We start from the raw sequence: 1,153,433 nt of genomic DNA on the forward strand, positions 1-1,153,433 counted from the left end.
TGAAGAGTGTGGTCTTTTTAAAACAGTTTTGTAGAAAACAGTGTGAGAAGGGTTAGGGATTACTGAAGAATTCATTAGGCTTGTTTTTCCTCTGCCCACTCTGACAAATCCAGAATTCTATTGTTCAAGTCTCAACGCAAAAGAAGCGTAAAAGAAAATGCAAGGTCAAGTTTCAAAGTCCTCCTCACCAAAAAGTTGAAAATGTATTACCTGCATACTTAATTTCCCTAAGGATTATACTCTCTCCTCATGCTCAAGGCTGTGCATGAATTCCTTTTTACTTTCGCTCAACAAGTAAAGGTAGGCAGTGTATTGTATTCTGGGACTTTTCAAGATGCCAGGGACTACAAACATTAAGCACATGGGGCACATTGCTAAAAATCTTAAATGTAAAAAAGCAAATCAGTGTCATCAAATGTTAAAATGCAGGGCTTTCCAGAAGGCATCAAGAAACATTTTGCCAAAAGAAGAAAAATAAAACTCCTATAAGAAGCTCAGATGTTGGCTCAGGCAACCAAATCAGGTAGAAGAATCAACTTATTCTAAGTTGATTCTTAGATAAGTTGACCAAGCGTCAACTTATTCTACAGAGAGAAATTATGAAAACAAAAGACACCAATCTGTGACCTCGTCATGAAAATCTGATAGGAAAATCATAGCAGAAAGAATTTAGGGTAAAATTTTAGAGATATTATAATCAAGGACAGGGTAAATTGCCCACTGTCACTATTTTTTTTTCCCCAACATTGTGCCAGAATTCCTAGCCAGAGCAATAGATTAAAAATGATAATAATAATAAACAAAATGTATAAGATTTCAAAGAGGAAGTCACCAACCTGTGTTTCTATGTTAACAATTGTCTACTAAGAAAGTGCAAACAAAAACATCCACCACGAACTGTGTTTTCTTTTTCCCCCAGACAAAATCTCACTCTGTCCCCCAGGATGGAGCGCAAGGGTGTGATCTCGGCTCAATGCAACCTCTGCTTCCTGAGTTCAAGCAATTCTCCTGCCTCAGCCTCCCAAGTAGCTGGGATTACAGGCGCCTGCCACCACGCCCGGCTAATTTTTGTATTTTGAGTAGAGATGGGGTTTCACAATGTTGGCCAGGCTGGTCTCAAACTCCTGACCTCAGGTGATCTGCATTCCTCAGCCTCCCAAAGTGCTGGGATTACAGGCGTGAGCCACCACGCCCGGCCTCAACTATTATAACTAATTAGAGAATTTAGCAAGGTTGCTGATTCATGCTGTTAAAGTGTGATTCATGGTTGTTGGCAATATTCCCTCTTCTAATTCTAATCTTTTCTCAATTTACTATTTTCCCTCCTCACCACATTATCTGCTATCTATTGCTCTATTTTCCAACATAGATTTCATTTTGGATATCTCCATTACTATAACTTTCTGTCAGAAAAACATTTGTAGGATTTATGAACCCATTTTTCTCTTATATGAAAGTGAAATTATAATGCCCCAACTTATAAAGATATGTGTGTTACTTACTTGACCTTCTCAACAGTTTCCACCTTGTCTTTTGTACCAGGTAGCAGCTCTTACTGATGTTCACACTAGTGATCACTGTTCTGCAAATTCTGCATTTTGCAAATGGGAAGAAAACACCTGAGTCAAAATTCAGCTTAAAAGAACTGAATTAGGCCTCTATGCCTCTATGCGGTGCTCTTCCACTCCCACCAGCAGTTCTAATCACATGGGCTTATCAGAACGTTCCAATTAGACAAATAATGATCCGGGCTTAAGAATGGTCAATACAAGAATGATCTCCAAACAAAACAAAACAAAACAACCTGAGTTTCCACCATCCAGAGATGCCCTGCCTTGTCTCAGGAGTCCCAAACTCCTTGGCCATGAAGTTAAGAATTGTTGGCCCTCTCTTTAGGGTTAGTGACCAATAACAGAGACAACATAATTAAATGCATGTATAATATACTCTCATATATATACTCTCTCTCTCTATACACGTGCGCACACACACACACACACACACTATATACATTGTATTAGTTTGCTGGGGCTGCTATAACAAAGTACCAGAGACTGTGTGGTTTGAAAAACAGTAATTTATTCTCTAACCATTCTGGAGGCTAGATGTCTGAGAACAAAGGCAGGTTTCTTCTGAGCCTGCCGTCCTTGGCTTGTAGATAGCTGTCTTTTCCTTGGTCTTTCCTCTGTGTATGGCTGTGTCCTAATCCAATGTTCTTATAAGGACACCATTTGTATTAGTCTGTTTTCATACTGCTATAAAGTACTACCTGAGACTGAGTAATTTATACAAAAAAAGGAAGGTTTAATTGACTCACAGTTCTGCATGACTGGGAAGACCTCAGGAAACTTACAATCATGGTGGAAGGGGAATCAAGGCACATCTTACATGGCAGCAGGAGACAGAGTGTGAAGTAGGAAGTATCACACTTTGAAACCATCAGATCTCATGAGAACTCCTTTACTATCATGAGAACAGCATGAGGAAATCGCCCCCATGACCCAATCACCTCCCATTAGGTCCCTCCCACAACACATGGGGATTACAATTTGAGATGAGATTTGGGTGGGGACATAGAGCCAAACTATATCATTTCGCCCTGACCCCTCCCAAATCTCATGTCCTTTTCACATTTTAAAACCAATCATACCTTCCCAACAGTCTCTCAAACTCATAACTCATTCCAGCATTAACTAAAAAGTCCAATTCTAAAGTCTCATCTAAGACAAGGCAAGTACCTTCCACCGATGAGCCTGTAAAACCAAAAACTAATTAGAGAAGTCACTATCACAAGAACATCATGGGAGAAACCACCCGCATGATCCAATCACCTCCCATCCAGGTCTTCCCTTAACATGTGGGGATTACAATTCGAGATGAGAATTGGGTGGGGACACAGAGTCAAACCATATGATCAGTCCTATTAGAGTAGTTTACCACCTTAATTACCTTGTTCCAACTTTAATTGTCACTTTCTTATCTTCAAATACAGTCACATTCTGAGGAATTGAGGGTTAGGACTCCAACATATGAAACTGAATGGGAGGGAATGAGACGAATTTCAGCCCATAACATACAACAAACAAGTAGCTCCCAAATGTTTTGCATAGTACATGAACTTGTCTACGTTGTCATTATGTTGACGGAATTCTACACAGCTTCACTTTCCAGTTTGTGGGATGTGTCCCAATATATTTTACTCACGATCTCACTCATCCCAAACCTATGGCCTATGTAAGTACAAATAATATATTATGAAGATTTGCACCCTCCATGACCATTCATGACTTTCTATCCATATGCACTAAATTGGATGTATATTCAAGTTTCAAAGTTTGACAATTCAGAGACATTTTCATTCAGATGAATCACAGTGGAATTTGTCACATTTTAATGTCTATATTTATTCATCCTGACAGGAAATACAAGCTCTCTGGGTCAGAAAACAGAGATCTTAGTGCTGGTCCCTTATTCCTTAATTTCTCCAGGGGCAAGGCAATGACTGCCTGATCTTCCCTGCACATGCAGAACAGGAAAGCCTCAGTGTTATGAAACTCAGAGCATATTTAGTGTGGCTGTCATATCTGTCCCTCTTATTTTTTCAGAGAGACAGAGAAATGGAGACAGACACAGAGATAAAATATGTTTCCGGAATATAAATAAATCATCTCTAAGGAGAGGAGGAGAAGGTCTCTAATCTGGAATATAAACCAGTGGTTCCAGGATAGTCAAGAAAGGAGTTTGTTATGCTGCAAAGGAAGCAAATGTCCCTGGAGCAACATAGAGTTTCTAACTTGCAAGGCATGTCTACCATTAAACCATTCTTTAACCCAGGTTGAGAGTCACTGTTGCTCGGAACATAACATGTTCTGACTGTGCGGAAATGTGTAAAGATTCATGGAGAATTTTTTTTTTCCCAAGCAGAAATGTCTTCTCATATTACCTCCAGCTGTGCACAACAATTGGCAACATTGTAGGGTGCTGAAATAGCATCATCTTACTCAATCTTGAGGGAGGGAGGTCTGGCTCCTCTGCTGTTTCCTTCACTTTTGCCCACGTTTATCCAGTTTAGTTTATACTGTTGCCTGGCAGGAGGAAGAGTTTTGAGCTCAATCTCCTGCTACACTACAAGGAGCAGGCCTAACAAAGTCACTCTGCTGGCTTGCATTCCTAGCACAGGTGAGAGGAGTCCATCAAACTTAGTTTGCTTTTACTAGAAATTCCTGGACTTCACAATTCTTGCTACTCCTCCCTCTACCACCAGTGTATTAGTCTGTTTGCATGCTGCTGATTAAGACATATCCAAGACTGGGTGTATCACAAAGAAAACGAGGCTTCACGGACTCACAGTTCCATGTGGCTGGGGAGGCCTCACCATCATGGTGGAAGGTGAAAGGCACATCTTACATAGTGGTGGGGAAGAGATAATGAGAGCCAAACCAAAGGGGAGACCCCGTATGAAACCATCAGATCTCATGAGACTTAGTTACTACCATGAGAACAGTGTGGGGAAACTACTCCCGTGATTCAATTATCTACCACTAGCTCCCTCCCACAACACGTGGCAATTATGGGAGCGACAATTCAAGACGAGATTTGGGTAGGGGCGCAGCCAAACCATATCAGGTAAGAATTTCACCTGTGTTGCTATCATCTTTGTCCTGGTCTGACAGGGGAGCAGCCCACTGCCATTCTTGCCTTCCTGTGACCTGTCACCTGTCCTCCACACAGCATCCAGAACTCTGCATTGAGGTTCTAAGTTGGGTAACTTAGGTCAAAACTTGCCCCTGGTCAAAACTCTCCGAAGTCTTTCCCCCGACTTATAATACAAAAAAGGCTTTTCTGTAACTCAAATGCTCTACATTATCCACCCCTCGACTGTCCCGTTAGTTTTCCTTTTTCCATTCTTTAAATTTGCTAAGAATCATCTGACTCCAGGCATTTGCAGTTGCTGTGCCCTCTGCCTCGAAGACACATCTCCAAGATATTCCTAAAGTGTTCTGTCTCACTTTGTTCCAATCACTATTCAAATGACATGTACTTAGAGAAGTGTCTCCTGAACACTTCATCAAAAACAGCACTCTTACATCTCTAGCCCCATTTCCTTCTTTATTTTTCCTCAGAGACCTTACCACTTACAACCTGGCACCACAATAAGGAAAGGTTGGTTTCTGTGCTTACTGTCTTTGTCCTCCTCCAGAATGTCAGTGCCACAAGGGCAGTGACACTTCCCCACCCGCATACCCTGGAGCATGGCCTGCCCTTGAGAAGGCATTTAATGAGCAAGTGAATGAAGGAATGAACAATCAATCAGCCGGCACCCGGCAAGGGGAGTAAAACTGTAGGGGGTCGACTAAAGGAGAATGAAATTCTCAAATACCACTACAAACAATGGATGGTAGCTGTTTTGGGCTGAGATGTGTCCCGCCAAATTCATAGGTTAAAATCCTAAGCACTGGTACCTCAGAATGTGATTGTGTTTGGAGATAAAACCTTTACATAGATAATTAAATTACAATAAAGCTGTGAATATGGGCCCTAATCCAATAAGACTGGTGTTCTAGAAAAAGAAAGCTTGGAGGCACAGAGACACCAGGGATGCATATGCCTAGAAGGAAGACCATGGAAGGACACATGGAGAAGACTCCTCTGCAAACCAAGGAGCGAGGCCTCAAGGTAATCCGACCTGCCAACATCTTGATCTTGGACTTCCAGCCTCCAGAACTGTGAGAAACACATTTCTGTTGTTTAAGCCACCCAGTCTGTGGTGTTTCGTTGTGGCAGCCCCAGAAAACTAACCCGGCAGCTACACTGGATAAACTAAGAATTAGACAAGAACCTAATCTAGAAATACAGAGGTGAACACAGTAAAAGCAGATGCAGGAATGAGTTTTCTTGCACAGTAAGCTAAATGACCTGAAATCTAAAATATAGGCAAAAAACCATCTCATAAATTAGAGAAACCAAAGTTCTGATAAAATTTTGTCAGGAAATACATATAATATTAATTTCAAGTAAGAGGCCTATGAATTACCTATTGTTAAATTTTTGTTGGGAGGTAGAATAGAGTTTAGCTTTTTTTTTTTTTTAACACAAGGTCTCACCCTGTCACCCAGGCTGGAGTGTGGTGGTGTGATCTTGGCTCACTGCAGTCTCAAATTCCTAGGCTCAGGCAATTCTCCCACCTCAGCCTCCCAGGTAGCTGGGACTACAGGCACATGCCACCATGGCCAGCTCATTTTTTTGTAATTTTTTGTAGATATGGGGTCTCACTAGGTTGCCCAGGCTGATCTTGAACTCCTAGGCTTAAGATTTTAGCTTTAAATAAAGGGAACTGAATTAAATAAACACCATTTGGTTGTGGTTGACTATTGATGATTTAGAGCAACAATTATTGTAAATTTATTTATTAAAGTTGAAATTTAACTTCATTTCCATGTCTTTAGTATACTGAGGAATAAACAATGTAGGCAAATAAAAGTGATTTATGCTTAATGAAAAACAATATGTCATATAAAAAGAGTAAAAACTATGAAACTTTGGTTTAATGAATAGATGTCAACCTGAACAGAGATCGCTTAATAATCTGTACAAAGTCATGAATTTTTAAGAATAAAATTAAAACTAACTTGTTCAAAAAGTAATTTAGGGGTATTTAATTATGTTAAGCCAAAATTTCCAGAGAAGAACACAGGGCTGTGAGATGGTAACAAATAATGAAAAGCGAAGTGACCAGAGGGCTTGAATTTTTGGTGCAGCTGAGGATGGTAGTGCTGAGTCACAATGAGGAAGATTCCAAATGAGGTTCCAGGTGGTGTCAGAGGTCTTATTGACACAGCAGACCGTAATTGGTGCTTCGGCTTCTCGTTCCATGACACTAAGATGAAGGCAGCTTTCCAGGCAGGTGGGGAATCTGCTGGTGTCTCTGAGATTTGCCTTCGAATAAAATTAGCAGCAGCTTGCAGTAGTTAGAAAGGCCAATCTTCCCTTATAGGCACTGAAGGAAATTTCCCTGAACAGATTGAACCGTGTGGGAAGCAATTGATTCCAGGAACACCCACGTTCCCAAGGCCTGGGCGCGGTCAGTGCAGCTCTGGTACATGGATCCCAGTTCAGAATCCACAGCCTCCTAACCTGGATTTATTATACCATTGTTTTACCCTGAGGGAAGGACTTTGCATTTCTCTCCATTGAATTTCATCTTGTTAATTTTAGACCACTGCGCTCATCTCCTAAAATATGTTTTGAGACTATGTTGTCTTTCAATTCTTCAACTTTCTTTTCCCAGACTGATATCATGTGCCCCTTTTAAATGTATAGGCTTAAAATACAAAGCCAGGAAAGGCTACTTAAAATTACTGAGTCCTCTTTTCCGGTTGATTTTTATCCATTAAACAACCTGCCTATCCATTGCACTGCAAAATCATCCTGCTTTCTTATTTTACATTCTTTTTTGTCTTCAAGTGTTTTGCAAAATATTGTATTTATATATCCTGCAAAAATAAAGCTAGAAAAGTCCCAGAGAAGTACCTCGATCTCTACTACAGCAGGGACTCTGTTACAAAAGCAGATAGGAATCTTGATGTTGCATATTGTTAAGAGAAAAACCTGGGACTGTAACACCCACAGCCCCCTCTACCTCTGCAACGAGGAAGGTGTTGAGAGACCAAATAATTACTTGGGAAAGTCCAACTTGACAATTACATAAAGCTTATTAGGACTTACATACAGGGCACTCCTGGATAACAGCAGGATAGCTCTAGAGATCCACGCTGCCTCTTGTCTCTAAACTACTTTTAAGCTGATTTTCTGGCTCTTTGCCCACTGTGTTTAAGTGATGAGACTGTTTTTCTTGGTAGGTTCTCATATAGTCCGGGGATGTTTAAGTTCTCAGAGACACTTGCTCCTCCGCTGGGCATCAGGGCCTTGGCTCAATGCCCAGCCTTTGGGTTCAAGCAGTGGGTATACATCCTTAAGTAACCTGATGGGGGACCCATCACACTACACATGTGTGTGTTTGCAGGGAAGGGAATCCTGAAAGCAGAGGCACTCCAATGGCCTGTATAGGTAAGTGCTTGCTTAGTGATAGCTAAATGCTCAAAGATTAGGGTCGTTTAATACAGGTCAAGAGATACTCCAATGACACCTGAGGCTATCACGGTGTCATAGTACACTAACATCTATATTATTGGTCTGAGTTATCAATAAAAGGTTTACTTCAGTTTTCCATGCTCTACTTCGTAATGAGAACTTCAACATCACTTTCCATAAAGTAGATTAAGTTCTTCAGAATTGCAACATGTATTGCAAACTATCCCCTAAAACTGTGGTGATGATATGCATTTCATTGGCATCTCTCCCTTCTAACCAACACTGAATATTACAAGTGAAGAAGACTTTGCAAATTTGATAAAGGAATATTGATATTTCAAAGCTATTTTAATTACATCTATCATTACTATGATTTATTTCTGTAATTATATTTTGTGTTTTTATCTTTATATGTTTTATGTTTATATTTATGTATTATAAATCTTCCAGAACCAAATGCATTATACATAATTTTAGAATTAAATCAAAGTACAGCTATTCATAAGTTAAAAAGAGTAAAATAAGAACATCCATTTACTCACCACTCAGCTTAGTGACTGAGACCTGACAAACGTTCCTGAATCTCCATTACAAACCAGCAGTCCCCACCTGAGATCATCGTGGTGACACACACTGACATTCCTAGGGTACCATTCAGTTTAAAGAAGTCACTTTTCAAATGATCAACATCCAAATACGTTTTTTTCTGTCAAGTTTATTTTCTCAACAACATATTTGTGATAAAAGAGCATAACTTCCTTCCCTAGTCCCCTTTCAAAATTTCCTCTTTTCCAACTTCACAGAGGAAAGGCATTTCACTCATACAGTCTTCAACTTGCTGTTGGGATTGTTAACTGCTGTTCACTCACAGTTCTGGCATGAGTCAAGTGACCATCCATGTATGTTAATTTCTGAACTCTATCTTACTCCTTTGTCTTTTTTTCTATCCTTGTGCAAATATCACACTGTCTTAATTACTATAGATTTTTATAATAAATTTTGCATGTGGTAGTGTATATCCTATAAATTTATTCTTCAAATCCAAAATTGACTTGGTTATCCTGGGAACGTTTCACTCCTGTACAAATATTAGAATCAAAGTATCAATGTTTGAAAACACCATGGATTTTTATGAGTGTTGCACTGAATGTATAGATACATTTATGAAGAATTTTATCTGAACGATTTTGAGTGTTCTAATTCATAACTATGAATATCTTTATATTTATGTAGAAATTCTCTCATTATTCTCAGCAAATTTTATACTTTTCATTGTTAAGATCTTGCCTATCCTTGTTAGATGCAACATAGGTATTTAATATGTTTTTGCGAATGGTGTTTGTTAAAAATTGTGTTTTGAATGCTTTCTCTCTCCAGAATAGCTCAAGAATAGCAGCCTTACATTGGCTGCTGTCAGATGTTTGCAACTTGTTTTTATTTATTTAGTACATATTTTATAGATATTGTAAAGACTGTTTTTGTTGCATCTTGCAATTTTTATTGTACACATGTTATTTATCATTTATGTTAAAATAATTCAACTTTCTCAAGTAGATTTATTTTGAAGTAGTGCAGATTAAATTATGCATAGGAAGATTTTCTTTTTATAGTTATTGATTTCTGGCTTAATGACACTGTTCTCTGAGAATATTCTCTGAATGAATACAATCATTTCACGCTTGTGACTTGCTTTACAATCCAGCACATGGCTGATTTTGTCAAATGTTACATGTGGATTGATACAATTTTATATGTGATGGATCAAATCAAATTTGTTACTAAATTAATTTGCCATATTTTTAAGTTCTAGGATTCCCAGTGAATTCATTCTTCTAACAGTTTTCAATTCTTCGGTGAATTTCTCCATCTTTTCCTTTTCATGTTTTTTTTTTTCTTTTTCATCTTTTTCTACAGTCCTATATTCTGTTGAACATATTGATCATTATCATTCTAGATATTTTGTCTGCTAATTCTAGTATGTAGATCACTCATGGGTCTTTTCCAATTCTACATTTGTTCATTGTTTTTTGGTCATTTGCTCCTAACTCTGAATAACAGATTTTACTGAAGGCTGGACAATGAATATTTAAAAATTGCAGAGGTTTGCCTAAAAGGTTTCACCCCTTCCTCTGCTAGGCAGACAGATCATCTGGTAACCACTATTCCAATGAGCAGCTTCACTGAATTGGAGAGGAATTACAGTATTGTTACGTTTTATTCCGCCTCTGTTTTCTCTAGCTCTCAGGGTGCAACACTCTAGGAGTTTTAACTGATAACTTGAAATATCTCCCAAGGTGGGCCTGGTCCTGGATGTGAATGCTTTTCTTCTCTGCACAGCAGGACTCTTAAAATTGTATCTGGTTTTCAGAGGCTTTTTGTTTAGCTCTTTAGTCCTGTGCAGCTTCATAAGTTATCAAAAGTTTTGAAGGGAATACCAGCCACGTTCTCTCATCCTTTCTTCTTACCGGGATGTTGATCCCTTGGGCTTCGGTTTAAAGCCCTATAAGCTAACAAAGACTCTGCTGATATCTTTGTCTCAAACAGTGGCCCCTACCCAGGAAAAGCCTCAGAACCCAGCCTCTTTCACTGTATCCAGAACCGGCGGAAGTTATCAGGGGAAGAAGCAGACATACCACATTAGCTCGGCGTCCACATTCCTGCCTGTCTGGAATCTTGGCTCCTCCAGTCCTTTTTGCTTCATCTGGTTTCTGATACATAAGATAAATATTTTTGTTTTTCATTCAAAAATTCTAATTATTCTTACCAGAGGCATGGAGGTCCCATAAGCTATTTCATCCTACTCAGAAATAGATATAATTGGAGTGTTTTTCTTTTCAAACAATTTGAGAAAACAACCTTCATTGAACCTTTATTTACCTCGGGAGATGTCATGTGATAACAGTCAAAATGTATCAAATAGAAAATTCATTATATAAAGAATAATCTAACCTTAGAAAAGTTTGCGAAATGGAATGGGAAAGTATAGGAATATAATTTTAAGTAAACAAGAGGATAGGCATTTGTATACTCTATTTTTTCTAGGTGGTAGAATTATGAGGTTTTTCATAATTTTCTGATTTTCAAAACTTTTTAAATGAGAACTTGTTACTTCTCTAATAAGCAAAAATAAATGTTTAACAAAATATTTACACAAACATACTCTTACATGAAATGCTCAATTATTTGAAAAATTTATTAAGTTCCTATTCCTAACAATATACATGATTCATCTTTGCAGAATTGTAAGGAAAATGATTTTTTCAAATAACCGAATATTTCATGTTAGAGTATATTTGTGTAAATATTTTGTGAAACATTTATTTTTGCTTATTGTAGAAGTATAATATACTTCATAAATAGAAAATCTAACCGCTCACATACATATTTTATGTACATAGACACAATCTCAGAGAATATGGAAAATAATGTTAAATAACACTATTATCAACATATAAACTAAAGCAACACATTGTATGGAGTAGAGAAAGCATATAAATATATAGACATGATGAAATATGACAAAAAGTGATGTATTTTCGAATTCCTAAAAATTTAGTGAAAGCATGAAACACAACCAGTTTACACAATGGAGATCCATGTAAACTCTCGTGATTAGTCTGCATGATATAATTACCTGCATGTGGGAGAAATTTAGTTAATGCTTATTTGAAACAAATGAATATTAAAAAGCTCACCGGCAAAATGGTATCTTCTAGGTGTCTTGACGACTGAATAAGATATGCGCAATCAGATAATAAGTGTGTTTTGATATAGCAAGCCGACGAAAACAGTAGAGGTGAAAGGGATATTGTAACGTCATGACTCATGTTCGCCATCATTTACTAATTGCTCACTATTTGCCAGGCATAGAGCCATTTGCTTATCATACACTGATTCATTCATTTAATTTTCACAACAAAGCAAGAGGCAAGATTTGGCTTATTTATGGGTAATAAAATGAGAGCATCAAGGATTTCATTTTAATGAGTAAATTGATTTCAGAACGTGTATTCTGTATAACCTTGAGAGTAACACTGGAGTGGGTAGAGAACATTAAGGAGAACAGAGATTGAAAATGGGGTATTTCATTTTGGGAGATAGTATAAAAATCATTGAGGTGGACTCATTGTGCAATGCTCTGAATGTGAATGTATTGGTCAATGACAATAAAAACCTCATATTATTCCTTCATTTATCTTCTAATACATATGATTTCAGACCATATTCATTTACTCCCTTTGTTGAAAACATGTTTTAATTTTTGGAGAAAATATATTGTGGGAGAAATACTTAAAATAATAACAGCTATAGTGAGCAGAGGGGAGACACTACAGATAATATGTATTTCAATTTGAGTTTGAATTTGGTGCACGTAACAGAATACAACCACCACGGCTTAATCCAATGATTGAGCTTTCCTCCCACAACAGGAAGGCAATACACTGAGGCACATAGACAATTAGGAAGAAATGAGGACATTTGTGTGCCTCATTTCAGCTTCTGGTGGTGATTACCTCTTTGCAGTGCTTCAATTTCTGCTACCCCCAATAACCCCAATTTATAATTAAACTCCAGGAGGATAAGAAATTTGTCATCTTCTCTATTGTTTGCTACTAATTCTCCAAATTTTGGCCAATACTGAACCACAGTGGATGGATGCTCAATAAACATTTGCTAAATGAATGAATAACACCGTCATAGGAGTTGCAGCAATAATAAAAGGCAATTTGAGTGCATACGTGAAGTTTGCAATCAAATAGTGAAATGACTCACACGTTGATCTTAACTAAAATGGTTCGTTTAAATTAGTTAACTACTTTACAGTCTTCAAAAACATAGAGACACTTTCAGGTAACAAATATCATATCTTTTATGATTGAGAGCAAACAGTGTGTATTAGCCTCCCAAATATACATACACATGTACTCGTGATGACACTATTGGCTGACTATTTCAGATAATTTGCTTTAAAATTTAAATTATGAATTTAAATAAGTATCATTACTCTCCCTATTTAAATGCTGAACAGCAACAATAATCACTTACCTGATTTCATTTCTCAATTTGAAAATTTCTCAATTGTTTATCAATGGATAATTCACTTAAAAAATTACAAAAATATTATCTTCTATTTGAATCTCAATAGCAACAAACAATGCCCTATTGAAACAGCTGTGACTTAAATGAGACTGTCATTCTCCTAAAATTGACATACTTTCAATTACAAAATAAAACACATACATTTATAAAAATTATTTTGAATTATTAGATTTTATTTCTAAAATTAAGTTACACTTCCATATAAAAGTATGTTTGCTTCAAATTTTGAAAAGTGATTTCAAAAATTGAGATATAGCACTTAGTATTTCCCTATATGTGATTTCTGTATCACATAACTCTATTAATGCACAGACAGAAGAAATACAATGAAGGTTTTTCACTGCGCGTTGAGTACTGTAATTTGAAAATAATAAACTAATAATGTTCTGGTCTCATAGTGAATTTGAGGATTTAGAATATTCCTTTATATAGGAACTATCAGAAGCAGGAGGCAAAAGATGGCAGCAGTGAGTCGTTCCAAGATCTAACATTATACATGTTCATTTTGCTTTATTTTTCAGTATTATCTAATTGTGAATTGAATTATATCTTAAGTTACAAATTATTCTAGAAGAATAAAAATCATAAATGTTTCAATGAAATGGGGCACTGAGCAAATTAAATCAAAGCAATCCAGGACACTGGACATTACCACTCTGCTTCCTAAATAACCACATCACACCAGACCCAGCCCCAACAGTGTCTGTAGGGACTGCCTGCAGGTCATTTCCCAGACACACAATTAGTTGATAGAATTTGTCATTGCTCATCTCAAAAATAACTAAAAAACGTCAGAAAATTACTTTCTTTACTTAGATCTCTACTAGGCATAAAAGATACATATATTACCTCTTGATAGTGTCTACACATCTACCTCCATTTTAATCTAAGGAGTAACTGATGTCCCCTCATCTCCCTTACCACCTCCCCACTGACTTCTTGAGTTAGAAGATGCAACGGGAAAACCAAACAATAGCAGACTGACAGAAGCTCGGGTGAGAACTAAGAACATCTCTTGAAATATAATGTGGTCTAATGGATATGATGCTGCTAATTTGTCTTGTACCAAGTACTCAGTGTAATTGAACTGCCTTTCTGAGAACTAAGATAAAAATTACAGTTTAACGTGTGCTGCAAAAAAAAAAAAAAAAAAAAAAAAAAAAAAAAAAAAAAAAAAAAAGGTCTTTCATGTCTTCCCTCACAGGACTCAGGATATTTCAATATCAAACTGGCTTTAACACACTTGGAGTCAGCTTGGAGAACTGTTTTTGCAGGTGAGACCAAGCCTGTGTGTGCATGTCCACACCGGGGTAGCAGGAATAAAAGCGAACATTTGTACTGTTGTCAATAGTCTATGCTTAATCTGCTCCTCCTAGCAATTATTTGTTACCTATTTAACCTCTGTATGACTTTTCTCCTTTACTCTTCCATTTATATTTCAACTTACTCCCAAGTATAATAAAGAATAGACTTGAATATTCAAATCATTTAAGTTTGTTGGATAATCTCTTCCAACACAAAATAGAAGCACAATGTCACTGAGAATCATAAGCACCAAATCCCTCTTATTACAATTTCCTGCATTCTGTCATGCTTATTTGCATTTCAGAAACAAGCTCTGCGGAGGGGTGGGGTGGAGGAGATCGCAACCTCAGACAGTCTGCGGTGTTCAGGGTCATGCCTGTGGCATAATTAGGAGGAACATTCGCCCTGGCCCCTGGGCAGGCTGTGCTCTGCTTGGCTTGGCTTGTGAATGCAGCACGAGTGAGCCCCCTCCTGACTCCTGAGTCAGAGGGACAGGGTCGAAGGCCCAGAGGTCTTCCTTGGCACATGATTTGGGTTTCGTTTTTCAACAAGACTTTGAATACGGTGATTCTACTTGCTGTATTTCACAGCAGGATACGCAAGAAGTCCCGATGGGGTCAAGGAGCAGTCAAGCCAGGAGGTGATATGGAAAACCGATCTGAACTTGAAGAAGGCAATGCGAGATGCATTGGAAAACTGTGGGGAAGGATTAGGGGAGTGGTTCACTTTTGCCCAGGAAAGAAGGAAGAAAAGGAGGAAGAGAAGGTGGCAGAGGTGCAGCAGAAGAGGCCAAGAGAGGAGGACAAGGTGGCACAAGAGGGGGAGGAGAGAGAACTTAATCTGTTCAAGTTTCAAACTGAGCAAGGGTCTTTCTTGCAGGAAGTTTGCAGGCATTCCAGATTCAAATCTGAAGTGATTTTGCCTAAGGAGAAACTTTCACTACCCTCCCAAAACATGCCATCTGAACAGGGAAGGTGATGGCAAGATTGGGCAGGTGCTGTGGAGAAGACCTCTCTGCTGGACGTCGTGCCTTTTTAGCTCTGCAATCACAGGATCTGCAAGAGCATCCACCTGCGCCCAGCAGCACTTTCCGCCGGCCTCCCTTCCCCAACCCACCTAGCCACTGTAGGACCCCTCGCACCCCTGGCCCTTTGTTACAGGCTGACATCTGCCCCAGCAGAGTCAACTGTCAGCGCCTTGCACGTGAATGAGGAAAGCGGTGTTAACCTGGGGTTCCATCCCTTCCCAGGTCCCTTCCAGCTTTCGCCTAGCTCCGGAGCATCCAACCATCTCAGGTCCAGGGCGTGCGTTCCCAAGGATGCTCGGCCCTCTCCCAACCCGCGGCCTCCTCCCCTCTCTCCCGCGGCTGCCGCTGCTGCCGCGAAAACCAGGAGAACTGGAATGCGCGCGGCGAAGCGCCGCTCTCGCGGCGGCACTGGGCATGCTCCGCACCCGGGGCCGGTTTCGGCGGCGGGGCGGACGCTCCCTCACTAGCCGGGCGCCCGGGCCGGCCGCCGAGGCTTAGGTGGAGGCTGAGGCTGCCGCGCGCCGCGGGAGGAGCCTCGCCCTCGGCGGCGGCGGCGGCACAGGTGGCGCGGGCCGCGCGCGGGGCGCAGCTCGGGAGCGCTCGGCGCCTGGCGCCGCGGCGGCCCCAGGCTCGCGCCCGCAGCTACAGCCGGCCGAGCGGAGCGGCGGGCGCGGCGGCTACTCTCGCAGCCCGGCCGGCTGGCGGCGGCGCCCGGAGTCCCGAGGAGCCCGCAGGGGCCCGCGGAGCCGGGCAGGGGGCGCTGCGCTCGCCGCGCTCGGAGGGGCCGCCGGGCCGGGCGCCGCGCACTCGCGTCGGGAGCCGCCTCTCGCCCGCGGCGCTCGCCCCTGCCACCCGCCAGCATCCCTTGTCCCGCGGCCGCGCTCAGACAACAAAAGCGGAAGATGCTGCAGTTGGGCAAGGTCAGGACCTTGCCCTGAAGCCGGGCGGCACCGCGTACGCCTCTCCCCGGACTGAGGAGCTGTCGCCGGCGGCGGGTGCATGTTTGCGAGGAAGCCGCCGGGCGCCGCGCCGTTGGGTGAGTTGCGGGGCTGGGCGGCCGGGGCCGGGCAGAGCCTCTTCCCGGCGCCGTCCTCCTCCTCCTGCCGCCGGTGGGGGTGGTCCTGGGCTCCCGGCCGGCGGGCGGGCGGCGGCGGCTGCTGCGGGGGTCCTGCCTGCCTCGGGAAGGACCGCTATCGCGCCAGGTCCCCCTCGGAAGCCGCTGTGCCTGGAAGGGGGTCTGGGGTTAGTGCCTTTCTTGGAGCTGTTACCAAGTGGCTGCCCTGCGTGCTCCCCCTCCCTGCCACCCATCTCCCCGGGAGGAAGCGTATTTAGGGCAACACCGACAATGCTGCTCCCTGCCACCCAGAGAACATACCCGGTGCATTCATGACGTCCCTAATATACGGGAGGAGACGGGGTGGGGGTGGGGAGGACTTCCCTCCAGTCTTTTGCCCTTATGTTCAATGTCATTACGATGTTTGGCTAGAACAAAATGGAAAGACTTAGTCATATGCGTCCATGGCCATGTCTTCAGGCTCCCGCGTCTTGCCAGACCCAGAGCCCCCTTGGTCTATATTTAGCGGCTTCCGAGCAAGCCTTTGCTGCCGGCTTCACAGGTTTCGGGGGCTTCTGCTTGCTGACAATAGACAGCCAGGCTCTGGAAAGCGCTGCCTGAAAGCCAGGTTTGGAAGGCTGTGCGTGTGTATGGGAGATAAGCGATACGAAATTGGGGTGATCCGTAATTAATGGCTGAAAGCGAAGCTGCTTTTTTCTTTTTTCCCGACCCTCATCTTATTCTGGTGTGTAATGTGTTTTCTTCGATTGCCACGCGGCAGGTTTGAGCCTCTACGTTCAGAATTAAGTCACTAGAAAGGTGATGCAGCCTTCCTGGTGTGTGTGGTAGGAAAACAGACTTGGGAATTTTTGGGGTGTGTGTTTGTGTGTGTATGTGTCACAAAGAACAGTTACTTCCAGAATGCCCAAAGTTGTATTTTGCTGTAACCGTGGGGGTATGAAGGGTGTGGGAGATGAGAGCCAGCGGGGCAGGTTGTGGTTCCAAGGTGTTTTTTTCTTTTCTTGTGTGCCTCATTTGAGCTTCTCTGGTTCGCCTTAGCTCTGGAAGGTGTTATTAAGATGTATTTTTACTGTGCTCAAGCAAATACGTTTATTTAGAAAACAGAGAATGTTATAAGCATAGTATTAGGCCTGACAGGTGTAAATTTTCACTTTTAAGAACTATGTGACCAATATTTAAGAGGCTTGGGATTTTCTGCAGTGACTTCCATGAAAATAGGGAGGTGATGAAACTCCCTGGGAGTTATCTCATTGTGCATACTTCATCAGGGGCTGAAGCTACCGAGGGGAGTCCAGCTCGTCTCAGCTGCTGGTCGTTCACCTACATAATGACAGGGCTTCGGGGCTGCACCACTTCTAAAATCCCATGGAGAAGTGTTTGCTGTGACTCATATCAAGTTATGGCGGTGAACCTGTGCATTATTTTGGGGATTTGTGCTACGAGAAGTGTGACATATAGGGGCGAGTATCCTCAAATATGAACTAGATGCTTTAAACTGCCCTCAGCTGTCTTTTATTAACATATCGTTGCCATACGCAGAATCTGTTCCTACTGTTGTTGGGGGAAAATGTTAAGTGGTATCGTTAGTGATCTGTGGGTTACAAGGGCTCAGGGCTTGAAGGAAGACGATTACATTCCAAGTTAAGTGTTGAAATTTGGGAGGCCTTTGATTATACTCATCACAAGTCAGTGTTGCAGAAGGACTGGCAAGGTCTATATGGCTCAAGTTAATTGAATACTGTGATTAGTTTTTAGCAATATTGCCTTAGTTTCACCTTATTCACATTCAGGGAACTTTCCGAGAGCACTTTGAACACACCGTTGTGCCCGTTGCATTGTTTTAATATAAAATTTCTTTCAAAAAAGAAGCAGTAGATGAAGTAGCATACATTTCTCATTTCCTTTTCTTTTTTCGTTTTGAGCCTAGTGTTTCAGTCTTAAACATGATTCTTAAAGGACTAGTTAGTATTGCTCTTTGCCTGTGTGTGCACCCAGAGCGGCCGATGGGCATGAGAAAAACTACATGTACTGTATATGTGGGTTTTATGTTATATTGTGGATTGCAAATGATATTACCTGATTGGCAATTGTAGTAAGTACATGAGGTTGTTGCTCTAATAAAATTGTCATAGTCTTAGGAGTTATTTAATTTGGTGTACGTTTGTGTAGTTGTATAACCCAATCATTGTAGGTGTCACTAATGTTTTCATTGTTTGTAATAAAAGTCATGCACTGTCAAATTACAGTATTTCTATCCACTTTACATCTTTCACAATAGAATACAAGCCAGTTTTTTCTCCTGGTGAAATTGTTCATCAGAGACAAAAATGAAATTCAAATATTAGTTTGCAAATGCAATTTATAGTTTTGTTAAATAATATCTAAGGATAATATTGCTTTCATAATGGCTTGTAAAATTAAAAATGAAGTTATGATATTCTCAAATATAATATTACTTTGGTATTTAGTTGAATATGCAGTGCATTTGCAGAGAATGTTACAGAACTTGCTCTTTTCCGTTTTGTCTTACCAAACTTCTTTTTTGTGTGGTATACATTTATGTGGACTTGTTGAAGGGGTTTTCAGAGTAATTTCATCAGGTTGTCTTTAAGAAAACATTAAAATTACATTTGAAATAATGTATTGTAATTTGTCCATAAGGTCAGTACACTATGTATGGACTAGTGTATACAGTTGTAACGAGTCAATTGAATTAAAATAGAAACTGACATTTTGAACTTCCAATGTTTTTTTCTTGATGATTAGCCACAGAAAATGGGAACACCCATTGTTTTTTCTCTGTGTGAACATTATTTTCACTTCCTTAGAGGGAAATCCTTGATGCTAGTCTTACTCTTCCTAACAGAGTTTTTATTTTTAAAATACTTAACATAGTTGGGAGTACATCAACTTGGATGCCATAATTCAGGCAATGAACAAAAACGAAGCATGGACTGCCAATCATTTTCAAGTCCAGTACTTCAGCCGAAGGTGTGGTTCTTTCCTGGGTGATTTACAAGTGAAATACACCGCCAAGCCAAATTCATTGTTGGCTTCCATGATGGTTTTCCTCATTCATCTTCTGAAGGTGTTCTCCTGTCCACAGTACTTTGATAGCTTTCTGGTGTGTGAAAAGTTAATTTGAGTGGGAACAGTTCATGATACTTGTTGCTAGCTTGAAGTTATCTGATTATATGCCAACGCAACAGCTTTTTATATCAATATAAAATATTAAACTTGTCATCAGTAAATAGTTTCTATCACATTGTCTGCCAATCCAGCCTACTGATTAACAAACTGGTTGGGTTTAATGAACTCAGTTATAGTCACAAACAGTACCTCCACACAGGGAACTCACAGAAATATTTTATCATACTGTGCTTTTTAGTCCATTAAATGTTAAGACTCATAACAAAAATCTGCAGTTATGACACCTCCAGTTGTTTATCTTTTGATCACATAGCAGTTAAGTGCAATTCCAAGCTCTGAATCATGGTTAATTGATTTGTAGGAAGTGGCTTAGCTATGTTAGGATATCGAAGTTGTACTCTGTATCTATTCGTTTTTGACAAATTGGAAATAGTCATTAAATAAGTGAAACAATGCTTCCTAGAAACTTCCATCTTAGATAAATTTTCACCTCTCTTGGCACATGACTTGCAAAATGAATTACATATATTGAAACTTATTTTATTAGTTTCCTGTATATTATATATTACATTATTTTGTAATAAAGTTACATACACACACACACACACACACACGTTGTATGTCAGAGTCCAACTATTTCTCTAGAAATATATTTGTGATCTAAAATGACAATTATTGGAAAAATAAGTTTGCATAGTGTAATACTGTTTTGCATTCTCCTTCTGGTGGGTACAGAGATGTGGAGAGAGCACTGGCTTTTGGTGGATTCCAGCCCTCTCTCTTCTTAGCTGTGTATCCCTCACCATTTATGTGATCCTCAGTTGTTAACTCAGTTTCTTCAGCTGTAAAATGGGTACAATAAGACAGAATATCTTAAAAGATTTCTTTGAGGATAAAGTGAGTAAGAGCATGGATAAGTGGCTTGTAAATGGTAACATTTATGTAAACACAAGAAATCAATATATACATTTTAAGACAAGTACTAATATTTTTTATATATATATAATTAAATAGGTTATCTAGGTTACCATCCTCTCTAACAAAGGGTATTAAATGGCTATAATTTCCCTACCCCTACCCCATTGTAATATTGCTTCATTATGCAGATTTGCATATATAATATGCTAAACTTTCTGTTCTGAAACATACCAGCCCTTTATATATTAAAGTATATAACAGTTAAGCTAAAGGAGGAGTAACTTATGTCTCCCAACACCATGATTAAAAAAGATTCTAATCTAGTAGAAATTATAAAACTTTGATATTCTCTATTAGTGTTATATTAGTCACCTGATTAAGATCAAATTTTCTACAAAGATTAATGTTGTACAAAGACTGTCATAGACAGTTTAATAAGCATCACTCTCTGTGAGGTCAGATATTACACATCTGCTCTGTTGAGAACCACAGATCATGAATCTCATCATAATGTCATATTATGACAGAGAAAAAAGAAACAAACAGTGAATGTATTACATAAAGGGAAGACCCCCTCCCCAATTAAACTTAAGTGCTTGAAGAGAAATTAAAAGTGTGTGAATTGGTACCTCTTTGAAAATAGATGGTCATTTTCGCTTTCGTTTCACTCTTATGAGCTGCAGTGAAGACAAAAAAGTGCCCAGCTCTTCCAGGTTTGAAGATGCCCAGGTCCTTGGGCTGATCAAACCCAGAGGGGCTTGATTTAGAACTGTGATCTTCAGCAACGTAATTTTTAGGATAATCACAATTCAGTGTATCTTGGAATTTGTTTCAGAATGTGACCTGTATAACGGGGGACAAATTTATCTTCACTCAAAAACATTTTGACAATAAATGTAGTTATTTGTATTCAATGTTATGTGTTGGGAACTGCCAATTATAAGTTACCAGAGCAAAATACATGTTACGATAAAAGACCTTACTGGTTGGTTGGTTTGTTTTTGGATAAAAGTAAGCAGGTGAGCCAATTATATTTGGTTAAATAAATATATGTAACATTTCTACAAGTTTTGAATGATACAGAAATGTTACTGAATAGGATGTTTACTTTATAACAGTAGATGATGGGGGAACAATTAATTTGATCTTTGATATTAGAAAATACACTTCTCTTGCCTAGGTAAAGACCAGAGTTTTCTCATTGGTAACATTTTTGGTTTGACACATGTGATTATCGCAACTGTCATTAGAAATTTTGTCCAGTAGATATGTATAAAGAAAACTGCATTTTGTGCATGTTTTATGCAGTTCGTTCTTTTGGTTTAGGAACCTCCTTATAATGTAAAAATACTTTATTGTATTATCTCTTTGCATTTAAATATGCAATAACATAAAGCACAGAAAGGTATATATTTATTTTAAGAGTTATAAAATATGCAGGAATGTGGGTTGTTGGTGTCCTTAAGGAATCAAATAAATATCTAGCTCTCCTCCTCCCCACTCCCCATCTGAGCAAGTTGGGATATTGGAAGGGAAAAAGATAAGTAAGTGACTGCCATGGACAAAAACATCAGTTTTGATTAGACATAGCTTGATGTGGCAGTTGAATGACATCCCAGGTCGTCGGCCTTCTTTCCCTCCTCCCTCCCCACAGGGACAGAGCTTTTTCTGAGCTGGCAGAACCAAGCCTTGCTCTCTGCAGGGAAGATGATCTCCAGAGGAAGAGAGAAGAAGCAAGGCAAGCTGCTCCTTTATTCTTCAGAGGCAGAGAAAGTGAAAAGCTGGAGAGAGGCCAGCAGTGTTACATTAATTAAGTTCCCTTCGCCTGAAAGGAAATAGCAGAATAGAGAAGAAGTGTTCCCCATTGGCATGGTTTATAAAGAATTCTAGTTGATAGAATTCTGGATATAGTAGCTTTCACAGTGCTTTGCTTGGTAGTTGAGCTCTTTAAATATTTCATGGTATTTTGACACCACATCAAGAATTATCAAGGTAGTGTCTAATGCCCTGGTTGATTTACAACAAGTATGGTCCATGAAATTCAGCAGATTTATGTATAGCCAACTTTAAAATAACTTACCCTTGACATTCTTCCCCTATTTCTCATGTTATTCTTTAACTGCCAATAATTGGATCACTTTGTAAGTGGTGAGTATTAGACACAAAAAAGACGATGTCAAAATCTGACTTCCCAAACCATATATAAGTGATCCAGGCTAGCTATTATTCACAGCTTTTTTTTTTTTTTTTACCTCAGTGTAAATGATTAGATTTTAGTGGCTGTTTGATGTTTTGCAACTAATAGGAGGAATCATGGACACAGTAAAGAAAGAAGAGAAAGATTGCATTTCTAAATAGATATGATTTGACTCTAAGCATAACTACTCAACCTAAAAATGCTCACTTTTAAAAATAAATTTTATTCTCTATCACATATTTTATTTGGACTTTCAAATATTAGAGTAATATAGCAGTCTTTACCTTCAACAGTATAGAATAATGTAATTTCCAGAAAGAGCAACCTTTTTGGTAGCTCCAAATGTAAAAGAGCCACAGTTCAATCTCTCATCTCGAACAAAATCTTCACTGGTGTGGAGCCTTGTTCTTGGGGTCATGGAGAAACTGAATAAGGAGGAAGAGGAATCCTCCAGAAAGACAGAGAGGTGTTATATAAAAAGTCTCAGAGACAATAAAAATTATCTCATTAACGCAGGACATGGAAGGTTGATGCAGAAAGGCTGGGGCTTGTAGCATCTGAATTGGATTATTCGTGTTGCTTAACTTGGGTTGAAAAACGGTAATGTTAAATTCATAGCAGGTGCATAGATATATTATGGCACCTCTAGCCAAAGAAATATGCAGTTATGAATTACATTTTCAGAGTAGCTAATTATATGAGAACTGTTCATAATACTAAAGCTAAGAAGATAAGGCGAATAACTATATTGAATGTGATACCCAGCACATATACCCACTCAAAAATGTGAGAACACAGTGTTTATGTCAGGGTTTCAAGAGTTGTATTCTTTATATATTACTTTTCCACTAAATATATTATAGTTTTATATATATATAGCATTATGCAGAAGAAAAGCATGCCTTTCCATTCTCGAAAAGAATAGTATATATTTATTTTGGGGTGAAGTTCATTAATTAGCTGAATGCATGACTTAAAGTTAACAAAAGTCATTCATCATGGAATGTAGATTAAACAGATTTTGTTCATCCATACTTATGTTTTCTCTCCTTTAAATTTGAGATTTGTTTGTTTTCAAAAGTAATGCATGCTCATCGAAAATTCAAAAATACAGAAATGATTAAAAGAAGTTAAAATTCATGCATGGTTGCAAGCCCCAAAAATGACTATATTTTTAGCAGAAATGTCAGGCGATACACATTTTTAAGTTTAGAAAAAATTTTTCATATTCTGTTTAGTTACCTATTAACATCTCATATAATTAGCATTTTTACTGTTTTTTTTCCCCCATAGCTTTATGTAACATTATTTACTTACATCAGTCTGTTTTGGAGATTGATGACATTTTCATTTTTGGTGGTTATATTTAATGCTATAATTAAGATCCTAATAACTAAATAGTCATCATCAGATTATTTACTCTAGATTACTTCCTAGAAATGGATGTTTTCAAGGTTGTTGATATATGTTGTTCATTTGTCTTCCAGAAAGATTATATAATTTATATTTCTGTCAGCAACGCAGGCGTGTGCCAATTTTCCCGTGATTTCAACAACATTGGGTGTTGTAATGAGAAAAAAAAAACTTCCAGTTACATAGGGGAATTATTGTGTTTTCCTCTAATTCATTAGCTTCTCTATTAATATTTCTGAGGTTAAATATTTTATAATTTTGTCCACATCTAATTTTTTGTGAATTATCTTTTTATATCTTATACACATTTCTCAATTTATGTTCCGTTTTAAAAATTTATTTATATTGCTTGTCTATAGTAATTATGTCACTCTTTGTCATGTCTTAACAGCTTATATATCATTTTATTTGTTCCTATTTTGGGAGCATAATTCTAAAGCTTGAAGTTAAACTTATTTACTTGTCCTACAGGAGTTCTTCTTTGAGGAAACATTTTACTGCTTGCTGATCTCATGTGTCTCAGTAGTAAATACAGCAGTGGAGCAAATGGTTGAGAAAATAGCTTCAAAGCTGTACCCCAACTGACTGAGTTCATATCCCAACTTTATCATTTTCTTAGTGAGTGGATATTTTACCACTAAGTGTCATTGTTAACACAGGGGAAACAATAATTCCTGTATCTTCAGGTTGTTGTGAGGGTGAACTAAGAGACCATGGACTTAAAATACATAGCAGAGTATGTGGTGTATTCACTATTATAACACACACTAGCTCTTTGCGCTGTGAAATAATACAGATGCCAGATGCTTTTCTGTAATTCTGGCCTTTGCTTTTCCCAGACGAGGCATAGTTACACACCTGCACAGACTCCAGGACCACTGTGTGAAAAGGCAAGATGCTTGTGGCAGTCTGGGGCTCATGGGTGCAAGTGCTTTGTGTGTGGTTCTGGCAGTTTACTGTGTATTCTTCAGGGATGCCTCACTTCTCAAGTTCAAGTTCCTTGGGAAGAGTCAGTACAGTGTTTTTAGGCAAACACAGGATTTTTTACCTTCTCCCCCTGCTCCCAGGCACACACGCCTTCTCTCTGGTCACATAGGACCATGCTTCTCCCCAGCCCCACTCCATACTGGTAATCTGTCTTTTAAAATAATTGATCCACAAATCATCGGATAGTAGTAGGCACGTAATAAAGAATCAGTTAATCATTTGGGGCAAAAATGGTTCCTGAACCAAGGTTTCTTTGCTTGCTCTGGGTTGGTTTTGGGTAGCAGACACTGCAGCACCCTGGAGGGACCACTGCCTTAGGATGCAAAGTTCTGGGATCTAAATCTTGCTCGGCACTTGCCTTCTCTTATGACTTCGCATCTTTGCCTATTTTGTCATGTGTTCATTGGGATAACAACTCACAGGGCTTTGGTGAATGTGCTGTGATAATTTAGGTGAAAATGCTTTGCGAAGCTTAATCATAACGAACATTTAAGTATAAAATATATTCTCTGGAACTTTTGATGCACTTCAAAAATACAGTAATGGTGGGGGTAAGAGTTCGAGTCAAAAGATTTTCTTGCCTGTAAAACTAAATCTCTGAATTTCATTACTAATATCGTTATAAAATGCCCACTTCCATAATGGCTGTAAAGATATTGCTACATTTCATGCTACTGGGTATTGCCTAAAGGAAGAATTCTCCTTTATCCTTCTGTAGAAGTAATTCTTGTTATTTCTTCATACTGCTTCAAATATTGTAAGTTATACAAAATTGGCCCAAAAAGTTTCTTGTGTTTTTTTCTTGTGGCACACATATTTGCTGCTTAAAGATGGGAGTTGAATGAAGCCCTATTGTCCCTCAAGAGTGAAGTCTGTAGAAATGTCTCCAGAATATTACTTTCTGTGTTGGTGGACTGCCGAGTCTGGCACCTGTGAGGCTTTATCAGAACAGTTTTAGAAGTGTGAACCATAGTTGGCTTCCATTTTTTGAGCATATTTCCTTAAATACTTTGAACAAAATTGCACAGAATTCTTATCGCTCTAACTCTAGCCTGCCAATAGGAAGAAATCATGTGTAAGTTACAGAAATCTAATTTATTCTCGATTCCCAAAACTTTCGAAGGAAGTAAAGAAGTCAAGTTAAACATTCCTCCATGAGTATGTTACTTAGTGAGTTACAGAGTTTTAGGTACTTGAGAGGGGATGCCAATCTTCGTTTTGCTGACTGCCTATAGCAATTTCAGATATGACCTCCTTTCCTTATAAATCAAAAGTCTTCTTTCAGCAGTTTAGCACAGGTTGTGTGATAAATTGTACCGTGACACCATAATTCCTGTTGCCGCAGTTGAGGGGACTCATGGAGTGTACTTAGCTTGTACTTGTGGACATAGGAAAGAAGCAGAGTGTCAGATGATAGAACCAAAATGATGGCTGGAGGAAATTAATGTTCAGGCATCATCCTTCTTCCTCTGCAAATATAGGCGATGGATGTGGAAGGCTGAGGATGTTCTCATGAGATAGGAGCTAGGAGTTTGGTAACACCTGGTAAGTGCAGGAATTTCAAGAAGTGGGAAGGTGCAAGGTAGCTTAAACGTTTTGGAAACAGAACTATTATAATGGGCAAGTCCACTGTTTATTGATTTATGCATTCATTCAACAAACTAGACAAATTTAATTTTAAAAGAAACACGAAGTTATAAATAGTAGCCAGCAGCAAGCTCTGGATGTATATACCTCCAACGCCACATAATCTGTCCCTCTCGGAATGGTATTTTTCTAGTTGAAGGGTAGCTATTTCTATCCTTTTCAAACATAGATTTCCAACTGAGATGGCTGTGCAGCCTTAATTCCATCACAGCTCTTGAAATCCTTCCCTTTCTCCATGTGCCGATTCTCTTAAAATGCATTAATTGCTACTAGGATTCAAGATCTTTCAGTAGTAAACGTAAATACTTTATGTTTACATAGAATTAATATGAGTTTATATGGCTTCCTTGTGGCCTGATAAATCGTGCATTTTACAATAGTGCAGTCAGACCTACAGAATGGCAGGCGGTGCAGAGCCGCAAGTGGGAGAGCTGGTGACAGGGCTGGATAAAGTGCTGTCTTAAGTTGAACAGAGTGTGGGAGGAAATATAAGCAAAGTTATTCCGTAGAATTTTATAGCATGTTAGTCTTTACAAGTGCTTTCTCATATTTTATCTCTTGAAAGGGAGGATAAGAATTTTGAAAGCAATGTAACAGATTTTTGGACCAGTAGTAGATTTCGTCGTGTTCACTGACTCTTGGAATATCCTTAGGTGATATTCATCTGATTTTAAATATACATGCTGTTCCTTACAGTTATTTATCATTTGAGCTAATTGAGATGTGGTGGGCTGGGATTTGGTGGCTATGTGAATTCTTTTTTAGAAAGAAGTTGCTATCTAACTCCAAAGATTTTTTTTTCTTTTCTTTTTTCTTTTTTTTTTTTGCAGTTTCTCTCAAGGTCTTTGATGCTTACACAGTTGTGTTTGTTGTCCATTGCCTTTCCTTTTTCTTTTTATTCTTTAAAGCAAATTGCTTTGTGGATTATGAGGGAAGATATTTCTTCTTTGCTGTAGCTTATTAATTTTCAATATGTATACCCAGTACTTATGTTAAATTGTTACTATTACAGAAGTGATTTCAGTTTTTCTGCTGAATAGTTTTCCTATTAGTAGAGCATTGTTACTTACAGGTTTACTGTCAGCATAGCTTTGAAGATAGAGCTTTCTGGTTATTTGGAGAAATGTAGGACTGTTCGTACATTGATTAGAAGGCACTGAGAAGACAAATAAGGTAGGCTAGTCATCTAATATCAGCATGTGGTGCTATACTCTTTGCATGAAACCAGTGGCATGTGGAAAAGTTTGCCATCATCAACAAGCTGCGTGTGCATACTAGGCTTAAAAATATAGACACAATGTAAGATGTCAGGTTTTCTGATGTGCAGATGTGTGATGTTATAGAGAATATTATGATGTCAGAAGAATTTGTGAAGCTGTTCATGAATCACCAGGAGAAGATGGTAGAACGTTTTGACAACAGATTCACAGACTGGGCTGTAGCACTGAGTGGATAATTGAGTACCACATGGAAGGGCATAAATATTTCCTAAGGGCACAAATATTTCCAAATTTATTAACATACTATATCCCCTTTCATCTCAGAAGTTCAGGAAAACTTGTCCAGTGTCAAGTGATAGTGCATCCTGTCTTTGGAGGGATTCCACCAAATTTTTCCAAGACCGTCACAGTTGGCTCAGGCTGCCCTAGTACCACAAATTGTGTGGCTTAAGCAACATTTATTTCTCACAGTTTTAGAGACAGGAATGTCTACGATCAAGATGCTGGCAGCTTCGATTCCAGGTGAGGGCTCTCCTCCTGACGTGCAGATGGCCGCCTTCCTGCTCTTTCCTCACATGGCATTTTGTAGAACTCTCATCTGTTTTCTTAGAAAGCTACTGATCCCTTCGTGAGGACCCCATCCCCATCACCTAATCTAACACTAATTACCTTCCAAAGGCCTCATTTCCAAATGCCATCACAACAGGGGCTAGGGCTGCATCATATTACTTTGGTGGTGGGTGGGGAGAAGACGCAAACATTCAATCCATAACAGAGACCACAGGATGAAACCAGCAAGGTACCCAGTGTCAAGGAAGGCCAACCTCTGGTGGCAGATTTTGGAACTTTGGTATTGAATTATTCCCTAAATGAATGATAATTCCTGATGGATAATATGAAGCTCTTTGAGCTGTTTTATAAATAAGTGATTATTCAGCTCACTTTAAATGTTTAGCTTTGATTTATAAAATTTGGAATGTGATACACAGAACAATATGGTATATAGAGTACCTAGACCCACATGTCTATATTTATTAACATATGGCATTCCAGAGTTCCTTTTTATGTGTATTTTTCAAAATTGCATGGATGCTTCTCATCTTGGTTGAACCTCCCACTTCTTGCCACCTTCAGTCTTAAGAGGCTGATCCAACTGTCTCATTGCTCACCAGGGTTTCTGCAGCAGGCTCCTGCCTGGCCACCCCACTGTGAGCTCATCATTCCTACAGCTGTCCTAGGGCTCCTTCTAATTCACTCACATCTTGCCTTTGTTTATAACCCTAGCGGTGACAACCAGCAACAGGTCCAGCTTCTTTCTGTTTTATCTTATCTCCCCTCTCTGTTCCCGGGTTTATTAGGCTGCAGCCACTTTGGCCGCCTGTCTCTGCCCATCATCCTGCTAAAGCAAATGTTTCTGTCCTAACAGTTATCCTTTTGATCTTTTTCATAACATATGAGTGATAGAAATCATCTCATTTGTTTGTTTTATTTATTTATTTGTTGGTTTATGGGTTTATTTCCTTGTTTCCTTCCATTAGACTGCAACCTCCTTGAAGGTTGGTCATTAAAATGACTTTAAAATTGATCATTTACTGATAGAGTACACATAGGAACTCACAAGCATTAATGTATACCTGGCTTCTAAGTAGCTGCCTTATGAAGGATAAAATTTTAATATATGGTCATCAAGTCATATAATAGATGTTGAAATCAGAAGACAAGACAGAAGACAGTCTATCTGAAGGGATGTGAGAGATCAATATGAAGATGAGTTTGTAAGAGCTGCCTGCCTTTCCGTGTGCAGATGTAATATAGTGCTTTTTGCCTCTCAGGTCAGCTGCCATGGATTTCCTGGCATCCTCAGATAGAGCAGGTTGTCTTTCAAAGGCAGGTCATCTCATGATAAATACAGCTATGATAGGTTTTTGTGGCAGGAGGATATGTTAAATATATGAGAATATACTTTTGGTTCATGATTTTAATATGAACCAATATAGAAACAAAAAAATAGAACGGTACCAAGTTTATGTTTTCAAGGACCAGTAATCAGCGTCTCAAAAAAAAAAAAAAGTAGTGGACTGTGAACTGCAGGAAAAAGTTGATTCTGATGGGAAATTTCAGGTTACTTTTTCAAGACATTATAATGAGAAAGTATAGATGAATAATGGCAAAATTGGAAGTACAAATATATAATTATCAAAATAGATTCATTTTCTCAGATTGAATTTATATTTTTCCTTATCTTTAAATTGAAGGTACTATCTATGACTTGGAATATTGTCAACGAAAAGGAAAGTATTTTAAAAGACTATAAAATATTCGGATGCTAATTTTGGCATAAGACCACCAAAGTGATAAAGGTTGAAAACATTGTGATGTCCTTTATAAGGAAGAAATTTTAATGTGTTTGGGATATGGAGTTTTAAAAATTGCAATGTAATAAAATGTTAGAAGTGAATTCTTGTGACTTCAAGAGTGATATTTTAGTAATTCCATGTTTACTTTTTTTCATCCCATATAAGAAATGTCTGTATCTGGGAATTTATATTAATACAAAATGAAGTATTTGCTTTTATAAACTTTAATATTTCTTGTTTGGACTCCACTGTCATGAAATCCCCTGCTTATTTAAATTAGCTGTGCCTTTAGTGAATTATGTCTTTGATATAAACCTGCACATAGAAATGCTTGAAGGTATCAAATGTGTCATTAAATTGGGAAGGTTCCTTTGGCCTAACAAGAGTATTTTAAGGTAGTTCCCCTTTGATGTTTACATTGTGGCTACCTACTCAAACACTAATTTAGATTGAGTTGTTTCTCTCTTGCAGCATTGAATTGGCTACATAGCTGTGCATCTTTAGTGTTTGAATCTGCTCTAAATTATGTCTTAAAATCACTAACTCAATTTTGTCCTGGAGAGACATTTGAAGGTTTGTAACTGAAAATGTGTCACCTGTGGTGTGTCTGGGTGCAGGTCATCTCAGGACTCGGTGGAAGGTGGCATTCTGGCCCCTTCTCCCTATCTTCAGCTGCATGATTGACATTCTGCCTGCTGTCTAGTAATTCCAGCTTTTGGCTTTGAGTCTTACAGAAAGAAGGAAAACGGCCTTCATCTGATTATTTACCAAGGGTGGTACATGCCTTGTGAAGTTTTCTATTTAAGAGTCATTCTAGGGGCTGGGTGTGGTGGCTCAGGTCTATAATCCCAGCACTTTGGGAGGCTGAGGTGGGCGGATCATGAGATCAGGAGTTCAAGACCAGCCTGGCCAACGTAGTGAAACCCTGTCTCTACTAAAGATAGAAAAATTAGCTGGGTGTGGTGGTACGTGGCTGTAATCCCAGTTACTTGGGAGGCTGAGGCAGGAGAATTTCTTGAACCGGGACTGAGGGGTGGTGGTTGCAGTGAACTGAGATTGCACCACCTCACTCCAGCCTGGGTGACAGAGCGAGACTCCATCTAAAAAAAAAAAAAAAAAAAGAGTCATTCTGGGAATTTGAAGAATACACAACCAGGCCTACATTGCTGTGTTGCAAGTAGTAGGTAGGATCATGTGAAGTTTCTGACAGGTGACTATGTTAGACCTATAAAAATGTTCTAATTATTTTCATTCTCCTCAATGGAGGAGCTGATTAACAATTGAAAAATAACATGTATTCCTTTCTTCCCCCTGAAATTCTTCATTTGGTGGCTTGACAAATAAGAGATTTGAATTCTCTTGTGTTTCCAAGTACTAAGGGAGATGTGCCAACTCTTAGGTCATGGGGGAAACCATTGATTGGATTAAGGTTGGCAAGGCTGGAAAGAATTAGCTTAAGTCCCTGAGCAATTTAAAGAACTGTGGGCTAGTATGTTTGGCCCCGGGGAATGGGGTGCACGCAGTCACTATCTGCCACAGGCAAATATTCTTATCTTCGTCAACCTTCTACCTTTCCTGGGTCTTTTAGCCTAGCCTAAAGGTTGTAACTTTGGCCTCTAAGCTATAGTAGGTTTAATTAAAGGACAGATGCAATGTTCCAATATTAACAATATTCTATTTTCTAAGTTTCAGCAACATTTTGTTTTTGTACTTTGAAATGTCATATGATTATTCTAAATGAGGTTAGAATTAATTTAAGAATGCCATTCATTTATAAAATTGAAGCCCTCAAGTCGTGTCCAAATGTTTACTTCAAATTGAATATGCTGGTAATACCAGGTTGAAAGCATTAAAATATAATTTAGCATCCAAGGAGATGAGTAAGCAATTCATGAAAACTGTCAATTTAAAAAATCTCTTTTATACACACCTTGATATAATGTGTTGAAAATAGTACTTTACTTTTGTGACTTCCTTCACAAAGCCCATAACCTCAGTCTAATCATGTGGAAAACATTCTACAGAATGCCTGACCTGTATGCCTCAAAACTGTCAAAGGCATCAAATACAAGGAAAGAAACTGAGAACCAAGAGGAGCCCAAGGAGACACAATGACTAAATGTGGTGTGGTGTTTTGGATGGGGCCTGGGACAGTAAAAGAACATTAGGGAAAATTACATAAATCTGAATTAAGTAAGAACTTTAGTTAATAATAATGTATCAATACTGGTTCATTAATTTTAACAAATGTGCCATACTAATCTAAGATGCTTATAATAGGAGAAATGAGGTCCTAAAAGGTAAAATTTATTTCTTTTTTACAACCTAATTTTTAACACTAGAATTTTTTTTTTTTATACTTGCTCAAACTTTTTAAATACCTCTGTAAAGGGAAAGATGGTTTTGTTTGATTTCAGTGGGGTTAGACTATGTCCCAATATTTTAGAATTATTATTCAAATTGATTTCTAAATAAGTAGTAAATCAGCCTAAAATATTTTTATCAGTTACGTCATGGATTTTTGGCAAAGGTGAGGGGAAGGAGAATAAGTACTCAAAATTATTTTGAAAAAGCAATAGAATGGAAAATATCTTATTTGATGGTGGCTTGGAATCAAAAGAAACAGATAACTTATATTTGTAAAATTGCTCAGGTATTTTGTTTAGAGTATGGCTTTTTATAGAAGCAAAGAACATTTTCATCATGTTTTGAAATTACTTTAACAAATGAGTGGGGAATGCTATCTTTCCATTTACGAGGCCAAAAAATGTAATTACTCTTTAAGAATCACCTTACTGATAATCTGAAGATAAACTTTTAATGCCTCCTCACCAGCCCTTTTACCCAACCCATGTAATCCTTAGAAAGTGTACATAGTTAGGGTTGCTAGATTTAGCAAATGTAAATACAAGATGCCTACTTTACTTTGAATTTCATATAAACCATACTTTTTTTTTTGGTGCAATTATGTTCCAAATATTGCATGGCACACACTTGTACTAAACAATTATTTGTTGCTTTTCAGAAAACCAAATTGAACTTGATTTGTTCATGGTTCAATCTTGGTAGATTACATGCATCTAGGAATTTTTCTATTTCTTTTATGTTTTCCAATTTTTTGGCATATAGTTATGCATAGTAGTCTTGAATGACCTTTTATATTTCTGTGGTATCAGTTGTAATGTCTCCTTTTTCATTTCTGGTTTTATTTGGTTATTAAATAACCAAATTACTATTTGATTCTTCTCTTTTTATCTTGTTTAGTCTAGCAAAATATTTGTCATTTTATTTATCTTTTGAAAAGAACTCAACTTTTTGTTTCATTGATATTTTATATTTTTGTCTCAGTTTCATTTATTTCTGCTCTGACGTTATTTTTTTCTTATACTAATTTTGCGTTGGTTTATTCCTGCTTTTCTGGTTCCTTGAGGTGCATTTTTAGGTTATTTATTTGAAATCTTTCTACATTTTTGATGTAGGCATTTATTGCTATAAACTTCCTCTTTGTACTGCTTTTTTTGTATTCCATAGGTTTTGGTATATTGTGTTGTGTTTCCATTTTTATTTACTTCAATAAATTTTAAAATTTTCTTCTTAATGTCTGTATTGACCCATTGGTTATTCAGAAGTGTGTTGCTTAATTTCCAAGTATTTGTAGTTTTCAAAGTTCCTCTTTTATTGATTTCTAGCTTTATTTCATTGTGGTCAGAAAATGTACTTGATATGATTTTAAAAATTTGTTGATACCTGTTCAGTGGCCTAACATATGGTCTGTTCTGAAGAATGTTCCACGTGCTGATGAGAAAAAATGTGTATTCTGAAACTGTTGGATGAAATGTTCAGTAAATGTCAGTTAGGTCTATTTGGTTCAGAGGTAGTTTAACTCCAATGTTTCTTTGTTGAATTTCTGTCTGTCCATTGTTGAAACTAGACTGTTGAATTCTACTGCAGCCTATTTCTTCTTTTAGATCTATTAATATTTGCTTTATGTAAGTGGGCACGTTCCTGTTGGGTGCATATATATTTACAATTATTATATCCTCTTGCTGAATTGACCCAAAGATCATTATGTAAGGATCTTGTTAGTCTCTTTTTTTTATAGTTTTTGACTTAAAGTGTATTCTCTTTGATATAAACGTAGCTACTTCTGCTCTTTTGTGGTTTCCATTTGCGTGGAAAACCTGAACAGACCAATAACAAGTAATGAGAGTAAATCAGTAATAGAAAGTCTCCCAAAAGAGAAAAGTTCAGGGCTGGATGACTTCATGGATGAATTCAAATGTTTAAAACACTAATACCAATTATTTTTAAACTAGTCCAAAAAAAATGAAGGGGAAGGAATTTTTCTAAGCTCATTCTATGAAGTCAGCATTACTTGGATGTGAAAAACAGACAAGGAAACAACAACAAAAAATAACACTATAGGCCATTATCTCTGATTAACATAGATATAAAAATCCTCAACAGAATACTAGCATACTGAATTCAGAAGCACATCCAAAAGTGCTTTTGTACACCATGATCAAGTGAGATTTATCCCAAAATGCAAAGATGGGTTAACATATGCAAATCAATGATTATGACGCATCACATCAACAAAATGGACAAAACACTATATGATTATCTCAATAGATGAAGAAAAACATTTTGATAGAACTCAACATCCTTCATGATAAAAACTTTCAACAAATTAGTAGTAGAAGGAACGTGCCTCAAAACAATAAAGGCCGTATGTGACAAACCCACAGCTAATATCATAGTGAATGGGCTAAAGCTGAAAGTCTTTATTTACTATCTGGAGTAAGATAAGGATACCCACTTTCTCTACTTTTTTTCAAGATAGTACTGACACTTCTACCCAGAGTGATTAGACAAGAGAAAAAAAAAAGTGCATCCAGATTGGAAAGGAGGAAGTCAGATTATCCACTGTTTGCAGATGACATGATCTTACATTTAGAAAAATTTAAAGACACCACCAAAAAGGTACCAAAACAGGCATATAGAGCAATGGAATAGAACAGAGGCCTCAGAAATAACGCCACAAATCTACAACCATCTGATCTTCGGCAAACCTGGCAAAAACAAGCAAAGGGGAAAGGATTCCTTTTTAATAAATGGTGTTGGGAAAACTGGCTAGCCATATGTAGAAAACTGAAACTGGACCTCTTCCTTATACCTTATACAAAAATTAAGACGGGTTAAAGACTTCAATATAAATCCTAAAACCATAAAAACCCTATCAGAAAACCTAGGCAGTCCCATACAGGACATAGGCATGGACAAAGACTTCATGACTAAAACACCAAAAACAGGGGCAACAAAAGCCAAAATTGACAAATGGGATCTAATTAAACTAAAGAGCTTCTGCACAGCAAAAGAAACTATCATCAGAGTGAATGGGCAACCTACAGAATGGGAGAAAATTTTTGCAATCTACTCATCTGACAAAGGGCTAATATCCAGAATCTACAAGGAACTTAAATGTACAAGAAAAAACAAACAGTCCAATCAAAATGTGTGCAAAGGAAATGAACAGACCCTTCTCAGAAGAAGACATTTATGCGGCCAACAAACATATGAGAAAAGCTTGACATCACTGTTCATTAGAGAAATGCAAATCAAAACCACAATGAGATACCAGTTAGCATGGCAATCATTAAAAAGTCAGGAAACAACAGATGCTGGAGAGGATGTGGAGAAATAGGAATGCTTTTACACCGTGGGTGGAAGTGTAAATTAGTTCAACCATTGTGGAAGACAGTGTGGCGATTCCTCAAGGATCTAGAACTAGAAATACCATTTGACCCAGCAATCCCATTACTGGGTATATACCCAAAGGATTGTAAATCATACTATATATAGTAAATTCTGTTATAAAGACACATGCACACGTATGTTTATTGCAGCACTATTCACAATAGCAAAGACTTGGCACCAACTCACATGCTCATCAGTGATAGACTGGATAAAGAAAATGTGGCACATATACACCATGGAATACTATACAGCCACAAAAAAGGATGAATTCATGTCCTTTGCAGGGGCATGGATGAAGCTGGAAACCATCATTCCCAGCAAACTAACACAGGAACAGAAAACCAAACACCACATGTTCTCATTCATAAGTGGGAGCTGAATAATGAGAACACATGGACACAGGTAGAAGAACATCACACACTGGGGCCTGTCGGGGGGTGGGGAGCTAGGGGAGGGATAGCATTAGGAGAAATACCTAATGTAGATGACAGATTGATAAGTGCAGTTGATGGCACGTTTATACCTATGTAACAAACCTGCACATTCTGCACATGTATCCCAGAACTTGAAGTATAATAAAATAAGTGATAAATGCAGTAAAGTTTCAAGATACAAAATCACCATAGAAAAACCATGGCATTTTTATCTGCCCGACAGTGAGCAATCAGGAAAAGAAATGAAGAAATTAGTAATCTCGTTTGCAATAGCTACCAAACCCTCAATCTTAGGAATACATTTGACAAAGGAGATGAAATAGTTCAACAGTTAAAACTATAAAACATTGATGAAAGAAACTGAAGAGGATACAAAAATAGAAAAATATCCCATGTTTGTGGATTGGAATAATTATTATGTTAAAATTAATATATCCATTCTACTAAAGAGATCTACAGATTCAATGCAATCATGCTGAAAATGCCAATGACATTCTTCACAGAAGTAGAAACAACAATTAAAACATTTTTATGGAACCAATAAAGACTCTAAGTAGCCAAAGCAATCCTGAGCAAGAAGAACAGAACTGGAGGCATCACACTACCTGACTCTAAAATATATTGTAAACCTATAGTAACCAGTACTGTAGTAAGCTGTAGTACTGTTATAAAATCAGACACACACCAATGAAACAGAACACCAAAATAAATCCATGTATTTCTGGTTAACTGATTTCTGACAAAGTTTCCAATAACACACAGTGGGGGAAAATACAATCTTTTAAATAAATGCTGCTGGGAAAATTAGATATATATATTTATTTGTGTATGTTGAGAGATATTCTTCAGAATAAACTAGACCCTTATCCTTTATCCTACAGAAGAATAAAACTAGAACTCTATCTCTCAACATGTACAAAAATCAGCTCAAACATTGATTAAACACTTAACTGTAATACCTGAAACTATGAAACTACTAAAAGAAAACATTGGTGAAATGCTGTATGGTTTTGTTCTGGGCAAAGATTTTTTGGATAGGATTTCAAAAGCACAGGAAACAAAAGCAAAAATACATAAATGGGATCATATTAATATTAAACTAAGAAACTTCTGTATAGTAAAGGAAACAATCAATAGAATGAAGAGACAGCATACAGAATGGAAGAAAATATTTGCAAAGTATCCATCTGGCAAGGAGTAAATATCCTGAATATATAAGAATCTCAACAGCAGTTATAATAATAATGATAATAATAATCCAAGTAAAAATGGGCCAATAATCAAAAAGACATAGAGATATCTTAACAGGTACATGAAAAAACGATCTACAGCTCTGATAATCAGGGACATTCAAGTTGAACCCACAATGAGGTATCATTTCAACCCAGTTAAAATGGATATAATCAAAAAGAAAAAAAATATAACAAATGCTGGCAAGAATGTGGAGACAATGTCGGTGGAAATGTAAATTAGTACAGCCATTATGAAAGTAGGACAGTTCTTCAAAAAACTACAGATAAAAATACCATATGGTCCAGCAATCTTTTGGGTATCTATACAAAGGAAAGGAAATCAGTATGTTAAAGAGGTATCTATGCTCTCACGTTTATTGCAACACTATTCACAATAAACAATATATGAAATCAGCCTAAATGTCTATTGATGGATGAATGAATAAATTAAAAAAAAAAAACGAAATCTTGTGTTTTGCAGCAACAAGGAAAAGCCTGGAGGACCTTATGTTAAATGAAATAAGCCAGGCATAGAAAGACAAACACCACATATTCTTACTCATATGTGGGAGCTAAAAAATTTCATCTCGTGGAAGTAGAGAGTAGAATAGTGGTTACCAGAGGATGAGAAGGATAGTGGAGAGGGAGGGATACAGAGAAGTTGGTTAATGAGTACAACATTACATTTAGATATGAAGGATAAGTTCTAGTGTTCTGTAACACAGTTACAATAATAGCTAGATGAGAGGATTTTGCATGTTCACAACACAAAGAAATAAATGTTTGAAGTGATGGACATGCCAATTACTCTAATTTGATCACTACACATTGTATACATGTATTGAAATATAACATGTATCCCATAAATATGTGTAATTCTTATGTGGCAATTAAAAATTAAATGAAAAATTTGAGTTAATTTATCCATGCAGAGTTTCTTGGGCACAAGGGGATCTACAATTGATTCCCTTTAATAATAATAATAATAGTAGTAGTAGTGGTAGTAGTAGTAGCAGTAGCAGTAGTAGTGGTAGCAGCAGTAGTGGTAGCAGTAGTAGCAGTAGTAGTAGTAGTGGTAGCAGTAGTAGCGGTAGTAGTAGTAGCAGTAGTAGTAGTAGTGGTAGCAGTAGTAGCGGTAGTAGTAGCAGTAGTAGTAGTAGTGGTAGCAGTAGTAGCGGTAGTAGTAGCAGTAGTAGTAGTGTTATCAGTAGTAGCGGTAGTAGTAGCAGTAGTAGTAGTAGTGGTAGCAGTAGTAGCGGTAGTAGTAGTAGTAGTAGCAGTAGTAGTGGTAGTAGTAGCAGTAGTAGCGGTAGTAGTAGTAGCAGTAGTAGTGGTAGTAGTAGTAGTGGTAGCAGTAGTAGTAGTGGTAGTAGTAGCAGTAGTAGTAGTGGTAGCAGTAGTAGCGGTAGTAATAGCGGTAGGAGTAGTAGTGGTAGTAGTAGTAGCAGTAGTAGTAGTGGTAGCAGTAGTAGCGGTAGTAGTAGTGGTAGCAGTAGTAGCGGTAGTAGTAGTAGCAGTAGTAGTAGTGGTAGCAGTAGTAGCGGTAGTAGTAGTAGCAGTAGTAGTGGTAGCAATAGTAGCGGTAGTAGTAGTAGTAGTGGTAGCAGTAGTAGCGGTAGTAGCAGTAGTAGTAGTAGTAGTGGTAGCAGTAGTAATGGTAGTAGTAGTAGTAGCAGCAGTAGTAGTGGTAGTAGTAGTAGTTGAGCCTTCATTCCATATCGTAGACCCCCACATCTGACTTGTGATAGAAGGCCTTCTTCTTGGCTTGTTAACTCTTTAAAATTACTGTCTTAAATGCACTTTGTTGTGTTAATAATTCTAGTCTTAACCTCTGCCCAAAGTGAACTCTTACAGAACTTTTGTTTTCCGTTTATTACGGAATATTTCATATATTACCTTTTATAGTAATCATTTCCTAACTTGGCAGACCTTGAAAAGAGAATATGTTATAAATTTCTTACAAATGAGCGTAATGTTTTAATGAAACATTATGCTGGGCCCCTCTTACAAATGAGCGTAATGTTTTAATGAAAATATTTTATAATTGAATAAGGGGGGTGTGTATCAGGATGAACTAAGCTAGGCTGCTTTAACAAATAATACCCGGTTTCAGCAGCCCACAAGAGTAAAAGTTGATACATTTTGGGCATGGATTGGCAAGAGTTGAATGGAGAGTTTGGCAGTCCTGGTGACTCCAGAACCCAGGCTAGTGGATCCTCCATCTCAGCACAATCTTCCACAGCCATGGAGGTAGGGAAATAACATGGAAGATTGAGTCGTGTGTCACTGACTCCTGTTTCATCAGGCAGAGTGGGCCATGTGACCATGCCCAGCTCTGAAGGGAGAGGGAAGTCCAGTCCTTCCATATGCCCAGATGATGAAGAACTGAAATACTGGAGAACAGCCCTAACCGCATCAGAGAAAAAGCCTTTTGTGTACTTTTGAGAATTGGATAGCATACATATACTTTAATTTTGAGAGCTACTCTTTGCGGACCTATAGTTTTTATTAGTAAAACAAGTCTTGTTTCGTAATTCTTGTACATGAAATAGAAACGAGACTTTTGTATAAGAGAAAACGAATGTCAAAAGCTTATGAACGGCACAGAATAGGATGTGAATTGTGATTGGAAACATCATTACAATAATGTGGTCAAATAAAATGGTAGCATGCTCCAGAGCCATCTTGCTGGTTTTTGATATTTCCATGGAAATTAACCTTTCTATAAATGCTGTTCCCAGATGTTAAGAAAAGGCGAATCAAACTTTTCTTGTGTTTCATATATACACATGCACAGGCATATGTGTATGTATGTATATGTTTGTGTGTATATATCCACACATTTAATTTTTTTAATAAACTTGAAGGTCTGATTTTTATATTTCATTTTGGTAGAAACAGTGAATCATACCCAGAAACACTTGACAATTTTAACTGTATCTCCCTGTCTCTCCCATATCCTGTCTGCCCCACAGCCCTGCTGCTCTGTCATCCCCCCACCTTCCTCTCCTTTCATAGACACGTCTGTCCCGAGTACTTGGGGCTCCGTGGTGCTGCAGTCATATTCTGCGGTGCCACTTGGCATCTGCCTCACCCTTCCTCTTCCGTGGGGTACTGTCTCCATGGTAACCACAGGCTGCACTGCAGGCAGCTCTGCCATGTGGGGCAGCTGGAGCTGGCAGAGGCAATCAAAGAGCGAGGAGGCCTTGAAGAACCCTGGAAAAGCTTCCAGTGCAATTGCAGAGACAGAAATGAAAAATGTTATTAATTTGAGACATCCAGGTTAGCGGCGAAACTCCCAGGAGGCCCCATCTCCCTTCCCCACCTTGCAAATGATGGTGCCCCAATATCCACATGCTTCCTTCTCTCTTTGGCTGCTTTTTCTCTGTTGGTGTCTCAGGAAATATGGTGTGGGCAGGTTTGAGGCTGGGCGAGAGTGAGTCTCCGCAGTGGGTGACTGCTAACATGCATGAAACAGCAAGGACTCTTAGCAAGTAATAACCTGAAAAGGTGTAGACACAGAAGTTCGCGGTCAGTGGATCTTAACACTGCAAACTTCAGCTCAGGATTCTGGAAATAACATCCAGTCACTTTCCCAGCTGTTCAAGCCTTAAAGCAGGTTTCTGGTGCAATTGTACTCAGTTTGAGTTCCGGGGTATAGAACACTGCCAAACATTTGCATCTGTTTTCTCTATGCATTGATCTATCCTAAAGATTTGAAGTAAACCGAAAGTACAAATGCAATTTGTTTCTTGGGCTCCTGTGAACCCTACCTTACTTGGGCCTGACCTTGTCTCTTGGGAGCTCATCCCAGAGAAAAGCCAGCAAACTTTTATATGAAATAACACATCTCGGTGAGGAGAGAGAGTAAAGAAGAGATAGAAGAAATTCTTTAGGGACCAGAGCCAGAAAATGTGTAATATTTATAATGGAGTTATTTATATATAAAATTGTATACCACATTTGTTAATATACACCGTTGTAGTTTTTCAAATATAAAATGAAAAACTAGAAAGGATATAATCACATTTTTTAGTGTTTCAGACTGCTTTTACAATTTCTGTTCCTTTGTGTGTCTGTGTGTACAAAATTGTTAAGCTATTCTGTACCACACTTTCAAAAGAAGAAAGCTTGAGTAGAAGATAATTGCCTTCTACATTTCTTTTCTTATACACAAGATATATTTATTTGTTTCTGCCATATACAAAGTCTCAGAATTTTGCATGCTGCTCTTTGGTACTTAAATATTTTTATATATTAGAGGAATTTATATATAGTTTAATGAAATTTGATGTTAATAATTTGAAATTGTATTTTTCCTCTCTTTGTTCTATAGCAGTTCTTCCCAAATGAAAGAAAAGTCTTTTTGTCCTTCAGATTTTGAGAGTTTTATATCTTTGTCTTAAAGAGAAATACCTCTTGATAGAATCTGATGATGATGATGATGATGATGATGATGGTGGTGGTGGTGGTGGTGGTGCTCTTGACAACTATCATTATTGAAAGTGGGAATTTTTTTTTCAAACATTGATTTTCTTGCTGTGAATTAGACAGTAATATGAAATGAAAGCTTCTCAATAATAGATATTTTACATATTAGGGTTAATCTTCAAGCATATTCAAATATTTGTAACACAGCTTAAAAATTATTTGCTTATCTTTCAAAATATGGTCCTTTTAAAAATTACATATGCTTATTTCTTATAGGCTTGATTTATAATGATGATTCTAGGAAGTTTACTTTTAGAAATTAACTTCGAGACATCTTATGAATTTTAGAAACTGTTTATAACTGGATGCCAATTAAAACAGCAAATAGCAAAACTCAAAGAATATAGCTAGTTTAGTACACAGAGGGAAATTTATTAGAAAAGAATAACTGATAATTAGTGAGCTAAGTACTCATCTCAAGAAATTAGGAAAATAATGGCAATGGAGTAAAATGAAAGAAAGATGAAAACGAGCTATTACAAATGTGCATATTTTACATTTAAAAATGATAAATTTCAGTATCACACATAATTAGTATCTCTTAGTGAACCAGGAATTAAAACATTCTTAGTCTAACTAATACTGAAATCTAATGTGTATAGTCCCATTTCAGACACAAAAATGAAAGAATATCTGCTAACATCACTTCTTTAACCTCAGTCATTACTATAAAACAAGAATAGACATAAGAAGTATAGGCAGGAACAAGAAGAAAAGCTTAAAACTATGTGCAGATAATATTTACTTACAAATCTCAAGGTTTTAACTGTCATAATTAAGGGAATTCAGCAAGTTTGCTGGATGAAGTATCATGATAAGTGTGGCTTATTTCTTTCATGTTTGATTTATAATAATAATTTAAAATTACTTTTAAAAGTTAACATTGAGATATCATAGCAAAATTTAGAAACTGTTTATAACTCAGTGCCAATTAAAGCGCCTAATGTATAAACTTAAACAATGCTAGCTTTGAACACCTTTTCAATCTGCATCATTATTAAATGCTCTTAAATATGTGGTGTGTTTTTTCAAAATAGTATTTTACCCAATCCAGGCTACTGGACTGTTTCTCCCAGCTTTATTTCCCATGCAAAGTAATCCTTCTCTTTTGTTTAAATATTTATGTGCTTTTTAATTATATGTGCATGTGTGTACATACACACACAGTCAATTTGTTGCAAATATGATTACATTGATTTTAACTCTATGATTAAATGTTAAACTTGCTAACTCTTAGATGGAATTTTTCTCCATGAATTGTGTTTTGACCCAAGTCACCTTTGACTCAAGTTGAAAGATTATATATACAATCTTTTTTTTTCTTTTTCCTTCTTTTCTCTTCTCCTCTCCTCTCCTCCCCTCACCTCCCCCCTCCCTTCCCCTTCACTCCGCCTTCTCCCTTCCCCTCCTGTTTCCTGCCCTCTCCTGCCTCCTGTCTCCTCCCTCCTCCCTGATCCCTCCTCCCTCCTCCCTCCTCCTCTTCTCCTCTTTTTCTACCTATCTATCTGGAATCATACCATGCCAGGTTCTGCCCATGTCTAAGGGACTGTGGATAGGGAATGATCATGTCTTCCACTTCTTTGTATGAATAGCACCAGGTTGAAGATCTTATAAATGGGAGTCATTCAGGAATGTTATTCAGTCAAGCTGTTACAAAATTAGAGAATTTATACACTTTCTTCCCAATTTCATCTGTTTTATTTCTTATCAAGGATGTTCCTTGTGAGATTGTGTGGAAGCAAAAGCGAACTTGCTGGTGAAACAACATTTGGTCTTGGTAACCTTGATTACTTTCTGGTCTTCATTTATGGATGGGAAACTCCATGAGCTATTGAATCTTCCTAGTGTTATCTCGAGTCTCTTCAAGGTCACTGTATTAGTTTGCTGGGGCTGCTGTAACAAAATACCATAGACTGGGTGACTTATAAACAGCAGTATTTATTCTCCACAGTTCTGAAAGCTGGGAAGTCCAAAATCAGGCTGCTAGCAGGGTTGAGTTCTTGATGGCTTGCAGACAGTTGCTTTCTCACTGTTCCCTCACATGACAGGGAGTTTTTGCTTCTCTTCCCCTTCTATACGGACAGTAAAATCCCATCATGAAGACCCAACCCTCGTGACCTCATCTAAACATAATTTTCTCTCAAAGACCCCTGGCTTTAAATGCTGTTACATTGGAAGTTAGGGCTTCAACATATGAATTTGGTTGTGGGAGAGAGGCACAAAGAGTCAGTCCATTATAGTCATTAATCCCAAATGCTTAAAATGCTTTGGGCAGCAGTTTTCTTTCCCAGGGGATGAATATTTCGAATTGAATTATGTATTCTCAGAGAAGCAACCATAAATAGCCGTGTTCTTACACAAATTCATAGTGAATTAGGGGTTAGGAAGCAAAAATTGAGGTTGTAGGAAAAGGGAGGTAGTTTTGAAGTTGAAGAACTACGTACAGTAGTCTAACAGCTAGTTTGTACTTAGAGTTTGAAACCCTGAACAACAAAGGTTTCTAGCAGAATGATTGAACAATTTAGAAACCTTTGCTTCTGAAAGGACAAAGGTTTTGTGATTCCATAGGAAAATTATTTTTAAGCTATCAACTTAAGTGAAAGGATATAGTCATGATTACTATATGAGGTCAGAATTCTTGTTTGTTTTCTACATGGGCAAACCAATTTGTGATTAGATTGTTTATATATTTTTTTTCACAATTGTTTGAAAGAATCAAGTCATCACTGGTATGTGTCCATTCTTTTGTATTTAACTTAAAAGATGTCTAGGTTATATTTTCCTTTGAAAATTAATGATGGGGTTTACCTGGGCATAGTACAGGCTATCCAGGTAAGGGATTGTGGTATCAATTTCCTGAGTTAAACATTACAGTAGTCCCCTCTTATCTTCAGATTTTGGGTTTCAGTTATCCACAGTCAACTGTGGTCTAAAACTATTAAACAGAAAATTATACAAATAAGCAATTCGTAAATTTTAACCTGCATGCCATTCTGAGTAGCATGCTGAAATCTGTCTGTCCCACTCCTTCCCACCTGGGATGTGAATTGCCCCTTTCTCCAGGGAATGCATGCTGTCTGTGCTCCCCGCAACCCAGTAGTCACTTAATAACTGGCTTGGTGATGGGGTCCCTTGTCGTGATATGGCAGTGCTTGTCTTCACATCACCCTTATTTTACTTAATAATAGCTCCAGTGCACAAGAGTAGCGAAGCTGGTATATTGTAATAATCGTCCTATTGTATTATTAGTTATTGTTAATCTCCTACTGTGCCTAACTATAAATTGTACTTTATCGTAGGTATGTATGTGTAGGAAAAAACATAGTGTATAGAGGATTTGGTACTTTCTGCAGTCTGGGGGATCTTCTGGGGGTTCTGGCACATACTCCCCTCGGACTGCTATCTTATGTTTACTAGTTCAGTGATATTTGATATTACTGTTGTGGTTTTTTTGCAGTGAAGAGCTTATTTAAAATTTCTCACAAAGAGGTCATAAGAGTGAGAGAATTTTATCATTAAAAGTTACTGTTTTAACTTAAAACTGGGATAGGACTTCAATGCATGATTAATCAATTCCAGTGTTTCAATTTATTTTTCTTGGCTCTCAAACTAAGGCTGTAAATATGCCTCACATTTCATTCACTGCTGAATATTAGGGCTTGGATGTCTGTGTTGTGAGGGCACTCGATTTCCCCATCCCCGCCATTCCCCTGCAGGTAGTAATATTACATTGCCTTTTTTAGGCTACCTCTCTATTGCTTTTACTTCCTTGTCACCAGTGGGGGCGTGTGTCACCAGCTGGTCCCGCTTTTGGATGGAATGGGTATGTTGAAGGTCAGTGCACCATGCAAGGCTGCAGTGAAGCTGCACATTTTCTCCTTGTCACCCCCACCTTGGGCAGGTGTCAAAGGGGTGGACTCCATTCCGCCCCTTGTCCAGTTGGGAAAGTTCCATGCGGAAAGTGAAGTAGCAGAGTAGCTGCTTTGGCATCCAGCCCAAGGGGATAATTCAGCTCCACTAGCAATAAAGTGGATGCTATCTTTTTAATTCCATCTGATATTTCTTAATTGCTTCAGAATGGAGAGGTGACTTATACACAACATGTTTTTATCGATTTTGACGTTATGATAAAGTGGTAAACTCACAGACGGTCAATAAAATCTCTTTGTGATCCAATTCACCTTGAAAGATAAATATTAAGGGGCTGGTGACAGGTAACCTCAGCCCTGCCAGAATGTGTCTCTGTATATCCACTAATTAGGCTTGAGAGCAGGTTTGCTGTACTTTAACTTCTGCATGCTGCCTTATTTATGTGCAAAATATAGTTATGTTTTGGGATAACTGTTTCATCTTTTAGTATCAATTCGGGTCATTTTGAGTCATATCATTATATTAACTTTTAAATACTTGTGCATAAATGTGCTCTGCCATAAACACTGTAAACATCCTGGAACTACCTTTTGCTTTTTTTGGTTATTATATATGGGTTTCAGACAGATAAGCATAACACTATTGAATTCCTGTGTTTCCAACAAATGTTAGTTTTGTACAAATTTAAGAATGAATCGCCCTTTGTCAGATGGATAGACTGCAAAAATTTTCTCCCATTCTGTAGGTCGCCTGTTCACTCTGATGATAGTTTCTTTCGCTGTGCAGAAGCTCTTTAGTTTAATTAGATCCCATTTGTCAATTTTGGCTTTTGTTGCCATTGCTTTTGGTGTTTTAGTCATGAAGTCTGTGTCCATGCCTATGTCCTGTATGGTATTACCTAGGTTTTCTGATAGGGTTTTTATGGTTTTAGGATTTATATTGAAGTCTGTAACTCATCTTAATTTTTGTATAAGGTGTAAGGAAGGGGTCCAGTTTCAGTTTTCTGAATATGGCTAGCCAGTTTTCTCAACAACTATCCAGAATCTGCAAGGTCCTTAAACAAATTTACAAGAAAAAAACAACCCCGTCAAAAAGTGGGCAAAGGATATGAACAGACACTTCTCAAAAGAAGACATTTTTGCAGCCAACAAACATATGAAAAAAAGCTCATGATCACTGGTCATTTGAGAAATGCAAATCAAAACCACAGTGACATACCATCTCACGCCGGTTAGAATGGCGATCATTAAAAACTCAGGAAGCAACAGATACTGGAGAGGATGTGGAGAAATAGGAACGCTTTTGCACTGTTGATGGGAGTGTCAATTAGTTCAACCATTGTGGAAAACTGTATGGTGATTCCTCAAGGATCTAGAAACAAAAATACCATTTTATGCATCCATCCCATTACTGGGTATCTACTCAAAGGATTGTAAATCATTCTACTATAAAGACACAGGCACACATGTGTTTATTGCAGCACTATTCACAATAGCAAAGACTTGGAACCAGCCCAAATGCCCATCAATGACAGACTGGATAAAGAAAATGTGGCATATATACACCATGGAACACTATGCAGCCATAAAAAAGGATGAATTCATGTCCTTTGCAGGGACATGGATGAAGCTGGAAACCATAAAACCAAAGCCCGCATGTTCTCACTCATACAGGGGAGTTGGACAATGAGAACATATGGACACAGGGAGGGGAACATCACACACCAGGGCCTGTCGAGGGGTGGGGGGCTAGGGGAGGGATAACACTAGTAGAAATACCTAATGTAGATGACAGGTTGATGGATGCAGCAAACCACCATGGCACGTGTATTCTGCACATGTGTCCCAGAACTTACAATAATAATAAAAAAGAATGAATAGATTTTTCTGCAGGAAATATCCAGAAATTATCAAGTAAAATAATTCTGCATTTTTACCCCTCCCCTGAAAGAATGTAATCATTTCTTCCTCCCAATATTAGAATAAGAAATTTGACAGTGAAAACTCTTACTAGTATATTTGTGTCTCGGGCTTATCCAGTCTCAAGTCTCACAATAAGTTGTGAAGAGTTGTTTCATTTGAAAATACTAAAATATGAACAACATTATGAAGATTATTTAGAGACAAAAATAAAATCGCTAGAGGGTGCCAGAAAGTCTTTCTTTGGTATAGTGATGAAATCTTGGTAAACTCTCAGTTAAATTCCTAAAGATTTTATCATCTTTTCTTCTTTAAAATACAAATTCTTATAAGTCTGATCGTTCTTAAAGAAATGATGCTAATCAGAAAGGCTGCCTCTAATATGTTAGCTCTTTACAGTCTGTATTTTATAAATACATGTGTAGCACTTTTTTATCATTCCAAGTCCTTTACGAATATTAACTCCCTGAGTCCCCCTAAGAATCCTATTGGACAGGGACTGTTTTTATCCTTGTTTTACAGATGAGGAAATTATGACATAGATAAGTTAGCAAACTTCTCTGTCTCTGTGTAGTATCATCTACTGACTAAGCCATGTAAACACGAGAGATGGCTTAGAGGAACGCTGTCTTAAGTCAGTTTACGCCAAATCCCATTCACAGAAGCTCTACCCTCATGACCTTACCTAAACCTAATTACCTGCCAAAGACCCCTGTCTCCAAATACCATTACGCTGGGAATTAGGATTTCCACATTTGAATTTTTTGGGAACACAACCCTTCATTCTGTTGCAGGAACGTTACTCCTGTGTCTCCACCAAAGGTTAGTTTTCCATAAATCGAGGTTACAGAGTTATGTCTTGATCAGTAGGTAGTAAGTTTGTCCTCTGCACCTGACTGTTTGAATTTGTGGAAGTTTCCCTCCAGGCATTAACTTCCATTTTCCGGCCAATTCTTGCACCAGCACATGCTGGGGCCACCTCTTCGTGAGTGAACTGAGTGAGCAGAAGGGTAGCAACAGCAAGGACCAAACCGTTCTCTGCTCTTCAGGAGATGTGGAGAAGACAGGTTTTCTTGCTTTGCCCAGTAAAAGCCGACTAGGCACTTGATACATTTTTTCACTTCCTTTTACAGGGAATTGAGCCAAGGGAGATTCTGTTGATCCTGGAGCTTACTTAAGTCAGGGAATTCTGCAAAACATGTTCTTTGTAAGCAAATTCATCTCCAAGTTTTCTGACCGTACAGCTCTATCATGAGTGTCCCTGTCATTCCATCTTAACTGATTGACCAGCTACATAGAAGGCTCAGCTTTCATGTAGCTGACAGTTCTCCATTTCAGCACTATTGGCGTTATGGACTGGATCACTGTTGTCACGGGCTGTCCTTTGCATTACAGGCTATTGAGCAGCATCGCAAGCCTCTGCTAGATGCCTGCAGAACCCCACCACCCAGCTGTAACAACCAATAATGTCTCTAGGGATTGCCAGATGCCTCCTGGGGCACAGAATTGCCTATGAATGAGAACCACTGATGTAGATTTGCAGAGGCTTTCCATGGACCCAGCCCCTACCGCAGTCCTATATTCTCCCTTCTGATTTATCCATTGGGCACTTTTGCTAAGCATTGTGGTCATGGATGCAATATGACCATTTTTCCACTCGAAGTCAGTCTACGTGTAAGTATTTGCCAGGTGGTTTCATGCTTCTTCAAGGCCTCTCTAGTATTCTCAAGGTGCAGACGTTTTGAGATTTTCATCCTACTACCAATTAGGGTTATGTCAGGGGAATTAGAATATTTCTTGCTTCCTTATTTTCTTAAATTTTGTTCCTAACACTTTAGTGCCCCCCTTCTGGCACAGGAAAAGGAAATACACATATTTGGACTAAATTGACTTGTCTCCTCACTTTCTAGTGTACCTCTTGGACAAAATACTTTTGAAAAATAGATATGTTTTTATTGCATTAAAACATACATAGGCTGGCCACGGTGGCTCACGCCTGTAATCCCAGCACTTTTTGGGAGGCCGAGGCGGGCGGATCACGACATCAGGAGATCGAGACCATCCTGGCTAACACGGTGAAACTCCGTCTCTACTAACAATACAAAAAATTAGACAGGCGTGGTGGCAGGCGCCTGTAGTCCCAGCTACTTGGGATGCTGAGGCAGGAGAATGGCCTGAACTCGGGAGGCGGAGCTTGCAGTGAGAGGAGATCCGGCCACTGCACTCCTGCCTGGGTGACAGAGCGAGCCTCCGTCTCAAAGAAAAAAACATACATAAAATTTGCCATCTTAGCCATTTTTAAGTATAGAAGTAAGTGGCATTATATACATTGATGATGCTGTACAACTGTCATCATTTCCAGAACTTTTGCATTATTTCAGATAGAAGCTCTGTACCAATTAAACAGTAATTCTCCACCTTTCCATTCTCGCAGCCCATAGCCAACATCAGTCTACTTCCTGTCTTTATGAATTTGGCTATTCTTAGTACTTCATATAGCTGGAATGACATAGTATTTGACCTTTTGTATCAGGCTTATTTCACTCAGCATGATGCTTTCGAGGTTAATCCATGTTGTGGCATGTGTCAGAAGTTGGCACCTTCTTATGTCAGAATAATATTCCATTGTATGAATAAATCACGTTTTGTTTGCCCATTCATCCATCAATTGACATTCAAGTTGCTTTCACCTTTTGGCTATTATGAATAATGCTGCTGTGAACATCAGTGTGCAAGTATCTGAGTCTTTGTTTTCAGTTCTTTTGGGTATATACCTAAGAGTGGGATTGGTGCATCATATGGCAATTCTGTGTTTACCTGTTGGAGGAGTGAACAGGCGGTACCATTTTACATGCCTGTTAGCAATGCATGAGGGTTACAGTTTGTCCACATTTTCACCAACATGTATTTTCCATTTTTTAAAGTATGGCCATTCTAATGGATATGAAGTGGTATTTCACTCTTAATTTTGATTTGCGTTTCCCTAATGACTGTTGATGTTAGGTGTTTTTCTTGTGCTTATTGGCCATTTGGGTGCCTTTGTCTTAGTCTGTGTTTGGTTGCTTATAACTGAAAATGTACAACTGGGTAATTTATAAAGACAGGGAATGTAGTTCTTCCATTTATTGAGGCTGAGAAGTCTAAGGTCCAGGGGCCGTATCTTGTGAAGGCTTTGTTGCTGTTTGGGACTCTGCAGGGTCACTAGGCTGTGGAGGGCCTCACATGGCAAGGGGGCTGAGTGCGCTAGCTCAGGTCTTTTCTCTTCTTACAAAGCCATCAGTCCCACTCCCATGGTTCTCATTCATCTGTTAATGAATACATTTATTGATGAACTTAGATCCCTCATGATCCAATTACCTCTTAAAGGCCCTGTCTCTCAGTACTGCCATGTTGAGGATTAAGTTTCAACATGCATTTTGGAGGGGACGAATATTGAAACCATAGCAATCTTCTTAGGAGTAATGTCTGTTCAAGTCATTTGCCCCTTTTACATTTTCGTCTTCTTGTTGAGTTGGATACTTTTAAAGAACAGGCAAACTCCATGATCCCCTTGATTCTGAATATTCAGTCATTTAACACCAAAGATCATTAGTTTGATTCATTTAGTTTCAGTGAGTTTCGTACCTCATTTGAAGGTAATATGATGTTCAAGCTGGTAACTTGGGTCTATCATTATTGTTTTCCACATCAGACTGCCCTGAGGTGGAATTCACACGCAAATCACCACCCCGGAGCACCCAAAGACTGTCCTGACAGAGCAGAGGCAGGAGTCCAGCTGCAGGTCTTAATTGGGGCTAATATGATCCTAAGCACCACAGCAGGGATGGTGGCTGCATTGGAGGCCAGGGACACCCCTGTGTCTGCTTCTCTGCTTGCTCTAGCAATGCCTGCAGGTGAAGTGACCTGTCAGAGGTCATGCATAATGGTAAGCATTAGAGCTAGTACTCCACCTGGGGACTCTGTCTCTCCCGCCCCTGCTTCTCCATCATTGGTTTACCTTGGTTGACAAAAGAGCCCTGAAGCAAAGTGTAAGGAACTAGCTCCATGATAATTGGGAAAAACAATCCGATGTGCCTTAGATCACAAAACAGGCATTCTACATGTTCAGCACTGCTTACATTGTTTCGGTTTTCATACATGCTTAAAATTTATAAATAGTACATTATTTTAATGAAGTCACAATGTAAGTTGGTGTTTTACTAGGTGTATTGATTGCAATGATCTGCCAAAGTTCTTGGCTTAGAATCACAGCTTTAGCACTGATTTGCTAGTTGATTTAGGGTCAGTGTCTTTGACTAGTTGAGGCCAGCACAGGCTTTATAGAGCATAGATACTAATGAATGAATGAATGAATGAATGAATGAATGAATGAATCAATGGTCTCACTATCTATAACTAATGGCAAAACTGGTGGGTCTTTTGAGTTACTTTCTGGTGTAATACACAATAATTCTAAACATAATGATCACTCATTCTCAAACAGTAGCCACAGAATTTTCTGCCGGTGTGACTGAGTATTCTGTTAATGAAACAGAACTGGCATCTCCACGTGGAAGAGAGAGAAAATCTTAAACAGCTTGTTAAAGTTCTGATTGACTGATTATAATAATCTGAGATCTTATTCCTTCCCTGTAATGTTTTCTGTGATTTTGTATTTTCTTCCCCCAAATAAAAACAAAAACAACAATTATTTCTTGCCTCAAATAATTATTGGACTTTTCTCTGAAATCAGTCCAAAGTCTGAGCAAAGGGCAATTTTCCTGGCTAGAATTAACATGCAATAAAATTAGTACCACAGCCTCTAGCAAGTTCATCCTTCTCTGGAATAACTCGACTTGTTGAAACCGTCCCTGGCTTCACAATATTTCGTACCAGCCAACCAGCTGGATAGTCAAGAAAGGTCATTATGCATTGGCAGTCCGGAAAGCATTAAAATGTGAGCTTGGATCAGAATCCTGTGGTATTGCATACAGACTTGTGATATTAAAACAAGGCTAAGAAGAGAAGATATAATGCCACATCATGCATTTGTCACAGTGATAGATGTGCTTGCAGATATCTAGAAAAATTGTTACAGCTTATCTACTGCTCGTGATAAGGTGTCAGGGAGGCAGTGACTTGGAGTGAGTTCATGATAACTAGAATCATGTATTGATTGGGACCACACAGAAGAGAATGCATTATTGATCATGCGAAGGATTCCAAGAGAAGCCTAATGGCATGTGATTTCTCTTTCTCCCTGTGCGTTATTTTGCATGAGCGGTAGTGTAGTTTGTTATTAGGACGACATGGGAAAGGCAATTACATTGTGGCAAAAGCTTTTCTGCTTGTAGGAAAAATGCAGTAGGAGATCTATAATAAATGTTTATTTAGCACGTAGGATGTGCCAGGCACAGTGTTGCACACTTCAGATACAAAAATCTCCTTCAATTCTCCCAGTCTCTGAATGTATTTGTTTTTAAATTTCCTGTATCAGAGCTGCCAGTGAGGACCTCCTATTTTTGTAGATGGTTAACCTTGGCCCATACTTCCATTTACAGGGCAACTGAGATTTGAACCTCCTGCTCAGGCTTCTTTTTAACCAAGTCCTGTGTCCTCACATGATGCATTGGTTATACCTGACTGCGTTCATTTTCTGATACTGCTGTGACAAATCACCATAAATTTAGTGGCCTAAAACATCACAAATGCATTTTCTTAAAAGTTTTTTTAGATACAAGGTCTTGCAATATCATCCTGACTGGAGTGCAGTGGCAAAATCATAGCTCACTACAGCCTTAAACTCCTGGGTTCAAGCAATCCTCCCACCTCAGCCTCCCAAGTAGCTAGGTTAATAGGCATGTGCCACTGCTCCTGACTAACTTTTAAATTTTTTGTAGAGACAAGGTCTTTCTATGTTGCCCAGGCTGGTCTCAAACTAATGACTGCAAGAGATCCTCCCACCTTGGCCTCCCATAGTGTTGGGATTACAGGTGTGAGCCACTACGCCTGTTCCTCTTAAAGTTCTTTATGTTTGAAGCTCTGTGTGGGTGTCACTTGGCTAAAATCAAGGTGTCAGCAGGGCTGTATTCCTTTCTGGAGGCTCTAGAGGAGGAGAAGTCTTTTTTTTTTTTTTTTTTTGTCTCTTCCAGCTTCTAAATGTTGCCCACATTCCTTGGCTTGTGGCTCCTTCCTCCATCCTCAAAGACCGTAACAACAGATTGAGTCCTTTCCACTTTACATCCATATGTTCTCCTCTTCTTGCTTTGTCCACTTCTCAGAACCCTTATGATTATTGTAAGCCTACCTAAATAATCCAGGATGATCTCCCAATTTTAAATTCAGCTGATTAGAGACCTTAATTCTATCTGCAACCTCAATTCTCTTTTGTGTTGAACATAACATATTCACTGGTTCTCGGAATTAGAACATGTATGTATTTGGGGGGTATTGTTCTGCTTCCCTCACTGATCCAGCTTAGAAGTGAAAATCTGTCTCCTTTGCTGGTCTCTATTAATAAATCTGAATTATATCAAGAGTTTATTTAGTTAATTGATGCCTGAAGAGGTTGACAGTTATTCCCCTTCAGTAACTCCTTTCTCTCTTTTCCCTTTCTTTTTGAAGTTATTGATAAATTCTCTCCCTTTCTCAAAATACATAGTTCTTCCCATATCAGGCCCTTTGAAATTTTTTCCTTTCAGTGACAATAGGCTGCCAAACAAAAAAGAGAACTTCCAAGCAACATAATCCTAATTCTAAAAGGAACTTTTGTGAATATGCTTGTAAATATGCTTTTCTCCATCTCATATTCTTGTATCAGCCCATTTTACACATTCAAAAACAAGAACAGGCTGGGCATGGTGGCTCATGCCTGTAATCCCAACACTTTGGGAGGCTGAGGTGGGCGGATCACCTGAGGTCGGGAGTTTGAGACCAGCCTGACCAACATGGAGAAACCCCATCTCTACTAAAAACACCAAATTAGCCAGGTGTGGTGGTGCATGCCTGTAATCCCAGCTACTTGGGAGGCTGAGGCAGGAGGATTGCCAGAACCCGGGAGGCAGAGGTTGCACTGAGCCGAGATCGTGCCATTATACTCCAGCCTGGGCAACAAGAGCGAAACTCTGTCTCAAAAAAAGAAGAAGAAGAAGAGGAAGAAGAAGAAGAATTGAGGCCAGACAGATTTGTGATTCACTGTACACTAGTAGCTTTCAAGTGGGGACAATTCTGCCACCTGAGGGACACGGAGCACTGACAGGAGGCATTTCGCATATCACAACTGGTGGAGGAAGTGTGGCAGGGCAGCTCTCAAGTTAGGCTGTAAAGTTCGGGGATGCCACTCACCTCTTACAATGCAAAGGAGAAAGGAGAGCCCCCCTACAACAGAGTTATCTGTCCTGTGATGTTAGCAGTCCTGTAGCTGAGAAAGCCTTCCTTATACTAGACAGCTAGATAGTGGATCCAGGAAAGGCAGTGGGAGAGCTAATCCTAGGGCTGCTGGAGAGTCAGCCCGGTGCTAGGACCAGTAAGCTGAGTGGCCTTTCTAGAGGAGAAAGGTGAGACTTTTAGATACAATTTTAACTCCTCTTGGTTATAAGATGATCATATTTGTTTTGCGAGAATCATGGTCAGAAGATTTGTAAATACTTAAAATGTCACGTTTTTGCATCTGCTTATTGTGGCATCCACATTTCTAAGTAGTACAATAATGATTTCTACTAAATACTGGCGATAGAACTTTCTAGGAAGAACAGCATCATTTGTCTGCCTTTAAAATTGAAGAATGATTTGTCTCTGGGACCTGACACCTTTTTTCAGGCCATGGAGGTTGGTCAAGGCCTTTGCTGGTGGCATCCCTCAGGTGAGCTCTTGGAAGCCTGCCTTTCATTGTGGGAAGTGGCTTGCTGTGATTGAGGAAGACGAAGCAAGTCAAGCAGTAATTAGAAAGTGGACACGCTGACCTGAGCCATGCAGAGAAACATGACTTTCATGACCCTGATCAGTTCCTGATTCAGCAGTGGTGAATCAGCAGAGCAGACCCAAACTGCTGAAAGATCTTGGAGTTCTGCTTTAGATGTCCCCTAAATAAAACCTGACATCAGGAGCTCTTAGTCCTAGGTATACTTCTGCTGATTTCACTTATCTATTGTATCTATTTTGTAGAGAATGTTGAATAGAATTGTAGAATTTGGGGGTGTAAAACCATCTCTTTCTGTCAGACAACCCTGCATCAGACTGTTAAATTGCCTATAATCTTGTGTTAAATATGTTGCTTCCAATATGCGATTATATTATTCCCAAATTTGGTTTAGACAGAAGTGGTACTTTGATAGAAGAGGCAAAGTATGGATAGTGATTATCATTTTATGCTGATTGTAGCACATGAATTTGCCAAGCAATTGTTAAGTTGGCCTTCCAGTGCTCAGATTTGATTATTTTTTATGAAAATCAGCATTAAAAAGGAGGTTCTTTCACTTCCTGGTTTGCCCGTGTAACACATATCCAAGCATCTATAATCACAATAATTGAATTTACTGCTGGAAGTTATTAATAATTTTATTGTCCTGGTAGCAGCTGTCCATGTAATGCTTACACCAATCAAAAATAATTGGTTCCTAAGCTAAGGAAGCTATTGTACATGAGGTCCTGGTGTGATATATCTGGCCCCATAATTTGATTTATTCCCATTGAGTAAAATCCTTTGAGACCTACAGCCCTTAAGTCCTGACAGAGAATAGTTTCGGGATATACCATTTACACTAAGAAACAACAATTGTTTGGCAATCAGCAGTTTTATTATTGAACATCTATTTGCATAACAGTGTGCTCTGTACCATGGAGAATACAGATGAATATCAATATGTAATTTCTTTTCATAAAGAAAAAGCTTTAAGCTTTCTTAGGAAAACACAATTTAAACACGTGGACGTTTTCATGTAAGATCAAAGGTTAAATGAAATACGAGAAAATATATGTGCTCAGGTTGCATTGCTAAACTAGGGGGAGCTAAGCAGTACAGAGACTCCAAATCTAATTCTGAGCTGTGTACAATGAATTTTGAAGTCTCACTATTCTTTATATTTCATGTTAGTCTGAAATTTTCTCTTGAAGGGGATACAGAAAACTGTTTATCTTATGTATTCAAATGATATTCATTCTATTTTATTCATATTCAATTTAATATAGTGCTTGTTTTTCTCATGTGCACTGACAATAAATATAAAGCAGTTTGAGAACTCTCAAGAGGCTGAAAACAGAAGAGCTGGCCAATGTCTCAAAGGAGATAAATTGTCGTATAGCCAAGAAACAATGTTCTAATAATTATGGCGGAATGAAGACTCCTTTTTGAAGGAAGGGCTGGGGAATGAGAAAGCAGGTGTAATGGTAGTAATGGTGATTGTTATTTTTTGAGTGACTCTTCAAAATACTAACTTCTTAGGATTATAGGGTAAGGCATGGAAATGTCTGTTTTAGAACTAATGGTAAGAAATGCATCAGGTTTTCCAGTTTCCTAATACCATACTCCTTGGATGTACTTTTGTGAAGAAGTCTTTGAATAGATGGAATAAATTTTTTCAAAACCATGGTGCCTTCAAAGTAAGAAGATGTCATGTTGTTAGTGCATACTTGAACAAATTCCAAGATTTGAGAGGGAACCTTCCCAAAGTTTGACCAACTGTCCGAAAATACTATAGTAAACATGAATTACTATAACAAATGCCTTCATTTTAATGGAAAATGTTTTATTTTCCATAAATTATTGATTTTAAATGGAATATTTTAAACATTTAAATGGAATACTTTTGCAAAGAAGTCTTTGAATAGACGGAGTAAATTTTTTCAAAACCATGGTGCCTTCAAAGTAAGAAGATGTCATGTTGTTAGTACATACTTGAACAAATTCCAAGATTTGAGAGGGAACCTTCCCAATATTTAACCAACTGTCCTGAAAATACTATAGTAAACATGAACTACTATAAAAAAAGCCTTCATTTTAATGGAAAATTTTTATTTTCCATAAATTATTGATTTTAAATGGAATATTTAAATTTTAATGGAAAATTTCTAGTAGTAAGTTGGTTAAAACAGGACAGTCTTTGAGAAAAGTTTCCTAAGAATTGGTCCATATTTACATAATGTAAATGTGGAAATTTGTTTAAATCAGTGGTTGAAAGAAGTCTTAATTTCTATTTCCCATTTAATTCCATTTACCCAATTTGAGTATAGAGTATCTAATGAGGCAACAAGTGCTATAGAAAACCACAGAGTAAGTTTAAAGGGATTGGGCACAAAATGGTAGGGGCGTTGTTGGAAGTTCTGTTAATTAATAGGATAGGTTACATTGATAAGACAACATTTGAGCTAATATTTCAACAAGATAGGGATGGTAGCCTTGTAGATACAGTAAATTGGATCCCTAAAGTGTGAGAATGCCGAATATACTCAAGAAATGCCAAGGAGTCCAATCATGGCTGGTACACAGGCACAAAGACAAATCATAGGAAATGTAGTCATCACTTCAGAGAGATGATGGGAGAGCACATCAAGTGGACTCTGTAGGCCACTGTGAGGGCCCTTTGGCTTTCACACTGCAGAGTTTTGAGAAGAGAAGGGACGTGATCCAGCTCATGTTTTGCAAGGATTCTTCTTACTACCCTGCTCAATTGTGAGGTGGGGATGGTAGCTCAGATAGCAGGCACTTGTAGAGGGCCTGAACAAAAGATGACATCAGTTTGGACAATGGCATTCAGAGGAGAGATGGCAAGAGAGGTGATCATCTTCTGGTTATGATCTGAAGGTCAAAGAATTTGCTGACAGATTGGATGGGGTATAAGAAATAGATGGATAAAAGATGACTCCCAGTTTTTGGCATAGCAACTGGAAGGATGGCGTTCTATTCATTGAAAGGGGAGAAAATGAAGTTTGAGTTGGGAGAGGTTCAGTAGATCATGTTTGTTATGTTTTTATTTTGCAGTTCTGTTAAGTGGTATTATGCTCTGTCATGTGGCAGAGGTTTATCAGATGTCTGAGTGGAAGGGTCCAATAGGCAGTCGATGATACACGTCTAGAGTTGAGCAGAGAAGGCTGAATGGGACTCTAAGACTTTCTGAAACATAAAACTCAAAAACTCAAAACTATCACATATATTGGTGATCATGCTGTACAGACATAAAAAATGAACTTACATATATCAGAACATTTATGTGGGAGGGGTTGTTTTCTGTTCAAGTCATTTTCTATAGTTTACATCTTAGAGGGCAATAACAGGAAGAGCATTCCAGTACCTTTTAGAACAAGATCACTTCAAAATACTTACAATAGAAAGATTTCTGAAAACATTATTTACCTTTTAGCAACAAAAGAAATTATGTTTTATTGAGAGAAAACCTTTACTGATATAGTAATGTGTAGATGGCAATTTAGGCAGACTTGGGACAATACCCTATATTTGCAATATTTATGGAATTGACATGTTTTATGCAAGACCCTGGAGTAATGGAGATGTGCCAACCTTCTTCAAAAACTATTGTATTTAAATGCTCCGACTGTGGTAGACTAGGTCACTGCTTGAATAAAAGTGAATTAAAAGTTTTAATTGGTACCTAAATTACCTAGTTTAGCTTCTTTACATATCTGTTGTAAGGTAAATTATAGCACTTTTATAAAAACAAACAGCCTCTGGCTTGTAATTTTTATAAGCAGTAAAGGCGTGTGTATATTTTAAATTTTTCCTGTTTTGTAGCTGAAACACTTCTTATGTGCATTATAGAATCTTAGCTATAATTGCCAGAAATCCAATTAAGATACTAAAATGGTAAAATTTACAGATGAGCTTAACAGTACTTAGCTCTAACAGAGAACTGGTTCTAAACCTCTGTGTTAAACATTAGGGATTACGTATCTTTTAAAATGCTACAAAATATTAATAAAACAACAGCATTTACAACTGAGCTTTACAGTTTACTAAAAAGGGAGTTGTCCAGCAAATGTGATTACAGAATTGTCCAGTGGTTGAAACATTAGTAAATCTGTAAAAAGCATTGTGTATGGAAAATGTGGGTGCTATTTTGCTTAAAAGATGTAATACCTCTCAATAGACAAATTCATCATGAGATTAAAATATTTTTATGGCCAGTAAATCCTGGTTACAAACCATCTCTATTTTGAAAATGCTTTATATTGGCCGGGCGCGGTGGCTCAAGCCTGTAATCCCAGCACTTTGGGAGGCCGAGACGGGCGGATCACGAGGTCAGGAGTTCGAGACCATCCTGGCTAACACGGTGAAACCCCGTCTCTACTAAAAAATACAAAAAACTAGCCGGGCGAGGTGGCGGGCGCCTGTAGTCCCGGCTACTCGGGAGGCTGAGGCAGGAGAATGGCGTAAAAACCCGGGAGGCAGAGCTTGCAGTGAGCTGAGATCCGGCCACTGCACTCCAGCCTGGGCGACACAGCGAGACTCTGTCTCAAAAAAAAAAAAAAAAAAAAAAAAAAAAAAAAGCTTTGTTTATTATACATATGCTGTCTATACATTCATGTCATCCAAGGACTCAAAAATATCACAATAGCATGTAATACTTAATAAAATCACCTGCTAGTTAATTTCAGTGTGAGTGAGCAAGTAAAATAGAGTAAGAACACTGCTTATGTAAATACGCTTTAGAACAATAATTGGTTGTAAGAAGTAGCAGTTCTTCTTTATTTTTGGTGCTTCTGCAATTTCTCTTTTCATGGAAAATTGAAGTGGATGCTAAAACACTGATAGAATCACTCTTCCCCTGGCATTTACTGGCAGAATAGAAACTCACAACTTACAAGGCAGATCTAGCTCAGATCTAGCTTTTGAATGGAGTTGTACTTCAAATTTATTGTCTGATAAAATTTTTGAGTTTTCACATGTTTAATTGTAGCATAAACCAATTGAACCTTAAATATTTTAGATAGTTAATCCGATTGATCACAGTTGTTATGATGAATGAATGTATGATTGACAGTTGTAAAAAGTACAGTAACAATTCAACTGTATTATTTTTTCTCCCTTATTTTGCCAGTTCTTTAAATAAATGGCAAATAAAGGGATGGGGAGGGATCTTTCAGTCTATATCTGGTAGTCCCTGTAGTGTGCTCATACTGTGGTAAGTATAGGTGTTAAGGAAAGAGTGCTGAATACAAAATAGGTATGGTACCTGCCCTTGTGGTGCTCAGAGTTTTCTGGGGACACTGATTTTACCCCATTAATGAAGAAATTTTGCTACTGAGAAAAAGGTTAAGTGGGAAGAAAGCAGGATCTGGAGGAGAGAGCATTGAGACAAAGGCTAATGTGTGCGGTGTGTGCGAGTTACAGTCATGTAGGTGGCTCTCATAGATGAACAGCAGTTACTAAGGGTAAGAATAGGAGACTGTTCTGTGGAAATCATGTTCAAAGTCTCTAGGGCCTTCCCTGTATTGAAAGCAAGTAGTGGGCAGCAGGAAGATGACTGATAGAGGTCCCCCAGAGCCGTGTAGACATATAGGGGGACCAGATGATGCGTGAACTTGTTTTCTTCCAAGAACTGGCTATTTATTTTTCCTATAATATAATCATCAGCATTGATGATTGATGGGAAGATATTTTAATTTCTATTTTCGTTGTCATTTACCGTATTTTGTTTTGTTCTTCTAGATCTGTGACCATGTGAAAGTCTGCATGTGGAATTTAACACCTGTGGTGATAGTGCAAATTATGAAACAAGGCACCATGTGTTAAGCATAACACATAATGGCACAGAAAGGAACTGCTTCAGTCATTCATAGGAAGGAGATGTCAGTGTTAAAGGAGAGTGAAGACTCCATACAGGAAAGGAGCATGAGCCGTGTCTTAGCAGACAGTCCCGAAGGAGATGTTCTTGCAGTGATTCAGTGTGGGCCTGAGTTCAGGCTTGATTCCAGCCATTAGCTTTGTGACTTGACCATCATAGAACCTACTTCACTGGGTTTTTCCAATTAACAAGATAACACATGTAAAGCATTTAACTTGGGGAAAGTGTATATAAGTTTGTGACATATTAGCTAGTTTTATTGTTGTTGTTTTAGTCTTACTTATTATTTTTATTATTTTCTTTTTTTTTTTTTGAGATGGAGTCTTGCTCTGTTGCCTAGACTGGAGTGCAGTGGCGCGATCTCGGCTCACTGCAAGCTCCGCCTCCCGGGTTCACACCATTCTCCTGCCTCAGCCTCCCAAGTAGCTGGGACTACAGGAGCCCGCCACCTCGCCCGGCTAGTTTTTTGTATTTTTAGTAGAGACAGGGTTTCACCGTTGTAGCCAGGATGGTCTCGATCTCCTGACCTCGTGATCCGCCTGCCTCAGCCTCCCAAAGTGCTGGGATTACAGGTGTGAGCCACTGCGCCTGGCCTATTCTTACTTATTCTTGTTGTTTTATTATTTGATTAAACGTGGATAGTAACAGAATAATTAATGCTTTGGGGCTAAGAATATGCATCCATGATACATATATCAGTTCAGTTCTCTGTAGGGTTCATGTGGAGCAATATAGTGGGTAAAACTACAAGGAATAGGACAGATTTGGTATTTTATTGATTGTATTATAATCATACATTTGCAGACAGCAATTTTGGGTTTAGTTACCTTACAAACACTTAAAGTTCTTTCTGTCATCCAACCTTTGACCCCCTTACCCCATTCCTGTCGACTGGCTATTTGCCTGTAAAATTGTGGGAGTTTCTTTGTGTGCATGTATATTGACACCATTTATAAGGCAATATTATATAAAACCAACTTAGCCAGCTATATTTGTTATTAACTCAATAGAACCCAATGTCGTGGAAGATGTTTAAGAAGGTGTCTAGGGATTGATCAGAAGAAACATCAAATTAAAACTAGAGGGAAACAAGAGTGAAAAATAAGCACAAGCAATCCCCATATAAAGTTATTTTTAAAAAATGGTCCATGGCTGGGTTGAAGCCACATCATCTGTAATTTCATTTGATCACAGTCATTTTGAGGTAGTAAGTCCAACCTCCAAACATATGCCGTAAGGAGTGCCAGCTTAGCTATAGGCCCCTAAGGAACCCACAATTTCTGTAGTTCCTATCTGAAAAGTTCTCTTTTCTATTTCACGGCCATCCTGATCATGGGCAGACCTTGTCAGCCTCTTGTGGATCCTGGCTGGAAGGTTTGTGTTGAAATCATAGTATATCATGTCGTGTATTCTTCCTTTTCTTCGATGCTCATGCACGTTCACAAAACACATTATAGAGCAGGGAGGCATAATTTCTCTCATAGAGAAGATATTTTTCTTTAATAGCATAGGTAGTCCCTGATCAAATATGCACATTTGTAGCTCAGCTCAAATTTGTTAAATATGACACTAACTAGGTTAACCCGTACTTAATATATGTCAGCTCTTCTGTTTATTGACCCCAAAGATCATAGATACCCTTATGAGTCAAGAGCTTTGAGCATTATTCTGGGTCCAAATGACAAGATTTGCAGGCCTCATTAGGACACAGGTATAAACTCATCAGCGAAGGGCCGTCAGATCATATTGTCCTCTTGCTCACAGCCTGTCTGGCTCTTGTGCAGGAGGGAGCTCATCTTTACCATGGCCTGCTAACACACCCTCATTGACTGCTGTGCTCCAGCCTCATTGCTGTTTTTGTTTCTTGTACAAACAAGGCTTGTTGCTGCCTCAGTGCCTTTGTTTCGCCATACATTCCTCCTGCAAACGTCTTTGCCAGAGCTTTGTACCTTGATATGGCTGGCACATCCTCCTCATCCCGGGTGCTTTTCAAAGGTTTGCTCCACAGGAAGCACCATTCCTCTGTCTCTTTTCTTGTATTGGATTCAGATTAACCATGTGAGAGTAGGGGAAATTGAACTGTGAAAACCAATGTTTTTATTATTTAGTATGGACTGTATAATTTAGGAATCTAATCCTGATGTCAGTGGTGTAAGAGTGGATTTTAAGCTCGGATATCTAATGTGAAGTATGTGAATTTTTTTAAATGCATGGTCTCAAATCAGCTTATTGGACATTGATATGTCTGCATGCACTAATTTCAACTATTTAAGTATGTTGTTTGGGAATTTGATAATTTTGAAAATAAACAATCTTACGTAATTATTAAAGGGATTTCCAAAACCACCCATATTGCTTTCACACTCTAGACTGCTGTGATTTCGGTTTTATTTCTTGTGCCAGGAACTCATCACATAAGGTTCAGATTTATTCTGGTCCAAGTACATTTTTAAAAAATATTATAGATAGCTCAGATTCAGCCATGTTACCAGTAAGTGAATCATATCACAAACCACATTCATGTTGAAGGGAGATGCATTTTCTGGTGTTCTTTTTAGTTTTAAACCTGGGGCGCTATTTGACTTATCTGGTAATTCATTCTGCCACTGTAGTTCCTGATGCCCTTTCATATTCTGTCCTCTGTTTTGCACTTTTTACTTCCATTTCTTCCCTGCCACCTCCCTTTTCTGGACAGTTACCTTTTCTTCCTGTGTCTAGCCTCTTTCTAACTTTGACACTTAGATTTATACTAAACTATCATCCTGAGCCGAATTTGTCAAATACAGAGAAACACAGCCTTTTGCAAAAGCCTTCAGCAACTTGGTGCTGAAAAAGTGATAAAGGCCACACTCCTTCAGATGACACTCACTCCCAATTTCCCATCAGCCTCCCCTTCCACAGCGTCCCTTCTTACCTTGTTCCCTCTGGCCATGCCGGATGAGCTGCTGTTCTGATCTTGCCTTGTGTAGTCAGTATTCCAGAACTTTGCTCCATGTCTTAGTTGGGAAAGCAGAAAATATATTTTGCTTTGTATTTCTGTTCATTCTTTCTTTATCTGAATACCTTATAATATTATAAACTCCCAGGGGGCAAGGTCCATGTTTTATTCTTTTTGTCTCTCCCAGTTTATGGCATGGTGGCTTATACATAATAAATGCTGAATAGATATTTGTGAGTTGAAAATTTTGTGCCCTACTAAATTAACCACAGTTTCTTAATGCACATAGTATTCATTCAGTGCTTTCTCAAAGCCTTTTCTTGCAACCACACTTTAAAACGAGTAACATAGATAAAGCAGTGAAGAGTCAAGTTCAATTATCTGGCAATATCCTTTATTCTCTCTTGGAGTTGATGGCTTAGGGCAGTGGTTTGCAGACTTTGACCTCCATCCCCATCATCTAGAAAGCTTGTTAAAATTCTAGGTCTGGGCTGGGCGCCGTGGCTCAAGCCTGTAATCCCAGCACTTTGGGAGGCCGAGACGGGCGGATCACGAGGTCAGGAGATCGAGACCATCCTGGCTAACACGGTGAAACCCCGTCTCTACTAAAAAATACAAAAAACTAGCCGGGTGAGGTGGCGGGCGCCTGTAGTCCCAGCTACTCGGGAGGCTGAGGCAGGAGAATGGCGTAAACCCGGGAGGCGGAGCTTGCAGTGAGCTGAGATCCGGCCACTGCACTCCAGCCTGGGCGACAGAGCAATACTCCGTCTCGAAAAAAAAAAAAAAAAAAATTTCTAGGTCTGGGGCCCAGAGTTTCTGATTTATTAGGTCTGTGGTGAGGCCTAAGAATGCACGTGTCTGAGAGGTTGCCAGGTGTTGTGAATGTCTCTGCATCAGAACCTCATTTAGGGCACCTCTATGCAGGGTGACCAGAAGTCTCTGACTCTTCTAAAGTGACTGAGTTCAAGAACACGTCATCTCTGAATAATCTCAAGATGAGTTAAAAGTGGCTTTTAGTTGTGTGTATTTCATATACCTTTTTATCTTGAGATTTTGTTTTTCATCAGTAAGGTGCTTACAGATCTCCTCTCCATTGGTCTTTATTTGATTGAAAGGGAAAATGCTTTCACCTTTGGATGTACACACTAAACTCTTCTTGAATTTCCCCACCCTAGTTTGCCCAAAGGAATTTCTGTTGAACGCACATCATAGCGCATCCTAGATGGGAGCTCCGTTAATCCTCATGCTAATCCTACAATTTGTCTCTGTTTTTCCAATGAGGGGAGGTTAGTTCACTGGTCCAAGGTTATACACACAGAAAAAGTAGGGGAACTAGGATTCAAACTTGGTGAGTCTGGCTCAGGAGCTCACACACTTCACCACCATCCTTTGGTATCTCCCTAGGTAACATAAGATGCTGCTGTCCTTGTTTCAACCTGTGGGTTGATGCCTTTTCCACAAATCCTTTTGGCATCTCCAGCTAATCCCTGGTTTAAGGCTGCCCTCCGGCATTACAGGTTTTTTATGCTTGATTGCAAAAACTCAAGTAACCATCACTCTTTAAGGAACTGTGTCTTAATCAGATTTATTTTGGTCTGTGAGTGCAGCTGCACATTAGAGTTACAGAATATTTTTATCACTTGCTTTATGAAAAATGACAGCGCACCACAAATGGCCCAGTTTAGAAGAGGATAGTGGGGCCTCTTATCAGATGATCTTGCTTTTCTGAATTTATAGTTTTACATGCATCATCATATTTGGTTTTAAAAACCAAAACAACAACAAAAACTGCTAAACATTATCCTGATTTTACAGGTAAAGAACTGAGTCTCAGGAAGGTCGAAGAACTACTTCACGGCCGAATCATTAGAACGAGATCCAGGTTCAAACCCAGGGTTTGAATTCCCAGTTCAGAGTTGATTTTACTGCATGTTCGATACTTGTATTAAGATGGAATATATACCTTCTATAAGCTGTAGGAGAGATTTTGCAAATATTGGATACAGTTCTCAAATTAGAGTTTTGAGTATTCACTTACTCAACAAGTTTTTACTGTGCTCTTTCTTTGAGCCAGGCATTCTTCTGGATGCTTGGAATATATCACAGAACAAATACAAACTTCCCTGTAGTTCGAACATACTATTTATTTATAAAGTAAATAAATATCGGAAGCTTCCACATTTACTGTGATAGGTAATTTTAAGTGTCTGCTTGACAAGGATTTGGTGCCCAGCTGTTCAGGAGGGTGACAATAAACAGCAAACAGAAATGAGTAAATTGTGTGTTAGCTGTTGATAAGTGCCATGGAAAACAAAAGTAGAGGGAAGGTTGGGGAGAAAGGATTCCAGGCAAAAGCAATGCAGTTGAACTTTTATGTTGGATAGTTATGTAGAACTGACACTTAAGAAGTAAAGGAGGTGAGGGAGTTAGCTGTGATGCTGGCTTTGAAAAGACAGGTCCAGGCCCAGAGAGCAGCGGGCACAACGGGCCACCCGTGGCAGTGTGCTGAGTGTGCTTTGGGAACAACAAGGAGGACAGTGTGGCTGGAAGGAGAATAGTGGGAGGATACTTAGGAGAATGAATGCTCAGCCAGGTTTTCCAGGACCTTCTTTATCATGGACGGTTTTGAGCCAAGAAGTGACGTGATCTGACGTAGACTTGGATCAGTCTGATGAATCTGTAGAGAACAGACTGCAGGAGAGCACTGGTGGACACGGTGAGACCAGTTCAGAGATGGTGTTGTCAATCTAAATGACACATGATGGCGGCTCAGACTAGGAGGAGAGAACAATGGAGGTGGCAAGAAGTGACTCAACTCTGTACCTATCTAGAAGGTAGAATCAACGGAGTTACCTGGTAGATTAGGTGTATAATGGGAGAGAAAAGGCTGAGTTAAGAATGACTGCCAAGCTTTTCGGCCTCAGAAACTCTGAGGGATGCAATTGGCACCAAATGAGTAGGAGAAGGAGGTGAGTGGGGCAGGTCTGAGAGGTGGATGAACTTGAGATGAATTTCAAGTTCACCAAGGCCTCAGGGGCACCCAGCTCTCAGTGGATCTAGGTGGCAGTGGCTCAGTAGGCAGGTGGATCTAGGAGTCAAGGTCCCGGTGGGGGGAGTGACCTGAGATTCATCAGTGTATGGGTGATATTTAAAGTCACCAGCCTGGGTGAGATCTCTGAGAAAGTGAATGTAAATACAGAGGAGGAGGTAAGACCACTGAGCCCTGGGGTGAACGTGATTGGGATGTCAGGGAGAGGGGGGAAACAACAGAAGAGTGAGAAGTGGCCAGTGAAGTAGGAAGAAAACGTGCAGAGAATGCTGTTCGTGAAGCCAAACTCAAAGACGCAGGAAGAGCTTGGCTGTGCCTCCACCTGTCAAATGCTGCAGGAAGGTGAAGAAAGAAGGTCTAAAAATTGTCCCCAGCTTTAGAAAGAGGATGGTCCTTGGGGAGCTTGAGTAAAGCAGTTTTGGCAGAGTGATGAGAGAGAGAGAGCGAGTTTTCCTAGCGCAGGAGACCTGGTGAGAAGATGGGGAGCCATCTGCAACTAGGTAGATTCTTCCCAGAAATGTGTGTGTTTTCCAATGTTGACAGGCTTTGATTAATCTTCTGAGGTTTGAATGTGATTCTTTTATTTGGAAGAGGTTTAAAAAGAAAGAGAGAAAAACATGAAAAGAGAGACACAGAGAAACAGGTAAGTAAAAGACAGTCAAAGGAGAGAGAAAGAGTAATTCTCAGACAGATCACTTGGACTTTCTAGCTGGTAAAGTGCACACATAAGGGCAAATCCATTATCAAATTGGTTTCCTATTGTTCATTTCCAGCTGCCTCTTTTCTTTTTGCTGAATAATTAATTGGGTCTTCTATGAACAAGTAATTCAAATACATATATTTGGTTGCTCTATTACATTTCTTACCTGCTTGTTTCTGTTTCTGAAGGGTCAGTCACTATAATTCCAGGATCTAGGAGACTGTGTCCCACTGCATGTAAACAGAAACTTTGAGGTTTTCCCTGTGAGTGTACAGTATCTTTTCATGAAATGTGTATTTTCGAACTGGATACTGTTTGGATCACCCTGACTGGTACCTATTTCTTTGGCCAGTGATACTGTCACAGTTGGGATTTCCTTCACGTCATATAGAAGTGTCCCCAAATGTTATGTTTACTCAAGTTTTCTCGCAATATCGTCCTCAGTTCTCTCCTGTTTCTTGCCATTTGTTCCTTACGGCCATTAGACCATCACTTAGGATCAAGGTAGGAATATAGTGATTTGGCATTGTGCTGACCATGTTTCATCTATAATTAATTAAGCAAGGATTGTGGATTTTTTTTTCTAATTTTAAGAATGCACTTAAAAAAATCTCAGAATAATCACCTTTGGTTAAAATGAATGGCTTTACTGTGAGCATTTTGAGGTCAGTCTCTGGGTGACATTCCTGTGGCATTCTTGGGGCTGAGTGTGATACCATGGCCTACAGTGGGAGCTGGAAAATATCTGATGAAAGCCGAAGAGTCTGAAAGGTAGGAACAAGGGGGAAGAAACAATAAATGCCGTTGGGTGTGACTGAAGAGGTGGCGTGGTTAAGAGACGTAAGTTAATAGTAAATGTGTAACAGGAAACGGGATAGAAGGTGAAGGTAAGCTTGTAGCTGACTTGAGGTGGGAGGAGAAAGTATTCCATGACTGAATGACTAGCAATTATACTCAAAATCTTTTATTTGCCTTTTCTAGAAAGCATCGACTGCATTTAGCTGCCCTCTGCCCTAACTGCTCATTAAAATATAAATAACTGGTTCTGGCTAGGATTTTGAATATCAAAGCTTAGAATTTTGGATTTACTTTTACCACCAGCACCTTATGAAACATACTGTGTTTACCAAAATCACAAATGGAATTGGCCATTGCCTATGTAGAGCCTTGGCAGCAGCACACAGGCCAAGCAAACTCTCCAAAATACAAACATGATTGCCTGTGACTCAGTACTACAGGCAGAATCCAGCACTTCTGTGAAGAAGCCCTGGGTAGGCGTGGTTTAATGACTTTAAAAGTAGGATTTCCAAACAGGCCCTGTGTTAATGAACAAAGCTGCGTGAAGCCCGCTGCTCCTGTGGACTGCACGTGGGTGAGACCAGTGCCCTTCAGGCCACAGAGTAAAGTCAGCAAATTCCTCTAGGAAATAACTAGGGCTGAGAAAACAGACTCTGTACCATTTCTTTCAATCATGCAGCGTGAAGACCTTTCTTCTCCTGAAAGGTAGTGTTTCAGCCAAGATCATTTTGGGGGCGTTTAAATGTTATTCTAATAAGAGAAATTCATTCTAGGGAAACAACACACACACACACACACACACACACACACACACACATTGGAGAGAGAGATAATACGAATATTATTTTAAGGATTGGCTCATATAGCTATGGGGCCTGGAAAGTCCAAAAGCTATGGGGCCAGCTGACAGGCAGGAAATTCAGGTAGTGATGCTGCTGCTGTAGGAAGTCTGAAATCTGCTGGACAGGCCAGTAGGTTGGGAACTCAAACAGGGCATTTATGTTGTAGTCTTGAGGAGAATTCTGATTTGGGGAACCTCTGTCTTTTCTCTTAAGTTCTTTAGCTGATTGGATGAGGCCCACAACATTAAGCCTGGTGATCTGCTTTACTTAAAGTTAGCTGATTGTAAATATTCATCAAATTCACAAACACCTTCACAGCAATATCTAAACATGTGCTTGACCAAGCAGCTGGGCTCCATGCCCTAGCCAAGTAGACACATGAAGTTCCCTATCACAGTAAATGTGGAAGCTTCCGATATTTATTTACTTTATAAATTAATACTACGTTCGAACTACAGGGAAGTTTATATTGGATAGTACAAAATGTACTTCAAATAGAAACTTTTGTTTTTCATTAATGAGATGCAAATATGTGTGAGTGCATGCTGTGATTTTGGATTGGCACTCTGGGTGTTATTATCTTTGTTTAACTCAGTAGCGAATGGATTTGAAAATAAATGAAGAAAAGAACTCCCATTATTTTTTTAAGAAATATTTTTTATTAATCATAATTGCCTTTTTTCTCATTCTCCAATACAATGTCTCCTGCCAATTTAATAATTTATTGAAAATGGGAAGTAGAAATAATACTAGTATTCATAAAAGAAATAAAGCTATATATTTAGTATAAATAATGCAGATAAGTCCATACTTTCTATATCAATGCGAAGTTGATTGTTTGTTAGTAGCTACTTTATTACTTATTACCTTGGAATTTCATATCTAGGGAATATATTTGTCTTTACAAAATACGTTCATCATTTTTAATTTGCCACAAAATTTTAGCCTACTTTTTTCACTTATATTTCTCATTTCCACGGAGTTTTGGGTGGAGTGGAGTGAAACATCTTTCCACGATGGTGTTCATGTGCCTTTGGACTTAGAGGATGCATGAGAGCTCTGTATTAGCACCTCAGCTCATCTTCCACCTATATCCCTTCTCCTCAGCCACTGGCTGTACTTCCTTTTTTATAGTAATTTTATTTATTATTATTCCATTTTTTTTATTATACTTTAAGTTTTGGGATACAGGTGCAGAACGTGCAGGTTTGTTACATAGGTATACACATGCTATGGTGGTTTGCTGCACCCATCAGTGGAGTGCTGGGTGTATTTTAAACCTCCTACCTTATAGGCAGATTGCTGGAAAAGGAGGTCTGAGCCTTGGATTAGATTTGGCTTTCAACCCTGCAAGGCTCATGGTTTTCCTACTCAGCCATTCTGGGTTCCTGGCCATGGGCAGAATGTGCCACTGTGGTTAGATATTTATTTTCTTTTCTCTCTGTTTCTCACTGTGCCAGTCTGGATGTAAGACTGCCTGTTCTTTGGAGAAATCTACAAAAGGCCATGAGAATCATCTGGCACACTTCGTCAAGTCCTCAAACCCTCCACCCTGTGGTCTGAGATACATAGACAGGAGTTTAACAGCCACTTTCTTAACAGATAGTGAATACCTACCTTTCCAGTCAAGGGCAGTGTGCTCACTACCTAAACCACACCCCCAGATGAACCAGTTCTTTAATCTGGACATATCACTGACAGCCAGTGGTAGTTTTCTGATTAGTTGGGACTCCCTTTACAAATCATGGAAAATGAACTTAACCTGGAGTAATAGGAAATGTGGAATTTACAGACTGTCCTTAGAAAAAATGCTAGAGATTTGCTCTGTCCCCACGTTCTACTGGTCATAGCTCATTTTTTCTCTTTCTGTCTGATATGGCCATGTCCCTACCCAAATCTCATCTTGAATTGTAGCTCCCATAATTCCCACATGTTGTGGGAGGGACCTGGTGGGAGATAATTGAGTCATGTGGGCAGTTTCCCCCATACCGTTCTCATGGTAGTAAGTCTCACGATATCTGATAGTTTTATAAGGGGAAACCCCTTCACTTGGTTCTTTCTCTCTCTTGCCTGCTGCGTTATAAGACGTGCCTTTTGCCATCTGCCATGATGGTGGGCCCTCCCCAGCCATGTGGAACTGTGAGTCCATTAAACCTCTGTTTCTTTATAAATTACCTAGTCTCGGGTATGTCTTTATGAAAATGGATCAATACACTGTCTATTAGTTCTGCTTTCTTCTTTACTACCTTCATCTTTAGCAGGCTCTTTACAAGTAGTGTCAATATGTCAGTGGGAGCTCCAAGTATACATGCTAGGAGTTGAGCAGCCATAGGGAAGAATATACTTTTTCCTGATGGTTCCAAAAGACTGTTAAGGATTCACTCAGCCTGATCTAGCCTGGATCTCATGGAAATCATCCTGGACAAGAGAACGAAATATTCTGACCTAGCAGGTTTGGGTCAGGATTTGACTCACATGATACATGATCCACGTATACCATATGCCTCCCCGAGCACCTAGAGTCATTACAGGTGGAGCTATGTGTATAGAAGCTCTTTACCAGAAGCTTTGCATGTGGAAGACATAGCCTGAACCAACAGTGTGGAGCACAGCATGATGTAGGCTTAGGACATTCATGAAGGCCTAAGATTTGTGCAAAGTGAAGGCCAACGTGTCCTCAGGAAGTAAACAGTGCCATTGTGTGAATCAGGTAGGGGGAAAATTGAGCCATTTTGTGACACACCAGATTTCAAAAGATATATACCATTACCAGTCAGCCCCAAATTCACATTAGGCCTGGTAACTTTCCCAAGCTACAACATCCAACACACTATATTAATGCTGTTATTTAGAATTTTATTTATTTTACTATTTTTTTACATTTATTTTATAATTTTGCATTTTATAAGTGTGTAGTTTCTGTAAACTTAAGGACTTCTAGCCTAGCTGTATTTGTACATGCCTAACTATAATAAAAATAATTTGAAACTGGATGTCTTTATTTTTTTTTTCTTGAAAGACATACTTTTTTAGACCAGGTTATAGTTTTTCTCCCATAAACACAAGGAAGTAATTTGGTAAATATTTTAATATTCATTGTTGAATAAAACAAATTAAAGTTGAAAGAATGGGGGCAAACTTTTGTCTTGCAAGGGAGAAAAGTCTATGAAAATTATGTGTGGAAGTATGGAAAATTGTTGTTACTGTAGGAATTTAGGATTCTCATTGGTATTTTAAAATAAGCATTAAATAACTTTTTAACATAATTCTAAACAATGTCCGGTTTTTAGCATAATTGCTATTGTAATTGAAAGATTTTTCTATTTGACACTTGACAATATAAGCCACAAGTAATTCATTAATGAAAGTATATGTAGATATGTTGTTGTAATTATGCTTCTTATTTAAAAATTTCAATATATTTCCACATTGTTTCACATAGTTAATTTCTTTTTAAATTTAGTTTTTAAAAATTTATAATTGACACATATAATTATACATATTCATGGGGTATACTGTGATGTCTCAATGCATGTATACATAGTATAATGAACAAAGCAGAGTAATTATCGTATTCAGCACCTTAAACATTTATCATTTCTTTATGGTGACAGCATTCAAAGTCTTCTAGTATTTTGAAATATATACTACATTGTTACTTGCTGTGGTCACCCTACTGTGCAGTAGAACACAACACTTATTCTTCTTGTCTAACTATAATTTTATAACTACTGACCAACCTCTCCTGATACCTGCCTCTTCCTCCTCCTTCCCAGCCTCTGGCAACTACTATTTTACTGTCTACTTCTATGAAGTCTACATTTTTAGATTCTACAAATGAGTGAGAGATCATGCCGTATTTGTTTTATCGTGCCTGGATTGGTTCACTTAACGTAATGTCCTCCAGACTCATCTGTGTTGCTGCAAATAACAGGATTTCTTTCAGTTTTATGGCTGAATAGTATTCCATTGTGCATATGTGTATATATCACATTTTCTTTATCCATTCATCTGTAGATGACTTTTAGATTCATTTCTGTATCTTGGCTATTGTGAATACTGTTGCAGTAAACATGGGTATGCGTGTGTGTGTGTGTATATATATATATAGGAAATAAAATCAGTATGTCAAACTGATTGCATGTATACACACACACACACACACACACACACACACACATATATATGTAATCTTTGACATACTGATTTTATTTCCTTTGGATATACACCCAGTAATGAGAGTGCTAGATCATACCATAGTTCTATTTTTAATTTTTTGAGGAACCTTCATACTGTTTTCTGTAATAGCTGAACTAATTTACATTCCTACCAACAATGTACTGAGTTCGCTTTCTCTGCATTCTTGCCAGCATTTGTTATTTTTTGTCTTTCTGATAATAGCCATTCTAACTGGGGTGAGGTGATACCTCATTGTGATTTTGATTTGCATTTATCTGGTGATTAGTGATGTTGATTTTTTTTGTATGTCTATTAACCATTTTCATATCTTGTTTTGCAAAATGTCTATTTGGGTCTTTTGACCATTTTAAAATCAGATTATTTGCTTCTTTTTGCTATTGAATTGTTTGAGTTCCTTATAAGTTCTGGATATCAGCCCCTTGTCAGATGCATATTTTGCAGATACTTTCTCCTGTTCTGTAGGGTGTCTCTTCATTTTATTGTTTACTTTGCTGTTCAGAAGCTTTTGAGTTTGAGGTAATCCCATTAGTCTATTTTTGCTTTTGTTGTCTCTGCTTTGGAGATCTTATTACAAAAAAAGATTGTCCAGTTGAAATTCATGAAGCATTGATCCACTATGATTTCTTCAACTAATTTCATAGTTTTAGGTCTTACATTTAAGTCTTTTATCTATTTAGAGTTGATTTTTGTATATGGTGACAGGGGTCTGGTTTCATTCTTCTATATGTGGATATACAGTTACTTCTAATTGTTGCTTAAAAACACAGCACCTTTGCCATCTGTACAGTATGAAGCCAAAAATTGATAGTTTGTTGAAATGTTGAAAATGTTATTGTACTTGCATTTTTATCAAACTGACAAGCTATATGCCATATTTCTAATTTTTCCATTAATATTTCTGTTTTAATTGGCTGACATTCACTTAATACAACAATGACAAAATTGTCCAAATAGAAATAGTTAGAAAATATTTTTTTATACCTTATTTCTGGTTTGGATTTTGAGTTTTTAATGTTTCATTAAGCAAGTTCTCCAATTTGCTCCTGTATTTGGAATATTTCTTCTCTGCATTAGCCATTCATTCATTTAAAAATCATTATGGTTTGTGGCCATAATGTGCTAAGGTGTGATTTATGTTCCAGGGATGTGTCAAAGTACAAATCAAAGTTTCTCTTTCTCACAGGGGTTACATTTTAGATGTCTTGATTTGATTTATTTTATGCATTTATGCTTTTCTAAATATAGACTAGTCACAATTTATCACGGACTCAAACATTAAATATAGTGCAACCCATCCCTTGAAAAATTCCTTTCTTAGCCTTGATATTTTATTGATTTTATTCAGATTTAAACTTTCCATGACTTGTGTGTAATATCAAGCCATAGATCGTCTTGACGATTGTATTAGCGTGCTAGGCCTTCTGTAACAAAGCATTGCACACTGAGTGGATTAATTCATAGAAACAGTTTTGGAGATGGAAGTCAAAGACCAAGGTGTCTCTTTAAGGGTTGTGAGGGAGAATCTGTTCTTCCAGGTTTCTGGTAGTTCCCTAGCAGTTCCCTTTTCTGTTTCTTGGCTTTTGTGTCTTCACTCCAAGCTCTGTTTTCATCTTCACGTGGTGCTCCTTTTCTTAAGGACACTAGTCATATTGGACTAGAAGCCTTTGCTACTCCAGTATGACCTCATCTTAAGTAACTACATCTGCTATGCCTTTGTTTCCAAATAAGGTCACATTCTGATGTACTGGGGGTTATGATGCTATGAATTTTGGGAGGCCATTATAATACAGTCCATATCCATCACCATGGAGTAGGTGAGATTTGCTTTTTCATTTAAAAATAGTTATTAAAGTATTGTGCTGGGGCAAGTGATATAGTAGTTAATAAAAAAAGAAAACAACATGTTTAGACCCTGATTTTATAAAGTTGACTGGCAGATCACATTCAAAATGGTGCTAAGACAAGCATTCAGGTCCTGGCTATTTCATGTCCTAAAAGTTGATGGTAGAAACCTGATTTCCACGTTGAAGCTGCTGTCTTAACATAGCTGTGGCTTCCTAACGTGTCCTCGGCTAGTAGCCACTGGAGAGTCAGGTTTCTTGCCATGATACACTAAGGGACTCCAGTTACAGTCACATGCTAGCTCCTGTTCATGAAAATGATGGCTCCCTGACCCCCTGTCCCTCCTCCCCCAGTCAATTAAGGGGCTAACTCCCTGATCTTTACCTTCCTGCCTTTATGTATAGCCAACCTCAGGACATCCAAATTCAACTCAGACACTTGCTCTGAAGCTTGGTTAAAAATATTAACGTGACTTACTATATATGAAGTTTGCTAGGAAGAAAGTAGTTTGCCAGCCAAATACAGTGATTGATTAGAAAAATGAGCTAGTTATTGAGATTTTAAAAAATCAATTCATCAAAATGCTGGCAACAGAATATACATGGTACCTATAAAAGAGTTCAAATTAAACAATAGGTGCTCCCTGAATTCATTATTTTGTGATTAGAAACAAAGTTCTGTGATATGCCAGAACTTCCATGTAAAAATTTTTTTTTTTTTTTTTTTTTTTTTTTTTTTTTTTTTTGAGAGGGAGTCTTGCTCTGTCACCCAGGCTGGAGTGCAGTGGCTGGATCTCAGCTCACTGCAAGCTCCGCCTCCCGGGTTCACGCCATTCTCCTGCCTCAGCCTCCTGAGTAGCTGGGACTACAGGCGCCCGCCACCTCACCCGGCTAGTTTTTTTTTGTATTTTTTTAGTAGAGACGGGGTTTCACCATGTTAGCCAGGATGGTCTCGATCTCCTGACCTCGTGATCTGCCCGTCTCGGCCTCCCAAAATGCTGGGATTACAGACTTGAGCCACCACGCCTGGCCCTGTGTAACTTTTTGTAAAACTAATGCCAGAGTTATTTTATGCTATAAACTATTTTCCAATTTTCAGAATGGGATGAAGTAAATATAACTGATGGTTGCTTTCATTTTAATGGGAATCTACAAATGTGAATCCTAATTTGGCTTTAGAGGTTGCATTATTAGTCTTCAAAATCTGGCAAGCAGTGTGTGTGTGTGTGTGTGTGTGTGTGTGTGTGTGTGTGTGTGTGTATGTATTTTTTAGTCTATCCATCCCTTCAAGATATTCGCAATGCACTCACGTTAGATCGCTTTATAAACTTTAAAAAGTCTTCAGGGAGCTATCACACAGACTTCTTAGAAACCTGTGTTACAAGTTTCTGTAAAGATTTTCATCCCTGAATAACACCTATTTTATTAAAATAAATATGCATGGGCTTTAGTTAGTTAAATGGGAAGTCATTTTTCCCCTTCTATTTACATAGAAATGTGGAATATGGGAAGTAAAAGCTGGAGGAATAAGTACAACAGCCAATGCCTTGGTAAATGATGAGTGAACTAAAGTCTCGTAAACAGATTGAGCTTGATGAGAACTGGGACTCAGACTGAATTCTTTTGAATCTAAATTGTTATCTTAAAGACAGCAGTGTTTGAAACACTTTGGGGTACTTATATTTTATAATTTGAAGGTCGATCAAACCATTGTTAAGATTTTCTGTGCTAGTACAGATAATATAGTATTTTATTTTTCCTTTAAAAACCTGGTTCTGTTAAAGAAAATCAAAGAAACCACCCCTGGGAAAAAAAATGAGTTTTTTCCTGATTTTATTGATCCAAATAGAGTCAAAGAGTCAATCTCCTAGGATCATAAATAAGTATTTAGCATTTCTAATACACAGTTAGAAAGTGAACTATGTAGAACTAGTGAAATAGCCACATTATTGTAGCTTTAACTTGTAATAAAGGTAAGATATTTTCTTGAGTATTGTCTCAAATATCATAGTGGTGAGACAGACATGTTTTGCTAAACTCTGTTGACAGTCTTAATACTTTGTTGAGATCAGGTTTATGGACACAGGGTGGTTTTACAAATTATTTATTTTTTCCTCCTCTGATACTGATGATACAGGCTGTCTGAGAATCCTGACAGTCTCAAGACAGCAAATATTTCTTCCAGGAGATGATCTGTAATGTATCCATGAGGAAGTTTAACAAAAGTAAGTGTCACCGTCAGAAAAATGTTCATTTGCAAACCTGAATGTGAATCCCTCTGATGATGTGCTTGCCTGCCTGGGTGTCCACCTGTTATTCTCCAAAGAGAAGATAAAATGATTTATGTAATTGTTCTCTGCAGGCAAAAGGAGAGTGTACTGGGAACTACTAATGAGACAGTGCTTTTTGACAGGTAGTTTGGTTTTCTTGTTTTATTTTTATTGCCATATTTTCACATCTTTTGGTAAGACAAGAAGTGCAACCTTTTCGTGAGAGTCCTATTCGAAGATGGATCTGTCAGAATGATGACATTCCCTACTGGGCATTGTTGGGAAAGAAAGATTTGTTACCTGCCTTTGCTGATCAAGCAGTATTATAGCAGGGTTCTAATTATTGTTTCTGGACTGAGCCAAGTTAATGTTTCTTCTATATAACAGCGCTTCACATATTTGAAAAGAACTACTGTACCTGTTCCTGATTGTCTCTAAAGCAACAATGCCAGGAGAAATAAAATGTTTGCCATATAAGCAAGTTAAAATTTCTAGTAGCCACATGAAAAAATGCAAATAGAAACAGGTGAAATTAATGTTAATAATATATTTGAGTTAAACGAATACACCAACATATTATTTTGACATTTTCAGTATAAAAATTATGAAAGAGACAGTTTACTTTTTTTCTTATTACTAAGCCTCAGCAGTCTGAAGTGTATTTTATGCTTATGGCACCTTTTATTTTGGACTAGCCTTATATTATTAGCTAAATAGCCACGTGTGGCTAGTGGCAACCTTACCGAATAACACATTCCAAACCAAATCGTCCCAGCCTCTGAATAGCCTTGATAGTTTTAGAGATTTGAGTTTGTCCATGCCCTGTTCCAGTTGATCTGCATCTCGTTAATATGTGCTGATCCTGTCTTGCAGTTGTGGTCTGTCTAGGATAGACTAGAACTTTACTTGGTCTGATGTGAGTAACAGACTGGGATACGGCTTCTGAAACTTGAATGAGTATACTAAATCACCTGGGAGTCTTTTTGAGATGCGGAGTCTGATTCTGTAAGTCTGGAGTGGACCTCAAGATGCTGCATTTCTGAAAGCTCTTGGTGACACTGATTTAGCTGCTCCAGGGACCACACTTTAGGTAGCAAGAGCCTAGGGTGACAGTTTTGGCAGAACTTCTTAGTATTGATTATTCCAACTTAAACTGATTGCCAACATATTTAAGGATATTTTGTCCAATGTATGTTGCTACCAAGATTTGGCTTTCCATATTATTCTTGCGCATTGGTTTTCTAAACCCTAATATAGAATTTTGCTTGTGTTACTGGTACATTTTACTACATTTAGCCCATCAAACAGAGCTTGTGATGTCAATGTGCATCCTTGTTCTTTAATCTATGTTTTCAAAATTGCTGCCTCCCCTTAAGTGATCCCTACATCCTGACACTATTTACATAATACCATCCTTCATGTCAGAGAAAAACAAAGTGGACTGGGTTCTCTGTGTTGAAATTGATTCACTGATTTTTTTGTTTTTTGTTTTTGTTTTAGATTGTGAGAATTTGAGCGGTAAATAATTCACCAAATGACATCTTTCTCCCTGTCTAGTCCACAAGATCAGCCAGTGTGGAGTCATGACACATTCCTTGCTGATGCTCAGAAATATTGTTTCTCTTATATTGCAATATTTACCAGAAAGCTTTATCAGATTAAAAAGAAGAGAGCAGATCTTCACCTCTAGGAGTGAAAGGTACTATTCATAAGGGAGTGTGATTGATTGATACTGTTGGTTCCATTGGAATTGGATGGATACTAGATGAGCTGTTAGTGCAAACTCTTCTTTGGGAGGCTTTCTTGTGAATGAAAGGGCTCAGGGTCATAGAACTTCAAGGCTTGGAGGTCCATTAAATGGCATTCTAGTCCAGTTCCTCATTTTACAGATCAGGAAACATGGGCATACAGAGGTTATGTGATTTGTCTAGAGAAGCTATAATGTCTTTTCACCCCTGCTGAAATGCCACCACCCCAGAGAGCCCATTCTTTCCACCTCCTGGCCTACTTCATTTTTCTTTCTCACCACCAGCTGTTATTGTGGTGTGTCTATTATATCTATTTTATTATTTGTATTTTGTCTCTCTCAACTTCAATCTAGAATAAAAGTTCCATAATTTTGTTTGAACAGTTTTGTCCTGTTGCCTGGCAAAGAGTGTGTGATTAGAAGTCATTTTTTACAGACTTAGTCAACTTATGGCCTAAACACAGTGATCCATATTCCAAGTTTAGATAATTATGTAACTGTAATGACTTATGGGGTAGGGGTGGGGATGAGGGCTCATTAACTTTTTGTTTGTGTTTTTGGTTCTTGTTCTGAGATTAAATGCTGACCTTTAGACATCTTATAAGGCTAGTAGCAATGCTGAAATGCAACAAGGGGCTGGCATGAGAAATAAAAGTGCCTCTAAAATGGATTAATGAGAAACGAGAGGGTAAAGAGTGCACGTTGGAAGGTTACATTACTTTTTTTGGTTCATCATTGTTTGTTGTAAGGAATTCAAATGATTCCTTGAACCATTTATATAAAATTGGGTGATTTATACAGTAGATGTCTCAGATATAAAATGGGATATTATTGGCCTTATAGGTTTCTGGTGAGAATACAATGAAATAATGTATTCCTGGCATTCAGCATGGAAGTTTGTTATAGTAGTATTATCAACATAAAAATATTTTAGATATTTTATATTACCCATTTCAAGTTTGTCAGTGGCTGCCTTGTTAGGGGAGATATGCTCATTAAAAAGTGGAGTTTCCAAATTACCTGAATGTATAGATACATGGACAATCAGATTTTGGGTATTTCTTATTTTAAAATTTAATACATTAATTAACAGTATTGCCCCCTGTTAAACCTACAGCTTCCCACTGTGCCTACATTACATTGAAAATAAGTACCAGAATGCTGATTCTGGAGACTTTATTTTACTCAGCTTGGATTCCGACACGTAAACACTCGTGATTCTTAAATAGCGTGAAGTGATACGAGTTATTTTGGTGGGTCCAGTTTGTAGCATTCAGATCAAAATGTGCAAGTTTTAAAAGTTGAGTCAAAATCACAAACAATGGGCATCTCCCCATTTAATATTTATTTCTCTGAAAAATATAAAAACATAGAGGACATTTATTGTCATGATTATTCAGACCGCTAGGCTTCACATCTCTCTGGGGCAGTTCATAGATAAGAAATAAAATCAACCACTAACCTGAGATAATTAATTTTGAGGGACACAAGTTACTTTATAATATACTTTAAAAATTATGTTCAATACATAATAGTAAACAATGTTTCACAAAGAAACATTATTTATGCTACTTTAAGCATCTTTGATGAGAGGTTTTGTGTTGATCCAGTTTGTGTTTTGGAAAGACAGGCATCGTGAATTTCGGTGGGTGGGTTTTTCTGTTTTTATAGGTTGTGTGTGGGTTTTTCTATGTGTATAGGTTGCTTAGAGTTCTGTTTGACTCAGCAGACTACTCAGATGTAGTTACAGTTTTTTTTTCCTAATGAATATATTGCAGTAACTTTTATAATTTTTTAAGAATGAAAAAAGATTTTGTGTTAATTAACTTTCAGATTATTTAAAATGCAAGACTCGAATTTTGGATTCAGAGAATGATTCTCTCTCTCTCTCTGTCTCTCTCTCTCTCTCTCTCTCTCTCTCTCTCTCTCTCTCTCTCTCTCTCGGGAGATACTCACCTTTGGAGCTAGGATCCTGCATATAAGAGATATGACTACTCGGAAGCTAGGGTCTTGTAGAGACCTCATAAACAGGCCACATGGAGACTGGGAGAGGCGCCCAAGGTGTCCCTCTGTTTCAACTCCCAGCCATTTGTGTCTTCCCACCCAGGCACCCAACATGTGGGCCGTCTCTAGCCCCAGCCACTCATGATTTTGCCATTAATACATCCATATGCAAATCCTCAAGTGAAATCCAGTTAGTTAAGTCCAGGTAACCCCTGGAGCCATGATAGGCAGCAATAAGTTAAAAAAAAAAGTCATTGTTTCATGCCACTAAATCTGGGGTAGTTTGTTACACAGATATAGACACATCTGGTTTTTGAAGTGTTCTCAGAATGAACCTAAGTTTGATGACCCACAACTTGAGAGACAGTTCAGAACTGAGATGTGGTCCATGCCCCATCCTTTAATGGTCCCTAACAGACCAAATTGGCTATTGGATGGAATATGTTTCAGTTCCCTGGGTAATTAACTATGTCATCAATCGTATGACCCCAGATCCCAGCAATACTTTTCAGATGTCCGTGTGTATCACTGTCCTTGCTTGGACAGCTCATAAATCATTAAAAGGCTGAGATTCATTTAAGGAGAGAGCTAGACTCCTCCGTGTTTTTACAAAATTGTGCAGATGACAAATTCCTCCTTGAAACTTTCATATTTAAGCATCCTAGCCTGAATTCAATTAATCATATAATATTACATCATTCTACCACTTTATTTCCACAATATTTATTGAACCATTGGGTTACTTCTTCTAATTTTGAGTTAGAGTGGAATTTTCTTATCTTGATGTCTTTGCTATTGTATTTCACCAAATCTAAGAAAACTTGATTGTAAGAAGCACAATTATGTTAGGTGCTAATGTGGAAGAAAAGATGCTGACAAATAATTTTAAGATGTCATAGATTTTAAGATATGACCCAGTATCAAAGACATTAAAATGTGAAAAAATATATCTCTTAAATTGATGCAGTGTAATGTTTAATAACGATAGTCTCATACTCTAGCAAAGAATATCTCAGAAATTCAGGATAGGCTTGAGGGAGGAATCATTAAGTTGGGTGAAGCTGATGCAGGGCCTGACCTTCATTCTAAAATGTAGAACTTAAGTAGTCAGCTATTTGAAACCGAATCTTTCTGTCACAGCTGAATCCTATTACCTCAAACCCCAGCAAATACCTTTCAAATGTCCATGTCTATCCCTGTCCTTACTTGGAGAGCTAATAAGTCATAAAAAGGCTGGGATTCATTTAAGGAGAGAGTCTGAACCTCTGTATTTTTCTCAGATTGCCCAAAGTTTGAGAACCACTACTCTGGAACATACTTAGATCACACCTGGCAGAGAAAGTTCAAAATAAATGTGCCTGGTATGTTTGAAATTTTTAAAGGACAGCTAATGTAATCTAAAAATGCAGAGCTGGGAGGAAAGGACCTCCACAAGGCATAAAGATTCATCTCAGGAATTCTGAAGTTTGGTGGAAACAAAAGGCCTCAATGTGGAGAATTAGGAAATTCCCTTAGAAAGAGAGAGAAACATCTCAGACTCCCTTGAGATGTTGGGAAGGGCATGTTTTCTAAGAAGGAAATGTTAGGATATAAAGTGCAAAAAAATGTTTGGTGTTCCTAGAACGGAAGCTTTGTGTAAAATTGATTGTCCTGGCAGAGCACAGGACTGGAGTCAGAGAATCCAATTCTGCGGGCCTAGTGATGCCCTATGCTGAAGGTAATGAGAGCTTGTCGTGGAGTCGTGGCTACTGTAATGGAGACAAGTAAAGGGCCTGGAAGTAAAATAAGAGCAAAAATATATACATTTGATTGTTTTCAGAATTGATTTTTCCTCCAAAAATGACCTGGAGGTTCAACAACCAACTACTTTGTAGATATTAGTGACCAAAACTTGTGTACATTATTGTCTCCCTCTGTAGTACACTCAGGAGTCTTGGAACTGGAAAAAAAAAAAAAAAAAAAAACAACCTTTGTTTTTTTCAAAAGAAAAAACAGATCCACAAGTCTTTGAGCTAGGAAAACGGAAGAAAACAAACAAACATAAAAACTTCACACTTTTTGTCCAGATGATCTGATTTGTTCCTAAAGATACTCATACTGTAAATTTAGCTTAGAAATGTTTGCAGATCCAGCTTCTTAAAACCCAGTAGCTAGGGCAGTGGTGTGATTGTCCAGCTGTGAGTGGAGATTCGAGATCGCCTTCTCTTACAATGACTAGTCTTTGCTGCCCTTGGCTCACAAGGCCTTACCAATTCTGTTCTTCAAATATTGACCACCGGCAATAATGTCCCATTGTACATTTACAATTTACAGAGCATTTTAATTCACATCATCACATTTATTTTTCAAACAATCATTAATGTTGAACAAGATAGACTTCATATACTTCCAGTGACTTTCTGAAGCCACACAGATTGTAAAATGTAAAGTGAAGGTCTGATCCTGTTTTGATTCAGTGCTTTATTCTTTCTCTCCATTTGCCAGATTTTTTCATGTCCTTTGAGGTAAATGTCTAATAAATGTTGGAATCATAATATTTTTCATCAGGAAGGGGACTTTAACAGACATGTGTTCTCTCCTATGTACTTCAGAGCTAGAGAAATGGTCACCCTGAGAATTGTGGTGGTTGAACCAAAGTCAGAAAACAAGCTAACAAGTAGCAGATCCACGTCTGATTCCCTGATTATTCTTTAAAACTACATCCCGTTCTGTTCTCATATTCTAATTAATTAAGCTCTATGGCAATTCCCTTTACTGCTGCTGACCACCTTTCCCAGAGCGGTGGTAGTAAGGGAATACTGTGTACAACTGTACGTACATATTTGACAATTTAGATGAGATGGAAAAAATCCTCAAGAAACACAAACTACCAACACTAACATTAAATGGGTAACCTGAATAATTCTACAGCTATTAAGAAAATTGAACTCATAATTTAAAACCTTCCAGAAAAGAAAAAATAGAAAGAAAGGCCTAGATGGTTTCCTGGTGAGGTGAATTCTACAAAATATTTACAGATGGAATAACAATCCTGCATAGTGTATGCTTTTGTGCAGAAAACAGAAGGAAGGAAATATTTCCCAACTCATTTCATGAGGCCACATTACCCTCATACCAACTCAGACAAAAACAATAGAAGAAAAGCTACAGGCCAATATATTCCTCATAAATATAGATGCAGAAATCCTCAAAAATGATAAAATCAAATCCAACAGTATATTAAAAAATTGTTTTCTTCCTTTCCTCATTCATCTACTTTATTTTTTATTCTTGGAGATAGTTGCACTCTGTTGCTCAGGCTGGAGTGCAGTGGTGTGATCATAGCTTACTGCAGCCTCGACCTCCCAGGCTCAGGTGATCCTCCCATCTCAGCCTCCTGAGTAGCTGGGACTACAGTTGCAAGCCCGCACACCTGGCTTCTTTTTGTATTTTTTGTAGAAATGGGGTTTTGCCATGTTGGCCAGGCTGCTTGAACTCCCAGACTGAAATGATCCTCCTGCTCTGGACTCCCAAAGTGCTACGATTACAGGCAGGAGCCACTGTACCCGGTTCCATCCACTTTTAAATGTTCTTCAGTCCTATGTTTTCTATGAGGGATCTCATGTTGAAAGCGGGCACATTCAAAGACCTGTGAATCAGGAGATTTGAAAGTGGGTGCTACTTTTGTTTGTAGTTCTAGTTTCTTCAGTGTAGGAGTCAGAATTTATTATTCTATGATGTAATAAAAGGTATATTCACAATAATATTCAACCCAAGATCCTGCAGAATATAGGTGTTTGTGTATTCAATTTAACTGAGTACTTTTAAAGCACAATAATTTATATATGTATTTGTTTTTTAATTCGACAAATAAAACTTATGCATATTATGGGGTGCACCATGATGTTTTGATATATGTATATATTGTGGAATGACTCATTCAAGCTAATTAACATATTCATCACCCTCACATACCATTTTTTGATGAAGAAGACTTTTTTGTATTTATATTCGCAATCAACATTGTTCATTTACTTGTTTTGGCATGTTACGTTATCTAGCGAAGAAAAATTAGAATGCGTAGAAAAGATCTGTAGATACCAGCTGGTTACAGGTGTCTTGGATAAATGGGTAGAGGAAGAGAGGGTAAGATGCCATGATGTTATTTTGCATTTATTTTTACATGCATATATTTACCATGGAGGTTTTATTAATATTTTTATGAGCATTTGATGGTGCAGTTATTGAGTGCAAGCTCTTCGCCATTGGGTATGTGCTTTGATTTTATTTCCCCAAACTCCTGTTTTCCTTGGCATTTTACTACAAGCTACTACTTCAGAAGGCAAACTATCCCATCCCCTCGCCTAGGTCTCACCTGCCTCTCCCACAATGGATTATTTTTTGGTGGACTGAGACCTTTTGATTTCTGTCATATGAACAGTTTTTTAATTCAATTTTGTTTCAGGATATATTCAGAATTTGATGTGTAGTATACATACTATAAGGCTCAATTGTTTTAGTTTAGCATTCAGTGAAGTTTGACAAATGGGTACTGTCATGTGACCGCAGCCAAAAGGGAGATAGAAAACAGTGGCAGTTGAGCTCGTTGGCTCACGCCTGTAATCCCAGGACTTTGGGAGACCAAGGAGGGTGGATCACCTAAAGTTAGGAGTTTAAGACGAGCCTGGCCAACCTGATGAAACCCCGTCTCTACTAAAAATACAAAAATTAGCCAGGTGTGGTGGCGAGTGCCTGTAATCCTAGCTACTCGGGAGGCTGAGGCAGGAGAATCACTTGACCCTGGGAGGCCGAGGTTGCAGTGAGCTGAGATTGTGCCATTGCACTCCAGCCTAGATGACGGAGTGAGACCGTCTCAAAACAAAAATGAAAACAAAAACAAAACAGTTTCACTATCCCTCTAAGCTCCCTCCTTCCCCACTGTAGTCACCCGTCTACCCTCCCTGCCCTGGCAACCCCCTCTGACTTCTGTCCCTGTAATTTTGCCTTTTTCCGAATGTCATATAAATAGAATGATGCTGTACGTAGTCTTTTGTGTCTGGCTTCTTTCACTCAGCATAATGCATTTGAGCTTAAACTATGTTGTATCATATATCACAGCACATTTAAAAAAACTGAGTAGCATTGACTGTGGCTTTATTACAATTTGTTTATCCACTCTCCAGTTAATGGACTTTGACGTTGTTTTCAGTCATTAGCTATTATGAATACATTTGCTACAAACATTTGCTTAAAATATCAAACATGTTTTCGTTTCTCAGGTAAATGCCTAGGAATGGAATAGATATTCTTAAATGCATGCTTAACTTTTTAAAAACACCAAACTCTTTTACAGAATTGCCATGCAGTTTTCCATTTCCATGATTCTAGGTATAAAGGTTCTAGTTTCTCCACAATTTTGTTAGCTCTGTGTAGCACTGTGTGGAATATATATAATTTTTTTTTCTTTCTCGTGCTTATTTATTTAGAGACAGGGTCTCACTCTGTTGCCCAGGCTAGAGTGCAGTGGCACAATCACAGCTCACAGCAGCCTTGACCTTCTGGGCTCAAGCAGTCCTCCTGCCTCAGCCTCCTGAGTAGTGGGAACTACAGGCATGCACCACCATGATCCACTAATTATCCTGTTTTTTGTAGAGATAAGGTTTCGCTACATTGCTCAGACTGGTCTTGAACTCCTGGGCTCAAGCGATTTGCCTGCCTTGGCTTCTCAAAGTGCTGGGATTACCGGCATGAAATACCACGCCCAGCCTGGAATATGGTTTTATTTTATCCATTTTATTAGGTGGGTAGTAGCATTTCATTGTGGTTTTGCTTTGGGAGAGAATCCCAAATAGCCATTGATGTTAAATATCTTTTTATGTTCTCTTTTCTAACTATCTCTCTTCATTGGTGAAGTATTTTTTAACACCTTTTGCCAATTTTTTTTAGTTGGGTTTTTCTGTTTCTTAGAGTAGTAAGGGATTTTGTTTGTTTATTTTCTGTTTTTTCCTAGCTCCTGCATACAAGTCTTTTGTTAGATAAGTACTTTGGAGATACCTTCTCTCAGACTGTGCCTTATCTTTTCATTTTCTTGACAATATGTTTCAAAGAACAGAGCTTTCATTTTTTTTTTTTGAGACGGAATCTTGCTCTGTCGCACAGGCTGGAGTGCAGTGGCATGATCTCAGCTCACTACAAGCTCTGCCTCCCGGGTTCACGCCATTCTCCTGCCTCAGCCTCCGGAGTAGCTGGGACTACAGGTGCCCGCCACAACGACCAGCTAATTGTTTTGTATTTTTTAGTAGAAACGGGGTTTCACCATGTTAGCCAGCATGGTCTCGATCTCCTGACCTCATGATCCGCCCGTCTCGGGCTCCCAAAGTGCTGGGATTACAGGCGTGAGCCACCGCGCCTGGCCAGAGCTTTTGTATCTTAGTGAAGTTTTGTTTTTATAGTTTTTCTTTGATGCTTCCCTTTTGCATCATACGTACGAAATCTTTGCCTAACCCTTACATTGTCTTCTAGAACTTGTACATATTAACGTTTACATTAGATCTATGATTAATTTGATGTTTTTGGAAGTGATATGAGGTTCTTTTTATGGTTATATACAAAAATATGTCCAGTTGTTTTACCATCAGTTGTTAGGAAGACTCTCCTATCTCCAGTGAATTACGTTAATACATTTGTCAAAAGTCAGTGGCCTGGGGGAGGTATTTCTGAACTCTTTTTTCCTCCTCAATCTATGTGTCTGTTTTTATGTTAAAAAGATACTGTCTTGATTACTCTTACTTCATATTGGGTCTTGAATGAGGCAGTATAAGTTCTCCAACTTTGTTCTTCTTTTTTGAGCTTTTTTTTTTTTCTGTTAATACTATTCTAGGTCCCTCAATTTGGCACAAAAATATAATATCAACTTGTTAATTTCTACATAAGTATATGCCAGAATTTTTATTAGGATTGTGTTTAATTTCAAGATCAACAGTTTGGAGAGAAGCAACAACTTACCCATGTTGAGTCTTCCCTTCCAGTAGACACACACAAACACACACACACACAAACACACATTCTGCTTTAATTTATTGCATTATTGTCTTGTAATTTTCACGGAATAAACTTCATATATATTTTATTACATTTAACCCTATATATTTAATGCTTTGATGGTATAAATGGTATTGTTTTATTTCAGTTTTCAATTGTCAGTTGCAAGCATGTATTTTAAAAATAGATTTTTCTACATTGAAGATTCCAGAGGTCTGTGGAAAGAGAGGGCCACACCGGGTCTATTTAACTCACTGCTTCCCTAGGAGCCACTGGAGGTGCATAAGGAGTCCTGGTGCTCCACAGCTCCTTGCAGGGTTCCCAGCTTCCTCCACTTTCAGCCCAGGTTCTGCTCCCTCTCGCCTCTCAATGCCTTCCTCTAGGAGAGGAAGTCTGCTTGGAGTCTGTGCTAGTCCGTTTTCATGCTGCTGATAAAGACATACTCGGGACTGGGTAATTTATACAAGAAAGAGGGTTTAATGGACTTACAGTTCCACATGGCTGGGGAGGCCTAATAATCATGACAGAAGGAAAGGAGGAACAAGTCCCATCTTACACGTATGGCAGCAGGCAAAAAGTGAGGTTGTACAGGGAAACTCCCCTTTCAAAAACCATCAGATCTTATTCGACTTACTAACTATCCTGAAAACAGCATGGGAAAGACTTGCCCCCATGATTCAGTTACCTCCCATGGGGTCCCTCCCACAACACATGGGAATTCAAGATGAGTTTTGGGTGAGGACACAGTCAAACCATATCATTCTGCCCCTGGCCCCTCCCAAATCTCATATCCTCACATTTCAAAACTAATCTTGCCTTCCTAACAGTCCCCCGAAGTCCCTACACATTTCAGCATCAAGTCAAAAGTCCACAGTTCAAAGTCTCATCTGAGGCAAGGCAAGTCCCTTCTGCCTGTGAGCCTGTAAGATGAAAAGCAAGTTACGTTATTTCCTAGGTACAATGTGGGTACAGGCATTGGGTAAATACAGCCATTCCAAATGGGAGAAATTGGCCAAAACAAAGGGGCTACAGGCCCTGTGCAAGTCTGAAATCCAGCAGGGCAGTCAGATGTTAAAGCTCCAAAATGATCTCCTTTGACTTCATTTCTCACATCCAGGTCATGCTGATACAAGAGGTGGGTTCCTATGGTCTTGGGCAGCTCTGCCCCTGTGGCTTTGCAGGGTAAAGCCTCCCTCCTGGCTGCTTTCACGGGCTTACGTAGAGAGTCTGCAGCTTTTCAAGGTGTGTGGTGCAAGCCATTGGTGGATGTACCATTCTGGGGTCTAGAGGATGGTGGTTCTCTTCTCACAGCTCCACGAGGCAGTGTCTCAGTAGGGACTCTGTGTGTGGCCTCCGACCACACATTTCCCTTATGCACTGCCCTAGTAGAGGTTCTGCATGAGATGCCTGCCCCTGTAGCAAACTACTGCCTGGACATCCAGGCATTTCCATACATCATCTGAAATCTAGTTGGAGGTTCCCAAATCCCAGTTCTTGGACTTCTGTGCACTGGCAGGCTCAACACCACATGGAACCTGACAACACTTGGGACTTGTACCCTCTGAAGCCATGGCCTGAGCTCTATGTTGGCCCCTTTCTGCTATGACTGGAGGTGCTGGGACTCAGGGCACCAAGTCCCTAGGCTGTACACAGCATGGGGACCCTGGGCCTGGCCCACAAAACCACTTTTTCCTCCTAGACCTCCTTGCCTGTGATGGGAGGGGCTGGTTGCTGTGAAGACCTCTGACATTCCCTGGAGACATTTTCCCCATTGGTGATTAGCATTTGGCTCTTCATTACTTATATAAATTTCTGCAAGCAGCTTGGATTTCTTCTCAGAAAATGAGATTTTTCTTTTCTTTCACATTGTCAGGCTGCATGTTTTTCAAACTTTTATGCTGTTTCCCTTTCAAAACTGAATGCCTTTAACAGTACCCAAGTTACCTCTTGAATGCTTTGCTGCTTATAAGTTTCTTCTGCCAGATACTTTAAATCATCTCTCTCTCAAGTTCGAAATTCCACAAATATCTAGAGCAGGGACAAAATGCCACCAATCTCTTCTAAAACATAAGTGTCACCATTGCTTCAGTTCCCGACAAGTTCTTCCTCTCCATCTGAGACCACATCAGCCTGGACTTTATTGTCCATATCACTATCAGCATTTTGGGCAAAGCCATTCAGTAAGTCTCTAGGAAGTTCCAATCATTCCCAATTTCCCTGCCTAATGAGCCCTTCAAACGGTTCCAGCCTCTGCCTGTTTCCCCATTCCAAAGTCACTTCCACATTTTCATAGCACCCCACTCCTTGTACCAATGTTCTGTGTTAGTCCACTTTCACACTGCTGATAAAGACACATGTGAGACTGGGTAATTTGTGCAAGAAAAAAGGTTTAATGGACTTACAGTTCCACATGGCTAGGGAGGCCTCACAATCATGGCAGAAGGCAAGGAGGATCAACTTATGTCTTACATGGGTGACAGCAATCAAAGAGACACCTTTGTGGGAAACTCCCCCTTTTCTATTTATTTATTTATTTTTAGTCAGAGTTTCACTCTTGTTGCCTGGGCTGGAGTCCAGTGGCGTGATCTTGGCTCACTGCAACCTCTGCCTCCCAGGTTCAAGCGATTCTCCTCCCTCAGCCTCCCAAGTATCTGGGATTACAGGCACCTCCCACCACATCTAGCTAATTTTTGTATTTTTAGTAGAGATGAGGTTTGACCATGTTGGCCAGGCTGGTCTTGAATTCCTGACCTCAGGTGATCCGCCCACCTCGGCCTCCCAATGCTGGGATTACAGGCATGAGCCACCATGCCTGGCTGGGAAACTCCCCTTTTTAAAACCATCACATCTCATGACACTTATTCGCTATCACAAGAACAGCACAGGAAAGTCTTACCTGCATGGTTTAATTACATCCCACTGGGTCCCTCCCACAACATACAGGAATTCAAGATGAGATTTGGGTGGTGACACAGCCAAACCATATCAGAGTCTGTCAGTTTTCTTGCTGGCTGGTCTCTGGGTAGGAGAAGCTCTTCCTGGCTGCATCTAGTCAGCCATCTTGGCCCTTCTGACTTACAATTTTGGACTGTACTGTTCTGGCAATGACTATATCTAGATTTGGTATCAGAGTAAAGAGTCTCATAAAATGATTTAAGAAGTATTCAGTTGCTTCTGTATTTTGCAAAATCTTATATACAATTGGTATAATTTCTTTTAAAATATTTGGCAGTATTCACCTTTGAAGCAAATTGTGTTTTCTTTGGGTGAAGGATTTTTACCTGTGAATCCAATCTTCTATGAGAGGGAGAAAGTTACACTTGTTGTGTAATTCCCCTTGACTGAGATTTAGATATTTGTGTCTCTCAAGGAGTTTGCGGTTTTATCTATGTTATCACAGATAATTGGCATAAAATTGTTAATAATAATTCCTTATTTTCCTTTTAATATCTTTAGTTCTTGTAGTGATGTTCTATTTTTCCCTGAGTTGAGTATTTTCTGTTTTCTCTATCTTTTTCTTGCTTGATGTGTCTAATGATGTATCAATTTTATTGTTTTCAGAGAACAGGCTTTTCTGTTTCATGGATTTGTTTCTATTATTTTCCTTTTCTCAACTTCATTGATTTCTGTCCTTGTTTTATTCATTATTGTTACTTCGCATTTTATTTCATTTTTTTCTTCTTTTGTAAGGGTAGAAGTGTAGATTCTTGACTTGCAATCTTTCTGGTTTTATTATAGAAGGATTTAATGAAGCAGATTTTGCTCATCGCAACAGTTTAACTGATTCCCACATATGCTATGTTGTGTTTTTATTCAGTTTAAAAATATTTTATAATCTCTCTGACTTTCTTCTTTGATAGCCCGTGAATTATGTACACCTGAGTTTTAGATTTTCATATATTTAGGGATATTTCAGATGTCTGTCTGTTGTTAATTCCAAACTTAATTTCATTTTGTTTAGAGGGAATATTTTAATTCTGGTAAATGCATTGATATTTGATTTATGTTACTGAATATGATCTATATCAATGTCCCAGTGTCCTTTAAATAATAATTATTCTGCTCTTTTTGTGTGGAATGTTTTATTAATGTCAATGACATCATGTTCATTGATACAGTTGTGTAGGATTCTTTTATTGTTGCCAATGGTCTGTCTACTGCTTTTATCAGCTATTGAGAGGGGAGTACTGACTTCTTCAACAATAATTATGGATTTTGTCTTTTTCTTCTTTGAATTATATACGTTTTTGTACTACATATTTTGAATAATGTTGTATGAATATGTATATTAGATTCTTATGTCTTGATGGATTGAATCCTCTATCATTGCTCCTTATAATTGTTTTTTAGTTTGAAGTCTGTCTTGTCTGATGTAACTACTCTGGATTTCTTTTGTATAGTACTTGATATTATAATTTTCTGTCATTTTACTTTTAGTTTTATCTTTTTGTAATATATTGAAATTTGGCTTTATGTTGACCACGTTAGATTGGATATCACTTTTTAAATATAATATGACAATCTCAGCCTTTTATTTGGTGATATTTAATTCATGTGCATTTCATGTGATTATTGTATTTTGGGTTTACATCAACCATTTTGGTCATTGTGTTATATTTTCCCCATCTGTTTCTTATTTACCCTCAAAGTTTCTCCATTATTTTGGATTAACTGAGTTTTCATTTAAAGTATTGCGTTATCTCCACTGTTGGCATATTAGTCATAGCTCTTTCTTTTATTTTTACCTAGCAGTTATGGGATTTACTGTGTATGGGTTTATATAAAATTTACTATGTCTACTGCAAATTATATTGCACTGTGGCTTATATATTGTAAGGAAGTTATAATAGTATAATTTTGTTTTTTTGTCTCAGAATCTGAACTATGATTTTTTTCCTATATATGTTGTAAAATCCACAATATTTATTATTTTTGCTTATGTCAATGTTATCTTTTTAAATGATTAAAAAATTTTAAAGCTTTTTTCTTTACCTTGACTTTTACTATTTTTACTAGTCTACATTTCTTTATGTGTATCTAGATTTACTCCTGTCATATTTTTTGCTCTGTAGAATTTCCCTTATTATGCCTTACATTGCATGTCAGTTGGCAGGAAAAATTACTCTGTTTCCTGAAAAAGTTTTAATTTATTTTTATTGTTGATTTATTTTATTGTTTATTTCCACTAGGTATAGAATTCCTAGTTGACATAATTTTCCTTTCAGCCCTTTAAAGCGTTGCATCATTGTTATTTGCCTTTCATAATTTCAGGGGAAAAGTCTGCCTAATCCTTGACTTTGATCCTCTGGAGGTAATGTTTCTTTCTCTTTTTGTTCTGTCTGCCATCTTTGATTTTCAGCAAAAGCAAATGAATAATACTAATATTAATAATGATAAAAGCAAATAAATATGATAGGAGTTTTGCATTATTATTCACTTTCTTTAATGTTCTCTGATAGTCTCTGATTTGTTGTCTCTTCTTGATTTATTTTGGAAATTCTCAGGAATTATTTCTTCACATAATTCTTCTGCCTTATTCTCTCCTATTCTTCTAGGAGTCTAGTTACCCATAGGTTCGACTTCTTGATACTGTCCCACAATTCTTGGATGCTCTGTTTAATTTTTAAAATTCTTTTTAAAGATAATCTGTATTGAGTTATCTTGAAATTCACTGTCCTTTTTTTGGCTCTTTTTTTTCTGATAAGCCTGCTTAAGGTGCTCTTCAGCTCTGATACTGTATTTTCATTTTCACATTTTGGTAAGTGTTTCATTCTTTACTTACAGTTATATTTCTTTGCTTATATCCCCATCACTTCATGCATGTTTCCACCTCTTCTATATTAATTTTAGTTCTTTTAAAATTCCTATGTGATAGTTTCAATACCTGCATCATTTCTGAATCTGATTATTTATTATTTTATTTCTTGGTAGTCTGTTTTCTTTTTCAGTTTGTGGAAGAACAGCAAAATCAAAGGTAAATACTGTATACCTCTGGATATGGGAATCTTTGTGAGTCTCTTAGTGTTGGAGGATAAGTCAATAATCCAGTAATTTAGCTGGGTTGGGTTTTGTGGTGGCTAGTATTATCCTTAGTTCACTACAGTCTCAAATGTGTACAGCGATGCACTCTGATTATCTTGCGGCTATTATTGTTCTCCTCTGTTTGGGGTGACAGAGGATTGTTCAGCTTCTGTCACCCTATTCTCAGCCTTACACAGTGTCTGACTATGTGTTCCACAGAGGGTGTCTTTCTCTGCATTCTTGTCCTTCCTCAGAGGTACAGTGTTGTGGCTTATGATTCAGTGTTAGACATGGTGGGTGCCAGCAGGATTCTCCAAGTCTAGATTTAGTCTTACAGAACCTATCCTCCTAGGTCTGGGATTTAGGACCTCTTCAGCGTCTCTGATTTTTCTTAGGAGGGACTTTCCTGTACCTCTCCTAATGGTAGCTGACTTCTGCTTTGTGTCACTGAGGAATTTAGAGCCCTAGAGATTTCCCTTCAATTAGGGGCAGATTGCTTTTGCTTCTACCCTTTACCCAAAAGCAGTGGATATTTTCCTGCTTCCTCATGGTGAGTTGGAGGATTTCCTCCCCATCTCCCTCCTGAAGGGACACTATTTGCTTCTACCACTGCCACTGCTGTCTCCTGCATCAGGCCTGAAGTGAAACATTTGCTGATGCTCCTTTAACACCTTTGTTTTCTATAGCAAAGGTGTGGAGAAGAGGGTTGTGTTTTACACTTGTTGATTGAATTTTTAACTGTAATACTATGGATGTTTATGAAATGGATTCTCATTGGCCAATGCGGTATTTATGTGTAACTCACTTGTTTTAAGCCTGGATGAATACTGAGGGACATGGCAACAAAAAGTCTAATAATTTTTTAAACGTTTAATTTTTTATCAGTATTTAAATTGAGTTTTGCCATGTTTTCTTTTTTTTTTTTGAGACACTGTGTTGCCAGGCTGGAGTACAGTGGCACAATCACGACTCACTGTAACCCCAGTTCAGGCGATTCCCCATCTTCCGAATAGCTGGAATTACAGACACCCGCTACCATGCCCAGCTAACTTTTGTATTTTTAGTAGAGATGGGGTTTCACCATGTTGGCCAGGCTGGTCTCAAACTCCTGACCTCAAGTAATCTGCCGGCTACAGCCTCCCAAAGTGATGGGATTATAGGTGTGAGCCACTGTGCCCAGCTGAGCTTCACATTTTGTGTTATACTTTCTATTATAAGCATTTCCCTGGATAAAATTCATATTTCCTCAAGACTTGATTTTTAAAGTACTACTGTACAATATGGTATTACCGTGGTACCTAATGGCCCAGAAACCTTTTACATAGCATGAATAATACCTTTCCCTTAAATTTACTAATGTGAGAACATTACCTTATAAAATATTATGTAAAAAAGTATAGCATATACCATCAATTTGGCTAATGAAAATAAGCTGCGTAACAGCTAAAAATCTGAATGTTTTATAATGATTGATATTTACATTTTTATCATTATACAGCAATGAAATTATCCTCAGTGATTAATTATTTGGATGGGCCACCAGTGTGTTTTGTAACAGTGGCTATAACACTTTCAGAACCAAGCTAAAAAATAAATACTGAGACATTTTCTTTGGAAACATTTGAGTACAAATTTGAGTCAATACAATTCATGATTGACTGTAGTAATCCTCCCAATGCACACCCAGCACAAATCCACAAACTCATTAATTGGAAAAAATTGCATGCATCATTAGTGGTTTTGTTTAATTTCATCTTTTCATTAGTCTTTTGGAAGACACGAATTGTCAGAACTTGAAATCTTTACCATGTGTAGGTATTGAATCCTCATTTATTGAGTGTTTTACTTCTGAATATAATTCTCATTATTGTTGAATATATATTTGAATTGTTGACATGAATATTAAAAGTATGCACTAAATATGGATTCAACGAATTTGGAGTTAAATGTAAATTATCAATGGCTACAAAAATTGAGTAATTTTAACACAGGCAATTGAATATTTTAATTATCTATTGTTGCATAACAAAAATGCTCTGAAACTTAGTGGTTTGTAGTGACATACATTTATTACCTTATGGTTTCTGTGTGTAATGAATCTGGACATGGCTTAGATGGATTCTGTGTTACCCGATCTCTCACAAGGCCTGAATCAAGATCTACAGTCTCATCTGAAAACGTGCGTAGGGAAGGATCCACTTCCATTCTCACCTAGTGGTTGTTAGCAGCATTGAGATTTTCATAAATTGTTGGACTCAGGTCTTTATATCCTAACTGAGTTTTGGTCAGAGGCCTCCTTCATTTCCTTGCCAGGCTGGTCTCTCCAATATGGCAGCTCACTTTATCAAAGTGTGAAAGTCAAACAGCACTAGAGAGGGACTACTATCAATATGGAAGTCACAATATTTTATAACTTATTTATGTTAATGATAATCCCATCAATGTTGTTGTGTGATTAGAGGGAATTTATTCAAGGAGAAGACCATGAATACTAGGATGGGGAAATTATTTGGGACTGTTTTTGAGACTGCCTACCACAATAAAGTACTCATTTGTTACACATACCATATATTGTTTGAATATATTGTTGGAGTCACTGACGTTCTTTATCTTAAAATTGCTTTGAAGAATTAGAAACTCATACACTGCTCATTGTTTTTACCATGTCACTAAAACTTCTTCTCAACCAAAGGTATTACTATTGTGCCATAATTTATGCCAACTCTCCAAAATAGAGCAGTAGAGATACAGACCAGTAGGCAGTTACTGCCTCATTAATGGAAGAGGTATAACAGAGAGGTCAGGATAGGAGTTTGTTTGCATTCCTGTTCTGTCATTAACTTTATATTTCTGAGTCTCAAGTTCTTCTTTTTCAAATGAAGATAACATTGACATTATATTTGATAGTTTTTACAATTTACCTAATATAATGAAAATAAACCACTTAATATAGTACTACTACATAGTATTTGCAACATAGGATGTATTATTATGATGCATATCATTACTTAAATAATGAGGAATCCTGTTGAATTGATGAAAAATTCTGAATGCATTCTTACTGAACTGAATGTGTAGTTTACTAAATTGGGGGACACATTTGCTGGACTGATGGTTTATTAGAAAATGGTTTCAGTCTATGGAGTACTAACTTAAACTGTTAAAATAATACACTAGTAAATGAAATTGAATTGATGTAGTTTTTCTCAACTAAATAGAAGTGTTCGTGTTTCTAATTGATAAAAAAAAGCAAATTTAAATATCTCTCATGCTGATTCTAGGCCATTGCCATTGACACTTCTCTCAGAAGTAATTTCTGAAAGTGATTTACAGTGGGGAACATCGCCTGCCAGATGCTAAGTCTTCCTGTAAAGAAGACTGGGTAGTTAGAACAGTGTAGAACTGACACGGGTCAACCAACAGGTCATTTGAAGAGATTATAAAATTCAGGATCAGATGAAATTTATTTTATTTTTTTTTTGGTTTTGCTCTTTTAATTTTCATGAAGGTTTTGAAATAAATTTCCCTACATTTTATTATGAAAACCTTAAAGCTACAGAAATGTTGAAAGAATTCTGCCACCTAGATTCTGCAGGTAACAATTTATGAATTCTTTTGTGTATCGATACACTTTGCCATTTCTTTACTCTTCCATCAATTCATTGTTGGTGCTTTCAGAGTAAGTTGCAAAGTGAAGTACACTGTACAGACTATACATTCAAATACTTCAGTTTACGTGACATCAGCTAATCTCAGTGTTTCCCTGTTTCTTTTGAAATAAAAATCTATATAAGATGATAGGAATAAGCTTATATTCAAAAAGTTCTGACAAATGAGTGTTAGACCTAAGTTTATATGTGGCTATATTATATGTTAAAAGTCAGAGTTTAAGGAAAAGACAATTGTATTTTGATAACTGACTAACATTTGGAGAAAGTGGTATTCTTTACCAAAAAATCAATGTGAATTAAAGATATGATGTTTCATAATATGTGGAAGACATCATCAGAGAATACCATGGACATTAGTAATTTGGCCAATGGCATCTAGTTTGTGAATTGTCAATCCCTCTGAAAGCTTAATTTATCATTAAAAATAATTTCTATTACCAGGATAATCCTAGTAGTAACAGACAATTACCAATTAGTTTGTGGGATGAAATGAACCTTTCATTACTTCAAGTGCAGACACAAGCACCTTGTAAAACCCACATCCTGCAGTACCTGAAGTTTCAAAGAGTTGTATTCAACTTGTTTAACAGACATAGAGCAACACTTACTGAGTTCCCCATTAACAGGCAACCTCCTATCAAAGCAGCACATTAATTTACAGTCCATATAGGAAAAGAAAATCTGATTTGGAGCAGTTGTGTAAATTATCATAAAGGAAATCTTTAACGTAGGATAAGCAGTCAAGAGAATTTCATTTTAATATGTAAAACTCTTCATGAGCACCTCTTAGTTTGTGAGCTGGGACTATCGTCATTTTACTAATTCACCATAAACTGCACTGTGAATACAGGGCATTCTATTAATTTTGGAATAGGAGTTAATGCAATATAGGTACTATTTACCAAGTATTAAAGTTTTGCATTTTAATTTTTACCTCCAGTCGTGTTCCCTAGCACCATTCTTCTAAGTTTGAGCCTTAAGGGTTATGGTCCCATGGAATGAAATATTAGACCTTGCCCAAGGTAAAGAGGCAGGCTTAGATCTCAAGTTGACATTCTTAACCTTTTAACATGACACATACATAAATGGCAGGGGATGTGCAGTTAGAACAGGATTTTCCATATTCCTTTGCCTCCCATAGACTGTGTCAGTAACCACAATTAACAGGTTAGGCTATGGAGTTTCATATCTGAGGCCATCTCAGACAGAAAGTACCAGGGAACTCACATTTTCTTTCCTTGACAGTGTTGGAAAGAGGGGAGACAAACACGGGGAAAGCAGGCAATCAGACATGTGACCCTGTGTCTACTCTTCCAACCACAAGTCCTGAAGGACGGGGATTGGCGTACAGGAGAAAGCCAAAGGCTGAGCGCTGCTGAGGGCTCTTCCTTTAGCAGTCAGGGAAGAGCTTGCTTAGCACGCCACCTTGCAAGAAGAGAATCGCTAACACACCTTCTGAGACTGTTGCAGGCCGTGTGGAGGCCTGTGTTTAGCTCCTGTGCCACCCTGAGAACTCCATAGCATGGAATGTCATAAACTTCCAGGATAGGGCCCAGGATTCTGCTGAGGCCATTCCTGGAGGGTTTGCCTTGTCCCTGGCAACGGGGCTATACAGTAAAAGAGGCGGCAAAAGTTACTTTGGCCAAGACTCTGCAAACCACCAAAGATTGACAGCACCTTTTGTCTCAAGGAGTCTGCAGGGAAGATGCCTTGACCCTGACTAATGGCAGACACAGGAGAGGCTGTGAATTTTCCCTAGCCGACAGCTGTTTGAATTCCTTGCTTCACCTGTTCCCACTCCTATGTATGTCTTTGGGAAGACCCAAAAGGACAGGAAAATAGTGACATCCTACTTGCTGCTGTCACAGCTACTGAGCCTGAACAGAGGTGGATCCACGTGTCTAGTCTTGCTGCCCCATAAGTGTCAGGAAAGAAACTGACTTAAGGTTTTGCAGGGGTTTCTTCATTAAGAAAATATATATATATATATATATTTTTTAATGGAGTCTTGCCTTGTCGTCCAGGCCGAAGTGCAGTGGAGTGATCTCAGCTTACTGAAACCTCTGCCTCCTGGGCTCAAGTGATTTGCCCGCCTCAGCCTCCCAAAGTGCTGGGATTATAGGCGTAAGCCACCGCACCTGGCCTAAATTCCATATGCCTCCTTCTGTCACATTTACATAGCCAGGTTTAATATTAATGAAGTATTTATTGAATTTCTACTGTACAGATACTGTTTCAAGTAAGATCTTCAAGGAGCAATGCACAGCCCCTGCCTGCAAGGAACCAGCAATCTAAGAGGAAAGAAAAACGGTAAAGCCTGCTTGCAAGCCTCTCAACAGGTTCTGAGAAGGAAAACAAGTAGGTCTTTGAGACACATGGTGCTACTTCCCTCCACTCACCACCTCCACAGCCACAACTCTTTGCTGAGGAGAGGAAACCCGCTCTAATCCAAAACCGAAGTTGACCGTGTGACTCACAGTGAGGGCTCCGTGTTAGCTGGCAGAGGAGCTTTTCCTTGTGGACGTGTGACATACGTTCTCTTAGGTAGGCTCTTTGGCGTACTCTTATTTAATTGGCTTAATCTAGTATTTCCTTGCCACTTGGATACAATAGGGCATATCGGTTAAGGATGCACATGCAGCCGGGCACGGTGGCTCATGCCTGTAATCCCAGCACTTTGGGAGGCCGAGGCGGGCGGATCACGAGGTCAGGAGATGGAGACCATCCTGGCTAACACGGTGAAACCCCGTCTCTACTAAAAATACAAAAAATAGCCAGGTGTGGTGGTGGGCGCCTGTAGTTCCAGCTACTCGGGAGGCTGAGGCAGGAGAATGGCGTGAAACTGGGAGGCAGATCTTTCAGTGAGCCGAGGTGGCGCCACTGCATTCCAGCCTGGGCAACAGAGCGAAACTCCCTCTCAAAAAAAAAAAAAAAAAAAAAAAAAAAAGAAAGAAAAAGAAAAAAGCACATATAGGGCTGTGAGCAGTGGCTATTGCCTGCAATCCTAGCACTTTGGGATGCCAAGGTCGGTGGATCACTCGAGGCCAGGAGTTTGGGACCAGCCTGACCAACATCGTGAAACCTTGTCTCTACTCAGTATACATAAAGTAGCTGGGCATGGTGTTGGGCACCTGTAGTTTCAGCTACTTGGGAGGCTGAGGCAGGAGAATTGCTTGAACCTGAGAGGCAGAGGTTTCAGTGAGCAGAGATCACATCGCTGCACTCCAGCTTGGGTGACGGCGAGAAAAAGAAAAGAAAAGAAAAAATGCGTATACAGGAGCCAGGCTTGCTCTCTCTCTCTCTCTCTCTCTCTCTCTCTCTCTCTCTCACTCACTCTCACTCACTCTCTCTCTCTCTTTCTCTCTCTCTCTGTCTGTCCCCCTTTCTTCCCTGCCTCTACCTTCCCTCCCCCATCTGCTCTCCACTTGGCTTCTCTGGTGCTGGAGCAAGGATATGGCCTTAGGGAAAAAACAGTTAATACTAACACCAGCCAACCACAGGCATCCCAGATGCTGACTGAGGCCCCTCCATGTGTTTTTCTGAGGTTCTCCTTAGACCCCGATGCGTGTTGTTTGCGTGGTCACACAGCCTTGGAACTCCCTCTCTCAAACTGTTCCCGCGCACAAAAGACCTCCCAACCACATCTTGTTTCTGTGGTTTCTTTGTCCCAGCAGGTAGCCCTTGGGGACAGGATCTCTCCGAAAAGGTTCCAGCTCAGTGCTCTTTTGTGTTGTTCAGGTAGCCAGTGGGAACTCTATACTCACTTACTTATCTCACCAAAGAAAGGAGCTTACTTAATCTGTTCTCATCCTCTCTCCTCACCCTGCGCATGGTGGCTGCTCCACACTGCATGTGTTTTTAGGTTTCTCCATATAGGAGGCCAGTGCCAGCCCCCGGGTGCATGAGTGGCTCCCAGGACCAGGGCCTCTTGCCAGGCTGCCACAGGTGTGCTCTAACTGTGTTCTGTGCTGGATACCGGGGTGGACTCATGGGCTTTACGACCCAGCTGGCAACAGAGGACAAGGAGATGCTGTCTCCTTCCTCACAGGCACCCCCATGTATCTCAGTGGGTATCTTAGAGACCTTATCAGTGACATGAGATGATGATGAGGAGCCTTTTCTCTGCTCCCACAAAGTTGGAACAGATCCACCGCTTGCTAGCAAGTCTTGGGGGTGTCTGAATCCCCCACCTGTTAGCAAGTCTTGGGGGAGGCTGATGATCTCTGCTCTCCGCTGTATTCCTGAGAATGTGAACCTGTTTGGGCTTTTGCTGAAATGCCTACACAACAAGAACCCTACTCTTCATCCTGTTATATTAACAAGCTGCTGGCACAAGTGCTGTTACTTGAATGGCATACTTGATTTGATGAAATCTATGACGAAATACCACTGGTTTTGTGCAACAGTGTGTAGTAGTTACTACTTAATAGAATTACATAGGAAAAAAAAAACCCTTGGGGTTATAATCCATTAATGTTGTTTAGGTAGCGTAGATAACAACTGATCATAATCATAAATCATAAGACACAGTTTGAGTCTCCTAAGGATTTTATAAGATAAAATTCATTAATAGCTGCCAATTGGTTAAAGCAACTTATTAAGTGACATTTTTCACGTAAGCTTTTGCTATTGTTATAATTCTAAAAGTAGGCATAATTATGGCAGTATTTTCTAAAAGTTCAATATGTTAAGTAAAATAGGTGAAAATTCTACATTAACGTTAATTTTAATTAACATTTAATGTTAATTCTAATTTCTCTATGGTTTTTGAATTAAACTCCTTTTCTATTTTCATTTTATTCATGGCAGTTTTCACATAATTTCTATATCTGTCTATATATTACTTCTTAGTGATATCTGTTGTCTCTTAATGAACTATTTTGTAGGGATTTGTTTGTTTAGATATAATTTGTAGATATAATTCCTTCAGCAAGTAAGATCCTGGCATCCACAAAATTCTCACTAATGAGAATCTTATGAAATAAGAAAAGATCTTAAAAATAAGTTCTTTACATTGCGTTTACGTCTAAAATAGGAACCTATTAAATCTGCTATGGTCAATTATAACTTAGCTCTTGTTGATCATGATAATGGAAATATCAACTCAGTTATTTTGTTTAGAAATCTTACATACAACAATCTATATTGTAGTCTCACAACTGGAAATGTATTGCTATTCTGCTATCCTTTCATTTGATGTTTTATTTTATTTTGTCAAGTAGGGAAAGCTTTCTTTATCTTTAGGCAACATTGCAGAGTCCTATTCAGAGTGAAACCTAGGGATTGCTAGCAAGATCGTTGATATTTGTCTGTTAAAACCTGCAGCTTGGAAATAATTGAAAGTAGCTTAGCGTTAACCAACAGTGGCTCTTTGCTGTCTGGCTTTCCCTTTTCAGCTGGCCAGGAGCCACTCGCTTTCCTTTTCCACGTGTGCTTTGCATCTCTCCAACCTGGCCAGCCCACGTGCTGTCACCGTTTCTTGCAAACTTTAAAGTAAATTTTAGACAGATGTGCCTTAGTGTTATAGAACTGTTTAAACCAGCAGTCTTTTACCGTGTTAATACATCCATCAGTGATATCCCACTCCTGTGGGCTTCAACTGCTGTCCTCTACCACATCTTTTAAATAGACTTTTGTCCACTGGGGACTGAAAGTTCTGTAATGTCAAGATGTCTTCACTTTTGTATGTGAGATTCCTGATTGCTCTCTTTAGATACACAAAGATATATTCCATTTCAAAATACAGATGCATTTTATATTCATGTAAAAAAATCTACATTGGCATGATTTAATATGTTTTAGGTACAACTTAATTGATCTCTGAATATTTGACTTTTCATTATTGTTAAAATGACATATGCTAGAAATAATAGATACATAAAGTAAATGTAATTAAATAGATGATGAAAATATATGTCAGGTACATAAATACGCGTTAAAGAAAAAAGCATCTAAATTAATAGCCTCATTCAATTAGTAATTTCATGGTAGTTGTAATAGATTATGTTTGTCAAGTCATTATGCAAATTCTTACAGAATTTACCTGGAGTTTTCAAAGTGTGCCCATCAGTGCTGTGTGGCAAAGCATGAAAATTATGGCTTCATTTTAACGTCTTGTTCATTCGTCAGTTACACGCATGCTGATTTAAATGTTTGTTCTAGGCCAAGTGGGGTGACTCATGCCTTTAATCCCAGTGCTTTGGGAGGTCGAGGCCGAAGGATCGCTTGAGGCCAGGAGTTTGCACCCAGCCTATGCAACATAGCGAGATCCTGTCTCTACAAAAAATTTCTAAATAAATAAATAGATAAATAAAATTTTAAAAAGTGTTTGTTTTAAGACAGATGTGGACTCTTTTAGAAAGTTGATGTTGACATAGAATGAGATACATGTATCACCAAAAATATCTGTTGCTAAGGATATTTGGATGTGCATTTCAGTTCCTACAAGACCAAATTAGGAGCAGAAATGGTTTGATACATTTCTGTAACAAGTGGTGGGGGAAGTTGTTATTCAGGCTTCCAAAAGGAAAAAAAAAAATGAACAGAGATCACTTCAGATTGTGAAAACATTCCAAGATTCGGGTGGCTGAGGCACAGCTGTACTATTTCATTTTGTTCCAGAAGGATGTGGTAAGGTCTGCCCTGCCTAATGACCAGGGTACGTTCTGAGAAACGCATCAGGAGGCACTTCGTTGTTATGTGAACATTGCTGACTATACTTACACGCAAGTAGATGGTACAGCCCGTGTGGCCCATTGCCTCTAGGCTACAAATCTGTACAGCGTACTACTGTACTGAATACCGTAGGCAATTGTAACACAATGGTGAGTATTGGTGTATCTAAACCTAGCAAACGTACAGTAAAAATATGGTATTCTAATCTTATGGGACTACTTTGATATAGGCAGTCCATCATTGACTGAAATGTCCTTATGCAGTGCATGACTATCACATAAGATTCTAAAACACACCCGATTATATGAATAGATATTGGTGTATAGATGAGTATGTGTGTGGCGGGTGGTAGTTCGGGTTACTTTTGGTTACACAAAGCAGGAAAGAACACAGAATTAATGGTGGGAATTTTTTGTTTGACATGGAAACGTGTCCTGGCATCGTGGGCTTCAGTCACGCTTTGATGGGGGCTCCAGTAACTTTTTTGTGTGGTTCCCTGCACTGTGTCCTCTCCTAAGAGTCAGCTTCATCGTAGGCTGTCTTCCCCTATCAGAAAACAAAGGCTACTATGTTTGGATCTCACATTTTCAAATATATTGTTTAGAGAAAGGAACCTTTTTTCTTTAATCATCAAACAAGAGTGCTCAACTTTACTGTTACTTTCCTGAAATCCAACAACCTGCTTGGATTTGTTTAGACCTGGGATACTTCCTCATCATTGCCCCAATGCGGTGGCCAACTAACCAACTCACTCATGACCATTGACAAATGGGAGAGAAAAGGAATTGATGCTGGGAGAACTCCACAGTGTCTGTTACTGGGGAGAGTTTGGAATAAGAAGATGAGATAAATAGGGGTCATGCCATGTCAGCCTTAGGATGGTTTCCAGGCTTGCAGTTATGAAAGAATAGAGAGCATTTGGACCTATTTTGAAGCTGACCTCTTATGCCAAAAATATGATTTTCACAGAATTAAAAATGTTCCAATTCATCATAAGAATAAAAATAGAACTGGAAAAGCAAGAAAAAGTATACCTCTCCCAGCAATTGCTATTCACTCTCTCTGCTTTGATATTCCCCACACAACAGGACATCTGTGTTTTACTAATTTATTTGTGTTTATGGTTTCTTTCTTTCCTTTCGAAGATAAGTTTCATAAGCACAGGGAGTTTTGACTATCTGGAACCTTGAAGGAAATAGTGTTTCTGTTTGGTAGGAAGTTAATAGATACTTGAGGACTACATTACCATATATGCTTTCATTATGTTACAGTGGCACCTGAAGTTTATGGGGATAGCCATCTTAATAATGATTTTTAAAAAATCTTTAGAAAAGATCATAAAGCACTCACATATTTTTCTCTGGATGCCATGTGATGCCGCTTCTAAAACATTGCCCAGTTCTTACTGTTCAAGAACAAACAGCTTACCTGTAGATCTAGTGTCTAGGAAGAGTCTGAGCTACCAAGCTGGACATTATAAAGCAGCCGTAGAATTCATTATCCTGTGATGTTGCTGATCTCCCATTATGGAAATGGTGACTTCATGTATAGTTGTTCCACTTGATCCTTAAATATCAAAATGAAAATAGATCAGAAGCTTAATTCACTCTCTAGTACTTAAGCAATGAGTAATAGAAAACTAAGGCATCAATTGGACCCTGTCTAAACAAGTTGGAATTGGATGGATCTAAATTTTAAATGCACAAAATGGAAATTTTTGACACCTTTACAGTATCATGCCTTATCCAAGAGAATTTATACTAGCCTATTGGATTTATTTATGTTAATACACCTTCTTATTTCTTGATAATCTTTAAAGAAATATCATGTGGGATGGGTAAGTTGTGTTAGATGTAGGCACACTCAATCAGGGAAATCAGAATGGCCATGAAGTTTCACTATCCCATTTTACAGAGCACTGGAGGTGGTGGTTTAAGTTCCCAAGGCAGCAGTATTTAACCACATCCTCTGTATTTTGTTCTGCCTGCCCAGTTCTCCATGAAGCTGTATGGTGGTGCTATAGAAAGAGCCTGGTCTTTGGAGTTGGATGGTCAGAGTTAGATTTTAGCTTAGCAGTGCAGTCAATTCCATCAGGCCTCAGTTTCCTCAGTATCTTTCACAGACCCTGAGTGACTGGTTCCTAGGAAACGCAATGAATATTTGTTGGCCGAAGATAAAATCCTATGTAGGAAGAGTAGTGGTTTTTGAATACAAACATTTCACTTTTTTTTTTTTTTTTTTTTTTTTTTTTTGAGACCGAGTCTCGCTCTGTCACCCAGGCTGGAGTGCAGTGGTGTGATCTCGGCTCACTGCAACCTCTGCCTCCTGGGTTCAAGTGATTCTCCTGCCTCAGCCTCCAGAGTAGCTGGGATTACAGGCTTGTGCCACCACACCTGGCTAATTTTTGTATTTTTAGTAGAGACGGGGTTTCACTATGTTGGCCAGGTTGGTCTTGAACTCCTGACCTCAGGTGATCCTCCCGCTTCAGCCTCCCAAAGTGCTGGGATTCCAGGCATGAGCCACTGTGCCCAGCTAAACATTTCACTTTGAAGATGACTTCTTATGCTTAATGTATAATAAGTATGTCTAACTCTTGGCACAAACCATAGTAAAATTCAGATGATATGTATAAAATATCACATTATGGAAATAGATACAGAACCATTTTCTCCTTTGCGTGTCATAAAATATGTCTTTTTTAAAAAAATTGGCCCTTAAGTGCCGACACCGGGTGTTGCCTAACTTACCCTAGGATTTTAAACTCAAATTTAAAGTAGTATGACAATACTTAATTAGCTAATTTAAGAGGCATATTGCTTCTCATTTTAATCAGTAGCATACCTGTATACATATACACCCATGTACACATGCCAGTAATTGGGTTGCTTTTCAAATTACAATCATGCCTTATAAGAAGCATTATAAACAGAGTTGTTTTTCAAGTTAATGATTTTTCTGACATGCCACAATTGATATAATTGCAAATAATTTTTATAGTAGGAGGAAAATGTGATCATTTTTAATTTAGAAATTAACATTTGTTAAAAGGTAGTAATCCACATTTAAACATTTAATGCATTGCACATTTAATTTTCACAACATTGCTTGAGGCAGTGTTCAATGTTTTCTTATAATTTATCAAATTGCTTTCAAGATTAAGCTTTAAAAGTAATTTTCTATAGTAAATCCTTGAAAAAATTATGAATATCATCCCAAATTCTACAACTATCCTTCATGAAGCCCTTTCTTCCCTTTCAAGGTCTGTGTCATAGTCATTTTAATTACTTTTAAAGCTAAGTCATAATCTTAGCAATTTAACTGAACGTGGTAGTTCAGATGGCAACTTTAGCAAATGCTAGGAAATTAACTTAAAAGCATTGTAGATACATATCTAGTATCTACAGTAGAAATTTTGCTTTCACATATCTACAGTAGATACTAGATATGGACTTTTTGTATAAAAATGTAGCATAGTATATGCTAATATTTAATATGTTAAAGAATATCACATTCAAGTTGGCGTGTATAGTCTTACATATAAGTTCTTATATTTAAGATGTCGTATTTGTCAGGGGACATAGTTTTCTCAATAATTGAAAAGTAAGGTATTGTCAGGTTCTGTATGTTTGCTTCAGGGACTGATAGTTTCTTTGATATGTTTAGCCTGGGATGTTCAAGGCCAGCATTTATAGACATGATTGTTTCTTAAGTTCTGCTCTTCCATTGAGATCTGCAAGTCCTCCCTCTTGATAGAATAATTATTTACAATAGGGCCCCAGTGACTTCCCACATGCCCTGTACCCTTTTAATCATTACTGGCTGCAACATGCATTCGACAAGAGACTAGTCAGTGTTTACAGTTGTTTTTTGTTCTCCTCTACCAAACTGTGACCCTTCGGTGAGCTGTGACCAATTTCTATGTCTTGGTATAGAACAGAGCTTTACCTGGTCCCTTGTTTATGCCTGGTGATAAATCAATATTTGGTGATGATGAAGAAGTCCATTTGCTATTTGGAGACCTGTGGTCCACCCTGACTCAGTTATTCCTGTCCTTGACAGTGATATATGAATTTCCACCATGATTTACTCTTTCTTGATCATTTGTTAGATTCATGGTTTATGGCTATCCTGTGGCAGTGAGTAAATTCAGAGTTAAGTAATAAAATTATGAGCATGTCTTGATTTTTAAAATAATCTTCTTGGTATATATTCTCAGTAAAGATGACTAAGTTAGAATCCCACCAATCTATTGCTACATGCATATGCTTTTAGAATTTGGAGCTTGAAAACTCTGTAAGAGTCTCCCAAAATTCATCTTTTATATCCTATTGTATTATGCATAGCTTTACATCACTTTCAAAGTGATGCAATAAATGGAATCCTAGAATAATGGATATCTCAACTAGAATCTGATATTCAGTTCTCCTAAGAAGCTTAAAATAAGGAAGTAATAGTTAAAACCTGATTATGAAAACATTCACATTTGTCATCCTTATCACAAGGAGAAATTTTGCTTTCACATTTTGTACATTTAGAATTTTGCATGATGCTCAACCTGCAACATTACCAAGGAATTATATCCCAATAATCTTCTTCCCAGTCTGCCCATATTGAAGTATCCCCACGCAGCCTCAGTGATGATAATTCTCACAGCTTTCCATTCCAACTGGACTTGTTCCATTAGTAGTTCAAGTTAATTTTCTTAGTATCTTGGATGTTCTGTCTGTAGTTGTCAATATTCTCATTTCCACTTTCAACATCTTTTCAGATAATAAATACAATAAAACTTATTTGTAATCACTGTGTTGTTTCTACTAAGAAAATGGTAGAGTCCTGAACAAACAGGCTCAGGGAAACATTACTGTGATTAGGAAAATGTAGAAAGTTTGGTGTGTGTTGCTGTCTCTAGTGAATGTGATTTATATTTTTATCAGAGTTTCTGCCTGTGGTAGAGAGAAGAAAGAAAGCAGATGCCAGAGAATCCGAGGCAATGGATGAGACCAACTACAAGGGGAAAATATTAAAATAGAAACCATGTAGTTGTAACAGAAATCAACTTCTGGCAGCTATGAAAAGCACTTCAGAGCAGTTGGCATAAAACTGCTTATAGACTGAGAGCTGCAGAAAAGCCCTGAGAAGATCTGATTCTAAATTAAAGAATTCCCAGAGAAAGTTAGGGTTAGTTTAAGTAATGATTGATCTTGTCCTCATGGCTCTGTGTTGTTGTTGCCTGTTTGTATCTCTGTTCTCCACTCTAGACTGTCAGCTCTGTGAACATAGCAGTTTCTGTCTGTGCTGTTGAGGGAGGGGCTCTCAGCTCCTCGACTGTCATCTGCCAGGTGGCAGGAGTTCATTAAGTATATGACAATAAGTGAATAAAGTATGTTTAGTTATGGTTCAATGACTGTAAGTCTTCACGTTATGGTTTAAACAGTTGAGGACGGGGAAGGAAGTGGCCATATGCTTTCAGAAGTTGTAGCAGAATCTCTTTGGGTAGAGAAGCCGGACTTATTTTGAGCTTTCAGTGCTTATGCCATCCCATTCAAATTCTAATACGTCTTGTGGTACCCTTCATCTGACGGGAAGTTCTATTGTAGGGAGCCACTATTACTGATAGACTGTATTTCCTGTACTTCTTTTGTACGGAGTACAAAATGAGGGTGAGAATCACTGTTACAAACGGTACATAATCTACTCAAACACAATCATTTATAATATAACTTAATTTATAGGCTTAGCAGTTCTAATAGATGGCTGTTTTAATATGTGTTCAGAAGCAAACCATGCCATGCATTTCCTTTTGGTGAAGTAGGCCTGTGGGAACATGCAGATGGGACCATTATGCCTCTGTCCATGCGTCTTAGTGCATGGCGATGGTGAACTAAGAGGAAATACACAGTGTTTTAGAGTGGGCTTTGAAAACCTAGGTCTGTAATGATCACACAATTCACAATTCTAAGGTTGTATTAGATATAAATCTACATTTTTTTCAGATTGCCAGTAAATTCTACCCCATAGATCATAGTTCTGAACTCTGTTATATACACCTGTTCCTTTGAACTCGATGACACTGGGAATGTGGAACACATTTGCTAATGTAATACTGTGGAACACTAAGGGCAAAAGACATACAGCCTTTTGAATATTACATAAATTAAAAACCTAATCAATGCAAGGACTTAGAGTTATGATATACATACCAAAATCTGGGAGGCAAAAGGTAGTAGGGATTAAGCAAGCTGAATCCTCATTTATTGTAGTCTAAAGTCAAAAGATAATGTTTAATTGGACCCAACAAGCATTCTTTATATAAGTCTGTTATTTAGAGTTATGGGAGTAACCACTGGGAAAACCACAAATAGAAAAGTATTCAAGTTGCCAGCAGTAACAGAGGAATTAAATGTGGAAGGAAATAAAGGGACAAGTTGTTTTTCAATATGAAATCCTCCTGAACTGTTTAGCAGTTAACTATGTGCATGTATTATTTTAGTAATATAAAATTTAAGCAGAGACAATATAACCATTGATCTCATGTAGCAAATTGACTCAGAATGTTAAATATTTATTTAATAACTCAGAATGTTTATATAATCACTTTTATATGTTTATATATATTTTATATTTATATAACTCAGAATGTTATTATAACTGAATACCCATTAGGAACTTGAGAATAACAGCAAAACATAAAAAGAAAATCACCTCTGATCCATCCACTCAAATGTAATTACTACTAGCAGAGAACTGTCTAGCCCCAACCCTGCCGTGGTTTTACTTAATAAAAGTGGAATTATGGGAGCAATTACTGATCATCTTTTTTTTAAGATCAGTTATTCATGATGATCAGAATCATTGTAATGATAGCTAATGTTTATATCCATTATTGTAGGCACCCTCCTCAGTGTTTTATATATAAATATATATTAACTTTTTAGATTTCCTCGATGTGCACATAAGTGCCATTACAACCCTGATGTTATAGATGAGGCAACCAAAACCCAGAGTGCTAAAGAACTTACCCATGTTTCCACATTGCCCATATTATGTTTTAGATCTGCACATTGCTTGTAGATGGCTGGCTTAGGAAACGAACCCTGGAAATGAATGCACAGCAGTGACAAAAGATCTTCAAACAAATTTTGATTGAATATATTCTACCTTATGAAATGTGGATTAGATACTATGACGTCTTTGATCACTTCAAAGTTCTTGTAGTGTTCTGTAGTTAGAGTGACATGTGGGCAGTGAACATTAGTTGCTATTGATTTTATTTGCTTTAAATTGTTAGATATATAATGCATTGTAAAATACATTTTAAAATAAATTTTTTGTGCAGTTTTAGATCTACAGAAAAGTTGAGAAGATAACACAGACTTCTCATATATCCCATTCCCAGTTGTCCCTCAGCTGAACATCTTGAACATCTTGCATTACTATGTCACATTTATTGTAATTACAAAATTGTATTGGTATATTATTATTAACTAAAGTCCACACTTCATTCCAGTTTTCCTAGGTTTTAGCTAATGTCTTTTTGTCTCTTCTCAATCATGTCTCCTTATGCTCCTCTTGATTCTGGAAGATTCTCAAACTTCCCTTGTTTTAATGACTTTGATAGTTTTGAGGAGTATTGGTCAGTCACATTATAGGATGCCCCTCTCCTGGAATCTGAAAGGGTTAGTGTACATACTATTGACATGACTGACCATTATTGACATTGACCTTGCTCACTTAGGTGAGACGGTGTTTGTCAGATTTTCTCCATTGTAATGTTACTCTCTCCTGCTTTCTGTACTCTACTAATTGGAAGGAAGTCACAATGTACAGCGTCCACTTGAGTGTGGAGTAATATACTCTACTTTTTGAGGCTGGTGGATCTATGTGAGTTACGTGGAATTCTGCATGTGAGATTTGTCTTTTCTCCCCATTTACTTATTTATTCAAACATTTATATTAGTATAGACAGATGGGTATTGATTTTATGTTATCATCCAATGCTACCATATTTATTTTGTTGTTCCAGTTATTCTAGCTTTCTTCAAAGGGGCTACTGTGTGGCTTTGACATATTCCTTCCATCCATCCATCCATCCATCCATCCATCCATCCATCCATCCATCCATCCATTCATTCATTGTTCGTTCATTTATTTGTACTTCCTTATTTTCTGGCACTCTGAGGTTCTCTGAACTCATCTTACATGTTCCCTGATCCAGTCCTAGGATCAGCCATTTCTTCTAGGAGCCCTGATTCCTTTTATTGAAGAATACTATTAAAAACCAAGGGTGGCAGATATGCTTGTTGCTAGTGGAGTGTCCATGTTTTTAGATTGTCAGTTGATATAGCAAATAAGTACGTGAGTGTATACTAACCTGAGTATATACATTACCTATGAATATTTCTATCTTCAACCGTCTCTATACAAAGCTATATATCAGTTCACAGTGATGGGTCCAACTCTAGTCTGTTACCTCCTGGATCATTCTGTTCTCCTCTTGCTTAAATGTATCTTCCCACTCTAAGTTTAAGAAACATGCCATCCTTTTACTTAATTGTTCAGTGACAGTAGAGAAGTATAGCAGGATCACAGTCGTTACCCCATACTTCCATGGGAAACAACATCATTGATTAAATCACAATGATTAAAATGATTATTTTCCCTTTACTTTCGCAACTGCCATTCATTTCCAAAGTTACTTAGATCACCTTTTATTTTCTCACCTTCTTCAGTGAGGTTGTTTTGTACAGTTAGATTGCTTTGCCACGTTTGGCATTTCATCCTCAGATCCCTTGCTTCTTAAATGTTTTTTTAAAATGTGCATACATTAAGCTTCATTCTTTGTGTTGTAAAGTTCCATGGGTTTTGACAAATGAGTAGTGTCATGCAGAATAGTTTCACTGCCCTAAAAATTGCCCTGTGTTTCACCTCTTCAACCCTTTTCTCCTCCTTCCAGACCCCTGGTAACCACTCATCTTTTTATTTTTATTTTTTGCCATCTCTATAGTGTTCCTATTCTCGAATACCATACAATTGGAATCATTCGGTATGTACCCTTTGCAAATAGTCTTCTTTGCTTTAGTAATGTGGGTTTCAGCCATGTCTTTTCATGCCTTGATAGCTCATTTATTTTTAGGGCTGAATAATCTTCCATTATATGGCTATACCAATGTATTTATCCATTCATCTTTTGAAGGCAATCTTGTTTGCTTCCAGTTTTGGCAGTAATGAATAAAACTACTATAAACATTCACATGCAGGCTTTTGTGTCGACATATTTTCAAATAAGTTGGGTAAATACCTAGGAGTATAAAGACTGGATAGCATAGTAAGGCTATATTTAGTTGTATACTAAAGCAGCTGCCAAACAGTCTTCCAGAATGGCTATACCATTTTGCATTCCCATCAGCAGTGAATGAGAGAGGGCCTGTTGTGCTGTATCCTCGACAGTAACTGTTATTGTCAGGTGTTTTAGATGTTAGCCATTCTAATAGTTGTATAGTGTATCTCATTGTTGTTTTAATGTGTAATATATTGTTAAACAGAAACCATGACTTGTATTTAAAAGTGCATCTACCTAGAAGTCCCTGAATCAGTCTTGCCCCCCCAAAATATGAAGACTTTATAGAAGTACAGGATTCATATGAGTCCCCAGAACAGAAGCCAGTGGCTAAAATTTGGTAAGACTTTTTGCTGACTTGGTTGGAGCAAAAATGAGCTTAAAAAAATGGAGATTGCCAGAATTTAGTAAGATATTTTACTGAGTAGATTGGAGGAGAAAAATGAGTGGGGAAAAAAGAAAAATTTCAAGTATAGCAATATTGCAGACCAGATATCTGGGAGGATGAGCACTGGTGATAGAACAGTGAATTATAAGACGAGTGATATAAAATTCAGTGGGTCGTAGGATCTCCCTTTGAAACAGTGAGAAAAGCAGTTTGTGGAATAGGAAGTGAACTCATCTCACAGTGGGAAAGCATTAGACAATTACAGCCTGAAAAACCTTAGAACGTGAGCTGTGTGAGTCACATGTGAGAGGCAGAGGATTCATTTCCTTAATATTTCGGTAGCCTTAATGTTCAATGACTCTCTTTCTCATCTTCAATTCAGTGGATCTGGACATCCTATAGCGTCTACCTCTGAAATACCATTTGGTGCCCTACTTTATGTCATCCAATCATAAGTAGCTCCTGGCAGTAGCCTGCTCTGCACAAGTTTATACAAATCAGATTACTTTTCCCCTTTGGAGCAAAAATGATCTTTCAAAAGCAAAAGGTTGAATTTCTCAGTGACCCCTCTTGTGCATATTGGAACTTCTTTTTATTTATTATTTATTTATTCGTTTAGTTTTGAGACGGGGTCTCGCTCTGTTGCCAGGCTGGAGTGCAGTGGTGCGATCTCGGCTCACTGCAACCTCCGACTTCCTGGTTCACGTGATTCTCCTGCCTCAGCCTCCTGAGTCACTGGGATTACAGGCACGCACCGACACGCCCAGCTAATTTTTCTATTTTTAGTAGAGACGGGGTTTCACCATGTCAGCCAGGAGGGTCTCCAGCTCCTGACCTTGTGATCCACCTGCCTCGGCCTCCTAAAGAGCTAGGATGACAGGTGTCAGTCACTGCGCCCGGCCTGGAACTTCTTAATATGGTTTAAAGGCCTTGTGTGAACTTACCTTTGGTTAACAAACCTTTGAGAATATTCCCCTCTCTTCTTTTCACAATCTAGGTATCTTGAAATATGTTAGAGTTACTGATATTTGGTGTTTATGACATCTGGGGTACTATAAGTTTTCAAGAAAAAAGATTGTATTTCCTAGGTTCATGCTCATAGAAGGGACTCAAAATTTATTAGTTGAATGAATACGTATTTGATAAAACAATGTTCATTACATTGCTATTTATAATAAAAAAATACTCAGAAAATAATGGGTAATTGTTCAATAAATTACTAAACAGCTATATAGTGGGCTACTATATAGCAATTAATATCATGGTTTTATTATATATGACCTGGTAAAGTGTGTACATTGTAATAAGGTAACATGTCATAATAAACTGAAATACTTATATGGTATGATTAGAAGATATATATATTTTTTGAGATGGAGTTTCTCTCCTGTTGCCCAGACTAGAGTGCAATGGTGCAATCTCGACTCACCACAACCTCTGCCTTCTGGGTTCAATCAATTCTCCTGCCTCAGCCTCCTGAGTAGCTAGGATTACAGGCTTGCACCACCACGCCCAGCTAATTTTGTACTTTTAGTAGGGACGGGTTTCTCCATGTTGGTCAGGCTGGTCTCGAACTCCTGACCTTAGGTGATCCTCCTGACTTGGCTTCCCAAAGGGCTGGGATTATAGGTATGAGCCGCTGCACCTGGACTTGTTTTCTTTTCAGACAGAGTCTTGCTCTGTCGCCTAAGCTGGAGTACAGTGGCACAATCTCGGCTCTCTGCAACTTCGGCCTCTCGAGTTCAAACAGTTCTCCTGCCTCAGCCTACTGAGTAGCTGGCATTATAGGCATGACCACCACACCCAGCTAATTTTTGTATTTTTAGTAGAGATGGGGTTTCACCATGTTGTCCAGGCTAGTCTCAAACTCCTGAGCTCAAGTGATCTGCCTGCCTTGGCCTCCCAAAGTGCTGGGATTACAGGCATGAGCTACCATGCGTAATAGAAGATTTTTAATAGATACACACTTGAGCCTGCAGAAAAGTTTGGGGAAAATGTATCATATTCTCAGAGTGCTAATTTCTTTTTTTTATATGTTTGGAAGGTATTTTCCAAATATTATAGGATCAAGAATGAAATTGCTTATTTTGTTAAACAAATCACTGTAAAATACAAATTTGCTATTTAGATCACTATATGCAACTCAGAATTACTGATTATTGTCCAGTTATTTGATGCTATAGAATTACTCTTTACTAAAGTAAAAAGATGCTGGTTTCATATTCATGCTCATAGAGTAAAATTTCCAGTTCCAAATAATACAATATAACTAAGGGCATTTAAGGATATACAAAAGAAAAAAAAAATGGTTGCTGCCTATGGAGTTTTCCCAATTACATACCTGGAGGGTGCCAGCTATCTCATTTCAAATGCTCTTAGTTACAGTGTCCCTCCAGAAGCATTGCAAAAATGGAAACTATAATTGTTGAATTATCATAGGTAAGAAGAAACCAGTGTTGCCATCTCTGTGCCTATTCAAATTAGTTCATTTGCAATCGAGGAAAAGCCCAGGTTTTGTTCTTAAACACAGAGCCAAAAACAGATGTGAGAGTTAAAAGAGATTCAGAAGCAACTGTATCATCAGGTGGATGCTTTGCCCTTAGTAAATGTAGCTATCACTGTTACTCACCCTAGGTGAGTAAGAGTTTGCTCATTATTACATTTGTTCTGTTTTGGCTCAGAAACTAAAACCACTGTGCAAACTTACAAAAAAGCTCCATGCTTAACTGGTACCTATCAGCTAACAAGACATTTTGCCAGTGTGCTATTTAACTCACAGAACAACAATGACAAAAGAATGCATTCACTTTGCAAGATAAAATTGTGAAAGATAATTATGGAAGAACAGTCCTGAAAGTGTTTAAACCTTATATTATTCCTGTAGGAAATTAGCTTCTTAAATACCTTCTTTCTTTTAGCCTTGATAGATGCAAAGAACACCCTCTTGCAAAACAGTCATGAAACTCTGTACCTTCTCATTAGAAAATTAGCATGTTACTGCTACTTAACAACAGTATTTTTCTGAAAGTAATGAAAGCAAGAGAAGGGAATTCTAAAATGTATTTTATGATTTATAAATATGACTTATAAAGTGTCTACTACTTAATCTTTGGATTTCAAATATAGTACTCAATTCTAAGTGAGAATGATCAGGTTTCCCAATAGCCGAGAATGTGACGAGACAGTGCTGTTATTCTACTAAAAGAAACTGTTCTGCCTAATTATCTCAATTGATTTTATGTTTATCAATCATTGGTTTATATACTGTGGAAGAGTCAAATGAAAAATTTTTTTAGAAGTTTCTCTAATGGACGGAAGGGTATGCCTTTTCCTTCCTCGTCACTTGGTACTCAGTAGAGTGTCTGGCACACAGTAGTATCACAACAAAGGTCTGACATATGGTGAATAAATTAAGGAACTTATGCTAGTCAGTTTCTGTTTATTAATTCTGCTAATTAGATCATCAGGCTCAATAACATCTTTAAATGTATTATATAATTTCATGACCACAATCCTGATTAGATCCTATCTATATTGAATTTTAAAAGGTATATTTCCAGGTATTTTATGTCATTAAGCCTTTCTTCAGTGTTGGAAACTCAAATATCTTTAAACCGTATCATATTGAATCATCTTTGCTTTCATTTCTTCTCAAAAGTTCCCTAGCTACTGACAGGTGACTATAGAGGGAAAGCCAAAACTGATACTCTATAATGGGAGTAATTCTTTGAAGGTTTAAATTCCATTCAACAAATATTTACTCAACATTTATTATGTTTCAGACTTTTTAATATATACTTAATTTCATTTCATTGTATCATTAACACATGAAATTGATAGTCATTGCTTAAATTTTAGAAAAAGTACAGTGAGGCTAAGAGAAATGAATTTAGTTCCTTAAAGTAATAATGGCTAAGTGGGCAGCTAGTCCAAAATTCTGGAATGTCAAACTCTACCACCCTAGTCTATTCCTTCTTAAAATAATTGGAGAGGGAGTCTGGAATAGTAGAAAATGCATGGAGTGTTTTGATATGAGTCTGAATCTAGCATGCCTTTTTGTGTGATGTGTGACTTTGACTAAACTACATAAACTTTCATGCCTCATTTTTATCTATAGACAGTAGCTTGCCTGACACAACTTAAGTGTCACATTAATAGTATCTATCACTGTCTATACAGTTAGAACGCTGTTTCATTATGTTTCAAAATATTGCTAGCATGGATAAATTATTAAACATCTCCCTCTTTATTCAAGTAGAGATATGGACAGAGCAAGGGGGGATATTTCATTATACGATAGTAGTAATAGCTAATGTCTTTTCCTATTAAATTCTACAAAAAAGTCTGTATATTGTCCCAGTGAACAAAAGTGCATTGAAAATGATGTAACAAATAAAAAGGGGGAGTAGAAGTTGATAAAAAGCCATAGGAGAAGATAAAATATTTGAAAACCATATACACCTCAATAGGAGGAAGAAGCAGGAGACATTGAACTCTAAGCCATGAAATTCTGTCTCAAAACGAAGACTTGGAAATCACCAAGGAACCCATATTCTGAGATAAAAAGGAAGAAAGCGGGTGGTAAATAAAAACAATACAGGATTAAAAACCTCACCAGTGACATAAAACTACCCTAGAATTTAAGATAGAATCACAGACTGGGAAACTACACCAGTGAAGTAGAAAATAGTCACGCAGCACCTGTAGAGTGTGTAGAAAGGTTTTAAAACGGTGAACAAATATGTGATGGATTATTTAAGACCTAAATATAAATGCTAGTATACTAAAGATTTTTACAAATGAATGAATTGAGGTTTATAGAGGTTAACCTACTCGAGGATCACTTAGCAAGGAAAAAATATTGACAAACCAGGATTCAGCCTCAGGTATTTCAGAGTCCAGAGATAGTGCTCTTGTACATGAATGAAACTGCCTGTTACCTCCCTTTATTTCTGCAGATTAAACTAATGATTATTTATATGAAAAAGAGCACAAACATTTTAAAGTCATGATTTATACTGTGTTTTATATGGCCCACAAAATGTATATAGTACGTTTTAACACAAAACCTTACTTTTTTTTTTCTTGAAATACTTGTTATATGGAGATAAATGCAACAATAAAAATTCTCTTTTTTTTTTTTTTTGAGACAGAGTCTCGCTCTGTCCCCAGGCTAGAGTGCAGTGGCTTGATCTCAGCTCACTGTAAACTCCGACTCCCTGATTCCAGTGATTCTCCTGCCTCAGTCTCCCGAGTAGCTGGGATTATAGGCACACGCCACCAGGCCCAGATAATATTTGTATTTTTAGTAAAGCCAGGGTTTCACCATGTTGGCCAGGATGGTCTCAATCTCCTGACCACGCAATCTGCCTTGACCTCCCAAAGTGCTGGGATTACAGGCCTGAGCCACCGTGCCTGGTGAAATCCTCTGTTTTTGTAGAAAATGACATTAAAGCATATGGACTCTCACTTCATACACACACATGCACACTGGCATAATCAGTGGTTACCAGAAGAGTAGAAAAAGTCTAATATACGTGAAAATAGTTCCCCACTAAAAGAAAACAGCATTTACAATATTTAAAATTTAAAGAAGTAAATTGGTATCTTGGTTTGAAGACACACAAACTTTTTTTTTTCTTTGAAACAGTCTCACTCTGTTGCCCAGGCTGGAATGCAGTGGCACGATCTCAGCTCACTGCAATCTCCGCCTCCTGGATTCCAGCGATTCTGCTGTTTCAGCCTCTTGAGTAACCAGGACTACAGGCGTGGACCACCACGACCGGCTATTTTTTTTTTGTATTTTTAGTAGAGACAGGGTTTCATCATGTTGGCCAGGCTGGTCTCGAACTCCTCACCTCAGGTGATCTGCCCACCTTGGCCTCCCAAAATGCTAGGATTACAGGTGTGAGCCAGCACACCCAGCCAAAACACAAACTATTGAGACACTTTTTCTGTTAACTTCTGCTGTGTGGTACTTTTAAACTAAAGTCATTTTAATAAGTTATGAACATAGAAAACATGCTTTGTTGCATGCATTGTTACAGAGGGGCAAAGGAAACTTATAGCACTGTCTTTTTATAAGTAAAGTCAAGTAACTATCCTACAAATTTGAACTATTTGTATACATAGATACAAGAAGATAATTGTAATGCAAATCCAGAAATGATGTTATCTTAAATTTCTAGGATACTAGCAAACATTTATTCAGAAGTTTGAAAATCGTTTATTATTTTCATAATTTTACTTCTATAAAATTTCCACATTCAGAAATATAGCTACATCATTTATATTTAAATTATTCAAGTACATAATGAGGATGATGGGAGCTTAGAGGTGAATATTTGAGAATAGCATTTAATTCTAAACATATTAGTTTGGACTTGTAAGCTTACACTTGGTTACTCTATAAAATATTTATGCGTTTTTGTCTTTGATCACAATTTGATCCTGTGGTAATGATACCACTGAACCCTGAAACTTGGAATACATCCAAAATGAGGGAAAATTAATTCCACTTATCCTTGCCCCATTTTGGAAGTCCTGGCTGGGGGCCAGGAATATTCTCCAGCCCGTGGTGAGACTCAGGCAAGTGCCGGGCTGTGAGGATGACAGGAATGCAGTGTCCCCACTGCCCTGTGTCCGTATTAGCGTTACACCGAAATGATCAATGATCATTCATTCAATTGTGGTGAATGGAGGAGACCTCGAAAGTCTTTTCCTAGTTGTTTCATTAGGAGATCTCATTTAGAAAAAATATTTGTAAAGCCAATCTCAGTGTCAGAGAAACCTTTGTCCTCAGTGAATTTTGCTGTTTTCAGGATCTGTAAGGGCTCTTTTCCTGGTATATTTGCCTTTTTACTGCTAGTAGATACATATAAACACAATGAGATAAATATAAACACAATCCAGTGTTTGTGGACGATAGTTCTGTAAAATTCCTCCCTCCTGTGCTACATCAAAGACAAAAAAATAATAGTTGCCTACTCCTCTTTGATAATTTGCTTTTTAAGTTTTATCACCAGAAGTAGTTCTTCTCTTGAGCTTTTCACAATTTCTATAACTATTAATTTTTAGCAGCAATATATTTTCCTACTGTTTTGTTATAAAAATATAGGAAATGGATTGTGTAAATTGATGTTTAGTTTTTATATGGATTTTTGTAACACTTAACCATTTGAAAAATCAAGACATCCTATAAACAGCCCTAAGTCATATGATTTTAAGTATATTATTTCATTTTCAAAAACAGGTTGGGCTCATTACCTTAAAAATGGGCAAATGCTTATGTTTGAAAATGTTATATGCCCTTGAAGGAAAGCTATAAGAAGTAAATTAGGCAGTACAAAGGATGAGATAAGGTTTTAGCAATGCTGTAGGTACAAAAGGACAAAATGCCCTTTATTTGGAAATCATTCTTGATAGGATTATGCTGAAATATTATTGCAAATGAAAGCCTATCAGATAAGGCTCTATGGGAGGAACATGGCCCATAATATGCTTTGTTCAGAACAGAATAGTGCAAAAGTAGTTTCTAGGGAAGTAATTGGGCTGGATATGGACTAGCATGTGTAGGCAGAAATGCTGCATCAGTGTAGTTGGTGGAAGAATGGCCCTGAAAGGTGACCGTGTCCTAATCCCTGGAACCTGTGAATATGTGACATTGCATGGTGAGAGGGGTTAGTGTGGCAAATGCGGTTAAGGTTGCTACTCAGCTAATGTGGGAGGTGCAGAGGAACTAGTTCATCCTCTCGGGCCACATAGAATTCCATGAGTTCCTAAATGCTGAGAACTTTCCCTGGGTGTAGCTGTATGGATGGGTGATGATGGAGAAGGGTCAGGGGAGGACTCAACCTGCCATTGCTGGCTTTGAAGATAGAGGTAGGAGGCCAGGAGTCAAGGAGTGCAGGTGGCCTCTAGAAGCTGGAAAAGGCAAGGAAATAGATTCTCTGTCAGATCATCCAGACCTGCTACTGGCTTGATATGGCCTGCTGAGGCCTGTGTGGACATTCTGACCTAAAAACTGTCATGTACTAACTTCGTGTTGTTTTACGTTACTAAGTCTGTGGTAACCTTTTCTCCACCAGAAATAGAAACCTCACTGAGTAAGGTAGAAGAGTCACATCTTCCATATTGAATGGCTGTTTCTCGTACATGAATAACATTTTGGATTTTAAGATACCATATTCTCCCTCCCAAGAAATCTTTGTCTTCTTCCTCAGCCATCATGGGCCATCAACCACTGTGTCTGGGCTGGTCCACATTCGAAACCTGTCTCAGAGCAGTTCAGTTCTTTCATTTCCCCTTCTATCCCTACCACTCTACATTTAGCCAAGATTATGGAATCTGGCTCCTCACTGATCTCGCTTAGCCAGTTACTCCCCTATCTTCTCCCATCATTAAATCTGGAGTCACAGAGTGGGATCCTAAAATGAACTTGATGATGTCAGTCCCCTAAAGTGAAAACTCTTCAGTGGTTTCTCATTACCCATAGGATAAACTGAATTTCCTGAAACCATGTTAAGTCTCGCTTCCAGATTTTTATTCCTTCCCCGCAGTTTGTATCCTCACCTGCTAGTTTGCCCACTCCTCTTTTTATGTCATGGCTCAGCTGAAGTGTCATTTCCTCCAGAGACCTTCCTTGGCCTTCTCAATGAAAACATTCTTGGCATTTATGATAGCTACTGCCTCACCCTGGTGGGCAGTAAGGCCTACTTGCCCTCCACTGGAGTCAGGGCACCTAGTACACTATCTAGCATAGGAGGAACCCTGACTCTTCGTTTCTAAATTAAATGAGTTAAGTAAATAAATGAATATTTATGGTCCCTGAAGAGCATTTTAATTTATTGTTTGTTATCCAATTGTATAAGGTTGTGAAAAGGAAGTAAAAAATACATGGGAAGATATGGTAAATACAAATATAGTAGTGTTTGGGAAGATAATAATAGTACATTTATTTTGTATGGAGCTAATACCTTGAGTTTTCTGTGTTGAGCCTATAAATCATAAATAGGAAAGTTTAAACCATACCAGATGGAAAAGAGCATCCAAGAAGACATTCCTTACCCAGAAAGACTTGGAGCCTTGCAAATGGGGAAAACCCATCTGCTTGGATCCTAAGCATTTATTTTATATCCTGTCAATCACTCATGCATGGGAGAAAAGATGGTATAAATTCTAATTTTGTAAATGACTGATGTTTATAATTCTTGCTCCCTACTGGCTTGCAAGTAATCATCTTTCAGTCCTGTTGAAAAATCAGCATTCCTTGTGGACAAAGATGTGTAAGTTACGCTTTCATATTGTAAATTAATTCTAAGTACTTAAAAATATTCAAAACAAAGATGAGTCTACAGATGACAAAGCAAATCAAATAGAAAAACACAAATTCACACAGCAAGACTCCAGTCCTCTGGTGTGCTCTCATTGATCTAAGGCTGCTCTGATCTCTTACAGCATGTAGCATGTGCGCGCACAATTTATCACCTAATTATATAGCACCTTTTATCAGTAGCTATTGTGTTTCAGGTTCATACACCAGTTTTTCTAAGTTTAGATCAGTGTTTAAATTTTCAACAGACTGATGGAAATAATATAATCACCATGGATGTATTAAAATACGAGGACAGAAGACAGTGCTTAGTAACTTTGAGGATGCCAGTTGGTGCCATTTACTCATCCCTCTTCCAGAAATAAAATTCCTTAGGAAAGAGAATTAATATTGGAAGCTTGACCGTGAATGAAGAATACTATGATAGTTTCAGGAGTTGGCCTAATGCTAGGGGCAGCCCCTCCCAGGGTGTGATATGGTACACTGATGTGCAGTGGGCGAGCAAGTGTCGCTGTAGTTGGTCACCAAGGGTGGAGAAAACAACAGAACACACTTTACACCATACAGTATTTCTTTTCAGTAAATTTAAAATAAGTATATGTCATAATATGGGAGTCAACCTAGACATAATACTGTGTCTATGAAAACTGTCACATGAGGAATAACATCTAGGAATAAATAACCCCAGTGTTAGAAGAAAAACATTTGTAAGTAATTTCATAGGTATCAAAAGCCAATATGATTGGTTGATGGACTGATCACTCTATGAGTTTTCTAGAGCTGCTGTTTCAAATTGCCACAATCTGAGTGACTTAGGACAACAGAAATTTACCTTCAGTTCTGGAGGTCAGAAGTCCGAAATCAATGTGTCAGCTGTGCCATGCTCTCTCAGCAGGTGCTAGGGAAGGGTCTATTCCAGGCCTTTCTCCAGCTTCTGGTAGTTCCTTGGCTGGTGGCAGCATCACTCCAGTGTTCCCATGGCGTTCTGCCTGTGCACATGTCTGTGTCCATATTTCCCTTGTTCATGAGGACATCTGTTGTGTTGGTTTAGGAGCTCACCCTACTCCAGTATGACCACATCTTCGCTAATTACATTTGCAACAATCCCATTTCCAAATAGGGTCACATTCTGAGGTATTGGGGGTTAGGACTTCAACATACGAATTTTTGGGGGACACAGTTTATCCTGTAGCCAATAATACCGTGTGTGACATTATGAAAGGCATCAAGTATGAATCCAGGTTTTTTGGACTGAATTACTAGAGGAACAGAATTGCCATTTCCTGAGAAAGGGAAATGGAGAGGAGCAAGGAGGCAGAGCAGATCAGAGTGGGGCCTCAGAAAGACCCACCTGTTGGGCCTACATGAAGAGTGGACATTTATACTGAGGGTCAGGAGCGCCATAAACCAATAGCACAGCAAACCATAAAATACTCATTAAATTCTTTATCTCTGGAAATCGACATCAATACCTTCATGTCCATTGTATGGAAAAAATTATGAAAATTGGTTGCATTAGAATTTTTAGCCATCTAAAGCATTTCTAATTTTACTTAAAATGCATCACTGGGAAATCATGATATATATTAGAGAGTTCTGTAAATGTGGACTTTTTTTTCCCCCTAAATAAATGTAGCTTCTGCCGTTTATCCCCGAGTTAGTTTATCATTTTAAGCCTTTGTTGGCAAGAGTTTATTGGCTGTGAATGGATTCTGGCAAGGAAGCTTTCCGTAGGGAAAGAGGAAATGGAAGCAGAATAGAAGCATTGTGCGCTGCTAGAATATTTTTCTTTTAAGAGGACATTGCTGTTTTATTGGTGGAAGTAACCATGGAATTTGATAATTAAAAGAAAGAATCAGTAAAATTCTAGGTGACAAGAAGTGTAATTTATAAAAAGCCATGTCAGGCATGAATAATATCTTGAACACTCAATTCATTGGCCTTGATGTGCTTCCTCTTAGACCCCTGCTGTACTCGTATTTAAATGTTTGAAAGCGTTCATGCTTGCACAAAAATATATGGGGAAGGAGCATCTCAGGACTTTTTCTCTTTCTTATATTTGCAGACCATGTTAATAAAATATTCATGCATTCATTGATGTAACCAGTACTTTTGGATTATTTAAAAATGGAGAGCAAAACATAAGCCTCACAACTAGTTTTGCTAGTTACAAATTTGTGCTAACAATCATTAATGATGGATTTTTTGTGGCATATACACATTTAGACAGTTTTTAAAATGTGTGTGTGTGTGTGTGTGTGTGTGTGTGTGTGTGTGTGTATTTTAAAGAAAATTGTGTCTCGGTATCTAAATCAGTCAGCATCGTCTGACAGTTTTTGAGGGTAGAACATTGCAATAATTATTATCAGTTCTTCCTAACTATGTAATTAGAGCATTGGGTTTGGCAGGCGTTCTCTCATTTAAACTGATTATCATTGGAGAATAAAAACTTTGAGACCGCATGGTCTAGAGAAGAGAAAAGAGAATTGATAGGGAGAAATTCTGGTTTCATTCCCAGAGTTAGAATAGCTTCATCATATGACTTGGAGAGCAAGTCAATTAATTCTATTTGGAGAATGTTAAATGCAGTCACCCACTTTCTTGGCATGGCGTCCTCATCTTTGATCCTGTTTGACCAGTGTGAAACCAGCATGACTGCATTTTGTTTGCCTAGAGTATCTGATCAGTTAGAATAACAATTGACTTTGCTTCTGTCAGCACTCGGAAAATAGGGAGAGATGGGGAGGGTGAAATTCTGAAGACTGAGATTGATACTACCTAGGAAAGATTATGGATCCCAAAGTTTAACAGTAATGAATTGATAGGATAAATGTTAATTCTGAGGCAAGAAAGAGCCTCTATGCTCAAGGTTCATTTTCGTGAACCACTTTCATAGCAAAATTACATTGGAGATTATGCTGATGTTTCTTTGTTCCATGAAATTGTGTTTCTATGGCAACGTTTGCCAAATACATTATCAAATATATTTAACAGTTACAATCACACCTATTACCTAGTGGATTGATGAGCATCAGATGCACTTTTAATAAATCTTCAACATAAGTAGCCATCATGGCATTTATGCCATTTATTCTCTGACCCTTTCAGCTATTTCCTTCCATTTGTTCTGGCTGGTGTGCACTTGAGAACATGTTCTTGCTTTCATACTAGCTCAGATAACATTTGACTTAATATCAGCATTTTCTTGTTACACGGTCTTCCTCTTGGTTTGCTTCTTTGACAACCTGAACCTCTAAGTTATTTCTTGGCTCTGATCCATGAGACACCCCCTGCCCATACCCCGCAGGCTGCTGTAACAAAGTGTGACCAACCCTGTGGTTTAGAAGAACTGAAATGTATTATCTTACCCTTCTGCAGGTTAGAAATCTGAAATCAGAGTGTTGGCACAGCCACGTTCCCTCTGATGCCTCTAGAGGAGGATTCATGCCTCTTCCAGCTCCTGGTAACCCCAGGTGTTCCTTGCTTGTAGATATGTTGCTCCACTCTCCGCCTCTGTCTTCCCATGGTGTTCTCCCAGGGTACCAGTGTCTTCACATCATCTTCTCTCTTTTTTTAAGGACTCCAGTCCTATTGGATTGGGCCCATCCCACCCCAGTGTAACCTTATTTGAACAAGTTACGTCTGCAAAAATCCCATGTCTAAATAAGATCATATTCACTGGTACTGGGGAATTAAGCCCTCAACATATCTATCTGGGAAATACAATTCATTCTGTGACAATTGCTATGTGGGCTCCTGACCCTACCACATGGTGTTCATTCCCTCCACTGTCAGATTGTCACAGGGTCCATATCTAACTTTTGATTTTGTAAATAAATGCCAATTTATTTTCAAAGGACTACCTGTAAGTATTTCTTTTATGAGTGATGTTTGTAGATTTCCCATGTAAACTCTGTGCATCAGTCAACATGCAGAGACCAAGGCTGACGTATTCAAAGAAGTAAATGTTCACATTCACATTCATCAAGAAAAATCAGCACATCATTACTTGTAGAAAATCTTGTGTGCCCTAGGTACTCTGTGAGCATTACCTTATTCAGCCATTACAGCAGCATATAAAGTAGGAATTATGTTCATTTTACAAAGGAAGAGATCATAAGTTTAAACTGACACAGTAAGGGGACATATCAGGTCTGACTCAAAAGCCCATGCTCAATCTACATCTCTATGACATTGTCAGTCAACTCAAAGGGCTCCAGGACTTCATATTGAAATGTTTTTCTAATGAACGGCAACAAGCATATGGCAGGTGCTAAGTGGCTGAAACTTAATCTGGAGTAGAGGATAATGGAAAGACTGACAAATGAATGACATGACGCAATTCAAATTGGTTAACCAAATAAAGTTTATTTTTGAGAAATTGAATTTTTGGGTAAGCAATACAGGATACCCCAGTACCTCAGCCAGAAATGGAAATCAGTAAATGAAATGATAGGGCCAGCTCAGTTTTAAACACTGGAGCAAATCAGTCCTCTAAGCCTAAAAACTAATCATAGCAAAGCGTGTTTTATTGCAGATATGCAAGGATGGCTCAATATTAGAAAACTCATGAATGAAAACTAGTACATTAATACTAGTCAGAAGAAAGGCTTTCTGATCATCTCAACAGATGTTCAAGATACGTTTGATAATGTGTAATACCCAATCTTGGTTAAAAAATAAATCTCATAGCAGAATAAAGTAAAAGGAAGTTCTTAAACTTGTAAAGGAGTTACCAATCGGAATATTATATTCAGTAGTAAAATATGAGAAGTATTTTAATTAAAATCTGGAATGTTATGCATTGTATCACTTGCAATATTCGACATTATATTTGAGATACTAGGCAATTCTAAATATGGCAGGGGTAAAAGGATATGGAAGCAAGAAATATGCCATTATTTGTAGATTTTATAGTCCATATACCCAGAAAACCCAAGGGAGTAACTGAGAAGCTATTATAACTAATAAAAATGAGTCCATTAAGATATTCAGATTAAATCTCAAAATATAAAAATTAATAGCTTTCCTCTATACCAGCCATAAATAACTAGAAAATATAATAGAAAATGTATTCTTACTTGCAGAAATAATAAAATGATAAGATGCATAAATAAAATCCTAACAAAAATATGCAAAACTTTTTAGGAGATAATTATAAATTTCATAGAAGCCCATAATGAAGATCAGGATGAAAGGAGACAGTAGAAGGTTTGTGAACGGGAAGGCAAGAGAGAGTTACTCCTAATAAACAAATTTAATACTCTCCCACTCCAAAATCCAAACAAGATTTTTCAGGAGTAGCAAAAAAAATTGATTCAGAAAGTCACATGAAAATGCAAGTGAGCAAAATAATCCAAGATAATTTGCAAAATAATAATAAGATAATTAGACAAAGTATGCATCGGCACTGTGCTGGTTTTTATTTATATGGATTGCGTCATTAAGCTCTTAAAACAATAATGTAACTAGAAATAGACTTGTACATATGTGAGAATTTCATATATAAGAGGGAGAAAGAGAGGAGACGTTTTTAACCAGTGCTTTTGTCTTAATGTGGTATCTTTGGCTGTCTATATGGAAAAATAAAGTAATATTAGACTTTCATCTTCCCACTAAACATAAATTCCAAGTTGATTAAAGGACCTACATGTTTAAAAAGTATAAAATATGAGGTAAAGTTATGATAACTTGCTCTTTGCTGGAGTACTGGAGTGAAGGCAGCCCTCTTACAGATTTGAGGACAGGACTGGGGGTCCTTAGCACACTGTCTTGTGCAACACGTTATTAGACTGATTTAATGTTGATGTGTGGGAATAACTTTAATAGCCAAATTGTGAAAGTCTTGAGTCCTGAATATTATGATACATCTTTTTTGAATTTTCAATTTTAAAAAATTTAACCAAAGTTAATTTAAGGCTACGGTTGGTCAAACTGAGCAGCATCAACTAGAATTAAAAATTAGATGTGATCATTAGGTAATGAGTTGTTTTGAAATCGTCTTAAAAAACACTTTCAAATATCATTTCAACAATGAAATATCATTGGATTTTAAGCATATATTCTTCCAAAGCAATAAACTTAAAGGGAGCAATGTTCTGTAAATGAATGTCTACTGTGTTTTGCTGGAAAGTCAGTGTTATTAATTTATAGGATCCTGTCAATTCATATTCATTTATTTGCACTTCCAAGTAAAAGTACATTAAAAACTGAACACAATCTCACAAGGGAATAGAAAAATTCCCCTAACAAAATGCAACTCTGTTGTATCTTTACCTACTAAAAGCTCAAGAAAAACTGTACGGAGTAATCCATGTTGTTCAGGCATGGATGTACACAAATGTGTGCACAGACATGGACGTACACATTCAGAGTTTCCTTTATTAAATTATGGGAATGTGTAAAGTTGAATGATTTGAATATAACCAGCCAAGTGTTTCAAGTGGAGTTCCAATAATACTTTTTGTTAATTAAAAAATCTTAAAATGCTCAAAATTCTTTAAGAAATAAAAAGTTAACTTTACAAATGCTTTACATATTAAATACATCAATTGCAGGTAGAGTAGTCATAACTGAAGGGACTACTTCATGGTGTGGCTGTGGTGGCTAAATATGTTGGCATGTAAATGTTTCTCTAGAAAAGTGGCCGAAATATAGTTTTTTAGTAAATCATGTGTTACAGTTATTAGTGTTGTTGCATTTATTTTTACCTATGATTTGTGTTCGCTTTCAAATCTTGCTGAGTTGTTAACATAATTGGAGACATTTAGTATATCTTGATTATCAACAGACTGTCCAATCTAGTTGTGCACACACATAACAATTGTGCTTAGCTCTAGTTGCTCCAAATACTATGTAAAGATACCATTGCTTAAATTAAGAAAATTTATTGGTACTAATAAAGACTTGCTTTCCCCCAATCCCTACATTTTAGGGACTTTAATAACGTGTCCACTATCACATAGTCCAGAAGTTTTTACATTAGGATCATGGGATCATTCCATCCATAGCATCACAAACATACTGCCCACTCCGGGTCTAGAGGAACCTAAGTTGCTGATAAGATGTGACCTTATTGTGTAAACAATTTTGCATGTTTGCGGAGGCCAAGCTTTAGGAAGGTAGAGTCCCTTCCTCTGACATTTTCATATGCTTACTTCTGTCCCTCAACTCTATTCGAGAAAATGTTGTGACTTTAGTTCAACAGTAAAATAAAAGTGGGGGTAAACCCTAAAATTTCTCTGGGAACTACAAGCTCAGTATGTTAGTTAGCACGGTGTAAGAACTTTGGATAGTTCAAGATGAATGTGTATTCATGGAAATGATTAAAAAAGAAGAAACTAAAGGAGAAGGATCTTCAGGAAAAGTTCATTTTCTCCTTCAGTTCAGTTTCTTTAGTCCTAAATAAGCTACAAACTTTCTTTAATTATCCTAGCATAGGTTTACATTGTCTTTGTCATTTTTGTTCTGTCTAGCATCTGAAAACATTTTATCTGCCCATCTTGCTTCAGACTTTCCTGATTTTAGGGAAGAATTGAATTATCAATAGCAATTAATTTTCAGAACATCTCTGTAGAAAATCAGTAGCATCTAGTTTTCTGGGTTAGATACCCAGGGAATTAAGGTGTAATGCTTTATTTATGACCACCTCAATCATTTATCAGACAGAGAGCATCTTGGGAAACTGCATCCCTTTAAGAAGTGTTAATAAATTAATAGAGTAACAGAAAGAAGTCTCCAGGAAATATGCAAATTGAAGAATTCCCTTCTGAGAGGGCAATCTTACACTTTACTTTTCTAAAATGGAATCATGACAGTTGTAGAAGTGAATTGTGATTACTGAGAAAGAAAAAGCAGCCCTTGTCCTCTGCCAGCTGGCCTGGTCCTCTGAGAGGCTCCTGTGGTTGCTGTGAGATGGCTGGGTACCCAGAGTTCAGCCCTGCTGATGCGCTGTTACGTGTACCCACTTGCAGAATGGGGGTCTGGTTGAATAGGGTGAGGTGAGCCATGTGCTCCGCACTGGTCTGGGTGCCCAGGACATGCTGCAGGTGCAGGTGGTGAGAGTGACAGCAGCAGCAGTGTGACCCCTCTCCATGACTGCCCTGGGCACTGGCTGTCCAGCCCAAGAGGCTGACTCATGAAGAGTCTCTTCCTGCAGCAGGGCAGTTCCCCTCCATGGCTGGCATCCAGACCCAAAAAGGTGCTCAGGTTCAAACACCCTCTCCTGATACTACTGATGTGTTTGTTACTCCCTCCCCTATGGAAGAGAAAAGTGGGGCAGGAAATTACCCAATTACCCTCTTTGATAAAGTTGGGGAAGATGCTAGTAGCCCACCCCTGACATTCTACCAACATACTTCTTTCTGCAAGGTAAAATTTGGCTAATTTTTAAGACTTTTTTTTTCACTATTTAATCTGCAAGTTTGGGACATTCTTATACATTCTGTTTTACACTTTCCTTTTTTCCCACATTAACAGTATATTAGTAGCATATTTCCATCTCATGCTTGCTTCCTACTATGTTAAATAGTTTATATTTATTTTGATAGAACATACATTATCCATCCAATTCATATTTTATTCACTTTAAATTAAAACTTAGTTTTTTAAAAAATAACTTTTTATATTTGATGTTCAAGTTGCTGAAAAGTGTTTCTAAATGGTTATTTTGTTCAAAAATACAAATTAACCCTTCTTTACTCCAGCCATCATTATTCATGGTATTTCCTTTTAAGATCTGTATCTGTCCTGTTTCCAAAGAGATGGCTTGCAGAATAACTTGTGGAGAGGATGTGGAGAAATAGGAATACTTTTACACTGTTGATGGGACTGTAAACTAGTTCAACCATTGTGGAAAACAGTGTAGCGATTCCTCAAGGATCTAGAACTAGAAATACCATTTGACCCAGCCATCTTGTTACTGGGGATATACCCAAAGGATTATAAGTCATGCTGCTATAAAGACACATGCACACGTATGTTTATTGCGGCACTATTCACAATAGCAAAGACTTGGAATCAACCCAAATGCCCTTCAGTGACAGACTGGATTAAGAAAATGTGGCACATATATACCATGGAATACTATGCAGCCATAAAAAAGGATGAGTTTGTGTCCTTTGTAGGGACATGAATGAAGCTGGAAACCATCATTCTCAGCAAACTATCGCAAGAACAGAAAACCAAACACTGCATATTCTCACTCATAGGTGGGAATTGAACAATGAGATCACTTGGACACAGGAAGGGGAACATCACACACCGGGTCCTATTGTGGGGAGGGGGGAGGGGGGATATAACTTGTGGCTATTTTTGACCAACCCACTATCATCCTCATCTTCTAGGTAACTGTGAATACTATAATGTTGGGATACATTAACTATGTTTCACTGAATTATAATTACCAATACACAGAATAACAGTTTATGTTTTGAGGTGAGGAAAAAGCCTGTGTGTAAGGTATTATGATAAAGAACTCTAATCAAGGGGAATTTTTTATTTTTCCATTGTATGCACTTATGAGCAAGATAGTTATATGTATAGTCAAGTTGCAAGAACAATAGAAGTAAACTGTGGTGCCAGTTATCCTCATATTAATTATCTATTGCTGCATAACAAATTAGCACAAAGTTAGTGGCTTAAAACAATGCCTGTTAACTCACAGTTTCCAAAGGTCAGAAGTCCAGGCTTGGCTTAGTTTGTCCTCTGCTTAAGGTGTCATTAGACTGAAATCAAGGCATTGACCAGTTGTGGTCTCATCTGCCTGCTCGACTGGGTAGTGACCCACTTACATCCGAGCTGTCTCAGACTGTTGGCACAATTCCTTTCCTGTTTGGGGTTTACTTCTAAGCCAACAATAGAAACATCTGCTGCTTTGAGGCTTTCATCTCTAGACACTTTTAAAAACTACTTCACCTGATTAAATCAGGCTCAACCAGGATAAATTTCCTTTTGATTAACTGAAAGTCAGTTTCTTAGCAACCTTAATTCTACCTGGAAAAATCCCTTTGTGTCTGTCATGTAACTTAGTTTGATCAATGGAATGATATCCCATTATATTTGCAGATCTTTTCCATATCTGTGGATGAGGGTATAATAAAAGGATATGGATTACATGGGGGTTGTTTTAGAGTTTTGCCTATCACATCCCCCTCCCCAAGAAAAACCTACTAAAATCAGTTACCACTGATATTCTTTGAGTCATGAATATGTGACAGATCCTGTATTGTTTTCACCTGTTAATCACTTAAGTTATTTTTCACAAGAATTTAAAATGTTACCTTTTTTCATTTCTCTTATATTTTCCCATTGTCCATTGAATTCCTTAGACATGAGTTTGATGTTCTGTCTGTGTGTTTCAACCACTGTTATTTTCTATTGCTTATGCCATTTTCGGCAGGACAACAATAGCTCTTTTATAGTATCCAGCTTGTATTTGTCCACTGATCAAAACGAAAAGTCAGCTTATTCCCTAGTGTGTTCTGTAAGTGGTTGTTGTTTTTGTTCTGCTTTGTTTTGCAACAACTTTTGGGGACATAGTATGTGGTCCATCTACTGAACGTGGCTGGGTCACCGGCTCTGTAGGATGGTTCACAAGTCTACTCCCTGACTCTTCTCACTTTTCTGCTAAGTGATCTCTCACCCAGGATGCCATTGAGAGACATCACCAGTGTTGTTCTGAAGAAGAGACAGATAGCATAAGTAGTCAGGGTCTTGCCTCCTCCCCCGATAGCTCTGGGAAGGAAAGTAGGAATTATGCCATCTGCTCTGTATCTAAAAACCATTACCCTAGAGAATTTCCTAGTTGATGTGCCTCCGTGGGGAAAGAGGAAGGTAGGCAAAAGAAGTTTCTCCTCCATTGCATACAGGTATTCAGCATACTGCAGACTTGCTCATGATCTCCGCTGGCCACTGTCAAATATGCACTATTTCATCTTGGCAGCTCTTCCCATTTGCTACCTGCAATTATGTCATCTGCTCTATACCTAAAAACCATTATGAAAAACCAAGCTGGTCTAGTGGACATTGGAGAATGTGGTTTACACCGGTGGCCCAAAGGGAATCCCGATGCAGAAGTACAGGCATGGCTAGACCAACCCACTGAGGCTGCCTTTGATTAACTGAATAAGTTATGAAGAGGGCCAATGGAGAGGCAGATTCCTGAGCAGTAGGGTGCAGGAGAATGGATTTTAGATATAGAGCAGATGACTGACGTCATTACAGGTAGCAAATGGGAAGAGCTGTCAAGATGAAATAACAGTGCATATTTGACAGTTATCAGTGGGGGTTATGAGCAAGTCTGCAGTATACTGAATATCTCTATGCAATGGAGGCATACCAACTAGGAAATTCTGCTGCATTCTCTTGGCTCCCTCACTCATCTCTCCTTAGGATACTGGACACATATGATCTCAACCTCTCTCTTCTCTTTGGGATCTGTCCCTCCATGAGCCCCTTCGTAATTTATTAAGTTGACCAAAGGCAGCCCCAGTAGGTTGTTCTGGTCATGCATGTGCTTCAGTGTCACGATTCCCTCTGGGCCACAGCTGTAAGCCACGTTCTCCAATGTCCACTAGACCAGCACCAAAAGTGAACTTGTTATGTCCTTTCATCTGAATCCTTTCTGAATCTCTTACTTGGTTCTAACTTGAGCAGTAAACATAAGTGTGATTATTTACTCAGTCCCTGAAAATATTCACATCAAAGATTTGGGGACTTGATTATAACCATATAAAAGAAAGATCAACATATAGACGAGAAATGAAATCTGAATCTCATAATGGAATCGGATAATGGGTTGTTTGAAAGATACTGAGCTTTTCACAGTGAACCCAGACGGTTCAAAAAGAAAAGAGGTTGAATTAAGGAACAAGCACGTAGATTTTTTTGGAATGCTGATTGAAATAGATTCGTGGTAGTGGAATGTAACCATTATTAAACTATTTTAGCACTAGTTAACAAAGGATGCGACTTCACAAGAGGAACATACATTTATGAAGGCTCATTTTATACCTCCATGTGGGTGCCAGCTACACATGGTTGGAATTTACATAATAGGTCCTTTTCTCAGACCTTTGTTGCCCTCATGAGTGTGCATTCACGTATCTGGATAATTTAGGTTTAGTTCTCCTTCTATCTTATTTTCTTAAAAGTTTCAAATGTAGTAAGTTTACAAAAGGTCAGCTTTTTTTTTTTGTATTTAGTGTTTAGTAGAGCAGTGGTTTTTAAACATTGTTGCATAATAAAATTATCTCCCTAAACCTAAACCACACCCCAACCCAGTTGCATCAGTGTCTCTTGGCGACTGTATTAGTTCATTTTCATACTGTTATGTAGAAATATCCGAGACTGGGTAATTTATAAAGAAAAAGAGGACTCATAGATCCACATGGCTGACGAGGCCTCACAATTATGATGGAAGGCAAAGGAGGAAAAAGGCACGTCTTAAACGGTGGCAGGCAAGAGAGTGTGTGCAGGGGAACTGCCCTTTATACAAACATCAGCTCTCATGAGACTATCACAAGAACAGCAGGGGAAAGGCCCCCACCCATGATTCAGTTACCTCCCACCAGGTCCCTCCCATGACGCAGTGGGATTATGGGAGCTACAATTCAAAATGAGATTTGGGTGGGCTCAGGTGTCAATATATTTTTTAGAAACCCTAGATGATGCCCAAGTATAGGCACATTTAAAAGTCATTGTAGCTATAATTTAAAAGTAGTGCATTTACAGGTAATTAGTATTTATAAATTAGATGCAAGGTCCAGAATACACAAGGAGAAGATCAAATGGGTAATTGTGATGCACTTGAGTATAATTCAGTGTGGAGAAGTTCAAAGAAAAAAAGATCAGTAATTAAATGTTTATTTTACCTGGTTCAGAGTTGAGGAGTCATTTGTAACCGTATAAATTGTGTATTGTGTAAATTATCCGTAACAACAACAACAACAACAACAACAACAAAACAGAGGTTTGCTCTTATATACGGTTCTTCATTTCAAAACCTGTCTTAACAGAGGTTGTGTTCAAAGAACATCATGCAGTTTTATCAAATATTCTTCAAATTATAAATTGTATTGCAAGAAGACAGTTGAAGGGCAATAAAAAGCAAAAGCCAGACTGCTGGGGGAATGAAATCCCCAACATTTGATTATAAGCTTCCTAAAGGGCAGAGGCTGGCTTCCTCAGAAACCTCATACTTCTTTGTGGCTTTGTTAAACTCAGCATTCAGAAAACGACTGTGTTAGGGAACTGATAGATTAGCACTCCATATGGAAAATTGCAGCATGGAATTGGAAAGGCATAAGCTTTATTTTTTATTTTATTTTTTAATTGAGCTGGGCTGGAGCTCAATCTTGGTTCCACCTAACACTCCTTAGATCCCTTCTCTGTCAATTGGATTAGTGTTCTCTCTCTCATTTGCTTGCTGGGGAGTGAGATAATATTTGCCAAATCCCCAGTTACTGCCAGCAACAGGTGTGTGTTAATGATAGTTCTTCTCTTCCATGCCTACCTTGAAAACAGTTTATCAGTGTGTTTCTTTAAAGCAGTGCCTTTAAAAGGGAAGTAAAGTAGTTGGTTTGGAACAAAGGCTAAGGAGATTGTAACATTTAAATTTGAAGGATATAGAGGGCACTTTATTGGATAAAGAAATTATTGTAGAAATCCGTGGTCCTAGGCAGGCTATTTTACTTATTCTGCACCCAACACTGACATCACTGGCCAGCTTACAGTGGCTCCTTGGGTCATCTGTTGTGTCACTGCTCAGGATTTCCTTCAGGGCTGGCCTTGGTGGAGTCACAGGAAAAGCATCACCTATTTTAAGCATCTTCAGCTTTGTGTGTCACCTCTATTACTCTAGAAAATCCTGGGCCAGCCTCGCCTACCCTTCTCATCTCCCTCCTTGTAGGATCTGGTGAGAAAAATGTCTGAGACTTGGGATGTGGCTCTAGGGATCGTCTAGTTGCTGCATGTGGGAATGGAGGTCCCTGGTTTCAATCCCATTCCAGTTCAGAGGCAACCTGGCCGTGGATTCTAGCTCAGAGGAGATAAAAGCTGCTCTTTCAACATGTCCCCCATAGCCTCTGCACTCTCCAGGTGAGAGGGCAGAGGAGGATGTGAGGTGGCTGTGGGCAAAGTTCACTGGGAGCAGCAGCCATCCCTCCAGTCTTTCTAAGGTCATGACAATCACTGGCAAAGTTGGGAGACAGCACATGGAGTGGAGGATGACATCTACTTCTCAGGCCTACTGAAATTGGCTGTGGAGAAGATGTGGTGAGGTGGCCGGCATTGCATTGAATTCCTGGTTTCTGAGAGGTAAGAAAGATAGGTCCAATCTGTGCCTGGGGACTCAGGATTGGGTGGCTGAGAGCAGAGGAGGTGAGGACTGCTGGCACTCTAGGGGATGATGTGGTGTGTAACTCGAAGATCACAGAGGTGTTCAGCTTCAGGACCTGGCCCTGCCTCCAAAGTACTACTGTCCATAGTAGATTCTCAGGTCTCAGCTCCTCCCCTCCCTTTCTCCAGGAACTGGATGAGTGGGGTCCCTCCCAGGAAGGGACCATCACACTCAACAGGGAAAGTTAAATGGAGGCCCTGCTTTTATCTTTCTCTTGCCTTTCCCCCAATCCTAGTGGGATAAAAGAGAGAAGAGAGAGGGCAGTTACAGGGAAAGGTCCTTGCTTTACCCTGTGTGCTAGAGAGGGGAAGATGGAATTAGGAATGATGATGGACTCTTACGATGGACAACCATTAAGTCCTATTTACTAAATGACACTGTTTCAGTGACTAAAATTGCTGAAAATTTAATACATTGAACTGGACTATTTTTAAGGAAACCAGCCACCGAGCATAAAAGGAAGTTTGACAGATCACAAGAGGTAGCAGTTATTGGACAAAAATAAAACCATTTGATACTTATACATCAACAAGTGGTGACTCCTCATATAACCAAGGTAGATATTTGAAGTGCAGGAAAAGCTGTAATACAGCTGATCTCCATCGAAGTGACTTGCCGGGTCTACCAACCCATGTTATAATTCCTGTTACAGGCTATGCTATAACCCATGTTACATTTGGAACTGATGCCAGCACCTTGCTGGGCACCCTTTCTCTGTAGGGCAGCCTGCAGTTCTTCCCCCACTAGGTTGATTGGAGTCAGCAGTGCTTGTTTCCACACCTGTTTGTCTGCTTGTGCCTGTTGTGTTATCATCAATAGATAACTCAGGTAAATAGCACTAAACCAATGGAATGTGAGGATAAAGTGTGAAAGACAGCTATTGTTTTAGTAAAAGCTATAATAAATACTTGAGAGCGAGAAGACAAAAATAGCTGTTGAATTAGGGTGTGTGAGAAAACATTAAAAATATATGGCAAAAAATGAGAAAAATTCAAAATTGGTTTGCACTCAGTATGTTTCAGGGTCTTCTGATTTTCCTTGCCTCTTTAAATTCACTGAAACATGAACATATGGAGGATACACCATGCATCATGCATGAGGACGATGTGGCCTTCTGACCGGAGACTTATACCCAAAAAAGACCTGTCATGTCATAAAAAGATGGGGCATTGGAAATATATTCTAATTTTAAAGAAATGTTTAAAGGATGTGTCAGTATTTGCCAGTGGTTTTGCTTAAACTGATTTTGGGGGATCTTTTAAAGGAAACCTTTAAATCTTAGAACAGTTTTAAATTTTCAGAATGATTGGAAAGATGGTACAGAGAATTCCTGTATGACTCACACCCACTTTCCTCCATTCTTAAAGTTTTGCATTCACATGGTACATTTGCCATGACTAATAAGCCAATATTGATACATTATTACTAAGTGTAGCCTATAGTTCAATCGTATTTCCTCAGTGTTTCTCCAGTATCATTTTCCTTTTCCAGATCGCTTTCAGGATATACCACATTACATTTAGTTATGTCTCCCTACGATCCTTCGTGGCTGTGACCGTTTCTCAGACTTTGCTGGCTTTTGATGACCTTGACAGTTTTGGGGAGTACTGACTGGTCTGGTATATTGTAGAGTATCTCTCAGCTAGGATGTTTCTGTTTTCCACATGATTCAGTTGGGATTATAGGTTTAGGGGAAGAGACCACAGAGTAAAGTACCATTCTTCTATTATGGGCTCATCCTGTTAGGCATGGTTCATCTCTGATGATGTCACCTGGTTGGAGTGGCTGATCTGAATCATCTGGAGAACTTGTCCATGATTCAAAACCTGAGATCTGGACATTTTGATTCGAAAATGAAAAGAGATCACAGGTAGTTTGGGACAAGTAGTGCACGAAGTGGCACACAGTACATACTTAAGACTGAGTGGTCCAAAAAATCTTTTATTCTGGGACTACATTAGGTCCACATACCAGGTGCAAAAACTTAAACGTTTGTGGATCAGATCAGTAGTTCTCAAAAACATTTAGATATCTCAAAATCACCTGGGAGAGCTAATAAAAAATGCAAGGACCTAAGGTTATGTAGAGAGCCAGACCTGAAGAGTTGTATTTTTTAACCAATTTTCCAGGGGAAATTTGACAGGACCAACGTTCAAGAACTAAAAATAAAGATGTTGGAGATGGAAGAATTTTGCTGTAGGGAGATGCTTGTTGTTTTTGCCCAGCAAGCATCCATTTCCCCTGCTTCAGGCGCAGTCACCAATATTTATTAGAGAAGCCCCCTGCCCCATTCTCCAAATTTTGTGCTGGCCTCTGTCTAAGGTTCAGGAGTGGGGCTTTTCCGCAAGCCTCACCACTCAACCACCTCCATTTTCCAGGTCTCAGAACTCGATCCAGGGTTGGAAAGAACAAAATCAGCCTCATCAACTGAAGTTAAGCAGATGAATGGAAAGTATGAATATAAACATTGAATCTAATCAACACAATAAATTAAATGTTGACATATGAAATACTAAGGTAGATATGACTCAAGAAGTGTTTTATAACCAATAGTCAATGAACTGTGATGGTTCTAGTCATGGGCAAAACGCCATCTTTGGAGGAATGATAGATGGCTATTGTTAATTGCGTACAAACGTCCTGTTGATTGAGGGTTAAGTGATTCATTTGTAGCTGAAAGGCAAATTTACATGCCAAGAGATATTTCATTATATTTTGCTCATTTGAGGGTCAATTATGGTAATATAGTTAAACAATTTACGGAGTTTGTTAAAACAAAGTAATTGAAAGTGAGAACTTGCTTATACAGTTATTTATTTGAAATAGAGTGTCATGAGTGTTATATATTTGTTGAGAATTAATTAATTCACACGAGTATTTTTTAACAAGTAGTCACCCCATAGATTATCCTTTTTGAAAATCTGAATTTTCTTATACTGTTTTTGTTAGGAGTATGGATGTCCAGTAGTATAACTTGCCTAATGATTTATTATGGGATGCTTCCTACTTCTCAAGAGATTATAAAATTTTTCACTTATTACTAAGGACTTATAAATACAGAATGTTTAACAATAAAATATTTCTATCTTCTGGTGACAGTATTATGCCTTTTTCAAAGTAATTTTGTTTTTTAAAAGTAATTTTTATTTGCTAGATGAGTAACTTGGGGATATATACCTGCGATAAAGCATCGATAATAGCTACAATCAGATATATTCTGGGTGGATATCCCTGAACAGTCACTCATCAGCTCTTTGTGAGGTTGAGGCTATTAATTAATATTTCTGAGTCTCAGTGTTCCCATGTATAAAATAAATGGGATTGATAGTATTATATTTCTCATTCTGTGGATAAAAATAATTATGCAATAAGCCTAGCAAATAGTATCTATTCAAGTAATGATAGCTGTTTACGGTCTTGTAGACTGCATCTATTACTTATCCCCTTCTCTGACCTTCCACAAACACTAGGGCTCACAGTATAGGCTTATGATTAGAATTGCAGTTAACAGAAAATATTGTTTTAAATGCATTGTTGTTGGGTATCTTATGGAGGTTGGTATTTTAACTCCTTTCCTTCAGCGTCCTTTGTCTCACTCACTGGCTGATGAGGGAGAGGTCTCCCCCTCTGCTTCCAGTGTTTTCTGTCTGAAGTCCTCTGTGACTAGAGAAAAGCTAGGATTCTGCCCCCCGCCATTGTTCCCTAGCTGTATTTGTTTCCTACCACTGTTGTAACCAATTACCACAAACTGAGTGGGGTACAACGCTAGAAATTTATTCTCTTTCAGTTCTGGAGGCTGGAAGTTCTAAACCCATGTCAGAAGGGCCACCCATGCTCGCTCTGAAGGCCCTAGGAAAGATTCCTTCCTGGCCACTTCCAGCTTCTCTTGATTGCCAGCAGTCCTTGGAGTTGGCTTGTGGCAGGATACTCCACCCTCTGCCTCCATCTTCATATGGCTGTCTTCTGTGTGTGTGTGTGTCTGTGTCCAGATTCCCCTCTTCTTATAAGGACCCTAGTCTTTGTATTAGCACCACTCTAATCCAATATGATCTCATTTTAACTAGATTATATCTGCAAAGACTCTATTTACAAGTAAGGTCACATTCACAGGTCCCAGAGGACCTAAATTTCGGGGGTATATTATTCATCCCAGTGCCCCAGGGCTGCAGACATATGCTGTATTCAGAGTCCCTTCCAGAGCCCAGAGCTTTGCTCCTTTGACTCCTCTGACTCCTCTGAAAGCGGCAGCACCCGTAAGAGCAACCACGGCCCTCCCTGAGCTCTGTAGGAAGGGGAAGAACCAAGCTCTCCTTGTGATATTACACACTTGGATTGATTAGGGAAAAGCTGTAAATACTCCAAGGGGAGATACTTGACAAGATAAAGTGATGTCAAGTAGCAGGGGAGTTGGGGACAGTGCAATGGAGGGACATGCTGGACAGTTATTGAATGCTTACGGAACCTTCCTGTGATTCTCTCGTCTTATCCTCAGGAGTGTCCTTAGTGTTATCTCGATTTTACAGATGAGGAAATGGATATTCGAGGAAATGGATTTCAGGGAAAGTTGTGTGACTTCTCCAAGGCCCTGTAGCTAATGTATGGCGGAAGAGAATTTTATGTCCAATTTTCTTCAATTCAAATGCCCAAGTCCTTTCTTGTTCTCCTAGAATTTAGGAAATGTCTTTCACTCTTTTATTTAACTGCCTATTGAAATTCTATCACCTTTATGTAAGGCCAGAATGGAAGAATAATTCCTAAAAGGCGATGTGGTAAAAACTGTACTTTTCTCAGCCATTCGAAAAAGGTGTTTAGTTCTCACACCTCTCTTCTCCCCCACCTGCCGCCCCCCTAGTCTGTTTGTCTGTCTTTGATGACTGTGAGACTGTGACTATAAAGTCAGACATGATGTGCATTTTGAGAGACAGAAGAACAACTAGGATGGGATTGGATGTAAGAAGTGAGAAGCTGGTGACTACACTTCCAGCTGAACGGTGTTGTACGTATTTAGAACATTGCCAGTATTTGACGTTAGTTGTTAAGGATGCCTCTTCCATAGGCAGACAAGCTCAGTTAGTTGGACTGCCCTAATGTGCAGTTAGCTGGATGCTCAGATTAATGCACAGAGCCATCCTTGAGTCCTTGAAGAAAATCGTACTAATTAAATGGCATCATGGGGTAACACAAAATTAAATTGTATTCTCCAATTGAAAAAATGCATTTCTTAAATCAAGACTGAGATACGTATTACTTCCATATTGCAAATGGCAATGTGACTATCTGATAATCAGCATGGCTAGCATACCAACCAGTGTTTTATACTAAAACCATCATTGTTTTATTCTCTATCAACAAATAGGCAAACTGATGTGTGATGAAATATATCTCTATGAACTTTTCTTTGTATTTTTAATAATTGTCACAACAGTGTCAAAGTTCAGTTATTTTATAAAACAACTACTTGAATTTCCTTCTGCTTAACGTTATTTGATACCTAGTTTCAATTCTTTCTACAGATTAATGTATTATCTCTTCCTGCTTGACAACATGTTTAGTAAATTTTATCTGTTCCAAGAAATTGTTCTGAACAGGAAGTGCAGATATTAAAAGATAGTTTCTATCAATCATTCTGTTAATAGTAAAAAAAGAATTTAATGACTTCTATTAATACATGATGATCTCCTTTTAAAATTGATTGGTTATAAATTTGCATGTTTGTTGCATGACTTTTTTTTTTTTTTTTTTTGGAGCTGGAGCCTCGCTCTGTCACCCAGGCTGGAGTGCAGTGGCACGATCTTGGCTCACTGCAACCTCCGCCTCCCAGGTTCAAGCGATTCTTCTGCCTCAGCCTCCCCAAGTATCTGGGATTACAGGCACCTGCCACCACACCTGGCTGATTTTTGTATTTTTAATAGAGATGGAGTTTCACCACGTTGGCCAGGCTTGTCTCTAACTCCTGACCTCAGGTGATCCACCCGCCTCAGCCTCCCACAGTGCTGGGATTACAGGCATGAGCCACCATGCCCAGCCCTGTTGCATGCTTTTTTACTAAGTCCTTATATATGGAAACTTGTAAAGAAAAAATAAGTTTCAGAGTTCTGTTCTTAAGTAGCGTCCAGGACTAAGGCTACATTGGCATAACTAACTCTGTATCACAGGAGTGTCCAACTCATTTGACTATTGTACTCATTAAATAATAATTGTTTTCAGCAATATTATTAGTAATTTGCACCATTACTAATTGTGTAAATTAGTCCTAATAGTAATACCTGTATGGCACAAAACAGAAAAGCTGAAAGACCTGGATTGTACTGCTTGGGAAAAAAATCATTTCATTTGTATGGATTCTTAGATATATTTGAATTTACATGTGGATGCATTGTTTCCTGTCACTTCCTAAAATAGGTGCACTGACAGATGATTGAGAGGAAGTTTCGGTGTTTATTGGGCTCTACTGGCATTTGAGGTTGATTTCCTGGCTGACAGTAACTGTTCCGCACAAAAGCTTCTTTTGTGATACCGTCATTCCAGCTTTGCACTAATACCAGACAGTGTGATACTGGATGATGATCTGGGTCATCTTATATTTTTGCTCTTTGAGAAAAAGCTTCATTTCTCTTAATTAATCCACAGCATTGTTTATTTCAGTCTCCACAACCATAACAAATTTGAGTTATGATGAATCATTCTGAAAACTTTTATTTGAAGAGGTAGAAGATGTATTCATGGAACATCTTGCCACCTTGAATCATATTCTGATGCAATATTTTCAAATTCTGCCCCAGATTTGCAGACTCCCCCACCGTGGCTTTAACAGAAGAACTCTGCTTGTGTCTGTAGGGCTTTGTGTGACATTCAATTGGATCAAAAACCTCAGTGGCCAAAAGATCATAGGACTCTGTCTGCTCCTCTGAAATTAAAAGGGATTTACCACCTTTTTAAAGGAAAGGATTGCTCTGTGTTTAATCTACAGTTTACTCTTTAAATCAAAGTTCTTCACCATTAAGAGCTCACACACCTCTTTGAGAATGTCATATAAGCTTTAGGACTTCTTAGTAAAATCCAAAAGTGCATACACATTCAACTTTTCAGAGACGGTTTAAAATATTCAGAGTCCTCTGTGAGCTCTTCTATGGACTCCATGTTAAGAACGCCTATCTGAATTTCATACTGTTGTTTTTATTGTTAATTTTCCCACAGAAAAACCTGAGACAAAAAGCCCTACCGCTTGACTTTAAACTCTTTTCCAAAATGAGTGCAATTGTCATCTAATGTGAAGTGTAACAGTAAGACTTTAGAAATAGATAAAACAAAGGGTATTTATATCATCGTAGGGAAACAAAAGCAGAAATAATAAAAAGGTTGAAGATTTCATTAAGATTAAAACTTCTAATTTAGTTAGAAAATCAATTTCTGCTATTTAAGGAAGAGTTTATAAGAAAATCTGCTGTCTCCTTAGGAGAAGACCAGGCAGAGACCATGGTCAAATTGATTGTAAAATAAATAGACATGGCCAACATGTGGGGGAAGATGTTCATTTTTGCCTCATAATTAAAACAATGAAGTAACTGTCCTTTGGATCAGCAAACTTGACTAGAAAATCCTAGTGCCTAACATGGCTTTTCAGTGTGCCTGCTGAGCTCGTAAATCCAACAACCTAAGCAGAGTGAAAATCTTCAGTGTTTCAAAAGCCCTCACATGGTATAGATCTTTAAGGCAAGGATTCTAACCTAAATAATTTATCTTAAGGAAGTGAAAAAGCAAGCAAAGGTTTCCAGTCTAATCTCTTTTAATAGTGGAAATTAGAGAAAACTTAAATATTCAAAACAGGAGATCAGGTAGCTAAATTATAAGGCGTCAAGTAATAGATAATAGAAAGTTATTAAAGTGACTGCATAAATGATTATGTAAATAGAAAGGAGTCAGGAGAAGGTATTAATTTAGGTCTACAGTCATAAAGACTACAAGTTATAAAGCAACATTGTAGAATTTTGTTTGTGTCTGTGAAAAAATATCTCTCATTAAAAAAAACTTGAACATTGGCTTTTCTCTAAATGGTAATGTTTTTAAGTATTTCAACTCTATTCTTTTTTATGTTCCTTATCTTTATTTTTCATTTTATATTGTAGATCTGCACTAATTAGATAATTTAAACATTGAAAAATGTTCAAATTCTAAAAGTTAGGCTAACAGAGGCAGGCGGATCACAAGGTCAGGAGTTCGAGGCCAGACTGAACAACATGGTGAAACCCTGCCTCTACTAAAAATACAAAAATTAGCCAGAAGTGGGAGGCTGCAGTGAGCTGAGATCACGCCAGTCAGGGAGACAGAGCGAGACTCTGTCTCAAAAAAAAAAAAAAAAAAAAAAAAAAGCTAACAATGTGGATTCATGGAAAAAAAATAGAGCTATTTCCAGGATGGTAAGAAATTTGGACCACTTTCCTTTTATAATGTAAAGCTTTCCATTTCATATGTATATCGTGATTTTATGAGTATGTTACTAGGAATATTTGATTCTGACAGAATCCAACGGATATATATATTTAAGAAAAGAAGTGATTTTGTTTTGTTTTATAAGATACAGTCGTGTTTCTCATAACCCAAGAAGAGGAACATAGCTGAGTACCAGAAAGCAAGTGAAACTAGTCCCCCCACTCCTTTTTGATCACCTACTGTGGTGTTCGGTCTCTGGCTCTCTTCTCACCCCCAGTCCCAGTCCCAGTCTCTTTGTCTCTGTCTCTGTATCTCTCTCTCACACACATACTCTCTTTCTGTGTCTGCTTTTCTGGTCTACTCACTGCTTTCAAACTTTACGTCATATTTGTAGTCATTGAAGAAGGATTGGTTGACTCCTTTGGGCCCCAAATCCACCAGTCCCAGGACAGGTTCTCTCTGTCCTAGCATGGTCAAATTCAGATGGCTAGACATTTGCCTCAGGGGAAGGGGTGAGGGAAGTATAGGAACATGTCAGCCTGCTCTGCTTTTTGTGGATCACTGTGTAGGCATGAGTAGGTTCCTGCATGATTGGAAATATTCAAATTAAAAATATATCCACCATATTGAACAGTCATTCTTTCTTCCTTTCTTTCTGTTTTAATACCACGTGTGACAAGCCTAATCAGAATCTTAAGTAGTATTTCAGGATCCTTATCTATTCTAATTCTGTTTACTTCATGTATTATTAGTTCAGTACTGAGTATTCACATTAAGGTTAGAATAGTCAGTTACTATCAAAACCCACAAATACTAGTCCTATGTTTTGAAAAATACAGACCAAGTTTCCTTGACTCTTCTGTCTGTCCCTATGTCTGTGATGCTGATGAGGTCACCTAAGCCCTAGGGAGTTTCTGTTTCTTTCTCTTCAGTGACTTCCCCTATCCTAAAAGCTTCTACTCCTCTTCACAACTTAGTCCATGGTGGTAATATTTCTCAGAGGCTGATTACGTCTTTTAAATTCATCAGCCATTTTGAATTCCATGCTTTCCCCCTGAATTCTACCAGAATATACTTCTGAAAATATACAGAAAGTTATTCAAACTGGAATTAGACTGCTAACATATTTTCAAGTTGAATGTTTAATTTTATAATTGGAAAATGATACATCTGCCTGGAGAAAATCAGTGGGGTTGGAAAACAAATTATGTGTCGACAGTGTTGGTGTGGAAAATTATACATATTTATGAATGGCCAAATCATCTTATTACTGAGATTTGAAAATATAATTATTAATCACTTATACTGTAATGATTTCAACTGAATGGCTTATTCTGGGGCATATATTTTATGTGTGTGTTAATTTGCATATATCTACTGTCCACTGTACGTTATCTCTAGTTACCATCTCATTTTATACTTAAACCTTCATTAATGGAATTCAGTTTCTAGTGAATTGTCTGTTTCAGTGATATAGACAAATGGATATTATGTAAAATTATTAGTAGAATATATTGCCATTTTTAAGCTCTGGAAGAATGGTATGTTTTACAGTTACCTTTATATGCATGTATAATATACACTTTAAGTACATCATGAGAATTGCTCAAAGACCATATTAACCACAAAGTTCCTTAAAGAATTTAGTTTTTGCAATTACAAATGTGAAACAATTGCCTTCTGTTGATATGCTCTTGTAGTTAATTACAAATTCAAGTGTGTTATTCATATCATTTCTGCTAATACTGTTGTGGACCTGGTGCCATCACCTTCAGAGAGACCTCTGGAGGCTCCAGCTTTGCACCCATGGAGTTGCCTCCGGAGATTCAACCTCACTGTGGTTTCTGTGTCTGGATTTTCAAAGCAAGGCATAGAGCAGATAGTCCCTCAGGTGACCCGGGACTGGATCCCTGAAGGAATTCCAGAAAGTATAAGTTCTGAGTCTGATGCCGAGAATTCTCCATTTTCAACAAGGTCCCCAGGAGATTCTGATGCATATTGAGGTTTGAGAACCACTGATGTGATTCTGAGGGGAATTGCCTCTTATTTTATAGTCTATGAAAGACAAAGAATATGAAAACAATCTTCTTTCCCCTTTATGAGAAATTGGCTTGATTACGTTGGCTAAGGGGAGCTCTTTCCTACAGAAAGAAAAGTCTGGGCCAAACAACTCCCAGGAATATTTTGTCACCGAATTCCCCAAATGTTTGAAGGATGGAGAAGGAACTGGGATCCTGAAGACACTGGGCATCAGGGCCCTTAGGGAGGCTTCGTTTCTCTTGGGATCTCTCAGCGATTCGCGTCTGGCAGTGGTTTGCCCTCACAAGTGACTGCAGGTAGTGTTTCTCAGTGAGCATGGGATGTGATATGATCACAAGATGCAGCGTGGGTCTGGCTTAGTTACTCATGGGTTATGTGAACTTAGTTACTCATGGGTTACGTGAACTTCAGCAGTGTCTCTTAGCATCTCAGATGTTTTGGCTGTTTAATAACATCCTGGCCGGGTGTGGTGGCACACGTCTGTAGTCCCAGCACTTTGGGAGGCCAAGGTGGGCGGATCACATGGGGTTAGGAGTTTAAGGCCAGCCTGGCCAACATGGTGAAAACCCGTCTCTACTGAAAATACAAAAACATTAACTGAGTACGGCGGCGGGTGCCTGTAATCCCAGCTACTGGGGAGGCTGAGGCAGGAGAATCACTTGAACCTGGGAGGTGGAGGTTGCAGTGAGCTGAGATGGCGCCACTACACCCCAGTCTGGGTGACACAGTGAGACTCTGTCACAAAACAAAACAAAACAAAAATCCTGAGTGGGAAAGAGACTCTCTGAGTGCTGGGTGCCCCTTACTGCTCATGATTTAGTATAATACAGCCCGAATATTGTGCAGTGATTGTCAGGAAGACAACAGACTAATGAAGAGACCACAGAAAACCTGCTCCATTTAGTTTCATAAAGGTGCGTGTAAGAGCTTTCTCATGCTGAAAGCTGTAATTAGAAAAGAAAGTAGTGTGATAAGGCAGGTCGACTCCCATTTTGTATTATTAGTGGAAATGAAGGAGTCTGTTGTTTCAACCTAGAACTTTTGTATTACAGTTAAGAATTTAGTGATACATTATTGGAATATTCTCTTAGCAGACAAATAAAACTATGAGATATGCACAATATTTATATCTGCCATACATTTTTATTTTTACATAATTTGACATATATCATCCAGATAACGTACAATGGTCTAGCCAGGGGGAACAGAGATGAAAGCTCTGTCAACAGACCTCCCAGTGCTGCTCATTTGATGTTTGCAAATACAGAGCTTACCGCAACGGCCTCTGCCTCTCCTTCAAAGTGGTCATCAGTGCTTGGCCAGTCAAAACCTAGCATCGACCCAAGCAGAATGGTGCCGTATGCCAGTCTGCCTTAATAGGCATCCTAGGAATCCATTTTCAATATGCTTAAGGAGGGGCTAATGAGCATTATATTGGAGGTTTTCCAAAAGACCCTAAGATAAAAATGGGCATTCATCTGACTTGCTTGTCAAAGGGAATATAGTTCTTGTTCGTGGTTCATTTCTAAATCATTTCTTGAGTGTGACACATACTCAGTGATCTTTTGTCTTAGAGACAGAGGTGCACAGGCATGAGTTCTGCATTTCTGGAAGTGGAATTAGAGAGATGCAGTGGGTGTATATGAACAGATGGAGACATAGACACATACCCACACACAACCTCACACCTGCCGCCAGATGGCATGCTGGGAATTAATGGGCATTGTGTAGCCAGTGGTTTTCCTGCCATCAAAATGTTATTGAAGCACTGATGGGATTAGAACTACCATATACAGCTGCATAGGTTGTACATTGCTGAATTCTAGGAGATGCTGTTCACCTACTTCTGTGCTCCTCACATGTGCTTAGCATCTTGTTACAATGCTGATTCATTAGGTCCAGGGAAAGGTGAGATTTATTATTGTTAATGAGCTCCCAGATGATAGCTAATGCTGCTGGTGTACTAACTACATGGAGTCACGAAGACCCAGATGACAATGTGGATGGAGTGTTGAGTGCTGGGATGAGGTAGGTCCCAGGCTGAGCTCTGGCTTGCAAGGAGATGCCATACCCCTGGCCACAGCTGCATGGTACAGAGATCGGGCAGTTTCCTGGTTCTCTTTTCCTGAGGTGTTTATTACTGTGAACATTTCTGACTTAGAAATATTGCCCTGAAATTCAAGGCAGGTTTGAAAGTTTATGTTACCCTATGTCAGGAGGGAGGAGAGGAGTTGAGAAAGAGAATTCACAGCGTATTATTATTATGTGAGACAGGACTGAAAGCCTTCCCTCTGTGACTTCACTGAGACTCCCAACACCACCCTGGTCTAAACTGAGGCTCAGGGAAGTGCCCCAAGCCACCTGTATTACTTCGTTTTCATGCTCCTGATAAAGACATAGCTGAGACTGGGCAATTTACAAAAGAAAGAGGTTTAATGGGCTTACGGTTCCATGTGGCTGGGGAAGCCTCATAATCATGGCAGAAGGCCAAGTCATGTCTTACTTGGATGACAACAGGCAAAAAGAGAGAGACAGCTTGTGCAGGAAAACTCCTTTTTTAAAACCATCAGATCTCGTGAGACTTATATTCGTTCACGAGAACAGCACGGGAAAGACCTGTGCTCATGATTCAATTACCTCCCACTGGGTCCCTCCCACAACACTTGGAAATTCAAGATGAGATTTGGGTGGGGACACAGCCATAGCATATCACCACCCATTTGAACATCAAGTGGCTCTGAGCCACCAACACTAACACCATTGTAACTTGCATTATTATCCCTATGGAATGTTTTACTTCTCCCTATGGGGTCCGCATTCCCTCAGCCAAATGGATGTTGACAATACAAGTATACGTAAATAAATTATTCCTGGAATGTGATTTAATTATTTAGTGCAAACTTAATGGAAAAATAAAAATCATGTCTAACACAAACCCTTATTACAGAAGAGAAATAGTTAAAAGGCCTGGTTATATATGCCATGAGATTTCCCAAAATTTAACATTACAGTGCTAGTTTCAAGGTACGTCTTTTAGAAAACCCAAGCTTTTGCTTTCTGTCTCTGTACTGACTCTAGTTATTAAGAAATAATACAGAATCCACAATGTATAACAGTTCTATTCTGATATAATGAACATATAGCATTTTACAATTTAAAATTATTTTAATTGAAATATTTATAACATTATTATTAACAAATTATTTGATTTGTTTTCTGACCATAAGCCGTGCTGAGTCATTTTGGAAAACCTATGTCTATCAAAAGGCCTCTGGAGGTGAATTCCTTGCATCTCCAATGTATCCCCTTCTCTACATCTCATTTGAGCCTGTCGCATACACAGATGACCCCAGTAGCTCTGCCGAGAGTTCGACACCATTTTCAGCTCATTTTCAAGCTGTATTTTTAATATTTCCGAAATACTAAAATCTGATCTTGAAGTTCATACCTCACATACAAAATATTTTACTTCATCATCAGTTTTATTTTATTTTATTTTTTTCTTCTTTTTTTTTTTTTTTTGAATGCAGAAGAGTGGACACAGACCCTGTCTGGCCTAGCTTTCCTTTTCTTTCCAGTCTCATCTTCTAAGGTTCTTGTCTTCTGGTCTTCGCTCCCCTTCTCTGATCCACCTGGCAGCCTGGAAGCTTGCTATGTGTATGACTGCCTCTGCCCAGGTCACAGCTCCCGGTGATTGGGACTGCCCCTTCTCCATCTTCCCACTGAGTGACTTCTGCTTGTCCCTGGGCATTTGGCCCAGCAGTGTGCTCCCCAGGCATGATCCTGACCTTGCCATCCCAGTCTAACCATTTTAACATTTGTTTCATCATAGAGACTGTCTCTTAATTCATCTGCCCCCAGCCTAGAACCGCAGAACTGCAAGATCCTCTAACTTAGCTTGTCTGCCTTAAATGGGTCTGATATTCCCTATGCTCAATGTATCAAATAGGGGCTCATAAACATTTTCTCTATGAGGAAGGAAGGAACGGAGAGTGGGGGAGCAGGATTAATGACTCACTCCTTGAGGATAGATTTTACCATATTCATGTTGCCCCATGGCCAGTAGAACTTGATAAATTTGCAGTCTGAGTTAGATAATATTCTTTGTTTTTTATCTGGACACTTTGTTTTTTCATACATACAAATTTGACTTTTATTCATGTGAATTGGGTCTGCAGTGTTGGCTACTCAGTTAGTAACACTTTGTAGTAGAAACTGCTTTTGTTGCTGATGATTTGATCCTCAGTGCTGAGCACAGTATCTGGCCCACAGAAAAGATATGTTTAATAGCACAGTCAACTAATGGCCTTGCTAGAACCAGGTTAAAGAGCTGACTGAACTATATCAGTTATGATCTTTGGTTACAAGTTGAAGAAACCACTGATTTGCTTCCAGGGGGAAAGGAAAAGTCACATGTTGGAACCATATAACATGGCATAAAGGAAAGTCCAAAAGCCAGGAGTTAGGAAGGGCAGGACCCAGGAGCACTCCAGAGATAGGAGCATCAGGGACTAGTAGAGAGTGACTTTGGGGTGGCCTCACCTGCAGAATCAAGTTCAACTGTTTTCTATCCTTATTTTGCTTTTCTTAAGATTTAAATCCCAAGAGAAGCCCACTCAGAGACATGCCCACAGTTGGCCAAGGAAAGACATTTTCCTATGGCTGCTGTAACAGATTGTCACAAATGTGGAGATTTAAAACAATATAAATGTATTACTTTCTACTTCTGGAGGCCAGGAGTCTGAAATGGGCCTCAGTTGGCCAACATCAAGGTGTTGGTAGGGCTGCACTCCTTCTGAAGGCTCTAGAGGAGAGCCCATTTCCCTGCCTTCTCTGACTTCTAGAGGCTGCCTACATTACTTGGCTCATGGACCCTTCCATCTTCAATGCCAGCAATTACATCATTCCTTCTTTCTTTGTCACATCTCCTTCCTGACTCTGACTTTCCTGCCTCTCTCTTCCATTTATAAGGACCCTGTGACTACACTGGGCTCAACCAGATAATCCAGCATAATATCCACATCTCACAGCCAGCTAGTTAGAAACCTAACTTTCATGTGCACTAATTTTCACTGCCATTTAACATAATATATGCACAAGTTCCATGGATTGGAATTTGCATATCCTTGGGGGCCAACTCTGACTGCAGAGTTGTGGACCCTTCAATGGGAGTCCATAAAATTTCATTCAGTGTCAGAATGGGTAAGTCTGTCAAGGAAAATCAAGATTCAATGAACAAAAACAGGGAAACCAGATCAACCAAAACAACTGATTTCCACTGTACACAATGAAGTTCACATCATCCATTTTTGACACTGAATAGTGCCTTGTAAAGATGTTTCTCCATTCAATGAGAATATCTGAAGTTAGGTCAGTGAATTTGCTAATATGAAATGTTTAAAATGGCATTCAGGGAAGCCATTTCCTCTGAATTCTTTATTACTTACTTTGGAAGCTCTTGTAGTGCTCATTGGATCAAATTTGGAGGACAATTAAAACTAAGTCAGTGTTTCTTCTACAAGAGTTTCTCTGGTCAATTGAAGCACAGGCAGGTGGAACATTAATAAGCCAAATAATCTGTGCAGAATGGGTCATGATCCTACATTGAAATGACCTACAGGAGTTTTTAGTCCATTGACTTACTGTCATAGGGTTACCTGGGCTTGGGTAGTTGGGCAGAAAGCACAATGGCTGAGTAAATAGTGTGTTTCTCCCATTTTCATTGCCTTATATAAGCCTTTACTGTATTCATTCTTTCTCACACTTCTATAAAGAACTACCTGAGACTGGGTAATTTATGAAGAAAAGAGGATTAATTGGCTCATGGTTCTGCAAGGTATACAGGAAGCATGGCTGGGGAGGCCTCAGGAAACGTATAATCTTGACGGAAGGTGAAGGAGAAGCACGTACCGTCTTCACATGGCCAGCAGGAGAGAGAGAGTAAAGGGGGAAGTGCTACACATTTTTAAACAACCAAGTCTCATGAGAACTCACTATCATGAGAACAGCAAGGGGGAAATCTGCCCCCAAGAGCCATTCACCTACCTCTCAGATCCTCCCCAACACGGGATTACAATTGAACATAAGATTTGGGTGGGGACCCAGAGCCAAACCATAACATTTACTAATAGCAAGTGGAAAGGAGTTCTGTATTTTAGATTAAGAACAGTTGTCCAGGCAAAATTCAGTTGGTGAATTATCATTCTTTTGTGAACTCAAATGTGTGGTTTCAGATCCAAATCCATATATGAACAGGAGAAAAGAACTAGACAGAAGGTAGTACTGGGGTTTGACCAGTCCATGTGGAAGATGTACTTGCTGTACAGAGCTGTTCCAGGCAACTCCAGGACTGATAAACTTATTATTTGTGAAGGCCTGGGTTAAACTCACAAGGTCATTGCAAAATATGTTATGAATAAAAGCAAACAAAGGAGACGTGTGCTTGATTGCTTTCATCCATCTTAAAGCGAGCTTTCATTTGGAAATTGTAAAGGAGCTTTATTTTGTCTTTGATTTACTTTTCGAAATAATTCTTTTTTGGATCATTTAGTTTCTTGGATAAGCAGGTGTTTCATATGCACGTATGAGGTTTGTCTCGTGCCAGGTACTTCCTTTTTGTTTATTGTACAAGATTGCAAGATTGGAAGCATGCTCTAGACATTGCAGTATAGATCTAATAACCAAAACTTATGGTTCTATTCTCTGCTCTATTAAAGACTCAGGGTATGACCTTGAAAATGTTACTTAATTTCTTTATGCCTCATTACTCTCCCATTTATAAGATGTCTGGGCAAAGAGTCCTTACTCTCCCTTGTGCTGCTCAAGGGCTACTCATGTGCATCTGTAGTTTTTGCTGTGTGCCAAGAGGAGATGTATAGAATGGATGCCGTTTTTGTAGGGGACTCTAGAATTTACAAAGTGAAATTGAAATTTCATCCAGTTATATCAGTAAGCATATTTTTATATTTAAAGGTACATTTAATCTTCTAGATAATAGAAACTAAATATAATAGAAGTCACCTATGCCTGCGGATAACACAGGTTTTTCTCTTACTGATTTGACTAATATCACTTAATCTTTATATGTGACCTGGTCCCTTCATTTTTCAATTTCCACATTTTTTTTAATTATGGTAGAATCTAGTTTTCCAGATTTGCCCATTGTATTCACTATTGTGATCAATTTAGATTTTAAATAGGAAGTTTTCTTGGTTACCAGTATAAGCTACACATTTTTTGTATGAAATAGCGTACAGTGTATCAGAAATAATTAGCGTTAGGTCCTACGCTACTTGAAAACCTGATGAAGTCTTTTACAGCCAAAGCAGTTTCCTGTATTCACACAAGGCTTATCTTCTGCCCTGCAGTTGTTTGTTCTAAATCAGTAGGTGGCAACTCTAATAACTCGAGTTTATTGACATATTATGATACAAATTTAAATATACAAAATTAAAATTCAATACTTTATTATTTACTTTTTCCTTGATGAAAAAGTGATTAGATTGTGACTAGATATTGTACCATCTTGAATATAAAATCTACAAATTACTTTCTGATTAACATTATTTTTCCTATTTAGTTCACTTTGTTCAGAATATCAATGGAACTTTAATCCTCTGTTCAAAGTTCACAAAGCTGTTTCACTTTTTAAAATAGCTAATTGAGAGACTTTTTTTTTTCCCCAATTGTGCAAATTATATGTGTGGTACACAGAAATTAGATAATGATTTTCCAATAAGATAATGTGTAGATTTGTTATTCTAAATTGAAATTCAGTCACTTGTACAATTTAAATTTAGCATCATTCTCAGAGTAATTACAGTTTCATGAAATTGGTCTATCCGAGTGCATTGCCTCATGCGGGTGCCGTGCGCAGACACAGTCACAAGGGAGCAGAGGCAGATTCCAGGCGAAACAAAAGAGCCCTTCAACACTCGGTATCATCTTTGGTGGAGTTATTGACATCATCAAGTACCAGTAGCCACTTGTTTCTTAATTAAGTTAATAGATGACTAATTGATCCAGTAAGTAAATGATTCCAGGCAAAACAAATACTCATACAATGAAAAGACCAACTAAACAATCACATAACGGCAGAATAGGTTAAACATTATCAATTCACTTACTGCTCATTCTTTCATTCATTCAACCAATAAATATTGAGACACTGGTTGGTAAAAACTCTTTCAATCGAGAGATTGAGTTAGGAAGAGTCATTTAAATTAGAGAATCATTAAAAAAAACACTACATAAATGCTTTGTTTTATTTTTAACTTAATTGTACCTGTGTTCACTAACAGTATAGGACCTAGGTCAGTTATTTAAATATGAGTCTGCTCGTAATAATACCCAATGAGCATTCTTGCTGCTCTGCTCCCTACTCTTTCCTTCCTCTAGGAGGAATCGAAGAAACTTGTGAAGTATTTTAAAGAAGAATCCTCCTAGCGGTTTGTAATTTTTCCTTTGCCTTTTACAATTACCTTATCTATAATACCATGGCATTTTTCAATGACTTATCTTAAAGGAATTTCAACAAGTATTCATAAAATAACAAAAACTATTCTTGATGCAGTTATGTCTCATTGTCTTATATATGTTTAATCACATAATATAATTATTTGACAAAATTGGAATGAATGGGTTTAGAAGCAACGCAGCTAGCTCCGAGGCAGAAGGGTCTCAGGCTCCTGTGGAGTAGACAGATGACCACAGGTGCAATGACGGGCTGGGTAACAAGGATTGTGGAATGGAGTTATTTACAAGAGCTTCTAGAATACTTGGTCATTGTGGTAGGCACTGGAACACCAAAGCAAGCCCTCTGAAGACTTTCCTACTTAGAAACCTTCCTTCTTCATAACCAAAATATATGCTTTAGATCCAATTGCTATATTAATTATTTTACCTATGGCTCCTCCGAAGTAGGAAGGAGGGATAAATTGGAATTTTTTTTTTTTTTTTTTTTTTTTGCATCCAGTACTCAATGCCGAGTACTGGACCTGGCAAAGTATGTGGTCCATGAATGATTTTTAAATTAATAATTTACCAAATTGGTATCAGTATTAAGAGGCATCCAGTAGATTAACAGCACAGTGTAGTGACTGAACCGTAGGCCATGTGGGTTTAAACAGTAGCCCTTTCCTTCGCCACCTTGGGGAGATTAACATCTCTATATCTCAGTTCCATCATCTAGAAAAGAGGATAATAATAGAAGTGCTGCATAGCATTGCTGTATTAATTGAGTCAGTACTGGAGAAGAGCTTAGAATAATGCCTGGTCCATAGTACATATACAATTAGTATTATTATTACCTATAAAAATTTCCCTTTAACTATAACTTAGAATTTTATTACCTCATATGTATAACAATGCATGTACAGATAATCTTTGGCATACCTGCTGAGATCAGTATGACGCTGATATGCTTTTTTATCTAAGACACAGGGAAATTAATTGATAAGAAACCTGATTGTAAATATAGAAAAAAAAAAACTTTTGTCGTTGAATATTTATGCTTTGTCTAACAAAAATCTAAATAACTACCACGTTTGCATAATTGAGATTTTAAAAAGAAACATGTTGATTTATCTTTATGTATCATCTTCCTTAAGATCCTTGGACATGTTTATACAAAGCAAATTCTGATTTTAAGCATTTGCTAGTGTGCTTTTAATAGCTCCTGCAGGTTATTAAGGTTTTCGTAATAGACAGTTAAACATAAAACCATTTTTGCTCTTTGTAAAAAATATCTTTAATTGATTAAGATTTCATCTCCCAATTATCTTTTGGAGATGAAAGCTTGTCAAAAAACAGCGACATGAAAAGATAGATGATCATCAGGTTCATGCTTGGACCTATCCCTCCAGAAAGACCATCATGCTAAAATATTTCTATGTAAAGAAGCAAGCGCTTCCTACCTAATTTACAGAAATTGTGTTTTTGGACATACAGCCAAAGTTTATTTTTCTACAGGTTATTCATGTTTTATTTTAAATTTGTTTACTATTTTTGAGCACTTATAATTGACTGATTTTCTAACAATTAAATATTAAAATATTTGACATTTTATTCAGGAATAATTTATGTATTAGAGAGTGGTAACTGCTGATGATATGAAACATTCTAAATGTACTGAAAAGGAAGAACAAAGAAAATAAAACGTGTGAAGCCTGCTGCCATAAGGAGAGTTTTCCTAAACATATTATAATTTAATTGGTCAGGGAAATTACTTTTAAAAGTAAGTAGAGAATACTAAAAATGAATTTTGAAATGTTAAATATTATTATTGTTAGACTGGGAATATGATAATTTAAACAAACCTGTTTACTCAATCTAAGATTTACAATATGCTATGATTACATAAAATAATTGTAAACACAGAGAAATTACAACTTTTCTGAAATTTGCCTTTGGAGTTTTGAATAAGCATGGTCTCTTGGAAGATAACTGACTTCACAACACATTAAAAAGATACTATATGATGGTTACCAGATGCTAAGGCCTGAGTGGATACAGAAAGGGGAAATGTTGGTCAAGAGGCACAAAGTTTCAGTTAGACAGGATGAATGAGCTTTCCTGATCAATTATATAGAACAGTGACTAAAATAACTGTGTTGCATATTTCAATATTGATAAAACAGGAGAAGTGAAATTTTTTTAATCAAAAAATATTTGCAGTGATAAATGTTAGCTGTCCTGATTTAATTATTCCACACTGTTAATATATATCAGAACATCATATTGTACTCCCTCACGACTGTGTACAACTATTATGTATCAATTAAAAATAAAATTTTTAAATAGATATTGGTATCATAGGGAATTAAAAAGATGGCATCTTCAGGATTTCAAAAGTAATTACTATCTTAGTGACACAGCTGAAGGATTTATCTAAAATTGTAAAAACAACTTCCTTGAAACTAATGTGTATTGTTTTGTAATAGGATGTATATACAAAAGAGCTATTACATCCAAACATTGACTATTCTGGGGTCTAATCAAAATAAGACGACGTGACAGGATGTCAGAAATTTAGTTTAAAATCTGCCCCCAACTACACTTCTGAGACTGTACGTGCTATTTATTTTTCTTGAGTCCCATCTTTCTCCATTTGTGAAATGAAGTTAAAAGTAATGACTTCATACATTGGATGTAAGGGTCAGAAGATTTTTATCTGTAATTGCAGTAAAGTGGGTAAAGTGCTATAAGAGAAATATAACAACACTAACTTGACAAGTCATAGAAAGATGACTCATGTTTTTCTGTTAACACAATCAGCTTTTTGTCTAACGGACTCTACAGTTTAAAATGTCATTTTACACAAAAGAAAACAATTGCACATTACATTTTAACTATTCGGATTATTAAAAATTTAAATGACCACTCATATTTCTGTTTGCCAAAGTGCATGTAATTTGGCATTCCTTTATGTTGTTGGTGAAGTCTCCATTGGAGAGGCGTTGGGAACAAGATGGCGGCATCTGTCACCGCTTAAGATGTTTGTATTCTTAGACACAGCAAATTCATTTCTAGGAATTTATTCTAACATAATACTCACACATACACACGTATACCCTTATAAAGTGATCCTGATTTCAACATATATATATGAGCAAAATAAAAAAAGAAATGAAAAAAAAGCATTTGTAGAGGAGAGAACTAAAAATGATACATCAATACAATGGAATAGCTGCATACAGATTTAAACAACATGGTAAATTCATAAGTAATGGTCTGAAATGGTCTCAAAGACATACTGATTGGAAAAAAAGTTACAGAACAATATATATAGCATCATCACGTTTTTGTTATGTGTGTGTGTGTGTATGTGTATATCAATTTGTGTGTATATGCATGTATGTATGTATATGTATGTACCTTTACATACATATGTAAATGGATAGGGGAAAACTAGCTGAATACTCATAAAATATGACTGCTCAGAAATTTGTCTATATGTTGTTTTATTGTTTTAAGTTATTTGAATATTTGAAAACCAGATATTGTGTAATTTTTCAGTGTGTTAAGCAACTTTTTGTAATGGTACTATGAATTTTTATATTGGAGTTACCTTTCCTTTAACTTATCAGTTTAAATGTATTCTTAAAATACTTAGAGATGATTATTGACTTTCCCATAACAACTAAAAGCAATGCAATGAAAACAACATTTGTAGAGTAGAGAACTAAAAATGTTACAGCAATACAATGAGATAGCTGTGTACAGATTTAAACAACATGATAAATTCATAAATAATGGTCTGAAATAGTCTCCAAGACATACTGATTGGAAAAAAAGTTACAGACAATATATATAGCATCATCACATTTCTGTTAAGAGTGTGTGTGTATGTCTGTGTATATTGATTTGTGTATATGTGGATGTATTTATGTATACGTGTGTACCTTTACATATATATGTAAATGGATAGGGGAAACCTAGCAGAATACCTGCAAAATAGGACTGCTGAGAAATTTGTCTATATGTTGTTTTATTTTTTTATTTTTTTATTTTTTTTGAGATGGAGTCTCGCTCAGTCGCCCAGGCTGGAGTGCAGTGGTGTGATCTTGGCTCACTACAAGCTCCGCCTCCCGGGTTCACGCCATTCTCCTGCCTCAGCCTCCCGAGTAGCTGGGACTACAGGCGCCCACCACCACGGCCGGCTAATTTTTTGCATTTTTAGTAGAGACAGGATTTCACTGTGTTAGCCAGGATGGTCTCGATCTCCTGACCTCGTGATCCGCCCGCCTCGGCCTCCCAAAGTGCTGGGCTTACAGGCGTGAGCCACCACGCCCGGCCATTTTATTGTTTTAAGTTGTTTGAATATTTAAAAGCCAGATACTGTGTAGTTTTTCAATGTGTTAAGCAACATTTTATAATGGTACTATTAATTTTATATTGGAGTTACATTTCCTTTATCAGTTTAAATGTATTTTTAAAATACTTAGAGGTGATTATTGACTTTTCACATAACAATTAAACAACTGTTTTATCCAGTGTTCAGTTTTTGAGTACTGTATTTTTTTTCACTCAGATCAGATAGAAGTTATAATATTTTTAAAAAATTGTCCATATTCCTGGCTCAGCCACTTGTTAATAATTTTGTAGTGCCTACAGCCTAGACTTTATAACTGTTAAAAATTATTTTGCTTTTCTTTTCTGAATTTTATGTTAAATCCGGGCACAAAGTTTTGCATAATGTTAGCATTAAAAAGTAGTCTTTTTGAAGGAACATTAGCTTACCCGGATGAGAAAGACCACAACAAGAACTCTGATAACTCAAAAAGCCAGAGTGTCTGCTGCCTCCACATGACCACACTAGGTCTTCAGCAGTGGTTCTTCACCAGGCTAAAATGATTGAAGTGACAGACATAAAATTCCAAACAGGAACAATGGTTAGGAAAAAAGATCATCAAGATTCAGGAGAAAGTTGAAACCCAATCCAGGAACTATAAGGAATGAAACAAAATGATACAGAAGCTGAAAGATGAAATAGCCATTTTAAGAAAGAACCAAACTGATCTGGTAGAGCTGAAAAACTCACTTCAAGAATTTCATAATATAATTACAAGTATTAACAGCAGAGTAAACCAAGCTGAGGAAAGAATCTCAGAGCTCAAAGACCAGTTCTCCAAAATAAAACGATCAGCCAAAAAAAAAAAAAAAAAGGAATACAGAGGAATGAACAAAAACTCCTAGAAATATGGGATTATGTAAAGAGACCAAATGTATAACTCATTGGTGTCCCTGAAAGAGTAGGTGAGTAAGCAAGCAACTTGGAAAACATATTTGAGGATATCGTCCATGAAAACTTTCCCAACCTTGCTAGAGAGGCCGACATTCAAATTCAGGAAATGCCGAAAATGCCTGCAAGGTATTACAAGATGACCATTGACAAGACACATAGTCATCAGATTCTCTAGGATCTAAGTGAAAGAAAAAAATGTTAAAAGCAGCTAGAGAGAAGGGGCAGGTCACCCACAAAGGGAACCCCATCAGGCTAACAGTGGACTCTTCAACAGAAACTCTACAAGCCAGAAGAGATTGGGGGCCTATACTAAGCATTATGAAAGAAAATAAATTGCAACTGAGAATTTCATATCCAGTCAAACTAAACTTCGTAGATGAGAAGAAGTGAGATCCTTTTCAGACAAGCAAATGCTAAGGGAATTTGTTACCACCAGACCTGTTTTACAAGAGGTCCTGAAAGGAGTGCTAATTATGGAAAGGAAAGAATGTTCAACTAGCCACCACAAAAAGACATACAACTACATAAATCAGTGACACTATACAGCAACCACACAGTCAAGTCTACATAATAACCAGCTAATAACAAGATAATATGATCAAATCTGTACATATCAGTAGTAACATTGAATGTAAATGGCCTAAATGCCCCACTTAAAAGGCACAAAGTGACAAATTGTATAAAGAAACAAGATGTACTCTCTTTAAGATACCCATCCCACATTCAATGAAACCCACAGGCTCACAGTAAAGGGATGGAAAAAAAAATCCACTAAGTAAACAGAAAAAAGCAAGGGCTGCTATTCTAATTTCAGACAAAACAGACTTTAAACCAACAACAAGTAAAAAACACAAAAAAGGCTTTACATAATGGTAAAGGGACCAACTAAACAAGAAAACATAGCTATCCTAAATATACATGCACCCAAGACAGGAGCACCCAGATTCATAAAACAAGTTCTTAGAGGCTTACAAAGAGATGCAGATAACCACACAATAATAGAGGAAGATGTCAACACCCCATTGACAATATTAGATAATCAGAGCCGAAAATAATGAAGTCATATGGGACCTGAACTCCGCACTTGACCGAATAGATCTGACAAACATCTACAGAACTCTCCACCTCCCTGCCCCCTCACCAGAAAAAGCCACAACAGAATAATAAGGAAATTCCTTGAAAGTAATGAGAACAAAGATAAAACATATCAGAATTTCTGGGACCTACCTAAAGCATTGTTAAGAGAAACGTTTATAACACTATATGCCCACATAAAAAAAAAGTTAGAAAGATCTCAAATTCACAACCTAACATCACACCTAGAGAAAGTAGAAAATCAAGAGGAAATCAACCCCAAAGGTAGCAGAAGATAAGAAATAACCAAAATCAAACCTGAAATGAATGGAACTGAGAAAACAATTGTTGTAAAAAGGATAAAATATTTTGGAGTTGGTTATTTGAAAGAATAAATAAGATTGCTATACCACTAGCTAGATTAATAAGAAAAGAGGGAGAATCCAAATAAACACAATTGGAAATAACAAAGAGGACATTACCACTGACCCCCAAGAAATACAATAATCCCTCGGAGACTACTACAAACACCTCTATGCACACCTCTGTGCACTAGAAAGTCTAGAAGAAATTGATAAATTCCTGGAAACATACAATCTCCCAAGGTGAGACAAGGAAGAAATTGCAATCCTGAACAGACTGATAATGAGCTCCAAAATTGAACCAGTAATAAAAAGACTATGAACTAGAAAAGGCCGAGGACCAGATAGATTCACATCTGAGTTCTACCAGATGTATAAAGAAGAGCTGGTACCAATCCTACTGAAACTATTCCAAAAAATTAAGGAGGACAGACTCCTCCCTAACTCATTCTATGAGGACAGCATCATCCTGATACCAAAACCTGGTAGAGACACAACAAAAAAAAAAACACTTTGGGCCAGTATCCTTGATGAACATTGATGTCAAAAGTCCTCAACAAATTTCAAACAAACCAAATCCAGCAGCACACGAACAAGGTATTCCACCATGATGAAGTAGACTTTATTCCTGGATGCAGGTTTGTTTCAACATTTGCAAATCAATAAATGTGATTCATCACATAAATAGAACTAAAAACATGAAACCTAATTATCTCAATAAATACAGAAAAGCCTTTGATAAAATTAAACATTCCTTCATGTTATGAACCTTCAACAAACTAAGCACTGAAGGAACATACCTCAAAACAATAAGAGCCATCTATGACATACCCACAGCCATATCATAGTGAATAGGTAAAAGCTGGAAGCATTCCCCTTGAGAACTGGAACAAGACAAGGATGACCACTCTCACCACTTCCATTCTTTTGCTGTGCAGAAACTCTTTAGTTTAATTAGGTGGTCCCATTCATCAATTTTTGTTTTTGTTGCAATTACTTTTGGTATCTCCATCATGAAATCTTTACCAGGGCCTACGACTGGAATACAATTTCCTAGGTTATCATCAGGGTTTTTATAGTTTTATGTTTTCCATTTGTCTTTAATATGTCTTGAGCTGATTTATGTAAGGAAGGGATCCGGTTCTGGAAGTCCTAGCCAGAGCAATCAGGAAGGAGAAATAAAAGGCATCCAAATAGGAAGAGAGGAAGTCAGGCTATCTCTGCTTGCAGACAATATGATTCTATACCTAGAAAACCCATAGTCTCTGCCCCAGAGCTCCTAGATCTTATAAACAACTTTAGCAAAGTTTCAGAATGTAAATTAGGAGATATACCTAATGTAAATGACGAGTTAATGGGTACGTGGCACATGTATACATATGTAACAAACCTGCACATTGTGCACATGTACCGTAGAACTTAAAGTATAATTAAAAAAAAATTAGTGCACAAAAATCAGTAGCATTTGTATACATTGACAACATCCAAGCTGAGGGTCAAATGAAGAAACCAATCCCATTCACAATAGCCACAAATAGTACAAAATACCTAGGAATGCAGCTAACCATGGAGGTGAAAGATCTCTGCAATGGGAATTACAAAATACTGCTGAAAGAAATCTGAGATGACTGATAAAATGGAAGAACCTTTCATGCTCATAGATAAGAAGAATAAATATTGTTAAAATGGCCATACTGCCCAAGACAACTTATAGATTGAATGCTATTCCAAACTACTAATGACATTCTGCACAGAAATAGAAATACCTGTTGTATAATGCATATGGAACCAAAAAAAGCCCCAATAGCCCAAGAAATCCTAAGTAAAAAGAACAAAGCTGGAGGCATCGCACTACCTGACTTTAAACTATACTATAAGCCTACACTAATGAAAACAGCATGTTAGTGGGAAAAAGAGAACAGACACATAGACCAGTGGAACAGAATAGAGAGCCCAGAAATAAAGCCAGACCATCCAATTAACAAAACTGACAATGAGCAATAAGAGACCTCCTATTCAATAAATGCTGCTGGGCTAACTGGCCAGCCATATGCAGAAGATTGAAACTGGATCCCTTCCTTACATAAATCAACTCAAGACAGACTAAAGACAAAGGGAAAACATAAAACTATAAAAACCCTGATGATAACCTAGGAAATTGTATTCCAGTCGTAGGCCCTGGTAAAGATTTCATGATGGAGACACCAAAAGTAATTGCAACAAAAACAAAAATTGATAAATGGGACCACCTAATTAAACTAAAGAGTTTCTGCACAGCAAAAGAAAATATCAGCAGAGTAAACAGACAGCATACAGAATGGGAGAAAGTATTTGTAACTTATGCATCTGACAAAGGTCTAATATAGAGAATCTGTAAGGAACTTAAAGTAGCAAGCAAAAAACAACCTCATTAAAATGTGGCCCAAAGACATGAACAGACACTTTTCGAAAGAAGACTGTGTGCAGCCAACAATTTATGAAAAAGTACTTAACATCATGAATCATTAGAACAATGCAAATCAAAACCACAGAGAGACACTGTCTCACACCAGTCTGAATGGCTGTTATTAAGAAGTCAAATAGTAACAGATACTGGTGAGGCTGTGGAGAAAAAGGAAGGTTATACACTGCTTATTGGGATGAAAATTACTTCAGCCATTGTAGTAAGCAGTGTGGCGATTTCCCAAAGAAGTTAAAACAGAAGTGCCATTCAACCCAGCAATCCTATTATTGGGTATATTCCCAAAGGAATGTAAATCATTACACTATATTCGTCACAACACTGTTCACATAGCAAAAACATGGAATCAACCTAAATGGCCATTAGCAGTAGACTGGATAAAGAAAGTGTGGCAGATATACACTGTAGAATATTATGCAGCCATTACAAAGCACAAGATCGTGTTTATTGAAGCAACATGAATGGAGCTGGAGGCCATTGTTCTAAGTGAACTAAAGCAGGAACAGAAAGCCAACCCTCATGTTCTCACTTATAAGTGGAAGGTAAATACTGAATACATGTGGACACAAAGAAGGGAACAACAGACACTGGGGTCTGTTTGAGGGCATAGGGTGGGAGAAGGGAGATGATCAAACAACTACTATTGGTTACTAAGCTTCTTTCCTGGGTAATGGAATAATCTGCATGCCAGACCCCCATGACACTCAAGTTACCTATATTACAAACCTGCCTATGTACCCCTGAACCGAAAATAAAAGTTGAAAACAAGTTGTCTTTTCTTCTGCTTTATACTTGAGAAATTTCAGAATGAATGGTGGAAAAGATGATTAATATTGATTAAATTGTGAGCACATCAACAAAATTCACGATAAATCTCTTTTAAATAATGGTTTCTGTAAGTAGAAATTTCAGGTTTACACTTTAGTGGAGTGTTTCTTTAATTTCCTGATATAAAAAAGTCTACTAAATTTTACCCTGGACAGGTGAGTGTCTATGAAATCTTAATTTTATCATACCAAGAAGTTAAGAAATACATTTGGTTTTAAAAAATGCATTGCTTAAACCATGCGTCACAATGTAGTATAAGTATTTGTAGTCATAGTTCATTTATCAATTATTATTGATTACATCTTGGTGTGTAAGATAATTTAAAATATGTTAACAAAGATAATTTAGGAATTAAAATCTATTTTGTATTAATGTTCTAATGTCTAGTAACAAGCTTTGTAATTTTTAAAATATAATAAAAATTACTGTTTTTGAATCTTGACTCAAACCTAGAATATAGAGCTATACCAATGTTACCTGTACCAGTTAGGAAACTGAGATCCAGAGAAATATTTTTCCAGTAGGACTGTAATTAAAGCTGAACCCTTTGGGGGCAAAACAAAATTTGTTTTTCAAGAGACATTTAGACTTATCACGTTCTTTTAACTCAGAAACTTTTGTAAGTATCCCCCATCATGCACTCTGGACAGTGTATCAGTCAGGATGGGCTGAGTATGTCAAAGCAACAAACAATACCAAAATCGCCCTGGCTTAATCCAAGCAGTCTATTTAATCACTCAAGTAACACATCCTCTGTGGGTAGATGAAACCTCCTCTTCCACATAGCTGCTCTTCAATCTCTTATGCCTCTGCCACCCTAATACAACACACAGGATTTTTCAAAGTAGGAAGAAACAGAGGGTGAAGAATCATACATGGGATCTTAAATGCTTGTACTCAACTATAATTGGTTGACCAAAACGAGTCATAACAGCAAGACTGATTTTAGGTGAATGCTGTCCTAGATGAAGAAGAAAAATGGAAAATCAGTCAGCAATGCTAGTATCTATCAAGGTAAAATTAACCCACTGCACCTTGAGTTGGGAGATTATGCAATTGGTTCACACCAAGACCAGAAAGGTACTAGTTGAAGAATAGGAAGAAAGTCAAGTGCCATAATACTGGCTTCAGTATGAGCATAATAACGAAGTAAAATAACTTGCCCAGAGGATCCTGCAAAAACCCTGCCAGAAAATTAGTCATTGGAAACTTAGCACTAATCATAGCTATATAATTATAGATGATGATATGCAGTCATTGAGAGAAATACCTGAAACCTAAATATACAAGGGTCTATTTTTCTAAAATAAGGTGCAGTAAATGAATAAGATTAGATCATCATGACATAAAAGCATTGTATATCCTCATTATTCATATTTAAGACTATTATTGTATGCATATTTTATGGAAACCATGGAGAAAATATCCATGTCCAAAAATATCAACCTAAACTTCAGCAATAATTATGAAATGATTAGTTTTTAAATGTGTATGTATACGATTTAGTAAAATCTTTGAACATCTTTAGAAATCTTTAAACAGACAAATGTAAAATGTATTGTGAAATCATGATTCCACTCGTGCTAAGTCATTCATACGTTATTTTCCTTGATTTCTTCCTAGCTATGAACCCTTCTTGGAGATGGCTCCTGAGGAGTCTGTGATAAGTCATAAACTCCTGAGGCACTATATAGAATAAAATTTGGGGATGGAGCAGAATCTCGGGCCTGGCATTTTTTCTGACTCATTCTATGTGCCGGTGTCAACAAAAGGCTATAATAAAATCACTGAAACTTCAGCATTAGTTAATGACCCTCAGAAACACCTGAAGATTGTCACTATGCTCAATATTAGTTATCTGTTGCTGTATAACATGTTGCCCTAGAATTTAGGAACTTAACTAATATTTACCTCATGGATTCTGTGAGTCAAGAATCTAGGAGCCACTTAGCTGGGTATTTCTGAGTCAGAATTTCCTCTAATGTTTCAGTCAAGATGTGAGCCCGGTCTATATCATCTGAAGGTAGGCCTGGGACTGGAAGATCTGCTGTCTAAATGTCTTACTCATATGGCCCATTGGTTGTAGGTATCAGTCCTTTGCCAGTTGTTGGTAGGTGGCTTTAGTTTTTCCTTACGTGGACCTCTTTCTCCATAGGGCTGCTTGAGCATCCTGTCTACCTGGAAGCTGACTTCCCCAAAGTGAATGATGAAAGAGCGATCAATAGGGAAGTCCAAGTGTCTTTCATAACTTGTCTCAGAATCATATACCATCACATCTACCATATTATTTGTGCAAAGGGTCACTAAGTCTAGCCCCCTCTCAAGGGGAGGTGAATTAAGCTCTACTTCCTGAAGAGAGGAATGTGAAAGAACCTGTGGACATAATTAAAAATTATCATATTTTCCCAAACTCAACCCAACAGAGATAGTAACAAATAATAAGCAGATAAGATATAAATGCAGGTGAGAGGGAAAATATTTTCATTTGGAGGTAATTTAAAAAGGGAACAGTATCTGAGAGTCTTATTTGGAGAAAAAGGGAATTTGGCAGTAAAGAAATGCTATAAATTTTGCTTAACAGGGTAATGATTTGTACAAATTGTAAATGAAAAGAAAACAGAAAACAAACTGGCAACAGTAAGGCTGGGAATTGATAATCACCTTTTCATAATATCTAATTATTTGTCCATTTAAAATTAGTTATTGATCACATACCAGGGTGTTTGAAGCCCTAAAGTATAATATTGAATGATTATATTCAAAAAATGAGAGTTTCATTGCCATGTAACCTTTACAATTACAGTAATACCTCTTAAATATATATAATTTAGATTTAACTCCTAAGCACAGCTTACTTTTAAAGTCATGTGTTGTAATAGGCAGATTATATCACTTAAAATTTCAAAATTTGTTATATGTGGGTAAAAAATGTCAATGTATCTTGGCAGCTATAAAATTATTATGGCTGTATTCAGTCTTTGTTTTCTATTTGTTCTTTTAAGGTCAGTAATTTATTTAAAAAACTGCTAAGTCAATGGTAGTGACTAAAGTTGCATAAGAGTAGTTGAAACTCGGTTTTATAGTTAATTTTAAAATACTGATTGATACTGTCTCTGTTGTAATAGGTTAAACATATGGGCTGAGTGCAGATATCTGTTTGCAGAGTAAGATTTTTGTCCTTGACTGTCCATTGATAGCAATTCTGGAAAAACTAGATGTGTCATTGAGATTCGGTATTTTGAGAAATTGTGAAGTGGCAGATACATATTTGCAATCAATATGAAGGGTAAATTGCCATAATTTGAGTGGACACTTTCAAGTACTGTGAAGTAAGAACATGTTGCGAACCACTGTGTAGCTGGCATTTGGGGACTTTCTGTTTAATAGATTGTGACAGTCAAAGTTGGCAATTCACAGTGGTAAAATTGTTGTGACTGGCTTAAGCATTTTTTTTTTTTACCAGATTTTATGATGTAAATCTATGATTAAATGGGGAATCTAAGCTGGAAAACTACATATTTGTTTAGGATATTACTAGGGAGAATATTTAGGAAGACAGGTTGTGTTTCACTAATAAGCTTAGATGCTTTTGTTCAGTGTCTTGCACAGATACAGTGTATGAGATGGATTTGAAGTCTATAGGAGCTGTGTGAGGGGAACTCCAGCACCTGAGACATTTGGCAGTGACAGTGTATCCTGGACAGTCACTGTGTGTGATGAATACCGTATTAGGGGCTGTGCTAAGCATGCTTCTTTGAAGTTGCAGCCAAAAGAATAGTCAACTCAACACTGAGCTTCATTTTTGTGAAATACATTAGAACTTCCTCTTTTATTCTGGAAGAGTCAAATTTTAAAGTACGGTGCCTATTTCAATTTCTGCTCAATCTTCTGTTAGTTTGATGGGTCTGTAATTTTAGAATCCCAGACTTTATTTTTCTGGCATAAGGATAAGTGTCCCTGTAGCTTGGTAAACCCATCAATCAGCTTTGAAATATATTTGTGTTGTCTAGGGGAACTAGGATGGTTGTTGATTCAAGAAATGTGTCACTATCTAATTTGTAGTAGAGATGAACCCTAGAACTTATTATGATTATTAATTTTATCTAGACATATTTCCATGATAAATGTAGACATAGGTGTGATTGGTAGAAATATATATGGTTTGACTACTTTAATATTATGTATCAACTGAAGTCATTAATTTGAATATTTCTATTTTTATAGATATATACTTAATATATTTAATTTAACATATTGAATATTTATGTTTCTAAACCTGGGAAGAGTTATAGGACATTTATGTGCCAGTGTTTTAAGTGTAAAATTCTTTGACATTTTAAAATAGGACTGACAATAAATTATAAATGTTCTTTCATTTTGACTTATTCAATAAGCATTTAATGATGCCAGCTGTTTAGTAGGCATTATTCTGGACACTGAGGTTATAAATATGAATAAGACCCAATTTCTGTGCTCAAAGAATTCATGAACTAATTAGGAGACGTAAAATGTAAAATATATGGTATTTCCATAGATCTAAGATATTGAGTATATAATTGATTTAGTAACTGTTTTAGTTGCAAATGACAGAAAATGTATCCTGAATGACTTAAAGGAAAAGGAGATCATCGTCACATGAAGAGGCATCCCAATTTCAAAAACATAAAAAGATTTTTGTAATCCCAGAAGAGATAAGATCATCACAGTTCTTAGTGATGATGTAATACTTGAGGAAAGTTCAAGCTGTAACTGTAACAGTATAGAGGATGTGAAGTGATTCATAGTGCCTGGAGTTGTCCAAAAGGCTTCATGGAGGAAGAAATGCATCCATGGGACTATGAAAGCGAAAAGAGAAAGGGAGTTTTGCAGCCAACAGAAGTCTTGGTGATGATAAAGAGAAGATGGTAAACTGAATTGTGGTAAACTGAATTGGCACACGCAGGAAGAGAACTCCGCGTGTTCACAACACAGTTTAATAAGTAGTATTGGGAGCAGCAAGAGGCTTGGTGTGTGTAGTGTAAGGTGTGAGAGGAGAGGCAACAGTCTTAAGAATGGAGACGTGTGGGCCAGGGCAAGAACAGCCTCATACGTCATGCAAAGCAGATTGAACTCTATCCTCTGTGTCAGTGGTTTCCGAACTGTTTCATGTCTATTGATTTAGTGGGTAACACTAGCATTTTAAATAAAATGGAATAAAATAGAAAATATAGTGTATTACATGTTATAAAGCTTCTTTTTTCATGAAATCTTGTTTCAGTTAAAATACATGCTTATGTGTCATTGGGCTGTGAGTTAAAACACATTTTCTGTCAAAGAAAGTTTGGAAACCTCTGTTTAGGTGCTGAGATCCCCTCAAATAAATTTAGGGAAAAAGCATTATGTCATCAGATGGTTGGTAAGGAAGATTGACTCTTTTAATGAATAATGCGTGGACTTGATTGAAGGAGGTCATATTGCAGGCATGAGAGGCAGGTTAGAAAGGTTTTTGTGTGTCCAGGCAGGAGACTAGGACTCATGCTGAATTTGGTGTGTTTCTCAGGATCTGATGGAGCCATTTGTAATAGGTTGTGGCTTATTACAAATGTATAGGTATGGATATCAACTGTGAGGTCTCAGCTAGAGGTAGACATCTGAGTCATTACTTGCACATCCAATCTTGGGTGTTCATGGCTTTGCCAAAGAGAGGTCTGGACAGTGTTCAGTGAGAGGAAATAGAAGGTGTGGACCCGTTGGAAACTCATGTATGTACGCCAGTGGCCTTCAGCCTCATGGTACTAGCCTCGCTGCAGGATTCCACATGCAGTTGTAGAGAATGGCTCACTTCATTTGTTGATATAATAATATAGCACCCCATGAAGGGCCCATCTAAAAAAGACTCCTGAGAATGCCTTGGTGGAACCAACATATGTGAAGGGTGACAACATTGCCAACAGTGTATGTGCCACACTTCCATTACTGGGATATGACACGGAATTCCAAAAAAATGCAAATCCATAAATACAATGTTTATTCAGTTTAAAAAACAATGATAATATAGTACGTTATATATTGGTAATTTCCTGAAATTAGCAGGTTCAAGGTCAAGATCATTAACAAATTCAAGGTCATCATCCAATTTCTTAAAATCCATAGCTGGGCATGGCAGCTCATGCCTGTAATCCCAGTACTTTGGCTGAGGTGGGCGGATCGCCTGAGCTCAGGAGTTCGAGACCCGCCTGGGCAACATGGTGAAACCCCATCTCTACTAAAAGCACAAAAATTAGCTGGATGCGGTGGCACATGCCTGTAGTCCCAGGCTGAGGTGGAAGGATCACCTGAGTCTGGGAGGTGGAAGTTGCAGTGGGCCGAGATTGTGCCACTGCACTCCAGCCTGGGCAACAAAGTGAGACCCTGTCTCAAAACAAACAAACAATAAAATAAAAATAAACACACACACACATACACACACACATACACACACACAATTCTCTTCAAGGATCTACCAACAGCATCGCTGCTCTCCCCACTTTCCTTCTCTGGCAGTGTTTCAAGGCTCACACCAGTGCTCCCTGCATCTCAGCCCAGTTGCTCCTCTTTCCTGCTCCTCACGTCTCCCTATATACATTTATTCTGATCCCTTCCTCTCTGCTCTAACCCTCTGCCATTACACTGTCAATCACTCCGTCTCCAACCCTTATTTAGCTCTTCCCTCAGTCCTCAGGTCTGAGGGGACCCTGATTGCTGTTGAGAGATCTGTCAGCTCTGCTCTGAGAGCCTGACCTGTTGCTTGGTTGACGCGCATCTTCCTTGCTTCACCTGTGGTGTCGGCTCTGGCTCTCAAGTCACAAGCTTGCCTGGGGCAGAGCTCAGAAGCAGCAGCAATTGATTCACCCTTAACCACTGGCTTGTTTTTAAAAGCACTACCTTTTCAATAATATTTTTAAGATAGATAAGTTGTTAGTGTAATGCCTGTTAAGATTAGATGAAGTTGGCTGAGATCATGCTTTAGAAACAGGACGGTGAGATATTCAAAACAGCCAAAGGAAGACCCGCTCCCATCCTCACTGACCACAGTTTGCTGGAGCCTGGCTGCTTAGGCGTCTCCCCTGTATGAGCACCACCATTCCATTTTGCTTTGTGGAAGTCACCACAGAAGCTTCCTTTTTACCTTCACACATAATATATGTCACTAAGAATAATAACTCAGGTGAACATAAGTCTGTAGTAATATTCAGGATGATCCCATTCTTCTCAATGATGAATAGCTCATGCAAGGATACAGAATGGGTTTCCTGACCCACCAAGCTATGTTAACTCTCCCACTGCTCCTGCCTCTCCGAACACAGAGGTAGAATGATCATCCCCTTGTGTTTGACACATGAGCTCAACACTGAGATCCCACCAGCTCTCCACCATCCAGCCATCACATCTTCCACTACAGCAGCAAATGACCTGTGTGGCCGACTCCATGAATAAGACCTGATGCCACACCCCCAACTTCTCAAGTGGAACTGAACATTCCTCTGCCTCCTGCCTTTGTCTGCTGTTGCCCTTGTGGTTGCATGTTCTGACTATGGCTCAAAGGCGCTGCTTCCCATCCTTGCATGGTCTTCTCTATATGTTTGTCAGATTCTATTTGCAAGCTGTTGGTTGCAGGTGTCAGGTTCTGGAAGCCTACTTGATCAATGGTTCTATCTTGGAAGCCTCTTACCCAAGATGTACATCATTCTCAGATAGTCGACTGAAGCAAAAGTCTTAAACTAGTCCTAGAATTCTGAATTCTATTTCTGCTTTTACTGAAAAGCAGCTATCTTGAGTTGAAATAAAGGAGTATCATTTCAAATGCCACATAGAGCAATTCTCCTAATGCAAAGCCCATTGTATTTACGTTACATGCTCTCGTAAGCAATTATTATTGATTTTACTCTAATCGTTCATATATTAGCTCAACAAATATTTATTAACCAGCTGAGCTAGCTGTGGGAAATTGAACGTAGACCAAGACAGATTGAGTTTCTGCCCTAATTATCTGTGATTTTGACAACTGTTATTATATTGTTTATATTATGATAAGCGATAACTTTAGCTTTCTCTTTATAAAGTGAGAAGTGGGGATGAATATATTTTTACATGTGCAGAGCACGTCTGAGTGAGAATGACATGATGCCTATTTCTCTTGGTAGCGACATACTAGTTACGAATAGAGAATTGCAGTTTCGATGAAGAGAGTGATTATACAAATGAGGTACTCAGTACTGTTCTTCCTGTTGCTAATTTGTACTAATCCACACATTCTGTGTACCCTAATATGCATAAAAATATGTTTGTGCTTATTCTTCTATTATATGTAGTAGGAGTCTTTAAAATGTCACCTATTTTGTGGAAGATTTTAAAAATAAAATATGTTAAAATATGTAAATTTTAAAAACATTCAATAGCTCATATTTATATATATATTTAAATAACAATACTTGGGATGTTCTAATGCCCTATTTCTTTATTCACTTGGGTATAAGGTAATGGCAAGTTATGAAAGTAATGCCTAATGATGGAAGTAAATCCAAAAGTAATTCAATTTTGCAAACATTTGTGTTTTAGAACATAGGATCAAGAACAGGGAAGGGGTTATTCTCTGGAAGAAATGGAAGACATTTCTTTGATGTACATGAGAGAAGGAAAGAAGGCTAAGTATGGCTGTAACAGGGTTTGCTTGTTTGTTTGGTGTGAGGGGGCGCAGGAGGTCACGGTAGTTAACGTCAGAGTCTCTGGAGTTGAAGTCTGTGGCTGAAGGTAAAAGAAGAAAGTGAGAGAAGAGTTATAAATGTTTCTAACTACTCAAAAGTAAAAGATAAAAAGGGATCTTCCTGAAGAGAAGGAACAGGAGGGGAAACAAGATTTGACAAGCAATGTTTAGAAGTCATCAGTCTTTTTTTTTTTTTTTTTTTCTCCATAGTTTTGGGGGAACAGGTGGTGTTTGGTTACATGCATAAGTTCTTTAGTAGTGATTTCTGAAATCTTGGTGCACCCATCACCCAAGCAGTATACACTGTACCCAATATGTGCTCTTTTATCCCTCACCCCCCTCCCACCCTTTTCCCCTAGTCCCCAAAGTCCGTTGTATTCTTCTTACGCCTTTGTGTCCTCATAGCATAGCTCCCACTTAGGAGTGAGAACATACAATGTTTGGTTTTCCATTCCTGAGTTACTTCGCTTAGAATAATTGGCTCCATTTCCATCCAGGTTGCTACAAATGACATTATTTCATTCCTTTTTATGGCTGAGTAGTATTCCTATATACTACTCAGTGTATATAGGATGCAGTGTTTGGTTTTCTGTCCTTGTAATAGTTTGTTTAGAATGATGGTTTCTATATACTACTCAGTGTATATAACATGCAGTGTTTGGTTTTCTCTCCTTGTAATAGTTTGCTTAGAATGATGGTTTCCAGCTTCATCCATGTCCCTGCAGAGGACATGAACTCATCCTTTTTTATGCCTGCATAGTATTCTATGGTATATATATGCCACATTTTCTTAATCCAGCCTATCATTGATGGACATATGGGTTGGTTCCAAGTCTTTGCTATTGTGAATAGTGCTGCAATAAACATACATGTGCATGTGTCTTTATAGTAGTATGATTTGTAATCCTTTGGGTATATACCCAGTAATGGGATTGCTTAGTCAAATGGTATTTCTAGTTCTAGATCCTTGAGGAATCGCCACACTGTCTTCCACAATGGTTGAACTGATTTACACTTCCACCAACGGTGTAAAAGCATTCCTATTTCTCCACATCCTCTCCAGCATCTGTTGTTACCAAAGATGGTATCTCATTGTGGTTTTGATTTGCATTTCTCTGATGACCAGTGATGATGAGCATTTTTTCATGTGTCTGTTGGCTGCATAAATGTCTTTTTTTGAAAAGTGTCTGTTCATATCCTTTGCCCACTTTTTTTTGATGGAGTTGTTTTTTTCTGGTAAATTCGTTCACATTCTTTGAAGATTCTGGATATTAGGCCTTTGTCAGATGGGTAGATTGCAAAAATTTTCTCACATTCTGTAGGTTGCCTTTTCACTCTGATGATAGTTTATTTTGCTGTGCATGAGCTCTTTATTTTAATTAGATCCTATTTGTCTATTTTGGCTTTTGTTGCCATTGCTTTTGGTGTTTTAGTCATGAAGTCTTTGCCCATGCCTGTGTCCTGAATGGTATTGCCTAGGTTTTCTTCTAGGGTTTTTATGGTTTTAGGTCTTACATTTAAGTCTTTAATCCATCTTGAATTAATTTTTGTATAAGGTGTAAGGAAGGGATCCAGTTTCAGCTTTCTACATATGGCTAGCCAATTTTCCCAGCACCATTTATTAAATAGGGGATCCTTTCCCCATTGCTTGTTTTTTTCAGGTTTGTCAAAGATCAGATGGTTATAGATGTGTAGCATTATTTCTGAGGCCTCTTTTCTGTTCCATTGGTCTGTATATCTCTTTTGGTACCAGTACCATGCTGTTTTGATTACTGTAGCCTTGTAGTATAGTTTGAAGTCAGGTAGTGTGATGCCTCTAGCTTTGTTCTTTTGGCTTAGGATTGTCTTGACCATGTGCGCTCTTTTTTGGTTCCATATGAACTTTAAAGTAGTTTTTTCCAATTCTGTCAAGAAGTCATTGGTAGCTTGATGGGGATGGCATTGAACCTATAAATTACCTTGGGCAATATGACCATTTTCATGATATTGATTCATCCTATCCATGAGCATGGTATGTTCTTCCATTTGTTTGTGTTCTCTTTTATTTGATTGAGCAGTAGTTTGTAGTTCTTCTTGAAGAGGTCCTTCACATCCTTTATAAGTTGGATTCCTAGGTATTTTATTCTCTTTGTAGCTATTGTGAATGGGAGTTCACTCATGATTTTGCTTTCTGTTTGTCTGCTATTGGTGTATAGGAATGCTTGTGATTTTTGCACATTGATTTTGTATCCTGAGACTTTGCTGAAGTTGCATTATCAGCTTAAGAGATTTTGGGCTGAGACATTGGGGTTTTTTAAATATACAATCATGTTATCTACGAATAGTTACAATTTGACTTCCTTATTTCCTAATTGAATACCCTTTATTTCTTTCTCTTGCCTGATTGCCCTGGCCAGAACTTCCAACACTATATAGAAGTGGTGAGAGAGGGCATCTTTGTCTTATACTGGTTTTCAAAGGGAATGCTTCCAGTTTTTGATCATTCCATATGATATTAGCTGTGAGTTCGTCATAATTAGCTCTCAATCTTTACATTCCCTGACTGACATCAGAGTGTGCTTTCTGGCCAGAGAGCTCAGCTGCCCAGATGTCAGCAGCACAAAAGAGTCATAGGTAGATTTCAGGTTGAAAGTTTGCAGGCAAGGTTGCCTTTCCCTGCCCCAAGTCTGTTCCACCCACATCTTGGCTGATGGCCGGTCACTCAGGCCAAGCCCCTGGACTCACCTGGACTCCTCTGTCTGTGGCTCACATCCACATAGAATCTTTCAGGTGTCCCACCAGTTCTCCCTTCCAATTATCCTGGTAATCTGACCACGTCTCAAGACCTCTCCTGCCTGGATTCAGCTGCGAATAGAAGATTACATCAGAGAGTTTACTACTGGGCATAGACTTGGGCCATCAGTAGAACTTTCTGCAGTGATGGACATTTTCCACTTTTCACTGTTAATAGTGTACCCACTGGCCATCTCTAGCTATTGAGCAGTTGAAATATGAATAGTTGACTTTTTAATGTTATTTTAATTAAAATGTAGATAGTCATGTGTGGGTGGGGCTGCTGTAGTGCAAATCTAACTGAGGAAATATCTAGCTTCCCACAGCATGCTTGGAGTTTGGAAATGCTGGAATTTGAAGCATGTGACTTCAGATCCTGAAGGCCCTAGGACCCCAAGAGTGACAGAATGAGAGGAGAATTGGAAGGAGAAGAGGTCATGGCTTACAGAGAGGGGAGGGCAGCTAAGAAGGAGCAAAACCCATAAATGGCCAAAGGAACTTACTGGCAAATTGGAGAGGAGGAGACCAACAAGTAACAGTGACACAAGAATGCTGGGTGTGTCACTTAATTGGATGGTTGTATGATGCAGACATCATCATTTATTTTGTTGAAGATGACCATGTCTTGATGTGTAAGTCATCAGTTGCGATGCAGAAGTGACAAAAGAAAGAACAAGTTCAAATATGAAGTAAGAATTTGCGTGTGTGTTTGTGTGTGTGTGATGGATGTCAATAAAATATGACATTGAATGTTGTCTCTGCATTGATGGCGAGAGAGTTTGGCCTTCCAAAATGCAGTTAAGATTCTAGCATGTTGCCAAGTGTAGTGTAAATTTATAGAGACTCCTATTTGGGAAAGAAAAGTTTAGACTATTCATTTGGATGTCGTAACATTTTATTACCTATAGTTATAAGAGTTCAAACTGAGAAGAAGGCTCGGCGTGCAGGGCCTACCTGCTTTTGCTGTTATTGTTATGCAGGCCAATTTTTCTGAATTTCTTATTGCATCATTTATGAAAGTGGTAGTATTATGGATGTGTTTAAGATACTGTTTTATTCTGTAGGCTTATTTCATACAATGGGCTATATCCCTTTGTAAGCTTTGCTTTATCCCGGTATGCTGATTTGAAGCAAAGTTGGGACATATGCCTTCTCCTGAGACCTATGATTCATTTTAGATGAAGATGATACCAAGAGATGTTTTACCTTGCTTCTGTCAGTTCCCAAGACTCCGCACCCAGCCTACAGGGGAATTAAGGGAAAGAAAGTTGAGAAAATTGAACTCTTCTTGTATTGGTCAGCTTATGCCGCCGTAACACAATACTGCAGACTGAATGGTTTAAATAACAGAAATTTATTTTCTCATATTTCTGGAGAACAGAAGTCCAAGGTCAAGGTGCTAGGAGGCCACCTCTCTTCCTGGCTGGTTGACAGTACTTTCTCATTGTGCCTACTTATGGCTTTCTGTCTATGTGTATGCAAAGGGGAAGAAAGACCTCTGATGCTACTTGCTCTTCTTATAAGCACATCAAGTCATGTTATATTAGGTCTCCACCACTCTGTGATCTTAATTTAACCTTAATCACTTTCCTAAAGGCTCCATCTTCAATACAGTCACATAGGGATTAAGGCTTCAGCATATGAATTTGGGGAACACAGTTCTGTCCGTAACACTGCTCATGCATGTGTGGGCATAGAGCAGTGTGACTTGCACCCTGAAACTGCTAGGATTGTTGTTTTATTATTTTCTGGACATAGGACTTGCTGGTACCAAGTTCTGCTAGAAGAACCCACCCAAAATTTAGGGCTGTTCTTCCCTCACTGCTGTCTCTTTTTCTCATGTGGAAGATGGATCTGTCCAAAATGCAGCTTGGGTATTTGCAGATTATAATTCTACTGTGTGTAGGAAGACTTCTTACATGGTAACCACTTCAAGGGTAGCAAGAAGTGCTGTACAGGATGAATAAATCTATGCAAAATGTACACTGTACTCATAGTCAAATAAAACAACGTCAAAGGGGTGCATTTTCCTATATCAGGTTAGCAAAAGCCCGAAAGGATAATGGAGATCATGTGGTTAACGCTGTGGTGAGGTCACATTCTCGTGACCTTTCCAGTGGGCGGGTAGACTGGACCAGCCTGGCAGCAGGACTTTGGCTAACAAAAGGCCGAAAAATACACAGATTCCTTATTTTACCAGTTCTACTGCTGGGAACCCATGTATTGAATATGTTACAGATGTAAAAATGAGGTAAAAATCACATATAAAAGACAGGTAGATAACTTTCAACATATACAGATTATTGAATACTAAGTATTCTTTATAATTAAACTATAGAGCAATGTTTGTTGATATAAGAAATTGTTCATGAGATGTTGCTGAGCCAAAAGAAATTCAAAAACCTTGCATTAGTACCTTATTATGTAAAAAATCATTGTACAGAATAGATTATATTAGAAATAATAAATCACCAAAATCCCAGTCAAAGTAATTTTACTTATCTGGAATGACAGAATTCCTGGTGGTGGTTCTTCCTTTGTTCTTGGTTTTTGCTTTTTATTTCTCTATCCTTTCCAGATTTCCTGGATTTAGCACAGAGTAAATACTAATTTTTAGTAGATTAGCTGTGATTAAGACTGAAGTAGTTGGCTACATTACTGCGAAGTAGAGGCTTAACACTTTTTATACTTACCCTAAGGCCATCCAGGGATTCACTGGGGCAGGTCTTTTGCCATCTCCTCTCTTTCTTCTGTGTGCCCTGAGCTGACAAGATTGTGATTGGAAGGTGATTGTCTTTTCTTTCCAGACACAGTGAGGACCAATAGTTAAATTAAATTTGGATTTAAAAAATTATGAATCATGGAAATTATTCCAAGTCATTTGCATTCAGGAATGGAGGTTGCCTTAGGTAGCGGTAGCTCTGTATGGTGGAATAAGCCTTGAAGATTCCACTTCTTTCTGTTATTGCTGTAAGGAGAAAGGAGGTAGACAAACAGGCCTAATTATTCCCCATACTGTGTGGGTCACACTTGTCAAGTGCCTGAGGAGAAACCTTGATTCAGTGCCTATTAAATCCCATATTTTTTTAATGACAGGTCACTGTTACGCTTTTAAAGAGTTACATTTTAATAAAAATTAGTTAGTAGAGTAGCATTTAGGAGGCAGTACAGGTTACGGGAAATAGGCTGACACATCAAAGGACATTGAAATAGAAATTAAAAGGCAGAAAGCCTGAGTTCCGGGCCCACTTATGTAACTTAATAACTTTGGGCCCTTAAACAATTTCTTTGGCAAAACTTTGTTGATAATAATACTGGCTCAGAGCCTGAATTAACATGGGCCCAATAAAATGTAAAGGAAACAAAAATTACAATGGTAATTTAAAATATGTAAGACTTCTCCTTTCTCAGCATGAGGTGCTTCTTGTGTATTAGTCCATTCTCATGCTGCTAATAAAGACATACCCAAGACTGAGTCATTTATAGAGAAAAAGAGTTTTCATGGACTCACAGTTCTGCATGGCTGGGGGGGCCTCACAATCATGGCGGAAGGTGAAGGAGGAGCAAAGACATGCCTTGCATGGTGGCAGGCAAGAGAGCATGTGCAGGGGAACTGCCCTTCCTGAAACCATCAGATCTCGTGAGACTTACTATCATGAGAACAGCATGGGCAAAACTTGCCTCCGTGATTTAATTACCTCCCACCTGGTCCCTCTCACTACATGTTTAGATTATGGGAGCTACCATTCAAGATGAGATTTGTGGGGGGACATTGCCAAACCATATCACCTTGCATAGAGTCCCCTGTGAACCCATGGACATGGAGAGAGGTGGCAATAGAAGGTCACGGCAGCTGTCTCGGGGACCAGAGGTGACTGCACACAAGAGCTGCGTTGTCCTTCGTTCTTATTTTCGGCTGTCTTCCACCGTCTCTGAAACCTTCCCTAGGTGGAAATTCATAGGTTCCACTCTTTATCTGGGCACAACATTTGCTGAACTGCTTGTTTACATTCTACATAATTAAGAGATTTGATCAAATAAGAAAACCATATGAGAAAGCATGTTGAATACATAAATACACTTCATTATGTTCTTCCTAACACACCACCAGAATTATGCAAATCTCTTTCTTTCATCCTGTTGGTATTCATCACCTTCAATACTTTAAACTTTTTAGCTATAGTTGCATTTTGCCAAATCATATTTAATCTGATTCTCACTCTTTGCTCAGATTTTGTCTTGTTGATATTATTTCCCCAAACCTTCTCACATATTCTGTTCATAACAGATTTACTTTTCCAGTGCTATTCCAGTCCCCATTGGTGATATTATTATTCCTTTTCACATATTCTGTTTGTAACAGATTTACTTTTCCAGTGCTATTCCAATCCCCATTGGTGATATTATTATAAGTACTTCATAAAATTAAAACAAATCAAAAATTAGATGAAATGTTCAATAAGAAATTTGGATGACTGCTTTCCTTAACATATATTTTAAGTAAAATTCTGTAATGGGGCCTTTTTAGGTTTGCATATCTCTAAATTATTAACTAGACACAGGTAAAAACATAGGGCAGAGGTTACTGTGAAAATCACAGGATGCTTAGATATGCTATAATAGAAAATACCTTTTAATATTTACACAACCCTGGTTCCTGGAGGGATGTGTAATATAATAGCTTTAGGCAAGAAAATAATTTCTATTTACTCTCAGCCTTTTATTGAGATGAGGGTTTTGTAATGCCTTGGTAAATATCACCTTCAGTTAACTATTGCTTTCTCTGTTGATCATTGCTAGATGATACATGTAACAAATACTTCAGTCCCTTTTTTAGTTCATTTGAACTACAGATCTCATGAGACTTATTCACTATCATGAGAACATGATAGTGGTGGGCAAACCTGCCGCCATGGTTTAATTACTTCCCACCTGGTCTCTCTCACTACGTGTGGGGATTATGGGAGCTACAGTTCAAGATGAAATTTGTAGGGGGACATAGTCAAACCGTATCACGTTGCATAGAGTCCCCTGTGAACCCATGGACATGTAGAGAGGTGGCCATACAAGGTCATGGCGGCTCTCTCGGGGACCAGAGTAACCAGATACCATAAATTGGGTCCTTATCAGCAAATTTCCTTATAAGAAATTTACTTGAAGTTCTGGAGCTGGGAAACACAAGATTAAGGCCTGGCAGATTTGGTGTCTGGGGAGGGCCTGCTTTCAGGTTTATAGATGATGTGTTATTGCTGTGCCCTCACATCGTGGGAGGGTTGGTAAGTCTCTCTCAGGCCTCTTTTATATGGACTCATCCTATTTATGAGGGCTTCACCCTCTTGACCTCTTCCCCTCTCAAAGGCCCCTCCTCCTGGTACCATCACGTTGGGTATTAGTATTTCAACATATGAATTTGGGAGACATCAACACTCAGACCACAGCAATCTCATTTGTTTGTGCAGGAATGATAGGAACAACTCTGAGAATGTTGTTTTTAACCTGTACCTATGCATCCATTTACGCATTGGGTCTAATGTTATTTGAGTGTCTGCTTTCTTTCATAAATAAACTCAGACAAAATCAACTGTGGCAAATGGCCTTGCCAGTTTTCGTCTGCTGTCTATCACAGACTAGGAACTTGGTAAATATTTGTGGAGTAGATTAGTTATTGACTGTATTTCACAATATTAAGCTTCTTATGTTAATTCAGGTATCTCTTTAATTATTGGTAAATTATTAATCATGGCTTCTGTATGGTTTTCTTACAAAGGGGAATGTCTGATAGATTTTCTTTTGAGTTGGAAATATACTGTTTTGGGGAAAACCTTCTCAAACTGTTTTTCTTCTGCTCTCACACAGCGACAACAAACACAGAAGACTTCTGTGACCAAATGTATGGATTTTTTCCCATACACGCCAAGCAGCAGACATAGCTGGCTGTCCTTTAATTCAGTTCTGACACTATCTACTCTATCACTCCGACACGATGTACCACACTATCTACTGTCAGAGAGTGTCAGAGCCCACAGGTTGAGGGTTCAGTCCCCAAGACTGTCTCATCCCCCCAGACACCAACTGCAAGTCCAAGCCTCAGAACTTCTGACCAACAGGCTTCAGCTGGGGGTCCCACAGTCCCTGGGTTGGATTCCATTAATTTTCTAGAGCAGCTCAGAGAACTCAGGGAAACACATATGTTTACACGTTTATTTCAGAGGATATCACAAGGGATACAGATGATGATTTGCGTAGGGCGAGTTATGGGGAAAGAGGTGCAGAGCTTCCAAGTCCTCCCGATGTGCCACCTTCCAGTAACCTCCACATGGTCAGCTCTCCAGAGGCTCTAGAGCGCAGTCCTCCAGTTTTATGGAGGCTTCTTGACATCAGCCTTTTTTCCCCCAGGGCATCGGGGCAGGACCTTCTGTGGAATGAGGGTCTTATGACCCGTAAGCAGAAAGGAGGCAGTGAGGATTAGAGTCCTACCTTAGAGCAGGTCAAAGGAGGGCAGGGAAGGTCAGAGAGATTCCTTTTGAGGCCTGCTCCTGAGACCTGACACACCCAACACCATCACAAGACTACAACAGGGACTATAGGAGATATGAGCCAGGAACCAAGGAGGAAACATATAATAACACCACATATACCAATAGGCAGGTAATAAATTTACTTAAAATAGTCATAAATTTGTAGTTGGACTAGCTTCTTAGACTCAATACTCCTTTATGGCTTTACTCTTACAATCTCTCCTCTCTCCTTCTCATCATTTCTTTCCCCATTTACCTCAAGACAAAACACTAGGTGGGAGTGTGTTCTGGAATTTGGTTGGGGGTAATAAAAGGTTAAAGCATTCCATTTACTTGTACCGTTAATTTACTGTATTACCCCCCTTCTATAATTATGTCTTGGTCTTTCTCAGCAGCTCAGAGTTTTACTTTTTTTCTGTGTGTATCTTTAGAGTGGTCTGATAGTTGTACCTGTTTAGTGTCAACATCTGATTGTATTGATCGTGTCCTCTTGCCTTGCAGGAGCTATGCCTGTCCCAGACCAGCCTTCATCAGCCTCAGAGAAAACGAGTTCCCTGAGCCCCGGCTTAAACACCTCCAACGGGGATGGCTCTGAAACAGAAACCACCTCTGCCATCCTCGCCTCAGTCAAAGAACAGGTAGAAACATTCCATTTCTGTGACATGCGTTTGGGGACATTTTAAACACTTTTTCTAGATGAAAGTTGAAGATTAAATTCTGTTGAAAGAAACTCATACTTATCTAGCAGAGTGTTGGTATTTATTATATAAATAATATTATAATATGGTTGTAATTCCTTTGGACTGCATGTTTTGGGCAGTCTTCCTTGAAAAGATATTTTATAGGGGAAGAAAAACAACTTTGCAATCAAAATTTCCTATGAGTGAAGCTTTGGCATATTCATTGATGGACCTGACATTTAATGCTTTTAAACGTACAAAGTGAAATAATTAGTCTTAGAAAACATAAAATCTAATAAAAAATTAAAATATATCCAGGAAGTTAAAAATATGTATGACAGTAAATGAATATCACATCAAAGTCAAGGCAAATTGGTTTGTCCAGTGTTTTCTGAGATGGATCTGGAAGGATACAGTCTAAAACTTTCCCTCTCAAACTAATGAAAGTCTGAATGATTCTTCCTCCAATATTACTTTGCCAAAAAATGCGTAAGTAAATAAAACCTGAACCTTAGATTTAAAACGTCACTTTATAAAAGTCATGTTTCTTGTAAATAAAAAAGTAGTGAATAAAGAGAGCTGGATGATCAAGATTCTTTTATTTACTGCTTCTTCTAAACATGTGCTAGAAAATATATCAGTTTTTACAATTTTAAGTTAAAAAGCCTGCTGTGTTTGGGTTATGTGATTTGGTGATGCTGAATTAGCAACTTACCCGACTCCAGGAACATCTCAGCAGAGCAAGAGCCTAAAATGGGAGCAATTAAGAATAGTAACTCTACTCAAAAAGAAGAAGGGCTCTAGAGGAAACTGATTCTGTTTCATGAGTGGAAACTGATTTAGGTAAGAATGGGAAACCACCTAAACAGCCCACTGACAGAAAGGATCAATGATGCTATCAGTCAAAAGTGTGCCATCTGGTCAGGAAATGTTCAGCTAAGTAGGTACTCAAGGGAGAGTTGAATAGATTGAGTGGATAGTCTAGTTTGTGAAAATAGTCAGGAAGCAGGAAATTGGGTTGAGCTTTAGGCTGTGCTCCTTGATTACTTTGCTTTCCAAAGCTTGCTCTTGAGAGTTTTCTGATTATGTTTAAGGGGAAATGAAAAAAGGGACCACCAAGGGAGTTAACACCACTCCCCATCCTCAAACCACTACCTTGTTATGGTTGGGTTATGTCATGCTTTCTTATTCATGTGTGATCTGGAAGTCTTGCTAGGCTACTGACTTCTGAGTAGTAAGAAAATTTAAAGCAGGAAGAATAAATGTAACAACAACAACAACAAAACAAACAAAACGACAAGACCTGTTTGCTGAAAATTATTTTATCACAAGGATGTAAAGTAATTCAGGATGAATAAAAAGGCATGGCATGGTCCTCTGTTGAAAAGCTTAGTATCATCACAATATTACTGTCTCCCAAATTAGGATATAAAATGTAGGTGGTTGTAATCAGAATCCTGTGGCTGGTTGTTTGTTTCTTTGGCAAACTGGATCAAACTATTTTAAAGACCAGTGGAAGTATGAATATATGAGAGTGCAAGGAAAGTTCTGAGAAATTTTGTCTTACAACCATACCAATCACAATACTGCCCAGTGGGCTCAGAAAAGAATGGTCTCTGTGTAAAACATAATTGAGGGTTCAAAACAGATTCATGTATACATATCTGCCTATTCACTTAAAATTAGTGTTTCAGTTCATTACAAAGAAGTGGCTTACATGGTTCTGTCATAACTGATTCGACATCTGGAAGAAAATTAAAACTGTTAACCTACAGCGTAAAGATAAATAAATCTCACAGGGAAAAATGATAACTGTAAAAATAAAACCATTAACATATTAGAAGAAACTTTGAGGAAAGAGCCTTGTAAACTAAAGGTAGGCAAGGTTTTAGGTAAGAGAGGAGGCCCAGAAGCCATACATAAATGGTTGATGAGTTTCACAGTGTGAATACTAATTAGTAATAGCAAGACACAACTCAAAATAGAAAGGAAAAATAGTCCAAGAGAAAATATGTGCCATAATTATAATGAAGTGTTGATAAAATTAATATATGAAGAGTTCCTAATGTTGGTGAGAAAAAGATAAATAAAAAAATACAAAACTAGGCAAAGGATATAAACAGAAGAAAGACGCAAGCAAGTAATGAATGTTTATAAAGTCTACTCTAATATACCCATTGGGGACACACAATTTTAAGTGAAAATACGACTTATTTTTGATCTACCAGGTAGACAGCTGTTGAAAAGTAGCTTGTATTGTATGCAAGGTAAGAGTTAAGGTTTGGAGAAATCCACATTCTTTTTCATTCCAAATGGGAATATAAATTGCTGTAATTTTTTGGTAAAATGATTTGTTTCTACGCATTGACATTTAAAATGTTCAATAACCACTGGTTTACTCATTTAGATATATATTCTGTAGAAATTAGTGACTAAATAGATAAGACTTTATGTGTATTGAAATTTATTATAAAATTATTTGAAATAGCCAAAAATGTGGATGGCTTGGTGAAGAGTTGAAAATGTTTTATTTTTTCTATAAATGGTATGCAGTCATTAGTAAAAATGAGTTGGGGCTATATGTTTAACCTTTGGGGAAAAAAATCTGTGAGAATTTTAGACAGGAAATTATACGGTAGGGTATTATCCTGTTTTTAAAAACTCAGAACATTAGATATGTTTTTGGTTTGTACATATTTATGAGCATCTAGAAAAGTATAGAAGGAAACAAATCAGTCTATTAACATTGTCTAGCATGTGTTTTACAGTTAGATGGAGGTGGAAACAGACTGAAGACTTTGGGAGTTTGGGTGGGGATACAGTCAAACTATATCACTGTGAAAAGCTTTTTTCTGAGTAATTAAAAAATGTATTGTTCATTTTTGGGCAGCAAAGATGACTTTTTTTTTTTTGGTGGCACGTAAGTAATTTGGGGAGGGATGCAAATGTGTTCTGGAAACTTGAGATAGAGAAGCCCCAGGTGCCCAAGTCATAGGCTGGGAATTCGGTCCCAAGTGCAGCATCTGCCTAGGTAAAAGCATAAATCAACAAGCAGCAGATTCCATGAGCTGTTTGGGGATGGCCTGATGGAAACAACCAATCTTATCCTTCATTGGGGGATTTGTATCCTAAATCATTCTTAAAGATTCCTTCTTTTTTCCCTCAAGTCTAGAATATTATCTGTGTAGTGAAAGCTAAGGTAAATTGTTTCTTAAAACTTTTATCTGAATTAGCCCTCAAGTAGTTAGCAATGGAGTTAAAAATATAAGACAACCATATGTAAAGAGTTTTAAAATAGAAAAAATTATAGATGAAAATTTCAGGAAACTCTTCTGTCAATATATTATCAAGCTCCAGATGATTTTTACAGATTAAAAAGAAACTTGAAATTGAGAGTGTTTGTAACTCCAGATACTCTATCGTTACACTAATTTTCATTGTTCTTTTAGTTCCACAATCATTATAAACTGTATTCTTGATTTTAGAGGAATTTTTGAGTACCATTATTTAGGATATTGGTAGCATTATTTAGGATATTCAAAGGTAGCAAAACAGACATTCTCTTCCTTTTAGTTGTTTTTCTTATGGCACAAAATATAGGAAAGTAAGAGTAAGACATTTCTGAGGGTTTGTTTTGTTTTTGAGATGGAGTCTTGCTCTGTCGCACAGTCTAGGGTGCAGTGGCGCAATCTTGGCTCACTGCAACCTCCGCCACCTCCACCTCCCAGGTTCAAGTGATTCTCCTGCCTCAGCCTCCTGAGTAGCTGAGATTACAGGTGTGCGCCACCATGCCTGGCTAATTTTTTTTTTTATTTTTAGTATAGATGGGGTTTCACCATGTTGGTCAGGCTGGTTCTCGAACTCCTGACCTCATGATCTGCCTGCCTCGGCCTCCCAAAGTGCTGGGATTACAGGTGTGAGCCACTGCACCCAGCTGACATTTCTGGGCTTTTACCATGGGGCAAACCATGACACTAAATACTTTATAAATGTGTGTCATATGAAGCTACAAGGAAGAATTTTAAAAATATTCATTTAAAATCTAAAAAAACTAGATTTTTTACATCATCTCTTATGAGGATAGCATGCCTTCCTTTTTATTCAACTTGTACATTTAGAATTTTAGAAGTAACTTACCTCTGTATAACAAGAATCCTATTTGGAAGAAGTTCATTATAAAATACTCCCTTAATTAGTTTTCTTCCAGTGCCACATATCATTACTAAATCTTTCAGCATTATTAGCGTTACTATCATTTGCAACAATAATTTCTGATAACACGATGTGTTATTAGGGAAATGACCTATAATTATTAATCAATTTTCAGATGGTATTTTGGGAAAGCATTTTATGAAATTAATGACAAAATTATCATCCAAGAAAAAGTGGAAGTTAAAACACCTTAGGAAAGGTCAAGAAGATAGAGGATTATCTGCAAAGACCAGTGAAGTTTATATTCGTTTAGTCAGAGAAGGGAAGAATTATCCACAGCATAGTGCTACCCGTTGAACTTTCGCCACAAATCAAAATTTAAATGAGAATTACGTGATTGCTGAATTTTTATTTCTTCTTTCAAACCAGGGTGGATTAGAAATGAAAAAAACAAAACATGAATTTCCTTTAATTTTTATTGCAGAAACACAGCTGTATTAGGAACAGTGATCATCTGTTTCAAGCTGTGAACTGAGAGATAAAGGCACAAGCTAGGAGTCTGTAGAACTGGGTCATGACACATGATATTCCTTATAACAAGGAAGGGGGAACAAGGATCTGAAAGCCTTGTGAATTTCATGCGTACAGGATGGGAGGATTGTAGATAGATTGACCAGATGGGGTGTTTCGACTTCCAGGAGGGTAAAGAAAGAAAATGAGTGTGTATGTAAAGTTATGAAGTTCATGGATGAAGGAAAGGGATGCTCAGGTAGCATGAGATTGATGCAACCACCTGCATTTGAAGTGTATTTGTTTCTTTGTTAACCCTGTGCATCAGAAAAATGATCATTCAAACTATAAATCAAGGAGAAAAGAGTCATAAATTACTTATTCAAGTCTTGGGAATGTATGCTGGGAGTTCCAGTTATGGATGAATAATTCTAGAACTCTGGATAGATCATCTCTGTCTCTCCACCCCTGCTTCCTGATGCTCTCTTGTGAGTATTTCGTTAGTTACTATAAGTTATTTTGACTTTTCCCCCTAAAACTTAATATTTTCTTTAGTTTCAGCTTGTAACTCCTCTCAGGACACTTATATTAAATCTATCTGTCCTTTTGATAACTCCAGACTCCATTAGAATTAACTCATTTGATTGTTTTATGCTCTGTTCTCTTTAATAGTATTAGTTGTTGGGTTTACAGAGCACTGGAGGCTATCATGGGAGAAAAATAGACTATGGTGTTATATGCTAGATTAGAAAATAAGCTTTTAGTATGCGGGGTTTTGTAACATGACAATACAGTGCTTCTAATGCGTCTGTCATATTTATTACTACAATTCATTGTTAAATATTCATATGTAAAATCATAATATGTAAATGTGGTGTTGGTAATTTTTATGAATTGTCCACTATAAAGGTAATTCATGCATATTGTGTAAAAGTTTAAAACATTAGATAGGAAAAATAAATGAATTGGGTTTTTTTTTTTTTTTTTTTAATGTACCACAAACAGAGGTAGCTGCAAATATTTAGGGAGATTTCCTTCCAGGATTTTTATATGCATATAAGATGATCTGTACAAAATTTTCATTTTGCTTTATAAATATTTTATTCTTCTTTGTACATTTAACGTTCTATGAGGAGTATTTTTTCATGTCATTTAATATTATTTCAAACAAGTTTCTAATTAGTATGTGATATAGATTCATTGTGAATTATTTAATATCATAATTTTATTTCACATTTCTACCTTTGTTGATCTCAGATTGATTCTGTTTTCTCAGTATGAAAAAAAGTGACATGTCACACTTCCTTGTACATTAATCACTGGGTCTGCTTTGACAGACATTGCCTGGAGCAAAGGCTTGAAAAAAAGAGTTTCAAGACTCTTAAAAATTCGCTTGGAAAATATGTCATCATTAATTACTGACAAGGGCCACTGGCAGGTCAACAAAGCAGGGGCTCCTGGGGTAAAATAGTCAGTGCCCTGTGCAGAGTTTGCACAAAGCAAGAAATTAACCAATAGAACATTCTAGAGGGAGCTCATGGGAAAAATGTTGATTTTTTTCAGAGAAATGGAACCAGATAGGGTAGGAACAGTTAAGAAAAACACAGGAATTATTATAGAGCAAGGAAACAATGTTCTATAGTATCTCAAAAACGTTTTTTAAAAGGAACAGATAATAAATTCCCTTAGTTTACATATTTTTGTAAAACATGTATTTCTATGAAATATACATGTGAAACATTTCCTCAGATATAGAATTAAATCATATGTTTTTCCTTTAATAATTATTTTGCTTAGTATGTTTTATGATCAAGAAACTGAGACTTTAAAAAGTATTCAGTGTACCCACCAAAAGTCATACAGGAAATTGCTGCAGAATTGAAATGAGAAATTAGTTTGTTTCACTTCAAATTCAGTGCCTCCCCCTCCACTACACTAAATGACCTCATCATTTCGATAACATAAGAGGCCTACAATATGTTGTCTACTATTTTTCCCAAGAAAAAGATTTTTCTATGACCAAGGTTTTGCTAAGGTCAAATTAAATAGTATTCTCTGCCAGTCTAACTCTTATATAACTAGGAGAAGAGAATGGGGGAATTTCTACATTAATTTGATCTGCAATATATTTAATTTGATACACAATTTTTAAAAGGAATCACTAATAAGAACCCAATTACAAATAATTTAAGGAACTACTATGCCTTATTTTTAATTAATTGTGTCTGTAGAGAAAATGTAACAGGAAGGGAATACTGTAGGTTAGACACATTCTTACTTTAGCTGAAAATTTCTATTGCTGGGCATTAGTGGCCTGGACTGGAGTTATCTCTAGCATGCATCAGTGACACAGGTAAACATGCCCGAGGCAGCCCATCGATCATGTTCAAGTTGCTGTCACTGGGCTGCAATCATAAAAGGCACGTGCAAGTTCATGCCCTGGGCTCTAAATGAGCCAGCTCTGTGGCCTCCTGGCATGAAAAAGTGAAGATTAGCATCCTCCTTTTTCACTGAGGACAAGTTCTGACTTTCACATTCTACTCATAGCCTCAGGAAGCAGCTGGGCCACTTGCCTAATTACTGTGAGAAAGAACAACTCAATATCAATAAGGCAAAAAAAAAAAAATCACTTTTGACAGGTAATCTTCAGCATCTAGAGAGACAGTGCTAAATAGCTTCATTCCCCAAGTCAATAGATTTAGTCATTTGGGGATGCATTTTTGCAAGTTACACATCCTGGAATGATAAAGAAGTCATGCTCAGATTAAAAATTAAAATTACATAAAATTCTATATAACTATTCCATAGTTTTTATAGGAAATCACAAACAATTCCACATATAATTTTGACACCGCCATATCTTCTATTCTGAAAAGTAGAACTCTGGGATAGCAGCCAAAGATGTTTGAGTCTTTTATTTGATTCAGAGCTTTTGAAATACAATCGTAGCCCTGTTGGCCAGCACCCATACCCACCACCTCCGCGAGAGGAGAAATCTTCTACCCAAATAGATAAGCTTGGAGTCCAGCCCACCTATTAACAAAGCAGCCACTTTTATTAAATTATTTTATTAAATAATACCACACATTTGAGGTACCGTTCAGAGACCTGAAATTGCCTACTAGAGACCTCCTGTCAAAAGCCAGAGGCAATTTATTCTTAAAATGAATCATCTAGAGTGTAAATCTCTCACTTTTGAGAGCTCTGCTTATATTGAGAACAACACCTCATCCCTCCACTGGAATGCCCCCCAAGAACACGGCTTGAATAATGCTGTGGTGATATGGTGACTCTGTCTTTATGGAGACTCAAGATAAAAAAATATCATACTAGGAGCTTTACTGGTTTGTTTACTGACATTGAAAACTTTTCAATAGGTAATTATAGTCAACTGATTTAATATAAATGAAACATTTCAGTAACAGACATATTACTCTTACTAGTAGTAATAGTTAATAACTGTATTTTTTTTTTTTTTTTTGAAATGGAGTGTCGCTCTGTCGCCCGGGCTGGAGTGCAGTGGCGCGATCTCGGCTCACTGCAAGCTCCACCTCCCAGGTTCACGCCATTCTCCTGCCTCAGCCTCCCGGGCAGTTGGGACTACAGGTGCCCGCCACCATGCTCGGCTAATTTTTTTTATCTTTAGTAGAGACAGGGTTTCACCGTGCTAGCCAGGATGGTCTTGATCTCCTAACCCCGTGATCTGCCCACCTCGGCCTCCGAAAGTGCTGAGATTACAGGCGTGAGCCACTGTGCATGGCCCAATAACTGTAATATTTTTCTAACTTTCACCGAAGTGTGTTGGTTGGGGATGTGGCCTTGTCTCCCCTCCTTACTGTTGTGTCAGCAGCTCTTGGAGCAGTGCCAGCCACGGAGGAGGTGTTTAGTGTATTTGTATTGAGAGTATGACTTAGGAATGAACTTACTGTTTCCATTTTATTTTAGCACAAAAGTAAATGCTTTGCTTAATTGTGGTAAAAATCCTTAGTTATTTTTGTGGTATAGGGGTCTCATTTCCAGTGTTACATTGGTCATATACTTTTTATCTTATTTTAATGGTTGTATTGGATCTAGATCTTCCATTTGGGCTGCCTGCTTATCGCTTCAGAATGCGCCCATTGACTTTGATGAATCCTAGGCCCCCAAATTGCAATTTTTTCTATAAACAACCTCAGTCGAAATTCATTTAATCAGGTGGAATGAGACATTTTCAGTTTAATATGAGGCTTATTTACTCAACCATATCCTCCATTAGTGAAATGTGTCTTTGTCTTTTTCTTGAAACTAGACTGTGTGCCTTGTTTTAGTTAAAAGGAAAGAAAAACACCTACCATGTTAGTACATGACTCAGCAACGTTACACATTAAAAAATACAAATACACTTAATTATTTTTGTTTGTATACAGTTATGCCAAGTTTATCGTATTTGTTGACAATCTCCTTCAGTGATTTTTAACTACTGTTTGAAAGCATACTCTTCCCCAGAATCTCAGAAAAATCCAATTATTTGTTTTAGTGCTTTTTCTACATGCTTTTTGTGTTTGGGAGAGTTTTCACTTATTTGTGCTTGATGAAACTCTTGATGTTGTCATGTTAAAATGTTCATTACAGATTTTGAAGTAATTTTTTGTGTTTACTATTTATTTTTATGTTTAATGGTGGTGTGTCATATGTGTTTGACATGGTTTGGCTGTGTCCCCACTGAAATCTCATCTCGAATTGTAGTTCCCATAATCCCTGCGTGTCATGGGAGGGACCTGGTGGGAGGTAATTGAGTCATGGGGGCAATTACCCTCCTGCTGTTCTTGTGATAGTGAGTTCTTACAAGATTTGGTGGTTTTATACGGGGCTTTCTGCCCCTACCTTTGGTCATTCTTCTCCTTCCTGCCATCATGTGAAGAAGGACATGTTTGCTTCCCCTTCTACCATGATTGTAAATTTTTTTGAGGCCTCCCAGGCCCTGTGGAACTGGGAGTCAATTAAACCTCTTTCCTTTATAAATTACCCAGTCTCAAGTATTTCTTCATAGCAGCATGAGAATGGACTTATATAGTGTTGTATATGAGTAGTTCTTTTATTGTTGGCATTTTTTTTTATTTTAGCATGTTTCCTTTTGAGCACATTTGTGTAGATGGTTCCAAAAAAGACAAAAAGCATACTTACCTGCAACTGTATAACAATTAATTTTAGTCTTCAGTTTACGGGAAATAGAATCTTCATAGAAGAAAATGCTAGAAGGATTTGTGTTGAAAAATTGTAAGTGCTGTTATAGAAAATTCTTTATTCTTGTCCCTGGCTCATGTGAGGGTTTACTTTTCAGCATCTTCTTAGGAGAAAACTCTTTGTGAAAATGGTGTCTTAAAGCAGTCTATTATTGAAAGCTACTTCACTAAAATGTAAAATATGAATATATGTTTACATCAGCACAGGAAGTGAGTAAATAGGTGGTTTTCTTAGAAATGTTAGAAATGTGGACCCTAAATAAAGATTGCAGGAAGATGAATTAAACAGGGGAATTGTGACAGTAAACTTAGCCTAAATCTCACTATGGCAAGTTGTCTTATTTCAGAGTAATAGATCGCAATTTCCTATGTCTCCCATCCTTCTTGTGATGAGAATCTGATCCTCTCCCATTGATAGATGAGCTCTGTATTTCCTCTTCTTCATTCCAGTTAGGCTTAGGACTATGGTGGAAAGGGAATGCATGTCACTAGGGCTACAGGGAAGTAGACCTCCTGTCTGGTTCTTCTGAGATGCTCATTCTTAAAAACCAGTCACCATGAGGTGAACATGCTCAAGACCCTTGTAAAGGGGCCATATGGACAGGCATGCAGTCTCCAGGCATGCAGCACCATCTGAACTCCTGGCTGATGCCAGCACCGACTTGGCAGCCTTTCCCGTGAGCCATCAGCAGTGGAGTCCTGAGCCCCAGCTAATGCTGTGTGAAGCATAGGCTGTCTGTCTTCATTGATATTTGGAGATAGATGACCAAAGTAGATAATGGTTGTAGTTTTAAGTCAGTAAATCTTGAGGTGGTTTGTTACACAGTGGTAGATAACCAATTCACTCATTTTTTTCCATGTTTATGAAAAATCAGTCATGTTAGATAATTTTCTCTACTTCTAAGTCTTATGATTCTATGTAGCCTGGAGTGAATTAAAAAAAAAAAGCAACGTATTGAGATTTACTCACATACCATACTGTTCCCTTCTTTATGTGGTTTCATTATATTCACAGTCACTCCAGGAAACCACTATTATACTTTCTGCTTCTGTAGATTTTCTTATTCTGATTGTTTCATGTAAATGGAATTAGAAATATATGGTCTTTTGTAGAGGGCTTCTATTGATTATCATAATATTTCAGATTTCATTCATGTTGTAGCATGCATCAGGATTTCATTACTTTTTACTGCCAAATAATCCATTGTATGGATATACCTCATTTCATTTATGCAGTCATTCATTGATGGCCATTTGGGTTGTGTTTACTTGTCTATTTGGAATAGTGTTGCTAGGAATATTTGTGTACAAGTTTGTGTGGACGTATGTTTTTATTTCCCTTGGGTACATACCTAGGAGTGGGAATGCTGGGCCACGTGACAACACTAGGTTAACATTCTAAACTGCCAGGCTGTTTCTGTATTTTATGAGGATTACAGTTTCTTTACATCCTTGCCAACACTTGATATTTTCTGACTTTTTTGACTATATGCAGAATAGTGAGCTGAGATAACACTGAAATGAACTGCTAGACCAGAGCCTAAGGACATCAAAAAAAAATTCAATGGCAGAACAACAATACATTTTAAAATATGTAAATATTACATTAAAAATATTAGCCATATATTTAGTCAGTAGACAAAATAAGTTCCCAAACATGAGTCGCGGCAGCATACCCACGCCTGTGAAGAATATAGAAGCCAAGTTCCATGTGTTGCAGGTGGGAAAACCAATGATGTTTGACTTGCAAACTGTGGGTGGTGGGGTGAGACAGGAAGGGGGGCTGTAGGAACTGTCTTCACACATGGTTATGCGAAAGAAGAATCAAACTTTTGTTCAATAACTGTTGTACAACTGAGAAGAGCATTAGGAGAAAGGGTCAAAATTTAGGAGAAGCAGGTGTCAGTTTTGTGTCAGATATGAATCTTAGTTACAAATTTGAGGAATTTTAAGCTGAAAGGAATAACTCAAAGATTTAGGTAGCCCCCCATATCTTTGGAAGGAACAAATAGGTTTGGGGTTTACACTGCAAGTGACAGTGGCAAGTTTTACTGTAGATCTGCCTTGGGGATGTGTTGAAAAGGTAAACTTTTTTTTTTTAATGGAAAAAATGTTGTCAACGATGCCAACAAATGACAAATTTAGGGAAGTACTCTCAAGTGCTGCCAGTTCCTGCTGTCTCTTCGGGAAATTCGCTGACAAGCAGTAATCAATGACAGACCTTTTGACCAGTGGGTGGCAGCACACAGATGTGCCATAGCTTGTCAGTAAATGTGCTAAGATGCAATTCTTTTTAGCCCCAGGTGTGGCTGGGTAAGCTCTTTGCACTGGCTTCATCCATTGCATTGCACAGCGTGCGCAAAGTGTATTTTCTAACTACCATATGAAACTAGGATATGAAAAAAGTTGGAAAGGATCTCTGAGATATATGTGTATATATATACACACACACACACACAAACACGCATATATATATATATGTATGTATGTATGTATATCAGAGCTATCCACAAATTCAAAGAGAGAAGCAGTGAAGTCCTAGCTGTTAGAATTAAGCAAGGAGAATCTGAATGAGTATCTGCGAGGGACTTAAAATAGAGAGAAGATTTAAGTAAATGAACTAAGGATTTCTCCAAATCGTAGATATTGTTAAACTCTGACATATAACTTATTAGTAGAATCTACTTATTAGTATTTCATCGCTAAGGATAAATATTGCAAATTATTTTTTAATATGGACAACATTTAAATATAGTTTCATTGTTGTTGTTGTTGTTCCTGCTAAGAATCTTTCCTCTGTGGTCCGAGATATTCATACTTTGTAAATATGTAGTATCTAACAACAGAAAATTTATTATGTGGCATTAGAAACCATTGTCTCCAGTACAAGTCTGGGTCAAGACTTGAGGTAGGACATCTGATTACCTTTGTTAATTAGGGGGAAAGTCAGTCAGTACTACTGGGCTGTAATCCATTTTAAGGATCAGTTCAATTTTCATGGCTTCTGCCATGACACAGAGTGAGATACATGACACATGCTTCTGAAGGAGAAGTATGCCATCTTGTTTTAAGGATTTATTCGTAAGTGGCCGTGGAGTGTGGGCTAATATTCTGCATGATGGAAAAAGTGATACATTTGGCATCAGTAGACTTACTTCAGATTCCTCCAGCATTTTCTTACTGAATGGCCTCAGTTAAGTTATGTAACATTTCTGAAATTGATTTTAATTCTCTGATAAAATGAAGACAATTAGATCTCAGTGTTGTGATGGAATGTATGTATATAAAAACACATATTTTACAAACATATATTAGTTTATTAAGATACCCATGGAAATCTATGCTCCTTAGTCGATATCAGCTTAACGAATCACTCTTTGCCATCTCTCGTAGACAATTAGACAGTGAAGAATATGCAGTCTCAAGCTTAGGATTAAATCAGGAAATCCAATGGTGAATCTGCAGTTTCTTTCGTCACTAAGGTAATTGGGAGAGAGGAGAGGATATTTGGCAGAGAAAAAAATAATAAATTAGCTTTCAGAATTTTACTTATTGACAGATTATTACATGAGATGGTCTATAAATACGCTGGAGAGAGAGTGCAGGAGGCGTTTCAAAGCTCCTTGATTACACTTCAGCATGTTACATTTCAGTGTTCTGGGAGGAGGTGTAGATTTTTTCTTACTTTTCTTAATTATATTTTTTTTGTAAAGAAAAATAAACATATGTGTTAGAACTCTTGATAATCGGGTCATTTTTGTTGCTATGACTTAAAATCCTCTGGATCACAAGAGTGTTTGCAAGTCCCAGCACCTGCCAGTGTCTGATATCAAGAGGCTTTGGGGAAATCAAAGAGAACCAAGTTGGGTTGCTCATCTTGGTCAGCACATCGAGTAGTTATTATATGTGAATGAAGAAGGAGATATTTTGTACAGAAGCAGGAGCTCAGAGCCAGAGATGACCAGTAGAACATGAGGTTCTGGGGTTTCCAGAAATCTTGGACCAATCGAAATTCTCACAAAACGTGGGGTAGGAGACTCTAGGTAGTCCTTATTAAATCTCAAGAATGTTAGCCACTATTTGAATTAGGTTGTGCAGAGTGCCCCTGTGTCCCTTTGAGACATCTTCCTTCTTTTGGATTCAATGGAAAGGGCCTGTCATAGTGCCTGGAATATGGAAGCTGCTCTTTGCATAGTAGCTACAAATACGAATGTTGAAATTATTTTATTAATTGATAATGAGTAACAATAGTAATACATTTCAAACTTAACCACTGAGATTGAATTGAATGTGTGAAATTCACTTCAGGAGTCCTGATATTTTATTGCCATTGGGCTATTTTATGGAAGTAAATCCGTCTATTTTATTTAAATTGTTGGAATATATCTAAGAAGGTGTTGATAGCATTAATAGTGAGTGATATGGTTTGGCTGTGTCCCCACCCAAATCTCACCTTGAATTGTAATAATCCCCACATGTCAAGAATGGGGCCACGTGGAGATAACTGAATCATGGGAGCAGTTTCCCCCATACTGTTCCCGTGGTAGTAAATAAGTCTTACGAGATCGGGTGGCTTTATAAATGGGAATTCCCCAGCACAAGCTCTCTTTTGCCTACCCCCATGTAAGACGTGACTTTCCTTCTCCTTTGCCTTCTGCTGTGATTGTGAGGCCGCCTTAGCCATGCAGAATTGTGAGTCCATTAAACCTCTTTCCTTTATAAAGTACCCAGTCTTAAGTACATCTTTTTTTTTTTTCAGTCTCTTGCTCTGTCACCCAGGCTGGAGTGCAATGGCGCGATCTCAGCTCACTGCAACCTCTGTTCCCAGGGTTCTAGCAATTCTTCTACCTCAGCCTCCCAAGTAGCTGGGATTACAGTTGCCTGCCATCATGCCTGGCAAAAATAAAACAAAAACAAACAAAAAAACAAAAATTTGTATTTGCAGTAGGAATGGGTTCTAATGGCACTGTGCCCTGCCAGGTACGTCTTTATTAGCAGCCTGAGAATGAACTAATACAGTGAGTAAGGTGAAACTCATTTTCTATCTTTTCAAAAAATCACTATTTCATGACAAAATTTCTAGTATCAAGACTAGTACTTTTGGCCGGGCAAGGTGGTTCACGCTTGTAATCCCAGCACTTTGGGAGGCCCTGTCTCTACTAAAAATACAAAAATTAGCTGGGCATTGTGGCACACACCTGCAGTCTCAGCTACTCAGGAGGCTGAGGCAGGAGAATCGCTTGAACCCGGGAGGCAGAGGTTGCAGTGAGCCAAGATTGTGCCACTGCACTCCAGCCTGGCGACAGAGTGAGACTCCATCTCAAAAAACAAAAAACAAAACAAACAAAAAACCCACAAAAATTAGCTGTGCGTGGTGGTGGGCACCTGTAATCCCAGCTACTTGGGAGGCTGAGGCGGGAGAATTGCTTGAACATTGGTGGAAGAGGTTGTGGTAAGCTGAGATCGCACTACTGCACTCCAGCCTTGGTGACAGAGCAAGACTCCATCTCAAAAATAAATAAATAAATAAAAAGACTAGTACTTTCCAATTTCTTAACTGATGGGACTCAATTTTAGGTTAAATGAATGAATGAATGATTAAATAAATAAGAACTGTTAGAAATTGTATACATAGAGAAAATAAGTAAATGAAATTTAATATATTTAGATAGATTCAAGGGTTGCAAGGCTGTGATGTGAATATTTCGATAGCAATAATACCTCGCATTTAATTTTAAAAGAATTTAACCCAATTAAATAATCTTTCCTATTCATAGTAATGCTATCTGGGCACATGCTGGAATTTGACCTTTTTGATAACATACACATAAATAAATGAATGAAAAGTTACAGTTATCCTTTGTTAACTTCCGTCATTTATTTTATTATTTAAACTAATTAGTTAAGTGTATAACTAAATTGCTGTTCTTTTTGTTGTTGGGTTTACCTTTTTCAAGAAACATTACGACTTGATAATGATGTAGTATCACATCAGGCCTGGTATAAAGGAATCTGGAAGTTACTATGGGAAACCACTTATGAGTGGCTGTCAAGTTTGCCCTAATTGCTCACTTTGTCGATAGTCCAGATACCCCATTCTCATACTGGTCGTAGAGGGTTGGTGGCCCCACAGTGGTTACTTGGACAGATGCGGACACATCAGTGCATTTTTCTGAGTCCTTTCATCCCAGCATTATTGTGTATTGAACGAAGTCTGCTTGTCTATGATAGAAAGTTTGGATAATTGGAGGCCTTATTTTCTGCTCTGTAAAGAAAGCTAGAATGCTTGCTTGTTCAACTTTTTAGATTCAGTGAGAGATCCCAGTATTCTTCCAATAAATTGTTTTTTGTTGTTGTTTGATTTTGTTTATTGTCATTTTCATTTTTTTTTTTTGTTTGTTTGCTTAAACTAGCTCAAATTGACCTTCTGTCACGACCAAATGAATTCTAACTAAATAATGTATTTGGGACTGGGATGGGTAATCTCTTTATAGGCAGGCCCATAACATTTCCATTTCTATCTTAAGACATTTGTAAGATGCCTTTAAGAAGCTATGCATGAATTGAAGCATTCTAGAATATTGGCTTCTGGCAAGGCCTCCCAGAACTGAATTCCCAGAAAAGAGTAGGAAAGGTAAATCTACTTGTCACATGTATCTGTTATTTGGACAACGTTCTGGAGATGTTTTAAGGATCTTTTCCTTTCTTAAAAAGGCTTGACTAACAGGAGAGTTTTGGAGTTAACAGTTAAGTTAGTTACTGGAGAATACATTGAAAAATTCATCAGAATGTGCCCGTCTGGATTCACTAAGAAGGAATGGTTACAAACTGCCTTGTTTTATGTTTGTGTGTTTTCCTTTATTTTTTTCCCAACAGATTACCATACAGATAAAGCAGTGACAACTTGAAGATGTAATGCTTCGTGATTTCAATAAAGCATTTGGCAGTCTCTTGTGATATTCTTGTGTAAAAATGAGTCAATGAGGAGTTCATGCTTGATAGTATCATTCACATCTGCTCTGGCTATGGAACTAAACTTGCCCAGAGAGTATTGGATATTAAATTGGGGCATTTATTGTCCCCAATCACTCTGTCTGGTAACTTAGGGCCATGAAGAAAAATTCACTCTAAGACAGACACCCTCTCTCTCAAAAGCTTAAGGTATTTTATTTGTACGTAACTATTATTGCTTCTCTTACTGATAATCATAAACATAATAGCTAATAATAATGTGTCACAATACACATACATTTTCATTCTTTACCTTCCTGAATTTTTTTTTTTTTTTTTTTTTTTTTTTTGAGACGGAATCTCCGTCTGTCACCCAGGCTGGAGTGCAGTGCTGCGATCTGGGCTCACTGCAAGCTCCGCCTCCCGGGTTCATGCCATTCTCCTGCATCAGCCTCCTGAGTAGCTGGGACTACAGGCGCCTGCCACCGCACCTGGCTAATTTTTTGGTATTTTTAGTAGAGATGGGGTTTCACTGTGTTAGCCAGGATGGTCTTGATCTCCTGACGTCATGATCCGCCCACCTTGGCCTCCCAAAGTGCTGGGATTACATGCGTGAACCACCGTGCCAGGCCCCCTGAATTCTTATAATTTACATATGAGGAAGATTGTATCATCCCCAAGTTAAAATGAAGATGAGGCTAAGAGAGATTTCACAACCTGCTCTGGGTCACATACTATTAAATGTGAGAATGGCATTCAAACCTAAATTTTCCTACATTTCAAGTGGGCTTGCTTCTAGCTACTCTGTAAATGCATATAAATGAAGTAAAAGATCAAGGCAAACAATGTTATGCTCTGTAACTTTACCTGAGTAAGGTATTAAGAGAGGAAGAGAGAAATTCATGCAGTAATCTTCAGAAAAATATGGAGCTGGTCATAAAAGAAAGTATGTCATTATCCCTAGGAAAATAAAAACATTTAAAGATTTGTGGAGACATTTGTTTTGCTGTCTGGAAGGCCGACTCCAGCCAGGTTTTGATGGGGTTTCCCTTTTTTTCATTTTCTACCAATGTTAGCTCCACAGGAGGACTCCTTCCATCAAATTCATTCGCTATGTTTCAGAAGCAATCACAAGACATATCTTTCACTTTCTCTTTAAAAATAAATTAAGTCATCACTCACAGCAAATATATACTCCCTGTGTAACAAAGTTAAATATAGAATGTAATTTACAGTTAAGCTAATATTGAACTTGCTGTCGAGGCTACAGTCTTGTTAGGGACCTGCCATACTTGAATGGAGTCCTTAGAGTCCCTCCCCCATGCTGTCCCCAGTGTCTATGCCATACTTCCAGGTGAACAGTAGGTCCAGAAGCCTTGATCACTAAACATGGCAAGTTTAGATTGTGTTAATGAATGTTTTAAACTATTTATTTTAGTTTTCAAATCCATCACATTTTTCATTGCAATTTGCACCCTAAGAAAGTTGCAGAATTAAGGCTCTGTGTTACATTTTATTTCTCTGTATTGAAATAGAGCTGATATTTAAATATTCTAATGATATCCAGGTTGTTACAGAAGTCTTATCCTCATGATGAAAATACTGAGAGAAAAACTATCGTGTGTGTGTGTGTGTGTGTGTGTATATATATTCTATTTTTTGTTTGTTTTGTTTTGTTTTGTTTTTGAGACGGAGTCTTGCTCTGTCACCCAGACTGGGGTGCAGTGACATGGCACGATCTTGGCTTACTGCAACCTCTGCCTCCTGGGTTCAAGCAATTCTCCTCCCTCAGCCTCCTGAGTAGCTGGGATTATAGGCGCGTGCCACTGTGCCTGGCTAATTTTTATATATTTATTAGAGACGGGGTTTCACCATGTTGATCAGGCTGGTCACAGACTCCTGACCTTGTGATCTGCCTGCCTCGGCCACCCAAAGTGCTGAGATTACAGGCGTGAGCCACTGTGCCCGGCCTACATATTGTATTTCTGATATAGGTAGGTGCTAATAGTCTCCACAAAGAACAGTTTTTAAATTCAGCCCTTATAACAATAGTAATACTAACAACAAAAACAAATGCTATTTGTGAAGTCACCCATTCACATTGATTTCTCTCATCCCAAAGTAAGAAATAAATTGCTGACGGTATTTACTGTTTCTGTCTGGTCATAGTCAATATAGGGAAGAGGAGTACCCTATGTTCTCATTTCTTCTTCCTTCTCCCCAATTTGCAGCACTGTGTACATACCATTTTTGCAGGAATGGGGCTGTAACATTATTTTATTTATCTTTAGCCTGACCCTTAGGATACTATGAATGACTGTATTATCAAAAAATACCTCTGCTTTCCTGTGCTGCTCTTCAATAGCATTTCCCCATTTTCATTATGGTGTATACTTAATCAAAAAATAATCTTATAGAAACTTATCTTCTCCAACTGGTATATTGAGTTCTAATTTAAACTTACTTTAAGCTATTAAGTATGCTAACTGTGGGAAGTTACTAAACTCTGATTTCTAGGGTGAATGACTTTTGTTTTATTTTACCCTTTTTTTTAATATGTAAAAACAATCCTTGCACCCACCCATTTATAAAAAATATTACTTCAATTATACCTATTTAATCAGCATCGTTGGAAAAATGAGTTTCGAATAAAAGAATTTAGAGTTTGAACTTTACAAGTACTTTAATATTTCTATTTAAATTGTCTTTATAAAATTATTTTTATTTTAACATTGCTGTATGCCCTTTATTGAATAAAGAGCAGAACACTACCAACATTTCAGCATTTTCTTGATGTCTCAGTGTTGTTAGTAGGAATACTGCATTTCATCCATAATTACAGAAGCAAGGACTGTGAAACTTCAGAGAGACAGGCCTGTATCCTAAGACAGTTGCTGAGAGTTACTTTGTTGGAAATATTTCTGAAAACTCTTTAAAAATCAGTCACCACTTTGCCATTAAAAAAAAATGTAATGAAAGCATTTATCAGTGTTAGCTCAGAGACCCTGCAACTTTCAGAAATAGTCACTGTGGAATCAAAGGTCAAAGCCTTTTTCTCCCTGTTGATTTAATAGAAGTAGTAGTTTGTATGTGTCTAGTTCTTTACAGTTTACCGACTGGTTCTGCAAACATTGTTTGATTTGACCTTGCCCTACATGATGGAACTGGCTGGGGACATTTAGCTCTCACTTCACAGGCAAAGAAATTCAGAAAGCAAAGATCTTAAGTCTTTTATCCAACATTACACAAATTATAAACTCCCAATCCAAGACTGGAAGTCAGTGTTTGAACTCCTAATAATAATAATGTTAACTAATTATCACTGAGGACTTACTGTGATCCAGGCACCGTGCCTCACACACATTATCTTATTAATTTGCCCACCTACCAAAATCATATACAATTCCCAGCCCATCTGAAAGATGAGGAAACTGAGGCTTAATGGGATAAGGTAGCATACTTAAGGCCATGTGGCTAGTATGTGACAAAGTATGAATGACCAAGGTGTGAAGGTTATCCACAGATGAAACTATACTTCATTTTAACAATAACCAACAGTGTTGTAAATATATTTTATTACATTATTTAACCTCCCTGTGCTTCAGTTTTATCTGTTAAAGTCAAGTTAATAATAGTATTTATCTTACAGAATTGTAAGAATTTCAAAGTTAATATATATAAAGAACTTAAAACAGTGCATAACATGTAGTAATAACAAAATAAGCATTAGCTATTACTTTTTTGTGACATTAGCATTAGAATATCTGCTTGATTTTTTAATATAAAAGACAATAGTGAAACCTGAATGTACATTTCTATATGTAAGTGGCACGTAATGAGCATGCCTTACATGTTAAAGTTAGGACTATGCTGATTAAATATATATTTTTAAAAATGCTATCAAATTAGGCCAGTTGGCCAGGCTCAGTGGCTCATGCCTGTAATCCTAGCACTTTGGGAGGTCAAGGCAGGTGTGTCGTCTGAGGTCAGGAGTTCCAAGACTAGCCCGGCCAACATGATGAAACCCCATCTCTGCTAAAAATACAAAAATTAGCCTGGTGTGGTGGCACATGCCTGTAATACCAGCTACTCCGGAGATTGAGTTTGAGAATCACTGGAACCCAGGAAGCAGAGGTTGCAGTGAGCCAAGATCATGTCAGTCTGGGTGACAGAGTGAGACTTCCTCTCCAAAAAGAAAAAAAAAAATTGGCCAATCATTGATAAGAAGAATGGGAATCTCAGTGATTTCCCTTTGATAATTAAAGTCAACAAGAAACACATTGGAAGGAAATTAAATGTATTATCTGTACAAATGATGTGGAGTGACAAGGGTTTAAAACTTGTTTTTCGTATGTTTAAACTGAATAGGCAAAGGATCAGATTGCATGGTATTTTGTTTTGCTATGACAAAGGATAAAAGAGAAATATAGCAAAAACTCTGATGCACATAGCAAACTCAACCCTAACCTCCCTTCCACTGAAAATGCCACTGTAGTGGTGCACTGCCTGGACGTTCAGCTGTAACTGCTGGCAAAGGCAACAGGCTGGGGCATTTAGGGAAAAGATAGAGATGTAGAGTTAAAGTTCGTGTTTGTTTTTCATCAGTTCCTGTTTCCTAGATCTACCTTCAAGGATTTCTGCTAATAAGCCAATGAAGGAGAAAGTGTAGACATTCTTCAAGCTGTTTTTGCTATATCTAAGATCAGTTTTCTTTCTTTCTTCTTCTTCTTCTTCTTCTTTTTTTTTTTTTTTTTTTTTTTTTTTTTTTTTTTTTGATACAGAGTCTTGCTTTTTGGCCCAGGCTGGAGTGCAGTGGTGTGCTCTCAGCTCACTGCAACCTCTGCCTCCTGGGTTCAAGCGATTCACCTGCCTCAGCCTCCTGAGTATCTGGGACTACAGGTGCGCGCCAGCATGCCCAGCTAATTTTTGTATTTTTAGTAGAGACAGATTTCACCGTGTTGGCCAGAATGATCTCGATCTCTTGACCTCTTGATCCGCCCGCCTCAGCCTCCCAAAGTGCTGGGATTACAAGCATGAGCCAGGGCACCTGGCCAGACTGGAGGATTTCTTAAACCATCACCTGATTTAGGAGACGGAGACAAAGGGAAGCAGTCAAAATCCAAATAAGTTGTTCTTGGCTCCTTAAAAGCCAAGGAAGGAACAATCATCTTTCCTTTGCCTGCCCTTCTCTTGGGATGCATAGTCATTTCTAACAGGTATTAGAGTTATCTGTGGTGTCCTCTCCCTCACTACATTGAAATGTCTCTGTGGGTTTAAGTTAATCTCTTATGATACAAATGTTTTTATATACCATGTGTCACAGAATACATATCATTCGTGGATCTTAAATGGAACACTAAAGGCATTTTTCTAAATAACTATTACATTATTAATGTACAAATATGCTTTTTTGTAATATCTTTACTTGATTTTATTAAATGAACATGATTTCTGTTTTTAAAATGTACTTAAAGGACAATTTCACTGTATGATAATTTAGCTGAGAAAACATTAGTTCAATATTAAAGGAACGTTCTGTACAAAATCTCTCCATAGTAAAAGGAGCCCAACCTTGTACTTACTGACAGCGTCATTTACATTGGTTTTAAGGCTTCTGAATACTTTGTCTACATTTTTTAAATGATGGAAGCAGTTCTCTCTGCACTGTTCTTACTGCTTTCTGTACAATTGTTAACTTTTTACATTGTTTTTACAGGTCATGCTGTATTCTTAGCAAGCAGAAAACAAATAACTCAAAAGTGTTTGGGATTATTGTGTACAATTTTATAATGCGGTTTAGTTCATCATCTTATTTTATCTGACATTTTGACAAGTGTCTTAACAGATGCAAGAAGAGATACTTTTACGTGATTAAATTATTTGAGGAAACACGCCCATGTCACAGTGTAGTTGAGAGTTTTTCTAGAGTCAGTGGTCATTGAAGAAGGATCATTCACACTGCTGTGTAGCTGGGCCCTGGAGTTAACTCTAGCTGGTGATGCTCCTAAAGAATAGCAGCTATGAAGGACTTTCATCTTGTAAATCTTGGCCAGACACTGCCCACTGGCCGAGTGAAACTGCCTTCTCCTTTTCTGGCTTCTGCTGTAAAAAATGGGAAGGCTGATTTTCTCTTCCCAGCCTCTTCTGTAGCCGGGTGTGTCGCAAGGCGTAGCTCTGACACATAAAAGCAGAAACCTACTGTTTTTTGAAACAGTTCTTGCTTTCTTGGGAAGAGTCGATGCACTGCCATTCTTCAGTCTTATAGGACACCTAGTTTTCACTTTCTTATCGTGGTAGATTCCCTGGTAAGAAAGTTCATAATCAAAAAACTAATTACTGATGCATGTGACGATTTGTGCGAATCTCAAAGGCACTCTGTTACGTGAAAGGAGACAGACACAAGAGGCTATGTATGATTCTACTCATATGATATTCACAAAGGCATAACTGGAGACAGATCCCATCGGTGGATACCTGCGGGTGAGGGGAGGGGACTGACAACAAAGGGAAGGAGGGTACTCTTTAGGGTGATGAAACATTCTGTATCTTGATTTTGTGGTGCTTACCCTGCCTTAAATGTGGCCTGATGCCTGGGACTGCAACGGAGCTCGTGGCCCTGAGTTGACAAACAACACTCCCAGGCTGGGGAAGCATCCGGAATGATGGGGCCTGTGTCTTCGTCATACTTGAGCCGCACTGCGGAAGGCCTGCCCTTAGACAATCCCAGACTTGCCAAGCAAGAAAAATAAACTTGTATATTTAAGACATTGTTATTCAGGTTGTGCAAATGGATACATCCTAGCAGATTAGTATCCTGTAAATAAAAGACTTGTTACTAGTGTTATTATAATTCTTAGAACTACGCAGATCTCTCCAATATCTAGAGATAACCATGATTAAACCCTTAAAGAAAGGTTTCGTTTTTTCTTACTTAAAGCTTTTCACTTTACGAGATTTCTTGGCCCCCTTTGGTAATGTTTAATTGCTTTTTTCCTTAGTAAACTGATGCAGCTTATATATTATAGTAAAAATTAAAATTCATTACTCTCCAATTAGTATTCTTACATTTTACCACTGATAAATCTATTTACCTATTAAGTTTTAACAAATCATCTTTATAGCCAGGTGTGGTGGCATGCACCTGTAGTCCCAGCTACTTGGAAAGCTGAAGTGGGAGGATTGCTTGAGCCTGGGATGGGGAGGGTGTAGTGAGTTAAGAACGCACCACTGAACTCCAACCTGAGTGACAGAGTGAGACCCTATCTCAAAAAAAAAAAAAAAATCATCTTTAAAACATATTTTTAATCATCAATATATTTCTTCTGAATATATGTGAGTAACATATTTTTAATCATCAATATATTTCTTCTGAATATGAGTAACTCATTTTTAATCATCAGTTTATTTCTTCTGAATATATGTGAGTTACCACTTAGCATAATAGCTAATGTCCTACAGTCAGCAAAATGCAGAAATTTGGGAGTGGAAAGTTTTAGAAATACTTAACTTTGTCTCTGAAGATGTAGAAATGGAGGCTCCAAGAGATTAATTAGAGTCATGCAGTGAGAGCTGTCTATAGTGATGATGTTTGAAGACCTTGAGGCTTTTTTGAAGCTTTTCTTCTTTTGTTTTTAAACAGACTTTGTAATCGCAAATTGTTGTGTGTCTAAAATATTGGCTTACAAAAGTGATTTTCATAACAGAGAGAGTAGGAAGACGATACTATATTTTTAATTTATATTTTGGTTTACTGTAAAAAATAGTTGAAAATTTATCATTTAGTATGTACTGTGGCATTTGCGTGTCCTGTGTTCCTGGTTTTGGGGATTTTGGACTATCACTCATTGCCTATTGTAGTTTTTTCCCGTGGTATCTTCCTGGACTATAGAGACTGGAAAGGAAAAATATATTTCCCAGACTCCTTTTCATTTAGGGTCCTGAATTTGTTTGAGGTCTTACCACTTGGATTACTTGCATGAGAAAAAGAAGGCGGAAATGAGATGCAGGTCATCATTCTGCCTCCGCATGGAGACAACGGGTATGTTCTGTAGAAGAATCATTAGGTCTGTGTGCATGAGAGGAGGATGGGACTGGCAGGCCGGCTCTGTTTCTGCAGTCACACCTTGTCAAAAGTCATGGTTATGGGACACCTAGTTCTCACTTCCTTATTTTAGTAGCTTCCCTGTTAAGAAAGTTCATCAACAAAAGAAAACTAATTTCTGATACATGTAACAATTTGTGCAAATCTCAAAAGCGCTGTGTTTCTGCAGTCACACGGTCGTCAGAAGTCATAGTTATGGGACACCTAGTTCTCACTTTCTTATTTTAGTAGCTTTCCTGGTAGGAAAGTTCATCATCAAAACACCTAATTACTGATACATACAACAATTTGTGCAAATCTCAGAAACGCTATGTTAAGTGAAAGGAGACTAACACAAGAGACTGTGTGTGATTCTACTGATGTGATATTCACAAAAAGACGTAACTGTAGACAATCCTATCAGTGGATGCCTGTGGACCAGGGCAGGTGGCTGACAAGTAAGGGAAATAGAGTGCTCTTTAGTGTGATGAAGCACTCTGTATCTTTAGTTGGTGGTGCTTACCTGCCTGTAGATGTTTGCCAAAATGTGTTAAACTTTATACCTAAGAAGGGTAAATTTTACTGAATGTAAGTTTTCCTACAATAAACTTGACTTTCAAAAAATATTTGGAAAGCACAGATGTTGAGAAGGCCTCATCCCTATACCCTGCTCTGCCCATATTTTACCACCATGATTCAGCAATCACACCAATGGAAATGGTTTCAGAGTTTTGCTTTTGTTTTGTCTTTAGCCTAAAAAAGCACACATTTATGAGTTCAGTTTCTGCGATCCAGGCACAGATTAGCTGGACTCCTTGCTCAGGACCTCACACAACTGCAATTAGGGATTGGCTGGGTTGGGTATTTGTTGAAGGCTCTACTGGAAAAGAATTTGCTTCCAAGTTCACTCAGGCTGTTGGCAGAATTCATTCAGACCCCCAGGTCTGAGGGCCTGGGCTACTGTCTGGCTCAAGGCTGGAAGCTACTCTTAGTTCCTAGAGGCTACCTGTGGTCCTTAAAGATTACTCATAATTCCTTGGCATGTGGAATTTCCCAGTACAGCTGCTGCTTCCTCTAGCCAGCCAGGGGAGCCTCTAGAGTGAGTCTGTTTTCAAGACAAAGTCCCACATAATGGCATGTGTATATAGTGGAGTGTAATCATAGGTATGACATCCCATCACTATGCCATATTCTTTTGATTAGGAGCAAGTCATTGGTCCTATGCACACTCAAGATGTGGGGGACTGCATAAAGGTGTGGACACTCTAAAGCTGTTCACCAGAGTCAAGGGGAAGATAAAAGGGATAGAAGACAAAGGATCAAGGTTCAAGTCTGACAGCATTACTTCCCTGAAGGGATGTTCACTGTCTTCAGAGGCTAAGCTCAACTCAGCTCTTTTTTCAAAATGATACTTCAAGAGAATTAAAATGTTCCTATATGAATAAAACAAAGAGTAGAAGCGTCACATGAACCCCTCTGTCACTACTCAGATATATACTATTTACATTTTCAGATGTCTCATCCCAGGTATCATTTCATTTATATGCCCACATACACATATTTTCATAAAAGTAGGATCTGGCTGTATATGCTGTTTTGCAGTTTGTTGAATTATTTCTGTCCTCTGCCTTTTGCTTTTTCCACTTGTATTACTTTAGCCTTTTCTCTTTCTAATAATTATTCTCAAGTGTGGTCCATGATTTGCTCAGGAATGGAGTTGGGTGGGGGAAGAATTCTGGCTGCCATACTGCTCAGATACATTCTGTTTCTCCATACACAATGTGTAGCTTCCTTTGGGTTGGAGACACATCTTTGAGCAGAGGAGCTGATCATCCTGGCAGAAGGTCAATGTGGTATTTGTCCTGTTCAGGCATTTGGTTGGCTATTTGGAGATGACTTATGCCTGCACCACTGACAGATGTCAGCTCTTCAAAAGCTTGTGGCTATTTTTTCTTTCCCTTCTGGATTTATCTTCAGACAGTTTCCCTAATTTAATTGTCAGAAAATGAATCATTTTGAGCTGAGATTCTCAAGAGTCTCTCATTTAATACTAGCAAAATCTGCCTTCTGCTTGAGCTCTGGAGAGAAACACATTGGCTTTGTGTGTCCTTAGTTTAGTTTCACTAGGTTTGCATTTGTATTGTAGATATTTTCCATTTTTATTACATGTGATTATGTTGTTTTCCTCCATTGCGGTGGGGTTCAGGGAAGGGAGCCAAGTAAATATGCTTAAGGTAGGTAGCTTTTTCCTTTTTCCTAACTCTGAGCCACGACTGAACTGTGACAGCTGTATCATAATTGGGCTGGACATAGGGCCTCCAAAGGAACAAGCTGAAGACAAATTCAGTTAGAGGTGGGCTTAAGTACATTTCTCTTATTTTGGGTTAAAGGTTAGGATACATCCATTAGAGGAGCCCTCCGGGACCAACACAGTCCGTTCCGAAGCTAAGTGGCCTCCACTAATGTTTGCTAGAACATCCTCTGGAAACTAGAACTTGAACTGTATCCCTGATGCTCAGGACTTGGATCCAGGATCCCTCTCTGTGACTGAGGTGCTTTCAACACTCTACCAGGTGGCAGCTGAGAGGCACTCACTCATGTTTTCATCAGGCTTCTGTTAAAGTGAACCATCTGCTACTCTCTGTCATCTGTTTCTTGACGGAAGTGAAAAATGGTATGTGTTATTTCAGCTCTCATTAGGTAGGCATCTGTATTCTGAGGAGTCTTCTTAATTAGTCTTCCTGTAGTGAATGTCAGCCAGGGCCATGCACTGGATTGTTCTGAAGTCTGAGCTGTCTTCACACCTTTGCAGGTAGTACTCTGAGGTCAGACCCGAACAAGATTGATGGGATGAGCACTATTGAGGCTTCTTAGATAATTAATTTCAAATGAGTTTGACTACATCTAGGCTTCTTCTAGTCATTGCTATTAAAACAGCATGTTCAAATTTTTGATCAAAAATCATTTCCTTTCTTTTTCCCTATCCTCTGAATGAAAGATGAAAAAAATTGTAGCGTGCTTTGAGATGAGGATTCCAGTACATGTATTGTTAAGACACTCTATGCTCATTTAAGATTCCTTGAGAATCCCTCAGAAAAAGATACTTCTTTTAATTTTCCTCCTCCAGGATAATATTCCTTTGCACCTTCTTAACTGTTTTAGTTACTAATTGATTCTGATCAGAGATATGGGGGTCTGATCAAATTATATTTTGTATCTTTATTCCAAAATCTAATTCTTTGGCAGATAAGTATCCAGATAAGTAATTCAAATTCACCCTTTTAAAAAATCCATTCTATGAGACCCACCAGACTGAAAGTCATCTGTGTATTTACTAAATATAGTAATCCTGTGAAATTGTCTGCTCCCTGAGGGCAGAGACAATATTTTATTCCACTCTAAATCCTGCAATCATGAAAGAAGTACCTTGAACATAGCATTTGCTGAATAAATGTTAGAAAGTTAAGATCTTTTACATATTATACTTGCTGTTGGCAGAAGGTGTAACTCTACAGCAGCACTGGAGATTTGTCTGTGTGGCTCTCCTCTCTGTGTTCCATTCTGACTGCAAAACCCAGGTAAAGGCAAGGCAAGACCCTGTTGCTTCTAGTAAACAACATGATTCAGGTACCATGCATGTATCCTGACTGTAAGAACACTGTTTTCCTGCTGGAAGAATCCACCAAATAGATCAAACCACTGTGGTGGTTGCTATCTCCTGATAGCATGTATAAACATATATCTCTAAACTAGATATATGTTTCATTTGGACAATAGACATCTTTAAAACTTAATTGCCAACTATATATTTTTAATTTCTTTTGAAAATTTGAAAAATTGAAACTCCATTCTTCTTGGAACAAATTGACTTCAGTTGAGTTGCTCTTAGCCTATTTGGATGAAGGCTGGAGACACTAGCCAACTCTTATCCTAGCCAGCCCACTGCATTCATGTGTGTTACCTGCCTGATCCTGTAGGAATTTGCCTTGTGATCCCTGAATACTTCATCCTAGAATGTTTCTGTCTTGGTGTTCTCCCATTGCCGTGTTTTGGGAATAACACTAAAGCATCTGAGTGTTGCGGATGTTGGTTAAGAGTTGACATGATCAGGTACTAAGCCTGTCCTCCAAATTAAGTAGGGAGTTTGGCTCTCTGATGCAGTTTGGGGTCCAGGAAGTCAGGGTTGGTTTGCACCTACAGAGATTAGAGCAAGGAGAAATGGAAGAAAGCATCCCAGTCAAAGCAGAGCTCAGTCTCTACATAGGGACCTAAACCATGCTAACAACCTCTGTGTTTTTGAAGAGTACCCAGGGGAAGCCCTCCAGATATGAAGGGATTAGCAGATAGCCAGAAAAGATTCTCCTCTTAGATTTCTACCCTAGGATCCAATGTAGCAGTCCTTGTCCTGGAGAGTGGCTTGGAGTCAGTGACTTGTAATTGTCTTTGCAATTCTGGGTAGAAGGAGAAAGAGAAGAGGGACAGTAGTAATTGTAGATAGAAGCACTAATTGTTGTGGGAAAAAGAGAAGCAGAGCTGATCAAGGGGAATAACTAATATGAACATGTGGCATCTTTTTGGCAGGAAATGCAATAAAACAAGAACTGTCTGAGCACCTCCTTCATGTATTCCATGTGACTATAGGGCAATAGATTGGGAAAACGAATATGTACATGTGGACTTGAAACTACATTAAACAGTGTTCATCACAACAGAAAAATAAACTGACAGCTAAAATCAGATACTGGGACCTTGAAAAGTGTATCAGCTGTGTCTTGCCACAAGTATGCTATGTAACAAACAACCACAAACCCTCATGGTACCCAAAAAACATTTTTTTGCTCACAGGACTGGGTGGTCAGTTCCATTCTGCTGATTTTGGCTGTGTGTGTCTAGGTTTCAACCAGATGTGATCTGGAGCAACTGGACCCCCTGGTTCTGTGCGCTTGTTTCTTCCTGCAGTAGACCTGGCATTTTCTCAGAGCGATGGTTGAGGCATGAGGAAGAGGACAAACCCAACTGTACGAGTGCTTTCCAGGCCTTTGCTTGTGTCCTGCTTCCCATGATGAGTTATGTGGCTGAGTTTATAGACACAGTGGGAAGGCACTGCAGAATTCATTCTCTTTAAACTTTCATTGACTCAAGCTGCTGAGATTTTTAGGTTGTTTTTACTGCAGCATAACTCAACCTATCTGGAGTGATAAAAATCCTTAACTATTTTCTCAGCATCATTTTTGTGTTCTAGCTAATGCAAAAATTATACAAATAAGAAATTCATATATTTTATAAGACTTTTAACAGAAATGCTATATTTATACCACAGGGAGCTTATATTAAGGAGTATTCCATAATTCTTTCTTATTCTTTCTTATACTTATGTATGTATAAATATGTTCTTTTGAGGTTTTAATACATAGACTAGGTTATAGTAAATGAAGTGGGTAAACTTGTGTCCTCATACATATTCATCATATATAATGTAGAAAACTCATTAATAATTCTGTATTTCATAATTCTAGCAGTTTAACTCAGAATAAATACAAATATTGAATGTTAGAAATTCTTTGAGAGGTCTGAATAATCACTTGGTCAAATTTGATATTATTATTAGGCTGTCAATTAAGTTCACTTTGGATTTATTTATACTTCATGCACATTTGTCCTGGGTATCCAGCAGACTGGTTGAAATGCAGCCATTATCTCTGACATCCGATGGAATTCTCTGCATGGAAGGTCCCTAGCTGATGGGGTAGTGCTAGGATTTTCCTAGGGGGAGTTTCTCATGGGGGCTTAGGTCTTATTGAAGTAGAAATAGATACTCAGAAAGCCTGCTGTGTCCTCAAGTAAAGAGGAGAAATCTCCACCTGTGGCCCATGATTTTGTTAAAAGCCTCCTTTCAGAATATTGACAATTTCTTTAGACATCATGAAAGACAATTATATACAGAATGGGTCTCAGGTAGTCACAGAATATTTAACCAAAGTGAGCATCTGTTTAATAAAATAACTGCCATGTGATTATATCTGATGCTACTCATGAAATAAAGATAATCATTTTATAGTTAACCCGAATCAGCGCAGATTCTGTCTTCACCAACTTCCTAAGTATTCTTTCAACGTGACAGATTTATATTATAGCCCAAATCCTCAAATTTCAAGTAGATCGCATGCTTTTCAAAGGCTTTTCTCTCTATTTAGTTCAGTTGTTCAATCAGATTCTTATTTCAAGGTCTTATCTCTTCTTTTCCTCAGCTACCTGGCGCTGTTACTTTTTTCAGAAATGTCTCGAGATCTGAGAGCGTTCCATCTAAAATAATCTTCTATTCAACTAGTGCTCTATTGACCGTAGGCTTCAGTGAGTGAATAGGTACAGACAAAAGGATGGCAGCCCAAGAGGATGACAGAGAATGCAACCACACAGCACCGATGAAAAGAGCTCACAAATGTGCATCACCCCAAAGCACATTCTCACCATGGCTTATTCCCCAAGCATGCTGAATACAACCAAGTACGGCTTTGATTCTTTAAGTCATTGATCCCACAGCAAACTGTAAGCTCCTCAAGGTTGGGACACTCACCTTCAATAATTAAATCTTTGTTGTTGTTGTTTGTTTGTTTGTTTGCTGTTTGTTTTGAGATGGAGTCTCACTCTGTCACCCAGGCTGGAGTGCAGTTGCATGATTTTGGCTCACTGCAACCTCTGCCTCCTTGGTTCAAGCGATTCTCCTGCCTCGGCCTCCTCTGTTGCTGGGACTACAGTGCGACCCCATGCCCAGCTAATCTGGAGAGTTGGGCCACAGTATTTTTGGAGGCTTCTGTTTATGTTCTTGTCCTTTAAATATTCCTTTCATCTCGACCCTTTTCTCTGCAATTCACAATATTGCCGAGAAATATTATTCCTCCCTTGTTTTCACTTAAATGTTGAAAATTTGCAAAGGTCTGGCCTACTTCTCTCTTCAGTTATTTAGACTTTTTATTCAATTTCTCATCCCCCATGAGCAAATTGAACTCTGCACACCTCTAAATAATCTTATTTCCCTCTTCCCCACAATCCCTCTTTCTGTCATCCTCATTGAATCCTCAGGTCATCCTCCCAGGTCCCAAGAAATAGGCCATTGCTACCTCCACTGCCTTCATGCTTCTGTGATTCCACTCTCTCCGCTTTGTCTCCCCATGGACTCTTGGCCTCTGTCCTGAGTTGACCCAACCTATCTAATGACCAGGCAATGATTCTGAAATGTAAACCTGACCATTTGTCCCAGTGCTTACGATTCTGACTGAGTGTGGCAAACCTGTTCTATAGCTACTTATTTGATAGAATTGACATACGTAGTGACACTTTTTTAAAGTAACTCTTTTTAAAAGTATAAGTAGATTAAATCTAACTCTGTGTGTGTGTACAAATGATATGTATATATATATGATATATAGAGTTAACTAATACATAAATTATAACATATTTTAATATTTAATAATAGCACAAAATAGTATGGCATTAAGTAAAAGATGGAAAATATGCCTATTGATATTAATTATCCTTCAATTATTATAATATATATTTACAATTTAGAATAAATGATCAAATTTGTTTATAAATTATTTAAAGCTTTAGTTTTCCAAAAGTCAATCACCTGTTTAATGAATTGAACTGGGCAGTTCTTACTTTAAACTTTGTTGTGATACTAGCCCCATTGCTTTCATAACATTTCAAATGAAATTAAGTGTATCTTAGTTGGATAAGAGAGAAAAAATTCATCATATGAAAATTTAGCCCCTGATTTATTTACTTCATGGAGAGAAAGGTGTAAGCTAGAGACAAAAAAGGAAGTGTGTAATTTACATTAGAATAATGTGTTCTTTGGGTGGGATGTGGTGACTCACACCTGTAATCCCAGCACTTTGGGAGGCTGAGGCAGGGGCATCACGAGGTCAGGATATTGAGACCATCCTAGCCAACATGGTGAAACCCCATCTCTACTAAAAATACAAAAATTAGCTGGGCCTGGTGGTGGGTGCCTGTAATCCCAGCTACTCGGAAGGCTGAGGCAGGAGAATCGCTTGAACCCAGGAGGCGGAGGTTTCAGGGAGCCGAGATTGCGCCACTGCATTCCAGCCTGGGCGACAGAGGGAGACTCCATCTCAAAATAATAATAATAATAATAATAATAATTAATATGTTGCTTTAATACAAGAAATACAATTATGTATCTTCAGCATCAGATAGATTTCATGGAGGGTTTGGTTGGGGAATATTGTTTGGGAGCTTTTGAACTGTTTCTTCAATGGGCTACATCAGTTTCTTTCACTGCAGTATTTACTGTGGTCTAAGCCACCTTTGTTCTTGATCTTCAGTGGCCCCCAGCTAGAATCATTTTTACTTTCTTGTCTCCCTAACCCCATTATGCAATCTCTGCACAGCAACCAGACTGATTTTTAAAATTAAATCTGACTGTAACTCTCCTATTTTCTGCTGACTTAGAATAAAAGCAGGTCCTACCTGTGGCTTCGCAGGTTCTAGGCATGTCAACCTCCTTTCTCTTATAGGAACAGAGAAATCTCCTCCCAGATATAGGGTGTTAGATGTGCTGTGTTTGGCTTTTTTCATAATAGATGCCTTCCCATCCTTCAGGCTGCAGTTTAAATTATCCCTGCTAAGAAAATCCTTCCCTGACTGCCTACCTAGGTAACTGCCACTTTGTACCCAAATTCATTCACCAAACCTTGAAGAACAGAGACTAAGAGCATAGACTATGGCCTCAAACTGCTGGGGTTAAAACCCAAGCCACCACTTTCAAGTTGTCTTATGTCAAGAGATTCCTTAATCTTTCTATCCCCCAGTTTCCTCGTCTGAAAAGTGGGCATCATAATATCACCTTGTAAGGCTGGGGACTTGAATAGATTGATGTATGCCATGCCCGTGGGACAGTCCTGGCTCGTAAAAATTCCTGTTTTAGGGATTGATATAGTACTCTGTTACTGACTTATAAAATACAAAGGAATATTAAATACATGTTAATGCTTATTTTTTATTTCCACTTATGCAGTAACAATGAATATCAGGACACAGGGGCCGTATCTGCCTTTATTCCACTACTGTGTCTGTATCTATGCCTGACACATAAAAGACACTCAGTAAGTGTTTTATCGAAGAACTGTGAATTGAGATCAAACTTTCATACACTGTTAAGGCCCAACATTTTTTGGGGCAGTGGAATGGCAGCTTCCAATGGTTAGAATTAGGTGCAGCTTGCACACTTTCCAACAACCTCTATATAACAGTTGAAAGTGAGAGCAATTCTGACACCAAAATCTACCATGCCTGCAGGCATTTATATATTTATTCTGGCACTATTTTTAATCACTTACATACATAATGATATTTGTCCAGTTCCTTAAAACAGTCTTCAAAAACAGTTCACATTACCTATAATGGCTGAATAATTTAAACATTTAACATTTTATTACAAACATTTTGATACTTTTTCTGAATATCTATAATTTAAAACAGCATGGATAGTGTGATGTTGCCCAGGTGTTTAAGGCAAGGGTCAGCAGCTCTTTCTATAAGGGGCAAAAATGTATCTTTAAGCGAGCACAAAAGATTTCATCCAGCTATCTGTCAAATCAGGTCACGCCCATTTAGGCACGGCTGATTTTCAGCTGTTATGCAGCATGTCAGTTGCTAAGTACTGGTTGTTCATACCTGTTGATGTGTAACTACTGTCTGGGTTTCAGAGTGTCTCTGACCTCCCTTAGGATCTGTAGGTGCTCAATCTGAAAACCACCAAAGACGGGCTCTAAATATCATGATATTTAGACGGGCTCTAAATATCAAAGGCTGGCTCTAAATATCATGAATTTGAACAATGAGCGCTCATGGCTTACATCTACATTATGCTAACAAGCCATTAATTTCACCCATGGAAACTCATTCTAATGCAAATTGTTAAAAATATCTGCTGTTGATCAGATATAAAATTAGTCTAAACAGTCTAAGGTAGCCCTCCTCTGGAGAAAGGGACTTCTAACTGGGAAGGGAGTTGGCCAGTCCTGGAGCAAGAGATTCTCATTAGGGCAATTGACTGAGTCTGCAGTGGGGCTTGAACTAGAGCCCAAGGCTGATTCCAGCCTGCTGCCTGTTTCTCTATGGCCTATGAGCTAAGAATGATTTTTCACGTATTTTAAATAGTTGGAAAAAATTCAAAAGAAGATTTCGTGACATGTGAAAATTAGATGAAATTCTAACAGTGCCTATGAATAAAGTTTTATTGGAACACAGCACACTCATGCCTTTATACATTGTGTGTCACTGCTTTGGCACTACCATGGCAGTGCTGAATAATTGGAGAAGAGATGAGGTTACTCACAAATCCAAATATATGTACTATCTGGCCCGTTACAGAAAGAGTTTGCTGACAGTTAAATAATTGCATGGCAATATCACTCTATCCTTGCTATTTTAAATTAAATGATAGATATTCATAAAAAGTATATAAATATTTATAATAAAAGTGGCAAATGTTTAAATAATTAATCCATTACAGACAGTGTGAACTTTAGACAGTGAAGACTGTCTAAAGAACTGGACAATATTCATTAATATAGTTAAGTGATTAAAAATAGTGTAAGACTTTATATATAATATCACAATTTTAATATGTAATTTATGTGTATGTGATATTACATCTGTTTATAGTGTGATAAAAATGGGATAGATTAAGGGATTATGGGTTTTGTTTTTATTTATTGCCTAACAATTCTAAATAAGCCTGCCTAAGTATTAAAATGATAAGACAACATAAGACCATCAAACTCATGCAAAGCTAAGTAGAAGGAACTCTGCGTAGTGTTCTTCATCAGTGAAATCAATGTGAATGTGGCATTGTTATGGAATAAAAATATTCCATATTTTTCTCAAGAAATAGAAAAGCATTATTTTAATACATAAATAGGAAAACGTCTCTGAATACCTTGTTGTTTACCTATTCCATTATAACCAAGGAAAAGGGAAGTGGTAGGGCATTCTGTTTATACTTCTTAGTGATTCTGTAGAGAATAATTCAACTCTTGAGCTTCGGTGGAATGAGAAGTAATAAACCAATACACAAGCCACATAGCTCTCAAAACAAAAGAGATTTTCCCCTCATTGCTTGCCATTGAACAGTAGATCAGAGAGATTCTGATAGGATATTAATTTCCTCTCAGGCCAGTTGCTAGATACTTGTCTTGAACAATAAGCAATGTGACAAGATATGACAAAAATCAGCATTTTTAATAACATACTATACAAACCAATTTCCTCCTTTGTGTGATCCCTTTTCTTCCAGCCTGTGTCTTCCTGGTCTGACCTTTTTCTTGTTACAACCTACTCTAGACCCTGATGGAAGCTAGTGGTTTTCTATCTACTTTCTATTTACTTAACCTCATCTAGCATATTTCCATTTCTTCTGACTATTCTGTAACCCTAACAACATTCATTGAAAGGTTTGTATGTAACATTTTTAGAAAATGACCTGCTATGTGCAGTATTCTTTTGCGTGACTACTGTACCATATACATTTAAGATGACAACACATTGGGGTTCCAAGTCCTGTTGTGTATTTAGTCTCCATTGGAATGAAAATCCTCAAAGCATATGTTCATTTTTTTCTTTTCAGCACATACTGATTGGGTGTGTACTGCTTGAAAAAAATATTTATGATGGTGTTGAGCAGAGATAGAAGGAGAGAGGAGAGAGATGCAGAAATAGAAGGTGTAATCCTTACATGAGTCCATGGATTCCCTGTTGGATATACAATCCATCCTCAGTATTTAAGCATTTCATGTTTGTGAGATTGTGTATTTGTTAAAATGCATTTATAACCCCCCAATTAACAAACAAGGTATTCACAGCCCTGTGCAATGCATGGACACACATGTTCCTAACTGAGGCCTCATAAGATAATACTCTGCTTTCTCCTTTCAGCTCTTCTTCTGCAAACAAATGTGCTTTTCATAGTCAGTTGGTGCCACATTTTAGTTTGGTTTTGGTTTTTTCATTTTCATGGTGATTTCATTGTTTAAAATAGCCCTCAATGGTAATGCTGATTTGTTATCTCATGTTTATAAGTGCAAGAAAGCTGCAGTGTGCCCTATGGAGAAAATAAATGTGTTCAATAAGCTTTGTTTCCGCATGAGTTACAGAGCTATTGGCCATGAATTAAATGTTAATGAATCAACAATATATAAAAATTAAGATATCTTCAAATAGAAACACCCATAAAACAAGGTTATACATTAATCAGTTGATGAAAACATTGTGACCAAAGGCTTGCAGGAACGTAACTGTTTATTTCTCCTAGGAACGAAAGTTCAGTATTCATTAATTCAGTGTTATTGACTTTATTGAACAAAACTATCACACATAACAAGAATCAGTTGTACTATGTTTAGGCTGCTACTTAAGTTTAGGGGAAATTATTAAAATAATTATTGATGATAATACTAGTTCTCTCATTCTCCAAATACTTTTTTTTTTTTTTTTTTTTTTTGAGACGGAGTCTCGCTCTGTGGCCCAGGCTGGAGTGCAGTGGCTGGATCTCAGCTCACTGCAACCTCTGCCTCCTGGGTTTACGCCATTCTCCTGCCTCAGCCTCCCGAGTAGCTGGGACTACAGGCGCCCGCCACCTCGACCGGCTAGTTATTTGTATTTTTTAGTAGAGACGGGGTTTCACCGTGTTAGCCAGGATGGTCTCGATCTCCTGACCTTGTGATCCACCCGTTTCGGCCTCCCAAAGTGCTGGGATTAGAGGCTTGAGCCACCGCGCCCGGCCCCCTCTCCAAATACTTATGGAACCTTTCTGTAGGATATCCATGCACCAGTGATCAAAAGACAGAAACAGCCCTGTCCTCACTGAGCCTCCACTGCGTTGAAGATTTGTTGATTCCTAAGTGCCTGTTCCAGGCATTTTATGTGTACCATGTAATCCTTTCAACAGTGCTATGAAGCAGGTATTTCTAGCTCCTTCTTAAAGAAAAAAAAAAAAAAAAGCTGCGATTCAAATAATTTAAATAACTTCCCTAAAATGAAATGCAGTGTCTTCCAAAACTGGATTTCAAACCCAAGTTGACTTGACTCTAAATCCTGCGTGTCTGTCCATTTGGTTTGCTGTAACAAAATAACATAAACGAGGTGGCTTATCGATCACAGAAATTTATTTATCAGAGTTCTGGGGACTGGGAAACCTTGGATCGAGGTACTGGCATATTCAGGGTTTGGAGAAGCTCCGCTTTCTGATTCGTAGATGGTGTCTTTTTCCTGTGTCCTCATCTGGTGAAAAGAGTGAACATGCTCCCTTTCACCACACAAGGAATTTTTAAATTACTCCGAAGTTTAACATTGGAGTAACTTTTAAAACGTTCTTGGTTTTTGGACTCTGAATTTACATGTACAATATATGAAAATGGACGACCCAGATATGTTTTAGGACTAACCTTTGAAGAAATACGGAAATTCTTATAGAGTTTTGGGAAGATAAGAAGAGGTTTTTGTCACACACCTCAGTGAGACTTTCTAAGTCTTTTAAAAATGTTGACCCAGCTGGGTGCCGTGGCCCACGCCTGTAATCCCAGCACTTTAAGAGGCCGAGGCTGGAAGATCACTTGAGGTGTAGAGTATGAGACCAGTCTAGCCAACATGGAAAAACCCCGTCTCTACTAAAAATATAAAAATTAGCCAGGCATGGCGGCAGACACCTGAAATTGCAGCTACTCAGGAATCTGAGGCAGAAGAATCACTTGAACCCGGGAGATGGAGGTTGCAGTGAACTGAGACCGTGCCACTGCACTCCAGCCTGGGCAACAGAGCGATACATACAATAAAATAAAATAAAAAAATAAAATAAAATAAGTTTTCTGAATTCCACCTAATGGCATTTATTATCTCAGCACACACCCAACTGCCTCTTGAGCCATTACACATCCTCAGACTCTCCTCAGACCTGATATCCTCTTGCCAAGGTTTGTTTTGCTGCCTAACCAATGAAACAAATTCTAAGCAATGTAATTTCAACGAAGCCAAACACAGACAGCAGCCTGTCTCACTGTGCATCTGACTACTTGTGTTTTCACAAGCTGTAGTTTACCAATGTTTTTCCAGTGTTATTTTTATGTTTTTATAATGAGTTGGGAATCGTATTCTTTTGTTTTTAAAAATTTTTTTTGTTTGAAATTTCTGAAAGAAGGTAAGATAAAAGGGACATAATAAAAACCCCTAATAGTTACATGCCCAGAATTAACCAGGATTAAAATTCGCAAAATACATTGCAGCCATGCTTTCAAAGTATTAAATGTTCAGCTGCTGCAAAATAGTGTTTTCATGATTGCATGGTCTTTCAGAAAAAAAAAATAGATGTATGGTATTTCTTAGATATTAGGAAAACTTTTTAAAAAACCAGTTTCAATCATATAGTTTTTGTTGATTAGCTATGTAAACTTTACATTGTATAGAACCAGTTAAACAAAAATCTTAACATAGAATATGAGCACTGAGCCCATGAAAAAAAATATAGTTACATAATTGGGAACCAAAACATTTCTAAGTTTTTCTTTATTTTGATACAAGGTCTCACTTTGACTTAGACTGAAGTGCAGTGGTGCAATCACAGCTTACTGCAGCCTGTAACTCCTGGGTCTCTAGTGATCCTCCCACCTCAAACTGCCATATAGCTACATGTGCACAACACCACATCCGACTAATATTTTTGTAGAGGGTGGACCACTGTGTTTCCAGGGCTGGTCTTAAACTCCTGAGCTGAAGTAATCCTCCCACCTCAGCCTTCCAAGGTAACAGAGATTACAGGTGTGAGCCACCCCAACTTGCCTCTTACTTTTCTTTATTATATATTTAAAGTTTCTTTTAAAATATATATAATTTGTATCTGAACTGTGTATCTTTTAGATGAAACTAATTTTTCAAAAAGTTGATGCTTTGGTTGAGTACTTCTATATTGGGGGAAATGGTAATTTTCAAAACATACCGGAGACCACTTTGCATGCTCTGTTAGCAAGGTATGTCATTTCTTTTTAAGATATTTGCATTATTCACATTTTTTGTTCTTATCTTGGGGAGCCTCACTGTTAGATGGACTACAAAAACAAACACAAAACAGTGCACCTCTCATTATGGTCACAATCATTACATTTTGTTAATTAAAATTTCACTTTTCATTTTCAACATGTTTTCAGGTTAATATGCTGTGATCCTTCTACTTGGAGTTATTAATTTCATATTAAACCCAAAGGGCATGCAGCAGTATTTTACATAATATTTATAAGCAATCAAATTTTTTGTTTTGTAAAGGAGTATATTGCTGAAAACGTAGATTCCTTAAGTGAGAGCCTCTAATATCTTAGGTGGATAAAAGGGGCTACAGAACCTGATATACTTTTCATTTTGCTTCACTTCTCTGTGTTACTGTAAAAATGAAGCAGCACTTGAGGACTATACAATTTGCAATAGCATTCTTTCTTGTTTGTAATATTGTTTGACAGATTTCTTTTGTTTTAATTTTTAGTTGTACAGTTAAGTTGTAGTGTTCCTGTTTAAATATTTGTTAACAGTTACATGATTTTGAATTCCTGCACCAGTTGGTTGATACATTGGATTCTATTCTCTTCCATCCCATTCCTGGCACTGATTTTATTTCCCCATCACGGTGCACTTTTCTTTGACTTTGTCACTTTCATGTAAGTCGTTTTACAATTGAGGCAATTTGAAAGTCTCCAAACTTGGAATGATTATCTTTTAAAATATAAACTCAGGTTATTATTTTTGAAAGAATGAGATAGATTTCCCCTGATGCTTGACTGTTGCTCTGTATTCTTCACAATTTTTGTGTAGGAAGGAAGAAGAATGGCAATTCATTCATGTTGCTCGTTTACTGTCCTAGACTCAAGGCCATGGGTGGTGATGCTGCTGTAACAAAATAGCTTCTGCTGTGTTACGATGTGCACTACTGGAAAGAGACGATGGGATCAGCAGTCTCATATTAAATTGAAGGAAATCAATTTCATTACTTCAGTTTTCAAGACAATTCAATGTAATTGATCCCTTTTTTTATGAAGATACACTCTCACCACTTTTGCTTCTCAAGTATCAAAATATCACCATAATAAAATACAGAAGCAGTGTGGTGAATAAAAGACGTATTAGACGATTTCTGCAGTACAGTGATTATTAGCTTCATGAAACTATGATACAGTGTATGTGAAACAAAAAGTAAGTCACAATATTCTGTACAATGGTGTTCACAGATTGATTTATTTACTGAAAAGTGACATTAAGATGTGGGTATGGAGTATGATTCTGTTTTTAGGTGTTGATAATTGTTTAGATTGCAGAAAAATTAATAGATATTTTAGAATCATTATAAAGTAAAATATTATTTAATCTGAGGGCAACACAACTAATTCACAAATAAATGTGGAGAGAAGAGAGATTTTAATTACGTTTGCCATCATAGAACAGTTCATCCTTTTTAATACTCTACCATATTATTCATTCTGTAACAAATCTTTAAAATAGACATCGCCATTCCCATTTTTGCAGATTAAGCAACCAGATCCCAGAAGTCAAAAAACAAAAAATAACACCGCCTAAGACTCCATCAGTAGCAGATACAGAGTTTTACCTGGGTGCAGGTGCTGTGCTGGTTAGTTTTTGATTGGTGCTACAGCTGTCATGCGCTCCATATCACAGACAGTGCTGCTACTATGGAATTAGAATCTGACAAAAATGCAATGGAATAAAACAGCCGTGCAGAGAAGAGACACTACCAGTAGTAACTTTGGTGTCAATGCTGTTCGTTCCCAGTCATCTTGGTGTCTGTTGGCAGCACCTCTGATTTTGTGGCCCTTGCTGTGTCATTCATCAAAAGGGCAACTCCGTCTGTGATCAGTGAATGCAGAATGGAATGCTTCCTGCTTTGGTTGTTTCCTCTCACTGCCAAGTGCTGCTGCATCATCTCAGTCTGTTGTCTCCTTCTTTCTGCCTTGCTTCAGCTCACTGTGCTGCAGCCGTTTTAATAGGGATGCTCTCTGTGTCATAAGCAGCCATGCATTCTTTACAAGCGTCAGGGCCCTTCTCCTGAGTGGTGGGTTTCTGAATTATAGGACTGAGACTTTCCACTCGTCGCTTGATATTTTGAGCTTCAATTTCCTTATTTGGAAAATGGAGTTACTTAAATCTAAAAAGCACAGGGTTATTTTTGAAACAGATTTAGATAACCCATGCGAGAATTTTTCAAAATTGTAAAATGAAAGAATCTCAGCAAAATAGTCCAGCATCACTGCATCGTATTGCTGAAAGTGCTGAGAATTTAAACATGATGTCAGTGGAAGGCATATGCTTATTTCACATCACTATTTTTAGGATCATACAGAGTATATTTAGTGCACTGTAGAACGGACACTTTTTGGGGGTCTTCTCAAAGTCGCTCTTAATGAAGCCATTCCTGCATGCTGAGTAACCCACAGAGTGCTGGGGACACCGAGATGAATACCTAAGCCTTGTCTTCCAGGAGTTCAGATGGGGGACTGCTGTGCCATAATAGAGGTTTCAGATGTCCTGTCGGGGCAGACACATGAAGCTCTTGAGCCAACTTGGGAGATTGGGCTGAAACTTCCCAGAAGCATTAATAAGTAGTAATAGCCAGTGGCAGTCATATACTTTTCCACTGCGCTCAGAGTAAAAGCCTATACCCTTCAAATGGCCCCCAGAACACTCTGATCTGCATCACCACCACCGTTCTCTTTGATTTCATTATCACTTGCCCAGGCAAAATTTGGCTCCAGACACTGATCTCGTTTCTATTCTCCAAACTCTCCAGGCATATTCCCCATCTCAGGGTCCTTGCCTTGTGGTTTTGTCTGCCTGGGATGTTTCTCAGATTTCTGTATGGTTCACCTTCTCACCTCTTACAAATCTTTGGTCCAATGCCACTTTCCCATTAATGTTTTCTCTGCCCAACCTAATGAAAATGACACTCCTGGCCAGCTTTAGTTTCTTCATGGGAGTTTTTACTTCCAACACACTATGTATTATACTTGTTAGTGTCTGTCTCCAGTGGAACATGTGCTCCATGGGGGCTAAGATTTGTCCCCTCTTGTGAAGTGCAGTACATTTTTAGCTCTGGAAAGAAGGCCCACAGATATTACCTGTGTGTGAGCCAAGCACTGTATGGAAAACTTTGCAGGAATGATCTCATACACCTGATGATCCTTACACCTAAGCCATAGGTTAGGTCCAGCTACCTCCTCCGTATCACAGCAGAAGCTGCAGTTTCAACAGGGGTAGTAGCTTGCCCAGGCCTCAGCGACTAAGTGGGAGCAGCAGGTTTTGAATCTGGGTGGACTGCTGCTGGAACCGACATGCTTCATCCGTACCGTAGAATCTAGGTAGGAAAGAGAACATGGTGTATCTGGGGCCCTGGAAATAGCTTCATGTGATCGTTGTGATGACTGTGGGAGGCAGTGCAAGAAATTGAAGCCAGTGAGGTGGGCAGGAGGCCAGTGAACACGGCACCTTGTTGCCTTTGCAATGCAGCTGGGTACATGTGACAGTCATTGAAGAATGTCACAGGTCAGGGATGAGATTCTATGACATGATCAGATCTGTGATTTAGCCAGATCACTCTGGCAATTGCATGAAGAATAAATGGGAGAGAATCAGTGTGTTTGGGAAGCCAGTTTGGAGGTTGCTGGAGTAGTCCAGGCAAAAGTTTGATAAAGAACTTAACCAGGTGAATTGTAGTGAAAATGAAGAGAGAGGGTGAGTTTAAAAGACTTTGGGAAGGCAAAATGGACTGAATCATAGCACAAGTCGATATAAAGGGCACGTGAGACCGAGTTCTTGAAGACACATCCCTGGGAGGGATGAAAAGTACCATTTTCTTACCTTCTTAACTACATTTTCCATTTTTGTCTATATTTTAAAAACATGTTATAGATTATTTATATAGATATATAGTATATGTAGTATGTATATATGTTTATAGTAGAATAGTATATGACAGACGCATAGAGTATATAAATATATATTTATACTATATATGTATATTATATATGTGCATTGTATATACATGTACTTCTGTATAAGAATAATATGTTTAACATGATGTTAAATATTATATATGCATTACTTCCATTAATAAAATATATTGTCAAATATTTTAACATGCTTACATTTAGAAATTTATTACATTTCTTCTCCTTCCACTACTCATCAGCAAGACCTATACTTTGATGTGGAACCTGAGGTAGTGACTACCGAGAACCCCGTTTTGGAGCTCACACATGCTTCTGGGAGAAGTCTTTGAATGTGGCAAATATAAAAAACAAATATAATTTATTCACTATAAATAGTATTATCATTGTTATTATATAATTTAATAGTACATCCCTCCCCTAAAAAGTTCACTCCTACAAAAGTTTGATTGCCTTCCTAGTGCTGCTGGACAAGATGACTGAAAATTAAGGTCAATTGCGGCTAACAGCAAATGAAGTGGACTGGTATTGGCAGGGCTCTCGTAATGCCTCACAGAGTTACCCATGGCCTCTTGTTACATACTTGATCCTTTGTACCGTAGAACTTTCCAAAGTGTAGTGCTTCACATGAGTTTTTCCCTAAATATATGTTTTTTCTTTTTTTTTCTGAGACATGGTCTCACTTTGTCACCCAGTCTGGTATGCAATGGCACGATCTTGGTTCACTGCACCCTCCACTTCCTGAGCTCAAGCAGTCCTCCAGCCTCTGCCTCCTGAATATCTGGGACTACAGGTACATGCCATCACACCCGGCTAATTTTTATATTTTTTTGTAGAGAAGAGGTTTCTCCATGCTGCCCAGGCTGGTTTTGAATTCCTGAACTCAAAGCTATTCGCCTGCCTTGGCCTCCCAAAGTGCTGGATTACTGGCGTAAGCCACTGTGCCAGGCCTTCCTTAAATCTTCACGCTTATTTATGTAATAGATTTGAATGCTAAGGGGACTTCTTCTTAGGGAATGTGAAGATTAAGTATAAACAACTTCTGGTCTTCATTTCCTCACCTCTAGACTGGGAAAATAATTCTCACATAGGTTGACTATGAGGGAATTACCTGAGGCACTTGTTGCAAGTATTCATCAAATTGCAATTCATAGTAGTAGGATTGGATTAGCATCTGAATGATTTGTTGATGGAATTTAACTTAAAAAATATTTTCAGTGGATATATGCAAAGTGTGCTGTGTTTAGAGTTTGCATATTAAGAGATTAAAAGGTAGAGTTTAATAATACAATCCTTATGTTTGGAAAAGTAAGCCATAGTTAGAAGAATTTGTTTTACTTGAATTAATTATTATATCTCAATCCCTAAATCTATGTTGTAGTAACTAGTAGGCCATTATGATCCTAGTTCACATACAATCAAATATTACCTGGCACTCAAATAACCAGAAAGCTCAAGTGATTATGTATTTGTTGTAAAAAATTCATGACAGGTGAGATTGTGAACTGCCTGTAGGTTAATATGATGACTGACCCTTTGCTTTCATTTTTAAAGAAATTGGACCAGTTTTGACTGAATATGTGTTCACCATTGTTTTTGTTTGTTTGTTTTTGTTTTTTATGAGATGGAGTCTCGCTGTGTCACTTAGGCTGGAGTGCAGTGGCCGGATCTCAGCTCACTGCAAGCTCCGCCTTCCAGGTTCACGCCATTGTCCTGCCTCAGCCTCCTGAGTAGCTGGGACTACAGGTGCCCGCGGCCACACCCGGCTAATTTTTTGTATTTTTAGTAGAGACGGAGTTTCACCGTGTTAGCCAGGATGGTCTTGATCTCCTGACCTCGTGATCCACCCACCTCGGCTTCCCAAAGTGCTGGGATTACAGGCATGAGCCACCGCGCCCGACGTGTTCACCTTTTTCTCCAGGACTCCCTTAGCTCTTATGCCCAGCACCTTCACACATACACTTCATCTGCTACCTCTCATTTGAACTTGTGACGCTAGGTATGGACAAAGAAAAATGTCTTAGGGTCAGCATAGTATTGCTATTTCCATATACTGTTTTCTGTTTTCTTTTTAGGATAATCTACTTTCTAAAATAACAATGCACTTACATTAAACTCTGAGGAATTGATGATACTACACTGTTTTAGATGACAAGATGGCCCTTTTATTAGGTTGCACTATGAATAAGATGAAGGTTCTAAGCTGTGAAGCATCAGCCTAATGATTTCACGACAGTGATTATTATATTTGCAGGTAGAGGGAAGAAGGATTGGACCATTCTCTTTGTTCCTACTTGTTTGACTATAGTGGGAAGTATTCTAAGGAAGGAAGTTTAAGGAGTTTCAGAAATAGAGAAAAGCTTCCTATTTTAAAGCAGTTGAAGAAGGAGCTGATTTGCATAAATTCCTCAAGGAGTACAGCTGAGATGACTTTCCAAAGTGGTTGACCAAGCACACAGTAACTATAGGAACAATCAACAGATCACCTAACAGAGCACTATAGTAAAAAAGCACTACAGCATCAAACTTCAAACTCTCATTCACACTCATGTTAGGAATTAAGGTGGGAGGCACAGTACCTGTACTAACTGTGCTGTGACCAACTTTCTGACTGGATGTATGACTTAATATACCTTGATCTTATTGGAAGAAATAGAGTTTGGAGAATGAAATATGCACTTAAAGAAAAGTATGTTGGCCGGGCGTGGTGGCTCAAGCTGTAATCCCAGCACTTTGGGAGACCGAGACGGGCGGATCACGAGGTCAGGAGATCGAGACCATCCTGGCTAACACGGTGAAACCCCGTCTCTACTAAACATACAAAAAAACTAGCCGGGCGAGGTGGCGGGCGCCTGTAGTCCCAGCTACTAGGGAGGCTGAGGCAGGAGAATGGCGTAAACCCAGGAGGCGGAGCTTGCAGTGAGCTGAGATCCGGCTACTGCGCTTCAGCCTGGGCAAGAGAGCGAGACTCCTTCTCAAAAAAAAAAAAAAAAAAAAAAAAGTATATTGAATGTTCTATCCTAATTTAAAATAATCAGTTTTTTCAATGAAACAGTGTCCTTTAAAATATGTCTCATTAAATATTTGCACTATTTCTCTTCTATTAAAAATAATGTGTAAAAACCTAATAGTAGCTGTCTTTCTCGATTAAAAGTGGACCAGCATCATAATGGTATATTATTAGGTCTACACCCTTTTTATTCTCTTCCCTGAAATCATGCAATCCTAGCACTTTTACTGTCATGCTATATTAGGCCTATTGGGAGCTGAGAGTTTATGTCCTCAAAACCCTTCATGTTACGGTGAGAAAATGAAACATGGGCAGCGCGTCAGGACTCAGGGCCCTGACCTAAAGTCTGCCAGTCATCATAATGGAAAGACATGGTAATGCTGCCTGCAGCTGTATATGTTGTTTCTCCGTAGGGTGTCAACAGAGATTTCTTGTTTATATGATTCCAAGTGACTTTTTGAAGGAGAGCGATGAGAAACTCACTTTCCAGAGAATACTTGCCTTCACTTAAAAGTTTAAGAAGATACACATTAGTTTTCTCTTTGAGTACTTTATGAAGAGCAGTTCAGTAGAAAATAAATGAAGAATACTAATTATTGGCAAAGTACCATGTTTAAGTGCAAAGACACTCTTCAACGGTTACAGGATCGCTAACTTAGGTTGTGCTATGGATTATTTAAAATGATTAATTTGTATTTCAGAAAAAGAAATCATTGTCTTTATACTGGTTCATGAGTATTCTATTAATGGTTTTATTATGGACTATGAATTGAGGTGTAAATATGTGACTTAAGAGAAGTTAAATGTTTCGAGTAATGAAACCTGTTTATTTTCTACTGCTGTTTGATAAATAGTCTGTGCATTGCTCAGAATACTTAAAATTCTTTCAGTGAAATTTTTATCACCTCATTGGAGTTTACATTCTGACATGGAAGCTTAATATTCTATGTAATACACTGCTTTTAAAAGAATATTTAAATGTCTTGAGTCTCCATTACGTGTCTGTGGATTTCTAAGCGAAGGGTAAAATACGTTAGAAACTAGTTAGATAGATAAACCCCAGAAGTGCACGATAAATTAGCAGTGCAAACTGAACCATCAGAAAATACAGAAGAGATTACAAATCGATGCTTCATTGACTGGCAAATAAGTGATGTAGAAAATGTGATTTAAATTGTGTTGTGGGGCTATGTATTCTGTTCCAATAAATTTGGTAATTATCTTTATTTAATTATGTTTTCTACACATTGAGTTTGCAGATTCTAATTCCTCCACCTTTTCGTTCTCATTCATAGTTGCATATTTCTGTAATATTTTCAGTGGTAGAGTTTTTGAGTTTCGTTGTTTCTGTTTTTCATCCTATCGGAACAGCAGACCACATGCCAATCTGTGAAGCCTCTTGCTTTGGTTATGCGTTGCATTTCCACCCAAGAGCAAGGACCCTTGTTTTACCTGCCCATCACACAGTTCTGGGTAAATTTTTGATGTTCAGTAATTTTCTGTATTGCCATTAAGAACAATAACTGTGTCTCCTCTACTGTTCACTGTCCATGTGTCATGAAATGTATTATGATTTATGTAGCTCCAAATCTGTTGCATCTTTATAAATACAGCAAAAGACCATTAAGAAAGAAATTAAAGGAGGAACTTTTTTTTCTCTAAATTGACCCAAAGTATCATTTGATATAATTTTTATAGATATAATTCTTTTATAGATATAATTTTTATAATTCCAGTATACATTTGATGTAATTCTTTTATTTAGAACACATTCGCTGACCAAAGTAGACATTTTCACATTTGTATGCATCTATCCAGATGTTGTGATAATGTGCAAATGATTCTGAATGAGTTGTGTTTGGAACGCCTGTGGAACACTGGATGTTAAGCTGCAAGGGCAGTTTTCAACACCTCGGCTTTCTCTGTCATCTTGCTTCCATCTGTTGGTTTCTAAAAAATATTGTCCCCAGCCCAATAGAAATGCCCAGGGCTTCAGGCACAGAGAATAACTTTCATATAAAGATCTGAGAGTCTAGTAAGAGCATATAAAACCGTGATACGTGAAATCAGCGTGCAGCTGATGCATGTCTTCTTTGTAGAAACCAGAGATAATTCAGATGCTCTATGACTGCACTGTGTCTCAATGGCAGGACGTTACAGATAGGCCAGTTGCTGCTCCCAGTTACCTGGGGAAAACCAAGCAGGCACTTCCCTGCACAGAAGGCCAGCATGCTGCTCCAGTCATCTCATGTGTAGACAGCTTGTCTGTTTCTTACTATATTGTGATAATTACTTCAAATGGTGACTGCAGGAATGCTACTGAGAAGGATTAACCCTTTCCTGATAGGTCAGTAGATTTTCAAAGCAGGTAATTAGCAAACTTGCAGGTAGCTGGCAAGCACAGCCTTTCTGACAGGTGTAAACCAATTTGTTCTAGGAAGTACACATAAAATTATTAAATGTATCTATGTGGCATGATCAGTGGGGAATTACATTGTGATAAATAGCTGTAATTAAGATTATTGTGAGTTATAAAAATTGTTGGCTTACACAAATAAATGAATCTTTAAGCTTTCTTTTGCATTCATTATCTCTTCATTAACTTCGCTGTTGGGACTGGAAAGAGAATTTTTTTTCCCCTCAAGAGCAGGATTTCTAAGAGACTTCAGCATGTGCACAATAGAAGCCATGTGGAATAAATAGCAAGATCAGGGCTGCTGAAGAAAACAAACCATGAAAGAGAAAGGGAACCTGAAAAGTCAGGGCACATGTCAACGCAGACACAAGCTTTGGACGTCATGTTCTTTTGAATGCTTTTGTTATGTTCAGGAGACTTTAATCTGCATCCTTTAGATTCATCCGAGTACTTCTGGAGTGTCAGCTATGGACACGGTTCAGTTCTCATTTATATCTGGGTTTTCTTCCAAACTGTTGAACACTGCATCCTTCTTGAAATACATTTTTCTTGGGTATAAAATGTTTTTCTCCTTTGTTTTTCCTCGTACTATTCTGACTGTTCTTCTGTTTTCTTAGCCAGTTTATTCTTCCTCACCCAACTGGGGGTAGAATTCCTCCAGGCTGAGCTGGAGATCTTCTTTGCATCTCATTCTATCCTTCCTGAATGAGATCACTCATGGCCATGGTGGACTTCTCTAAATTGCCATCAGCAGCCCAGCCCTCCATCTCATCCTCTAGATCTCCACCCTCCTGTTTCCCAGACATCTAAAGCTCAACATGTCTGGAACCGAGTGTGTGGCTTTCTCTCCACCGGCATTCATGTGAGTGAGTGATAGAGCTCTGTTTACCTAATGGCCACAACCACAAAAGTGGTTCTTGGGGACTTTCCCTTTTCTTGCTCCCATGGCTGGTGATAAGCAAGCCTGTTGGCTTGTTGTCCGTGACATGTGTTGCCTCTGTTCATCCTGACCTCCTCTGCAGTCCACCTACTGCTCTGTGTCGTTATTTCTGTCCTGACTTCCTGGGTTGTTTCTTTTGTCAGCCCACACACATCTACTCACTCTCCTCCTCCTATCCATTTTCCTGATAGGAACAATATTTTGGTTGTTTTAAGTGCATGTGATGTGCATTTTAATATGATAATTTCTTGGCTAAAAACCTTTCTAGGTCCTCGTGCTGTGTTAAGACAGGGTTTCTTAACCTCAGCATTCTTCCCATTCAGGCCAGCATGATTCCATTTGTTGTAGGGGGATGTCCTGTGCGTGGTGGGATGTTTACGGCTGCCCTGGTCTCTTTCCACTAAATGTGTCAGTAACACCCCCTCCCCACTCCTACTACCACAGTTGTGGCAATGTGACAACCAAAGTGTCTCCATTCAATGCCAAATGTGGGGGTGTGGCGGTGTGGGTGGGGGGCAAAATTGTTATGTGTGGAAACCACTGCTCTGGGGATGAAGAGCCAATTCCTTACCATTAGGGTAAGTCTGTGTTCCTGCATTATCTAAGAGCTGCTTTAGGGGTTGGTGATAGCCACCTGCTGTTCTCACTTTTTCTTGCTCTGGCCTTCTCCCCGTTTCTCAGCATCCTGTGGTCTTTACACCTCAGAGTTTTTCCTTAGTATGTCCCATTTGTCTGGAACATTCTCCCTCACTCCTGCCACCCACATCCCCTAGTTAATTCTTGACTTTCCTTCATGTTACACTTCCAAAATCCCTTTCTCGAGAAACCTAATCTAGTCTCCCAGAATAAGTTATGTACTTGAATTATATACTCTTTTGTAATTCCTGTGATTGTGCTTTAGAACGTTCATCACAATAACCACAATAATGAATGAATGTGTTACTAGCTGTTTGGTTTGTGTCTCCCTCACTGGAATGCTGCCTCCATGAGGTCAGGGAGCTGGTTGTTGTCATTCCTCAGTTTCATGAGTGCCTACAAGAGGATACGTTACTAATATCATTAGCAGCCACTAGTGGGATTGTACTCTTTGGTTGAATTCAACAAATCATTATGCTGTTGGTTGGCATGTTTAATTAGTTAGAGGTTTGAACATATTTGGTTGCCGAAAGTAAAGAAACACCTAAGTGTTGGGAAAGACAGGGACCACCAAATTAGCCCACTTGATTGCAGCCAGTGAAGCAATGACCAGAGACTAACCCTAAAGCTTTGAGTTGTGGTGAAAGTTATTAACACCTAAGGGAGTGAGAGGCAGCCTGGCTGACAATTCCTAGACTTTATTACATACTGTGTTTCAGAGAAACACTACTAATAAGGTAGTCCAGATTCATGGGCCTAAAGATGGTATAAAACCGAAACTTCAATGAATTACAGTATTTTAATTCTGATAGGGATACAAGCATCAGTTTTAATCTCCGTGTTTCTGGAATTATAGGGTATAGCACAAGGCCTGGCCCATACTAGGTACTCAGTAAATACCATCTGAATGGATTGAGTACATAATGTGTGTGTAGTAGAGTTACAGGTTTTTGCAGTCCCTTTCCTTTAGGTAACTAGTCATTCTGTGTGATTCTATTGAGATTGTTCATTTCAGTTCTTCAGGATAGGGGTGTGCCTCATGACTGGCCCATCTAGGATCTTATCTCCCTGATCACACTGATTGGTTCCTGAATGGGCATCATTTCAGGAAGGGCTAGTCAGAGTCCCCCATGAAAACGAAAGGAATGCTGAAAAACAAAAGTCTTTTCCCTCCTCTGAGATAATGTAATTCCGGAACTATTGGTGTCCATCCCAGCACCATGTAGAATAAATATATCCATCAATAAGACCAAGCAGAGGCAAGTAAAGAAATGGAAGTGAGAGATGTGGAGTGGGTGGCAAAAGATCATACATACACCTGTCCTTTGTTCCTGGAGCCAATGAGCCAAAAAGTCCAGTGCTCTGGATTTTTCACGTATACAGGCCAGAACGTTTTACTTTTTTCCTTAAGCTCATGTGTAACTTGCCATACTCTTATTATAGTATTTAAAATAAGGTTTGTTACTCTTCACTAAAGGAAGATTAACCTTAATTTTGTTCGTAATCTGCATGGTTTGCAGTATTTTAGCTAGATTAATTTGTGTGAGATAGACATAGCACCTCATGTTAAGCTCAGTTCCCTGCTCGTATCAATTATCAATAGTGCTAGAGGGCTTTGTCTTAATAACATTTAGTTTCCTATTGAAGGCTGATGATTGTCAGAGCATTAATTAATCCTCCTTATTTCAATGGACACCTATCAAAGACTCCACCGTCAGCATTGTGGCCACTTGCACTATCTAGGTGATGGATTGCTGGTTTGGGAGTTTTATTTTAACTCTTGACTCAGCAGGTCTAGAGCTCTAGCCAATTTTATTAATGTAAAATACCAAGCAGGGGTTCTGACATAACTACTTCAGAAAACCTAGTCTCCTCCTGATAGATATCGGATTTGTTAAGCTGCAACCATTTGAATAATAAATAAGTACACATTTCTATCAGAGTAGGACGTAACTTCAGTTGGCAGGAAGTGGATTGATCTGATACATTAGTTTTCTAAAATACCTATCTAGATTATTTTCCTGATAGTGAAGGGAATCCTGACATTTTTTTTTCTTGTATTATCAACACCAAGTAATGTTTAACTGCTTATTATCAGAGTTCTGTCTCCCACGTGTACCTATCCACCGTCTGTGGTAGAGTGAATATTTTTCCTGCTCTCAGGAAGTCTCTGACCCTCTTTTTAGTTCACTACCTGTTTATGGGATATTAACTAGAATAATATTTTTGATGGAGTAGAAAACAAGGCCAAAAATGCATTTCCAGTATGAGTGGGACCCCTGCAGCGTGTTCTGCTTGATACTTCCTGAAACAGATTCACGTCACCTTTGCCACAAATCTGCACCGCTTGTTAGAAGCATTGGTAATGATATTGGGCAAGCACTGATGAAATCTAGGTGTTTTATGTGGAAACCACATACAACTGTGATCAAAATAGAATGGACTTGTAGTGTTTCCTGTCACAGTTTTTGAATGACTTAAAACTCGAATACATGGGCTTTCATTGTGTACTGTTTTTACCTTAAGAGTTTCATAATCGTGTGTTATTCACATTTCATAAACACATTATTATCCATCAGAGTTTTAAGTATTTTTGCTTAAAGCCTGTTCCTCTACTTCACATTAGTCTTTGTATTAATTCATTTCCAAGGAAGCATAATCACTATAGTAGTCTATCTGGTATCACCTTACTGGAAAACCAGTCAGATCTTTTGAAAGGAAACTTCAGACAAGTCGAATTTAGCATAGTTTATCTGAGCAAAAATAGTTTATAAATTGGGCAGCTCTCAGAACCAGGAGAGATTCAGGGAGCTCTACTCAGGGGCAGATAGTATTTTTAGATCAGAAAAGCACAGGAGGTGTAGAAACAGCCTGATTGGTTATAGCTCAGTGTTTGCCCTGTTTGGACAAGATGTGATGAGGCATTTGCCTTATATGGACAAGGTCTTATCAGATGGCAACTTGTGATTGGCTGAAGCTTGGCTACTGTGATTGGCTGAGACACAGCTATTGATTGCAAGAATAGACTGTTAAGTTGGTTTGCTCTTGGTTGACACACTAGGTTAGGTTGCAGTTAACTACATACAGCAGCAGAATTGGGCCAAATTTAAGTTAGTTTAACAGAATCAAAAAGTAAGCATACAATCAATTAAGCAAGCCAGTTCAGAAAGGAAGGATTGGTTTACAATGGAAGAAACTAACTGAGGATGAAGTTTTGGATTATCTTTTAAACAGAATGAGATAATTTTGAGAAATGTTTGGTAAACTTAAATATAATTTAATGGTAATATATTAATTTACACAAAAGGGAAACAGGTTTGATATTAATGAAAGTTGTAGGTTTCATAAGAAATGTTCTAAGCTTGAGATTTGGAAGTCAAGAAGAGTGGCAGAGAACTGCAGTAGAACATAAAATACAACTTATCTGCACCAAAGAGGAATGACTCAAGAGCCTTCTGACCTTGAGTTGAAAACTCCATGAAGGAATGATAACATGTATCACAAACCAATATGGGATTACAGGATTTTTTTTCAGGTATTGAAAAAATAGCTCTGAAGAATGTACATCTTTCTTTTAACTTTTTACAAAACTTTCGTCAGCATTTAAGAACTATTTGGACAGTTTGGTATGCTAAGTGCTGTTCTTAAACTTCAGAGATTTATGTCACTCATAAATGCTTCTCTCTTTTGCAAGCTCTTCCTCATTATACTAACTCACTGATTTTCACCCCACTGGCCTCCTCCTTAACCTCCGCCCCCATAAATTGGGTGCTAAAAGCCCAAGATTGACAATACTAAAGATATATGATATGTGTAAATCACTGCCATGACGCTAAGAATTTCTCAACTCTTTTTTTAGTATTTGGGACAGAGTTGAGGGTGGCAAAGAAAGGGTGACAATATGAAGCTGTGATGTGGATTTAAGTACCTAATCTAATAATGACCGTCTCTCAGAAGGATAGCTGTTCTATAAAACTGTCTTTATACCTAAAAGGCAGTAAAGTTAAGCCAATAATATATAAGCAATTGAAAATGTTATATATGTGTGTATATACACACATATATATAATCACACCCATATATATACACACACATATAACATATATAGATGTAATAGTTTATATATATATATATATATGGTGTAACAGGTTTTTTTTTACATTTATATTTAGTGAATTTATGAGTGTTTCATTCACAAAAAAATGTTTTGATTGTTTCTACATTAAAATCTCTTCTGGGTCCCCTGTGATTTTAAGGACTGGTGAATGCAACATACAAGGGCAAAAGGCAAAAATATAAAAAGAGTTAAAAGTTGGAGGGGGGTCAAGTTACACAGAGGTGGTGAGAGAAGATGGGGTTCTGTGAGGAACAAGAACTGCCCTGCTCTGGTTTCTCTGAGGGCTCCGGTTGCCTTCTGTCCCTCCCGCTGCACTTGCTGACAAACGGCATTCATCTCTACTTGGATTCAGAATGTTGCACTTGCCAGGAGAACACAGGTTCTATGGAAATCAGTCTCCATGGGCAGTGCCAGTGGCTGTTTGAAAATTGGGTATCACGATTAAAACAGGGACTGGGCTGGTGCTATGGAAAATGAGTTTCTGTTCTGCTATACATTAGTTTACCTGATTGGTTCATTTCCCATTTAAAGTATGAGTATTGCATATCAAATGCCTTTTTTCTACTCTTTTGAGTAAATGTTTATATTTTCTTCAGTTCCATGCCTTTCAGAATACTTTCATTGACAATCTTAGTTTGAATAAATATTTTAGGCACCTCAAAAATTCTGCCTTCCTTTAGAGACTGCTGGGGGGATTGCATCCTGCAGTAACCCCATTGGAAAGGATATAGCAATATCTGACAATATCTGACAAAACTACATATGCTTGAGGCAGGAGAATCACAAGGTCAGGAATTTGAGACCAGCCTGGCCAGCATGGTGAAACCCCGTCTCTACTTAAAAAATGCAGAAATGAGCTGGGCATGGTGACATGTTCCTGTAATCCCAGCTACTTGGAAGGTTGAGGCAGGAGAATTGCTTGAACCCGGGGGCAGAGGTTGCAGTAAGCTGAAGTCACGCCACTGAACTCCAGCCTGGGTGACACAGAAGAGTCTGTCTCAAAACAAACCAACCAACCAAACAAACAAAAAAACTACATATGCATTTACCTTTTGACTCAGCAACCCCACTTCTAATGAAACACTTCTAACGCTACAGAAATTCATGTACATGAGTTTAACTACACATGTTGTTATACATTTCTTCAAACCCATAGAACGCACAATACCAAGAGTGAACCCTAAGGCAGACTATGAACTTTGGGTGATTATGTTATGTCAATGTAGATTAATCAGTTATAACAATTGTACTACTTTAGTGGGGGATGTTGATAATGGGGAAGGCTATATATGTGTGGGAGTAGGAAGGGGAAATCTTAGTACCTTCCTTTTAGCTTTGCTGTGAACCTAAAACTACTCTAAAATTAGTAAGTTAAGTGGTAAAATATATGCATATGTGAAAAAATCTGTTTTCATTAAATAGCTTAGAAAGTCCATAATGGAACATAGCATATGTTTTATCTCATATATACTGTCTTTTAACCTTGCTATAATTTTGAAAGCCAGTGGATTATTTTCTTAGGAGGAAAAGCTGTAGATACAGTTTCACTTTAAAGTCTACTGGTGTACCTTGTATTTGGAATTCAAAAGATATTCAAAGAATCAACACTTAGAGTAACCACACTGTAGAGTTGCTTGGGAATCAAAAACCCACTGTGTTTATTTATTGTAATTTAAGAAGGATTTTTTTCTGGTAATAACTTAACCTGGTTCCCAAACCTCTGTGAATAAATTCGGCTTCACGTTTTAAAATGTGGTTGAATATACCCAGGTCTTGTAAATCTAGTCATAATTATGGTATAGAGGACATGCACAAATCAAAACCCTCACCCCTTAGCCAACACTTGGACACTTCACTCTTTCTGTGGCTCTGATTTAAGACTCATATGCTGATCAATCATAGAGCCTTAAACAAACATTTAGATATACTTTTTTTTTTATCAGTTCTGTATTTATATTTATATGTTATCTGAAGTTATAAATGTCTTGCCTAAATTCCCTCTTCGCTTTTCATGTAAAAATTAGCTGCCTTTCTAATATTGAATAAATAATTCAGCATGGTAATTCCAATTCAAATCTATGGTGCTTTGGGCTTGAGGCCATTACAAAACTTACAAAACAATAAAACACAGTCTTCAGAATAAGATTTTAAAGCATGAGAAAAAGATTAGACTGAATTTCCAAATGTAAAGCAACAATATCACAAATTAATTTTAACTCATAAAACCCAAAACTTATGCATAACCATTTATTGCAATTTCAAATAAGTCTTTGCTCAACCATTAAAGCAGATTTTCTAAAAATAATAAAAAGAAAAAGACCACAAAAGCCACAAAAATGCCACAAAATGCATTTATAACATAGTGGGATTTATATCTGGGTATTTATCTGTATAATGATAGCTATATCTGTAAATTAATTGAGAGAGAACTGTTTAGAGAGAGAACTATACGAAGTGAAAATCTACAGCAATTACTTTCTGTCTTCTCTACTACTCCTGCTTGGGTGGGAAAACGTGATTTATCTTATATAAAAAGACTGTGTAAGTTCCAGAGTTCCAGAATTTCTGAAAAATTCGAGAGTGATGGGCCCTACATTTTCTGATTGTAAAACCCATGAATATTACAGTGACAAACAGGAAAATTAGAAGAAATTTGGCCTTACTCGTACAGGTGTGTGGACTCTATATTAGTTTCATAGCCCAGCTCCGGTCTGCAGTGCCCAGCGAGATCGGTGCAGAAGACGGGTGATTTCTGCATTTCCAACGGAGGTACCCGGTTCACCTCACCGGGACTGGTTGGACAGTGGCTGCAGCCCACGGAGGGCGAGCCGAAGCAGGGTGGGGTATTGCTTCACCCAGGAAGTGCAAGGGGTCAGGGGATTTCCCTTTTCTAACCAAGGGAAGCTGTAAGAGACTGTACTGGGAGGAATGGAACTCTCCGGCCCCGATACTGCTCTTTTCCCATGGTCTTCACAACCAGCAGACCAGGAGACTCCCTCCAGTGCCTGGCTCGGCAGGTCCCACCCCCGTGGAGCCCAGCAAGCTAAGATCCACTGGCTTGAAATTCTCGCTGCTAGCACAGCAGTCTGAGCTCTACCTGGGATGCTCAAGCTTGGTGGGGGGAGGGGCATCTGCCATTGCTGAAGCTTGACTAGGTGGTTTAACCCTCACAGTATTAACAAAGCTGCCAGAAATTTTGAACTGGGCTGAGCCCTCTGCAGCTCAGTAAGGCAAACCACCTCTCTAGATCTCTCCTCACTGGGTAAGGCATCTCTGAAAGAAAGGGAGCAGCCCCAGTCAGGGACTCACAGATAAAACCCCTATCTCCCTGGGACAGAGCACCTGGGGGAAGGGGTGGCTTCAGGCACAGCTTTAGCAGACTTAAACGTCCCTGCCTGACAGCTCTGAAGAGAGCAACAGTTCTCCCAGCACAGCATTCGAGTTCTGATAAGAGACAGACAGCCTCCTCGAGTGGGTCCCTGACCCCTGTGTGTCCTGAATGGGAGACACCTCCCAGTGGGGGCCAGCAGATACCTCATGCAGGAGAGCTCTGGCTGGCATCTGCCAGGTGTCCCTCTGGGACGAAGCTTCCAGAGGAATAGGCAGGACTGTTTGCTGTTGTGCAGGCTCTGCTGGTGATACCCAGGCAAACAGGGTCTGGAGTGGGCCTCCAGCAAACTCCAGCAGACCTGCAGCAGAGGGGCCTTGCTGTTAGAAGGAAAACTAACAAACAGAGGAATCGTACCAACATCAACTAAAAGGACGTCCGCTCAGAGACCCCCTCCACAGGTCACTGACTTCAGAGACCGAAGGTAGATAAATCCACGAAGATGGGGATAAATCAGCACAAAAATGCTGAAAATTCCAAAAATCAGAATGCCTCTTTTCCTCCAAATGATCATAACTCCTCACCAGTAAGGGAACAAAACTGGGTGGAGAATGAGTTTGATGAATTGACAGAAGTGGGCTTCAGAAGGTGGGTAATAACAAACTCCTCCAAGCTAAAGGAGCATGTTCTAACCCAATGCAAGGAAGCTAAGAACCTTGAAAAAAGGTTAGACGAATTGCTAACTAGAATATCCAGTTTAGAGAAGAACGTAAATGACCTAATGGAGCTGAAAAACACAGCACGAGAACTTCGTGAAACATACACAAGTATCAGTAGCTGAATCAATCAAGTAGAAGAAAGGATATCAGAGATTGAAGATCAATTCAGTGAAATAAAGTGAGAAGACAAGATTAGAGAAAAAAGAGTGAAAGGAAACGAACAAAGCCTCCAAGAAATATGGGACTATGTGAAAAGACCAAATCTGTGTTTGATTGGTGTACTTGAAAGTGACAGCGATAGTAGAACCAAGTCAGAAAACACTGTTCAGGTTATTATCCAGGAGAACTTACCCAACCTAGCAAGGCAGGCCAACATTCAAATTCAGGAAATACAGAGAACACCACAAAGATATTCCTCAAAAAAAGCAACCCCAAGACACATAATCGTCAGATTCACTAAGGTTGAAATGAAGGAAAAAATGTTAAGGGCAGCCAGAGAGAAAGGTCAGGGTACCCATAAAGGGAAGCCCATCAGACTAACAGTGGATCTCTCAGCAGAAACTCTACAAGCCAAAAAGAGTGGGGCCAATATTCAACATTCTTACAGAAAAGAATTTTCAAATCAGAATTTCATATGCAGCCAAACTAAGCTTCATAAACTAAGGAGAAATAAAATCCTTTACAGACAAGCAAATGCTGAGAGATTTGGTCACCACCAGACCTGCCTTAGGAGAGCTCCTGAAGGAAGCACTAAATGTGGAAAAGAACAACCAGTACCAACCACTACAAAAACGTACCAAATTGTAAAGACCATTGACGCTATGAAGAAACTGCGTCAACTAATGAGCAAAATAACCAGCTAACATCATAATGACAGGATCAAATTCATGTATAACAATATTAACCTTAAATGTAAACAAGACAAACGCCCCCAATTAAAAGACACAGACTGGCGAATCGGATAAAGAGTCAAGACCGATCTGTGTGCTGTATTCAGGAGACCCATCTCACGTGGAGAGACACACATAGCCTCAAAATAACGGGATAGAGGAAGATTTACAAAGCAAATGGAAAGCAAAGGAAAGCAGAGGTTGTAATCCTAGTCTTGTCTCTGATAAAATAGACTTCAAACCACAAAGATCAAAAGAGTAAAGGAGGGCATTACATAAAGGTAAAGCGATCCATGCAACAAGAAGAGCTAACTATCCTAAATATGTATGTACCCAATACAGGAGCACCCAGATTCATAAAGCAATTTCTTAGAGACCTAAAACGAGACTTAGACTCCTATACAATAATAATGAAAGACTTAAACACCCGACTGTCAATATTAGACAGATCAATGAGACAGAAAATTAACAAGGATATTCAGGACTTGAACTCAGCTCTGCACCAAGTGGACCTAATAAACATTTACAGAACTCTCCACCCTAAATCAACAGAGTATACATTATTCTCAGCACCACATCACACTTATTCTAAAATTGACACATAATTGGAAGTAAAACACACCTCAGCAAATGCAAAAGAATGGAAATCATAACAAACTGTCACTCAGACCACAGTGCAATCAAATTAGAACTCAGGATTAAGAAACTCACTCAAAACCACACAACTGCATGGAAACTGAACAACCTGCTCCTGAATAACTACTGGGTAAATAACAAAATGAAGGCAGAAATAAAGATGTTCTTTGAAACCAATGAGAACAAAGACACAATGTACTAGAATCTCTGGGACACATTTAAAGCAGTTTGTAGACGAAAACTTAAAGCACTAAATGCCCACAAGAGAAAGCAGGAAAGATCTGAAATCAACACCTTAACATCACAATTACCAGAACTGTAGAAACAAGAGCAAACAAATTCAAAAGCCAGCAGAAGACAAGAAATAAATAAGATCAGAGAAGAACTGAAGGAGATAGAGACGTGAAATACCTTTCCAAAAAAAAAAATCCAGCAGCTGTTTTTTTAAAAACATCAGCAAAATAGACTGCCAGCCAGACTAATGAGAAAAGAGAGAAGAATCAAATAGATGCAATAAAAAACGATAAAGGGGATATCACCACTGATCCCACAGAACTACAGACTACCATCAGAGAATAGTATAAACACCTGTATGCAAATAAACTAGAAAATCTAGAAGAAATGGATAAATTCGTAGAACCATATACCCTCCAAAGACTAAACCGGGAAGAAAACAAATCTCTGAACAGACCAATAACAAGTTCTGAAATTGAGGCGGCAATTAATAGCTTACCAACTACAAAAAGTCGAGGACCAGACATACTCATAGCTGAATTCTACCAGAGGTACAAAGAGCAGAAAGTATCATTCCTTCTGAAACTATTCCAAACAATAGAAAAAGAGGGAATCTTCCCCAACTCATTTTATGAGGCCAGCAGCATCCTGATACCAAAACCTGGGAGAGACACACCAAAAAAAGAAAATTTTAGGCCAATATCCCTGATGAACATCACTCCGAAAATTCTCAATAAAATACTGGCAAACTGAATCCAGTAGCACATAAAAAAGCGTATCCACCACGATCAAGTTGGCTTCATACCTGGATGCAAGGCTGCTTCAATATATGCAAATCAATAAACAGAACCAGTGACAAAAACCACATGATTATCTCAACAGATCAGAAAAGGCTTTTGACACAACTCCACAGCCCTTCATACTAAAACTCTCAATAAGCTAGGTATTGATGGAACGTATCTCAAAATAATAAGAGCTATTTATGGTAATCTGACAGCAAATATCATACTGAATGGTCAAAACCTGGAAGCATTCCCTTAGAAAACTGGCACAAGATAAGGATGTTGTCTCTTACCATTTCTGTCCAACATAGTATTGGAAGTTCTGGCCAGGGCAGTCAGGCAACAGAAATAAATAAAGGGTATTCAGTTATGAAATGAGGAAGTCAAATTGTCTCTCTTTGCAGATGACTTGATTGTATATTTAGAAAACCCCATCGTCTCAGCTGGAAATCTCCTTAAGCTGATATGCAACTTCAGCAAAGTCTCGGGATACAAAATCAATGTGCAAAAATCACAGTCATTCCTATACACCATTAACGGACAGAGAGCCAAATCATGAGTGAACTCCCATTCACAATTGCTACAAAGAGAATGAAATACCTAGGAATACAACTTACAAGGGATATGAAGGACCTCTTCAAGGAGGACTACAAACCACTGCTCAAGGAAATAAGAGAGGACACAAACAAGTGGAAAAACATTCTATTTTCATGGATAGGAAGAATCAATAACGTGAAAATGGCCATACTGCCCAAAGTAATTTATAGATTCAATGCTATCCCCATCAAGCTACCATTGGCTTTCTTCACCGAATTGGAAAAAACTTCTTTAAATTTCATGTGGAACCAAAGAAGAGCCCACATAGCCAAGACAATCCTAAGCAAAACGAACAAATCTGGGGCATCACACTACCTGACTTCAAACTATATTACAAGGCTGCAGTAACCAAAACAGCATGGTACTGGTACAAAAACAGATATATAGACAAATGGAACAGAACAGAGACATCAGAAATAACACCAGACATCTACAACCATCTGCTCTTTGACAAACCTGACAAAATCAAGCAATGGGGTAAGAATTCTCTATTTAATAAATGGTGTTGGGAAAACTGGCTAGCCAAATGCAGAAAGCTGGAACTGGATCCCTTCCTTACACCTTATACAAAAATTAACTCGAGATGGATTAAAGACTTAAAGGTAAGACCTAAAACCATAAAAACCTAGAAGAAAACCTAGGCAATACCATTCTGGACATAGGCATGAGCAAAGACTTAATGACTAAAATACCAAAAGCAGGGGCAACAAAAGCCAAAATAGAAAAATGGGATCTAATTAAAGAACTTCCATGCAGCACAATAAACTATCCTCAGAGTGAACAGACAGCCTACAGAATGGGAGAAAATTTCTGCAATCCATCCATCTGGCAAAGGGCTAATATTCAGAATCTACAAATAACTTAAAGAAATTTACAAGAAGTAAAGAAACAACCCCATCAAAAAGTGGGCAAAGGATGGGAACAGACACTTCTCAAAAGAAGACATCTATGCAGCCAACAGACAAATGAAAAAATGCTCATCATCACTGGCCATCAGAAAAATGCAAATCAAAACCACAATGAGATACCATCTCACACCAGTTAGAATGGTGATCATTAAAAAGTCAGGAAACAACAGATGCTGGAGAGGACGTGGAGAAATAGGAACACTTTTACACTGTTGGTGAGAGTGTAAATTAGTTCAACCATTGCGTAAGACAGTGTGGCAATTCCTCAAGGATCTAGAACTAGAAATACCATTTGACCCAGCAATCCCATTAGTGGGTATATACTCAAAGGATTGTAAATCATTCTACTATGAAGACACATGCACATGTATGTTTATTGTGGCACTATTCACAATAGCAAAAACTTGGAACCAATCCAAATGCCCATCAATGATAGACTGGTCAAATAAAATGTGGCACATATTCAACATGGAATACTATGGAACCATAAAAAGGATGAGTTCATGTCCTTTGCAGGGACTTGGATGAAGTTGGAAACCATCATTCTCAGTAAACTTAACACAAGAACAGAAAACCAAACACTGCATCTTCTCACTCATAAGTGGGCATTGAATGATGAAAACACATGGACATGGGGCGGGGGGGAACATCACACACCGGGGCCTGTCGGGGGTGGGGGCTGGAGGAAATATAGCATTAGGAGAAATACCTAATGTAGATGACGGGTTGATGGTGCAGTAAACCACCATGGCACATGTATACGTATTTAACAAACCTGTACATTCTGCACATGCACCCCAGAACTTAAAGTATAGCTTAAGAAAAAGAAAAAAAATCAGATTCTCTCAATTTGACATGTAGAAGAATTCATTCACTTTACGTTACAAAAGAGTAGTTAAACAATCTCAAATGGTTTCCTTCTCTTGTACATTACAGAAACAGGCCAACCACAAGCTCCGTCTCTAAGACTCCGTGGCAGAAAGAGAACAATTCCAATGATGAGGCAGACTTAGTTCCATGTTATGACCGCATTATAGCACAGTTTTATTTTTACCCAAACATATTCCTTCAACTTAATCTGTGAAAACCTTGTTTTAAATTTTGTAATGTCTGACTATTGAAACAATCCCATCCATGCAAACTCTCTAAAACTTCTCTGAAGAGTGCAATAATCTTTCAAGGGAAAATAATTCTTTTGTTTATCTTTGTTTCATTCTTAATGTATTTATTTCATTCTGGGCTTCTAAAGTTTGGTTTCCCCTCTGGGTTGACACAAGTCTGCTGACTTGGGATGTTTCTTCCTCCTGGAAGACACAGCCCTAGACCAAGGTGCATAGCTTGGATAATTCAATGAGGTCCGATTACAGCCTCTAATTACCTCTTTCTCCAGGTGCTTTTTGGCAGTGCACAAACTTTGCAGTTATGTCACAGGCTGTGACTTTGTTTCAGGTTACAATTTATATACATGCCTTCATTCCCCTAAATGTTAGGTTTGGGGCTTAAAAGTCATCCTTCTTGGCTATCATTCTATAGTACACATTCAACTTGGTTAAAAAATGTAATAATCATATAGTCACTGCATACAAGTCTAGTACAAGCTTAGATCTTTGGAAATTATATTTCTTTGCTCATAATATATATGATTTCTGATCGATGATTATGTAAGAAAAATATGATGCCTTTTGTTTTCTCCTACATATTTCTGCTGTCATATCTTAAGCATAACACTATATGTACGAAACAGGAGGATAATCCTTGTCGTCCACTTGGAAGGACAAAGCAAATGTGTTTAAACAATGTGAGACAGGAAAGGGTTAGGGTCTTCACTTCCTCTCTCTCCTGTCATTCAACTGGTCCCTGAATACACATCTCACTTTGTTCTGAGTTTCACATCAATATTATGATGGAAGAAGAGCAAGTTGATATTTTCTATTGAATATACAAGCCATTATGTAAATCTGTCATTCTGAAAAACTCCCTGAGAAGTAGCCATGCTTGAAGATGATATTCCGTATAGCATTGAACTAGAAAACCAAATTACTACTGAAACAAGAGAAAACCCTTGTGTCACTTAGTCTATTTTCTCCTCAAGTGAAAGCCCTAAAGACGGTAACATTGTGGTTGTCGAAATGTGGCAAGAATTGTACATAGGTTTATACATAGGTTCAGGCATTCTGTTTTCAGGAACTAGCCTGCTATATGGTAGAGCTAGATGTTTTTCAGAACCACTTATTAAACCAGTACCACATCTCTGTATTGTGGTTATCACTATCTGCATTCTTTCAGTGAAGCAGCTGGATGGAATAACTTGCTCACTGTCTCATAGCTGGTAAGCAGTGGAGCTGAGAGTCACAGGCAAGGTTCCCAGGTAGCCCACGGATTCACCACGTATATAAGAGCTACACAGTTTCTCTATTAAGCTCCAAACGGAGATGCGCTATGCACCAATAGCACATATTAACCCAGTTATCTGTAAACTCAAGCATGAGTTTATTTATTCATAGGAAATCTGGTTGGGAAATTGAATTTCAATTCACCCTACTGCTCACCATCAAAAGAAGGCTGGCAACTCGAGTAATGGAAACCCTGTGACACCAAATATTAACATTTCATGATTTTCATTCCGGGGAGGCATTCCTTTTGCTAGGATTCTTTCTTCAAAGCAGTGATTTCACAATGCAATTAATTTGCTTTCATTTTACAATTACATACTTAATCCAACAATAAAGAGTGACTTCATACTTCATTCCCTGAACAAGACCTGATGGAGCACTTCATTCTGTGGAGAATGGAAGACTAAGTTATCAATTCTAGCTTTCCCTGATAAGTATCCATGGAGGAAATTGTGAGTGAAATGAACTGGAGCTAATAATTTGGATGAAAAGGATCTCAACCCGAAGGCCATCTGAGACTTAGGAAATAAGCAAATGTTTTTTTCTATGATAAATTATTTTGGTACTTTCATGAGTTTATATTACAAAATTTAAAGTAAGTTATATATTTTAATTTTCTTTCTTTCTTTTTTTTTTTTTTTTTTTTTTTTGAGATGTAGTCTCACTCTGTCACCAGGCTGGAGTGCAGTGGCATGATCTCAGCTCACTGCAACCTCCCACTCCCTGGTTCAAGTGATTCTTCTGCCGAGTAGCTGGGATTACAGGTGCCAGCCACCACACCCAACTAATTTTTGTATTTTTAGTAGAGACGGGGTTTCACCATGTTGGCCAGGATGGTCTTGATCTCCTGACCTCATGATCCGCTGACCTTGGCCTCCCAAAGTGCTGGGATTACAGGAGTGAGCCCCCGCACCCAGCTTGTATTTTAAATTTTAAGTCATCTTAATACAGTCAGTCCTGAAAACTCTTAATGTTTGTCAAGGTATGACACAGAAATGAACTTTTAAAAAATGTTCTATTGATAACAATATAGTATATACATAATTATTTGATAGATATGATATTTTGCATAAAGGTATCAAGGTTAACAACCAATTTATATTATTATGTAATAACATTTTCATTAGCAGCTTTATCTGAGACATTCAGGTCTGAATGAATTTCTAGATGAAACCTTTTACATTAAGTTCTCTGTAGCTTTGAGGTATGTTGGCAACTAATGGAATTTGAAGAAGGAATAGCATCTAGTCTTGAGATGGTTTCTATCTTCTTGGCTTGCTAAGAAATGCTAATTTGGAGTGTTGCCAATCAAATCCCTTTTAGTATCATTAAAATTAATTTCACAAACTAATATAATTTAGAAGCATAGTAAGTTACTTAATGCTATTAGCTATGAATACAATGATAAAGAGTATCTTTAAATATTATTATTATACATATCAAACACCTTATTGTACTTATTTTCTTATTCTTCCTAGGTCAAATTATGACTCTATTCTGGATTATTTTAATTATTATGATTTTTGATTTATACAGTCTTTGTACTGGAAAAGCATTTTAAGGTTTTTACAAGTTTAAAATTTGGCTTTATGAGTCTCTTGTTTCTAAATACTGCTTTGGAATAGAGTATTTGGGGATGGTAATTAAGAAAATAATTTATCGTGTTAATTGAAACCACATGCATTTTATACACACACATGTAGTTTAATTCATGCTGTTAGGAAGACATCATATTTTAGTGGTTTTCCCCATTGTTGTTTTCCAGGAATAGGTATCTTTTTCTTCCGGGAATATTTCTGTTCTGCTCACTAAGCACCTTAATAGTTATATAACTCTATTTTCCACTGTACTTATTGACAGGCTCTATATGTTAAAATGTTGATTGCAGATAGGAATGGAAAACTCAGTTTCATGATTGAATATCTTCTCTTTAATGGAAAAATTTGATTGTCTTTTTAATATAGATCAGTCTAAAGGCAAGTGGAGAACATTAGGGTGATCTAATTTTCATCAGTCTTACATTTCAAATCATTTATGCGGACACATTTTTTATGATGTCATGGCCACTTTACAGAAAGTGCAAATGTATGGCAGGACATCTGTAGTGACTTTGTGGGTGCTGTGTTGGAGTCTTGCATTTCCTTAGACCCCGACTAGAGGCATTTCTTAAAACAAAAATCTTAAAAATAGCTAGGAATCATTTGGTGCCTACCTCACTTCTCATTCTCACAACTCACGGCTTAATACCATCCGGGTCTTGACATAATGCTCCGGTGTGCTCCTTCTCAAGTGAGTATAGACTGGAAATACTTTGTCCGCTTTATCTGTTTACTGGCAGCTTTATGTAGACCAGCAATCTCCAACCTTTTCGACACCATTGGCCCAGTTTTGTGGAAGACGGTTTTTCCATGGATGGGCTTTTGGGATGGGGAGGCAGGGGGATGTTTTAGAGATGAAACTGTCCCCTCTCATAAAGAGTGCACAACCTGGATCTCTTGCATGTGCAGTTCACAGTAGAGTTTGTGCATCCATCTGTGATGGTTAATACTGAGTGTCAACTCGGTTGGACTGAAGGATGTAAGCCATTGATCCTGGGTGTGTCTGTGAGGGTGTTGCCAAAGGAGATTAACATTTGAGTCAGTGGGCTGGGAAAGGCAGACCCACCCTTAATCTGGGCAGGCACCACTTTATCAGCTGCCAACAGGGCTAGAATATAAAGCAGGCAGAAAATGGTGAAAAGCTTAGACTGGCTTAGCCTCCCAGCGTACATCTTTCTCCATTGCTGGATACTTCCTGCCCTCAGACATTGGACTCCAAGTTTTTCAGCTTTGGGACTCAGACTGGCTTCCTTGCTCCTCAGCTTGCAGATGGCCTGTTGTGGGATCTTGTGATCATGATTGTGTGAGTTAATACTACTTAATAAACTCCTCTTTATATATATATATATACACACACATACACACATATACACAAACATAAATATGTGTACATATATGTATATATGAACTATGTAGCCATGTTTCAGAAATATATATATGTGTGTGTGTATATTTATGTGTGTGTGTATTTATACATATATATGTGTGTATATGTATCTGTATGTATGTGTGTATATATACACACACACACACACATATATATATATGTATCCTACTAGTTCTGTCCCTCTAGAGAACCCTAATACAGAATCTAATGCCGCTGCTGATCTGACAGGAGGCAGAGTTTGAATGGTAATGTTTATTTGCCTACCACTCACCTCCTCTGTGCCACTCAGTTCTTGACAGGCTACCAACCAGTACCAGTCCATGACATATATAAAAACAAGAAAAACTTAAAAAGAAAAATTAATTCAGCTTATTGGAAAAAAATTTAAAAAACAAATAGTCATTAGGGAACAGAAATAGATGTCTATGATGATTGCTTATTTCTTTTTCTAGCTAAACCCAAATAAAGCAGTTGTTACAAAAGTTACTGGGAAGTTGACGATTTTTTTTAAAGATCTGTATTAATGATAATAAGGAGTCAGATGTAAGCATGAACCTGTAGGTTTGGGAAGAGTGCCAGACAAAGGCACAAAAGCTATTTTGTGACATAGATCCTATGATGTTACTTGGAAGATATCTTAGATCACTTATTCTAGAGATGAGAAACAAGTTCAGAAAGGTAAGTAGATGTTGGGAAAGTTTGTAATAAAAAAGTAGCAGAACTGAAATAGTCATACTTTCATAATAAGTAACTTATGGGACCTAGGAACTTAGATTCCTGATTTCTTAAATGAGGCATCATGTCTTGTGGAATCCATCACCTACATATCTCTTGAAATGACACTTTTTTCAAGTCTGTAACTTTCCTTAATCTGATCTTTTAAGAAGTTTATATTTCTCAACATTTATTATCATGAAACCTAATTAGATTATCTCAAAATTAATTTAATAAAGTTTTAAAAATATGTAAACAAGAGAGCTTTATAAAAGCACATATCTAAAGTGGGTGATAAGCTGTATCTATGTTAGGCCATTCAGAAAGCAACTCACTGTGGCTACAAAAATGGAAAGAGGCCTATTTTCATTAAAAGCAAGTATTATCATTGTTTTTTGATAAATATTACTCAAATAATTCTCTGATCTAGCAACTGAGTAGCCGTGTTTCAGAAATCAAACCACATTCTCAACTCCCACTTAGATCCTTTTTTAAAAGTTTCCATTTGTTATTTTTCTCAAGATTTTTAAATTAAATGTTACTTTTAATTATATTGATCCTACATAGATTTGTGTACTTTAACTTTATTTTACTTTATCACCTGGATAATTTTATGCCTTTAGAACTAAGACGTTTTTAAGGTTATTGTATCAACTTACAACGCATGCCCGCACACATGCAAACTAGACTAATTTAAATATGTGAAATTTGTAAGGGTACCATGTATCAATAACTGAAACACATTCAATGTCACCATCTTCTCTTTCTCAACTTGTTTTTCCTCCAAAATTCTATTTTATACTAATGACCCATTTGTTTCCTTGTGTGACTCACTCGTTGCCTACATGTATATGAAATCTTCAGAGTTTTGGGGGGAGCTGAACCTACTCCAGAGGCTCAAGACCCATATTTTTAGGCATCTACTAGTCATTTCCATCTGGGCATCTCCTCTTTCAACGTTTGGCATCTTACCAGCCTCATAGTCAAAATGATATCATTCATATGATTGTTCCCAGAGTTAGACACTGTTCCCAAATCTCTTCTGCCCAATGATTGTTCTTTCTCCTTAAATCAGGCAGGCTCAACACTTTTGACAGACTTTTCTCGTACCATACTCATCCAATAGTAGACCTTCATGAAGTAGCTTATTCCTGTTCTTTCATTAAATTTCTCCTTCCCCCATCCTTCTTCATGACCTTGTGACCTTAGGTAGCAGCTTCTTGACTGGTCTGCCTATGGAGATCTCATTCTATTACTATTGCCTGATAAATTCAGCAGCCAGGTTAAACTTCTTCAAGCACAAACTGCTGAGCTTATCCCAGCAGCTCAAATTTCTTTAAAGTGTCTCCATTGCTAATCTAATGAAGACTCTTTATTGACAGCTAAAGAAGTTCAAAATCTGATTTCATCCTGTCTTCTCACTACTTCAGGATAAGTATCCAATATTCTAGCCTGTTAAGTGTTTACAATTCTCCTGAAAGTGGTATATACTATTACGACTACAGTAAGAACCCTTCTTGACATTTATTTGCCTGGAATTCTGCTTCTGGTCATAAAGACGTTACTGGTAGCTGATGTACACTCATGACATAAACAATTATAAAACTGGACAAATATATGAAGCAACTGTTTTCAGGCTTTGGGCCACTGAAGAGAGTCCTTGAAGAGACAAGGAGTAAAAAGAGCATTAAAATGCCAGGACCTAATGCAGGAAACAGTGGCCCTGATCATAATTGCATTTGGCCTTAATGTGTCATGCTGAATGGTATGGAGCAGCCACTGCACCTGTGTAGGGAGAGTCTATTGAGCAGGCATCAGGAGTCCTTGTTCCATGTTCCCTTGTTCTAGTTCTGGATGGAGAGCCATGTACCAGCTCTATGTCCTTGCATCAATGTGCATGCTAACACTTGAAAGCTATAATGCACCAGACAAGAGAATGATGCCTTCAAGTCTACAGTCCACACATGAACTTATGCTTCTATAGGAGTTAAGGATTCATTCTAATTGCATATACTATATTAAGAATACAGTCTTACTGGTATACGCCCTTGGTATCTGAGGAGGATTGGTTCCAGGACCCCCAGATACCAAAATTCACAGATACCCAAATATCTTATATAAAATGATGTGATATTTGCATATAACCTATGCACAGTCTCCTATATATGTCAAATCATCTCTATATTACTTATAATACCTAATACCATGTAAATGCTATGAAAATAGTTGTTATAGTGTACTGTTTTTTACTTGTATTATTTGTATTGTTTTATTTTTAAAAATTTTTTCTAAATAATTTTGATCTGCCATTGGTTGAATCTGTGGATGAGGAACCATGGATACAAAGGGTGAAACGTATTTGCAAGTAAATAATCTACCATTAAAGCACAATCGACTGAAATGAATTTTTAAAAGTTTTTATTAAACTACCAAATGATTGCTAAATGTGATCTGGTTATAAGCTCTGTTTTATGATAATATTTAATTCATAATTGATCTCTAAATTCTTTTCAGTAATCCTTTGTAAACTAAATAAAAACGTGATTTGTGTTATTAGATAAAACTGTGATTTAAAATTTCAAGGTCTGTACATCTTTTTGAAACTCATTTTAGCAGCCAGTAATGCTGATTGTCAGGAAATGTATTCATATAGCGCAGTGTAAATTTTTAATTCACTAATTTGTCACTTCCTCCCCTCAGCAATCAGCTGTCGTTTATGGAAAGCTTACAAGCTGAGTGCATGAAGCCAGGGGGCTTAAGTTACTTCAAGACATTGACTGTAATGTTTTTATGGCCTTGACAAAGATGAGGGATGTCAGTTTTTTTCAGTTTAGTGAGTTTCCACGGAATACAACAATACAGATAGAACAGGAAGTCAGGAAATAAGAGCTTTCCCATAATGGATTCTGTTTATTCCTTGGTTGTCAGTAATTTGACTTGACTGCATCTGATCTGCTGGAGAACAACAGATAGATTCAGAATGCATCACTGCCACTGAGCTACTCACAATATCTCTGACATGTATTAGGGAAATTAATACAGATTTATTTCTTCATCTTGCTCTTGCTTCTCACCTGCTAGCAATTATATTTTTCCTCACCTGTGAAAGGTTACTTGGACTAGGTTTATGTAATGAAGACAAGGGATCATGAGTCAATAGGAATATACACAGATACATACAAGATATTTTCAAGAATTTTTTTAAATTCTCACTTGATTAAAAGATGTAATAATGTAAGTTTCACAGTCTTTATAAAACTTGAAGAGGAAGCTTACTATAATTTGAATATAGGTATTCAGGAACTACTTGTGTAATAGATTAAAGTATGATATAATTAATTTTTAAAAAATAAAAATTTGATTTAGTAATGAAAATAAAGTGTTCTTCTGGATGATGATTTGGAGAAAATGATTTTCAACTACTTTAAATAAAATTATAACCACCTATATAACAAAAGTCATAAAGTTAAGAAGAAGCAACTTAGGTTTTTGTATCATTAAAAATATGAAGCATTAAGTTTATGTTTTTTTCTTTTTCTCCTTTTTATAATTTCAACTTTTAAATTCATGGGGTACATGTGCAACCTTGTTACATGCATATATTGTATGATACTGAGATTTGGGGTTAAGTTTAAAGGTATTTGAGTTTTATGCACAATAGATTTATCAAAATGATTTTCAAAAAGTATTTTGATTGATGTGCCAATTGAAGTTATTTAAAATGTACTTGTTGAATAACATATTAATCTGAAAAATTGCCATTTGTATTGTCAGTCTTTAGTGTGATTGTCACAAACTGTTTGACTAATGGTCAGAATTACTAGCACTGCTTAAATGGGAGTATTCAGAGCTACTTTAAAACTAAAATGAAATTATTTTTTGTGTTTAAATGTTTAAATAAAACCCGAGACACTTTGAATTTAATATATACAGTTATTTTATGTACTGCTAAGAGAAAAAGGAAGAAAAGAATGAAGGGAGGAGGAAATGAAGGAAGGAAGGAGAGACAAAGAGGAGAAAGAAAGAAAAAGGAAGGAAACAGAGAGAGAGAGAGAGAGAGAGAGAGAGAGAAAACCCAATAAAAATATGTTAGCATGCAAAGTAGGACACAATGCTTTTTTGTTACTTCACATGTTTATTTTATACCTATTGGAAAAGCTGGTTTAGACTTATCTAGATATAAATTTTTATCATGTATGATTATATTGCACATTCTTTAAAAAGATGAAAATAAGAGTTCAATAAGGTGACTAAGAATTCCGAAAAAATATTCCACTTTCTCTTCTGATTCACTTTTGATGCTGAGCCATCAGTGTCTTAGTTTTCCCCACACTGCCACCCTCTGTGACATGAAAAGTGGTGAGGCTGCAGGACATTTTTAAGAAGTGTTTCACGATTGCCTTCTGTGCTTGACTTACAAGCTGTTGAGACACATTCTTCGAGTTTTATTTTCTTGGTCTCATCAGAATATGTCACTGGAATGTTTTCAGACAACAGTCCCAATGGATATTCCTAACTCAAAGCCCTTAAAGTGTTTGTTGATTGATACGCAGAGGGCCAAGTTCTCACCTGTGCTGGGTTTGAGAATTCTGCCATGGCCACCATAAGGCCAAAAGGGATTGTTAAGAAGACACTGCCTGTCCTCTTTATTCTGATTTCAGAAACATTAAAATGGAAGAAATGTGCGTTTCAGAATTGTTGAGATGGACTGTTTTATCATTGACTTCCTTTCGTCATAGTTCCTTTCCTCCATCAAGGAAGGAACTATGCAAATTCCTTCCTTTATGGAGCTTGCATAGTTACAAAGTTGTTAGTTGTGCATCTTTTGTGGCTCTGCTTTAACACTCACCTGCGATAAGAGAGAGGGTGAAGGCTTTCTTGTCAATGAGTTTCCACTGTTTGTGGATCAGTAGGAGCAAGAGTTATCTTTTGAGATTGGTGGGTGGTGGGGTCATTGGTGGTAACAGTTCAATGTGTGTTTGGAATAACCTGTGCAGTTACTGAGAGAGATAATCTGGAAAACAAAGAACCTAATACACTGAAGGCAAAAATGAGGTTACATAGTGACTCTGGTTCACATTAGTATTTCTTTTTTTCTGGGAGTGTTCAGCAGGGGTATAGAAGCAGGAATGGTATAGGGTTGGGCTGAGCAAAGGTAGAGGTTTTATAAAGTCAGCTTAGACGGCTCTAATTTCTGGGGTGTTTAACAAGAGCATTGCAAAGGGTAACATTGCACACAGAATTAAAGAGGAGAGACATGAAACCACTTATTGATTGTATTTCTAGGTAACGTATATATGAATTAAAACTGAAAAAGCATGCATAAAGATTTTAAAAATCCAGATGCATCTTGTTTGAAACGTAGGCCTTCTTTGACTGTAATTTATAGTCTCATGACAATTTATGGTTCTCTTTTTATGTAACCATGTCTGAATTCTGAAATCCTGAAACCAATTTAGAATGGAAGTATTCAGAGCTACTTTAAAACTGAAATGAATTTTTTTTTTTTTTTTTTTTACCGAATCAAAGAATAATCTGCTGCAGGTGCAACCTTTACGACACCGTTATGGAAATAAGTCAAAGATCGTTGACTCAGTACGTCCTGTATTAGAAACCAAATGAGTGTGTGTCATCATTGAAAGGGAAAAAAAATAGCAACCTGGGAAACCTGGAGCCACATTAGCGGCTGCTTCAATTACTGAAACCACAGTGTGTGTGATGTTTACTTCCTGGGTAACCATACATGAAATGTATGAAAGCTACTTAGGGCTGCTTCTAGTACATTTGGATTGATCTTCTTTGATTCCTAAGCTCTGAATGAAAATAATCAATCAATATAAGCAAAGCTTTTTGCCATTTATATTGTGATGTATTTCAGCTAAAAACACATGACCTTGAGCTGAACAATGCATGAACTTCTTCCTTAAAAATTATTTATTAATATAATTTATTATGAAATGATCTTAAGTAAACCTGGAAGGATTGATCATGACAAGAATAAGAGTAATGAGTTTCTTCTCAATCCTGTTCTTTTACTTTACAAATGCCAATTGTGAGATGTCCATGTTATAGAGAGCAGAGTCCTACTGGTTGATGTAATGCTGTCTTAAGGAAATATATGGCTGTGTTTTGCAGAATGGGGGTGGTGGTTGCACCTTGAATAATGAAAGATTCAGGAAATAATAGTAACTGACTGAATATAAGAACCTTAATCCCCAATGTTTTCTTAACAGGTTAAATATCTGCCTGAAAAAGAAATTAGTTAAGTCTCTCTTACATGTGAAAAACTAGAGGCATTCCCATTAAGGTGCAGTATGGACAACTGTATTTAGTGATATATCTGTTTAAAATTGTTCAGTAAGTGCTAATCAAAACATTCTGTAAAACAATATGAAATGATAAATTCTGAATGTTGAAAAACTGAATGATTTATGTAACCCAGTATAACTGATAAATGATTAGAATTAATAATCTTCCAACAGGGCAGCAAGATAATATACATAAACCAATGCTCCCCACAGTTGACAAAATTTTTTATCTGTCTTATCTGAAACATATTTTCATGATTAAGAAGTGTCAAACAATTAGGTAGAGAAAAAAATAAATGTACCTAATCATAATAAAGGCCATATATGACAAGGCTGCAGCTGACATTATCCTCGACAGTGAAAAGCTAAAAGCTTTTCCTCTAAGATCAGACACAAGACAAGGATGCCCATTGCCACTTCTATGCAGCATAGGGCTAGAAGTCCTAGCCAGAGCAATTAGGCAAGAGAAGGAAATAAAAGACATCCATATTGGAAAGGAAGAAGTAAAATTATCTCCATTTGAAGATGACATGGTCCTGTATGTAAAAAAAAAAAACCCGAAAGATGCTGCCAAAACATGGTTAGAACTAAGGCATTCAGTGAAGTTGTAGGTCGCAAAAGCAGCATACAAAAATCACTCATGTTTCTATACACTAATATTGAATTAGCGGAGTTTCTTTAATGAAAATCTTTTAAAAATCTCATTTACAATGACATCAAAAGGAATAAAAGTGCTAATGAATAAATTTAAAGAGGAGAAAGATCTATATACCCTGAGAAGTAGAAAACATTGATGAAAGACATTGAAGATGACACAAATTGACAGATAACCCATGCTCATGGGTTGGAAGAATTAGTATTGTTAAAATGTCCGTACTACCCAAAGTCATCTACAGATTCAATGAATGTAATCTGCACCAAAATCCCAATGGCATTCTTTACAGAAATAGAAAAATAGTTCTAAAATTTGATGGTACCATGAAGAACAAAGCAATCTGGAGCAGAAGAACAAAGCTAGAGGCATCATACTACCTGATTTTTAAGGGTACTGAAAAGCTATGATAATAATTTAAATAATATGGTACTGGCATAAAAACAGACATAAAGACTAATGGAACAGAATAGAGATCCCGGAAATAAACTAACCTACATATGGACAACTAGTCTTTGACAAAGGCATCAAGACCAAACAAAGGGAAAAGGGCAGTCTTCAATAAATGGTGTTGAGAAAAATGATGTCTGCATGCAAAATAATGAAATTGAACCCTTATCTTAAACCATACATAAAAATCAACTTAAAATGGAGTAAGAATTAAATGTAAGCCCTGAAAATGTAATAATTCTAGAAGAACACACAGTGAAAAAGCTCCTTAACATTAATCTTGGCAATGATTTTGTGAATGTGACTCCAAAAGAACAGGCAACCAAAGGGGAAGAAGAAACCCAAGCAAGCAAGCCTACATCAAACTAAAATGTTTTGGCACAGCAGAGGAAACAATGAACAAAATGAAAAGGCAACCTATGGAATGAGAGAAAATATTTGCAAACCATGTATCTGCTAGAAGGCTAATATCCAAAATATATAACAAAACTCATATAATTCAATATTTACGAAAGACACACATAACCCAATTTAAAAATGACCAAAGGAACTGAACAGACATTTTTCCAAGGAAGACATACAAATGACCAACAGGTATATAAAAAGGGCTAAATAACACTAATCATCAGGGAACTGCAAATGAAAACCTTGGTGAGATATCACCTCACCAAGTGATAGGATGGCTTTTATTAAAAAGCCAAATGATCAGGAAAGCCCTTGGGCCGTGGTAGAGGCCTAGTCTCAAGCCCTCGCTCTCCCTTCCCACCTGCCAGTTGAGTACTCTGCTGTCTCTGGACTTCCCATTGGCCCTCAGGGATGTGCTGGGTTCTCTGGAAGCAGATGCGGTTGGAGGTGGAGATACGAGATGTTTATTAAGCATCAATATCTGAAGAAAAGGGGCAACGATTGATGCTGTTAATAGAAGCTAGTTCTTACGAGGGCGGAGCAAGATGGCCGAATAGGAACAGCTCCAGTCTCCAACTCCCAGCGCGAGCCACACAGAAGACCGGTGATTTCTGCATTTTCAACTGAGGTACTGGGTTCATCTCACTGGGGAGTGCCGGACGATCGGTGCTGGTCAGCTGCTGCAGCCCGACCAGCGAGAGCTGAAGCAGGGCGAGGCATCGCCTCACCTGGGAAGCACAAGGGGGAAGGGAATCCCTTTTCCTAGCCAGGGGAACTGAGACACACAACACCTGGAAAAGCGGGTAACTCCCACCCCAATACAGCGCTTTAAGCAAACAGGCACACCAGGAGATCATATCCCACACCTGGCTGGGAGGGTCCCACGCCCACGGAGCCTCCCTCATTGCTAGCACAGCAGTCTGTGATCTACCAGCAAGGCAGCAGCGAGGCTGGGGGAGGGGCGCCCGCCATTGCTGAGGCTTAAGTAGGTAAACAAAGCCGCTGGGAAGCTCGAACTGGGTGGAGCTCACAGCAGCTCAAGGAAACCTGCCTGTCTCTGTAGACTCCACCTCTGGGGACAGGGCACAGTAAACAATAACAAACACAGCAGAAGCCTCTGCAGACGCAAACAACTCTGTCTGACAGCTTTGAAGAGAGCAGTGGATCTCCCAACACGGAGGTTGAGATCTGAGAAGGGACAGACTCCCTGCTCAAGTGGGTCCCTGACCCCTGAGTAGCCTAACTGGGAGACATCCCCCACTAGGGGCAGTCTGACACCCCACACCTCACAGGGTGGAGTACACCCCTGAGAGGAAGCTTCCAAAGCAAGAATCAGACAGTTACACTCGCTGTTCAGAAATATTCTGTCTTCTGCAGCCTCTGCTGCTGATACCCAGGCAAACAGGGTCTGGAGTGGACCTCAAGCAATCTCCAGCAGACCTACAGCTGAGGGTCCTGTTAGAAGGAAAACTATCAAACAGGAAGGACACCTATACCAAAACCCCATCAGTACATCACCATCATCAAAGACCAGAGGCAGATAAAACCACAAAGATGGGGAAAAAGCAGGGCAGAAAAGCTGGAAATTCCAAAAATAAGAGTGCATCTCCCCCGGCAAGGAGCGCAGCTCATCGCCAGCAACGGATCAAAGCTGGACGGAGAATGACTTTGACGAGATGAGAGAAGAAGGCTTCAATCCATCAAATTTCTCAGAGCTAAAGGAGGAATTACGTTCCCAGCGCAAAGAAACTAAAAATCTTGAAAAAAAAGTAGAAGAACTGATGGCTAGAGTAATAAATGCAGAGAAGGTCCTAAACGAAATGAAAGAGATGAAAACCATGACACGAGAAATACGTGACAAATGCACAAGCTTCAGTAACCGACTCGATCAACTGGAAGAAAGAGTATCAGCGATTGAGGATCGAATGAATGAAATGAAGCGAGAAGAGAAACCAAAAGAAAAAAGAAGAAAAAGAAATGAACAAAGCCTGCAAGAAGTATGGGATTATGTAAAAAGACCAAATCTACGTCTGATTGGGGTGCCTGAAAGTGAGGGGGAAAATGGAACCAAGTTGGAAAACACTCTTCAGGATATCATCCAGGAGAACTTCCCCAACCTAGTAGGGCAGGCCAACATTCAAATCCAGGAAATACAGAGAACACCACAAAGATACTCCTCGAGAAGAGCAACTCCAAGACACATAATTGCCAGATTCACCAAAGTTGAAATGAAGGAAAAAATCTTAAGGGCAGTCAGAGAGAAAGGTCAGGTTACCCACAAAGGGAAGCCCATCAGACTAACAGCAGATCTCTCAGCAGAAACTCTCCAAGCCAGAAGAGAGTGGGGGCCAATATTCAACATTCTTAAAGAAAAGAATTTTCAACCCAGAATTTCATATCCAGCCAAACTAAGTTTCATAAGTGAAGGAGAAATACAATCCTTTACAGATAAGCAAATGCTTAGAGATTTTGTCACCACTAGGCCTGCCTTACAAGAGACCCTGAAGGAAGCACTAAACATGGAAAGGAACAACTGGTACCAGCCATTGCAAAAACATGCCAAAATGTAAAGGCCATCGAGGCTAGGAAGAAACTGCATCAACTAACGAGCAAAATAACCAGTTAATATAATGGCAGGATCAAGTTCACACATAACAATCTTAACCTTAAATGTAAATGGACTAAATGGTCCAATTAAAAGACACAGACTGGCAAACTGGATGAAGAGTCAAGACCCATCAGTCTGCTGTATTCAGGAGACCCATCTCACACGCAGAGACATACATAGGCTCAAAATAAAGGGATGGAGGAAGATTTACCAAGCAAATGGAGAACAAAAAAAAGCGGGGGTTGCAATACTAGTCTCTGATAAAACAGACTTTAAACCATCAAAGATCAAAAGAGACAAAGAAGGCCATTACATAATGGTAAAGGGATCAATTCAACAGGAAGAGCTAACTATCCTAAATATATATGCACCCAATACAGGAGCACCCAGATTCATCAAGCAAGTCCTTAGAGACTTACACAGAGACTTAGACTCCCATACAATAATAATGGGAGACTTCAACACTCCACTGTCAACATTAGACAGATCAACGAGACAGAAAGTTAACAAGGATATCCAGGAATTGAACTCATCTCTGCAGCAAGCAGACCTAATAGACATCTACAGAACTCTCCACCCCAAATCAACAGAATATACATTCTTCTCAGCACCACATCGTACTTACTCCAAAATTGACCACGTAATTGGAAGTAAAGCACTCCTCAGCAAATGTACAAGAACAGAAATTATAACAAACTGTCTCTCAGACCACAGTGCAATCAAACTAGAACTCAGGACTAAGAAACTCAATCAAAACCGCTCAACGACATGGAAACTGAACAACCTGCTCCTGAATGACTACTGGGTACATAACGAAATGAAGGCAGAAATAAAGATGTTCTTTGAAACCAATGAGAACAAAGATACAACATACCAGAATCTCTGGGACACATTTAAAGCAGTGTGTAGAGGGAAATTTATAGCACTAAACGCCCACAAGAGAAAGCAGGAGAGATCTAAAATTGACACTCTAACATCGCAATTAAAAGAACTAGAGAAGCAAGAGCAAACACATTCGAAAGCTAGCAGAAGGCAAGAAATAACCAAGATCAGAGCAGAACTGAAGGAGATAGAGACACAAAAAACCCTCCAAAAAATCAATGAATCCAGGAGTTGGTTTTTTGAAAAGATCAACAAAATTGACCGACCACTAGCAAGACTAATAAAGAAGAAAAGAGAGAAGAATCAAATCGACGCAATTAAAAATGATAAAGGGGATATCACCACCGACCCCACAGAAATACAAACTACCATCAGAGAATACTATAAACACCTCTACGCAAATAAACTGGAAAATCTAGAAGAAATGGATAATTTCCTGGACACTTACACTCTTCCAAGACTAAACCAGGAAGAAGTTGAATCCCTGAATAGACCAATAGCAGGCTCTGAAATTGAGGCAATAATTAATAGCCTACCAACCAAAAAAAGTCCAGGACCAGATGGATTCACAGCTGAATTCTACCAGAGGTACAAGGAGGAGTTGGTACCATTCCTTCTGAAACTATTCCAATCAATAGAAAAAGAGGGAATCCTCCCTAACTCATTTTATGAGGCCAACATCATCCTGATACCAAAGCCTGGCAGAGACACAACAAAAAAAGAGAATTTTAGACCAATATCCCTGATGAACATCGATGCAAAAATCCTCAATAAAATACTGGCAAACCGGATTCAGCAACACATCAAAAAGCTTATCCACCATGATCAAGTGGGCTTCATCCCTGGGATGCAAGGCTGGTTCAACATTCGCAAATCAATAAACATAATCCAGCATATAAACAGAACCAAAGACAAGAACCACATGATTATCTCAATAGATTCAGAAAAGGCTTTTGACAAAATTCAACAGCCCTTCATGCTAAAAACGCTCAATAAATTCGGTATTGATGGAACGTACCTCAAAATAATAAGAGCTATTTATGACAAACCCACAGCCAATATCATACTGAATGGGCAAAAACTGGAAACATTCCCTTTGAAAACTGGCACAAGACAGGGATGCCCTCTCTCACCACTCCTATTCAACATAGTGTTGGAAGTTCTGGCTAGGGCAATTAGGCAAGAGAAAGAAATCAAGGGTATTCATTTAGGAAAAGAAGAAGTCAAATTGTCCCTGTTTGCAGATGACATGATTGTATATTTAGAAAACCCCATTGTCTCAGCCCAAAATCTCCTTAAGCTGATAAGCAACTTCAGCAAAGTCTCAGGATACAAAATTAATGTGCAAAAATCACAAGCATTCTTATACACCAGTAACAGACAAACAGAGAGCCAAATCAGGAATGAACTTCCATTCACAATTGCTTCAAAGAGAATAAAATACCTAGGAATCCAACTTACAAGGGATGTAAAGGACCTCTTCAAGGAGAACTACAAACCACTGCTCAGTGAAATAAAAGAGGGTACAAACAAATGGAAGAACATACCATGCTCATGGATAAGAATAATCAACATCATGAAAATGGCCATACTGCCCAAGGTAATTTATAGATTCAATGCCATCCCCATCAAGCTACCAATGAGTTTCTTCACAGAATTGGAAAAAACTGCTTTAAAGTTCATATGGAACCAAAAAAGAGCCCGCATCTCCAAGACAATCCTAAGTCAAAAGAACAAAGCTGGAGGCATCACGCTACCTGACTTCAAACTATACTACAAGGCTACAGTAACCAAAACAGCATGGTACTGGTACCAAAACAGAGATATAGACCAATGGAACAGAACAGAGTCCTCAGAAATAATACCACACATCTACAGCCATCTGATCTTTGACAAACCTGAGAGAAACAAGAAATGGGGAAAGGATTCCCTATTTAATAAATGGTGCTGGGAAAATTGGCTAGCCATAAGTAGAAAGCTGAAACTGGATCCTTTCCTTACTCCTTATACGAAAATTAATTCAAGATGGATTAGAGACTTAAATGTTAGACCTAATACCATAAAAATCCTAGAGGAAAACCTAGGTAGTACCATTCAGGACATAGGCATGGGCAAAGACTTCATGTCTAAAACACCAAAAGCAACAGCAGCAAAAGCCAAAATTGACAAATGGGATCTAATTAAACTAAAGAGCTTCTGCACAGCAAAAGAAACTACCATCAGAGTGAACAGGCAACCTACAGAATGGGAGAAAATTTTTGCAATCTACACATCTGACAAAGGGCTAATATCCAGAACCTACAAATAACTCAAACAAATTTACAAGAAAAAAACAAACAACCCCATCAAAAAGTGGGCAAAGGATATGAACAGACATTTCTCAAAAGAAGACATTCATACAGCCAACAGACACATGAAAAAATGCTCATCATCCCTGGCCATCAGAGAAATGCAAATCAAAACCACAATGAGATACCATCTCACACCAGTTAGAATGGCGATCATTAAAAAGTCAGGAAACAACAGGTGCTGGAGAGGATGTGGCGAAATAGGAACGCTTTTACACTGTTGGTGGGATTGTAAACTAGTTCAACTATTATGGAAAACAGTATGGCGATTCCTCAAGGATCTAGAACTAGATGTACCATATGACCCAGCCATCCCATTACTGGGTATATACCCAAAGGATTATAAATTATGCTGCTATAAAGACACATGCACACGTATGTTTATTGCAGCACTATTCACAATAGCAAAGACTTGGAATCAACCCAGATGTCCATCAGTGACAGATTGGATTAAGAAAATGTGGCACATATACACCATGGAATACTATGCAGCCATCAAAAAGGATGAGTTTGTGTCCTTTGTAGGGACATGGATGCAGCTGGAAACCATCATTCTTAGCAAACTATCACAAGAACAGAAAACCAAACACCGCATGTTCTCACTCATAGGTGGGAACTGAACAATGAGATCACTTGGACTCAGGAAGGGGAACATCACACACAGGGGCCTATCATGGGGAGGGGGAAGGGGGGAGGGATTGCATTGGGAGTTATACCTGATGTAAATGACGAGTTGATGGGTGCAGCACACCAACATGGCACAAGTATACATATGTAACAAACCTGCACGTTATGCACATGTACCCTACAACTTAAAGTATAATAATAATAAATAAATTTAAAAAAAAAAAAAGCCAAATGATAATGACTGTTAGTGAGGTAAAGAGCAAAGAGCACCCTCATCGTGAGACTGAAAATTGGTGGAGCCATTAGGGTATGGCATTTTCTCAAAAAATGAAGAACAGAACTACCAGACAGCAATCGCACTATAATGGGTATATGTGGGACTATTAAAAAGGAATTAAAGTCAGTATACCGAAGAGATATCTGCATTCCCATATTCCTTGTGGCATTGTTAGTAATAGTCAAGATATGGATACAACCTAAATGTCTGTCAGTGGATGAATGGTTGACGAAATTGTAGGTTACACACACACACACACACGCGTGCGCGCGCACACACATGAATTTTGTTCAGCCTTAAAAAAGAAGGAAATCCTGCCATCTGCAAAAGCATAGATGGAGGACATTATGCCAAGTAAAATAAGCCAGACACAGAAAGAAAAATGCTACATGAGCTCTCTTATATGTGCAATTGAAAGAAATTGGATCCTTAGAAAAAGAGTAGAAAGATGGTTGCTAGAAAGATGGTTGCTAGGGGTTTGGGTGTGGGGAAAATGGGAAGACATAGGCCAAAGGGTACAAACCTTCATTTATAAGATTAATAAATTCTTGAGATTAAATGTACAGCATGGTAACCATAGTTAATGTATATTTGAAATTTGCTGAAAGAGTAGGTCATAAGTCTTCCCATCACACACACAACATCTTATATGAAGCAATGGATATGTTAATTAGCTTAATTGTGGTGGTTACTTCACAATGTCTATGTATATCAAAACAATAAAATATCCAGTAACACAAATTTCTGCTCTACGTCTTGAAAATAAAATTTAAAAAGGAAAATAAGGAAACAGTGCTTTCCCATAGACTAACAATAACAATACAGTGAGAAAAGATGCCATTCGCCAATGTCAATACAATATAAATCGCTAGAAATTTATAAATTATTTGAGAGTCAGTCTGAAAGCTCACTGACTGGATTAGTCCATTCTTGCATTGCTCTGAAGAACCACCTGAGACTGGGTTATTTATATAACAAAAAGAGGTTTAATTGATTCACACTTCTGCAGGCTGTACAAGAAGCATGGCTGAGGAGGCCTCATGAAACTTATGACAGAAGGCAAAAGGGAAGCAGGTGTATCTTACATGGCTGTAGGAGGAGGAAAAAAGCAAACGGGGAGGTGCTACATGCTTTTAAACAACCAGATCTCGTGAGAACTCACTATCACAAAAATAGCAAGGGAGAAATCCATCTCCAAGATCCATTTACCCCCAACCAAGCCCCACCTCCAACATTGGGGATTACAATTTGGCATAAGATTTGTGCAGGGACACAAATCCAAGCCATATCACTCTACCCCTGGCCCCTCCCAAATCTCATGTCCTTCTCACATTGCAAAATACAATCATCCCTTCTCAACAGTCCCCCAAGTCTGAACTCATTTCAGTATTAACTTAAAAGTTCACAATCCAAAGTCTCATTTGAGACTAGTCAAGTTCCTTCTACCTATGAGCCTCTGAAAAAAAAAATAAAGAGTTATTTACTTCCAAGATACAATGGGGGTACAGGCATTGGGTAAAGACTCCTATTCCAAAAGGGAGAAATCAGCCAAAACAAAGAGGCTACAGGCCTCATGCAAGTCTGAAACCCAGCAGGGCAGTCATTAAATCTTAAAGCTTCAAAATAATCTGCCTTGATTCCGTTTCTCACATCCAGGCCACAAGGGCTGGGCTCCTAATACCTTGGGCATCTCCACCCCTGTGGCTTTGCAGGGTACAGCTTCTGTGGCTGCCTTCATGGGCTGGTATTCATTGCCTATGACTTTTCAAGGTACACAGTGCAAGCTGTCAGTAGATCTACCATTCTGGGTTCTGAAAGATGGTAGCCCTTATCTCACAGCTCCACTAAGCAGTGCCCCAGCCCCACATTTCCCTTCCACCCTCCCATAGTAGAGGTTCTCCATGAGGACTCTGCCCCTGCAGCAGACTTTTGCCTGCATATCCAGGTATTTCCAAACTTCTTCTGAAATCTAGACAGAGGCTCCAAAGCCTCAATTCTTGCCCTCTCTGCACCTGCAGGCTTCATACCATGTGGAAACTGCCATGGCTTCTGGTTTGCAACCTCTGGAGCAGCAACCTGAGATGTATCTGGGACCCTTTTAGCCATGGCTAGAGCTGGAGTGTCTGGGACCTCAGGGAGCAGTATCCTGAGGTTGCACAGAGTAGTGGGGCCCTGGGCCTGCCTTAAAACCCTTATTCCTGCCTATGCCTCCAGGCCTGTAATGGGAGGGGCTACTGCAAAGGTCTCTGAAATGCCTTCAAGGTATTTTCCCCGTTGTTTTGGCTATTAACAATGGGCTTCTCTTTACTTGCGCAAATTTCTGCAGCTGGCTTGAATTTCTCCCCAGAAAATGGGTTTTTCTTTTCTACCACATGGTTAGGCTGCAAGTTTTCTGAACTTTTTACTCTGCTCTCCTTTCAAATATAAGTTCCAGTTTCAGATCATCTATTTGCTCGTGAATATGACCGTATGCTGATAGAAGCAGCCAGGCCACAGCTTGGACACTTTGCTGCTTAGAAATTTCTTGCACCAGATACCTTATATCATCACTCTCAAGTTCAAAGTTCTGCAGCTCTCTAGGGCAGAAACACGGTGCCACGAGTCTGTTTGCTAAAGCATGGCAAGAGTGACTTTCACTTCAGTTCCCAATAAGTTCCTCATCTTCATCTGAGACCACCTCAGCCTGGAATTCATTGTCCATATCACTATCAGCATTTTGGTCACAACAATATAACAAATCTCTAGGAAGTTCCACGGTTTCCCACAACTTCCTGTCTCCTTCTGACCCCTTCAAACTAGTCCAACCTCTGCCTGTTACCCAGTTCCAAAGTCACTTCCACATTTTCAGGTATCTTTATAGCAATGCCCCACTTCTCAGTACCAATTTTTGGTATTCGTCCATTCTTGCATTGCTGTAAAGAACTACTGAGATTGGGTAATTTATAAAGAAAAGAGGTTTAAAAGACTCACAGTTCTGCAGGCTGTACAGGAAGCATGGCTGCAGAGACCTCGGGAAACTCACTATCATGGCTGAAGGTGAAGGTGAAGCAGGCATGTCTTCCATGGCTGGAGCAGTAGGAAGAGAGTGAAGGAGGAGGGGTTGCACATTTTTAAACAACCAGATCTCATGGGATTTTACCCACTATCAGGAAAACAGCAAAGGGGAAATCACCCCCATGATCCAATCACCTTCCACCAGGCCTCTCCTCCAACATTGGGGATTACAATTCAACAAGAGTTTTGGGTGGGAACACAAATTCAAATCATATCACTGACTAAAGTCATGGGTTCTGGAACCAAGAGTGTATAACAAAAATACTAGTTTTGTCACTCACTGGCTAGGTTGTATTAAGTCATTCATTCATTTAATTTAAAGGGACCTCTCTGTGCCTTGGTTTTCTATCTGTGAAATGAAAATAATAATTATAAAAATAATAATAATGCTAAAGTCATATGGTCATCGTGAGACTTAGAAGAGTTAATTGTTGTAAAACATTCTAACAGTGCCTACAATATAGTAAAAACTGTGAACATTAGTTATATTAATAATAGAAAACTTTAATGAAGAGCATAAATAATTGGATTAAACAGTAACCACAATATTGAACAAGAAGACAGTATTCAACAGTGTCAGTTCCTCCCAAATTAGTCTGTGTTTAACCCAAATCCTATCCCAACCTCATCATAGTTTGTTTCTTTATGGCCAGGTGCAGTGGCTCACGCCTGTAATTTCTGCACTTTGGGAGGCTGAGGTGGGTGGATCACTTGACGTCAGGAGTTTGAGACCAGCCTGGCCAAAATGGTGAAACCCCATCTCTACTAGAAATGCAAAATTAGCTGGGTGTGGTGGTGCACACCTGTAATCCCAGCTACTCTGGAGGCTGAGGCAGGAGAATCACTTGAACCCGGGAGGCAGAGGTTGCAGTGAGCCAAGATAACACCACTGCACTCCAGCCTGGGTGACAGAGCAAGACTCCATCTCAAAAAAAAAATGTGTTTCTTTAATGAAAGTGATATGTTATAGTCATATAGGGTACAAAGTTCAGACTTAGACAACCTGAGTTACTTAATGTTTGCAACCTTTATTCCCCTAATTCATAAAGCAAATGTAACAATAAAGCCTGTCTCATATGAGTAAATTTGATTACCTATGTAAATAAAGTTTTTAATACAATCCTTGTCCCATAGAAATAAATACAAAAGTGGTAGTTGACTTTTTAAATTAGTATTTGGAGGACAAAGAATTTTACTATAGGCATAATTACATAAGAGTAGAAAAGTATTTTTTCTAAAAGGGAGGGCAATTAATAATAGTCTCTTAGACACAAAAATGTGTTATCCATCTTCAGCAATAAATGTGGCACAAGTTCAATAAAGTAAATGGAGCTGAAGATAAAATATGAAATCAGATTACAGTAACAGTACACAGTAGTACGTAAAAATCTTCTCTATATCAGTACCACTTTAAGCATTTTACTTATAAATTAATCACAATGAGATTAAGTGATCTGCTCAAAGTCTGTTGAGTATCAGGTGGAATTGGATCCAAGCAGCTGACTCTAGGGTCTGTACTCTTTGCCAGGGTGCTGGAAGATTCTATGAGTTATAGAGTTGAAATTTTAGATCATGAGAGAATAGTTGAAGAATTAAATGGTGCTAAGATAACTTATTAATTGGAAAAAATAAATGTAGCAAAACAGGCATCAGGTCGATTAAAGATTGCAGCATGTTAAAAAACATAAATTAGGGGAAAATAATTGTGAGGAGGACTTTCCAAGTGCAGCAAGTTGTAAGACTGAACCCAAGTAGGTCTGTAGATTCGTCTTCCCTGAAAAATGGATAGGTCAGTAGCTTACCTGGCATCTATTAGCAAGAGTTGATAAGGTTGCAGAAAGGGGCTTTTGAGGAAATTGTCTGCATCACCATCCCTAGAAAGTAACAGCTGAGGCATGGTGATTAACAGGGCAGGACCAAATAGCCTTGGTTTCATGGCCTATATTCTCAGGCAGAATTAAATTCCATTGAGTTTAGTTTATCTTGGTAACAGGAACACCTGCTGGTTGCGCTGTATAAAGCTGGGAATATAATAGTCAAAAAAAAAAAAAAAAAGTCAGTGTTCTCTCTGCCCTCATGGATGGAGCCAGTTTACAAAGATGAATGAAAGAGACAGAAAATTATATAAGAAAGTATATGTGCTAAGTGGTATGACAAACGTTCAGGATGCAATAGAATAGAAATATACTAAATCCAGATTTAACATATATAGAAGGCAGTATCTAAGCTAAAACCCAAAAGTTAAGTAAGATTTAGCCAAGCAAGCCTGCTTCTTTGTCTATGTCTGTCCATGAACATGACTATACTGTATCCAGATGGTGAAGACAGAAACCTGGATTTCTAAAGAAATAGGCAAATACACAATTAGATGCATACACTTGGACTCTGGAGCAAGATCATGGCTAGATGTGGAGGTATCCTTAGGAAAGCAGTTAGTGATGGGATGCCCTTGAATTGTCAAGGGACAGAGTGTAGAGTTAGCACAGGTCCTGATGCAGCCTTGAGAAGGTTGCCAATGGTTATCGGACAGGTGGAGAAACGCAGAAAGAAGAGAAGAGTGAGTGGTGCAGGAGTCGTTTGGGAGAACATTAGGGGTGTGAGTTGTCATAAACTAGCAGAAAATTATTTCAATTATGGAAGAGAGGTGAAGTACAATTTCACTGACAAGCAGATAGCAGGGGTTTGGGGGGCGCACTACCAGCAAAGTGGCTTGCATGGAAGCCACCCTTTAGTGGGTGGAGCGACTGGTAGAGATGAGAGGGACAGGTCGGTAGGGAATAAGAAATGCTGTGCGGAACACTGAAGGAGGACCAGCTGATGCTGGATTCCTCACAGCGTGGATTCTCCTGAGCAGCGTCCTGTCCAGTTGTGCTCTTTTTGCAGCCGAAGTTAATTTTGTTGGAACTTAGACATGGAGAAGGAAGACAGCTTTATTGATCCAGTTTTGGACTTTTTGCCAGACTAGCAATGACCAGAAAATTGACAAAGGAATTGGGGTGGTGCAGTATTTGAGGAAAGCTGGCTGAGTTTTTAAATACACCATGGAGCCCAGCTGAAGGCGGAAGGGAGCAAAGAACAGTAGAGTTTGCTCAATGAGCAGAAAGGGTGATGGAGACAGGGATAGTAGTGACTGAGTACTCTACAGGTGCGAGTATAATTTTACTAGTTAGGATGTACTGAAAGTGTTGGAAGAGGAGGAGGCTGAATCGGAATAGAAGACAGAAAAATAAAGGTCGGTTTTAGAAGGATGCGAATGAGAATGTGTGGCTGCTTTGATGTCCTGGAAGCACCGTGTGTGCATGGGGACTCAAGATGCCCCAAGTGTCAGCAGCTTCCTGAGCACTGACGGACCGGGGTGCACCTTTCCACCTGACTGCAGAAGGAGGTCAGGCAACTTGAGGAAAGTCACCATTTGCAGACATTCTTCAAGAGGCTGGGTCGTTTGTCCTGCTCCTCTGCCATGATCAGGAAGAACAGCATCTTAGAGAGGAGGGGAAGAAAACCTTCTACCTTAGCAGATAGGAACAAAAAGACAAATCGAACCAAAAATATTTTAAAATATCAAGTACACAAAATTGGATCCTAAGAAATAGGAAGCCAGGACTTTTCCAGGCATCATTGGTAAAATATTTCTTGAAGATAATTTGGAAGTATGTATCCAACATTTTAAGTTAGCCTGTGAGTTGTTCCATTGATGGAAATGTATTCCAAGGAAACGTTCAGACAAGAGGACACTGGCACATGCTTGAGAATGTGTGTTTTGGTGTCTATTACTGTGAAAGGCTCTGGTGCTGGAAACAGACCCTGTTGAATATGAATCCCAGCTTTGCAGTCTGCCATCTTGATGACCTTGGGCGACTGCTTAATCTCTCTAAGCCTCATTTTTGCCTCATCATAAAATGATTACCACTAGTAATGGCTCTTCAGAAAGTTGTGAGGGAAGCTAGGATGATACACATAAGACTCTGAGCACAGCAGCTGAAACATAACATGGGAAATATTCAGCATATTTTATCCACAGTAATAAAGAAGGAAAAACAAAACAAAACAAAAGGCTAGAGGGAGGGGCGATGGGCTCATAGACTTAGAGAACAGAGAGAAGAACAGAAAAAGGAAAAAAGGACAGAAAAGAAAAGGAAAAGGAAAGAAAAAAGATTCACAGAGGACTGCTGAAATAAATACGTAAAATGGAATCATATGTTTTATGCAGATTGAATATTTATGTGTATTAGCAAGAACCGCGGTGGAAGATAGGTTTTTAAATTTAAAAAAAACCCCATAAAACTATAAAACTAGATAAATAATACACTGTTTATGTTTAAAAGTTGAACATTATTTTCGTAAACTAAATATTAATATAGATGAAATTTCCTACTGTACTTTTTCGCAGGTAATGTGATTGTTATTTTATTCTTTATGCTGTTTGTTTTTCTAAGCATTTTATGATAAGGACGTATACTTAGATAAGCAGTAAGGACAAGATATTTTTATTTCCCTGGTCTAAAAATGAAACAGTTACAAGTGCACAGAAATACAGTGAAACTATCTGGAAGTGCTATTAATCCTTTCTTAATTATTGCACTAACAGTGATTCTCAGTTTGTTGAAAGACTATAATGACTATCGACATATTCAAATATCTGGATAAAAATACATTTTTATAAAAGGAAAATTTAAAAATATAGATAAAGAATCGTTCACATATGATTGAATTTAATATAAATAACTATAGGAAGAAGTGATTTATTTTAACCATGCACCTTTTTAGGCAAATACAAAGTGTTTTTAATGTCACCTTTTTAAGACAGTGTTGTGACGATGAGCAAAATTTCTGGGATAGCATTCTGTGTTATATGGACCTGTTTCACATTCTGTTGAGTCATAATATAATAAATATGGGGAGGGAACCATTATAGCTTGTAGTTTGAAATTATATATCAAAAAATTAGACTGGGCATGGTGGCTAATGCCTGTAATCCCAATATTTTGGGAAGATTGAGGTGGGAGGATTGATTGAGGCCAGGAGTTCAAGAACAACTTGGGGAACGTAGTGAAACCCCGTCTCTAGAAAAAAATTTAAAAATTAGCTGGGCATGATAGTACATGCCTATAGCCCCAGCCATCTGGGATACTGTGGCAGGAGGATCCCTTGAACCCAGGAGTTTGAGCCTGCAGTGAGCTATGATGGTTATGCAGCTGCAGTCTAGCCTGGGCGACAGAGTGAGACCATGTCTCTTAAAAAAAAAAAAAACTGTGAAAGTATATATATATGTATTTGATGATTTTAGAATACATCTACTTTTTTTGCCATCAAGCTGAATTAGTTCTTCATACCTCTAATTATCTAACTGATAAAAGATCAGTTAAAATAGTTTTATTTTGATAGTTATCCACAGTTTGACTTATAGGTGACAAGCATCAGTTGTTCAATTTTATGACCATATGGTAGGGAGTCATGACTGATTTCCTTTGCTGTTATGTTTTTGTAAAACCAGCAGAATTAAATACTATATATTGCTTGGTATCATGTACAGGACTTAACTCTTATAGAAATTGGACATAACAATTACTATTGTTATGTTTCTTGCCTAAAACATCTTCGAGATGTTTAAAGCAAGAAGATAAGCTAATTTAATGTGAAACATCCTACATAAAGTGCCACGTTGGTACCTGTGTCCTATATCTGACCTGACACATTCCTGTCAGCCTTTCAAATACTATTATCTAGGTTTTTTTCACTTTTTCTTATTGATTCATTTATTGATTCAACTATTAATGAAACTTTCCCACTGTGGAGAAGAACAGCCAAAAGTAATAAAGTCGGCCTCTAGACTAAGTGATTTTATTGTACTTCATGCACTAAATATTTAAGAAATAAAATCAATGAGTTCCTTCCAATCTTTGGTCTGCTTTATGTATTCAACAGCTGGAGTAGGTCCTTTTTTTTTTAACGTTTCTTCCTCTATTCAAAAAGTTATTTTCATTAATAAATATGACGTCAAATGAATAATAATGACCAGGAACAAAAAGTGAAAAAATGAAATTCTTTAATTTTACTTCATATATGTATTCAGAGCAATAGAAACAAACAAATATTACAGTACATAAAAGGAAATAAGTAATTATGTAACATTTTTTAATTACATTAGTGCATTTTTTGGGAAAAAAGAGAAAAAACATTGTAGTTATTTTTTGGTCTCACAATAATAAGTAATCTCAGTAAAGTTTAATAACAAATTACAATTATATGAGAATAACAATTTCACAGTAACAAGTTTCTATCATAACGGTGTGCTTAAACATAAATAAAATATTAAATGTATGAACTAAAATGTGCACGCATAGACACATAAAATATTACACCTTACAGTTTGTGATCTATTTTACTGTTTTAAATTTGAAATAGAATTCAACTGCCAAGTGCTTACATAGATTATAACCGAAGATCTGTTTCTTTGCTGTTATTACTGTAGTTTTGTTAATTTGAATCTAAATTCAGAACTCTCTGGTGATACAGGGATCGGAGACACAGACAGCACTCGCACAATTCTGGACCACTACCAACTTCTTCCTGACCCAAATCCATGCAGCTTGAGTCTCCATATTTTAGGGGTTGACCGTATAGCAGGAAGTTCCATATATTACACGCAATTAGAACTTCACAGTAACCATGACAATTATTTAGCCCTTAGACCGAAAAAGAATTGAGGGGTTGAGGAGTATTTGATCTGTGACATTGCTTAGAATTGCTGGCACACAATGATAAGAAAAGCAGACTGAATGCCAGTTGGTTTCTTATTATAATTAAATTCCTCACAAGCTCACCCTTATTGTCTGTGCCTAGGATCTGTGGCCCCAACGTCACATTTGTGGGCAACCTGCTTCCTCCTTTGAGGCCTGGTGGTGACAGCTAGCCTCCTGTCACCACTTGGCCCTCACCTCCCAGCCCCACCCTCGACTCACTCTGACCAACTCCACTGCTGCTTCCTGTGCCTTGAATATAGCAGTTTGCATCTACCCCAGGGCCTTTGCCCATCTCTTCCTCTGCCTGGAAAGTTTATCCATCAGAGCTCATGCTGCTGGCTTCATCATCTCCTCCAATTCTTTGCTCAGTGCCACCTTCTCAAAGCACCTACTTTGACTCAGCTGCTTCAAATTGCAACCCCCTTGTTCTATGATTCCTTTGTAAAATATGTGATTGCCATCTTCCAACAAAATACATAATTTGATGATTATTATAATATTCTTTATGTTCTGCCTCCTGCTGCTAGAATCGAAACTACACAAGGATGGGGATCTTGATGTGTTTTCATTATGGATATGTTTCAAACACCTGGACTGTACCTGCGACATAAATAGGTGGTCAATATGTATTGATAGAATGGATCTACCTCAATATGTAGTAGGTGTAAATTGGGGCACGAAATTTTTCTCCAAACTTTGTGGGGTTTTTTTTCACTTTTAAGAAACGATGTTGCTATTTTTACCTGCCAAGCTCATACAATGTAATATTCACTGAGAAAAACAATTACCCTAAACCTTAATGAAAGAAAGCTACAATTGTTACGCACCGTAAAGAAAAGGGAATGGAATCAATGAACAGTTTTATCATTTTTAAACATGCAAATTATTTTGTATTACCTAAATGAATCCTTTTAATAACCTTGCAAGTGTGGCCAAAAAAAAAAAAAAAAAAAGAGATATCCTTTTACTCCTCTTCTGAGAAGGAAATAGATGCTCAAAGAGATTAAGTATCTTTTCCAATGGGAAGTGGTTACTCCTAGTAAAACAGATTAGAGTGTGGTTTATCCTGTTCCTGGGCCAGTGATGTTTCTACTGTGTTCATGGAACTCTCACATTGCACACTTCAGAGCAGAATGTCTGAGAGAGTTATAATGTGCATATTTGATGCTTCCAGAGAAGCAAAGTTCAATCACTGTTAAATGAACAAAGTTATTTAACAACTTCACATGTAATCATAAAAAGTGAGGCGGGCTCACCTTTTTGAAATCCTATGCTGAAAAAAGAAAGAAAGAAAGAAAAAAGAAATTCTGTGCTCAGAATGACCTTGAATACGTGCATGGCTATCTTTGCCAAAACCTTCCTGACACCTTGAGCCCACCATGTGTCTCACAGTAAACACTGATATATTGGGTTTTATTTTAGTGGAATGAACGATATACTCAGTAAAAGTTAAATACTTTAGAGTACTCTCCTAATGCCATCTGGGTTACACCACTCCCATTGGTCAGCAGAGTTGATAGGGCTCAGTATGTCTTCAGAAGCTCTGTCCAAAAGAATGATTCTGGTGGACCAAAATGACTCTTTCTCATCCGAGAATGTCTGAATAGCTAAGCAGTCCTAAAAATAGCAAAGGTGATTGCTAACAGAGTGATGCCGAGACCCTGTGTTCTCTGTTTTTGCGTGTCATGTGGCTCATGCCACATTCCACTCAAGTGCTTGATGAGGAAGATTCAGGCTTTCCCTTGATGCTGCTAGGCAGTCAGGGCACAGGGGGTGTGCAGATTTGAACCTAGGTATGTGTGACACCAGTCCGGTTGTCTTATTAATTAATCATACTTACAAATATATGCTTTTTGCTATTGTTGTTTGTTTTTTCTAGATAGTATAACATTACACCTATTTATAGATGTCCAACATATCAACATTACATGCCAAGGATTTGCACCCAGTGTGTGGCAGCCTTAGGGAATTCTTGATTGCTAAGGAAATGTTCACAGCTTTGCAAAGCTGTCCATACCAAGGCGATTCTATTCATTCAGTGAACCTTACATAACCAGTAATGCAATTAGTGATGAAAAGAGACAGTCTGCGACTCCATGTAATTTATGTGCATAATAAAGTCACCATTGACATTGAATTACTTATGTGTGTTTCCTTCTATTTTGCAATTGTTCCCAAGAGTTGCTTGTTAACAGATTTTTTCTATTACATAATAAAATGTTTTATCACTAAAGTAGATAATGTGATAAAAGCATGTGTCTTTTTAATATGATTTCTGAATGTAGAGAATTCATCTCCAGTCCTAAGCTTTGTTCTTTCAACATGCAGCAATACCTAAGATATTTTTTTCACCTGGATTTTTATATGTCAGAAGTCTTCCTCTGCAAGTTTCTACTTAGGCATGGTTAACACTTGATAAAGGTTTTCTCTTGTTGAGGTTCTATGGGATTCCAGCCAGACTTTCATTGTTAAGACAGGCCTTGGGTTTTGTCTTTCGTTGAAGCAACATGCATCATAAGTAATAACTGATTCAAGGCTCTGTTGAGAGAGATCTCAACCTTAATCAGTTTCTGTTTAGTTTCCATGCTGAGAAAAGCAAATTTGTTCTGTGAAAACTTAGACTTATTAAAAGCTCTGAAAAAAAAAAAAAAAGATTCTAGAGTTACATAATTTTGAGAAATGGTACCTATGATATCCCTTTCTTGGAGATTCTTAGATGCATTAGCCTCTTAGAGGTTCTAGTATGTTCATTTTCCCTAACCAGAATTTTCCATACTGGTTAGGGAAATTTTCCGTATTGCATGGAATTTTTTCATATGCAATACAGTGGAACTAATGTTAATATCATATTAGAGACAGGATGCTGTAATAGTCTGTTATTTCAGTTAAGGGTATTCTTGTGTGCTATAAGACAGATGCTCTTTTAGAATATGTAGGAATTGCCTAAGTGTTGTATAAGCAGTGCTTCTCAAATTGGACTATCCGTATGAGTCACCTGGGGATCTTGCTAACTGTAGATTGATTCAGTAGGTCTGTGGTGGGTTCCAAGTTTCCAGCAAGCTCCTGGGAAAGGCCAAAGCTGCTGGTATGAAGACAGCATTTTAAGTAGCCAGAACTGAAATCAAGGTCCTCAGCCTTTGCATTATTGACTCTGTGGACTGGCACATTCCTTGTTGTACTTGGTTTCCTGCGTGTGGTAGGATGGTAGACAGCCTTTCTGCCCTCTGCCCATTAGGTGACTAGATGATCGTAGCACCTTCTCATCCCCATTGTAACAACCCCAAATGTCTCCAGACATTGCCAAATGTCCCCTGGGGGGCAAAATCACCCCCTTTTGGAGACTACTAATGTAGATAGTTTGCATCGCAATGTCCTATTTCTTTGATTTTCTCAAGTATTCCTTCTCAGTTCTGATGGAAAAGATTGGCCCAAACCAGAATTCTTTAAATTGTCACAAATCATGGAAATCTTTTTGCTTATAAAGAAATAAGAAACCTGCCTTGTTCCAAAATGGAGGTTATGGCCAGGGCGCGGTAGCTCACGCCTGTAATCCTAGCACTTTTGGGGGGCTGAGGCGGGCAGATCACTTGAAGTCAGAAGTTTGAGACCAGCCCAGCCAACATTGTGAAACCATGTCTCTACTATAAATACAAAAAAATAGCCAGGTGTGGCAGCAGGCACCTGTAGTGCCAGCTACTCGGGAGGCTGAGGCGGGAGAATCACTTGAACTGGGAGGCAGAGGTTGCATTGAGTCAAGATGGCACCACTGCACTTCAGCCTGGGTGATAGAACAAGAGTGGTGGGCGGGAGCCCATGGTTCTCTACAGTTATAAGGAGAGCTAGTGAGCACTCAGCAACTTTTGTGTAGGAAACATCTTTTTAATTTCAGGGGAATTTCTAGAACCGGAGAAAGAAATATGTTGCAGAGAATTTAAGGGCCCTTGCAGAGATAAGGAGAATTAAGACATGTCATCTATTACTGCAGTACCAGTTATTTCTTAGACTAATGCTAGTGCTTCTTGCTAATTTTTTTATAAAGCAATAAAAGTAGAATTATACCATAAATAAAAAATTGGCAAACATAAAATAAGATACCAAAAATAAGTGTTGCTGGCTTTCTGAGGAGCTGAATTCTCTAACCAGAGAACCATGGGCGGAATGTTTGGGAATGGATAACACAGGCACGTGGCAGGTGCATTACAGATCAGTGGAGAAGAGAGGTCACATAGGCATGGGCACAAGCCATCAATTACCCAGCGGGGCAGCTAGTAACAGGAAAACACTGCCTCCCTCAGCTGGCGCAACTAATTTAAAGTACTAAGAATGTATTAACAAAACTTTAATAAATTTGAAACTAATTCACTTGATGAAAAAAAGAGAGCCTGTTATCTTTTCCCATTAAAATCAAAGACTTGAGAGACCGGTTCTTTACATTAGGTTTTACTGATGACTGATAAGGTATTAGTTTTCTTAAGGAGATTTATCCTATGTTCAATTAATATCACTTCTCTAGAACTCAAATGTCTTCATCTATAAAGTGAGTCTTAGATGAGATGATGTCTAAAACCTCCTCCCCTTTCACTAGATATTTAATAGGTTTTGAGTGGAGGTAGTAGAAATCACATGGGATTTGAAAAATAAATAATAAATAATTTTAAAAGCATAAGTAGTTATTTGTTGAGAAGATTGATGTTCCTCAGGTTTTTAAGGTCTACGTTTTTTATGTTACTAAAATATAAATGTCATTATTATAATGTTCAGAATGAGTTAGGAATGGATGCTACAGAATGTGTGTGCCAGTCTAATTTTCACTAGCATTATTCTGAGGCTAAAGAGGTGGAATTCTGTACTAAGATTGTAATAAATATATAAGCAATTAAAAAGTAACTTTGTCATGTAACATTTTGCAGTAGATGTAATTGGAGGGAAATTAAGTGCAAGGTATTATTTTCCATATTCACAAGATTAAATTATTTTTAACTTACATTCTGTGGTTGCAGGTGCCAACTTCTCAACTGGCATTGAGACATGTGTACTTATTTTTTCAAGGGAGCTGTTAGCAAGACGGTCTTTTAATATATCTCTATAATTCTGAGTTGTGTATTTTGTTCAAATGGTTCATTGGCAAGAACTCAACTTATTTGGGAGCATACACAGTCCCTCTATTAGCATTTAAGCTCTCAGTGGACACTTAGAAATAGAGAAAATAAGTAAACTTTTTCCAAGGTTGTGATTGTTTTTCGAAGGTGTTTTTTTTTAAAAAAGAAATTATATATATATATTATATATATATTTATAATTATATATATATTTATATATATAAAAACAAACTTTTATAATTACTAAATGAAAAGACTGTTTTGCTTTTTTCTTGTAAAGAAATTATAATTGCCTTTCTGAAATTGCCATCTACTTGAGGTAGTAACTCCTTTTCATGCTGGTAACCTTTTTTTTCCTGTGGTTTCCTGGATCATGATATTATTTATTCCTATTACAATCCACCTGCACCTTGGAACCCAGAGAAATAAATTTTAAATGCATAAAAGCCCATATGAGGGATTGCCTCCAACTTCCAAATGGAAGGTCATTGCTCAATATTTATGTGTTCTCCACTGCCCCTTCTTCATGCTCCATTCAACTCCAATGTGCAAGTCTTAAACTTGCTCTCTGTGTGTACTGATAAATAGATGTGCTCCAAATGGTTGCACTTCAGCTGGCTGCCAAGATGACACACTTTCTAATGTTTCAGAAGTGTCTTCAAGACATGTACATTGGACTTCATTTCCTTTGATTAACAACAATGCCTGAAAAAAAACTTTTTCAGGCAGAGTTAACTTGCCAATTGTGCAGAGGTTGGAAAATCATCAACAGAGGATGGAAATGCTCACTTCAGTTGCCTGCACTGTTACAACTTCCTTGTGGTTAGTGTATATTAGCCATTTGGATGACTTCCCCCCTCCCCCTTATTTTATATTTTATTTCTAGTAAAAGTTTTATTTCCATAATTACTAAGGACATGAAATCTGTTATATTCAGGATCTGGATAGATATAACAAAGCACTATATTTCTTCATGCATTTACTTCCTATTTTAATAGATATTTTATTCTGGAATGAGAGGAAAGAGAAGACAAGATTATTTCCAGGTACAGTTACCTGAACAATGATTCTGGAGCAGGCAGAGGTTTGAGACTGGCAATAGTTACAGCTATATCCTATAGGCAACATAGAAACAGCTTAAGTGGGTGTGTGCTTGTTTGGTGCTCATTAGAAGTACGATATACAAAATAAATAGCTCATGTCTCCTAGGATTGTTTATGGTGCTTATTTAAGGGGGTGAGTTTTCCTCATTTTTATTTTCTTCTCTCTAGAATTCCATTCAAGTTACTGTAGAATCATGAATGTGTGTGTGTGTGGGGGGGGGGCAGGGTGGGGAGGATTAAACCATTGATGCTTGGAGGGCCTTAGGAGATAAGACATTTGAACACATTTCTATAAGACTGGAAATTAGTGTAAGAGCTTTCAGTTGTGATATAAGGTACAAGAAAAAGATACTCCAAAATGCATGCTGGCATTAAAGAGTAGGAGTGGAAGCTGGTATTAAGGAGTAGGGGTGGGAGCTAATCTGCTAATAGAACACATAAAGGTTTCAGGTTCCCCAGGCAGTGTGTCTGCAAGGCAAGACTGAAAGGGGGCCTGAAAACAAGGGGTTAAAGAAAAGCCCATCTATGTTATAAGGAAAAAAAATATATTCTTTCCTATGTAGAATGTTCAGGACTGATTTACTATAGTACAGAAATAAAAGGGCAGAGAAAAAAAAATGTTAGAATGTTGGCAATAAGACATGCATGTTTAATTAGAATATACAGATGTGGTTGAGAAGTTGTGGTAAATCTGAAAAAAGGATTTGGAGAAATATGGAGAGCTCTAGAGGACAGTAATAGGAATGGAAATGCCTTATCCCTAACATCCCTTCAGAAGTTATCAATGTTCATCCACTCCCATCTTATCTGCTCTTAAAACTCCTGTGAAATTACGTCCTTGCTCCTGAGGAGCTCCATTTCTTGTCTTTCATCTTCTGCTTCCCTTTAAGTTTCCATTCTTTTTTGCTTCCTCATGCTTAGTAGTAGGACTCCAGTTTCTCACTGTTCTCTCTGATTATTACCCCCCTCTTATGGGTGATGCCTTCTTCTTTCTAAAGATAACATTTAACCACACAAACTCCCACACTCATTTTTGTTCCATATTCTTCCAAATCTTGCTTTATATTCCATCTTGTTTCTCAATTTTTTAAAAACTCTCTTTGCATTACTCCATGTTCTTTACCTAAAAACATGCCCAAGTCATTTCTTCCATCCTCAGTTTACAGAAGAAAAAAAAAATCTTTGCTTATATTTTATGAAGCTATCCTTCCCTTGCCTTAACACCAAATGTCCTAAAAGAGTGCTGTATAATCCCTGCCTCTAATTTCTCATTTTATATTGATCTTTCAACCCATTGCCTATATCTTCTGCCCACTAGATGACATTAAAATTGCTCTAAAGGTTCATAATCTTCAGGCTGCCAAAAAATAATGGATTATTTTCATTTCTGAAGCTACTTGACATATTCTCACCATCTGATACCACAAGCTGCACCTTTAGGAAATGGTTTTTCACTCCAGATTTTCTAGCATCATGTTTTCTGTGCTCCCTCTTTTCTAAGATTCTTCTGCTCTCCATCATTACCTCATTTTCTTCCACCTTTCCCTTAAATATTACAGTGTGCTGGAGTTCTACTCTGAATCTTCGTGTTGCTTTTTACATACTTTCTGGGCTATTTCATCTTATCTTTTGTGTAACTGCCACCTACTTAAAACAGTAAAATATTCAACTTTCCTGATCTGACTTTCAAAACTCAGTGTGGGATTGCATAGAAAGAGCACCCTGTTGAGAACTCTGGTTTTTAAATGAGAGTCTCCTGGTTTGTCACCTCCTCATCCTCAAGAGCAAGAACTAGAGGCAGAACTGGAGAAATCGTGCATGGGATTGAGATTGAGAAGAAAGTCCAGAGCCCATCCATGCCCTTCATATCCCCATGGAGCAGAAAGTATTTTTCTGACTTCTGCTCTCTAAAATTCTCAACTGTGAATCCTCAAGAGAAGCAATTCTGAAGTTGAGGTGCTTTCCAGGAAGGGGAGACGGCCACCCTGCTCCATGGCTGTGTGTGTGCCTGTCGTCTTGCTCACGTTCCCCTGGGGCTGAAAAAGAATATTGGGAAAATATGGCATTATGTACAACCAAATAAAGAAAAGGGTAACGTTCTCTCTTTCTGATGAGACTTTAAATAATTTTTAATGATTCTTACCAATTATGATTGTTTCATTGGAAAAGGAACCTTGGATCTCCTCATACTGCCATTTTTCTAGGTGCTTCCTTACCAGAATCCAGTTTCAGAGCCTTTGCATTACCCTAAAAAGTTCCCTATGCTCTTTTCCAGTCAATCACTCTCCCAACCTCAACTCTATGCAACCATTGATGTGCTTTCTGACTCTGTAAGTTTGTGTTTCCTAGATATTTTATAAATATGGAATCATACAATAGGTAATCATTTGCCTCTGGCTTCTTGCCCTTAAAATGTTAGTGAGAGACACCCATGTGTTCACATGTATCGGTAGCTCCTTCCATTCCATCGCTGAATGGTATCCCGTTGTATAGATATTCTATATTTCATTTACCCAGTGAACATTAATTTTTCTAGTTTCAGGCTATTATGAATAATGCTTCTGTGAAAGTTAGCATCCATGTCTTTGTGGGGACATAAATTTTCACTTTTCATGGGTTAATTCATAAGAGCATATTTTCTGGGTATGGTGAGTTTCTGTTTAACTTCTAAGATATTACCAGACTGTCTTTCGAAGTGGCTCTCTCATTTTACATTCCTACCGGTTATGTATGTGTGTTAATTTTTCTATATCCTGAGCAACATTTGTTATTATCTGTCTTTATTGCAGCAATTCTAGTGAGTGTGTAATGTGGTCTTATTTTTAAATAGTAATAATGAGATAGTATTTTTAATAGCCTGTAAAAAATGTGTACATTTTGGAATAGATTTTCTCTAAAATATCTGAAGAAACTCAGTTTCGTCTCAAGGAAAAACTGGCATAACTCTAAGATACAAGTATTATTTTTAAGTGATGTCATACATAATATTATTAAAATAGTTATTTGCAATAAAAATGACAGTATTCTCTTAGAAATACTAATTTTGTTTGATGAGATATATCCAATCCATTTAGCTCATATTTTATTAAATTGCTCACCTCAATCTCGAAACATTTTTAGGTATTAATTTTACACAGAATTTCTTCGGTGTTATTTTTGCTGTTTAATTTTTTAAGTGACCTACTTGGCAGTGAAGGATGTTTCTGTATTCTCAGTTGGTGCACAGATGTTTGAGACAAAGCATGAAGGTGAATGTACAAGTAAAACCTACCTTCTAGGAAATTTGTCCAAAAACATGGAAATGGCCTTTTTCCACTGAAATTTCTATGTGGGTGATTTTTATAGGCTCATAAAAATTTTAGAGCTTACATAGACCTTCAGCATCATTTTGTCCATCCATTTTATTTTAAAAATGAGAAACCTGTGTCTTGGCATCAGATTTTAATGGTAAAAAATTTTAAGCCTTATAAATGTTCCCTTATATTAAAAATAGGAATTTATTTTTCAGAGCAAATATAGTGAATAGAGTCTTCATCCATAATAATACTTGGATGTCTTTGGACAAAATAATGTGTTCTAAAATCTAGTTGAATATTATCAAGAACTTAATGTTTTAATTGGATGTTGTAAAATATAGAACAGAATGTTTTAAACTTAAGTATCTTATCTTTCATATATACAATTAAAATAGTAGGACCTCTCCTTACCAAATAATAAGAAAATTTTTATACTAGTAAAGTGTGTGTATAGTCTTTAGGATAAGGCATAGATCCTTGCTACAGAGGAGTCCAGAAAGTATCCCCATGAATATATGTTTACTTGATGTGTGATAAAGGTAGCATAACCTTGTACAGAAACCTGGCTTGTCATGGAAAGATCCTATAAAACTTTCAATGTTTTAAAGACCTAAATGTGAAAAGTAATCCTATGAAATGTCTAGAATAACATATTGGAGAATATCTTAATGACAGCAAGATTGGAAAAGCTTTATTGAATGGACTTTCTTTTCCCCAGGAAGGAAAATCCTAAGGGAAAAAAGTGACATTATATTACTATATCAAAATTAATATTTCTGTTTAGTGAAGGACAATCTGAAGAGTTAAGAGATGTATGAAACAGGTGACTGGGAGAAGATGTGATTATTTATGTATTTTTTTTGGTTTTTTTTTTTTTTTTTTGAGACGGAGTTTCACTCTTGGCATGACCTTGGCTCACTGCAACCTCTGCCTCTCGAGTTCAAGTGATTCTCCTGTCTCAGCCTCCTGAGTAGCTGGGATTACAGACACCTACCACCACACCCGGCTAATTTTTTTTTTTGTATTTTTAGTAGAGATGCCATTTCACCATGTTGGCTAGGCTGGTCTTGAACTCCTGACCTCAGGTGATCCACCTGCCTCGGCCTCCCAAAGTGCTGGGATTACAGGTGTGATTGTTGACAGTAGGATTATTTGACAGCAGGATATCCTAAGAACTAGGATATATAAGAAAACAGTGTCAATAAAGGAAAAGCTTATCCTAATGGAAAACCAAGCAAAGCACATAAATGGTTAAGTTACCAAACCAAAGTAGAATTCTTCTTAGTAATTTCTGCATGCAGTTTAAGAAAAAGAAGACCTCTTTACACCAATTGATTTGCCAAAGGTCAAAAGATACCAGATGCTTTCAAGAATTGGGGAACCAGAAACACACCTGCACCCCCGGTTGTGGCGTTTGCTGGTCAGTCCCTCCGGAAGCCAGTGGACTGAATTGAAGAGATTCAGTCTGCGTGTTGCCCAGTGTCCTGCAGTCCACTCTGGTGTGCATTACTAGAGACATCCTCCTAAGGATCACAAGGAGATGTGTGTAGCAGACATTTATCACAGCACTGTGTGCATTGAAAGAGCTACGAGATCCCTCAAGGAATAAAGTGTAGCACATGGGGAATTATACATTGGCCCAAGGTAATGAGTTATGTCTCTCTGCAGATGCAGGGACTCAGAAGCACAGTGTTGAGCGAGAAAAATAGGAAATAGAATGAGAAATAAAAGTCACAGTATGTCTTTTTCAAAGATGCACGTATAAGTAGAAAACTATATGGAACATTAAAGAAACATATTAAATATGCTAGAGTTCATTACTATTTGGGGAAAAAAGTTTACGTTTTTCCCTCTATAAAATGAGGCATTTTAACTTTCAATTACTTTTAATTAGCATTTTTTCAACAATTAAAGCATGACATATCATAGCTTGTTTGATTTGGAGACCAATGGTATGTTAAAATAATGAGTGAGGCCAAATAATGAGTGAGGCCATGAGGTGGTTCATGCCTGTAATCCCAGCACTTTGGGAGGCTGAGGTGGGAGGATTGCTTGAGCCCAGGAGTTGAAGGCTGTAGTGAGCTATGATGGCACTACGGCACTCCAGCCTAGGCAACAGAGCAAGACCATGTCTCTGAAAAACCTAAAATAAAATAAAATAGGAAATGAACTTGTATTCAGATACGAACAACATGTACCTACAAATGAGACATAAAATGTATAAACCTGTAAATGCTGAAAACTCACCAGTGGTGTTACTCCATCTTCGGCTGTTTATGTCGTGATCTCTCCTCTAATTGCTGGTAGTTTTTATTTGATATGTTCAAACTCTTCTGTTTCAGGGGTGAAAATACATTCTTCCTAAACAAATGCTGTTATCACTTTTAGTGACCTGGAGAATTTTAATGAGATGCCAGGGGTCGGGAGTGGGGTTTGTGAACCACCTGTAGGAAACAGCTATCATAGCAGACACCAGATAAATCTGTTCTACCTCCTGTGTATCTTCTGCCCTTATTTAAGAGGCTTATTGTCTCTTGCATGAGTTTTTTTTTTTTGTTGTTGTTGTTGTTTAACTCTTCCGGGTTAGGCAGTGGCAACAAGGCTAATCGTCAGTAACTGTAAGAAATGCTTGATATACATTACTCACAAATATTGACATGGAAATTAGTTATCGAAGCATAGCTCCAACATTTTCATTTGTTCTGCTGCCTGGGTCGTTGATCACTAAAGGTACGGATCCCTAGAGCAGGAAAGGAACTTGCAGTCACCTGGTCAAATCTGCTGGCCGCATACCACTCCTAATTATGTGTCATTTACCTTCCACAAAAATGGTTTCCAGTAGAGAGGAATTGATTGTCTCACAAATTCGTCTATTTAGTTTTAGACATTTCTAATTGCTAAAAAGTCTTTCCTGCCAGCTTTTGTCCCATCACCCAGAGGCATGCAAAAAGTGAAAGTGCCATTTGCATCTGCAGTTCTCTGTGCATTCCAAGCTGGCCCTTGTGTTTTTCCAAGTCTTCTCAAAAGCTTAACCACTCTTTTTTTTTTTTTTTTTTTTTTTTTGACACTTTCCCATCCTGGGGATACTGTAATTGAGACAAATATAATTGTACAAGAAGTACAAAAAGTGATGAAGAACAATCAGCCCTCTTAGTCTGGTCGTAATACATCTACTAATGAAGCATAGAGCCTTATACTTTTTTAGAGGCCAAGTAACTCCCAGACCGCTTTGAGAATCAGTAGAGCATGGTGCTTATAGCTGAGGCTGGAAGCAGTGATCGACTGGAAAAGAGCATAGGGAATTTTAACCCCGGAGAGCTGAGGATCACACTCATGTTGTGTCACATACTCTTTGATCTGACCTTGGGCAGGTTCCTTCTGCCCTCTGAGTTTCAATTGCCTCATCTTTTACATGCAACTTCTAATATTGCTACATGGTACTGTTTTGAGAATTGAGTTAGCTGATACTTGTCAAGCACTTCCCACTTAAGCTAATGCAGAACAAGAACTTAATGAACATTATCCATTATTTTGTGGTCTTATATGCATATTATGGTTTTTAAGCCTCAGTGTCTTGATCCTGGACCATTGCATATTTTAATATAAAATTAAGACTTTTTGATGTATCCTGTTTAAAATCTGTCTTTTTGGATTTACCCATTGTTCCAGCATGGTGAAAACGTGTGGAATTATTTCTGTCATCTGTATAATACGTATCCCTATCCACATCACGAATTTGATTAAAAAGTTAGTTGTATTCTATAAAGCAGGGGTCCCCAACCCCTGGGCCATGGATTGGTACTACTCCATGGCCTGTTAGGAACCTGACTGCACAGCAAGAGGTGAGTTGTGGGTGAGTGAGCCAAGCTGAGCTTCACCTCCTGTCAGATGAGCTGCTGCAAGAGATTCTTATAAGAGCGTGAACCCTATTGTGAACTTCGTATGTGAGGGATCTAGGTCGCTCGCTCCTTATGAGAATCTAATGCCTGATGATCTGTCAAGGTCTCCCATCACCCCAAGATGGGATCATCTAGTTGCCGGAAAATAGGCTCAGGTTTCTCACTGATTCTACATAATGATGAGCATGTAATACTAGAAATAAAGTGCACAATAAATGTAATACACTTGAAACATCCCGAAACCATGACCCACCCCCCCACCCAGTCTGGGGAAAAATTGTCTTCCATGAAACTGGTCCCTGGTGCTGAAAAGGCTGGGGACCACTGCTATAAGGGTACTCCCCATCCTTTGAAATAGCAAATACTATTTCCGCATTGTCATTAACTATCTATTTATATCTACTGTTACCCATAGTAATTTTTTTTCATTTTGTCTGCAGGATTTCAACCATAGCTTTCATCAAATATCTATTGATGCCTGCATGCAGTCTGAACATTTTGTTATACTATAGAATCATGGTCCAATAGAGGAGGCTGTGTTAAAACGAATTGTTAAAAACATCGTGGTACACAGCTGATAAAGGGCACAATGGAGAGCATTTGTTCTGTGGAGCCACTGAAGAGCTGCTGGTGACTCCACCCGGATTGTGTAGGGTCTGCTTTGCAGAACTGGGGACATCTAGATAGGTCTTGAAGAATTATCAGAAGTGATGAGAGTTAGAAGGGCATTTCAGCACACTACCGCTAGCCCTCTCAGATGTTTGGCCAAAGTCCAGAAACTTTTTTTTTTTTTTTACAGAATTCCCTAGTTCTTCCAGTGTTAATAAATCTATCCAAAAGACAAAAGAGCTGTTTTATGGGACTTGCTCCTCATGACCCAATTTTGGAGCATAGTGATCACCAGCAATTTTTCAAATGCTTTCCAAACACCTCTGCAAATTAGCTCAAATTTTATTCATCATCTATCCTCTACCTGACAGCTGAAAATAGATGAAATAAGGTTCCTCCTTAGCAGAAAGAGTGAGAGAGCCTCCAGCACACCAAAAAAAAAAGAAGAAATAAGAACAATTTGGCACAATTTTTAAAACTTAGAATTAAAACGCTAATGGGTTCTTCCATTTGTGTGTGTCTGTGTGTGCTTGTACACTTGTAAAACTCTTCTTGTACTTTTCTGATTTGCGTGTGAAGTTTAATGCTTTGTGTAGAGCAAATATTTCATTTTAGAAAAAGCATGAGTAGGTATATTTTTGTGGATGTGACATGCGGTGTCATAGCTTCCTATATCTGAGCGAGTTAATCTTGCTGTCTTTGCTCCTCTAAGGAGAAAGAACATAATTACACAGTGGCAGCCACCAGAGACAAAGTCAGAGTGTCTAGCAAAACTGAAAACACATTCCAGGCCTCAACCACTTAACAATCTAAGTGACTTAAACACTCTGACTCTTCAATTTGTGATGGTTGATGGGATATAATTTTACAATTAGCAATGTGTACATTCCTAATATGATAGTGTTTCATATAATCTCAATGAATTATGCAAATCTTTCCTACCTGCAAGTTTATGTTTTAGGTTTTACCTCATTACTAAATATCACACATAGTATAGTGTTCATTTTTAAGACAATGCAATTTCAAACTTTAAAGGAGGTAATCAGTAAGCACAACAAGCAATCAGCCTTACATATGCAATGAAATGGAGTGAAAGGCAAAACTGCTGAGCATTAAGGGGAAGGTAGACAAGTTGGCATCAATGTGCAACGAAAGACATGGGGTGGAAGAAAATTGGCCCTTTGCTGAGCTTACAGTGGAAAGCTCTGGGACCAAATGAGTTCTGGCATTTGAGTTGGGTTGCCTTTACATTATGGCCTCATGTTTTATTTCACATTAGGTATCTGCGACACCTACTATTTTATACTCAGGCTTTGAAAGAGGCTGACAATACCATTCTATACTTGTCAGCAGAAACATTGTATGTTTGGAGTGAAATGAGTATATTCATAATTTCAGTGAAAAATTTATGTATAATCTGTAGTTAAACTGTAGCAAACACCGATGGCGTTAAATTTTTGTTGGCTTTATTAAGGTATATTTACAAATTGTAATACTGACCAATTTTAAGATATTTACTTATCACCCTTATATCTTATTTATTGAAGAGTTCATTCAAATAATTGACCTAGCTTTTTAATTGAGTTATCTTTTTAGTGTTGAGTCATGAAAGTTCTTCATGTATATTGGAGACAAGTCCTGTATCAGACAGGTATTATGAAACTATTTTCATCCAGTTTGTGGTTCCCTTTTAATTTTTCTATTATTTGAAGAGCATAACTTTGTAATTTTGATGAATTCTAATACTGTATATCCATTTTTATTTTGTGTTTTCATGTTATTTTAAAGAAATTCTTAACCAATGATTGCAAAGATTTTGTTCCTTTATTTCCTTATAGAAGGTTTATACTTTTGCATCCTACACTTCAGTCTATGACCTATTTTAAGTTATTTTTTGTAAATGATGTGAAATAAGAGTAGGCGAGAGAGAGAGAGACAGAGAGAGAGAGAGAGAGAGAGAGAGATTTTTCTGTTTGCATTAGCCAATTGTTCCAGCATCAGTTGTTGAAAACATTATTCTTTCCCTGTGGGATTGGTTGACCTCTTGTTTAAAATCAGTTTCTGCATGTATGTCATATTCAGACTTTTAGACAAAATATTTCCCCCCAATGATTCTAACAAGAGAGTTAGTGGAATGAATTTTTGAGGACCAAGTCGTTTTCCTGTGAAGATTAAGAGCAAGAAACAAAAGGTACACTGATTCATAGCAATTTCATGTAACGTCATTGTTTAAATATTTTTATCTGCTATTGTGCTCTGACATTTTCAGCCATGTGGTCATATCTTTGTATGTTGTTTACGGTGTGTACAGTGCATACAGTGTTGAAGTGTGTTTAGTTTTTTGAAAATATTTTGGGGTTTTTTGGTTGCTGCTGTCAATGGATTTTTTGTTTGTTTTGGTTTTACAGATAGCTGCCTCTAAAATTTAAACCACAAGTTACGTTAGGTTACATGCAACTTCAAGCATAGTAACTGGCATACAGTAGATGCTAAATAAATATATATAGAATCAATATATAGGTAGGTACAGTTTTAGCAGTTGTAGTTGTTTGGTAAAAATTTGGAGTTCCTTAATGTTGGGGGAGGGAAAGGAATTATTGCTGTGGGAGTTCCAAGTGTTAATTTTCCTTAACTGGAGCAGAATCATTTTATTTTATTTTTCTAACCTCTTATAAAACAAAATCACAAAAACCACTTTTAAAAGAAGATACTCTTGATAAAAGTTAATTTTTATGAATGTCACTGCTGTATTTAGGTCTCCTTTTAATTTTGTGCTTGAAATTACATCTGTTTAACAAAATTACATCTAAAATTAAATCTGTTTAATAAAATACAACCTACAGAATACATTTTGACTGATCATCGTCCATGAATACAATAACACCATTGTCAAGTATTAAAGGAATTCTGTGCTCTCCTTTGTAAATGAAAACAGCAAGGTTATTCAACATTTTTATTCATAAATAGAGATACTCATGTTTCACATGTTCTTCTTTCTTTTCAACAAGCCAGCTGATGTAAAGTATTTCTTTAGAATAAAAGAGATGACCTGAGAGTTCTCCTATGGTTACTGTTCAATCTTGGTCAAGACATGTAAATTTAACAAGCTTTGGTATCTTTATCTCTAAAATTTAGAGAACAATAGATTTGTCCCAAGGATCCAATGAGATTTTGCCTTAAAACCTTTGCATTCTGTCTAACATAGAAATACTCAATGCATGGGAGTTTACATGCCCTTAACTTTTCACTTATTTACGAGTTTATTAGTCTGTTCTTACACTGCTAATAAAGACATACCAGAGACTAGGTAATTTATAAAGAAAAACAAGCTTATATGGTTAGGTGTCAAGTTTGGGTCCTGAATATCTTTGCTAGATTTCTGCTTCGATGATTGATCTAATAATTTCAGTGGGGTGTTGAAATCTCTCATTATTACTGTGTGGTTATCTAAGTTTCTTTGTAGGCCTCTAAGAACTTGCTTTTATGAATCTGGCTGCTCCTTTGTTGGGCGCATATATATATTTAGGATAGTTAGGTCTTCTTCTTGAATTGAACCCTTTACCATTGTGTAATATTTTTCTTTGTATTTTTAGGATCTGTGTTGGTTTAAAGTCTGTTTTGTCTGAAATTAAAATATTAACCCCTGCTTTTTTCTGTTTTCCATTTGCTTGGAAGATTTTTCTGCATCCCTTTACTTTTAGCCTGTGGGTGTCATTGCATGTGAGATGGGTGTATTAGTCCATTTTCACGCTGCTGATAAAGGCAAACCTGAGACTGGGTACTTTATAAAGAAAAAGAGGTTTAATGAACTCTCAGTTTCATGTGGCTGGGGAGTCTCACAATCACGCCACAAGGAGAAAGGCACATCTTACACGGCAGCAGACAAGAGAGAATGAGAGCCAGGCGAAAGGGGAAACCTTTTATAAAATCATCAGATCTTGTGAGACTTAGTCACTGCCATGAGAACAGTATGGGGGAAACCACTCCCATGATTCAATTATCTCCCACCAGGACCCTCTCACAACGAGTAGGAATTATGGGAGCTACAATTCAAGATGAGATTTGGGTGGGGACACAGTCAAACCATATCAACAAACCTATAAGAAAATAAAAATAAAGCAAAGTCATGAACACTTCTACCGATTTAACATTTTTTTTCCTCTAAAATAAAGAGCCTGTCTGGAGGCTGAAAGTCTCATGTACTACATGGAGGAAGGAATATTTCTGCTGGAAAAATATCAAAGACCAACAGCATTATTAAGTTTCTCATTCTCATTCAGTGGGAACAGTTTGCCAGTAAATAGTCCTCTTATGGTACCAAAAATAAACCAGTCATGTTGTTAATGTTGCTTTGAAGGATATAGTCATAGTAGATTAAAAATGGCAACAATAAAATAAGGATTTAGGAAGTGGAAATCTTACATGCTTAAGGGGTAAAACAGTTGTTTTAATCATTCTGAAATTAATATGAATGATATTAGTGTTAATTGCTTTGCTTTTAGGGCTTCTTTCTCCCTTGATGTAATTGTCTAAACTCCATTTTGAAGTAGACAGGATATAGATGAATACTTAAGAATATATTTTTGAGGGTCCAGGTTTGTATGCAGGTAGGAAAGGCTTCTGAGCCATGCTTTTGTTGGGACAGATTTGCCTCTGTAAGATCATGTTTTTCTGATAAGCACCTGACAGAGCTATAGTCAATCTGATCATTTTAGCCATTTTAACTGCATGGCCAGTTCAATCAATTGCACCTTTTTGGATGGTTTGGAATGAGACCGAATCATCAAAAACTCTATGGTTTATGAACCCATATGAATAAAACTGAGATGTCCATTTCTGATAAGAACTCTTACAGAAAATAGTCAGAACACTTACATTATTACTGTGTTTATTGCCAAACCTATTATATGTAGTTGCATGCAATTGATGTTTAATATTAAGGTGGCTAGTTTCTTACCCTCAATCAAGGGTACAGTCATCTTGTTTTATGCTGGCAAGAACGTAAGTTCATTTACTTTTTGGTCTTCATTTAAATTAAATCTTAGCTTAGGAAATAGAATCTATTCAATATAAACGTCTATAGAAAATCCTAATTTTAAGGTATTTTTAGAGCTTGAGGAACAACTTGTATGAATTTTTACCAGAAATTTATGTTGGGTAATTTTTTGTAAATCCAAAAGAAGGCATGGGGTGTTGCTCTTCTGTCTTATTTCTTAGTGAGCATTATGATAAACCTGATATCGGGTCCCCGTACTCATATTTAGATCTTTTGGATTTTTAAGCATCCATTTGACAAATTTGAATTTAGTTTTAATTTTAAGCGATGCTGAATATTTCATCTAAAAATACTGTATTTTGTTTGTGTATTATATCTGCAAGATGCAAAGAGTTCAGGACAAGGGAAGGAAAGTGCTTCAAGGCAGCTTATAGAATCAGCCAACTATGACAGCGCCGCCTACATATGCTTAATGAAGCAATCCTTAGTATTAGGAGAGCGCTTAGGTGTTTAAAATTTTCAGATGGGAAACATGTAACAAAGATAATTTACTCCCCCCAAGATAATGCTAGAGGTTGGGAGTAAAGCTGCTTCCTACCCAGCGTCACCTTTTTAACCACATTCTCTTTTGTTGCATGAAGGATGCTAAGTGCATTTTGATATATCATCTGTACACGTCTAAATAAAATAAGCTGTACCATAATGTATTTGTGATGTATTTGTATTTGATTTCTTTCATGTTTTTACATGATTTAAATGTATTTCTGTAAGCTACAAATGCATGCCATTTACATGATTTTTTCTCAACCAAAAATATAAATTCCAAAGTTAAAGAAATCTGTGATCTAACAAAAACCTCCAATATAATATAAATGAAAAATCTGGAGTCAACTCTGCATTAATTTTCAATGGTGAAATCAGCAAAGATGCTACTGGAAATATAAAATTTTTTGTATGTTTGATAATTCAAAGCTACTTACAAATAAAATATAATGATTAATGTAATCAACATGAAATTTACACTGAACAGATTTTTTTGCATTGCCAAAATATTACCAGTAATTATCCACCAATGTATCCATATTACAGAATTACTTTTTAAGAAGCATAAATGTGGTATTCTAAAATCTGATATTTATTTTACATAATTTTTTGAATGTTGGTTTTATATACTTAAATATGGCAGAATTATTTTATTTTATTTTATTTTTTTTTTTTTTGAGATGGAGTCTCGCTGTGTCACCCAGGCTGGAGTGCAGTGGCGCGAGCTCGGTTCACTGCAAGCTCCGCCTCCCGGGTTTACGCCATTCTCCTGCCTCAGCCTCCGAGTAGCTGGGACTACAGGCGCCCGCCACCACGCCCGGCTAGTTTTTTGTATTTTTAGTAGAGACGGGGTTTCACCATGTTAGCCAGGATGGTCTCGATCTCCTGACTTCGTGATCCACCCGCCTTGGCCTCTCAAAGTACTGGGATTACAGGCTTGAGCCACCGCGCCCGGCCTGGCAGAATTATTTTAGATGGATGCTTGCAAGTGTGTGTGTACACACATGCAGATACTCGTCCACTCACACATACACAGTGCTTTCAGGAGACTCCTGAGAATGGCTGAGTAAACAGCAGTGAGCCAGACCTACAGCTATTCTTGATATCTGGCATGAGACAGACAGGGTCAAGTAGACCGCATTTTGGCTAATAGGTCAGTGTTCCATCAGGGCCACGTTGAGGTTCATATGCCCTGAGCACTAAATAGACTATTCAGGTATTCGACATCCAGAAATTCTGGGAGTAGGCTTCGGAGTCACTAGACTAAGTGTCACCTGGCACTTTCGCCTGGAACGAGGAAGAACAACTCCAGCCTCCAGATATAAAGAGCCCAGAATGTCACAGGTTATAATCATGGGGACTTCAAAACAGATAATAGACCCAGTGATCTATTGTTTTGAAAGGTAGGTTTTATTATTACTCAGGCATTGTGAGGCCAACAGACCCGGAGACAACTGCCATTAAAAGATAGTTCTTTACTCACAGTTCCCAAAAGGAGGGGCACCCAAGATATTCCAGGCTATGCGGAGAAGCACTGGGCGAGTCAGGAGGCAGAGAGAGCAAAGGGGAGATGTGGGCAAGCACCTTTATTGTGCTTTCTGTATGAAGAAAGGATAAGGCCGGGCAAACAGGTTTAGGATTGGATGGTTTGAATAATTTCAGCAAGCTGTGGGGTGTAGACGGTGTCCTGGATGTGTCTTTTCTGCCCCTGGGATGACTAGGCAGGGGAATATTAGTCTTGAATGTGACAGCCCTGTAGAGGAGGTGGTGATGTGAGTGGTCACTGGATTGGTTACCTTGCATGTGAAAGGTAGGCTGTTGGGCTGGTCATATACTCTCTCTAGGGGTACACAAGCGCTGGCAGGAGCTGTCCCTTCCAGGTCAGCCAGGTCACAAGATGTCAAAACATCAGCATTACAGAAGATAGAAAAGGATGATTAGGATACCTATTAGCCATTATTCATTTCTTGTGAAGAATACCAAAAATAATGATGAAGCTACTGTTTTCAAAGTTTTTGTTTAAGATTTATATTTTAAAATCAAGAAATGTAAAATATCATTGATTAAAATGTGTTTTGTTGATATTGAAATGCATTTCATACATTATTTTAAACATTTATTGAAAACACTTGAAAATATCTAATCACTAAAGTATGATGGTAACTTCACAAGTCAGATAATAAGGTGAATCACATGATTTTTCTTCTGTGAGTGATTCAAATACCCACCAATCTGGATGCCCATTCATATCATACCAACAGATGGCACCAGTAGTTAATGGAGAAGGGTTATGACTGTAGCTGGGATAAGCACAGGGAGAGAGATTTCTAGCTACTTGTGCAGCATTAAGAAACTGAAATATGTTAGATCATGTCATTTTTATAAACTCACCCAAGCCAAAATGCATATGCCTTCTGTTTGGAATGTTTATCTAAACTTCTTTCTATGCCATCATGCAAACAAGTTCAAAAATTTAAAATATATTTATTACAACCCATGCAGAGAGTGCATATGGCTTCTGATCAATAGACTCCTGTACATAGGATTTAAAAAGACTAATTAATGAGTAACCCACTAGGACTACATATCAACTGTACTCTCAGACTGCATGCAGTGCCAGATAAAGAAAAGAAAAGACACTGAGAATAAACTTTGGTTTTGGAGGGTTTTTTTTTTTGTTTGTTTTGTTTTTGTTTTGTTTTGTTTTGAGACAGAGTCTCACTCTGTCACCTAGGCTGAAGTGCAGTGGCATGTTCTCAGCTCACTGCAACCTCTGCCTCCTGGGTTCAAGTGATTCTCATGCTTCAGCCTTCAGAGTAGCTGGGATTACAGGCATGCACCACCACACCTGGCTAATTTTTGTATTTTTAGTAGAGATGGGGTTTCACCATGTTGGCCAGGCTGGTCCCGAACTCCCAACCTCAGGTGATCCTCCCGTCTTGGCCTCCCAAAGTGCTGGGATTACAGGCATGAGCCACTGTGCCTGGCCTGAGAATACTTTTGTTTTTATTTTTAGGACTCTTATGTTTTTAGTGCATATAAATAAAAGCCATATACCACAAAACTTCAGAAAGAACATAGTAGCTTTTAAAAATGATTGTCTATTAATTTTGCAAAATATCTTTCTTGAATTCATACAAGTTCCAAAGTTGCGTAATTTTTTTAAAAATGGAGGGAAACAGAATATGGTTTCTAGTTACCTAATTGTGTTTACTCAAATGTATTTTATATTTAGCTGAGAATGAATATCTCATGGATACAATAATCTACTGATAAAATGTGATAAAATGAGTATACAAATGATGCTCAATATGTGTAAAATTAAGCTCACCTAATTCCTGAAAGATTGATTGGATAATAATCGTTAAGTGTTTGCTTTGACTAGAATAGACTAAAGTGACATGACTGTGAAAAAAATCAATTTGTGGTAAATTTTACCATGCAGCAGTAGTTATTTCTTGGTAAAATTTCGGATAGTCACAGGTATGGAAAAATGAGAGGCTTAAATATTATGTTTACCAAATTACATTTATTATCACTTGACTCCAAAATCTATAGGATATATGTGCATGCACCTGTGTGGACATGTGTGTGGGTTTATGAGTGTGTAGTGAAATGTTGTGAAGATGTTTCCTAGGAACAATTAGCAGCATGTTCTCACTAGGTGTTAAGGATACAAGTGTCCAAAAGCTTTTTCGTTTTTGGATCCAAACCTGACCTGAACGAGCATGCAACTATTTATAGTTTTATTAATCTCACGAACAATTGCACATATTTTCGCAGAAATTTTAACGTGTTGATCCTGAGTGCTTCCCTTTGATTCCACAGTATAGGTATAGTAATATATTTGTATTCAGACATTATGAATTCAGAAACACATCTAGCTCCAAGTATTTTGCAGAAGGGATTGTGGGTCTATAATTGATAGAGAGTTTCCTTTAAGATTTTTCATATGATATGAAATGGACATCATGACACAAGTAGCTGGTGTGGTCAGATATGAATGGGGGAAAAAAAAAAGCCTGATAGGGTTAGGTAGAGGAGGCAGAGAATGATGAAGGTGTAGAGCATGTTGTTAAAGTGCTAAATATGTATAAAATAAAGGAGCTGAAACTTTTAGCAGACCTTGAAGCATAGATATTAGCCATCAGCCTATTGCAGTCTATTACTGTATTTACCTGAATTCGCTTAACATCAGTTTCTCCATCCATAAAATGTGGGCAATCAGACACACCTACTTTATCTGACCTAGTAAAGAGGCAAAAGCCTGTGGTATAATAAATTGGTGGTTCTATATTCCCTTCCCTTTCTGGGAAATTGAAAATGTGTATTCACATATAAATGGCTCTGATAATTCCATAATAAAGACCCTTGTTTAACTTTGACCCAGTGTGTGCCCTTATTTATTTCTCTCTAACACTTGTGGAAATATTGTTCCCTTGAAGACATTTTGCAAAGTGGCTCATATTCCTCTGTATACCAATATTACACAGAACTAAGGTCAAGAGCCATTTAATATTCATTTTTGTATGAATGTGCTTCTGACCTAACAATGAGCTTAGAATAATAGCTGCTCAGTAAATGTTTGTTAAGTGACCACGTGAAGAAAAACTTCTCATGTATGTACCTGTTACAGTATACATAGTTAATATATGATGAATGAATGATGGATGAGCTAAAATATGGCAACATAGAAGGCAAAACATAAATCAGATCTAGAAACTATGACATCAAGTGATAGATGTGGTGAGAATGAAATGGGATATCAGGGATCCAGCTAGTGAGGAATGTCCAAGGAATTTCCTTCCAGGGGTGAGAAATTATGAAGATGATATCAGTAGAGGTCAATGACTCGAAGCCAACATCAGTGTTATAACCCAAGATAGAGAATTCAGAAATAGGAGCATTTGCATAAGGGAGAAAAACACTACTATGTGTATGGTTTGTAGTAACTACTTGGCTATCTTTGGAGGTAATGGACAATTAGAAATGTATTCCTGGAATTTTCTAGAAATCTTGGCACATACATGGCCACAGGTCTGATACAAGTAGATATGATGGATGATGCTTTAGGAACAGAACAAATAATGGAAGAAAATGTATGCAGAGGAATAAATCCTTGCAGGCAATACCTAGGAGAATGGCTGCATTTTGAGGGAAACAAAACCGAACAAAGAGATTGGCAAAAAGAAACAGCAAACAGGGCTGGGCACAGTGGCTCATGCCTGTAATCCCAACACTTTGGGAAACAGAGGCAGGCGGATCACTTGAGGTCAGGTGTTTGGGACAAGTCTGGCTGACATGGCGAAACCCTGTCTCTACTAAAAATACAAAAATTAGTCGGGCATGGTGGCATATGCCTGTAATCCCAGCTACGTGGGAGGTTGAGGCAGAAGAATTGCTTGAACCCAGGAGGTGGAGGGTGCAGTGAGCCAAGATCACGCCACTCACTCCAGCCTGGATGACAGAATGAGACTACATCTAAAAAAAAAAAAAAAAAAAAAAAAAAAAAGGAAAGAAAGAAAAGAAAGAGAAAGAAAGAAAGAGGTAGAAATTAGAATACTGTTAAAACCAAGGCCAAGGTATGTGAACCACATTAAGAAGGACGTGTAGTTAACCATCAGATACTGCAGATGTGAAAGTAAGTAGGAAACTATTGGCCATGTGTGACAAGGCATTTCTATAAAGTGGGAATGGTAGAAACTCTTTTGCAGTGGACTAAAATATAAATGCATGAGAAAAATACAAGGAAATATTTTTAGGTGCTTGACAAAAAGTCGTAGTAGATCGTGCCTTGACAAAAAAGAGTTGAAGAAAACTGTAAAAAGTGATCATTTTTATAGTGAGAAAGTGGCCCAGAGGAGAGAAGGAGATTAAATAGGAAAGAAAAGGCGTCTCAGCAAGTAAGCAGGCAAATGTAGTCAGCAAAGGAGCAAGAGAGCTTAAAACCAATGTCACAGTTTCAAACTTGGGTGACAGGAAAAATGTAATGTCATAAACCAAGAGAGATAAGTCATAAATAGAAGCATTTGTCTAAGGAAGAAAAATCATTGTTATATGTATGATTTTTAGTAACCACTTGGCCATCATGGAGGTAGAGGACAATCTCATGGTGCTAAAAAAAGCTTGAGACTTCTGATGGTCCACCACACAGGAATATTTGTGTAAGAGAGAATACCATTGTTATACATGTGGTTTTTCAGTAGCCACTTGGCCTTCCTTGATAACCTTGGACCTTCTGATGGTCCACTACATAGCCCCAGGCCGTAGAATCAAATGCCTGTGGTCTCATCACATACATAGCTCTGTGTCACAGGATGTATTTATTTAGAATGCACTTATATGACACACTAGAAAGAGAACTAACAACCAGAATATAGAGTTTCTACATATTGTCCTGCCCTCCAACTCATGTGATTCTTTTATTCTTTGTTAACTTCTCTGGTTCTCCGTTTTCCTCATTTGAAAAATCAAGGGTTTTGAGTGGATGATTTCAAAGACCTACTACTTCAATTTGGACTTTTTTATTTGTATTTCTAAGATTATCTGTCTCCGTCATTTCTGATTTCAATACTTAAAAATGTATAGTCATGCTAAAATGCTTATTTGATGAAAGACCTTGCATTATTTTTAAGAACATAGTTTTTTTAAGTATAAATTCAATTAATAGGGGAAATACTTTATATTAAGTGTCTATGTGTTTCTTTAAGGGACTGCTTACAAATAATTAGAAATAATGTCCTTCAAAGTTATAACCGCTGTTGTTCATGGTTTCGGTTATTAGGCAATTGCAAAAGTAATTGTGACTTTTGCCATTAGAGGTAATGCCAATTACTTTTGCAATTAAATAGGAAAGAAGAGATGTCTCAGGAAGTAAGTAGTTACTTTTGCAATTACCTTTGCACCAACCTAATGTGTCAGAATTTTTAGTATGTTAAATACAACAAATATAGTTCTACTGTAAGATACAGAAATGATCTCTTCTACGTGTGCTTAATGAATATGAAGCGTAAGTAATTTGAATATCTACTCAAATTCTACTAGATTCTAGTAAATGATGTTTAAATGGTGAGAGAAAACACATATTTTGCATCGTTGCCCATTTTAATTGCTATATGTATATTCACTTAGTTCTCACAAGGACCCTATCAGGTAGGTACTATTGTCCCCACTCCAGATGTGGAAATGGGGATGAAAGAGTTTCAGAACTGTCCAAGGCCACACTGATACTGGTGCTACAGCAGGTCTGGCTCCCCATCTGGACTCTCCAGTGTATGCTATGCCGCCCCACTCAGTGATGAAACACAGGTTGATAGGCCGGTATGCTGTGCCCCGCTGTAGTTTATCCCTGCCCTAGAATATTCCATCATGTGACTATACCCACAATCCATCCATTCTCTCCTCAGTGAGCATTTGGACTGCTCTGAGTTTCTGCTGTTACAAACATTTCTGCCACGAACGGCCTTGCACATGTCTCTGCCTTTACATTTTTCCGGAGTTTCTCTTTGTTCCATACCCAAGAGCTAAAATTCATCTTAATACGCTAATGCCAAATTGTTTTCCAGAATGGTTGTCTAATTGTATTCCCATCAGCAGTGGAGGTGATTCTGTAGATTCACGTTTTTTACATCACTTGAAGTTTTTAATCTTGGTAGAATGAAGCAGAAATAATTCATCAGGTGGGAAAAAGAGAGGCAGAAATCTTGTTTCTTCAGACTTATCAGAAGTCAGACCTCAGGCACATTTTTTAACCTTTCTGAACATCATTATGTAACTTTGTAAATTAAAGATATTTTATTTAACCTGCTAAGCATAGTCTCTACATAAAAGGTGATCAGTGTAAGTTAACTGAAAATGTAAAGGACATGCAGATACAACAGAAGCATAATTGTACTCTTAATAAGAAGCAAGTTACCTTCAAAATAATTATACTGTTTTAAAAAAAGAAGTATAGGAAAAATGTCCATTGTCAAGAAAGAATTATCCAAATTTTTTATTGAAAATATTCAACTTCTTCCATTGGCAGACATTTTACTCTTCACTACACAAATACATGTATATTTTAAATACAATTCTGTCATGCCACTATAGATGAAAAAATAAAGAAGACTTAAAGGACTTAAAGCAATTGATGCATTGAATGACGTGGACATGGGGTTTTGTCCAGGAGTCAGATGTAGAGACAGGGGAGCAAAAGTTGTCAGTCCCTGGTAGGGTGGTACTAAGCTGCAGACGTGCACTAACCATCATGGAAACACAGATTAAGGCCTAATTCTAATCCTAGCTTTACCCAGCTTGAGGACAGTAAGAGAGCTGGTAAGAAAGAGATGACCCAAGTGCTGAGACTTTAGCAAGTAACAGGGTCTGATTCCATGAGCTAGTTACACTGGTTATCTCCAGGAAATGCGTACACACCAGCGTTTAATTCAGCCCTGAAGCAATATGTTGCCGGAAGCAGAAAACACAGGTTAATACATAAAAATTCAATTCAGAGGCGTCCATTAATGTCTTTGAATGCCTGATTGGACAGCAGCTTTGGCTAGTTCCGTAGCTTCTAGTGATGGTTTTTCATGAATTCTGAATACCACAAAATGATGGTTCTTGTGACATTTTTATCTTATCGTTTTGAAGGAAGCATCGGGGTTTGCTTACATCTCTCGTAAATGTCATCGGTGGTTTTAATAAGAAGCACTTTAAAAAGATTATTTTAATTTCAGCTTCAATAAGTGTCATACACATACACATACATGTATATCTACAAAATTATGGAGAAGAAGCAAGGTAAGTCACAATTTCATTACTTACACAAGCTACTTGCAACAGGATAATTGTCATATGAATACCATCTTGACATTAAAATGAAAACCCCAAAGCAAAATGGATTTTGATTAAGAAATCTTGACATTGGCAAAAACTTCTTAGAAAATGTCACAAAGAAGCTGTTTTGTATTGGCCATGTATCTCATTGGCAGCATTATTCAGCCAAAGCACAAGCGTATGCACTCAAGAAATAAATACCACTATCAAGGAGACAAATTTTGGATTCTATTAAAATATGGAAATTAAGCTATTGTTAATTACTCCTGGAGAATGATGAAAGTCTATGTTTTTCTATTTTATTTTATTTGTTTATTTATATTGAGACAGGGTCTCCCTTTTTTACCTAGGCTGGAGTGCAGTAGAACTATCATAGCTCTTTGCAGCCTCAACCTCTAGGGATCAAGTGATCCTCCCGGCTTAACCTCCCAAGTTGCTGGGACTACAGACCTGCACCACCACACTTGACTAATTTTTTATTTTTTGTAGAGGTGGGGATCTCACTGTGTTGCCCTAGCTGGTCTCAAACTCCTGAGCTCAAGCAGTCCTCCCACCTTGGCCCTTAAAAATGCTGGAATTATAGGCATGAGCCACTGTGTCCAACCTATTTTTTATTTTAGAAATAGTAAGCACCATAGTATTAGTAAGCAATACGCCTTTTTAATGCTGTTGCTATCAGCTATGTTGTCAGTGAATAGTTTTCCCTTTATAATCAAATTTACTTAATGTGTATGCCATGAAGAAAGAAGAAGGTACATAGCTAAGATCCCAGGTATCTTAGCATAAATCTGCTTATTTGGGCCATTAGTAATTTAAATATAATTCAGGGATATTGAATTACTTAATAGTAGTCTTTCAAAATAATTAACTCTTTCTTCTGCAACACTTTGGTTTCTTTAAAGACAAAACTCTCAAGTCAGAAGGCGTGAGTAATGATTTACTGATAGGAGTTATAATTAAGCAAAACTTTTCACTTCAAATGTTCCTTTTGTAAAGTCACATCTCTTAATTCCCCAAGTCAGCGCCATTTAAGTGATAGAAAGGAGGGTCCACTTTCTGATGTTTGGGATTTCCTATCAGCCTGATCATATACACACTGTTAGTTTTAAGGTACCATATTCTCGAACTTTTGTGACTTTCCATGATAACGTAGGCTTGGTGAACCCCTGATATTAGGATTTCTGTAAATGGAAATGAATATGATATGTTTTGCTTTTAATGTGAAATATTTCTTGATCACTTATTTGTGTTGGGAACACAACTAGAAATGAAACAGAATCATTGCCTTCAAAGAGCTCAGAGTCTGGTGGGAGCTGGTTGTCAGAGAGACAAAAGGTGATAGTATGTTGTAGTGAGAGATGCAGTAGAGAAGGAAATATCTAGATAGTGTGCCCATCTAACCTGTTCTGAGTTCAAGGAAAACTTTTTTTTTGAGATGGAGTCTTGCTCTGTTGCCCAGGCTGGGGTGCAATGGCGAGATCTCGGCTCACTGCAGCCTCTGCCTCCTGGGTTCTAGCGATTCTCCTGCCTCAGCCTCCCAAGGAGCTGAGATTATAGGCACATGCCACCATGCCCAGCTAATTTTTGTATTTTTAGTAGAGATGGTGTTTCACCATGTTGTCCAGGCTGGTCTCGAACTCCTGACCTTGTGTAATCCACCTGCCTCGGCTTCCCAAAGTGCTAGGATTACAGGCGTGAGCCACTGCACCTGGCCCAAGAAAAATCTTGATCATCGCATCCTGGTAAAGGGGAAATACGTAGACTCCATGATTAAGTGACAACAAACCATGATAGTCTTAAATCTTGCTTAAAGCAAACTTTGAAGGCTGCAGACTTGACAGGTTTTGCAGTTAGAATATTTCTACTGTATTAGTCTGTCCTCATATTGCTAATAAAGACATACCCACGACTGGGTAATTTATAAAGGAAAGAGGTTTAATTGACTCACACTTCAGCTTGGCTAGGGAGGCCTCAGGGAACTTACAATCATGGCAGTAGGAAGAAAACACATCATTCTTCACATGGTGTTAGCAAGGAGAAGTGCCCAGCTAAAGGGGGAAAAGCCCCTTATAAAACCATCAGATCTCATGAGAACTCACTACCATGAGAACAGCATGAGAGGTAACTGCCCCCATGATTAAATTACCTCCCACCAGGTCCCACCCATGACAGGTGGAGAATATGGGAACTACAATTCAAGATGAGATTTGGGTGGGGACAAAGCCAAACTATATCATCTACTGACTTAGACTTTAGATTTTATCCTAAATCTGGACTCCAGATTACAGTCCATTTCTAAGCTTTCTGACCTCAGTAAAATATAATATCTTCTCATTTAAGCAAACAAGAGCTTCCTTTGATCACTTGTGATAAATATTGTTTTTTACCTGAGCAAATATGCAGCTACAATTCATCCATCAAGACAACAGTGTAGGCAAACCTCTAATGTCATTTATAGCAGAAATGTGAATTGATCACACTGCTTAGACATAAATAGAACTCTGTGGATATTTTTGCGTCATTATATTTTTGCTATGATCCATTCAGGCCATAACATTCATTGAAATAACATTCTATTACTTGAAATTTGTGGACTTCCAACTAGAACCCAAACATAGGCAGGTGGAGGAGAGTGGCTTATTGGATGGTGGGTTCCCTGGGCTGAGAGTGAAAATCGAGGCAGCCTTCTGGCATTAAAACATAGTGATTTATAAATCTATGCCAGTCACATCACTTCTCTAGGCCTCAATTTCTCACCACTGAAACGGGGATATTATTGCTGCCTTTTGTGAGTTGCATGCCTTATAGGGTTGTGAAAATCAGCTATTCTCACAAATAAATTATTTGACATCTTTTCAGCTAAAGAGTTTGAAATGTTTGCTATTTCAAGCTACAGTGTATGAGGCAAGATGAAGCTTTTCAATGTTATTTCCTTGATGACATTGATCTCGGCCAAGAGAAGGCACTGGGTATTTGCTTAGGATCCATTTATGAAGGTCACTGCTATACTTGAGCTGGCCAGGTCTTCCTGGGCTCCATTCTCAGGGAATGGCCAGGCGACTTTGATCTGTGCATGTAGAGAGAACTCAGTGTATGGGGAACTAAAGTGGAACTTGGTGTCCGGAACAAGTCATAAAACTCTTTGTCATCGGCACTTATATTGTTATCATAAATCAACATAATAAATACTAGGACTCAAACCAAATTGCTGTCAAATAAATCAGGACTAAATTTCTCCTCATGTTTAAAGGAGGTCATTGTGTAAGTTAAAAGATTCTCAGTGTGATTTTGTTAGGGACAAACTATAATGGTAAAAGGTTAGCAGAGCCTGACTAAGTGGAAGAAGTTTACTGTCACTTGGTCTTGAGGTCAAGATCCCACAGCTGTGAATGCAGAAGGCTCCCAGGTTCAAGCCTCCCCTGGAGCAGGTGGCTTCAAACCCACCTGGGTCCCAGCCAGGCTTTGCCAAGACACATCCTCCTAGGACCGGAGTGCACTCAAACACACAGACAAGGCATTCCTTTGTGTTGTTTCACTGGTCAGTGTTGGGCCTTATCAGTCTATACTAAGCTAAAAAATAAGTATTGGAATTGTGTTTATTATCTAATACTATTACTTAATACAATAGTATTATAAAATAGACTATTGTTCTCCCAAGAGTTCAAGAAATGTCATTCTGCCATGAGGGTGTCATTGAGTGATGAATAATTCTTTATCAGGTAAGACTGACCATTGCAGTGACAGAGGGTCCATTGAGAGTCACTGATTTGGAAAGAAATTCATACGTTTAAAGAGGGCACATTTTCTGTGTTCATTAGAAACCAAAAGCTGAAACTTTCGATCAACTACTCATAATTCATAAAAAAGAAACAAATAAAACACTCTCAGATTTAGTGGACCGTAGATAGGAAGGCATAGGTCTTAAACCACATGACTTACTGGGGGACACATGTAATAAATACGTAGGCAGAAACAGCAACAAAAGATGAAAAAATAAACAAGTAATATGTAGAGTTTCAGATAGGGATGAGTGGATGAATAAAACAAAATACACAGAGAAAGAGACTATGAGTGAACCAGAGAGACTTGGGCAATGCTGGCTGAGGGGAAGGTGTCTCTGATGAGTGACACCTGTGCTCAGATTCACAGGACTAGTAGAGGAAGCCATGTGACGAAAACGTGGTCCAGGCGGCAGGAATCGCTTCTTGGATCTGAGGAAGAAAAAATGCCATGTGGTTGGGGCTTAGTAAAAAGTGGGAAGGATGAAAGTAAATTAAATCAGAGAGGTAGGCAGAGTCCTATCAAATCCAGAAGCCTCAGGTATCCTTGGAATGATAATGGTGCTGATGATGACGATGATGATTTCATGGGAAAGAATTTGAACATTTTAGGCAAAAGAGTAAAATGATGTGATTAAACAGTTGGAAAACTCTGCTTGCTCTGTGGAAAATAAGACTCTGGAGGTGGTGGGTGGGTGGCAGGGGGTACAAGACGGGAAGCAGAGAAACCAAGTAAGATGCTGTTGCAGAAATTTAGAATAGAGATGATGGGCTAGTTGGCAGCAGTAGAGATGATGTGAAGTGGAGGAGCTCAGCATATACTTTGTAGGCAGAACCAACAGAAACTCGCTGATGTATTATTGTGGGGTAGGGGGAAAGAGGCTGTTCTAGAATCTCTTCTATATATTTGTTCCCTACAACTGGGTTGCTGGTGGTACCGTTTACAAAGATAAGGGCGCCTGGGAGAGAGGAAAGGTGGAGTGGTGGAATGGGAATAATGGTAGAAATACCAGATTTTATTCTGGGTATGTGAACTTAGAGAAGTCTAGTAAGTAAATACCCAGTGGAGATGGGAAGTAGGCAGTCGCCTAGATTAATCTGGTGCTCAGTGGGGAGGGCAGAGTTGGAGATGAAAGCCTTGGAAATCATCAGCATATAGATGATGTTTAAAGCCTTAGGCCTGGCTGAGAAAACACTGCATTAATTTTCTACTTTCAACTATGTGTTTTCTGGGTTTCTATGAATCATAGTGTTTCAGAATTTAACAGGACTCTTCATAGCTTCCACTGCTGTGGGTAGATTCACATCGCATTTGGTATATGTGTTCATCAGGGTTCTCTAGAGGGACAGAATTGGCACTCAATATTAATCATCACAGCATAATACCTTAAGACGGTAGCATCTATTTCTAGATTTGTTGTGAATTGTTGATAAAATTCAGAGATGTTATATTTTATAAGAGAATTTTCCCCTGGGTTTTATGGTTGATAATGAACTTGAGAATTTCTTCTAATGCATAGTGTCAATGTGAACACATTCCTTGCATGGGGCCTAATTAGGTATCAATTTCTGCTTATAGCAGAGGGTGTGCTCCTTTTAAAGTTGGATGGGGTTTGATACCTGCCGTGTTCACAGACTTTCAGCCCAAGTTTTGAGTTTCTTTCATTTGGGAAGTTGACAGTTTGACATTATTAACAGATCTAAGTTAAGTAATACAGTATTTGAATAAACACAAGGAATATCATGCAGAAGTGGATTCATAACTCGGACTGCTGAGCACCTTCCCTTCCATCATTTTGAATAGAGGATTAATATTCAAATAACAATCATTTCTGTCAATTGAATTGCCATAGATTTTAAGATCCTCTAATGAAAGAAACTAACTTCTGAGTAATTTGTGCTTGAGAAATACGTTTGCTGTTTCTTAAAATTCAGCAATCAAAACTATATTATTACTGTTATATAATTATTTTCTTGCCATATTTTAATCATTTTTTATTTTAAAGATGGAGATAATATTATACGTGTCAGATAAGCAGACCATACCACTCCAAATATTTCTGTACGCCTTGTCTTAGGTATCGACTTCACAGTATTATGTGAGTGAATTAGTTTGTTAGGGCTGCTATTAAAGGCTACCAGAAACCAAGTGGCTTAAACAACAGAAGATTATTGTTTCACAGTTCTCAAGGCCAGAAGTCCAAGACCAAGGTGTCATCAGATTGGTTTCTTCATCAGAATCTGTCCCCAGCTACTCCCCTAGCTCCTGCTGGTTTGCTGGAAGTCTTTGGTGTTCCCTGGCTTACAGAAGCAGGTTCCTGACCTCTGACTTCATCTTCATGTATCATTCTTCCTGTGTGCCTGTCTAAATTTCTCCTTTTTACAAGGATGCTGGTCATATTGGATTAGGGCTTACCCTATTGATCTTATTGTAACTTGATTACATCGATAAAGACCTTATCTTCAAATATAGTCACATTCACGTGTTCTGGGGATTGGGATGCTCACATACTTTCTGGAGGGAATACAGTTCCACCCATAACAGGGTGTAATCTCCTGTCCTTCTTTTTTTTTTCTTTTTTTTTTTTGAGACGGAGTCTCGCTCTGTCGCCCAGGCTGGAGTGCAGTGGCCGGATCTCAGCTCACTGCAAGCTCCGCCTCCCGGGTTCGGGCCATTCTCCTGTCTCAGCCTCCTGAGTAGCTGGGACTACAGGCGCCCGCCACCTCGCCCGGCTAGTTTTTTGTATTTTTTAGTAGAGACGGGGTTTCACCGTGTTAGCCAGGATGGTCTCGATCTCCTGACCTCGTGATCCGCCCGTCTCGGCCTCCCAAAGTGCTGGGATTACAGGCTTGAGCCACCGCGCCCGGCCTCTCCTGTCCTTCTTAATGTTCCTTGTTTTTCTTAGACATTGTTAATGAACAAATCCTGAAGACATTCTCTGTTTATCTATCCATATAGGTATCCTGGGAACACATATGTAGGCCCATATTTAGAAACATCATTGATATGTTTATGACACACTTATAAAGCTGACTCATGTCTCCAGCCCTCACCTCTTCCTTCAGTTCCAAGCTTGTGTTTGTTCCTGCCTTCCTGTCACCTCCAGCTGGATGAATAAGACATCTCAAGCTTCACATGTTCAAAACAAAGTGTTTTCCATTTTTCTCCCCAAATGTTCTTCCATCATGTTTTCCCATCTCAGTAAATGATTCCTCCATTCCCTCAAACTCTGTCCAAAGACCCGAGCCTTCCCAATGCGTCTCTTTCCCTTACTGCCTTCTGATACTTTCCACTGCTGTGTTAGTTTTGTATTGCTTCTGCCAAAGTGAATTGGTACAAACTTAGTGGTTTAAGACAACACCAGTTTATGTATCTCACTGCCTCGGAACTCTGATGTAGGTTTCACTGGGCTGACATCAGACTGTCTTCAGGGCTGCATTTCTTTCTGGAGGTTCTGGGGAAGTATCTGCATCTAGGTTCTTGGCCAAATTCAGTTCCATGCCATCCTTGTGTTAGAGCCTCCATTTCCTTACTGTCTGGTGGCCAAGGATCATTCTTGACTTCCGGAGTCCACTTGTATTCCTTGGCTCATGGCTTCATTCCTCCATCTTTGGCTTTGCATCTCTCTTACCCTCTATTCTGTCTCATCTCTTGCCTCTTCTGAACATACAGCTCTGGGTATAGCTGGAGAATTATCTGCTTTTACCAGCTCATCTGATTAGATTGGGTTAACCTGGATAATTCAGGATAGCCTCCCTATTTTAGGTCAACTGAGTTGTAACCTTAAGTCTATCTTTAGTCCCTTTACAGTAGAACCTTGGTGAATGTTTGATTGAGTAATTATAGGACCAGGGACTTGGGCGGGGGACATCTTTAGAATTCTTCCTCTCACAACTGCCATGCCCTCTTAGCTCTATTTTAGCAGGCTTTTCTTCTCTCCCTCCACCACTACCACCAAATTTCCAGTGACCACCGTTCCTGCATAGTTACAAAAGACTCCTCACTGGTCCCTTATATGATCTTTATGAACCATGGCATTTCAGATCCAAACAAGACTATTTCTTTATGACTCCTGTTATTCTAGATAGGGTCACATTAAATGTAACATAATACATTAAGTTGATCTTTTTAAAAACAGCACCTGCAAGATCAGGCCACTTAGATACCTCTAATGGCTTTCTTTAGTGCTTAGAATAAAATCCAAATCTTAATATGGTCTATAAGGGGCTTTTTATTCCTGCAAAAGCTCTATCTTTTTACCAGACTGTTTTACTTTCTTTATAGGACTTATCACCTTGAGAAACCATCCTCTTCATTTAGTGTGGATGTTAAATTTGTCTGTGATGCTTCAGTAGAATGTAAGACCCTTGTCTGTTTGCTACAGCTCAAATCTTCAGCACATTAACATAAACATGTGGTCATTCTGTATAATTTAAGTTGCTTTCATATGTGTATGTTCATGTAGTAAGCATGTCTTGTTGTGTGGGCACCAGTGTGCCTCTACTTAGAGTCCCCCTTGGCACTGTTAGGAGAATGAATGTGTATGTGACTAAGCCCTTGACCCCAAAGAACTTGTAGTCTCATCTGACTGTATTCCTATAATATTCTCTTGAGCTATACTGTATAAGAGTTTTTCTCATTTCATAAATTAAAGAACTTCATTTAAGATGAATTCAGCAACCTCCCCAAGGAATCCTGGTGCTATAACTAAAACTCAGAGCTATTGTTACTTGCTCCAAATACCTTTCTGCATCATACCAAACTTGTAATTATTTTCAACATTCTTAAAGCACAGGTAAATAAATTGCACAAATGTAACTGGACAAATGCTCAAGTAGGTCTTCCATCTCTAAAACCAAAAGCCAACACAAATGCCCATAAATCTCTTCTCTCTCATTTCTTCTCTGATGTACTTGGTATTATAAATGCTTCTGAAAATACAAAAGCAAATGTTTTAACAGAATATTTTTTGAGATCTTAGGACATGGGTGGTTAATTGGGTCCAGGTAGTATCAGAGCCTTAGAATCATCTGGGGAAGGCGAGAATCAGACTTTCTAGGAGAGAGAGGAAGAACCAAGATGGGAAAAGCCAGAGGACATAAGGTAGATGGAGAAAGAATATGGACTGTATACAGAAGGGCAAGGGGACTTGCAAAGCTTGGGGTTCACATGTTGCAGGAGGAAGCTCGAGTCTTTGGAGGCAGAGCTGTGCGCAGACCCATGCTCCACAAGACATCAGCCGCGGGGCTTGACGTGAGCCACTCCCATTCTTGAATCTCCCTCATTTTTCAAATGGATCAATAGTGCTTTCCTTTCCATGGTGAATGTTGTTGATGGTATATGTAAAGAATTTTGTACTATGTCTAGATCATGGACACTGTCCAACTCATGGCAACTAGTAGAGAGTTTGTAAATTTTTCATGCCAAATGGATGGCTGTGAAGACATGGGTCACAGGTTGCCTCAGCTCATTGCTGCATAAATGAAACACTGTTTTTATTCCAGAGTCTCACTCCCCATAAACCATATTCCAGAAACTGAGACTTCAACAGTAAAAGGAGAAGAAGCCTGTGAATATAAATACTCACAAAACATCAAATAGTAAACTTCTGTGTTCTTATTTTCACCCTCTGTGACAGTGAAGTAGCCAATCATATTGAAATTTCAGAATATGCCTTAATAGTGTACACTTATTAATTAAAAAGGAAAATACCAATTCAATCTGTCAGGCAATGATTAAGTGTTTGCTATATGCAAGTAACTAGGAATATATATGCTGATTTGTTTAAAAGAGATAAAATTGAGCTACTGGAAGAAGCAGAAGCAGATATCAAATATGGAGTGTTTCCAAAATAAAACTGGACGGTAAGCTGTGTGAGGGAGGGATCACATCTGTTGCTGCCCTTCCGAAGAGGGCCTGGAACAAAATGGATATTTAATAACTATTTGTAGAATGAAGGATGAATGATAATAAAAATGAGATTCTTCTAGTAATTTGTTGGACTGTATAATAGACTTCTCTGAACTATGTATTATCATCTCAAGCTCTGTCATATAGCCTTGCCTTTTATTTTTAGGGAAAATAATCATCCTGGGTTTTGCATTTTACATTAAAATAATATGATAATAAGGCTGAATGTAGCAAACTCTATAATTAGCCATTTACTCTGCATTCCTTTGAGGCCTCTAGTTGATTTCACTGTCGAAGCAGGAATGTGGCAGGGTAATCTTGGATACTTACAGACAGGCAAGAGGTTTTGAGAGTGATGGTGTAGCATGTGAGGTCCTGACAACGACACCAGCAATGGGTAGCCAAGTTGAACTGTGACGTTAAAATTATAATGTGGATGAACTAATTGTGTTTGTTTCATGGGATGGTTCATTGTGGGATCGATTTTGGAAACCAGAACTGTTGATGTTCGTATTGCAAAAGTAGGTGGCCAACTTTTTAATATACTAAATATAGATGGAATCTGTTCAATAGATTTATGAAGCAATGACATTTATGCTTCTATCACGATGATGAGTACGGGTTGCATTTTGAAAGCAGAGGCATAAAGGGCCAACAATTTGTTGTGATTGTTATTGTTACGATGCCCATTGTGGAGTACCCTCTCCTAAATGCCTCTTTCTAATAGGGTAGAGAATAATCTGAGAAGCATCTTTGCTTTTAAATTACCAACCTATTCATTTCTGTTATAAAAATATTTAAATAAATCATTATTATTTATTATGTTGTAATGTGCTAGATTTTTTCCCTCATCAATTTTAGGCACAGGAGAAATTTAGAACAAAGATTGCTTCATTCTATCAACATACATCAATATTACTTCAATATTAGCTTGAAAAATGGAAAGCAGTATTCCAGACTGTTGATTTAATATATATATATGATTTTTAAAATAATATATAATATAATATATATTTTTTTCATATTATATATAATATATTTTTATATGTATATATATTTAAAAAGAAAGCAAAGCTGTCTCTTGGTTTCTGTCTTTTTCAAACATGACTATTGTAAGGTTATTCCATTAGTGTCCCCAGTGGTTCAGTGTGTCGCTCTGCCATCTGGAGAGACTACTGGAGGAGACTCTCTGGTCTCTGTGGCCAAAGGGCAGTGCCCTTGTTTCTTGCTTCAACTGCCAAGAGGGTGTTTGAATAGTATTATCTAATGTCATCGTGTTGATTATGCATACTGACACATGTCCGTGGGGAACTTGCCTGAAACGAAATATTCATTTGTGTTGCTTTGGATTCTCAGATCTTCCCAGATGATAAAAATCACTGAGTTCTTGGTACCAACAGTGTAAAACTCTAATAGATTTCTATCTATAATTTCCTAATTATGATTATATTGATATTGAAGTGATGCTACTGCATTGTTATGAGCCACTTGTAATGTTAAAAATTAAATTATGATGGAGTATTTTATAATAATCAAATATATTTTTAAAGAAATTATATTGTTAACCTTCTTGAGGGGAGAAATTGTATCCCATAGTGCTTTACATCCCTTTATTATTAAGGGAACTTAATTAACAGCCTGTTGGAGGAATGCCTGCCTGAGCCTTGGGAACACAGAGTAGTAGGGAGGAGGGCACTTTTCCCCACTTGGCAAAATCTTCTAGAGTGTTTGGCGGGGGCAGATTTGAGGTGAACAGGTTCTGGTGAATGTTTTGAGACATAGTACTACTATCTAGGTGCTTTCTTTAATGAGCAGTACCTAAGCACTGAAGCATATTTTAATGTGTGCCTGAGTATTTTCAGTAATTAGCTTGGCAGTTTAACTTCCCACATAAGAATTTTGATCTAAATTAGCTTTCTGTTATTAAATTCATAATATCTCTTTGGTTTTAGATTTTAATAACTACTTAAAAGATTATTAAGAAGATCAAAGGTGATAATTTATGTAAATCCATTTTATAAACTATAAGGCAGCAGATACATTTTTATATTATTATGATATATTCTCATTTAGAAAAATATGTTATTAAAATCTTAATGAGTTGTGAGAAGTGAACAATTAAATATTAACAATTACATCTAATAAAATAATTTGAATAAATTTAAAATGATTAAGCGTTTTCAAATAGACCACATTAAAATTTAGAGATCTAAATTTTATTTTTAATAACTGGAATTAAATCTTTTCCAGTTATTTATGGCTTAATATGATGTGTCTTCCTTTCATTTTTTTCACAAAAAAATAAAATTATTATAGAACAATACATCATTTTCCATAGAATTGCAAGAAAGAGTCTATGCAAAATGGAGAAGGATGGAACCTGATCATTCCAATTAGGTCATAAAGAGAAAACAGGTGAAAATAATGCTATGGGAAAAAGAAACAATGTGATACTAGCTTTCCTGTCATTCTCAAATATTTTGTTGCTCAACATTATGTTTATGTGAAATATGGGTATGCATGTTCTCGTTTATACATCTGTGGATACAAACACATTATTCACATAGTTCTTAGTTATACATTCAGAGGTGTGGCATCCTAAGATATTTTGACATCTGTATATATAGTATTACTAAAATAGAGTATCATGTATAAAAAAAAAGTCCTTGCTGTTTTATGCAAGTCAAATTAGAGTATTTGTCAGATTTAGAATTCTTTGTATTCATTTAATTTAGCTCTTCACCTGTGACCTTCCCTTGTCACCAGGAGGCAAGCACTCATGGACGACTTCACAATGTCTGCTGGTACCTTCTTCCCACCGCACTTTTACCACCAATGCTCTCGTTACCTCCCGATTTCTGTGCTATTTATTACTACTACGCTAATTTACTAACATCATTGTCAGGAAATGTTCTGCCCAATAATTTTGAAATACAATTTCCTGGACTAGTCTTTTTTTTTTTTTTTTTTTTTTTTGAGACAGAGTCTTGCTCTTTTGCCCAGGCTGGAGTGCATTGGTGTGATCTCGGCTCACTGGAACCTCCGCCTCCCAGGTTCAAACAATTCTCTTGCCTCAGCCTGCCAACTAGCTGGAATTACAGGTGTGCACCACTGCGACTGGCTAATTTTTCCATTTTTAGTAGAGATGGGGTTTCGCTATGTTGGGCAAGCTGGTCTTGAACTCCTGACTTCAAGTGATCCACCTGCCTCAGGCTCCCAAAGTGCTGGGATTACAGGCGTGAGCCACCATGCCTGGCCTAGTCTTCATATAAAAGATTTGCATACATATTAGCACAATTATTTGCCTACAACACACAATATACTTAATCTGTGGAAAATATTTGATAGGTATAATACATAGTTTTTTGTTGTTGGTTTTTTTGTTTGTTTGTTTTAGTTTTCGTGTACCTCACATATTGCTTAGAATTTAGGTGTCAGCAAATGTTTTTCCCATACTTGACACAATAATGTGTCCACAAATTTGCTGTGTTAGCATAGGTATATTCATCCGTAAGTAGGTAAATACTTCAGTGATTGCCTTGGACATTGACAGTGTCAGCTGAGGAAAACTCTAGATGCTAGATGGAGGAATGGAAATTTAAGTCACATATTTTAATCATAGATAATTTAAATTCAGATCCTTTTTTTTTTTTTTTTTTTTTTTTTGAGACAGAGTCTTACTCTGTTGCCCAGGCTGGAGTGCAGTGGTGTGATCTGGGCTCACTGCAAGGTCTGCTGCCCAGGTTCACGCCCTTCTCCTTGCTCAGCCTCCCTAGTAGCTGGGACTACAGGCACCCGCCTCCACACCTGGCTAATTTTTTTGTGTTTTTTTTTTTTTTTTTTTTTTTTTTTAGTAGAAACGGGGTTTCACCGTGTTAGCCAGGATGGTGCTGATCTCCTGACCTCGTGATCTTCCTGCCTCAGCCTCCCAAAGTGCTGGGATTACAGGTGTGAGCCACAGCACCCGGTCCAGATCCATATTTATAGTTTTGCTTTATAATTGGATAAAAATCATTTGTGGTCTCAATATTTGGGACTTGATAAAAGTAGGTACCTTGATGCATTTTGGAGCCACTTCTTAACTTTGGAATTCTGAGTGTAACCCAAGTATTAACTCTATGGCCATAGAATGCCATCAGAAGAGCAGAAGAAACTTCCACTTTCATGGTTCCTGGGCATGCAATAAGACTCAAGAAATTAGATAGCCAAATCAGTGTTCCATGTCTCATCACCAGAATAGCAAGCGTCCTGGCCTGACAACCCCAAGGGAAAGTCTAAACTTCGTTTTTGTAATCACTTTTTCATTTTTCTGACTTTTCACTGAATTGTACTCACAGATATAAATCTAACCTTTGATCTACATGGACCTCATGAATAACTACAAGTTCTACTTGTTTGGGATTGTAAGAACTAGCAAAAGCAAAACAAACAAAAAAACCCAAATCCTCTGCCAGTCATGGATGTCACATTTGAGAAGAAATGCTATATATGGCAAGAACTATTATGGGCAACTTCAAAGTTTCATACACAAAAGGAGTTACTTTTTCAAAACTCCAAATGTGGTCATTAAATAAATGTGTAAATATATTTATAACTACAGAAAAGTTCTAGAAGACACAAGCTTCCAAAAACATCTGTTAGAAATAAAATACCTGTTCAAGATGAAGTTTACTAGGGCAGTTAACTTTTCTCCTGTAGCACTTATTATAATTTTTTTTTTTAGTTTTCCAGGAAATACTGCTATGTTATCATGAACTCCTTGAGTAGATTGCCCCATGTATTTTTGATGTTGCTGTAGATGTTATGATTTGGATCTGCGTCCCCACTCATATCTCGTGTGGAATTGTGATCCCCAAGTGTTGAAGGTAGGGCTTAGTGGGAGGTGACTGTATCATGGGGGTGGTTTCAGATGGCTTAGTACCATCTTCCTGGTGCTGTCTTGTGATAGAGTTCTCGTGACATCTGATGAGATCTGATGGTTTAAAGGTGTGTGGCAGTTCCCTGCTTGCTCGCTCTCTTTCTCCTGCTGCCATGTAAGACGTGCCTTGCTTCCCCTTCACCTTCTGACATAATTGTAAGTTTCCTGAGGCTCTCCAGCCATGTGGATCTGTGAGTCAGTTAAACATCTTCTTTTTAATGGATTACCCAGTCTCAGGTAGTTCTTGATAGCAGCATGAGAACGCACTAATACAAGATGCTTACTTTTCATGTTTTTTGACCCAACTGTTAATGCATATTCACTATAATAAATATTGAGGTTTTACATTTACACTTGTTTGTGAAATCTTTTGGTTAAGTCTTATATTTTTCATCAGTTTTCATGGAGAAGATATATTTTCCCAGCTCTTCATCTTCAATTCGTATATTAAGACTATAAGAAATAGACACTTTCTCCTTTCCCTCAACTTGTAAGCCCTCCCATAGGAGGCTTAATGAAAAGAAAGGTGATATGTGTTTCCTCTTATTTAAGGAGGCACAACACTATACCATTTAAATATAATCAGATAAAGGATTTTAAAATGTGTATACAGTATCAACCTTGATTACCTTTAGAATAGTTGACAAAACCATGGTGGTAAAGAATTGCTTAGTGGGATTACTGGGTAGGAGACCCCCCTGGAGTCCTGTCACCCCTAGGAACTTACCTGATTCTTAGGGAGCTGGAATTTCTCCTCATCAGCACGTATCTCCCTTGGTTGTGGTATAGATGGAGAATCTGATTTATCATTATCATATGAACCCAATGAGAACATGATGTGGTGGTTGTTAGCCATGGCTCCTAGAAGACAAACTTAAAACTTGGTAAATGATTATAGATAGGTCTCTCTAGTGGTTAAGAACACAAACATGATTTTGGACAAATTATTTAACTTCTCTGAATCTGTTTCCTCATTTATGAAATGAGATCATAATAGCTTGCCTCATTGGATGCACACAGAAACAATGATAACATTTTACTTTAAGGCTAAACTGTTTTTTGGATACAACAGCAGCAAAAATACAGCTGTTTTTATCATGTGAGAATATGGAAAAGGGTAATTTCAGTGATATGGGAAATGAGTTCTCCTCATTATCCCACGGTGAGTTGCCTTCTCAGTAAAATATCAGCTCTACTTATCTTCATTGTTATTATTATCTTTTTAAAGAATATTCGCAGCCAGGCTTCGTGGCTCATGCCCATAGTCTCAGCACTTTGGGAGGCCAAGGCAAACGAATCACTTAAGCCTAGGTGTTTGAGATCAGCTTGGGCAATATGGCAAAATCCTTTTCTACAAAAAATACAAAAATTATCTGGGCATGGTGGAACACACCTGTAGTCCATCTACTTGGGAGGCTGCAGTGGGAGCATCACCCGAGTCTGAGAGGTTAAGGTTGCAGTCAGCAGTGATCACACCACTGCACACAAGCCTGGGTGACTGACACCCTGTTTCAGTAACAAGAATATTCCCTAATTCGGAATGCTTATTTGTGAATTAAGAAAAGCACATTATCGGCTAAGGCCAAATTGTAAGCTTAGAGCAAGAAATAGAGAACATAACACAAATCTGTAGAGCTAAATGAGCCTTAAATTTTTCATCCAGTCCATCATATATGTCAGCAGCTTTGAAATACCAAGGAATCCTCTCATTCCAGATGGACTGGGTAATAAAGGGAGCAAACTCAGTATTTAAGAGCTTTACAAAGCTGTAAGCAAAGCCTGTGGACATCTAAACATTGATTTGAAATAATGCAATCTCAGTTCTAGAACCAACTTAGGCTGTAACAGACACGGAAGGGCTCCATTTTTAAGATACCGATATATAGGCACTGTTCAGAAATAGAGGTGTATTCAACAAGTCTTATAGAAAAGTCTTCAAAATTCTAGAAGAACAACGTGCTATACCTACAAATGATGAGTCCCGGAGCCTGTTGTGATTCACATCGGTTTAATAAACAGTGCTGCCATATCTGTGAGCAGCATCCTTTTATCGTCAGAGATTCCGCTGGACTTTTTTGGGTTCTCGCTGCCTGTCCTGCTCCACACACACCAAACCTCACCATAGTACAAAGAACAAATGAGAGCTTGTTCTCAGGCAGTCAAGAAAAAATGGAACAAATATACTAGAATTCATGAAAGATTGATTGCTAACTGTTTAAACACTGCTATCAGTTAAAAAAATGCTGATAAGCAAACAAAAAGCACAAAGAGAACACTGGAGTCCTAGAAACAGGGGAATGCCAGTCATGTTCAGCCTGTTTGTCCACCTGTAACCCTCACCTCCAAGGAAGCACCTTTAACCGCTATCCCCTACACATCTGAACTTCCCAAGGCTGTAGGAAGTTAACTCTTTAAAGGACAAAATATCCCAGCCTAAATGTAAGGGATTTTTGTAATACCCAAGGCAAATATATCCTACAGGGAATGGTTATACAAAAACATGTATATAGTTATGCTTTGATGTATCGAAATGTGATATGTCTTCAAGAAATTACTCATTTGTTTTATTTCTCTTTGCACAGAAATATTTTTAAAGTAGTCTCTTTGGCTAGTGCCTTAGCCAAGCACATTGTGAGAAGAACTTAAAATGCTCGGTCATGTGCCTTTTCTTATTGGTATTCCTTAGGTGCCTCGGCCAAGGGCAATGACATAATACCTAAGCCCAGTCAAAGAAACAGGGCCCACTCTGTCTTGACAGAGTATTATTCATGATCACCACTTTACATAAATGTTAAAGGATATCAAGTAAAGACATGAGCTAAATATGCAAAAAATTGAAACAAATGCCACTCTTAATGCTGGGTGATTAGGATGCAGTATTCTTAGTAGTCAAACAAGTCGAGTTATTTCTTAGAAGACAGTGCCTTAAATTTATGCCTGAGATCTAGAAAAGGATGAAATATGATAGATGCTTTCCGTCTGATAATAAACAAAAAATACTCCCAGTTCTGCCATAAAGAGACTCTCAATTTGTAATTTAAAATTTTGCATTCTGCAAAGGCGCACATGCCTATGTGCATGCGTGAATGTATCTTGGAGAAAGAGATTACTTTAAAAGTGAGATCCTGCATTTATTATTGATATTATTTGGAAATAATATATATTTATAGTAGAACTGATGCATCGTGGCATTTTAGGAGGCAGTGGTGCTGATTCCATATAGCAGATGTGTTTCTTTACCTCTAATTAATTAATACATTTTTAAAAGTGTGTTCTAAGTTAATTTCCTGGCAATCATTGTCGTTGTGTATTTGATAACTTGATGGAGATTGCCGTCTTTAAGCTTTTTAATCCCAAAAATATAAAATCATGTGAATTTCATGATTGATAATTTACAACATCAGGTATGCCAGTGGGTTTAAAGTTGAACTATTACCGAGATGGTCAACTATACATTCCATTTGAGAAACCCTGTTTTGAATACAGTGAAATTAATTTCATGCCAGGGTAGAGAGCTGCTTCTGAAATCATTTTGTCTTCCTCATCTGTCATTGCGTGAGCTTTAGTTTGAGGCACCAATTGAAGGAAGGCATGTGAGGTCTCAAATAAGAGGTTTATACCCTGCTAAAGCAAATAATAACCAGAATATATATTATTAATAGATTTAATAGACCCTACACTGCTAGTACAGACTTTGAATTTACACTGGATTCAGGGATATTAGCTAGTGTGTGTGATGACACGTACATCTAGTCTCTTAGTACCAAAAGTCCTGTTTTTGAGTCTGTCTGACACTTGATTTCAAGAGTTTAAGGCAGCAGCAGGCAGCACTGGGGTTTCAGTTGTATCTGAGTACTTGTCACTACAAGGGCCCTAGGCAAAAGTCCAGCATTGTTTGTTTGACTTCCTTCCTCATCCCTTTTCCCCATTTTTTTTAACCACCTCCTGCAATCCATTTCAGCAGCAATAACTGTTGGATTACAAATAAAAGATGAGCTGGCCCTAAAAATATTACTCCTTGCAAGGATTTAATTGCAAAAGAATCTTTGTGTTGGAGCTTCCCCATGTCCCTTGGAAGGCAGACTCAGTAATTTGGCTGTCAATTGTGTGTAATTTTATACCTTAGCGTCTGGAAGGATAATAAGTAGAATTACAGAGTTTTACACTGAAATGCTGATTATCAGAAAATAAGAAGCCACAATTTCAGGAGTCATGTCTTTTAAAGTCTCTCCTAAATATCAAGTTTTGTTAGCATAAACATTTTAACTGTTAATATTAACTTATTTGTAAATAACTACCAAGTCACCCATTTCATGTTAAAGCTTTTCTGTGTTAATGCTACTTATTCTTCCACCCCTCTGTCCATATAAGTAGATAAAATTTGCCAGGACATGAACATCATGAACATCTTGTAGGTTTTGTTTCTGTGTGTTTGTTTGTTTGTTTTTTGTGATTATTTGTCCAAAGGGCCACAACATAGTCAATTATTTTAACGTTAATGATACCACAGCAAATAGTGATTCCTTTACACTTTAGTTCTACTTTTATTTTGTAAAATGTAAAAATCCTTCATTTTCTTTAAGAAGAAAATTGGCAACAATATTGCTAGAAACCTTTGAAATTGATTTTTTTAAATCAAGAACAGTTAGTAGGTAAATAATATTCCTGTTTTTATATGTGCATGCCTGTTATAGCTTTCAAAAATCTAGGATATAAAATAATTTAGAACCCTTTTAAAAGTAGAATATACATACAGAAAAATGTTGGTTTTTGCTCTAATGGTAAAAACTGCAATTACTTTTGCACCAACCTAATATATTCCAGCAAATGCGGCTTGCTCACTGTTATGTGTGTGAGACTCAGTCCTAATAGTGTGTGCGGTTTTACATGGTTTACTTTGCTGAATAGTATTTCACTGTGTACATATATTATACTATATTCATTCTAGTGACTGGGCATTTCTGTAGTGTTCAGTTGGGACTGATATGAGCATTATAGGAGATGTCTTCTGGTATACTTAGGTGCACATTTTTTAGTTTGTGGCATTATCGAGTAGAATTCCTGACAAATAGAGTATGTTTATCTAGAATTTTAGAAGAAATTCACAACCATCACATTTATTTTAACATTTTATATTCCCACTTACAGTTCTATGAAAGTTCCAGTAACACCCAGTACTTGCCATTTTGGGCATTATCTAGCTCTCTAAATTTTTATCATTCTAATGAGTACTTAGTGGCATCCTATGGTGGTTAAAATTTTGTACGCTGGTGAGTAGTGAAGTTGATTGTCGTATTAGTCCATTTTCATACTGTTATGAAGAAATACTGGAAACTGGGTAATTTAAAAGGAAAAAAAGCTGTAATGGACTCACAGTTCCACATGAGTGGGGAGGCCTGACAATCATGATGGAAACTGAAGGAAGAACAAAGACATGTCCTACATGGCAGAAGGCCAGAGAGCATATGCGGGGGAACTGCCGTTTATAAAACCAGTAGATCAAGTGAGACTTATTCACTATCATGAGAACAGCATGAGAAAACCCAACCCCATGATTCAGTTACATCCCACTAGGTCCTGCCCATGACACATGGGAATTACGGGAGCTACAATTCAAGATGAGATTTGGGTGGGGCAGAGCCAAACTATATCAATTGTCTTTTCATTTATTTATTGGCCATATGGGTCATGTGGTTGTTTTCTTTTGTACAGTGCTTGTTAAGTATTTTACCCTTTTTCTATTGGGTTGTCCATTAATGTCATATTACATTGCATTTCAGACTTATGCATATACAGGGAGAGAATGAAAACATCTTATCCCATTAGTATACTTTCACTTTCCTGATGGTGTCTTTGATAAACAGACTTTCTCAATTTTAATATGGCCCAATTTATAACTTTTTAATATTCTGTCATGGTTAGCTCATCTTGCGTCCTGCTTAAGAAAGCCTTGGCTACTCCAAGGTCATGCATGCGCTGCATGTAAGCATTTTCATTTAATCTTTCACATCTAGCCCTTCACTCCAGATGGAATTGATTTTTTTTTTATTTTTTGCAACTGGGGTCAAGTTGCATTTTTTTTCAACAGCTGAAGGCACTATCTTTCCCTCTGCACTGCAGTGTCATATTTCTTGTAAATCAGGTGTATGTGTGGCTTGGCATCTGGTTTCTCTTCTGCTCCACTGTTCTGTTTGTCTCTCCTTACATGGATACCATGCAATCTTTATGACTACAGTTTTCTAGTCCGCCATGTTATCTGGTAGGCTGTCTTCCAGATTTGTTCTCTTCCTTTAAGACTGCTTGGTCTTCTTAGCTCTATGCATTTCTATATAAATTTTAGAATCCACTGTCCATTAACTCAGGCCCCTTACTCCCCAGAAAAGCATGCTGAGGTTTTGATTATAATTTTTTGGTAGATATTTGGTTGTTGTTTTGATCAAATTGAGGGCTTTCCCCCACTATTTCTGGTCTACAAAGATTTTTGTTGTTGTTGTTGTTTTGTTTTTTTTACTTAATACTGTTGAACTTTGTCAAGAGTAAATATTTTTGCATCTTTGGGATTTCCCTTAAACCACTATTACGATTATCTCACAATGTTGATTTCATTCTACTTCTTTCCTGGAAACACTAAAATGAACCAAAAATACAAGAGGATTGAGAATAAAATTCCATTTACAATAATACTAGGAAATAAATCAGCCACAAACTTATATGAAAAAGATATGTGAGTTTAGACATCTCTTCCCAGATACCATACAGTATGCATATTTCATTTTAGAAAAAAGAAGAAGAAGGAAGGAAGGAAGGCAGAAGGAAGGCAGGCAGAAAGGAAGGAAGGCAGGAAGGCAGGCAGGAAGACAGGAAGGCAGGCAGGCAGGAAGGCAGGCAGGAAGGCAGGCAGGAAGGCAGGCAGGCAGGAAGGCAGGCAGGCAGGCAGGAAGGCAGGCAGGAAGGAAGGCAGGCAGGAAGGCAGGCAGGAAGGCAGGAAGGCAGGGAGGAAGGCAGGAAGGAAGGCAGGCAGGCAGGAAGACAGGAAGGCAGGAAGGAAGGCAGGAAGGCAGGAAGACAGGCAGGAAGGCAGGAAGACAGGCAGGAAGGCAGGAAGGCAGGAAGGAAGCATTCCTTCCTTATAGGTTCCTGAGTCATAATCCTCAACTGAAACATTGAGTTCTGAAGATATGAGGGGACACAGGAGAGACAGGGAACTCTATGAAGGACAAGCTCCAACAGGAGAAAATAATGTCAGCGTTTGGGGGGTGGGTAGCATAAGAACTACATTTTCAGCTACCAGCTGCTTTCACTTTTTTTCATACTTAGAATTGCTCCCCTCCCCAATCTGTTACCAAGCAAAAGTCAGGCCAAGATAAGGTTGCTATAATTAAAAAATAAGTAATAAACTGGAATATTTAAAGTAAGATAGTGGGTTGACATTGTCCAAAAAAAGTAAGAAAGAAATCAAAAAGAGAATAAAGGAACACAAAAATAATATACAAAAGGCAGAGAAAGTATAACTGCAGAAACATAAAATTACCCTCAGGAGATGTCAGAGAAAGTTATCCATTTTTTATATCTTAAAGAAGTTTAAAATTATGAACAAAAATGAAAAAAAAGAAATCATTATACGATAGAGGAGGCCTGAAAGGAGTAACAAATGAGCTGGCAAAGATTATTCAAAAATAAAGAAAAAAAGAAAAAGAAAACTATTGCTGAAATGAAACCATGTTAGAAGCATCAAGCAGACAGTACAGAAATAAACAGAACTGGTGTGAGGAAATAAAGCAGAAGAGAGAAAAAAAAAGGCAATAGATGTGGAAGAGAGATAACCAGGAGCTAATATATGGGTTGTTATTTTTACAATAGTTCTCACCTGGGAAAGTAATTTTCTTACAAGAGCGATATATCAATCTGGCTTTTTAATTCTATTCTGCAGTTTTCAGTGTCAGAGGTAACTGAATGATTTCTTCCAAATTGTGAGTGAGGAAAAGTGTGATCCCAAAGTTGTATAACCTTCTAAGTAGGGCACAATTCCAGTGATGCCTTCACAGAGAATGATGGTGAGTTGTGCTAATGGAGGTACCACGAACATTCCATTCTAGGAGAAAAATGCCTCTGAGGGTTACATGGGGACATTGTAACCCTTTGTAACCCCATTGTAAATGGGGACATTTGTGTGCCTTGCAGGTAATGGAAAATCCTCTTAAACATGCATTAACAGGAAAGACAGGCACCTGTGAACTTTCTTGCAAAATTGCCTTAAAGCCAACATAGTGTCAATACCTAAGTAAAGGTGAATAAAGACTCTAGGTCTAGACAAGCAATCGTATAAAATGTGTTAAGTGCGTCCCCGTAAGAGACCACCTGAGCAGGCTTAATGTGAGCAACACAGCTATTTATTCACTTGGGTGCAAGTGGGCTGAGTCCGAGAAAGGTGTCAGCAAAGGGTGGTGGGATTATCTTTAGTTTATAGGTTTGGGATAGGTGGCAGACTTAGGAGCAATTGTTTTGAGGGCAGGGAATGGATGTTACAAAGTGCTTTCTCAAGGGCAGGGAGGATATATCCTACAAAGCACATTCACAAGGGCAGGGAGGGTGTATCCTACAAAGTACTTTTACAAGGGCGGGGGAATATCACGAAGTACATTATCACAAGGGCAGGGGAATGTCATGATGGCTTGACCATGGTGCAGCCAGCTCAGAGGACCTTACAAAAAGGAGAATGGATTTGATGCTGGAAGTATATGGAATAAGGACTACCTGGTACTTTAACAAAGTATGTACTCTGAATTTTTAATAATCTTGTATGTTTTTTAAAAAAAATTTACAGGGCTGGGCGCGGTGGCTCACGCCTGTAATCCCAGCACTTTGGGAGGCCTAGGTGGGCGGATCACGAGCTCAGAAGATGGAGACCATCCTGGCTAACAGAGCGAAACCCCGTCTCTACTAAAAATACAAAAAAAACTAGCTGGGCGTGGTGGCAGGCGCCTGTAGTCCCAGCTACTCGGGAGGCTGAAGCAGGAGAATGGCATAAACCCGGGAGGCGGAGCTTGCAATGAGAGATCGCACCACTGCACTCCAGCCTGGGCGACAGAGCAAGACTCCGTCTCAAAAAAAAAAAAAAAAAAAAAAAAAAAAAAAAAATTACAAAATCTTATTTTTAAGAAGTCACCTTGTTTAATTCTTATCTGAACTAATACTAAATACAGCCCTTGTCAAATGTAGACTAGTGTTTCCTTTCAATGCCATCAAATATTATCCTAACCATTTACATTTGTATATTGTTTTAGAATTGAAGAAAGTACTTCTGCAGATATCATCTAGTTAGTACTCACAGCAACCTAATTCCACTGGGGCATTTCCTCTGTGTTAAATAACTTGTCCCAGGTCATCTAATTATAAAATGTGGACCTGGGATGCATTTGGTACACAGGTCAATAAAAAGTGCTTAAAATACTTTGCGGAATTTATGTTTTTGGAAGCTGTGGCTATAATAGAAAGAATCAGGTAAAAGACTCAAAGGAGTTGTTTGAGGTACTATAATAGCTGGGAGTGGGTGGGGATGGATATCATTATATAAAATTTAGCTTCAAAGTCCATATCTAGCAAGTTCTCTTTCCTGTGAGCCTTTTGGGTTGGTTAGATTTTGCCATTTTGTACTCTCTTTGAATTGTAATCTGTTTCAAAAAACCAAATAATTTGAATAAACTTATTTTTTGAACAGCTGTTCATCTTTGAAACCAAAAGTGGACTGGCTTTGAATATGAACTCTAAACAATCTTGAATCTGCCTCTTGCTTTTGAATTAATCAAGGAAATAAAGTCTGCTTTGAGTCTGATAATAATTTCATGATCTTTTGTTGTTCTTGTTGTTGTCTTGTCTGTGTGTGTGTATGTGTTTTAATGTGAACATGCAGATAGCTAAGAATCCAGATACATTCAAGGCAAAGGAAGATTAGAAAACTAGAATTTGCCAGGCAGGCTAGTGGGAGGGTCCTTTTGTGATGAAATGTTGCATAAATAATGCCAATGGGGGTCTAAATTCACTGTTGCCATGGAGACCTTTGTGCCTGGCTGAACTCTATTCTTTTCTCTTTTAAGACAGCAACCACTGGGCTTGTGGTATCTCTGATATGTCTTGCTTTGCTTTCTCTTAAACTGTTTGCCAGTGAAAGCAGAAATTACCATAGGCTAATTCAGCCTCCTGACTTTTTTGAGGCTGTTCTTCCCTCCCTTCTCGGTTTTTGAGCTGCTCTGTGGTTCCTTTTAGCCATGGTGCAGGGAGGCAGGAGGAGGTGGTTAGGATGCCAGGAACCGCCCGCTCCACAGCCCGGGGAAGGAGGGAAGAGTAACCCTTCGTCTTTGGGACTAGTCGTCTTGTTTGCCTAGACTACAGTTTTCAAGTATTTAAGGACCATTTATTTCAAAACGTACAGCAAAGGTAAAAGACAAAAAGTGAAAACTAACTGTATTTGGTTTTTCAGTGCTTTCTTATGAATGTTGTTTTTGTGATCATTTTAACTAAAGTTTTAAAAATGCAGGTTAAAGTTATGTGTAGAAAATATGGTAAGAATTTATTTGTGACCTCACAGTTATCAATTTATTCAGCATCTGAACATTGAAATTGTAAAGCCAAATAACCAAATTAAACAGAAAGTGGGTGTAAGAATTCCTGGGCCATTTCCCTATTAACTAACCATTATAACCATTTAATTATTGCTTTTAGTGAGACTTCACGTGTCATAGATATATACTTTAGATTTTATGAAAGTTATGATTATCCATGTAAATAATCACTTACAATTCTGTGAGAGTTAAGTAAGAGTTAATTTGGAAATTGTAGGTCTTTTTTTTCCCTTTGATGCACAATTAAAGGAATAACCCCATCCAGAAAGAAATTATTCATGGAGAGTAAAGGAAAAAAAATCACCCAACTAGCGTCACCATGTAAAGTAGCCAAAAATTCAATATACTGGGCAACTAACTTGGTGCATAGCTTTCTCTTTTTGGCAGAAATTATTTGCTTCTCAGTGATAAGTTTATACTAGAACTAGAATACAATAATTACATGTTTTGATCACTCTAAATGGTGCAGGTGTAAATAAGATGCACACACCCCTTAATTACAGAAAACCTTTACCAAGTGTTTCCAGATTGCTTTTATTCAAATAACTCATTGAGAAAATTGTTGCCCAAAATTTACAATGACTTCATAGATTTCACCTGTGCCACCACTGTAGCTAAAAAATATATATTTGAGATACCCAACAGATTAAAGAAACAAATTGATGTTTTGAAACCAGTGATTGAATAAAATGACAATCTATGGAATTATATTTTAGATTGCTATATATTTAAGATAGCTGTACCTTGTAGAATTGTGAGTGCAGTAAAATGGAATGCCTCAGATTCTTTAGTATTTATAAAACCTTTATTAAAAAGTCTTTAAGTATTTATCTTTAAACTTAAAGTTTTTTCAAATGGATAATAATAGTGAGAGAAAATGATTTTCACCTTAATTTTGACAAACATCAGAAAAAACTTATGTTTGATTAATACTATTTGAAATTTCAATGACTAAGTTATAAACTAATTAGAAGAATGACCATGTTAACTTAAAAATGATTTAATTTTATCAGAAATATATTGTCATGTTTTAATATATTAATTGCCTAGCCATGGATATTTTTATTTTAAAGAAATTAATGAAGGAAGGCATATATTACTCTGAGAGAATCTCTTATTAAATATTTCATTTCAACTAATTATTAAATAAATGTAAAAGTTTATGTTTATCGTCTTAAAGCTAAGAAGTCTTTTTATTTTTAAGGCGTGAAAGTCAGTCTCAATGGTATGGATTTAGAAAGTGATTTAAGAAAACTTTGACCTTTGGAAGTGTTTTCCATATTGACTGTAATTTAATAATATTGCTGAACTATAAAAGTAAATGACTATGAAGTCTCACCTTAGGAATACAGTGTTTGGGTGCTCATACTTTCTGTAAATCAATCTAATAGATTTACATGACATTAAGTCTTCAACTTCAAACAGTATTTGCATGTGATCCAAATAAAGAGTTTAAAAACACAATTAAGTTAACTCATTGGATGCTATGATTCTGATTGCCCATTCCCTTATATTTCAGAACGTAAGTATTTTAAATTTGAACACTTAAAATTTTTTTTATGTGGATATATCTGAAAATGTACTAAGTAGACTCTTTAGGTGGCATTTTAAACAAAAGCAGAGAGTCAAACGTGTGATAAAAAAAATTGTGAGAATTTTCTAATGCCATGTTACAAAATCTTTTCTGGAGTGTTTTACTCATGAATTGTATCCGCATAATTAACAAAAAATAAGTTTCAATTGTTTAAAAATATATATTTGCCCATTTTACTCATAAATTTTATCCACACCATAAAGAAAAAAAGAATTTTCATTGTTAAATATATGTGTATTTGTCCAGACAATTCTAGATCTGGTTCACCTCTTATATGATGATAATGGCCACATTGGAGAATCCTAGCTAATAAGTCTGACCAAAAGTTCCAGTTGGAATGGTGTGGGAACAAAGATGTATGTTTGTGTTTCCACAAGTACCTTATTAACATGTGAATTCTGATTTAGAGTTGTGTTTTGTGGCTATTGTAGAAGTCTTATATTTTGCATTCAAAACATCTTGCATTCAACAAAATTTTTTTGAGTCCTTCCTCTGTTCTCAATATTGAATTACCACATATAAAAATGGAAGAGACGTTCCCTAGGGATCAAGAACTAAAAAGTCTGGGGGGATGCAGATGTGAGAACTAGTACCTGGGATGTAGTAAAGGAACCGCTGTACTGGTGCCATGGCCAAGGAGAGCATGAACAGTGCGATAGCTTATATGATGCATATAAATGTATTAGGTCCTCCCCATGTGTCTGAGATGAATAAATATTAAGTGACACACAAAATAACCTTTAATAAATGAATATAAAGATTATTTTTGAATAGCAGGCAAAGGAATCCTATGAAAATGTAAATCCTATCATGTTACTACTCTATGCAGAGTGGAAGTCCCTACGGTAGCCAACAAGGGCCGCTGTGCTCTGCCACCTGCCACCCAGCCCTCCCACGCCTCCCAAGATTGTTCCCTCCTCTCACTTTTTGCTCCTGCACAGGGGACTCCTCACCTCTCCTAGAACATGCCCCCAGAACTTAGATTTTGCATTTTCTGTTGACTTTGCTTGAAACACCATCCTAGCCCCTCCTTTCTCCCCACCTCCCAGCCCAGACATACATACACCTCACCTCCTCATTCTTTCCCATCTTTTCTGTAATGTCACCTTGTCAATGATGTCGTTCTCAATTATTCTACTTAAATTGTCTCCCCATCATCTTATTTTCCTGAATTACTTTTTTTTTAATTGCCTTTACCACAGGTAGCTCTGTGTAATCTGTTTATTTGGTTGACTGTCTGTTTTCTCCATTAGAATGTAAACTTCATGAGGGCAGGGGTTTTTGTCTGACTTTTTTCATTGATGCATTTCTAGCACTTAGACTGTGCCTGGTATTGAACAAACAAATGAGAATCTGATATAGATATATTATATTTACGTGTGTATGTATATAGATAGTGTGTGTGTATACACATACATTTTTTTCTAGCATCAAATATATGGTGTTCTTTTTCCCCTGATTAAAAAAGCAAAATGGATGCAGTAGTGAGTATTGAAAGTTATCACTTGCAACCACTTATTCTGTCTTAAGTAGGAGAGAAGTGGTCAGTCACAGGCAGCAGATTCACAATTGCTTATCTTCCAACACCCTTCTTATTCTGCATCGGAGCAGAATAAGACCTGAGAATTTCCCTTCTGTGGCATGGTATATTATATCAGACAGACTCTAAGTGAAACAACCTTAAATCTTGTCTCCTGTTACCACCCTCCAGCTGTGGAAATGTCCCAAATGCCTTCGACTTCTGTGGGCTCTGCCTGCTCCTTCCTTCCAGTGGGAAAAGCATGGCCATTATTGTAATACCTCAGCTCTCCCGAAGGTTTTGTGATTTGTCTGCATTTCCTCCAAAGTATGTTTTCAACAAAGAACACATAAAGAAGTATATATAATTTCTAAAATACTAAATCATGTATTTCGTTATGTTTCTATCCTCTATTAGCATGAGAAAAATGATTCAGTGGCCTGGATTTTTTTTATGGAATCATAGTCAGCAGCTCTGATCAAGTTTTATTCGGAAAACAAAATGTATCTTTAGGGTCCTAAGAATTACCAATCAGTACTAATCACGTGCATGGTGATATTATTTGGCCATATCTAATACTAGCTTACTGGAAAACAGAGCAAAAGTGGGCGTGTTTTTGTCATTTTTGAATCAAATTACCTGCTTCTATCCCATGAAGTTCATCCTACCTTTGACATGTTTAATTAAACTCAGCACATGTGATTTAAAAAATCAACTCTGTAAGCTCTAGGAATGTAATAAATACTGCATTGTGGCTAATTACATTGTGACCTTCTCCAGTGTGTAAATATTTTTCAACGTTATGGGAGTTCCTTCTTCTAGGAATAAAAAATACTGAGTTAGTCTGTGACTTTAAACAGTACTAGCTTCCCCCCCGCCCCCACCCCCCAAAAAATATGTATATATATAGAGAGAGAGACAGAAAGAGAGAGAGAGAAAGAGAGAAAACAAAAACTGATTTTAAGTGTTGGTCAACTGTCTAGTTGTTTTAGTACAAGGCAAAACGATTATTAGAGTCTGTCTGCACCCATTCCGCCTCCACTACTGTTTTGCATGTATAGAGTAACATTTGCATACGTGTTCCTACAAGGAGAGCAACTCTGAAGATGGTTATTTATTGCATAGCTTTCGCATTAGTCACACGTTCCTTCTTCATGAATTTTATCTGCTTCAGTTCATTTCAAGCCCCCATGCTCTTCTGAACCAATTTCTGGTAATTTTCATCAGCATTAATAGTCTCTTCAAGAGATACTATATTCAGTGTTGAAATGTTAAATGTAATTAAATTTACTTGCTGAGGTGGGGGATTAACTACACCCACATTATCGTGGAGTACTTCTTCCAAAAATTGGAAACCGTAAAAACAGAGGTGGAGATGAAAAAGAATTAAAAAGGGAGACTTTCAGTTAATTGTGAAGCTGTGTCTGTAGAATCAGACGTAACCCTGAGGTGCTGCCCTGGCCCTGACTTTAGTTTGTAGATGCTGGTACGTTTGGGCATGTATTTGGCAAATAGAGTGCATACATATTGACCAGATGTCTTGCATATTCCATTTAGGAACTTATTTTATCTCTGGGTATGTAGAATTAAATAGGAAATTTACATTTCTTCATTTAAAAATTTATCAACCTGACCTCTCCATTAATTTTGTTATTATTCTGAAACAAAAATCAATAAAATTATTTTGCACATCCAGTGTGCTCTTGATTATTTACCTATAATATCTCATTAAATCTTCACAGTGTCCCTACGTGTTAGATATTATCCCAGTATGACTGATGTGAAAATTTACACTAATTATTCCATTACATGGTATTTCTGAGATCACAAAATTAAATGAGCACAGGATTTTGCACCCACATGTACTTAACTGAAGCAGACCCTCCCTCCTTCAGCCTTCTTCTGTCCATGGGTATTGCTCAATTTAAGCATCTCACTTAGATTTTAGAAAACCCTCCTAGATTTCTGCCTGTTCATAGACCCCTCTCACTGCATACGCCCCTTTCTGTTTTGTTTTGTGATTTACCTCCATTCAGGTGGTCCAGGCACTTTTCCCTTACAAAAACCTTTTTGACCCACTGAGCAGCATGGAGCTCAGAATGATGGTGGATACCATGGGAACTACTGGTGTCCGAATTCCCAGGGCAACTGTTATAAATGCAGCTTCCTTACTCAGTTGCATTATGGTTGCATAGAGGCTACACCCATCCTAAGGCGGGCAAGTGAGTCTATCCCTGTCAATTTTATATAAGAGCTTACTGTTTACATTCATTTTTAGAAGGAAGCCAGAAAAACTTCATCAGCCTTGCATAAAAATAGCATTCATGTCTTGAGAAACTTTGAAAAAACGTTTTCTCTCTTTTTTTTTTTTTTTTTTTTTTTTTTTTTTGAGACGGAGTCTCGCTCTGTCGCCCAGGCTGGAGTGCAGTGGCCGGATCTCAGCTCACTGCAAGCTCCGCCTCCCGGGTTCCCGCCATTCTCCTGTCTCAGCCTCCTGAGTAGCTGGGACTACAGGCGCCCGCCACCTCGCCCGGCTAGTTTTTTGTATTTTTTAGTAGAGAGGGGGTTTCACCGTGTTAGCCAGGATGGTCTCGATCTCCTGACCTAGTGATCCGCCCGTCTCGGCCTCCCAAAGTGCTGGGATTACAGGCTTGAGCCACCACGCCCGGCCGAAAAAACGTTTTCACTAGATACAAAATTCTTAGTGTATTTAACCAGGTATGAAATAAAGTGTATTTAACCAGGTTGTAGTGTAGAGGAAGCAATATGAGATTGGTGGTCAGAGGCTGTTTTCTGTGCTGGCACCAATGCATTCCAATTGTATAATTCTAAGAAAAGATGCATGTGTTTTGATTATAACTTTCTCAGAGTAACAGTAGCAACCTTCTTATCACTGTGGTCCAGGCTCCATGTAATGCTGTCTATGAAGTGTGTGATGTCTTCCTCTTCCATCTGTAGAATATTTTACTGGAGCAAGATTAGGACTGAATATTTCTATATGTAAACCTTTATTTTTTGAAGATGTGTTGATATTATTTATCTTAGAAAAGGTAGATAGTCACAATTTTTGAAGGCTGAATGCTGAAGGAATTTAAAGTTACAAGATGAATATTCTGCACAAGGTATGCACTGCCGTTACTTCAGTGTGCTTAATGCTCTCAACAGAACATGTATCAGCATTTGTGAGGTGCCGAAAGGTGTAGTTCAGTGACTCTCATTCTCCGTTTCCTTCTTTTTCTTTTCTTTCATTGTTTAGTTTTTGGTTTGTTTATTTCCTAACTGGGGCCATATATTTTGAGAAAGAACAATAGAATAGAATCAGGTCCCACTCTGATGTGAACTTCATTTCATTTCATTTTCTTTTCCCTGGTATGTCCCAAAAGGGCTTTAAAGCTGCTCATTTTAGTCACTTAATCTCTCTCCACTTCAATTTCCATAACTGCAAAATTAAAAGCTTCAATTCTGTGATCCCTTCCAAATGAGTAGGAATTTATTGTCTCTCATACAGGGGCTTCCCAGTGCCAGGTCAGGGTAGACTCTAGCTGTAATGCAGACCAGATTAGCAGAAATGGACTCTCACTTGAGCCCCTGGCCTATTCTGTGGGAGTGTCTCATCCACTGGTTTCCATCCTTTGTTAATCTCACTCCTTGCTCAGTAAAAGTCTTCTGAGTAAGAACATCTATTATATACTCATTTATTTATACATGATACAAATACTACTGTACTGACATTTATGTTAGAAAAATATCATAAAAACTAAAACTGAGAACAGTACATTTAAACATAAGTTCAAACCTTCCCTTCCCATACCCCTCTTCAGAGGCAACTGGTGCCCTACTAGCTAAGCTGCATCACTGAGCATATTGTAAGGAAGTTAACAATCAAATTTGAAACCTGAGATATGAGAAATAGGTAATTTATGAAGCTTAGGCGTTTATCCTTGTAAGACCCTCTGTCTTGATTATTACTGGAGTTGGGGGTCAACCAAAGATGACAGTTGTATAATTTTGAATGATTGCTGTTGGTTTGCAAAAGAGTCCGTCACCACCAGCGATTCTGCAGAGAGGGAGCCAATAAGATAATGTTGACATCACAGTGCACTCCATCCAGGGGCTGGAAAACAATCCAAGGTGTTTGCTGATCTGTGTATGCTAATGACATACGGTAGACATATGTCTATATATCCTTTTGGATATGCTGTTTAATGGATCACTATCAACCTGAAAAAGAGTCTGTGGCAAATCATTGAGCTCTGTACTTTGTATTCAACGCTATAATCAAAGATGGACTAATGTCTTTATAGCAAGCTATAGAATTTTCAGGTTACACAGGGCTAAGAAAATATGCATATGTTTGATACAGAATTCTGTTTCAAGAAGAACATAAAATGCTGAAAAATATGAGATAAAAAAATAAAAATTTGGGATACACGCCCCACCTTGTCTGCAGGTTCAGTGTTATTGAAGAGTCTGTAGTGTAGGTAAGTCTGGTTTGACAGGGGTTCAGAAGAAAAATAATTACATGTAGTTGAATTCAGGTTTCCTATAAAACAGCTGTTTCATAATGGGAAGAAAGCTACTGTAACCTTAAATTATATTATTGGAAGTTTGATTTCAAAGTTACAAGAAAAGAGATACTTTTAGACCATATGTGAAATCATGTATAAACTGTTGGGTGTTTTGAGTTGTGAAAGAGGGAATCGAAAACAAGAGGGTAATGCAAAGGTGTGGGCAGAGGAGGAGGAGGGGGCTTCTGAAAACAAAGACATAACCTCTAAACTACCCCTGTTTGAATTACAAAAGAGAAGATGTGGTTTTTCAAAGTCTACTATGTCAGTGAAAAAGTCAGTCTCATGCTTTGGTAAATTAGAGGACAGAACTAGAACAGAAGGTAGAATCATTTTATTTTTATAAGAAACCATACTATGAATTTAATTACCAGAGCTATCCTTCCATGGAATGGTATGCTTTGGGGTTTGAACTGCTTTTCTTGTCAACTTTCACTGAGAAACTGCTGGAAAGGCTGGCTCTTGAAAGAGAAGGATGATGAATAAAATGACTTTCTAGATCCCATTCACATATAAAATTCTATGAGACTTTAAGACGTTGTACCTAGATTGATTAAAGAACTAGATCAGGTTTTGATATGTAAAATTCTAGAAAAGACATAATGATATATGCATTACCCATTTTTCTGCATGCTAAGGTTTCTGCAGGTAAGATGCAAAATTTGAAAACACTGCCGAAGTGAATAATGTACCCTTGTTGTTTAAGACAGAAAAATAATAAGAAAGTTAGATTATTCCCATAAATATGTATTCATTCTTTACATAAAACTCCATGGAAAATACCTTAAATTATATACTGAATATCTGTTTCCTCACTTAGCAACTGGTTAACCATGGGTAGTCTATCTCTCTGTTTCCCCATCTGTAAAACAGAAATAACTATTGTAATAATGGTGATATTATTTCCTGAGTCCCTAAAGAGTAGTCAATCCACTATGGGAAAAGAAGGAGGACATTGCTTTTTGGGGAAAAAAAAATGGCCTAAGTTTATGAAAACATCTTCTCCATGCTGAGTAGAGTAGGATAGGATTTAACTCATTGGGTTTAACTAAATACAAGGGTCTACAGTATTTATTAGATATGCATGCTTTGTTGACTGTCTAATTTCTGAGTAGACTATTGCTTTTCCCACTTGAATAGCAAGGGAAAATTGTTTGGGGAAAAAATTGGCCCAATATGTAGGGAACAACTGCCAGGATGATGCATAGCTTGCTGCTGGACACCACAGCCAGGGAGGCCAGTGGTGATCAGCCCGGCCCTATCAGGTAAAACTGCAGTTGATGGAAATTATAAGTCCCTAGTTTCAGGGGACACAAAGATAATTTGGTTGTTCCTAAAAAGGCATAAACAAAATGTTGGCTAAGCACAGACAGATGTTAAGGTTATACTTTGTACATGAATTCATGTGCTTGAATTTGGTTTAATGGAGTTGAGCTTATGGTATAAGATCTTGCAGCTCATAATAACTAAGTTGTTATGGGCTGCTAATTTGCTAGAAGCTGCTGTATCATGAGCCAGCCCAACTGCCTTGATGGGTCTCCTGGTAGTTAATATGGATTAAATGTGAATCTTTTATTTTTTCCCCTGTGGTCTCACATAATGATATTAGCTTGTCTACGGTGTGACAAATTCAGTGTACCAAGAGCATCTGGTACACTCTTCTTTATGACTGAAAATAAGCCTGCAAACTTGATAATGCATATCCATTAAGACGCTTCCGCACATTGGAGCAATGTAGATGGGTGATGGCTGTGGAAGGAATCTGTTGGTCACAGTTCATTTTGCTCCAACTTATATAAACGATTTCAACGGCAGTACATTTATCACTGCTACATTCTTACAAGTTCTTGTTTGATTAGCAGGATGCAAATATGGATCTATCCTTTGCTAGGCTGTACTTAATTCTTTCCCAGCAGAGGAATTTTAAAAGGAAAAAAAAAAAAAAAAGGAAAGGAACTAAAACCTTCACAGCTTGAAGACAGGTTTAAATTCAGTCTTTTGAAGTTGATCTGAGAACGGATCACACTGAAATGTTCAAATCATTAAACTACTTTAGTAAAGAGAGTATTTAATTGAATGCACAGTATTGTAAGAAATGAACAGTAAAATCAATCCTGTTGTCCCAAATGGATTTAAACAAGTTAATATGAGAATGTTCATGTTTTGAATATATTACTTCCTAAGCAGCAGGAAAATATATTTCTCAAATGAAACAAAAGTGTTGACATGCGTGCATATATTGCATACCTTATCAAGAATAGGAACGACCAGTGGGCCAGCTATCTCTTTATTGCCTCTGCTATCCCACTAACTGAGTGATCCTGAATTATTCACTTAACCTCTCTGACTGCCAGTTCACTTTACCTGTGTGATTGCCAGTTCACTACTCTTTTTATTATTTATTTATTTTTTGTGATGGAGTCTCCCTCTGTCACCCAGGCTGGAGTACAGTGGCACGATCTTAGCTCACTGCAACTTCCGCCTCCTGGGTTCAAGTGATTCTCCTGCCTCAGCCTCCCGAGTAGCTGGTACTACAGGGGCCTGCCACCATACCTGGCTAATTTTGGTATTTTTAGTAGAGACGGGGTTTCACCATGCTGGCCAGGCTGGTCTCGAACTCCTGACCTTGTGATCTGCCCTCCTCAGCCTCCCAAACTGCTAGGATTACAGGCGTGAGCCACTGTGCCTGGCCCAGTTCACTACTCTTTACACAAATGGATTATACTTTATATCCTAAATCAGTTATTGGGTCATTGTGAAGAAAAAATAGAGTAACAATATGACTGTTATTATGCAAATAATAAAACTATTATGCTATTACATTAGGGTACAATTTTAATAACTCCCTCTTACCTGATGTCAGCCTTATGGTAACCTCCGTCCCCTCAATCAACAGTGGATGTGTCAGCAACAATTAAAATCCACTCTAGAGGCAATGAGGACCAGGAGCTATGAAAAATAACACTTGAAATGGGTGGGGAAAAAATTGTCAGCAACATAAATGAAGCAGAAAAAACTGAAACTGTTTTTTTTTTTTGACTCTAAGAGCGCATATCTACTGGTGTCCGCAACCCAAGTGGACTTTATTGTGTTTGCCTAATTATGAAAAAGCTCTACAGTTGACAGGGACCAGCAAACTAACATCCTTGCAGCGCAATATAGTGCAAGATCCATGTTTACATTATTGACCCTCAAATGTCAAAAACGTAGTTAAATTTTATTAACTACTTTCTTCTCAGTGAAACACATGAGTTCCATAAAATTTTGAAGGGTTTCTTATTTGGAATATGGAAATAGATGAGACGGGGCATCAAATTCAGTAAATGAGGAAAATCAGGATCATTGCTGAATATCAACCTTTTACTTATGTCAAACTTCCAACGTAATTTGCCTGATAGTAAATTTGCCCCTAATCTCCCATCAGATGGAATCTAATTGCTCTCTGAAGAACATCCACACACATTCAGTATTTGTCAATGTCTGTGCTGAAATTCCTGCTGCTGAGTCTGGAGTGACATCTCTTTCACATGGTCAAATAATAACCTCCCATTGTCCGTCTCAAATACTAGTTCCTGCATGTGACGTTGCCCTCCTTCTCCTCACACCCTTCCATCATTTCTAAGAGAAAGTCATCTTTGAAATTCATTTGTATCTCATTACAATTTAGCTTTACTTTTCATTCTATTTAATGATGCGTCGATTTCAACTATTTTACTAGACTTAGAACTGTCCACAGGATCCACACCTGAATTAATTTTATGCTCATATCTTCCCTGACTGCGTCATTCAGCACCTTGCAGAATGCTTTCCACATAAGCATCTGTTGCTGTACTGCTATTTTACTTATTTATTCCATACATGTTGGTTTGATACCTAATATGTGATAGGATACTAGAGATTTCGATGAAGAAGACAGTGTCATTCTTGCTTTGAAATAAAACATAATGATAAGTCAAAAATAATTGGAACTTGCGATTAGCTGCCAGGTAAAGTGTGAAAGGCTCAATACAAACCTGTGGTCATTGTTAGTGAAAAGGTGGCACTCTCTTGGCATTTCATGTATGCACCAGAAAACTCTGATATTGTGGGTATTGAAGAGAAATTCAGCAGTAGTACCACCATATTGTTGGGGGCAAATGTTGATTTCCAGTGGTCAAATTAGATAACTCACTGGGAATTCTTCAGCCACCAAAGAGACTGGAAACTTTTCGTAGTCTTGAAATACTGACAGACATTCAACTCTCAAACAGCTACTGAACTCTGAAATTCATTAGAACATTTTATGTTAGGAAGAAGGTAAATGATGAGAAAACAGATTATTCTGCTAGAAAAGAGGTAAATGATGAGAAAATGGATTGTTCTGCCATGCAATGATGTAGTATAAAAATATCTGAAAGTGTCAATTTTATGACTGAGTTTTTTTTTTTTAATGTAGATTTCACAATTTGGACAGAGGACTTTGCAGCGAGGTTGATAGAAATCAAGTATCTACTGATGCTTTTCTGAAAAGTCAGAACAGTGTTCTTCCTCACTCTGCAAAGTTTTACATACATTTCTTGGTGGCCAATAAAGGGAGCGTATCTTTGAAGATGCTGTCATCTTCTAATATAACTGTACTGTAATAAGTAACCTTTTAAAATTAATTACATATTCATATATAATTTTTAAATCTTATTTAATTGCATATATTATATCTAACTACATTTTATATAACAATATGTTAAGAAAAATTAATTTTTATCCTTTGGTAATAAGGATCCACTAAAAGATTCTAAATAAATGAGTAACATAATCACATTTGTTATTTTTAATGAAAATTTTGGGCTGTATTGTGGAAAACAGATGGAAAGCAAGTATGAGCAGGGCAAGAGGCTAATTAGGATACTGAGTTTAGGAATCCGGGCAAGAGATACTGTGGTCAAACCTGAAGTGGTATTAGTGCATCACTTAATGGGCAGATTAGAGATGATTTGTTATATATGTCTGGAAAGGACAGAGTCTAGAAAGATTTGCAAATCTGTGGATCAGGCAACTTGGGCAAATGATGCTGTCATTCTGTGAGATAGGAAAATGAAGAAGTGGGAGTAGGTTTGTAGGATTTGGTTGATTTGGGTTTTGGATGTGAACCTCTTGGTTTTGGGAATGAATGTCAGTGGATAAACACCAAGAACTAGTCACTGAGTCTTTGGGAATGGATGAGCTTGTTCAGAGAAAGTATAAGAATCACAAGGAGAATAGTCACTTAAGAGAGGAAGAGATAGCCACAGAGGAAAATGAGAGGGTCAGCCGAAGAGGGGAAAGAAAGCAAGAGATGGTGTGTCAGAAACCATCAGAAGAGTTTGTGCGGGAAAGAACAAGAGGTCAACAAAGTAAAATGCTGTTACCAGGTCAAGTCAAGTACACGATGTTTGGTGAAAAGAGCATGTATAATTATTCCATTGATAGGGATATTTAGCTATTTAAGTTTCAACAAAGAGCATTGAGTAAGAAAGGATAAACATCATCCTTTGTCACTCAAATATTTCTGTTCTGAAAAAAATTATTCCTAAAACAGGTTAGTTATACAAAGGATGTACAATGATGACACAGAGAGTAGAGGGGAGGGAGAGATAGAGCGAGTGAGCAATTCATGGAAAAGGATCATTGAACAGAAATTCTGCATTGGAATTACTATAAAAGTGATTTAATGTCATATTTTAAATTTTCCCAGATTGATGTTGTGAGTTTGCTCTTCACTATTGCACATTTTCTCATATGGATGCAAACATTATTTGTTGAGGTCATCTAAGGCATCCATCTACTCATCCATCTATTCCTCATGTATTGAGAGCACTCTATGGTAGATGAGAAGAAGGTGATAATGCAAAAGCATGGTCCCTGCCATCAAGGCATGTATGGTCCAGGAGAGGAGACAGGAATGTAACTAACAGAATTCAAGAAAGCGTTTTTGGTGCTATGAGTCTGGTGGACAATTCTTTTCAGGTGCTGAGATTGAGGGTGAGGTCAGAAATGTACGTATATATAGAACAGATGACAATTAAATGAAGTAATGTGATTCACCACTGTAAAATTGAAAGGCAAAGACATTTTGCTAGACTTGAGGAATAAGGAAAGGATAGAGAAGAGGAAATGGATATTTAGAGCAATGAGTGAATAAATCCAGATTGAACACTTGCAGAGTCCATTTGAGGAAATGCAAGTCATTGATTTTGGCTGAGCCTAGGGTTCTGGTACTTCTTCTTTCACTCTTTAAATATGGAAAGGCTGCTTTCTCTACTATGGTATCAGTATAGGCGAAGATGTTGGTGCACACTCCTTCTCTGTCTTCATTGCCCTTGTTTGGTATATCTGAGTTTGGCAGTGTCCCTCTTAAAAGTTAAGGGCCATTATTCGAAGGAATTATTTCAGTTGTAGTGTGAACTTGAACAGTACAATAAGTATAATTCTTTCTATGGTTGGACATAATAATTCTAATATTTTATTTCCAGGCAGGTGAGGAAAACTAAAATAAAAGAGAGTGTAAAATGATGAGCTATAGTTCTTCCTCATTAGAGAAATTTATGCTATTATTTTGGCTGTATTGTTCCTGATTATATAGCCTTCATTAAAACAGTGGAAATAAAGATTCCTAGAGTTTGGAAGCAATGGATTTCTGAACTGTTAGTGTGGGTTAGACTTCTTGTTACAGTTCTAGCTAATCTTTGGGAAGCTATTTAACATCTTTGAGTCTGAGATGTCTCCGACAATCAAATGCCTACCTTATTGAGTCAAAGTTGGAATAAATAAGTTAATACATGTAAAGCACTTAGCAGAATAAGGTACATGATAAGTAAATATTTAAAGTATTAATTGCCATTATGTGCTATTATCATAAGTAAAATAGTCATTCCCAAGCAGATATGGGCATGATAATCACTAGTAGGACATTTTCAGAATGCACATGCTGGGCTCTGTTGCCTACACATTTATGTCTTCAGTTCTGGGGAAATGAACCAGGCATTTTTAAACAGTTCTAGAGATTACTGTGATAGACTTTAGAGTCACCCATATAATATTGCTACTAAATTTTTAAACATAATGGAATTGTTCGTCATCTTAAAATACCAAGAAATGTAGCCTTTATTAATTTCATGGAGTCTTGTCATCTAGAATTAAATAAACTGTATTAACATACTGTATTTGGCTAACAAGGCATTTGGCAAGAGAAAATGGCAGAGCAAAAGCAGATGGAACACTGCAGAGTGAAGGAGTCGGAGAGAAAGGGGTGTTTCGTTATATTTTTATTTTATTGAATGTGTTCTGGAAAGGTGCTTATGATTCCATTTCCAAGTCCTGATTCCTGTCATCTGCTGCCTTGCTGGGTAACCCAGGACGACACTGTCATTGTTTAAAACATTAGTCTGTCAGTTTTGTAAACTTTCATAGACAGCACTTTGCCATAGTTTCTGACTCATCAATGAGGTCTACACGGCTGTACAGTTGACATTGATTTGTTCCATTCCATCTTGACATCGTGGCTTGTTCTGTCCAGATTTGTTGAACACTCTGCTGTAGGCTTCCCATTATTACCCTGTCATTTGTGCCACTTTCCTTTCAGACTTGGCTTGGCAACATGTCTCAGTGGGGTAAAATTAACATTGCCAAGAGGCGTGGCTGTGGAGTCAACTCATTCATGTGAAATGGGAATTAAAAGTGATATAAGAAAAAAGATCACCCAGACATACTCAATGGTATTAATTGTTGGTCAGTGCAGAGAGGAGAGACACCAGGCGGCAAGAACTCACCTACAGAGTGGCAAAGTAGGACAGAGAAACCACAGTTCTGTACCCCGATCCTCTCCCAGGTAGAACATCTAAGGAAAAAGTTTAGACAATGATAATGACCATAATCTGCTTTCTAATTAAATACTTCAGAACACTTGAATAGTCTCTATTGTTCTATTTTGCTCTATTATTGCAAACACTGTCACTAAGTCAGACTCCATAAAACCATTTAATCTTAGCTGCAGAAGAAATACGGAATTGCTGTTTCATTCTCTTATTTTGCATGCAGCTAACTCGACGGTGGTGGCATTTGTGCATCTGAGAACCACGTCTCATCTACAGACAGGATAGGCCAGACATGGGGATAGTGAATGAAGTATGGGGGCTATAGCGGGCCACTGGGGGAAATAGATAATTTGCTGAGACTCTGGCAGGAGCCAGTGGATATATTAGCTAGTGGTCAGTCGTAGGAAAGGAGGAGGGAAGAAGTCGAAGTGGAGCAGAGGGATCTATCAGGAGGATGTCATCAGACAGGCCGAGCCTACCATCCAGTGGAGCCACCAGCAGGAAGAGGTGTGGAGAGGCACAGCATCCTCCCCAAGAAGGCTGAGTAGTCAACAAAACGCTTCTGTACAGGCCCAGGCCTAGACAAGGACTTCTCTCTGTATTATTGACCCAGGGATTTGCTCAAAATAGAACTAGGTATGAACCCAAATTTCAGAAATAGAGGACACAGCAGGAAAGTTGACTGAAACTTGAAGTATGGGACTTCAGACGTTCTTTAAATCTTTCTAAACAGGAACATGACCAGCATCTTGGTGTGGGATATGGTTATGCTTGGAAGGAGAGCAGAGGGACCAACCTATGCCACTAGAATATTCCAGCTCAGGGGTTCAGCAGATGGCACAAAGACCTGGGGCATTTTAGATTCACTCCTACGCTGACCTGTCCTTCTTTGCCCTTAGCTTGCGGAGTTATTTTAGAAGATGATCTGAATGCCAAATGAAGAAGATGCATTGAACCCTTTTGTTAACCCCTGCTTCCTTGCCAAAATGGCAGTAAGACTTTTAGAAAGGGTTATAACCCCCTAAACCTAGAGAGTGGGTAAATAAAGAACCATATTTCATCAAGTTTGAGAGGCCATCAATTTTTAGAGTTACTTAAAGCACTGTGAAGAAAGCAACAGTACTTCCAATAAAGAGTCACACACTATCAAATGCAAGTCATCCCAATTCATGAGCTGGTAAACCCAGAGATACTAAAGTGTGAAAAATGTGTGACTTAGAATGGATGAAATAAGGTAGATGGACAAAGTGGGAAATTTCTTACCCCCAAGGGAATGCAGTTCTAAGCAGGAGGACAAGTTAAATCGTAGACCAATTTACACAGGAAAATCTCTCAAAGGTGTGGGGTGTGGATGCATGGGGCACGAAGTATAGTGGTAAGCCCCAGAGATTGGCTGAACACTCATTTAGATATCAGCTAGACCTCCAAATCCCCTACCCTACCATGCCAAAAACTGGAAGCTTATTCTCTGGAAGGGGTGAAATTAATTGTCTTAGGGACCACAAGAAAAAGTATTAAAAGTGAGGTATTGAATACAGTTTTACTTGCTAAATTTTGAGACCCACCCTTGTCCTCAACCTTGTTCAGCTTTTAGAGCAGGCAAATGTTTACACTCAAAGCTGGAGCTAGGAAGAGCCTTTTCAGGGGATGCTGCATGATGTTCTGCACACAGGGGTTCTCCTGGAAGGCACAGCTAACAAGCTTTGCTCATGCAGGTGCTCATACAAGTGTCAGCTCTTTCACCCCAACAGCCACATAGGAGCAGACTGCCAGGGAAGTTGAGATACCTTCAAAAATACATATGTAAAACAAACAGAAAAGCCACAAACTAGGAACTATGCAGAGAGAAGAAAACAAACGTGACCACATTAATATTGTGGAGAAAGAAGAGAGATGATTTTACATCCATAGAATAAATAAATACCAGATGCAAATTAAAAGAAATATTCAGAGAATAAAAACTAGCTCTGAGAAACTAAAAGCACAATAATAGCAATGAATTATTCATTAAAGATTTACATGATCAAATTGATAAAACTTTTCAGAAAGTAAAATAGAAGATAAAGAAACAGAATAATACAAGAGAAGAAGACTAATGGAAGAAACCTTGAGGACTAGATTTTAGCATCTGAATAATGAGAGTTGAAGAAAAAAACAAGAGTAACAAGAAAAGTGTTAAAAAGGAGAAGAAAAAGCGATAACAATTTTGAAAAGAATTGCTTAGAATAAACAATAGGTTTTGGGTTGAAAGATCCCTAAATAAATAGATCACTAAATGTGCAGCAAAAATGTCTAAAAATAGAGATATATCAAGACATGTCACCATATACAACATGTTTTCTGGGAGAAAGTAAAAGCAGATTTCATTAAAAAAAAAAAAAAAACTCTGAAAATTTTCACACTTCTCAACAGCAACATTGGAGAGTAGGAGATAATGAAGCAAAAAATCACTGTCTCAAAACCCTGAAGGAAATCCATTTCCAACCTGGAATTCTCTATTTCTTTACCAAGTCCTATTATTCACTAAGTGTGAGAGTAGAATAAAAACATGTAAAGATTTGCAAAGTGTCAAAACATAATGCCTCCCATTCATTCTATCTCTGTGTATCTTGAAAGACATTTTCTACCAGGAAAGGAAATAAAGTAGGAAAATGAAGAAGACAACTCCTAGAGGAGACAGGAATCCACAGAAGAGAGGGACGAAGGAAATCTCCTGCCTGAAGAGGGAGAGAGATCCCAGAAGACAGCTGTGCAAAGAAGGCAGCCAGGCCTGATTGGAGCAGCTCCAAAAACTCCAGGAGAGATTTCTTCAGTAGTTGATACAGACATGTTATTTCATATGTTTGTGTGGGGAGAAGTTTTATACAAATTGGAGGAGTTTGGGATTTGATAAGTCCATAGACAACTGAGCAAAGGAACAAAAAACTCCAAGTTCTTAAATTAGGGAAAATAAAATGTTGTATGTGAATGGAAATGAAACTGTGGAAAAAATAGCATGTGCATCTTGTCTTAGTCTGTTTAGGTTGCTATAACCAAATACCATAAATTGCACTGCTTATAAACAGCTGAAACATTTCTCACAGTTCTGGAGACTGGGAAACATAAGATCATGGTGCAGGCAGATATGGTGTCTGGTGAGGGCCCACTTCCTGGTTCATCACCTCCCAAAGGCCGTAACTCCTAATACCCTCATCTTGAGGGTTAGCATTTCAACATGTGAATCTTGGGCAGCGGATGGAGACACAGGCATTTAGACCACAGAAATGAAGAAGCCTCAATATTATTAAGACTTAACAATTGTACATTTTTATACTTCCTTAAATCTGGATCATACCATCCCAACTAATGCTATACCACAAAGTTAAGTAACATTTATTTAAGGAAGTAGTGAAACTATGATGATGAGTTTTCTGATTTCAGTTTTCATACTAAGTTAGCTACGTCCCCCCAAGAGACTTTACATGCTTTTATCTACTTAAAAACATTTCATAAACTCCATATAATTAAACCAAATAAATCATTAATTTAGGCTGCTTAGGACAAGTTATAAAATGTTTGATAATTTTTCTTATAGTCCTAATGTATTATATGACTCAATAATGTGCTATTCTAGGATGAAACCATTTAAATCTGGTTCTTTGTACATTTTAATGAACTTTTGCATCATATCTCCAATACTTTTATGAATATTTATGATCTCTTACATAAGTTAATTTCCACATAGTGGGGAGATTTAGGCTTTCTAACACTGCTCTGCTTTTTCTTACAACTTCTTTTACCATTGAATGTCCTGTCTAAACCACCAGGTACTCTAAATTCCCATGAAATCTTAATGTCTCTGGGCAGTCTCTGTATTACCATTTTTAGAACCTGGTTTACGTCACGACTTCTCCACCGGAATTACCCAGGAGAAGGCCATACCAGTTGTCCTTTATCTTGGCTTCTGTTGTTTCTTCTATTCTGCGAATCTAGATAATCTTTAGAGATATTTCTTCTTCTTTCTTGACAGTCTCACCTTCACTGAATTAATTTAATACTACATATTTACTTATAACCAGAATTACAAGTTTCACTAAATATGTTCACATACTTCTAATTTTCCAATGAACTTCTTGTGTACTCATCTGCCCTTATTAGCAACATCCCTCTCTTGAGTGCTGTTCCATCTCAAATTTTCCAAGAAACTCAGCAGCTTATTCATTCCTGAGACGTCTGTCCTCCCTCAAACCCCAAACTGTGTTAGAGATGGATAATGTCATCTTTCCAGTCACCCCACAGTTTAAGTATCCTCCAGTGCAATAGAATCTCATCCATTCTTTGGAAGATGCTGTGTCTTCTCTAGATGCCTTTGGTCCACAAGAATGTCTATACCAAGGAGAAAAATCAATCCTCAGTTGAAAAATCAATCAGTCATTTGAAGGTAGAGAACTTCCATTCTAGCTCCTCTTGTTCCCATTCACAAGCTCAGTTATCAGCTCCAAAGAGAATACCATTCCAGTTCAGGGTGGTTACATCTTAACAGATCCTAGCCTCAGTGGTGTGGCAAGGCCCAAACAGTTTTCCCTGTAAGCCATAGACCCTTGACTTGGGGTAAGGTGAAAAATGATTGCCTTGAGAGGGTTTCCTCACAGCAGTGCAGAAAGGACAAAGCCTAGCAGGGCCTGAGTAGTTAAGACAGCGCTGAGAGTCCAGGAAGCTCATGGGTTCAAATATCAGAAAGGCAAGCTCCCCTTCTCATATTCAGCAAACAACTTAGCAGCCCATGTGTGTAAGGAAACTAGCAGAGACCAGGGAAAGAACCATCTGAAAGGATGTGAGGAAGTTGTGCCTGGTACTCACACAGAGGTGGGAATGTTTGCCAGCACCAACCAGTCAAGCTGGGAGACCCCATAGTCCTTGGGGCATTGAGTTGGGTCTCAGAAGTGTCTTGCCATGGTAGGGCAGGATGATTAGCCCTAGACTATGTCCTGTCTAGACTTCATGCTCCCCCTAACAAATTTGAAAAGCAAGGCTCAGAAGTATCAAATTGCTTTCACATAACGTAATGTGCTTCATAAAAGAGCTGAAGACAATTATAGGAATACAAACCTATCCAGAACCCAAGAAGGTAAAATGAAAATGTCTGTGTTGAAAGATGCTTACATGTCCAGAGGAGCAGAAGATATGACCCAGATTGAGGAGAAAAAAGTCAATCAGCTGAAACTAGCACAGACGTTAGAATTAACAAAAAGAGGAATTAATATCGGTATAATCCACATGTGCAAAAAGTTAAATAAAGTCATGAATGATACAAAAAAGACCCAAATGAAATTTCTAGAGATGTTTGATTCATCAGTGTCTGATATAAAAATACACTGGATGGGATAAATGCTTGGTTAAGCATTGCAGAAGTAAAGCTTAGTTAACTTGAAGGCACCAATAGAAACTACCCAAATTAAACACAAAAGAAAAAAAATTTAATTGCAAGAGAATCCATGAACTGTGGGACAATTCCAAGTGGCCTAAAATGCACTTAATTGGAGTCATTGAAGAAAAGGAAATAATGGAGAAGAGAAAAACAATTCATAAAGAAATAATGGCCTAAAATGTTCAGATATGATGGAATGTATAAAACCAGAGATCCAAGCTCAATAACCCAGGCATAAGACACATGAAGAAAGCTACACAAAGCAGCATAATCATCAAATTGCCCAGTGCTTCTGGTAAAGAGAAAATCTTAAAAGCAGAGAAAAATTGAAAAGAAAAACGATACACTGAGCAGAGATCGCGACACTGCACTGCAGCCTGAGTGACAGAGCGAGACTCCATCTCAATACAAATAAATAAATAAACAAACAAACACTATATACATATAGAGAAATAAATTTAAGGGTAACTGTATTTTGTTGTTGTTGTTAGAAACAGTGCAAAGAGGAGGACGATACAGCAAAACTGTCTTCCAAAATGAGAACCAGATACATACCTTTTTAAGGTCTGTGAAGCTGGAAGACTTCTTTACCCAAAGAACTGCACCATAAGAACACCTCTAAGGTTGTTTTTTCAGAGGGAGGGAAAATAAAGCCAGATGCAAATACAGATCTACGTGAACAGATGAAGAGTCTTGGAAAATCTGACTGCGTGCTGGGAAGGAAGCTTGCAAACGAGAAAGTCATCTCCCATTGTCACCCCTCCTGTGAGACAGACAAGAGGTAAAACCATGGAGAAGTCACAGTCTGAAGCAGGGATGACCAAGAGCAACGTCCGTCCTAGCAGAAGCCCCTGGTTTATGAATTCTGACTCCAACTACTGCGCTGTTTCACCATGTTCAACTTCTGTAACACGGGAAAGTGGGCAGCAAATTAAAGTACTTTAGATGCTACAAAGAATGAATTTCCATCGACATGTGAGGAGTTCTGTTTGGTCTTCAAGTATTATGTTTTTAAAGGTGTTGTCAACTTAAAAGTATGAGTGGGTTTGCTGTTACACAGAGAGATTTAAGATGCAATATGTTAAGAAGTCTAGAAGTGAAAAATCTTCTAGAAGTTGGATATTATGAAAAGGAATTTCCTGAAGGAAAAAAAAAGCAGTAGAACTTTAAGAGAGAAGAAGAAGTTAGATGCATAAAATACATTCAGCTGAGGTCTTACTAATTTCTTACCTGTAATATTTGATGCCCTTCAGAATATGTAAGATTAAAAGTTTGAGGTTAAATAACAGAATGCTCCCTTAGTTTCAGCGCCTTAAAGGGGAATGTTAAGCTCTCATTTACAAAGTGTCTTTTACTTCGATTCTCAAAATAATGTCAATATTAAAGAAAATCTGCACCTATGGAAAAGAGCGAGGATGTTTTTAATGCATATAGGGGACACACCAGATTCTACCTTTTAAAGACCTTATGCAAGAGTGTCCTGGGATAGCAAGTAAATAAAATCTTATTTTCTGGAAAGATATATTCCTGCAACCTTCTGAGTTTAAATTCTCCAAAACTGACTCCTAAGCTATTTTTCAGCATGAGAAAGCATTCTTTTCTTGTTTCTTATCCCCAAAACATAACTGTTTAGATAATGTATTTTTTAAAAGGTATTAAATGTGACATTGTAAAAACTTCTCTTGCCGTTTCTTATTAAAATACATGATTTGCTCTGGTTATTCTTATTTTTAAAAAAAACTTAAGTGTATGGAAAAAGAAAACATAAGTACTAAAATATGGTACCAAAGCCCTGTTGTTGGAACAGCTGAGATTTTTGAAGTTCTGATTGAATCATTCATTAAAGTTTTCGACAGTGGATTTGAGGCAGTTTTGTAGAAGCATTTTTCATTGGTTCAATTGTCTGTTTTTAAGGCGATATATCAAATATCTCAAAGGTTATGTACTTTGTAATGAGGCTGTATGGAGTTGGTGTCATTGTCATTCTGCTAGAATGCAAAGTTATGAAGAGTGTGGGTTATAAAGCATTATTTACCTCAGTCTACAATATATAAGTAATATGAAGAAAACAGTATACACTATAGAGTTGTCCAAGTAGGGAATAAACACAATACTCCAAAAGATAATTAAAAACTGAACTTTTTTCTAATTAAATGCTCTACTTGTGGTGTGAGGAGTATCACTATCTGTCGGGTGCTGACCGTCTGCCAAAGATAGCACAGGATAATTTTTCATGACAGTGTCTCCTTTAATCCTCATTTCCATCTTATTAAATAAGTATTTAAGTCTGTTTTACAAATGATGAAACTGATACTTACATGAATTAACTTACTCAAAGTTGCATGGCCAGTGGGCCCCAAGCCCGTCTAACCTTCGAATCCTAGTTTTATTGCACATTTCTCAAATTTGACATCTTGGAAAATCATATTTTTCCCCCTCAGCTGTCCTATCATTTTGGTCTGAATTTCACCTGTCATGTAGACGATTGAATTGATCTTGTGCATGGGTTTCTTTCAGGAATTACAGTTTGAAAGGCTGACCCGAGAGCTGGAGGCTGAACGGCAGATCGTAGCCAGCCAGCTGGAGCGATGCAAGCTCGGATCCGAGACCGGCAGCATGAGCAGCATCAGGTACCAGCGCGGCTCTGTTCATTGTCTGTGCTTTGAGTTGCCACTGCAAGTAAATTGTGCTGTTTCTCTGCTTTCCAACCCGGTGGTGGAATTGGAACATTCAGTCAAATGTTGGAAAGAAATTGTAACTGACCTGATTTAAGATGTTCCAAAGGTGTCCAAAATGTCCTGATTTGTACTTGAAACTCTTTTAACAAAATTAATGCCTGCCCTGAATGCAAATTATACGTAATTTTACACAAAGGAAGGCTTTGCATTCAGCCAGCTTGCTGGAAATCAGGAGATGCCAAGTCACAGTCTCCCAGTGTGGGTCTTTTTTTTTTTTTTTCTAAATGATCCAGAGTTCCAGGTTCCTGAAATAAAAGTGAGAACATTCTGGTGGAACCAGTCTTGTTTTTGCTAATACATAATGCTAAGTTACAAAACTGTGCCTTGAAGATCAACCACGTGTGCAGTTCCCCATGTGTAAAAATATTTACTCATTCATAAACATAAATGATTATTGAGTTAGTGATTAGTTTGAGATAATGAAATATATGTTTTTAAAACCTATAACTTTTTAGCCACTTGACCACAAAATAAATTATCCTCCTTAGAACCAGGCTTTCATATATGAAAATGTAAGTGTATGTGTGCATGTGTGTGTGAAAGAGACATAAGGCTTAACTTCCATTTCTCAAAAACACTCTCGTTCGATGGTGTGTGTTTGGCACTCTACTGCATTTTTAGGGAGGAAATCAAAGCTGCTATGGCAAATAAACTCCAACACTGCAGTGAACTTAGCACAATGGTAGTTTGTTTCTCTCTAAGGTAGCGGACTGAGGCTGCTACTTCTCCATATAGTGACTAATGCCCTCTTTCTAACTTGATGACCTTGCCATCCCCTATGGCTCTATCCTGAATTGCATTGTCAATTCCATCACCGCACTCAGAGTCCTTAGTGAATATCAGTCACATGACCTCTCATCGATGGAAGCGGGTCAGGGTCCTGGGGTCAGCAGCCACTCTGCAGAAGCAGGAACATGAGTTTGTTGGACTCTTAGCCACCTGCTGCCACAAAAGAATAAAAATATCTTTGTATTCATTGCTCCAAAATACTTTTATCTTTGTAAGAGTATAACTTTGTAATTGGAGCATTTTGTATTGGAGTCACATACTATTAAACTTTTAACATTGCTTAGTTTTTTTTTTTTTTCTTTAAGTAGAAAACACTGCACTCTCTGTTGTTAAGCAGGGTTAACCACATGGATGGAATATTATTTTCCGTTATAAAACCTTGTCTAGGATATGTGGAAGCATCTGCCTCTGCATCCAAATGTATATGTTGCTGCAAATAAGTACATCGTGGTGTTTTAAACTCATCGCAGACTTGCCTTAAACATCCAGACCAACCAAAGCAGGATGGATAATGAAAACGAAAAGTAAACTGTGTTCACTTGAAGTTGGTTTTATAAGTTGGACTAATTGAAGATGGTGAATTTAGGGAGAGAGAAAAATAATAATTTTAAGTGTATTTTTGCTGTACGACATCTAATTTTATACATATGAAGAGCTTGCTGTTAAAGCTGAACATCTCCTGAAAAGCTAAGCCTGCCAGATTTTATAGGTCCATACGCACCATTGAACTGATACCGAGTTTGCTTTGAAGCCTCTTGTTTCACTATTGGTCTGTTTTCCTTTTCAATTCATGTTCCTAATCTTTCTGCGTGACATTTTTCCATGTTGTACACCTTGTACGTGGTTTCACCCAACCCCAGCCCCTGATAGTAACAGGTCTAGGGAACTATGTAGTAACCTGTGCATCAATTTCCAATTCCTGATTGGATCGTAAATGGACCTGACCAGACTGTGAGTATCAGGGCTCTTTCTCTGGAGGATGTGAAATAAGCAACCCAAAATCTGTGACATAAAATAATGAGTGCTTGGTGATGGTGGCCATAGTGGCTTGTGTGCTAGTGGAGGACTCTGTGGTAACAGTGAGCCTCCCAACGGAGAAGCCAATGGCCCTGAAAGTCAATGAAAGCAATATAGTTTTCATTAGGCCGGCTGCCTAATGTATGTTTCATGTATATTGCGTTCACGAAATTACCTGATACCTTCTTAAAAACTGTCCTCTTTCCTCATTTGATTTGATTCATCTCAAGTTGGTTTCATTTATTACATCCAAAGTGTCTTGAATAAAATATGTCAGTTAATTCCAAGGTAGACAGAAAAATGATACCATGACAACTTTTGATTCTGCACACTGTGTCTTGTATGTCTAGCTCACAGCTTATGATATATCATCAACAAATCTGTCTTAAATCTGTGCTAAATAATAGTGTTGAGTGAAGGTGACACTGCCTAATTATTTCCCTTTGCCATATACAATATCAGCCTTCATCAAGCTTAATTATTTTGTATTTTGAAAATCTCTAATGTATGAATCTGCATTTGTATAATACAAGCAATTTACTGGTACTTCTCTGGAGAACAGCTGATGCATAGCAAAACTTCCACTGTTTGTTTGTTTGTCATAACCTACTTGTTTACTTGGCTTCAGAAATGCAGCTTTAGGAATTCAGGTTTTCTTAAAGGTGATAGACTACCCTAGTTAGCACATCAAAAGGGATATTTAAACAAAAATAGAGTATCAACAATTTTTTTTTTTAAAGAGGGCTATTTTAAAAGTCTGCTAATTTTGGTGTTGATTCATACCTCTTAATGACACTAGGGAGTGAGTAAAAGAGGTTCTTAGGGGAAATGCAACAAAATCAAGTCACAATTACCAGACGTATTTTTATATAACAGGTAGAAATGACTAATAAATATACTTGGGTTTTACTCTGACTTTAATGATGGTAGGAATTGTGCCATCTGATTCCCAAGATCTCTCTCTCTCTCTTTTTTTTTTTTTTTGAGATGGAGTCTCGCTCTGTTGCTCAGGCTGGAGTGCAACTGTGGCACGATCTTGGCTCACCGCAACCTCCCCTTCCTGGGTTCAAGGGATTCTCCTGCCTCAGCCTCCCGAGTAGCTGGGATTACAGACGCGCACCACCACACTCAGCTAATTTTTTAAAATATTTTTGGTAGAGACGGGGTTTCACCATGTTGGCCAGGCTGGTCTCGAACTCCTGACCTCAAGCGATCACCTGCCTTGACCCCCCAAAAGTGCTGCACCCAGCCAAATATCCCTTTCCAGGTAGTCACATCAACATTTCAACTTTTTTAAAAAAAGTATTAGTATGCATTTTTAATACAAGTCAACCTCCTAACAGTCCATCCAATAGTACAGGAGGGTGCTAGGAGTTTGGGGGACAGACAATCTGGAGATCTTTATTGTTGCAGCAGATCAGTCTCTGCATCCACCTCTCTAGGTTATAACTCCCTGCAAATGGGAGCGTTGTGTTCTCTTAATCTCTTCACAGACTTTCCTAAACATCCACATGCATATCATAGTTTCCAGAATTCAGACCATTTAGTGATTGTCTAAGGGTTCTGAGTCATCTGGAAAGCAGTTATTGGTGCTTTTTATTACAGCTAAAAGTTTACCTTGTACCTTATCTCATTTCTGTCTTGGCTTTTTCACCCCAAACCTATTTTCAGATCATAAAGCTGTTAGATTCTTCATCTTTCCTACAAGCAGAGATTTTGGTTTCATATTTTCTCCGTGATTCCCAAGAACTATGCAGAGCTGAGGCAGGAACGTTATACACATGTTGCTTTTTTATGTAGGGTCATGATCAAGTCCTGCTTTATTTAAGATGATAATCAAATCCCTCTTGGTAGTAGCCACCCCAAACCTCTGGCCAGTACAAAGATCTGGCTCATGCCCAGCCCAAGGCCCATTCCTGAGGTTCTAGGCCTGTCAATGAGGTGTTATCTGGCAGCTTAATGAGCCATCCAGTCCTCATCCAGGTTGAGGCCCCTGCCTGGAGACCTGCCTGAGTCCCTGCCCTTGTCATACTCTCTGTTAACCCTGTAACAGCATTCAGACTCATCCCTCTGTCTGTATTCAGCCCAAGTCCATCCTCTACATGGTGTGAGATAGATCTGCAGGATACATAAACCAGAACCATATCTGTGAAGGATCCTTCCTTCCTTCCTTCTGCAGTTCTTTGAATGCATGATGACTTCTCATCTCAGAGCCTATGATGCTTTCTTCCTAGAATGTCTTCCCTCTTTAGCATGGTTACCTCTGCCTATGGATCCAGTGACCCAGCTCAGGGCTCATGTCCTTCTGAACGTCTTCTTGCTCAGCGCAGGCTGGACTGTTTCTCTTCTTCGGCAGTGGTTGTAACTTCACAAAGTGTTGGAGAAGGGTTGGGGCTAACACTCCACTGACTTTTCCGTAAGTGCTCTGCCCAAGGATATTTTAACCTTCAGTCAGAGAATGGGTGGAGATTTCTCCAAGTGTTGATGAAAATTTAAGGGCACCTAAATAGATGCCTATTCATATTCCTTGATTTCCATAGGCATCAGTAACATAATGGTAGAGAAATGGAATTCGCATCACAGTTGGACCCCTCTTATGAGCATCTCCTAAAGGGGACTTGACTCTGGAAGGATTTACGATTGACAATCAGGGTAATTTATGACAATAGCAACAATCATGAAGACTGTGACCAACAGTTAGACCTATCTATGGACTGCTTCTAAATGAGACATAATTCTTAGAACACTTACACTGATGAGAATGATGATGATTTATGACAATAATAACAATTATAAAGAGTGAGGACAACAGTTCCTGAGTTTTTCCTGCAGGCTAGCACTCTTTGAAGAATTGTACATGTTGCCTCATTTCATGCTCATGTTAACCCTTTCAGTTAAGTGTCATCATCGTCTCCACTTTGTCAATGAGGAAGCCACGGCAGAGCAAGACGGGAAGAATGGGTCCCTTTGAGGACGTGGAGGAGTCTGGCAATGTGGGCCACATTGAACAAAGCAGATGGAGGCTGCAAGGGACAGGGGAATCAGACCCAGCGTCAGGGTGACCATCCCTGCAGATGGCCTCTGCAGCTGGGTCACTGGTAGTCTCAGGGCTTTGCTGAGGTGACTTCTCTAGCAGAGCTGACACTGGGCATCCCATTCAGGGAGGGAGCTAGCTCTACTTGTCAGTTGTCCAGCAGTGAGGATGTGGACTGTAGCCCAAGGACAGCAGAGCACAGCTCCCACTGAAGGAGAGAGATGGTGACAACAGCAAGCTGCAGAGAAGCAAGTGGCAGTTCTGATTACATGCACTGTGCCCTTGCGCACCCTCAGCCACTCCTGGAAGGCACTGATGGAGAGAAGGATCTCAGGAGGCTGGGCAGGCAGACAGGATATCATAGCATGGATTCTTGGGGTGCTCTGACCTTTGCGATTCCTCCAGGTAAGACCTGGCTGTAGTAGAACAACAACCATGTTGTTATTCAGGGGATCACAGTTGAAAGCATCGTGCTAAATTCATTTTATGTGGTATAAGTGGAGAGCATAGAATATTGGACTGAAATGGACTTGAGCAGTGGAGACATTTATTGTCTCAGCCTTCGTTAACATGAAGCCTGAAGGTAGACAGGGTTCTTTTCTTTAGGTGTCTCAATAGTGCCATGACCCTAAGTCAATCTCTGTGAGTCCCCAAGCATTCACCTGATGGTTATAAGGTGCCACGATCTCACTTGTGAGCATGCAGAGCTGGAAAGGAGGGAAGGGACTTGCCTCCTATCTCTGTGTCTCCCACAATCCCCCCCCACACATGTATAAATATATACACATATACATATAGAGCCATATAGTATATTAATTATATAATTAGTGATATATAATATGAAAATATATGAAAAATGTTTCCCAGAGGGCCTCACATGGCCAGCCATACCTTGGGGGATCTTGTAAATTCCAGACTCGTCTGCAATGGTTTTGCACAATGATGCCCAAACCAAATCACACATTTGGTAGCCAGAAAATGGGGTGGTAGTGGTGCTAGTGTAGAACCTAACAGCTCCCAATTATGTGTTACCTTTTTAGTCTACACAACCACTTGCAAGGTAAGTATTCTCACATCACATAGATGAGGAAACAGGCTTAGATGTTTAAATAACTTCACCAATGCTGCAAGTGCATAGCTGGGATCGAGACCTCAGTCACAGGTTCCAAACTCCATGTTCTTCCACTCTAAGCTATAGGTTGACCCTGATCCTGACCACCTGGGCCCCGCCCAGCACCTGTGTATACCTCACAGGTATATTATATATATATATATAATATACCTGTGAATAATATATTCTCACAGGCCAGTGGCTTATGCCTGTGATCTCAGCACTTTGGGAGACCAACACAGGTGGATTGCTTCAGCCCAGGAGGTCGAAACTAGCCTGAGCAACATGGTAAAACTCCATCTCTACAAAAAGAAAAATACAAAATATTAGCCTTGAGTGGTGATGCTCTCCTGTAGTTTCAGCTATACTGGAGGCTAAGTTGGGAAGATCGCTTGAGTCGGAGAGGTCAAGGCTGCAGTGAGCTAAGATTGTGCCACCGCTGCACTCCAGCCTGGGTGACAGAGTGAGACCTTGTCACACACATACACACACACACACACACACACACACTTGTTTCTCACAGACAAACTATTGCCATTATCTGCATCTGCATTTAGGTAAATGTCTCTTTCCCTTGACTATGAGCCCTTTCCGGACGTGACCTTGACATGTTCATTCCTGTATCCCCTGTACCAAGATGGTACCTGCCATGGAACTTTTCCTCAGTAAATGCTTATTAATTGACAAAATGATAACTGAATATTTCCAAAATGTAGTCTTGAGATTTGTACCATTTTCAATTAAACATTGTTTCTGAAAGTAACCAACTTCACTATGGATTTCCAGATTTATGGATTTCAGTCACCTCCCCCTTTGTTAATTATTGAAATAATTCCTCTGTCTTTTTTTGGAAATCACCTCTTAATATTTTTGCCAATGAACAGCAACCTGTGCCCTTCCTAAAGAAAATGAACTGTTCTTTGGAATTTTCAGCTAGGCTAGTACCATCCTGGATTATCAAGAGATTCCAAATGTGTATGTCTGTTCAGTTACTCCCTCATTCCCAGCATGGTTTCAAGGATTATTAGCTGGAAAAAAATTCATTGCTGCTTGAGGTAGGCAGAATTCTAAGGTGTCCAGCAAGGTTCCCATCATCACTTGGTTTTCGCAGACTGCATAATCCCAGGAATGTAAATATGAAGGGGCCTCACTCTCCTAATTGGGTTATTTTAATAGCACGGTTGACTTTAAGAAAGTAGATTATCTGGGTGGGTCTGACTTAATCACACAAACTCTTTAAATCTGGGTCTGGAGGTCAGCGACAAAGAAATTCCATTCGAAGCTAGAGAGTTTTGACACGAGATAAATTTTCTGGTGCTGACTTTGAAGATGGAGGGGCTTTGTGGGCTAGCAGTGCAGATGGCATCTACATGCTGAGGAGGATCCTGAACTCACAGCCTACAACAAAACCAGAACCTCAGTCCGATGGCCCAAAGAATTGAATTCAGACAATAACTTGCATGAACTTGAAAGGGGATGATTCCCCAGAACGTGCAGAAGAGAAAGTAGCCCTGTAGAAATTTTGACGATAGCCTTGTAAAACTGAACAGAGTACCCTGCCAAGTCTGACTTGACAAAACTTACAAAACTGTTAGCTAAAACAATGAATGTTGCTGTTGGTGATTGGTTATGCAATGACAGAAAAGTAATACAGTGCTTTGTAATCGATCATGTTAGATATATATTACAAAAAGCTGAATTGTAAAAGTTTTTGAGAGAAAATAAATTTTATTCTGTGACAATATTCCCTTCAAAAGCTTAATATATATACCCTATTTTATTTTTCAAGCATATATGCATGCATTTATACTCAAAAGCTAATCTGTAGCTTTGATTCTGAGAAGTGGAAGAATTTGAATCTGGAGTGGAGTGATGGTTTACTATAGAATAAGGACAACTAAAGAAAGAAATCATCTTTAGCCTCACCATTCTTACATAGATTCACAAGATGTTGATTGTTGTTAGCTACACCTAAAAAGATAAAACATAATAAATATTAACAGTTGCTTGCTCCACATAAGGAATTGCTTTCCTTCCTTCCCACCTTTGAACTAGTGAACTTTTTGCAAAGACGTTTCCACCAAAGTCTGCCATACTTTGGAGATTAGGGTGCAAAAGGAATACATGTTATAAATACTATCAAAGGCCATTCTCCTTATTAGCTAAATTTCAAGAGCCCAAATGCCAACAGTTCTATAACTAGAGTCTAAAAATATTTTCCACATATGCAAAAATGTCAAACTTATTTTAGGGAAGATGCTGATTTCCAGTTAATATATTAATAGTTAACAGTATTTAGTGAACAAACAGAAGCCAGTGGTCATATACATTTTGTAAGAATGAAATTTATTTCTTCAAAAGTGTGATTAGTGTGAATTTTCATGAGAAAATAAATAATACAGGAATGTAATTGTTTCACAAAGTAAGACATTTTGTAGTTTCATCTTCTGCAGGATGCAATATTGAAATAATTCAATTTATTTTTTTAATAAATAATTTGCCAAAATATTTATTTTTGAAACCAGACATATATTGAAGAATCTGCTTTTTACTGTTTACCAACCATAGCCATAGGAATTTATATCCTTACCACAGTGAGTACACATTTGCCAGCTGGAAAAAATACAGTTAGATTGCTTTTGTATCATTTTTTTGGAAATTTTTTATTAAATATAATTCCTGTTTTAAAGTTAGGGAGTAACTGTTAGTTTCCATGCTAGGAAAAAAACATTTCTTATGAGGCTGAATTATTACTGCTCCAATAAAGTTACACTGATTTAGTTAAACAAGACAATTAGCTTATTGAATTGTCATTCAGAATTAACATTGCAGTAGTCATTTCCAAAGTCTTTGAGAATGTCTGCTTCACTGCAAAACCAGAAGAACAAATTAGAGGGACCGTAGACATATTTTGGAGACTTCTCAGCATTGCCAATTTTGTTTTTTTCCAAAAGTTTTTCTGTCTTTGTTTTCTTCCAATTTAAATTCCAAAGCAGAACCTTCCCTCACAAATATTCCTAATTCAAAAGTCTGCTTATGAATCATTGTTCTTCTTGTCATAACCCCTTTATTCTTTCACATTGTTTTTTTATTTTATTTTAATTCTAACCTCATGTAGTTTGCCTTTTAATGCTGAAATTATTCCTCTAAGATTCCCTCTTATAGTTTTTCCTTTTTCCTCACAAAGTAGGAGGGATATTCTAAAATACTTTCTGGATCCTCAAGATTCATCTCCATGCTTCCCAAGCACCACATTTCTGGTCAGATTTTCATTCTCTTTCTCCTCCCAAATAGCAGGAGCATTTACAGCCATTGTTCCTTTAACAGGGAAGCTCTTATTCCTCTAAACTTCTCTTTTTTTGTAGTCATCAGCCCTCTGAGCCTTTCTCATCTAGCCAAGAGTCCAAGGTCAGTCTACTGAGCCATGTCCATATAGTACCCCAGCTTTCTTTGATTTCCTAATCCTGAAGCAAAATGTACGAACTGGATTAAAGCTACTGCCTCCTATACTAGACATTGCTGAGCCTTGTCAACTGCTAGAACTTGGTACCTGTTTCTCCTCCATTTCCTTGGCTAGTCTATAAGTAATTTCTCCAGGACGGGGACGACAAGCATATGCCAAAACAGTGGCCAGCACATAGCAACTGTTCAACCAGTGCAGAGTGAATAAATGAATGAACAAACCAATGAAAATACAGTAATTTTATTACTGTTCTTATCTCATTGGCATTGTTTTGGCAAAATCACCAGTCTTATTAATCTTAAGTATTTCTATCTTTATATGTTCCAGAGTACATATTATCTATTGTGTTATTCATTTTTCTATATATCATATACATTTTATATGTATTATATATTTAGATGTATTTTATACATATAATTTATTTATACAATACATTAAATAGTATATATTATTCTGACCTTGCTAGATCACAATATTACATTTTGATATTCATTGTAGTTAATTTTCATGAAAATATCTACTTGTTAATGTGGTATCTTGGATTCCAGGGCCAGATAGCTTGATGTCCTCCAAATGTGGAACTATAGTTGACTTAGTCTCATACTTTCACTCTGATCTTAAGAAAAGAATGATAGTAGTTCTAACAATAGTAATGACAGTAATAATTTTAATAATAACAATTTCAGTGTTTATTGAGCAGTTTCCCTAGGCCAGGCACAAAATTAAATGGGTTGGATAGATTATGCCATGTCATCCTCATGAACCCTTTAGGTCTTATTTTTTTTGTTGCTATTTGTTTGTTTGTTTGTTTGTTTGTTTGTTTGTTTTTTGAGATGGAGTCTCCCTCTGTCACCCAGGCTGGAGTGCAGTGGCCAGATCTCAGCTCACTGCAAGCTCTGCCTCCTGGATTTACGCCATTCTCCTGCCTCAGCCTCCCGAGTAGCTGGGACTACAGGCACCCGCCACCTCGCCTGGCTAATTTTTTGTATTTTTTAAGTAGAGACGGGGTTTCACCGTGTTAGCCAGGATGGTCTCGATCTTCTGACCTCGTGATCCGCCCGCCTCGGCCTCCCAAAGTGCTGGGATTACAAGCTTGAGCCACCGCACCCGGCCAGGTCTTATTGTTTTTATTTTGTAGATAAGAACATTGAGATATAGAGAAAAAGAATCACTTTCTACAAATTCAATGGTGTCTAGACATTGATTTCTGAATCTAGGCATCTGTACTCCCCAAGCACATGCATTAAAATGTCACACCACAAGACTGCCATTCAGTCTAACACAGTATCTTGAATTGTGTTGTAAATAACCATCTAAATGTGTCTCGTCTGTTTTCACCCTAGGGATGCAAACATTCTTGAACTGATATTCTGCTTCTTTTCCTTTCCATATACTGTAGTGATTATAGTTGTTTTGAGATTCCTCATCAAAATATGTTTCTCAGATTTATTTTTATGCAAATTAAGAGGTTAAAAGTGTATGTTATCATTAGTATAAATACCTTCATATTAACTCTTGCAAATTGCCAGTTGACAAATTATACTAATATTCTTGTCTATAAAATACCAATCATCATATTAAGCATAAGATTGTTCTAAATTTATTTGAGAATAATAAAATAGTCAGCTGTTTTAAGAATTTGATGTGGGGCCTTAGAAAGGTTGAATACTTTATGGTTATAATTATTTGATGTATTTCTTATATCAATTACTGTATCTTAATGCTTTTATATCCATTTTGAAGTGTGCTTTCTTCCTAAATGTCATCTTATTTCAAAAAGTTAGTATTAATTTTACATCTAAAAACAATCAGTATAACAAATTTTATTTAGAAGAATTGCAGTATAAACAGATGTTTTACAAAAACTAACTCTAATGAATTTTGAAATTTAATATTCTGAACAGTAGAGAACTGGAAATCTTTATGAATTTATTTAGAGTTGAAAATTCCTTATATTTTCTCTTATTCTTAGAGCTTTTTCAAACTCGTAGATCCAAAACGTGGAGTTTCTAATTCCATAAATGATAGCTAAATCTCATTGCTGTGTTTTTTTTTTGTTGTTTTTTTTTTGTTTTTTGTTTTTTGTTTTTTTTTTGAGACGGAGTCTCGCTCTGTCGCCCAGGCTGGAGTGCAGTGGCCGGATCTCGGCTCACTGTAAGCTCCGCCTCCCGGGTTCCCGCCATCCTCCTGCCTCAGCCTCGCGAGTAGCTGGGACTACAGGCGTCCGTCACCTCGCCCAGCTAATTTTTTGTATTTTTTAGTAGAGACGGGGTTTCACTGTGTTAGCCAGGATGGTCTCGATCTCCTGACCTCGTGATCTGCCCGTCTCGGCCTCCCAAAGTGCTGGAATTACAGGCTTGAGCCATCGCGCCCGGCTGATTGTTGTGGTTTTATGATAGTTCCTAGCTTTGCCTTGAAATATAGTCATAATTTCTCTTATATTTATTTCTTTCATCTATAAAAATGGGGATAATGCTCTTCTATAAATTTGCGATGGCTAAGTGAGAAATGTAAGTAAACCATCTCACATACCAACTGTTACAAGTGAATCACATATATTTTCCCTTTTTGATGAATACACAGAAAATCTTTCATTGAAGTCCCTTTTCTAATTTTTCTACAGAAGATTATAAAATTGTTCCTCTCACTGTGGGCTAAACAGATGTATCACAGTAGTACCATGTTTGTCTCCTTCATAATATAGACTAGACAACCACACAGAAATTGACAAGATGAGATGGAAGAAAACTTAAATCAATTTCCCTTTCACGCAGGCCACCTTAATAAGTCTCCATACCCACTGCTGGAACTGAAGATGAGATTCTCAATATTGTGTGATAGTAAAAAGAAGAACGATAGTGCAATAATAATATATGTATAATAGGAAATGCATAATAAATAAATATATAGAAGCCAGTGACTCTTTGAATAGATATTCTTCAAACAGCAAACAGCAAGAGATGAACAGATTGCCCCAATCATGCACACTTGTTCCTGTCTCTGCTGTAAGTGTATAAATATGATGAGGAGTAGAAAGGCATTTGTGTCTCCATCATATCCGCTCTATCTTCCTTCAGATGCTGAGAGTCTGAAAGCTTTTGCCAAGATACATGTTCATATTTGTTTGTTTGTTTATGGTCATTATAGAACATTGGAAACCAGTGATATTTCTACCAAAAAAATAACAATGAGCATTTGATGTACTCAAGAGGAAAGTCAGCTGAAATGTCAGCCATCAATCTTGGGATGACTACAGCTTGTTGACCACCATGAACATGATTCCAAGTGTTCAAGTTATTAGGATGGAAAAGAAAGGAGGGTATAGCAGAAAGATTGTTGTAGTGAGTACTAGAAGATTGTGGTCTTGGCAGCAACACTTTTAAGGTGTGACTTTAAGGCAGTCATTTGGGTTTCTGTGTCTTAGTTTCACTCACCTGTAAATTAGGACGCAAGAAGAGTCTTGGTTTTTCCCAGTGACCCACTCTGGTGCTGTTCATCTGAATATTTTAGGATGGGGACATTAATTAAACTTGAGTAAAACAGTAATGAGATTTAGTGCTTTCAAGGAAAGCAGATGAATTATCTATATATTTATTTAGCTTTTTTAAAATATAGAAATCTCCTGTTAGGTGAAGGCATGAACTTTATATGAGGGCGAACACAATTTAAAAGAAGTTTATAAGTATATCGTAAGTTGCCTCATATGGTCTGGATGTTTTCCAGTTTGACTAAAATGAGCTAAAGATAAGGAACTTGAATAGTGTTTCACGCTGAGGGATACCTTGGAGTGGGCCTTTTAAGAAATAATGTTTGGTTCCATTAAAAGAAAATATGCTTATGTAGTATTCCCAAGGGCTTAATGTGTTGGAGTGATCCTTGTTCTTCAGGGATGACTATGATGTGGCTCTTGCCCTCTGGGGTCTTACTATCAAATAAAGACAGAAGCAACAGGGCAAGGTGGCTCAGGTTCAGGTTCAGCACATTGGGAGGCCAAGGTCAGGGGATCACATGAGGCCAGGATCACTTGAGGTCAGGGGGATCACTTGAGGCTAGGGGATCACTCGAGGCCAGGAGTTCAAGACCAGCCTGGGCAACACGGCAAAACCTCATCTCTATCCAAAATGTGAAAAACGCCCAGCACAGTGGCTCACACCTATAATCCCAGCAGTTTGGTAGGCTGAGGTGGGCAGATATTTGAGGCCGGTAGTTCGAGACCAGCCTGACCAACATGATGAAACCCTGTGTCTACTAAAAATACAAAAAAAATTATCTGGGTGTGGAGGCGGGCGCCTGTGATCCCAGCTACTGGGGAGGCTGAGGCAGGAGAATTGCTTGAATCTGGGAGGCGGAGGTTGCAGTGAGCCAAGATTGTGCCATTGCACTTCCAGCCTGTGTAACAAGAGCAAAACTCCATCTCAAAAACAAACAAACAAAACCAAAAAATACCTGGGTGTGGTGGCACGCACCTGTGGTTCCCAGCTACTCCGGAGGCTGAGGTGGGAGGAAGAGGTTGCAGTGAGTTATAATTGCACCACTGCACTCCAGCCTGGGTAACAGAGTGAGACCCCATCTCAGAAAAAAAAAAAAAAAAAAAAGCATAAATATGCTAAAACATGATAAAATATATTGCTGCTGTGAAAAAAAGCAGTAAGTGGTACTGGGGTTGGTTCACAGAGGGATATTTCTTTGTCAGGGATGCAAAACATTGGCAGGGAAAGAAATGGGGTAAAGGTGCTGCTCAGAGGGAAAGACAGTCAAAAGACACAAAAGACAAGCCGCTATTTGGGATCAGTGTGGTTGAAATGGAGTTGATGGGGTATGCCAGTGTTGGGTAAGGATGGAGACCGAGTATACCCATTCTTTGAGCGGCCATGTGCTGCATATACACCTAGAGACTTTGCATGTTGCTGAGTAGTCAATAGAGCGTCCAAGGGAGGGATGGAAGTCCAGGGAGGCTGGTCCACAGTGCAAGTTAGAGAGGGTGGCCTTACCCAGGAGGTAGGTCAGAAAAATTTCACCCAAGGTAACAAGTGCTTCCAGAGGCTGCAGAGCTAGGGCTGAGAAGATCTGGAGACTCACTTGTGTCAAAGGACACAGAGCAGGTTTGGGAAGCTATTACTTACTTCAGAAAAACCTTTAACAAAACATTTGGTAGGCTAATCCAGTATTGTGGGCTTAACTTTTACCACAACCATTCCCCATTTTCAACAAGAACCCTTTGATTTTTAAATGATTTTCATCCTATGTGAATGTATTCTAATTCTCTTTTATCCAGGAGAAACTGTCATGGAATTTTATATTTCAGAGTTTGCTGTGTTAGCAGCAGGCAGCGAAGAAGTCGCCTAATTAGTTGACAGTAACGCTGTATTCATAAGCCCCAGTCTTCTCACACATCTGTTTGTTTAGTACCTTAAGAGCTGAGGAAGTTTAAAAATTGTCACACATTGTTGCTTTGTCTTATGCACTTATTAGAAAATGGGATTCTCAGCAAGATTTTATTGAAAAGATCTGTCCAAGGCATTGACTGCCAACTTTCCTCGGAATTTAGCAATTAACCTTCTCTCCCTAATGTGGGAATGATGGCATCCACCTGCTGAGAACTCCTTGTCATTTTGACATATCTCATTTAAGGTAAAGAGTTTAATTCTGTCTTTTGGACTCACGTATTGTTTGTCATGTCATAAATGTCCAACAAATTCTGAAGCTCCAATTTAAGGAGGTAGCTAGGGTGGTGGTAAAGACAACGGAGTTTGGAACCATAGACTTTGAGATTTGAATCTCAGCTCTGCGTATTACTAATGATGTGTAATTGGAAAGTATTCTGGTAAACCCCATTTACCTATTTGTAAATTTGGGAGAATAACACTTAACTCAGAAATCTGTTGTAAGCATTAATGTGGATGTGTTTTCAAACAATTAGCTAGTATTAGGCACTGAGAAAGTATTCCATACATGTGGGCTCTTCCTCTTCTTAAATAATTAATTGATTTAGATAAACATCTTTATGACATGTTACACACATGAGTAGATAGGAAATGCCCTGATCTTTACAGATACATTATTCACTTAATGACTTTCCTTCTTTCTCTTGTTTAGTGGATGATAATGATGTCTTTAGTTAGCTAAAGACAGGTATGGTAGCTATTACCAAAGAGCACCAGAGTACAACAGTGTTCTTAAATTAATATGTAGTAATATGTGTATGATAACATAGCTGTGATACATGAAAGTATCATACTCCTTAGGACACAGTCTCATCACCTTGAAAATGGTATTGCTCTCAGGTGGATAGTTGCTCAAGGCCCCTGCATTTTGGTCTATGTTCTACTACCAATAAGCTTCATTTAATTCCCTGGTAACCTGGTACTAGAAAATAATTTTACCTAGGAGAGTAATGTGGGAATAGAGAAAATCCTCAGTGTTACCCAACCATTGGAATTGTTTGAATGTGTTTAAAGCCTGTGGATATTTGGGGGATTATGGAAATGTATGACATTCTGCAGGATTTACATCTAAAATCTGGAGTATGCCTGTGGCAGGTGAGTGGATGCTGGGGTCAGCCAATCAAGGACAAATCTATAGGAGCATGAGTTTGTGCTATCCTCTGCTCTGATGGCAAGGAGGGTCAAATCTCATTCCTCCATCCATTCCTTTGTTTATTCAACACATAAATTGTGGACGTACTATGTGTTACACAATGTTGCAGACGCTGTATATAGATCTGGATAAGAAAAACTGCCTGCCCTCAAGCAACCTATAGTCTTTATGCTACCTTAAATGCATACCTTAGCAGGGATGGTAGCAAGACCTTGCCCAGGTTAAAAATGCCTTTCTAGGAATCTATAACAAAACGTGTATCAAGCTAACCCTCCTGCGCATGACAGGGCAATTAATACTAAGATAAAACAGCAAGTGCAAGATCAAAATTCAAGAGAAGAAATTAAATTTAAAATAACTCTCTTCTAGTTAAACTACCTTTTGGGGCAGGGATGCAGAAGTGCATTTTAAGCTTCAACTGGACCATTTCAAACAGTTATTATGTTTGGCTAGTGAACTAGCATTCCAGAGGGAGAAAATTAATCAGAATTTAGTTTTATATGCAAATCTTAGAATCAGAACACAGAAATAATAAACTAATAAAGAAATAAAGCTCCATAGAATAGTTAAAACATTTAAAGAAATATTGACAACTACAACATAAGGGAATTATAAGAAACAAAATGTAAAGAAACTAGTGGTTTTTCTGTTAAAGGATTGGATTTGCTGTTTTACACAGAAGATTTAACTTCCTTCATTATTACTGAGGAAAATTGTTATATTTTATGTCAGAAAAGTACAAAACCAAATATATCTCTGAGGTGTTAATTGGACACAATGATAAGATACTTCCAAATAAAAGTATTATGTTGTACTGAAGTACATCATAGACTATTTTTAAAATATTGTCTTTGATTAATAAGGCTCTAATTATAAAGCAAAGAGAATTTGAGATTTTGCTATACAAATATAATTTTCAGAAACATCTTATATTTTAAGATAGTAGCATGCATAATGTAATGAAATCTATGATATGTACAATTGCAAATATGTAGTATTTGCAAATTCATGGTTTTTAAAAATGCTATAACTCTGTTGAAGAAGTACAATTTGACCAGTAATTGTTGGAGAGTCTTCTAGGCCCCTTCCTCATTGTCTCTCTCCCACTATGTCAGAGATAAACAACTTTCTCAATTTTGTGTTTATTTGTACCCTTGAAGTTCTTTATATTTTCTCACACATATGCATCCTAATAAGTAAAGTATTACGTGGTTTGCCTGACTTTGAATTTTACATAAATATGTTATGTGTTCTTTGCACCTTGCTTTTTACCGCACTCTACGTAGATTTGCCCGTGGTGTGATGGGTGCTGGTAGTTCATGCAGTTCTTTTTTTTTTTTTTGGCTTTCGCTGATGACTCCTACTCCATCATTTGAATATGCCACAGGGCATTTACACTTTCTCCTGAGAACATTTGCAGAGTTTACAGGGTTTTCTTCTGTAAACATATAGCTAGAGACGTTGTCATATGAGTCTCCTTGTGTGGGCGCGCAAGTGGTTTGTTGGGCGGGCACAGAAGAGAAATGTCTGGGTTGTGGGATTGGAACATCCTCAACTTCTCTCCATAATGCAAAAGAACTTTCAAAAGTACTTGTGCAAATTTACATTCCCACTGGCAATATGTAATCCATTGCTCCACATATTCAGCAAAACTTAACATTTTCCTAATTATTTTGGTGCTGTTGTTGCAAATCTGGTGAGTTTGAAGTTTGCGCTTCCCTGATTTAGACATTATTAGCACTTTTTATACATTTATCACTTACTCTTGTCTGTTCTTCGATTAAATACCTAATCATGTCTTCAGCGTATTTTTCTGTTGGTGGTGTGTCTTTTCTTTTAGTTATTTTAATTCTGAATATATTTGAATACTAATCTGTTAGTTGTATGTATTACAATCATGTTCCCCCAGTTTGTGTCTCCTTTTTTTGCACTATAGTGTTCTTTGATAAACAGGATGCTTAGTTTTAATGTGAGGTTGATCAGTATTGTTTAAGAAATATTTAAACAATTTTAAGAATTAAAACAACATTTAAATAATTTCCAATGATTTATTCTATGAATTGTAAAGCTATATCCTTTTACATAATTTTTTTTTTTTTTTTTTTTTTGAGACAGAATCTCACACTGTCCCCCAAGCCAGAGTGCGGTGGCGTGATCTTAGCTCACTACAACCTCTGCCTCCAGGGTTGAAGTGATTCTCCAACCTCAGCCTCCCGCGTAGCTGAGATTACAGGTGCCTGCCACCATGCGCAGCTAATTTTTGTATTTTTAGTAGAGATGGGGTTTTACCATATTGGCCAGGCTGGTCTCGAACTCCTGACCTCAGATGATCCACCCACTTTGGCCTCCCAAAGTGCTGGGATTACAGGCGTGAGCCACTGCACCTGACCTACATTAAAATCTTTAATCTATTTTTCATTGAATTTTAGCATATTAGGTTGCGTAGATTCAATTTTTTTTTCATGTGAAGTAGCTCTCCTAATACCTGCTGTTGAGCAGACTGTTCTTTGTCTCATAAGCTGCAGTGCCATATCTGCCTTTTTCACATATGTGTAGTCTACTTCTGAGAAATTCGGGAAGAATTAACAGCTTTATGATGTTGAGTGTTCTCATTCATGAACTTGATGTCCATTTATTTCATTCTTTTCAAATGTTATTCAATTAAATTTAAACATTTTTCCAGAAAGGTTTTGTGCTGCTCGCTGTTTCATTCATTGCTAGGCTACATAAAGTTTTTGTTGCTCTTGGAAATAATCTTTTTTCATAAGAGACATCTTCTAAGAATTTCTGTTTTATATAGAAGTGCAGTAGAATTTTTTATGTTGATCTGATATCAAGCAAAGTTACTAAACTTTCTAATTACCTCTAGAAATTTGTAGACTTCTTTAGGGTTTTTATATAAGCAATCTGTGAAAATTACTGTATTATATCTTCTTCTAAAATCTTACAATTTTTGTTTTGTTTTGTCTTTTTGTACTGATAAGAAATGGGGGAGAGCAGACAACCTTTTTTATTTAATGGAATTACATTAATCTTTATCATTAAAAGAACTGCTGCAGGGCTTTTTTGGAAAAAAAGCTTTATTGAGATATAAATCAAATACCATGCAATTCATCATTTAAATATAAAATGTAATGATTTTTAATATATTCTTAGATTCTTACAAACATCACCACAGTCCATTTTAGAACATTTTCATCACCCCAAAATAAACCCCAAACTTCTTCTAGCCCTAGACTTTCTGTGTCTATGTGCCTATTCTGGACATTTCATATACATGGAATCATACAATATGCAATCTTTCATTATTGGCTCTTTTCATTTAGCATCATGTTTTCAAGGTTCATCGATGTTGTACTAAATATAAGGACTTTATTTTTAGTTGCCAAACAATATACCATTGTATGGATAAATCATACTTAATGACATAAGTATGTATAGATATATATGGATAAGTATGTATGGATAAATTATACTTTAATGACATAAATCCATTAGTCAGTTGGTGGACATTTGTATTGTTTCCACTTTTTGGATATTATGAATAATTCTGCTATGAACATTCATGTACAAGTTTATATGTAGACACGCATGTTTGCATTTCTCTTAGGTTTATAGCTAGACAAGCAGAATTGCGTGGTCACTTTATGTTTAATGTAGCTTTTCTTTTTTTTTTTTTAAGACACAGTCTTGCTCTGTCACCCAGGCTGGATGGAGTGCAATGGCGCGATCTCAGCTCACTGCATCCTCCGCCTCCTGGGTTCAAGCAATTCTCCTGCCTTCAGCCTCCCGAGTACCTGGGATTACTGGCACCCACCACCACGCCCAGCTAATTTTTTGTATTTTTAGTAGAGACAGGGTGTGGCCAGGCTGCTGGAACTCCTGAACTCAGGTGATCCACCCACCTCAGCCTCCCAAAGTGCCGGAATTACAGGTGTGAGCCACCGTGCCTGGCCAAATGTAGCTTTTCTATAGGCTCATTTTATCTAGCTCAGGTCATTCTCTTGATTGATTTATTGACTGATTGAGATAGAGTTTCACTCTCACCCAGGCTGGAGTGCAGTGGTGCAACCTCAGGTCACTGCAACCTCCGCCTCCCAGGTTCAAGCGATTCTCTTTCCACAGCCCTCCTAGTAGCTGGGATTACAGGCACCTGCCACCATGCCTGGCTAATTATTGTATTTTTAGTGGAGACGGGGATTTCACCATGTTGGCCAGGCTGGTCTTGAACTCCTGACCTCAAGTGATCCACTTGCCTCAGCCTCCCAAAATTCTGGGATTACAGGCATGGGCGGCCATGCCCAGCCCTCAGGTCATTCCTTTTAATTGCTAATTTGCTAAGTGTTTCATCATAAAGAATGATTGAGTTTTAGTTATTGCACATATCAATAGCTCGTTCCTTTTTTGCTGAGTAGTATTCCATTGTGAGGATGTAACACAATTTGCATATTCATTTACCAGTTGCTGCACACTTGAATTGTTTATAGTTGTTGCTATTTACAAATAAAGCTGCTGTGAACAAGTGTTTGTGTGATTTAATTGTTACTTTTTCTTGAGTAAATCCCTAGTTGTGGCATCATTGAGTCATATGCTTGCATATACTTAACCTTTTAAATTACTTCCCAAAGTGGTTGTACCATTTTCTAATCCTGTCAGCAGCATATCAGTGTTCTATTAAGCTGTTTCTAATATGCCACTTTAAGTTCCATTTTTCATTTCTAGAAGTTCCATCTTTTCTTATTCACATCTGCCTTGGAATATTGGAAGAGCTCTTCATTTTAATTTTAAAGTCCCCTTTATATTGTCAAGTACATTATATAGGCTTTTCCCATATTTTTTTTCTGCATCGGATAATCCTACAATGTTCAATCTCCTTCCTTTTGATTCTTCTATTTATTGTTTTTAATGACAGCCTGCTCACTGAAACATTTTTTCTCATGTGTGTTAGATTTCTGACTGTGGATTCATGTTCCTTGTAACTTATTTAGAGGAATTACAGGTCAGATTTTTAAGGTATGGTCTTCCAAGAAAGTTGTATTTTTTATTCTGCCAAGTATGAGGGCATCCTGCTGACTTAGGACCACTTTGAACTAAATTATTAGTCTGTGTTGGGTAGAGCATCATACGTAATGTAAACAGGGCATTAAACCCACATGAGTAAGGACTCTTCTGTTTTGAAATATCTGTGAATCTCCTTTATGTTTTGACTAAGCTATTAATTGAATGGAATTCCATTGATCTTTATTGTTAAAAAAACTGCTGCAGGTGTTTTTTAAAAAATAACAGCTTTACTGATATATAATTTATATGCCATGCAATTCATCCATTTAAGTGTAAAATTTAATGGCTTTAGTAGCTCCAATACATACTTATGGCTTTCAACAGAAGTTGACATAATTCATTGTATTATCAGTGAATGGGTAAAATGCAGTAAAACTAAACAAGACAACAAGAAACCATCAGACTATTTGGTTGTCACAAACATAAACTATACAAGCTATATCAGGCTGCTTTTTATCTGTGGATACCTGTGTATAGTCAGAAAGAATGTCTTCTGCCCTGAAGCCTTGCAGGGTCTCCCTTACATGAAGGAATGCCTGGATCTGCGGAGAACACTTACCTTAAGTGGAGAGGACACTGCCATAACCTTTCTGATTAGTTCCTGTTATGTTTCAACCCAAAGAAGTATAACAGAGCCTGGATTGTTTGCAGACTTCATCGACATAGAACATGATGAGAAGACCCTGCCCATATGGGTTGTCCCTGAATAGTTTTTAAAGTTAGACTTGAAAAGCATGAGATGATTTTGACTGCAGTTGATTGAACAATCACATAGATGAAAGTTGATTCCACTTACTTGCAGTACTCTCGTTTGTTGTTCCTGGAGCAGAGGTAGAAGAGGTGCACGCAAGTTTATCTCATGGCGGACAATCCAGAGCACTTATATATGTGACTTGAGATTTTGATGTGAAGATTTGATATTAATAAATGAGTATAACATTCAGAAATGAGATGCAGGGACATCCTGTGCACTCCCCATCTTGACCTCCGCGAAAGTGTAGCCTCCCTTTCCTGTTGCTCTGGGTTTTGGGGGACCCACTTAAAGCAGAGTTAGGGTGATGCTTTATCAAGGCTTTGTGATGAACAAGAAGTGGCATAGGGCTTTGATTGACAGACAAGGGTAAAAATGGAAATCACTATTTTAACGTTTATCAAAAAATTGCCTGAATTAAGAGTGTATAATGACCTTTTCATTTCTTTTAAAAGCACAATTATAATAATTTGACTGGATTATATGCCTTCCTAAGTATATTATTAAATACATACATCATTTCACCACCTTCTCATTATTTAAATAAGAATGTATGGGAACATATTTTTAAATGGTAAAGCAGTATGTAAATGGAGGTAATTATAGTTGGTATAATAATAAAACATTTTGCATTACTGGCTGCTATATATCACCAACTTACGTTGGTTGCTCTAGTCATCAAATCATTTATTTTAAAACTAATCAAAATTAATACTCAGAATTCTCATTTCGAGAATTTACCCAGAAAATGAGCAGGAAAACCTGGAATGATTAGTTGAAAGGACATTTGAAATAATGAATAGGTAGAGTCATTCTTTATTTTATAGTTTTCTATATTCTAACCTTCCCTCAAAAGAAGGCGTTTTATCCAAACAGGCGGTGGGTCCCTGCAGCATGAAGCAGGGATCAGGGTTAGAATCTGACACAGTTCATTCGTGTTTGCTGGCCTGAGCTTTGCAGGCATATCCTCTTGTGTTGCCTCTGAGGTAAATCCCCGCAGGTCATGTTCTTGGCTGACAGAGCCATTTATTAATAATTACATTCTGCTTTTTCAACAGCAAAGGGGTAATGATGTCCCTAAGGGGACAAAACCAGTTTGGTTTTTGTTTGTTTGTTTGTTTGTTATTGGGGAGGGCACAAAAGTTTAGATATTATAGTGGTCTGTGAACCTCCAAAGGCCACAGTATGAAAACAGATTGTCTGTGGTGGTAAAGTTGCTTGGGGTGAGGGAAGCAATCTTTGGGAGGTCAGTAATGAATAATAGGTTGACAAATCCGACTTGTGAGGATTAGGAGCCTTGTGCCATATAGAACACAGACCACGGGGCTCTGATATGCATTTGGATTAGCATGCTCTGAGAAGGGCTTATCGTGGGCAAATAACACACTCAATTCAGTGGAGATGTCTTATCTAAATGTTCCCTTAGCAAAGACAAGAACACTGGTTCTTGTTCTTTATCTGTAGCCCTGTATAGAAAAATGCAGGTTTGAGTGTGTTTGTCATTCTCTAAGACTGGAAGCTTAGTTAGGCTTTTCCTCTGATCCCTACAGGCTTTTCACTAAGTTTCAGCTTAATTTAGAAAATGTGTTCTCTCCTCTTATGTCCTTTTATGGTGGTGGCCACAGGTGAGGAGGTAGAAGAAACAGGACTGGTGATACTTTCCTAACTGAGATTATGATGACCTTGGAAAAGAACTTTTCCTCTGAATGACTTTTCTTTATGGCTATTTACCTTTGTCCCAGAAACTGGTACCAAACTGTTAAAAGTAATTTTAAGTGTGTTCCAAGAGTGTTCTGCACCAGTGGTTCCTGACAATGCTATAATATTAGAATCACCTAGCAAGCTTTCTAAAACACTTATCCCTGGGACCAACCTCAGGGAGCCTGATTTGATTGGTCTGTGGGGGGAGCCTAGGAGTCTACAGCTCTAGGAGTGCTCCAGGTGAGTTTAATATGCAACCAGGGGCAGTGCCTAGCTCCATATTCTAAAGCTGCTGCACTCCTCAGTTGATGGCATCCACTGCCTGTGAGCCCTGGGCTTTGGATCAGAACAATGGTGTGGTATTTTGCGGTCTGATTCATGGTATTTCTGTCAAAGGGCTAAGTCCTGAGTCTAAATGAGACAAGTTTACAGCAATTGTCACCTTTAAGTAATAACAATAGCAGCCAGTATTCACTCAACCCCTGCCTGTTCAAAGCACTTGATGAGTTAACTTACCTAACTGTCATACTAGAGGTAAGTATAAACCCTTGTTATTTCCATTATTGGGTGGGTATAAACCAGTAGGAAAGAACTATGTTAAGACTGCATCATGATTGGGAGGCTGAGGCGGGCAGATCACCTGAGGTCAGGAGTTCGAAACCAGCTTGGCCAACATGGTGAAACCTCATCTCTACTAAAAATACAAAAATTAGCCAGGCATAGTGATATGTGCCTGTAGTCCCAGCTACTCAGGAGGCAGAGCCTGGCTTGAACCTGGGAGGCAGAGGTGGCAGTGAGCCAAGATCCTGCCACTGCACTCCAGCCTGGGTGACAGAGAAAGACTTATTCTCAAAAAACAAAAAACAAACAACAATAAAAGATTGCAGCATGAACAGTATGACCTTAAGTCTGTGTCATAACCATTTTTTCTACTCCCTCTTAGCAATTCCCAGTGGGATTCCCAGTGACTCTTGGAAAAAATGATTAAGTATTTATAAGGAGTAAGGGAATCTGCAAGATATAAAGGGGAAGGGGAACAGGTGCATACCTCAGGAGGGCATGTACTCCACAACCTAACAGCAGGTACATATCAAGAAGGGCAATACTGGCAACTGAAAATTTCCCTGAAGAGGGACTCTGGAGAAGAGAAAGTTTCCTGTTAACTGAAGTGAGCAGCAGGAGGGCGCACTTGGAATGTAGTTTATTTTAAACTGTGTCAGGTTGTACAGGATGCCGATTTGTAGAAATAGCGGGTGAAATATATGGAATTGTTCATTTCTAACCATTTGACGCACCACAATGGTAATTTATTTATTTGTTTATACTTTAATTTTTAATTTTTTTTCTTTTTGAGACTGAGTCATGTTCTGTTGCCCAGGCTGGAGTATAGTGGCGTGACGTCAGCTCACTGCAAACTCCTCCTCCTGGGTTCAAGCAATTCTCCTGCCTCAGACTCCCAAGTAGCTGGGATTACAGATGCCCGCCACCATGCCCAGCTAGTTTTTGTGTTTTTAGTAGAGACGGGGTTTTATCATGTTGGCCAGGCTGGTCTTGAACTCCTGTCCTCAGGTGATCCACCTGCCTCGGCTTCCCAAAGTGCTGGGATTACCTGCATGAGGCATCACACCCGGCCCACAATGGTAATTTTAAATGTTTCAGGTGGAGGAACAAGCATGTGGCAGTGCCATGGGAGCCCCAGTGGCATTGACGGCTTCACATTGGCTGCAGAAAGGCTGCAAATTCCATTGACCATTGGCAAGACCCATAATTTGCTGCTTGCATAAATGTCACAAGACAATCCTTGCGACTGTGTGACTTGCTCATCTAGTGCATGGACCTGTACTAATGGTTTCATAAACAGCAACAGTACAGAGTGACTGAAATATCAGCAAGCCACTTGTAAACAGCAAGTTATTATAGGTGATAAGCAGCTAGGTGGACACCACACTTAATTAGGGCTGAGAGCTCTGTAGCTCCAGTGGGTTGTGGGAAAGATTTATGGGACTGAACTCACAAAGCAGACGTGGTCGGGGCCCTGGGCCTTGGAGATGGGCAAGTTCTTTCCGAAGACGCCAATCACCCGGAAATCAGATGTGGATGCATTCTATCACCAGTCCAATTAACTTCCAAATCAAAGAACACTCTTGACTTGACATTTATACGATGTTTCAAAAATCTCCTATCTCACATTTTGGCCTTGGGGAGCACGTGAAGAGTGGAGCCCCTGACATTTTCGTCTTTGAGTTCCCTACAGCCTGAACATAGGACACCAGTGATTATTGTACACTGGTGAGTTGAATTGCCCTGAAATGAACACCAGGCATCTGGGGAGCAACAATTAATGGCCATAATATTAATGAATCTTAATAGCAGTAACTTAGAGATTTTTAAAATTTCAGTATATGTGCTAGACATCATTTTTGTAAGAATTATATATGGATTTTTTGGATTCCATTTAACTCTTATTATAGATATCCAGGTGAAAAATCCTATTAGTGTACTGGAAAACTATTGAGAATTGTTTACGAGAACTTTGTCATTAAAAATAACATCCTGTGAATAGTTGGAGAGCTCTACAAAACAGAAAGAAACTACCTGAGTGTTACAGCTAGTCTGATTAGGAAAGAGCTCTTCACAAAAAAATAACAAGACACCAAGAAATCGATTACTCACATTTCTCTTCATTAATCATCTATATCTCAAGGAGAATGTCTTTGAGTAATGATGGACTCTATAGAATATTATAAATAAAGTTTCTCAATTGCCATGTTACTGGGTTTCTGGGCATCTAGAGAGTGTTATGAAAATAGCAGAAGCAGCCACAATTACTCTTTGGGATTAAGGCTGGGAAAATAATTATTACAGTAAATCTTCTTTTGCCCTCTTTATACAGCTTTCTTTGCTTTGATATGCTAAGAATACCTAGTGGTCACTGGTTAAATGAGGAAAGTGTTAGTTACAGAAGAGTTGAATGAGTTCAAGTTACAGCTGTGCTTCCTTTTAATGGGCATTACTTGTTGACAGAAAATTATTACACAACAAGCAGAGGTTGGTATGCTTTGCTGAGTGTCCTGCAAAGATCCATACCTTATTTGTTACTCTTCCTTCTCCCCACTCTTATATTAGATGAAAATTCTGACTGACTTCTAAACTATTCTAATAAAATTGGAACCTAACTATTCCTGTAGACTTCAAGGCTGTGCTCAATCAGGCAGTCCTACAGAAGCAGTTGGTTTATGGACAAAACACTAGTTTGCTATTTAAGAATAAAGTAGTAATAGTAAGGGAATGGATGGTCAGCTCCAAAGTTGTAATCACGCAGGAAGAGTTTCTTTAGGTTGAGTCCATGGTGAATCTACCAAAGGGCATGCAGGCTCTCATGCTGCTTCAGAATATCCTAGGAACACTGTATGTGAATAAAGAGAATTGTGAGTGTGATTAGTGAGCTCAAAAGCAGCACTTATGAGTCCATACTCCATAATATTATTTTCCAGGAGAAAATAACGAAAAAACATTTATAAAGTAGTTTGTGAATAGGTATTTTATTCAGTTTGCTTTTCTTATATTTTTATATGTGAGGCTAAGATATGTTTGTCTTAATCATTTCTACTAAAGCTGGTACTATACTTTAAATATATATGCTGCTTTCTTCATACTCTTGGGAAGAGTCACTGCTTCTGAATTCTACCATACAAAAGTGCCAACTCCCCAACCTAAGTGTGAATGTCTTTCTTATTTTATCATTGAATTCCTTTTCCATGTAAAAGCAGGGTAGAAAGGAAATATAATTTTTAAGGTAACTATTTACACTATGCCTGTGGGATATTAATGCCCAACACAAAAGAATCCTACAATACCTGGGAAGAGATGGATTTTCAAAACTATGAGTTGAACAATGTATATAAATTCTATTCAACCCCATATATTTTTTTCAAATAAATTTTCTAACACTAATTTCTCTTCGCAGTTGTATAAGGAGTTACATAACAAAAAGGATAAGTTCAGCATTATTTTTCAGATATATGATTTATCAATCAGACAAAGGATTTTGTTTCAGAATGCCCAAATATTATAAAGATTATGAACTAACATTGAAGATGTGTGGGTCATCTTCAATGAGGCCCAGCCTCATTGAAGCTTTTTGAGCCAGCCTTTCCCAAATTTGTCAAATTAATTAAACAAAACTGAAAATCCATTGGGAATTCATATCTCTAAAAAGAGTCCATGCTATCTTCTGCTTGTATCCCAGTGGTTTGTAAAATTGGGAGTGCAGCAGAATGATTGGAGGGGTTAGTAAAGACTAATTGCTGTCTTCTTCCCCCCACCTACTGCCTCCAATTTCTGATCCACTTGGTCTTGGATGGGGCACAAGAACTTGTCTTCTAGGTCCCCAGGCAGATACCAATATTGCAGATCTGGAAATCACACTTTGAGAATAATTGCTCTAACATATTAAATGCATTTTATTTATTTATTAAAACTTTTTTGAATTACTTTTTATTTCAATAGGTTTCTAGGGAGCAGGTGATGTTTGGTTACATAAATAAGTCCTTTAGTGGTGATTTCTGAGATTTTGGTGCACCCATCACCCAAACAGTGTATACTGTACCCAGTGTGTAGTCTTTTATCCCTCACCCCCCTCCCACCCTTTTCCCCTAATCCCCAGAGTCCAATGTATTATTCTTACGCCTTTGTGTCCTTAAAGCTTAGCTCCAACTTACGAGTCAGAATATACAATGTTTGGTTTTCCATTCCTGAGTTACTTCACTTAGAATAATAATCTCCAATACCATCCAGGTTGCTACAAATACCATTGTTTTGTTCCTTTTTATGGCTAAGTAATATTTCATGGTAAATATGTACCACATTTTCTTTATCCACTTGTTGATTGATAGGCATTTGGGCTTGTTCCATATTTTTGCAATTGCAATCTGTGCTGCTATAAATGTGTGTGCAAGTATCTTTTTCATACAACGACTTATTTTCCTCTGGGTAGATACCTTAGGAACTTGGCCAGGTGCAGTGACTCACACCTGTAATCCCAGCAATTTGGGAGGCCTAGGTGGGAGGATTGCTTGAGGCCAGGGGTTCCAGACCAGCCTGGGTAACATAGGGAGACCCTATTACTACCCAAAAATTAAAAAAAAAAAAATCAGCTGAATGTGGTGGCTGAGCCTGTAGTCCTAGATACGTGGGAGACTGAAGTGGGTGGATTGTTCCAGCCCACTAGTTCAAAGTTGTAGTGGGCTATGATAGTGACACTGCGCTTCAGCCTGGGTGACAGAGTGAGAACTTGTCTCTATAAAATGAAAAATAGAAAATAAAAATAAAATAAAAGAGCTAACATTTATTAAGCACTTACTAAGTGCTCTTTCAAACACTTTCCATAGAGAACTGCACTTAATTCTATAACAAGCCTGTGAGGTTGGCTTTGGTTTTAGCCATGGTTTACAGATGAGGAAAGTTCTGGTTTTTAGACCCTTTTTTATAGTTGGAAAAATGGAAAGTCAAAGCATTCAAGACACTTTTCTAAGTCACCTGATTAGTTCTAAGTGACAGATCTGGGATTTAAACTTAGTAACGTAGATTCGGACCTCATGCTTGTAACACCAGGGGAAAAGAAAAAGATCTTTGTGACTTAACCCTTTTATATAGTTACTGATTGTATAATTTTCCCACTATGCATTTTTTGTATTTTACCAATTCCACTTTTCTGAGCTGTGTCAAGCTTAAAATACCATAGTTTTAATAATATTCTGTGTGATTGCAGACGGAGTCATGCATTTAGTTTTCCTTCAATCTATAAATACTCCAGGAATACACAAGGAAAAAGTTGCCACTTATAAGATTACACTTGTAAAAAACATGTTCTTGTTATAATGGAGAGTAAAGAAAAGAAGGCCAGACATTTCATAGTTAGCATGATGCTACCTATAGGAAAAAATTATATATGGAAACAAACAAACTTGAAAAGTAAATATCCCATACTGCTAACATCCACGAGAGAGTGATATATAATATTTTGGGGTATCTTGAAGCACATTTTACACCATATTGCAGGCTGTTTCTTTGACAAGAACTGGAGGCAGTGTATTTGAGTAGAGTGAGAAAGTGAATCATTTTATTAGAATTACTTTTGCATTTTAAATCAGTAGAGATAAGTGAATGTTCCGTAAGAAGTCTTTTTTTTTTTTTTTTTTTTTTTTTTTTTTTTGAGACGGAGTCTCGCTCTGTCGCCCAGGCTGGAGTGCAGTGGCGCAATCCTGGCTCACTGCAAGCTCTGCCTCCCGGGTTCATGCCATTCTCCTGCCTCAGCCTCCCGAGTAGCTGGGACTACAGGCGCCCGCCACCGCGCCTGGCTAATTTTTTGTATTTTTTAGTAGAGACGGGGTTTCACCGTGTTAGCCAGGATGGTCTCGATTTCCTGACCTCGTGATCCGCCCATCTCAGCCTCCCAAAGTGCTGGGATTACAGACTTGAGCCACCGCATACGGCTTTTTTGTTGTTGTTGTTGTTGTTGTTTTTGTTTTTGTTTAACATCTTGAGTGTTGCTCTGTTGCCCAGACTGTAGTGCAGTGGCGTGATCTCGGCTCACTGCAACCTCTGCCTCCCAGGTTCAAGCCATTCTCCTGCCTCAACCTCCCAAGTAGTTGGGATTACAGGCACCTGCCACCATGCCTGGCTAATTTTATGTATTTTTAGTAGAGACCGTGTTTCACTATGTTGGCCAGGCTGTTCTTGAACTCCTGACCTCAGGTGATCCACCTGCCTCAGCCTCCCAAAGTGCTGGGATTACAGGTGTGAGCCACAGCTCCCGGCCAAGGAATCTTTTTTAAAAATGTTTAATCCTCGTCCAAGTTCACTTCAGAACGAAAGTTAGAGCAGAGAGAATGGATTGTCAGCAAAGTCTTTGAGGAAAAGCTAACTTACATATTTCTTAGAATATTTAGCCCACAGACAGCTCTCAGGCTTCATTTTATTTGGATGACAACCTTCTAAAGAGGAAGGCATCACTCCTGTTTTCAATCATGAAACCAGGAATTCAGATTTTAAATAGAGGTCACCAGGTCTCATCACATAGAATCACCCTCAGGATTTCTTCTTTTTTTCCCCCCCCGAGACGGAGTTTCACTCTTCTTGTTCAAGCTGGAGTGCAATGGAACTATCTTGGCTTACTGCAACCTCCGCCTCCGGGGTTCAAGCAATTCTCCTGCCTTAGCCTCCCGAGTAGCTAGCACTACAGGCACGCGCCACCATGCCCAGCTATTGTTTTGTATTTTTAGTAGAAACGGGGTTTCACCATGTTAGCTAGGCTGGTCTCGAACTCCTGACCTCAGGTGATCTGTCTGCCTTGGCCTCCCAAAGTGCTGGGATTACAGGGGTCCGCTACCATCGCCTGGCCCACCCTCAGGATTTCTGTCCCCTGCTCTTATGGGCTACACTGTTCCCTAGATGTTCCTCCAAGAATATGAGATTTTAGTGCCTACAACAAGCTGATGTGACTGTGGGAGTCAGCAGTTATTTACAACACACTTGGGGTTTTCAATTTTTCTTCAGGGTGTTTCTACACATCAAATTAAGGAAGGTGAAATGGCTTACAAAATATAAACGGTATAAAAGCGGTAGGAGGCTGTTTTTATATTCCTGCCATTTAAGAATAAAAGGATGGATGGTAATTTTTTTATTGGTGAGGGGAAGTAAAGTACAAACTCTTTACATGAGGTGGTCCTCCAAAGTTCACTGCTATACAGAAGCCTGCATGTTGCGAATGCATCCATTCTTACAGGCAGTGTGAATGCAGAATGCTCTACAGAATAATGTGTGAGCTTCCCCACCCTCTACAGTCCAGATCACTAAGCCCTAGCACCTCAAAGTGAGGTCCCAGGCCTAGGAACATTGACGTCAGAATCTTGTTAGACGTGCGGAATCTCAGGTCCATCCCAGAACTCCTGGGTCACAATCTTCATGTTGGCAAGACCGTGAAGCCACATAAATACATATCAGGTTTTGAGAAAAGCTACTCTGAGTGGTCCATTGATTGTAAAAACTGGTGCCTCCATGAAGCCAGAGATGAAGTTTCCTTAAGTGAGAATGCTGATGTCCAGAGCAGAGTCTTTTGCCAAGGACAAGAAGCTTCATGGGCCACCATGGAAAGGAAGAGTTGTGCTGGGTGTTGGGCTTAGCTAGCGCTGTGCTATCCCACGTCTGCTGGCTCACGCTGGACCTCTTTGCCATGGCCAAGGCTACAGGGTCCTTGCTGCCTGAGGTCCAGTGACTTTGGCTTATTCTTCACAATGAAGCCAGCCTGGAGAACATTTTCTGCTGGGGCATCTGTGAGCTCTGAGTCCCACCCTAGGTGGAAGGAGCCATGAGGTGATGTCCCCGTAGCACTTCAAGGACCATTCCTGAGTATAATTTACATTAAAGGGCTGTTGAAGCCTATTAACTGATGACTCGGAAAGATAAATACAGGCTGTCACGTTGTTTCCTAGAAAATATGCTTATATATTTGCATTGGAAGCCTTGGTTTGACAGAAGAATTAACAGAAATTCAATATTGTTGAGAAGATGGTGACCTTTTATGCATATGAATGTGAGCTCCTCTTGACTCCTCTTAGCCCAGAGTGAGAGTCTCTGTGAACTTGTGTTTCCACTTTTCCCCCTTCTCTGGGCTGCCACTTCATGGGAACACTAGTGGCTGGTTTTCAAGTTTCCACTAATTGCTTTATTATCTCATAAAGAGGCATTAATTGCTAACATAATTTCACATTCTCCTCTGAATTGCATACTTCTTTTATGCAAAGTGACTACTTCAAACTCTTTCTCACCTCCCTCTTTCTTTTTCTCCTGTCACTGGAGAAATAACAAGCAACCCTTCTCTGGAGGCCATAGGAAGTCACTTGCTGTAACATCTGATCCGGATCCTCGATCATGTAAAAATTTATTCAGTGAAATATTGATTAAAGTCTATTTCCCGAGTAGCAAATGTCCTTTTTCTTTAAGCACCTTCTTGATTTTGTTTTGCGATTTTGAACCTATAGAAATAATTTGAAATGACAGAACAAACTATTTTTGTACACCGTTTTCTTACTTTCTGTTAATTCCACCACTCTTAGTTGGTGAGTTGCCTGATTTATTCATAAATTTTCAGCCCCTGGCAAGGTGGATGAACTACAGTAGGTGCCCAATAGCTCAATAAAAAGTTCCTTTATAGTTCAAAGGTCTTTAATATCCTTTTGGTTATTGAGAGAGTATTTTAAAATTTTGGAATTGAAGTTGGCTTGAAGAATGTTCTCTCAAAAATGTTGGAAATTAAATATCTTATGTTTCCAATAAACGTTATTCAAGTTCCCTGGGAAACTGACTGATATATGGAGAATAGTTTAGTGGGGATGTTCTTGAGGCCAACACTGGAGGAGGGGTGGGAGAGGGTTTGGAGAAAAAGGAAGGAGAAGAGGGAGAGGGGCGAGGCATGGGGAGGGAAAGAGCCTGCAAACCTGGCAGAGGGAGAAGTTGGGCTGTGGTGTAGTCACAGCCAAGGCCACAGTGGTCCTGTAGGGAGGCTCTGGAGCTGGGAGAGCCCTTCAGGATTGTTTGGAGGTGGTGCAAGGGGGCTGCACCTTTCTATGTCCACAGCCAGCCAGTTACGGATGTCAGCCATTCCTGGAGGGGAGCATAACGTCTGGCTCTTCCTGAAGCGGTTGACAGCTGAGTGTTGTCCAGAGGCAGCTGCACACCCAGCAGCTGGGGGAACAGTTTGGGAGGCACGTGGCAGTGCGCACTGTGGTTAATGTATCTTGAAATAATGTGACCAGACTTTATTTGGTAGATAAGCCAAATAAAATCTAAAAAGTGCTTTTATGTGATATTAATTGTAATGTTTGGTGAAGACAGCAGAATGTAAATTTCTATGTGCAGCATATCACCCGTGAAGTATTCATAGAAAGGAAGGCTGAAAAAGCATATATCAAAATGGTGAGTCTTACCTTTGAGTGTTTTTATTTCATCCTTTACTCTTTCCTGAGCTGTCTCATTTTAGTAATTAATGTTTATTACCTTACGATAACAATCCTCCATGGCAGTGGCTCTCCCTGTCTTTTTTTTTTTTTTTTTTTTTTTGACAGAATCTTGCTCTGTCCTCTACGCTGCAGTGCAGTGGCATGATCTCAGCTCACTGCAATCTCTGCCTTCCAGGTTCAAGTGATTCTCCTGCCTTAGCCTCCTGGGTAGCTGGGACTACAGGTGCCTGCCACCACACATGGCTAATTTTTGTATTTTTAGTAGAGTTGGGGTTTTACCATGTCGGCCAGGCTGGCCTCGAAGTCCTGATCTCAGGTTATCCACCCTCCTCCACCTCCCAAATTGCTGGAATTACAGGTCTGAGCCACTGTGCCCAGCTGTCTTTTTTAGCTCACTGTGTGGGGGCCATGTTTCCTTCCCATCCCCTACTCCCTCTTCCCTCACTTGTGTAGGGTCCTTTAGTTATTTGCTGCTGGCTTTTATTCCTCTATTTGACATATTTTCATGGTCGTATTCCCATGTTCCTTGGCCAGGCATCCTTTTCTGGAGACACTTGCACCCGCCACCCTTACCTGAGCACACCTTTTGTAAATTCAGAATGATCAGTTCCAACAAGGTTATCAACATTTTCCATTACTTCCTCTCTTGCCAGTGGAGTAAACCTCTAATGACAGTTATGTCTGCAGGATGTTATTTTCATTTCTTGCAGGAGAGAAAGCTGTGTGTTATATTGTCATCAGAGCAACTGACTTTAAAGATACTACAGTGCAAACAGGGTGCTGCTTTATGTGTGCGTTTGTAAGTTCGCATTATTTTTTACTGTAGGCTTGGATAATCAGCAGTTAAAAAACCCCAGCCAAGAGTTCATAATCTAAGTATGATCCCTGGGCCCTTCAAAAATTTGTACCAAAATCCACACCATTACATTTGCTAAGTGCAAAAAGGAAGCTAGAAACACGTAGTTGTTGATGAAACGAGTGGTGTCAAGGTACATATGTGATCAGAAATATTATTAAGGCTCTGTCTTTCTTATGTGACTGGAATTTCAGATTCCAGAAAATACCACATGCTTGTATTTTGAGTGCAGTGCTGAGGCCTGGAGGTCTGAAGCCCTATGGGTGCCACAACACCCCAATGCCAGAGGACTTGGTGTCCTGAACTGACTTGAAGACTGGCAGTGCCTGTCCCCAAAACACTGCCACATCCACCTTGGAGTGAGCCTCTTCTCCCTCCTGAAAAGTGACTAAGGAGATGTCCCAGGGCTGGAAAACAGGGAGGGGGACTTCCCCAAATCACACACACAGGCCATGTGACCTTTTGTATTTGCTGGGTAATGAATAATTGATTGGGAGACCAAACTGGATCTATAAGTCTATTCTTTGAAGCCACGTGATGGTTATAGGGGCCGGATTATTCAACTCCTACCCATTTCTAACCATCTGACATTGTTGCTATTTACTAAAGGGAGCTTTCAGTTGGTATACTATATACATATATACTCAATATAATATATTGAGATATTAGGAGTCATCCTGGAATCCTCATCATATCCTTGCTTCCCCAGTAGTGTTGTGCCAACTGTTTTGATAATGAAAACTTCGAGGTGAGCACTTACGGAGTTAAAATCAAAGAAACTATTGCAGTCAAGGAGAATCTAGGATGCCAAGTCCGTAGAAATATTTTTGGTATCAGAAACTAAGCTTACTGCAGGGTACGGTATTGCTTGAAGCTCAGAAAAAGTCCAGCTTTAAAAAGCAATCTTATAGCATCTTATAGCATATAGTATGTAATTTTCAAGATAAATTACTTTTTCTAAATAATATAGGAATTATGGGGTTATTGGTACAAAAGGATTTTGATAATTCTGTTTTAGATACCCAAGTGCATATTGTTCTGGGTAATTTTAAAGACAATAAACCAAGGCAAGATCTCTCAAATCCATGATTTTAGATTGTTTGAAAATACCATTAATCTCTTTACAGCCCTTTTTTATGAAAATATTTCTAAATCTAGTTGAAATTTTGCCTGGAGTAAAGCTTAAACTATCTACATAATCTTGGGTTAGCTCTGGAGACCCCATTCATATTCATAGTTATGCTAAAGATCTAGTAAATCCACTGCATGCTTTGTATTTAGGAAACTACAAAACCAGTTTCCAAACTAAGCTTTATTTGATTATCTTCCCATGAGGATATTGCTTTTTATTGAATCATTTTTTTCCCTGTGAGTTTTTCTTCAGTACCAAAGCAGAGTTAAAAATAGATCAAAGATGGCTCAAATTATATAGAACCATGGTGTGTATTTCTTATTTATGAACTATGGAAGAATTTTGTTTCCTTTTCTGAATATCTGCAAATAAAATGTACTTCATTGGAAGAGGCTCTGGCTTTTTAAAGCATTTGAATTTTTTAACAGAAATTAAATAATCCATTTAGTATCATTCCTGAACAAAATATGTCTGTTTTTTTTCTTTTCTTTTCTTCTTTTCCTTTTTTGCCAGGTTTTTGCACAGCTAATAGAGCGTTATGCTAAGTAGGATGGAGACAGTGCTGCCTTTCGGTCAAGACTTCATTTCAGTTTCCTTTTGGTCAGTGGCAAGCAACCCTTATTTCCTAGATCTTCACAGCCATTGATGGAAAAATATCGTCTTGTGTCCCTGTTTTCCGCATTGCTGTTTCCTGCCAGCACCAGTCTGTCCTGGTTAGCACACTGCGATCCTGGGGTTCTCTTTCCAAATATTTTCATCACTCCATTGCTGTCAACGCCGGCCCCTGTCAGCAGATCAGATACTCAAATGTGTCTCTTGAAGCCGACAACATGAATTGCCAAGCCCAGACAGCTCTGCTCCATCCCAGCAGCCTCTGGGGCCACCTGGCCACTGATGAAAAGGGGAATCTAAAGAGTCCGCTGAGGTCAGGGCAGGTGCCTGCCCCACTGGAAGGCCTTCTTCTGTTCAGAGCTAGGTCGCTGCTCGTTTCCTTTGTGGCCCCTGGTTCAGACTCCAGGGTCTAAGGTGTGCATCTCAGAATGGCCAGCGTGGCCAACTCCCCAAGGCCATACTCTCTGATGCAGGCTTACACTGGGTTGGGCAGGGCTTGGCACCAGTGTGAAGCTGGACATTGGAGGTAGCAGCGTCCCCTGAGGACCTGACACCAGCCCCAGACTCTGCACCTTCCTTTTGGTATTTTCCAAGGGATGTTGTTTCCCACTGTGTTCAAGGCTGTCCCAGTCCCTCTGATACATTTCTTTTTTTTTTTTTTTTTTTTTTTTTTTTTTTTTTTTTTTTTTTTTTTTTTGAGACGGAGTCTTGCTCTGTCACCCAGGCTGGAGTGCAGTGGCCAGATCTCAGCTCACTGCAAGCTCCGCCTCCCGGGTTTACGCCGTTCTCCTGCCTCAGCCTCCCGAGTAGCTGGGACTACAGGCGCCCGCCACCTCGCCCGGCTAGTTTTTTTGTATTTTTTAGTAGAGATGGGGTTTCACCGTGTTAGCCGGGATCGTCTCTCGATCTCCTGGCCTCGTGATCCGCCCGTCTCGGCCTCCCAAAGTGCTGGGATTACAGGCTTGAGCCACCGCGCCCGGCCTGATACATTTCAATTACTTTGACTTTTGAAAACTCCATGACATGGAGGACGAACTCCTGAATATATCTAATAAGAAATTTCATTTTTTTTTTTTACGTGAACTACTGGGAATAAGAACTCTTCATTTCATGAGTTGCTGTGTTTTGCTTGTTGACACAAAGTGAGTATACAAATGAAAAGCCAGAAAGCCATTATTTAAGAGCACAGCTTCAAGACTGTGAAAATTATCTCAATTCCAAAGGCCTCTGTGCCTGTGACCTGTGCGGCCTGGCTCCAAGTTACAGTGACGCCTCCTTGATGGATGATCTTGTCATTTGACACCAAGTACAATTGCAGTAGTAACAATATGTTCATTCTTTCTGAACCCTGTATGAGATTCCCAGGCTTAGGGACCTATTGTGAAAATGACATTGATTGATAAGTCCCCCGTGAGCTTTTAAATGTGGCTCTCTTTATATGAGTGCTTATACTGCATGGGTTTTTTTTAAATTGACTCTATTAATATTGTTATGTTATTATGATATTATTCTAGTTTATTTACTTTTCCAAAGAAATCTGTTTTAATCTGTTTAGAAAAACACCCTTAATGCAGGCCAGTACCCAAGTCATAAACCACTGCCATTATGTTGACGACACCCTAGGGTAACCCGTTAGGAAGACATTTATTACACAATGTTTATTGCACGCCTGTATGTCCGTTGTTCTCTGTTAAGTGCCCAGGGAAACATAAAGCATATGATCACCTTTTCTCATTAAGAGTAGACAGTAAAATTTAGAAGACAGGTTTATATGAAATATTAAATATAATGACACAGCAGCTTAGAGGAGTGTCATCCTATGACCGAGCTCTTGTTGAGAAACTATCACTAGAGGAACAACTGATGAAAAGTCTCAGAGATGCCTGGAACTGCCATTGACTCCACCTTTGCTTCTAAGGGGAGCTTTGGAGCTTGGAGATAAAGGGAAGTGGCCAAGATGGAGCAAAGGTGGGGAGGCCTTGAGCCTGAGTCCTACCTCGAGGTGGATGGGTGGGAAGGGTACAGGGGGTGGAATTCCAGGACAGGCTCCCAGAAGGCCTTGTGCGGGATGCAGTAGAGACTTGGAAGAGGTACCGTGGGGCACAGTGTGTCTCTGCATGTGTGGGGAAGGATGAGGCCTCTGGCGCCAGCCTGCCTGAGTTCTAAGCCACACTCTGCCATTTGTAGGCCTGACCATTTGGAGAACTGTATTCCACTTCTTTGCATCTTAGTTTTTTTCTTTTTTTTTATTGTGGTAAAAAATACCTAAAATGTACCATTTTAATAATTTTTAAGTATAAAATTCAGTGTTATTAAATATATTTACAATGGTGTGCAACCATCACTCTATCCATTTCCAGAACTTTTTCATATTCCAAAACTGAAACTATAAACTCTAACTCCCCAACTGCCCTCCCCAAACCCAACCTACTTTTTCTTTAGTCTCTATGAATTTGGCTACTCTAGGTACGTTATGTAAGTAGATTCACACAGTATTTGTCCTTCTGTGTCTGGCTTACTTCACTTAGCATGTCGTGAGGATTCATCTATGTTGTAGCATGTATCAGAATTTTATTCCTTTTTCAGTTTAAATAATATTCTACAGTATGGACAGACCACATTTTCTTCTTCCATTCCTCTGTTGATGGACACTTGGGACCTTCCGCTTTGGGTCGCAGTGAAAACTGGTGTACAAGTGTCAGTGTGAGTCCCTGTTTCAGTTCTCCTGGGTGTGTACCTAGGAGTGGAATGGCTGGATCAAATGGTAATTTTGTTTTTAATTTTGCACCTTAGTTTTCTTATGTATAAAGTGAGGATGTTGACAGTTCTCAAAACATAGAGATATTGTGAAGATTAAGTGTTAATACATAACAAAATGCTTAGACATGTTTAGAAGAGGGCTGGCGTGTGGCAAACTCTAGCAAGTGGTGGCTGGCGTGATTTTACCAAAGGCACCAGCTGCCCCTGTCCTCAGCCAGCTCGGCCAGCACCTGGAGGTGAGGCCTGAGGATCAGCACTGCCTAAAACAAGGCAGCATGCACAGCAGGTGCTCACTTAACATCATCGATAGGTTCCTGGAAACTGCGACTTGAAGCAAAACAATGTATAACAAAACCAATTTCACCATAGACGAATTGGTATAAATAAGAGTTAAGTTTGTATGGCAGCTTCTGGTCACAAAATCATCACCGAACTTGTGAATAAAGACCAAAACACTTCTAATATTAAACACGAAATGAACGTGTGTTATCCATACATTTAAGAAAGTTTAATAAAAACAAATAAGATAGACCGGGCATGATGGCTCATGTCTATAATCCCAGCACTTTGGGAAGCCGAGGCAAGTCCATCACTTGAGACCAGGAGTTAAAGACCAACCTGGCCGACATGGTGAAACCCTGTGTCTACCCAAAATACAAAAATTAGTCATGTGTGGTGGCACGCACCTGCAATTCCAGCTACATGGGAGGCTGAGGCAGGAGAATCCTTGAACCTGGGAGGCGAAGGTTGTAGTGAGCCAAGATCGTGCCACTATACTCCAGCCTGGGTGACAGAGCGAGACTCTGCCTCAAAATGAACAAACAAACAAAAAACAAGTAAGATATTGATTTACCTACTTATTTCTGTTCAAGGACTTGGGTGGCCCAGAGCCTATCCCAGCAGCTTGGGGTACCAGGTGGCCACCAAGCCCTGAACAGGGCGCCATCCCATTGCTGGGCCACTCGCACACACCCACCCACACACACACACACTATGACTGTGTAGGTGTGCTGGTTAACCTCATGTGCACATTTTTGGGATTCTGCAGACCTGCGGAGAATGGGAAGACACACAGACAGCGGTCGTGGACAGGGATGGACGCTATATGAGAACTGCTGAACTTACTTGTGGTGTTGAACAATCCACGCTTTTTACCTGTGTGTGGTTCACAGTACTGCTGTTCTTGTCCTAGCTTTTGATATTTCTTTGGTCTCATAGGTAGGTGATGGAATGTCACGGATCCTTATTTACAAAAGACTGAGAGCTGGATCAAAATGTTTAAATTTTAACCTCTTCCTAAATTCTTTGAGAACATGAAATATGATTATGTGTTTTTAATTTGAAAATGTTACTCATAGTACAGAAAGACAATGTATCAGTTTGTGCAGCCGGGAAGTTTAGCTCTGAAATATCGCATGTTTTGACAAGAGCCTCCTGGGGAAGGGACTACACAAAGAGGCGGTTTCCTGTTAAGAATTCAGCACATTGTGCTCTAAGTGCTGTGAGCTGGGCTAAGGATGAAAAATCTCCTTTGATATGTAACTCAAGCGTGGATGTTTGGCTGTAGCTAAAAAGCCCTAGAGCTCTCCATAGTGTGTGTGTCATGAGGAAGTTAGGAATGCAGACATGTTGCTCGCTGCCACTGGGGAAAGGTTATCTTACAATAAACACAAAAACGACTTTCGGCTTCTTCAGACAGCCTGCTTTTCTAAATTAGTAAAAGTTAGTTAAATATTCCATTTAAATTCCTTGTCAAATCTATCAAAGAATTTTGAGAATTGTGCGTAAGCTATGGATCGATGAACATGGCATATTTTTATCTGCTATGTCAAGTAAAAGGATAACATTGTAGTCTTTTTTTTTTTAAGGTTTGCTTTCTTTGCATGATGAGAAACAAAATAAGTTTTGCAAAACAAAGCGATTATGCGTACACAGTTTGATGTATGTTACAAACTCTAGTGTATATTATCACCAGTAAACATTGCAACTGCATTAATTTTGTTATGGCAATCATTTTGTTAAAGTATGTAGGTACTTTGTTAAAACAAGGAAAGGTGGGCTCTTTTAGACAGGAACTTATGGAAGGGAACAGACAGAAGCTCGTCTCCTTCCTTAGGCCTCTAGCATCCATTTTCAAATTGCCTAAAATTCTTTTGAGCAGGGCTTTGTTGGGGAAAGAAACTGTGTTAGTGCAGGGTTCCCTGTGTCACTGGGAGCATCCTCACTGGGACTCCATTAACCCAGGGAGGACTGGAGGGTCTCTTCATTGGTCCTTCTAGACACAAAAGAACAATAAAAATCCACTGTTTGCTGATGCTTGAAATTCCATTAGCCAAAGAACAAAAGCATTTCATTCTGCAACTTACAACAAAAGTACTTTCGAATTTCATGCGTTAGTGTGTGATTGTGTTTGAGTCAGGGTATCATAAGTCAGGGAAACAATTCAGATGACTGTTTTGTTAGGAGGTAAAAGGGCACACGCTGTCCTAGTGTCTGCGAAGGCTGAAGAGTCCTGTGGAGGGGACGTGGGAAGGTGGAGGTCACAGGTGGGGTACGTGCGAGGTGCGGTGAAGGGATCAGAGATTCCAGCCCCAGGCTTTTGGGCCTCACAGCCCACCTCCTGCCCACCCTCTTACCTTTATCTGAGACAGTTCCAAAAGGAGCTGGCCCTAGAAGGACCTTTTTCCTTAACAAGCGTTTCTGCCCATGATGATTTATGAGGATCACTTTTTAAACATGGTTGGGTTTGTATAACCAGGGGATTAATTAGCTGAGGAATCACTGTGACAGCAACACAGATAAAGCACCAGGACCGAAGGCCATAGATGGAGAGAGTGAGACGCGCAGACCACCTGCACCCCCTTCCCAGCAACATGGACTCATTCTTGCCAGCCCTGGCCAGGGCAGCCTGGTCAAGGGCACCAGTGAGTAGGCCTGGCTGAGAAGGGGTTGGGGTTTTAATAAGGGAAGAGGAGGCAATCCAACCAGAGAAAAGAGAACCATAAGAGCAGGTACAGGAAGTCCCCAGTGCATTAGATCTTTTCATACCCCAGTGAATGGACTTGTCTTTCTTGTTATGTTCTACTTGGAGATGACCTGAGATTGTCACTGTAGTAAATTCATCAAAAGTTCTTCTCTCAAGAAACGTGGACTCCAGCATCTAGGACTCTGCACTGAACCGCCAAACCTGTGCACAGCTGAGAAATGCCCCTTTGTAGGTTTGTGATTATTCCAGTGTAGAATCATAAAATACAAAGATGTCATTGGAGGTTTCTGTTCTGAGTACAGGCATTTAGGATCATTCATTGTTGAGGGACTTGATGGTTATGCAAGTGTGCCTCAATATACCTTAATACCTTATGTTACATTTGATACATATGATACCATAAACTTATGTTACATTTGTGTTTTTGTGTTAAAAATATGAAGTTTTTAAAAGCATAGAAACAACTCCATATCAGAAACCGTAGAATCTTAAAAAAAAAAAAAAAATCTCATGTTACTTCAAAATAAGATTATTGTGCTTCCACATATTACCACAGATAATGTAGAATGATTTGCTTTAGGGCTGGAACAAGCCTTGGAAAAAGCCTGATTGTTTCCTCCATAATTATATTATGGATTAAACTTCCAGCATAGCTAGTATATGTAGATTAAGTGTGAAATTAGTATCAGTTATGGAACCTTTTGAAGAAAAACCTACATATTCAATAGCATATGGCATAGGGAAGCCAGCCCATCGCATCCAACCATGCCAAATAGCTCCACCGTAACTTGATATCAGAAATGTTGGAGAATGTATGCTGAAAATGTCCCAGTTTTCACACAGCAACTTGACTTTAACAGTAATTCAAATGCATGTGTGCTTCTCTACAAAAATACATGTGTATGTGTAGCTTGTTGAGGCAGTCTTTATCATAGTAAATTTTTCTGTGGCCAAAAATTTCTGTCTTCCTCTTCATAATCCAAGAAAAAAACCTGTGTCTATATGGAATAACTGGGCTTAATTGGTCCCGAGTAATGCAGTCTGATACCTACTATGGCCCTGTCTGCCATCTTGTCATGAGTCGACTGTGATTAGAATGAATGGGAAATACTCGCTGATGATATCTCTGGACTATGTGCAATTTCAATTTGCACAGAGAAAGTCTCATTCGCATGGAGAAAGAGTTGGCTGGGTATAGCAAATCATCAGTGTGAGCACTGATTTGATATTGTTTCCCTGTAGATAGAGCCTGGGTATAATGTTAAAATCTAACATGGATAATAGAGTTGATTGTAGTCTGCGGCATTGCTTTGGGAGAATGATACTAACAGAACACCAGATTTTGATGATGGGGTTATTATTAGAAACTTAGGGTTTTACAGCTGGAAGGGAACTGACAGGTTTCAGTTGAAAACTAAAGCCGTAATGTAAGGTGACTTGTGAAAATTGCAGAGGCAAGGCTATGACTGTATTCCTGGGTCTTCCAGCCCAAGCCCTTTCTACTAAACCACACAGTACAGAAATTGAGAAATAAATTATACTTCGATCACATTTGTCATGGAAAATTTACAATCTTTCTTCTAACACATAGAGATTCAGAAAGTATGTTAAGTGACCACATTAAATAAGTTGCTCTCTATTTAACAGTTACCTGTCTATTTAATGTTTATGATTTTCAATTCTCACACTGCGTGTCCACAGAATTAATAGGCAATAATCATGCACTGTGTCTGCTTGATTTAGGAGAGATCTCTCCCTTCACTATGCTTTAAGTTTGCTCTGTGAGGCTGATCTCATACAGCTGGATAGACTCTATAGATTGCAGCAATGATCTTCAAATATGTAATCAGTTATCAGCAAAAGGCAAGAAAGGAGAGGTTATAAAATGTTCTCGTTGGGAGTGCATCCGTTGTGACTTGTCATTGTAATGGAATGCAAAGCTCTCTGTGTTATTTCCTAATGGATGTTTAACATCGGCTAGGCACCATTCACTCAAGGAGCATCCATTGTGTTTGCTGCTCCTGATACTTTGTCTAGCCTCAGATGGAATGCAACATGGTCTTTGCCTCAGTGAAGCTACAAAAGAAGATAATATGTGACCAGCACTTAATATACATTTACTAAATGCCTAATTTGTGCCTGATACTGTTTTAGAACCAGAATACTAATATGTATGGTAAACTATTTTGAAGAATGCTAAGAAAATTCCTAGTTAAATGTTGACTGTGTACATATGTTTAATGGTGGTGATGAGAATGATGATGACAAACATGCCTTGAGCATTCGCTAACCAAGCAGCTAAATATTTCACCTGGTTTATTTCAATCAGTTTTCAGAACAGCTCTCTAATGTAAGAGCTATCACTGACCTTTTTTGAGAAGGATGATGAGAAAAGAGGCTAAAATAAATTAAATAATTTGCCCAAGAATAATAAAGAAGGCCTAGTAAGAGAGAAGAGTCCTCAGATATGTGCCTTGGTGTTACAGTAGGATGTTTTTGACTTTGTGATTGCCGGGGGAGAAGGTAGAATTGAAGGTGCTATTAAAAGGTAAGTAATATTAAGAAATATATGGCCAAATTTTGAAACAAAAATTTTGTGTCATTTTTCTGAGACGCCAAATTTCCCTTTGATATGAATGTTGATTGTATTTCTAAAATGGTAATAAGTGCATCTTCAACTTGAAAATTCAAATTACCCCTCTACTTTCCTATGACTTAAAATACAAAATAGAGAAAATTGGAAAACAATGAAAATTGTATCAAGTAAACTATAAAACAAATAGCACCAAGTAATTTATTTTCATTTGTTTCCTTAGGTTTATATAATCCCATTGTTGCATCGCAAAATGTAAATCTTTATCATCATTAGCATTTTCCTTAAACAGAGATCCTGACTATATTAAGTCTATTTATCACAAACTGCTAGGTGCTAAGCTCTGGCATATGGTTGTTGAAATAACACAGCTTCCCCACAAGAGCTGCTAAGAAATTGGGGCTGCCCATCTGGCTGGGGAAAGCAGGAGGCATGACAGGTGATGGGCTGGTACTGGGTGAAGGCAGCCAAATGCCTGGATGAGGGCCACAATTCAAGGCCAATCTAGACAGCATCCTAGAGGACTCACAAGAAATGAGATGAGGGCTGGGCGTGTCTCGTGGGCAACAAGTTGCAGTGATTGAGATCAAGGTCTGATGCTAAACAGTGGGCTTCTCAGAAACACTCGTAAAAGGGATCCTCTACTGAGAACACAATCACTTTAGGCCTGGTACATACCTCACTCTGCCCCCATGAGTTTTGGCATTCCTGCTCAGTGAGAGAGTGCCTGAATCCAGCATGACCTAGTTCCTCTATGGAACATTTGCACTCATAGCAAGTATCACAGCTGACCAGGCCTTTCTCTTTAATCTAGGTTGATTTTAGGATTTCATGGTGGCAGGGCCATGATAATAACTTGGAGTCAACCATTCTGATGCAGTTGGCCTAGGATGTGGAATACTGAGGGGTGCAGCATGCAGACAAAGCAGACCTAAGCCTTACTGGAAAAGAGAGCCCTAAGATAGAGATATTTTCTTTTTCTTTTTTTTTTCTGTCTTTTTTTTTTTTTTTTTCCAAGACAGAGTTTCAGTCTTGTTTCCCAGGCTAGAGTGCAATGGCACAATCTCGGCTCACTGCAACCTCTGCCTCCTGGATTCAAGTGATTCTCCTGCCTCAGCCTCTTGAGTAGCTGGGATTACAGGTGCCCACCACCATGCCCAGCTATTTTTTTTTTTGTACTTTTAGTAGAGATTGGGTTTCACTATGTTGGCCAGGCTGGTCTTGAACTCCTGACCTTAGGTGATCCACCTGTGTTGGCCTCCCAAAGTGCTGGGATTACAGGCGTGAGCCACCGCACCTGGCCAGATAGAGATATTTTCAACAGTCACTCCTTATTGGGTCAAATCACAGTTTTCTCGGAAAGGAGGGATAAAAATTTATCTTCCTTCCTTCCTTCCTTCCTTCTTTCCATTTATCCATCCAACAGACTCTTATTAAATACTTCCTATCTGTTGTGACTCATGAAGTTTATACACTAGTGTGAGGAGATGAAAAATAAATAAACCAATGAATAAGGAAATAAAATCCAGATATTATTAAACAGTATCTTGTTTTGTTTTGGAAACTAGAGATGCAGAAGACAAGATGCCAATCGTCTAGACCTAAAGCACTCTAATATTTGGCAGTTGACCAAAAAAAAAAAAAAAACAAAAAAAAACACCAAACCCCACAAAAGAGAATGAAAAGTAAACCGTAGAGCCTTTAAGTCACAGTGGCTGGGAATAGAGAACTTCAAAGATAAGGCTGTCGGCTGGGTTCAGTGCTGCTTTGAAGATGTGTAAGATGAATCAAGACTAATACGTATTGGAAGTGCTAACATGGAAGCCATTATTGACTTTAGCAAAGTCAATTTCAATGAAATGAAGGGGTCAAAAGTCCAATTAAAGTAGGTAAATGGTCCTCAAAGAAGTGAAAGCTTTTTTGAAAAGTTTTGCTTTGAAAAGAAGCTGTAAATTGTTGCTATTAAGAATGTTCAAGTGTGTAGTCTACAAAATTAGGCTGAGTTTGAATTCTTTGTTTGCTAGCCATGTTGAGATGAACTAGTCACTTAACCTTACTGCACCTCCATTAACTTCATCCATGCAATGATGATTTTAGCAATACAGTTAAGGGAGAACACATGGAGCTATTTTTTTTTTTTTCATTTTTTCCTCCATATACTTAAACTTGTGTGTGTGTGTTTTGAGATAGGGAGAGGGACTAGGGAAAAAAAGGAGAGCCAGGGGACGTACTTGTGTTGAAATTCTATTACCTTTGCATTACTTAAGTATAGTCATGTGTCACTCAATGACAGAGATCGGTCCTGAGTTCTGAGAAATGTGTCCTTAGGCAATTCTGTCATTGTGTGAACATCATAGAGTGTACCTACACAAACCTAGTGGTCTAGCCAACTACACACTGGGTTATATGGTATAGTCTACTGCACCTCGGTTATAAACCTATACAGCAGGTTACTGTACTGAATACTTTAGGCAGTCGTAACACAGTCGTAAGTTTTTGTTTATCTAAACATAGTAGAGGTATAGTAAAAATACAGTATAAAAGATTTTTTAAAAAGGTACACCTGTATAAGACACTTACCATGAATGGAGCTTGCAGGACTGGAAGTCGCCTTGGGTGAGTCAGTGAGTGGTGAGTGAATGTGAAGGCCTAGGACATTACTGTGCACTACTATAGACTCAAGAAACACTGTATACTTAGGCTACACTCAATTAATTGAAAAAACTTTCTTCAATAATTAATGTTACTGTAATTAAGCCTAGTGTAACTTTTTACTTTAGAAATGTTTAATTTTCACTTTTTGACTCTTTTCTAATAGCACTTAGTTTAAAACACACACTGTACAGCAGTACAAAAATCTTTCTTTCTATCCTTATTCTATAAGCTTTTTTCTTTTAATTTTTTTAAACCTTTAAAATGTTTTCATTAAAAACTAAGGCACAAACACACCCATTATTAGCGTAGGCCTACATAGGGTCAGGATCGACAAGGCGATATCACTAGGCGACAGGACATTTTCAGCTTCATTACAATCCTATGGGACCACCATCTTATATGCAGCCCATTGTTAACCAAAATGTTGTTATGTGACATCACGTGACTGTAACTAAAACTTTGTACCCTTTAGCAATATCACCCCATTGCCCAGTTCCACCAGTGCCCGGTAACCACCTTTCTACTCTCTGCTTCTATAAATTTGACTCTTTTAGATTCCACATATAAGCATCATCCTGCAGTATTTGTCTGTGTCTGAAGATCTAATAGATAGCATGACGACTATAGTTAATAATACTGCATCGTGTACTTCAACTTTGCTAAAAGGAGAGATCTTTTCTCCTCATGTATTTCATTTTTATTTGTTTATTTTATTATTTTATTTTTATTTTACTTTAAGTTCTGGGATACATATGCAGAATGTGCAGGTTTGTTACATAGGTATACATGTGCCATGGTGGTTTGCCGCACCTATCAACCCGCCATCTAGGTTTTATGCTCCACATACATTATATATTTGTCCTGATGATCTCCCTCCCCTTACCCCCCACACCTCCGACAGTCCCGGTGTGTGATGTTCTTAAGAAATAAGAAAATGTTAACTATGTGAGGTGATGGATATGTTAGTTTACAGTGGTCATTTCACAATGTATACATACATCGAAGCATCACATGGTATACCTTAAATATGTACAATTTTAAGTTTTCAATTATACTTTAACAAAGCTGTTAAAAATTACTTAAGTAGCAGAAGCACTGAATTAGTGTTACCCTATTGTAGAGAGAAGAATTTAGACAGTTTGAGAATTACCTTAACGTTTTTGTATGCAAGTAATGTGATTTTGTTGGGGACAGATATTAAAACTTGGCTTTTTAATATTTTCTCTTACATTAATTAATAAGTGTAAGTTGTAGCAGAGTAGTTAAAATAGATGTAAAATTATGGAAGGCCAAATTAAGCCAGTGATTTAAGAGATAAGAGGATACTTGCATGATTCGAGTGTTTTTTGTGCTTGGTATTCAGCAGTGTGTATTTCGCATATCACATATGGAACATAAGCACAATGGTTACGTGTTGCTTATTCAGCAACTAGAACTTCCTGAAATCTGGAATATTGGAATGTATATTGATATTGGAAAGTAATTCTATAATATGTTTGCCTAAGAAATACGTATTTTGTATGCAGAATTCAATTTATATGGTAGTAACCACATAAACAACTATAAATTTTGAAATTGAGAAGTATGAGTTCTCAAAATTTAATCTTTTTTAAGATTGTTAAGCTTTTCCAGGTCCTTGCATTTCCAAATGAATTTTTGGATAAGCGTGTTAACTTCTGCAAACAAACAAACCAACAAAAGTACACCTGAGATCTTGATAGAGATCATATTAAATCTGTAGATTAATTGGGCAAGTATTGCCATCTTAACAATATTAAGTTTTCCTGTCCATGAACATATACCATTTTTATATTTATTTAGAGCTGTAAAATTTCCTTCTTTTTCTTTATTTTCATGACATGCATTGTGCATTTATTTTGCTTTGATTAATTTTTTGATGCTATTGTAAGTGAAATTGTATACTTAATTTCATTTTTGGATTGTCTATTTCTAGTATATACAAATGCAAACAATTTTTAAAATAGTGATCTTGTACCTTGCAATTTTACTTAAGTTGATTATCAGTTCAACAAATTGTTTTCTGAATTCTCAGCAATTTCTATATGTAAGATCATATCATCTGCAAATAGAGATTGTCTTACTTTTCATTTCCTATATGGATGCCTTTTATTTTTATTTATTTATTCATTTTGCCTAATTGCCTTGTCCAGGACTTCCTTCACCCTGTTGAGTAGAAGTGTTGAGAGTGGACATCCTTGTCTTATTCTCAATCTTAGTTGCTATGATTTGTTTCAAGGTGTTATTTCTTATAATTAGGTAATAATAATAAAAAAAAACTTGTGGTGACTCTGACAATTTAGTTACTCTTGCCCTATTTCATATTTGATAATAATGCAATTATTGCACTTAAGCTAAGTACATTTTTTTGAGGCAGTGTTTTGCTCTGTTGCCCAGGCTGGAGTGCAGTGTGCATTAATGGCACACTGCAGCCTCAATCTCCCAAGCTCAACGCAGCCTCCCCAATAGCTAGGACTGCAGGTGCATACTACCATGCCTGGCTAATTTTTTAAATTTTCTTTTTAGTAGAGATGGGTTCTTGCCATGTTGCCCAGGCTGGTTTTGAACTCCTGAGCTTAAACAATCTTCCTCCCTCAGCTTCCCAAAGAGGTAAATATTTTTTGACTGAATTGAACTATTAACACATTTTTCATTAACTACATTAAAGACTTTATGAAAGATTTTATAACTGTTTTTGAGCCTTTTAACAGAAAATTGTACCTTTGAATATTTAAATTTTCTATGAACTTCTGCTGAAATTCAAACATGAGTGCTATTTTAAAGCCTAATGTGGTGCTATGTTGAGGTTCATAGAAAGAATACTTTGTAGTGTTGCAAAAATCATGTAATCACATACTTTGTGATTTGCTTCCATTTCAAAGATTACTAAATACAAAGAAACTCAAGAAGGACATGCTATGGGATGGTATAGAATGTTATAACTCGACCCAGTTTGTCCCTTGATTATAACATCGTGAACCTTCTTAACCAATTTAAAAAGTTTATGCACATTTACATACTACCTAGTCAAGTGGAGGCACTGCTGGGAAAAATACATCCTAAACAGAATTTCCACCTAAGATTCTATCCCTCTCTTTCTAATTTGTCACATTGCATTACTGTGGTCTTGTCAGCAGAAAGAGGATAGTAGCTTCATTTTGTCTGCAGAGTTTCACATCATTAACCTTCCAGTGTCACTTTTATTATAGAGGGAAATGAATGGACTAATATTTGAGGAGAATCACTGCAGTATTCACCGTGCTGAGAAAATACACACTCAGAGTCAGATGACCATGATGCTTCTGTAGAGAAAAGCGTCTCCCATTCATTAGGAAATTCATTTTTTTTTTCTTTTTGGTGTGCATTGATGGGATGCGTGTTTTGGTTCGTTTGTTTGCCCTGCCTTTAAGAATATTTGATTGATTCCATTTCATGTTCCCACTATGTGACACAAACATTAGAACACATTCTTTTCATTATTGTGATGCAAAAAAGTACTTGCATGTTTTTATAGAAATGTGGTGTGCACCTGTAATCCCAGCTACTTAAGAGACTGAGGCAAGACAATTGCTTGAACCTGGGAGTTGGAAGGTGCAGTAAGCCGAGATCGCACCACTGCACTCCAGCTTGGGCGACAGAGCGGGACTAAGTCTCAAAAAAGAAATATCACTGCGTGTGATTTTTGGGGGGAATGGGGTGCATGCACATGCATATTTGCGTCTTATGGAAAAGTTCCAAGTCTAACCAAATGGGTACTTTAAAGGTGTGTTTTTGTACTTCCTTTGCAGATGCCTAAAATGCCAACTCCTGTGTGTCAACTGTCACTGCACATTCATGCAGCGTTGCTTTTTGAGGTCACACTATGACATTTAAAGATGAAGAAATTTTTATATTTTGGACAGCTTAAAGAACACAGTAAAATAAGCTTGACGGCTGATCACCCGTGAAATGTGTTGTGCAATTATACATAGAGAAAATGATTTTTAAATATTTGTATTACATTTATGCTCTTAAACATATTAGTAACTCGAAATCCATCAAGTGAATACAGCCAGCTGTCAGGAAAAGAACACAACTAGCTTCTTTCCAGAATATGACATATATTTATAAAACATTATTTTTTAAAACCTGGATTACCTTGGATATTTAGCCAGGTATTAGGCTTTATTTTAAATCTTTATTTATATAGTGCATATAAATGTCATATATATGGAGATATATATGCATATATTGAAACTATTGCACTTAAATGTTCATACATTTTTTTTATTTTTATTTTCTTTTTTGAGATAGGGTCTTGCTCTGTTGCCCAGGCTGCAATGCAGTGGCATGGTCCTAGCTCATTGAAGCCTCAACTGCCTGGGCTCAAGCAGTCCTCCCTGCTCAGCCTCCTGAGTAGCTGGGAGGACCACAGCCACATGCCACCATATTTGGCTAATTCTTTTTTTTAACTTTTGTAGAGACGAAGTCTCACTTTGTTGCCCAGGCTGGCCCATTTCTTAAGTTACATTTTTTTTTTAATTATAAATATATGGAAATGGAATTGCAGAGTCAAAGGCATGTTTGTCTTCAGTGCATTTGATACTTATACATACTTTCTATTGTTATACAAATATGTGTCAATATTTTCTCTCTCTCTCATTAGATTATTGAGGTGTGGCTGTGTGTCTCTAGACCACAAATACTATATAGTATAGACTCATTAAATGTCTGTCAAATGAGTGGTTCACTTGTAGTTAGGCACCTTTGCAAATTAAGACATATTTAAAGAGATTTTTTTTTAACAACCGTACAACTGAATTGCTAGAAAATCAAATTCAAAAACATATTTAAGTCATCAGTACATATTTAGGGATCTTCAATTACATATTTTTGCCCATCTTCTATTTTTCTATAATAGAAATAATTTTTATTAGTGAAAAATCACAATTTGTAAAGTGAAATGGAGAAATGAAGAAAAAATAGGTAAAAGTAGGTGAGAATAGGAACCTGAGAATAGAAGTAAATGCTAATCCTTTCTTGATCACATTGATCAAACCTTTTTCAGCCTGTCTAATGAAACGGATGTGGGAGGATTTTGAGGGTATTTGGAAACAACAATAATGGTCCTGCTGTCAAGGACAACATTGTTTATTATTAGTTGAGACTGGTTTGCAAAACAAGCATGGTATTAGGCCAGGAATTCAGATCCCTGATTTCTTAGAGAGAAAACAAGGAGAGGTACTTGTGGCCCATGCACAGTCTTGCAGCTCATGGAAGGGATGCGTTGAATTCTGCACACAGCTGGAATGCAGCTGAATGAGCCTGGGCTACTCCTGACCCTGGTCTGCATGTGCCCCGTGTACCCACTCCTGGGTGCCTGGCAATGGGGCTCTGATGCAGACTAACATGTTTTTGAAGAAAAATAGCAATGAAAGTGAAGTCAGCTGTGATTTGAAGTGAGTGCCTATCACCTTCATGGAGATATGGAAAGGAGTATGGGCGAGTTTCATGGTGCAGAGAAAGAATCAAGTCAACAAAGGAAGGACTTGGGATTTGTATGAAAAACTAACTTGAACATGTATACTTGAGTGGATGTGTAGTTTGGGAGCATCTGTCTTTTCTCCTGCAGACTTTGCTCAAAGCCAGTGTAATGAATGTACCATGCAGTCACACACGCATGTTGTCTCAGCTGTTCCCCTATCGAAGATGTTGCCAGAAGAAATCCTGGACTGAAAGGAGGTCTTCCCTCATTCCCCTGGAGCCCTATGTAAATCAGCTAGAAATCACTTACCATGCTAATAGTGTTGACCACAGGTGATGGACCTACCTAGGAGAATGATGGAAGGCAGAGAAGAGTTATACGCCACATTGGGGAAATTGAAGCTTGAAGGATGAATAGAGTGTGTCAGATATAGAAAGGAGGTGGTGACTTTCAGTCCTTGTAATATTGGCACAAATACATGATAACCAGGGCAGGCTACCCTTTACAGGTGAAAATCAAGATGTATGGGAATTTTTGCTGGAAAATTCATTGCAGCGAAGGCTCAAAAACACTTTGTGGGAAATTGATAAGCCACAGAATTTTTGCCTTTAACAAATTTTGTTAATGGACATCCTAACTGCCTAGATTTAGAAGAATTCTAGCAGCAATGTGTAGGGACAGATTATAGAGAAGCAGGACTAACAGAACAATTTATAGGATTTGAAGACTAAACCAGTCATACAATTTGCAGGGTCTAGTTCAAAATGAATATTGGGGAGCCCTTTGTTCAAAAATATTAGGAATTTTAAGATGGGGACAGCAGAACATTAAAGCAAACACCGTGTTTTTCTTCTAAGTGTGGGGCCCATTGAGACTGCGCAGGTCATATGCCCAAGAAGCTATATTGGTTGGGGAATGAGGGAGAGGTGAGATCAATCAAGGATCCTTCTGTGTTTATATTTGAATGAATTTGAATGAATAAAGGAGTCTTTGTCCCTTTGCATGAGAATGGAATTCAGAAAGAAAATCTGGTTCATGAAAGTGCAAAATAGATTTGTTCTGATGATTTTTCGCTGAAAAAAATTTCTTTGGTAATATCCAAGGGCAGTCAGAAATACGAATCTGGAGCACAAAAGAGAGGCAAGATCTTGAAATACCAAGGTGAGTGTTTGCAGCGTATAGGTGGTATATGACACCTGAGCGAAAACTGTGTGAGGATATAGATTGAGAGTAAAGGCAGCCACGGACAGAAACCTGTGGAACAGCAGAATTCAGAATGGGGCAGGATTTCTTCAGATGTCTTTTCTTCTCAATATTCCTGCCTCAAGTTCAGAGCTTGACATATAAAGGGGAAATTAACAGATAGGATAAAATAAAAGATAAAATAATTTTTTTGGGATAAGACGCATGTTTTCAATGCATAGCTAGAAATTAGATGATCCATTCACCATATGTCCCAAAATGGGCATATCACTCTCAAATGAGGGGGAAATGGAATGGGAATGGTTGATGTGAGGGGTCCTGGGTTTTGTCCTGAGCCAGGACAAACCTTGGCCCATTCACTAACCTTGGCCATATCCTTCTCCCCTCCCAGCCCTGGCTTCCTCTTTGTTACCACCAAGGCGGATGGATCCCTGCCATCGCTCATCCTCCCCAGAGCCAGGACTCTGGATCAATTACTCTAATTTCTGGACACATCCCGGGTTAAAATTTTGATTGTGATCTTTGCCTACTACAGATAGAAACCAAATAGAATGATATGTCTGTGACTCATTAAATGTTAGATATTTTTTCTTAAGAAAATGAAATGACCTTTAACATTTTCTGAGAAAACATGACAGAAATGCTGAGAGTAATGATTCCTTGAAAGAATTACCCCAATCAGCTCTCAGCAAGACAATGTGAAATGCCACAGGGCTTTTACTGTGCAAGGCCTCATTAGCATACAGTTCAAAATCTTGGACATAGTACCGCATTATGGAAGTTCCCTATTTTGTCATGTAGAGTCCCCTTGTATGTACCTCTTTCAGGATACGGTGATGACAGCTAGAGAAATAATTTCTATTCAAACTCTTTTTTTTTTTTTTTTTTTTTTTGAGACAAAGAGTCTCTCTCTGTTGCCCAAGCTAGGGTGCAGTAGCTCAATCTCAGCTCACTGCAACCTCCACCTCTTGGGTTCAAGCAATACTCGTGTCTCAGCCTCCCAGGTAGCTGGGACTACACGCGTGTGCCACAATACCCAGCTAATTTTTTGTATTTTTGTAGAGACGGGGTTTCACCATGTTGGCCAGGCTGGTCTTGAACTCCTGGCCTCAAGTGATCCACCCGCCTTGGCCTCCCAAAGTGCTGGAATTATTGGCATGAGCCATTGTGCCCGACTCAAATTCATTTAAAATTTGAGTGTGTTTGCTATTTTGTTACTTTGAATTATGTTTCTTACGTAATTTTAATGCCACCTACAAATATGTGTAATTGTAGAGAGTCCTAATAATAGTTAATAAAAGAAAGGTATAAATTAAGATTATTCCGTTGCACAAATAAAACCACAAGGTAGACGTTGCCAGAAGTGATACCTAGACAAACTCACTGTACTTCTCAAAATTTGAGAAGTGTAGGAATAAGGAATCTTGTTAAATGCAGATTTGGGCTGAGTAGCTTGGGAAGGGGCCTGAGATTCTGTAATTTAACAAGATTTTAGGTGATGCCTTTATTTCTGTAATCAAAGATCCTGTTTTTTAGTTGTCAAGGATTTAGGTCTTAGAGTAAAATTTAGGGCTCAGTAAAAAAAAATGCTTATGGTACAGTGGCTCATTCTGTAATCCCAACAGTTTGGGAGGCCAAGGCAGGAGGATTTTTGCTTGAGGCCAGGAGTTCAAGACCACCCTGGGCAAATTAGGGAGATATCATCTCTACAAAAAAAATGAAATAAAAAATTTGCCAAGTGTGCTGGCATGTGTCTGTAGTCCCAGCTACTCAGAGGCTGAGGAGGGAGGATCGCTTGAGCCCAGGAGGTTGAGATTTCAGGGAGCCATGACTGCACCATTGTCCTCCAGCCTGAGCAACAGAGCAAGACCCTGTCTCTAAAAAAAAATAATTATTTGGTTTTTTGCTTTTATCTGCCTTGTGAAGCTTTGATTCTGTTCCTAAAAGTTACAATAAGCATTTCTGCCTTTGTGGGGAGGGGAAACTCTCTCTAGAAAAGGTGAGAAATCCGAATGCATTCCTCCACGGCACCTGTTTGGCACAGCTGTGTCTGTGTTAACATTTAACCACATTTCTGCCTAAAGAGAAGAGACTAGATCCAGTTTCAAGATATTTCCTAGTTCAGAGATTTTATGAGTTATACATGTATAAAAAAAGAATACTCATTTCTTATTTACCTTTTATTTATTTGTTTAAATTTCTCACTTTTTTTACTTTGTGGTCTCTTCCCTAATGCTCAATTTCTGTATCCTATAAATGTAAATATTCTCCTGCTTTCAAGCTTCTCTTATGTAATCCACTCTTTAACCCTCCTACTTTCCTTTTTATCATTATTCACTTTGTTTTCCTTTGTTGCCCTAAAAGTCTACTATTATACAGGAAAAATGGGAAATATAAAGCTGTTTTGAACTAGATAAACGTTATAAAACATCCTATGGGATGGCTTTTAAATAGTTTTTTTATAGTTCCACAATGTGTATAATTTCCAGCATCTTCTATCTGTTTTATAAGCACCTTTTATAAGTCTAAATGCCTGTATTTACAGAGAATTGTTCCCTTTAGCCAATAAAACCCAAATCTGTTCACTGATGAAATGCCTTAGGGGAACTGCAAGAATGCTAGACCTTAGCATTTCTGGAAACATGTTCCTTTTTATTAAAACTTGGTTATATGCTCTTCATAGTACTCTTCTGTATTTTAAAGCAGTTGATTGGGTTTTGTCCTTACAAAATTCAAACGTATCAAAAAGTTACCTATTTCAAAGTTAAATCATGTTAACATCTTATTAAAGCCCCTGCAACTTAATTGTAAGTCTACTTATTCTCTTCCATGCAAACATTAATATTACCTGCTCTGTAATTTGATGACTTGAAAACTGTGTTGTTTCCTGGGAATTTTTTTTTTTTTTTTTTTTGAAAATGGAGTCTCACTCTATTGCCCAGGCTGGAGTGCAGTGGTGCAATCTCAGCTCACTGCAACCTCTGCTTCCCGGGTTCAAGTGACTCTCCTGCTTCAGCCTCCCGGGTAGCTGAGATTACAGGCATTTGCCACCACACCTGGCTAATTTTGTATTTTTAGTAGAGACGGGGTTTCACCGTATTGGCCAGTCTGGTCTGGTACTCCTGATCTCAGGTGATTCACCCGCCTTGGCCTACCATAGTGCTGGGATTACAGGTGTGAGCCACTGCGCCCAGCCCTGGGAATATTTTCTATGTTACATTTATTTTTTTCTAACTCCAAGTATTATCTTCACATGAATATTAGGAGTTTTTCAGAGTGTAACACAAAAGAGATTATCTCGCTTGATAATGTGTTGATATATGGGTTTGGGGGTACATTAAAGGAAATGAATTTTCTCATTTGCATTATCATGTGAGAAGCAGAAGGAAGACACTTCGCCTCTCTACCTCTACATCTATTGTTTTAACCTGAAATCTCGGGAACATGGCAATTGTTGGCTCAGCAGAACATCATCAGAACAGCAAGGGAAAAAGTCAGATCCCACATCAGCCTGAAACATTGTCTTCAAATGCAGTGTGTTGAAGAGAGAACCTTTACTACAAAAGAGATTTGTGGTTTTGTCCATAAGAAAAGGAAATATTTACAAGCAAAATTATTTTGGCCAGAGAAGAGATCAGCTGTTTACAGTAGCCGAATTATTTCTATGGAATAATTCCTTAGAAATAGAACATTGTTTCATTAAAGTAATTCTAATCCTAACAACCACAGCGTAAAATCCCAGACCTTAGGACAAAGATGCAATATATAGTGAATCATGTAACTGCTGTCTTTCTCTGTAGCTAATGCCAACCAAAAAAAAAAAAAAATTCCACTTCTTTGTATGTCCAAAGCCTCACAACATGAGCCTTTTTTGTCCTATTTGCTGGAGTTCAGCCCATTCAAAGAGTTTTCCAACTGAGCATTTTGGACCATTGTGGCTGGGGCCTCCACGCCAGGACTGTGGAACATGCCACTCCATTTTTGTCCTTAGACTCCTTGGGTCCCCAGCCATCTGTGGCTGCTCCTGCTGTGATCTGTACACAACCGTATTTCTGCTGCTGTTCATAGCCAGTTGTCCTCCAACTGCAGGCTGTGGGACAGGACCCTGCACCGTCTGGTTTCCCACAGCACAGATCACTAAAAGCTGGGTGTTATAAAAACCAGGAGGAAACCTGTAGAGGAAATGGCTTACACCTGCTCTCAGAGCTGGCTGCTTGCTGCTCGTGATCCCATTCCAGACTTCTCAGCAGCCTGATGGTGAGGGCCCCTTGTGTTTCATCACCACGCCTAGAAGCCCACATGATACTAACCTTACGCAATGGAGGAAGGAGGAAATCCCTTCCCCACTCAAAAGCCCAGTTCCTTTCTGCCTCTGGGTGATGGAGGAGGGGCATTTACTTCTCTCAGAAGGCATTCCCTGCCTTATCTCTACAAGGTATGCTCTTGATTGTATGGCTTAAACAAGACCATCATCATGCATGGTGGTATTTTCCATTTGGCCTGTTCTCTTAGCTTACTCCACATGGGACTAAAAGCCTGGACTTGATTCTTCATGCAGTAAAGAGCCATTGGATGTTTCTCTGCCATTTAAAGCCATTATTATGTAGGAACACCCTTAACCATACTAAGGATGTATTTGCAGGTAAAAGAGAAGTATTATGAGCAAGCACTTTACAGGTAATCCTTGTGTACTGTCCCAGGTACGAGCCTATTGTAGTGGTCGCTATGAAAGGTGATGAGGTCTAAAGTAGGTCGGAGACTATGAAAAGAAAGGATCAGGTATAAGATTTAATATGTAGATATGGGAGAGTATGTGGAGAGGTAAAGCTTGACAACTGATTCGATGTAAGAGTTGAGGGGGAAGTAGAAAATGATTCAGAAATTGATTACCAGTCTCATGGCTAAAGCTGGGTTGATTTTATTAGTGAAGGAAGGGAAGATGCTGTTTGATTTTAAGGTGATGGATTAAGTTTTGGACACATTTGAGGTGTTAGAGTGATATGAGTGAACTGGTATCTAGCAAGTGGTTAAGAAAAACAGCCTTTTATGGAAGCCTTGCTGGCCATCAGGCACTTTGCCAAGCCCTGAGCATGCCTCAGATTGTTTACAGTAAATGTTTATCTTTTAAAAAAATGAATTGTGTATGTTTAAGGTATACAACATGATGTTATGGGACACATATGCATACTAAAATGGTTATGATAGTGGAACCAATACACATGCCTCATCTCACATAGTTACCTTTATTTTTTGTAGCAAGAGCAGCTAAAATATACTCATTTAGCAAAAATTCCAAATATAGTATAATTTTATACATCATAGTCCTCATGCTGTCCTCTTCAGACTTGTTCTTCCTACATTTTGGCTATTTTGTATCCTCTGACCTGTGTTGAAGGATCGCTATGAATATTAATAATAATAAAGCTTTTGGCATAAAAAGTAAACAAAACAATATACTGCTTATTTTTTTAATCTCTATTTTATTATCCCTGTATCGTAGGTAAGAAAAAGTATCTTAGGTTGAGTAACTTTCCCAAAGCCTTCCAATTTGCTAGTGCTGGAGACAGAGTGTGAACCGAGGTGGTCTGACGCTGTAGCCTGCCCTATTGGCCACTCCCCTATGATAGCCCCCTAATATGTAGGTCTGGAGCTTGGGGAGGAGTCAAGGCTAACAATATAGGTTGGGAAGTTCACGATTTATCCTACAAACCTTTCCCGAGCCTCCGTCAGTGGCCAAGTGCAGTGCCCCAAGCCATGATACCATGCACACAGACACCATGAGTACCACCCTAGAAATGTGAGTTGAAACAGTGGTCTTTAATCAAGGTGTTATGAGCAAGAGGAAGAGAAGAGGCTTCAGGGAAGGATATTGTGGTTTAGCAATGAATGGATGCCATCGAAGAGAGGAAAATCCAATGCAGCTAGCACAGGAACCATGGGAAAATGATGGGGGCCTGTGTCATTACTCCAGAAAATAAGTCGGTCAAAGAGGATCGTGATGAGCTGCTGAGTTGTATAATTTGGGGGATAATTTATTAGCTTCGTGGAAACTGGCCTCTAGTGACATTTTGAGGGATTTTGAAGTGCAAGCATGGAGCTATAAGTAGACTAAGATATTTAGAAGTTGGGGTGCGAATGAAAAAACAGATATGGGCAGATGGGAGAAACCAAATGGAGGAGGGGGCTGTTTTTTTGTTTTCTGCCTTAGGAGTTTTGGTTTTCCTTTTTGTTTTCTGGCTCTACAACCTGACAGTAGGAGACAACATGATAAAACAGAAGCGCTTGTTCTTATAGAGTGAGGAATGGTGGGTAGCCTGTCAATTAGCTGGAAAACTTGTTTCAGACAAAATTATAAATGTGTTACATGCAAACATATAAGCGATTTACTTCAACATACACCCTGTAAGTGTGTTGATTTATTTACCAGCATTTTGCTGAGGAGCCCGTGCCTTTTCTAAGCATGTGGCTCTGCGGACTGCATTTTCTCACCTTCTCTCCTAGGCAAACTGCACCCATGATATGGCCTCAGCCATTTCTAGTTTTGGCTTCTTTAAAGAGCAGGGTTTCTTGGAGTTAACTTGTGAAGCAATTTGCATCAGAGACTTTCCTGAAAAATTTTTTAATGATTTTACTCATCATTTGTTATATTTTTTCTTAAATGTTAACAGTTTTTGATAGTGCCTTTCCAAAGCATTAGAACTAGTTTTTATGAAAGCACCAAGTCTTTTAACAGAAATATTTCACCAGTTCACGCTATGACTCATGCCAGCAGCAGCCTCCAGGCAGGAGACTAGCTGATGTGGACGTGCAACAGAGGGCCCCAGGGGAGAGAATGGCTCTTCAGACTCCAGGACAAAAAGGAGGCCATGTGGGGGCTCTGTGGATGGGAGGCTTACCAGATTCTCAGGAAAAGCAGCCGATTCAAGAGACCTGCCAAATCAAGGAATCTTCAGCAAGGAAGTCTACAGGGCCACTTTCAACACGCTAAAGCTGCACTCGGGAGTGGGACTTGGGGAAGGAATAACAGAGAGGTGTTGCCCTAGTCTCAGGCTCAGGCAGTGGCTGTCAGATGGTCCCTGTGGGGCCTCTCAAGGAAACCCATGATATGTATCCAAAAAACGGAAACATCAGCTCCCCACAGCCATCCACACTGGAGAGCACCAAGGCCGGGCCGTGACGCTGTTCCTCCAGGAAGACTTTTCCATGCCCAATCGCTGGCCTGGCCCCAGCCAACTTGGCCCTGAAGGAGTGAGAAGCCCTTGTGGATGCCAGCTCAGGGTGTGAAGGGAAAGAATTGTCAGGTAGGGAAATCAACTGGAAACCATCCATGCCTCTTAATTACCAGAGGAGGATTCTCAACTGAAGCAGGTCCTAGCTGGTGCAGGGACATGATGAAATTTTATATACAAATACAATTTTTTTAAAGACTGAGCTCTTAACTCTTAAAAAACCCAACATTTTAGTTACTGAAATTATCTTGCTTTTATGATTAACAATTATTTCTAAAATTATGCTGAGTGAGCAGCAGCAGCAGCAGCAGCAGCATTAGACCTGACCGTGCCTTTATCCAGGGAGTAGATTTGGTTCCCCAGAGAGGGTGGGGTTAGGAGAGGAGGATCAGGTTCCCTGTCTGCACTCTTCACGGTTATCTTATTCACATGTAAAAGCTACAAATAATGGCCAAATTCAGTCTAGCTTCCAGAGAATGTCGATGATAAATATAACAATTCTTTAGTGCTCTCTATCTTTTGTACTTTGATAATTATCTTTCAGAGTGAGGTAGCAGTAAAGCCATTTAAATGGAAATACTGATTTAATATATTTCATGCAGAGTTTTTTTTCTTTGTGAATGATTTCTATGTTGTCCTTCATTCTGAATGGCTCATTCTTCCAAGATCAGAGATAGGAAAGGAGGCATAGGACAATATACTTAGGTTTAGATGTTTTCTGCTACCTCTTCTTCTTTGTAACATCCTTATTTTGTTCCGTAAGTAATCATCACAAGGTATGTAGAAGGCATCATAATGTATAGAAGTATGAACAAACCAGTTTACAGAAAGAAAAGATTATAATGCCCAATCCAATGGCAAAATTCATAGCGCCCTTTAAATCACTCTGGAGTTTGAGTGAATGTGTGATGGTGTGTTTGCACCATCATGACTAAAGTTGTCCTTAGGCAATGGTAATAAACCTACACAAACCCACTACTTTTAGATACCAACAATATCATAAGATACCTCCTTATGAAGATGCATTGATTGATTAATTGATTAAAGCTTATTACCACATAATTGACAGCTCACGGAATTCTTTCAAAATAAAAGCTGAAAGCAGAAGTTTAAATAATAAGAAAACCTTAGTCAACGGAGACATTTGAGGGTCACATACACTGTTGATCTTTCAATTGAAAACAAGATTCCCAAGCGAAATATAATAGCCTAGAAGATGTAAGAGTTCAGAGTCATAGTTTGTTTTCGTCCAAGCAGTATATGAAAAGAAACTAAGACTTTCAGCCCTCACTAAGCGTAACAACATACCCTTACTTTGTTCAGACACTTAATAGTGAAGGAGCTTTGATAAGCTGTGTATCCCCTGCATGGCAAATGTGTTTGCAGGCTGTCTTCATGTGGCTGCGAAGGGGATAGATGCAATCTGAAGATGTGGAAAGGGCAGATGCAAGCTGGCCCCTATGAAATCAAGACTCCATCACTGCAATGTTTAGCCTTATTTCTGTTGCTACATACAGTTTCATTCATTGATAGTTTCTAATGTGAATATAATAATCCACACATCAATTTAATTTGTATGTGCTGGTCGTGGATATTGTGAAAGCTTTCATTAGAACTCCTATTTGATGGTATATACAAATCATATCCTTGTATATGTACTTACATTTCCACTACTCTGCTTATTGTATTCTCATAGTGTGACGTACACTTGGCCTCAATTTTTACATGTATTTCTAGGTCCCTTCTTTCACAGTGTTTTCTTTAATAAATTCTTTTGGTGTTGACAGCTTCCTCCTTCATCTTTCCATGAAGACACAGGGGAAGGGTTTCAGGAGTTGGTGAGGGTGGAAAATCTTAGACAAAGGGATGTGCAAAACCCTATGAGGATGATAGTCTGGGGTACCCAGCGTTCCTGTGCTCTTTGTGGTGATTGATATGAATAGGGATAAAAAGCACAGAGAAGTTATGCTCAAGGAGCTCAAGACAGATGGTGGTGGTGAGGGCTGCTGTGGAAGATGTTTTCCAAGAGTCTCACCGTATACACATATATTAATAATTTAAGTATCTTTTTTATTTATAATTAATTCACAGACGTGAATGGTCTCAACCATGTGCTGATATTAAATTCCTTGACCAGTCTTTTATCTCCCAACTCGAAGCAACCATCAGCAGGTACAAATCGTAAAGATTATGTAGGATTCTGTTTTCCACACTACACTCCTTGAATTGAATTTCCATGAAGAAAGGTAACATCTTGTATATCTGCTATACAGCCGGTACCTAGAAAAGCGCACAGCACGTAGTGGTTGTATAATAAATGCCTTAGTCAGCTTGGACTTCTATAGCAAATGTTCACAAAATGGGTGGCTTCAACAACAAACATTTATTTCTCACAGTTCTGGAGGTTTGAAGTGTGACGTCAGTGCTGGCAGGAATGAGTTCTTGGTAAACTCTCTTCCTGGTTTATAGACAGCTGCCTTCTTGTGTCCTCACATGCAAAAAGAATGCACTCCTGCCCCTTCTTATAAGGACACTAATCCCATTCATGAGGGCTCCACCCTCATGACCTAATTATCTCCGAATGTTCCCACCTCCAATAACTGTCACATTGGGATTAGGGTTTCAAGAGATGAATTTGGGGAGGGACAACATAAACATGCAGTCCATTGCAATAAGTATTTGTTGAAGTGGATTGAACACTGACTTTCCATTTATGTTATAAGGACCTCCCAGTGTTGAGATGCAGGGTTTCAGTGGCTTCTGCTTTTGTTGAGCTTGGGTGGTCACTGGTCAGGTGAGAGACCCAGTAGTTACTTCCCATTTGTAGTATGGGAACTCTTGCCGGGAGTACACAGTTCTGGAATGTCATTCTCATTCTTAGGGGAGTATGGGGTCATATCTGGAGAGAGATAATCCTGAAGGCTCGTGTCTTGTTCTTGGAGCATGTGAAACTCTGGGGCTTCCCCCTTGGCTCCTAGGAATGGGCGGAAGAGAGATTCAAAGAAGTAAGTCTGTTGAAGACAACAACCCTGCCTTTTTGTTTATTTCTCTAGCATTTGCTGAGTTTATAACCATATTGTTTTTACAAGCTATCTAATGAGAGAATGAACAATTAGATAAACCCTGTCCTCTTTAAGTGACTCCACTAGAGTAGTCTCTGTTTTCAAGGAGGGTTAAAATCTGCTTGAGATGCACAAAAAGTTAAACATCACGAAAATTCAATAAAAGAGATACTATAAAGCAGTTTTTGATTAATTGCAAATTAAGAGATATTTATAGTTGACATGCTAATGTTCTGGCTAATGCAGTCTTTACATCAGGGTTCATTAGGTTTCGTCTATATAGTAATAATAATCCTTAGTTTTTTTCTGAGCAGCAGATTTTGATTCTGAAAGAATACAAACAAATCAATTCTATTTATGTTATTTACATAAAGTCATAATCTACTCTGAGATACATTTAGCATGCATACTTCACAGTGTGGTGTTCAGTATATGTATTTTAGAATATGTAGCTCTTGGAGTAATAAACTGGTCAATGTATGGAATGACAGTGGTGACGATTACCTGGAATATTCATTTTTCGGCAACAATAATATGTAAGCCGGCTAAGATACTGATTTTGCCTTCCTAAGTTATATTCTGGGTCTGCTGCCTTTTGATTAGGTATTTTTGGGGCTGTCGTTAGTTTGTTTTGATTATCAGTCTTTGGATATCAGATAAGCACAAAATTGGCTAGAAGTCAACGTCATCCGTGATGGTGAATAGGAAGAGGTATTCTTATTCCATTTCAATGCAGAGAACATCTTGATTTATATTATGATGGGTTGTGAAGAACTTTCTTTACCTCAATTCAGAAAGGGATTATTTATTTTAATAACTGATGTATAGTTATTTTGAGTGAGAAATGAGCTTTATTTTAAGCTTCAGCTAACATTTAAGAGCTTGCCATGTGTTAGGGATTGTGCCAGACACTCCCATGCATATTGTCTCAGTGCAAGATTTGGAATATGTTTTATTACGGCCTACCTGCTTTTCAGAATAGGATAATATGCAGGCAAAGAGGGTGTCTATATCAGGAAAGGCCTGTTTCTTATCAGAGAATTAGTGAAACAGCATCTTACAGCAGAGATGAGGGAAATTCAGATTGAAACATAAAAACATGCCCTTCATTGATGATACTTTTCCTAAGGGGATTCTCACAGGCCCTCACTCCCTTTTTATATTAAATAGAATTGAGCAAAAAATAAAGATCACTTATCTCTACCTGCCAAATTTTAGGGCAGTCATGGGATGAAGAAACAAACTAAATGAAAGTACAAGGAAGTAATTGGCCAAACCCAGAATGTGGGAGATTCTTCAAGAAAAAAAAAATAATTCTTTTTAGAACAAATCAATAAAAAGAGAATTTAGGAAGGTACTATTAAGTAAAAGAGCCTTAAGATGAATTTAAAAATTAAGTATACAGATTTTTTTTTTTTGGATTCTGACTTAAACAAACCAACTATTAAAAAAATCTTTGAGACAAGAGAAATTTTTATGTGAATTTGAAATCAGGTGATAGAAGGGTTTATGTTAATTGGCCTGAGAATTGCTATTAATTGGGATAATGGCATATTCTTATCATTTGGGAATACACACTGCAGTATGCATGAATGAAATGGCAGGATGCCTTGGATTTGTTTTAAAATACTTCAGCCAAAAATGGAGGATAGTTGAAACAAGGTGGCAAAAATGTTAACAAATATTGGTGCCTGATAATTGATATACCAAAGTTCGGTAATTCTCTTTATATTCATGAAATGCTTCAGATAAACCAGAAGCAAGTTGGCAAACAGTAATCATGCCATTGTCTGGCTTCTTATCAGGCTTTTGGCTGCCACTAAGTCTATAGGGCAATGCTGAATTAGATGGACAGGACAGGAAAAGTGATTCTCGTCTAGAATGTGGACAAGATCAGAGCTATTTTTCAGAGGATCATGAACTGGTAACATATTCATAGATGGGTTTCAGGAGGGCTTTGCTCCCTGTAAATATATACCAAATTTTAACTTGAAATTTTTTCTGTTCAGGTAGTTCATAGGCTTTACTAGATTTTCAAAGGTATTTATGACCCTTAGAACTTGAGATATAGTAGAACACAGGAGTTCTGAAGCCTCTTTAGCTGGAAAATTCTATAAACCTATATATCTAAGAACAAGAAATTTAATTGTCCTATTTTTAAAACACCCTGCACAGTAGAAAGGATTCCAGATCTCATGAAGTCTGCATTTTAATGTGTTCAGATTCTTAGGAGATGAGAATGTTCAAAAGCCATCAAATCCATTTTTTAAAAGAAGACATTCATACAGCCAACAGACACATGAAAAAATGCTCATCATCACTGGCCATCAGAGAAATGCAAATCAAAACCACAATGAGATACCGTCTCACACCAGTTAGAATGGCGATCATTAAAAAGTCAGGAAACAACAGGTGCTGGAGAGGATGTGGAGAAATAGGAACACTTTTACACTGTTGGTGGGATTGTAAACTAGTTCAACCATTATGGAAAACAGTATGGCAATTCCTCAAGGATCTAGAACTAGATGTACCATACGACCCAGCCATCCCATTACTGGGTATATACCCAAAGGATTATAAATTATGCTGCTATAAAGACACATGCACACGTATATTTATTGCAGCACTATTCACAACAGCAAAGACTTGGAATCAACCCAAATGTCCATCAGTGACAGATTGGATTAAGAAAATGTGGCACATATACACCATGGAATACTATGCAGCCATCAAAAAGGATGAGTTTGTGTCCTTTGTAGGGACATGGATGCAGCTGGAAACCATCATTCTTAGCAAACTATCACAAGAACAGAAAACCAAACACCGCATGTTCTCACTCATAGGTGGGAACTGAACAATGAGATCACTTGGACTCAGGAAGGGGAACATCACACACAGGGGCCTATCATGGGGAGGGGGGAGGGGGGAGGGATTGCATTGGGAGTTATACCTGATGTAAATGACAAGTTGATGGGTGCAGCACACCAACATGGCACAAGTATACATATGTAACAAACCTGCACGTTATGCACATGTACCCTACAACTTAAAGTATAATAATAATAAATTTAAAAAAAAAATCACATCTAGATCTTAGACTGCTTGAGCCACTTACACAATGACCAAATATATCAATGCAATTTTCTTTCTCTTAGATGCCCTTCATTGTCACCTTAGAGTCTATGTAGGAAAACCTCACTGTTAAAAGGTATGCTTTAAAAGATTTGTTTCAAGCAAAGGAAAAAAAAACACTTAAGAAGTGGGAAGCATTTTTGCAACACAAAAATGCTCTAGCTATAAGCAAAGGGCCAAAGCAGCAGCTTTAACTGCCAGCATTTTATTGGTTGTATGGAAGGAAAGGTGCTAGAAAAGATGGAAGCATCCATAAGCTGAAACCTGAGCTCATGGATATGGTAGCTGGTTAATGAAGGTCTTTTTTGCCATCATGTTTTGCTTGTACCCTTCGTTGTTGTAAGTGAAATAATTTTACAGACCATTGAAAATATTCTGAATAATTGGTTTATGAGGAAGTCTAGAGCAGTGTCATTGGTAGTAGCAGCCTAGTTTTCATTCAATTAAAAGGTCATGGCCTAACAAGCCATTTTCTAGTGGTGTTAAAGTTCATGATCAAGGTTCCTGTGCTGCATTGACTCCTAATCATCATTTTCCTGTTGTTTTGTCGAACCTGGTGATGAGCTGGGCAGAGTCGATATGTGTGTGTGCTTGTTTGCAAATGCATATGTGTATGTGTGTTTGACAGGTAAGGGGAGAGTGATTACCAGTTTTAATGTTAAAATTTTTCATTAGTCTGTTGTTGTGGCAATAAAATTGGGCAAGAAACCACCCCAAAACTCAGGAGCCTATAATGCCAGACACTTATTTGCACACTCAGAATCATGCACATTGTTCCTGAGCTCCAATTTGCCAGTTCTTGGCTGTAGAGTCCTGATTTCAGGCACTTCATTCACTGGGTTTGACTCCACTTTGCAGACAGGGTTCAGGCCCCTTTGATGTGCGGTTGTTCTGGGCCCAGGATAAAGGAGTATGTGCTGCCTGGCTAGAAAATCTGATGCCTCGCATCACATCCTCTCGCATCCCATTGGCTGAATCACGTTACCTGGCAAAGTCCACAATTGGGGGGGCACGAAGCCTGTTCCATGGCAGTGGGCCAGGGAGGAGTACAGATTTGCTACATGATAGTACAGTTCATCACAAAACCATTTCCCTACATCATATAATTATCTTCTTAATTTTTCTTGCCCAGTTTATGAGTAATTTCTGACTTATACACACTAAATTCGTGGATGATTCACACACACAAGTCAATGTCTAGAAAATAAGCCTTCTTATTTCACCTTTGCCTGTGTCTACTAATTCTCCTCTCGCCACTCCCTTGTAGTATCTCCCAGCAGATATTTCAGTTCTTTAAAAGGCATCATGCTCTTTTGTGCCTCAGGGCCTTTGCATATATTGTCCCCTCCACTCTGCACATCATTCTTTGCCTCATGGATGGCAACATATCATTCCTGTCTTAGCTAAAGTGCCACTCTCAAAATGGTCTTCATGGCCACCTAATCTAACAAAGCCTCCTCTGTGCTCACAGCCCCCTACTCCTTCCTGCAGCACCCATCTTAATTTCTATTTGCCTCATTCTTTATGTGGGTAGATTACATCCACCTTTCACATTAGACTTCAAATGTCATTGACTCAGAAGTGACATCCTTGTTTCCATTTATATTGGAAATACCTGGTCTGGTATGAAAAAAAAACAAAAACAAAAACAGTAGTCACTTGAGTGAATTAATACGATTAGAACCCTGGAGGAAGAACTTCCTCTGTTCACATGGACTGAGTTACTCACTTTAGAGACACACAGACCACATGAGTCTGAGCGCCAACTCTAGTGGTTGGTCAGGCCTTCATTCTTCCTTCTTCAAGGGACCTAGCTTGTCTGAGCTTCTGTTTACTAACCCTGTGCTCCCTAATTATGATCACATTTTCGAGGAGATAATGGATGCACAATACCTAGCCCAGTAATATGCTGATATCAGGCAGGCAAAACTGAGGACCTCAGGTGGTACTGGCTCTCTTTCTTCTCCCAGATGTGAGGCCCTGTCCCACTCTCACACCACATCACCAGCCCTGCTTTATGCCTAGTGTAATCCAAGTAGTGTTCTTAGATGTTGAAGAACCTTATGAGCAGAACTTGGAACTAACATATACCACTGTTTCTATGGGAAAATGAATTTGGAATTCAGAACAACTGGCTGAGTGCAGGGCTTTCAGAATATAGTGCATCAATAGATGCAAATAGATGCAAAATTTGCCAAGTTTGTGGCAAATTCCCTTTACTCACAGTAATGAGGGATTCTTTGCCTCCCTGATTATGTAGAACCTTCCCAAGTTCATCACGTACAAGTATAATAGTTCATACACATTCCTACCTTAGGGTGGAGGGGACTCCACAACCCCAAGTACATTTTCTGATGGAATGCAGTATAACCAGCGCTGCTGCCCTGGACACCCCTATTTTCTGTATCGCGTGCATAAAGAGCAGCTCTAATTGGACTAGTCCCATGAAGAAATCTTACAATAAGACATTGATGACCTAAATGATCTTTAGGATGGAAGCCAAATGTGTTCTCAGTGTGACAGTCGGAATGGTAGCAGAGCTGCACAGCACGTGCTGAGAGGCAGTGAGGTTCCAGCCCTGGCCTGGCGCACCTGAAACTACCCATTCCTGAGTGTTCCAAGGTCAAGACACAGGCTTTCAATGGGTTCTACTGTTTGTTCATGCCTTACAACAACAATAGATGAATGTACTTTAGAAATAGCCTTGGCAGAGTATTCATGGTACTGTTTTATCCAGGTAAGCAGAGACAAAAGGGAAGGTAGTGGGGGGATTGTGTTCACCTGTACTTAGTGTAGCCCGATTCAGAATAAGCATGTTAAAGGATATCAAGCGAGGAAATACAGAAAAGACCTGAGGCAGCATGGGGTGAGGAAAGGAAAGGAATTATAACATCATAGCAATGACTTGAGGTACTGCCAGATGTACAGGTCCTCTTATGAGAAAAGCATCTTTCAGGCCATTGGGTTGAGAGGTTGTGAAGAAGTCACTGGGGGGAGCGGGAACAGAGAGGAGCTGAGAAATTGATCCTATGTGTCCCCACCCTCCTCAGATGTCAGCAAGGGCTGCTGGAGTCAGAACTTGGGTGAGTTTCTGTTGCAAAAGTCACTTAAGAGCTGAGCTTCAAGCCCTGTTCTGCTAGAGGCAGGAAAGAGGAAGGGGTGGGAATGCAGAAGTTCAAGAGGAAGAGGAGTCATGGATGGAAGCCCTGCTCTTCCTCCTGAAATGTGAAGATACTCAGAATAAGCCAAGAGTCCAAAGTCCCCATTTGCAGATCTCAAGGGGAAGTGATGGTCTCAGCTTGTATCTGGACTCAAGGGCAGTTCAAGGTTGATGCCAGTACAAAAACTGGATGAATCTCAGTTGCCTTGAATCCTATGGAATTGGCCTGTGGCTCACATAGTTACCTTCGATTCTTTTAGGCTACAGGTGCATTTTGGAAACTGCAAGCTTTTGGTTTTTAAGTTGTTAATTTGAATAAATAATTATTTTAAAGGCGATAGAAGAAATATTGTAAGTATCAGCGATGCTACTAAATATTCCTTAAGATGGGGTTTTAAAGTGAAATGTTTGGCATTTAGTAAATGATTACCAATCTTTCTATTGGTTTCACACATTTTGATAATTAATAAAGATGACCATTGGCTCAAAAAAGACTTCCAATTTCAAGTCAGGGTCAGTTAAATACAGTTGTTAAGAATCATGGAACACACTCTTAGTGTAATTATTTATCAGATGGCAACTAAATTAGCCACACTGTGGCAAAATGATTTCCTAAGGGGCTTCTGCTCTTTCAACATTAAGGCAAATTGATTCCTTAGGAAGGAAAGCAATTTTAAAGAACTTAGAAGTCAAGCAGTGAGGAGAAACTTGACCCCTGCTATATTTAGAGAATGGCATTGGTAAAAAGATATTCACAGATATGAGAAATAATAAATGATGAAATGAAAGATTGAGTCTGAATGGAAGGCTGAGACAAGAAAGTATAAGTGATCTTTCGTGGTCTTTTGTTCAGTACAATAAAAATTACTTTTTTATTGACTCTATTGGTATCAGAGGCATAGCGTTAATATGGCCGACCTCAATAAAACAAGGAACATTTCTCCATTTCTGAAATGGATCTTTCTACTGCCATATTAACATCTGGAAAACCACTTCATATCAATGATTCTTTTCTGAAACCTATCAGAAGTATTGGGAGCCATCCAAATAAGAAATACTGACATAATGGAATTGCTTAGTATTCTGATATTTTCACAGTCCCTTCATCAAGCAGTTCTCATTTTTATTGCAAATTTTCAGAAATGAGTGAATGCTTCAGGGAAGTTCAACCAAAAGATGGCAGCACCTCTTTGAAAATTATTCATACTTACTTTGTTTCATTTTTTTTTTTCTTTCAAATACCACTCACACATGTTTGGTACTTGAGCCATATTATAATAGGTATTTATAGAGGAGAAATTGCTCTTTGTAAACAGATGAATGCAGTAAGTGATTGGTAAAACTGAACTTCAAAAAATGTCTGTTACCAGTGAAAATTGTCCTTCTCTTTGGTCATGTGAGACCAAATGGTCCATCATGTTTGATTATATAACAATAAATTTACTCTGTAATCAGAATGAGAAAATGTTCATGAAGTCACCTAATCTATTAGCAGTGATTGTAATAATTAGTCACTGGAAGGTTTAGAAACCTGCCAGTCAGGATATTGTGACAACCACTATATTCTTAAGGACCACAAATAGATCTTTTGTTCCTGAGGGATGGATATTGAATTAACAATCCTTTAAATCTAAATAATTTTCCTTGTGCCCCAATTCTACCACTTTTTAATAAAAAGATTTTTAAATCACTGTAATATTTGACATCTCTTTAATGTTATATATCTAAAAATTTACATTTAAATATTAATTCATAATTCTAAATTATCGCAACTACAAATCTGCAATAATACTAAATTAACCTTTTTCATATCCTTAACCTTTTTCCTATGCTGAAAATATTTACAGAGAAAATTAGTAAAGCCACATTCAAAATTTTTCTTAAAAGAACAGCATGTTCTTCTGGAATAAGACATTAAGTAAAACCTCATTGATTCTGATAAAATGAAGTCTGAAGGTTAGAATTCTGCTAAATGGAATTTAACTGTTGTGAAGTGCTGACAGTTAACTGAAATTAATCTAAGTAGGGCAACAGCTTTTGTCAAAGTCTTGCATTGATATGTAAACCACAGCCCAGTATACATGACTTCTAGACAATTATATATCTCCATTAAAGCAGCAATATTGTGCTTGCCTGTGTTTTGCACAGATGTATAGATAAGAAGATGCCATTCTTTATAAGATTACATTTAAACATTAAGGCGATTCAATGACAAAAGTGTACAACCCTAAGGAGCCTTCAGGATCAATGATTTTCATGTCTGCTTTGATGGGGAATTCCTAGTGAAATATTTCTCGGAAGTGCAGCCTATAGTTTAACCCAGAGAGATGGAGTTTTAGTTGCTTGAAGTTGTGGAGCCTGAAATCTCAGTTCCTTCCCCTCTACCTCAGTTATCCCTGATACTTCAAACTCAGGGATTCTGCAGATGAGACTGGAAGGTACTGATGTAATTATAACCCCATCCCTTTGCTTTCCACATAGCAGACCAGGATGTGGTCATTTAAGCAAGGCCATGCAGGTCACTCATTCAAACCCAGTAATTGTTAGAATAATTGCGTGAATAAAGATTAATTATTATTATTTTGAGACAGAGTCTCACTCTGTCATCCAGGCTGGAGTGTGGTGGCACGATCTGGGCTCACTGCAGCTCTGTCATCCAGGCTGGAGTGGAGTGGCACGATCTGGCCTCTACTTCCCAGGTTCAAGCGATTCTCATGCCTCAGCCTCCTGAGAAGCTGGGATTATAGGCACCCGCAACCCTACCCAACTAATTTTTGTATTTTTAGTAGAGACAGGGTTTCACCATGCTGGCCATACTGGTCTCACACTCCTAGCCTCAAGTGACCTGCCCCCGCTTGGCCTCCCAAAGTGCTGGGATTACAGGTGTGAGCCACTACGCCCAGCCTATTCTTAACATATATAAAAAATAATTTCATGAATAAATATAGGTATGTATATATCTATCAATGAATATATATTTTTATTAATGATATATATCTTTATTAATGGAAGATGTATATATCAGTGAATAAAGATATATATCTATTAATATGTATATACGTTTTAATTTTACTACTTTGTATTAGTTTATTTCTTTTTCATAGAATAATGGCTGGTAGGAGAAAGTCCAGATTATATAGCTGTAGAAAGAGATAATCTGAAAATCATTCACAGAAAGCATATATATAGACATATGTACAGATATCTACATATGCACTTTCTGATATTTACACACACTTACAAATATGTGTAAGACACACCCACACCACTGAATAAAACCTTCCTTTTATCAAGACCTCAGGAAATGAAGAATGCTGCCCATCTTGTAAAGGCGAGAGCACCAGTCTAAAAGCTCCTTTGCCACAGGGTAGTAACCATGGATTGATGCTTTCACCTTTTCTGAGAACACACCAGTAAAATGCCTGTTTACCTGCCCCACATGGTAGTTGCAGAGTTCATGTGAAGCCACATGGGCATGTGTGGTTTATTAGCATCATAAAGCAATATATGGGGTGCGTGCACGATAGTATTGTATGTTACGAGCTTTGAATGCTATACCCGGTTTCCATCTCACACTTAAAGATTACCCAGCAGCTTATTTTATGATTCCTCACATTGCAAAGGTTATGATGATTTTTGACAGCTGTCCTTGTTCTTCTTGAAAATATTTTTGCTAAGCAAGTTTTCATGCATGAAATAGCAGTGTTTTGGTGACAGCAGAATGTCTAGAGAGAACCAAATGTTCAATGGTAATTAGAGAGAATGCGTCACAAGTAGTTGCTGAGTCACTGGGTTCTGTCTCAGATATGTTATTTAAAACATTGACTGGGTATCGGCTTAGAAATCAGACTTGTCACTTTAGCATCTCTTCATTTTGGCATCAATGACTGCTTCAAGGGTCCCACTCGCCAACAAGGAACCAGAGCACTTGCACAGAGGAGATGTAACTGTGATGACGGGCATGAGCCTTCAGTCATTCTAGAACATCCTTTGTAGAAGTAGAACTTGACATTCTGCTCTGCATATGAGATGCTCTGCATTTCTGTCCTCCCAGGAGGTAGGGTGGGGTTAAGATTTTAAGCTCTGGAGCCAGACTGCCTGGGTTGGAATCCCAGCTGTGCCCCCTTCCTAGCACTGGGACCCAGAATAAATGATTTAACTTCTCAACACATTAGTTTACTCTTCCATAAAATGGGGATGATATCAAGAATGGTACCTACCTGTTGGTGTGAATGAGAGGAATGAATGAGATAATACATGGAAAAAAGAAAGCACTTAGTGTGTGGTACCATGGAAGCACTACTGAACTGTTTGCACTTCTTAAAATAAATGGGCCTTCCCAGTAAACATCCAAAACCCCATCATTAATGGAGACCTCCGCAAGAGAGCCTGGAGGTGGATATGTGTCCCTGGGAAAGCAACTGGAACCAGGACAGGAGGAGACTAGGTGATAATAATAATCTGTGTCATAACTGTAGTATCATGGAATTTTGAAAGCTTCAGACTTTCTGAAAATTCACTCTGCCTTTTCAAAAATCTGGAAGTTGATGGTCACATTCATCTTGCTTTTTGATTTCTTAATTATGGTTACAGTTCCTCTCCTAAACAGTCTTGTGATTTTTTTTGTTTATTATTTTTAATTTTATATTTTTAGACAAGGTCTTGCTGTGTCACCCAGGCTAGACTGTGGTAGTGCAATCATGTCTCACTGTAGCCTCAACCTCCTGAGCTCAAGTGATCCTCCCACCTCAGCCTCCCAAAGCGTTGGGATTACAGGTGTGAGCCACCATGCCAAGCCTTCTGCTTTTATTCTGATGAGTAATTATTTGGCATATTTCATCTCACTCGAGAGTTTAAGTATACTATAGATTACTGAAGGCTTTTGATGAACTGTGGTCAATCCTGATATATTCATTAATATTTAAGAATGTCGCCAGGTGTGGTGGCTCACTCCTATAATCCCAGCACTTCGGGAGGCTGAGGTGGGCGGATCATGAGGTCAAGGAGATGGAGACTATCCTGCCCAACATGGTGAAACCCGATCTCTACTAAAAATACAAAAATTAGCTGGGCACGGTTGCACATGCCTGTAATCCCAGCTACTCGGGAGGCTAAGGCAGGAGAATCGCTCGAACCAGGGAGTTGGAGGTTGCAGTGAGCCGAGATTGCGCTACTGCACTCCAGCCTGGTGACAGAGCAAGACTCTGTCTCAAAAAAACAATTTAAGAATGTCAGATTATCTAAGCAGATTACCTAAGCAATGAAAAACCAAAATTAAAACATAGAGTGTTTCTGCATGTGTGTGTGCATGTGTCTGAACAGGTGCATGTTATTTTGTTTATTTATTTTTTAAGGCCAACGTTTGTAGTCAGGCACAAGAATTTGAATATAAAATTCATAATGAAATGGCTTGAGATACTTGAGTAGTCCTCATTACATCTGCCTGGCATTTCGTGGATCTTTTAGATCTTTTATTTAGTGCCTAGTCCATATTTGCCAAAGAGTAAATGTGTGATAAATATACATTTACATTCAAAAGCTATGAAATAAATTTGGAAACTACATTTTAATTTTATTTTAACATTATGTTTTATAAATAGCACATAAAGGATAAAGCTCAGCATACATCTCAAAATATATTATCATTTTTAGTAGGTAAAACACAATTGTGAACCATTTTCTGATTCTTCGACTGTTGGAGTCTGGCTTCAAAAATATGTGCATGGTTATTTTCATATGAAAATTAAAAAAAAAAACTCATTGACTGGAGTTCTTTAAAATGCGGTTGCAAGCTCTGTGTAGCAAAAAGTCAAATGTTAAAACAATAGAGACAGAAAGTTAGACCCTCAGGAGAAGCTGAGATTTTGTTTTATCTTGAGGTTTGCCTGCACCACCTATCAGCATGAATTCACATCAGGGCTTTTACCCTATGCCATTGTGGGGTAGGGGAGATACTGGGCTGGCTGCAGAGCTCTTTCTAGAATATGAATCTGATTACTGGAGCAAGTGGAGGCAAGAGGCATTGGAATAAATACAATAAACCTAGAATGAAATTCACAGAGACAATCTCATATGCATTCACTAAGTTGTTGTTTCACACACAGCTGTGCCTGCAGATGATAAATGCTTTCCTAATAACAAATCTAGTTTAAAAAGTATAAGTAAAATGAATAACAATCACATGTGAATTAGGATACCTCATTAAGCAAGCATGGCGAATAAATTTATGTGAATGTAAATGTCATGTGGGCAGCTGTGTGCCAATCACTGTGTTATTACTCATTAACTTCTCTGCATATTTGGTTACATCATCCAGGAAAATGCATCTCCCAACCCATTCTGCTTTCAATTCACACCAAGGAAGTAAAACTGTGTGTTGGGAAGCTCCTCTAGTCATGTTTTTTTTTCCTATTCAATAATTTTCAGACCACATTTATTGATTTTTTGAAAGGAAAACGAGTTGACAGCATAAGACATTCTAGCAAACTGTGGAATCCAGCCATATTTTTATGTCTTACAAATTTTATCTAGGAATATGGTCAGAAAGAAGTAGGTCTGTGCTTTAAAATGGAAGGACTTGAATAGACACTGAATCTCAGAGGGTATAAGGATGTCAACTAAGCACATGGATGTTGAATATCATTAACCATTGGGGAAATGCAAATGAAAACCCCAAAGAGATCACTATATACTTATCACAATGGCTAATGTTAAAAACAGCAACAATACTAGGTTCTGGAGAGAATGTGGAGCAAATAGAATTCTTTTACGTGGCTCGAGGGAATGCAAAATACTATGGACTGTGGTAAACAGTTTGGCAATTTCATATAAACATATACTTACCCTGTGACCCAGAATCCAACTTCTAGGTATTAACCCTAGAGAAATGAAAACTTATATCTACACCAAAACTGCACACAAGTATTTATACTAGCTTTATTTGTGATAGCCAAAAACTGGAAATAACCTGATTTACCTCAACTAGTGAATGCTTAAACTCTACACATCCATGTTCTGGAATACTACTCGGCATTGTAAAAGAACAAACTGTCGATGTACACAACAGCTTCAAGGAATTGCACAGACATGCTGGGTGAGAAAAGATGTTTGGAAAAGATTATGTAGTATATGACAATTTATTAGTATGGCATTGTCCGCGGACAGTCGTAATGATGGAAAGTGGGCCAATAGATCAGTAGATTGCTAAGGATTTGGGTGCTGGCAGGGTGTATCTGAAGGATTGCATGAGAGAAGTTTTTAGGTAACTGAACTCTTCTCTATTTTGATTATGCTACTAGTTACATGAATATATGTATGTGTTAAAATTCACAAAACTATATACCAAAATTACCAAATCGGTTGGTAATTTTTAAACATTCTTTGCAATCATGTTTTTACTTAAACTGCTTAAGAAGCTAAACTTTTACATGAAAAAGATGAAGCCAATAGCAATTTCAAAAACATAAAATATGTAATGGAACCGCATTTTTGATTAACATGGTCTTTATGATGTGAAAGATATTTAATAATAACTGTATTTAGATAGTGTTTTCTCAAGTGGGGCAAGAGAAGTAGTGAGATATGACATGGTTGCTAGTGGCCCCTGGCTCAACAATTACATATTTTAGTGGGTATTTAAAAGCCATTCGTAATACATCTGATCCATAAATTCATGGATATTATTACTTTAAAGTAGGCTAACTCTAAACATTATTAAAAAATCTAAAGACAGTTTTTGAAAGTATATAAATAATGGGAAATCTATTGAAGTTTAAGAAATCCTAAGTCAGTATTTTCTTAGATAATCAGATTTTTTAGATCATAGGCAGTAGGCTGGGATATGAGGTTTTGTAGCTGTGCAGATTGCCACCACAAACAAAACAGTGGCTGTGTTAGGACAAGCTGAGAATGAATGTGGGTGGCAACTGGCGGCATCTGCTGCGTCTTCCCTGTTCATCTCGGCATACCTGCTATCTACAGGTTAGATCTCTGCTCCCTGATATACAGCCTCTTGCAACGGTGTACTGGAAAATGTTTAACAACTAGCTCTCTGGGACAAAAAAAAGCCACTGATCCGTAGTCTTTGTATCTGTGGTCGAAATACTCCCACCACGGTCAATTTCAGGTTACCAACATGATGTCACATGGAGTTGGAAAGAGAGGCAGAGTAACACATTAGTCTATAGTATTTCCACCATAGACACGAAAGGTAAAAATCACCTCAAAAATATAAATCATAGTAAAACGTAAAATATTTATCTTATTTGTAATATGAATGATTTAATTGTAAGCATATATAATTTAATTTTTAATAGTGTCTGCATTTAAAGACTCACAACATCCCTGGAAATGTGACTGTGCCCTCTGACGAGCACACTGCACTCTGACTGCCAACATGCCACCTTCATGGATCTCTGTGCATTTCCTGCATTGTGGTTATCAGGTTATCACTGGGCTATTCACGTGATTTGGAACTTAATATTTTTTGCCCCTACAAGACGTAAACTCTACTAGGGTAGTGTTTAAAAAAAAATGACGGTATGGTCAGATTTTTAAATTATCGTAAAAATGGTGGTATAAAGGAAAACATGACACCAATAATTTGCATTGTTTAAATAACCACTTTGTGTGTCTGTGTGTATGTATTAGTAAGAAGACTCGAAGGTGCAGAACATGCAAGGGAAACCTCGTTGTGCGTTTTGTTTAGTAGAAACTAATAGTGTAGTAAGAAGGAATTTAAATAAAAGTTTTGCCTTAGTTGATCTATTTATAATTAGTTCTGACATGATCATTTATATCTTCTAGTCACTATTTGGTCATGGAGGTTTCAGCAAAGAAAAGAAAATCTTACTAACACAGAAGTGAATAAAAAATACGTAACTCATTTTGTATTTTCAGTGAACCAAGTAAAACATCATTTTATATGAACATAAGCACAGACATTAAAATAAACATTTTACATATGTCCAAAGCTTTGGGTTATTACTATATATGTAAGCTGCTTTCAGATATACTATGTGTGATATAAACTGTATTTCAAACTATTCAGCAGCAACAAGTAGGATAAAACATAACTACTCAGTAGATGGTTATTTATATTATCAATTTTAAATTATTTCGTATATAGCTTTGGTAAAATTTTCCCAAATTAGAGATGAAGAAAGATAGCTTCACATTGTAATAATACTATAAAGACTATTTAGGTTCATTCTTGCTGAAGATAAACTAGTGATGATTTCTGAATTGCTTTTTTCTCAGTCTCTCCTTTTCCCCTTCTTCCTCCCTCTGTTTCTCCCCCATCTTCTCTGCTCTTCCTTCATTCCTCCTGGATTCCCTCCTTCCCCTGTCTCTCCCTCTAATGTCCTCCTTTTGTTTCTTCCTTCTTTCTTCTTACCTTCTTTCTTCCTTCCTGGATAAGGAATTTTGGGGGGGAAAAAAGACTATATGCACTTTCCATTTCAATAGTTACTGGCAAATTGATTTTCTGAAAGTTTCTGCCAACTTGAACCAGTATTGTAGGCGAGAAGACCCCATCCCGGCCCCATGCAGATGAGCACTGGATTTTATCACCTAGTGCCATCTCATCCTCCTGGCAATGTGCATTCCCCTGATCATTCTGAAATGGAGGCTGCTTCCTTCCATCCCTTAGCAGTTTGTATTAATTCTCCTTTAGTGAGTTGCCTGCTTATATATTTTGCCCATTTTTACAAATTGGGTGTTTTTTTCTTCTTTATTTACAGGGCTTCTTATTATACTATTTTTTATCAACTCTTAATTATATACTTTGCAAAATTGTTCAGGCTGCTTTTGTATTTTAAGTTGTTTATGATATCTTTGGATTACTGAAATTTTAATTTGATTTAGTCTTCTTTATAACTTTCACCTTTCGCATCTTGTTTAGAAAGACCTTCTCAATGAAAGATTATAAAATGAAAGCAATGGCCTTATACGTTTTACCTACTTTCATAGCTATTCGTCTTCTTGTTTGGAGTTTGTTTCTCCCGAATATGTTGATCTTGCTGGAAAAGTTTACAGTATCATATGAGACACAGACCTATATTTTCCAAAATGAGTACATAATTTTCCTAACATCATTTATTAAATATTATTGTTTACCAAATAATGGTTTTTACTGAGCTGTCATATGCCTATGAGTTTATCTGGACATCTTGTGTTCCATTGATATATTTGTTTATATCTGTACTACTAACAAGCTATTTATTTTAGAGTATATTTTCATAGCTGATTTTCTTTTTCAAAACTGGCTTTCTTCAGGTACTCTTTGAGATTAATTTAGGCTTGAATTTTCAAGTCGAAAAAGAATTAAAATAGACATTTTGGGGGGATTTCATTGAATGTGTGCACATGCATACACACACACACACACAGAGTTAAGAAGTGGCATTTAAAAAATACTGTGTCTTCCCATCTAGAAACATGATTTTTTCCGTCAGTTGCACAAAATGTTTTCCTTTTGTTTTCACTCTTCCAATAACAATTCTACATTTTGTTTTTATATTTCTTTCACCTTTTCTGTTAAATCTATGCTAGGCATATTGTAATATTTGATGCTAGCATGAATTTCCCCCAATGCTGTTGTACATTTTTTGCCAGTTTACAGAAAAACTATTGATTTTCAGTGTATATTATGTAACCTGCCATGAAACCGCATTTTTTTTTCTGAAAATTTGCTCTTAAATTTTTTTTTTCAGTTGATTATTTGGACTTTCCTAAGTATATGGTATAATCAGGTATAAATAAATAGTGAGGGTTTTACATTTTTCTTACTTTCACCTCTTTTAGAAAGTTTTGGCAGGTCCACCAGGTCAAGATTGCCAACTTTATGAGCATTCCTCCAGCACACACTGAGCTCTTTTTGTGTACTCTTCTGTCTTGTTTGCTGTTTTACATAGAATCTTTGCTTTTCTTTTCATAAATGGGGTAATTGTATGGCTTAATGAGTTCATACTTGCTCCATATGATGCATATGGAAACTTTCTGCCATTCTTTATATTCTAGAATAGTTAAAATCACAGAATGTAGTACTTAGCATTTTAATTGATAACTGTGAAGAAATAGTTGTCTTGAGTATATATTGGGGGTATATTTGGGATGCTGGGACTGCTTCCCACGGGATATAGATGCCGCCTTTCTTAGTGCATGAATGTAAACACTTTTCTTAGTAAATGTAAATATTTTCCTTAGTACAGAAATGTGCTGTCTCTAAAGGGATATTTGGATGCAGCACATTTATGTGACAGAATGACCCTTTCTTATTTGTGAGGTCTCTGTGTTTAGATCCTGTGCGACTTCAAATACAACCCACATTTACTAGCTCTTACCTAGGCATTGTCCTAGTGCTGCGGAAGCCAGAGGGCAGATTTGGAGCCATATTCAACTACACCTAACATGATGGACAGACTCTGCATTTGTATGACGTGGTGATGGGAGGTGGCGTTACAGAAGCAGAACACTTGGCTAGATCATTGAATATTGAGTGAGAGTCCATGGGCTGAAGTGGACAGACAGGTACTGGAGCAGAGCTCAGTCACAGTTAAGGACGTGTGAAAGAACATTCATTCGTGCAATGTGGAGTGGTCCTTATTTGGGCTACTAGAACCTTGAGGGTGTGCAGCCAGGCAGCCTGGCTGGGGGAAGCCAGCTTGTGATGCCAACAAATTTGTGCCTCTGTGTTGACTGGGACTGATTCTAATATCTGTGGCTATGCCTACTTTCAGTTGTCATTCTCAGTTTTTCGTACCTGAGTCACTTGTCTATCCCAATCCAGTTTTCTCCATCCCTTGGGTCTGGTGGCAGTAAAAGGATTATTCTGGTACATTTCTTTCTTCTGAGTCTGTTTCCTGCATCACTCTCTGATCTTCCAGTATACTCCTGGGAGTTCAGTTTCCTTTCAACTTTCTTGAGCACACTGCATTTTCTGTACCAGAAATCATTCATTCGTTTGTCACTTTCTGAGAACAGACTCGGTGCCAAAAACACGCATCACTGAACCATGAAGTTCACGATCCTTACTCTCCAGAAGCTTATAAGACTGCAGGCTTCGCAAGTGGGTAAAGTAGGATAGGAGTAAAGCAAAACAGATCGATGGCCAGTGTAGACAACTGGAGGTCATATGCTCCATTAAAAGTACAACAGAAATCTCTTCTTTTAAAACCCTGGGCAACAATGTGAAACAGTTGTGTCAGTTGGGTCCCCTCTAACTTTAAAGGCCGTCTGTTCTTTGCCAAAAGCCAGATGTGTAGCCCACAATTCTCCTTTGAACTCCGCAGCCCTATCCAGCACCCAACTCACATGGATGCTCTGAAGTCTCACAGACAGGTCACACTCCTCATAGCCAAAAGTGAACTTTCAACCTGACCCACTGCCAATCCACTCTTTCTGGGTGGCCTTCTCCAGGTCAGGAAATGGTAATTCCAAGCTTCCAGGTGCTCAGGTGTGAAAATCAGGTATTATCTTTGACCGTCACCTGTTATCACATGTGTGTTCGATTCATCCACCCCATTGGCTTTGACATCAAAAATTACCCAGAATTCAGCCAATTCCTTCTGCTTCCTCTGCTGCCACCACTGCTGTCCTCCATCCACTTCTGCCTTTGACAAGAGCAAAATCACCTCAGTAGCAGCCAGAAGGAGGGTGTCAATGAAAACCAAAGCCATTTTATTGCTCTGACCAGTGCCTCTCTGTGGTTTTCCATCTCAGAGAAAAGCCCAGTTCCTCTCAGTGCCCCAAAGGCTCCATACATGCGGTCTTCTTTCTCCTCCCCTTTGCCTGCTGACCCTCTCACACCTACTCCTTGCCCCCTGCTCCCTCCTCCCACTGCCTGCTTTGCACCCTGGTTCTGCACCAGCACCTTGGTCTCCTTGCTGATACTGAACCTTCCAGCCTAGTTCCAGCATCACAGACTTCTCATTTGCTAGAACACTCTCCTGGTTCTCGACTCACTCCCCCACCTCCTTCAAGTCTTTGTTCAAATGTCTGCGTCTCAGGGAGACAATGTTTTACCACCAACCAATTTAAAACCACATACCCCTCCTCCCAGCCATCTCTACTGCCCTTCCCACTTGTTTTCCTCTCTAGCACGCTGCTCTCTGATGTGCTGTGTGTCCTTCTCAGGCGTCTGCTTACTGGCCGCTTCCTCACTGGAATGTTAGCACCTTGAGGATGGTGATTTTTGATGTTTTTATTCACTGCTTCATTCCCAACACCTAGAATAGTGTCTGCACATAAACGGCACTCAGTCATTCTTTGTTCAATGAATGAATATACTAATGCATTCAGGAAGACCTCCATTCACTGAATCCTGAATATTTCTGGGGAAGAGTACAGAATATTTGCCATTCATTTTGTATGTGTAGGTGGTAGAGGGCACTTCACCAGGAGACCTCACTATCCAGATTCCTATCCATAGAGACATCATTTACCGGGGATGTAAACCTTCCAGACTGGGGAGCTGCCAGAAAGATGCCATGAATGGCAGTGTGCTTAGGAAGGACCCTGGGAAACTGCAAAACACCAATTCCTGCGTATTGAGGTCAGTGCCATCGAGTCCAGGGCATAATGAAGTTCAGATATGAGTCCGGCTTCAATGATGGGAGAGAATTCGACTTTAGAATACCTTTTGAACTGGTACAAAGGTGTGGACCTAAAACTCAGAGAGGCAGTAGCAGAAAATCAGGCACCTTCCTCCAAACCCAAGGCTGTGTGCTGTTCTTTGCAAAAGATTGTGCAAAGGAATTAAGAAAGAAACAGCAAAATTAAAAACTTCGCAAATGGGGCCTTCTGGGGCCTGCACAGGCTGCCTGTGTTGACAATTCGTATGTCTGATTTTGGACTGTTTAGGCCACTGACTTTCTAACTCCTTCCGTTTTTCACCTACAGAGAGGAATCAATTTTCTTTCCCAACCCAGTTCACACAAATATGACTATTACAAATAAATAATACTCAACCTTCTTTTGCATGTGAGGCACCCAGATAATTCCTTTTAGGTTCTCTGTCTCTCTCTCTCTCTCTCTCTCTCTTTTTCTCTCTCTGTCTCTCTCTCTCTCTCTGTCTCTCTCTCTTTCTCTCTCTGTCTTTCTCTCTCTGTCTCTCTCTCTGTCTCTCTCTCTCTCTGTCTCTGTCTCTCTCTCTCTCTTTCTCTCTCTGTCTCTCTCTGTCTCTCTCTGTCTCTCTCTCTCTCGACAGGATCTCACTGTGTTTCCCAGGCAGGAGTGCAGTGGCAGGACCTTGGCTCACTGCAGCCTTGACCTTCTGGACTCAGGTGATCCTCCCAACTCAGCCTTCCAAGAAGCTGTGACTACAGGCATGTGCCACCACACTCAGCTAATTTTTTGTAGAGACAGGTTTCACCATGTTGCCCAGGCTGAGTTCTCTTTTATTTTGTCATTACTATTTTTAAAATGCTGGCTGGTAGAGCCAGGATTAGAATGAGAATGGTGCGGAACTTGTTGAAGGCTCAAGACTTAAGTGGGAACCAAAATTGTAGTCCATCAAGTCACATTTTTAGGGAATATTTATAAAAATGAAAATTCAGGAAAACAATCCATGAGGAGCAAGATATCAAATTTTTAAATGAAGACAGGCATCCATGTGTTTGTTTTATGATCCCACATTATTGTGCACCTTTTTGTTATTGTGTCATTTACAATTGGCCGTGAGTCCCCTGCCAATGGGTTTATGAGTGTTGATGATGACATTTGGAGAGCTTGGGCTGCGTGGGGCTTTATATAATCATGCTTTTTCATTGTAGAGCTTTTTTCTTTTTTGACTTTTTCCAGTTGATTCAAAATATCAGCATGTGCTTCGATGAGTGTACATAGAAGCCCATTTCCCCTTTTGTCTCAAGCTCTAGCAGGGCTGGGCAGGGCACTCTTGGGTGAGGACCCTCTACACTCATTTTCCGTAGTAACAGCTGGAAAGAAACAACACAAGATGGTTCCTGGCCTTTCTACATCCTGTAGGTTTTGTCAGCATGTGCGGCTCACCTGACATCAACACTTTTTCCTGCCTGCCTTCTAGACATTGCACCCACCTGCCTGGGTCTCTGTGCAACTCTTTTTCTACAGAAAGAAGACCTCTTTTATAACCTCTAATTATATGCACTTACACACACACACACACACACACACACACACACACACACACACACACATATATATTTTCAAATCATAGAATAAGGATGTTTGGTGGGGGGAGTTAGGTAACAGAAAAATGTCAAAGTAATTTCAGAACAGAGAGCTATTACTGAATCAGCCTTAGATAAGAATACACTGGGAGTTTGAAGGGAGTAATCTGTGTTCTTCTTTAAGCACCTAACTTACATCATGGGAGAAGCATGTGGGAGAAAAAAGTCCCATAGTGAGCTACTTAAAATGATCACACAGGAGATACACTCTTAGTGCAGTCTGTGTTTTACTGCTGGAAACCTTCAGTCATGCAGAGGTGATTACCCAAGGCTGCTCCAAGTGGCGTTGGTGAATTAAAAGTTCAAACATGAAAGCTGACAAAAAACAAGCACTGGGGAAGGGACTCCCTGTTCAATATTTGGTGCTGGAATAACTGGCAAGCCATATGCAGAAGATTGAATCTGGACCCCTTCCTTACACCACATGCAAAAATCAACTCGAGATGGATTAAATACTTAAATGTAAACCCCAAGCAATAAAAACCCTGGAACACAACCTAGGCAATACCATCCTGGACATAGGAACTGGCAAAGGTTTCACGATGAAGACTCCAAAAGCAATCAACAAAAACAAAAACTGGCAAATGGGGTCTAATTAAACTTAAGAGCTTCTGCACAGCAAAAGAAGCTATCAGCAGAATAAACAGATAACCTACAGAATGGGAGAAAATATTTACAAATTACATACCTGACAAAGATCTAATATTCGACATCTATAAAGAACTTAACCAGTTTATAAGAACTTAAACCAATTTATAAGAAAAAACATTAAAAAGTGGGCAAAGGACATGAACACTTTTCAAAAGAATACATACATACAGCCAACTACCATATGAAAAAAAAAAAAAAAAAGCTCAGTATCACTGATCAGTAGAGAAATGCAAATCAAAACCACAATGAGATACCATCTCACACCAGTCAGGATGGCTATGATTAAAAAATCAAAAAATAGGCCGGGTGCGGTGGCTCACGCCTGTAATCCCAGCACTTTGGGAGGCCGAGGTGGGTGGATCACGAGGTCAGGAGATGGAGACCATCCTGACTAACACGGTGAAACCTCGTCTCTACAAAAAATACAAAAAACTAACCGGGCGAGGTGGTGGGCACCTGTAGTCCCTGCTACTCGGGAGGCAGAGGCAGGAGAATAGTGTGAACCCGGGAGACGGAGCTTGCAGTGAGCCGAGATGGCGCCACCGCACTCCAGCCTGGGCGACACAGTGAGACTCCGTCTAAAAAAAAAAAAAGAAAAAAAAAAAAACCCATCAAAAAGTAACAGATGCTGGTCAGGTTTTAGAGAAATGGGAATGTTTATACACTGTTGGTGGGAATGTAAACTAGTTCAGCCATTGTGGAAAGCAGTGTAGCAATTCATCAAAGAGCTAAAAATAGAACTACCATTCAATGCAGCAGTCTCGTTACTAGGTATATACCCGAAGGAATATAAATTGATCTGTCATAAAGATACATGCATGTGTATGTTCATTGCAGCACCATTCATAATAACAAAGACATGTTATTAACCTAAATGCCCACCAAAGGTACATTGGATAAAGAAAATGTGGTACATATATACCATGGAATAGCACACAGCCATAAAAAAGAACGAGATCATATCCTTTGCCAGAACATGGATGGAGCTGGAGATCATCATCCTTAACAAACTAATGCAGGAACAGAAAACCAATTACCACATGTTCTAATTTGTAAGTGGGAGCTAAATGATGAGAACACATAGGCTCGAAGAGGGGAAGAAAGGGACACTGGGACACTCTTGAGGGTGAAGGGTAGGAGGAGGTAGAGGATCAGGAAAAATAAGTAATAGGTACAGGTCTTAGTACTTGGGTAACAAAATAATCTGAACAGCAAACCCCCATGACACGAGTGTACCTATATAAGAAACCTGCACATGTACCCCAAACCTAATTTTTAAGTTCAATTATGTTTTCCTCTCTGGTATTTAATATAATAGAACCCTTTCTAGTAGTTTCTAAATGTTGCTATTGTTAAATTTGTTCTGATAACAGTGAAATTTTAAGTGAAGTAAACATGGTATGTACAGTGGCCATCTAATGTCTTTTAACCTTAAATCTAATCGATGCATTTCTTTATATTCAGATTTAAGTTTACCAGATTGAGTGAAGCAGTTCCAAGTTCAAAATTAATTGCATTGATGACTAACATTGCTTTCGGGAGCTAAAATACTCAAAGACCAGTGCAAATTTCACAAGGCTGAAATAAAATGCATAATTATTATAGGTCACTGATAAGTTCAGGCTGCCAAGGGGACAGTGGCATCTACCTTCGGGAAATAGTTAAGCAGCAATATGCATGATTGAAGAAGATCTTAAAAGAAAAGCTGTTTTCTCTGGTTCAAATAAATGAACAGATGTGGCTGGTACGATGTGTTTTGACAAAGTGCTTTAAAGACACGGTGCTTAAAAGGCTGAAAAGCCACCACTCCAGCAATTCCCATCTTCTAAGAGCCACACTGCCAGATTTCACAGATCTCATGCAGGAAATGGAAGTAGTTTATGAAAGTGCAAGGGACATGAGCAATTTCAGAGCCATGGATAAACTACAGGATTTTACATTCAATCAGCTGTGTTATAAAAACTGCTTTGGAAAAATTGATATCAAATTCATAGGTCCTCCAAGCACAGCAAAAGCAGTGGGCCCATGATCAAATGGCTACAAATTAATAAAATAAAGTGGGAGGGCCGGGCGCGGTGGCTCAAGCCTGTAATCCCAGCATTTTGGGAGGCCGAGACGGGTGGATCACGAGGTCAGGAGATCGAGACCATCCTGGCTAACACGGTGAAACCCCGTCTCTACTAAAAAAAAAAACAAAAAAATTAGCCGGGCGAGGTGGCGGGCGCCTGTAGTCCCAGCTACTTGGGAGGCTGAGACAGGAGAATGGCGTGAACCCGGGAGGCGGAGCTTGCAGTGAGCCGAGATCGCGCCACTGCACTCCAGCCTGGGCGACAGAGCGAGACTCCGTCTAAAAAAAAAAAAAAAAAATAGTGGGAGAAATTTTTTAAAAAGTTGCAGTCTCCCATAAAATAGAGGAAACAGTATGCACACACACATACATATATCCATCCATGCATATATATGAGAGAAGAAGTCTAGAGTGAGAGTCTAGTGTTAGTAGATGACGAAAAATGATTCCGGTAGACTGGTTAACAACAAAGAATTTTTACCAAAGTCATGTTGTTGTTGTTTTTGGCTGAGTGAATTTAAGGTTAAACTCTACCACCCAAAGCTGGATGACTTCCAACAACTTCTCAGTGTTTGACATCAGCCATATTTATTTGCTTGCTTGATCTTAAATCCCTAAAAATCAGATGGACAGTACAGGAGATCATTTCCATTGGTCCACTATTCATACCAACATTCTCTTCTTTACCACCCAGCTTTTCTGAGGAGATATGGATGCCATCACCATGAAAAGGAACCCCTCATATATTCCTGTAACCATAGCAAAGGGACACATTTGGAAAGAGTAGTTTTGTCATAGGGTCAAGATGGGCAAGGTGGTGGGTCGAGTGTGTTGTCAAACGCCACAGAGCTTTTGGAGGCCAAGTCAGGAGGATTGCTTCAGCCCAGGAGTTTGAGACCAGTCTGGGCAACATAGTGAAACGCTGTGTCTACAATAAACAATTTAAAAATTAGCCAGGTGTTGTGGTGTGAACTTGCAGTTCCAGCTACTCAGGCAGGTGAGGTGGGAGGATCACTTGAGCCAAGGAGTTTAAGATTACAGTGAGCCATGATCAAGCCACCGCATTTCAACCTCGGCGACAGATAAAGATCCTAGATCTTAAACAAAACAAAACAAAAACAACACCACCAAAAAAAGATAGGCGATGTCTATTCATAAACGTTTTTCCTTGGATTGAGTCTCCCTGACAGGTATATGTCTGTTCTGTCCAACATTACCATTATATGGTTGTTAAAAAAAACAAAAACCAAAAAAACTTGCTTTTCTAAGAATAGGCCCTGTAGAATTGAGAGTTAATAATACATAGTTCATGGGAGTTAATTGCCATGATAATTGTGGGATAAATCATGACCTGCTAATAAAACAGTGAGCTGTAAAACGCCTGCCTGTAAAGCTATGGAACTGAATCCACAAAATAGACATTCAGCACAGTCTCATTCTTCTTGACATTCAGCCTATTCCAGTAAACTCAGAAAAACATGACTGAGAGCCTATTATTTTCTTTGTCAAGTGTTCTTAACTGTGAATCCCCAGTTTTTTATGTTAAAATGGGATCTTTGTATAAAAAGGGAGATGTTTTACTTCCGGCAAATAATTCCAAGAAAACAGAGACCTACTCCCTTTCTGTGCAATATTACAAATAAATTGGAGGGAAACAGGAAACAAAAAATCACTCTAATCCCACAACCATGATTTCAATAGTACGCAGCTGTCAAGTATTATTTTTTATAAGGAGTGTTAAAATACTTTTCATTTGTGTAGCACTTTACATTTTTAAGTGTTTTGGGCTATATATTAATTTCATTCTAATAATCATGTACATTTAGTATATGATTCTTGCTCTATCCAGAAATAATTTTTTCTGGACATATTTCCATACTGAATAGCAAATAAATATTGTTATTACTGCAAGAGAAACTTGTAGGAAGCTGATTGTATGGGAAAGATTGTTAGGTGTGTGAATGTATGGAGTTTTTAATATGTAAAGGTGATATGGAATGAGCCAGGTTTGTGTTCACTTTTGACTCTACAAAATTTCAGTCGCTGAAATTTTTCCTAAGCCATCTGGACCTCTATTTCCTCATCTACAAATGTGAATAATAATACCTATCTTGCATTGTTACTGAGAGGTTTGAGTGAAATTATGCATATAACTCATCTAGCAAGTTGCCTGGCACCTAGTACATTGTCCAAGTAATAACCCTCATTGGTAATTATAGGTGAACACAGAATCATACAGTGGGAATTTAAAGACACTCTGAGGTTCTGAAAAATCATTAATAATGTGAGTCTACTCATAGAGTTACAAGTTCTTAAGTGGGTTTTCCGAGTTAATTAGTCCTGGCCGGCTGCAGTGGTTCATGCCTGTAATCCCAGTACCTTGGGAGGATACCTTGAGTCAAGGAGTTCCAGACCAGCCTGGGCAACATGGTGAAATCCCATCTCTACAAAAAATAATTATATATATATATATATATAAAAAAATTAGCCAGGCATGGTGGTGCACACCTGTAGTCCCAGCTACTCAGGAGGCTAAGGTGGGAAGATCACCTCAGCCTGGGGAGATCAAGGCTGCAGTGAGCGATGATGGGACCACACACTCCAGCCTGGGTTACCAAGTGAGATCCAGTCTCAAAAACAAAAACAAAAACAAAAAAACTAGTAAATTGGTCCTCAGAAATCATCGGGTTAGAGTCCATCCGGGTTTACCAACGTGAAGTCATCTATTTCTTTTCTTTATGTGAATATAGGACATAAAATATCTAAAGTCATCCTATATTTAAATATAAAAGTAGCGTATAAAGGTTTCATTGTGCCAGTCTCTGCATTCTCACATCAGCTGACTCTCTTTGAGAACTGCACCCTGATATGAAACTAACTTGACTTCTGTGTCTCAAGTTTACCATTTACTTCACTAACACTGGACAATCAGCACATCCAAGTTTGGACATTCCTTTTGTCTTGATTAGAGTTCATCCTTTATATGTGTGACTTCCCTAAGTTCCTTGAGAGCAAGAGTCTAATGAAGTGTTTTGCACACCCAAACTAGGTATATAATAAATGCTATTGAACCCAAACTGATTTGAAATGGCATACTAGAAATGTTTAACTCTTATGCCATTAATTGTTCACTTTTAGGGAGTTAGGTGAATAAAAGGGATAAAAAATTAGTTACTGGTCCTTGAGTATCCAAAATCCTGAATTAAATTCCTAGCAATCTGGCTACTTGAGCAAGCTTTGACAAGTCATTTAGCCCCTCGATCTTGCTGATCAAAAACAACCATCATCAATTCTAATTGCTCTCACTTTCTGCCAATATTCAGTGTAGCTCATGGGCTATAAATGTGAAATAAAGCTTGTGAGTCAAATTGACTTGCCTGCAGTATGAAGAGAATGACGGTAATACCTGAGACATGCTTGACTTATAACCTCTAGCTAAAAGGGCTTTCTGGAGAAGTCTGATTGGTAGTTCAGAAAATTATCTCTGCAGAGGCAGCACAGTTCTGCTGATTACACCTCAGCTTTGTGGGGTAGGTGTGAAAATGGGTGACCATGAGGTGTCACAGAAGTATGGCTCTAGCACAGTGAACCAATGAAGGGCAGGTGTACACAGAGCGGGTGCTTAGAACTTCAAGGGCACCATGGGAGGTAATTGGTAATAATGACGACAACCACTGCAAAATAGCAAGAGCCAACTTGCTGTGCTAATGGGACTCAATCTAAGGGGCTCAGTTTGAATGCATATAATGACATCAGGCTTGAGAAATTTCAGTTATCATGGTTTTCAAAAGTATTTCATAAGCGAAAAATATATTTTTTCCCATCCAGTATTCACAATGATGCTTCAAGGAAAACCATGACTGTTGCTGTCCCTAAGGAGACACCCGCGTTGGTGGCTTCTGTCTTGGTGCCCTCTTTCTGATTTACCCTTAAAGAAAATCCCAGTTCCTTCTGCCTTTTGAAAGCTGCCCAAGTCAAAGTACCTTCTCTTATGTGCTTGTTTGCTTCTCTCTTCTCCAATTAGCTATTATTATATCTTTTCCCTGGGCTCTCATAGTATCATTTTTAAACCTTGATTCTTATAAAAAAAATTGTTTTTGTATTACAATATTTAAGTGCTTTTCTGTTGCCCCTAGCTAGATTAGAAGATCTTTGCTAAGCCTTGCTCATTTTGGGAGAGTTGGGAGAAGGGGTCACAATGCCTTGTCCAGTGCATGGTGGTGGGCCGAACAATTAGTTAAGTTGTTAAATAAGTAAATTATTATCTACTTGAACAATTAATTGAAGTTATAATTGTATAAACCATATTGGATTCTTTTTGCTAATCTCACATGGGTGGAATGCAAAAATCTGTGGTTAAAAGAGTTGGAGGTTTTTCTCCAGACAAATGTCACTGTAAACCAAATAGTGATCATATACAGGTATTCCTTTTGTGGGCCCTCTCTTCCAAACAGCATAGATGCCATGCTTCAGGCTCTTGATTATTGCTTATTAAGAAAGAAAGAGTTCTTTAAATCCCAGCCAAACTTGGTCACAAGATCATGCAGAAGTTTAAAAATATTTGAGAGGAAGGGGAGTGTTCAAATTCATCACACTTATTTAACTAAGATCCACAGCTTCTTTGCACGCTGCAGTTTAGGCCTGGCATCCCCATTGTAATAGCAGGGGTCCTACAGAAGCTCTTCTCGGATGCTCTGGTATCAGATTCTATCCTAGGATTTCCAGTGGTGCCTTGCTAACTGTCTCCTCAGTTCCTGGCTCACCCGTTGGTCTGTTTGCAGTGCTTTGCCTGTGGACACACCTGCTGTGTCCTTCTCTCAGTGTGCTCTAGAACGGGTTTTTAACTTTTCCTTGATATGAGCATTTTTTCTGGGAATGGTGATGGAGCCATTTCCTGTAGTTGTTGAGTGTATGTTGAGTGTTTCAGTGACGTCTCAGCACCAGTGAGAGAAAACTTGCTTAGGTCTTTTTTATTGCTCTGGAAACCATTGAGAGTGCTGCTGCATCTAAAATTCAGTATTCCCTTCTCACTCAGTATCCCCTTCTCAGCCAACTGGATGCCCTTATATGCCATGTCTTGCTTATGTCTTTATTATTTGGCCTAGGGAAAACCTAATACTTATAATAATAAACAATATAAACGTTCAATGTCAGGAGTGGGCTAGAAGATGCTGCTAGCCACACTTGCATCTTACTGATTTTGCATTTTCTCTCTCCCCACTCCCAGTTGGCCTTCTTCAGTTGGGTGCCATTAAATCTTTGAGAATGTAATTGTCATCCATTCTCCTTAAGTCTTATAGTCAAAGCTTCTGGCTGTAAAATGAATTCCATTAGTTTAGCTCTTGAGGACTACCAGTTCGATTTGTATTTTCTACAGAATATTTGGACCTGCACTAATTTTCTTTTTCTTTCTTTCTTTGAGATGGAGTTTTGCTCTGTCACCCAAGCTGGAGTGCAGTGGTGTGATCTCGGCTCACTGCAACTTCCTCCTCCAGGTTCAAGCTATTCTCCTGCCTCAGACTCCTGAACTAGGACTACAGGCATGCACCACCATGCCCAGCTAATTTTTTGAAGACAGATGACACTACTCAAATTTAATTAGTAAAGGTCTCTCCTCTTAGATGAGACTAGGAAGCATTTTGGTTTTATCCATTTCACTCTCTGTGCTGAACTTGATGTCACATAATTGCTGATCAGTCTAACACCTTCATATTATATGTCTTTTTCAAATTAGAAAATATACTGTAATATAAAAATCAATATCAGTTCTAACAATGCATAGGAACCTTTTAGAAAGTTTAATGATATAAGTTCTAAGAACTCAACAGTGTAAAGATCTCAAGACTGTAACATTCTTAGAAGTTATTTCAACGAAAATTTCCTAAGATTGAAATGCAGAAACTTACAGAATTGAGTAAAAAGACAAAAATGTAAATACTAAATATTGAAAAGATGAAAGTTCTACCCAAATCCACTTATAGATTGAATAAAATTCAAATTTAAAGGCAATTAATTAGGGATGAGACAAGAATCTGGGAAGAAAATTAATCTGAAGTTTGTCTGGAAAAATCAGTGGGTGAAATGAAAATATTTTAGGGTAAGGTTAATGAGAAGTAAAATTCTTTCAGTTATAAAAGTAAAGTGATAAAATAATTAGACCTATATGGTACCGATGCCAGGAGTGTTATACAAAGCTATGGCAAGGCTTGAGATAATTTTATTGAAAGATATTCGTGGTTATCTCATTGACTATAAAAGAAGAATTTACAATAGTTGAGATTCTTTTATGTGTAAAGTTGTCCAACAGTTGTAAGGATTAAATGAGAAACCCTCACAAAAAATTTTAAAAATAGGATGAACAAGTACTTATGTAAAATAAAAGACTCATACGATGACACCACTTGCTTCTTAAATACTTAATTTTAAAGGCAATAAATTGAACTGTTTTTCAGGATACCTTTGAAAATGACAGTATTCACTTCTGAAAACAAAGGCTGAATTCTTCTATATATGATAACAGGGAGAACAAGAAGTTTTGCCAGCTTGTATTACAGACAAAATGAAACCGGACATAGATTTCTTCACTTTAACAATAGTAATATTTCAAAAGTACCAAATTCAAGTTCTTTTTGGCTTCACTTTGGGAATGAATGCCATATTAAACCTAATTCCTATTCTTCTGGAGAGTGAGATTTATTCTTTTTGGCGTTGGTAACTCCTATTTGGAAATGAAGTCTTGACAAGGACAGCAAGCTTCTGTATCAATTTTTCTCAGGATGATTTTGTCATGATATTTAACAGACCACTTTTTGGCCTTTATAGAATGTACTTCCCGAGCTCTTAAAAGTCATAGTCAATATATGACTGTCAGATAGAGAGGACACACTAATTAGTATCATATGCTCTCGATTTGTTTAGCATTTACCGTCGGTAAATACCTTTATCAAAACCATTATTCTGTTACTAGAATTTGTTATTTACAAACGTTGATAACATCTCCTACTGTGATTTTTTTTTAAAGTAGGAAACAGTATATTCTGAGCATAATCAGTCCTTGATTCTCCTTGTTAAAGAAACAAAATTGAAGAAAGTTTTTTAATTCAGAAGAAAAACATTCAAATGTGTTTACTTTCATTTTTCAGACTAGAAAATCTGTATGTATAACAAGAAAATTAAAAACTGCGTTAAAAGATAGAAAATGTATTCAGATTATAGACTTTGGGCTGGGCGCAGTGGCTCAGGCCTGTATCCCAGCACTTTGGGAGGCCGAGGCGGGTGGATCACGAGGTCAGGAGATCAAGACCATCCTGGCTAACACTGAGAAACCCTGTCTCTACTAAAAATGCAAAAACTAGCCGAGCATGTTGATGGGCGCCTGTAGTCCCAGCTACTCGGGAGGCTGAGGCAGGAGAATGGCCTGAACCTGGGAGGCAAAGGTTGCAGTGAGCCGAGATCGCGCCACTGCACTCCAGCCTGGGTGACAGAGTGAGACTCCATCTAAATAATAATAATAAAAAAATTATAAACTTTGTATCAAATAATAGTTAACATAAAAGGACTTAGATATTTAGACATCTTGGTTGAAACCCAGCTTTGCCCATATTGTGATGAAAATGTGATTTCACTTCTGTGGTGGTCCTCTCCAAATCCTGTCCTCCCAGTTTAATCATGAGATCATGAGAAGAATCTCAGATGAATCCTAATAGTGGGACATTCTACAAAACATTTGACCCGTACTCATCAAAACCATCAGGGTCATTGAAAATAAGGAAAGCTTGAGGAACTGTCACAGCCAAGGAGAGCCTAAGGAGGCAGGATGACCAAATGCAATGTGGAATCCTCGAGGGGGTCATGGGACAGAAAAAGAACATTAGATTACAAATGAAGGAAATCTAAATAAACCAAGGACTTTAGTCAATGATCGTATTCTTGATTGAATAATTGTGACAAATGAACCATATTAATATAAGATGTTTATAAGAGGGCATCAACTGGGTATGGGACAATCAAAACTCTCTGTACTATCTTCTCCATTTTTATTTTTTCTTTTGAGACGGAGTTTCATTCTTGTTGCCCAGGCTGGAGTGCAGTGGCGCGATCTCAGCTCACCACATCTCTGCCTCCCAAGTTCAAGCAATCTTCCTGCCTCAGCCTCTCTAGTAGCTGGGATTACAGACAGGCACCACCATCCCTGGCTAAGTTTGTATTTTGGTAGAGATGGAGCTTCTTTATGTTGGTCAGCCTGGTCTCAACCTCCTGACTTCAGGAGTGATCCACCTGCCTCTGCCTCCCAAAGTGCTGGGATTACGGGCATGAGCTACCGCGCCTGGCCTATCTTCTCAATTTTTCTTTAAATCTAAAACTATCCTAATAATATAGTATGTTTAATAAAGAAGAAGAGAGCAACAGTGGAGTTGGATAGCACAGAATTATTATATGCTGTACTAAGCAATTTAAAACATATTTCAATTATATTTGGAGCCTCTAAAGTATTGAGTTGTAAGATATGCACTCCAGTAGCCCTGTGAAGGCTCAGACCAGGCCAGAGGAGGCATGGTCAAGGGCTTGAATGAAGGCAACAGCAGTGAGACTGAATGGAGGTAGGAGGCAAGGTGCAAAGCAGTGGAGTTAATAGCACTTAATCCCTGATTAAGTTGGACCAGGTGGTGAAAGGAGGGAAAAGTCTACGATGATGGCTTTCAAGATGAAAATGGAGCATTGGTAAAGGTTTATAGAAGGAAGGAAAAAGACTTGAGTATTTGAAATTATCTAAGAAAAATAAATTCTGTTGAGAAAGTGTTGAGTGAGCATCTAAAAGAGTGGAGAATTTTCTGAGAAGCTGGCCTTGACTGTGTGGCTGTGGGTGTTCTGGTCTTGAGCAGATAATACTTAGAGCCTTTCTTTGTCAACCCCTGTGATGTGATCATCATCTTTTTGTAACAAGCAGTGTCAGGTGGTGGACTGACTTCTCTGAAAGTGCATCCAGGTTTCAGGGCCCTGGTGCTCCAATAAATGCAGCAGTGTACACCTTTCTAGGCTGAAAGTGACTTTAAGAGGATTGTGGATTTAGTGTACTCTTCCATATCGATTTATGCAACTCCCAACAATGTGGGTGACTGAACTGATATTGGCTGACCTTCTTCCTGCACACCAGAAACTCTTCAGAAATCAGGAATAACATACAACCTGCACACAAAAATATTAATACATATTTCCAGGGGGAAAAAAGGAAATCTCCAGGCACCAGACATGGAGAAATCGAATGCAACTTTGTTTTACATCCTTAGGCTGGATGTAGAGGAAGTTGGCATGGCATCCCTGCACAAAGCCTGGAGGCAAAGGGCAGCCCCAGCTGTGGAAAGAGCTAGAAACTCCCTGATCACTTGTTTGAGATCAGCAGAGCAACTTGCCATCTCAGGGGTCTTGGGTGAGGAAAATGTTCTCCCATGAGAAACCCAAACTCCAGACCTTCTTGAGAGTAGAGTCCAGATTTATGTATGACCTGCAGAAACCCAAGCTGAAAAAGTTAAACTGGAGACTTATGTAGAAACCCTTAGGGCCACTGCACAGGCAAATGTGACTCTTCTCTCCAGGCCCTTCCGCAAAGTTGATCATGCAAGAATCCCACAGGAAGGAAGAGAAAACCCCACTGAAAATGAGCTCAGACTTAAAAATTCCAGGTGACAAGATGAGTGAGTCACCATGAAGAATCAGCAGTTTCAACAAACAGAGTGATTAGCAACCCAGGAATTGAAGTTACTAGAGGAAACTGAATGAAAGGAGAAAATAAGGGACTCTAAAATTTGAAAAAGGAAAAAATAGAATTTCTAGAAATGAACAAGTATAGTCATTAACGTTAAAGCCTCGCAGGAGGGTTTGAGTATCTCCAGTATTGTCCGAGCACCCTTTGGATGTTTCAGGACTTGACAGACGTATTGGATACTGTATCTACAGAGAAATCTGAAAACCTGCTGCTCTGTGGAAGGGCTGTGGCTTCGGGGGGCTGACAGCATGGCACTCTTGAAATGGTTCCCTGAATTTTTATCCTGAGTACGTTTGCTTTGATTGAAAAGTATCCTATAGCTGACATTTTTAAAACCAAAAATGTCCTAAATGAGTTTACTATTCATCTTAATGATTTTCTGTTTTATGATTACAAAAAGTTTTTAAAGTCACTTTTGTCCTCTTGCTTTCATCTCCATTGGCCGTAAGGACTGACTGGATGCTTAAGGACTGCGATACCAAGGGTTACTACCTCTTAAGTTTCTATGATTCCCTGTTCCATGGGCTAAGGACTACTTTAATCTTAGGATTGGCTCCCTGGAAATTCCGCAGTAATACAGTTTTTTCTGTTATTTGTACTTGAGTCTCATTTGTCCTGCTACCTTTGCAGTTTTTGATGTAGATTACAGTAATGCTTCCAGATTAGGACTTCACACAGATGCACATTTAACTCCCCAGTTGAAATTAGCAAAAGAAGAAGAAATTTACAAACACTTTAGTCAAAAGAAGAAGAACAGCACGATATCTCTAAAAGCTAATGCATATATTTTATCCTATTATTTTTTGAACTAAATTTAAAGGCAGAAAGTTACTTGTATTTATCTTTATGCCACCTAAAGTACTATATATGTGTTAGTTAAATACATTTACTGGAAGTTTTAAATAGTTCTGCATGTATAAGAAAAATAGGAATGTTAGTTGCACAACATAGCTAATTGGTTATAATTCATTTTTGGACTTCCACCCTTATCACTGGGAATAAATACCCAAAACTGCTGCTTAAATGACATTAAAATTTGTGTAAGTGAAATGATACCCCCAGAAGCCCAAGTCAACTTTTTCTTTTAAAATGTAGTAAAAACATATTTATTTGTTAAGTCTACTACTTATTTTGACTCACACACACACAACCCTAGAGAAAACTAACAATTATATTTCAAAGGCCAGAACATGTCACAAATTCTTGACCCTCATTGAATATTCTGGGTAGAATCAGGCCTGATGTAAACAGCAGGCACTTGGATTATAACTATTCATCTCCAGGACCCTCAAAAATGGCAGGGCCCTTCTCAGCCTCCGACATAAGCAAAGCCTTGCCCCAGTGTGGGAGAAGGACAGAGAGCATCTCAGAGCCAGCCCATTCCAGATACAGCCAGGATGAGCAGAAACCCTTAGGAAGTGGAAGGGGAGGGATGAAGCGAGTGCATAGCGGAGCTTGCCCATCACATCTGGGATTAAACGGGCCAGCCTGGGAGAGCTGAGCTTCTCAGGGCCCTTGATCCAGTGCACAGCCTGTGCTGGCTCTGCAGACGCTTTCTGCACATCCAGGGCCATGCTATGGATCTCCTACAGAGGATGGTATAGGCGCCAGCCTGGTGCACTGACTTAGGAAGGAGCTTTTTGTATGGCTTCAGTGAGTGCCCTGGTGAGCAATACCACCTTTGGGCCTGGGTATTTCGATGTCCTGATCTGTCCTGGCTCAGAGCTTTTGCTGTGTCCAGACTACACTTCACAATACTTGTTACCCTAGGAAGACTGGCATAGCACAGATTTCTCTCATGGTGAATGGTACCTGTGTGATGTTGTTGCCGCAGTACATGCATATGTGGAAAACTGACCATCACATAGAACATCGTTTTCCCAGAAAATATGTTTGTCAAAAGCAATTGATTTGGTCTTGGAGGGGAAGATAAAGGCACGAGATGGCAACAGTGACTTTCCCACTGATGGTCCTGCAGAACCCCCACTAATGTGGGCCTTGGAGATGTCATCTTGTCAATATCTCAGGAGTCAGAGGAGAGGGATGCCCTCCTGTTGATAATTTTTTGACTGTCATTTTTAGAGACATGATTTCTTAAAGTACTTAAAATGGAATGGAAGAGGATTCCTGACAATATTTAACTTTTTAAAAAAGGAGAAGAGATTAAATTTTCCTGTTATTAGTTTTTCATTAACAATTCAGTTTTTAGATGTTCCTCTGTTATATATCATAGTCTAATGTGGATTTGATTATAGAATTTGGAGGACACTAGTATATTTTTCATTTTTTTTCAAAGAAAATGGATCAGAAGGAACTTACTAGTAAATTGACAGATAAGTCCCAGGATACTGATAAAAGGCTTAGAACTCAGTGGTGATTAGTAGTTGTTACAAATGAGCTACCTTTCAAGTGAATGACTGTACAATGGAACAGTCTCTTGTGTTTTAAAATGGTTTTATGTCCTTTGGGAGGCCGAGGCAGGAGGATGACTTGAGGCTAGGAGTTCAAGACTAACTTGGGCAACATAGCAAGCCCCTGTCTCTACAAAGAATTTAAAAATTAGCCAGGCGTGGTGGTATGTGCCTAAAGTCCCAGCTACTTGGGAGGCTGAGGTGGGAGGTTTGCTTGAGTACAAGGTTGCAGTGAGCTATAATCGTACTACTGTACTCCAGTCTGGGTGGCAGACTGAAAACCCCATCTCTTCAAGAAATAGTTTTATTTTTTTAAGTTAGAAAATAAAAATTTCATGACGTTCATTTTTAGTTGTACCACTGGTCTGTTTCCATGAAGTCTGCCATTAGGAAAGGTTCTCCAGAACTGGCCATCTGCGCCTTGGAGATGGAAGTTGACTGTTGTCTTCAGCTGCATTCTGCCGTGAGGAAGCCACGTAAATTACTGCAACACCCTCAATTTTACAATGAAATTCCTAGAAACAATAGCAAACTCCAGCTGGAATTGGTCATCTTTCTGCCAGTATATTTGGAGATTGTAAACTGGACCAGCTTGCTGAGATTATTTAGTCACCATGATGGTTTTAATATTTTCAGGGTCTCAGCGCTTTTGCAAGGGGAAGCAGATGTTGAGTTATAGCTATGAGTTTTTCAGTAGCTGCTGCTGAAATAATTACCCATCAGGAACACCACAGTCGATAGTGATCTTCATTCAAGTCGGTCTGGCAAAAATAAAGGTGACAGGAAAGTTGAGTTACTTTTGTTTGTCTGCCTAATTCTAGCATTTCAAAACTAGGACATCGGTCATGTGAGAATGCCCAGGTATACAGTTGCTGCATTTATTATGTTTCAAATTTTTACCAGTTGCCCAAACATTGCATCTCTATCCACAGTAATTCGGAGCAACCCATTAACTGTGCTCAACTTGTGAAAATAACAATAGGGACAGGAAGAGAATGCAGAAAAAAAAAAAAAAAAGTTCAGTTTTGGATATTCTGTGCTATTTCAAGGAAAACTCTGGATAGGTATGCCTAGTAAAAGACTGGGGTTTTTCAGAAAGTATTTTAATACTGCAGAATAGGAAAAGTTATGCAGATTATTAACAATGTGAACAATTACTGCAAAAATGTAAAATATCTTAGTTATTCTTAAAATGATTGCTTAAGGAAAATGTGCCTTCCAAAAGATAGAAATCAGTTATGAAGATTAGAAAGTCTAAAGAGAAAATCGGGGTCTAGGGGAAGGGGAAGAAGAGAGAAATGTCCTTTAAGCTAGGAGAAACAAAGCCTGCAAGCAGAGATCATTTAGGGATCTCAGCCTGTACTCACAATAACTGAGGAAGGCATTTCCTCTTCCATGTGGTTATGAATTTAAAATAAATATGATCGCAATGATTGAACAACCCACATCAAATCCATCATGGCACATTGCTAGAATTTTAGTTAATAAAGTACGGGAGCCAAGCTTAGCTCCTTTTATCTCTTAAACCCCATATTCTACCTGATAGCCAATCTTGTCACCCACATTTTCATAATCTAGCTAGGATCAACCACTTCTCACCACCTTCTCTCCTGCCTGGTCCCACCACGCTTTCACCTGGATATCTCTACCTCATGGCTGGCCTTCTGGCTTCAGTTCTCCAGCAGAGTGTTCTCTGCACAAGCATCAGCATAATGATTAAAAACACAAGTCTGATCACTTCACTCTCTACTTCCCAAGGCCTTTGAGGATACTCAGAGTAGATATGGAAGCTCTTACAATGACCATACCCTAGTTGTCTGGAGCCCTGTTGCCCCCACTAAGTCTAAGTCCTGCTGCCCGGCGCCCCGGGGCTGCAGCCTCTCTAACCTTGGGTGCTTTCTTCCTGGAGAACATTGCAAGCTCCCTTTTTTCTGCCCGGGACTCTCTCCCAGTGATCACCATGCTTTAGTACCTCTCAGTGAAACCCCCTATGCAGAGCTGAACCCTTGACACTTTCTGTCCCTATTTTCTTTTCCATCACCTTCTAACATGCTACAGAATTATGTGCTTATTTATTTTGTTTATCTGTCTCACCCAACTGCAAATGGAAGAATTTTTGTCTGTTTGGCTCACAGCTGAATTCCCCAATGCCTAAGGAGGACTAGGCACTTGTAGGAACTTAATAAATATCACATGAATGAATGAAAAAAATCTCCTACATACTTAGAATTTAACTTTTATTCATATCCCTTAGATGAAGTCTTGGAAGTAAATTTTGGTTCTGGTTCAACATCAGTTAACAGAAGTTAACACAAAATAATCAATGAAAATTTCTTTGAAACTAACACTTACTTTGGCTGTCTCTATAACCTGCCTCACTAATCATTTGAGAATGGAAAAGAAACCAGAAACTTGTCTTTCTCATCTTCAAATGAAATCTTTTTTTTTTTTTTTTTTTTTTTTTTTTTTTTTTTAAATAAGGTGCACTTTCCTCAGCTGTCAAAGCTTAGCTGGACCTGTAGTTCATAGACTCCTGCCTCCATTGCCCAGTGCTTTTCCAAGTCATTAAAATTGTATAAGACATTGAGTCAGTAGGTTTGCTTTTTGCATCATGATAAAAAGAATCCTGAAAGTGTTTTTTATTTTGTTTTGTTTTGTTTTGTTTTTAATGAAGCACACCCATGTGTGCTCTCTCATGTATCTGTATATCCATGCAAAAGGGTTTGTGCTTTGAATTTATCGTATCCTACTCTTGGCAAGGAGTAAGCCAGAACATGGGGGCATGGAATATTAGGGCAGGCAGCATTTTCCTCTCTAATGTACTAGGATCCAGTAACCACAAACAAGGGTCCTGCTTAATGACCACATAACTGAGAAGCACATCACCATCATATATGTGCTTATAAACCTGAGACAGCAAATGGCTGACATCTTTGGTGTAAATTTCTCAATACAAACACAAACTAAAAATAAAGTTATTGTACAAAAATCCAAAGTACTCAAAGAATAATTATCTCCCTGTATGAATGTTTGTGTATTTATATAACTGTGCAATTTAAGAGATAGATGGATGGATGGATTAATAGATTACTCTTACTTCTGAAGACATTTATAAGTACATTTTCTAGTTTTCTACATAATGAATGTGAGAAATAGTGTTAAGAATGTATCATATACCAAAAGTAGGCTTATTATTTGAATATATTTTCTAAGTTGGCCAGAAGCAATATAATATAATTACAGTACATTTGAAATGCTAAAATGGGAGCATTTAAATTGTCAAGTCTATTATGTTGGACTTGTGTGATTAATCTTTGAGAGGCATGGCAAACAGATTTTTAATGAGTTTTAAATGCAAGACTAAGATTGATGGATGGTCCACATTCAATATGAAGACTGAGGAGTCTGCAGATGCAGGACAGGAGGGCAAGTGTGCCAAGTCCGCATGCGCCAAGTCCACATGAGGCAGAGACAGCTTCTGATGGGTCATTTTGTTGTCTTGTTTCTTGTTTCTTTTCCTGGTGGTTGTTTACTTGCTGCAGACAGGTGCTAAGAAACACGTAGATTAGAATGATAGCGGCTCATTTCTTAGTTGGCATTTATAATTATTAAAAACAACAACAGCAGCACATACCATAAAAATAAGTTACTTTCGTGGACCTCAACTAATGGAATTGATTTCCCATTTATATTTTTTAAATTACTTTTTATTTTTTATGCTTTTTAGCTTTAGATTTCTTATTGATGCTTTCTCTTCATCATAACCTGTTTCTGTATTCTGCTGTTACTCTGGAGAAAAAACAATAACAGAATCTTTCTTCTATAGCTGTACCCATAATATCTAAGACTAAAGCCTGACACCACTAATGTCACTGTCGGACTCCTCTCTGCTGCCATAACAGCAAAGGCAGGGAGGCTGAAGAGACCAAGGCCAGGGCTCAAGTTGAGGGGAGATGTCAGGGATGTATCAGTGCTTTACAGTAGGTCAAATCCACAGTGAAGGCCAGAAAGCCAGGCCAGGCCTATAGGAGAGAGGGCGGCTCTTCCAAGTCCTGTGCCCACAAGGTCATCGAAATCAACGAAGAAAGAACCTAGACCGTAAAATGGGAACTGTGACCTTTCCGATCCTCAGTCTTTGCTCTTGGCCAGGAATGATGCCCTCTGCTTGGTGTGCTGGGCAAAACCCACAGAAGTGTGTTTAGATATCCCTGGATGATAGTGGGGGGAGGGGGAGGGCATTCATTTCTGAGCACTGAGACCAAATCTCAGGAACCCTCTGTGGAGGCCCTGAAACCACCGTGATCTGGTCACCACCTGGGGTGTCAGTCACCTCCTACCCTTGTTTTCCTCCTCAGTGGTATTTTGTCAGTTCAGAACAGACCCTAAGACTCAATATAACCTGGGTTATCAAGTACCAACTAAAATCTAATAGTGAAACTGCAGTATGAACAAAACTTTATTCTTGTGTCGATTTTTTAAGCTTTACCCAGAATTTACCTAGATGCTGCGCAGTATCTCTGAGAATCAGTGTCTCAATCCTTATTTCTTTCTAATCTTAAATTATTTATTGGATAGTAGTTTCCCTGAATGTGAGTGCAAACATTTGAAATTTTCTTAAATGTCACTCTTTTGTTTCTTTATTTACCAGAAATGTTGGCTGAACGATGCCTAAAATCCATTCCAGCTTTGAATTGTCCATAAGTTTATGATTTTTGCTCATTCGAGCTACAACATGCTCAAGATGCATTAGGTCAACCACACTGAAGGGACAGAAGTGACACATCCACACCAACCTTCACCTGGGGTCTCTGGCCTTAGACCACTGCGAGCAAAGGTCTACCACAGAGTTCATGAAACTCTACTAGATCTCTGCATCCTCCCTGGCCTAATTTTCATTTCCTGGGTTTGCAGTTACATTTACTCTCGGGTTTTTGTGAAAGGGCTGGGTTTGGACCAAGTTGCACTGTGATCTCTTGGCTTTCTGCATACATTTCCAGTTCCACATGCACCTGAGATGGGACAGTGCTTCACTTATCTATGTGTGCCTGTCCCTTCAGCGCACATTTGTTCAGGACATTTGTTCCACAAACTTTTAGAGGCTCAAGATTCACCAGTAAAAACAACAACAAAGTCCCTGCCTTCATGAGGGTTACACCTAGTGAGGGGAGACAAAAAATAAAGAACCAGAAAGAACAATGAAGCAGGACTAGGGGGGAAAGTGAAGGGAGGGTTCATTTATTTATTTATTTATTTTTCCAGACAGAGTCTCGCTTTGTCGTCAGAATGCAGTGGTGCGATCTTGGCTCGCCGCAACCTCCACCTCCCGAGTTAAAGCAATTCTCTTGCCTCAGCCTCCCGAGTAGATGGGACTACAGATGCATGCCACCACGTCCAGCTAATTTTTATATTTTTAGTAGAGACCGGTTTCACCATGTTGGCCAGTATGGTCTTGATTTCTTGACCTTGTGATCAACTCACCTCAGCCTCCCAAAGGACTGAGATTACAGGCGTGAGCCACGGTGCCTGGCCAGCGTGCAATTTTATATGCAGTAGTCAGCTAAGGTAAAGTGATATTTGAGCAGAGCACTCTAGGGAGAAGAAAGGGAGTGAGCTGTATCTGAGGCAAAGTAGTAGGGTGGCTGGCGCAAGGGCGCTGGGTTAGTAGAAGGAGATCACCCAGACTAGAATAGCCTGAGCGAGGGCCAGATCCAAAAAGAAGCAGAGAAATGCACAGGGGCCCCCAATGGGGGTAGAGCATCACTCAGTTAGTGGGGACAGCATAGTAGAGAACAGTAGAAGGTGCATGTTTTTGGTCCTCATATGTAAACACACTTCTCAGAATTAAAATATGAGTGATGTCTAGTGTCTCAGCATTTAGGTTATTCAGATATACATCAAATTTAGAAATTGGCTGGATAATTACAATCAATGCCAGATATTACATGTTAATTCCAAGCTTTATTCCTTGCATTTCTTCCATTGGCTTTCTCTCATAGGGCATCTGTTTTCTCTTTGTTCTTGGATAATTTTTTCCTGAGATAGTTTGAATTCTGTCAGTAGTCCCGTGATCTGGGTGAGATGTAAGATTTTTGTGGGTTGTGGGCACACACTGCCATGGTCTCGCCTATGTTGGAGGCTCCCTATGAGTGTATTTGTAGACTGGATTGTTGAGGACAGCATGTGTTGAAGACAAGACCATTAAATCTGTTACCAAAGGGGTTTAAGATCTCTTTCTATTCCAGTCAGGTGATCTTGTCAACACGATAGGCAAATATTATTGTGTGAGAAAGGTTCAGCTTCATCAAAATACTAAGCATGAATTTTGCAACGTAAGAATAGTCATTTAATCAGATTACTTGAGGCATTAACCATCAGACACTATCAGTACGTTGACCACAAGTTCGTGAGACGTGAGAAGAATGTAGGTTCTGAATTCATTTGTAGGTACTTAGAACTTGACATTGATCTAAATGTACTTATAAAATTGTAAAATATTAAACAAATACAATCTTGACTAAATGCACTCTGCCAAAGTGTACCCACAACTCCTTCCGTGTAGAAATATACCAAGGTTTCATTGTCATTAGTTTTAAAGTTTTAAATAAAGTATATTTTAAAATGTCCTTCTGCAGGCTTTTGGAATTCATGATATATAGGGAAGACATAGTTTCTTTGTCTGGTAGACACATAAAGGAACTACCTGGAAACATTTCGTATTCTTAGAACGGACGTACTTAGCAGCATGAAAAGTCAGGCAACTTTAAGTCTGTCCCCTTATGTGGTGCTTTTGTTCTTGTCTTTAGAAGGGGGCCGAAAAAGCAATTATCTTTATCTTTCAATGTATTGTATTTAATAAGACAAAACAATACCTTTCCATTGAATTCTTCGAGTAGAGTCTCCTATGCTGGGGTTTTAATATGAAGACTGTACTTATTTTTCTACATAAACTGGCAAATTTCAGACTGCCACATTGTTTGCAGAAGTAAGATCTAAATGAAAATCTAGAACTCTTGTCTTCATATTCTAAAGATAGAATGATTTTCATCATCAACAGCATTGTTGTACTAAATCCTTTAAACTCTTTAACTCTGTAAACTGTAATATAACAACAATAACAACAAAAACTTGTAATAGCCACTTAATTGGTGTCAAGCACCCTGCTAAGCAATTTCTGTGTATTGCCTCATTTAATTTTCACCTTATTTATTGATTCCTTATAAGAAGTCATTGAGGGCCAGGTATGGTGGCTCGTGCCTGTAATTGCAACACTTTGGGAGGCTGAGGTGGGAAAATTGCCTGAGCCCAGAAGTTTAAGACCAGGGTGGGGAACATGGCAAAACACCATCTCTATCAAAAAAAAAAGAAGAAAAGAAACAAGTGTGGTGGTGTGTGCCTATAGTCCTAGCTAATCCAGAGGCTGAGGCAGGAGGATCTATTGCTCTATTGCTTGAGTCCAGGGACTGCAGGCTGCAGTGAGCCATGATTGCACCACTGCACTCCAGCCTGGGCAACAGTGATACCTTGTCTCAAAAAATAAAACAAGGCCGGGCGCTGTGGCTCACGCCTGTAATTCCAACACTTTGGGAGGCCGAGACGGGCGGATCACGAGGTCAGGAGATCAAGACCATCCTGGCTGACACGGTGAAACCCCGTCTCTAATAAAAAAAAAAAAAATACAAAAAATTAACCAGGCGCAGTGGCAGGCACCTGTAGTTCCAGCTACTCAGGAGGCTGAGGCAGGAGAATAGCATGAACCTGGGAGGCGGAGCTTGCAGTGAGCCAAGATCCGGCCACCGCACTCCAGCCTGGGCAACAGAGCGAGACTCCGTCTCAAAAAAATAAAATAAAACAAAAACAAATCTTTGAGTTAGACCAGCACCATAACCTCTGCTAAAGTTGTGCCTTATGAATCTCCAAGAGGGAAGTAGAACTGAAGAACTAACAGGGTGCAACTATTAACATCTTGTAGAACTTCTGTTCTCCTGGTCTCATTCAGAAAAAATAATGAACTAGAGACGCAGGATTTGCTCTCTTCCTGATTTCCACCTCTGCCTTCCCAACTGTGTCTGCTCAGACACTAAAGTTTCCATTAGGAGATTGCACATCCTCAAGGGTCCACCTGAAAGTTGCCCGGCCATGAGGCTCATGTGGAAATGGACTTTGGACAACTCATTCCTGCTTCTATTTTCCAGGATTGCCATGTTCATAATTTTCTCATGGCACACTTACTCTGAATCCATCAGTTGGTGTGGACTTCACTCCCATCCTGTGTATATAAACTACCCAATCCATACCTCAGCGGGTTATGGAACAACTGTCATGGAAGTTGCCCAGCATGTTCCCCTGGGCCTGTCTTCCTCTTACATATCCACAGTCATATATTTTAGCTTTTAAGTGAGCAAATCTCAGGGCATTTCCTGAGTAGACCCATTGGTGAGGACTAGAGAGAATGGAGAGGTGAGGAGTTGAATGACTTAGTAAGATGCTATTTTGTACGCGGTCGCTAAATGCTAGAGACTGTTTTGGCTCTTTACATATGAACTCATTTAATCTTAATAACATCTTTAGATCCATACTGTTATCATGTCATGAAAACATGCTCAGCTAGTAATTAGCAGAGCTGGAATTGAGCTGAAGGGTCAGACTTCAGAGCCCATGCGAGTAAGACTGCAGTCTCTTGCGTCTCATCAGCCATCACGGTTGCTGAGTTTCTAAGGGAGTTAGGAATAGAAGGGGAGAGCCCATGGACTGCAGTCGACAGCTATCATGGAATGAGTTGGAAGCAGGCAAAGAACTGATGGGCCATGTTGTTGGGTCTTGAAGTCACCCATGATGATAGCAGAAATCTGCTCTGCCGGATCCCACACAACAGTGTCCTGTGCATGGATAGAGAGATGGTCAAAAATGCCTGCCTTTTGAGAATAATCCAGCACAATCCTGAGGAGCTACTGATAATTTATCTCGATTTCTGCCAATGAAGACTCAAGGAGTATACAGATTTTTTCAGACTATGAAGTAGAAAAAATGCCAACTACAGAGTGAAGAGTCCTGGCCCTGCCACTCTCTAGCTCTGTGACATTGAACAGATGAGGTCACCTCTTATTATCTTAGAAATAGTATAATACTACAGAGGATGTCATGGGTTAATGTGATGACTTAAGTCAATTGTCATAGAAATGTAATGTTTCATTAATATTGTTTCTCCATCATGCTGCTGATATATATAGCAATTCTACTTCCAGAAAATTCCAAGTTTTGAGATTACCTGGGCTCATGTGATCCTTCTGCCTCAGCCTCTGAGTAGCTGGGACTAGGGGCATGCACCACCATGCCTGGCAATTTAAAAAAAAATTATGTAGAGACAGGGTCTCACTATGTTGCCCAGGCTGGTCTTAAACTCCTGGACTCAAGCAGTCTTCCCACTTCAGCCTGTCAAAGTGCAAGGATTACAGACATGAGCCACCTCACCTCACTCTCAAAGATTTGTTATAAAAAAGAAATAAATAAGGTGAAAATTAAATGAGACAATATACAGAAAGTGCTTAGCAGAGTGCTTGACACCAATTAAGTGGCCATTACAAGTTTTTAATTTTATTATTGTTGTTATTTTACAGTTTACAAAGTGAACAAGTTTAGACAGGTTAGTACAATTATGCTGCTGGTGATAAAAATCACGGTCTTCAGAATACGAAGACCAGAATTCTAGATTTTCATTTAGATCTTACCTCTATAAACAATGTGGCAGTCTTAAATTTGCCACTTTATGTAGAAAAATAAGTAGTGCCTTCATATTGAAACTCCATTATAATAAATTCTACTTGGCAGCATTCAGTGGAAAAACACAATATATTGAAAGCTTTATCTTTTAATATTTTTTAATCTTTTTAACAATTTTTCTCCTTTTTAAAGCCAAGAACAAAAGCACCAAATAAGGTGATAGTTCCCATACCTTCTCCCTGGATATACTTTTGGAAAATATAATTTATGATAGAATTTTTGAATAACAGAACATGTTTGAGGCAACCTTCCCAGGTAATGGGGTTGAAATGTAGATGTGTGCAACTGAGGACATGAGAAGAATCTCCTCAACTCATGTGATGTAGTTTTCTGCTGGGTCACAGCACCTGTGTCTGGACACAGATGTGAAACTAGAAATCTACACCTAACTCATGTTGCTGTAAATGAAATATCAGATAAAACTAGAGGGTGATTTTTAAATGATTCTCTATTCCATCTCCATTATGCCCTCTTGCACAGCAAAAAAAGGCATCAAAAAGGCAAAAACACAAAAGTTTATATGTGGGTCAAACCAATATTGTCTCCTTGATGCAGGGAGGAAAACCAAACACAATCCTTCTTCCCTTGAGGCACATCAAGAAGTAGCAGAACCCATGACAGTCTATTGCCCAGATGATTCAATTAGATGATAAATGAGTGACGGTAATATGCAGAGACTGGTCCAAGTGAGGAGATACTGAAATGTAATGTGCAGTGTTGGGCATGCTTTGCAGTGCACATAGTAATTTGTAGAAATGGATAAAAGTTCTGCTGCCTTTAATTGTGTTAATTTAGGAGTACTCCTTCTCATGGTATATGAAAGACTTCATTTTTCCTAAATAAATAAATAAATAAATAAATAAATGCCCATCCCCATTGGGGAAGATTCATGCTCACAGAATCTAACAGCATAAGTAATCTTGTGTTATTTCTCAAAGGCGCCTGAGCAAGCATTCTTGGTTTGCATGGAAAACAAAATGCTCTTATTATATATGATTGCTTTAATTCCGAGCAAAAAAAAAAAAACCTTCTTTTATAAGTATTAGTTACCATTATCTAAAGCAAAATGTCATCTTTCTTCATCCACTTATTTTCTCTCCTGTTAGGAAGGTATGATCACTTCTTGAATGACAAAATGATTGATTTTAAACCAACACCTCAACAACTAAAAGGCAGAAGGCAGGAAGCAGGAGGAATTGACTCCCAGAGAACTTTCTAAGCTGTCTCTGAAAAGAGACATAAAAGGTCATCTCTTGCCATTTAATCTGAAATTTCTGGTGTATGCTTGGAAATCAAAGTCAATATGAGTCCCATAATGAGAGGGTAGGGACGCGCCAGCTCTGTTTCAGGCATTGTGCTTCACATAGATACACATGGATTGAACAAATTATTTCCACCCACAATGGAAAGATTATGATCATAGTGTGTGCACCATGCGATTATGTGAATCTGAAAATCATTAAGTTGGGACCCAGATAATAGTATTTTCACTATACTTGGCAAAATAAATATGTTGTTTGCGCTATGCATCCCCTTGGCAACACAAATGGAAAATGGTACTGATTTTCTCTTACGACTCTCCATCTGAATAAAGTAGCTTTCTGTACCTACTTCAGTTCCATTTTTCAGTCCTATGTTTGGCCTTTTTTACTATCAGTCTTTGAATGGTTTAAAGGATCTAGTGCTATGCATTCTTCCTAAGCCAACCCAAAGAAACAACCAAAAACCCAGAAGTTTCCATCTGTCCCGTCCAGCCTTAGACCTTAAATGAGTACTTCCAACTTCAATGTTACATTGCAAAAAAAAAAGAGTTAAATTATTTGCCAGCATTCCATTTTCTCTCTTTTTTTTAATGTTTTCTTTTTAATTTTTTCCTTTTTTTTTTTTTTTTTGAGACGGACTCTTGCTCTGTCGCCCAGGCTGGAGTGCAGTGGGGCGATCTCGGCTCACTACAAGCTCCGCCTCCCGGGTTCCCGCCATTCTCCTGCCTCAGCCTCCCGAGTAGCTGGGACTACAGGCGCCTCCACCATGCCCGGCTAATATTTTGTATTTTTAGTAGAGACAGGGTTTCACCATGTTAGCCAGGATGGTCTCGATCGGCTGACCTCGTGATCTGCCCACCTCGGCCTCCCAAAGTGCTGGGATTACAGGTGTGAGCCACTGCGCCCGGCCCAGCATTCCATTTTCCAATACTCAGACATATTTTTTCCGATTTTTAAGAAAGAATCCAAATGATGTCTCTTCTGGAAAGAAAGAAAAAAAAAGTCAGGTGCGGTGGCTTACACCTGTAATCCTAGCACTAGCACTTTGGGAGGCTGAGGTGGGCGGACTGCCTGAGCTCAGAAATTCGAGACCAGCCTGGGCAATATAGTGAAGCCCTCGTCTCTAGTAAAATACAAAAAATTAGCCGGGCATGGTGGTGTGCACCTGTAGTCCCAGCTACTTGGAAGGCTGAGGCACAGGAGAGGATTGCTTGGAACCAGGAGGCAGAGATTGCAGTGAGCTGAGATCGTGCTACTGCACTGCAGCCTGGGCAACAGAGCAAGACTCTGTCTCAAAAAAAAAAAAAAAACAACTTTCTGTTATGAATATCCTATTACATTATGTCTTGTGAGTGCATAGCACAGACCAATCAAAAAATCCCTCTAAACAAATATTTGATTTCTATCAATAAAATTATTTTTGAAAATATACAAATATTATGTTAATGAATTTAATTTTTTATTATTTACTCTTTTTTTTTTTTGGACGTGGAGTCTCACTGTGTCACCAGGCTGAAGTGCAGTGGCGCAATTTTGGCTCACTGCAACCTCTGCCTCCCGGGTTCAAGCAATTCTTCTGCCTCAGCCTCCCAAGTAGCTGGGACTACAGGCACACACCACCACGCCCAGCTAATTTTTATATTTCTAGTAGAGATGGGGTTTCATCATGTTGGCCAGGATGGTCTCCATCTCTTGACCTCATGATTCACCCGCCTCGGCCTCCCAAAGTGCTGGGATTACAGGTGTGAACCACCGCACCTGCCCTATTATGTTTTCATAAGTAGAATCCTAATATCATCTAAGAAGTATTATAGAAAATATAGGAAAACTCATGTGGAAAGGAACAAAGTAAATAATTTGCTGCTAAGAACAGTTAATTCGGCCGGGCGCGGTGGCTCAAGCCTGTAATCTCAGCACTTTGGGAGGCCGAGACGGGCGGATCACGAGGTCAGGAGTTCGAGACCATCCTGGCTAACACGGTGAAACCCCGTCTCTACTAAAAAATACAAAAAACTAGCCGGGCGAGGTGGCGGGCGCCTGTAGTCCTGGCTACTCGGGAGGCTGAGGCAGGAGAATGGCGTAAAAACCCGGGAGGCAGAGCTTGCAGTGAGCTGAGATCCGGCCACTGCACTCCAGCCTGGGCGACACAGCGAGACTCCGTCTCAAAAAAAAAAAAAAAAAAGAACAGTTAATTCTGCCTGTTGGTCTTTTTAAATATGTGAAATCCTATAAAGTGTTAATATTGATAGAATAAATTTGTATTTCTGTAACACTCCGTAAGAGAATGAGTTTCAGATCTTCATAAGACAATCCACTTTCTGTTAAAAAGTTATGGTATTGTGTATTAAATGACTTTCAAGAAGAGTAGTATAAATCCTGGAGAAACTAATAGAATAATTTTCAAAAGGAAGAGTACAAGTATATATGCATGAAAAAAAAGAGATTCATGTCACATCTTTATCTGATGCAAAGCAAAATGCCTAAAGTACAAATGCAATTCTGAATTTGTTTTTAATAAGGGTTTTCTTTTTGGAGAATATATCATGGCTGATAATACTAGGTTATGTATTCTTTGAATATACTCAAACCGAAACGGAGCCTTTCAGATGGAAATCTCTTCTTATTTGTCATTAATGATTCTGAGCTTCCTGATAGTCTGATACTCTGAGTCTCTGATATTTCGGCTGAAACCTCCTATGATTTACAATAAGCAATGAAAAATTTTCCAGTGATTGGATTATTGTGGGAAAATGGAAAAGAAATTTTGACTAGGTCTCAATAACTCTGGAAATGACATAATTTCACTTTCTTAAAATACCCTGACTCCAACAAGAGCTGATGTGTTTTGCCAAACATTGGGACAGCTTCTAGTGCTGCAGCCATATATGTTATTGTTGATAACATGGATTTTAGTCTTAGAAATCAGCCTCTGATATTAGCTATCGCCACCATCTCACATTCAATGGGATGGTGCTAATGATTTATTAATAGAGTAGTTGTGTCTGTTAAGAATTAGAAGCTGTGTTTTAGGAGAGAGGCATCTTGCGGAGGGCACAGGTTTTGAAGTCCCTCAGATTTGGTTTTAAACTTCAGCTGCCTTTGCCACCTTCTAGCTCTGTGGTCTTCGGTGAGTCACGTTAGTTCCTCGAAGTGTGACATGGAGATCATGCCACTTGCTTGTCAGGGTAGCCAAGAAAGTCTGAGAGGCAAATATACTGTACGTCAAACACAACAGGAACTCATCACCGTAGCCATCATTGAGTAACATTGATGAGTGTGATGTAAGATTTTTTTCTTAGGGTGAAGTTTTTCTTCACCCTAAAATTGATCAGTGTCATATACATATATTAGGATAGATCTCAAACATATGTACTTCAAACAAATTTGTGCACATATTATGTGTGTTTCAGATTCCAAAATTCTTCAATTTTAAATTAACTACATCCAAAGAAGTTTAGATTCTATGCTGAAGTATTTTTTTCTTTCTGACATCAACCTATATTTTATAAATTACTGGGTGAAGATTCGAATGCCTGTTTGTGAACAGGCTACCTAGAATGAATAGTTAGAATGAAAAGAATCTTGAACAATCTCAGTGTCACTCAGCATCTATCTGTATTTTGATGTCTCTACTAAAAATAGAAAAAATTAGCCGGGCGCAGGGGCGGGCGCCTGTAGTCCCAGCTACTCGGGAGGCTGAGGCAGGAGAATGGCGTGAACCCGGGAGGCGGAGCTTGCAGTGAGCCGAGATCGCGCCACTGCACTCCAGCCTGGGCGACAGAGCAAGAGTCCGTCTCAAAAAAAAAAATAAAAAATAAAAATAAATAAAAAATAAAAATAAATAAATAAATAAATAAAAATTTATAAATCAAACATTGTGAGGTAATGGTATTCATCCCTGAAATCCAGAGAGCTCTGTGTGTTTTAAAAGAACTGAGCTGCAGAAAGTGGATTTCCTGGGAGGAAGGAGCACCTTTACACATGTTTAGCTCTTCTCTGGACATCAGGGTTTCCAGTCACATTTTTTAAAATTGTTTTTTCGACATTTCTAAGAGAAATTATAAAATTTTATTCTTACTTTGGGGTGTATTTTCCATAGCGACTCAATTTCTCTTTGTGGAGCATGAAACTCATTTCTGTTTACCAATGGAGTCTCTTCATTAACTCAGGGGCTTGTGATAAAACTATATCAACCATAGTAGTTGAAAACCCAGGATTAAAAAGGCAAATATTGAATTGCATTTGCCCTTTTTATTGATGTTCAATAGCCTGACTTTTCAACCTATCCACCTATCTAGATATTTAGCCCACAGAGCTGTAGTAATTATTATCTGTGCAGACATGTGACATTATTAAAGTAAGCTAATCCATTTTCAAAAAGTTTCTTCCTGAAGCATGTTTAGCCTTAAAATTTACAATTATGCCTTGGTTGATTCTTGTAATCACCATGCAATGTATGTACCATCGCTGGGGAAAACAGCAAAGGAAAGTGGTCTTTGGAATTCCATGGTTGCCAGTTGCGTTTATTTGGGTATAAACAAGTAAAGGATAATGCTAAGTAGAAGCATATGCCACTACATTTATTGTTTGTTAATGAAAGAATGTGTTATTCACATGTGTTGTTCAGTATGAATGTCTTAGTCAATTTCCTCTCTCAAATTAAAAATAGGCATGTTATAGGATTTAGCAAACACATCTTGAATGTGTGAATTATGTAAATAAAAATAATATTGAAACTGCCTTTCATAATAAAGAATGTGTCATTAGAATTTAATATTTTAGTCTAACGTTATTGTAATCCAGGTTGAGTATCATTTATCCGATATGCTTGGTACCAGAAGTGTTTCAGATTTCAGATTTATTTGGATTTTGGAATATTGACACTATACTTACCAGTAGAGCATTGGAAATCCAGAAATACAAAATGCTCCAAGGAGCATTTCCTTTGAACATCATTTCAAATTTTGGAGCATTTCAGATTTTGGATTTTGGGATGAAGATGCTCAATCTGTATTATTTACTATTGCTAGGATAGTTGCACATTTGTGTCTTTGAGCACACATAGTTGGAGGTGAATAATTATATTGTGGTTGGTTTGGTTTTAGAGCTCTTGGTTCTAGGTGGGGCTCTGGTGCAACAATAGGGTGATGTTGGGGTAATGTAATGCCTAGAAACTTTTAACTCTTATATTAAATATAACTTTTTAAATATGTGATTATATGGGAAAAAATATTGACAAAAATGTTAAGGGACAAATACTACATACACCAACAATACACACATGAAAAACAGTGTCTCTGGTTAATTTTTATGTTCGTATTTCATATTTATACCTTTGGTTGTGACATATGGTTAATTTTTATATAAAATATAAATTTAGAATTTTTAAAATTTCTACGCTTGCATGTTATGATTTGATAGTCAGACCAAAAGAGATTGCCTAAACTAAATTCACTCTCTATAATTGATAAATGATTGAACATATTTTTTGTCCAAAACTGTGAAGGAACCTGCCCATAAAATGGCTGCTTTGGAACACACTTTTAAGATTGAAATCAGTCTCTTTCCAGAAACTCCTGTTTTGCCTTAAAGCTAGATGAGGCCTTGCAAAGAAGCCTGCTGTGCACTGAGTAGTAGTGGCACAAAGCTGAGGATTTGCCGGCCTCAATTCCCCTGTCCTAAGACATTGGGTGAATGAATGTGATAATTGACAATACAACACCCTTCATCAATGTGAGTCATTTTTAAGAGACTTAAGTTTACTCATTGGCACCCTCACTGAAGGCACGACTGTTCTATTGCATGGTGCGACATACAGCTCAACACTCGAGTCCTAGGAATGTTTATGGTGACATACGGAATAACAGCTTCTATAGATTTTATGATAGAACCTACCAATAGCACCTTTGACAGATCCCGGTTTCACATGGGGAGGAGCCCAAGGAGATCTCAGCAGTGGGATTTACTACATGGTAGAGAAATGTCAGAAGCAACCCATTTTACATGAATGATACGTAGGTTGAGAGCCATTGAAGCCAAGATCTGAGAAAGGTGAGGAATATGGACAGTTCAGTGTAGACAAGCCAGCCCTTGCTAAGTCCGAAAAGGGCTTTTCTTACCCTCAATTTATTCTAATTCTAAAAAAAGTAGGGCTTTTTCAGAACTTCTTGGAATGAAACGGTAACAGATCACAGTGTCTAGCAACTGTACAGATGATGAATTCCTTGGACTGACATTTTATTTAGAAGATCCAGGGAAAGCTTTCTTATGTACGGTGCAACATTTACTGAATGTCTGTGTGCCAGACACGGCAGTAGATGCTGAGAGTACAGCAGTCAACAAGAGAGAAACTATCTTCACTCTGAACGAGATTACATTCTAGTTAAGGAGGCAGATTATAGGTAACTGAGCAATAAATTATAAAATTTCATATAGAAATAAGGGACATCTAAAAAAGAAATCAGAATTCTTTCATCTTCAAGTAACAGAGAAACGAATACAAGTAATTAATTTGTCTTCTTTTGAGGGGACAACGTGGACGGGGGGCTTTTTGAGTGTGCTCCCTGCTGTCATTATTCCATAATGTGCAACCCCTACCTCCATCCCTGTGATCCTCAGATGGCTGCCAGCATTTATAGGGCCACCTGCTAAGCGTTCGTGTTAGGTAGGAGACACTAGCATCTTGATGAAAGGCTGATCCAAATCTTGTTGGACAGCAGAGCAGCCAATGACAATGTGATTTTTGGCTAGGATAATGCAGCCACATGTGCTTATTGTCAAAGCCTAATGATGTTGAATTCTGCCATGAATTCACTGTTCATTTGAAACAGTTGATCAATTAATTTGCTTTCAAATACAGGGACAATGAAATGCTAGTGAGACAAAAGCATAGGTTTCTCTTATAGACATTTATATCTGTAAAGAACCTTGAAATAAAGGAATGGTATTTTTAGACAACAATGGAAACATTTATGTATATGACCTCATAATTAGCAAGAAAAATAAATTGTGTTTTGATTGGAATTCACAGCAATTGAAAATTTTAGATAGCTAGACAATTGTGTTTCTTTTTTGTTTGTTCATTCTTAGAGTTTACTCACAACTGAGCCCAAATTCTAGGATTAATAAAAAAAAAATTATGAGGCCAGGTGTAGTGGCTGATGCCTATAATCCCAGCACTTTGGGAGATTGAGGTGGGAGGATCACTTGAGCTCAGGAGTTCAAGACCAGCCTGGACAACATAGTGAAACCCCATCTCTACAAAACAAACAAACAAACAAACAAAAACCATAAAAAGCCAGGCTTGGTGGTGCATGCCTGTAATTCCAGCTACTTGGGAGGCTGAGGTGGGAGGAGCACTTGAGCCCAGGAGTCAGAGGTTGCAGTGAGCTGAGATCGCACCATTGCACTCCACCCTGGGCAACAGAGTGAGATCCTGTTCAAAAAATATATACGTTTCAGGCAAGAGAATAATGTAAACACAAGAATTTTCAATACTTTAATATTTGTAATTAAAACTTGAGAAACCAAACTGAGATCTTTTGCTTATATTGGTATAGTAGCCCTTGGGCCGTAACAAAATTATTTTATTTAAAAACAACAACAAAATACACACAAACACACGCAGAGACAATAAAACGTTAATAAAACAATGAAACCTAACCTCCCTGAAAGACTTGAAATATCACGATAATACTCTGTCGTTTTTTTCTTGGCTTGTGGGTAAGGATGGATATAGCACATTTATTGGCTACTGAATTTTTTTTTTCTTTTTTGGCTACTGAATTTTTTAAAGTAATTTTTAACTAATTTTTTAAATAATTTAAACTAATTATATAACAAATTTAGCACAAAAATTTGTAATCTAAGTATTCCAAACTAATATTGTACATCTCATATCATTATTAAAGTTACACATTCTCATTAGTTTTGTGTAAATTGTTTGGTATAACCAATATCAGCAGTAACAATTGAACAGCACAGCTAGTCCTCAGATGTGCACATCTGAGGAGAAACCACGATTTTGTGAATCTGCACACCGACTGATCCTTCACCTTCATTTCCTCCACTCAGAAGATTCTCCCTCTCCCTTTGCAAAACACTTGCCCAAGCTTTGATTTAGGGGCCAGTTTCAACTCCCAGTTTCTATAACTTCATTCTCAGGAAAACTGAATATGATATATTAGCGTAGATCAAACCATCTCTAAGCAGCTTACATTGTTAATGTACACAACTAGTACATCAGGCAGTCAAGATTCATGTTCATGGGATGTGATCACAAAGCAGTTTTCTTCAGTTCATACTATTCTTTGAAATGTATTCAGTGGGAGAAACACCTTCCTTGGCCCCTGCTATTCAGGTCATAACAACCACCTGAGTTGTTGAAATAGCAATACGCTTCTGTCTGGGTGGACAGTAGCCATGTGCCCTGTGTACACAGCCCCCATCCACCCTCAGGGACGGGCCATCCGGATTCTCCCTTATGCTCTGAGCCTCCCAACTCTCTAAGTTTCAGCAACTAAAAGGCACAGCAGGTGGCCTCCAGGGACATCTTTGACATGGCTGATGTCTGTTGCTGTTGACTGGTGCGCATGCCACACAGGTTATTCACTATTTTGAATATTTGGGTAATAAATACTTTTTTTTTTTTTTTTTTTTGAGACGGAGTCTCGCTCTGTTGCCCAGGCTGGAGTGCAGTGGCCAGATCTCAGCTCACTGCAAGCTCCGCCTCCCGGGTTCATGCCATTCTCCTGCCTCAGCCTCCCGAGTAGCTGGGACTACAGGCGCCGCCACCTCGCCCGGCTAGTTTTTTGTATTTTTTAGTAGAGACGGGGTTTCACCGTGTTAGCCAGGATGGTCTTGATCTCCTGACCTCGTGATCCGCCCGTCTTGGCCTCCCAAAGTGCTGGGATTACAGACTTGAGCCACCGCGCCCGGCCAATAAATACTTTTTAAAGTTACTTTAATTTTTAAAGCATTGTCTTAATTTGATACTTATCATTCATATTCCCTTATCATAGTCAAAGCTGCTGATTTCATTCAAAGTTACAGCTATTTACACTCCCTCCAGATAAGGTGTTTTTTTATATATATATACACATATATATGTATATATATATGACGTCTCCCTCTGTTGCTCAGGCTGGAGTGCAGTGACAGGATCTCAGCTCACTGCAACCTCCGCCTCCTGGGTTCAAGCAATTCTCCTGCCCCAGCCTCCCGAGGAGCTGGGATTACAGGCACTCACTGCCCTATCTGGCTGATTTTTGTGTTTTCTAGAGATGGGGTTTCACCAGGTTGGCCAGGCTGGTCTCAAACTCCTGGCCGCAACGGATCCGTCCGCCTTAGCCTCCTGACAGATAAGGTGTCTTATAGAAGGTACTTTTTGTTGTCGTTACCTGGGAAGGGGCTTAAAGAACCCTCCAGAGATGTGTATGTGTGTGTGTGTATGTTAGAGCCATTGAGGACTGAGGTAGGGGGATAGGGAAGAAAAGACACCAGAGAGTTGCGAGGAGCAGTAAAGTTCCAGAACAGCTGGCACTATTGTAAGCTGGGCGCCCAGCAGGAACACTCCTCTGCTCCTAGTGCTGAGACCGCCATCCTTAAGAAACTTTTATCCACAACTCGCTTGCTCAAGTGGCGTGCTGTCTCCTAGCCTGCCACCTGCTCCTTCTGTAACTCAGCTTCTCTCCGCAGGGGCCGGCCCAGGTGCGTCTTACCCCTGTTGATCTCCAGAGATTCACATTCCTTTTCCCACAGCTGTGGCATACAGACTGAACCCAGCACAGACGCTTCTCCTTCAGGCCTTCAGGCAGCATGCAGGCAACCTATCTTGTGCAACCTTTAGTTTTTACAGTTCCAAGTCAGAATCTGAGACCCCTGTGTCACCTCAAGTCGTCTCCACACTCGTGAAGACATGTGAAGGCATCTCCCAGAGGAACTGTGAGCATAGCAAATTGTAGGCTGGCTCTTAGCACGTCCTGTGATATACAACAGCCCTACCCACATGCCATGGCTCAGAGGATGTCACCTGACCACTCTTCACGCTGCTGGAGTAGCAGATCCCGACCCTCCCATGAATCTGGGAGAAGAACTGGAGTCATTGCTCGCATCACTAATGACTACTGTAAGTCAAGCTACTGGTTTCATTAAAATGTTGCATGTAGGACTGGGCATGGTGACTCAAGCCTGTAATCCCAGCACTTTGGGACGCCAAGGCAGGTGGATCACTTGAGGTCAGGAGTTCGAGACCAGCCTGGCCAACATGGTGAAACCCCATCTCTACTAAAAAATACACAAATTATCCATGTTTGGTGGTGCACATCTGTGGTCCCAACTACTCAGGAGGCTGAAGCATGAGAATCTCTTGAACCCAGGAGGCAGAGGCTACAGTGAGCCAAGATCATGGCACTGCACTCCACCCTGGGTGACAGAGTGAGACTCCATCTCAAAACAAAAAACAAACAAAAAATTTGTATTAGGTTTGCACCTTATTTTGGTATCTGATCCACGCTACCTGTCTGTGTCCAAATATCTATTTAAATACTCTGTTACATTTACGTTTAATTGTTGAGAATGACTGCATTTCAAACCAACATTTTACTTTAGAAAATTGGTTTCCTGCCGGGCACAGTGGCTCACGCCTGTAATCCCAGCACTTTGGGAGGCCGAGGCGGGTGGATCACGAGGTCAGGAGATCGAGACCATCCTGGTTAACACAGTGAAACCCGTCTTTACTAAAAATAGAAAAAATTAGCCGGGCGTGGTGGCGGGCGCCTGTAGTCCCAGCTACTTGGGAGGCTGAGGCGGGAGAATGGCGTTAACCTGGGAGGCGGAGCTTGCAGTGAGCTGAGATAGTGCCACTGCACTCCAGGCTGGGCGACAGAGAGAAACTCTGTCTCAAAAAAAAAAAAGAAAATTGGTTTCCGTATTATTAATGGAACTTACTGCTTAATGAAACTCTGCATGCACTGTAGAATACTCACTACTGACTTCCAGCAGTTTGACCTCACCAGCCCCGCCATACGATTATTTTGTCAAAATTTCCTCCCTCTGGCTGAAAGCCTCCATAGGTGGGCTTTTATTGGTGTAAATTTTTTCTGCTGGTTCACTGGGATGCAGTCTTATTTTTGGATATTTGCAAGGTGGAAATCCCAGGCATGGGTGAGGAGAAGCACACAGAGCTGGTGGCAAAGCCAGGTTTCCAGTCCCTGTCGAGGCACCTGGCAGGAGCCACTTTGCTTTGGAGACTCCTGATACTCTCACAGTTGCAGGAGAAGGGGACACTCAACCCACCGTTTAGTTCCAGTTATGGGTCAGATTGTGTCCCCTAGAACAACATGTTAAAAGTCCTAATCTCAGGAAACCGTATGTGACCTTAAATGGAAATAGAGACTTTGCAGATGTAATCAAGTTAGGATGAGGTATCCCTAATCCAATGTGACTAACGTCCTTATAAGAAGATGGAGGTGTGGACACCTGGACACACAGAGGAGAACACCAGGTAATGACAGGAGGTAGAAATTGAAGAGATGCATCTGTAAGCCAAAGAATGCCAAAGATTACTGGCAACCAGCAGAAGCCAGCAGGGAAAAGGAAGGATCCTCCTATGGAGCCCTCAGAAAGAACATGGTCCTGCCAGCATCCTCACTTCAGACTTCAAGCCTCCAGAATGCTGAGAAAAATATATTTCTGCAGTTATGAAGCACCCAATTTATGTTACTTTGGTACTGCAGTCCTAGGAAACTGAGGCAGTTTCTTCTTGGCTTTCAGGACAAGCAAGGTCCTCATACTCACCTCTGCCCTCAGCTGATCCCCACATGGCTATGCTGCCCCAATCACATACCCCAGTCCAGTCTCACTCCGTTACCCAGGCTGGAGTGCAGTGGCACGATCTCAGCTCACTGCAACTTCTGCCTCCTGGGTTCAAGAAATCCTTGGGCCTCAGCCTCCCGAGTAGCTGGGATTTCAGGTGTGCACCACCACGCCAAGCTAATTTTTGTATTTTTAGTAGAGACAGAGTTTTGCCATGTTGGTCAGACTGACCTTCACCTTATACTTCCTTGTTTTTGCATTCCTCTTAACAGCCACCAATGCCTAAGAACCAGTGGATTTATACTTGTTGAGCATTTGAATGATCAGATTTTTAGAGAATTTCTTTCTCTATGTGAGGTTACACATTTGCTTTTTTGTGGCTCTTTGAAGGCTGCAATTGTGGAACTAATTCGTGTTTTTGTTAGCACTTTTTGGAGTATGAATATCTGAAGAAGAGAAAATGCTTTGTGTATTCTCTACATCAGTTCCAAAAATGATCTGATGACACAAGTTCTCCAGCAGTCCAGTAATATTTATTTAGTACCTGTATCACTTCCACAGTGCATTCAGTCAGTTGAGTTATCTATTACTTACTTCTAAGTGTCTTAATGCTCCTGAATTTTGGCATTAAGTCGATGCCAAGGTAGCCTACTTAGCTTCTTCCCAGTGACTGTTTCTGAACTAAATTAAAGAAAGCCAACATTCTGCACTGCTGATGGAGAGTAATTAATGACTTTATTCATCCATATGTACAAATAAAATTGTGCCATTGGTAAGCAGCCAAATAACAGTTGGTGTCAGTAAGAAATAAAAGGATTAAGTGGAAGGAAACTACTATTATCCAATGCCTAGTTTTTGTTATGCCACCCAATAAGTTTGATATTATAATGCCATCTTGCAGAAGAAACCTGAAACTCACAGAGTGTTTTAAAATCTTAAGTTCACCCTGTTGAGAGAGAGCAGAGATTGAATTTGGACCTGATTTCATGTGATTTCCAAATGAAAAAATATTTCTTCTATATCAGGGTATTTTGTTGTTGTTTCATTATTTAGAGTGCTGGTAAATGTCACATTTAGTTTATTTCTTCTTAGGGTAACAGTACATTACCTTAAGGGAATATAAACATTAAGAGAGTAAGAACATCAAAATAGAGAAGAAAGTAAAGATAACATTTTGAAAGAATTTTTAACTAGAGTAAGAACATCAAAATACAGAAAGTAAAGATAACATTTTGAAAGAATTTTTAACTAGAGTAAGAACATCAAAATAGAGAAGAAAGTAAAGATAACATTTTGGAAGAATTTTTAACTAGAGAACTTAACCTGTATCTATCTTCACATGCTTGTATAAAGACATATACACGTATATAATATATATGTATGCGCGCACACACACCACACACACACAACCTGTGTCTATCTGCGCGTGCTTGTATAAAGACCTATACACATGTATGTATACACACACACACCCCCTATATCTGCACATGCTTGTGTAAAGACATATACACATATGTATGCACACACACACCACACCCACATACACACACACCACACAAACACGCACAACACACAACCTGTATCTATCTGCACATGCTTGTATAAAGACCTACGCACATATATATGTATGTGCGCACACACACACCACACACACCACACATAAAGACATATGCACATGTATGTATGCACACACACACCACACACACACACCACACACACCACACACCACACATAAAGACATATGCACATATATATGTATGCACACACATACAACACACACACACACAGACACCACACACCAGACACACCACACACACACACATACCACATACAACCTGTATCTATCTGCACATGCTTGTATAAAGATATATGCACATATATATGTATGCGTGCACACACACACACACACACCAAACACACCACACACAACCTGTATCTAGCTGCACTTGCTTGTATAAAGACATATGCACATATATATGTATGTGCACACACACACCACACACCACACAAAGACATATGCACATATATATGCACACACACACCACACACCACACACACACATACAACCTGTATCTACACATGCTTGTATAAAGACATATGCACATATATATGTATGCATACACACCACACAAAGACATATGCACATATATATGTATGCACACACCACACACACACACACACCATACCACACACACACACCACACACACACCACACATACACACAACCTGTATCTACACATGCTTGTATAAAGATATATGCACATATATATGTATGCACACACACCACGCACACACACACATGCACACACACACCCACACACACCTACACACACCACACACATGCACACACACACCACACACACGCCCCCCACGCACACACCACACACACATGCACACACACCACACACACACACCCCACACACACCCGACACACACCACACACACCACACACCACACAAACATATTTAAAGTCAAAATCAAAGTCTGGATTTGTTGTAATAAACAAAAGTAACCTGTGTTGTATACCAGTTTCATAGAACTGATGCCTTTTCATTGGGTCGTATCAGTGGGTTTTGTTGAGGTGTACTCATTGTGGTAAAATGCAATATAAACCAATATACTCTTTAAATATATTCTTCATGGTGTATGTAATATATATTATATATATTTATTATATATATAACTATTATGTATTTTATATATAACTATTATATATATTTATTTTATATATAACTATTATATATATTTTATATGTAACTATTATATATTTTATATATAATTATTATATGTATTTATTATATATTATTAATTTCAGTGTTTTTCACTAATATATAAAATAAGTATATATAATATTTATAATAATTATAATATAATCGTATATATATATAATGATTGCAATCTCATAAAATGGAATTTTATATCGATAGTGGTTGGCTGTCCCACTGTGCCCTCAAGACCATGCTGATTAACGTCTCTTTCCTTATACTTCAGTAATAACTTGGATTCAAAGCAGAACCCAATGAATGTGTCTGATTTGTACCCCATATTTACCCTTGGAGCACTGAGAAAGCCTTCAACAAAGCTAATCCTATTTCCCAAAACTACTTTTTCAGTACCCAGAATAAAGTAAAAGTTACTTCAAATTAACTCTCCGTAAATGAATGCTTTTTAGTGATTGTATAAAATGTTTCAAATCAGCATTAGCACAGTGAATTTTATATGCTTATTTGTTCTATGTCAGTGTTAGTTGTATTTTCATAATACTGAACCATTAAGCCAAATTCTGCAACAAACTAATTAGATACCTTTGGTGTATTCACAAGGCATTCTAATTTAATCTATTAAAAATATATCGATATCTGTATCTATGTACTATTTTATTGAAAACTGAGTTAAAGAAAAAAGCCCCAATACACAAACTGTTTTAATAACATCCACACATTGTTTCCACATTCTGTGAAACAAAAGTATTGGTGCCTAAATAGAATGTATCTGTTTGGTAAATATACACTATCTTTTTCATGGTTATTTCTTGGAAAGTGTAGGGGAATGTTGAATGGATATCTATTCATTAAAATAAAGAGAAATTGAGCTATTATTAAACAAAATATATAATTGATAGGGTTTTTCCACTCATATAATCTAGATTCAGATTTGAGATATTTAGATCACAAAGATCATATAAGAAGTAAAGATCTGAACAATTAATGGCATTGTGTCAAATGTTTACCTATAAGAATTATTATGAAGAAGGAAACAATAGCACACTGAAAAAATTGAGTTATTCTTTCTTGCTAAATTATGTTTAATTTGATCAGAATAAGACAAATTACGTCAATTATATTCATATACCTTTTTTAATATTTAGTAAGGCTGCTTTAAATGGGGATAAAAAGTAAATTTATTGTGTGCTTTGTAAAGAGCAGTGTGTTCTCCAACATTCTAATATGTTTGGACTTAATCTGTGTAGAATTTATTAATCTTTTATAGTCATATATCTTATACAATTAGGAAGTGGATTTATTGAGAATTTCAAGTTTGTATTTGATTCATTACAAATCTTAATATTAAATTCGGTCATTAAAAAACTTTAAATGAGTTATACTTGAACTTTGGACAAATACTTATAAACTATTTTTTTGAAAAGGAATTTGTAAAATTAGTGAAAAACACTAAAATTATTTCATTGTTTGTTCCAGCAAAGCCACCTGTAGAAATTTGTTCAAAGAAAATGAAACTTTTACAAAGATAATTTATTACAGTAATGTATATACATATATAATCTAATATATACTGATATACATCATTTACTAAATTAAATACATTGGAAATAAACTAAATAATAAAAGATATGGTAACTTTAAAAATGGTATAATATAATGTATCCCTAATGGCCTGATACGTAGCCATCATAAATTTTTTCTTCAAGCAGTAAAGACAGGAAGAAATACTAACAAAACAGTGGCTAGTAAGAAAAGTAGTATGCTTTCATTTTTATAAAATAATAAGATGCAAAATAAGTATATGTTAACAGATAATAATGGAATAAAATGCGATGAAATGCCCACAGGGATTATCTCTGACTCACAGAATTATAAGTGATTTGAATTTTTTAAATTTTATGGAATTTCTAAATTTTTTCTATAAATATGTATTTTGTTCTTTTTTTAAAAAGTGTTAAGAAGTAATAAAAAGAACTGGATTTAAAGGCACATCAAAGAATGTCATTTCTGACAAGTTTGGAAAAAATGAGAAAGCCACACAGTCGTGTTTGCTACTATAATTTTTATGTCAGATAGTTAGAGATGGGAAAAAAAGCGTAAGTTAATTAGGGCACAGGTTTATGCTAATGGAAGCTCATATTGGTGAAAATATCTTGTTAATAGTCACATAACTGATGATTAAGGAGAAGACAGTGTGATGGATGCACTTCCCTCCAGACAGGGTAATGAGCTGAGAAACTGCCCAGGAGCTTCCAAGTTCAGTGAGAAAGGGTGTTAATCCCACATTGGAGATTTGAACACTTTCCTTCTTTTAAAAATTATGAACATAAGCTCAATAAAATGACCTGATGAGCAGTTTTTATATCATCTCTGTTCGGTGCAAGTGAAATTATACATTGCAAAATTATAGAGAGTGGTAAGAAAAATTCTAAAATATCATGAGTATATTTGGTACTAATGCTGTGACACATATTTCAGTAACAAAAAGTAATTACCAAATATGATCCTGATATAATTTTTAAATGTTGCCTCACATCAAAACTATCATTCTTTAAAAAAATCAATGTAATGGTAATACATTAGGTTTTCAGCTCTTTAGATAGCAAAAGTAGATTCCTCTAAATCCAAAACTCTGTATTTCTGGCAACTATGAATGTCCTCTATATACTTTACATCTTTTCGTGAAAGATACTAAGATATCAACAAATAAGTATTCTCCCTTTGTGTGATTATATTCACGTTGTGTGTAAACTCAACATATAAAAGCGAAAGTATAGTTTGATAATTTTATAGATACTAGAGCTTCAGCAGTAACTCTGTCCATGCCATCTGGAAGTTAAACTTTAATTTGGGGAAGGAGCATATTTTTTCATACATTAAATTTTTCTAACATGTAACTACCTTATCATAAATATGTACAAATATATACGTTGGCTCTCTAGCATTATTCTCGCAATTATATTTTATAATGCTGGTATTGTGAGAATTTTCAAATAGTAGTAGGAAATCAAAATACACTTTAGTCTCAATTTCTGAATAAAAGTCTACTATTTCCCAGTATTTCTCATTTGGGGATTCTTTATAGTCAATCTGTTCTTACCCGATAATCATACCTAAGAATTTGGAGATACATTTTATTTGCCTGGAGCTTTTCAGAAGAATTCCAATATTCTCAAGGTAAATTTCCTGTCTTATTAAAATAGTTTCCTAAAACTCACACGCCAGGGTCATAGCATATCACAATATAAGCCCTCCACAGCCAGTTGACTAGGAAAGTAGATGTTGAACCTGAGGAGAATGAAAGCATCATAATTTATTTTTGAGTTTAAGATAAGATGAAACATGGATCACAGAGAATTTTGATGCCATGAGCGAGTTCACACATCAGCTAGACACTGTTTAGTGTACATTAAAGTTAATGAGATAATAGGTGGAGATGAAAAGAAATATGTTAGGTTGGGCAAATTTTATCATCTAAATATTTTTATTGAAATATTAAGAATGAGATCTTCTGGGTTAAAAATGTGTTAATTACAGGGAGGGGACCCATGTCTGATTTTCTGAGAACTGTCCTGGCTTCTGCAAGTTGTACCTGCATAACTATTGGCAGAAATTCTCTTCCTTTGTCTGTCTCTCTTAAGAAATGTCCCAGTGTGGATCAGTTATGGTGGTGGCTCATGCCTATAATCCCAGTAATTTGGGAGACCGGGGAGGGAGGATCAGTTGAGACCAGGTATTCAAGACCAGCCTGGGCAACATAGCAAGACCCTGTCTCTAAAATATATATATATACACATATATATATTTTATAAAAATATGTATTATATTTATATATATTATATATATAATATGTATCATATATTATATATAAGATAGAGCCAGCAGGAAGGCAGCTAGCTCAGTAACATCCCAGTTCCTGAACAGGCCAAAACCATAGTTTTGTATCCCTAGCTACTGGGGAATCTGAGGTAGGAGGATTGTTTGAGCCCAGGAGTTACAAGCTGCAGTGATCTGTGATTGTGCCACTGCACTCCAGCCCAAGTAACAGAGTGAGACCCTTGTTTCAAAAAGAAAAAGTCCTGGTTTGGACTATAACTCCAACTGTTAATAAGAAACGATTCACATTTATTTATCACATCTTCTTCCATTAATAGAAAACTAAAGGAATGAAAGGGGAAGAGTGACTTCCCCTTTATGACTAACGAGGGTATCCCAGAATTTCTGGCCAAATCGTGGACAGAAGATTCACCCTCTGCAACCATTACTATCTACAGGGATCTCCTCTCCCTAACCAAGGCATCCCCTCTGCTGTCTAGGCCTGCCCCTAAGGAATTCATCTGATGACAATTCAAGCATGCTGAACAGTGACAGGGCTTGACTTTCACGTTAAAAGATGTGAAAACGTGGTGTTAGTTGGAGAGGTCTGAGAAGCCCATGCATCCATGCATTGGACTATGGTTTTGGCCTGTTCAGGAACTGAGAGGTTACTGAGCTACCTGCCCTCTCTGCCAGGTAAATGTGGTATGTGGGAAAATGCGTGTCTGCTGCTTGTTTTAGGTACACACCAGTGGTACTAGCGTAATTTACGTCTCAAAACTAACATTTGGATAGTTAACTCCAAGGTACTTTAAGACATTGAACACATGTAACTTTTAAAGCAGCCACGTTTTAGTAGCTGTGTTGACTTGCCCTGGGGAAAGGGATAAATAATGAAGGACAGAATGCCATGTAGTTTAGATTTTCCATAAAAGAAGTAAGTCCCTTAGGAAGGACTGTCCTGCTATTGCTAATAAAGTTAAAATTGAAGCATGTCTTTCGGAAGGGATTAAATCATGTTTTTCCAGATACTGATTAAAGTATCGAATCTCAACTGGCCTAAGTAATTAGGACATTGTTGATATTGCAGAGAACATGTTAATCTTGTATGTGGACAAGATTAACATCCAAATAGCCTCCTTTCATAAACTGTAGATCATGAAGATTAAGAATCCTGTTCATTCCTAGTCATTTGCTGCTTCTTACGTTCTTTAAATCTAATTCCAAAGATGGCAGTCAACTTAATCACCTTTAAAAACTCAGACCCTTTATCAAGTGTGACTCTGAAATGAGGCACAGATTTTTAATATGGAACCATATGCTTTTCTCAACACCACATGTAGTTCATATATTAGAATTTGGAAGCTCCCTAACAACTGCTTCCCAGACAGCCCATCCTGTTCACCGCGTTGATTCTATAATCACAATTGTGCCTGCTTGTATCGCTGACATTGAATCCTCAGCATTTAAAAGAATGCCTGGTACATTGTGGACATGAATGCATGTGTATCTGTTGATTGAATGAATGAACGAAAGAAATGGAAGCATATAATTGAATCTGCATTTGTGGTTGTAGTTTTGTAATTGGTATGCCTTTACCATATTGAAAGTCCTTTGAAGATGACGATCCTCTTCTCCTAGTTATGTATATCCAGTCCAAAATGCACAGCTGGCCATTTTGTGTACATTCGAGATCCTCTTAATATTTCTTCCCAACCAAGACTCTCATCAGCATCAGTTGAGGTTAGATCATCAGGTTCTTCTCCCATGTTGTCACACACACCCTGAGAATGCTGAGTTGAGATAACATATAACAGCTTATACTGACCCTGCAGGGAACCCCCAAGGTGCTGATTTTGAGATCTTGTACTTCAGAAGAGGCCTAGTCACCCCTGAACTTGCAGTGCTTGTGTGAGGGTGCTTGTGGGAAATTCTTCTCACTACCTTCTATAAGCAGGGCAGCCTAGTACCTGGAAACCTCCAAAGACACTCAAGTCTTTCCAGAATAAATGCCAAATATTGGCATTTGGGTTCCCCAGTTTATCATCTGGGACCATCTCCTATTACAGTCCTCTCCTCTTCCTTCTTGAAGGCACCTCCTTTGCTCCAGGCATTTGAGGATATTGTCTCTGTCCCAGACTCACTCTTTGGGTTCACACTCATGTGTGCCTTCAACCCCAAACGCTCTTTCCCTTATTATGCCCAATTCAAGCTCAAACCACATCCCTATTCCTTATTTACTCCCCTCAGTCTTCACAGTTTAGTTCTCACATCATGTCTCCGTTGGCATGTCTGCCATTTCCTCCCTTACACAAAATCATTCCCGACACTCTTTCTGATAGTGTCAAATCTTAGACTTGGTGCCCACTTACTGGATTCTCATGCATCTGGAAGACAGGAACGCCGTTCGTTTTCTTTTCTCCTCCAATTCCGGGCACAGTGGTGAGCACAGATTAGGCGCATAAAGATGATGACAGATTATCCAAACTCTTACTTGTTCCCTTGTCAGAAAATGCTCTCTTGGGAAAGTTATGAATATCTTAAATCCAACTTTATTTCTTTTACAAGAATTTGAGAATTACTGTCATGAAATATGCAGGGTTTCTGAAGCTCAGTAAGTCACACACATAAGGAGGTAACCTAATTGGCTCAGTCTTAAAAAGATGGAAATACATAACAATAATTAAGTAAACTTTACCGTTGAGTGACAAATGCATACACCGAAAAAGCATATTATTGGGTTTTTAGAATGCTTTTATATTTCCAGTTGGTACTCTGGAATATTTCAAGGAAACTAGGGAATTTATTTCAATATTGGGAAAATATGTCTTTAGCATACTTAGATTTAGTGGAATAGGCTGGCCTGTATTTTTAGATACACATCCTTTCCATTTGTAAGTTAACATTTTAAGGCGTGACTAATTAATAAAATACCAAAATGTCAATAAACTGAGGTGCTGTAGTTATTTCATTTTCATTGAATTTATCTTTCAATTCAAAAGGGAAATATTAGGAAACTAAAAGAGCTTGAAAGTAATCAGTGCCATTTGTGTCATTTTAAAACTGTCAGCAAATATCATGGGTGAAATTTTTGAAATCCTTTGTTCTAAATAAAATAGCGTATGCTTTAGCTTCTAATTTGAGATACAAGGATGGATGTTTACAAATGTTTCATTCTTTTTGAATCAGTCAAAACCAAGGAAAGAGTAACGAACATCTTTGGGAAGACATTGACCATGGCAGTTTGCTAAATTCTGGATAAAGAAAAAAGCAGATACATGTAAAAATACTTTAGAATACTGTGCATGATGAGGAAGAAGGCCCTGTCAGTCAGGATAATCTATAAAATCTTGTATTTTCTGTCTTCCAATATCAAATTGAATTTGTAAGTTGTGACCTTATACATCAGATTCTGGATTTGGAAGGTTCTTCCTCATTGAGAAATTGCTCTAATAAATAGCCTGGTTGGAGATCTTTCTGCCTCTCCTTGAGTGCTTCCAGGGATAGTGAGCTTTTTCTCTCTCTTCAGGTATAAAATTCAACTCAGACAGCTCTGACTGTGAAAAGGTCTTTATAATGGGTGAATCTTTCTCCCACTCGTCTGTTGCCCACTGGTGCTCTTCCAACCAACAGTGTATGTTCCTGAAGGATAGGGATTGTGCCTTGGTAGTGATTGGTTCTCCCACTGTGCCAGCACCCGAGAGCAGGTGCTCAGGAAGGAAATGGAGTCTACTTTTGCCTATAGGACTCAGAGGCACCTAACTCTGCCCTGCCGTCATCGTTCTCCTATTCCAGTTATCTCAACACTCCTAGTTATATTCACAACTTATTTTATCTTCGCCATTATATGTGAGCACTAAAGTCCCCATGAGTAAGCACTCAAACAACCAAGAAATGTGAACGTTTGACACCCAGTGAATTTGAAAGCAAGAGCTGGGCTCCAAAGCAAACCCCAACCCAAAAACCATCCTGTAAAAAAGCCTTCAGATAATAGAACTGTGTTCCTAAAGTCTCTTGAATTGGAAGACTTGAGGTTTGACATCCCAGTTGAATTATACGATCTGAAACCAGTATTTGCTTTTTAAATACTATAAAATCTGTGATGTGAGGTTGAAGAGAAATTTAATATGAATGTTCTTCAGTCAAATAGAATAGGAGTTGGTCTGTTTTTTTATAAAAATGTATGGGAACACAGCAGCATCCAATTGCCTACGTTGTTTCTGTGGCTGCTTTTGCCCTGTGACACCAGAGTTCGGTAACTACAGCAGAGACCTAGGGCTTGTGAAGCCTGAAATAGCTGTGCCTTTACAGAAAACGTTTGCCAGACAGCGGGGTGCGGTGGCTTACGCTTGTAATCCCTGTATTTTGGGAGGCCGAGGCGGGTGTATCACGAGGTCAGGAGATCGAGACCATCCTGGCTAACACGGTGAAACCCCGTCTCTACTGAAAATACAAAAAAAAAAAAAAAAAAAACAGGCGTGGTGGCAGGTGCCTGTAGTCCCAGCTACTTGGGAGGCTGAGGCAGGAGAATGGCATGAACCCAGGAGGCAGAGCTTGCAGTGAACCGAGATCGTGCCACTGCACTCCATCCTGGGCAACAGAGTGAGACTCTGTCTCAGAAATAAATAAATAATAAATAAATAAATAAATAAATAAATAAGGAAAAGTTTGCTAATCTGTAAATAGAATATCAGTCAACGTAGCCATTTATCTCATAACACTGGATATCTCTATTTCTGTAATAAAGTAAAATGTCTTATTCGGATTATCATTGGAGAAAAATAACCTCATGCATTTTGTTAATGTTTGTGTGTATGTTACACTTGTGCGTACTATATTTTCTTTGCAGTTATCCAGTTTGATTTGATTACATAATCTATTTACTTGGAGAATTTGGCTTTTTCTTTCTGGCATACTACACAACATGTTTGAGCCTGGGATATGGGATTCATTCTTTTCCTCTACTGTTAATATAGGAGGCATTTCTTTTCTAACATTTAATTATATAAAAAACATACAGAAAAGTTGAAAGAATCTAACAAAGGGAAGCCTTCTACTACCTACATTCTACCATTAACAGTTTAATATACTTGATTTATCACATATCCCTTTTTCTACCCATCTCTCTTTCCAGATGCTTATCCATTTTACTTGTTGACACATTTCATAGAAAGTCACAGACATCAGTACACTTCCCCCTACATAGTTTATTGTGCATATTAATAACTCGATTTTAATCTTTACCTTGAGCCCCCATTTTTTCTTTTGAAGTACAATTTACACACAAGGAAATGCACCAGTCCTAGGGGTACCACTCAACAAATTTTGACAAATACATGCAGATGTGTAACCTACACCTCGTCAAGATATAGAATATTATGCTGTCTTCCCAGGAAGTTGGTTCATGTCCCTTCCAGTAAATCCCCACCTTATTCTCTCTAAGGCAGCTACTGCTCTGTTTTGTTTTGTTTTGTTTCCTACCATGGATTAGTTTTTCTCGTTGAAGAATTCCATATTGAGTGGAATCAATGACTTGTTTTATTTTGTGTAAGTCTTCTTTCACTGAGCAGGAAGCATTGGGATTCCTCCATGCTGCTGCATGTATTGGCATTTCCATCCTGTACATAGCTGAGGAGCTTTCTATTGTATAAATATACTACAAATTGTTGATTCATTCTCTTATTGATTAGTTACTGGACTTATTCCAATTTGGGACAATTATGAATAAAACTACTAAGTACATTCTTTTACAAGTCTTTTGGTAAATATATGCTTTATGTTTCTTGGGAAGATATCTTGGTTTGGAACCACTGGCACTTTGGGTAGGTATATGTTTAGTTCTTAAATAAACTTCTTGACTTTTCCCCAAAGTAGCTGGACAATTTTAGACAACCACCTATTTGAATTTGGCAGCTTTACAATGGATATAGTTTGGTTATTTGTTCCTACCCCGATCTCATGTTGAATTGTAATTCCCAATGCAGGAGGTGGGGTCTGGTGAGAGGTATTTGTGTCATGGGGGCAGATCCCTCATGGCTTGGTGCTGTCTTTGTGATAGTGACTGAGCTTTCACTCTTTGTTCACAGAAGGTCTGGTTGTTTAAAAGTGTGTGGTACCTACCCACACCCCTTTCTCACTCTCTGGCTCCCGTTCTCACCATTGATGCGCCTGCTTCCCCTTTTCCTTCTGCCATGACTGGAAGCTTCCTGAGACCTCCCCAGAAGCAGACACAACCACGCTTCCTACATCCTGCAGAACCATGAACCAATTACATCTCTATCTTTTTAATAAATTACCCACCCTCAGGTATTTCCTTTTAACAGTGCAAGAATAGCCTGATACAACAGCCTTGCTGACATTTGATGGTGTCAATTGTTTTAAAAACAGTCATTCAAGTAGATGTGCATCAGCATCTCATTTTGGCTTTAATGTGCATCTCCTTAATGACCAGTGATATAGAGCACTTGTTTATGTTATAGTAAATCATTTTAACGTAGATCGGTGGTCTTAAAATGACTTCTCTGAAAAACTTGATGTGGAGTAAATATACTCCCACTTTGTGTCTGTTTTACAGATTTTTTCCCTATAAAATTCCATTAAATCACAGATTTCAACCCCTTTAGAGAAACCTAAGATATTAAGATATTTGTTGTTGCAAAAAATGCACATACACACACGGTTATAGTAATGAATCCAAAACAAAGTGCCCCAGCAATACTTCATTTCCTTGTAATTTTTATTCTTTTGCTCATCATTTTATTTGGCTTATCCTCTCGAAGATATTCTCTCTGAAAGAGTCTCAAATATCACTGTTCGGTTGAAATCGTCACCCTCATCCCCTCCCTGCTTCACCACCACAGCAGAACTAAAAGAAGTATTTCACAGGCTGTATTCTATTCTGCAGAGTCACGCCCACCTAGCTGTAGTGGTTTTAGAAATGTTAAACTGAATTAAGTAAGTTATTGATTTTGATTCTCCTTTCATCTTTATCTCATGTTAGAAATCGGCCATGTCGACGCTCCCATGGGATTTCCCTCCATTCTGCCATCTAATTTTATCCCGTCATTTCTTTCAAAATCTGGCTCAAACCGCATTTCTGCCCAGATGTCTTCCCTGCTAAATTTCACACAGTTTGGATCTTTTTTTTTTCCCACCCATGTCCTCATATGGCCAATTTATGCTAACTTGCAACACTTTCTATGTTGTCAGGTATTAATTTATAATTTATATATCATTTCCATTTCAAACTATAATTTTTCTCAAAGTAACAGTCCTTAAGCCCTTAACGTAAAAAAAAAAAAAAAAAAAAAAAAAAAAGCCTCAACCTCAGAAACTGACAGAATGGAGTGCATGTAGTCTGTTGAGCATTTTATTTAACAATTAAATAAAATAGAATATTTACCCAGAATGCAATGAAGCAGATAGGTAAATGTTTAACCCTGCGTGTCTACAAGTATCTTTTCTTCAAAATAAAATGCAGACATATAATATACCATGCAGATTTACAAGTCACTTTGCTACTGTTGATGGCCAAGGAGTGTTTCTGTGCTGTGCATATTATTTTGGTTATCTGCCATTCTTTAACAAACTAGCCCAAACAGCAGCTTTAACAACACCATGTTACTTGCCCGGAGCCTCTGGGTCTAGAATGCAAGCAGGGCACGTCTGGGTGGTTCTTTTACTCCACGTGGCAATAACTGAGGCAATTTATTCTGGTGGTAGGGCTCAGAGGAGGGTTTCAGAGGGCTTCACTCACAGGTCTGTCACCTCCGTGCTTCTCTGTGTGGCCCCTCTTTCCACCTTGCTAACGCGGGCTTCCCCACAGCATGGTTGTCAACAGAGTAGCCAAAGTCTTTATATGGAGGCTAGCTTCCAAGAAGAAGCATTCGGTCATGTGAAGGGAATCTACAGCTGTTGATCTCTTAAGCCTTGCCTTAAGATGTTAGAAAGTTTCAGAGCATCACTTCAGTTGTATTTTATGTCTCAATAGATCACTGGCAAGTCCAGAGACAAGACGAGGGAAAACAATTGGCATCCCTTCTTAATGGATGAAATGGCAAGGATATGTGGCTAACTTTAATCCATCATATGCATTGCTGACCTAAGTGTGTCTAGGTTAACTGACTAGACCTGTTTAACCAAGCAGGTTGCTTTCCTGACCTCTGTGGACTTATTGGGTTTTTAGCTGAGTTCATCTCCAAGAGTTTTATGTCACCTTTAACCTTAAGTTGTAGAATACCGGCTCAGGGCGTACAAGCAATAGAATGCCTTCCACCAAAAGAGGGTCAGGAAAAAGAAGAAAGTCCATAAAAATCCTCTACTAAATTATATAACCTCAGTAAAGAATAGCTGTCCAATATGATTTATTTTCTATGATGATAGTTCTACTGACTAATTCTCCATAGATAGTATAGATTCATTGTTTCTTTCAAATAGTTATGATATCCTTTAAAGATTCAGACACATTAAACTGCTCGATCCCATTGAAATACACAACCCATATTTTAGCATGATGGGTTCTCAATTGAATCTTTGAAAATATAAAAAGAGATATTAAGTATGACCCCTTTGCATAGTTCAGATTATCCAGATAAACTGGATAGTGGTTTTAGAAATGTTAAACTGAATTAAGTAAGTTATTGATTTTGATTCTCCTTTCATCTTTATCTCATGTTAGAAATCGGCCATGTCGACACTCCCATGGGATTTCCCTCCATTCTGCCATCTAATTTTATCCCATCATTTCTTTCAAAATCTGGCTCAAACCACATAAGATTGCATTTTCCATATATTAACCCTAAGGTTCAATACTGGCATTTCTGCTCTCTCTTCCCTGACACAAAATACTGTCCCAACTTCCAAAGTAGGACAAAAGGAATAATGGTGGTGGTGGTGATGGTGGTGTGTGAATGTGTATACACATGTATGAGTATGTTAATTAAACAGTAGATGATGACTAAATAAAGAAACACATGTTTTCATCCGTTTACTACATTGACATTCTGAGTCCAGTTTGTCTATTCACTATGGGGGAAAATGGAGTCATTTCCCAGGATAGTGCATTAATTAAAATTCTAAATTTCAAGAGGATTTGATGTTTTGGGAATTTTCCTGTATTTTGAAGATCAAAGGAGATAAAGGAAAGGAAGTATGGTTTTTATTCTCTGTAAGCTTTTTTTTTTTTGTAATCAAGTCATCCGCACCTACATCATTATTTTTGAACTACCCTGACTTTGGAAGAATTATTATTATTTTGTTTGTTTGTTTTATGTCCCATTCCAACATTTTACTCCTTTCTGTCTGTGTTTGTTTTGTTTTGTTTTGTTTTGTTTTGTTTTGAGACGGAGTCTCTCTCTGTCGCCCACGCTGGAGTGCGGTGGTGTGATCTCTGCTCACTGCAAGCTCCGCCTTCCCGGGTTCACGCCATTCTCCTGCCTCAGCCTCCCGAGTAGCTCGGACTACAGGTGCCCGCCACTACGCCTGGCTAATTTTTTGTATTTTTTAATAGAGACGGGGTTTCACCATGTTAGCCAGGCCAATCTTGATCTCCTGACCTCTTGATCTCCTGACCTCGTGATCCACCCTCCTTGGCCTCCCAAAGTGCTGGGATTATAGGCATGAGCCACCACACCTAGCCCTGTCTGTGTTTTTTATACTAACTCTTAATGGTAAAAAGAAAAAAAAAAAATCCCGTTTTTGAGATGGAATCTAACCCTGTCGCCCAGGCTGGAGTGCAGTGGCGCAATCTCGGCTCACTGCAACCTCCACTCCGGATTTCTGTATTTTTAGTAGAGACTGGTTTTCGCCATATTGGCCAGGCTGGTCTCAAACTCCTGACCTCATGATCTGCCCACCTTGGCCTCCCAAAGTGTTGGGATTACAGGTGTGAGCCACCATGCCTGGCCCTTTTATTTTCTAGTAGTGAAAATGAAGACTAACTCCAGCAATTACAGCTAAAACAAAACAAAAATTACATTTGTTTTTCTAGTTGTTTCTTCCTGAATAGGAAAAGAAAATGAAAGAAAACTCAGTTGCAGTTAGGGTATCGTTTTCCCGTAGGTTGATAATGGCCTGTGCTTTGAGGGGTGCGAGAACCCACTTCCTAGAGACTCTTTCATCACTTCGTTTTTCCAATGCTTTTGGAAAATCTATACAAAATGCCAAAGTCTAATCTTCTGTGGTGCATTTTCTGAGAGAAGGGCTCATTAGAGCAATTTATCGATGGCTTGTATGACTTAGAAATGGGTCCAAGAGGAGCTAAACCAACACCACCAACTCATTTCATTTAGACCATTAAGCACATTAGGTGATGAGGGTTTTGTCAGTTCCTCTCTAGCCAGATTAAATCAACAAATTAAAAATGAAGAATGTCCTGGCAGCCTGCGAATTTCCCGAGCTGCTTCATCAGGGCTCACTCCGGGTCCTGCTCTGCCCGGGTGCCTTAAACAAACACGTGGGCACCAGAGGCAGAACAGGGACATGCTCATGACAGCTGCTGCTGCTGAGTTCTGATTTATCTTTTTATAATTGTCCCCAATTAGAAGCCACTAGGAACACATCATGGAACATTTATAAGTGAAAATAATGTTTCATTTAATGGAAAGCTTGAGTGAATGAAATATGGCATTGGGCTTAATTAGGGAAAAGGAAATTAGTTTGCTCAAGTTTATAGGATGGATGGAGTTTAACAGCTAAAAAGCCTAAAGATGACTCTGAAGTGCCGTCACATGCAGTGGCACTTGAAAAGGGTGGATTTTCCTTGTATATGTAAACACCACCCCCATCCCCTTCCCTACAGAGGAATAAGTTAGTCCCTGTAGCTTTCTCTTAAATCAAGGTATATCCTACGTTTAGAGGGGGGCGGGGGGGGGGGGAAGGCCATATGTAAATTTAGGGATATAAAAATAGAAGTTATTATAAAAATATAAGTTAAAGTTTCATTGTTTTCATAAAAGGATTTGCCATGATGTGTTCTTAAAGCATTTAATATTAATATACAGGATGAGGACAAAGGAGCATGACTGTAGCTCAGGAACTGATTCGTGAATGTTCTCCTTCCGAATGAGGTTATACAAATCAAAATATTCACTCGGTAGATTGCTCACTTCTTCCAGTGATGCTTTATGATGAAAGTTGAATAAAAGTGTTGTAGTCCCCTTTTTGTCACGGTACAATTCTAAAGGCAAGATTCAATGAAATAAATGCAGAGCACACTTAGAATATTAAGAAGTCCTGCACTTTAGTAACTGTGGTGACCTCCATTTGTGAACACCTGTTTTGTGAGTACCAGGAACAGAGCTTCCCAATGCAACAAAAAAGGAAGAATGTTGTTTAGTGTCTGTTCTCAAGGAGCTCCCAGTCCAGAAAGACAAATGCTGAAAGACAAAGAATCCTAGCCTGTTTTGATAAGGGATAAAGCTACTGTGGAGTCTCAGAGGATACAGAGCTTCACTCAGTTGGCCTCATCTAAGGCAGGTGGCTGAGACGGGGTCCTCAAGTTAGGTCACGGAGGTCTTCACAGTTGGAACATGCTTTCCAAGGAGCTGAGACTTGATCTCATAGGTGATGGACAACCACTGAAGGCTTTTGAACTGGGGATTGCTAATGGTCAGATTTTGTCTCTAGGATTGATATGGTTTGGCTGTGTCCCCACCAAATCTCAACTTGAATTGTGTCTTCCAGAATTCCCACGTGTTGTAGGAGGGACCCAGGAGAGGTAATTGAATCATGGGGGTGGTGTTTTTCATGCTGTTCTCGTGGTGGTGAGTGAGTCTCGTGAGAACTGATGGGTTTATCAGGGGTTCCTGCTTTTGCTTCTTTCCCATTTTCTCCTGCTGTCACCATGTTAAGAAGTACCTTTCACCTCCCCTCATGATTCTGAGACCTCCCCAGCCATGTGGAACTGTGAGTCTAGTTAAAGCTCTTTTTCCTCCCAGTCTTGAGTATGTCTTTATGAGCAGCATGAAAACAGGCTAATACAAGGATGTGGATTTCACTGACAGTGGAGATAATTGATGGGAGCAGAAAGACTGCAGGCATGAAGAATGAGAGAGAGACAGTGGGGTGGAATGAAGTCTGGGAGAGGCAGGGGAGGATGTCTTGATGTCCTATTTGTGCCTGGGACCTTCATGTACCTTATTATTGAATCACCACAGTGGCCATTTGAGGTCAGTCATGTTCACATATTTCACAATGCCCAATGCAAAATGCAAATTTGGAATCTGTTGTTCAAAAAGCAGATAGGGGCTGAGCATAGTGGCTCATACCTGTAATCTCAGCAGTTTGAGAGGCTGAGGCAGGTGGATCACTTGAGGTCAGGAGTCCAAGACCAGTCTAGCCAACATGGTCAAACCTCATCTCTAATAAAAATACAAAAAAAAAAAAAATAGCTGGGCATGGCAGTGCATGCCTGTAGTCCCAGCTACTCTGGAGGCTGATGCAGGAAAATCACTTGCACTCGGGAGGCAAAGGTTGCAGTGAGCCGAAATGGCACCACTGCACTTCAGCCTGGGCAAGAGTGAGACTGTCTCAAAAAAAAAAAAACCGTATGGGAAAATGCTTTCTTCCACTGTCTTGCTCTCAACTTGTCATAGTGTTGTTTTTTACATACTATTTAGTATAATTATAAGTATTGTTTTTTACATACTATTTAGTATAATTATAAGTAAAGAAAACTTAAAATTTTAAGTTGTTAGCACAGATTTTACCATTTATCTGTGTATTGTGCTATTCCAGATTTAAACGCAAATATAAGAGCATTTAACTTGTTTGCAGAATCACTGAACTTTTACAGTTCATATTTCGTAGCTCATGCATTTCTGTGTGCTTGTTCTTACTGCAACAGGAGAAACACTGTGCAAAACCACCTCAACTGTGTTTCTTTCATTTCTTAATATGCACATATTCCACCAACATTCTCTTACTGGTGAGTTAGAAATGAATGAAAGCAGATGGAACTATGAATGGCCCTGACTTTTCCTTTCCAAGTTATCATTTTCAACTTAACTGATTGGCTGACCTGAGTAAGAAAGGAGATCACAGGGCTCCTCAATTGTTCATGTATTTCAGAAGGTCATTGCCTTCTTCATTCAAAGTAAGTTCTGGCTTGAAGGGAAAGCGTGGTCTTTTGGAGCTGACAGCACTCCTGCTTACTCTGCCATAAACGTAACACATTTACCTTGTACTGGCTTGAGTCTCACTCAACTCCCACAACACATCATGAGTCCATCAGGGCATTGCAAATGCTCTATGTGAACGAGGCAGCAAGGAACAGAGGAATGTGGATTGTGCATATCTCCTTCATTCTGCACATGCTCCATTGACCTGTCAGATTTCACTTGCAAAACATAAGCTCAAAGATAGAGTTGTCCAGAGTTTTAAGAGGGCAATAGCAGAGCATTAAGCCAAGCCTTGGGCCTTCTGAGTGTAGCACTGTGTGCAACTGCACAGATCTCAGGCCCATGAAGCCAGCCCTCATAATGTTATCTGAGTACATATGTGTAGACTCAGGTTATGGATAAGATATGACTTCCTTCACATTTCTCTTGAGCAGTAAGGAAGCTGTGATGGTGGCAATAAAAAAGTATTCAATGACACTTGATGAAGAATAGGAAGGATGACTTGTGTTTTTCAAGGGGGGCTACAACAGTGGGGTTTGATAGTGGAGGAGAGAGATTAGGCTCAACTTCAAATACAACATGGCAAAGTGGGAATTTATCACCGAGGAGGAGGGTGGGGATCAATGGACAGAAAATTACTGAGAGGAAACATCAGGGGCAAGAAGGATTCTGGCTAACCTGACCTAACAGGATTTTTGCTAAAGGCAAGCTGAGGGGATCCAACATCACCTGGAGGCTGATGGAGGTGTAGGAACCTGATCAGACATGGAGGATGGGTGAAACTGACTTAGCAGGGTTGTTGCTAGAACTGCACTCCCTAGGGAAGATCATGGAAGTCAGAGAGCTCAGAATCGCCCAACGAACATTTGGTCAAGGAGAGAATCTTTGTCAATGAGAAGTTATTCATACCACCCAGGCACAGAGCTCTTTATACCACCAGGCAAGAGATGATAAAAATCCCCAACCAAGGCAGTTAAGGGGAGTAGATTTCAAGGGACATTTCCAATGGAAAATGGATAGATGGATGTAAAGAATCTCAAGAATGATTAAAGATATGCTTTAAATATGTTAAGAACATTAGTAGGAATTTCAATTCATGGCTTTTAAAATGATTTTATACATTCGACTGGCAGTGTGGTTGTTTCGTCAGACCTCTCATTCAAATCCTCATTCTTTCTTGAAAGGAGAATTTCAGGACACATACAGCCGCTGTATACCTGGAGAAGGTGGGGAGGCTGCTCCATCTTTCCCGTTTCAAGTATCAGTGCTAAATGCTGGAAAGAAAGTAATTTTTTAATGTGTAATTTTTTTTTCACAACAATAAATATGGAAGGCAAAAGACACATAATCAAGGAGACCCCTTTCCAGGCATTAGGATAGGGGAGTGGAAGCAGACTGACGCTGCAGTAGTTACCCTGCAAATCATAGTAAATATGCTTCCAGAGAGCCAATGAAGTATATTGTGTGAGGTCTCCTGAACTCACGTAGTATGCATTAAGACATGTACTCTGCTCCCGTATTGAAAGCCAAAATATCATTTTTAATTTTCCCTGAGAACATATGGCAATGGAAGCGAATACAGGATCCTGATGAGCAGGGAATCTTACATATAATGGATGAGTTTTCCTTCAGTAGCAGCACAATTTCTTGTCTCTGATTGGCAGTGGGCAGTATGATTGGTGTATTATGCTCCAGGGATAACTCCTTCATTCACAGAACAAAGCAGAGATGAGTCCAGGGCAGGGTCACCTGAGCTCTGGCAGAAGAATGAAGAACAAAGGGATAATCCAAAGTCAACAATGGTTTCTTTTTTCTCTTTTCTTACTTTATTCCATCTTTCTTCCTTCTTTTCTTTCTTGTTGCTTCACTAGTCCCAATGTTTTTTAAAAAAAATTCTAGTTTAATTATTACGTGGAAATAATTGTGTAGCAAATTCCACATAAAAGAACCAGTCTGGGAAAAGAAAGCACAGTGGTATAAAACCACATTCCTCTAATTTTTTTTTTTTTTGCTTTTTTATTTTGAAATAACTATAGATTTTTATGACATGCCCCCCCGCCCCACAGACACACACACATACACGTCTCTTCTAACTTCACCTAGCCCCTCCAATAGTCACATCTTGGATAAGTAGTACAGTATGACAACCAGAATCAACATTGCTACAACCAACAGATTTCCCCAGTTTTATATGCACTGATGTGTGTGTATGTGTGTATGTGCGTGTATGCGTGTTTAGTTCCATGCAGTTTTATCATGTCAGTGGCTGTATGTAACCATGCCACAATCAAGATTTAAAACTATTCCATGACTACAAGGCTTCCCTATGCTACCCCTTTGTACCCACACACCCCCTTCTCCGTCCCTATGCCCTGGCAACCACTAGTCTGCTCTCCAGATCCACAATTTTGTATTTCAAGAATGTTATTCCTCTTTTTCACTCAGCACAATTCCCTTGAGAGTTGTTGCATGTTATACATACATTTCCTTGGTGTGGATATATCGGTGTGTGTGACCGTTCACTTGTAGAACATTTGTTATTTGTAGTTTTTGAGAATTACGAATAGAACTCTAATGCACATTTGTGCATCCACTAAACCTTTTAACAAAATGTTCAGATGGTTTCAGATGCCTCAGGTGGTCAAAAGGCCACTATTGCTCGTAAGGAAGTATAGATCTGTAACACCACAAAAAATTGTTGTACGTGACTATTACATGGTTTCGGCTCTATAAAGGCACTAAGATTGAAACTTATATTTACCAATCTTCTGTTGATCCTCAAAAAAAAAACAAAAAAAAATTTTTTTTCTTTCTTGTGAAATCAGCAATGGTTATTCACATGTATTTTCATTACATGTCTAAGAGGTGTTAGCTTTGCTTATATTAATAAAATCATAGCAAATGCAGTCAAATCCAATATTCAGGGTTTGATATACCTATAGTAGATGACATATGTAGGAAGCAACAACAGAGGAAAGAAAAGCTATGAGCACACCAGTGCATTTTAGAGGAACAGAATGAGTTCACACATGTATGCCACAACACACATTCACACACTCCTGCACATAATATCACACACAGGATCACAGGAAGCCAGGAAAATGTAAGCTTGACCCCGTCTGTTTGCTCAGGAAGGTCTCCACAATTAAGGAGCTGCCTTAACTGAGATGATCTGACAACAGGGATTATTCTGGGAACAAAAATACATTGAATGCAAAAGACTGAAACTTGAAATGTCTGGGAACCTTGATACACATGCCACTTCCATCAGCAAACAAACTAAGTACTCTTCTCCTGCAGAAATCTCAGTTGTGGATCATCCACCTGAAAGATGCAGTGAGCTCCCTCTTCACTCTGAGGATCAGGGAGTGAAGTGTTCGAGTTAATCAGCATCTGACTGTGAGGTATAATGTCCCCAAAACAGAAGCATCATTGCAGCATATAGAATGCCGCAGTATACACCAAGCACACAAACGACACCAACTGTTCAGTTTGATGGTTTGAAAGCACTTCAAAACACTGTATTAGGAGACCTAACAGTCAACTGGTGAACAGTACCCCTGGCCAACCAGAATTTCAACTTACTACATTCCAATTTGTGGAATGCCCACTGGCAAAGATACTGTGATACATTATTTTCTAACATAGTTGGTGTTTGGAAATGTTATTTTACTGTAAATTTCTCATGTACTGTTAGGAGCATTTGAAAAATAATACCTAGCCCCATACATGAGAAGCTTCCCAGAATACTATAGAAGGAGCTACAGTGTGAGAATTTTCTACTCTATAATGCACCCTTTGTTGCTGCTTCTGATACTGAATTTTACGCATAATCTGTCTGTTGTAATATAAGTACAATCAACTTTGAAGCTATGAAAGAATTTGAAGAAGAAAAATATGAATGCATTTCTTTCCCACAGTGACAGCTTGGCTTGTGTGTAGACAGAACATTTAGGGTGACTGAGCCTCTGGCTAATTCTTTGTGGCTATTAGAAACTAGAATATTTATTTTGAAGAAATTAAAACAAAACAGAATTTATGTGAATTCTCCCTGGTTTGGCTCTAGCTGGCTGGCCCGCAGATGGGACAGTGCTGTGATACTCTGTGATAAACACAGGAGTCGTGTGTGTCCAGGCCATGGCGTGGGAGCTATTACCAAACGTTGCAGTGTCAGTTGCTTGGACAATTGTCAGTCACCGGTGCCAACAAAATTAGCTTAAGAATATGAATTTCCCCTGCCTCAAACTAAAAAGAAATTAATAGTGGCAATTTAGTTCTGATTTATTTTCTCCTGTGGTCTTGAAAACAGCAAACAGTCTTGATGGCTCTTACTATGGCCAGAACAGTAGCAGTTGCCAGGAAAGGCATCCTGAGCAGCACTGATTTAAAAACTTACGGCTTTAAAGCAAGTCATCTTTCTTTATACATCATAGACTGCTTTGTTTCTTCTCCATTTCAGTGTGGGGGAAAAAAAGGTAGACAATATAAATTCTGCAGAGCCTGTAACTTACATTTTTAATCATATTTATTGGTCCCCAGGTATAGACAAGTTGAATGCCATATGGTTGGCTTACATTCGTCTTTCAATTCTGTGAATTTGCTCACAGGCCTCTGTTCTTCTCTATGTGATAATGGTAGCTTAACTTTTGGAGGGTGGGTAAAGCGGGGGGCCGTCCTGCATCCTGTGTTCCTGGAAATGTTCTATGGATTTTTTTATATTTTATACCCTTAACTTTTGTAAGATCACTATGGGGAAAATTCTAGTGATATCCCTATTTTACAAATGAGGAAACAGAGACTTAGAGAGTGTAAGGCAGAAGCGTGTTGATCATATCCCGTTAGGCAGCAAACCCCCAGTTCTGTGTGTTTACCTACCCATGCACCTACCAGTCCGCAAAGTCATAGACAGCTGGCACTACACCTCTCTTTCTTATCCTCAGAGCCACAGTGAGCACTCACCAAGAGTTTGTGGTGACTGTGTTACCCTTTTCTCTGGGACTCGTGTCTGGCTGCTTAGATGCAGACACCACCATGCCTGGGTATTTTTTTAATGTCCACTCTTCCCGTTTCCCCATATTGGCCCCATTTTGGCCCTCCCCCAGTGGACCACAGTGTACTCCAAGTGATGAAATAGATTAGAGTAAGCCATAGTCAATAAGCCATAAAAGCCATTTTAACAACATGTTAACCAACGTAGCCAGTCCCCCTCAAAGTGGGGTGTTTTCCTGTTTGGTGCCTCGAAGCCAATATGCAAAACCAAAAGTAAGCATCAAGCAGAGCAAGCTTTATTCAGTGGCCATGAAATCAAGAAGTGGGTGTGTGACTGGGGTGACAGCTGGAAAGTCACAGACGTAGGGCATCTTGAATGAAGGGGCTGGGCGTGAAAAGCAAGGGGAAGAACATTCATGTCTTTTCTGGGAAGGGACAGAACCTGGAGGAGTTTCTCAGAACAGGAGGTGCCACTTTCCTTTTGTCCTTTTATGGTTTCTTCCAGTTGTTGTCATGGTGATTGCCAACAGTCATTGTGCTAGTGGGAGCATCATTTAGCATGGAAATCAGATTATAATGGAGTTAGAGGTTCTTCAGAGGTCAGATGAGCTGCTGTATTGGTTCCCACCAGTCTTAGCCAGTTTGGTCAGAAGGGGGAGCTTCTGACCTCGGAGGTCTAGTTTCCTAAAGATAAGCAGATTTAAAGTGGGGTCAGAATTCACATAGGCATGACACTGGGTAACAGTCTCATAAAAGAGGAAGCAGTTCCATACTTCATCAAGATATACCAGGTTTTGAGATTCTGTAGCTATCCATTGTAGCCTGTAAAAATGTTCATAATAGCCGTCAAGTTGTGTTTTTGATGGCAATAGTTAAAGCAAAAAGAAGATGTACAATCTAAGAAAGAAAAAAGACATTCTAATTGCATGACAGAGATATTAGGACATTCACTTGGGATTATATCACAAACAAGTGTAGAGACCACAGGCAGCCGACCAAAGGGAAATCAGTTCCACAAAACGTTCTGTGGAGAGTGGTGTTACTCAGCAACCCAAACCAGTGATTCTGGACAGAGTGTGCTAATGGATAAGGGCAACAGCAGCCTAGAGCCGAGCTCAGTGGGGGACCACTCCTCCCCATTTTTAACTAAATACGTTACATTTTCACAGTACTTGCGGCTTTTGACTACGGGCATTTTATTTTGCAATCCATGGCTATTCTTGTGAGGTGCTGCATGCAAAACTATATATTAAAAATGTTCTGCTGTCCAAATACAAGGTCAAGTCATATGGACATCATCAATATAAAGATCTTTTTTCCTATAGATTAGAATGAAATGTCAGGGTTTTTTTGTTTTGTTTTTGTTTTTGTTTTTGTTTTTGAGACAAAGTCTCACACTGTCACCCAGGCTGGAGTGCAGTGGCGCGATCTCAGCTCACTGCAACCTCCACCTCCCCGGTTCAAGTGATTCTCCTGCCTCAGCCTCCCAAGTAGCTGGGATTACAGGCACCCGACACCACGCCCAGCTAATTTTTTGTATTTTTAGCAGAGATGGGGTTTCACTATGTTGGCCAGGCTGATCTCAAACTCCTGACCTTGTGATTCGCCCACCTCAGCCTCCCAAAGTGCTGGGATTATAGGCATGAGCCACCACTCCCGGCCAAAGATCAGTTTTGAAGCAATTTATTTCCCAGTAGTTTCTATGGCTTATGTTTTAGGTACATTGCTTAACTCAAAAGCAGACTAACAAAAAAACTCATAGTTCTGTACCTTTATTTCATTTTGAAAGATATTGTAAGCAATAATACACCACATGATACAATGTAGAGATTGATGCTTTAGGCATCAAAAAGTTGAAAACGACAATAAAAGTATATTGGAGCAGGTTCATAACAGATGGAATATCTCTAGTAATGGTTTGTTTTGTGTCTTTTCCTGGCATTAAGAAAATGCTTTGAACTTTCATATATATATTTTTATTAGAAATGGCCTGCAGATAGTTACTAAGGCTATGATGTTGGAATGATGAGGTGGAAATCACTTCTCAAGGAACTCAAAGGTTATCTTTGGGTTTACAACAGGGTGCTTCCTGTTTCATGCCCTCTGAACTTGAAAGTTATTGGTTGCTTACTTGAAATGTTCAAACTAAATCAAACTTGAAACATTGTAAAAATGACACTGTCATTTGTCTCACATATGAAATGGAAAAAGAAGTTAATATATCTCTAAACAGTTGATGCCATTATTATTTGTAATTATGTATTTCAGAGTTGTTTGGCATCATTTGAGTTTAAACTGGGAGTGATTCTAACAGTGATAAGAATATTATAAAGGTTGCAATCACGGGGGTTTATCTAAGCATTTAACTAAGCGTATTTCTAAGTGCAGGAATCATGGGGAATTTTTTCTCTTCCAAGAATCAAAGATATTTTAAAATAATGTTAACATTTTGTCATAATAATTTCAGGTCATTTTGTCATTTTTTCATAAATAAAATGTTGGAGATAAAAACAGAGAGGAAAGTTATCTTTCCTTAGACTCAATTTTCTTCACCCTCCTGACCCCTGTAAAGCCACCACCACCATCTTGAATTTGATACCTTTTCAGTTCATAGATTTTTATTTTCTCTTTCTCTATCTCTCTCTCTATATATCTATATCTATATATATCATAGATATATATCATAGATAGATATAGATATATAGAGAGAGACACATGTGTATATATTAATGTGTATATTTATAAACATTATTGTTTATTCAGTGTTTCTAAAATTCACATAATTGGGATCCTGCATTACATATCTTATTGACAACTTCCATTTTTTTCTCTGTATTTTCTTTTTAAGAACTACATATGCATCTGGCTAATTTAGTTTATCTGCCAAATAGTATTTATTCCATAAGTATGTCATATGAGGGGATTTCAAAAAGTTTGTGGAAAAATGGAACTCTATTTCTCCCAATATCCAAGTACTAACCAGGCCCGACCCTGCTCCTTACAAATTGATGTGGATGGTCTGCCATTGCAAGCTTCATCTTCGTCATCATCTTGTCCCTTCTTCAAACAAGTTATCCATTTGTAAAATGATGATTTCTTTGGTGGCTTTATTCCCATAAAGTTTTTGTAAGGCATCAGTGATTTTGCCATTCTTCAAACCAAGCTACCTGTAAATTTGATATTTATTCTTCAATTTTAGCAGAATTCATGTTGCTGTAATAAGAGCTCTTTTCTTTCTTTCTTTCTTTTTTTATTTTTTGAGACAGAGTTTTACTCTTGTTGCCCATGCTGGAGTGCAATGGCCTGATCTTGGCTCACCGAAACCTCTACCTCCTAAGTTCAAGCGATTCTCCTGCCTCAGTCTCCCAAGTAGCTGGGATTACAGGCATGTGCCATCACACCCAGCTACTTTTGTATTTTTCGTAGAGACGGGGTTTCTCCATGATGGTAAGGCTGGTCTCGAACTCCCAACCTCAGGTGATTGACCTGCCTCAGCCTCGCAAAGTGCTGGGATTATAGGCGTGAGCCACCACGCCTGGCCCACAAGAGCTCTTTTCAGACTGATATCTTACCCTCGTTAGTGTGTCAAATTAGATCATGTTCAGACATGTTATAACCAGGTAATATCAGTTTATTTGGGTGCCACAAATTTTTGAAATCTACACATAAATTTTTCATAATATGCATTTTCCATAAACTTTTTGAAGACCCCTCATGTATGATATGTAATCATATTATTATATTTGTCTATTTTTCTATTGCTGGAACACATAGGCTGGGTTTCCATTGTCCTGCTATTACAACAATGTAGGCATGAACAATCTTGTACAAGTCTCCTGGGCAAAGGTGCAGATGTTTTCCAGGAGTCTCTACATAGAAGCAATATTCCTGGGTGATTAGGTATTACATTAGGTATTATATGTACCAGGTACTATCCCACAAGTCACCTGTGTGTTTCACTAATTTAGTCTCCCTCCTACAATGTATGAGTTATTTCTGCATTTCTTCCCCAACACTTAATGTTGTCAGACTTTCAAATTTTTGGACACTTTATGGTGTGTGAGGAGGTATATTTGTTTAATATTTATCCCTCAAATACTTTTAATGTGGTCACTGGCCATACTTTTTTTTTTCTTTTTTTGGCTATACATCAGCTATTATACATGTCTGATGACCTCTCTTCTATTTGATTTTTAAATCTCTATCTTATTGATTCATTGGAGTTCATTATATATTCTGGAAAGTAAGCCTTTGTAAGTTATATGCCTTGCAAATATTTTCTCCCAGGATATGGCTTGTTTTACAACTTGGTTTCTGGTAGGAGTTTTTTAGCCACATAAGATTTTATTTTTGATGTAGCCAAATGTATGACTGGAATAGTGGGTCACACATTTCTATAGACTCTGGAACCAGAAAACCAAGGTCATAACCATGCCTCCACTACTAACTGACTGAGGAACCTCCATCTTTTTACCTTGGTTTTATTGTCTCTAAAATGGGAAAATATTACCTCTCTCAAAAGTTTTAATATGAGGATTAACTATCAATCGGTTAGACTGTTGTCTGCTGCCAAATGAGACCTATATAAATATTAGCTATTAGGATTTTTGCTTTTAATGTATTGTTTCAAAATTTCTTTCCTAGCATCACTGATGTCTTTATGTATTTAAAGGCTAAGTGTTATTTATGGTGTTGTCTTTGTCTTAAATACATGTTTTTCTCACAGTCAGTAGGTTCTGGATCTTATATTTAGGTGTATTCAAACACATATGGGCTGATCAAAATTATGTCTATAGTTGTTTTTACATTTATTTCTTCAGAGGTGATTTCTATTTCATAAAATAGCATTTCAACAGTAAAAGCAAACTTTATTTCCTGAAATTGAACATGCATTTAAGTTATAACACCTTCAAAAATGACTTTTCTATTATATTAAATTGAATTATGTAATTGAGAGAAAATTTACCACAGGTGATTCCTAGACACCTGATATGAGAATGTCTGAGAGCCAGGCATAATCTATCTTTATTGAATAAATAAGTAGTTTGTTTGCTTTTTAGAAAGCATCTACCTTAGAGCAATTTTTAAAACAAGGAATCAAATACATAAATAGGCAATTGCATACAATCTCCTAGCTAAGAGATTAAAGTGTGCACTTAAAGGAAATAAAATCCAAACCAGCTTTCTCTTGAGACTTCCATTCTCTATGATCAGTCATACTTTTAATGCATTTTAACTGTGCCAAAGAAATCAGGGAAACCATTGAAGTGATTAATGCCTTTTGTCTGCCCAAAAGGAAGTTGCCTGTGTTTTAGACAGTTTTATATTCACTTCCAATTATATTTTTTAAATTATAATAAAAAGAATTTCTTCTTTTTTCTGTTGCATCATAAAATTGAAACACATTTGAAAGAGATGAACAGAAAAATAAATATCTAATAGCATGCTGTGTAGTCTTAAACATAAAATCAACACCTGTACATAAAATCGGCACCACCTTATTTGTACTAGGGTTAACCCTGGACATTTTCTTCCAACTCTGCACTGCAGAAATTGAAGATCAAAAGCAAGAAATGCCTTAGGAATTCACCTGTTTGTATTGGTCAGTGTGACATTTATTCTTTGGGATCAAACAGCCCTCTAATTACAGAGTTTTAACACAACAATGGTTTATTTCTCACTGGTGCTCTGTGTTCTCTGTGGGTTGGCAGAGGCCTCCATTCCACATACTCAGGCATGCATCTCAACACAGGGCTTAAGAGAGAGAGAAAGCGTGAAGACCTCATGCTTATTCGTCTGTGCTTGGGCATAAAGTGGCACTTGTCACTCCCTCTCATAGGCTTTTGTGACCCCATCCATGTTCAAGGGAGCTGAGCAGAGTGTGTTCCTCAAAATACCTACAATGAGAGGAGTGCTGAACTTTACTGAGCACTGGGAATTACTTCCATTGACACCCTCACTCATATCACCTAAAATGGTGGCAACTTAAGCATGTTTCCTTGCACAAATTTTTTAAAATTATTTTTAAATTTTTTAGAGGCAGGGGTCTTACTCTGTTGCCTAGGTTGGGGTGATGAGGGACAGTGGTACAACCTCAGCTCACCGCAGCCTCAAACTCCTGGACTCAAATAATCTTCCCATGTTGACCTCCCAATTAGCTAGAAATAGAGGCATGTGCCAACATGCCTTGCTAATTTTTAAAAAGATTTTGTAGAGATGAGGTCTTGCTATGTTGCCCAGGCTAGTTTGGAACTCCTGACCTCAAACCATCCCCCTGCTTCACCCTCCTAAATCACTGGGACTATAAACATGAGCCAGGGTTAGAGGCAAGAGGCACCATGCCTAGTCCCTCCATGACTTTTGATTTTGAAAGAGTGGCTGTTACTAAAACGTCAAAAAATAATAGATGCTGGAGAGGTTGAGGAGAAAAGTGAACACTTACACACTGTTGGTGGGAATATAAATTAGTGTAACCGTTGTAGAAAGCAGTATGATGATTCCTCAAAGAGCTAAAAGCAGAACTACCATTGAACCCAACAATCCCATTACAGAGGAATATTAATTTTTCTACCATAAAGACACACATGCACACAAATGTTCATTGCAGCACTATTTACAATAGCAAAGACATGGAATCAACCTAAATGTCCATCAATGATAGGTTGATTAAAAAAGACATGATACATATACACCATGGAATACTATGCAGCCATAAAAAAGAATGAGATCATGTCCTTTGCAGGAATATGGATGGAGCTGGAGGCCATTATCCTTAGCAAACTAATGCAGAGACAGAAAACCAAAGACTGCATGTTCTCACTTACAAGTGGGAGCTAAATGATGAGAAATGATGAACACAAAGAAGGAAACAACTGACACTGGGGTCTATTTGAGGGTGGAGGGTGGGAGGAGGTGGAGAAGCAGAAGAGATAACTATTGGGTTCTGGGCTTAATTCCTGGGTGATGAAATAATCTGGTTTTTTTTGTTTTTTTTTTGTTTGTTTGTTTGTTTTTTGTTTTTTTTTTTTTTTTTTTTGAGACGGAGTCTCACGCTGTTTACAACAAACTCCCATGACATGAGTTTACCTATGTAACAAACCTTCACATGTATCACGGAAATAAAGGTTTTTAAAAAAGAATTTGAGTTTAGGAGTTCACACATCAGTTTAAATCCCTGCTGAGATCCTTAGGAGCTGTTTGGCCAAGTTTTTCAACATTACTACCTCTGTTATTCTCCATCTATAAAGAAGAGATTTGTGATTGTTGTGAATTAACTGGACCTTGGTATACAGGAACCACTTAGTAAATAGCTGTACTGGTGAAGGAAAGTACTAGTATAGAGATAGCAGCAAATCCTGGAGGACATAACACGAGAACTTTTTTGTTGGATCTGTTTCCTGGCACTGTCATAACAAATTACCACAACAAGGTGACTTAAAACAATAGAAATTTATTCTCTCCTGGTTTTGGAGACCAAAAGTTCAAAATCAAGGTGTCAGAGGGCTGGGTTTCCTGCAAAGACTCCAGGGGAGTTTCCTTCCCTACCTCTTTCAAGTTCTGATGACTTCAGGCATTCCTTGACTTGTGCCTGCATCACTCCAGTCTCTGCCCCCGTTTTCACATGGCCTGCCCTTCTCCGTTTTTGTCTCTCTTCTATCTCTTAAAAGCACATCTGTGATTGGATTTAGGGCCCGCCTAGATGATCCAGGATGACCTCATCAGAAGATTATTAACTTAATTACACCTGCAAAAACACTTTTCCCAAATATGTTACCATTCACAGGTCTTAGGGTTTTGATGAGGACATATATTTTGAGAGAGGGGGGCCCTCTGTTCAACCCACTATCAATATGGAAGTGTTTTCTATCTGTGTGTTATGCCACCTTGAGAATTTGTCCAGCTTTAAAATATAGAAGAATGAAGTTGTGGGGAGCCCTGAATTAATAATGGATGATTAATGAAAATAATATCTAGTATTTTTCAAAGTTAGAAGTACGCAAGGATCGTCACAGAAGCTTGTTACGCAATGCAGGCTCCCAGCCTAATCCGTAGACTTTTTCATCTTGTAGGTCTATGGTAGGGCCACAAAATACATATACTTAATAAGTGCGACAGGTGATTCTGACACAAGTAAGCATTCGGAATTACTCAGAACCCATATGCCTGAGTTCTAGTCTAGCTTCTGCAAATGACCAATGGGACTGATCTTTAAACACTAGTATTTTGGTATTCACATTCTTGAAAAGTAACGATCCATAGACTTAGAGGATTAAAATAACCAGGATAACTACTGTTCTGAGTTTTGAATTGGTGATTCTTGAATAATAAGATGGGACTACTTTATGTTAAATTCCACTTACTAAGTGAACCTGTCCCATAATTTTTTAAATGTTTTTATAATTTTTAAAATGATTTTGGGATTATGTTTCTATTTTAAGGGCTAAACTTTGTAGTCAGATGTTAGTATTATATAATGCCACATCTTTTTGATGCAAGAAAGAGTTGCATTGGACTGAATTTGAAATATTATCATTTCAGGTATCAATATTGTCTACAGCTCTCATCATTATGAAACCATTGTCCAGTTTCCTAGTATGGATTGACTCAGGGGCAAGATACCCTGTAACAGTCACATGTCTCTTAATGGACTACTCTTGTTTGCATTTATGCCAGCCATGGCTTTTCTGAACACTGATTTATATCCAGAATTGCCTTTTTCTCCGTAAATGTATTCAGAACCCACCTCTAAGGTACAGACAAAAGGTCTACAATCCACATGCTCTTGTGAAACTAATGAGCTATTCATAGAAGCTGCTTGAACAGAGTAAAATATCATGAAATAAGTGTACAAAATCATTCTCAAAACGATGCCTTTCAGGAATTAACATGTAGATTTCTCACCAATTATTTACATATAAAAGGGGGGCATGTAGGAAGTGTTTGCATACACAATGGAAGAGTTGCTCGTATTTAGAAACTATTTATTTTGTATTTAATCCTTCAAAATAAATCTCTGTTACCTATATAGAGCCACTCTATACAGTATCTTTGGCATATGTATATGGAAAAACCTTTCCGTCTGGGTCATTTTATAAGATGTATTATGAGACTTTTGGAAATGTGTATTTAGTTGGTGGTAAAGTGTTATAATTTTTAAATTAAACTCTTAATAATCAACTAAATGGAAATTTTAATGTGATATGGCTAAATGGAGGCAAAGATTTACTTCTTCTCTCTAATAAGAAAAGAGATAGTTATTTCCATGTTAGGCTACCTTACAAAGTCTACATGATCCTATTCTAAAATAGCTAAAATTGAGTAAAACTGCATCTATATAGACTATTGTAAAGAATGAGTCTAACAGGTTGGGCTTTGTAAAAAATGAGCTCTTCTGATAATTACTGAACAATGTCCATTTAAAACATGCTAATACTTGTGAATCAAAAGGAATATACAGCAAATGGATTAAAATTAAAACTGTATAAAAGTGGAATCCCTTTTCACAGTAAGAAATGAAAGGAAATGCCACAGAGCCACTGTTACTTAACCCTAATGTGCCTTTGTGTCTTAGATTTTAGGGTTTTCTTCTTTTCTAATCAATGCATTATATCTCTGTATTCTTTTTTTACAGTTCAGCAGAAGAGCAGTTTCATTGGCAGTCACAAGGTAACGTCTATCTTATTGATGAACACTTACACTTCTACACATATCTCTACTGATGACTTTTCTTATGAACTTTAGAATAAGACTTAGAAAAGTAATAGGAAAACATCCCGATAGTAAAAATTAGATGAAGTTGTTACGACAGCTCACAATTTATTAGAAGTTACCTCTTTCAATTCTGTAGTAACTATGGCTCTTCAAGGGTACATGAAATTGCTGACCTTGGCTTTAATGCTGGTTGACCAAAAATTACGATGGAATAGCTAATGAAAACTTCATAGAGGTAATATATTTGATTAGGATATTTTCCATGATTAAATGATAACCTAAATCTTAAAGAATAATATACCAAGTGTTTGTTCATCACTTTAAAATATTTTATTTCAGATGGTCAAAAAGATATCGAAGATGAGCTTACAACAGGTCTCGAGCTGGTGGACTCCTGTATTAGGTCACTACAGGAATCAGGAATACTTGACCCACAGGATTATTCTACAGGTGAAAGTAAGTCACCTGGCAGTTATGCTTGAAGACAGTTGAAATATAGGAGTATTATGTCATTATTTCTAATATCATTACTGTTATGAGCCATATCAAATGAGGATTGCAGGATATTTTTATGCTTGTTTTATCCATTTCACTCCGTCTCGTCTATTCCCTTCCTACATTATCCCACCTCAGTTCACATTAGAGTATAAACTCTTTTAAGTCAGTAGTTGGCATCTAGTTTTCGCACTAATTACTGACATACTGGTGATTCTCACTGTTGTCTGATATCCTTTTCAGTATCTACAGTACTGCATTTTATGAACTCATCGTATATTTTGTAGTCAACACAATGTCTGCCTTAAAATTAACTGTCAATGTTGGCTGGGCGCGGTGCCTGGGATTATGCCTGTAATCCCAGCACTTTGGGAAACCGAAAGGTGGCAGATCATGAGGTCAAGAGTTTGAGACCAGCGTGGCCAATATGGTGACATCCTGTCTCTATTAAAACTAAAACTACAAAAAAACTAGCCAGGTGTGGTGGAGCATGCCTGTAGTCCCTGCTACTCAAGAGGCTGAGGTAGGAGAATCACTTGAACCCAGGAGGCAGAGGTTGCACTGAGCCGAGATTGCGCCACTGCACTCCATCCTGGGCAACAGAAGGAGACTCCATGGCAAAAAAAAAAAAATTACCTATCAATGTTTTACTCATACACATCACTGTTGGTAGAAATCATAAAAAGCAGCAATTATATGACAAAATAGGAAAAAAAAATTGTGTACTCTTCGTATTATCTGTTTAGTACTATGCTAAGGTACTATGCAATAAATTCTTACATTTCTGTATTTAACCATCTTGCATTGCTATATTAATTCCATAGAATATTTAAAGATCACTTTCTCTCCACTTAATGACATATTTTTCAACCAGAATGGTTGCGTCTTAGGAGTTGAAATGAACCTTCTTTAAATAAATCATAAAATTCTTTTTACTTATCTTAATAAAATTCCACAAAAGGCTAAAAATTTCATCATTAAAATAGGTGTTATCCTGGTAATACATCAAAAACCAGTGAAGCATTGTATTCCTTAATTTAAAAAATAAAATTTCCTCCAATACCCACTAAGCTTTGTCATGCAAAAGGAAGACATAAGGATAAGATGACAAACTGATCTTGAAAACCATTTAATTTACAGATTAGCTCATTTTCTCTATAATCTTTGTAATACCATTACTCTTAGGATAACATTGTTGTGCATACACAGATTTATTTATACCCGTATGCATCCTCTTAATACAATTTGTAAGAAAAAGATTGGTTGGTATTATCCTTCTTCTCTGTATTTTGTATTGAAAAATGTGTAGTGACCTCTTTTCACTCAGTGTTGTAGGGACAGCTCTAGTTAGAACACATTTAATGAATATTTGAAACACATGCACTCATCTTAGTAGCGAGTAAGGAGAGCAGCAACAGAATGGTTTGCCTTGTTGGGGAAGGGGGAGATGATAGTGGAAATCTCATTTTTTACATAAAAATATATTTGATTATGAGTTTAGGAGGAGTAACATTTAATAGATGGAAAGTACAGAAAATAAAGTAATGAATGAGTTAAATAAAAAGTAAACAAATTAAAATAGAAGGGATAATTTAGGTATATCAATCTAATGCTGCATGTAAGCATTCTAAATTCTCCTCTGAAAAGAATTAAAGTTCAAATTTGCAGTAAACAAAGATAAAGTAGTTATGAGTTATTCATAACATTTAATGAAATAAGTGTTGAAATTAAAGGAATAGTCAAAGTATTGCCGGCAAATATAACCAGTGCAAAGAGTGGGATTGGAAGAGTCACGTGAGATAAATTGGAATTTAGTACAGAATCACTTAGCAGGGCCAAAGATGGGAGTTATGTACTGAGCTGTCTTAACTTATAAAGATGTGTTAAACTCGTACTCAAATCTAAAGAACATGTGTGCACCAAACAGCACAGTGTGTGAATATTAAAACAAATATTACTAAAAATAAAAGAAATTAATTAAAAATACTATTGTGAACATTTGAATGCACGTCTCATGAATCAGACAGAATGCTAGAAGGCAAAGCCACAAAATGTTGAAATAACAAATTAAGAAAATCATGGATTAAATAAATTTTAGAGGTTTTATTTATTGCATGATAGTATATGTTTGTTACATATGTCCAAGGAAAATGTATAAAAATTGACCAGCTACTGGAAGATAAAGGCAATTATAAAAGTTAAGAAGTATGCAGGGCCGTATTCTTGGATAAAAATCTACCAACATTAAAAGTAAATAATAAAACTGTAAGCAGAATGAAATAGTATTAAAACTAAGAAAAATGCTTCTGGATATTTACTGTATCAAATGGAAATAATAAAGAAAATTGCATAGTATTTACCAAGCAAATAAACCAGGAACATTTTTTAGTGAAAACAGAAGTGTGAGGAAAAAAACACATTCAGAGGACATCTTAACTTCATTATTAAAAATAGAAAACAAAATAATGTTGTACTTATTTGGGGAAAACCTTAACAGAGCTAAATAAATAGCAAGAAACTAGTAAGATGGACATGATAAAAGTAATGCAGAGATTAAGTAATATAAAGTAAAATAGTCAAAGATCAATGTCAGAAGAGATAGAGCAGATAGATGATTTTTTTTCTGTAAGTCAAATAATAGCACTGAGCTCTCTTAGTTGAGAAACTTACACACAAGGAAAATGGAAAGAAAATGTTTTAGCTTTCACTTTAGTTGGCCTGCAATATGTATTCAAAAATTACCTACAAATGGTTTATAATAGGGAAATTAAATGCTCCAATATGGTCTTTCCAAATATATTTGGTAACCACCAAATATTTATTTTTCAGAAAGATTAGTCAGTTTATATTGTCATGTACTGAATTATCTTATTGAAGACTCTTAGGGTTTTAGTTGATAATTTCTTTTGAAAGCTCCTGTATCCTGCTTTGAAGAAAGGAAAAGAAACAAAACAAAAAAGCAGGTGAAAAAAGTATCATTCAAAAGTTGTATGCCAAAGGATTCTGAACCGTAGTCACATAAAGAATATTATTATTCTTAAGAACCATTTGCCCTTAACATCTTCTGAGTCACCTTGAAACTGAAGTAACTGAGTAAAATTTAGGAAAATCATTTTAACATATTAGGTAGATAACTATCATTTTGGGGATGAGTATTGCTAATTTTAAGTGTTCAGAGGATCATAGAATAAAAATCTACATTGCTCTATGTTTATCTGTATTAGTGAGGTTCCAGATGAGATATAGATTCTATTCAAAAGAGTTTAACTGAACAGAATTTAATTCAGGGACTATTTATGAAGAGGTGGGCAAGATTAAGGGAACAAAGAGTGCGTGTTGTGGTATTCAGTCAGTAGAAGACAGACGCCCTTACCACCCTTAGACCCTAAGGGAAATCGAGGAACTAGCCCCGGCAGAGTCTGGCAGCAAGGAGGGAATCAATGACATAATCTCTTTTTCCTCCTGCCTCCGATCTCCTTCTCCTGCCTCCCATTGGCCAAACCCAACCAGAAGCCAAGCTGCAAGACATCCTTGTCTATGCGGAGGACTAGCAGAGAATGAGTGTACGGCACTTGGCAGCACAGCATCCTCCTCGATAGTGGAACGACCGTATACCGTATTTATCTCTCCCATATAGAAACATAGCAAATAGATATGCAGTGGCACATTGACAGATTTCATCTAATTAGGAAAAGCCCATCAGATTCTGGCAGTCAGTGATTATTCAATCAATGGATTCATTAGCTATGAACCAGCTAATGCTAAATTGGACCTGGCACCCTGCCCTTGAGAACCAGTCTCTTAATCCTCACTCAAAAGGGACTAAAACAAGGCTAAATACTGTCTAAACTCAGTCTGGAAAAGTTCTAAAATGGAAAGCAGTCTCACCCCATAAGCGCATAGTTCTTAATTTGTTTTATTTAAAGCTTTTTGCTATTTGTCTTTCAAAGGTCTGATTAAAATAAAATCTGAATCATAGTATGCATCTTCTTGACCTCAAGGCAAGCAGTAACTGCTCTGCTATGCTGATTTTATTGGGTCATACAGTTACCAATGTTTTCCAACACTTTGTGTATTTTCAACAGTGCTATCTGAAACACTTGGTAAACTGTGTGCACAACCTTTGCCACCCTGCCTCTTTTTTGTGACTACTGGCTGTATAATTTCAATTTTAACAAATAAGTGTCTCTGAGTCACTAGGAGAATTGCTTCAGAGATTGCTGTTGCTTCAGTGGAACAAAACAAAACAACAAAAAATAATTTACCAACAGAAGCTTGGGGCCATTAGCTTTCTACATAATGAATAATGTGACTTGAATTGCCTAGGACCAAGTACTTAATTTAATCTATGCATCCTGTTAGATACAAACTCGGAAATAAGGGTGATTATATCTTAGCTAGTAATTCACAAAAATGTTGTCAGTCAAAATAAGAAATAGAAAGGACAGCCTGGAAAAAAATAACTTACATGTTTAACCACAGATTGTTAATTTGTTTAAGTATTGTGTTTTGCAACAGTAATTATTTTTTCTGTAGCATATTAGTGAATTGAAGTCCTGTCATATTTTAGAAAATTCCATTATTCAGTAGGAAGAAAATCTTCAGAGCTAATATATTCTGAGTGTTATGGTTAAAAGGTACATGTTATTCTAAGTTTTCAAATCTGAATATATTTTTAAAACTCAGGAATCAATCATATATGTTACCATTCTAAGCAGGTGGAATTAAAATACAGTAATCATATATAGTTTAACAGAGGTGAATATATTATTCAATGTTGACTTACAGTCTTATCATTTTATTTTAATTACTGTGAATATACTTAATTCACAAGAGAAGTTTGAGAGAGCAGGTTATTTAAAGGCTACAAAACCTAATTCCCTATGTTCTCATGTAATAATAATAATCAAGGTGAGAGGCATCCTTGTGAAGTGAATGTTTTCATAATTCCTGTAAGCATGACACCAAAAGATGCAGACGACGTCTTAGGAGAGTAAATTTTTCATGAAAATTATAATAACCAAAATGATAAAGCCATTCATCAAATTGGCTGAAGAAATGAAAGTCATGGTCAGTGAAAAGGGGCTGTTTTCTGTGTTTTGCTTTCTATTATAGTGGAAACCAGGTCCTCCGATAGACCCAACAGGATAGAAAACCTCCCTCACCCCAGAGGTGCCCAAGGACTGTCACCCGGCCTTGGAGACCCCACAGCCTGAAAATGTGTCTATTTGAGTCAGTTGAGCTATCCTAATTGTTCATTCCCGATGAAATCACTTTATCATATACTCTTTGGTCCAGGCTTGTTTGTTTGCTTATTTCTTTATTTTTGAGACGGAGTTTTGCTTTTGTTGCCCAGGCTGGAGTGCAATGGTGCAATCTCAGCTCACTGTAACCTCTGCCTCCTAGGTTCAAGCGATTCTCCTGCCTCAGCCTCCCAAGTAGCTGGGATTACAGGCGTGCCCCACTACACCTGGCTAATTTTTGTATTTTTAGTAGAGATGGAGTTTCACCATGTTAGTCAGGCTGGTGTTGAGCTCCTGAACTCCGGTGATCTGCACGCCTCGGCCTCCCAAAGTGCTGGGAGGTACAAGTTTTTAAAATACAAACAAGACTGTTCTTTCCAGAGGTTTGTCATGGTGTCCAGGTCTAAAGTTGGCTGGTGCTACCATTCCTTTTGAAATTCACTTACACTCACTTTCCCCCCTACCTTGGGTGTATGAAAGTAATGGGAGGTTAGCAGTGGCAAAAATGGAAGGTGAGGGCAAAAGCTGAGGGAAAACACATAGGTGGCCCACAGGAAATAATAAAATCCTTCAGGAAGCTGTAACTATCCTCCCTTCCAGAAAGTATTTCTATCTGTTTCTCAGCTGGTGTTTAATTTCTTTTTCTTGAGACGGAGTCTTGCTCTGTCACCCAGGCTCACTGCGAGCTCGGCTTCCCGGGTTCACGCCATTCTCCTGCCTCAGCCTCCTGAGTAGCTGGGACTACAGGCGCCCGCCACCATGCCTGGCTAATTTCTTTTTGTATTTTTAGTAGAGACGGGGTTTCACCGTGTTAGCCAGAATGGTCTTGATCTCCTGACCTCGTGATCCGCCCGCCTCGGCCTCCCAAACTGCTGGGATTACAGGCTTGAGCCATCGCGCCCGGCCTTTTTTTTTTTTTTGGACGGGGAGTCCTGCTCTGTTACCAGGCTGGAGTGCAGTAGTGCAATCTCATCTCACTGCAACCTCTGTCTCCTGGGTTCAAGTGATTCTCCTGCCTCAGCCTCCTGAGTGGCTGGAATTACAGGCATGAGCCACCGTGCCCGGCCTAATTTCTTTTTGTTAGATTTCCTTCTACCATGTAGATGTTTCAGAAGCATGTTATACCTTCTCTAACAAGGTCACCAGCTGAGAGGAAAACCTAAGAATTTAAGGAATAGGCAAAGGCGTCAAGTAAGAAGAGCTCTTTAACCATATACTTAATAAGAGAAAACAATGCAGATTTCTCATTAAAGACCCCATTCACACTTGAGTTATCAGGATCTTCTGGGATCAAGCACAATGTGTGTAGAACCTGGTGGGAATTTCCTGGTCTTGAAATTGTCAAGGCGCATTGTAGATTCCCAAAACACAAATTTGAAGATTAGATGAAAGCTACGGGAAGTGAGGACAGTTTCAGAGCTGCCATCGCTATGAGAAAAAGCAAAGAGGCTGCCGGCCCCAGTGAGAAAGCCTTAGAATAAGCCTTAGAATAAGCAGTGGAAGGAGAGAACTCGCCTGATAACACATTATGAAAATGTATTGAGGGATTCCCCCAAAAGTTGAAACATTTGAGTACTGGCCAGGCACAGTGGTTCATGCCTGCAATCCCAGCACTTTGGGAGGCCAAGGTGGGCAGATCACTTGAGGTCAGTAGTTTGAGACCAGCCTGGCCAACATGGCGAAACCCTGTCTCTACAGAAAATTAGCCGGGCATGGTGGGGCATGCATGTAATCCCAGCTACTTGGGAGGCTGAGGCAGGAGAATCGCTTGAACCTGGGAAGTGGAGGTTGCAGTGAGCTGAGATTGCCTCACTGCACTCCAGCTCGGGCAATAGAGCCAGACTCTGTCTAAAAAAAAAAAAAGAAGAAGAAAGAGAAAAATGAATACTGATACTGATCAAACACTAAGGCACTTGAATAGTAACTGATGCACCCAACTCTTAATGTACTGGGTTTTTATTATATCACTGTAGGCACAGGTGGATGTTCCAGTCATTTATTTTGTTAAATGTATATATTAACCACTTATTAATGGCAGGAACAAAGGGCCTCTGTCCTTGTGGCATTTACATTCTAGTCAGAAAAGGCCAAAATCAACCTTTTCAATACTGAAGGGCCAGATCGATAATGGCTTTGCGGAAGGACAAAGCCAGGTCAACAGTGGAGTAGAGCACCTTTTCTCAAAGTATACTTGGGAATTCCAGGGTCTTCGTGGACCCTGTTGGGGACTTTTAAAGTCAAAACGTTTTCATAATAATACTAAGAGATACTTGCTTTCCCATGTTTTTTCTCACACGAATGTTGTTGAAGATTTCCAGAGACTACGTGGCATGTAACAATGTCATGTCCCTGACAGGTCTGGGAATGTGTGCTGCGTATTCTTCTGTTGGAAACATTTTGAGTGACTAGCATCATATATAACCCAGATAAAATAAAGTTCTTTGGAGTCCTCTGTAATTTTGAGGGTTAAGAGACCAAGGGTTTTGAGAACCACTAGAATAAAGAATGATAGAAGGCCAGGAAATCCTCTATTGTGAGAAGACATTGAATCAGAGACCTGAAAGAAATCCACCAGCAAGGCATGCAGATCACGGGGAGAAATGTGTGATGTGTGGGAAATCAAAGACTGATTCTTTAAACTCCTGTGTTCCCATTCACAAACCGCAGTGTTTTCTGAGTTTCACTTTTTCATTTTATTTTCTTCAAAACCGATTTCTATTAATGTTTTATTTCTTTTCACAAGTATTGATAGTGAGAAATACGAATATATCAGATCCTCTTTAGATGATTTATGAAGAAATATATAATGTTTTTCTTCTCTATGTGCTACATTAATTTTTAATGGCAAATAATCTAAAGACAAAACTTGGTAAGGTATAGTAGGGAATTGGAGTGAGTGACGAAAAGTACACTTCTGTGATTACAATATCATGTGCAATCCCACTCATGATAAAATTCTTTGGGTATACATTCCAAACTAAAGTTTTATATTTGAGAGTTATTTTTATGATAAATGTCATGTCTTCCATTTTACACCATTGTAAAGAAATCGAGTGACCTTGCAGCCATAAAAAAGAATGAGTTCATGTCCTTTGCATGGATGAAGCTGGAAACCATCATTCTCAGCAAACTAACACAGGAACAGAAAACCAAACACTGCATGTTCTCACTCATAAGTGGGAGTTGAACATCGAGAGCACATGGACACAGGGAGGGGAACATCACACACTGGGGCCCGTTGGAGGCTTTGAGGGAATGGGAGGGAGAACATCAGGACAAATACCTAAAGCATGCAGGGCTTAAAATCTAGATGACAGGTTGATGGGTGCAGCAAACCACCATGGCACATGTATACCTGTGTAACAAACCTGCACATTCTGCACATGTATCCCAGTAAAATAAAATTTTAAAAAAAGGAAAAGAAGGTGAGTGACTTACTGTCACCAACCCGATACGTATCCATCCACAGTAGTCAAACTTGGAAAAGCATACTAATTAAGCCAAGGACATTGGTTAAGTCTAAATCAGTTTAAAAACTGAATGGGTACTTCTAGATTCCTAGGATCATTAACGTTTTCATTTTCACATAAAGCATTATACATTGAAAGCAACTGACCAGACGAAATAGATGTTCTGGAGACAGAGGCTTAGGAATGAAATTTAAAAACATACCTGCCCATAGAACAACTGCATCAACTCTGAAGCTTTCTTGCATAACGAGCCCCTTGGGCTTTTTCTCTCAGTTGATTTTTGGAATGGTAGATGCGCTGAACCACTATTTTTAGGGGACCTCCTCAGAGAAACTCCTCCAAATGAGCTTTATAAGTTACTAATGAAGATCAGGAAAAAACAACCACTTTATCACCAGTAGCTACCTCTTACTCTAAGTACGTTTGTAAATGGGCAGGTTCTTCCGGAACCCATAAAGGCGAAACTGCTGCTACAAATGAAATCATTAGTAGTGAAATTTAAACAGAATATTTTTACTCTGCAGAGTTAAGTCTGATCAAAGTGCTTTGAACCTATTTAAATCAGTTCAGTAATTTTAGAAATAATCAACAATTTTTCTCATTGATTTTGTAATCTCCAATAACCCTTTTGTGTATAAATTCTACCGTCTGTTTCCTTTATTCTTACTTAATATTTTCTATTAAAATATCAGGAGGTGACTTTTAAGCAGAAGTTTAAGTTGGAGAATGAGTTTTGAGGTTGATGGAAAAAAGAATTTCAGACTGAGGAAACAGAGAACTGTCTCTAAGTGCTAAAAGATTATAGCTTCTCATCTATTTGCTCTGATATTAGTTTTGTTGTTGTTGCTGTTTTATTGCATACAGGCCATTTTAATGAACTGTGCCATGTATGTCTTGTTTGTAAGATGAAAGCTTGCGGGTTGTTGAAAGAAAACATAAATGATGTGTGGGACAGTCCTGCAATAAGATTTTCAAGACCAAAAAAATCCCATGGAAGGTTTTATTATTATCAGATCATGTGGCTATGCAATTAGATAATCAGATAAGAATAACTGATATTTGTATAGCAGTTAAAATTTTTCCAAGCACTTGCACATCCATTATCTGCTTAGGTGTTCAAATTTGGAAAGATTAAAATTTGTCGTGACAGAATCCTGAAGTGTGTTTAAGAACACACATTCTGAACCCAATCTGCTATTTTGTTTTAACCCCAGGCCCACCAGTAACTGTGAGGGCTCAGTTAATGGATCCCTCAGTTCCCTCGACATCAGTAGGAATGGTTGTACCTTCCTCGTTTAGATGTCATTAAAATTCAATGGGTTAGTAGATAGAAACTGCTCAGGACAGTCCTTGGAGCTTCCTAAATACTCTAAAAAGGTTAACTGGTCATTACTGTCACTGTCATCATCATCTTTGTCATCATCATCTGTGGTCAAATAAATATTAAGATGGCTAGGGCCCAGGTCTGTGGACGTCCAGTCCTGGAATTTTTTCAACACACGTTCAGATACTCCATTAGTGTGGTTGTGACTTATAGAATAACTCGGGAATGCCACATTGTAGACCTCTGGCCTCTTCTGTATTATTACAAAGTATATTCTTTAATTGAAGGTCTGCTGTATTCTGAAGCAGATGTTCAGCTAAAGCAGGTCAATATTAGCAATTCCACATAAAGTCTCTTTAACACTATGCAAACAGAACAAGTGCACATAATCATGGAAACTCTAAAATACTCAGTTAATCTGATCAGAAGAAGCTGGCCATATTGTGTCTGTGTTATATATGTCTGTGTTGATGTGACCTGTAAGTGGGTCTGAGTTTTTAATGCAGAAAAGTAACATTTCAACCTCTATATCTTCTGAGATTGATTTTGTCCCACAAGTAGTGGACAGCGAGTTTCCTGTAGCCAGCACCTGGAATCTGTAAGCAGCAATTCACTGGAGAAGCAACAAAATCTGAGGCATGAAGCTTTCTCCTGGAAACAAGTGGATTTCTGTTTACACAGGACTTTTTCAACCTTAAACTGCTGATACGTATATATGACTTAAAGAAACAGTGCTTTGATGTTAAACAACAGCAACTTTTGGACTTGGAGACAGAAGATAAAGATCCAAGCCTCTTCATGTTACCATATGGGTGATGCTGGCTAACAATTTAACCTCTCTCTGCCTCTGCTTGTACTTCTAGGACAAAAATGAAGATCATGCAGTTTTTTTTTCCCACAGGTTGCTGTGTAGTCTCTAACCAATTCATACATGTGAAAACATATTGAGACATTGGTGTTCCACTAAAGATCCTTGCTTCATATATCTTCTTAGAGTTAATGGGATCAACTTTGTAGTTCCCTTGGAATTTCTTCTCTCTATCCAGTTAAGACTAGTGGATTTTGTTCAGAACAAAGACAGAAAACTGTCTTAAGCATTATCAGTTTATCAGGAAATGGTTTCACCTTCTCTTTCTGGCTCACGGGGTGATTCATTTTGGGAAAACCCTTGGGCTCAGTTCTGAGGACTGTTCCATCACGGAGAAGGGTCAGAATGGTCAAAGAAGCCACTGTGACCCCTCAGGTCAGTGTCTTGAAGGCAAACGGGAGCATGGCTTCCACTCTTTGTGGCCAAGAAGGACATGATGATCCACTGCCGCCCACCGTTCAGATGTCTTCTGGAAATCATTGCATTAAAGATGCAATTTTTGAAGCAGATGTTCTGCTAAAGCATGCAATTTAATGTATTGCATTAAAGATGCAATTTCCCTGGGTGAAATGTTAGGGCCCAGCTTCTTTCTCTTCCTCTACCATTTCTTTCCATATTACCTGTGTCCTTCAGGTCATAGATTCCATAGGTTCAGGACCACAGCCTCATTTTACCTCTAGCCCAAGCAAGGCTTGATATAAAGTCAAAAGTTCCAGAGAAAAAAAAGTCATAATTTAAAGCCCAAAACTATAAATGCTTTTTAAATCCTCAGCAAATTTGTATTTTCTACCTCATTGCACAGTAATATTAATAAAGCTAATCGAAAGTTAGTTACATTTAAATTGTACTTTCATTATAAAGTAATTAAGAATTGTCCTAAAATTTTCACCAGTTTCGTATATTCATATGTCTGTGCTCTCCAAAATTGGAATGAATAAATGAGACTGACTTAAAACCTAGTGAGCAGTGGAAAAACATCATTCTAAAATGCGTACACAGTTTTGGCTATTGTCTTGACTGTTCTGTCCTTGCCAGGTGATATGTCAGTGTTGTAATATTCTGATACATTGCTCATTGTTGCAATTACTTTTGTCAGAGTACATCTAGGTTTCAGTGCTTGAGATGTATGAATACAGTAATGAGATAGAAAATCCTGGTTAGTTTTCATTGAGTACTGATCAAATACACAACTGATTCTATAAAAGGTGAATAGATTTCATTATTCTATCATATGTATTCTGGGAGCAAGTAAACCATATTTTTAATTGAAATTCTTTTGAAAAGGGACTTTACATTGTCATTAGAAGATCCTGTATAGACAGCATTTGTAGGTTTCTGGAGATAATTGTATGAGTCTATTCAGAATATACAAAGTTATCTAACTTGCTAACTACATATTCAAAAAAGTTCGTAAGAGCAATTCCCGCATTCTCTTTGAAGGACAAATAATAAGGAATGCAACTATCTGTTTTAAGATAATGCTAAACTACTTCCATGAAATTAAATATTTTGTTTATGTGTTTATTTTATTTACTTCGTTCTTTTAATATTTCCAAAGGTCTGTGCGCTGTCGTATCTGCTGTAACCTTCTTTTAACTTTAGGATGCATTACTATCTCAAGGGGGAGGAGAGTATAGCCAGTGCAAACCATTATGCCCAGGTAGACTGTACAAAAAAGAAACAGCCAAGAAAGGCTCAGCGGGCAGCCCCCCATTGTCAGATAGAATGGTGACCACCCAGCTGAAAGAGCCTTTGCTTTTCCACCATAGCTCACTCCCACCATTAAGATGTGACCTTCGGAGGGACCAAGGGTAAAGCCCTTAGCCACACTTGTCACTGCCTTCCCAGTGCCCACCTCCTTCTCCTCTGCTTTACGGTTAGTCTCCACTTGCCCAGCCTCCAGAGGCTCTCCCATATCTCAGCCTGCCTGTCACTTGGACCTCAGACATTATTCTTTGACTCCGCTGGGCCTGGCAGCTTCCATAGCAGTGATGGGGACCATATGTTACTGGCACCCAGAATCAAACTCTAAATGCATCTCCCCTCAGAGACTTCCTTATATTCAGTGATTTAATACCATTAGGATGGAATAAATGATTTTTTTTCCAGGCTATTGGAAATGTTACCATCTGGTACATACTGTTTTCTCAGGACTGGTTTTCTTAAAGTAAAAGTAAAAGGATTGCAATTGTACTTTTGTTATACTCTTCATGATGAAGTTGTGGGTGGATGAAAACACTTATTTTCTTGCTTACCTTTTTTCCAGAAACTGCATAGATTCCAAAATAACTGTACTAGTTAATTAGCATTATTCAATATAAAATATTGATGAAATTTTATCTTCATGTTGTTTCAAATGCTGATGAAAAAATATCTTGATGTTGTTTCAAAGTTCTGTCAGAAAATCAGAGGGATTGGGAAGGCTTTAAGTGCCAAAGATTTTATGAACCAATGTTATTTAAAAGAGGATGCATTATTTTTATGAAAGGTGATCCACATCATGTCTCACTCAAAATATAAAGTCATGTTCCATTCTTAAAAAGAAAAAAATAAGGAACTTGTAATCTGCTCATACTTATCAGAAGTGATACTATTGTCTAAAACAGCCAAAGAGAGGGATCAAGAATGATTTAATGGTTATGCTATAGTCTAGATGTGTATTATTACATTCGAATATGTGACTTTGTACTATGGTGCAAAGAAACAGGAGAAAACTTGTTTTGCCAAGTTTTTGCCACTAATACACTCTTCTTACCCCAGCCACTCTCAAACCCACACAATAGAAAACAGCAAGCACATTTACTCTCCTCCATAGTTATTTGATCCCCAAAGAGAGTGTTAAATTTGTTCAAAGAAAATTTGCTGAAAAGAAAATGGGAAAATGCAAGGATCTCATCCAAATAGAATATAAGAAAACAAAACACAATTTCATATGCATTGTTTAATTAAATAAGACCAGAAACTGATTCTTCATCCCTTGTCATATCAGCTATATTTGTGGCATGAATTTGGACACTGTATGTTCTCTTTGTTCTCCTACTGTGCACTGCTGTGATGGTAAAGGTAACCAATCATCAGGGATTATGTGAGGCGACGGTGAATTCCACATTGTACAAAGAGCTATTAATATTTTAAACACTGTCTACCCTTCAGGCACTGAGGTATTATATCACTATTTATACAATAGAATTTGTCAGTGATTGGAAGGTTTCGAGTGTTTTAGCATCTCAATCATTAAGTAGGAGATATAATTATATCAGCGAAATTAACAGGTACCGAAAAGTAGAGTTTTACATTATTTCAAGTGTTTCTGATATTGTCTGATCCCAAAATAACTACTTGATTAACTGATTTGTCTCATAAGAAATGTCTCTATGTAGGTCAGGATGAGATCATTTGAAAAATCTACTCCTTTGAGAACTTTTAAACCACCACCAAAAAAAAAAAAAAAAAAAAAAAATCTCATTTGAGAGCTGGAGTCAAATTATATGGTCATTTTAGTTCTCAGAATTTTAAGCGTGGATGGCTGGAATCATGTGCATGTGATAATTCTAGGCTACTCTCAATAAATAATACATGTCATTTCTGCTTCACTGAGACTGTCACTGACTGTTCTAAATGACTTTCAATGCAGGGCCCAGCCTGCTCTCCCAGAGTGCACTTCAGCTCAATTCCAAACCTGAAGGGTCTTTCCAGTATCCGGCCAGCTACCATAGCAACCAGACCCTGGCCCTGGGGGAAAGCACCCCTTCACAGCTCCCGGCCCGAGGCACACAAGCCCGAGCTGCGGGCCAGAGCTTCAGCCAGGTAGGTACCCGGTGCTGTTTGGTGTCAGTGGACTCCAAGGGGACAGGTGGGGAATGGGCATGCAGTGGATGTGGAGGCCCAGCCTGCCTTTTTGTCTGTGTGTTCCTCAACTTGAGGGAAATGCCCTTTGGTGCTGTGAATGAAGGAAAGAAATAATAAAGTACAATTATAGAGTAATGCTAAGTTACAAACATTTTCTTTAGAAATATCTATGTGTTGTTCAGCTGTACCTGTCTTATATGTGTTTCCCTGTGTGACTATGTCAGTGTCCATCTAGTTAGTCCCTCTATGTCTATATGTGATATCAATTGATACACATTCTGAGTTTGTGAGTGTACTCGGAAAAAAATAGAGTATTGTGTCTCCTAAAAAAAAGCATGGGATTCCTCTTTGGGTTTTTGATATAAATATAAAGAAATATACTATAAATGTGTAATCAGGTAAACAGAACTGTTTGGAAAATAATTGTGATGAGTTTAGGCATAGCTACATTTTGTGAAGTCGGATTTTTAAATGTGCTCTCAATTGTTTCTTTAAGGCATGTGCTTGATCTTACAGTTTCACTGCACAAATACATTAGCTGCAGTTAAAACCAACTCTTGGTAAAAAGAAGCCGCTACCTATCTGGAAATAATTTTTTTTCAAGAAAGATGTAAATGGTGTTATATAGAAGAGAGGAGAGAGAGCATGCTAATATTTTAGTTTTTATAATTTTGAGATACCCACCAGAGTATAATTTTGATCATCCCACCAGAGTTGATTTATTGGAAGGCTATCTTGTTTTAAGCTTATTTTCAACAACATAAGCTCTTTTAACTTCTGTGCTTTTGCTTCTGAAGAATTGAAAGCCCCACACCGTTTTCAGCTGACAAAGTTAGTTTCAGCCCTTTTGCATTTATTGGGCACTGTCTCTTCTAGGAACCCTTCCTCTGAAATGCTCATTATGCACCACTGGCTCTGTGACCCCTGAACCCATCTCTTTTACCAATTTATTGATGTTATCCATCTGTGCATTTCACTAACTAAACTGAAAGCTACTTGAGGACAGGACTTTTTTCATCTTTGTATCAAAAGCTCCTGGCAGGCCACATGGCTTCAAGAAATGAATGCAGAGGTGAGAGGCAAAGAGGGTTAACAGCCTGGTGCAGGCATTACTACGTGCTCATTTATGTGACATTCACATTATTGAAGCAGGAGCTGAAAGTTTATTTGGATTTCCACTACTAACGTTAAATTATTGTGCCAGAAACAATTTTTAAAATATGATTACCTTCTTCAAGAAACATCCTTCTTCATCAGTGGCTTTGTAAGTTTTACCTTCTCACACTGCTGAATGATAGGAATGTGGGTGAGAGGAACTGATAAAACATTCCACTGAGATAAAGGGCCTGTCCCTCCACCCACATTCAAAGTTGCTTTAAAGTTTAATCAGAAAAGGTTACTAAGTCATAAAGACATCAAAGCTCTGTATCTGAAGTCATCAGAGTTATGGTTTGAAGACATCGATAAATGTAAATGTTCAAAGATAAAACTTAAGTTTGAGGCAAATGTTACTGGTAGACTCACTTCCGTGGCAGTGGGTAGAATGCACAAGTCTGAATAATCAAACCAGGAGTTGAAATGTTCTAATTCACTCCACTAACAGAAAGGAAACCATTGTGGAATATCTCATTTATTTAGCTCAGTGGTAGATATTGCTACTATAATTTACTTTAGCTGTGTGCTGAAGTATGAAAGACATGCCTATTGAATATTCTGTAGCGCCTGTGACTTCAATGTAATGTCAGAGAAACGTTCAACAAATAAGCCAGCATTTTCACTCTGCTTTTAGTGTTATAGCCCTGAGAGAAGGGAGGCCACATTCCATTCCAATAATGACACTATTGTTCAGATCCCTGTATTTGAGTGGTGCGATAGTTTTCTTTTCAAAATTCTGATCAGTGTTAAATCTTACTCCTTCAAGCCTAGGTTAATTTTTACAATATCTTGTAACAATAAATTGCTACAAGGCTTAATATAATTCAAACTATGGCTAACAGATGTCAGGCCAAGTGAGTATGGTCAACAATCAGTCAAAACAAAAATATTCTATTTTTTTGTCTAAAAAACTATGTAATTCTAAAGCAAAGCAATGATCTTTTTATCTGGTTCATAAATTTAAATGTAATTTCAAAGGAGTATTATACATGCTCAAAGATTCTAATTCAGTATTTAAAAATCTCTATTCAGCATAATAAATGCTTATTCAGTGATCATCACCAGGATCTACAACAGGCCCTGATGATATGTGTGTAACCTGCATTGCCCCAGCTCATCAACCCAAAAGTCAAGCTGTAAGCCACCCATATTGCCATAAAATATTTGTTCTCTGACATCACTCCAGCTAAAATTCTTTAACATCATTCTTCTGAGACTTTGGATGATTCATGGAGCTGGTCCACAGGAGAGAGAGTGGACTACCCTTCCCATTGGGACTTCAAGGCCATTCTAGAAAGTGACCTGAGCTAACTTATAGATATCCTTTCCCCACTGCCAGCACTCTGCTCAGCTATGCTGCAAGCTCCTGCCCGAGCCTCTAAACAAGTTGTGTAGGTCACCCCTCCACAGACCCCTTCTTCTTCGAGGTCAACCTTCACCTTTGTGTTTCCAGGTTATTCTTTGATGCGTTCAAGACGTTTATCATGTGCCAATTGATGCCATAAGTCTATGTGCATGGGATGGAGAAGTAAAGAAAGTAGACACGATCCCAGTCCTCAAGGAACTTCTATTCTAGCAGCAGGGATGGAGACTCAGAAAATCAGCCCAGCAAATAAGTAAATTGCACAGTACATTAGAAAGTGGTGGTTTCTATGGGAAGGAAATGGATACAGACTAGGGTCAGCAAGATCCAAAGTGCATGGGGGAGTGCAGCATGATAGGGACCTCGAGGAGACGTTTGGGCAAAGACATGGAGAAGAGGAAGGAAGCTATGTGGCCCCCTCTGCACAGCAAATGCAGTGGCCCCGGGATGGGGCAGCCTGGCATGCTGACAGGGCAGCAAGTATGCCAGGGTGGCTACAGTGGGCTGCAGGAGTTGTGAGGTGATGGGAAACCCCACAGTCATTGGTAGGATTCCATTTGTTACCAGGAGTGAAGTCAGGAACCAGTAGAGAATTTCAAGCAGAGGAACAGCATGATCTACCTTATGTGTTAAAAACATTACTCTGTCATATAATAAGTGATATCCTATAGTTAGTTGCATTTAAGTCTGTTTCTTCCTATTAGACTGCCCTGCTGCAAGAGTGAGAATGTTGCAAGACTTGCCTTCATATCCCTCACAGTTGACCCAAGGTTCACCAGATATCCATCAGGTTCTGCCAGCACCAGCCTGTTGTTTTGTAATTATTCTGTGCAGGTTTGTGGGTGGGTAGAAGATAAAGAGTTGGCTATCCTCCAGGTTCTTCCTTCTTCCACTCCCATAAAATTTCCATTGGATTATATCAAATGCTAAATACAAAACTTCTGGCAAAAAGGAGCCAAAAACCAACTCTAAACATGTTAGTTTTGCCCCATGTCCACACATAAAACAGTTTCGCCAAGCATTTTGTCCCTCAAACAAAAAAACTATACAAGAAATATAAAAATATATATCTGTAGACAGAGCACTGACAAAGGAGTACACAAGCCTAAAAATTTCAAAATCTTTGCATATTCTCCAATAGAATTGAACAATGTACACAACCACAATCTTAGGGAAATGACCTGCTTGCTGTAAGAAATTAAGAATTCAATGATAGATCTCTAAAGTAAAACTGAACAGTGGTAGGTGTTCTAGAAAAGCAATACCCTTTTTGAGAAACAAAATTTCCATTTCTTTTTGATCTGGCTTATCTATTTAATGTTGTGCTGACTTTTATGTCTTAAAAGTCCTCATTAATGCTATATCATAATCATAAATACAACATCTGCTCACTTCTTTCAGAAGGAAATGGGTTCATTGTGTTTGGAACATTGCTTATTGGTACACACTCATGCAGGTGGATGTGAAGGCCGAGGGGATGGGGAAGTTGAAGGAGGAGCAAGTTTCCTTTAAGCACTTCTGTCTTGAGTGTTGAATAAAGAGGGTGGTAAAGACAGCTAGTACAATTTCATTCCCATCTGCTTAATTATGAAATAAGTTGTTGTTAGGTAAAACCTGCAGAGAAAAGTTACCAATAAATTTGGAAAACACAAAAATTGCTGAGATATTTTTAACGTAAATGTATACATTATGCAACATTTAGAAGAGAATTCATATTGTTTCACATATTTTCCTTGACATATTTGCAGGAAAGTGACAGAATATTTGTTTTTAAGATAGTTTTAGGATGACTCTCTGTTGTGCATCCCTATTCCTTGCTTTGCTTTCAAATCTTTTCTCTCCATTTTCTCTTTGAGGATAAGTATATTTAGTTTGGTTTCAATAATGGAAACATTTCTTATGGCAGGGAGGGTGTATATGTGTTTTGCTGTAACATTTTCTCTTCTGAGCAAATATTTGGGCTATTGCAGTTATATTAAATGAGCCTCTTGCTGAAATACAGTTCTGTGTAGTATGTTTTTGCCAGTGCTCATGTAGGTTTTAAGAAAGAGTTTCCATCAAGAAATCTCTCCTTACGTATTCTTTAAGATAAATTTATAAGATACTTAAGTCATTGTTTATTTCTTTTCTATTTTCTCTCCACTGGTAGACCACAGAAATGGCCATATGAAATACTTTTCAGAACATTTACTGATAATGATCCTAATCAACTTTCATTAAAGGGAGGTCAAAGGGAAGGAAAAATCAGTACTCAAGGATGCAAAAACCTACGTCACCATGTTTGCACTTGTGACTTAGAGACCTGGGGAAAACGAATCCATGGCCACCGCCTTCTAACTGCACTGGCCAAGACAAAATAATTTGCAAACTTTCTCTCTCTCGCTTTCTCTCTTGTTCGTTCCCTCCCCATCCTCCATAATTTTGGGACCCTTGGGCAGAAAGAAAGCAGTGAGGGTGGTTTCTATTATTGTTTCCAGGGAGATAGTTGCTTTTATGGTCTTTTGGATTGGGATGTTCCCATCTGAGGAAAGGAATTTCTTCCAAGAACCTTGGGTTTTTAGTTACTTAAGTTCAGTTTGTCGTGGACACCACCTTTCAGTGTCAGTGGGATATCACCACCAGGTAAACCCAGCCCTTCTTTCCTCACCAACAGTAATGATGCCAGTGGTGATGACTTCGGGGAAGGTGTATAAACTGTGCATAGACGCTGTCTCTTCTCTTATGTTACACACTAGCTTTTACCAAAACCAGCACCCCTCAAGAGAATCATCACACAAGGCCCTGGATGATTTTATTTAGTTATTGCCAAAATCAAACTTTTCTCACAGTACCAGAGTTTTCTTCCTTTGGAATTAAAGAATGCCATTCCTTTGGAAAATGATTTGAAAAGAAAACTTGTCAACATTGTTTGAGCAATGGTGCACGTGCTCAGGCAAATTCATTACATCCCAGGGAGTAAGTTCAAGGCACACAACTTATGTGGGGAGGTAGATTTGTTTTAACTGCGCTGTATTATAGGAACATTTCATATAGTCCTAAATATGATTGTTTGCATTTTGGAGTTGGTGATTTCTTCATGTTTCCAAGTTGTGAGAGTAAATCGCCTTGTCTGTCTTTGTGCGCAAGCCCAAAGCTCTAGACAAACTTACACTAGGAAAGTGCAACAATTTCTGAAAACTGTTAATCAGCAGCACAGAGCTGGTGTGATTAAGTTACCTTACCAGAGTGCTTTCAGTAGAAACAGACTTCTTTGAAGATGTCATCTTTAAGCCATGCCCTGTTTTTTATTATGCAGGATTGATCCTGCCTTTCTTAACTCACTGAAGGATTACACTTTGTCATTGCTTTTACTTTCTCATGGCCCTGTCACAACTTAAACCACTCTGCATTGAGACATCTTCCTCACACACAAGCTCCAGTGTCTTCCTCCCACATCCCAGTCCATGGCCACATTTGTGTTTTGACTCCTCTGTGGCCCTGGCCCTGTGGCCTGTGCCTTCCTCTGAATGTGCTCCCCAGCTGCACCTGTCATAACCCTGTGCTTGCCTGGGCACACTGCTCCCTGCGGTGACCTTAGGTGCCACCAGCCAATATTATCTGGAAAAGGAAGACATCATTAGCAACTAGGTTTGCCAGTCTGATTGTAATCCCAGGAAAACAGAAAGGGATGAATACAGTGAATGGGGGAGCAGACTGCTGATCCCGTAAAGCTGGACTCAGGGAAGCCACAAAACAAGGGCTCCAGTTCTCCATTCCTGACACTGTCGGCTCGGCTGCCCAGCATCCTGGGCAAATATGCCTCCTGTCCCAGAACTGGGGGCCTTGCTGACAATTTAAGAAAACTTGGCAGGTCTAAATGCATCTTCACAGGACTGCTTATAAATCATGGGCCTGCTTTATAAAATGTGCTTTTGCTTAGTGACAGGGCTTACTCATGATTGGAAGTCAAGATTCCTTAGAGATTACAGGCTGTCAAGTCTCTTGTTAACTGGATATAAGCATTGGGGGGATTTGTTTTGTTTTGTTTGCACTGCCAGATCCCCAGAGAATGAGAACTGAATAAATTTTCAAGTTCTGAGAATTGTCCCCTTATGACTCCTCTGCCATTCCGACTCCCTCCGTAGAAGATTCAGCGTGAAAGAATCTGGAAGCAAATGTCCTCGGCACTAAGACCAGTGCCACTTTCTGGTTGAAAAGTGCCATATTCTCAGGGGCTCCTACTCCCCCAAAGAGCAGTGTCTTCATTGTGAGCCAGACAGTATGCTGTACAACAAAAATACGTCATCGATAGATCTCCAAAATAACATCAAAGTAAAAATACTCCATATAAGGGAATTGTTGAGAGCTCTTTAAAAATAAACTCCTCATTTGAACATGGTATAGACAGGTCGAGCATCCCTTGTTTGAAATGCAGGGGATCAGAAGTGTTTTGGATTTCAGATATTTGGGGGGTGATTTTAGAATACTTGAATATCCGTAATGAGATATCTTGGGGATGGGACCCCCCAAGTCTAAAGACGAAATTCATTTGTATTTCATACGTAACTCATAGCCTGAAGGTTAATTTATATGACATTTTAAATAATATTGTACATGAAACAAAGTTTATATACATTAAACCATCAGGAAGCAAAGGTGTCAGGTGTAGAATTTTCTACTGTGACATTCATGTCAGTGCTCAAAATGTTTGGGATTTTTGGATTTCAGATTTTGGATTTTCAGAGTAGGGATGCCCAGACTGTAGTAGGCTCTTGTTAATGGTTTATTGAGTCAGTGAGTAAATGAATACATCAAACTTGAGTACTGTTAATTAATGGCTGTTGGAATAATGTACATATTCCCTAACTTCCCATTTCAATATTTTTTCTACTGTACTTTGTAAATACATCCTCCCCTTAAACAGTTCTATAAAATAGGTATAAATGCATCTACAATTACACAAGAGGCCTCAATATACCACTAAGTACACACACACACACCATGTAATGTAAAAATTGTGACCCTGAATATATCCTAAATCTGACCCATCTTAAACATATGTATACAGATAAAATAGTTTGTAATAGCTTTGATGAGTTAATGTTCCATATTTTTCTTGAAAAATTTCCCATAAGGGAAACAAGAACTGAACTACACTTAATGTACACCACACTCTGCCTATCAGAAACTGTTTAATCAGAACATCTCCTTGATGGGGTTGTTTGTCTGTGAACATCCTGCTTCCTTGTCCATTTCTCATAAATGGGTTCCTCATTTTGAAGGAGTGGGAAAGATAAATAAAGTTGCCCACTAGTCTGAGACTGATCCAAAGAGCTGAGAATGAAGACAGAGTCAAGAATTGTCTCTGCCAACAGCCTAGATTGTGTGACCAAGGATGGGGTCCAATCTGTTGCAAGTATATCTAAATTTGTTATATCATTATTTTTATTTTCAGAGTCACACATCAATAAAAAATTATTTCAACTGTCTTTGCATGTACACACATTTCCAAATATCCCCAAAGAAGCAGTGTGTTTTTAGTTTAAAAAAGGAAAATGAAACTTTGTTTGAATTCTAACTTTTAAATCAGATTTGCAGCTTTATAGTGCTAACATACTTTTATGGTAGAATTGAACTTTCGTGACACTAGTGAGTGACAAAGAATATAATTCTATATGTGTTGAAATGTGTTTCGATTATTTCTAATGCAATGATGGGTAGTAATAAACTATCCTATGATTGTACAACAGGCTTGAATGACAGCCTCAGGTATCCTTAACTGACAAAGAGTTACTAAATCAAATTCGGTAATGAAAGAAAACATAAGCACAAGGGTGAAAAGAGGCTCCCCTAAATTTTGTTTTTATTTAAATGATGCTACGAAACAAATTCCTCTGTTTAGCCAAAGACTAGTTCTTAGGCATTTATTACTCTAAAAGCCATTGGAATGGAGTATAGCACCTCTGGATTATTTATTGTAAATTGCAGAGGGGCTTAGACAACTGTGCTGTCCAAGAAGGTGGCCGCTAGTCATTTGTGTATGTTTAACTTAATTAAAGTTAAGTGTGTACTAAAGTTCCTCAGCTGATTAGCCACATTTCAAGCTGTCAATCGGCCGGTGTGTTCAGCGGTGCCATATTGAGCAGTACAGATTGGGAACATTCTCTACATTGTAGAAAGCACTGCTGCTAACTCAACCAGTGTAGCTGATGCTCCTGAGAAGGCGCTCTAATTGACGATGGCTTCTTACACAAATGGATTCGGGAGGCTTTTTTGGAATTGCATTTTAGTACATAGTGGACAATACCACTTACTATGTTAAACAGTATATAAAATTTTATTGTTTATAGTTTTCCTTTATTCATGCCAAAATTGTTAGCACAATTTTACCAAGATCCTATAATATCTAAAAGACTTTCCAATTGGTTGCTATAGCTTTTCAAAATGTCTGCAGCTCATGTGGCGGTTCTCAAGGCTTCTACAGATTTGGGGTCCGTTTCAGAAAACATAGGAGACAGTCGTATTCAGCACTTAGTACTCCTGAGACTAGATGTTTTGACAGATTACAAGAAAAATAAAATATTTGTAAAAATTATTAAGGTTTTCACAGGATACGTGTTGCTCTAATATTTAGATATTAGAATGAATCCTGACTTAATATTCTCATTTACATTGGTATGCTTTAGTATTTCTTTAAAATTATGCTATTTGGTAATGGTATCATTGGTGTACTCTAAGGTTGTTTTATTAACGTTACATATCCGAGATATAACAACAAGTTTTTGTTTTGTTGTAAACAGGGAGCAGGGAGTGCTCCTGAAACCTTAGAGAAAGGGTTCTTTCTTCTCATTGTGTTCCTGTGGGAAGGGATTTCAGAAATTTTTGTCGGACGCTTTTCCATCACTTGCCAGCTGTGTTCTGCATGGCTGAGTGTTGCTCAGGCCCCAGTTGATAGGGAACCCCGGTAGAGCTTCAGAAGAAAAATGTCTGCAGCTTAGTGGTAGTTCTCAAAGCAGCAGCATCTGTCTGCTCTGGGAGACTGTTAGAAATGCAGACTCTGGGGCCCACTCCTCACCCTCCAAATCCAAGTGTCTTCGGGAGCGGCATTGGCAAACTTTGACCAGCACCATCATCACCCGGAGTACTGGTTAGAACCCAGATCCTTTGGCCCCTGCCCCGGAGTTTGTTCAGTTTATGATGGGGCTTCCTCTAGAATTTTGTTTGTTAATGCTGAAAAGACCATCCACAATGATGCTGCAGCTGCGGGAACAGGGACCTCCCTTTGAAAACCACTGCTCTAGGGGGGACCTGGGACTCATACTTGGTTGCACAGTGAAATCACCTGCTGAGCTTCCCAAAAAACCTGACCTATGGGTCTCACCTTCAGGGATACTGAATTAAACGGCAATGATAAGTCATGAGTATTGAGGTTTTTTTTAAAGCTCCCCTGGAGATTATAATATACAGCTAGATTTGAGAAACCCAATCTATTTAATACATGTTTCATGCTCAGAGCTGCCACTGGGAGAGAAGCAAAATTGCATCACAGCCACCCCCTGGATGACTCTGGATGAAGCTGGACTGTTTCTCTGGGGTTCAGAGTAAGCACACCCACATCTGTAGTGTTTGTCCCCCATCCTCCACATGTAAGATCTTCACAGCCTTGAGACTAACTTGAGGAACCATTCCACAAATATTCCTGGAGTCTCTGCTAGGAATCAGGCCCTGTTCTAGTTGCTGGGGACACATCATTGAATAAACTCATGAAACTTACATTTTACTTTCACTCTTAAAGTTAAAATAATTGCTTTATGGATTGCATGTGTGTATGAGAATATTTAAAATATATGCACGGTGCAAAAATACATATGCATACACATACACACACTCTGCATAGAGAATGTCTCTCACCAAAGTGTTTATCTACCTCCTATGCCAGGCTACTCCTAATAGAGAATTTTGATGTTGCTCAATTAACTCCCTCAGATCTGCATATGAACTTGACATCCCAGATGAAATTTCGAATGCCTGTGTATGTGCACCAAAAGTGCCCAGTCTGTTATTTGCCAATTGCCATTCCAAAATGGGTAGAGAGGCATAATTGAAACTTTTAATGGCTAGCATCTGTTCAATCTTCTCTTCCTCCCTTCTCTCCATCTCTCTGGAGTCTTCCTCCCCACCCACCTCCCACCCCTCATTTCAAAACCCTCCTTCCTAGCTTCTCTCCAACCCTGTGTGCAATCCTATTCCCTTTTCACACCAGCAGGCTCTCAAAATCCCCTCTGCTCCCCCCGGGAAAGCCTGGAAGATCTGAGACCTCCTGCCCAGAAGTGGTTGACAATGTAGTGTTTTCATTCGAATGCAAATTTGTCTCTGGACAAGATTCAAGGAAAGTGCTTTCCCCTCCAACTGTCTCTCCAGCTCCTCCCCAGCCCTTGTTGTCTTTTGTGTTCTTGTAAATAAATGAGAGGCGAATGGCTTTCAATTTGAAGACACAGCTGCAGGGGGCTCTTAAAGGGAGCTAGAGAGAGAAAGATGCTGAAAGATTGGGCGCCCAGTGTTAAAATCTAGAAAAGGGAGGCTTTTTTAGTGTTCTCATTTCCAATTGCTCTAATTCCTCTAGAAATTTTTTAATGCTGAAAAGACGAAGCAGATTCATTCTGACTTAATATTTTTCCCTCCGTTTAACTTTTCGTTGTCCAAAAAGAAGAATCCACGCGACAATCGCAACAGAATAAACCGTAAGAAGTATGTTTATTCTTGATGCTCTCCAGATAAGTTTGTAACTCGGCCAATCTCGGAGGTAGAAAGTGTATCCAATGAAATGACCTGGGGCAAGGGTGGGGAGTGGGGGGACGGAAAAAGATTTACTGCCCGAATATCTCATTAAAACTAACAGATCGTGATTGCGACCAGGGAGATCATGATTGCCCTGTCGGGGGGCCTTTAAAAATCTTTATGTGACAAATGCGATGCTTCTGCTATTCCCGAAATAACATCGACATGTAAGCAAACACAGGTCTCATTTGTCAAACGTGGCTTCCCTCCAGTAGTCAGCTGGCCTGTGCCAGTGTCAGGACAAGAAATCCGCCCCAGGAGAGTCTAGGGCGCAGGTTCGCGTCCAGTCCTGAGCACAGCTGGGCTCGCAGAGCCGCCGGGCACCCGCGGCATCCCCGGTGTGCCCCTACTCTCGGGGCCGGGCTGGGCCGGGTGGGCCGTGTGGGCCGTGTGCTTCTCCCTCGCTAAGTGCGCGTGTTCTCTCCTCTCCCGGGCACAGGGCACGACCAGCCGCGCCGGCCACCTGGCGGGGCCCGAGCCCGCGCCGCCGCCGCCGCCGCCGCCGCGGGAGCCGTTTGCGCCCAGCCTGGGCAGCGCCTTCCACCTGCCCGACGCGCCGCCTACCGCCGCCGCCGCCGCCGCGCTCTACTACTCCAGCTCCACGCTGCCCGCGCCGCCGCGCGGGGGCTCCCCACTGGCCGCGCCCCAGGGCGGCTCGCCCACCAAGCTGCAGCGCGGCGGCTCGGCCCCCGAGGGCGCCACCTACGCCGCGCCGCGCGGCTCCTCGCCCAAGCAGTCGCCCAGCCGCCTGGCCAAGTCCTACAGCACCAGCTCGCCCATCAACATCGTCGTGTCCTCGGCCGGCCTGTCCCCGATCCGCGTGACCTCGCCCCCCACCGTGCAGTCCACCATCTCCTCCTCGCCCATCCACCAGCTGAGCTCCACCATCGGCACGTACGCCACCCTGTCGCCCACCAAGCGCCTGGTCCACGCGTCCGAGCAGTACAGCAAGCACTCGCAGGAGCTGTATGCCACGGCCACCCTCCAGAGGCCGGGCAGCCTGGCAGGTAAAGGCTCGCTGCCACCTGGCGCGGCTCACCTGGGCGCGTGGCGGGGGCGCGGAGGCAGCAGCCGGCTAGAGCAGAAGCGAAGCCGGGAGCGCTGTCGGCCAGGTTGCAGTAGTGACAGGAGATAGAGAACGCCAGGGCTTCCCTGGAACAAGTCGGTATCTTGCCTACAGTTTGTCAGTGACTTCTCTTGGGGAGTAATGTGGTGTCTCAATCTCTAACACCTGTCTCACTCTCTTCTCTCCTCTCCTCTCTCTGCCCTCGCCCCAATCTAAAGACTAAATCATAAAAGTAATACACATTTAGGAAAGCATTCCATAGACCTGTTGATGGTATCCAGAAAAAAGTAAAACAAGTAACATTTGCAATATTGACAGGGTCACCTTTAGTTTTCTACATGTCTACATTTCATTGTGGAAAAAGTAAGGGATTTTCCCAAATTAGACGTTCAGCTTACATAGTTTTCAATGGTAGTGGGGAAATAACGAATAATGAATTGCCTTGAATTATTACCCGTTTGTTTTGGCTTGAATTTATTTACATCTTTGCTAAATTAGTTATTGGGAAAAGTAACGGACTCTCCCATACCTGCCATTGGATATACTTGGGTCCTAACACTTGGGACAAAGTCAGCAATGATGCAGTCCCTTGAATTTGTACCTGCTTTATTACAGGGAGGGAGGGGCTGGGTTGGGGGAGACAAACCTGCTTTCCTCTGCCAATTTAGAGGAGGTGACATTTCTGTGGTTGTTATGCCCGTCAGCGACCAGGCTGAGCTGGTGCCTCTCTGCTGTTAGCACCATATGCTCAGCTTAAACAAGACACCATGATTGAAAGACTAATGTTTTGTCTTCTGAAACACCTGACAACTAACCCGGATTTATTGTGAATTTTTTTCCCTTATAGAAGTATTTGGTAATTGTGTCACTCTAGTAACAGATGCTGTGCTCATATGCTTCCTTTCTTGACACAAATAGATGACTGTGAAGATAAATAGGATTAAAAAAAAAGGAACTTGTTGCATGCACAAGGCAGGTGGCCAAGGGCTTCTTTAATTCAGCACAGTTAATTGCCAGTGTGGACTGGCCTGGCCTAACAGGATTCAGGCTGGAGTGCCGCTGCCCACAAAATTGTGCTAGCTACATTTACTGAAATGAAAATATTCTCTCACTCACTGCCTCTCTCTCTTAAATAGAATTTTTGAGGTAGACAATTATTAGTGCCAACCAAGTGTGAGTACCAAAATCTTAATGCTGTAGGGACTCAGGAGTAGCGATCTGCTTAGAAAAGGGGGCGGGGGAACATGTACTGAAACTTCATGTATATGATTCTGTAAAATAATTTACCAGATCATGTCAAGAAATGGGAGATGGGTAGAGTTCTTATGGGACTCCATGACACCCTTCTCAGCCATGCCCACCACCATGGAGAAGAGCAGACTGAGGCGCCAGGAGTCCAGGTGGCCTACTACAGGCCATTTCATTTCTTATACTTATCTCATGAAAGAAATCAGGAGTCTTAGCTTCCAGTTCTTCCTCACACAGGTGATATGTGTAGACTTTTGCATGTTCTACTCTATCATTTCAGTAGCAATCGAGAGGGTGACCACATGGCTGAAGATACCTGTGGAGAGGTTAGGGGAGGGTGAATGGAGCTGAATAGAGCCAACAGCTCCTATCATTGTGTCTAAGAAGGGGCTGTAAAAGTACATTGTAAAAATAACTTGTGTTGCACTTGGGTTACACTGTGGCCCAGGTAAGGTATAAGGGACAAACCCTATGCTTCTGAGAGATTAGGAATATTGGAACTCCGAGACCCCCATGCCTTATTTGGTTTGCTTGATACCATTTGAGGTGTTGTGAAGTTGGGAGCTACTTGGTTTGCTAGTTGAAAGAGCACAGTTAGGTCACGATGGCAAAACAGCTTTTGGAATTTCGGGGTTGTGATTTTAGAGATTTGTCACTGATGACTAGGAAGGGTAGATAAAGGATAAGTAGTGACTTTCACTAATTCATCATTCTGTACACACACACACACACACACATACACAGAGTCTCACTCTATTCGTTGCCCAGGCTGGAGTGCAGTGGTGCGATCTTGGTTCACTGCAACATCCACCTCCTGGGTTCAAGCAATTCTCCTGCCTCAGCCTCCCAATAGTGGGATTACAGGCGCCTGCCCCTATACCTAGCTAATTTTTGTATGTTTTGTAGAGACTGGGTTTCACCATGTTGGCCAGGCCAGTCTCAACCTCCTGACCTCAAGTGATCTGCTCGCTTTGGCCTCCCAAAGTGCTGGGATTATAGGCCTGAGCCACCGCACGTGGCCACCTTCGATAATTACCTTTAAGCACCTTTTATGTACTGCCACTGATTTAGATCCCAGGGATGAAGTATCAGCCCAAATCCCTGGCCTTGTTTCAAATGAGGAAGACAGAAAATTATCAAAATACTTTTGATAGATGGCCAGGGAGGGTTCTAATTAGGAAGTGACTTTTTAATATATAATTTCCAACTTTTATTTTAGATTCAGGGGGTACCTCTCTGGGTTTGTTAGCTGGGTATATTGCATGATGCTGAGGTTTGGGGTACAGTTGATCCTGTCACCCAGGTACTGAGCATAGTACCCAGTAGTTTGTTTTTGGGTTTCCAGTGATGCCATTAGTTAGTACACAGTACTTATACAGAAGGTAAGTTTGAATCTGTCCTCACATAGGTGAGTGAGCTGGCCCTATGACTATCTGGGAGAAGGTTTTCTAAGCAGAAGGAACAGCAAATTCAAGGGCTTATAAATGGGGGTGTGTCTGATATGTTTGCTGAGTAGCAAGGAGACCAGGGGGGTTAATCAGAGAGAACAAGAGCAAACACGTGACTTGAGGTCAGTGAGGTGGGAGTGGAAGGCCAAGTCTGAGAGGCCTTGTACTTTACGTATGTTACATAAATAATGTACTTTACATATGTTACATAAATAATTACATACATTACATAAATAATGTAACATATGTAAAGTACCAGCACATTTTCTGGCTCAATAGAAGTTAACTCGTATTAACCTAAGTAATACCTACCATACTACCTTGGGTGTGCAAGGAAGAAGTCATCCATCTTTGCTTCAGACATAGAGCAGGTTTATTGAATCCCAAAACATGTCAGTGTCTGTGTTGGACATATGCAGATAAGTGAGGCATAACCCCTGGTTTCAAGAGACCTACTTTCAGACTGGACACAGGACTGGTCAGTTTTAAACCCAGTGCAGAGTGAAATAGAAGCTAGTTACTATGGGAGCATGCTAGCGGAGCATCTTGCAGTGGGGTTCAGTGTGCACCCGGCATGCTTCCTCGATGAGGTGGTCCCAGAGCAAAGCTGTAAAGGAGCCACTAGAAAAAACAGTAGCCAGAACAAAGTCAGAGTTGAGAGGGTGTGTGTGGGGTGCAGGAAGGCAGGGGAAGATAACCGGCGGCTGAGTGTTTCTTGAGCAAAGACAGAGTGGTAGGAGTGGTGAAACATGAAGGTGCAGAGGGAGGTAAGGCTGCTGCATCCCACCGTAACGGGCTTAGCATTTTATCCGTCCAGCAGACAACTGACATGGTCATCTTTGCTTGTTAGAAACTTTGTTCTGGGAAGTATGTGGAGGCCGAAATTACAAAGGAAAAATGGGCAGGAAATCACTTTGGAAGCCACTGAAATAGTCCTCCACTGCTTCTTAAAGCTCGTTCTCGTTTGTTTTGAAATGGGACAATACAAAAATTATCACTTATAAATGGTTGAGAAAAAAGGCTAGTCAGCGACATAACCTACTTTTTCTGTTTTTTCCTGACCCAAAGTTTGGTTAATTTAAATTTTTTTATAAATTAAGAATTGAATGTATTATTTTAAGAAATCTCATGTAGTCTCCAGCAACTTAATGAGGCAGACATGATTTTTACCCCCATTCTACAGATTTGAAAACTAAAATGTTTGCCCAAACAGCACCCTTGCCCAAAGTTACTTGTCTCGAAATGACAGGGATGTGATTTGAACCTACGTTGCTTTGACCCCAGAATCTCTGTAGTCTTAAATGTACGTGATGCATAGTTAGAGGTAGTATATTTTTGTGTCAGTGGAGAAGAACACGAAGGATGTAGAAATGCAATATAAGTTTTCAGCTTATTTAAGTGACTCATTTTAAAGAAAGTAATAATAATATCTTCAAAAAATTGTCAACATCCTATTGAATGTGCGACTGTAACTTCATCGGTACCAATTTTTGTTCATTTTAACAAAGAAAATAACATAATCCTTTCACTTTGGGGATTTATAGCTAAATTAATCCTATTTTGAAAAGAAATACGAGTTGTAAATATGCATTAAAGTCAAGTCAAACATCAGAAACTTATTTTGAGGTAAAATTGAAATGAATGAAATGGAGACTCTTAACCAATGATTTTCATCAAAATTGACCTAATATGGAGAGGAATTTGGTCAAGGCATGTCTAACTTGTCCCCCATTCAAATGGACCTAAAACTCAGTATTTAGAGTGGATCATGCACTGTAAATACTGAATCTTTACTGTTTAGAGATTTCAGACCCATTCCCTGACTGGTTAAGGCTTCCAGGTACACTTTATATAAGGAAGAAAAAAGAAAAAAAAAGAGTCTAATCCTAGATGAAAGCTTTGCAGTCTCTGCAGTGAGGTTCTCAAAGGAAATGTGAAGTCTACTAGGGTAATGAGTGAGTTTGTTTAGGCCAGGGCTCCTGGGATGGGGTCAAAATGCAACTTGGTATGTGGCTCCTGCTGCTCCTTTCAATTCATTTTGGAAAGCTCATCTTCCTGTGCCGTGGACAAGCATTGCACAGTTCTCATGAACATTCTGCTCACTCTAGTGCTAGATATTTAGATTTTCCCACCATCACTTAAAGTTAAAAAAAAATTCCAATGTAGATTTACTAATTAGAATATGATCAACCTGTGATGTCAATCAACTTTAACCTTATAAAGGTGGTTAAGGCTGATTTGCTGTCAACTGGAGCTTCCAGGGATTCTTTCGAACTAGACCTAACTGGGCACTCTCCTAACGACAGTGACTCATTGCCTTCCCTTCTGGCCATGCCTCGGGACTCCAGCCCCTTCCTCATAAGCATTAGGAACCCAGTGCCTGCGCCGGCTGTCTTTAGAATCAATGTAATATGGGTCTCCCTTCTGCATGGTGCATTCTTGCATCCTACACCCCCACACACTTGGGGAGTGCAGGCTGATTTCCACACACCAACCATCTCCTGCTTCCACCAACAAAGCAGTTATTCAGCCAGCCACTTACCCTCTGGAATTCTAGGACCCCCTGTTATAGTAGGGAATCCACACCTCAGTGGCTTCGTGCAAGCTCATCTCTCTGGAATTCCTCACCTCCCAGGAAGGCAGACATGAAACCTCTTCAGCAAACCTTCCATCCTCTGTACATGCTAAGCCCAGTCTAATAGCGTTCATCGGCCTACAGGTCTGGAACTCACAGAAATGGTAATCAAACATTTCTTTTGTACATTCATTTGATATAACACCTCTATTCAGCTTACCTTCATATCCAGTTTCTATCCAACTGATGTCTAGGTCAAACTGAAGTGGAAACAGTGCAATTTTAACACTCCCATATGGCAAGTTAGTGCCTAAGCCCAGAACTAAGAGTTGGGATGGCTAGGTGGCCCAAAAGGTCTTCCTGGTGTCTTTCATTTTTGTTTCCTTCACAGAAGTTAATACCTACCCTTCTTTTCCTACCTCATAACAGCCTTGTAAATCAAATGGCGGTAAACAGACCCTTTTTTTGTTCTTTGGTAGGAAAGTGGCATCTTTGTATAGAATTCTGTGAAAGCTTTTCTAATATTATTGATATTTATATGATTTTGACTATGCTTTAACTGAGAAAATGTGCCCTAAAAAAATGAAAACTATCTAAGATAATTGTTCAAGATGGCATCCTCTGCCCACTCATTGTTTCCCCTATTTCCCAGACACCTCAAAAAATAAAAGTACAGGAATACAATAGGGAATGAAGTCACAAAAGAGACAAAACACAGAGGCTAGGCGCAGTGGCTCACACCTGTAATCCCAGCACTTTAGGCTGGGGGGGAGGGGCAGATCATGAGGTCAGGAGTTCGAGACCAGCCTGACCAACATGGTGAAACCCTATCTCTACTAAAATACAAAAAATTAGCCAGGTGTGGTGGCACGTACCTGTAATCCCAGCTACTCAGGAGGCTGAGGCAGGAGCATTGCTTGAACCCAGGAGGCAGAGATTGCAGTGAGTCGAGATCATGTCATTGCACTCCAACCTGGGCAACAGAGCAAGCCTCCTTCTCAAAAAAGAGAGAAGGAGAGAGACGAAACCACAGAGACCAGGGTTTGAGTGTCGCCAACAAGCAAGCCAAGTGAAGAATTTCTAGAAAGTAGAGTGACAAGCAATTAAAATATAGGAGTGTTGTCTTTTGAGGATGAGCTGTCTGGATTTTGGAGGTGGGTCAGCTGTCTTCTGTGAATCCCTGAACAGGCCCAAGGATCAGAGCCGAGCTTGAGGGGGTGGGGCTGGGGAGAGATGGGCTGAAGATAGAGGGATTACTTGAAAGTCAGTGTTCAAGACAATTCTAAGTTGGCACCCCCTGACAAACATCTCTCCTACCAAAATGGTGACCCTGTAGCCAGTGCTTACTCTAAGAGGTGTTCTCTTGAAGAAACTTCAAGACTTCTGTTATAGATGCTGGTTTACATTAGATAGTACAGGCGTATGGAGTGGTAAGGAAGTCGGGACTGCTCCTCCAACCCCCACCACTCATTCTGAAGGAAGACTGCCAGTCTGAATGCCCTGCCTTCCCCTCCAGAAATTCTAACTCAAGAATGCACAGTGGCAAATATTGCCCTTGATACTGTGGAAAGAAGCTGTCACTGGGTTTTTCTTTCTCAAATATGATAAATTATCAAAGATTACTGAGGAATTGGAAAGAATTAGTGGCATGAAAAAGAGAGACCAAAATAGAAAATTGATGTAGAAAAGGGAAGTCAGTATTTATTTCTCTTTAGAATAAGAAATACACACACACAGTCACACACACACAGATATATGAACACACACACAAATGCGCGCACACACACACACACACACACAAAGGCATTCATTATTCAGGTCTTAAGCTCAGCTAGTTAGAAGCAGATAATGCCACAGTTTTTTCTATGGCTGAGTCAGGGTCTTAGTCTGTTTGGGTTGCTATAAAAAATATCATAAATTGTGTAACTTACAAACAACAGAGATTTATTTCTCGTAGTTCTGGAGGCTGGAAAGTCCAAAACCAAGGTGGTGGCAGATTCATTGTCCCATGAGGGCCCACTTTTCGGCTCATAGGTGGCCCCTTCTTGCTGTGTCCTCACCTGGCTCTCTCTGGGGTGTAAGGGCACTAATCCCACTCATGACAGGTCCACCCTCATGACCTCATCACCTCCCACAGGCCCCACCTCCTAACACCATCACATTGGGTGTTAGCTTTCAACATAAGAACTGGGGGCCGAGGAGAGCACAAACATTTAGACCCTAGTAGTCAGTTCGCTTGTTGTTATTCACATGACCAAAAACAGTCCCCTTCCCCCAACTTGGAAGCTTTTCTCAGATATGTAATATTTACTGTATGTAGTCAAAACAAATTGACTTTCTGGACTAGAAAGCATCACTAACATCACTAGGGTACCATACCAGTTGGTTGTTTAACAGTATATTCTCTAGATAATGACAACATTTGAAAAAGGAGATGGGAGAATTTTAACTATAGATTGGTTTCATCAGTTTTGTATTGAATTAGAAAATTAATGTTTTAATGAATACAACTGCTATTCAAATGATCATTATATGTACATAACCCAATACATAATTGAACTTTAAAATCTAAGTGCACACACACATATTAAAGCTTTTGAGAGGAAAAGAATCAAAGGAAAATTTTAGTTCTCCTTAGAACTGTTTATTACACAACAGACTTCCTCTCTTCTCCAACTCGTTTTATATATGCTGAATATTATGTTGAATAAAATAATAAAAATTAATAAAATATTGATATAGAGAGGTTATAAAATGTAAGTACAGAGAATTACTGATCTGTGAGGCTGTTTGTCATTTCCTCCCTTTAAATTATGCTGAGAGTTAGGGTGTCTTTTTCTTCTGGAGTTATGACAGAGGTCACTCTGTGAGTGTTGGTGAAAGATACAAAGCAGTAGAAAAATGATATGGGGAGAGTACATTTTAAATTTGCATTTTAGAAGCTAAATGTCTGATTGTTTAAAGGGAATTTGTGCAGCCTACCTATGACTTATCTTACACAATCTGAGGAAAAAGGCCTCTGTTTAGGGTGTTGAGATGTAAAACATCTTAGTTTACATGTTTTTCAAAATATTTGAACCCATTTACAAAGATTACTGCATGTTTAATCCTATTCTTGCCTGTTAAGCTTATTCTTGTTCATACTTGAAAAGTTCATCTGTACCCCGTTGATGGGCAGAAGCCACATAATCAGAAATGAACAGTTAGCTTAGTTCCCACAGCAGTTAGCACTGTGGAAAGCAGAATGGAGACTTCTGGGCTCCCTGAAGCTTCAGCCCACAGGTCTGGCCTGCTTTGCATCTTGATGTAACAACAACAACAACAAAAGTAGATTGGGAGCACCTTGTTCTGGATTTTTTCCATGGAAATATTCATCATGATCCATAATAATGAGGTCTGGAAGCCAGACTCCAGGTGCACTGTTGGAAAATTGCACTGATGGGGTATTGAGACACAGCTGTTGAGAAATAAAATGCCACTCACTGGTAAGGAAGAATATCTGTGTGAATATGGCCATTAAAACTCTGGTAAGTGACTTGTTAATAAAGTACCAAGTCATAGATTGCCCTGCATCTGTAGTTCATCAGGACAATCAGAAGTTTGTGGTGATGAAGACTCTGGGTCCACTCCTCCCATTAACTACCAGAAGCTACTCCCAGGGACGAGAAGTAGTTTGAAACAAATCTTAAATACAAGGCTTCTCTCAGGTAAAAATTAACCTTCACAGATTAAATTTCTTTACATGCTTATGTCAAAAGACTTCTAAGCCTGAAGTCAAATCATGTTGCTCTTCTGTACAAAGATACTGCAAATTCCAAATTTTGATCACTCCATAATTTCCTATTCTACCTGGTCTCAGCTGAGAAGGGTTTAGGGTGCCTGGGTAGAGTCTTTCTAGGGGTCTTTTCCTTATCTTCAGTCAGGACTGTCTCTCACTCGAAGGGTATGGCTACAGTAGTTCTTTATAGCAAGAGTTCACAAGACACACATGGTTGTCACAGCACTGACCCCACCCTCCTCAGACATCACGCTTGATCCAGCCCAGAGACCTGCAGAAGGAAAGGGAAAAGGCAGAGGCAGGAAATGTCCTGCCATCTATGCCTGGCCATAGCCTGTGACCTCCCAGGGACTTCCCAGCAGGAGGCATGCTAGGATCGTGCCCCTAGGTGTAGCGTGCTAGGGGCAAAAAGCAGCCTCTACTTTTAAAGATACCTGCAAACTTCTGACACTAAAACCTCATCTAAGAAGAAGTTCCTTCCTTCCCTCACTTTCAGGAATTGATATTTCTGGGGATATTCTGAAGCTCCAGCCTTAAAGGGTCTGTTGAGGACCAAACCTTGACACATGCTCCTCAAGATGGAGCCATCTAGCCCCACATCTACTAGTTTGACCCCTAGCCATCCAGAGCTTGGATGCTTCTTGGAGACACCTGGAGAATGTTTGAGCTGTTCCATTCCCTGGGCCCCTCCCCTGAGGTCCTGGTCTGGAGTGCACCCACAGCATTGCTCCTCTTTAAAAAGTCTCCCAGACAAATGCCATGCATGTTCTTTCAGGGTTGAGAGGCCCTGCGCTATCCTTACATATGTGTGTATTGTGGCAATGCAGGGAACCTAGATACTTGCCTCTCCAGAATCACCCAAGAAACACCATAATCATAGCAAAAATGTTCCAGCCCACCCATGTCTAAAAAATCTACCCTGACCCAGACATGGTGGTCAGTCCCCTGTAGTCCCAGCTACGGGAGAGACTGAAGTGTGAGGATCACTTGAGCTCAGGAGTTTGAGACCAACTTGGACAACGTAGTGAGAAGCCTGTTTTCCTAACAGTTTGGGAATAAATGCTTGTGGTTAAAAAGAAAGTACAGGAACAAGGGGCAACAATGTACTGTCTTAAAAAAAGTCCACTCTGAAAATGGAAAGATGTTCTTTCCCCACTAGAAGTGACTCTTGCCCCAGCTATCCTGCTCATTAAGGCCTTTGAAGTCCCCCTGGTGTGGGGCCTGGCCAACTGTAGCTAAGATCAGTTGCTCTGCAGCAGCTGATAGAATGGTCACAGTTGTCATGGCCAGCACAGCTTGTGCTTGCAGAGCCCAGGCTCATGAGCACCTGCATTGCTAGTGTCTAGCTATACTCTTGACCTGTGCCTTTCTTGAGGCCACTTGTGTTTGCCTAACAAAGCAGGGGTGCTGGGCACAGTGGATCACACTCATAATCCTAGCACTGAGGCAGGTGAGACCATGGCATTGATGGTCTGTCTCCGGGACTCCTAGTGACCAGGTATGTATTCATAGCTAGACAAATATGTCCTAGCTTCTCAAAGGGTGGTCCGTGGACCAGCAGCGCCAGCATTGCCTGAGAACTTGCTGGAAATGAAGAACCTCAGGCCCTTCCTCAAACCCATTGAGCCAGAACCTGCATTCCAATTAGGGCATTGATATGCATGTGGCATTTTGAAAAACACCAAAATACATGGCTAGTAAATTTGGTGCTACTTCGTATTTCCCGTGAGATAGGAAACCCAAAACAGATATTGGTTACACGTGTCAAACCATCCCTATGTACTTCGTATGTTTCACTATTACCAATACCAGCTTAGCCATAGGTTCCTACTGGTTCTTCATTAAGTTGGAGCCGTGCATGAGGGGTGGGGTATTACACTCCATCCATGTCACTAGAGAGGAAGAACAACTGTCCACTGAAAGTAAAAACGCAAAGCTTGATACAGGACGTCACATTACTCATTATACTCCATTACCACTATCATTATGTTCCAGATGCCTGCCTGTCGCAAAAAGAACTGAACAAAAGAAGCCTGTTTCCCTAACCGTTTGGGAATAAATGCTTGTGGTTAAAAAGAAAGTTCAGGAACAAAGGGCATATACTTTTATAGGGATGAGATCACATGGACATGCTTACCATGATGTCCTGGGCAGTGATTTTGGCTGTTAAATTATTTTTGCTGGAAAGGATTTGAGTCCCAACAGTTGATAGTGTTCATTTTGTAAAAGGTGTGATGAGGTTTAATCATGACAATAAATTGTATTGGAAAACCTCATCAGGAAAGTCACAGGAACAAATTCTGTGTTTTGTACGCTGCCAGAGACTGCATAGTATTCAAGCTATTAGTGATAGCAGCAAAGCTGTACTAAGTTAGTACAATATAAGAAAATCTAGCATTTATGAAATATGATGGAGAATTTTTTTCTTTCCGAAAACAGATTTATAATAGGATCATTTTATATTATCGGATGGCCTGTTACACTGAAATTATTTGTTTCAGTGCAATTTTATCTTCGAAATCATGTGAATTAATAATGCTCCTTCCAAACCTAAGTCTGAAATACGGCTCTTAACCTATATGAGAAATGTATCCTTATATCTTTACATTGATAACAACATGATATAAGATGTCAAATGAATTACAACAAATTAGTGATCATTTGCAAATGAAATTCAGTTGATAGGCTTGATTCAGAATACATAGGGAAATATTTTGGGGTCCTTGAAATAGCAGGTTTAATTTTTGAATTAACATAGGAGTAGGAAGGAGATTTTGGAGTTTTGGGTCAGAAGCAAAAATCAAGAATAAAATAAGTCAGTCTCAGTAAATAGAGTTCAGAAGGAAGAATGTGAATGTGCCCAGTTCCTCATGGATACTCCTGAAGTAGCCTTTGAGGCACACCTTTCTTGATGTGCCTTCTCTGAGATAAGTTTTATCATGATGAGGTATTCCTCAGATCTAAGATGTAATATTTGCACACCTCTCAACAATTTACCTAGTACACATTTCTGAGATAATGTTAACCAAAGTTAAGTTAATTTTTGTATATCTCAAAGTGTTTATATGCTGATACCACTTTTTCCCCCTGAAGTTTTATGATAACAGGTATCAAGCCAAACATTTTAAGAGGTTCAAAGTCCAGAAAAGAGCTATTTCAAAGCCATCAACTATCAGAGAGTACAGGCTGACTACACTACCTGCAAAGCCATGTTGCCTAGCGATGCTGACCTGTCATCATGGGCCATACCCCTAAAATCAGGGTGTCCACAAAGGAACAACAGCAGTGTAGATTTCCAAGGGAAAAACTGGCGTCTAGTCCAGGCCCCACCCTTCTCTATAGAAGTTCCCTTTTGCCCTTCAAAGTTGTAGTTTCATTAATAATTAGCAACGCATTAACTGATTACACAATTTTTAAAACCTCAATTTTGTTTTGGACTTCTCTTCATATCATCAGAAATTTACTTTTTTTTTTCCGTACAACAGCACTTTATCTCATAATGAAAGAACTGTTCACAAGCACATTAAGCCTGCTCGCTCTGGCCATGTGAATACTATGTCGTTTAGATTCTTCTTTTTCTCCCTCCATCTCTTTGCAAATGAGCATTTGAAACTGAGTGCTAAATTTGAAGAGACCAGTTAAATAGCAGTATGTCCTTATAAACTATATTGATACTGCAAAATGAAAACATGCAAAAATATATTTCTTTGTAAAGGCAGGTGAATTTGCATTAAATTAGAGAGTCACAAATGATAGAGTATATAAATAAAATAATATGAATTCCAATAAAAAAAACAGCATGGACCTGTTTTATTAATGTCATAAAGTAATTGGCATCACCTGTATTAAGTGGAATTGTTTGAATAAAGCAACAAATGATAAATGGAAGGTGTAACACATTAGATGCTTATTTTTTGAAAATAAATATGCCCATCTCCTCTTTTTCTCCTTTATTTGGGACAGGATGGCTGATGGTGTGATCCCTGCATTAGAACCAGGAGGCTTGGGGGTGCCCATTAAAATGTACATTGATGCATCCCCACGTGGCTGACCTAATCGGAATCTCTTGGGGGTTGTATTCAGAAGTCAGCATCTTCAGCAAGTTTTCTAGACGATTCTTTGAGGAATAAACTAAGATTTGAGAATTAATCCTATTCTAAGGAATGAAAATTGAAATGCCAAAAAAAAAAAAAAACCCAAGTAATTGGAGCTGAATTTTCAGCTATGCAGTTCTCCCAAGGTTGTGTGATCTCCCATTGAATGCTGCAAATCCTTCTGATAAAAATGTGTTTGCCATGAAATTTCAAAATTTTGAAATTTTGAAATTTTGAGTTAAAAAAATCATTTTTGTTCATACAAGCAATTGTAGTATGTACTCATAAAAATTTCATATACTTACTGGTGTTTCTTTTAAAGTCAATATTGTTTCAGTACATAAAATCACTTCTCTGTATATTCTGAAATCCTGGAGGGACGCTTCGTGTCTGCTGCTGGTTCCCTCTGCCTGAGAACCATACAGCTCTTTCTCTAGTGAGGCTCATTCTCTTACTGTCTGCAGCTCTCTGCTAAAATGTCAGATGCTCAGAAAGAACTTTCATGATCCCCCATCCAAGCACCACAACCTCCTGACACTTTGTCTCTCTTCTCACTGCCCTGCCTCATTTTTCTTCAACACCTTTACCTCCATCCTCCTGCATGTAATAACTTATTTTCAAAGCCAGGGACCTTGTCTGTCTTGAGCACTAGGACATCCTCAACTCCTGGAGGTTCCCAGGCACTCGGGGAATGTGTTGAATGAATATATACATCCATAGGGATTAACTAGTACTTATAAATGATAGATGTAAAATCTAGTACATGGAAATTTAGTTGCAAATCATTGCAAAAATAATAAATACATTGTTTTGTTGGCCAAATGAAAACAGAGCCTTGTTGACCCAAGGAAAACATGGTGTGGAACAGGAACAGGCAAGACACAAGGCTGTGAGCCATATGTAGCCCTTTTCAGCTGTGCAATTTCTGGGCAATTTCTGTGCCCATTAAATTAATTATTTTCTGTGTCAAGAACCCCTGGAGATCTGTCACTGGCTTCCTACTGAATTAGCAGGTGTTTGTTATTTTCAATTTGGAGATTTAATTATGCCCTCTTCCTTTCTAAAAAGGATGGCACCTTTTTGTGGTCATTTCGGTGTTTTCTTTCCTTAGGAACTTCATTCATTCCTGCATTATTTTAAAAATAATCCATTAGAAAGCACACATATTTTTAAGAAAAGATAAAACTATAACATTCACATTTTGCAATAATGCTTCACGAAATTATCTGAAAAATGACTGTTACTTAGATTATTTCAAATTGAAATCTTCAAGTTGTTTTTGAAATTTGGATAGTTTATGGTAAGAGGTATTCAACTATTTTGTCAAATCAAAAGATATATTTGCATGCGATGACATAATTTATTGATTCAAAGATTCAGTGGCTTGAGGACACCTATTTTGATGTTGCTTTATCAATTGCACAGCACTTTCACACTTAATCTCTCTCATCTGATCCTCCAACAATACCACTTATATTATTATCGCTGTTTTTACACTTGAGGAAACGGGATCAAAGAGTTTGGTGAGTTTCCTGGGTTTATCCAGCTAGTTAGAGACAGATCTGGGACAGAATTCACATATTCTTATTTCGAGTTCTTTGGGCAAAAGTGACACAGGAAACAGCAGTAAAATTACTACTTTAAATACGATTTCTGTTTCCCTCAAGCTGTTGAACACCGACACCCCAAGGACACCTTTCACGTGTAGAATTTGAGGCTGAGCCATGTTGTCACGATTCCTCATGGTAGTTGTACATGGAAATGAGAACCAAGGAATAAATGTGTCAACATAGAAGCAGGCGATGTCTGAGGTCTTGTGCCCCTTCATTCTCCAGTGGTCCCTTCTGCCCACCTCGCTGAGTCCCTGGAGTCCATACCTCCCTCCCTGCCATCGGACTGAACCCTTTCCTCTCTGCCCCGACACCAACCCCACAGCCAAGTGGTCAGTCATCATGTAGGTTCTGAGCTGTGTAAGCATCCATTCAGGTCACCTATTGCTGCGGGGAAGAGGAGATGGCTGTGAGGTGCCATGGCAGGACATGTGGTAGTTCTTAGACAGCAAATGCCTCAGGCTTAGTCCTAGATCAGCTTGAAAGCCCTTCCCAGTTTTGGGGGGGCTCTCTGAACCTGTAGGAGCAGCAGCCAGCACAGAATATATGTAGGGAAATTCCAATACCCGTTAGCCCTCCTGCATCATGAAATCTTCCTTAGCCTGTAAGCCGAGTACCCATGTTTCAGCTGTAAGTCTTCAGGCTCACTTTCAGAAATGCATGTATATGAAAAACTGCCAATGCCTGAGCTCTCTAGGCCCCAATTTTGTCCTGTGAAGAGAAGAAATAGGAAGAGCAAAACCCTATTATAAAATTGAGACCTCAATGCTGGATGATGTAGGAATTGTTGCAGTAATTGATCAAATGCTTTATAGACACAGGTATTATGATTGCATGACATGATGTCTGTCATGGCAGGGGAAACCATCAGGGCAGTTGGTCTGGTCTGTGGCTCTACTTCCCCTTTTCTCTTTGGCTCATCCATGTTTTGGTTGCACTTTGCCATCTTGCAAGGTCTTGGTCAAGGCCAGGTTCCCAGGATTGTTCTCCACCAGCATAATGGGCAAGAACATCTGGCCTTGACATCTGTAACATTTTAGACAAAGTTGAATTTTCTCCAGCATTTTTTCTTGTGATAATAACAGAGTTCCAGTCCCTGGCAAAGACGTAAATTCCCATGAATGACGTTTTGAGTCCAGTGTGATGCTTGCGATTCACTTTCAAGTAGACCATAATGATGAAAGAAAATTGCTACTAAACAAAAGGACATTTTAGTTGAATAAGCAAATATATACACCATCTAATGACATTTTGTAGCAGATTCCCAGAAAACATTGTGTGAGAATTTTTTCCTTGAAATGGCCCCAAATAAAGTAGGCCTTGTTCGTATGCATCTAACATGTTCTTTCTTGAACACGGGTGGTAGAACACATGAATTCCAGCAGTGACATCTTTAACCTTTGTTTCCTTGGCTCTTTTTTTTCCCCTAGTTCTCTGTGTCTCTCTTGCCAATAACTGTGCCCACCCTTGAGCAATCGAAACTTGATCACAGTGGATAAAAAGAAGTGTAAATCATGTTCTTTTTAAAATGCCTTATCTGATTCAGAACTATGCATAATGCTTACATATGTAACTGTATTTTGCACAAGCATTTACACAGGGAAACACTATGGGCTTATAGTTTTACTCAGAGCACTCTAATACGTAAAAAAGTATAGTGTCCTATTCAGATAGTTAATTTGATTATTATATTTGTAATAATATCAGCACATCAAAAGATGGATATCCACATAGATAGACTTTAAGATTCTTCCTCCTTGCCTAGCACCCTTGGTCATCAATTTGATTAATGGCACTCATGAAAATTTCTGAATGCCAAATAAATGCATGTAATAAGAAGATTTTTACATATACCCTAAGACCATGTTACCAGTTAAAAGTTCAGCAGATCCTCTCATTGGTCATCATTGGATGTTTTTTGATGCTTAGAATAAAGGAGTAATGATAAAGTAACAACTCTAAATGTACCAATGATGGATAACTTTTATTTATCTCTGCATTTGGATGTGATGACTGTTTTTGTTTTTTTTTAATTTTTACATTTTTAAATCCTTAGCAATATTTTCAAAACCTTCAGGAATAAGAATTGCCAAGAGGAACGCAAAGTATATTGTACTTAAATATATTCCTGGAAAATATAAGCTTGAGATAATATTCAGAGTGATGTTGGCATTTGATAAATCAGATGCAGTGAACCTAATTATGCAAAACAGTTATTTTGAATCTATCATTCATCGGAGCGCTATCTAAATCGGAATTTAATTACCAGCAAAGAGAAAAGTAAGGAACTTGCCTGCCCTGTCCCTTTCTCCTCCTCAGAATACTCAGTGGTTTTTGTTAACACTGAATTCATAGGGTTCTCACCACTTCTCCAATTATTCAGAAACGCTGTTTTCTGTGTACTTAAAGTAGCCCATGTTAAATATACCAGTAAAACATTTTTCTATTGGCAATTTAAAAAACTACAATGGCTTTTTTTCTCAAATATTCTAGACAAGAATATTACAATTTTGAGTTTATATGTTCCTGCCGAAACAGAACTAACGTCGAGCATTTGAAGACTTTGGCTTCGAAGTGCTCCCTGAGGAAGGCAAAATGGAAGGAGAGCTGTGGAGATATGGCCAAGATCGAGGAATCCCAGCACCCTGACATGTTAATCCAGAATGGAGAGGCTGAACTAGGGCTGCTGAAAGACAGTTGCCGGTTAAATCCCAGTGCTCCATGTGGGGATTAGTTGTAGGATGTAGCTGAAGGCTCATTCCCAAAATCAGCCGTTGTCTCCTTTGGTTTCTGTCTGTGTTCTGTATTCAGCATGGAAGACGCCACTTCCCCTTGATGCCCCAAGGCCATCTTATTGCCCCAATGCAAATGATTCCCCTGATGTTTCTGCTCCAGTGGTTCTGACTGTACCTCAGATAAAATATTGGCGCTCAGTCAGCGTCCTCTTTCCTGTCTGTCAAGCCAGCCTCTTCGCCCACCCTAAAGTCTTATTTCCTGATGTACAGAGGCTTCCTTTCTTCCAAGACCTTCTCATGGTTCTCTGGTCCATAGCATTGCCTCACATCAGCACCTCTTCCCATACCATGCAATGAAGTGACACAAATAAGGATTTATAAATACTACAAAGTGATGTGTAGCCGCAATTTATACATTAAACCAGTTAGTGGCAATCATTCCTAACTTTTTCAGAGAGAGGCAGGCTAAATGTAAATGCTTCAACTGAAGAGGGTCAGAGTAAAGGAAAATATAACTTGTAACCTTTTTCTTTAATATCTGCTTCTCTCGGGGATTTAAGCTGTTGTAAGTTCAAACATTTTGGTTTATCCTTTTCCCAGGGAAATACTGCTGATGGGAATAAATTCTAGTTCATTTTTTAGGAACAACATCAAGATGGCTTTGCCATTGTAGCTCATCGTTTAAAATGATTTCTATTGTACGATTTAAGCTGCAAGGACTATGGGCTAATAAGAGATTTTTAGGATTGACTATCTACCTGATTCCTTTAGTGAAGAACCTAGCTACATTCATTAGGTTTTGAGAAAAATAACATTTCACCGGTCTTGTTCCATGTGGGTTTATCTCAGAAACATCATTTTTAGAGTGAGATCATGTTTGGTCGTGAAGCCAGGCAGCTGGGTGATGCCGATAAGCTGATTAGATTGACGTATTGCTGCCATTTCATGTTATTCATTTGATTTCCTGAGAATTTCAACAATTTTGTCCAAAAAATTTGAATATGTCTTTGATTAATCAAGTTCTGTGTGGAGGTTGCCTGAGCCTTGATGCCTCTCTGTTAATTTATTTCAGCTGGGTCTCGAGCCTCATATAGCAGCCAGCATGGGCACCTGGGCCCGGAGCTGCGGGCCCTGCAGTCCCCGGAACACCACATAGATCCCATCTACGAAGACCGCGTCTATCAGAAGCCCCCTATGAGGAGTCTCAGCCAGAGCCAGGGGGACCCTCTGCCGCCAGCACACACCGGCACCTACCGCACGAGCACAGGTGTGTAATCAGGACCCCACTGGGTGGCCCGTCCACAGGGGGTGGGCTCTGCATGGGAGCTTCAGTAACACTCCCAAATGAAAGGTGTGTGTCTGTGTGTCCACTGGCCCCACAAGCACTGTGACCTGCTTCTGTCAATGTCTGTAATGATAATGGTGGAAACAGAGTATGACTTTAATTGAGGCTACCTTGTTATAATCTGAACGAAAGGAGGCAAATGGCGATTGTAAGCTCATTTTGTCAAAGAGAAAAATTGAAAGAAGCAATACTAATGTTTATCAGATCATTATTCACTTATATAATGAATATAAGTACCCCGAGGACATAGTCATTTGTAGGACGTGAAAGACATATGCTTGATGATGGTAAGAGTTTTTTTTCATGATATTGTCTACCTATTTGACAAGCTTGGAACAAAAACATATTTGCTAAACATGTAGCATATTTTGAAAGGCAGACAATTTATTTCATACATACTAATAGATTGAATCACAGAATTATTGTGTGAAGGTTGGATGTTGGCAATTGCAAATGGTTCAATCAATTATATAGCTCTCCTAGATTAAATATATATTTTCAATTGAATACAGCCACAGGTCACATGACAAAACGCAAGTGTTTTCCAGTATCTGGAGCCATTGGCAACATAATCTGTCAAATGTCATAATTAGATTGCTAGAGAACACTTATCTTAACTCTAAAATCGATGTAATTAAAAACAGGTTGAGAATTGCATTTATTATCAAGCTGCACATTGCTAAGTAAACTGGAATGACTGTGTTGCTGGTCTGCAGACAGTACAGCTCTCTCCTTCTTTCCTAATGATATGTCTGAGCGCCAGCAGAGACTGAGGCTGGCAGAGCTGGCTCTCTGCTTCGGAACCTGGCACACAGATCTCTACATCCTCAGACTATTGGAATTTCTAGTGACCGCTAAGTAGAGCATGGCAATTTTCTTAAACTGCATTATGATGCTAAATTACATGCTTTGAAATCAAGGCGAGCCAAGCTGCTTTTATAGTTGATTATTGATATTTACATTACAGTATTTCACTGAATCATAGGGAGAAAGGCACAAAATACTCTTTATTTATTTTTGACATCATAAATGCCACCCCATATTAATAATACATCCCTTGGTTTTCATGGAAAAGAATGCCCGTTTATTCTTCTGTCAGATTTTTTTTCACCTTCAGCCTGTTAGATCCACTCCTGCCTGGAGGTGGGTTACTTTAGCATTTAGTTTTGCATGTTATTAAGTAAGGTAATTTTATTTTTATGCACATCTTATAAAAGAAGAAGATAACCACAGTGACATTCAATATCTAATTTGAATAAAAACTGACAACAAAAGAGATTATGTTGATTCTCTGTTCCATATTCATATGCTCTTAGAATTATCCCTTATTAATAAACTTCCAGGAACTTAATGAAAAATTAGCTACATAAGAAAAAGAAAAAAAGAAACCTTCATTCGTCTATATCACATTAAACACAGGGAAGATATCCACACTTAAAAAAAAAAATTCTAGTGTGATAGTGTTTTCTCTGAGTCAGCGTCAACGAACAATGACCCATGGACCAGTTGTAGGTCACCATCTGTTTTAGTAGTGCCCATGAGCTAAGAATGATGATTGCATTTTTAAATGGTTGGGGAGGGAAATCAAAAGATGATTAATGTTCTGTAATATGTTAAAATTATATGAAGTTCAAACTTCAGTATCCATCAATAAAGTTATTGGGATGCAGCCATACCCATTCATTTATTTATCATCCACGGTGGCTTGGGCCCTGCAGGGGCAGAGTGAAGTGCCCGTGACAGAGACCATATGGTTGGCAAAACCAAGAATATTTACTATCTGGCCCTTGACAGGAAAAATTTGCTGTCCCCTGCTCCAAGCCATCAATGGAGAGCTATCCAGAATGAAGAAGTGTTTTTTCCTACCGCCTATGAGGAAGGCAGTAGTACCATCTAACTACTTCAAAGGTGAAACCCATTTGCTGGGGGCTTTTCCTGGTAATAGCTGTGGCAGAGATGTGCTACGATTGTGACATTCAGATGTCCAAGACCCCAACCCAGCCTGCACCTTTGAGCTTAAGGCAATTTTGAGAAAACATGCTGATTGACATAATACAATGGAAATTTCCAGAAGTGCCTGGATGACCTCTTAGGACCACAAGTGGAGGAGGAGAAGCTACCTCTCTCCAGCTCCTAAGCATAAAGCCACAAACTCTCTCTTCCCTGCATCCAACAAGGTTACCCCTGTGTCTATACCTGATTCATATAATTTCATGTCTTCACATTTTCACAGCCACAGAAACTGTATCACAACCTGAATGTATGAGACAATGCCTTTAATATGTGTATATGTCTCTTTATTTAGATATTAAAGACATCATGTATATTAAATTCTGTCTAGTATAACACCCATAAAAATGGAGATTACAAAGAAGTAAAGATTAAATATAGTTATCCAGTAGCCGTAAACAAACATTATAAGTTTGCTTCCAAGAATCTTTGTGGGGGTCATCTGTGTTGTACATACCCCTACCCTGGAGACCACTGGTACAGACCTCTAAGAGACTTGCAGGCCTAAAGCAGATACCCTAATTCCTTCAAAGAAGAGGACGGGTTCTTATGAGGCCTACCAGACTTAAAATGTTCATGGCCTCTGGCTCTTAGCTCAGATGGGTGGCTGAGGGGACTGGAGCAACTGGTCTTATCTTTCTGCCCTTAAGAATAGACCACCAGCTGGAGGTCTTTCAGCACAATTCATAAAGCATTTCCAGATGATACTGCAAGAGAAGTGGGGCAGGAAGATCGAAGGCCAGTTGCTTCCCTTCCAGGGGTCAACACTTGGGAATGAAGAAAAGTAGACATGCCTCAACAATTAGGGAATTATTAGATGGTGTCATAGAAACAAGCATGCGAGGCTGGACAAACAATGGCAAGATGAAGAAGAAAGGGCTGGAGGAGAGATGGAAAAAGATGGTGGTAGGTGGAGCCTAAAAGGAGAAGCTAACTGAGAAATCCCCTTTGGTGGGGACACATGTAGCTTGTAACTGCTTCCAAGGAGTGTGTCAAATGCTTTGGGTATTTTACCAACCGCCAGAACAGTCCTTGGAAGGAGATGCTGTTACGATACTCAATGCTTGCTTTTTGGATCAGAAAACCAAGGCAGAGATGTTGAGTGATATGCCAAGGTCACACAGGTTGTGTGGAACCAGCCTTTAAACCTTCATAGAGGCTGGGCATGGTGGCTCACACCTATCATTTGAACACTTTGGGAGGCCTAGATGAGAGAATTGCTTGAGCCTAGGAGTTCAAGATCAGACTGGGCAACATAGTCAGACCCCATCTGTATTAAAAGTAAACAAATAGGCCAGGTGCAGTAGCTCCCACTTGTCATCCCAGCACTTTAGGAGGCCAAGGCGGGTGGATCACTTGAGGTCAGGAGTTTGAGACCAGCTTGGCCAACATGGTGAAACCCCGTCTCTACTAAAAATACAAAAATTAGCCAGGCATGATGGCAGGCACCGGTAATCCCAGCTACTCGGGATGCTGAGGCAGGAGAATCGCTTGAAGCCGGGAGGTGGAGGTTGCAGTGAGCCAAGATCACGCCACTGCACTCCAGCCTGGGCAACAAGAGCAAAACTCCATCTAAATAAATAAATAAATAAACAAACATTCATACTTAGGCAGTCTTACCCTAGATCCGGGGCTTCGTTGACTGCATTTGTAAAAACCATCATTTAAAAACAAAATAGACAGACATTTATTTTCATCTGTGGAGCTTAATGGTCTTCTATATCCTGTTAAATAATATCTGTTGAAGATACTCTGTGTGCTAGATATACTGGCAGATTCAAAGAGGTTTAAAATCTACTCCTTGTCCTTAAGCATGTTCAATTTTGTTTCAGATAAAGACATAAATATCTGAAAAATTAACCAATATTGGAAGGTAATATACAGGCTACGTGCATATTTCAAAAAAACCCGAAGACATTGAAATGAGAGATTGAGTTGCCCCTCACTCTTCTGCTCGTGTCCCCGCTAAAGTGGCCTTCCTCTCTTTTATGGGTAGCAAGTCGGGTCATAGAAAGGTATGGATGTGAATGGAATCACACCAAGGGAAAGTATGAGTGTGATCACTCATTCAGTGCTACAGCTGTCCTCTCTACCAGCTCGGGTTCATGGGCGTGACTCTGGCTCTGGTGGCCAATCTACTTTTTCTGCCCTGCTCTGCCCCATGCTGACCTCACCCCTGGGCTTTCCTTACTCAAAACACCACTAAGGTTATCCTGAGTAAGAGACCATTCTAGGGCTGAGAGAGAGGCAGGGAGATGACTGCACAGAGAAGACCAGAAAAAAACTTCAGACATTGAAGATAAGACGTGTTAGATCCCTTAACTTTCCCACCAAAGGGGATTTCTTAATTAGCTTTTCCCCTAAGATTTCACCTACCGCCATCTTTTCCCATCTCTCCTCTAGACCTTCCTTCTTCATCTCTCCTTTCTTCTTAGCTGTCACAAGTAATCCATCCACGCCTGTTACTTTATTATGAAGACTAATTTAAATATTGGGTACCAGCTCAGATGAGGATTACTGTCTACCTTTTCATAGTCAAACAGGTCCTCCCGGCTTTCCTAACCCAAAGAGCTACCTGCCCATAATGTTAGAGACCTCCTAAGCATGAATATAGGAACATCTATGTAATGTTCAAGGAGCAGGGTGCCCAAGTCCTACTCCACACCTCTCCTGTACTCCGGGCTTGTGGATGGTGACAGAAGCAAATTTCACTATTGACACAGGAAATAAATAGGATTTCATGAAGCTGAACAGGCATGCCATCACCCAAGGCTGTGTTAGAGAACATGGTCTAAAGGGGGTCCCCATCCTCCCGCCCCAGACCTAACTCTGCCAGCCATTGCAAGATAAGAGCCAAAGAACTTTGTCCCTCACCTAGGTCCAGCAGAAGGATGTGGGCTCTGGGAACAGCACTGCCTGCATCCCTGGTCCCAGGCTTGGAATAGGGAGGCAGATATAAAGTGCTTTGAACAGGGAGGCAGATAGAAAGTACAGCAGGGCCCACATGCCCGAGGACTCCAAGAGGGAGACAGAGCCAGCGTGGTGGCTCCAGAGATCTGGCAGCCTAGGAAAAGGTGAAAGGGTCACTTTGTGCCACAGAGTGGTCCCTGGTTCACAGAGCTCCCGGAGAGTACCCATCACCAGACATGACAGCCACATCTTTCTTGCAGGACCATTCACAGGGGGAGGGGGTAATATAATAGAGAGGAAGGCCACCAGTGTCCTTTCCCTAGTTGAAGAAGCAGAATTGTGTGAACTGCAGCAGAAATGACAGACTTACTTTTACACGACCATCCCCCCAATATTTGGGCATTTATGTCCTGCATGATGAAAATGTAAAGAGGCACAAGTTTAACTAAGGCATCTATTTAGATAAAATATACATTTCATCTGAGATGAGGCTTGTTAAAACCAGAGCTTATAAAATAAGGAGTACAGTGAAACAAGGAATGTGTGGGCCTCATGAATTTGCTTGTGGTAAAGTCTATTAAGCAGAAATAAATAACATGAATTTTTATTTCAAACTCAAACATATGAATGACTGTCAAATTAGGAGTTATTTGATCAACACAAACACTTGACTCTGACAACCCCTTAAACGCATTTTTATAAACCAGTGAAAATGGCCAGCATCTGCTGTGATGATAGTCAGATGGATTTTCTTTTGGATAAATGCTATTTGAAGTGAGTGTTGAAAACAAGCTTTCTGTGATGTATGTGTCAGCTTGTAATAAAGAAAGAATTATCATAGATATGTTGCAAGGAGCAAACCTGCTAAATATCTTCATGAACATGACAAGTACTGCAACATAAAAGGAAAAAAGAATGTGGTGAAAATAGTTACACAAGTGGAGAAAATAGTCTTTAAAAAAAACTGAATCCTCTGCAAGAAGAGCCCAGTGTCTAATGAAGTGATAGAGGGATTACGTAGGACCTGCATGTTCATAATATCGTATTACTGTTATTCATTGTGATATAAATAATAGTCTTAGTGTCAAAAATATTTTAATTAAAATTATTTGAGTTCACAAATATGTGAATTATCAGTAGTTTATTACTTATTAACTGCTGTTACTTAAAATTTTTAAATCAAGTGCTCCCTATTGGAGCAAGTCGAATAAGATACTCCATAACCTATTAGTTAAAATTTTCACCTTTTTTAGGTTAAAAAGTTAAGGTCCTGGTCAGAAATTTTAAATCAACCCAACAATAAATGTCATCTTAGAACGAAAGAGAAATTTCAGATGCTTACCTGTGTGGATTCACTTAAAAAGGTGTAAATAAGAAGTCTAATTGTTTAGTTGAAGGAAGACAGAGCGTTTGTTGGGAGAACAGTTTATTGGTAAAATTCAAAAATATCGTAACTGTCGTCCCTTTGTACAGATAGATCATGAAACCATGTTTATTAATGTCACGTCAACTAGGGATACACATACTGAAAATTGCAAAGCTGGCCTTGACCTGGATGATGCACCCCAGTTACTGGAAGATGTGTCACCTCATACGTGGAATTATGTCATTAAGCATAGCAATGTTGAAAAGAATAGAAGCCAAGTATTAGATTTCAACTGCACATTGAATGGGGCTTCATATAATATAATACCAAAAGCTGGAACTTAAGAATAATTAAGACATTACCAGAAGACACAGCACTATGGAACCATAATTACATATTAGCAGATTCTGCCCTCAACACCAGACATGCTCTATCAGTTAAAATTATAATAGAAAAAGCTCTCAAATTTTAAAAATTACTCATTTAATTTTTTAATTGACACATCGTAATGACACATGTACATGTTCATGGGATACAATTGGATATTTTGATACATATGTATGCTGTATACTGAGGATCCAGTCAGGGCAGTGTGTGTATCCATCACCTCACGTGTTTGTCGTGTCTTTGTGGTGAGAACATTCAAAAGCCTCCCCTCTAGCTATTTTGTAATACGCAATATTTTACTGTTAACTGTAGTCACCCTACTATGCAATAGAAGCACCAGAATGCACTTTTCCTGTCTCATCGTAACTTTGTACCCATTGGCCATTCTCTCCTCTGTTCATCCTCCTCCCCTCCCCAGTCTCTGGTAACCACTATTCTATTCTCTGCTTCTATGATATCAGCTTCTTTTTTAGATTCCATGTTTGAGTGAGATGATGTGGTATTTCTCTTTCTGTGCCTGGATTAGTTTACTTAGCATGATGTCCTCCAGGCCCGTCCATCTTATCACAAATGACAGGATTTCATTTTTCTTAAATGGCTGAATAGCATTCTGTTTGGTAGATGTGTTACATTTTATTTATCCATTCACCCACTGTTGGACACTTAGTTTGATTCCATATCTTGGTTATTGTAAATAGTGCTACAATAAACATGTGAGTGTGCAGGTATCTCTTTAACATGCTGATCTAATTTTCTTTGGGTATATACCTAGGAGTGAGATTGCTGGATCACATGGTAACTCTATTTTTAATTTTTTGAGGAACCAACATACTGTTTTCCATAGTGGCTGAACTAGTTTATAATGCCATGAGCAGTATATAAGTGTACCCTTTTCTCCACATCCTTGCCAACACTTTTCTTTTTCTTTTTGACAGTAGCCATTCTAACTGGAGTGAGGTAGTTTTTGTGGTTTTGATTCACATTCCCCTGATAACTAGTTATGTTTAGCCTTTTTTTATATACCTGTTGGTCATTTGTATGTCTTGTATTGAGAAATGTTAAGTAAGGTCTTTTGCACATTTTAAAATCAGGTTATTTAGGGTTTTTGTTTTGTTTTGTTTTGCTATTGAGTTGTTGCAGTTTCTGATACATTCTGGATGTTCACCACCTGTCAGATGTATCATTTTTAAATATCGTTTCCCATTCTATAGATTGTCTCCTCAGTCTATTAATATTAATAGCTTGCTTATTAATATTAATATTACTTGTGCATTTGAGGTCTTATTTTAAAAATTCTTGCCTAGCCCAATGTTGTGAAGCATTTTACCTATGTTTTCTTCTAGTTGTTTCAAAGTTTCTGGTTTTACATTTAAGTCTTTAACCCATTTTGAGACGATTTTTGTATATGCTGAGAATTAGGGGTCTAGTCTCATTCCTCTGCATGTGGATATCAATTTTCTCAACACTGTCTATTGAAAAGATCATCTTTTCTCCAATGTAAGTTCTTGGTACCTTTGTTGAAAATAAGTTGGCTGTAGGTGCATGAATTTATTTCTGAACTCTCTAGTCTGTTCCATTAGTCTAGTGTCTGTTTTTCTGCTAGTGCTGTGCTGTTTTGGTTACTCTAGCTTTGTCATATATTTTGAAGTGACATAGTGTGATGCCTTCAGTTTTGTTCTGTTTACTCAAGATTGCTTTGGCTATTAAGAGCCTTTTTTTGTTGTTTTGTTTTCATACAAATCTTAGTATAGGTTTTCTATTTCTATGAAGAATATCTTTGGTATTTTGGTAGGGATTGTAGTAAATCTGTAGATCACTTTGGGTAGTATGGCCATTTTAACAATATTAATTATAACCCATGAGCATGAGATATATTTTCATTTATTTGTGTCCTCTTCTATTTCTTTAATTGAAGAGTGATAGTTTTCAGTGTAAAGACCTTTTATCTCCTTAGTTAAGTTTATTTCTACCTATCTAATTTTTTGTAGCTATTAATATTATACATAAAATTATTTTCTTGATTTTTCAGCTAGTACATTTCTGTACAGATAGTGTATAGAAGTGCTACAGATTTTCGCGTGTTGATTTGGTGTCCTGCCATATTATTGAATTCATTTATTAATTCTAACAGGCTTCGTTTTATGTGTGGAGTCTTTAGGGCTGCCCATTTATGTGATCATGCCATCTGCAAACAGAGACAATTTGACTTTCTCCTTTAGAGTTTGAATGCTTTTGTTTTTGTTTCTTGCCTAATCACTCTGACTAGGACGTCCAGTACTGTGTTGAATAGAAGTGGTGAAAGTGGGCATCCTTGTCTTGTTCCCGACCTTAGAGTAAAAGCTATTAGCTTTCCTTTTGTTCAGTATGATATTAGCTGTGGAGTTGTGGGTTTGTCGTGTACGGCTTTTATTGTGTTGTGGTACATACTTCCTATACCTAATTTGTTGGGAGTTTTTTTGTTTTATCATGCAGTGATGTTGAATTTTACCAAATTCTTTGCAGAATCTATTGAAATGATTATATGGTTTTCATCCTTGATTCTATTAATGTGATATATCACATTTATTTATTTCCATGTGTTAAATCATTCTTCCATCCATGGGATGAATCCTATTTGATCATAGTGAATGATCTTTTTAATGCGCTGTTGCATTTCTAGTATCTTGTTGAGAATTTTGATATCTATTGTTCATCGGGGATGTGGGCCTATAGCTTTCTTTTGTTGTTGTGTTCTTGTCCAGTTTTGCTGGCCTAGTAAAGTGAATTTGGAAGTGTTCCTTCTTTAATTTTGTGGACTAGTTTGAGGAGAATTGGTATTAGTTCTTTAGACATTTGGTAGAAATCAGCAGCAAAATCCTGGGCTTTTTTTTTTCTTTGATAGGAGACTTTTTGTTACTCATTCGATTTTATCACTAATTATTGGTCTATTGAGATTTTCTCTGTCTTCCTAATTTAATCCAGGTAGGTTGTATGTGTCTAGGCATTTATCTGTTTCTTCTGTTATCAAATCTGTTGGCGTGTAATTGTTCCCAATCATCTCTTACTCTTTTGTCTCTTTTTTGCCTCTGATTTTATTTAATTAAGTCTTCTCTCTTTTGTTCTTAGTCTTGCTGAAGATTTATTGATTTGTGTATTTTTTTGAAAAAACAAACTTTTCATTTTGTTGATCTTTGGAATTGGTGTTTAGTCTCTGTGTTGTTTATTTCTGTTCTTACCTTTATTGTTTTCTTCTTTCTTCCAATTTTGAGTTTAGGTTGTTTTTGTTTTTCCAGTTCCTTGACGTACACCATTAAGTTGTTTATTAGAAATCATTCTTCTTTTTGGATATGGGTGTTTATTGCTATAAACTCCTTCTTATAACTGCTTTTGTTGTGTTCCATAGGTTTTGGTAGGATGTGTTTCCATCCTCATTTATCACAAGGAAATTTTTAATTTGCCCTTTAATTTCATTAAATTGTTGATTGATTGGTTCAGGAGCATGTTAATTTCCATATACTTGTAAAGTTTCCAAAGTTTTTCTTGTTGATTTCTAATTCAATAGTGTTTTTGTCAGAAAAGATACTTGATGTTGACTCTGTCTTCTTAAATTTGTTAAAACTTGTTTGTGGCCACATATGATCTATCCTGGCGAATATTCCATGTGCACTTGAGAAGAATGTGTATTCTGAAGCTGTTGGATGGAATGTTCTATAAATGTCTGTTAGGTACCTTTGGTCTGGAGTGTAGTTTAAGTCTGATGTTTCCTTACTGATTTCTCTCTGGATAATTTGTCCATACTTGAAAGTGGGGTTGAAGTTCCCTACTGTTCATATATTATAGTCTCTCTCTTCCTTTAGGTCTAATAATAATTTTCTTTATTCTAAAATGTATTTTTATGACTGTTCTTGGAAATTTTCTCAGAAATGTTGCAAGTGTATAGACAAATGAATAGATCAAGATCAGCATGGAATACACTTGACATGGAAATGCTTATTTTTACAAAATAAAAAGGGTCACAGCACCTGTGGTTTTAAATCCACCAGATTCCAAGCTATATCCCTAATTTAAGGCCCTTAGCCAGCTGAGGTATTTTGTTGGAACACTTAAGCTTCCTTGGAGTTTCTTTTTGAGCCTCTTATTCAGCGGTGGACATTTGGATGCATAAAGAATATAATATACCTTTTATGCCATAACCACATATTGCCAAGTACTTGATGTAAAATCATTTAGTGCTTAAGATGGCAGAGCAAGTTTTTTCCACAGCTAATTCTGTTCTCAGCAAACTAGTTCATGTTTGAGAGCAAACCCAGCTCTATCGCCACATTGTTGAACCTCCTGTAAAACCACATGAATAATGCATCTCATCTCGTCTGGCTCTCTGGAGATTGGCAGCTAGGAAACCTGCTCAGGTTGCCCCATGCAGCCTCTCCTTCTGGCCTGCCTCTCTCTGTCCTGTGATGAGTTTGCTCCGTCCCCTCATCTCACTCAAGGTAAAGAAATAAGTCCACTGTGGATACATTAGCATTCTCCACCCAACCGCCCTATTTCCATTTTTATGGAAAATTCTATTCATTGACCTTCCCCTAAGCCCTTTCTGTCTTCAATTAAAGGAGATTCTTCTACATTTCTTTCCGAAGAAGAATCCAAAGAAAATGATAATACAATTTTTTTTCTTTCTTTTTTTTTTTTTTTTTTTTTTTGAAATGGAGTCTTGCTCTTTTCGCCCAGGCTGGAATGCAATGGCATGATCTCGGATCACTGCAACCTCCATCTCCTGGGTTCAAATGGTTCTCCTGCCTCAGCCTCCCAAATAGCTTCGATTACAGGTGTTTGCCACCACACCCAGCTAATTTTTGTATTTTTAGTAGAGACGGGGTTTCTCCATGTTGGCCAGGCTGGTCTCGAACTCCTGACCTCGTGATCCACCCACCTTGGCCTCCCAAAGTGCTGGGATTACAAGCATGAGCCACCGTGCCTGGCCCAAGGAATATTATGATGGGGCCAATTATCCAGGTCATAGGGATTTAACCAGTTACACTCTATGTCACATTAAATTTTAGTCTTTTTTTTCCTTTTTTTTTGGTATTTCTGCCAAACATACTGCACTTCAAAATGTGTAGGTTTTATTAACCAAGCATGCCCTCACCTCTAGTGCCCAACAGTGGAGGAGAGAGGGTAAAACACGCAGACCCTGGAGTCCACTGCTACATTTCAGTCCCAACCCTGCCCACTGTCCTGTCACTGCTCTTCGGTGACCTAATGAGGGTGATGTTAGTGATAGTAGTACCTGCCATGTAGGCTATTGTGAGCATTAAATGAGGTCATGTGTAGAAGCCCCTAATATGTTAGTTGGCACAATAGGAAGCTCTAAATACATGTAGCATTTATTATTATCCTTTCCCATTGATGGCTGAAAATGTGCTTGGAATCATTAAAAAAAAAAATGTGTATCATCATTCATTGTGACTCCAGTTGCGCACACTATAAATTAGAGGAAAATTGAAACACGCAGTGCTAAATGTACATTTAAATAGATGCAAATACATACATATAGGGGATTAAACATGGGATTATTTTTATTTCCTTTTTATTAATTCATTTATTTATATTTTTAATTTTTATACCAAGTTCTACAAATCTACTGGAGTCCATTATGCTGTATATCACAATAACATTCTTAGAAATAGTAGTAGCTATTGCCAGTGATTGAACAGGATCCTCTCTGTTAATCATTTGTTTTTTTTTTTTTCCTGCTAATTTATATCATGAAGACCTAATGAGGAGCTTGCATTTTTTGAAAATTGTACTTACATAGAAATCTCTCTGCTCACTTCAAGGCTATTGGTTAAGATAAGTATAGTCACCACCATCACAAAAATGTTATTCAGAGTTTCAACATGGTCATAGTACCTCGTATCTCATCTTGACTTTTTTTTTTTTTTAAGTTTCAGGATACATGTTCAGGACATGCAGGTTTGTTATGTAGATAAACATGTGCCATAGTGGTTTGCTGCACCCATCAACCCAACACCTAGGTATTAAACCCCACATGCATTAGCCATCTGTCCAGATGAAGAGCTTGCATTTTTAAATTCTTTCAAGGATATAACAAGAAGGAAACTATGAAAGCTGTTTAAGGATATGGTTTTACATCATATTCTCTTTCAAATATATCTACAATATATTCATACACTTGTTCCCACATTCAGTTTGATAACCAATGTGATAGGCATGTTTGGCCTGTTCTGGTGTTTTTAATGTCTTCTTTTCCAATAAAAGCAGGGAAAACAAGATTAACACCAATGACGATTATTCCGTTACTAGTAAGAATCATGCATTAAATGCCTCTCCCCACAGAGATAGTAATATATGAAATTATTTTAAATTTTAGATGTTTAAATTTATCCTTGAGTATTCTTCCATTGAATTTAGATGGATCAAATTGTGCTGAGTACAGAAAATTGCAAAATATTTATACTTCAGTTCTTAATGATGACACTCTTGGATATATGCCAGATTGGGTGCTAAAGTTTCCCTATCCCTAAAGAAACGGAGTTGAATTTCTTTTAAGAGTAGGTAGGTCATTTTCTTGGACCCATTATCACCTCATCTATTCTTATTTTCTGAACCTTCAGAGGGACATTCTTTAATTACTTTATTATATGCTTATTTTGTATTTACATAACATGTAAATGTGCTTTATGTTTTCATATTTATCTGTATATGCAGATATACTTAAAGGCAAAGATAAATAATCCAAAAAGTAGTGCTTTTTTTCTTCCTCCTTATTGAACATTACCTTATATTCCCTCCACCAAGTTTCTATAACTGTGTGCCCAGATTCTTGTGTTTTATTCTGTTCTTCTTTTTTCCTTTGTCTGCAAATAATGCTTGCAATTATCTATCATAAAGCAGAATATTTCACTTTATTAAAAAGATGCCTCTTCCCCTTTTCCAAACGAACATAGCACATAAACATAAAACGTCTCTTTATTTTTCCTTTATAAACTAGGCCTTTATTTGTGCAGCTCTGCAGAAAACAAACAGATAATTTCTTGAAAGCATAGGTATCTATTGAAGTATCAAGTCAGCTGCTGAAGTGGCTACTTGTGAAATCTCCCAAAGAGACCAGTGATATAGTTCATTGAATTCTAAGAGCTTATTGAGGGGAGAAAAGGCTGTTTGCAGAGCAGGTGAGACGAGAGAGGAGTGTGTTTACAGAGCTGATGGAGCACCTTCCCTCTCCAGTGTTTGCCCTGAGTAGGTTCAATTGGATAGAGTAATCCTACAAGGAGAATGGTTTGGTCAACTGAGCTTTAAAACGCAAGTAAGGAAAAGTGTTCAATAGCCCAGAAATTAAGGGAAAAAGTGTATTAAAGGAAAGTGTTTTAATAGTGTGACCGATATTAATTTATCTCCATAGTAATGGAGAGCCAAGGATTGCATAAGCCACATCAATGTGTACATAGTTGGGGCCAGACAGGAGACTTGAATCCTGAATCTTTATGACATTTTACCCAGTGCCATACGCACCTTTCTGTTTTCTAATATTGATTGATTTCAGAGTTCTTAATGGTAATAATAATAGCTCATTTATTTAATATTCTCTACATATTAGATCTTTAATGATTTTCATTCATTTAAAGTAATTGTTTTTATCTATATACTTTTACAAAGTAAGGTATTACATTGTTACATTACTAATGGTTGGTTTGAGATCCATTAGATTCTCATACATTTTCTTCTATATGATTATATAACCTGTCCTTTAATACAGTGTGTTTTCTCTCCAATTGTACTGGTATTTTACATTATTTTCATTGCATTGATTAGCCTCCAACTTATTTTACTATAACAGCACCAATCTGGATTGAGGTTTTATATTTTGAAATTCTCATCCACTGTTTTTTTTATTATGACCTAAAAGAAGTTTAAAGCATGGATTTGGGAATGACACTTCTAAAAGACCATTTGACAAGGCTGAAACTACACATGATTGTGATTTTTTTAAATACATAATTTTTTTGAAAGTTGTTTCTCATCTTAGATTTCGTATCCCAGCCTCTTTTCATAATAGTGATATCACTGGTTAAACTAAGATGTAAAACACTTTAAAATAAAATTAAGATATTAATATATATTGTTATTTTTTGATTTTCCAAGGAATGAACAAAGTTAGGTTTATTTGGCATAATTTTTGTACTTTTTTGCATATCTCAATAAATTCAATTTGAGAAATGGTGTAAGTTAACATACCAACTTGTAATATGTTTTTCAACATAATGTTCAGGTTATTAATTCTTTAATGAACCCACTCCTCTCTGTATCTTTAGTAGAGAAATAGTGTAAATTTTTTTTTCTTTTGAGACGGAGTCTCACTCTGCCACCCAGGCTGGAGTGCAATGGCACGATCTCAGCTCACTGCAACCTCCGCCTCCTGGGTTCAAGCAATTCTCCTGCCTCAATCTCCCTAGTAGCTGGGATTACAGGTGCGTGCCACCACACCCGACTAATTTGTTGTATCTTTAGTAGAGATGGGGTTTCACCATGTTGACCAGGCTGGTCTCGAACTCCTTGACCTCATGATCCGCCCACCTCAGTCTCCCAAAGTGAAACAGTGTAAATTTAATGAGAAATAGTGTAAATTAGTTAACATACCAATTTGTAGTATGTTTTTCAACATAATGTTCAGGTTGTTAATTCCTTAATGAACCCGTCTTTTATCTGTACCTTTAGTAGAGAAATAGTGTAAATCTAATGAGAAATAGTATAAATTAGTTAGCATACCAATTTGTAATATTTCTTTTTTTTTTTTTTTTTTTTTTTGAGACGGAGTCTCGCTGTGTCTCCCAGGCTGGAGTGCAGTGGCGCGATCTCGGCTCACTGCAAGCTCCGCCCCCTGGGTTCACGCCATTCTCCCGACTCAGCCTCCCAAGTAGCTGGGACTACAGGCGCCCGCTACCACGCCCGGCTAATTTTTTTGTATTTTTTTTTTAGTAGAGACGGGGTTTCACCGTGTTAGCCAGGATAGTCTCGATCTCCTGACCTCGTGATCCACCAGCCTCGGCCTCCCAAAGTGCTGGGATTACAGGCTTGAGCCACCGCGCCCGGCCCAATTTGTAATATTTCTTAATATAATATTCAGGTTGTTAATTCCTTAATGAACCCATCTCTTCTCTGTTCCTATAGTAGACATTTCCCTTCATTTTAGGCCTCGCCATTTTTCTAAGTTTTCTGACCGTATTAGGTAATTCGATAATCTACAGCTTTGAGGTTTTAAACCTGCCCTGGTAGCCATGGTGTCTATGAGCATAAACTCTAGAAACCAACTCCAAGGACTTCAATTCCTTTTTTGTTATTATCAGCTGACTTCTGGCAAGTTCTTAATGTCTCTGAGCCTCAGTTTCCTGTCTGTAAGGTGAAAATGATGTGTATACTCTCTTGTAAGGATTGTTGGAGAAAACATGAATTTATACAAATCAAGCACTTACAGCAGAGCCCAGCACTCAAAAGGAGCTATATAGTCTGACACCCAGTGAAAGGGCCTTTCTCCCAGTGCCAAGTGTACAATTCCCTTTTCTACTGTCAGTTGATTTCAACATCGTTCATGGTGGTAACATTAATAATTCATTTGTTTAATATTTTCTCCATATTAGTTATTTAACACTTTTCCTGGGTTGAAATCAAACAATGATCCCATGAAGCCATTTTTTCTCTTCAATAACATTGAAGCTGGAGCTTGGAGAGCTCAGTGAACCTGTCCAGTGCCAAGAACTGACCAAAAGGCCAGAATAGGAACCAGTTCTCCACCTTTAGCAGCCAAGCTCTGAAAGAGCTCCAGGACATTTCCCTGAAAGGGGCTAAAGTGAAATATAAATAGGAACCCAATAACATTCATAAACCTTTTTCTACCTTTTCTTCCTCCATACATACCAAAATGTTGCCTTCCTGTTTCTGCTTAATTAATGGAATTTCCCACCCTATTTTCACATTTTGAACCAGTCCCTCTTATATTATTCATAATTTATTGTCTGCTGCTTGGCAGAGTTTGTCCTAAACTCTTTCTTGTTATATTTTCTTTTAACTCATGGTCCTTTGAGAATTTTTTGTGTGGGTAGTCAAATTGTTCTCCTTACCTACTCTGTTGTTTTTTTAACAAAAAGATTTCTTTAGATTTCAATATTATTTCCTGATCTCTGACACTTTAATCATTGTATTGAACACATTAATAGCAAATGATTTTGCATAGAAAAGTATTTCTTTTCTGAAGACCATTTTCAGCAAGATTAAATGTTGATACTTAGTTTCTGAATGGAAAAAAAATGCACATCTATGAAAAATGCCAGATGTACTTAGTTTTATTTTTTTGTCCTTGATTTTGTGGCTAGCTTATCACAACTCGGAGAAAATGAAATTTTGTTTACCTCTGTACATTTGTTCATCCAAGGGCAAGTTTATGACTTGTCTATTTTAAACCCCTTTTACCATAATATAAGGCACATTATGCATAAATTTTAAAATGTGGATTTTAATTGCACATGCTGATAATACTTTGGAGAAATGATAAATCCTCAAGGACTTGCATAAAGACATAAAGCAGATTTTCTGATTGTGCAATTAATGTTTATTAGCCTAATCTGATTATTTTGAGACTTAACACATCAGGACAACCTTCATTATTTCAAAATATTGTCCCTCTGGGAATATATGCACTTTTTGTTTATAAAGTTTCTCTTAAATATCTTTGCCATTTTTGTCATGTCGCAGAACCTACTTTCCTACATTTTTGTAATTCTAAGATGAAGTCTTCAAAGTTCATTGGGAAAGAAGAGCCCTGAACTCTTAAGTCAATCCTTGGTATTCAAGTATATTCCTCACATTCACTTTGCAGCTTTTCATCATTTCAACACAATTTCCTTACCTCTTTAAATAATTATTTTCGTAGCGTGACATAATTTCCTTTGTCTCTGTTTTGGGATATGTCCCCTAATGTAAAAGAGGATAAAATAAGCTCTATCATTGTTCACTAAGAAATGGTTAGGAAGTCAGAGAAGTGTAATTGATAATTAGAACCTAATTCCTTAGAGCAATTCCTTAGAGCACCCATGTCATAAATGGTCCTATCTAGTCACTGGCTGTATTTTGAATATGAAGTCTGTTCTACAGCACCAGAAAGCAAGTGGGTTGTCTACTGTGGATCATGACTAGCAGTCATTAAAGCAGTTCATAACTGGTCATATTCTACTGAAATGAAAGATGCTATTTTCATTGTATATATCAACCAAACCTTAGATGTCAAATATATTTTGAGAACTGGATAAAAATAATGACATGAAAGGATCTAAAAAGAATCCAAGAGGGAAACAAAAAATTGAAATTCAGTTTGAAAATAGTCAAACTGATTTTAGTAACCAGCGTAAAATCTTCTCAAAACAATTTAGACGCATTGAGAAGATGCAAATACTTTCAGAAAAGCTAAGTCAGCTCCTTTATTTTGTCTGTCTTGCAGTTGGGTTGGTTTTTGCCTTATTCTCCCTTCACCAAATGTGTTTGTTCCTGTGACAGCTTCACTTGAAAAAGAAGCGCATAAAAATCTTTCGGAAGTTACTTTACAGAAACTAGAGCAGTCCTGTATTGAATGTTCTTGTGCTAATTATGGAGATGTGAACCCCACCTCTCCCCATCTCCACCCCCATTCATATACTCCCTCTCATTTATTCTTATTTTCTTTGATTCAAGAAAATTAACTACATTGCTAAATTTGTTTTACATCCTTAATAAAGTTAATATAACATTACCTGAACACATTCTGAATTTTCTCAACTTGAACAATAAAGAATTAACTTCCCATGCCTCCTTAGAAAGTATTCTCTATATTTCTCCTGAGTTTTACTTTTGCACGAAGTTTATATTGCAGCTGAACACACCTTCTCTCGGATGTGGGTAAGCAATATACACACAACAGATGCGTTCCCCCATACCTGAAAGGTTTGTCTCTTAGGCATGCTGATTATCATTTGACTGGATAACATTGAATGTATTGGTTCAAATATGATGGATTAATTTTTTTTTATTCTTTCGAATCCCCTATTTTTTATGTGTGTAACTTCCCCTGCCCCTGCCTAGACCTGGTTAACCGTTTCTGTGAGCAGGTCCTCAATTTTTTACTTTGTCCCTACTTTCCTGTCGTAGCCCCATCTTCCCCTGGTGTCGACTCCGTCCCCTTGCAGCGCACAGGCAGCCAGCACGGCCCGCAGAATGCCGCCGCGGCCACCTTCCAGAGGGCCAGCTATGCCGCCGGCCCGGCCTCCAATTACGCGGACCCCTACCGACAGCTGCAGTACTGTCCCTCTGTTGAGTCTCCATACAGCAAATCCGGCCCTGCTCTCCCGCCCGAAGGCACCTTGGCCAGGTCCCCGTCCATTGATAGCATTCAGAAAGATCCCAGGTGGGTAAAAACCTTTTTCTTTCCCTATGATGTCTAAAGAGGTTTTGTAACCGGGTTACTGTAATTTATTTCCCGTCATGTTGCATTTATGTCATTGACTATTAAAGGGTTGGCTTTTCTTGGGTTTTCTTTTGTTTGACTTGGAATGTGTGTGTTTGCAATGGATCCCTAGTATCTTTGGTGTTTCACCACCAAAAACAAAGATGGTCTTTTGATCAGAGTATCTATATGTGCTTGACATTTAGCTACTTGATGAGATGTAAACAGCAGTCTTTAATGCAGGGGAAACTGGGGACTGGAGGCTATGTCATTTGACTTCAGATAGCATGGCCCACATATTTTATTGTCTCAGTGGAAGTATGTTTTGTCATCATGTGTATTTCTGTTTATCAGATTGCAAAGGGGTACACCTTCCCAGTTGTAGTAAAATTGAAAATTTAGAAATTTTACATGACTGAAAATAAACATTAGGATGAAGTTGTTTAAAGACTGATAAAAACTGGAGCATAATATATTAGAGAAATTGTTGTTATGGAGGTATTGTTTTTGTGGTTGTTGTTGCTGGGTTTTTTTTTTTCTTTCTTTCTTTTTTCCATCAGTGGCAAGGGGTTTAGCAATGCTCTGCTTATAAAGTTGGATTTGAGTCCCAGGAGACTTAAATTATGTTTTATTCATAGCCATTGGATTTATGCTGATAGAGTTCCATAAATATATATCTGCATCTGTGAATACTATTGATATGTCAGATTGCTGGTATTTCTTTATGGCAGGGCAGGTGGCTTGACTCTGGTGTCGTACTTAAAATTCATCTCAACAAATTTTCACTGGTGGAGCACACAAGTTCCTGTGTGCTGTACTGAGGGGTTGGCATAGATTCTTTTGCAAAAAGAAATCACTTCTGCAAATATAAAAGGCAGAATGGGATTGTTATATGGTTATTGTTGAGATAGCTACTTTAGCACAATTCAAACCTGCTTGGAAGATCCATGTTCAATCTTGTATTTGGTATAACACCATTGTAAAAGTGAACTGTAATACATGCTTACTGTTATCTACTAGAAATCAGAAGCATTCTTTCGTTTACTATGTTCAGTGGGGTGGTTATCTAGATTTTCAGTCTCAACAGCACTCTTTCTAGTCTTGGTCCTGAAACCTACCCCAGATCTTAAGTATTCTTGGCATGTATGGCAAGCATATTCATCAGAAAATACCTCAACATATTCCCTATTTTAAAATAGTCTTTCTTGATATGCTACTGAAAATGTATAGGAATAGCATAATAGTGAGCCCTTAAGAAATGCTAAAAGACAAAATTATATAATTGAATTGACATTGTTTATATTTAACATTGTAGGTTTAAATTGACAATGAACATTTTATCTCCAATGGAAATACTTTACATTTTTATATTAGGGAATTCAGCTTAATAAGAAACCAAATTATATTTCTCTAGCTGCAGCGTAGCTTCTGTATTTTATTAAATGCATTAAATGCATTTTATTTTATTAAATGCATTTTATTTTATTAAATGCATTTTATTTTATTAAATGCATTTTATCTTATTAAATGCATTTTATCTTATTAAATGGCATATCCTTTCCATTTTATGTTACTGTCATTTTTACAGCCTTTTTTCTTCTCTCAATATATTGACACAGCTCTTACCTTTTCAAGTTATGAATTATGTCACTTATATTTATTGAGTGCCTGCTATAAACCAAAAAAGAAAAACACCAATAAGAAGGGTTAGAATGAATGAGAGAATATTGACCACTAAGCTTTTGTATGCGTCAAATTTGTATGCAAATTAGTGCTATATGAATTATAAATTCATCCTGAGCTCAGACCTACAGACCAAAAAAGAAAAAGAAAAAAAGAAAAGAAAAAACAAATCTAGAACCGGAACCAAACTATTGTGGTTTATTATCAAAGGAACTCATTATCTGGCATCATGCAAAATGTATGGAGCATAAACTCTACTAATGGGTTTCTTGTCAGGTTTTCCTAAAATGAAGGAATGTCTCAACATGTTTTTATTTAATGAAGAGACATGCCAAATTTAAACTTCAAGTCCAAAATATAGTACTTCTTTCAAGACAAGATTTTTGCATTTTCCCTTAAATATTATCATCTGATTCCTCGTAGATGAATATTACCAGAACTAATATGTTTAACTTCTAGGGCTCACATTTATTTATCTTGGCGTTATGGCTTATTGTTTAAACTTTTTCAATCTTTTCAAGCTTTTGAAATATATTTACATACAGTTAGGAGAATTTGTTAACATTTTATTTACCACTAAACACCAGACTATGTAAGCCTCTTTATCATTATAAACATATGTTTATAGCACATTACAATCTTCAAAGTAGGCTTACTTACATCTTTGATGTAATCCTCCTTTGTGAACAGAAACTGATATCCCTTATTTAATACCTTACATAAATGCAGACTGAGAATGTTAAATGACTTCTTGAAAATACATTGGTGCCAGGTGAGTTTGCGGACCTCCATCTACGTTGTTAGCACAGATTGAATCCACACTGCAGAACATGTTGGCAAGAATATTTTTATTTCTTTGCAAAAAAATGAAAAGGTAAAAGAAAGAGTTTATTTATGATTTTTTCAGAGGATGAATGGTGGTACCAGTATCTGTGTAGGAGTTGGGAAGAATGAAGGAAATTGTCTCAGTAACTCTGGCATGCCAGATCCATTGCTTATTGGATGTGTGGTCTCTGTTGTATTTTTCATTTCTGGCATCTACCTTAGTTTTCTTATTGTAGACCAGTATCTCTTCTCTGTTTAAGAGTTTTAGTATTATTCAGTGAGAAGTGTTTAAGCAAATACTGCATTTTGAAATAATAATTTGAAGTCATGGCGGTTCCACTTCATCATTAGAGTTGAAACCAGAGAAGCCGTGTTGGCTTTCTGTTATTCTAAGTCATAGGATACAAAAGGATTGGTTCTGAGGGGTTGGGATTTTCTTGTTGATGGTTGGCTCAGTCATTTGGATTGTGGCAAAGCTTTGGTCTTTTCTCTTTTGACTAGTCATCCTATACTCCAACAAAAAACTCGCAGAAATGTCTTATCCAATTTTCTTTGTAAAGCCAGCAGTCACTGAGAAAATCACTTATTAGACATAAAAAATTCACTTTATAGCCCCATTTGCTAAGAAGATTTTATTTTGTGATTGTATGTTATTTTCCATAAAATGTGAATCTCTTAAGGATTGTTATCATACCTAATGTATTTGTAGATACTGCACCAAATACTGAGTTCTATATACTGTTGTTTTTAAACATGAAAGTCAAATATAACTGTTAAATTATATGAAAGAAGTGTCAGTCATGTTGGTAGTGATAAGTCACAAAAGCATTCTTATTTTAAAAATTTGATTGATGAAACAAATGGATAAAAAAGATGCCAAGACTGATACACCCAGATATACTAAGGGTATTATAAATGTCTTGTCTATCAAATAACAAAAGTCATGGTTAAGACATCTTACTGACATAATGTGTAACTTGTAGCTGTAGCAACAACTTTTAATCATGTTTGATTAATCCCTTTTTGGGAGGTTGTAATCCTTGGTGTACACTATCTCAAAAGCAATTTTTCAAACATGCTAAAAGAATCTCACTTTTTGTGAATGTGATTTGCAATAGAACACTATCTTCTATTTAGTTATTCATCATAACAGGAATGCATACAATGGCACATTTTTAATGCTGATATTGGGTCCAAATTAGCAGCTGCACTTTCAGTCGGCTCTATCAAACTCACTTCAAACCACAAAATTTGACTAATAGTATGACAATATGCACTTTTAAGGAATTATTTATACATGTCCACTATATTTTATGTGCTATTTCGAAATAGTAACAAAATTTATCTTATTGTTGGACATTATGTTATTAAATCTCATTAATGAATATTAGTTATAAATATTTTATTACTAAGTAAAACTTGGTAAAGAATGTTTTCTGAATGCTGCTTTTTCTTTTTTTATCTGTTCACGACACATGTGCACATGTGGACACACACGTGTGTGCACACATGTATAGTGAATTGAATGCTCAGGAAACACAATGTAGTATAAAAATGCTTTTATTTTTTGAGACAACTTTTTGCTCTGTCACCCAGGCTAGAGTGCGGTGGTACGATCATAGCTCATTGCAGGCTCAAATGATCCTCCCACCTCAGCCTCCCAAGTAGGTGAGACTACAGGCTGGCCACAAGCCTTTATTGTTTTTATTATTTTTTTCAGAGAAGGGGTCTTGCTATGCTGCCCAGGCTGGTCTTGAACTCCTGGGCTCAAGTGATTCTCCTGCCTTAGCCTCCCATAGGGTTGGAATTACAAGCATGAGCTACAGTGCCTGGCATAAAAAATGCTTTTAAAAAGATGAAGACTTGAAGAATATTTTTTAAATATTAAAATTTAAACAGTATTATGTAACTTGTTACCATGTAACTCAAATAACATGACGGAAATGTTGGCGGTAAATCACATATCATATTTTCAGAGTCCAGTTCTCTCAGGTGATGAATCTCTGGGTAGTTTGCTTTTAACTTCAAATGCTCAATAATTATTTATTTAACTGAGGAAATGTCCAAAGGGAGAAATACCGGATTCACAATTTAAAGACTTCTGGAGTTTGAAGAGCACTGGAGATTGTTTATCAGTTAAGCTAATAGGAATCCCAACACCTCGCCATTCATCCCCTGCTTGGATGCCTTGAGCGAAAGGCCCCTGACTGTCTCTTGAACCATTTTATTTTTCTTTGAATAATCCAAGCCTTATGCACTAGTTTATACTGATACAGAAATCTGCATCTTTTGTAAGTTCCTTCATTGATCTTGTTTCTGACCTTTGATATCATTTGAGAATATACCTATCCCTTTTTCAAAGAGTGGCCTTGGGAGACAGTTCCTGCACCTCGCTTTCATGCCCAAGGCTCCTGCCCCTGTGCTAGCTGCCATTGTTCCATGAGCTGTCACTTTAGGGCCTAACAGTGATTGATGTCCCTCCAAATTATGCTTCTCATCTCACCAGCAAGTATAGAAAGAGAACAAGTGTTACCTTGGGCAAACCTGGGCTCACTTTAGGGTTTCTTGACAGTAAGATGACAACGTTTATAGTAGTGTTGATGATAACAATGATGATGAAAGTTAATTATTAAGTTCCATGCTGAGTGTTGAACATTTTATATTCATTATTTAATTTAATCATCCCCAAATCTCTCCCTATCACATGACTTTTTATAATGCCTCTTTTACATATAGGGAAACTGAGGCTCAGAGAGCTGGAAACAGAACCCAAATCTGACTTTCAATCTCATGTTTCTAATTGCAATGGACATTCGTACCGATTTGAGCTGTAGAATCAAACAAAATGCCAAGTCTTTTCACAGGTAACTTCTGCAAAACCGTGAATCAGTGATCTTATCTGGAATTTTAAATTTTGTTTTTAACATAAATGAAGAACTTTACATTCACTTCTTGTAGGGTGATTCCATTATTTGATACGACAGAAATCTTTTTTGGGTCCCAATTTTGTTATCCAGTATAATTATTGTAAACACTGCTCCACATCCCTTGAAATGGGAAAATCAGACATATGTGTCCGCAGTGAGGTTGCGTCCAGGTACAACCAGAGCTGGACCCAGGATGGAGCCTGCAGCCCTCACTCCTCAGGACCTCTCCCCCTGAATCCATCTGAAGGCATTACTATCTTCTAGGTGACTTTTCCATGGAAGATTCTAGGGTGGACTCTGCAGATCTGATAAGAGCCTGAAAACAGCCTCATTTTTTAATGAGCTTTCAAAGTTGTGTGAGAGGGAAAGGGACATCTACAAATGACCGTCATGCTATGGGGAAATAACACAGATGTGACAAAAGCAGCACCGTGGGAGGAGGTGAGGGCTGGTACACGGTGAGGAACAGATGGTATCTCCACAGGAAAAACTGAGATAAAGCTTTCCAGGTAAACAGGGACAGCTAAAAGGAAAAGAGGTCTGGAAATGGAGGGGGAAGCCAGTTGGAACACTCAGGCCTGACTCAGTTGGGATGTGGGGCTACAGAGGGCAGCTGTCTCTGAATGCCCTGTCCACCCACCCAAATCAGGACAAAATGGTAACTTGATAGCTTGCACGTCCAATATGTGGATTTGTTTAAGTTATAAATTATAACCATAATGTATTCCTTTCTTAGGGCATTTGGGCTACCATCGGAAAAACACCATTGACTGAGTAGCTCAATGTGAAAAGAATTCATTTCTTACAGTTTCAGAGTCTGAGAAGTCCAAGATCAAGGTGCCAGCCGACTCTATGTCTAGTGAGGGCTCTTTCTGCAGAGATGGTGCCTTCCCTCTGTGTCCTCACAAGATGGGGTCTCTTTTAAAAGGACACTAATCCCATCAACGAGAGCTCTACCCCCATAACCTAATCACCTCCCAACATCTCCACCTCCTAATGGCATCACATTTGTGATTAGGTTTCAGCCTGTGAATCTGGGGGGGTCACAAACATTCAGACCATAGTGACTGTCATAATAGATTGCCACAAAGTGGGTGGCACAAGCCAGCAGAAAGGTATCATCTCACAGTTCTGGAGGCTGGAAGTCTGAAATCAAGGTATCAGCAGGACCTTCAAAGTCTCTAAGGGAAAATCCAGCCTTGCCTGTCGCAGTTTCTGGTGGCCCCAGACATTCTTTGGCTTGTGGCTGCATCACTCCAGTCTCTGCCTCTCTCTTCACTTGGCCTTTATTTTTGTCTTTCTGTCTCCTTGTCTCCTCCTGTCTTCTTATGACACCAGTCATTGGATTTAGGATCCACCCTAATCCAATATGATCTCATTTTAACTACATCTTCAGAGACCCTGTTTCCTAATAAGACACATTCCGAAGTACTGAGGTAGATGCTGATTTGGGGAGGAACACTATTCAACTGACTACACATGTTTTAGGGTATGAGTATACCATGTACACTATAGTACAGATGTTCCTAAACAGCATACATTCAATATAAACCATATTTCACAGTTTTTATTTTATTTTACATTTTAATTGTAAAAACCATTCTTTAGAAAGAACAATGTAGTTAAACATGCTTTGTCTGTGTACATTATCGCTGCTTTTTTTACTGATTAATGTGGCTGGCATACCCGACAACAAGTATAGGAAAATGGATAAAGGTGATTGCTTTCTTGGCCTTTTTTTTTTTTTTTTTTTTTTTTTTTTTGAGACAGAGTTTCACTCTTGTTGCCCAAGCTGGAGTGCAACTGCGCGATCTTGGCTCACCGCAACCTCCACTTCCCAGGTTCAAGCAATTCTCCTGCCTCACCCTCCCGAGTAGCTGGGGTTACAGGTGCATGCCACCATACCCAGCTAATTGTTTTGTATTTGTAGTACAGATGGGGTTTCACCATGTTGATCAGGCTGATCTCAAACTCCTGACCTCAGGTGATCCACCTGCCTCAGCCTTCCAAAGTGCTGGGATTACAGGCATGAGCTTTTGAATGTGCTTGCACTTGCAGTGCTCTCTTGGCCACTTTGAGAGCATAAAAGGAGATAATATAATCCCGAATCCCTCATGCACCATCACACCTGGCAGCAACAGGGAGCTCTCTGGAAATACGTCACGAGCAAGGGCATCACTGGCAACCTTCCCTGTGTGGCTTCCACCAGTCCACACCCTCCACTGCAGCTGGGGCTGTCCCAGAGAGTAAATGCCACAGTGCTTCGTTGCTTTATTTTCTTTAGCTAAATGCATTTGAAATTCAAGAGTTCTCTCCTCCCACCCATAGTCTTTCATAGTCTCCATTATGAATCCAGGAACTAAGATGTCGTTGGTTACTTAACTTGTGTCTCTGATGACTTACAAGTATTACTAGATCTATCATATGTGCTTATTCCATCTTTCCAGAACTTTCTTTTTTAAGCTTTCTCCCTAAATGGTAGATGACGTTGCTCAGCCCTGAGGTGCATGCCATCCCTCACACACGGGAATAGAGGAGGTGGCCTGTCTTGTGAAGGGCATCAAATACAAGGGGAAAGGGATTCTTAGCAAATCGTCAATTCTGGGCATGATCTTGTTGGCACTACCCCCTGCCCGGTGGCCATGGATGTACAATGAAAATAAGGAAAGCACCTTCCTCATTAAGTTGTTGTGAAGATGGAATATATTCAAACCTTAAGGTCCCTGGAATACCGCCTTGGTTGAGCGGTCCGTATTTACCTGCGGCTTCAGTCACCCCCACCACTGCTGCAGCCACCACTCCTGCCCTCGGAGCAGCTTAGGACAGAGGTGTGGGCTAAGAGTGGCCTTGGGAGCCAGAAACGTGGAAGAAATGAGTGAAGGTGTAGAGGTCACAAGCTGTCTTGTTGGAAAGACTGAAAGAAGCCCCGGAGCAGCCCCCGGGGCCTTCCTGGTGGGAAGTGGGGAGTGTGAGTAGGAGGGGTCCACTGAGGCCTGAGCAGGGCAGGGGGACCAAAGGGAAGAAGGAACTGTGTACTCAACCCTCATAGCCAAGAGGGAGGATAGGAAGAAGGGAGAGAAGACTCCAATGCAAAAGGACCTTTTTGTCTTATAAAAACCTCCTTTTCGAGAGTTCTTTTATCAGTTTAAAAGAAAGTAATGTTCACACACAATATTTGTCTGTGGTAATATTGATTTTTTTCTGTACTTAGAATAAACAATTGCATTCCAAAATAACAACTCATTTCTAATGCTACCTAAATATACCCACCTAATTTATACTAAGGCAGGTTCTGGCATAGGGGCCTCCATGATATCATGTGGTCAAGAGTAATGAGAGACAGGCAGTCATGGCTGACGAATATTCATACTCAAAGTACTAGTTACTTAATTCCTCGTTAGCAGATACGCCATCCACTGCAATGGTGGAAATCTGTTTTGTGCTGCTCTGGTATACAGACTTTCCTCTAGAGAACGAGCCCCTTCTCTTCCCAATCCATGTGCTATCAGTAAAACAGACTGTACCCCCCAAGTTCAGAAGGTGAGTGTGGAACTCATACTTGGCCCAGGAGCTGACAACCCATGGGGCCCCCACTCACTAGCCAGGGCCTCGAGGAGTGTGGAGAGGTCTGTGAGACCCACGTTCCAGTTCTCTAAAGTGGGCTCCAGGCATTCTGGGCCTCCCTACATCACTTGGGGCAAAAAGCCAAATCCAAGGTAGCTAGAGCCAACATACAGCAGCCAAAGCGACTTTCGCATGTTCGCTTCCTTCTCAGTGTAGTTTACCCTCCCTGACACCCCTGCCACACACCTTGTTCACTCCCTACCCATCCTCTTTGGATGTGGCTGTGGTTGTGTTTCTTACATTTGGTCTCCATTAAAAAGCCAGGAACTAAGATGTCCTGGTTCACTTGTATCTCTAATGAATTACAAGTGGAATCATCATATATGCTTATTCCATCTTTCTAGAACTTTCTTTTTTAACCTTTCTACCTAAAGTCAACTATATCCCCTGTTCCAGGAACAGATATCTTTCCCCCAATTTAAAGCAACTGAGAAGTGCCATGCAATAATTAAACTATCAAGCAATTTTTACAAAATAAGCTTATTGGAGAAGCTAAATCTGATGATAATGTCCATAATCAAGGGCATCTTGGATCAGTAGAAGTCAGAACTTAATGAATTTTAAGATCCTTAATAATGCTTAGTACAGTGATCACACATAAAAATAAAAGCAGGTAGTGTTTTAAAGGAATAACATACTGAATTCTCAAATAATTATCTGCAATGTTGTTATTATGCTTTAAGTCTATAACTTTACCAGTAATTCGTATTACTTCCTCTTTCGTGGTTAATCTCTGTCATTTTACTGATGATCTTTTATATGACGTATATGTGATATGCATGTGTCACCTATGGGGATTTAGATATTCTCGTACTGGAAGGAGAATGGGGTCTTGCAGGTGGAATTGTTCCTTGTACCATTTGGTGATGAAGCAAATATCAAAGACTGCAAATGAGAAGAAAGGTCCTTAGTAGGTAGGGGAAGTAAATCTCTCTCTTCATCTGCATTTGAAAAAAATGATCAGAATGTTTAAGAGCACAAAAGGAGTGTGAATATTAAAAATGTCACCTCTTGGAAGTCAGCTAAGAACCAAAAACAAGGGAGCCTCTTTCCCTGGAATCTCATGGAGAATTAGAGCGGCTTGTAATTCCAGACAGGAAGTTCTGAAATCTAAATCTAAACACTCCAGTTGGATCCACAGATTCTATTTAAAATCCGTGTGCTTCCCACTCATTTCCTGCTTGATATCTTTTAGAGTTCTGGGAAGTAGTCTCGAAGGAATGCAAGGAAGGTTCTGTGCTTCAAAAGGTATCCAAGGAAGATTTTGTGGGTCTAGTCTTGAACGAGATTGTGAAAATGGAGAACAGCACCCCTGCTACCCAAAGCTGGTTCCCACGAGGGGGCACCCTCACCAGAAAGAGGGAAACCAAGAAAATTCAGGCAACAGAATTGGCTCATTGGGTCAATCATTCCTCAGGGACTGTCTTCCTCTAGGGATAATCTTGACATCCTTAGACTTTTATTTTACTAAATAAAGTTGTATGTGTATATGTTTGTGTGTGTGTGTGTGTGCCACATAGATTATGAGTGTATTTGTGTGATAGGAGAATATGTATGTACACAAAAATTATATGTAGATATACTATTTGTATGCATACATATACACACATAATTTGTCTATGTGGCATACAGATGACAAATAATGTGTGTATATGTATCCATGTAATATGTGTACACATGTGTATAAATACGTGTATTTATATATATACATGTAATCCATCTGTTTATTGGCTCTGCATGCATTTATCCAGAGATAAAATATACAAACCTTGCGTAAGCACATGGTTGTTAATGCTACAAAGGATACACAGTAACAAAGTGTTGATTTTCTGTCTTCTCTATTTATCAGTGTTGATAAGGTGTTGAAAACTAAAAGTATAAATTCACAGACTTAGACACAAGACATGTTTTCCTTATAGAAGTATGGATAAGTCATAGTAGCTATAAAATTTTTGAAAAGCCCATTCTGGTTGTGTATTTATGTATTTAATAAGCATCCACACAGCTCTGTTCAACCTTTTGAACTCATGTTCTGTTCAAAGGACACTATTCCTTTCAGAGAGCTTGGCCAGTTCTGTTACCAGTGGAGAACGTCCAGGTTATTGGCATGTTGAACAAAGAATTGGACAAAACTCACAAAAAAAGCAAGGAAAGAATGAAGCAACAAAAGCAGAGATTTTTGAAAATGAAAGTATTCTCCACAGGGTGACAGCAGGGCTGAGCACAGGGGCTCAAGAGCCCAGTTCCGGAATTTTCTGGGGTTGAACAGAGGTTCAACCTCTAGAGGTTTCCCATCGGCCACTTGGTGTACACCCAATACAAATGAAATAGTGGCCCAAAATCTGACTGTAATCTTTGTAACTTTACGTCCTATGCAAATGTCTGATTGGTTGTAGAGAGCAACCAATCAGAAGCTAAAGTGAAGTTACAAAGTTACATCTCTATGCAAACAAAGACTTGGCCCACAATCAGTCTGATTGGTTGTGGAAAGCAACCAATCAGAGGTATTTTCAGTTTTCCATCTGCCAGGCAGAAAAGGGAGTGGGAGTTTGCAAAGGGAGTAGGCTCTGGTCCTTTTGTTACTTAGGTGTGGAAAGTTGGGATTTTTCTTTTGATTTAGTTCTAGGAAGTCAATGTGAATCAGCCTTAGGTTGCCTGCTGCCACACCCTATTCTCCTGCCTCAGTTCCTAAAAGAGCTTCCTTCCCTTATTCCTCAGTATGTACTACTATGGGAAACGTGTTTTATTTTTAGCATATCTCAATTAATCCATCCTCAAAGTCCTTATTTATTCCACCACAAGTGAAATTCTGAAATCCCCTTTGGTCATTTCGTGTGCAAACCAGTTTTGATATTTAGCTTGCTGTCATAAGTCATTTTCCTTCACCATCTGACTTTGAACATTTGAGGACAAAAGTGGAGCATTCAAAATATTTATTGTCTTACAAAGCAGGTTGTAGTTGACTGTCAGTGTTTAACTAATAGAAATTAATTTCCATTGCTTCTTAAGATGTTTTGCAGCTAATAGTGCTCATTAATTTGGAGGTACTGACCTTGATAAGGAGAAGATTAGCATTGTATAGTAAAAAAATATATTTTAAACAGAAATCCCATTGCTCATGGTGCATTTCAAGTTTGACAATCTTAGTAACTTAAATTCTTGGATCTACTGAAGAACATGTCCAGCGACTATAACTGGGTTGCTCAACCAAGTGTGCTTTAGAAGGCACTTAATTCTACTAAGAAGACAAGAAGGAGGAGGAAAGGAGGAAAGGTAAGAAAGAGAAGAAGATACTAGTGGGAAATTCAGCAAGCTATACTCTGACACACACAGTGCTTTATGTACTAAAGTGCATTGAAGAGTAAGAAGACAGAAGTACCCTCACTTTTTCATTATTTTACCTTCTCAGTATTCTAGGGACACTTCAATATATGCGTTGTTCTTTGAATGTGTTAATTGTGTAAAATTTCCTACTGGAGGGGCCCCAGTTTGGGGGCCTCTTTAGAGATGAAGCTCCACGTGAATGGAGTTCGGATTGTGTTTGTTAACTGAGACATTTGCAGGAAGCCCCCAGAGTGAGGGCTTCCATCTACCCTGTCCATGTGCTCTTGAAGGATGCTACAGTGAGACCCTAGGGGTGGCTCCCCCACCTTTGAAATATAGCCCAGTGGTTCCCAACATTTTTGGAATTCAGACACGAGTTAGTTACATATCAAATGATAGGTGAGATGCTGGCAGAGGGCATCCAGTCTTCACTTGACAAAGGATCTCCCCCAGTACTTCTTAATATACTGGAAAGACAGATAGGAAATCACCCTGGAATGCTGTCTTTTCAACTGAATAAAAGAGGTCTTATGAAAAAAATGAAAGTGGTATGCAGGCAGATGGTTGGAACCACTGACTTAGAAACGCACAATGATGGAGCCTTTATTTTTCTGAGGGAGTGATATAAAATTACCTTAAGATACTCAGGTGCCATAGAATAACTGTATATATTTATGGGTTACAGTGTGATGTTTCTATACCTACATATTACATCATTATTAAATTAGGATACTTAGCTTATCCATCACCTCAAACGTGTATGAGTTCTTTGCAGTGGAAACATTCAAAATCTGTGTCCTGGTGAGCACAAAAAAGAAATCCTGGCCATTTTTCTTCTTTACCTTACCTATATATACCATTTTGAATGTGTTTGCTAAATGAATGAGTGACTAGGATTATAATAATCTCCTCAATATTTTCAAGTTTTTCAAAGTAGCAATAATATTTAAAATCTTAATAATTTCTGAAAAATCTCCCAATACCTAGCATCCAGCACAGAATTAAAGTAATAAAGTGTGTGGTAGGGTGGCCGCAATGACCCCGGTCTCCTGGGGTTCACACCTTTCTGTCTTCCCGCCCACAATGAAGCAGAGCTGGCCTGTGTGGCCACTAGGATGCTATAGGAGTGGCAGTGTGTGGCTTCTGAAGGTGAGGGAGCCAGGCCGACATACTAAGGACACCCAAGCAGCCCATGGTGAGGGGTCAGCCTGCCCGCCATGTGAGCGAACCCTTTCAAGCAAATTCCCCAGGGTCAGTAGAGCCTTTGGATCTTCCAGGTCAGCTCCCAGACATGGTGAAGCAGACAAGGTCATCCCTCCTGTTCCCTATCTGGTGTTCCTATGAACCTGTGAGGTGTCATAAATGAAGATTGCTGTTTCCAGCCTTGTGGGATGATGATTTGTTATATCTGATCTGACTGATCATCTCACAGAACTATCCATCTTTCCTTCTGATATCATCTGGGGAATTCCCTCTACCTTTGCTTATTGAAATAAAAAGAAGCAGCCTGGAAAATATGGCAAAACCCTGTCTCTACAAAATAATACAAAACTTAGCTGGGCACGGTGGCACATAACTGTGGTCCTATCTACTCTGGAGACTAAGGCAGGAGGATCACATGAGCCCAGGAGGCCGAGGCAGCAATGAGCTGTGGTTGCACTACTGCACTCCAGCCTGGGCAACAGAGTGAGACCCTGCCTCAAAAAAAGAAAAGAAAAGAAAAGAAAAGAAAAAGTCAAAAGGTTGAAACAATCTAAATGTCCATTGCAAAATGTAGTATACGGTGTACATATGATGGAGTATTATTCAGCTGTAAGAAGGGAGGAAATTCTGATACATGCTACAACAGGGACGAATCATGAAGACATCATGCTAAGTGAAATAAAGTAGATACAAAAGGATGAATACTGTATGTATGAGTCCATTTTCATACTGCTGATAAAGGCGTACTCAGGACTGGGTGATTTATAAAGAAAAACAAGTTTAATGGACTCAGTTCCACGTGAGTGGGGAGACCTCACCATCATGACAGAAGGTGAAAGGCATGTGTTACATGGTGGCAGGCAAGACAGAATGAGTGAAAGGGGTTTCCCCTTATAAAACCATCAGATCTCATGAGCCTTGTTCACTACCACAAGAACAGTGTAGGGAATTCAATTATCTCCCACCAGGTCCCTCCCATGACACGTGAGAATTATAGGAACTACAATTCAAGATGATATTTGGGTGGGGACACAGCTTAATTTTATCACTGTATGCTCCAATTACATGAAGTACCTAGAATAGTCAAATCTAAGAGACCAAAAGTAGAATAGTGGTTTTCCTGGGAATGTGGGAAGGAAAAATTAGAAGTGTGTAATGGGCATAGAATTTCAATTTGGATGATGAAGTAGTTTTGGAGATGGTTAGTGTTGATGGTTGTACAACAGTGTGAATGTACTTAATGCCACTGAACTGTACACTTAAAAATAGTTAAAATTGTAAATTTTATGTTATGCACATTTTACCATCATAAATAGAAGGAAGGAAACAAGTACAGACTGGCCAGGAACTGTCTCTTATAGACAGAAACCAAGGCGACATGGAGGAGCAGGAGATGAAGACCCAGGCCTCATGGATCTTGATCCTTTCAAAACAGTGCCTCCCCCTACTGTGTAGGAAGCTCAAAAGCCCACCTTTTTTTTTACTTTCTTTTTTGAGACCGAGTTTTGCTCTTGTTGCCCAGGGTGGAGTGCAATGATGCAATCTCTGCTTACCGAAACCTCCGCCTCCCAGGTTCAAGCGATTCTCCTCCCTCAGCCTCCCAAGTAGCTGGAATTACAGGCACCTGCCACCATGCCCAGCTAATTTTGTATTTTTAGTCGAGACAGGGTTTCTCCATGTTGGTCAGGCTGGTCTCAAACTCCCGACATCAGGTGATTCGCCCGCCTCGGCCTCCCAAAGTGCTGGGATTACAGGCATGAGCCACCACGCCTGGCCTACATTATTCTTAAATCAGGGTACTTAGCTTACCTATTGCCTCAAGCATTTATGATTTATTTGTAGTCAAAACATTCGAAATCTTCTAGTTATTTTGAAATATACCATATACTATGGTTAACTGTAATCACCCCAGTGTGCAGTAGAACACCAGAACCTATTCCTCTTATCTGTAATTTTGTACTCATTGACCAATCTCTGCCCGTCCCTCCTCCCCACTAAAGTAGCTTTTAAATTAAATGACATAATATTATTCTATAAAATAAAAATAGTCATGTATACTATTTGGGAAATCTCACCTTGGGGTTTTAGATATTTTCTTCATTCATTCACTCAACAAATATGTTCTACGTACAAATAGTCAGGACTTTGGAAACTTTTCCATAGGGAAGATGAGGTAGGAATGTTAACTAGGAAATTAAAAATAATCATGTTTAAAATTATATCAACTTCAAAATAGGTCACATTTAAATGAAAGCGACTTGCCATAGTTTTATTAAAAATTACCCTTAGTAACTGATTATGTGAGCTACCACATAATTCTATTAATATTTTAATAACCTCAGGAGTTCCTACAGTGCCTTTTGCATTTAGAACCAAAGTTCTATTTCCTGACTTCTACGGGGGTTAATTTCCCCTCACGCTGAGGATGAAAGCAGTAACTCATACCTCAAAAATGCTAAATCAGAAGGCTTTCAACCAACACAAAGAAAGCAGATGAAAAATAAGCATCCCTTGTCTTCCAGGAACCCACAGTACTCTTGTTCCTATCTCTTCTTGACAAAGAAGTCTACTGTATTTCAAGTCAGGCTCTGTTATATTAGAAAAGAACTCATTAAGATAAGTGGCAATTAACATCTATACTGCAGTAAAAGTGCTTTCGACATTAAAGAAGAAAATACAAAGCATGGGATTTTTTAGATAAACGGAAGCGTTTCTGCAGGGTGCCTTGCTATGTATTTGCTATTCCTTTGTTTTGAAGATGACTGAAGTATTAACAGACTTAAATTTATTATAAATCAGCTTGAAAGTAACAGACAATATTGCTAATACTGTAAAATTGGCCTCTAGGAACTCAAACACTGTGTGTGTTTGCTAAACAGTGTCCATGCACTTATGCTTACACATAGACACACACACAGGCTGGACTTGCTCTGTATAAGTTCAACTCTTTCCTTTTTTTTTTTTTTTTTTTTTTTTGATACAGCATTTTCTCTCTTGCCCAGGCTGGAGTGCAGTGGTGCTACCGTGGCCCACTGCAACCTCTGCCTCCTCAGTTCCAGCGAGCAAGCCCAGCTAATTCTTTGTATTTTTAGTAGAGATGGGCGGGAATGGTGGGGGTTCATCATGTTGGTCAGATTGGACTCGAACTCCTGACCTCAAGTGATCCACCCGCCTCGCCCTCCCACAGTGCTGGGATTACAGGCATGAGCCACCACGCCCAGCCTGAACTCTTTATAACCATAAATTTTCATGTTTACAAAGGAAACGAGTTTCTGTCTGATTATCCTTCCCTATTGCTTTAATAAAAATCAAGGCAACACAGGCAACGTACAACAGGACCCTTACATACATCCGCGCGTGATGTGTATATCATTCAGACCCATACTGTCTGCTGAAGCCCTGTATTAACATGCTGCATTAGCTCATTCACTGCAGTAATCACTTACAGACTGCAAGGAATGAAATAGACTCTGGTTATCTCAGTCAATAGGAGCTTGTTGTAAGTTTCCAGAGGGGTATGAAAGAGACAGGAAGCTGTTTCAGCAACCTTAGCCAGACGTGTCTCATTGAAAAACAGATCACGGTGCTGGATACCAAAGCTACTTTGGGATCATGGCAGGAGCCTTGAGGATGGTGCTGAGAATCGGGCATTTGCTGAGCCCCTTTGCAGAACCTGGCAGTGTGGATCTCTGCCTCTGCACTCATGACCCTGCCACCCTGCCACGTCCCTCTGACCACCTTCTTCCCTCCTGGTCTCCAAGCTCTGGCTTCCTGGGCTGCTATCGCACAGGACTTCTGCCTCTGCCCTCTCTCTGCATCTCTCCAGTGTGGGTAACTCTGTAGCACCCTGAATTCAGACTTCCTTAAGAGAGGTGTTATAGGCTGAATTCTGTCCCCAAATGTATATGTTGAAATCCCAACCGCCCAGTACCTCAGAATGTGACTGCATTTGGAGATAAGCCTTTAAGGAGATGATTAACTTTGGCCAGGCATGGCAGCCCACACCTGTAATCCCAGCACTTTGGGAGGCTTGAGGGAGGCAGATCACCTGAGGTCAGGAGTTTGAGATCAGCCTGGCCAACATGGTGAAACGCCATCTCTACTAAAAATATAAATATTAGTTGGGTGTGGTGGTGCATGCCTGTAGTCCCAGCTACTCAGAGGCTGAGGCAGGTGAATCGCTTGAACCCAGGAGGCAGAGGTTGCAGTGAGCCAAGATCGCGCCACTGTACTCCAGCCTGGGTGACAGAGCAAGACTCTGTCTCAAAAAATTTTAAAGAAGGATGATTAACTCAAAATGAAACCATTAGGGTGAGCCCCAATCCAATAGGATTGGTGTCCTTATAATAAGAGGAAGAGGTGTCAGAGGTGTGGTTATACAGAAAGACTTCATGAGGCCAGTGGGAATTTGGTCATCTACAAGCCAAGGAAAGAGGCCTCAGGTAGCATGTAAGCTGCCAGCACTTTGATCTTGGGCTTCTAGACTCCAGAACTGGGAGAAAATAAACTCCTGTTTAAGCACCCAATCTAGAATATTTTGCATGGCAGGCCCAGTAAACTAATACAAGAGGCTCAGTCTGGAGCCATGAGTGGGTGTCCAGTATGGAACACGCTGGACACAGCTCACCCACTCTTGGCAGTTTTCCATGGGTCAGTGGGAATTTCCATAACATTCAGCTGAAGTAGGATTTTGCAATAATCTGGATGTGTATCTTCAAAGGGGGGCTATTGGGAGTATGGTAGCCACTGAGAGAAAGCTCCGAAGGAGGCAGATTAAGTGGCCCTTCATTTTGCTCATATAGATGTATCTTTTCTGAAGATGAATTTTGGGTTGGACGCAATGCCTCACACCTGTAATCCTAGCACTTCGGGAGGCCGAGAAGGGCAGATTGCTTGAGCCCAGGAATTTTGAGACCAGCCTGGGCAACATCACAAACACCATCTCTACCAAAAATACAAAAAAAAAAAAAAAAATAGGTGTCGTGGCAAGCACCTGTAGTCCCAGATACTCTAGAGGCCGAGGTAGGAGGATCACCTGAACCTGGGGAGGCCAAGGCTGCTGTGAGCCATGATGACGCCACTGTATTCCAGCTTGGGTAACAGAATGAGATACTGTCTCTAAAAAAAAATGACAGAATTTTGTGTAGTGTTTAAAATTTAACATGCAGTTCAACACATATACATTTATCTGCTCTAAATTTGAAAAGGTTTGTGTAGGTTATAGAAAATGAGATTTGGAAAAAAGTCGTTTTTGTAATTTTCCATTTAGACCATTAAACATATGTATAAATCAACCTAATGTAGTAAATCACTAGTGCTTTGATAAATTGAACATACTCACTTATGAGAATGAAATGGTTTCTACAAAGTAAGTATCACTGTCATTTCCATTTTATTCCTTTGGTTTTAAAATCACAGAAATGAAATATTTAGCCTACTACATCTTGAATTTTTCCATAACATATATTATTGTACTTAAAAAATTACAAACACTAGACTGACCAAAACTTAAACTTGTTAACACCTTCTCGGGATCCTTGCTGTCTGCAATAAGGTCCTGAGAGCTGGGTGCTGGTTAGAAATGCGGAATCCCAGGCCCTGCCTCACATTTGCTGCATCAGAATCTCCTTTTTAACAAGATCCCCAGATGATTTCTGCACGCATTAACGTCTGAATCACTAATTTTTATCATCAGAAACGTCTCTTAACAACCACGTCTCGTTTATTGCAGAAATTAAAAACCAAGCTATGACGTTACGATGCTACTCCTGTTTGACCTTGTAAATCTACTTTTAATTATAACCTCAGTGGCATCATAAGGCCCCAGGATCACTTGACCTTGGCAGTCTTAGAGTTTTCGTTTATTTGATCAGAAGTCTGGATTTGAGAATCCAGGTGTTTAATATAGTTGATAACGTGATCAACAAATTTTACACTTACTTTTTAGAAGGGTGCAATATAGTTTGTGAAGACAGTTTACCTTCTAGATTTTTCTCACAGCAACTATTCCCTCTAAAAAGTCCAAATTTTCAGCTTGCCTTTCAACAGTTTCAGACAATGCTTGCACCTTTTCCAGCCTGGGCCAAATCCCCCTAAGGTCTCTTTTTTTCTCCCACTGAGCCTTTGTCAGTTTGCTGGGGGATCTAGACTGATCGTCCCAGAATCACTTACAGTAGCTCAAAGCTTTATTCTTTTGCTTGCTTGACTCACCTTTCTTTGTCCTTTCCCACGGGCTCTTGACCTGCATCTGATTCAACGCAGTAGCCACATCCAGGCTGTCTTCTCTGGTTAACTTCAGCCTGTACCATACCCTCTAGCTTGAGATGCCTCAATGTGGACCATGGACACAGGCACTTCATGCTGTGTGATTGTCATCAAGGAATCGGATGGTGCCTTGTGTGTGCTCCTTACCAATTAGGTGGACAGTCATCAGAAGTCACCAATGCACAGACAGATGTAAGACCATTCTCTACAGCCAGCATGCGTCCCAGGAGATGCCTCTGCATCACCTTGAAACTTCGAGTTCATTGTTTGAAATGCAGAATCACAGCCGCGCCCCCACGCACCTATTGATCTGAATCTGCATTAACAAGACCCCCCAGTTGTGATTCATTTCACATCAACGTTAAAGAGGATCCAATCTGGAGGTCGCTATTGCCCGGCTCTTCTCCTTCTGCCTTATTGAAAAAGGCCTTCCCATTTGTTACACATTGTCATGGAGTTTGGCACCCTAACCTGGGGTTGAGCTGTCAGGGAGCAAAGGGATGAGGGTGTGGAGGCACACAGCTCATTACAGGCCTTGTGAGGGAGAAGAGAGAAAGGTACACCTAGAAGGCCACAGTACTGCAAACTCTGTTCAGGATGCTTTCACAGGGTTAGTGATAGGAATTGGACCCTTTAAATTGTAGATCAGTGGCTTTCAGGCTGAGATGGTGTATCCCATTGGTGAGGGGTTCTGCCAATCGGTTTCAAGACATCCAATGTCTACCAGCTCTTCCCTGAGTCTCTTTTCCATGTCCTTCTCACAGTAATCCCACCCTCTTCTCAAATAAAGGCCAGCCTCTGACTCCCCAGGAACCTCACTGCATATTACTATGGACAAACCTCAACTCTTGCATCTGTAAAAACCAAAGATAGAAATAGATTTGTTGACCAAAGAAGTCACACATCTGTATACTTGGTAAGGAAGGCTTTATTTCTGAAAGAAGGTACCACAACCTGCAGGCCAGAAGCAGAGCATCCTGTTGAAACCAAAAAGCAAGCACTTCAAGGGAGGGGTAAAGGGAACAAGAATTGTTGCTGGACGGGTGACTTGTTTTACATATTCAGCAGGTTTTAGCTGGAGCTAGTAAAATTCACGAAGAGGTGGTGCATACATGCATATTAGGCTAACATATATGCAGCATGCATCCCATGTTCACCTTGTCGTGGAGACTCAACATTTAAATGTACTACAGTTAGGCTCTGGACATCAGAAGATGAAGCAGAGGACATAAAGCCATTTGTGCATGGTCCTCATAGACTGGCGAGAAGCACTCCATGGCCAGTGGTCTCCTGTGTTGAAGGAATGCTGGCCAGTTGCTTTGTCAAAAGCACAAAAGGGAAGGGCAGCATCAGGTGGTTGGTTGATAGAGTGGTGGAGTGAGTCTTTGCAAAGTGCTGGTTTCTGTTTAGCCCTTGGGAAAGAAAGCCTAATGGTGTTTAGCTAGGGAAGGGCTATAATGAGTCCAGGAATTCCATTTTCAAGGCTTCTCTAGGGTCCCCTTGGCCAAGAGGAGATTAGTTCAGTCAGTTGGGGGGCTTAGAATTTTATCTTAGGTTTACAGATTGATATGGACCTGTCCTATTCTAGCAATAAATAGCATTCATTCATGGATACATAAATTAATTTTTTAAAACCCTGTCTCTACTCATTAAGTGATGCATTTTTCAATAGAATAATGTTAAAGATTCATAATTGCATATCACAATTTGTATGCTTTAATAATTGTATATAATAATTGTATATGTCTTGATCAGTTGTGTACTAATGATGTCCACATGATGATAACTCAATCCAAAAGAAAAATTAACAGTTACAGCTTTATGGTCAGAGGGAGAAAGGGATATATATGTATATATATATATATGTGTTGGTTTAATGAAATATCAAGGCACTGTCTTTTGATCTATATAGGATTTATTTTAAAGGGAAAAACCATGGAAATTCCTTTAACAACTGAACGCTTCATACTCTGAATTTTATTGGGTCAGCTCTAAGCCTTTCGTTAAGCCTGCAAAGGAAAATAAAACTTCTGAAACATTCCATTAGGCTTGACCTTTGAACCAGTTTCTCAGAAACAAGAAAGGAAATGAAGAGTTTCAGCTCTCCTTAAACACCAGTTCAGGCAAAGAGGGTTCATTCTTGTGCTACAGACTTTGATTTCCATTTAAGGCTTTCACTCTTTAGAAAAAAAAAAAAAAAGGATACTGCATTAGGTTGAAAGCTGGAAAAATTAAACTTGGCCTTCAGTTTTCTGAGAAATCAGCACTCAGTTCTTAGCAAATTTCAGAAGCAAACTTAGCCACCAAACAAATGGTTTCTTTCAATTAACACACAGCAAATAAGGATGTCTGGAGTCGCTTTTAAACAATAGGTCAACTATACACTTTCCCATCCTGTTACCCTCTCCACGTTCAATGGCACACTGTGGTGGAGGTGGCAGGCTGCCCTTGGCTCAGAAGACAGGCATTTCATCTTTTCAAGAAAGCCAGAATTCTGCCCTGCCAATAACCTGATGTGCCCCCGACCTTATTAGGATAGACACCATTTAGTTTCATCGTTATTATTACACAAAGAGAAGCCAAGGGAAATAGTATCAAATACTTCCCAGATTGTTAATACAAGAGAAGGCATGCTTTCTCTAGATGGTCATTGGAATGGATAGAGAAAGTTTCTTTGGTAACTTTCAACAACAACAACAACAAAAAATGAGCATATGATGACTTACTAAAATGTACCCTTTAAGGTTTTCTCTGCTGTTTCAAGTGGTAACACTTGGAGAATGACATGCAAAGGTGTGACTTAGAAAATGTTCTGTGTACAGGGAGTGAACATTTCAGCAGAGTTTCAATCTCATGGGGAAGATTACCTGTAAAATGGTGTGGGCATTATTCTTTCTAGTTGTTTTGGGTCGTTTTGCTGTTTGGCATATAAACATGAGAAAAGGGTAACTGGGGCCTACCCAGGGTCCCTGCTGCCCTCACCACGAGGTTCAACCTCTGCAGGTTTGGAGTCAAGCCAGACCATAGTCAGAAAATATCTAAGACAGAGTAGCTTAGTGGAAGCAGGGAGTGGGAGAGGGAAAGAAAAAACGTGGAGCTGATATAATTTGAGAAATCTTGAAGTGCAAAGATGTGCCAGAGGAATGGCATTACAAATTGCAAATCCCAATTTTTCTGGAGACTGGAAATAAATATGTTTGAAATGTATATCTTTTAGGGAAAAAAATACCAGAAAGTATTAACTAAAATATCAGAACATTGAAAAGAAAATAAAGACCATAAAAACATATTTTACTGCAGTTGACTAATGACAAGCTAATGCCATTTAGGTTTTTAATGAAGTTATTAGTATTTAAACCTTAGACAATATTCATAGACATCCCACGTATTTATTTCAAAAGGCCCTTGAAAAAGTTTATTCTGTTTTTGTAAATATTGTTGATAAACTGATTGATTACCTAGTTAGATAACTCAAGAGTCTATGTTACATGCTTTTTACCCCTGTCTCTGACAAGAAGTTATTCCTTGTCACTGTCTCAGTCCATTTCCTAATGGTGCCGGCAGCTTTATAGTTTTTTGCTTACTTTACATTTATTCATCTTTCATTTGACAGCATTCATAATTTTAATGATAGAATAGTATGTATAAAGCATGATTTTTTTTCTTGACGTGCACCATGGTTTACTAGACATGGATAGGTCAGAGAGCATTGAAGAATCTCATACTCAAAGTTGACAAAGAGTAGCTTTCTGAAACATTCGTTTCTATTACAGAACAAAACTAGACTGGTGATTTTAAAAGCTTTGGATCAGAGAGTTATCTTTGCTGTCTAACGTCTTTTAAAACTATCCTGAAGGCAAGGGAAGAATCAACATGAAGCGTGACATATTTGAATGAAATTAAGGTATCATCTCTGAACCTCCTTAGTTGCTCTCAGTAAATTGTCGCGATGTGATGTTTTCTTTCCTGGGGAGGGGCAGGTGCTTCCAGAATCCTTTCGGAATGGTGATGCTTGGAGGGAAGGATAAGACCCCAGTGAGTTGCTCAGTTGCCCACTCCTCACTATGTCCCAACTTAGTTCATCATCATAGATCCTGTGACTCATTGACTTTCAGGATGCTTTGAATTTAATAGCCAGAGAATGTTGAAAAAAAGTCAGAAATACCCTGGATGCAGTGTCTCATGCCTGTATTCTCAGCTACTCAGGAGGCTAAGGCAGGAAGATCATATGAGGCCAGGAGTTCAAGACCAGCCTGGGCAATATAGTGAGACCCCCCCCCATCTCTAAATTTTTTTGTTTTTTAGTTTGCTGGACAGTGGTAGTACACACTGTAGTCCTGGCTGTTCAGGAAGCTGAGATAGGAGGATCACTTAACCCCAGGAGTTCAAGGCTGCAGTGAGCTGTGACTGTGCCACAGTACTCAACCTTGAGCAAGACAGCAAGATCCTGACTCAGACAAACAAATGTGTGGTAAAGCTGTGCCTCACATATTCATGAAATAAGCTGTCACAGACATAATTTGTCAGATAACCACATCTGCCCACAGAACTAAAGATCATGTTACTTTTTGCCTCTGATCTCTCAATTTACATCTGTTTCTTTCAACAAATTGCCCTGTAGCCTTCCCTTTAGAGCAGGTATCTCCATACAAAGAGCAAGTGTACATACAATCTCTTTAAATGTATTTATTTTTAAAAAGCACATGCATGTGCTTTGTTACCTGCTGAAGGAGAACACCCATAGTTTTGTAAAAACATGTGTTGACTTTGAATATATATTTTGTGCTATACTGTGCACGTTTTAAAGTATCTCACTTGGAATAAGGCACTTTTTATCCTATAGCTGTCAAAATAAAAAAAAACTTACATAATAAATGTATCCAAGAAGCCACTCAAAATACATATTATAGAACAATTTCATAATATAGAACAATTTCATAAAATATTGAAAAATGAATCAACCCAGTGTAGCTTTGCTGCTTTTATATATAGAGTGAAATGACACTTCAGTGGAACTCTTGTGTGGGATCGTGCATTTATATCACCACTCTTTTTGGAGGCAATTCATAAATGCTTATTGCATAATATTATTATGCAACTATGCCTTCATTATGTCAACAGAGATTCTCTGTGGCAAGCACTGTGGTAACATGAAAATTACCAAGATGAGTAAGATATGTCTGCATCTTCAAGAAACTTTGGGATGTCTGCGGGAAAATGACGGACCTGCAGTTTCCGTACTGCAACACATGAAGTGAAAATGCTGGGCACTGATATCATGGGAGGCTGAGCAGGAGCAGTTAGCATGGGCAGGAAGGGAGACGCTTTCTACAGCAAGCCGCATGAGGTGACTGAAGAAGAGGCTACTTAAGTCAGGTTCATGATGAGTTTCTTGCAAAAGGAAGAGTATGATATGTATGGAGAAGCAAAAGTTACCAGCGTGGGAGTTGCAGAAGTGTGGAGGGAGGAACAGAACAGGACACCACCAGAGGCGTCGTGTGGCAGGCCCAGTTCCCAACAGGGCTCACTAGGGCCTTCCACTGTTCCAGGGGCTTGGAGCCAGGAGATAACATAACTAGATGTATTTATTGTGCTTGGAATCACGGCCATAAGGAGTGGAGAGATGGGGTTGAGCTTTAGGAAGTTCACCTCTGCTTTAGAATCAGACATGGGACGACAGTGCTATAAGCCAAGCTTCATGCTGAAAATCTCTAGGGAAGAATCACCAAGAACCATGTTAATTACCTTTGTGTGTTTGTGTGTGTGTGGTGTGTGTGCATGCATGTGTGTGTGTGGTGCGTATGTGCATTGGGGGAGTTATTTATTTCTCCAGTCTCTGAAACAGGGACTGTCCCTCACAAGTTTCCCATCTTTCTCTTGCAACTGTATTACTTTCCATCTTTTACGAACCTCTCACAATCTCTACTTCACATTTTTAGTGCATCATTCTCAAGATGCCTTGGGTTGATGAGGATGACTTTTGCAGCTATTACAGGACTTTCTTAAATAGCAATATGTGCAGGCATGATGAAGAAGGTTGTAATGTTGGCAGTAAGTCAGAGCTATTTGTCCCTGGCTTGGTGGCTACTGTTTAAACCTCCCAGCCTTGTTCAGTTATCACCATCACCCAAGTAAAGCATGGAGGTAATCCCAGAGCAGGGGGCAGCATCCATGGTAAAGAACACAGTATAATGTTGATTTGACATAATAATCTTATTATCCACACAATATCTGCAAGTGACAAGAATGGAAAATCAAATTCCTTTTTAATGCAGCAACACACATATGTAGAAACTCACTGTTGTATAAAACGTTGTCCATTTTTATGTCAATTTTCCCGATCACTTAAACTGTTTTAATTTTCTTTTGCTCGGTGGTAGATCCATTACCATTTCAGTTTTATGTTATGTACATTAGAAAGATGATAAAACTGATCTTTAGAATATGTTAGTTAGCTCTGCATTTATTTGAGGAAAAAAGAGGTCATATGCATACATTTTCAACTTAGAAAATACTACTTCTTGCATAACATTTTGAAAACATCTTCATGTTTATCAAACTCAAAAAAATAGATCATGTAAAGCTATGTTAAATTCTGTTTCTTTAATCTTAGGAATTGGTGTCACTTTCATAATTTTCTAAGATTAACCAGGGCCTATTTTAGAATTTTGCTTTAAGATACTTGATATGATTGGCTTTGTGTCCCCACCCAAATCTCATCTTATAGCTCCCATACCTCCCACGTGTTGTGGGAGGGATCCGGTGGGAGATGATTAAATCACGCAGGTGGGTCTTTCCCATGCCATTCTCATGATAGTGAATGGGATCTGATGGTTTTTAAAATGGGAGTCTGTATGCAAAGCTCCCTCTTTGCCTCTTGCCATCGACATGAGATGTGACTTGCTTTTCCTTGCCTTCCACCGTGGTTGTGAGGCGCCCCCCAGCCACGTGGAACTGCAAGTCCAATTAACCTCTTTCTGTTGTAAATTTCCCAGTCTCCGGTATGTCTTTATCAGCAGCATGAAAACGGACTAATACAATATCATTTCCTTTTCAGTTCTTCAGCTGATTGGGTGTTTGGTATGCTGTACTATTTTCTCACCCACATAGGATTTTTAAAACCATGACATAGTGGCTGGTTTGTCTGAGGATACCAGTGTTTAGATAAACAAGAAACCTAGTGGAGAAAAAAAAAACTGAAGCAACTTTACTTATGTGAGTGAAAGTGAAATATGTTAATGTTTATGGAGAACAACTTTTTTCCTGCCAAAACCTGCCAACCAAATTTACAGAAACAAAAGAAAAAAGAGAGTTATACAAAATATTGTATTTGTGCATCGATTTAATTTCCTTTTGATATTTACCTGTGTTGTAAGTGAACTATGCCAGTTGAACGCAATTGAGCAGTGCCTGTGACTAAGGAACTGGAATGTAAACTCCGTGTAGAATGGTCAGAACCACTGGGCATCGTTTCCATTTCACATGTGATTAGTGTTCTCAGAGTTCAGCTCACTTCCTGTGCATATGTGGCATCCATTTGTGAGCCTGCCAAGGCAGGCCTGACAACTTCATGGAAACAGGAAACACGTTATGCATTTCCCACTAAAATATGACAGGCTAAAGTATTCTGATCATCAGCTAAAGAAAATTCAAATAAAACAAATACATGAAAAAATACAGATAACTACAGACTTCTTCAGGCTGTGCACAGTGGCTCATGCGTGTAATCCCAGCACTTTGGGATGCCGAGGCTGGTGGATCACCTGAGGTCAGGAGTTCGAGACCAGCATGGCCAACATGGTGAAACCGTGTCTCTACTAAAAATACAAAAATTAGTTGGAAGTGGTGGCAGGAGCCTGTAATCCCAGCTGCTTGGGAGACTAAGGCAGGAGGATCACTTGAACAGGAGACGCGGAAGTTGTGGTGAGCTGAGATTGCGCCATTGCACTCCAGCCTAGGTGACAGAGTGAGAGTATGTCTCAAAAATAAATAAAAATTTAAAAAATGAATGAATAAATAAATTAAAACACTATAGAATTCTGTGGTTTGTCACACACTAAAACTTGGCAAATGACTTCACAGGATGATTTTAAATAGAATGTCCATTAAATAGACATTTTAATTTATAAATATTTATTTTGCATATTCTTAAAACTCTCTAATTACACAAAATTATTGTGTAGGTCTTTAACACTCTTTATTCAACAAATACTTATTGAGTATCAACCATGGGCTTGGCTCTGTTCCAGGTATTGGAAAACAGGCACAGTTTCTGTTCTGTTGAAGCCTACCTAGTAGTCAGAAGAAAGAGACATGCAACAAATAAACACAATCTTAAGTAGATAGAAGGTTCTGCAGAAAATGAGGCAAGGTAAGGAGACTGAGAATGAAAGATGTGCCACTTTACATGAGGTGGTCAGGAAAAGCTATGAAAGTGAGTTTGTGACTCAGTTTGCTTAAGAGTAAAATGAGGATAATAACAGCCCTTTGTTAACAATTACAAGATTGCTGTGTGGAATAATTTGAGTTAAACGTACAAAATGCTTGAAACACTGCCTGATGTTATATAGGTACGTTCTCTCATTATTAATACATCTTTTTATTATTGATATTATTATAGACATTTCTATATATTTTTTCTGGGTAGAGAGAGAAAAATGGGGCAGCACCTAGAGTTGCATGTGTTGTGACTGTTTGCTTTGTTTTATTTAAAATAAGAAGTTTACAGCATGTTTTTATGTGGTTGGGAATGCCACCAAAGAAGGATAAAACTTGGTGCAGCAGGAGAAGAGGCCATCGTTGTAAGGAAGGATCTTACCTATGGCAGAAGGAATGGATTTAGTGGTGTCAAAGGGAAAGGGGACGATTTGTCTACATTTTCACAAAAGCAAAGACACAGTAGATGAGAACAAATCCTGTTGGGTTGAAGGATCTGGTGAGGAGAGGGTGACTTTTTGTTTTCTGACTGAGAAAAGAAATCAAGTTCTTGCTTGAGCCTGAGGAGGGGCCTAGGGAGCTAAGGATTGAGGGTTAAGATTGGGGTGCCCTTCCTGTACGTGGGAGGGGGCATGGACTGGAGAGGGAGGTGGAACTGCCTGCCATGCAGGGCTGAGTGTCCACTGGAAGGGAGTGGTTATAAATTCAGAGGACAACCTTCAGCATGGCTTGATGTTTGTCTTTGGTCACGTTCAGGAGCCGGGACAAAGGAGGCAGTGAGTCAGGCCTCCTCTGAGGTTGCCAGGTGAACACCGTGGAGGGACAGGAAGAAGGGGTGATAGCAGCTGGACTTTGGGTCTAGCCTGGTGAGGAGAACCAGAGAATGAGCGAGTGATGGACAGAGGGAAGGTGGTAGGTCCGTGTACCGGAGTTTCTTTTGGGTTCATAAAGAAAGAATTCAGATTCCTTGAGTCTACCAAAGGCAGTAGAATGCAGCTCAATCCTGTACTTCACCAGAGGGACCGAGGGTTCCCTGAGCACCTCTGAGCATGCCACGCGTGCTCACTGGCAGTAGGGCAAGGATATGGTTCAACTCCTAACTCTGGAACTCTGCTCAGTGTGGCAGGGGCTCCAGTACAAAGAAGCATAAAAATCCTGATAATATTTTAGTACCATGATCCATGTGGTGCTACATTTGAAGTCCTGCACCCTTTCAAACATCTGATGGAAGCTCTGGGCATCTTCACATTTCCATCTTTGCATAAATCCATACTTGTAGAATTCTGCAATTAATTTTAGGGTTAATTGGGCATGAGAGAATCCTGTCTGTGGACCTAGGAACCTCAGATTAAGGATCAAGGCTTTAAAAGTCTGCATTACATATGTCAATTATAAAAATTAACAATTTGAATTAAAGAAATAATCATATTTATAACTGGAAAATACTTTCCCTGAAAGATACTCTCTTCGCTCAAAGGAACCAATCAAAATATAAAAATAATAAAAAGTACTTATAATTAACATACAAAATATACTTTCAGTGGACAAAGTACCATAGAGGGACACATAAAAGTTTATAAGATATTCAGCATTCCAAACAGTGGATAATTGGGAGTTTCTTATAGAGAGAAAGCAAAATGGGAAGAACTGATACTTAGAAATCATGCAAGAATGCACTGACCTCAGTGTGTTTTCTGGGCATTAAAGTATTATTTATTCAGCTAACTATGCTACCATAGCCACCAAAATGGTGTTATCAATGAAGAGAGGGCATAGTATATGGTGTATGGCAGTTAACATGATGGTATCTAGGGTAAGACTGAGTTCAAATCCTAGTTTTCCACTAACTAGCTGTGTGACCCTGGGCTCGGTAATAAATCTCATTGAGCCTCAGTTTCTTAACCTGTAAGATGCAGATACAATAATAGTGGATAAGAGTACCTACCTCATGGAGCCCCCAAAAGATTAAAAGAGATGATGCACCTAAAGTGCTTAGATTAGCTGGGCATGGTGGTGGGTGCAGGTAGTACCAGCTACTCGGGAGGCTGAAGCATGAGAATTGTTTGAACCCGGGAGGCAGAGGTTGCAGTGAGCCAAGGTCACACCACTACACTCCACCCTCAGGAACAGAGCGAGACTCTGTCTCAAAAAAAAAAACAAATAAATAATAAAGTGCTTAGAATATACCTGGCAGCTAGTAATTGTTCAATAAATGGTGAGTGTCAGTCCTGATTTACCCTAATTATATGCTCCAGCAATAATTTAGATTTTTTGTGTTGTGTGTGTGTGTGTGTGTGTGTGTGTTTTCTTAGCTGTAGCCTTTTAATTGGGTCTGGAATCAAATTAACATTTAGAAACCTTGTTAATAAAATGTATTGTGAAAGAAATCATAATTAACAGGATAAATGCTCTTTTCCTCTTGGTCTCAACAAGCATTTTAATCCAGGTTGGTAATGGCCAAAAGTTGTCCGTTTTAGTTGCTACCTAGGGTATTATATGAAATTACTTTCTATCTACTGGTGATAAGACAATCAGAGTATTCCAAAACAATGTTATTTATATTTTCATAAAAGTCAAACTCTTTATCAAGCTTACTGTGTAGGACCAACCAAAGAAGATAAAGAACTGTAGCCATCCACTTCCATAGCTAAGATAAAGCCTGCAGACCCTTCACTATGGCACTGAAATGAAACATTGAAAACTGGAGTTTTTCAAAACAGAACTCTAACATGTTCTGCAAAGTTAATTAGCTCTCAGAATTATTAACAGGAAAAGTTGAAAACTTGTATGTTTTAATTATCCAGCTTCAAAAACCAAATTCATCCCTCAGTTTTGTATTTAATATAAACATCTATCCACATGTATTTGTATGTTAATAATTTACCCTAAATAAAATGTCATTGTTTACAATTTCCCAGTTATTGTACTAGGTTGTGTGAACAAATAAAACTCTAAAATAAAAAGTGCTGTGAAGCCAGTTTCTACTGGCGAAAGTTAGAGAAATGGGATAGAACAATGGAATCAACAGTACAGAATTGTTTATACATTGTTTCAATATTGTTCAGATGTGGAGTATAAAAGAATTTGAGATCTTCACTCTCTCTAAGACTGTATCACCTTTAATAAAATGATAGCAAAAGCTGTACTCTGCATTACATCAGTTGCCATATTAAATTACCTCTTTAACTGCTCTACTCTTTCTAGTACAAGGTAGTATGGAGAGGATCATAGCTTTGAAAACTCTAAACTGATGGATTTCATTCCTGGTGAACCCTCTGCTACTAGGGTTTCCTGTTTTTATTTAAAGTTCTTATTGCTAGCATAGCCTAATAAAAAAACTGGAAAATTATAATTAATGATTATTTTTGTTAACAAATTAAAAGACTTGATACCCAGTGATAATTGAATTTTAAATAAACAATGAAAAGTTTTTAGTATAGAATGTTTCTTGCAATATTTGCAACATATTCTAAATATATATATATATATATATGCATTGTTTAGCTAAAATTCAACAGTAACTGGGCACTCTCTATTTTCCCTGGCCACCCTACCAGCCACCCCTGGCTACCCCATACCTCCCCCAATCATGTCCCCATTACAGCTAAGACATTCATTTCTTCAGGGGTAGTGGGAGCCAGCAGTCAGAACTCATTGCTCAGCTTTGAGGTTCAAACAGACATTTTTAATGGTTAGCCAAATTTTGGTAGGAATGCAAGATTCTTTGATTTTAAAAAGTCAGTCTGGGCCAGGCACAGTGGCTCATGCCAGTAATCCCAGCACTCTTGGAGGCTGAGGCAGGAGGATCCCTTGAGCCTAGGAGTTCAAGACCGGCCTGGGCAATAAAGGGAGACCCCACCTCTACAAATAGTAGTAGTAATAATAATAATAATAAACTAGCTAGGCATCGTGGTGTGCATGCTTGTGGTCCCAGCTCCTTAGGAGACTGAGGCAGGAGGATAGGATTGCCTGATCCCTGGAGGTAGAGGCTGCAGTGAGCTGTGATCACACCACCACACTCCAGCCTGGGTGACAGAGTGAGACCCTGTCTCTAGGGGAAGAAGACTTTTGGGGTGCCCAAAACACAACTTTGAGTCTGACTTGGGAGCAGACAAGACTCCAGATATAACACAGAGCACATTTCTGGACTTTAGAAAAGAAGAGAAATGATCAAGCAGGAATCAGAAAGTCGGGAAATTCACAGGGGACTAGTCCACAGTTCAGCTGCTGTGTGAGACCCCAGGAAGGTATCTGCAGACCCTGCCTCCTAAGATTGAGCCAGGTTGGATAGCCAGAAAGGGGCTGGTGGCTTGATATGGTTTGACTCTGTGTCCCCACCCAAATGTCATGTCGAATTGTAATTCCCTATGTTGGAGGAGGGGCTTGGTGGGAGTTGATTGGATCATGGGGGTGGATTTCCCTCTTGCTATTCTAGTAATAGTGAGTTCTCATGAGATCTGGTTATTTAAACGTATGTGGCACTTCCCCCTTTGCTTGCTCTTCCTCCTGCTCCTGCCACGTAAGACATTCCTGCTTCCCCATTCACCTTCCGCCATGAGTGTAAGTTTCCTGAGGCCTCCCAGCCATGCTTCCTGTACAGCCTGTGTAACCATGAGCCAATTAAACCTCTTTTCTTTGTAAATTACCCAGTTTCAGCTATTTCTTTATAGCAGTGTGAGAACAGACTAATACATGACTGCTCTCTGCTCAGGATTCCAAGAAGACCTGTCCTCGCAGGTCACCAGCACCAACATGGTTGAGGAGAAAGGCAGCAGGTAAAACAGGACTCAGGAATGCCTCCACTTCCCTTCCACTGCACCTCACAGGCAGGAATTCCAGTTGTTCCCACAGGTCCCTGAAGAAGGGCCCAGAGTGTCGGGGGCTTGGAAGAAGATCTCGGGACTGGAAGTCAGAGAAAGTGCAAAGCTTGTCACTGAGCCCTGGAAAAACCTTGTCCCTGAGCACCCCAAGCAGCTGTACTGAGGCTGGGGATCCTGCACAGGCCTGTAAGACCCTAGCCCTGTTTCCTGCTGCTGCCCCAAATCCTGCTCAGGGAGGAGAAGGATGAGGGACAGGAGGAAATCTGAACAGCTCTTCTTGTGATGGAGCTCAAAAGCAGACCTATCTGTACAAGTTGACTCTAACTGGAATGTCACTGGGTTCTGACGGGGATGAAGGAGAGTGTCTGTCCAAGCACACAGAAGCTGTGGAACAGGAGTTTAGAGAGAAAAACAAAGTCACCTTTCTGCGCCAAAGATGAGTAATGTTCAGATTCTGACCTGCTCCAATGGATGTGCTCAGAGCCAAAGGAGCTGCAACCCATAGGCATTCTCCAGGCCCCTAATTCTCCACGGAGGAAGTACAGTTTAAATTGATTTTAATGGTGTTTTGAAACAGAGATAAAAGTGTTCTGGAAGGTTAAAATGCCACAAGCAAAATCTCATTTAGAAAATATACAGATATGTGACAAGGAGAAGTTGTCCAGGGATGTATGACTGGCTTCAAGTGTGTGTGAAAGACTGTGTAAGCGTGTTTCTCTGAGAGCACGGGGTGGGTGTGAATGTTTAAGACTGTGGGAGGTGAGGGTGAGGGTATATGGGGAGTGTGTGTGAGTGTGTGTGTGGGATGGCAGTAGTTGGGGAGTGATATGGTTTGGCTGTGTCCCCACCAAATCTCAATTTGAATTGTATCTCCCAGAATTCCCACATAATGTGAGAGGGACCCAGGGGGAAGTAATTGAATCATGGGGGCCAGTCTTTCCCGTGCTGTTCTCGTGATAGTGAATAAGTCTCACGAGATCTGATGGGCTTATCAGGGGTTTCCGCTTTTGCTTCTTCCTTATTTTCTCTTGCCACTGCAATGTAAGAAGTGCCTTTCGCCTCCCGCCATGATTCTGAGGCCTCCCCAGCCATGTGGAACTGTAAGTCTAATTAAACCCCTTTTTCTTCCCAGTCTTGGGTATGTCTTATCAGCAACGTGAAAACAGACTAACACAGGGAGTATGTGTGTGTGGGGTGGGGGCAGAGGATGTATGGGGAGTGTGCATGAGTGTGGGGTGAGGCTCTATGGGGAGTGTGTGTGAGTGTGCGTGGGGGGTGACCATGGGGAGTGTGTGGGGAATGAGGGTATATGGGGAGTGTGTGTGGGGGTGGATGAGGGTGTGTGGGGAGTGTGCGTGTGGGGGGAGAGAGGATGTATGGGGAGTTTGTGTGAGTGTGCCTGTAGGGTGTGTGTGAATGTGGGGGGGTGAGGGTGTATGGCGAGTGTGTGGGGGGGTTGTATATATGGGGAGTGTGTGTATGTGTGTGGATTTAGGGTGCATGGGGAGTGTAAGGGCCTGTGGAGTGAGGGTGTGTGTGAGAGTGTATGTGCATGTGAGGTGAGGGTGACTGGAGAGTGTGAGAGTGTGTGTACGTGTGGATTTAGGGTGCATGGGGAGTGTAAGTACATGTGGGGTGAGGATGCATGGGGAGTGTGTGAGTGTATGTGCATGTGAGGTGAGGGTGCATGGAGAGAGTGTGAGTGTATGTATGTGTGGGTGGAGGGTGCATGGGGAGTGTGAGTGGATGTGGGGTGAGGGAGCATGGGGAGTGAGTGTGTGAGAGTGTGTGTGTGGGTTGACGGTGCATGGGGAGTGTGAGGGCCTGTGGGCTGAGGGTGTGTGTGACAGTGTATGTGCATGTGAGGTGAGGGTACATGGAGAGAGAGAGAGAGTATATGTGTGTGGGGGGTGAGGGTTCATGGGGAGTGTGTGTGTGAGAGTATGTGCCTGTGGGGTGAGGGTGCATGGGGAGTGAGTGCATGCGGGATGAGGGTACATGGGGAGTGTGTGTGTGAGCGTATGTGTGTGTGAGGTGAGGGTGCATGGGTAGTGTGAGTGCATGCGGGGTGAGGGTGCATGGGGAGTGTGTGTGTGACTGTGTGTGAGGTGAGGGTGCATGGGGAGTGTGAGTGCACGCGGGGTGAGGGTGCATGGGGAGTGTGTGTGTGAGTGTATGTGTGTGTGAGGTGAGGGTACATGGGGAGTGTGAGTGCATGCGGGGTGAGGGTACATGGGGAGTGTGAGTGCATGCGGGGTGAGGGTACATGGGGAGTGTGTGTGCACGCGGGGTGAGGGTGCATGGGGAGTGTGTGTGTGAGTGTATGTGTGTGTGAGGTGAGGGTACATGGGGAGTGTGAGTGCATGCGGGGTGAGGGTACATGGGGAGTGTGAGTGCATGCGGGGTGAGGGTGCATGGGGAGTGTGTGTGCACGCGGGGTGAGGGTGCATGGGGAGTGTGAGTGCACGCGGGGTGAGGGTGCATGGGGAGTGTGTCTGTGAGTGTATGTGTGTGTGAGGTGAGGGTACATGGGGAGTGTGAGTGCATGCGGGGTGAGGGTACATGGGGAGTGTGAGTGCATGCGGGGTGAGGGTGCATGGGGAGTGTGAGTGCATGCGGGGTGAGGGTGTATGGGGAGTGTGTGTGTGCGTATGTGTATGTGAGATGACAGTGCATGGGGAGTGTGAGTGCATGCGGGAGTGTGAGTGCATGGGGAGTGTGAGTGCATGTGGGGTGAGGGTGCATGGGGAGTGTGTGTGAGTGTATGTGTATGAGGTGAGGGTGCATGGGGAGTGTGAGTGCATGCGGGATGAGGGTGCAAGGGGAGGGTGTGTGAGTGTATGTGTGTGTGAGGTGAGAGTGCTTGGGGAGTGTGTGTGTGAGTGTATGTGTGTGAGGTGAGGGTGCATGGGGAGTGTGAGTGCATGCAGGGTGAGGGTGCATGGGGGGTGTGTGTGTGAGTATGTGTGTGTGAGGTGAGGGTGCATGGGGAGTGTGTGAGGTGAGGGTGCATGGGGAGTGTGCGAGGGTGAATGTCTCACAGGAGGAGGCACATGAGAGAGGCGTCTACTGAGAGGCCGCTGGGGAAAGGCAGAGAAAGATGAGGTCGGCAAATCCGGGTCCTCCGTGTGTCTCCACTTTGAGAAACATCATGGCCTTTGTTTTTGAAGGTAAAGGACAACTCCCCAGGTGTTATGAATGAGGATTGACAGAATCAGAGCTGAGTTGCAAGAGGATTACAGTGATTTTAACGTGTAGGATGCAGTGAAGGGATAGATCTGTGAGCTGTCACAAAAGATGACTTTGGGATTTTAAACCTTAGAGAACAGAGTTATAAATAGAAGTGATGAAGGCAGAAGGAGAAACTAAGTTTGAGAGGAAGATAAGGGCTCACTTTAATTGTGTCAAATAGGATATGGCAGTTCTCTCAGTCAACAAGGATTTTTTTTGAACACCTACTAGGTGCCAGGCCTGTGTGCAACACTGAGCATGTAATGAACAACACACTAAAAGCTGTCGGACCCCATGAGCAGGAACTCTGTGAGAGGTTGGTTTGATTGATTTCTCCCTAGCCACTGCCTAGCCCAGGACCTAGCCCATTGGAAGGGCCCAAATATTTGTTAAATAATAAAGACACATATAGATAGTATGTTAGTCCATTCTCGCATTGCTAAAAAAAAATTAAAAACTACCTGAGACAGAGTAACTTATAAAGCAAAGAAATTTAATTGGCTCACAGTTCTGCAGGCTGTACAGGAAGCAGGGCTGGGAGGCCCCAGGAAACTTACAATAATGACAGACGGCAGAGGAAAACTAGGCACATCTTACGTAGCAGGAACAGAAGGAAAAGGGCAAAGGGGAAGGTGCCACACATGAGAACTCATTGATTACCACTAGAGAAGCAGGGGGGAAATTTGCCCCCATGATCCAGTCACCTCCCAGCCAGCCCCTCCTCCAACACTGTGAATTACAATTTGACACAAGATTTTGAGCAAGGACACAAATCCAAACCATATCCTTCTGCCCCTGATCCCTCCCAAACCTCATGTCCTTCTCACATTGCAAAATACAATCATCCCTTCTCGACAGTCCCCCAAGTCTTAACTAACTTCAGTATTTACTCAAAAGTCCACAATCCAGAGTCTCATCTGAGACAATGCAAGTCCTTTCCACCGATGAGCCTGTAAAATCAAAACCAAGTTAGTTACTTCCAAGATCCAATGCAGATACAGGTGTTGGGTAAATAAAAGGGAGAAATCAGCCTAAACTAAAGGAATATGGGCTCCATTCAAGTTTGCAACCCAGCAGGGGAGTCATTAAATCTTAAAGCTCCAAAAGTGTCTCCTTTGACTCCATGTCTCACATCCAGGCCACACTGATACAAGGGGTGGACTCCCAAGGCCTTGGGGAACTCTGCCCCTGTGGCTCTGCAGGGTACAGCCCCCTCAGCTCCTTTCATGGGCTGGCGTTGAGTGCCTGTGGCTTTTCCAGGTGCACAGTTCAACCTATCAGTGGATCTACCATTCTGCAGTGGGGAGGACAGTGGCCTTCTTTTCACAGCTCCACTAGGCAGTGCCCCATTGAGAACTCTGTGTGTGAGCTAATGATATGGTTTCAATTTGCGTCCCTGCCCAAATCTCATGTCAAATTCTAATCCCCAGTGTTGGAGGACAAGCCTGGTGAGAGGTGATTGGATTGTGGGTGTGGATTCCCCCTTGCTGTTCTCATGACAGTGAGTGAGTTTTCACAAGACCTGATTGTTTAGAAGTGTATGCCACCTTCCCCTTTGCCCTCTTCCTTGTGCTCCTACCGTGTAAGACGTGCCTGCTTCCCCTTCACCTTCTGCCATGATCGTAAGTTTTCTGAGGCCTCCCCAGCTATGCTTCCTGTATACTCTATGGAACCGTGAGTTGAGTAAACCTCTTTTTTATAAATTACCCATTCTCAGGTAGTTCTTTATGGCAGTGTGAGAAAGGACTAATACAGATAGACTATGGTACATCTGAATGGAAAGGTCCAAGCCATTAAAAATGTTGTCTGGATTTGCATCAGTATTCATTGCTTCTGATTACTTTTGCCCTGAATGAAGCTAAGTTTATGTTTAAAAGTAAAAGTTAAGCCAAAACACTTTTAAACAATGCATAGACTTCAGGTTTTGTGTAGTTCATCACTAATTTTGAGTTTGTGATTAGTGGAGCCTTAGGGGAAGTGAAACCACTACTTTCCGTAAATCAGGATTGGTAAGCTACAGACCACTGGACAAATCTGGCCCACAACCGTTTTTTTTTTGTTTGTTTGTTTTGTTTCTTTTGTAAATAAAGTTTTATTGCCATGCTATTTTTTTATTCTATGGCTGCTTTTGCAGCACTGTAACAGCAAAGCTGGCTAGTTGTGAGAGACTGTTTCTAAAGCCTGAAATATTTACTATCTGGTGATTTACAGAAAAAGTTTGCTGGACCTTGTTTCTAAATCACTATGTGATACATTAAGAGCTGTTTGCAAATTGAATAGATAGCTTGCTTTAAAAAAAAAAAAAAGTAATTATAATCTAAGCAGAGGCTGACCGTGCTTAGGCGTACAATTTAAAACACTGTCTTAGCCTATTTGGGCTGCTATAACACAATGCCACAAACTGGGTGCCTTACAAACAAGATAAATGTATTTTTTACAGTTCTAGAGGCTGGGAAGTCTGAGAGCAAGGCAGCAGCAAGTTCATTGTGTGGTGAGGGCCAGTGTACTGGCTCAGGGACAGCAGTCTTTGCTGCGTCCTCACATGGTGGAAAGAGAATGGCTAACTCTCTCGGATCTGTTTTAGAAGGGCACTGTCTACCTTCATGAAAGGTCTACTCTCATGACCTAAGCACCTCCCAAAGTCCTCATCTTCTCACACCATCCCCTTAGGAATTAGGATTTCAACAATGAATTTGAGCAGGGACGCCAACATTCAGTCCATAACAATCAGTAATTATGCAGTAACTAAAGCAGGACTTTTAACTGGCAGCACTATGAGTTTAATATAATGCGTATTTGCCCTTAAAAGTAATAAATTTCATTTATCTTGAAAATCTTCTATAGTTGATACTTTTTTCATCATTAGACTAATATTTTCTTATGAAACCAAGTTTTTCTTATAGAAAATTGTTTCATGAGCCCCAGTTAAAATGAGCATAAGATGATCCCTTTACATAAGGAGATAATATGGTACAAATTATTACTAGTGAGAGGTTATTTTAAAATATAGGCATTGTTCAGCAAGCGAAACTTTCTTCAGCCCCTTGGCCCCCTGTCATGTATTTACAAGTCTCCAAAGCAGGCCTTGCCTTGCTGTCTCCTGCTGAGAATAGAAGGCTTCCTCCCACCGGGTTGCTTCTCCTGGTGCCGCTGTGCATTGCGCCCTGTGCCGATGCCCTTGTGTACACACACACACACACACACACACCCCTCTACCTTTGTGGTTTGGGTATTATCTCACAAACATAGCCTGATCTACCCTCGCTTCATCACTGATTCAGGAGCAGAGAAAGAAGGGATGAAAACATTTCTGGGTATGGGATATGGAAAGAATTACTATAGCAGTAAAACTAACTTGTTCTTAGAGACTGATAAATGACTGAAGGTAATTTAAAAAAAAAAAAGGCTTTGGAATCACACTTTGAGCAAAGTAGCCTCATTTAACTAAGCCCATGGCCACCTCAGGGGGCCATTCTGAAAGAGGTCCCTTCAACCTGCACCCCTAAGACGCTGGTAACAACCCCAGGTTGCGGAGAGGAGCCCTGCACTGAGACCATGAGCACGCTCCCGCAGGGACACACAAAAGGGAAACCCCCTGTGAGCAGAGGTGTCACTCCTCTGTTTTGAGGCAGAATGAGGGAGTTGTCACTAAGGACAGCACACTGAATTGTATGAATTTGAGATCACACTTCATTCTCTCTGCCTTTTCATTTGGGCACAGTGCAAGCCAAACCTTTGAGGCATTTTGGCATCTTGACTCAACAACATGGTGAAAGATCAAAGCATCAGATATTCCTATGCATATGTGTGGATAAAAGCACATCCATAAAGGTTGAAGATAGTTAGGCCTTGCATAACAGTCCCCAAGGTCAACCTGTGAGTTTTGAAAAAATAGCAGATCAAGAAAGCAAAAGTCTTTTTGTTTCCAAGGCAACAGAATGACAAATAACTTGACTCTTAGTTGAATGGATGATAAGATGATTTCAGTATCTTTTCAACTGAAAATGGCTATAGAAAAGCAGACATCCTTGGATCCACCCCACGATAGCTCCTGGAGCCTGTTTTCCTAAGTTGTCCCAAAAGATGTTCTAACAACGTTGATGGAAGCAGCTTGCAACTTTTAATTTGTTGCAAAGAAAGAAGGGAGAGGTGAGGCAAATATACCATTAATTCACATGACAAATATTTATTAAGAACAACTGTATTTTCAAATATCCCCCCAAAATATATCATGAATCTATTTATTTCTCTTCAGCCTGCACCTCCACACGCGCATCCTAAGCCAGCATCATCTCTTGCCTCTTCTATTGTCAGAGCCTCCTAACTGGCTTCTCTGCGCTTTCAGTCTTGGTCTCTTCTAATCAATTCTTCTCACAGCAAAGAGAATACAAATCCTTCATTTGTGGAAATCAGAGTGCTGCTCCCCTGCTCACATTCTCCATTGTCTTCCTGTTACATTTAAGAACAAGTATAAAGTCTTCAAAAAGTCTCTCTTGAGACCTTGGATGGGTCTAGCACTGCCCCCCCACCCCCCGCCCCATGTCCCATCACTCTTTCTCTTGCATATTTGAGCCATTTGTGCAGGCCTCCATGCAATACCTTCAATGGTCCAAACTTGTTTCCACTGCAAGGGCCTTCCTAGGGAGCCATCCCTCTGCCTAGGACATTCCCCCCATGTTTCTCGCTTGGCCAACCCTGCTCATCTCTCAGATGTGCTCGAGAAGAGCACATTCTTAATCCTCAGCACCACCTGCCCATCTAAGTCAGGTTATTTATTAAAAGCCGTCCTGGCATCCTTAACCTTTCCTTCCCGACACTTTACATAGTTTGTTTCTGTGCATTAAGATGCAGGTGCTCCTTGTTAGTTTTTTATTTCCTGTAGCAGCCCTGTCACCTAAGTCTGCACCTGGCTCACAGCAGACAGTGACGGACATTTTTAGAAAGAGGACGTGTGAGAGGGAGGGTGCTGTGTGAACAAGATGCATAAACACACAATTCAATAGGATGTGACAAATGACACGAGAGCCACCTACATCAGTGAGGGCACAAGAAATTGCTGCCTGGGGAGATGGCTGCAGGGAAGGTGTCGGGGGAACACTAAGAGGCTAATACAGTATTGGCCTGAAAGCTGCAGTGGCATGACCAAAGGCACTGGAGTGGGGAGGTGGGGAGAGAGAAGGGCAGAGCGCAGTGGTTAGAAGCCAGGATTGGGAGCCTGACGCTGAGGCCCATTCTGACTCTGCTCCCGACAGTGGGGCGATCTTGGGGAATCCATGCAAATGCTTCCTGTGCCAGGTTCCTCATCTGTCAAACGGAGATGGTAATAGTACCTGCCCTGTCGGGTGGTGCTTAAGATGAAAGGAGTTTGTGTTTGAAAGGCGCTCAGAACCATGTTTTGTGTGTAGTAAGAGCTACATTAGCACGTGGTATGACACATCCTCTGAAAGGAGCAAGGCAGTGAGAGCGGTGACTGGGGGACGCAAGCGCGACCACAGACACTTCTTAGACTGCTGTCTGGTGGCTGAGTGGATGCAGTGCATCCATTCATTCATTCATTCATTCAGCAAACAAATAAACCCACCATGCTGCAAGGAACTCGGGATAATGTGCTTCTTAAACTCAGTTCTTTTCCACATTGAGCTCAGACTAGTGGGAAACACATGGAGGTACCCAGCAGATGGAGAGAACAGATGGATGCACAAAACATGTTGGAAAAGGGGGAAAGAAGCTAACTGATCTCTGAGCACAGTGGCCAGGAAGAAACGGACTCTCTGCTGGGAGCACAGTTGAGTCAGGACAAGGTGGTTGGAAGAAAAGGGTGGTACAACCGAGTGGGCTGCCATGAGGCTAGACTGAGAGCGGAAACCCCTGGCCCCGCTCCTGCAAGGAACAAAATCCCTCCCACCACTGTTCCTTGTCCCTGATCTCAGTTTAAATAAATAGCACTCTTTTAAAAAAACTGATTTTATATTTGTAGTTTATATTTTTTAGACGGACCAAAAATTATTATACAAGTTTCAGGTCTGCAAAAACCTGGATACGTGTAGGGATGAAATGCATTGCTGAGCACCATTGAGGGAAGAAGTAGTGTTATGCATGGGGGAGAGAGAGAGAGAGAGAGACAGAGAGAGAGAGGTGCGTGCCTGTGTGTAATGCATTTATGTATACAAAAGGCCAAATAAAAAATGAAACAGTTTGTGCAACACTTCACAAAGGATTTTAATACAGTATTAATCCTCAACAACCAATAAGTCAGATACCATTTGTATTAGTCTGTTTTCATGCTGCTGATAAAGACATACTCAAGACTGGGTAATTTATAAAGAAAAAGAGATTTAATGGACTTACAATTCCACGTGGCTGGGGAGGCCTCACAATCATGGTGGAAGGTGAAAGCCACATCTTACGTGATGGCAGGCAAGAGAGAATGAGAACCAAGCAAAAGGGGTTTCTCCTTATAAAACCATCAGATCTCCTGAGACTTATTCACTATCATGAGAACAGTATGGGGGAAACCGCCCCCATGATTCAGTTATCTCCCACCAGGTCTACATGGTGGGAGCTACAATTCAAGATGAGATTTGGGTGGGGACACAGCCAAACCATATCAACGTTATCTTCATTTTAGAATGAAGACTGAGATTCAGGATACCCTCAGTAACTAACCAAGGCTACTGAACAAAGTGGAAACAGCTGGGCTGGTTTCCCATTACCACATACTTCCTCCTCATGGAATCAAAAAGCACCCGGAGAAATCTATGTCTTGGAGCTCTTCCTGAATGAAGGAGTAGTAGATCATGTCATTGTGGTCAGCAGATAAATACCGATGGCTGACATTTATTGAAGGCGAAGTCTGTGCCAGGCATCCCCTTTAGCAATTTGCATCCATTACATCACTTAAGTCCTCAGCAACCCAGTGAAAGGAGTGATAGTATCATCTATGTTTTATAGAAGGAGGAAACTGAGGCCAAAGCCAATGGGTGACTTACCCAGGGCCGTAGAGCAAGTGGGAGGAGGTCTGAATTCAGCAAGGCCATCTGCGTGCAGAAACCATAGCATAACTACCACGTTAGGCTGCCCCTTATGGGTTCCGTGAGCAACCTGTACCGACAGAAACAAATAATTAGGAATTCACTTTTTCCTAAGGTCAAGAGCATTGTCTTATTCTCATCATAGACTGAATTTGTATCCCAAACACCAAGCTAGAATTCAGTTTAACTGTATTTTTGAGAAGCTGCTAAATGCCAGGTACTAGACTAAGCTTTGAGTGGAAGAGAAAAGAAGTTTCTGGGGGCAGCCTGTGGCTTGATTATGTTCACAGTCTTAGGGAGAAAAGACACACATGGAACATTACATTACATATAGGAGGTACCATGTGCTGGGGAGTGATTAAGACAGAAGGTTAACCCAGGGCTCAAAGTCTACCTATGCCTGTGGGTCTGAACACGGGGATAACTCTTTGGGGCAGTAGGCAGAAAGGAGGAAGGACATGAGGTTTCTTAAAGGAGAAAGGGCATCTGAAATGGTCCTCCTTCTCCTAACTTCCCTCTGCATTGTGAAACCTACCAGGTGATCCCTCGTAACCAAAGCCAAAGCCAATGGGTGACTTACCGCACGTTTACATCCTCCATTTGCCCAGGAGATCATTTTCCCTCCAGCTGCTGTCACTAGTCAGAGGCAGCCTCTCAGAGCTGGGAAGCCGTGGTCACATCTGAAATCATCCTGTGACTCCTCAGCATGGTTTCTTCTGTATTACCTGACAGTGGAGAACAGGTGAAGCATCATTGGAGACCTGGGGAAGGCATCTTTCTCTCTTCACTGCCTTTCTCTAAACCATATCTAAACTGAGGTGCTCAATTCTTAATCCCACATGCGGCATTTACGGGGTTTGTTGCATTCCTTTGGCATCGCCCCTTTTCTGTCTTCCATGGCCCCTTGTAAGGAAGTAGCAGAAGGAGCAGACTGGGGGATATAAGAGAATAACTTCCTTTGTTGAAAGATGACACACATCCCCCCAAGACTTCAGCTAAGAGGATTCCCCAACAAGAAGTGTCTCCAGGTGTGCAAGGCTCTGGAGGAACATCCCCTCTGATTCCCTGGATCTCTCCCTGTCCCCGTGGTCTTCCTGATTGGGAGTGGCTATCATTCTCAGCTGCCCAGAGAGCACTACTTACTCTGAAAAACACAAGCCAGCTTCCCTTCCTTCCTCTCAGGACTGATGGGCTGAGCTAACCTTAGGGGAAGAATTTATTCAAAAGCACAGAGGGCAGATATCAATTAATTACAAAGAAAAAGCCAGAAGCCCAAGTTGAGGAAAGCAAATTTGGCACAGGTTTCTGATGTGACAGTTACCTTTCAACTCCAGCTCCTGGTGTGCCAAGGATCTAACTCCCAGTTGCCCACATTCCTTCTCGGGACACCGACCCCTCCCCTGATTTACCCACTCCCTCTTCCTCGAGGACACACCACTCCGAGAAAGTCACGGAGCAGTGAAGGGCTGCGTTCCGTCTTCCAGGAACAGTGTCCTTTCCATCGTAAAGATGAAAGTTTAGGGCAATTAAGTCTCCAAAAATTTGAATCTATTTTTCCCCCGGGGTAGGAGGGGGCAAAAAACAGCAGAATTTCCACGCTTGTGATGGAAATGCAGTATGTGACTTTAGTATAAAAATGTATGTCTTAAGATTAAAACACAAAATATGTTTTCACCCACTCCCTGCTTGCTTGCAAACTGTCCTTATATTGCAGTGCTGAGCGAAGAATAAGAATTTTAAAATGTAATTTCTTCTCTCTCAACAGTGAAACTTCAGGGCAAGAAAACAATGTTTGATATTTTGGGGGTCATTGGAGAGAAACAAAAAGAAAGATTGTAAAGCGTGAGGAAGTTCTCCAAAAACGCACTATGTATGGTTGTTCGTATTAAGTCTAAAACATGATACAGTTCCTTGGTGGCACACCCTGCCACATAGTATTGGAACCACACACACACATTGGAATCTACTTTGTTTTTCCCTAGTTCATTTCAGCGACTCCAGCTGAGGGCATTCCAGATGTTTCCTGTCTGCTGGATCCTAGAGTAAGAAAGCAGATGGGGGCTGGGCACAGTGGCTTACAACTGTAATCCCAGCACTTTGGGAGGCAGATGTGGGCAAATCACGAGGTCAGGAGTTCAAGACCAGCCTGACCAACATAGTGAAACCCTGTCTCTACTAAAAATACAAAAAATTAGCTGAGCATGGTGGCGGGTGCCTGTAATCTCAACTACTTGGGAGGCTGATGTAGGAGAATCGCTTGAACCCCAGAGGCAGAGATAGGGCCACTGAGCTCCAGCCCAGCCCAGGCAACAACCCAGACTCCATCTCAAAAAAAAAAAAAAGAAAAAACAAGAAAGCAAAACGGGAGATGACACACTGAGATACCAGTTCCTGTTTCATTCTGTTTTATTTTCTTCCCCATCAGTATCAGATTGTGCCCTCTAATCCCAGGAGAAGGCTGTGCTGCAGGCCGGTGTTGTCTGAAGCCATCTTCCCTTTCTACTTCCTGTTTCCAAAAGGCGGCACCCTCGAAGGGATGAGAGTGGGAACTGGGGGTCCTCAAAAGGGTAGAGGCTTAGCCTGCCATGGGGAGGGGCTAGGGTAGCCAGATAAAATACAAGATGTCCAGCCACATTTGAACTTCAGATAAACAACGAATAAATTTTTAGTATAAGTATATATGTTCCAAATATTGCCTGGAACATACTTTCACTTAAAAAAAAAAAAAGTTGTTTGTCTAAAATGCAAATTTAACTGCGTGTCCTGTATTACTTGCTAAATCTGGGAACTGTGTGTGGGGAGGGTGGGAAGGACTTCGGATCTGTAGTCATTGGGGCCCCAGGCCTGGTGTTCACACTGGGAGGTGGAGGTGGCAGCACATCCGGGGGGACAAGGAGCCTTGACAAGGAAGCTGGACCAGACTTGAGGGATTGCAAGGGCCTGAATGATGGGCATTTCTGGTGTGACCAGGCCCATCGAGGACCAGAGGGCCAACAGAATAGCTTCCTCTGCTTAGACCTTCCAGGCTGTGAAGTTCCCTTGGGTGTCCTCTGCCTACCCTGCTTTTCGGTGGAGGAGGGGTTGGTTCTCATCCTCATTCCCTTCTTCAGGACACTCTCCTAGCTGTTTTCTGCTGGAGACCAAACCCGGTCTCTTCTCCCAAGAGCAAGAAATCCTATCCGTTTCCCATGGAAGGGATCTGAGAGTTAACCAGAGGATTGATGGTGTCATGGATGTGGGCAATTGAGATGTCTCTCCTGAAATGGAGTCCATGACCTCCCAGAGGCTCTTATGATCTTCAAACTTAGATGTATATAAATGAATACAACAGCCCGGAAAGCTGCCCATTTCTTTTGAGAGGATCATGTGTAATGTATTCACATGTATGTTTCATGCCCATCGATTAGCACACATAAGTGGCCACGTTTCTACATGGTTCATCAGAGCACTGAGGCACACTGGCGCTACCTGCCTTTGCCAGATCTCCCTTACCAGCCCCTGGTTATTTAAGGATCCGAAAAGTCTGAAGGTCTGAGACTTCACATCTGCAAATGTCAAGGCCTTCTTCATGGCTGGCCAAGGCTCCCAGCATCCTGTTAAGGTTTTGCACTTGTTGTTCTCAGCACCCTTAGCCTGGGAACACACTCAGCAAAAATCAGATACATCTTAGCAGGAAAGTTTCACAGAGGGGAGGAATAACATGGCCATTCTACGTGTTTCTACCCTAGACAACCCACAGATCCTGCTAGTAGATGACCATAGCTTCTCCTGAGGTTTCTCTCAAGGTGATGAGTGATAGAATAGAAACACCCTCAGAGGGCCTGTGAGAGGTGGGAATGGGAGAGGCTGCCGCTCTTTGGGGGTACCTCATGCAAACACCCCTACTTGGCACATGTGAAATTGGGAGTCAAGAGCTCCACTCCTCTCTCGACTCTGCTACTTTGAGCTTTGTGACTTTGGGTGAGACTCTTCTAAGAGTTTGTTTCTTCTGGTAAAAGGCACTGGCAGTAACAAGGTCTCAGCTTGTTGAGAGAGTATATACCAAAGAGTTTGGCATATGGTTTGCCTATGACAAATACATAAATGGTAGCTAAACCTCCACAAGTGGGACATTGAAGTGGTAAATTTAGACCAAACGTGAAGAAAAGTCAGTCCAAACCCAAAGAACAGCTAGGAAAACAAAACAGATCCTCACTAAAGTTAACAAGAGAGGCGAGTGGGAAGGCAGCCTAAAGAGGTGACTGATATGCGTCACTATCATTTTATTATCTAATAAAGTAGTTCTCCAAATAGCTTCTGTGCAACTCATATCCAGAGTGAACATTTATACGTTTGTACCACACAGGTTTCTATACAGTGGAATAAAAAGGTGACCCAAGTAAATATATTTACGAGCTATATAATAATAATAATAATTCACCACCAATCACTAGGTAGTATTCTAAAGTGTTTACCAAATATAAATCATTTTAATTCTTACAAAAACCCTCTGAGGTACTATCACTAGTCCCATTTTGTATCTAAGGAAACTGAGGCAAACTGACATATGTAACCTGCTCAGCATCCTAAGACTGTGAATGGTGGAGTCTGGGATTGTAGCTATAGCCCGTGCTACAAGCCACATTTGTATACTGACTGTGCATTTCTATACAGGCAGTGCATGAACAACTTAAATTCTTAGGAAACATGTTTGTAGATGCAATCGTCAGAAAACAAGATCATTGAAGTAATAGAACTAGCTCAATGAGAGACATAACTAAATGAGAGACAATCCAATTATTTAGGCATTTTAAAAGCAAAATAGAAAGGATTTAGGAGAAAAGGAATTTTACTGTTCAGATTAACACGTATTCATTCCTAAGCTTTAGCATTGTTTATAAAACAAAAGATGGCTGGGAGCAGCGGCTCACATCTGTAATTCCGGAACTTTGGGAGGCCAAGGTGGGAGGATCACTTGAGACCAGGAGTTCAAGACCAGCCTGAGCAACATAGCAAGGCTCCGTCTCTACAAAAAATACATAAATTGGCCCAGCATGGTGGTGCATACCTGTAGTCCCAGTTACTCAGGGGGCTGAGGTGGAAGGATCACTTGAGCCCAAGAGTTTGAGGTTGCAGTGAGCTATGATTGTGCCTCCAGCTTAGGTGACAGAGCAAGACCCTGTCTCAAAAGAAAAATGAAACAACTAAACAAAAGACAGCCATTTATTTCCTGAGGATTTTGCTGTCACTTACAAATTGTCACCATTTTCGTAGGGCATGAAGTTTTAATGTCTAGGTACAGTTACAGTGGCATGGTTTTTTATATACAATTTACTGACTTTGAAATGTGATGTCATTAAGAGAAAGCAGAGAAACAGGACATAGGACATTTCAGAGCTGTGCTCACCCCTGTTTTACTCTATCAGCCCAATGTTGAAGGGGCTAATTTTTACTTCAACATTAGGGTGATGGTATTTTCATTGTCTTATTGTCACTTTTTTGAGGTGAAAATAACTAAAGATATGGAAATTTGTTAGACAATGGTGGGTGGAATAGATTTCTGCATCCTGGGATAAAATCCAAACTCAGGAATATGTTGGTTCATAGCTTAGTCATCCCCACTCCTCCTATCCAAACTCTGTAAGATAGAGGTTCTTGACCTTTTTTGCCTCCTGACCTCCCCTTACACTCTTAAAAATTATGGAAGACCTCAAAGAGCTTTTTACTATGTGTTACATCTCTTAATATTTACTGTACTTAATAGTAAAATTTAAAAATATTTAAAGGCTTAATTTAATATCTCCTTTAAGTATTCATTTAGAATCATGATCATAAACCATTTATGAATTGATGTAAATATTTTATTTAAAATGACTATGTTTTTCCAATATGAGAAGAATAACATTATTTTATAATTTTGCAAATGTCTTTAATGACCAACTCTGTGGAAGACAGTCACATTCTCATATCTTTCTCTGTATTCTGTCTGTTGTAATATGTTTTGTTTGAAGTATATGAAGAAGATCTGGCTATACACAGTTGCAAAGTTGGAAAAGGGAGAAACATTTTCAAAACTTTTTAGACAGTTGTGGTTATTATTTGATACTACACCAAAACTCTACAAGTTTTAGTTCCTTAAAGGTTAGTTGAAATATGGAATTTAAAAATATAGCAATAAACTTTGTTGTACTGTGGAACTTCAAATCCTTGAACGGACCTTGAATGTTGTAAATTTATCTCTTATGACCGTCTGTGATGTTGGCACATACTGGACTGACTTTCTTGCAGATCTTCTAAATGTTGACACAGTTCATTATACAATGTATTTTGAAGTCATATTTCTTAATATTATTAATGATCACATCAGAAAGTCTTTACTGAGAAACTTTCAAGCTTAAAGTGTTGGATGTTAAGTTTTCCAACTTTCTATATTTTCATGTAAGCTCGAACTTTATCCGTGGTAACAAATATGGTCAGTTGTTTTCCATGAAGCAAGGAGCTTGCTTTTTCCCTTTTCAAGAAAAAGACTTGCAAATACCCAAGAATGAATAACCATGTCCCATGAAAAAGTGGCTAGTTCATTTCACAGCTCAGCACATTAGTGTTTTTCTAGGAGAGAACCATCAGAAACAGATGGGCTTTATGCGTATTCCATTTTATCACCCAAATACTGAAAAGGCATGCATTTGAGGATAAAGATTTCATAAAATTAATCCTTTTTACTGCTACATCAAGGATATTCTTAATTGGAACTGGCTGGTTTTTTTTTTTTTTTTTTGAGATTGTGTAACAGTGAAGAGTAAAATGACTACATGTACAAGTTGATGTCACTGGCTGGATTCATGCTTAAGCATCAGTTTTACCCTCCTGCAGCTTCAGTGCAAATGTCAAGAAAGTTGAAAGAGCAAATAATGGCTTAGTGTAATTATGCAAAATGGCCTCACCTTGTGGGTTCCCAGAAGGCAGTCCTGGCGTTCCTGGGCCAAACTTTGAGACTCTGAGAACTGCTGCTCTAGACCAGCCCTCATCTGTGCCAGTTCTATTATTGCTTCCAATACACAGACATAATTTAGTAAAACAACTCACAACTCACAACTCTGCCTTAGGAAATATATATATACATATGTATTTAAGCATTAACCACAGGTTAATGCTTAAACAAAAGGTGGTTGTATTCTGTGTTTATTAGTTTACATAAGTCCACTGTTTGAAATAGCAAAGGAATGTCAGGGCCGTTGAATGCTTTTTTCATTCAGTTGCTCTACACATATTAAGAATAAATATAAACTTTGAATGAAATGTTTTTAGAATGTCGGTTTTGTTATTTGTGCACTATGTGATGCTACAATTTTAATTTCTTTTAACAAGGGTAATACCATGTTTGCATTATAAAAGAAATAGTAAAAATGTGCAGTGGAGCATGTTAGCTTTGTTTATGAGTTATTTTATTTTAAATGTCACATCTGATAAATCAGATAAAAATAAGTTCCCCTTGGAGATCTTTTTATGAACACAATCTCACCTAAAATAAAATGAATTATGTTCAAGTTTCTATTTCCAAGGAGCACCTCAAGGAATATCTTAGGTGGAAATTCTATAGTATAATGCACGGGAATTGTATGAGGCTCACCTGTATAACATTGTCCCAGCTTGGAAATGTATCAAGAGAAGCCTGGAGTTTATTGCGTATGAACTTGGGATTTCGAATCACAGATGTTTTGGTTTGCTGTGCTATTGATAAGTAGCTGAGCTTATCTGAGTGACCTTGATCTAGGTACTTAACTTCTAAGCCTTTGTTTGCACAGCTGTATAATGGCACAATAATTATATGAATCTCTAACTCTAGATGACTTCAGGGTCATTGTGAGCATTAAATAAGTTTGCAATGGATTTTAGTACATTGGCTGGTGCTTAGTGTATGAGTTTCTAAGGGCTGCCAAAGGATTTAAACAATAGAAATTGATTGTCTCACAGCTCTGGATGCTGGAAGTCTGAGATCAAGGTGTTGGCAGGGCCAGATTCCCTCTGAAGTCTCCAGGAAAGGGTTTATTCCAGGCCTCTCCTGGTTTCTGGCAGTTCCTGGGCTGTGGCAACATCACTCAGCCTTCACACAGTATTCTCCCTGAGTATGTCTGTATTAGTCCGTTTTCACACTGCTATAAAGAACTGCCCCAAACTGGGTGATTTATAAAGAACAGAGCTTTAATTGACTCACAGTTCTGCATGGCTGGGGAGGCTTCAGGAAACTTACAATCATGGCAGAAGGGGAAGCAGATACATCTTACATGGTGGCAGGCAAGAGAGAGTGTGTGAAGGAGGAACTGTCAAACACTTATAAAACCATCAAATCTTGTGAGAATTCACTCACTATCATAAGAACAGCATGGGAGAAACCATCCCCATGATCCAATCACCTCCCACCACATCCTGCCCTCCACACGTGGGGATTATGGGGATTACAATTGGAGATGAGATTTTGGTGGGGACTCACAGCCAAACCATATCAATGTCTGGGCCCAAATTCCCTCCTTTTAGAAGGACTCCAGCCGGTAATATTGTATTGGGGGCCCACCCTACTCCAGTATGACCTTATCTTAACTAAATACATCTACTATGGCCCTGTGTCCAAAAAGGGCCACATTCTGAGATATTGGGCACTAGAACTCCAATTTATGAATTTTAGCAGGGCAAAGATACAACACAACTCATAATTTAGCAGATCCTCAATAAATGTAAGATTTGTTATTGTTGTTTTATTGTTGTTATTGCATGGCAATGCAGATAACTCTTCAATCGTAAGCAGGAGAACTTGGAACTAAGGATTATTCTGAGGTCTCTATTTTTCACAGGCAGATTGGTACATAGTGCTGCCATGAGCTGAGCTAGAAACTCAAAAGGAGGAGCAGGGTCTATGGGGTGGATAGGTCAGGATGTGGATTTTTTTTTTAATTTAGGGAAACTTTGTATAGCTGGTTGATATAGCAAGCAAAAATTTATGGTAAATGCAAACCTGAAGAGAAATGTGGCTAAGATACAGTTTTGTAAGACATCAGGAAGTAAGTGTTTTGTCTGTATGTTTTATTCATTCCACAGACATTTATTGCCTGCCTATTTTGTACCAGATTTCAGGTATGTTTTTTGTTCCATGTTATCAGGCACTGGGGAGATTTGGGGAGCTAAGTCATAAAGCTAGAGATATGTTTGGAGAAAAGTGAATAGGCTAGTTTGGCAAGAGTGGCAAGAGAATCTGGAGAGATAGGTCAGTACCAGAGAGAAAGGACCAGAGTTTCCTTTCTTTAAATTTAGTTCCCTACCCCCAAAAAGCAACAGGAAACAACTGAGAGCTTTGAGCAGGAGAGTGTCATGTGCAAGTGTGTGTATGAGGGAGGCTCATCTGAGACTAATTGTATAAGGAATTGGAAGTGGCAGACATTGGCACAGTGAACTGGGAAAATGGTTCACTTCATGTTAATGAAGGAACGGGATCAAACTTGGGACCAATGAATAGGAGAAAAACTGCAGAGAAAAATCCAATGGCATTTGGAGACTCAATCTAAACAATGAGAGGGAAATTCAGATTTACTTCAAGTTTTCTAGCCTAGAATGATGGGAAAATGTATTTAATAATGAACAAAAATAAGAAAAGAGACATTCGAAGGAAAATGGATTTGTGGGAAGAAGTGGCTCCCAGGTTAGGCCATTGCCTTTAGTTGACAGCACCAAGGGTGGATGAATCCCCCGGGTAGACATGGACCCCATTCAGGAGCACGGGAGAGGCAGGACAGCACCAGGCAGTAGCCAGGAGACACACCATTCCTTGAAGACGGTTAATCCACGTCACTTCTCTTCACTTCTCTTCATGTATCTGGCTTCCCTCTCTCTCCAGTAGCATGATTTCATCTGTGAAGACTCCAATATAGGTAGCATGTTAACTCGCTAGGACTCTGCTAAAATCAACAGTTTAATTAAACTTCACAAAGCCAGCTGCCAGCACATGTCCCTTCTTAGGGGCTCAGTGTGTCCTGCTTGACTATATGACATTAAATAAACAACTAAGGTTACTTTATGTTAAAACCATCAGGGTTTTTTAGAAAGACTCATATTTTGCTTCATCTCTTTTAATGTGATAGAGGGATCTGAGCACAAGACTTAGGCCGAAGCACCAAATTGACTTCAGAGATCGTTTAAAAGGACCAATCATGGGTAAAACAGATGTTCTCTATGAAACGTACCTTTTCATATAATTCTTTTGTAGCTTTATAAAAGCTCTCTATGAAGGTAAATTATAGTTGCATTCAGGGTCATTTGTTCAGCAGATTCCATGAAATGATGGGTGTTTATTCATATGAGGTCACTCATTTATGGATGAAATGTAATTCTCAATATAAAAGTGGTATTTAAAGGAGGAAACGTCATGGTAGAGGTAGAAATGGTCAAAGGCAAGCAATTGCTATTATTGTTGGAACTGAAAGTGGGTACAAAATGCACTATCATTGTGTGAGCTACAAATAGAAACCCACAATCATATGTGTGCTAGGTTTAGCTCTTATTATGCAATGAACATCCCATCAGGTACCCAATAGGTAGTTATAAACATAATTAAAAACCTATTTTGTTCTCACATGGTTTATAATCTAGTTCAAGAGAGAATGCAAAGGCTTTTAAATTACTTAGAGACTTACGTAGTAAGAGAGTGGGTCTTTGCTAATGGTGAGGGAGGGAAGTGGAAATGGCTACACATCATTATTGTAAAACCACGTAAAAATGCTGCTCTTCTCCACTCTTTAGGAGCATGCAGTAAACATTCCTTAGTTTATGTGTCCAGAATCCTACCTCCTTGTCTTCCGGAAAATGTGTTGGTCCATGCTGGATCCATGTAGTTGCAAAGGGAGCCATTTTCTGTTGCTGTGTGATCCTGGTGATTTTTCCAGAGGTCACCAACCATAGTGCCCCACCTTCTGTCACCTTCTGTGACAGTAACTGCTCCAGAGTTCAGCACCTTGCCCCAGCTGAGCTCATGGGAGCTCTTCCCTGGAACTTTTGGGCTTGGAACCAAAAAGGATGATCTGCATTTATCTCTGGTGGTGAATAATGAGGAACTGGAGCCACAGGTGGCCTTAGAAGAGATGAGAGGGACATTAAAAGAGAAGCTTAGATGGGAACCATGGAAAGAGGATCTCTGAGACTCATTCTGAGCCTCTGTTTTAGAGGTTACAGAAGCCTGATGATTAAGGTCCCCTGGGCCTAGAGAGCAGTTGCTGTTGTTGTCTGTTTGATGGTTTAATCTTTCGGGTTGTTGTCACTTGTATCCAAAGGCGTCTGACTGACACCATAGGGATGTCTGAGCAGTTGGCTCTGCAGGAGAGTGCATCTGTACTCATGATGCAGAGGACTATTTTGAAGGCGAGGAGTTGCTCTTTTGTGAGCATACTAAGAATAACTTTCCCAGTGCTCAGCTGTTGTTCTTTTGGCCAAATCCAATTTGATAAGAGAAGATGCCATACGCACTCTAGTTAGAAAGCATAGAATGTTTTCCCTTGTGCTACTCAGTAGCTGTTCCTCCACTGGGATATGGAATCTGAGCCTGAGATCAGACTGGGAGTGCTTAAGAGCATCTGAGTGAAAATTTACAAGACAGAATTATTTTGTTCCCATAGTCACCTGCACTGGGTCACGTACTGTGTCAGATGCTCTGGACACTGGGAAGAGAAAACAGGCACTTCTTGAGGCACTCAGAGGCATGCATGCAAAGGACAGCATGAGGATCTGATGAGATCTGCGCTAAGGGGTGCAGAGAGCGGCCTGGAAGCACAGGTGGTGGGGCTGGCAGGCTGCAGAAGGCTTGCAGGGAGATGGCCACAGCAGAACTGAGATTGATCATGTCGGTGGTAAAGGCCACATGGGGATTCTGTATGCTGAGGGACTGAAATGTCCACACGTGCTCTGCTGGGGTTTCCACGTTTGACAGCAATTGAAGTTACAACATCCTTGGCACCCCTAAAGGTGCCTCCTCTTATATCTTGCAGCACACAATCTTTTTTGGTTTTCTTTTTCTTTTTTTTTTTTTTTTTCCTCATCATACAATCTCTTATAATCAACCTGAAGTAAGAAACTAACTGAATTCCTTGTAACATAAATCTCATCCACTGTTCTCTTATTTCTTTAAAAAAGTCGATTCGGAACAGTCAGTCTCTTCCTTCTTTCTAGAATGCTGCATTTCCATTTTGAGAATATGTTGGTTTACCTCTGAGGTACCTTAAGAATTGTGCTCTCTCCATTAATTTGTCCAAAGCTATGGAAGACAGAGCTAAATATGTCAAAAGATCTGTGGACAAACAAGCCCTCAGTATAGGTTTATGATACAGTTAATACGTGTCTGACACCTGAAAGCCTATATAATAATTACACCCATGCAAGCGCTCACACAACACACAAAGAAAGACTGATCTGCATCACAAGGAATTCAATTAGAATTTTGTTAGCATAATTGACATGGTGTTAAAATTAATTAGCAGTTGTTTTTCCCAAGTCATATTTAAAAAAAAATACTTGAAGGCACACTGGAAAACATTTTAGAAGCAGTTTCTGCACAAAAAGAAGAACATGAATGTAGATGATTGTCAGTACATCAGTGTCATTTAGTGTTTGTGTTACTTTTGGAATCCTAATCTCATAGGACTTTAAATATATAGCAGGTGGCTCCCATGCCACCTCACCTTAAAATATTGGCATATTTTATGCAAAAACAAATAACCTCCAGCAATGCATCTGCCTACAGTAGTTTAATAACTTAGAATGCATTGAGTTATGTAAGTGTCATACTTGAATGATGTCTGACATGGTCCAGAAATCAGTACAGCATATTTTCCCCAAAATCATAAGAGAAAAACACATTGTAAATTATAATACACATAAGAAAATAAATTATTTGCTGTTACAAAATAAAAATAAAAAAACTACAGCTGAGGAAAATGGGTAATTTGCATTTATTATATCAACTGATGTGGAGTTTTTATTTTGGTGTAACATGTTTGTGTAGTTTTTTGGAACTGGTCCAGTGATTCAAATTATAATTGAGGAAAATCAACTCATCTTCTTACGCTAGAGAAGGAGGCATATTCACTCTCTAGAAAAATGAAATTTACTCTAAATGCAGCTCTCAGAATTGTCTAACCCTGTCCCCTGCACTTCTTGCATGTTAATAAAACTTTTCAAATCATCCCTTTATAGTACTGTAAAGGTCATATATGGACTATTATTCCTGCATATTGAGAATTAAGCAGGACACTACCTTGAATACTTCTAAGGATGCCATTTACATATGTGTTTGCCCATGTACTGCTTTGTGTGTTTTAAATATTGGCACCTTTGACATCTGTATTACCCAGTGTTCTCCAAAGAAATACAACCAACAACAAGATGTCTACATAAAAAGAGAGAGATTTATTTTAAGGAACTGGCCTCTGCATTAGTGGAGGCTTGGCAAGTCCAAAATCTGCAGGGTAGGTCAGCAGGGCTGGAGACTCGAGGGAGAGTTCAAGTCTGCAGCCAGAATCCCCTTTACTTCTAAGGTGGGCAGTGTTTTTCTCTTAAGGGCTTCAACTGATTGGATGAGGCCTGTGCACATTTTGGGTTATCTGCCTTCCTTAAAGTTGACTGATTTAAACGTTAATCTCATCTAAGAGAATGCCTTCACAAAAACATCTGTCATAATGTTTGACCAAATACTGTATCTGTATACTGTGGACTAGTCAAATCGACACGTAAGGTTATTTGTCACAGCATCACAGTACTACATACACAGAGATACAGACATACCAGAAAGACGCTTTTTTGTCTCAACAGTGTTATTGAGATTTATCCACGTGGGTGTGTATATGTAGATTTCATTCCTCTTTTCCTACTTGGTAGTGTTCCGTTGCATGGATAGACCACAATGCATTCATCTGTTCTCTGGTTGATGGATACTTACTTGGTTTCCATGCTCTTATTGGTAGACAGCAAGCAAGGACCGTTCTTGTGCATGTGTCCTGAGCAAATGTGGAAGAGTGTTTTTGGAGCATGAACGTTGCTAAACCAGAGGAACGTCTATCTTCAAATTTAAGAATTACTCTCCATTTGTTGTCTAAAATGCTTGGGCCCATTTTATACTCCCACTGTCAGTTTATGACAGTTTCTATTTCACCGTGTATGTGCCAACTCCTGTTAGCCTTTTAAATCTTTGCCAATTTGATGGGTTGGTTGTTCCACTCTGCATTACCCCAGTTATACCTGAAGTTTAGCACGTGTTCAACACTGTTAGTGGTCTGTGAATTGTAAAATGGGGACCGTTTTACTGTTGGCTTTGAGTGAGAGTGCTGGAACTAAGGCACTTGGGTGCAGGTCCCATATCAACTATTCATGTGATCTTGGGAAAATTTTATCTTTAATATCTGTAGTCTTTTTATTCTTAATAAAGAGCCTAATGCAAGCACCTACCTTGTTGAACTTTTCTGAGTTTTTAATAACATAAGACATGTGAAGTGTTTCAGTGGGATTGGTTCATAAGTGAAAACCATTATTAACTATATAGGAGGCATTTATAAATTATTGATAGTATCTAGAGTCTTATAAATTCTTCCAACTTGTGGCATGTCTCTTTTTTTACTTGTAAATTTTAAAATATTTAAATTTTGTTCTTTATATGTCTAAAAGTCTTCCTTATATGAAGTTCATAGTATCATTCTCCTTTATTTTCTTATTTAAATATTTAAGTTTAACCTTTCACATTTGTTCTCAAGTGTGTCTTCAACTTCTTGTGTGTAGTGTGAGGTAGAGATCTGTTTTTGTTTTTTTTTTCACACAGATATCAATTGCCGGAAAAGCACTTATTTTTCTAGTGTCTTTGTCCTCTAATTTGTAATATTACTCCTACATTTCTGCTGTGGCATCATTATTTATCTGCATCCATCTGTTTTCTCTTATTAACACTTATATTACACTGTGTATTGTGAATATATTTAAAAAGCACTTTGGATTTAACATGCATGTGTGCACCTCCCCCCAGTTCCTGGAAATAAACCCCCTTGCTTTTAACTCTCAACCACCTACTTAGTTCCTGTGGGTAGCAGGAAAGGCCTCCTGGGCTTATAGGAGGTAAGGAGGATTCTGGTTGAGAGGGTACCAGAGGGAAGAATTGGAGCAAAAGGAAGGAGTGGTATCTCAGGCTCCCTGTACCCAAACCTGCCATTCTTTTGTTTCATTCTACTGCAGTCACAAGAGGTTGTTGCAGAGAGGCCAGCTGTCTATTTTCTGGAGAGAAGTGGGAAAAATCCCCCTCATTCTCCAAATTTTTGGATCTCCAAATTTAAGGGGTGGTAAATATTTATCAGCACCTCTCACTAGTATTCATACACTCTTGTGTTTATCCTCTAGTCTTTTCCAGAACTCTTCTCCCTTGTCTTTGATCTTCTCTTTTTCAGGAAAACTTTTAGACTGGGGCTTGTGAAAGAGAACCAGAGCTGGACAGTAATTAAAGCAGCAAAATCAGATTTTATTCAGAAACTATTGTAATAGAGGAAGAGAGATTTCACTATAGAACTGGGCTTCATTCTGAATACAACAAGGAAAAGTGGGGACTTAAAGCTAAGGAGGAGGCCGGGCACGGTGGCTCAAGCCTGTAATCCCAGCACTTTGGGAGGCCGAGACGGGCGGATCACGAGGTCAGGAAATCGAGACCATCCTGGCTAACACGGTGAAACCCCGTCTCTACTAAGAAATACAAAAAACTAGCCGGGCGAGGTGGCAGGCGCCTGTAGTCCCAGCTACTTGGGAGGCTGAGGCCGGAGAATGGCGTGAACCCGGGAGGCGGAGCTTGCAGTGAGCTGAGATCTGGCCACTGCACTCCAGCCTGGGCTACAGAGTGAGACTCCGTCTCAAAAAAAAAAAAAAAAAAAAAAAGCTAAGGAGGAACGCGGTGGTGGGTGGGGTCAGTGGATGAAAAAGAGGGAGCCTCCAGGGGAGATGGTTCTTTGCTAATCTAACAAGATTCTTGCTAGGGGACCAGATATAACCTGGAGTATTGTGAAGGATGAGGAATTTGATCAGACATTAAGGGGAATCAGATATCAAGGGTGGGAATTCTCTCTAAACTAAATTATCAGGATTCTTGCCAAAACTGGTCTTAGCAAGGACAGAGCCAAGATTGAGGTCTCATTGAGAAGAAGGTTCATAGGAACCTAACTAAAGCTTTGTCAAGGAGAGGGGCTCTGTCAGGCCACCAGACCCCTGTGACACAAAAGAAGCAGATTTCTGGTTTCTGCTATCACTCAGCCTCCATTCTCAGTCCAGACAGTGAGAGAGGCAAAGTTCCAGCCTAGAACACATACATGCTTAGAAGGCAAAGTTAATGATGAGATCGATTTGACCCAGCAATCCTATTACTGGGTACATACGCAAAGGAATATAAATCGTTCTGTTATAAAGACACATGCACATGTATGTTCATTGCAGCGCTATTCGCAATAGCAAAGACATGGAATCAACCCAAATGTCCATCGATGATAGACTGGATAAAGAAAATGTGGTACATATACACCATAGAATACTATGCAGCCATAAAAAGAGAAAAGATCATGTCCTTTGCAGGGACTTGAATGAAGCTGGAAGTCATTAGCCTCAGTAAACTAACACAGGAACAGAAAACCAAACACCTCATGTTCTCTCCTCTAAGTGGGAACTGAACAACGAGAACACATGGGCACAGAGAGGGGAATAACACACACTGGGTCCTGTCCACGGGGCAGGGCAGGGAGAGCATTAGGATAAAGAGCTGATGCATGTTGGGCCTAATACCTAGGTGATGGGTTGATAGGTGAAGCAAACCACCATGGCACACATTTACCTATGTAACAAACCTGCACATGTACCCTGGAACTTAAAAAAATAAAATAAAAAAATAGTGAGATCAGCCCTGCATAACCTTCACCTCCCCATAACAGGAGCCCGGTACTGAGAGCTCTGCACTACTCTGGAGTGCTGTCAGATGGTGCCTCACGCTCTCCGTGTGGCTGAAGAATTCACATGACCAGAACACCTGATGTGACTCAGAACCACATTCTCCTAACGGAGAAGAGCATGGAGCCCACACCAGGCAGCAGCGGGAATCTGCTGGACTTTCCTCAGTAAAGGGACCTTCTCAGTATTAGAGAAACAGTTTTATGGTGGTGGTTGCTAACAGCCCACATGTTAAAGACTGTATTAGAGGCACACTGGACAAGGATAAAACACAATACCCATCAGAGGACGTGAACAGAACCACAAGGTCTGCATTGCATGGCTGCCGCTGTTTAACTTAAGGAATTACTTTTTCTAAGGTTTACAAGAATTTCGTCAGTACTAAAATTTTTAATGTGTGATTTACTTATTTTCTAAAAATGTATGAATAATCTAACATGTATTTGTTTATAAAAATTAGCTTCTTCATTTTGAATTCCAAATATACAGATTCCCGTCTTGTTTTTATTTTGTTTTGTTTTGTTTTGTTTTTTATGAGAACTCTGTCACCCAGGCTGGAGTGCAATGGCGTGGTCTTGGCTCACTGCAACCTCCACCTCCTGGGTTCAAGCGATTCTCCCGCCTCAGCCTCCCAAGTAGCTGGGACTACAGGCGCGTGCTGCCACACCTGGCTAATTTTTGTATTTTTAGTAGAGACGGGGTTTCACTGTGTTGGCCAGGCTGGTCTCAAACTCCTGACTTCATGATCTGTCCACCTTGGCCTCCCAAAGTGTTGAGATTATAGGCATTAGCCACTGCACCTGGCTGATTCTTGTCTCTTTTTTTTCCTCCCATGTTAACAGTAGCAAGGAAGTTGATGTATCTCTTTAGTATCATGACACTCCTTATATCATAGAAAAATACCTAAAAAAGTCTTTATTTGTACACTGGGCATGGGCAAGTGATTTCAATTCCCATACAGTACGGGAAAAAAAGTCTTTATTTTGTCTTACTAAAACCACAGGATTTGCCTGAGAGTTAACTCATGGATTAAGCAGCCTGGTTAAAAACTACTCAGAATTTCTTCAGTAAACATGGTAAAGCATAGGGGCTGGGGTAAAAGCAAGCAAATAACAGTGGTAAGGGTGTCAAAGCATTTTAGGAGAATTTTGTAAGACTGGCTATTGAGGATTAAATCAGGCTGAGCTTGTTGGATCAGCTGAAGGGTCTTCATTTGTCAATCTTTCATCTTAAAAAGATCTGAGGAAGAGGGAGTGTTAGAACGAGGCAAGTTTTAACACGAGTTTCCTGAGTTTTGAGTAAACATTATCTGGCAAAGATATATCAGTGTGCGATGGTACAATAGCCAGGGCATTACTTGTTTGTTAAGATTGTTGCAGTTAAACCTGTATAAACAATTGAAGATAAAAAGGAATAATTTAAAAGCATTGCACTTATTCATGGCTTATTGTTCTATAAATATTCAATGCAAGATTTAAGTTTACATATGAAAGCCCACTTTTTATCACAATTAATTGATTCAAAAATGATATGTAAATCATACCCTCCTAGATAATCTAAGTAATGTTAATTGCCTGGCATCTACAGAAAGACAAAACAGTCATTCCCTAACAGTGTATGCATCAGAGGAGGATCTCTAGCAGGAGCTGCTGGCCTTTTGTAAATCGAGGCTGTAGCGTTCATCTTTATGGGGCGTTGGAGCTTATCAGAGCCACTTTGTAGTGATTTTCAAAACAACACGTGATTCTCTTCCTGACATCATGCTTGAAATCAGATGCTGATGCTGCATGCTAGGAGAGAGAGGGTATCAAGTCTGTAACCTCTTAACTCTCCCTGTTGAGTACATCTTCTCTGGGTACTTAAAAACTAGTAATTATTTAGCACCTACTTCATGCCAGTCACTCTCCTGGGTGCTCAGGTAGGAAGCTTAGAAATGTCAGATGAGAAGCATGAATTGCTTTTTTTTCAACACCCAACAACATTGACTGATCGTGCTGATATTCTAAGGTTTTCAGCCCATCACCCTGCCCCTGATGCCCCATTGACAACCAACCAACACTGACTTGCCAGCCATGGTAGCAAACCACCATGAGATTGGATTTTCCAATGCCACTTCAGTCTCTTCATGTTATACTGCCTGGAGCAGAGATAAGCTGTCCCTGCTGAGCCCTGCCCAAATTAGATTTGTGAGCAAAATAAGTGACTATTGTTTTAAGCTACTAAGTTTTAGGATAGTTTGTTCAGCAGTATGTTTTGGGCTGACCTGTGTTAAGCCAAAATTCATATGTTAAAGCCTCAACCTCCAGTACCTCAGAATATGACTATAATTAGAGATGGGGCATTTAAAGAGGTGATTAAGTTAAAATGAAGCTGTGAAAATTGGCCGTCACCCAGTCTGCCTGTTGTCCTTATAACAAGAGGAAATTTAGACGTGAAAGAGATGTCAAGGATGCATGTACACAGGAGAACAACCATGTGAATTCATGGGGAGGAGGCAGTCAGCTGCAAGCCAAGGGGAGAGGCCTCAAAGAAACCAAACCAGTTGACACTGTGATCTCAAGTTTCCAGAAATGTGAGGAAACAAATCTATGTTGTTTATGCCACCTAGTCTGTGATATTTTGTTATGGTAGCCCTAGCAAACTAATATACATGATGGGAAAACAGATTCAGTCTACAAATGTTGACTTTATTTTGCATACTCTTTCAAGTTTTTGCCATTGGCCATTGCTTCATGGAATTCTATGGCTATTTGCTGTTGCTTCATGAAATCCTATTTCCTATATTTGTTTGCTTTCGGTAGCACTAACACCTTTCATGAGGTAGCAGCTTTAGTCACCGAAAGGAACATTTTAGAAAAACTGATGGAGTTCATGAACATTTCCAGAAACGTAGCTTCCCCAAGGCTGTTTTAGTCAATAATGTAAACATACTTGGCCTTTCCTTTCCCTCAGTGACCTTATCCTCTCTGGGATTTACTGGGCTTCTGCAATTATTTCCTAAAGGTGAAGAAACCATTTACCCAAGGAGCAAACATCTGCCATTAAAAGGCCAAAAACATAAATTGTTTGATATAATATTTTTTGCAATACACTAGCTACATGGTCGTTAATTTGTCTGGAGGATTTCACATGTAGTGAACATGTTACACACTGAGTCAAAGAAGCTGAAGTCTGATCTTTTTTTCTTTTGCTTTTTTCTTCCCCACCTTGATCTGAAATGAGACTTTCTCCCATCCCACGGCCATCATTTCTTATACCGCCCACACTCCTTACCCTCAGTTTGCTCCTTGATCTAGGGAGTTGAAGGACACACAGCTGAGGAGGGGTCTGTGGGAAGAAGAGACAGGGCTGGATAATAGAGTCTTCAGGGCTGGAGTAGCATGCAAGCTTCAGAGAAAAACTAGTGGAAGGAAGAGGCCCCCAAGACAAAAGCGAAAGTGCTCAGGGATTGCCAAGTGTGTGTGTAAGAGAGAAACATGACTGTAAATGCTTCCATCTGTTTCTGTGGACTGAATTGTGTTTCCCTTCCAAAAAATGTATATGTTGAAGCCCTAACTCCCCTCCATATGATTGTATTGGAGGAGACTTCGAAGAGGTGATTAAGATTAAACGAAGCCACAAAGGTGGAGCTCTGATATCACAGAACTAATGTTCTTACGAAAGAGGAGGAAGTAGGGCTTGATCTCTCTCCATCATGTGAGGGCACAGCAGGAAGGTTGCCACCTGCAACCCGGGAAGAGAGCCCTCATCAGAAATCAAAACCTGCTGGAACCTTGACTGTGGACTTACCAGCCTCCAGAACTATGAGAAAATATATTTCTGTTGTTAAAGCCATCCAGTCTGTGGTATTTTGTGTGGCAACAGAGAAGTCTAAAACATTATTATTATTATTATTATTATTCCTTTATTATTCCACCACATTGATATTTGATCTTCTTTTAGTAGGTTGGTGTTAACACTTGCTGTCCTGTGTCCCTTTTCATTTGAGTTAAGACGTTGCTGGATTTTAAATGTTCTGAGCTTTACAATAAATGCTGCTTATAGAAGTGGGTTGGGGGAAGCAGAAACAAATTACACAATTTAAGACATCAGACTTTTAAAATTGAGTGTGGTTGGGGTATGGACTTTGACTCTATTGCAAGAAAGATGAGGAAACATGATATAGTTTGTATATCTGCCCCCACCCAAATTTCAGGTTGAATTGTAATCCCTAGTATTAGAGATGGGGCCTGATGGGAGGTGACTGAATTATGGGAGTAAATTTCTCATGAATGGTTTAGCACCATCCTCTTGGTGCTGACCTCGCAATAGTGAGTGAGTTCTTGCAAGATCTGGACATTTAAAACTATGTGGCATCCCACCCCCATACCACGCTCGCTCTCTCTTGCTCCTGCTTTCACCATGTGATGTGTCTGCTCCCCCTTCACCTTCCGCCATGATTGGAAGCTTCCTGAGGTCTCCCCAGAAGCAGATGCCACTATGCTTCCTGTACAGCCTGCAGAACCGTGAGCCAGTTAAACCGCTTTTCTTATAAATTACCCAGTCTCAGGTATTTGTTTATAACAATGGATGAATCATCTAATGCAAGGCACCAGAGGGATTCAGCCTCTTTAAGAGGGGTGACATGAATATCCTTAGCTTTGAAGTGGATTGGCTATTCCTGCTCTCTTGAAAGTATACACCAGGGGGTAAGATCAGAAGCAGGAAGACCAATTGGGACGCTATTGAAGTAATCTGGAACAGAGATGATGGGGTTTGCACCAGAGGGGTGCAGGGATGAGAATGAGAAGTGGTCAGATTACAAGCATATTTTCAAGGTAAAGATGACAGAAAGTGTTGACGGGTTGATTACAGACTTTAGGCAGGGATGGGTTGCCATTAATTGTGCTGCAGAAAATGGTGACAGAGAGAGTTTTGGAGGGGGTGTCATAATTTTAGTCATATTTTGTTTCAAATGTCTCAAGTATTGAGTGGACATCACAGTATGGAAGACAGGGACGGTTCTGGATTGGTGGTATAAAATCAACAGGTATTTGTCTATAGAACCAAGCAATCGCGTATTCTCATCTGCCCAAGGCAGTTCCATGGAAGCCTTTTTCCTCAGTGTAAATATTTACATCACCCCATCTCAGTCCCAGAAGCATCGGGTTTTGACAGCAAATTATACTGTCACCCTAGTTTATACCCTACTTTAATTAAAGTCATGAGACTGGATGGGAACACCGTGGGAGTGAGTGAAGGTAAAGAAGAGAAGAGGACCAGGATGAGCCCTAGGGACTGCCATCACTTAGAAGTCAACCAATGAGGGACAATTGTGGAAAGAGACAAAGAAGGAGCCTGTGAAGTAGGAAGAAACCAGGAGAAGTGAGTCCCCAGAGGAGAGTGCTTCAAGGAGGAGTGACTGATTTTGAGATGCCCCAGACACAGTGCTCACATATCTTCTCTGCCCATCTTCATCCATTTCCCTCCTTCATCCAGACTCAAGGCTTTGATTATCATCTGTATTGCAATGATGCACACACATGTATATCCTGAGCTTACTAACTGGCCACCGTCTTCAAGCCACATACCCTGCTCCTGTCTCCTCTCATGTCAGAAGCCAGGGAGGCATTTTCTCAAATGTCACCTCCTCACTGAGGTCTTTCCTGGTCACTAGCTTTTCCCACTCCCCCTTTTCCTATGTCATTTTTGTACTTGTCCCCTCTAGTACCTGGAACTGCCCAACAAGCTTTGATGCCTTCCTTCCTGTTTTCCTCTTCTGTGGAATCAAGCTCTGCGGAGGAAGAAATTGTTCTTCATGCTTTCCAGTGCCTGGCACATAAGACATGCTCCACGAATATTTGTTGAATAAATAAATGAAAGACAAGGAAATAGGACCTCTAAAGGAAGCCCAGTGAGGAAGCAGAGGCAGGAGAGAGATAAAGATAGTTCAAGGGCAAGGCCAGACATGCAGGAGAGGGAAAGCTTATCCATTGTGCATAGAAGTTGAGTAGAAAGGCAACTGTAGAGAAGCATTGGATTGGCGTGTCCCTTGTGACCTTCGATGGAGATAGCTGGTGGGGAGGCACAAGGAGAACTGAGCTTATAAGAAATTAAGAAGAACATCCTAGTTGGAGGGATACTGGGATTTTTAGAGAATGTGTTGGAGCAGGACAGAGGTGTTGGAGCCAAGATAAAGTCCCTAAGAAGTAACTACTGTGGGGTACAGAAAAGTGGAGACAAGAGGTTTTGCAGCAAAGTTGTAGATGCGCTGGCTGTCTGAGAGAGAGAGGAGCTATGGGGAGGTTGGACATCTGGAAAGGGAAGTGCACTTGGGTACTGTTGTCTCCCAAGTCAGACAGCATAAAAGCCTACAGCAGGCTGGATGCGGTGGCTCACACCTGTAATCCCAGCACTTTGGGAGGCCGAGGTGGGCGGATGGCTTGAGGTCGGGAATTCGAGACCAGCCTGACCAACACGGTGAAACCCCAACTCGACTAAAAATACAAAAATTAGCCAAGTGTGGTTGTGCACATGTGTAATTCCAGCTACTCCGGAGGCTGAAGTGGGAGGATAACTTGAACCTGGGAGGTTGAGGCTACAGTGAGCCAAGATTGTGCCACTGCATTCCAGCCTGGGTAAAAGAGAGACTCCATCTAAAAAATAAATAAATAAATAAATAAATAAATAAATTTTTTTTTTTCAGCCCAGAGGTCTTTTATTTATTTATTTTTTTAACACCTATTATGCCATGAATTCATAGGGAATAGGTTCCAGCAGCTCAGGCTCCTTCCCATTGGTTCTCACAAAGTGTGCTTCTCTGGGTGGAACAGGCTGGCGCTTCAGTTGAACCCAGGTACCTTTCTCTTTGGCTTCTTTCTTTTTCTGATCATTTTCCTTCACGCGTTTCAGGAAGCTATCTCTGCTCTTAGAATGCTTAATGTGCTCAATACGTACATTAATTCTCTTGGCAAGAATCTTGCCCTTAACTTGTTTGTTTACAACAATGCCAACAGCATGCTGGGTAACGTTGTAGACTCTCCCAGTTTTGCCATGGTAACACTTGTGGGGCATTCCTTTTTGAACGGTACCCATTCCCTTGATGTCTACGATATCACCTTTCTTATAGATTCGCATATACGTGGCCAAAGGAACAACTCCATGTTTTCTAAAAGGCCTAGAGAACATATATCGGGTGCCTCTCCTCTTTCCCTTTGTGTTCGTCATTTTGGCAAATTACTGGAAGATGGCGGTTCCGGCCGAAAGGATAAATATTTTTAAAAATGCCTAAAGCACCAGAGCAGCCCATACATAACATTCAAAAGCAGCTCTTGAAGACTGGCCCTTGAAGTTTCTTTCTGGGACTTAAGCTGTTCTGAAGTTATTTTATTTTTTTAATTAACAAGTGAGTTCAAAATGTTTTTTCTAAAGCAATTATTTCCTCTTCATTGATGATGTGAATTATAAAATTTGAAAAATCTGTAATTTGTGTTGTTCTCAATAAAAGTGAGAGTTTCAAAAGCTTACATTTTCTTAAATAATGTTAAAGAACCAAAACTTCTATTGAGTTGTATCCTCTGATTATGCTCTGAGGATTACTTTAAAAATATTTTCTCTCACTGCTCTAGGAAAGAAAAAAAAAAAGGCAAGGGGGAATCATTTTCAAGTTTTCTACATAGTAAGGGAGAATTTTCATTAGATGGCATTTCTTTTTCTCTTCAAAAATATAGTGGATTAGTTTCCTTGGGCTGCTGTGACCAATTACTACTAAATATGTGGTTTAAAGCAACAGAAATGTATTCTTTCACAGTTCTGGAGGCCAGAGGTCTAAAATCAAGAAATTAGCAGTCCCACGCCCTTGGAAAGCTCTAGGGATAATCCTTTCAGGGTTCTTTCAGTTTCCAGTGGCCCCTGGCTTTCCTTGGTTTGTGACCTCATCACTCCAATCTCTGCCTCCATCTTCACATGGCCTTCCTCTCTGTGTGTTCATGTCTCAAATCTCCTTCTCCTTTCTCTTACAAGGACACCAGTCATTGGATTTTGTGCCCACCCTGAATCCAGGCTGATTTCCTCTTGAGATCCTTAAACTCAATTACATTTGCAAACACACTGCTTTCAAATAAGGTCACATTAACAGATACTGAGGATTAGCACTTGGATGTATCTTTTTGGGGGCCACTTTGCAACCCACTATGCACATTTTTGTAATTTGAGATGTATGATTTATTTGTTTTAAATCAATACATCATTATTTGTGTTCTGGAAAAGTCACATCACTTAATTATCTAAAGAAATAAAGTTGTTTTGAGTTTCTAAGAAACAACTAAGACCATGTTTTAATTGTATTTTTTAGATCATGTGCAAGTAATGAATGAGTTGGGAATTAAAATCAGATATTCAGCAATCTACAAATCGTATGTTTCTCTGGCTGGCATTAAATTGTCTAGAAAACACAATTAGTAAAATGTCTTTTGAAGAAACACATTCTACTCAATAAATTCCCCCATGGATTGGCACAAAATAGAATCCTGATTAATTTGAAGTCATGTCAAACTTTAATTCTAGCTGTTTCAAAGTCCCGTTTCCCTTGAATATAGAGCTGTAGGAATTTATAAATAAGCAGGGAACCAAGAAAGGTTTAAGGGAGAGAATGTGTGTAGTGTAAGAGAAAGAAATGATGTTTATTAAGCATCTCCTTGATTAAAAGTGCTCTTGCGGCCGGGCATGGTGGCTCAGGCCATCCCAGCACTTTGGGAGGCCGATATGGGCAGATCGCAGATCACAAGGTCAGGAGATCGAGACCATCCTGGCTAACACAGTGAAACCCCGTCTCTACTAAAAATACAAAAAATTAGCCGGGCGTGGCAGCAGGTGCCTGTGGCCCCAGCTACTCGGGAGACTGAGGCAGGAGAATGGCGTGAACCCGGGAGACGGAGCTTGCAGTGAGCTGAGATCGCACCACTGCACTCCATCCTGAGGACAGAGCAAGAGTCTGTCTCAAAAAAAAAAAGAGTGCTCTTGCAATGAGTGCTCGTTCATTAACAGAGCAGCCCAGAGTGGTGGATAGGATCTTACCCCTCTTATTGTAGGAAGAGACTGAGAAGCAGATGTGTGTATCAGTGGGCCTGCTGGGAATCCCCGAATCAGAATTGGAACCCAGAGTGTCCTATGTTGCATCCTTCTCTCTCAGTGCTCACCTCACTGGCTGCTGTCAGGACACTTGGAGCAAAAGCTGGGAGAGCTGGCTTCCAGTCGTGACATCACCACTAACCAGCTGTTGATTCTGAGCAGGGATTAGCAGGCACCAGATGCTCTGGGTTTGAATCTTGCCTCTGCTGCTTGTTAGCTGTGTGACCTTGGGCCACTTACTTGTGCCTTTGTGACTCAGTTTCCCCATCTGTAAAGTGGGGGCATTAATAGCCCCTACCCCATAGCATTGTGTGAGAATTAAATAAAGTGATTTATACATAAATCGCTTGTAATGGTGCCTGGCACTTTGTAAGGCCTGTTGAGGACACTTGTTCCCACCCACGTATTAGCCTGCGTAAGTTTATCTTTGGAGAGAATTTAAATCAGCTCTTCCAGCTTCCTACCAACTCTACACCCATAATTAGGTTAGTAACGTTGGTGAAACACCCGAGGAAGACCAAGTACTAGTTAAGCCCCAGATTTCCTGTTTTTCTTGCAACACAAAGATTTTTAGAATGTTCATTAATGACAAAGAAATATTTAATATATTTTTAGAACTCTCTTGTAGATCGCTAGTTCTAGACCTGCCTCACTCTTTTTCCTTGGAAAACAGTTCTTTGTTCCAACAACAACAACAACTACAAACCTTTGTTTAGAAGAAAAACATTGTTCTCATTAGAGGTTAACAAGCAAAAATAAACTATAATATTATATGCAGGGAGAAGATAATTAATTGTCACACTTGATTGTTTTATAATCTAATTCCAATAGATTAAATCTTGCTCCAGGGAAATTTTTAAGTGTTTTGTGTTTTGGTGTTGTCTTTAAAAAAAAAAAAAAATCAACTTTCTGTGAAAATTATTTTGTTTTGTTTGTTTTCTTATTACTGTCCCAAATGTGTTTTCAATGTGATATTGAACATGTTTTTTTCTGTCTCGGGCTTGTCTCACATTTTTGCTGAGACAGGTTGTTTACCATTCTTTGTTCACATGAAATGAGGATTTAATGCGATGGTCCTTTCATATGAAAAAGTTATTAGTTATTGCTTAAATAGATATGTGGCCAAAAATATTTAATCATCTCTCAAAGCAGTCATAGAAACCTCCATGCATTCTTCAGCCCAAAGGCTTTAAGAAATGAGGCTTTGATGAATACATGTCATGAAAATTAAGTAAGATTTTCATAAAGTTGTAAAATATTACTTCTAGGATGAGTACAACTAGCTGTCAGGGATTATGCCAATAGAAAGTACCTTGGCTCAGCCCCTAGTTAGAATGAGAAGAAGTGATGAATGTTGGCATGGACTGTTGTTTAAGGTTTTCAGTTCAGCGTGTTCTCAAGGTAAATATTTAGGAGAGCAGGAGGAAAGGAAAGCGTGAAGCAGGAGCAGTCCAGGTAAAACATGGGAAAATGAAAAGCGAAAACATAAATAACCACCCCCCCGCCCCCCCGCCATGAGGAAATCTATGTATTCACTCAAATTGTGTTTTTCCAGTGCTAAACTTTAAAATCTTCATATCCAGAAGAGCGAAACGTCTTTTTAGGAAAACTTACTGTGTTTCAGGATGGTGCACAACTTTCTTCTTCTAGTGGAAAATACACGCAGAGGGAGCTAACCCACGCTGCTTCATGTCAACCTAGAAACAAATGTGAATTTCCCAAGTGCAATAAACCTGAGGTTGCCCAATAATGCCATTTATCTGGGCCGATAAGTGTCAGTTATTCAAAACGCAGTTGCTGTTGCAAGGAGATGGGAACAGCTCATCTCACCGCAATGCTAATTAAGTAGAACGTCTCCCGCTGTAGAGCTGTGCACGGTCCCGTGATATGGAAGGAATTAAGTGAACAGAAGTTTCAGTGACCGAAAAGCCCAATTTTCCTTCAAGCTTATGGCACTTAATAAAATAAATGCTAAGTTATTTTTAATGAAGGCATCTGAGTTTCCTTGGCTGAAGAGAGGGACTCCTCTTCAGTGAGACGCTTCTCCCTATAACCAAGGGGACAGTTTTGCACCTGGCTCACCGACGGCAGTGTGACTCATACACTTAGTTACACACTTGGTGTGCGTATTACCCATGTGTCCACTTGAGCCTCAGGGTGTGTTGAGGTTGTAGCCAGATCACTTTCTGATTTGACAGGTATATATAATAATAATTATGACAATTATTTTTCATTCAGCTCAAATACTTGGGTCAGCAAATGTTCTGTGAAGAGCCAGATGTCAAATATTCTAGGTTTCATGGGCCGAGAGGCAAAACTGAAAATATTGTACGTAGATACTTATACAACAGGAGAGAAAACAAATTTCCACAAAATTATTAGTAATGAAATTCAGAAACAATTCATAATATCAATAATAATCATGTTTTGTAACACAGGTCTGCCAGTAAGAATGGGATTATTTTTTGTGAGAATGACTAGCTGGTCTTCAAAGTTAGTGTTCCCTATCATCAGATAGATTATAAATGTGCAACTGTAGAAGCCATTTTTAGCTTACAGGCTGTACAATAAAAGAAGGTGGTCCAAGTTTGTCCCAAGGGCCAGATTTTGACACCTACTCTAATATGTCTTTAATTTTATATACTCATGGATAAAATTCTAATGTCTTTCTCTGAATTATAAAAGTAGATACTTTGCCCTAATATATTTTAGTAATGTCGCCCTTTGCCCTTTGAGTCTAAGTGGTGCAAATGAAAATTTGATGATGATATTTTTATGGTATAGTTGTACTGCAGCTCAAGAGTCCATGACCTGATTGAATTAGTATAATTTTGTTTTCCATGTGGGGACCACCTACGATGGAGTTGTAGTATTTAGGAGACTGAATAGGATGGAATAGATTATAATAACCGTAGTAAGGAAAGATTGGGTTTTGTTTGACATTTTAGGAAAGAGTCAGACTTGTGAGTATGGCATGGGTGGATCTAAGCATTTTATTGTGGGCCTTGATTTAAAATACATGTAAAACACTGATTTAGAAACATTTATCTTTCCTAAAATAATGTATTTAAAAAAATATTTCCTAGACTTTGACAGGAACAACGTTGTCAAATGCCTCTAGCTATTTTTTTTTTTTTTTTTTTTTTTTTGAGACGGAGTCTCGCTCTGTCGCCCAGGCTGGAGTGCGGTGGCGCGATCTCGGCTCACTGCAAGCTCCGCCTCCCGGGTTCACGCCATTCTCCTGCCTCAGCCTCCCGAGTAGCTGGGACTACAGGCGCCCACAACCGCGCCCGGCTAATTTTTTGTATTTTTAGTAGAGACGGGGTTTCACCGTGGTCTCGATCTCCTGACCTTGTGATCCGCCCGCCTCGGCCTCCCAAAGTGCTGGGATTACAGGCGTGAGCCACCGCGCCCGGCCGCCTCTAGCTATTTAAGACTAACGAATATGTCATAATTGATGGATATAAAATCATCTGAGTGGTGTGATTCACAGTGGATGGTGAGCGATCAGATGAAGAAAGGACAGAATTCTATCACAAAATTAATCTCACATTGCTATAATTGTTTTCTGAATTAATCCACAAATTTTGGTGTAAAAATTATCTAAACTCGTTTGTCTGTCAGGAATTGGTATTTTAAAAAATAATGGACTGTATTTTTTTTAGAAAAGTGGAAATTATACTTGTAAAAGGAAATAATTCTGTAATATTTTATAAAATATTTTTATATTTTCATTTGTATTATTCCCAAAACAGTTTATTTATATTTCATTTATATTTTCATTTGTACAATTCCCAAAACAGTTTGGGAATTGTAGCTTAAGATGTACAATTTGTATCCTACCCAGTAAAAGTTGTTTTCTCCTTATATTAAGTGAGATGAAGAATATCTTAGAATGAAGCCTTCCCCGACACATCCCCAGACACCCCCATTTCAACCTCCCGCTCATTTCTCATTCAGTCAGTCCTTGGTAAGGACCCACTTGGTAATTGGAGCCAGATTTGCAGATGATATGATATGTTTAAAGGTACAATATAATTCTTTGCAGTGTATCATCTGAGCCCATCATTCCCTCTTTATCTGAATATACAATATGTCATAATGGCAGTGGAACGCATCCTGACAATTGAGATGAGTGTCCAGGTGGCAGGGGGCAATATTCTCAACATTGCTGTCATTCTCATCATGTGCACATATCTTTGAAAAGCAGACCATATCTTTGGAGGAAGGGAAGGAAGGAAATACCCAATAAACCAGGAAATTAAATAAAATTAAAATCATGAAAGAAAGCTCTTTTTTTCCTTGGTTTACTTTTAGCTTTTAAAGCTAAGTATTACCCAAATTGCCAAACTGTTAATATTGTATATGCAATACTTTATGTGATATGAGTATGCATGATTATCTAGTTATTACATTAATTTACACATGTACATATGTTTGTATAGTCACTTTTTAACTACAGGTTGTGATCCATTAGTGGGTGGTAAAATACTTTTATTGGTCTTGAACAGTGTTTGTAGAATAATAATGTAATGAAATAGAACAGAACAGACTAGAAAAGAGGAGAGCCTATTCAAATGCATCTACCTTTGCAAGGATAACTTGTTTTTCACTTAATTATGCATACACATATGTGTGTGTTTGGGTATATGTGAACTGGCTTGCCATGTAATTATTTTATATTGTGGCTCATTAAACATTTTTAAAAGTAGTGCTAAAGTCATAGTGACAGTAATGATTAACATGTTTCTTTTATTCTTCTAGGTAGTTTGTATTTTATTGCCAAATGCTAAAGGGTGCTAATTAGTATGTTTCTTCATATAATCTAACTTCAATAAATACTTTCATGTTTGGTTCTACGTGGCATTCACGTGAACTAACTATTATTTGGTTAGCTTTTTCTATCTGCTGGTTATTGAAGGTTTCTTATCTGCTATTTTAAGCTTTCTTGCAATAATAAGCCTAAGGATTGAGTTGTAGTAATCCAATAATACCAACCAAAGGAAGTATTAAGAGACATAGCCTAGAAGTATAATGTTGAACACTGATTTAGGGAGAAAAGAGCTTGATCCTTTCTAATGCTGCTTCTCATGGTACCACGTGTTGAAGCAGGGATCCTGTATTTTTTGTGAGCATTGCATAATCTATTGTCTCCCTGTTGAGTAAAAATTAATTCAGACAGAAATCGGACACTGAAAAGCATGAAAATTCCCACAGGCTAAATATTACAGTGAATGGATCTTTTTTTCTTTTTGTACCACATTGTTTTCCTTTGAATGTATACTAATAGGCTTATAGAAACACAATCATGTTCCTGATAAGTGGCATAGTTGTTATGTGTGGTATTTCACCAATTGTTATTAGACAATGTATATTAATTACATATAAATGCATTGCTTAACGTGTGTGTCTCTGGTTATATAAGCTATACAACTATATATATAACTATATATGTAACTATATAACATATATATAACTTATATAACTATGTAACATAACTATATAGTTATATATAGTTATATATCTATATATATAGATATATATATAGGTTACATGTTAGAACTTCAGAAATAATGTAAAGGGAAAAATCCTACCATGCTCATACATTTTGTGAGTGAAATAAAAATAACAACATCCCCACTTTGGGGAAGTTCTTCTAGAAGGAACTAATTCTAGTAAATTTCAAAATTCATGGGAAATGGACTCAACATTGAGGATTTACATACAAATTTAATTGAAGTTTGCCACAAAGTTTTGTTTCCCATTTGAAGTTAAGAATTGGTGAAATATAATGTTTGTGAATGTTGTTTTATACATGTATACATTTTTGAAAAATTATTGTCATGTGATTAATATTTCCAAGGTTGACATAATCATGCAATTCAAGGCCCCATGTTTTTTCATTTTCAATCACTAGCATAATTTTTCTAGAGCAATATCTAACTTTCTGACCAGGTCTGCCTTTTGGTTTATGTTATATTTAAGTAAATACAGATGATGTCCTGCATATTCTGAGCGGGGAGAGCTTACTCCTGTGAAAATCATTCTGCAGGAGTCCAAAGTGCAAGTCTGGAGAGGAACTCTGGCAGCAGTTTCAAAGAGAGGCACCTTTTTTGTGAATATTGGCATTTATGCCAACCATCTATTATGAACTTCCTATTCATGTGGTCTTTGTGAAGCCAGAAGCACTGATTTCTTTATATTAAACATGGAAATCTATGTCGGTTCATTCAATCCCATTACAGTACAATGAGTTAAATATGTGCTGTGGTCCAGTTGAATATTAGGTATGAATATAATGTAAATGTAGGCTGAAATCTAGGTCTTTCTGAAGTGAAGAGACAGTGTACTGTTTTTAAAGACTATATCTATTTTGATAAGATCAGTAAATCAGAGGAAACTATTTTCTAGCATTTCTATTGTAATAAACCAGAGTAGATTTCCAAGAGAAGTTTTGCAGATCAAGGGCCCCAAAGTGTTATAAAGCTGTTTTCTTACATTTTTGAAGGCTAAGGAGCAAATAAAGATGAGTGATTCAGTTATCACTTGCTTGGGGTAAGCGCTGCTCAAAGCTCACTGCCTCGCTTTCCCCCATTCATTCCTCTTCAATTCTATAAGCTGGCTGCTGTTATTTTTCAATTTTACAACTGAGCAAACTAAATCCCAGGGAGCTAATGTAGCTTGCCCACAGTCTCACAGTCAGTAAGCAGAGAAGTTGGACTCAACCCAAGGCAGGTAGCCTCCAGAGGCCATGCTCTTAGCTCTGTTGTTGTGTTTCTAAATGAAAAGTTCTGATAAAGAAAAGGAACAGAGTGAGCATTTATGCACGTTTGAAATGAGGACAGTTCAGTTTTGTTAACTACCATTCCCTATCTCTTCAGACATCTATGAGAATACTATTGGAAAACCTTTGCAACAGTGGCAGAGTTTAAGAGAGTCAGTGTGCACATTGCTCCCTGCAATGGACATCTTGTTTTAAAAGAAAAGAAATATACCGGTCATTTTGAAGACATAAGTACAAATTTAAGTAACTGTCTGCAGGCACATAAGCTCTAAATGGTTAGTGTTGCAGTGAAAAATTGCAGATTATGATGGCATACATGAGTCTTCATTACATCATTTTTTAATCCATTCAGTATAGTATGATAGTGCTTTGTACATATTTGCTATGTTATTTTTATGTTATTTTTAATTTGTTGTGTATCAGAGTCTTACTCTGTCACCCAGACTGGAGTGCAGTGGTGTGATCTTGGCTCACTGTAACCTCCATCTCTCAGGTTCAAACAGTTCTCTTGCCTCAACCCCTGAAACCGAGTAGCTGAGACTACAGGTGCACGCCACCATGCGCAGCTAATTTTTTGTACTTTATAGTAGAGATGGGGTTTCATCATGTTTTCCAGGCTGATCTTGAACTCCTGACCTCAAGTTGTCCGCCCACCTCAGCCTCCCACAATGCGGCAATTGCAGGCATGAGCCACCGCGCCCAGGCTGTTGCGTTATTTTTAAATTGAACCTTTGGTGACTGAGAAAGTAAATAGACACCTTACTGAAATTACTCTTTAAATTCACTCAAAATAGGTGTTTAAAAATGTTTACATTTTAAAATATCCATGCAGACAAGGAAATGTATGACACATGTACCATGCCTCATGGCACCTACCTGGACTTTCCAGAAATGATGCTGGTGTCTAGCATCTCTAAAAACCCCTACTTCTTTCAAGGACTCTTCAACCATTGGTAGACTCGCACCTTCTACCTTTGCCACTTTTGGATTTGAAACAGTTTTTTTGGGAATTCACAACAATCATTGGTTTGTTGCATCTGCCTCCTTTCTAGTTTTCTTATTAAAGTTTTTCTGGATGACAGCGATGATTTCCTACTCTTTTTCGAAGTTCATCTTCTTGTGCATCATACTGTGACTTCCCGTTCAACATCAGGAAATTCAGAGGAGGCAAAATGCCTCTCATTCTTCTCTCTAAGGGATCTGGCAAGAACACGAATGCCATTGGCAAAATCTTTTTTGCAAACTTTATTTGAATAGCCAGATGTTTTTGCAAAATATAATGAGCTACTAGAACTGAAGATTTTCCTTTATATCAGACAATTCTGGTTATTATCAGGACAGATTTCTGACACTTGAAAAGTGTGTGCAGTCCTTTTAAATCACACGGTAGGCATTTGCCATTTCAGGGCTGGACAAATAGATTGGCTCCCTCATTGTTAACAGGCTCCCACACAAGGGAGCTGCAGAGAAGACAACCAGTTGCTTAGGGTCTTTCAAGTTAATAAAAACATCTTAAAGGGCTCATTTATCTGTGTCCCAGTTAATGACTGGTGACATCTAGTGGTAGCTGGATTTCAGGCACTCAAATGGCTTTCCCCTGGAGAGCTAGATCCAAAATAAACTGTAGAAATGTTTTTCAAGCCTCTCAGATGAGACATTTGCAGACTGATGAGGTCAAACCCCATCATCACGTGGCACCATTGCCAAATCCCCCATCACCAACTGTCAGCCATCACGGAGGATTCCCCGTTAGCTCCACGTGGGGAGAGTCCATACAGGTCCCCTCCTGCAGAAACTTGCCCTTCCCGACAGTCCTATCTCAAGGAAAGGCAGCTTCAGGTCGGGCACCGTGGCTCACGCCTGTAATTCCAACACTTTGGGAGGCTGAGGTGGGTGGATTACCTGAAGTTAGAAGTTCAAGACCAGCTTGGCCAACATGGTGAAAACCCGTCTCTATTAAAAATACAAAAATTAGCCAGGCATGGTGGTAGGTGCCTGTAGTCCCAGCTACTCGGGAGGCTGAGGATAATTGCTTGAACCCTGGATATGGAGGTTGCAGTGAGCAGAGATCATGCCATTCCATTCCAGCCTGGGCAACAGAGTTGGACTCTGTCTCGAAAAAGAAAAGAAAAGAAAGTCAGCTTTAGGTCGTCTCTGCATTTGTGTCGGTTAGAGAGTAGGAAGCATTTGTATCTCCCTGGAAGAGTTTCCACATGGGAAGCCAACCCATAATGGCAGCTTCTTTATTAAAATATGTGCAGTGGAAATTATGCTAATTAAGCTGGAGTGTAATTATAGACTAGAAAGATTCTCTCTTGCAGTCTGAATGGAATTGTTGTAGATAAATGTGCATTAACTTAATAGTGTACAGCTAATTATGAAAGGTAAAGGGGAGGAAGAGATGTAATCAGTTCCACAATGTTTTAGAGATGCCGCTCTCCCAGGCGAACCCTCCCATTAAAGCCCAGGTAACCCTGTAATGAGAATTCTTCTAGCATTTGTGCCTGATTTTCAATACTGCAATTAAAATAACCACTGGTAACTAATTAACCCATTTAACTCTATTTGTCTGTGGCATTTATTACAGCAGAGAGGTAAATGCGGTGACACTGCAGCTTTATGTCTTGTTACAAGTATATTTGTGAAGTTAATTCTTTATTCTTTATTTATGCTTTTGTGTGTATTTATGATAATTATGGAAATGAGGCAGGAATCCATTGGCCCAATGTGATTTTGCCATGTTCAACTAAAGCTGTATTCTGGGAAATAAATTATTTTTACTTAGAATTCAAACAAAACCCAAGTGGTAGCAATACCTTTTGAGTCTGAGTTATTAATTCGAAGGATCTGAGAGGCATCAACATCATGCTGTAGTTAGGTGATGAAAAAGTTATTTTATTCTATTAACTAAAGATCTCTAAATTCTGTTAGTAATGTGGATTTTGTGTTTATGGATCAAAACTACCTGAACCAGTAAATGAAAAGGTACTTTAAAAAACAGAGAGAGATGACCGGGCATGGTGGCTTACACCTGTAATCCCAGCACTTGGGGAGGCCGAGCCGGGTGGATCACAAGGTGAGGAGTTCAAGACCAGCCTGGCTAACATGGTGAAACCCCATCTCTACTAAAAATTAAAAAATTACCTGAGCATGGTGGTGCAATCCTGTAATCCCAGCTACCCGGGAGGCTGAGGCAGGAGAATTGCTTGAACTGGGACCCAGGAGGCGGAGGTTGCAGCGAGCTGACATGGCACCACTGCGTTCCAGCCTAGGCTACAGAGCGAGACTCCCATCTCAAAAAAAAAAAGAAAAGAGAGAGAAAGAGAATACATACAGTGATGCTGAGTGATTTGCAACTAATTTTGGACAACTTAATGTTATATGTCTTCTGAGCAGAACAGTTTAACATTCAGTCAAACACTACTAGAGAGTTTGGAGTACTTTTGTATTAGGGGAATAAAAGATTCAGCAAAACACTACTGAGTAATATAGGAGTATGGTTTGGAGGTCAGTAAAAGGCCCCTCTGCAGTGTAGAGAGGGGCTTTGCAGAGGGTGAGACCATCCTGCAAAAGAAGGGCTTGTGTTGTGAGACATCACAATCCTCATGGTTTCTTCTGTGTGCCCCAGAAACTTGAAAGACATCCCTTTAATTGGGGTTTCACCTAGGAAAACCAACAGAAGCTTTGAGATGTACATCAAGCTTTCACCAATTCCCTAAGATTTTTGTTTTCTCTGTTCTCTCATGTACATTGTGTTTTCCAGTCCCATACACAGATTGTTGGAGACACTAATGTTCAATAACTCTGAATTTTAATTGCCTGAATCTTCTAACATATGTAACTTCTTTAGAACATTTATGGCAGTTTTTTTGATTTAATAAAATTTAGCCTGTGTTTGTTTTGCTTCGAACTTGATATCTTTCTTTTGCCACAATAATATAGTTCTAAAATATATAATTTATGGCAGTTTTTTTGATATAATAAAATTTAGCCTGTCTTTGTTTTGCTTCGAACTTGTTGATATATTTCTTTTGCCAAGATAATATAGGTATTGGAAAAGCTTGCTATTTATTTATTTATTTTTTAATGAGACGGTGTCTTACTCTGTCACTCTGGCTGGAGTGCAGTGGCACAATCTCGGCTCACTGCAACCTCCACCTCCCAGGCTCAAGTGATCCTCCCACTTCAGCCTCCTGAGTAATTGGGACCACAGACACACTCCACCACTAAATTTTTGTATTTTTAGTACAGACAGGGTTTCCTCATGTTGCCCAGGCTGGTCTTGAACTCCTGAGCTCAGGCCAGCCGCCCGCCTCGCCCTCCCAAAGTTCTGGTATTAAAGGCATGAGCCACCATGCCCAGCCAATTAATATACTTTTAACAAAAGTGCAGAATTGTTCTTGCCTCTAAGATAGTGTAGCCGACTGATTACAATGGCGGCTTCTGGAGATGTGGTGTCAGTTGAAACTCCAGGACTACCCTGTATTCACTGTGAGATTTTCTACAAGATTTTTAACTTTCGGCCTCATTTCCCTCACCTGTGAACCCAGTAAAACCATTATCTTCCTCAAACAGAGGAAGTTTCAGCAGTCATCAGCAAACTGTATCCCATGGACCAAATGTGGCCCACTGTCTATTTCTGAAAAATAAAGTTTTATTGACACATAGCCACGCCCACTGCCACAGCCTACCCTAATCCAGTATGACCTCATAACTTACTTACATCTGCAAAGACCCTATTTCCAAATAAGGTCACGTTCACAGGTTCTGGATTCACCAGTTCAGTATAGTGTTTTGAAGGACACAAGTCAACCCATAATATTGAATGACTATCCTTTGGAAAATTGACAATTCTCCTTATATTTTAAACTAGATATTAGATCAGACCAAATAATTGAAATAAGTATTTCAGTTAATTGGTCATTCTGATGGCCAGAACTAAGAAAAAAGACTTATCAAAATGCTGTTAGCAAAACATGTTTTAAAAGAACATCTATGTTAGTTGATTCGAAGGTGCACGTGAGATTACAGATGACGTGCCACCAGAGGGAAGGCTATGTCAAACGCATGGAAAGAAAGACCTTGTCCAGGGCAAAGGAGACCCTAATCGACTGCATCTGAGCTATTCACACCACACCTGGGGTGCTGTGTCTAGTTATTGGCAGTTCTAGAAAGAGACACATGCACAAACTGGAGTGTGTTTACAGTACAGGACAAAAGACTCAAAATCTTCAGCTGAGGTACACTTGGTATTTGATGAAATTAACTGTAAAGAGTATAGGGCGGGTGTGAGTGCAGAGATACACACAGTAACTGTAAAGGCGTGAATTCAAGGCTCATATTGGAAAATACAAAGACATATTTTATAAATGGTTCATGGTGCCACCACTGATAACACTATTCACATTTATTCTCTCCCAGGCTTTTAAAATTCTCTTAATTTTCTTATTCATTCTTTTCCTCTGTCTTCACTCTTTCTCCACCTTAGACATACACACACACACATTTGTAATCATAGTTCCAATATAGATTTATATCTTTTTTTATTGACTATCATTTCATGAGCATTTTTGCATGTTATTAAGTATATTTTCAACACATTATTTTTTACTGGCTTTAAATATGCTACTCTACGGTTATAGTATTCTTTAATCATTTCCTTGGTTGCTCTATTTAAAATGCATTTAAATTAAATACTGAAATGGATTTCATATTTGAAATACGAAATGGGCCATTATACAAAAGAGATTTTTAGTTATCTTGAAAGGTTTCAGAAGTCAGCAATAAAGCCAAGTGGGTTGAGATATCGACGTTGGGTCCATGGAAAAAGAAAATGTAGAATCAAGTCATCTTTGAATGGAAGTGGGCCAGCTAGAGGAGGTGTCCTCTTGTCATACACACAGATGATGTCCCTACAATCCAAGGTCACATTTCAGGTGAAAGTTGCACTTATGTGGGCATCAAGGTTTCTTTCACCTCTGAAATGTTATGCTTTTGTGAGAGCCATCGGAACTTCGTTCTAGAGCATGTCAGGCTGTTGGTAAATAAACTAAACGATTCTCTGACAGGAAAAGTCTTTTTTGAAGTTTCTAAATGCCTGTGTTGTTGAAAGGAGTTAGGGAAATCAGAAGTTCAGCCTGTGAATGGAAAATGTGTGGCAAAGAACACAATTTCAACAAATTTAGTTTTAAAGATCGAATTGGCTTTTATTAATGATTCGTGAACTGGGCAACATCCAGTCTAGAAAATAGTACGGAGCTGCACCGGGCATCTTAGAACAATTGTCTTCAGTAAGGCAGCTTTAGTAGGAACAAGGAGATAGCAGAGTGCAAAAAGCACATGGTTACCCTCAGTTTGGTGTGGGTTTAAGCAGAGGAGACTTCCCTATTATGTTGCTCAGGTTGACTGGGCCCTCTTGGTGGGTCGGTTGCTGTGAAATCTCCTGGTTTTGGTTTTGAAAGGTTTGTTTGGAAATGTGGCCCTCATTTCTCTTCTGGCTTCTGGGAAGGTCAGATCTTCCACGTAAACAACTTACGTTTCGATTGGTAACGTGGAACTTCAGCATGAGTGACTCCACCTGGAGCCTGCTATATTTTTTAACAGGTGCCTATGAAACTCTTGATCTCTATGATAGATAAATTATGAAATACATAACTAAGGCATGGATATGTTTTGACTCACCTTGATTTTATGATTAACTTAGACTTTCTACATGAGATTTTTAACTTTAAATATTTATCTAACACTACCGGGCCGAGTAGTCGTTGAGTTGTTTCACGGTGTATCACCCCATTATTTCAACTTCAAGTTGACTTTCAGGAAGGGAAAATTGTGGGCCCATTCACTCACAAATAAAAGCTGCAAAATCCATTATTTCCCATGATCTCCCTTTCTTTCCCATTTACCGATACTAGTTGGTTATACTATAGTATTCTAACTTCGGTTAGAAAGACCAAGGTTTGCAGTGGTGGAAGACCCCCTGTATCCACCTTGGGGTGGGTGAGACACAAGGATGTTTTGCCCTCAGGGCATCCCACCATCCAGAGCTGGAGAAACGCATGACCCTTGGTTTGTTCATTCTGAGGCTGCTTTAGTGTCTGAGATGGAAGCCAAATAAAAATGCTAAGTGAGTCTGTCCTTTGCAGAGTTAACTGCCTTTTCCGCTGGTGGATTTTATAATTGGGTATTTGTCAGTCTCAATTGCAAAGCACCCGGGAGGACATTGGGTAGCTTGCCAGATCCTAAGCACAGTGTCAGCGTGCAACAAATAACAGATAAAGTATTCTCTCAGCGAGTTCTGGAGGAAGGAACTCTCAGAATATAAAGAGGCTCAAGCCCATGCCCCTTGTCTTGGGGCAAGACCAAGAGATCTGGCCTAGACCGATGAGAGGCTGGGACAGACGGCCAGCCCGATATCACTGTCACTAATGCTATCTGTGTCATTTGCCTCTATATGAAGAGCCATAATTTTAATTTTTAAATTTTTGTTAGAGTGGAGGAAACCCCCACCAAGTCCTTTCTGGGCCAAGGTGAAGTATAAATCCACACAAGCATTCGTGTGACTGTGGCTGGGTGTCATCTTGAAAATGTCAGAGCCCTGCCTGGCATCAACCTGCATGCACAGAGCCAGACCCATCCCTCCAAGATGTGTGAGCCAATGACAGCTAGAACCTTGAGAGTCCTGCTCTCAGGCCCGTCGTAATTACGGATATGTCAGAATTAATTTAATAACCTTTGTATGGATTCAGTCTTTACCCACCAACTCATCTATTATACTTCCCTATAATAGTAAATTTTATGTTACCCCCTTAATGATTGCCAATAAGATGGTTGTCCTTGTCACCTTGACTTTTTTTCAAATTATTGATTGCTAAGGTTTGAATGTATCCCTCAAAGTTCGTGTGTTGGAAACTTAATCCTCAGTGCAATCTTGTTGAGAGGTAGGACCTTCGAGAGGTGACTGGCTTATAGATTAATGTCATTATTTCTGGAGCAGGCATATTATTGTGAGAGTAGGTTCTCACTTGTGTGTGCTCTCTTGCCTTTTCCCCTTCGACTGTGGGATGATGTAGCAAGAAATCCCTCGCAGATGCATTTTCTGTTATAGCCACACAAAACAGATTAGGACATTGATTGTCCTCTTTTTACATATATTATATGAAATTTTAAAATATTTTGATATTGTAAAAAATAATTTTACTGTTTTTTTTTTCATTGGGTTTTCATGTGAGACCTTGTGCTTTTAAGCCTTTTTTCTTAGTGTGTAAATAAAGGTCTTTAGAAGAAGCAACAAATTTATTTATTTATTTATTTATTTTTTAATTTTTTTTTTTTTTTGAGACGGAGTCTCGCTCTGCCGCCCAGGCTGGAGTGCAGTGGCCAGATCTCGGCTCACTGCAAGCTCCACATCCCGGGTTCACGCCATTCTCCTGCCTCAGCCTCCCGAGTATCTGGGACTACAGGCGCCCGCCACCTCGCCCGGCTAGTTTTTTGTATTTTTTAGTAGAGACGGGGTTTCACCGTGTCAGCCAGGATGGTCTCGATCTCCTGACCTCATGATCCGCCCGTCTCGGCCTCCCAAAGTGCTGGGATTACAGGCTTGAGCCACCGCGCCCGGCCGAAGCAACAAATTTAAAATGTCATTAATGTATAAAATATGTCGTTATTTTATATATTACAGTGGCAATTTGTAATTTAATAGCATCTTATAGACAGGGTCTTCCAAAGAGGTCTAAACACCAGGAAACAACATTTTGTCCATTTATCCTCTCTGCATGAGTCTTTGTCTATTTAAAATATACTTGCTTGCCTGCTCTGTTTCTTCTCATTCCTATGGTCTGTTCTACTCCTCCTTCCTATCTGCATCACTTCACAACAGTAAGTATTAGATATGAACACATCATTCAAGGGAAGGCCATCTCAGCATGTAACGAAACAGACTGATACATTATTTCACTCACCATATGCAAAGCTGCATAGGAAAGTCATAAACGAGTTGGAAAAATTAGGTAGTATTTGCAGTATCTCCATTTGAGGACAATTTTTAAGTGGCTTAAAATGTGTTTATCCCTTTAAAAAAATATTAGTGAAAAAACATAGCAGATGAACAGCTCTGAGGGTCCACAGTCTTGATACAGTGAGCTAAATCCATTCCAGGCTGACTTTGAGGGTTGCTAACAACAAACTGATGGCCTCAACAAAGTGGTTCTTTTCAGATATTTTATTCCTGTCTGATGAGAAATAATTCAGCAAAATCCAGGTGCTGTTTGGACAAATTGCATTATCTTCTTGAATTATTTGAAGAAGCTCCTTTTCAAATACAAACATGACTTGACAACAACATAGCAAAAGCTCTTCCTGCATGTCATTGTCATTTGCTGCATAACCAGCCACCCCAACCCGTAGTGTCTAAAAGAACAGTGAATCTTCACCTCTCATGATTCTCTGTGTAGACTGGGCTTAGCTGGGCAGTTCTCACTTGAGCAGTCTCATGAGCATGCAGTGAGATGTCAGTGGGCTGCATCTTGTAATGGTCCCATAGGGCTGGATGTCCAGGATGGCGCAATCTCGTACAGGCAGGTTAAGCTGCTGTCAGCTGGGAGCCCAGCAGGGGCAACTGACCCAACGTCTTCTCTACATGGCACTGTCTTTTTTTTGGCGTGGTGGCTGAGATCTAAAAGGGTATATCCCAAGAATAAACATCCCAAGAGACCCACATATACACATAGAGGGGGAGAGAGAGATTGATTTTAAGGAATTGGCTCATGCAGTTGTGGGAGTTAGCAAGTCTGAAATCTGCAGGGCAGACCATCAGGCTGGAAACTCAGGCAGGAGTTACTGCTGAAGTCTTGAGTTTTTGTTTTTCAACTGATAGTACAAGGCTCACCCATATTATTAAGGGTAACCTCCTAGACTTGAAGTCAACTGATTGTAGATGGTAATCCTAGCTACAAAATACCTTCAGGGAAACTCGTGGATTTGTGTTTGATTAAATCACTGGCAACTGTAGCCTAGCCAAAAAGAGCATGACCTACAAAAGGGATACACTGATTCATATATTGGGGATAGATGAAGAATAGGAAGGAGACGTAAGAATCTCCTAATTAGGTGATCTTTTCTGTGCAGAGGGAAATGAGAAGAAAGAAAAAAGATAGGGAGAATGTACAGAATTTTTCTGTTAAAATGCACCTCAGACAAGACTTCATGAAATCTAAACATAGGAGTTCTGTTAATAATTACCTAAAATCCTTAGGTTTTGATCATTTTTTAAATTCTGCAATCTCAGAAAAACTCACTTTCTTCCATTTCAGAGGTGAAGAAACCTCTCACGAGAGTTTTTCATAACCTGCCAAATTGAAAAGAAAAAAACACACACACATAATCCTTTTCTGTGCAAAATGAAAAGAGTAGACAAAGCGAAAGTTACCAAGATTAGATCATTTTAATCTAGTAAGGATGAAGTGGTCACCGGATTCGCTTGCCTTGGAGGGGTATGGAAGTCTTTTTCAGCTTTTGTAAAGTGTTTCTGTGTGACCCTGAATAATTCACTGAACGGATTGGTGCCTGAGCTAAGCTTGTGAACAGTAATAGCAATGTTGATGAGTGAGTGTCTTAAAAGATTTTTGGATGACCAGATGGAAGCCATGATGCTGCCAGGGAGAGAAAAGAAAGGAGAGCAGGGGCCCAGCCAGCCCCTCCAAATGCTTTGGGCCTGGCCGGCCCTCCAGTCCCTCTTTGGGCCATATGTCTGCTGCCTCCCTGGCCTGTGGACATTGTGAAGATGCAGCATATTTCGGTTCCCTAACGGGCAGGACTTTGCACTACTCTGATAGCTGGGATTGATTAGAATAAATCTATTCAGCCTAAGGTACGAGTCTCAATTCCTGCCAACACAGCGCTCATGGATGCTGTGCTGAAAGGATCTGACTTTCAGAGAGATCTAAGTTTGACTGAGACACCAGATCAGTTGAAGAGCATTATTCTCCCCCAGGAGTACAATGAACTGAAGGCGCTGCACCAGCTCTATTCCCCAGTGGAAGAGGGCTTGGATGGGGTAGTAGGAGAATGATGGTGATGTTGAAATGCATGAGAAGAGTTACTTAGCACGGAGACTGTCAGGTGCCTTTCCATCTGAATAAGTGCAGTACTGCAGAGCTATGAGGAGCCAGCAGAAAATAGTCATTTGTTTGCCTGGCAAGGTTCATGGGGCACTGAGAGGGAGGACATGCTGTAGAAAGCCCAACAATCATCAGGCTCTTATTAAGGTGGGTGACACGGTTTGGCTTTGTGTCCCTACCCAAATCTCATCTTGAATTGTAACCCCATATTCCCCATGGGTCGTGGGAGAAAACTGATGGGAGGTAATTGAATCATGGAGGTGGTTTCCCACATGCTATTCTCATTGAAAATGAGTGAGTTCTTAGGAGATCTGATGGTTTTATAAGCATCTGGCATTTCTTCCGCTTTCCTGCGAAGGGGTGCCTTCCACCACGACTGTAAGTTTCCTCAGGCCTCCCCAGCCATGCAAAACTGGTTCTTAAATCTCTTTTCTTTGTAAATTACCCAGTCTCGGTTATTTCTTCATAGCAGCGTGAGAATGGACTAATACAATAAATTAGTACATGGTGATGAGCTCTGAGAATATTCCCATGACTCCTGCAGCCTTATCACATGTGCCAATGACTAATCATTCATGTAGGTGCTTGAACCAAGGAAACAAGAGGTAATTATTACACACCCTGTCCCATTCTTTCTTTCCTTCACAACACAATTCCGGACCAAAAGTCCCTGAGATTCAGTGGAGAAAACCTCTTGCTGTACCATTTGGCAATATTATTAGCAAGAAATAAGTCAACAGAGGTCTATGTAATATGACCAGAGGTCATACAGAGATTAATTTCCTCTGACCTTTCTCTTGCTGTTTTCAGAAATATTACCTTACACCAGTAATTCTCAACCAGAGATAATTTTGCTCCCCAGGGGACATTTGGCTATGTCTGGACTTTTTTTAGTTGTCACAACTTGGGGGGAAAGGGTGCTATTGGCATTTAATTGGTAGAGACCAGGCATGTTGCATAAATATCTTATAAGGCAGGGCAGCCTGCCTTCCCAACCAAGAATTATCTGGCCCCAAATCTCAGTGGTGCTGAAGTTGAGAAACCCTGGCATACACTGATGTTACCCACTCTTTTATCCCACCTTGACCTCATCGTCCATAGCCCCTGGGGGCCAGTGATCTTATATTATTCACTATGCCTCATTGGTATCCAGTAAATGTTTGCTGAATTAATGAATGGGGTTAAGGAGGAGGTATAGTAAGCCCAGAGAGCAAGCAACTGATAAGTTAGTACGTATGTAATATAGCATATATACTCTTTCTGTCATCATTCTTATTTTTATCTTTGAGATGACTGTATCTTGGAATAGTTTCATTTGTTCATTGAGTATCTACTATCTGCAAAGAAGTATGCCAGCTACTGGGAAGATAATGATGAGTTAAACTTAGCATGAACCCTGCTCTCTGGAGTTTACTGTTGAGTGGAGGAAATTATCATTACAAACTTACACAAATAAGTGTCAAGTTTCAACGTGACGAGTGCTACATGTTCTCCTTGGTTGCCACAGAGAGGCTGGGGAAATTTTCATGGGGTCAAAAACCAGAGAGCACTTTTTTCAGAGTAGTGTGACCCACAAATGTGTTTTATGTATCTATGTCAACAAATACGACCTGGGAATATTATCAACGTTTCTGCCATTAGGAAAGGAGCTTTACAGGTACTAATGCTGGAGCAGAACCAGCATTGCCAGGTAGGAGATGGGGCCAAGTTAGCTGAGGAGGAATTGACACAGCTTGGCATGAGTAGGGAACTACAGACGGTTCGGCCTGGAGCACAGGGCATGCAGCAAAGGGCATACAGGCACAAGTACAGCCAGGGAGGAGGCAGCAACCAGAATGCAGGGCTGTTCTGGAGCAAAGTCCCATGACAGAGCGCAATGGAGGGTTGCTAGAAGGTCTGTAAAATGCTGGGGTTTGCCTGTCAAAGCCTCACAGGGATGGAGGTATGCAGGATAAACTGGACAGGCTACAGCCTGGAGCTACAGAGCCCATTAGGAAACCATCACAGTTTTCAAAGCAAGACGTAATGAGGCCCTGGGCCGTGGCTCCAGTAATGGGAATATTATGGAAAGTGAGTTTCCAGCTCTTGTGAGTGATTGATGCTGGGAGGAGCTTAGAAACCAATCTTTTATTCTCACTATTTTTTTTTCCCCAATAGTTACTGAAGAAACAGACTCTGTTAAATATTTGTGTTCCTCCATGATAACCGTGCCTGTGCCTTCCTTCATCTGCATCCTACTAGATAGAATGCATAACCTTTGCGGTCGCAGCCAAGTATGGATTTTGTGTTTCAAAGAAAATGAGAGCATGAGACAAGATTGAATTTTTCTTTATGTCACAATATTATGGTGATTTTAGTTCTAAAAAAGTATTTTTTGAAAGATGTTTGAAACCTCCCTAGCTGTTAAATGAACAGGGAAAATGCTAGGGTTTCTTTTTTTTTTTTTTTTTTTTTTTTGAGACGGAGTCTTGCTCTGTCGTCCAGGCTGGAGTGCAGTGGCCGGATCTCAGCTCACTGCAAGCTCCGCCTCCCGGGTTTACGCCATTCTCCTACCTCAGCCTCCCGAGTAGCTGGGACTACAGGCGCCCGCCAACTCACCCGGCTAGTTTTTTTGCTTTTTTTTTTTTTTTTTTTTAGTAGAGATGGAGTTTCACTGTGTTAGCCAGGATGGTCTCGATCTCCTGACCTCGTGATCCACCCATCTCGGCCTCCCAAAGTACTGGGATTACAGGCTTGAGCCACCGCGCCCGGCCAAATGCTAGGGTTTCAAGGTGCTTCTGCGTCACACACTTGCCTGTCGAAAGTTCTCATTGGCCTCTGTGCAAAACCAGCGCAGATAAAGTCCGCTGTCCAGGAATGAAGTGTAGAGACAGCTGGAGGCCCAACTGTTGCAGAAATGGGCCAACGTGACAAGTCCTCACTGCAACTGAGATACATAGACATTTTTCATGAAGTGAGTTTTTTCTCCCCTGGAATTGTTAATTCAGACCTTTTTTCCTTCTTCTATTTACCACAAAGAAGTATTAAATCATATAATGGGCAGTAAATTAAAGTCTCATGTATTGTAAAGTCTTAAAACATAAACAAATCAAGGGATATTTAGGAAAAAACTCATAGATGATGCAAACATAAGAGGAGATGGAGGGAAATTGTTCTGAAATGCATCCCTAAACCTTTAGCTCTGGCATGACTCCAAAGACAAATTTTAAATGACAACAGCAACCCAAAACCTTGGTCCTATTCAGAGAAAGATATTGGGCTGAATTGACAGTGTTTTGACCTAATGTAGTGCCTCTTACAGTTTATGTTCTGGGCTATCAAAATGTGCATAATATCAGTATATGCCAGGGTTTCTCAACCTCAGCACTACTGAGATTTGGGGCCAGATAATTCTTAATTGGGAAGGGAGGCCGCCCTGCATTATAATTTGCAAGTCTAAAAGTAAGGGTGATACCTGCTTCTCCTAGCTCAGAAAAGTATTTTATACATTTCATACTTCTTGAAGTGTAAAAAACATTTCTAGACCATCTTCCACTTCATAATTTTGACATGCACTGTTGTACAGTGAATCTGAATGTTCTCAGAACCTAGGAAATGGGCATTTCTTCTGACCTAATAGAAGAAAGCCTTCTTGGAGATCTTGCCTCTGACCACAGCCTGCGCCTCTGATACCTATTCAAACGGAGTCAAAAACATTCCCTGAAGAGCACCAGAAATTTTGAGAGTTCCCAGTTCTATTGTGCAAGGTAGGAACCACGTTCTTTCCTCTGCCTATGATTAAATTATTCTTTTGTGCCCAGACACATTCAGGTATCATATCCAGCTTCCTTTACTATTCCTGAGAACCACAGCCAGGATAGGGTGGGCTTTGCTTCATGCATTGAGCAGAGGGTGTGTATTCAGGAAAACTTGAAGTGATGGGAGCTTCTTTTACCACCTTTGCACAAGTAATTTAAGATGTCTGAAAATCAGGCTCTGGGAAGAAAAGTGGATTGACTACTAATGTTTATTGAGCAACTAGTAAAGCCCATCACTCTGCTAAACTGAGTGTGTTAAAATTGCAGTAATTTATGTAAATTTTACAAATCCAGTCAGTGTTTCAAGTAACTAAATTTGATGACTAGAAAGTCATCATTTTCTAAGTAGCCACTTGATGTGAAACTTTTTTTTAGTCATAATGGATTGCAATAAAAAATACTAAATAGTTTTGGGACAAGGCAATAGATTACACCAAGTAAGTAAACATAAAAAATTAAATATACTGAGTGTACAGAAAGATAGGTGTTTTGTATCAGACCTTGTTTAAAGAAAATATCTGTTTCAAATCAAACCAGTAGATTTTGATTGGTTTAGCAAATCTCTTTTGGGAGATTTAAGCCAGGGGAACACTAAGGTGAGTAGAATAATACAAATTAGGAAAAAGTATTTTATCCAGAAGGTTTTATTTATTGTACCAACAAATAGCGTAACTCTTTATGGACATAGATATCTAGATGGTCTGTTGTATTTGTACATCATCGTTATGTTAGTCTGTTTTCACGCTGCTGACAAAGACATACCCAAGACTGGGTAACTTATAAAGAAAAAGAGGTTTAATGGACTCACAGTTCCATGTGGCTGGGGAGGCCTCACAATCATGGTGGAAGGTGAAAGCCACATCCTACATGGCGGCAGGCAAGAGAGAATAAGAGCCAAGAAAAAGGGGAAAACTGCTATAAAATCATCAGATCTTGTGAGACTTATTCACTAGCATGAGAATAGTATGGGGGAAGCAGCCCCATGATTCAATTATCTCCCACCAGATCCATCCCACAAACTTGGGAATTACGGGAGCTACAATTCAAGACAAGATTTGAGTGAGGACACAGCCAAACCATATCAATAGTCCTTAATTGAATAAATCACAGGTAACCCACAAAAGCCAGAGAAAGGCAGGACATGACAAATCTGGGAGGAATTTGAGCAAATGGGGCCCAATGAGAAACCAAATAAAATTTAGAGACAGATCATGAAAGAAAAGAAAAGGAGAGGTGTAAGAACTGGTTGAGAGCATTGATGATTTTTTTCTTCAGGTATGACCTTTTATTCTGTGTTCCATCTGACCCTGGGCCCTGGAATAACCTCAGACTGAGGTTGCCTGAGATTATAAATGGAGAAAGCATAGCAGAGATATTTATTTGCAAACAGTTCATTGCTTTATAAAAGTCAGCAACGTGAAATATATTTGTGTGAGATACTGCTATTTTTAAATTATACGACTCTTGATTTAGAGGGGAGAAGGCAATTATAATTGAAAGATCCATAAGAAACATGGTGTTAGTCCTACAGTAGATGAATTTTGCTTTATCCTAATGAAATTACTGAGGGGTACACATTCATTTTGGTGCCCAACTTGCAGCGGCTTATAAAAATAGTAACAAAAAGTGTTTGATGAGACAGTGAGCCACCTGGGTAAGACTGTAGGCTTTAAAGAGAGCCTATGGTTAATTCTGCCTCTATCACCTGATCATCTCTGAGACTCCTAGCAAGTGACTGAAGCTCTCTATACTGCAGCTGTTACATCTATAAAATGGAATATTTATGGCACCATCCTAATGAGAATGTGGTGAACATTAAGTGAGGAAGGCATAAGAACAGTTCTTAGCAACACAGAACATACTCCTTAAATGTAAGCTTGCATTATGTTGACTTCTACTTGTAAGAAATGAACTTATGCCAGTGCTTATTGTAGCATAATGTTATGTACAGGAGATAATCTCTCTAATTATTAAATCTATAGTTGTCAATAGACATAGGACTAAGGTATAATCTCCCCGCCCCCACACCCAGTTTCTGACCACTGCAGTGCAGTGAAATCTAGAAAGAGCTGCTTGTTACACTGACCTGACAGCAGTTTTCACATCACTGAGTTTGTTTGCTTTCTCTGGCTCTCAAGTCTCTCATGTGATTTCTCATTCTGCAGTCTAAGTCCATATCAGCCCAATAAAGGATCTGGAGAAAGGGCAACAAATGGGTGTGAAGGAGGTCCCTTAAGTTCACGTACAAGATTGAAGACATTAAGAGCAATTTAATGCAGTGAAGAACAAGCCGAATATAATAAAACATTTCCAGTAATGCAACTGCCACTAAAATGGTGTTTTAGTCATGAACATTGCATGATCTCATTCTACTGATTCTTGCTAACGTAAAAAAGATAAAGCAATTCTAAATGCTGGTATTTTTCCCCAAATTTATAATATTTTTAAATATATAAAGAATTGTTAAGGAAAGCTGTGATTTAGGACTTTCAAAGTCATAAAATGATACATTTCATAACATTTACATAAGCAAATTTTTAGAAATGAGTGAAAGTCTATTTTCCCAAATGACAAGTGTTTGTTTATTGGACTTAGTTACTGTGTCACTTAATTGAAATTCTGAAATTCTGAGTATAAACTTTACAAGATGAACTTCCTATTCATATGCACATAATTTGCCTTTCCCCCAATAATTGTTCATTTTGGTAAAGTTCTTCATTAATGGTTAGGTCATGGCTATCATAAGGACCATTTATTTGCTCTGTTACCAAACTATGTGCCAACATGTCCCAGGGCAACACAGGAAACTTGAGGGATTCTGAGGGATATTTTAAATTTTCAAGATAAATACAATATCTTGAAACCAGGTTGAAACATGAGCTCCTGTTAGTTTAGTTCCTTTCAAAATCCAGTTGTGCCACATTCCTTTCGATGATATCATCACCTTGCATACCTGGATTTTCAGAGGTTTCTGTGATATGAAGCAAATGCAAGTGACAAGCAGCATAGGAGAGGGTGTGAAGATGGCACTGTCTGCTTCCAAGTTTTGAGAAGTTGTGCAGTGCCCTAAAGCACGGACATGTTAGGATGTGTAGGTGTTTCAAGTTGCTCAGACCTAAAGACTTACTAAATGGAACTGTCAGGCATTTATTTTGGCCCAGGGGGCACCCTGTGAAACATGAAGAAGTTTGTGAACCAATAAAGTTTGGGAAACTCAAGTTCTATAAAGTCAAGCAGCTGAAACAGTCCAGCCAATAATTGTGTTCAATCACTTCTCATAAAGAAAAAAAAAATAAATCTGTACAACACTTAAATAATAAACCAACATTCTTAAAGACCCAAGTTCTTTTTTTTCCTAGTGGCTTCAGTTTGCTGCTGTGGAAATAGAACTTTAAAAATGTTTAATAAAGAAACCATCATTCATAATTAGTGAAAAAGATCATAGATGCATTTATTATTTGCACGAACAAAGCTATGTGTCTCTACCACTTAGTCTTTATGGTGTAGTCAGACATCTTCCATCTGCCTTGTGTACCCCTCTACTTCATTTTAAATTATAAAGATCTATGAGCTGGGTGCAGTAAAGTCATGCCTGTAATCCCAGCCCTTTGGGAGGCTGAGGCAGAAGGATCACTTGAGCCTAGGAGTTGGAGACCAGCCTAGGCAACCTAGTGAAACCCTGTCTGTACAAAAAATTTAAAAACTAGCTGAGTGTGTTGGTGCGTGCCTGTAGTACTAGGTACTTTGGAGACTGAGACAGGAGGATCACTTGAGCTCAGGAATTGAAGGCTACAGTGAGCTACGATCACACCACCACACCACAACCTGGGCAACAGAACAAAACCCTGTCTCAAAAAAAAAAAAAAAAAAAAATTATAGAGATCTATGGCAGCAATGAAAGGTAACACCCTTTAAATTCACTGCAAACTTTCAATTAATTTTCAAATTAATTACACACATTCTAGTTAGAGTTGAGCATACACAGAGGTAAGAAAAAGGCTAGTCTAAGACTTGGTCAGTGGGTAGAAATGAAAGGTAATTGGGTACCATTATATTGAAATCAATATTATTTTTTATTATTATTGCACTTGAAAACAAAACTAGCTTATGTATTCAGTTGTATAGATATAGAATCATCCAAGACAATGACCTATAGTTGGGCCTTTCCACAGCCTTTTCACCCATGGTCCAGTGTTGGTTATTTTATTCAAATGGAAGGGTGAAAATATTCTCCACATTTTATATTTAAAGAAATGCAGACTCTGGAAATGGAGGTAAGTTAAAAGGTTTATAGCAAAGTACTCTGAAATATGATCAAAGAAAATGCCTATGGAATTGCTTTGCTTTTAATGTCTAGTAATGAGAAATAATTATGAATGGACACTTGGACACTGCAGCATTTTTTATCCTCATATTAAGAATATATCTAAATATTCATATGTTCTTTAGGATTTCTTTAAGGACAAAGTGAAGCAATACACATAGATCCATGTGTTTGACATGGATACTAATAACTGTAGATCTAATTAAATGGCTTTAGATTTTTGTGTTTTGTTGTTGTTGTTGTTGTTGTATTATTCTAGCAGCTAAACAACCACATTCAAAAGCTTTCCTCCCATTCCTAATGTATTTCAGGTTAAAACAATGTAATGTAATCCATGAAGTCATTCCTCAAAAATTATACTGAAGTATCAAAGATGAGTACGAATGGTAAATATGAATATGACATACCATGGCCCCCAAACCACAAAAATGACCACACAACTCACAGTAGCCCGGCTAATACGAATGACTGCTCATTCTTCGCCAGTCACAGGTTGAGCATTACTCTGTTTTTTTCTCTTTCTAGATAAGATTCTCCAAGCCCCCCAACCAGGAAATTTCCCCTACATCCTGGTAGCATCCACTCCAGAACAAAGCCTTGCTCCTTTGAATCTTCCCCAAAACACCCAACACAAGTCAAATTTTGTCAGTCTATTCAACACCCTCTTACTGAAATGTCCCATGGTTCCCCATGGTGTGAGTCCTTTCTTATTATGAGCAATAAGCCCAACTTAGTTCAAACACAGGTGTGATCCTGATGCCCTCAGTTGGGTGGCAGTGACATTGCTAGCAGCTTGTTTCTAAAGTACACTCTTCCCTGAATGCCATGCCACATGGCCTATCAGGAAATGAACCCATAAAACAAGAACAAGGAGTACCCTCTTCCTTCTTAGATAACAGGCTTTTTCTGGTAGATGACTCTGCTCCCACTGTGTTGCCCCTACAGTCTGAGGGCAGGAACCAGTGTTTGGTACTAGAGGCTGAGAGCTTTGGAGAGCACAGCGACCACATGTTAGACCAAATTAGACCACATTTTGTTAGATTCTACTAAGATTTTCTGTAGAGGAAGTATCTCTGCTCAATATTATCTGAGATAAATTAAGTTGGCATTCTTCGAAGAACTAAGATAAGGTGATGTTGATGAAAACCAAAAATGGATATTGTTAAATCATGTTCTAGCCAAGGCTAGACTCTAGTAAACCGTCAGCCCCAAAGTATGTATTCATGATTCACATTGTAAAGACACTGTGACAGGTGCTTCGGGACAGGTTCTCACTTCCAGAAACACAGAGCTTAGTGTGGAATCTCAAGAGATAGTGTTCTTGTTATTAGAATGCATCTACCTGTATCATTGTGCCTTCTATCAGAAGTTAAGTTTTCATAAAGAGATTCATTAAGTGCACCATTTGTATTTTTTTCAGTGACAATTGTCAAGTGGTATGGTTACCTAATTTATAAGAAAGTGTGCTCTAGTCTATGGTTTATACACAATATATTTTAAGTCTATATATCAAGTTTCCTGTAATATGTATATTATATGTGTATATATGCATTATATGTGTGCATACGTACAAACATACCCACATACTATGTGTATTATACATATATAATATCTACACACTATATTTTATACACATATATCTGCACATATACATACACATGTGCCCACATGCACACATATATATGTATGTATAATAAAACATTTTGAGGGTGACCAAGGCCTTTGTGGTTTTCCCAAATTCTTAATCTAATCCTGAGGCAAAATTCTGATCTTACCCTGCTATCAACAAAGTAAAAACCACTGCTCAAATATTCTTAAATCATGCACTCCTAATCCGAGTATTTTGGGCATCAAATCCCTTCCCTCTTATTTCCGCTCCAGGTTCACAGGTCCAGGTGATTTTCTAAGAAACATCATGGGCTGTTAATTTTAAAATAGATACATAGTGGTGAACATAAACATTTTCTATAAAGTCATCATGCTTTACAAGGTAAAGTTTATGGAAACTAATTTGTACTTGTTTCCCTTGGGCCGTTACCACCAGACAGAACCTGTTAGAATTTCCAGGGCAACTAAATTCTTACATGTTTGAGGTTATTTTTTAATTTTGTAGCATATTTTTACTGAAAAAGTCTAGTTGCATGAATAAATGAATAAATGTTGTTTTAAAGTTAATTGGGTATTGCATGGGTATTATGACATAATTGATGATATCCTTTGTAATCTAATGGTCTTGGAGAATATGTCTTCTAAAGGACCTAAATATTCTATACAGAAGCAGAAATGTGTTAATATTTAAGCTACATGTAATTAAATATGATAAATAATAGCATAAATTGGGGCTAATCATTTTACATCATTCCTTACCCCTAACTTCTAATACATTGAATTCAGAGAAGAAGCCCATTGCCTGACCAAGGTTAATGTAAGGCACTTAGTACCCATAATAGTTCAGACATATCCAATTTTCTGATCATTTTACTGTTTTTCTGTCTTCACTTTACCAGCCAGTAGAAAACTTGCTAGTTGAAACTGTTCCTCCTAATTGTAAAACAAGAGCTCCCAGTCCCCACAAGGTGGCCTTGCCTAACCTGCGCAGTGAGCCCAGGCCCCCAGTGATGTGGGTGGGAGGGGTGGAGTAGGCTTCGCATAGGGGCTCATGGAGGGCCTCTTTCTTTTCTTACACTCAAATGCACCCCTCCAGGAATTCCTGCAGGCTCTACCTTCAAAGGGCATGCAGACTGCCCATGCTTCTCGGCACCCTCTGTCCCTGCTGGCACTGAGCCACCATCTGCCCCCCACTGCTCTCTGCTCCTGCCCTACCCCTCAGAATCTGTTCTTAACCTAGCATCCAGCGGGGGCCTTTTCCAGAACTCAGCGTCATCCATGTATAATGGATACCCAAGAAATGCACGATTTGAGGCCTGCAGTTTATGAGAGTCAACAGATGCACACATCCAGGCAGCCACCATCAAAGGGATCCTTTAAGGATATGAGTCAGATCCCAGCGTTCCAGTGGCTTGCCTATGTCTTGGAGCAGAAGCCAGAGAGGCCTGCAGTGGCAGACACATCGGGGTCCCCTGTTGGTCTCCCAGCAGGGCCTGGGGCTCACTTCTCTTCACCCCCTGACCTTCTTACCTCTTGTCTGACATGCCAGGCACACTCCTGCCTCAGAGGCTTGTTACTCCCGTTTTCCTGTTCGGGAATGTTCCCTCCACTCAGCTCCGGTGTCACCTTCTCGGAGCAGTCTCCCCTGGCCTCTATATTTATAATAACCACCCCTCACTCCCCACCCACCTACAGACACAAAGACTGTCCTGTCCCTATCTCTACTTGGCTTTATTTTCCCATCCCACTTGTATGAGTTTCCTGGTGGTGGCCATAACAAAGCACCACCAACTGGGTGGCCCAAAACAACAGAAATGGATTCTGCCAACGTTCAGGAGGCCTGAAGACCAAAATCACAGTGTGAGCAGTGTGGCGTCTCTCCAGAGGTGCTGAGGGAGAGTCCTGCCTCTCTTCTTGCTTCTGGTGGTGCCCGGAATCCTTGGTGTCCGTGGGCTTGTGGCTGCATCACTCCAGCCCCTGCCTTCATCTTCACATTGCCTCTCTCTGTGTCTGTCTTCCTTTGTCTCTTATGAGGACACTCTTTTGACTCAGGGGCCACCCCAATCCAGTCTGATCTCATTTCCATCCTTACCTCAATTACATCTGCAAAGACCCTATTTCCAAATAAGGTCACGTTCTAAGGTTCCAGGAGGACACGAATTCTGGGAGACACTCTTCAACCCACTACACATGCATCACTATCTGACAAATAATACATTCTGCGCTTTTAATAATTTTAATGACCAGTGACCAATTGAAAGTCAACTCCCCAAGAATAGGACCCTTTGCTCTGTTCAATGCTGTATTCCATTAGACAAACACAGTGGCCATTAAACATTGGTTGGAGAAGTGAGAGGGTTCCTGACTGAATCCTTAGACAAAGCAGGCAGGTAGCCAGCCTGCAGGAACATGGCAAGAGGTGAAAGCTACTGGGCCCTACTGAAATAAGCTGAAGCTCAGGGAAATTGCATTTCCAACTCTTAGATGAACGAGAGGTGGGCAGAAAGTCAGAGTAAATCAATGGAAGAGTTGGCCTCATAATCAGAGTCACATTGAAGACTCTCCAAATTGGAATCAGAGGTGGTGCTTCTTGGCCTCTCTCACCTTCTTGCCCTAGTGGGGTGGTCTCTTTCCAGGCTTAAAAGGCCCATGTCCTGGAGTCAGATGGGCTTCTGTATTAGATTCCTGCTGCTGCTAATACAGATGAACACAAAACTGGTGGCTTAGAACAACACACATTTATTCTCGTACAGTTCTGGAGGCCAGAAGTCCAACATCAAGTTCATTGTGTTGCAGTCAAGGTGTCTGTACTGCCAGGCTCCCTTTAGAGGTTCTAGGGAAAACTGTCCTGGCGTTTTCCAGCTTGTAGAGCTGCATTCCTTGCACCCCTTGGCTTGTGGCCCCCTCCTCCATGTTAAACACAGCAGCATGGCCTCTTGCATCACTGTTACAGTCTCCCTCTGCCTCCCTCTTCTTTGGACACTTATGATGGCATTCAGGGCCCACTGGATAACCAAGAATCATCTGCCATCTCATTTGGCCATAGAAGTCAGCATTAACAGGTTCCAGGAACTAGGACCTTGACAACGTTGGGGGCTACTCTTCAGTCTTTCCTAGTGTCCTAACCAGAGTCTTTATCACAAATATAGGGGCAGGTAGAAAAGGTCTCACATCCCCACCCCCTAATTTCCCAGTGGGGATTCTGCCCTTTCACTGAACGAACAGGAATAGCCCCTTCTCACCTTTGTTCATTTCTCTCCTGTTGTCAGGGCTACTGGTAAGGAAAGAATCAAATTTGATGCAAATTAGGCTTGAATGCTGACCCTGTGTTTATAACATTTGAATTATCTCTCTTTTGTGTACTTGATTTTTCATTTCTGTGTTATCATCTTATCTCATATGCAGTTTGTTTGAGTTGCCTCAATCTTTTGTGGAAACGTGGGTATAATTAATAATAAAACTTTCATATGAAAAGGGAATATCTGATTGGAGAAGGAGCTGCTGGCTGGATGGTCCCAGAGCACCTTCTAGTTCCCCACGAGCTGAGCGCATCTCCAGGGAGATCTGTGGCTGCTCCATCATGAGGCCAGGACCAGAAATCCTGGTTGAATGAATTAATGTTTATGATACAGTTTGAGGAATTAATTTTTCTTAGCATATGCTTGGAGAAGGCCATTTCTTCCTTAAAAAAAGGTATAACCATTGAGCTTGCTTTCCAGAGAGTCATAATTCTAGTGCTGTTGTTTATATAAAAGCCAAGTTGGCGTTTTGAAAAAATGTGATTAATTGTATAGGGCAGGCCGGGTGCCATAGTTCATGCCTGTAATCGCAGCACTTTGGGAGGCCAAGGTGGGTGGATCACTTGAGGTCGGGAGTTCAAGACCAGTCTGGCCAATATGGTGAAACCTTGTCTCTACTAAAAATACAAAAATTAGCCAGGTGTGGTGGTGAGTGCCTGTAATCCCAGCTACTAGGGAGGCTGAGGCAGGAGAATCACTTGAACTTAGGAGACAGAGTTTGCAGTGAGCCGAGATCACGCCACTGCACTCCAGCATGGGCAACAGGGTGAGACTGTCTCAAAAAAAAAAAAAATTGTATAGGGCAGCTTTTTGTTTTTGGTTACAAACTATCCAAGAATGAGCATTAAGATATTAATGCTTTTGTATGTTAATTATAGAATAAGTTCTCTTTGGTCAACAAGACTGTAAATATCTCCATTTTATTCTTTAAAAAACCTATCTAACTTTCTTATGACCATCACCCCTGCACCCTTCCCAACTGCATCAACAAGACCAAATGAAAAACAAAATCGCCTACTTCCTTATGACTTCAAATATGAAAGTCAAAATCGGTACAGTCTTCAAAACATTTTGAGTTTAGAGTTTCTAAAGGATTAAAATTATCATCCATTTTAATAATGTCCACACAGCCCTGCCCTCAATGGAAATAGTTTAGATTGCAATCAAAGTGAGCCATGTCCACCACCATAAAGCTTTGCTGAAAATAGTTTGAAATTGTGAGGATTCTAGTTGTCCTGGGACTCTTTCCAATGGAGAAACTAACTTGATAAGACATTGTGACAATGCATCAACTTTTTGGTTTCCGTACCAGCAGAACAGTCATGAACTGGTGAACATAGTCATGAACTGTTGGCTGCTTAGCTGTGCTGAGCGTTGTGATTTTAACAACTCAGATAGTCCATGTAAGAGTGAGGATTTAGTCACAATATTGTGGGCCTGTGTGACAAGTTTTAATGGAGAAAAGGTTACATTTGCATATCCCCAGTTCCATTAACATTTCTAAAGTGAAGCCCAGTCACAAATGAGAGTTACGAGTTTGGCTACTGTGGGAAATTGTAGAGGGTTCTCATTTCTCCTCTTCTTAGTTACATACAATACCTGACATTTCTGGAGAGCCCAAGCTGGGTGCCAGCAACTGCTCTAAGGGGTTCACATATATTATTTCTGATCATCCCAGTAATACTCCCAGGTAGGAATTTTTATCTCAGTGGGACAGATGGACTCTATATTCATCTACACAGTGAGCACCTCCCTGCCAGCCAGCAAGACTCAGACCCAAGCCCAAGGCTGCAGAGACAGTTAACGGTGGAGCAGGATTCCAACCAGGTCTGGTTGCATCCAAAGACCATTTCCCACTGTAGCACACTGCCTCCCAAGGGGAGTTAGGAAGAAAGGAAATTGTTTTGAAAGGGCAAATTTTACTACTAGCCAAAGCAGTGTCCCCCTTTACATTTAGAGTTCTTCAAATAAGTATAATATCTAAATGAATACACATCAGTGAAAGATTGTAAGGTTTATAAAACCTTAAGTGGTATTACATAGATTTTAAAGAGAAATGCATCCCTTTTGGCAGTCTTAAAGTAAAAATTACTAGAAAATATCTAGCTCTTAGTAGTTTTTCAAGCACTTTCGTATATATTATTTTATTTTGGCATTTTAAGAGAAATGCAGTAAAATAGGTGGTATTATTCTTTATATATTGATCCATGGAAACTAAGGCCAGCAAGGTCTAAGGGACTGTCCTGTATTTATGGGATAAAAGGGACAGAGCCAGATGCTCAAATTCTGAACTTCTTGACAGGTATTCTGATGCCAAATCCTGTGCTCATTCTAAAACAACAGTCAAGAGGGAAAGATTTACAACATCCTTGCCCAACAAAACTGATCAAATACAGTACATGTTGAGACCAGAGCTTCTCAACTCGGGCTCTTGTGGCATTTGGGGACCAATAATTCTTTGTTGTGGGGGCTGTCCCGTGCACTGCCCTAGCTTGGCTGCTTCCCTGGCCTCTACCCACTGGATGCCAGCAGCGCCTTCCACAGGTGACAACCGAAACTGTCTTCAGGCTTTGCCAAATGTCCTCGGAGGGACACTGTTTTAGACGTTATTCTTTAGACGTTGTCTTTAAAAAAATCACTGTTTTAGACATTATTTCAAGAGAATTATTATAGCAGGCAACATAGTTTTATGGCTACATTTATGAATTTGAGAGGAGACAACTAGCGTTTTATTCCAGCTTCATCACTTAAGTTCAGTAACACCTTAAGTTGCCTCTTCTGTAAGATGAAAATAAACCACACAATGTTCATTAAGGTTTAGAACATTAAAGTGTGGGAGCAGAGAACCTTGGCAACTGACTTTTAGTTTGTGCTCACATTATTACTGGAGATTATTATTCTTCCTGTTCTGTAATTCTAAACAAATCTTACTTGATTTCTTTTTCACAATACTATCCACAGACCAAGTCCAGATTTTTTTGTATTGGAATGAATGATCTTTCATGATCTCATCTCAAACTTGCTTTCCAGCCCCTGCTCCAACTCCCCCTGTTCCTAGACAGCCCTCCTCTCTGGAGGCCCCCATCCCCTTCACAGCTATGCCCCCGACATGCTGAATCGCTCACCTTCCCCAAATAACCCCTCCTGTGACTTCACACTTTGGTGTGTTCCCTCCTCTGATATTTGTTCTTTCCAGAACTTTTTTGTCTTACAAGATCCTCTTTGTCCTTAAGGATTAAGACCTTATGTGAAGAAACCATACTATACAGTGAATTCTGGCCAAAATGATTCGGACAGACTTATTTTCTCCGGGCCTGCTGCTATTTCTCTGGGGTATATCTCCAGGATCAGCAAAAAGAAAACCAAACAGAATCTCATCTAAGCGAAACGAAACTGTTATGGAAAAAGAGCCTTGGAGATAAATCATTCCCCCAGACTTTCTGCTGGAGGGTGCTCTTTTAGCATCTATTTTGTGAAATTGAGGAGAACATTTGAAAAGATTAGTCTTTTCTTAGTGGGTAGCTGCTGCAGTGACTGAGTCCTGAGGGACTGCCAATTAGAATAAACCAGAAGTCAACTGCCTGGAGACACAATCAACTCCAACCCAATTTCTGGGAAGCTGGTTTAAGGCCAGAGGATTTGAACACTAACTTTACATTCACCTTCCAGTCTTGTCTGGCTTTGTGATCTGGGCTTTTTCTCCTTTACCCCCTTTCACTGTGCCCCAGAGTTGCCCCCCATAAATGTTGCACCTTCACGTCACCCTCACAGATTGTTGTCTAAGCGCAGTGGGAAGCCACTGGTGAGTCTAAGCCATAGAGTTGTGAGATGCGATAGAGGCATAGAGAAGGCTGCTTAGGTTAGCAGCATGGAGAAGGACTCCTCTGTGTGTGTCGGTGTGTGTGAGCATGTTTGTGTGTGTGTGCATGTTGGGTGTGTGTATTGGGTGTATGTGTGTTGGTTGTTGGGTGTGTGTTTGATGTGTGTGTGCATGTGTTAGGAGTGTATGTTGGGTGTGTGTTGGGTGTGTGTTGAGTGTGTGTACGTGATGTGGGTGTGTGTATGTGTGTTTGTGTGTGTGTGTGTGTTGTGTGTGCTCAGGGTGTGTTGGGTATGTGTGTGTTGGGGTGTGTGTGTGCTGAGTGTACGTGTTGGATGTGTGTTGTGGGTGTGTGTGCTCAGTGTGTGTGTGTGTGTTGGGGGTGTGTGTGCTGAGTGTATGTGTGTTGGGTGTGTGTTGAGGGTGTCTGCTGAGTGTATGTGTGTGTTGGGTGTGTGTTGAGGGTGTCTGCTGAGTGTATGTGTGTGTTGGGTGTGTGTGTGTTGGGTGTCTAATCTAGAAATGACTCTTGCTCTTCTGAGAGTCACCAGTGGAACTGTGGAAACGCTGTCTCTGTCCAAGCCCTTTCTTCATTCCTTGGCACCTTCATTCTTTTAAAACGCATTTATGTGGAGTCCATCTGATGTCAGGGAGAACTGTAGGAACCAGCTGATAAAGATGACCAACAGAGTTGCAACCCTGGCCTCAGAGCCTACCAGAGTGAAGCAAGAGATGGTCACCTCATGGCCCACAGCATGACTGTGTCATCCTCCACTGGGCATTGCGTGGATAGGAGTTGGGACGGGATTCCCTGAGGAAGTCGTAAAGAGCCTGAGGCCCCACATTTGAGTGAGAGGCCACTAGGCCAGGCAGGCCAGGTGACAGGAGAACAGGAGCAGAGGCAGGCCAGGGCCAAGCAGGAGCCAGCGAGGCAGGAGTGGGCAAGCCCAGCAAGGCCTCCAAGGTCATGGTAGTGTCTTAGACTCTCAAGGACAGTGGGAGCCATTGTGGGGTGTGGAGCAGGAAAGTGGCACAATCACGTGTGCGTGTCTGCATGTTTAAATGCCTCAGGTGGGAAGAGTGGTGATTGGGAGGTGGGAGGACATTTGCAGATCAGCAGGGTGAAAGTAAGTAACGAGGTCTGGGAGAACAGAAGTGGGGAGGGAAGGGATGCTTGGGATTCCAGAGGTTTTGGGGTTGGGGACAGGGCAGAGCTGGCAACAGGCTTTCTTTTGTCCTAGTGTGAGGTACGTGGATCCCTTCTGCACTCATGAGTCTTTGGAATGTTCATCCACCTGTCTGAGTTTGGGGAGGGTGTGTGCAAGTACGTGTGCACAGGTGTATGCATGTGTGTAAAGAGCCCCTAAGTCTGCTCCCTAGAGTTCTTGTTCAAAAGGTGCACTTGGCATATGCCATGTAAGCCGTCGCCTAATAGAGCAATTACTGACTGGTTAATAAAATAGATCGAAATGAATTATTTATTAATCACTTTCCGAAAGCATAGTTTTACCTGAATTCATCTTAGCCATCCAGTGTCTCTACACTTCTAATTTTAATTAACAGGTATTTAGTAGATTTTGATTTAATTTGCATAAAGAATATAATTCTAGAGGGCTACTCTTATAAGAAGGACTGTGCTATCTGAGCGTTGCAGACGTGGTTTAGAATTATAAAACAAAAGAAATTAAATTTTTAAAAAAACAGGCTTTACATTTTTAATTCTATGTTTTCTACTGTGATCACATAGCCAAGAAGGATTCAATAGTTTGTTCATTATCAGCCATCACTTGAGTAGGTTTCTTGACACATATATTATTATACTGTATGTCTTTCTGAGTATGTGTGTCTGTGTGTGTGTATATATATAATCTATCTGACTGTATGTAAATTTATAAAATGCTAAATGCGCATTAAATAGACTGCTTTATCCTTCCAATAAAAACTAAGCCACTTCAAGAGGTATTCTATTTCATATTGTATTCACTTGCTGTAAAGGAAGCACCAACATGTTTCAAGGTTTGCCTGACAACCTCTACCAGTTGTGATAAAGGAAAGATAAAGAGACGAGGTTAAAATCTTTGAGAACACTTTTAACCTTTGTCTGTTCCTTCTCTATCCCATTTTTCACGTCTTCTTTTCCCAGATGACAGCATCGACCTGGCATTGATAGGATGTATGCTTTTGAGCTGTTTCGTGAGGAATAGAGGTGGTTGCAAAACTGGCTCATTTCTCTTCTAGCCTGTCCTTTGGATAAATAGTGCCCTTTGGTGGCTTGTGGGGTCAAGTTTTTACCTGTGGTCTTGGAGGTTGCTATTTTATTTCTCTGTTAAAAATTGGTTCCCTGCTGCAGGGATAGAATTCATACAGTTGGTCCTGTTAGCAGCATGGTCTAACTGGTTGAGCAGAGAGATTTAATAAAAGAATATTTCTTTGTATGACAGTACAATCAAGATAATGTTTTAGAATGGACTTAAATATTTTAGAGCATATTGCTTAAGATGACAACCAGCTTTTTGGAGTAGCTCAGATGTAAAAAGGAGGAGACAGGAAAATGTGCAATGCATAAAATGTATTAACATTCTGCAAATAAGCCTAGCTTTTTAAATAAATAATTTCCTTTTATAAAGTCATTATGTTATTATATTTTTATCCCCAGAGAATTGTATAGGGCCCCTGTCTATTTTTAAAGAAGAGATTGTGAAAATAACAACTGTAATAAAAATAATAATGATAGAAACATTGGCTGCTGTCACAACGTTTTGGATTGGACTCATCCAATTCTGTTTTCTCTTGTCTGATAATTTAGCTTAATTCTGTGCCTGAATCAGACTATTGAAACAATATGCTAAATAGATATGACCTCTATACCTGATCCATTTAAGATGGACATGGTGACACACGCCTGTAACCCTAGCTATTTGGGAGGCTGAGGTGGGAGGATGGCTTGAGCCCAGGAGTTTGAGGCTGTAGGGAACTATAATTACGCCACTACACTCTAGCCTGGGTGACACAGTAAGACCCCATCTCTTAAAAAAGTTAAAAATAAATAAATGAATAATCCACTTAAGCTCAAATGAAAATGTGTATATTAAAATCATATGCTATTTTAGATTATTTTTCATAATCATTAACATGTAACTTCAGTTGATAGATTGATCTGTATATATAATCTATATAATCAATATATGTAGTATGCATATGTTTGCGCTTGAAAACTATTTACTAGGCCAGGCACGATGGATCACGCCTGTAATCCCAGCACTTTGGGAGGCCGAGGCGGGCAGATCACGAGGTCAGGAGATCGAGACTATCCTGGCTAACACTGTGAAACCCCGTCTCTACTAAAAATATGAAAAGTTAGCCGGGCATGGTGGCGGGCGCCTGTAGTCTCAGCTACTCAGGAGGCTGAGGCAGGAGAATGATGTGAACCCGGGAGGCGGAGCTTGCAGTGAGCCGAGATCACACCACTGCACTCCAGCCTGGCAACAGAGTGAGACTCCATCTCAAAAAAAATTTAAAAATATAAAAGAATAAGAAAACTATTTACTCTAGGAAATCTCTTCCAAATCCTCTTAAATGAGTCTGCATGTAAGAAAACCAGAACAGTCATCTGTGAAATATCTTCTTATAAACTCAGGTACATTTCATACATGAGCTAACCGTATGTTAACAGTGTGGTAGTATTTCTCTCTCATATTCTCCCCCATTCTTTCCTTTTGTTCAGAGAGTTTGGATGGAGAGACCCGGAACTGCCGGAAGTGATTCAGATGCTGCAGCACCAGTTTCCCTCAGTCCAGTCTAACGCGGCAGCCTACTTGCAACACCTCTGTTTTGGAGACAACAAAATTAAAGCCGAGGTAAGTGCTCCTTGAATTCTGAAATGATTGGTGTCAGATTCATAAGCCCTCAGATCTTCTTAATGTTGGCAGGGAAAGGAATTAGGAGAACTGAAGTTACGCTTTTAAAATTTAGATCTATATTTACGACTAAAACATAGCATGTTTCATGTAATTGATTAGCAGGCCTTTCATGCATTCTTCACTTTTAGTATTTGAATACCGAGGAACGGAGGACCAATAGTGTATGTTAGTTATCAATAGAGGCTGGATTCTCAAATGCCATACTTGGAATTTGATTTGTCTTTCTCTTCCTGATTCCGACTGGGAGTTTTCTCTGCCCCTGAATCCTAAAGACATACTAAGTATCAATTGTTATCTCCTCAAATTACAATAACATTATTATAGTCAGTATAAGCTATAACCTGGCTTTCCTGAAGAACTCATTGATAGGATAAGGACTCTAGGCACTAACTTGGTTTTGTGTTATAACCACGTGTTTGGCGCTATTTACAAAGGAGTAGTGGATTAAATGTGGATATGCATTCCATTAAGGAGACTATTGTCCATGTCCATCATGTAAACAGCTGTTAACATGCTCTGTGTTTTTGGAATACATAAAGTGCATATATTGTGCTGTGTGGTATTTTTGGAGAATCACAGTGGTCGCTGCAGCCAAATCTAACTTTTTGAGACGAGGGACAAGCATTTGCATATAAGGAACTGAGTAGTCAATTTTTTAAAAAAAGATTTTGTAAACTATAACGAGTCATCTTTATGGCATGTAAGCAATTCTGGGGATGAATCTAAATTAGTTTAAGAGTGGAAAGAGAGACTTGAAGATATAATTGCAATTTATTATAGATTTTGCTTGCTTGCATTGGGATATACATAGCCTCATGGCTTTTTGTATTTTTCCATCTCTCTTCCCCTGGGACTGCAGGGAACATGGTCCATGCTCATGCTTATCAGGAAAGTGCTGTTTCTTTGTGGAATGAATATAGAGCAGTGGTTCTCAACCAGGTGTCATTTTGTCCCAAGGTACATTTGACATCTGGAGACATCTTTGGTTGTCCTAGCTGGAGGAGGCTGTGGGTATCACTCGTAGAAATCAGGGATGCTGCAAAACATCCCAGAAAGTGCAGGGCAGCCCTCCAAAGAGAATCACCCAGCCCAAAATGTCAGCAGTGCCAAAGTTTAGATACAGAGAAATATTGTCCATCTGAGAAAAATTTTAAATGTGAAAAAATTTTAAATGTGAAAAAACAAAATGAGGTCAGTTAAATTGACCTAAAAAAAGCATTAAAGTTATGTGTGACTATTGTCCCAAACAGATGTTAACTTAGTCATTCTCTATTTTTAATAGAAAAAAAAAATGGCCATGCAAAATTAAGGACAGATTTCTGACTAGGGGATCACATACCATCATCATATATTGTCCTTTTTTGAAGACCATAAGTTTTCTCTTTTTTGAAGACTATAACTTGGAGAGTTTCTCCAAAGGTCATGAAAGTATTTCATTTCATTGTTAGCATGAATTGATTCAAGAGTGTTGTGGTGCCCTGTCAAAGTGGGATGGACTCCCACCCAAAATTTGGTTGTTCTAATGCCAAGGTTGCTGGCATGACTCACACACCAAGAGGGCCTGAAAAGGTATCACTTACACAGTGAGGATGTCTGGGACAAGCACAGTGTATCCTAGGCAGGTCCAAAATTGGCTTGAGAAAGCTTTTGGAAAGGAAATTGGCATGGAGTTTTTATGGTTGTAGGAAGTGGGTTCTCACATGCAGACTGGGCCTTGTACGGGTTGAAACTCCTGCGGGTACCAGAAAAGGAAGCTCTTGAGTTTTCTCAGCTTGCTCAGATGTGGGGCAGAGGAGGGAAGGGTGAGGCTTCAAAGCTGTCAGAAGTCAAACATCAAGAGATAGAGTCAGACTCTATTACAGGGAGTCACCCGGCCAGGCAGTGCAGGCTTCATGGCCCAGGGAAGTCTGAAGTCATGGTCTAACTGGCTCCGTAAACATGATCCATGGGCCAGCCTTGGGGCCTCTCGGTGGCGATGCCACCTGACAGGAACTGTAGTGACAGCAGCTGTAGACTTGTTTCTGGCTACATCAGAATGACCCCTAGCGCACTATAGTGAACACAGGCCTTCCAATGAAGGGGTGACCAGCACAAGTCATGGCGAATGGATGAGCTTCCCGGGCTGGCTTTCCTGCTTACCAGCTCAGTCACCTCGAACTACCTGATTATACTGGGGCCTCTTTTCTAATCTTTAAAATGAAGATGCTGATACCTTTTCTGTAGAGTCTTTGTAAGAATCAAATGACTTAACATATGCAAACTGCTTAGTGGTGAAATGTGCATTCATCCTCCTTCGTTTTGGCCAAGAACAGTAAAGACACTAAAGTTACTGTTTTATTTCATGTATATTTCTATGTGTCAGTGTGTACATGTGTCTCTGTGTGTACATGCGTCTGTGTCTGTGTGTATGCCTGTGTCTCTGTGTGTGTATGTGTGTGTCTTAGTGTGTGTGTCTGTGTGTGTATGTCTGTGTGTGCGTGTGTGTACATATGTGTGCTTCTGCTTATTTTTTTTTATTTTGCTATGGGTGCCCTCAAGGTTGCTTGTATCACTTCTCATTGTTTGGGGTGGCCCCCAGCAGCTGGCACTCCTAGCAGCAGTTCATGTTATCGATGGCAGCCCTCCATACTACCTTCTAAAGGCTGCAAACACTGCCAGGACCCATGATAATGTTCCCAGGAGACCTGGGAGGCTGGAATGAGAAGGAAGGGAAGTGTGATGTATGACTGAGTGTACACCCTGATCCAGAGTTGACAAAATGAGATTGAAGTTAGCAAGTGTTAGCCAAAGGAACATGGGAAGTACAAAAGACTTAAATAAAACACAAAGTGAGCTTCCAGAGTTTCCCTTTCTTTCTCCCATTCAGTCACATAGGGAGGCATGCATATTTGCATGCACACACAAACACACACACACACAAACACACACACGTAAACTCTAATAAGGATTCTACACAGATCTATTTTATTCTCTCATTCTAACTGCAAGTCCAAACTATTAGTAATTGGTTCTCCCTTTGTGACAGATGGCTGCCTGTCATGTTTTCATATACAGACATTGATTTTTGTAATTACCTGTTGTCCAAATACTAATCTTGCAGGCACTAGCCTTTCCAAATTTACTCAGTCCTCTAGTCTTTCTATTGCATTTTATTGAACTGATTTAGCCCTTCAGTCTACATTTCATTATTGGTATTGACTTTGCTCACACAATGCGTAGGCCATTGAAAAAAAAGGCAGAACTACATCTTCTATATGCAGGGGGTCATAAATCGTTCCCTTCTTGTTCCTTATTCCTGTGATTTGTACAGTGTTAATATAATAAAGCCAAGAACATCAGTTTTTTTCCAAAATGATAACTAGATCTTATATGTGCAATGATGAGAATTTGCTTCCGTAAGTCAGCAGATAAAAATCCTCATCCCTAGCTTTTCCTACTGCTCTAGTGAACTTGGATTTAACACCATCTCCTCAGTTCCCCTCTGTATTAGTCCATTCTCATGCTGCTATGAAGAAATACCCAAGACTGGGTAATTTATAAAGAACAGAGGTTTAATGGACTCATGGTTCTGCATGGCTGGGGAGGCCTCAGGAAACTTATAATCATGGCAGAAGGCACCTCTTCACAGAGCAGCAGGAGAGAGAATGAGTACAAGCAGGGGAAATGTCAGACACTTATAAAACCATCAGATCTCGTGAGAACTCACTGTCATGAGAGCAGCAGTGGGGGGAACTGCCCTCATGATCTAGTTACCTCTACCTGGTCCCACCCTTGACATCTGGGGATTATTACAATTCAAAATGAGATTTGGGTGAGGACACAGAGCCAAACCATATCATTCTGCCCTAGCCCCTCCCAAGTCTCATGTCCTCACATTTTAAAACACAATCATGCTTTCCCAACAATCCACAAAGTCTTAACTCATTTCAGCATTAACCCAAGAGTCGAAGTCCAAAGTCTCATCTGAGACAAGGCAAGTCTCTTCTCCCTATGAGCCTGTAAAATCAAACACAAGTTAGTTCCTTCCAAGGTGCAATGGGGATACAGTCAGTGGGTAAATATACCTATTCCAAGTGGGAGAAATTGGCCAAAACAAGGGGGCTACAGGCCCCATGCAAGCTTAAAATCTAACAGGGCAATCATTAAATCTTAAAGTTCCAAAATGATCTCCTTTGACTTCATGTCTCACTTGCGGGTCATGCTGATGCAAAAGATGGGCTCCCATGGCCTTGGGCAGCTCTGTCCTATGGCTTTGCAGGAAACAGCCCCACTCCCAGCTGCTTTCACAGTATGATGTTGAGTGTCTGCAGCTTTTCCAGGCACATGGTACAAGCTGTCAGTGGCTCTACCATTCTGGGTTCTAGAGGATGGTGAACCTCTACTCACAGCTCCAATAGGCAGTGCCCCAGTGGGGACTGTGTGTGGGGGCTCCAGCCCCTTGTTTCTCTTCCTCACTACACTAGCAGAGGTTCTCCATGAGGCCTCCACCCCTGCAACAAACCTCTGCCTGGACATTTAGGGCATTTCCACCCATCCTATGAAATCTAGGCAGAGATTCTCAAACCTTAACTCTTGACTTTTGTGCACCCACAGGCTCAGCACAACATGGAAGCCACCAAGGCTTGGGGCTTGCACCCTCTGAAGCAATGGCCTGAGCTGTACCTTGGCCCCTTTTAGCCATGACTGGAGCCAACGCATCTGAGACACAGGGCACCATGTCCTGAGGCTGCACAGAGCAGGGAGGCCCTGGGCCAAGCCCACAAAACCATTTTTCCCTCCTAGGCCTCCATGCCTGTGAAGAGAGGGAAAGTGAAGGTCCCTGACATGCCCTGGAGATATTTTCCCCATTGTCTTGGTGATTAGCATTCATTCGGCTTCTTGTTACTTATGCAAATTTCTGCAGCAAGCTTGAATTTCTCCCCAGAAAATGAGTTTTCCTTTTGTATCACATTATCAGGCCTCAAATTTTTCAAACTTTTATGCTCTGCTTTCTCTTGAATGGTTTGTGACTTAGATATTTCTTCTGCCACATACCCTAAATCATCTCTCTCAGTTTCAAAGTTCCGCAGATCTCTGGGGCAGGAGCAAAATGCTGCCAGTCTCTTTGCTAAAGCATAGCAAGAGTCACCTTTGCTCCAGTTCCCAAGAAGTTCCTCATATCTATCTGAGACCACCTCAGCCTGGACTTCATTGTCCATATCACTATCAGCGTTTTGGTCAAAGCCATTTAACAAGTCTCTAGGAAGTTCCAAACTTTCGCACATCTACGTGTCTTCTTCTGAGCCCTCCAAACTGTTCCAACCTCTGCCCATTACCTAGTTTCAAAGACGCTTCCATATTTTCAAGTCTCTTTACAATGACAGCCCACTCCTGGTACCAATTTACTCAAGACTGGGTAATTTATAAAAGAAAGAAGTTTAATTGACTCACAGCATTGGGAAGGCCTCAGGAAACTTGCAATCATGGCAGAAGGCACCTTTTCACAGGGTGGCAGGGGAGAGAATGTGTTCAAGCAGGGGAAGTGTCAGATGCTCAGATCTCATGAGACTCACTCATTATCACAAGAACAGCATGGAGGAAACCACCCATGTGATCTGATTACCTTCACATGGTCCTGCCTTTGACACATGGGGATTTTTACAATTCAAAGTGAGATTTAGGTGGGGACACAGAACCAAACTATATCACCCTCCCAGCAGTGAGGTGGAACTAAGGAGGGAGGGCTGGGTGGGGTCTAGCTCAGCAATCTCCAGTGACTAAGGCAGAGTTTGAATTCCACTGAGTTCTCTGATCCAGGGTAGGATATTTAGCTTTAAATACTTTGTAGATCAGCAAGTGTTTAAAAACTGAGATAGGAGTGTAGTCACATAGGCAGTAGTCAGAGCCAGATTGAGATAAGATCAGAAGAAAAGCAGTCGAGGAAAAATTAAAGAGGATGGGAGAAGGAGAAGGAATAAAGTGAGGGTTCAGGTGATTGCTGCAAACACAGTTTGTGTGGTCCATATTCATGGGCTAATGAATATCTGAGATGGAAGTGGATCCTCGCACTTTCAAGGGCACAGGCATGATTAGTGTGGATGGATGGCAGTACTCCTTGAACGATGTCTGTCATCTACACTGTCTCCTAGATTGTTGGGAAAGTCAGCATAAATTAAGCCTCTAGACAGAGGAATTATTAAACATGGATACTCCCTCAGGTGTATAGACTATAAGCATCTTTTAGGAGGTGTCTAAATGCTGCTAACTTTTGAGCATTTTTTATAAATCTTTTCTTCATTCTTTTTGGAAACTCCCCTCAGCTAAGAATGAAGAAAAGACTCATTCTTTTCTTCATTATCCCATTGATTTGGGGACACTAAGTACATTTCGTGGGTTGTGAGGATTGCAGTTTATTTATGTTCCTCCTGCCTGCACTTTTCCCGATTTCTTCCAATGCACACACCAGAGTTGGCATGCAGGTAGCACCCCCTTTCATATATAGACAGTTATACAAAACAAAGAGTGTATATATGTACATATATGTACACACTATATGGCTTCATTCAAGGTAATATGTATCTTAGTGATTTAAAAGTGTGTGCACATTTTCAAGTGGCAAATAGGGATTATTTTTAAATGTTTAAATATTTCTGTTTATATATTTATTTTTAGAGACAAGGCCTCTTTCTGTCACCCAGGCTGGAGTGCAGTGGTGTACAATCATAGCACACTGTAGCCTTGAACTCCGGGGCACACGCGGTCCTCAGCCTTAACCTCTCAAGTATCTGGGATTATAGGTGTGCACCACCATGCCCAGCTACATATTTAATTTTGTTATAAGTTAATAAATCAATTAACTTTTAAAAATGTAAGTTAAGCTAACAAAAATTACAAATGTTCAAATAATTGGAAAATGTATTTTCTTTTAAACATAGACCATCCTATTGACATGCCTCATTTTTAAACAACATGCCTTATTTCAAAAATTCAAACTTTATTATGTGACTTTATGTGTAAGAAGGATTGACTTGTACTCCTTTCTTTTTGTTAGAAATGTCTGGTGAGCAGCACTGATAAAGATGTAATTTCAGGTTTTGACCTGATTACTTCTTGCTATATCAAAAAGTAGCTTCAACTGTCATATATATATATATGAAGTGTTTCCAGATCTTATATAGTAAACTTACAGAGGCACAAGATAAGAACTCTTGTTCTAGGAAATCAATATTGATTTTATTTTTCTAACTCCCAACAATCTTTCCAATTACCGTATCATCCTAACTGCTATAAAGCATTTTTGTTTTTAAAGAAATGAAATTTTCAGTCCTAGTGCAACACAAAAGAGTATATTGATAGCTAGCTTTGTGTTAGTGGGAGGGTCCAAATATCAATAGCATATAGATCCTATCTTTAAGGAATCTGGCTGGGTGTGGTGGCTCATGCCTGTAATCTGAGCACTTTGGGAGGCCGAGGTGGGAGGATTGCTTAAGCTCAGGAGTTCAAGACCAGCATCAGCGACATAGCCAGAGCTTGTCTCTACAAAAAAATGCAAAAATTAGCTGGGCACAGTGGTGCACCCCTGTAGTCTCTGCTACTTGGGAGGCTGAGGCAGGAGGATCTCTTGAGCCTGGGAGGATGAGGCTGCAGTGAGTGGAGATCAGGCCACTACACTCCAGCCTGGGTGACAGAGTGAGACTCTGTCTCAAAAAAAAAAGAAAGAAAAAGAAAAAAAGAATCCACAACCTGCAGGAGAGAAAATAAGTAAACAGGGCATTCTAATACTGTGTGTTACACATGATGGAGAGGTGAAGCCACAGCAGTAAACTGGGCATTCGCATTCGCATTTTTTTTTCTTTTTAGAGACGCAGAGTCTCCTCTATTGCCCAGGCTGGAGTGCAGTGGCACAACATTGGCTCACTGCAACCTCTGCCCCCTGGTACAAGTGATTCTCCTGCCTCAGCCTCCCAAGCAGCTAAGTTTATAAGCATTCACCACCACACCAGGCTAATTTTTGTATTTTTCATAGAGATGGGACCATGTTGGCCAGGCTGGTCATGAACCCCTGACCTCAGGAGATCCACCAGCCTTGGCCTCCCAAAGTGCTGGGATTACAGGTGTGAACCATCACACCCAGTCAACAGGGCATTCTAATACCATGTGTTAAGGCGTGATGAAGAGATGACGCCACAGCTGGCGAGAGTCCTTACAGAATGCTTACATCCCAGCCTTGTGGAGTCAGGGAAAGCCGCCTGCTTCCTACACTGATGGCTACACTAAGTCTTAAATTAGAAGTTGCCAGAAAAATATAACCTATGGCATACCCACTTAGAACTGATGGAAGACAGCCATCGTATTTGCAGTTGTCTGTTTGTGTGTATTTGTCTGTGTGTCTGGACTAGATAGTTTCAATATATTTATATCATTTATACTAATATTTTGTCGAAATTCAGATTGCCTTTAAGTATAGAACATAGAAATTGATTTCTGTGTATAAAATATGCATACGTTTCCCCTCCCCGATAACTTTTTATTCCAACAAATTTAGACTATTACATCTGTTAAAAAAAATTGAGGCCAGGCGCGGTGGCTCAAGCCTGTAATCCCAGCACTTTGGGAGGCCGAGATGGGCGGATCACAAGGTCAGGAGATCGAGACCATCCTGGCTAACCCGGTGAAACCCCGTCTCTACTAAAAAATACAAAAAACTAGCCGGGCGAGGTGGCGGGTGCCTGTAGTTCCAGCTACTCAGGAGGCTGAGGCAGGAGAATGGCGTGAACCTGGGAGGCGGAGCTTGCAGTGAGCTGAGATCAGGCCACTGCACTCCAGCCTGGGCGACAGAGCGAGACTCCGTCTCAAAAAAAAAAAAAAATTGAGACTTGTTCCTGTCTACTAGACTTAAAGTGCTTCATAATTTCTATTTTATTCTTAGTTCTTTCTACCTCATATAGTTCAAGCGAATGTGCTATTCATCTTTTCAGTCGACTACCTTTGAATCATTTCTTCTCTTTCTTTCATCGTAAATTGTTTCACATTTTTGAAAAAGAGCCCGTATTTCTTTGATTAAATATCGGTAAAGAGGATACCACTGAGCTTATAGCAAGGGCTCTGGAGCCAGGCTGCCTGCATTTGAACCCTGGCTGCCATGCCACTTTCTAGCTCCATGACCTTGAGCAAGTTGCTTTACCTCTCTGAGACTCCATCTCCCAGACTATGAAACCGCGTTGAGACTCCATATCATGGCAGAGAGAACACACGTAGACTGCCAGCACAGAGCAGGTGGCAAAGGAGTGTGAGTTATTCTTAGTATGGGCTGCAAAATAAATAAGGAAATCTCTTTCCAACAGTTAAATGTAAAACCAATTCCATAGTTTTATAGACAGAATACTTGTACTGTTCATCATCCACATTTTGAGATCTGCTGTTGTCAGCAAGGGAAGCTGAATGCACACACACGTTGTGTGTGACTCTGTGCTAAGCCGCTGTTTACACAACTAGATTCAACTACTGCCCTTTAGGAAGTTAGAATCAAAGAGCCGTCTGCACATACCAACATAAAGCAACATATAGACCCAAATACTTGATATATTGATACGTGAAAGTGAAACTAATTCATATTCAACAGATAATCATGGAGCGACTTTAAAGTTCCAGGCTCTGTTTTTGACCTCAATAATCCGGCAGTGAACAAAATAGACCCCCATAAGTAGGGGGAAGCAACAATAAACACATATAGGCTGATATCACAAATCTCGAATTGTAGCTCCCATAATTCCCACATGTCGTGGGAGGGACCCAGTGGGAGGTAATTAAATCGTGAGGACGGGTCTGTCTTCTGCTGTTCTTGTGATAGTAAGTCTCACGAGACTTGATGGTTTTGTAAAGGGGAGTTTCCCAGCACAAATTCTCTCTTTGTCAGATGCCATGTAAGATGTCCCTTTGCTCTTTCTTCATCTTCCGCCATGATCGTGAGGCCTCCTCAGCCATGTGGAACTATGAGTCAATTAAACCTCTTTCCTTTATAAATTATCCAGTCTCGAGTGTGTCTTTATCAGACGTGTGAAAAAGGACTAATACACAGGCATGCATTGATGATGGGTGAGATGGTGATGCGGGCCATGGAGGAAATACAACACAGTAAAGCGGGTGGACAGTGATAAGGAGTGGGTGGAGAGAGGCAGCTGCCATTCTGTAGCAAATGGTCAGGAAAGCCCTCTCTGAGAAGATCTCTGAGAAGCAGCCTCGGAGCAGAGCTTGAAGGCAGTCAGAGAGAGAACCTCAGAGCTAGGTCTCTAAGGCATGTGCTCCAGGAGTGTGCTTCCAAGGGCTGTGGGAACCAAGTACCACACACTGAGAGATGTGGAACAATGGAAATATGTTCTCCCACGATGCTGGAGGCTAGAAGTCCAAGACTGAGAAGGGGCAGGGCCATGGTCACTCTGAGACTCAGGGTGGAATCCTTCCTTGCCTCTGCCTGGCTTCTGCTGGTGGCCACCAGTACTCAGCATTCTTTGGCTTTATGGATGCATCACTCTAATCTCTGCCTCTGTCTTCATGTGGCCATCTCCTCTAGGCGTGTTTCTTTCTGTATCTATTCTCCTCTTCTTATAAGGGCTTACATTGTACTGGATTAGGACCTATCCTAATGACATGATCTTAACTTGATTACATCTGTGTATACCCTATTTCCAAACAAGGCCATGTTTGTAGGTCCCAGATGCTAGGGTTTCAATATATCTTTTGTGGGGGACGATATTCAGCCGATAACAAGGAGTAACAAAGAGTATGGCTGGAACCTAGAAAGTGAGGTGGCGAGGGGTAGGAGGTGAGAGTAGACAAGTAATATCCCAGGGTTGGATCACGTAAACCACGTAGGCCAGTGCCCTGTTATTAATATCACAGGAGAGAGAGCTGGGTGTGCTTTTTGGCAGGGTGGTTTGGAAAGTAATGCATCTTAAGAAACGGTGCTTCACCAGATTGTGGAATCTATGAAATGGTCAAAGGAGGGGTAGCTGGTGGTATAAAAGGAGAGGAAGAGAAGCTCTAAAGAAGAAGGGAAATGGGTAAATTCACTGGGTAGTGTCAGCCAAGAAGAGGTGAGAGACCAAACTGCAATGCAAGAAGACAAGGCGTTTATTGGGGTCTTAATCTTAGAAATTGTAATTCAGGAGACAATTTGGCTTCTGAAGAGACAGAGGGGAGTAGGGGATTTTAAGAGAAAACTAAAAGGAAGCTCAGAGTGATTACACAAATTGTTTTGGAGAATTATTATTGGTAGAGGTGGCTGACTTAGAACATGCGTCCATAGTTTACTGGTGGTCACTGTTCAAGAGTTGCAGTGCTGGAGAAATTCAACTGTTTTCCAGAATGTGATAGTCACTGCAGTTTGACCCACTTCAAAGGTTCCAGACAAGTTCCTGGTTTTTCCTGGTTTTTTTAGTTGTTTTTTGTTTGTTTGTTTGTTTTGCCAGTTAGCAAGAAACACAGGCTGTCCTTCTCGCAATGACTGTCTGACTCCAGTTTAGAGCTCTGAACCACAGAGACAGCATATCATATATCACACTTCACAGCGGGATTTCCCAGGAAGATGTAAAAGAAGCCAAAAAGGGCTGCCCAATAACCTACAGTAGCCACTTATAATCATCCAAAAATGACACAAAGAAAGTGTCATAAAAACAAAGTGGCTTATTGGATCTGAAGGAGATGTGAGTGATTTATGATAGGACATGTAATCTGTAATTAGGAAGTAAACCAGAAAGACTCAGAAATAAGAGAACGTTAGTAAGTGGGAGAAAGTGGAGGGGTATTTGACTAAGAACCTTCCAGAACAACACTGTGGAATAGTCCAGGAGCCACGAGGCAAGATGAAGCTCTCCTGTGAGGTTGGCCACCAGGATGCTAGCGGCTATGCACACAGCCTGCAAGAAGCAGCTGGGTGACATGTGAGAAGTTAGGTCAGCACAAAGGAAAAGAAGGAAGGCAGTGACTTTAACAAACAGACGTATAATTCCTATTTCAAAAAGATATGGACTCTTGTCATGTTTAAATACAGCCAGGGAAGGAGGAAGAAGAGAGCGAGGAATGTGCTGAGGGTCAGTGTACCAGGCCTCGGTGGAGGGGTTAGCTCTGTGGAGAAGTTAAAGCTTCTCAAGATCTACAACCTTTATGAACACAAGAGAGATGTGATATGTGATCCACAGTGAGCACTACTGCAGCCAGAGGCCAATATATTTTTTCCATTTTCATGAAGGCTTGGTCCTTCACACATGAAGGATGATGGACGAGGCACACTCAGGAATTATTGAGCCAGTGCTTTGAGCGGAAAGGACCATGAGTCATCCTCAGTGGAGGAGATAATAAGAAGGCAATATTGCTAACAGCCTGGGACAGAATTACAACTAAAGAGGACAAATACCACTGCATGGAGGTATAGATCAACTTGGAGGGTGAGGCAGAATCATAGACTCAGAATACAGGGGGAAAAGCCTAGTAAGAAGGCCCCCCGAGACACCAAATCATGGTGATTCGGTCGTGTTTTTACTTAGCAACAGATGGGACAGATGAGACGCAGGTGATCCCAGGCCAGGTGATCCCAGGCCAGGTGGCCCACTGCTGCTCCCTGCCATATGCATCTCTTTTTTGCACATTGTATACCTCTCTACCCTCCTGTCTCCACTGCCTGCTCCTTTTAACTCTCCTTTCTCCTCCTTTTCCTCCTAAACCTAAGCTGGTTCTAGCATCCTGTAGCCATCAAGAGACTTGTCCTGGCCTTGGAGATTTTCCCTGCAGGCTAAAGAGACTTTAGGGCTCCTCCAACAAAGGCCTTCTCCTCCCAAATGTCAGGGAAGCATCAGATGTCAGCGTGACCATTCTGTGTGAGGTGCCAAATGAGCACCTCTCCTGACTCTAGAGGTCACTAAGCAGAGACCTCAGCAGATATGGCTCCCCCAGGACCAAGTTGAAGGGCCCAGTTCTTGATAGAAGAGCTAATCTCTCTAGGGGTAGTAGAGACCTCACTGGTTTGGTGATCTTTTCCATTTAGAAGTTTAACGGGAGAGCTAGGAGAGGAAAGGAAACTACACTTGGGGAAGATGGAGCCTAAGGATGGGAATAGCCCTTAAAGATTGCAGGAGGCAGCAAGAAAGGAAAACTGGCATCTTCTTCCCCAACTGGCTGTCAACTCAGCTTCTGAGCTGGTGACTTGCCTTGGGCTGCTGGAGTACAGTGGGGAGATCACACAGGGATTCAGCCAGACTTTGAGCAAGGACTGTGTTCCTCTATGCTTAAAGGTTTCTTCAAGGAAGATGGATAAGGGCAGGGTCGCAGGGGAGAGAAGAGACTAGCGATGGAGGGATTTAGATGTGTTCCTGCAGGAGTATGGCAGAAGGGGCGAAGCAAGGTGTAGGCATCAAAGATGCAGAGCCAAAAGTGCAAAGATTTGGGGCGGCAGAGAACTCCAGCCACCTAACTGGCCCCTGCTGGAGCCCAGGAGTCACCTTGGCAGAGATGGCCCACAGACATAGGCAGTGGCCTGGTAGCCTCATGGCCTGCCTTTATGTAAGGAAACACCTCTTCCTTCTCCCTCCACCTCCAGTGAGAAAGGAGAAAGAACAAGGTGGAAGGAGATGGGTGGGGAGGGCATACCAGGGGGCTGGAGCTCACATCCAGCGTGCTTCAGGAGGTGGGATGCTGGAGATGGGGAGGGGAAAGGATGGAAGTGGTAAAATGGACAGGCTTATTCCTTTTAATGTTTTTGAGACAGGGTCTCACTATCTCCCAGGCTGGAGTGCAGTGGTGTGATCAGAGTTCACTGCAGCCTTGACCTCCTGAACTCAAGAAATCCTCCTGCTTTGGCCACCCAAGTAGCTGGGACTCCAGACAATGGCCACCATGCCATGCTAATTTTTTTTTTTTTTTATTTTTTGTAGAGACAGGGTCTCCCTATGTTGCCCAGGATGATCTTGAACTCCTAGACTCAAGTGATCCTCCAGCCTTTGCCTCCCAAAGTGCTGAGAGTACAGCTGTGAACCACCACGCCCCACAGGCTTTTTCTTTATAACCAGAAGGAGACCATTTTAATAGCCCAAAGTGAATGAAGTTAAGGAATCAGACCAATATCGTGATGAAATGTAGCTACCCTGCAGCAAGGCGAGACTCCTGATTAAATCCACCAGGTACACTAAGTTCTCTTTGCAAAACAGACATGAGTCAGAGAGCAGTCTCTGAAAGTGGGTCATGACTTGCGAACAATGATGCAGCAGGTATTTTTCAGACCTCTTTGAAGTTTCCTTTCTGGGTTTGCTAAATTTCACTTTGGGTTATTTTAACTCCATTTCTTCTTTGGGCCACGCTTGCCTTCTATTTTAATGGGTCTTCTTTTTATCTTCCACCCGCCTCTCCACCCGGTTTGTAGTCTTTGCAATAATGAGCAGAAGAAACAGATGACCTGCGTGAATGTCAGTCCATTCACATTTGCATCACAGGTGAAGGAATCAGCACTGTCTGAGGGATTTCTCACTGTGCTTTGCTGTTTTGAAGCATTTCTGATATGTCATCATTTAGAGAAGAAGACCTGTGCCTGAAGAACTAGTTGCTTTTTCAGGGACATAGTTCAACTTTATATCCACCATAAACTTCTTCATCTGGCATTCTGGTCATTTCTTTTGCTTTAGTCTGTAGGGGAAGTGGCAGCAAAACTCTGGCCTTTCTCCTCCTGGTGACACTCAGCTTCTTATTGCTACCAACTCAGCACCCTCAGGCCTTGTTTCCAAGTGAAAATCTCTAAATCATTGAACCAAGGAAGAGGCATCTTGTTTATCTGTCATTTTCTTGATTTTTCCCCTCCAGACGTTCTCCAGGTTTTTCTGGCTCACAGAACTGGAGAGAACATTTTGTCAAAATACCGAGAGAGTCAATACAAGAAGGCTTCGTATCATGTGATGTCCATGCATAGATTATAAGGAACCATCATCTCCTAAGATTTCATTGCAGTTACGAGCTTTCCTATATTTTTGCAATCTCTGTTTCATTAATCCACCCTATGTAAATGATCTTAGACTTACTCCTTTTGAGCCTCTGACCACTCTTCCAACCTTATCTTCCAAGGTTATTGTTCAGTTCATTCTAAATCTAAAGATTTAGACCTCCTCAACGTGGTGGAACTACAAATGCATAATAAGCTTGCTCTCTGGGCACCTACATGTGCCATCTTGGAAATAGTTAACACAATGGAGGGGAAGAGCCTCCCTGCCTTGAACAGGTGCCCCAGTTGACTGACTTTAAATGTATGCAAATTTCTGGCTTGACCACATTTCAGTCATTTCATATCAGATGCTGATTGGAAGATCTGTGTCTTCTTATTAGATGCACTTCAGCATTACAAATGTTTTTTAAATGTTTCAAGGAAAGCTATAGGTGCTCATTATATGACTATTCTAGTTTGTTAGCCCTAGTGCACTTTCTAACCACACTCCAAATGTAAGGGGAAAAAAACCTGCTTTGCTAAGAGCTCTTCAAAATTCACATTGCTCTTCTGTACTTACAATCCTTCTTAATTAATTTGCCTCTTGCATGACAAGTAGAACACTGAGTTGGCATTAACTCTTTTGTTATTTGTATTTAATTGTACTTATGGGATGATTTCTGTGTTTCCTGTGGATCTATACAGGCTCTCTTCAACTTCCAAAGATTGTTTAAAAGAATCTTGCAATTGAAATGTATGTTCCCTGGAAACACTGTGATATATTAGGAGATTAGGCCCACACAAGCTTTGTTAAGCCAAAACGTCTCTGAACTCTAGCAGTGGGTGAATAATACTGGCATATCCAATCTCTAAGTATTTATGGAGACGGTCAAAGAGCATTCCAGTAGGATGCTCGGGACTCATCCCAGCACAACATACCCTTGCATAGGAGGGTATGTTCGCTGCACAGTTTCCTTTCAAGCTTTGGAATGGAAGTGGGGACTATCCTTGCTACTGACCCCAGGTTATCAAATCTGTTGTCTGGAGCAGGGGTCCTGGAAAAATGGAGACAAATGAAAAGGAGCACAGACACAGTGACATTGCCATTGTTAGGAGGGCTGGGTGAGCTTTGGGACTACAAGTATGAACTGAATGACGGAGATGTCAGGAGTAGAAGCTCCTGTCTGCATTTCCTTTAAATCCCAAGGGAACTTCTCAGACTTCACCAACTGCCTGGCACTCCCTTCATTTAATTCTACTTAACCTAACTACTGTTCTTTCTGTTGCCACCACCTATGGGGCTTTTAAGCCAGTTTCCCTCTTTCGCGTCCACTGGAGAATAAGACACAACCTCCCGGCTGTTCCTTATTCTTTTCTATGTAATGCAAACACACTCTCAATTTTGATGGGTTTTTTAATGGGTTTTTACCGTCTTCACAGGTGATGGAGAAGCATACCAGGAATTAAATGTTTCCTTCCTGTGTGTCCCTCTTCTGTTTTTCTTTCCTGTTGTGAAGACACTAATAATAATATCGTGTACAAATGATAAAAGGGTGACATGGACAGTTGAGCTGAACACTTCCCTTCGATTGTCTTACAGAGCTCCTCTTTCAAGATGGAGCTGTTTGACGATTACTGGTGAGTGGAGCTGGGGAGGTGGAGTGAGAACTAGGCCCCCTATTCACAGGCTGGAATAACTCTACCCTATCCTGAGAGATACTAAAATTAGACCACAGAAGAAAGAACTCTGTCAACAGAGATCTAAAATTTCAGAGCTGAATAGTTTCCAAAGTTCTTTTCCTGGGCCAAAGTCAAGGTGTCCTGAGGGGAGATTCTGATCCTTTGACTTTTTTGGCTTCTGAAGGCTGGCTGCATTCCTTGACTTCTGGCCCCTTCCTTCAACTTCACATTTCATCATTCTGACCTCTGGCTCTAACATCACATCCCCTCTCCCTGCTTTCTTCTTATAAACACTCTTGTGATGACATTGGGACCATCCAGATAATCCAGAACAATTGTCCCATCTCAAGTTTCTTAATCACAGCAACAAAGTCCCTTTTGCTATGTAAGGTCATATATTCACAGGGATTAAGACCTGGACATCTTCAGGGAGGAGAATTACTCAGCCTATCATAGAAGTCCTTGTCCACCAATAAGTAAAACCTAAATACCTTGGAAGAAAAAAGAAAAATTGATGTTCTTCTCTCTGCTATAAGATTCTAGGAAATTTAGAGTACTTATGCTTAATAGGAAATTTAGAGTACTTATGCTTAAGTTAGCTGATTTGAAAAATTCCCTGATGGAGGTTCAGGAAGGGATGAAACATGGTGTTCGTGAAGAAAGATTTTGATTCCATTCTTGTGATGGTGGGAGGATTAGTAGTGGAAGCGGGTGAGGAGGACCAGCTAGGTGACCCCACTGCATGGGGAGGGCTGGTCTACTCTTTCACCACTTCTACCAAGAGATCTGGGACCACATGTTGGAGCTAGTTTTATGGCCATTGGTTGGTAAGCCACATTTTACACTGAGCTTAATCAGTGTAATTATACCTGGCCATCCTACTAAAGAAGTGGAGGCTGCTCAGAGAGATTAGGGAAAGGTGGCTGTTCAAAAGGAAAGGTCTCATTTCATATCCAACTGGCCCAGCCACACCTTATGTGCAGGCTAGGGTGAGCTTCCACGTGAGGGGACAGGTGTGGTGAAAATGGTGGGTATACCTGTTGCAATTGTGCACATTGACTGAGTACCTCTCTGCCAGAAAGACCCAGCAATCCCCAAACAAAAACAAGATGGATTTCCTGGGAAGGGACTGGCGACATCTGTATTAACTAAGAATGTCACAGAGGCTGGTCTCCTGGCTCGCAACACCTCTCTATACAGATGGCTTATTTGACCAAAGCAGTCAGCTTTTCTTGGTTGACTTTATAGATTATTAAGGTCTAAATAAAGTGGTGCTTTCTGTAGCTTTGACAGTATTCAATATAGTTCAAGCTAAAAAGGAAGCTTGGTAGGCACCAGGGGTTTACAATACTGTCATCCATCTGAAAAAATCCTTTTTTTTTTTTCAATCCTAGTTTCTGAGAAAAAGCCAATCTCAATTTGCATTTATTTGAGAGACCACACGCAATCTACTTCAACAGTTTCCACACAAAGATATGCTTATTCCCTTACCCATGTCCCAAAACTTTTATGTAGAGATCCAAACTTACTAATGATAAAAGATACTTTGATATGCAATTTTACTGGTATAATGATTATCAGGCTTACAAATAAGAAGGCTGTCAGAATTGGCACCAGCATGACTCCTATGGCAAGATGAGGCTGGCTTGTCAATTCTGGAGAATTACGAGGATGACCCAACAGGGAAAATTTGAAGAATCAGGGATATTTGTCAAGTGATGAAAAAATGTTTCACTGATGCTACCCTGAAATGAGTAACACATGGTACAACTCCTTGGATACTGGAGAAATCCTATCTTATATTTGGGGATATTGTTAAGTCCCATTAGAAAAAAGAAAGGGAAAAAAGAAAAAAGACCCGTGAAGAGGAAAAGGAAGGAAGGAGGAAGAAGGAGGAAGAAGGGAGGAGGAAGGGAAGAAAGAAAGAAGGAAGGAAGGGAGGGAGGGACGGAGAGAGGACGGATGGGAGAAAGGACGGGAAGGAGGGAGGGAGGGAGGGAGGGATTTATTTTTCAAGGGAATCCCAAATAACAAGAAGCTCTCAAGGTCTTTAGTGGATAAGAATACGAGCCACAACCTTGGGGTGCCTAAAATCCACAAGCTGCTTTACTCAAATAGCAACAAATACCCAAAGAGATTGGAGTTCATGGCAAAAGCTAGTAGGGGCAGCAGAAAGACAACCTTAAGCTTTTGAGCATGCTGACCACCAGAGTCCACCATTAAATATTTACCTTTTGAAAAGTGATTAGTGGCTTGCTCTTGGGCACTGGTAGAGAATGCTTGCATCCCTAGAGGACATTTTTGGCCTGAAATTCCTGTTAGACCCTGGAAAATTTCAAATACAGACATAAAAAGGGTCTGCCCCCAAAACTGTCTAATTAAATGTAAGGAATTCCTTAAGAATGACCTGTATTATGCCAGAGATGTCCACTAAATGCATGAGCAGGAAGCCTCAGAATTCAGGCTTCTCTGCATCCTTTCTGATACTTCATTCTTTTCCACAGTGAAATCATAGGCACTGCTTATGACTCTATCAGAGCAATACCAATGATAAATATTAATAACAGGAGTTGCAGACACAAGATGATGGAGAACACTTTTGAAAAGCTACCTCCTTCCTCCCTAGTTTGTGGGAAAGTTAATGTTAACAGGACAAAAACCAAAACCAAAATACCAGAGCACATCTTCCCAGTTGACCAGGTTGTATTCTCTTGAATGACTCATCTGAAAAGATACTAGTTACAATGAACCATTTCTTACTTGTATAGACAGGATTAGCCATCCATTGTGCAATCTGCCACCTTGGGAAGACTTTTCTGTCTTCTCTCATTGAAGTTATCTGAAAAGAGAGTCATTTAACAGTGGCTTGTGGACAATGGCCAATGAGTTGGCCATTGAGTCAAGAAAATGGACAAAGAGTACTTCACACTTGGTACTTCTTGATACATAGAAGTGTAATATGTGCACAGCACACACTGAGATTGCCTTGGTCCTATCAGACTTATATTTGGCCAGGCAATATAGATCCACCTCCTTCAGCAGGCACCTCCTCTAGCAGCCACAGAATGAGCCCTGGTGGTTATAGGAGGAGGATGATCTATTGGTTACGACCTTGGAGGGAGCAGCTTGGACTCTGGGAATGAGTGGGCACAGCAACCTTCTGCTGTTTGCAGGTGTGCTGATCAAAGCAACCACTTCTTTTCCAGCAAAGCTTGAAGCGTTCTTTATGAGCACATAACTTGGCAGCAGATTTTCCACCTATGTTTGAGCACTGTATTGCTGCTGTAACAAATTACCACACCCTTAGTGACTTCATACGACATACACTTACTATCTGGTAGCTCTGGGGCTCAGAAGTGCAAAATTGGTCTCACTGGGCTAACATGCAGGTGTTGGCAGGTTTGTATTCCTTTCTGGAGGCTCTAGGGTGAAATCTGTTTTCTCTCATTTTCCAGCTTCTAGAGGCTTCCTGCATTCCTTGGTCGATGGCTCCTTCACTCTTCAAAGCCAGCAATTGCTGGTTGAGTCTCTCTCACACTGTTGTCCTTCTGTTCGGATTCTCCTGCCCCTCTCTTCAGCTTTTGAAGGAACTTTGTGATTCCATGGAGCTCACCCCTATAGTTAATGTTAGACTCTTTAAGATCAGCTAATTAGCAGCCTTCATTCCATCTTCATCCTTAATTCCTCTTTTCCATGTAACATGACATATTCACAGGTTTCAGGCATTGAGACATTGACATCTTATAGGGTGGCAGTCGGGGGCATCGTTCTGCCTACCACCATGTATTAGAGTGAGGAAAATGCTCTCTCAGCTCTTAGAGGAACCCTGCGCAGCTGCACATCTGCCTGTAGGATGCCACATTACATCCTGCTCTGTGGAGCTATCTTCCTTCAGATAAGGTTCAGGATTTTTTGCCACTTAACAGAGCATTATTCCTTTGACTAGTTGGTTGGCTAGTCACATCGATCCATTCCATCTTTATGACCACATGGTCTTGAAAGCAAATGTATCGATTATATGTTGAATGAGTCCCAACTCTCGTTATGAAAATCCCCTTTTGAAAATTTCAATGTAAATCACAGTTTCCTTAATTTGTCATTCAAAATCACCATTTCTCTCACCCCTGTAAACGTATCTGTATTAATAAATACCTAACAGTTTTTCATATTATCTCTCAGAGTTCCCGAAGGTAACATTTTCCCCCTTTTGGTAGTCTTCCAGGCTCTAGATTTAATTTCTCTGTGATGAACATCCAAAGAAATGAATCAATGGATGATAATTTGTTTTGCAATTTAGATTTTTTTCCCATTTTAGTGTCTTAAATCCTGGAGAGTGACAGCAGAATGTGAAGATTTTGAATTATGAATAATCTTCCTTATTGTTCTGACTTTATCTGTCTCTTTACCATTTAACCCAAGTTCATCTAATGGAAATTGGATATTCAACCATGGACCTGAGTGCTACACTATTTCACATGCTTTTACATATTTTTGCATTAAAGAAAACAAGGCATCTGCATATCTATAATTAGCTGATATATTCAGCACTGGCTCCTACAAACAAGATGCAGGTGTACATAGTGCAGAGGCATTTTATACATAGTGCTGTCATGTACTTGTGGGAAAATTACTCTCACTCATGAAATAAAAAGATAAAGCTATTTTAAAAAAACGTTTTAGATGTTTGCTGGACCAGTGTCATGGTATTCATGGTTGTATAATATTCTGAGTTTCTGAGATATCTTCTTAGGCACTGGAAGTCCTTGTTCCCAAGTGTGAATCTGCTTGATGTATATTTCTCCTGACGGGCAGACGTTCCAATCAGACATATTGCAGAAGTTCAAAGTCAATAGTCAAAACTGCATTCAGTCAAAAGATAACATGGATATATGGAATGCCTGCTGGGTGCCAGGCACTCCTCTCAGCCCTGCAGACACGGCGTTGAGCAAGTCGGGCAAGATCTCTGCTGTTGCAGCACTGGCATCTCTCTGTGTGAGGATGGAAGCAGAAAATGAACCAATAAGTACGTGAAATCTATCAGGTGGTAAATGGAGCTAAGACAGAACCTAGAGAAGGGGAAGATTGAGGATGAAGGGGAAGGGGTGGTCATACCATCATTTTTGATGGCTAATCATGTTTAGGGGACACCTGCATGATGGAAGAGAAGCCACTCTGCAGACTCTGGGAGAACAACCTGCTCAGAAATTTCCAGAAGCCCAGGGCAATGGAAGCTGAAGTGAGTAAGAAACAATGATGAGAGATGGAAACAGAGAGAAGACACAGGCAGGTCAGGCAGGACTGAAGGCCAAGATTAACGATCTTCTGAATGTGGTGGGAACCATTAAAGGATTTTGAGCAGCGATCAACATGATCTGATTTGGTTACATATGTTTTTTGAAAAGACGACTTTGACTACTGTGTGTGCAGAATTTAGAAATAAAAGACAAAAATTCCTTCCCTAAGGCCCTGATCCATTATTAGTCCTCAGCATCTACCAGCCTATTGAAAACTGATAGTATAATCATTGCCTGCCTTCCAGTCTGGAGAAAAATTGTGTGCCATAAAACAAATAACTCATCTGAAAATTTTTAAAGAATTAAAAATATGAACCAAGGTATTTATATAGCCTGTATTCTTTTAAATGCAAAATTAGAAAATCAGTAAATAAAACAGAAAAGAAAGAAACCTGATTTTTGTAAACCTGAGATTTCATGCATTAAAGATTTTTAAAGAGTTTACTCCTAAGAACTAACCTCTGAAAATCAATTAAAATCAGAGCATTTTACTATTTATTATTGAGGTTATAGCCATTGAATCTGGTACACTCCAGAGCTGAAAATCTTTGAACAGAAATTATTAAAGAAAAAACAGCCTTCTCAATGTCTGTAGCTACTTGAATTATTGGAAAGGAGAGTACCTACAGGCAGGTCCTCTGAATCCACAAGTGGTGGGTTACAAGAAAAAAAAAATTAATGCTACAAGCTTTAAATTGGAATAAAATAGTATAAAGAACTGAATGAATCCCATTTTGGTGAGGGAAGGAGGAGAAGACCTTTCTGAACGATTTTCTCTTTTAAATATATACATTTACTTATAGGCATATGTTATACATTGTTATATATGTATGACACTATACTACATATATGTGTGTGTGTAAAACTATTGGCATGCGTGTAATATAGCAGTACTAGCCCCCAAACTGCTAGGAGAGTTGTGATGCCTTCAGAATTTCTGCAGCGACCTTCCATGGAATGCCTAGGAGAAGGTCTCCTTCTCCATTAGGATGACATATCAGTGTGGGATGCACTGCTTTGCACTTGATGGGATTTTTTGGTACATAATTTTATAAATTTCAAAGGTCACAGATACACCAAATGTGTATTTTCTTATACCAAGATCCAAGTGTCATATCAATGTTCTGCTTGGACTGAAGGATAAAATGAAGAGTGAATAATATTTAATCAGCTGAGCAGCACCATTCAGTAAATCATATTTCAGTTTGCCTTGTTGCAGACAGATTTGCCTGGTAACACTTTTCTTTGTGTTCAATAGAAATGTGAGAAAATAAGGTTGACATGGTTCAGTTTGTGGAGTCTCAAAAGAGCGAGTCATAGTGTTAAATCCAGCAGACTCCTGGTGGAGCTCCGGGGAGCTCTGAGTGCTGGAACTTACGCTTTTCCCTTTTGCTCAGCCTCTGGGATCCCAGCAGCCTCCACCCTCTGATTGTGGAGGCAGAGCTAAACGCAGAAACACAAGATGGCTCCACCAGTTACCTTGCTGGAGCTCAGAACACAGAGTTACTGGAGTAAAAACATTTAAGTTGATTGAAACAAAAACAGTTGAGAGATGTAGAACCCCCCACGTGTGTTATACTACAGATTTCTAGGTGTCAGGAAAATGGTCAAACCATTGAATAGCTAAGATACACTTTTACATGATGGATAATTCCTTCTTTTGAACCAGCTCTCAAATTTGTTCTCATGTCTTCGTGGCCACAACTCCCTTGTCATTCCTGCCTAGAAACCATGTGTGGGTTCTATCACCTCATTTATGTGGTTATTTCCTCCTTTGTGTGGTTTTCAATGCCAGCTCCTGTCTGGTCTCTTCCCAGCATCCCCCACACTCCCTGTCTCTTACCTCTGGGAAGGGCTCTGTGCAGGCCGGGGCCCTTACTGAGACCGGCTCCCGCTCTCCAACCTTCCACTGCTGGTCTCTCTGTGGAGCCAGGCCTCAGCCATGTGGCCAGGAATCAGGGCCTGCTGACCAGAGCAGCTCTCTAGAAATGTGCCGCGTGCTTACATTCTGTGCTTTGGCTTTAAAATTCCCATACATCTTGTATTCTACTTCGTAAAGTCTCCAAGTCTTTATTAGTATGAAAAATAGTGCCCCCCAGTCTTTGGGTGAATTTAAGGGCCAAAAAGAGGTATCATTGTCTGGCATACTGATACCCGTCCTTTCCCTGAACCCTACCATATGTGCCCTCGACTTTAAAAAGCGTGGACCTACTACACTCCAAGCATTTGAGAGTTTAATCATCTACTACATTGTACAGGTCACCAGTTTTTCAACTCCCAAGAAATCAGTTCAGCTGATATTTCTTCCAGAAACAACTACCCTACCCCATTTCCTAAGGAGGCTGGTTTTGTGACTTTCCTGTGGGCTTTATACACTGTATTTGTTCCTGTGCGTATCCCCTTCACTAAACCATGACTACCCCAGGGAATGTGGACCGATCTTAATAAATATCAACTGAACTGAACAAAACTGGAATTATTTTCTCAACCACAGTTTAGTGTGGTTAAGCATTGGCTTTTACTACTACAAAAATATATCTTCAAAACATATGGGAGACTTTGTCACCTAAAAATAGAAAGAAAAAAAAATACATGCATAACAACAAATACTTTCCATCATGTAATACATATAATAAAGCAAATTATATTCTGTGCAATTTTTACTGGCTTAATGAAAGTCTTGAGGTGATCTAAATTTTTTAAAGTCAGGATATTTTTAATTTAAAATTAAAATAAATACATAAGAAAATTTTCTCGACATTTCTATCATAACTTCTTTTGGTGGAATATATTACTTTTACTTTACTTCTCATTTGTTATAACCATAGGCTAAGACACAAAACAATTTCTCTATTATTTCTGCATGTATACTTAGCATAATTTTATATTTTAGAAAGATGTTATTTTCCATTTTGCATGAACAAAAGAATAGCAATTTTTAAAATGTGTGCTTTTGTCATGCCACTAACATAGAAATTTAAATTAGGGGCTGTGTCTTTCCAAACTGCTTTGCCATCTGTCAGTCAACCAAAAACTACTGCTGTGATGATTATCAACACACTCGTTTATTAAAAGCCCAGGGCCCCAAATCGTAGTCACGTGTGATTCCTTTCTTTTGGTCAGACTTGATATTTACCACCCTACCTATAAAACAACCTAGAATTTGGCCATTTTTTAGTGCTTGTACTCCCATCAATCAGTCAAAAGCTGCTGTGGTTCTCTCACCTGGACAACGGGAGTGGCCCTAGCTGGTGGTCAGTCTGTCCTCACGTGGCACATGGTGTTTAAAACAATGAGTTAGGGCAATTCATATTCCAGTCTTCCTCAGAGTAAGCCCAGGGCCCTGCAGCCTCATCTCGCCTCCCCCGGCCCCACTGCCTCTCTTTCACTCAGCACTAGCACACAGGTCTTCCAGGTCCCCCTCTCTTTGGGGCCTCTGTCACTCCATGTCACCGAGTCTTTGCTCAAGTGTTCCCTGACCCACTCCCTGGCAACACCATCACACACTCGTCATCCTTTCTTCCTTCTCTGACTTCTTTTTGGTTCTTATCACCCAGAAGAACCCAGGTGCTGATGGACCTAAAACTTGTCCAGTTTAGCGGATCTTCTTTAAGCAGAAGAATACAAAATAATGACTAGAAAATTGCGAGGTCCTCTTTTAGTAAAGCCGCCTCCAGTTTTCATTATTGCAAGGGTCATATTTGCTCCCTTGTTGGTTTCTTTACTTAATTCCTGACTCCACAGGTTCCTTGACTCCTTCCATCAGGGACCATGGCCCATCACACCTCCTCTAAGCCCCAGCACCTTGAGCAGACAAGGCCCACAGGAAACATTTGCCAAACAAGCAACTGTCCAGGCCTTATACAATGAAAGCTTTGCGGGTAGTATTTGTAGGCCTCTTATATTCACATTCTTAGATGTTTTAATGATTTTCAAATAGTTAAGTTACATATCTACCTTTTGGGGTGTGTGTTTTCAAAATTTCTATAGGGTCATCCAAAATTCTCTTTGAGATGTTGAACAATGTGTGACTTTAGCTTTGCCACATACAAATAAATATGTTAGATCTTGTCCTCTCCAAATGAAGAGATAATTAGATTAGTAATTGTTCACCTAAAAGGTAGATATTTATGCTCAAAGGAGATGACTGATTATTTCTTTTCAAAAGTAAGACTGGAATTTGAAGAGTATTTGTTATCAGTCTTAGATATTTATTTCTTATTTATTTTATTTTTATTTATTTTTAGACAGAGTCTTCCTCTGTCATCCAGGCTGGAGTGTAGTGGCAAGATCTAGGTTCACTGCAGCCTCCACCTGCCAGGTTTAAATGGTCCCCGAGCCTCAGGCTCCTGAGTAGCTGGGATTACAGGCGTGTACCACCATACCTGGCTAATTGTTGGTATTTTTAGTAGAGACAGGGTTTCTCCAGGTTGACAAGGCTGGTCTCAAACTCCTGACCTCAAGTGATCTGCACATTTTGGCCTCCCAAAGTACTGGTGTGAGCCACCACACCCAGACAGTCTTATATCTTTATTTAAATTATCTCTATAAAACTACCAACTGTCACACTCTATCCTTATTGTATTGACTGGGTGGAGGAGGAGAAAGAAAAGGAAGTGAATACCCGAACCATCTGAAGATGTATCCTAACTTTAGTATGGATATTATGCTTCCCTATGCGGATATATTAAAATTATATTTAAACTTTTAAAATCAGTATCACTACTGAAGCTGAACAGTATCATATATCTGCATACAATTATTACTTTTGAAGTTAAATTGCTTCCATTCTTGTTTGTGTTCAGGACTCCGCATTCATTCTTGAAATCTCATAGATATTCCTTTAACTTATTTTTGCCCTTATTTGGTTTATTTACTTCTTAAATTCTTGGAATGTACATGATCTATAGTCAACTTCCCTAAGACCTTTAGGTATGATTCAGGCCTTTAACATTGGCTTGCAATTCTTTGTATCACACGTTAGCCCCTAAATACACTGGGCTTTATTTCCTGGTTATCCACTCTGTTCCGCTAAGCCATCTTGACTACTACATCAGTACCGCAACATTTTAACTATTGAGGCTTTATGTAGCATTTATAAATGAGATAAAATAATTTCTCCCTTGTAGTGCTCCTTATTGAAATAGTCTTACTTTTTATTGCTTGCTTAAGATTCCAGATGAAAGTTGGAATCATTTTGTCATGTTCCAGAAAATCCCTTGAATTTTGATTGAAATTGTGTTAAAAGTATAAATAAATTTTGGAGAATTTATAGCCTTTTCAATATCCACTCTTTTCATTCATGAACAGAGCATTTCCATATACTTCTTAATGTTTGTGTTTATATTGTTCAGTAAAGTACTTTAATTTTATTCATGTTGATTATTTACCTCTTTGGTAAAGAATGTATTCAAAGACTCAACCTCACTAGTAATTAGGAAAACACAAATTAAAACTAAAAAGAGATATCACTTTACATCCAATAGATTGGTTAAATTCAAGGAAGACTTTAGCAATGCTAAGTATCTAAACTTCTTGTCTATCATATTCATAGCCAATATTTTGTTGAGTTCTTTCCTTGCAACTTAAGTTTGCTTATAATATGTGTGTGTCAGTCCTTTTCATTGTGGCTCCTGGCTTTTGTATCAACCTTAGATCTTCCCAGTAATATATAAATATCCATTTGTACATCCCCCTAGTGCTTTTTTGTTGTATGTTTCACATTTACATTTCTAATCCATCTGGAATTTACTTTTTGTCATTGTGAAGAAATCAAATGCTATGTCATCCCTTATGTGGTGAGCCTGTTTTTACTAATTCTAGGTATCGAATCCATACTGCTTTCTGATGAAATCCTAAAGTCTTGTAAACATGTGTATCTTTTCTGGAGTTTTTTCTTCTCTCCCATTGTTATCTATTGATTCTGGGGTCATTTCATATTGTTCTGTATATTGGTGCTTTAGAATATGTTCGTCTTTCCATAATTCTTTATTTTTCCTGTGATTTGTTTTCCTATGTTCATTCTTCCAGATGATCTTTAGTGTCACTGTGTCCAAAAACAACTTTAAAATTTACTGGGCTTTGGATTTGAACTGCTTTAATATTTAAATTAATCTAGAGACCAATGGAAATCTTTATAATACTGAAGGAATGTGATAGTCCATTTACATTTATTCACATCTGCTTTTATGTATTTCAGTCAATACATGTCATTTTCTTCATACAGAAACTTCCCAATTCATAATATATTTATTTCCTAAGTATTTTCTATATCAAGTTGCTTTTCTGAATGGAATAATTTTCTTAATATTCTGACCAATTATTTTTAGTATGTAAGAAAATTATGAATTTTTATATATATCCATGAGGAAGCTTTCCTTTTTAAAATTTTAAGCTAGTATTTTACTGAATTTTCTAATTAATTCCAAAAGGTTTTTTCAACAATCTTTATAATCGTGAGTCTTTTTTCCAAATAACTCACCTCCTTATTTCAGTTTTTCAGTTTTACTTTATTGACCATCACATCCACAACAAAGTTAAATAATAAGGCTGGTAACCAGTGTCTTCACTTTATTATGGATTAAAAATGACGATCATTCTAATGTTAAGTGGCTTAAATGCCATAGTAGTGGCAGGTTTTCTCAGAGTCAAGTTCAAGCTCAAATAGTCTGCTCAGTTAGCTGTGAAGCAAGGACTTACAAAGCTAAAGCCAGTAACAAAGGCTAGTGGTGGATTTGGAGTCCAGGCAAGGAAATCTAATCCAGGCCCCAAAGGAGAGACCTCTGCTTAATCAGTTGGGGAGGATGAGAGCTGTCCAGCAACACAGAAAAGAAGCCAAAAGATCAGAATTCAGAGAAGTGAGAGAGAAAGAATGTGTCAGCCCTCACCATCCATCTTTAAATATTTTAAACAATGTCCATCTTTATAAACAGTGAATATTTGTTTTAGGATATGGTACTAACTGTATGTAATTGATGTAATAAACTCAAATAATATGAGGCCTTGAATGTATTCTTTTTTTTTTTTTTTTTCAATTCTTGAAGTTCCGGGATACATGGTACAGAATGTACAGGTCTGTTACATAGGTATACACGTGCCATGTTGGTTTTCTGCACCCATCAACCCGTCATCTACATTAGGTATTTCTCCTAATGCTATCCCTCCCCTAACCCCCAACCCCCCAACAGGTCCTGGTGTGTGATGCTCCCCTCCCTGTGTCCATGTGTTCTCATTCTTCAACTCCCACTTATGAGTGAGAACATGCAGTGTTTGGTTTTCTCTTCCTGTGTTAGGTTGCTGAGAATGATGGTTTCCAGCTTCATCCATGTCCCTGCAAAGGGCATGAACTCATCCTTTTATATGGCTGCATAGTATTCCATGGCATATATGCAGTATATATTCTTATGAAACATCCAATAGATTAAATCTCCTACTGTGAAGTAGAGCATACATCTGCTTGAATAGACTGTGTGTACAGATCTACAGAGATAAGATAGTAGTCAGAGAGAGAGAGAATAAGTGTAAGTGTAGCCTTTAAACCTGGGAGCATAGTCTTGGGAGGAGAAATCCACCCTGCACTCGCACACAATATTTGCCTCTGACTGATGATATTACAAAGTTATTCAAGGAAAGCAGTTATTCAAGTTATTCCAGGCCCTAGAATTTCTTAGGTGCTTTCTAGTCCAGGTTCATCAACACTTTGTAATTTGGAGAAAATCATGGGATATTAGCATCATGAAATATCTAAATGTGGAAATAAAAAGTCACATTGGAGTTTAGTTAGAGTGCAGTAAGAGTTACTGGAGGCTTTCTTCATAATTGTCAATGCTTTGTGATTTTTTGCATTCAGTATCTGCAAGGACAGCTCAAAATTTACACCAAGTGATAGAAGCCATTAGACTTATCGAGATCACATTTCCTGAGTGGCATCTTTAGAAAAGAAACTCGAGGAATCACTTGAAATTTTTTGTGTTTAAAAAAAAACGCAGAGGTCTTTCCTGGGTGCACTTAAAGAGTAAAGTTGAAACTCACTTACAGTGTTCAGCAATTCTGAGGACTCCCAAGTGTGTTTTTGGAGGGTGTCTGCTCTCAGAAAAACAGTTGCCAGAGAAAAAAACAGCTTTGAGGTGCATTTGACCTCCAAGCCTGCTTCATCCCCAGAAGACTTCACTGCTCATCTCACAGTTAGCAAGAGATCTATTCAATATATACGGTTTACATCCTAAATCCAATTTATAAAGTTAAACCCTAAATTGTATTCCTTTCACTATCACGTATCAACATTTTATTAAATTAATTTATATTTTGGCCAGGTAAGAAAGCAATTAAGAATATCATTTAAAAAGTTGATATAGTAGATAGTTCTGTGATATATAATGTTTTCTGAGCACTTTGTTAATCAATTCACTTTTGAAATCTCATTTAATCCTGAAAACAACCTATGAGGTAGGTTCACACTTTGTTCATTGCTTCACAGGCATTTAAGTAACTTACCTGGGGGACATCGGTTTTAAGACTTGATTTGAACCTAGGTCTGAGGTAGCACCTCCAATCACTGCAACATGCTTTCTCTCAAAAACACAATTGAGAAAGAAACATGACTCATCTTGGTTCGCCTATCGAATGGAGAACACAGGCCGTTTCATACAACTGGAGGGAGAGAGAGATTCTCAAAAATAATTTCTACTAAAAAATTATGACCTTTATGAAATATACTTCTGTATTACTCAGAGACAGCTACATGGATATACCTCAGTTCAGATTTTATGGAAACATTGATTGTTTAACTGGATTTGTAATAAAAGTAAGGGTTGAAATTCAGTGAGGTAAAACGTGCATTTTACAAACTGGTCACTTTGCACTTTCTACATACATCTGGTTAATCATCTGGTTTGGGATCCACAAACTTTGTGTCTTCCATTAGTTTATAAGCCGAGAAAATTATTGAAATTCTTAATATTAAAAAGGAATGTGTAATAATTATATCACTTAAGAAAGCTTTTTCAGAACCGGCACCATGGAAAGTAACAGTTAATTGAAAATTTAGTAAAAAAAATCACTGCATTCCCTTATCTTCTTTTTAATCAGCTCTTTCTATAAACCCGTTCTCAGATATTGGGATTTGAGTTTTCATAAGTATCCAAAGAAAATAAGTACTATAGTACATAGTATCCATAGTTTGTGTGTGTGTATATATATACTCTATATATGTGTGTGTGTATATATGTTTATGATATACTATACATATATATAGTATGTAGTGATAGTCTTGCATACTATTATTAAATTTTACTTTGAGTCTCAGGCACAGCCTGGTTTCTTTCAACATGAACCCGGAAGCCCAAAAATATATCCATTTTATTAAAATGAAAGATTCCTGAGAGGAATAGCAGCACACACCCAGGTCCTTACCTGTTTTGAGGTCCTTGTCTCACCAAATAATAGGTTGACAAAAGCTACTCCAGCCTTTTCTGTCTTCTGTCCCCAGCTCCAAATCCCTCCCTTTTGCAAATGCAGAGCAGGCGAGCAATCTCTTCTGTTGCCCTGAATACCTGGTAGGCCGTGCCCTCAGGGTCTCACTATCCTCTAAGCAACTTGTCATAGTATTTTTTCTTTTAAATAAAGACAGATACCTCCCGAGAGGAATTCTGTTGCAAGCTGTTGAAAGTATTTTTTATCCACTATACATCATCATTATCATTACATTTTTATGAAGACTGTCATAAATATCTGAACACCGCTGTAATTGAATATGCTATACATTATTCATTGATGTTGATATCAGTTGAATGATAATAGCTAATTCATTGACAAATATATGCTATTGTCACTATATGCAGATTATGTTAAGAGTAACAAATCCTTTGGTGATGAGGCCCTATTTTTGCAATAGGTACTGTTGCATTACTTGCATTTCTCTTGTGTATAGTTTAATTACCTATCCATTTGTTTTCTGATTTAAAAGCCTTAGACATATTCTACCTTGTAAGGAAAAGGCAAAGAAGAAACTCACTGCATCCTTCTCTTGCATGATTCTTAGATTCTCTCAGTTCCTTAGATGCTCTGAGTTCAAACTGTAAACATACTTGGAGGCAGTGGATTTTAGGGCAAAGGTATGAAAGCCATTTTTATTCTTCCCTGGTGTAAACTGGGAATGCATTCTAGTGTTCATTCCCCAGAGATTATCTGCATCAGGCTTAACAATGCCCTCACTGTAAACAACCTAAAAACAAAACAAAACCAAACAAAAGACAGGCAGTAGGGCATAGTTTTGTCTTATTTGATTGGTTAATTCATCTTTTGTTTCCCCTGGGGATGGGGTTTACCAGCCTCCACCTCCCTTACTCCTTATAGATTACTCTTGCCATCTAGATTCCTGAAGTGCACACCTAAGCAGAAAAATAAATGTGAGGCATTGACACAGGAACAACTGACTAAAGTCAATCATCTGTCAAAGAACCACTTAATAAATGAGTTTAAGACCGTCTATTCAGGTCATGTATGAAAGTCCCTTCTGGTCACTGTCCAATTTTATCAGGTCCAGGAAAGTAGCAGACATGAGAATTGTTCAGTCCAGATTCAAATGAAGCTATCATTTCCCCGTATGTATTTCAACATTCATTGTTTCAATTTTAATCATTTGTATAAATATAAATAAATCTGAATCACACAGGTAATCTTAGAAGAGAAGGAGACACAATGAGGCACCACTATACACCTATCAGAATGACCAGAATGAATGCAAAAGGTGACAGCACCAAATGGCTAGGGAGGATGTGGAGCAACAGGAACTCCCATTCACTGCTGGTGGGAATGTGAAACAGCCATTTTGAAAGAATGTATAGCAGTTTCTTACAAACTAAACATACTTTTATCATGTGATCGAACAATGGCACATCTTGGTATTACTAAATAAATTTAAAACTTACATCTACTCAAAAACCTGCACGCAAATGTTTATAGCAATGTTAGACAACATTACCAAAACTTGGAAGCAACCAAGATGTCCTTCAGTAGATGAATGAATAAATAAACTGTGGTACATCCAGAAAATGGAATATTATTCAACATTCAACACTAAAAAGAAATGAGATATCTAGCAAAGACATGGAGAAACCTTAAATGTATATTACTAATAGAAGACCATCTGAAAAGGCTACATCCTCTGTGATTCCAACTATTTGAAATTCTAGAAAAGGCAAAGTCATGGAAACAGTAAAAAGATCAGTGGTTGCCAAGGGTCAGTGGAGAAAGAGGGATAAATAGGCAAAGCACAGAGAATTTTTTAGGGCAGTGAGACTATTCTGTATGAAACTATAGTGGAGGATACATGTCATTGTACATTTATTAAGAATAGAGGGTATAGCCCAGAAATGAACCCTATTGTTTTTGGACTATTGAACTCTGTAGAATTTGGGTGATAACAATGTGTCAATGTAGATTCATCCACTTTAGCAAATGTACCTTTAGGGTGCAGATCTTTGATAGCAGGGGAGGCTGTGCCTGTGTGGGGAAAGGGAGTACATGAGAATTTTGCCCTTTCTGCTCAATTTTGCTGTGAACCTAAACCTGCTGTAAAAAGGAGAGAGAGAGATAGAGAGAGATAGAGAGCGAGAGAGAGAGAAACAAATACCTGACAACCAGCTGCACCATTCATCTGATAAATACTTATTCACTTACTACCGTGTGACAGGCATGCTTTGAATGCATCTTATTTTATTGTTGAATTATATATAAATATAAGATATACATTAACTAGCATTTTATTGACTTTATTTTAATGCTATGAAACCTAAAATCTTTCAAGATTTGACTTTTAAAGAATTCTGCATGAGGCCTGGCATGGTGGCTCATGTCTGTAATCCCAGCACTTTGGGAGACCAAGATGGATAAATCGCTTGAGCCCAGGAGTTGAAGACCAGCCTGGGCAACATGGTGAAACCTCATCTCTACTAAGCGAATCGCTTGAACGCTGGAGGCGGAGGTTTCAGTGAGCTGAGATCGCGCCACTGCACTCCAGCCTGGGTGACAGCGCAACTCTGTCTGAAAGAAAAACAAAACAAAACAAAACAAAAACAATTCTGCAGGAAGACGATTAAAGAAATAATGTGAGGAGAGGGTAAACTGACCTGCAATGATCATATGTTAACAAAAACCTGGGCTCAGCTTGCTGGATGTGGAGTGATCGACTAGGGGGATAAATTGGAACTAGACAGCTTGTCATTTTTGGGGAGAATAAATAAAGGTGCCATTTCAAATAAGACAAGTTCCTTCTGATAGGTTTTCAGAAAGTTGTACATTTTAAGGGTTTAAAATAGGTTTGTTTGGAAGCTTGGAAAGATTTCATGTTAGGTACCAGAAGAAACTGGTAGATGGATTGGGTGCAAGAAATTGGAGGAAGGGGCCGGGTGCAGTGGCTCACGCCTGTAATCCCAGCACTTTGGGAGGCCAAGGCGGGCAGATCACCTGAAGTCAGGAGTTCAAGATCAGCCTGACCAATATGATGAAACCCCGTCTCTACTAAAAATACAAAAATTAGCCAGACATGGTGGCATGCGCCTATAATCCCAGCTACTCGGGAGGCTGAGAAAAGAGAATTGCTTGAACCCGGGAGGCAGAGGTTTCAGTGAGCTGAGATCATGCCATTGCACTCCAGCCTGGGCAACAAGAGGGAAACGCCATCTCAAAAAAAAAAAAAAAAAAAGAGAAGAAAGAAAGAGAGAAAGAGAGGGAGGGAGGGAGGGAGGGAGGGAGGGAGGGAGGGAGGGAGGAAGGAAGGAAGGAAGGAAGGAAGGAAGGAAGGAAGGAAGGAAGGAAGGAAGGAAGGAAGGAAGGAAGGAAGGAAGGAAGGAAGGAAGGAGAAGGAAGGGTCCTGGAGAAAAGCAAAATAGAGGGAAAGTGAAGAGGACAGCATCAGAGCCATGCACAGCCACCAGAAGCAAGAGGACTGGAGTCCATGTCAGGGCCTCCCTCCTGGTCCTGATGGGAGAGGGGAGGCTGCAGCAGGAGGAGGGAGAACCAAGGACCTGGCCATCCCGTTTCACGCATGTGGCCATTTACATTTTATCTCTGAGTAATGTTTGGCTTCAGAAAACAAAAGTAGGATTCTCACATTCTTAGATAAAATTCAATCCCAAGAAAACAAGTTTTAATATAGAGTATCTGGTGACCCCAAATAAGAGCAAAAGAAAAAGGTTAATTGACTTATTTATGTTTATCTAAATAGATTAAAATCGAACTGAAAATCTCACTATAAATATGGGCATATGGCATTAATTAGGGCCATACTGAAAACATTGTGTTTTCATTTTAGCATTAAGAATTCATGCTGCATTCAGTTTGAATTCATTTTCCCTTTAATGTTTTAATATTTTAATCACTTAATTCATTAAGTCATATGAATTGGAAATATAATAAATTAGGCATATTAATTATAACATCCAGTATTGCTAAAATATATAAATATGAATAAAATGCATAGATTGATTGATGATGCCATCTGTTTTTCATATATAACTAATAGATTCACTGTAAGAATGGATTTATGATCTCTTTTCAATTGTTTCATTATTGTTTAAATTAAACTCAGAGAACTTTGAACTAAATCACAGGTGGGCAAATATACACACAAAGAGAAAGTGACACTCATAGTTTAACCTTTTTTGTACAAGTGGAATATCCCTTCTCAAGCACTGTAATAAAGTGGGTGTGCTTATAATCTGGGTGCATGAACAAGACACACCTATATAGGAATACAGACATCATCTCTCTTGGGCAGGAGTCAAGCAGCTGTGGGTAGAACTGTAAGTTGGGCAGAGTTGTTTCCCACTTCTTTCTCTCTTTCCTTAGTTGACCCAAAAGATCCTTGAGTCTCTCTTACCCAGGTGCTGTCACCACCCTCAGGCTGGGCAACCATAACCCCCTCAACTACGCTGTCCCTCTACATCCCTCCCTCTTCCTTCCCTATCATGTTCCTATGGAGGTGCCGTATGTGAAACGCTGCATTCATGGTTTCCAAGTTAGGGATTTAGAGTCCAAGAGTGCTATGAGGATTTCCCCTTTTTCTGCTTTCATTTGCTGATGAATGAAAATAATTCCTGTAGGCATATTCGGAATCATCAGAGGCCACCCTGTGTGAATGAAGCATGCTCTATTTTGTTTGTAAGCTGGGTTGGAAGAGCTGCGGGGCTGACGCCTCTGGATACATCCCTGGCTGCTCACAAAAGAGGTGTTTGTTTTTTGTCTTTAAAGAGGGATATTTCTTCATTTTGAAAACACTATTTTAGCAAAGCTGAGAAACACCAACACAGCAAGTAATATATTAACCCTCTCCATTCATTTGACAAATATTTCATGAATAGTTATGATGTGTCTGGCATTGCACTGGTTTTAGGGATAGGGATATATAACACTTTTCCTCCCGGAGCACGCATCCTTATAGGAGAAGACAGAGGATAATGATAAACATAACAAATAAGTTAGAACATGACAAGTCCTATGGAGAATTCAATAGCACTTGAAGATAAACAAGAATGCTGGCTTGGGGTGAGGGTGTGGTTCCAAGTGCAGTTTTAAAGTGTGTTAGAGTCACCTGACAGAGAGCAGCACTTGGGCACTATTGAAAGAGCCTGGGGATGGCACGGGAAGGGTGGCTCACGCCTGTAATCCCAGCACTTTGAGAGGCTGAGGTGGGCGGATCACGAAGTCAGGAGATTGAGATCATCCTGGCTAACACGGTAAAACCATCTAAAAATACAAAAAAAAAAAAAAAAAAAAAAAATAGCCGGGTGTGGCGGCGGGCACCTGTAGTCCCAGCTACTCGGGAGGCTGAGGCAGGAGAATGGTGTGAACCCGGGAGGCGGAGCCTGCAGTGAGCCGAGATCGCACCACTGCACTCCAGCCTGTCTCAATAGAAAAAAGAAAGGGAAAAGAAAGAGGCCAGGGATGTAGCCAGGTGTCCCGGCACGTCTGTGACATGAATGAGTTTTTCTGTAATCAAAAAATTAAGTAGAGAAGATGCAATCCTTCGATCCCTGAAGAACGCTGAAGCATACAGTATAGGAGAAGAGTATTCCTGAATGAATCATGCTCTTTTTCCATATACATGCAAAAGTTTTCAGATGCAGCTTTGCTAATGAAAACCCTGTGAAATAGCCTGTGTGTTAAGTAGCCACTTTATTTTGTTTCTAATTTAAATTTGAAATTGTTCCCCAAATCAAAGGGCAACCAGGAGAACATGCATCTCGAAATACACAGCAAAAATATTTTGCATTTACTTATAAAAGATTAAAATTTTCTTTTCATAAAAAGAAGAGTAAAATGTACAGTGGTTTTGTTGTCGTTGAATCAAATACCTAAATTAAGTGTAACATCCCTTGACCTCACATGTTCTGTCTCTCATGTAAGAAACGTTCTTATTTCCACGGGTCATCTGAGATAAAATGCCTCGTGTCAGTTCGTCCAGTCTCTCATTTTGCTTCTGGTTCCTTTGAAATGTTTAGAGCATATCCCTATTAAGCATAATTTTAACATTTTGTACATCATTCCTGCAGCCCTTTAAGACAGTGGTTAAATTTAATAAGTCTAGGGAATGAGGATCACTCTAATGCCTTTTATTTCTTCATGTGCTTCATCCATAAGGATGTGGCATGTTTTTATAGAGAAATGTCTAAGGCACTCATTATGAAGTTAAAATCACCTTTCCCAAATTCTGTGGTTTGAAAGAAATACATTTGGATTTTTATTGGTAAGGTATTAAAGCAAATACAGGCAATCAAATATAAAACAAACACTTTTTTTTTTCCGTTTCCTTTTGCATGCCTTAATTCAGTTTGGTGCAATTAATTGTTAGCAGATACTTTATATGAAAAACATGTTTTGGGGTAGGTAGGGAAACCTTACACTGTAAGGCAAAAGTGGTGTCCTTTGCTCTTTCAGATAAGGAGACAAGGAGGCATCCAGCTCCTGGTGGACCTGTTGGATCATCGGATGACCGAAGTCCACCGTAGTGCCTGTGGAGCTCTGAGAAACCTGGTATATGGGAAGGCTAACGATGATAACAAAATTGCCCTGAAAAACTGTGGTGGCATCCCAGCACTGGTGAGGTTACTCCGCAAGACGACTGACCTGGAGATCCGGGAGCTGGTCACAGGTTAGAATCATTATCAAATTATTATACTTTATCTCAAGGTAAACTTTCCATTATCCAACACAGAGGCAAACGGGCTAATCAAATAAATATTGTGGTGTTCTAATAACGTAGGCAGTCTCAATATGTGTTTTCAGATGAGTAAACAACTGAAGAAAATGGTATCAGATGTGACACGCATGGATTGATCATATTCAATAATCCAGTAAATGTAACCCTCACTAAAATTCTGTCATCATAATCAGCTTTTGTCAGTGGATTTAGAAGTAGTTGAGCGTCGTACAATACCCAGGGCTCTTTGTTAGAATAGCATTAATAATAATTGATCAAAGGACAGGGCATGTCAGTTTTTGCTAATAAGGTATATATTCTGGTTTCTAGTGTGGTTAGCAACAGACAGCTTATCCTACTTAGCAGTTAATTTTTTGAATGAAATATTCATGTCTATTAAAAGTCACAATTATTACATATTAAGGAATTTTTAAAAAGTGAACATGAAAGCTTTTCCATGATTGTAGGACTTTCGGGTTTTGTAAAATGGAGATAATTATAGTAGCCACACTATGGTCCTGAGGGTTTAAGAAATGAGACCGTGTAAAACATTTGGCACGTATGTGGAATACATGTGAACACAGTCAGTGTTAGCCATGAGCTGTCATCCCTCCCTTTTAAATATGCAGTGTTACTTGGAGTATTAATGGCCCAGGTGGCCTCAATACAGCATTTCAAATTACTCTGCCGCTTACTCATCTTAATCATGCTCACTATCGTTCGAGGTGATATTTGGTTTTCAGTTCATCAAAAAGTACCCCATCAGCAAGTATTTAGCAAATGGATTGCGTAGTTGACTGTCTAAAAAGATCTTTTAATTATCTGTGATTCAATCGACCTTCTGTCTTAACTCTAAATTTTCCTTGTAGCTATGCTGATGAAGTAGATGAAAATGTATTTTTTAAGAAAATACACTATTCAAGCTAGAGAGTCACAAATATTTGTCCAGTTCTGGGTCAAGACTCCCAACTTTTGTATATTTTCTTAAATATACACTCTTTGAGATTATTGGCCCATTTCTTTCTCACTCTTAGTTACATTAGAACTAGATGCAAATTGTTTTTTTTTTCTTTTGTTTTGTCTTTCCGTAAGTAGAAAATCGTCTTTGTGGAAAAAATAATAATTGTTAAGAATTACCGTACTACTAAAGCAATATTTCACACTAAACTAATGTGGGAAGACATGAGTCAGGGAAAGTAAAAGTATTTTTATCTACGCAGTGTGATGTCTATGATAGTTTAGAGGTGAGTTATGTAACTGAAAGTATTTCCTACCATTATGGTTATGAACAACCATCCTTATATTTGTGGGTTTTGCTTAAGTTGGAACTGCCTGCAAAAGAAAGAGCTCAGTGCATGTGATGGGGACAGGAGGCAGTAAGACTCCACCAACAGATACATGAAGCCATGAGAAATGAAGACCAGCAGAGCCCTTCTGTGTACACTGTATGGATTCATTTATGATTTGAGAATAATTGGATTTGACTAAAATTTAATTTTGCTCCAACACAAAATTCATTGTCTAGAAGAACCCCTCTGTGGTGGCTTCCCTGATTGCCAAAGAAACTCAGCCACGTGTCAAAGGTTGTGATGAATGATGGCTTAAAACAGAATGGAAATGCCATACCCCTGACACATGACATCTTCTGCAGAATATACCTTATCCTGTGCTGACATTTGAAGCAGCTGTAAAGAACTGACCACTGTCTACTCCACTGCCTTCAACATTGCTTCTGACAGCTTCTGGGTGTCAGCCATTCACAAGTGCCAGGGCAACATCAGAAATTCCTATGTGAGCCCCATTTGGAAAACCAAAGGCGTAACCTCTTGTTTATTTTCCTGGTGAAACATGGGCTGTAGGAATGATGCTTGCTTGATGTACGGAGAGGATACACTCTTACTCCACTTCTTTTAAGAAGGAGGAGGTTTGCACCCACTGTCATGTTTGGACCCACTGTGTTTTCATCAGCATGTGCTGGGAGTTTGAGGCTTTCTCTGTGTCTCCTCCTAGAAGAAATGCCGTGATAGCCACATCCATTGAGAAGGACAGTGGTTGTTACTTCAATAGATGTTTTCTGCCTTTCCAGAAGCATGTTCATATTGTGCTTGGCTGAACTTCAGGCATCAGTTTCACCTTTTTTCAAAGAAAAACATATCAGAACATGTTGACAAGCTGAAGTTCATGGTTTCTGAAGTTGCCATCATGGATTCTCGAGAAAATCCACAAGCCCCTTGGCCAAGCTTCCACTCTAGTAAAGGAAATTGGAAGAGAGTAGGAGAACATTCTAGTGTGGAAGCAATTGCTCCTGTAAGCCAGTCTAGTGATTGGCTCTAGACAAAGCCTTCTGAGTTTCCTTACTGACAGAAACCTGAGGGGGCCTGGAAACCTGCAGGAGTCAGCTAACTTCTGCACAGACGTTGCCTCAATGATGTAAATCAAGCCAAAGCCAGCTTCACCGCCTAAAGCAAAACAAAATAAGGCAAAAGGAATTCACCTCAGACAAAGCTTGGATTCTGTTGACCAAGCCTGGGATGCCCTCAGTTGACCACACAGTGCCGCCACAGAGATGCCTACACCAGTGCCCACTGCCCACTGCAGGGTGAGGCTCTGATCTGAATGGTCAGGTGTGTGCAGCACTGGCTGCTAAATATTTAAAGCAATGGGCCTGACAAACAAGACCACATTTTAGGAACTTGCTAGATGAGCAGCAAGGGAGTGGATGACTCTGAGAGGTGGAGTAGTGTGTACAAGAAGAAGGGCTGGCTTCACATCTGTTGTCACAAGGAGCCGCTGCAAATCTGTTTAGGAATTAGGTCAGATATCCATGTATGGATTAAACAAAACGATGATCTAAGTATAACAACTATACCCCTTACTTCCTTTGCAATTCTCCCATGCATCTAATACAGAACTCAGCGAAGAATAACGACTCAGTATGTTACAGGAGCCCCGCCATACAGGGGAGTTTTTCTGATCACTTTCCTGCCTATTATCTCATGGATGAGAACAAATGTTGAACGAAAAATTACATGGGAAGGCAGGGCGAGGTCTCCCTTTGAATTTCTTACTTATTCGTAGACTAGGATGTATTATAAACAAATATTCAAAAGAACAATTTTAGTGATTTTTAAAAAACTAAAGCATAGTTTATAAACCAGATTTTAGATTAGACCCATCTATATATCCTGAAGAACCTATGATGTCAAGAGTGCCAAATTATAAATAAGAAAGAAATGATCTTGCAAAGCTTTACATTATGTGTTGAATATTGCTCGGCAAACTATTCAAACCATGATAAAGTGTTGAAACTGAGATGTTTACATACATTTACATCCAACACATAAACATGCATGCTGAAAAAAACAGCTGCCTGTTTTCACTGCAGTATCTCTTCACAGTAGAATATATTTTGCTGCCTGCTATGTCTTGCAATAAATAATTTTCTTCCTATGCAATAATTACTACGAGATGATGATGAGAATTTTTGTTAAATCCAATCGAAGCTATTGTATGCTAGCTGTTGCTTGAAAAGCTCCTAAGCAAATAAACTTTGATTAGAAATGCTTCACATCCTTTGGGCCTGACTCATGTAATTTTTCTCTCTCTAAATGTGGAAATAATGGACCAAAATTTTGAGTATGCCCAACTAAAGATTTCAGAATGCTTTACAAATCATAATAAAATGGTTTTTATTAAACTGTAGAACTTAGTAAATAAGTGTTATTTTGGTGAAAGCACATGTCTTGAGAACTGTGCTTCTCCAGGAGAAGAGTATGTTTGTCCATCTGATGCTTCACATATCCAGATGGTCTTTCCTTTTAGTTAAGGAGTCAGGCTGAGGACTCAACCTTGTCCTTCATTTTGGGTATCATTAATTCCCTCCTTTCTCCATAAAAGTCCCTTCCAGAATCCTCTGTCTTCGGGACAGATTTGGATTTTGCTCTCTAGACCTGCACGGCAATCCTGGATTAGAACTTCTGTTTCCAAGATCCTGTGCCCTCTTCTCTCTTGTTTTTCTCTCTTACAAGTTCCTGAAAAGGGATGCTTAGGAGATTAAATTCTGAAAAAATAAGTCTTTAACCCTCACACATGAGTGATGGTTACTAGATACACAATTCTAGATGGAAAATTATTTTTCTCAGGAATATTTTCTGTAATTTAATTTTAGACTTAATACTATTAAATTCTCTCGTGATATATGCGGTGTTGCCTTTTTAAAAAAAAAAATCATTGAACATTTTCAGTTTAAAGAGTCATGACCTTGTTCAGTGCCAGAAAATTTTCTTCTTTTTTAAAATAATTACTTTGTCTTCATTTCCTCTGTCCTCTTTTTCTGAAATTAGTCAGATTTTGAGCCTCTTGGATTATTTCTCTTGTATTTTCTTATATAATTTGGAGCCCTTTGCCTTTTAATCATATGTTCTGAAAGAATTCTCTAGTATCCAACATTTATTTTCCCCCAATTTTTCTGTGACTTCCATGCTCCCACTACCAGGGGCCCAAGAGGGTATCATCTTTTGAAAAGAAAAAATCTGGAGCTCTTTCCTTTCGCTGCTGCGGCCGCAGCCATGAGTATGCTCAGGCTTCAGAAGAGGCTTGCCTCTAGTGTCCTCCGCTGTGGCAAGAAGAAGGTCTGGTGAGACCCCAATGAGACCAATGAAATCGCCAATGCCAACTCCCGTCAGCAGATCCGAAAGCTGATCAAAGATGGGCTGATCATCCGCAAGCCTGTGACGGTCCATTCCCAGGCGCGATGCCGGAAAAATACCTTGGCCCGCCGGAAGGGCAGGCACATGGGCATAGGTAAGCGGAAGGGTACAGCCAATGCCCGAATGCCAGAGAAGGTCATGTGGCTGAGGAGAATGAGGATTCTGCGCCGGCTGCTCAGAAGATACCGTGAGTGTAAGAAGATTGATCGCCACATGTATCACAGCCTGTACCTGAAGGTGAAGGGGAATGTGTTCAAAAACAAGCGTATTCTCATGGAACACAGCCACAAGCTGAAGGCAGACAAGGCCCGCAAGAAGCTCCTGGCTGACCAGGCTGAGGCCCGCAGGTCTAAGACCAAGGAAGCACGCAAGCGCCGTGAAGAGCGCCTCCAGGCCAAGAAGGAGGAGATCATCAAGACTTTGTCCAAGGAGGAAGAGACCAAGAAATAAAAGCTCCCCTCTTCGTCTGTACATACTGGCCTCCGTGACTACATAGATCAGCTATTAAAACAAGCCTTTATCTGCAAAAAAAAAAAAAAAAAAAAAAAGGAAAAGAAAAGAAAAAATCTAATAATTATCTTTTGTGTTTTTTAATAGCTCCTATTTTTGTTTTATGAATGTAAAATATTTTTGAATTTCTCTAAGGATATTATTTAGAACTTAAGTTTGTTTTTATCTCTTTAGCATGAATTATGAATTATCTCAATTTTTTTTCATTGTCAGCTTTTCTTTTTTTATGGTGGGCTTTTTCATGGATGTTGCAGGCTTACTTCAAATCTGTGGTGGTCCTCAATCTTCTGCTTATTTTTAAAATAGTGGAATAGAGTTTCTCTGAGCTCTGTGCATGTCGGTGAAGCTTATTCACAGTGAAGCTTCACTTCAGGGTGAGTGGGTGGGAGGGAACTGTTGTAGTGGGGAGTCTTGTTGGTGTTTTAAAGAGGAGGGTTTTTCTCTAAGGCCCAGATATCCGCAGTAGCTTTTTGGTTCTCCCCAGTGCAGTCCATCTATTTGGAGATTCTTCTGAGTTGTTTATTTTGTTTATGTGGCCTGGAGGAAGGGGATAGTACTTTCCTGTCTGCTGGCTATTCTTTCAAGCTAGGTGGAAGTGGAGAATGAAAGGTGACTGCTTCCTTTCAATCACCCCTTTCTAGCTTGTCTTCCCATTTCTGCACCCCAGGTTCCTGCCATCTCTTGAGTACAAATCTTTCCTAGAGTTCCACCAGGACAGTCAGCCACCTCCCTGAGATAGGATCCCCTAGGTGTGTATCTTGGGCTGTGCTGGCTTCTCCCTCAGCTCCATCTGTCAGCTCACCCCTGGCTGTTTTGTATCTTACAGAAATGTGATGAAATTTCTTGTCTGAATTACTCCTTCCATTCTCTTCTCTATTCCATTATGTCCATGATAAATAACATCTTCTGTCCTGTATGAGTTCTGAACTCATACAGTTCTGAACTCATACAGTGAACTCTGAACAGTTTTGAAGGTTGAACAATGTTAAATATGTTTACAGATATTATCTCTGTTGCTGATAAAAGCCAGGCTGGAGGCCTTCTTTAAGGTCTGTCAGCCAAGTGACCTTGCTAATGTCACAGAAGTTCGGGTATAACATTAATGAAGCACCTGCAGGGAAGAAGACACCGGAACAGAGGGAATGCATTTCTCCCACTAACATCCCCAGCCTATTTTTCTTTCATCCTCTTTGTTATGATCACCTAGAGGCGTAGCCCCTCTCCCTAGAGCAGGAGCTAAGCAGTTTATCAAGAAAGCTCTTCTTCTGTCTTGTTGGCACTTTTTGGGGATTACCTGGAATTCCTGGTGGGCAATTTGTATATTACACCAAGAGGCACCAAAAGGGGTCAGAGGAGCAAATTATTTAAATCAAATTGAGGGTTACTATGTTCCCAAGATTTAAAATTAAGTCTAGTTTTATTTCTTATTCCAAATATTGTTCAGGTATGTTGTCCAACATAGCACATTAGAGGTTCTGTGAGAAGATTAAACAACATCCCAAAGATAAAAATGAATACAGACTTTTCAATAATGAAATGCCAGCAATGTAGAGATGCTTCAAATTTTAATATGAACCCCTCCAAATATCAAATTCCCGTGGAGAAATTAAAAATCAAAGTTAAAATCCACTTTCATGTTGAAGTCCGAAGACATTAAGGCAAAGGAATTAAAGTCAAAAAATCAATACCTCTTGCCGTTGTGTGTTAAAGTTCAAAATCCACAATTCTTAAGTTAGCTAATGTGTAAAAATCATCTTCTCCCAATTTTTTATTTTGCACAGTCTCAGTCAAGGGGATTCTTGTGCCTCTATGGGGCCTGGGTCCTCCAGCAACCTGAATTCGGGGCTGCCTCACACTGGAATTGGCCACATACTTTCCGGGCCTCAGGCGATACATGATTGCATTGTCAGCTCTCCCTCCTCTCACTGTTCAAAGGTGTGAGCAATGGCCCCTGCCCATCAAATGTAGCAAGCAAGCCATTGTGAGCCTTTAAGGGAAATTATCCCAGGCAGGCATGTTCCCAGAAGCCAGCCCTCACCGGGCGTGCCGCAGGGCATCAGTGGAGTCTGTATTGGTCATCTGTGGCTGCTGTGACAGTTCACCACACATTTAGCAGCTTAACACAAGGCAGATTGATTTCCTTATGGTTCTAGGGGTTACAGGCCTGACGCAGACTCTCCTGGCTTCAATCTAACTGTCACCGGGGCTGTGTTGCTTTCAGGAGACTCTAGGGGACAGTCCATTTCTTTGCCTTTTCCAGCTTCCAATGCTACCCACGTTCTTTGGCTCATGACCCCCTTTCCACTGCCTTCAGAGCCAGCAACGTTGCATCTCTGATGAGTCTTCCATGGTCACATTTTCCTCTGATCACTGCCAGAAATGATTCTCTGCTTTTAAAGCCCCATGTGATTAGATTGTGCCCACCTGGCTGATCCAGGATTCTCTCCATGTTAGTTTCCCCATTTTAGATGCTTTGTCTTCATCCCATCTGCAAGTCCCTTTTGCCATGTAAAGGAGCCCATTCATAGGTCCCGAGGCATCAAATGTGGACATCTTTGGAGAGTGATTATTCTGCTGACCACAGTGTCTGAGGGAGTGAGCGCATGGAGACCCCTTGGATTTAGTCAGGGGATGCCAGCCTGGTGTTGTGTGGCTTTGAGAGTCCATCACCTGTGGACTTAACCTGAATCAGGAGAAAGAAGTCCAGGCAAAGGTTCATTCTGGCATGATGCACTTCCCGCTTGAAGGGAGATTCCACCATTCCCATTGTCTCTTCTTTGGGAAACTGGAATCATGGATATTGTTGCCACCTTGCAACATTTAGATACTGGCAGCAGAGGCAGCACCTGTCTCCAGGTGCATCATGGTTTGACCAGGGAGGCAGAAGCACTGTAGATGACATGGAAAGGGGGACTTGTTATGAGGATTAGACCTGACACCACGGTGAGAGCTGGTGAAAACGCCTGTGGAAGGCTTTGCCGCTGTGTCCAATGATGGGCCTGCAGTTGACACAGGCCAGCAGGCAGCAGTCAGAAAGAACAGCAGGATGTGAAGCAGGGGAAGCCAGAGCCAGCTGCCACTCATGGGGACAAATGGCACCCCTCTTTTGCCTCTCGCTGCCTGCAAATCTGCCACATGAGTGATACACAAAGCTGCCGTTCTTTGCCACAGAGCCCTACATGATTCTTCCTGGCCGGGACCTAGGGAAGTGGAAAGAGGGGATGTGATGGGAGCTGTCAGAGCTGTGGCCTAAAAGGTGGAGTAGCAGCAGGGGGGATGTGCACACACTGTAGCAGCCCTGATGCCCTCTGCCCGCAGCCCTCAGAGTTCAGCTCTGTGCTTCACTTGCACCAGCCAGGCATCCTGCAGATGTCTCCATGGACTGCCTCAACCTGCAACCAAGCAGGGAAGGAAATCCTGGGAAGCACAGTTGCAGTTCAGCTGGGGTGACACAGTACAAACCCACCACTCCAGGTCTTATATGAGGTGGTTTCTTTCCCTTCCTGCATACTGCAAACCTTTGATTTTGGATTTCCTCTTTGGGAGTCAGGTGTCTTGGTCCAGTGTCCCATGAGTGTGTTCTGTCCCGTAACAAGCCTTCCACTGTCCTATGGTTTGTTAGCAGCTTTTCCTCAATCCTATGGTGCAACAGTGATTTTTCTGCTTTTTATGATGGAATTGATTTGTTCCCTTGGCCCTACGAAGATTGCAAAATCACCCTCAACAGACTCCTGTTGAAGCTGCTCTTGCCATTGTGGGAACCTGCTGCACCTTCCAGCCCAGACCTCTGCTGTGTGCACTGCAGGCCACTGTCTCTGCTTGCTCCTGCTCTGGGCCCTGAGAAAAGCATTTTTCTAGCACTTCTTTTTTACTGCTGGGGTGGGATGTCCTTCTGTGATTCATTTTCCTCTGCTTTCCTTCTGCACATCTCAGGAAGGCTCAGTTCTCTTGAACCTGCTTCCTAAGTTGGACACTTTGCTTTTTAGCATGTGGAAGTGTAGCAGTGTTTGCTGAAATTGCATCCTGCCTGCCTTTTACTTTTCCTTTGTTCTCGAACCCGAAAGCATTGCACTAGAGGCAATACGCTTTTCTACCATTCTCTTCTAGATTCTCAAACAGGAGTTGGCAAGCTTTTTCAGTAAAAGGACAGACAGAAAATATTTTAGCTTGTAGGCCCTAGGTCTCTGTTACAACTATTCAGCTCTACCTGTGCTGGATGAAAGCACCATAGGCAATACATCAACAAATGTGTATGGCTGTGTATTAAACTGTATTTATGCAAGCAGGTAGCTCAGGCCATAGTTTATAGAACCTTCTATTGCATACTGTCTTCTGCAACCAAGTTCTAATGGAATAAAGAAGGAGGCCACATTATCACCTCATTACTGCTAGGGGTTGGGTTGGAGGCCAGACTCCAGGCTTTTTAGCCAGACTGGTTTGCTCACACAGAATGCCAGAATTAGGTAGACTTATCTATCATGGCACAGGCAGCCGTTGGGCCAGGGTAGCTTCCCTTCTCCTCTACCAGCCACTAGGGCACATCTCATGGAGACCAGGGGAAGCAGAGTTCCTCATGGCCTTTCATGCCAAAGTGGAAGAAGCTCAGAGCTGGGCCAAGCCCTGCACACTCACTAGTGCCTTGGACAAGTTCCTGTCTCTCTCAGGGGAAGAGCAAGTGAGGAGCTGGGAGAGTCCAGTGTTACAGTAATTGTGCTCCATTCGCGGTAAGAAAACATCAGGCCTGGGGAAGAATCCTTCCCGATACATTGCTATTAATTCTGATGGATCAATGATGGGGAGAGGAGATAAGTATTTGGTCTACCTTTTGATGGCAAGTCGTCTCCTAACCAGCTTTGTGTCTTGTGCATTCTCTGCTGAGACATTGCCTGTTCTTGTCTCCTGTCATTTTGACCATTTTAGGATTATCTCTTCACAGAGGCTAGCCCAAATCATATGCACCGGCAGAGTGCAAAAATGTACAACCCTCAGCACTGTTCTGATTCCTAATTGCTTCCCCAAACAGACTGACTGTAATCCAATTAGGAAATCCACATCTTTAACTTTCTACATGCTCCACCCTTAGTCCTAGAGACAGAAGCCATTCTGTAGACTGTGGGTCTCGTTCCCTCATTCATTCAACAGATTGCTGTTGAGTGCCTACTATAGTTGACCTTTGAACAACCCAAGAGTTAGGGAGGCTGACAACCCCTAGAGCTGAAAATTTGCATACAATTTGGCTCCCCAAAACTTAATTACTAATAGCTTACTGTTGACGGAACACCTTACCAGCAACATAAAAAGTCAATTAACATATATTTTATGTACATATATACTCTATTCTTACAACAATGTAAGCTAAAGAAAAGAAAACGTTATTAAGAAAATTATAAGGAAGAGAAAATATGTATGCACTTTATTAAGAGTGGATCCTCATAAGGTCTTCATTCTCATCATCTTTGCATTGAGTAGGCTGAGGAGGAGGAAGCAGAGAGGTTGGTCTTGCTGTCTAGGGGTGGCAGAAGTGGAAGAAAATCTGTGTATAAGTGTACCTGCACAGTTCAAACCATGTTGTCCAGAGTCAAATGTATATGGAAGTGAAGTTTAGGTGCTTGGGATACAAGCACCTTCTAGCCATAGACCAGCCTTCCTTATGTTATGGCTTTCTTCCTAATGGTCAAGATCATGGCACCTGTTTTTCAAGGAGCCAGATGGAGGAAGGAAGAAAAAAAGGAGCACCATTGAGAGGAGTCTTGGTATTTCCATTGATTCGTATGTAAAGGAGTGAACTATGTCAAGACAATACGTGAAATTTCATAATCTATTAACAGAACCGTTATGGGCTGTTAGAAGCTTAGAACTCGTAGACCTGCCCTCCTAAAGCTTGTTTTGTAGTGGACAAGTCAGACAATAAACTGAGACAAATAAATCTGTGACAAGTGCTGTGGAGAAAAACCAAGCAGGCTAAGGAGATTAGAAAGGGTTGGAAATTTACTACTTAGAATAAGTCTGAAGAAAGGAAAATCCCCAGATAATGATCTGTTAAACTAGAGAAGTTTTGTTTCCCATACGTGAAATCTGCAGGTAAGTGTTCCAGGGTGATAACACAACTCTATCCCATAGAGTCTTCAGAAACCCTTCTAGCCATATGGCTTCTTCCAGCCATAGCTCTCCCTTCCTTATGGGATGGCTCTCTTACCAGTGACCAGGATGGCGGCACCAATGTCTCAGTGAAAAAGATATTTCCATATACAGTATTTGTTTTCATTTTTAAATTTTATTTATTTTAAAGTTCTGGGGTACATGTACAGGATGTGCAGTTTGTTAAACAGGTAAACGTGTGCCATGGTGGCTTGCTGCACCAATCAACCCATCATTTAGGTATTAAGCCCAGCATGCATTAGCTATTTTTCCTGATGCTCTCCCTCCCCCAACTCCCTGACTGGCCCCGGTGTGGGTTGTTCCCCTCCCTGTGTCTATGTGCTCGCATTGTTCAGCTCCTACTTTTAAGTTAAGTGAGAACATGCAGTGTTTGGTTTTCTGTTCTTGTGTTAGTTTGCTGAGGATTAATGGCTTCCAGCTCCATCCATGTTTCTGCAAAGACATGATCTCACTCCTTTTTATGTCTGTATAGTATTCTATGGTATATATATATACCACATTTTCTTTATCCAGTCTATCACTGATGGGCATTTGAGTTGATTTCATATCTTTGCTATTGTGAATAGTACTGCAATGAACATACTTGTGGATGTATCTTTATAATACAGTGATTTTTATTCCTTTGGGTATGTACTTAGTAATGGGATTGCAGGGTCAAATGGTGTTTCTGGTTCCAGGTCTTCGAGGAATCACCACACTGTCTCCCACAATGGTTGAACTAATTTACATTCCCACCAACAGTGTAAAAGCATTCCTGTTTCTCTGCAGCCTCGCTAGCATCTGTTGTTTTTTGACTTTTTAATAATCACCATTCTAACTGGTATGAGAAGGTATCTCATTGTGGTTTTGATGTGCATTTCTCTAGTGATCAATGATGTTGAGCTTTTTTTCATACATTTGTTGACTGCATGAATGTCTTCTTTTGAGAAGTGTCTGTTCATGTCCTTTGCCCACTTTTTAATGGGGTTGGTTTTTTTCTTGTAAATGTGTTTACGTTTTTTTGTAAACTCTGGATACTAGACCTTTGTAGATGGATAGATTGCATAAATTTTCTCCCATTCTATAGGTTGCCTGTTCACTCTGATGATAGCTTCTTTTGCTATGCATAAGCTCTTTAGTTTAATTAGATCACATTTGTCAATTTTTGCTTTTGTGGCAATTACTTTTGATGTTTTCATCATGAAATCTTTGACCATGCCTGTGTCCTGAATGGTATTGCCTAGGTTTTCTTCTAGGGTTTTTATAGTTTTGGGTTTTACATTTAAGTCTTTAATCCATCCTGAGTTAATTTTTGTATAAGGTATAAGGAAGGGGTCCAGTTTTAATTTTTTGCATATATCTAGCCTGTTCTCCCAGCCCCATTTGTTAAATAGGGAATCCTTTCCCCATTGCTTGTTTTTGTCAGGTATGTCAAAGATCAGATGGATGTGGACGTGCAGTCTTATTTCTGAGTTACTTATTCTGTCCCATTTGTCTATGTTTGTCATAAATCGTCTTTTTAAGGGAGCTGTAGTTACTTGTGCTATGTTAAGGTTAGACTGCTAACATTTATATCTGGGTAAGTCAAGCTTGTATCCCTTCTTTATTACCTGTGTCACAGAGTAGGACATTGCAGATACCTCTAGAGCCAATATGTCACATTATTTCCTGTGTTTTACATTCTTATTGTTGTCCAATGTGCCTAACCTGAGAATCCAGGTATTCTCTGCATTTATTTTTTGTGGACCAAGAAGAGAGAAACGAACATTTCTGAACACCCCCACTTACCAGTCATAGTGCTAGTACCTTCCTGTCTATCATTGCCTTGAATATTCCTGAGGTCCTGTGAGGTTGGATGCAAGGGGCATGCTGAAAGTCATAGCTCGTCTATGGTACTTTTGCAGTCCTTGATTTCCAAAGCCAGTCTCCTTTACACCAGTGATTTTCCAGTTTATCCAATCATAAGAGTTTCTTTGGGGCCACTTGATAAAACAATACATATTTCTGGATCCTAAATTTCCATGATAATAGCCTGGGAATCCACACATTTAGCAGTACCCTCTTGTGGTTCTTAGGATCATGCCTGTTTGAGAAACACCACTTTCTACTTTCACAAGACCAACAATTACAGCGGACAGCAGAGGGGTGGAGGATTAGGAGACACGGATGTGTTTTGAGAGATGCCAAAATAATTTGATGCTAATAGTAACTACATTATCCAATGAAAATATATGGCCCGTTTATCACTTTTCTCAAATTAGAATGAATGCATTTCAAATTAGAATTAGGTTAGCTGATATTACAGTGTGCTTCCTTAAGTGGGAGAGAAAATAAGTGGAATCGCTTCCACCGGATATAGAAGAAATTGCCTGTACTGCCCCCTGACTTACAGCCAGCAGTAAGCAACTGTTACTGATGGCAGTGTTAACTGGGGTGGAGCTTGCAAATATTATAGTCCTTTACTTCCCTACAAAACCTTTGAAGAGATTACAGTACTGTAATGTATTAATTACAGTAATATTGTAATTAATATTACTGTATTTTGAAGTGTCATCAGAACCTTCTGTACACTGATCAGTGAGTGTTTCGTGAGCATGCTCCATTTTACGTACTGCATCGGTGAAATGTTGGATGTTGTTGAACCCCGTCTGAAGTTGCCTTCAGTTTTCACCTCCATGATCATTAGGGCTGGTGACGTGAGATGTATCTGTGCTTATCTCTAATTACATTTCAGAGCATGCCAAAATTGTATAAGGGCTTAAAGGAAAGTTTTTCTGGGTCTTTGCGTCTTGTTTTGTGTTTGCCGAGATTGAAATGTACAGCTCATTTCCACTTGTTAGGTCTGACAATGCATAACTGATTTGTGGCTTTACTTTGCAACTCACGAGTTACAAGTTAATTAGAAACACTTTTCCCTAATTATATTTGAGAGTTTGCTCTATTTGCTCTACAATTATCACAAAAATTACATTAACTAGTGTTAACGAACACAACATAGCAATCCCCACTGGATCCTGGAGGAGAGCACCAAATCACAGAATGTCTACATCCCTTGCCCAACACCTGGTTTCCTTTCCAACAGATGTTTTGGTTTGCCATTCCTGAAGACACCTTTGAAATAAACTTCCTTTCAGGTTGTCCCTTAGAGGATGAAACTCAGCCTAGTGGAGGAGAAGCTTCAGTTTTGCACGTGCAAAACTCTTTTCACTTAGCGACTCTCTCTTCCTTAATGACGGATGTTGCCTTTGCCATCACGGCAGCTGTGTACATCAACTGTGTGCCCTCCCCAGGGAATGCCCAGAAAAAGAATCTCTGTGAAGTGGTTTCCTAAAATAGGAGCCTTTATCATGAGACCTGTAATCCCGGGGAAGTCAGGAAATGGGACTGCTTAGAAGGTGACCGTCTTGTCTTCCTTCTTTCTTCACCTGTTCACAATAGATATCTGAGCAACACTACAAGGTTGCTTAGTCAAGGTAGACAAGAGCCTCTGAAAATGATGTCGATGCAAGCTCTGTTCTCTAGGAGCAGTCCATCGAGTTAGGGAGAGGGAGATGGAGAACTGTTCTACAAAATAAGCATGGAGAGAGGGCCGGAGGAGCTTAAGGGAGGAAAGAGAAACTTCAGTTGAAGAGATCAAGGAAGACTTTATAAAGAAAGCAACATTTGAAATGGGTTTTAAAGATGCATATGGGTTTGGCTTGCGGCAATGGGAGCAGGAGAATAAAACATGGGCCACGAAGGTTGCGAGGCAAACTCTCCCATGCATGCTCCTTTAGTAAGAAGGGATTGAGAATTGAGTCATTCGTGTGCATGCAGGGGCGGGCATGTTTGTTCTTGCACGCCTGCTCAGACTCAGGCACAAGCACTCCTGCACAAAGCAGCTTCCTTCTGCATATCCGCTTGCGACTCTTCTTGCATTGAGTCCTAGTGCTGTCGGCTTCAAACAGTCTGGTCTTCTTCTTCCATTCATATTTGCCTTTTAATCTACGATTCTTCTAGAAGTTAAGGGCCTTTAGGTGGAAGGAATAATGAGGAACGTACTTGATAAGTTTCTACATAACTTGATTCACTTCACACAAAAATTGCTAGGGGCACACCCAGAGTCAGCTGTGTCCTCATTGATGAGAAAAAAAAATTCCACAGACTATTAATTCACAATAGTGAACAAGGATTATTCTACTGTGCAAATGACAGTCAGCCAACTTAAAAGTTAGGACATATTTTCAAGCAATTTAAAAACCATGGAACCTTGAGCATAAAAGTATTCAGTACTTCAAGTACAGCAGTCTATAGCAAGCACAGTTAGCACTTAAAATTATGATACATATTAGTTAAAAGAGCCACTTGCCCTACATATTATTTGGCTTTCATGCATGTTGTATTTTCTTTTTTAGAGAAAATGGATTTTAATTCATAAGTGCAATTCTGTTTTCAAGTGGCACACCTGCTCTGTTCACAAATATATTTTCTGAGGCTTATCTGTGCAGTTAATTAAAAGCAAACATGAACATGCACTCTTATCTGGTTTCCAGATATACTTAACAGTGAACCACATTTGCATTCGCAGGTATCAGTAGAAAAAAGGCTCCTTCCATTTCTCACATTTTATGTCAAGTGATTCTTTTTAGATTAGAAAGAATCGTCCTCCATCCTTTACTCTTTAAAATTCTTCCCCTCCATCGTTAGTGAGAGGCAATAATATGCATGGAAATCTAAGGCTGCGAAATACTGATTTCACAGCATTAAGAAACACTTTTATTAACAAAAAGAAATGTTGGATGTTAACTTTAGCAGTTTTTGTTTTGTTTCTGTCTTTGCCTTTTAAGTGAGTTTGCAGTTTTGAAGCAGATGTTTAATTTTATATTGGTTCTACGGATGCTCATGGTAATGAAAGAAAAGAGTTTGAGAGAAAGAGAAAGAGGGAGGGACAGAGAGAGACAGCATGAGCGAGCAAGAAAGAGAGAGTACACAAAACTGGATCTAGGCCAGGTGTGGTGGCTCATGCCTGTAATCCCAGCACTTTGGGAGGCCAAGGCAGTTGGATTATTTGAGATCAGGAGTTCGAGACCAGCCTGACCAACATGGTGAAACCCTGTCTGTACTAAAAATACAAAAAATTAGCCAGGCACAGTGGCAGGCACCTGTAATCCCAGCTACTCGGGAGACTGAGGCAGGAAAATCACTTGAACCCAGGAGGCGGAGGTTGCATTAAGCTGAGATCGCACCACTGCACTCTAGCCTGGGCAACAAGAGCGAAACTTGGTCTCAAAAAAAGAAAACAAACAAAACTAAATTGATTTGCTCTTCTTTGGCGGTGGGGCCTTAGCTGCTGGGTATCTTTCCCAGCTAGCTGGAGAGTGGTGATGCCATCCTCTCTACTTTTAACCTTGGGGTATTTTCTGATATGTGTAATCACTTACGCACACCCAATCACATGCATCCTTTATTAAGGACATGTATGGGTGGAGGGGCATGTTAATATGCCTTACTTTCCATGCCTTTTTCGGGAGACTTCCTAAGGCTTTGTTAAATTAACAGGAGATAGAAATTTGTATTTAACGCACAGTTGTGGTTATGAGGTGAACATGGATCATTTAGAATTTTCAAGCAGTCTATCAATTTAATAATTTTCTGCAAAACTGCCCTTGCTATTAACTTAGTTATCAAAGTGTGTAAACACAGATGTGAAATTTTATTGTCATGTATAAACTTCACATTGAGCATGGCTAGGTATTTATAATTTAAATCTAATGAAAATGGGATTGAAAAGAAGGAAATGATCACGTGATCTCAGAAGGGCAACTCTCTCAAAAGCAAACACTTAAGTCTGATTAGATAAGCCACACGCTTAGTGAATGGAAAGGAATATCTCTAAAATTTGCTGATCAACCTCCAAATACCAGGATCTTACTAAAATTCCCTTTACCTCCAGGCGGCTCCCTCACCATCTCTAGGTAGCTTTGCTAAAGCTGCCATTAGGGCTGCAGTGTAATGAAACACAATCTGAGTTGCTATGGAAACAGCTATATATATGCAAATTACCTTTTAAAAAATCATTAGGCCACAGAAAGTCTCAGTCATCTGAAATTTGCAAGGACAACAGCCCACAGCGACCCTTGGCATTGCTTCTCCCCATTAGCTGTCCCCAGTTTCTTTTGCTGTATCTCTTTTATACAAAGATAGCATTACCCAATCCTTCGGGGACATGGCCAGTAGTAAGAGTTGCAGGTGGGAAGTTGAGGGCAGTCACCTGCAATTAAGAGTTTTGAAGCCATTGTGGGCGGTGGAAAAGCTACCTAGACATGGATGGGGGAGGAGAGAGGTTGAAGTTGAGGTAAATTTACTTAAAACCAACTGTCTCACATCCATCCCTCTCCTCCCAAAACTAAGTCACTAACTTTACTTGCACACACAGATATGTACACACAGGTGTGCACACTCTTAGATGTGCACACCAAGGTGGGTGCATGCAAACATGCCTGTGCAATGTAGGCATACCCACACAGACCGGCACATGCAGGCATGAACATACATGCCCGGGTGTGTGCATGCACACACTACACACATACACACCACACACAGCCACACCCCCCCACACACATACCACACAGACCACACATACACACTACACACATACACACCCACACACATACCCCACACACACACCACACACAGACCATACACACACACACCACACACACACATACCCCACCCACACACCACTCACACACACCCACACACCCCCCACACACCCCACACATACAAACACACCACACACACACCCACACACCACACACACGCACCCCCCAACACACACCACACATATACCCCTACACACACACCACACATACATCACAGACACCACACACACCCACACACCACACATACACCACACACACTACACACACACACCACACACCCCCACATACACACCACACACACACCACACACCCCCACATACACACCACACACACTCCACACATACCACACAGACACACACACACACGGGGGCTCCTGGATTTTCGGCCCTCACACAGCTCCCCCTGCCATCCTGCTCTACCAGACACAGTTCCACACTGGAAGCACTACTCTCTCCGACTTCTTTGTGTATCTGTTCTATCCACTGGGCTTAGCAGAAGCTTCCACAGTGCTTTTAGAGCTTGCAGTTCTCCAGGCTGGTCACTGTGGCTCCCCGGGGCATGGCCTGTGCTGCTCTGCTGGTTGTCACCGTCTCACCTGCTGCTCCCCGGGCAAAGTGGCCCCACAGGTGTCTGCCCTGAGCCCCCAGGAGACTGTAGCTATGAGGTAGTAGGTAAACCAGAGAGAAAGAATGGCTCACTGCCCTTTGCATTACAATTTGTACTAGAATCCCTGAAGAACACTTCTTATGCCCCAGGCATTATAGAAAGGGCTTTTACCACCTTAGCCTCTTTCCCGGGAATTGAGATGTGCCTCTCTGTTGCTAGGCTAAGCACGAGTCAAATAATGGCTCCCACTCCAGTCCTTGGGTCCACCCTCACCGCCACATCACCCTGCTCATGGTACCCGCTGGTTGGTTTGCATTCACATCAGTTCCCTCCTAGGAGCTTTTCCTGCCCCACATGTCAGCCTCTGCCCAGCCTGCCTGACCTGCCCAAACACATCCCAGACCTCAAGTGCACACCCTTGGTTCTTCCCCAGAACCTCCAGGACCACATACTAGTAGACTCTGTCAGCTCCACATCCTCAGGCAACCCAGAGTGCTCAGCCCTGTCTGAACTCTGCAAAGGACAGAGACATCAACTCAGATGGGAGCCGGCATTCCTCCTACATGAGAATTCTTTATAGGAGTTGCCAGTTGGCATCATTAGGAGTGATGTATTTCAGTTTGGTTCTCTAAAGAGCCAGGTCACATTTTCACTGTTTTCTACAAGGTAGCAGGAGCTAGAGAGTGTTGCTCAGCTAAGTCCTAGGGCAAATATGGAAAAGGGATCAGTGTTACAGGCCCTGTCCCCAGCAGGATTGGTGAGGTCCTTCTTCACCCTACATCCTGCCTTGGAGGTCAGGGACATGAACAGAGGAGCCCATCTACTTGCAGGGACTGTGATGCTGAGATTCTGCAATATGTGAGGCACATAAGCCTTGCTTGTGCTTTCAGTGTGTGAAACTTAAAAGTGAGTTCTCACCCAATTGCTGTTACCTTTCTTTCTTTAAACGCTTTAATTATTAACCTAGGATTCTGCTTGCAAAATAACATATTACATTTAAGGCCACATGACCCTTGTATTAGTCTGTTTTCACACTGCTATAAAGAACTTCCTGAGACTGGGTAATTTATAAAGGTAAGAGGTTTAGTTAACTCACAGTTCCACATGGCTGGGTAGTCCTCAGGAAACTTACACTCATAGCAGAAGGCCAAGAGGAAACATGGTGGAGGAGAGAGAGAGAGCGATAGGGGGAAGTGCCCCACTTTAAAACCATCACATCTCAAGAGAATTCACTCACTATCACAAGAACAGCATAGGGAAACCGCCCCCCATGATCCAGTCACCTCTTACCAGGTCCCTCCCTCAACACATGGGGATTACAATTTGAGATGAGATTTGGGTGGGGACACAGAGCAAACCATATCCACCCTACTTTTATTGCTAGTTACAGAATTAGTGCCCTAGCCTCAGCAATCCCTCAGTGAAGGTCATTACTGTGAGTTATTTCTTCAATGAGCAGAGCCCTTAGTTTATTATTTGCAGCAAATAAAAAGTGTGTCATTGTTATCCCCATGTTAGGATGAGAAGCAAATATTAAAAGGTTAATGTAATAAGTACCAAACCAGAAGTTCTTTCATGTTTACACAGCATCATTTTGGAATACAAATGTCTGCTTTCTCCAAACCAGTTACATATTTTTAAAATATTATATAATATCCAGGGTTATCTACTCTGAGAGTAATTTAAGCCTTTAATAACAGGGTTGAGGTATCAGTAGGTTCTCAGCCCTCAAATTTACTAACTTTTAGAAGTGGAGGTCAGAATATGATTTTTTTAAACCACATCTCTTATAGCAAATATATCTCCTGTCTCCTTTGTGAAGATAACTAAAAATGGAGACATTATAGAATGTCAGGGTTAGGTATAGATAAATATATATATATAATACATACATATATATATATATATAATATATATATTTAGTCCAGGCATGGTGGCTCATGCCTGTAATCCTAGAACTTTGGAAGGCCAAGGCGGGTGGATCATCTGAGGTCAGGAGTTCAAGATAAATATGTATATTTAAAGGCATGGTTCATATTTTATATGATAACCTTGTTTTAGGAATATAGTACAGTGCTCTGCTTTATCTTTTGTTTTTTGTTTATTTATTTATTTAGTATTTATTTTTGAGATGGAGTCTCCCTCTGTTGCCCGGGCTGGAGTGCAGTGGCGCCATCTCGGTTCACTGCAACCTCTGCCTCCCAGGTTCAAGCGATTCTCCTGCCTCACCCTGCCCAGCAGCTGAGACTACAGGGCACCTCCCACCATGCCCAACTAATTGCTCTGCTCTATCTTTAAGAATAAATGCCAATGTGATTTGCCTTGAAATGTGTCCATCCAAGAGAATGTAGGCAACTGAGATTGAGAAAATTTAGTCAAGCTATGAAAAATTATCTGTTCATGCTGAACATACCATCTTCATAATTAAGAAACAGTTGTAAAATATATGCACTGTCATCTCAGTGGGGTAATTTTAAATAAGAGTTTTCTAGCTATAAGCTGTTGTAGTTCCACAGTATCATAAAGATCAGTAGGACATATGTCTTTCTAAGAGTTAAATTTCAGTATAAGGCGAAGAATGTATTGTATTTGTCTTCCTTGTACACTAAATTGATAATCATCATTACATTCTTTGCCAACTGAAAATGATTCAATGTTGTGAGTGCCCTGAGACTAATTAATTGTAACAAAAATATTTATATGCCATAAATTTCCAATTATATATATATACTTTTTGAAGAGTAAAATTCTGCTAGGCTCTACTGATGTCTTACATCTCAAATTTCCCAGACTTCCGTAACCACTATTTGCCTCATTTTGCTAACATCATCTTCCATTACGAGGCATTGTTAATCATACTCCTCCCACCAGGGCTCATATGACAGATTTTCCATTCAAATTGTATCATCTCTATCTCTGTATCACCAACATAACCTATAAGCTCCTTAAGAGTAGGGGAAGTTTCCTAGTCATGGTTGTTTCCATGATGTTCAAGCCAACATATCATAGGAGTTCAATAAATCCCTCTTGGATTAATTTGGTGGAAACTATATTCCAGTTTTCCCCACATTGAGCTGCATTCCTGGGCTTCAAGAGTATTCCTCAACTAATAACCATTGTTGTGTTCTCCTTTTAACCTACTGAGAAAAAGACTTAGGTCAGTAGCAGACTTATTGGTATTCACTGTTGCTCATCCATCTTTGATTTCATAGTAAGACTTGCTTAATGTGTGAGTCGTCATGGGTGACAGTATGTTAACACATCTGTAAAGAATACCTGAACGCTATTGCAGGAAAAGAAATGGGCATTGAGAGATCCCATTTCTATCCTGAACAATATGAAACCAGCTTGAATCCTAAGCCAACTTTGTGTCTTCTTCAACTCTTTCTTTTCTCTTTGTTTGCCTTCACCAGCACCACTGCCAGAATATCAGTAGCTACCAGGAGCCAACAAGTATCATCTTACATACATTTCTCTGGTATAAACAACTTGCTATAGTATTTAAGTTAATTGATGCATGTTTTCTTGCAATAGAATTGAGGATACTTTTTACCTGATGATATGATTTTATCACAAATCATAATTCACCTAAGGAAATAAATGGCATTGCTATCTAATTATTGCCATACAGAAAAACTTAATATCAAAATGGCAAAGGTTATTTTTGCAATGTATTATTCAGAATTTAGATGGATGATATAAATTTCCATGTAATTTGATCCATGTAGTTTAGTGAGAGTATTTTGTAGATCTAATTATCTGTGAACAAGACCAAAAAAATAATGTTCCTCAAAATTTCACTTCCCCTAAATATTTTTTTAGTCTCCAGGAAGTGATAGGTAAAAGCTTCTCTTAATAACTTGCAATACATATATTTTATACGTATATTTCAATTAATTTTTCTATATTAAAAAAATCTAGAATCACAAATAAGGAGTGCCTTAGATTCTTGTGTAGGCCAATACTTTTTTAGCTGTTTTTTGTCCTTTTTTTTCTGTTTCAGAGCAATAGGTGTCCTGACGATAGACAGTGTTAGGTATCACCATGTTGTAGATACATAGTAAGAAACTTAAAACCAAATGCCTTGAATTTTATCATTGAATATCAGTTTTCCTATCTAGACACCTAGAAACAAAAGCACCAGGGTTTCCCTTGAGGGTAAAACACAGAATGTCTAAACCTCACTCTCTTCTTATGTAGTCCCTGCTGAGAACCTGAGTGCACTGGAAGTTGTTGAGGTGAAATAAGGGATGTAATACTCATGCATCTTTGCGGGAGTTTATAAACTCCCATCTGTTTATAACATTCAATCACAAGATTATGTACCTGGACCTCATTAGCTCAGCTCCCAGAGGAGAGGTTATATTTTAATGTTATTACTCTTACTCTTATTAAGAGTTTAGGTAAGAAACTTATATGAAAAACAAATCAGCAGATCCTACAAACTTGGCCTTTTAGATGCTGTCTGTTATGTCATTGGTTGCTAAATCTGTGGAGGATGGGACAAACAGATGGTTGTTGAGTAGGGCAGTGCCATGAATCCCTCCTGTAGGGTAGGAACATTAATCTGAGAGCAATGACATGATAGATTGGAATAAATAGCCAGTTGAGATAAACAGAGGGGGTGAGAACAGTCAGGTTATGATTGGATTTTTAGTTAGAAATTATGAATCAGTCATGACAGTAGAGCCCAATTGGGATCTCGCTGGATCTTGGGTTCCCATTATTGCAAGTTAGGATAAGGAAACCAGTCTTCACAGAGTAAGGTGGTTTGGAGGAAGAGGTAGAAATTACTAGATAGATCAATAGGATCTCACTCCATGAAGGAATTCATCTTGTTTTCAGCTATATCAGTGCTTACACTCTCAACCTACAAACACAGTAAAATGGATATATTTAGTAAAGTGAGTGGCTAGAGCTTTGTATCCTTACACTAGCAACAGAGACAAGAGTTTGCCGTGGAAACAGTGTGTGAATACTAATGTCCGTTGTCAACAACAAACATGTCCAGTGGCTACATGTTTTCAAAGCCTTCTTACACATTGGGTTTATAATTGTTAAAGCTTGCTCTCACCAAGACAGAAGACAGGGGAATCATGTTGTGGGAAACAGCAAAGACAAGTGCCCCCTGGATTTTTAAATATGGGATTCATTGTAGGAAACAAATAAATTAAAAGATACTATGAAAAGAAAAATATAGGTGTCAACAGACTAAGGGTCACAAAAAAGACAAGAAAAAGGAAAAATAATTATTGTGGGCATCAATACTAGTTCTGATAACTTCTCAATTCTTTAGCATCTCTACAGCTCTGCAACTTTTAGTAGCTTACTTATGTGTTCATTCCCATGCATGACCCAACTGGGAAATAAAATAACAAAAGATATGAACTGGCATTTCAAAAAACAACATGCAAGCAGCTAATACGCTCATAAGAAGAAGCTTAATTAAAAGGAATGCCCATGGGAAGGAGATGCCATGTCTGCTAGTAGATCTCCAAAGATGAGAATGATTGCTGGCACCCAGGGGTTGGTGAGGGGCAGCAACACACACTATTGGGTGACAGTGTCAAGAGGGTAATCTTTCTGGAGAGCATTTTGGCAATATACCCCAGTATTTAAAATGTGTATACTCCACCCAGTGATCCACGTTTTAGGAATTTATACTGAGAGACTATTAAGAAGCATCTTTAAAGCAGATGAGTTAATATATGGAAAGCATTTCAAACACTCTAGTACATAGTAAGAGCCAATGTCAGAAAAAAGGAAGAAAAGAAAAGAAAGAAACAACTTAAATGTCCATCAATACACAATTAGATAAAAATGGACCATCAAATAGAGCATTAACAGGCATTAAAAATTAAGATGTGGCTAGATGTTGATATCAAAATATATCCATAACATGTGTTGAATGCAAAAGGCAAGTTAACGAACAGCGTGTGTACTGGGATTCTATTTCTGTGAAGTGTCATGTGAATATGATAAGAATAGAGTGATAAACAAGAGCATGTCTCCCAAATCTCATTATCTCTGGGTGGATTTTATTCTTACTTTATTCTTTATCCCATTTTAATAGGCTGAAGATTTTTATGTTACCATGTGTATTTTATAATCATAGAAAATAATAACTATTATTTTCATTTAAAAAACTTGAAAATATATACCAAAAACATGCACCTTTTCTGAACCTAAGATCTGATAAAGATTAATTGTAATGTAAAATGGAATTTATTTTATACCATATATATCCATACAGAGAAATTACTGTGTACAAACATAGAAGCAATCTAAAATTTGGTTTGAAATAGACAAGAATAGAAATTCCAAAGTTTTGGCATAACGACTCAGGAAAGTCACCTTCAATTCTCAGGAAACAATATAGTTTTATAGTAACCTTAGAGTTAGTAAATAGATAAATGCATTACATGTGTTCAGCATATTCAACAATATCTTGAAAAGCCAGTTTATCAGTTTTGTAATGTTACCTGAAGGAGTAGTGCTGAATGTCACATAGCATTTAAATAAGCAAGATTGTCACATTTTCTAAATTGTTTTCTGAAAATCCTATTACACTTTACATTCCAATCATAATAGAGGCTGCGCCGTTCTGTGTGCTTTGCCACGCTCTGCTGATGTTGCTCCTGCCTTGACTCAGGAAATTCCTAAAATAAGTGATTTTATCCCCTCCTGTCATGTGTTCTGTGTATAATCACTGAATACAAGCCATAATGATCTACTGGCTAATGCGTTTTTATTTGTTCTCAATCAACCCTCTGATAGTCCTGAAACAGATGCTTTTAAATGAGAACTGTGGCTCAGTATTTTTTACAAATATGCACAATAAAAGAGAAACATTTTCAAATTACTTGTGATATTTAAAACAAAAAAATAAGTCAGCAACTAACAGAAGAAGGTGTCCACTGACATTCAAGAGTAGCAGACCATCCCAAGATTAACAGTTTGTGCAACTACATTTTTTTACACTGCTTTTTCTTCTTTATGCCAAATTACCTTCACCACCAGACTCTTCAATGCAGGCATGCTTAGGACCAGCCCTGGGCTGATGGTTCTTAATTGGAACCCTTTATTTCTTAACTTCTGTGACTTCATCCAGTCTTGTGCCTTTAATTACCATTTAAATGCTGAGGGCTCTACATTTCTACCTTTGTGCAGCGCTCAACTCATGCATCCAGCTGCCTCTTGATAGTGATATCTAATTGGCATCTCAAACATAACACATCCCAAACTGGAGCCCGTGACTTCCCACCAGACCTGTCCTTCTTCCAGTGTTCCTCACCTCTGTGCTCAAGGCCAGGACATCTCCATCTCCCTGCATCCCCACATCCAGCCAAGCTGCCAGCCAGACAGTGTTACGTCTGAATTATGTCTCAGACTCGACCACGTCCATCTCTGCTGGCCATTTCTCCCTTGGGGTTCTGAAGTGGCCTCCTAGCTTGCCTGCCCACTTCTTTTCACCACACTTCAGCCTGTTCTCTGCTGCACACCTCCAGAACGGTGTCTAAAAACCAGCCGTCCTTTTGGGGTGACGGAAATGTTTGGGAAGTAGGTGGAGACAATGGCTGCACCTCACTGTGAATGCACTAAACAACTCTGAATTATGCATGGTAAAGCTATTAACTGTATGTTATGGGAATTTCATCTTAAGTTTTAATAAAAGATTTTTCAAAGCCTAACCTTGTAGCTCCAATTGGGAATTTATCTCGTACTTTGTTATTTAATGCTATTGATCCACCAAGAAGGAATGAAACATTATAAAACAGATACAAAAACCCAATTATGACAGTTACCTGCTTAATGATATCCCTCCTACTGCACTTGTTGGATAAAATTGAAACTTCCGATAGTGGCCTCTGAGGCCCTTTTTGGAAAGTGCCTCCTGCACATCAGCTCTCATCAAGATTCCTGCAGGACATGAAAAGAACACTCAGCCGGGATTCTCTACAGAGTCCAATGCAGGGACTCTTCCAAGGAGTGGGCAGGGCTAGTATACGGGTCTAGAGGGTGGTCAGCAGCTGGTGACTCAGCAGTGGGCAGCAGTAGAAGCAAACACAGTCTCCAGAACTCAGGAAAAGTGGGAGTCATGAAGAGGGGCTGCTCTAGCCACAAGGCTTCCCAGCCCTAGGGGAACAACAGAGGAGTGGACATAACATTCCCCAGCTCGCTCTCTCCTCCTGCCCTCCGACTGCCTACTTATTCTTCCATTAGCTGAACCCTGTGGTTGGCTGCAAGCCAGAAGGCACGGGTACCCGGGAGGTTCGGCATGTGGGCAAAGTTGACATTTTTTATGACAGTGTGAGTTCTGACTGTACACAGTGCCAGGCATTACAGTGTTGTAGATATGGAGCTGGTAGGAAGCTGCAAATCAAATGCCTTGAATTCAATTGTTGAACATCAGTTTCGCCATCCAGACACTGAAAAACAAAAGCACAGTGATTTCCCTTAGTTCCAAAATACACAATACCTATGTCCCACCCTCTTCCTGGAGTCTTCACTTCAACTGCATAGTCCTTGCTGGAAACCTAGCTGTGGTCACAGGGAGTGAATTCAGTGTCCGTCATACCTCCTCCAACACTCTCTCTCCACACAGACCTTCGTTTTATTTCCAAAGAGGACGTTCTCTCTGCCTAACTGGTATTATGAGCTTTGTGATATCCCGGTCTTGGTAGTGCCAAGAAGCTCCACCCTGCATCTTCTCTCAATGTCAACCTTTGTTATTTCCTCCCCAGTGGTGCTCTCCATCCTTAATCACATACCACAGGTGTTTGCTTTCTTGTTTTAGCCTCTGTCACCCACTGAAGCTCCTTGAGGCTTAAGACCACTTCTTTCATTTTCCTATCATTGTCTTCCCAGCTCTGCAGAAGAACTGAACCAAAATTGCTGAATTTTGCGAGATTGAATTTTTTAGTGATTTGCTTGCTCTGAGCCTTGAAACAGTTCTGGACCCAAAGAACATTCTGTCAGCTGAATGGATGGATAATGAGACAAATGAACAAATAAACGAATGAAGTTGTTCAGTCACGATGAGGCTAAAGTATGAAGATCTCACATAGGAAACTCAGTAGTCACTTTCCTATAGTCATAACTTACAGTTTTTTCCTGTTTCTCAGGAGGAAGTAAGTGAAGGAAGCTGACGTTGGTGAAGTCAGTTAAAGTTACCAGGACTAAGATAAAATAACGCCCAGCCTCAGTGGTCGCTCACTCTGACTACTTTTTTAAAAAATTCTTATGTGGCAGGACCCACCCCAGATCACCTTCCAGATTTTCCAGAGATGAAGCCAGTGCATAGGTATCTTTCTTAATGCCCCCCAGGTGGATCACATGAGAAATATTATGGTGTAAAAGTAATTGCCATTTTTGTCATTGTTTTTAATTACTTTTGCAGCAACCTAATACTATTCTAGTGTAAGACCACAATTGTCCAAATGTAAGTATCATTTTGTTGTTGAATTTTTTACTCAATATTTTAGGTGGCATCTACTATACAGTTAGGCCCATAGTCTTTAGGATTGTTATCCATCACCCTTTCTTATCTGCAAGGCTTTGCTCACTTTTTCTTGATACCTGAATGTTTTCTCTCATTCTGGCTAATTCTGCTCGTCCTTCATGGGCCAGCTGAAGACCTCCCTCTCCCATAGAACCTTCTGTGATGCCCTCTCATGGTGACTTTTCACTGCCAGAATTTTCATGACACACCACCTCTGACAGTTGATGGACTTTTAGGATCTACAACTCTATAAAGTGTGTTTTGTTTTTCCCTGGGCAAGTGTAATTTGGTCTCCCCAAGTGGACTCTTATTAATTTACTGTATATTCTTTAGAGTACCTAGCAATGCCTTGTCTCAACAGGCATTCACAAAATATCTGCTGAAAACCTAAAAGGAAGAAGAGAATATGTTTGGAGGAAAATATGCAGTAGTAAATGTTCACATTCAGAATTATAGAAATGAAACTCAGAAATATAAATTTGAGCATGATCAGCAGAAATTATAGATGGCTGTTAATATTATTATTCAGTGATAGCACATTTTCCATGAAAAATAACCTCTTATTAGAATATCTGGAAGAAACAATGTAATTGGAAGTGTGAGAGCCTGTGTTTATACCCCAGCTGTCTCTCTCATTCATTACCTGTCCATGGGAGATTTCTGTAACTGCTTTAATCTTTGGTTTCCTTCACAGATCAGTGCCCCTCTTCTAAGGTTGTGGTCAGGATTTAATTAAATAGTGCATATGACATGGTAATGGCTCAGGAAATGAGGACTTATGATCATCACTGGCATTATTATGACAGAGCAACAGTATCTGATACAGTTTGGTGGTGTCCCCACCCAAATCTCTTCTTGAAGCGGAGCTCCCAGAATCCCCACATTTCATGGGAGGGACCCGATGGGAGGTAATTGAATCATGGGAGCAGGTTTTTCCCATACTGTTCTCATGATAGTAAATAAGTCTCCCAAGATCTGATGGTTTTGTAAAGGGCAGTTCCCCTGCATGTGGTTCTCTTGCCCACCACCATGTAAGATGACCCTTTGCTCCTCCTTCGTCTTCTGCCATGATTGTGAGGCCTCCTCAGCCATGTGGAACTGTAAGTCCATTAAACCTCTGTTTTTTTATACATTACCCGGTCTCAGGTATTTCTTCATAGCAGTATGAAAGTAGACTAATACAGTACCAGACAATTTTGATTTAGCTAAAAAAAATGATCTAGTCATGAAATTAGTGTGCTGAATAGACGAACAATTGGGTTTTTTAATTACCCCAAATCTCAATCTGATGTTTCTTCCTTGCTTCCCACAGAAGGTTGTAGCTGTGTGTGTGTGTGTGCGCGCTTGTGTGTGTGTGTGTCTGTTTTAGTAGAGGTCAGCAGAATTAAATGCTTGCAAGAAAAATTAGTTGTAAAAGTAGTTTCAATGCTGAAAGTTCTTTTTAATTAACTACAGTTAATCCTTACACAATGTATATATACTTCAAATATCATGTTGTATAAAGATACATACATACAATTTTATCCGTCAATTGAAAACATATAAAACTGAATGTTCTTCTTTCTCTGAACTCAAATGCCTTCTTTAAATTTCTCAAGCTACATTACCTGGGGCAAAAAGGGAACTGGCAAAAGATGAAAAGCAGAACATTCTCCTGTGTTCATGTATTCTGCTTCAAAGGATAGCACGCCACATCACTTTCCTCCCATTTCAAATAGCAAATTTATGTGTCTGACATTTGTCTGATTGTTCATATGCATCACAGTCAGACTCTTATCTGACCTTCATTTTCCCCAAAAGTTGAATGACTTTGACAGGTAACTCAACTTCTCTGTGTCTCAGTTTCCTCATCTGTAAAATGGACTTGGTTGAAGGTTTGCATAAGTTAATACATGCAAGGTGATTAACAAAAACCCTAGTGCATGACAAGAACTCAAAGATGTTAGATATTTTTGGCTACGATTTGTGTTGTGTTTTTTTCCAATTATGGTCTTGTTTTGAGCATGTAGTTCAGCGATGCTCTGTGGAAAAGCTGTCGCTCTTTTTACTCTGCCACCATATCTTCATCAGGGTTGCTTTGCTTCTCTTTGAAAGCCATGGAACCCAAGGGTGCCCTTTAAAGTGGCCCCAGTGCAGAACAGTGTCTCCAATCCAGGGATTCTTGGGTAAGCAAGCTCCCACAAATTCAATTAGAGCCTTTTTGTTGACATCAACAGGACCTATGAGGTAGATGTGCTACCTATAGTATAAAAAAGGAAACCCCAAGGCAATAGCCATCTCTGTCTTTGTAAGAGGTTATATATGCCTGCTCACTCGAGACCCAGAGAGTTTGGAATGACAGCTAGGGGCCTTGCCAAGATGTGCGCTGGCTGTGTAACTTCTGGGTTATGGTACTTAATGGAACTGTAAACAACTCAGTACCCTTTGTTCAATGACTTTATGGATAATGGTGATGACTTTATGGATAATGGATCCCCTGAATATTCAAGAATTTGCCAGACTCCGTTTTTACCAAAGATGACGACATTAGCCATCCACCCATTTTCAGTAATTTATATGGTTTGTCAGCTGTCAGATCCCCAAAGACTACTGTAAAATCCTAACTCAGCAAAGTTGGGTTTGTTAGACTTACTGCAGTAAGTATCCTCCCTCATGGCAGTGGGTCTAAAATCCTCCCTTGAAAGAGTCTTAGTGTCAAAGGGAAAATGAAGGCAGGGTATTTATAAGGCCGTAGGTCCTTGACTGGGAGATTTTAAGGTGGGTATTGCAAGGTGGGGAACTACTGGGGTTAGGCAGAGTTTTGACTAGTAGCACAGTGAAGGGAGGGTCTTGAAATGGGTCATGATGAGCAAACTGTTAACGCTTGATTAGCTAGTTCTCTAGTTCACAGCCTAAAAATTCGCAGGCATGTATTTCCTAGAGCAAGCACTTAAATTATTTTTGATCAGTCTCAGCATGGTCTAACACAAGGATAGGAAAATATATCTGTCCCAGTATCATTTAACCCAGGGCCAAAAATTACGGTGATTTCACCTCCTGCCTTTACTTTCTTTTAATCAGATAGTGGGGGTATTCTGTCTTTAAATCTCTGTCTCTCTTTCACTTTCTCTCTCTCCTCTTCCTCATTATGCTACTTATTGAAAAGTCAAACTTAAGTTACTTTATTTAATGTATGTAATTTAGGGCACCAAACTATCAAGAAACAAAACAAAGTGTAAGAAATCATTTTATCAACACATAGAAGAATATGACAGCTGTCAGATAAAAGAGTATGATCTTTAACTGTCATAACTTTTAGGAAAAGAGTTCCAGGACCACTTTCCAGAGATTGTAGAACTCAGCCTTGGTGCTTTGGTAACCTCTTTTCAAAGTTCTGGCACACCCAAGGTCATTGAGGAAGGCTATAGTTCTAAGCAAACCTAATTTTGTATTCCTAACTGTTGGTCTCTTAGGGATTGAGAAATATGAAATTCTATGGTTCATTTATAAAATGCTGTGATCAAAGATGAACCCATGACTTTCGCAGATGGCTACTACCAGACATTGACATACAAATTATTTTCAATTATCGTTACTTTAAAAAATTACTGTGTGGAGAGCTTTCTCCTTCTTGTAGTATCTGCATGGCCAGTTGCAGACAGGCATCCAGTTTGGGACAGGCATCATTTTCTAACATTAATAGAGCCTGATCTGTTGTGCCTTTTTGGTAAACGTTTAATAGAAGAATTCTAAAGAAACTAGGATATGCATACTCTATTTTGGAATGAAAAGAGAAATCATAGATACATCTGAGTTTTGATTATTTTCATTTTTAAAAAATCAGTCAATTATAATCTTTTGTCTGTAACATTACCTAATTTTAGGTAGAATTAATTCAGGCTCTGAAAACAAAAGTGAAGGTTATTTTTTAAACTAATCAAAAATTTAGGTGAGGTTCAGGAATAGTGGCTCCTGCCTGTAATCCTAGCACTTTGGGAGGCTGAGGCTGGAGGGTCACTTGAGTCCAGGAATTCTAGACCAGGCTGGGTAACATAGTGAGACCTTGTCTCTACAAAACAAAAAAAAAAAAAAAAAAAGAAGTCAGGTATGGTGGCATGTGCATGAAGTCCCAGCTACTCAAGTGCAGAGGTTGGGGGATCACTTGAGCTCAGGAGGTTGAGGCTGCAGTGAGCCATGATCATGCCACTCCTCTCTAGCCTGGGCAACAGAAAAAAATTTTTTTTTTCTGTCTGAAAAAAAAAATGAATATGGCTTCTGGCTTCTTGCCATCTTAATGTTTATCATCTTGATCTAAACTTTTAATGTATGCTTCTGGTACTGAAATTTGAACATCAGAAAGTTGCTGGCATCAGTTTTGGCTTAGAATGAGGTAGTACCTTAGTATTGATGGCTGTATCTTATAATAAAATTGTTTAAAAATCTGCGGATTTAAAACATTGCATGGAGACCCAGGTAAATTTAGTCAGTTTAAGCTAGAATCTGCCTTGTATGCAACAGCCAAGATCTGAATTACTTTCAAATATCAAAGACAACTCATTCTTCATCCACTCTGGGGCTAAATAAATTTTGTATGTATTTTGAAAATGAGCAAGAATAATTCTACTTAATGCTCAGTATTTGTGCTTAAGTGATTATCTTTTAAAAATTCTGTATTTGGACCTGAAGCATTATGTGGCAATTGTAGAATGAGAGTTTACAGCTATGGACCATGGCACTCCAATTTTCCCTCTTCGTCTCCCACACCTATCGGCCTCAGAGGCCCTTTCTTCCCATTGCCGGCTCTGTGAGACTCAGCCTAGAATGATGATTCAGCCTGTTGAAATTCTAAAAGGATCAACCTTTGTGTAATCCCCACTGCAAAGGCCACAGCAGGTTCCTCTTCTGGAATATTAAGGAGGAAAATGTAGAGGTCATTTGTTCTGGTCAACGAACCCCTGGGACTCCTACAAGAAGCCTTGGCCTAAGGAGCTGTTATTAGAGCAACATTTGGTAAACTCTATCTAACATTGACTCAAAATAAATGCTTTAATTTTTTAAAAGCGTTCACTGAGTGTGGTATGTGAATCTTTTCCATCTAGAAGGACTCTCAAAATGATCTCAATTAGCAGCCACTCCTGAGGTTTATTGCTTCTCGGGGCCATATTGAGAGTTTACACACATCCAAATACTCATTTATATGGCAGATGCACACACACAATAGTATAACAGGACTTCAGGGTGTTCTGGGCCTCTATATTTCAATCATTCAACCTCCACACACTAGGGACTCAAAGTGTGAATGGGTGGGGGTGCAGGAGGTAGTGGTGAGGGCCCCTAATCATAATCAGATTTTGCCCCTCCCCGTGCACTCCCACCCTCAACCACACCCAGCTAATTTTTTCTTTTTTTTTTTTTTTTTGGATTTTTAGTAGAGAGTGGGTTTCACCGTGTTAGCCAGGATGGTCTCGGTCTCCAGGCCCGTCTCAGACTCCCAGAGTGCTGAGATTACAGGCATGAGCCATCGGGCCCATTCAACTCTGGCTTTTTTTAAAAAATGAACTTGTGTCCCCATTCTTCTCTTTTTTCCTCCCCACTCCCCAGGTACACAAACTGTCACTCCCAAAAGAAATAACAAATTTGTTTAAAATAAATTCTCATAAATACACTAAGTAGATGCTTAATTCACTAATTTTAAATACATTTTGATAAACATTTATTTAAAATGAATGAAGCCCAGCTCTCCTTTGGGCTTGGTTTGAGCCTCGTTCACATGAGGGGATTCGTGCTAGGTCTGAAGAGCTAAAAGCAAGCCAGTGGGCTGTCGTAAAGTCCTGCACGGCCACCAGGCAGTGTTTGATTTAAAACCATCATTTAAAACTTGCTTTTATTAAAACATGCTTTTTGTTCATCTGGATTTTTTTTAACCAAGATAGTCTTCATCTCTTTCAGTAAAAAGAAACTACAATTACCCTCTATTAAAGCATTATAAAGGAGCAAATGAAAGTAATTAAGGTTTTATTAAGGAATTTTTATTAAACCAATCATTGCTCATGAATATGGATAATAGCAAGGAAAAGAGCCATTCTGTGCCTGAAATAAAAATAAACTATATTTTAAATATCTTTAGTGTATGTAAATGTCTTCTCAATTAAACTTTCAAAATTATGTTTGGAACAGCAATAATTTTACACTGATGAAGGAAAGCTATTGGATGGAAATAATGAAAGATGCTAATAAAACAAATTTATCACAGATTATAATCTGGAAGGAATTAGCATATTTTCATCAGGTAAATTTAAATCTTCTAGTGACCATCAACCAAAATATTAAACCATTTTTCATATTATCCTCAGATATAAACAAACAGGGTAATTTGTTATGGATGCTGAAAAACTGGTGTGAATTCAATCAGTTTTATAGTTTTTCCTCAAATTGAAAGTTTAGTATTACCTGGGTTAATTTAGAATTATCAGGGAGTTAATATAAGAAAATTACCCAAGTGAAACACCAGAGATAAGCCTTTTAATACAAAACAGATTAATATGTTTCAGTGCTATAAATTTTTCTCTACTAGCTAAAAGTAGAATTTCTGTAGATTCAAAGTAAATAATCCCACTGAAATAACATTTTTCTATTCTCGTTTGGATGTATTATTTGCGAAATTACATCTTGCATCTGCTGTTTTATTTTTTCTAGGCATGATGTCATTTTGCTAACACTATAATACTTACAGAACATTCGATGCTTAGAGCACATGGCATCCTATAAGGTCCTACCATCCAGCTGTTATTTTTTATTTTTCTTTAGTGCCTGTTTGGTGAACACTCGTGTGTGTCAGGGCGTATTCTGTGTGCCAGGGATTCTGTAGCTCTGTGTGTTCTGCATACGATGGGCATTCAGCAAGTGTCTGCTTTCATTTTATGCCTGGGACCCTGTTGGAGGATGGAACTGTGAGCAAATGACAGAATGAGTTAGTGTTGAGGTTGCTGCTGAAATTAAATAGGAGATCTGACAGCAAGCATCTAGGAAGGTAGATTAGACTGATCCAGAAAAGCCTCTCTGAGTTTAGCACATTTAAGGTGACGTGAATGGAAGAGGGATTAGCCATGGAAAGATCTAGGAAAGAATGTTCCAGAATGAGGCAGCAGCAAGTCCAGGCATCTGGGACACAAAGGAGCTTATGTGTTCAAGAAGAAACAGGCTATTTTGGCTGGAGCATAGTGACTAGAGCTATGTGGTACCTGGGCCACCAGCACAGGGAATTTTTGTTTTCTTCACTGATGTCTCCATTCCTTGTCCAACAGAACCATGTGCATGTAGTAGGTCCTCAATATTATGGAATGGATAAATGAATGAATAAATGTGATTCAAGATGAATTTAGAGATTTAGAGAAAGGCCTGATCATGAGCCTACCATAAGAAGTTTAAATTTTTTTGAGCATAACAGGTTATTTTTGAAGGGATATGTAGTAGACTGAATAATGCCGCTGCCCTCCAAGAAAAGCCCACGCCCTAATTCCCAGAGCCTATAAATGTTACTTTTCATGGTGAAAGGGACTTTGCAGGTACAATTAACGTAGGAAGGCTTCATATGGGGAGATTGTCCTGGATTATCCAGGTGGGCTTAATGTGATCAGAGTGCCCTTATGAGAGGGAGGTGGAAGGGTCAGAATCCAGGAAGGAGATGTGATGATGGAAGTCAAAGTCAGAGGGATGTAAGATCTCAAGCCAAGGGATGCAATGCAGGCAGCCCCCAGGAGCTTGACAAGATGAGGAAACATATCCTCCCCAGGATCCTCTGGAAGGAGCCAGCCCTGCCAGCCCATTTCAGACTCCAGACCTCCAGAACCTAGAAATTTGTGTTTTTCAAGCCCCTGTGTAGAGATTTGTTAAGGCAGCAATTGGAAATAAGAGCAGGATTATTCCAAATTAAAGAAAGTGTTGGGTCACTTATTCAATTGCAAACATGAAGAATGATACACTTTTAAAAATTAAATTCTTGTCACTTAAAATGCATTTTAAATTTAGTTACAAAGTGTAGCTGGATCATCCTTGCTATATCTTGTATACTCTCACATTGGAATTTGGAAGGAATAAGGGAACACGTGGATTTAGGTAAGAGAGGAGTAAGAATTAAAGTGTAGTGGAAAGGCAAGAGGGAAAAATGAGTCCATCCATTGTAGAAAGGCAAAGGGATAGGAAAGTGAAGCCGAGAGAAGAAAGCAACAGAGAGAGTAGGAGCTTCATAGGAAAGGGACGCTATATTCTCTATTGCTGCGTAACAAATTCCTCCACAATTTAGCAGCTTAAAACAACCAACATTTCCGTCACCCACTGTGTAAGTGCGAGGAGTGCAAGCAGGAGCCGCGGATTTTGTGGTCCTGGCTCGGAGTCTCTCATGAGGCTGCAGTCATTCGAAGGCTTGATTGGGGCTGGAAAATCCACTTCCAAAATTTTGGCTGAAAGCCCTAGTTCTTTATATAAGGCTGCCTGAGGGTCATGATGGCATGACAGTTGGCTTCCCCTCAAATAACACTGTGAGAGAGGGCTTGGAGGGAGCCACAAGGCCTTTTTAATTACCTAGTCTTAAGTCACAGTCACTTCCACCATGTTTCATTGATCACAAATGAGTCACTAAATCGAATCCCCACGCATGGAGAGAAGGATTAGGCTCCACCATTTGAAGGAAATGTCCAAGAATTTGTGGACATATTTTAAACCTGTATGGAAAAGGGGAGGGAGGAGTGAAGTAAAAGTTGGAGCAAAAAATTTATTTTCCCTTTGTTCACTGGATGCCTAGATACATCCAGTTCTCTCCACTAATCTCTCTCCCATCAGTCAAGACGTGTGTGTGCGTGTGTGTGTGTGCGTGTGTGTGTGTGTGTGTAGCAGGAAAGATGTGGAATTCCGAGTTGTTTCCCGCTTTTCCTTCTGCCGGACGATGTAAGTCTTCATCTCAGTTGTCTCCAGAAACTGCTGCTTCTATACTTAAACCTGTCTCATGTCCAGATCATCTAACCAAAACTCAAAATTTTGACGACCCTCTGCAGCTGGTTTGCTGAATTCCCCCTCGAGAAAATCTGCCACGTTACATCCACTTTACCAAGACTTCATCCAGAGGTGATGAAGCGGTTCGATAGAGATTCATTGCAGTTGTAATGAGTTCAGGAAGCATTGTGCATTGCAGTTATAAATTAAGATAGAAGGTTCAGAGATATGGATCAAGTACTGTGATCAGTTCACTGGAATGTGACTCGCAGATGGAGACAGCCTGGAAAGGTGGAATGAATGTGAACTTCTGTTTGTGCATGATTCTGAATTAGGTTATACTAATTAATGAATTAATGGGAAAGGTGAAGGAGATAGAACAGCCTATAAAAAGATGACCCAAACTGCATTTGCCTTTCTATTTCTTCACTTCTTCTCAGATACTGGATTTGGCCTTTAGGTTTTCATGGATTTCCTTCCTCACTTTCCCTGTCTTTTCTGTTTGTAAGAAAACAGTAAAAATAGCTGTATTCTCATAGAAAGCCTTTGGATTCTCATATTCATTGCATGTAAAAATGCAAATATTTCTCTTTGCTATTTTGTTGTTTGTTTGTTTTCCTGAGACAGTCTTGTTCTGTCACCCAGGCTGGAGTGCAGTGGCATGATCTTGGCTTACTACAACCCTCATCTCCCGGGTTCAAGCAATTCTCCTGCCCCAGACTCCCGAATAGCTGGGATTACAGGCACACGCCACCACGCCCAGCTACTTTTTGTATTTTTAGTAGAGATGGAGTTTCGCCATGTTGGCCAGGCTGGTCTCGAACTCTGACCTCGTGATCCACCCGCCTGGCCTCCCAAAGTGCTGGGATTACAGGCGTGAGCCACCATGCCCGGCCTGCCATTTAGTTTTTAAAGGATGTATACTGTACAGCAGAATATTTCACCCATATTTTAAAACATTTACAAGCCTCAATTTTTAGATACTGGTATTTTAAGTCTGGATTTGGGAATGAAAAAAAATGCACATTTTGTTCCTGTATTTTTGCATTGTATATTTAGAAGAGCAGACACAAATGCCTTAGCGTGATATTCCTGAAAGTTATCCTCAAATACTGGAGTAGATACTAATTTCTTTTTAATATACTATTTAATACTGCAAAATCAATTATTTTACTCTAAAAATAACATTTTTGTGAGGCTGGAAATGATTGAAGGAAGTTATTTTGATTATTTAGATTACCAAAATTTGGTAAAATGTTTCTCAATGGATGAATAAGCAGCTTTGTATTTTATTTAAAACAAGATAAATGTATATGTTAATATTCCTAGTATTTCAAATCAGTCCAAATCAGAATATATTCTGAGCACCTTCTGTGTACCATTGAGCATTTTTTGTGTACTCGATTTAGGATACTAATGGCGATACAAGCACAAACAAAAGTGTATATAAAATGGTCAAATTCACTAAAGCACGGGTGGACAAAATTTTTCTGTAAGGGGACAGTTTGTAAATTGTTTATGGTTTGTGGGCTGTGCAGTCTCTGTTACTAATACCCAGCAATTCCTTCATAGGACAAAAGCAGATGTAAAAAATTTAGAAATGAACAGACATGGCTGTGCTTCAATAAAAATTTATTCATAAAAAAGACAAGCTAGATTTGCCTTCAAATTAACCCCCTGTACTGAAGGATTATTTTATGCATGCCAGGCACTAAAAACATTTTGTTTTCTTTGCATTCACTTAAATAAAATTTCCGGTAAATGTTATTTCTAAAGACAGTTGAGTTTGCCTCTGTAGTCACATTTTTATTGAACTTTATAGTCACTTTATTTTTATAGTCACTTATTTAGTTATTAACAGTCAGATTTGTATTATTAATGTCCTTGGATAGTTCAACATGTGCAATGCAAGGAACCAATAAAACAAATTTTAGAAATAAATATGTTCTGTTTGTTCTATTCTTAACACAGTAGATGGAACAAAATCCCATTTCATTAAAATATATTGAAAGCTCGTTAAAAATATAAGCTAGAAGTTCTATTTCTAAAGACAACTATGTATTTTATTTCCAATATCTGCAGTGATGGTACCTGTTTAGGTTGAGGGTGTATACAGGCTTTCTTTCAAAGAAAAATAGAATGTTATTCTCTGTTTCTTTTTTTCTTTATGTATACTGTTCTAACAAAAAAAGAATAATTATTTAAAAGCATTTTCAAATGATGTTATAATATATATGCAATGTTTATGACCTTTTCTAGAATATCTCCTTTTAAAAAATATTTAAAAGCCTAAAGCATTCTATTTGTCCTTAACGTTTTGCATTGCTCTGCCTGCATGAATTACTGTGATGCTCTGTCCATTGTGGACATGCCCTCTTCTTCTCACCTCTCCCTTTGTCATTACTGAAGGAGGAACATTCTGTAGGTCCTCCATGAGCATTGCTTGCGGAGAAAAGCTGACAAAACTGTCACAGGGGGCAACAGTTTAAATTGCTTGTTGAGCCAGTTGTCATCTGATGTGATGCTGGATTCTGATAAGGTCCTACCCATGGTAGCTGGTTGTTTATGAAAGCACTTAGCTTTCATGGCAACCACATGTGCACACTGAGATCTTCCGTAAAACAAAGATGCTCTACTAGTCCATTTCAAATAACTTTCACATCTCTTTGGTCTTGGTCAGAATTTAGCAACTTGGGTCCATTGTATTAAAATGGAACAAAAGCGTTGTTGGTAGCCTCAGTTCAATCAGACCTCTCAATATGCACCATGAGGAAATAAACATACTCGTGTCACAATTCCTCTGCTCACTCATCAGATTTTTCACAGAATGCTGTTAATGGGTTCACACAAATGTTCTAAAATCAAGGGTACGCTCTAGGATGTGTGTCCACAGTATCTTCATCCTTCCTGCCAGTGCCATTAACTCAAATAAGGAAGATAGTTTTGAGATGAGAGAAACTCGTGGCCACCCAAAAGCTCTTTTTGTGTGTCTCTTGCAGGAGTCCTTTGGAACCTCTCCTCATGCGATGCACTCAAAATGCCAATCATCCAGGATGCCCTGGCAGTACTGACCAACGCAGTGATTATCCCTCACTCTGGCTGGGAAAATTCGCCTCTTCAGGATGATCGGAAAATACAGCTGCATTCATCACAGGTGCTGCGTAATGCCACCGGGTGCCTAAGGTCAGTCCTATGTCACGAGTGCCTCCTCCCACCATCTTCCCCTGGCCAGACACTGTCTCTTTCCATAGCTTTAATGGCTCTTTTACTGAGGATCAGACCATTCTGAAAAGATGAATGTTTATGTGGCAACGGAGTATAAGAAGTTGATTTTAAAAGTTTCTAACCAGGTAATAAAGACATATAGGTATCTTTCTCTACCTAATCAATGTTAGATTTATTTCACATGATTTCTTCGATCTAAAGTGAAAAGCAAACATTTTTATTCCAACCCCAAATAAGTCATTTTTTTGGGCTGAAAACAGTCGTTCTCGGTAATTTCACATTATGTCATGCATATAGCACAACCAGGCAGGCTGACTGGTTGGGCAGAGTTCATAACAGGTACATAGGGATCTGGTTAACTGTCGCAAGTAGCTATTTTTAAAAATATTCTTCTTTTAAAAATTCTCTGTTTGACTGTAAGAATCTATAATTCTTAGGAATAGCTCTTTAATAAGGCCTGTTATATTAAATGGTTTTTTAAATAATAAAAGTAGCAAATGTATTGTAATTCTCTCCTGATACATTTTTCACAGAAATCATCCCCCAGGAATCTATTGAGATTTCTTAAAATCAACTTTATGTCTTGTTTAATTTTTGCTCTTAGGAAGGAAAGTAGTTATCAAGATATAATTCTCCTAAACTCTAGAAACTCTGCTCCCTAAAGTGTATTTTGAACCAAAGTTGCAAATCTCTGCTGGATGAAGTTGCTGGGATAGGGGCACAAGGGGTGATTAAAAACACCTCGCCAAATAATCTGTATTTTGAAAGTCAAAAATACAGGGTTGCTTTAGTTGGAATGGTTCAAAGCTGCCATTTCTACAGTTGATCAGTTTCTAGGTATAACCACCAGTCTCTACTGAGAAGGAACAAAATCACCTCAGTGGTATTAATAATCATCATCTCATGAATATTCATCACAATGCTCTCAGCCTCCAGTCTTAAGAGGCGATGTGTGTTTGTGTGAATGTGTGTGCACAGAGCAAGATAAGAGCCTGCCTCCATGAATATCTACAAGCCCTCATGGGCAGGAGTGGGAATCCTCTGACAATTCTGCTTTTCATCCGAGTCACGAAATCATGAACATTTGACATGATTTCTCTGGATAGGTGCTACCATATGCCAAATATACAGTACTCTGAAACCTTCTACTGGGGCATCCATTTCATAACCCCTTAAATTCTGTTATCCTTTAGAAAATGTCTGTCCCACCAGAAGAGATATAACTCCCCCAAAGCTAAAATTGTAGGCACTTCTGAACTCCCATGCCTGATTTTTTTCAATGTCACTTATTCGCTACTATTTAAAAGTGTTTTTCCCTTGCTAGCATTCCCTACTTTCAGAGTGTCAGGGCCCATAGTGAAGACTGCAGAAAGAACTGTCTCAGAAGCGATTGTAGAAGTGTAATCAAGAAGGACCTGGCTAGCTCTGTCTGTTAAAATGCTCTCTGATTAATATAGTAGCATAAGTATGTCTTCATGGTGTTTGAAAGGAGGTAGGCTACCACCTTTATGAAAGTACATTTGACATCCTTTGATGAAAAAGTAGATGAAGAAGCTAGACCAGTGTAGGCTCACGAGTCCCCTTTACACATCATCTGGCTGAGTTTAGGGTCTGGGTTGTGGTGCCAGAGTACAGTTTGGTGAGACCAGAATGACTCCCCATCCCTGTCTATTCCCACCTACAGTAGCTTGACACTTGCTGCTGCTTCTGCTGCTGGCTGGGAGTGACCACATAATACATAATAGGAAGCAAAAAATGATGCCATCCATATCATGATAGAAGGCTTTAGATTTACATTCTTCATTCTTCCAACAAAGCCAAGTTGTTGTTCACATTAAAGAAATGACTTCCTGTGCTGCTTCTGCCTTGCAGCTGTTTTATCCCAGGAGTGTTTGCTGATCACCTGCCGTGTGCTGGGGAGGGCTAAGGAGGCCGAGAGAGGGCAGCCTCTGCCCTGCAGAAACTCAGCCCCAGCACAACTGCCTAGTGGCAATTTAGTGTTGTGATCATGGCAGTACAGGAGGAAAAACCGGTGAGAAAGTGACTGACAGCCAGGTGTGGTCGAAAAAGGCTTGAAGGGTCAGGTGAGATTGGGCTGAGCATAGAAATGATGCACTGAGATACCGTCACGGAGGGCAGTAGTGGCTACCCAGTGCTGAAAAGAGTCCTGTAGGGGAGTTTGAGATGCACCATCAATAAAGACTAGATTTTGAAGTAAAATTAAAGTAACTGTTATTATTCATAAAATCCCTGTCTCCCAGCAGCCTGAAAGTTCCACTTCAGATACATTGTTGATTCTCATATGCATCGTAAGCCCAGTGAGCTCATCTGTAGTAAGTCGTGAAGCCAGGACTTGAGCCACATCCTGACTATGGTTTCAGACCATCCCCACCGTGCCACACAGAGAGGAAATACAAAGTTAGGGGATAGGAGACTGCTAACAGATCTGGGCTTAAAACAATACACAACCACCACCAACTGCTGACAGGGCAACACTTGCCTCTCTGTTGGTTCCTTAAGTTTGCTTCCAGAGATAAACAGAGTGGCATCCAAGTGGCCAACATCATTTGGTTTTTAAATGCCGGTGGTCTTCTCCCTCTCCCTTCTTTCTTTCTTCAAATTCTTCCCTGCTAGGGCCTACGGAGTGCTTGGGTACCTTCGATAGTGTTAGCCACTCAGCCCAATGCAAGTCTCTTCTCTTGACCTCCACTTTTAATGTTCACATAGACAACTAGAGCTATGGGCGCCTTCTTGTGTTTTAAGATAAGACTATATTTTAAGGCATATTCTAGATAATAATGTTGACATTGGTTTTCCAGTACTCAGACTCCTTTCTTCTTTTGCCAGTGACTTTAAGATGAGTTGATATTTTTGGTTTGCTTCTGTAGCTATTGTTTCAGGAAAATATAAAGAAAATAAAACGTCCAAGAAAATAAAACTCTTCCTAGAATACTATTTCCTAAATTAGTGTAGCTTAGAAATCCAGCAGAAGAAGCATGCGGTAGGTAAAACTAAATTCATCAGGTCATTATTGAAAATCATTACTCTTGATTTTTTTTCCTAGCAGGATTCAGACTTTATGTGATTTCAGGGTGGGGAGCCAAGGTTAAGAATTTAAGGAATTACTATTTTTAAAGAGGTCATCTTTTCATTTTTTGGGAAAAAAAATTATGAATGCAAATTATATTGCTTGTAAATGTCCAAAAGCTTATTAGAGATAAATTTAAGTCAGTAAAATATGCCTATGTCTTAGCCAGAACCTGACAAGCTGACACTATTCTGTCTTTAGACAATTTCATGCAGGCTTAATAGGCTCTGTCCAGTTTCTCAGACCTTCCTCTAGGCAGTAGATATTGTGGCTGTTCCCACTTCATGCCCCAATGCCAACCCATTCCCTACCACCTCCAGGTCCCAGAATAGTGAAGGAGGCACATACACAAGGAACATTCTAAAGAGAGGAGACACTTGCTTTGCCTTCTCTAGAAAGGAATGGAAAATCTTCATGGGAAGCTATATCATGTTGACATAGCAAAAATTTAAGCACATGTGAAATATAAAATGAAAAGTTAATTCCCTTAGTCCTTTTTCATTTGAAATTCATTTGGAGACAAGAAATTGAATTTTTAAAAAGCAGATCTATCTATGTGTTCCTGGAGTATCTTTCTGTCACTGAGGAAAAAGGATAGAAATGGGAAAAAAAAGGTCTTACATTTTGTTGGAGGCTTGAATTGATAAGGATGATGGCAGCTAGATTGTGAGAGGCCCGGCGGCTTGGGGAGGTGGGGTTGCGGGGGTTTGAGCTGTATGTGATCAGAAGGGAAGGGCTTCATCTCTACGCTCTGCCTCCACTGCCTCTTCCCCACCACCCCCAATCCCAGGCACACTAACACTGCCTTCTTCATTTCTTCCCGTTCGCTAGTTGTTCCTTTTCCTCCAATTCTGCCAGATTCAAGCATCCATTTTTAACAGAAAAATTTTAAAATATGGCCCCAAACAAATGTGACAAAATATTGGAGAGGCTTAGGAGGTAAGAATAAGTGAGGTTATTTTGTTAGTCATCTCTGTTTCGCTTTATGATTAAGGAGTCCTCCAGGGAAATGAATTTCATATAGACTCAGGTTCAGACCTTGAAATCAGTTCAGTTTTGCACTCATTGTTCTTTCCTTGCACATCGTGTGATGAAATCCATCTCTTAACCCATGGCCGCTATAATCATCACCTTCAACCAAAATGTGTTGAGAGACCATGGCCTGAACGCTAACCAGGGAACATGGAGCTGGCTCCACTCTGGACAGTGGCTGAAGTCACTGTGGTGTGTTGAGTAAATCTTCCCCCAAAATTCTTATCTACCCAGAACCTCAGAATGTGAACTTATTTGGAAATAGGATCTTTGCAGATATAATTAGTTAATGAAGATCAGGTCATAGTAGATAAGGGTGGGCCCTAAATCCAGAGAATGGCATGTTATAAAAAAGAGGACATATGCACAGAGAGACACACAGGGAAGAAGGCCTTGTGAAGACAAAGGCAGAGATTGGAGTGTTGCAGCCACAAGTCAGAGATAACCAAGAATTGCTGCAACACCAGGAACTAGGAAGAGGCAGGGAAGGAATTTTCCCAAGAGCCTTCAGACAGAGCACAGCCCTGCTGGCACCTTGATTTTAGACTGCTGGCCTCTAGAACTTGAGATAATAAATTTCTGTTGTTTTAAGCCACCTAGTTTGTGGTACTCTGTTCTGACAGCCTAGGAATCTATTATGGTTGCTCCAATAAGAAAATAAGAGAGGGGCTGCTCAGCTAGGAAGCTAAGGAGCCACCTGAGGATGCAGCACTGAGAAGAGGAGGAGGTAGACAACCCAGAGATGCTGCCTATCCCCAGACAGTGCCCACACACTCAACAAACAACCCAGATCGGAGATGTTTTTATGTTTTTCTCTGTGCACAAGGCCATTCCCCTCTGTAGCTTAGCTACAAAACCAAACACTACCTGTAGCAGGATTGAGTTCTACAAGCCGAGATGTGGCTGTCTCAGCCAAAAAAGGTTCAAATCCAGCCTCTTGACTGGATAGGCATGAAATGAGGGTCTCCCCACACACGGATCTGATTTCTGTGTGTTCTGCTCTCATTTATGAGCCAACCTTTCCTTTTCCTCCCGACATCAAACTAGCTGCTGAACATTGCTTGGATTTTTCTGATACTATGGACAGCCAGAAGTCATTTGAGGTTCTTAAGCAGGGGATGTGACACCATATCAGTATCATTTAAGGATGTTGACTCTAGCAGCTGCGTACAGACCTGATGCTTTCTGGATTTTTCTGTGAAACATGACTACATTTCCCATTTAAAATATCACCAATCAATATCCTAAAGATCCCGTCGTGGCCGTTGTCATTTCAGGGTGAACTGTGGGTAAAAGCTTGCAGAGCATTCTTTTTTACCTTTTAATCTAGCAGCTAGCTCAATAAAACAACTGTGATCCGCACTCCTGTATAGTCACATTATATTTAGTCATGGATACTTAGGACTTTATCTCCAGCTGAAGTATGTGCATGAGGCTGGCTGGTTAACTTCCACAGCTCATTTCCTGGTGCCGCTGAGTCGTTTATTTATTTTTATTATTCTATTCCCACTTCAGTATCTTGTCCTAAAGGACAACAATATACAACCCTAATTTTTTCCATCTATCTTTGTGTACATAAGAATGTTATTAAGCCCATCAAAGTATCTGCACTGTGCCTTTACTTGCGATTATAATTAAACTCAGACCCTCAATTAGTCATTTTAACCCATATAATGGATGAGCGCTTGGTCCCACGGTGCCTCTAATTCTAGAGTGACCTTGAAAAAAGCCCCTTCACAAAGTAATGTTAATGATAATCACGCTCTGGCTGCCAAGCTCCAAGGACGTTTATTTTCTGTGGTCTACTCTTGTATTAGCCACAGGTAAGAAGAGGAATTATTATTGTTTTTATGTTAAGTTCAGTTGGCTGCCAATATTATTCATCTATTAAAGAGAATTTTTTGAGAAAGTATTTTTAAAGTGTTGTATCATAAGCCCCAAACTAGCTCATGCCAGTCTTGGCCAAGGATGAGGGGCATGTGTCAGCTGAATTCAGCACCCTTTTTTTTTTTCTTTTGAGACGGAGTCTTGCTCTGTTGCCCAGGCTAGAGTGCAGTGGCGTGATCTCGGCTCACTGCAACCTCCACCTCCTGGGTTTAAGCGATTCTCCTGCCTCAGCCTCCCCAGTGACTGGGACTACATACATACCACCACACCCAGCTAATTTTTGTGTTTTTAGTAGAGATGGAGTTTCACCATGTTGGCCAGGCTGGTCTTGAACTCCTGACTTCAAGTGATCCTACTGCCTCAACCTCCCAAAGTGCTGGGATTAACAGGCATGAGCCAATGCACCCAGCCTGAATTCAGCACTCTTAATCCAGGTTCTTGAAAATGAGAAGGACTGTGTGTGGACATGGGAACAGATGAGACACGCCACTCACCCCACTCCACCCCATTTTCCCCACACCTGGTCCTAGAGCAGAGGAAGCTCCTGGCTGGGCAGCTCACTTCTGATCAGTGTGTCTAGTAAAGATGTGAAGTGGTTTTATTGAGTCAGGGCTCAGCAGTGACAGTCCTCTTCAATGGGAGGGGACAGAGTTCAGTGGAGTGGAGAGGAGTAAGGTGATCTTAGGAGCTCCTCAGAAAAGACAGTCGGCTGTCCATCTCAGCAGCTCCACCAGGGACAAGGGCTCAGGTCTACTGTGGTGCAACCCAACACGGCCAGATCACTTCCTCCCACCCAGTCAGAAGGAGGTGTGCTTTATACAGTCATACATGGCTTAACAACAGGAACGTGTTCTGAGAAATGCATCTTGAGTCCATTTCATTCTTACGGAAATGCCGTAGACACCATAGGGTGCACTTACATAAACCTAGACGTTATAGCTTATGACACACCCTAGGCTGTATGATATGTCTGTTGTTCCTAGGCTACAGGCCTGTATAGCAGGACACTGTCCTGAATACTGTAGACATTTGTAACACAAATAGTAAGTATGTGTCTATCTAAACATATCCATACATAGGAAAGGTAATACTTTGCACTTAGTTGCAAATAGAAGAATCCGTGGAGTCTACAGTTGACATTCCTGCATAATATCATTAAGATAAGACAGTCTGATGCATCTAGGTCCACGTTATATGCCCCAGGCTGGACAAGCTGGGATATGTTTTCCATAATTAATGCCTCAGAAGACAATATTCCTTTTTTCAGTATCTCCGTGGCTGATCCACCTCTCTCTTACTAACACGTTCATTCTTTACATATAAAAGCTTTTTACTTGAAGCTGGCTTAAAGTTTCTATCTTGTAGCCCCTGAGCTTTGTATCTCTTCGGGGTTTTGCATGTGCCCTGTCTTTTCCATTAGGAAACGTTTGAAAAAGCTTCATTTTTCATTGCTTTCAGATGGCCTTTCTTCCCCAAAAGGAGTATCGTTGTCCAGAGTTCTTCCTGGCATTTTTGTTCCATGAAATAGTATTGGGGTAATTTCTTCCCAAACACTATTTTGTTTTCTAAGCTAGAAAAAGTGAGAGTATAATGATTTCTCCTTAAATACAAATGATTAATATAAAATCCCACATCATGCTATTCCCTTTTAAAGTTTTCATCACTTATTTCTGCGATGTTTGATCTACTTAATTATGAAAATTGGCACACTGCAACTAAAAGTTGTTTTAAATTATGTATCCTATAAATCGGTTGCAAATATGGGCTTCTTTTAAAAGGCAAAGCAAATATTTAATTTTATCTTTTCAGTGTGAATGACTAGTCATTCTTCCTATGAAGACATGAATATTTGAATTCTTCCATTAATATGAACAAATTACTCACTTTAAAAGAAATTCAATGAGAAAGTCTAGTGAATTTTCAATTGGTTTAAAATGGTGTTTAATAGATATTTCTATAAAACAGTAGTACAGGGTATTAGCTCCCTGATAAATAAAAAGCTAGTTCATTCTTTAAATCCTTCATAACTTCTTGATATTAAAAATATAATTTTTCTTCCTGCTGCCTCCCAAATTATATTACATTGCATAAGAAGTAACTTCCCTGGAGGAGAAGCAAACAAATCTATTAACCATAAATTGAAGAAGAAAGAGCACACCAAACACTATCATTTACTGCTTACATACCCAGCCTCTCCAGCACTTTAACACATCTATTTTCATGCTGTTTATTCTTTCCCTTTTCAAAGTGGCATTATTTGAAAATAAATAAAACTGACATATACCAAAGTTGGGCTAAGCAACCAGTGAGTTAGTGCAGCTCACAGAACAAGCAGAGTCCACATGGGGCCATGCCCCTGTTGACGAACCTTAAGTGAAGATCTCCAGCTGGTAGATGTTATCCTTTTGGAGGAAGGAAAACACCAGCAATGAGAAGCATGAAAGGCACTTAGAAGGCAGCAGTTTAGGCCAGACACGGTGGCTCATGCCTGTCATGCCAGCACTTTGGGAGGCTGAGGTGGGTGGATCACAAGGTCAGGAGTTCAAGACCAGCTTGGCCAACATGGTGAAACCCCGTCTCTACTAAAAATACAAACATTAGCTAGGTGTGGTGGTGGGAACCTGTAATCCCAGCTACTCAGGAGTCTGAGGCAGAGAATCTCTTGAACCCAGAAGCAGAGGTTGCAGTGAGCCGAGATCATGCTCCTGCACTCCAACCTAGGCGACAAGAGCAAAACTCCCCCTCAAAAAAAAAAAAGAAAAGAAAAAATGAAGACAGCAGTTCAGAGGCCTGACCGCCTGCCGCCACCTGATGTCAGCGTGCAGAGCTGGATACTCTTTGTGCTGCACCGCGCATCTCCACATTCTGCTGGCCCCACATCCTCTTTTTCTTGAGTCTGGTTGGTCCTTAATTAACCAAGAATGTTTGAAATAAAATTCAGTTTCCCTCTAGTTGACCAAGACTATTTCAAGTGAGTGAGTAGAAAAGTCTCCATGTGCCGTTCTGTGCTCTCGGGCCCCTTTGCCTAGGATAACAACTTTGTCCTGTCACTGTGCTGGCCAGTGGAGAAGTCCACCGGATTTACTCAGGGATGCTTGACGATCGCTGTGGGATGGAGGTTCAGCAGGAGGTCCGGTTCCCTGGGTTCTTTTCCATTGCCCTGTGCAGCTGTGCTGTGGAAGTGAGAGGTGGGGTCTCCGAACACTGACTCACTGTCAGTGTGGGGGTCTCATAGGAAGCAGAGGTGCCTTTGGGGTGAGCAGAGAGAATTAGCACTTGCCTTCCTGCACAGCCTCGTGGGGCCCCCGTCTGCCTCTCTGGGATGGGATCTTCATCATGTCACGGAAAGCCAATTGCTTATTCTGGAAACAGAATTGAGAAGCAATTGAAAGTAAAAGTCAATACTCCTTAAGTCTTGTTAGTTCTTGTTCTAAACTGACAGAAGCTTCTAGAAGTACCCACTACAAAATTTTCTAAAGCAGGCAAAAGCTAAAGGGAAGACAGCCCTGTCCAGGTTTCGTGCTTGGTCGACATGTTCTTGCCTCCAACAGGATTAACCGAAGAAGCGATATTTAGTAATAATATGTGTGAACGGACTGACAGCCTTCCACACTGGCTTTTCAGGACCCTGGACTCTTACTCTGTGTCATATACTCATTTTCAGTATTTCAGTCTGCTACCTAAAAGGACAGACTGCCAGGACTTCAGATTAGCCCTGTGTCCTTCCTTGTCGTTCCATAGAGGTACAAATACATCATCGCTCCCCATTAACAAGCAGTAAACTGGCAAGGAAGATGTTGTACCGGTGATGCACTGACTGGAGCTAATGAATCCCAACAGCTAATTACACTTCTCTTACGGTAACTTATTACCAGAAAGTAGCTGCGTTAGCACAAAGATTGTATGTGAGAATGGCCGTGCCCAGGAAGAGGCCAGCTGATTAATCATCCCCCATAATTCTCCCTAATAGTCCTGTCTGGACTTCCATGTCCAGACCATTGTTCTTCCCAGGGTTACATGTTGCCTGCCCTTATTTTGGAACAACAATGTAATTGCTAATTGCGGACTAATTTATATAAACACATGAGGGTTCTGCCAAAGGAAAGCATCACCCTGATGGGTACTTACTGCTCACGGAGCTATTTTGCACAAGTTAGAGTCAGGTGGTTGGAGGAAATGAAGCTTACTGCAAAAAAATAATGGTTTCAGGTAAGCAAAAGCATCGTGTCCTTTTGAGGCCTGCCAGGAGGCGTGGCGTGTGGCCTGTCGCATTGCTCAGAATCTGATGGGGCTTGAAGGGCAGCGTTTCTCCTTAATGTGCATGGAAGCAGCGCTGAGTTTCTTCCTAGAACACAAAGGAACTTTTCTGATTTCTCCTCTGCAGGCAGCACTGCCATCCTGGCTACCACACATGATTAAATGTCATTTGTCCTTGACCCCGTCACTCCTAAGCAGCTGAAATAGATTAAGAGTCAGATGAAGCAGAGCGTCCTCTGCCAGCTCCTGCAGTAACAGGCTCACAAAAGAAATGATGCCAGGGCTTATTAGGATTTCCCAGGGATCATTCCTGTTTGAGGGGAAATCATTGAGGCAGAATAGCCTCCTGTTTCCTCTCAAGCACCAAGCTGGGATCCCCAGAGCTAACACAGAGGCCTGGGAAGGTGGAGCTGCCTGTCCCAGCAGCTTCCCACTCCCACAGGGATGGAAGGGGACAGCAGCCCAGACAGGCAGCACCAAAGCACCACGAGGTGGGGACACTGCTGGAGAAAGGGCTCCCCTCACTTCTTATACCTCATTGGGCCTGGAAGCTCCCTCCTCTGTCATTAAAACTTACTGAGCTATGAAGACTTTAACTCAGGTGAAGTCAAAGGTCAAGGAGTGCCATAGACCACCAAACCCAGATGCACCTGCCTCAAGCAGATCCAACCAGCAGCAGAATGAGCCCCTCCAACCAGCAACACCTTCTATTTGTGACCAGATTATGACCCTCCAACCTCCCAGGCATTTCCTCCCCTATCCTTTCTATCCCTTTCATTCCAACTAATTTAGAAGAAATTTACATAACATCAAATTAACCATTTAAAACTGAACAACTCAGCAGCATTTAGTACTTTCAAAGTGTGGTGAAAATCACATCTACCTAGTTCCAAAATATTTTCGTCACCCGGAAAGAAAACCCCATATTCATTAAGCAGTTACTCCCATTCTGCCTTGCCCAGGCCCTGGCAATTACCAACCTGTGCTCTTTCTCTATGAATTATCTTTCCTGCATATTCCATATATATATAGGATCATACAATAGATGGCTTTTATGACTGGCTTCCTTCACTTAGCATGACGTGTTCAAGGTTCATCCATGTTGTAGCATGTTTTAGAACTTTATTCCTTTATGTGACTGAATAATATGCCGCTGCATGGATATAGCACATTTGGTGTATCCACTCATCCATTGATGGACACGTGAGCTGTGTTCACTCTTCGGCTATTGTATTTGTTTACATACCCATTTCAATTATTTGGGGTATATACCTAGGAGCAGAATTGATGGATTGCATGGTAACTCTGTATCACTTTTTGAAAACTACCAACTGCTTTTCACAGCTCTTCCTTTTTTTTTCTGTATGTTCACCTCCATTACATTTTCTGGGCCATATTCTTCTCTTTTTCTCACATTACCTTCCTTGTATGTTGTCTCCTCATTCTGCAAAAGTTTTTTCTTCAACTGCTGGATTATTATGGCCATCTGGTCTTGTATCACTCTTCCTGAGTCCTTAAGAGAAAGGTTCTACACAGATTTCACCATTTTATTTTAAGCGTCTGAGAACTGGTGTCAGCCCGTCTCAGCTGTGTGGACATAGTGCTCTGCAAGTCTCCTGCCTCGTGTGGGGCCCCTCTGCTCCTCATATGCCATGTTTGCAATACTAGCCTCTTTTCCGTTGTTCTGTACATTGAGGTCTTTTCTATCTCAGGACCTTTACATGTGACTACCAGCATCTGGAGGACTTTCCACCTTTGTATCCCAGCTTAAATGTCTCTTGTTGTAAGAGGCCCTCCTTGACACGTCCATTCCATATACATTCGGTCTTCTCTATGGCCTTGTCAAAGCGTTCTGGGCTTTTGATTCAGAACTTCTCACAATTTGGAGGGATGTTCTTGCCTGTGTGCTTGGGTATTTAATGCCCATCACTTCACAAACGACGTTCTCATGTACATGATGATCATGTCTTTGATCAGTATCAGTTTTGTCTTTCCCCAAAACAACGTCCTGAATAAATAGCTCCTACCTGAATGAATGAGTGAATGACCGAATTGATGAATGGCCCTTCTTTTTCTGCTGTGCCAGCTGCCTTATAACTGTCCTGCACTAATCTAAGCAAGAAACCTTTTCACTGTCCTGGTTGTTCATAAAATCTTCCCAGTTGGAGAGAGAACTGACTTCATTTTTGTCATCCCCAGTTTCCAGATTAGATTAATTTCTTGGGTAGAGACACATAACTACTTGTTTTCCAGCGTGTGCGTTGCTGATAATTCTGCTAAATGAAACCACCGCATCAATTAGTTTTGTCAAACAGCAGAATATCTTTTCCTTGGGGCAGCCTCCCTGATCTGCTTAGTACATTCTGTGCTCATGAGGTGCTCATGTTGCCCTTGGTTTTTATGATTCTGAATTCTTCAACCACCTCATCTGAAGGAAGCCATTAGAGTGTGCTTATCAGCACCATTAAGAAATCAATAAATAATAATGTCACTCTCGTGCTTTATGTACAAAATAACTCTTTAATACCTCTAATCATCACGTAATTCTCAGGATGACATCATAAATGATATGTTATGGGGGGTTTTTTTTCCAATTTTAAATAAGAAAAAACTGAAGCTTGGAGAGGTTTAGCAGTTTACCCTGGAGCCCTTGGTAGAAAGCCACAAACCAAGATGCTAAGCTGGGCTTTCCGAATCTGGACGGAATGCTTTTCCCAAGACGCTGCTGCCTTAGAGTCAGCCTGTCAGCCCGGAACTCTGCAGCCAGTCTGCCCCTCCCCTAGATAACTGGAGCAGCCGTAGCCATCTCAGCCTCTCCTTCGTGGCCCAGTGTTAGATCAACAGCTTAGATGAAATGGATCACAGCTCTTATTCCACACAAACATATCATGAATTTCTAGTATGTGCCCAGGACTTTGCCAGGCATTATAGGAACAAAGATGAGGAAGACGTGACAGTTGTGGTTTAACAGAAGAGGAGGAAGCCTGAACTGTGGTGCATCATGGGGATACTTAGTGTCATTAAAACAGTCCATGCTAAACTGCCGGACAGCTCCTTGGGAGGGAACCATGGACTCCACCTGAAGAACTCTAGGAACCCACCCCAGAGTATGTCCTGGGGAAGAAGGAGAGTTTGCGGGTGAAGGCGCAGAGAGATGCTCCAGACCAGAAGATCCACCTGTAGGAGGAAGATGATGCATGTCTGGGGACAGACAGGTAGCTCAGTGTGGCCCGCCAGGGCGTGGTTTGTGGGGAGGGATGGAGAGGGGAAAGGCCTACTGGGAGCTGATTGTTAAGACTGTCTGTGAAGGAGGGTCATTTGGAGGAGGTGTCTTGATTTTCATAGACCATGTGGAAGCATGGAAGTGTGATTGGAAGAGACACGGGGCTCCTCTTGCTATACAAATGTAGCCATTCCCATAGGGTGGAGAGAAGATTAGAGAGGCGGGGCAGGGACAAGGAGGAGAAGAGAGTGGAGCTGGCAGAAGGACGAGCGGACGCATGATAGCACTGGCCCCACTTGCAGATCCTGGACTGTGTCCTAGGTGTTGCACTGGGAACCTCAGTTAGTTGCCACTGTCTTTGAGATGAGTGTTATGTGGACAGGCGTAAAATCCAAGCTCAGAGGAGCAGGCGTCCACATCTGCATCTGAATGGAAACCACAGGTTGTATAATCTTGGGTCACTGAGGTAGCTGCTCTGTGCCTCAGTTTCTCCATCTAAAGAGGGATGGGCCAGTCACGTAGGGCTGGGAGGGGATGAGGCAAGGGAGGCTGAGCAATGCAGGGTCAGACCCCACCTTCAGTTTACATTTTTGGTAATATTTTCATCCTGAATTTTTTTGCTTTGACTTAGATGAAAAAATATTGCATTAAAATATTCTTCAGCACAACAATGTGAATGTACTTAGCCCTACTGAACTTTTAAAAATGGTTAAGATAGGCTGGGCACAGTGGCTCAAGCCTGTAATCCCAGCACTTTGGGAGGCCGAGATGGGTGGATCACGAGGTCAGGAGATCGATACCATCCTGGCTAATGTGGTGAAACCCCGTCTCTACTAAAAAATACAAAAAAGACTAGCTGGGTGAGGTGGCGGGTGCCTGTAGTCCCAGCTACTCGGGACGCTGAGGCAGGAGAATGGTGTAAACCCGGGAGGCGGAGCTTGCAGTGAGCTGAGATCCGGCCACTGCATTCCAGCCTGGGCGACAGAGCGAGACTCTGTCTCCAAAAAAAAAAATGGTTAAGATAATTTTATACAATACATATTTTATTATAAAAATATATACATTGTTTATCATAATTAGTAAGGTTTTTTTTTTTAGCACTCCCTTAAATATTGCACCGAGGTGGGAGCCTCATATTCCTCATCCAAATCCTGGCCCTGCAGTCATGCACATAAATTGCTTGGCATAGGGTCTGACCAATCGGAAACTGATGGCTGCTGGCTCTAGTCCGCTGTCTCTGCTGAGGCAGCCATCGGGCAATTGTAATGAAAGTCTTGGGAGCTGTTGGGAATGATAAAGGGAGAGTCAGGGGCTGAGCACTGGGTCCCGTTTTGCATCTTGGGCAGAGCATCATGCACACATCTATTTCCTTAGGAAAAGTGGTCCACCAACAGGAGCTAGGAACCCCATCCAATAAAACAACATTTGTCTCCTAGATCATCTCAGCTTGGGTGGAGGCCCTTCCTCCAGAAGAGGGGTGAGACGGCGGTCCCTTGAGAGAAATACAGCTTCTTTCCACCAACTCGAAGGATACCTGTTGTCCCCTAAGACCTCATTCTCTGCCTCCATTTCTGTGGACAAAAAAGAAGAGCCCCAAGGCCTTGACATCTCCTCTGTCGGTGGCCACAGTAACCCTTACCCTGACTCACTCAGCCCTTTGTGCCCCAGGATACAAGGAGAGCACGTGATGGGTCCTCAGAGGAAGCGGCAGGCGACTCCAAGTAGGGAGACCAGGCTCTGGTCGGGCATCCTGCACGTGGACTGGAGGCGGTGGGAGCTCAGGCCACTTCCCAAACCTTCCCGAGCTCCCCAGGCCTCTGATGCCTCCTTAAAATCTGTATATTAGGACCCAGGGGCCTAATAAACACACCCTTTTCCTCTCCCAAGTTTAGGACTAATTGAAAAATAAGACAACGAAAACAGACACATGGGAAGTAAACGGTCTGTTTACTGGTGAGAACACTGGATGGAGATCATGACTTTCGAACTGCCACCAAATGGCAGGCTAAGGATCTGCTCATAGAAAGCCCTAGCTGGTGTAGACCTGGGGACCGCCCCTATGGAAAACCTGGGATTTGAAAAGCTGACAAACCCATCCAACATCACTGCCTCCCACGGTCCCTGGTGCTATGTTATAGCACCAACAAGTGCAAAATCTCAGCCACTGCCAGAGCTTCATCACCCACCAGTCAAACGATTCACTCTCCTTATTGGGGGCTGTTTTGGGTAAAATTATGCCTCCCTCCAAAATCCACATTTTGCAGTCCTAATCCCAGCTACTGAAAAATGTGGCCTTATTTGGAAGTAGGGTCATTGCTGATAAAGTTAGTTTAGATGAAGTCATTAGGATGGGTTCCAGTCCGGTGTGACTGGTCATTACAAAAATGGGAAATGTGGGCACAAACACACATACTCACAGGGAGAATATCACGTGAAGATGAAGGCAGAGATCAGGGTCCTGCTCCTGCAAGCCAAAAGAGCATCAAAGACTGCCAGCAAACCAGCAGAAGCTAAGAGAGAGGCACAGAGCAGAGTTTTTCTTCACAACCCTCAGAAAGAACCAGCCCTGCAGACACCTTGATCTTGAACTGTGAAACGATACATTTCTGTTGCTTAAGCCTCCCAGCTTGTGGTAATGTTTTACAGCAGCTCTAGCAAACTAGTACAGGGGAGCAAGTGTATAGGAAGGGTAGGGGAAGTCCTGGAGAGTTTCATGGGAAAATAAAGCGAGGAAAAGAGGTTCAGCTTTCCCAGAGCTAATGGGATATTAGCTGAATAATAGGATAGCCCTCTGTGCATGGCATTAGGTTCTTTACATGTATTGTTCTTATTTTCTCTTTGTTAAATGGGTTCCTCTGCCCTTTGCTCGGGCACATATGCCTGAGTGAGCAGAAGTCAAGGGGGAAAGAGGAAACAGGTCTGGCTCCCACGTGCATCACACACTGCCTCATCTAATCCTTCTAAACATCAGCCCACTTTATAGATGTAGAAACTGAGGGTATGATGTTAAGTGTGTTGCCCAAGACCAGGAGGCTACTAAAAGAGTTTAAATTTGACACCAAACCTTTTCCAGTACCACAGCCTGTCTTATGGAGAATAAAATACTTCCATTTCTTACAAGTGAACTATAAAAAGGAGGACCTGCCAAGGTAGGGGTATGGAAGTGTTCCTGGTGTGTTCCTCTCACTGTTCACACCCTTCTCCCTGGCTCTCCAAGAATCCCTCTTGCATTCAACTTCACACTCTCTTGCTTGAAATTCCTTTAACATGTTTGAGATAAGAATGTTATCTGGTCTGTTTCTAATTTCTCTGTGGAATAGGGATAAAGAAGAAGCAGACAGTAGGAAGCTGCTCTCTTGCTGGCTTTCAATTTTATTTCCTTTCTGTGGCTAGAGTACATTAGTGTTGGCATCGTTTAGTCATTCTGTCTCCTTTTCATTCGAGCAAGTTATCATCTATTTGACAGGTGTCTCAGTCCATTTTATGCTGCTATAACAGAATACCACAGTCTAGGTAATTTATAAAGAACAGAGATTTAGTTCTTACATATCTGGAGGCTGGGAAGTACAAGGTCAAGGGACTGGCATATGGTGAGGGCTTTCTTGCTCCATCATGGTTGAGGGCAGAAGGTGGAAGCTCAAGAGCGAGCCAGAGGGTGAGTGGGGGCCAGGCTCAGTTTTATAACAAACCCACTCTTGCAATAAGGAACCTACTCCCATGATAACAATGTTAATCCATTGAGAGCCCTCAGGATCTAGTCACCTCCTCAAGTTCCCACTTATCAACACTGTTACATTGGGATTAAGTTTCCAACACATGAATTTGGAGAACACCTTCAAACTATAGCAACAGGCAAAGAAATCAATCACAGGCAGCCATTCATATTCATTCACAGACCAAAATTGGCCGTAGATGAAGATGCAGAACCTTTGAGGGCTGTCTGCTGCCAACCTGGACTCCTGAGTGCAGACACAGCTGGCCTAGGGCATCTGTCTGGTTTCTCCTATCCCTGAAGAGTTTTTTCTCCCTTTGCCAGCTTGCACAGCTGCCTGTACTTCTCACATCTGGCCTTCTTGCATATCCAAACTTAACCCATTCAAAGGCAATATTTATCAGATCTATAACTATTCTTAGAATAACTAAGCATCCCTGAAGGATTTTACTGAAGATGACTTCCAAAGACTGGAGCCTCTAACTTCTAGCTTTGGCTCCTTTATTCGCCAGGAGCATCAAGAGGGTACTCTGAGCACAAAAGAAACAGGTAAAGCCAATCACTTTCGTCATGGAATTGTCACTAATTACTCTGACCTTTTCTGTTATTATGTTCACCAACACGTTACACAATAAAAAAAAAATGACAGTCTTGTATGCATGTGTTTTAGAAAGTAATCAAACAGCTGGGCGTGATGTCTCATACCTCTAATCCCAGCACTTTGGGAGGTCAAGACAAAAGGATTGCTTGAGCCCAAGAGCTCAAGACCAGCCCAGGCAACATAGGGAGACCCTGTATCTACAAAAAAATAAAAAATTAGCTGGGTTCAGTGGCATGCACCTGTAGTTCCAGCTACTCGGAAGTCTGAGATCAGAGGATCACTTGAGGCTGGGAAGTGGAGGCTGCATTGAGCCCTGATTATACCACCACATTCCAGCCTAGGCAACAGAGTGAGACCCTGTCACAAAAAAATAAAAATAAAAATAATTTTTAAAGCAATCAGGCAATACAAAAGGAATAAAAATAGTATTAGTAATTCTCTCTTACCTCACTTTCCAACCCAGAGCCAAACCAGTTAATTATTCTCCATATATATTTACATAATTTTTTTTTGTAAATCCAGTGTATAACAAATAAGTGTACATTTTCTCTCCAATACTATTCACAGATGCCTTCTCCTATACATTGGATGAGCTTTTGGAAAAGACTGTGTTTTCCCAGATCCTTCTTTCCATTGCACATCCTGAATGGCCCCAGTAACTGTTTTGTAGCTGGGGGTGAATGGGCTCTCCTTCTGCCCCCTCTTCCCATGTGCTTGACATCACAGTAGGAACTGGTAGCACTGGTAAATATAGATACAGATGTCTTCCCTCAATAGGTAGTTGTAGAGAATCATTACTAGATTGTTACAAGTAAGCTTGAACTTTATTAGCATACATAATGTTTGAAAACAACTTCAGCACTTGGCTTGCAAAAACAATCATTTGAATGTAATCAGATAACATTGCATTCCAATTAATCAATAGAAGACCGATAAATTGACCAGATAATGTTCTTACCCGTTTTTCCTTTGGAGATAAAAGTATTAAAAGAAGAGCCTAGGAGTACTTCGAGGACAGTCTTGTGAATACACTTCCTGAACCTGTTCCTTTGCCCTGGACAGGTTGAAGGAGGCAAGAGATTATCGTGTTTTCTTTGGGTACCAATGTGTGCCCAACTGTGATGAAAAAGCAGTCTGACCTCTGGTGGTAGGCCAGACCCCCAATGATGTCCATGTGCTAATCCCCAAAAACCTGTGAACACCTTAAATTACATGGCAAGGGAAAATTAAGGTTGCAGATGGAATTAAGGTTGCTAACACCTGACCTTAAAATAGGGAAATGATGCTGGATTATTTGCGTGGATCCTTATAATCTCAAGGATTCTTACATGTGAAAGAGGGAGGCAGAAGAGTATCGGAGTGATGCCACATAAGAAAGTCTCCATTGGCTCTGAAGACAGAGGAAGCAGCCATGAGCCAAGGTGCCCGTAGAAGCTGGGAAAGGCAGGGAAACATTCTCCCCTGGAACCGCCAGAAGGAACACAGCCAACACCTTGATTTCAGCCTGTGGGCCCATTGCTGACTTCTGTTCTCCAGATGTATAAGAATAAATTGGCATTTTATGCCCCTAAGTTTGTGTTAATTTGTTACAGCAGCAGGAGGAGCCTAGCAGATGCCCTCAGGCAGCTGTTGCATTGCTATGAAGCACCAGGAAGCCACACCGCCAGGCAGGTCGGCAGCACTCAGCACTCAGGGAGCAGACCTGCACGGGCAGCTGGCCAGCAGGACACGAGGTCTGGCAGCAAATAGATAGAAAATGGGATTAGTTTTCCTTTCTCCCTTTCAACCCAGGCTCTTCTATCATCCAAGATTCCATAAACATCACACCCATGATGATGCAGTAGTTACCCCAGGGAGGTGAGCGAAGATTCAAGTAAGACAGGGATTCACCAGCTGGTCCAGTTCTAGGTGTGAGAAAACAAGCGTGAGATGAAATGCAGCCACTGCAGCGTGCTTCACACAGCACAGCTCTAACACGCGGTATGCTGGGATGCTGACAGCCTCCTTGGGTAACAAGATGCTTTTCCCCTCTTTTGGTAATTATGGTTTCCGGATCAAAAATGGTTTCTGGCCGGGTGTGGTCACTCATGCCTGTCACCCCAGCATTTTCGGAGGCTGAAGTGAGCCAATCACTTGAGGCCAGGAGTTCGAGACCAGCCTGGGCAACATGGCAAAACACTCTATTGAAAATACTAAAATTAGCCTGGCATGGTGGTGCACAGCTGTAATCCCAGCTTCTCAAGAGGCTGAAGCACGAGAATCACTTGAACCCCGGAGGTAGAGGTTGCAGTGAGCCAAGATCGTGCCATTTTACTCCAGCCTCAAAAATAATAAAAATAAAATTAAAATTAAAAAAAAGTTTCCTTTTACTTTGTGACTCCTCTGAAGACAGGGAAAGACAACTCAATGCCAGCTTCTTGGGGAGATGATTCCAATGCTTTAGTTCTGCATGGACATGCAGGAAGGAACCTCCTCATGACTAATCAATGCAGCAGTACCACTTCATTCACTCCCCACCAGAGACATGTACAGAGCAGAGCTCTCATGACCCAAATTATAAGCCAAGACACCAACCTTGGTCCTGTTGTGTAGCTCCTAGAAAAGCTAACTTTTCTAGGAAAAATAATTAATCAGTAGCTACAAATAGAACAGAATCTGGACCACCCATTAAATTTGTGTGATGTCACAAGGTTTAGAATATTGAGCCGAACTCACACCAATCATAGACCCTACAAGGTATCAAGCTTTTCGAAAAATATCAAGGACGCAGGTAACCACAGGGCACAGGTTGGGCAGGGAGGGGATGGCACCACCAGTGCCACTACCAGGTCCTTCCTGCTGTGTCAGGACACGCACTGACCCAGTTTAACATGTGTCCTCACAGAATGGTGTGCATTTGCAACACTTACAAATAGGGAGTCTGGGAATGGCAGAATAGTGGCCCCCAAAGATGTCTACATCCTAATCCCAGCAACCTGAGACTGTTACCTGGCAAAAGACACTTTGCAGATGTGAATAGGGTTGAGAACCATGAGATGGGGAGATTGTTGTGATTTTCCTGGTGGGCTCAATCTGATCACATGAGCCCTTAAAAGCAGAGAATGTTCTTTGGCTGGAGTCGGGGAGATGCAGCAGAATGAAAGATCATGGCTGGATCTGAAGATGGAGAAAGGAGGCCACACGCCAAGAAATACGCACAGTTGCTAGAAGCTGGGAAAGAACCTCAGCTGATAACCAGTCAGGAAACAGGGGCTTCAGTCCTATAACCATAATGAACTCAATTCTACAAGTAAGCTGAATAAGCAAGGAAACAGATTTTCCCCTAGCACCTCCAAAAAGTAATGCAGCCCTGCTGATACCTTGATGTTAGTTCTGGAGACCCATACTGGACTTTCAGCCTGTAATAAGAGATAACTGTGAGGTAAAAAATGTATGTTATTTTAATCTGCTGAATTTGAGGTAACTTATGGCAGTAACAAAAAGCTAATACAGGGTCATTTTGGTCATTAAATACCTCCAATTTCATATCCAGATAGATACCTAACTTAGATATTTCCCATGAGGAATCCTAGACATCAGGAATAATCTGAAGAAAACATTCCATATAAATAAGGATTTGCCTGCTAGTAAATATTATTGTTTTGTTTGCTAGGAGGTCTGTGTTTTGCATGTTTGCAAGAAGACCTGGCAGTCATCAGTCACCTGCTTTCCATAACAAAAGCATTCTTCCTCCCCACATACAACTTAGACCTGCTGCTACTTGTCTTCTTCCCAAGTTATTTTGCAGGAGCTTATCTACAACTACATGGAAATAGTAAACCAAGGCTTAGAGTATTACCCTGTTAAGTTTATGAGGATTAACCTTGTTCTTGAATATAACAAGCAAGGAAAAACAAGGAAATTCCTGGACACTTTGGGGTGTATGTACTATTTATAGTATTTTCCAAATCATAATTAACTAGACGACTAGATACAGCTTCTTGACTAAAGTGGCCTGAAAAAAATCAAATTTCTGGATTCTGAATGGGAAAATTAATAAAGTTCCTGCCTTTAGATAAACATGCTCCCATTAAAATTGAGATAACATATTAATAAATAAGAAATGAACTAATGAATGGATTAATTCCTCATATGGCTTTTCTGTCATTCAGCTCCTCCAGACCAATCTGGAATAAGTGTATTATTTATGGAATTTGATTAGAGATACACTAGTAAGTCTTTTCAATTCAACACTATTTATTGCATGCCTACTTGATGCCAGGCACTGTATTAGCTGCTGGTGACATATGAGTGACAAGAAAGGTACAGGTCCTATTTTCATGAGCTTTGCAGGAAGGAGGCAGTAAGCAAGTAAATCAGTGGGATGGGAATTCTGAAAGGGAGCCTTGAATGAGCATAGAACCAATGAATTTAGCCTGGTCAGGGGATCGGGGAAAACCCTCCTAAGGAAAAGATTTGAATGATAAGTAGGAGTTAGAAGAGGAGTGAGTATTCAGGCATGTGCCTTTGAGTTTGACTCAGTGAAATGACCCTGGAGTGGAGGACTTGTGCTTCGATATATATTTTTGAAGAATCACTGCAGCCACTACATCAGACTTCCCTAGAAGGTAGAGAAGATGAGGACAGAAGCAGAGAGAACATATAAGAGACAGGTGATGGCCATGGAGAATGCTTCTGGAAATGCTTTGAAGTTGGAGCTGACTTGATATGCTGCCTGATTGAATGTAGGTGTGGGAAAGAGGAGAGTCACAGATGAGTGACACACATATCTATCCAGCAAGCGTAGCACTGTTGGTGCATAACAACATAACCATTAAGAAAACCCTCAAAATAGGCCGCAGTTAGCACCATTGTTCTTTTTCCCCATTTCATTTTTATCTCCTTTTTTCCTTCTTGCCGTTTTCATTTTATCTTCTTTTGCATCTCTTGATCACTGTGGCAACAAATATACTTTATAAAGTCCTTTTTCACTCTTATTATTTCTATTTTATTCATCACTAATTTAATTCATGACCTCTAAGATGAAGAAAATTCAGAACTAAAAAACAAACAAGCAAGCAAAAAAGGCTGGCAATCTCTGTCTGTTCAGTCTTCAGTAACACAACACCTTAGACCAGGTAATTCACAAACAACAGAAATGTATTGCTCACAGTTCTAGAGGCTGGGAAGTCCAAGATCAAGGTATCAGCAGCTTCAAGGTCTGCTGAGGGCTGCTCTCTGCTTCAAAGATGATAACTTCCTGCATCCTCAGATGGTGGAAGACGCTAACAAACTCCCTCAGGCGTCTTTTATAAGGCCACTCATCCTATTCATGAGTGTCTCACCTCTTAATACCATCACCTTGGGGGTTAGGTTTCAACATATAAATTTTGGGAGGGACACAAATATTCAGATGATAGCCGTAGCCAACACTAATTTAGAAGTGGATATCTCCACCTACCACCATGATATGGACCAGATGGAGAGCAGGGGCAAAGTTGTGGCTAGCTTGTTTGCAACTTCATGTAACCCATAGCCCCCTGCATCTTGCTGCATGGTGAGGGGCCAGTGCACGTAGGAGAGTGTCGGTCATGGGCACACTATCTTTGAGGTGTGTCTGTGTGGAAAATAAAGGTGGGAAATGACTACTCAGAGACTTCAGTGATCCTAATTTTCTTTGGAGCTGGAATCACCTAACACTATGTATTTGATTTTCAACATAGTCTGTAAAAATATTCCATGATGAGTACTTGTGATTCAAATTAAAATAATACCATGTATGTCTTAGAGAATTTTAGCAAATTATTGGGTTAAATGAAGTCATTCAATCACTGAATCTACCGATGTACATTTGTATGATATAGAAGGATCCTCTCTCTGCATCTATTTTGTCAAAAGTTGAATCCACTCTGTTTTTTCTGTAACTTTTTTCTTTACTGATTGACAGATCTCTAAAACCTTTTCATTTCAGCATATATAAAATGATGGATAATAAGAGTAAATTTATTAAGATGAACTTTAGAAAAACCTTGAGTTTCTAGATTCTGTTTTCCAGATTATTTCTATGGAGTATTGTTGCCTTGACATTTTCTCCCATGAAGTCATTTTATATAGTTTGTGCCAGAGTTCTAAGAACCATTATTATTTATGAAAAGCAGTAAAACCTGAATGACAAATGTGCCCTGGGCTGATAGTGGAGGGCACAAGCCTTCTCTTTTGTTTTCTAGTTATTCTCAGGGTGGCCACCAAGCTGGTTGAGTGCACAATTTTTAAATCAGACCTTAACACTTGCTCGAAAGCAAAAGACTGACACATGTACTGTAAAAGATTAAAAGTCCTTTGATTGCAGCACTTAGTGCAGTGAAGATAGACAATGGAACTAAACTCTTCATGGCCAACTTGTGACCTGTTTTTAATGATGTTCTGTGGCTCCTCAAAGTGTCATTGCTATTTGACCTTTTTGTGCAGCTTTATAATTCTTGGATTTTTGAAACATTACTCCTTTCACAACTAAAGCAGTAAAAGGAAATTGCGCACCCAGTGGTGCCATTATCCTACACTCATATTGCGTGCAAGCCATCTGGTAGTAGTAAAGCAAGAAAAGTCACTCTTAGGTGCTACCTAGAGTTGGTGAGAAACTCATTTAGCTTACTGTTCTTCCTGCAACAAGAGGCATCTGAAAATCCTAATGACTACATCTCGTCTTGTCATTCAAAGCATGTGAAATGCCGCCGTCTGAAGACACAATGTTTATCTAAAACTTTTGAAATAAGTTAGCAGAAATGTTAAAATGAACATTTGTGAAAATTATTACGGTGAGTTTCTTTTTGTTTTATCTTATGTGAAAATAGTAGTTTTCCATTGCCACCCTAACAAATTACCATAAACGTAATGGCTGAGAACATTACTAATTGATTACTGCAGAGTCCTGTACCCTAGAATTGCAGGGGTCTTGGCTGGTTTCTCTGTTTGGAGCCTCTCAAGTCTGAAATCAAGGTGTCGGCCATTGGGCTGTTTTTGCAAAACTTTCAGAAGAGCCTATATCCAGGATCATTCAGGTTGCTTGCTATATTCAGACCCATGCAGTAGACTAAGGGCTGCATTTACTTGTGGGGTGTCAACCAGGAGTTGTTCTCAGTTCTAGAGGCCATGATATTCCCTGGCTCATTGCTCCCTTCCTTCATCCTCAAAGCCACTAGAGTAGGCCCCCTACCTTTATCTTTCCCCCTTTCTCCTGCTCCCTCCTCAGCCACATCTCTCAGTCTGACCCTTCTGCCTTCCTCTTCTGCTTTGAAGGGTTCCTGTGATTACATTGAGCCCAGCAGGATAATCCAGGATCATTTCCCTGTCCTAAGGTCAGCTGATTAGCAACCTTGATTCCACCTGCAAAGCCCTTTCCCCAGTTAGTATTTGGTTGAGCGACCAAAGGGTAAGAATCTTGGAGGGATGTCTTTAGAATTCTCCCTACCACCGTGAAGGGGAAAAGTGCAGTCATGATAATAATGGAAGCAGACAGACTATATCGGTGCTATGGCAGCCTTGCTTTTAAAATGCAGAATGTTCGAGCTGCTCTGTTACTGCGTTTTCCAAAATTATTCCTAACTAGTGATTAAGACCTATGCATAAACTTGCAAGAGCTCATTGATACTTCTCTTTACAGAAATAACTCCTGCTTTCTTTTAGTAAGCCTTCCAGAAATTTCTTTCAGAAATTTAAGAATAGACCAGGCATGATGGCTCACGCCTGTAATCCCAACACTTTGGGAGGCCAAGGCAGGTGGATCACCTGAGGTTGGGAGTTCGAGACCAGCCTGACCAACATAGAGAAACCTTGTCTCTACTAAGAATACAAAATTAGCCAGGCATGGTGGTGCACACCTGTAATCCCAGCTACTCGGGAGGCTGAGGCGGGAGAATTGCTTGAACTTGAGAGGCAGAAGTTGTGGTGAGCCAAGATCGTGCCATTGCACTCCAGCCTGGGCAACAAGAGCAAAACTCCATCTCAAAAAAAAAAAAAGAAAGAAAAAAGAAATTTCAGAATATATTTTAGTAATTAAGATTAAATTACTAATTACTAGAAGAAGACAGTAAGGTGCGTAGTAATTTGAACAGCAAGACTATGCTAATATTTCCCTTTCAGGAAATAAAAACAGCTAAATAATCTTAAATTTTACTGTTTTCTGTATATTTTTTCTTATATGGATATATATGTGTTCTTACAATCTTTCTTCTCCCCATCTTCCATCACCTCCGTATGAGATATTTTCATTCTGAAACAAGGAAAGTGGTCCTTAGAATTCTTGGCAGTCTTAAGTAACCATTAGCCAAAAACTTGGTTTGTTTTTAATACAGTATTCACCTAACTAGAGCTATACAGTAATATCTGGTCAAGTTAACTGGAGTCCAGATTTTCTAACATTTGTCATGTTCTTTGCCTCAAGCAAAAAACCACTAAATGAGTTGTCAAAACTTCTCAATTTATGAGATAGCAATTAGCAGCGATGGGCACATTTCTAAGAGGTTATAGGAAAGGTGGTTTTTATTTTCAATCACTTCCTTCCAATTTAAACATGGGGATTAAGCTATTTTGATCCAAGGAATGTTTCTATTAGCATTTTTGCCACAAATTCAGGAGTTGGTTTCCAGGGAAAATATGTAAGAAGACTGTCTTAGTCAGTTTGGCCTGCCATAATGAAATGCAAGAGACAAGATAGCTTACAAACAGCAGAAATGTATTTCTCACAGTTTTGGGGGGCTGGAAGTCTGAGATCAGGGGGCCCTCACAGTTAGTTGGGTTCCAGTGAGGACTCTCTCCTGGGTTGCAGACAGCCGACTTCTGTGTCTTCACACGGCAGAAAGAGGGCAAAGAGCTCTCAGAGTCCCCTTTTATAAGGGCATTGATTTCATTCATGAAGGCTCTCATCCTTATGATCTAATCATCTCCCAAAGTCCTCACTAACACTGTGACGTGGGGGTTAGAATTTCAACATGTGAACTTGTTGGAGGACACAAACATTCAGTCCATAACAAAGACTATAAAAAGCAGAGAGGGCTAGATACCCGCAGGCGGCAGGCCTGGACCCCACAGAATAACAGGGGCTTCTGCCCTTCCTTCCCTACTTAGTGACTCCGTCTTCCAATTATTTAGCCCCACAGTGAGCAGTCAGCTTACAGAAATAATGGGGTGGCTTCCCAGAATAAAACAATATTTTAAAGGGGTGGAGAATTGCACAAAACAAAGGGTTAAGACCCAAGAGTATGTGAGAGTATATGCAGTTCTTTGCCTCTGTCAGTGTTTTGATGATGGTTATTGGTATTCAATAAGCTATCAGTCAGTGATCAAAGCAATCACAAAAACAAGAAATAGACCTCAAGGAAAACTTACCATCTAGATAAGTGAGCTTATAAAAATCACATGGATTCTCAGCTTTAATAAGTCTTTGAAGTATGATTTGTTAAAATATCCTGCAAGTAAATAAACCGAAAGATTGCATGCCTGCATATGTGGAATTAGGGAATGAATTGAAATGAAAGTTGGAAAGGTTGTTTTAATAGTAGCTGTTAATCATCCAGGACATAATGCCAAATCTTGAAAATCTTTTTTTGTTTTGTTTTGTTTTAACGTTTCAATCATTTATTTGAGTATCATTTGAAAATAGGTGTACTCAACACAGTTAAAGGATCATATTGTCAGAATAGACATTAACAATAGTTCAGTCTTATCTCTCCTATTTATACATGAATCTCATGTATGAATCTAACAGATCACTCTTTGTGTGTGTGTGTGTGTGTGTTTGGCTTCTTTTTTTTAAAATTTATTTATTATTATTATACTTTAAGTTGTAGGGTACATGTGCATAACGTGCAGGTTTGTTACATATGTATACTTGTGCCATGTTGGTGTGCTGCACCCATCAACTCGTCATTTACATCAGTCTTGAAAATCTTAAAGCCCACAATCTGACATTTAAAAAGGCAGGTAGCCAATAATCTATAATCCCTTATTAGTCAAGTTCTGTTCCCCTACATCCTGGAAGATAGGGGACTCAGAATGCAAGGAATTGGATCACATTGGTATTGCCGATTATTTATTTAGTCACATGGTGTTCATTTTCCTGGAAGCCACCCGCTTGGTGAAGTGAATATTGCATTTCTCTTCCGCAGTGTTTCCTAGCATATTCATTTATTATATATATTTTAAGACTTAGGTTTTGTGACTTGTCATATAAGTCACACCTGGTTGACCATAAGTAATTTGGTTTAACAAAGAAAGAAGAAAACAACTAGTTAGTATTCATTTGTTAATCTAATTTGTGTTTTGACCCATGACATTTTCTTTTCGCTGTGTTTGCAACTGGCCATGGCTGGCAAATCATTTAGCAAGCATGAAAATGCTTGCTGCAATGGTGTGTGGTGGGTGGACTTAACAGAGGCCCCCTTGATGGGAAGTCAAGGTGCCAGAATGAAGGTTAGATATGGGAGGCTTTCAATATATAGTGCACCCTGAATTTCTGAGCCTACCACGAATGTGCCAGAATAAAACATTATGGGAGTTGGTAGAATACAAGGAGGGTGGGCGTTGACCCAGGGGATGGACCATATGGCATTACTCCAAGCTTGAGACGTAGTCCGGTCATGAAAAAAATCAAGGCCTGGTAAGTACAGCTCACTCCCCAAGTACTGTGAGTTAGGAAAGAACTGTGAGCGGAACGTGAGTGTTTGTGGAGCACAAAGGGCCACCCGCACAATTAGGCTCACAGTTAATGGTTTTAGCCACACAGCATCCACGCTTTTCTTCCCTCAGATTTCCTTGTAATTTAGCCCAATGGGAAACTTTCAGCAGACATTTCATAGAGCAGTTAACTCTTTGGCGACCATCAGTTTTAATTGGAATCATGTAGCTAAAACCCTAGGTAGTACTTGACAGCAAGAGGGTGTCTTTTAATTCAGGTATTTCTGGTTCCGCTCTGGGCTTCTCTGGAACAATGTTCCCTGATGCATGGCCAACTCCAGAAGGCACAGATCCAGGCAGTCTCACAACGGTGCTGTGTTTAATCGTCACCAGAAGAGGAGCCCTCCATCCCTTTCTGATGGCTTACGTTTATAGGTGGATGGGGGTGTGTGTGGTATGAACCTAGCAAGCACCACTTTGGGTACAGAACAACAGCAGTGTTCGCGGCCAGTCCCAGTAGGTAGTTGGTCTTTAGCCACCGAAGCATTCTGTCCCTGCAGCTCAGCAAAGCAATTACCAAGCCATCATTGTTCTGATTTATAAAGAAATTGCCTTCCTTGGGAGAAGACAGTAAGGTGCACAGTAATTCGAACAGCAAGACCGTGCTAATCTTTAAAAAAAAATTAGGGAAACTTATTTTTTTAGAAATTATTCTGATGTGGCTGTGATGAGGGAACAGCTTTCCAAGCACATATGGAGAGAGAGAATTCAAGAGCTTTTCAAGTAAATTCAGCCTTACATTATTTGCAGCCAATAAAAGTTTACAGAGATGTGGCTAATCCTAATGCTGGTAATCCTAACTGCCTGGTACTTATGGTTGGTGCTTCAGATAATGTTCTGGGAATTCATTAAAAATAACAAGACCACACTTCAGACTTCACTTCCACGGGGCTAGGAAGCTGCCTCAGTTCTCTGTCTTATAATCCAGTGTACTCATGTCCTAGACTGATACAGAATGCCAATTGTAGCACTATCTGTTCTCTGCAAGCTCTGAAGACTCCAGTTTTCAGGGGCCTCTTCTGGCAGAAGTGGAAGATATCAACCAGGCAAAAGAGCAGTCTGGACCAAGCTGATGGCTGCAAATTTGGTGGCACTCTTGTAGCTGATGAGATCAGAGATAGGGAAGAATATATTGAAGCATGTCGTTCAGCCTCAAAAAGTGCATCATCACAACATCACATCAGTGTTGCCCATGCAGAGGGCCTCAGCGTGCCCTGGGTCCCATCCAACAGTGGCCTGACCTTACAGCGTTGAGGGCAGGTATTTTCTATGCCACCACCTCACGCCCCTCCACATGTGTATATGTATATGGCATTTTGTTCTTGATCTAAGCTATCCAGTTGTTTGATTATCTAGAAATCTCTTCTTGAAACTTGCATGTGCCCACTGCAGGCTGAGCAGTTTTCCTGGGGGGGAGTGGGACATGAGGCATCAGAGACAGTGCTGAGAAGAATCTGTTTACCCTGGAGCAAAATGAGCTGCAGGCTCCCTGTGAGTTTCCTCTTGCTGCTGCAACAAATTGCCAGAAATTCCATGACTTAAAACAACACAAATATATTATCCTGCAATTTCCCAGAACTTCAGACACTGGTCTCACTGGTTTAAAATCAAGGTGCTGGTACAATCGTCCTCCTTACTAGCAGCTCTGGGGAAGAATCCAAGCTATTGCAGGTTGTTAGCAGAATCCAGTTCCTTATGGCCATGGGACTGAGGTCTCCACTTGCTTGGTGGTGGCCAGTTGAGAGCTGCCCTCAGCTACTGCCCTCCTAGTGGTCTCTCTCTCCCCTTTGCCTGTGGCTACCCCATATGTCGAAGCCAGCAGCTGGGAGCTGAACCTTTCCTCTTGGGATCTCTGTCATCCCTTCTGCTGCACCTCTCTGACCCCAGCCAGGGAAAGCAGAGAATAAAATAGGGAGATTTCCCGGGGACAAAATAGGGAAAGTCTCCCTATTTTAAACTTTGTAACCTTAATTCCATCTGCAACGTCTTCCCCCCCCATATAAAGTAACCTGTTCACAGATTCCAAGGATTAAGTTATAGACATCTTGGAGGGGCTGTTCTCCGGCCTACCATAGTCCACCCTCTGGCCTCCAAAGAGTCACATTCATCCCACATACTTTCATTCCATCCCAGAGTCCCCAAAGGTTTCATCCCATTACAGCATCAACTCAAAGTCTTAAATCTCTTCAGCTCAAAAGTCCAAAATCTGAATCATCCAAATCAGAACTGGATGAGTAATCTGTTAAGTACAGCTCCTGGGGAAGAACTTCTCTCCGTCTGTGAACCTGTGAAAATAAAGAAGCAACATTTCTGCTCCCAACATGCAGTGGTGGGACGACATAGGATAACAATTATAGACATTCTAAAAGGGGGAATTGAAAATAAAATAGAGTCATTGCTCCAGAGCAGCTTGGAAACCCAGCCCAGCAAACGCCATTGGGTTTCCAGGCCAGAGCTTATCCAATGTCAGCCTCAGCTTTGCCCTCTGGGTCAGATGTCAGAAAAAGATAACACTGGAAATGCCTCTTGTAAGCTGGTGGGGGAAGAAGCCCTGCTTCAGTCCACTTTTGAGTATCATGCAAACGTTGTACATTTCCACCTGCAGAGAACTACAAGAACAGAACTGCATTTCCACCTGCCGCGGAATTACAAGAGGCAAGAGTGGAACCTCTGGTGAGGGATGGCCCAGGATTTGTAGCAATCAACCTGGGCTGTCCTGTGGCCAGATCTCAGGGAGGACTTAGCACAGGGAATGTGGTTGAGTAAAAGGGCATTAACAAGATTTGCCCTTCGTCCACCATGAGCCAGCCACCGTCTTAGTAGACATGTTGCACTGGCTGAGGATGCCAGGCTTAGTAAAAATGGAAAATTATGTGCCCAAATTAACATTTGCCACAGAATGCCATGGCTCCCTGCCGGGTCCTGTCCTTGGTTGGAGCCTGCAGACCCCACCCCTGCATGGATGTGCATGGATGGTATTTGCACAGGCTGTTCACCTGGAACTTACCCAAGCCTATGCCTGAACTTTATGCCTTGCCCTTCGCATTTAAAAGTATGCATTTTTAATACTTTCCATTTACGTTGCATGAGCTGCTTTTTTGCTGGAAACGTGTTGATTATGTTCCGTGTCCTTATTTTTTAAGTTACAACCCATGACTTGCTGCTATAAGCGTGAAGGAAAATAAATTTACAGAATTACAACTTAAGGAAATATTTTACTAAAATAGATGAAGAGTAAAATTTTCATCCATTTCAGCCTATGTTTGTTTTCTGTTGTATATCCAGATGTCACTTCCAAAGATTGGTTGCCAAATTCTTCACACTGCTAGTTACATGCTGATGATATCATGATTACTCACGTCAAATATGTCTGTTTACCTTGCTAGACTGTGACCTTCTAAAGGTCAAAAGTCAGATACTCTCATCAGTTTATCCCAGGACTTATCATTGCGTATGGAAGAAAGCAGGCATCCAGTCAAGGTTGACTGCTTTGTAGATTTGAAATTATTTATCTCTGCTATTTTATCTTCCTAGAATGATTCCTCTAAAGCCCATATCTCCTCCAAAATTGAACCAAACATTACATAATAGAGTAAAAAATTAGAAATAATCTGGATATTCATTAACAGAGTATTAATTTGAAAAATTATGAATTGTGATCTATTTTTTGTTGTTGTTTTTGAGACAGAGTTTCACTCTTGTTGCCCAGGCTGGAGTGCAATGACGCGATCTCAGCTCGCCACAACCTCCACCTCCTGGGTTCAAGCGATTCTCCTGCCTCAGCCTCCTGAGTAGCTGGGATTACAGGCATGCACCACAATGCCCAGATAATTTTGTATTTTTAGTAGAGACAGGGTTTCTCCATGTTGGTCAGGCCGGTCTCGAACTCCCAACCTCAGGTGATCCACTCGCCTCAGCCTCCCAAAGTGCTGGGATTACAGGCATGAGCCACCGTGTCCGGCCGATCTATTTATACCATGAGATACCAAAAGTCATTCAATGATTGTAGCTACCATCATGAACAGAGACAGTGATAAACTTTGGAGACATAAAAGCCAGTTGCCTGAGGAATTGTTACGGTAAAAAACAGAATGTTATCTACACGGTTTATTAATACAAGTGGAAAATTATCTTGAATGATAAATACCAAATGGTCACAGTGATTACCTTAAGGGAAAGCAAAGAGTGTGGACATCACTTTCAGTTCTACATTTCCCCCACTCTGTTAATATTTTTACATTAGTTTTAGATTTTTAAGAAATAAATGACTAAAATTGCCAACGCTGCTGTGAAACCTTCTGTTCTTTCCTCTCGCACGTTTGTGGAAGACACATTTCCTGTGGGGTGCTGGTAACCCGCCTGGTATGTTTCTCCCCTCTGGGCTGGAAGGTCTCTGGTGGAGCAGCTAGCTGCTCAGCCAACATTTACTGAGAAGAAACCAGCCCGACCCTGAGCAGCTGCCCTGTGTCACTGCAGATCCCCTGTGATGTCCACACCATTCCCAGCAGCACCTCCCGGATGAGGAGGCCAAAACGAACAAAGCGCCTTCACAGCTAAGTAGCGCAGCCATGTGTACTGCACCAGGTGCAGGAGAAGCCACCTTTGTGAACATTTTGAATAGTGAGAAAGCCAGCCACTCCCTTTTTGCAAAGGAGCTACAAATCAAAGGGATGAGCCCTCGCAGATTTTGTGGGAAGAATGAAGGGGATGGACAGACTTGGAGGGTCTCATGCTGCCCCCAGCCCTGCACCCTCTGCACCTAGAGAGAGAGGCTCTGGCTGGATTACTGTCACTGCATTAAAGGCCAGGTGGAGTCAGCAGACCCAGTGACTGGGCAATGACACCCCTTCGTTCCCCGCCCCTGGGCACTCAACGAAGAGGACAATCTTCCCGCACGGAGGAAAAGGATGGGCTTTTTGGACAATAATTTTGGAAACCACAGACAAAGTCTCCCAAGGCCTTGTGGGAGGACACGAGGCAGAGCTGCTGTTTCCCTGAGGAGGCAAATACATTGGATTTCTGAAACCCAGACTGTAGATTTAGGAGAGCAGCCTGCTGCTCCAAGCAGGGGCTGCTCAGACCACTTATTTTGGTGAGATGTTTTTAGACAGTTTAGGATCCCAGCCTCAGAATATGCTGCCAGTTCTGTACCTCTAGCACAGAAAACAAACAAATAAAAAACATGCATAATGTTCATATAAAAATTTATAAAACTTGGAACAAAATATCAGGAGTTCACAGACACCCTCCCGGATCCTATGTCTGAGCTTCAGATGAGAATCTAGGTCAGGGGTTGATCATGCCAGAGACCCGTTTCTATATGGCTTCAAGTAAGAATAGGTTTTACAGTTTTTAAAAGGTTGTTGAAAGAAAGAGGAAGAGAAGGAGAAAAGAAAAAGTGGCAGAAACCCTGTGTGGCCCTCAAAGCCTAAAATATTTATTCTCTGATCCTTTACAGAGAGTTTTTAACTCCTGATTTAGGTGTTCACGGATAGAAGATCTCTTTAAAATTTAATGTTTTTAAAGCAAAAGCGAGTGCACTTTGTGGAATCAAGAAAAGCATGATTGGCATAATTTCTCATTCTCACACTTACTCAGATCAGGTAAGTTATGATAAATTCAAGCCATCGAGGATGTCAGGATGTTCTCCATAGAAGGGAGCTAAGTATAGGCATCAAACTCCAAAGAGCCAATTTTTTGCATCTTTACGTGTAATTAATACTTGAGAATCGATCTGGCTGCTAATAATATGGCTCTTTGAAGGGGTGGCTATTAGGTCTGTTCAATCTCTGCCTAACTAAGCAAGAGAGAGCAGGCAGGAGAGGCTGGACGTTCTGGAGATCTTGTTAGTGGGGGTGGCTGTGCTGTTGAATTATAAGATTGTCATGAGTTAAAAAAATTCCATCCATTTTTGAGTAGGTCATTACATGGTCAAAAAATTAAGACGCTCCATATTTATATTCTACTTGTGAGATTCCCCCTCACAAGTTTAGTGTTATTTCCCATCATTTGCTGGTTGACTGTTAGAAGCTGAAGGCCATTGGTCCAAAGACCATCACTGGTAGGTGTAAGGGCCATGGTCCCATCCTGTTAGGAAGAGCCTGGGGCGTGTTGTTCAGAGTCTATACATCACATAGCACACAGCAGACAACCACGTGGCTTCATGGCCATTCAAGAAGTACTTTACCTTTCTACGTTGAATTTCCTACCATGGGCTAAGGTCATGGTTCTCACCTGTGGAGTGTGTTCTCATCACCTGGAGACCAGTGGAACACACTGAGAACTGGGCTAATGGAAGTGTAGGGGAAGGGCCTGCGCCTTTGTATTTTAATCCAGTTCCAAAGCTGATTCTGATGCAGCAGAAGAGCATAGGTTTGAGAAGCCACAGGCTGAGCACAGGTTAGGTGCTAGGGAAGCACATGTGCAGATTAGATCCTCATGGAGCCCAGCTATCCAGAGCAGGCCTCTCAGCCTCGAAACAATTGGTGTGCTTTGTGGCGGGGGCAGTCCTGAGCATTGTGGGATGGTTAGCAGCAGCCCTGGCCACCTCTACCCATGAGATGCCTGTAATGCCCCCAACACTCACCCAGCGGTGACAACCAAAAATATTCCCTGGTGGCACAGTCACCCTAGTTAGGAACCACTGGTCTAGAAAGAGTACTGAAAAGAACCATATACTCTTTCATCCAGTCAATATCCAGTGAGTTCCTACTGTGTGCTGCATGGTGGGGAGCACAAACAACCAAATAAAATGATGCTCCCCTACCTCCTAACACCTTGTGGGACCAAACTCAAACATTGCGTGTTACAGGTGCTCTAAGAGAAGCTTGTGCCTGGAGCTATGAAGGAAGGAGTAGCAGGGCTGAGGCAAGGCTTAGAAGGTAGAAAAGGCTGTGCTTGGATTGAGCCCTGGCAACTGCAAATGTCAGAGTCAATGGCTTCAAGGTGGAAGGAAGAACATTCCAAGGGGAGGGATCAATGGGCCTGGGAACCCCAGACAGCCTCTCCGTATCCTTGGCCAAGTGTCCAGAGGCTCTCAGCTCTGCTCCCAGATATCCCCGGGGTCGGGTCTGGTCTCTGGTCCATGCCATCATCTCTGGTGTCTTCTGCCTCCCCGGCCTGCCTTGCTGGGTTGCACTGAGGCTGTACTAAGTACGTGGCTTCATATTTCGACTTTGCCTTGGGACTCTCTGTATCACTTAAACTCAGCTCTATTCTCTAGCATGCTCCAGACAGCCTACCCCACTCCTCAAACTGGTGTATGGTCTCAGGAACCCAGGCCAGATCCTGCAGAGACCCAGCATCTGGGCTCTGCTGGTTATGAATTGGAAGATGGGATGAAGGAACTCAGGGAGTGCTTGCCCAGGGATGTGAAGGGTTGGGCCACCTGATGGATGTTGATTATAGCAGGGCTGGACCCAGGGCTCAAAGACATGTGAATTGGCTTGGTATGAGACAACTCCAGTGGAGTCCAGATCCTGAAGGCCAAGGAGAAGGTGAGGGAGAGAGGAGAGGAGGAAACGGACATAGGAAGACAACCTAGCCTTGAGCCAGGCCGTGAAAGCTCTTCCTCCAAGCCTGAGGTTGTAGACGGGTGAGAAACTGGGAAATATCTGACTGTCTCCAGGCCACAAAATTGTGCTGTTCTCTTCAGCACTCAATCAATATTATGAACAATCATAAGAAAGTTTATATCTTGTGCTAATTTTACTCTCAATGCTGTATGCTATCTTCAATTGCATTTTCTTTTTTTGCAAATTGAAACTGCCTCGAATAACTCAGGATGGGGCTTGTAACACAGGTACAGTTTAAGAAGCCAGTATTCAAATGGCGGAACAAACATATGATATTTATTCTGTAAGCACGAAGCACAGTCAGTCACAGAGTAAACATGCCCCTGCTTTCCTGAATTCCAATCCGATGGAAGGGCTGAATTCTGAATAATAACCAACTATGTGTCACACACTCAGCTAAATGCTAGGTATAAACATAAGAATGACATGCTTTCTACTCTCCAGAAACTCCCAGTGCATTAATTAGGTCACAGCCTAAATAATACCAATACAAAATCAATGATATCAGTAAAGGAGGTTCAAAGAGCTAAGAGTGTGTGAAGGGAGAGGCTAATTACAAATACATTAATTACCCAATATCTCATTCCTTGGTTTTCTCTGTGGTTTGATCTTCAGTATCCTGGCCATCTGAAACAGAGACACATCTTTCATGCAAAATGCCACAGTCATACAGGTGAACATATAGTCTGAGTTCCACATTGGGTCCTAGGAGAGCACTGAGTGATGGAGATGCAAAGAAATGAGATGTCAAGCAGCACAGAAGACAGGGGAAAGGAAGCAGTTTAGTTGCATTTAAATTTAAAAAAGATTGGTCTTTTAATTGGAAGACATAAAAATGAATTGTTTCACTTTTTATCTATTAAGCAAAAAGATTATAGAATCCACTTTTAGCAGGAACTTCCCAATGACATAGCAACTGACAATTCAGTCACGATTGTAAAGATTACTAATAAGGACGAGATATTATGCACATTTTTGTGCTTCTAACAAATAATCTACAGGTATTTGTTTTAATGCTATGTTTATGCACAGAATTTTTCCATACCCATTTCTAACCAGACATAGAAATCACCTTCCTCATGATGGGCAGAAGATGGTTTAAGTATAATGGGAGGGAGGAACTTTCTAGCTTGGACATTGATTAATTGTCAAACACTAAGGACCATGATTACTATTAACCATGTAGTGAGCATCACAGAAGGTTATCAGGGTGTTTATTTTTAAACAGTGAAACATCTTGTTAAGTTTCACTATAAAGGTGTAGAGACAAAAATTTGAGCTGTGTTCAAGTCGTGATGCTTACAGCTTTATCATGTATGGTTAACACAATTATGTTTCAGTCATAAGCTGACATGACTTTACCTTAACACGTTGATCAAAAGTCTTAACCAACAACAATAAAAAACTGAAATTTGTGGTTGAAAGAGTAGAACTTGTGTTTGTGGGGAAGAGGGAGGAACAGGAAACCCTCCTTACCACCAATGTGAAAATCAAAGATTCTCTTAAGATATGTTTCACACACTGAGGTATAGTTGATTAAAAGTGGAAACCCAAGCCCAAAGACCTGTAGGAAACCATTACCCATTGAAAAGAGACAGTTCATATAAAAATGTATACTGAGCCTCATCATGCCTGCAGACAGTATGATAACCCTCTCTTGAAGTCTATATCTTAGGTGCTGTGTGGGTATGAGTGTATCTCAGTTACTCCCCTTCTCTGCTGAGACCTTAAGTTATTAATCTGTCTCATTTTTCAATATCTTACACATTGTAATATAGTAGCCAATTAATAACTTTTTAAATTTTGGAGGAGACTGGACTAGAATGGAATAGAAAGTAGAATAAAGGAAAATGCTAAGATTAGTATTGACAGCTTCAGATGTTAAGTTGTTCATTTTGATTATTTCCTGTTGGTTGGTCCCATACATTTAATGATTACCAGTGAAATTAGGACTGATCATTAAAAAGTTTATTGGTGAATCAGGAAGCAACCTGCCTCCAAAGAAAGGATACTCGAAGGAAAGACCGAGCACATTAGTCAAAGAAGAGCTACAGAGGGTTTTTTCAGATCAGGGTGTATACACGCTACCCTAAGTTGTTTGCCAGCCTGAATTTCATTAATTCTATTTGGAAATAATAACTCGCTACACTAAAGAGCCAAACATAATCACACATTGCCACACAACATTCTTCTGGCCAAAGAGGTCTGATTCAGAATCTTTGACAAACTTATTATTTTAACAGCTTCACAGCTCAACCTGGTGAAAATCATTTCAAGAAGGAATGAGCTAAAATGCTCCTTTAAAAGGGCCATTCTTTTAGTTTAAAATAATATCCAAATGCCTCTCACCACCTTTTCCCTAGCAGAAAGTTGGTTCCTCTCTGGCATGCACCACGGATTGTGTCAGAAACAAAAGTTGGCCATCACAGGATGGAATTTATAAAATTTTACATAAAAATGCTGGCAATATTTGCCTAGTTATATTATCTAAGAAGCTGAGAAATTTTGTTTATATTTGAAGATCAGCAAATGCCAAAAATACTAATTTGAATTGTATAACCTTTCCCGGTGTTACACAGAAGTGCCGCTGATAGAGCCTGTCTTAATACGTCTGTGGAACTTTTTAGGTATCAAAAAAAAAAACCATATTCTGCATTCATATTTGACATCAGGCCTGAAGCCCTTTCTTTCCCATCTTCACAGGTTTTGTTCCAGCTCCTCCTCAGCCGAATGCTAGGTAGAGACATAGGACTGACATGCCTTCTATCCTCCAGAAAGTCCCAGTGCAGTAATGAGGTCACAGCCAAATAATTCCAATACAAAATCAATGGTGATCAGTAAAGGAGGTTCAAAGTGCCAAGAGAGTGTGAAGGGGGAGGCTAATTGCAAATAGATTGATTCCTCAAAATCTCCGTCCTTGGTCTTCTCTGGGTTTGAGCTCCAGTATCCTGGCCATCTGAAGCAGAGACACACTTACTGCATGGCCTTGGACAACCTCTGAGGCTTGGTTTTATCATCTGTAAAATAGAATTTACTACAACAGCAAAAGATGTTGTGAATATGAAATGAGACTACCTGAGTCAATTATAGTGGGCTGGAGATTCATTTCATTCAACTTCTTCGACTTCTCCAGACTCCGTCCAGGCTTCCGGATCCTTGGGATCTGCCTCATGGCTGCCCCAGCAGTCAGTAAAGAACACGACCCTCCTCCCAGCCAGACCCTCTGTAGAGAACTGGGGTCTGAGTTCTCAACATCAGCATCAGTATATGCAGCTTATCTGACTCTAACCCGGACATTCTGAGTCAGAGACTCCAGCATGGAGCCAGCAGTCTGTACTGCACGCACCCTGCGGAGGATTCTGATGCTCCCAAAGTTTGAGAATCATCCTTCTTTTTCTACCACTGTCCCCAAGGTCCTTAAATTCTTTCAATCCCTTCGTACCACCCACTAACTCACCTCCTCCAGCCTCCCTTTTACAGGTTGTGTTGCCTGTAGTAAGTCATTGCAGAAATTCTCTACTGGAACCATACGCTAACCGTGGGTAGGAGAAGAACAACATACTCTCAGGTGGTAGAATAACTAAAAGCACCCCAAGATTTTCCTTCGGATTATCTCTGTCTCTTGTAGGAGTAGAAGATCTCTCTGCTTCGTAGCCGCACATTTCATTACAGTAGGCCCCGTCTGTTGCCATTAGCTCAGCATGTGCTAGCACAGAAAAGAGCTTGGAGCCGCTCCTTCCCATAAGAGGTATCATGCACATCCCAGTGACTAAACTGTCACAGAAACCTCTAACTATGTCCTTAGAATAAATTCCTAGAAGTCTACTTCTGGCTGGGCCAAGGTAGGTATCTTTGCGGCAGACAAATTTAGATGTCTAAAATATTTCAGAAGTTACAAGCTCTGTCTTTGAAAGTGTTTCAGACCTCTCAAAGAAGAATCCTTGGAATCCAAAAGCTTCTGATTGTACATGAAGTAAACCTAGAAGACTTTCTGAAAGTCCCCCACCCTCCGTGGTCATGAGACTCACAGATCCCATATTAGGAATTCTTCATTGTCTATTCCAGGAGTGGCATTACAGACATCTGTGACTTACCCAACTCTGGGATGTGTTTTGTGGAAGCCATCCCTATTCATTAAAGATATATTCTTGATAAGCATTCGGAAAAAGTGGGGAAAAAAGCATTTCCTTTCAAACTATGAGAGCAGATGGGCATGGAAAGACATTCTTTTGGTGACAGCCGTAAAGACTGCTGACGTGTCCTTTTGCTTTGCAGGAATGTTAGTTCGGCCGGAGAGGAGGCCCGCAGAAGGATGAGAGAGTGTGATGGGCTTACAGATGCCTTGCTGTATGTGATCCAGTCTGCGCTGGGGAGCAGTGAAATCGATAGCAAGGTTGGTTGTGTTTGCATAGATTAAGCATGTTCGAGAATAAAGACTCCCACGGGACTCAACAATAGCTAACAACCCCGGAGAGCCGATGCAGTAATTCAGACTTTCCTTCTGAACTCTCTCCTGGTTTCCTTATAAGAATCCAACACTTTTTAGACTGGGCTTCTAATTCTAGCATGGAACTAGATACCTGACTTCTGATTAGCCATGAGTAAATATGCAGATTGTTCTAAGTTACTCAAACCACAGGTATTCCAGATGAGTGTGTAAACTTGAATACCACAAGCTTCTAGTTTTTATTTAATGTAATCCACTTTCAAAAGAAAAGACAAGATGTTAAAACTGCCTGCTTTTTTTTTTTTTATTTTTTGCAACAGTCTCGCTCTGTCACCCAAGCTCTGTCACCCAAGAGCGCAGTGGTGCAATCAAGGCTCACTGCAACCTCCACCTCCTGGGATCAAGTGATTCTCCTGCCTCAGCCTCCTGAGTAGCTAAGATTACAGGCATGCGCCACCATGCCTGGCTATTTTTTTTATTTTTAGTAGAGATGGGGTTTTACCACATTGGCCAGGCTGGTCTCAAACGCCTGACCTCAAGTGATCCACCCACCTCAGCCTCCCTAAGTGCTGGGATTACAGGCGTGAGCCACCGCGCCCAACCTTGGGATTTGAATAATCCCATATTCTTGTAAACTTACTTTTTAACAACTGTTGATTATATTAAGTACCATTTTAAAAGGCCTGCAAGGTCTAAATAAATGTCACAGTGCTAAATAAATGTGGCTTCCCAACAAAGTAAGTCACTGAAGTCTATTCAGTGTTATAGTTCACAAGCCAGAATAGAATTGGATGGGCTTCTCCAGTGTTTGAGCTATTTTATTTAGTCTTCAATAAGTTTGATTCATTCATATAAGTTTGTAATTTCATAATATGCTGTTATAAACACAAACTTTACCAATAGTCATAAAGTAATGCAGGTAATAAATGTGATTTCTTAATAAGGATTTCTCAAGAGCCACCCTTATTGACATTTTGGGGTGAATTATTCTTTGTCATGGGACTATCTTGTGCACTGCAGGGTGCGTAGCAGCCTCCCGGGCTTCTGCCCACTGGATACCAGTAGCAGCCCCCATCCCCACCCCAGTAACAAACAACAATGTCTCCAGACATTGCCACATGCCCTGCAGGGAGCAAAATTGGCCCTGGTTATGAACCGTGGCCTTAATCCTATGGTTCTCATTCTGATTCTTTATTAGAATTGCCTTTGAAGTGTTCATGTAAATACATCTGCCCAGACCCTATTGCAGTCCTCTGAACCCAACTGTCTAACTCTGGTCACAAATTTTTGTACCTTTAAAAGTTCATCAGGTAATTTGATGTACATCTTAGAATAAGAACCTGCCATGGTAGATAGAGCTTTAATATGACTCTCTAATTGGGAATCTGGTATAATGTAATTTAGTTACAAAGTTAGATAAAGAGCAGATAAACCTGTTTCTATCCATGTAGTCATTAATTGGTTGTGTCTATAAGTTAGCAAAGCACTTCCCAACCCTGACTACACATTAGAGTTACCAAGAAATTTAGAAAATCACTGATGCCTGAGCCGTACTCCCCGAAGATCTGAATGCAAGGTGCCTCTGGGACGTCAGCCATTTGAGTACTAGTTCACCCCCATCATGAGCACCGCTTCTCATCTTTTAACTTCTGCTCAGCTGGGTTCACATCCATTCCCTGACTGTGTGTTTTTAGTTTCAGAGATGAACATAATGTAACAAAGAGTAAGCATTCCCCTTTCACAGAGCCCTTACATGACCAATTTAGACCATTTAGTATCATCGACAGGAAAATTAAATTCCTAAACAAATGTCCAGTCAAGATGTCTTGAATGTTTAGAAATGCTTGTTAGCATAACAGACACGTGCATTTTCAAGGGGCTCCTGAAAGTAAATCACTGAAGCGGCAATGCTCAGCATCGTCATATTCAGAGTGGTGAAAGAGTGAGTCACTGGGAGACTATACCTTTTACTGTGATGGCTACGAAAAGAGCTTTGATACTAGCTGGACCGTGCAGCTGAAAATAAGAGTCAATAGCCTCATGCTTCGGTTAAGTGCGGTCACCAGCACCAAAGGTTAAGGCATCCTTCAGAAGCCGTGGTTCAAGAACCAACATGGCACAAACATCTTCTTTCTGTCAGATGACCAGATTCGTAAAACACTGGGAGACCTTGTACGTCATCTTTTCTAATGTCCACATTTTCCCCCAAAGAGGAAGTTGAAATAATTGGGAGTATTCAGGGCCGGAGTCAGAAAACCCAGATATACCTGGTGGAGTAAGAAGAGCCCTGAGCTGGCATCAAGACAGTGCCAGTGGACTGTGCCATCTCCACCTCCCACTGGCTGGAGCACCATATCCAAGTGACCTCAACTCTGTGACAAGGAGCATACTCATAGCTGAATGCCAAGGCTGTCCAAAGGGTCAGATGTGATCAGCTACTCAGTAGGCGATTCTTTGGCTGGATTGTGCTGTTGAGTTTTAACGTATTATTATGGTACCATCATTTTCCACTCAGCCCTCTGCTTGGCCGCTTTTGAGCTTTCACAATAACAACTTGAGGGTGAGGGGGCCGAATGAGTACATCTTTTTAAGGCCCGAGAAGTTAAAACATAAAAGAGCCTGGATTCCCTACAAGCTTGTGGCTCTGGTCCTATAACTGGTCCAGTGTGTTGACAGGATGACATATGGTAGAGCACTCTACAACTTCCAAATTAACCCTTTCCAAGAGAAAATAAGGAACCAAAATGACCCTGGTAACCAAAAACAACTGCTGAAAGCGCTGCTGACAGCAATGGATGTCCCAAGCAAAGCTACTGGCTGCCACCCTCCTGCTAGGCTCCCAAGTCTTTTGTCTTCTCTTTCTTCTCATCTCCTTAGAGAAAAGCTCTTGAATTAAGTAACTCCCAAACCAACCCAGACTGCAAAACCCCAGGAGGCTTAAATGAAAGATAAATGTGGTCCCTGTGACCTTCCTTCCCCCATTCCTCCCTCCCCACCCACCCCCATCCCTACTTTCTCTCCTCCTAGCTTCTTCCCAAATCATCTCCCCAGCTGCAGCTCGATTATAAAGCATTTTTCACAACTGCAGATTTATTCCCCAGTAGTCATTTGTTAAACAGAGGAACAGCGATGCCTCCGGGGAAGACGAACAGTGGGATGAGAAAGAAGTTTATTCTCCCAAGTCTTTGATGTAAGAAAAATCAGTTTGAGCTGTTTTAAAAATCATTCTGACTTATGCCATAACATTTTCCTTTCAATGAGAGTCGTTTCTCTCTTTCATGCATTGCCCTGAGTTTACCTGCTTTCATGCCAGTCCACGTTTTGATGCTGAGAGGATGCTTGGAATAGAAAATCAGGTTGACTCAGAGCGTGTGGGATTAGCAGCCCATGACACCTTGAAAAGCTGACAAGAAAGGTCTGGAATGACAGAGGCTCCAGAGATGTTTTCTGAAAACTGGTTTTCCTCATAGATTTTCACGCCCTCGGTAATAAGTACAGGACACCCGCTACCTTTCACCAGATTCCAGCCAGTGGAGGGAAGCTGTGCAGGACTGCGATCCCAGCAGCCCCGGCCCATTCCAGTCCCACCCCAGGACTGCAGAGAAGCAGCTCAGTCTGGTGGGAGGTACTCACAGCTTTAGCTGTCCTCGCCTTCACCTGTACAATGGAATTGTATTATGTGCCTTCGCGGCTGGCTGTTACGTAGCAGGTGCCTGAAAAAATGATAGCCAACTTGGTAAGATTCTTCAAATAAAACTTGGCTCAGTTTATTTTTTTTTCCCGTGATAATTTTGCCACTTTTAAAAATTGGATATTTTTCCCCTCTTTCCATGGTTCCTGGAGTCAAAAGGTCAGCTTTGTCTTAACCAGCAAATGTTTTCTGCAAAAGGTCAGAGAATAAATATTCTTGGTGTTGTGGGCCATACTGTCTCAGTCACAGCCATGTAATTCTGCATTGTACCATGAAAGCAGCTACAGATCATTCATAAACAAATGGGCCTGGGTGTCCTCCAGGAAAACAACCTGTCATGCACAACCAGCTGTGGGCTGCATCGGACCCCTGGGCGGCAGTTTGCTCACCCCTCTTCTCAGCAATCACAAGTTATTACAGCTGGTATTTTAGCAAATACTTTTGAGCAGACACTATTCAAAAAGCTGTATCTATGAACTTATTAACCCTCACTGTTGCCCTGTACATGATACTGTTTTTGTTGTTGTTGTTGTTGTTTTTCTCAAGAAGGAGTCTCACTCTGTCACCCAGGCCGGAGTGCAGTGGCACAATCTCGGCTCACTGCAAGCTCCGCCTCCTGGGTTCACACCATTCTTTTGCCTCAGCCTCCCGAGTAGCTGGGACTACCGGCACCCGCCACCACACCTGGCTAATTTTTGTATTTTTAGCAGAGACAGGGTTTCACCTTGTGAGCCAGGATGGTCTCAATCTCCTGACCTCGTGATCCGCCCACCTCAGCCTCCCAAAGTGCTGGGATTACAGGCGTGAGCCACTGCGCCCGGCCTGTACATGATACTGTTAATATGACACTCTATTTACAAATAAGAAAATAGAAGCACAGAAAGATTAAGCACTTTGCCCAAGGCCCCACAGCTTGTGAAATGGTGGGCCCAGGATCATAAGCCAAGCCGGCAGCCCTAGATCACATGCTCTGGACCTCTGCACTGTGCTGTCTCCTGCCATTGTTAATGATACAAACCTTTGAAGAGCATTTGCTGTGCCCCTGCTTTCTTCCCAGTACTTGCGTGCTGTGTTACTTTCCTGCTGCTGTTGTAACCAATGACCACAAACTTGGTGGCTGAACCCAATGCAGGTTTATGATCTTATAGCTCTAGAGACCAGGGGTCTGAAATGGGTCTCACTGGGAAGAACTTAAAATGTGGTAAGGTCTGCGTTCCTTCTTGAGGTTCTTGGGGAGAATTTATTTCCTTCCCTATTCCAGTATCTAGACCCTGCCCACATACCTTGGCTTGTGGCGCCTTCCACCATCTTCAGATCCGGCCATGGCCAGCCACATCGTTCTCACATCACATCACTGTGACTCTCCTGCTTTCCTCTTTAATGTACAGGCCCCTTGTGATGACACAGGCCCACCCAAACAATCCAGATAACCTCCCCATGTGACAAGCAGCTGATTAGCTTAACAACTCCCACCTCCTCCCAACCGCGTGACCTAACATATTCGCAGGTTCCAGAGATTAAGATGTAGACCTTGTGGGAGGGCCATTATTCTGCCTACCACACACATACTTTAGCTCACCTAATGCACAAGCAACCTAAGATGTGGGTCCCGTTTTGACCATTTTTCAGAGGAGTACACCGTGTCCCAGAGATGTCCAGTGCATTGTCCAAAGTCCCACATCTAAATCGGACACCTAGGGCTCTACAGGTGTGCAGCTCCACAACAGGTGGCCTTAACCACTGTTTAACCTTTTGGCTAAGAAAACATGAGTGTCAGGCATCTCAAAAAAATGTAGACTAAAAATATTTATGCCCCCAGATGATCACAGCCCCTCACTTTCCTGGGATAACCCTGGTTTGCACCTGTGGCCTTGACACTCAGAAAATGCTCTGGTGGGCAGTGAATGTGTCCCCCACCAGAGCTGACCGAAATTCTAAGTCTTTGACTCCTCATTATCTGATCCCCAATCCCCAGCCGGGGAGTCAGAGGTGGGGCACTGTGTGTTAGTGGATGATATTTGGGATCTCTCATGGTTGTATATTCTTCCCTTCTCACAGGTGAATTTCACTCAACAATAACAGATGTTTATAGAAGTAACTATTGCTGATAAGTCATTTCTTTGTGGGGGAGAAAAGGTCCTAAGACCTTTCCAAGTTTCTCTGATTGTTTTCCACTGTGGCTGTCAGGGGAGCTTTTAGCAGCTGTCAGCTAAACACTTCCAAAGAGAAATGTGTCCGTGGAGAAAGACGCCTTTCCAGGTGGAAGGATGGAGTGCTGAGTGCTAGTTTTATTCATGCCTTCCTCTGTTTCCCCCTTTTCTTTTTGGGTTCTGCAGACCGTTGAAAACTGTGTGTGCATTTTAAGGAACCTCTCGTACCGGCTGGCGGCAGAAACGTCTCAGGGACAGCACATGGGCACGGACGAGCTGGACGGGCTACTCTGTGGCGAGGCCAATGGCAAGGACGCTGAGAGCTCTGGTTGCTGGGGCAAGAAGAAGAAGAAAAAGAAATCCCAAGATCAGGTGATGCGGGCTGCTTGCAGCTGCATGCAATTATCCCCTTTCCTAATTGCAACTTTAATATTTCCTCAATATATAGAGTATGAGCCCTGCATTTTCATCAGGAGGTAAAATCACTAATGCATCTGCACAGCTTTCCTGTGGGAATTTCATAGCTGAGACGGTGGGACATGAAATGACTTCCCCCACATCTCGCAGTTCAGCCAAGATAGGAAATTACCTAAAAAACGAAAAAAGACACCCAAGGCCCTAAAAAACGAAAAAAGACACCCGAGGCCCTAGCAGGCTCTGACATTCCACCTCTGAGCAGGCGCTGTGTTAATTCACACATTTACTTAGGGCATTGTCGGAGCTGGGTTTGGCGCCATCCAGGTGACGGGGATGGGTGGAATAGGAGATGTGGTAAAAGAAGGGAAACAGAGAGAGAGACAGGGAGACCAAAGATCTAACGTGTATGTAATCGCTGGTCTTGAAGCGTTTGGATTTTCAGTCATGTCCCATTGGAAATGGGGGTAACAGAGAATTCACAGCCCTTCCACAGGATGGCATTAGAAGCTTGGCCATGGGGGACGATTCAGATGAATTCAGAACAGTATTCAGCCGGAGCTGGAGGCCTCTTGAGAACAGAATGGCCCTCACCTGCTGCAACTGGTAGTAGGTTCCCCTGCAGCAAAACGAAGACCGCTAGGCAGCAACTCACAACCCTCATGCATCAGAACAGCCTCTGCCCCTGTCCCGGGCTGCTCCTGAGAGAACAAACCCCTCACCACAGGCCCCACCAGGACAGGGAGCGATGGGAGGACAAAGCATCCCCACCTTTGCTAACACTGGAACAGAGGTTAACTTCAGGGCCTGGAAACTGATTTATCTCATCAAGGAGATTACAGAGAGTTCTAGATTTGCAGATGTAAAGATGGTGGATATCATTTGTCCCCTGGAATCTCTACTACATATCAAGTCAGGTTTTTAAAGAGTATTTAGAGATTAGAGAAAATATACAATACAAGTAAAGTGGAAAAAAGCAATATAGAAACAGGTATGTACATAAATATAGGTATAGATGATACAGATATAGTCTGGCCAGTTTTGTATGATATGTCTCTTATGCAAATACAAAATGCTATCTGCATGTACAAAATGTGTGTGTTTCTTGAAAAAGCAGAGTAAGATCCAGGAGAAGATAATGATCGATTCTTTTTGTACTTCTGTATTTATAAATTTTCTACAATGGAAATTACATTTGTAATCTTTGCAAATGGCCTTTAAAAACTAATGTTCGTAAAGGCACGAAGTTCATGTATGCTTATAAAAGTGTATGGTTTTTTTCAGAGAAATTTATACCTCAATGAAAGGCGTAAGAGATTTTGGAAAATGAAAGGTTATCTAGTCTACAACACAGACATTCCAGGACAGAGTAGCCAAATATTATAACAAGAATAAAAGTGATACAAATAATCATTGGTTTAATGATGGCCTCTAGAGCTTTTTCTAGCCCAGAAATTTATGTTGACCCTTGACTTTGGCATTGGTATTCTTGACCTTTAAAAGACACTATAGTATTCTGCATGTCAAATTTACCTGTAAGAAAAATCTCAGAAAGTTTTTTTTAAAAATCCCCATAGGGATAATTCAATAAAATATATGATACAAAAATATGTTGCGTGCATGCCCTTAGTTCAAGACATGGTTCCTCTTGAACCATATGAGAAGTATCAGACTTCTAGGCCATTCTAGTCTAGAAGTACCAGACTGTGAGCCCCCGTGTGCAGAAGCATTTGACACTCTGTGCTTCATATTCTGGTCTAAGAGGTCCTTGCCAACTCATCCACTTCTGAATCTGCTCTGTGCCTGTTGCTGAATTCTAAGGAATTGCTAGTTCCTCTAGTCCATTTTGGGCAAAACCTCCCATGAAACAGTCTGCATGTCATCTGCCAAGAAGGTACATCTCCCCCAGCAGGACCCTCCCTGCCCTCAGCAGGGCTTTGTGCCAGCAGCCTGTCACTGCAGGGTTGGTAGGGGGAATCCAAAGATTAGGGTCCAGGGAAATAGGAGGAAACAAAATGGATTCATTTACATTTTGCACCTTTTGTAGCAATAAGCATTTTTTAGTTTTTCACCTTGGTCTATGGCCAGCGATCCTGTGATGGTGTCCTGAGGTGGGTACTGTTTTGATGTGATTTGGAGGTGACGGGACATTGTCCTCCACCAGCTGCTGGCCAGGTCAGACCTTCTTCAAGATGCTCATGGTGTGAGATTGACCGTGTGCAGAGGGCCACTGAGAAAAACAAAAACTAAATAAGCAGGATCTGCTGGAATTCAAAACCTCCCTTTTTAGCTTATAAATTAATTTAAAGTTATTTAATTCAAATGGGTAAAAAAATATGTATCTATCCACATGGGTGAGGAGACAAACCTATCCATTCCAACAGGATTCTGATCCACTCTTTTTATCTGGTAGGTCTTCTTTCATGATAATCTTTGTTTCACAACTGAGTATGCTGTAGTCAATTTAAGAGGAAATATGTTTGCTCTTTTTCACGTCTTTCTTAAGTTGTAGATGCCAAATGCATAGATGACTGGAAGATTCACCTGTGATATACAGGGTGCTATTTTATGCATAAAAGCAATAGGAATGGGATTCTGTGTAAAACTTCAGTGCTCCCTTGTTTTTCCCATGATGAAAGGTATGTCTTGGAAGAGCTTTCAAGGCCTCTTGTCCTCACATTTTCCTGGCCTGTCTGAGGATCCCACAGACCAGCCTCTAGGCTTCTGTCCATGCTGTTCCCCTGCCTGGCCCTCCCATTCCTCCCTTTCACCACTCACTACTTGGAGAATAATCATTCAAGAGCAGATGAAACATCCCCTCCGTCTTTCCAAATCTTCTTTCAAGTAAACAATTGCTCCCTAATCTACTTCTCCATAATTTTATTTAAACTTCTCTGCTAGTTATTATCGTATTATGGGTTAAGTATAGCAACTGATCCCCAAAGAGAGCGAATTTTCTGGGGCAAAGGACTGTGTGGGTCTTATTTCAGTCTGTGACTTCTAGCCCAATGCCTGGCCCCAGTTACACTGTGGCCTATGGTGGCCCCTAGCTCTTGCTGTGGGTTTCATTGTGGGTGGATGCTCATAACTGTGACTTTTCCCAGACTCATCGGTTTCTTTCCTGGTGAGACTTTGCCCCTAAGGGCCGCTGTGAGCCAAACGTCTTCCGCAGTCCTCCCTCCCTGTGTTTTGAGCTGTTCCCCAGTCTCTCATGACAGTGCTGCATTTATCTTATTGTTAGTCAGTATTCTGAATCTGCAATCGCCACCAAAACGAATGCACCATCTAAATTACTATTATCATCTAAGAACTTAAGTTAATATGCAACAAAGGTGTATGCATGTGTGTCACAGTATCCCAGGAGAAGCAGGACTTTTGATCCTGCCAGACTAAACAAATTATTTGCACTGAAGGTATTATGAGATATCACGAAATGCTATCACCTACAAGGTTTTCTTGGATTTTCAGGATATCGGTATTGGCCACCACTTCTTCAACAGCCTCACACGTTGCCTGCTGTGTCATTTGGATGCTCTTGACCCAAAAGTGAGACTCTATCGCTAAACAAACAGCATGCATGTCCCAAAGCACAAACATGAATTTTATTAGTAGTTAAAATGACCACAATGGAGATTTGAACTTTAAATAACAGTTTCTTCTCATTTCAGACAAAATAGATATTAATGATAAATATCTAGGTATACACGTACACACTTAACATGTAAATAATATGTGAGTAAAATAGCACTAAGCTCCAAGAAGAAAATAATACCCACACCTTCAGCACGCCTCCTCCTAGAGAGATTCACAATTACAACCTACATCTCGGCATATATCCTTTCAGATGTTTTTCTGTTAGAGGCCATATCAGACAGCAAAATTCATAAGGTCTTATAGTCAGTAAGTGTATTTTCACTGATACAGAACTCCAGTCTCTTGAGTCTTCAGAAGTCAGGCTCCTAGTATTTTATGGGGCTCTCATCTTCAGGGTGCTGCCTTCCTCCTCATGGTCAAGAGTCTGGCTCTTCACATCCATAGTTCAGGAGTGGAAATGGGGGGAAGAAGACAGGAGTACCCTTTCCTTTAGGGCCCCACCCAGAAGCTGCACACATCACTGTTACATCCCTGTGGCCGCGACTGACTCCGTAGTGGCACCAGAGCTGCGAGGGAGGCTGGGAATTGTAGTCTTTTGTGACAACCATGACCCTAGGTGAACCTTGGGCATACTCTTAATAAAGAAAAAAGGCATGTAGTGGCCTATTCAGGGTGTGCAGGGAGTCAGGGGCTCTCTATCCTTGTGGGGAGGGGTCTCTTACCAGTGAAATCGTGTAGCATTGTCTGCACATGGTAATGAACAAAAACCCAAGTTGTATTCATTTCATTGCCTGTACATTCCCTGCAAAGACTGCAGTCTCTTACTACCTGCCCCCGGGTGACAGCCCGCACTGCCCACCTTGGCACACCACTGATGGGCAGGAAGATGTAGGCACAAGTCTGCTCTGTGTCCCTTTGCTGACCGCTTTATGACAGCTTATCATTTGACACAGACTGACATTTTTCCTTGCCAGTAAGCAGTTCTTCACACTGGAATGCGGAAGAGCTACTGTGCATTCCATGGTAGAGGAATACCACGATGTGGCGAACCAATCCCCTATTCCTAGAAAATCAGGTTGCTTCCAAGTTTGTACTAATGTAAACTGTAATCAACATCTGTGTAGTTAAATCTCACCTACCCCCTTAATCACTTCTTAAGAATGAATTCTTAGAAGTGAAATAGCTAGACCAAAATGCATGCTTTTAAGACTTTCAATACACAAACCATAATTTATCTTAATCACTCTAAATGTCAGTGACAGTTTCTGTTCCTGGACTTGATTTTTTATTATCACTTCACGGATCTGCTCCTCACGACATTTCGATGCTCCTAGGCTTCCATTTCCTAATATCACGGGTGGTTTTTCTTTCTTTCCAGACAGTTTTCATTTTCTCATTAGTAACCATACTCTTTCTTTTGCCGCTTCATACCATTTCCTTTCTAACCATCTGCTTCTTTCAGCTGCTGCCCGTTCCTCTTGGCTGATTCGAGTACAGTCTCCCTCGGCCTTCATCTCACCATATGCTGGGAACTTGTTGACTCAAGGCATGATATTTCATGTCCTGGAAGCAACATATCTCATGAGCCTGCAAAGATCACGGCTGTGCATTTCTGTGCAGCAACTCTCCTCTGCCATTATCCATGGATGAACCCGATTCTTCTACTTCTTTCTCACTTCTAGTAGAAAATATAGCCCATCACCTAAAAGTGCTGCTATTTTAGTTTCAGTGAGTTTATAGACTTAAAACTCTGTTTCAGGTGTCTTGTTTAGTTTTCTTTTATTATTATTATACTTCAAGTTCTAGGGTACATGTGCACAATGTGCAGGTTTGTTACATATGTATACATGTGCCATGTTGGTGTGCTGCACCCATTAACTCATCATTTACATTAGGTATATCTCCTAATGCTATCCCTCTCCCCTCCCCCCACCCCACGACAGGCCCCAGTGTGTGATGTTCCCCTTCCTGTGTCCAAGTGATCTCATTGTTCAATTCCCACCTATGAGTGAAAACATACGGTGTTTGGTTTTCTGTTCTTGCGATAGTTTGCTGAGAATGATGGTTTCCAGCTTCATCCACGTCCCTACAAAGGACATAAACTCATCCTTTTTTATGGCTGCATAGTATTCCATGGTGTATATGTGCCACCTTTTCTTAATCCAGTCTGTCATTGATGGACATTTGGGTTGGTTCTAAGTCTTTGCTGTTGTGAGTAGTGCCGCAATAAACATACGTGTGCATGTGTCTATCAATACTGTTTTACAACTTGACCGGGGGCTCTCGGCCTCGGCACTGGTCACATGTGGGGCAGCATGCCTCTGTGTTCCAGGGAGCTGGCCTGTGCATTGCAGGGTATTTTCCAGCCTCCCTGGACTCGACCCACTGGATGACAGTAGCACCTTCTGCCGCAGCCACGACAACCAAAAATGTCCCCAGATATTGCCGCTTGTCCCCCTGGGTGTTAAGATTGCCCTGCTTGAGACCATTGGACTGGATTGTCCTTTGCAGGACATATTTCTGAACATATAAATAAATAACCAAGACCACAGGATTATCTGAAGGAGGTTGGCACGTCAGGGACAAAGCCCCTTTAGAAGGTAGTAACAGGGACAGCCATGTCCCAGGTTTCCCGAGATGTGGATGGCAAATTAGGAGCAGAGAGAATTCTAGATGAGCATCAGTGATGCCCCAGTTGGTTCTATCACAGTGACTTGGGGAAGGGACGGGCAGGCCCAGTCATATGGAGCAACCTTGACAGCTGTCCTCTGTGGGGCACAGCACAGTGGCCGGCCTCGTGATGCCAGTCTGTGGAGTAGGCAGCATCACCAGCTTCGCTCCTGAGGGGTGTGTGCCCACCTGGCCCCGTGGCCCCCCACAGGAGGAGGTGCATCAGCAAGGCTATTCCTGAATCTCTTTTGCCCTAACGCTTTGTTCAGACAGCACCTCATCCTGCCTCTTTAATGTGGGTTTCGAATCTCTCAAATGCAAAGCCCCTCCTGTCTTTTGCGAGGAGAGCCTGGAAACAATGCAGTGCCACATAAGTACAGCTAATTAGCCATCAGCTCTATCCCCTCTTTGCAGAACCTCAGCCTCAGCCGCAGCTGAAGTCTTCTGAACAGCTCCTGGGGGATTCAGACACCCGCACTACCGTTTTCTTTGAAATTCCTAAGAATCGACACAAAGAATCATTTCTTTCTGGCTTTTTACAGTTAACTGGAGTTTTTGAATACCCATCACCTCTATCCTTCCGCCTTTAACCCCCCAAAAGCTGGAAGTGGCCATGAAACACTATAAAGGCAAATTATGTAATAACTCTGCTGTTCAAAGCAAGCCAAGCAGGAGTGGCAGACGGTGGACGGACTTGGGTTTTGAATGTTGCTTTTTAAAGTACCTAGTGCTGGCTGCAGCTTAATTAAACCAAACCCTGCTTGAGAGAACATTCTCTGACAGTTTACCTACTTAGAGCCATCTTCTCTTCCTACATTTTGCAATGTGTGACTTCCCCTGAGAGGAAAGAGTGGGATCTTAAAATCAGAATGTTTCTCTGATGCTGCAGTTCTGCTCCTTTTATCTTGCAGCATCTCTGGTCTGTTGTTTATTTCACCGAAATCTCTTAAAAAATGAAAGTGAGCCTGCACATATGTAATGACTGTGATGCTCCCTAATTGGTAGAGAAATCTAGGTAATAGAGATGCATTCCGCTGGTGAAGACAGCCTTTTCTGTTTATGTTCTGAAGATACGACTCAGCAGTAAACGGTCTTTTCTGCGCACAAACTTGATTGGCTGAGACTGAATGACGCCTGTGACAGGTGGGAAGAGGAGCTGTGTATTTTAGCACTCCTCCTGAAATGAAAATCCTTCTCCATACTCTCTGACTGCGCCTTGTTGGTGTCTCCTCAGTACCCAGCCCAGTGCATTGGAGATCAGAGACTAGGGCAGCTGTAGGATGGCTCACAAAGCCTTGTAAATTGTCTTATAATTCTTCTCATTCATTAGGGGGCTTTTATGAATGTGATAATTAGAGTACTCCTGTGACTCTCCCTAATTTAAAGAACCTCATGTTTACAAAGTCTCTTTGTTTTTAATATAGTATGTAACATCTTTGCTTTCAGGGTTTTTTGTTGTTGTTGTTTGTTTTTTGTTTTTGAGACAGAGTCTCGCTCTGTCACCCAGGCTGGAGTGCTATGGCGCCATCTCAGCTCACTGCAAACTCCACTTCCCGGGGTTCAAGTGATTCTCCTGCCTCAGTCTCCTGAGTAGCTGTACTTACAGGTGTGCACCATGACACCCAGCTAATTTTTGTATTTTTGTAGAGACAGGGTTTCACCATGTTGGCCAGGCTGGTCTCAAACTCCTGACCTCAAGCGACCCGCCTGCCTCGGCCTCCTAAAATGGTGGGATTATGGGCATGAGCCACTGTGCCCAGCCTACTTTCAGGTTTTTATCCCTAAGTTACGTCTTTCTCTTCATCTAAGGAGCAAATGGCTTCCAGTCTTTCAGTCTAAAACCCAACTGAGATAGAAATCTTTTAAATAGGCCCAGGGTGGTGGCTCACGCCTGTAATCCCAGCACTCTGGGAGACCAAAGTGGGTGGATCACCTGAGGTCAGGAGTTCAAGACCGGCCTGGCCAACATGGCGAAACCCCGTCTCTACTAAAATTACAAAAATTAGCTGGGCGTGATGGAGCACACCTGTAATCCCAGCTACTCAGGAGGCTGAAGCAGGAGAATTGCTCCAACCCAGGAGCCAGAGGTTGCAGTGAGCCAAGATCGCACCACTGCACTCCAGCCTGGGCAACAGAGTGAGACTCTGTCTCAAAAATATATATATATATTTTTAAATATAATTTAAGCCCTGCATAGAAGCAAAAGTATTTAAAGCAAATCCAAAGAAAGGCTCTTTCCTTTTCCTTCTTTTTTTTTTTTTTTTTTTTTTTTTTTTTTTGAGACGGAGTCTCGCTCTGTCGCCCAGGCTGGAGTGCAGTGGCGCGATCTCGGCTCACTGCAAGCTCCGCCTCCCGGGTTCACGCCATTCTCCTGCCTCAGCCTCCCGAGTAGCTGGGACTACAGGCGCCCACAACCGCGCCCGGCTAATTTTTTTGTATTTTTAGTAGAGACGGGGTTTCACCGTGGTCTCGATCTCCTGACCTTGTGATCCGCCCGCCTCGGCCTCCCAAAGTGCTGGGATTACAGGCGTGAGCCACCGCGCCCGGCCCCTTTTCCTTCTTTTTAACATGCACATTGAGCACATCCCCATGCAAATGTTATTTTCTTCCTAAGCAGACCTTTTCTACAGGGGCCATTATGTATACTCTGTGCTGATGGTGACCATATCAAAAAGCATAATGTCTAAATTTCAGCAGTCCCTTGACCTTCTATCTTGGGAAGCTTGATATCCTCTTTTTTTTTTTTTTTTTCCAAAAATTTTTGAGCATTACCTTCTTAATGAGAGCATACATATTTTCAATTCTATACAGTTTTAGAAATGGAATGACAGAAACTGTTGGCTGTTTTTTTATGGATATTAGTCATGCAGTCGTATATTTGAAGCCAGTAAAGAAAAGTGCTGATACGTTATTGAGTGAGGCACTATTTGGGGTGGCAAAAAGTGAATCTCTTGGTTTGTTCTATGATCTATATACACTCACTGCTATTATGCCAGCCTGTCTCCAACAGAGCTCTAATTCTCAATTACTCAGTTTTCAAACACTCTGGTTATAGCCACCTTAATCCTTAGCTCTATGTATTCTAAATATGTGTGTAAAATTAGAAATTTCTGTAAGCAAGACAATTCATAAGAGGAGGTTTAATATTATGCTAGTAATATATTCTTTGGTCTATTTTCCTATTCAACAACATGTGAATGACTTGCACAAAGTGTAACTTGAACGTTTAAGTAATATCTGTAAGACTCAAGGGATGCTAGAACTTTTGCAAAATTTGTTTGTTAAAATATAACAGATGAAAATTAACTTGTTACACAGAATTGTGGAACATTTATGTAACTCTTAAACATAAGCAGTAAAATTCTGAGGAGGAAGGGACATTTTCATTGAAAATTTCCCCCAAGCTGGAACAAGATGAAACCCAGCAAAAAAACTTGTTTAAAACCACAAATGCCTCTCTCCTCATGCTATTTCTTTCACTTTCTCTATTCTGCTTAACTTTTAAACTGCATCCTGAGGAATGAAGACACACACACACACACACACACACACACACTTATATGTGGTCATCATGCAAAAAAATCCTTTTCTGGCGTTGCCACCACTGCTGTCCTGGAAATACTTTGTCTTCGTGTGCTCTTTCTTTATTATGTGGAAAGTTCTCTCTCCTGACTTGATGACATTTTGCTTCTTTATGTATTCTTTGCATATTTCAAGCTCTTAAAGAGTTTTTGGTGGTAGGTTCTCAAGATATTGTCCAAAACAAACACAGTTTGCACCAGATTTGTAAGTTTAGTCTTGTGTTCTTCAGGGCTAAATCACTGTGTGGTCACTGCTTCAATTATGTTACAGATTAAAGCCATTTGCTTGCCTTCAGATAATGTCCCATTTTTGTAGATATTTTAGGATAGAAGCACCTTATATTTAAATTTGTAAATAAAGTATTTCTACTTTGGTGAAAGAGTTGTATATCCCATGATTTTTCATGAATCTTCACATTCGAGCCTCAAAAGTTTGCATGTGCAGAACTGTCTCACCTGCATCAGTCTGATCATAACTTTACCATTGCCCTGCTGCCTTGTTGATGTTGATGAGCTAGACAAAATAGTGTCAAGCATGTTAACCGAAGTCTTACAGAAAACTTCCAGTCATTTTACAGCTGATAGAAATCTATTTTAATGGGCTTTTCCCCCTATTAACTTATGATACTTTTCTCCCTGTTAACTTAATAAAAGTTTGAATAAAGTACCCAGATAAAGGTCTGGCAGATACATTTACTGGCTTTGAGATAGTCCTTTTTCTTCAATATCAACGTGCTAAAATAGCCAAGAATCCCCTTTGAACTCCATCTCCAGTTGCCATCAAAGATTATCTGTGTTCACATCAGTTGTCCTTTTATTTCCTTCAGAGTCTCTCTGTAGCTATTAAGAAAGGATTGTAATAAAAGGTATTAAGAGATACATAGATGACATGTCAGAGCCTGCAGAAAATTTTCTACTGACTTAACCATTTATCCCACTTTATTGCACAGAAGTTAGAAAAGGAGGACAAGATGAAACCCAGCAAAACGTAACATGGCTACTTTTTCCTCTTTTTGTAATGAGCATGCAAATATTACTTCTCTGTACCTCTCACTGTTAGGTTAGCTCTTGCATGAGAGGAAAATCTATCCATGTTGAGTCGGAAGTTTCACATTTTTATTTTTCTGAACTTTATCAAATTTTTATATGAAAATATTGCTTTAAATTTTTAAGGAGATAGCAAGATATAAAATGAAATAAAAGAAATAATTTGCCATTTCTTGTTACTCTAGCAGATAGATTCACTACCCCAAGCTGGTCTCCTTTGAGAGGCCAGTATTGCTACTGCTTTGTCATTGAAACTGGCAAACCTACAGAATGACTGCTGTCTTTTTCTAGTGCCCACTTTCTATTCAGTGCAGCAAGCCAGGATCAAATAATGAACTAGGAGCAATGTGGCAAGGCTAGTTCACTTCCTTCTTTTTTTAATTTAAAGGAGATGTATTGGTTTTATTGATAGGCTGTTCACAGGTGCAAAGTCATCTTTGAATAGTTAGGAAGTGGCTTTGGTTAAAAGGACAGGAAGCTTCCCACGCTGAGTGTCCTTGTTACAAAGTTAAAATTGAGTGACATGTTCATTGAAAATGACCTTTAATGGGATGTCGTTCATCTCTGAGCTTGACCCTTGATTTAAACTAAGCTGTATCATTATTGAGGAAAAGAAGACGTGCAGTTTAGCTTATTTCAGGAAATAAATAATGAAGTTTTTGAAACTATTTGTATCAACAGCCATCTCTATCCACTTTTCTATTTTTATGTTGCAAGGATACAAAGTAAGCATGTATTTTCTTGCAGTAAAACTTTCAGAATTAAGGAACTTACATTCAGAAATATGGTTTTGTTTTTCATATTTATACACACACATATATATACATGCATGTATATATATGTACATAAAATATCTGCAAGTATGTTTAGCATGTGTCATTTACAGTGTATTTTAAGTAATCATTCATAAACACTAATGAGCTAAATATCTTCATTTTCTCACACTAAAATTATAAAGAAATTGTTTTATTTTACTGTGATTTTTCTCAGAACTGAATATGTGTATTTTTTTCTAAAAGCATAGCATCTTTCATTTCTAACTTGATTATACTCTTTATTTTCACAAAAGACAAAGCCTTTGTGTAATCAAAGATCAGAATCATTATTTTAATTTTTAGTATGTTTTAAATTGTAAGAGTAATAGAACAGGAAGTTTGAAATGTAGAGAAAAAGACATTGTATTAATAAATTTTTATGATAATTACAGGTGTTTTATGATGCATTTTACTTGGAATAATGTGCAAATCCAATACTACTTTGCATCCTGCTTTGATCATTTAACTTTTATTGTTATAATTTTTCCAAGTTGCTACATAGTCTTCATAAGTATCATTCTTAATGGTTGACTGGTATTCCTTTGTGCATGTAAGCCATAATTTCTAAATTATGGGTAATTAATTTTGAATTACACATTATCCTGTTATTCATTAGATTCAAATCAAAGCAAACTAAACTATCATGATTGCTCTAAGATCTAGATTTACCTATAGCTCATGTCAATGTGTCTAATAAACCATAGCAGTTTTCTCTCTTTTATCGATTTTGTCATTTGTTAGATGCAACAATAGAACCCAATTTGTATGTATGTAACAAATTATATAGGAGTTTATCACATTAACAATTATGCACAAGAAGTGAGGGCATTTAATTGTCGGTAACTGTTACGGAACACCTGTAGTATGCTTACTATAAAATATGCTACTTTGATCTTTATCCTTCTTCCAACCTGCTCAATCAAAATTAAAATTAATTCCTCTCTTCCCCTTCCTTCCTACAGCAACATGTTAGAATCATTCTTGGAGAGCTTATCCACTTCTTCTGCCAGTTACATTCTCTTGTGTGCATACGCCAACCCGCCCTCCACCCTCGATCCCAAGCTCTTGCTGGGCAGGAATGGCTTCCACTTTTAGTGATCCCTGGACTGCTGATGCAGTAGCCTCCGTGCAGTCTATGTTCGGCAAATGTGATAATGCTCTGCTTTTGTTTTCACCTGTCATGTTTGAGGAAGGCCATGTTGGGAAGCATAAAGATGTTAAAGATGTTTGCTCTCTTGTTTTTCTTCCGCCAGTGGGATGGAGTAGGACCTCTTCCAGACTGTGCTGAACCACCAAAAGGGATCCAGATGCTGTGGCACCCATCAATAGTCAAACCCTACCTCACACTGCTCTCTGAGTGCTCAAATCCAGACACGCTGGAAGGGGCGGCAGGCGCCCTGCAGAACTTGGCTGCAGGGAGCTGGAAGGTATGGCCAGTTCATTACAATAAAAAGAAATCTGGAGTTATGAGCAGCTCCTCAGATATCAATACAAGTCCGGTTTTGAGAAATGCAATTCTAATAAAGATTTCTAGGATGTTAGAGAAAAAAAACATTTATATTGAACTGTTTTACTTGGAAATGTATTCCTTTTAAAAATTCATCTGAAAGGCTCAGGGGTCCTTAAAGATCGCTACAAACAGAGAGGACTAGATGTGATGATAGTCGCTGAAGATGCTGTGAAATGTTTTTCATTCTATTCAGCTGAGCTACTTTGTTTTCAGTGGAGATTGTGACAGGTTAACATTTTTTCAAAGCACTGTCATTAACGGGTAAGGGAGTTAATACTCAAACAACTGTCAAACCCCATGTGAACACTTAGAATGTACCAGGTCCCAGTCCCAAAAGAAAAGAAAAGAACCCCTTACGTTTTTAAAGCATGGGCTTACAGAGAAGAATAGTATTGTTGGCTGACTTTGGCAAAAGTGTTAAATAGATTATTGGAGAGGAGATTAGAATGGCCTTTTTCTCTGAGTCCTGATAAACTGACACTGTTCCTGATTGATTTTCATAACACTCATTTTGGGCAAAAAGAGATTCAGCATAGCAAGCAATTCCTGAGTCTGGTCACCAGTGCGCTAACTTGCTTTGTTGCATAAAAAAGTGTGACCTCTTAGAAGAATGAGGGCGGGTGGGGAGAATACCAAGAGAGAAAGTTTGCACTTCTGTCATGTATGATCCATTCATTTCCTACCAAATCCTGGGGTGTGGCATATTCATCAATCACTCCTTTCCTTGACATTTATTTTCTTACAAACCATGTGAACATATACACACGGATACAGATAACGTTCAGAAGCTCAAAGCTGTAGATGTCACACACACACCACACCCTGGTCTCAACATTATGTAACTACACCCTTCCCTTTGCTTATTCCTTTGGATGTCTGCCTTCTTGTCATTCTCTCTCTGTCATCCTTTGTTTCCATTGCTGCAGTCCAAGCTACAGAACTTCCTTCTTTCTCAAGTGCCATCCCAGTTCATGGGCCCCAGGCCCTGACAATTCTTCCTACAGAGCTGGCCGCTGCCCTATGGCCAGACCCACTTCTTCTCTGAAGAGTCTTAGGAATGGACATAATTAGCCCTTTTCTACACCCTGCCCATAGGCAGCCCTAGAGCTGTACACATCTCTTGCTTGCAACCAGAGATTGGTAGAGAAAAGCTTCAAAAGCAGAGCTGCACCAGGTAGACATCCGGAGCGTAGTCTTAAAGGAGGAGAAAAGAGATACTAATGGAAATCACTTCCTGGAACGAGGCCTTACATCTTAGGTCTCTCCAAATTTAGCGTGATCTAGGAAGCTTTGATTCACATCATAATTCAAACCGAGGCTCTACCTTTTCTGAGCATGGTGAGCCTGGGCAAACTACAGCACATCACTGTGTCTCAGATGTGTCATCTGCAGAGAAAATCAGGGCTGCCTCACTCTACATCATGTACATCAATCAGAACACGGGATGCAAGGATGGCAGCGAGATGTCATAGGCCAAAACACTGTATGTGCCCATGAGCACTCACATGCTCATGAGCTAAAAGCCCCTACCCAGCTCCCCTGCCGTGCAGCACTAACTAGACGGGTACAGGGAAATGGGCTCTGGGCTTCAGGCATCAGCCTGGCTAAGACACAAAGATCTAGACGGTGGCAAATCAGGTGTGTCATCTTAAGATGTTGTTTCTCTCTGTCTCTGTCTCTCTCTCTCTCTCTCTCTCTCCCCCTCTCTCCCTCTCCCTCTCCCCCCCCCACCCCATCTCTCTCTTCTTTCTCTCTTCCTTTACTTTTTTTTAAATCAATTATCACTTTCCTTGAGAAATACTTATGTCATTATCATGTAATCATAACAACTTAAAAGTGGAGAAATATCTTTGGGCTCCAGAAGATTTTGAGTTTAAGACTTCAACCTTTAAACTCTATATTCCATATGTTCAAAAAGTAGAAATAAGAAAAATATACAAAAGAACAAACTCAAGCTTCTAGAATTAAAATATAATGCCTCATATATACCATGGAATACTATGCAGCCATTAAAAAGGATGAGTTCATTACCTCTGCAGGGACGTGGATGGAGCTGGAAACCATCATTCTCAGCAAACACACACAGGAACAGAAAACCAAATACCACATGTTCTCACTCATAAGTGGGAATTGAACAATGAGAACACATGGACACAGGGAGGGGAACATCACACACTGGGGCCTGGCAGGGATCGGGGGCTAGGAGAGGGATAGCATTAGGAGAAATACCTAATGTAGATAACGGTTGATGGGTGCAGCAAACCACCATGGCACATGTATACCTATGTAACAAACCTGCACGTTCTGCACATGTATCCCAGAACTTAAAGTATAATAAATATAATATAATATAATATAATATAATATAATATAATATAATATACCTGAACAAAAACTATGTGGAAGGGGATTAACAGCAGATTATAAGATTACAGAATAAAAGATTAGTGAACTTGAAGACAGCAGTAGGAATGATCTAAAATGAAACACAAAGAAAAAAGAAGAAAAGAGGTATAGTGCATCAGTGAGCTTCAAGTGACCTCATATGTGTGTAAATGGAGTCCTCAAATGAGAAGAGAAAGAGAACAGAAAAAATATTTTAAAAAATAATGGTTGAAAATTTTCCAAATCTAATGAAAACTATGAACTCACAGATCTAAGCAGCTCAAGGAGCCCCCAGCACAGAAAACATGAAGAAACAATACCAAGGTGTCTTTTAATCATATTGCTCAAAATTAGTAACAAAGAAAAAAGATCCTAAAAGCAGACAGATAAAAAGACATGTTAAAGTACAAAGAACTGCACCACATCTAAACACCAAATTTAAGGATCAGTGACACTAATCTTTCTTTCATACAGTGATTCCTTCTGAGCTGCTAAGACTGTCCTCTGGAAGAGAATTTGGTCTGTACGCCCCTTATGGGCAGACCAAGCCCCATTTATCTCTTTCTAGCCCACTGCCTACCCCTGTGCTTGGCTGAGAGAAATAATTCAAATGTGAACATTTATCTCAACTGCTATCTGTCTACATGTCTTCCTTGAGGATCGCAGTGTTTTCTATTTATTAATGTCTACTAGTCAATAAGAATTTAGTAGCACATACTATGTTCCAGGCCATCCTCAGATGGTCACTTTTTTTGATATTTTGATTCTTCGGTTCAGCTGGCAATATACTGTCAATACAATGTAAAACTGATAGAAAGAAGTTATGAGAGAACCATTTTCTTTTCAGTGTTCAGACTGAACAATGCTTTGCAGGTTGCAGAGTTCAGTAGCAAAGGGCCAGTTCTGCAGTTCCTACCGTGCTGAGATTTCTGTCTAAGTTTCCAAGTTCTGTGTCTCGGGGGCACCCAAATCAGCTGCAAGAACTGCTTAGATATGTGTGGGCCTTTAGGTGTGTAGAGTAAGAAAATGACGAGTTTAAAAAGAGTTTACTACTTTTATATTTTAAGATTCTCTTCTACTTTACATAATGGGAATTATGAAAGAAGCATGATAATTCTTAACATTTTCTGGCAGTAGCATCTTACTGTTTCTAGCACAATTAATCTGCATTAGTTCAGCACAGTTATCCCACATATCCAGAGGACATTTCTTTGGTAAATTTCTCTACTGCTAAGAGAGTAGAAACTACTAGGAAAAAGGCAGAAGGGTCTAGAATAGTCAAAGTCAGCATAACAGAAGCTGTTCTGTCTTAGACAAAGCTTAACAATGACGACCATAGATTTCCCAGTCCATATTGGACTTCAGTCAACATGTTGAAAAATGCAAGAACTGGCCAGTTGCGGTGGCTCACACCTGTAATCCCAGCAGTTTGGGAGGCCGAGATGGATGGATCATGAGGTCAAGAGATCAAGATCATCCTGGCCCTGTCTCTTTTAAAAACACAAAAATTAGCTGGGCATGGTGGCACGTGCCTGTAGTCCCAGCCACTCAGGAGGCTGAGGCAGGAGAATCGCTTGAACCTGGGAGGTGGAGATTGCAGTGAGCTGAGATCACGCCACTGCACTCCAGCCACAGAGTGAGACTCTATCTCAGAAAAAAAAAAAAAAAAAAAAAGGAAGAACTCTTGTAAGCAGACACATAGACCATCATAAGGAGGGAGAGTAGATACTGTGGTGGCAAAGAGAGAAGACAGAGGAGTTAGAAAAACTGAGTTAAAGAATGCAAGAAAGAAAAACTGTCAGAGACCATTTAATGTCATGGCTGTTCCATCTATTCTGAGAGTCATAAAGTTGGCCCTCTCTCATCGAGAAACTGTTATTACTAATAATTTCAGAAGACAGAAAGCATTTGCGAAAGATTTCCATCCCAATGGTTAAAGTAGAATTTTGCCTCTTAGGATGTCAGTCTTGCTTATGAGAAGCACTGCTTCCCTAATAATTCTAGATAATGGGATAGTTCTCAGACATGACAAGGGGCTGCTAAGGAATATTTGGGAGTAGTTATAAATATATATATATATATATATACACACACACACACACACGCATAAGAAATTTCATATCAAAATACAGATACGCACATGGGGATCAGTCACTCATCATCTTTTGTATAATTTACTAATTTTCCATATTTCATGGGACAAGCAAGTGGACAATTCTCAAGGAAGATTTGAGAAGATTGTCATTAAGCCAAGCAATGATAAATTATTATAATTTCAAGAAGACAAAGGATGACTTGTCCAGAAACCAAGCAGATAAATGCTTACTTTTAAAAAGATGATTTCAGAAAAAAATCTTGAATTATTAAAAGATTGAGTTAGGATACACAACAGCATATAGTGTTACCGTCTGAACTCTAGAATTCAAAGAATGCATTTTTATAGCAACTGTTAAAATTTAGTGGTATTTCTTTAGTGTTCTTAACTTTTTATGACCCAACAAAAACAGAAATGTAGAGGTAAAATACTTTAATTTTGCATGGAGATGGCTTTTTATAGACCTCATCATCTAAAACAATAATTTCTCTTTATAGGAAGATCATGCACACTCTTTTTCTGTGACAAATTGACTAGCAAACTAGATATTCATAATGGCCCTAAACACTTTTTAAACTTTAAAACACTCATTACTTGGTTTATGAGCATCAGAAAAACATCATGTTATTATGGCAGAAGCAAAGTGATACATGTTTTTCATTGCCGACATGGGCTTCAGTTACCTTTTTCTCATTTATAGTATAATGATTTTGTTTGTTGCAGAATATTAAAACAATTGGATATAGTGCTTTGAAGATTTCCAAAATGTGAACGAATGTTCTTTTGACTCCCATTTATGGATTATTTCTATTGTACTTGAGCTTTATGAAAACCCAGGATTTGAACTGTAGAAATATATATCTGTGCTTGCTATGAAGTCAAACATTTTAAAATCTTTGTACACTCAGTTTTCCTCCTAAAGTGTGACTCTTTTCAAAGCATCTGTTATTTGCCATTTATTTTAAAAATAAGACAGAACAAGAGATACTTGGATGTTAATCTATTAATATTTAATGAGCTAACGTAATAGCAACATGGACTTAGTGAAGAAGGAAACAGAATCTCTGGCCATGTGGCCCAAATGAATAAAAAATTTAGGAGAACTGGGAAATTGGAGACTTGTCCTTAGAGAGAGAGATAACAGCCTTGAGAAAGACCCTGAATTTAACTTAGTAGGTAGTGTATCACGTAAAAGTGAACCAGGGCAGATTAGTGGAGTCCATCAAATGCAAGTTAAGAATCATGGTTTATCGTGTAAGACAAAGTGACTTGTCTTTGTTCTAGTTAATGGTGTGATGCCAAGCTTTAGATTTAAATGTAAAGAAACAGAGTTTTGAAAGACTGATGAAAATGGAATGCAAAGCGTCGTGCCTAATCAATTAGAAACTAGGCCAGTATAAACACAGAGGCGATCAGAGCACCCTGTCCAATCAGCAGTGTCCTGGAGACGGAACACTCAGACACAGGCAGTGACCGGTCTGTTGCAGGACGAGGACAGACCCACTCTATGGAGCAGGAGACGGGAGGAGCACGGCCACAACCAAGTCACTGGTCCTAATCACAGGACTCAGTGATTTCTTCCCTACAAGACCCGGGAAGCAGTACTGATAGCAAAGATCACATCTACGTTGCAAATGTCATGTGCATCCAAATTGATAAATGGAGGAAACGCATTTTTAATAGTTTTGCATTAATTTTAGTACTATCATTGGATGATCTGATTTCTAAAGTTCTAAATTACAGAACTTTAAAGTTGTAGAAACAGCCAAACCAGAGGGATTTCTACTTCCAGCCAAGATGCCAAGATGGAATGACAAGGTTCAAATTTACCTTTCTTCAAGGAAAAACAACAAAGAAAGACATATGTGAAACATTGAGGTTTTTTAGTAAGACACTAGACATTAGTCAGCAAAGGACAATGATCTCTGAAAGACAGGAAACAAAAGAAGGTGAGTCCTCTGATTGTCTCAGCTCACCGCCTGGAGAGTTTCCAAGCCATGGCACGAAGATTGAGGGACCAGGGGGATCTCGATAGACTCACTGTGTTAGGGAGATGGATCTGGGAATCTGGAGATATCAAAGTGATCAGAGTTCGTAGGACAAAGTATCAAAGAGGAGAGACTCACACACAGAACCCTAGAGATGTGCAGAGGACTCCCCTTAAACATCAACAGAGAACTCTCAGCACATGTGTGTGAGGCAAATACCCAAGGCTGGGAAAGAAACACCTGAAGTTGTTAGGGAGAATGAAATTGGACACTCACATGGGGTGCATATAGTGCGTGTTCCCAAGAGCCAGAGAGGAAAATCTCATAATCCGTGAGCTACTGGGGAGAATACTCAGTAGGATCTTGCCTCAATACAGAGGAATCATTAGCCCTGGACTAACTGTGCTCTAGTCTTTCCTATCAAATCTTAACTTAGACCCAAAAGGATCAACAGTTTCCAAGTAAATTAACTGCATCCTAGGACAAAGCTTTAAGATATCCGTAGGAATACAAAAATATTCAGCACCCAACAAATTAAAATTGAGAATGTCTGGCATACATCTGAAAACTATCCTGCAAGTAAATAGAAAATGCAATCCATAAAAAGGAGAAAAATCAATCAATCAAAACTAACTCAGAACTGACAGATGTTAAAATTATCAAATAGGCAGTTATTATTAACTGTATTCCATGTGTTCAAAACATTTAAAAAGTTACACATGGAAAATGTATAAAAGACTCAAATAAACCCTCTGGAGTCTGAAATGCAGTGTCTGAAAGGAAAAATGCATAGGATGTGATTAACAGCACATTAAACATTACAGAAGAAAAGATCAGTGAACACAAAGACAATAGAAGCTATCCAGAATGAAACACAGAAAGAAAAAAGAAAGATACAGATCATCTGTGGGTGTCGACTGGCCTGATATAGATGTAGTTTGAGTACCCCAACGAGAGGACAGAGAAAGGAGGAAGACAACAGAAAAAAAGTTTTGAAAAAATAATGATTGAAAATTTCCCAAATTTAATGAAACTCATACATTCACAGATCAAAGCAGCTTAACCTCAAGCACAAGGAACATGAAGAAACAAAACCAAGGTGCATCAGAATCAAATTGCTCAAAGTCAGCAATAAAAAGATCTTCAAAGCATCCAGAGGAAGAAAAGAAGTGTTCCATACAAGATAAGGAAGATGGCAGATTTCTCATCAGCAACAATGCCAGCGAGAAGACGGGGAGGCATTATCTATTAAAAAAAAAAAAAAAAAAAAAAACAGCTGAACCTATTGGGCTCAATCATATCTTAAATTATATTAAGCTGATTATTAGTTTGGTGTCTAGCAGACACAGACTATCCCTAAAGCAGTGGTCCCTAACATTTTGGCATCGGTAACCAGTTTCATGGAAGACAACTTTTCCATGGGTCTGATGGGGTGAGGAATAGTTTTGGAATGAAACTGTTCCACCTCAGATCGTCAGTCATTAGAGTCTCATAAGGAGCATGCAACCTAGATCTTTCATATACACAGTTCACAATAGGGTTTGTGCTCCTATGAGAATCGAATGCTGCTGCAGATCTGACAGGAGGCGGAGCTCAGGCGGTAATGCTCGCTCACCCACCACTCACCTCCTACTGTGCGGCCCAGTTCCTCACAGGAGTTAGGAACTCCAGGGGTTGGGGACTCCTGCCCTAATGGGAAGTCCTAGTCCACCAATTGCACTGAGAGCACTTGTAAAACTACCTGTACATGAAACCCTTTTTCAGCCCCGTTGAAGACATGGGCTAACCTGTCACCTGAGCAGTCACTTCACAGAGGAATTCTAACATAAAAACTTAGATGAATTGACATAGCATGATCAGCGCCGTGGTGGCTCAAGACATGCCACCTCGATATTCTGTTCTTCAGTCCTGGAGACAAACAAGTATTCATAAGCCCTGCGTCACAGGTTCTAGCACCACACCAGGGGCCCCAGAATGAAGGGATTTTTCTGACTTTAGAACACACTCCCAAAGGGGCATATAACCATTTTATGTATTTATTTATTTATTTATTTATTTATTTATTTATTTATTTAGAGACAGAGGTTTGTTCTGTCATCCAGGCTTATGTGCAGTGGTGGGATCTTGGCTCACTGCAACCTCCGCTTCCCTCGTTCAAGGGATTCTCCTGCCTCAGCCTCCCAAGGAGCTGGTATTACAGGAGCCTGCAACCACGCCCAGCTGATTTTTGTATTTTTAGTAAAGATGGGGTTTTACCATATTGGCCAGGCTGGTCTCCAACTCCTGGCCTCAAGTGATCCACCCACCTTGGCCTCCACAAGTGCTAGGATTACAGGCGTGAGCCACTGTGCCCAGCTGTGTGACCATTTTAAACCCTAGCAGTAGTTTTGTGGAAGTGGTTCAAATTTTTTGGCCTCCTTAGTAATTTCAGTGGCTCTGATCCTTTTTGCATAGTTCCCCTCCATGCAGAATGCTGTTGTAAAATCATCAGACTTGATGCTGTAAATCAACCTGACATTTTTTTTCATCAGTTAAACATTTTAAAATCTCCAACGGTGGACCAAAAAAGACAAGACAATTGAGATAAATGGATGAAGATGACTTGGTCTCTTCCCTTACAATATGATAAACATGTAAACAAAGCATCTACAAAATCAATTACAGATGCAGCTATAGGAGTACATGCTAGCACAGGGCCATCCATGAGGTTATTTTTTCAACGACGTGGCGGAGGTGAGGAAGCACGCTTCCAGCATTGCTTGTTAAAGCCTTAGGGCTGGGATTCCATGATTGAGAGTTTATTTTAGTACACTAGCATAGTATTATTTAGGAGAGCGCTAACTGCAGTAACAAAGAGACCCCCAAATATGCAAATGCCCAAGCAAGGTAAGTTCTTTTCTCCTGATGTCACAGTTAAGAGCAGGTTAAGGCAGACGTTCCCCTCCACGAATTAATTCACCCATGCTGATAGCTGTTCTGCCATCTTCAATTTGTGACTTAGAAGACTGCTGTTGTCATCACTATCCACCAGCAGGAAGCAAAAAAAAAAAACAGCAAAAACACAAGTTCATAACAACATATGTTCTCTTATGAAAGTCAAGATCGCAGCTCTATGTCCCTTCTCATAGGCTGGGCTCAGCTCCTAGCCTCTAGTACACAAATGTCTTCATAAACTCATCCCCTACCAACAATCAATAATAATATGCAGTAAGGTCATCTAAATCCAGATCCAAGAAAAATAAAATTCTGTCTCCTAAATAATTTGCTAATATATTTGATTTATACTATACTATTAGAAAACAAAACACACTGTCTTAGTAAAAAAAATAATTGCACTGTAGTTAACTTACTACCTAAGACTTCAGCAAAAACTTTGCCTTATAGTTGCAAGACTGAAAGGGCTTATCAACAGGGCCCCTCCAAACTGTGCCCTAAAGATAAATTTCAGATTTCTCCCTCCTCATAACCAAAAGAAAGAAATTGCTTAATATTCCAAAAATGGCATGTTTTCTGGTTCCAAAAGAAAAACATGAAGTCCAGATCACTTCACCCATGAGACATTATGTTTAAAGAGGAAAAAAAAAAGCTATGTAGAGGAAAAGCTTTCTGTCTTAGTGCCTATTGACTTAGAACAAGAAACAACTGAATTAATTTTATTTTCCTAAATTGGATAAACAATCACCAAATCTTCCATGTCTGTGAATGCAGTGGCTCAGAGCCTGTACCTCTCAACCACCACTCTTGTTTAGAGGGTAGCAGTGTGAGCAGTTTCATTTTGGACCTCCACTGTGGTCAGTTCCCCCTTCTCAATGGTGTATTCATGCATCACTGTTACTAAGGAACACACAGGGGCCTCTGAATAAGATCTGAGGCAGCCTGAGTCTCATACCATGCACTGTCTATCATTTAACAGGGTTGTGTTTAGTTCCCCAGAAGGCATTTCTAGATGCCAGTTGCACACAAGGATGACATCTCTAATGTTTGATTACATTCACAGTGCAAACAAACAAAAAAACCTTTTCATGTTCAGAAAGTTGCCTTTTTAAAATAAATTCTTTAATTGAAAATTACTGGTCCTTGACATAGCTTGAGAGTTGGGGAATGAGTGTGCTTCTTCCAGTCTCTTCAGTGAATGCTTCCTCTGGGTCACTTTTATTTGAGCTTGACCTTCTTTGTTTGTTCTTACTACAAAAGCACATCTAAATGCTTCCTCCCCCCCCCCCAGAAAATTATCTTGCCTGTACTTTAATATTTTGAGCATTGCATTAACACATGGGCTAAAATGCAGTCTTTGCCCTAACTTGACTTACATTTTTAAAATTCAGACAAAGAAACAACAGCAAAAAACAGTAAACATGCAATAGTTGCCATTGCCTTAACCAAAATTTGTATTTATTAAATTGATTTATTTCTTTACTAACAGATTGGAATTCTTCACTAGTCATCTTGACTAGAGATACCAGTTTTCAAAATAGATTTTGGAATTTTGAAAACAAAGATATGTAAATCTGTAATGTAACTCTGGATGTGAAGAGCCAACACCTGACTTCTGTGTCCATTGCAGAGTAACCCCATCGTTCGAAGGACCTTGTGCTAATACCACCCCATTATTTCATGAATCCTAGAGCAGGAACCAAGCACAGTTCTTTTCCAGCTGGGAGAATCTGATAATTCAAATAATAATCCATTCTAGAGAGAATAATCTGGGGCATACAGCAAAAGCCATGTCATTTCCTAATATGTTGTACATTGTTTTTATAGTAAACTACTGGTAAAAATAAGACTAATTAAATAAGCTTTTCAGTGCAGGAGGTGTTTCCTACCCTCTTGTCATGGGAATGAGACACCCTGGTATCATAAATAAATTCAGAAACAAATTTAGGAATTACATGCCATTTGTACCAAATTCATTGTCTGTATTTTTCATTGGAAGAGTTTGGTTTTAAAATTTGACTTTACCTTGTTAAAAGAAAAAGTGAGGAAATGGCTAATTTGATAAAGTTAATGGACAAATGATCATGTAACTGACAGTCATTTAATTGCAGACTATACTTCTAACACCAGAGTACTTTTAGAATATAGAGAATTAATCAACAAATTCAGAATTTTAGCACTATAATGGGGTCAGCCTCAGACGAGAATATTTAGTACTTAAAGGAAAACACTGTCATTGTAATTTAGCAAATTATTAGGATTTCAATGAGGAAAAGTTAAATTATAGTATTAATCTCCCTTCAGGAACAAATCAGCCTTCACAGAATCACCTCAGTTTCAGCAAGGAGGAACTCTTTGGAAAAATTGTGGCCATCAGTTGTATTTATAGCTGGGCTGGGATTTGTAAAAGTCAAGTCCCTGGAAATCCACATTAGAATGAGGCAGCCTGGCCTTAAAGGGTTAAAAGTTATTGACTTCTCTTTGTTACCAAATTCTCAATACATACAACTAGGAATTTCATGGGACACAAACTTGTGTGCAAGTATCTTTGTTAATTCACTTCAGGTTCATCTCTGAGCCCTCATTTGCCTGATGCCAAAAAATAGACAGGAAAGAAATGTGAATCTCAACATTTCTAGGCAAACCCAGTCAAATTCAGCTGTTTCCCAGTCCTGTCAGGCTTCAAGCGTGGCCACATTTATGTTCCTCACCTTCATCCTCTCCTGCCCCTGCAGTTGATGCTAAACTTGGGGGTCTTACCAGTATAGTCCTACACAGAGGATGAGGGTGCGGTGTCCATTTTCTCAGTGTGGAATCGACTCTGTTCTATGCGGCTTCTTCTCCAGGATGTGGTGATTGGTGATTGGACCATCTCCGGTCCAGGGTCCTCTCTTGGCCCACACCTGCCTCCATCCGTTTTGAGCTCCACTGAGATGCAACCACCTCCTCTCCTTAATCCAGAGAGGCACTGTCTGCTCCCACCATGTGCTCCACTGATGTGTCTCCTCCCTCCTGGCCAAGTAACCCCTCTGCAGCCCTGAGTTCTTCATTTCTCCTCCTTAGCTAACCTACACACCCCACCCATTCAAGACCACCCTCAGCAGCTACCCCTTGCTACCCTGGGGCTGCAAGAATCCTCCCAGCCCTTCCCAGCCCAGCAAGCCATGTCACTGTTCCTACCCTGTGGCCCCCATCCTGGGACGGTACAGGACACTTCGCTGAGTCTTGCTCAGCCACTGCTGTCCTCCAAGAAGGGCAGCTGAGCTGTGGACTTTCCATTCTCCCATCTTAAGGGGGATGTCATACTCAGTTCCCTTATCCATGGAGGGGGCCTGTCCAGGAGGACTCCAGGAATCAGGTTGCAGCCCCCACAGTGTTGCCACATCTCTTGCTTCCTCTCCAAACTACATCCTTTATTTCCCCAGCATGGAGGCTCTGTATTGACTAGGGAGAGGGCAAATTATTTTCTCCCTGTTCTAATTCTCTTTCAAATATATTCCATCTTTTACCTGGATCTGTGCCCTCTAGCCTTAGACAATACATGCTTGCTGCTTCTTCTCTGTCCCATGCTGACAACACTTCTTTGGGTCAAATAGTGGCCTGAGCCTCTCCCCAGGAAGAGGAGTGCAAAAGCTTTGTCCCATCACCTGCAAGGAGAAGGGATCCTTTCCTGACGCAAGCAAGAAATTCCAATTAGACATGACTCCTTTTATTGGACCTACTAAATCTGGGCAAATTGGTCTCATTTGCTGTGACAATATTGGAAATCTGTATACACACAAACATACACATAACTAACCTTTAAAAATGAAAGCTATTTTCTATGCCTCAATAATAAAAATATCAAATCTATTGTCTGGTTATCCTTTCTCTCTTAGGGAGAACACACCACTGTTCACCAATTTCTAGTATCAAAAATGTGTTTCTATATCTCATACACATTTTTGGTCCTAAGTAGCCTCTTTTTGTTGTTATTGCTCTCAAATCAATTCCCAGCAAAGCTGAAGGATTCCCATTGTTCTCCAAATACCAAATCACCTTTTCATCCAACACTGGGGGGTATGGCTAGTAGCTGGGCTTCTAAGAAAGACAAAGTTATGTCCATGTATTCTTGGCTCATTTCAGATATGGCCAGGTTCTCCTCTGTCTGTGTCTGGAAGGATGGAGGGAAAGGCTAGGTCGTGTCTGGGAGACTAAGCATGAAGGATTACAGGAGAGGGGATGAGATGATGATAGAGGGGGTATAATGTCAGCAGCATAAAAAAAGACAGATATGGAGTAACAGGACCCAGAGTCGAGTGCAGGTGACTCTGCAGGTTATTGAATATCTTTGTGCCTAAATTTCCCCATGTATAAAATAAAAATGCTGACCTCCCTGGAGTTTCAAGAATCAGAAGAGATCTCAAATATACAAGCCAGTTGCATGGGGCCTGCAAAGAAGTGGTGCTGGGGAAGAGATGAACTCACCTTCCTCAGTTCATCTCTTCCCTACCAGGCTGAGGGCACATGCATCAGCCTGCCTAAGTTGCCAGGAATACCGTTGCCATCTCCCAGAAGGTCCAGAATATCTCCCCAATGTTGTCGTTGATGTTCCTTTTGCAATATGTCAATGTTGACCCCACACCCTGATTTGCATTCTCTTCCTTTTTCTAGCTTCTCTCCTTAGTTTTAGGGAAGATCCCAGGATTAAGTGGGCTGCATAAACTCAGATTTCCAGGCTTTTCCAAGCTGGGGGACTGGAGACTCAGCAGGGCACAAGAAGTCCACGTATTCTTGGCTCATTTCAGGGGGAGGCAGATGTGTCCAGAGGAAGTCGTGTTTCAGCATGCTGGTTGAATGCATCGATGGAAATTGGCATTGTACCAGGAGAAAGGGCTTCCTCCCTGGGAAGGGATGTCAGTTCCAGATTCCCACATCCCAAGAAGCAGTTTGCAAACCTCAATGTTTTGTCATGTCTGACACTTCCTGACCTTCCACTTCTTTGCTCTCTAAGAGTGGAGCTGTCAAATAGATCACCACAGCCAAGAGATGCTTTAGTGAGTTTTACCTGCTCCCCTAACCTCTCAAGGCTTCCTAGAGCTTGAGGCACAAAGTAGGGGTGCGAGAAAAGCATACAGTGTGAGTTGATGGTGATAAGAAACTATGTGAATGTGACTTCTAATGTAGGACAGGATGAAGTTGTTTTTTTGATCTCATATTTCATGCAGGGCTGGGCTGAGGATGTGGCAGGCATGGCATATGCCCTACGTTCACTGCCAGAGGGGGCTCCCTGCCTGCCACAGGTGAGAGCCAGCTCTGGGGTGCCTGCCCCCATGGGGGAAGGGGGGCGGAGGGGGCCTGGTGGGGGGACTGGGTGGGAAAGGACTGGTCCCCAGGAGGACCCTACCACAGAATCCACAACCTCATTGCGTGAATGTAATTTTCTCAAATCAAAATGAAATTGCAACAGGTAAAACCCTTACATTTGTCAATTTTTATATTGTACTCTCTTCTCCAGGACACTGTAGAAGAGTATACATCATTCACACAAATGTCTGAAAATCTGGGCCTGCATTCTGTTAAGTGAATCGGAATGCTTTATCATCTAGATATTGCAAGGACATTTTAATATGAAGCATTACCTGTGTTCCATTAAGGCTGACGACCACCAACCCAAAACAAATTTCATGTCCTACTTTATAAAGAAGACATTGAATTATGGCCCTTAACATTATACAGTTTGACCTTAATGTTTTTTAAAAAACATTTTACCATGTGCACTCTTGCTTTTCAATGTCAAACTTGCATTTATCCAGCCCGGCCTGTTTCTGACTAGTGGGCTCTTTATTGTTCAGCAAACGACTTATTGACAGCACGTTCAGCAACTCACCTGTGTGCTCCATCTCCAAATTCAAAGCTGTCTTTAGAAATCACTCCCACACAACCCATTCTCATTTTCTACTTTTTCAGGGTTCTTGTTTTATTTCTCTGAATGTCACTGGCCACATCCGCTTGTCCCAAACCTCTGTATCTTGAAGCATCAAGTATACACATCACGCAAATGGCTTTCAACTTCAAGTACTGAAAACAGTGTCACAAAAGAAACCTAGTGTGGTTCACTGACTAACCCTGAAATCTTTGTCCCCAAGTTGAAGGCAAAAAATACAGTTAAAAAGTTTAAATGCATGTCTAACAGATTCAACCCATTCTACAATAGGTCTTGGTAATTCAACCTTTTTGGCTCCTGTAAGCATCCGTCTGAAAACGCAAATGTACTATTTGCCTGTAGGGTTTTCTCCCTGTCTCTAACGCCCTTCGCCTTCCCTGTTTTTGCAGTGGTCAGTATATATCCGAGCCGCTGTCCGAAAAGAGAAAGGCCTGCCCATCCTCGTGGAGCTGCTCCGAATAGACAATGACCGCGTGGTGTGCGCGGTGGCTACGGCGCTGCGGAACATGGCCTTGGACGTCAGAAATAAGGAGCTCATCGGTATGTTCTCCCTGATTCACAGTGTCGCAGGTGTTAAGTGAAAATATTTTCTCTCGGGGTAGGTGTGGTTGAACCCATATGCACAGCCTATGCTTATACAGAAGCCGTGCATTTATTAGCAGCCTCATTTTTTCTGCTGTCCTTCTAGTTTAAATCCGCTGCACTGATTCATCTTCTAGAATTTAGAGGAAAATACGATGCTTGTTGACATTTCTAATCCTTGCAAATTAAAAAGGACCTCAGTGCTCAGCCCTCGATACCGTTTTCTCAATCCTCTGAACCTCTACCAGGCTGTTTGTTTGTTTCCCATGCAGCGAACCGAGGAATTCTGATAGGATTACTTTTCTTCCCCTCTCTATTTTAAATTTATTTTGGATGAGACCATACTAGCCCTTTAATCCTATTCGTTTAAGAAATTAATCTCTCTTTAATTTGGTATTCAAGAAATACAGAGGATCTTTTAGTAACAAGGCACAAAAGAGGTAATACATTCACCTGTCTATTCAACAAAACTCATGGCCTGCTTTGTTCCAGGCCTATTCTAGGCCCAGACATTAAATCAATAAGCAAAACAGACAGGAAGCCCTGCCTGCCCTTGTGGAGTTTACATTCAAGAGAAGGAGATGTTCAAGAAGCAAACTAAACAAATGAATCACACAATGGAGCTGAGTAAAGGGTAATGAGTGAGATTGCAAATTTATTTTTAATTGATGTGATATTCACATAACATATTGACCACTTTAAAGTCTACCATTTTAGTGGCATTTAGTATATTCGTAATGTTGTACAATCACCACCTATATCAAGTTTCAAAACATTTTCATCACCCCAAAGGCAAACCCTTTACCCATTAGCAATCACTCTCCATCCCCCTTCTCTAGCCCCTGGCAACCATCAGTCTTCTCTCTGTCTATGGATTTTCCTATTCTGGGTATTTGGTATAAATGGAATCATAGAACATATGACCTTTGTGTCTGACTTTTTTCACTTAGCATAAGGATTGTGTTTCTTTAATGGTAAACTAGTTAAGTTATAATCATAGACATTCATGGGCCACACAGTGATACTATGATATACTGGCTGAGGGTCCCTAATCCAGAAGTCTAAAATCTGAAATGTTGCAGAACCCATAATTTTTTGAGTGCCAACAATTTGCTCAAATGAGCATTTCCAATTTTGAATTTTTAGATCAGGGATGTTCAACCAGTATTCTTAACTGATGTGTATTCTGCAAATTTTCCCAAATCCGAAAACATCAGAAATCCGAAAACACTTCTGGTTCTAAGCATTTTGGATAAGGGATCCTCAACCTGAATGCATACAATGCGAACTAATTAAATCAAGCTGGTTAACATATTCATCTCCTGAAATAATTATCTTTTCTTTGGTGAGAACATTTGAAAATTTACTTTTAACAATTTTGAAATATAAAATACATTAACTCTAGTCACCTCGTTGCCTAATAAGTCTCGTATTTAAACATATTCTTCTTAAGTGAAACTTTGTACCCTTCCACCAACATCTCCCCATTCCTCTTACCTTCAGTCTCTCAAAACCACCATTCTACCCTCTGCTTCTACAAAGCATTTGTGTGTGTGTGTGTGTGTGTGCGTGTGTGTGTGTGTGTGACGGGGTCTCACTGTGTTGCCCAGGCTGGAGTGCAGTGGCATAATCTTGACTTACTGTAACCTCCGCCTCCCAAGTTCAAACAATTCTCCTGCCTCAGCCTCTTTGAGTAGCTGGGATTATACGCACGTGCCACCATGCCCAACTAATTTGTCTATTTTTTGGTAGAGGCAGGGTCTCACCATGTTGGCCAGGATGGTCTCGAACTCCTGACCTCAGGTAATCCACCCACCTCGGCCTCCCAAAGTGCTAGAGTTACAGGCATGAGCCATCGGCACCCAGCCTGTGCTTCTATTAATTCCTTTGTTTTAGATTCTACATTTAAGTGAGATCATGTGGTATGTGTACATATGTAAGTGGCTCATTTCACTTAGCATAATGTCCTCCAGGTTCATCCATGTTGTTGTAAGGGACAGGATTCCCTTCCTTTCTATGGCTGAGTAGTATTCCCTTGTGTATATATGATATTTTGTTTATTCATTTATCCATTGATGGACACTTAGGTTGCTTCTATACATAAACTATTGTGAATAATACTGCAAAGAACATGAGAGCTATAAATGGTTCTGTGACATACTGATACCAGATCCTCTGGATATATACCCAGAAGTGGGATTACTGGATCACACGGTAATTCTATATTTAGCTTTTTGTAGAACCTATATACAGTTTTCCTAATCAGTGCAGTAATGGCTATACTAATTTACATTCCCACTAATAACGTACAAGGATTTCTCTTTCTCTTCATCCTCACCAACACTCGCTATCTTTTATCTTTTTTATAATAACCGTTCTGATAGGTGTGAGGTGATCGCTTATTGTGGTTTGAATTTGCATTGCTTAGTGATATTGAACCTTTCTTCATATATCTGCTAGCCATTTGTATTTCTTCTTTTGAGTAATGTCTATTCATATCCTTTGCCCATGTTTTAATCAGGTTATTTGTGTTTCTTGCTGTTAAATTTTTTGAATTCTTTATATATGTTCGATATCAACCCATAATTATATTTTTGGTTACTAATAATATTTTCTCCCCATCTGTAGGTTGTCTCTTCATTCCGTTTTTTTTTTCTGTGCAGAAGCTTTTTAGTTTGATGTAATCCCATTCGTCTATCTTTTATTTTGTTGCATGAGCTTTTGGAGTCAAATCCAAAAACATTATTGCCCAGACCAGTGTCATATAGTTTTCCCCTATGTTTTCTCCTAGAATTTTTATAGTTTAAGTCTTGAATCCATTTTTAGTTGATTTTTGTATGTAAAAGTCTAGTTTCATTCTTCCATATGTGGATATCCAGTTTAGGGTTGTGATTTTCAATGGGAGGTGAAGATAGGGGTGGTTGGGAAAGTAACACTAGAGACTCAAAGGAGGTGAGACAGGAAGCCATGCAGGTATTTGGGGGGAAAAGAGTCCAAGTTAAAGGGGCAGTCTTTGCACACAGCCCCTAGAGAGGGAACTGGGAGCAGGCCAGTGGGCTCCAGGCCTTCAAGAGGCCTTGTGTACCTGGCAGGGTGAGTGGTAGGAACCAAGGTCAGAGAGGCCTTCTGATGCCTTCCTCTGTAGGTGGGAAGGTGCTAAGGCCAAGGCTGATTGATCTTCTGGAGAAAGATGAATCTACTGAAACCTCTCAGAGGATGACACAGTCCCCGCAGGCCATTGTTCTGGCTGGTAGGCATCTGGTATTAAGGATATGATTTATGTAGGGTCACTAGTCCAATGACAGCATGAAATCTGGCAGCCTGAATACAGGGAACAGGTGTCAGTAGGCAGCATCCAGAGTCTCAGCAGAAGAGAGCTGCACCAACCCCCGTGGCAAGGGTGCAGGTGAACTTGGGAACTGGGAGAAATTAGGTGACAATGGACAGAGAGCTCAAGATTCTGTTCCTGGAACAACTGGAAGACCAAGTGTGGCTCCAAGTTGCAGACAAAATGTTTCTATAGTTACACAGTTGTTTTTCCCCTATGCAAATTACAGAGAGTGGTATATTAAGCCTTTTATGACCTGGGAAGCAGCCCCTTTTATCCTGCCATTTCACAATAGCCATCATATCCTCCAAGAAAAACCATAGTATTTGCAGGTCTTCAGCCATTTATTTATTCACTGCAAGGCCAGACTGCAAATCGGTGTCTAAGAGATTCACCATACTTGTAGTACATTATACAGCAGGAAATAAGCTTGCAACTTGCTATTTACACTTAGTTTGCGTTGAATGTAAGTGTTATCTGTGAATTTTGTAGATTTGGTATATCTAAAGTAGGTCGTTAGCTCCAAAGGTCAAGGTGCTCTTCCCATATACTTTTTTTTTTTTTTCATTGCACAGTTGTTTCAGACAGGACAGCGCTGGGATTCCCAATAAAATCCTATCCCTTCTCAAAAAAATGGAGAAAAAAATCAATAGCTAATCAGTCTACTGCCTGGATACTAACTACTAGGTATTGTGTGTTTGTGTGTGTTTTCTTCTTTTGGTGGATTACAATATAACAAAATAGTGAAATAGTGAACTGTTGATTGGTTTGCCAGCTCCTAGGCATCTCTTCTTTCTCAAACGCCAGTTATCTAGTCTTCTCTCAGAGACAGGAACATTTAGACCACTATACTGCCTGTGTTCAACTAAACCTTTACTATCAAATGTCACCAGACAGGAAACAAAGCCAGTCATTTAAAAGTAGAAGGGAAAATATCTAAGTCACAGGTTTATGAAATCAATACTTTTTTTCCTCAGTGAGAAGAGCAGAATTTAACAAGAACAACATTGAATTGTATTTAAGACAGAGGAAATGTGACTTTTGCTGACTATTTTACCTTAAATACTGTACCCAAGTGGTTTTTGTAGGAAGATGGTATACAGAACTTCATACACAGAAGAAAGCTGCAGTGACTTTGAATGAAGAACAATGAAAGGTTAATCTTGGACCTCCTCTCCTCTCCTGTCTGTCACCTCTCACAGAAGGCTAGGGTGACATCATATGGTTTCATGACATTGAAGATCATCTGTATTCTGGTTACTCCAAACAGGTATCTCCAGCATGAATCTCAGATCCTGTGTCCAATGTCTGTCTGCTCATCCTCTCCACTGGATGTCTTATGAGTGTCTTAAATATAGCATGTCCACAACCAAGGTCTCTCCCAGACCTGACCCTTCCACAGTCTTCCCCCAGAAAATGACCAGTTATTCTTGCAGGGGCCCAGGACAGACACCTTGACACCCTCTTTGACTCATGCAATCCACCTCATACCTAATCTGTCAACAAATCTGGTTGTCCTTCTGAGTTTTCCCAGACTCCGACACTTCTCTTCATCTTCATTGCTTTCTCTCTGGTCCAAAACTCCCATCATCTCTCACGTGGCTTATTCCTGTGCCCCCCCTTACCTAGTCTCCCTATGCTTCCTTCACCTTAGATGGTCTCCTATTGCAGTGGCAACCAGAGTCATCCTGTTGAAACCTTAGTCAGAGCATGTTACTCCTCCACACCAAACCCTCCTCATCTCAGTGTAAAATCAAGTCTTTGCAGGGCAGGTGTGGAAGCTCCCTATGACCTCTCCAACCCCACCTAGTCCTCTTAAAATCAGTAAATTTTCTGCAGTCACTGGTTGACTGTGATTCCTGTATTACATGCTCTGAGATCCTGCCTCAGGGAATTTAAACTTGCTGCTTCCTTTGCCTGGAGTCTCTTTCTTTCTCTTGGCGTTCATGCAGCTCAGTCCTCACTTCACTCATGTCTTTCCCAGAGAAGCTTTTCTGGCCACCATATTTAAAATCTTACCCTCAGCTCCTTTCCCTGCTTAATTTTCTCCACAGCCCCAATTACCTTCTAATATCTAATGTTTTTTTTTTTTATCTTGTTTTTTTTTTTTTTCCATCTTTCCCCACTGTAAGGTAAGCCTGTTAAGAGCAGAGAGTTCTCTTATTTCTTTGCTGGCATATCTCATGTGCCTAGAACAATGTCCAATCCATAGTAGGGACTTAATAAATATTTGCTGGAAAAAAAATGACTGAAGCAAATATTTCCTGCCTGGTCATCATCTTAAAATGACCTCCAAGTCAGCAAAACATTAAGGAAATTAAATAAAACATTAACTTTAAAAAAAGGGGTTTTCTATTTAAAAAGCCAAGAATTAAACAGGCAGTTTGTTTTCTCCATAAATTTACTAGATGCATGCAGACATTCAGGATTTCAGAAAGAATCCAGTTTTTTTCCATCATTGGTTCTGGATTTTCAGTTTAAAATAGAATTCTTCTTAGATCATTCTTTTAGTTAGAGGTTGGGGGAGACAGGCTACCACAGTCGCAACTAAGGAATTGTTCATCTTTCTTAGACTTCATTATCAGGGAAACTCTAAATAGGCTATTGAACAATAATCACGCTATCCCATGAGGTCTAATGAGAATCATACAGTAGCACTAGCAGAATGTAACACGCTTTTCCTCTCCCTTGGCTTTCTATTTGGGCTATTTCCACAGTTATGTGTCTGTCTCTGGGAACCAGCGATAAGTATGCTATAGATAGATCTTTGTGTTCTTCCTACTGGCATGGAATAGTAGCCGAGGTTAATGCACATCCATACATTTCTTTGCAACCTTCAAAAAATGTTAATTATCCTTCTGAGTATGGAAGGTTTAAAAAAGGAATGGTAATAATTAGCTTCAGTGAAAAGAGCAAACAATATTGTATTGCTTCAACAAAAAGTTTAGCAAAATGCCACCCATTTCAGCACGTGGACAGTTCCTGATGTAGGTGGCAGACATTTATTTTAGGCAAATCCCATCCTCTCTGCCAACAAACAAACTCAAAGAAACCAAACACTGAAAGCATACATGAGCCTGCATTTACTACCTGCCGTCACCATTCAAAGCCCACCTTGCAGTGGCCTTTCCTGATAAAGGCTGCTCCCTGCACCCAGAGATGAAGCAGGCAGCAACTATTTGATAAGAAACCTTCTCGCTTATTTTGGATTTCCATTGTGTGAAATTTATCCTCACATTGTGTCTTATGTTTTTTTGTGTATGCATGTCTTCCCCAAAGGAAACAATAAGCAGGCATCAGGTGATGTATTTATTTTATGTCTGAGAGTGTCTAGCACTTTGCTATGCTCATAACAAGCGCTCAGTATGTAGTTGATGAATGAATTAACTGGTGGATAAATAACACAGTGTATTTATTCAAAGAGCAGATCTGGAGGAGGTCTGGGGAATCCAAATAGAGGAAGGGGTAGGGGGATGTCTGTGTCTGTCTCTTTCTACGGTGTCCAGGGAACAGAGGAAAGAAATACAGCTTAGATGCTCTCTCAAATCCAGACTCTAATCAAACTCATTCTGCTGCCACTGTGGAAGAGGCTTGAGATTGGGAAGGAAATAGTAATGCTTTCTGTGTGCGATTCAATCACTGCCAAAGCTTTGTGTTGGCGGGGCCACTGCATCCCTGCGGGTACTGGCAGAGCTCGCACAGCCCTTCCCCTGGCTGCCCTGGTGGTGGCGGCTTGCCACAGTTTCCAGCAGGCGAGCCAGGGCTGGGATGCTGCGAGCATCCTCCCAGCACCCTCCTGAGGCTGAAGAGAAGGGCCTATCCTCTGTGTCATGAGCCTGGCCCTTTCCCAGTTTGCCATCATCCTTTGGCCTCATCCTTCTGTGCTTTGCAGGACTGTTTCCCTACATTCTGCTCCCATTGGGATAGCTGCTTCACCACATTGGGGAGGATGTGTAAGAATCTTCCTTTGACTCACGCCCCCATATGTTCCTATTCTGTAATCCACTTTTCACATTGGGCTTTCTTTTCACTTTACCAACTAGCTGAGCTTCTGTCCAGGCAATGCCCTCTCTCCCCATTCCAACCTCAAAAGGAGCACAAGACAGGATCTGACTTTCTCTGGAGTCAGGATAGGACCATTTCCTAGGGGGAATCTGCTGCTTCCCAAACACAGGCGAGATGGAAAGGAAGGGAGCTACACAGCGCCCCCCTGTGTAGTGAGCAGTACACAACTCATGATTTCCCACAGGAATGAAATGAGGAACAAAATAAGGGTAGTTTCTTGCCTGGGAATTTATTATTTTTTAAGTAGTAAAAATCATTGCTATTCCTTTCCCCACATAGGTCTTTAGCTCATCCTTTTCGTTCATTCTGGGGGTTAAGGAGGTCAGGAGTAGGCAGGGGGAATTAGGGCCATCCTTTCAAGCTTCCTTTACTTGCCAAAATGTTTTAAATATTCAAATGAAAGATTTGATCTGCACATTGTAAAGACTGTTTCCGGATAAAGATTCCTGGTGATATTTAAAGGACAATATAAAAATGGTCTGTCTTTGAGTGAAAATAAAGATAGAATAAAGAAAATGGTGATACCCATAGAATTACAATACTCCTTCCTCCATGCCAGGTCTTCACTTAGTGAGAAATGTTTTTTCCTTTGGAGAACTGGAGTGAGGGGTGGGGAGAACAGGGAAAATCTTCCTTATGTCAATACTGTCCTGAATGTTACATATAAAGCTTTATAAAGATTTTCTTTTATTTACTCATCTCGCAACGGAACCTGGGAATTCTAAACTTGGAAACACTGCTCTTCATCGAAGCTTTGAGATACCTTGTTAACCAAACCCTCGATGACCAGAGCATGAGCTGGGGAATGAACAGATCCCGACAGCCATGTCTCCACTTCCATGACAAATGCTTACAAATGATACTCAGGACATCATTCCTCAAAGTCGGTCTAAATTCCGCAATCTAGGATTGAAATGCACCCGAGTCAGTATTCTCTCCGTGCTCAGAGTATCGCATTGCACCCCCATTGTCTGCTGGCAAAACTGAAAAACAGAGAGCTCTAAGAAACATTTAGACTCCTATCACTTAAAATAGTTACCCGTGTGTTTTATTATTTTGCATCTCATGCTAATGGCTGGCACGTGACAAAATGCTCTGGGATATGGGCGCTCCATTCAGGGGAACAGACTCTTGAGGGTCACTGATCACCATAGGCACCTTCTTTACTTGCGTTCTTGAGCCTGGACGAATCCCACCTCCATCCAGGGAAAGATACAAGGCTGTGGAAACGCCAGTGCAACCCAGGAAGGCAACATGCTGTTTTTAGTACTGGAAATATGTAAGTTCACTTTATTAAGTAGATATGAGGAAATTTTAGAGACACATCTTCTCTGCTTTTTGAAACATGTTTCTTCAGACCCAGACAGATGCCGTTTTAATTAGAACACTTGCAATTTCAATTAGTATTTTAAAAAGAAACCTGATTTCTTAGGCAAGGTGATTTGTTGGAGCTCTCTCTGCTGGACTGTTTTAATAACTTGATTTCACAAGCCACATTTTAGGCAGAAGGCAAGCTCTGTACCTTGGCTCGAACGTTGTATCTTCAGATTGGGTGCCTGTTGCAGCTCCCATCTCCTAAACCCCAGAACCTAATTTCATGAAGGCTGCCTCCCTTTTCGGTGAAGCCATGGGTTCTTTGTTAATTAACTTGGGACACCTGTTGGGGAATTTTGGCAGCTGGGTCTGGAAGATAAGAATTCCTTAAAAGAGAACTTGTAAATAAATTGAAGAGCCAATAATTATTTTATTAAATAAGAATTAATGTTGTCCCTTGGATATACTCCATGTGGGAAAAAAAGGCAAAATTGAAACATTTCCAGTTTATTCAAATTCAGGACTTCTGCCCAAAGGCTTAGAGATCTCAAAGAAAGAGAGCAAGAGGGGGAGAGCTGACCGAACTTTATCTGGACTGTTTAGGTATTCATGTTATGCCTGGCCAAACAGTTTCCGAAGAAAAGCTTTAGAGAACAGGATGCATGAGAAATGAAATGGCTCTCCTCAAATACCACAACCAAATCTTGAGAATATAAAAATAGAAAAGAGACTTTCACAGGATAATGTTTTTACATTGAATTCCCTTCTATGTGTGGACTGCTATCTTCTCTCCTTGTTGAAAACAAAGTCTCAATCAGGTGGAAAGAAATTATTATTTTTACTCTTGAATACTAAAAAGTAATGGATTAGAAAAGAGTTTAAAAGTTTAAAGATGAATCCTCTTTAACCCATCCTGGCTGATGTTTGATTATATTTATTATACTGGATCTCAAAAAATTACGGAGCAGACAAGGACGGCTGTAATTGGGTTTCAGCTAAAAGGAAGGCTCCAGGCTGGTGCCATCAATCAGATGGGCCAGTGGTGCTGCCCTGGGGGGCACATAAGGCAGAAGAGAAGGAGGCAGACAGCAGGGAGGGGACACCAGTCTAGCAGGAAGGGCACCGCAAGCCCCCCGGGCATACACGAGGGAACCAGGAAGGAGACAGAAGCCTGGAGATGCAGCCCCGCCAATGTCTGGGCAGCCTGAGGCCGGATGAGGGATGCTGGTCTGTGACCTGGCACAAGCAGTAGGCACAGATTCTGCTCCCAAACCGATTGCCTGAAGAAGAAAAAAGCTCATGTTGTTCATCCTGCCAGACTCCAGTCAAAGGGACATTGAGTGAGAGAATCAAGCAATTCCCAACAGCTCCTCATGAAAATGTCCTGAAAGTTCATTCAAGAAAATTAGCTGAAATTCAGACATTGTTTCTCTCATAACCAGAAAGTTCATAACAATGTAGTGTCCATTTGGGAAACTTGGTTTTTTTAACTTAAAACAAAATTTTCCTATTCAATTTCTTGTATTGTAATGTATTTAAGCAATGTCAGGTAAAATGAATGGATTTGAAGCATAGGTGGTTTATTTCCTAAGCATATAATAGCCTTCACTTCCAAAGTGTATCTTTCTTTTCATTTGATAGAGGCAACTGAACTGGAGGCAGTATAGCCTGGGCTGATGCATGTATGTGTTAATGTGCAATGTGTTACTTTTAATTAAAACTCACTAATATTGCAACATTAACATTAGAGGTTATTCAAAGCTCAAGACAGATCAAAAGATACACATCCCTGTGGTCCTCACCTTGAGACTTGAACAGTCTCAATTTATTGGTCTAATTTATTGGTCAGAAAGGAAAGTTATAGTGATGGAATAGAAGCTGGTGGTATTACATTTTAATTGACTATTAACTCCACAGACTAATACCCCCAGTGTCTATGTGAGTGACCTTATTCCTCTTCAAATGTCAGAAACTCAGCAAGTTTAATTTTCAAGTCACCATCTCCTTTCTTCCTCAGATCCGAACACAACCCCACTTTGTACTTCGCCTTCTTGTCCCAGTGATAGAAATGAACAGAAACTTTTATTGTCTTCTTTTCTTCCTTTTCTTTATCCCAAGTGAGTAAACCAAGTATTGTCTCTTATTGATACTTTGCCAAGGAGTTTCTTGAGTTCTCTTTACTGCCCCACTGTATTTTACTTTTCAGTTTCAGCCCATAGCATGGCAAGCCTAGGACACACGCATAGCACCCTATGGGGGTTCCTGCCCTCCGTCCCTTCTTACCCAGTCTGCACTCCCCCCTCCCACATCACTGCTGCCACACTTATCTTTGCAAGGTACTCCAATTACAGACTAGTCAGTGTTTCCTGATGTGAATGACACAAAATGAACTCTGCTGCCTCCATTTTTTTTCTTTTTTTAGAAAAAATTTTTTGAGACAGGGTCTCACTCTGTCACTTAAGCTCTGTCAGTCAGGAGTACAGTAATGCAATCTCAGCTCACTGTAACGTCAGCCTCCGGGATTCAAACGATTCTCATACCTCAGCCACTTGGGTATCTGGGCCACCATGCCCGGCTAATTTTCATATTCATAGTAGAGACAAGGTGTTGCCGTGCTGGCCAGACTGGTCTTGAACTCCCAACCTTAAGCCATCTGCCTGCCTCAACCTCCCAAAGTGCTGGGATTACAGGTGTGAGCCACTGTGCCCAGCCCAGATTTTTTTCTTAATAAAAATTTTTATTGGGGCCCCCAAGAGCCTTTGTGCTTCTTAGTGCATTAGGTATGTCTCTCTTCCAAACTTGCTGGAACCTTCCAGCAGCATTTGGCATATTCACGTATTTTGGTTCCTAGGATAAAACTTTCCTAGTGTTCGTCCTACTCTTTTCCTTCTCCATTTTTCTCCCCTCTTTGCCTGTGTCTTCTCCACTTTATGTCACTGCTGTGTCCTGCTGTGTCCTGTGTCATTTTGTCCTCTCCCCTTCCCCTCTCCCCTCCCTTCCCTTCCTCCTCCTTCCCCTCCCCTGCGCACTCCTCCTTTTCCTTCTCCATACACACACTATATCTAAGACCTCTCCTCCATTTTATTTCAGGTCCTCTTCATTTCTTCCTGCAATCCAGGATAAACTTGTATAAATCTGATATAATTTCCCTTCTGCCTGAAGAAACCCATTCAGCACTTTTTATAGTGCAGGTCTGCTGAAGATAAATTCTCTCAGCTTTGTGTCATTTTGAAAATGTCTTTAGTTGCCTCCATCCACAAAGGATATCTCTGCTTAGTAGAATTCTGAGAATATTTTTTTTTCAGCACTTCAAAGATATTATTCTATTGTCTTACGGTTTCCATTGCTTTTGATGAGAAGTCAGTTGTTACTGTTGTTTCCTGAGTATGTGTTTTTATACTACCTGCTTTTAAGATACTTGGTCATTATTGATTCTCATATTTCCTCTACCCCTATCTCACTTCCCTGTCTTTCTGGGAATTCAATTACATGTATATTACACTACATGATACTATCCTGCAGCTAGGTCTTATAGCCTCAGCTTAAGATTTTTTATTCTTCTTTTTCACTCTGTGCTTTAGTTTTGATAATTTGTAGTAATCTATCTTTAAACTCACTGGTCCTTCCATGTGCTATTTTCAATCCTTTATAATGGCCATTATATAAATCCTTCCTGTCTGATACTGTATTTTCCAATTCTAGAATTTTGATTCGGTTATTTCTTATAGTTTCCATTTCTCTGCTGAATTTAACTAATTTTTTTCATGCATGTTGTCCATTATCTCACTAGATAATTTAACAAATATATCACAGATAAAGTCCTTATCTACATATTCTAACATCTATATTATTGCGGATTTGCCTATGATAAATTTAGTTTCTCTTAATTTTTGGTCATATTGTCTTACTTCTTTGCAAGTCTTGTGATTTGTTATTGTATGCCAGATGTTTTATGTTGAAAGATTTGAATAGACTGAAGTCGGTAATTCCTTCCTCCTAAAAAGCACCTCATTTCATCCATGGGTTTGCTAAGGTAGAGGGCTGAGTCAATCTAATGCATGCTTTAACTGTGTCTGGGCTTTAATTAAACTCAGCCCAGTTATAGCTTCAGTTAAATTCAGTTTACCACTGAGTTCAAATGTTTCAAGAGCATGATCAGTATTTAATCTGCAATTAGGCTCAGAAGGTGAGCACCTATAGATTCCAAAGATTTCTCTATACTCTGTATACTATTGCCCAGTTTTCAGTTTTCTGAGCCATATAAGATCTCTTTCTCTGTCTCTCTCTCTCTCTCTCTCTCTCTCTCTCTCTCTGTTTCTCTCTCTCTCTCTCCTTTTTTTCCCTCTCTGCTGTGAAGCTCAGCTGCCAGCTTTTTGGATCATTGCACTACCTGTATTTTTCAGGCTTTGTATAATTTTACATCCACTGTCTCTATCTATCCTCAATATGCACCATTTCTGAGTTCACAGCCTCCTTTCCAATTGGACACTCTCTCCTCTGTCCCTACTGATAACATTTTCATTCTAACTCACTTAGATGGCTCACGGCAGCCATTTCCCCACCCTGATGGCTCTTTCACCTCCTTTCCTATCTACTCCTAACCCATCTTCCAAGACAAATTCAGGCCCTACCCTTTTTACAAGCTTCTGTGAGTACTCTGGATTTATTTATTTTTGCCCTATTTACACTTTTTTGTGTTAATCTGTATACCCCCCAAGTTTGGCGCTTAAGGGATTTAAGGAATGCTGTGTACAACACTCATGTAAGTTCACGGTGACTCACATGAGTAGTGTCATCTTCTCATCTAACCTGGTCACTCTTTAGGAATAAGAACAATACCTTTCTCGATTTTTACTTTTACTTTTTGTGCTTCTTTTGAAAGCCCCACTATGCCTAGCATTGTGTTAATGTTGTGATGAAGATACTCGTTGCAGAGTTACTGTTCTGCTAGAATATGAGCTCTGTGGGAACACAGACAGCGTCTTCCTTCTTTGCTACTATAACCCCCAGAACGGATCTGTTCTGTCATCTAGCAGAGTCTTATTAAGTTATGTTGGAATGCATAATAGGTCGCAGTCATAATATTGTGGTTTTATAAACCAAATTTTTTATTGTCATACATAGATTTCCTAAGTAATTTAAATCAGTTTGCCATTATAACCTATACCAGAGCATCTTTTATAACTGAGACCTACTTACCCTCACTGTTCTTCCCTAACTTGAACACACCACTACCACAAACTTATAAAAACAGAACTACATGCTTTATTTTTACTATGCAAACTGAAGCAGACAAAAAGTCCTTTTTAAAGACCACCATTCTTAAAGTTGGATGCACACTGGAATCACCTGAGCCTGACCCAGAGCCGCCTAGATATGAATACTTGTTTTGAGGCTCCCTGAGGGATGCTGAAGTATAGCTGAGGTTGAGAACCACTGATTTGATTCTGTGAAACCCACCATAAATAAAAATTGCCTGCTAATCTTTTGAAAAACTGTCTTCTTCCAGTTTTGAAATATTTTATAATTATTAAAGTTTAAACCTAAGAGTATTTTTCCTCTGAGATATTCCATTCTCTCATTAGAGAAGACAAAAAATTTGTTCCAGAAATTGCTGACCCAAACTTCCTCTTGATATTATTTGTGTAATAGACAGTTGCTGCTAATGGAATAGCCAACTTCAGCCAACATTGCCACTAATGTCATTGATCCCTAGAGTGAAAACGCAGCTTAAATTGTTGCAAATACTGTATATAGAGAGAGTAGGAATATCAAGTGGGTATTATTTTAATATAATCTTTCACGACACACACTTCAGTTCAGCAAAAGACTCTACCTTTCCACTTAATAAAGCCCCTTATGTTTGAAGACCAATTTAATCAAGAGGATGGGTTTAAAGAGCTCCTTGAAAACAGTAAAATGCAAATATAACATTGACAATTGTATAGGGGTCTGGGAAGCCTCCAGGGACGCTCTCAATTCTTCAGTGGGGGCAGGGTTTCCTGCCCTACTCAAGGTGTGTAAATTCCACACCATTCAGGATGCCTACATGTGACCAAGCTGGCTAGACCACAGGGTTGGAGGTGCTGCTTCCCCCTCACCCCCCGACGTCCCCCCCACTGCCTTTTCCCAGCTCCAGTCTTGGCTAACCTCTGGGACCTGAAAACCTGATCCTTCAGGCAGCATCCAGATATTCCCTCTTGTACTTTGGCCCATAGTTTCTTTGAAGCTGTGTCTCTGTTTAGTTGTGGGTTGAGTAAGAAAAGAATTTCTTCAGCATTTCAGTGAGCAAGCAAAGGAGAAGAAAAATAAACAGAAAATATGTAAATTAATACTTAGAGCTATAACCCTGCCTTGACCATTCTCCAAGAATGCTAGAGTATTACCACTGCATTTTGGTGAACTACTTTTCTCGACTTAAAGCTACATCTCACTTCTTCAACGCTATTCTCTGCTTGTACTCTCCTCTACCTTATACCAATACCTGGATGATTTTTAAAATGTGTTCTCTTTGATATATAGAGGGGATGTGAGGCAGTGCTTGCTTTGAATTGCTTTTGAATCATGGCAACAGGATTTTTCATAAGCTCTTCCCTCTTGTCCCTTCCCCAGGCCCTGACTGACAGCATGTGTTGTGTGCACAGTGACTCGGGGGTTGGTATATGGCTGCATCGGGTACTGGGAGGAGCTAATCAGTCCCCTTGAAGATCAAACCTTTGGTCTTGCTTTTTGGTCAGATTGCTAATCTGCTGAACTAAGGAAACATAGGCAGTGGGAGACTCAAGGAGAAATTCTGTGGTCTGCTCTGAATATTCCTTAATTGAGCTGAGACCACATCCCGGCATTAGCATCGCCTTCTTCTGTGACAGCTTGCTTAACCCATCAGAACACTATTGCAATTGTATTTCACTCTCACTCAGTCTCACTGTTGGTTGGTCTTGGAGGTGTCTACGAAAAGAGTCAAACTCGGTAGAATATTTGAAGAGATTTATTCTGAGCCAAATATGAGTGACTATGGCCCATGACACAGCCCTCAGGAGGTCTTCAGAATATGTGCCCAAAGTTGTCAGGGTGCACTTGGTTTTATACAGTTCAGAGAGGCATGAGACATCAATCACATACATTGGTTTGGTCCAGAAAGGTGGAACAGCTCAAAGTGCAGAGGTGGTGAGGCGGGGCAAGGGTGGGGAGCAAGGGGGAGGAGGAGGGAGTGAGGGGGGCTGTAGGTAAATTTGAACATTTTCTGGTTGACAATTGATTGAGTTTGTATAAAGACCTGGGATCAAGAGAAAGGAAATGTTCAGGTTAAGATAAAAGATTATGAAAGGCCGGGCGCAGTGGCACACACCTATAATCCCAGCACTTTGGGAGGCCAAAGTGGGTGGATAATGAGGTCAAGAGATTGAGATCAGCCTGGCCAACATGGTGGAACCCCGTCTCTACTGAAAATACAAAAATTATCTGGGCATGGTGGCGTGCACCTGTAGTCCCAGCTACTTGGGAGGCAGAGGCAGGACAATCTCTTGAACCCAGGAGGCGGAGGTTCCAGTGAGCCGAGATGGCGCCACTGCACTGCAGCCTGGTGACAGAGTGAGACCTCATCTAAAAATAAATAAATAAAAGAAGGTAAAAGATTGTGGAGACCAAGATTCCTTTGAAGTCTTATAATGGCTGCCCTTAGAGACAATAGATGACAAATGTTTCCTATTCAGACCTTTAAAAGGTGCTAGACTCTCAGTTAATCTCTTCAGGATTGGGAGGGCCTGCAATAAAAAGTCTAGTTATGTTAGCAGAGATTCTTTACAGATGCAAATTTTCCCTCACAAAGGACAGCTCTGCAGGACCATTTCAAAATATGGCAAAGAAACATGTTTTGGGGTAAAATATTTTGACTTTCTTCTTTGTCACATAATGTTACGCCAGAGTCAAATTGGAAAGTAAATCACGATATATAGAGCTAAATAAACCCATCTGATGAGAATGTATGGTTTGTAGGGCGTGACTCCCCAAACCCCTTAGATAGGAATTTGGGCAAGATAAAAAAAAAATCAGAGCTTAGTCCTCAGAGGGAAGAGGTAACAGATAAAAAGAGATAGAGTGGGTGATGAATATTGGCAAGGATGTTTGTTGAAGAAAGGGAAGTGTTTTTTTCTAAAGCATCTTCATAGGGGAAAGTAGAGGAATTATGCAGTGAGCTTCTTTCTGTTAGGCAAAGGACTAGCATTCACTAAAAAAATTTGAATGACAAAGTATCAGGGCTCCTCAGGATAAATATTTAAATTATACACCTGTGTGTGACTGTGCTACTGGATCAAGAGGTAAAGTTCCATGAGCAACAAACAATACTGAGCATTCCATAACTAAGTACAATTTGCAAAGAACTATCTTAAATAGGTGAGTGACCTCATACTTGTAATCATGACTGCATCCACAGTTATTAGGCACCCGTGGGAAAGGCCCAGGTGACTGAATCAGGTTATATCATCCTCCCAGCTTGGCTTAAGGTGGGAATTCTAGTAAACCTGAATTTTAGCTTCTCAGTTGTCTCCAAAGGCCATCTCCATCCCTCGTGAGCTCAAGGCAGAGATGGAATGGAAGATGTAGAAATGTTTGAAATAAAAATGAAATGCAGGAAAACTGCAGCCTAGACAATAACTAGCAGTAACAAGAACAACCACAACCACCCCTCCAACTAGTTAATCTGTAACCCACGGGCTGCTAGGTGACTTGAAGGAAGCTGAGCAACCAGCTTGAACTGAGTGCAGAAAAAACAAGCCACCACTGCCTAAAATCCCAGTTAGTCTTAATTAGACGAGGAATAGGTCTAGATAGCAACAGCGTGATTGACAGGTATGCAGACTTTCCTATACATTTGTTTACTTTATGACTTTCCTTTAAGCATTCTGATGAACTTTTAGGAAAAATAACTGTATCTCCTTTTTGCTCTGGCAAGAGAGAAAGGGATGAGATTAGATGGTAGAGCTGACAGAACTGGTAGACCCAGGCATGGGGTAGGGGTTTAAACAGCTGTAGGCCAACTCTAGTTTTGTTTTCTGCAGAATAGATGAGCAATCCTAAGTGACCCTTGCTGCATGTGAAGAGTGGGGACAGTTACCGGAGAAGGAGGGGAGGGAGCACGTGGAATATTGTCTATCTCGAAGGCACATCTTCTGCAGACTCCTCTCTTCTCATCCTTCCACTCTGAGCCCTGTTCTTCCTCCCGGATAGAATCAGCCTCTGATTGGTTATGAAGTCTCCAGATTCAGGACTTTTCACAGTCTATACGATTGTTATCTAGTCTCTGCTCAGTTATCCGGTCACTAGATGCTAGTCTCTGCCTAGTTTTCTTTCTAAATTCCAAGGCATGTGGGATTCCTTATTTTAAACACAGAAAAGAAGGAGCTTAAATATGTGCATAAAAATAGCCCCACAATTGGCTGAAACAAGCTGGTATCTTTACTTGGAGAAAAGAAATGGAAAGAAATGCAAGGGAACACACCTTGCCTTCATCTTGACCTTCCTATAAATGCCTAAGAGGACTCCATTTCTTCCAACCCTCCCCACCCCCAAGTTCCCTGAAGTTCTGAAGTCATCCTACCTGTTGCTGGCATCTCCTGGGTCTGGATGACCCACCCTGGTAATCTCCTTGAGAGAAGATGCCCTGTTCTTATGGAGGATCCCTATGCTTCCCCAGCGTGGCCTGACCACACACAGGCTGGAGGATGCCTATGTCAGTTTATTGGTAGAATCAATGATTGCAAATCATTAACAGAATGTTTAAGAGTAGGGGTGTGCGATTTATTTTTCCTTGTTAACCCCAATCCCCTCACGTTTTTAGATTTAAATTGTTGCCAAAAGTATAGTTTAGTTTCCCAGGTGGCATTTTAAAAATAAAACTGACACATCCATCTTTTAAATATGTCTTTAAAAATCTGGATACCACAGTGGTTTAGTACCCAACATCATGTTCTTCAGCAATATGTGAGCAGATTATTTATCAACATTAGAAACTCTACATCATTCCTTTTCCTCCTTAAACATACAAGCTTTGTACATCCCCCAAAAGTTTTACCCTGATTAATGTATTTTACGCTTTAAAGTCTCTTATTGCTTATTCTCTTATTCTCTTTGCTAACAAAATTTATACAAATTAAGATATATTTTAAATATTTCTTACAGTATTGGGCTTTAAATTAAAACTTTCTTTTAGATTATTACTGTAGTTATTAGCAGAATAAAATTGATCAAAATAATATGTCATTTATCTTGATTGAAATTATTCAATATAAAATGTAAAATTGTATTGGAAATGTAGTCACCAGATGGATGAGCCTTTTTTCCCAATCCATTCATGTATTTAAAAATAATATTACTTACTGCTTGATTGAACAAGATTCAGTCTCATTTTATTCTCTTTTTTTGTTTGTTTTTTATAGATTTAAATACTGAGAAACATTGCTCATATATGTAAGGTAAAGAGAATAGACAGTCTTTCCTTATAGTAATGCTACTTGATTCTTTGAACTTCTTATGCATTGGTGTTTAAAAATCTCATTGGGATCCATCATCAAGTTATTTTTAATGATCTATTAACTGTCAACTTCATTCAGTCTTCCTTCAATCTTGTGGAAGGTAAAGAACTAGAAACTGCCTCATTGAAGAAAACGATGAACTGTCCGTCATCATGGTTGTTCCTCCTCAACCCAGACACTGGCATTAAGCAATACCCTTGGCTTCATCTCAGAGAATGTTTGCCAATCTGCAGCAGGGAGAAAATTGACCTGGTGTCGTTAAACAAGAGAAGGGAACCTGTGAAAGAACATGCAAGCACGTTTTTCAGGCAGATCAGTTTTGTTCAGAGTGCATAAGGAAGTCGAGAATCTGAAAATGGATTCCCTTAAAACCCCAAACCCTGCATCCCCTTGGCAAGCCTTTTTGCGGCCACCAGGGCACACAGGGATCCTTTTGGAGTCTGCCCCAGGGGAGCCTGCCCCCAGTGAAACTATAGCTATGACCTTGGCGTTGTTCCCACATAGTCAAGGGTTAACATTAGAAGAATGTGCTTCTCTGATGAATTAGCTCTGGCTTTCCCAAGTCATTTCCACAAATGCCATTTTTGAGCTGCAGTTCCCCAGAGGGAGCTTACACAAAGAGAAAAGCAGCCAACTGTGTGGTGTGAGCCACCAGGCAAGATTTAGGGGTTGCGTTTTAAGCTAATTAAGACTACAGTAAGAATTTTATGCTAGATCATAATTTCTTATTTTCATATAGAGTATCATTATTGGGACAATGAGTACAGTATTTAAAAATTCCCAGGGACTAATTAAATATAAAGAAGTCCAGCTTTCAAACTAGAAATGCCACAATTCATTTTTCATACCATAAAAGTCTAATGTGATTGTTTAATACAGTTGCCAAGATATGGTAATACATAGTTGGATATTTCAAGGGTTTAGTGTAATTTTATCCTTGTATACCAACTTCCAAGATGTGGAATTGATTTATCTCCTCATTCATTCATTTGACCAATATTTATTGAGTGCCTACTATGTACCAGTCACAGTACATCAAAGTTTCTGCTTTGCAGAGCTTACAGCCTAGTGGTGAAAACAGTCTCAAAAATAAGCAAACAGACCCTGCACAGTGGCTCACTCCTGTAATCCCAGCTCTTTGGGAGGCGGAGGCAGGCAGATCACCTGAGGTCAGGAGTTCGAGAGCAGCCTGCCCAACATGGTGAAACCCCATCTCTACTAAAAATACAAAAATTAGACAGGTGTAGTAGCAGGTGCCCATAGTCCCAGCTACTCCAGAGGCTGAGGCAGGACTATTGCTTGAACCCAGGAGGAGGAGGTTGCAGTGAGCCGAGATTGTACCACTGTACTCCAGTCTAGGTGACAAGAGCAAAAGTTTGTCTAAAAAAAAAAAAGAATATCTACTTTCCACTTCAGACATGAATGAAATAGGGTAAGGGTTTAGAGAGTGACAAGAGGAAGGGAATGTTGAATGGAATGGTCAGGAAAGAAGTCTATGAAGAGGTAAATCCTAAGAGACAAACAGGAGCCAGACCTTACACCATCTGGGCAAGGGAGCAGCAAGAGCAAAACCCCTGGTGCAGGAGAGAAGTTGGCAGGTGGCAAAAATAGGAACAAGGTCAATGTTGTCGTAGCTGGTAAAGGAGGCAGGGAAAGGTCAGAGATACTGATGGTGAGTGTGGGATGCCTTTCAGCCTAGATAAGGAATTTGGATTTTTCTCTGAGAGTTTTGGCTCGTGAAAGCATGATCAGATGAATATCACTAAAAGTCCTCTCTGGCTGCTGGTTGAACACTAGACAGTAGGCAAGATGGAAGAGCAGTGAGGGCTTGGATTCAGGAGTCTGGGAAAGAGATCATGCCGTCCAGGACCAGAGCTGTAGCACAGGGATGGAAAAAGTATTTTGAAGGTGGAACCAGCAGGGTTTACTGATGGATGAAATACAAAATGCCGTAAGTGGGAAAAAAGACAGAGGAGGGGAGGGGATGGTAGATCACAACTTTGATTTTGGACTGAAAGTTTGAAATACCCGTGAGACATGAAAGGGGAGATGCCAAGTAGAAAGCCAACGATTTCATTTTGAGCTCAGGACTGAGATATTAATCTGTGTGTCATCAGGGTAAAAAAGAAAAAAAAAAAAAAAGGTAAAGTCATGGTCCAGTTATGTTAATTCTCTAAGTATGGAAACATCTACAGGAAGTCTCATCTTAAAATAAAATGCCTATCCACAGGTAGACAAGCATTTCCTGATTTATTAACCAAAGACAGATTTCTTACGTAATTGTCTTCATTTTTACTTTGGAATAAAGAAGACAAGAGGTAATGTTGTTTCTTTGTGTGGATGATACTGAAAATTATAAGACCACACATGTTCAGATTATTTTAGGTTGACTGTAGGCCATCATATGAAGCCATTTTAAGTTCCTCTTACTTGTTTAAGAACAAAACTTAAACAGATTTATTCATGCCACTGCTGTTGAGGCATCTTGGCTATTTATCCAACCCAAGAAAAAATATGGGACGTGAGGAGAGGGCCAATCAGTTGAGACTGATGAGAAGTCTGAATTTCCATCCACTAGTCTAGACTCTCATGTTGGGTATTATTTGTCTTACTTTCATCTCTTTAGGCTCATTATTCTGGATGGTCACATTTTACTGCTGAAATTTTTATTTGTCAAGTAATTTGTGGGTGTGTGTTTGTAGTCATCCTTTACTATATGGCTTCTGGGACTTGATGAATCCCTGTGCACAGGACCACATACCTAGACATTCTGTCTTGATCAGTTTTCCATGTGGAGGAAATTGTTTTAGGGGCCCATATGTGCAGTGCCAAGTTATTTATCCATGGAATATATTATAATGAAAATGAATGGAAATGCTTCTTTGCTAGTACCTTTGTAAATGCAGTGGGGGTAGCTCCCACCCCTTGAGCCATCCCTGCAAATGCTGTCGTTGTGAACTTATCTTCCATTTTTCAGCTGTGTGCATGGCTTGGCAGGAGACTCTGTCGAACATTTAGAAGTGAGAATAGCCTGCAGGGAGGCAAATGCTCCCGGAAGATATAAATCTAATCGATAGAGGACCATTAGACACCTTGTAGTCAAGCTCTCCTTATTTTGCAGGAAAAAAATATTTTACTTCTTCCTTTTTCTTCAAAATCCTAGATAAGGCTCAACAAAATTACCATTTTATATATAAATATGGTGTGAATGTATATATTCATGCGTATGGGTATATCTATATATATACACACACGTACTTCAAAAAGAGTTTCTGTGATACTTTTTCTTATAAATTGAATACTTTTTTTCATTCATGAGAATCTTAGTTGGCGGTAGGTGAATGATTTTTTTAATCTTATTTGTAGCTCTGTATGCCACAGGAATTTTTATAAACAATGTGATTTTTGTTCCAAACTATTTTCAGAAATTTCTGTGACTGACATGAAGTGGGAAATCATGGTGATTCTGCCTTCAAATTTCCAACAGATTCATGATGCTTGTGTGCTTGTAGCTAAAACCCAGCTCTGTAGTACTATAAGACTCTATAAGATACTCTATAAGACTGTATTAGTTCATTTTCACGCTGCTGATAAAGACATACCTGAGACTGGGTAATTTAGAAAAGAAAGAGGTTTATTGGACTTACAGTACCACATGGCAGGGGAGGACTCACAATCATGGTGGAAAGCAAGGAGGAGCAAGTCATATCTTATGTGGATGGCAGCAGGCAAAGAGAGAGAGTTTGTGCAGGGGAACTCCTCCTTTTAAAACCATCAGATCTCGTGAGACTTATTCACTGTTGTGAGAACAGCACAAGAAAGACCTGCCCTCATGATTCAATTACCTCCCAGCAGGTTCCTCCCACAACACGTGGGAATTGTGGGAGTTACAATTCAACATGAGATTTGGGTGTGGACACAGCCAAACCATATCATTCTGTGACTAGCCCCTCCTAAATCTTATATCCTCACATTTCAAAACAATCATATCCTCACATTTCAAAACTAGTCATGCCTTCCCAACAGTCCCCAAAAGTCTTAACTCATTTCAGCATTAACTCAAAAGTCCACAGTCCAAAGTCTCATCTGAAACAAGACAAGTCCCTTCTGCCTATGAGCCTGTAAAATCAAAAGCAAGCAAGTTACTTCCTAGATACAATAGGGTAGAGGTATTGGGTAAATACAGCCATTCCAAATGGTAGAAATTGGCCAAAACAAAGGGGCTACAGGGCCCATGCAAGTCTGAAATCCAGCGTGGAAGTCAAATCTTAAAGCTCCAAAATGACCTGCTTTGATTCCATGTCTCACATCCAGGTCATGCTGATGTGAGAGGTAGGTTTCCATAGTGTCGGGCAGCTTCACCCCTGTGGCTTTGCAGGGGATAGTCTCCCTCCCAGCTGCCTTCATGGGCTAGAATTGAGTGTCTGTGACTTTTCCAGCTTCACGATGCAAGCTGTCAGTGGAGCTACCATTCTGGGGTCTGGAGAGTGGTAGCCCTCTTCTCACAGCTCCACTAGGTGGTGCCCCAGTAGGGATTCTGTGTGGGGCTCCCATCCCACATTTCCCTTCACACTGCCCGAGCAGAGGTTCTCCATGAGGACCCTGTCCTTACAGCAAACTTCTGCCTGGGCATCCAGGCATTTCCATGCATCTTCTGAAATCTAGGCAGAGGTTCCCAAACCTCAATTCTTGACTTCTGTGCACCCGCAGTCTCAACTGAGACTTGGCACATGAGAGCTGCCAAGACTTGGGGCTTGCACCCTCTGAAGCCGTGGCCTGTGCTCTCCACTGGCCCCTTTCAGCCATGGCTGGGGCAGCTGGGATGCAGGACACCAAGTCCCTAGGCTGTACAAAGCATGAGGACCCTGGACCCAGTCCAGGAAATCACTCTTTCCTCCTAGGCCTCCAGGCCTGTGGTGGGAGGGGCTGCTATGAAGACCTCTGACATGCCCTGGAGACATTTTCCCCATTGTCTTGGGGATTAACATTTGGCTCCTCATTACGTATGCAAATTTCTGCAACTGGCTTGAATTTCTCCCCAGAAAATAGAATTTTATTTTCTATTACATTGTCAGACTACAAGTTTTCCAAACGTTATGCTCTGTTTCTCTTATAAAACCAAAAGCCTTGAACAGCACCCAAGTCACCTTTTGAATACTTTGCTGCTTAGAAATTTCTTCCACCAGATACCTTAAATCATCTCTCTTAAGTTCAAAGTTCCACAAATCTCTAGGGCAGGGGCAAAATTCTGCCAGTCTCTTTTCTAAAATATAACAAGAGTTACCTTTACTCTAGTTCCCAACAAGTTCCTCATTTCCATCTGAGACCACCTCAGCCTGGACTTTATTGTCCATATCACTGTCATTACTGTGGGCAAAAACATTCAACAAGTCTCTAGGAAGTTCCAAACTTTCCCACATTTTTCTGTCTTATTCTGAGCCTCCAAATTGTTCCAACCTCTACTTGTTACCCAGTTCCAAAGTCATTCCACATTTTCAGGTATCTTTTCAGTAGCACTCTACCCTGCTGGTCCATTTTCTCACTGCTGATAAAGACATACCCAAGACTGGGCAATTTACAAAAGAAAGAGGTTTATTGGATTTACAGCTCCACATGGCTGGGGAGGCCTGACAGTCATGATGGAAGACAAGGAGGAGCAAGTCACATCTTACGTGGATGGAAGCAGGCAAAAAGAGAGTTTGTGCAGGGAATTCTTCCTCTTTTTAAAATGATCAGATCTCATGAGACTTATTCACTGTCGTGAGAACAGCACAAGAAAAACCTGCCCCCATGATTCAATTACTTCCCACTGGGTCCCTCCAACAACATGTAGGAATCGTGGGAGTTACAATTCAAGATGAGATTTGAGAGGGGACACAGCCAAACCATATCAACAACCCACCCCATTAGATGAATATACTCCTCATTAAAGTTCCTGTTTTCTCTTGTTTCCTACTTACTTTATCGATGAAACCATTTTCTGGTTTTGACAACCCAGAATGTTGACCTTGAGATAGTTGTCCTATACTTGGAGACCTGAGCTGGAGGAGAGATTTTGGTGAAAGCATGTGATTTTTCTATAGTGCAGATCAAGGGACAATGATAGTGATGATACATGGATCTCACACCAGTGTGGCACAAGACTGGATTCCACACACAAATGACTGAATGAAAGGTACTCAATGTGAAATCATCAGACATGAAGAGTGACACTGGCCCTGACCAGACCTGAAGCCTCCTGAATCTGAGTCTCTGGCATGTGGCCTGAGCTTCTCTCTATCTCCAGAAGCCCTCCAGAGGATTCTGATACACAGCGCAGGCTGAGCATCACGTATCTGCATTGCACTGTCAGCCCTAGCTCGTTCAGCCATTTCCTCTTATGAGTGGCACTGCCCTTTCCACTCATATGAAGCTGCTTCTCACTGAGCTCTAAATTACTACTTACAAAAGTTCTTAGGACCTTTAAAACTCAAGTCAAGTGCTATTAAGATTGTGCAATGAACCCATGAATTTAAAATACTTAAGCAAGCTGGGCACAATAACACATGCCTAAAATCCCAACTGCTCGGGAGGCTAAGGCAGGAGGATCGCTTGAGCCCAGGAGTCGTAGGCCAGCCTGGGAAAGACAGTGAGACCCCTGTTTCTAAAAATTTTAACAATAAAATAATAATTTTAAAAATACACTAGCAAATTGGAGCGGCAAATATGTCATTATTTTGAAAAGAGCTATATGCATCACATCAGGTTTTAATATATACTAAACACTAAAACGTTTTCCCAGATTCATTTCCATTTGTTTTCTACATCTCATTTTTCAATATTTCCTGATTAGCAGAAATCCAAGATAATCAGTCAATGAACATTAACTAAGTGATTCTGTGTTCAAGGCATCACTGCATATTGTGACTCAAGGCCAGACATTTATTTAGATTCTCCGTTTGAGAAAGATTCACTAATAGTATTGAAATGTGAAAGATTTGTTCTCAGAAATAAGTCATTGTTTAAACATCTAATTTTTATTCAAGCATGTACTTAGCAAAAGCCTGATGGTAGGAGACACACCGCCCCATCTCCATGATCCAGGTCACTGCATGTTGCAATTACTCATGTTGGAATTCAGTACTCCTGAGTGAGTGTATCTGAGAACCTGCACTACCATGTGTGCCGTGACCATGAGATTTTGTTCTGCAGCCAGGATATCAGCTCAAGCCCAACTTTATTGCAGGTTGACCTCCTGTGTCCTCAGCACACACAGACATCCTACCATGAGCCAACCCTGCCTGTGGCTTGTGGCAGTACCCGCCATCCACAAGGACCTAGGGTGTAGGCCAGTAGCAGCTCATTCTCTCTGTCTCTTGCTCCTCCCTACCTGAGCCAAAGACCACCTAGCCCCGTACCCCCAATCACAGCCAACCTCCACAGCACTGGCTGCCTCAGACAGCACATGCCCCAGCATACCCAGCTCCAGACTTCAGGCCATCCCTCTACTAACTTAGGTCCTAATTGGGGAGGTAGAGGTGAGAGACTGCAAATAAATTGACAATAGACACATTAACAGGAGACAAGACACGGTTTATTTACCTGTGTGTGGGAGTACTCAGTAATGAGAAACTCACTGAACAGGTATGGGTAATGGTTTATATTCCAGCTTAATAGGGGAAGGGTGGATAGATAGGGCTTCTGTTGAAACAAATGGGCTTCGAGGGGAAATAAATGGGGATATGGCACTTCTGATAAAGTTTGGTTTATGCCATTTCTCACCCCAGGGCTAAGGGTCAGTCTCTCCTCCTTGGCTGGAGCCTCCTCAGAGGGGATTTATGGCAGCTGCATTCTCAGAAAGCTCAGCCTTTAGCCAACGAAGGAAGCTCAGAAAAGGCTTCTTTTAAGTTTAAAGTAACCTTTATGCCATTCTGATGGGTTCTTTAAGACTTCCACACAACCTGTTTAGGTAGCCTAGCTCATTCAGTACCTACGCCCTTAACCCTACCTTCTCCAACCATTTTACTTTATTCATTCCTCAATCAAGCCTGTGATGTCAAGAAAAGAACTCAATCCTGCCACACTTCAAGCCAGCATTCCCATGCTAGGTGGAAAATGGGACCATTGGTATTGCTCAGCTTCAGCCAGGGACAGAGCTGCCCGGGAGCCCATACACTGCTGTCAGAAAACACGTTAAGGCTCTCAAACACTGAACAGTAGAGAATATTAAAATAAAGTAATCAGCCAGAAATCCATAGGCAATAGGAGAGGATGGAAATGTAAAGATTCTTTGTATAAACACAAGCGTGGAACTATCTAGGACCACTTAGTGTGGGGCAGAAGCTCTTTGTGAGAATATTAATACAATATAGAAAAACCAGTGATGCTCCCGGAAGTCCCGGAGTCATTTGGAAAATGTTAAATCACGCTGACTCTACAGCAAGCCTTCAACTTTCGCAGAGAAAATGCTCGAAAGCTTCAATTACAGCAGCACCCAGCAAAGAGCAAGTGCTGTCTTGAAGGCGGAGCTGGGAGATGATGAGCGATAGGAGGCAAGTGTGGGGACTGGCGGGAAGGCGGGAGCAGTGGAGGGGATCCCAGTGGACCCAAACTACAAGTTGGGACTTGCAGGGAGCCTCTGATGAAGGTAGTAGGAAATGTGCTTCTTACTCTTCCCTTGCCCTCTCTAATACTCCTCTTAGTTCTTTTCCTCTTGCATACCCGTTTATTTCTGGCTAAGTGTTGGGCATTGTCATACATTTTCTGGCATGACTCCCTTGGGCAAGTTACTTTCCGTCTCTGTGCCTTTGTGTCTTCATGTTTAAAATGGAAAGAACTGCAGTGTTGACCTCCTAGGGCTGTTGTTAGAAATCACTGAAGACACAGAGTACTTAGAATAATATTTGGAATTTAGCAGGCCCTGAGTGGATTCACTGCTGTCATTGCCCTTGTGCTTCATAGCAGTAGCTGTGGTGCTCGTCTTAGCCACAGCTCTTTTGTGGGCTTCTTTTGGTTCCATGGAGGCTCCCAAGCAAAGGTTATTCAGCGCCTCTGTTCTGTGAAAAAGAGATTAAGCATTTTCAGTATATTTAAAGTTATCTCCAGCCTATTGTGATGATGCCTTTTCTCCAACCCCCCCCTTTTTCTTTTCATTTTATTGTAGGCACAAATCTTTTTTATACAGATGCCTAATTTTTCCCAAAAAGCAACTTACTCCTTTCAACAAGGTTTTCTATTTGGGCATCACATCTGCATTCTTCCAAGAAGCCCACTGGTAAATAGTGGAACAATGAAGCAAAGTGTGGCCACTAAAGAGCAATCTGCAACCACACAGGAGCTGGAATCCCAAGTACCTGTCATTACATTCTCCTACACATGTGCAGAGTTTGATAAAAAAAGAGAGAGCCAGTTTTGTTATTCCTTTAAGAGGAAAAAACTGCCACGAACTCTTAAGCTTTAATTACCAAAATAAGCTTGCTTTAAACAAATTCAAACACATGAACACAAAGTAGAAGATCAAATGCATTTTGTGGCCCCATGCACGTATATCCTCCATGGGCTTGTATCTTCAAGGTAACGGTGTTGTGTCTTTAATATCCATTAGCGCTGCACCGTCTAAATGGTCTCTAGGTGTCTCAATGAACCATGAAAAATCTCAGGGAAAATGTATTAATATATTTTTCAGCAAATCCTTTGAGATGAGGATTCTCAGGAAGGATTTTAGTGCATTATGCAATGTAGTTGAATTCCCTCTTCAGTATTGAATATGCTTTGCTTTATTCCAAAGAGCTCAACCTCTTCCTATAGACATTGAAATTCATCTGTTTAATTCATAGCACCACGTGAACTTTTTATTTTTGTCTTAAACTTCTCTGATAAGCTTGCCTCTGCATACAAAAACATCAAAGCCTGCGGGGAAAAATTATTAGAGAAGAAAAGAGAAAAGCACCTTTAGTTTAAGCTTCAAATGAGACCAAATTGATTAGTCATCTGAGATTAACTCAGCCTAGCAGTGAGCTTACAGCAAATCACATCCGTCATCCTTTTCTTATTGTAATTTCTCTTTGAAACTTTAAGTAAATTGCCTACATTGTCGTATCTTTAAGAGACTCTGATTAAATCTAAAGCTGAACTAGCCACTGCTCTATATAAGTCTTATTTGTTCTAATACAAAGAAATAAATCAACTCATGGGGGAAAAGAAAGCATTATGAACAAAGACCAAAAATAAGCCTTACTAATGAAAATATACAAACCCGAAGTGTTATTTGGTAATTTTTCTAGTGTTACTAAGTGTTACCAACTAGCAGCTGCCTCAGATGCCCTTATCTGCTTGAGTTTCTTGTGAAAAAAGTGGTCCTCCGTGATGCCCAGGGCCGCCGCCCTAAAGATGATCAACACAACCTGTTGCTGAAACAAAGCTGAACTGATTTCTTACCCTGGTAAGGGGGACAGCACTCAAGGGAGCTTTGGCAGTGCCTTGGAGGAGGGAGATGAGATTTTGTGGAGAATTTGAAGCCTGGTTTAAGGTGAATCTTCCAATGCTAAGACTTGCCACCATTCAGGATTGGTAGAAACAGGAATTCAATACGTCATAGGACACAAACTGTCTTTTGATACTTTCCATGAAAGAGTCAGTAGGCTTTTCTACAAGTTTCTGGATTTTACAATCAAGTTATTTGCATTGGCAAGAATCTCTTGGAATAGTGACATTAATGAGGATGGGGGTAGTTAAGTGGTGGTAATAAAACCATTTCTATCTGCATATAAATTTGTTGTCCAGCTGTGTGTGTGTCAGGGGAGTACTGGGCAGACGTTGAGTTAGAAGAGTGGGTACATGGTTTTAGTTCCCCATGAACTGAAAATGTATGCGCATCTCAAAAATTGCTCTGTTTCATCATGGAAAAAAAAGCCAGATGATATTGAGAAGAAATAGAAACACAGGTAGTACAAAACCATCAATGATCTAAAGTGTATTTCCATTTAACAGCCCTTTGGCTCCTGAGTCCACACCTATACACCCTCTTCAATTCCTCCACCCCAGCTTGGTACGGAAAGTATGATGGACTCTCTGCTCTTAAGGACCAAGCCCTGGCCTACTTGAAACCACGTTTACATAGTCACAAAGGGCTGGGATTACCATGCATGCTTTAAGTGCTGTGGGAACTCACAGAAGATAAACATGACAGGCAGACAGTGCTTATTAAATGCACAACTTTACATAGTGAAGAAGCAATAAACAAAAATTTAGTTTTTTTAAATCAAATTTTATTTTGAAGTTTATTCTCAGTTGCTTTGAGACACAAGATCTGATCATGCCCCTCTTATTTGCCTTTTGATTAAGTCCAAGACCAACAAAATGTCAGACTATCAATATATATTTGTTTAATGAACAGTTGGTTGATATCCATGCTTTAAGTTTATAGAGAACAGGTATTACAAGATATCTATAGCTTTAAAAAAAGAAACCTAATTCTAAAAATTAGAGGAAATGACTCAACTCTCATGAAAAACCTTTTGCAATTCTGATTTCTCAGTTATTAGAAGAATTTTCATACCTTACAGACTTCTTTATTAGTCTCAAATGTCTGTATTTTTCTGTTCCTCACTTCTTTCCTAAGAGATGTAGATACAATCAAGAGAAGTTCCAAATGCTTGAGATTGAACCAGTGGCTTACAATGCAGCTAAAGCTCTTGTCAATGAAGGCCAAAGTTCTTGTCAGTTTATCTCAAATTCCTACAAGGCTACTAAAATTAACCAGGGAGCTGTGTCTCCATTTTTATATGCTTATTGCCCCGGCCAAATTCTGGTATAGCTCATTGCTTGTCCCCCACCCAAAATTCTCTTCTATTTTAGTCAACTGTTATATCTCTCTGCATGATCTAAGCTTCATAGGTACCCACTAGAGCTCTGGCCATTGGGCAAATGTACTGCATCCTAGTGATGGCAGTATTTTTTAATAAAGAGCCTCTTTGAGACCCTTGAGAAGGAAATCCACTAGCCAGTCTGAGCAGTTTACTTAAGAATGAATGTGCTTTTGTTCTGGTAGGGCAGGCTTTGTGGAAATAAACAACCAACCAAAGGAGAAAAGCAAAGGCTATCTATTCTGAGCTTGCTATAGCAAGGGAGTTGGCCATCATCACTTGTGTTTTGGCAGAGACTCAAAGGCAGAAGAGTGGTAAATATTATAGTGGAGAAGAGGGAAGCTTCAGGTATGCCCTAATTGGAAGCCGATAGCACAAAGATGTCATGAGCCAGCCAGAAGTGGAACACCCCAGGTGACTGGTTGGGGTGTGTGCCTGGCCTTCGCGGCTTGTCCTCATTCGGAAGCAGAGACAAAAACTAGGGAAGCTTTCACTTATCAATCATGTCCTGGCCATTTGGGGCCAAATGTTACAGAAGTTCTGAATGGAGATAGCAATCTGTCTTTCTGTGAGACTAACCTACAGCAGGCTTGCTTCCTGAGTTGCTTATTATAGATAAGGAGTTGGTTTCCTGGGCAGGATGCTCAGGTTGTGGGTCAAAGTTCTGTTTTTATGCATTTTCTGGCCATTGTCCATTTGCATATTCAGTCTCTCCGTGGGGACATATGTGAGAGTTACAATGTAACAGAGCTCTGCTTCCAAAATATACTGTATTTTAAATTAGTTTTTAGTTAATTGTCATGAAACTAAATGTAGCCAGGTAATTTTGAGTAAATTATCTATTATTGGTTTTTCTCCTTCTGGTACTACATCTGTAAGCCATTTGTAGCAGTAGATACAAATTGTAAAGGAAATCATTGTGGAAATGTAAGAACCAGGGAGTTAACCAACGGGAAACATTGAAAGTAACTTGGTATCTCCTTGGACCTGTTTTCACTGGGACCTGAGATGGTGGACGCTTCTGGGTGTGGTTGCAGGGAAGGTGTTGTCGACTCTGGGTCTCAAGGCCTAGGGACCAATAGACCTGGGTGGAAAAAGAACATGGCTTGAAAGTGGAAAGAAATATACCAGAAATTGGTAGAAAGGGAAGAAGAAAGAGCATCCAGCTAAAATTCCATAGGCTAAAATACACATATACAATTGTGTCCTCTAAACCATGTTAAAAACAAGTTTTCAGGAATAGATGATTGAAGAAGCACTTTGTTCAACTTGCTAGACTCCTTCATGGAAATTCGTTGGGCAGTACTATGAGCCTGGCACTGGAAATGTCTCCATTCTTCTTTGTTAACAGGTGTCTGTATGTAGCAACATGGGCAGAACAGTGTATCTCTCCACTAAGACAGTGAATTGCTTGTGGCTTACAAAGTTAGTGTTTAAATGAAACTACTAACTCCCAGGAGGTATAAATGGTGAGATATTTCTCCTTAAGGAAAAACACTTTTTATGTTGCTTTTGCACAAGTGGTGTGAAACCCAGTTATTTATTGGACACATTCCATGCACAAAGGGGTGGGTTTGGGTGCCTGGAGAATGGACAGCATTTCCAGGAGGAAAGTTCAGAAGGAATTTCAAGAAGCTTTGTAATGAGGGGTAGACACAGTCAGCTACAACGCAGGGGAGATGGTCAGTACACGTCTGGATGGGATAAACTCACAGGCGTGCCAGGGCATCCGTGGGGAGGGTGATATTTCTTTGGCACTGAAGAGTTATCATAACACATTTGACAAGCCTCACATTTTCATTCGTTAGGTTTCTTTCATTAGGTTGAAAGTTAGTGCACTGTCTGTGCCAATGCATGTTTAGACATTTATTTTTCTCTGTGCAAATGTTCCTACTATTGCACTCTGCAGACAAGTGAGAGGAAATTTGACAAGCAATTTGTATTATGTCAGTTATACCAGATCACACCCTTGTCCTCCCCTCTAATCACACAAAAGCCTCCAAAAGCCCATGAGGCATGAAGTTCCAGGAGCTTAGGAGGTTATTGAGGCAACGTGAGAAGTATGGAATCGATACCAGGAGGCTTTAGCAAAAAGGATCCTCCCTTTAGCTCCTTGAAAAGCCCATCCTGTGACTTTCAGAAGGTGACTTACCTTCCCCCATTTCCAGCAGTGACCTCATCTTACCTCGGAATCTCTAGAGCAATAGCTTTCAACAGGGCACAGTTTTGTCCCCCAGGAGATATCTAGCAATATCAGAAAACATTTTTAGTTGTCACAACTGGTGTGGATGGGAGGGTGCTACTCGCACCTGGTGGGTGGAGGCCAGAGCTGCTGCAGTCCATCCTGCAGGCTATGGGACAGCCTCACAGCACAGCATGGTCCAGCCCAAAATATCAACAATGCCAAGCTGGAGGAACCCAGCTCCAGATCTTGTACAGACGTCTCTCAAGGAACCCTGGGACCCTGGCAAATTCTGTCTTTCTCCAAAAGAACTATTCCTATCTTTTTCAGTAGGTATAGATTATGTCTACATATATGTGAAAATCACAACTGGGAAATCTAATGAAGTCTAGTATGCAATCCAGCCAAATGACACTAGCTGGATATAGCACTGCTGTGACCCTCTACACATCTGTGCTTGAGTTGCCATACATGACTCTACCTGTCAGCTCACCACAGGGGCAGTGTGGGGCAGGGATGTTCCATGGCTCAACTGTGTAAGTTATACATCCATGGGGTGGATGGTTGTACCATTAGAGAATATTCTAGAAACACTTCTGTGGCTAACTCTTTCTGAAATGTTTCCCTCTCTCTGCACAGACCCTGCTGTTTCCCAGGCAACTAAATGCAGTATCTAAAAATACATGCATGCAAGATTTTTATGGGGAAATAAAACAATATTACATTAAATTTAAGACTGACTAATATTTGAGATCATGTAAATCTCTGAAGGTGGATACCCTCACTCAGGGTATAGCTTACACTTCAGTCTTAGAAACTACCTTGGGATACCTGACTGGGTTTGCCGTGGTTTGGTTGGGATGGGGCCCTGTTTTGTTTGTTCATGGCTGAGTAGATGCAGAGATTAAATGCCACATCATTCAGGGCAGTGTTTGTGGAATATGAACCTTGATCCAGGCCAGCTCCAAGTTCTGGGAACTCAGGTGATAAAGAGCCTGTATTCCTTGCCTCAAGGAGAGTACTGAGGTGAATGGACCCTTGTGCTATGCTAGAGGAATGCCAGGATGGTGAAGCGGGCAGCAGAAGCAGCTTTGGAAGGAGCGATTTGGGAAAGCCTCCCTAAATGGTGAAACCCCTGAGCTGAGCCCGCAGAAGTTGAAGTTAACCAAACAAAGGAGCAAACAATGCAGGAAGCAAGAACAACAGGACTTAAACCTGAGAGTCACATCTCCTGGAGTATATTTACACAATTACAAGCAGGGCCACCTGCTAGGAACACAGCAGCTCCCCACACCTGCAGGGGTCCTGTTGGCCAGTCCCAAAAGCTGGTGTTTTACCCGGTAAGCAAGAGGGAGCTAGCGATATGACATGGACAACAGAAAAAAATGGCACACACAGTCTCGTGCCCCCAGGCTACTTCTGCTGGGATTAAAATATGTGATTTGTACTTATTAGGGTGATGCTGGACCCATACCAGGGCAGCAAGCAATGGAATACATTGATCTTTCTATGTTTTTATTGACCTGCCGATGAACAGAAGTCACGGCACATATGTATGCCTGTATCTGTGCATCGTGTGTATGCAGACAGGGAGCCATACTCTTTATACCCTTCAATATACACATATCATGTCCCTCTCTCCCTCCCTCACCTAGCCAGCCCACCCCTTGGTGGATAATTGTGTCTCTTTATTTTAAACTCAGACCCCAAAACAATGCCTTTTATGTGGAAAAGAAAATGCAAAAGGCATTTTTGCCATTGCTGTTGGTGTTGAACTGTGTGTGATGTGATTGAGTCTGTGTGCTCCAGTAGAACCAGTTGCCCAGTCCTGCTTCCTGTGACATCATCCTCCTGGACAGGCAGAGGTGTGTACTGGCAGCTTCTCCTGCTTTCTGAAGCAGCCGGAGTGCCACGTGCAAGTAATCGTTCACTTCCAAGACAAACAGCCTGCGTACACACTCATCTCCCGGAGAGAAGCATGGTTTTCACAGAGGTACTCACGGTCCTGAAACCCAGCTCATTAACCCTCCTGAAATTCATGAGGAGGCTCTGCTGAGAAGAGTCACTGATGACAGAATTTTAAACTTTATTTTCCGTCCCCAGTAATGTTGGTGATTATCCCCATGAAAACGCGTGGGCTTTCTGTGGCTGTCAAGGACTTTCTAGAGAAATTGGCCTTGAGCTTGCCGTTTTGTCAGTGCTGGCTCTGTGCTTCATTAACTCCAGGGAGCTCGAAGCCTGTTTCTTTTTTGTTTGTGTGTTTGTTTTTAACAGATTTGGACAAAACAGAATCCAATGATAGTGACAGACAGTGATGATGGCAGCCAATGTGATGAACTGAAGCATCGTTTTTATTTATTTTATTTGCTTTTGCTTGTTTGGTCTTAAATACCAAGTTGAGATAACATTCAATGAGATTTCAGACAGCACTAAAAGTGAAATGACGAATTCCGTGGGATTCCATATAACAGATGAGACATGATTATTTGTCAAATAAAACAGAATAGAACTGTTCTTTGTGGTGTCTTCTTCAAAGCAGCAGCTCTGAAACATACCTAAACCCAAATGCCAAGCAGTGTGTTGGTTTGCTAGAGTTCCTGTAACAAAGTGCCCCTAACTGCATGGGTTAAATGTGCTGGAGGCAGGAAGTTTGAGATCAAGGTGTCACAGTGTCTATTGCCTTGGAAGGCTGTAAGGGACAATCTGTCCCAGGCCCCTGCCCTCGCTTCTGGTGATTTGCTGTCAATAGATGGCGTTCCTTGGCTTGTGGAAGCATCGCCTCAGTGTCTGCTTCATCTTCACATAGTGGTTTCCTTGTGTGCCTCTGTCTCTGGATCCAAATTTCCCCTTTATGTAAGGACCTCTGTCGTATTGGATGACCTCATCTCAACTGTATCTGCAATGACTCTGTTGCTACATAAGGCCACATTCTGAGGGACTGGGAGTTAGGATGTCAACATATGACTTTTGGTGAGGGGATAGAATTCAACCCAGAACCAGCGGCATTCCTGTTTCCACCCCATCCCACACCAAGTTGCCCTATCAGCTGCTGACCCAGCAGCCACTCTGCCCTGCAGCACAGATAGGGGGTCAGCCACTTAATATTTGTGGTTAAAACCAACAAGGAGGAAGGTCCTGAGTCTCCAACTAATCAGTGGAAGAAAGGAAGAGAGGACAGAGAAGGGAAGGGAACATTCTTTAAGAAAAAGGGGGAATGGAGAGGAGATGAGGAAAGTGTAGTGGGTAAGATGATGGGCCCCCAAAAATCCATCCAAGTCCCCAGAATCTGTGAGTGTGACCTTATTTGGAAAAAGAGTATTTGCAGATACAGTTAAGTTAAGGGTCTTGAGATGAGATCATCCTCGATTACCCAAGTGGGCTGTAAATCCAAAGCTAAGTGTCCTTGTAAGAGACACAAGAGGAGATGACACAGACACAGAGGAGAAGGCATGTGAGGGCAGAGGCAGAGATGGGAGCAATGCATCCTGATTTGGTTGGGATGTTTGTCTCCTCCAAATCTCATGTTGGAATGCAATCCCCACTGTGGGAGATGGGGCCCGGTGGGAGGTATGTGGGACACACGGGCAGATCCCTCAGGAACGGCTTGGTGCCTTAATGAGTGCGTAATGAGTGAGTATCACTCTATTTGATACTGCAAGACCTGATTGTTATTGTAAACAGAGCCTGGCACCTTACCCCCCTCCCTCTTGAGTCCTTCTCTCCCCATACGATCTGTTCACTCACCACTGGCTCCCCTTCGCCTTCTGCCATGAGTGGAAGCTTTCTGAAGCCCTCACCAAAAGCAGATGCTGGCACCATGCTTTTTGTACAGCCTGCAGAACCATGATCCAAATAAACTTATTTTCTTTGTGAATTACCCAGTCTCAGGTATTCTTTTATAGCAATGCAAATAGACTAAGTCACAGCCCCAATCCAGTAAATACCAGGAGCCACCAGAATAAATGCCAGACCTCCCCTAGAGCCTTAGGAGGGAGCATGGCCCTGTCTGCTGATACCTTGATTTCAGACTTGTGACTTCCAGAACTGTGAGAGATACATTTCTGATTTTTTAAGCCATGCTGTTTGTAGTAATCCATTGAAGCAGTCACAGGAAACTAATGCAAAGCAAAAGAAAGAAGTGCTGTTTTGAGGGGCCCTTAGGGTCCCCAGTGGTGGCCCAAGGGGGCACTACCCTGAAACCCCTAAAGTCCTACATTTTTCTCCAGCTCTGCTGTGCCCTGACTCACGTGAGGAATAGCAGAACCACCAGCTGATCCTGTGCTGTCTCAAGCGACAGTTTCCTTTGAGCACCAGCATCTATCCCTTCCCTGTCCACCACTCGCCTCCTGGATCTGTATTCAGACCCATGCTCACCTGAACTTGACCTTAGCAATGTGACACTGAAAGGAAAACAGTTGCTGCATAAGCTCTGTTTAACCAATGGAATTATGTTAAACCAAACAAACATCACTGAATCTTCAGACTTTCAAAGAAGTCAACAACCCATACTTTTTTTTGCAAGTGTGAGTTGAGTGAGTAATGAGTGAGTATCACTCTATTCAATATTGCAAGATCTGATTGTTATTATAAACAGAGCCTGGCACCTTCCCCCACTCCCTCTTGCATCCTTCTCTCCCCATACGATCTATGCACACACTGCCTGCATTTGAAAATAGGGTAGGAGGGACTGCTCATATTGGATTATGAAAAGTACATAGAAAATATCATTCTGTAGTATGAAGACCACTCTTTGCTGGATGGTTGTGTGGATTTGTGTGGTTTGGGTTGGTTTGATGGGGCTGACCATAGTCACTGTGTAATAATAATTAAGCTACTTGTCGACCAACGTGTAGGCTCCTGCAATCCTAGCAGATGATCACTCACCTCACTGTCGTCTGTCAGATCATGCCAAATGGGCTTGACAGAGTGGCAGGGCAGTGTGCAGGGCATGCTTGGTACCTGCATTTCGGAAGGTGACACTGCTAAGAAGTCATTCTTACCAAGGGAAAGGACCTCCTGTCACGGTACCTCATTGCAGAATGAGAGCAGACAGCCAGGAACATCAGAGTCCTGCCAGGCAGAGGCTGCTACCCCGCTGCACAACCTGCTGGAAGATGTAGGGCCTGTGCCTGTGGGCCAGTTACTCTCAGCCAAGTGTGAATGACAGCCTCTATCCCCTGCCTGGGCTCCCTAGTGAGGGAGACAAATAGATACTTAAAGTTTTCCAAAAATTGCAATTTCAGAAGAGAAAAACACTGAACACTTTCCTGAGGTTTGAGCCAATTGATGTACAGAAGCCCTGTGTCTAGTGTTTTCCTGCTTTTTTAATCTTCCATGCAATCTCTTGTACTCATCAAATCTTTCTCCCTTTGCTACAAGTGAAATCCCTTCCCAATAAAGAAATTGCCACAGCACTGCAGCTTCTTTTCTTTTCCTGAAATTTTACAGCATTAATATTGCTTGTAAAAAGTGGGTCATCAGCTTGGCTCAGATATAGCAATAAGTCATTTTAATTGAGTGAAATTAGTGAAAATAATCTTTGGTCCATTTTTGGTCTCCTAAGCTCATTTTTTGCTTCTGTTTTTATATCTACTTGGTCTCTTTTTATTCATTTCATCATACCTTGTGTTTTTTCTACCTATCTACTTGTGAATAGTTCATACAATTACAACATATAGTTACTGATTTTTTTTTAGTTTAGCACAAATACAACCACCAAAGTTTTACACTCATCAAATATAAATCCTGTATGTTTTATGCATTCAACATAAGCTTACAATATAAATGCTGGAATCCTGGGTAGATTAATAGTAATGCTAACAGTTTCATTAAAAATGTCTACTGTGGTTAATTAACAAAGATACAGTCAATATTATATAGCCTGAGACATTCTTACAGTTCATAGGAATAGTGTTTTCGCCAGCTAGGAAATTTGGAGAAATATCTAAAGCACAAACCAATTTTACTAAAATACATTTTAAGTTTCTTTGGGTTCTCGTGTTATTTTTCTTGAAATAGAAATTCTGTGTACTATAAAAATACAAAAGAGGCCCAATTCCTTTATCAAAAAAAAAACAAAAAACAAAAAATAAAAAATAAGCTCTGACCTAGATATCAAAAGTTTTGTAAGCTAACACTATTAAAGATCAAACTCGAAGTGAGGACAAGTGATTGGAAGCATTTTTTAAGAAACGATACTATCTCTTTTGTTGGTTAGAACCATCTAAACTATCTTGTGTCTAGGAAAGAAGATTACCTCCTAAGCATAAGAAGGACGAGTCTTTTATTTATAAGATCTGGAAAAGTTCAGGCTTCTGGCATGTAATTAGGGCCCCATTATATGTGTTAGAAAAAGAGATAAAGTGATGGTCCAGCCACCCGAAGCCACAGTAGACTTGCTGCCTTCTTAGCTCTATTTCAGCTCTGGAGGAAATCTTAGATGTACAGGTTTTTTATAAGCCAAATCAGACCCTGGTGAACCAGTGACCTAAAGCCACCTAAGACTTCCTGGTATCCAAAGTTCAATTCCATAATTTATTGCCATGTGGAAACCAGCACTTGGCTTGGCTGGTAGGTCCCAGGACAAAAATCGACGTGAGCAACACAATTATATAAGTTTCATACAGTGAACTTCCTCCATTTGAGAGCCATCTTGGAATTCATCCATAAACTTCTCATTGGTTAATAAGGAAGATGAAATTTTAAGCAAATAATTATATATCCTTCTTTAATGCCATGTATCTCTCTAGTTTATGAAGTCCTCTGTGAACAAGGTATGCATGTATAACATAAGAACAAGACAGGTGCATTTAGGAATAAAGTATATTGAGGTGAACTGCTCCCATCAGCCAACACTAAAAACAGACTAACACATGTCTTCTCTGACCATCCCTTTTTCATAGTAAGAGTTTTTCTTTCAGTTCTGGTTTTCATCAACATTAATTTAAGTTGTGAAATTACAGCTTCTGTGGTGTAAAGATCTGTGTGCACTTGATGACATGAAAACTTAATAGAAGGAACAAGAACAGTAACAGCGGGGCCCCAGACTGAGCCCTCAGACCCCCACTTCTCTGGAAAGGGAATGGATACCATGCCCAAGACGGCCTTCTCTATTCTGATAAATTTCTCTATTCTGCTAAGTTTGGCAAAACCTGTGCTTAAACAAAGTTGAACACTTGGCTTCATTGTGTCTGTTGGTCTGCTCAGAGCCTTTACTTTGCTAATTCAAAGTAAATTTACTAATGCATCATAAATCTCTGAGATGAGTATGAAGTACAGTATTTCCTGCATTTATGTTGCAGTGAAACCCTGTTTATAACATAACATCTTATAAAACTAGTATTCCCCAGACCTGCATAGATGTAAATAGCAGCTGCAACAGGATAAATGTGAATGCAATTTTCAATTATCAAAGCACTGTTGCACCTTCTTACCTTGTGTGATCAAAAGCCTCATGCAATTTGTTTATTAATTTATCAGTAGACATAGGTTTGTTAGCTGTCATCCTATCCTCAGTTCGTATGATAGAAGGATAAATTATATACATCAGCAAACTGGATGCAACTTCAATGAATGTTTTTGGAATGACTGGCTGAATAAATGCATGATAGGGAAGGTGTCACACAGCTGGTAAAGGCAGTCTATCCGTGTGAAAAGAGCTCAGAGGAAGGAGTCAGGAGGGTTAGGCTGGAGAGAAGAGCTTCTGCCTAAGACACTTATGGTCACCAAAGCTCAGGAGACAGCTCTGTGACCTTTCCCATACCATTTAACTTCTATTTGTCTTCTGGATAAATTGGAAATTACACCTGCCATTTTTATATCCCTAGGGTAATGTAAGACACAAATGGAAATAATGAATATGAATGTTCTTGAAAAAGTTAGAACACTACATAATGTCATCTATGATTAATAGCATATGAAGAAAACCAACAGATGATTCCTTCTGTCCATATCCTTAATTGGGTCTGATTTTTATTTTGGCAGAGGTGTAAATCAATTTAGAAAAGCAAGAATGAGGGAATGTGATTTTATAATTCATCATTAAGCCACTGCAGTAATCAATGAATGACTGCTATTCCAGTGTCGCTCAGGTTGGAGGACTAATTTCAGATTCTATTCCTGAAAACAAACTTTTCTTTAGAGAAACACTGATCTCATCTGTCTCAGGCAGACAATTGTCTTCTGAAATTTTCATCTTAGGGGAGTTCTTCGGTTTTGCTAGATAGCAATCTTGACCTAAAAATAAAACACCCTTCATAGGTTTCTCCCCTGAAGCTAGAATCAGTAAGTTTAAATTTTCATCATTCCTTTGTGCTAAAATTAGTCAATGAATTAAGATAATTATTTTTATGGCTATTATGCTTAATAGTTAATCAAATTATTTAAATCCTGTTAAAATGTATCATATTAGTTGGTTGCCTCATTTTCAATATTTCTCAAAAATCAATTTATTTCTAGTTCAAAAAGGAACTTCAGCAAATCTCTTGTTAATTAACTGCCATTTTTATTTTTAGAATCATTCTTATACTAGTTAAATATGCATATCTCAGCCACCTTCTTGCCCATATTTCTACTCATTTTCTTAGTTCTTCACACTTCAACAGTGTGAGAATTTCTCAGAATCTAATTCAGTGAATTCCCCTGGATGAGACAAGGTGCTGAAACATACAATTCCTTTTGTCTTCCAAACAGATGGAATAGGTTATTTATTTGAGTGTAATAACTCTCGAAAGAACTGCATACCGTATGCCATAAACCTGTCAGATTCTGCCTCATTCAATGTTATTTCTTTTCAGAGGATTGAGTTACTCTTTGAATCATTTTCTCAGACCAACTGCTTCCCAACTCGGGCATGTGAAATAGGATCTTATATGTGTTACAGGTCTGTTCTTGTTTTTGTTTTTGTTTTTGCTTTTTTGAGACTGAGTCTCACCCTGTCGCCCAGGCTAGGGTGCAATGGCATGATCTCAGCTCACTGCAACCTCCACCTCCCGGGTTCAAACAATTCTCCTGCCTCAGCCTCCCAAGTAGCTGGGATTACAGGCACCCACCACCATGCCTAGCTAATTTTTTGGGTTTTTTTTGTTTGTTTGCTTTTTTGAGACAGAGCTCACTTTGTTGCCCAGGCTGGAGTGCAGTGGTATGATCTCAGCTCATTGCAACCTCTGCCTCCCAGGTTCAACTAATTCTTCTGCCTCGGCCTCCCAAGTAGCTGGGACTACAGGCACGTGCCACAATGCCTGGCTACTTTTTGCATTTTTAGTAGAGATGGGGTTTCGTCATGTTGGCCAAGCTGGTCTCGAACTCCTGACCTCATGTAATTCACCAGCCTCGGTCTCCCAAAGTGCTGGGAGTACAGGTGTGAGCCAGCGTGCCTGGCCTGTATTTGTTTTTTAAAATAATGATTATTAGAAAAAAAGTAAGGAACTTTAGTGTACCTTCTAGAATTTGTCTTATCATCTGCCCATAGCAACTATTTGATCCCCTGGCTCCAGCTGGTCCCTTCTTACTATTCCTTCTCTCTCTCTTTTTCTATTTGAATAAATCTCTAATCAATTAAAACAACAGGCAGATTACAAAAGAAGATTCATTTTTTAAAAAAATCAAGGCATCTCGTGAAATATTTATTTGAATCTAGCAAGAGCAAAGGGGCAGATGTGGAGATGAACAGGTCCCTTTCTGGGAAAAGGGGACTGGTATGATCAATCCAGAGGGTTGGTGTTGCCACAACCATTTTCCACTGTGTGAAAGGAAGACAAAAAGAAAAAGCATCAAGATGAGAAAGGGGTTTTCTTATGGATTATGGCAGGAGAGTCAGAATTAAGACCAGCCCTCTACATTTAAAACTAAGTACAAAATGACCCTGGTTTGTAACGTTACATTTAGTCAGGTCATGCTGGGCAAACAGCAGTTTTCTCACAAGTTAATCACATTGTCACATATTGGTATTGCCAGTGTCAGAGATTATGTTAATTAGGGAGTCTGCAACTGTTAGGAAATGGGTCAAAGATTCATTATTTGGGACTACCGTAGAAAGGCGGCTGTGTGTTTAGTTTGTTTGCTTGTTTGCTGTGGGTTCATTTCCCTGAGCTTGGCTTCATTCTATTTCCCTGAATGGGGACTGTGACAAGCACGTGATGTGCACACTGCCATGACCAGGGCAGAGCTGGGTACTGGTTTGCCTTTACAGTTCTTCCTAATGCTGACGTTCTGCCCCTAAAATAGATTTAGCCACAGGTGTTTTGTTCGCAGTTTTCTTATTTGTGATCATTCATTTGATATGTTGTCTTATCAAGCCAGTTGTATAGACATAGGTATAGCGAGCAGTGTTGATTCATTCACAAAGACCCCTTGGCATGGTTATGAAAATGAGAGCTATATGATGTTAAATCTTGAGGGTTAACTTTTGTTTTGTGGTCACTTTTATATCTGTGGCAGAAATATTTTGGATTGCTGAAATCAGTAATCCAGAACTTTCAGATTCAAAGTTCTCCTCTTCCAGGTTTCACTCCCATTACCTATGTCTCAAAGATTATTCCATCTCTCTGAGCTCCAAGTTTTCAGTGCTCTTGCCCATACTACCTGTAGGGTTGGGATTCCCTAAGCCAACGTTCCCCCACCTTTTTGGCAGCAGGGACCAGTTTCATGGAAGACCATTTTTCCATGGACTGAGGTCGGTGGGGAAGATGGTTTCAGGATGAAAGTGTCCACCTCAGATCATTGGGCATTAATTAGATTCTCATAAGGAGTGTGCAACCTAGATCCCTCGCATGCATTGTTCACAATAAGGCTTACACTCCTGTGAGAATCTAATGACACCACTGATCTGACAGGAGGCGAAGCTCAGGCTATAATGCTTGCTCACCTGCCACTCACCTCCTGCTGTGTGGCCTGGTTCCTAACAGACCATGGACCAGTATTGTTTCATGGCCCAGGACTTGGGGACCCCTGCTGTAAGCTACACAACATGAACCAAGCCAGTGTCCTGGGAGGATGGTATAGGCATTAACTCCACATATGAAATGCAGTCATTTTAAATGAGCTTGTCGTGTCCAATTAGATTATATTTCCCTTTAAATGTAACATCTCTGGCATGGTCATTATTACAGATTTGATTTACTCAATTACATTCTGGTAGGAAGGAGGACAGATTCTAGGTAAATGTGAGAGCCCATGGCTAAAGAAAACACCCAGATTAGTAATAATAATAGTTAAATACTAATGTAACTATTGCTTTCAGTTGTTGTATAGTTTCAGACCAATCAATATATGTCATATTTGCAGGACTATTATAATTAGTAGCTTTTCCTGATAATTTATTGTCGTCTTCTGTTTTAAAATTTTTAAAGGATTTTTAAAATGAATTTTGAAGGATTAATTAGAAGATACCATTTAAGGAATGTTTTATTCTAGTCTTTATAAGCTTAACCTGTTGGATCAAGCACTGGAGACAGAGGAAATAGAAAGAAGGCTTCTATAACATGCCTGATTCAAATCAGGACAGTAATCACAGTGAAATTTGTGTCATTTTTTTGAGGTAATTAATCCTTGTTTTGTTGATCTTGGATTAGTAGGCACTCCAGTTTCTCAAAGTTTTCTGCCTCCAATGCAAACAAGTTCTGGAACTCCTGACTCAGTCCCTTGGTAGTCTTCATTTGTGGTGGTGATATCAGCTGATACAGGGGTGCGTGTAACTAAGGTCCAATTTTAGAGTCCTTTAATCGAGCTTTTGTGATGTTTCTTCCAGCAGACATCATTACTGACCCATGGCTTTGGCAGGGGTATTTAGGATAGTGTGACAAAAAATCAGAAACCACCTGTTGGTGCTAAGGCTGAATAGGTCTGGTTGTTAACTCATTATAACCACTAATATCCAAATTGAGGCCAGTTTGTTTCATAAAGAGCTAGTCAGTAACTGCCATGAGAGTGGTGAGGGCGCAGAACAATCTCCACGGCCTTTTCATTTATTCCATCCAATGTGTATTTGGATTACCACCGACTGAAAAGTCTATTTTAAATGTGGAAATGGGATCTTCTTTTAAAAAACTGTTGACCATTATTGTGCCGTTCTTTAACACGAAAGAGAGTGTGCCTCTCTCCACAATGAAAAGGTCATCACTGCTGAATCATAATGATGATGCTCATATTTTACTCATCATAATTAAGTGGTGGTTGAGCTTTTCATGTTTTCATTTGGCAGGTCTTTTTGTATTGGATTCTTGATGAACAGGACAGCTCTCACCATAGTATTAAATCAAATAAAAATCTACAAAATGCTGAACATAGCTAATTATTTCTAGGATCCCTTTTCTCATAAGGTGAAGAAGAAAAATCTTTAGTGTCACCAGAAGCTTTGTGAGAAACCCCAGAGATGGTTTAGATGTAGAAGATACTTCTAAAAGTTGTATTAGTTTGAGGCCAGGTGCGGTGGCTCACACCTGTAATCTTTACCAGCACTTTGGGAGGCCGAGGTGCATGGATCACCTGAGATGAGGAGTTCAAGACCAGCCTGGCCAACATGGTGAAATCCCATTTCTACCAAAAAATATAAAAAATTAGCCAGGTGTGGTGGTGGGCACCTGTAATCCCAGCTACTTGGGAGGATGAGGAAGGAGAATTGCTTGAACCCAGGAGGCAGAGGTTGCAGCGAGCTGAGATCATGCCATTGCACTCCAGCCTGGGTAACAAGAGTGAAACTCTGTCCAAAAAAAAAAAAAAAAGTTGTATTAGTTTGACTGTGGGGGTGCAGATTTGTGGAGGGCAATTTCAAAAAGAGTTATCTGGGGATGCAAGATGTGAGTGTAAATCTGGAGTGGCTAAAGACAAGACTAACTTCAGCTTGGCTCAGCATGATAATATTTATAATAAAGTGGTTAAAGAAGTTATTAGGAACGCTAGCATTTTCATGAGCAAGGATCTTTTACTAAATATTAATTTGAAAGATTGAACTCTAGTATTTCCACAAGTGAGGAAATTTTGCTAAAAATGACTCAAGAGATTAACAAAAGCACAAAAAAATTAACAGGATATCAAGTAGGAGGATTTTAGTGATAAAGGAAGCTTTTGTTCTTTGGGCACAGACTATTCTTCACAATTTCTTACTGAAAACAGAGTATATACTCAGATACACAAAGAGAGAAAACCCAACTGTAAGTTTATCATTTTCGTACCCTACTCATGTAACATTTGCAGTAGAGAGTTCACAAGCCTTTACTCTATCTTGTAAGTAAACTCATCAAAATTACACAAACTTTATAAAGACAGTAACACCTTTCATTGTTTTTTTTTTCAAGTTCATTATTTCCAGGCACTATAAACCAACGCAAATAAGATTCACTTCTTCTCAAACTTTCCCTAACTTACTGCACATCCTCAAATATGGCTTAATTTTACATATTAACACACAGCCAGACTTTTTAACCTGAGATACACTTTCTTCCTTGATAAACAAAACTGCATTCCATTATCTTAGAGACACATTCATATTATTTTACAACTATTGTACCTAGTATAGTGTAGTAGGCAGAATAATGTCTTCTCAAAGATGTCCAGAGCCTATTCCCCGAAACCTGTGACTGTGTCACCTCACATGGCCAAGGGGAATTAAGGTTGACAATCAGCTAACCTTGAGATAGGAAGAAGACCCTAGATTATCCCAGTGGACCCAATGTAATCACAAAGGTCCTTAAAGTGGAAAAGGGAGCAGTTGGGGACAAATGAGAGGGTCAGAGCGATGTGACACAAGAAAGGCCCGTTGTTGCTAGTTTTAAAGTTAGAAACAGAGGGTTACATGCCAAGGAAGTCAGGTGGCCTCTAGGAACTGGAAAAGGCAAGAAAATGATTCTCTCCTAGAGCTCCCAGAATGCAGTCCTGCCCACACCTTCATTGTAGCCTAGTAAGACCACTGTTGTACTTCTAACCTGCAGAACTGTGAAATAATAAATGTATCTAGTTTTAAAGCACTGAACCTGTGGTGATTTAGTATAGCAGCATTAGAAAACTAACACATACAGCATCAACTTTTCATATTAGTTATAACTTTGAAACCGTGTAACTGAGTTGTTTCCTCACAGACATAGAGAAGGCTGGGAGACAGTTACCTGTGTGTACTTGAGATCAGCTGAGATTCCAGAAAGCGCCTGTGGTTCCTCACAATGTACTTCCTCCAACAGTTTGATAATATTGTTTTGTATTTCATGAATTAGCAACACGAACAAGTCCAGGACATTTGTACATCTGCAGATATTTGAAGCACATATATGTGTGTGCCTATGTGTTTAGTGGACAGTGTTTTTTCAAAAAGAGGACATTAAAAGTTTTCCTCAGGGGAATTTAATGGAGTAACTCAGTAACAGATTGTTGTAGAATTCTCTAAGGTGAAGAAGAGCAACTCCTTCATGAAACAGGAGTTATTGAAATTCAATCTAGCTGAACACTTATTAACCTTTTTAAATTTTCAAATAATAATGTTAGCCTATCTGTTTAATAAACCTAGAACTGGAAATCTTAAAAATTCATATTATTAAAAATTGAGGAAATAACCTAATCTTTTATAAAACAGATCATGCTAACCAAAGATTTATGAAATGATAAGACCAGGGGAAAGATACCTCTGTTTTTCCCCTAATATTATCAAACCAGTCTAATTTTGCAGAGATTTGCTTAACTAAAAATACTGCATCAACTCTTTTTACCTTAGATACTAAATATTGAAACCTCTTCAAATATCCTCAAAGGTCCTGAAGTGTCTTAGTGCTATTTTTTCCCTTGTCTTTGCTAACCTGGTATCAACTGTTATTTCTTTGCTTTAAATTTTTTAACCTAGCTACCAAGGCTGTTAATGTAATTCATTGTGAAATTTCTTTGTGTCTTTCCTTGAAATAAGCTTTTGTGAAAGATATATATATGTGTGTGTGTGTGTGTGTGTATGTGTGTGTGTGTGTATAAATATATATTTTGTTTTGTTTTGTTTTGTTTTGTTTGAGACAGAGTCTTACTCTGTCACCCAGGCTGGAGTGCAATGGCATGATCTCGGCTCACTGCAACCTCTGCCTCCCAGGTTCAAGCGATTCTTCTGCCTCAAACTCCCAAGTAACTTGGATTACAGGCTCCCACCACTGCACCCAGCTAATTTTTTGTATTTTTAGTACAGACAAGGTTTCACCACATTGGCCAAGCTGGTCTCGAACTCCTGACCTCATGATTCACCCTCGGCTTCCCAAAGTGCTCAGATGACAGGCATGAGCCACCACACCTGGCCAAATTCTTATTTTTTTCTTAAAGGACCAGCAGCTTAAAGCATTCTGAGAGTGTTTTTTCATTGGCAATTTTTTAGTTTTCTTGTTATAATTACATATATAAGGACTTACTTGTTTACATAAGCCCATCAAATTAGGAGTCCCATTTATCAGTCTCGTCCAGAGAATAGAAAAGTTATACCAATTTCTAGACAGAGAAAATGTTTATACACATACAACAGAAGAATCCCCAGCAAACTCTTGGGTAAGCTGGAGGATTCAGGAACTTATAACTGGATTTCTTATCTCATATGTGCTATTTTTTTGTAATCCTTGTCAAGTCCATTGTGGGTTGAACCAGGGGATACATGTTAAGATTTATTAACACCTTTTTGTCAGCACATGCTTATTGGTATATTTCTATATTTCTGTGTGACTTTTCTAACTTTTAACTTGAAAAAAATTATAGATTCATAGGAAATGATAAAGATAGTAAGGGAGGGTCCTATGTATCCCTCAGCCAGTTTCCAGCAATGGCTATATCTTATGTAATTGTAACACAGTAAATCAGGAAATTAACATTATAATATGTGTGTACAGTGTCATCACGTGTGGATTTGTATAACCATGAAGGTTATCAAGATACAGAATTATTCTCTCAGCCCAGTGATATTTGTTGTACCATCTTGTCATAGTCACACTCTTCCTAACTATCCTAAACTCCTAGCAACCATTAATTTGTTCTCCATCTCTATAATTTTGTTATTTCAAGAATGTTATATAAGTGGTGTCTTACAATATATAACCTTTTGAGATTGGCTTTTTTCACTTAGCATAATATCATTCAAATATTTTCAGATGATAGCATGTAGTGTTCCTTTTGATTGCTAAGTAGTATTCCATGTGTTTTGTTTTAGGGGAAAAAAAAAAGATAAGCACTCAGAACCTTCCAGATGTTTCCAGAGGTTAGAGATCTCCAGACAGTCCAGAAGAGACCTTTCCCATGTTAACAAGCATTCAGACATTTTCAGTAGCTAAGCAATACCATTTTGAATGCTTCACCAATTTGGTCTATAAGCCACATTAACCAGTTTTAAAATATATTATTTTTGCATATTTTTTCCCCTTTGATGATAGACTGTGTTTAAATTGGATATATTTATAGTGTGCAGATGACAGATTTCTGTAAATTAAGCTCCAAATATTTCCCAAAAGAGAAATGAGAGACAAAACATTCCAGCATTCTAAACATCAAACAACCTTTTATATACAGAAGGAAAAAAACTCTTTCATACTAGCTTACAGACATCCAATCACACGGAAATCAGCTCATCACTTTTATATCATCAATTATTGCTGAAAAGTAAATTCAGAGAGGGGAGAGGATTCTAGGCTGATGGAGAAGTAGGAAGCACCAGGAGTCTGTCTCCCCACCTAGACACAATCACATTGGCAGAATCTGTCTATTAGTCAGGGTTCTCCAGAGGGAGAGGACTAATAGGATATATGTATATATGAAAGGGAGTTTATTAAGGAGAACTGGCTCACATGACCACAAGGGGAAGTCCCATGATAGGCCATCTGCAAGCTGATGAAGAAAGAAGCCATCAGTGGCTCAGTCTGATGCCAAAAGCCTCAGAAGTAGGGAAGACAACAGTGCAGGCTTCAGTCTGTGGCCGAAGGCCCAAAAGCTCCTGTCAAACCAATGGTGTAAGTCCAAGAGTCTAGATGTCAAAGAACCTGGAGTCTGATGTTCAAGGGCTAGAAGCATCCAGCATAGGGGAAAGGTGAAAGCCAGAAGGCTCAGCAAGCCATCTTATCACACCTTTTTCCACCTGCTTTTGTTCTAGCCATTATAGCAGCCGATTGGATGGTGCCCACCCACTGTCTCTCCCAATCCACTGACTCAAATGTTAATCTCCCCTGACAACACCCTCACAGACATACCCAGAAACAGTGCTTTACAAGCCACCTAGGCATCCTTCAGTCCAATCAAGCTGGCACCTAATATTAACCATCACACTGAATGTAACTATTTTGAAACTCTGGAGTGTATTGAAGGCTTAAAAATTTCAGAAGATTTGGACAGTAAAGTACAGTTTATTTGGTCAATCAGCTTAGCTCAGCAGTAGCTACCCATCCCCCACCCCTCAGCCCTGTGGCAGGTAGCTGTGCACATGTTCCTAGAGCAGCTTACTTGCAGCTGGCAGAAGCCAGAGTTGGCACAAAATACTCTGTCATCTAAATATTGGGGATCTGTTCTTTCTGCTGATTGCTGCTTCTCACTACAGCACACAGAGGCAATACACACACAGAGGCAAGCAGCCATTGTTGCACACACACATACCATGATTGCAAGCCCCTCCATCTTTGGCTGAAGTTATTTTCAGAGGATTTAAAGAGCTGACACACTCACCCTCCTCATCCACTTTGTTTTTTTCTTTTTCCTTTTTGGGAGCCAGTCATTAAAGACTAGCATATTCAAAAGCAACTGCATATACAAGAGAAATAAGAGAGCCATTGTGCTTGATCAGGGAAACTCTCATGCTCAGAAAACATCTGTGAAGATCTTAAGGCTAATTCTTAGCACAGAGACAGCCTAAAACAGTCAAAAACAAAACAAAAAACAAAAAAATAACAAACCCTGAAAAAGAGGAAGAATCTGATTTCCAGATAACCCATTATTACATTCAAATTTTAAGTTTCAACAACAACAAAAAACCAGAAGGCGCACAATGAAACAGGGAAGTATGATCAGTTTAAAGGGAAAAAAAACAACAACAACAACAGCCAGAAACCATAGCTGAAAAATGGCACAAAGGCAGAGCTACTAGACAAAGACTTTAAAACAACTGTTTTAGAGATGTTCAAAGAATTAAAGGAAAATATGGAGAAAGTCAAGTCAAGAACATGATGTGTGAACAAAATGGAAACAAAGTCATAGAAAACCTAAAAAGAAACAAAAAAAAATTTAGAGCTGAAAAGTACAATAATTGAAATGAAAAATTCACTAAAGAATTGCAAAGGTAGATTTGAGCAGGCAGAAGAAAGAATCAGCAAACTTGAAGTTAGGAAAATTGAAATTATTGACTTTGGAGAACAGAAAGAAGAAAGATCAAAGAAAAGGAACAGAGCTTAAGGGTTCTGTGGACATCATCAAGAGGATCAAATACACACTACAAAAGACTCAGGAGAAAAAAAGTGAGAAAGGGATAGAGAGATTATTAGAGGAAATAATGGCTGAAAACTTACCAAATTTAATGAAAGGCATAAATATAAACATTCAAGAACTCAATGAGATTCAAATAGGATAAGCTCAAATATACCCAGACTGAAACACATTAGAATCAAATTGTTGAAAGACAAAGATAAAGAATCTTGAAAACAGGGAGAAGTGACTCATCACACACAAGAAATCCAAAATGAGATTATCAGCTGATTTTTAAATCAAAATTTTGAAGGCCAGAGGTTGATATAGTCATGGTGCTGAAAGCAAAAAAAAACTGTCAGCCAAGCATCCTATGTCCAGCAGAAGTGAGGGAAAACTTAAGACATTCCTAGATAAACACAAACCAAGAGAATTCATTACCACTAGACCTGCTCTGTAAGAAATCCTAAAGGGAGTCCTGCATGTTGAAATGCAAGAACACTAAACAGTAATTCAAAGGTATAAGAAGAAATAAAGATCTTAGTAAAGATAAATACATGGGCAATTATAAAGCTCATATTGTTTTAACAATGGTTTATAATGCTACTTTTGTTTTCTATGTAATTCAATACATTTAAGAAAAAACAATTACTAGTTTACAAGCTAACATTATTGTGACTTTGTTTCATAACTCTACATTTTTTTCTACATAATTTAAGAGACTAATTCATTGTAAAAAAAACAATTATGTTTTGGACACACAATGTTCAAAGATGTAATTGTGTGACATCAATAAATGAAAAGTGTAGGATGGAACTGTAAATGAACAAAGTGTTTGTATGTTATTGAAGTTAAGCTGGTATAAATTCAAATTATAATGGTATAATGTTAAATGTAATCCCTGTAGTAACCACAGAGAAAATCATTAAACTGTATACACAAAAGAAGGAAATTAAAACATTTAACTACAAAAAACAGCACAAAGGAGATAGTAATGCAGGCAATTAGGGACAAAAACAGCTATAAGGCATATAGAAAACAGCAAAATGCTAGAAACAAGACCCTCTTTATGAGTAATTACTTTAAATATACATGGATAAATTCTCTAATCAAAGACAGAGATTGACAGAGTGCATTAAAAAATAGTCTCCAATTATATGTTGCATACAAAAAACTTACTTTAGATTCAAAGACAGAAATAGATTGAAAGTAAAAGGATATTTGTACATCCATGTTCACACCATTATTCTCAATAGTGAAAATGAAGTATAAGCTAATTCTTCATCAACAGAAGAATAGCAAAATATGGTATATATACACAATGGAATATTCAGTCTTGAAAAGAAAGTTCTGGCTGGGTGCAGTGGCTCATGCCTGTAATGCCAATGCTTTGGCAGGCCAAGGTGGGCAGATCACTTGAGGCCAGGAGTTCAAGACCAGCCTGGCTAACATAGTAAAACCCTGTATCTACTAAACATACAAAAAACTAGCTGGGTGTGGTGGCACTTTACTGTAATCTCAGCTACTCAAGAGGCTGAGGCACGAGAATTGCTTGAACCCAGGAAGCAGAGGTTGCAGTCAGCTGAAATTGCACCACTGCACTACACCCTGGATGACAGAGTGAGACCCTGTCTGGAAAAAAAAAAGAGGGGATTGTACATTCTGACATATGCTACAACATAGATGAACCTTAAGAATATTATGCTAAGTGAAATAATCCAGTCACAAAAAGACAAATCCTTTATGATGCCATTTATATGAGGTACCTGGTTGTCAAATTCATAGAGACGGAAAGTAGAATGGGGGTTTCCAGGGGCTGAAGGAAGGGGTTGGGACGTTGTTTAAATGCTTTTAAAGTTTCAGTTTTGCAAGATGAAAAGAGTTCTAGAGATGTATGATTGTAGAATGATATGAGTTGACATAATATCAACAAACTATATAGTTAGAATGGATGAAATGGTAAATTTTATAAGTCTTTTACTGCAATAAAGAATTTTTTTAGAAAAAAATAAACTCGGAGCACCTCAGCAAAAACCCACAAGTCAGTTTTAGCTACTCCAGAAACAAGAGGACCATAGAACTACTAAGACCTCGAAGACAAAGGAGTTGTGAGGATTCTCATCCAGGGTTGCTCTCTAGTCCAGCTGACCTTCTTGAAAAATATATTTTCTCTCGTCAGTTTGAGACATTTAAGTTTGTAATGGTGCACAACAAAGACCATCTACACATAGGACTCCATCAGTGATCAGAAGAGATCTATAATAAGTGTCGGAAGGGACTCAAGTGACTTCCCCATTGCCTGCTGCCTTAGAGAATGCAGGTCTTTAGACCATAAGACCACCTCTCAACATTCCTGCCACCAAAGCGAAAAGCAAATGGTAGTATGCACATCAGTAACAAACACAGGCTTACTTCAGAAATGGAAATAGAAAGTCATAAACACAACATGGAAACAGAAGCAGTCAACGAGAGCAAGGCTGTTACCTCATCATGAAATCCCCACTAGCTCCTTTCTGCACAAGCTCTCTGCAAGGAGTGCCTTTCTTGGGCAACACGGTTTGTTAGGTCTCCTGAGTCCCTCAGGGTACCTTGGTGTGCCCAACAACGCTTAACGGAAGATTTCGAGAATGAAGCATTGCAAAGAGAAAATAATCTTTACTTGCAGTTTTTCAAGAAAATCTGCATTTAGAAAACTGGTTCACAAAATACAAAATACAGGTATTTGAAGGAAACACACACACAGTGGAAAGCATAGCAAAGTTCCAAAGTTGCAGTTAGTCCATCACTGATGAAAATATAGTCTTTTTTCCGCACAATTATATTATCACCAGTGGTCATCTCTTACCAGTATTGCAAAAATCAGAGATATAGTCATTGTTATTAGAGACTAAGTAACTTAAAAGAAATGGCCCAAGGATTCATTTCTATTGGGAACTTTAGCAAGAAAGAGTGATTTTGTTTGTGGTAGTGATGGTGGTAGAGTCTTGTTTTGTACTGTTTCGATCTGACAGAGCAACAAGCTTTTCTTTTTTAAAAAACAAAATATGGAACACCTCACAAATTTATGTATTATCTTTGCACAGGGGCCATGCTAATCTTTCTCTGTATCATTCTAATTTTAGTATATGTGCTGCCAAAGCGAGCACCATGATTTCCCTTTTTCAGATGTGATTCCATGATAGTGGATCATTGGTAGCACTTTTATTCAAAATAGAAGCAAGGCAAGGTATCCACTATGCTTTCATAAATCTAAATATTCTTTGAACCTGATGACCTGCTTGTCTCTCTGATGGGATTTTGGTATGTGATTCTCTCATATAAGTAATATAATTTTGCATGTTTTTCTTTATGTGGAAAAATAACATTCAACTTATCCATTAATATTAAGCTTTAAAATTCACTTGGTTCTTACTACCCTCTGTGTTATTCCCACATGAAATCTCTGAATCATGTTTCCCTGCATTACCTCAACATTTCCATGGGCTCCAAGCCCTGTCAGTTGCTTCTTAAGAATTTCCATCATGGCTACTCTCATGTCCTTGATGCCCCCATGACCACCTTTTTGTAGTCACAGGTTCTTCTTTCTTCCTGAAATATTGTAGTTTCCTGACAAATGAATGAATCACTCTATTATTTTCAGTCTGTGTCATACCTTTTACTTAACCAAATTAAATCTAGAAGAAGGTAGAGTCAGCTGTGCATGGTGGCTCACATCTGTAATCCCAGCACTTTGGGAGGCCGAGGCAGGCAGATCACTTGAGGTCAGGATTTGGAGACCAGCCTGGCCAACATGGTGAAATCCCATCTATACTAAAATTCAAAAGTTAGCCAGGTGTGGTGGCGTGTGCCTGTAGTCCTAGCTACTCGGGAGGCTGAGGCAGGAGAATCGCTTGAACCCAGGAGATGGAGGTTGCAGTGAGCTGAGATCATGCCACTGTACTCCAGCCTGTACAACAGAGTGAGACTCTGTCTTAAAAAAAAAAAAAAAGAAGAAGAAGAAGAAGAAGGTGCAATCAGCTGGAGCAGCCATCTGCAGTGGTTACTGGTGCCTGCTCCTTTTCAGGGCCAAAGCAGGTCATTCCAAGACAGGTACCTCCTCTGCCCCATGCCAGGCTCAAACACAGGGGGAAGCTTATGCTCTGCATCCACAGAGAATCTCAGTGCACCACAGGACCACAGCTGCCCTTTCTGCCTCTGGGACTGTGAAGAACTGCCCACAACCTCCACCTGGTGATCCAGCCTCTTTCTTCCCCAGTCCTAAAAGAACCCTACCTCCATCCATTTCTCTCTCTAAAAAGAAAAGGAAACAATTTGATCACCTTGATGGTGTCAAACTATAAAAAAAGTTTGAACCACCCACTTTGCAGTTTCCTGTTGCCAATACGATCCCCCAAGAAAGGGAATTCACTTCTTTGACCCTCTGAAGAAATCCCAGACCTCAAAGACCCAAAAGTCTGCCTGACCAGTAGAAGGAGAGGAGTCAAGATTCCTCCTACTGGGTAGCAAGAATAACTTTCTGGAAACTTAGGTTAAAAAGACAATACAGGATATGGAACAGTTATAGATACACACTCCCTTGAGTTGTAGTGTTTACAATTTCATTAGAAGCCTAGAAGAAGGAAGCATTATTGTCGAGAAAAAGACTGTATGTTTCTTCCACCTTCAGTTTTACTATTCTGAAACCTTCCTTCTTAATGCACCAGAATTCTTTTTGTAAAATATCAAGTTGTTCTTGTTGCCCCCTTGACATACCACAAAAAATCCTAAATGTCCACCTCCTGAATCAAGCCTTCCACAACAACTCCAGTCCTATCTAACTTGTGTCTTCCCTGAACTACTGTTATAAACATACAATGCAAGGTCACTTGCGTCTGTAATTATTCTATGTCGCATATTTTATTATTTCCCTAATCAGCTTCAAAGTTTCTAAACACTTGAAAAAGCTAAAAATCTTTTCTTGCTACCCAAATTTCTTGTGAAGATAGGATGTAAATTTCACTGTAAAATGACAGCATTTTCAACACATAATCAAAGGCTAAAAAAGAATTGTAACCTTTTAAAATAATTAACAAACTTTGCCGCGAGGTTTCCTTCTCCATGGAATAATATTACCTGGTTTGTTTCTTTACTTGGATGATCAAAAATATAGACTAAAATATATCCCTCCAGATAGACTGATAAATTGACTTCATGAAAAATCTCCAATTGCCTAGTAAAATGTCAGTGACCTATACTGGAAATACTAGAAATAAAATAATTCCAATGAGTTTCCTCGACAGTAAAGTTGGGTTAGGTTAAATATAACAGTTACTCCTGATCTTTTCCATATCATGGGGCACGTGGAAAACAATAGCACTTCAATGGCACACTGGGGTGAGCAGAAGAGGCTGCTCTGCAGGGGTTGGGTACCCTGCCATCTGCTTATTCTCTATAAGTAAACTAACATTACAGGGACACCTGCATCTTAATCAGGACTCAAGGGTTAGAAAGTCATGGAGGATGAGACTACATCTTCATATTTATCTGACGTAATTTTCAAAATGATAATACCAACAAAACTAAAACATACTACAGCCAAATTCTTACCCTCTCTTCATTTTTAGTTTTAACCTTGACAGTGCCCAAGGTCACAAAACCAGTTCTCCATACACAGTCAAGGGTGTAAATGTCCCTGTATATACAATGACGGGAGTATTTTTTCAGTGATTTTGCCCTTCCTTCATCACTTTCCTTATAAGGAAAAGGAAAAAGGAACACATTGATCATCTCATGTGTATGGAGCTCAAATGTGTGTTCTAATGATTTGTGGGGGTTAATAACCTGATAGAATCTCCAGCATGGTGAGCCCTACAAAAGTAAACTCTTAACCAGAGTTAAGGCTGATTTAATGATAAACAGATAAACTATTTTAGGTGCTGTCATTAGAAAATAAGTATGCTACATTTGGGGGTTTGCAGGCAAACCATTTTTGTCAGACACTTCCTCAGCTATCATCAAGTGAATGAACACACTTTTCTATTTCAGTAATTTAAGCATCAGCATTTTCTCTCTAAGCTAAAATAAGCCACCTAAACATAGGATAAGAGCAGATACCAAAATTACAAGGGCCTGTGTTTGCCTGGAATTAAGATATCATCGCCTACTCTCACAAGGTTCCCTTCCTGCTGCCAGGCACCATGCGCCAGAGAATTAAATAGCAGAAGAAGACATTATTTATAGATCTATATGGAGGTGAAATATTTCAAATAGCCTTTAGGAGCTAGCTAAGTATGCCTAATTGGGGCATGGGAGACAAGGAAGGGATCTAACTTTGAGCACTTGCCAGTTCCGTCTGAAAAATGTGAGAACGGCCAGCTTTGCTACAGGCACTCATTTACTTACTTCCAGAAGTCAATTAAAGGAGCAGAAATGGAAGCTGCAGGTGGGATAAATTAATTGTCTTGCCGGGTTATTGGTAATGCCTAAAGTGCTTTGTAAACGAAAAGTACTCCATAAATATGTCATTATAAGCACCTTTATCATTGGGAATAGTAAGATTAATAATGCTAAAGTGAATTAAGGAAGCAGAATTAGATTGTATTATAGTTTTCACACAAAAACACACCAAATTAGTAAGTGTTACATGGTAGAACTACACAATAAAATTCTGTCAGAGAGGCAAACAGCATCAGGTTACTGTAGTTCAAAGGACACACAGTTATAGATTGTCAAGTACCTCTCCTGCTTTCAGTGTTTTCCTTTGCTGTAAATGAATCAAAACTCAGTACTCACATATGTGATCATGTTCCCCACACGTTTTTGCTTTGACTGTTTTTAAAAAATGCAGGTCCCGACATAGCTTTCATTAAGTTATTTTTGAGAGTTATGTTAGAATTCCCATATATTTTTCTTGACTTCTATAAACATCAAGCGAGAACATAATAATAGCTAATACCTGTTGAGTCCTGTGTCCTTGTTCATTTCCATACATTCAGTCATTTATGCTTTATAGCAACCTTGTATGGCAGGTACCATTATTGTCTTACTTTAGAGATTGAAAAAACTGAGGCTTCAGAAGCATGAAATAACTTGGCCAGTGATTTGATCCCAGGTCAGTGTAGCAGCAGAGTGGATGCACTGCCATGAGGAATGACTGCTTTTCTCTGTAGATGTGTCCTGAACTACCCAATAGAGAACATTCAGTGATGGGAAACAAACAATATTGCATAAACATGGTCTCTTGTATTCTCTTCTCCCCCATACCCACCTCTGCCACTATCTCTGCCTTCACCTTGACCTCCTTTCAACTCTTCTCTTTATTTTCTTTGCCAGGCAAATACGCCATGCGAGACCTAGTCCACAGGCTTCCAGGAGGGAACAACAGCAACAACACGGCAAGCAAGGCCATGTCGGATGACACAGTGACAGCCGTCTGCTGCACGCTGCACGAAGTGATAACCAAGAACATGGAGAATGCCAAGGCCTTACGGGATGCCGGTGGCATCGAGAAGTTGGTCGGCATCTCCAAAAGCAAAGGAGATAAGTAAGTTACCTGGTGACGCCATATCTCTGTCCTGGTAAAATTGGTTCTGAACATGCCTTTCAACTCTGATTACGGGTAGTACTATGACTGTCACTGGAAAGCATTTGTCTCTGAGAATCAAGAAAAGGAAAATGGAACATGGTTTCCAGTCTTCTCTCTTACTGTTGGTAAAATGGACTTGATGATCCAGCACACCCTTGTTCTCCTTCCACATGGCAGCAGCACGAGTTCAACCTGGATACGTGAAGGCATTTTGTTGTTGTTCCTCTGTGGTGAGAAGTCAGTGTGTTGATGATGTCTCTACATCCTTCTGCTCTGTGCCTCTTCAGCTCTGCAACCAAGTCAGGTCCACCTTACCAACATCACAGTAGCCACCAAGTCATAGCAAGTCACTGTGCAGGATGGGGGAGGAGACAGGGCATGATGGAGTCAGAGAACTCAGTTCTAATCCAGTACCCTCCCTTACAAGCTATGAGTTGTGGGGCAAATATTTAATTTAACAAGTCACTATGCCCATACTTTCCAGTCTAAACCTAAGGGAGAGGCTGTCACAATATGCTAGCTGGAAGAGGTGTTAATCAAATCTTAAAGAATGAGTGGAAATTTCCCAGGCAGTGCCGATAGTGGTGAGAAAGGACGGCCTTCATGCAGATAGAACAAAAAGAGATGAGACTTGGTGTCAAAGCAACTGCACCTCCTTGAATAAGAATGCCTCCCAGTTTTTAAGAACCAACAGTATGTTACTATATACGGCCAGAGAATAGATTCACAAGCCAGCGCATCGGTGTATCAGCAAGGTGTCAATTTCACAGAAACCTTCACTAACCTTAATTAAATTTTGCCCCTTGAAAGTCCCTCGATGTAATTAAATAAGATTAAAAGGGTAAACATTTTGTTATCAAGAGTCTGTTTCTTGACTTTTCATTCCCTGCCAAGCCACCCTCACCCCCATGCTTTTACCTGTAAATGTTAAGTCATTTTTCTTTTGTTAGTAAACACTTGAGGGACGCACTTTGAGACTTTCTGGAAATTCTGTCTCATTATTTCACTTAATTCAGGATAGTACCAATGTATTATAGAAGATTCAGAGTTCCTGTTTAAGCACCCAGAGACCTCCAAATAGGCTCGCTCAATCAACAATTTTGCATTTGGATTTGAATGTTTTCTCATATCAAGTAGAAAAGCCCCACTGGACTCCTATAATAATTGCACAGTGGAGATTGTCGGCTCAAACTATATCTTATGATATTGTACTTTACAATTAAGCGCTATACTACGTAGGCAGGAAACCATATGATTTTCTTTTTTATTTAGCTTCAATAGACCTTTGGAATCTCTAACTGAAGCGCTTACCTGTTTTGAGCATTAAGAGCTTAATATGGTAATGCTTTTTTTTTGAGCATACACACCTACACACATAATAAAACCATAGTCTGCAAAACAATCTGATATATTTTTGTCTATATTCATGAGACATTCAAAGATTAAAGTATTTCCTCTGAATTATACAGTTAGAGAGCTTTGAGGAGTGGTTTGGCATATATTAATTCTCTCCAACTGTATAAGCATTCCTACAGCAATAAGCATCACTAAATGGGCCTAAAGAGAAAAAAAAAAAGGTTTTATTGAGACCTATGGTCAAAGAAAATTATTTGGTGAAACTAATTTAAAAATCACTTGAAGAAACCATCTATGAAATGATACCTATCTATGCTGCTAAGATCCTGATAAGCCGGGTCCAGTCTTGATTATTGTTCATGGGAAGATTTTTTTCGCTAAAGATGATCCCATAAATGCCCTTTAATTTCGCTGAAAATTTCCTTATAGAATAGGTGCTCATTCTATCTTGTTGTTCCTTTATCTCTTTTTCCAGTGCCAACAGTCTAGATGTACGAGTTTAATAAGAAGTGTTAAATTGGATTGAATCAAGCATCTTCCTGGTTACAGTTCTCCCGCTTAGTCAGTCTCATTCACTGTTTCATGTAGTTTATCTCTTTTTTAGTATATATACTGACTAATTTGGAGATCAAAACAAGGTTTTTATCACTACATTTATCCTCGTCTCCTACCTACACTTCAGTTTTATTATTGCTTTTCACTCCTCTTAAAACAAAATGAATTCAGAATTGCTCCAAATTTGAGCATGGAACTCACCATTTCTGACTCAATTCTATTATGATAGTAGGCATAGAGATTCCCATGGACTTCTAGACAAATTGTAAGGAAATAGAATTTCTTTATTGAAAATCAAATTTTTGGAACTGAGGATAATTTAATAATTAGGAAAAGTATGAATACAAATACTGAATAGCTTATTTATAAAATGATTGCTAATCTGCCCACCCTAAATTATTCCTTAAAAACTTATTTCTAGAAATAAGTTCAGTTCAAACCTGATTTTTGTTTGTGATAGTACGGGAAAACACAGATGGAAGAAACGTGCCTTGCTATGATGCTCTATTTTTATGTATTTATACGTGTTCTTTATATATATATATATACAAGCTTAAATATGCAGTGATGTTAATGAGTCAGACTGGTGAGTTGCCAGTCACAGTCTATCAGAACTGCACAACTCACAGTGTCTGGTGGACACAACCAAGGGGGCTGGTGTTCTGTGATCTGGCCGCTGGCACAGCTGTGTTGACAGCCACAATGAACTGCACCAACTGAAGTCCTCACTACCCCTGATGTGACAGCTCTGCTGAAGATCAAACTCCAATTGTATAATTGTTATTAACTCTTATAGTAGTCTTGTACTCGCCATTTTGAAATCTTGATTATTTATTCTTTCCACATCATTTTAAACATCCATTATGGACATTCTATCATGTTCATCTGTCTCAAGAATACATTTGTGTTTTTCCCCCCAATTTTAACAGTTACATGGGAAGTAGTGTTGAATGTGTCACTGTATTTTGTCATAAGACGGAAAAGCTATTAACAGTCTCAACTGTTACTGTCAGTAAAGAACTGTGTATTGTGGCTTGGGTTATAATCACTTGTCACATTAGAAACACTCAGTTGTCCAAGCCCTTCAATCCATACTTAGAAGAGTTTTTCAGGTAGAAATTTCTATGGCACCCGTCTAGTGAATGCATCAAAATTAAAGTCTAAAAAGAAAGCAAAGTTTCTTTGACCTTCACATGTTAGTATAACACTGTGATGTATTGGCATTTTAATTGAGAGGTTAAAACCTGCTGTTCATTACACATTCATAGTCTCTTTTGGTTTTGTAACTATGCAAAAGATAGAAACAAAAGACTACACTTTTGTTTCTACTCAGAGGCATTTTTGCATACTAATTATGTTTCAACTACACTATCATGACCTGAATATTAATATATGTTTTTCTAGAGTTGCTTGGCTATTGTCATGAACAAATATTTAGCTAAATGATAAAATACAACAAAACATCACATTTAATCTTTGTTCAGCATTGACTATATGAGAATTAAATGCAGAATTAAATGCAGCATTGACTATATGAGAATTAAATTCTGGATTCATGAAAAGATCTAAAATTCTCTGTATTTAAGTCAAAGGAATTATAGGCATACCTTAGAGATATTGTAGGTTGGGTTCCACACTACTACAATAAACAAATATCTCAATAAAGCAAATCACACAAATTTTTGGTTTATGTTATAGAAATATCTTCTTTCCTTAAAAGTCATGAATTAACTTCTGCTAGCTTTAAACTTTTCTCCCGTAGCTTTTTTACCTCACCAAGCCTTCATAAAATTAAGAGAGTTGGCTGGGCATGGTGGATCACGCCTGTAATCCCAGCTCTTTGGGAGGCTGAGGTGGGTGGATCACGAGGTCAGGAGTTCAAGACCAGCCTGATCAACATGGTGAAACCCCATCTCTATAAAAAATACAAAAATTAGCTGGGCGTGGTAGCACGCACTGTAATCCCAGCTACTCGGGAGGCTGAGGAAGGAGAATCACTAGAACCCGGGAGGCAGAGATTGCAGTAAGCCAAGATCTCGCCACTGCACTCCAGCCTGGGCAACAGAGCAAGACTCAGTCTAAAAAAAAAGAAAAAAAAAAAATTAGGAGAGTTAGGGCCTTGCTGTGGATTAGATTTTAGCTAAAGGGAATGTTGTGGCTGATTTATCCAAACCACTCAAACTTTCTCCATATCAGCAATAAGCCTGTTTTACTTTCTTATTATTCATGTGTTCACTGGGGTATTACTTTTAAATTTCTTCAAGAACGTTTCCTTTGCATTCATAACTTGGCTCACTTTTTGCCACAAGAGGCCCAGCTTTTGGCCCGTCTTGGGTTCTGGCATGCCTTCCTCACTAAGCTTAATCATCTCTTGCTTTTGATTTAAAGTGAGAGATGTGCAACCCTTTCTTTCATGTGAACACTTGGGAGCCATTGTAGGGTTATTAATTAGCCTAATTTCTACATTGTTTTGTCTCACGGAAGAGGGAGGCCAGAGGAGAGAGAGGAGGAAGGGCCAGTCTGTGGAACAGTCAGAAGGAACAACATTTATTGATTATGGTTGCTGTCTTAGGTGGGCGCTGTTCGTGGTACTCCAAAACAATAATGGTAATAACATGAGGGACCGCTGATCACAGATCACCATGATAGATATAATAATAATGAAGAAGTTTGAAATACTACAAGAATTATAGCAATGTGACACAGCTGTCCCACTCACATGTTGCCTTTCCTGTCTTTCCTTCATCAGACACTCTCCAAAAGTGGTCAAGGCCGCATCTCAGGTCCTCAACAGCATGTGGCAGTACCGAGATCTGAGGAGTCTCTACAAAAAGGTAAGGCTGGCTTCACCTGGGCCCTGAGCCCAAACACTCAACGCAGGGCCCTGAGACGCGTCACAGACGTGGAGGGCACTTTCCCACAGCCTCAGTCATTGAAACACAACTGAAACGAGAATCAGTAAAGAAGCCAGAAAAGAGGTGATATGTCCCCTGAGTAGCTCCTAAGATCCGTGAAGTTTCTGGACTGGACAGACCCATGCTCGCAGGGTGTTACCCTAAATCATCTTACAGAAAAGGAAATAGGCTCATTTTCCTGAGCTTCAGTATTCTACACTAGACTACAAAGTAATGACAGAGGGATTTGGGAGAAAAAAAAAGCATCAACAAATGTTAACAAGTAATTTTGGAAAAAAAAATATGGAAAGATATATATATGGAAAGATATATATATATAAAGAGAGATGCAGAGCACATCATTCAGGGAATCAAGAACCATTGCAGACTAGGAACATTGAATAGGAGACTTAACTGTCTGACCCATGTCACTCCGCCCCTGAGAACCTCGCAGTGTTACTGGCCAGAGGGAAGAAGACGGTGCTTCCGGTGACAAATGTGGATCACCACGATGCTCGGCATTTGTTCACTGCACTCTCACAAGGCAGGCAGGAATTCATATCACACACTTCCAAAGAGTCTTCACCCCCAACATGGCTCAAAAATGCCTTAAGAGAAAAAAGTCACATCTAGAAAGTTCCATTCAAGGCCTCATTTCCAAAATCTTCTCAATAAGGAATGCCAAACTTTACTCTTTTGTTTAGGAGGGGAGAATTTTTTTTTGACGTTTCCCAAAAGTTGTTGTTTTATTGTGACAAGCCCCACAAGCATGGGAGTTTAAATCCGAGTTAACAAATAGGGGTAGAAGGCCATGCACAGTGGCTCACACCTGTAATCCCAGCATTTTGGGAGGCTGAGGTGGGCAGATCACCTGAGGTCAGGAGTTTGAGACCAGCCTGGCCAACATGGTGAAACCCAGTCTCTACTAATAATACAAAAAAAAAAAAAAAAAGGCTGGGCGTGGTAGCAGTGCGTATAATCTCAGCTACTTAGGAGGCTGAGGCAGGAGAATTGCTTGAACCCAGGAGACAGAGGTTGAGGTGAGCTGAGATCGCACTACTGGACTGTCGCCTGGGCAATAGAGCGAGACTCCATCTCAAAAAAAAAAAAAATAGAGAGGGTAGAGGACATCACCAATAAGCAGGGAGAATGGCATAGGCATTGGTCTCCATGCAGGGATTCAGGAAGCACAGACAGGACTGCAGAAGGGTGCCTGGGCTTCCATCAGCAACTGCCCACAGCACCCACCTGCAGCCCCCTGGCCACTTGCAGGGAGTGGGAAAGCCAAGATCATTGCTGCCTCCATCCCCATCTACAGCCCCCATCCCCCAGGTCACCAGCCACTCACTGGCCAAGGACATGGGCCCACAGTAAGGGGCTTGCATCATAGGGAACGAGACCCATCTTCCCAGAGGGAAAATTTGTCTTTTTCTAAGCAATGGGGAAAAAAATAAATGTTTAATAGCTGTCTCTACTAAGTTAGAGTCTATTTCTAGATTTCCCCCAAGGCCTTTCTAACTTCCCTTAAGTATTCATTACTTTGCACTTTAAGTTTTATAAGGGGTACCCTATATATTTTTCTTCCAAAATTTTCCTGTTCCCTAAGAGGAAGTGTGTTTAAGTTGAAACAGAGTGCAAAATGAAGTGGAGGTTCTAGATCAATGAGAGTCATCCCTCAGTATACACAGGGGATTGGTTCCAGGACTGCCGCAGATAGCAAAATCCGTGAATATTCAAGGCCCTGCGGAAATTAGTCAGCCCTCCTTATACATGGGTTTTGCATCTCACAAATGCTGTACTTTTTATGGGCATTTGGTTGAAAAAAAATCTGCATATTAGTGGACCCATGCAGTGTAAACCCATATGGCTCAGGGGACAACTGTTAAGTCCTTCCTGAAGCATTTTATATAACAGGTTAGCATAAGCCATTTATCTACAGTGTTTTGGCTTCCATTCTATTTTGTTTGAAATTCCTATCCCAGCATCCTTAGTTAATTCCTTCTTGAATTCCTCCAGGAGACAAATGAAGTCTCGCCCAGGAAAGAGTCCTTCAGTTAAAGAGGCAGCCAGAAATAAGGAACATGGTATAAATTAGAAAGGAACTGGCCATTCTGAATCAATGGCTCCAGAGGCTCAACGAAATATTGCTGCATGAAGTAAAACCCTCTTTCCTTTAGATCCTGAACGTTTCCTGTTTGCTGAAATATACCTTCTGATACTTCTGTGCATTATAGGGAAGCAGCTTTTAGAGACTTTCCAGACTCTTTCTTGAATAGTCATATGAGTCTTCCATCTTAATGTTTTTCATTGTTGTTAGTAGAGTTCAAAAAGCATAATTGTCTGTCTGTTTCCATGAAAAAAAAAGGATGTGTTGACAGGAATTTCATGGAGCTAAAACTCAAGAGCTGAAGATGCTATAAAATATGTTTCATTTGAGGAGATTCAAGAAGGATGGGCTGAACAAATGAATGGTGATGTTTTAGTTGACCCATGATTTAAAAATGTTGAGAAAGAGCTGTTCTTAATAATTTCCAAATTATGCAGTTGTGAAATGAAAGGAAGATCTTTGTACCCAGTATCATAAGTGCCGCTAATAGCAAAGCTCAAAATTCAAAAAAGCTTTTCTTTTGAAAAGCTCCTTTGTGAGAAAACCAAATTCATTCATCTTTATGAATTGTTTTTAATCAGTGGTGAAATAGATTTCTATTTTGTTCTTCACTGACAATTTGCATATCATTGAAAAAAATGTCTGATCCATATCTTTTAATTATCCATGCTTCAAATCTATTTATTAAACATCTATTGTAGGCTTAGCAAAGGAAGAGTTCCAAAGGAAAACATAAGATATGGGAAGAAGGTACTAGGGGTAAAGATGAAATATGAAACTATAATTGGCAACTTCATTCAGTTCTGAATTACATACTACAGATTTTAAAGCGTGAATTAAGGGAGAGAAACTTGTAGACCAAGTCTTGAGAGGCATTTATGGAGTTTGCACAATTAGGAGGTAAGAGATAAGGACATTATGGATAAAAAGGAAAGTGTGAGGGGAGAGATGGAAATTGGATTGAGAGTTACATGTCCGTGGAACAGAATTCAGCACCATCTGTCATGCTCATTTTCTTATCATACCCAGGCACAGAGGCCAGGATGTCGTTTCATTAGCTCACCTACTTTATGTTACCTAGAGAGACACATTCTGATTCAAATCAGAATATTCTTCTAGCTGGGTGTATTGATTGATATAAAACTATGTTTGATTCATGCTGCATTTGGAACCAAAGCATATTTATATCATCGGAACCTTTGACTTTTGTGAAGCTTGGCCTTTTGCATTATTTTCCCCTAAAGAAACATCAACAGGTGTGGGAGAATGTGATCACTTGCAGGCTAAAGAATACATCACCCTTTTAAAGCCAGTCTTTAGAAAACCACAAAGAGAACTTCAATGTTCTGCGTCATTGCAGAGGATATTTTCTAAAGGAAAAGAGGATGTGCCATAGGAAGAGACTGGATGTTGGGATACAAGAGAAGCAGGAGATGGAAAGTTCTTGTCTTTTTTGAACCTTGGGACTTAAAAAGAAATGAAGTGACTGAAATAATGGGGTGCTTATGTTTGACTATGGTTGGGGAACTGTCAGGATGGCTGGTTTTGAAGGACAGAAGATGGGTGAGGGGGAAGACATAGAATTAAAATATTATAGAAATCATCATGTATAAATTCTTAGATGATACCTTAATAATCTGCACAACATCTCCAAGAAGTACTTGCATTGGTTGGGACACAGGCTAAGTGTCTAACAGAGAGACCCAAAACTATAGGAGCTGAGACTACACATGGATCCCTTTCCCTCTTATGGAGCCATACGTGCTCAGGCAGGTGGCCCAAGGCCAGCAGGTGACCCTGATACCTGTCGCATTGCTTTGCCTTGCAAAAGAAATGTCATTCCTGCCTGTGTAAGCAAAGCACCCTGGCTCTGCCCACTTCTCATTACAGCCCATAGGGTGAGAGAGGGGAGAGGGGAAGGCAAGTGGCACAGAAGTTGCCAGTGTCGGGCTCACACCCCGGGGTGAGAACTCAGTCCCATCGCCACAGCCCCCTGCCAGGGAGGATGGGGACAGGGGCAGCATAACCGCTGCAAAAGGTTTGTGGCAGGAGAAGAAAGGCAGTACCGTTCCAAAAGTCGTTTTCTTCTCAAATGGCTTTAATGTCAGCTGTAATCACAACCTAATGAGGCATGTTATCCCATTTTGGGGTAACTGTGATCATCCAAAACTTCTTACTTGTATTAAGCAACAATCTCATTATTTGCAACTTCTGTACTCCAAAAGCTGTACTGGAAAAGTCTAATCTCTCTTCTCTGCAATAGCCTTCCTGGATTTGAAGCTAGCCATCTTTATCTACAAGGTCATTTCTTTTCTAGGTCTAAAATGTGTAGGAGAGGAATAGAAATATCCTCCCTCACCCATCGCTAGGTTCATGACTGAAGCCCCTATAATGAAAAGCAAATTATAGTAACAAGAGAGAAGGCATACAAAATTATCTGTATAATTAGATAATTACATGAGATAGTTACATGCCAATTAATTACATGAGAACCTCTATAAGGAAATAAAGGCCCAAAGAAACAGGTAAACTTGTGTATTTTTATGCTTAAGTCTGATGGAGAGTGGACACCCATGGAGAAGTCTGATTGGAGGACAAAGGGGTATGATCTAATGGTGATAAACGGGGGGATCTTCCAGATTCCTCTCTGTGCCCCTGTGAGTTCAGAGATAAGGATGTTCCTTTGCTCCAGTATAAGGAGGCACCTCTCGAATGAGGGTTTTATGACCTGCTTAAGGGAAGAAGCATGAGAGAAAGGTGAGAGAAACCTTTCTGCCTTTGTTGTTTTCCCAAATGCCAAGGTGCCATATTTGGGGTTAGCATGTCCTAAATCCCATCACATGCTAAATTCTAATATGTCAGCCTTTCCACAGCCTTCACCATGCTATCCTTTTTTGCCAAATGCATGTAAGTTTGTTGGTGTCCCTTTGGTAATATAGCACCCCAAAATGAATGTATTCCTCCAAGCTTGTTTGAAGCAGAGGAGAATAGAACAGACTGTGCTTTCCTGATGCGGGACACTCAACTTGTACTCATAAAACTGGAGATCACATTGGTGTCTGAAAGGCTCATCCTACAATTTGGTGAAATACAAAGAGTGGATGGCCAGGGGTTCATGGCACAGCCCTGCCACTTACCAGCAGCATGACCTTGGGCAGGTGACTTGAGACCCTCTGCCCATCAGTGTAAGAACTGACTTCGGGCAGTCCTCTGACCACTTCTGCTGAAGGTTGGAACACAAAGAGTAGCCCTCTGATTTACCAGGTTTCAGATGCGCTAGAGTTGCTTGGCAGCCAGTTATCTGTACCTGATGAGCAGCCATTCCTGATGCAGAGCCGCCAGAAAAGTAAACGACCTCTTAAAATGGTCTTTGGCTGTTCTTATACCTGGCAGCATATTCTCTGGAGGCAGCGGGACAAACCCTCGGGTCTCTGGAGATTTGGAAGCCTGGGTCGCCATGATGCCTTCCTTCCACTTTGTGTATCCAAGTCTGTATCTTTCCTTGACCTTTGCATCAAAGAACCTTCATAGCCTTTCATGAAGACTGCAGCATCTCTCCCTCAATCCCACCCACCCCCTCCCTTGGTTTTCCCATCCATGACGGGAAAGCCATAATACTTGCCACAGTGGATTGCTGACGTCTCAAATAGAACAGAAGTCATCACAGTGCTTTGTAAAATGGAAAGTAACAATCCATGGGAGTTGCTGCCATTAGTTCTACAACATTTTTCCAAGCTGTTTGATTGGCAAGTGCCGTCTCTGCCATCCTGTCCACAGGCAGCTGAAGGTTTGGATCCGAGTATTTCATTTTGTCATCATCATCATCATCGCTATTCACCTCTGCCTACATTTTTACAGCCCCTTTCTCCCTGGTCTCTCTACTCTGTCTCCTCTAGTCCCTAGAGGCCTATCCAGTGTCTGCTTCCCACAGTCTTTCTCCTTTCTCCCACGCAGCTCTGCCTGCTGGCAATATTTCTATAGGAAACAGAGTCCCATGTCTACAACTGAGAGTGCTAGGTGCTGAAAGCTGGCGATCAGAATTGGGGGGTTGCTACCTCCATGCTTCCGTGCCCTTGCCTCTCCGTGCACTGCTTGCCTGGAAGACAAGCCAGGCCATTCAAACAGACCCTGTAAAGTTACTGTGGAAAGGGTCAGGGCAGTCCCTGTTGTTAAAGTGACAGATGATTTTTCCAATGTTCAGCTTATGGTCCTGAAGCTCATTTTGCTCTAAGAATCTCCAAGTGCTTCAGAGAGAACAGCATCCGCTCAGTATCTCTCCGAGTGAATTAAAATCCATAGTTCAGGTAGGGCATGGTGGCTCACACCTGTTATCCCAGCACTTTGGGAGGCCGAGGTAGGTGGATCACTTGAGGTCAGGAGTTTGAGACCAGCCTGGCCAACATGGTAAAACCCCATCTTTACTAAAAATACAAAAATTACAGGCAGTGCACGCCTGTAATCCTAGCTACTCAGGAGGCAGAGGTAGGAGAATCGCTTGAACCCAGGAGGTGGAGGCTGCAGTGAGCAGAGATCACGCGACTGCACTCCAGCCTGGGTGACAGAGTGAGGCCCTGTCTCAAAAAATAAAGATAAATAATAAATAAAATCCATAGTTCCTAAGTGTATGGATCAAATCTCACAGGTAGATCAGATGTCAGACCCAACCTCTTGTTGGCAAGCAGTGGGGTTAGAAACCTCCTAATATTGATGGCCTGGTGTTTTTATGGTTGTGCCACCCTCCACTCCACCCCACATACATTGTTGGTATCTTGCACAGTGAGCTCATGTCTTGAAAAATGCCAAACTGCCTGTGCTTGAAACGGATAAGATCATATTTCTCTGAATAGAGATACTGTATCTGCTCTTGCCTTCGTGATGAGAGAAAGAAAATGTAAAACTAAACTTTCAGTATCCTTCCTTTTATTGTCAGAGAAGATAGACTCTCGGGTTGCACAGCAAGTGAAGAATGAGCTTTGATGGGAGTGGAGTCATGCCCTTCATGGCCTGTCTCACACCAGGCTCTCTTTCCTTACCTCTCTTGGATTCATTTTATTAGCTCTTGCCGCCATTGCACTCACAAAACAAGAAATCAATAAGTAATTATAGATGGGTAAGAGAATGCCTGTAGATTTTCTCAAATGTCCAAACCAGAGTGGATGAAGGAGTGAATACAGCCTTTTGTCATCTTTCACAGCTTGCTTATGGGAGACTGATCACTCTACATAGATAAGCCAGTAGCCCATGGCCCTGCAAACAGAAGTGTTCTCATGTTTAATATCACTCCATTACCCTCATCTGCTGGACATTTGAAAAACAATACCATATTCCAGTGAGAATTAGAAAGATACTTTGAAATAATGTCGAGGAAAAACACAATATAGTCAAAATTCAAAATTTTGATATTCAAGCTTTGCAGTATGAAGAGTGAGGAATACTGAAGGGCTTTAATATGTCTTCCAATATGTTGCCATTTTGAGAATTAATAGATTCTACTTTCTGGGTATCTAAGATAGGGATGAAAAAGTAGTAAATCCTCTATAGAAATAAATTAAACTACTAAATGTAGAGCTGTCATTTTATCAAGGAAATTGCTTAACGGGAATTTATTAATCTTTCTACTGTGCTGGAAAATTCTTCAACAACAGATTATTGGAAGAACATAAGGACTTTCGGCCAGATTTTAAAACAACCCAAGGCTAGTGTCCACAAGGTTTGCAATTGTAGCTCCTCAAGTTCTTTCTTTTCTAAATCACTTGATGTCAAGTTAGGGTAGAAAACAAAAAGTCTAAGGTTAAACTCAGCTACCATACTGTCTCCTCCATAAATCGGGACGTTTGCTTGTTGATGTTTGGTATTGACAAACAAGGTCTTTCTTCACGAAGTCTCCTGACCTCTCTGAGACAATTCTCAGACACTCATCATATGATATCTGTCCAAAAGCAAAGGCACAAATGGGAACAGAAGCAAAAATCAATTGTGCAAAAGTGGAAATCAACGCACATGGCAGTTGCTAAACAAGAAGTGACTAACTTACAGCTGTTGCTGGGATAGATCCCCAAGTCAGGGGAAATCCCATATAGCAGTACCCAAACTAAACACTTCCTCTGTAATTCCACCCTTTTACGAGGCTTCACTCATAGCATTTTGAATCAAAACCTACAAAAATACCCCAGAGACAAAAGGCAGAATCAAAGGACCAGATCAGGAGCTAGTAAACTCAGTAAGTTTAATGTAAGTATACATCCATTCTTCTTACTTACTTTGGGGCAATTAACTCAAACTTACTCCCTCGTTTTCTGGTGGATCCAGTAGACTGGGTGATATCACATCTATGAGAACTCAGTGTGCTTGAGAGACAGCGTGATCAGTTTCTTCTCTCTTCCCAGCTCCATCTCCTCTCCCTCCCCTTCTCATAAGCTGCGGCTTCCCCGTCTCAATGCCTCCCAACAAGGTTGAGCTAAGTGGGAAAGGAGACTCAAGAGGAGGAGAGCAGAACCTGACCATCTTGGTTATATCCTGGCTCGGGTACACTCTGCCCATGGGAGATGTCTCCTGGCTAGCTCCATCTCTCATGGGGGCAGTGGGGTGTGTTGCTCAGAAGTACCACCATGCAACCAAGGACCTCCCAACTGGGGATGCCTGACCTCCTCAGCCATCTCTCTCAGAATTCTCAGTCGGCCTCAGACTACACACAGGCCAGGAAAGACACCAATTTTGTGCCCCTGTAGCTTTTGTCGTTTTGGAAGTCTATTTAAGAAGACTTTATGAATATAAAATTAGGTACAGACCCTGGAAGGGGCCCAGGCAGTGGGTGGGCCTGAAAGTTCTTGGCTCCATGGTCAGTTCACCTCTGGCACTGAATCTCTCTATCACCCTGCTAATGCCACTGAAGACACTAGGCCCTGCCACCCCCAAACTTCAGGGAGCTCATGGTGAAATTCTACATAGTCCACTCTCTGGGCTTCTGGAGAGGGAGGGTGAGGAATCCCCAACCAACTGATTACTTCGAAGGAAGTTTTCACCACCAGCCACTTCCACCCTCAGCCTAATCTTATATAATCTGGAGTTGAGTCATATGCTAATACTGCAGAACCCTATTTTGTCCACCACTTTTGCAGCTCCAAGTGGAAGGTCTAACATTTCGAGAAAGTGGGGCAAGGGGACATCTATTATTCTTTGCCTTGCTTGAGACCTTAGCCAGAACAGAGACAATAAGGAAATTACATTAATATCCTGGCATAGTACCTTATCACCAGTATTTAATTATCTACAAGTTCTCTAGAGAATCTGTTTCCTTGCCTTTTCCAGCTTCTAAAGGCTGCCTGCATTCCTTGACTGGTGGCCTCCTCCTCCACCATCAGAGGCAGCAGTGCAGCATCATTGAAATTTCTTTTTTTCCGTCGTCGTACTGCCTGCTCTGTGACCGCCCGAGTCTCTCGTATAAGAAACAACCCTTGAGATTACATCGGGCCTCCTGGGATATTCACAATGATCTCTCCCTTTCAAGGTCCTTAACTTCATCACATCTGCAAAGTCCCTTTGGCCAAAGGTTGCATATTCACTGCTTCTGGGAATTAGGATGGTTACATCTTCTATGGGGCAGACAGCATTATTCAGCCTCCCACTCCCTCTCACGTAAAAACCTGAGTGTAATGGTCAAAGTCTGATATAACTTCTGCCAGAACCAGGGGTTTGGCTCCTCCTAACTCCAGGATCCCCACCTCTGGAGTGTTGCCCTCATCTGTATTATCCACATTGACTATCAGTCTGCCCACATTGCAAACAACTGGAATGGAAAAGAGCCGGGTAGGGCATGCGTTTTTCTTTTAGAGACATGCCTTTGTAAATACTTCCAGTTCTTAATCAAGTGGCCACCTACGTCTCCCTGTCTAGGGGCTTCACTGGAAAGCACAGTTTTTATTACAGGGTGCAAAAGTGAAGAAAAGGCTACGGAGATGTTCATTCCCTGGACGTCCATGCTATGTGTGCACCAGCACCTGTGCTCCTTTTGAGTATCTGTGCCCAGTTTTTATAAAAGCCACATTCTTGGGAGATCCTACAGTGCTGTCATTTCACTGGAAATACTTCTACAGTAATTACCAATTGGCTTTAACCTTGAAAACGGCCCCAAGTCCATGACTCCTTTGCCCTATGCAGGGAGGCCAGCTAGTTCAATGCAAAGAGAACTGTACATTTTCAGACTGTTTTGTAGTTGGAATAACATAAGAATGTCAGCAACAACCAACGGAAGAAGTGAGGTCACAGAATGTGGAACTGCCTCAGATGCTTCTTGCTGTTGCCACGTGTCCTGTCATAACCCCATGCCCGTGACAGGCTGCCAGCAGTTCCTGAGGTTAAAGCTGGGTGAACTTACAGTTCCATGTACATGAGAGAGAGAACAGTTCCATGTTCATGGCGTCCTCACCGCCAGTGCTCCATTTAACTGGATGACATATTGACCACTGATAAGATATGTAGCATAAAATAAAAGTATGCAGCAGTTGGGTTTTTCTCTATGCCAGTCAATGCGATAGTACCCCCATTTTCTTATTCTCCTTAATACCACGTGATTCCTCTTAGAGCAATCCTGTCAATCCTACAAGCAAATGGCCACTCCTAGTAACTTACATTCATTCGTTCATTCAGTGCATATTTACTGAGTACCTGCTAGATCCTCTGCTCCCTTCTAGGTTCTGGAAATTCCAAAGTGGATGCACCCATATTGGGTTAGCTTTCCCCAATTACATAGTGGCATGCATTTTAACAATGATTTCTTGATAGTTTCACTTTATGCTTATTTTCTCCTGATATTGTCCGTTTTCCTCCTTCCTGTTTCTTCATCCTCTCCCTCTGGTCATTCTTCCCCTAGAGATACATACGCTCTTCGTGCTTCTATCTTACGATGTTTGAAAAATGTCCTCTCCCCATCCTTTTCCATCTTCTGCCTTCTCACCTTCTGCTCTCCCATGGTCCAGTTTTCACAATGAGGTTTCCAGGAAGGTTGGAGTTCATTCATGGTGCCTTTCTCACTTTCTGTTGTACTCATCAACCCCTAGCAGTCAGTCCTCATGCCTCCATGGAAAGGGCTCCAAACTGCAGCGTCCGACGAGTCTCATTGCCTGTGTGACTTAGGGAGGGCTCCCCACTGTAACACGCAGACCGAAACATCTAATGATCCAACTACACGAAAGTTTATTTTCTTGCTCCTGTAATCATCCTGGACAGGTGTTCAAGTAGACAGGTCAGCTCTTCTCCATGTGGGCACTCGGGACCCAGACTACTCCTTCCATCTGTGGCTCTGGCACGACGTAAGGCCTGCAGCTATCCCTGGCAACACACATGACCACTGCCCCACCTCCGTTGGCTAGATCTCCATCGCATGGGTGTGAAAGGCTGCCACATGGCAGGAGAGGCTGGGACGTGTGGTCTAGATGGGTATCCAAGAAGAAAAGGCCATGGACTGGGGAGGCCCTGACACATCTTCCTCTGTTAAACAGCCTCCTCCCGGGCTGCTTTGTCACTACTCTTATTTTTCTCTACCTGGCAAGCTGCCCCTTCTCAGTCTTTTTTGCCAACACCCTGGTCCTGGTCTTCCCTGCGGCATCTTTGTTTGGGACCCTATATCTGCTAATGTAGATGATCTCATCTGCTCTCACATTTTGTTTTCTTTTGTTTTTTTTTTTTTTTTTTTTTTCACAGAACCTGTCTCATGAGAACCTCACAGCATATAGGCAAGATCCCTTCACAAAGCACTACCATCTTAAGACAATTGTTTTTTAATTATACTTTGAGTTCTGGGATACATGTGCAGAAAATGCGGGTTTGTTACATAGGTATACACATGCCATGGTGGTTTGCTGCACCCTGCTCCCATGGTTTTTAAGTGCATTTGAAGACTAGTTGTATCCACATTTATTTCTCTATCTGGTCTTAACTATTGAACACTAAACCCATCCATACAACTACCCACATGACATCTGCACTTAGGTAGCTCATCAGCTCTAACTGTCCATACATCCAGTGCTTAGCTCTCAGTATATTCCCCAAATCTATTCTTCTTCTGTGGTTGCCCATCTCAGTAAATAGCACCTAACCCACCTTGTTGTTCTTTTCAGAAATCTGAGAGTTATCCAACTAATACTTCCTTCTTTCCTACCTCCACTCTATCTTTCGCAAACCCTGATGATATATTTCCCAAATATCTCCCATACCTAACTATATCTCCCATCCTTACTTCCATCATCATCTGTCCCTGGTCCTGGTACAATATTACTGCCTAATTGGTTTTCTGGAATCAACGTTACCATCTTCAGTCTATTTTCCATTAAGCATTCAGAATATACTTTTAGAAATCCCGATCTGACCTGGCCTTTCGCCTGATTAAAACTCTTCAGTACCTTCCAGTTTCTCACAAAGTCCTGCTCACCTCCCTGCGCTGACTTGCCTCCACCCTGCCTGCAATCGCTTTGCCTCAGCCCACGCTGTTCTTGCTTCCCCTGGCTCTTCCTTTTCAGGCACAAAGCTGTTTCCACCTCAGAACCTTGGCATTGCCTGGACACAAGTCAGTTCCTCCCCCGGGAATGCCTCCTCTTCTTTCCCTCCAAGCCTGGTTATTGCTGCCCCAGTGTAACTCTAACCCTTCCAGAAAACCTCCCTGACTTTCCCCAGCTCTCTAAGGCTAATAGCAGTCCTTCCCAATAACCTGTACTTTTCCTTCATGGCTCTTACAACCTGGCTGTATGAAGCATGATGTGATCATGCTTTGAACACCTGTTTCTCCTTCATCTTCCCCTCAACAGCCATGCCAGTCTTTCTCTGTTCTTGCCCTGTGCCCAGCATGGTGCTAGCTATTTACTAATTTTTATTGAATAAAAGCTACCCCAGAGTGTAAGCCTAGCAGAGTAGCAGAGGGCATGTTCAATGACTCTGCTTCCATTCATATTGTCAGAAGCATTTTTTTTTTTTTTTTTTTGAGAAGGAGTTTCGCTCTTGTTGCCCAGACTGGAGTGTAATGGCTTGATCTCAGCTTACTGCAACCTCTGCCTCCCTAGTTCAAACAATTCTCCTGCCTCAGCCTCCCGAGTAGCTGGGATTACAGGCTTGTGCCACCATGCCCAGGTAATTTTGTATTTTTAGTAGAGACAGGGTTTCTCCATGTTGCTCAGGCTGATCTTGAACTCCTGATCTCAGGTGATCTGCCCACCTTGGCCTCTCAAAGTGCTAGAATTACAGGCGTTAGCCACTGCGCCCAGCCTGTCAGAAGCATTTTGAAGTAGACTGGAATACAGGGAACCTGAAGTTGAGACCCAGGGTAAACATCAAATTTGTTCACCAGTGATAAGTATATATGTAAAATAGTTGACTATTCAAATGACATATTAGAAGCTAGACATTTGGATTCCTAAATCTGAAGACTGGACTGTTTAGTTTTATCCCGAACTTAACTTTGCAGTACTAATTGAAACACAGATTGTTAAAACTCATCCAAGTCAAATCTTTGTTTTAAGGCCTCAAAAGCAAAGCCAGGGAGGTAAGAGGACTGGTTTGGTCTTATTTCAATTTCCCAGGTGTTTTCATTTCTTTGTTTGTTTTGGTTTTTTGCATCCATTGGTCCCTATTAACTCCTAGCGGTTAACAGTGGTATACTTTCTTCTACTAAATCATATACATTTTTTCCAAGTTTTCAAATCTTCTTGGTTACACTGGTTCTTTAGAATTAGCCCAGTAGCAGTAAATTGAATTCCTAAAACAGATTTACACAGTATTTGCTTTTAAAAGATGGTGTTGCACAGATCCTTATGCTTATATGTACTGTACCTTTAAGTATCCAAATCAATTTAATTAAATTTCATTAGAAGCAACAGAGCTGAAACAAACTAATGAAAGCTACTGGTATGTCAGGTGGTATTTATTTGTACGTTAAGCCGCAAATACTCCCTTTTGGCCCTTAAAATTTAGTTTAAATATTTAACTCTAATAGCTTTTGGAATTGTTGATGGAATTAGTTTTAATGAATCTTTAACAAACAGTTTACCTTAAAAATAGATGGAAGCTTGTTTTATTACAGCAGAGATGAGCAGAAGGTTTTGTAGTTAAGCAAAATCTGGCTTGGTCTTTAGTCACACAGACAGTGCATCAGAATATTCTGCCTCCCATTTATTGTATTTAATACCTTTTCTTGAAATAAGGATGTATATATATAAATACCACTAATTTGAAATATTTTTATTCTCTGCTTAATGTGATTACATTAATAGGTTTGTTCCACTCAAAAATGACTGGAAAACTGGTACAATTCTGAACAATCAAGCTTTTGATACGTGAGCATTAATATCTTAGCTGGTTACCTAAGGCAATGACTTCTGTTTTGACTTTCGTTTGAAAAGTAGGTCCCAGCGAAGTAGTCTTGCTTATGAATGTAAGTACCAAGCCCTGAGTGTTACAGCTGATGCATGGGTGAGCTTGGGTTGCTAAAAGCCCAACAGATTTTTACCACACTTTCCTTTATATCTCAAGTCACTTAAAAAAAATTAGAATTGACAAGCTTTATGGGCTGTAGAGCCTCCAAAGACAGCTAAGGTGAAAGGCTTGTGTTTGTGACTTCGGTACCAAATAATCTGTACATGGCCACTGAGGAATCCTTGCTTAGAGGCCAAATAAATCTTGCTAGATTAAAAAAGTTCCAGAACTGTTTAAAAACCAAGGAGAAAAAGGCCATAAACGGGCCAACAGTATCCTAGTCATTATTTTGCATTCCAATTAATATCCCCAGTAGAAATAAACAAGCATTGTTCATTTTCAAAGTTAATTGTTTATTGAAGCTCCTGGGTCAGAGAAGTCTCTTATAAGAAAATAGTTGATGAATCTAACTTCTAAGGATAGAAGACAAAGTTTCCAAAACTCTCTTTGGAAACAAAATTATCAATAGAAACATCAACATTGACCATATCATCACAGCTGTGGCTATTCACTGGGTCACCCTCCATCCCACTGGGGTCAAGTTTCTAAAAGTTGTCTTCCAGGAGCAGGATCAGAGGCCACCATGCACGTAACTCAAAATTCCATTTTCTGCTAAATCTCATCTGTTGAAACACATTAATAAGGATTTGGTATTCAGCCTATTTTCTTTCCCCCGTAATCACCAAATCCACTCAACCTTCATTTTAGCAGCCCTTGAAATATTTACTCTCCCCTCCAACCTTCTCTCTAAACTCTATTACATGGAATGAGCCAACTTCTCTCTCTAATCCCCTTTCCTCCACCTCCATCAAGGAGTATCCTTCTCCATCCTTTCTATGATTCAGCAGAAGTAGGGTGCTCTCACCTGCTCAACTCACAATGGCAGGATGTCCCTTGATAGTCAGAGGGAGGTGGGAACCTTGGAACACATGGGTCATTCTCATTCCATCACATCTAAATTTTCTCCACCCTCTTGTTGACATGCTCTGCATGCTTTCTGGAGCACCGACTGGTCATCACTGTTCCCTGCCCAGTAATATTCCCACAAGGTGACCCATCCAGAAACCAACCCCTTCAGTTTAGTAGGCACATTCTGGAAGCAGGTGTGGACTGCTGTACCCAGCCCTAAAAGAAATTGGGGCATAGCTAATAAGAAAGGTAATATACTCTCCCTTTTTATCCAGTTTCCTGATTCTCCTAAGGATCTGTGTTTGAGGGGAACTGAATGCATTTGCCATGAGCAAGTACATCTATCTTCTGAGTTCCATGGGGCAAGAAGCACTGGAGGTGGAGGGACAAGCTGTGTGCTCCGACTGAGTCAGCACCCACCCAGGGGCCAGAGGTGGCAGAGATAATGATGCTTCAAAATTATTTTCCAGACTGGTTAAAGAGGAGGCAACTGTATATACCTCATGGTCAGTGGAGAGAAATTACCATTTAAACATGGTCAGTGGAGAGAAATTTCCATTTAAAATAGAGCAGGCAAGCCAAAAGCCACTTTTTTTGTGATTGTCGTTAGGTACTATTTTACCTAAGCTAACACTACCTTCAGCACAGTTGCGAGAATGTCATAAAAGACAGATCTACCAACAGCAGAAGATGATTCTGATGAAGTTACTCTGAGCTACGATTAAAAGAAAAAGGTTCTGAGGTTCTGATTGTATTTATTTGTTACAGAATAGAGTGTAAGAACTGTGGATGCTAGCTATAAAACGTGAAATTGATTATCATTTCATTTTACAATAATTAATGCTGTCATCTTAAATCATTGCCTCCAGCTAGCATTTATTAGGCACCTCTTTGTTCCAGGTACTATGCTAGATACCAGGGCTTCAGAAAAAAATGAAGCACCCTTGCTACCTCACAGCTAGGGAGACAGACTGGATTGCAAAAGTCTATAGTGTGATGTAGAAGCATTTTATTAGTATAATGGAAAGAAAACTGGTTGCATTACTGAATGCTCCCCCCAAACCAGGGTGGCATAATTTATTTGGCATTAGTAACTGAATGAACATGCACTGCTTGCCTCCTCTTTGCCTCATACAGAACCAAGCAGAATAAGATTTAACAGGCAGAAAAAGACAAAGTGCCCTGCCACGTCATAGAACTGCCTGATCAAAGGTGGGGATGTTTGAAATTGAGTCTCATAAGCAGTACATGCTGGGTGATCAGGTGTGATTGGGGTTCAGTGTGTGTGGCACCTCTCTGGCCTGAGATTTTGACCTGTTTTGTTGCCATAGTAAGTCAACCTTGGGAATGGAGACTGAAGGGTCTCCTGGGATTTGGCACTTTAAAAAATGTGCCCCAACTTGTCACTGATAACCTGTGCAAAGAAACCCCAAGCCAGCGGTTCACAGCCCTGGCTGTTCATTAGCATCCATTTGGGGGAGGAGTGGAGCTTTTGAAAATAAGGATACACAGGCCCTACCCAGAATAACCTAAAGAGAACCTCAGGGCTGGGGCCCAGTCATTACTATTTTTAAAACTCCCCAGGCTGATAAGTCACATCGCCCTTAATGTATAGAAAAGAAGCTGAGACAGAGCTTGCCAGTAATGGGAAGAGAAGGGCATACTCCTGACAGCTCTCTAATTCCACCTCTCTATCTGCAGAGACATCCAGGGTTAGCAAGTCAAGTAGTGAAAAGATATTCATGAGAACAGTTTTGAGCCTTGCCAGACAGTTCTAGCTCATCCCCTGCATACAAACCTAACAAACTCCTGTGCTCATCTGAACTGAATGTCATGCACTTTATTTATTGTTTGTTTGTTTACTTATTAATTTATTTATTTGAGGTGGAGTTTCACTCTTTCGCCCAGGCTGGAGTGCAGTGGCACGATCTCGGCTCACTGCAACTTCTGCCTTCCGGTTTCAAGTGATTCTCCTGCCTCAACATCTGGAGTAGCTGGTATTACAGGCGCCCGCCATGACACCTGGCTAATTTTTGTGTTTTTAGTAGAGACAGGGTTTCACCCTGTTGGTCAGGCTGGTCTCGAACTGCTGACTTCGTGATCTGCCCGCCTTGGCTTCCCAAAGTGCTGGGATTACAGGCATGAGCCACTGCACTCGGTCACACAATTTCTAGAATAAGAAGCTATGGCTCGAGTGTGTGTTGTCCTAACCGCCTGTAGACCCGTCCAAATGAAAGCTACTTAGTCCCCTCATTCAAACTGTTAGTAGAAGTCTCTCTAGTAATACATTCTTCTTGGCGATGTTTACAAGATGTTCAAAAATATAAAATGGAAAGCGTTATAAATTCAGGGCACTCGAAATACATAAAAAGAAGACCTGTATCAACTAAACAGACTGACCACGTCCTAGAAATACCGTGAAGACCAATGGTAGTGGGACTGTGGGGATGAACATCGCCTGATTCTTGTGCACTCTGAACCATTGGAAATGCCCGTGTAGATGATTGTAGCTTTGGGAAATAATACAGTTTCATAAGAAACACATTGGAAACTTGAGCACAGAGGCTGAAAGTGGTGGAAGGACAGCAAAGGGTGTAAGATAAAGAAAATCAGATTGTTCCTGGTGGCAATTTAAAGTTCAGTGACTTTGAACTCGTCTTCTTTCTTGGATTTCTATCTCTATATACTTGGAACAATTTAACAACCCCCAGTTTTAAGTGTAATGTGTTAAAAATAAAAACCAATTTGAGGCACAGATATCATATCACATTTTTGACAGCTTAGCTGGGTCTTCAGCTGAAGGGCACAACTTCTGGGTCATTCTGTTGAAGGTGAACGACAGATAGTAAAAGAGTTCTTTGTCATCAGTAGAAAGGATTCGTGGCCCTTTCCCAGTTACCGTGGCGATTCTTCACTCTCCCTGCTCCTTCCCTAAGCTTTCTTATCTAACCCCTATGAGTTGTGCAGGTGGCGCAAAGAAGAGCTAAGGTGAAATACCCAATACAACAATTCACAAAAGAAGTCTCTGGCCTACAATAAGTTAATATTTTAACAAGAAAAAACAGTCACTAAAGAGGCAAATATTGATTGAAAAGATATGTGCCCGAGTTGTATGTACTTATGTGAACCACCTCCAAGCCTTTCTGAGTGACAGTGGGAAGTAAATGAATAATAGATGGGTTGCTAACTGGCTAGATAACAAAAATGTATATGGTTAGTGGAATAGAAGGAATGTCAGCTTAGCAATAACTTTCCCAAAGAATCTCTATCTTCATTTCCCTTCTTATTTAAAAAGCAAAACATTATTTTAATTGAATGGCTAAAGATTTTATACAATAAAAGATGAGGAAGGCCATGAGATTTGTTCTCAAGTAGCTAATTATTCCTCATCACTGTGTTCGTAATGGGTGTTGATTGATATATACCATGGGCCAGCTGCGCCCTAGTCTCTAGCATCTAGTGTTCCATGAGTTTCCATGACATTTGGCAGCTGGTCCTCTATATCTGTGGGAAATTGGTTACAGGACTTCCCAAGGATACAAAAATTTATAGGTGCTCAAGTCCCTGTTGTATTAATAAAATGGTGCAGTATTTGCTTATAACCTTTGCACATTTTCCTGTAAACTTAAATCATTTCTAGATTACTTATAATATGTAATGTTAATACAATGTGCTATGTAAATAATTGAACTGTTTAGGGAAAGATGACAAGAAAAAACAACATGCACATGTTCAGTGCAGACCATATTTTTTGCAATATTTTCCACCCTAGGTTGGTGAAATGCATGGATGTGGAACCACAGATACAGAGGGCTAACTGGATGTGGCGTCGGAACTAACATTTTAAAAGTCCTTTCTGGGCATTGTTGAGCATAGCAGTGTTGAAGTTGTGTAGTTTCGTCACTGTAGCCTTCACTCTGCATCAATGAATGAGAGAGGGGAGATAGAGAAGGTCACCTCTTCTCACAGCACACAAATTTTGTGTTTGTCTCATTGCAATGTAGAAGGTATTCTGTTCCTCCTGGGGCTCCTGAGCTGTGGGTCAGGAAACAGCTCTAACAAAGACCTTTATTGGGTTTTTACTCTGCCCCATTCCTTAAGCTCCCTTCTTCCCTCCATTCAAAGTGCCTGTACCCACAGGCGTGCAGTCCCTGGCCATCCTCAGAGGGGTCTGAGTCAGGGGTTGCTTCTCTGTTTCTCCCACCGCACTCCACTCTCATCACCCTCAGGTGTATACTAACCCCATCACCTACAGACAAGTTACCTGCGAGACCACACTTCTGCCAGGCATTAGCATTTTCCACATTGGATTTTATAAAGGATTTGAGTTTTTTGGGTGCATCCATATAAGAGTTCCTTTGTAAGCAATTTTGTTATTACATTCACTCTTCTGATAGTTCCAGAAATGTAAATACTTAAATGGTTGCAGTATAGTCTAAACATTATGAAATCTGAATTGCTGAACAACACATATCTCCAATCACCTGCATTAAGACAGCAATGCTAACAAACATACTGATGTCTCACCAAGTGAAACCAGTCCTATAGCTGTGCCACATTTAGGCCTAGTGTGTCCTTGGGACTTAGAACCTAATATTTAGCCAACATTCATATTGTAAAGTACCTTGTTCACCTTTAATACCACACAGATTATCATCACATTCATAACCAAAGAAGCCAAGGTTTTGGCTAAAGGACTGTCCCGAGCCACTAGTTGGAATCCCAAAGCATACCTTCTACATTGCAATGAGACAAACATAAAATGATCTGTCCCCATTCGGTCATATTTAGGATTTTTGGCGTCTACAAAGCATTTCCTTCAAAAAGACAGGGATTAAAAAAAATTTTTTTTAATCGTTCCCATACATAAATAACGGACACATATAGTTTCGAAATATCTTCCACCCTGCACGTGTTTTTTGTAAGACTGCTCCTCCTCTGTGTTTGCTGCCACCCTCCAGAGGATTTCAGAGAACACCTCAGAACTCCGGTGGAGACATTTTCTCCTGCCGTGATACCTACCGTTCCCTGACACGCCCCAACCTTCCCTAAGGAGGCATTTATTTGTACCTTATACCCTTCATCTCTCATCACCTCAGCTGTCACAACCACCCAAGCCTCCCGGGACGACCATCATTACCTGGACCCCTCGATCGAAGGCTCTGAGCAGCCAGTTATCCCCCATATATTCCACCTGTCTTCTGTCCACCTCCCATTTCTTTTCCCTCTTTAACCTGTGGTTAAAGACCAGCAAAATTGGCCAGGTGCAGTGGCTCATGCCTGTAATCCTAGCACTTTGGGAGGCCAAGGCAGGCAGATCATGAGGTCAGGAGATCAAGAGCATCCTGGCCAACATGGTGAAACTCCGTCTCTACTAAAAATACAAAAAGTAGCTGGTCATGGAGGCACATGCCTGTAATCCCAACTACTCCGGAGGCTGAGGCATGAGAATCACTTGAACCCAGGAAGTGGAGTTTGCAGCAAGGCGAGATCACGCCACTGCACTCCAGCCTGGTGACAGAGCGAGACTCCGTCTTAAAAGAAAAAAGAAAAAGCAGCAAAATCCCCTGTGTCCGTTTCACAGCCCCTCTTCTGCTCATCTCCTGACAGCCCTGAGGACACTGCCCCCCAAGCCCCTCCTCAAGGGCTGTTTCATTTCCCACGCACCCTCCCTCCCTTGTGTCCCTGGAGGTGGAGCAGACGTCCTTCTTGGAACAGTTGTCCTTCTTGCCCCCTCCTCACTGCTCTTTCAAGAAGGATCTCCACTCTCCTCCCTCAAGCAAACCCCTGGCACCTGTGAAGTATCCTCCCAACAGCCTGTAGCCTTCATAAGCCCACCAGTGCCCTGATCAATTTACACTCTCCATATCATCTCTAGCACCTACATTTTCCTCCCTACTGGGCTTAGCTTCTGTGGGTTTCCGTGACGTTCCCTTGTCTCTCTCTCCAAGTTGCCTGATGACCCATCAACTCTACCCACTCCACACCTGCCCTAGGACAGCTGACTGTGGCTGGAGAGAGGCACACATGGATGCTGACCAGTCAGCTCTTTTTCGGTTCACTGCCACGGCCTCCAGCCCCGCCCAGCACCCCAGCCACTTGCCTTGGCCAGTCAGCTCACTCCCCACCCAACTCAAGAACCGCTCCACATTCCCATCCCCTTCCTTCCTCCCTTCCATTCCTCTCTCCTCTCTGTTCTCTAAGCTCCGACTCTTCCTCAGTCTTAGCAGATGACCTCACTTCTTATTTTCCCTGAGAAAATGCAAAAAAAAAAAAAAAATCAACAGCGAATATCCTTATCCTCCTGTCACCCCAGCTACCCGTCTCTTCCCCATGTCCATGGCCACAGTCTGACTGTTTCTGTGGCCAATGACCCCATTGCTCTTATTCACCTTTCCTGTCTTGAGAATGTTCTTCCTGCCATTTTTCCCTTTCCCTCCTATGTCCCCAGGTTTTTCCTTCTCTGCATTGAGTTATTCCCATCAGCACATGAAATACTGCAATATCTTCTGGGTGGTCTATGAAAAACCTCTCTCCAGCCTCACTCTCTTCAAGCCCATTTCTCCATTTCCCTTTATAATAAAACTTTGCCAAAGGCTTGTCTGTACTCACCGTCTCCCCTTCTCCAATTCTCATTATCTTTTGGGCCCGCTAGAGTTAGACATTTACCAACCTGACCAAAGAAAGCACTTTTGTCGCCGGCACGAGGACTTCCTTCCTCCCAGAACGCCGGGCAGCTCTTGGTCCTCCTCGGTATTCTGTTGGTCTCCTTCTCCTCCTCACGCATCGCTCTCCTGGTCTTGCCTGATGCCACAGTCACACCCTCCTGATGCTCCCTGTGGTTCCCTGGGTTCCTTCTTGGTCTCCTTTGAAGCTTCCCCTACTCTTTGCGCCCTCTAAATATTGGAATGTCCCCAGGCTCACTCAGTCTGCCTTCTGCTTTTCTTTATTTGCATTCGCTTATAGATTTGTATCCATTCTCTTTGCTTTAAGTAATATCTATATGCTGACATCCAAAATTCTGCCTCCAGCCCTGAGATCCCAGTTTGCAGATCCTGCTTCGTTCTCTGTCCCTCTTTGGTAACCATATACATCCCCATGAGGCAGTCCTGGTTCCACTCCCTAAAGCTACTTCCCTCCCTCCTATTGTTTCTGGCTCAGTGAAGGGTACCTCAGGCCACTGTGGTTCACACCAGAAGCATTGATTCCTCTTTCCCACACCAATAGCCATGCCACTAGCAAACCCTCCAGTGTGGATACCAGATCTGCATGCTTCCCACCACCAGCACCCTCCAAGCCTGGACCATCTCTCCTCTGTCCAGCAGCTCTCCCAAGTGGCTTTGCTGTGGCTACTCCTCCCCAACCTGTCCTGGACACCCAGAGCTTTCCTGTCCTCCTGTCCCACTGCTCACTCCTCTTCAGTCCCAGGAGCCTGTTCTCACACCAGCAAAGCTGTTCCCACTCAGGGCCTTCACATCTGTTCTTCGCTTGGCTGGGAAGCCCAGATCTGTGTCCCCAGGGTCTGGTTCAATTGTCATCTCCAGGTCCTGCTGCAATGTTAAGGTTCCCGACAGCACCTCCCTGACCCCACTCCACAAAAGAGAGATGCCAGCATCCTCACCCCTACTTTTCTATCCCCACCCACTCTATCCCCACATCACGCCTCCATCCCCGCCCCGCTCCTCCATCCCCACCCCCGCTCCTCCATCCCCACCCTGCTCCTCCATCCCCACCCCGCTCCTCCATCCCCGTTCCCCGCCTCTCCATCCCCGCCCCGCTTCTTCCTTCCTGGCCCCCTTCCTCCTTCCCCCCTCCATCCCTGCTCCCTTCCTCCATCCCTGCCTCCCTTCCTCCACCCCCGACCCTGCTCTTCCTTCCCTGACCCGCTCCTCCATCCCCGACCCCGCTCCTCCATCCCCCTTCACCCCTCTCCTCTATCACCGCCCCTGTTCCTCTATCCCCCAATCCTGCTTGGTTTTTCCTTCCAAGCTCTTGTTAGAATGCCACATGTTAGTATGAATATATTTTTTGTAACTTCTGTATTGTTTGACTTTTGAAGGCTCAAATTCCTCCTGTGGAATGCAGATTATAGTATCCATTAGTTTGGTTTCATTTCCATTAGAGTAATACATCCAATATTACTGACATTATAGCAAAGGAAAGCAGGCACTGTCCCCGCCCCCCTCCCCCCAGTTCCCACTTTACATTGGCACTTGTTTTCCATTCTTTAACTTTTTATTCTGATAATATTTAGACTTTTAAGGGGCTCAAAACTCTATCAAAAATCATTGAAAACATAAATAGGTGAGTTAATAGAAAACAAAATGCATACTCATTTCCACTTTCATGTCTAATTCTTATTAGATACACCAAGACTAATCTTTGTGTATCTAATTCTCATTATTCCTGTTCTACTTGACTGATAGGATAAAGCCAGAATGAGAGGTGCGTGATTTTAAAAGATACTTCCCAGCTTACTTACTAGGTGCTAACTGTGTGGCAAGATTCTCTGAACAATCCCAAGAGAACAAAGCATTGAGCCCCCTAAAAGTCTAAATGTTATCAGGGAAAAAAATAAAATATCTAAAAGAATTGAAAGCAATGGCCTCTGTAAAGGAGGATTTGGGGGTGGAGCAGGTGACTGCTTTTCTTTGCTATAATGTTAGTACTATTTAACATGTTACTTGGAGAAAAATAAAATCTATTTAAAAAAGAAAAAAAGACTGGAAGGAAATCCCATGACATGTTAACAGGAGTTCTCTCAGGTGGAGAGAGTGGAATTACCGGCTATTTTTATTTTCTTCTTTATGCTTTGTAAATTCACAAAATAATCTGTGATATATTTATGTGGTTTTTATAAGGAAAAATAGTATAGATGCTTTCTGTATATTAACTAGATATCGGAAGCCTAATGGAGGCTTGGTAGGATGCATTTTGAATATGCTCTATTTTGAAAAATATCATTCCTGGAGCAAACCAGCTTGGAGACAGGCAGGGTGGGGCATTTTGGGCTGGAAAGGACACAGGGAGGTAAACGGGAAGGGAGGACGCTGCCCTGGATTCTGGTTGCCAACAGATAGGTCCTGGGAGCAAAGGGGTAAACCCTTGTGGAAAATATTGAGGCAGTGGAAGAGGGAGCCAGGCAGAGCTGGAACCAGGTAGGCAAAAAATAGACACTTTCCAGGTCCCCTAACATTCTGAGCATCGTATTTTCATCGAAGTAAAAGCTTCCGACCAGAGCAGGTTTCTAAAGAAACCATTTATTCAACATTCATGAAGGAAAGCAGGCCCTACCCGCCAGGCTGGCTGGAGGGAAGGAGGTGTGTCTTCATTCATATTTGGCTCTGTTCGCCTCGATGAGGGCGCAGAGCTTCAAGAACCTCTTTTGACACAGTATAGAAATATTATGCAAATCCAGATACTTGGCACTTAAAAATGTCTGGAGGTGAAGAATCACTCTGTCTTGCCCATCTAACAGGAGCGTGCTGTGTTTTGCAGGATGGATGGTCACAATACCACTTTGTAGCCTCGTCTTCAACCATCGAGAGGGACCGGCAAAGGCCCTACTCCTCCTCCCGCACGCCCTCCATCTCCCCTGTGCGTGTGTCTCCCAACAACCGCTCAGGTAAGAGGCTGCCACACTAGCCAGCCAGGCTTTATTTCTCTTTGAGCAAAGACCCTCCTTCCCAGTCCCAGGGCCAGCCCCTACACAGAGGAGAGCCTTCCATTCAGACTTTTGCTAGAAGTAGGAAATGAATCTGTTCTTTGTACTGTGGTGGCCACTCTGTGTTTTGTATACACAGACTCAGAGCAAATCTCCTTCTCTAACAGGTTCCTATGCATGACATGCATGTAATGGACCTGAATTCATGAGGAACGAGTATAAAGAAAACTGTCATGTGTCTGCAAATCAGGGGTTTCCGTGGATAATTTTTCCAACTTAAAATAGTTTGAGTTGGCCGGGCACGGTGGCTCATGCCTGTAATCCCAGCACATTGGGAGGCCGAGGTGGGCGGACTGCCTGAGCTCAGGAGTTCGAAACCATCCTGGGCAATGTGGCAAAACCCCATCTCTACTAAAAATACAAAAATTAGCCAGGAGTGGTGGCGCCCACCTGTAATCCCAGCTACTTGGGAGGCTGAGGCAGGAGAATCACTTGAACCCAGGAGGCCGAGGTTGCAGTGAGCCGAGATCACGCCACTGCATCCCAGCCTGGGTGACAGAGTGAGACTCCATCTCAAAAAGAAATAAATAAATAAAATAAAATAAAAATAGTTTGAGTTGCATTTTGTCATAATTGGGATAAAAAGTAGAGGAGACCAAATGTGCTTTCTTCCTTCAGTGTGATATACATTTGACACATATCACTGATGGTTTCATAACTCTTCCATATCTAATTAGCTTTTTTTTATTAACAGTAAACCAGCAGATGCCATGGTTTATTGTTAATAATAACACATTCTTATCATAGCCAACTATAGCTTCTAAGTCATTCCATTTATTTTTTCTAATTTGGTCACATTCCTATTGCTTAAATTTTGAACTTCTTTTATTTACAAAAATACTTTATTTTATACCGTTTTTAATTCACGTTAAGGAATGCCAAAAATCAGAGGAAAGATGACAGGCAAATGTGAACACACCATTTAGTAATATAAATGGCATAAATTTGCTGTTTTCCTCACAGTTTAAGTTTTTAAAACTTTTATTTTGATTTCTGCATTTTGATTTTGTTCTGAGAATGAAAGATGGATAACAAGTTATATGCACCCACACAGACACAGCGATGTAGGCTTTAATTTATGAAAGCTTTCTTCCTACTCTTCTTTGCCCTGTTCCTGCTAAGGAAATTCTGTTCACTGAAATGGCACCTGGGAGGACCTGGTGGAGAGCATTGCCCAGCAAAGTGGTCTTCCTACCCCCAGGAATGATGGTTGCATAACTCCATACCAAACTGTACTGTCAACATGATGAGAAATGAATGGCCAATATCTGACTGAAATAAATGGCCCGCTCCCAGCCTTGTGAAAGCTGGTCCCTTTAGTGTACTGTCATTGCTTATCACATTTAGTCCAACCCTTGGTGATGATCAGGAACCACCTGTACCTGTGGAAACGTCCACCCATCTCAGAAGCACGGAGGTGGCCTCTTAGGCCTCTTATTTCCATAATTCCAGCAGGCTGAAAAAGATAAAGTACATGGAGTGTGGGAAGCATATGGACCGTGTCTTTTGGAAAGCTCTAATTATTAAGAATTACAGTGAGCCAATCAGTGTTATGAGAATGAAACAACATGATGGATCGGCAAGGGCTGGGAGAGAGAAGTAGCCCTTTCTGGCGAGCAGGCAGGGCTGTGTTCACCCAGCCATGCAGCCAGTGCGCTGCCTCAGGATTTCCTAGGCAAGGCACATCCAGACACCTAATAAACACTTGTTTGCGTGATTTGATTTTTCCCAGAACTTAATCCTGATTTACCGGAGACTTGAAGGACTGCTGCGTGTGAGGTCTCAGGAGATAATTACACACTTGATGTAGTTTAATAAACACCACCATCTGGGCAATATTAGATTCTAATTTTAAAAGCTTTGGTCAACAGCCTTTAAAATATTGTCCCTTTGTGATTGTGTGGCAGTAATTCATAAAAGGCTAACCTTTATTAGGGAAGACCCAGAGGCAAAAGGGCAAAGGCAGGAAGAGAGATTTTCCTGGAAGAAAAAGATGGTGAACAGAAGAGAAGGGAGCAGCAGGTGGAAGAGGTGAGCGAGGCACCAGCGAGCAGGCAGGAACTGGATGCAGAGCCCAGTTGAGTGACAGGGCTTGCTAAGGACTCAGTTGTTCTTGCAGAGGTTCCCCTCTCCAAGCAACAGAACCCAATCTTCATAAGACACAATGGCTGCCCCTCAAATCTCCCCAGATTCACATTCGGGATGGAGATGGCCCATGTCCCAGCCTTTGTCAGTCTTCTCCCCTGGGGCCTCTCTTCCCTCACATCAGAGTCTGGGCATTCTCTGCACCTGCACAGGGTCACCATGGATCAGTCCTTGATCAAGTCATTGCAGCTCTAGTCTTGTCCTATAAGTGATGAGGGTGCTGCAGCTGTCCAAGCTGCGTAGTTTTCTTCCCTGTCTGCCACTGGGTTTGTACCCAGGGCTTCTGGCCAGCCGGCATCGGTTGGGGTTCAAGCCTCGGTATTTTTTAAAGGATTCCAGGTAATGAATTCTAATAGGCATCCAGGATCCAAAACCCCTGAGGACTTCAAGAGCAGAGCATTGAGGCATGATTTTATTTTGATAGGTTTGAGAGGGTGGCCACAACCCGCTGCGTTTACCTTCCCAGCACTTGGTTGTGATGTCTGTTGGGCACTTCTGCATCTCATTCTAGTTTACTTGGACATCCATTTCCTCACTCGATTGAGAGCTGCACAAGTTCGGGAAGAGCCACATGATCTGTGTGTCCGCCTCACACAGTGGCTAGCACAGTAATTTGTACATAGAAGACACTAAGGGTGACAAACTGAATCACATGACTCAGACAGTGACATGAGAGATACCTTAGGGGGACCACAGACCCAGGGAGCAAAGGGACCCTACAGAGGGTGTGAATGATAAACTGGAAGGTAAACTGAGGTTTGGCTGGAGAGGCGCTTTGAGACTAGCAAAGGAAAAAGGGGTTTATCCTAAAAATCAGAGTGCTCTAGGGATTCCTAGCCTTAATAGTCATCAGGTAGGCTCGGTAAATATGGATTCTGAAGCCTGTCACTGAAAATTCAGACTCAAAAGGTCCAGGATGGGCTCTGGGCATCCATAAATTCTCAAGTGAGTGTTGAGGGTAAACAAGGCTCTGAAGCACTGCCCTCAGCTACAGGAGCTGGAGAGAGCTTCCTGACAGAAGGACATGGCACCTGAGCTCCTGTGGAGCCGGACACAGCTGCAGATGCCCACAGGGTGGGGTGCGTGACCAGCTGCCCCCTCACCCAGATGCACGGCTCCTCCCCACCTCTCCCAGTGCCCCTCTGCACTGGCAGGAAGGTTGAGTTGCTGCCAATCCATTCAATCACTCATGAAAATTCAACCTCCTTTTATTGACTTCCTTGCCTCTGAGTTCAGCTTTTCCTCTCTTCTAGTACCGTTTGTTAAGGACTCCCAGCAGGATGCTCCAGTTACAACCCAGCACTTTAGAAATTGGTGCAAGAGGAACGGCAGGGCTCAGCCTCCCAGTAGGACAGGCAGTGAGTGGCCGAGGTGTAAGGAGGGCCTCAGAGATTATTGGGGTGTTTATGCAAAGAGCTGGAGCAAGAATGCCCTAGCAGGAACTACAGCTGCCTCCATGCCCCTCCCCAGCCCACCCCAGCCACAGACAAAGAAGGTCTTTGTGGGCTTGGTTATTTCTGCCCCACAAATCATCCTACATAGAGAGCTGTTTCCTCTGACTTTTTTAAAGGCAATTTCTAGGTGACTCAGTGTTTAAGTAAAACTGCATTTATTTTAATCAAGGATTAGTCAATATCAGTAATAGATCTTCTGAAAGACATCTAATTAAGGAAGGGAGCGTGGGAAGGAAAGGGAAGGAAAAGAGAAGAGAAAGGAAGAAACCAAGAGCAGTCTCATTGCTAAACTGCCCCACACACCTTGGGCAGGTCATGTCCCCTTCATGATCTGTCTCTCTGAGGAAGATGGCCCCAGGATGTGGTCCCCAGTTGCCAGCCTCCAAGTCCTGTGTCCCCTAACTATAAAGCTCCAGTTGTCACAGTTGAAGGAATGGGGTAGGGACAAGAGCCAAAACTGCCAAAACATAAAAATTAAAAAGAAAACCCATGAGGTCCTCACGTAGGCATTGAGAGATGCGGGACGATGCACAGGGAGGACCCTGACTGTGTGGAAGGTACACACACGCTGTGGAATGAGACGCAGAAAGTCACCCTTTTGATTTCTTTATGTAGCAAGTGCCCCAGCTTCACCTCGGGAAATGATCAGCCTCAAAGAAAGGAAAACAGACTACGAGTGCACCGGCGGCAACGCCACCTACCACGGAGCTAAAGGCGAACACACTTCCAGGAAAGACGCCATGACAGGTGAGCGGCCCTCGCGCGCCCCCTCCTGGGACTCGGTGGCTTGACCTGCAACAGGGCAGAAAGATGGGGCTTCAGGCTTCATGGGGCTGGCAGCGCCCGGCTGCTCAGCAGGACTTAGCAGCTGTCTGGTCACTTGAGAGCTTGATAATGATGATTCCCAAGAATTGGTACTAAGATTAGAAGCATAACTAAGAGAAAATGTTTTCTACCCGTGTTTTTTCTCAGTCCTTTCCTCTGGTTTGCCCAGCTCATAATGTTCTTTCAAATTAGAGAGAAGAGTCCCATATATTTCTTCCTCATTGACATCACCCATTGGAGAGGGGACTCGGTGGAGGCAGTGTAGACAGGCCCTGTGCGTTAGGAATGGAGGGAACTGAAAAGAAGGTGGAAGGAAAGGGGAGGGGGGGAGCGGAGGGCGGGGACGGAAAGAGGAAGGGCAGGAGAGGATTTAAGGGGAACCCCATGAAACTACTGTTGAGATATTTTCCCTTCTTGCCATGATACAACCTCTTACCCACAAGAAGCTTCCTTAGAGCTGATGACTGCAGATTCTCTGGGGAGGCATTCATCTTTCACACTCATCATCCCTCACTATCTCAGTCACACCCATTGCCTTCCTTTCTCATCAGCCAAGACTCTATGGAGGCCAGAATTGGTACAATGAGTGCCCGTCTCTTCCCCCTCCACCGTGCTGTGCCCAGCCCATCTGATAACAGGGCTTACCCTTAAATCACTGTATATTCTGTACACATTGTACACTCTGTATATGCCTCTTTTGAGGCACTCACAGCCCCCTCCAAACTCTCCATACTTCACCGTCTCCCTGGATGGCCCTCCTCCAAGAAGCACTACGTGGGCTCTGGCTGTAGAGGGAGTTATACCTTAAAAGCAGAGTCACTGGAACCCCGAGGACCTTTCAACGGGGACCCCACACCCTCTTTACCATATGGGCGTGGAGATGGGTCCCTGCTGAAAATAGGCTATGAAGAAGAGCCTTTAATAGAACAAGGCCAGGTTAGATCATTCATAAAGCCGGGCGCAAAAGGTGCCGTGCATACACCGAGACCCTCTTAGGAGAGGAATGTGAAGAGCAGGAGGCAGTTCTCCAGTAGTGTTTTGGTGTAGACCGTCAGGGAAGCAGAGCAGACAAATTGGATGATTTATTAAAATGCCTTCCAAACCAGGACAGCGAAGATAAATTTTCCTAATAGCAAATGCATTTACCCCAGCGGCAGTGTTTTCCATGTCAACTCTGCTCAGCTGCATGAAGAAAAGTATAATAAACAGATGTTTCTTATCCCTGCCCCCAGGACCACATTCTGCCTCCATGTGCAGACCCTACAAGGGAACACCTCAGTGCTGCTCCTGAGATGTTTCCTGAATGGGAAAACTTAACTCATTACATGGACTCCAGGTTATTATTCACAGTCACTTCTTCCCCCCCTTACATGGTGCCGCATAGATGAACAGGAACCAAGAAAGCTGTGAATCTGAATTCTGAGTCCCTGGAGTCTAGACATTCGGCAGAGGATCCAATTTGTACTGATTATGCTGAACTAGTCGTGACTCCAAATTCCATGTGCAGTTAGCATTGCCCTGGGTACCCACACCACCAGCTGTCTGGCATGATATACACTGAGATTAAAGAATCGTTGTGATATCGACTGCATTATTATTAAGTTTAGTGTTTCTCTTTAACTCTCTTGCCCAAGAGAATCATTCAAAAGGACTTCAGGTGTGGGTGTGGGTGTGCGTGTTTATGTCAAAACAGTTCCAATGGCACATGATTGTGCCCTGGACTCAAAATAAAATGAAGCCTAAAATTTACTATGTTTCTGAGATTTAATCTTCTTAGAAAATGGCAAGGATCTTGACAATTTCAGTATATGTAATTCTTCAAACTTATTTAGAGGCTGAAACAGCTTTGCTCTAACTTACTTAAAAATGCAATTCAGGAGTACACTATCAATCATGTAGCAAGCCAGAAAGAACATTGAGATCTTTATTGAATAATATGTGTATATAGGGAAATTCCTCTAAACCCAATGAGTGTTGTGTAAATGCCGGTTATTATCACAACAATGATGGTGGTGGTGGTGGTGGTGGTAGTGAGGGTGATGGAGGTGACGGTGGGATAGCAGAAATGAGGATAGTGGTGGTTTTCCACTTTCAATAGTGATATCAGTAGGTCCCCAGCCAAGCCGGGTGGAAGCCAGTCTTTCACATAGAGATGGGGAGATTGAGTTTCCAACCCCCACCCTGCAGGATGTTAGCAAATGCCCATCATTCCAAGGTTTACTTGCAAAATCAGATTTCTCATGGCCTCCACATCAAAAGCAATGCTTTTTCTTGTTCAAGAACAAATCCACGGGACACCGAAAGTTCCGTGCATTGAAAGATAACCTGAAAAACTGCCATCTTCCTTGTTTCATTCCCTGCCAAGAAAACGTTCCTTCTGATATGAAAACAAGGGAAGCTTCACCCTCAAAATGCAGCCTATGAGGGCTGGAAGTGGAAATATCTCTTTGATGGAGCTGTCATCTCTTCTTCTGAGCTCTTAGAAGTTCAGATCCATCTAGGTGTTTATTCCAGGCTTCCCCCACCCTCCTTTTGTGGATTCATTTTCTAGCTTGGATGAAGCCTCTTGAAATTCTTCTCTCCTAAGTGTTTCTCTGCCACTGGGGAGCCCTGAGAAATCCAGTCGGCTGTTCATTCAGGCATGCCGGCTTCAGCAGCGAGTTCTTGCAGCCCTGGATGCCTGGGAACCTCACGTGTTCAGTTCATCTCAAGAAAGGGCTGCATCAACCCCGCAGCTCCACTACCTGACCTTTAAATTCACCTGGAGGTTTTTCCCTCCTGTCTGAGCTTCCCACATACCCTTTCATCCAATGGTCTGTTTGTTTTTGCCAGTGTCTTTCTTATGCCTTTTATTTATATTTATTCATTTATTTTTGAGACAGAGTTTCGCTCTGTCGCCCAGGCTGGAGTGCAGTGGCGCAATCTCAGCTCACTATAACCTCCACCTCCCGAGTTCAAGCAATTCTCCTGCGCCAGCATTTCAAGTAGCTGGGATTACAGGTGCCTGCCACCACGCCTGGCTAATTTTTGTATTTTTAGTAGAGACAGGGTTTCACCATGTTGGCCAGGCTGGTCTTGAACTCCTGACATCAAGTGATCTTCCCCCGTCAGCCTCTCAAACTGCTGGGATTACAGGCGTGAGCCACCACACCTGGCCTCTTAGGCCTTTGAAAGTCATTCTAGTTTTCAGGGTGTTGATTCAGTTGGAAATTGGGTATTTGAGGGCTGATAGAAAAATAGAAAGGCATCCTTCTGTGGATCCACTATTAGGTGGGCCATATGAGGGTGGAGCCTCTGTGAATTCCTCTGCCTCAGGCGTCCATAAAGGTAGTTCAGTCTCAGCTATGGTCTTGTTTAATGGGTGAGGGAAAGAACTTCCAGTATTAACATCCTAGACTCAGAAGCCACAAACTCTGCCTCATGCTTTTAAGATTCCTCTGATAAGAGGAATCTTAAATCTGTTTATGATTTCACAGCAGGGAGGGAGGCCAAGACTACAATATTGCAAATGTTCTAAAAAATATGTGCATTTAATTCTAAGCAACAGAAAAAAACCAAAATTTCACCTTATCCCTGAAGTGACATTTTCTATAGCAAATTACAGCTCTGAAGGCAGATTTATCTAAGGTTTACTCATTTATTCATTCAGCAAATGGGGCACTTACTCTATGGGTGTCCACTGAGGCCAGGTGCTGTGCCAGGCTCTGAGGATACATACAGAGGTAGCAGCAGGACGGACTGTTTCTGTCTCATGGGCCTTCTGCTCTGGAAGAGGAAGGCAGACAGTACATAAGGTAAACAATAGAACAAGTTCCCAGCAAGATGGTACTGCACTGTGTTGAGTAGGAAGAAGAAACTGAACAGGGTAATGAGATGGGGGTGCAGGCGGCAGGGGTTACTTCACTTGACATGGGAGGAGGAGACATTGAAAGTCTGAGGGAAGCAAGTTCCAGGGAGAAAGATCAGCAAGGACAACCCAGCTGAAGCTAAACAAGTTTTCCCCGCTCTGAGGAAGGAGGGTCAGCAAAGCTGGGGCTCTTTTAACAGGAGGAGAGGAGGGAGAAACGATTGGGAGGTTAGGCAGGAAGCAAACCTTGCAGGGCCTCATGGCCGTAGCAGAGAGAGCCATCTCGGGGTGAAGAGCATTGGAGCGTTCCAAGCAGAGAAAGAGACAGACCCCAACTTGGGTTACAAAGACAGCATTCTGGCTGTTGGTAACAGGATGGATGGAGGAATCGGGCTGGGCAGAGTGGAAGTTGGGTCTTCAAGGAGGATTCGGTAGCAGTGGTCCAGAGAGAGACGGTGGTTTGCACCATAATACAGAGACAGTAGTGACATGCATTCAACAGAGAGGATAGCAGAATGGTCTTTAAAATGGAAAAATGGGCTCTTGGCCCTCACTTTCTAAGCCGAACTCTCCAGGAGGAATTTTATTGCACAGCTGTAATGAACTCTTAGGTAAAAAATCATGGGTGGAGTGAACTTAGACCTTGAAAGGCTATACTGACCTTTCTCTTGTGGCCTATAGGTGGAGTGATCCTACTTCATTATCCCCGAAATACTGGAAGCAAACAACCCCTTCCTAGTTTTAGAGTGTTTTATACCCCACTGACACTAGACAGACAGCATTTTCCAAAGCTTTTTTTTTTTTTAATTTATTAATACATAATAGTTGTACTTAAGGGGTACATGTGATTTTTTCATACAAGTATCATGATTTTCATACAGCGTATAATAATCAAATAAAGATAATTAAGATACCATCACCTTAAACATTTATTATTAATATTAGGAACATTCCAATCCCATTATTCTAGTTGTTCTGAAATATACAATGAATTATTGTGAATTATGGTTGCCCCATTGTGCTATGAAACACTAGATCTTTTCTAACTATTTTTTTACCCATTAACCATCCCCTCTTATTCCTCTCTCCCAACTCCGCTTCTGAGTCTCTGGTAACCATGATTCTACTGTCCATCTTCATGAGATCATTTTTTTTTAGCTTCCACATATGCGCAAGAACATATGATATTTGTCTTTCTGTGCCTGGCTTGTTTCACTTAACATGAATCACCTCCAATTCCATCCGTGTTGCTGCAAGTGACAGGATTTCATTCTTTTTATGGCCAAACACTGTTGTATACATATACCACCTTTTCTTTACCGATTCATCTGTTGGTGGACACTTGGGTTACTTCGACATCTAGGCTATTGTGAACAGTGCTGCAATAAACATGGGAGTACAGATATCCTTTGGTATACTGATTTCCTTTCTTTGGAATATACACCCAGCAATGGGATTGCTAGGTGATATGGTCATTCTACCAAAGATTTCTTGAACCATGACCCTTCAGCAGCTGTGAAGGGAGTGGTGGCCTGTGCCCTTCGTCTGAGTGGATGGCTTGAGCTTCAAGGGTTTCCCATAAGGAAGTGGGCTAACAGGCCCCCTCTCTGGGCCTTCACAAGCTGCTAGCAACTAGAGGAGACCTTCATCTCTTTCATCTAGACCACAGGCAAGCCAGACAACAGAGCGGGATCCTCCCTCTGCATCTAGTTTGATTCCAAAGCCGCAGGCTTCCAGATGCGTGGGGGACATGCAGCGATGCTCCCTGCCCATCTTTTGGGCCTGTAAGAAATGAACTGTCTGAAAGATGATCAAGCACTTCTGTGAGCTCAAATTGAAATTTTATTCTTGTCACTCTCCGGCTAAAAGCTAAGCTGCTAATACAGACTCCTGCATGCTTCAGTGCAGGTGACAAGCCTTTATTACCCGCCAGTTTTCACCAGAAAAGAAGGCCATAAAACTTACAAAATGACCATCTGTTTGCAGCACCTGCCCTGACCCTGTCTGCGATGTGAGCGTTATTGCAAGCTGCTGACATGCTATGGGGATTTTCTAGAATAACTGTTCTCCTTTTTTAATATCTGTATGTAAAATGAAGTGTTCAGGGCCAAAGAATATCTTCTACTTGGATTGGTCCCCAAGAAAACAAGCTTTGTTAGGGCAAGAACTTGCTCCAGTAACCACTATTCCTCATTTGTGATGTTGTTTTCTTCGCTAAACTTTTGTTTTCCTTTTAATTTTAGCTCAAAACACTGGAATTTCAACTTTGTATAGGAATTCATATGGTGCGCCCCCCGAAGACATCAAACACAACCAGGTAAAGGAAATGCACCACGTTTGTATTTCTTTTTCAGTGTGACTCGTGAAATAACCTGAAATTTTAAACATACATTTCATCCAACTAACATAAAGAACTGAAAGAGGAGGCAGTGTCCCCCGAGGCCCTCCTCACTCCTGTTGCAGCATGGAGGGGTGTGTGTGTGGGGGGGGGGGGTGGACTCGGCAGAACAGCCTCAAATTTGCAAATGGCCTTTGAACCTTGTGCTTGATCTGATGCAGAAAGCAAGTATTCTGCTATGGTGCAAAACTAAAAGAAACCCCCAAATGGACGAGTGTAGGATGTTGTTACTAAATAGGAGTTGTCTGGACAGGAATTACTGGACAGAGATCGAGTAGCTCCTGTAACCCTGCAAATGCGTTAGGAAGGAAGCATTCATGATACATGATCACTACCAATAAAGGAGACACAGGAAATTCAGTAGAGAACTTGAAAAAGACAGAATACATAAATAAGTTCTATTATTCTGCAATACATTAAATGCATTGTAGTGTCTTGCTACTCAAAGTCTAGTTGGGGAACCAGCAGTGTCAATGTTACCCGGAATCTTGTTAGAAATACAGCAGAGATTCTTCTCTGGCTCCTAACCCTAACCCGTTCAAGATTTTCTGTAGCACAGTTGCATTCTAATTAGATGGCCTTGTGTGCACATTCAGGTTTGAGGAGCACTGAACAGTAGATTCTTTTTATTATTGTTATTGTTTTATTTTTATTATTATACTTTAAGTTCTGGGATACATGTGCAGAACATGCAGTTTTGTTACATAGGTATACACGTGCCATGGTGGTTTGCTGCACCCATCAACCCGACATCCAAATTAGGTATTTCTCCTAATGTTATCCCTCCCCTAGCCCCCCACCCCCAGACAGGCTCCAGTGTGTGATGTTCCCCTATGTCCATGTGTTCTCACTGTTCGACTCCCACTTATGAGTGAGAACATGTGGTGTTTGGTTTTCTATTCTTGTGATAGTTTCCTAAGAATCATGGTTTTCAGCTTCATCCATGTCCCTGCAAAGGACACGACCTCATCCTTTTTTATGGCTGCATGGTATTCCATGGTATATATGTGCCACATTTTCTTTATCCAGTCTATCATTGATGGACATTTGGGTTGGTTCCAAGTCTTTGCTATTGTGAATAGTGCCGCAATAAACATACACGTACATGTGTCTTTATAGTAGAATGATTTAATAACCCTTTGGGTATATACCCAGTAATGGGATCGCTGGGTCAAATGGTATTTCTAGTTCTAGATCCTTGAGGAATTGACACACTGTCTTCCACAATGGTTGAACTAGTTTATACTCCCACCAACAGTGTAAAAGTGTTCCTGTTTTTCCACATCCTCTCCAGCGTCTGTTGTTTCCTGACTTTTTAGTGATTGACATTCTAACTGGTGTGAGATGGTATCTCACTGTGGTTTTGATTTGCATTTCTCTAATGACCAGTGATGATGAGCTTTATTCATACATCTGTTAGCTGCATAAATGCCTTCTTTTGAAAAGTGTCTGTTCATATTCTTTGCCCGCTTTTGATGGGGTTGTTTGTTTTTTTCTTGTAAATTTGTTAAAGTTCTTTGTAGATTCTGGATATTAGCCCTTTGTCAGATGGATAGATTGCAAAAATTTTCTCCCATTGTGTCGGTTGCCTGTTCACTGTGATGATAGTTTATTTTGCTATGCAGAAGCTCTTTAATTTAATTAAATCCCATTTGTCAATATTGGCTTTTGTTGCCATTGCTTTTGGTGTTTTATACATGAAGTCTTTGCCCATGCCTACATCCTGAATGGTATTGCCCAGGTTTTCTTGTAGGATTTTTTATGGTCCTAGGTTTTATGTTTAAGTCTTTGATATATCTTGAGTTGACTTTTGTATAAGGTGTAAGAAAGGGGTCCAGTTTCAGTTTTCTGCATATGGCTAGCCAGTTTTCCCAACAACATTTATTAAACAGGGAATCTTTTCCCCATTGCTTGTTTGTGTCAGGTTTGTCAAAGATCAGATGGTTGTAGATGTGTAGTGTTATTTCTAAGGCCTCTGTTCTGTTCCTTTACTCTATATATCTGAACAGTAGATTCTTAAGGAACCAATCTGAGAGAGAGAAAGAGAGAGTGTGTGTTATTCAGCAAACATTTATTGAAGGTTCATTTTCTCTGGCTCTGCAGAAACTATAAAAGCCAAAAGACACAGTCTGTTCTCCCTCGTTGATCAGAAACTTCATACATCTCTCGTTCCCACGGTGCGCATCAGCCCACTCCATGTGCAGCACTCTGGAAAATATATGGTGTTGTCTGTGACCCCCTGGTGAACAACTTGGCCCTCATGGCCTATTTGATGTGTTGCTAACATCTAGTCAGCCTACTCTCAGTTCTAGTATTTGCTAAAAGCAAAGAAACCAATGCCTAAATAAATAGGGTCATGAGTTGTAGACACCAGGTCACCAGGGAGGCCCCAACTGTTCACTTGCCAACCTGCCTCCGTAAAGGCAAACAGAAACAAAATGTATTAGAAATGCCAACTTCGTTTATGGAAATCAACCATGCCTCTTGCAGCAAATATTATGAAATTCTGGATGTACAGTAAGCAGACTATTGCCAGTTATTACCGATTCTTGTCGGGTTGTAATAGGACCATGATTTTGCCGCCAAGAATGTAAGATTCATCTCAAGTTCCCCCAGGTAGAGAGAAGCTCCTCACCAGAACCAGCTCCCTCTGCACCAGCCTTCCTCTCCCAGGAGTTGGCATTGAAGAAATGCCCTGACATGGCCAGGGGTCTTTGACATCCCACAGAGTGGCCGCAGTAGGTTCCAAAAGACTGCTTGCCATCTAGATTTAGGGGACAGTCCATAATGGCTCTAAGGGGCACATTCTTTTACCTAGGCATATCCTGAGCATTTAAGCAAATGAGAATTAATATGCTAAGATGGCATCCTTGCCGCGAGTGTGAACACAACCTAGTCATAGCCTTTCTCCCAGAGGTCCCCAGAATGTGCTTGACTCAGTCTCAGAGTGGAACACCGAGGCCGCTGAGCTTCAGGCAAATGTTGCTAAAATCCACCCTGAATGGAGAGCAAGCTCCACCCCTCTCGTCGGGACCGAGGCATTGCAGGCAGGCCCCTGGCAGAGCTGCGTCCTGTCTTCACAGCTCAGGACCACCATCATTCCCTGTGAGGCACCAGCCAAGGGAAATGAATGATTGGATCATTCTATCTTAGCCTAACATCCAACAACATTTTTAAATGTCCAACGAAGAGAGGGTTCCCCCCCCCCAAAAAAAATATTTCCAAAGAGATCATAATGATACTCCAATGAACTTGGAGAGGAGGAAAGAAAGCATTTTACTTATTTTGGACTAAGTTATAGGAATAAACCTTGTCTTGACTTGCAGCTTTCTCTCTTGGGGACTCAATAAAGTGCAACCATCCTAACCCTTCAAAAGACACGTTTTCACTCTCTTCCGGTTGGAAGTCCTAGAGAGGACTCATATACAGTATCCCTGACTTGGATTCTCTGGCCATAGAGGTGTAGCCAACCATTCTAGGTGGAATGCTTCCATGTCGGGAGCTTCCCTGGTGACAAGTTACCCCAGAACTTCGCGCCTGCAACAGTTTCACCAGGAGGGATGCTCCAGGGTTTGGTCAGTTTCAGCATCGAAGCTTGTCCTCTGCTGAGCGTTCCTGTCTCCCGGGTGCCTCAGTCACCGGCCGGGTCTCACAGGCTTCACACTGGACAGCGACTGAGCTTATGGGGAAGCGATTCATGGAGGGAAATCAGTTTCAAGTGGATCTCCAAGATAAGGCAAAAGATAGTGAGAACTGAGAAAGAGACTCCTGCAGCAGACACATGGCCACACATGGGTGCTGCTCCTGTGACTACCTGGGACTCAGGCACATTTTCAGCGAACTCTCAGCCTAAAGCCTCCTAGAAGAAACCCTTAGTGGTATAAAACACAGTTTGTGATCTTTGGTTTGAATGTCTGAGGTCAGCGGGTTACAGACATCACTTTAGACTTCACTGACTGGGCGTCGTGGCTAATGCCTGTAATCCTAGCATTTTGGGAGGCCGAGGCAGGCAGATCGCTTGAGTTCAGTAGTTCAAGACCAGCTTGGGCAACATAGCAAAACCATGTGTCTACAAAAAATACAAAAATTAGCTGGGCATGGTGGTGTGTGCCTATAGTCCCAGCTACCTGGGATGCTAAGGCAGGAGGATGGCTTGAACCTGGAAGGTGGAGGCTACAATGAGCCATGAGTGTGCCACTGCACTCCAGCCTGGGTGACAAAGTGAGACCCTGTCTCAAAGAAAAAAAACAAAAAAGTCTTAACTATGCATACTTTCCAAAAATCCTTTTGAGCTTCTACCAGTCCACCCCATACTTATAAAGAGAAATATCATATTGAACGGTATCTATCTAGCTGACAACAGGATTTTTGTTCAGGAACTAGAAACAAAGAGCTTTGCTGTTTTGATGACCAATATTTAAATGATAACAAAACCAGAATCTTGGGTTCCCTCCTGGTGTCCTTAGTTCCACTGTCACGTGAGCAGCCCAGTTGTAACTGTCCGCAGAAAGGAGGAAGAGGAGATCCCAGGAGCATACGTGTTTCCTTCAGTCCCCCAGGCAGGAAGAGGCAAACACTCATCCTGGTTCTTCTGTCTTCCTGTCCCATTTTTTCACCTCTGTGCCAGTGGTTCTCAAATTGGAGCATGAGCCAGAATTCCCCAAAGGGTTGTTAAAGCACAGATTGCTGGAGCCCATCCCCAGAGGCCCTGATTCAGTAGCTCTGGAGTGGGGCCCAGTAATCTGTATTTCTAACAAGTTCCCAGGTGATGCTGATGCTGCTCGTCTTGGGATCATGCTTTGAGAACCACTGATACTTAGTATCTGGCCTCCTTCATTTTCTGTGAACACTCTGAGTCTTTCTATGAACACTCTGAGACATGGAAAAGTTTGAAGATCTGTACTGGGCTAGTGTTCACCTTGTGTTCAAAATAAATCCAGTTTCCTGGCAAATTTGTTAAGGAATAAATCCATATAAGTCTTTTGTCATTATGCTAACAGAGTTGGAAGGTGTCATGACACTGTCCTTCATAATTTAGAGTGAACATTCTACTGTTGAGGAAAAAATTCAGCAAAGATAACTTGGCAGAAACAGAAGCCACGGAACGGAGTGCAGAGAGTGTGGGCACATTGACCCTGGAGTGAGCTGCTGGTCTTACCCCTTTCAAAACAAGATGCAGCATTAAGGCAAAGAAGGCAAAAGCTTCCGGCTTGCGTGTTGCTGGGCTTCTCTAGGCCATAACAGACACCCAGATTCAGAAATCCCTACTGCTGTATTGGGGCATCATTCTACTTCCCTCATCCAAATCTGGCTGATGCAAACTGTGCAATTTTTAATGCATTTATTTTTAGCTCTTATGTGGGGAGGGCTTTGGGAGGGGTCATTTCATCAGCCAGATTTTCAACACTGTCAGATATTCTCTTAAAGTTTAAAATGCAGCCAGTATTCGTCCACCGCAGATGTGTTTCACCAGCAGACATCCATACCACAAGACCGGTGAGCAAATTCAGTCTCTCCGGGTGCAGCAGTGTCACATGCCACCTGTGACAATCCATTTCTACACACTCTTGGGACTGGGCACCAAACCTCAGACGTGATTGGTGTGGGTTATGAACAGTGCAGATGAATGGAAGAAGTTAATTCTCTGGGGTAAGAGGCTCAAAAAGCTGATACCCAGCTCCAAAATGTTCACCAACCAGAGAGAACATGACAATAGTCTCAAAGCAATTTGAACAAGGTTGTGCAAAAGAAAAAAAAAAATGAAAGCAGAAGCCACTTTGGAGGAAACCCATAACCCTTGTGAGTGACTCCCCCTGAAGACATTCCTGTCCCCTGCACTGCCTCCCCTGGCCCCCGAAATATGCATCAGAAAACACACTGCTTCTGGGTCTCTTTTGTCCACCAACTTTCTTTCTTATCTTAGAGCCTGGAGTCAGCTCCTTGAGGCCTGTCCTCCAAGGTTTGGCCGCCTTGGCTCTGATGGGACTGGGCTAGGTTGATAGAACACCTGGGTTTTAGAGTCAGCCAGCCATATGTTCCAGTTCCAGCTCACACCACCACTAGCTACAATATTTTGGAGAAGTTTCTTAACTTCTCTGTGCTTAAGTTTTCTTATCTATAAGATGGGAGTTTGCTGGAGGGATGTATGGACGGATGGATTGGTAGGTGGATAGGAAAACAGACAGATGATAGATTATAGATATTGATGTAGACAGACACAAACACACATAAATATTTATGACTACTGGAGTATTAAAGAATTTGCTAAATGTTGAATAGGGTGCCCTGCTGAACTAGAAACACAGCAAATCTAGCTCCCTCCCTGTGTCATTTTTCCAAACTTCTAGATTCTGAGCCTTTGCATGTCTTGCAGTTGGAAAGCAGCCCTGTGTTGGAGTTCAGCAGAGCACGAGCAGAGCTCTTCAAAGAATAGAAAAGGGCACCCCAACCTAGCAACGCAGTCCAGTAGACCTGGACTTAGCAGTATTTAACTGCAGATGTTGCACATTCATTCCAAATGTTCCTCTCATCCTTTATTAGCTCTCAGGCTAACAAAGGTTTATGCTTATGGACTTTTGGACTTCTCTAGGTAGACAGAAACCTCATTCATTCAGCCACCACTAACTAGACACGTGGGACATCCTAGACAGCTGCTGTGATGAAGTTCACCACTTCTTTGAAGATCAGGTCGATTACTAGTATAAATCAATGACATATATAAGAGGGAGTTTCACTTACTTGAGAGAAGAATTATGTGTAAGCCGTTAAAAGCATTCATTTACACACAACGTGCTAATTACAAATCATTATCTATTAACTAAGACCAATTTCTAGAGGACATTTCTGTGCTGAACTTTAGTTAAATTAATAGGGAGTCACAGAGTCCGCCCAAAAGTGATCAAACAGTATTTCTTTAAGAGTGTTTAATAATTCACACCAGACTTCCTCCCCAATTACTGCCCATTAGCAGAGCTTCGTGCCTCCCACTATGACTTGCTATAGGGTTACCCTCACCCTTCACCTTGTGAGGTTCTGCTCATTTCAGGAACAGGTGCTTGAAAAGGGACCCCAGGGACTAAAACAGATACTAATGCACCAATGTTTATTACAACATTATTTACAGCAGCTGAAAGGTAGAAATAACCCAAGTGTCCATCCACGAATGAATGGATAAATAAAATGTGGTCTGTGCCTACCATGGACTGTTTTATTTTTATAGGGATACAATCATGGGGTGCAAGTGCAGTTCTGCTACACTGATACATTGCATTGAGGTGAAGTCATGGCCTTCAGTGCATTCATCAGTGGAGCAATGCACATCACAGTGGAATATTATTCAGCCACAAAAACGGATCAAGGTCTGACATATGCAACACCATGGATGGACCATGCAAACTTTATGCTAAGTGAAAGAAGCCAGTCACACAAGGACAAGTACTCTATGCAGCACCTATATTAGGCAGATTTCTAGAGACAGAAAGTAGAATGGTGCTTGCCATGGGCCCAGAGAGAGGGGATGAGGAATTACATTTAATGGGCACAGAGTTTCTGTTTGGGATGATTTTAAAAGTGGTGGAAAGGGATGGTGGTGATGGTTGCACAACACTGTGAATGTTCTTAATGCCACCTAATTAATCTTATACTTCAACATTTCTTAAAGCAAGCAGCTTTATGTTACGTATATTTTGCGATGATAAAGATTATGCAGAATGATAGCACGTGGACCTAGGAGTCAGTTTTCAAAAAGAAAGCCAATGACAGTTGGCAGTTTTGGAGGAGCAGTGCCACAGTGGTGAATGCCTGGATGTACACAGTCTCTTCTTTGAAGGAGAGTTGGGTGCTGGGGCAAGAGGGAGGCTGAGTCAAGGGAAACCAAGTAACCCAGTGTGGCTCTTCTTTCCCGTTCAGGTTTCAGCACAGCCAGTCCCACAGGAGCCCAGCAGAAAAGATTACGAGACCTACCAGCCATTTCAGAATTCCACGAGAAATTACGACGAGTCCTTCTTCGAGGACCAGGTCCACCATCGCCCTCCCGCCAGCGAGTACACCATGCACCTGGGTCTCAAGTCCACCGGCAACTACGTTGACTTCTACTCAGCTGCCCGTCCCTACAGTGAACTGAACTATGAAACGAGCCACTACCCAGCCTCCCCCGACTCCTGGGTGTGAGGAGCGGGGCACAGGCGCTCCGGGAACAGTGCATGTGCATGCATACCACAAGACATTTCTTTCTGTTTTATTTTTTTTTTCTTCTGCAAATTTAGTTTGTTAAAGCCTGTTCCGTAGGAAGGCTGTGATAACCAGTAAGGAAATATTAAGAGCTATTTTAGAAAGCTAAATGAATCGCAAGTTAACTTGGAAATCAGTAGAAAGCTAAAGTGATCCTAAATATGACAGTGGGCAGCACCTTTCTAGTGTGAGCTGTAGAGTAACGAGAAGTGCTTTATACTGAACGTGGCTGATGGGAGGAGAGACGAGGCATTTGGGCCGGTGGGGCGTGAGGGTTATCGTTAAGCACAAGACACGGAATAGTTTACACACTCTATGGGGGACGGCTTCTCACGCTTTGTTTACTCTCTTCATCCGTTGTGACTCTAGGCTTCAAGTTGCATTGGGGTTCCTCTGTACAGCAAGATGTTTCTTGCCTTTTGTTAATGCATTGTTGTAAAGTATTTGATGTACATTACAGATTAAAGAAGAAAAGCGCGTTGTGTATATTACACCAATGCCGCCGTGTTTCCTCATCTATGGTTCTAAATATTGCTTCAATTTCAAACTTTTGAAAGATGTATGGATTTCCAGTTTTTCTTTTCTTTACTTTCTCCCAGTATGTTTTAACAAAAAAAAAAAAAAAAAGCAGGAAAAAAGGAATATTTAGCAGTATTGTTCGTTCTGATATGTGAATTTGTTTGTGGCAACTAAACAAGGCATTCAGCAGTTTCTGACAATTAACATACATCATTCCACACTCCTTGTCAACAAAGTGCTTTTTCACTGCCTAAAATTTTAGATGTAGATATTTGAAATAGATTTTTTCATTTATACCAGTTTTCTTTATGATGATACAGTGTTAAAAGAAAATAAATTACAATTGATCTGTCATCCATATTTGCTAAGAATGTCTATTTCCAAGGACCTATATCTTATAAAATACACATTCTTGCTTGTGTGTCTGTGTGTGTGTGGGTGTATGTATGTCCACATACTAGAAAAATGACCTGTGTGAGATTTTGTTTTGATAGAAGCTATTTCATTTGCTGTTCATCTTGTACAAACTTTGTTTTTGGTTTTTTAGTATAAATGTACATCGGTTTGTTCCTTTTGTACTGTATCTATTCTTCTGACCATCTAGTGACTCAGGATATTAGGCCAGTTGAAGTGGAGTTATAGGATTTTCACACATTCACACATACTTGGATATCAACCCTTTCTACAGGTCCGTTTCCTTACACATTTTATCCCCTCAGAACACGATAAACCATGGCCAACTCAATTTCACTTTGGGGCCAATTACTTGAAGTATCCACAGAAAATGTAAACTGCTCGCCTTATTCCCCCAAACTTTTTGTTCATGTGGCAGGGAGCAGTAGACAACTATGGCATAGATTATTAAAATTGAACTTGAAGCTAACATTAGAATAGTGGTTAACAGAGCTAAGAAATAAGGCTAACCATTTAAAAGAACATGGGCCGTGGGTAAATTAGCTTTGCTCTTTAGATGCAAGTGACTGAGGCCAATAGGTGCCTAGTAAATGTTAACTGTTCTTGGAAAAAATAAAAACATAAGTAACAAAAGAAATTGGCTGCCATCGTCCTTTAAAACTGGCTTCCCTTCACACTACATAGTTTAATTCAGCTCCAAGTCTCTAGTAAGTGGTTCTTTCTCCAAATTTAACAACAATCAAATGATACTCGATTCACGCATAGTTTTGGAAATGAAAAGTTAACTTTCAGAATAGAGCAGTAGACAGAAATGTATGTATGACTTATGTACTAGTTGGACATACAGGACTCAACATTTCTGGGTTCCCTCACAGGAATGCTTCAGCCCCTCTAGAGAGACAGAAACATGGCGCATCGAAGACAAGGTTTCCACTTCATCTGTATCATACGATCCAACAGTAAAGAGAATGTGATATGGACATGACTTCCCTATAACGTAAGGGCTGGCTTAACCTTTCCAGAAGGAAGCAATAGGACTCATTCTCTGGTTGGAGTTGTGCCACAGAATTAATGTGCTATGAAATTCCTCCTCCTAGTACAAACTTTATATTTTCTTTATGATTTTTGAGTCTCAATGCGTGCCCTACATTTGCGACTCTTGAAGAGCATGGATGTCTTTGCATCCCATAATTCTTTGAGAGCACATTGTGCCAGGCTGTGAGTAGCTGACTCAGCTAGGAGCCTCCAGCATCAGAAGTAGAGATAGCGGGAAAAATTTAGAAGTGTTTGTAGTTATTCAAGCCAGTCCTTTTTTCCTTTTTATGCACATATACAAATAGATTGAGGATAGATGTAGACAGAGAGAGAGATGATAAATAGATGATAGATAGCTATAGATAGATGATAGATGGTGGATGGATAGGTAGATGAAGGTAGATAAGTCGATAGATGGGGTCTTACTTGAACTATGAAATAGCCTGAAGCCCCCACAGGTTCCCTTGGCAAAGAAGGTTGGTCAGCCAGTGATTTATTGTTTGTAACATGGGATATACTGGATAAAAGCCCCAAGTGACAAGAAACCTTTGTTTTGGCTTTCATTGTCCTGAAAGTAAGGCCCCCTCCCACAAGTGGCTGTGTCTTGCATCTACAAGAGCCTCCAGACCCTGAATTTTCCTACAGAGATGGGAATGGTGTTTTTCAGAGGAAAGGGGGGAAGCGAGGATATTTCTTTTTCTGTTCAGTCCCTGTGGTAGACCATAAAAACCCAATGCACTTAATAGGATGTAAAATCCAGTCCCCCCACTTGTCACCAGGGACTGATTAAGGAACAGTCCCTATACCCTTGTACCATTATGGATAACAGTAGCATTTAAAAATAAGATCTTTGTATTATCACACATTTATGCTAGGATCCTCATTAAGAGGCATGCATTAGGCAATAAAATATCAGGTTTAGAAGAATCAGGGTGACATAAGATGTCACATCGTATTTGGAGCTAACCTAGGTGAAGGTTAACCAACAATGACCTGGTTCATATTAATAAGACTGGTGCATTATGGAAAGCTGCTGTTTAAAGAAAGCAGTGTTTAAACTCAGTGGAAAAAAACAAAAAACCTCCATGTATTTGGTATGTCTTGTTTCTCTTCAGCTCCTTTTTAATGTCTGATACTGTCCCCTTCGTCTCTGAGAACTGTGCCCCCGAGAAGTGAGGTCTGACTGTCTGAAGACACAGTATTCTCACTCACACGGCAACAGGGAAATGAACATGGCTCTTGTCTGACAAAATGCTGTTTACAAAAGTGTTCATCCAGGCTGTTGGGGTCTCTTACCCACAAAATAGGACACTCCAGACACCTCAGCCCACCTCCACCTCCGACGGCAGAAGAAGAAAGGCTGCAGCCAGTCGGTTCACAGAAACCTGACCTTTATCTCAAGACCAAAGGAACCTCTGTGTGACAGAGAAAAAATAAGCCAGCAATCAGGGGAGCCCAGGGGGTGCTTTAGAGATCTGTGCATCACAGGCCAGAGGCTGCTGACATGCCGGAGACTGCTGACATGTAGCAGGATTTTCCACGGCAACATTTCCCCTAAGGCCCCATAGCTCCACTCCATACCTGACATTTCATTTCTACGCCGTGGTCGAAACGAGATTATAATAGAAACTCATGCTGGGCAACCATCTCATCAAGACCAACCTGATCTTCTTACCAGCAGCCTTGTATCCCTGGGTCTCTCTAAAATCCCCAAATCTCCAAAACCAAAAAAAAAAAAAAACACCTTGTAGTGCACTTGGTAGCAAAACCTGACCTGAACAAACTCCAAGCTATGAATGGTCTTCGCTTCTCTGACCTCATGAGACTCCTCTGATATTTCTCACACATGGTGCATTGACTACCAGGTCCTGCCTAGACTCTGCTGAGCGTGTTATGGAGTTTGTGGTGCACACCCAGATTACCTTCTAAAATCTGAAAATTTCTGAGTTCAGTTTGCCCCAAGGGATTCACACAGATGAACTTGTACCTGAGTGCTTAATAAGAGAAGTGGACTTGTGAGTTATTAAAGCCTGGTTTGGCTCTCAGAACCAGTTCCCTTCCTGTGGTCCATTTCAGATCGGAATCTACATTAAAGTGTGCTGGTCTCCATCCTGCAGAGAGGTCCCTGTGGGCAAGAGAGCCTCATGCACACCACCTCATCGCAAGGCAACATATCGCTTTGTAACCTGTAGATACATAGGAATGAGACTTCTGGGTGTCCGTGACAGTGCTTGGCTGTACAAAGCAAAGAGAACAAGACCTCCAGTTGCTTGCAAACAACAGCTAGAACACGCCCAACCAGGGGGCCCATGCATGTTTTTTCCAGACAGAAGCTTTCTAATGCAACCCCTGTTGCAATACCCAGTTTCGAACTAGCAAAGCAGGCACTTGACCCTCCGTCTCTTCATCAGTTCCATCATGAGTAACTTGTCTGCACCTAAAGCCTCATCAGCCACAAAGGATAAAGAAGAAATAAGACCCACCCCCAACTCCCTAAGCACACTAGGTAATAACGAAAGTGGAGTTTTAAGTCAAGTTCGGGCCTTAGTAAGACAATAGAATTCTTGACATAATCTTCAACAATAACCACATAAAAATCACACATTTTTAAACTTTACAATATTTGATTGCTCAGTTTCTCAAGAAAATGAAGACATTATGAAGCACCGGGTTCTCTGTACTGGAACTTGCATGCATGACAAAGACATAACCCCAGGGTGGTGCTGACAACAATCTCAGAGAAAATTCAACATACACTATTGCTCTACTGCAGGGCTTCTCGACCAATGCATTACTGACTTTTTGGGCTGAATAATTGTTTGGGGGTGGTGTGAAATGCTTTCCTATGCATTCTAGGATATTTATCAACATCCTTGGCCTCTACCCACTTGTTGCTTACAGAACCACCACCTGCAGCTGTGACATTCAAACCCATCTCCAGGTATAAGCAAATGTCCCCGGGGGCAAAATCGGCCCCAGTTGAAAACCACGACTCTAGTGCAATGCACAATATGCTAACCACAACTGAGTGAAAGGAAGGGAAAAGATGCACTCCTAGCTGAGTGACCTGAGGAATACGAAACAACAGAGATGGTGTCTGGCAAGATGTAAGGAGTGGAGAGGCTTCCAATGAGCAATCATGGGGGTGCTTCAGGAAAAAGAAACAAGTGAAGGAGAAGATGGAGGAAGGACAGGGAATGAATAGACAACAAGATGCAATAAATTTCACTTCAAAATTAGGAAGAGGAGGAGGATGGAGAGAGAGAGAAGTCCACTAGGGACAAAGCTTGAGGCCCTTGAAAGCTGTATTGTGACAGGTGTGGTGGCACATGCCTGTAGTCCCAGCTACTGGGGAGGCTGAGGTGAGAGAATCACTTGAGTCCAGGAGGTGGAGAGGAGCCTAAGCAACATAGTGAGATCTTGTCTGTAAATAAATGAACAAACAAACAGACAAAAAGAAGAAAGCCATATTGCGGAAACACTAAAAAAGCATTTACAACATTGTTGCAAAGATTCTGGGGTGTGGGTGTGTGTGATGGCTATAAAGGTAAGATCTAGATAAGTGAGTCTCAGACTCAGCATGCATTAGAATCATCTGGAGGACATCACCTGGATGGCTTATTCAGAGAGTTTCTGATTGGGTAGGGCTGGAACTGGCCAAGAATTTGCATTTCCAAGAAGTTTCCAAGCGATGTTAAAGTTGCTTGTCTGAGGATCATATGTTGAGAACCACTGGTTTAGGGAGAATCACTTCTGAGACTGTTGTAATAATTAACCTAGAACCTCGTTACTCAAAGTGTAGTCCGGGGATTAGCAGCATCAGCATAACCTGGTAGCTCACTAGAAATACAGAACACTGGGTCCCACACCAGAATCTGCATTATCAAAAGGTGATTTTTAGGAACATTAGGTTTGACAGCCATGATCCAAAAAACACATAAGCGTCTGAGCTAAAAGAATGACACGCAAGAGAAATAAAACTAACGTGAAATATTGTAGATAAAAAATTAGTAGCCCTTGGCTACTGCTCAATGAAGGATGGAGGCACCCAAAGATCCCTCTGAGGTGTGAGCCTAGGTAACCAGAAGTCCAGCAGTGGAAACTCATCCATGAGAAGGAGGAAAATCTTTTCCAGCAAGGAAAATCCACTTGGTTTTGGACACGTGAAGTTGCCCATGCTGATGGTAATTACAGAGGGCGGTGGGATGTCCAGATGGTACTTTGAACTAGAGATGTGGAATTGGGCGTCTCTTTAAGGTTAAAAGCTGGGAAGTGGGTGTGGACAGAGCATCCATGAAGAAGAAGATTTGGAGAAAAGAGAGTCCCAGAATGATGAGAACCTTTGGGGGAGCAGCATAAGGCAGAAAAGAGGACTGAGGAGAAAGCCAAGTGGGGTGGAGGCAGGAAGAATGAGACCAGCGTACTTTGTCCAAACCAGAGTAGGAGAGCATTTCACGTGCAGACAGCAGCAAATGCCACTGGTGGGCACAGAGGATGACTAGGAGAAAGATGGCTGAGAATCAACCTTTGCATATCGCAATGTGCAGACTGCGCAGGACTTTCGGGAGTAACTCCGGAAGCAGGTGAGGGTGAGTGAATGGGAGGTGGGAGGCCGAGGCAGTGAAAAGTTTGGGAATGGGCTAGCAATTGAGATGACAACCTGGGCTGGGACAATCACAGATGGAATGAAGAACTATTTTAGGACAGCAAAATAAACTTTTAAACCAAGGCAAAGGTAACTCACACTCGTGCAAATGGTTTAGAAATAACCCCTTCTATTTGTACGATATTGTATTGCCTTCATTGTGTTTTAACATTTATTCTCCTTGTCCTGCCCACTACTAGTATCCTCAGTCTTGCTTTCTTTTAGCAAAGAGGAATAAGGGCCAGGCGCGGTGGCTCACGCCTATAATCCCAGCACTTTGGGAGGCCAAGGCAGGCAGATCACCTGAGGTCGGGAGTTCGAGACCAGCCTGACCAACATAGAGAAACCCCGTCTCTACTAAAAATACAAAATTAGTGGGGCATGGTGGCACATGCCTGTAATCCCAGCTACTCGGGAGGCTGAGGCAGGAGAATCACTTGAACCCAGGAGGCGGAGGTTGTGGTGAGCCAAGATTGTGCCATTGCACTCCAGCCTGGCAACACAGCAAAACTCTGTGTCAAACAAAAAAGGGCGGGGAGTGCATGGGGGGGGAGGTATAAGATGCTGTGATAGCCAGCTGAATATAAAATTAAACTGGGACTTTTCTGCTCAAGAGATGATTACGAGTGTGCCAAGCAAAGGGGCCATAAAGAGGAAAAAGTCTAATTCTCCAGGGTCCACCCTTTACTCAGCACCATGACATCCATACAGGGCAACATGCAATAAGTCTGATCCTTAGCTCAGTGAGTTTGGTTGTCTACTGCTGTTCACCATACACCTGACACAACCAATGCCTGCCACATCAATTACCATTGCCATTGATCTCTCTTCCAGACTTTCATCCTTACTACCCCATCACAACCCCATCTGCTCCAGGCTACTTATCCTCATTTCTCGTATGACCAGTCTACCAGAGGCCTGGCCCTTGATGGAACCAACACTATGTTTTTGTTCAGAGAGTTCTCATCACAGCTTCCATTACTCCCATACTCAGCAGAGAAGCCAGGTGCCCATTTCCTAATGGCTTCAAGGATTCTTCATACCTCATAATTGCAAGCAGACATCTGCGAGATAATCACATAATTAAGTCACGGAGCAGGGGAAAGTGAACTGGCCTTTGTGGGAATTACACCCAAATCTTTGGCCGTGTTAAGACTGCATGTGCACACCTGAGCTAACCTGTCATCAGTGGAAACACTATCCCAATTCTATCTGAATGTATAGCCAACTCTTAATTATCAAAGACAGAGTTGAAAATCATATACATACATAATTTGAACTAGACTAATTCTGATTTTCTATTGCTCTGTAACAAGCTGCTTCAAAAGTTGTGGTTTTAAAAAAGAAAAAGAGAGAAACACTTACTTTGTTCAAGAATTTGTAACCTGGATTGTACTCCATGGGGACACTCAGCTGTGCTGCACTCAGAGTCAGCTGTGGAGGCACCGGGGCTGAAAGCTGGAATCACTTAAAGGCCAATCACTTAGCTATCTGGCACTTGGGCTGGAAAGACTCAAGTAGCTGGGACAGGGACAGCTGTGGCTCCTCGGGCGTCCTCTGAGCTCTCTCCACGGGGTATCTCCAGCAGGGATGCTTCGGGGCAGCCAAACTTCTTACATAGTTATCTCAAAGCTCCCAAAACCCATATCCCAAGGGAAAAAGTCAGGCACAAAAGTCGGGATGCATTCCATCAGTCAATGCAGCGGCAACATGATGCTCAGTTTCAGGGGACGGGGTGGGAAACAGACTGTGTTTCTTGACGGAAGAGTGGCAAGATTCTGAAAGAGCCTGTGGGATAGAAATACTGCAGTGGCCTTTTTGGTACAATCTGCCACAAAGCTTGTAACATTTTGCAGCAATAGGTTCAGCTTCCTCTTTCAAACATTTAGCCAATATTTCTTAATAATGGCAAAAATGATGAGTTTTACTAGAAGAAGTGAAAAACAAATAATGTAACTAACATAAATGTGAGAAAGTCATACCATTATGGCAGAAGAAAAGGTTTTGGATCTTGAGTTTTTATTTTCCTCCAGCTGAATGAGAAGGAAGCAGTCAGCAACTGTCGTTCCTGGCAGCCATCTTATGACCACGAGGAGCCCAATTAGGCTCAAGCCAAAGTGGAGGAGAGCAGAACAGGAGATAGAAATAACCTGGCTCCTTATAAGAGCACTCAAAAAGCACCAATCACAAGAATATTCCACAACAGGCAATGGTCAAGTACTCACGATCACATTGTAGTAGACCCAACCTGCCCACTCCTAGGAAGTAACAGAAGGCTGGACGGATGGAAGCAATCGCAACACAAAGCCCAGTTAAGTATTCATATTGTCATTTTATTATAAAAAGAACATACTTTTCTGAAAAGTTAGGAAAATATAATTACTTTTTAAAAACTCAATGCCAATTTTCGTAAGCAGAAAAGTATTCCATAGACACTTTCTGTAGTCACCATCCTAATATATCTTATTCTTTCAACCACCAGTAAAATATGCTGCAGATTTACAACTGAAAGCATTTGAAATTGTATTATTGCCTCAATACACTATTTATTTATTTATGTATTTTTTGAGATGGAGTCTCACTGTGTCCCCCAGGCTGGAGTGCAGTGGCGCGATCTCGTCTCACTGCAATCTCCGCCTCCCAGGTTCACTCCATTCTCCTGCCTCAACCTCCTGAGTAGCTGGGACTACAGATGCCTGCCACCATGCCCAGCTAATTTTTTGTATTTTTAGTAGAGATGGGGTTTCACCGTGTTAGCCAGGATGGTCTCGATCTCCTGACCTTGTGATCCACCTGCCTTGGCCTCCCGAAGTGCTGGGATTACAGGCGTGAGGCATCGTGCCCGACCTCAATACACTATTAAGAGCAATTTCAGGTTCTCAAGTAATTGTGTTCTTCATGTGTTCACAATCTATAACCAACGAGAACAATCATTGAAAAATAATCAAATCATTGAAATAATAAGGAATAACACAGGCTAGGAAACTGAGCAGTGATACAAATGATACATCTTTCTTCTGAGTCTGGCTTTGAGAATACTGTTTCCAAATGGGAATGCCTCCAAATTGCATGGCCCTTTATCATGTCCTTTTCTGCTAACACACACCACCTAAATTACTAATGCAATGTAATTGCCTGCTCCGTTTCCACAACTCCCAGTCCCATACCTTCTGAGGGGAGCTCTTTGCCACTAATCATTGGGCCCTGTTGAAAATAAACAGCATTCGGCCGGGCGTGGTGGCTTAAGCCTGTAATCCCAGGATTTTGGGAGGCTGAGGCGGGCAGATCATGAGGTCAGGAGATCGAGACCATCCTGGCTAACACGGTGAAACCCCCATCTCTACCAAAAATACAAAAAATTAGCTGGGTGTAGTGGTGGGTGCCGGTAGTCCCAGCTCCTCAGGAGACTGAGGCAAGAGAATGGCATGAACACGGGAGGCAGAGTGCCTGGGCGACAGAGCGAGACTCCATCTGAAAAAAAAAAAAAAAGAAAAAAGAAGAAAATAAAGAGCATTCATAGCAAACGAAACACGGCCCAGATGAATGGCGCCAGCTTTCGATAGCCAGATACTCGACATTACAGGTGCAATAATCAACCTGCCGACAACTGCTTCACTGGTCCAGGCACACTCCTGAGCTCCGTTAGAGAGGTATCCCAATCAGATTTTCTGTTCACCCAAGATCCAAGATTCTGAAGGGCAGCTTTACTTACTTTCCTAAGAATTTCTAATCCTAAAACACTAAAGCCACTGGCCAAAACACAGCTGACCCCAGAGTGTGCTAATGACAAGGAGACTGTTCCCCCAGAAGGAGATGGCTGTGCAAACTATGGCACGAAATGGCCATGAATGGAAAAGGAAATGGTGTTTTTAAATGCTTCTATTTTGTTTTAGACTGTTCCAGAGATGTCTAAAACATCGGAAAGGAGATTGGCAGTCCCTTTTCGGTAGAAATTCAAAGTCACTAGGTTATTGTACTCGCACTAGGTAATTGTAAGCAATTTTTTTATGCAATTAACTTTGACCTAGCAAAGGTTTAAAAGGTAGAACTGACTAGAGGAAGTGGTAAAGAAAGTCAAATTTTGTCAGGTCCCCTCCTACACCAAATGTCAGGCCCAGGGTCAGGTTCTAGCCCATGCTGAGGTCCAAGAGGAGTGAGTAGGTGGCAGATAGCTGAAAGAACATTTGGGGGGCCGTAGGCAGGTGAAATGTAATTTTATTCAGCAGCTTTCTCATCAGCAGCTTACTCACTCTAGCTGTGTCACACTGTCTACCTTTATCTTGGCCGTCTGCTCCGACTCTGTGGCTCCTCTCAGCAGCTGGCTCCACAGCCCCTGCCTCCCCCATGCCTACAGCTGCACTCCTTGACCTACAGGGCTAGCTCTCCCTTACAAGGGTCAGTAGTATTACTCTCTCTCTCTGGGTATGAGAGCCAAGCACCATGTATCAGCATCAGCAGGGCAGTTATACTTTTTACAAACAATAGTGGCATACGGCTGGCCACAGTGGCTCATGCCTGTAATCCCAGCACTTTGGGAGGCCGAGGCAGGTGGATCTCCTGAGGTCAGGAGTTTGAGACCAGCCTGACCAACATGGTGAAACCCCATCTCTACTAAAAATGTAAAAAATTAGATGGGCGTAGTGGCACACACCTGTAGTTCCAGCTCCTCAGGAGGCTGAGGCAGGAGAATCGCTTGAACCTGGGAGGCAGAGGTTGCAGTGAGCTAAGACTGCACTATTGCACTCCAGCCTGGGCAATGAGAAAGTGAAACTCCATCTAAAAAAAAAAAAGGCAATAATGGCGTAGAGCCAAGCATGAGCTTACACAAACAGCTTATATAACAATTGGAGGTGTGCGCCTGCACACCAATCCCGCTGAGTCATGCAGGCCTGATGTCTGCCTCGGCCTAATTCTTGACCAAAGCACATCCGTGTACATTACAGATTTTAAAAAAAATAACTTAATAGAAATAGAGTAAGAAAACTTCCTGTCCTGTTAATATGAAGGCATAGCTAGTGTTTCACTGAATTTGAGTGAAATAACCCCAATTTTTTTTTTTTTTTTTTTTTTTTTGAGATGGAATTTTGCTCTTGTTGCCCAGGTTGGAGTGCAATGGCACAATCTTGGCTCACCACAACCTCCGCCTCCCTGGTTCAAGCAATTCTCCTGCCTCAGCCTCCTGAGTAGCTGGGATTACAGGCATGCGTCACCATGCCCAGCTAATGTTGTATTTTTAGTAGAGATGGGGTTTCGCCATGTTGGCCAGGCTGGTCTCAAACTCCTGATCTTGTGATCCACCCACCTTGGCCTCCCAAAGTGCTGGATTACAGGAGTGAGCCCCCACAACTTTTTTTTTTAGTATAAATATGTCCCATGCAATATTTGTAATATACTAAAAAATGTTTTCATCATTTATCTGAAGTTAAAATTTATCTGGATATCCTATATTTTACCTGGCAGCCCTAGTTTCATCTATATTTCTACCATTATTTTTCTAATGTATTATGCTTTATAGGAAAAAGCAAAATAAATGTAATTTAATAATTAATTTCAATTCTCATAACCATAGATAATTGAGACTATTTCAATTATTAATAAATGATTTAAAAATTATATAATGGTAAAAATATGGAGTATGTCCAAAACCTTCTTTGGACAAGCTCATTAATGTCTGGGTCTCTCTTTCTGTATTAGTAAATTGGTGGTAATATCGGTTCTGCTCCCATTTTGGAGTCTTTGTGAAGTCTTTTGTGAAGAACTGGCTTAGGAACAGTGGTGTCTGGTGAACATTTAACAACTGACTCAAAAAAATATTTGATTTATAGCATTTGCCAGTTTCTGTGGTGTAACTTCACATACCATGACCAATTTCAACCTGCCAATATGATGTCACTGAATGCAGAGTTGGAAGTGGTGGTTGGTAGTAAACCTATATGTACTCTCCAGGAAACAGAAAAAATAGATAACGTAGGTAACCTCTAGAACATAGATAATAGTAAAATGTACTGAAATAATTAGGTTGTGATGGATTCTGAATATTTATTACCTTTATTTTCAATTTAATTTAATTATAAATTTATACCATGTAACACTTAATAATGGCTATATTTAACTAGCATGCAAAGTTCCTGAAAATTTAACCATCAGCTCTTGTGAGCCATTACAGGCCAGCTCTACATACCATTGCCCATAACTTCTTTAACTACTATACGAGTGTGCAACCTTTTTTGGGTTTGGTTTTGTTTTGTTGTGGTGGTGGTGATGGTAAGAACACTTAACATGAGATCCACCCTCTAACAAATTTTTAAGTGTACAATACAGTATTGTTAACTGTAGGGACAACATTGCACAGCCGATCTCTAGAACTTGTTCATCTTGCTTAACTGAAACTTTACGCCCTTTGACTGGCAATTCCCCATTTCCCCTTCCCCCAGCCCGTGACAACCACTATTCTACTCCGATTTTTTGAATTTGACTATTTTAAATACTTCATTTAAGTGGAATCACGCAGTACTCATCCTTCTGTGACTGCTTATTTATCTTACCATAATACCCTCAAGTTTCATTCAAGTTATCTCTTACTGCAGGATTTCCTTTTAAAAAAAAAAATAATATTTTTAAAGAGAGGGTCTTTCTATGTTGCCCAGGCTGGAGTGTAGCAGCTATTCACAGTCACAATCAGGTAACAGTGCAGCCTCAAACTCCCGGACTCAAGCAATCTCCTGCCTCAGCTGGGATTACAGGCGTGTACCACCACACCTAGTTAAGACTGAATAGTATTTTTGTATGTATATACCACATTTTCTTTATCCATTCATCTGTCACTGAACACAAGTTGTTTCCACATTTTGACTATTGTCAATAGTGTCACAAACTATGTTAGAATGCTAGTATCTCTTCAAGATCCTGTTTCAATACTTTCAGATAAGTACCCAGAAGGAGGATTGCTAGATGATATGTGTATTAGTCCATTTTCATGCTGCTGATAAAGACATACCTGAAACTGGCCAATTTACAAAAGAAAGAGGTTTAATTGGATTCACAGTTCTATGAGGCTGGGGAGGCCTCACAGTCATGGCAGAAGGCAAGGAAGAACAAGTCACATCTTACATGGATGGCAGCAGGCAAAAAAAAAAAAAAAAAAAAGATTCGGCAGGGAAACTCCCTGTTATAAACCCATCATATCTCGTGAGACTTATTCACTATCACAAGAATTGGATGGGAAAGACCTGCCCCCATGATTCAATTACCTCCCACCATGTCCCTCTCACAACACATGGGAATTCAAGATGAGATTTAGATGGGGACACAGCCAAACCATATTGATATGGTATTTTTATTTTTTTTATTTTTTGAGGAACCTCCATACTGTTTTCCATAGCAGCTGTACCATTTTGCATTCCCATCAATAGCGTATAAGGGCTCCCTCTTCTTCACCTCCTGGCCAACACTTGTTATTGTTCATCTTTTTGAATAGGTGTAAGTGATATTTCATTGTGACATTGATTTGCATTTCCCTGATGATTTGTAATGTCAAGCATGTTTTCATGTACCTGTTGGCCATTTGTATGGCTTCTTGGGAGAAATGTCTATTTAAGTATTTACCCTGTCTTAAATCAGGTTATTAGTTGTGTTGCTATGGAGTTGTAGGAGTTCTTTATATATTGTAGAAATTAACCCCTTAATTGATGGTTTGCAAATATTTTCTCCTATTCTGTAAATTGCCTTTTCACTCTGTTGATTGTTTCCTTTGCTGTGCAGAAGCTTGTCAGTTTCATGCAGCTCCATTTGTCTAATTTTGTCTGTGCTGAACTTTGCTTTTACTGTCAGACCCATTAAATCATTGCCAGGACCAATGTCATGATGCTATTCCTGTTTTCTCCTAGGAATCTTATAGTTGCAGGACTTATGTTTAAGTCTATGAGTCATTTTCAGTTTACTTTGTGCATGGAGTAAAATAAGGGTCCATTTTTATCCTTTTGCATGTGAACATCCACTTTTCCCAACACCATTTTTTGAAGAGATGATTCTTTTCCCATTGTCTGTTCTTGGCACCCTTATCACCCTTATGAAAGGATAATTGATTGTATATATGTGGGTTGATTTCTCAGCTTTCTATTCTGTTCCATTGGTACCATAAGCTTGTCTTTAGTCCAGTACCATACTGTTTTAATTACTGTAGCTTTGTAATATATTTTGAAATCAGGACGTTTGATGCCTCCAGTTTTGTTACTTTTCAAGAAAGCAACCTACAGATTCAATGAAATTCCTATCAAAATCTCAATGACATTTTTCACAGAAATAGAAAAAATAGTTCTAAAATTCATATGGAATGATGAAAGACCTCAAACGGCCACATCTAATGTATATTATTAACATTCATTCAGTTAGCCCACAATTACTGAAGTTACCATGTGAGAGGCATTATATAAAAGTTTTTGGAAACAAATATAATGAGAAAACCAGTGTTGTTAATAACCACCCAAAGCTTTCCAAGTTGGATACATTCTAGTACCTGAAGGAGACTGTTTTCTGGATGGAGGGAAGTGATGGCTGTCATCAATGCAAGAGGAGACATGAGATGGGGCCAGATGCCATACCTAGAGGGAGAGGTGGGCTTTAGAAGGATGCCAGTAGTAGGCTCTTGGAGCAGGGAAAAGAGCAGTCAGTGTGTTGCAGGGAATGTGGAGAAAGGAGGGAGGTCTCCAAGGTGAAACATTTTAGAAGAAATTGAGGAAAGGTGATGTGTAGAAGAGGGATTTGTAAAGGGGTGGGCAGTGTAACACCCTGCCCAACTCAGCCCAGGGACAGCAACAGTTAGAACAAGGGTAGATTATGAACCTGAGACCCCGTTTCTTCTGTAAGCCTCAGATGCTGGATCAACTCAGATGAGGGAAAGATAGCCATTAAATTGACAGATGGCGCATGTCTTGTTTTAGAAAAATAAAAAAAGTAGGCCACTGTTTGCACCTTGAAGATGCTGAGGCAATTGTTCAGTTATAAAGTTACCCAGTTACTTCTGGCTGCTCAAGATACAGTAGCCTAATTACCCTGAGGTTTTAGTGTCCTATTGCTGCTGTAACAAATTACTACAGATTTCATGGCTTAAAACAGAAACGTGTTATTTTCCAGTTCTGGAGGTCCAAGATGGGATGGCAAGGCTGTGTGGCCGTGCTCCTATGGGGGCCTTAAGGAAGAAGCTGTTTCCTTGTCTTTTCCAAGCTGCCTGTTTTCCTTGGCTCCATCTTCAAATCCAGCCATGTAGCATGGCTAAAACTCCTCCTCTCTTCTACTCCCCCATCCCTGTCTCCTTTTTCTCTCTCTCCTTTGTAAGAACCCTTCTGATTACATTAGGTCCACCCAGATAATCCAGGATAATTTCCCCACCTCATGTGCTTTAATCCCATCTGCAAAGCCCCTCTTGCCATGTAAGATAACATACAGGTTCTGGAGACTAGAATGTGGACATCTTTGAAGGACTATTATTCTGTCTTCCATACCTGGCTTTTGCAATAGCATCATCATCAGAGTCTATAGAAAACAGCAACAACAACAAAACACTCTCTCTCTTTTTTTTTTTTTGAGACAGAGTGTCACTCTTGTCGCCCAGGCTGGAGACCAGTGGTGATCTTGGCTCACGGCAACCCCCTCACCGCCTCCCAGGTTCAAGTGATTCTCCTGCCTCAGCCTCCTGAGTAGCTGGGATTACAGGCGCCTGCCACCACACCTAGCTAATTTTTATACTTTTAGTAGAGACAGGGTTTCGCCATGTTGGCCAGGTTTGTCTTGAACTCCTGACCGCAGGTGATCTACCCGCCTCGGCCTCCCAAAGTGCTGGGATTAAAATAGCTTCTTGCTGTATATACATTCCTAGAACAAGGCCCTCAAGTAATCTATCTCATATTGAGTTCTTCTATGTAACTGGGATTACAATTATAACAAAGTCCCTCATATTTTTAAGTCCCATGCTTAGAAATAGGTTTATTTTCAACCTGGCCTGCTGATTGCAGAAGTGGATAAACGTTTCCAGCATGGTTGGAAGTCAAGGTATAAAAGTCTTGAAAAAGCTCCCTGAAGACTGGGATTCTCTAAGGGAAAAGTCAAGAAACTGTCAGTGCAGGACCTCAGCTCAGACCCCTCAGCATTCGTGCACCCCACACTCTGAACTGAATCACGATTCTGAGCTCTCAGCCTGGCTGTGCCTCATGGCCCTGCCATCTAAAGTCTAAACCCTTCCTTGACAGTCATAACTTTCAGAGAGAGAAATGTGTAACAAAGAAAGGCACGCACTTTGCTCACTCAGAACAAATGTGTGGAAGGGATTGTTACGGGCTTAACCGTGTCTCCTGCAAATTCATATGTTGAAGTCCCAGGCCACAGTAGTTCAGAATGTGACCCTATTAAATTACCTCTAAGAGGGTAATTAAGTTAAAGCAAAGGAATTAGAGGGAGCCCTAATCCAACAACAGGACTGGTGTTTTTATAAGAAAAAAACACTTGAACACATAGGGACAAAGGGAAGCCCACGTGAGGACACAGTGAGAAGACGGCCATCTGCAAGCCAAAAAGAGAGGCCTCAGAGTGAAATCAACACTGACAGAGCCTTGACCTTGGATTTCCAGCCTCCAGAACTGTGAGAAAATAGATTTCTGTTGTTTAAGCACCCAGCCTGTGGTACTTTGTTATGGCAGCCCCACAGGAATCAAAGGGGGATGCCACTGAATCCAGCCGAGCTGTGGGAAATTTTCAAATTGAATGTGTCACCAAGCATCAAATCTGTCTTAATGGGGCACCGGCCATGAGAACTGTATTTAATAGCACTGGTGACCGCACTCATCCTGAGGCCATGACGCTTCCAAATGGCACACTCACTGTTGCTGACTCAGCTGTGTCTCTGCTGGGAAAACAGGCCATTATGGGACACTAAGATTCTCCACCCCCAGCCAGTGTTGCCCTCAGGTGAGGGCTGAACAGGTGGCATCCCTGTTCCACTGCTTCCCCCTCTCAGCTCTGTAGCAAATCCATTCTTTAGCTCTCAGTCGTCTTCAAGGGTCAAACTTTCCTGGGAACCCCATGAGCCTGTGAAGGTTCTTTCCAGTCCCGTTTGGGGAAGCAGAAATTCAGCAATATGGTAAGTGTGATAAGATGATTTTTTCAGAAGCAATAATGAAGTGTTTTCACTCTGTGGACTGGGTTGAACTGTTTCTCCCAAGAATTCACGTCCACCCAGAAGCTCAGAATGTGACCTCATTTGGGAATTGATCTCTGCAGATGTAATTAAGGTGAGAGATGAGGTCAAACTGGATTTCACTGGGCTCTAAATCCAGTGAGCATGTCCTGGGCTCTTAGCCACTTATTTGAAGGCCCGAGCCCATTCTTCTGCTCTGCCTGAGCCAACCCTAGGCCTGCTGGCACCTGCTCAGCTCTACCAGAGAGTCCCTTGTGTGAGTAATAAACCGTCTCTCAAACACTCTTGTGCATGGAGAGTCATCAGCCTCCGTACTTGAGCAAAATTTGGGGTAAGTGTCCCTGCTGCTTTTGCAAGGGGACTATACGACACTAACAGAAGAAAGAGGCACCTCTGGGAAAAACGCCAGCATTGAATGACTCGTGTCTGTGAAAACCAGTAGGCTCTTAAAGCTCTTCCTCCAGCAGCTTGGCCACGAAAATTCAGATTCGTGTCCATCAATAGACCCATGGCCTCCTTGGAGGTTGTCAGAAGAATCTCCAGGAGTCATTCAGACAAGCTGACATCAGAAAGTATCAGAGCAGTGACTTCAACAGCCTTGTTCAGGGATGGTCATGGAGATCCATGTTAGTTCACTTCAGCCTTAACACAATTTGTAGCAGGTTTTGACAGTTAATTTAACTAGCAAGCAGGTGATGGCAGAAATGTAACATTCAAAGAAGACAACCTCTGGTGAATCTACATTGTGACTGAGCTTGTCTCAGCATTTCTATTTTCGTTCCAACTTTTGCTTGCCACGAGACCCAGACTCGGTGTGCCCCTCCTCAGGCCAGATGCTAAAGTCAGTTTGAAGACATCATGGCTATTCATTATTGATTAGGCTTTTGGCACCTCGAGGGTGAACTAAAGAAGACACAGCTGTGGTTTTAAAGGTATGATCTGTAAACCGGGAGCTGCCAAAAACAACAATAGACTTCTCAGGTCAATGTGTCCTCAATGTGTCAAGCATGGCTGCCCTGGGCTGTAAGAAGAGGTAGATAATTAAGAAAAGTAGTGCCCATGGTGGCTTCATAGCTCCATGCATGGAAGAAAGGAAAAGTTGTTGCCAGGTTGGGGCTTTGCATGGAGCAAAAATAATAAAACTGTAAGCATACAAGAATGTCTTTCTCCAGGACTGCATCCGTCACAATTCTTTAGTTAACATTTGTCTGAAACCCTGCAGGAAGCAAAATGGGATTAATTGACACATGTAAATGAGAAGCCTAGAAGTTATCAAGCTTCAGGCATGGTGGATCAAAGTCCTTACAGGCTTGTTTCTCTCTGGCTCTTGCCTTTGTCTCCAGCTGTCCTGGTCCTAATCTCAGAGTTCAGATATAATAGGATCTCCAGGAAGTATCATCTCAGCCTTAAATCCATTAAGCAAGAAGAACTCCATGAAGACTTGGCGGAAATCTCAGTCTATCTCATTAATTGTTATGGGGTCACACGCTCATCCCTGAATGAGTTGTTATAAATGGAAGAATGGACAGTTCTGACAATACAAACATTTTAAAAAATTATTATGTACCAAGCACTATACTAGGGGCTTTGCTTTACACTTCTTAAATTGATTTTTTAAAACAGTTTCTGAGAGATGTATTTAATCTTCCTGATCTTAAAGCCAAGGAAAAGAGACTCAGAGAGGTTTCATAACTTGGCTAAGGTCACACAGTATGTGGTGGGACTTGGAGAGTAAAGCTGGACTTTTAGACTTACACCCTTGAGTTAGAGTGGAGCTGGGGGGCATCTTGTCAAAAGCAGAATCAAGTTTACAGCATCCTTGACAGATGTTCACCCAGCTGTTCACAACCTTCCAGAAATGCACACCAAATTGTCAGCCCAATCTAACACCACAATAATTATCAAGAAAGTTCCCTGTTATGTTGAACTTGAATCTATACTCCCTATTTGTTACTTCCTCTAGGGCTTTTGGACACTGAGCCTGATTAATTCGGCCTAAGTTTTCTTCCAGTTTATATGACAATCACATCACACCCATGGTGCATCCTAAGCTTGAATCAACTGAAACTCTAGGTCTTTTTTTGGGGGGATGGGGAGGGTGTTGTTTTTGCTTCTGCAAATAAAAATTATTATTATCAGGCACTCTCTTCTTGCATCTATGCCTTTAATCTTTTTAATTGCGTTTGGATTTCATCTCATTTCAGCCATGCCTTTTTGCATCTTGATCCAGCATGGAGGGGGCTATCAGTGCAGTAAGCCTATCATTATAGGGTTTTATTCAGGTCCTGTATTCAATACGAGAGTGCCCATTCAGGTCTATGGAAACCCAGGCAACTTTTCATATTAAAACAATTTTATCCATGGAGAATATTGCTCACCTTGCTGCCTACAGCATGGAGGAACCAGGAGCTCCTTACTTTGCAAATATTCCCCAGACTTTTATTCATCACGATGGGCACATTGTGTAGGTATTAGCATCTCTTTTTTTCATGTAACTAACTCTTATTTATTTAAAAAAGTTTATTTCCATAGGTTATTGGCGAAGAGGTAGTGTCGGTTATATGAGTAAGTTCTTTAGTGGTGACTTGTGAGATTTTGGTGCACCCATTACCCAAGCAGTATGCATTGCACACAATTTGTAGTCTTTTATCTCTCACACCCTTCCTACCCTTAGCCCCCCAGTCCCCAAAGTTCATTGTGTCATTCTTATGCCTTTGCATCCTCATAGTTTATCTCCAACTCATGAGTGAGAACATAGGATACTTAGTTTTTCATTCCTGAGTTACTTCACTTAGAATAATAGTCTCCAATCATCCAGGTTGCTGCGAATGACATTAATTCATTCTTTTTTATGGCTGAGTAGTATTCCATCATATACACCACAGTTTCTTTGTCCACTAGTTGATTGATGGACATTTGGGTTGGTTCCACGTTTTTACAATTGCAAATTATGCTGCTATAAACATGCACGTGCAAGTATCTTTTTTGAATAATGGCTTCTTTTCCTCTGGGTAGATACTGGGTAGTGGGATTGCTGGATCAAAAGTTTTCACAGTGCTCTGTCCTTTGACACAGTCTTCTAAACTTACATTCTCTGTCTTAACCTGTTTGGGTTGCTATAACAAAAATGACATAGACTGGATGGCTTAAACAGCATTTATTTCCCGCAGTTCTAGAGACTGGGAAGTCCAAGATCAAGGCCATGGCAGTTTTGGAGTCTGACGATGACCTGCTTCCTGGTTCATAGATGGCCATCTTCTCACTCTACTTTCACATGGCAGAAAGGGAGGAGAGCGGTCTCTGTGGTCTCTTTTATGAGGGCACTACTGTCATGCAAGAGGCCTCTACCTTCATAACCTATTCTTCCCCCAGTGGTTGGTACCACCTTCTAATACCATCACCTCGGGAATTAGGATTTCAACATATGAATTTCAGAGGGACACAAACATTAAGTCTATAGCACTTTCCCACTACCTAATAAGTGACTTTGGGTAGATCACTTTCTTGGCTGGGCCTCAGTTTCCCCCATTGACAAAATGAGAGCGTTGAACTAAATGCACTTCTAAGGTTTCTTTTAGTGAATTTATTCTCTATATCTACAGTTTTGCTTCACACACCACAAAAAGCCCAATGAGGCTTTTCTTTCTTGTTACAATGGCTTGGTTTTGGATTTAGATACTATTTTAAAAATACTCTCAACTTCTTGGCAGGATAAAAAACAGCTAGTAATGTCTCGCCTATTATGTTCATAGCCCATTCATTTATTTGGTTGTTGATTTTTTAATTCTCTCTCATCCCCTTTCAAAGGTTTGCATAACAAAGTAGCTTCTTGCCTGTCCGTACAAATCTCACCAAGTAATCTTGGTGAGGAGCGAAGTATACCTTTCAAACATTTGAATATATACTTCCACTCTAAAACAACTCCTACCAGAAACTCCAAGTGATTTGCTTTCATCACTGACCAGGAATAAAGTTATTTTATGTTTAAAAGACAAGGACTTGATGGTGCTTTATTAAGATAGCATTTCCTATCTTCCATGACCACATCTTATCTAATTGACTCCTGGGGGATGCATCATCCTGGTGGCTCAGTTGACATCATAATTTCCACTCTAAGCCACAACTACCCATGCTGTTTTTAAAAGGTGCACATTTATCCATAACAATGACTCTGGTCTGTGCATTTCTTTCAAAAGAATGAATTGAAGCATAGCGGGTACATGTTCAGCTTACAAATGTGAATGAATGAGAAGTTATAAAATTAATGAAACCAGATGCTATTTCCAAGTCTTCTATTAGAGAAAACCATTTGTCAGCTTAGTACATCCTATACCTTGATTACTAATGTCCATCTCCAGAAATGCTTGTAAAGCCTAGAAACTTGTTGAGAAAATATATGGTTTATACAGTGCTGACACAGGTCATTAAAATATTCAGAAACAATTCTAGACTAATAGAAGATTTTATTTCAAGTGGAAAAATGTTACAGTTGACAATAGAAAGAGATAAGTCTTGGAATAATTAATGTCTTTGTTCTCTTCTGGCCTTCAGCATCAGTCTATGATGTACACAGATGGCTTATAAATCAGGACTTACATCTACTTGGAAGCAGCTATTTAAATGTAGCCTTTCTTTATTTGATAAAATGGCATCCTATTTTTCAGTTACCTCTTTGCCAATCATTTGCTACTTAGTCAAATAACAATACAACCAAGACAGTGAGTCTTCCAAACAAGAGTGGAATTCAGCCCACTCTGGTTGATGAGGAAGAAAAAGGAGGTACTTTTACAGAATTGTTGGGATGGCTGGTGAAACAGACCAAAAGCTAAGGTTCTGGGCACAGTGGCTAAAATCCAGCCGTGAGCTGCCTGGCCAGGGAGCCAAGCCTCTGCTGTTGCCTTCTGGGTGCCAGAGGAAACAGCGTGATAGCCTCAGTCCACATCAACCCACTTTCGCCCAGGGAGGGTACTGTAATTTGGTTTGCTTGACCCTTCCAAATCTCATGTTGAAATCTGATCTCTAATGTTGAAGGCATCACCTAATGGGAAGTGTTCGGGTCGTGGGCAGATTCCTCAGGAATACATTAATGTCTTCCCTGGGGTGAGGAGAGTGAGTTCTTGCTCTATTAGTTCCCTCGCCCACCTCTCTCGCTTCCTATCTCGCCATATGATCTCTGCATACACTGGCTCCCCCTCACCTTCTACCATGAGTGGAAGTAGCCTAAAGACTTCACCGGAAGCAGATGCTGGCACTGTGCTTCTTGTACAGCCTGAAGAACCGTGAGCCAAAGGAACCTCCTCTTTATAAATTGCTCAGCCTCAGGTATTTCTTTATAGCAACACAAATGGATTAAGACAGAGGGTCTTGCCACACAGCTGTGCCACGACTTGTTCTGAGAGAATGGATTCTGCCCAGAGCCACGTTCCTCAAGTCACTCAACTGAAAGGCCTCAGGGCGGAAGCTGATGGTTGGAGCCCAGGTCACAGGCCTGCATCGATGACTCAGTGACCACTCAGGATCCGAATGTTCTGGTCTCTGCCTTGGGAAGACTGGACTTAGACTAAAGCAAATATATCCTAACAATGCCCCACCTCCAGAAAATGTGATAAATGTCCAGCAGGACATCTTGGGGATTCAAATTACATTTAGCCATTGTCATTCATCAGAGAACCAGGAGAAGCTGTGAGGATGGTGTCCAGCAGTCAGAACTCTGGAGCCAGTTGTATCTTCCCTCCTTCCTCTGTCCATTCCACGTGTCCTCCTTAGGCCTGCACTCCCGGCCAGGCATAATATATTCCCTGCATGTGTCAAAGGTCAAGATAGAGTAGCAGAAGCCAGATTTCCCCTCTCACTTCAAACACACAGAGAACTGGAGAAAACAGATGCAGTAAAAAGGTTTGCACAAAGGGCTGCACAGGACTGTGGTCCTTGAGTGGAAGGAAACAAGATGAGCTGAGCTTTGTGGTCTCAACAGCACACTACCTGGGGGACAGGGAGGGAACCCCACACAGTACCTTGCTGAGTTGAAGAGAGAGAGAACCCAAAGTTTGGGGAGACCAAGGAGGCTTGAATTTGTGGGTCAGATACAGGAGAGAAGAAAGCTACACAGAGTTAAGCTAGTTTGAGTTTGTGTCCCCCCAAAATCTATATGTTGAAATCCCAAGGTGATGGTGTTAAGAGGTGAAGCCTTTGGAGGGTGATTAGGTCACAGGAGCAGAGCCCTAGTGAATGGCATCAGTATATATATATTATATATATATATAATATATGTAATATATATACTATATATAATATATATACACACACATATATATACACACATACACACATATATATACATACACCAATAGGTCACAGGAGCAGAGCCCTAGTGAATGGCATCGGTGTATATATATATGTATATATACACACACACACACACACACATATATATACACACCAATGGGAAGCCCCTCACTCCCACTGCCATGTGAGGTTATAGTGAGAAGTCAGCAGTCCGCAGCCCAGAAGAGCACCCTCACCAGAACTCAACCATGCTGGCATCCTGGCCTTGGACTTCCAGCCTCCAGAGCTGTGAGAAGTAAATTTCTATTGTTTATAAGCCTTCCAGTCTATAGCAAGCTGACCAGACTTAGACAGCTACACAGGGTCCCTGTCACATTGATTTTGAAAAGCCCCAGCTCTTTGTTCTCCCTCCCTAGACTTCTCCTAGACCAAGACTCATGCTTTCTCATAGTCTTCAGACACATTCAGAACAACTTATTAGGTTACAGATTTTCTCTGTTAGCACAATATGGTCCAAAAACAGTTCACTTTTTGACTAGACAGGGGTGTTTTCCAAGAACCCCAGGACATACATTTTAAAAATATCATCTTAAATTGTATCTGCAAATTTATTCATTAATTCAGTCAAGAATGGTCTTCTAACAAGTTCTTCAGCACAAAGTATTATGCTGAGTAACAGGGAGGTGGAGATAAAGTCCTTACCCTTAAGGAAACCAAGTTACTAAGGAACAGAGCACTGATTAATACTCTATGAAGTGAATTTTGAATGGTCACATTTTCAGAGGCTAACCTTTGCTTCATATTCTGGGGACATCTTCTTTCTCTAGGATTTTCTATAATAACTGCAGGCATCTTTATTATCTGCACCACTAACCTGCTAATCCTTTAATCTTGTAAAACTGAATTGCTTTGAATACATAAAGACCAAGACACATGCTGGCTAATGGTTTCCTGTCAGCTGCAGTTGTACTCCGGCCACCAAAAACCCATTCACTCTACTTCTGGTAATAATGCCACAATTTTTCTCTGGCAAACCACTATCTTGCCTAAATTCTGACCATGTGCATTGTGTGGAGTTGGGCCCTTGCCCTGGTCCCAGGACTCAGACTTGACCAGAGTATGGCATCTCCCTGGCCACTATGACGGGTTCAGAGAGGATCATGTTATCCAGTCAGCAGAATCAGTGAAATGCAAGAAGACTTTTCTGACTTTTCCCTTGCAGTGAGGAAGATGTGAGTTCAGAGCTGGCAAAGACACCACCTGGGGTCCTGAGAATGAAATCAAAGAGGCGGAAGTCAGAGCCAGGAGATAGAAAAACACCAGTCCCCAATGCCTATATTAGAATGCCTCGGCCAATCCTCATTTTGGGATTTTTAGTAAACAACCCAAGAATTTTCCTTTTTCTGCTAAAGTTTGACTTGACTTTCCTAATATTTGTTAGTGTAGGCCAAGCCCCAGCTGAAGCAAATGTACTCTTAACGTTTCATAATAAATGAACCAATGGTTTCCCTTCTTCCACCTGCGTTTGAGTTGAGTGTTCTCGTCCTTGCTGTTGAAGGCCTTCCATCCCAAACACCAGCTGAGTAACTTCTCGGTTTCACTTTGTGCTGATGCTTTCCAAAATAGTTTCCTGTCCATTACTGAGGATGACAGTTCATCTTTAAAGATTCTTTATTCTTGACCAGGTCTCAGGTCCCCTGGTCTTGTAGATGGTATGATGGGAAATATTGTGTTAAGTGACCTTAAGTAAATTATTTGGGGTATTTTATTCTCGCATGTGCCAATGCACACTACAAATTTCCAAGATTTATTTGGCAACTGAACCTACTTTCTATGTGGCAACTGTTCACTTGCTGGGAAACTTGTGTTCTAAAGAATTCACGCTGGGAATTCTAGTTAAAGTCCTGTATTTCCAGCCATTCCAGAGAGGATGACAGAAGCATACCAGTGCCTTCACAAGAATCTGGTTGTCTGATGTGGGATAACTGGCAGGGACCTGATAACAATCCTCTGAAGAAAAGATCTTTGAAGTTTCATGGGAGATTCTGGAAGTGAGCAGGGGGAAAGGAGGGCTAGGCCAGCTGAGGCTCTGCACCAGAAGTCTCTGGAGAGACTGGGAACTGCACAATAGCACTAGGTACCAGCAAAGCGTGAATTAGGGGTAAACAAGGAGGCCGGAAGAACAGGAAAAGGCAGGTGGGAAAATGCTTTTTTTCTTTGAAACAGAGTCGCACTCTGTCACCCAGCTGGAGTGCAGTGGCACAATCTTGGCTCGCTATAGCCTCTGCTTTCCAGGCTCAAGCAATTCTCATGCCTCAGTTTCCCAAGTATCTGGGATTACAGGCATGCACCACCACACCCAGCTAACTTTTTGTATTTTTAGTAGAGATGGTGTTTCACCATGTTGGCCAGGCTGGTCTTGAACTCTTGCTCTCAAGTTGATCTGCCTGCCTCCACCTTCCAAAGTGCTAGGATTACAGGCATAAGCCACTGCAACCATCCAGGAAATGCTTTACAATTTTGCTTAAAACAATCTTTGGGGATGATAGATAAATGAAGATTTACTTGCTCTATAAAAATTATTGCTAATGGGACAAGCATCTCTCAATTTAAATGTAAATTATTTTTTAAAACTTTTATCAACAGTGGTCTTTCACCTTCCAATACAAACTCACATCTTCAAGTAATGACTATGAGAAGAAATTCTCCCAGCAGCAAACCTTTGCATGATTTTCAAAGTGATCATCCTTAAATCAGACAAGAGCACTTATATTGTTTACTAAAAGGTAGGAGAAACCAAAAGGATAACTGAAAAGTCAACTACTGTATAAATAAACTTGCAAATAGTTAAACAAATTGCTGCAGCTTTTTCAATATATTGTAGGACTTGTTTTGCCTGTTAACAGTTTTAACTTATTTCTGTTGTACTTGTAGCATGAAACACACTACTTGAGCAGATGAGCCTTTTAAACATAAAAATCAATAAAATACATTTACTCTGGGACTGTGATGAAGACGTGGCATTGAGCTACTTATCATGCTCGCTGCTGAGTGCACAATGGGGCATATTTCAGGCTGCTACAATCCCTTGTATCTTCCCCTATCTCGTTTCATAACTCATCCAGAATTGAGAGCTCATGTTATCATGAACGGGCTGTATATCCCCTTGATGTATTAAAGGTATATACTCATTACTCCTGCCTTGGTCCTTTTGCAATGACTAAGAACAGGGCACATGCAAAGTAAAAGGTAGGAGAGGACAGAGATGAAGAAATGTGGCACATGGGAAAGAAAAGTGGGGAAAGGGAGAATAGAGTCAGCCAGACCCTCTGGGCTGCAGAGGACCTTCAGCGAGCCAGACACCCTTTGTGCTAAAGGTTGAATAACAGCTCGTCAAAGATGCCACACCCTAGTCCCCACAACCTTTGACTACTTGACCTTATCTGGCAAAGGGGCTTTGCAGATGTCATTCAATTAGGGATCTTGAGATGGGGGTGTAATCCTGATTAGCCAATGGGCCAAATGTGACCACAAGTGTCCTTCTGAGAGGGAGTGGGGAGGGCCAGAGTCAGAGATGAAGATGCAGTGATGGCTGCAGAGCTGGGTGTGCTGTGATTGTTGACTGGACCGGGATATGAACAAAGGAAGGGAGCCTGCCTCTAGGACTGGAAAAGGAAAGGAAATGAATTCTCCCCTAGGGCCTGCAGGAGGAGTGCAGCCTTGCCAACACATTTCTTCCCCCTTACGACTTCATTGTGGCTTCTGATGTCCAGAACTGTAGGATAATCAATGTGTGTTGTCTTCAGACTCAATGCTGGTGGTAGTTTGTGACAGCAGCAATAGGAGACACACACAGACACCACCCACTCTGGGCTCCCTGGACTCCGGTTCCCATGTATGCCTAGGTTAATGAAGAATTTACTTAGAGAATATTAACACACACTAGTTAGTAGTGGGAAATATGTTTATATCTCTATTTCAAATTTTATTTAACCCACTCTGTTTGGGTTAAATAAGTTTAAAGGGTAAGTTTTCTGAAAAGGGTGGGCTGTCTTTAAAATGAGACAACCTTTCAACTCAGTTAGTTCTCTTCATATCCAAAAACAGTGAATTTCAATGATGAAGGCCAACATTGTGCAGTTTTTTTTAACACACCCAATGGGGGGTAAACCTTACAGTGACTGGTAAAGTTTGTATGAGGTTCTTTTCTTACTGGAAAAAGACCTTCTCAGGATGTTCACACTAATCAGCATATCTTAGAATATGATTTTGTTATTCCATTTCTGTTGGGTCTAAAAACGGAGCAGCAGGCCGAGAAAAAATTGGGATCTTGGGAATGCTAACTGTTCATTTCACTGACAAGTTGTAAGCAATTGTTTTATCAAGATATATTTATTGATCATTTTCCAAAGAGAGGATTAAGTTAGTACAAAGAATTAAAAGAAGGGTATCAATTCTCAAAGAGTTTACAATATGATGTAGTCAGACCTTCCCTATACCGTGATAACTGGGGCAAATGAAAGCAAAAGAAAAGTTACAAGGGCATTAACACCTGGAAAAAATGGTTTAGGATTATTTAATAAAAAAAAAACTGAGGAGTAACACCATATGAGAATGAATGAATTCTTCATAAACGGGTGTGAAAATGAGTATCACATTGAGCAGTGGCTGAGAAAGTTGTAAGTTAAGTAGGAAAGCTATCTCACTGTTCACAGGTATGTTTACTTGTTCAAATTTTCTCCAAACCGTGCACCATGCTTTAAAGATATTTGTTGGTAATCAGAAATGAGCAACCCTAGTTTTTGTAGAAGGTACTTGTAATGATATCCCACATCTAACAAAAAATTACCTTTCTTAAGGGCGTGGAGCTTCCCGATATTCTTCTTCCTTCATTCACTCGCGCAATGTTGATCTTCCCCAAACCTCTCTTCTTCCTGCTCTGTGCCCTACCCTCATGTAAATCAGTGATCGCAACCTTCAGCTGTTGACTGATACCCGCAGTCGTATTTCCAGTTGATATGGTTTGGCTGCGTCAAATCTCACCTTAAATTATGATAATCCCCACGTGTCAAGGGCAGGACCAGGTGGAGATAATTGAATCATGGCGGCAGTTTTCCCTATACTGTTCTGGTGGTAGTGAATACGCCTCATGAGATCTGATGGTTTTATAAATAGGAGTTCCCCTGCCCAAACTCTCTTGCCTGCTGCCATATAAGAAGTGATTTTGTTCCTCATTCGCCTTCTGCCATGATTATGAGGCCTTCCCCAGCCACGTGGAACAGTGAGTCAATTAAACATCTTTCCTTTATAAATTACCCAGTCTTGGGTAGGGCTTTATGAGCAGCATGAGAACAGACTAATACACCAGTCAAAACCTGCATTCTAAGGTCTCAACTCAACTGTGAGTCTGCCCTTGTGGCTTCCCCAGGAATCTGTTACATCCCTATCACACCATTGTATTGTAATCACTTAGTGGTTCACTTTGCAGACTTTCCAAAAGAGAACCGCAACTCAAGGACTGTCCTGGGTATCTTGAAGTCCTACGGTCCTGGCATAATGCTTTGCACACAATGAGCACTCCATGAATGCAGTGACATAAACACGTGTGTGTAATTATCAGGAGGGAACCATTACTGAGCTAATGGACTGGTTCTACAAGAATAACAAAGTGGGTCTCTGCTTAAAAATTATCTCGCACGTACAAAAGACTTGGATGGGTCAAAGGAAACAACCAGCAAAGAATTTTATTATTGAATTGAAAGTGAAATTTGTAGGATTTGGGGAATAGGACATATCCTCCAGGGGTAGTCCAGGTGGCAGTTCTTGGACCCCTAAAATTGGAGAAAATTTAAGTGAGGTAACAGTCTGAGACAATAATGATTTCATGCTTTGGTTAATTTGTTTTAGCTTTTTCTTCATTTGGTCATCTATCAGAAATCATATATGGAGGTAATACCAATAAAATTAGCATCTGTGAACTGAGTGTTTTATAAGGCTCTATAAAGTAATAAATCTCATGCAAAGTCTTTTCAAATAAACCCCAAATACCACCATGTCTTTAATTTGCAAAATACATACCTTTCCTTTGAAGACACAAAATCTCTCCTATTACAAACCATTGAACACTTTTTTTTTTTTTTACTGTTTCCTGATTTACAAGGTGTTGTCATTAATAAAATCTTTAGTTCCTCTTATATAAGCATTTACCCAAAAATATCTCAAAGTACCTGAAGTATAAAGAGACCAAAAACCCCAAATACATTGTGAGTACTGATACAGGTCTGGTGGTTCCACTGTTTCTCATTTAGTAAAGAAAAACTCAAACCTTTCACCCTTAAGGGGCGTTTTCTAAACTCCAATAAGCACCAGGATGTCAAAACCATTTCTTCTATCTACTTGGCAGCCTCGCACAGAAGAACAGAAGAGTTCAAACATTAAAATGCCATTAAGATCACTTTGGCTGTAGGATTCCCACAGGCTCAGCAAATCTGGGTCTAATTACTACAGCCTTAAATGTGAAAAGAGGATATTCTGAAGTTGCTTACAGGAAGGTCTTGCATGATTAAAAAAAAAAAATGAAAATCAACAGTGAGACAGTAGACAACTTTAACTTAATTAAAAAACAGCTTCTGGTTAAAAAAGCAAAATGTCCTCAGGACTGCTGATACTAAAAACATTGACATACCTGAAGTAGCCCGGAAATTAAACAATCAAAACTTCTAAGTGATCCTTTTTCTCTACCATTACAGGAGTTTGGCACTTCTCAAAAAAGAAAGCAAAAAAGGAAGGAATGAAGGAAGGAAGTGAGGGAAGGAAAAAGAAAAAGAGGGGAGGGAAGGAAAAGGAAGGAAAGAAGGAAATGTTAACAATAATAAAAAAGCTCACAAAGTTTGGAAAAGGAGAGGAGACTTTATTTCTTGTAAAGAGTTTCCACCTGTAAGGTGGCCACCCCAAGGGCTGGGCAGCACAGGCCTTGGCTGAAGCCTAGAGACAGGCACTTTGAAGGAGAAAGGGTTGGGGTGGGAGCTATGCTGAACAGACTGGCTAAATATACATACTCAATAGGTTACCGGAAGAACTACAAATATTCATGAGGGTGGTCCTGACACATGTATATTGAATAAATATGCATGTAACATATGACCCATGTTCAGTCTGGGGTGGAGACTTAACATTTAAATGCATTACAATGAGGCCCTATACGTCAAAAGGTCTTTTCAGGATAGTAGGGCAGGTAAGTGTGCACCCTCTGTAAACTGCCCAGATCCAGTCCACAGTTGGTGTTTGTCTTAGTGGAGAAAGTTACTGAAATCAGTCTCTTGTCCAATCAGAGCTGTAGTTATGGCTGGTGGAACAGCAGGGCTTAGTCAGTGTCTGAAGCTGGCTGAGCTGCAATTACTTCCACATTGCTTATCTCAGGGACAGTGCTTGTTTAGCTGCTAGAGAAAAAGAGTAACCTCCTGGCAGTTAGAATGTAGCTGATTAAGTGTAGGGGTGTGTGACTTAACCCTCGCCTGGCATGGCCTTGGGCCCTGTTTGTAGTTTGGTACCCTGTTGCCACAAAGCATCTGTTCTGTCTTATGATCTCTATTTTACCAGTAATGCCAGTCAGTTGTTGTGTCTGAGCCACCAAAGCGGGTGGATGTAACGAGGCCTCTGATCTCGCATCCCATCATGGCCAGGAACTCAGTTTTTTGTTTTTTTTGTTTTTTTTTGTTTTTTTTTTTGAAGTTCTGGGATACATATGCAGAACGTGCAGATTTCTTACATAGGTATACATGTCCCACGGTGGTTTGCTGCACCCATCAACCCATCTAGGTTTTAAGCCCAGCGTGCATTAGGTATTTGTCCTAATGCTCTCCCTTCCTTTGCCCCCCACCCACCCCCCTACAGGCCCTGATGTGTGATGTTCCCCTCCCTGTGTCCTTGTGTTCTCATTGTTCAACTCCCACTTGCGAGTGAGAACATGCAGTGTTTGATTTTCTGTTCCTGTTAGTTTGCTGAGAATGATGGTTTCCAGCTTCATCCATGCCCTGCAAAGGACATGAATTCATTCTTTTTTATGGATGCATAGTATTCCACAGTGTCTATGTGCCACAGTTTCTTTACCCAGTCTATCATTGATGGGTACTTGGGTTCGTTCCAAGTCTTTGCTATTGTGAACAGTGCTGCAATAAATACGTGTGCGTGTGTCTTTATAATAGAATGATATGTAATCCTTTGGGTATGTACCCAGTAATGGGATTGCTGGGTCAAATGGTATTTCTGGTCCTAGATCCTTGAGGAATCACAACACTGTCTTCCACAATGGTCGAACTAATTTACACTCCAACCAACAGTATAAATGCAAGGAACTCACTTTTAAGGATTTTCTGGAGTCCTCTTGGCCATAAGTGGACCCAGTCAGTGAGTGGGGTGGGGGGTGGAGCATTGTTGCTTGGGTCTTTATTTTTAGTTTACAGAAGGAAGGTCAAAAGGATAACATGAAAATGAGTTTAACTTAGAAGGGGTGGCAGGGAGGGACCCATAAAGGAAACAGATGACCCTTTTTGAGGTGAGGTGACCACAATTTTGTTCTTCTGAAACCAGCAGCTCCTCTTATTCGGGGTCCCTCCATCCCCAGAAAAACCTCTCTGTTCTTTCACTCCATCTTTCTAATCTTCACTTTCATATTCATCTATCCCCTTAATTTATTCTTTATTCTCTTTCTTCTTCCATCACTGTTTGTGATACAGATTGTAACATTGGGAGACAGGGTGTGGAGGTCAGTACTGTGGGTTTTCCTATGTTAATGTTGCCTTGAGAGACAGTAACAGTTTGAGTGAGGTGACATCCTGAGAGAAGCAGTTCTCTCTCACCGTGTATGAAGCAGCTTGTGTTTTGAATTGAAATTAGGTTGGATGCAGAAAGATCATTGAAAAGCCTTTTGAATATTTTCTGAAATCCTCCTAGATCCCCATTCATGAGGTATGTCTGTGGGTCTCCATTTGGTTAGGTGCTGGGAAAGCTGATGGGTTCAGGAGAATATACAATCCCTTTACAACCTGGAGGTCCCTGGGCCCTTCCTTTTCCCTCTCTCAAGAAGTAATCTTTGCTAAAGAAGTTTTCATCTTCTCTTGCTCGCCCCAGAGCCTCCTCTAGATATCCCCTCTCTCCCCTGGGTGGGGCTCAGAGCTATTGCAAATAGCCATGCAAGAGTCCATAGTGTAACCTGCCCATGGGGCCAACACCCTCCTCTCCCATTTTCTCTCCCAGAACCTAGAAGGACAATGCCCTGTAGAAGGCCTGGCCCTCCATGGTCCACCCAAATCCCCAAAACTTGCACTCTAGACTGTGTACATAGAGATGGATGACCTCAGTCCATTAGCTCAGGTGTTCAATAACTGGAACTAGTTTCAATTCAGTTTCTCTTCCAAGTGCCCCTTGATTCCTCATGGGGCGTGGGACAAAGGGGAGGCTTCAGTCTTTAGGCTATGGGACATCACTGTTCTCCTCTAATCCATCTTGGAGACAGATGAACTCAGAGACAGGAGTTGGGGCAGTGGAGGTGTGGATTTCCCCAGGTCTAGGTCCGTCCTCAGTGGTGAGAATGGCCCACTGGCTCATGACCTCCCTAGGTGATCTATAAAGTGAACAGACCCTACAAAGACTAAACTGAGCAGTCTGTAAACAGAGCAGTCCAACCCTGGCTTCACCTTGAGTGATGGTCTAGGATAGCATTGGCCACAGATGAAGAATGATGCCACTAAGTGGAAAGAGAAGGGCTGGGCGTGGTGGCTCAGGCCTGTAATCCCAGCACTTTGGGAGGCTGAGGCGGGCAGATCACAAGGTCAGGAGCTCGAGACCATCCTGGCTAACACAGTGAAACCCCGTCTCTACTAAAAATACAAAAAATTAGCCAGGTGTGGTGGCGGGCGCCTGTAGTCTGAGCTACTCAAGAGGCCAAGGCAGGAGAATGGTGTGAACCCGAGAGGCAGAGGTTGCAGTGAGCTGAGATGACACCACTGCACTCCAGCCCAGGTGACAGAATGAGAGTCTGTCTCAAAAAAAAAAAAAAAAAAGATGTAGCTGGAGAGGGCTACCTGAGCTCCATGCCTGAGAGATCTCTTGGGCTGTGTGAGCCAGGCTTCTCCAGCTGGCTCAGGGAGCAACAGGACTGAGTCATTAAGTGCTGTGTTCACAGCCTCCCGCCTGCTGACTCCAGCATTGTTACTCGAGAGGAAGGGCTGGTAATAGGGAGACAGGACTGGAGATGTGCTGGCCGCTACCGTGGCACCCTGTGTAAAGCTCTGAGCTCCCACACCAGCACCCCAAAGCTCAGATGCTAAGCAGGTGACTTCTTTTTTATTTTACTAAGGACGTAAAATTGTAACCTTCATGACAAAAGAGGCTGCTTCATAGAATGGAAAAGGGCAAGGACTTGAATTTAGAAAGGCTGTGCTCCAATCCTGTCTCCAGCCCTCACTACAGGGATACCAGTTTAGCTCCTCCATTACTTTGCCTCCAGAAGCCTCAGTTTCCCCAGCCACAAGTTGGGTACGATAGTGGTATTTTCATCCTAGGTATATGGAATATGTAAAACACATAGCATTTGATACATAGTAAACAAATAAATTATAGCTCTTTAATAAGTAAAAAGACTTGAGGTTACTAAAAAGATGGACACCACAATTTTTATTTTCTTTTAAAATTAAATTTATTGTGATATAATTATAAAATAATTTATAAAATAAAATGGACCTATTTTAAGGATACAATATAGTACCTTCCAACAAAAGTATTCACTCATGTAATCACTACTCCAATTAGGACAGAAAATCTCCTCACTTACCCAAGGATCTCTCCTGTTCCTATGAGCTAGTGCCAGGATGATGAGGTTTTTCTCAGGATTTGAAACCTGGGCCATGCCACGGGTAGCTGGGAGCCTGAGCCAGGGCAGGAAAGGAAAGACAGGGTGAACACTGCAAGAGGACTGTTGTTGAAAACCTGTGCAGATGCATGAGAGGCATGTCAAGGGTCTTGCTACCAGAAATAACTGGGGATATTTGGAGGGGTGGCTGGGGTCCTCTTACCGTAAAATCTGGAGCTATAGAGCCACTTAGCAAAGGGGCTGCCTTGAGACCACAGAGCGGAGCCTGAGTTCCTTGACCCAACATGGCATGGTCTTCACCACTGGACGCTGTAACACCTGCCCCCTGTCTGACACCAACTTTACCAAGCTGCTTAAAATCCTTGGAGTATTGTCACTTGACTAGGACCTCCAGGAAAGTAGAAACATGCCCATTTAATTTTCTGCTGTGCCCAGAGCTTAAAATGTATCTGGCATATAGTAGACTGCAATAAATATGTGTTGATCGAATAAATGCTCAGCAGCCTCACATCCACGTCCTTTTCCCTCTGGTTCTCTTCATCATATATTCTCTCTCCCAGACCCCATCCCTTACCCCATTCTGATTTCTTCAAAGCCCATGTGAAATTGCTCTGTTACGAACCCTTTCTCCCAGGGCAGAATTAACCACCTTCCTTCCCCAGAGCCTGCAGCATTTTCATTCCTGTATTTAGTACTGACCTCTTGATCCAGAGAGCTCATGAGCCTTGCTTTAAAATGACACATATCGATCCTGAGACAAAGAAGCTAAATCTTGATTTAATCTACCTCTAAGATGTGCACTCCTCCCCTGTTTTAAACCATAACTGAAGTGCCCTAAATCACTATGCCAAAAGCCAGAAAATTATTAACAATGTGTGCCATGAGAATAATGAAAATGACAAGCCTCTATTTCCACCCTAATTAGTGAATAATTAAAACTGCCTTCAAGTGATCGAAAGAGTAACGACTGTCTAGCAGTTGCAGCTTCACCTAGAAGGAACATGTTGGTGAGTGTTTCACTGCTGGTTTTCAAAATTAAAATCTCATCAAAGAGCATCTAGCAACATCCCAACATTATAATTTCAAAAGCTCACTTTCAAAAATCTTATTTTATTAGATGCAGTGTAGGCTGAATAAAAGGCTTGTTTTTGAAATGGAATAATGAGACTGCAAAATACTCAAGACGTCATGAGAGCCACTTCTGTTTTCTTCAGGTGGGAACTGTTTTAGTCACTCTGAGCAAAGGAATTGACTCTGTTTTTCTTTTTTGGTTTTGTTTTGTTTTTGAGATGGAGTCTCCCTCTGTTGCCCAGGCTGCCAGGCTGGAGTGCAATGGTACGATCTCGACTCACTGCAACCTCTGCCTCCTGGGTTCAAGCGATGCTCCTGCCTCAGCCCCCTGGGTAGCTGGGATTACAGGCGCCCAACACCACACCTGGATAATTTTTGTATTTTTAGTAGAGATGGGGTTTCACCATGTTGGCCAGGCTGGTCTCGAACTCCTGACCTCGTGTGATCCACCCACCTCGGCCTCCCAGAATGCTGGGATTACTGATGTGAGCCACTGCGCCCAGCTTGACTCCATGCTATTCTTAAAGACCTTCAGAGGAGAACACGCCATCATGCCCTGCAGGTGCTTTTGCAGTTAGGGCAGTGTTTCTACTAACAAAGTCAAGCCCAGACATCCCCTCTTGTTTACGCAACATAACTGGTTACACTTCAGGAAACTCCAAATGCTAGCAAACTGGAGATTCATTCTCATATATTTAAGACACCCATCACAGCTCAGCAAATTCCACTACAACATGGCTTGGAATAGGATAAAGTATTCTGAACCCATGCCCCAACATCCAAAACATGAAAGTACTAGAACAGTCCTAATGTAACACCATTACACACATCTACACATCAGGGTCTCAGTGGGAATGCATAAATGTCAGTCGTTCATAGTAGAATCATTGGTTACCAGAGACTGAAGGGGAAATAGCATGGAGCCTGGTGGCTGATGCACAAATCCCCAGATGTAAGATTAACATCGCACTCTATGAATAAAATCTGCAGCCGGGTGCAGTGACTCAAGCCAGTAATCCCAGCACTTTGGGAGGCCGAGATGTGCGGATCTTGAGGTCAGGAGATCAAGATCATCCTTGCTAACCTGGTGAAACCCTGTCTCTACTAAAAAATACAAAAACCTAGCCAGGCGAGGTGGTGGGCGCCTGTAGTCCCAGCTACTCGGGAGGCTGAGGCAGGAGAATGGCATGAACCCGGGAGGCAGAGCTTGCAGTGAGCTGAGATCGCGCCACTGCACTCCAGCCTGGGTGACAGAGCGAGACTCCATCTCAAAAAAAATAAAAATTTTAAAAAAAATTCCCCTAAGACTAGAGATACCCAGGAGGGCACCTCTTTTTTTTCTCTGACCTTCTTGTTCGACTGTCCCAGCCGCCTTGATGGTGACTGTATAAGCCATTTCTAAGTGGCTCTAGAGAAGCAATCTCCCTAGGCAAGCAAAATGTACTCTGCTAAAAATATTTAATTTTTTAAATTTAACCTAAACTCTCATAACTCCATGTAGTGATTTCTTTGTGGCCTGAAATTAAAGAATCAATAATCCATTCAGCTGCCCTAACTGGTAGTTACAGAATTTGTCTTCAATTCATATAGGCAATCTGCTCAAGTATATTTTAAAATCCACATTTGTGATTCACTGCACAATTTGCAAAAGATTGCTTTAACAATGGTCATGGCCTTGGTTGAGCCCTCGATCAGGTTTCCCTGCAAAGCATCCCAAGCTGCTCACTCAGTTTGCATGCTGCCAGGTTCCAATACTCCAGCCCTCTCTAACCGGAACAGATGGAATGATAAGCCTGCTTATAGTCTTTCAATGGCTCTGCTCAGATTTAGGGGGAGGTTAAAGGGCCTTAAAGACCCTCCACTCCTGGCCCTTTGCCTATCCCTTCTGCCTTCTCTGCAGCTGAATCAAACACTGTCACCCTGAGAGTCATGGTACTGGTTATCTCTGATCTTTTTCATATGCTTAATTTCTGCCTAGGATTCTCTTCCTTGAACTGGAAGCCTTAGATTAGCCATCTTCTCGAAGGACCTATCTTCCAGCGTGGTGATTGCCAATATTGTTCATTTAATGACATCCAGAGAAATCACATTTGAATGGCACCAAGTAATCAATAGATTGAGGGGAACCGAGAGGCCAGCTGAGACTTCTCTGGGGGGAGGATCAGACCCCACCCCACCCGCCACTCCATACCCCACCTGGTGGCTTCAGAGGTGGAGATTAGTGTCTAGAGCACCTTCCAATCCGGTGCTGGCACACTCACAGAGCAACCTCATTCCTCTGACTCCTAGGAGGAGCAGGTGCTCCTCACATGTGCTTCTGCTCCTCCCCATCATAGAATTTATCACACAGAATGAAACTGTGTAATTAACCAATTTAGGTGAGATAAACAGTATCGTTCCATAGATTCTGTGCAGGCAGGGGCTGCAGTCTTCATGGGCACCACGGTGAGGCCAGCGCATGCACAGCTGGCTCTTGGTAGGTGGTCAGCTCCTTCCCCAGCATAAACAAACACAGTGGCTAATGAGGAACCTGGCACTGTCCCTTTCCTGGCGTGTAACTGCACATATATGTGACAGGAGGGACAACTTAGCAAAGCAAACCTTATGGTTGATTGCCTTTATTACTGGCTACAAACCAATTATTTCTTTTGCCTCGTATAGTGGAGCTGGAAGAATTCTAAAGTTCAACCTAAAATGCGCAAATGGCATTTCCTTTTCATTGTAAATATGACAGGTAGCCGCTCCTCAAAGGGATTGGTTTTGTTCCTTCTTTTTTGTACTCAACAGACTACAGTTCTCAGAATTTGAAGAGTCTTCTAGAAATTGCCAGAGCTGATTGTAATGAAGATTTATTGGGGGAATACAAGGCAGCCAAGCCGTTCCAAAGCTCTCCTTGGAATATGAGATCAGAATCTCATGCAGATTTCAAAATCAAAATCACCACCATCGTCATTCCAGGGAAATACCATATCATGTAGTGCCATGGTATATTCTATCTCATTTATATTACCAAAATTATCTTTTTTGTGCCCTAAGTAGCACAGAATGGACATTCTTTTTTTTTTTTTTTTTTTTTTCCTGAGAGGTTCAATGGAAGAATGAACACCAAGGATTTTTATGTAGTTCCAGGCAACCTAAGGCCCATCTCAACAAGAAAGTCAAGAATGATTTGTCTAAGACAACGTGTCTTCAGAAGAGACAGGTGCTTATTTTTTTTTAACTTACCTTAAGCGGAATGCTATTTCCAGAGCTAAAATTGCAGGCTTCCTTTGCTGCAGGCCATGGCAGCAAATCTAAACAGAAGCTTTCCCGTAGCCCCAAAGCAAACCCATTTGACCCCAAGCACTCGTCACTTCTGTGGGCTGTCGTCACCACTCTTCTCTCCATAAGGAGTAAATTTAGAAAAGGACAAAAACAAGCAAGGAAAGCTGTCGACCATTTTAATTCTTCAGTTTTCTACATAGAATTTTTTTCGTGGTCTATTAAAAAATACATGGCCACTCACTTGAAATCCCTTCATTAATGTGAGGCATTAGGTCTAATCCATCTTGCCATTTTTAAGAATTGTCTTCTCTTCATTTAAAATCCTGTTCTCATTGTAAGGTTAATAACTGTACCTCTCAATACTGTTTCCTTTTTCTCAAACACCTGATTTCAGTTAAACAAGGAATATTTATGATGTCACCATAATTTGAAAGCAGAGTCCGTATCGGATCCAAGAGACTGACACAGGAAACAGCATTTTTAAGCTCTGAAGAAGAATATAAACATTAGCCACCTTTACTTCTACTTTTCTTGTTCCTTCAGTGTGTAATGCATAGCAAGGATTCAATAAATGTCTGCTGAATGAATTTAAATATGGACAAATAGAAAAGACCCAAGGGAAATATTTCACAAGAATGATAAACCTTAAATACTGAGTCCCCATAATGTCAGTGTTGCCAACCTAGAGCATTGGTCTGTGCCCAAGAGGACCCCTAAAGCTGGGTGTGGACCTGTGGGTCAGATGTGGCTGTCGTCCCATGGGGTCATCTGATGCCAACTTAAGAGTTCTTAGTGCTCATACTCCCAATCCCCATAAAAGGATTGCACAAGGCATTAGTAAGCGAGGAAGTTTTACTGAAGGTTCTATCAGAGCGTGAGTATAATCATATTACACACCATTAGTGAGAGCCCTGTCCCTCAATCCTGCTCCCATCAGAAGGCAGCCCCCTACCCTGCCACCCCATCTGGCATCCTCACACTCGCTCAATTCAATTCTGTCCCCAGGGAGGTGAAAGGCAGTCAGACTCAAGATGTCTATCAAACTGAGGGCTTCCCAAATTTGGAATAGAGAAAAAAGTGTGAAGATAAAAGAGGAACAGAAAGGACTCATCTGTTCACAGAAATATCTAACAATAAGTCAGATCTCAATTATGTTCTGTGTTCCCTGAAAGAGAAAGGGGTTATTACAAGTTATGATTCCCTACGCAAGAGGCAGGCACAGCAGGAAGTAAGGATGGGCTATGCGTGAGATCGGCGGGAAACAATCAGTGGGTCACACATTAGTTCAGCCACTTTTACTGACCACATCTCATTAACTGGGTCTGAAGTGAGAAGACAGTAACGTTGAGATGCCTCACTCCACATTTTTATTCTCGCACCTTGTTTTCTTTGAATTAGATTTGGACAAAATGTTGTTAGTAAACCTGGCCATCAAACCAAAAAGCCAGTCCCAAACCTACATCATAGATTGCACAGAAAGGACCCCGCTCAGTGCAGGCTGAGGGAAGTTTTTCCCATCTGCGCCAGGGAAACGTTCCCATTGACAAAGCCCTGGGCTAAGAGAACAGTCCCCAGCTGGCAGCCCAAAAGGAATGGGAAAAGCTGCTTCCAGCAAGCCCAGGCACCTCTTAGAATTGACCACAAAACTTTACCCCTTAGTCTTTCAGACCAGATAACAGATATTTGTGCTCCCACACTTCCCAGCCTGACCACACTGCCCCAGCTGTGTTAGTATGAAGAAAATGTGGGTTTCTAAATGACAATAAATCCATGAAAATGGAAATAGTCTGCCTCCCAAATGCAGGTTTAACTGTTTTTCAAAACGTATTGAGCAGGCCAACAGAATTAAAATCACCCGAGAACCTGTTTAAAAAATAAATTCTCCAGCTCCCCCAAACCTACTCAACCGGAATCATGCAGTTTCACAAGCCCTTTGGAGGAGGCTGATGTACACTCCGGTGTGAGAACCATCCGTTTAAGTGAACAGTTCTGAAAAGGTGATGCCACTTGATGGAACTCACTTGTTGAATGTGGTGATCAGTGCAGCCTTAATTGACCCCTCCATCTACACCCCCTAGAGTGGAGACTGATTATGTGAATGGGAAGCCATAATGGCATCAGGCAAAGATTAGGAAAGGGAGATGAAGGAATGGAAGAAAAGAGGGGAAAGGAGGAGAGAAAAGAAAAAGGAGCTTAACCTATTGGGAAAATACAAAACTGGGATGAAGTTAGATCAAGATGAAATGTGAATGGGGACCTGGGGCAGAGAACCTGTGGCTCATTGGATATTCATGTGTTCCCTCACATTTCCCAGACCCCAGGGGTCTGGATGTTGACGGGCTGTGATCTGAAATTTCCCTTTTGGGTAGACATGTGCTGCCATGAAGAAAGTCATTGGTAGCTTGATGGGGATGGTATTGAATCTATAAATTACTTTGGGCAGTATGGCCATTTTCATGATATTGATTCTTCCTATCCGTGAGCATGGAATGTTCTTCCAAAGCATGTAGTTCTCATGCCATGGTTTTCATCCCCATCAGGTCATTTAAGGTCTTCTCTACACTGTTTATTCTAGTTAGACATTCGTCTAATCTTTTTTCAAGGTTTTTAACTTCCTTGCAATGGGTTTGAACATCCTCCGTTAGCTCGGAGAAGTTTGTTATTACCGACCTTCTGAAGCCTTTGGTCAGCTCGTCAAAGTCATTCTCCATCCAGCTTTGTTCCATTGCTGGCAAGGAGCTGCAATCCTTTGGAGGAGAAGAGGCGCTCTGGTTTTCAGAATTTTCAGCTTGTCTGCTTTGATTTCTGGTTCCATTTGCTTAATTAATGACCGAAAAATATTAAATACTAAACCTCATGCTAACCCCACATGACAACATAAGCTTAAATTTCTTTTTAAAAATTGAGAAGACTTGATGAGACAAGAGTGCATTCTTCATATTTGAATGATGTGGAAGAGATTAGACTTGTTCTAATCCTAATTTCATAGGAAAAAACTAGAATCAGAGGAAGTAAATATTGGAAAGATTTCAGGCTAAAATGAGTTTCCTTTCATTTTAATGTAACATTAAACTAATTTTTAGGTATTGTAAAGGGAAATGTTAGACAATATGCACTCCACATTTCACTGCAATGGCATAATACATGTTTTATGTCTTCATTTGCCTGTACAACCTGTATGTTCACACACCTGTAGTTGGTATGCATTTATAAACTTCATAGTGGCAGGCTCTGTGTTTCCGAAACTTTGACAGTCTGAATTGGGAACAAACTGCTATTTGTTAGAATGACAGAAATATATGCCCTATGGCTCTAAAGGTAAACGATGGGTTTGCCCTTGGGAAAGACTCTATTTCACTTTTGTGAGTAATTATATTCTGAAAGTTCTAAAACAAGAAAGTTTTTGTTGTCCTTGAACTTTGGGAAGTATTCCCAATGTAAATGCTTAAAACTGAGATGTTAAATTTTCATCTCATTAATAGAAAAGGCTATTTTCATCATGGGCATCTTTGAGAGATTTTTACAATGGAGATGGGTGGAAGGGCAGAAAGGGGTAACTGGAGCCCCTGGGACTCGCTGGAGAAGAGGAAATGACAAAGTGGACGCTAAAGAGGAGAAAGATGGGCTCAGCAAAATGTTGGCACATGCAGGCTAAGGAGGGAGACAGCTGTGTGGCCTTGATGGGGTGTCATGAGCCACTGCATTCAAATTAAAGTAGCCCTTTCCTGAATGCTAATTCCCTTATATTACTGTCAGATCTTCATTAAAGTATTTTAAACACCACTGTCTTGATGCTGCTATGCCTTGGGGATTAAGAGAGGAGTCAAGTGTGAGTTCAGACATGAGGTGTTACGAGACCATGAGAGCTCCACCAGCGCGGAGAAGTGTACCAAGATGGTGCATGGACCATGGCGAATATATCTGAAGCAGGCATGTGGAGCAGGAGTGAGGAGTGAAACCAACAGGTGAGCACTCCCAGGATTCCTCAGGAAGAGACTAGACTCCTGTAGTCATGCAAGATGGAGCCTTGGGTTCTGGGCATTCGCTTACTACAGGCAGCAATGGCCCCTGGGAGCCTGAAGAACTCGGGATCAGTTGGGCTCCTCTTGGACTGAATGTTGTGGGAACTAACTTTGAGAGACTTTCTATCAAATAGTGGACAGACTGCCTCAGCAAGCGTCAGGTTCCCATCATGAGGACCAAGCAGAAGCTGGTGATGACAGATGCTGAGGAAGGATTTCTGCTTCCAGGGGGAGATTTCCCAAGTAAGCCTGTTAGAGCTGTTAGAGCTACAAGCTGAGCATTAACAGAATTCTACGCTTTTGAACTGAAGCATAGAAAAGTGTTTCCGGAATATAAAAATAGGTCAACTGCATGCTTCGAGGAGAACTTCCATGACAAAGCCATTCAGTTCTCTCCCTGCTGTTACCTGGGGACATCCAGGGAGGCTCCTCAGTGGCACTTGGTTTAAAGACTGGCTGATAGGGGATGTATCCAGACAAAGCCCAGGACCCCAGGCAGCTGCTATTCTCTGAAGAGTGGAGTCAAGCATTCATGCATCTGAGAAACACTGCCATGAGGGATAAGCCAATATATAGGAAATGTCACAGCTTTTGGAAATAATGGGTCCTGAACATGGAAGAAAGAGGAGATTGGTAAAGCCTGGGAGAGCAACCTTATTTCTCCTAATATAAGACCTTACCTATTTTAAGACATTCAGATTTCAGAGATGGTAATTTCTTTTACATGCATCTTTTTCTTTGTTTTTGAGACGGGGTCTCACTCTGTCACCCATGCTGGAGTGCAGTGGCACTCCACAACTCACTGCAGCCTCGACTTCTTGGGCTCAGGTGATAAAAAATACTTCTTTAAATCACTGTTTTCCATGGCCTAACCTGTATTTTGGTAAAATAAAGGCAAATTAAAACCAAGGACTAATTGAGATGATATTAACGTAAAGAAAATTTTTCTACCAACAACCATACTATTGACATGCACAGCCCTGACTTCCAAAAATTTCTCATCAGGAGAGGAGAGGCACTTTTGGTTTTTGCTTTTTGCCTCATGCTGCTTACGATGGCTGCTTGTGATTTTTCAACCATTACCAGGATCCACAGAGACCCTCACTTCAACTGGGCATGAAAATGGGGCACTGTTATATTTTAGGAAATAAATTGTCAACCCTGCATTGAATTACTCATGGAAAAGTTGAGTTAGCTACACACAAGTGTAAAATTGAGAGCCACATTCCAAAAGGGAATTCTTGCTCCTGTACTACAGTAGACTGATGATGACTGCTCATTCCCTTAAACATAAAAAAAGATCCTGGGGGTTTTCCCTGGGCGGTATGCCTGCAGCCAAACGAATTTTGAGGGTAAAAATTTGCCCATGTCCTTTTCAGCTTCCATAATGAATTACACCATCTGACCTCCAAACTGGAAAGTTCTAAGTTAATTCCCCTCTCTGCATCCCTCACCCACCACCTGCTGTTCCAGTAATTGACTGGCCCTGGCAAAATTGGAAACTAAATTAATTTTGTCTTCATGTGCCTTCTCATTCTCTTTTTTCAAACCTCCTTTGGCATGATTTTCACCTTGGTTTTCTAGGCCCTCTGACATCCCAGAGTCATTGGCATTTTCCTCTAATCCTTTCCTTCTCACTTCTCATCAGTGTCAACCCACCTCTTCCAACACTAGACTCATCTCCTGCTGGATGCTTCCAGCAAAGGTGTAGTTGTGTGTGTGTGTGTGTGTGTGTGTGTGTGTGTGTGTGTGTGTGTGTGTGTCAGAGTTTCACTCTTGTTGCCCAGGCTGGAATGCAATGGCACGACTTCAGCTCACTGCAACCTCTGCCTCCTGGGTTCAAGTGATTCTCCTGCCTCAGCCTCCCAAGCAGCTGGGATTACAGGCATGCGCCAGTGCGTGGCTAATTTTTGTATTTTTAGTAGAGATGGGGGTTTCATTATGTTGGCCAGGCTGGTCTCGAACTCCTGACCTCAGGTGATCTGCCCGCCTTGGCCTCCCAAAGTGCTGGGATTACAGGTGTGAGCCACTGCGCCTGTCCAGTGTAAATGGTTTTGATGACTTATGGTGATGTCATGTGTTCCCTCTGCCAGAAAACCTGTCTGTTTAACAGAAGAGATGGAGTCACTGAATAGTCCTCGCCCTCTAGTTCTCTGGTACCTGAACACTAGAATCACCTGGAGCACTTTAAAAAAATACCAAATGCCCAGGCCCACCCATAAATATTCTGATTTTATAGGTCTGGAGTGGAACCCAGATATCAGTAATTTTTTTAAATCCACTCCAGATGACTCTAAGTATAGCCAGGGTTTGGAAATCACCCCTTATCCCAAGGGAGTGAGAATGAAGGTAATTGCAGAGCTGTTCTGGACCAGACAGGAGGCTTGAGATCAGCAGGATGCCTCACGCCTCACCATGTTGGCCACTGGCTACTTCAGCTGAACAGTGAGCTACTATATGCTCCTTGTGTATTGATAAAAGTAATTTTTTTTGCAGGTATTGTCTCATGATGAAAAATCAAACGGCTGTGCAGAAAATATCTTTTCCTAATCAGCTAACCTAATTGAGATCTTTGAGTTGATAAAAACATGGCTGGTCCCACACCATGATGAATCCTAAGAGTTCTGTCTCTTCAGAGACTATGCTCATTCCTTCTCTTGTCCTCAGAGGAGCACACACCTCTCTATCTTCTGGGGTCCCCAGAGAAGCAAATTACACATGTTTGTGTTTACCAGCCCTTATTCCAGACAAGGATGTAAAGCTAGACTCCAGTTCAGAGTAAGAGAGACTAGTAGGTCTCATTTGGTCCCCTTGGAAGACAATGTATTAATAATATGACATGAAATAGAGTACAGGCTAAGGAAGCTTAACTCTGCTGGCATCTCTTTCCAGTGAGCGTCTGCAAGCATTCGAAAGAAGGCTTACTTTCCTCTCAGCAACCTGTCACGTTTGCCAATGATCAGATTACTTCTTCTATGGGAGATGTCTACGACATTTTCTTTCCACTCTCTCTGTCAGCCCTACTAGCACATGAAAGCGGTAAGGCTGAATTGTTTTTTCACATCATCTAAAGAAATGTCATGCTCCAAATTTACCTCCTAATATTATTTGTATCCCATACAAAAAAACCAGAGCCTTTCAAAAACAAAGGGAAGTAAAGCCAGCCAACGATGGGCAATTGCCTCTTCTAGAATTCTTCCCAAGTAAGGAACCAACTAAGTGCTGAATCAAAACTAAAATACAGAAACTATAAATTGCTTAGGTCAAATCAGATGGCTGGGATATTTTGCCTGGGGTATTTCCAAACTTTCAATGATGTCTTTGGGAACTCAAGTAGCTGCCCAGAAAGCCAGGTACCTCCCTGGCCAAGAAAAGCTCCTTTAAATGTGTCTACAATTTCTGTAGGTTCTGAGTTACCACCAGAGGCACCTTCAAATCTAAAATTTGGAGTTGTACAGAAAGAGAAAGGGTTGGAAGACTGAGATGGCCTTTCCCACATTGAACCACTGCACCTTTTATACATGGGCCTTTGCTTTAAAAATACCATCATCTGCACACAGATTGGGGAGGAAACCAGAAATCCAAGCAAATACAAAGGATATTCATTAAAATAACTAGCAGACAAATTTTAGCCCCTTTGCAAATAGGACAAATGACTAAGATTTTGTGGTCCGCTCATTTACGTCCACCAATTTATGCTGAAATGCATTTTTTTGGAGCAATCTCTCACTTTCTCTGTAGTGTGTAAACTTTTGGCTCATTTTCAACTGTTTTATGAACTTCTGAAAGCTCCATTTATAAAGAACCTTTTTATATGTTATTGCTCTACTATATCTTATTATGGCCACACTGTGGACTTGGTACTAGAAACTGTCAAAAAATATATATGCCTGTATCTTAAAATTTGTCAAGTTGAACTGGGTAAGTTCGGGCAAACTTAACTGTTAAGACTATTGGGTTTAAAAAATAATATGATTACAGCAGTAAATTGTCAAACTTGTGAGCCAATTAAAGTCAATACAATGAAAAATACAATGGGATCCTTACGCTATCATTTAGCTTGGCACTGACAAAACTTGTCCAAATATGATATATGTCCTGAGAAAGGCATTTACTTCGTGAGTATATTTCTCATTCAATCTGTCCCACTTTTCTTCCATTCTCCCTGAAGTTAAAGAGGGGAGAAACACGCTTAAATGACACCTTTCACAGTTTGGATTGGATGTGTGCTTTTCCTGTGCCTTCCTCAGGGACTCAGGGTCTAGAGAGTCAAAGAGAATAGGTCCAGGGACAGACAGTCACTGCGTGCCATGTGAGCAAACACTGAAAGAAAACTGGTGCCAGTGGCCTGCCGGCGACCACTCCTGGGGCTCTGATCAGTTTTTAGGTGGTAGCTTCAGCTCTCTGCTCTTGTTCACATTGACCCTCTGCCTATCCCCTTTCATCGGACTCCTTTGCTGGGCAAGCACTTTCATTGTTGAAGGTCTGTGTAGGTGTTTCAGGGACACGTAGTGAAAGAGTGAACTAAATTAGTGAGCTTTGGGGACGATACACCAACACGTACAAAGCAAAGAGAAAACAGCAGAGTCTATTTCAGCATCAGGAAGGGAACTATCAAGCCTAGCTATGTCCTGACTAACAGTGCTCTTCCTCTTTGTCTCAGTGAAATGTCATTGAAGACACCTTCCAACAGTCAATTTCCTGACACCATAAACTTATTAATCCAAGGGTTTCTTACGGCTGGCTTGTCTCTATGTTCAAACACTGTAATTTTGTTTTTTTCAATGACCAACTTCTTTTTGTTCTCTATTTGAGTTTTTCTTCTTCTGTATTACCTGACCTGAACATATCAACCATTTAAAATGCTCTTGTGTGAACTAAGGTGTTAACCATGTGAGGGGTGATGTCTCAGTGTAAATTTAGGTAATCCTGGAGTTACTAAATGATAATGCTTGACATTTGAACAGCAACTTCCAGTTTGTAAAGTACTTTCACACTGAATGTGTTATTTGCTTCTCACAACCCTATGAAATAGACAAGGAGATCACTGGGAAACTGAGTCCTGGGTATGTTTGTCCAGGATCCACCAGATTCCTGACACCTCCTCTACCTGCTGCCATTCCTGCTATGCCGGTCTCCCAGCATTGGAAGGCAGGATTGAATGGCAACTCATTGGCTGCTGTTTAATGACACCCTCCTGAAGGCCAGGAGCAAAGACAGAGAGGATCTATAAATTACTATATCAAAGATCTTTATTTTGCTGTCCCTGAACCTAAAAAATTCCTCTTTTGGGTAATGCACAAAAATTTGCTCAGATAAAAAATCAAATTAAACTTCAATTTATTTTAAACACACACACACGCGCGCGCGCGCGCGTTAGAGTCAGTCATTTGTGAAATAACACATTTCACCAGTGCTGTATCTACAGCCTTATCAGAAAGTCATTGTCTCTTAAAAAAGGCAAACCCATAGAAACAGAGAGGAAAATGGTGGTTGCCAGAGGCTGGGGAGCAGGGGGAGTAAGGAGAAAGATACAAAACTTTAGTTAGAGGAGGAATCCATTCAGGAGATCTATTGTACAACATAGGGACCACAGTTACTAGCAATGTATACTTGAAAACTGCTAAGAGAGTCGATTTTAAGTGTTCTCTCCACAAAAAAATATGTGAGGTAATCCATATATATTAACTAACTTCATTTAGCCAGTCCACAATGGATGCAAATATCAAAACATTATATTGTATACCATCAATCTATATAATGTTTTATTGTCAATTAAAAATTAGTTGGTTTTTAAAAAGAAGTCACTGTTCCCATAAAAATTCACAGTGAGCTCACTGCATACTTTTTGCTAGCAGCACTTTTAACCATTCCCATTGTTACTAGTAGCATACACAGAATCTATTTATATTAATTGTGTTCTAAGTTCACTGAAAAGCAAAAGTTTCCTATAGAGAGTTAAAATTTAGGAGAAAAAAGAGAAATCTGACTGTGCTCCCTGTTCATCTTACCCACTACCTTTCACCAAGTCAGTCTAGGGATGTGGAGGTGCAAGGCCGGCCCAGCAGCCCATGGTGTGGACAAATATATCTCATATCTCTGTCAGGACCCGAGGGACCACATCAGGATGAAACCGCAATCTTAACCACAGCCTGGGCTAGCGGGATGACCCTCTATGTGGATAAATCAGAGCTCCAGCTCTCCAAAAGAGCAGGTATGGATAGGAAGATATGAGTCTGCAGGAGTAGCAGGAAAATAATCTGGGATTTCAAATCTACAGTAAGTACATAGTGAGAGGGGGTTCCCTGCAGGCCCATACAGCCTTAGCCTTCCTGAATAAAAGTCCTACATCCTGAACAAGGAAAGGGAAAGTTCATTTCTAACGTGATGTGACCAAACTACAGCTGATGACTCAGTGCACTTCGAGGTCCTCGTTTTAAGAGCAATATAGAGATGATAAGAGGCTTTCAGAAGAAAGTAAGCAAGTTAAAGACGCCATTCAGACCATGCCAGGCACATCAGGAATGAAATAAATATCTGTTGAATGTCTGAATGCATTAGGAATAAATGTGAGGAATTGTAGAAGGAATTAGACCTCCTTTCCTAGCAAGATGAGACTTGGGGAAACTAAAAAAAACATGGTGTGCTCAAGTTCTCTGAGATACTGATGTCTAGACAGGCACAGCATGTGGGGGTTTTATCTGGGGAAGCCTCTTCTGCCCCCCACCTTGGGAAAGGGGCTTGTACAGGCCTTTTACTACCTCCCTTATTTCCCTGACTCTGGACATGTTTACCTGACGTCTCAGCAGCACCTTGACCTCAGCATAGCATTTCTCAAACACTGCCCCCACTAGGTCTTTACGGCAGATACAGCGAATTTACAGCCTGGGTAGTCTGAGTTTGGAATACAGAAAAACCCAACTCTAAAATGAAATTGTTGGTAGTTTACTTTTTTATATCAACATTTCCTGCTTCTAATATATGTGTGATTTTAACATAATAATAATGTATCTTTCACAAACTTTGTCCAAAAGGAATTTTCCAGAGATGTGTAACTTTAAACGTCTTTGCACAATGCCAAGACGGGGACAGCCAGAGCTTTAAAAGCACAAAAAATTAGGACATTCAGTTATTGATCTTCCTCCTTTCTCTAAACCCAACATCTCTGGTCTGAGATCCTTCAAGCTGCTGCCTTTGCTTCCATCCTCCCTTTTCTTTCCAGCCCACTTCTGAATCCAGCCTTTGATTCTGCTGCACCTCCTGCCTTGAGGCCGTCTCTCTGCCCAACTTTCCTCATTAACCATATATCCTGTCTCTAAACCATATATCCTCTTCCCGACACTATAGAACATTCTTCGCCATCCCATGACTCCACTTTAGTGAAGCCACAGAATTCTCTGTTTGAATTCACCCTATGCCTCACTCAAATTAATCTCACCAAAGCCTGCACCTGTCAAACTTGTGTCAAGATAAACAATGATTTCCAAAAATTATCATATGGGTAATAAGATTGGGGGCCTCAACCCTTCATTTTATGCCCAAGCTTTCCTTTGAAAACCTTTTTCTTGACTCTAAAATATTCAGATTGGTTGTTATTGTGCGTGTGCAGTGTGTGCTAGGTGCTACCTACTATGAGTGATCCTACGATGAATGACAGAGCCTACAGTAGAATAAGTGCCAAAAACCATGCACATGAATAGCTCTAAGATTTAAAATAATCGCGCTTTAGGAGAGGTGCAAAATCAGACCAAGAGGGCTCCGCCAGGGACCGCCTTTCTGGCCTTGAGGATGAAGGTGATTCTATGAGGGATATCATGGATTGAATATGCTTAGAAGGGTGACCAACATGGGCAGACACAGATTAGGAAAGAGAGCCAGAGTGACCTATAACACTCAAGTGTTAAAGCCTGTTTGCAGAGTAGTGAGTTCTATAGTCCAACTGGGCTGAACACAATGCCAAGAGCAATGGAGAGTGACAAGACTGGGGAGGAAGGTTTGGGCTAAATCCCCAAGATCCTCACAGTTGTCTTCAGACAGAAAGAAATCAGTGGCCAGCACTCTCTCATTCCCAGCTCGGGGGCTTTGCCCAGACCATGCCCAGGATGCTCTCCTCTCCTCCTCGTGTCCTATTAGATTGTCAACACTTTCTCTAAGTCACCTTGCACTGTGGAGTCTTTTCTGCCTACACCAACTCAGATGCCACTGTGGGGAGCAATAGCATATGGCCGGCCAGCCAGCCCAGGCTCGAATCCCAGCCCCATTACCTCCTAGCTGCTTGCCTTGAGCAAATTCATCTCTAAGCCTCAGTTTCCTTGAGGTGATGGGGGTGATAACCATAGCTTCCATCTAGAATTGTGAGTCTTAAAAGAGATCGTTGTGCTCAGTTAAAATAAATGGAAGGTAGTATTTTCAGCAGTGATATTAAACATATTTTACAACCAGATTAGCATAGGCACTGACTGATCAGAATGAACAGCAGCCATAAGCAGCCAAGCACATCCTGGATGAAGGTCAGCCCAGGCTGTTACTATTACCGTCATCTTCATCATTATTATCAGCACCTACCCATGCAGTGCTTGTCTGTCTTTATCTCTCTAAACTCCCAGTAAAGAGTTCTTGCAGTTTAGCAGTTACATTATACAGTGAATCAGGAAACTTAGAGGTACATGCAGATTAATCACGTCTTACATAGCTTGCATTTTCTTAAACCTTAGCATCGTGTTTGGGAACATTTATAAATTAGCTTGGGTCGAAAGAGATTCTACTCCCACAAATGCTACTCCCTCAGTTTTCCTTTATTTGCCCACATCAAGATCACAAAATTTGCCAAAAACGAAAAAAAGTTCACATATTATTGGGTCAGCATTACTACTTCTGGACATCATCTGTTAGAAATAAAAGAATCAATGCTCAGGAATGTAGGCAAATAAGTGATTGTCACAACTTGGTCTGAAATGGCAAACTGCCCTTATATCCTGGATGACTGAGTGCCATGTGCTATTCTGCAATTTGCAAGAATGAGGTTGACAAAATATATTTAAGATGCCTATAAAATGGTTGAGTGGAAAACATCAAATTAATGAATACAGTGTTTCGTATGATATGGTCAACCTAAAAAGAATATATATGCATACACATGCATGCATACATTCACGTGCATACACACATGCATACATGCTTATACACATTCATGCATGATATATTCACATGCACACACACATGCATACATGCTTATACACATTCATGCATGATATATTCACATGCACACACACATGCATACATGCTTATACACATTCATGCATGATATATTCACATGCACACACACATGCATGCATGCTTATACACATGCATGATGCATTCACATGCATACACACATGCATGCATACACACATTCATGCATGCATACATTCATATAAGAAAAGAGTATGGAAGAAAATATACCAAAATGCCTCATCAGGGGTAGACTTAGAAGGAAGGATGGGAGCATTTTAAATTTGACTTTAGATTCTTCAGCAGTGTTTGGATTTTTACCAGGAGCACATATTACTTCTGAAGTTCCAATGACTGGCTTTTTTTTTAAAAAGCCACGAACCTGTAATGCATAACAGGAGTGACTAGTATGTAATTCAGATATATACCACACTGAAGATGTGGCCTCTTGAGATCAAAGAGCAATGACTGAACAATGTCTATACTTCAAGTATCATGATGGAGGGTGAGGAGGGTGGAGCAGTTGGAGTCTCATCCTCATGCCTAGATGAAGAGACCCCCGGGATTCCAGTCCTGAGGTGACCCCCCTGTCCTTAACGGAGTTATCAAGCTGACTGGGGAGGCGGGAGGTACAGCTGCACATCTCAAAGAGAAGTCTCCTCTAAAAGTTGACAGAGAGCCAGCGACAAGGACTGTCAACCTGCCTGATAAGAGGAACTTACGTAATTGCAGTGGGTGTGCCATTCTATTTAGATTCACGACTGAGTCATGATTGGAAACGGTTGGCCGCATAATTACAAAGTTTGGGTTCCTGAATGATGAATTAGAAGCAGCGGCTTCATTTTATGCAAGTCCTACTTAAAGCCCCATTGCCTTAAATAGATCCCTTTTGAAATGAATCACACTATACACTAGAGACTGGAAAAATAGATTATATTGAAAGTGAATCCAAAAAAATCATTTTTTTCCTCAGACTCAGCTAGCCAAATTGTTAAAACTTGTATTTATATGAGGCTTTCATAGTACTCTTGGTCTAAACGCAAAACAGAGGCTACAAATCATGTTATAAAACCCCTTTTCATTAATTCTTTGCAAGTGTGAGGAAAGAATCCTAACGTTTTACAGATCCACAGAACTAAACATGACTTTCAGAGGACATGGTATCCCCTCGTTCCAATCTCCACACAATCGTCAAGCTCTCACAGCCCTGAAACAAAGCCAGTAACAGTCTCCCTCCCTCACTCCCTGCCTTCCTTTCTTCCTTCTTTCCCTCCCTCCCTCTCTCTCTCTTTCTCTCTTTCTTTCTTTTCTTTTTCTCTCCTTCCTTCTTTCCTTCCTTCCTTCCTTTTTCTTTTCTGCTTTCCCTCCCTCCCTTCCTTCCTTTCCCTTTCTTTCTTCCTCTTTCTCTTTCTCTCTTTTTCTTTCTTTCTTTTCTTTCTTTCTTTCTCTTTCTTTCTTTCTCTCTCTCTCTTTCTCTTTCTCTCTCTTTCCTTCTGTCTTTATTTCATATTTTCCTTCTTTTTAAATTTTTTTATTGTAATAAAATACACATAAAATTTATCCTAAGTGTTAAGTAGCGTTGAGTGTATTCATATTGCTAGGCAACCAATCTCCAGCACTTTCCTATCTTAAATCTGAAACTTTACACCCATTAAACACAATCCCCATTTCTCTCTCCCCCAGTCTCTGGCAGTCACAATTTTCCTTTCTGTTTCTATGAGTTTGACCACTCTGGATACTTCATATAGACGGAATCATCTAGTATTTTTCTTTTTGTGACTGACTCATTTCATCTAATTAATATCCTCAAAGTTTATCCACATTGTAGCATGGATCAGAAATTCCTTTTTTTTTTAGGCTAAATAAAAAAAGTTAATGTAGTATATTGCCTTCTAGACTTCATATGTATTTTTTTGCTAGGTTATTACCTGAGTGCTTATAATCAGCATTTTGAAAGAAAGCAAATATCATAACTGGCAATAACAAAATCAGCTAAGGAGATGCCCACTGTCAGTGCTTTCTACCATGTGAAAATAGCTGGGCATTAAGTATGCAAATAATCACTGCTTTCTGCCACATGAGGACACATAGAAGCCATTGTCTCTGAGGAATGGGCCCTCCCCAGACACTGAACTATTGGTGCCTGGACCTTGGACTCCTGAACTAAAAACTGATGCCAAAGTCTGGGTTTTGTTATCTTCGCTGGAATCATCAGGAATATCCCGAGTTTGAAGTCTGGTTTATTTCCACCACTTTGGTTTGGGACACGTCCATGGATGCCTGGAAGGAAAGAGAAGTGTCTTTTTAAGTTTAGCCATCTCCAACCATTTTTGTATTTGTTTTATTTTGATTTAGTAAATGTATTAAATGTCTGCCATGTGTTAGAAACTTTTATGTTATTTCAGTAAATCATAGTTATAAGAAACAAGGTGGGAGAGAGAGAGAGAAGAAAGAGAGGGATGCTCACTGATCCTCCCTCCCCAGTGAACGCTATCCATAAATTGAGAATCTTTGCTAGGTAGTCTCTCACTGATGGTGAAAGAGTCAAATAAAATATAAATTGACACTAAAGGAAAACTGGAAATTTGTCAAAAGATGACCTTCAATAAGGCGATGCACTTATTTGAATGATCCGTGGCATGGCCTGGGCAATCAAAGTTTTTCAGGTCCCCCAACGGGGCCTATTGGGGTCCTATTTTATCACCTGTTGTGTTGTAAAGCCCAGGGTGGGGAGGAATACGGTAGGTAGGTGAACTGTTGATGCCAAGGCCAGCCGACATCGGGCCCTGGATCTGATCCCTCTCGCTGCTCCTGGGCCATGACTCCAGCCCTGTTCTCTTCTGACTTCATCCATTTCCTTCTCTACCAGATCATTCCCTTCACTGTCACTCAAACAGGCTGCCATTTCTCCAATATCCAAATAAGAACCCTTTTCTTAACCCACTCTGATCCCTACCTTCTTTCTCATTTATCTGCTGCTCTTGATGGGAAAGCTCATTAAGCGAATCATCTGCTCTTGTCGCCAGGTCCTCTCTCACTGCATGAACGCTTTCTTTGTCACCTCTCCAGGGAAGCTGCCCTCGTCCAATGACCTCCTGGATGACTTCCAGGCTGCCAGTGCAATGGTCTTTCTCAGTCCTTGTGGATTTGACCTCTCAGCATTAACTTATCTCTCTGCTTCCCAAAATGCTTCTTCCACTTGGTGTCCAGTTGACCGATCCTCTTGACTTGCCTCTCCTTGCAGGCTCCTCAGTTTGCTGTGCATGTTCCTGTTTGTCTCCATAGCTCTGGTCCAGCCTTATGGGCCCTGCTGCTGTTCCTCAAACACGTCAGGCATGACCCTGGCTCATGGTCTTTGCACCACTTGTTCCCTGTGCCTAGAGCTCTCTTCCCCTAGGGATCTACCCCCACTTCCCAAAGGTCCTCCCTCTGCTTCCCCTTCAGAGAGCGCATCCCTTCTCACCAGCTCTCAATATTCTTCACCTGCATCTACAGTGCCTCAAGCACTTACCTCTGTTGATTTGCTTCATCTGTCTTCCCCTCTAGAAACTGAGTTCCACATGGGTAAGCCTTTATTTTGTTCATTCTTTGCTGTCCTCAGTATCTGCAAAGTGCCTACACACAGTAGGTGCTTAATAGTTGTTGTTCATACATATTTTAGAAGAAAAATTATGTCAAAAATTGATCAACAGAGTTTATTATGCATTTATTTTAATAATTAGTACTTAGTCATAACCTTAAAGTTTGCTAAGGATAAAATATAAAATTTCTCAAAAGATTTTCTTTCAATCTTCAAGATATACATTTCTTTCTTCTTGTTTGTTTTTAACTACAAAACTTATGTGACCATTTACACAAATTTACATTAAGTAGCTACTGGCCAGCACTCTTGATCCTGAGGTAGCAAGAGTATATATATAGTCATATATATATATATAGTCATTGAACCAAAGATTTGCATTTTGGTGTAGTCAAATCTCTCCTTACTGGTTTCTGGTTTTGTGCCCAATATCATAGACATGATCACCAAGAAGTTTATTCAATCATTTTAATTTTATTTTTTAAATTAAAGTATTTAATTACCCTGAATAGTGTGTGTGTACATTGTGAAGTAAGAATTCAGATTTGTTTATTTCTAATTTATTAGCCAAAAACCCAATACATTTATAAAATGTATCTTTTTCCCAATGATTTAAGATGCCACTTTTTTTATTTGTATTAAGCTTGAGGTTTTTTCTAGAGCCACCACTTCAGTGACCAATCTTTTTTTTTTTTTTAATTAGAGATGGGGCATCTCTCTATGTTGCCCAGGCTGGCCTCAAACACCTGGGTGCAAGCAATCCTCCCTCCTCAGCCTCCAGAATAGCTGTGACTGCAGGTAAGAGCCACCACGCTTGGTTTCAGTGGCCAGTCTCATTTTCTTGCATGAGCACTGTACTGTTTTAAGTGTGTAATAAAATAACTTAGTATCTGGTAGTACTTGTTTCACCCTCTTTCCCATTTCTTTAACAATCATGGCTACTTTCCCATATGCATACTTTTTTCTGTTATACTTTTCATAAGTATAACAGAAAAAAATACATATGGGAAAGTAGCCATGATTATTTAAGATTTAAAATTTTTTATTTTCTATTTAGAGTCTTTGCACCTAAGGAAAATGTATCACTTTTTATTTCCTCAAGTCTTTGTTCATACTCTTTAAAGAAACATTTTTGTTTTCTTCACATAAATTCTATACCACATTTGCTAATTTTATTTCTAAAACTTTTATCACTGAGATTGCAAATGGAATCTTCTATTTTCATTGTACTTCGTGCATATTTATTGTTGATATCGTAAAATGTTGATTGTCAAGAGCAAGTGTTTGGGGGAGGGTGTGAGGCTGTGAGAGCTTGCGTGCACCGCTGGTTGGAACATGAACTCAGAGTTGTGGGCTCTGTCTAGAAAAGAGAAGATATGGAATTCTTCTTAGTCCCTGGTATATACTCTAGATCCCTGGGATCTGGAGAAAAACTTGTGACAAAGAGATGTATACATGAATGCTCATGACAGCAAATAATGGGATAAATAGAGCTCTATTCATACACTATAATAATTCATAGAAAGGCAATGATGTGCTAGAGTCCCCCGCACCCACTCAGGTGAATCCCACAAATTCAGCGCTGATTGAAACAGGCAGGCCAAGGAAGGAACCCTTCCAGTAGAATGCCATTTCCATGAGACAGCAACCAAACAGCCAATGAAATTTAAGAAGACATACATTTTTAAAATTTTTTATTTATTATTTTTCTGAGATAGGGTCTCACTCTGTCACCCAGGCTGGAATGCAGCGGCATGATCATAGCTCACTGCAACTCCAAACTTCTGGGCTCAAGTGATCCTCTGGCCTCAGCCTCCCGGATGTGCTCCATCACTTCTGGCTAATTTTGTGGTTTTTGTACTTTTGTATTTTTGTAGAGACAGGACCTCACTGTGTTGCTGGGTGTATTAGTCTGTTTTCATGCTGCTGATAAAGACATACCTGAGACTGGGTAAGGCACGTCTTACATGGGGGCAGGCAAGAGAGAATGAGAGCTAAGCAAGAGGGGTTTCCCCTTATAAATCCATCAGATCTCAAGAGATTTATTCACTACCGTGAGAACAGTATGGGGGAAACTGCCCCCATGATTCAATTACCTCCCGCTGGGTCCCTCCCACAACATGTGGGAATTATGGGAGCTACAATTCAAGAAGAGATTTGGGTGGAGACAAAGCCAAACCATATCACCAGGAATGGTCTCAAACTCCTGGCCTCAAGTGATCCTACCACCTTTGCCCCCCAAAATGCTGGGATTACAGGTGTGAGCCACCACGTCTAGCCCATATTTTAAAATGTATTAAAAAGTGCATGAAAATGATCAACACCAAATTCACAATAAGGATTACCTCTAAGGGAAGAATGTGATCAGGAGAGGAACATGCAGGGCTTCAACCGCATTGGCAATGTTTAATTTCTTAAACTGGATAGTGGGTCCACAAGTGTTTCTATGGTTTTCTTTTTTGTTCTATATGTCTGAGATATTTTATACTAATTTATAAGTAAAAACATTTTTGCTTTTTGTATACTCATATTGTAAACAGATGGCTTACTTAGTTTTTCTGTTGTTTCTAAGAGTTTTTCCACTAGATTGTGTCGGGTTTTCCTGGTAGTAAACATAGTATCTGAAAATATAAACTGTCTTTGTCTTACCAGGGTATAGCACTCTGATTCTGAATTTTTCCTAATTTTATTAAAGCATTTCCAGAACAATGTTAGATGATGTTGAGAAAAGTCCTCTATTCTCATATTGCGCCATCAAACATGACATTGGCCATTGTTTCAATGCAGTGATAAGACATATGTGTCTTATGACACGTAAGATTGTTTATACATATGGAGTACATATGGAGTATGATGTATGCATATATGTGACAGACATACATATAACATGAATGTATTGTGGTTTTATCTCATATGTTACTGCAAGGCATCTTTCCATCTGTTTTAATAAGAATTGTTAGCCTTGCATATGTGTTAAATACTATCTTTTCATATATAAAGACAATCATATAATTTTTCATCATTTGATCTATTAAAAGAGCATACTATATTAATAGATTTTTTCATGTTAAACCATCCTTACATTCCTGGAAACTGACCTTTGAATGTTACTTTTAAAAATACACACCTATTTATCTGCTGCCACTGTATTAAAGACGTTTGCTTTTATGTTTCAAGGTGGATTGGATTGGGTAGTTTTCCCATTTGTGTTTGCCTTGTTGGCAAGAGGGTTAAGCGGACATCAGGTTAGAAGAGGAAAGCTTACTTCTTTCTGCTCTGGAACAGTTTACAGGGCCTAGGATTTATCAGTTCCTTGAAGAAATGAAAGAACTTTCTAAATAAATCATGGATTTTAAGATGAGAGGTGTGGGGTCCTTTTTGACAGTTTTCTCAATTTTTTTTTTTTTGAGACAGAGTCTGGCTCTGTCGCCCATTCTGGAGTGCAGTGGCGCGATCTCGGCTCACTGCAAGCTCCGCCTCCCGGGTTCACGCCATTCTCCTGCCTCAGCCTCCCGAGTAGCTGGGACTACAGGCGCCCACCACTGCGCCCGGCAAATGTTTTGTATTTTGTAGTAGAGACGGGGTTTCACTGTGTTAGCCAGGATGGTCTCGATCTCCTGACATCGTGATCCACCCGCCTCGGCCTCCCAAAGTGCTGGGATTACAGGCGTGAGCCACCGCGCCCGGCCAGTTTTCTCAATTTTTACACCTCTACGAATTTCTTTTCATCTTTAGTAATGAAATCCAAAGCTAGCTTTATTTTACAACCACTGCAGTTATGATGTCTCCCAGCCTTACTTGTTTCTCCTGCTGCAGGTAAAATGATTCTTGTGTAGACTAAAGACATATTTTACTACCACCTATACAATCTGTGTTTTATTTGTGAGAACTGCGTTTTTTCTTTTTTCAGACTTCCCTTTGCAAATAAAACAAAGCCACTTCCTTCAGTCTATCCTCATATGATTATCCAAGTTAAAGAGCTGAATAGGGGATATTGCCAATGTTTTATCCAAGTTATGACAACCTCAATATGGCTCACAGTACATTTTCAGCCAGCCACAAAACATTGGAGTGACTAGCCGCCCCTCTTACTAAGAAAGGAAAACAAAGAAATTTGGACAAAAAAACAATAAAGAAAAGATAGTGTTCTTTGCAGCAAGATTTTAAGAGGACAATCATAATAAGCCTTGTATTTCTTTCTTAATGTTGACAGGTTCCTGCCATGAGGTAGACAGTAGAGGTCAATTAAGATTATTGGTTGGAAAAGTTTTAGGCAGAAGGGTAAAAACTCCATTATCTGTCTTAGTGTCAGAGTCAAAGTCAACCTGTAGAAAATTCTGAACAATGACATTCTGTGCAATAGCAGAAAAATATTCTAAATAACTTATAACTTTTTAAGAGTAGCCTCATATTGTTTTTCAATGGATTCAAGATAGCCTTCATTCACAGTGATTACAATGGTTGTTATTATTTTGTAAATGTTGCCAGTCAATATTCACTAAAAATCCTCATCTGATCACTTTTGTTATTCTAAGAAATAAGACCCAAGCCTTATGTAATTAGAGGTTCATTATTCTTTTTCAATATGTATTTTCTGCAATACTAACTGCAAACCTCTGCAAGCCCACATTAATATTGGATGTGTTCATGATTGCATTAAGCTAATCAGCTTCCCCTCCCTGCTTTGCTGTAACCCAGATATGGGAGTTTAGCTTTTATCTGACTAATTATGTGGATAAGCCCCATGACTTACCTGCTAGTAGGCACATGCCAAGGATGGCAGGAGGCAACAGGTTTGCCACACTCCTTAACACCAGGATTATTCTCCTTTTTCACTTGAGTGGTTGCTTCTTTTACTAGTCCTTGCCTTGATGAGCAAGAACAGGGTTTTGCAGGCCAATAACCTGAAGAATCTTAGTTCTTCCATTTACTTCAACAACACTTGGCAAATTGATGTCTAAACCTCATTCTTAAGTCTATTATTAGCAATTTAGGTTCAGAAAAACAACGCCCATCAAATCAAATTAAATAAAACATGAATGTTCTTGGTTTCATGGGTTAGCATATATATAATTTATAAATATGCTATACCATAATCCTAAGAAATTTATCCTTAGTTTTGTCTGTATTTAAATAGCTTTATGATAAAAAAAAAAGTTTATGTCCATTTTAGAGGGTCAAAATATTTTTATAGTGTCCATATGTCTCCAATCTGAGAACACATTTCATGTCTAGCTCACTGACTTTGGTACTTACAATGTCCTTCCTTCTCCAAAGCCCAGTAGAATTCTTTCTCCTCTCATAAACCTTGATTCCAGAATAATGGGGAAGAACACAGCACTCACACTCCAGGGTAAAAGCCCAAGGTTTTGAGCTCCAGGTGTCCTCACTCACATTCTCTGCACTTTTCTTTGACTTGATTCACTCTTTCACACCTTTGTGCGTCCATCTCCTCATAAAATGTTTGCCTCTGTAAGGACAGAGACTCCGCCACCATTGCCTATTCATCCCCTCTGGGCAGAGCACACAGAGTTTTGCACATAGTAGGTGCCCAGTGAATGTCTTTTAAATAAAAAGAAACTCAACCAAAGACCAAGACCACCCTGCATTGTTACATCCGTTCACATGTTTCACAGCATCTTGGGGGATGAAGTTGAGTTTCTAACACAACTGCAGCATCTCTAGCAAGCACCCACCTCAACTGTGTGTGAATGCCTGCAAGCACAAAGAGCTCACTGTAAAGCAGGCAGCACACTTATGGTGGTTACTTTGGATGGTTAGTTAATCTCTTCTGAGATTATATTGGAGAATCTGCCATTTTGTGCCATTTGATCCAATTCTGCTTTCTGGTATTAAACAGTCTGAACCTATTCTGCACAAGAGTTCAAAGAGACATACATGACAGGTGTTTTTAATTCCCTTTTTTCTATGAGGAAACTGAGACCCAGAGGACTTAAAAGTTTTGCCTAAGGTCACTCTAGTGAGGACAGAAGCAGAAACAGTTTCAGATGTTTCACAGGTGAACTTGGCCATCTGGATTGAAAGCTACTGGAAGATATGACCCGTGTCTCAAATCTATTTGCACCTCCTTTACCACTTGGTCTAGTCCATAGTAGAGTTCACAATAAATGCTTCTTCAATGGATGCATAAATGCATAAATTGATGTCTCTGGGATGAATAAACGTAGGCTAAAGATCCAGATACTATACCCTACACTTATCGGAGACTGTAGCAATTAGCATATGCTGCTTTGTGGATTAAAGCCACAGGTGATTCATGAGACTGTTTGGAAATGACACAGGACTCTGGAGAGAATCTTGCCAAAAATGAAACACTACAATATGCTTTGAAAGAGGCAGAAATTGGTATCTTGGCTCATGAGGCATACAACATGGGAACAGCTTGAACCACCACTTGGCTCTATGCTGGCATTTTCCTAATTCTCTAAATATATGTAGTAAGAGGCTCCAAAGGAGAGGGATGAGATCTGCCTGCTTAGACTCAGAGCACAGACTGCCCTACACCTCAGTTCCTGGGAGGTCAGATGGGCAATCACTAAATTGGGGGAAGACAACCTTTGTAACTTACTCTGGTGGAGAGAAGGGGGAGCCCAGAAGAGCAGGTGCATCTTGAACTGGGCAAGAGGCAGCCCTGCCTCGTCCTGTGCAGGTGGCTACAGTGGCACAACAACAAGGTCAAAAGAGGGGCTGGTGCCAGCAGCAGCAGAGGCCAAGTGCCCAGACAGTGTCTGCACTTGGTCAAGATGATGACAATGGGTAGGCAAGGTGCCTGCAAGAGCACCCATGTCACCCCTAGTCAAAGCCAAGATTTGTCTATGACCCCCAGGGCTATTAGTGTGATGATTCCCCAAAGCAGAACAGAAAGGGGCTCAAGGAGAGAGACTTGGCAACATTTTCTGGAGGAGTAGAGATTGACGCTCAACCTGTGGAAGACTGAGAAAAAGGAAAAATCTACAACAACCACAGAAATGCTTTCTCTGCAGGAGGCAACTTGCAGAAGAGCTGGTGTGAACCACAGGCAGAGCAGATTGAGCAGTGGTCCTGAACTAGGTGGCAGCTGGCCTGGCAACCAAGAGAGACTGGGGAACGTTGCAGGAAGTCAGGGACCCCAAATGGAGGGACTGGCTGAAGCCATGGCAGAAGAATATAAATTGTGAAGATTTCATGGACATTTATTAGTTCCCCAAATTAATACTTTTATAATTTCTTACACCTGTCTTTACTGCAATCTCTGAACATAAATTGTGAAGATTTCATGGACATTTATCACTTCTCCAATCAATGCTTTTGTGATTTCGTATACCTGTCTTTAATCTCTTAATCCCATCATCTTCGTAAGCAGAGGATGAATGTCGCCTCAGGACCCTGTGATGATTGCATTGACTGCACAAATTGTTTAAACCATATGAAATCTGGGCACCTTGAAAAAAGAACAGGACAACAGCGATGTTCAGGGAACAAGGGAGATAACCATTAGGTCTGGCTGCCTGAGAGTTAGGCAGGACAGAGCCGTATTTCTCTTCTTTCAAAAGCAGATAGGAGAAATATTGCTGAATTCTTTTGCTCAGCAAGGAACAGCCTTGAGAAAGAGAATGCCTTCCTAGGGGGAGGTCTCTAAAATGGCTGCTCTAGGGACGTCTGTCTTTTACAGTTGTAAATAAGGGATGAAATAAGCCTTGGTCTCCCATAGCACTCCCAGGCTTATTAGGACAAGAAAATTCCTGCCTAATAAGTTTTGGTCAGACCGGTTGTCTGCTCTCAAACCCTGTCTTTTGATAAGATGTTATCAACGACAATGCATGCCCAAAACTTCATTAGGAATTTTAATTTTGCCCCAGTCCTGTGATCTCACCCTGCCTCCATTTGCCTTGTGATATTTTATTACCTTGTGAAGCATGTGACCTCTGTGACCCACACCCTGTTTGTGCACTCCTTCCCCTTTTGAAAATCACTAATAAAAACTTGCTGGTTTTGCGGCTCAGGGAGCATCATGGAACCTGCCGACATGTGATGTCTCCCCCAGACACCCAGCTTTAAAATTTCTCTCTTTTGTACTCTTTCCCTTTATTTCTCAGACCAGCTGACACTTGGGGAAAATAGAAAAGGACTCACATTGAATTATTGGGGGTGGGTTCCCCCAGTAGGGGAACATCTAAGAAATTCTTGAGGGTTCCCAGATATCCTTGGAGAGCAGAATTTGTCCTGCAGCTGAGCAGGATGAGGGTTCAAGTGATTGTAATTTGGAAAATTGATGTGGCCTTGTGACTTTACATGAGGGAAAAAGAAGCATCTAATAGACAGTTTGTCAGATGGAAACATCCAGTGTCTGCAGCACTGAGTGGACCTGCACTTCCCCAGGCTGCTAAGACCTCAGCAGTAAGACCCAGACCTTGAAGTTCCTGAACCAACTACGTGCCAGAGTAACTATGTGGATTCAGAATCATTGAAGGTGACAGAAATTCAGGATCATCAGAAAGAGATAATTAGTTGTTTACCCATGACATTGACCTTATTCAACACAACCTGCCTGCCTCTCAGGAGTGAGACTTTGACTCCTACGTGCAATGGTAAAATACAGAGTGTCCAAGTTTCTCCTTTTCTAGTCTTCTAAATTGATCTACTTCAATTCCTAAGCAGCCCACTTCACTTGAAATAGTTCTAGAAATGGCTAAAAGTCATTTTGAGTGAATTTATCTCTCTAGTAGATGAAGAAGTAGCTCATTCTTTGATTTATTTTTTCTCTCTCTGCCTTGGTTTTCCAGAGCGGTGTCATACAGATGATATTGCTAACTGATTAATGTACATTTAAGGTATGTTGAATTAAATGCCTGATGCACACATGCCCAAATAATCAGTTAATCCGTTGCCTGGCTTTGCTTTTGCCTCATTTAGCTCATCAACTGCTCCTCCCACTACTGACCTACATGCCTCATACTGTGGCCCTGTACAGCAAGATGACACCAAACAAGCAGATGTCTCAAACAGAACAGTCAGCTTTCATTAGAATGAATACCTTTTTCTTAGCCTGATCTTCTTTTAAAGAGGTTTCTTTCATTTATCTTCGTTTAAAATGTGCTATTGAATTAAAGCAGGGCACTGTTAACTGTCACATCTGAGAATCCTGGACTCACAGTGAATCCAGAGCTGATCACCCCCTGCTTCTCCTATCCCTTTTATTCAATTAAATCTAACTCTTAACTTCCTCTCTGCAAAAACTCCTTTTATCTTGCTTATTTGAAAAATCTCATTAGCACATTTTGGTCTTTTCCTAAGAATGTGACTGAATGCTAGTCACAGCAAAAGGAACTCTGTAATCAGCCGTGATCTTTTAATAGCCCCCCTGAGTTTGTAGAAGAAGTGAGATCATCAAAGCAATCCTTGACCCCAGGAAGAAGACAACGACCAACATGAGCAGAGTCAGGGAACTGAATCCAGTGGGTAAGTTTTCCTGAGTCATAAACGGATCAATAAGTCACAGTTAAAGAAGAAAAAGTCTGAATGTTCTCCAGAGTTCATTAGAAAAGAAATTATTACATGCACTTTCACGAGCCTTTGTCTTGTTTTTCAATGTGCCACTTAAACGCACAGAGACAACCGAGAAGTGTTATTTGCAAAGTCATCGTCAATGTGTAGCAGACACTCGTGGGTTTGAGAAAAGATGGAATCTGTGCAACACTCACCACTTTCAGGATCTCCTACACCCCTCTACTTCCAGTCAATCACCTGTCACCCAAGGACTTCTACAACCTGTGGCTTCAGAGAAAACCCTCCATGTGTTCCAGTCTGTTTTTGAAGAGAAGGATGGCCCTAAGCGAGGCCTTAGCTGTGAGCAGGACCCTGGTGTGCTTGCAGCCCAGTGTTTGAGCATCTTCAGTCCTTGCTTCCCCCGCCACCTCCACTTCTCCAGAACTCATTTACAGTGGCCAAGTCATGGGTAGAACATCTGATGGGGTGAGGAGGAGTAACTTTTTTTTTTTTTTAAAGGAAAAAAAAGTGTGCGAAAAGTCTATAACAGTACACACTTTTGTAAACCAAAAAGTGACTGAGGCAGATCTCAATCGATTTATAGGTTTATTTTGCCCGTGTTGAGGATGCACCTGGGAAAAAGAAACACAAGTCGTGGTAGGACCCGTATCCTTTGCTTTTTCCAAAAAGGGTTTTGAGAACTTTAATATTTAAAGGGGAAAGAGCAAGAAAGAGTGGAAGAAAAAAGAAAAAAATAATAAGAAGGCAGAGTAAGTAACGAGGCAACTGGTTCCATTCTTGTGAGGCTCTGATTAGCACTCCATGAATCTACATTTTGTATTTGAAAAGAAAGGGAGTAGAGCAAAAAGTCAATTATGCATTCCTCTCATGCTCAATAAATCTACATTTTACGTAAGAGAAAGTAAACATGTGAAAGTACAGCTATCTGTTTGGGGACAGAAAGAAGGCAGTTTTTGCATGACTCATTCCCAAGCTTAACTTTTCCTTTGGCATAGTGAGTTTGGGGTCCCAAGATCCTATTTTCCTTTCACACTTTTCTGGCATATAAGTTTTATTTAACATATGAAGGGAAGCCCAATTTTATTGTAAACAAATATTTTAAAGTACCCTGTTTATCTGTTGCTTATATAAGGACTATTTGGTTGCTGCAAAATAAATTTTTTTGAAAACAAAATGTTTATAACGTAAGTGAAATGTTCCCCTCAATCACCTCTTCCCAATCTCAAGCCCCAGAGAGAACCATTGCTAACTGGATAATGGACTTTAAATGAACAGAATGAAATTGCATTAAATTGAGACTTTGAGTAATTTGGGGCATTAAAAAAAGCATTGAGATGCAATTATTAATTTGCCACCATTCTTGTCTGTCTCTTGGCTTCATGTCTGATGGAAGAGTGTCACTCAGTAACATAGGATCAGTTCACATTTCAGGTACATGGCTCGGCAATGGTTTTGTTGGATCCTACACACACATTCTGGACTCATCCACTTTTGTACTTTGATTGGTTCCTATATGCTACCCAGCCCAGGCCACACCTGTATACTGTGTAGACGTATCTCCCTGGATGTGCCACAGGCATCTCAGACACATCTCAAAACTGAAATAGTCATCAACTCCTACCACCATGTATGGTTCCTTGTGCCTCTGTCTGTCCAAGTTACTGAGCCAGAAAACCAGAAATCATCCTAGGCTTCACCCTCCCTGACACAGTCTCCACACTATTCTTCATGCAGTCCTATGGATTTTCCTCTCCAAACCTCTTTGAAATCCATGCTATCTTCCTCTGAATTGATTCATAGCCTCATCTCTTCTCAACAGATTGCAGTAGGCTTGCCAACTCTGCATCTCCCAAAAGACCTCTCCAATCAGCTGTCTTCCCTACATTTCCAACATCATTCCCTCTCCTTCGCCAGGGATAACTGAACTAGCTTCCCAATTAGCTTCTCTGCTTCCAGTCTTTCTTTGAAAGACAGCAGGTTAAATTCTACGTATTCTTTTGGTCTCAGATAAATGCCATTTCCTTAAAAAGGCCTTGCCCTGATCACCCATTGAAATGAAACACCCTGCCATACTTGTTTATAGCATCGTGGAATTCCATTCACTCCACAGATTATAAATATGTATTTACTTCGGTGTCTATTTATTTAAACCCAACTTTCCCACTAACTTGTAAACTGTTTGGGTCACAGCTATATCCCCAGCACCTAGCCTGTCTCCTGGCACAGAGTAGGCCTTCAAAAAATATTTGTTGAATGAATGTGTGAACAAATGGTGTTTTTGAGTGGTTCTCTCTCTCTCTCTCTTGCCTCTTGTTACTGTTATTTCATTCTCATGCTAGAGAGGTCTCTCTAAGTTGCACATATGATCTTTTCAGTCTGCTGCTTAAAGATTTTAGCAAGGGAATTGCAAGAATCCATTCAAACTCTCATGCTCTCTGCTGCTTCCCAACTCTAGTACCCCCTACATTAATTCCCAGGGTGCTGTGAACAAAACCCAACATAAAATGGATAACTGGCGGGACCCAGCATAGGCAGGAGAGGAAGTCATTTAATGGCAAAGTGACCACAAGAATGGTAAAACCACATACAGAAGGGAATACAGTTTAAAAATAAAATAAAATAATAAAACCATGCCACTGGTACTCTATTCATTTATCCTCTAAACAACTACTGTTTCCCCAGTGGACCATGCTGCTTGTGGTGCTATGCCTCCTGCTCTCCCTCAAAGTCCCATTCACTACATTCTGCTCTAGGAAGTCTCCCTTGATTCTTCAAACATTGGACCTTGGTGCTGCTTCTACCTAGATCAAATGAGAGTCTTTTTAAAAATGTATTTATATAAGCAGCTATCTCCCCCACTAGTTTGTATATTCCTTGAGGACAAGCACCAAGATAGTCATTTTCATATTCCAGCACTTTCCATTGCACCTATAGAATAGTAGGTGCTCAATAAAATTTGAGTGAAAGGGTGATATTTGCAAGAATTAGCATCCTGAATAGCAAAGGAAACAGTGGTCAGGGTGGACCGAGATGATGGCTGGGAACACAGGTCACCCATAAGGGCTTGCGACAACTGGGTGCCATCCTGGGCCTGAGGAATGAATGAATGAACAAGTGGGTGAAAACTGAGCACCCTCCCTTCCTGTGCTCATCTTCTCCACTTCTTCCAAGGACAAAGAGCAGCAGATTGAGGAGCAAAGCTCCCTTTCTCCAGCATTCCTCCTGTGGCCGTTTCTGAAAGTTCCTGCCAGCCTGGCAGTCAGCAAAGGGCCTGAAGCAGCCCTGTCTGCACGTCTGTTGAAGCTGTAATTACAGCACTTGGTGCCATTTGTCTTGAGAGGGTTTCCCTTGAAACGCATTCATGTCCCACGTAGAGTTAACACAGTTCAACAGCATAGTGATTTATTGTTTAGGGAGTAATTATCAGAACTTCTTGTCAACTCTGCTCTATTTTGCTGAGGGGGAAAAAAAGATGTATTTTGAACAAAACAAGTCCAGGACACAGAACCTGTAGGGAATTAGCTGATGAATGAGAGAATGAAGGCACAATGCCGGCCCTAGCGGGGGGTATAATCCTCACCAGATGAAGTCAAACCAGCCTGCCTCTAAATATATATGACTCCGCTGTGGGCACAGCATGATTTGGGCTGGATCAGCAGTTTCAGATGCTTTCCTTTCCTGCACAGGTTTAGTGTAAACTGCAGCCTGAGTAGCACTTTACCTTTTTCTTTCTTCATTTTTCTCAGCTTGGCTGACAGTTTTGTTGTAAATATTCAGTTGACCCTTGAACAACACGGGTTTAAACTGCACGCTTATATGTGAATTTTTTTCAATAAAAGTTGTACCCAATGTGCCTGCCTCGCTTGCCTCCCCTTCCACCTCCTCCACCTCTGCCCCCACTGAGATTCTATGGGAAGATGATGAGGATGAAGACCCTTATGATAATCCACTTCCACCTAACACATAGTAAATATCTTTTCTTTTTTTTTTTTTTTTTCTTTTTTTTTTTTTTTTTGAGACGGAGTCTCGCTGTGTCGCCCAGGCTGGAGTGCAGTGGCCGGATCTCAGCTCACTGCAAGCTCCGCCTCCCGGGTTTACGCCATTCTCCTGCCTCAGCCTCCCGAGTAGCTGGGACTACAGGCGCCCGCCACCTTGCTCGGCTAGTTTTTTTGTATTTTTTAGTAGAGACAGGGTTTCACCGTGTTAGCCAGGATGGTCTCGATCTCCTGACCTCGTGATCTGCCCGTCTCGGCCTCCCAAAGTGCTGGGATTACAGGCTTGAGCCACCGCGCCCGGCCAGTAAATATCTTTTCTTAATAACATTTTCTCTTCTCTAATTTATTCTACTGTAAGAATGCAGTATATAATACATATAACATAGAAAAGATGTAATAAGTGACTGTTTATGTTATCAATAAAGCTTTCAGTCAACAGGAGGCTATTAGTAGTTAGTTAGGTTTTGGGGTAGTCAAAAGCTATATGTGGATTTTAAACTGCAGGGATCAGTGCCCAAATCCCAGCTTTGTTTATAAGTAAACTATACTATCCTACCCCATCTCCAAAAAATGATCATTTCTAATCTCCAGGCCTGACTCTCTCCAACACCCCAGTCCCACAAATTCAATTTCTTAGTCTTCCAAAGGAACACCCATTATTATAAGAACCACAACTTCTCTGAGACTAAGGCCATCACCTTGCTGTATAGTTCGTGCCCTGCCTGAAATTTACTCTTTCTATGTAGGCTTCCACCCTTCCTGCAGCCTCCCAGTCATTAAATGACTTCCTGTCTCTCTCTCTTCTGTTGGGTCCCACCAGTTGTCCGTTCCATATTGGGTCTCACTCACAGCATCCCGTTGACTTTAGACCCGCAGCAGCTTCCATGGCTTCAGCCCTTACTTCTACCCACTTAGATTTTCTCAGTAGCTTTGTAACTGATTTCCAATCTCCAGTCTCCTCCACCATTCCCCACCTCCAAATCGCCTCCCTACTACTCTTCCTAAGACACAACATTTGTCAAATTATATCTCTGCTCCAAGCTGTCCATGTCTGTTCATCACCTATGCCGTGTACTTCCCAAACTTGCCTGGGCTATTTGTCTTCATTGACTGACTGGTTGAATTTTTCTTTTTTTTTTTTCTTTTTTTTTTTTTTTTTTTTTTTTTGAGGCGGAGTTTCGCTCTGTCTCCCAGGCTGGAGTGCAGTGGCCGGATCTCAGCTCACTGCAAGCTCCGCCTCCCGGGTTTACGCCATTCTCCTGCCTCAGCCTCCGGAGTAGCTGGGACTACAGGCGCCCGCCACCTGGCCCGGCTAGTTTTTTTTGTATTTTTTAGTAGAGACGGGGTTTCACCATGTTAGCCAGGATGGTCTCGATCTCCTGACCTCGTGATCCGCCCGTCTCGGCCTCCCAAAGTGCTGGGATTACAGGCTTGAGCCACCGCGCCCGGCTGACTGGTTGAATTTTTCAAAGGAGAATCCTGGAGATTCTGGTTCAATAAGCCTGGAATAGTCCCTATGATGATTAATACTGAGTGTCAACTTGATTGGATTGAAGGATGCAAAGCATTGTTCCTGGGTGTGTCTGTGAGGGTATTGCCAAAGGAGATTAACACTTGAGTCAGTGAACTGGGAGAGGCAGACCCATCCTCAATCTGGGTGGGCACCATCTTTTTTTTTTTTTTTTTTTTTTGAGACAGAGTCTTGCTCTGTCACCCAAGCTGTAGTGCAGTGGCATGATCTCAGCTCACTGCAACCTCCGCCTCCTGGGTTCAAGTCATCCTCCTGCCTCAGCCTCCAGAGTAGCTGGGATTACAGGTGCGTGCCACCAACCCAGGCTAATTTTTGGTAGAGACAGAGTTTCACTGCGGGCCAGGCTGGCCTCAAACTCCTGACCTCAAGTGATTCGCCCACCTTGGCCTCCCAAAGTGCTGGGATTACAGGCGTGAGCCACTGCATCCAGCCTGGGTGGGCACCATCTAAGCAGCTGCCAGCATGGCTAGAACAAAGCAGGCAGAAGAAAGTGGAATGAGCAGGCTGGCTGAGTCTTCCTGTCTTCATCTTTCTCTCATACTGAATGCTTCCTGCCCTTGAACATCAGACTCCATGAGTGCCCAATAAGTTTTTTTTAAATGTCTTGTTTTTTGTATTTTTTGGACAAGTGATTCTTACCATCAGCAAGTCTGGGCAACATCAATCAAACACCTTGGCCAGCCCCACAGAGATGCTCCCTGGTCTGGCTGCAAGTCCCCTGCCTTCGTTCTCTTCCCCCAGGTGCAGCGAGGTTTGATGTCAGGCCGCGTGCCCTGCTCAGGTGGGGCTGAACGCACATCGCTCCATGTTCCCCCTTCTGGGCTGCTTGTCCCTTGTTTCCTACTGAAATCACACTCATCCTTTACGGACAGGAACCCAACCCACTGCTACGCATAAGCCTTACCCAGTCTGTCTATGTCTTTTCTCCCCTTTCCTCTTCCATCTGCTTTCCTCTTTGACCTAACTCCACTCAGAGAGCTCTGATTTGGCATTTACTGTTTCCCCATCTTGTCCCGGTTTTCCTTTCACTCATTTCCCCAACTAGATTTTCAACTGTCTGCAAATAGGACCCAGGTCCCAGGCCTCCTTGTGCCCCTACAGGATGTAGCTCTTACACTATGATAATTATCTAAGTATCTAACTGTTTACATTCTCAACTAAAGCAACACTGTTTCTTCTCCTTGAAGCTTTCAACCTGTCGATGAAAAGGTGCTTGTGCTTCAGTTGAGTTGTGAGTCATCCGTTCATTCAATAGCTATTTGAGAGAGGATTATGTGTCAGGCCACTTGCTAGGTGCTGTAGACACAGGAGTGAATTAAACCAGTCCCTGGAATAAACGAAGTGTTCATTCATTCCAGAGCTAGGAAGCGCACAATATACCAACAACTAGCAAGTAACTCTGCACCATGTCAGATGGTGAGAGGTGATGTATTTGCTATTTGTTATACATCACAGCAGAGACACCACGTCTAAAACCATGTATTTAAGATGGGATTCTATAATAAACTCAAGAGATTTCTAATTGCCCAAATAATACAGTGCCTGGTGAGCTGAATGATGGTGCAGTCCAAAGAGTTAACATCTCAGTATCTGAGCTTCTGCAATCCGATCTGATGGCTGAATAACAAAATGGGATTTGATCCACTTGGCCAGAGGAAAAAAAGATGTATCAGAGACCCAGAGCAGAAAAATTATAACTTGTGAGATCTGCTTAAAACTATGGGCATTTTGCGTCTAATGTTATCTTCATGGCAATCCAAGGAAACCCACACGTAAGCCGGGCATTTTTTTCCCCAGTTTACAGATCAACAGTGTGAGATCCGGAAGACTGAGGCACACACCTGTGCTCACACAGAACATGGGAGCAGAGTGGACTCTGGGCTGCCAACCCCTGGCAGATTATAGAAAGTTGCTTCTTAATAAAATGGGGTGCAGAGTCTCTAAAATGCTAAACATACTATTAGCGACTAACAGTGTTACGTATCTGTGCTCAGCACTGTTACAAGAATTTACATGCATTAGGTCAGATGCAGTGGCTCAAGCCTGTAATCCCAGCACTTTGGGAGGCCGAGGTGGGCAGATCACAAGGTCAGGAGTTTGAGACCAGCCTGGCCAACATAGTGAAACCCCATCTCTACTAAAAATACAAAAAAAAAAAAAATTAGCTGGGCATGTTGGCATGTGCCTGCAATCCCAGCTACTTAGGAGACTGAGGCAGGAGAATCGCTTGAACCCGGTATGTGGAGGTTGCAGTGAGCCAAGATCACTCCACTGCACTCTAGAGCTTGGGCGATAGAGCTACACTCTGTCTAAAAAAAAAAAAAAAGAGAGAGAAAAGAAAAGTGGGGCCGGGCACGGTGGCTCACGCCTATAATCCCAGCAATTTGGGAGCCCAAGGTGTGTGGATCACCTGAGGTCAGGCATTTGAGACCAGGCTGGCCAACATGGCAAAACCCAATCTCCACTAAAAAAAAAAAAAAAGAGTTTACATGCATTAAGTTTGTTATGCTTCCCAATGCATCTATCCAGTGGATTCTATCTTACTGCTATTCCACAGACAAGCAAGTTGAGGCACCAAGACGTTATGTAATTCAGAGTCCTAGTAAGTTGTAGGGCTGGACATAGAAACTAGGTGACTTGGCTCCTGGTGCCAACATCCAAATCGATGCTAGACATCCCAAGTGGATGTTCTATCCATCCTACTTATTCCCAGCACCAATTCTCAGGAAGGACCCTGGGAACTGAGTGACCTGCACCACTGACCCCTGACAACTTGAAACCAAACCCCTGGGCTGATGTAATTGCCTGCCTTGGCCTGAGGGAGAGATCCTGAGGGCCTCCAGGTCCCGGTTCCTGGACACTTACGAGGGCAATGTTTGGGAAGGACACTGCCACCGGTGAGAGGAGAGAAGTCATTCTTTGGAGTCAAGCTGTTACGGCTTGGGGATAATTTTTTCCATTTATTTTGCTTCTCCAGCTGAGGAATCATACGGTATGTATTCTAATTTTATTTTTAATGTTTATGTGATGGGCTAGCTGAGACATTCCTCTCTGAACCCTGACATTCTTTCTTCCATCATCCAACTCTGTTTCCTGAGGGAGCCCCAGGATGAGCTGGGTGCTTGTTATCCAGAGTCTATTACCAGCCACCCCTGCCTGACGGCATGCTGCTTTTCCTCTAATGCGAACACGAAAACAGCAAGAAACACAGCACTCTTTTTAACTAAAAAAAATAAAAATAAAAAGCTAGTGTGTGGGAAGTGTGGAGAATGGAGTTAAGGAAGGGAGAGTGCCATATATGTTATATAGAATACAAACAGGCTGGCCGCCTGGAAACACAAATAAGACAGCCACAGAGCATGCATCCCGACTCTGCCCTGTCAGAAAGACACAGCTTCAGAGGCTCGTTTCACTACTCGTGTTGTGCTAGAAAGTGAAGTCTAGAAAAATATATTCTGTTCTGTATCATTTTGCGATCATCACGTCTGGGCTATTTCCAGGTGCCAGGTGGAAAGCGAGAGAGAGAGAGAGATGGAATTCTCACACACTGGGATTCCCTAGGCGTTTCTATGGTTTATGGAGATGAAGAAATGGAACCACAGAGATCAGTAATCTAGGGGGTGTCACCAGGTTAGGAGTGAATGAATAGAAGGTGCAAATTAAAGTATTGGGTGCATAGAATGGCTAGTTAGGCTAGTCAGGAGTTGTTTTGGGGTGGGGTGGGGGCTGCCAGCACTGGCCAGCCATGCCCGGCTGCATCATTGTTGCATTAAATCATCCAGTACACAAAGCCAAGTGGAAAGCACTAAGTTGTTTTATTATCATCATTAATTTTAATGAGAATTTTCCAAGTTATTCCTAAAGGAGTGTCTCTCAACTCCCATTTCCGTCCAAAATGAACCAGGACCTAAAATGTGACCAATCCCTCATCCTATCCCACACCCAGCAGATACCAGAATTCTTTGAGTTTCCACTTCATGGTACTCTAGGTCACTGAGGGGAGGGAGATGGATACACACACACAGAAATGACATCACAACGTCCCCACTCGTTTGCCATCTATACCCCACAGACGAATCCCTTAATCAGCATTGGCTTGAGAAAGAGCCAAGCTTTTCCAGTCCGTCCATGTGTCCCTCCTACACTGCCCAGACCACCATGCTGAGATCTCCAATGACCCCACTCTGGAAGGTCCTCCGAGATTTTTAACTGGCACAAGGACTTCTGTTTTCTAGGAAAGGTGCTCCTGAGTCAGCTAGTGCAGTCTCTGGGATTGGCTGACTTAACTGGAGCTTGTTATCTCCCTGGTCTGCTAGAGCTGAGTCCCCAGACCCGACTACAAACCAGAACCAGCCAAGCAGTGGGTGACATATGGGCTCCCAAGCTCTGCTTCCAAGAACTAGATCAACAGGTCCTCCAGGCGGGGCTCAGGTGTTGACATTTTAAATGAGATCTCTGGGTGATTCCTCGTGCAGTCAGGACTGGGAGGCATTGGCAAGATGGGGAGCATTGTGCTAAGGGAATGCTCTACGGGAAGGTTTTAATGACAGAAAGGAGACAATACTGTAGGCAGGAGTTGGTGGAAGGACCCAATAGGACTCCAGTTAGTGAAAGGGCAATCACGGAAGGGGTCTGGGGACACCCAAGGGAGCAGCTGGGCTTTTGGGCCCCAATATTATGAATAAAGGACTCAAAAACTGACAACACCTACTTTCACTCCTAGGTTTGGCCTAGGAACAGTCTGACACTATAGACAGCCTTGCTACGTTGGCCAACATGTGGAGAGGAACATTTTTCTCCCAGCAACCCCGCCCTGATGGAGGGCAGATATAAACCCATGCTCATCTGCAAGCAAGCCGAGCCGACTCGCCCTTTCCTGGACCCATCTCTAAAGCACCCTAACCCAACCATTCTGCCTTCATTTCTTGGGCAGATAAAATTGGCGCAGAACCAAACTCATGCACAATGACAGAACTTCTTAGTGGAAATATTAGCTTGGTGCACAATTGTTTGAGCATCCTCCTCTGTGTCAACCTTGCTTTTCACATTTAGTTGTATGAACAGCTGGGTTCTTGGCCTCTGGGTCCCTGACAAACCAAACAATAGCCTAAGTAACAGCCCTGGTTACAGTGGTTATGACCATTTCCCAGAGTTTCCAGAGGCAGCTCCAGCCAACCTCAATTCTGCTTTTCTGGCTCTGTGACAAAGCTGTGGATACATCCCATGCACCCAGGGTCCCAGAACACCTGTGCCTTGTGCTGTCTTGAGACAGCAGCAGTAGCCATTTACCCAATGTCTTCTACCAATGGGCTCTTTGTCCAACATTTTACATGCATGATTCTCATCTTGAGCACAGCCCTATTCCATATATGTATATATATGTGTATGTATATATACACGCACACACACATATATGTATATATGTGTATGTATATATTTTATATATATATATAATTTCATAGCTAAGAAAAGTGAATTTCAGAGAAATTTAGAGTGGCTTCTCCCAAATATACAGCCAGTAAATGGGTTTTAGATGTTTTAGTATTTTAATAACTAGGCTATTGTCAAGTACTGAGAAGTGAATGCATTTGCTGTAAAATGATTATTTTTATAATTTTAAATCATAAATGAACCCTGAGTCATTTGTTTTTCGCTCAAGATCAATGACTCAATTATTCAATTAAGATAAACAACAATAACAACAACAACAACAAAAGTATAACCAAACTGCAAGTCTAAACGCATCTCTGCTGGAGTAAGCCAGGGCAAGCAGTCATGTTGTGGTATTGGCAAAGTTTCCATTCCAAGAACAAATCTTCTTTTGGTTTTTATAATTTCCAAACAAATTGGATAAAAAAATGATAGTTTGATAATTGGTATAGTCATCCTGCACTGGATTCATCGTCTATGCCTGATGAAAGCAAAGCGAACAAAGATCAAATAACATACTCTCTTAGAAATGACAATAAAATATACAAATAACTCATGGATTAGTCAGCTGGAGCTACCATAACAAAATAACCAAAGACTGGATGGCTTAACCAACAGAAATTTATCTTTACACAGGTCTAGAGGCTGGAAGTCCAAGATCAAGGTGGCAGCAGGGCTGCTTTCCCCTGAGGCCTCTCTCCTTGGTTTGCAGATGGCTGCCTTCTCCCTGTGTCTGCCTGGCATGGGCTTTTCTCTGTGTGTGCACATCCCTAGTGTCTCTTCATCTTCTTACCAGACGTGAGTCATATTGGACTGATATCCCATCCTTATGACCCCATTTAACCTTAATTACCTCTTAGAGGCTCTGTCCCCAAATGCAGTGACATTGGAAGTTAGGGCTTCAACATATGAATTTTGGAGGAGGCAGAATTCAACCCATAGCAGCTCTTCAGCAATGACAGTGCAGTTCCTGAAAAAAGAGTGTTCAATCATATATCTTTAAAATTATCAAATAAGAAAGAGAATTATTCACATTATTCTGGAGTCAGAAAGAACTATTTGGAATTAACTTAGAATTAGTCCACCACTGTTTCTCCAACTCATTGCATATAGATTAAGAAAGACATTTTTCAGTAGCTGGAAGAATTTGCCCTCAAAACTCATAAATGAACTGTTGAGACAATTTTATATTTTTATACGGCATTTTAAAAGAAAGATTACATCGTATTTTATAATCGTGAATCAAAATTCATGGTTACTTAAATTAGTTTCACTTTGGGTCAATAGTTACTTTTTGACTAATGTTTTATTTGTATTCATTTAATCTGCTGAGAATTTATGTGGCAATGATCACGTATTTTTAACATTTATAGTTTTATAAATTTACATTTTACTTGGCATTTCTGAATATGTTTGCAAATTGTTATATTTGCAGTGTTACTGAGTGTGCAACGTCACTGGCTTTTTGTTTGTTTGTTTGTTTGAGACGGAGTCTCTCTGTTGCCAGGCTGGAGTGCAGTGGTGTGATCTCAGCTCACTGCAACCTCCGCCTCCCAGGTTCAAGTGATTCTCCTGTCTCAGCTTCCTGAGCAGCTGGGACTACAGGCGCCTGCCACCATGCCCAGCTGATTTTTGTATTTTTAGTAGAGATGGGGTTTCGCCATGTTGGCCAGGATGGTTTCCATCTCTTGACCTCGTGATCTGCCCACCTCAGCCTCCCAAAGTGCTGGGATTACAGGCATGAGTCACCGCGCCCGGCCTGGCTTTCTAACCAATTGGAGCCATGTTGGGATGTTGTGCTTCTGCTCCCTGCAATGGTCCCTAGGAGCTGGCTCTGACTCCAGTTCAATCCATCTCTTCCAGTTTGCTCTGTTTCTGCCATGAGATGGACTTTCTGTTCCCCAAACTCAACATGCGCACTTTACCTGGCCTTCAAGTGGGGCTTCACCTGTGCGTTCCTATAGCCTTGAACACACAGCCCCTCCCCTGCCTGGCTCCCCCATCGTAGCTGTCATCCCTCTGTGGATTTCAGGCCCATGAGGGCAGCCACAGCATCTGTCTTGTTCTGTCTCATTCACCACTGCATCCAGGCAACAGAGGCTCCATGAGCACTGAAGGAAGCTGGAGGCACTTTTCTGTGTAACTCCAGGGCCCAACTTCTGGGTGTCAACCCCTTCTTCTCTGGCTCCAGGTCCTTGGCTTCTGTGCCCTTGTTTTTGAACTATGTCTACTTGGTCTGTTCACTTCTCTGAATTATGCTCTTGAGCCTTGTCTCTCTTTCTGATGAAGGTCAGAAAGAGACCTGATGGAAGGTCCATCAGTGTTTGTTCTCCCCAGGCTCTGGGGTTCCGGTTTCACTGGGCCTGTGACTTCAGTGGGGGATGGTGTTTCTGGGCTAGTGCTCAGCACGACTTCACATCTCCCAGACAGACACTAGCCCCTTTCTCTTCTTGTTTCCGGTTAGGTGCATAAACAAGTTCCTGCTCTGAAAATGGCCCACCCCACCTCTGCTATTTCCAGAGTAAGAGTGAAAGATGAATAGGAAGCCCCAGGAAGGCTTAGTCCTTACCGACTCAAGTGATCAGCCTCCTCTTCCTTGGCTTTCTGGCCAAGATCTTCTTTTTGCATACTTAAGGACAATCCATTCCATTCTCAGAGAATTGGTTTTCCTAATTTCACACTAAGAATGATGGGAGTGGAGGATGCGAGGTTTCTGAATCCTAACAATGCTCTGTTTCTTGATCTGAGTGCTTAGTACACAGGGTGTTCAGTCTGGGAAAATTCAGAGAGCTATGAATACTTGTGATATGGTTTGGTTGTGGCTCCACCCAAATCTTATCTTGAATTGTAACTCCCACAATCCCCACATGTCATGGGAAGAAGCTGGTGGGAGGTAATTGAATCAAGGGTGCAGGTCTTTCCTGCGCTGTTCTCATGATAGTGAATAGTCTCGTGAGATCTGATGGTTTTAAAAATGGGAGTTTCCCTGCACAAGCTCTCTCTTTTTGCTTGCTGCCATCCACATAAGGTGTGACTTGCTCCTCCTTGCCTTCCACAATGATTGTGAGGCCTCCCCAGCCATGTGGAACTGTAAGACCAATAAACCTCCTTATTTTGTAAATGCCCAGTCTCAGGTATGTCTTTATCAGAAGCATGAAAAGGGACTAATACGACTTGTGATTTATATGGTTTTAATATGTGACTCTCCAATACAAATCCCCTTCCCTACATAAAAACCCACACTGAGAAGGAACACTAAAGACAATTTCAAAAATGGTGCCCCCTCCACCAAAATATTACCCATAATACCACCTTTCTCACTCTTCCCTTTTGTGTACTTCATTCCAGATTCTGTGGATATGCATTTCTATTTCATGCAGATCTTTATTGCATCCTGCTTTTCCCCACTTAACATTATATAATAAACATTTTTTCATAAGTCAGTTGCTATAATTTTAATTTTAATGGTTTTGCATTTTAATCACTGTTAAATAAAATTTATGAGAGCCTATTGATATGGACTCAGCTTCTGCACTAGGCCCCAGCAGACCAAACCAAAATGGACTCACTTATGCTAAAGTTCCACATCACCAAACCAAAACTAAGTTGAATCATGGGGGTGGATTCCTCCACACTGTTCTTGTGCTAGTGCCTAAGTCCCATGAGATAGGATGGTTTTATAAATGGTTGTCCCCCTGCACAAGCTCTCCTGCCTGCTTCCATGTAGGATGTGACTTTGCTCCTCATTCACCTTCCACCATGATTGTGAGGCCACCCCAGCCATGTGGAACTGTGAGTCAATTAAACCTCTTTCCTTTATAAATTACCCAGTCTTGGGTATATCTTTATTAACAGCATAAGAACAGACTAATACAGTGTCCCTCTTTGTCTCTGACGATATTTTTTGTTATGATGTTCTTCATGTAATATTTAATTTGTCCAGACAAGACATTGGAAACCAGATCTCGGCTTCCTTGTGGCTGTGTGACATTGAGAAAGTTATTTAACCTCTCTGAGTCTCTGTTTTCTCATAAGTAAACTGAAGTGAGGATAATAATAAGATGTATATCACATATGTAATAATCATCATCACAGCAATGGATGTTTTTAGAAAAAGAACTAAATAGAATATTCCAAGTCCTGACAGTGCCTGACACATGGTAAGCTCTCAGAAAACTTTTTGTGAATTAAAGAGGGAAGAGAGAAGACTTGAGGAATAATGGGAAGTCCCATTTCAGCGCTGAGAGGGCATGGGAGCAACTGTATACACAGATCATGGGTGTTTTTAGGAATTAACAATTCAAGCATCCCTTTGCTAAAGCAGGCCACTTGGGCTCTCTTTTCTGAGAGCCTGTCACCAGCTCTCTAAAGCTCTCATTGTGGAGAGGACTCTGAGTCTGACATTTTGAGTTTTCAAGGTGTTTCATTCAAGGCAGCCATCCACTTGTTAAAAAAAAAAAAAAAAAAGAGGCAGAGGAGAAAGGAAAGTGATTGCCCTACTCTCTCCAGAAATTCTTTCATGTAGACAAAAGAGGATCCAGGTCACACGTCAACCCCTTCTCTCTCTCTAATTCCTCCAACACAAACTGGTGCAAGGTGCATCGTCCTAAAGCCTAGCCCCAAACAAGGCACCTTCTAGCTTAAAAAAAGTGCTTTTTAAAACTGTGTGTCAAATTATGTCAGAAAAGTTTGGACTTTGTGTTCAAAGCCCTCCAGAATCTGGCTCCTATCCACCTCTCTGGCCTTACCACAAATCTCCGATGCGACCTCCACATGCCGGCCAGCTCCACTGCTTCCTGAGCCTGGATTACTTTCCAGTGACTTCTCACCTCTGTGTCTTTAATTACACTGTTTTCTCCACTTCATTCATCTACCTCTGTTAACAGTTTACCCATTCTTCAAATGACTATCTATCCTGTAGAGTGCTCACCTACCCTCCCTATGTACTGTGTTTCTCATTCATTTTAATCCCATTAACTCTTTTTGGGGGGAGGGGGGACGGAGTTTTGCTCTTGTTGCCCAGGCTAGAATGCAATGGCACAATATCGGCTCACTGCAACCTCTGCCTCACGGGTTCAGGTGATTCTCCTGTCTCAGCCTCCCAAGTAGCTGGGATTACAGGCGCCCACCACCACACCCAGCTAATTTTTGTATTTTTAGTAGAGACAGGGTTCCACCATATTGGTCAGCCTGGTCTCGAACTCTTGACCTCAGGTGATTCACCTGCCTTGGCCTCCCAAAGTGCTGGGATTACAGGCATGAGACACCGTGCCCACCTCTTGACAAGATTTCAAAGTGACATTAACAAAACGAATGTAGAGACTTGACTGAGAAGTCAATCAAATGAATACAGGATGTGAGGGGCCCACAGGGAACCACAATCCATGCGAGAAGGTCTAAGGGCGGTAGTGGAATGCACGTTCCATCTTGCTGCAAGGACAGCTCATACCATCTTGGTACATGCTCACGGAAACAGTGACCAGACCCAAAGCCACGATCACACTGTTATGCATTAAATCATGGTCTATTCCTGTGTGAGTTCCCCAGTGGGCCTGCCTCATTTTTCTCTACTAACATCAGGAAAGTAAACGGTGATTACACCTCTCCCTGGCAGAACTCAGCATTCGGAAAATCTCAGAGTTACATCTTCTAGGAACTTTAATGAGGATCCTCAGGAAAGTGAGACTACATGGCTTACTTTCTACTACGGCCTGGATCTGAAAGTTGGACGCTTCTACTTGACAAAACCAGACGCACAAAATCCACAAACCAGAATCGACCCCACTGTGAAGACTTTCTAAATTAGCTACAGAAAGGAACGCACATGTATCAATTTAGCAGTTTATAATGGGCAATAATTTACCGAAATTACAACTAATTATGAAGCTACTTTATATTAGAAAAGCTAAGGAAGTACTTGCCTTCATGAAAGATCCACTATGTTACTATTTGTTTGGTAGATTCCATCATCCAAAAGAAAGAGGTATGTGAGGAGTGGGAATATGTGTGCATTGGTGTGTTGAATGAACATTTTTTAGAATTCCACTGTAATACAGCTATTGATTTTTTAACTATTTATCTTTGCACTTTAAGTGGTCATTCTAGGGATTAGAATATACATTTTTATCTTTTCACAGCCTGCTTATTTCTTTTTTTTTTAATTATACTTTAAGTTCTGGGATACATGTACAGGACGTGCAGGTTTGTCACATAGGTATACACGTGCCATGGTCGTTTGCTGCACCCATCAGCCCACTATCTACATTGGTATTTCTCCTAATGCTATCCCTCCCCCAGCCCCCTACCCCTTGATAGGCCCCAGTGTGTAATGTTCCCCTCCCTGTGTCCATGTGTTCTCATTGTTCAGCTCCCACTTATGAGTGAGAACATGTGGTGTTTGGTTTTCTGTTCTTGAGTTAGTTTGCTGAGAATGATGGTTTCCAGCTTCACCCATATCCCTGCAAAGGACGTGAACTCATCCTTTTTTACGGCTGCATAGTATTCCATGGTGAATATGTGCCACATTTTCTTTATCCAGTCTATCATTGCTGGGCATTTGGGTTGGTTTCCAGTCTTTGCCATGGTAAATAGTGCACAGTCTACTTATTTCTAATGTACCACTTCATATAACATAATGAAACTTGCAGCCTTACTGGTCACTTGATCTGTCTTCCATCCTAGATGCTGTAGCTATCATATCTATTATAAACTCCACATGTCATGGTATAATGTTTGCTTTCAATCAGTCATGTGTATTTTTATTTGAAGATCTGTGATTTGGGACATATACATCTATGATTGTTTTAACTTCCTGATTAATTGACCCTTTATCATTTTAAAGTGTCCCTCTTTATCTCTGGTAATATTTTTTGTTGTGATGTGTAGTATCTGATATTAATGTATAGCTACCCCAGTATTTTTACGCTATATGCACAGTACATCTTTTAACACCTGTTTACCTGTATATCTTTCAACCTATCTATATCTGCATATTTAAAGCACATCTTGCTTTCTTGAGTTGGGCCTTGCTTTTTTATCCATCCAGACTATCTCTGCCTCTTAGAGTGTTTAGTCCATTTACATATGATGGCCTCTTACATTTACATTGGAAAGATAAGGTGGGATTCAGATCTACTATTTTACTATTTGTTTCCTGTTCATCCCATCTATTTTTGGTTTCTCTCCTCCTCCTTTTCTATTTCCATTGGGGTTAATTGAATACTTAGTAGAATTTGCTGTTTATGATGCTAGATGGCTCTCTGGTTGTTCATCTCTCCCTCCCTGTCTCTGGTGTCCTGGTTCTCACCATTCTTTAGCTGCTGCTATCCCTCCAGAGAGATACAGAGCATCGCGGGTGGCTCCCATTTCTTCATCCCTCTCCACCTGCTTGGCCCTTCGCTGTTGCTTAGACAAATGCTTGCACTTACCTGCTTGCAAAACAAGGCAAAGGAGCATTTTCTGAGAAATGCAGCAGAAGTCTATGTATGACTTTGAGGTGGCGCCTGCTTTTTTCACTGGTTGAGTTCCTTTTTTTTTTTCCCCGAGACGGAGTTTCGCTCTTGCTGCCCATGCTGGAGTGCAGTGGCGCCATCCCGGCTCACCGTAACCTCTGCCTCCTGCATTCTAGCGATTCTCCTACCTCAGCCTTCCGAGTAGCTCGGATTACAGGCATGCGCCACCGCACCCAGCCAATTTTTTGCATTTTTAGTAGAGACGGGATCTCTGGGGTTGAGTTCTTTTGGTGGTTAGTCGAAGGAGCTACTTGAGCAGCCCGGGTGACATTAGCAAAGCGCAGGGTCTCAGCTTCGAGAGCTGGAAGACACTTGGTGAGAAAAATTCAGGAAGGTACAGTGAATGCCTCAACAGCACAGCTACCGGCATCGCGCAGCCGGCGGCAGGACAAGCCCGGCCTCACGGTGAGCGACTCTGCTCCTGACCTTGGTCCTTAACCCTGGCCGCACATTGCAGCCGCCAAGGTTGGGAAGAAAATGCTGATAGCAGGGAACCTCCTCAAACCAATTAATTCAGGATCCTTGGGCCAGGCTCAGAAGGTGGATTGTTTTAAAGCTCCCCAGGTAATTCTAACATGCAGCCAGAGTAGGTAACCAGCGAATTTGTTCATCCGGATCTCAGGAGAGGCCGACGCGCCCCAGAGTCCATCTTTTTCCTGATTTCCTGCCCTCCCTTCCTCCTCTTTCTGCATTCATCCTAACTCTCACCTGGGACTCCAGGAGCCCAGAGGGAGAACGTCTTCATCTGGGGACCATTCCCCATCAGCACCACAGGAGGCATTTGGCCATGTCTGAAAACAGTTTTGTTTGTCACCGCCTGGGGAAACAGTGCTACTGCTATCTAATGTGTAGAAACCAGGGGTGCCGCTAAACATCCAACAATGCACAATCCAAATCCCGCAAACCAAATGTTAATAGTACCAAGAGGGAGAAACCTCGGTCTATAGGGAGGAAAGGTGTGCTACAGTGACCTCAGGCCAGTGGCTTCTCACCCCGGACACAACTGGGGTACAAGGGGGCTGTGCACAAACTGGAGCCCCAGTCAAATGCACCCATGACCACTGGACCCCCTCTCCAAAGAATTTTCTCATATTCCACACTGGGTAATTCATCTGCTCTTATCAAAATCAGCCAGATATGAGGAAGGGCAAAAACCATTGGGAAGTAAAATTCTCTGGAGACCAGGGATGACAAAAAGAAAAAAAAAAAAAAAAAAAAAAAGAAGACTAAATGTTATTTGCAAAGCCCATACATTCAGCAGGTACACTGTGGCTATGCACAACTATTAGCCCAAGAAAAATTAATTCTAGATTTCATTCAGTAGACACTGGCGTTTAAAAAATATATACTCAATTTGGAGCAGCACCATCATGGCCAATGCCTCTGGCTATCTGGGGGAAGGCACTGTCAATCACCAAGTCTGTGAAGCAGAAAAACAGTAATTTCGGAGCACTTGCAAATCACCCAAAGAGTGGTCTGTTTTCAGTTCTTTTTTTCCATTTTAAAGCATTCAAGAACCAGCTAGATGGAAAGTACTTCTCTGAAAATTTGAAGATAGAAGGTTTATTGGTTCTCTTCAGACAAAAAGAGGGAAAATAAGGCAGTGGCCACAAAGCAAATGAAGTGTGCGTTTCCCTCACTCTGCGCCTGATGAATGGAATAGTCAAATGAGCCAATCTCAGTGGAGAAGGAAAAAAAAAAAAAAAACGAGCCGTGCACACTGGATTTGCAGGCTGTATGTGATGGGTGTCAGAATCAGAGAAGAGAGTCCTGATTCCTCGACAAATAAAAATACCTGCCGTTAGAGAAAATGTTGAGAGCTGTTCATACAGGCTGACACTGATGCAATGAAGACTGAGCCTTTAATTCATAACCACCACAGACATCCAGGTCCCGTGGGAAGTGTGGCTATGAGTGGGGAAGAAACTCCAGTTCTGTTTCATGGCAGGACCCTCCTGGTTACACAAGAGCCAGCAGGAGCCAGGGAATGTTTTATGAGGAGCATGGTTGTTAAGGTGTCACCTCTTGAGTTAGAATGGGAGCCTTTTCCTATTAAGAACATTTTAAAGCAGAGTCAAAAACTATCCCCCGCTCTTTTCTATTCCCACGACAGCAGGCATCTAAGAAAGAATGATCAGTTAGAAATCTCCAAACATTGGGGTCGTATTTTTCTGTGTCTGATTGCTTGGTGTCACTTTCCAAAGTTTCTCTTCTCAGTCCATTTACCAGAGTTCATTTGCTCTTGAGATGACAAAAAAAAAAAAAAAAAAAAGAGTAACTGAGTATCAGTTTGATGGTGAAATATGCGTGATTCTCCATATTTATAACCATCCTAAAGCTAAAACTAATGGGTGTAGCTGCACCAACTTTACCTGTTTGGTCCTTGGAACCACTGCACTTATTCTGGGCATTCTCTAGGTCAGAAGAAGCAGGACCTAGCAAACCTGGATTCTTTTTTTTCTTGTTTCTATTCATTTTTTTAATCGACAGGTAAAAATTGTATCTGTTTATGGTGTCTTTTGATATATGCACACATTGTAGCATGGCTAAATCAAGCTAATTGGCATACGCATTGCCTCACATACTTATTTCTTTGTAGCGAAAACACTCTGTTAGAAATTTTCAAGTATGCAAAACAATGCTTTTTTAACTATAGTCACCAGATCTCTTCAATTTATTCCTCCTGTCTACCCGAAGTTTTGTATTCTTTGACCAACATCTCACCCATTCTGCCCCACACTGCCACAACCCCTGGTAACCACCATTCTACTCCCTGTTTCTGAGTTCACCTTCTAGAGTCCACATATAAGTGAGATCATATAGTAATTATCTTTCTATGTCTGGCTTATTTCACTTAACATGATGTCCTTTAGGCTCATCCACATTGTAAACCACAGAATTCCTTCCTTTTATGGCTAAATAGGATTCACTGTGTATGTACATATTTCTTTATCCATTCATCCACTGATGAGCATATCATCAAGATGTGATTGATTCCATATCTTGGCAATTTTTAATAATGCTTCAATGACCATGGCAGAAGTCTTAGATTCTTCATCTAAAATCAGACTGAACATTACTGTCTTGGATCTCCCTTGGTTGAGAAAACAAGTAACAGTGCTGTACTGAGGAGAGGCTGGACCAATCCAACATAAAATGCAACAAGAGATTGACAGCCACTCTCCTGAGATGGTTTTCTGGAATTGTCCCTTGACTCTGTGGCCTTGGAACACAATGAGGCCAATCTGATCCAAATGAAGATGAAACCCAGGATCACACACATATAGGGTTTTAAACAAACAAACATTTCCTCCATGGATAAATCGAAGGAGTAGGGGATGCAAGGATGAATGAATGAAAAAATAAACAAATGAATTGACAAATGGATGCATGAAAGAGTGGTGAGATGGCTGTGTAACTATTTAAGAAAAATTGTTATAATATATGTTAATAATGGGAAGGCAGGCTTTATTCAAGGGGACCCTATAGAGGGGCTTTGCAGTAGGAGACAGAGATGGCGCTCAACTCTACAGTCAACAAGGCCAAGTGAGAATTGGTAGCCAAGGAGCAAAGTGAGGGTCAGCAGGTAAAAAATTACTAAGAGGAAACATCAAAGCTAAAGGATTCTTGTTAGGCTGACTCAACAGGATTACTGCTAAAGGCAGGCCAGGATGGGGGATGAGGAATTGGATCAAGTTTCAAGGGTGGGAGATTTTCACTAAACTGACCCAGCAGAATTCTTGCTAAAACTGGAATAAAAAGGCCAAGGATAGAACCCAAGGTTGGAGATTTGAGGACTCAGAAGAGCCTGTCTGGAGTTAGGTTAAGGGGAGTCTTTGACATAAGGTACATATCTTCTTCAAGCCTCAGTCTTCCTAACCAATGAATGGGAATAATATCAACTTTATAAGATTACGGTAATAATTAAAATGAGAAAATCCTTGTGAACACAGTGCCCATCACATGAGAAGTATTGAAGAGATTCTTTTCCTGCCTCTCCTTCCTATATCTCTCTTTGAAAGAAACATGGTTTCATCAGGATTGATCTACTCTTGCCTTCAGCTTATCACATTTGAGAAATATCCCCCACGTTTATTAGGTAGCTGAGAACCACATAAACCTTCCCTCCCTCCACACAGATGCTAAACTTATGAGCAAAGAGTAGAATAGTAAAACCATCTTTAGCTACACAGCTTCTTGCTTACATTGGCACCACTTTACTCCAACAGGCTATGTTAACATGACTTTTCCAGGGAATTCTTGCTGGGGAAGACTTACTTTATTGTTTTGTTTTAAGAACTTCTTGAAAATCTATTATCCAAACAATAGACTACTCAACTAGCCCTCATCAGGGTAGTAATCCATTTCTTGGAAAAACAGATCTCTCTGCTGGGTTTATGACACATCTATTTAATCCTCAAGTCTGCCTTGAAACTCTTGTCTTGCTGTGCCCACCATACCTGAACTGTTCCATCACAAATTTTGCCTGATCCCAATCAGCATCTCCCCTCCCTGCATTCAAAGAACTACCTTAAACTAACCCTAAAAACTTTACAAATAATCCGCCCTTGCCCCTCAGCCCCTACCCCACCTTTTTTGAGATAGGACTAAAATTGTCAATATAACGATCTTGCTACTGGGATAAGCAACTATGACGGTTAACATTGAGTGAGTGTCAATTTTATTGGATTGAAGGCCGAGATGACTGGCAAAGTATTGTTTCTGGGTGTGTCCATGAGGGTGTTGCCAGAGAAGATTAACCTTTGAGTCAGTGGACTGGGAGAGGAAGACCCTCCCTCAGTGTGGGTGGGCACCATCCAATCCGGTGCCAGCACGGCTAGAACAGAGCAGGTGGAAGAAGGTGGGATAAGCTGGCTTGCTGAGGTTTCTGGTTTTCTTCTTTCTCCCATGCTGGATGCTTCCTGCCCTTGGACATCAAACTCCAGGTTTTTCCGGCTTCAGACTCTGGGACTTACACCAGTGGTTTGCCGGGGGCTCTCAGGCCTTTGGCCACAGATTGAAGGCTGCCCTGTCGGCTTCCCTACTTTTGAGGTTTTTGGGACTTGAACCGTCTCACTACTGGCTTCCTTGCTCCTCAGTTTGCAGGCAGCCTATCGTGGGACTTCACCTTGTGATCATGTGAGCCAATTCTCCTTAATAAACTCCCTTTCATATACACATGTATCCTATTAGGTCTGTCCCTCTGGAGAACCCTGACTCATACAGCAACACACAGTGTTTTGCTTGATCACCAGGTTAATACCGTGGCCCTTTCTAGGAGCTGACATTCCCTATCCATACAGGAATGGTTGCTATGAGTAAGCCAGGCTTCTCTGGTATCTAAACTCGGGAGAAGTGAATGAGGGACTCCACACCATAATCCTGCCTTTCCTTCTTCAATGTAGGATTGTTATCAGATACCTCCTTTGCTTGATTTATAACAAAAGGCCATAAATAACCAGAGCTTCTCAAAATCATCTGAGACGAACACATTCCCATCGTGCATATTCGGCCCCATTGGGGGGAGTTCATGTTGTGGGGCGGGGTATGTGGCGTTCATTCCCTTAGTCCAGGCTAAGAGTTGGGCTCTGAGCCAGGACCAGGGAGGGGGTCCCAAGCCTGGGACTGCATGAAAAACCAGGAGCTGGGAGCCCAGTGATCCTAAACCCAAGACATAATACTTCCTCTTTCTCAGCCTTTAGGGCCAGGCAGCACGCGGTGAGGGCTCACTTTCCCATTAACATACTCATACTTCCTCTTGGCTGAGCTTCCCTCTGCAGTCCCTGATGAGCTAAGCACCCTCTCTGGGCAGAAGGAGAAGCTCTGCACAGTCTAGGACCCCTGTGGGGTGAAACATCTCTCCACTCAGGGAACACTGGGGGAGAATTTAAGGTTCAGGCTGTTAAGCCATGAGTCTTGAGCTGTTGTTATCGGAAATGCATTATGCCATCTAATTCTATTTCCATTCATCTCTGCTTGGGACCTAAGGGATATTTAGGAGGAAATGATTAATGAGTTCCTTGGGATGTTCCCATAGCAAACAGCAAACCCATCGTCGGGTGACTACGAATGATGCAAGTCACCCCAAAAACCGACCAGGGGCTTTATTTTTACACTGCACACTCGTTAGAAATCAGTAAATCAGAGACGACTGAGTTGGCAACTTTTCAAGTCTGGGGAAATGGTTTTTAAGAGCGAAACAGACTACAGATCACTTCCCTCCATCCTGCCAGAAACCTCGGGGAAGTTAAGTGGAGAACATCTGTCAAGACCCAGGGACAAAAACCCAAAATCATCCATCTGGCGGAAGTGACAAAAATCCCCCAAACAACTGGAATGTCTTTCCATATTTGTCTCGCTTTACCTACAACGCAACAGCTCTCTCTGGCATGCCAGCCAGCATGCACAGTTAATCATGACAGTCCACTGAAGGCGCATTACGCCCATCTTGGATCTTGTTTAACATCTATTTAAAGGATGTCCCATCCACAGGTGTGCCAGTTTATCTATGCAGATGACACATCTTGAGCAGTTCGGAGATGGCGGTGTCTGGGCCCATCCTTCCTATTCCCACAGCTTTCTTGGTGGCAGACTTGCTCTCAGGTGGAAGGAGAATGTCAGCGTTGCTTCCATTGTCCACTGAAATGAAAGTTCTGACTTAGAACTGAGTTGTCTTCTCACCCCACGTTATGCCACCCTCTGCCCCATGGAAGAGCTGGTGTCTTTTCTGAGTCACACACTTGGAAACACGAACCGAGGGTTTTAGGACAGTTCTCCATAAGCCGACACCATATGAACGCCCGGCCTATGGGGCGTGTGGGGTCCTGTCTGAATTCCCCACTGGGAGCAGGCCCTTCCTCTGCACCTCAGCACCCTAAAGCACATCACTCCCTGCTGTCCACACCCTGCCCACGCTTTCCTTCATCCTGGATGAAATATTTATTGAGCAACTGCTTTAAGAGAGGGGCTTTGACCTCCTGCAGAGCTGGGCTCAGCCTGAGAGACAAGACAAGCACTTGTGAAATATTTAATAATGATACAAAGGCCAGAACAGGCGATTCAGAAATAACAGTAGCTGTAGGGTTCTGAGGAGAGAAAGATCGATAAGCGCTGACATGACTAGAAGAGGCTTTCTAGAAGACATCAGACTGGGGGATAAACTTTATGTAGACTCAAAGCAGGGGAGAGGCCCTGCTGGGAGAGGCACCCAGGATGAGCAAAGGTGAAAATGAACAGACAGGGTTTTGACTAGTTGGAGAAACATCAAGGTTATCTGGAGCCAGGGAGAAATAAGCTGGTGCATGATAAGAAGAGGAACGCAGGAGAAACAGGCTAATGCCCTGGCGGAGGCCCTGACTTCAGCGGGCCCAGCCTGCAGTGCTCTCCAGTGGAAGCTTTCCAGAGACATCCTCCCCCAAAGCTGTCACTGGCTTATTTCCTCCTAAAACCTGGAAAAAGGATAGAGAAGCTAATTAGGACGAACTGAAGCACTTTATCTTACTGAAGGGAACAAGGTAAAGCACTCAGAACATTCTTTGGGCATATTCTGATCAAAACAATGTTATCCAGATGGTATAAATATGCTTCAAGGCATGCAGATGCAAGAAAGGTCAGAATTCTTTATTTTTCCTAAATCAAATTACATCTGGTGAAACAGAATAGAGAGTCCAGAAAAAGACCCACAGGTATACATTCACTTGATTTATGATGAAGGCGGCACTACAGAGTGGTGTGGAAAAGAAGGTGCCTCCAATAAATGGTGCTGAGTCAATTAAATAGTCATATTTTTTAAAATGAGTCTTAGTCCCTCACGACAAGCATATTAATTAATTCCAGGTGGTTTATATTCCTAGATCACATAGGAGAGCGTTGGTATGACCTTGGAATAGCCAAAGATTTCAAAAAATGATCCAGAAGGACCTAAAAGGGCATTGACCATGAAAAATGTTTGATAAAGTGGAAGAGGTTATAATGAAGAACCTCTGTTCAATAAAAGACACCGGTAAGAAAGCAAATGGGAACCCAGGGAGAAATAGTCTTTTCAGTCCATACATCTATGTCCTAGGCAGTTCAGGCGGTTATAACACAATACCATAGACTGGGTGGTTAATAAACAACAGAAATGTATTTCTCACACTTCTTCTGGAGGCTGAGAAGTTTAAGATCAAGGCACTGGAAGATTCATGTCTGCTGAAGGCCTGCTTGCTGGTACAGATGACCTTCTTCTCATTGTGTCCTCACATGGCAAGAGCAGGCAGAACTCTCTGGGCCTAGAGTAAGGGTACTGATTCCATTTATGAAGGTACCACCCTCATGATCTAATTGCCTCCCAAAGTCCTCTCCTACTAATTCTATCACATTAGGATATCACACACAGTTAGGATTTCAACATATGAAATTGGGGGAGGCACAAAACATTTGTCCATTGCAATCTGATAAAAGATTTGTATCCAGAATATGAAAAGAACTCCTTCAAGTCACTAAGAACATGGCAGGCAACCCGACAGAACAATAGGAAGAAGATGTGAACGGGCAACTCCTTAAGAAGACAACCAGATGGCCAATACACCAATGAAGAGTCATTTAAACTCATTCGTGATCAAAAAATGCAAATTACAACCAGAGTGCAATACTATTACACATCCATCGGAATGGCTTGTGGAAAAGACTGACAATATCATGTGTTGATGAGAATGCAGAGCAACTGGACTCTCGTACAGTGCCGGCAGGTGAGAAAATGTATACAAATACCTTTGGAAAGTATTTGGCAGGGTCTTGTAAAGCTGACCATGCAAAAGCTCCATGACCCAGCCACTCTACTCTGGGTATTTATTCAAGAGAAATGAAAATGTATGTTCATACAAAGATTTAAAATAAATGCAGCAGCTTTATTCATAGCCAAAATCTGGAAACAATAAAATGTCTATTACCAAGGGAAAAGGAAGCAAATCATAGTATATTTATACAACGGAATGATGTTCAGCAATAAACTAATGACATATAGGGAAAGAAATACACATATGATGATGTAAATTACACTGTAGTGGCAAAGAAAGTCCTGAAAAATAATTCACATGTTTACTGTTAAAAAGGAATGTTTAAATGAATCATGGTACATTCATTCCATGAAATACCACATAAGGGGTTAAAAAAAAAAAAAAAGAGGGAGAGAGATAAAACTAGATGTGCTGATAAGGAAAAAAATGCCAAGATAATTGAAAAGATATTTTCTAATTGAGTTAAAAATCTGTGTTATATATGTGAACACTTTCAGAAGGATACACAAAAAACAAGTAACTATGGCTAGCTCTGGGGTAGGGTGTGGAACTGGAACAGGGTGAGCTGCTGTCTGGTTTGTCTGGGACTGAGGGGCTTCCTGCAATGTGGGGCCTTCAGTTGTAAAGCCAGGGCAGTTCCCATCCACAGAACACCTTCAGGAGTGAAAGGTCCACTCACTTTTCATTCTCCATCATTTGTACTGCTTGGTTTTTTGTTTTGTTTTGTTTTGTTTTACCACGTGCGTATTATTTTCTTACTTTAAGAAATTTAAATAAAATGTAAACTACTCTAGAATTACTTGTTTTTTTTTTAGACACAGTCTCGCTCTGTTGCCCAGGCTGGAGTGCAGTGGCATGATCTCGGCTCACTGCAACCTCCGCCTCCTGGGTTCAAGCGATTCTTGTGCCTCAGCCTCCTGAGTAGCTGGGATTACAGGCGCCCGCCACCATGCCCAGCTAATTTTTGGGTTTTCAGTAGAGATGGTGTTTCATCATGTTGGCCACGCTGGTCTCGATCTCCTGACCTCAGTTGATCCGCCTGCCTCAGCCTCCCAAAGTGCTGGGATCAGAGGCATAAGACACCATGCCCGACCTAGAATTACTTGTTTTTAATAAGGACATGGTCACATTTCATACTTTGTATTCTAAGATGGGGTCGGCTGAATAAAGGCCCCCAAAAATAGCCAAGTCGCTATCCCTGGAACTGTGAATGTGACCTTCTAAGGTGAAAGTGACTGCAGAGACAGAGGCAGAGGATAAGGTGATGTACTTTGTGGATGGAGGAAGGAGCTACAAACCAAGAAACAAAGGCGGCCACGACAAGCTGGAAAAAGCAAAGAAACGAATCTTACCTGGAGCTTCCAGCAAGGCGTGTGGCCCCACCAAAGCCTTGATTTCAGCGCAGTGATTTCAGACTTCTGGCCTCCAGAGCTGTGAGAGAATACCTTTGTGTTATTTTAAGCCACCAGCTTTGTGGCAATCTGTTATGGCATTCTTAGGAAACTCACACACAAGAGAAGATTTTCAAACACTGGAAAGGAAACGTCCACGCTTCCTGCGCTGAATACGTTGGCAAAGCCTGGCCACATAGAGAATCCAGGCAGCAGCTTCGCGTAAACCAACTCACCCAGGTCAGGCTACAGCGAGATCATCCCGCCTGCGTGATCATGACGGGGATTTATTTGCCTGGCCCATTACCTTCCACGCTGACATTTACTGGACCCTGGATAGAAAGTTTCAGAATTCAAAGACTGAATTCTGTGGCTGAATACAATTTCTCTGCTCAAGAAATAATCCAGCAGGTTCATAAATCAATACATACACGCCAAGACTCCAGATCAAACTTTGGCCAGTACGTGTGATGGGGTAGATCATTAATAAACATGAGTCTTAATGAGGCTATTTTTAAGTGTCAACTACAATCACCTCTGTGTTCAAACTGAGATCTCCTTGGTTTATTATCATTTTTACTATACATGAATGGGAAATGAGTGGTAAAATTTTTTAATGTGTGAATTAAGGAGTTTCATATCCCCGAAATCACTCTTAATTTGATAGAATCAATCATTTTGAATATTTATAATTGTCCGATTGATGGTATTTACCTTAATTGATCTTTTGCCCTAACAAAAAATTATTCAGAGATGCAGTACCTACATACATTTATTCAAAAGATTTTTCTCAGGTGCAATGAGGGTAATACATAAACACTCCAGGATTTTCCAGCGTAATTTGTAAGGTCTTCCTTTCAAAGTATCGGGTTTTGACCTCGTTTTTAAAAAAATTGAATCTGGAAAAGGACGCTTAAAAAGCCAGACTTTCTAGTGATGAATTTTTATTGTTTTCTTGGTGATTAATTTATGCATCATCTCTCCCTTTCCTGGGTATTTTAGCATTTGGCGATGTCTCCTTGTGGAATGAGAATGTGAATTTTTGGGGCATTCGCTTTCAAAAAGGCTCTGGCTTTTATAACAGGGAAGCCAAGAAGTATGTGTAAAATGGGATTAAAATGGGAGAAATTGGCGGAGAATTCACTACACCCATAATTCTCTTATGACATCTGCCACGAGGACGGGAAAGTGCATGTGTCGACGACGTTTGTGCGAGAAATTCCATTTCAACGCAGCTTCCAAAACCGTCGGCACCTCGCACATCTAACGAAGCTCCTCTTCCTAAATCCTTTCATCTTCCTGGGTCTTTATTGTTCTTGCCAGCTCAAAAAAGCAAGCCTCACCCTAACTTTCTAAACAGGACCACATAAACTGCATTTTCAAATACCAATTTCTGACTGCAGACATGGAGGAATATAAAATCACGGAAAAAAGAAACAAACCAACGACAAAACTACATCCTGGCCCTGTGGCGACTGTGAAGATTGTTTGCTTATCATGTTCCAATGAACCCTTCTTGACTATATTTCTGATGAAATATAGAGGTTTATACAAAAAACAAGAGAGGAGGAGGAGGAGGAGTGGGTAGAAGAAGAAGGTAGAAGATGGCGAAGGAAGCTGTGTTTGGGATTAAAATAGTTGCTGCTGGCTGGGCGTGGTGGCTCACGCCTATAATCCCAGCACTTTGGGAGTCCAAGGCATGTGGATCACAAAGGTCAGGAGTTTGAGTCCAGCCTGGCCAACACAGTGAAACTCCGTCTCTACTGAAAAAAAAAAAAAAAAAAAAAAAAAAATTAGCTGGGCTTGGTGGTGGGCCCCTGTAATCCCAGCTACTTGGGAGGCTGAGGCAGGAGATTCTCTTGAACCTGGGAGACAGAGGTTGCAGTAAGCCAAGATCACGCCACTGCACTCCAGCCTGGGAAACAGAGTGTGACTCCATCTCTAACAAAAATAAATAAATAAATAAAAATTATTGCTGCTAATGTTGACTCCCACCTTCTGGTCCACTTTAGACACTGCCAAGGGGAATCCTCATGTATCTGAAGGGGTCCAACATCCTGATGCTCTTGTCCGTCAACCCCCACCCTCTGCACCCACCCACACGTGCGGTTTTCTCTCCACAACAGACTTAAATAAACCATTTAAATAGCTCTTCCAAGGCTGCATTTTTAAAAAAAATCTCATTTTTCCTTAAGCTTTCTCTTTCCTTTCCTGTTCCCAGCCCTTGCTTTGTTTATCCAAGTTTGTGTAGCAAGAATGATAATAATGCCTATCTTTGATTAACTCTTAGTATGTGCTAGTTTCCATGGAAGGCATTATCATTTTATTTCCTATTACCCAGAACAGGAGGCATAATTATCGCCTTTTTGCACCTCAGCAAACCGAGATTCATAGGATTATAGTCGCCCAAAGTCAGATAGCTTGCCATTGAACTTGCTCTCTCCTGGAAATGTGAGGCTTTACCACTCTCGCCTCCCAGGAGATGAGAAGTGGCACAGATTGGCTTTTATGGAAGAAGAGTTTATAGGGTTGCAGTGCCAATTGATTTCTTTTAATTTTATAGATGTTTTATAAGTTCTCTTCTGAATTCACACTGAAACTCACACAAAGTATAAGGCTGTAGTCAAGTTCAAGGTAGAGAGGAAGGAAGGTGGGGAGGGAGGAAGGAAGGAAAGGAAGAGTTTAGGATAATGTTATTTTAAACCTAGGAGAAAATTCTACAAATAGCCTGAGTTTCTATCCACCTTTCCCGAAAATAGATCATTATTCTGATGATTATTTCTCCAAATCAACTGAATAAAAAGAGAATTGCCCTGTTGTAGGTTTTCCCATCGGCTTTACATCTCTGAAGCAAAAGTTGTCAAATTGTCAGCGGCTCTATTCTTCACGGCTTATTGAGCCTGGGGCAAAGAAACTCAGCTATGGAGAGCGTTAAATCAAGCCGGGGCTGGCCTCGGCCACCCACGTTCTGTAGTGGCCAGGATGTTACCCACGTTGTGGAAGACTCGGCAGAGAGACGAGGGACTGGGGCCGATTCTACCCCTGCTCTCTAAAGGTCAGTGCCAAAAAGATAAAGTAACTGTCTCGGATGAGAAGTTTCTGACTTACTGCTTTTGTTTTTTTCCTGTATTCACAGAATGGAAAAAGCTGCTTTGAAGCAATTGCTTTTAATTAGGTTTAAGGAGTTGAGTTTATGAAACAAATAGCTCTGCGATAGTAAGCAATGTGCTAAGAGATGAAGCCCCGGGAAAGCTCCATTGGGCCACATAAAAGCTTTGAATCCAAGGGAGTAAAGGTAGGGCATTTGTCATCCAGATTTAAGTAATCCACCTCCATTCGCCCCACCCACCTCCCCAGGTGGCAGGCGCACTCACCGCACAGAATGTTATAAAGGGCGCTGGGAACAGCGGAAGGAGGAGGATGAACTGACCCGAGGAAGTATTCCCAAGGCCTGTTGGAAAAGACGGTTGTAAATGGAAAACAATTACTGCTAATAGGGTAAAGCACTTGTAGTTTACAAAGTATTTTCGCCGGCCCTATCCATTCGTTTGATCTTATATTTACAATTTCCAAACACACAACTCCGGTGGTCCTTCTGGGAGTTCCTGTCCTGAAACGCACCCTCTGAGGCTGGGTTCTCCCAGGAGGCCCTGAGGAAGGACACAGGCCCCGGGGAATTTCCTGAGGATGTTCTCCCGCAGGGACAGAAAGGGGTGGGCAGAGCCAAGTAGGGAGGAGGAGAAGCCGGCAACAGTGCAATTTCAGAGGCGGTCACGGACTCAGCTTCATCCCAAGGGGGCCCTAGAGTGTAGGTTGCACCTTGGATTCTGTCCCACCTCTTAGCAACGGGAACAATTGGCTTTTGAACCACGGGTGACTCTTGTGGGAGGCGAGGGTAACCTAAACATCCAGGCCCTTCCATCTCCTGCAAGAAAGTTGAGGTTGGTTCACAGAGCTGGAAAAGAGCCCTGGAGAGGCACCAAGGCCCTCTGCTCCATGTGCCTCCCCCTGTCTGCACATGCTCCACGTACCTTGGCTGTCCTCCCTCACAGCACTCACCTGTGAACCTGAGGAACTCCTGCTCATCCTTCAAAACCCCGTCCAGGTGCTAGTGACACATTCTTTGATTGCCAGTAACCCAAGCACAAAACCTCTTCTTTGATGCTTTTCCTTTGCCTGGAATATCCTTCTAAGAGCTGCACTTGTCATTAAAATTTTAATGACTCGTTCCCCAAGAGCCACAGTGTTACTGGTGGAGGGCGTCCAGGTTCCCAAGAATTGGACAAAACACACAAACAAAGCAAGGAAAGAACGAAGCAAGAAACGCAGAGATGTGTTGAAAGTGAAGTTCACTCCACAGTGTGGGAGCAGGCCTGAGTATAGGGGCTCAAGAGCCCAGTTACAGAATTTTCTGGGGTTTAAATACCCTCTAGAGGTTTCCATTGGTTACTTGGTGTACGCCCTATGTAAATGGAGAGGATGAAGTAAAGTTACAAAGTCATTTACTTGGTGTACGCCCTATGTAAATGGAGAGGATGAAGTAAAGTTACAAAGTCATTTACTTGGTACACGCCTTATGTAAATGAAGAGGATATTTTCTGTGATAGCCGAAGTGGTTCCACTTGATTTAGTTCTGGGAAGTCCTTAGGTTCCCTGCCTCCAGGCCCGCTTCTCCTAGTAAGCTTGATCCCAGGGAACTGACATTATTCTATTGTCTTTATTGTAGTTGTATTATATAACTATTATATTATAGTTGTACATATTGGGGGAGCACATGTGATATATTGATACCTGTACACAGTGAGTAATGATCAAGTCAGGGTAATTGAGATATTCATCACCTCAAACATTTATCTTTTCTTTGTATTGGGGACATTACAATTCTCTTCTAGCTCTTTTGAAATACAATAAATTATTTCAACTACAATTTCTCTACTGTACTGTCAAATACTACAACTTACTCCTTTATCTAATTGTATTTTTGTACCCATTAACCAACCTCTCCCAGATATTCATGCTTCTCTCTAAGACTTTAATTTTCCCCAGGGAGGCAATGGGGAAGGTGAGCCCACTGGCTGTGATTTACTAATGTGGTGCTGAAAGACTCCCAGTGATAGCCAAGTTTGTTTGCCAAGTCGTTCTTCTGAAGGGGACCATGTGAACAAACCCCTAAGAAAAGTTGATTTCAAGTACTGGGCAGCACCCTTCAGAGCACAATACATGGTACTTCAAGAGTTTTTAAAAGAGAGTTCCTCAAAAACTCAAGCTGTTTTTATTTTCCTAGATACTTACGTAGTGATCATATCCTTTGTGAGGTTGCTATCGGGATGTTGGGATTTTCTAAGGAACGTAAACTCCCCAAGATTAAAGCAATGTCATGGTTGAGAAGTTTATCTCACTTTCACCCCATATTTAGGTGTACGTTTCACTGGTGTTCCAAGTATAGAAACACATTTAGCAAATAATTTTGATCTTTGAAGAAGTTCTCTTTTCAACTTTATCAGGCAAGTTCACAGATGCATTTTACAAGGCAAATCGGGAGGAAAGGGAGATCAATTCTACTGCTGAGAAAGAATCTAGGTCAATTTTATAGATTCACACTCAAATGAAATCCACACGAGAACAAAATTCAAGACATTGGTTAAAAGAAAAATCATACCAAGTATCAAAATAAGTTAAATTGCTATCTATTTACAGTTCAATACATTGAAAACATCCTAGATCTTTACCAAAATTAATTTCTTTGGTGTCTTACAGAAGCATCTGTGGGCTTCCAATAAGTTCTACTTTTAAAAATCTTACACAACAGTGTTCCTACAAAAAGAAAGTAAACACTTGCAACGAAAATTTCCATTTTTGCTCATCAAGATTTCAATCGATTTTACTTGAACAAGCTGTTTCGTTCAATTCACACTGATTAACCTTAGCCCAGTCGCTGAAAACTTTGTGGTTCCGGGATACAGGTTTTAATTGTCTTCATAATGTACTTGGAAGGTCACTGGGGAAATTGAACACAAAAGGTTTCCTATATGATGTGCTGACCAAATAAAGAGCCTGAACAGCCTGTGCCTCAGCAGTCTCAATCTCAAATTGACCTCCTTTTTGTTTTTTCTTTTCTGTTACGGTGTGTTTCTCATCATTTTCTTTTTCTGTCAATATTTATGTAGATGTCAACTATATTCTTGCCTCTCTGTAAGTACTGCTTTTCTCTAGGGCTGTCCCATGAAAACAAAATTTCAGTCAAAATTGTTATTTTTTATCGTCCTTCTGTTTGCAGCAAGCAGGGGTCTTGGATGCAAAATTTATGGGAGAGCCAGAAACTCAGAAATCAAAATAAAGAATGTCTTAATGCAGTGTTTTTAAAAATAAAAATGAATGTTAAAAAAAGAACTCATGATTGGGCCGGGTGCGGTGGCTCACGCCTGTAATCCCAGCACTTTGGGAGGCCGAGACGGGCGGATCACAAGGTCAGGAGATCGAGACCATGGTGAAACCCCGTCTCTACTAAAAATACAAAAAATTAGCCGGGCGCGGTTGTGGGCGCCTGTAGTCCCAGCTACTCGGGAGGCTGAGGCAGGAGAATGGCGTGAACCCGGGAGGCGGAGCTTGCAGTGAGCCAAGATCGCGCCACTGCACGCCAGCCTGGGCGACAGAGCGAGACTCCGTCTCAAAAAAAAAAAAAAAAAAAAAAAAAAAAAAAGAACTCATGACTCATGATTAATAAAATATCCAAATTGTGGCTGGGCATGGTGGCTCATGCCTGTAATCAGGCCTCCCACTTTGGGAGGCCGAGGTGGGTGGATCACCTGAGGTCAGGAGTGGGAGACCAGCCTGAACAACATGGTGAAACCCCGTCTTTACTAAAAACAAAAAAATTAGCTGGGTGTGGTGTTGGGCGCCTGTAATCCCAGCTACTCAGGAGGCCAAGGCAGGAGAATCGCTTAAACCCGGGAGGTGGAGGTTGCAGTAAGCTGAGACGGTGCCATTGCACTCCAGCCTGGGTAATAAGAGTGAAACTCCATCTAAAAAAAATAAATAAATAAATTAAATAAAAAATAAAACTCCAAATTGTAATTATTCAGCCCTAATAGGGGCTCTGTGGTGGTCATCAGTAGTCCTTAGTGCTCCTGGGAATGTGATATAATTCCTGGCTCCCTCGTGGACATAAGTGGGGCCACGTGACTAGTACTGATCAACACATTGCAAACAGAAGTGATGAGTGTCACCTCTGGGCAGGAACATGTGGCTGCCAGTTCAAGACCCTCCTAAACTTTTCTCTTTTTCTCTCATTTACAGCAACTGGCAAACTTCCAGACCAGCAGCATTGTATTGGCCAGGAACCTGCACACCTAGGGTGAGCAGAAACTCCCTAGAAAGCCACTATGGGCAAGGAGCCTGAGTGAGGAATGAGCCTTTGCTATTTCAAGCCACCTAGTTTCTGGGGAGTATCTTTTACAGCAGCTGAGCCTCTCCTGACTGACTGATACACATTAAGCAAGGTTTGCACTGTGGAAATCCTCAGTTTCTCAAGTGAAAGAAAGCCGTCCCCAGCATCCAGTCTTACAGCTGGAACTTCTTGCCTAGAAAGAGCAAGCTGCTGCTTCTCTCCTTCCCTAATTTCCAGTAAATTTTATTCTTAAGACTGAGAGCTTTGTAGATGGACAATTAGAGACTTTAAAAACTTGTTTCAGTTGGGTGCAGTGGCTCAAGCCTGTAATCTTAGCACTTTGAGAGGCCAAGGCAGGTGGATCACTTGAGGTCAGGAGTTCAAGACCAGCTTGGCCAACATGGCGAAATCCTGTCTCTACTGAAAATACAAAAATTAGGCCGGGTGCGGTGGCTCACGCCTGTAATCCCAGCACTTTGGGAGGCCGAGGCAGGCGGATCATGAGGTCAGGAGATCGAGACCATCCTGGCTAACACGGTGAAATCCCATCTCTACTAAAAATACCAAAAAAAAAAAAAAAATTAGTTGAGCATGGTAGCAGGCACCTGTAATCCCAGCTACTTGGGAGGCTGAGGCAGGAGAAACACTTGAACCCGAGGGGCGGAGATGCAATAAGCCGAGATCACGCCACTTCACTCTAACCTGGGCAAAAGAGTGAAACTCCGTCTCAAAAACAAAAACAAAAACAAAAAAAACTTGTTTCACCTCTTACAAGCACTTAGGATGTGAGATAGCTCATGGCAAAAACTTTAGTTGCCAACCTATAAAATGAAGTTCGAAATGCCTCCCACACAGGGAAGTAATGGAATTAAATAACACAGAAAAACACCTGGAACACAGCTGATAATTAATGCATTTTAATCTAATTGCACTCAAATTGTGCCCGAGATGCTCATTACACAGCGGATCACATCATCCCCAATTTAGGAGGCCCAGGACCAGGAGACAGCACTTCAGCAGTGCCCTCTGGTGCTTATGCCGAGAACTACATTAGGAAGCCCCGGGTTCTTCCTTTCCCCCGTGGTCATTGCTACTAAGCCGACCCAGTGGGACCCAGTGCCCAGTGGCCTGAGTTATTGTTGCATGGATACATTTACTTTCTTTTTCTTTTTCTTTTTTTTTTTCTTTTTGAGACGGAGTCTCGCTCTGTCTCCCAGGCTGGAGTACAGTGGCGCGATCTCGGCTCACTGCAAGCTCCGCCTCCCGGGTTCATACCATTCTACAGTAGCTGGGACCACAGGCGCCTGCAACCTCGCTCGGCTAGTTTTTTTTTTTTTTTTTTTTTTCAGTAGAGACGGGGTTTCACCGTGTTAGCCAGGATGGTCTCGATCTCCTGACCTCGTGATCCGCCCGTCTCAGCCTCCCAAAGTGCTTGGATTACAGGCTTGAGCCACTGCGCCCGGCCAATACATTAACTTTCTTTGCTGAGATGGGCCTGGGAGAAGAATCACCAGCAATTCAGTTTGCAACGACCTAGAAAAGTGGAAGAAAAAAACAACGTGGCTTTGGAAAGAAAGAGTCATGACACGCTAATATCCCTTACCAGATTTAATGCATTTAGAGTAAAGGTAGATGGAATGCTATGGTCCAAATGTTTGTGTCCCCCAAAATTAATATGCTGAAATCTTCACCCCCAAGGTAATGGTATTAAAAGGTGGGGACTTTGGGAGGTGATTGGGAGCCCTCATGAATGGGATTAATGCCTTTATAAAAAAGGATTGATAGAGATCCCTCAGTCCTTCCACCGTGTGGAACAGGTAGGACACAGAAAGAAGGTACCCTCTACAAACCAGGAAACAGGCCCTAGCCAGACATTGAACCTGCCAGTGCTTTGATCTTGGACTTTCTCAGCCTCTAAAACTGTAAGAAGTAAAGTTCTGTTGCTTAAAAGCAACCCCATCTATATTTTGTTATAGCATCCTGAACAGACTAAGACATATAATATACCTGAGACCAGCAAAACTGATGGGTTTTAAAAAAAAAAAAAAAGAAAAAAAAGTATGGCTGGTCTTAGTGGCTCAGGCCTGTAATCCAAACCCTTTGAGAGGCCAAGGTTCAGGGAATCACTTGAGGCCAGGAGTTCAAGACCAGCCTGGCCAACATGGTAAAACCCAGTCTCTACTAAGAATACAAAATTTGGCCAGGCGTGGTGATGCTCACCTGTAATCCCAGCTACTCGGGAGGCTGAGGCACGAGAATCACTTGAACCTGGGTGGCGGAGGTTGCAGTGAGCCGAGATCGTGCCACTGTACTCCGCCTGGGCAACAGAGCAAGACTCTGTCTCAAAAAAACAAAACAAAACAAAACAAAAAACAAAAAACTAACAAACAACTGTTACTCTCATGAAGAATTCCATAAAACTAACAGATTAGTACCCAGTTATTTGGAGTATCGCACTAGCACCAAATTATCATTTTTTTCATATTGAATCAAAGAGAATAAATGTTCCAATGAATCTGAGCAACGAAGGGACAATCTAGGAGCTGCAGACGTTTCTTTGTAGATATCACTCAATTCTCATTCTAATGTGGGTAATCCAACTCCTGCCTTCATTCAAACAACCACACTTTGAATTTCTACATCTCCTTGGATTCGCCATAATAATCAGAAACCAAGAAGGTACTGGGGCAGCAAACTGGGACCAGAAGGTGGTGGGACAGGAATTAGCTAGAGATCAGACATGCAGGACCAGAGACAGCCACCTAAAAGAGAAAATGGGACTGAAGAATAGAAGAAAGCTTTAATTTCATGTCAACAGGTTGATGACATCACATTCTATTGGCCGTTTTAGTCAAAATTAACTGCAAAAAGGTCCTCTCCATGACCTTAGATGCCCTACTTATAGAGGCTGTCCTTTCGACTTAGGAGTGCAGAGTTTAGCGACATTTTGGAAATCTCCTTAGGTTTAAGCCTTACAGGAATTACATGCTCAAAGAGAAAAAGAGGCATAGTAGGAAGGTCAGGGGCCTCAGGTAGTCTGGACGTGTCCACAGGGAGCTAAGACAGTGGCCAAGGCTGGCTGCCAGAGTCAGGGACAGGAGCTGTCTCCCACCCACACCACCAAAAGTCATCTGAGGACCATGAACTTAAGCCATAAGAATTATGAGGTCAGCAATGTTTCTTTTATGGAACGGGGTGGATATCAGGAAGGTCTGGAAATGAAGCCAGAGATCACAAATTGGTAGAAGATAAAACTAAACTCTCTTCCAAATAGAAGAGCACCACAGTAAAATCTACCATCCCCACCTGTTTTTCAGGGGAAAGATGGTTTGGAGAAGCACTCAAGAGATGAGAAGTTTCCACTGAAGCCTCGTTCCAGAGCACCTGTAGCAGAGACTGCACTGCCATCCCCAGGACCATCTTCCAATTCTTCCCTACAGTGGAAATGGGCCAGAAAAATGACATTTCTCAGGCTCCCTTTCAGGTACCTCCAGCCACTGAGTTAGGTATTTATTCCTGGGGCTGCCATAGCAATGCAGTGACTTAAAACAACCGAATTGTATTGTCTCACAGTTCTGGAGCCTAGAAGTCCAAGATCAAGGTGATGGCAGGGCTGTGCTGCCTGTGAAACCCATAAGGAAATCCTTCCGTGACACTTGCTAGCCTTTCGTGGTTTGCAGACAGTTGCTAAGTCCCTTGGCTTGTAGCTGCATCATTCCAGTCTCAGCCTCCCTTGTCACATGGTGTTCTTCCTCTGTGTCTCTGTCCTCACATGCCATCTTCTTACAAGGACACCAGTCATATTGCACCAGGAGTCCACCTGACACCAGGATGACCTCATCTTAATTACATCTACAATGACCCTATTTCCAAATAAGGTCACATTCTGAGATACTGGGGGTTTAGGACTCAACATATCTTTTTTAGGTGGGGTGGGATAGACACAATTTAATCTATAACAAGATACAAGCAGAAGTTGTTGATGGAGCTTCCGGAAAAGTTCTTTAAATAGAACTGCCTCTGTTTATAGATGCGCCCTACTTCCCCCATGTACCCTCCTCCTTTCCGTGGCCCTGAAAATCAATACCACCTGGGATAGAAGTGTGACTACTGATCTTTAGCAACCATCTTGCTACCATGAGGCAAACTTGGGAAGAGAAAACATATGCTGAGGACACAAAAAGGGGGAGAGAAAGAGAGAGAAGGAGAAAGAGTCAGATCTCTGACGATTGTGCAGTTTCCAGACCACTACGAGCTTTCTTTTTAAATTCCATCTTGCTTCCATCATTATTATTCGGCTTTTCCATTATTCACAGCTGAGTTGAATCCTAACTGACTCATGCATGCTGAGGAAAACATCTCCCTCCCCAAGTCAGCACCCACAGGAAGAGAAGATGGGAGCCGTGGATGTCAGCGATGGGCAGGATAGCTGCCCGGCTCTCTACCTATTGCATTGGTAAGTCGCCACCCCACAGCTGCAGGCAACCAAAGCACCAGAGCCTGGTGGCAGCCCCACAGTGGTGACAGCAAAATGAGAGGCACAGATGGTGTTCACCACAGACAGGCCCGGCCTGAGTGCAGCAGGGGCCATACCCGTCACTGTTATTCCAGGTTCTCAGTCACAGCTAAATCTACACCACACTATCAGAAAGGAGAGACAGCAGATCTTAATGACAATTCTTTTCCTCTCTGGGGCTCTAGTGCAGGGATCATCCGATGTTTCTGTAGAGGGCCAGGCAGCAAATATTTTAGGCTTCAAGGGCCTTACAGTCTCTGCTGCAACTGCTTAGCTCTGCGGTTCTCCCGCAAGGGCAGCCATAGGCAACGTGCAAATGATTGGCCACAGCCGTTGCTGTGATTCAAATGTGTCTCCTCCAAAATTCAGGTGTTGCCAACGTGATGGAATTCAGAGGTGAGGCCTTTAAGAGATGATTAGGCTATGGGAGCTCCTCCTCCTTAGGTGGGATTAAGACCTTTAAAAAAGAAGCTTCCGGCAGCATTTGGCTAGCTTACAGTTCTGCAAGGAGAGCCGGGTGAGGATACAACCTTTGTTCCTCTTGCCCTTCCACCTTGCAACACGGGACACTCAACAAGAAGTCCATCACCAGACACCGGATGCAGGCACATTCTTCTTGGACTTCCCAACCTCCAGAACGGTGAGAAATACATTTCTATTCTTTATAAATTACCTAGTCCGCATTATTTGGTTATTGCAGCACACATGAGTGGACTAAAATAGCTGCGTTCCAACACAACTTTACTCAGAAAAACAGGCAGTGCTCTGGATTTGACCCGTGAGCCAAAATTCACTGACCTCGGCTCCAGGACTTTCCTGTAACTCATTTGCACTGGTGTTGATTCAGGGTGCTGAAGATAACACCGATCTGTTCTATGTTCTCTGACTAACCCGTAAGAAAAATCTTATTTGAGTTGGTGGCAGTAGAGCCGGCCCTGGGGCCATGGGTCAGAGCAAGCTTAAACACAAACTGCTTTCATCGTGGTGAGCTGCCCATACCCTTCCCCATTTTAAATCTTGCCCTGGGCATGCCATTATATATCAGATATAATTATTATAGTGAAAACGTTATCAGAAATCTGCTACATCTAGCTTTTGTGATTTTAGCCTTATTCAAGGCAATCCAAAGCAACCGTGAAAGTTTGAAACCTTGTGAAAATGTCAGCTCACAGCTCCACTAAAGGCATAGTCAACAGCACGGGCTGGCAGTTAGCCAACAGTGACCCATAGATCAAATCTGGCCTGTTTTTGTAAATAAAGTTTTATTGAAACCCAGCACATTCATTCATTCACACAGTTCCCATTCCTGCTCGTATACTACATCGGCAGAGAGGGATAGCTGCAGCAGAGACCATATGGCCAGCAAAACCCAAAATATTTATTCACTGGCCCTTTGCAGAAGCAGCCTGCTGAAGCCAGGCCTAGGCAATTGTCAGGCTGGGAGCCAGTCTTGCCAGCAGTGCCAGCCCTGCTGTCCATGCCCACTACCCTGGGATCCCAGTCTGCAGGCCCCTCACAGTCATTCATGTGGGAAACCACGGCCAGCCCCTCAAGTCTCTTCCTCAAAGAATCAACCTACCCGTGCATCCAACCCTCAGGGACAGCCCACCAGGTGTCCCCAGAGGACCCCACTAAATAAAAACTTTCCTTCTTGTGCTACTCGGCACTGTGTATGCATCTGGGCATTTTCTGGAATATTGTTTGCTCACTATAAGAGCAGCAATGCGTGACTGGGGACCTACTGAGACGCACAAAGATGAAAAGTTCCTCTCGAGAGAGGCTACGGAGGAACTAGACTCCTGTGGCTTACAGTGTGGCAGGGGACGCGCGTGGCATGCTGACATGTGTTTTCCGTGCAGCTCAAGTGAGTCTCGGCACCTCCAGGGTTTAGTGAAATGGGCCATCTGGGGTCTCTGTGCATGAGAAATGGAAAAGCTCTAGAAAAAGCACTCCCACTCGTAGAAGAGAGGCCAGGGAGCGAAAGTAGGGTTTATGGGTTGAGATGAAAGGGAAGCATGATTTTGTGTGAAGATGGTCTCTGTGACTCAGTGTCCCTTAACACAGCCCCTATGGACTCATACCTGAGTCCTGGCTGGAGGACTGCAGCAAAAGGCAGGTGAAATAGAAATGAGCTGTCTTATCAGAAACTGTACAACAATCAGAGCATAAGGCAGCAGCTCTGAAGGATTTCTGCTGAATGAGGATGCCATCAACAAGAAAAGCGGCATCCTGCTCAAAGAAGATATTTCCGTTGTATAAAACGAGGGATTCATGTCTAGAATAAATAAAGCATCTAAAATTAATAAATTATTTTTACAAAAAGTTAGTAGATGGTTTGCAAAAGAGGAAGTGCCAACACCCAACATGCAGAGAGGCTAAAAGCCACTAGCAATGAACAGAAAAAAATCAGAATGAAAAACCAATATCAGAACGGCACACAGGGGAAGGCAGGCCCCTCCCTGCCACAGGAGAGGATGTGGGAGGACTGGACACTTGTGTGCTGTTGTCAGGCTGTGAGTGCGCCCTGGGAAGCAATCTGCAGGACCTCATGAAGCTAAGTTTGCACACGCCCATCACTCAGACCCACTCCCAGGGACCATCTGGAGATTCTGTCACGTGAGTCCAAGGGTCCATGCACAAGGATGCCCATTGAGGATGTAGAGGAAGAGGTCACCTAAGTGGTCGTCACTAGAGAAGCGGCTGCATAGGACGTGGTAGCACACTCTGGAATACATATGGGTGGGAAGAGGCAGTGGGCTGGATGAATGGATAGTGCCAGGGATAGAGCCTAGACAGGGGGTGCTTAAGGGAAGAGTGTGAGTGCCCAGGACACCATTCCAGTAGGCATCCACAGTCCATGGGGGGCTGTGTTAAGCACACATGAGCACAAGTGCACATACACAAGTCTACACATTCTACATAGAGCCCATCTTCATGCAAGCCCCCAGAGACACCGTCTGAGATGGGATTTGGGTGTGTGTGATGCGCTAAGGGGGGCTTCCAGGAGAAGGTAGGTAAGCAAAGGACCCAGAATAGGGCAAGGCTGCCGCTCAGCAAGAACAAAGGTTTGGAGAAAGTCTAGAAAGATCCCCTGGAGCTCTGACACATCCCAGCCTGGACTTCGCCTTGAGGCAAGGGGACTGGCCTTTTGTCGCCTCTATCAGACAAGCACTGGTTCCAGGATTCCCCCCACCCAGCGGTGTGCAAAGTCTCAGCCAGGCAGCTCCCTTCAGCAAGAGTGACGGTCACCATCCCCAGCCTCTGCAGCTGTGAGCTGTGAGCTGTCTGCTGCCAATGCTCAGGCCACAGAGTGTCAGGTTCACCACCTGGCAAGGGGGTCCAGATGGGGCTCCATGTCCATCTCCCGCAGGTGCAAACACTTGTTGAATATGTTTGAGTAGGTACCTATGGAGGATGGGGACATGGAGAGGGGGCTGCAAGGAAGGACAAAACTACAGAAAAGGTAGCGGGAGCAGTATCTCAGACAGAGGGCTAATGGGGATGTGCCAGGGACAGGAATGCGAGTAAGTGGACCCTGAACCTAAGCCCCTCCTTTGTGACTTGTATGAAAGAGGAAGGCACACACGGGGACGGACCAGAGCTTCCAGCGTGTCCGGGAATCTGATAGAAAGGAGGATGAACCCCTGCCCCCTGCTGGCAGACAGCACAGCGCCAGGTGCGGGCAGCAAAGAGGCGGTGGCTCTGGCCCTGGTTTGTTTGTGAACAAAGAATCCAAAGAATTCAAATCCCCTCTCTGCAAAGTAGAGTAACTATAGCCACAAAACAACTGATCACAGAGGTGAATAGAACCACAAAGCAGGGAGAATTCTAAGCATTCCCTCTGCAGGGCAAAGGCAGAGAAAGACAAAACACTGGCAGAGGGGCTGCGCTGCAGGAGAGGAAGGCTGGAAACAGCAAACCCCAAATTTTAGGAAACCACAAATGAGGAGTCCAGGGCTGTCACACAAAAATAGATTGCTGCACAACAGAGGGAAGAATTCAAATAGAAACGACTCACATGTGTGTGTCAGGGTGGGGCTATCTCAGCTTTTGTGTGGGAAGCCACTGCAGCTGATGGTGGCTCTGCCTTGCCCAAGTAAAGGAGAAAGCACTCAACAAGCCTGGGGCCACACACGCATGTGCTCTGGTGCATGTGTGCAGGTGCACATATGTACGTGACTGCATACGCACACATACATGCAGTGACACAGGTGCAGGCACGCACATGTGAGAATTTTCTTCTCTTAGTCAAGCTTTGCCTCTTCTGCCTAATGGAATGGCTTTTGGGACCCCTTCATCTCAAAAAGATCTCCAGATAATTCCTTAGGCTTCTACCCACCACTATTCACTCCTAAGAGCTTATTCACTCCTAAGAGCTTAGACACAGGCCAGGGGACTGAGCGCAGGAATCCACCTTTGAAAACACTACATCAGATTCTTCATCTCCTACCAACCCCCAACCCAGCATACACACTCCTTACATTCTCCGCCCAGCCTCAAAAATCCCACATGCAAATGAATTGTCTGTGGACTCTCCGGCATGCCTGTCCTCTCAGCCATCGGGCCTGCCCCGACCCGACAAGATCCCATTAATCCACAGAGCTTAGGCCAGTGGTCTCAAAATGCAGCAGCAGCACCTGGGAGCTGTTAGAAATGCCAGTTCTCAGGACCAGACTCTGCAGTTAGGCCCAGGAAGCTGCATTTAAACAAGCTCTACATTTACACATTAAAGATTAAGACTCCCTGCCTCAGGCCGGGCGTGGTGGCTCACGCCTGTAATCCCAGCACTTTGGTAGGCCGAGATGGGCGGATCATAAGGTCAGGAGATTGAGACCATCCTGGCTAACACGGTGAAACCCCGTCTCCACTAAAAATACAAAAAACTAGCCGGGCGAGGTGGCAGGCGCCTGTAGTCCCAGCTACTCGGGAGGCTGAGGCAGGAGAATGGCGGGAACCCGGGAGGCGGAGCTTGCAGTGAGCTGAGATCCGGCCACTGCACTCCAGCCTGGGCGACAGAGCGAGACTCCGTCTCAAAAAAAAAAAAAAAAAAAAGAATCCCTGCCTCAGGCTATGCCTTACCCAGCAAAGGAGAGGGCCACTAAGTACACAGGCCCTGCCCTCAGGGAGTTCCAATCTGATGATGACAAGTCAGCTTCCCTAGAGGCCAAACCTGAGCCAGGACCTGGAGGCACCAAGAGGATGGAGCACTGTACCGACTGGATGGGAGAGGGTAGCCAGGACCCTCAGCCTGACTCCACGGAGAGCTCAGGAACAAGGAACTGCACCCCATTTACACAAGGAGAGCAGCCTTTGTCCCATGCCAGCCAGTCATTGGCTGTGGGCTCTCCACCCCACCAGGGGTGCAGCGAAGCCTCCTGGGTGAGGCAGCTCCCATTCCACGGGGCACACTTCTTAAAGAGGACAGCAGTTGGCTGGGCGTGGTGGCTCACACCTGTAATCCCAGCATTTTGGGAGGCTGAGATGGACGGATCACGAGGTCAGGAGATGGAAACCACCGTGAAACCCTGTCTCTACTAAAAATACAAAAAAAAAAAAAAAAAAAAAATTAGCCAGGCGTAGTGGCGGGCGCCTGTAGTCTCAGCTACTCAGGAGGCTGAGGCAGGAGAATGGCGTGAACCCCGGAGGCAGAGCTTGCAGTGAGCGGAGATCACGCCACTGCACTCCAGCCTGGGCGACAGAGCGAGCCTCCATCTCAAAAAAAGAGGACAGCAGTCTGAGCTGTCAGCAGCCCAGACTCACAACAGCTGGGGACCCCAGCCCACGAAAGGGGACCTAGGAGGAGTCCTCACTCTATTTAGCAGCCTCTGGATCCCTGCAATGTCTCAAGCCTTTAGGGTATCTGACCCTAGGACTGGGTGCAGAGAAATGGGTCAGGATTGAGTTTCCTGAGTGTTTCCTAGGGCTGCTGGAACGAAGTCGCACTAAAGAAACAAACATTTCTGTGTAAAACAAGAGAAACTTTTTCTCTGTTAGTTCTGGAGGTCAGAAGTCCAAAGTCAAAGTGTCAGCAGAGCCATCCTCCTCCAAAGGCTCCGGGGAAGGATCCTCCCTGCCTCTTCCAGGTCCTGGCAGCTCCCAGCAGTCCCTGGTGTCCCTTGGCCGGTGGATGCCTCACTGCCAGCTCTGCCTCCATCATTGCGTGTGGCTTTCTCCCTGTGTGTGTGGGTCTCTGTGTGTCCTCTCCTTTTTTTATAAGGACATCAGTCATTACATGCAGGCAACACCCTAATCCAGCAAGAGCTCATCTTGATCCTTGACTAATCACATTTGCAAAAACTGTTTCTAAACAAGGTCACATTCACTGCTACCAGGGGCTAGAATTTCAACATAGCTTTATGGCGGACAATTCAAACCCACAGTGCTGAGGATGACTTAGGAGTCCCACAGGGGTCACCACAGCCTAGGCCAACACTGCAGGGAACTCAGTGTTGGTTTATTGGCAAGAAGCTACTGAAATAAAACACTAAGGCCAACTTTTAGAGGCTAAAAGAATAAAGATCACCCGGGGCCAAAAGAAAAAGGACAGTCACTATGGAAGGGACAGTTCCTTCTACTAGCTGCACTTCTCAGTAGCATTGGTGGAGTTTGGCACCATAAACGTGTCAAGCAACCTGCAAACCCAGCAGTAATGGCCATCCCACATGGGGAGCAAGACTGGAGGCGGTTCTGTGGTTGGAGGAGTAGCTGTGTCTCACTGAGCCATATCCTGTTGTGAAATAGTAGCGAGTGGCTTTCCTTCTCTGGACCTCTTTTCCTTGTCTCTTTGCCCTGCAGCCCTTCCTCCAATAAAGCAAAACTGCAAGGCTGAGGCCTGTGGCAGCAGGGAAGAGCTCACCCAATGAGGTAGCAAGTACATGTATTTAAACTTGGGAACTTGGACTTTTGGAGTGAATTTCTGGCAATTAAGAACATGGTCTTAATTGGTCTTGGAGGCATGGTCTGGGAGACCATGACTTTCATTTGTAAAATCCAGAAAGGTGAGAGGAAAAAGATCTTTTGTGGCATTTCAAGAAACATCAAGAGTCAGCCAGGAGGGTCCCAGAGCAAAGAGCTCAACAAACCACGGCACATGGTGAGGACAAGAGCCCTTCTGGGTGGGAGCTGCAGACCTCACAGGAGGGAAGCAAGCGAGGTGAGAGAGAGGCCTGCACCCTCCCTTGAGATCACACTCAGCAGGTCTGAGGGCTCAAAGGTCCAAAAGCAGAGTCGACTTGCCTGAATATCCAGGAGGAAGCTGCCTCCCAAGTATCCTGATCTATATATGGTGGTGTATTATATTAGGTAGGCCCTCCAGAGAAACAGATGGGGGATAAACACACACACAGATGATTGACAGATAGATAGATAGATAGATAGATAAATAGATAGATAGATAGATAGATAGATAGATAGATAGATAGATAGATAGATAGATAATATGGTATTGACTCATTCAGTTGTGGAGACTGAGAAGTCCCATTAACCTATACACTATAGAGACCCAGGAGGCAATGGTATAGGTTAAGGCCTGAGAAGCACAGAGCTGATGCTGTGATTTCCAATTCAAGTCTGAAGGCTGAGAACCACGAGTGCTGAGGATGGATCAAGCAGTCAGGAGGAGACACAGAGAAAGAACCCTCCCTTCCTCTACTTTTTTATTCTACTCAGGCCTGCAACAGATGGGGTGGCCTGCACCCACATTGGAGAGGGCCATCTGCTTGACTCGGTCCACCAATTCAAATGCTGATCTCTTCCGGAAACACCCTCACAGACTGTGAAGAAACAATGTTTGGTGAGATATCTGGACGTCCCTTGGCCCAATCAAGTTGTCACATAAAATTAACCATCACAGTTGGTTCCTCTAATGCAGAAATGGGAGCAGAGCTGATTTAGGCAGACAGGATGCTGAGAGGACCCATCCTCCCACCACCCTCACTCCTGCAGGATGTGGAAACCCAGAAGTCCCCAAATGTTGGATTCGAATGCCAAAGGGAGCTGAGAATTGAGGGCTGGTGTGCCTGGTGGGGAAGTGACCATGCTGTGAGGCCAGGGACCATGTGAGAAGCCCAAGCTAGGATCTAGATGAAGCCATGGCTGAATGTGCAGAAGCTGAGTGGGGACAGAGCCAACAGGGACGAGTGCCCGGCTCTCCGGGACCAATTACAGCCTGTTGCCCACTGGCCACAGGTCAACTCCCAGACCAGACATTTGCCTCCTTGCCATGTTTGCTAGAACACAGATCACCCTAGGGAAAAAGAAAGGCATAGAGGAACTTGGAATCCTGAACTAATTGAAAGATACAGAGCTTTAAACCAGGACTGACAGAATTGCCTGAAATTGGCAAGATTAACTTCCCCACCATTAGCAGAAATGAGGGTTTGTGAGCTAAATTAAGCTCAATTACAAAACGATAAAGAAAGTTACATTTCTGCACACCGGAGTTTTATGGTTGTGAAATTTGTACCTACCATACAAGAACTGTAATTGCAATTCAAGGCAATGTGTGATATATGCCATATCAGTTGTAGAAGCCAAGTGTTTTATGATTTCAAAAAAAGGAGAAAGCGTGCCTACTGGAGTTTTAGAACCTGTCTCTGTTTATAGTTCAGCCTCTCCATCTTATAGATTACCTGACACCTTTCCTCAAACACAATTTCCCATAACTGTATTAGTTATGATTCTTTCTGCTGCAAGTAACAAAACTCTAACTCAAATCAGATTAAGAAAAGAAAAAAGAATTTATTAACTCACAAAAGTAAAGAATCCAAAGGGAGCCCCAGTTTCAGGTACAGCTTGATCCAGGGCTCAAATGACTTCACTGGGTTGGAGCTCCTGTCTTAAATTTCTCAACTATGCTTTCCTGGTGTTCAGTTCATGCACAGGACTCATGTGTTGACAAACTATCTGCCATAATTCCAGCCCCATGATCCTTTCACATTCATGCCGACAGGAAAGGAGAATGCATTTCACTGATAGTTCCAACAAAAGTGTGAGAACTGAATCTCCTTAGCTGTCATGGGCAGGATTCTTATCATCTGACCATCAGGAAGTCAGTCACTCTGGCAGATGTATGGAACGTGCTGGTTGGCTTAAACATGGAGTCAGTTTTCCCCAAAATGCATCCCTGGAGAATTGTGGAGCAATGGTTCCCCATGGGGCAAGGAGAAGATGTTGGTGGGAAAAACAACAAATGTCCAGCATTCTCTCTCACATTCTGGCACACAGTTTGGTTACTTTTCCTTCCAAGACAGACAGACTATTCTTAGGCCCGGGATATGCTCCATTTGTTTTCCCATCACAGAGCTATGTAAAGACTCTGATGGGCTCCTAGGATTAATGTCACTGCCTGTGAGTAATAGAAACCAATGCGAGTTACCTTTAGAGGAACAAAAGAAAAAAAGAAGGAAAGAAAAGAGGACATACTATCAAGCTACAGAGGAGTCTCACAGATCCTAAGAACAGTTTTGCATCAAGCCTCAGGAAGAGATGGAAACATGCCCTGTAAAACCACAGGGACCTGGGAAATGCCCTTTCTATTTTCTGTCTCTTGTTCCTTCTGCATGGCATCGGAGCTCAGAAAACAATACCCCAACATGAAGGCCTCAGAAGCAAAGAGTTTCTCTGACCTCCTCCTACCATCCTGTCTCTCAGACTCAATTTCCCCTGAGGCTAGCCACAGAAACTAGAATCCCTCTTCCCCAAGGCAAATCATAGAAACCACAGCCTCCTTTCCTGAAAGCTATCCATAAAACCTAAAATTATTACACTAGCTTTCCCTTTGCCGTTCCGAATAAAAACTGGCCATAAAGAAATTGTGCGACTTACCTTGTCTGACTGTAGATTATAAGATGCCTATTCCAGAGAAGGTCCTGCCCCATCCTCAGAAGGAAGGAACAGTGCTCAGAGAAGCCAAGAAGAATCCACACAGACAGGCTTTGTTGGGTTTTCCCACTCAGTCTATCAGGATTAGGTCATACCCTTTTTCTCCAGTCATATTTCTACATGGCTGTCCATACTTTGTTGAACCTAAACATAAAGACAATTTCTCCTAAAGGGGGTCTCATTCTGAAGGCTCCCATGTATACACATTAAGTCAATATAGATACCTTTTCTCCTATTAATCTGTCTTTTGTGAATTAATTTTTCAGTGAACCTTCAAGGGGCCAAGGGAAACCTACCCCTTGGACGCTATAACGTCTATGCCAGTCTTTTCTCTCATTGTAGTCAGAGCTCCCTCTGCTTCTCTGTCTCCATGGTGGAACGCAGCTGCCCCATGGCTCCAGACATTGAGGTAATGAACATTTGGTAGCTTGAGATTGTCCTTTTGTTTTCTCTATTTTTCTAAATCCTTGACTTTTACCTCTGGCTCTGGGTGAGCCACAGTCAGAGCATCCCATTTTCCCACCTATGGGGAGTGGTTCGGCTATAGGCATGTGATTCAATCAGAGTCAGTGAGATGCAAAGAGACTCTTGCTAGGACTTTGGGTAATGAAGGATGCGCTCTTCCCCCTGGACTGGAACTTGGGAGTTGTAAACTGGAGCTCCTATAGCCCTCTTGACACCACAATCTGAGATTGCACCAACCCAGAAGAAACAGGAATCAGGATATGGAAAAAGAATCTTAGTCCTGTTGTAATTTTTAGATCTTTGGATCAATCTAAACCTCTGCTGAGTTTTACCTTTAGACTTTTCAGTCATGGAGTCAATAAATCCTCTTCTGTTTAAGATACTTAAACTAGATGTCAGTCACTTGCGCCTGAAATAATTCTGATATACCATATTGATATGTTGCCATTTAAGTAACACATAGTATTTCTTGGTGAAAATCCAAGTTCCCAGGAAAAAGAATCTACCGGGCCCAGCATGGGTCACGTGTCAATACTCAGTCCAACCAACTGTGGCCAAGGAGGTTTGTGTGAGCAGGAGGAAGGGGCATCACTCAGAGCCAGGAGACATATTGCCATATGCAATTTATCCCAGTGTGTTTGATGCTTAGGTGCCTTTCCTGATCCTGGAATGAAAGCAATAATTCCACCTACTTGGTTTATATTCTTAGTGTGTTGATGCATCTCACTACATCTAAGACTAAGAATGTAATATATTGGGCTGTACAGGACATTTCTCTTTGAGGGTACCTCCACTAGCAGAGAATATGGTTGTCATTTTTCTAAGAGTTGCCATGCTTCACTCTGAGTCATCAGCATATTCTCCACCAGTGTCCCTGGCTGCAGTGGTTTTCTCTTTACTGAGGAAGCTTCACAATTAGCACATGATGGGGACAATGTACAACTAAATACTGGTGGGGGAATGAGGTACATCAGCCTTAACACTGTTAGAGGAACTGGAGACCATCTTCCTCAAGTCTACCCCTCCCAATATATGTCTAGTGTGCAGAGTATACCTTTCAGTAGCCAACTTCCAAACATAGCCAGCAATGAGCAAATGCTTAAATCCTTCAGAAGTCTTTATAGGTTAATTGGATTTATTTCTTATCTTAATGTTTGTGTCCCCCTTAAGTTCATATAATGAAACCTTAAACCCTATTGTGATGATATTTGGAGGAGGAACTTCGGGTGGTAATTAGGTTTAGATGAGGTCACGAGGTAAGCCCATGATGGGCTTAGTATCCTAGTATTAAGAAGAGACCAGAACGCTGTCTCCATCACGCGAGGACACAGTAAGAAGGAGGCTCTCTGAAAGCCAGGAAGAGGGCTCTCAACAGACACTGACCATGCTGGCACCCTGGTGTTAGACTTCTGGCTTCCAAAAGGTAAGAAGTAAACATCTGTTGATTAAGTCACCAGTTTATAGTATTTTGTAATAGCAGCCTGAGCAGACTAAGACATCTTGATCTAAAAAGTTGGATGAAGAGTCATCCAGGAAATGAGGGAGAAGGAAGCCTTTATCCTCATGTGGATATTTGAGTCCAATGTGGATATAAATCTATTCTTATACACGCAGGAAAGTTTTTCTCAGACACAGCTTGCATTCAAGGGTTATTTACATCATCAAAATGCTTTCAGACTTGCAAATTAGTGAGGATTGCGGCAGTACTCATGTAAACAGGGAACAGGTGCAGGATGCTGTGAGCAATAGCCAGAAGCAAGTGGCTTTGCAATATTGAATGACGAATAAGAGGGGGATAAAATGAAACAGAAGAAAGCCATTTATTGAATACTATGTGTAACCAATTACTATGTGTATCAATCAGGGTTCAATCAAAGAAGCAGAACCCCGGAGATATATAGGCATACATACATGTATATAATATGTATATGAGGGTATCTATGTTACATATTATATATAATATCTTGTGATCATGTATATTTTAAATTATATATTGCAATATAGTTTATAATTGAATATTATACATAATATAAATAGGGTTTTTAAAATTTTTCATTTTCGTGAGTACCATAGCAGGTGTATATAGTTATGGGGTACACGAGATATTTTGATACAGGCATACAATGCATAATGATCACATTAGCATAAGTAGAGTATCCATCACTTCAAGTATTTATCCTTTCTTTGTGTTATAAAAATCCAATTATACTCTTCTAGTTATTTTTAAATGTACAATAAATTATTGTTGACTGTAGTCACCCTGTTGTGTTATCAAATACTAATTCTATCTAACTATATCTCTGTACATGTTATGCCCAGACCGTTTATTCCCCAAAGAAGACCACCAGAGTCCAGAGTCAAAGCTAAGAACAATCCCTTAAAGCTAACCCTGAGCCGTCATCCCCATAGCCGTAACCATGTCTAGCTTACCTATGCTTTTATGCCTTATGCATCTGACTCTCCTCACTGCTGCGCCGTCTAATCCCTATGTCTGGAGGTTCTGGCTCTATGAGAACAAAACTCACCCCGGGGAAACCCCCCAAGCGGGTAAACTGCTAGCTAGTGCAGACTGCCCCCCCCTCAGGGTGTAATACTATAGTTTACCTCAATTTCACTAGGTTCCAGATTGCCCAACCAGCAATACCCATGATCTGTTTTGAATATGATCAAACTGAATATAATTGTAAAAATTATTGGTGGCACCAGAGTGCAGGTTGCCCATATAGCTACTGTAAGACGTACTCTGTCCGATACTGGAGAGAACGACAAGGGTGGTATTTTTACAAAACTGAGTCTCCTGTCACTTACACTTGGATAATTAGAGACCCATGGGACTCTCGGTGGACAACCCCACAACATGGGGGAGTATATTACTCATCAACTAGTACCTGGCCCAGTAGCCATTTATATCTGTGGAGAAGTCTAGTCCAGATTCAACCCTTAATCCACACACAAATCCACAGGCAAGAAACCAAGCTATCACAAGACTTGCAGCCCTTCTCCTGGCTAACTCTATTACGGGAAGGGCTAGCATTCGCCAACCTCACTGGTTTAGGTGACCTGTCCTCTTGTTTTATGTGTGCAACCCTAGGAAGACCACCATTAACGGCTGTTCCTCTATCCTCCCCTCCCACAAACTATACAGGTTTTAACTCATCGATAGTCACGATACCCGATGTAGCCCTGTACCGTGACCCATACCAAGAGAAATACCCCTATTGTTATTCGGCATTTAGCAACAGCCTCTGTAACCAATCGGCTACATACCCTAATAGTCCCATATATGCTCCCCCTGGTGTGTTCTTCTGGTGTAATATGACTCTGTTAAAAACTCTGTCCAAAAGCATCTCTGACGGACAGTTGTGTATCCCTGTTACCCTAGTTCCCCGACTGACACTGCTAACCCCGGCAGAGTTCATAGGCTGGGCAGGGACCGCCCCAACTAAAACTGCGCGACATAGACGAGCAGTTTTTCTACCACTAATTGCCGGAATATCCTTAACCACCTCTGTCGTCGCAGCGGGGTTAGCAGGAGGGGCCCTACAACACTCCATGATAGAAAACGACAAGCTGTTACAACAATTCTCTGTTGCTATGGAAGACTCCGCCTATTCCCTAGCCTCCCTTCAGCGGCAGCTCACCTCCCTAGCACAGGTCACCCTTCAAAACCGCAGAGCCTTAGACTTACTCACGGCTGAGAAAGGAGGTACCTGTATGTTCCTCAAAGAAGAATGCTGTTTCTATATAAATGAGTCAGGGTTAGTTGAGGAGAGAGTCCAACGCCTACACGAACTAAGCTTAGAAATGAAAAAGCAACAATTCACTACAGCCGCTAACAATTGGTGGAGCTCTTCAATGTTTTCCCTTCTGGCACCCCTTTTAGGCCCCCTAATGTCTTTACTACTTCTATTCACTATAGGCCCCTGTGTGGTAAATAAAATTTTACAATTTGTCAGAGAAAGGTTTGATACCATCCAACTAATGGTCCTCCGTAGCCATCACCAGCCTCTCCTGCACCCAGAAAGTGAGGCTATATTATAAGACTCTGGAAATCCAAGATTGGACATCCAGTTACTTATGAGAAGGGAGAAATGAAAGGACACAAAGATAGATGTGTACCCGCCCCCCACCCGCTACACCCTTGTTCTGCTCTCTAATCTTTGCACATACCAGAGATTTCATAAGTTCTGTGAGTACCTGGTTTTCTGCACGTACCAGAGATTTTGTTTTGCACATACCAGAGATTTTGTAAGTTCTGAGGCAAGGTCACAAGACGTGTTTAAGTAAGATAAACTCTTGCTGCCATAAACCTGCTCTCCCGCCTCAAAGTTTGAACCAAAATATCAGAAATGGCGGGAACCAATCATAGTTAGCCAAATCGCCTTGTTCAAACACTAGCCAATCATATATCTGATTTGTATAATAACTCTATGCCCACTTTTCTTAGACTATATAACATTGTTCGGAGCTCAGTGGGGGAGCTCTCCTGCCCGTCTCGTTTCACGAGCAAGTGAGAGCTCCAGGTTCGAACCTGTAATAAAGATTCTTGCTGCTTAGCTTTGACTCTGGACTCTGGTGGTCTTCTTCGGGGAATAAACGGTCTGGGCATAACATACACACCAATCATCCCCCCTTTCATGCTCCACTTCTGGTAGCCATTGTTCTACTCTCGAACTCAATGAGTCAACTGCTTTAATTTTTAGCTCCCACAAAGAAGTGAAAACATGCAAAGTTCTGTGCCTGACATATTTCACAACATAACGACCCCCAGTTCCATCCATGTTGTTGCAAATAACAGGATCTCATTCTTTTTTATGACTGAGTAGTACTCCCATTGTGTATATGTACCACATTCTTTTAATACATTCGTCTGTTGATGGACACTTAGATTGCTTCCAAATCTTGGCTATTTTGAGAAGTGCTGCTGAACACATGAGTGCGGAAATCTCTTTAATATACTGATTTTCTTACTTTTGGGTATATACCCAGCAGTGCGATTGCTGAATCATATAGTAGCTCCATTTTTAGTTTTTTCAGGAACCTTCAAACTGTTCTCCATAGTTGTAGTACCCACAAAAGTAACTAATTGGTAGTTAAGTAGTATTAATAGTAATTAACATTCCCACCAACACTGCACAAGGGTTTACTTATCTCCACATTCTTGCCAGTATTTGTTATTGCCTATCTTTTGGATAAAAAGCCATTTTAACTGAGGTGAGATGATATCTCATTGTAGTTTGATTTGCATTTCTTGATGATCAGTGATGTTGAGCACCTTTTCATATATATCTGTTTGCCATTCATATGTCTTTTGAGAAATGCCTATTTAGATCCTTTGATTATTTTTAAATTAGATTATTAGCTTTTTTCCTGTAGCATTATTTGAACTTCTTATGTATTCCAGTTATTAATCCCTTGTCAGGTGGAGAGTTTGCAAACATTTTCCCCCATTCTGTGGGTTGTCACTTCACTTTGGTGTTTGCTGTGCAGAAGCTTTTTAACTAGATATGATCCTCATCTGTCCATTTCTTCTTTGATTGCTTGGGCTTGTGGGGTATTACTCAAGACATTTTTGCCTGGTTCAATGTCCTGGAGAGTCTTCTTTCAATAGTTTTATGGTTTGAGGTCTTAGATTTGAGTCTTTAATCCATTTTTATTTGATTTTTGTATATGGTGAGAGACAGAGGTCTAGTTTCATTCTTCTGCATATGGATATACAGTTTTCCTAGCACTATTTATTGAAGAGGTTGTCTTTTCCCCAATGTATGTTCTTGGCACCTTTGTCAAAAATGAGTTCATTGTAGATGTATGCATTTATTTCTGGGTGCTCTATTCTGTTTCATAGCTATATATGTCTGTTTTTATGCTAGTACCATGCTGTTTTGGTTACTATAGATTTGTAGTATAATTTGGAGTCAGGTAATGTGATTCCTCCAGTTTTGTTCCTTTTTTTTTTTTCAGGATAGCTTTGGTTATTCTGGGTCCTTTGTGTTCAATATAAACTTTAGGAATTTTAGAATTGTTTTTTTCTATTTCTGCGAAGAATGTCTGGGGTACTTAAAAAGGGATTACATTGAATCTGTAGGTTGCTTTAGGCAGTATGGACATTTTAGCAATATTGATTCTTCCAATTCATGAACATAGAATATCTTTCTTTTTTGTGTGTCCTCTTCAATTTCTTTCATCAACATTTATGCTTTTGATTGTAGAGATCTTTCACTTCTTTTGTTAAGGTAATTTTCAAGTGTTTTATTTTATTCGTAGCTATTGTAAATGGTATAAATGACGGTACTTTCTTGACTTCTTTCTCAGATTGTTTGCTCTTGGCATATAAAAATGCTACTGATTTTTGTATGGTGATTTTCTACCCTGCAAGTTTACCAAATTTGTTTTATCAGTTCTAACAGTTTGTAGTGGAATCTTTAAGTTTTTCCAAATGTAATATTATATCATCTGCAAAAACAAGGATAATTTCACTCCTTCCTTTCCAATTTGGATGCCCTTTATTTCTTTCTCTTATCTAATTGCTCTGGTTTGGATTTCCAGTACTATGTCAAATAACAGTGGTGAAAGTGGGCATCCTTGTCATGCTTCAGATCTTAGGGAAAAGGCTTTCAGTTCTTCCCCATTTAATATGATACTCGCTGTGGGTCTGTCATATGTGGTCATATATGGCCTTTACTTTGTTGAGATGTGTTCCCTCACAGAGTTTTTATTGCAAAGAGATGTTGAATTTTATGAAATGCTTTTTCAGCATCAATTGAAATAATTATATGGTTTTTTGTCCTTCATTCTGTTGATATGATGTATCACATTGATTTGCATATATTGAACCATCCTTGCTTCATTGGAATAAATCCCACTTGGTCATGATGAATTATCTTTTAAATGTGTTGTTGAACTCAGTTTGCTAGTATTTTGTTGAGGATTTTTGCATCAATGTTCATTGGGGATATTGGTCTGTAGTTTTCTTTTTTTGGTGTGTCTTTTTCTGGTTTTGGTATGAGGGTAATACTGGCCTCATAGAATGCGTTTTAATGTGTTCCCTCTGTTTTGTGAAATAGTTTGAGTAGGATTCATATTAGTTCTTTTTTAAATGCTGATAAAATTCAGCAGTGAAGCCATCACATCCCAGGCTTTTCTTGGATGGCAGAATTTATATTACAGTTTAAATCTTGTTATTTGTTATTGGTCTGTTCGGGTTTTGGATTTTTTTCATAGTTTAATCTTGGGAGGTTTTATGTGTGTAGGCATTTATCTACTTCTTGTAGGCTTTCCAATTTATTGGCATATTGTTGCTCATAGTAGCTTCTAATAATCCTGGAATTTCTGCAGTATCATTTGAAGTGTCTCCCTATTCTTCTCTGATTTTATTTATTGGGTCTGCTCTCCATTTTTCTTAGTTGGCTAAAGTTTTGTCTATTTTGTTTATGTCTTCAAAACCAACTTTTTATTTCATTGATCTTTTGTATTTTCATTTCACTTATTTCTGCTTTAATCTTTATTATTTCTTCTACTAACTTTGGGTTTGGTTTGCTCTTGCTATTCTAGTTCTTAAAGATGCATTATTAGGTGGATTACTTAAAGTATTTCTATTTTTTGATGTAGGTGCTTATACTTATAAACTTTCCTCTTAGTACTGCTTTTGCTTTATCCCATAGGTTTTGGTACATTGTGTTCCCATTAACATTTGTTTCAAGAAAATTTTTTCAATTTCATTCTAGTTTCTTCATTGACATACTGGTCATTCAGCAGTACACTGTTTAATTTCCATGTGTTTGTATAGTTTCCAAAATTTCTTTTGTTAATAATTTCTAGTTTTATTCCACTGTGGTCTGAGAAGATGTTTGGTATAACTTCGATTTTTAAGACATGTTTTGTGGCTGATATGGTTTGGCTCTGTGTCCCCACCAAAATCTCATCTTGTAGCTCCCATAATTCTCATGTATTGTGGCAGGGACCCAGGGAGAGATGATCGAATTATGGAGGTGGATCTTTCCAGTTCTGTTCTCATGATAGTGAATGGGTCTCATGAGATCTGATGTTTTTAAAGCCAGGAATTTCTGTGTACATGCTCTCTGTTTGCCTGCTGCCATCCACGTAAGATGTGACTTGCTCCTGCTTGCCTACTGCCATGATTGTGAGTCCTGCCCAGCCATGTGAAATTGTAAATCCAATAAACCTCTTTCTTTTGTAAATTGCCCAGTAACAGCTATGTCTTTATAAGCAGTGTGAAAATGGGCTAATACACTAAATTGGTACCAGTAGAGTAGGGCATTGCTGAAAAGACAACTGAAAATGTGGGAGCAACTTTGGAACTGGGTAACAGGCAGAGGTTGGAACAGTTTGGAGGTCTCAGAAGAAGGGAGGAAAACATGGGAGAGTTTGGAACTTCCTAGAGACTTGTTGAACAACTCTGACCAAAAACCTGATAGCAATATGAACAATAAGGTCCAGGATGAGGTGGTCTCAGATGGAGATGAGGAATTTGTTGGGAACTGGAGCAAAGGTGATTCTTGTTATGTTTTAGCAAAGATACTGGCAGCATTTTGCCCCTGCCCTAGAGATTTGTGGAACTTTGAACTTGAGAGAGATGATTGAGGGTATCTGGCAGAAGAAATTTCTAAGCAGCAAAGCATTCAAGAGGTGACTTGGGTGCTGTTAATCGCATTCAGTTTTATAAGGGAAGCAGAACATAAAAGTTCAGAAGATTTGCAGCCTGACAACGTGATAGGTAGAAAATAAAAACCCATTTTCTGAGGAGAAATTCAAGCAGGCTGTAGAAATTTGTCTAAGTAACAGGAGCTATGTGTTAATCCCCAAGACAAAGGGGAAAATGTCTCCAGGACATATCAGAGGTCTTCACATCAGCCCCTCCCATCACAGGCTCAGAGGCCTAGAAGAAAATGGTTTTGTGGGCTGGGCCCAGGGTCCCTGAGCTCTGTGCAGCCTAGGGACTTGGTGCCCTGTGTCCTAGTCACTCTAGCCATGGCTGAAAGGGGGCAATGTAGAACTTGGGCCATGGCTTCAGAGAGTGCAAGCCCCAAGTCTTAGCAGCTTCCATGTGGTGTTGAGCCTGCAACTGCCCAGAAGCCAAGAATTGAGGTTTGGGAACGTCTGCCTAGATTTCAGAAGATGTACGGAAATGCCTGGATGCCCAGGCAGAAGTTTGCTGCAGGGGTGAGGCCCTCATGGATAACCTCTGCTAGGGCAATGTGGAAGGGAAATGTGTAGTCAGAGCTGCCACACAGAGTCCCTACAAGGGTACCGCCTAGTGGAGCTGTGAGAAGAGGACCACCATCCTCCAGACCCCAGAATGGTAGATCCACTAACAGCTTACACCGTTTGCCTAGAAAAGCCACAGACACTCTATGCCAGCCCATGAAAGCAGCTGGGAGGGAGATGTATCCTGCAGAGCCACAGGGGTGGAGCTGCCCAAGACCATGGGAAGCCACCTCTTGCATCAGTGTGAACTGGATATGAGACATGGAATCAAAGGAGATCATTTTGAAGCTTTAAGATTTGACTGCCTAGCTGGATTTTGGACTTGAATAGGGCCTGTAGCCCCTTTGTTTTGGCCAATTTCTCTCATTTGGAATGGCAGTATTTACCCAATGCCTGTACCCACATTGTATCTAGGAAGTAACTAATTTGCTTTTGATCTTACAGGCTCATATGCAGAAAGAACATGCCTTGTCTTGATGAGACTGAACTGTGGACTTTGGAGTTAATGCTGAAATGAGTTGAGACTTTGAGGGACTGTTGAAAAGGCATGATTCATTTTGAAATGTAAAGATATGAGATTTTGGAGGGATCGAGGGTGGAATGGTAGGGTTTGGCTCTGTGTCTCCACCCAAATCTCATCTTGTAGCTCCCATAATTCCCACATGTTGTGGGAAGGACCCAATGGGAGATTATTGAATTACGGAGGTGGGTCTTTCCAGTGCTGTTCTCATGATAGTGAATAGGTCTCATGAGATCTGATGGTTTTAAAAACAGGAGTTTTTCTGCACAAGCTCTCTCTTTGCCTGCTGCCATCCATGTAAGATGTGACTTGCTCCTCCTTGCCTTCTACCATGATTGAGAGGCCTCCCCAGCCATGTGGAATTGTAAGTCCAATAAACCTCTTTCTTTGGTAAATTGCCTAGTCTCAGGTATGTCTTTATCAGCAGCGTGAAAATGGACTAATACAGTGGCCTAACCTTGTTAATGATCCAAGTGGTGAGGAGAAGAATGTGTATACTGCAACCATTGGATGAAATGTTCTGTAAATACCTATTAGGTTCATTTGGTCTATAGTGCAGATTAAGTCTAATGATTCTTTGTTGATTTTCTGTCTGGAGGATCTATCCAATGCTGAAAGTAGGGTGTTGAAGTCTCTAGCTATTATTTTATTGGGGTTTATCTCCTTAGTTCTAATAATATTTGCTTTTTATGTCTGAGTGCTTCAGTGCTGAGTACATATATATATATAGTTGTTACCTCCACTAGCTGAATTGACTCCTTTATTACTATATAATGACATTTGTTGTCTTTTTTTCCCTTGAAATCGATTTCATCTGTTATCAATATAGCTACTCCTCTTTTACTTTTTTTTTTTTTGTTTCCATTAGCATGGGATATCTTTTTCATCCCTTTATTTTCAGTCTATGTGTGTCTTTATAGGTAGAGTGTGTTTCTTGTAGCAACAGATCATTGGGTCTTTTTTTTTAATCCATTCAACTACCTTGTATTTTGTTGGAGAGTTTCATCCATTCACATGTGATTATTGATAAGTAAGGACTTACTCCTGCCAATTTGTTATTTGTTTTCTGGTTGTTTTGTGGTCTTCTCTTCCTTCTATCCTTCCTTCCTGTCTTCCTTTTAGTGAAGGTGATTTTCCCTGGTGGTATGTTTTTATTGCTTGGTAATTCCTTGCTTTTATTTTTAGTATATCTGTTGTATATTTTTTATTTGAAGTTACCCTAATGCTTACAAATAATATCTTATAACTCATTATTTTAAACTGAGGACAACTTAACACTGACCTCATAAGCAAACTAATAAAAATTCTGCACTTTAACTTTGTCCCCCCACTTTTTAACGATTTGTTGTTTCTATTTATATTTTATTGTACTATGTCTTGAAAAGTTGTGGTAGTTATTGTTTTTTTATCAGTTCATCTTTGAGTCTTTCTACTCAGGATATGAGTGGTTTACACACCCCAATTACAATGTTAGAATATTCTGTGTTTTTCTACGTACTTACTATTACCAGTGAGTTTTGCACCTTCAGATGATTTCATGTTGCTCATTACTGTTCTTTTCTTTCTAATTGAAGAACTCTCCATAGCATTCTTTTGTAGGACAGGTCTGGTGTTGATGAAATACCTCAGCTTTTGTTTGTCTGGAAAAGTCTTTATTTCTCCTTCACGTTTGAGGGATTTTTTTTTTTTTTTTGCCAGATTTGCTATTCTGAGGTTAAAGGATTTTTCCTTTAGCACTTTGAATGTGTCATGTCACTCTCCCCTGGACTGTCAGGTTTCCACTGAAAAGTCTGCTACCAGACATATTAGAGCTCAATTATATGTTATTTATTTCTTTTCTCTTGATGCTTTTAGGATCCTTTCTTTATCCCTGACCTCTGGGAGTTTGATTATTAAGTGTCTTCAGTGAGTCTTCTTTGGGCAAAACCTGCTTAGTGTTCTATAACCATCTGGTACTTGAATATTGATATCTTTCTCTAAGTTTGGGGAGTTCTCTGTTATTATTCCTTTGAATAAAGTTTCTACCTCTATTTCTCTCTGTACCTCCTCTTTAAGGCCAATAACTCTTAGATTTGCCGCTTTGAGCCTATTTTGTAAATCTTGTTGGCATGCTTTATTTTTTAAATTCTCTTTTCTTTTGTCTTCTCTGACTGTATTTTCAAGTAGTCTGCCTTCAAGTTTACTCAGTTTTTCTTCTACTTGATCAATTCCACTTGTAAAAGACTGTGGTGCAGTCTTCAGTGTTGCAATTGCATTTCTCAACTCCAGAATTTCTGCTTGATTCTTTTTAAATTATTTCCATCTCTTTGTTAAATTTAATGTAATAGAATTCTGAATTCCTTCCCTGTGCTGTCTTGAATTTCTTTGCATTTCCTCAAAATAGCTATTTTAAATTCTCTGTTTGAAAGGTCAGATATCTGTCTCTCTGGGATTGGTTCCTGGTAACTATTTAGTTCATTTGGTGTGGTCATGTTTTCCTGGATAGTCTTGATGCTTGTGGGTGTTCACTGGTGTCTGGACACTGAAGAGTTAAGTATTTATTGTCGCCTTTGCAGTCTGGGTGTATTTGTACCTGTCCTTCTTGGGAATGCATTCCAGATATTTGAAGTGACTTGGGTGTTTAAGTCTATTTTTTGGTCATCGCAGCCCTATTTGCATTAGGAGGCATCCCACACCCAGTAATGCTGTGGCTCTTGCAGACTCATAGAGGTGCTGTCTTGGTGACTTGGATAAGATCTGGAAGAATTCTCTGGATTACCAGGCAGAGACTCTTGTTCTTTCCCCTTATTTTCTCCCAAACAAACAGAGTCTCTCTTTCTGTGCTGAACTGCCCGGAGCTGGGGGAGGGATGACACAAGCACCCCCATGGTCACCACCACTGGGACTGCACTGGTTCAGATCTGAAGCCAGCATGGTACTGTGTCTCACCCAAGGCCTGTGGTGTCCACTGCCTGGCTACCTCCTATGTTCACTCAAGGCCCTGCGGCTCTACAATCAACAGGTGGCAAAGTCAGCTAGGCTCGTGTCCTTCTCTTCAGGGCAACTAGTTCCCCCCAGCCCTGGGTAGATCCAGAGATGCCATCCAGGAGCCAGTGTCTTGAGTCAGAATCTTTAGAAGTCTACCTGGCATTCTATTGTACTGCAGCTGAGCTGGCACTCAAACCACGAGATGCAGTGCTTCTTCCCTCCACTTTCCAGAGGCAGAGGCACCTCACCCTGTAGCCACCAGCACCACAGGCCACAGGGAGCATTGCCAGACTATCACTGATGTTCCCATAAGGCCCAAGGGCTCTTAAATCAACTTGTTGTGAATGCTGCCTGGCTTGGGACTCACCCTTCAGGGCAGTGGCCTCCCCACTGACCCCAGGCAGGTCCAGAAATATTATCCAAAAGTTAAGTCCTGGAATCAGGCACCCCAAGAATCCACTTGGTGATCTACACCACTGTAGCCGAGCTAGTACCTAAGGTGCAAGACAGAGCCCCCTGTATTTTTCCCTCTGCTTTTCTCAGTCAAGCAGGAGTTTCACCCCATAGCCACCAAAACTGGGAATATGCTGAGTCTCAGCTGAAGCCAGCAAGTCTCAGCAACTCACCCAGGATCCTCAACATAGTATCTGAATATTGCCACTGGTTATTCAGGGTGCAAGGGCTCTTCAGTTAGCAGGTGATAAATCCTGCCAAGACTGGATCCTACCCTTCAAGACAGTGGATTCTCTTCTGGCCCAGAGTGTGTCTGGAAATGTCATCCAGGAGCCAGATACTGGAATAGGGACCTCAGGACTCTACCCTACTGTGCCTGGTACCCTATCCTACTGTGGCTGAACTGGTATCCAAGTTTCAAGATAAAATCCTCTTTACTCTCCTCTTTTCTCTGGTCAAGTGGAGGGAAGGAGTCTCTCCTGGAGTTTTGAGCTGTGATGGCTGCAATTGGATTAAAGGTGATGTAAGCACTCCACTCGGTATCTCACTGGGTCACGTGTCCCCAAGTCCCCTGGCTTTGAGCCCAGCACAGCAGCAGGACTTGCCCAGCAATTGCAGTCCTTGTGGCCTACACTATATTTCAAGTTTATTTACGACCCGAGAGCGCTTTAGCCCACGGTGATGAGTCTTCCCTGAATTCAGATTGGGCGATTACCCTCTGGTTTGAGCTGGTCTAAATGTTTCTTTAGTGAGCACCAGTTGAGTTCTGCCAGATGTTGCTTTCTGCTCTGACAGGGAAGCACTGAGTGTTCCAATGCAAAATCTCATGATCACTACACTCTTCTTCCCCTAAGTGCACAGATTCTCCATGCCACAAGGTCACTGCTAGAGGATGGGGAAGGAGTGGCATCAGCAATTCAGGACTGCCTTTCCTACCCTCTTCAGTGCCTTTTTCAGTAATATAAATTAAAACAAGGTACTGTGATCAATCACCTGATTTTTGGTTCTTATAAAGGTGCTTTTCCATGTGGATAGTTGTCCAGTTTGGTGTTCCTACAGGGAGGACAATCGGTGAGCTTCTATTTGGCCATGTTCCTCTGCCTCTCTCTCCTATAAACAGGGATTTGACCTTACATAATTGCAGGAGCTGGTTAAGTGGCATCTGCAAAGCTGTTGTCCTGGAGTCTGATAACAATGCTTGAAGTCTACAAGGCAGGCAAGCGGGAAGAGAAGATGGTTATAAACTAGAAGAGGGGCATGGGCAAGGGGGTACCCAGAGGACAAACTGGATCTCATAACATATCAGTTTTTATTGCTTCTAAGCTTTATGATGTAAGAGTCCTGAAGAAGTTTGGGCCTTTGTCAGGGAGCTAAGCACACACTAGTGCAGGAGAGCTACAGGCTGCAGGTCAGGTTGCTGCCTAATGCCAGCCAGCCAGTGGACCAGCAACCATGCGTATGAGCCAAAAAAAGAAAGCTGCCACTTCACTTCCACCTTCCAAATCTCCCATAAGACTCTCTCCTGAGGCCTGCCCTGACCAAAACATAAGGGAATTCTGAGAAACGTAGTTCAGTCTAGTCAACACGACACATTACAAATGAATGATCTCAGGATGGCTGCATAATAAATTACCCTAGCAGTGATGTAAAGCTGTCTGTTATGCTCAAACATTCAGGGGTTTAGAAGTTGAAATAACGCAACATGACCATGACTCATCTCTGCTCCACGATATCTAGGACCTTGAACGCTGGAGGCAGAAGTGATCTGAAGGCTTGTTCACTCACTTGTCTGGTAGGTGATGCTAGTGGAGTCTGGGAGCCCAGCTCCTTTTCATGTGGACTTCTCCTTGTTTGTCCTTCCTCCCAGTGCTGCAAGTGGTTCCAAGGGTGAACATCTGAGAGAGGGCCAGGTCCATATAAAGGGAGGTTTATATGACTTAGCTTTGGTCACATACTATCACTTCCACCATTTTCTTATGATTGGAGCAGTCACAAGTCTCACATTCATGGAAAAGAAACACAGACATGACTTCTCTGTGGGAAGATAGACAATTGCATTGAAATAAGAGCATATGAGGTGAAATATGGACATACTATTCACGTAGCCATCACTGGAAAACTCACCTGCCACAATGACAATAGTGAGTAGTGCTTGACATCATCGCATATTACAGGGAAAATCATCACAGTGTCATTTTGTTTAATTTGGAAATTAATTTTATTCTGACAATGTAGGATAAAAATTTCAACCAACTCTTAATGTACTGTGCTGCAGACACTGGAACAATTCAAGGCTTCCAGAGGATATAAAGAGGCAAAAAATGAGTAAAGATTACACATCGCAGATGCATTAAAACACTTTTCCTTGTAAGTGCCTAACTCAAACTGGCTTAAAGCACAAAAGATATTGGTTCATATAAGTGGAAAGTCCAAGGAATGTTTCTGATTTCAGGAAGGGTTCGATTCACGGATTAAGAATTCTGACTGACCCTATTCCTCCTGACCCATCTTGGGTCCATCATTTTCAGTGAGGATCTCATCCTAAAACAGAAGTCTTCAATGACCTTTGGACTTTTAATTAGTGATAAAAATAACATTTTTCCTGATCATGCCAGCAAAATGCCTGGGAAACACTCTGATTGGTCTACCTTGGGTCGTATTCCCATTGCTGAACCAATTACAGTGACCAGAGAAATGGATACGTTTTATTGGCTCTCCCTGGAACCAGCTAGAATACATAGTTTTAACCATACCACATGGGCAGAGTAGGGATAGACAGTGGCTCAGGAATGTTTCCCAGATAAGGGGATGTGGAGCAGACTAAAACATTCAGCTTCCCCACCCCAAGGGGAAAAATATCATCATTACTAATATTTCAATGGTCAATCAATAGCTAATTAGTTGTGTATGTGGATATCCACATGATTCACTTTAAAATAATTTTACTTTGTAGGACTATAAGAAAAAGAGCATCTTAAGTAAATATAAAGAACACTACCTAATTCCCCAGAGGAAATTACATACTAACATTAGTTGCAACCCAGCCACTGAGAAACTATTACACCTCACATCCGCATACATGAGCTCAAGTAGTTGACCTAGGTGTTCATTTGCTAGCGCTGCCATAAAAAAGCATCACAACTGTGAGGCTTAAACTGTGGAAATTGGCTCACAGTTCTGGAAGCTAGAAGTCCAAGATCAAAGCGTTGGCAGGGTTGGTCCCTTCCGAGGCTGTGAGGAAGAATCTGTTCTAGGCCTCTCCCTTAGTGTTGGGTGGTTCGCTGGAAATCTTCGTGTTCCCTGGCCTGGAGAAACGCTATCCTGATCTCTGCATCTAAATTTCCCCTTTTTTATAAAGAGACCAGTCATACTGGATTAAGGCCCTCCCCAATGATTTATTTTAACTTGATCTGAAAAGACACTATCTCCAAATAAGGTCACATTCTGAAGTCCTGGGGGTTGGGACTTTAACATACCCTTGGCAGGGACACAATTCAACCCATAAAAGCTTGATTTCATTTTAGAAAGGTGTCATATCAGATATTTTATGTGCACCTAACACACAGTTGGTATTCCCTAAAATTCACAAGTTTCAGAAGCTTCTTAGCAAAGACCATATGTCTTTCTGGAACACTTCGTGCTACCATGAAAAGTACAGGCTCTTCTCAAAAGCAAAAACTAGTATTTCCTCCCAGGTTAGCACGCTATGATCACTGAATATTTCTTGGTTACTTGGATATTCACTTATAAGATATGATATAACATTTACCTCTTTCTACTAGTACTAGGAATGACCAAGCATAGTTCCAAACCTGGAAAGGAAGAAGCAAATAGCAAATATTGTCTCTGCCAGAGACAAGCTAATATCAATCATTATTGTCAAAGTAATCACAAATGTCATTCACAGAAAAAAATTTTCAGGCAAATTAATCCAGTATAATTGAATACTTGGAAGATAATATACTGTGTTAGAGAACTATATCCAATATGAAAAGTCTTGAGATACTAGTTGGCTTGCAGGAAATAAATATGAAGCAAAGTTTACACATTATTTCTTCAATTTTTTTTTTTTTTTTTTTTTTTTTTTTTTTTTTGAGACAGAGTTTCGCTCTTGTTGCCCAGGCTGGAGTACAATGGTGTGCTCTCAGCTCACTGCAGCCTTCGCCTCCCAGGTTCAAGCGATTCTCCTGCCTCAGCCTCCCAAGTAGCTGGGACTACAGGCATGCATCACCATGCCCGGCTAATTTTGTATTTTTAGTAGAGATGGGGTTTCTCCATGTTGGTCAGGCTAGTCTCGAACTCCCGACCTTAGGTGATCTGCCTGCTTCAGCCTCCCAAAGTGCTGAGATTACAGGCATGAGCTACTGTACCTGGCCTATTTCTTCAATATTTTTAAAGTTATATTTTTTCTAGGGTCAGCAAAAACAGTGATTTCTTTCATCAGTGGAAAGAGCCATAATCAGTCACCAGCTCACGAATATAGTTGAATCCCCAGCTGGTGCACACTCTTGGAAATGGAGGTTGAAGTCCTATCTGTTAACTGTTAAATTTTGCACCCATGGATGGTTTCTTGTTCATTAAGCTGTTAAATCCGTGGTTAGAGGTTGTATCTATGAATTATTGATTATCCCTAAATTTAAGTGGATTTTTGGGGGGAAAAATCTAGAGTTCCAATCTATAGGGGCTGAAAGTATTAATCTACAGCATTCATTGTTGATTTTCCCAATCATACCATGGGCATGTCCATATTTACCATATTAAGAAGGTGAAATCAAATTTTCAAAGTATTAACATAGTATCTCTTCCTCATCAAAGTAGCAAGTGCTTTTCCAAGCAAATAGAAAGATTGACTGCACCATGTACAGGTAACCAAAGAATGTGGAATGCTAGATTGTTAGAAATCCAAAGTTTCATTGTTTTGTTCTATTGCCTTTTTATTGATCAAATAAGGATGAAGAGACAAAGACAATCCACATTCAATTTTTTTTTTTTTTTTTTTTTTTTTTTTTTTTTTTTTTTTTTTTTTGAGACAGAGTCTTGCTCTGTCCCCCAGGCTGGAGTGCAGTGGCCGGATCTCAGCTCACTGCAAGCTCCGCCTCCCGGGTTCACGCCAATCTCCTGCCTCAGCCTCCCGAGTAGCTGGGACTACAGGCGCCTGTCACCGCGCCCGGCTAGTTTTTTGTATTTTTAGTAGAGACGGGGTTTCACTGTGTTAGCCAGGATGGTCTCGATCTCCTGACCTCGTGATCCGCCCGTCTCGGCCTCCCAAAGTGCTGGGATTACAGGCTTGAGCCACCACGCCCGGCCCACATTCAATTTTATTGTTAACCTTCCTAGGTATGATAACAGTATCATGGCTACGTAAGAGGCTGCTCTTATTCTAAGGAGATGCATGCTATACTTCTTAGGGATGAATGCAAAGATATCAGCAATTCATTTTAGAATGATTCCACAAAAAAACATTTATAACATATACGTATATGTATAAATTGCACACGTATAATACTAAAAATTGTTGAGCTTAGGATTTAGCTATTTATCTTACTATTATCCCATATTTCTGTATATTTGAACAAAGTTATAATTAAGAAAAATTCGGGAGGAAAAGGGATGGGAAAGATGTGGAAGGTTTTCTCCTGCTAGTAAATTATTCTGTTCCTATCGCATCCAAGGTTCACCTCATCACTCTCCCATCTACCGCCCCAAAAAACATAGTAAGTCTCAGTATCCTTTAAAATATTGCTAGGGAGCAAAAATAGTCCCTTTGCCATCTACAAATTTTGTCCACTTATTTTCAGAGTTAAATGAGCTATTTTGAGTAAGGCATCTAGGATGGAGTGTGACAAAATGCAAGTCCTCAATACAAGCTGGCTGATGTGACTATTATTATCTAAAACACAATGCAGATCAGGTGTCATGGCTCACACCTGTAATCCAAGTTCTTTGCGAGGCCAAGGTGGGAGAATCACTTGAAGCCAGGAGTTCCAGACCAGCCTGGGTGACTTAGTGAGACCCTGACTCTATAAAATATATATTTTTTTAATTAGCTGGGCATGGTGCTGCGTGCCTGTCGTCCTAGCTACTCAGGAGGCTAAGGCAGGAGGATCACTTGAGCCCAGGAGTTCTGATTGCACTGTTGCACTGCAGCCTGGATGACAGAACAAGACTCTGTCTCTAAAATAACAAACAAACAAAAATACAATGCAGACTGCCTATGCTGGCAGCTAAGGGCCACTAGGAAATCACAGGCTTCATTAGGGAGAAAAGATCTTTTCTAGCTCTGGTGGATAGAGGAGGTGAGACAGAGCAGGCAGGACTGGAGCTTCCATTGGCAAGAAGGCTAGAATTCAGTGACGTGGAAAGGAGGGTTCAGCTATTTTACCCCTTTGAGGAGAAGAACAGGTAAAGCCACAGAAAAGTGTGTCCTTGAGACATATCAGGGCACAGGGAGGGAACAGCTGGTATTCTGAATCCAGAAGATTCCTCTTCCCATCAAGCATTTGGTGGAAAGAGGAAGCTGGTATCAGAAAGACCAGAGAGCTGAAAAGATCGAACACAGAATATCTGAAGAGGTGAAACAGGTCTCTTCCTCTATAATCTCTTTATTCCCATGCTCCACCACACATTTGCACACATGTGCATATCCTTGCATGAATGCACACACACAAACTTTCTTCATCAGTAATTCAGGAAAGAAAGGAAACCTTCCTTTAAGATGTGAAGTTTTAATTGGACCAACCCTGATCCCAACCTAAAATGACATGACCTGAAATCACTATGGTAAACACTTGTCATGGTGAAATTAAGCAAGTAGTTTTTCTGACATGTGAAGCCAGAAAAGCCACTCATTCCAAATATTTGTTGACGTGCTATTAATAATGTCTGCCTTTACGTATGAAAATTCAAGTTTTCTTTGCAAAACTTTAAGGAGTTAAAAGTTGCTGTCTGAGCCATATCACATTGGTCAGCTAAGTTGCTACTAACCAAAAGAGGACTACAACTAAAAGCAGTTAAAAACATGGCATACTACACTACAGAAAGAGATTCTCCACACGCTATCTCCTTTGATCTTCTGAAACGCTCAGGAGGCAGTTGGGTGTGAGCCCAGTTCGCCTTATGCTCTTCTGTGGGGAATTTGAAAGGTAAAGTTCGAAAGGGCATCTGTGGGGCCTGACCGTAAACTTCCAGTCTGAGCATCTGCAGCATGGTTCTATTCCCGCCGGAGATGGATTACGTCTGTGAGCTTTGTTGGCTAAATAACCTCACTGGAAACGTTTAACATTTCTGAACCCAATTTCTTCATCCCTATTTTCTGCCTAGATTATTTTGTGGCTCAAAGAAGGTATATGATAGCATTTTATGAATTTTAATACACTTTATAAATGTTATTGGTTGCTACAGACAGAATATTTGTGTCCACCTACCCCCACCCACTAAATTTCTATGTTGAAACCAGAAAACCTCCAATGGGATAGTATTTGGAGGTGGGCCCTTTGGTAGACAGTTAGGGTTAGATTAAGTCATGAAGGCGAGATGAAATAACCTTATAAAAAGACACAGGATCTCTCTCTCTCTCTCTCTCTCTCTCTCTCTCTCGATCTCTCTCTCTCTCTCTCTCTCTCTCTCTCTCTCTCTCTCTCTCTCTCTCCACCCACACCAAAGAAGGCCAGAGGAGGACATAACCAGGAAGAAGACTCTCACCAGAACCTAACCATGCTGGCACCCTGATCTTAGATTTCCAGCCTCCAGAACTATGAGAAAGAAATGTTTGTTATTTAAGTCATCCAGTCTACGGTATTCTGTGATAGCCTGAACTGACTGAGGGACATCAGTGTTGTTCTCAATAATCAGTTCTCTGAAGAAGTTAACAGAGAAAAACTTAATAAAGTGCCATTAAGAGTTTCACTTTTCTCACGCTTGTAATCCCAGCACTTTGGGAGGCCGAGGAGAGTGGATCACGAGGTCAGAAGATTGAGACCATCCTGGCTAACACGGTGAAACCCCGTCTCTACTAAAAATACAAAAAAATTAGCTGGGCATGGTGGCGGGCACCTGTAGTCCCAGTTACTCAAGAGGCTGAGGCAGGAGAATGGCGTGAACCCGGGAGGCGGAGCTTGCAGTGAGCCGAGATCGTGCCACTGCACTCCAGCCTAGGCGACAGAGCAAGACTCCGTCTCAAAAAAAAAAAAAAGTTTCACTTTTAATTGATTACTTAAGTTCACCATTTGCTGGGTGCTAACTGTGGACCAGGGGCTGTGCACAGCTTTTTGCACATGTAATTTCAGTATAACCTTCAGGATGATTCTCTGAGATATGTGTTATTTTTATTCCCATTTTACAGGTAAAGAAGTATATAACTACCCTTCCCAGGACCACACATCTAGGATGTGACAACCCAGGTTTCATACTTAAGTGTGTGGACTCCACAGCTGGCCTTCTCCCCACTGCTGTGCCACCTTTAAGATTTGCATTCCTTGATTGTACACAAGAGTTTATCAGAATATGATTCATTTTACTAAATATATATCTCACAGAGCCACCTCTCCAACAGTGTCAGCTACATGGGCAACCAATGCTCATGTCCACTGCTGTGAGGGGAAGGCCACTGGCTCGTCGAAAGGACCCTGCTGTTTCCCACACACAGCTCATTCTGACCCAAACACACAGGCTAACCCAAACCCCACCCCCACGGCACCAGTACTCATGCTCAGGTTCTCCATCTAAAGCTCACCTCCCCTGGAAGCATCTTCCCTGAGGCCCTTTCTCCTCTATCTCCCCACCTCCCAGAGCTACGATAATGCTCTTCTCCTGGGCTCCCAGGGCACCCGACTCTTCCAAGTCATTGTGTAGCAGAGGGAAAAAACTTTATTTTTAGGAGGTGGTGAGAGAATTCTTTTGAAAAGAGAGGCTGGTTTAGTTAAAACAGAATTCTACTAAGCCACAGGGCTAGATAATAAACAAAGGGGGAGGGGATGCTTAGTGAGAAAAGGGTTTGGAATGACATATTTATAAATCCATGTTTATAAGTCTGCAGAAGCATTGGGTGGAGGGAGGAGAGAGGACATGCATGACCTGATCACACATACTTTCCCTGACCAGAGTCTTTTACAGCCAGCGCCATGCTTCCATGTACAAACTGCTCCATGAACGTTTAAATATGATGAGGATTATTTTACTGCTGTGTTCTTCCTGATTAATTGGCGGGAAAGTTCTACATTCAGATCAGTGTCCTGTGCAAGCTAGATTAATACCAGGGCCACATCTAAATCCAGATGATTTGAAATGAACGGAATATAGCATAACTTGTAAAAGAAATTGTCCGTTTATTTGGCCAGGCACGGTGGCTCACACCTGTAATCCCAGTACTTTGGGAGGCCGAGGCAGGCGGATCACCTGAGGTCAGGAGTTCAAGAGCAGCCTGGCCAACATGGCAAAACCCCGTCTCTACTAAAAATGCAAAAACTAGCCAGGCGTGGTGGTGCATGCCTGTAATCCCAGCTACTTGGGAGGCTGAAGCAGGAGAATCGCTTGAACCCAGGAAATGGAGGTTGTCATGAGCTGAGACACCTCCCAGGTTCAAGTGATTCTCCTGCCTCAGCCTCCTGAGTAGCTGGGATTACAGGTGTGCGCCACCACGCCCAGTTAATTTTTGTATTTTTAGTAGAGACAGATTTCACCATATTGACCAGGTTGGTCTCCAACTCCTGACCTCAGGTGATCCGCCTGCCTCTGCCTACTAAAGTGCTGGGATTATAGGCCTGAGCTACCTTGCCCGGTCTATATGCTTTATATTAAAATATTAATTGATGTTATTTTTAAAGAAAATGTCTGCTAAATAGGAGACATCAGTTGAGCTTCAGTCTGAATTGTTGCAAATTTTAAACAAATGAGGCATGTTTGTTACTAGCAATCTTAACTTTCCAGAAAATGTGATTTAGGTTATTAACATTAACATAAAATGTATCAAGGAAAAATTATGCTCTTTATATATTTTTGTTTCTGCCAGTGGAAGAATGTCAGGATACAAAAATTGCGTCATTCTTACCACAAAAAACTACATATTTAAGTTCATCAAAAAACCTGTACTAGAATGTTCAGATCAGGACTACGAATAATAGCCAAATATAAGACACCACCCAAATACCCATCAACTATAAAATGGATAAATATGGTTATTCTAGAATATATGTCTAGTCTCCTGTATATTGTAATATTTTATATGTAATAATATTTTAATAAACTCATAGAGTCCACACAATGGAATATTATGCAGCATTTAGAACAAACAAACATCATACAACTACATTCTACGACATGGACAAGTCTCTCAAACATATTGTTGAACAAAAAAAGCCAGACAGGAAAGATTTCATTTATATAAACTATGTAAATAGGCCAAATTAATATAGGCCATTAGAAATTAGACCATTACCTTTAGAGCAGGTGCTAACAGAGGGGATACAGGGGTGTTTCTGGAGGGCTAGTAACTTTTTTCTTGCTCTGGGCCCTGAATATATGGGTATGTTCCATTGCTGCAAATTTATTTATTGCATAGAGTTTTTCTGTATGCATGGTATACTTCAATAGAAAGTTTTTCTTTTTTTAACTAGAGTAACAAAATAATACCGGGGTGGGAGGAGGGTAGAGAACGTGCCACAAAAGAAGGTATTTGTAGTCCACTGTGATTGAAGTTGGATACAAATTCTGTCTGATAAATAACACATTCAAAACAAAAGACTATAAACAAGTGCTAGGGCAGCTGCAGGACCAAACACACTTGACAGCAGTGAAGATGATAAAGGGTGGCACTCATCTGGCTTTGCCAGCCATTATGGAGATCAAATGCACAGACACAGCTGGAGGAACTGAGTGTCTATGGCAGTAGAAGTCACTCGTATACACTGCTGGTGGGAATGTAAATTAGTAGAGCCTCTGTGGAAAACAGTGTGGAGGTTTCTCAAAGAACTAAAAGTTGGACTACCATTCGACCTAGCAATCTCACTACCGGGTATCTACCCAAAAGAAAAGAAATCATTGTATTAAAAAAGATACCTGCACTCATGTGTTTATTGCAATGCTAGTCACAAAAGCAAAGACATGCAATCAACCTAAGGTCCATCAGCAGATGAATGATTAAAGAAAAGGTGGTAAATACACACTATGGAGTGAAAAGCCATAAAAAAGAATGAAATCAAGTCTTCTGCAGCAACATGGTTGGAACTGGAGGTCATTATTTGCGGCCAAGCACAGAAAGACAAATATCACATGTTCTCACTCCTAAGTGGGTGCTAAAAAATGTGTTCACGTGGACATACAGAGTGGAATCATGGAAACTTGGAAGGGTGAGAAGGTGAGAGGGGAGAGGATGATAAATTAGTGAATAAGGGTACGATGTATGTTATTCAGGTAATTGGTACCCTAAAAGCCCTGGCTTCACTACTACACAATCTATGCATGCAGCAAAATTGCACATGTACCCCATAAATTTGTACAAATAATTTTTTAAAAATTACTCCACATACAGCAACACACTGCAAAGGTCCAGGGAGGAATCCTTCATTTGCAAATTGTATGACTCGGGTAAATAATAATTTCTCAATTCCCTCACCTATCCAGTGAGGCTAAGAGCATCTACCATGCAGGCTTGTTTTAAGGATCAAAGGAGAGAAAGTATGAGAATGTGTTTGTCCACTGCAAGGTCCTACACAAATGGAAGTTATCAACTTTGTGTGGTTTTATTTAGCACCTTGTATAAACTAGATGCTAAAATCATGTCATTCCTGGCCATGGCGATTTTACAGTCTGGATATAGGGGTGTGTTTTTATACTTCAAGTCAAAATTATTCCAGAGCAACCTAGTGTCAGAAGTTGGAATGCTATTTCATTATTCATTGACTAAACTTTTATTTAAAACACAAGATCCAAGAATTCAAAACAATACCACTTTAATTCAGAATTATCCTTCATAATCTGTCAAAGAAATAAGAGCATCTCATTATCTAGTGTTATATCACAAAATTTTATCACTCTGTGTTCAACTAATGCTCACACTTTTCATTTTTATGAGGCCTTCTTTCCAATGCATGTGGCACCTGACTCTAATTTAGTCTAATTTTGGATCCACAAATATAAACTTCACGTAGCATTTCACTTATCTCTGAAATAAAGTTATTGTTCTAATTCTAAATTCCTTCTTCGAACACATTATTGTTTGTTGAATTATTGATCTTACTTGGAAAATTAGAATATTAGTTTTCAAGTCCTTTACATTAAAATGCCATTTGTTAATTTGCATTAAATGGCTGGCATTATGAGCCCACTGAGACTTAACTTTGCTTCTAGCTGTTACTAATTATTAACATTTTTTATCTTTGGCCTTCAAGTATTTGTTTTGATACCCTACTTTCCTATCTGTTCCAAGTTGTAAGTCATCAGGGAGGAAGCAATTAAGCTACCCGATTGCCCTAATGGCATTCACCCAGGGAGATCATTTATATTATGAACTAAAGTTTGTGTTTTAACAACTGGTAAAGATCAATCCATTTCAATACTGAGAATTAAAATACAGAGACTCCCTGGGTTTAATTATCCTGCGTATGACTGTCCAGAGACTTCCGCTCGCCTTTGGATTTCTGGCAACGGGGAGAACTGAGCTGATGGGGACATCCATGTCTTCCTAAAAACACAGATAAATTCTGGATAAATATTACAAAATGTTTAAAAGTACACAGTTAAGTTCAAAAGTAAGGGAAATTTTCAGGTACGGCCGGAAACTAAGAGGGAGCTTGCAGGGAGATGACGCCCTGGAGATACAGATGTTAGACCAAAGCACCAACAGCTCAGGGCCAGGGTTTTATTGGCCATGTTGGGAGAGGTGATGAGGTCTTAGACCCGTGGGAGCTAGAGAGAGCTGCCAGCCTCACATAAAGTCAGCACCTTTGAAGATCTTCTGCCTCCATTCAAAAGTTATTCTGTTTTCAGAAATGAGGTTGTATTGTTATCTAGGGCTGTGTAAAAATTATTCCAAAACTTTACAGTTTTAAACCACAAACATTTATTATCTCACAGTTTCTGTAGGTGAAGCATCTTCGTGTGGCTTAGCTGGGTCCTCAGACTCAGAGTCTCTCACAAGGCTGCACTCAGGTGTCCTATGGGGGTGCATCTACTTCCAAGCCCACTCGTGGGGCTGTTGGCTGGATTCAGTTCCTCACAAGCTGTTGGCCTGAGGGCCTCAATTCATTTCTAGGTATTGGCCAGAAGCTTCCCTCGGCTTCTCACCACTGGGCCTCTCCATAAGGCATCTTGCAACATGGCAGGTGGTTTCCCATCAGAGCAAGCAAGAGCCAAGAGAGGGCAAGTTGGAAGCCAGAGCCCTTCTGTAACCTAATCTCAGAAGTAGCATCCCATCAGTTGTGCCATATTTTATTTTTTGTTAGGTCTAGCCACACTCAAGGGGTGGGAATTATACAAGAGCGTAAATACCCAGAGACAGAGATGATTTGGGGCCATTTTAGAAGCTGCCTACCACAGAGTTATTGGTCTGGACCTATGTGTTCTTGCCCAGGCGTGTAGTCATGAGAACCTTGGAGGAGGGTCCCCACAGAACTAAGACCCAGACCTCTAAGGAGGGAGTGCTGCACGGCTGGTACTGCTGTCTCTGGAGATGGGGTGAAATGAGGCTGGCACTGATGGTGTAAAGACGCCAAGAACTGGAACCATTGCCATTGTTGGACCGGTGGACCATCATCAGGGTGATACTTCAGGAATAGCAAACGAACAGGAAGTGGTAAGTCCTTTCTCACTCCTGTCTTCCTCCCTCATGTGGAACCCCCTATTGGCAAAAGCTAAAACACAGCCACACGGCAAAGGGGAAATGTGTTCTGTAGAATCGCAGCCCTGGCATTATAAGACAGAGTGTGGAAGGAGGGGTTAAATTTGAGGGCCTGTAGCTTAATAATCAGCACAAAAAGTAATGAGAAATATCTTCCTAACCACCCAAGAAAGTGTAAAGGAGGCTTATCTCTGCCTGTGGATGTGGGTGAAAAATAATTTTAAAGTCTCAAGTTTGAGAAATCAAAACAGTAATTTTGTACACAGTATAGGTGTGCAGTCTAATGTACACTATTCAAATAGTGCAGGAATCTCAAAAAATAACAACAGCAACAACAATCTCAGAGAAGTGAAACTCTGTGGTTACCAGCAAAGACAGATGCCAAAACACTCTGTAAGGAGTAATGCTGAGCACCTTTTCATATCCTTGTTTGCCATTTGCATGCCTTCTTTTGAGAAATATCTATTCAAATCTTTTGCACATTTTTGAATTGTTAGAATTTTTCTATAGAGTTATTTGAGCTCCTTATATAGTCTTGTTATTAATCTCTTGTCAGATAGGTAGTTTTAAAATATTTTCTTCCACTCTGTGTCTCTTCACTTTGTTGATTGTTTCCTTTGCTGTGCAGAAGCTTTTTAACTTGATGTAATCTCATTTGTCCATATTTACTTTGGTTGCCTGTGCTTTCTGGGGTATTATTCAAGAAATTTTTGCCCCCACCAATTCCTAGAGTTTTTCCAGTATTTTCTTTTAGTAATTTCATAGTTTGAGGTCCTCAATTTAAGTCTTTAATCCATTTTGATTTGATTTTTGTATATGGCAAGAGATATGGGTCTAGTTTCATTTTTCTTCATGTGGATATCCAGTTTGCTTAGCACCATTTATCAGACTGTCTTTTTCCTAATATACGTTCTTGGCACCTTTGTTGAAAATGAGTTCACTGTAGGTGTGTGGATTTGTTTCTGGGTTTTCTATTTTGTTCCATTGGTCTATGTGTCTGTTTTTACGCCAGTACCATGCTGTTTTGATTACTATAGCTAGTAGTAAAATTTTAAGTCAGGTAATGCGATTCTTCCAGTTTTGTTCTTTTTTCTCAGGATAGCTTTGGTTATTCTGGGTCTTTTGTGGTTCTGTATAAATTTTGGGATTGTTTTTCCTATTTCTGTGAAGAATTTATTTGGTATTTTAATAGGAATTTCATTGACTCTGTAGATTGTTTTAGGCAATATAGACATTTCAACAATATTGATTCTTCCATGAACATGGAATATCTTTCCATTTTTGGTGTCCTCTTCAATTTCTTTCCTTAGTGTTCTATAGTTTTATCTACTCTTTTTTTAAAATATAAAAACACATTCTTCAAATGTCTGTTAATTTGGGGTGCATATTTCAAAGTGAGATTTAAAAAGCTAATTAGAGACTCTGTGTGTCTAAAGAAAGTAAAACAATTCTGAGGAAACAAGCGATGCACAGAAGCAGAAGAAACAGAAAAAGAAGCAAAAAACAACTATAATCTTCAGAGTTATGAGAAAGGACAGCACATGCATGAAACAAAAACAGGAGATAATTTAAAAAGAAACACTGTGAGAACAAAAATAATCCCTAGAAAATAAGAATATGACAATAGAAAGACAAACTGAAAAAGTTCAAAAGATAACAGAGGGAAGAGGAGTGCTGTCAAAAAAAGTGTAAAAAAGAGCTAAGGTTTCTATAGTAAGAAATCTGGGAGAGGGCAAGATGGCCAAGTAGATGGAGCTAGGCAGAACAGCCATGACAAGGGACCAAGACAATTGGCACACTCCTAACAGATCTTCAGAGAGAAGGCACTGAGAGTGGATGGAGGGAAGACCACAGAAGCTGGGCTGAAGAGAGAGGAAGCTGAGAACTCTGCATGGGGCTACCATGCCCTGGGACTCTTTCTTGGCCCCCAGTGACTCCAGGGAAACAAGTGAGCTGAACTGGCTAGGAGCAACCCTCTCTTTCCAGGGGCCTATAGAACCCCAGCAGGAGGAAACCCCTCGACCACCATGGACACTGGAGTTGGCAGCGAGAGCTGCTTAGAGAAGTGGTAAGAACAGCAAGCCAGATGACGTGGGGCCCAGAGGGTTTGGTGTGGGAGCAGCTGGTGCAGAGCATAGCCAGGGATGACCATCCCCCTAGGCTCAACTTGCTCCCATAGGAGGCTTTAGCCCTAGGATAACTGTCAGACCTGAACTCTGCCTGGCGGTCTTTTCCATCAGATAGGCCTGGTCCAACCTGAGCACCCCTGGGTCTGCTGGCCTCTCTCAGGACCCCAGACTCATTGTGCCTGCTTGCAGGGCAACCTAGGGTGCCCTGTTGGCCACATCATAGCTCCTGCACTGGTGGGCCATGCCTGACCAATGGAGAGCTCCAGCATGGCGGACCCCATGGCCACACACCAGCCCACTCCCTCCCTCCCCACGCTGCAGCTTCCTCCCAGGCCCATACTAACCTCCCATATCACTTTGCTGGTGCATGCGTGGGCAGGTGAGTTTTACCTTCCTTGCCCCTCCAGCATACATGGGTACATGCACCCTGCTCTGCCATTGCTGCAGCAGGAGTGCAGCCTGCTCCCACTCCCAATGCCGGATGCCCATTGCAGTCGGAGCCTTGGCAGGCAGTGTTCTGCCCCTGCCAGTGTTCTTCCCTTGCACCAATACTGCTTCAGAAGTAAAACTAGGCACAGAGAATAGCAGACCCTCCCCTACCCTGAGCCACCACCCCTGCCTCTGGCTCACAGAGAGCACACACAGACCTGTCCCTTTCACCCCTCTGTCACCACCACCACCAGCCTGAATACATACACAGTCACTAGCAGGGGCCTCTCTGCCTTGATCAGCCATGATACCTCCACCACTGTGGTAAATGCCCACACAGAGGCAGGTACCCAGGCACCCAATAGCACCCTGCCACAACTGACAAGAGTACACCTCTCTGCAATCCTGTTGCTGCTGCTGCTGCTGCTGCTGCTACTGGCGTATGAGAACACAAATGGATCCTATTCCCACAACACTATGAAATGCTTTGGCAGACACCACTCATGAGAGTGTAGTGACCAGTGATCAGACAGCACTTCCTTCCCACCCCACCCCCGCCCCACCCCAGTGCAGTGAATTTCAAACCTCGAGAAGCCGGAGAACAAAATCAGGCCTGATACACATTCCTCAGACTTAGATCACACAGTCCAGGAGTTGGGAGCTGAGCACTGGATCCTAAAAGTTTTCCAGATATGAAGCCAGTCAGCTGAATCTACCTTACACCATAATCAAACTCTCCAGGTCATCAAATAGGATAAAAGAAAAGAAAAGCCATCCAAAGGTTAGCAACTTTAAAGATTGAAGAAACATCAGCCCACAGAGATGAAAAAGAACCAATGCAAGAACTCTGAAACCTTAAAAAAAAAGAATGCCTTCTTTCTTCCAAGCAATTGCACCACCTCTCCAGCAAGGGTTTTGAACTGGGCTGAGATAGCTTAAATAACAGAAATAGAATTCTGAATATGGACAGGAAAAAAATTATTAACATACAGGAGTACACTGAAACCCATCACAATAAAACAATATAGGAGCTAACTGACAAAACAGCCAGTATGGAAAGGAATGGAACCAATCTGATAGAGCTGGAAAAAAAAAAAAATACAACAATTGCATAATGCAATCACAAGTGTTTGTAGCAGAATAGACCAAGCAGAGGAAAGATTCTTGGAGATTGAAGACTGGCTTTCTGAAAAATAAACAATAGGGCAAGAATAGAGAAAAAAGAATGAAAAGGAACAAACAAAACATCTGAGAAATATAGGATTATGTAAAGAGACCAAATCTATGACTCATTGGTTTCCCTGAAAGGGATGGGGAGAGTGTAAGCAACTTGGAAAACATACTTTAGGATATCATCCATGAGAACTTCCCCAATTTAGCCAGAGAGGCCAACATTCAAATTTATGAGACGTAGAGAACCCCAGTAAGATATTTCAGATCATCCCCAAGACACATAATCATCAGATTCTCCATGTCAAAATGAAAGGAAACGTGTTAAAGGCAGCTAGAGAGAAAGGTCAGGTCACCTACAAGGGGAAGCTCATCAGCCTAACAACAGACATCTCAGCAGAAACCCTAAAAGCCAGAAGAAATTGGAGGCCAATATTCAACATTCTTAAAGAAAAGAATTTCCAACTCAGAATTTCATATCTGACCAAATTAAGTTTCATAAGCAAAGAAAAAATATTTTTCAGACAAGCAAATGCTGAGGGAATTCATTACCATCAGATCTGTCTTACAAGAGCTCCACTGACTATGGAAAGGAAAGACTACTACCAACTACTACTAAAACACACTGAAGTACACAGACCAGTGACTATAAAGCAACCACACAAATAAAATCTGCATAATAACCAGTTAACATCATGACGACAGGATCAAATCCACACATATCAATACTAACCTTGAATGCAAACAGGTTAAATGCCCCCAATTAAAAGGCACAGAATGACAAGCTGAATAAAGAACCAATACCCATTGGTATGCTATCTTCAAGAGACCCATGTCACATGCAATGACACACACAGGCTCAAATTAAAGAGATGGAGAAGTTATCTACCAAGTAGATGTAAAACAGAAAAATGCAGTGGCTACAATCCTAATTTTTGACAAAACAGAATTTAAACCAACAAAGATCAAAAAAGACAAAGAAGGGCATTACATAATGGTAAAGGATTCAATTAAACAAGAAGACCTAACTATCTTAAATATATAAGCACCTAACACAGGAACACCCAAAGCAAGTTCTTAGAGACGTTCAGAGAGACTTAGACTCCCACACAATAATAGTGAGAGGCTTCAACACCCCACTGACAGTATTAGACAGATCATTGAGACAGAAAATTAACCAAGATATTCAGGACCTGAACTCAGGACTGGATCAAATGGACCTGATAGACACCTACAGAACTCTTCACCCAAAAACAGCAGAATATACATTCTTCTCATTGCCACATGGCACATACTCTAAAATCAACCACATAATTGAACACAAAACACTCCTTGGCAAATGCAAAAGAACTGAAATAATAACAACCACTCTCTCAGACCATAACTCAATCAAATTAGAAATCAAGACTAAGAAATTCACTCAAACCGTACAATTACATGGAAACTGAACAACCAGCTCCTAAATGACTTTTGGGTAAATAATGAAATTAAGGCAGAAATCAGGAAGTTATTTGAAACTAATGAGAACAAAGATATAACATACCAGAATCTCTGGGACACAGCTAAGGCAGGATTGTGAGGGAAATTTATAGCACTAAATTTCCATATCAGAAAGTTGGAAAGATCTCAATTTAACAGCCTAACATCACAACTAAAAAAACTAGAGAACCAAGAGCAAACAAACCCCGAAGCTAGCAGAAGATAAGAAATAACCAAAATCAGAGCTGAAGAAGGAGACTGAGATGTGGAAAAACCACTCAAAAGATCAACAAATCCAGGAGTTGCTTTTTTTGAAAAAAATTAATAAAAATAGACTGCTAGCTAGACTAGTAAGAAATGAGAAAGAATCCAAATAAACACAATTAGAAATGACAAAGGGGATACTACCAATGATCCCACAGAAATACAATCATCAGAGAATATTATGAACACCTCTATGAACACAAACTAGAAAATCTAGAAGAAATGGATCAATTCCTGGAAACATACACCCTCCCAAGACTGAGTCAGGAAGAAAGTGAACCCCTGAAGAGACCAATAACAAACTCTGAAATTGAATCAGTAATAAACAGCCTACCAACCAAAAAAAAAGCCCAGAACTGGACGGATTCACACCTTAATTGTACCAGATATACAAAGAAGAGCTGGTACCATACCTGTTGAAACTATTCCAAAAAATTGAGGAGGAAGGATTCCTCCCTAATTCATTCTATGAGTTCAGCATCATCCTAATACTAAAACCTGGCAAAGACACAACACAAAAAAGAAAACTTCAGGCCAGTATCTTTGATGAACATTGACGCAGAAATCCTCAACAAAATACTGGCAAACAGAATCCAGTAGCATACCAAAAAGCTTACTCACCATGATCAAGTAGGCTTTTCACTGGGATGCAAGGTTGGCTCAACATGTGCAAATCAATAAATGTCATCACATAAACAGAACTAAAGACAAAAGCCACATGATTATCTCACTAGATGCAGAAAAGGCTTTCAATAAAACTCAACACCCCTTCATGTTAAAAAAAACTAGGTATTGAATGAACTAGGAATTGAATGAACATACCTCAAAATGAACATACCATCTTAATAAACTAGGTATTGAATGAACATACCTCAAAATAATAAGAGCCATTTATGACAAACGCATGGCCAACATCATACTGAATGGGCAAAAGCTAGAAGCATTCCCCTTGAAAACCGGCACAAGACAAGGATGCCCTCTCTCACCACTCCTATTCAACATAGTATTGGAAGTCATGGCCAGAGCAATCAGGTAAGAGAAAGAAATAAAGTGCATTCAAATAAAAAGAGGGAAATTCAGACTATTCCTGTCTGCAGACAACCTGATCCTATTTTTAGAAAATCCTATCACCTCAGCTCACAAGCTCCCTAAGCTGATAAATAACTTCAGCAAAGTCTCAGGATACAAAATCAATGTACAAAGACCACTAACATTTTTATACAACAACAACAGTCAAGCCAAGAGCTAAATCAGGAATGCAGTCCCATTCACAATTGCCATAAAAAGAATAAAATACCTAGGAATACAGCTAACCAATGAGGTGAAAGATCTTGACAAGGAGAACTACAAAACACTGCTCAAAGAAATCAGAGATGACACAAACAAATGGAAAAATATTCTGTGTTCATGGATAGGAAAATTCAAAATCATTAAAATGGTTGTACTGCCTAAAGTGATTTATAGATTCAGTGCTATTACTATTAAACTACCAATGACATTCTTCACAGAACTAGAAAAATCTATTTTAAAATTCATATAGAATTAAAAAAAAAAGAGCCTGAATAGGCAAAGCAATCTTAAGCAAAAAGAACAAAGCTGAAGGCATTATGCTACCTGACTTCAAACTACACTACAGGGCTACAGTAACCAAAACAGCATGGTACTGATACAAAAAACAGACAGCTAGACCAATGGAACAGAATAGAGAGCCCATAAATAAGACTGGAGACCTACAACCATCTGATCTTCAACAAAATTCACAAAAACAGACAATGGAAAAAGGACTTTCTATTCAATAAAAGCTGCTGGGATTACTGACCAGCCATATGCAGAAGATTGAAACTGGACTCCTTCCTTACACCATACACAAAAGTTAATTCAACATGGATTAAAGACCTAAATGTAAAACCCAAAACTGTAAATATCCTGGAAGACAACCTAGGTAGTACCATTCAGGACATAGGAATGGGCAAAGATTTTATTGTGAAGATGCCAAAAGCAATTGCAACAAGCAAAAATTGACAAATGGAATCTAATTAAAGAGCTTCTGCACAGCAAAAGAAACTATCAATAGAGTGAATAGACAACCTACAAAATGGGAGAAAATTTTTGCAAACTATGCATCTGACAAAGATCTAATATCTAGCATCTGTAAGGAACTTAAACAAATTTACAAGGAAAAAAACAACCCTATTAAAATGTGGGCAAAGGATATGAACAGATACTTTTCAAAAAAAGTGAAAGCATATGATAAAAAGCTCAGCATCACTGATAGAGAAACACAAATCAAAACCATAATGAGATACCGTCTCACACCAGTCAGAATGGATATTGTTAAAAAATTAAAAAACAATAGGTGCTGGTGAATTTTCAGAGAAAAAGGAATGCTTATAGACCATTGATGAGAGTGTAAATTAGTTCAACCATTGTGGAAAAGAGTGTGGTGATTCCTCAAAGACCTAAAAACAAATACCATTCAACCCAGCAATCCCATTACTGCATATATACCGAAAGGCATACATATCAAGCATAAAGATACATGCATGCATGTTCATTGCAGCACTATTCACAATAGCAGAGACATGAAATCAACCCAAATGCCCATCAACAGTAGACTAGATAAAATGTGTACATATACACCATGGAGTACTATGCAGTCATAAACAAGAATAAGATCATGTCCTTGGCAGAAACATAGATGGAGCTGGAAGCCATTATTCTCAGCAAACTCACACAGGAACAGAAAACCAAATACTTCATGTTCTCACTTATAAGTGAGAGCTAAATGATGAGAACACATGGACACATAGAGGGGAACAACAGACACTGGGGCCTGTTGGAGGGTGGAGGTTGGGAATAGGGAGAGGATAAGGAAAAATAACTAATAGGTACTATGCTCAATCCCTGGGTGATGAAATAATCTGTCCAACAAACCCCCATGACACAAATTTACCTATTAACAAACCTGCATATGTACCCCTGCACTTAAAAGTTAAAAAAAGAAATAAATAGCTGATATCCAAACCTGAAAAACCTACAATAGCATCAGCATATTGTAGTAAATATAGAGGTAAATATCAGAAGAAAAAATATGTTAAAAATGATTGTGCTTAGGAGTTGGAATTAGGCGTAAGTCAAGAACTACTCTTGTAAGTTTTATAGAGATATTTGGCTTTTAAACATTACATATGTATTACGTCAATAAAAAAACTACATATATGTATGTGTGTGTGAATGTGTGTGTATATATATATCTCATGAAAAGACATGTAAAATAAAACAGGAAGGTCCAACATGTCCAAAAAAATAGTTTCAAAAGGAGAAAGAGAGAAAATGGAAGAGGGACAATATTTTAGAAGACTGGTTACGCATTTTGCGGCTTTGAAGAAATACATGCTGTCTAGATTAAAGAAGCTCTCCAAGTCTGAAGCCAGATAAAGTTAAATATACATATTATAGTACATCATTTTCCCTGCATTTTGCACTTTATTTAATTGTGAATTCGTCTTCAATGGGACTTCTATCTTTTTTGGGTTATGGAAATGTCCTACAGAGTGGTTTAGCATTGGCTTCTGCTGAGCATCCCAACAGATTCGCTGACCTGGGACATATTTTAAGCTCATCTCTTGGCTTAGAATTCCTAAACCACATGGACAGTCTATATTCAGACTCTGTGCCACTTTTGGAGAAAGATTTGCTCTCTTCCAGGAAATCTTTATTTTTCTTCTTTCTCACTCAGAATCCTGGGCAGTGTTTCAAGTATAAAGGCGTGAGCAACTACAAAAAATAATGAAATCTGTGGAAAGGTCAAGTCAGAGGAGTCTTAAGAAAGAACCATTGGTTTGCAAGGTTTAGATTATTGCTGAACTTGTGAGGAAAAATCCTGGACATACAGAAAGTTTAATATATTACAAAATATATAACATGACATGATATAACAGAAGGTTTGAAAATGGAGGGGTAGAGAAGACACACCAGGCTAAAAATAAGAAAAAGGAAGTTGGAGTGGTAGTGTAAATATCAAAAAAGTAGCAATGAGGTAGATAGTTCTATCGTGAAGACATTGAGCACCAGGAAGTGGAAATATTCCCAGTTTTTAACCTGGTAAGTGTTTGCTGTGGCCTAGAGACACATGGCCACCAAGCCATCTAACTGCCAAGCTCCTCTGTCTCCTCTGTCGTAGCCAGGTCTCTCTACTGCCTTCTCTTGATCTGCAATGCTTCAGTCTGTTTTCGTGCACAACACTCCCCTGAAACTCCACACCAATGGCCTCGATATTGTTGAATAAAACAGCCATTTTTCCTTCCTCCTCTTATCTGCCCTCTCAGTGAAGGCTGGCCATTCACCTTCCTGTCTCCTCTGTGGGCCACCTCTGTCTTTCCACTTCCACCCTGCCTCTCCACAATCTACTTACTGGGATCCTTGTCCTCCATTGGCCTCTTGAACATGAGTGTTTCTCAGAGCTCCACCCCTGAGCCGTCTGCACTCTGTGGATGAATCCCACACAAATCCATGGCTTCGACTATCACTTAATGCTGATGCCTTCAACTAATCACTTAATGCTGATGCCTCCCAAATAAACATGTCTGTCTAGGGCTCTCCAACAAATTTCTCCTCACCAAGAACTGACCATATCAATCTCCCACCCCAACCACCTTCCCACACCTTCCTATGCAGCATCCACTCTGCCCCTAAATTCCTCTTTTCTGTTCTCTATCACATGAAAGGGTGCTACCATCCTCCCAGGGATGTCAGAGGGATGGCCTAGATACTCTAGACTACTCCTCTTCATCCACCCACCACAGCCAAGCAGTTATTAGATTTTGAAATCTACCTAGTTATATGTTCTATAAGTAACATTATATATTTATAAATAATTTAAAAATGGAAATTCAATAGGATGAGAATTATTAATTAAATTTTTAAAAACAAAAGAAGGAAGGGAAATTTTCATCAATAAATCTTAAAACATTTTAAAACTGTAATAATTACAATGCATGGTATTGGTGCAAGAATTAAACAGATTACTGGAAAAAGAGAAGCGGATCTGAAACAGATTCTGAAATATATAAAAAGCTATTGAGGCCGAGCGAGGTGGCACATGCCTATAATCCCAGCACTTTGGGAGGCCAAGGAGGGTGGATCATGAGGTCAAGAGATCGAGACCATCCTGGCTAACATGGTAAAACCCCATCTCTACTAAAAATACAAAAATTAGCTGGGCGTCAAGGTAAAAAAACAATCATACCATACCCCAAAATAATTTCTGATGTTTTCAAGAATTAAATGCAGAAAGGGACATGAAAAAATTAAATAAAATAAATATGAGAAAAATTAACCTGTGTGTGGAGAATGTCTTTTTGATCAACATAAAGCAACTGAAGAACTTTCAACAATATGATCAACAGAGCTGACATCATAAAAATGTAAACTGCACATGTCAAAAACTCAGTGATGTAATTCCCTAATAAACAATAAACTTGTCTTTAGAAAGTAACAACCATGGGCTAAAATGTATCTGCACAGTATGTTTAAAAGACCTTACTATAGACAGTCTTGTCCTGGTGGAGGTGTGTAATTGAGCAGCTTATCTGTCCTACTCCCATCTTTTACTCAGTCTGTCCTCCCATTTGGCTCTAACTCCCCAGATTCCCACACAAGTACTCTTCAGCCTTAATGAACTACCTAGTCAAGGGCTCTCCCCTTAAAACCAGGTTAGGTTCCAAAGGTGCGTATTCCTATATCCATGTGTCTGAAGTCACTGAGCAAATGACTGTTAGCACCACCTGTCAATGGCTAGCACAGCAGAGGCATTTCCTTCTGGGAGTAACTTTGTCTACATCTATGAAAGTTCAAGGGCTGAAAGCTCATACTTCAAGCACCTTCTGAGGCTCCCTGAAGGTTCCAGCGCTTTCTGTCCCTCAGAAATTCACAGGGGCTGTGCTCCTGCCCAAGCTACTGTTTCCTGTTCACCCAGTTAATTCTTATTTCCCTGATCTGAGCAAGAAGCCACCCTTTCTACAAGCTTCCTTATTCCTCCATTCAGTCACTTACTCATGTGCTAATTATTGAGGCCCTGGGCTAGATGCTGGGGACAGGGAAAGAAAAAAGACAAACCCAAAGGGCTTACAAAACAATTGGGCTGCCATTTCTCAGGGTGGTGGAAGCCAGAATTTAGGGGTCTGTCTGCCCTACAACACTGTGAAGGGCAGGGTAGAGGCATTATTTGATTTTACTGACATACATCTCGTTACCTGAGTCTGAAAATTCATTTCTGCAGGTTTTAATAACATCAGTAAGTAACACTGATTTAGCACCAGCTGTGTGCAAATCCTCGCATCTTATGTGCAGCATCTTATTTAACCCTCCTGACAATCCTGTGCAATTGGTGCTATGGTGCTGCCCATTTTATAGAGGAGAAACTGAGATACAGAGAGATGGATTAGCCTACCCAGAAAGCCAGCAACCAGCAGATTCAGGGTTTGAACCCAAGTCTTGTCAACTCCAAAGTTCAACAACTCCCCTTGGGCAGGGTTTCTCAACTTGGGCACTACTGGCCTTCTGGCTGGATAATTTGAGGATTTCCTGTGCTGATGAGGATGTTTATTGGCATCATTGTCCTCTACCTACTAGACGCCAGTAGCACCTTGCCCAGCTGTAACAACTAAAAACTGTCTCCAGACATCTCAAAAGCCCACTGGCGTTTTGTTAGCTCACTAGCACTTCCATTTAGCCTGGAGATAGGAAGACGCTGTTCTGGGTGTCTTCCTGTCCCCAGACTAAAGGCAGCAGACCTCTCCCTCAATCAGCAGAACAGAGGTCAGGAAATGGGCTCCGGATTCATGGTCTGTGTCGGACTTGCAGTCACTCTACACCTTCAGAATCTCGGCTTTAAAATGAAAGAGGATCAGCTAGAATCTGAGGATTCAATCAGTTCAGAAATCCCATGATTCCCATATAACATGGAAGTATTTTTGAGTGTGGAGATCCACGTTCCAAAATTACCATGTTTCCCAGGCACAAGGTGCAGCTGCCTATTCCATCCACTATGCCCCTTGGTTTGACTGACTCATTAAAATGACCTGAAAATGGGAGCTCCTGGAATAAATGGTTAGTAAAGACAAAAAGCAGCTTGTTCATCTTCTCATTTGTAGTCAAGTAAACTGGTAATCGACTCCATAACATTCTAACATTTTACTCAATATACTGCAGCACTCAGAAGGACACAGAGAAATTAACAGTATTATGACACTTGATTGTACTCCAAGAGGGAGAGAAGTACTAGAAAATTCTGAAACAGAAAACCATTCCCCTTTGCTTGAAATGATAGTTTTTTTTTCTTTAACATCATTAGTTCTTACAAAAATTAACTTGTTTTCCCAAATAAAACCTTTGTTAAATTTAAGTTTTTTCAACAGACCTTTGAGACTCTCAATGAATGAAAATGTAGGGCACAGTTATGCCGAATCTAACACTTTCACAGCTCTTTTTCCATTTTTCCTTCAACTTTTAAGCGCAGGGGTACATGTTCAGGATGTGTGGGTTTGTTACATAGGTATACGTGTGCCGTGGTGGTTTGTTGCACCTATCAACCCATAACCTAGGTATTAAGCCCAGCATCCCTTGGCTATTCCTCCTGATGATCTCCTTCCCACTACCCCCACCTCTGATAGGCCCCAGTGTGTGTTGTTCCCCCCATGTGCCCATGTGTTCTCTTCATTCAGTTCCCACTTATAAGTGAGAACATGCAGTGTTTGGTTTTCTGTTCCTGTGTTAGTTTGCTGAGGATAAAGGCTTCCAGCTCCATCCATGTGCTGGCAAAGGACATTTTCTCTTACTTTTCTTGGCTTTTTATGGCTGCATAATATTACACGGTGTATATGTACTAGTCTATCATTGGTGGCCATTTGAGTTGATTCCATGTCTTTGGTATTGTGAATAGTGCTGCAATAAATATACACATGCAGGTATCTTTATAATAGAATGATTTATATTCATTTGGGTATATGACTGTCATGGGATTGCTGGGTCAAATGGTATTTCTGCCTTTAGATCTTTGAGAAATCACCACACTGTCTTCCACAATGGTTGAACTAATTTACACCTCCACCAACAGTGTAAAAGTGTTCCTTTTTCCCAGCAACCTCGCCAGCATGTGTTGTTTCTGGACTTTGTAATAATTGCCATTCTGACTGGCATGAGATGGTATCTCATTGTGATTTCTATTTGCATTTCTCCAATGATCACTGATGTTGAGCTTTTTTTTGTTCATTGGCCACATGAATGTCTTCTTTCAAGAAGTGTTTGTTCATGTCCTTTGCCCAGTTTGTAATAGGGTTGTTTGTTTTTTTTCTTGTAAATTTGTTTAAGTTCCTTGCAGACTCTGGATATTATACCTTTGTCAGATGGATAGATTGAAAAAAAAAAAAAAACACATTTCTGCCATTCTGTAGGTTGTCTGTTCACTCTGATGATAGTTTTTTGCTTTGTTTTTGTTTTTGGGGTTTTTTTGCTATGCAGAAACTCTTTAGTTTAATTAGATCTCATTTGAAATGAAAAAAACGCCAAAAGCAATTGCAACAAAAGCAAAATTTAGTCATGAAATCTTTGCCTGGGCCTATGTCCTGAATGGCATATAGCCTAGGTTGTCTTCCAGAGTTTTTATAGTTTTGGATTTTACATTTAAGTCTCTAATCCATCTTAAGTTAATTTTTGTATATGTGAGGAAGGTGTCCAGTTTTAATTTTCTGCATATGTCTAACCAGTTCTCCCAGCACCATTTGTTAAATAGGGAATCCTTTCCCCATACCTTCTTTTTGTCAGATTTGTCAAAGATCAGATGGTTGTAGGTGTGTGGTCTTAATTCTGAGTTCTCTATTCTGTTCCATTGGTCTCTGTGTCTGTTTTTGTACAAGTACCATGCTATTTTGGTTACTGTAGCCTTGCAGTATAGTGTAAAGTTGGGTAGTATAACGCCTCCAGCTTTGTTCTTTTTGCTTAGGATTGTCTTGTCTATAGGAGTTTTTTGTGGTTGTTGTTCCATATGAATTTTAAAATAGTTTCTTCTAATTCCATGAAGAGTGTCAATGGTAATTTAATAAGAATAGCATTGAATCTATAAATTACTTTTAGCAGTATGGACATTTTCACGATATTTATTCTTCCCATCCATGTGCATGAAATATTTTTCCATTTGTTTGTGTCGTCTCTGATTTCCTTGAGCAGTGGTTTATATTTCTCCTTGAAAAGGTTCTTTACTTGCCTTGTTAGCTGTATTCCTAGGTATTTTATTCTTTTTGTAGTGACTGTGAATGGGAGTTTATTCATGATTTGGCTCCCTGCTTGCCTGTTGTTGGTATATAGGAATGCTAGCAATTTTTGAGCATTGATTTTGTATCCTGAGAGTTTGCTTATCAGCTTAAGAAGCTTTTGGGCTGAGACAATGGGATTTTCTAAAAACAAGATTATGTCATCTGCAAACAAAGACAATTTGACTTCCTGTCTCCCTATTTGAATATGCTTTATTTCTTTCCATTGCCTGATTGCCCTGGCCATGACTTCCAGTACTATGTTGAATAGGAGTAGTGAGAGAGGGCATCCTTGTCTTATGCCAGTTTTCAAGGGGAATGCTTCCAGCTTTTTTCCATTCCGTATGATATTGGCTGTGGGCTTGTCCTATATGGCCCTTATTATTTTGAGGTGTGTTCCTTCAATACCTAATTTATTGAGAGTTTTTAACATGAAAGGATGTTGAATTTTATCAAAGGCCTTTTCTGCTTCTATTGAGATAATCACGTGGTTTTTGTCTTTAGTTCTGTTCATGTGATGAATCACATTTATTGATTTGCATATGTTGAGGTAACCTTGCATCCCAGGGATGAAGCCAACTTGATTGTGATAGATAAGCTTTTTGATGTGCTGCTGGATTTGGTTTGCCAGTATTTTATTGAAGATTTTGGCATCAATGTTTATCAGGGATGTTGGCCTGAAGTTTTCTTTCTTCGTTGCATCTCTGCCGGGTTTTGGTATCAGGATGACGCTGGCCTCATAAAATGAGTTAGGAACGAGTCCCTCCTTTTCCAGTTTTTGGAATAGTTTCAGTAGAAATGGTACCAGTTCTTCTTTTTTTCCTCTGGTATAATTCAGCTGTGAATCTGTCTGGTCCTGGGCTTTTTTTTTTTTTTTTTTTTTTCTTTTTTTGGTTGGTAGGCTATTTATTACTACCTCAATTTCAGAACTTGTTATTGGTCTATTCAGGGATTCATTTTCTTCCTGGTTCACTGTTGGGAGGGTGTAAGTATTCAGGAATTTATCAGTTTCTTCTTAATTTTCTAGTTTATGTGCAGAGAGGTATTTATAGTATTCTCTGATGGTTGTATGTCTGTGGCGACAATAGTGATATCTCGTTTATCATTTCTGACTGTGTCTGTTTGATTTTTCTCTTTTTCTTATTTATTAGTCTAGCGAGTGGTCGTTTTTTTTTCTTCAAAAAAAGCAGCTTCGGGATTCATTGATTTTTGAAGGGGTTTTCATGTCTATCTCCTTCAGTTCTGCTCTGATCTCGGTTATTTCTTGTCTTCTGCTATCTTTGAGGTTTGTTTGCTCTTGGTCCTCTAGTTCTTTTAGTTGTGTTGTTAGGTTAATTTAAGATCTTCCTAGCTTTTTGATGTGGGCATTTAGTGCTATAAATTTACCTCTTAACACTGATTTAGCTGCATCCCAGATATTACAGTACATTTTCTCTGTTTGCATTAGTTTCAAAGAACTTCTTGATTTCTACCTTAATTTCATTATTTACCCAAGAGTCATTCAGGAGCAAGTTGTTCAATTTCCATGTAGTTTTGTGGTTTTGAGTGAATTTCTTAGTCTTGAGTTCTAATTTGATTGCACTGTGGTCCGTGAAACTGTTTGTTATAATTTCAGTTCTTTTGCATTTGCTGAGGAGTGTTTTACTTCTAATTATGTGACCAGTTTTACAGTAAGTGCCACATGATGATGAGAAGAATGTATATTCTGTTGTTTTGGGGTAGGGAGTTCTGTAGATATCTATCAGGTCTGCTTGATCCAGAGCTGAGTTCAGGTCCTGAATATCTTTGTTAATTTTCTGTCTCAATAATCTGTCTAACATTGTCAGTGGGGTGTTAAAGTCTCTCACGATTATTGGGTGTGAGTCTAAGTCTCTTTGTAGGTCTCTAAGATCTTGCTTTATGAATCTGGGTGCTCCTGTATTAGGTGCTTATATATTTAGGATAGTTAATTCTTCTTGTTGCATTCAACCTTTTGCCATTGTGTAATGTCCTTCTTTGTGTTTTTTTAATCTTTGTTGGTTTAAAGTCTGTTTTTTTCAGAAACTAGCATTGTAATCTCTGCTTTTTTCTGTTTTTCATTTGCTTGGTAAGTTTTCCTTTATCTCTTTATTTTGAACCTATGTGTGTCTTTGCACGTGAGATGGGTCTCCTGAAGACAGCATACCTATGGGTCTTAACTCTTTATGCAGCTTGCCATACTGTGTCTTTTAATTGGGGCATTTAGCCAATTTACATTTAAGGTTAGTAGTGTTATGTGTGAATTTGATCCTGTCATCATGATGCTAGTTGGTTGTTTTGCAGACGTGTTTATGTGGTTGCTTCATAGTGTCCCTTGTCTGTGTACTTCAGTGTGTTTTTGTAGTGCCTAGTAACAGTTTTTTCTTTCCATATTTAGTGCTTCCTTCAGGAGCTCTTGCAAGGCAGGCCTGGTGGTGATGAACTCTCTCAACATTTGCTTGTCTGAAAAGAATCTTATTTCTCCTTCATTTATGAAGTTTAGTTTGACCAGATATGAAATTCAGCCCCCAGTCTTCTCTGGTTTGTAGGGTTTCCACTGAGAGGTCCACTCTTAGTCTGATGGGTTTCCCTTTGTAAGTGACCTCGTCTTTCTCTCTTTTTCTTTCATTTCAACCTTGGAGAATCTGATGATTATGTGTCTTGGGGTTCATCTTCTTGTGGATTATCTTATAGGGGTTGTCTGCCTTTCCTGAATTTGAGTGTTGGCCTGTCTTGCTAGGTTGGAGAATTTCTCCTGGATGATATCCTGAAGTATGTTTTCTAATTTGGCCCGTTCTCCCCATCTCTCTAAACTGGCTGTTCTGATTAGCAGCTCCTGTCATGATTCTTAACTTCTTTGCATTAGGTTACAACACGATCCTTTAGCTCAGTGAAGTTCACTATTACCCGCCTTCTGATGCCTCATCCTGTCAATTCAGCCATCTCAGCCTCACACCAATTCTGTGCCCTTGCTGGAGAGGTGTTGTAGTCATCTGGAGAAGAACAATTCTGGCTTTTTGAGTTTTCAACATTTTTGTGTTGATTCTTTCTTGTCTTTGTGGGCTTATCTACCTTAGATTTTTGAGGTTGCCGACCTTTGAATGGGGTTTTTGTGGGGTCTTTTTTGATGTTGTTGTTGTTTTCTGTTTATTTGTTTGTTTCTCTTTTAATAGTCAAGCCACTCTTCTGTAGGGCTGCTGTGGTTTGCTGGGGGATTGTTTCAAACCCTAGTTGCCTCAGTTTACCCTTACCTGGAGGTATCACCAGTGAAGACTGTGAAACAGTAAAGATAGCAGCCTGCTCCTTTCTCTTGGAGCTCCATCCCAGGGAGGGACTGACCTGTTACGGGCTTAGACACTTCTGTAGGAGGTGTCTGGAGACTCCTATTTGGAGGTCTCACTCAGCCAGTAGGGACGGGATTAGGAAACCGCTTAAAGAAGCAGCCTTCCTGATTATTGGTAGAGTAGGTGTGCTGCGTTGTGGAGAACCCTTTCTAATATAGATTGCCTGGACTCTCAACAGCCAGCAGGCTGGAAAGGTTGAGTCAATTGAACTGCATGGACCTCAACCACCCCTCCTCCCAGAACCTCCATCCCAAGGAGATACCAAAATTCTGTCCATATAACCCGGACTGGACTTGCTGAAATTCCCACAGGGAGGCCCCACCCAGTGAGGAGGGATGGATTGGGGTCCCACTTAAAGAAGCAGTCTGGCCACAATCTGGCACAGTAGCTGTGCTGCATTGTGGGGGATTTCTCATCATCAGGACCACCTGGACTCCCCAGACCCAGCAGGCTAGAATAGCTGAGTTGACCTAACCACAAAAATGGTGGCCACCCCTTCCCCCTGGAACTGATTCATCTCAAGGAGTCTCCAGTCTGCTGCACTGGTGGGCTGGAATTTCAAGCCAGTGGATCCTAACTTGTGGGGTGCCATAGAAGTAGGGCCTGCAGAACAAGGCTGCTTGGCTCCCTGGATTCAGCCCTCTTCTTAGGAGAATGTACAGGTGGAACTCTGGCCTTGCCAGGATCCCTGGGGCCGGAGTCTATAACACTCTTGGGTCTCTGTTTGAGCCCAAGTGACTGATCTGCTAAGACTCCACACAGCTCTGTGTATCAGACCCAAGGCCCTGGTGGTGAGGGCTCACAAGGGGATCTTCTAACCTGTGGGATTGCAAATATCTATTGGTTTCTGCATGGTTTCTGAGTTTGAAAACATAGAACCTAAGAGAAAAAAAGAAGGATGGGGAAGACAAGGTGTAACACAATGGTTCAGACAAAGTCACAATTTTTTTTAAAAATCCAATCCAATGAGAACAGATAGCCCCAAATTAATCAAATTTAGACAGATATTAAAGCATTGAGAACTTTAAAGTTATCAAATTTAGACAGGTATTAGAGCATCAAATACAGTCCCATGAAGCCCCAGCTGAGTGGTAGATGCAGGCTCCTGGAGAGGATTTATAGAAAGAGGTAGTTGGGGAGTGGCTGATGGGTTTGCTCTGCAATTCTTTCTTAGGTTTCCCAATTCATTACCCTCCCCACTCTGATCCCCATTTAGGAACTCTCTGTGAAGAGCTTGGGCAGGAAAGATAACCCATGGTTTTCATTTCACCTTTGGGGACATTGGAAATATGTTGCAATGAAAAAAAAAAAAAAAAACAGGACAGCTAATCAGGGGACTTGGTCCTAGACCCACCTCTGCAATTGACCAGCTCAATGATCCTTAGCAAGGTACTAACCTCACTGTCCTAATGTTCTATAAAAGGTACTAACCTGAGACAGGGGCACACTGTCCCCACTTGTGAAATGATGGGATTGAACTAGCTGACCTTTAAGGTCAGTTTTTGCCCTGACCTTCAATAAATCAAACCTGATAAAAAGAAAATAGTTAAGTCCCTAGGTTTAACCAAGATCTCTAGAATCTAGCTTTTCTTTTCCCCTTTTTTTGTCTAGACAGTTTATTTTTATAAAACAGGATAGAATCTGATTCCATAATGTGTACTTTGGTGGAAAGCTTTTTATGCCAACCTGCTGTCTCCCATTATATTTATAGAGCAAGCCTTGAAGTCTACATTTATCCTGATGAATGGAGTTTCTGCCAAAGCTAAGAGTAGCGACTTGATGTACAACAGCAGAGGCACAAGAACTACCTTTTAGCTCTTGCTAAGACTTGCCCTGTGGGTAACCTGACTGGGATCATTTCAGAAAGTCTGTGGGGCTAGGTCAAAAGAGGAAATGTGGAGGGAAGGATTGCCGCCTCTCTAATTCCCTGCCATTTCTCTTGTCTATTAACCCCATTCCTTCTGAAAGGGAGGCCTGGGAGGATAGGAAGTGTGGGAAGAGTTCTGAGAACCAGGATGTGAGAAGAATCTTCTTGCCATTGGAGCCTGAACCTGCAAAGTATATCATCCTTGATGTCCACACATCTAAGGGACTCTGCCTTTCTAAAATGCAGGAGCTAGGCTAGTGTAGAATGCATTATTGCAAGCAAAAATAAATTTTTGCAATGTAATTTTGATGTACAATATCTAAGGATTATTTTGGCTTCACAATAGCTAGGAATAAGGGTGAGCTCATTTTTTGGATTCCCACTTTGCTGGTGCCCTGGTTTCTTCTGTGGACAGTTTGCCTACTCTTTTGTGTGATTTAATTCTAGTATCTCACTCACACGCACTTCTACATCTGCAAACACACTTGGGGGATTTAACGCCTTGCCGCAGGAGTTTCCTTCTCTTGAAAGTCTGCTTCTCAGGCTCCATGAGATTTTCCAGGTTCTTCCCTGGACTGCCAAGTCCTACCTCTCACACACCCAAGTCCCCAGAACCCTGTCCATACGTCTTTCCTGTTAATCCTCTTACCTAAAGACTGAAAACCATCTAAGTTAGGTTCTCTGCCACCAGCACAGTGACTGTAGGCTTTGACCAGTAAGTAAATGAAAAGGAAATAACAAAACTCGAGGGAGTGAGAGAAGGGAAATTGCAAACATTTGGAATGCAGAGTGTTTATCTTCTCTGATTCTTCTAAGACCATTGTACTTATCCTCATTTTATTTTATGTCTTTCATTTTTCTTCGGCAAACAATGACTGAAAATTAACTGAAGAAATCTTATAATCCCAACACTTTGGGAGGCTGAGGTGGTGGGTGGATCACCTGAGGTCAGGAGTTCGACACAAGCCTGATCAACATGGTGAAACCTCATCTCTACTAAAAATACAAAAATCAGCTGGGTGTGGTCATATGCCCCTGTAATCCCAGCTACTCAGGAGGCTGAGGCAGGAGAATCGCCTGAACCTGGGAGGTTGCAATGAGCTAAGGTCACGCCACTGAACTCCAGCCTGGGTGACAGAATGAGATTCCATAAAAAAAAAAAGAAAGAGAAAAGGAAGGAAAGAAGGAAGGAAGGAAGGAAGGAAGGAAGGAAGGAAGGAAGGAAGGAAGGAAGGAAGGAAGGAAGGAGGGAGGGAGGGAGGGAGGGAGGGAGGGAGGAGGGAGGGAGGGAGGGAGGGAGGGAGGGAGGGAGGGAGGGAGGGAAGGAAGGAAGGAAGGAAGGAAGGAAGGAAGGAAGGAAGGAAGGAAGGAAGGAGAAATCTATACATCAAAAACACACAAATAAGTGTCAAGAGCATGCAACTGAGACTGCATCTCTAGAATCTGATGATTCCTTTGAAAACTGTTCCTAGCAGATGCTTTTTAGATGCAGTGGTTCAGCCAGACCGTGGCACTTAAAGCACCTCTCTTTGTGCATGAAATGTCCATCCACATGGGTCAGCAAGGTATCTCTGAAGAAGAGAGGCACAGGTCCACAGACCAGATCAACGTAAATTAATCTGCAGGAAAACCGCAAAGTCAGAAGAAAAAGAAAGAAGCTGGAATTTCAGGAAGAGGTTTCTTCACTATGGAGGTAAGTCACTGAGTCTAGAAGTCCGTTATTCTGTATCATTTTGAGACCTGCAACGGTGAATATGTCTAAGGACTCTGGAGGTTGTAATTAGCATAAGTGTTTACATAAACAGCAAACAGGACTTCCTCTTGCTGGAAATAGAATATTCTGTGTATCCACTCTTATGTCAGGAGTGAGAGGAAAAAAAGAGAAAAGAGAGGTAGAAAAAGTAAATATCCAAGAAACACAGCCACATGCTGTGATGCTTGAAAATAAAGCAAAAATATTGACTCCATATTAATCAACTGGAGGGACAGCCACGTATGTGTGTGTATGTTATGGTTGCTGCACTTTGAAAAGCAGGAGTGGAGGGCAAGTGTCACTTTAGATAACTGCAATTTAAGCAAAACAACAGCTTAATAAAGTGTCAGCAGCTCCCTAACAGTTTAAAATCAGATGGGCTTTGCTACCCAGGAAAAAGGAGAATTGTTAGACCTGCTGTGATTTGGAGAGACTGTCCTCACCCTTTACTGAATCATTAAAACTCTGAAAAGCATAAATAATTATAAAGTCCATAAACTGCAGTGCTGTATGTCTCATTTGGTCAGCAGTACAAAACTATCATCAGTTTTACATTATAATACATGTTTTTATATACGGGCAAACTTTGAACAAGGTTTTAGCCAGACTTTTGCAATCTTTTCACAATAGAGTATCCCTGAGGCTAACAAGGTGGCTCACTTTTCAAGGTCACACTGTGAATCATATATACGTGTTTTAACCCCTCTCCTTTAAATAGAGATATCTCAAGTATTTTTATCTTAATGTTGTGTACTTCTTTCCGTTAACATGTGATTGTTACTGCATCCTAACATTTTATTTCAAAAGTAAGCTCTTATCAGACGATTGCAGAAATAAGATAATAAAACAACATTGTGTCCATCGTGGCTAATTAACAAAGTTGCAGATCCTAACACACCAAAGCTCTGTTTCAAATTGAAAGAGCAAATTCATCTCCCTTATCTTCACTTTTTACTCTGGAAGGTACTGCCAGCAAAGCCCAATTCTTTATATGCCCACACCCTTTATGTCAGAGGAGGAGTAGGTCAGTAAAAATTAATTAAAAGAGTTACTTAAGCAGAAAAGAGAACGTTACCAGTCAATTTCCCACTTCTTGGAGAAAGCCTCATCTCAGGCCATGGTGTCTCCTGAACAAGCGGCTCTATTTTGTGTTTTAACAGTAGGGTATTTCTTAGCTTATTCCATCTGCATCTATTTTCACAATGACTGAACAAATGCAATTAGCTTGCAGTGAGCCAAGTAATGGTTTTCTTAAAGGATTAGGAGCACTTTCTTAGACTCTAATGTGTACAGATATCTGCGGCAGCTTCTTCCCACCAGGCTGTCATAAGCAGCGGGCACATGTCTTTTCCAGAGTACCAAAGCAAAAGTCTTGCCACAAGAACACAGTACCCTGGGCTTGAAGAACCAGTTGAGAATATAGATGGGGAGAAGCTGGTTTCCCTGCTATTTTCAGCTTGGAAACTCTATCTGGAACAAAGAAACTAACACCCATGACGTACCTACTGAATGGTGAGCATTGCACTGGTGTGTTTGCATACATTATGCCAACATTCTAGGACTGCACTTCCCCCAGAACACAGACCTCACCTGTCTTGCTCACCACTGTATCCCAATGCACATGAGAGGCACACAAAAGGTGTTTTGGTTTTGTGTTTTTTTGTTTTTTTGTTTTTTTTTGAGGGCTAACTGAACACCCCTAGGAGTCATCTCCATCCTAGGTAGACTTCAGATATCTTCTCACTGTCAGCTGATCCTAAAACTCAGCTGACTTCTCAGGAATCATCATACCTAGAATGCTCTGAAGGCCCAAAAGTAATATCTCTAAGACTTTCAGATTTAAGGGAAGTGGAAAACGTTTTAATGGGTATATTTAATTCACTGACCAAAGCAGAGACCACAAGTTGATACCACATAAATGGATTCAAAAGTATTCAAATGAGACTATTAACCTAACCTAGACAAACAGTCTTCCATTCTAACTAATTAAATTAGCTAGCACCATTCTCTAAAGTTATTAATAATTCAGTATTATTCACCTATATTTTATCAATATTTGCCTTCAGTGACAAATATTTGAGAATCTACCACGTGTGTGTTAGGCAATATACTAGAGATGGTGGAGATTCCAAGCTGAAACAGGCATCATCACAATTAACCAATCAACAAGCAGTAAGATTCTTACTTTCCAGTCCACTGATAACTATATTTCATCAGATCTAAGACACGTCCCGTCAATTGTAAGACACTTTCTGATTTCAGATATGGTAGAATGTGAATTATGCTACAGACATCCCTCTGAGATATTGCAGGTTCAATTCCAGACCACTACAATAAAGTGAATATTGTAATAAACCAGGTTACACAAAAGATTTCATTTTCCAGTGAATATAAAAGTTATAATTACACTGTACTGTAGTCTATTAAGTATACAATAGCATTATGTCTTTAAAAAAATGAACGCACCTTTTTTTTTTTTTTTTTTTTTGAGATGGAGTCTCACTCTGTCACCCAGGATGGAGTGTAGTGGCATGATCTCCACTCACTGCAACCTCTGCCTCCCGGTTTCATGCCATTCTCCTTCCTCAGCCTCCCAAGTAACTGGGACTACAGGCGCCTGCCTCCACGCCTGGCTAATTTTTTGTATTTTTAGTAGAGAGGGGATTTCAGCGTGTTAGCCAGGGTGGTCTTGATCTCCTGACCTCGCAATCCACTCACCTCGGCCTCCCAAAGTGCTAGGATAACAGGCATGAGCCCAGCCACACATACCTTAATTTAAAATACTTTATTGCTAAAAATGCTAACGATTATTTGAGCCTCCAGCAAGTCAAAATCATTTTGCTGGTGGAGTGCTTTGCCTCCATGTTGATGACTGCTGACTGATCAGGATGGTGGTTTCTGAAGGTTCAGGTGGTTGTGGCAATTTCTGAAAATAAGACAACAATGAAGTTTTCTGCAATGCTTGATTCTTCCTTTCATGGAAGACTTCTCTGTAGCATGCAATTTACCCACAGTAGAACTTTCAAAATTGGAGTCAATTGTCTCAAGCTCCTGCTTTATCAACTAAGTTTGTTTAATATTCTAAATACTCTGTTGTCATTTCAACAGAACTGAAGGCATCTTCACCAGGAGGAGATTTCATCTCAAGAGAACACTTTATTTGCAAATCCATATGAAGCAACTCCACATCCATTCAAGTTTTATCAGGAGATTGTAGCAATTCAATCCCATCTTCAGGCTCCACTTCTAATTCTAACTCTCTTGCTGTTTCCACCACATCTGCAGTTTCTTCCTCCACTGCAGTCTTGAACCCCGCCAAGTCATCCGTGACGGTTGGAATCAACTTCTTCCAAACTCCTACTAATGTTGATATTTGGACCACCTCCCATAAATCACAAATGATCTTAATGGCATCTAGAAGGTGAATCCTTTCCAGAAGGCTTTTCAATTTACTTTGCCCAGATCCATCAGTAGAATCACTATCCATAGCACTTATAATTTTATGAAATGTATTTCTTAAATAATAATACTTAAAAGGCAAAGTTACTCCTTGATCCATGGGCTGCAGAATGAATATTATCTTCACGGGCATGAAAACAACATTAATCTTCTTCTATATCCCCATCAGAGCTCTTGGGTGACCAGGTGCATTGTAAATCTGCAGTAATATTTTGAAAGAAATCTTTGTTTCTGAGAAGTAGGTCTCAACAGTGGGTATAGATCTCAACAGTAAATCATGCTATAAACAGATGAGTTGTCATCCAGGCTTTCTTGTTCCCTTTATGAAGCACAGGCAGAATAGGTTTAGCACAATTCTTAAGGGCTCTACAATGTTCCAAATGGTAAGTAAACATTGGCTTCAACCTAAAGTCACCAGCTGCATTAGCCCCTAACAAAAAAGTCAGCCTGTCCTTTGAAGGTTTGAAACCAGGCACTGACTTCTCTAGTTGTGAAAATCCAAGATGGCATCTTCCTCCAATAGAAGGCTATTTCATCTACATTGAAAATCTGTTGTTTAGTGTAACCACCTTCACCAATTGTCTTAGCTAGATCTAGATAACTTGCTGCAGCTTTTCCATCAGCTCTTCCTGCTTCACCTTGCACATTTATGTTCTGGGGATGGTTTCTTTCCTTAAACCTCATAAGCCAATCTCTGCCACCTTTCAACTTTTGTTCTGCAACTTCCTCAACTGTCTCAGCCTTCATAGAACTGAAGAGAATAATGGCCTTGCTCTGGATTAGATTCTGGCTTAAGGGAACATGGTGGCTGCTTGGATCTTCTACCCAGACCACTCAAACTTTCTCCATCTCAGCAATAAGCTGTTTCATTTTCTTGTCATTCATGTGCTCACTGCAGTAGCACTTTCAATTTCCTCCAAGAACTCTTCCTTTGCATTCACTACTTGGCTATTTGGTGCAAGAGGCCCAGTTTTTGGCCTGAGTTTCTGACATGCCTTCCTCACTAAGCATAATCATTTCTGGCTTTTGATTGAAAGTGACAGATGTGCAACTCTCCCTTTCATTTGAACACTTATAGGCCACTGTAGAGTTATTAACTGACCTAATTTCAATATTTTTGTGTCTTAGCGAATAGGGAGACTCAAAGAAAGGGAGAGAGATAGGGGAACAGCCAGTGAGTGGAGCAGTCAGAACACACAAGAGTTGTTTTTTTTTTTTTTTTTTTTTTGAGTTATTGATTAAGTTCACTGTCATGGGTATTGTTTATAGTAACCCAACACAATTGCAATAGTAACATCAAAATCAATGATGACAGATCACCATAACAGGTATAATGATAATGAAAAAGCTTGAAATACTGGAAGAATTACCAAAATGTGATACAGAGACACATGTTGTTGGGAAAAAATGTTACCAAGAGAGTTGCTTCATGCCTGGTTACCACCAACATTCCATTTGTAAAAAACATGCTATCTACAAAGCACAGTGAGGTGTAGGAGAATAAGTATGCCTGTATTGTTAACACTCCCTGCATTTAGTTCTGCTCTGCTCTTACTTCTATCATCACTACACTGCTGCTAAGTCACACGTAGGAAAGAAAGAAGAAATCTGAAAGTACCTGATGGTTTAGGATAGAAGTGGGACAGTTTCCATCAGAAGAAATGTGGTAGTCTAGACTACCCATTAAACTCTCCATCCCAAGCCTCAGTATCCTTCTCCTACCACAATACACTGTATCACCTTCATTTGAATACATGCTTCACACACATGCACAATTTAATTTAAATGGGAATTGACAGTAAAAATACATTTTTAATGACAAATAAAGTGAAATGATATGAGAATTGACAGCGAAATATTTATGCTTATATGTGATTTGGCAGACGCATAAGTAAATTCAGTTGCTACACATGAAAAAGAATGATGCTTTCTTCATAATCGGTGCAAAACTCCTTGGTTGGCAGGCTATGTTCTGCATGCCTCAAGTGTATTTTATTCTAGGTAGAAATCCTCAGTTTTATTTCAAAACTGTTATTACTATTGTTTATGATTTTGTAGCTCAGAGGAACTTGACCAAACAACTTATTTTTTTAAAAAAAAATGGAATTAAGGCTGGGCACAATGGCTCATGCCTATAATCCCAGCACTTTGGGAGGCCAAGGCGGGCAGATCACGTGAGGTAGGGAGTTCAAGACCAGCCTGACCAACATGGAGAAACCCCGTCTCTACTAAAAATACAAAAATAACCAGGCGTGGTGCCACATGCCTGTAATCCCAGCTACTCGGGAGGCTGAGGCAGGAGAATCGCTTGAACCCAGGAAGCAGAGGTTGCAGTGAGCCGAGATCATGCCATTGCACTCCAGCCTGGGCAACAAGAGTGAAACTCTGTCACAACAACAACAACAACAAAACGAAATTAAAAGTAATCTTTCTTTAAATCATTTCTATCATTTTTGGTACTTTGGGGATTAAAAAAAAGTTCACCATTGCTAAGTAGATTTTTCCGTACAAATAAATGAAGAATTTGTAATAACTTCTAATACTGAACCTTGAAGAATTTTTAAGGTATAGAAGCTTGATCAGTAAAAAAACAAAAAAAAAAAGTTGTAGTTCTCTGAAAGTTGCCTTTTTTTGTAAAGTTATCACAAAAAGATACTCAAATAGGAATAGATACTCAAATAGGCATTACAGGTTTATATATATGCCTATTCCTGTGATACTCAAATAGTATCTATTTGATAGGAAGGTATTCAAATAGGAAAGATACTTGAATAGCATATTCAAGCCTCCGAAGAGAGGCAGGGTGGATGCTGGGTTTCATAGCACCTGGCATGTAATAAACTCTTAATAAACGTATTGAATAAACAAATGAATAAGTGACTTGCACAGTCATGTAAGGAGAAGCTGTGGATAACAGTCATAAGCAAAGGATAACAAGTCCAGGATATAGAATGTTGAGGGTAGCTATACAAAACCACAGCTTAGTCCTAATTATACTCCAGTGTTCCTACCAAAGGAAAATAAACAAATGCATATGAAGACAAAAAAAAAAAAAAAAGAGGCTCGAAAGGGTGTATTAGCTGAGAACAAAGTGGCTAAGATGAAAGTCGTTGTGTATTTCTGGGAAGGGTCATGAGCGGGTTTATTCTAATCTGGAGAGCCAGACAGAGTTTGTATGTTCACACAGAAAAGGAAGGCAAACCCAAGCAGAATATGGATGTGCTTTCTCATGTGGGAATTTTCAGAGCTGCAAAGGCCAGGTATGATTCTGTTGGCCTCCCGCTGGGGATTCTGCAAGACCCAAACAAAGCTCATGTAGGGTACAGTGACTTAGAGGACTTCATGGTGTACTCCTTGAAGAGTGTGCAGTCCACAGGCAGATGGTGCCAGAGGCAGATCTGAAGCCCATGTGTCCTGAATCCTTATCCAGGGCTGTTGTCCTAAAATGTGTTGCTTGCCTGAGTCTTCTGCAGGAAAACCAGGGGCATGACTGTACAACTCAAGTCCTGAAAATAATTGAAATACTGGCTGAAGGCAAACAGAACAGTCTTTGGATCAAGATTTGTCATTTAGCCCTGTCACAGTTCCTCATCGAAATGAGAGGAGCAGATTCGGATACTGAATATTCTTGCCCACTGCAGCAGAAGCTGCCCCCAGTGAGAGACGGGAGGGAGGAGGGGGCAGCCTAGGAATCCTTGCTTTGGCTAATGCAATGCCACAGTGGCTCAGCGGCTGCAGAACTGCTGAGCTGGTTTTTACTTTGCCTCAGGTGTCACTGACAACGTTGTCGGTTAGGCAGAGATTGCTGAATCTTTATTCCTGGCAATGAGGCGAGAAATAGAAAGTGCACAGCTGGATTTTCTGATCACAGGTTGGGTTTGCGAGACTTAGGGTTGGGGAGGGAGGGAGTCATCTTTTAATGTGCTAACTGAATAGTCAAGCTGGAAGTCAAAATCTATAAAACTCGAAGAGGGAATCCCATATTTTGTCTGCTGCCAGCTCTCAGATAGGGCTGTTCTTTAAAAGAAAAGGATATGAACAGACATTTCTCAAAAGAAGACATTCATACAGCCAACAGACACATGAAAAAATGCTCATCATCACTGGCCATCAGAGAAATGCAAATCAAAACCACAATGAGATACCATCTCACACCAGTTAGAATGGCGATCATTAAAAAGTCAGGAAACAACAGGTGCTGGAGAGGATGTGGAGAAATAGGAACACTTTTACACTGTTGGTGGGATTGTAAACTAGTTCAACCATTATGGAAAACAGTATGGCGATTCCTCAAGGATCTAGAACTAGATGTACCATACGACCCAGCCATCCCATTACTGGGTATATACCCAAAGGATTATAAATTATGCTGCTATAAAGACACATGCACACGTATGTTTATTGCAGCACTATTCACAACAGCAAAGACTTGGAATCAACCCAAATGTCCATCAGTAACAGATTGGATTAAGAAAATGTGGCACATATACACCATGGAATACTATGCAGCCATAAAAAAGGATGAGTTTGTGTCCTTTGTAGGGACATGGATGCAGCTGGAAACCATCATTCTTAGCAAACTATCACAAGAACAGAAAACCAAACACCGCATGTTCTCACTCATAGGTGGGAACTGAACAATGAGATCACTTGGACTCGGGAAGGGGAACATCACACACCGGGGCCTATCATGGGGAGGGGGGAGGGGGGAGGAAACTTCTGCTGGGTCACCCATCTACCAATAGACTTGGGTTGGGTGTGGCTTTCTGGTAGACCACCAGAGGTTGAGAAGGTACAATCTGGCAATGTGAGGAAGTTAATTCCACATAAGGTGGCCTTTCACCAATGCAAAAGAGAATATGGGAGGGAGCCAAGCTGATAAACCCCTGCCTTTTGTGAATATACCAAGATGCAGTTCCTCCTTGCCATCCTTCCCTAGGACTCTGACAAGCCAAAGAAGATGCAACCTGCTGTGCCTATTGGCAGCTCATGATGCTGCAGCCAACTCAATATACATCACATTGCTTTACATCTCTCTCTCTCTCTTTTTTTTTTTTACATGGAGTCTTGCTCTGTCACCCAGGCTGGAGTGCAGTGGTGCGATCTCAGCTCACTGCAACCTCCACCTCCTGGGTTCAAGCAATTCTGCCTCAGTCTCCCAGCCTCAGATCTCTTATCTCTCTCCTCTTCTTTCTATATTCTCCAAGTCCAGCCTTGCACCTCCCAAATCCTTGCTTCAACCTCTTCCTCCTAGAAGAGTAGAGCTAGCATTGATCGTATCTTATTGATTTGTAATATTTCATTATTTTATGTCTTCTTCCTAGAATGTAAGTTCAATGGGGGCAGAGATTTCATCTATTTTATTCACAGCAGAATGAATAGTACCTGGAACTTAATCAATATTTATAGAATGAATAGATGAGTTTTTAGTACGATATCCAGCACTGTACCTGGCACTTAGGAATTGCCCACTAAATGGAGATTTTAACTGTTATTCTTATTATCTACAATCTTTAGGATAAGCTGTACTATGTACTATGTATTTTACACAAAAATAAGTTTTTCTAGGAACAATATTAAAGACATGTATAGTGTAATATTTTATAATAACATTTCAAGACATTTTCTGGATTTGACTTTTTTTTTTTTTTTTTTGCTTAATACTAATTATACTCCAATGTCCTTACCAATGGGAAATAAACAAATACATATGACAAAAAAAAAATAGAGGAATAAAAGGAATAGAGGATGTAGGCAAAACAGCAAAGAGGAGCAAAAAGAAGAAGCTAAGAAGGTAGAAAGATGTAGGATCTGTGAGGAAAGAACGTTTCTGGATGCTGCAGTAATATATAAAACAAAGGAGTAAAGGACATAGAGAAGGAAGGGCTGTCCGAGAAAGAGGAGAGAGACAAAGACAATTAATAATTAATTACATATTTTTGCAATGTTGTCTCCAACCTTATAGCTTTGAGACTGTAATTAGAGTACTTAAAAAGCTATCTTTCCTTTCCTTGCATATATTTTTTTCCTAGCATGTTGCCAACAAGTTGTGGCAACTGCCTTGACTTCATTCCCATGGGTCATAAGAGACCTACTTTCTCAGAGATTCATATTTCAAACATTCCCTTGGAGTTTCTAACAAAAAAAACTTTTCTCTTTATGATTAGATATCTGGAAAATTCAAAAGAATCAAAGGAAAAGATACTATAATACTGAGAGAATTTAGTAAGGGAGCAATTTTTAGAATTAACAGAGAAAAATAAATGCTCATCATATACTGTAAACAAAAACCAGTAAGAAGATAGAAGACCACATCTGTGGTAGCAAAAATGAGAAGGAAATACTTAGGTATGAATCTTACAAAGAAGTACCCAAAACCTACATGAAGAAAACCAAAAAACACTCATGAGAGTGGCAGAAAAGTAGACTTAACAAATGGAAAGACACTCCATGTCCTTGGATAGGAAGACTTAGCATAAAAAAAAAAATCAGCATTCACTAAGCTAATAAATAAATGTAATAGTAATACAAAGTTGAAATATTCCCAGATTTTTACCTGAGCCAGACAGGCTAATTATATAGAATTTATTTGGATTAACATACAAGTATAGCAGCTTAAGAAAGGAGAGGAATGGCAGGGAGAGTGGTGGAAAGACCTCTTAGATGTTAAAACATCCTACAAAGCTGCCATCATTTCAAAAGCTTTATATTAGTGCTTAAATAGGTACACATGATTCAGAATATAAAATCTAGAAACAGACTTACGTGATTGTTAAAATGTAGTATACAATAAAGTCAACATCTTTTTTTTTTTTTTTTTTTTTTCCGAGTCTGATCTTATTTATTTGTTACTCAAAAAATCTTATTTCTGACTGGATTCAGACTTAGAAGTAGAAGCTCGCAGAGAGGAAAGTCTGCGTCTCTTTGCAATTTGTTCCTGGCGCTTCTCCTTAGCCTCCTTCATTCTTTTGGCCAAAAGTTTAGCATATTCTGCAGCCTCTTCCTTGTTTTTCTTAGTACGCTGCTTCTTCAGAGCAATACGCCGCCGTTTGTGCTGCAGGACACGTGGAGTAACAAGACGCTGAATCTTGGGTGCTTTGGTCCTAGGTTTCTTACCTTCTTTGTTTAAGGGCTTTCTTACAACATACTGGCGGACGTCATCATCTTTAGAGAGATTGAAAAGTTTGCGGATTCTGCTAGCTCTTTTGGGGCCCAGGCGGCGAGGCACTGTAGTATCAGTCAGTCCAGGAATATCCTTCTCTCCTTTTTTTTACAATAACCAAGTTGAGAACGCTCAGATTGGCATCCACAATGCAACCACGAACTGATTTTCTCTTTCTTTCTCCCGTTCTCCTTGGTCTGTAACAGGAATGCCCCTTACTCAGTAGCAGGCGGACACGGCCATGGGTCAAGACACCCTGCTTCATGGGGAAACCTTGTTTGTCATTCCCACCACTGATTCGGACCACATAACCCTTCCATTCTTCACCCAGAGCGTCAGCAGCAACTTCTGTGGCCATACGCTTCTCATAAAAAGTACGAAGTTTGCGTTCATCGTCCACTTCAATGAGTTTCTGGCAGCCAGTGGCTGGGAAGGAGATGTTCAGCTTCATCTTGAAGCCTAAAGTCAACATCTTAAGTCAGCAGGGAAAAGATAGACTCTTTCACAGGTGATGTTAGGATAACTGGATAGCCATATGGAAGAAAATAAAATGGAATCTTTACTCGTGCTGTATGATAGGATAAATTTCAAATGGTATGTATTTAAATGTAAAAACAAAACCAAACCATAAGGCACTAGAAGGAAATGTGGCTGAATTCCTCTTTATCCTGTGAATGAGGAAAACTTTCCTAATTATGACTTGAAATCTGAAGCATTAAGTATAACACTTGATTAATTTGATCACCAAAAAACCTTTTGTATGAAAAAGAAACAGCATAAGTGAAGTAGAAAAGGAAAATAATAAACAAAGAAAAAATACATGTATCAAAAGTCAATAAACAACATAAAAGAGATTCTAAAAAGACAAAAAAAGGTTCACAACTTGACCAACAGTAGTCTAGAAATATGAGCAGATAGTTTATTATAAGAATTAATGTGACTGATTTTAGACAAATGAAATGGTGTTCAACCTCACTTATAATAAAGGAAATTAATATTATACTAAGATGCCACTGGATTTAAACACATCAAATATGATTGAATTTATATGTTCACAATGATACATACTGGCAAAAAAATCTTCATTGATCAACTTTGGAGGTTGCTTGAGAACCAATTCATTATTGTGAAAATCGTAAGTAAAAAGAATCAAGCACTTGTCGTGCTTTTCCTAAACGGACTGTCCCTCAGTGTAGTCAAAGAGGTGGTAAGGGGAGCTTTCTTTTCATAGAGAGGTTCCAGCTAATAAATAAAGAATGATAAAATTTAAATACCTATCACCATTTTGCAGCCCCTAACGGAATTCATGCCTTAGAAAAACCCAAATTACACAATGTATGCTGCTTTAGCTTGGCTATCCCACTTCTATGCTCTTATCCAATGATACACTGCTAAAAATCTGGAAATATATAGGTGATTCATTGCAGCACTATTTGTGAGACTGCATAAAACTTGGAACAATCCAAATGTCTGTCAATCAGGTACAAGGTGAATTAACTGGGGTGCATATACAAAGTATTAGGGTAGTATGCAGCTGTTAAAAAAGACTAAGAAAGATTTCCATTATGAAGTGATCTCCAATATCCCGGCCCGCGGGATAGTCAGTGTAGGCCCTGGAGGAGGGGGTGGGAATTTGGGGAACAAGAGACACCAGAAATGGAGACAAGACAGTGCTCTGATCAAGTCTCGTTTAATGGCGGTAATGCACTGCCTTATATACACTTGGAAGGGAAGGGGTTGGGCTAAGGCGGAAATGATCTCATTGCCGAGGGCGTGGCCAGGTTAGTTTCGGTTTCTCCGGTCGGACGTCATGTTGCGCTTGCACTATAAAGTAACAATTTTCCCCGGCGCGGGAAAAGTGAGTGAAGAAGAAGCAGGAAGAGCGCCATCTTTAATGAGGTATTAGTACAGGAAAAAAGGCAAAGATAGGGAGAAGGTGTGGGGTGGAAGTGAATATAGCTCAGGCGTTTAATCTTTAATTATTATTCGCTATGGCCGGGGCGTGCAGCTCCGGACACTACAAGATTTATGATCAAATGAGAAAAGCAAGACGGAGAATAGTAAATACAGTAGTCTAAGACAGAAGAGGGATTGAACATTTATATAGAATTTGCTTAAAATTTAAAGTAAAAGAAGATAATTTTTTTTAGTGGTTGCCTTATCGAAAGAAAAGGGAATAAAATAGAAGGGACAGGAATAGAAGCCGGACTTCTTTGAATAAATCTTATCTTGTAGTTTTAACTTTAGAACATAATTAGAAAACAAAATTAATTTCTAAAAAATCAATCTCTCAAAATCAAAGTGAACTAAATGAACTTAAGTGGCATCCAGTTGATAACAAAACCACAAAGAGGAACTATTCCAAATGCCGTTAAAACACATTTCCAACTGTACATCTCCAGCGACAAATCTGTAAGGCAAAAATAACTTTGAACACATTTTAAACTGTTTTCAGTAAACATATTGCTCCCACAAGTTTTGATATTGCGACATGAAACTTATGTCTGTGTGTCTTATGGGATAATGCGAATGAGTCATTACTTTGGTGTCACCGAGAACCTAAAATTTTAGCATAGAAAAAAATACAATTGTAAGACTGATGAAGCTAAGTAAAAACTCTGTGGTCCTAACTTTGAACTGTAAGCTTCAGGACATACACCAGATAAAGTTTATCTTAAACAGCAAATAAACAAACAACCAACCAAAAAAATGTTTTGTCTCTCTCTGTTGGAAGTCCTAGAATCAATGACCAGCCCAGTAGCAATAAACATCTCTAACATCTAGGTTTTGTCTTGACATTGCATTTCCCATTAAAACAAATATGTGCTCCTTGGAGAATGAGCTCTTCCAGGCCTGGGGTAGACATGTATAAGAAGAGTCTGGAACTTCGTGTTATGCCGGAAAGGAAGGAAGCCGTTAAAGACTGCTAGGGAGCTATCAAAAAGACGCAGGAGCCAAGAGGAAACAACTAAATGTCCATCAACCAATGGATGGATAAATAAAAAGTGGTACATCCACAGAATGGAATATTAATTGGCAATGAAAAGAAATGAAATATTGATACATGCTACAATGTAGAGGACCCTTGAAAACATTTTACTAAATGAAAGCAGCCAGGCACAAAAGACCACATATTATATTATTCAATGTATATGAATTATCCAGAACAGGCTCGTCTGTGGAGCTAGAAAGTGGATTAGTGGTTGCCTAGGTCTGGGGGTGGGGTGCAGGGATGGAAGAGGTAGGTGGAGGGAAATGGGGAATGACTGCTGGTGGGTACAAGGTTTCTTTTGGGGATGACAAAAATGTTCTAAAATTAATTGAGGTGATGGCTGTACAACTCTGTGAATATACTAAAAATCACTGAATTGTGCCCTTTAAATGAGTGTTTGTACTGTATGTTAATTATATATCTCAATAAAACTGTTGAAAAATATTCAGGGGCCAACCTGCCCAAAGATGGCAAATTTGATCCTGAATATGTCAAATATGCTTACATCCCTAAGTTCACAATTATACTAAAAGAAAAAAATCCTGATTATCTTTAGAGAATGTCTAGAAACAAACTCATTATTAAAATCAGTACATGCTATGATTTGAACATAGGTATCCCCCAAAATGCATACATGGGAACCTAAGACCTAGTGTGATAACAGTATTAAGAAGTTGGCCTTTGGGAGGTGATTAGATCGTGAGGGCTCTGCCCTCATGAATGGGATTAGAACCCTTATGAAAGGGCTTTGGGGAACTAGCCAGGCCTTTGGCCCTTCCGTCTCTCCTGCCACATGAAAATATAGTATTGGTCACCTCTAGCAACAAGGCTCTATCTTAGAAGCAGAAAACAGGCCCTCATTAAACATCAAAACTGCAGGTGCCTTGATCCTGGACTTCCAGCATCCAAAACGGTGAGAAATGAGTCTCTGTTCTTTATCAATCACCCAGTCTCACGTGTTTTGTTATAGCAGTCTGGAATGGGCTAAGATAGTAAGTAAACAGAAAAATCCAAGCGTTTATTGTGCCTTTCCTAAATGAACTGTCCTGGAGGGTATTAAATAGGTGACTGGTGGAAACTTTTTCTTTATGGAAATAATTCAGCTAGTGAATGAAGCGTGAAGAGTTAGGCCATCACCATTTTGCAGTCCCTGATAAATTAATGGATTTAGTCAATCAGGGATTGTTTCTCTGTGGCTCTCAGGCCAACAATGGAGTTTCTGTTTTTAAAGAGTGGTGAAATAAAACAAAAAAGAATACACAGCAGAGACCACAGGTGGTGTATTAGTTCATTCTCACACTGCTACAAGAACTGCCTGAGACTGGGTAATTCATAAAGAAAAGAGGTTTAATTGACTCACAGTTCTGCATGGCTGGGGAAGCCTCAGGAAACTTACAATCATGGTGGAAGGCAACAGGGACTCAAGGCACCCTCTTCACAAGGTGGCAGGAAGCAGAATGCTGAGTGAAGCGAGGAAGAGCCCCTTATAAAACCATCAATTCTCGTGAGAGCTCACTCACTATCATGAGAAGAGCATGGGGGAACCACCCTCACTATTCAATTACCTCCGCCTGGTCTCTCCCTGAACACGTGGGCATTATGGGGATTGCAATTCCAGATGAGATTTGAGTGGGGACACAAAGCCTAACCATATCAGATGGCTTGAAAAACCAGAATATCTACCATCTGGCTCTGTACCAAAGCATCCTGCCATCTTCAGTGCTCACCCGCCAGGTCCAACCTCACAAGGAGCTGTGAGGCATCCTAATGACTTTCAGTGGAAGGACGCGCAGCCCAGCACAGAGCTACCTTGTCAGTCACCCAACACCATCACCATGGCCAGTGGTCAAAGACAAAACATGGAGATACAAAAGGACGATGTCCTCACCTCAAAAGGGACCCACAATGTGGCAGGATTCCTGCCATGGAGCTGCCATGGGATCCGACAGAAGCTGGTCTCCAGCAGAGGCCACATCCCCACCTAGCCCCGCACCCTCCACCATGTGTCTTCCTGATCCCTCCTCCTCCTGAGAGTTCTGCCTTCATGGATCCCTCATGTCGTCTTCCCCAGCTCCAGTTCTGCTTCTGGGGAACTAATCTTAAGGCCCTGGCATCAGAGTGAGAGGGCGCAGGGGTTGGGAGATCTTTTGGTGCCCACGGCCCCTTCATAGCATGGAGGCATCTGCCAAATTCCACCAGTGCAGCAGGTTCTGATTTCACCCCTGTCTCAGGGTCTCCAGCTTGACTTCTCCCCTCCCAGAAGTCACTTCGTGGTTTTGACATCAGGGACACGGGGGCAGCCCCAGAAGTGAAGCAAGAGAACTTGCAACACTGTCAGGCAGGTTCCAGGGACATGACTCCACCCACCCTTCTCTACCAAGCAGTGGCAGCAACACAGATTCCAGAGGGACACCGACCCATCTTATTCCCAGCGGATTTCTTTCCTGCTGCACTCCTCCTTTCCTCCGCCATGCACAACTTCTCCATCTCAATGTGCACCGTGTCTGGGGATGCCTGGGGCTCATTATAGAACCTACTCAAGTCCTTGTCAGCAAGCCTCTCTGATGTGGCAGAGGGGAGAAAAAAGAAAGGAAAAGAAAGGGAAAAAATTATTACTGCTTTAAGACTCACAGAAAAAATAAATAAATAAAAACATGTTTCCCCACTAGATTTCACATGGCTAACAGTTTTAGCTCTCATTTCTCTCTTGGAGAAATGGAAAGAAAGGTGTTTTTTTGTTTTTTGCTTTTTTCCTTATTTTGTAAGAGTCTGGAGAGAGAGGCAACGTTTTACTGGTGTTTTGTACGTTTTAGCTCTGTGTGGGTTCCTTGCTCAACTGATGGCCCAAAGAGTTATCAGTAAGGGGGAGAGTACGCAAACCACTTTGCCTTTGATCATTTGCGGCACGTCTGGGCAAAACCACACTTGCAATGTATTAATGATTTCTGCATGTTTGCAGAGCAGATGGTTTTTAAGGGTATATGTGCGCTCTTGGAGGCCTGCTCCCTGCTGAACACTGCTGCTCGGGCATCTCGGATTCCAGAGTAAAAAGACCTCACAAAACCTCTGTATCCAACCAGCTTTCCAAGGCGAAGCTTCAAGTTGTCTCTGGGGGTCAAATGTCTTCCATGTAAGAACACATTTCAGAATATTCAACCAGAACTCTATCTTAAGTAGACTTAGAATGTATTTTCCAATATAGCTGCAGTGTCGGGGAAGCAGCATTCTCTCTTCTATTTAGTACTTGTCCCACCCAGGGTTTCAACTTCCTGCAGGTCATCCTAGGGTTGACACAATTTGAGTCGTGTTTCCTATTTCTTATTTTCTATGGACACAGTTTTCATTTTTTGACCTATTTTTGATCCTATTTTCCAATCTGGCCTGTCATGTTCATTCCATTCGTGTTTGTGAAAATGTGCTGCTTGTCTAGTCCTCCTAGATGACACGCTGAAAGGTGAGCAAGTCAAATAGGAAGGCAACTGAGTGCACACCTGAATAGAACACAGGCAGGCCTGATTCTGACATGAGACTTTTCCAAAGGATGATGGTGTTACCCTGGTGGAAGATGTCTGAGTTACCAAGGAATCCATATGGGTCTGCAGCAACCTCAATTCTTGCCTCCTCAGAAGAAAGAATTCGGCCAAGTGCAGTGGCTCACACTTGTAATCCTAGCACTTTGGGAGGTCGAGGAGGGCAGATCATGAGGTCAGAAGATCGAGACTATCCTGGCCAACATGGTGAAATCTCATCTCTACTAAAAATACAAAAGTTAGCTGGACATGGTGGCACATGCCTGTAGTCCCAGGTACTTAGAAGGTTGAGGCAGGAGAATCGCTTAAATCTGGGAGGCAGAGGTTGCAGTGAGCTGAGATCGCACCACTGCACTCCAGCCTGGATGACAGAGCGAGACTCTGTCTCAAAAAAAAAAAGAAACAAAGAAAAGAAAAGAAAGAAAGAATTTGACTGAGAGGCATAAGGTAGAAAAAGAAACCAAGGAAGTTTCAGAGCAGGAGTGGAAGTTTATTTAAAAAGGTTTTAGAACAGGAAAGACAGGAAAGTAGCTTGGAAGAAACCCAAGCAGGTGACTTGAAGAACAAGTGCGGTGTTTAACCTTGATCCTAGGGCCTTATAGTCCGATCCCTTTCCCACAATTCTTCCCTTAGGGTGGGCTGCCCGCACATGCAGTGCCCACACCCCTTGCCCTTGGGAGGTGAGCACCCGCAGTGTGTTTAGGAAGCTGTGCACATGCCCGTCTGAGGTTTTCTTCCCTTTTCCTGTGGGGTGCCCTCGGAAGGTCATACTCTGCCATTTTGTCTTTTAATGCACATGCCCAGGAGAAGTTGCTTCTCCCTGGTGTCTGCATTCAATGAATACTTTAGTGCAACAGGTGTGGGCCAGCAGGAAATGGCCTCTCCCTGGCACAGGTGACGAATTTGTCACTTTTAGAGAGGCAATGTGATCATTGCTGAACCATTACCCAACATTCCCAGTGGATGGGAGAGCCCTCTTCTGCCCTGCTCATGCCATCTGATGACCTGTAACAATGGGGGAGGTGAAAAAGAGTGACCCCACTAGATTGTAGCTTTGGGAAAGCATATGGCTTTATAAGGGAGATGGCACTGTGGCGGTTTTGAGTGATGGACGTGATTTCAACAGGTAGAAATGGGAAGGGCATGGTGGGAAATGTCTTTTGCAGAGGGAACAGCCTGTGCAAAGGTGAAAGGCAGGGAAGAATGGCCATATTCCCTGGATGAGAATCAGCCCAGTGTGAACTCAAGTCCAGAGCATGGATGGTAAGCAAGCGGGACAGTAGAAGCAGGTCCACACCAGATCAGAAGAGTCCTGAGAGGTGGGCCAGTGCTGTCACTGTTAAACATCCAGGAGCCACTACAGAACATTCAGCCAGAGAGTGGCTGGACTAGAGGTAGTCTGTGTTTGGCTGTGAGGCCTTCCTTAACAAAGTGCCACAGACCATGTGGCTCAAACACAAATTTATTTTCTCACAGTTCTGGAGGCTGGAAGTCTAATATCGAAGCGTCACTAGGTCTTGTTTCTTCTGAGGCCTCTGTCCTCGGCTTGTAGATAGCCGTCTTCTCCCTGTGTCTTTCCATGGTCTATCCCTGTGTGTGTCTGTGTCCTAATCACCTCTTACTATTAAGGACACGGGTCAGATTGGATTAGGGCCCACCCCAAAGACCTCATTTAAATTTAACTACCTCTTTAAAGACCCTACCTGCAACTACAGTGACATTCTGAGTTACTGGGTTAGAAAGTCAGCGAATGCATTTGGAGGGACACAATTCCACCTATAACATAGTGTATGTTTTTTAAAAATGCACTTAAAGAAGATGCGGACAACAGAGAAAGAGGCAATGGCACCACGGAGTCCATTGGAGTCTGGCACGATGAGTCCAAGAAGAAGCAATAAACAACAGAGAATGAGGACTTCAGAGATTTTGTGAAGATGGATGTTTAGAACTCAGCACCTGATGGGTGCATCGGGTGTGGGAGGGAAGAACTAAAGATAACTCCATTGGAACTCCACAAGTCAGCTTGAACCTGGCACAGACTTTTGCAGAACAATAGTTTATCAATAAATAGGAAGGGAAGGATGAATGGATCCATGGGAGAGCTGACTTGGGCAGGGACTAGGTGGGAAGCATACTAGCTCTCAACAGTACTTTGGTATTGCTTGAATTTATTCAAAAAACCAAATTCAATTCAAAAAATCAAAACCAAAATAAAAAATAATAAATAATTGTGGAACTTCAAGGGGTTTGCCATTCTGGGCTAGTTTTTCATGTCACTAGACTCTCTCCCTAAACCCTAGGCATGTTTGTTGAGGACCCCATCTGAGAAATCATGCCAGAGTAGAAATTGCAGTTGTCTAAGGTGAGGTCAACTGCTAGAAAGAAAAGAAGTAGAAATTCATGGGAACCACAGCAAAACAGTTATTTATGGAGACCAATTTGATATAAAGAGGATTAACCCTGGGCTCTTCCAAGAAGATTCAGTTATTGAGGTCCATCTCACCTCCCAACAAAGCCCACTACAAGGGGCTTCGGGTTGTTAAACTGATTGAATGAGATGACTCCTACAAAGTGCTTAGCACCACACCTAGTGCAGAGAACGTGCCCAGCAAGTGTTAGCTACTGTTGTGGCACTAATAAAGTCCTGTCATGCATTACATTTTGGGGACCTCCTCGGTGAGTTACATGGAGCAGAGGGTGCAGCCATTCTTAGTCACTGCCCCACAGCTCTTCCCCATATTACTTACCAGCAGAACCTCAGCTATGTCCAGGGACTGGAAGTCCTTGAGCTTCTGGGGTCTGAGCTCCCTGTCTAGCCCCAGGATGAATTGGGATTGGTCTCGCCAGTCATAGTCATTTTACTCCTCTTATTGGTGGCTAGTTTAAGATTGTGTGATGGTTACTGTTATGTGTCAACTTGACCGTGCCATGAGGCATCCGGATATTTGGGTAAACTTTATTTCTGGGTGTGTCTATGATGGTGTTTCCAGGTGAGATTAGCATGGAAATTGGTAGAGTGAAGCAGATTGCCCTCTCCAATGTCGATGGGCCTCATCCAATCTGTTGAAGGCCTGATTAGAACAAAAGACTGAGCAAGAGGGAATTTGCTCTCTCTGCCTGCCTGACTTTGGGCTGGGATGTCTCTCTTCTGCCTTTGGACTCATGCTAGAACTTAAAATCATTAGCTCTCCTGAATCTCAGGCCTTTGCACTCCAGATCTGGGAAAATTTCAGCCTCTATAATCATGTAAGCCAATTCCTTATTTTACACACACACACACACACACACACACACACACTCACATATATGTATATAAATATATCCATCTCCTATTGGTTTGGTTTCTCGGGAGAACCCAGACTAATACAGCTTGAAAAGAGGTCACAGTCATGGTCAAGGGCAGTGGAAGTGAGAATCTGCCAGGGAACCTCTGGGAAATTATCCCTTGCTCTTAAAAAGGGACAGAGATGTTGTCATCTACATGGCATGCCTGGAATTGTGGTAGCCATCTCTGCATCATGAGCGAAGCCAACCCTAAAAGGATAAATCAAGCCAACAAGGATCGCAGAGACAAGAGGGGGAGGAACTGAGGTTTAGAGGATTTTGTTGAACTGCTGAGTTAACCAAGCCTGGTACTGGCCTATCTCTGAACTTCTTGTTAAGGAAATAATGAATGACCTTAGCTTCTTTGTTACCTCGTCTATTACTTACAGCCAAAAGCACCCTAACTGGCAAAACATTGTTTGGTTCTTGTGAAAAGTTTTGGCTCCTCATCTGGTGCACCTCTCACTGTTTTCTTCATCCAGACTTGGGGTACAGTTTTAGGGGAGTCCCTGCTCAGGGGCCTAAAAACCAGCATTCTTCCCACAAGAGCATGTTACATATCCCTGAAGCATCTTCCTCCAGGAAAAAACTTGGGCAAACAAGTAGAATTTCCTGGTGGCCAAAGCCCATGTGTTTCACACTGAATTCTTCCCAAGTTAAGCCTTCTGTTCTCTTGTAACTGCACTGCTTTTGCTTGGAGTCTTTTCAATGTTTTCAGCATCCTGGTGCTCATGTTTTCAGCATCCTGGTGTTCACGTTTCTAAACCCCAATACAGAATTCCAACTGTGGGCTCATCAGCTTTCTCCAGACTATTTTCTTTGTGCTTGCCAGGATTCTTTTCTGAGATGAGTCAGAATGTTTTTTCTACTGATAAAGAAACAAGTCAGCCTCACTGCCCCACAACCCTGGGCTGTCTGCCATTCTTCGATCCAATCTCCCCCAATGGACTTGAAATAGTAGCAATCATGACAATGCCTTACATTGCATTACATATTTCTCAATAGTTTACAAAGCATTTTCACACATGCCATCTAATTTACTCCTTGCAACAATGGATGAGATAAGTAGAGCAGACGTAATTATTCCTATTTTACAGAAGAAGAAGCACAGATAGAGAGAAGAGCTGGTTGGGCCAAGGTCAAACGGCAGATAGCTGGCCCAAGTAGAAATCAAGTTCAGAGTTAACCAGAGTTTCTCCCCATCTAATCCAATTCCACTCCACACATACTTAACCAGCCTTCCCCTTGTGCTCAGCACTTTGGGGCTTGGCTGAGACAATTGTGGAGGGTGAGGATTAATGTTCATTTCCCTGCTTAAAAGAAATAGAAGGAAGCCAAACTGACATCAAACAGCAGTGGCTGGAATCAAGGAGCCTCTCACCTTGCCTTGGTTGTGTGAATTTAATGTGATTCCGGGAATTTATATATTCTATGCTTTCTTCTATTCGGAAAAGCCACTTTGGGTTTGTTTTTCCTTGAACTGTGTGTCAGGAATGAAAAGCAGGATGCAGAGGATGTTCAGTGCCTATGAAGCTGGGCAATGCCTGTGCTTAGCACGGACAGCAGAGGCCAGCAGGGACCAGCGAGGACAGTCATGCCAGAAGGGGTGAAGGCTCACCACAGGGAAACCAGTACTTATGTGGGGAGCTGAACAAAAAACTAAAGATACTAGCTACATTTACCCAATGTTTATTGTGCTCCAGGTGTTCCAGTTAGTTACCAATGAGCAACACAATACCCCCAAATACAGTGCCTTAAAATCACAACCGGCCGGGCGCGGTGGCTCATGCCTGTAATCCAGCACTTTGAGAGGCCGAAGCGGGTGGATCACCTGAGGTCAAGAGTTCAAGACCAGCCTGGCCAACATGGTGAAACCCTGTCACTATTAAAAATACAAAAATTAGCCAGGCGTGGTAGCACAAGCCTGTAATCCTGGCTACTCAAGAGGCTGAGGCAGGAGAATTGCTTGAACCTGGGAGATGGAGGTTGCAGTGAGCTGAGATCATGCCACTGCATTCCAGCCTGGGCAACAGAGCGAGACTCTGAAAACACACATACACACACACACAACCATGTGTCAGTGTGTCATTTCTGAGCTGGCTGGGGAGGTTCTTCTGACCTAGGCCAGGCTCGGGGTTCTCAGCTTGGCTCGCTCATGTGTCTGCAGTCCACTAGCAGGATGGCTTCGCACAGGCATCCTTGTGAACCCAGAATGTGGCCAACCTCCTTCCAAGTCAGAGACCTCAACACAGCATTGCACAAGGAAAAAGGAAGGTCAAGGACAGCCCTGGCCCTGCCTGCTTCAGTGAGGCATGGAGGTAGCCAGGATTGGGGTACATAACAGAGTAAACACGTCATAGTGGAATAGTCCTTCCACTGCATGGAAGGGTGACACAGGCCATCAAGCCCCAGAAAGAAGAAGAGGCTCTAAGCAGGTCCCTTGTTTTTCCCAGTGCTCAGAAAGACACAGATGATAGCCATGGTGAATGCTCCAGAGTCTTCCAGAGTCCTTATACTAAGCTAAAACTAGGTGAAAATTCTCACAGGCTGTGTTTTTTGTTTGTTTGTTTTGTTATTTTTTGTTTTTATTTTTTATTTTTATTTTATTTTATTTTTTATTTATTTATTTTTTTTGAGACAGAGACTCACTCTCTTGCCCAGGCGAAAGTGCAATGGCACAATCTCTGCTCACTACAACCTCTGTCTCCTGGGTTCAAGTAATTCTCCTGCCTCAGCCTCCTCAGTAGCTGGGATTACAGACGTGTGCCACCAAGCCTGGCTAATTTTTGTATTTTTAGTGGAGATGTTTGTTTTATTTTTAACATTTTAGGTATTTACCTCATAATGGAGTAGAAGGCCTCTTTAAATGGTATTTCAAACATCAAACTAACCTGCCTGTCTCCTGGGCAATGGGGTGGGGTGGGAGTGCTGCTCTGAGCCTGGCCCCCTGAGTACTTCTGCCCATCTTCGGGACCAAGCCTCTGCCAGGGTTTCCCCCATCCACTCTGAGGCAAAAGCACTGTAGCCCAGGAACCCAGCATTTTTCCTCCCTCAGATGCTCAGTCAAAGCCGGAAGCAGGAAGTGAGAAGCCAGAAGCAGGAAGTGGGAAGTGGGAAACAGGAAGCAGCTTTTTGTGCTGCTTCAAGAGTCCTTCCTCTAAGGCCCAGGGCCTGGAGGATGGGTGAGGGCCCAGGGAACTTTCGTCTGGCCATGGCCCTTAAGATGATGGATATAAAGAACCCTTCCCTTGGGGTTCAACTGTAGAGAATATTTCTGGAAACTGTTGATCAGGGTGTTGATTTCTGGTATTAAAGAAATAGTAATGTGGGAAAAGAAAAAATATTGGGGAGCCATTGTAGAAATGATGTTAATAAATGAAATGCTGCGATTGAATAACACTTAGGCACATTTTAAAAAGTCAACTTAACTTTGAGACAAGTTTTCTTCCATTATAGGAATTATAAATGGCTCATACCTGTCCTTTCCTTCTGGTGTTTTGGTTGGGTAGCATGGCCTAAAAAACAACTAGGCAGACATTAGCCTGTAATCAACATAGAGTGGACACCCCATGGTGACATTTTATCTAATATGATACTTGTATGCCTTCCTATCTGTAGTTGATGTGTTCTAAGAAAATTGAGTGCAAATAAAAATTTCCAAAGCCATATGGTATTTTAAATGTCCTTTAAGGTCTGTCTCTAATGTATGCATTCTAAAAGAGGAGATATTGTACTCAAGGGAGTGAAAATTTGAATGAGAGGGTGTGTGCAACAAATGGTACTCTTTTATATATCTTTTGTATATCATTTCATGTATTAGTAAAAAATATACAAACAATACATAAATAGGTACACAGTATGTCTTCAATATTAAAATTTCATTGGGAGAGTGATTAGGACAAAAATGTCTAAAAAGCCTTGCTATTGGGGAGGGAAGTAATGAGGAAAGAAATATTGAGAAATACTACTCCAAATGGACACTTTTGTGAAGCTCTTCTATTTTGAAGTGTCACCTTCTGATTAATTTTTAAAACAGAAATCTGGATTTTCACATATTGTGCTTGCTTAACGTAAGACAGATCTACAGAAAGTCCATTACTGCCAGAAGGCAATATTCATCCATCTTAGCCATGACATGGAAGCCCCCAGGAGAGTCTTCCAGCAGGAAATTTGTGCCATGCTATTATAAAATAATAAGGTGCTTATTGTCTACAGCTTGTGGAAACAGTCTCATTATTATTTTATGGCCAAATCTCTTTGGTAATAATAGTACTGATAATAACAAGACCACAATTCATCAAATCAAGACTCCACTGATTGTAAGATGCATCATTAAAATTTGACACAATGACACATTAAATTTGATACAGATGCCATAGGCGGTCAGATGCACTGAAGAAATGTTAAATTGTGGAAAAAAAATGCATCTTAGGATTGATGAATACAGAATGAATAGCTGAAAATCACAGCCTTCTCTATGTGCCAAGCAAGACCTAGTTTATCTAATCAAACACTTTAAACAGTGATGCCTATTACATGCAGCGATATCTATTATTAACTCCAGTTTACAAAGGAGGACAGCTGAGATTCAGAGAGGTTTACTAACTTGCTGAAGATTGCATAGCTCCAAAATGGTGGAGGAAGGTCTCAACTTCAAGGCCTCAGGATCCTAATGTCTCAGCCTTCTGGTGAACACAAGGTTGTGTCTTTCTCTACCCCTGTTCTGTTTCCCCTGCTACTTAGAAAATAAAATTCACCTCAGTGCTTCTAAGGTACAAGTTTCTAGAAAATGCACAAAATGAAATGCTTATAGAGTTTAAATTGATGAGGGGGAAGTTAGTTTTTTAAAAGGTTGTTACATAAATAATACTTTTGATAATGGGGCACCCTCCTGACATGGTGAAAAGTTAAGTAATCTTGAGCCAGGGAAACTTGGGTTTGATTCTTTTTTTATTCTATATATAATAATTGTGCATCTTTATGGGATACAGAGAAATATTTCAATACATGTATACAGTGTGTAATGATCACATCAGTGTAATTAGCATATCCATTATCTCGAACATTTATCATTTCTTCATATCATGAACATTCAAAATCCTTGCTTCTACTAATTTGAAAATATACAATAAATTTTTGTTAACTATAGTCACCCTATAGCAATATAGAACACTAGAACTTATTCTATCTAGCTGTAATTTTGTATCCATTAACCAGACCCTCCCTATTTCCCTCTCCCCATTACCCTTCCCAACCTCTGATACTCACAATTCTACTCTCTACTTCCATGAACTCAAATTTTTTATTAACTCCACATATAAGTGAGAACATGTGGTACATATCTTCCTGTGCCTGACATTTCACTTAACATTATGGTCCCCAAGCTCATCCATTTACCATGAATTACAAGATTTTATTCTTTTTAAATGGCTGAATAATATTCCATTGTGTATATATACAGATTTTCTTTATCCAATTGTCTGTTGATGGGCACTTAGGTTGATTCTATATCTTTGCTATTGCAAATAGTGCTGCAGTAAACATGGGGATGCAGTTAAGATACCTTTGATATGCTAATTTCCTTTAGAGTGTGTGTGTGTGTGTGTGTGTGTGTGTGTGTGTGTGTGTGTGTGTGTGTGTGTTTAAAGACCTGATCACTGTCACCCAGGCTGGAGTGCAGTGGCATAATATGGCTCACTGCAGCCTTGACCTCCTAGGCTAAAGCAATCCTCCCACCTCAGCCCCCCAAGTAGTTGGGACTACAGGCGCATGCCACCACACCTGCTTAATTTTTGTATTCTTTGTAGATACAGGGTTTCGCCATGTTGCCCAGGCTGATCTCGAACTCCTGAACTCAAGCAATCTGTGATTTTTTTCTTTTGGATAAACACCCAGTAGTAGGATTGCTAGATTGTATGGTAGTTCTGTTCTTGTTTTTTTGATATCCCCACACTGTTTTCTATAATGGCTATACTAATTTGCATTCCCACCAACAGTGTGTAAGAATTCCCTTTCCTCTGAATCCTCACCAGCATTTATTATTTTTTGGTTTTTTGATAACAGCTATTCTACCTGGGGAGAGATGATATGTCATTGTGGTTTTGATTTGCATTTTCCCCGTAATTAGTGATATTTAACATTTTTTCATATATTTGCTACCCATTTATATGTCGTCTTTTGAGAAATATCTATTCAGATCTTTGCCCACTTTTTAATCAGATTATTTGTTTTGTTTTTGTGTGTTGAGTTGTTTGAGTTCCTTGTAAATTCTGGATATTAGTCCTTTGTTGGATGAATAGTTTGCAAATATTTTCTCCCATTTTGCAGGATGTCATTTCACTCTTAGTGGTTTTCTTTGCTGTGCAGAAGCTTTTTAGTTTAATGTAGTCCTATTTGTTTATTTTGTTTTCGTTGCCTGTTCTTTTGAAGTCTCAGCCATAAGATCTTAACCTAGATCAATGTCCTGAAACTCTGGACATTGTTTTCTTCTAGTAGTTTGGTAGTTTCAGGTCTTTCATTTAAGTTTTTAACCCATTTTGAGTTCATTTTTGTATATGACAATAGATAGGAGTCTAGTTTCATTTTTCTGCATATGGATATCCAGTTTTCCCAGCACCATTTATTGAAGAGGGTGCCCTTTCTTCAATGTATGCTCTTGGCACCTTTGTTGAAAATCAGTTGGTTGTAAAGATGTGGATTTGTTTCTGGATTTTGTTCCATTGGCCTATGTGTCTGTTTTTACACCAATACTGTGCTATTTTGGTTACTATAGTTTTATAGTATATTTTGAAGTCAGATAGTCTAATGCCTCTAGCTTTATTGTTTTTGATCAGTATTACTTTGGGTGCTTGGGGTCTTTTGTGGTTTCATACAAGTTTTAGGATTTTTTTTCTATTTCTATGAAGAATGTCATTAGTGTATTGATAAGGATTGCATTGAATCTGTAGATTGCTTTGGGTAGTATGGTCATTGTAACAATATTAATGTTTTCAATTCATGAGCATGGAGTGCATTTTCATTTGTGTGTGTCCTCTTCAATTTCTTTCATCAGTGTTTTGTAGTTTTCCTTGTAGAAGTCCTTCACATCCTTGGTTAAATTTATTAATAGGTATTTTATTTTATTTTTTGTAGCTATCATGAATAGGGTTGCTTTCTTGATTTCTCTTTCAGCTAGTTCATTACTCTCATATAAAAATGCTAATGATTTTTAATGTTGATTTTGTATCATGCAACTTTACTGAATGTATTTGTCAGTTCTGAATTTTCGGGTGCAGCCTTTTGGTTATATAAGATCATGTCATCTGCAAAAACGGACAATTTGGCTTCTTCTTTTCCAATTTGGAGGCCTTTTTTTTTAAAATTTCTCTTGCCTAACTGCTCTACTAAGGCTTCCAGTACTATATCAAATAAGAGTGGTGAAAAGAGTGGTGAAACTGGGCATCCTTGTCTTGTTCCAGTTCTTAAAGGAGGGGCTATCAGCTTTTTCCCACTCAGTGGGAAATGATGTTGCTGTGCGTTTGTTGTACATGACCTTTAGTGTGTTGAGGAATGTTCCTTTTATGCCTAAATTGTTCAGAGTTTTTAATAACAAAGGGATGTTGAATTTTATCAAATGTTCTCTCTGCATCTGTTGTGATCATATGGTTTTTGTTTATTCTGTTGATGTGGTAGATCACCTTTATCGATTTACAAACGTTGAGCTATGATTGCATCCCTGGGATAAATCTCACTTGACCATGGCATATCATCTTTTGGATGTGGTGTTGGATTCAATTTGCTAGTGTTTTGTTCAGGATTTTTACATCTCTGTTTATTAAAGAGACTAGCTTATAGTTTTGAGTTTTTTGTTGTGTCGTTGTCTGGCTTTAGTATCAGAGCAATACTAGCTTTTATAGAAAGAATTATGGAGAATTCCCTGTTTTTCAGCTTTTTAGAATAGTTTGGAAATTGGTATTAATTCTTCTTTAAAAATTCGGTAGAATTCAGTAGTAAAACCATCCAGTCTTGGGGTTTTCTTTGTTGGGAGGCTTTTTGTTACCAATTCTATCTTGTTACTTGTTGTTGATCTATTCAGCTTTCTGTGTCTTCCTGGCTCAATCTTTGTAGGTTATGAGTTCAGGAATTTATCCATTTTTTCTAGGTTTTCCAGTTTGTAGATGTATAGTTGTTCATAGAAGTCCCTAGTAATTCTCTGTATTTCTGGGTATGTCTCTTTTTGTTTGAGAGCTGTAATGTCTCTTTTCTGTTTCTGATTTTCTTTATTTAGATCTTGCCTCTTTCTTCTTAGTTAGCCTGGCTAGCAGTTTATTGATTTTCTTTATCTTTTCAAGAAACCAACTTTTCATTTTGTTGAATTCTTTCTATTTTTAAAGTCCCTTTCATTTAGTTCTCCTCTGACATATATTATTTCTTTCTTTCTTTCTAATAATTTGGGGTTTGGTTGCTTCTTTTCTAGATCCTTTTGGGGCATCATTAGGTTGTTTATTTGAAATCTTTTTACTTTTTGATGCAGGCACTTATTGTTATAAACTTTCCTCTGGGCCCTGCTTTTGTTGTATCCATTAGGTTTTGGTATATTATGTTTTCATTTTCATTTGTTTCACAAAATTTTAAAATTTCCTTTTAAATTTCTTCAATGACCCAGTGGTCAATCAGAATCATGTCATTTAATTTTCATGTATTGTTCTGGTTTCCCAAGTTCACCTTGTTATTGAGCTCTAGTTTTATTCCATTGTGGTCAGGGAAAATGCTTTATATGACTTCGGATTTTACACATTTGTTGAGACTTGTTTTGTAGGCTAACATATGGTTTATTTTAGAGAATGTCTATGTGTTGAGGACACATAGACTATGTGTTGAGGAAGATTGTGTATTCTGCAGCTGTTGGATGAAATGTCTATGAATTTTTTTAGGTCCATTGGTCTATAGTGTAGATTAAGTCCAATGTTTTGTTGTTGATTTTTCTGTCTACATCAGGGGTGTCCAATATTTTGACTTCCCTGGGCCACACTAAAAGAAGAATTGTCTTGGGCCACACATAAAATTCACTAACACTAATGATTGCTGATAAGCTCAGAAAAATAAAATGTCCATGCATAAATCTCATGTTTTAAGAAACTTTATGAATTTGTATTGGGCCACATTCAAAGCCATCCTGGGCTGGCTTCTGCCCACAGGCCACGTGTTGGACAATCTTGATCTAGATAATCTGTCCAATGCTGAAACCAGGGTGTTGAAATCCCCAACTATTATTGTATTGATTCTATCTCTTTCTTTAGCTTTAATAACATTTACTTCATAAATCTGGGTGCTCTGGTGTTGGGTGCATATATCCTTATAATTGTCATATCCTCTTGCTGAATTGATCCCTTTATCATTATATAATTACCTTCTTTGTCTTTTTTTATTATTTTTTATTTTTCTTTTGTGATAATGGTATGGTTTCATATATATATATATATATATATATATACACTTTAAGTTCTAGGGTACATGTGCACAATGTGAAGTTTGCACATGTTTGTAGATGGTTGTAGAAGTGTGGTATTATTTCTGTGGGGCTCTGTTCTGTTCCATTGGTCTATATCTCTGTTTTGGTACCAGTACCATGCTGTTTTGGTTACTGTAGCCTTGTAGTACAGTTTGAAGTCAGGTAGCGTGATGCCTCCAGCTTTGTTCTTTTGGCTTAGGATTGTCTTGGCAATGCGGGCTCTTTTTTGGTTCCATATGAACTTTAAAGTAGTTTTTTTTTCCAATTCTGTGAAGAAAGTCATTGGTAGCTTAATAGGGATGGCATTGAATCTATAAATTACCTTGGACAGTATGACCATTTTCACGATGTTGATTCTTCCTATCCATGAGCATGGAATATTCTTCCATTTGTTTGTGTCCTCTTTTCTTTCATTGAGCAGTGGTTTGTAGTTCTCCTTGAAGAGGTCCTTCACATCCCTTGTAAGTCAGATTCCTAGGTATTTTATTCTCTTTGAAGCAACTGTGAATGGGAGTTCACTCATGATTTGGCTCTCTGTTTGTTATGGGTATATAAGAATGCTTGTGATTTTTGCACATTAATTTTGTATCCCGAGACTTTGCTGAAGTTGCTTATCAGCTTAAGGAGATTTTGGGCTGAGACAATGGAGTTTTCTAAATATTCAATCATGTCATCTGCAAACAGGGACAATTTGACTTTCTCTTTCCCTGATTGAATACTCTTTATTTCTTTCTTCTGCCTGATTGCCCTGGCCAGAACTTCCAACACTATGTTGAATAGGAGTGGTGAGAGAGGCCATCCCTGTCTTGTGCCAGTTTTCAAAGGGAATGCTTCCAGGTTTGCCCATTCAGTATGATATTGGCTGTGGGTGTATCATAAATAGCTCTTATTATTTTGAGATACATTCCATCAACACCGAACTTATTGAGAGTTTTTAGCATGAAGGGCTGTGGAATTTTGTCGAAGGTCTTTTCTGCATCTATTGAGATAATCGTGTGGTTTTTGTCTTTGGTTCTGTTTATATGCTGGATTATGTTTCTTGATTTGCATATGTTAAACCAGCCTTGCATCCCAGGGATGAAGCCCACTTGATCATGGTGGATAAACTTTTTGATGTGCTGCTGGATTCAGTTGGCCAGTATTTTATTGAGGATTTTTGCATCGATGTTCATCAGGGATATTGGTCTAAAATTCTCTTTTTTGTTGTTGTGTCTCTGCTAGGCTTTCATATCAGGATGATGTTTGCCTCATAAAATGAGTTAGGGAGGATTCCCTCTTTTTCTGTTGATTGGAATAGTTTCAGAAGGAATGGTACCAGCTCCTCCTTGTACCTCTGGTGGAATTCGACTGTGAATCCATCTGGTCCTGGACTCTTTTTTTTGGTGGGCTATTAATTATTGCCTAAATTTCAGAGCCTGTTATTGGTCGATTCAGAGATTCATCTTCTTCCTGGTTTAGTCTTGGGGAGGTGTATGTGTCCAGGAATTCATCCACTTCTTCTAGATTTTCTAGTTTATTTGCGCAGAGGTGTTTATAGTATTCTCTGATGGTAGTTTGTATTTCTGTGGGGTCGGTGTTGATATCCCCTTTATCATTTTTTATTGCATCTATTTGATTCTTCTCTCTTTTCTTCTTTATTAGTCTTGCTAGCAGTCTATCAATTTTGTTGATCTTTTGAAAAAAAAAGCTCCTGGATTCATTGATTTTTTTGAATGGTTTTTTGTGTCTCTATCTCCTTCAGTTCTGCATTGATCTTAGTTATTTCTTGCCTTCTGCTAGCTTTTGAGTGTGTTTGCTCTTGCTTCTCTAGTTCTTTTAATTGTGATGTTAGGGCATCAATTTTAGATCTCTCCTGCTTTCTCTTGTGAGCATTTAGTGCTATACATTTCCCTCTACACACTGCTTTAAATGTGTCCCAGAGACTCTGGTATGTTGTGTCTTTGTTCTCATTGATTTCAAAGAACATCTTTATTTGTGCCTTCATTTTGTTATGTACTCAGTAGTCATTTAGTAGCAGGTTGTTCAGTCTCCATGTAGTTGAGCAGTTTTGAGTGAGTTTCTTAATCCTGAGTTCTAGTTTGATTGCACTGTGGTCTGAGAGACAGTTTGTTGTAATTTCTGTTCTTTTACATTTGCTGAGGAGTGCTTTACTTCCAACTATGTAGTGAATTTTGGAATAAGTGTGATGTGGTGCTGAGAAGAATGTATATTCTGTTGATTTGGAGTGAAGAGTTCTGTAGATGGCTATTAGGTCCACCTGTTGCAGAGCTGAGTTCAATTCCTGGATATCCTTGTTAACTTTCTGTCTCGTTGATCTGTCTAATGTTGACAGTGGGGTGTTAAAGTCTCCCACTATTATTGTGTGGGAGTCTAAGTCTCTTTGTAAGTCTCTAAGGACTTGCTTTATGAATCTGGGTGCTCCTATATTGAGTGCATGTATATTTAGGTTAGTTAGCTCTTCTTGTTGAATTGATCCCTTTACCATTATGTAATGGCCTTCATTGTCTCTTTTGATCTTTTTTGGTTTAAAGTCTGTTTTATCAGAGATTAGGATTGCAACCCCTGCCTTTTTTTGTTTTCCATTTGCTTGGTAGATCTTCCTCCATCCCTTTATTTTGAGCCTATGTGTGTCTCTGCACATGAGATGGGTCTCCTGAATACAGCACACTGATGGGTCTTGACTCTTTATCCAATTTGCCAGTCTGTGTCTTTTAATTGGAGTATTTAGCCGATTTACATTTAAGGTTAATATTGTTATGTGAGAATTTGATCTTGTCATTACAATGTTAGCTGGTTATTTTGCTCGTTAGTTGATGCATTTTCTTCCTAGCATCAATGGTCTTTACAATTTGACATGTTTTTGCAGTGGCTGGTACCGGTTGTTCCTTTCCATGTTTAGTGCTTCCTTCAGGAGCTCTTGTAGGGCAGGCCCGGTGGTGACAAAATCTCTCAGCATTTGGTTGTCTGTAAAGGATTTTATTTCTCCTTCACTTATGAAACTTAGTTTGGCTGGATATGAAATTCTGGGTTGAAAATTCTTTTCTTTAAGAATGTTGAATATTGGTCCCCACTCTATTCTGGCTTGTAGAGTTTCTGCCGAGAGATCCACTGTTAGTCTGATGGGCTTCCCTTTGTGGGTAACTGACCCTTCTCTCTGGCTGCTCTTAACGTTTTTCCCTTCATTTCAACTTTGGTGAATCTGACAATTATATGTCATGGAGTTGCTCTTCTCGAGGAGTATCTCTGTGGTGTTCTCTGTATTTCCTGAATTTGAATGTTGTCCTGCCTTGCTAGGTTGGGGAAGTTCTCCTGGGTAATATCCTGCGGTGTTTTCCAACTTGGTTCCATTCTCCCCGTCACTTTCAGGTACACCAATCAGATGTAGATTTGGTCTTTTCACATAGTCCCATATTTCTTGGAGGCTTTGTTCATTTCTTTTTGCTCTTTTTTCTCTAAACTTCTCTTCTCACTTCATTTCATTCATTTGATCTTCAATCACTGATACCCTTTCTTCCAGTTGATCGAATCGGCTACTGAAGCTTGTTCATGCATCCTGTAGTTCTCATGTCATGGTTTTCAGCTCTATGAGGTCATTTAAGGACTTCTCTACGATGGTTATTCTAGTTAGCCATTTGTCTAATCTTTTTTTAAGGTTTTTAGCTTCTTTGCAATGGGTTTGATCTTCTTTCTTTAGCTCAGAGAAGTTTGATCATCTGAAGCCTTCTTCTCTCAACTTGTCAAAGTCATTCTCCATCCAGCTTTGTTCCATTGCTGGTGAGGAGCTGCATTCCTTTGGAATGGGAGAAGTGCTCTGATTTTTAGAATTTTCAGCTTTTCTGCTCTGTTTTTTCCCCATCTTTGTGGTTTTTATCTACCTTTGGCCTTTGATGATGGTGATGTACAGATGGGTTTTTGGTGTGGATGTTCTTTCTGTTTGTTAGTTTTCCTTCTAACAGTCAGGACCCTCAGCGGCAGGTCTGTTAGAGTTTGTTGGAGGTCCACTCCAGACCCTGTTTTCCTGGGTATCAGCAGCAGGGGATGCAGAAGAGTGAATATTGCCAAACAGCAAATGTTGCTTCCTGATCATTCCTCTGGAAGCTTTGTCTCAGAGGGGTACCCAGCTGTGTGAGGTGTCAGTCTGCTCCTACTGGGGGGTGCTGCCCAGTTAGGCTACTCGGGGGTCAGGGACCCACTTGAAGAGGAAGTCTGTCCGTTCTTAGATCTCAAACTCCATGCTGGGAGAACCACTACTCTCTTTAAAACCTGTCAGACAGGGACATTTAAATCTGCAGAGGTTTCTGCTGTCTTTTGTTTGGCTATGTCCTGACCCCAGAGGTGGAGTCTACAAAGGCAGGCAGGCCTCCTTGAGCTACAGTGGGTTCCACCTAGTTTGAACTTCCTGGCCACTTTGTTTACCTACCTACTCAAGCCTCAGCAATGGTGGTGCCCCTCCCCCAGCCTCACTGCCACCTTGCAGTTAGATCTCAGACTGCTGTGCTAGCAATGAGAGGGGCCCCGTGGGCATGGGACCCTCCAAGCCAGGCACAGGATATAATCTCCTGGTGTGCTGTTTGCTAAGACCCTTGGAAAAGCACAGTATTAGGGTGGGAGCAACCCGATTTTCCAAGTGCTGTGTGTCATGGTTTCCCTTGGCTAGGAAAGGGAATTCCCTTACCCCTTGTGCTTCCCACGTGAGGCAAAGCCTCACCCTGCTTTGGTTCTTGCTCAGTTGGCTGCACCCACTGTCCTGCACCCACTGTCAGACATGCCCCAGTGAGATGAACCTGGTACCTCAGTTGGAAATGCAGAAATCACCCGTCTTCTGTGTCACTCATGCTAGGAGCTGTAGTCTGGAGCTGTTCCTATTCGGCCATCTTGGAACCACTCTCCCTTCTTTGTCTTTTCTTTTTTTTTTTTTTTTTTTCCTTCTTTGTCTTTTTTATGTTTTATGGCTTAAAATCTTTTTTGTCTGATATAAGTACAGTAGCTACTCCTGCAAACTTTTGGTTTTCATTTGCATGGAATATTTTTTTCTCATCCCTTTACTTTTGTCTATGTGTGCCTTTATGGGTGATATTTCTTTATTGTATGCTGCATACAGCTGAATCTTGTTTTTTTAAAACCCATTCAGGGAGGCAGTGGCAAGATGGTTGAACAGTAACAGCTCTGGTCTGCAGCTCCCAGCAAGACCAACGTAGAAGGCAGGTGATTTCTGTATTTCCAACTGAGGTACCCAGTTCATCTCATTGGGACTGGTAAGGCAGTGGGTGCAGACCACAGAGGGCAAGCAGAAGCATGGTGGGGTATCACCTCACCTGGGAAGTGCAAGGAGCCAGGGGACCTCCCTTCCCTAGTCAAGGGAAGCCTTGAGGGGCTGTGCTGTCTGGCCCAGATACTACATTTTTCCCATGGTTTTTGCAATCCGCAGATCAGGAGATTCCCTCATGTGCCCATACCACCAGGGCCCTCGGTTTCAAACACAAAACTGGGCAGCTATTTGGGCAGGCACAAAGCTAGCTGCAGGAGCTTTTTTTGTACCTCAGTGGTACCTGGAACCCCAGCAAGACAGAACCATTCACTCCCCTGGAAAGGGGGCTGAAGCCAGGAAGCCAAGTGGTCTCGCTCAGTGGGCCCCACTCCCACAGAGCCCAGCAAGCTAAGAACCACTGGCTTGAAATGTTCACTGCCAGCACAGCAGTCTGAAGTTGATCTGGGATGAACCAGCTTGGTGCGGGGAGGGGTATCTGCCATTACTGAAACTTCAGTAGACTGTTTTTCCCTGGCAGTGCTAAGGAGGTTGGGAGGTTTGGACTGGGTGGAATTCACCACAGCATAGCAAAGTGGCTGTGACCAGACTGCCTCTCTGGATTCCTCCTCACTGGGCATAGAATCTCTGAAAGAAAGACAGCAACCCCAGTCATGGGCTTATGGATAGAACTCCCAACTCTCTGAGACAGAGCACCTGGGGGAAGCGGGGGTTGTGGGTGCAGCTTCAGTGGACTTAAACATTCCTGCCTGATGGCTCTGAAAAAAATCACTTGATCCTGACAAGGAGGATTCTCCCAGCACAGTGCTCAAGCTCTGCTAAGGGACAGACTGCCTCCTCAAGTGGGTCCCTGACCTCCATGCCTCCTGACTGGGAGAGACCTCCCAACAGGGTTCTACAGACACCTCATACAGGAGAGCTCCAGATGGCATTAGACCAGTGGTCCTCTGGGACAAAGCTTCCAGAGGAATGAACAGGCAGCAATATTTGCTGTTCTACAGGCTCCACTGGTGATACCCAGGTGAACAGGGTCTAGAGTGGACCTCTAGCCAACTGCAGGAGATCTGCAGAAGAGGAGCCTGACTGTTAGAAGAAAAACTACCTAACAGAAAGCAACAACATCAACATCAACAGTAAGGACTCACACACAAAAACCCCATGCAAAGTCATCAGCCTCGAAAATCAAAGGTAGATAAATCTACAAAGATGAGGAAAAACCAGTGAAAAATGCCAAAAATTCAAAAAAACAGAATGCCTCTTCTCCTCCAAATGATCACAACTCCTCTCCAGCAAGGGCACAAAACTGGACAGAGAATGAGATTGACAAATTGACAGAAGTAGGCTTCAGAAGGTTGGTAATAACAAACTCCTCTGAGCTAAAGGAGCATGTTCTAACCCAATACAAGAAAGCTAAGAACCTTGAGAA

General features: G+C 40.0%; 2 protein-coding genes, 1 long non-coding RNA gene, 1 other non-coding gene and 2 pseudogenes across 8 annotated transcripts; 2 read left to right on the forward strand and 4 right to left on the reverse strand.

Annotated features, from left to right (window-relative positions):
- Nucleotides 1-15,944: 15,944 nt before the first annotated feature.
- Nucleotides 15,945-952,426, forward strand: LOC105489509 (catenin delta 2). 4 transcript variants are annotated; one of them, XM_011754340.2, is made up of 23 exons: nt 16,381-16,559; nt 186,648-186,784; nt 357,443-357,555; nt 515,298-515,332; nt 515,717-515,833; nt 530,412-530,584; nt 542,401-542,968; nt 561,588-561,782; nt 580,705-580,960; nt 688,923-689,055; nt 726,967-727,180; nt 767,301-767,484; nt 807,886-808,003; nt 814,085-814,270; nt 827,273-827,446; nt 842,139-842,213; nt 843,247-843,397; nt 902,399-902,609; nt 907,312-907,396; nt 932,430-932,556; nt 936,870-937,001; nt 943,170-943,243; nt 951,233-952,426. In XM_011754340.2, the coding sequence occupies exons 1-23, from the start codon at nt 16,523-16,525 to the stop codon at nt 951,491-951,493; spliced, it is 3,756 nt and encodes a 1,251-aa protein (XP_011752642.1). In that variant the 5' UTR covers nt 16,381-16,522; the 3' UTR covers nt 951,494-952,426. The 4 variants fall into 4 exon arrangements, with proteins under 4 accessions (XP_011752645.1, XP_011752642.1, XP_011752643.1 ...); XM_011754341.3 differs by lacking the exon at nt 16,381-16,559 and adding an exon at nt 17,009-17,205; XM_011754343.2 differs by lacking the exon at nt 842,139-842,213 and having other exon boundaries at nt 15,945-16,559.
- Nucleotides 648,050-648,581, reverse strand: LOC112427988 (large ribosomal subunit protein eL21). Its single transcript, XM_024795272.2, has one exon. It carries the CDS (start codon nt 648,545-648,547, stop codon nt 648,065-648,067), a length of 483 nt encoding a protein of 160 aa, XP_024651040.2. The 5' UTR covers nt 648,548-648,581; the 3' UTR covers nt 648,050-648,064.
- On the forward strand, nt 731,753-732,462 carry LOC105489508 (large ribosomal subunit protein eL19-like; annotated as a pseudogene).
- LOC139363550 (uncharacterized) lies at nt 798,198-813,109 on the reverse strand. Of its 2 annotated transcripts, none has more exons than XR_011624192.1 (4): nt 813,032-813,109; nt 811,691-811,770; nt 804,183-804,237; nt 798,198-798,321 (listed from the first exon to the last, which is right to left on the reverse strand). It is a non-coding gene; the product is annotated as an uncharacterized lncRNA (long non-coding RNA). The 2 variants fall into 2 exon arrangements; XR_011624191.1 differs by lacking the exon at nt 798,198-798,321 and adding an exon at nt 799,157-799,199.
- On the reverse strand, nt 898,126-898,233 carry LOC112427995 (U6 spliceosomal RNA). Its single transcript, XR_003019799.2, has one exon. It is a non-coding gene; the product is annotated as a U6 spliceosomal RNA (small nuclear RNA).
- Nucleotides 952,427-1,127,046: 174,620 nt separating the features above from the next.
- LOC105489506 (small ribosomal subunit protein eS6-like) lies at nt 1,127,047-1,127,860 on the reverse strand (annotated as a pseudogene).
- Between the last annotated feature and the right edge of the window lie 25,573 nt (nt 1,127,861-1,153,433).

This window comes from Macaca nemestrina, chromosome 6 (assembly GCF_043159975.1).
Source record: "Macaca nemestrina isolate mMacNem1 chromosome 6, mMacNem.hap1, whole genome shotgun sequence".
NCBI classification, from domain to species: Eukaryota; Metazoa; Chordata; class Mammalia; order Primates; family Cercopithecidae; genus Macaca; species Macaca nemestrina.

Coding starts and splice junctions, on each gene's coding strand:
- LOC105489509 (XM_011754340.2), top strand. CDS start 16,523: ATGTTTGCGAGGAAGCCGCCGGGCGCCGCGCCGTTGG. Junction 814,271..827,272: donor AAAAGAAATCCCAAGATCAG/GTGATGCGGGCT, acceptor TTCTTCCGCCAG/TGGGATGGAGTAGGACCTCT. Junction 827,447..842,138: donor TGGCTGCAGGGAGCTGGAAG/GTATGGCCAGTT, acceptor TATTTCATGCAG/GGCTGGGCTGAGGATGTGGC.
- LOC112427988 (XM_024795272.2), bottom strand. CDS start 648,547: ATGACGAACACAAAGGGAAAGAGGAGAGGCACCCGATATATGTTCTCT.